This window comes from Pipistrellus hanaki, assembly GCF_964339955.1.
Source record: "Pipistrellus hanaki genome assembly, chromosome: 1".
Lineage (NCBI taxonomy): Eukaryota > Metazoa > Chordata > Mammalia > Chiroptera > Vespertilionidae > Pipistrellus > Pipistrellus hanaki.
In genome coordinates this window covers 197,719,621-198,873,053 of record NC_140503.1, presented here as the reverse complement: position 1 = coordinate 198,873,053, position 1,153,433 = coordinate 197,719,621, and the positions used below count along the sequence as shown (strand labels likewise).

Here is a 1,153,433-nt window from a genome sequence, read left to right as displayed (position 1 = left end):
TTCCAGATACCTAGCCAAATGTCTTGCCTATGGATGCTGAAAATATATTTATTGAACTAATGAAAGCAAGTATAGTTTTATAAGTAATAAGAGGAGTTTTGAAAAGGAACAGAAATGAAAATTTTAGCTCCTACTGCAGTCACTAATTCTCACTTTTTTCTTTATCAACTCTAAACCTCAACAAATATTTTTTAAATGCTTTGTATATAATAAAGTTTCAATACTTTTATTAATGAGATAAATACAATATTAACTGATTAAAATTAGTGATACTCTTGTACTTCTCTAAATAAAGCTTATAAAATGAATAATAAAAACCTTTGGTTACTGGATGTATTGAAATATTTCCCTTCGCATTTAAATATAGCATAGTCAAGGTTATTTTATACAATATTATGTCATTTTCATGCATATTATCCAAATTGGTATTAAAAACCTACTATTTTCAGTTTATTACAGAGTCCAGCTTACCCATGGCTTGCCACATTGTACACCACCCACTATCTTTCCATTTTGTCCTGTCAGAGGCACATCAAGCAGCCTCTGAGTGTAATCACATCAAAATCGATTTTCATGGCTGAGAGAAAAATAATGGAAATTTCTCTAATCTATGTGTTCCTTTTGGTTAACCAAAATAGACTATACATCAGACCTGTCAAAATTAAGTTTTCTTGATCCAATGCTCTCTCACCAACTTGTACACAGATTATACAGCACCATGATGCCATCCTCCTGCTGCTCTGGGCTGCTCCTACATCTGAGCATCTCTCCAAGAGGAACAGTCTCATCAGCTGATAAACTACAAGCCATTCCACATGCTAAGTCCCTAAGCAATCTGCTCCATGTTGGGATAGTACTTGAAATCTATCACTTATGAGATCAATGAATTCTCCCATTAGGAGATATTCTCAACCAATAGCAATGGTAACATTTAAAAGAGTTCAGGACCAAATTCAAGTACATTCTTTTGGACTTTTCTCAGATCCTGGCCAAAGAATCATTTGCTTAGACATTAATGTCCATTTTCTGAAGCCATTCAAAGTGATTGAACATGTTCTAATCATAAGATCCCAATAAGGTGTTCATCCCACATAAACTTTTTATTTTTATTTCAGAGAACAAGGGAGGTAGATAGAGAGATAGAAAGATCAATGAAATCCTAGCTGGTTTGGCTCAGTGGATAGAACATTGACCTGTGGACTGAAGGGTTCCAGGTTCGATTCAGGTCAAGGGCACATACCCTGATTGTGGGCTCAATACCCAGTAGGGGTTATGCAGAAGGCAACCTATCAGTGATTCTTTCTCATCATTGATGTTTCTCTTTCTCTCACCCGTCCTCTCTGCAATCAATAAAATATATTTAAAATGAAACATTAATAATTGTTAGGAGGTGGTTTATAATAATTGGTAATATTTTCATTACTAGGGTGGGAAAGAGGTTGAATATATTAAAAAATGACCTATGATATATATCTGAAAGTTTCTGAGTGATAAGCCATTTTTTAAACTAACATCCAGTTGCCATTTGCAACCAGCAAGAAGTAAACCAAAAACTACTTCAAGTCTAGTATCCCTAAGGTATTATGCAGAAATTCAGAATTTTATTTATTTTGCCTACGAGAGATGAGAATGAGTATACACTAAAATATGAATCTTATGCCCTAGTTGTTTTGGATCAGTAGATAGAGCATTGGCCTGTGGACTGAAGGGTCCTAGGTTTGACTCAGGTCAAGGGCATATGATTGGGTTGTGGGCTGGATCCCCATTAGGGAGTGTGCAGGAGGCAGCTAATCAGTGATTCTCTCTCATCATTGATGTTTCTATCTCTCCCTCTTCCTTCCTCTCTGAAATCAATAAATATATTTTAAAAATAAAATAAAATATGGACCTTATAAAAAAAAATGCCAAGATATGTTCCAAAGAAACTTCAGCACATGTGGTAACTTCCATAATAAAATAAATAAAGTAAGCTTTCCAAATAGCCATCATTTTTTTTAATAACCATCCTTTAAAAATCAAGGCTATTTATTTTAGTTTATATTTTTTTCATTTAAAACTAATTCTCTTAATACTCAGATGAAAACAAAATCATTTCTCAGAGTCTAGTAGTCATGAAAGTAATTTGAAATTATTTTGCATTTATGGTAGTGAAAACCTTGTTCAAAGTGAGACTGCTGATTCAAACTCCTGGGATTTTTGAAAAGGTATCATGGGGACATAGATGAGTAGCCAATGATTATTTTTATTTAATATTCAAATTAAGTAATCTTTAATAATTTGATTCTACAATTAATATTATTCACTGGGACTTTTTAAATAGCTGGCAATATGCCATAGAAGAAAAAAATAGGAACTTAGAATAAAGAGTTTTCTGTTTCAAATTGCACTTCCTACATATGACCAGCAGTAAAGAATGCCTCTCAGCACTTCTTTTTAAATGTTTTTAAAAAGCCAAATTTCTTGAACTCTAATTCTATATGTGGCTAACAAATTACTCCTCATAGGCTTTTACATCTTTAAAAACTATTGATTAATTGATTTGCCATTCTTTAAAATCTCTTTGAACCATTTAAGATTTTAAAGACCTGGTGACAAAACTTTTGTGGTTACATAGTAATGAACTGTTGACTGAAATGAGATATGAACTGGCTTTGATAACATTCTCCTTCAATGATTGATGAAAATATTGTAAAAAGCCCAACCTAACCAGGGTGATAAGAAATCCATTCATACCCCTTAAAAGACTTTCAATTCTAGACATCCCCACTTCTGGGTGGCAAGTCTGATGTGATGCACATTAGCATAATCAATAGGGAAATTGATCCGATACAAAGACAAGAAGGAACAACTGACAGCGGAGGATTTCCTACTTGAAACAAACTTGAAAACATAATTCCTCAGTAGTAATTAACAGTAGGATATTTTTTTCCTGCTCGAGGTTTCATTATAAAAAATATCCCTCACAATCTGCAAACTTTTTCTGACTAAGCAGCAGTATAAATTAATAGTAAACAGCCATTATGGTATAATTAGTTATATTGCAGACACTTTGGTGGTTGTATGGTTATATATTTCAGCTAGTGTCTAAATTATGCACTAAAACTCTGGGAATGCATGGTAAACTATTGTGTAAGTTAAATACATCAATGTTACAACATGGATCATAATACGTGTTTTAAGTATTTAATGAAGTTGCTAAATGAACACTTACTCATCCATTTGCAAATATTTATTGTGCATTTACTCTACTAAGCATAATGCTAATTGCTCTTGCTTACATTCCATATTTACTCTGTAATGGCAGGCAGGAGTTGGGTATATTTCTGGCATATTTTGCTACCTGAGTTGAAATTTCATTTTCATCATTTATTTACAGCATTAAGTTGGACAGATTATTTAAGCTTTCTGTGCTTCATTTACCCCATATGTAAGATGGGAATAATAAGATCTTAAAAAGTTATGGGCACTTTGTGGTGAGTAAATGAATTTATGTATCCAAGTGTTATGCATGGTAGATGCTGTTATTTCCTTCTCCCATATACCCCAAACTAGGGCTTTAAAGAAAGGTATTTTGCCTCTGACAAACGTCATAAGTAGAAGAGGGTGATTCAGATTCTATTTCTCTAACTTGAAAATCTTTATTCTTATCTTTCTAAAAATTATTTTTATCAACATAACCCTGTGCATCATTTGTAAAAGATAATAGTATAAAACACACAGCATGGATAGAACTAGAGAGCATTATGCTAAGTGAAATAAGCCAGTCAGAGAAATACAAATATCACATGATCACACTCATTTGTGGAATATAATGAACATAAACCGATGAGCAAAAATAGAACTAGAGGCACAGAAGCATCAATAACTCAATAATGTGAAGCATCAAATGATTGTCCAACCTATGAGGGATGACAAGGCGTGAGGGGGTGAGAGATCAATCAAAGGACTTTTATACATGCATCTGAGCATAATAAATGCACACAGATAGTAGGGGGGTGAGGGCATGTGCTGGGAGGTGGGGGCGGCCAGGGAGAGGTCAATGGGGGAACAAGAAGACATGTAATATTTTAAACAATAAAGAATTAAGAAAATAATAATGAAAAGTATTTAAAAATGTAAAAGACAGAAATCATTTTCCTTTCACTCCTAATTCCAATAGCATGCTAATCTTTTTTTTTTTTTGTTTCTTAATGTATTAAAACATTATTTATTGTATTCCCATTATAAAAATGGAGTTTTAACACCCAACTGTCCCTACTATCTACTTTTCATTCTTTCATTCTCCCAATATAGTTATGTCAAAATTGTTCAGATAAAGCAATTTTCAATGTTTAGATTATGGTTGCTTCATAATTATTTTTCAGTCCTAAGCCAAGTCAAGCACTTTATTTCAAATACCTTTCCTGTGCAATATTTTTTGAATTATTTTTTGCTTAACTTTCTGTGTCCCTATCATTAATTTTTCATAAACTATTTTAAAAATATCTAACCACTTTTAAAGCCTCCTATTTTGCATGGTCAGACTCATTGAACTATCTGCTTGTTTCTTCATTCTCCCTGGAGGCATAATTCCTGAAGGTTCTTATTATCCTACTTCATTTTCATCTTGTATCTCAGGAATGTGGAGCTACTCTCATCATAGACTACCTCTCTCCTCTCCTCTTGGTGGACCCACTCTTTCCTGAATTCCAAGTCTTATTTTTTAATTACCTCCATATTTTGATGGAACACAATCTGAGATGCTAGGATATAGTTGCCTAAGAAAATTGCCTGGTAATAAATAGTCTGAAAGCTTACCTGTCCCAAAAAGACAAGTATAGAGTAAATTAGAACTATTGACATATGTTTATTGGATCACAAAGTGATACAGCCACTAATAGAAAGAAAGTTTTATTAAAAAATTGAAAATGGACCTACCATGTACTTTATAAAAACCCACTTCTGTGTATTTACCCAAAATAATTAAAATGAAGCTATCAAAGACCTATTAACACTTCCAGTCCATATCAGTGCTAGTCACAATAAAGATATAAAAACAAACTAAATGTCTATCAAAAGATGAATAGATTAAAAAATGTAATACAATATAAAACAGCATGGGTGCCCTCAAGGACATAAATGCTAAGTGAAATAAATAATCCAATTGCAGAAAGACAGCTCTACTTTATGAGTTATCTAAAACAGTCAAACTCATAGAATCAAAGAATAGAATGGTGGTGACCATGGGGTGGAGGGAGAGAGAAATTGGGAGTTGATGATCATTCTTTATAGAATTTCAGTTTTACATTATGACTACATTCTAGAGATTTGCTGTATCTATAGAGAACAATGCTGGTTTGCACATCAAGAGGATAGAGTTTGTTAAATATTCTCACAATAATCATAAAGGATTTGTATTGAATTTTTAATTGATGTTCTTTTGTCAAGTCATTTGTTCTCTAATCGTTTCCTTTTTGTATAACTCTGTTCTTATTTTAAGAATGCAATAGCTTCTCTTCCCTTTCCAAGGTTAAATTTTTATGGTGATTTGTTTGTTTAAGATTATTCTACTTTATGTTTGTACCTGTTTATGGAAAGTTTTCAGTATTATTTAATTCAATATATCTATGTCATGCTGAGGCTTTCTATACGTGTCTGATGATTCCTGATTACCCACTCATATTTAAAATTAGAGCATAAAAGAGATGATTAGAAGATCCAGCTAATAAGGCTTCACCTTAGAGTGATTGGGTTGGGATCATAGCACTCAGCCCCAGTGCACCTAAATATCTATTTCTGTACATCTTTCTGTGTTCTTTCTGGGCATATTACTCAGTGATCATCCTTATATTTCTAAAGAAGTATCTTACAATCCACTGCCTATAGTAGAGAGGAAAGGATAAGAATAAACCTCCATGACAAAGTTCTTAGAAGGCAAAGGATGAGAATCGTAATGTTCACTATGTAGATTTTCCCCACTATCTGTATTTTCAGTACTGTGCTTTTTATCTGTAGGAGCTGGGGAAACATGGATTAATTTCTTCACATAGCAAGCTTTCTCTTGCCAAGAGTGACAGGGGCAGTTGCCTAGCTATACAGGATGACTATAGAGTTCCATGTATTTTAATGCTTTTTATTCAACCTTTGTCAAATAAGCTTTCTAAGATTCTGCAACACAAACTGGCTTGCTTCTCATTTGATATATCCTCAACTGTAACAATTAAGATGTTTGTTGTTTCTAAGATAAATGTTTATATTATTTGAACATTTTAAAATATATTTTATTGATTTTTTTTACAGAGAGAAAGGGAGAGGGACAGAGAGCTAGAAACATCGATGAGAGAGATACATTGACCAGCTGCCTCCTGCACAGCCCCTACCGGGAATGTGCCCGCAACCAATGTACATGCCCTTGACCGGAATCGAACCCGGGACCTTTCAGTCCACAAGCCGATGGTCTATCCACTGAGCCAAACAAGTTTTGGCTATTTGAACATTTTTATTGTTTGGAACCATACTTCAGTCAATTGCTGGGAGATTGTGTTTCCCCCAAATATGATTATAATGATATCTCCCATCCCATGTGCTTTTTTCTCCCTATAACTTTGTCATTCTTGCATCAAGACATGGGATATATGTATTCTGTCACTGAACTTGATAGAACCTCTGTGAATGCCTCAACAGACAGTGTGGTGTGAGAATGAGACTGTGTGAATGAGACTATAGGTCATAAAGAGTTGTATGGGTTGCCCAGCTATCTCTCATGGGATCTTTTCTCTCATGATGATACCATGCTATGAGGAAGCCCAGGCTACCTGAATAGGTGCATGTAAATATTTTGGCCAATAAGCCCACTTGAATTTCCAGCTGAATAAAAAAGCTCTGAAAGTGAAATAAGCCAGGCAGAGAAAGAAAACTCTCACATGAGCTCACTCATATGTGGAATCTAATGAACAAAATATACTGATAAAGAAAACACATTCAGTGACATAGAAGCATGGAACAGACTGACGAATCTCAGAGAGAATGTAGGTTTGGGGGTGAGAAGAGATTAACCAAAGAATTTATATGCATATATGCATAATCCATGGACACAGACAATAATATGGTGAAGGCCCAGTAGAGGAGATGGGCTAGAAGGAGTTAATGGGGGAAAATAGGGAGACATCTGCAACACTTTCAACAAAGAAATAGAGAAGAAGCTCTGAGATAGATCTAGCCCCAGCCAATATCTAATCACAACTGCGTGAGATCTGGACCCAGTCAGGCCCAGCCAACCCCCAGAACTGTGAGATATAATAATAAAATTATTATTGTTGATTTAAGTTACTCAGTTTGAGATGGTTTGTTATGCAACAATAAATGACTGGACATGAACAAGGATAAATGTACAGTTAGATTTAGCAGTGATTTTTCTCTCTTAATGAAACAAACTAATGGTGCATCTTATAATATATGTCATCTTCAATTCAGAAAATATATTAGTATTCTACTTTCTCTGTCTTCTTAACTATTCTTATGCTTTCTATGTGCCAAAAATTTATTGTCCTCTCTGGTTTACTGGAGATTCCCTGGTGGTTTTATACCCTTACTTTATTCTCATTTTAGTGACATTTTGGGAAGCAGTGGTGGTAAGTGTGTGTTCAATCTGCTATGTATAGCTGAATTCATCATGCTATAGATGCGATTCTAAATTTATAGATGTAGTTGCAACACTGATGGCTACCCAAAGACAGTGTTCTGTCTTTTATGCATTATTACCTAAGTCTTATTTATTTACTGCAGTGACACAAGGTTAGTGCTTTGAAACCATTAGTTCATTGAAGTTACTCTGCACAAATAATAGAAATATAACTTAAATAAGGAGAAAAATAACAGAAAAATAAAAGAAATAGACCACAACTGCTTATGGAGTGATAATAAAAAGCTCAATAAAACTTTCTGATCTTTAGATTTTATAAGCACAAAATAGAGATATTAAGCCTAATAGGAATTTCAAATAATAATTTAATGATATAATACATGTAAAACTTCTCAGCATCATACCTAACACAGTAGATCCTTAACATGAATGTACTTAGCATCATATTCTTCTTTATTTTTAATGGATCAGTTATAAATTAAAATTTAGAAAATAAACTACCCTGGAACCTGTTTTTCAAATATCATGTATAATAAAAGCCTAATATGCAAATCAATTAAACAGCCAAACCACCTGTGGAATGACTCATCGTTATGATATTCACTGACCACCAGAGGGAAGACGCTCAAGGCAGGCGATCCCTCTAGCATGCAGGTCCCAGGCCAGCCAAGGTGGGAGCCAGCAGGGGGCCCCAATTTCTCCACTGGTCACCCACAAATCGGCCCTGATTTCCAACCAGGCCTAGGGACCCTACCATGCACAGATTTCATGCACCAGACCTCTAGTTTTATATATTAATAGATGATCATAAATATATTTAAGCCCAAAATTGCTTTATGACTTCCCAATATCTATTCCCTTTTTTCTTCTGGTAATAGGAGCTTGATTTTCCTCATTGTCTAGTCTTGATAAACCCACCAAGAATGCCATTCAGCCTTCCCTTTGGCAAGGGGTAGATAAATGGTTCCAGCTAGGCCATAACTAAGTTCTCTTCAAGGAATTTGAATATTGAGCTGAGAAGCACAGTGACTGAAATTGTCAGATTTCATTCATCCTACGGGTTTCACGTTAAAGACACTGCTCATTAATTTTTGTTGCCTAGATTCCTGGAACTGCCTCATCTGCCCCATCTTCAACTCTCCCTTTGAATCACTGAGCAATTCTATATTCTTCCTAATAAATTTCTGTTTTTGTTCAAATTAACCAGAATTTGTTCCTGTCACATGCAACTAAAGAACGCAAATTGATACATTGATATTCTGAGAAATCACTTCCAACAAAAGGGTAAGCCATATTTGAAGGTAGACCTGACTTGCTAGAAATGAGAGTAGTTTAACCAGCTTATTTTCCATATCCTTTCCATGACATGCCTGTTTATTCTCAGAATAAGCTGTTCTTAGGTACATCAAAGTACACCTGTTCACTTTGCATCTCTTTGAGAATTCAACAAATACAAGGATTCATAAGGATGTATTTTTGAATATACAAAAACAAACTCTAAAATAGAGTGAGAATAAGTGGCCATAGCTTAAAAGAAAGATTTCTGTCAAATATGTCAGATAACTACTATTACCTTCACTGTCTTAACTAAAACTCTAAACTCTGTTTGGAGATTTGCTGTCATGCATTAAATGAACTCATAATTGTAAATTCACACATCATTTGGAGGTTTTCTATTTCTACCAGCATTTAGTTGGCATGGTGGGCAATTGCATAAGTCCTTTGTGAGCCATTGCTTAAATAAAACACAAGGGACACATTGATATGATGGGCCTCTGAACACTTTGCCAGATTATAATTATCCATAAACAAAGACCAAAAACCCAGAAAAGAACCTATTAGTGTTGCCATGCCTTCTTCAAGCTCTTCCTTTGATTATTTCTATTGCTGCTCTGAGTCGCATTATTGCCAGCTGATGGGTGGCACAGATGGCTCAGTGCAGAGAGGTTTGTCTCTGTTAGGGCTCTCACTATTTCCTCATGCCTTTTCCTAGAGGGGTTTGGCGGGTTTCAATTTCCGTTATTTCTTTTACAATTGTCTCACTGCTTTTGTGGTTGTTTTTACTTAATTAGTCAGAATGTGGTTATGCGGATAGGGCACTTGCCTGTTTCCCATTGAACTCATGGTAACTGTTGATGTCCTAGTTTATTTCCCTTCTGCTGTTTGTTTAAAAGATGCACTGGTGCCTTGGGTGGGGCCTGAATGAGGCTGGTTGACCTATTTGGAAAGGTCTTTTGTGTGAAGTATATCATTGGGCATGTGGAGGTATTATTGATATGAGAAAATGCTAAGTAACTGATTTACTATCTGAAAAGGGATTTACTATCGGGGAAAGGGAGGGATGAAGAGACTGAACATAAACTGTGCACCTATGGATGAAGACAATGGGGATGGGGAGGGGGCGGAGGGTGGGGTGGGAACCTGGTGGAGGGGGGAAGAAATGAGGAACCTTTGTAATAATATGAACAATAAAGATTGATTTAAAAAAAATAAAAAATAAATAAAACTAAAATTAAAAAGTAAAATTCTTTTAAAAAAAAGATGCACTGGACCATTCGGCTTTCACCAAGTGTCAAGAGCTGGTCATGAGTTTTTCAGCCTGATGTCTGAGCATGTACACATATAGTATTTTAAAACCTTCCCTAACTTTGGGAGTTTCCTCCCAGCCCACTCCCTCTCCAATTCTTTTTTATCTTCCTCTTCCCTCCCCTTCCCTTCCTTTTCAATCTCTCTTTCCTCCTTCTCTTTCTGTGTTGCCACACACACACACACACACACACACACACACACACACACACACCTTTTTTTCCCCCCATTCAGGGCATTTTGATCATTACTATGTATGAGAGAAGTTTAATAATGAACAGTAAAACTATTAGCCCCAAACTCTCCTACTTAAGATTACTTTCCAATTTCTATTTGTGCTATTTATGCTTGTTTCTTTTTCTGCTCTCTCATTATCCTTATGAATTCCACTGCATTGCTACCATCTTTAACTCGCCTAGAAATTGGACTGCAGAAAATCATAACAGAAGCTTCGGGCCTCTCCTCCCTTCATGAGTCCACAAAAGGTGGCAGGGAGATGTCAGTAACTCTTTGCCCTGTTACCATGAATTATTTTTTTTAATTCTCACCCAAGGATATTTTTTTCTCCATTGAGGAAGTAGAAGTGACAGAGGAGGGGGAAAGAAACAGTGATGTGAGAGAGACACATGGATTGGTTGCCTCTAGCACATGCCTTTAACTGGGCTGGGGAACTTGAAACTGTTGTAGTGTGCCCTGGATCAGGTATCAAACTCATGACCCTTATGTACAAGGGCCAATGCTTTAACTACTGAGCAAAACTGGCCCAGGACAGTCCCATGACTTTTTTTTTTTTTGAAAGCAGTTTGTTTTATTGGTTATACAATGGAATACAATGGATGATGGGAGTGATCCCAGGGTTTGTGGTTCAACTTCACCAAGGTGAATTGATTATAGCTGGGGAAGTTTTCCAATGCCAGCTAGCAATTCATACAGACTTATCTTTCCACAGATGTTCATCTCTTTTGCACTTTAAGAATCAATTTTAGGTCCTAGGATTATTTTATTTCACTTTCCCAAAAGTTTCATTTAATATACTCTGCTTTTTTAAACTTTATATATATTCAAAAGTTCATAGGCAATGAATCTGTAGAACATGTTTATATACAGTAGTTCCATGTAGCTTCCACTGTATCCTTTATATGTGAGTGTCAGCGTTATATTTCAGAGTAAGGAACAAAGGGGCTTTTAGAAGAATGGTACTTCATTAACTCACCTTCTGGCATTTTAACTGTTATCAACTGTACTGTTTAGTTTTATTACAACAGACATTATTGTGATAACTTTTTCTACTTTATCCTTTCAATTTATTGGAGCAGTTAATTCCTCAAAAAGTAGGAGCATTTTTTCTCATTAGAAATTCCTTCATTGCCTCTTTAATATATGCTCCTTGCTATTTGGAAGAACTGCTGATACGTAATTTTGACTTGTATCTTCAATAATGTGAGATGTTTAACAGAAACTTGGCAAACCACTTAGGGGTTGAAGCCATTGCTTAAAACTGGCCCCAAATGGTTCATTTCTGTCCCATTACTGCCCCTGATATGCAGAAAGTTTCCAAATAATAATCAATGACCAGCCAAGTACTTAAGAACTTTCTAAGGACAAAGTTTTTACTTTGTTTAATGAATCATTTTTCCTTGAGATTATTATTTGTCCTTTTGATTATATAACTCTAGCACTTGACAGCACTGAGCTTTAGGGATTGAATCTATTAATTTAAAGTAAGGGGGAGATATTTCTTTTACCCAATAAATATGTGCTCTGTATAACTAGAAACCATGTAAAGTTAACCAACCCAATTTATCTTCTTTGACCAAATGAACCAGTTAGTCTCCCTTTCTCATTGTCATACTGAAACTAGTCCATCTGTTCAAATTTCATCCTTAACCTTACTTTCTGTACCTATTTCTATATATTTTTCCTCTCTTTTGGGCTTTGATTTCCCTGTGTTTATTTTTGTCTTCTCACAGAGCTCCAGCAAGATAAAGGAGGAGAATTTCCATCTGAAAACATGACCCAAATGTTGCAGTCTTCAGAGAGTCTAGTAAGTGGGAAATAGGAGGCGAGGAATAGACAAGGATTTGGTGATATGAGTAGGACAGGTAATAAGAAAAGAAATAAAAGGTTGATATTGACTGTGGTGAAAAGACAAGGACTATTTTAACCAGGATAACATGAAAGCTCATAATAACATTACTGCTCATAATTCTATGTTTCACTTCCTACAGAGGGAAACATTTCTCTTTTAAAACCACAGTGTGGTCCACATTCAGAGCTCAAAGATTCCATCCCATACCTTTTGAGATCATAAGCAACAGTGCTGACCAGGAATTCTTATACGTTTAGCTGAGCAAGTCAATGTTAATTAACGAGATGACATTAATAACAACTCCAACATTAATGAACGTCTACCATATGCCTACAGAACAAAAAAGTATTTGAGACACATTATTTCATTCATTCTCATCTTCAGTTCTTTTAGATAATTACTATTGTTCTTTCTTTATAATTGAGAAAACTAAGATGAGAGAGATAAAGTAACATCTTTAAGATTGTTCAGACAGTAAGTCATATACTGGACTTTGGATATAGTTCTTTTCCACTCTATTCTACCTAAATGCTTTAGGTGCCTTCTGTGTCTCCTTGACTCTCCTTGTCACTGTCCACTATCTACCATGATTGTACTAAATGTTTTCCAATTTGGACAAAACCAATAGTGATGTTTGGGTGCTATGATCAATTAAAGTTATAATTTATCTTTATTTCATTGGAAGTCACTTTAAGCTATCATCCATATTAATAATACAAAGTACACTTATTAGTAGCCTTATACATTTTAAAATCTATGTATTCTTAGAGATTTGGAAACTGGTTAATTTTTTCCATCTCTTACAATACTATGCTCAGGGCACTTGATGATAAATAAGAACCACATCATCCATCTTCTACTAATTTAAGACAAAGAATCTGGGTGCATGGAAATACCAAAGCCGGAAATAAGGTATCCACTGAGCACTGGTGATTTTCATGGGCTTTTTCTATAAAAGATGAGCTTCAAGACTTGTATTTGAATATTAAGTAGGAAAGTGACCCTGACATTGGGAAGGCATGAAACAACACTCAAACTGAGTTTGCATGGCACAGAAAACATTTCAGGGATCCTGTGGAAGGAAAATGTTGAAAATATGAAAGACTAGGAAAGAAAAGAAATAAAACCATTTATGCAAGGTAGGGCAAAGGGAGTACTACATGTTTAGGAAGAACAAATGATTAATTGGCAGAATGGAAAACAAAAGCAGCCTTGATAGTATTAGTCTACATTGTTGATGAAACAGCTGTAAGCAGCCACTTCTGGGGGCCAAAGCCAGAGCATTCCTGAGTGGCTCTTATAGTGATGCTGCCTGAGTATTGGGAGGAACACTAAAGCATGGCTCAGCCTTTAATCTCACTCATTAAACCGCCACAGGGCACTTGAACAAATCGTTATGCCTTCATGCATTTTTGAAGTTGAGAGCTATGAGACACTACAAGGATTTGTCTGGTTCAACTCCATCATATAGCAAATAAGGCAACTAAGCTTCATGAGTTGAAATGATAATTCAAATCAAAATGGGCATGGATTTTTAAATTGAGCACTTTACTATTTAAGGTACTGGCTATATTGAGGTACTGACAAAATATTCCCCCAAACATACTGAGTCAATTAAAACTCCAAGGACAGGGAAATCACAACCTCATCCAGGAATCTTGCCACCCTCAACATTGGGCTCTCAAGCCAATCTCATCTTTGTCATATCTAGAGAATGGGAAGTGACAATGTTGAATTTTACCCGAGTCCTGAAATCCTAAAAAAAAAAAAAAAACCAGCAAAAGTTAAGAAATACCTCTAAACTTTTATGTCAACATTGGGCTCTCAAGCCAATTGGGCTCTCAAGCCAATCTCATCTATGTCATATCTAGAGAATGGGAAGTGACAATGTTGAATTTCACCCGAGTCCTGAAATCCTAAAAAACAAACAAAAAAAAACAAACAAACAAAAAAAAAAAACAGCAAAAGTTAAGAAATACCTCTAAACTTTTATGTCCTGAGAAATGGCTTATTGCAAATAATCACCCTTCCTGATATGACATAGTCAAGACACATGGATATAAGGCTTGACATAGATTCCAAATTTCTATTCTTTGCCTCATAAATAATTAGCTGAAGTACTTATTCCCAGTGATCAATTGGGACAAAATATGTGGTAATCAAACTTACACTGAGTTTCTCTGATACCTCCAGACCCTTGAATTTGACCCACCTTCAGCCTACGACAACATACAGTTTTCTTCTGAGAATAGACTGGCCTCAGAGTAAAACATTCTCTGATCTACTATTGAATCACACAATCCTTGTATCTCACAATAATTTGTTCTCACCTTGTTACCTTCCCAACACAAAAGAAAAATTCTCCTTACCTAACCTCTGAGACACTTGCTGATTTTATGATTGGAGCATTTTCCCTACTGTAATAGTCCTTTCTTACCCAACCCCGTTCAAATAAAGTATGTCCTTTCTAGGTCTGGATTTATGATTTTTTTTGGCAGAGGGAAGAAACATAAGGTCTGACCCAGAAATTTCAACATTACCTGTTAATAACCACACCCCACCAACAACTGGGGTTTGAATAAGGGGTCTGCCATGCATAAGTTCCTCATTTAAAACTAATGATTAAAACAGGATCTGCTTCACAGATTTCCAGAAAATAATAAATAAGAAAATGCAGATAGAGGGCTTAGCATACTATCTCCACAAAATAATTACCAATAAATGACAGTTTGCCACATCCTTAGAATAATGCCTGCTATTTTTGGTATTTATTATCTTCTTTAAAATTCTCACTGTGGCATTTTAACAATATTGTAATGTTATTACTATTTGCAAAAAATGAATTTGAAGCTCATTAAGATTAAGACATTATTTCCAGGTTAAAAAGAATAGTGGATATCTGGGATTCAGACTTAAGTATCTCTGACTATAATTTTCATCTGTGTCATCTCCTATATGTTATCTTATATAATTTCTTAATTTCTTATCTTATATAATTTCTTAACTTCTGTTACATAGTTAACATCTCTTGATTTTAGGGGAGGGCATTTTGAGCTGTTGAATTATTTTATTCTAATGAAGTATAAATATATTGTTATGCAATAATACATGCAAAAATAAGAAAAAATCTTAATTTTTCTCAAAAACAAGTCAATGATCAACGAAAGTCACGTGGATAATCCTATTGAAATTTTGTTTGAATCTTTATGCCTCAAAGACCAGACCAATATCTATTGCATGGAGTAGTTAATAAGATGGACTGAATGAATGAAAAGACAAATACATGGCAATACTTTTGGGGAAATGACAATAAAATAGGAACACTGAACAAAGGATTTGGGAATGATGCTATTTCTTTTATGTGTAAAGACAAAGTCATACTTCTGTTCTGTTCTTAGATTAATGATGACTGCAGACTTTTTCTAAAGTTCTGACTATGGTTTTGCCTACCTCAATTTCTCCTAACTGGAGGGAAAGGAACAGCACATTAAAACGGTTTGATGGGGGATTGAGGGCTGCTTTTTTATGAGTTAAAAGAGAAAACAGATGAATCATTATTTTCAAATACTTAAATATCAAGGTTTTGCTAACATAGAATAGAGCACAATTTTAAACTCAAATCATCCCTTGAAGAGTTTTTTACATAGTCTTTTCAGGATCATGCTAAGTTTGTGGCACTACAATAGTAAACATAAATTGAAAAGAGAAAACGTTGTATCTTGAGTAGTGAAAACTATATTGATCTAACTGTGCATGCTTGATCAGCTTTACAGTATAAATTCATGAGGACAGAAAAAATGTCTTATTCATCTCTGTCTCCATCCATTTATTTATTGGGGGTGATGCATCCAACACTTACAAAACCTCCAATGCATCTGTGTCATTGGCTTAATGGAAGGCAGGGTTGAAGATACAATTCCTTCATAATGCTAAGTCTACTTGAGGACACTCATATACACACCTGACAGTGACAGAATCAAACTATAAAAAGTATTATAAGTAAGAACACAAAAATGAGGATAAGTGTTTTGAGAAAATGATTAATTATGACTAAAGGATTAGATATGGCAAGTGCTTAGTGCAGTGGGTCCCAATGTGCTGATAAACAATAAATACATTGTGAATAACTGAGTGACTGAATGCATACTAAAAGTCACACTCAATCAAGGTGCTGATTTCAAGCTTCACTGAATTATTCATATTTGGAAGTTATTTAAAATAAAAAAAAAAGACCCAATGATTTCAAGGTCTATGAAGAGAGCCAATTCAATTCTTTAGCATTTGCTTTCATAAAGTCCTTGTTCATAATGCTTGATTGGTTCTTCCAGAAGTTGACTGATGGTCAGCCCCTCCCTGAAGGACAGTGGTTCTCAACCTTTCTAATGCCGTGACCCTTTAATACAGTTACTCATGTTGCGGTGACCCAGCATAAAATTATTTTTGTTGCTATTTCATAACTGTAATTTTGCTACTGTTAATAAATTGTAATGTAAATATTTATGTTTTCCGAAGGTCTTAGGTGATCCTGCTAGCAGTTCTCAACCTGTGAGTCGTGAAAACAGATAGTGAGTCATATTCATCATATATCCCTACTAGAGGCCCAGTGGACAAAATTCATGCACTAGTAAGGTCCCTAGGTCTGGCCAGCAATCAGGGCCAATTATTGGGGTGACCAGTGGGATGATCCAGAGGGGTCCCCTTGCTGGCACCTGCCTTGGCTGTCCTGACGCCACCTGCTCGCAGGCCCCACTCCCTGCCTCTGCCACTGACAGTCGGGGCTGTGAGCTGGGGCAGCTCCTGTGTTGAGCATCTGCCCTCTGGTGGTCAGTGTGCATCATGGTGACCCGGTGTTCTGCCAGTCATTCTACTGGTTGGTCAATTTGCAATCACATTTTTATTATATAGGATTGTCTGGCATAGGCCCTAGCATATGAAAATAAGACAATAATTATTCATCAATGAAGTAACAAAAAGTTATAAATGAGGACCAGTAAAGGTCTTCTATAATCTGATCCTTACCAATATTATTGCTCATTCATATGTCAAAAATTCCAGCAACATTGGAATTCTGACTATACCCTATGCTTGAAGGCATCACACATCAATATTTCTCTGAACCTTGTACTGTCTGTTGAAACTCTACCCACCTTCCAAACCCAAATGAACTGCTTCTGTTTGTAAGGAGACTTTCCTGACTCTTCCCTCCTCTAACTCAACCCCCAGCTCTAAGAGTTGTTATTGTTGTTTATTCTTATTACAACCAATAGCTTGCAACATACTAGTCTTACAGAGTTTACCACAAACACACATGAATTATATTGGAATTTTCAATGCATGTTTTTTTTTCCTTTTCAAACTGTGAGTCCCTGAAGGGCAATATCTATGTCTTATTCATCTTTATAATTGCCACAGTGAAAGATGAATACAGTATCATCAGTATGCAAAGGGAGAAAGAACTTTCTAAGCAGATGGAATTTATACCTTTTGATTTATTGTCAAAGTGGTCATAGATTATCTTATAAAGAACTATTTTAATCCATCTAAAATGTGTTGTGTCTTCCCAGGTAGATATTCCTTCTTCAAGCCTACTCTGAAAATATAGCTAATAATACCAAGTCACAAAGTTCTTGAGAGAATCAAATGAGATGATGCCTGTGAAGTATTTAGCAAGTGTCTGTTCTTTAGTAAGTAATAATTAAATGTTATTTCTACCTAATACTATCTTTATTCCTATTCTTACCATATCATTACCATTAATTATATTATGATATATTAGGGTTGAGATTTCAAAAAGAAGTTGAGCACATTCACAATGGATTTTCAATTGTTTCATTTGGTATTAATTTTTTTTCAGTCTTCTATGTTGTATAAAGTTATTACCACCAAAGCCAGGACTCTATGTCTTACTAACAGAACTGCATGATTCTCAACTCCATAATACTTTGGAGATGCATGCTTCACTGAAGTGCCATTGATTTTCTACTAAAGTGAAATGCTTTCATTTAATGCTTTCTTAAGAGAATTACAGTGCAGGTTGAAGAGGCTTTGGCTTTAGAGAAATCCACTATTAATTTTACATGGCAAAATGGGGATTTATACATTGAAATTTAAATTCAGAGGCCCTTTACAGCTACTAAATCAAATGTTATTCTAAAAGTATTTGTCTTTTTCTATGGGATGGGAAGCCTGTTTTGTCCTAGACTTCTAAATTGCCTGCTTTGCTGAGACATGCCTGCTTTGCTCAGAGGGAATGCTACCTGTTTGTTCAGCATACAAGGTATAGCCTCAGATTCCTCATCTATGTATTTTTTTCTGAAGAATCCAAAAAGCTTTGATCAGCTACAAAAAAAAATCTCCATCTCTAACCCTCCCGCCATGGTTAGAGAAGCCTGAGGCTGAACCAGACATGTAAATGCATTCCTAGTTCACCTTGACTGAGCCCCATTAATTCAGTTTGTCTTAACTAAATGCCGACATTAACTTAGAGGTAGTGTGCACCTTGGAGGTTTTTAACATCAATGGGCACATCTTTAGTGTCTTTAAGAGGCTTCAGTCCAATACAACCTCTTTAAACCAAGAAGAAATTACTTTAAGAGCATCCTTTCTCCTGCCACTCAAACCTTCTTAATTTAAAACAACAACAATAACAACAACAAAAAAATAACAATAAAGAAACTTAACCTTGTATCTTTTTATTGTCTTACACAATAAGAACTGTTACACAACAAAGCTGGTTATTTTCATTGTTAAACTCTTTCTAAGTAATACGAGTTTTTTTTTTTTTTTAATGTCAGTAGAGTGTGTTATATTTTGTCCATGTGTGCATAGCTTAAAGCAGCAGAGGAATTCAGTTCAAACTGCTCACCCCCTCCTTACCCTCCAAAAGAATTTTCCCTTGGGCTAAATCAAGCATAGAAAATTTTTGCCTAAATGCATTTTTTAAAGGAAAAGTCATAATCAATTGGGGGAAAAAAGGCAACTGATAATGAAAATGGTTTTCTCAAGCGTAGCGATAACATTTGCTGCTGTGCATTCTATAAAAAGCCTTTAGATTCCTATAACAGGGACAGTGGTATTGCTTTGCTTCCCGCTGCTGATTATAATTTTAAAGATGGAAAATCTAGATGTTCTATTTTGTCCTATGAAGCAATCCCTGACTCTGTGGTCAGTCTGTTTTCCTATTTCTCTGTCTGGGTCCAAAAATCTTCCTGGGCAGAAATGAAAAAAGTGTGCATCATTCATTTCTTCAAACACTAGTATGAAACTTTTATTCTTAGCTCTGGGAGGGAGTAATTAAAACTTATGGCTAGTGAGAAGTCGTATATACAAATAAACAGAATAGTAGGTGGTTAGAGTTACAATTGATGCTATACCCAGCATTTTGGGGGTGTGAAGAAAGACCCACATCCATCTTGACAAGGAGTTTCCATCTCATAGTCTTCTAACAGGATTTGTGGCTGTGTGAGTGCATTACCATATGGATGAACTATCATCTGACTGACTAGATGATAGTCTTTGGGGTCAAAAAGAAAAGTTGCCTATTGAGTCCTCAGGTTAATTGCTTTTATGTGCCTCAATAAATTTAGATCTCCAGGCAAGTTTGAATGGCAGTTTCAAAATGTTTTGAGCTAAAGTAGCAAGCAGCACTGAGCACTAGGCTTTAATGATTTAAGGTCAATGTTACATCATAAAGGTTGAGGGAATGCTCTTGAAGTCAGACATTTTGGTTCTATTTCCATTCAGCATAAGTTAGCAGTTACTGAGGCCAGTTGCTTAATCTCTATACAAAGCTCAGTATTTTCATCTAGAAAGTGGAGATGATATTACCTACCTTAATCTGTTGTAAAAGTTGAATATGATATTATATGTGAAAACTTACATAGCATCTGGTACATAGTAAATATGTAAGTTAACAGTATTTCAAAATCAGTATATATTCATGGTACTTCCTAGTTTATAAAGCACATTGAGAAATCATTTTTGATATATTTAATTTTCACAACAACCTGTTGAAGTATTATTACCCCACAGTTCAGTGGAGGAAACTGTGGTTTAAGGATTAGTGACAAGAAATAGACCACACAGCTAGAAGGCAGCAAGGAAGGAACTGAGTTAAGTCTTTTAATAACAATAGCAGGTCTTATTTTTTTTCTTCCTAGTATATTATACCTTAGCCTGTGCAAATTAACATAAAAAGATAAAAAATAAACCAGGTTCATATTAGAAAGTATCCTCATCTTTCCTAGCCATTATTCTTTTTCATTAACAAACTTGAAGCCTGATTCATGGCATAGGGAGGAGTAGGCCAGTTAAAAGTAATTCTTAAATATTAATGCACAGCTTTTAGCAAATGACTTTTATTTACATTTTTTCTATGTACCTCCAGGATGTGTAATAGCTTGCCTCATTTATGTGTGTTTTTTTCCCCTTATTCATTCATTCTCAATGGGCAACATTTCTAATTCATTCCATGTCTCCTGACACATTGTACTTGGCAGGTAATTCATAATAAGCTTTAATTTTGAAAATGAACATTTGTCATTTGGGACCATCATTTAGATAGTTTAAAAACACTGAACCCGCTGTGTGAACATCTGGAAAACTTGAAGATAGGGGATTGTTTGCTGCAGTCAACATGTCTACCAAGTAAATGACAAAGTCAGACTTACAAAGGCCTGTTGTCAGAGATCACCAATAAAGGCAATTTGTCTAGGAAGAGCTGTTGTTGGAGGTAGAGAAGAAAGAAGTCATTTTCTAAGCATTAGGTGGGTGCATATGCCATTTTAGGCTAGTTGCTCATTAATGCTTTCAACCTGTGCTCCAATATATCATTAAATATGAAATCTGTACAGACAGACTTGCACCCATGTGAAGACAGCTGTCTGAGGTAAATTGAGAGATGAGGAAATTAATGCAAATGCCATATTTTGAAAGTAACCCCTTAGGGAATTGTCAAATTTCAGGCAGGTACTTGTGTAAGTCGGCTTTCTTGTGAATACTGGGAAACTAGGAACAAGGCTCTACCAACTTAGATTGCAGGTTCTTTAGTAATATACGCAGACTATCAGAGAAGTAAAATGAAGGAAAATTATGATTTTGGTTTTAAAATATGATAATCTATTCTTCTTTAAAAATAATTAACACATGCCGGAACCTAAAGTCTTCTTGTTCACCCTCTTCTCTGATAAGCTTCATTTTTTAAAAAAGGCTGAACACTTTTAGGGGATTCTCAAGGAAGATTCTGGCCTTGAAATACATAGTATAAGAGACGAGTTTTTATAGTAATAAAAGGAGGTCAAGAATTCTCTGAAGTGCATCCTGGGACTTACCTTGAAATAGGAGATTAGGTGGGCTCTAGAACATGTCTCACATACCTCATAAGATAGACCAGTGATTTTCAACTGCAGTGCCAGAAGAGACACACTGGTGAATTTTTACAACATGTTAACCTGAATATTTAGTCAAGGGCATTGTCCTCTTTTCCCTTAGATTGTCAAATTAAAAAAAAAATGACAACAGCCTACTTAACAATAGCCGTACAGTGTGACTGATTCAAAATTATACCTATTTTCATAAATTCAGCAAAAAATATAATATTTTTATAGGTGTGCCCCAGGATTTTAGTAATTAGTCAACATGTGCCATGAGATGAAAAAGGTTGAAAATCACTGGCCTAGACAATAACTGCTTTTAATTAGTGGAGAGAGACAGATATATGAACAGATATTTTAAAAATTACAATTGCAACTGCTTTCCCAGAGGAATGATTAAAATACTAAGAAAACACTGCAGCCAGAGTATCCAACCAAGGACAATTGCAAAGTCTTCATTGAGGAACTGGCCCTCTGGCTTGATATTGGAGGAAGCACAGAGATTTTCCTGGTAAAAGGGTATGTGTTTTGTTTTTTTTCCTGGGAAAGTGGATAACATGCAAAAATGTTAAACAATATTTCAGAAATGGTGAGGTTTTCTCTGGATGTGAGATTACTGGGCTTGAACAATGCCTTCTGGTAGTGAATAAAACTGAGTCAAACTTTTAGGAAATCAGTCATGCAAAGAAATTTTAGTCTTCTCATTTTATGTGTGTGTGTGTGTGTGTGTGTGTGTGTGTGTGTGTGTGTGTGTGTGTTTGATGGAGTTTATGTAGGAGAGAGGTGTTACCATTTCTCATAGCTGGACCTACATGAAAATTGGGACTCTTTAGTGGAAGTAACATTGAATCAACAAATGTGGGAGATGGGAGAATAAAAATGAAAAGACAAATTAAAAACAGTTGTACCTCTGAAATTAGATAGTTTTTGCACCTTACTCTTTAAGTGCTTGAATAGTCATCCATGCAGATGTCTCAGAATAATTAAATTATTTTCCAATGAAAATCTTTTAGTGTCCAGAGAAGTTAAAACACTTGTACCAGACCTTATATAGTTGCATAGATAAAAATAAAAGGTAGAACTCAACTATTCCAACTCTTGGTACAAAGTTATTTCCTTTATACCAACTCATTATAATATCATTATTTGGTTAACACATTTTTACTGATTACATTACAGTAGGATCCATATTGTACTGTGATCTATCAGGAATGCAAAATAGAAACAATATGCAATAAGGAAACAACTCACTAAAATACTAGAAAAATAAAGTGACAATGAGAACCTATAGTAATATTTGTTATTACAGAACCTGGTATTACCAAATATTCATTCAGATAAGGATAAACGCCTGAAAAACACAACCTTGATTTTTAGGTTGTCTGATATAAGCTGTGAATGAAAAGTAGATTTTATTTCTCGTGATCATTCTCATTGATGAGCCATGTCTTCCTAGAGTACTTTGCAGATTCTGGCTGATATCAACAGAAAGAAATGCCATAATCAATTACTAGTGACTGCCATGGCATAGTAATGACCATCAGGCCAGGGTTTCTCACGCATGGTTTAAATAATTCAGGGTGCCTTTAAATCATTTTAAGAAAAGCATCAAAGACACTATCAGTATAGAAATAAACATACATTTCACCTTTCTTCAAATATCAAAGGTTTTTTTCTAAACTAGAGTTTTAAAACCGAAACAGAAAACCATACTTCTGACTCCAGAAAATGACTAATGCCAAAAGATTACATAAGCATCACTAATGGGCTTACATGGGAAGATGTTGCTGCCAATTATATTCCTCTCCCAACTATATTACTCATATCTTAGGATGATGTCACTGTGTGTGTGTGTGTGTGTGTGTGTGTGTGTGTGTGTGTGTGTATGTCTTATGACATGAGACCTGGAGAGAAAAATCAAGGACCCAAGCTGATTTCAATGAAAGCTTTGGCATTCATAAACCACTTACCTGAATTATTTTTAAATCAGATTGTCCTTTAATGGTATGATTCAATCAAATAGCTAAATAGTTAAGTGTATTTTTTCAGTGCCATGGTTACTCTCAAAGTCTTATAAAAGGTGTTCTGAGCTCATGAAAGCTGAATTAAAAGACACTCACTTGCAGTGGCTTTAAACCACATAGGATGACTCATCATAGTGGTTACATCCCCTTGTGCTGAGGTTTGTCTTGAGTAACTGTTGTGTTAAGTGCTCTCTATAAGTAGTGTTTATGCAAATTTATTTTTTTCTTGATCATTAAGGCACTTTAACATAAAGGGGTAGAATGCTACCTTGTAACCACATCCTGAGTTTGTATCTCTACAGGAAGATTGCTTTGTGCCTGAAAGCTATATGGAATATTTAAAGACTTGGGCAAATGGTTAAAATTATTGCTTTTTCCCTTCCTGGCAGCCAAAGCTCTATATTTTACCTTTCATTAACTCTTCTAAATGCCAAAAAAAAAAAAAAAAAAAAAAAAAAAAAAGGCTGAGGCAGAGTAGAAATCTTGTCACATGACCTTACCCTCCTCTCCAATCTCCTTTTAAAGGGATCCTGCAATTGTCATTTACATTAATGTTCCACACTCTGGGCTGCAGTTAAAGAACTGCGCTTTTGTTGGGAGGTTGATTTCTGTTAGAGGTCAAGAAAACAAAGATTTGCCACACATTGGGCTGCTTTCTAAAGTATTTAATTGCCAGACTTTCTAAACAAGAAAAGCCCTACAAGCAAGGACATTATTGAAATATTATAATAGTATAATGTACAGGTCCCCTTAAAGATATGAGCAATTTGGCTTTCAGGTTCTTATGGAATCTGGAGTTTAAGAATTTATTGGGACCCACACTTAGGCCATCTAGAGGGAATTTGGAAGAAAATGCTAGCAACTCAATAAATTCTACAAACGTTTATGCGTAACAGGTCAGGTACCGCAAAGGAACCCGGGATACAAGACTGAGTTAGACTATATGTGCAGGTTCCTGGAGGCCAGTTTCTAGTGAGAATAATTTTTTCATTAGCGATTGTAACAGAAGTACAATCTCAGTGTAGTTGGAAGGGACTAAAGGGAAGTTCAGAGTAGGATGAAACAGGAAATACAATGTTATTCTCATGTCTTATCACCCTCAAGGCTATTTTGATGACATAGATATTAATGAAGGGCAGCGGAGAGAAATAAGCAGGGACTCTGGAATCTGGAACAAGTGTGCAATTAAGTCATTTCCTGTCTGTTTGATCTTTGGCTGGGAAGTGGCTGGATGTAACCAGCGGATACTTCCTAGGTGTCTTCAAAATAGACACTATTGTTAGACACTATTGTTCTAAAACCATAGGGAAAAAAATCAGGATTTAACTGAAAATTTGGGCCATACTTTAGCCTAGGGCTATATCTTGTTAAATTACATAATATGCTGTCATTTTCTTTGAACTTATTTTGTAATAATTGCTAATCTTCTTACTTACTTTAATATTGCTTGTAATTAATTAGTTTATTGGATTGCAAAACAAATATGTACCTTTCTTGAGATGTTGAGAAAAATACAGAAATGTTCAAAGAAGAAAATTATAGTAATCCATAATTCTACATCCCACTACCCAGACTTAATCACCATTAACATTTTGAAGCATTTTCTTTTAGAATTTTTTCATAACTCACTTTATTTTTATAAAATCAATGATAAGATTATGATTTGTTATGCACCCTGATACTTATTGGTAAAAGTAAATGTGCTTATAACTTATTTAATGAATACTATATGGTTGACTATAACTTCATTTTAATTTCCTCAAGAACATTATCATTCTTCATGAAAAAAAAAAAACTGAACATGAAGAAAAAACACTGCCCATCAAGATACAGGAGCCACTTTAATACATTTTACAAAAAGACTACACAGTTCCTACAATTCTCCACTAATGGTGATGCATCTGAAATCAAGGGCCATGTCATTTTTCTGTATTTTCTGCAATGGAAACTACAGACTATGTAGCCATGAACTAGTAGTCTAAATTAGTAATTTCAGTAAGAAAATTACAGGCTAGAAAACGAACTGCTTAGCAGGCACTATGCTAAGCATTGTTAGGATGTACCCATGCTGAAAATATGGTAATCATTTTACTTTAAAATTAGGATAAAATGTGTTTTAAGGACATTTATTATTATTATTATTATTATTATTATTATTATTATTATCATTATTATTATTACTATTATTAATGACTATTGAGCAGCTATTATTGAGTGCTGTTATGTGAAAAGCATTGTGATTTATACTCACTAACTTATTTACTATTAGAAACTATTATTATCATTATCTTCAGATAATATTGGTGGAAATCAAAACTCAGAGAGAATAAGTTATTTGCTTACGGTCACAATGATAGTAAGGGGTATCATATCTTCCTGTCCTTTATTTTTCACATAAAATATTACCACTCTCTATTGTGAACACTTTTTATTATAATACCCTGATTTTTGTTTTCCTCAAAATACTTTTATTTCTCCCCTAAGTTGTTTATTGCTGATTTGTTTGACTAAAATGCAACCTCCATAAATGCATGGACTTGATCTATTATGCTTATTACTGTATCCCCCTCACCTAGAATACTATCTAATCACTAGCTGGTGATCCATAGGTACCTTGCTGAGAGAAAGAATAGGTGGGGTACAGGGCATGGCGTCTGCCCTCAAGGTACTGATAGCCTAGTCAATTCTAAGATATGCACCAAAGTTCCATTTGGTAAATGGCATTTCTAGGTGTCTCTAAGAATTGAAGTTCTGGGGATAGCAAAGACAGGTCAGAGCTCAAACCCACATGTGGGTGCTTAGCCAAGGAAGAGGCCAGGGTAAGTGGGAGCTGGGACAGTACATTGCTTGTGAAAGCATCTCTAACTTTGTCTCAGTAGTTTAAGCCCAGCCCTGGTGATGCAAGAAATGAAAGAGACCAGACCTAGGAAACCCCTTGGCCTTGATAAAAAACACATCAAATGCGATGCTAAGGCCCTCCATTGATCACACTAGAAAGCCTGAGTGAAGATGTTTATCCTAATCCTCCAATCCAGATACTTCCTGAGATATGGTCAGGAGGGCTAATTACCTCAATACATAAAAACGGAAATGCTCTCAACCCAAACAGCCAGCGAGATCTCCATTAGCAGGAACAGCAGTAAAGCCTGCCTCTGCCTCCTTGGGGAAGGAATAAAGCAATGTCCGACCGGTGACAGCCACATCCATAAAATCCAAATTGGATTCTTCCCTTGAAAATGAGCCACAGACTCCCTCTCTCCCGTGATGGCTGCATATTAACAAATGTTAAAAAAAAAAAAAAATCCAACCGGGAGGAGAAATTTTCCTTGCTTTATTAGACTTTAAAATCACCCTGGACTCAATCTGGCACCAGAAGTGAATCCACCACTGCTAGGGAGGGAATGGATGGAAAAACAAATGACGTATTTGAGTTTCTAGATCAATCTATCAATTGAAGGATGGAAATAAGCATAAACGGATGCCTTCAAGCGGGAAAGGGAGACAAGGACTCACATCTCATAGCTTAATAGATACCAGGATGAGTTACTCCCAGGGCTGGAGCCATGCCCAAGTTTAGGGCATCAAATAAACCAAACAGAAGCTGTCTATTGAGACACCACACTGCGCTGGAAATTTGGGGGGCATTTAGATCATTCACATGAGTGGTGGGGAGCTGAACGAAAGAGGTTCGTCATATATTAGTGACCGAACTCTCTAGATCCATCTGCAGAGCAGCTCTCAGACTGTTTTATTGATGGTCTGATAAAGTAATGATTAATAATAGCACACAATATGGAAAACAACATGCCTGGCTGATCATTAGAAAATGAACGACAAGAAATAAAGGATGGCGATGTACTTAATTCAATTTTTCCCCTGTTGCCAGAAATATATGACGTGAGTCTAGCCTTGAAAGAGCATAGGATCTTTTAGAAAAGAGAACTATAGATGTGAAAAATATTCTTTAAATTTTTCTCAATCTTCTTAACAGATTTTTTATATTTCTGAGGGATGCCACCCACATCTTTCTCCAAACTAAGAATATCACTGGAGCATAAACAACTGCCCAGTTTTATTGGAATATAATGAAATAGCTCCGATAGGCAGCAGCTTAAATTCAAAATTTGCATGGAAACTCCATAAAACAACCATGATGTCATTATTGTGCCAAAGTTTGGGGCACAGGTTCTCATTTATGTCACTGAATGTTCTATAATGTAAAGAAACATTTTAAAAGCTAGATTTAATCATAAAGATTGTTTTATGGTCAAATGTATAATAATTAATAAGTTCTTAGCTACCTTATACTTACCCTTCCTGGATAAATGTTTTCAGGAAGACAATTTCATTCTAATATACATCTGATTTGTTTTTAATGAGCAATTATATCTCAGGCTATATTACTTCACCTCAGTGCACGTCTTAAACCTAAGAGCTAACACTTCAGGAGCAATACAAATTCAAACAACAACAACAAACACACAAAACAAAACACCGAGCTCCTACTATCTGCCAGGTACTATAAGAATTATGCAGGCACAGTCTCTGCTTTTGTGCAAGCTATGTTCTCATGGAAGTAGGAGTAGGAAGGAAGCCAGGCTTTAAACAAATAACTAAACAAGCAATACTTCATACAGTGATAAGTGCTCAACTGAGACAGAGCACATGCCTTGGTAGAGAATGGCCAGATAACTGGGGTTTTGTTTGTTTGTTTATTTGTTTATGAATGATTAAGGAAGACACCTATCCTAAGAAGTTGACATTAAAAATCTGAATTGCAAAGTGGATCCAACCATTTTCCAAAGAAGAATGAGAACATTTAAAGGTAATTGGAGAGCAAGTGCAAAGACCAAAAGGGGGCAGTAGCCTTTGCTTCTGGTAGAATAGAATTGAAAGAAGTTTGCTGAAGGAAGGGGAAGAAAGATGAAAAAGTCAGGCTTGTGGTTCGGAGCTTTGTTAATAAGAATAAGGACATCCTTAAGAGAGAGGAGAAGCCATTGGAGAATTTTACACAGAGAAATTACATAATTTGACTCATCATTTAAAAGTATTACTCTGGCTTCCTTATCAGAGATGTACAGTGTGGGGGTACATGTAGAAGACATCAATTACAAGGGTACAGGAAAGAGATGGTAGGGTAAAACTGGCAGAATCTATGATAAGGAGCAATATCCAGGCTATATTCTAGGGGAGAAGTAGAATAGAGAAATTCCAGGTGACTTCACATTATCTAAAACAATTCTGAAAACCTTAAATGTCAAATTTGACATGTGATAAATAAGGGTTCAACTTTTAGAAATTTATCTTTATTGGGCTTATCCAGAGAGATATATGTATGAGAAAAAACTATTCATCACTTTCAAGGTTAAAAAAAGAGAGAGAGAGTGACAAAATGGGGAAATTTTATATGTCCATCAAGATAACACTACTTAGATAAACCCTGGATAAAATATTATACAGTTCTTATTACTTATGGTGTGAGTTTATATTTATTGATATGAAAGTATATCAGTATATGTATTGTTAAAAACAAAAAAAAAGAAAATTGAATATTACAAACATACAGTATGTACATACAAGTATGCGGAAGAAAATTTTAAAAAGCTATTTCTTACTGACTCTTTTTCATGAGTACATGTCACATTTTATTATTTAAAAATATCAACAATAAATATATTTCCATAGAATAAAAAAGTATTCAGCAACCACATTAGTACCTTCATAACTATGACTTTGTTCTCACTATTTGGTAGACTTTGGGATATCCAGGTGTCCATTTTTCCATCAATTTAAATTTTCCTAACTACCATAAATCTGCTATAGTTATTAATATTTCAACTTCCAACAATACCCTCAAAAGCAGGCTTTAAAAACCCTCTGATAAGACCCTTTACTGATATTTAATACTAGGAAATGAGCACTAAATTTCTATGTCTTTGATGTGACACCTTATTTTTTTCATCACTGGTTTTTTCACAAACCTGAGGCCCCAGGGATGTAACTTGTGCGCACATTTGGACTTTTTTCTAGTAGCTTATGCTATAACTAATTTTGCTTCTCTAACGCTGTCAGATCACACTAAGAACATTCTGCTTACAAGCCTCTATATTGTTAATACATTTCTACCCAATAGTGTACAGAAATAGACAAAAGACAGATTTTTATTATTTAAATGACAACACTGAATATCCCTGGTACAATGCAAAAGTGCTTGTAGTAAATACCCCTATACTAAAATCATTTTCTGAGATGCCTTTTATTTATTAATGAATATATTCTTTCTGCATCTTTGCACCACCTTTCCTCTTTACTGCTTCCTACTTTCTTTCCTTCTTTATTCATTGTGTTCATTTACTCATTTACCCATTAATTAGATAGTTACTGAGTCCTGCAATGTACCAGACAGTGCAAGATGCTGATGATTCAAAATGAGTTTGACAGAAAGTGTTTCCTCAAAGAACTTGGAGCCAATCTAATAGGAAAGACAGAAACATAAATATTAAAAAAATAACCATGATCATGATGGAGTTTTTAGTATTGAGAATGTTAATTTTAAAACATAAAACAAAAAGTCTTTAAAAAAATGTGAATCATTTCTCCTTGGTGAGCCTACATCTTGGATCTTAAAACTATGGTTAATGTTCTCTGGGCTAAGGGAATTGGTGCAATTCTTTTCCCAAGAAGTGTCCACAGGGTCAGCTAGCTGTTTTCAAGGTTGGGAGCTGGATAGAATCAGTGTGAATAAAGCTTAGAGGTATGTACTAGTTGTCAGCATTTCCGGGTGTAAGGCTCCCTAGCTGTATGCAATGGAGCTGGATAGGAAAAGAAAGAGAGATTGTGTCTAAAACTAAGGGATGTTACCAGAGGCCAGTGGTAGAAGGGGCCCAGTTCTGATTTAGAATCCAAGACTTGTAAATCTGAACCTAACCTTAAAGGTCATTATAAAGTTAATAGAGGCCCAGTGCATGAAATTTATGCATGGGGGGTGGGTGTATCAGCCCAGCCTGCACCCTCTCCAATCCGGGATCCCTTGAGGGATGTCTGATTGATGGTTTAGGTGTGATCACAGGACTCAGGCCGAAACCGGTAGTCAAACATCCCTCTCACAATCTGGAACTGCTGGATCAAATTCTTCACCTGCCTGCCTGCCTGATCACCCCTAACTCTCTCCCCCCACCCCCCGCCAGGCTGATCACCCCTAAGCACCACTGCCTGCCGGCCCCTTAACTGCCCCCAATCACCAGCCTGGTTGTCCCCAACTGCCCCCCTCTGCCAGTCTGGTCACCACCAACTATCCACTCTGCCAGTCTAGTTGCCCCTCCCTGCCCCCCTGCTGGCCTGTTTGCCCCCAACTGCCCCTCTCTGCCAGACTGGTCACCCTCAACTGCCCTGCCCCCCCTGCTGGCATGGTTGCCCCATGCAGCCTGCCATTCAGTCATTTGGTTGTCCCTCACTAACCCCCAATGCCGGCCTGGTTGCCCCACGCAGCCTACTGTTCAGTTGTTACTGTGATGGTGTCCTGGACAATTTGCATATTCCTCTATTATTAGTATAGATATCAGTTAAGGAAAGAAGACAGTCAGTGGCATCCTACAGCTACCTTATAAAGTCCTGGGAAAGCTGGTTGTTATCATTTCTTCCTATCACCATGTTCAATGGCATCACCTTGGCTTTTTAAAGCTAATATTACAAATCTGTATTTTACCACTGCCCTTTTAGAGATCCAATGTTAAACATTTATTCTCATGCCACTTAATTCAATATACTTTATTTAATGGCTTATAGCTTTGATTTATAGCTATTAAACTTTTAGACATGTGGTATGTAGATCATTGTTTATACTTTACAAATGCCTGGGGTAAGATTGCCTAGGGCAAGGCTGGATTGTTACCTAGATACTTCAACTCCTCAGGAGCTATTGGATCATTGAGCATGGCAGAGAAAAAGAGTGAACATTTCTCCTGGTACTATATGATGGTCATAAAGGTCTATGATGAGATTCACTCTTCATTTCTTCTATTCCTATAATGTAACAGCATACAATTGTTGGAAGTCTGTCAGGATATGAGAGATTCAGAGGGTTAATAATCAGGTTTTGTGTTGAAGGGTTAAGACTCCTCCTTTTGAGAAATAAAAAGTGTGTGTGTGTGTGTGTGTGTGTGTGTGTGTGTGTGTGTGTATTTTTTGTTGTTGTTTTGTTTTGTTTTTGAGTTTTCTAGAATTCAGAGATAAGGAGGCCAGATTATAAGATTTTAAGGAACAGGGGACACCATGACAATTCTGAAAGTCTTCTTAATATAAAGCCATATTGTATGGCTCATTTTTTCCATTTTGGGGCCTAGGAAAACTTTCTTTAACTAATATATTGAAACTCAAGTCTAACTTAACATAAATTGCCTATATCTTATTTTACATATTTTAAAGTATATTTAAAAAATACCTGAGAAAGTAATTAAAATAATGATTTTCATCCCTCAGATATTGGATGAGGTCCAGAAATTTGAATTTTTTACAAATTCCCCAGGATTTTTTTCCCTAATGAACATAGTCCATGAACAGTACATTGAAAATATTAACTCAATATCTAATATGAAATACTTCTAGTTCATTTCAATTATTTGGAATCATAGAAATGAATTGACTATAATGGGTAAATTTTACCATATCAGATACCATAGGTGTTATGAACTGAATTGTGCACACACACATCTGCTCATATGTTGAAGAGCTAATATGACTGTATTTGGAGGTTAGGCCTTAAAGGAGGTAATTAAATGAAGTTGTCCTTATAAAAAGGGGAGACCCCAGGAGTGTGTGCCCACAAAGAAAAGGCCATGTGAAGACAGAGCAACAAAATTACTGTCTTAAGCCAGGAAGCGTAGTATCACCAAACCCTACCATGCTGGCATTTTGATCTTGGACTTTGCAGCCTCCAGATCTCTGAGATTCTAACTTTCTCTTGTTTTAAGGCAATTGATCTGTGATATTTTGTATGGTAGCCTAAGAAGACTAATAGTATGGCCTAAACTGTTTTCAAAAGAAGTAGCAAGTGTCAGATGAAGTCAATATGATGCTCTTTAGCATAATGAGAGTATTTCTGCTGGAACCTGATGCTTATTTCTTCAGACTTTGATGACAGGACTATTCATATTGAACAAGCCAAGTGCTTTGACTTTGAAAGTTCTTGCAGGAGCATCTCCTAGGGTTGACTCTCTGACTCCCCTTTTTGTTGCTGTTGCTTTCAAGATTGACTATTTTTCTGGCAGAATTATTTTTTCTTTAGCTTTTTAAACATGCTTATAATTTCATTTTACTAACCAGAGAGATTTGTATTTTACAAGACTGCATGTTTCTATTAAAATGGATTCCATGTTAGTTGCATAGTCCTATTTGCAGAGAAATATCTAATTTTTTTGTGTGTCTGCTGGCCAGTTAGGAGCTCAGAGTGAGGAGAGGGGCTATCATATATGCTCCAAGGTAAATTCTCCTCCAGTTTGGACTTTCAGCAAAGATAAAAGATTAGGAAAGAATGATGCAGTTTCTTTGGGAAACTGGTAGGAAGACAAAATATTTTCTGACTACCTAGGCAGAATAATTGAGTAAGTGGGAGACTTCACCTCATGACTACAATATTAACCTAGTGTTATGCTTATTAAAACAGATGTACTGGCATCTATAAACTGTGGTTCAATGTCTTCTGAATTCAGATTATTTTTTCCCTAGTCACTTTTCAATTGTAAGTATCTATTATAAATAAGTTAGTTTTAAATAAGCTATTTCTAAAAGCCCAGGGAAGTATAGTTTTCACATTTCTTTTTATTTGCTGTGGTAAAAAAAAACAAAAAACAAAAAACAAAAAACCACTGTCTCAGTCACCATGATTATTAAGTCATTTCTCCACAGGTTTCCAGGGACTCTCTGCTGACTAATTTCCATTTTCAGTTGCTGATGACTATGTTCATTCAACTAGAGTGATGGAGTTTCTTTTCATTGGTTTTAAAATAGGGTATTTTATGGAAGGTTTCTGCATATCACTGTTGAAGGTGCAGTATGCCATTTGTTTTTGTTAAAAGTTTTATTCAGGTCATACATGACTGAAGACGCCTGATGGTGAGTTCATTCCTGAATTTCTTGAATTTATTGCTAGAGAAATGTAGCCTTCAACTATCACAAAGAGTGGAAGGAAAATTATATTCATTATTAATAATTATTGTTTCTCCATACCAAATGCTTTGCCAAAGATACCTTATAATATTATTCCCATTTTCCACATGAATAAACGAGGACCAAATAAGTGAAACATATTTGCTTGGGTATAGAATGGCATGAAGAGTAGAACTATATAGATTATTTTATACCAGGCTTTAATCCCACATCTATCTGCCATAAATCTAGCATGATCAGTTTCTGAGGACTTTTCATTATAACACTGAAAGTCTTGCATTCTGTCAATTCTGGGCAAACAGGGACAGTTGATCACCTTACCAAGTCCTAGGTTTTTTCATAGTACCACATTACTGGCTCATATGGCTTTGTGCATAGATTTGCTAATTCAAATATTTTAAAAGAACATGTTAATATGAAGTGGACACTATTTTAAAATATTAGCCAAAGTTTTTTCTCTCCTATGTTTGCTTATATACAGTGGTCTTTCTTAGAATTAGTTAGGCCATTCTATGTTCACTTTTCCCGTAATACAGTATTCAGCACAGAATAAGGAATTGTTTCTTTATTTATTTCAAGTTTAATTCTTTAAAGAAATGGGAATGTCTGTAATAAGGACAATAAATTTGGTGACATGCATGATTATGTATAAATGAGGATTTACAACATTGAAAATGATGATGATGATAGCTAAAATATTTTGGATATTTCCTATATGACAGATACTTTTCTCAGTGTTTGATAATTGTTGTATTACAATGTTTATATGAATTTTGTACTCCTCTTCCTATATATGGGAAAACAGAGGCACAGAGAGGCTGAATAAAGTTTTCCAGTTCACACAAAAAATATGGCAGATCCAGCATTCAACCTTAGACAGTGTGGCTCCAGATCTTACATTTTTAAGCATGTGCCCTACTGAATAAAAAATAGCTTTGGTTTTAGACAGAGAGGGTCAATTAGGGAAGAAGGGATGAGGAATTAGATCCCAGTAGTCCCTTGAGAATAGGCTCAATAACTACTCAATCTTTCAGGGCCTGAGCTTTGGGGAGAACAGATAAGAAAAATCAAGATATGTTTAGAGGGAATCAGAGAGAAGGGTGAATTTGTGCTTCATTCCCAATTAAATCCAAGATAGGACCCAATCCAAGAGGAGAAATCACCTTGTGATTAGCCTAAGGGTTCATTCTGAAGATAACAGGGATCAATTAAGATTTGTTTCATTTATATATAACAAAACCTCCAAATAATGGGAGCTTAAATAAATAACAGATTTGTTTTTATTCTTGTTGCTGGAGAAGTCCATTTACAGTAATTCCATGATTATCAAATAATAGGTTTCTTTATCACCATCATTACCATGATTTTATTTTCTAAAATGGCTCCATGAACCATAGTATTCATATTTAAAAGCAGAAAATTTCAGAGGGAAGATATAAATCAAAGAATTTATATGCATATATGCATAACCCAATGGACACTGATAATAATGAAGGCCTGGGAGCAGGCAGGATCTGGGTGAATGGAGTCAATGGAGGAAAAAAAAAAAAAAAAGAGAGAGAAAGAGAGAGAGAGAGAGAGAGAGAGAGAGAGCGCGAGAGCGAGCGAGAGAGGTGTAATATTTTCAACAATAAAGATTTAAAGGAAAAAAAAGAGCAAAGGAACATTTTTTTCTTTCAAGGTCCCACTCAACAACTTCCACTTATACCTCACTTAGCCAGAATTTAGTCACAATGCCACATTTGATTGCCAGGATGCAAAAATGTAGGGTTTTATTAGGCATATTGCTACTCTTTTTTATTTTAAGTTTTACATTTCTTTTTTTAATATTTTTATTGATTTTTTTTACAGAGAGGAAGAGACAGGGATAGAGAGTCAGAAACATTGATGAGAGAGAATCATTGATCAGCTGCCTCTTGTACACCCCCTACTGGGGATTTGCCTGCAATCAAGATGCATGCCCTTGACTGGAATCAAACCTAAGACCTTTCAGTCCGCAGACTGTCACTCTATTCACTGAGCCAAACAGGTTTTGGCATATTGCTACTCTTAACCAACGTAAACATTTATTTGCTTTTTAACTAAAAGTAAGAAGAAAATAGATAGTGTGTATGAACTGGCAGTTTCAACCAGTGGACCATATGGTAGCAATGGGAAAAGCATTAGCTGAAGGAATCTAGTAACCCCAAAATGGGAAAGGAAGTAAAAGGTCTCAAGAAGCCTATGATACAGCAATATTGGAGGGTTTCCTGAATGTCAGATAATCCAAAATTACCTGAAAGGTAGTCATGTCCCAGAAGACCCTAAGACCAAGAGGGAGGGAGATTCAACATAGCAACAATATCCAAGACACATAAAAATTAACAGACTGAAAAATGATCTTCTCTGATATTGTAATACTGTATAAACTCTCCCATTGGTCCCTAAGAACTTGGTGAAATTCTGGGGTAAGGATATAGGAGCCCCAGTTGTGCTGAAATTAAATTTATTTTACCACAACTAATTGGGGTGGACAGATTTATTTCAATTTAAGAATAAACTTACATTTCTCTCACATCTAAGATTGTAGGCTGATATTTGTAAAAATTACCCATGTAAGTGAAGCTAGGAATACATCATTACATTTTAGTAACAAGATTGTATTTGGAGTCAAATTAATATTTATGGTACCCTTTGATACCATTTGATTATATCCCTACCCCTTCAGAACCTGTGAGTGCTGCTGTAAGTAATTTGGCATGTAAGTAAGCAATTTCATTATGAATTATAATGCATATTTTGAGTTCAACTGTGTTCATTTCTGGGGCGGCATGACAAAGTTCCACAGTCTGATTGACTTAAACAACAAAAATTCATTTTCTCACAGTTCTTGAAACTAGAAGTCTGAGTTCAAGGATTCAGCAGGACTGGTTTCTTTTGAGACCTTTCTCATTAACTTGTAGATGTCTCCCCTTCTCCCTAAGTCTTCATATAGTCTTCCTTCTGTGCATGTATGTGTCCTGATCTCTCTTTAAAAAGACACAATTTATTTTTAAATAGGACCTATCTAATGACCTCAGTTTAACTTAACAATCTTTTAAAGGGCTCTGTCTCTAAATATGGTCACATTCTGAGTTAGAATTTCAACATATGGATTTGAGAGGATATAATTAAGTACTTAATACCAACTTTGCCCCAAAATGATCCTGCACTTATCATACTATTGGGTGGCACTCTAGGACAATGGAAAGTCCTAGAATCCTCATTATCATCAAGAACTACTGATAGGCACCATAAATGAGCACTGTCTATGTGCCAGACCCTCTGTTTGGATTGCAGGATCATCAGATCCCAGCAATGTGCAGAGCTTTTCATTAACTGAGGTTTCTGGATATTGAAATATTGCACAAGGCAGTGTAGTCTACCTGCTCACTTATTGAAATGTATCCTTCCATAGAGGTAAGGAATGGTTCAAATACTTTAATTATAAATGAGGCTAATGGTTTAAAATAACAAATCCTATTTAATAAAAGAGTAATATGCAAATTAACTATCACTCTGCAACCAAATGGCAGTGCCCATAGCCACAAGATGGCGGCACCCAGTCCACTCAACCCTGCTGGAGTTCCCCAGTCTCAGGGAGGGCTGCTGGTGAGAGCCAGCCTAGTAAGAGGCCTGGTGGAATGCTGCCCAGAGGCTCGCCTGACTCTTTATAAAAAACGAAAACAAATTCACTCCCCAAGGAGTGATCCCATACACACAAACCTGCAGCCTGGGGTCTTAACCTGGGAGGTGTCTGCACCCACATGGCACGGCCGCTGCCTGGGCTGGGGTCTCAGCCTGGAAAGGGCGCACACTCCCATGGCGCGATCCCCTCCCAGCAGTGGCACCCTGGGGTCTCAACCACTGCATCCTACCAGATAGGCAGATATGGAGGAATCTTCAATATTTCTTCTTTATAAAAAATATATTTTTATTGCTTTCTTTACAAAAAGAAAGGGAAAGGGATAGAAAGCTAGAAACATCTATGAGAGAGAAACATTGATAAGCTGCTTCCTGCACACTCCTCACTGCGTATGTGCCACCAACCAAGGTCCATGCCCTTGACCAGGAATCAAACTTGGACCCTTGAGTCTGCAGGCAGATGCTCCATCCACCGTTAGGGCTGTCCAATATGTTAAAGAAAAAAACCTACCTGATAAAGAGGGAATATGCAGGGGAGGGCATTTGGGGGTGTCCAGGTTTTCAGGGGAGGTAGTTGGGAATGATAGGCAGGCAGGGGAGCAATTAGGCATTGATCAGGCTGTCAGGGGAGTGGTTAGGGAGTGGTTAGGGGTGATCAGGCTGGCAGGCAGAAGTGATTAGGGGCAATCAAGCAGGCAGGTGAGAAGTTGGGAGCCAGCAGTCCCAGATTGTGAAAAGGATATCCAACTACTTGTTTAGGCCCGATCCCTAAAGCAGTTGGACATCCCCCAAGGGGTCCCAGATTGGAGAGGGTGCAAGTTGGGCTGAGTGACACCTCCCCAGTGCATGAATTTCATGCACCAGGCCTCTAGTATGTATCCCCCAGTGCAAGAATTTCATGCTCCAGGCCTGTAGTATGTGTGTGTGTGTATATCTATATCTATATCTATATCTATATCTATATCTATATCTATATCTATATCTATATCTATATCTATATCTATATCTACCTATACCTATACCTATAACTATACCTATATCTATATAATATATCTATATCTATATCTATATCTATATCTATATCTATATCTATGTCTATGTCTATGTCTATGTCTATATCTACATCTACATCTACCTATACCTATACCTATACCTATACCTATACCTATACCTATATCTATATCTATATCTATATCTATATCTATATCTATATCTATATCTATATCTATATCTATATCTATATCTAATCTATCTATATCTATCATCTATCTCTCTATGCCTAAACTGGTAGCTATGATGCACACTGACCACCAGGGGGCAGACGCTCAATGCAGGAGCTGCCGCCTTGTGGTCAGTGTGCTCCCACAGCCAACCTCCCATGGCTGGCCAACCTCCTGTGGTCTATTCCTCCAGCTGGCCTGCCCCAATTGGTTCAATAGGCCCTGATCACTAGCTAGGCCAAAGGGCCCCACCCATGTACAAATCTGTGCACAAGGTAGGCCTCTAGTATGTGATATGTATACACCTTCTGATTTAAAGTGAGAACAAAGTATTACTATTAAACTCACTTATAATTGAATCTAGTTTGTGATATTTAGTATTTGGATAACTGGTTACTTATGTTAAATTTTATCTTTAAATGTGGGTAATAATTATTTTTAAGCTTTGTTAAATAAGATGCCAAATGTGACTGAGGAAGAGTGGAAAAGAAGGAGGTAATGAGGGGAGGAAAAACGTGTCATATGGAGCCAGGTAGGACATTAGAAAGACTATGATTATGAGTGAGATAAGAACCTTCTAAGCTAATTTGAGAAAACAGTGACATGAACAAACTTACTTTTTTTAAGGACTGGAGACTTGGGAAGAGGGCAGGACAGAAACAGAGAGACCAGTTAGAGAAAGAATGTGGACATGAACAAAGCTAATAATTTGGAAATGGTAAGAAAAGTTTAGTTTCTGGATATTTTTTGAAGATAAGCCCAGTAAAATTGTTTTAAAAGTTTAGCTTGCAAATAAGATATGAATTGAATCTTGGTATAAAAAAAAGTAAAGGCTGAAAAAATACACTACTGAACTATGAGAAAATTTAAGTGATGTGGGCAGGATTCTCCCTTACATAAATTAAGGCAAGTTAAATGCTTACTTTCTCCTTCACTTCTTCACTCTTTCATATTCTCACATGATCATGCACTTCTATTTTAATCATTACATTGCTTAACTTCTTGCCCAATTAAACATAAGAGGCAGAAGCTATAATTTCTGCTCTACCCTCTTCAATGTCTAGAAAGTTGCTTAGAACAGTTTGTGCTCAGTAGAAGACATTATCTGAAGATAATAATAGGAGTGGTATTAGAGGGTAAAATATGTCACACAGCTGCTTCCGGGGTCACTGTGCAATATTGTAGAGTGCTTTCTTTACTGCCCCTTGCGCATTTTCCCAGTGGTGGCACTATTGCAACTATTTTACATACTCCTGATTTTGAGCTAGATGTCCTTTACTATTACTTTTATATTAGCTGCTATCATTCACCTTTTTCCTATAACTTATGGCTAGTCCTTTGAGATACAAAACAAAGAGCCTTAAAATCTTCCTAGATCTGAATATGTGAAAACAGAATCATTGTGTATTTCAAGCATCATAGGGCACCCGTTATTCTTGAGTGGTGTACTTACATTCTAGATTATATTCTAGTACATATACCAGGTAACTCATTTTTTTCATAAATATGTGTGGTGTGCCTACTATTTGCTAGAGCCTGCTGTAGACACTAGGTTTACAAATATAAATAATCCATACAATAACAAAGTAATTGCACCTGTGGTCTGTGTTACAAAGTGAATGCAAAGAGCCCACTAGGGCTTCAAATTATGGCTCAGGAAATAGTGATACATTGGTACAGTGCTTCAACCAATGTGTGATGGAAAGTCTAAACCGGGGCTTGGCAAACTACAGCTTGTGGACCAGCTGCAAGTTCTGTAAACATCTTTTTATTGGAACAATTCTCTGTGCATTCTTTTACCTATGGGTTTTACCTATGGGTACTTTTCTACTACAATGACAAAGTTAGCTGTTGTGATATAAACCGTTAGGTTTTGCAAGCCTGAAATATTTTCTATCTGACCCTTCAATAAAATTTTTGCTGACTTCTGGTCTATAGTATGACTAATAATGACCACAGGAATACTTATCACTTTAAAGTGTCATGTGCATTAAAAAGCGTTCTTCATGGTTCCATCACATAGGGTTGGCACTGGCAACACAATATGTAGCTGATTGGCCCATGAAAGCAAGCCAGACAAATAAGGGCCTTTCTCTATGTTGGCCCGGAGGAGAGCATTAGTTCTGATGGATTGTTTTTATACAAGGCCAAAGGAGCCTTTCTAAACATGTACCATTTGGTCTATCTCTCCTTCAAAACAGCGAGCAAATCAGTGCAGAAGCTATCTGCAGACCAAGTGTTGATTTATTGACTTTGGCAACTCTTGAGCTTATGTTTACCTTGTCATGACAATAAAACTATTGAAATAGAAGTTGAATCAAATTGACAGACACTCAGAACTGTAGCTAAACTGGCCCAAGTACATTTTTTATTTATAGGATTCAGCTTGGTGTATTATATTGGCATTTAATGAAGGCCAAAAATGTTTCTAACCTGAGTAACAGCCCAGAACAGAACAGCAAATTGACCAGCAGTTGTCTATTCATCAGTGTTTCACTTAGAATGCAGTGTGAACGGTGTGCCTTGGAGCTGGTGATGCTATGACATAGTGACTATTATTGGGCAGAGAACAGTTTCCTCAAAAATAGCATCACTTTTGTGAACCTCCTGCCCAAATCTAGGTGTCTTAAGAAATGTCAGTGATTGCACATGCATTCTATTTTCAGATTCCTAAATAAATTTGAACTCCTTTATTCCCTTTTAGTATTCAACCACATTTGTTGAACGCTTATCAATGTAATTCATTCATTATATGTGCAAGCCCAGTTACAATGAAAGAATAGGCCCTTTGTTTTTAAAGAGGACACAATCTAAAAATGGAAAGATAAATTCTAAAATATTTGATAAAACAGACAATAAAACACATGCACAGACTCTCTCTCTCTCTCTCTTTCTGTCTCTCTCTCTCTCTCTCTTTCTGTCTCTCTTTCTCTCCCTCTCTATCTCTCTCTCTCTCTCTCTCTCTCTGTCTCTCTCTCTCTCTCTCTCTCTCTCTCTCTCTCTCTCTCTCACACACACACACACACACACACACATATAAAAGGCATGGGAAGGTAGAATTTCCTGTCCTGTTGGGCTGATTTTTGGTTAAAACTGCTTACAAGTAATTGATGGAAGTGAGCTTTGAATAGAATTTGGAAGGAAAGGATTCATGATATTTGCAAGATACCTTAGATCAGAGATTGGTAAACTATAGTCCAAATCTGGATGTTTTTGCAAATAAAGTTTTATTGGAACACCGTTATGCCCATTTGTTTGTCTTTTTGACAGATGCTTTCATCCTACAGTGGCAGAACTGCTTAGTTGCAATTGATTTGGTATAGCTGCAAACCTAAAATAATTTACATCTGGATCAACAACAGGAGGAATCCAAGATGGCTGCTCGGGTAGGCACCTAGCCTCAGCCGCACGCAACAATTTCAGTAAAATACAACTAAAATATAAAATGGACATTACCCAGAACTACAGAAAAGTCGACTGACTGGAAATTCTACAACGAGAAGCAAGGAGAAAACCAGAAGGAAACGCGGAGGAGCTGGAAAAGCTCAAGGTACGGAAACACACGGCGCGCGGAGAGGACGGAGCCGGAGAGGAGGGAGGCCGAGTGCCTGGCTGGCGTTCCCTAGCGGAAAGGAGATAAACACTCCGACTGTGCTGGGCCCCCAACTGCTTTGAACCCCCGTTCTAGGCCAGACCCCGGGGACCCAGGCTCATCCAGAGGGAGCTGGGCTGTAAGGCGGTACCCGGGGAAGCGGAGAAAGGAGGTCCCAGAGGCGCGCACACAGCACGCAGAGAAGGGCCGGCCGGTTGTGCGGTAGGACTGCCCTGGCGGGAAGGATACAGGGGCTCCAGACTGCTCTGAATGCCATCTCCAATTCCACTTCCAACTGAACTGAACCCCAGTTTCAGGCCCATTGCGGGAGAGCCTACACTGTTTGGTAGCAGGCGAAAATCGAGGGCACCTTTCTCTCAGAGGCGCTTGCAACAAGTACTGAAGGACCCTGAGACTCAGGAGTCGCATAGGGTGGGGCTGACTGAAGCCAAGGCTGTAGGCTCCACCCTGAAACCCCGCCCCATCAGGAAAGCTGCCTGCGAAAATGCCTAAACCAAATAGATCACAAACGAAAGAAATGGAGGACAAAAAGCGACTGGATATAGAGTTCAAAACCACACTTATAAGGTTTCTCAAGAGTATCCTAGAAAAGGCCGATAAAATAAATGAGACCTATGAGGATATGAAAAGGGATCAACAAGAAATAAAGAATACATTGTCTGAAATAAAAAATATTATACAGAGTCTTAAAAACAGAATAGAAGATCGCAAGAATCAAGTCAAAAATTTGGAACATAAAGAGCCAGAAGACACTCCTCTGCAGAAGCTAGAAGGCAAGAGAATCCAGAAAATTGAAGATAATGTAAGAAACCTCTGGGACAACTTCAAACGATCCAACATCAGAATCATGGGGGTCCCAGAAGATGAGAGAGAGCAAGATATAGAAAACATACTGAAAGAAATAGTGACAGAAAACTTCCCCCACCTGGGGAAAGAATTGGACTTACAAGTCCAGGAAGCACACAGAACTCCATATAAGAGGAATCCAAAGAGGACCACACCAAGACAAATCATAATTAAGATTCCAAGAGCAAAGGACAAAGAGAGAATATTAAAAGCAGCAAGAGCTAAGCAGGTAGTTACCTATAAAGGAGCACCTATACGATTGTCAGCTGATTTCTCAACAGAAACCATGCAGGCCAGACGGGAATGGCAAGAAATATTCAAGGTGATGAATAGCAAGAACCTACGGCCAAAAATACTCTACCCAGCAAAGCTATCACTCAGAATCGAAGGTCAGATAAAGAGCTTCACTAATAAAAAAAAGCTAAAGGAGTTCATCACCACCAAACCAGAATTATATGAATTGCTGAAGGGGGTTCTTTCAGAAGAGAAAGTAAATAAAGATAAAAATTATGAACAACAAATACGTAACTATCAACAAGTGAATCTAAAAACCAAGGAAATTAAAAAAAAAAATCTGATGAACAATATTAACTGTTGAATATAATAGAATCAGAGGTATGGAAGGGGAGTGAACTAATGATTCTTGGGGAAAAGGGGAGAGGGGGATGTGGGAAGAGACTGAACATAAACTGTGCACCTACGGATGAGGACAATGGGGGGTGGGGAAAGGGCAGATGGTGGGGTGAGAAGGGGGGGGAAAGGAACACTTGTAATAATATGAACAATAAAAATTTATTAAAAAAAAATAAAATAAAATAAAATAAAATAATTTACATCTGGCTGCTTAAAAAATAGTTTTCTACAATACCATATGAGAGTATGAAACAGGAGGAAGAAACATTTACTAGCAAGAGCTCTTATATTGGTAAAATGATGGGTACATGAATATTTACATGCATTTGTCTTTCTTAAATTATTTCTGGCACAAGGGTGGGTATAAATGGAAAATTAATATTCTTTTTCAAAATTGGAAATAACACTTACAAAGAGATATTTAAGAGAATTATATTAGGGAAGCTCTTTCTCCATGAAACATAGCAGATTATTATCCTGGAGGTGACCTCATAATTGTCACTGAGTTGTAAACTTCAAGTTGCCATTTTGATTGATTTACATGAATATTTCTTAAGTTTCCAAATGTTTCAGCACCGTCTAAATGAGGAACTACATTGTTTGCTGCTGTTGTTGCTTGCATTATTCTGCAAGATGTTACTTCTGGACTCCATGAATTACCCCATGTGTGAATGGGAGTTTTAATATGTGACTGTCTCATTACAAATGTGAAAGGGACTATGGGAACTTTAGCATTAATTCAAATATACCCTAAAACAATTTTTATTTGTTAGGCATGGCAATATCATACTTTTATAATATTTTAGTTTCAAAATTTATGAAGAGAAACCTTTAAGAGGACTACATTATCCACAAAAATATTCTAAGTAGTGTCATGCTATAAAGTCCAGCTGTGAAACTAGTCCTACTTCATGTATAATGCACCAAATATCAAACTGCAGAATGTAGAGTAATTTTAAGAATTATGGCTGAAGATGAACACATTTCTCTTTAAAGGTACTACTAAATTGAAATTCATGCAAATATGCCATAGACATTTACATTCTTACATTCTAATTCCCCCAACTCCTGTCTAGGATCTGAAATGTGCTTTATGTTTCACAGTACTTTCTCATTATTGGTTCTATCCCATAATCTGATTTGGTTGAGAGGGTAAAAGTAGTTAGTACCTTTTTGTTTTGATAAAAAAAACAAACACACACACACACAAAATAACTAAGATTCAATGAGTTAAGAGACTATTCCAGATACAAATTCCCAGGTCTTTGGCAATAATTATGATGTCCTTGGGAAGGGAAGTTTTACATTGTGTAAAAAGTTTAGATAGGTATATAGATAGTTGATAGATAGATAGATGATAGAGAGATAGATGGATATATAGATAGATGATAGATAGATGAATTCATATATAAAACTACATGTATGTACAGAGAAAAAGTTAGTTATGGAAAAAACATTCACTCTCTGTTATGCTAATGGTTATTGCTCACTATATCCTTTCAAAAAGAATGTAATGGATTACTCTTCTTGTCTGCAGTCACAGAAGATGTGGGACTCAGTGCTTACATTGAGAAGGATGTTACATGTTTTTCAATTCATAAACACTTCAAGTCTAAAAAATAGAGGAGTCTGGTTCATCTCTCCAGAGATCCATAGGGAGTGTCACTCTCCATAAAATTGTTTATGCATGGATATACAGTGCATGATCATCATGTCTTGGCAGGAGGACACAAGTTCACCAACTTCCATATGCAGCAGGGAGAAACCCTTTGGCAATGAAGTCTATACTTTGGCATGCACACATTTTACTAGCTTTAGTTTTACTATGTCAAAAAGAACACTCACCGTGCTTAATGAGAGGCATTGGATTAGTGCTGAGTTTTCACAGCAGAGAAGGAATGCTCAGAATACTTGTGAAAGCAAGACACCTGGAGGGTCCAGTGAAGGTCACTTACATTGAAAAATCAGTTATTTCCATGGTCACAGATAGAATCTCCAGTAAGGGGTGTTTGTGTGTGTGTGTTAAATGTACATATATGTTCATATGCATTAGTTCCTTTAACTGTCATTGTTTAATTTATAAAACTAGGAAACCAACACAGATAGCCAGTTGATCCTCCAAGTAGTCTTCTCCTTCCTTTCGGGAGGGAAGGCTTGAGAATATGGTTGTGATCAGATGTATGTATTCCCAGAAGCCCCAATTTTGTGTGCTCGTTTGAGTGTTCCTCTCACTAATTTTTTTATAAAATGACTCTGCAGTGCTCTGAATTGGCAACTAAGATGAAACGAATGACAAGCAATCAATTTCATGTTCAAGGTATTCCCATTTTAGAAACTCAGGGAATATAGAAAATGCTCTTCTCTTAGTAAGAGAACATTTTTTGAAAGCATCTATTAAAGGGGAATTTAATGGTCAAATTCCAAAACTGACTTCAAGGTATATTTATGTTCTGAAAAATCCATTTCTTTGCCCAGCCTTCCATGATGCCTATAATTTTCACGCTGAGCATCACCTTCCCTTTAGGTTTTAGCATTTTTAAAGATGCTTCTGACAGTATGTGCCTTCTATAAAGTCAAGACACAAAAAGTTGTGTCTTTGGCTTGTTTTTGTGTACACTATTGAGTAAATTATATCTAAATAGTTTGTCTACTAAAGGACATTGCATAGAGCTGGCAAATTTTGATTGATAGTAAGAAGCATGCACACTCATTTATTGAAGAACTTTTTGTTTCTCTATTGAACAAGATTTATTAATTATCCACAGTGAAGGTTGAACACTAATTGCTAATCTTGGATCTGATGATGGCAGTGGAATCATATGAGGTATCTCAATGCAAAAAGTAGAAGTATCTAAATTAGGGAAAGGGACACAAAAAAATCACATTAGTCAAAGTCAAGTCTGTCCTATCTCAGCCTTTCCTCTCGTTGATCCTGGTCACTGCCCACATCACTGGAATAGCCTAAGTGACAGAGGAGACTGCTGAGTGTCTTGAGACATCTGTTAGAGTGAAGAGGCACCCAGTGCCACACTATTGCCTGCCCAAAAATGCATGCCAGCATTTTTCTTACAGTATCTGCTTGATATAGTCCTCCAATAACCCTCACAGTTCTAGATTGGAAACCCTGAGCCAGGATCTTCAGGTTAATTAACCAATAAGCTGAATCTTCTTTTAAAATTAAAGTTGCGTAAAAAACATACAGACCATTAAAGCAAGTATAAAGGTTCTGAAGGTACATTCTCCTAAAAGTCAAAGCCAAAATCCTCACACTGGCCTACAAAGTTCTCACAATCCATATGCTTCATGCTCTCAAGCTCCTCAGTATCTCTCTGAACTCAGTTCTCTCTCCACTCACCACAGAGTAAGCCCTATGAAACCAGGGAAGGGGGTGTTTCAATAGTGTCTTGAAAAGACTAGGCTCTCAGTAGATGTCTCTTTGATACAATCCTATACAATAAAAGCCTAATATGCTAAATGTCCAGTCATCTGGTCATCATTTCAACCAATCAAAGTGTAATATGCTAATGATATGCTAAGGCCGCTCAACTGCCCACTATGACATGCAACTGACCACTTGGGGGAGTAGGGTAAGACACTCCCACCAGGAGGTTAGCTTGCTGCTGGGATGTGGCTGATCAGGACTGAGCAAGACAGACCAGTCATGCCCTGGAGCCCTCTTGCAGTCCCTCTCCTGCTGGCCAACCTTCCGTGTTTCTCCCAGACCCTGTAAACCTGTGGGGTTCCTTGGCTTGGCCTTAAATCCAGGACCCCTCTTGCAATCTGGGACCCCTCAGGAAATGTTGGAGAGCCACATGCCAGGCTGAGGGACTCCACTGGTGCACAAATTTGTGCACTGGGCCTCTAGTATATGAACAATTAATGTATTTAACTATTTCATAACCTGTTTGAGCCTCAGATTCCTCATTCATAAAGAACACCACACTACTCATCTTTCAGAGAAGTTGAGAGAATAAATCAAATAATATATAGAAAGCATCTGGAAGAGTACTGTTACTCAATACATTTTTGTTGTGCTTCTTGTCCTCTTTTTCTTGTAGATATAATAATCACAGGTGATATTTATTGTACTCATATAAAGTGCTAGAAGCTAAGCCCTTTATAAGCATTGCCTCATTAAATATTCTAAACCCCGTGAGCTAGAAACTATTTTTTTCTTGTTTTATAGATGAGGATTTGAAAGGTTAAATTATTTTTCCAAGATTGCACAGTCAGTTAGCAGCCAAACTGGGATGCAAATAAAATTTACCTGACACTATACTCGTACTTGTAGTATAGTGTCATGGCAAAGAGTGGGATTTAACTACGCCAATGATAGATGACTAATATATCATCCATGTTCCAATAGTTGAAGTACAGAGATGTCCCTTACTGGTGGACATCGTAGTTCATTTAGATGTTGTTTGTTTTAATCTGAGGAAAGTTTAAATAGCCTGGCTAACTTGACAAGTTTGCCTGGATCATCCTCATAAGATTTTATCCCTAATTCTAAATGATTGATGTGAAGGTCTTCATAATACATAATACATAATAAATTTATTATCTGTCATTGATTACTTACTTGAAAGGAGCAATAACATGAATTTATGTTTATATATATATATATATATATATATATATATATATATATATAATAGCATATTTTATGTTATATTTTATTAATTCTGAGTATTTACTTATTTTAAGTTTTTAATGTTGATAGTATTACAGATGTCTCCATTTCCTCCCTCTTCCCCTCCTCTCAGATCCATTTTATTCATTAGATTCCACAAATATACTTTTAAAGCTACAAACCAACTCTATTACATATGTATTAATTATCTCCATTGTATCAAGAACATAGAAGAGGTTAGAATATTTGCCCAAAGCCACATAGCTAGTAAGTGGCAAAAGCTTTAAGAAATTATGGAATCTGAATTTCACCAATTGATTTTCATATGAGTTAACATAACTGAAGAACCTAATTCAGTCTAACGCCAACAGATGTGCTCTTAACCATTATATTAAACTATAAAGAGCTATATAGATGTGAGGATTTATTATGCCTTTTCTTATACCATTATTCCACATGGATTTTTCTACTCTGCAAAGCCTTCATTAAGTTTCTATCTAGATACATAAACCATCTTCACAATCAATTATTCAAGGAATTGAATTGACAGTTGCTCTTGCAAGTATCCAAAGCAAAAGCCAAAAATGACTTTGGCGTAACTCAAACACTCAGCAAGTGTCTGTCTGGCCACTTTGGCTGAATGGAGAGGCCCCTACCTGTGCAATAATAGGCAGTTCAGATAAAGCATGTTAAATGGGCTGCCGAAAACCAAAGGTTGGTAACCTTCCCAAAGTTGTGTGCCAAGGTTCTGACAGCTTCCTGGGTACAGAGGAAGGTTGTAGGCTCGCCTCTCATTGCTGATGTCTTCCATTGCCAAGGATGCATGCCTGCCAGGTGCCAAATCAAGTTCTGGTTGAGATCCGATGTGGAGAACACGTCTTTGGTATAAATTAGGCATCTGGAAAAACAGCATTAATTTTGTTAAGTTGCTCAAAAATAAGTTAGGAACACTTCAGCATCCATATGCTGCTTATGTGATCAGTCAACTGTACCTCACAGCCAATGTTATCCTTCTCTTAAAATATTTTCCCAACATAGTTGGAAGACTTACTGCTTTTCTTACATGATTATTTGCTGTGTTACAATCTCCAAGGGTATCACTCAATGCATTGTTCTCATTCTTTACTATGCTGGCTATCAATGCCAGACACATTCTCTGGGGTTGGAACACTTTAAATTCAGTATGGAGCTTAGAATGACTCCTAAACTTGTTCATCAGTATCTGTTTTAGTCTAATAATACATGTCACCTTTCTGGGATGCATCTCTCTCTCTCTCTCTCTCTCTCTCTCTCACACACACACACACACACACACACACACACACAGTAATCCTACATTGTGCCTCACAGTCCCACCTAGAATAGCATTACTTCTTCATGTTACACCAAAAGCAAGATCAAAGACATGATAAAATGCCATGGAACTGTAAGCCACCAGATTCATGACAGCATCCAAAAGTTTGACAGGAGGACATCATTAATTTTTGAGAAGATTCCTTGCTTTTTGGCAGGAATTCTGCCCACAGCTTTCCAATTAGGCTGCTTTAGGGCTAGAGAAGCTAGTTTCTCAATTGTAAGTACCTTATCTGACTGAAATCTTATTCTGCCAGATAAATTACAAAGGAATTTGCACAACTTTTCCCAGACTCTGGCTTAGTCACAAGATTAATACGAAAATAAGGTCTTTCCTGCAGTCTTTTTAGAGTTCTTCTGAAAATTATTTTTCATTATGTTTTCTAAATGCTCTGCTTTGCTAGTGGCATATTAAATGGCATTTTTACCAGGAGGAGTGGGGTAGAAGTTTAAACAAACCTTCTCAGAAGTAAGATCTAGATTGTGCCATGACATGAAGGATTGGGAGTGAGTCATTTACAATGACACATCCTTCTTAATTTTTGCTTACTATGAGTTGGCATAAAACTAGTAGTCCTTGTGCTGAACAGAAGTAAGTCTTAACTTAATTAAAAAACACCTTGACAGTGTCTCCTAGGTTCTATGATTTGCACCTTTTGGCCCAAATTCCCAACCATTAATAGGGAATTTCTTAAGGGATATTATAGTGTTTGGAAATAGTTAAATCTGAGTCTGAGTTTCTGCAAGATACTTATTTGAGATGGCTTGTGGCTTAAGGATGTGCTTGATTTATTGTTGCATGAAAGGTACCTCAGACATCTCCCGTTAAAGAGGACTTTGTCCTACTTAATATGACTTTTCACGGCCAACCTATTTTTTGTATAGAACCCTAGGGGCTGACACTTCCGCTATTCTAAATTTGCAACGTGTTGGTAGAAATCATCATTTACCTGGTAATATTGTTGGCTTAATTTGAATATCAGATACAACAGCATATTCTGCATTAACACTAAGTACAATAGACACACATACACATACACACACACATTTCTTGAGGCGCCCATAAGAGCAAGTATCTATCATTTGGTGATCAACAGCCCTAAGACATATGTATTGTTCTTTGCACTAACATGTAACATCCAATAATGTATCTAATTTCCCAATTAAGCATAAGTTGTTATGCTTAATTAGAAAATTAAGAGAAAACAGTTGTTAATTGTATAAATACATAAAAACCCAGAGGTATATGGGATTTATAATATTACCTTATTATGTTATATCAATGTCTTATCATTAATAAGAATGTTATAATCATGTACTTTTTTTCACATTAGAAAACATGATGAATCATGGTAATAGTAAGCAAGCCAAAATACAAATGCCTGGGGACCAGGATGAGTTAGGCTCTCTCTCCAGGTACAAAATTTAAGGAGGTAAGAAAAACAAAAAAATAAAGCCACTCTTAGTAATCAAGATAAATAACCCTTTAAGCTCATATTTAAAATTAAAATTTTGGTGCAGCCACTATGGAAAATAGTTTAAAGGTTATTCAAAAAATTAAAAATTGAACTATGATCCAGAAGTCCCACTTCTGGGTATATATCCAAAGGAATTAAAATCAGAATCTTGTAGAGACATTTGTACTCCTATGTTCACTGCAGCATTATTCTCAATAGCCAAGGCATGAAAACTACCTATGTGTCTATAAATGGTTAAATAAGTAAAAGATATGTTGGAAAAATTGCTGTATAATACCTCATATGTTAAATCTAAGGAAGCCCAACTCATAGAAACAGTTGGCTTTCCAGGGGTTGGGTGGGAGAAATGGGGAGATTCTGCCCAAATAGCACAGACTTCCAATTTTAAGATCATTGAGTTCTAATGGTTTGATGTACAGCATGGTAATTATAGTTAGTAATATTTAGTGCATGCTTGAAAGTTTCTAAAAGAGTAGATCTTAAATGTTTCCAACACACACACAAAATAAATAAATATTCCTATGAGTCCAGATGGAAGTATTAGCTAATTCTCTGGGGTTAATCATTATGCAATACATAAATGTATGAAACCAACAAGTTGTACACATTAAACTTACACAATATTATAATGTCATTTATCTCTCAATATAAGGTCAATTATGTCTCAGGAAAGTTTAAAATATATTTGCAAAGCAAAAATAAAAATTAATGCAAAAATACATAATACACAATTATTAAAAATTTTAATCAAGATGGTAAAATCACCTATTTTTCCCTCCTGCTTTTCTTACTAGATCAATGGCAAACATTTATTTGTATTACTTATAATCATATTTTTGGCCTTGACATTGCACTAATTTTTAAGTGTTCAATCACTTTAATGTGTGATTCCTTCTCTCTACCTAGCTGATAAGTAATAAGAAGTCAGTAACTCTGGTGTCCTTGACTACAGCAGCAGGTTATTGACCACTGAGGACTATTTAGCACTATTTAAAACCACATTTGGACAAAGAAGAAAGCATCTCTCTTTTTTAAGAGGCTATTTACTGAAATGAAAAAATCATAGAGGCAGCAGAGCATGGGGATAGGAGCAGTGGTTTGATTATAGATGTGTAACCTCAGACAACTTACTAACTTCTCCGGTCCTCCTTACCTGTGATATGACCATTTAACTATTTACCTTGTTGGATGACTGAGGATTAAATGAGATAACCAATGACAAATGCTCAACCTATTGCAGAAACTGAGGACATTTTTTTAAATTTTTATATTTCAAAGACACTTGGGAGAGTTCGCCAGTTTTAATTATTTATTTTTTAGGCAACAGGCATTTTTCCCCCCTGTTTTTTTAAATAACCTTTTTTATTGTTGACAATATTACAGGTATCTGAGAACATTTTTATTCCTTCCTGCTCAGCATTCTTTATATCACATTTCTGGATAATTTAAGTGTTTAGCTCCAAGATTCCAACCCAGTAGGAGATCTTTCTTTAGCAGATCTCTGTAATGCGTACATTTAAGTGTTAGCTCTTCCTCCCCAATTTTCCTGACCCTGGGCTTCATCCCTTCAGTGGCCGTCCAACCTGGGGCATACACCAGATGGCAGTGTCCCATTGAGGACAGGATCTGCCTGGCCTCTCGGCTCACTGACCAAGTGACTGGTTGCCTTGCCATATCTCTATGCGTGTTACAGGTCAATAGCATTAGCCTTGGGGCCTAGTTGATGTTCAATGTGAAAATAAACACTGGAAAATCTCTGTACACATTCTATTCCCCTTAAACTGCAAAGCATTTCATTTACAAGGTCAATTGGAAGCAGTACCTATGTAATGTTGAAGTAAACATACACTTCAAATAGTTTATTGGTCAATATTTACATTTCTGTGCACTTTAATCAGTACAGAGTGATCTCTTTCAGTATCTGATACACGTGTGAGCTATGCAGTGAGCTCCCATTTAATGGAAGAGGCAGAGTTTTATGCAACAAATAATAACACGATGCTATCATTGTTATGCTATTTATCACAGATGACTTCATGAGTTTTTGTTTCTTATGAATCTGACTTGGAATTAATGCATTTCATGGATTTTACTAAGTTCCCTTGCTCTCAGCCAAGAGATCTCAAATCTCATGGATGTCTAATATTAACTGTTTAAAAATATGATGAACATTGTTATCTTGCTGCAATCCTTCACACGTGTGATTTTGAAGGCTTTTATCATATCCACCTTTCAATATGGAGAAAGATATAACCAATCATTTCTTCTGCCTCTACTAACGTATCCTATAAACATTTACTACAGGGTGCCAGGTACTGCACTTGAGGAAAGGTAAACATAAATGAACTATACAGCTCTTAGCCTCACTAGTCATGAGTCTAAAAAAGGTTAATAATGGATTAGAATTTGAGGGTCAGCCAGGCAAAAGGGCTGTAAAATATGAGTTTGTCTGTGTGTTTTTATGTACATGTGCACTGCTTAGTTTCTGCTACTGCTGTTTTTGCTGAGGTTCATGAACTGACACTGTTATTTACTGGAGGAGTGTGTTAGTTTGTGAGTGTGTGTGTGTGTGTGTGTGTGTGTGTGTGTGTGTTGTCCTTTGGTAGGCAATTGTAACTGCTGAAATTGAAGGCCACCTCTCTGTGTAGTCCTCACAAACACACACACCACCTAGAACTGCCAAACTGCAAACATAACTGGAGTCCATTTATTCTGGCCACATTTCATTCCTATTTGCCCTATTTACTCCTTTCCTGTCTCTGACCTGAGTCACCCTGCCTCTGACCAGGAGCAGTCACACACCCTCCTGTGACCTCTAAGGACTCACAGGAATCTGATTTTCCTACAGACCCGCCAGCTGGGGCCTTGGGAATCTGATCCACTCTTGGATCATTCACAGGCTCAGCAGTGGCATTTCAGAGAAGGCGCCACTCAGATCCCTGCCTCACTTGGGCCCCAATGTACAAGGACACCACCTATGGCATTTCAAAGACCAGCTCTGCCCCTGGGGAGGCTTGCCATCCCCAAAAATCTTGCTGCCAACACCAATGGAAGCTCAGCAAAGAGGCAGCCATTGGCTTGCTTGGTCAAGTGGAGCCCCAAAGGCGCCTATTAGAGCTGAGTGTGGCCGACAAATCAAAGCTCAAATGCAGCTGGATAATTATCTGAGATTTAGATGAAAGGGAGTTTCTAAGCCCTCTCTTCTTCATTCTCAAAGTGTTGATATGATGCTATTCCCTCTGTACAAGAGGGAAGACGTGAAATAGTCCCCACATTCCTGACTTATCCGTGGCATATTAGAACTGCCATCTGCTGTATTTGGCTGTTGATGATGCTTTAGGCAGCCCTATAGTGAACTGTCTCTTCATATAAGTCATAAGGGCTGAAACTGATCCTGGGAATCAGCATTAGTAAAAAGTTAGCATTCTTTTCTGTTATGGCCAAAATGGACACCTTCAATGAAAATGCTTAATGTTTCCTCCCAATATGATACACTGTGATTCTATTATTTCTAGACTACAAAATGGTTTGTGTATAATGAAAGGTCAGAAAGAAGACAGAGGCAAGGCCAAGATTAGAAGTCCAGTCTCCTAACATTAGAGAACTCCCCTCTTTGCATCCTTCAGGAGCCCAGCATATGCCTCAGACCAGGGATGACGCTTGCACTGGGCATGGAAAAGGCAGGTGGGTGCTTATAAAGCTTCTGCAGAATGCCAAAAATGAAGAGCCATTGTTTAAAGCTGCTTAAAGAGAGCCAGAGGAAAAGGGAGTGATGACCTTTGACAATGAGATGATAAAACAATACAAGTTTCTAACAATGAAGGGAGATACCAAAGGATGAAGAAGGGGGTGGTAGGTGCTTAGTGGAAACAGATAATGAGTATTATATCAGCTATGTTCAGTCTGTAAAGTAAGTCCTGAGGCTGGAGCCATTGACCAAATAGAGAACACTCTGGGAAATAAAAACAGCCCAAGGAAGGGAAGGGTGAGCAGAGGGGAGAAAGGAGAACAGATACAGGTGTCCTGAAGATGGCACTGAATTCCAGCAGGATCCATCTATGTCACCCATTGCTCCCATTCTGAAAAATATACCTCTGGATCACTGTTGAGATCACATAAGGTCAATGAGAGTTATTGAGCATGTGTATTGTGCCAGGTGCAGGTGTTTTCTAGCACACTCCTTTGCAGTAGCAGAAATGATTTCCTTAGATGATGCTAGGACCCACACTTGCCCAGACCCTGTCCATGGTCCTAGAAGTGGCCCCAGAAATGTATTCCTAAAGTCACAAGTTTTATAAAATTTATAAGCAGAATATTTTTCTATTCTTATCCACAGAGAATTAAGCCCTGCTGCCCACAAAGTGTCCATCTTGGTGACACAGGTATTGATAGTGATTCTGCCACTGATGTTACTAACCACTTGTGCTATTTTATTTTTTTTTTCAAATATCTATTGATTTCAGAGAAGAAGGAAGAGGGAAAAAGAAACAGAAACATAGATGATGAGAGAGAATCATTGATTGGCTGTCCAATGGGGATCAAGACCACAACCCAGGCAAGTGCCCTTGACTGGAATCAAACCGAGGATCCCTCAGTCCGCAGGCTGATGCTCTATCCTGTGAGCCAAACCAGCTAGGACTACCTGTGCCATTTTAGCAGTCGGTTTTCTGAGCCCCACTCTTCTTATCTATAAAGTGGAGTAATGTATCCCACACAACTTTATATAGCAATTCAGAGGATTGAATTATATCATCACAGTGGATGGGGAGCCCTAAGGAGTGTAAGTCACTGTTTTATTTAATGATTCTAGTAACTGCCAAAATCTATGGAAAGAAAGTTTAGTTTCAAACACAAAATTATATTCTCTAAACGTGAAGACACACTCAGTTGTGCACTTGGGTAGGCCAAAGTCTAGCTCTGGAATTGAACATTTCTGGGCAAAAAGTTATTGAAAGAAAGAGCTCTTACCATTTGCAGCAGCATGGAGGGACCTAGAAAGTATTATTGTAAGCAAAATAAAGCAGTCAGAGAAAGATAAGTATTAGATGATCTCACTCTTATGTATAATCTAATGAACAAAATAAACCGATAAATAAAATATAACCTGAGACATTGAAGCATGAAACAGACTGAGGAATTTCAGAGGAAAGATGGGGGTGGTAGGTGAGGAGTGGTTAACTGGAGAACTCATATGCAAACCAGAGGCCTGGTGCATGGATTTGTGCACCAGTGGTGTCCTTTGGCCTCGCCTCCACCCTCTCACAATCCGGATCTCTCAGGGGATGTCAGAGAGCTGGTTTTTGCCTGATATCCATAGGCCAGGCCTAGGGACCCCACTGGTACATAAATCCTTGCATGAGGCCTCTAGTAGGCATGTAAGATCTTTGGTTAATCTCTTCCCACCCTCCCACTCCCCTCCTTTTCTCTGAGATTCATCAGTCTGTTCTGTTTCCATGCCTGTGGTTTCTGCTCCTGCATTGAGCATCTGTCTCCTGGTGGTCAGTGGACATCACAGCTACTGGATAGTCAGGTGGTGGAAAAGTCATCAGGTTGCTTAGGCTTTTATATAGATGATAGATAGATAGATAGATAGATAGATAGATAGATAGATAGATAGATATAGATATGCATAACCCATGGACACAGACAATAGAGTGGTGAAGTCCTGGGAGGGACTGGTATTGGGTGGACGGGGTCAATGGGAAAAACCCCACAAACAAACAAAAGGGACATTTGTAATACTTTCAAGTATAAAGATACATTTAAAAATATTTAACACTAACTTACCTAAAAGCCACCAGACCTCAAGTGGCCCCCCACAAATTGTGACCTTCTCCACTTCAAAGACTACTTTGCCAACTTCCTTGTGTCCCAGAGGGAGTCCTCACAGGAGAATTAGAAATGAAATACTGTTTCACTGCTTTGCAATAACCGGGGTGGCCCAAGGCAAATAGGAAGGTCACTGCCTACAAAGCCACTCGCAAGGCATCAAAGCCCTTTTTTTGCATGTGTAGCGAAGTTAATGCAGATGTCTGTCTCAGCCTTGCTCAGCAGAAGGAACATCACCTGGCCTTCTTCAATGTGGTGCTTCAAAGATGCAGAAACACTTTAAAGGAAGCATCTCCCACAGCAGGAACATTAGTGCACAGCTGTTTCAATCAGCCCAGGTCCCCGTGGATTCTTTTTCCTGCCTGTAGAGTGTTTATCCTTGGAGGAAAGGTACAGTTGTTTAACTGCTACATTCTCATTTTCCCTTGGCTTTTTCCTTCTCTTTCAACAAGCCCTGCAGGCCTCCCCCAGTAGAATGCCATGCACATCTGTGCTGAGGGAAGGAGTGAGGAGGACACTGAGAAATCGGTGGTAAATAAAGAAAGAAAGCCTAAAACCCAAGATGCACCAAGTATCTAGAACACAGCAGATACTTTACACATATCATCTCAGTAAGCCCTTGCTAGCATAGTGAGAGGGAGATATTATAATAGTGATTTTGTAGAAAAGGAATTGGAGACTTGGGGACAGGAAATAGCTTTCCAAAAGTCAACAAAGAATGAGAAAGGAAACCAATATCAGACCTTGGTCTCTTAGAATTTAAACCTTAGGCACTTTCTCCTCCACTGTGCCATCTCTTTTAAAGCAAAAATAGAAAGTGAAAAAGGACTACTTTTTGCCACCCTCCTCCCCCCCCCCCCCCCGTGACAAACTGGATTTTCCCAAGTGGAATGCAAGGCAGTTGGTTTGCATGGCCACTCCTTAGTTTGTTTTTAATTCCATGTAACCATAAAGGCTTCAGCTTGTGCCCATATCATACATTGTTGGTCCCATGCTAATCCCCAGGGTCCTAGGAAGCAAGTGACTCACAGGCTTTGAGAAGTGCCTGATGGGGTCTGTCAGTCAGGGTTCATTATCAAGAACTCTTACCCATACCAGGTAGGGCTCTCATCTGCAACAGACCAGCGATATTATAGTTTCAGCCTCCACACACAGCTTTAAGTGTGTCGCTCTATGAGACCCATGTCAGTAGAGAAGTGGCCATGTGTGAGATACTGCAAAGGGACCCACATAATTGCCAGGTGTGCCAGTTGTATTGGAATGTTTTGAGTAGTTGGGGTTTATGAGTCCCGATCTCAGAGGGTATAGTTATTTCCTCTGAAGTGAGCCACAGAGAGTTCACCCTGGTTTAAGGGCAGGTCCAGAGCATTTGTATCCCTTTGAATTGTGTATGTTTGGGGAATTCTAAGTGAATATTTGATGGGTACCTTACAAAATTGGATTTTTCTCCTCTGCTTTTATTCACCCATTCATTCATATGATAAATATTTATTGAGCAACTACTGTAATCCATGAACTACACTAGGAATATGGAAAACAAAAATGGATACAATAAATAAAGCATAATCAGTGCTTCCAGTATCTGACAGTTTAGACAGGTAGCTAGGCATATAAACAAATATGAGTTGTAAAATGCTCTGTGTATCATAACAGAAGTATATTTAAGACTTAAAGATAATGTGTTTGATGGGAGGAGAAGAAGATGAGTATTCAGAAAAACACTTTATGGAGGAGGCTTCCTTTGCCAGACAGCATTTTTAGCAGAAAGAATAAAAGCTGTTGTACTAGATCAACATGAAATTAAATTTTAGTTCTGCTAACATTGAGCTATGTAATCATGACCTTGATTTCACCTTTCTGAGTCTCATTTGTGAAATGAGGATAAAACCAACTATGCCCACCTCAGAAAGTTGTGAATATTGAATGAGGTTCCTGTTATACAATCAAAGAGAAATTTTTATAGTTGGGTATAATTTAGTACCTTTTGGGAAGAGAGTCCCTGTGAGTCAGAAGGGTGTTTTTCCCAGCCTGTCTGAACTTTGGTATGTGAATGTTTCCTATTACCCATCTAATATAAGCCAAGAGTGAAGAAGATTAGAAATGTGAGCTAACAGCCAAAACCAGTTTGGCTCAGTGGTAGAGCATCGGTCTGTGGACTGAAAAGTCCCAGGTTCAATTCCGATCAAGGGCATGTACCTTGGTTGCGGGCACATCCATGGTAGGGAGTATGCAAGAGGCTGCTGGTCGATGTTTCTCTCTCATCAAAGTTTCTAGCTCTCTATCTCTCTCCCTTCCTTACTGTAAAAAATCAATAAAAATATATTTTAAAAAAAGAAAAAAGAAAAAAAAGAAATGTGAGCTGACAAAGGAAAGACCTTAGCAACACCCAGGCACATGTGGTTGGTGGCAATGCCCACTGTCCCTTAGGGAATGAAGATGTAGTTTATAACATAGAAGAATGCCTTAGTCTTTACCTCATGTCGCCCTTCTGGAACAATGGTAGTGTCTGATATTCTTATTTGTATATGGAGGCCTGTTAGAAATCAAATAGATATAACTTATTCTGCAATATTTTTTTAGACTAGTCAATTTTCTGTTATATTTGGGGCTATGAGGCAGCTTAATAGACATATCAACTAATACATGAAATATGGAAGTGATTATTATTACTGCAGCAGTCAGGGTTCCATATTGCAAGTAACAACAGCAACAACAACAAAAAGATGATTTAGGAAGAAATAAGTTTATTTAAAATGTATTGCTTAGCCCATAGAATCATTGGGAAACCTAGAAAATCATGCTTGATGCTAATCTTTCAAGAACTACTCTGATGAGAAAAAACAAAGAAAGAAACATTTAGTGCCATAAATGAACCTTAGATGCCACTGTCCTCTTTGAACCTGCCATTTAACTTGAATGCCCTGCAAGTGTCTCCATCTACAATGCCTCTTCCTTGCCAGGAATTCAAAATACATTCATTGATTTGCAGCATATGTACAATAGCCAAAATATGGAAGCAGTCTGTCCATTTGTGACAGCATGGAGGGATATAGAAGGCATTAAGTAAATTGTCAGTCAGAGAAAGACAAATACAATATTATTTTACTTATATGTGTAATCTGAAGAACAAAATAAACAAATCAGAAACAAACCCATAAACACAAATAATGTTTTGATGGTTGCCATATGAGAGGGGGGCTGGGATGAGTGAAAAGGGGGAATGGGTTAAGATGTACAAACTTCAAATTATAAAAACAGTCATGATGCCCAGCAGATGTGGCTCAGTGGTTGAGCATCAACTAATGAACCAGGAGGTCATGATTTGATTCCCGGTCAGGGCACATGCCAGGGTGGTAGGCTCAATCCCCAGTGGGGCATGCAAGAGGCAGCCAATCAATGATTCTCTCTCCTCATCGATGTTTTTATTTATTTTTTATTGATTATTGTATCACATAATTGTTCTCATCCTCCCATTCCTACCCCAAACCCCTCCCCATGTAAGTCCCCACCCTCCTCTTGTCAGTGACCACTGGTTAGGCTTATATGCATCAATGATTTTCTCTTCTCATTGATGTTTTTATCTCTCTTTTCCTCTCCTTCCCTCTCTGAAATCAATAGGATTTATTTTTTAAACTGCCATAAGGATGTAAAGTATAGCACAAAGAATGTAGTTCATAATATTTCAATAACTATGAATGATGTGAGGTGAGATAGGTATTAGTAGCTCCTTTGCTACTGCCATTACTGTTATAGATGAAAGGACTTCTCCATCTCTTCTTTTCTGCATCACCAGGTCTTTATGTCCTCTGGTTGGTAGAGCCGTACACTAGATATAAGAGAAATTGGGTAACTTTGGCCTTTTATTGTGAGAAAGTAAAACTATAAGAAATTTCCAAAATTATAAATAATGTGTAAAAGATGTAATAGGACCACAAATAGGATAAATATCCACTATACTAATTATTATTGTCACCATCGTTATTGCTACTGTAGTGATTCAGTAAGTATTATTGATGTACTAAGCAGTGTAAGGCATTTTTAGAAGAATAATTAGGAATAAAAGCTAGGACACTTGCCTTCAACTTTCACTTGGAAATAATAAGGCGTATACCCCAAATATACAAAATCTGATTCTGGTAAAGATACCTTTGATGCAAGTGTAAGTATTAGAAAGGGCTTCATTTTGCTGTTTTGGTCAAAGGAAATCTTAACAGACATGTAAGAGTTGGTTAAGAATCATTCCCTTATCCAAGAAGTTAGAGCAGTGGTCCTCAAGCTGCAATGTACAAGATCACTTTAAGAACTTATAAAAACAGACAGCTAAGCCCCAATCCCAGAGCAAGTGGTGAGGAAATCAAGTATTAGGGTTTGTAGAAATCATAGTCTGAGAACTACATTTTGGAAACTACTGAATTGAAGAAGCCTTCAGGACTAGAGGCAGGGAAGAAATAATAAGCTAGTGAGATTTAATGAAAAAGGAGACAACCACATAGAGAAAAGAACTTATAAAATATCAGAAACAAGGTTGGAAAATTAAATTTAGGCTAAGCATTTAGGGGGATACTACTAGAATGTCTTGCTGAGGATGCCCATAGTTAATGCTATGAGCAGGAGAAAATGCTAAAAAGACTTTGGGCAGATTACTACAAAGAACTTGTAGTTGAGAAGCTATCCATCCTGGATATTTTTCTAAGTGCTGGGAATAACAGAAATAAATTTGATGTTTTCTCAATACAATACATCATTCGGTTATTTTCAAGAGAAGGGAAGACCAATCCAGTGTGGCCTTGTGTGGTGACATTCTAAAAAGGAATGAAGGGCCAAAATAAATGACATTTGAGATAAAAATCTATAAGATGTCTAAATAGAGACCACTGTACTTATTACTAGCTTGCTGTGTGAGACTGGGAACGCTGTATAACCTCCGTGGTTTTCTATTTCATTGGCTGAAAACAAATGATCTCTAAGGATGTATCTGTGATGGTGCATAAGTCTGTGATTAGATAGAAGGCTGAAGAGGAGAGACAATTCACAGGTGAATTCACCATTGTAAGACTGGAGAACTGGAGGAATCATGAATCTAATGTCAAAATATAACATCAACATTTTTCATCTCATCTGGAAAATACAATGACCTTGCCTCAAAGTGGAACAACAACAACAAAAGAAATGGTGCATCAGGACACCTTTGTTTAAAAAGTTGCATTCAATTTTGGAGGTTAAGAATGGATAATGTATTGGGAGGCAACAGATACGCATATAGATGAATCCTAATTTAATGCAAACATGTTAGTTTATTTATGTTATTAATATGATACCCTGGAGGATATAAACCAATTAAAAACCCATTTCAATTATTAATTGGGTCCCCTAATTGAAGGGACATAATAAATTAATTAAAATGTCCTCAGCTCAATTCACTAAGGAAAATACCTAAGTCAGGCAATGGATTGGATGAACAGATCCAAATTAACTCTTAAACTGGATTGTACTCAAGTCCACATCGAAAAATTAGCCAAATCCACAGAAGGAGGTGTTTGTATGAGAAGACCAGGAGACAAGAGATGCAGAGATGGATTTCCCACTTCTGTCTTTGGCTGCAAAGTCATGGACATGCAAATTAAACACTGCAAGCCTCAGTTTGCTTAAATATAATTTTATTTCATCAAATGGAATTATTTTGATCATTCTTCTTTCGTTCTGGCTATTATGACTCACAATGAATACATGAACTAAACATGTCAGTCCTCAAACTACCAGTAATAATGTCATTAATTGAGCATTTACTGAGCACACTCTAATCTGTGCCCATAGTTCAATGATATGAAGATGAGAAGACGCAGGTCTTGCTCTAGGCCAGTGGTTCTCAACCTTTCTAATACTGCGACCCTTTAATACAGTTCCTCATCTTGTGGTAACCCTCAACCATAAAATTATTTCTGTTACTTCATAACTCTAATTTTGCTACTGTTATGAATGTTAATGTAAATATCTGTGTTTTTCTATGGTCTTAGGCGACTCTGCTAGCGATTCCTGACCCACAGGTTGAGAACCACTGCTATAGAGCCTAAGACCATCAGAAAACACAGATATTTACATTAACATTCATAACAGTAGCAAAATTAGAGTTATGAAGTAACAGAAATAATTTTATGGTTGGGGTCGCCACAACATGAGGAATTGTATTAAGGGGTCACGGCATTAGAAAGGTTGAAAACCACTGCTCTAGGCAGCTCACTATCTCAGGATGTCAGAAGTGGCTGCCAAATCTGTACAGAAAAGGGGTGATTAAAAACAATATGTGCTAAATGGACCTGAAATCATAGCTCTTTAGATATCCATTAATTCTGTTTCCTTAATTAAAAATGGAAATATTGATATCTCAGATGGTATGTTTATTAAATGAGATAAATGTAAAGATTAGACTCTAGCATAACACATGGTAGGTGGTAGGCACTCAATACAAGTGTCTATTTTCCCACATCCTTTCTTTATAAATAAAGATACTTTGGCACTCACTCCATGGAGGTCTTTGGAAGATATCATATTGCTGAAGAAATGTGTTACCTTCTGTCACTTTGTACTGAAGTATTTGCCAGTGGTTAAGAGAGTATAACACAACAAGTGGTTTTAATGGTCAATGTTTAACAGATTAAAATAAGAAGCTCTTGTATAAGAGAAAACATGGTCTTTTAAAGTCATGGTTTCAGCTTAGACCCCCACTTTCAGTGAAGGCTCCACTTGCTTGAGAGTACTTGATATTTTCAGATGTTACAATGTTACAAAAGCAAATATTTTAATGAATGGATATCTGATTCCTAATAAAGTTGAGAATATGTTAATATGATTGTGAGTCCATTTGTGCTTTTCCAATTCTAAAATGTTTGTTCACATGTTTTGCCCCCTTTTATAGCAGAATATTTATCTTTTTTCTACTGATTTAAGGTTGTTTACAGTTTTTGTGTACTAACCCTTTTCTGGTTTTTCTGTATTGCAAATGTTGTTTCAAGTTTTCATTTTATAAAATCTGTATGATGTCTTTTGAGAAACATTTTAATTTTAATTTATCCTTATTTTAGTATTTAATAACTAGAGGCCTGGTGCACAAAATTTGTGCATGGGTGGGGAGGAGGGGGGAGTATACCTCAGCCCAGCCTGCACCCTCTCCAATCTGGGATACCTCAAGGTATTTTGGACTGCCAGTTTAGGCCCTAAACGGGCAGTCGGACATCCCTCTCACAATCCAGGACTGCTGGCTCCCAACCGCTCACCTGCCTGCTTGCCTGCTTGCCCCTAACCACTCTCCTGTCAGCCAGATTGATGCCTAATTGCTCCCCTGCTGACCTGATTGCCCCTAACTGCCCTCCCCTGCAGGCCTGGTCCCTCCCAACTGCCCTCCCTTGTTGGACTCATTGCCCACAACTGACCTATGCTGTTGGCCATCTTGTGATGACCATCTTGTGTCCACATGGGGGCAATCATCTTGACCACATAGTGGTGGCCATCTTGTGTGTTGGAGTGATGGTCATTTTGCATATTACCTATTTATTAAATAGGATTATTGCATTATTTACCATATGAACAACTGATGTTATTTTATATTTTAATTTGTTCTAATATATTCTTAATTACTTCCTCCAATATTTTTTTTCTTTTAATGGAATATTTCTCCCAAGATTTGTTTTTCTCTTTAAAGTGATACACTTTGTATACTCTTTGATGTTTAGCCCTTGAAAATACAACTAATTTAAAATAATTCAATATGCCAGCTCTGATGACTGCTTTCTAACTTATATGCCTTGGCTGAGGTTTTCATATTATTTAGATTTATTTTTGATATTGCATTCATTAATGTTATTATTATTCTTTTTAACAACCAGTGTTTGTTTAATATACTAAAATATGTTCTCTTATTTATTTTTATGATCCTCTTGAATATTTTCATTTGCTTCTAAAAATAGTTTTGTTTTGTTTTTCCCCAATGTATGTCTTTTTTATTCTTAAGCATAAATCCATTCTATAAGTTTTTGTTTTGTATTTCTGAAAGTCTTTTTTTGTGTGTGTGCAGGGAGGTACAATTACTTTAAAGATAAAATTGTATAGAAACTTTGATAAGATAAGCTGTTATTCCCCCCCACACACACACATTTTATAATTTTCTAGTCATCATTTCATGGTGTTCTGATTTCCCAGGTAGACATAAAGAAATCAGATGACTGTCTATCTTCTCCCTGATGGTGTTCTGTTTCACTTCTCTATATGCTTTAAAGATCTTTGTTTTGTCTTTGATGTATTATAGCTTGGAAATATATATCTATTGATGTATTTTTTGTATTTATCTAGAAATGAAAGATGACTGATTTTCATCAAATCAAGAAAAAAATTAGATACTTTCTTAATTATTAAGAGCTTTGACCCATATCTTCAATATTCTGCTTCTGATATTCTAAACATAGGTAATTCTTTTAAATATACATACATACATACATATATATATATATATATATATATGTGTGTGTGTGTGTGTGTGTGTGTGTGTGTGTATTTATCTTTCTATGCTGTATTATGTTATTTATTTTGTATTTTTCAAGTTCTCTGATAATTCTTTAACAGTTCCCCAGCCATGTATAGTAAAGTAATTTGCCCTAAGTCATAAGCCCTGTTTTATTTTATCTTCATTCATGGTAATTTTTACCATGTGAAAATATTTTTAGATATTTGAATTTGTCAATAATTTATTTTATGGTGTTAAGATATTTTTCTCTTAAGATATATCCTACACTCCAGATTTATATAATAAATATTCTTCTGTTTTTAGAAATTTATTTTATATACTTGGACCACCTAGATTCCAATTTGGAGGAAAGAAAAATATATTTTGAAAATAACTTTATTGAATTCAGTAGATTGCAAGTTCCTTGATGGAAGTGACTTTGTTTTGCTATCATTTATACATGCAGAACTAACCTCAATAGTTGACAAAGAATAGTTACTTTATATAGTTTTAAAATAATTTTATAAACAAATGAATGACTTTTCATAATACACAAACAAAGTATCCTCACAATTTCTGTCTTGAGATGTTCTATGTAAAAGGTAATACAAACTAAACTAAATAAAAATAATATATAATGCATACCTTTAATTTTGTGTAATATCATCCATTTTATATAATTATATATTACTATGCTCATTATAAATACTTTAAATAGTTATTACACTTAATTATAATTTTAATAACTTCATTCACCTCATGTTCATTTACCATATTTAATGAAACTAATTATTTTATGTTTGCTATTTAAATCATTTTCAATTTTTTTAATTATAGGATATTTTATTTCAAGAATGTATTTGTGTACCTAGAAATGTATTTCTATTATGGCATGACTAGTGTTGACATTAGAAGCCTTATACTCATAAAGGTATGAGCTAAAAGCTAACTTTATTTCTTAATTTTCAGAAAATAAAATGACCTCTCTGGGCTTTCTAGACTTAGACCACAGGGTTTTCATTGTGATTACATTTTAAAATATTCTATAGACTTTACCCAGTGTAGTCTCAACTAATGTTAATTGACCCTACCCCTAGACTTCCTTCTTATAATAAACACTCATGAGTAGAATTTAGTCAAAGAGTATGAACAACTAATGGCTCCTGCTAAGTATTTAACTAATATCAACTGTCTGAGTCAATGACTCATGGCATATTTAGCCTTAGAATAGTATAGCAAAAATCAGCCTGGCTCACACCACATAAATAACACAACCTATGAATAATGTATCCCTAATTTACAAGATGAGGAAGTGAGGTCCAGAGGGGTTAAAAGAGTTTCTGAAATCACACAGCTTATAAATGCCAGAGAAGTGGCAGATTCAAATCCAGGCTATCTAACTCCAAAGACTTCATATTTAATGTTATGATGCCCGAAACCTTTATAAACATCTCCCTGACACTAATTACTTCTCATGGAGAAAAACACATTTTAACTAGATTTCTTAATTTAAAATTGCACAAGATTTAGGGCCTCCCTCCTTTTCTGCACCAGACATTTTCCACTTAGTCATACTGTGTTTCAGCGCTATTCATTTCACAAATACATATGCCTCCTCAGCTGGTTTAAAACTTCTTTAAGTGTTAAGCTAATTTTGAATTCTTCTTTTGAATCCTCTATAACAACCCCCATAATGGACAATCAATAAACACATACTACCTGATGTTTAGTTAGTCTAAATTCTTTATTTCCCAGTGAATTAGTCTCCTAATAAACCAAAGGAAAGTAAAAGTTGTCATAGAAAACAAAATAAAAAAAAATGCATCTGAAGTCACGTTACACACATTGTAAAGGCTAGACAGATCAGAATTCTTTAACAATTTTAGTAAAAGGAAGCCCATTATAGTTTCCTAGACATTTGAGAAAAAGAGGGTATTGATGTCAGAATCTTCCTGGCTAGTAATCTTGCCAATCTAGGATGTGGGTGGACATTAACCAACCAACTTGAACATCTATCAGGAAAATAACCAGCCAATTTAGACATCTATCAGGTAGCACTTACAATCACACAGATCATTCCAACCTGCCTTAGAAACCTATGTGGTCTCATTTACCATCACTTCATGGCCTACAATGGTGGATTCTTGTATTATTGTTTTGGATTTGAGAGAGATTGAAGAGTTAACTCCAAATCAAGAGGCAGCAGGAAATATGGAAAGAATAACTAAACCAATGGTAATGATGGGATTTGCCACCAGCAGGCGGAATAAGCTGAAGCTGCTTTCCTGATACATGGAACTTCAGCAAGAAGTATAGCCTAACTCCCTGAACCACTCAGGGGTGCTGTAAGGATTAATGTGATAATATATTATCATGTGCCCTGTAATAGGAACTTAGCAGACGGTGCTATCACCATGATTAAAAGATTACTTATCCCTTCTATAGCCATCTGGGTTTTGAGAGTTTCCAATTACTACAAATATAACTTGAGATAATTTAAAGGTATAAAGTAGGTATAGTTTGCTTCTCAGGTCAATGATTTTATCTTAGACTGTTGCCACTATGACTAAACTTATAAAGTCGTACAAATATATCTATATATATACATATATAGATAGATATACATATATAGATAGATATACATATATAGATAGATATACATATATAGATACATAGATATGCATAGATATAGATATAGATATATATAGATATAAATATATATAGATATATAAATAGATATATAGATATATGGATATAGATAGATATAAAATCCTAAGCAACTGATTGCTATGATGCACACTGTCCACCAGAGGGCAGACACTCAATGCAGGAGCTGCCCCCTGGTGGTCAATGTGCTCCCACAGCCAACCTCCTGTGGCCAGCCAACCTCCAGTAGTCAACGCCCCCTTTCACTGATGTCCTCCCAATTGGCCCTGATAGTAGGCCAGGCTGAGGAGCCCCACCCATGCACAAATTCATGCACTGGGCCTCTAGTATATACATAAAGATTAACAAATAAAACTTTATGTAAATCAATTATAGTTATTTTAAATTTTAAAATGAATTAAATATCCTTGAGATACAGTTATAAAAATTCATGACAAGGAACATTTTTCCTTATAAATTTTATTTTTATATTTGGGGAAAATGCTTTTTTCTGTTAAGTAATGTATTTTTTAATGTACTTAAATAATAAAGCCATCACTTAAAAAATGAATTTAATAAGGGTCATACAGTTTTCTTCAGATCTGCCAAGTAGATGACAAGTGTAAAGAATAGTCTAATATACCTTTGTGTGTCAGTAAATTTATTACTGTCATTGAGAAAATATTGATATATACCTGATGTTGATCTACAACCCAAGTATGTATTGTGGGAGCTTCATGGTTTATTTGTAGTGCCTGCTCCAAGATAGGCTGCTTTCGTGCCCATGATGTATAACACAGTTAAATGCTGAGACATAGTTTTTATTTGTGAAAACCAATTCACTGAGTCATCTAATCTGGTTTGAAGTACACAAATCTGCAAATGTTTCCTTCTGTCTAATGTAAGTGCTGCCAGACTCTCATTGCCATACTGCTAATCCCCTCACATTCTGTTTATATAAAATGTCCAGAAAGGGAACATCTATATAGATAAGTAGTAGATTCTTAGTTTCCTAAGCCTGGGGAGGTATAGCAATGGGGGATCTTGAGTGTGATAACTAAAGGCTATGGTTTCTTTTGGGGTTAATAAAAATGTTCTGAAATTGATTACAGTGATGGTTACACAACAGTGATTATACTAAAATCACTGAATTGTACATTTTATATGGATGAGTCATATGGAATATGAATTATGTTTCCATAAAGCTGTTATAAAAATAAACTAAAATTTTTAAAAGAGCTAAGAGGTCAGATGAGGCCACATGAGTTGCATCAGCAGTGCTGTGACAAGATTCACTGACATCTCAGTTCATTGCATCTTGACTGAAGGATGCAGGGAAAAATAGACTTGAAGACAACACAATATCAAACAAAATAAAAAGCTATTTATTATTTTATTTTAATTTTTTTCTTAAATTATTATCTGTGTACATATCCTACCATTTCCCTTCCTCCCATACATACCCTCCCTCCCCAGAGTTTTGTGTCCATTGGTTGTACTTATATGCATGTAAACATTAAAATAAAAAGCTATTTAATGATGAAAAAATACTTATCACAATTTTAACCAGATTTATTAACATGATTCAAACATGAAAAACAGTGGAGAGTTAAGCCCAAATCCCACCTACAAGACCCTGCAAGTTGTCACATTTGATGTGCAAAAGCTTTGTAGATCAATTTAATTATTTCAAATGAATTATTAAGAACATTATATAGATATGACTTTGTTTCTAGGGCAGTGGGCACTTCAATCCTGCTACAAGGGTAGAGTCACATTATAGACATATTCAACTCAATGTAATATCAACATACATATTTGAATGGGAGAGAGGGAAGGAAAGAGGAGAATAAGAAACAGAGAAGAGAAACACTCATTTAAACAATAGTTAATAGTAAAACTGTACAGCTATTCAATGTGCAAATACATCAGAACTAGCCTAAACCTGGAGCCCAGAAAATGCCTTCTGCCAGGGTCTTGGTTTCTCTGTGTATCTCAAAACATATGTTTAAAGAATCTCATTTTGAGATCAACATGGTCTGTCTGAAAGGAGCCAACTCCTGTATCTGTGGCTCACCTGAATAAAAAGTGAATGATTCTAATGTTAGAGCAAAAACTGACTTTGCTCAGCTTGATTAGAGAAGGTCTTCTACCCAGCACCTACCTAAGGCAGTTTCATGGGTAATTCAATAATACACAATTTTCTTCTTATGCTATGACCTTAGAATCTAAAACTCATGCAAGCAGCACTATCATTTTACTTCCTGATGTGCTCAGTTGATACAACTTTTTATTTTATATATATATACATTTACTAATATTTTGCAGATGAGGGTAGACCAATGACAGCTCACAAATGAAAAAACACTGTGAGAAGCCATCAGAATGCCAGCTGCAGAACAATGTGCAAGGTGGGGGGAAAGCTTGGAGCAAAAGAGAAAGAGTGCAAGAGGGGGAAAAAGGCAATAGATGGGAAGCATTAAAAGGTAACCAATAATAAAATGGAGACACAAAATGAATTTTATAGGTTTTCTGGTACCCTTGACTCACATAACAAATACAATTATTTAAAATATATACTTATTCATATTTTTAATGTTTTAACTTGCAGTACTCAAGTTGATTTGAGGTTTGAAATACTAGTCTCTCATTAAGTTAATTGTACTCTTAACATTTAAATAATTATTAAAAGGTTTCATAACTCTTCCCAATTTGAATCACCATTTGACTAAAGGAAGTTGTTCAGTTTTACTTTATTTTGGCTTCCCGTAAGTTATATTGGAAGCAAATACTTTATTTCTAAGAAGGAAGAGGTGAAAATGTGCTGGATTGGTCACCACCATAAATAAAGAAAGAAATAAGAACAACTTGTAATTTTTTATTCTGAGAATTTATCTTACTATACAGTGCCCCACCTAAGCAACATCAACTGAGGATATAAATGCTTGACTGGATCCACTAATGTATCAATATCACTTCCCACTAGTGAGCTTTTTTGGATAACAAATGCTTATTGTGAAGCCTGATGTGACTCCTTGCTCATGAACCAAAAGCTAATTGAAAAGTAAGTAGGTTTTCAGAAATAGAGTAGTTAGAGATGAGAAATACAGGAGAAATAAATGACACCTTTGGTTTACTGTAAGAATTTCCGTTATTATTTGGAGAAAACAAAATGAAGGTAGAAGAACAGAAAATAGAATATTATTAGCACATTGCTGTGTTATGACATTCCAGACATAAATGCCAGAGGACTTCAGAAATGTGAGATGTAAAGATAGGTCTAAGAGTCTTTGTCAACTTCTTAAAAAGAGGTGGAATTTTAATTGGATCTTAAAGAATGGGTAGAATGTGACTAAGCAAAGGATGGAAGCTAGGGACTTTTTAGATAGATGCAAATGGCTCAACAGAAGTCAGAAAATGGAATTGTTTTAGATAGTGCTTGGAAGTAGTGGGAACGGAACAGCTAGACTGGGCCAGATGGTGGGTCTCAGGTGTGTGTGTGTATGGGGGTGGGGTGGGGCGTAGGCACCAAGAAACACTTTGAGCTGTTCCATTTGTGGCAGGATTGCAATCTACTATAACTATCCCCTCTTTTTCATGTTCCAAATGATGTGACCTCAGTTCTTCTGTGAGGAAGCCTGTTTTGCTTCTCTGTTTCTTGAGAATTCCTGCACATTCAGGTGCCTGCCATTCCTGCCTTCTCACTTTTGGATCTCCTTGCATGTCTTTGTTTTAAATATTCTGATTTTATTTCCTCTTCTCCTGAATTTTGTAAGTACTACCTGGCTTCTTGTGTAGACACAGCCCTGCCCCCTTCTTTCCTGAAAGAACCTCTGATTCAAGATGGTTTTGAATATAACATATGCTAATTGAATAATAAAAACTATACAGAGGTCCTGGAGGAGGGGACAAGGTTTTATTATATCAGAATGAGAAACAATACAAAATAACTAGTCTACATGAGTGTTATTTTTTCTTTCATCCATCTCTACCCCAAAACATTTCTCACAAATCTTCCTGCTCAGAATCCAGGTGGCCATAATTTCCTGATGTCTCTGTGTGAGTGTGTATATAAAAATGTGTCTCTCTATTTTCATCTCCTCTGGTCCTGGAAGACACGATCATTACTGCGCCTTCAAAACCAGCAATGTACATAAGCAAAATTCTTGACCCGTGATAATGCAAAGTAATCTAGCTCTTCTTTCTGTGCCCCCTACCTGGACTGGTCTTGGGAGCCTAATTTTTCATAACCTGAAAACTGCCTCAGTGAGTCTTCTTAAACAAAAGAGGGTCTATTCCAGAGATGAATTCTGCTGTTCTAGAATGCAGAAAACAAGTGAAGCCATTTCTATTTTTTAGCAATTCTTTTCCTGCCTATTAGATATTATTCACAATTGATTGCCTTAGCAATCACTCAGGTCAGGAAGAGTAAAAGAAACACAAGTCCCAAGGACAACAAAGCCCATCTGAAGTAGGCTCTGGGCAGGGCTTAGTTAATACTTTGAGGAAAACAAAGAAACCTTGACTTGCTTTTTCTTTCTTTTTCTTTCTTTCTTTTTCTTTTTTTTTTTTTTTTGTCTTTCCATGATATTCAATAAAAAAATCCACCAATTTTTTTTTTTAATCACTCCATGAAAACAGGCGATAGCTCTCAAAGTGCAAAGTGGAGAAAACTGGCTACGTAGATAGCAGAGCTCTATTATTTTCAAAAATATTTTGCCCTTCACTGGTGACCCTTTGCATCTGTTGCATATGGTGCTGAGCCAGGGACATTAGGAGAGTCAATGGGGATAATGTAACAGACTCCAGTTCCCTAATGGGAGAGAAGCCCTCATTTATGCTGGTGTAAGTGTGCATTCTAAAGACTTACAAAACCATTTGGATTTTCTGAAGCTTTCAGATTTCCCTGAAAATCACCAAATTACAACCTTAAACTGTGTAATTAGTCTGTCTTTAGAAAAAGTGTTTACAGCAGTTTTTGTGTTTTTTTGGTTTATTATTATTTTTTTTTTCTTGAAAAAAAGGAGATCTGTTTAAGTAAATGGTTCGATTTGTCCTTTACTGTTCTCTGGTAAAAGCATTAGACTGTGAGGTTGGCTTGTCAGAAACTATAAGAAAGTTTCCTCTTAATGCAGCTGAAAGATTAGGACCTAGAGATAAACCCAAGAGCACAATATATTGAACTGCCAGAAGGCACCTTACCTAGGCAGGGTCAAGGACCCAAACAAATCCCATGGTGCCAAGTTCATCTGACCCTCTCTTTGTCACCTGGATAACATCTAAGTAAGATGAACCTTTCTGGCAGCCTTGATCAATGGAACTGGAGTACAAATATCACAATCTGTTATCAGTAGATAGAAGTGGTTTTGGGTCAAAACCAACCTCCAAGGGGAGGCCCTGAGATTCAGATGCTGATGTCCATTTTTATGTCAGAGACTAGTTGATAGCTATGCCCTTTCCTTCTTCCCAGGCCCTGAATCACAGCTCTGTGGTCAAGAATGAACTTGGCTTAAAAACTCTGACCACCTGTTACTCTCAGGATTCAGCCAAGGAAGCAAGATGGGGCGGGGGGGGGGGAGGGGAGGGGCAGAATAAATGTCCCCTGCATAAAAAGACCTTTCTGTATATAAGAACTTTATCTCCTCCATCAACAATGCGACTACCATCAGCCTGCTTTGTCCTTTTGTTGGAGTATCAACTGCTCCTCGTTATTGTCCTGAAGGGTCCCTCTCTTTAGTGATGCCTGTGTGTCTTATCAGCGTGGCTATTACTGAAAAGCTTTCACTTTGGAAAGGGAAGCATCTCCTTCCATTCCCATTAACCAGTTTGGACTGCCTCTTGGTGCACATGACCCCGTGACGGATACATATATAAATTCCAACTCTCTGTCTTTTATGAGTTGCATCCTGTTTCTTCAGCTTTTTTAATATAAAATCCTCAAGCTTGCAATGAAACAAGGGTATTATATTCCATACAGTTATAAAATCCCATGTGAGACACTGTATGTAGCTGATATCTTCATCTCAATACTTGTTTCTCCTCGCTACTGACATGCACTCTGCCTCCCCATTCTGTTTCCTCCTTTTCTTTCTTTCCCTGGTCTTGAGAGCTCTTATTCAAAACACTATGGAGACTTTTACTTTTTCTATGTATTATTTGCTTTTATGAGCTCAATGCATGGGAGTCGGCCATTCCTTTTACTATGAAGGAGCATGCTGACGAAGGTGTGAAATGACAACATCTGTCTGTTCTAAACAGATGTTGCAATGATCCCGGGTTACACACTTAGTATGCTGGTCAGCACAAACCAACACTCAGCCTCAGAGGAAGAATCCCTTGGATTTCTTGGGTCTGAGGCACATATTGGATAATCTAAACCATTAGCTACTCTTGATGGTAAACCTTATTTCTGCATAAAACCTATAAGAACACAGTACTAATCCACTATCTGCTGCAAAATACAAGTTAGTTATGCATATCATGTTGTAAATTATGTAGCATATAAAGCTCCTGCCCACATTGTGGAATTTGTTTAAACAATAATATGCATAGGTTCTGAATTGCCTTGAGGTATATTTGTTTATACAGTAAGCCCAGATAAACATTCCGCTACATTATATGCCATCCTTATTAACAGTACTCAAATATCCCAAAAGGCTTTTTTGAGTTTAAGTTAAACCATAGTGAATCTTGACCTTCAAACGAAAACTTGGCTCTGGTATTATTTTCAAAAGAAAACTCCAGTACCAGCCACGCTCTGCCAGTGCCAGAATGCTTACAACATGATCAACAAGTGGCACATATACCCTTACGGACAAGTCAAAGGCTTATAATTTAGAAGGCAGGCTGGGAATGTATTATTATTATGGTGGATGTAATTCAAGATGCCTAGGCAACATGAGGCACAGGTCATCCTGAACTTCCTACTCAGCACAAAACAACCTTCAGAGGGAAGCCGTGCATGAGCAGAAACCTGGATGGAAGGAGGACACCTGCTTGACAAATATGTGGGGAGCAGAACCAGAGGCAGAGACACAGCAAGCACAAAACACCGAATATGGGAATGTGCACTGCAACAGGAAGGAGGCCAGTGTTGCTGGAGCAAAATCCGCTGGAGAGAAGGTGGGAGGAATTGAGGTCAGGAAAGTAACCAAAAGCAAGATCAGATCCTCATAGAACATTAAAAGGCATTTGAATTTTATCCTAAATGTGGGAGGCACAAAAAATTGAGAGCAGAGGAATAAGTAATTACCAAAATAATATAATAATCATGATCCAGTTTAATAAGTAAGAACTCTTAAAAATAGAAACCCAGAAGAGAAAACACCTAATATTGCTTAGGGGGCTAAAGAATGTAAGGTTATTATTATTTTGCAGAAGAGAGAAGAAAAATGTGATTCAGACTGAGGCACCACTTATGTGCAGAGACAATGATATGCATAGAAGTGGGGGTAGAAAATATTGTTATTGAGAAATAGCATATTTGTTTGGAGTATGTGAAGAAATGGCATGGGATGAGGTTAGCATCAGATCTTCAAGGTTTCTGCCTGTCACCCCAAGGAATTTGGGCTTTAGCCAGTAAGCTAGGGAGCCACTGAAAATATTTTAAGCTAGGAAATGATGCAACATGACCATGGTTTTATTTTAGAATAATAAATCTGTCAGTAGTGTGAAAAATTAATTGAAGTATAGGAGAGTTTCTGAGGTCAGGACTACTGGCTGGGTAACTTAAAATAATACATAGAGTAAGAAGATATGAACTGGGATAGTAAAGAAAAAAATATATTTGTAAGGTAAGGCCTCACAACTACTTGGAGATGAGTGGTGAAACTGAAGGACATAAAGATAATTTCTTGGCTCTTGGTTTGAGGAATTCAGTCAATGGTGAGATCATTACCCAAAATAGAATGGAGTATTAAGTTTGAGACTAAATATAGTTTCAGGATTAATAAAAAAATACAATCTGTGAAATAGAGGAGATATCCGATGAAGGAAAGACCTAGAGAATTTAAAAGGATATGGCCACAATAGCATAAATGTAACTGTTAGCTTTGAAAACAGGTGAGGTATAGTTATTCATTCAGGAGAAAGTGATATAATGGTTGATGAAAACTAGGATAAATTAGGAGATGGGATGAGAAAATAGTTGAGTTCACTAAGAATCTCTCTTTCTCTCTCTCTCTTTATGTATGTATGTATCTATCTATCTATCTATATATACATATATTTGTATATATGTGTGGTGTGTGTATGCATATATGTATATATGTACATGTATGCATATATATGCACATGCTAGTATATATGTATAAACACAAATAATGTATGTATACATATTTAATTAAATGTGTATGTATTGCATATGTTTGTGATATATACACACATTAATTTGGAGAAAAAGGTTAATGAAAGATATATAAGCTAAAGCAAGCTTAAAAGACTGCATAAATTTTACATAGATCAACAGTAATAAAAAATGATCCTAAAAGGTCAAGGTTGGATGACAACATTGTATCATCCTCATTTGAAGACACTGTGAAATAATTTGGGTTTATTGGTAGGAAGGGAGCAATAATTAATTTAATTATGGACATATTAAATTTAAGATGATGGTAAAAAACCAAATGTATATGTTCATTATAAAACTGAAATTACATATTGGAATTACATAAATGGGAGGTGTGAGCACAAAAGATAAATTTGCAAAAACAGACAAAATAGTGAAGGAGGCACCCTTGGATAATGCTCTCCATAGTTAGGAAGGAGAAAGAACCCCAGAAGATGTTTCCTGAATCACACCACTCCAAAGGATCTTATATTGGTCTGATCTGGTTAATTACTTAAGAAGGAAAAATCTCCCCTAAGAGGCAAGAGTTTTATACCTAAACTAGAGGCCTGATGCATAAAAATTTGTGCAAGAGTAGCCCTTCCTTCCCCCTGCTGCCTGCACAAGCTTCTCTCCAGCACCTGAGATCTGGGCTTCTCTCCTCTGGCCACCCACAGGCACCAGCTTCCTCAGGAAGGATGTCCAGAATGGCTTCTGGAAGAAGTCTAGTCTAATTAGCATATCTCCCTTTTAACATTATAGATAATTCCTTAGCGAGAACTGATAAAAGCAGGATGGATGATATCTGCTCCTGGGAGAGTGTGGTCAGAATAGCACTAGAAAGGTTCATGTCAGACAATAAAAATGCAAAGTGGAAGTTGAGAGATTTTGATTAGGCTGAATGGAAAAGAAAGACGCCTTAGGTAAGTCCTAGAGACCTAAGCTGTCAGCATTGCAAATGCTTAGGTTTTTAAAGAAAACAAAACAAGAAAATGACATTTTCTGGGAGAAGATACACTATGGGGATATGTATATCTACTCCGAAATAGATTGGGTAAGTTGACAAAGCTAAATTAATCTTTTGCTCAGAGATTTCTCCAATATGAGTTTAAGTTTGCAGATTGTGCATTCTGGGAAGAAAAAAAAAAAAAAAAAGACAACTACTAGTATTCAGTAATTCTGAGATCCTGACACCATCTATTGTCCTTACCCCCAAAGCCACTGACTCTATGCTACAGTATCTGGCAATATGTGTCTGTGATCTTAGAACATGGTTTTTGCCTGAGATAACTAGCTGCCCTTGAGGAAGAGGATTGGCTCATTCTCAAAGCGATGGTGTGGAGCCAGCGCTGTGACAATCTCATGTGTCCCATTAAGTCCCTGTAATCTTTAAAAGGTTAGAAACATCAGAGCCTTGGAAATAAGTTGACACATCTTCTGAAACACTGAAGAAAGTACACAGATCTTTCTGAAAGATAGTCCAGTTTATAGTTGCTGTTGAAGCCTCAATGCCACCAGCAATAGAAAATATCTGGCTGAGACTATTCCCCAAATATGAAACGGTGGAATACAAAATTCTTTGAACTTTAAACACACAGAGAAAGAGAATTAGATGTCTGGTTGTAGTATTATTATAGTGTTAGTTTTCTTTATAAATTTAGTAAGGAGTTGGGGTTGACATTGAAGTTGAGGCAATTCTGGTTTTGGAGTTGTACTATTGTACCTTTGTTGTGTATTTTACTATTGAAGCATCTTTTCCCTGTGTTTTTGTTTTGTTTTGTTTTGTTTTATTTTTTGTTTTAGATAATGAACTGCTGCCTGATCCCCCCACCCCCCGTTTTTTTTCCCCTCTTGATTTCAGATAGGAAGGGAGAGATAGAAACATCAATGGTGGAAGAATCATTGATTGGCTGCCTCCTGCATAACCCACACTGGAGATCTTGTCTGAAACCCAGAATGGAATCTTGACTTCCTGGTTCATAGGTTGACATTCAACCACAGAGCCATGCCAGATGGGCTTTTTTTTTTTTTTTTAACAATTAATTTATTTTATTCTGTTGTTGAAGTTTCTTAATTGTAGCTATCTAATCTGAACAATGAAGTTAGAATGTCCTCTGTGGAACAATGTGACTTGTCAAAAATTGGGATGAGAAACAGAATGGGAAATGGATTTTCAACTCTTGTTAAAAATTGACCGAGAACTAGCATAGAATTCTGACCCATTTTGTATTTGGGTAAAGACAACCCGCAGTGCTTAGAGAGGGGCCAAGGGTTCTGGAGTCATTGAAAGAACAACCTCATTAGGGTTGGGGGTGTGCTGATTAATCTTGATAGAGCCTGTGCAGCAGCAGGGAGTCAAGCCTTCAATGGGTTTAATGGTTGAGTTCAATGAGCAAACAGAACAAAAAGCTGGGAAATTCTTAACAGAGCCCATCTTGTTCACTTCCCCACTCCTGGTTTCCAAAAGATGAGACATGGTAAGTAGAATAACCTTCCTCCCCACAAAAATGTCCATATATTAATTTTTAGAATAAGCGAATACATTACCTCCTGTAACAAAAAGGGCTTTTCAGGTGATTCAATTCAGGATATTGAGATGGGAAGATTACCCTGGATTATTCAGGTGAGCCCAATGCAATTACAAGGATCCTTATAAGTGTAAGAGGGAAGCAGGGAGGTGGGCATTAGGGTCAGAGAAGGAGATATGATGATGGCAACAGAGGTGGTTGGCCGGGAACTACGAGTCAAAGGATGCAGGTAGCTTAAAAAACAAACAAAAACAAACAAACAAAAAACCAAAACAAACAAACAAAAAAAACACACACACTACTTTTTAATGTATTGCTGGATGAGATTTGCTAATATTTTGTTGCGGATTTTAGTATTTATGTTCATCAAGGATATTGGCCTGTAATTCTCTTTCATTATAGTAGGTTTATCTGGTTTGGGGATTAGAGTGATACTGGATAGAAAGAACTTGGAAATGTACCTTCCTATTGCTTTTTTTTTTTTTTTGTCCCTGTGAAGCCTTCCGGACCAAAAGGTTTTTTTTTTTGTTGTTGTTGTTTTGTTTTGTCTTTTGTTTTTTGTTCTTGTTGTTGTTACTGCTTCAATTTCATTCATTGTTATTGGCCAATTCAGGTTTTCAGATTCTTTCTAATTTAGTTTTGGAATGTTGTATTTTTCTAGGAATATGCCCATTTCATCTAGGTTGTCCAGTTTGTTGGAATAGAGTTGTCCATAGAATTATTTTTACAATATTTTATATTTCTGTGGAGTCAGTAGTTACTTAACCTTCCATTTTTTATTTATTTGAGTCTTCTGTCTTTGCTCCTTAATGAACCTGGTTAGAGGGATGTCAATCTTATTTGTCCTTTCAAAGAACCAGCTCTCTCTCTCTCTCTCTCTCTCTCTCTCTCTCTCTCTCTCTCTCTCTCTCTTTTATTTTATTTTACTGATCTTTTGTATTTATTTATTTATTTATTTCCATTATGTTATTCATTTCCACTCTGAGCTTCATTGTTTCCTTTCTTCTGCTTACTCTGGGCTTTTCATGTTGCTTTCTTTCTAATTATTTAAGTTGTAGTGTTAGATAATTTATTATCAGTTTTTATTACCAGTTTCTCCTGTTTTTTGAGCTAGGCCTGCAATGTTATCAATGTCTTTTTCAGAACTGCTTTCACTGTGTCCCATAGATTTGGGATTGTTGTTTTTTTATTGTCATTTTTATCCAGGATGTTTTTTATTTCTTTTTTTTATCTCTTTGATAACCCAATCTTGTTTAATAACATACTATTTAGCCTCCAAATGTTTGATATTTTTATTGGTATTATTGTAGTTGATTTATAATTTTATGCCATTGTGATTTGAGAAGATGCTTGATAAGATTTCAATCTTCTTTAATTTGGGTTTCATTATGTGATCTATTTTTGAAAATGCCCATACTTTGGTGTGAAATGTTCTGTGGTGTGAAATGTTCTGAGGATGTCAATTAATTCCATCTGATTTAGTGAGTAATTTATGATTGCTGTTTCTTTGTTGATTGTTTTGTCTAGAAGACTTATCCAGTAATGTTAATGGGGTATTAAAGTCCCCTACTTTGATTATATTACTGTCAATCTCTCCCTTTTTATTTTTCATATTTTTTTATTAATTTGGGTGTTCCAGCATTGGCCACATATGTGTTTACCAGAGTTATAGATAAAAAACACACAAATATATAGATAAATATAATTTATGATAATCCTGTTAAGTTTAGTGGTTTTACTTGAGATTATAACATTAATTCCTGCCTAGTACAGTATATATAAATTATTACTTTTACAAATTTCAGGAAAATACAAATGCTTTAAAATATTTTAATTTAACTTTCTCCCTTCATGACTTATGAACAAATTTTGTTAGATGTTTTAATCTCATGTGTATAAGCCAATAATATTATTGTGATTTAAAGTAGTCAATGTCCATTTGTATTTACAAATATATTTAGCCATTTTATTCACTTTATTTATTGGGACAATTTTCTTTATGCCTGACTTTTAGTATTTTATTAACTAGATGATTATTGCAGCCAATGTTTTTTTTTTGTCTGAAACTATATTATGTATTTTTAATCATCAATTTCTGACTATTGAATTTTAAGTTTGCAGTTATATTTTTCCCTTGGTTTACTTTAACATATTTTTTTTGAGTTTGTTTTTGTCACAATTTTACTGTAATACTCCTGCATGTCTTCTTATTTTTTGTCTGTTGATTTGCATTCATCTTGTTAGAATCTTATATTTTTTCTATCTGTGGTGATTTATTTTACAAGATTCATGAGCATTATCTTTAAATATTTATTCTATTTAAATATCCTTCTCTCCTTCTGGTATTACACTATATGTCTGGTAGACTTTTTCATTGTATCACACTTGTCTCTAACATTGAATCACACTTGTCTCTAACGTATCTATCTATTTTTCAGTCATTGTCTCCTCATATTTCAATCTGTGTATTTTCTAGTGACTTATTCTCCTATTCACTAATATTATCTTCAGCTGTCTTTAATCTTCTAAAACATCCACTGAGTTATTAATTTTAATTATTCTACTTCTCTAATTTCTCTAATTTTCATGTTATTCTTAATTATATACTATTTTCTGACATTGTTCTTTATATTTGCCATATATTTACTTATAACTAGTAAATGTAGCTATTTTTGAATCTTCTTCTAATATGTTTCTAATAACTCCCATATTTGTATCTCTCCTTAATGTATTTTCATTTCTCATTTTATTTTCTTGAATTTTTACTAAATTGTGATCTTTTATTACATCAGTTTACATACAAAAATTATTTAAAATTATATTTTAGATGACACTACTTTTCTTCTAATAAGATTTACACTTTTTACTCTTAATATACTTCTGGCTGTCATATATTAAGAGCAAATCACGTTAACTGAATCAGTAATTAAAGTTGTTAGAAATCTGGCCTTTTTACCCCCCCCCCTGATTCCCATTATGGCAAGGTTTTTGTTAACCCTCTCAGTCCTTCAGTCACCATTTTGGCATTCAAGTTGATCAATCAAGGAAAAAATATGCTCCAAATTCTGAATTTATATCTTGAAGATTTAATTATTTTCATAATACTGATCTTGAAATTTTTCACTTCCCTGATAAGCTTGCTACTACTTTCAAAGTGATTTTTATTACATATACATTTGTCTATTTTTATATTTTTTAATTAGGAGGGTTCTTCCAGAATATTATAACATCTCTTTATTTGTAGAAGGGATATACTTAAAACTTTTTTGTGAAGTCTCACTTTTACTTTTAAATCTATATTATTTTTCCCTGTCTACAAACAATATCCATGTGTGTATGTGTGTGTGTGATGTTTTATATACCCTTTATATAGTAGTATCAATGGCTATAAAAATACTCCCACTTCATCCTGTGGCTTCTCATTCTCATTTGAAACCAGATGATCTCATTTCCAGAAGTCATTAAGTGGTTAAGTGAGAAATGAATGCATTTACCTTAACATGTTGCATATCAGTTTTATTACCCAAAGACTTTATTTTATATTTTTATTTTTACAAATATATTTTATTGATTTTTTACAGACAGGAAGAGAGAGGGATAGAGTGTTAGAAAAATAGATGAAAGAGAAACATCAAACATCCATCAGCTGCCTCCTGCACACCCCCTACTGGAGATGTGCTCACAACCAAGGTACATGCCCTTGACTGGAATCGAACCTGGAAACTTTCAGTCCGCAGGCTGACGCTCTATCCACTGAGCCAAACCTGTTTTAGCCCATAGACTGTTTATTACAGAAATAATAATGAGACTAAACTTTTCCTTTTTCAATCTTAAGTACTTTTTCAAATATTTTGTTGTACTCATTGGCTCAGATACCTACTTCTACCTATTTATTCATTTCTTAAAGCACTGACTTAGGGAGGAGAGAATATCCTGAGTTTGCAGAGAATAGAAGAGAGAAACAGAGAAATAGAATATAAATAAAAATATATTAAATTAAACCATATGCTATGATAAATGATGTTAAGTAAATTGTAGACTCTCCACAAGACATCATCTGCTTCATTTGACATAATTTACTAAACTAATTCAGCCTTCAATATTGACACATGAATAACTGCACTATTTCTTGCATACTTAGACATACCCTCTGAATATGAAAGGGAAAACTTGGCAAAATAAATGAACTAATATAGATTTTTCCAGTATATGGAATTAAATAATATTAAGTAATAGACTGAAAAAGAATTCTTTCCTTTAAAATTGTCTTTTACTACTCATTGTCTCAAGAGAAAATACTTAGATTGATATTTGTTGGTTTTAAGGCATCTTTCCACTTGCTAATCTCTCCTCTTAAAGAATGTACAGACTTCCAGCTCTGAGCATTTGGCAGCCTGCAGTATCTAGCTAGAATTTAATGAAATTGCCCTTTTCTATTGTTTTATTGATATTACATTCTGTTTATTACAAGTGGTACAAGTTTTTCTTCTGTGAAAACTTTTTTTTAAATCCTCACCCAAGAATATTTTTCCATTGATTTTTAGAGTGAGAGTGAAAGAGAGAGGGAAATTCAGAAATATCGATGTGAGAGAAACGTTGATTGTTTGCCTCCTGCACAAGCCCTGATCAGGGCCTGAGCCCAGAAGGAACCTGCAACTGAGGTACATGCCCTTGACCTGAATCAAACCAAGGACCCTTCTATCATCGGCAGGCTGATGCTCCTATTTTTCTTTTAAAGTTAGTACATTAGTTTTAAAAAGTAGATCAATACACAATATTAAGTATTAGGTTGATTTATACAAAACTTCCACTATCAACCCATAATTGACCTACATAGATGTCAATGTTATGTGGTTCAAGCTCATTGTAATAATGTAGGTAATCTAAACTAATAAAAGGGTAATATGCTAATTAAACTGGATAGACTGGTTGTATTCTGGACATTATTCCGGACATCCTTTCTGACAAAGCTGATGCCCAGGTGAAGTTGCCCAGGGTCCCGGGTGCCTGCAGCCAGCCTGAGTGAAGCTGGTCCGGGTCCCAAGTTGCCTGTGGCTGGCTGGAGGAGGGAAACCTGGGTTCCAGATGCAGGGCTGAGGCAGAGGCAGAGGTAGAGATAGTTAGGGGTGATCAGGCAGGCAAGAAGACAGGCAAGAAGAGTGGTTAGGAGCAATCAATCAGGCAGGCAGGCAAGCAGTTAGGAGCCAATGGTCCTGGATTGTGAGAGTAATATCTGATAGCTGGTTTAGGCCCAATCCGAGATTGAGCCTAAACCAGCAGTTGGACATCCCCAGCGGGGTCCCAGATTGTGAGAGGGTGCAGGTCGGGCTGAGGGACCTCCACCCTCCATGCATGGATTTTGTTTACTGGGCCTCTAGTATGTAATAAGAGAAAACTGGTGATGTCAGGGGGCTATCTGAATCTGGGAATAGTCATATAAAAATGGGTACCTTTGATAGGAGCTCACATTAATAGTTGACAAGAAGAACCTCATCTTTTGGCCTGTCCTTTATGTATTTAAGTCACTTTTGACAAGGAGAATGATGCTCTCTGAATTGAGCAATGACCCACATACGATCATTCTCTAATCTAGCATATTAAGTCACTAGATATTGGGGAGGGGAAAAAAAACTAGCAAAATTATTATTATTATTTTTTAATATATATTTTATTGATTTTGTACAGAGAGGAAGGGAGAGAGATAGAGAGTTAGAAACATCGATGAGAGAGAGTCATCAATCAACTGCCTCTTGCACACCCCCTAGTGGGGATATGCCCGCAACCAAGGTACATGCCCTTGACCGGAATCGAACCCAGGACCCTTCAGTCCCCAAGCCGACGCTCTATCCATTGAGCCAAACCAGTCTTGGCAAAACTAGCAAAATTAAAGGTTGAACTATATGCCATGGGCCATGAGGCCAAACATGACTTCAGTATATAACTGGTTGGCATATCTAAAACTTTGAGATTATTGAAAGATCCTTTATAATACAAAAAAACAATAATCTAATTAAAATCACAGTGTAAACTGAGCAAAGACCAGAGAAAAAACAAATTAGTTAGCAAAGTTAATTCCCATCTAATACCAAGCTTCCACAAATAAAAGTTTCATTTCCATTATAATTCATCCATTTAGTCTTATTTCTGGATGGGTTACATGAAGAAATTTTAATAGAAAATTGTTTACCACCAAAGGGCCTGGTACAGACTACAAATGTAAAAAAAATAATAATAATAATAATAATCGGAGCTATCCATATATAAATCTCTGAAAGTAAGATCACAGTGCTAAAAAACAGAAAGCGATAAGATTTAAACAATTATAAATCCATTCCAAAATGTAAAGAAATAAAAATGGAAGAGTAATGGAGAAGGGTCTTCTTAAGAAGAAAAATAATGAATCCCCCTATCATTAGGCCATCTTTTCTTGGTCAGAGAAGCACCCAGCCCTTTCACCTGTGGCCATGAAAATTGGTACAGTGTTACATAAACATGTTAAAAGTAAAATGAAGAAAAATAGTTGAGGCCACAATTTCCAAACCAAGAAAAAGGGAATATACAATAGAACATCATAAAACTATACAAGCAAAGAGAAAAATCAATAAAATTCAACATCTCCCTGCTCACTTCTGAACTTACAAAGCCCGCTCATCTGGAATGCACCAGGTGTACCGAATGTATTATAAATCTTTCAAGTCTATCAGAAATATGATCTATCCTTAGAAGCTCTGGAAAATACCAGTTGGCTTCACTAATTGTGGGTTTTGTTTTCTTCCAAACTTGGATATTGACCAGCCCCCTGGGGATTTTGTCTCCCTGTTTAAGTCAACAGTATGTCTGAGAGAAGTTAGACACTGAGCACAATGTCCTTCATGTAAATTGCTACCTCCCATGCTTACACTTTTGATTCAGAGAATCTGAAGGTATGTGATTGCTTTTGTACTTCAAGCAGGGGAAGCAATCTCATTTACATACCAGTATATCAAGGCATCACAACAGCACTCTATCAATGGTAAATGGCTATTTCCATGATTTCCAAGAAGAGGGTCTCAGAATTAACTTCCCATCAAAGTCATCTTAAAAGTTCTTTTGTATGTTTTTTTTAGTAATGTAAATTTATTTTATTTATTCATTTTATTTTATTTAAATTTTTTATTGTTTAAAGTATTACATGAGTCTCCTTTTTCCTCCTCATTGAACTCTCCCTGGCTGCTCCCACGCCCAGCCATGCCCTCACCCCCCTACTGCCATTGTCCATTGGTTATGCTCATATGCATGCATACAAGTCCTTTGGTTGCTGTCTAACTCCTTTACCCCCTGCCTTCCCTTATAGGTTGGATAGTCTGTGTGATGTAAATTTCCAAGGCAAACTTTCAGCCTAAATAAATGATGCTCTCTGGGAGTTTTTATGAATCTACATTTTTAAAATCTACATTCTGATATAACTAATCATAAAACCACATTTAGATATCACTGTATAAAAGTACTAATTTCTCCCCTTTATCTCTGTAATGGGAAAGATATAATGCCATTCTTCTCTATCTTTGGACAAGAAAATTTCTATAAAATCTTTTCTTATCCCCCCCAAAAGAGGTGAGACCACTCCACATTAATTAATCTTTTCTCTTCCAAATATCTTCAAATGTCTCATCTATTTCCCTTTAATCTCTTCCTAAATCTTAATGTCTTGTGTCTATTAAGTTCCAACATAAATATTGAACTATATAGAATATAGTACTGAAGGCTGGCTAGCCTTCACTGGCATCACATTTATCTTAGCCTGAATACATAGCAGGGAAACTAGGAATATATTTCTACTATCGAGCCTAATAGGCTGACAAAAATCTATTTAAAAATTCTTAGCTATTGGGCATTATGAAAAAAAGGCAAACTGCAATATTCCAAATTTCCCTAGTTGCTCATTAACTTCCCCCATGTTACTTAGCTACATTGCAGAGAATTCCAATAATATCCCCATGTTTCGATTCAGACCCTGGAAGAGTCCACTGCATTGCCTCCTGCTGGCTGTGTTTAGTAAAGATACTATAATAAAATGCTTTGCGGTATGTCTAAAGGAAAGATAATGCTTTCCTTCCACATTTAAGTTCTTGATCCAACCTGCTACTTCCATCACCCCTTCCCACTTTTTCCTACCTTATGAGTATATTATACTATGATGGGTCAAAGATGCCAGGCCATATGTTTACTGCATCTCATTATATGAGTTCGTTGGCTAGGTAGAAAGTGACATGAACAAGTCAAATGACCTGGACTCATATCTATCAGCAGTAAGCTATATGGCAGTGTACATCTCTTACCTCTTTGGTCCTTGGTATCTTTAACTGTTAATAAGTGGCATTGGTCACAGCATAGTCCTGACAAGTCTCTTTAAACTGCTCCTCAGATATAGAAAAACTATATATATATATCTCCTGAAAAAGAACATTAACAAACAAATAGCAAAGCCTTTAAGATCAAAACCCTTCTTCCCCATTAAAAGAGTGGCAGAAGAAACTATAGTCAATTATGAATTAATATATATTATTCTCTTATTTGTCTTTAAAGTTTTAAAATATTTCTATGTTTAAATATGTATTCTCAGTTCATACATTGTTGAAATATTCTTATGTGACTGATTTCTTATTCATTATTATTCTTTTTAAAAATATATATTTTAATGATTTTTTTTAGAGAGGAAGAGAGAGGGATAGAGAGTTAGAAACATCAATGAGAGAGAAACATTGATCAGCTGCCTCCTGCACACCCCTACTGGGGACGTGCCTGCAACCAAGGTACATGCCCTTGACCGGAATCGAACCCGGGACCTTCCAGCCTGCAGGCCTATGCTCTATCCACTGAGCCAAACCGTTTTTGGCCATTATTATTCTTATATCAGTAAAGACCCAAGTGTGCATTTTCATTCTCCTGTTGATGGATACTTGGACTGGGTCCAACTACAGCCATAAAAATTCTTACATACCTCTCTTAATGCCCATGTGCATGAACTTTTCAAAAGTATGTTTTATAAAGAAACATTTTACGATCTTAGAATGTGCTCATAAAAGATGGTATGAGGATTAATAAAAAAAAACATTACATCTATATATAATCAATAATATATAGCAGCTCTGGGCATATATGTATATGTAATATATATATGTAATGTTTTTCATATATATCACAGTGACAACACACACACACACACACACACACACACACACACACATATATATCACAGTGACAACAGTGTGGTGATAGCCAGAGGGAAAGGGTGTGGCCGGTAGGTAGAGGTGGGCAAAAGAGGGATAAATAAAGATAGGAAGAAACTTGCTTGGGGTGATGGGTGCATGATGCAGTGTGCAGATAAAGTGTTGTTGAGTTTTACAGTTAAAACCTGTATATTTTGTGAACCAAAGTCACCCCAATAAATTCAATTTAAAAATATATTAGGGTATATTCATATAGAAATTGGCCATATCATGTGAATCTTTATCCTGAAAACTGATAGGGCTCCTGGAGGAAAGACTCACAAAATGTGCCTCTATTCCCACCGTCTCACACACACCAAATGCCAGAACCCTGGAGATTGTAACTTCCAAGCTAGTGCACACTTAGCCTCTGGTAATTCATCAATTACATTTTAGTGCTCCTCGGAGTACTGGCTCCAGAAGCAAGCTTTGGGTTTCTGCTGCAGGCAGCAAAAGGAAATGTGATTCTTGGTGTTCACTTTTCTCTCCAGTTTTGGTAGCTCCAATTTGCCACGTGACATCAATTCTCTGATGGATCTAAGGAAAGTTGTTGATTTTCAGTTTGTTCATTTTTTTGCTTGTGAGAAGGGAAGTGATAACTTCTAAAGTCTTTATACATTGGACCAGAAACCACACATTTATTTCTTCATGAGTTTATCTTTAATGCTTCTGCAAGTTAATATTTATCCAGAGTTTTATCTCTGGAATTCTATAGTAACTGGATGGAGAATGCATTCCTGGAGATAAGAATCACATTATCTTCTGCAAGCTCCTTGAAGAAACTGTAGCCACAAAACATTTTACATAATTTCTTGACTCAATAGTTCTAGATACTGTGCATTTTAATTGTCCACTTGTGTGAGGATTGGTGTGTAGTAAAGAACTTTTAGAGTCAACTTTTACAATTTTACCTCATCTAAGACTTTAGACTGAAATTGAGACATTTCTCTGCTTTCTTCCTTCATATGCCATTTTTTCTCAATTCACTCTTTTTTTGAAGGAGTCTCCTTTTATGAACCCCAGCAATAAGTGTAACTGTTATGAGTCTGTACCTTTATGGACCCAAGACTTTTTCTCTCTGCTCTATATGACTATTAAAAGAAAATCTGTACCCCCACTGGGATGACTCAGTGGTTGTGTGTCAACCTATGAACCAGGAGGTCATGATTCCATTCCTGGTCAGCTCATATGCCCGGGTTGTGGACTAGATCCCCATTGTGGGGCTTGAAGAAGGCAGCCAATGGGTGCTTCTCTCTTATAATTGATGTTTCTATCTCTCTTTCCTTCTCCCTTCTTCCCTGAAATCAATAATATATAGCAGCTCTGGGCACAAATTATATATATATATATATATATATATATATATATATATATATATATATATATATATTATTAGCCCTGTGCATGAATCCATGCACCAGTAGCTCTCTGTGGGGCCTGGCTGCCCTGTGCCCACTGCCCAGAGGCTCTCCACAGTACAGAGGCCCATTCATGGCTAGACACAGAATGCTTGCCTCATCACTGGGGGAATGAAGCAAGCATTTCACCTGTCTTCTCATGTTGCCCACTCTCAGCACCTGCATCCCCCACTCCCAGGACTGGGGAACTCCAGTGGGGCTGAGAGGACTTGGTGCTGCCATCTTGTGGCTATGGGTGCCACCATCTTTGTGATGGAGTGATGGTTAATTTGCATATTTCCATTTTATTAGATTATACACACACACACACACACACACACACACACACACACACACACACACATATATATATATATATATATATATATATATATATATATATACACATATGTATAACAATGGAAAAGAAAAGCTGTAGTCTACTGGGAATCTACAAGTTCTTTTAAAGTAACCTTTATTTCATTACACTATCTTTCTAATTCCACTTTCCCCCCAAAATATTTGAGAACTCCTCCTATTTTATTAAGTACCAAAATTTAAAACTATTTTCCATTTTATTTACAAAAGAAGTAAATTCAGTATACTTAGCAGTGTATTTTGCTAGGAATATAAGTCTGGTTCAGCTTTTATCTATTTTTTATATTAGAATTTAATTTTTCAAATAACATATTGTGGATAAATGTATCAATGGCTAAAAATGTTTAAAATAATTAAATTAAAAATCTCCATCAATATTTCTTTATCTAAATTCATTATGTGGTTAGAAATATAAACTTTTGAGCTAGGCCATCTGAGTTTGATTTCCAATTCTGCTAACTATTACTTAACTCATCTCAGGCTGGTTACTGAAGCTTTAGCTTTCTAGACTACAATTTCTTCCTCTGTTAAATGAGAGTAATAACACCTACCTCACAGGGTCAGTAGGAGGATTAAAATAGCTTCAATTTATAAAAACACTACCAAATATTGACTGCCACATGGCAAGAATTCAATAAACTACAACTACTAATATCATTTACTTTTATTTACTACTGCTATTGTTTGGGGGTCATTCCTATTTGGTCACAATGTTTGTTGTCTCCTCCACCACAATAAGAAAGATAGTGTAATGAAATAAAGGTTGCCTTAAACCCTAACCCCTAATATTGTGGTATCTGGAGGTGGGCCTCTGGCAGGTAATTAAATTTATACGAGGCCATGAGGGTGATGCCTTTGTGATGAGATTCATACCCTAAGAGGAGGAAGAGGCACAAGAGCCCTCTTTCCACTAGCATGCATTGAGAAAAGGCAGCTGTGTTAAACCAAAATGCACAGAATATGCAGATGCATTGATCTTGGAATTCCCAGACTCCAGGACTAAAGACAATTCATTTCTGTTGTTTAAGCCACCAGTTTGTGTTGCCTAAGAAAACTAAGTTACTAGCTATTTAAAGATCATTAATAAATCTCTGTTCTTGTACTAATATACACTCAGAATTAGTCACCTTTTTGGAATGCATGGCCTAAGTCATTACTTCTACATGAGATGAGCTGGCCATACACAGGGTACCTGGAATAGGCATTTTTGCTGCAAAACAAGTGAACCCACCCTTTTCAGGTGCAGCTGTGTATAGTGTCCTACAAATCTGCTTTGTTCAAAACTGGAGTTTTTCCTTCATCCAAGAACAAAATTGTACATTTCCTATGGAATTGAGGTTTTTCTAGTTGTCCAGAGACTGAGTAATACTACTGGCACTTCCTGACTTAATTGCTTTACACCTCCCAGCAATAACAAGGCAGATTCATTGGCACAAACAGTGATGTGCAACAAGGAAGCCACTTTATATCAACCTAGTACTTCCACTTCTTTTTTCAGCTCATTATTGAGGACCAAAGAGTCCATGCTTTACCTCATTCATTCATTTACCTTCTATGTATGTGTTATTCAAAATTTTAAAATATGTGATGTGCTAGGCACTTATGATACTGTGTTGGTTAACAAAAAAATCCTTCCTCTTAAGGAAGTCACAATCTAGAGAGGAAGGTCATTCAGAACACAAATGTGTACATAGATGATGAAACCCTACAGTGTTGGAGAAAAAAACAACAACAAAAACAACACACACACACACACACACACACACACAAAGCAAAGGCTTCACTGAGTGGATATGGTATTTCATCTAAGTCTTGAATGGTGAGAAAAAAAATCTACCTATTAACACTAAAAGGAGTATATTGCAAAGTGAGCATCATATGCAGGAGGATAGAAGTCAATCATTTGGGTTAGTTTGGCATACTTGGGCTTCAGTGAGCAAACACTTATGACTGCAGTGTAGGATATATATGGGGAGGAGGCACCAGAAATTAGACGAGAGGTTAGATAGCAAACAGAGGCCTCATAGACTAAGCTTTGGGGCTTTGTCTTGTGAGTAGTAGGCCTTCACAGCAGAGTTAAATGGAGGAGAGAATCAAATTTGTTTTTTTCAAAAAAGTAGTGTGGATAGGATGAAGGATTTTCGTGTTGGAGACCCACTAGTGGAAGCTCTGTGATCCAGGTGTGAAAACAGGCAGAAGAGAGAGAATAGAAACACAGGGACTGATTTGAAAGATATTAAGGAGGCAGAAATGACAGGACTGGGAGAGTGATTATAAATGAAAGATGAGAAAAGCAGGGCAGGGCTTTAGGAAGATTTCTAGCATGGATGACACATTTCACTGACCGAGAGAACAGAAAAGTAAAATCACTGGAAGAGCAATGCCTTATTTTTAAAGCTAAACAAGGAGAAATTGGGCAAGGGTTTGTCAAGTAATCATGATGCCCTTTGCACTGTTGAGCTCCAGGACTCTCTGCAGCCTGGACTTGCTGCTTCCTCTCTTCCTCCAAGCATCCCCACGGACTCTCCCCACTTCCCACTCTCAAAAGCTGTGAACACCAACTCTGTCCCTGGAGGATCCTCTTCCCTCGAGCTTCCTTGTGGAGATTATCACTTTTCTCAGCCTCCTTCTTCTTCCAGTCCCCAAAGGCAAGTACACATGACATTAATTTTTTTTTTTACTATTAATCACCACGTGGAAAGAGAGAAAAACAAGAATAACAAACATGAGGGAATTACAAAGTTTAAGAAATTGTATGGATTTTTTTCTTCTTCTCTTACTGAGAATGTAACAGAGAACCAGCCCTGCCCACCCCTGCTCCCAAGTGCTTTGTGCGCACGTGTGCACACACACACATTTTGTTCAACCTTTGTTGCTAAGGATGGAGTTCAGCCATCTCCTCTAGTTGGTCTTGTGCCAATGCTATAAGAAGAGGGCATGCTGACTCCTTTCTCAGGAAATACCTTTCCTTTAAGCAACTGGCCTGAATCCCTTCATATCTGCACATTCATTCAACAAATATTTATTGAAAGTTGCTCTCCCTGAGGCACTGTGGTAGTTGTGAAAATGACACAGCTCCTGCCTGGGAGGCTCATGGCAGAATGGTTGGGAGACATTAAGTACATGTGCATTTACTAGGCAGTCTCCTTACCCCAAGTGAATAATGTGTTCAGGTTACCTCTGCAGTAGTAGGGATTTTTTAAAATATGTTTTGTTTATGGCTAATTATCATTATCAAGAATAGTGCTTGGCAAATAACTTATGAACAATAAATATGCTTTGAATCATACCCTCTGCCAGAAACAGATAGGTCTTCCAAAATTGAACCCCCAAAAAGATTCCTCTTACAATTGAGATATTCGAAAAGAGTGCTCTAAGAATAATATTTTAAGATTTATAAAATAATTATGAAAAAAATAATTCACCTATTGGAATTGATTTTAATTCATTCGCAAGTTCACTTCTGTTCTGAGAAATGTTTTAAAAATATCAGGCTGTGAGTTGCACTAGGACTTATTGTGCCTATGAGCCTTTCACTTGTAGGATAGGGAGGTAGGGTAATAAGCAATCAATATGAGAACTTCATGACATCACCAGGCTTCTTAAACAACTTTAATCTGTTTTAGGTTTGCACTTATGGCACATTGTATTTTCCAACATATCCAACAATATATGTTCTTCCATGTGATTTTGATGCTCTTCCCACTGATAGATGGGGGTCTCATTTCCCTCTCTTGGAATCTTGGTGGCCTTGCAATTGTGGCAGAAATGATGCTCTGTGACCTCTGAGGCTAGGCCATACAGGCAACTTAGGTCCAGTCTGATTTCCTTGGGATGCTCACCTTTGGAGCTCTGAGAAACCACATTAGCCATTTGGTTATCTTCAAGTCACCATGCTGTGAGGAAGCCCACATATGAGAGACCACTCTCTTCTTTTATTTTTAATTTTATTTTTATTTATTGATTTTAGAGGGAGGAAGGAGATAGAGAGAGAAAAACAACAATTTATTGTTCCATTATTTCTGCATTCATTCTTTGTTTGCTTTCAGTTTTTGCCTTGACTGGAGATTGAACCTGCAACCTTTATGTATCATGATGATGCTCTAACCAACTGAGATTCCATCTTCTTAATCACTTTCTTCTCTGTGAATCAATGGCACATAATCAACTGTTTTCCTCATACTTTATGGCTCTCTCCTTCTCAGTAACCTTTGCTGGTTCCTCTAAACATCGGAGAAGCTCCCTCTCAGAACTCTGTCCTGGACTCTATGGTTTCTATCAACAGTCTTTCTATAAGTTATTTCATCAGTCCTATGTCTTTAAATATGCTCAGATTTATAATGATATGTCTGTCACCAAATGTTCCTCCAGGATCCAGATTCATGCATCCTACGTCTTGTTCATCATCTCTCTTAAATGTTTAAAAGGCATCTAAAATTTCACACAGACAAAAAAGAACTATTTCCTCCAAAACTATACTCCTTTAGAGACACTTTTCTATCTCACTGCATTTCACCTAGTTGCTCAGTCCAAAAAACGATAAGTCAAATCTTCCCTTCTCTTTTCTTTATACTTTATTCATAGCCAGGCCCCTTGGCTCTTAATTAAAAATATACTCCAAATATCATCACTTCTTAGATGGCTCTTTCCTGGTATCTCCTCCAAATGCAGCAATATGCCCCCAATTACATTATCTCATGTGTTAGCTCAGTTTACCTCTTTCAATCTTAATCTGTTTCTAAATTTCTTATTGTCTTTAATTTTTCTCACTTTCCCTCCTCTCCACAAACATATAAATACTTCTATATTATTCTTCAAATAAGAGAACTGCAGCTTAGTTAATTTGCTGAGAATGCTAGAATGAGCAAAAAGTGATAAAATAGGTTTGAATAAGTCCTTTTCCAAACCCATGTTCTTTCTATTGCATCACCAAGAAGAAAACCTCTTAGATTAATAGTAAAGGGATTGTATTTAATGTCTCTAGTAATATGTTACTATCCCATGTTTTCCAACCTGTGTTTGCTTTTTATATTATATACTATAAACAATAGGCTTAAATATTTCTGATATTTTATATATAAAGGTAATAATAACTTCATTAATAATAACTTGGCTTTTCGATTCTCTTTGGTTATTCAGTAAAGTACCATCTTTTTGTCCTATGAAGTGGGATTTTTCTTTCTTAGAAGTTATTGGTAAAAATAGAAGTTAATTTTAAATTATTTTTCAGTTAGGATGTTCCTTCTTAGTGAGTAGTAAAGCTTCTGGTATCCTAGTCTCTCTAACAGTTGGGTTAGTTTGGGTTTAAAGTTACATGATTCTCCCATTCAAAATGCATTAAAGAATAAAAGGAATATATTATGTTATATCTTATGTTCAGTACTCAAATTCTTTATTATACTAACATAGGTTCAAATATGTTATCAAAGAATAGGTATGTTCCATCTCTCTGTTCTTTCATGTTCAGCATTATTTTACTTTTAGTCATGGTCCCCTCTTTTTTTTTAACTATATATTTTTATTGATTTTAGATATTAAAAGAGAGGGAGAGAGAGATAGAAACATCAATGATGAGAGAGAATCATTGATTGGCTCCCTCCTACACACCCCCACTGGGGACCAAGTCACAACTTGGGCATGTGCCCTGACCAGGAATCAAACCAATGACCTTTTGGTCTTTAAGTCAATGCTCTACCACTAAGCCATGCTGGGCAGGCAGGCATGGTCCCCTTTTAAAAGCAACATTGTTGTAACAGTTTGCATTACATTCTTCCTTGTTTATATATCATGGAAGAATGTGAGAAAGTCTCCATTCTTTTAATTTGATTGAGTCATCTCAAGTCACATGCTTTCTACCTTTGTTGAATCTTAGATGATGTAAAAGCTAACTATCCTGGGACAATAGGTGGAAACTAGGGCATGCCAAAGTAAACTTGAACTCTAATTATAGTTACTAGATCAATGTCATACGCTGACTTTAATCTCACCAATAATGAGTATATTTTGCAATGCTTTAGTGAAAAACTTTTTTCTGTTTTCTGGTTTCTCATTTAAAGTCTTTGTTCATCTCTTAAACATTAGCTTCTTAAAGATTTTGCTGTGAGCATTTCTCACATAGCATTTTCTCTAGATAATCCAATCTACTCTAATTGCATAATTTATCATTTATATGCTAATAATACCAAACCTTTATCTCCAGCCTACTCAATACCATGAACTACAAATACATACTAGTGTATGCAAAGTCATGTTGGACATTAAGAAATTGATACTCCACAGACATGTCAATAATATGATATTTTAGTACTCAGTATGACCAAGTATTATTCTAAAATTTACACATATATTATCTTATTTAATTTTCACAATTACTCTATAGACTTAGTGCTATTATTATGTACTAGAGGACCAGTGCATGAAAATTCATGCACTAGAGGGGGGGTGTCCCTTAGCCAAGCCTGCCCCCTCAGGGGCAGGAGGCAACCCAGTGACCAGGGAAAGGCGACACCCCATCATACCTCTGCTGCTGCCACTGCCAGCAGTGCAAGCCTCAACCAGCTCTAGTTACCTGTGCCAGGGTGCTCCATGAATTGACTCACACAATTATGGAGAAGGCAAAACCAACATCTGCAGAGTGGGTCAGAAACTGTTATTGTAGAATGTGTGATCTGCTGCAGAATTCCCTCTCACTACAGGGAATTTAGTCTATTTTTTTTTTCAATGCAGGCCTTCAGCCATTTGCATGAGGTTCACCAACACTACAGAATGCAATCTGCTGTACTCAAAGTCTACTAATTTAAGTTTTCATTTCATTCAGAAATATCCTTACAAAAATATTCATAATGTTTAACCAAATTTGGTCCCGCCAAGTTGCTACAAATTACCCATCACCATTATATAAAAACATTCTAAAGATGAGGAAACCAAGGCAAACAGAGATAATTTTCACAAGGCAACACGACTAATAAATGGTGGAGACCAATTCAAAGTCAGTTAGTCTGGTGAAAGAACCAGACTAATTATCGTATTATTAATTATCATATTATTTCAAAATTATCATCTTCATTACTGTACTATGTTACTAGACCCCTTAGAATCTCATTATCTTTCTACATCTATAATGTTATTGATAAGAATTATCTCATTCATTTTCCCAAGTGGTCTACCTACAAATCACCTCTAATCAATTTCTATTACTATTATTTGCACCACCTAAATATATCCCTACCGCAAATTTCCAAACCTAATGCCTTAAAGTGAACCTTTATATTTTCTCACCACATTATTTTCTATATGCAATATTGCACCCAGAAATACCTGATAATCCTCCTCAAATTCTGGGTTTTGCATATATAATTTCCTCTGATCTTGCATACATTTCTAACTCCCTACTCCTATATGTTTATGTGCACGTGCACACACTCACATACAAACACACATGCGCACACTTAAGTTATATTGGTCAATTAGGCCTCAAATAAGAAATCACTTATTTTCCAGAATCATTCATTGACTTAGTAAGACCTGATGAATCAGTCCTCTTGAGGGCTTTCATGGTCTCATTTCCCAGTGCACATTACCTGTGGTCTAACTACATGGTTAGCTATTTGTTTCTTATACTAAATAACATGCTCCTTGAAATGTTTTACAATTAATCCAGTGTCTGTATATAGCAGTCACTCAACAAACTATCATTTTCTGCATATGTCTTTATATTCTTCTCACACACTATCCACGTTTCGCATCAATTTATAATACCTAATTAGGCATACCAAAAGACACCCAGGTCAACATATAGCATTCTGAAAAAAGCAAAGGAAATATACATGGCTTCTTAATATTTAAAATTATACCCCATATATTTTTGTGGGTAGATCATGTGCAGTTAGTCAACATGTTGCCACATGGGACTGATGAGTAACTGGATTAGTCACAAAGATATAATCTAGAGTAATAAATTAAGTATGTCAAAGGAACTCCATTCAGATGATCAACATTATCCATGGAAAATTAATTGGGTGAGTCTCATGAACCATAGAAATGGGAGTCCCAGGAAGAAATTAGTTCCAGGCATTCTTCTGAGGCTGAAGTAAAACTCAAGGGAGTGGAAGGGGAACAGAGAACCAGAGTCCATGACTAGAAGAAAGGAGGAGAAGGAATAGTCAGGGATGGCAGAGGTCCAAGGTTTGGCCATGTGGACAGAATTATTTTTTAATTATTAAAGAATTGAAGAATAAGCAGTGTCAAAGGCAAGACCTCAGGAATTTGAAAAAGTGTATCTTAACTTTATAAGTATATGGCTTCTCATTGTTCATGTATGAGTGTGTCAACATGTGTCTTGGTCAGAGTTTCAGGGCTACTGAATAAAGTTCAACATTAGTCACAATCAATCCATAAAATTGTGAGCTGAGTCTATTACTGAGAGATAGTGGGCAGGTATTGGAAACAATAGTATAAATTTGGTTTTCTTTGATGATTTAGCCCAGAAGTTAGTAGTGACTAATTTCTATTTTGTTCGTCAGTTTATTTTGTTCACTAGATTCCATATATGAGTGAGGAATTTCAGAGGGAAGGCCAGAGTGGGTGGGTGGGATTGGAATGATTAACTGAGGAACTTATATGCTCATATACATAGCCCATGGGCACAGACAATAGATTGGTAAAGGCCTGAGAGTGGTGGGTTCGGGATGGAAGGGGCCAATGTTAAGAACAAACAAAGGGAACATCTGTAATACTTTCAACAATAAAGATACAAAAAAAGAAGAAAAAAAGAGAAAGGCATTAAAAGTCTTTTTCCTGACTTTTTTCATCAGATCTACTATTATCAAAGCCCAGCTGATAAGAACCATTTATAGGCATGTGACATTTACCTTTTGCTTTCTGTTGTTGTTATTTCTTTAGGATCTCCCCTTGTCTACTCATTTCTTCACTCCAGCATTGTGGTTAAGGATATGGAATTTGCAGAAAATACCTAGGACAAATCCCATCTGTGCCACATCCTAGGTAGGTAAGCTTGGGCAAGTTACTCAAGCTTTCTATGCCTTATTTCCTTGTTTGTAAATTTAGGAAAATAAGAGTGCCTGCATATCAAGTTTCTGTGTGAAAATGAAGCACCTAATACATGTGAAGTCTTTGAATGGAAGAGAATAAGCTCATCATTTTATTAACTATTATTTTTCAGAGTTAAATATGCTTTTACTTGATTAAATAATACTTTTTGCATTGCTCTAGCAAAGCTCTAATCATTGTATTTTATTTGTATGTATTCCAACTGAGTTGGAGGCTCTTTGAGGGCAGTTATTATATTCTCTGTTCTCATGAGTAGATAGCAGTGCCTGATACTTACGGGTGTCAAATGTGTGTTGGTTAATCAATTAATTATCATGGCATATATATATATATATATATATATATCACTTTCCTGCCTGTTACAATATGAATAAGGGATACATTATGGTGTCACAATTTCTTAAAAACTTAGAAAACAAGTTAATAGAAAAATAATCCCTAAACTCCTGGGTCCACACCATGAAAAACAATGGGGATGTGTCAGAATATAATTTTGAAGTTCCTTTTGATTTATTAAAATCTCCATATATTACAGTAATTAAAGTGCTTCATGACCTCATCAAAATCTTGTAAAGCTTAATTAATGTTTGTAAAGCCTTTTACAATACTTAGGTGAGAGGCCCCAGAAAACTATAAGGGATCATTATAATTATCACTGATGCCATTTTAAAAGACTGCAAACAGTTTGTTACACTTGGGTTTGCTGATTAAATCTTAGCTATGACTATGCAGAAACACAAACAAAATTCATTCCCACAATGTAGCTCACTCAGCTTGTCTTATTCAGAAGATTGTAGACAGATATACATAAATTTTAATGCAACTATTAATCTGAGGAATGATACTTAAAATTATGATAAAAGAAGTTATAAATTCAAAATCATGAGTGGACCATGGACCTCAACTGTACCATCTTGAGAAAAATTTTCACCTGAAGTTTGAAGTCAGGTGGATCTGGGTTGAAAACCTGGCTTTGAATCATATATTCCTTGAAACTTTGGGAAAATTTCTTAGTATTTCTGCTTCTCCTGCTCCTTTAAAAGTTTGTTAAAAGCTAGGGTTGTGTCTATCTAGCACAAGACTCTTACCAATTGCATAGCATACAGTCTGGCACTTAGCATGTGTTCCAGATATAAATTTTTAATATGTAAATGATTGTATTTTTAACTATTCATATTAAACAATTAAAATACAACATCACCAGCATTTGAAAGATTGATCACCTCCATCTTTTGAAATGTCATCATTCCATCATCCAGAATGACTTATTCCTCAAGAGCTCTGGGTAACTAAATTTTACTGTGTTGTTTCCATGACTAACAATTCTGATTTTGAAGGGTACTCAATCAAGAAGTCATATGAAAAGCTTTACCTAAGATGTTCTGTTTATCTGTTGCTTCATTAAAAAAAAAAAAAAAAAAAACCCTCAAAATTTAGTGGAGCAACACATCCATTTTATTGGGCTCCCAGTTCAAACAGGTAGAGCAGTAATATGTTATTACTACTCCCTGTTGACTGGGGCCCTGTAGGGGTGGCTCACGTGGCTGGATTTAGCTGAGACTGCTCAATAGGAACCATATGTTAAGGAGCTGTTTTATCAGCTTCATTTTTCAATCATTTCCCACATCTGTCTTCTGGGGCTAGAAAGTCCAAGTTGGCTTCATAATTTAAAATATGGTCCCTATATTGGGATGGCTGCATTACATGGGGTTGTCCAGTCATCCCTTTCTCTCCATGCATGTAGCCTCTTCGCATGGCTTCCTTAAACAACAGTGTTCTCAGAATTTCTTACATGACAACTGACTTCTTCCAAGGTTAGTATTCTAAAAGGAATAGATAGAACCTGTATGAGTTATTAGGACCCAGCATCAGAAGTGAGCTAAGTGCTTACTGTCATCACATTCTGTTGTTCAAGCAAGTTAACAAGGACATCCTACATTCACCATGAAAAAAAAAAAAAGTAAACTTTGGCTCTCAATGACAGGAGTTGCAAAAAATCTATAGCCATCTGTTGTCTTCCCTTAAGAGGAAAAATATCCCTGCTTTAATTGTCTGGAAATCTGAAAATCATCACTACGAATTCTGTTCTTTTCAGCCATGCTTCCTTTCAATGAGTGGCTATCTGATCCACTTCAAAGGGTTAGGAGAGATGGTTTATAAACTTGATTCTACTACTTATTAACTGTGATTTTTGAACATATCTCTTAATCTTTCTTATCTTTTCTTCCCATCTATCTCAGAGGGGAAAAAGTATATTTTATCCTGTCACTGAATTAAGATGAGATAATGGAAGAAAAGGAGATAAATATTTAGAAATCCTATGTAGATGCCAGCAGTATCATTATTAGTAACAAGTAGGAAGAAAACTATAATCACTAAGCTTTCCAAGTCTAATCAGAAGAGTTAGTTTGTTAGCTGCTTTGAGTTCCTAAATTTATTAAGGCTGAGGCTCATAGAAACCTAGAGACCAAGTCATAGTTCATTCAGTCTGAAGATCAGACTTCACCTTCAGGGTTGAGGTCTTGGTCATAGCTGTGTCTCACAGCTGTGCTGTACTTGTCTCAAATATGAAGATGAATAAGGTAATAACTTTCCACATATGTAATTACTAGAACCATCCAGTCACTTGTATCTTTTTCAGCAATTTAAGGTTTTTTTAAATTATGAAAATAAACTCTTTTTTTTTTGTATGAATGAAGACTTTTACAGCTCTAATTTTTGCTAACAACCAACTTGGGAAGGGAAAATACACTTGAGCAAGCCATTTAGCAAAAACTGCTATAATCCCTACCGTCTGCATAGCTTAAATGAGGTGTTATGTTGTGTGTGATTTTTAAAAATGGGGATCTTCATTTTTGCTTCTGAGTATATTATTTCTTTTTTAAAATTATATATCCTGGCATTATTTCTAGAAAGACAGAAGTTGCCTTGAAAATATTTAAATACAACAAACATTTAAACCTAGCAAGGCAATGTGGTATAGGGGAGAAATGGAACAAGTCCAGTTTTAATATTTGTGATAGAACTCTTTGAGTTTCAATTTCTTCTGAAGTCAATGAGGTCAGTTGAGTTGAACTGAAATTTTCACATGCCATGATTCTTTTATACCTTTTTATTCAAATATGTGGCCATTATAGAGTCTGAAGAAATATAAATATTATAAGTCTGATTTTAATTTCAAACATTGAGCAATGATTGAGGCCCTGGCATGACAGAGGGCTACAAATGGTAAGTTTCCCTAGAATTATGTATATTCTGAAAAGAGTAAAACATGATGAATTCTAATTAGCCTACAATCTACCAACCTTTTGTTAGTTCAGACTCCTCTTCATGCATTAAGCCTATTGTCAGATCTCTTTGGCCCTAAATCCCTAGGTCACTTTCTAAGCTTATCTTCTTTGCTTTTGGCAGCATTTGACTCTAGTGACCAGATTCTTGTTATGAAACCTTTCCTTTCTTTGACTTCTGAGATACCGCCATCCTGGTTTGTAGCCTAATACTGGTTAATTCTTCACAGTCTTTTTTTTTTTCATCACATTTTTCTTCTATTGCACCATCTTGAAGTATATATGTAATACAATCCTCTTCTCTACACAAACTTCTAAAATTATCCCACTCATACTCAAAACTTCAATTCTCATCAATATGGCATGCACCTATTAAATACTTACTGAGAGTGTTTTATCTTCCAGAGACTAAAGCCCTGTTTTCTAAATATAAATCTACAGCCTTGTGATTTATGTTGACTTCCAGACATGCATATACAGGGCATACCAACTTTATCCAACCGCAGGTATATGACATAGCAGGGCTCAGAGTGCAGTGGCCATGACCTATGTGCTCCCTGGTGTTGTGCAGGTTTCATGTTTCTTAATGTACAACTTGAAGTCAACTTCTTCAAAATAACACTCATCTCATCTTCCATACGCCAAATGACCATAGCTCTCTTGTGTTTTCGAGCTGAGTGAATGAGTTTCAGAATTGGAAAGTTATCAGGATCATCAGTCCTTTTAAGGTGAAACTTTGCAGTCTAGCTCCTCTCTGTCTCTCTATCCTAAAGAAGGGTAAAGAAGATTCAGTGAAATAATAAATATAAAACACACATTATAGTACCTGGCATATATCAAATGCTCAATGTTTATTACTTTCCACCCTCCATTAATATCCCAGCTAAAAACCAGGGTCTCATCTTTAACTATAAAAAATGTTTTCAATTTCTTTAGAAAGTTTAAAAAACTGTGTCTTTCTAAAAAATTTAGTCTCATAAATTTTATTCTTGTATTATCACTACCTAGTTGTGACCACTATCATATTTCTGTTTCATCCTACTAATTGGTTTTCCTAATCCTTGTCATACTATACACACCCTATTCCCAGTCATCTTTCTTACCTTTTCTTCATGGAACTTTACATATGCTGCTGATCTATTTGGTACTCAGCACAGACTTCCCATGGCTTTCAGAACAAAGGTTCAAACTCCTAATCTTGGCATGAACGGCTTTTTATGACATGGTCCTTCTGACCAATACAAACTCAAGTTCTTTGAGTTCCCTTCACACACTCTGCTTTTGCTGCAAGAAATGCCTCTCCTTCTTTCTCTAACTTGCTGCTATTTATCTTTCAGAGCTTAGTTTCCAGCCATGGGAATTCTTCCTGGACACTGAGACTGGATTAGCATCTATATCTCTTACACCTGGTGATGGTTTAAGCTCCCTAAAGCAGAAACTGCATCTCATCCATCTTTGCATGTGACTAGTGCCAAGCAGGAGGCCTAAAGTGCATGCTTGTAGAAGCAATGAATGAATGAAAATGTTTCCATTTAACTGAGTGCTATACAGGCAATGATTATAACAATTACATCTGTATAAAAAGATACATGTTTGGACTTGATGGTAGCGAGGTGAGGCAGGGGCAACTTAAAGACAATCTATGTTTCTCTCTGGGATTCTAATGGACCGGAATTTAATAGTGGGGCTATCCAAGAGAAACTTACTCTGTGAGATACTGAGGAACCTCTACGGGGTCACAAAATACCAAGGTAGTGTTTCTCAAACAAGGCTTCAAGACTTCTAAGAATTGTGTTTTTTTTAAGTTTTATATTTCACTTGAATCATATAAATCAATGCAGTATAATGTAAGAACATACCAACTTATAACTAGGTAACAAGAATTTTTAGTGCCAGTGTTGGTTTTTATATAATACTATTGTAATTACTGTGTGCAAATGAGAAGAGAAAGGGAGAAAATTATTTAATACATAAATGCTGCTAAAACACAAATTGGAGGACAAATGTGATCAAAGATCATCCAATGTAAGAAGTGTTTGTGATATTAGAATAGTGGAAAATGTTGGAGGAATTTTAGATATGTTGCTTTAAAAAAAATAAAGGACAAAACTGTGTCATAAGCCACACTCATATTAGAGGGATTTAGTGTCAATAAAATGGCTTCATTCATCACATTAATGCTGTTACTTTTAGCAATTTTTTTTCTGTTTGCATGTAATTTATAAACTTATTTTCCATTACATTATATAACAGCTCTAAAAATATAAATATTTAAGAAATAGTATCATAAAAATAATGTAGTTTCATGCTAGAGACCTGAGGATTATCCTCTTTAAAATAATTTGCACATTACTCCAGATGGAAAAAAGACTGTGTTAATGAATAAAGGATCAGGACATAACAAGGCTGACTTGGGAGTAAAAACTTTCTTGTCAGAGTAAAATGATTTACCCCTTAGCTCAGCGGTACATATACACACACATACCACACACACATACACCGTATATACAAGCACATTATAAAACTATGTACCTTATTTTTTATATTTTTATTGAATTTAGGAAGGAATGAAGAGGGAGAGAGAGCTAGGAACAGCAATGATTGGATGCCTCCTGCAGGCCCTCTGCTGGGGATCAAGCTTGCAACCCGGACATGTGCCCTTTACCAGAATCGAACCTGGGTCCCTTCAGTCCACAGGTGGATGCTCTATCCACCGAGCCAAACTGGCTAGGGAAAAATATGTATCTTCTTAGCCCCAGCCAGTTTGGCTCAGTGGATAGAGCATCAGCCTGCAGACTAAAAGGTCCTGGGTTCAATTCTGATCAAGGGCATGTGCCTGGGTTGTGGACACAATCCCCAGTGGGGGTATGCAGGAGGCAGCCGATCAATGATTCTATCTCATTGATGTTTCTATCTCTCTCTCCCTCTCCCTTCCTCTTTGAAATCAATAAAAATATTTTAAAATATAAAAATATGTACCTCCACACAGGAATGCACACATATACATATATACACAAACATATATGTAATTACAGATAATCTCATGCACATGGGAAATATGCACACACACCCTTGCCTCTTTCATGAATATATTTCTGCGTTTTATAAAAAGACAATAAGTACACACAGAGAAAGCACAGTTTACAGTTTACAGTTTAGCCCTTTAAGAATGTTTCTGAAATTAGACTGCCAAACTCTCAACCCACCTCTGCCCTAGTCTAGCTGAATAGCCTTGGACATATTACTTCATGTTCAGTCCTTCATCCTTCTTGTCCTTAAATTGGAAAGGAGAGTAAGCACTCAGCTCATAGACTTTTTAGAGAATTAAATGCATTAATGTATTGCTACATGTTGAGAAAGTTAGCACTGTTGTCACATAGAACAAACTCAATAAATTGTGGCTTTCCTCTTTTAAAAAAAATGTATATTGATGGGCAGAGAAGCACTGCTTTAGGGTTCTAGAAGAGTTGTGACACCAAAGAGAGTTTCTTCATTCCTTTGTCTGAAAAAGTGAGGATCCTGGGAATCATCCCTAACATCTCTCTGTCCTTTATCACCCATATTCAATCCATCACCAGTCTTATTGATATTTTTCCCTCTGAAACTCTCTCAGCTTGATGCATTTATCTGTGCCTCATGTGGTTATAAGACAAGACACTTATAACTGCTTTCTCTACACTTACTCATTTATTCCTTTTTCAGACAGACCTTTTTGAAAAAACAAATATGACTGTGTATTTCCTGCTATACTTCAATAACTTCTCATTGCTTTTAAGGTGAAACTTTGCAGTCTAGCTTCTCTCTCCCTCTCTATCCTTGCATGGAGCTCCTCTATGGAAAGCCTTATAAGAACAACACTGTATTTTAGTTAAGCATTGTCTCCTGTGACCTCCTAGAGGCCTCTGTGAATGTTGACTGGCTTGATGAACAGAACTACTTTAACACTCCCAAGTCAGGACACATCAGTGGATGATGTAGAAGGGGTGTCCAATAGAAAGGATAATTATGCATAATGTCTGGTAAAAGTCAGTAGCACACAAGCATACTACCACTATGAGCCACTGATGATTCATCATCAATGTACTGCAAGAGTGAATATAGTCCTAGCTGGTTTGGCTCAGTGGATAAAGTGTCGGTCTGTGGACTGAAGGGTCCTGGGTTCAATTCCTGTCAAGGATACATGCCTAGGTTGTGGGCTTTATCCCCAGTAAGGGGTGTGCAGGAGGCAGCTGTTTAATGATTCTCTGTCATCATTGATGTGTTTTTTTTTTTTATCTATCTCTCTCTTTTTCCCTTCTCTAAAATCAATAAAAATAAAAATAAAAATAATCTTACTTTCCTTATGAGAAATTCAAGAATATGGTGCAAGGAAAACATTTATCATGGAGCTAGGGACCTGGTAGTATTTCAATAACATTTATTGACCCAATATGGGTTGCCCACTCTTGCCAACAAAAGAAAAACAGCCATTAGTCAGATATTTACTCAATTATCCAATCCACCAATATTAAAAAATAAAAAAGAATGAGTATAACCAGTGAATGCATCAGCAGTGCCCAATGAACATGTTGGTTTTCAGTATAGGAAAAGCAGATTAAGCAACAGGCATTTTTGTTTGCTGTTTGTTTTAATCTGTGGTTTCTGGAAAGATTTATCTGTGAACACAAATGTGATTCCTACTGATACTTCTTAGGACTATACAGTGATAGCATTATAGCAGAATGCAGGGACTGTAAGACCCAGGTTCTTTTATTTCTTTTCTGGTTCTGCCTTGCATGGTAATGGAAAACTATATGCACATATCACAATTTTATTGATTACAGAGATAACAGATCCATACCTATCAGAGTTTCATACATCACTGAGATCAGATCACAATAGTGAATGAGGATGAAAGGAATGTTTTTGGATCATTGACTTTAGTTCCCATGGTTCTTTGGAGAAACACTTGCCAAGATAAGGTGGCCTAAGAAGGTCTAAAAAAATGCATTTGTTATATTTGAGATGTTGCTCACAAATATATATATATATATATATATATATATATATATATATATATATCCCCTTTTTAGTATGAGAAGCATTGGTAGTTCTTATCTGAATACTAGAGGCCCGGTGCATGAAATTCTGCACTTGGTGTCAGGGGATCCCTCAGATTGTGAGAGGGCGCAGGTCAGGCTGAGGCACCCCAGTGGTGCACAATTAGGGATAAAGAGGGATATGGGAGGTTGGCCAGCCAGGGAGGGATTGCAGGAGAGCTCCAGGGCATGTCAGGCCTCTCTAGTCTAGTTCAGTCCCAATGGGCTGGACCCCAGCAGCAAAGCTAACCTACCAGTCAGAGTATCTGCCCCCTGGTGGTCAGTGCACATCATAGTGAATGATTGAGCAGCCTTAGTATATCATTAGCATATCACACTTTGATTGGTTGAAAGGATTATCAAGGGATTGAACACTTACCATATTAGGCTTTTATTATATAGAATTGTCAACTATATAGAATAAGTATTGAATATGCCAAAACTTAGTCCATTTATACCTTTGTTCCAAGCATCCTCAAAACATGTACCTCTATCTATAATAATAAAAGTGTAATATGCTAATTAGACTAGAAGTCCTTCCAGACGACCTTTTGGATGAAGCTGGAGCTGCTGCTGCAAGGGCTAGGACAGCAGCTGGGGCCCTTGGAGTCCCTTGTATGAATCCACTGCATCAGGTCTCTAGTAATACTATATCTTACTATAGATATCTTCTTAAAATGCATCATAACTGATTTTTGTTAAATTGCATACTGTTCTACTGACATTTTTTCCCCAAGATCTTAAAATTTTATTTATGTTATATAGCCAATTCAAAGTGGTTCCAATGCTCCATTTTTGTGTATTAACTTCATTTTCTCTCCAGCTTAACCTCATTCTATAAAGTAGTTAATGATCTGATAACTAATAGCTGAATGCACTGGTAAATTCTGATATTTCAATAATTCCTCTGAACTTTCTTGTAAAGTGAACAATCTCTCTGTAATAAAAATGGTCCTCCCTAGTTATTATTTTGTAGATTTTCAGGAAAGAAGCTACATTTTTAAATACTTTAAAAATATATATTTTATTGATTTTTTATAGAGAGGAAGGGAGAGAGATAGAGAGCTAGAAACATCGATGAGAGAGAAACATCGATCAACTGCCTCTGCACATCCCCCATTGGGGATGTGCCCGCAACCAGAGTATGTGCCCTTGACCAGAATTGAACCCGGACCCTTCAGTCCGCAGGCTGACTCTCTATCCACTGAGACAAACCGGTTTCGGCCATTTTTATATACTTTAAAAATAGATTTTTGTTAACTGATTATGCATGTACTTACTCACGAAAGTTATTGTGAGCACCATATATAGATTATTAATTTGTTCACAATTAATGTATTTTTCCCTAACACTAAAATGACATAAAAGAGATTTATTTTATTTCTCTTATCATTTTATAATTCTGCTGTCTTTGAGAATCAACACCAATGATAAAATATTTTGTATTTTCTACTTATTTAGACACTATCTATTGGATTTTTTTAAATGAGGTGATATTTTATGACTTCCCAAGGATTATTTTGTTTTTCCCCATGCTTCAACTGTTGTACAAATAGTGCTGATTCATCCATAGTTATTAACTCATTCATTTATTCAATTATTTAACAAATCCTGTGCACTTATTGTGTGCCTTTTATTTGCAGGGAGGAGAATTAATTGTCCATATATGTAGGTCTATTTCTGAACTCTCTATTTTGTTCCATTAATTTATTTATGTTTAAACCTATACTAAACTGTCTCAGTTACTATAGCTTTACAATACATTTTGTCACTTTCCCTTTCGTAGTTGTTTTGGCTAGTCTATGTTCTTTATATCATATCAACATTTTAGAATTAACTTGTCAATTTCTATAGCATAGTATGTTTGTTGTTTATATATACAAAAACAGTTGATTGTTGTTTTTTGATTGCACATGCCTGTTAAATTCACTTAATTGGCTCTAGTAGCTTTTTGGAGGATTCAATAATTTTTTGTGCATAGATGATAATGTCAACTCTGAATAAAGAAATGTGTTCCTGCTTTCCACTCAGGATGACTCCTTTTCCCCAGTTTCTAAACTTATTATACTGGCTTGACCCACAGTAACATATTGAGCAGAAATTGGACACCCTGACTTATTCCTAATCTTAGAGGTAAAACATCTAGTTTTGCAATATTAATTGTGATGTCAGCTAGAGATTTTTTGTAACTGTTCCATATTAGATTTAAGTGGTTCCCTTCATTGCTGAGAATTGTTTTTCTTGGTTTTTTTGTTTTGTTTTGTTTTGTTTTTGTTTGTTTGTTTGTACTAGTAATTGATGTGGTAATCTGTCAAATGACTTTTTTAAAGTATTGAGATAGTTGTATGGTTTTCCATTTTTCTTTGTCAAAATGGCAATTTTCATTGATTTTCAAATGATACACCAATCTGCATTTCTGGGATAAACCCTCATGCTATATTATCCTTTGATGTTTTGTTGGATGCTTTTTTTGAAATACTTTTAAAGAATTTTACACCAATATTTATTGTAAACATTGGTCTGTAGTTTTAGTCTCCTATAATTTCTTTGCTTCATTTAAAAATATATATATTTTATTGATTTTTTTACAGAGAGTAAGAGAGAGAGATATAGACCTAGAAAGGTCAATGAGAGAGAAACATCGACCAGCTGCCTCTTGCATACCCCCTACTGGGGATGTGCCCGCAACCAATGTACATGCCCTTGACCGGAATCGAACCCAGTCCGCAGACCAACGCTCTACCATTGAGACAAACCGGTTTCAGCTCTTTGCTTCATTTTTAACAAAGGTAATAAACGGTCTCATAGAATGAGTTGAGAAGCAATCCCTCATTTGTAATTTTTTGTAAATTTGTGTAGAATTGCTATAGTTTTGTTTTAGTGCTTATAAGAATTCTCCAATAAAGCCATCTGGGTCAGAATTTTTATTTATAACTATCAATTTAAGTAGATATAGTTCTACTTGGGCTATTGGTTTCTTTTTTACTGAGATTGATATTTCTTAAATTTGTCCATTTTGCCTAAGTGAATAAATTTGTTATTATAAATTTTCAAATTGCTCAAAATCATTTTAATAAGTTGGATCTGTAATAATATAATCTCTCTTATTCCTGATATAGTACATTTTTTTCTTCTTTCTTGTTTCTGGTTAGTTACTCTAGGTGTTAATCAATGTTATTAATAATTTCAAATAACCAGTTTTGATTTTATAATTTTGCTTTTACATATTATATGTTTGCATTTTCACAACACAGCAATTATCTTTTAACAGTTACGTAATTACTTCTGTAAGACATAAATTATAAGAATAATTTCTCATCTATTTACCTAGCAGGCTACTATTTCTGGTATTTTTCATTTCTTGATATAGAACCATGTTTTCCTCCAATCTCCTTTTCTTTCTGCTTGCAGTATTCCCTTCAACATTTCTTAACATCAGGGTCTGCTCTTATTTCAGCTTTTGTATAACTATAAAATGCTCTGTTCTAAATTCATATCTTAAAGATATTTCATTGTGTAAAGAATTCTAGGTTAACAGTTTTTCTTATAATATATTAAAGATTGTGTTTGGTCTCCTCACTGGTATTGTTTTTGACAAGAAATTTGCCATTATTCTTATTTTTATTTTTCTGTAAATAATTTGAATAAACTTTTAATCTTAAATTTATTAAAATATTGTTGAGGTAGTACAGAGAGTTCCCATACACTGTGAACCCAGTTCCATCTATTATTAACCAAATTTTCTCATGGATTTTCCTTAGCCTTAATTTAAAGTCTGTTTTCTGTTTGAGGACCCAATCCAGGGTATCTCATTATACTTAACTAGAGGCTCAGTGCACAAATTTTTGGTGCACCAGCGGGGTCCCTCAGCCTAGCCTGCAGTATCAGGCCAAAACCAGCTCTCTGACATGCCCTGAGGGCTCCTGAATTGTGAGAGGGTGCAGGCCAGGCCGAGAGACCCTACAGGTGTATTATTGGGGCTAGGGAGGAATGTGGGAGGTTGGCCAGCTGGGGAGGGACCACTGAAGGGCTCCAGGGTGTGTCCAGACCATCTTGTTCTGTTCTGATTGGCTGGACCCCAGTAGCAAGCTCAACTACTGGTCAGAGCATCTGACCCCTGGTGATCACTGCACATAACAAGTGGTTGAATGGCCTTAGCATACCATTAGCATATTATACTTTGATTGGTTGAACAGACTACCAAATGACTGGACACTTTGCATATTAGGCTTTTATTATATAGGATTCTTATTTTTCCTGAGGTATCTCCTGACTTAGATAGCTCACATGTGCTTTTTCCACCCCCTCTGGCTGATTTTCAGGTTTCTCTTTACCAGTGATTTAGTGCAATTTGATTATTATATGTTTTGCTTTTGTTCTTGAATTTTTATTTTATTTTTGACTTGGGATTTATTGAATTTGTGGATAAATTGCTTTGTAGATATACTTAAATTTGAAAAACTTGTGGCCCTTACTGCCACAATTGATTTTTAGGTCCCTTTGTCTCTTTCAGGGACTCAAATTAGAGTCCTCTCAAATGAGAGCAGATTAGGCTGATTGGTGTTCTTTTTTTTCTCTCTCTCCGGTTTCTTTTTGAATAGTTTTTATTGCTATATATTTAAGTTTACTATTATTTATTTCTTCTGCAGGGTCAAATTTTTCATTAATCCCATAAAGCACATTTTAATCTCACACATTATAAATTTTATCACTAGAGTTTGATTTGGATGTTTTTAAATGTATATTCCATGTCTCTACTAAACATGTTCAATTCTTTTCTTTAATCTTTGTGAACATATGGAGTACAGTCATAATTGTTTTAGTATCCTTGTCTACTAATTCTAACATCTGTGTCACATCTGTGTCAGTTTCAATCCATTGTGTTGTTTTCTCTTTATTACAGGTCACACTTTTCTGCTTCTTTGCCAGCCTTCTAAATTTTTGATTAGGTTCCTGACATATGCCTTATATTTTGGGTATTGAATACATTTTGTGTATTTCTATAAATATGTTTAAATTCTGTATTAGGACACAATATATTTACTTCAAAGCAGTTTAATTCTTTCAAGTCTTTCTTTAAAGTTTTGTTAGGCAGGACCAGAGCAGCCTTTGGTCTAGAAAAAAATTATTTCTCTTCTTCTGAGACAAACTCCTCGGAGTACCTCACCCAATGCCTGGTATATTATGGGTTGCTATTCTTTGTTGTTGTTATTGTTTTAAATCTAGTTGTTGGCATTAGGCACTGTTCCCAGCTTCCCTGTGTCTACCAGGCACCCTTACCTCTAATCTCAGGTGGATTCTTTTTCTAACCTATATTAGCTTTTCTTGGATATATCCTGATTTCTCATGGGTATATTCTGCTGAATACCTGAGAGATAGCCCTCTTCACCCAGCCAGATTTTTCCCTTTGAAACTCTCTCTTCTTTGTTACTCTGCCAGGTCAGTTTTTTCCAGTTTAGTCTCCTTGAACTCTCAGATTCAGCTCAATAATTCAGGGTGTCCACTGAGGCTACCTGGATTCCTCAAAGTGTGTCCTGGCCTGGAAAAAAATCTCATCTTGGTTTTCTGTTGTTGTTTTTTTTATTTGTTTAGTTTTGTATTTTTCTGTCTCATTTATAATTTCTGGATCACCTCATCTATCTTTACTTGTTAATATTGGTAGACCCCAGAGATTTTTTCTTTGCATAGCCACTTCCTTCTTATTATCATTTGTTCTCCATATCCTAATAGCTCCCAAATTAAATATTTGGCTTGGATATCTCCTCTAACAACATATCCAAAATTGTCATTGCATTGCTTAAATAGGTATCCTAAAAATAATACATTATAATAATATCTCCCAAACCAAATCATGAGTTCCTTGTCCCTTCTCAGAAAACTGTTGCCCTGAAGTCCTTCTCATCCCAAGTAATGGTAACACTATCCTTCCAGCTTCTCAGGTGAAAAACCATAGAGAAATCTTTGAATCAGCAGTTTGTCTGGTATTTTTTAATATTTAAACAGATCTGCTGATTTTTTCTTCAAAATTTATCCAGAAACTACCCATTTTCCATCACTTTCTTTGTAGAAAACATCATCTCATATGCAAATATTATTGATTTAAAGTCTCAATGTTATGTGCATACAATGTAAGGATGCTATTTGTAACTTCTTTAAACAGAAATGTTGCCAAAACTGGTTTGGCTCAGTGGATAGAGCGTATGTCTGCGGACTGAAAGGTCCCAGGTTCGATTCTGGTCAAGGTCATGTACCTTGGTTGCTGGCACATCCCCAGTAGGAGGTGTGCAGGAGGCAACTGATCAATGATTCTCTCTCATCAATGTTTCTAGCTTTCTATCCCTCTTCCTTCCTCTCTGTGAAAAATCAATAAAATATATTAAATTCATTTATAAACAGAAATGTTGCAAATACATTAATTTTAATGGGGAGCATATGTAGTTTTGAAATTCAACAAATAATTTTATAATACAGAGCATCTAGAACAATTATATGTCATAAATCCAGAGACAACATTCTTTGCACAGGAATGTTTTCTTCAAACATTTTGAATGAAACTTGTTATTTTGGAATAATTTTAGATTTATATAAAGGTTGTAAAGGTAATTTGAATTCTATCAATACCTTTGTATTACTTTTCTAGTTGCATTTCTCCTAATGTCACTTTGTACTATCATCTTACGTGTGTCAAAACTAAAATAACTATTGGTATGCTATTCTTTAACTAAAATCCAAACATTATTTGAATGTCACCATTTTTACACTATTCTCTGATTTTTGTTTTAAGACCAAATCCAGAATTCCACATTGCATTCAATTGCCATGTCTCCTGGTTTTAACTGATCTGTGGCATTTCCTCAGTCTTTCCTGTTTTTTCATGACCTAAAGAGTATTGAGCTGTACTAGTCAAGCATTTTGTACCTTTATCCCAAATGTGGTTTGTCTGATATATTCTCATGACTAGAATGAGGTTATGGGGTTTTACAGGGAACACCATAGGTTGAATGCCCTTCTCAAAATATCACATCAGGAGGCAGATGACATTCATATGACATCATTGCTAATATTGATTTTGATCACAGAAAGTGCTTGCCAAGATTATTCCCAGAAAAATTGCCATGTTTCTCTTTTTGTACTGATTTCATTGGAAGTGAGTCACTAAGTTCAATCCATACTCAAAAGTATGAGCATATTGACATTCTGCAAAGAAAACTTATTTATGATTCTCTATTTTTATTTATTCAATCATTTATTTATATCAGTATAAATATATGTATATTTATTTTATACTTGGGGTTATAATCCAATATTATATCATTTTGTTTATTCAAATTGTTCTAATTTTGGCCACTGGTTATCATTAAATCACCTCATATACATATGACATGACCTTATTTTGTTTGTTTTTTTAACCACTTCTTTCCTGTATTTTAAAACATTTTACCTTCAAAGAATAATAAATAATAACAAACGAAAATGTTTAGGTTTTTCTAACACTATGGCCTTCAATGGAAAACAGACCATTTGTCATTGTATTCAATTACTTACTATAGCAAGATGCTGGAGAATAGCCATTTAATTGGGTTAAGATGCTCTGTTAAAGTATTTCTCTTCAGTTTAGCTCAAGGGTAGCTGATGCCTCTGAATTTTTCAAGGCCAATCTACATAATTTCTTTGAATTCTTTATTCTTTTAAGCAGGACACAAAACAAGCAAATGTATCTAAGCATGTCCTCCATAACACCAATGTGCATAGCAAACTTTTGACTTAAGATATTTACATTTAGTTGTACCATTCTTGGGGAAACTATGGCCCCTAAATTATTTCCATTTATCCACTCATAGGTTGCTGGAATATGAGGTGCATACAAGGGATAAGTTATATGTTACAATGGATGGTGGAGAAGTCCAAAATGAATCATAAAAGCGCACATGGTCATTTTTACATTTTTATAGTAATTTCTTGTTCTCATAGTTCATAATATATAAACCCAGATATGCTTATCAGGATCTTTGAAATATGCACTTATATATACCTAGGTCCTCCTGCATATATAACTCAGAAAATATTAATTTAATATTTTAAGATTAAACTACATTAAAAATAATATTGGTTGCAATCATTAATATCTATTAGTTTTTAAAAGAAAGTTAGCAGGCTTTTTCATTAAACTGTGTAGTTACCTATGTTAACATGACTCAATAAATGTTCAGAATTAACCTTTGTCCTGTATCATTTTATTTAGCCAAATGCTTTGTTAATATTAACATTAACCAATTCCAGATGTCAACAATTAGGATCCATCCAACAAAACATTTAGTAAGGCACTTTTCTCAGACTGAGAATAGGAAGACTTTCCATAAACATGTGTAGTGAATTTTGCGTGAATCTTAAGATAAAATAGTTGTGTTTAGTGACTAAACATATCATTACACAGATGCCTCATCCCCTTCTGCAGCTGTTCTTGCCATTTTGGTTCTACGTAGCCCCTCTGCTTGTCTTGCTTGTGGCTCTCAGTTAGTGTTGCACTATTTGGGGGGAAATCTGCAGAGGAGGGGTTCTGGCTGATTTTGTAATGTGCCTGCAGATAGCTAAGCTTGCATTGTAATGAGGTCAGATTTCATTTCTAAGCAAGGTCACGCTCCAGGGTTGGTAGAACTCCAAGGGAAATCAAAGTGCTGACAGAAACATCTGAAAGGTGGTGATTCAGTAGGTGGCACTCTTTCCTCCCTGCAAATCCTGTTTTCAATGCTCAGGTTCAGTCTGTCTTTCAGATTAGATTTGCATGCCCCTTTAGACCATTAGGGAATAGGGTGGAAGTGTTAGTTGGGGGTGGTGGGAGGGTATTCCTTTGTAGTTTTCTTTAATCCCTGTATCCTGCAAAAACACTAGCTTTGTGTTTTTCTTCTGTTTGCCTAGAATTTTGACTTGGTGAGCTGAGCTAACTATGCAAGCACATATGCTGCTGAAAACCTTTATTCTGCTTGAAAAACATTTCCTTATCTGTGTCTGAGTTTTCTACTTTTTGTATATTTCTCACTTATTTCCCAGAGTGGCACAGACCTCAAAATTAGCCTACATTGTAGTAGCTTTGAATTTAATGGCTAACAAAAAATACAAATACTGATTTTTCTGCTCTTTCTTCATGTGCTTGAGAAACAGCAGTGTTAGCATCCAGGAGATAGATTCATAAATGAATTAGGCTTCCTTTCAAACTCTGCTTTTTCTCAAATGTCAAAATAAAACAAACAAAATGGAGCTGTTACTTTTCAACAACAAAAGTCAGAATGAAGCCTGTTTATCCCCAATTTACAAATTTACTCTGAAACTACTTTGAGAAATGATTTATGATGTCTCCATTAAGTTGAAGATCAGTAATAGAGAAATTAGGACTCCCTCCCTGCCCACTCACACAAAAGAATGTGCTAAACAAGTAGAAATAATCTAATACTAGTTTTAAAATTATAGTTTATCCTAAGAGATTATTACATTTTCTTTTTAATTTTCTTTTTAATTTTTATATTTTTCTTTCTCTGGTTGCATTAGCCCTTTTTGCTACTTTGCTTTTGTTAAAATATATAACAAATGTCAGGTGTGACTTAACTCAGGATTTATAAGAGCAAAAGAGTGTAAGTAAATTCATTTGAGGTTCCATTATTTCAACCTGAAAAGGTTGCCTGGGTATGATGCTTTGACATTTACTCAGGACCCAAAGAATGTTGTGCAGAATGAGAAATAGTTCACATACATTCACAGGCACACATGTCCACGCATGTGCGCGCGCGCGCGCGCGCGCGCGCGCACACACACACACACACACACACACACACACACGTTGTAGGGTTTCACTGAGTCAGATCAATTTGATTAGCTCAAAATGAAAAGTAATGATACAGATTTCCCAACGATGTTATAAACATGTAAACTATCTCCTTCCTCTAGTAATGGTGTTTGAACCCCTTGGATAACTTCATTTGGACTCCCTTGAAGCCTCCCACCAATTAAGCTTTGACACACAAACCAGGGCGCCAAATCTGAACTCGTTACACAATTATGTGATCTGCAAATCTCCCTAATCTTTGGCTCCTCTTCCTAGAACAATACTGTGCAGCACATAGTAGTAATTGTTTCTGATGACAGGGATAATTCTAGAGAGGGGGTGGCTGGCTTCTCTGGTCTCCTTATTTTCACTTCTTTGTGACAAGTTTTGGAAGAAGCCAGGCATAGACACTGAATTTCCCAATAAAGCTCACTCCCAGTGCAGAGGTTGTATGCCTTCATGGAAACCCTGCATTCATTTTCTTATTTAAACAGGTCAGGAAATCCAGAGCAAGCTGTAGCTTGCATTGCTTGTGCTTAATTCTATATAGCTTCACTCATCTCCTTTGGATCTTGTGATACAGCAATTTTTGAACATAGTTTGACTGCAAATAAGAAATAACAGTTTTTGTGAGCTTGGGAAGACTTTTAAAATTCACATTTATGTAGTGAGACCCATCATCATGTAAGAGTATATTAGATAATCACCTTTATGCGCCCTTTACGTATATATTCTAGCAAATCTTCACCTATGTCTGATGTTTTTGTATATTCTCTCCTTTCTCACCAGAATACTTTTATTGAGCCCTCCCGCATCCACATTGCCTCCCAAAAAATTTTATTCATATTTCAAAATCCAGTGCAGATATCAACTCACTGGAGAAGCTTTAGTTTACTCCATACCAATGAAGCTAAGTGCATTGCTCTAATCCCTGATCAATGGGCATTTAGATGTCATTAATTGAGTCTCCAGAGCCATAGCATTGCAGAGTACTAAAGGGTGATGATTCACATTCTCTGTGCTTTTAAAAGTAGGCAAACAGGCACACCTTGCCTAAGCACTACCACAATTCCTGCCACATAGAACCTACTCAGTAGATATTGATCAAAATGAACTGGTCTAATGTACAACTGAGAAATTCAGCGGTAAATAGGCTGGATGTGAAAATAGCTTTAGAATTCATTTGGTTAAAGCCACTCAATTTATAGATGAGTAAACTACACCCGAAGCTGTGAATTGACCAATTAATTTCTGCCCTGCTAGGATGTGGCAGATTGACTTGGATTAGAACCCAGTCCTTGTGCATCCATCCTTTCCACAGCAGCAGGTTGCCTCATAAATTGCTACAGTGCAAAGGTACTATTCCAGTAGGGAAATGTTGACTTTATAAAATCCCGACCTTGGAAAGCATCCCCATGGAGAGAGTCACATTTTCTTCAGTGTCTTGGATGGCTGTGATTCTAACTAATGTGAGCAATCTCTTCATCCGTTTTTGGTTCTCAGGTTGAATAGTGCCTCACACTCCTTTCCTTGTAAGATCACAGAGTCACTACTGGTACTAATTAGGCCTCCTGATATGCCCTTGTGGAAATGATCTTATTATTATGACTGAAATTGTACTAAGGATATTTAAGATGTTTAACCTAAAAGGGAAGTAAAGGAGTTAAGTATTCCAAACAGAGGCTCCCAGGACTGAAAGAGCTCCAAAGCCAAAAAGCTTAAAACATGGCCTGGGGCAAACAGAGGCAGTAGAGAAAGGTTTGTCTATTGGGCACGCCTTCAGAGAGACCATCTTTATTAGTCAGGGTTCTTCAGAGAAATAGAGTCAATACATTATATACACATATACACATATACATATATGCATATATAAACATATATAAACACAGATGATGATAGATGATAAATATATATTGCAAGTTGGCTCATGTAATTTTAGAGACCAAGGAATTACATGATCTACTCTCTGCAAGCTGGAGACCCAGGGAAGCCAGTGGTATAATTCAGTCTGAGTTCAAAGACTAAAGAACCAAGCTAGACAACGGTACAAATATCAGTCTGAGAAAAAGATAAGATAGGATATCCTTGGTTAAGCAGGGAAAAAGGGGTAAATTCCTTCTTCTTTCGCTTTTCTACCCAAGCCTTGGTTAGATTGGACTATGCCCACTCCAATTTTGGAGGGAACTCAGTCTTACTTAACCTACTAATTTAAATGTTACTCTCATCTAAAAACTACATCAAAGATACACTCAACGATATTTAACCAGGGCACTCTGTGGCCAGTAAAGGTGACACAAAATTAAGCATCACACCATCCCACTCACCTTGCATATACCTTTGTCTTTCTACCCAACTTTAGGTTCTTCCTTCTTTGGACATTTTTCTAGATTCTCTTTTGGAAATTTGAACACTATTTGTCTAATCCTGATAATTGGCTACATAAAAGCATAGACTGCAATGCCTTACATAGGTATCCTTCTTTACACCATGTTTTTCCCCCCTTTATTTTTACAATACAGAGGAAAATATATATTTATCCAAACCAACTATAATATACTCTAAGTATTTTGCCTTCCATGCTTCCTGGAAATTTATTCTCAATTATTTGGGAGCTTTCTTTGCTTTTTAGTGCATACTATAATGCAAAAGTTCTGTTAAAAAGAGAGTGTCTCATGCAATTAACAAAATTCAGAGAGAACCCTCAACTTTGGTTCACATTGGTCTTTCCTGAAATAGCCATTGATTAGTTCCCCTGAATTGCTTTAATGTAGGAATGTGACCTGTGAGCCTCCTTCCTTCCTCCCTCCCTCCCTCCCTCCCTACCTCCTTCCCTCTCTCCCTCCTTTCTTTCCTTCCTTCTTCCTTCCCTCCCTTCTTTCTTCCCTCCCTCCCTTCCTTCTTCCCTCCCTCCCTTCCTTCTTCCTTCCTTCCTTCCTTTGTTCCTTCGTTCCTTCCTTCTTTCCTTCCTTCTTTCCTTCCTTCTTTCCTTCCTTCTTTCCTTCCTTCTTTCCTTCCTTCTTTCCTTCCTTCTTTCCTTCCTTCTTTCCTTCCTTCCTTTCCTTCCTTCTTTCCTTCCTTCTTTCCTTCCTTTTTTCCTGATACAGACAGTCCTTGGGTTACCTAGGACTCAACTTACATCATTTGGTGGTTACATCACCATCTCCCATTTATTTATAAAAATAAATAAATAAAAGTTACATCATTTTGACGTATATACATATGCGCTGTATGCTTTTTATTATTTATTTACCACAAGCAAAGGTCAGGAATTTTTATTGTTATCTGTCTTTTAATTTTTTTTCTACTGTTTCACTTCATTACTTCCGTGTGTGCTCCATGTGAGTGATGTAGGTGCTTATGTAGGGGGGTTCTGACTTACCGCAAAAATTGAGTTATGTAGAGCTGTAGGAAAGGATCTCCGAAGTAACCCAAGGACCCACTATATAGCTACTTTTTATCTCCTCCATATACCTTAATAAATATTATAGTACTATTAAACCTACTTTCCACATTACCTTTATGAAATTCTGTTTCTACATTCTTTATGTGTTTCCATTTTCCTGAACTTGCCTTTCCTACCATTTGATCAGCAAACCCCTATTATTACAACAAAGCCCCAGTTCAGATGCCATTTTATTCAATTATTAAATAAATACATAGAGACATAAGTGGCTTCTGGAAGACAAATCTGAGACAACTTTATCATTAAAATACATGCTGATGTTAATGAGCTCTGTATTTAACAAAATAAGAATACATAAGCTGACACTAATAACAAGTTAATAAATAAACAGACAAACATTTAGGAAGAAGGTAAATCAAAATGTCAGATAATAGATGAAACAGAATAATCATCATTTACAATCACCATTAATAATAATGAAATCATAGAAACAGACTATAAATGCTCAAAGTAACCAGTGAAAATTTCTTAAGGTATGTCATATTCACAAAACATTTTAAAGTTATCTCTCATGAGTTATTTATTAATTACAGGAAAAGTAGTAACTTTTAAATAAAGAGAAAAAAAACATGGCAGCCATCACCTTAACTAAGAAATCAAAGTTAAAATTATCCAAAATGGGACAAATCAATTGACATTCTGTGCCTCATAATGCAGCGCTGTGAGAAGGACATGCAACTAGATCTATGGAATTTCTGTTTAAAAATGCAAACCTTAAATCTAATCGTTAGAAAACATGAGGCACTCCAAGTTTAGGAATAGTCTACACTGGTCTATACCCTTCAAAAATGTTAATATGGTGAAAGACAATGAACAGATAAGAAACAATTACAGATTTAAAGGAGACTAAAGAGATGACAAGTAAATTAAATGATTTTTCATTGACTCTGTTTCCAAATTCTCCCTTTTTAGACAGACAGGCATATTGGTTAGGAGCCCACCTTAATGACCTCCTTGTTACTTGTTGGTTTGCAAAGATCTTGTTTCCAAATAAGGTCATATCCATAGGTACTGGGGGTTAGAATTTTAACATCTTTGGGGGTACACCATTCAGCCATAACACTGCCTCACTGCTCTCAAAGAATGTCTCCCAAATAATCTTTCCAATCTTATGTCATACTTCTTCTTGTAAAAAGTCATATTTGATGGACTGTTATAAGTGTCCTTGGAATACTTTGCCTTGAGATCTGATTATATTATCCTTCTTCCATCCACAGTTAGATTGTTAAACACTGAGTTACTCCCTAACATATCAAGTTGCTTGATATCCTTTGTGGAATTTACACTTGATCTTGCATATTCACTTATTTATAGTCTATCTCTTGTTACTATATTGTAAGTCCCTTGAAGGCAAGGATCTTGCCTGTTAGGGTAACTACCATCACCTCAGGGCCAAGTTCAGTGTCTGGCACATATAGATGCCCAGGATCTCTGCAAGTACAATAGCACAGGGTTCATTGCAGTCTGAATTATGTTTTGTCATTCTTATTTTAACTAGTTTGTTGAACCAAAGTAGGCATCCTGGGTTTTGAATAAGTACATATATTGGAACAAGCTAAATGACAATAACAAGAGATTCATCAGAACCAACAAAATGTCCAGCAATAGGGTACCACTCGAAAGCACACCCAATGAGCATCTTTTCATGACTATAAATAGCAAAGAGAAGAGAACATTCCACTGGAAGTAAATTAGAAGTGTGAAGACAATAAAACACAGGCAAACAACAACAGAATCTGTAACGTAGACATATACTTGAAAGCACATGAAAGCGAATGAATCTACATTGTAGTGTAGTCACAATGCTAACACTGGGAAAAAACAGTGGAAGAAAATATTTAATTTTGAATTGATTTGTTGTTGCCCAACTTGCTTTTGTACAAATTGCTTTTGTTCTAAATGCATTCAGCCTCAGCCTGGGTGCTTTTGTGCCTTTGTTTGTTTGTTTCCTACTTACAAAGATATACATATAAAAGCCATGCATTAAGTCATTAAATGATGGAAATTGTTACTATTATTACTACTGATTTTCACAATATATGTATGTGAGAGATGGAACAGAAGCACCAGTTTAAACAGAAGAAAATAGATGCTTAAAGGTCTGGTCCAAGATGACATAGGGCTAGAATGCAAGCTCAGAGAAACCTTCTTTCCAAGATTCACACTGTCTCTTTAGATCTTATTTGTTCAGTTACAGTCTGGAGCCAAGCTCTTTAGGGACAGAGCGCCTAGGGTCCCATTTCACCTGTCTTTCTCAGACTCACACTGCCAAGCTGTAAGGTTAACTGGTGTGACTCAGCTGCCTGCTGTACTGCCCTGCCCGTTGATAGAGTCACATGGCCAATCCCTGACAGCAAGGAATGTCACCCTTCCTGGTTCTGTCACCTGCGTGCAGATGTAGCAAGAGGGCCCCAAAGGTAAAATTGCAGTCACACTGACATAATTACTCAGCTGTTCTGTCCATGTGCTGTATAGCAAAAGACAGTGGGACACCGAGAAACAGACCTGATGTGACACAGAAAAACAAGTACTGGTGGAAAAGGCATCAGATGAGGACAAAGGGAAAGAGAACGAGTCTTGAGTTTGATTTTTAAAAAGAGTATTCATCAAAATCCTTTACTTAATGAGTAGCTAGATAAGGCCTGGCAGGGTAGCTCAGTTGGTTGGGCCATTATTCTGATATAGCAAGGTTTTGGGTTTGATCCTAGGTCAGGGCACATACAAGAATCAACTAATGAATTAATGAATAAGTGAAACAACAAATGTATCTCTCTTCTCTTTCTCTCTCTCTCTCTCCCTTCTTCTCTCTCAAATCAAGAAATAAACAATTTAAATAGTAGCCATATAAGTAGCTAGATATAGTTAGAATATATTTTAGTCATAGCATGTTTGTGTAAGGAGTAGAAAGTGAACTCTCTCTCTGAGAATATGCTAAGCTACCTTTTTAGGGAAAAGAGAAAAAATCCACTTACCTTCAACAAAACAAGATGCACATGGTCGAATATAAGCTGCATAAGCAATAACATATTTATTGTCTATTCCCTGCCATTTATTCACATCCCTCCTCTTGCCTTCTTGGTGGCCTTATGCATAATGCTAAGCAATGCATCACTTACACACTTGAAAGAGAAACATATACTTTTTTAATATGCAAGTCTAATGGTTCTATTTGACAAAAGAAATCCCAGTGATCTATGTTGTCTCTTAAATTGATCCAACATATCCTGGCATTTGGGCCCAGTTACTTCCTGCTAATAATTTCTTAACAGAAAATGGAAAGACAATAGCGTTAGTAAATCAAACCAAATGTGTGATTAAATGCTGCCTGAATATCAAGCATTCATTTCAGTTCCACCAGCCCAGCTCTATTGCAGCAGGGCCACAGGAGGAGGTGGTGTCATTTGCATGCTTCAGCAAGGTGCATTATACAAATCACCCTAAATTATCGACCACTATACGGGAACTGGTTGCTGGAACACAATGCCCATATATCAAAGGCAAACTTCCAAAGAGGACACATCTTTATTTCCCATTTAAGAAGGGTATACTCCACCCTTTATTTCCCATTTGAGAAAGGTATACTCCCTCCATCCAGTGTGGCTCAGTGGTTGCGCGTTAACCTATGAACCAAGAGGTCATGGTTTGATTCCTAGTCAGGACACATGCCCAGGTTGTGGGCTTGATCCCCAGTGTAGGTTGTGCATGAGGCAGCTGATCAATTATTTCTCACCATTGATGTTTCTATCTTTGCATCTGCTTCTTCTCTGAAATTATATGTGTGTGTGTGTGTGTGTGTGTGTGTGTGTGTGTGTGTGTGTGTCTTATACTACTTGCCCTTCCCCAAATTCAATCATCCTTGTTTTTCTTAAGGTTTCTGGAGACATAACCATCATGGTAACCCACTAAATTTGTTCACCTTTTCTGTATTTGTATCAATACTATAGGCACGTCTGTATCATCCACTTCCATTGGATTCTGGGTTTTAAACTGCCCTCGGAGTGCACCTGGCTCCTGAGGAGGTGGGTGGCACCACATGCATCAATTGGTGGCCATTATTCTGCCTACCACAGTATGAACCAGAAAGAATAAAGTGAAAAGGGACAACAGCAATAAACATTTAAATCTGGAAGGCGGATGAATGTGGTCTATGCCTTAGCAGCCCGAGGATATTGCCCCTGAAGTGAAGCCTAAGCCAGGAGTGAGAAAAATGAAGGGGTACCATGGGTTACTGCACAAAACCCTCAAAGGCACCCATGTTAATGACCTAAGTACCCCTGAAAGTTGGAGCAAAGCTGGGGCCAAAAACAAGAGGATTGGTCTACAAAGGCCTCTAATTCTCAGATTTCCTTCTCCACTCAGCACAGCTGGGCAGTTGCCCCGCCCCGCCCCATCAAAGACAGAGGGTTCATTGTCCTGAGACTGTGGTTGGCAAACTGCAGATGGTGAGCCATGGTTTGCTGCTCTGTTGACCAATAAGTTTGCCGACCACTGACCTAGACTCTTGATTCCAATAATTACAGGCTGTTGTTGTTCCTTTGATTAAATCCCTGAACCCAGGACACAGCAGGACAACTGGGAGGGGCAGTCCTGTGACCTACCAGTGGCTTATTTGACTGCTCTATCCTGAATGAGGGAAATGCGCCTCCCATTCCATCACCTGGGGCTCCCTCCCCTCTGGCTCCCAGACAGTGAAGTCAGGGCCAAAATCTCCAGACAGGACACTCCAGAATGTATTCCCTTCAATCGCTGACTATATTAACAACAAGTATTTTGTTACTGTTGTTTCATTTCCTGTTTGTTTTCATTTTCTTCTCCCTGCATACTGTTTTCTCCAAATTGTTTTTTCCCCCACCCTATTTGTATTAGTTCTCTCTCAGAGTACAACTCACCAAGAAAAGAGTACCTAAATAGGTTGTATCAGAGATTTCCCAATGAAACAACCTAACCCTAACTCTCTGTATTGAGTCCCTGAGTCAACCAGCCATCATTCCCCCTCCCCCAAATAGGACTACTCAACAGCTTGCTTTCATAAACCATTTTTATATTATTTAAGCAATTATTGGACAATGCAAAGGTCCTAAGTGATCAGTATAATGGCTCTTAATAATTGTATACACCTGTGCAACCCATTCCTCACTCAAGAGATAGCACATTTCCATCTCCACAGAAAGTTTCATCATGCCCCAGTCCACACCACCCCCACCACAGGGGCAGCCACTATGCTATTCAATCTCTTAGACATGAACAGATAACCAGGAGTCATCAATATTTGAGAAAAACCGCTAATATAACAAAAACAAACAGAATTTTGAGAAAACAATATGGGGGGGAATTAAAAATAAAACTATTATTACTATATTCAGACTTAAGAAAATATATGGCACATGTGAAATAAAAATTACATGCTGTTTCTTGAAGGAAAAACACTCTGAGAACAAACAAAACAAAACAAAAAAGTTCTTAGACTTAGATAATATCTTAGCAGAAATGCAAACTTACTTAAAAGGGGTCAGCACCCCTGACTGGTGTGACTGAGTTGGTTAGGCTTTGTACCTAGTACTAGGAGGTTGCAGGATTCCTGTCAGGGCACATGGCCCGGTTGTGAGCCTATTGATGTCTATGTCTCTCTCTCTCTCTCTCTCTCTCTCTCTCTCTCTCTCTCTCTCTCTCCTCTCTCTCTCTCTCTCCCATTCCCTTTCTTTCTCTCTCTAAAAAATTAATAAACTATTCTTTAAAATAATAAAATAAAATACGTCAGCAAACCACAGCCTGCAGGCCAAATCCAGCTCCACCTATTTTTTAAATAAGTTTTATTGGAACACAGCTACACACATTTGGTTTTTTAAAAAATATTTATTGTTGAGAATATTACAATGTCTCCTTTTTTTTCCCCTCCATTGCCCCCTGCATCCTGTTCCTACCCTGCCCAGGCCTTCACCACCCTATTGTCTGAGTTCATAGGTAATGCATATCTTAATAATTAAAAACTAATATGCAAATGATCATTACACAGGATCAGAAGGAGGTTTCATCCCCCGCCCAGTGGGGCTTGATGGGGGTGGAGCCAGCTGGATCTGAATCTCATGCAATTTTGAGGCACACATTGGTGGGCAGGGACTTGACTCTGGGTCCCGCAGCATGCCCTAGACTCTGATAGGGAGGAGATTTTCATATACATCTTACTAACTTTCTTTCATTTCTGACACTTCTATTATAGAGAAAGGGCAAATAGCAATATTAAAATACTTCCTCTAATTAATTCCCTTTTAATGTGCATGAATTTTGTGCACCAGACCACTAGTATAGATTTAAATACTATCTAAGTTGTATAGATGGATACTACAAAACCCAGTGGATGGGATGTTTACCTCTGCATCAAGCTATTGGAAAAAACTTCCCCAAGGAGGTAGAAACAATTTTGAAATTTGTCACATAATGATACCCAAACTAGGATCATTCACGGCACCTTCCAATTAAATATTTGCAAATTTCCAGAGCCTCAAAATTACTTGGTTTTGAAATACAAACAGAGCAGCTTTGGCCTTTACACATGATCATTTCCCTCCATTTCAAGCAGCTTTCTGGGTTGACAGTAGGTAAGGGCTTTGGATACTGTGAGCTGATTTTAGCTGCTGTGGATTTTTATGAAATAGAATTTATCCTTCTCTATACACCCTTAATCTTTGGTTACATGAGTATTGGATTTGTGCTATCCCTGAACCTGATGGTATCAAATATTATTTGTCACTCTTGTCCAAATCCAGTCAGTTCCTCTTCACAGGCACCCAGACCTTGTTGGCTATATGGTTCTCGACTTGTAGCTCTCAAGTCTGCAGCATTTGCATTGCCTATAACCTCATTAGAAATATGAATTATTCTACTGAATCAGAAGCTCTTGGGGTGGGGTCTTGAAGCATGTGATTAAAGAAGTCTTCCATGTGATTTCACTGCATGCCAAAGTTTGGAAACTGATGCTAGAAGAAAGTCCTTACTGACTTAACCTTTCCCTAAGCATCCAGTTTTGTCAGAGCTGTGAATTGGCCAAAGGATGTTTTTTAATTAAGGAGTTCAGGTAAGAATTACGAGAGTAGGAATGAGAAGACTGTAAGCTATAAATCAGAAGTGGTAGGGCATAGGCATTTCACAGATTATGATTGAGAGAGCAACTAAACAAATGAAGAAATATGTTATGGTGGCCAAACCCAGATGTCTGTATCTAAAGCAGTACTAAGCCCATTTCTTTAGGTCTATCCAAATCTATGCACATTCTACACAAAATCTGGTACACCTAGTAGCAATGTTGGCATCAACTGGGAACTTTAAGAACTAAAAAAAGTCTTAGAGTTCCATTATTAAATGAGAACTGCTTTTGAACAAAATCCCCAGGTGACCAATATTCATATAAAGTTGTGGGAAGTCTCAATCTCTTGCACATAACACATGTTGCTTAATTTTGAATCAATGAAAAATTGACTGGAAGCTACTGAAAGTCATTGACTTTTCAGGCATTAGGCAGTAAGCACTTATCTAGCACCCACTGACTGCCAATCCTGATTTAAGCAGGTTACATATGTTGATACATGTAAACCTTACAACAACCCTATGAAGTTGAAATTATTACTACCCACATTTTACACAAGGAGGTTAAGTCTCTTGTACAAGGGCATTCAGTTAATAAGGGATAGAATTAGCATCTGAATTTCACCAATGTGGCTCCTGATCCGGTATTCCTAAAGCTCTCTCTCCCCTTATTCTCAAATGAACAGGGAGTGACAATGCACTTGATTAGATCCAGGACTTGTGTTGGTTTTATTGACCCTTTATAACCAGATTTATGAAAAATGGGGCAGGTTGTGAATCCAATTGGAACGTTTATTCCTCAGTCCTCATGACTTTATTAGAGAAACATTTCTGGCACCTCAGTCCCTTTCCATTGCCTAATAGATGAATCTGGGATACAGAGCTCATCCCAATAAAGATTAGCTGCTTCTGGATTCTCTTGGGATCTTACACTCTCTCTAAGGAAATCTGATCTCTTTCAAATAAACCTATAGAAAAAGGCCTACATCTGTTTTGTGAGGCCTATGGTTTTCTAGACTGACTTAGTACAGAGGGTTAAATTCTGAAATTTTAGGAAACCCATGGTTTTTGCACTCTTGAGCTGTGTCCTCCATCTACCCATGATATCCAGTAACAAATGATTTTTGGTCTATATCTTTCATCTGTGATACCCAGTGTCTCAATGTGTTCTAGAATCAAGCAGAGTTTCTGTTTCAACCTTAAAACCATTAAGGTATATACATCAATGGAAGCAAGGCAGCCCTTTTAGAATTTTCATAATATTATTATCCAGTCACTGTAATAGCCATCAAGAAATGTAATTAAATTTTTATCATATAACAAGGAACCCAGACTTTTGCGATTTCGTATAACCTTTTTATCTTATCTATCTGGAAAAGCCCTGCTCCTTTTGAGGTAAGGTTACCTCTCCTGAGGGCTCATTTATCATGAATTTGTCCTCTCATAGACCACTGTGTGCTCTTCTTCCATTCTCTTGATGAAGCTTATTGATATCTGCATTATAACAGTCATCCCCAGGCTGAGAGGCCTTAAGGATAGGGCTCCAGTCTTCTTCTTTGATAATATCTAGCACAGTTATGGCTGGGCATAAAGTTACCAGGTAATAGATGTTCATACAGAGAATAACTTGGACTTGCAAGGTGAACATACTTTGAAATTAAATGTGGATTAATGCAGTCTTTGCACACAGAAAAAAATATATATCATAGAGATTCATGAAAGAGTTGGTTAAAAGCTCAACACCAAATTGAAATATAATTGTGTCATTTAGATTACATACAGAAATTGTGGTGATTTACAGCCTACAATTTTGGAAGAGTATCGGGCTGAAAAATGTAAGGTCTTTGGACCAATAAGCATACTCACAGCAGAGAATATTTGGTCAGAGTAACTGCTCCATCTAGCCTGCCACTTAGTGTAGCTCTTTAGGGAAACTGCTGAAATGTGTAGGTAAGGCTTGCCCTACCAGGGGCTCTGTGGGGAAGTGCATGAGTGATACATTTGGGAAAAAATGTTATCACTCATGAGAATTTAGAAGCTTTTCTGACTCCCAATCCCCTTGTTTTGGTTTGCCTAAACTTGCACCGTCAATGAAGGAAAGGTTAGTTAAGAAAGTCTCTGTCTGAATTATCACAAATTTCAAATTGGCAGGGTCCGGATTAATGAGATTTTTTTTTACCCTCCTGCATTTGATTTCAATTCACCCAGATAAAATTCGCTGTGGAACATTTGGAGTTGGTCCAGAAGACAGCAACTAAAATGATTAAAGGTTTGACTAATATTCCCTCTGAGGAAAGACTAAAGGAGCTGAGTTTATTTAGCCTTAGAAAAGGAGGCTGAATAATGAATTAATTATAGTTCCCAAGTATATAAAGAAGTGTGGGAGTGACAAGAAGCAGATTCCCTTACTTCTAATGAGTCGAGAACAAGAAAGGGACTTGGAAACAGACAAGAGAGGACTGTACGTTCTACTTAGAAATCCTGGCTAGGGATACAGCACATAGCACTGGAACCTTTAGGGGCTGCTTCACTGGATATTTTATGAAAACCCTAAATATCTGCCTTCTTCCATTCATGTGAAGTTTTGCCTGCATGCAGATGGATTACACTCAATGCCCTCTCAGTGTGCTTCTAACCTGGTGATTCGCTTGATGAAAGGTCATCAGGTTGAATTGATTAGAAAGTTAAAATTGCATTCCTGGTTCAATGAATTTGAACTGCAAGAAGAGAACCTTTCAAATGAGTGGTCAGTTTGAATTTCACCCTGTTGGCAGTGACCCAAAATCATACCACACAGCCAGTGCAACCGGCACAGACTGCTCTGTCCTAAGTAATAACGATGTTGGCATTGCACTGACAGTGTCCTATCTTGCCTTTAGAAAAAAATATTTCAAGATTGCATAAATGGCCACACTGCAGCATCTTTTAGATTTGCCTCAGTTACTAAGGTGGCAAAACCTCTACAGCAGAGCATTGTGGTGCCATAGAAAACAGGACTGTCTAGGCTTTCACCTCCAAAGACTAGGACTCCAGATGCTCCAAAACAAAGAAGATAGGATCAAAATAGGGATTCCTAGAAGATGAGTGCCTAGAAATAAATGTGAGTGACTTACAGTCTTCATACTGTCATCTGAAAGGCAGGGCAGTCATATTCTAGGGACCCGGAAGAGCTTCTCTAAGTAAATGTTAACAGTGAAAGTCTTCCTGTGAAATTCAAGAATTCCCTCAGAGCAGAAATCAAGGTGACCTTTTCCTTGCTCTCCTTTTCTTGCTCTCCTTTTCTCCCTCCCAAATCCATATTCAATCACTCTCCCAGCCCTCTGCTTCTTTGTTCTGTATTGGCTTCCACATACAATTCTTCTTTGCATTCTCACTGCTCTCTGTGCCATCTTTTTTTAAAGTATTAACTGGACCCTTAACTTAGCCTCCTTACTATAATAGTTTGTCCGCCTTTTCCAGCCCTTAAATCACTCTATACACAATAGCCAGAATTTATGAATTTGAGATTTAGTGATATCCCTCACCTGCTTAAAGCTCCTTAGCAGACCTTCCTGAGTTCCAAAAGATCATGCAGACTCCCTTTCTCTAAGGCATGAAAGACTTTCATAGTCTTCTTGGTGCCCACTTCTTAGCCATACACATCCCCTATCCAAAAATCTCCCTTTGATTTGCTGTGACTGAATGATTTTTCATTCCTTCACTGAAGCATGGTTTTTCAAACCAGTATGCCTTGACTCATATTACTCCATCTGTCTAAAATGCCTCTCGATTTCCCACTCCCATTCCCTGATGTATACTTCACATAGATAATTTATTTTCATATTTCAGTTAAAATGTCACTTCAAACCAGAAGGCTTTCTCAATCCCTCAGGGATATTCCAGTGCTAATGCTTCTATGTTCTATTGATGTAGACCAACCATAGAGGTCATTTCTGTTTTTTTGTCTGCTCAGAATTCATGCTCTCTTTATTTGATTTTCCTTGCCCCTGCAATGTGCGTGGTTTGCCACCTAGGATGCCCTGTTTTCCTCTACAACAACTGGTAAGTTGAGATAAAGCAAGGCCAACTGAACTTACTCTCTTGGAAACAGATCTTGAGAGAAGAGGCACAGGATGGAGAACCGTTAGTGCTGATTAGCTCCAGCCTGGCGGACCTACAAAACCACTGATTGGCCCCTGACTTTTATCTTGAAGTATCTCTGGCTCCTGTGCATTGGAACTTAGCTCACTGATTTCCCTTTGTTACTGTGAGCAACTCCATAGCATTCAAATATGTTTCTTTTTGAATCAAATGAGCTGGAGTTGATTTCTCTAACACTTATCTTTTATTTGTCTGGCTGACACTATAGGCTGTCTTCTCTTTGAGGGAAGAAAGCAGTAATGAAACATCCTTTTATACTCATCTTGTAATATGTGCCTACCTCATAATAAGTGCTCATGAGTAAGTAAATGAATGATTTACCTTGTGGAGTGACCATGGAGAAGGAGCAGTAATTAATACTAGCCTATAGAAAGGATGCTAATGTCTCTATTCTGATTTATAGTATTTTTAAATAACTAGGATACAGATTTAAATGACATGTATATCACATCTACAATTGGGATTAACTGGGCAGAAGAGAACATATATTACATGACTAAATCATGTCTCACAAAGATGTAGGAAGGCTGAAAGGATGAACTACATTTTATAACATCTCTGTTGAGCAATAATTCTAATTCCATAAAATTTACCCATTCAAAATATACAATCCACAGTTTTGTAGCATAATTACAGAGTTGTAAAACCATCACCAAAATATAATTTCACAACATTTTTGTCTCTTCAAAACAAACTCATTAGCAATCACACCCATTCCCAGCTCTAGGCAATCCCTAGTTTCCTATCTGGCTCCATATATTTTCCTTTTCCTGGAAATCTCATATAAAAGAAATATACATAGCATTTGTGACTGCCTCTTTTACTGAGCACAATGTTCTCAAGGTTTATCTATGCTGTACCATGTATTTATGCCTTCTATTGCTGAATAGCATTCCATCTTATGAATAACACATTTTGTATGTCCATTCATCACTTTGTAGACATTTGGGTTGTTTCCATTTTTGACAGTTATAAATAATGCTGCTGTGAACATCAGCGTGCAAGTCTTTTGTGGATATATGTTTTCCTTTTTACTCAGTGTATACTTGAAGTGGCATTACTGGTTCATATGGTAACTCTATGTTTAACTTTCTGAAAAAAAGTTGCAATCTGTTTTTCAAAGCAGCTCTGCTATTTTACATACCCACCAACAATGTAGAAGTGTTCCAATTTCTTCATTGCCTTGCCAGCACATATAATTGTCTATCTTTTAATGGAACCAAGCTTGGATGTTTGAAGTGGTATACCATTATGGCTTTTTATTTGCATTTCCCTGACTAATGATGTTGAATATCTTTTCCTGTGCTTATTGACCATTTGTATGTTTGGTTTTGTTGTTTGTTTAAAATTTGGGAAATACCCATTCAAATATTTCCCACTTTTAAGTGGGGTTGTCTTAAGGGGGCATGATTGACTTTTATATATAAATTGATATTTTATCAGATCACTTGAAAGACTACTCAGGTAGGTCTAATATTTTATCTTAGGAATATGTTGAATTTCCTATACAGATGGTCTTTCCTGAAACTTACATTATATTAGTACTTTTCTAATCTTTAAATTTTATATTTTTTCCATAGCATTAATCAGGGAATTTAGTACTATGTTAAACAATAGGCATTATAGAAGGCATTATTAACTTATTTATAAACCTAAAGATATGTGGCTCAAGTTTTTCCATTAAATAAGAAGTTGTAAGTTTTAACTATATGGCCTTTGTTAAGCTAGGGACTTTTCATTTTATAAGTAATTTTCTGGTTTATGTCAAAAATAGGTATTGAAATTTAGTAAATGAATGTTGTATCTATTAAAACAGTTGTATGATTAGTCCTTTATGTGGCAAAAGATAAAAATGGATCTATAAATGCCTTATTTTGTATTCTGATCCAATTTAGAAATCAATATACAAGTCTCATAAAAGCTTGGATATCTTTCTCTCTTTTGTTAGTTTTCTGAAAATCTTTTATAAGATAGGAACAATCTATCCCTTGGAAGTATGGGAGAACTCAGCTATAGAACTATTTGGGCTGCAGGTGTCTTTGGAAGAAAGCCTGAAATTATCATTCAATTTCTCTAATTGTTTTTGGTTATTCAGATTTTTATTCTTTTTGCTTCAATTCTAGCTTTTATATTATAGGCATATTTCTCTCATCTTTCTAGACTTTCAAATATTTTAGCATATAGCTTTATAATAACTTGCTATTTTTATTAAAGCTTTTGTATATATAGAATATATATATATATATGTATGTATATTTTTTATTTTATTTTATATTTTGTTGATTTGTATGTTTCCTTTTATTCATTTTCTCCCCTAAATCACTCTTGCCAGAGATGTCTTTACTATACAGATGCTTTCATTTAAAAAAACACATATATTTGTAATATTCTTTCTTTATTGTTGTTTATTTATTCATTCATTTATGAAGTACTAATGAAATACTGTGATGTGTTAGGCATTGATATAGTCACTCTGATATTATCAGTGAATAAAGCAGATTAAAAGCCCTGTAGTCAGGCCAGTGACCCACCCAGTCTAGTCTTAGATCCAGCCCAGTTCAATTTGCTTCCTTCTTTTTTGTTTAATTCAACTTTTTACATTGAATCTTTATTAATTTTGCTTTTAGAAATGCTCATAAATTGTCATCAAGTGCTAAGTATTGTATGATTTAATTTCTTTACAATTTTTTCTTCATTTACATTTCATATTTAGTCTCTGGCTAATCATGCCTTATGTATAATATTCACTAATTATTAATACCTATATCTTACTATACAGAGCCTTTGTTTCTTTAAACATTAAACTTAATTGATTTTATTAATGATTATTTTTATTAGCAATGATTTACTCATACCCAATATTCATGTGTGTATATGAAAACACTAAATATATACAGTATATTATATCTTCTGCTTTTCTCTTCTTGTCTGAAAATTTTCTCCAAAAATATTATCAAATAGGAATAGGGTTATGTGGAGAAAACCTTATAAGGAATGAAAATAGTTTCATTTGTTATGTATATGTAAATAATTTCTTTATATTAAACATTTTAAGTTTGGTATTTTATTAACTCTTTAAAAATATTAAGATTACCCCACTATTTTTCCTTGCATTGTTAATAAGATTCTTGATGTTTAATTTATTAACCTAGTAAATGTTAGTATATTTGTAACTTTTTATTCTTAATATTCACCATAAGTTGTCTACATGTAAGGTTCTCATCTATTTGGCTCTATAAGGACTTCCAAATTTAGGTCTTAGTCATTAACTGTTGTAAATTTTCAGTCTCATTTCTTAAAAATGTTTACTTTTCCATTAATTGTATTTCTTACTTTTAATGAATCCTATAAATAACTTAAAACTGCTAATATTATTCTTCATATTCTCCAACACAATATTTTTTCATCTCTCTATTGTTTTATATTGCCTTATGATAACATCTCAAAACTCCATATTCTAGCTCAGCATTTTTTTAATAGATACATTTTCCTATTTATTTTTGTATTAAACTTTTAACCTAAATTTGTATTTTTAATTTATCATATGTGGATGACATGGGGTTCTCCTTCCCTGGTCTGCCTTTTGTTCCTTCCATCAATTACAACTACTTTCTCTCTCCCTGAGATTGTTCACATTTTTAAAGTAGCTCTTGTGCATTTAAATGTTTATTTTTCTCCTGTGTGGTATCACCAGGGTGTGCATCAGGGGAAGGAAACAGTATACTAATTCACAATCTTGTCAGGAGTTAAAATTAAGATTGTACCTTTATACTCAAAGTAGAATGCAGGAGGGGGCTGGGAATTGAGGTGTGAGTTCTGGAAAGTTATCCCCCTGTCCAAGCTGGGTCTCTTCCAAGGATTTCCCAACCATCAACTCCACCTGGGACCTGCCAGTACATTGCTACCTTTAAAGAAGATTGAAGACCTGGGGAGAGTGACATAAAAATCAAGCAACAGGGAAATGAATTCCAACAGCAAATAACATTTTGACTGAGAAACCATTATCACCTTCCAGGGATCGATATTCTTATTTTATACCTACAAAGGCAGTGATTGAAAGATAAAAAGAAAATATTCTCAGCTCTCACCTAGGCAGTCACCCTGGAGGATTTCAGAGGCATGCACATTGATCCTCAGCAACTGGAAGCCTTCAGCATTTTAGCTCTTCTTTCTTCTCTCCTTTTTCTTTTACTTGCCCTCATTTGCACAAACACACACACACACACACACACACACACACACACACACAAATGCAAAACACTTCTTTATTTCTTCCTGAATTTCACATTACTTGAAAACTGAGTACCCATGAATAGATTGTCTCTATAGATTTTGAATTTTGTCCTACATTTTCTGCCAACTATTGTAGAGAATACATCAGCATGTGTGACAGAGAAATATATGGTAAATATACTTACTTTATAATAACAAAATATTTGATAATAGTATAATATTAATTTATAATTCTATATTATATACAAGGGTATATAAAGAGGTAATATGCAAATTGTCCAGGATGCTGTAACGTCACAGCCTCTCAAGAGGAGGCTGCATGTGTAGGTGGGCAGAATGGGACTGCGTGAATGGTGAGGCAAGCCATGGATGGCACAGGCCTGCAGAGAACAGGGCCTACCAGCCACAGCATACTGGCAGCCCCACCTCTGCCCATGAACTGCAGAGGAAACACTTTTCCTGACTGCTTATTGGCTAAGCTCCCCATATGCCACTTGTAATGTTTTTGGTAACTTGGGTAATAAGAACCAAGAAGGTGATCTAGGGTTTTTCCACTTCATTCCTGGTGGATAAAAAATGAAGGCCCACTGCTAGAGGGGCTAAGAAATGTCATATCCAGCCCTTGCCAGTTTGCCTCAGTGGATGGAGCTTTGGCATGGTGACCACAGGGTCCGGGTTTGATTCTAGTCAAGGGCATGTACGTAAGTTGCAAGCTCCTCCCTGGCCAGGTCCCAGGTAAGGGCACATGCAGTAGGCAACAATCCAAGTGTCCTTCTCACATTGATTTTTCTCTCTATCTTTCCCTCTCTCTTCTATGCTCTCTAAAAATCAATGGAAAAATATCCTCATGTGAGGAGAAAGAAAGAAAGAAAGAAAGAAAGAAAGAAAGAAAGAAAGAAAGAAAGAAAGAAAGAAAGAAATGTCATATCTTATGAAAGAGACATCTTTAAAAATTCCTAAAAAAAAAAGTTGTCCTTTTTTTTTTTTTTTTTTTTTTTTTTGTGAAGGGACTGGAGTCTGTGTTGATGAAAATAACGTGGCAGCTGTGGAGGCCGGCAGTGGCAGCAGCATTGGGGTGATAGCACCTTACCATGATCAACCCAATTGCTTCATGGGGAGCGGGCCTACGCCATCAGTAGGATATCCCCTGAAGGCTCCTGCATTTGAAAGGATGCAGGTTGGGCTGAGCGACCCTCCTCCATGCACAGATTCAGTGCGCTGGGCCTCTAGTTTATATTAATAATAGCCTAAATGGTCATTACACCCTCACGCATCACACCCTAACATCACAAGATGGCCATCACAAGATGGCCACGTGCACAGCAGAGGCAAGGCCAGCAGAGGCAGGTTGCAACAGGAGAGGCAGTTGTGGGCAATCAGGCTGGCAGGGGATGCCAGTTAGGGGCCATCCAGCTGGCAAGGGAGGACCATTGTGAGGGATCAGGCTGGAAGGGGAGGGCAGTTGTGAGTGATCAGGCCAGCAGAGAAGGACAGTTGTGTGTAATCATTCTGGCGAAAGAGGGCAGTTTGTGGCAATCCAGTTAGCAGGGTAGAGTAGTTGGGGGTGACCCAGCCAGCAGGGGAGGGAGTTTTGGGTGATCAGGCCAGCAGGAGAGTGGTTAGGGTGTGATCAGGCTGGCAGGCAGAAGTAGTTAGGGGAAATCAGGCAGGCAGGCAAGCGGTTAGCAGTCAGTGGTCCCGGATTGTGAGAGGAATGTCTGACTGCTGGGATCAGGCCTTAACTGGCACTTGGACATTCCCTCGAGAGGTCCCAGTTGGAGAGGGAGCAGGCTGGGCTGAGGACAGCCCCTTCATGCACAAATTTCATGCACCAGGTCTCTAGTTTACTATAATAATAACTACAGAAACAATCCTATATAATAAAAGGTAATAAGCAAATTGACCAAGTGGAGAAACGACTGGTCGCTATGACATGCACTGACCACCAGGCAGATGCTCAATGCAAAAGCTGCCTCTTGGTGGTCAGTGAGCTCCTACAGGGAGAGCGTGGCTCAGCCACAAGCTGGCTGACAGTTGGTAAAAGCAGCAACATTGGCAGGAGCCTTTCCCGCCTCTGCAGGAACTTAGGGAGCATGTCTAAGCCATCAGTCAGACATCCCTCAAGGCCTCCCGGACTGCTAAGGGGCACAGGCCAGATGAGGGACCCCTTATCCCTCCTCCTCCAGTGCACGAATGTCATGCACTGGGCCCCTAGTAATAATAGTAGTGATGTATTATTTTGTTCTCTATAAGATAGTAAAATCTAGGGGCACCTGATTTTCTTCTAATGACTTTTATAGGGGTCTTTAGGTAACTCTATGTGTAAATTATATACAAATATGGTGTCAAATCTCCAGTAGTTTTCTTCTGCTAAAGTCTTTTTGTTGAAAATTGCCAATCCCATGTATTCAAAGACCAACCCAAGCACTTTTTATGTTTTTTGAGGACTGTGGGAGGGACCCAGGGAGAGAAAATAAGCAGAGCCAATCATCAAGCTAGCAGTTACCAGATAGTTTTTATTTTGCTCAGACAAAATGATTTGGCCTTTCCTTCATGTACTGCTGGGGCAGAGAAAAGGCAAAAAACTAAATGGACTGTGAGGCCAAGGGGAGCCTGCTGTTCTGGGTGCAGGCTACTATTGTGTGGCCTGTGTATGAGCTATAAACATCATTGATTTCTGCCTTCCCAACTGTAATGTCAGATGTATGTCATTATCAACCTTCTTTCAGATGATGAGCCTGAGGATGAAATTCAGCATCATCCAAACTTCACTGAAACAATGGGGAGAGAATATCTCCCAGAAACATGTCTAGACCCAAAGTTGTTCTCAGTCCACTATTCACAGTAGATAAGAGAAGATTCTGGCCCCAGAGCAGAGCTTGCTACCCAGGGCTTGCTATTTTTTTTTTTCTTTTTATTGAATTCATTGTGATGAAACTGGATAATAAAATTATACAGGTTTCACGTATGCAATTCTACAACACATCATTTGTATGCTGCATTGTACGTTCACCACCCCAAATCAGCCTCCCTTCCATCACCATTTATCCTCCCTATACCATATCCTCTACCTCCCCCAACCTGCTTTCCCCATGACAATCACTACACTGTTGACCCTGTGAAAGAGATTTTTCTTTCTTTTCTTGCTTGTTCAATCCTTTCATCCTGCCACCCAGCCCACCAATTCCACTCAACTTTCCCCAAAACACACACACACACACACATACACACACACACACACACACACACATGGCTGTCAGACTGCTCTCTATATATGATTCTCTATTTTGCTTGAGAATTGCTCCTGATTAAATATGAAATTATCCAAAGATTAACTGGGACACCTCCCACATATAATATTCTTATTGTGGGCTTTATCTTCCTTCTGTAGTACCCAGGCCCCCACTATTTAGATATCCAGTGCTCTTAGCTTACCTGAGATTCCTACAAGAGTACCATATCTGATAAACTATTAACCAAGAAGTTGTTCTTTGTTGTTTTTGTTTGTTTGTTTATAGATTTATTTTGCCTTACCCACAGAACCATCCTATATAATAAAGAGGTAATATGCAAATTGACCATCACTCCAACACACAAGATGGCCGACCCCATGTGGTCAAAGATGGCTGGAAAGGGAGGGCAGTTGTGAGTGATCAGGCCAGCAGGGGAGGGAGTTGGGAGGGACCAGGCCTATAAGGGAGGGCAGTTGGGGGTGATCAGACCTCCAGGGGAGGGCAGTTAGGGGTAACCAGGCCAGGAGGGTATGGCAGTTGGGGCTGATCAGGTCTGCAGGGGAGGACAGTTAGGGGTGACAAGGCTGATCAGGTCTGCAGGGGCGGACAGTTAGGGGTGACAAGGCCAGCAGGAGAGGGCAGTTAAGGGTGACCAGGCCAGCAGGGGAGGGCAGTTAGGGGCAATTGGGCTGGCAGGGAAGGGCAGTTAGGCATTGATCAGGCTGGCAGGGGAGTGGTTAGGGGGTGATCAGGCTGTCAGGCAGAAATGGTTAGGAGATGATCAGGCTGGCAAGCAGAAGTGGTTAGGGGCAATCAGACAGGCAGGCAGGTGAGTTGTTGGGAGCCACCAGTCCTGGCTAAATAGGCAGTCAGACATCCATCCCTTAAGGAGTCCCATTTTGGAGAGGGTATAGGCTGGGCTAAGGAACACACACACACACACACACACAATGCACGAATTTTGTGCTCTGGGCATCTAGTTAATAAATAATATGTTGGTTCATTAATAGTTGCTATTGTTTAGTTCAAAGGAATCAATCTCTCTAAATTTAGAATTTTATTCACTTGAACACAAGCACAGACCATGTAAACATTAAATTTGCTATCATCAAAATGAAGTGAAATCTACACCCTGGCCAGGGGTTGCTCTGTGGCTACAGTGTTAGCCCATGGACTGAAGGGTCTCAGGTTCAATTCCTAGTCAAGGGCACATACCTCAGTTGTAGGCTTGATCCCTGGCCAAGGTCCAGGTGCATGTGGGAGGCATATGTCTCTCTCACATTGATGCTTCTCTCTCTCTCCCTATTTCCTCCCTTCCCTCTAGTCTCTCTAAAATTCAGAGAAATATCTTCAGGTGAGGATTTAAAAAAAACAAAAAAACAAAAAACAGTCCTCGCTGGTTTGTGTCAGTGGATAGAATGTTGACCTGCAAACTGAAGGGTCCTGGGTTTGATTCTGGTTAAAGGCATGTACCTCAGTTGCAGGCTTGATCCCCAGCCCAGATTGGGGAAGGTATGGAAGGCAACCAATCCATGTATGTCTTTCACATTGATGTTTTTCTTTCTCTGTCCTTCCCCTTCCATTTCACTCTCTCAAAAAATCAATGGAAAATATTCTTGGGTAATGATTAAAAAAAAAAATCTAGCCAATTATTTATGTCCATTTTGCACCAGAAACCTAGTATCTGAAAACACAAGAGGAAGCAAGACTGGTGGTCTTTAAACACAATTCATTGAAACAATCAAGGTAGGTAGAAATAAAGAAATCTCACAATTTGCTGTGTGGATGTTTATCTTGCTAGATATTGTCAGTGGTTTTCTGTAGCTGCTTATTGAGCTGGCTAATGTTTAATTTGAGTAACCTTGTGGAAAGACCTATTTAAGTGGCCCTATCAAACAATAGCAGCAAGAAAAAAGATAAGAAGTATCAAAGGATTATTAAAGAAATGCTGGGGGTGGAATTTATCTCTCCAAACAAATCAGGGTGTCTGGGCTTAATAGAAAAATCCTATAATAGGTGGATAGATAGGAAACTAACTTTTCAGAACTTAGTATCACGTGAATGCTTTTGCTTGGCTTTGGTTGGCAGAGAATTGGGGAGGGGAGATTGTGACATTCAGGTCATTATTTTTATAATATATTCCCTAAGATCTTGACATTCTAAATACTTGGAATTTTTTTTAAAACAATAATAACAAAACAAACAAGCCAACAAGGAATGAAAGTGGAAGGGAAAAGCAGAGATTTAAGAATGCCTTCTCTAGCTCTCCATCCATAATTTCACTATATAGGCAAGAAATCTCTTTTAATCTCTTTTGAAACACCCTTACATATCTCATAGCAACATTTAGATAAGTTTCGGCCTGTTAGATCAGAGTTGTTTTACTAAGCAGCAAGTGCATAAAACAGAGACAGAGAGCTGAGGAACTAATTACTAAACAGAGGCTGAGTTTGTCTTTCAATGTCTCCATTCCCTGACTAGACAAAGGAAAATTTCCACCATGTGTTCCTTGCATTTCTCTATCACAGAAAAGAATTAATAATGTACATGTATTGATTTTTTATTTGTGCAGTTGTTGAAGCAAAGGGGTTGAAGTAAAGAATCCAATATTTTATTTGATCAATCAGCTTGTATTTGTTAAGAACTTAATAAGTAACCACCTCTGTGGGGATTTAGAGAAAGGCTATCAGAAGTCAGGTGACTTTCCCTGCAGGTGCTTACAAAAGAGATGGGTTGACAAGACATACACCATCAGAATGCTACAGTTTTGATTAGTTTCATTTCTTTCCTGTGTTAACTAGCAGTCCAAAACTACCGGAATGTCTTGTAGAAATAAAGGTCTAGGACAAAAGTTTGAAGTACTAGCCATGCATCACAATAACCTGTGTAGTTCTAAAAATTTTGATGGACTGACTCCACTCTAGAGGAAATAAGTTGGACTCTCCCTGGGTAGGTATTAGGGACTGAATGTCTGTGTATTCCCCAAATTCATATTTTGAAACCCTAATCCCAAGGAACAACAAAGATTGCCAGCAAACCACTGGAAGATGTGGAAGAGATTCTCCCTGACAATCTTCAGAAAGAACCAACTGTCCTGACATCTGGATTTCAGACTCTAGCTTTCAGAACTGTGAGGCAATAATTTGTTCAGTTCTTTAAGCCACCCAGTTAGTGGCGCTTTGTTAATGGAAGCCTGACCAGATTAATACAGGTCATCTGATAGAGAATGCACTTAGGATTTTCAAGAACCAACATCTTGAGGAAAGATTGCTAGTTTGTTTGTATGTTTGTCTAGGAGGGTTTTTTTTTAATTTTTAGAATTTGCCACTTAAGAATCAAAGTCCTGTAACACTTAGACCAGTTCACAGCATTTAGTGTATATCAAAATATCAAAGTGTTTGCTAACACACAGATTGGACCACCCTCAGAGTTTCTTTCTCAACCTGGGATAAGCCCTAAGAATTTGCATTTCTAATAAGCAGTTAGATGATATTAATGATGATAATTTGGGAACAAAGAAGAATATTGGCTAACAAAGGACTACTTTTAATAACCAAAAGAAGATGAAATTTGGAATAGCTGGGTAAAAGAAAAAAATTAAGAAATAAACACAGAAGTCATGCCAACTGAGGTACAGGGTTAGCACTAAAACGATATAAAATAAGACAACTTAAGCAGTGGTTTTCTAAAGAGCGTAAAAATAATTCTTCAAGAATATCACAGATATAGTAGTTCAGATAGTGACATTCACGGGGCTATGTATACCAAAACATACTCAAAATTCTGGGAGAGCTAAATTACTAGAGATAGTGTTAGAAGGGTCAGCAATAAGAAAACTTCAGGCAGAGTGAAAAAGTAAGTAGAATGTGTAAAGCCCTGCAAGTGAAAAATATAGCACACATTCCAGTTGGAAGAAAGTTAAAGTAGCTGGAATTTGGCTGTGATGGCAGCTCACCTCTGTAACCTTAGAAATGAGAAAGCACTTAATAGAGATGGGTGTGTAGATTGCAGACTGGGTGCGTACCCTAAAAGGTACTTGTTAAATGATATAACTCAGATTGATTATTTTACAGGTAAAAGAAACCTCTTACTTTATGCCAGATTGCCCACATTTGCACTAAGCACAAGGCTTTCCTGGTGAACTTAATGCTATGTTCTGAGTCCAAGCTCTAGCCAATGTTAGCCAAGCCAACAGTGTAGTCACCCCCTTTTTATAGAAACCATCGTAATCCAGATTCCCCAGAAGTAGACCCTAAGGTTCATGTGTGAATGATTTATTAAAGGAAATGTTCCTAGGATAAACTGTCAAGAAGTGGAGGAAGAATAGGGAAGGAGAAGCCAAAATAGAGTACTCATCTAATCCTGATGCTAGAGGAAAACTCTGTAGTTTCAATTACATCTTAGGTTTGTCTTGATCTGAAGGAGCCGGGAAAGCTTCCAAGGGTTGTCTTTCAAGAAGGTAGCTGCCTGATAGTCATTAGAGGCCAAAACACACTGAAGCTATGAGAGGGATACAAAGAAATGGTAAAAGGAGCTGTCTTCTCTGTTCAGGCCGCCATAACAAATAGACTGGGTGATTTAAACAACAGAAGTTAATTTTATCATGATTCTGAATGTTGAGAAGTCCATCATTTTCTCATGATTCTGAATGTTGAGAGTCCAAGATCAAGATTCCATTCAATTTGGTTTCTGGTTTTGTCTCTTTCCTTAGGTTGCAAATGACTGACTTATCACTATGCCCACACATGGCCTCTTTCACAGTGCATGTGCACATGGGAAAAGGGAGAGAGAGAGAGAGAGAGAGAGAGAGAGAGAGAGAGAGAGAGAGAGAGAGAGAGAGAGAGAGAGAGATATCTTCTGCTTACTATAAGGACACTAATTCCATGCTATGACCTGATCCGATTACCTCCCAAAGCACCTATCTCCAAACACTATTAGGTTGTGCATAAGGCTTTAACAAATTAATTGGGTATAAGGGCACAGATATTCAGTCTCTAATAAGAGGCAGGTAGATATGGTTAAGTATGAGCAGTGATACTGGCTACAGTGGGTCTTCCCTTGTCTGCTTCTGCTCTATCCTAATGTTGGCCTCCATCACAATAATTTCAATCAATCAAATATGTTCTTAGTGTTTGGAAACACCTAAATTGGTCTAAGAGACTCTTTTATTGATGTAAATTTCCCTCATGGCTGTGTGCATGGAAGAGCACCAAAGACTAAATGAGTCTGATCTTGAGTTCTAACTTAGTAAAAAAGGCAGTCATTGGATGCTCATTCTTCTGAAAAGTGGATATGGATTTGTTCTACATTTATTTAACTGAAAGGTCATTGAGATAAACTCTCAAAACAATGGAAGTCTGTTGCCAAAGAAGCATCTGAGTTTGCAATTCTAAAAATAGAAAACAGTCAACAACATACAGATGGCAAACTTCCAGCTTAAAACATAAAGTCCATTCCATGGAAGGAAGTACCACAATGCAGTGAAAATACCATCAAACCACTTCACTTTAAAAGATCATTGAGTATATTTTTCTTAAAAAGTATTTTATTTTCTTCCCCTGGATTTCTATAGTTCAATTTCTCCCTGAAGCCTATTCCAAGATGAGAATGGAAAAGTTTCAGTCAAGTAATGGATGCAAACATCATTCCATGCAGATCAGAAGAACCCTTATCAACCAAGTTTTCTGATTTTGCAGTCTTCAATTTTATGTCTTTTTGTCATTATATCCATATATATATATATATATATATATATATATATATATATATATATATATATATATATGGTGATAGATAGATAGATAACAGGTAGGTAGAGATCTAATTATCTCATCTGTAAAGTAAGGCTAATTATATCTTACCTCAATGAGTTGTCATAAGAAATATATCAGATTACATTTGTAAGACTTTTGTCACAGTCCTTGGAATATGAGTAAAATAAATCCTTACTATTATAAAAATAGCAATATTTTTAAAATAAAGTTTGGTAATATGATAAATATAGAGGACTGAGAAAATAGATGAATATGCTTAAAACAAAAAATAAACTGTCTTCTATTAAGTTGACCATGCCACTATATTTGAGGGGAGGATTCAGTCTGACAACAAAATTTATAGAAGAAACAAATTTTAGTGTTTGAAGGAACCTTAGAATAAAGCATTCTTCACTTTCATATGATAAAATTAAGGCACGAAAGATGCTCTAACTTTTTCAAGGTCAAACAGCCATGAGAAAGAGCCAGCACAAAACACAGTTCTTCTGTCACTTGACCAGTCTTAGACCTCAATTCATTTTTGTTAAAGGACCAGTTCAATTTATAATTCATATATGGATGAATTTACAAAGCTGATTCAGAACAGGTAATTCCATACTGTAGCATGTCACCCAAACAACGGAACATTGGGTTTGACACTCATCATTTTTATCCATCAAAAAATTTTATGTTGATGCCTAAACATATTCCAGAGTCTTGAAAGTGCAGCAGAAGGTTTTGAAAAGCAAACAAACCTTAGTCATGTTATTAAAGGACACTTGCTTTGGAAGGGAACTCTGGAGTGTTTAATTATCAACATGTGCCTTTCCATCCTTGGCCTATTAAATCATCTGGCCTGCTAATAATAGCCTGTTTAGCCATCAGGAGAAGATGGATGAGTTTTCGTTCCCATTTTCAAATCCAAGGGATCTGCCCTGTTTCTGAATTATCTGCAGATGAAGATTAGTCACTGAGGCATCTGTAGGTTGTGCAGAGGACATTGGAGTCTTGGCCAGCACATTTATCCTCACCAATGCACAGCTCCCTCTCCTCCAGGGCTTCCACTTGTGAATAGAGATGAAAAATGTCAAGCTTAAATATAGGGAAATAAACCTTACGGATCAAAGGCCAATTTTAGCCTTTGTAAACTAGATTTAATTACTTCCTGTGTTTAAACTATCTGTGAATACATCACCTATCTAGCTTTGCAAAGGAAATTGTACATGTGATATGACTGCTTTCACAAAGCCTGTGAGTGTTTGTTTGTTCCTTTTAATCCATATCTAATGTTCCTGTCACCTGTTGATGTAACGAACTATCCCAAAACTTAGTGCCTTAAAATAATTTATTTGGATCATGATTTTGTGGATGAGGAATTTTGAGTGCTTTGCTGGGTGCCTCCTGTGTTCCTTGAGATCTGACTGGAGTGGCTTAACTGGTACTGGATGACCCAGTTCCAAGATGGCTCACTCACATGGCTAGTAACTTGGTGCTGGTGTTGACTGAAGTTTGGCCTAGTCTTTTGGTGAGATAACTTGTTGTAATCCACAATTCACAGGTTGCTTCTATGGAGCAGCTGAATCCATAGAAGAAGTGTTGTAATCCACAATGTTTTAGACTCCTTTGGACCTAACCTTAGCAGTTTCAAAAGGCCATTTTTGCTGTGTTCATTGGTCAAGCAAATCACTTAAGACAAGCTCAAGATTTAAGAAGGTGGAAAATAGATTCCCTTTCTTAGGAGTAGAACAGCAAAGACTTTGCAGACATCCTTTGTCTATTACATCAAGGAAAATAGGAATTGTTAGATTCTAACTACCTACTCCATTCCACAAATTTTCTGACGTTTCTCAGAAGCTTTAATATTTTAATGTATTTCTTTGATCTCCCTCCACTCTTTATATTGAATAAATATGTCTTGCTGTCTTGAAACAATAGTTTCAATCTATCAATCAAATTCTATTTATTTTTCTGATGTTTATTTCTTTCCTTTACAAACTCATTCCCATATTGAATGTAATACTGAAATGCGATTCTGAGTCCTGAATAAGGAGTCAGTAAAAAATAATGAAAGCTTCAACACAATGTTCTCTGGGAGAGAGAGCAAGGCAGACAATGGAAGAAACAATTAAAAACTACTCTCTAAGTTGGAGAAGGATCTTAACAATGGCAGAGCTTTTGAGATATTTAGGTGGCATTCATGCTATCCTTTCTCTTCTATGCCCTAATGAGCAAGGGTAAGAAAAAAGCAATTTTGCAGATCTTATCAGTAGACTAAAAAAAGTAGAAATTAACTAGTAGTAAAAATCTCATATATTGAGCCCATTTTAATTTGCATATATTTACATATGAATAACCAACTAATTGTTGTGAAGTAACAATTAAGAGAACAAAAGAAGAAAGAAAGGGGGCTTGAGGCTTCAACAGACACCTGGGAGACTTTATTTAAAAAGCTTTTCACATATTTCAATTGTATTTTAATAAAGACAAAGCCACTGAATTATGCACACAAAATATGATCAAAAGAATTAAAGTGAGAGAAGGTCCCTGACCCACTGATACCACTTTTTAATAGGTCTCTAATTCCTTCTACTTTGCTCTTTTATACAAAAAAACCTGCAAAGTTGTGTTTAGAACCCAAGGTTCTAGAGGTAGTTCTGAGTTTTCCCTGCAGAGATCATAAGCTTGCATGGACCCCTTTTCAAATTGATATTTTCAAGAGTTATTTAATGTTCTTTAGTGTGTTTGTTAGTGGAGAGTGTGTTTACTATGCTTGGGATAAATTGGCCTTCCTTTCTCTTCTTTGTAGTTCCAAATAATTCAATTCTGGTCCCAAAATGGTTTCCTCTATTTTTTTTTTTTGTTTGTTTCATTTGTCCTAAAAAGCAATTAGCAAATATTTGTGTTATCTTGAGCATGCTCTTTGGGGATCAACCCTATAATAGATTAATAGATTTTTATTTTAAATTTTACATGTCTAGAATCTATTTCTTCTTACAGTTGCTGAATAGGGAATTTTCTTTACACAATTTTATCTCATATTCTTAACCTTTGTGGTTTCTGAAGGTACTCAGATGCTCAGATCTAAGAATTAAGAAAAAAAAATGGGGTTGGTGTTATTTAGAGGTAGGGAGAGATAGACCAGAGCAAGATAAACATAGGCAAAATAAATGACCACCCAGCCAGTGTTGCTTAGTGGTTGAGCATCAAACTATGAACCAGGAGACCATAGTATGATTACTGGTCAGAACACATGCCCAAGTTGTGGGCTCATTCCCCAGTGAGGGATACGCAGGAAGCAGCTGATCAATGATTCTCTTTCATCATGGATGTTTCTATCTCTTTCTCTACTTTCCTCTCTGAAATCAATGCAAAAAAGAAAAGGAAAATAAAGGAAAGGAAGAGAGAGAGACAGACAGAAAATTTGAGGACATTGTCTGACATATTGAATTCAGACATGCCTTCAAATTATATGTTCAATTATACAAGCCAATTAATGTGCCCCCACAATACACATATGCACACCCACTGGCATAGGCATGTACACCATGCACACATACACATGGTAATATTTTATAAGTAATCATCATTATTATTTTTTTAAAGCTAGGTTTAGGTTTCTGTACTTAAAATAAGGCTTTATTAATACAATTCCTTATCAACTCAGCAGAGTATTTCCTCCAGCTGTTCTTGAAAGGCATTGTCAAATCTAGACTAGTACATAAAATTCACTCCAGTGGCTTTTATATAATAAGTGCAAACCAATCAAAAGTAGCCATTTCAAATTACCGAATCTGTTATTACCCAATATCTGTAATAAATATAACTAACTAAATGATCTAATATAAAATTATTGATTTCCTAAGACAAAACCTCCCAGTATGTGTATTAAATTTGTATACACACATACACATTCACATATTCATTAGAGTGAGGATGAGAGGCCACATTACTGTAAATTTCAGGGCAGGTACACATCTATTAGTATCTTCATAGGTCTGTGTATATGATAGCTTTGCTGAAGTAGCAAACTCCAATATCATGTCAGTGTCATATACCACAAAAGGTAATATCTTGCTCATATTACATGTAAGTTTTGGACCAGCAGAGCTCTGCTCCCACAGTGGTCTGCTCCATTTGTTCCTAATTAGACTCCCAGGCTACTGGAGCAACCTCTATCTGGAATGAGCTTTTATCTGAGCAGCAAGCAGAAGCAAAAGACTAAACTAAACTATGCAATTATGTTGGAAGCTTCTGCTCCAAAGTGATATCCATCATGTTCCTTCAGATTACACTGCCCAAGTCTGCCAATGGGACAAGAAAGTATTTGCCACCTACACAGTGGCACCACAAAGTACACGACAAAGATTTGTGTCAGATTGTATTACTATCTTATGTTACTTCCTTAGGTCATGGATTGAATACAGTATCCCAACTTTTACTGCTATTCTAGAGTCTCTAATGAGAGAATGTATCTTCAACATTTAGTAGAGAAAGATCATGCACCCTTGAGCTATGAAAGTTCAAGGTTCTTGCTTTCTGTTCGGGGAGTTCCCTTTCTATGATATGCTTCCCTCAAGGATATTGCTTTTCATAGTCTTGCTCAGTAGGATATATGAAAATGAACTACCCCTGATGTGTTAGTCTTAGATATCACTAACAAATATGTTGACTCCATCACCACATTCCTCTGACTCTAGGTTTTACAAAGATGCAAAATATGCACTCCTAAAATTGCAACTGCTCAGAAGCTTAATTTCTTTGATCTGACCTTGCTACTTTTTTTTTCTTTTTGATTCAAACTGGCCTTGTCCAGCCTAGCACCCTGACTCACTCACCCCCTTCACCTGTGCATGCCTACTCCCTTAATCATTAAGCCCTTATAATGAGGTTCTTGTCAGCATTAAATAATCTTAGGAACAAAGCCTCGAGTCTTTGACCATGGAGACAGAGTTTCAGTCACACGAGAGATAACATCTAGGCCTCAGTTGTATTTCAGCTCCTGACCCAGAAAGACAGAATGACCCTAGTGCTTACACCCTTGTAAAACCAGGCATTAGGACCAGATGTAATTATCAACTACCCACTACTCTAGTGTGGACCAATCAATAGAGACCATGAACCTAACTCCCTTAGTCACCATGATTAATGATTTTTCTCCCATATAACCTATCTGCTAGAAACCATTGGGAAGCCAAGTCTTAGAGCAACCACCCACTTGTGACATTGGATTTAGTACTATTTTATTTACAAAATAAGCTAGTACTTTCCTGGGTGAAAACTCCTATTTACATTTGATTGGGCTTTTTGATGTGCACAGGCTAATGAACCTCCTTATTTCATTAACAAAATGTTGACTTGTTCAGATGTGACTATCAGTGAGACCTAGGTTCCCTAGAGTCATTCATGCACTGATATAGTCTAAGACATGCCAATAAATACAATTTTCTACATTTTACTTCATTGGTTTTAGCAATTCCTAAGTGGACACTGTTCTAGTAGGTGTGGCTGTGTAACAAACCACCCCAAATCTTAGTGGCTTGAAACAACAGCAATTATTTATTATTCCTTATAATTTATATGAGTTAGGAGTTTACGAGAAGCTCTGTTCATGGCTCTGGCTCAGTCTTTCATGAAATTGCAGCATGAAGGTGACTGGCACCACTGTCAGGAAGGCAACTTCACTCACATGTATGGAACCCTAGCTGGTAAGACTTGGACATCCCAGAACAGCACTGGCCCCTAATGTATCTCTCTGTAACTCTATTTGTAATCTTCAACCTGGCAGCTTCAGAACTACTTGCATCGTAGGTCAGCTGTCCAAAGAAACAAGACAACAGAAATAGAGATTTTAGCTTTAGAAGTCAGAAAAAATGTAAATTTTGCCATGTTGTTATACTTGAAGTAATTATAAAGTTACTAGAAGCCCAGTGCATGAAAACTCATGCACTGGAGTGATGGTTCCTCAGCCTGGCCTGCTCCCTCTCACAGTTTGGGAGCCCTCAGGGGTGGGAGGTGACCAGGTGATCAGGAGAAGGCAAGTCCCCATCACACCTCTGCTGCTGACACTGCTGCCAGCGCAAGTTTCAGCAGGCCCTGGCTACCTGAGCCTCGGGTGGTTCTGGGCAGCTGGGCAGCTGCCATTTGAGGCTTGCCTGTACCTCAGGCTGGCTTTGGGTAGCTGGGGGGCTGAGATAGATGGGGGACTCTGGAGTCAGGCATGCAGAATAGTGAGACCCACATGCCTGCTGCTCTGGCAGGGCTGAGGGGACTGGGCGCTGCCCTTGTGGCTGTGGGTGCTATCATCTTTGAGGGCATGGCAGTTAATTAGCATATTCCTTCCTTATTGGATGTGGTGCTGCCATCTTTGTGAGGGTGTGACAGTCAATTAGTATATTTCCTCCTTATTAGTTAGGATGCCCAGGTTTGAGGAATGCACCAGAGACCTCATCTCTCAACAGAGGATTGTCTACATCATTTTGTAAGAAGAGTTAGTTAGATGGGATTGATACTGGTGGGAGCATCACTGGAAAATCCAATTTGCAATAGATGCCTTGGCTGCTCTGCCCCTTAATCTAGTTCTGATGAGACACACTGAATTTGAGTCAAAAATGTTTTAACTAAAAGAAAAGACCAGAAAATAATATCATGCAACTCTTCCTGATGACCAACTCAAGGAATATAAGTGATTGACTCAGATAAGACAGATAATTAGATATAAATATACAAAATGAAAGTAGGCATCCCTACACTGAACCCACTTCACTAAATCACAGAACATAATTCATTTTATTGTGCTCTTGGTTTATAGATTATAGCCATGGTGTAGTTTAACTGATAAAAGCTGAATCTTAAACTCTATTTAAATAAAAATTAAATGTTATCCACTCTTGGGTATTTCGTTTTATTTTTTTTTTTGATTTGTTAGCTAGTAGTGATATTTAAGTCATTGATCAAAAACAGAATCTAAATCTCACACCTACATGAAAATTAACACAAAATGTACCATAAATTTAACTGTAAATATAAAACTTGCAAGAGGGAGAAAATGAATATACAATTTCTAAAGTACATAAAGTGATACGTGATACGATTTTTATAACATTCTTAGTCAAAATATAAATGAACAAATCAGTATTAACTATTCTTATAAGGGTTTTGAACTCAATTCCTTAATAGTTGAGCTCAAATTTCTTCATAGTTATATGGCTATTACAACTATCTATTTTATATTGGGTGAACAGTGATAGTTTGTGTTTTTCAAGAAAGTAGTCCATTTTATCAAAGTCGTCAAATTTACTTGTGCAGAGTTGTTCAGAGAATTTCCATATTACTTTCTTGTATGTCTGAAGTGTCTACAGAGGTATCCTCTGCTTCATTTATAATATTGGTAATTTTATACTTTTACTTCCTCCCTCCCCTCAGTCTTGCTAGATGTTTGCCAACTTTATTGATCTTTTCAAAGAATCAGCTCTTGGTATTATTGATTTTCTCTATTGTGTTTCTACTTACAAGTTCATTGATTTCTGCACTTATGTTTATTATTTCCTCCATCTCTTTGCTTTGGGTTTATTTTGTTTCTATGTTTCTAGGTTATTCAGGTAGAAGGTTGATTATTTATTTAAGATATTTTTCCTAATAAGTGAATATAGTTTTTAAAATTCCCTTAGCACTGTTTAGATGTGTTCCACAAATATTGATAATTTGTATATTCATTTTTATTCAGTTACATGTACATATGTAAAATTTCTGTTGAAACTCGCTTTTTGAACAATAGATAAATTGTAAATACTAGTTAGTTTCAAATGGTTGGAGATTTTCTGTAATCATTCTCTAATTGATTACTAGTTTTATTCCTTTGTGGTTAGAGAAGAGAAAGACTGTATACTTTCAGTTAGCATAAAATTTTTAAAGTTTATTTTATGGATATCCTACTTTAGAATATAATTAATGAGCATCTGAAAATAATATGTGCTCTACCGTGGTTTGGTGTTCTGAAAATATTGAGTCGATAATATTGGTTAAGGCTTTTATGGAGGTTTTCCTGCATAGTTTGTTTGTTTGCTTTTTTATGAATTATTGAGTGAGGTGTATTGAAGTATCCAAATATAATAGTGAATATCTATTTTTTGTTTGTTTTAATTCTACCAGTTTCTGCCTCACACATTTTGCGGCTTTGTTATTTGATGCATACATATTCAGTATTTCTGTGCCTTTTTGTGGGTTTACCCTTTATCATTATGCAAAGTCATTCTTTCTGATAATTTATTTTTGCTCTGAAGTCAACTTTATATGATATGAAGAAATACATTCATGCTTTTTCTGATCAGTGTTTGAATAATATATATATATTTTTTCTCCAAATAGTTGAGTCATATTATAATCCACTCAACCAATCTCTGTCTTTTAATTCGTATATTTACACCATTAACATTTAATGTAATTATTGATAAAGTAGGGTTTAATCCTGCCATTTCATTTTTACTTACTGTTTATATTCTCAGTATTTTTTATTTTTCTGTTTCCCTACATTCTTGTGGGTTACTTGAATTTATTTTAGAATATTTCTTTGAGTAACCTCTCTCTCTCTCTCTTTATATATATATATATATATATATATATATATATATATATATATATATATGTGTGTGTGTGTGTGTGTGTGTGTGTGTGTGTGTGTGTAAAATCACTGTCTACTTGTATAATTATTTTATAAGTTCAAATAAAGTATTACAACTTTCCCTTTAGTTTCCTTTGACATCTCTATTTATAATATAATTGTCTAAAATGTCTCCTCAGCATATATAGGTTGTCACAAAAAAATGTATACACACGTTTTGAATAACTATAAAGGAAGTGTTTATTAAAGTACTTTCATTTTCAAAATTGAACTATCAGCTATTAAAGTGTGCATGCATTTTTTTGGGAAACACCCTATATTTGGAACTACATAACACAATGTTAAAATTTTATTTAGTGCACGAGGGTTCCTTTTTCTCCGCAACCTCGCCAACACTTGTCGTTTGTTGATTTGTTGATGTTGGCCATTCTGACAGGTGTGATATGGTACCGCATTGTTGTTTTGATTTGCAACCACTGTGGAGAACAGTGTGGAGTTTCCTCAAAAAACTGAAAATGGAACTCCCATTTGACCCAGTAATCCCACTTCTAGGAATATATCCCAAGAAACTAGAAACACTAATCAGAAAGGATATATGCACCCCTATGTTTATAGCAGCACAATCTACAATAGCCAGAATTTGGAAACAGCCTAAGTGTCCATCAGCAGATGATTGGATCCAAAAACCATGGTACATCTACACAATGGAATACTATGCTGCCATAAAAAAGAAGGAATTCTCATCATTTGCAGCAACCTGGATGGAATTGGAGAACATCATGCTGAGTGAAATAAGCCAATCAATGAAAGAGAAACACCACATGACCTCACTCATTTGTGGATAATAAAGAGCATTATAAACTGATGAACCAAAAGATAGATATAGAGACAGTATATCAAATAGTAGACTGTCAAATTACAGCGGGGAGGGAAGGAAGATCTGGGGGAGATAATAGATCAACCGAAGGTCTTTTATACATGCATATAAGTACAACCAATGGACACAAAACTCTGGGGAGGGAGGGGATGTATGGGAGGGAGGGAGGGGGGCAAAAAAATCAATAAAATATATTAAAAATAAATAAATAAAATTTTATTTATTTTTTTTCAATATATATTTTATTGATTTTTTTACAGAGAGGAAGGGAGAGAGAGATAGAGAGCTAGAAACATCAAGAAGAGAGAAACATCGACCAGCTGCCTCCTGCACACCCCCCACCGGGGATGTGCCCACAACCAATGTACATGCCCTTGACCGGAATCGAACCTGGGACCTTTCAGTCCACAGACCGATGCTCTACCACTGAGCCAAACCAGCTTAGGCACAATGTTAAAATTTTAGACTTAGTCATAAAAATATTAGAGAACTTAAAAAAATAAAAGCCCATTGTATATTTTTTATATTTTCTTATCTTATTGTTTTACCTTTACTGAAGTTTCAGGGCTGCTTATTTTGCAATACTCATTGTGTTTATAGTACTTTCTATAGTAAATCTTTTAGAATAGGTCAGAAAATTAAATAGTCTCTTGGTTTGTCTTATCTAAGGAAGTTTTGATTTTTATTTTACCCTGAATATTATATTTTCTGGTTATAGGCTTCTAGGTTAACAGTTCTTTTTTATTTCATCACTTTAAAATATTGTGCCTTTTAATTTTGGTCTCCATCATTTCTGATGAGAAATCAGGTATAATTTTAATTGTTTTTCCCCTACAGGTAAGATATTATTTTCCTTTGGCCACTTTCAAGAGTCTGTCTTTAGTTTGCCAAAGTTTAATTATATGTCTTTGCATTGATTTCTTTGGGCTTATTCTGTTTGAGGTTCACTCATATTCTTAAATCTGTATGTTTATTTCTTTAGACAAATTTGGGGAGTTTTGGTCATGATTGCTATATATAAAATAGAGATCCGTTGCAGGAAGATTCCTGCAAGAATAGGGCTTCCTGTGATGGTCTCCACCACCCCGCCTGCTTCCCTCCCTTCTCTGCCACCCAGATTGCTTGCGTCTCTGCAGCTTTGCTCCCTTCTGCAGTGTTCGGCTTCCTTCTACACTGTCTTCAGTCTTCTCTCTGTGCCTGGATATGCAAATTAAGCACCATATTGGCTGAGTTATTTTGCATACTTGTTCCTGACTGGCTGATGGGCATGGCTTGTGGGCATAATTGAGGTACAGTCAATTTGCATATGTCTCTGTTATTAGATAGGATGTTTAAGCCCTGTCCTCTTTCTTCTCTTTTTCTTTAACTCCAATGGCATAAATGTTAGATTTTTTTTTATAATAGTCTTACAGATCCCTAAGATTCTATTACCTTTTTATTTGTTTGTTTTTATTATTGTTTATAACTCTTTGCTGTTCAGACTGGGTAATTTATATTGCTCTATGTTCCATTTATTGATAATTTTCTCAGTCCCCTTCATTCTGCCATTGAGCCTATTCACTGAGATTCTTGTTTTACTAAGTAATTGTATTTTTCAGTTCTAAAACGTCCATTTAATTCTTCTTTATAGCTTCTTTTTCTTTGCTGAGCTTTTCTATTTTATTTATTTATTACAAGCCTGTTTATAATTGCTCATTAAAGCATTTTTTTGTGGCTACTTTAAAGTCTTTGTCAGATAACTTTAACATCTCTATTATATCAGAATTGGCATCTCAAATCTTATTTTCATTCATTTTCATATCTCTGGTTCTTGATGTGACAAGTGATTTTTTTTTTTTTTATTGAACCCTGGGCATATATGCATTTGTTAGGCACTTCTTGATATTATTAAACTTCTCATTTACCTGGCATTTTGGTACCATATTCTTCCAGAGAAAAACCCACTCATTTATTGCCACATAAAGATAGAATTCCAGGTTTGCCACTTAGCCTCCATCAACACCAAAGTTTGGCAGGTGTTACTGCTGGGACAGAAGTATGGGTTCTGACTCTGCATGTGGTCTCCACTGACAGCAATGGGGGTGACCTTGTTATAACTGGGTGATTATTCCCTTCTCTATTAGGACTCCCCACAATAGTGGGGAGTGGGAACATTATTGCTGAGTTCAGTGGAAGTCTGTGCTTTCATGACACCGTGGACAGGGGCCTTTTTACTGGCCAGTAGGAATTAAAAGTCTGCCTCCTGTCCCACCTTCTCCACCTCCAGCCTGGAAGGGTATTAGAGTTCCTTGTTACATCCTCAAGTGGGTCCTAATCAGCTTTTGCTGGCATAAGTAGGGTAGGGCTAGAGATATTTCTCTGTTCTTTAACTTTCTGTGTTCTTAGAGCAGTTGCTGTCCAATAGTTTCCTGTCTTGCTAGGCTTCCCCTTTCCCTAGTCCTTTGGCTAGAGAGAACAGGCTTTTGTTGGGCTATTTTTGTCAGTGCCGGCTGGTGTTTCCAGATTGCTGACTTCATCTGCTGAGAGTCAGGATATAAAAGGCAAAAAGAACACCCAACTAACTAACCCCCATGTTATTCCCAGTATACTAAATTTTCTGGTGAGTCTGTTGTCTTTTCTCTATAGTTTAGTCTTTTTTATTTGTTTTGTATATTATGTCCAGTTTATCATATCCAGTATTCTTGGTTGTACTAAGTAGGATGATGAAGTAAATATGTCTACTCTATCTTCAAGAAGCAGAAGTCTCATTAGGAAAACTTTTTAAAATAATAATTTAATTTATAGTGTTTTTTATTGTTAGGGTATTAAAAAATAAACAGTCCAGTAAACAGCAGAATCACAAAATTGCCCAGTACACAGCAGAATCACAAAGAGTATATTTGTTACTGTTATCAGACTATCCAAGCAAATGGATTCAGAAAGTAATTAAAATATTGGCATTTTTGCAAAATCCAGTTTCCAATGAGCCAGAAGACCAATAATATATATGTGCCCTCTTAAATACTCAGGAATAGTACTTGAACCAAAACCACCTAGAAAAACCTTGGTATAGATGTGAAGACCAAGTAGGAAATTGTAATCACAGGTAGACAGACTGAACTGGGAGTACAGACTTGCCAGTAGTCTTTTGCTATCATGTCATCTTACTTTGTCCTGACTACACCCGTAGGAGGGAGGTACTATTATTGATGTCCATTTTACAAAAGAGGGGAAATAGGCTTAGAGATTCAATATGTGTTTCAAGCTTTTAGTACTAATAAGTAGAAAATCTATTCTCCAAAACTCATCAGTCTTTCTCTAGAATTTAAGCTCTTAACTATCAGAGGTTAGATATGCTCAGAAAAAGTGTCTCTAATATTAGTGTTCCAGTCTGGGGAACATAGCAACAGTGCCCAAAAATCACATTTATCTCTATTCTCATTCAAAATTATCATCTAAGATAGTGATTCGAAAAGTAACTGGGGGTTCCAACAGAAAACTGAGCCTCAGTAAATGGCATTGCAGCAGAAATTATCTGTAGTTGCTAGGGGAAAAAATAAACAAACAAATAAACAAGAATCTCCTTTTTTTAAGTTGGGGACATGAAAACCTGAGTTCATGAATTAGGGTCAGGGTGAAGATTTTGGTCCAGGTTGAAGTGAAATGGAAATGTAAGGAGTGGACACAAAACTCAGAGGGAAAAGGAACTACCCAGGTGATTTGACCATTGACTTGTCATCAGTCATCACCATGATAATACACTATCACCATGAACATACTAAAAGGATGAACTTAGGATTCCAGCATTTAGCACCAAAGGCTTTAGAGTCCTGGCTAGGAAGGACAACTTTGTAAGAAATTCACGAGGAAGGGAATGGAAAGTCATATGTGTTTTCTGCCTCAAGTCAGGATTGGTCTACAACTAAGGTGTAAGTAAGGCTGAAATGGAACATATTAGTGATCTATCAGGATAAAAATAAAGAATTTAGCAATGAAGAATCTCACTTTCACTGGGGACAGACATTGTTCCAAATCTAAGGGGGGGGGGCGGAATCAATAAAAATATAACATCTTCCATTTAGGACATTTAGTTCTGTCCAAATCTTCATGAAGACATGCCATTCATTCCAAAAGTTCCTTGAAACATGGTCTTGTCCAACATGTTCATGGGCATATTTGGGCCATACCAAATGGTCCTTGCTATTTGGTTCTTCCCAAAATATCTACACTTATAAAACCTCACTAGGTTCAAATAGCCTGCAACATTTATTTAACCCTTTGGTTTGTAGATTAATACCTTTAAAAAATACTGTACTAGCATGTCTTTTTGGTCCAATAATTGTGTCGTGGCTGTATTGCTAATAAAAGCTCTTCTTGCCTCAGTACCTTAGCTAGTAATGGCACATGGGGTTAGATAGATGGGTCAGCTTGTACCAAAAGTCTCCATGGACATTTTGGACCACGTTTCAAGGATCTTTTGGCATGGACCAAATGTCTCCATAAATGTTTCAGGCAGAACCAAATGTCCACTAATCTAGTATCCCAGCAATACATCCATTCACCAATCATTCATTCATCCATTCAATTACTAATTACTAAATATCTGCTCTTTGCCTGGTATTATGCTAAGTCCTCCACATTCAGAAAAAGAACACAACAAACCTGATTTCTGCCTTTATTGGACTTACTAACCAAATAACACTAGAGAACACTTTCTACAATAGAGTGATTGATGGATCACAGAGAACACGGGCATCCCTGGACTGGCTGTTTAAGTGCAGGGGAGTCCCTTGCTATAAATAATGCAATAAAAATGTATAGCAGAGATACACAATCTTGCTTAGGGGAATAGTAAAGCCCTCCCAGAGGAAGAGCCATGGAAGCAGAGACCTTGATTTGGAGAGAGGGGAGGAAGGTAAGTGTTAAAAAGTTCCAGTTAGAATAAATAGCCTGTGCAAAAGCCTGGAACTGACACAGCACACTGAAAAAGGTAGGAGAAGGCTGGGGTGGCTGGAGTTTGACCAGAATAGCATCTCTCCTCTGTGACCTTAGAGGCAGGAGAGAATTTCTTAAGAGGCAGAACATAGGGTACAGTTTGTGCGGGTGTCTTAGGAAGTGTCTCTGAAGTGGCTAGCTCAGTGTATCTACATTGTGGGTCATGGAAACCTCTCTCTACTGCTCTACTGCCTTTTCTGGCTTTGTACTAAACACAAAGGGTGACAACATGAAGGGGGCTCTTCTTACATCTTGAAAACCTCATCTTCTCCACAGCAGGAGTTCTTGAGTGGCCCCAAGATGGTATTTGTAGAGCAGTGCTAACTCTGCCCTTGTGGGGAGTCATCTATTAGCAATGGGAGTTATTTCTGTGTCAGATCCTCAGATCAGAGGCAGCTGGGCAGCCAGGATCCACATGGCCTGGTCCAGGTCATCATAAGGCTGATGAAAAGGGGGATGGGCTCTTCCAGCTATAAGACATAGTACTGAGGAGCCAAAGGATGTATTTTAAGCTACTTTAAAAATATGTGGATGTTATTTGCTCCTTTGAAGCTCATTATGGCACTGAGCTAACCGTTTAATAATCCCACTGAAGTCGAATGCCAAAGAGCAGTAATTTGCCAGCTAATTTAAGCATCCTGTTTTGCTGAAACCCACCTCTTATAAAACAATGGAATACCATATACCTGTATTTCTCCCACATTTATATTTAGAAGTATTTAGGTTGGGATTTTTACTTGTGTATTTACGTACAGGAATGACGTTGTAATTTTGATAGAGTAACTACCAACCCCATGTAGGTAGCATAATTAAATGCTCAGGCTATTTCATTTATTCAATAAATATTTGCTGATTTCAAATATCTGTGTGGCACACTTCTACATACCGAAGCTCAGTGAGGAAAAAGATACACAAAGTTTTTATTCATGTGGGGTCTGTAATCTAAAGAGTTTAGATAACCTGGGAACTAAGAAAAAGGGGGGGGGAAAGAAGTAGAAAGAAAATCTGTAAAAACAAGGGAAGGAAGGAGGGCATAAAGAAGGGAGGATGGCTATTTCCAGTGTTAAATAGTAGGGAAATTGAAAGAATAATCAGATAAATTATACTTGCCATGTGTTTGATTAATTGGTGCTATGTAGCACACTACTCAAAACTTAGTGGCTTAAAACACAACATTGTGTTTTATTATTTTTTGTTAGTTGAAATTTCCAGGAAGATTCAGCTGGGTGGTTTTTCTGTGACCCACACCGTAGCTACTGGCCAGGAAGATCCACTTCACAGAGCCTCTCTTCTCTCTCTTTTCCCCTTACCTCCCTTCTCTCCTCTCCTTTCTCCTTTTTCTTTCCAGTCTGTCCTTGTGGCTGGGGCTTCTTACAGTATGGTTATCAGAGGGGGATACATTAATGACATGGCAACTTGCTTCTAAGTGTGAGTGAAAATTGCAGGTTTCTAAGGCCAGAGCTTAGAGCATCACCTCTGCCCTATCCTCTTTATGTGAGCAGCACAGAACCCACCCAAACTCAGGGAGTTGCGGCATGGATTCCACCTCTCAATGGCAGAAGTGCCAAAGCATACATGGCCACCTCTAATCGAAAGCCCCTGCCATGAGGTTGAATGATCAAGGATACCTTTCCTCAGGAGGCAACATTTGAACTGAGTCCTGGATGACAAGAAAAAAAAAAAAACACAAAAGAAACTAAAATGTTAACTTCTGAAAGCATACTACGCTAGGCAGAGAAAATAGCAGTACAAAACCCTGAGGCATAAATGATTGATGTAGCCGAGAAAATCATGAAGGCTAGTGTAGCTGGAGCTTAAATACTGAGGCAGAAACTTAAGGAGATGAGACAGGAAAAGTAGAGTCAATTGGCCATGTACAGGAATTTGGATGCTATTATTAGTATGAGGGAAGGCATTGTAAACTTTTGAAATTGGCATGAGGTATTTTATATATTTAAAATATTATAAAGATTCAAAAATAACAGGTGGAAGGGAAGTTTAGAGACTATCACAGTAATCCAACTATAAGACAACAATGATGACCTAGACTAGCTTAGATGCCATGGAGACATAGGTTTGGGTATAAGTTTGGGACAGGTGCAAGTGTAGGTATAGATATAAATATAGATGTACAAATAGATTTAGAGAGAAACCTATGTAGTTTTAGATTTAAGTTGAGATGGAGATTTACATAAACATATATAGAAATAGAATAACTTTATGGGTTTAGAGATTAAGATATACACACAGAAATTGATATAGAAATAGATGTAGATTTGAAAATTATGTGTTTGTGTTTAGATACAAATACAGATAGATATCAGCTTAGAAATAAATATGGGTTAGATATACAGACACAAGCACAGATAAAGATACATTGGAGACAGACGTAGAATCTGTTAATGAACTGGGTAACAGAGTGAAGATACAAAAGAACTCAAGGATGACTTGAGCCACTAGATGCAGACTGATGCTGTTTTCTGAGTCAGAAGACTGGTTTATGGAAATTATTCCACTAAGATAAAATAGCCCAAGAAATCAGAAGTGTTTATGGGGAAAATATCACATCTGAGTAGGTATTTACTGTTTTTCCCCCCTCCCCCCCCCCCCCCCACCTCGTCTCTCTCTCAAGAATGCCCTTCCTTGCCTCTTTCTTCCCCATAACGTTTCTCGCTGGTAGAGCATTGTGATTGGAAAGCATCAGACTTTGGAGCAAGAGTGGCCCGCCTTTAAACAGGCGTGGCCACGCACAAGATGTGGACCATGGGCAAATGTGCTCACTTTTCTTTTTCTTTTTTTTCCCCTGGAAAAGTGGGTCAGCCTTTATTGGTGAGCAGGCAGGCAGGTGGGGGTAAGGGCTCCCATGAGAGTCAGAATGCGAGGAAGAAGCCCCAGGCCCAGCCTGGGAGGGGGTTTCCTCAGTCACCATGGGCGCAGCTGGGAATGGGACTCCTGCTCCAGGATGGTCACCCAAACCCTCCCCCCCCGCCTCCCAGCGTGGGGATGGCAGGAGCAGTGGGGGGGCGGGGGGGGCGCGCTACTCAAAGGGGCGGCCCTGAAGTCAGGCTTGTACCAGGTCACACAGACCTGCGGTGATGGGACAGGACTGGCTTGGGGCCGGCAGGGTGCCAGGCATTGTGACCGGTGACCTCAAGCTCGCACTCTCAGTTGGCAACGCTCTTGTCTTTGTCATTCATGAGGTGCCCACTGCCCTTTGGTGGAGCGGAGCCTGTATCTTCCTCATGCACGACCTCGTCTGGCTTCCGCCACTTCTCGAAGGCCAAGATGACGGTGACCAGCACGACCACCTCGGTCAGGACGCCCAGGAAGGGCCAAAAGGCAGCGAAGCGGCTGCGGAGGCGCAGCGTGATGAAGGCCCCGACCTTGCCCTCGGAGTTGGTGCCATAGCAGGCGTACTGGCCAGGGTCCTCCTTCATGTCGAGCTTATGGATGTGCAGCTCCGTACCGGTCTCTGAGAACACCACGAACATCTTGTGGGACTGGTTTTTGAGAGGCAGGTCGCTGGTGTCGGTGATCTTGTACCACTCCCACTGGGTGACCGGGGGGAAGGACCGGGACTCGCACACCAGCACCGCCCGCTCCCCTTCGATGCCGAGCACGGACTCGGTCACGGCCTGCACCTTGGGGTGCACTTTCACGTTCAGCGTGGCCGTCCTGCCGGTGGGCTCCGAGAGGAAGGTGCAGGAGTACTGTCCAGAGCGCTCGCCGGGGTCTACCTCGTACTCGGTGGACAGGCCCGGCTGCGAGTCCTCCCGGAGCAGCTGGTCCCCCTTCATCCAGCGGTGCCCCAGGATGGCCGTGTCGCTGGAGTTGAGGGTGCAGGTGAGGAGTGTCTTGGAGCCGCCGTCAAAGATGGAAGTGGAGATGTTGCTCTCCGCCCCAGAGACGCTCTCGATGCCCAGCAGGGTGAACACCAGAACCACAAGTAGTGCCCCGGCCATGTCCATGTCGCCGTCCTGGTCCCTGTGGCCAACCGCCACCCCGTGCCCGCCACCCGCCACCTGCCTCCACCACCCACCACCCACCACCCGCGGGGCTCTAAGAACCTGGAAGGCGGGGCGGGAGCAGGTGCACAGGGAGGGCTACGCATGGCCCAATGGCCATCCTCTCTGCTCACTTCTTTAAGCTTCCGTTTCTTGGATCTCAAATATGAATTATCTATGTCACGGGGCTGCTCTGAATGTTCAAAGTAAAACAAGTAAAAATAAACTACAGGATGCATTCAGCAAGATGTTTAGTAGCAAGTAGGGCTCAAGAGATGTTAACCTGCCAAAACCGGTTTGGCTCAGTGGATAGAGCATCGGTCTGCGGACTGAAAGGTCCCAGGTTCAATTCCTGTCAAGGACATGTACACTGGTCCGTGGGGAGTGTGGAAGATGCTGGTCGATGTTTCTCCCTCATTGATTTTTCTAGCTCTCTATCCCTCTCCCTTTCTCTCTGTAAAAAATCAATTAAAAAAATATATATATATAATTAAAAAAAAAGAAGAAGAAATGTTAATCTCCCTTTCCTTATATTCTAGACCAGTGGTTGGCAAATTCATTAGTCAACCGAGCCAAATATCAACAGTACAATGATTGACATTTCTATTGAGAGCCAAAATGTTTAAATTTTAAACTTCTTCTAACGCCACTTCTTCAAAATAGACTTGCCCAGGCCGTAATATTTTTGTGAGAAGAGCCACACTCAAGGAGCCAAAGAGCCACATGTGGCTCACGAGCTGCAGTTTGCCAACCACGGTTCTTGTGGGTCAAGACTCAACCTTGCTTAACTCCTTTATAATATTTTTTCAATCACCTCCATTCCTTATGGCATTGTTTCAAAATTATTTGCCAAGCTAATGCAAGTCCCCAATTAAACTATAATTTCCTTGAAGGCAGCAATTCACTCTGACTCATCCTCTTTTTCCATAACATGCAGCCCAGTGCTGAGTACTCCGTAAGTACTATAAAAATCCTTGTTGATTGATTCTTTTTTTTTTGTTTCTTTAGATGAATTAAGTAATTCTTCAGTATTGAAAGTCCAGTGAAAAGCTGACTCTAAAACAAGTATTTAATATATGGAGTCCCATGTTTATTTGTGTATTTTTGAACTAAATAAGAAAGGGACTTTAATTATTTTCTTATTATTTTCAGGTAGTTCTCATATTCAGTAGAATGTTATAAATGTGAAAACAAAGGTCTTTGTAATGATGATTTTCCCCATGAAGTTGACTGAAAGGTTGTCAATATCTACAAATTACGTTGATGCGTCAGTCTCAAGTGAAATGTATTATATTACAACATTTGTAAATGCTAAAAGCATTGCTTGATACCCTGGGTTAAAATTTACCTTTGAAAATTTAACCTTCTGAGATAGATATTTTACATTATATTTTAAAGTATATTTGTTATAAGTGGTTTTCCTTAATTCAAAATGTGATTCCTAGATAAAATTTCACATTAATGTAATATCTTGCTTTCCTCTATCTGTGTACATGAAATTGTTCTCTTACACGGATTATAAAGGCATATTCACACAACTGGAATATTTCCTATTACTAAAAAAATTATGACCATTCAGGATAAGATTGTCTCCATTTCTGATCAAATATAATCACTGATATCTTTGTCAAACCATTTTAATGTGAAGAGAATTATATTTTTGGTAGATACTTTACCATGTGTTTTTAAAATTTCTTCTCTATGATTTGAGAACCTTTATTTTTAAGAACTAGCTCCCATTTTACTTCATTATTGCTTTCCTAATAGCTTATTGATCTTGGCATTCAATAATTTCTACCTTGAATGTTTTCATGAAATAATAACCCCCAATTTAATAACATAATATCATATAATATATTTCAAATAATATATGGACTAATGAGACCTCCTTACTACACCACTTAAATGTTATTTTTGGTATATCACTTTTATCAGAGTAAAAAACTGAGTATTATATAACAAATGCTGCATAAAAACACAACAAAAAGACTATGAACTAAGAAATATTAAGCCAATCTCTTCCCTAGTGCAAATGTAACATCTTAATAGATGCTAGAATGTGGGCTATTCCACTACTGAAACATTGGCACAAAATCTATGCCCCAAATGGATGACTCAATAAGTAAATAAAATGCCTCAAATACAAAAGGTATTTTTTTTTTTCATTGAAGTGATGTGGATAATCTGGACCTTTCTTTCTTTTATAGCCTCATATCAGATTACCTCTTGACTTGCTCAGGATGCTCTAGAGCAGTTGTTCTCAACCTTTGTAATGCCGCAACCCTTTAATACAATTCCTCATGTTGTGGTGACCCCCAACCATAAAATTATTTTTGTTGCTACTTCATAACTGTAATTTTGTTACTGTTAATGAATCATAATATAAATATCTGTGCTTTTCGATGGTCTTAGACTCTACCACAGCAGTTCTCAACCTGTGGGTCACAACCTCTACTGTAGAGCTTAAGACATCGGAACCCACATGATGAGAACCACTAGCAGGGTCACCTAAGACCATCGGAAAACACAGACATTTACATTACATTTCGTAACAGTAGCAAAACTACAGTTATAAAGTAGCAATGCAAATAATATGGCTGGTGGTCACCACAACATGAGGAACTGTATTAAAGGGTTGCGGCATTACAAAGGTTGAGAACCACTGCTCTAGATGCATTGGCCCTCTCAGGTTCCTTTAACACGTGTCTCTCTTAGCATTTCCTCTACCTTCAACATTTTCCAAACAGTCTTCACGAGGTGCTATTTACTTCATCCTTCAGTTTAAATTTCATCTCTGCAGTCAGACTTTCTCTAGCTATTTGAAGGATGACTTGCTGTATTCATAGAGCTGCATCTCATATCTTCTTTCCTTCAGAGTGCTTACCCCAATAGTTTATTTTCTCTCCTTTTCACCAGAATAGGAGCTCCATAAGCACAGGGAATATGTCTGGAAAATGAGTCATTGCTGTGAATCTATACTTTATTAGCAAGCCCTCTGGATTTTATAAAACAGTAAAAATTGAGAAATGATGCTATATAAGCCCCTTCAAAATCTGGTAGTTGCTCAATATTTACTTTATAAGCTATTGATATTTAGCAGTCACCAATATTGAACACCATGTCTTTCATTTTGTTGGATGAGTGAATAAACTTGTTAAGATGGTATTCTAATCCAGGATCTTGGTTCTGACTCCAAATGTCATGGATTTATCACACATTGGTCTGGGTAAATAAATGGAAAAATAAAAGGAGAATGCATTGGCAAGGCAGAATTTAGTGCCATGTCCTTAAAAGCTGATGATGGGATCTTAGAGACCTATCACTTACTCTATTTCCATAGTTAAGTGCATGATTCATTATACATATAGAAAAAATGTGTTGACCATCCACTATGTATCAGGCATTTCATAAGCTACAGACAGATATGTTCAAGACATGGAATTTGTTGGTGAACTTACAATAGATATGTGACAATAGAGGTCCAATTGCATTGAATTCCAATATGTGTGAAATAAAAATACAGGTATCTATAATATTTAGTTTCTCATCTACAAAATGAATACAGTAATACCTCCCTTGAAAGGTTGACATAAGGATTAAATGAGATCACAGTCTTCTAACACACTATCTAGAACAGACTAAATCCCCAAAATATTTGAAGAAGCACATTTTTATGCAGCACTTTTAATACAAGGCCAGAAATTCCATATCAATTTGGTAGAATTTAATTCAACTTGCATGAATTAAAAGCAAAAATTCCATTAATTAATATAGTAAAGATGGTGACTCATTATCTCAAATATTTATTAATGACAAATACACAATATAATGCTATTGAGGATAAGGATTTATAAATTAAATATGAATAAATATATGAAAAAGTTAATTTGATATTATGTGGGGCAAAATGATGTCCTTATTCAAGGCTGATATAATGTAATCAGTTTACACTCATGAGCCAATTCTGTACTCCAATCCAGCATTACTACCATGAAGTTTATTATTTTGTATTGCCAAGAAGAGAAAATTATAAGACATGTTATCATTTGTTAGCAAATTAATACACTCTGCTCATAGTTTTGAATGAATTCAATGTATGAACCATGGCATTATGAACGTTACATGTATTTTTACTTAAACTTTACAATCATTAAGTGGAAGAGGGTTTCTACTTCTCTTTGCAGAAGAGAAATGGATGTTCAGTGACATTAAGAGTGTTGTCCAGGACTTACAGCTACTTAGCAGTAGTACGTGAACTTAGTCTCTGACTTTAACTCTAAACAAACTAGAATGTCCATTTGTCTTTCTGTCAGTGACTCCACTCTAGGAATCAAGGCACTGAGTTACCATCATGATTCAACCTCCATAATGAATATCTATTGGTTATGTACTATGGTCATAGTATTCTAAAATAATCTGTGTAAATTCATGTATATAAGACATTGTTCTTTGCTCACTCAAAGATGAATGAAATAATGATGCACACTTTCAAAGGATTTGCTATCATTGGTTAGGGCCTAGAAATCCTATATAATAAAAGAATAATATGCATATCCACACGGCAGAACAAGCAGCTGCTATGACATGCACTGACCACCAGGGGCCAGACAATCATTGCAGGAGCTCCCCCCTTGTGGTCAGTGAGCTCCCACAAGGGGAGTGCTGCTCAGCCAGAAGCCCAGAAGCTTGGCTTATGGCTGGCTAGCACAGTGGCAGTGGTGGGAGGCTCTCCAGCCTCCAAGGTAGCATTAAGGATATTCCATTGATGGCTCCCAGATTATGAGAGAGTGCAGGCTGAGCTGAGGGACCTCCCTCCCCCTGAGTGCACAAATCTTGTGCACTGGGCCTCTAGTAGTACATACAATGTAATGAAATTTGTATGTCTATAAACTTCAACAATTTGGAGTCTGGAGACTGTATCCACATTTGTGTCCAACTTCATTCTTAAACATTGCCAGAGTTGGCATGCAATACTATTTATAAGGAGGAAAAAATCAGTAAGGACAATGAATTCCTGTGATAACTAGACACTAGGCCATCTATGGAACCAAGAGTACAAAATGTCTCTGATCTTCCATTATTTATGGAGCCAGAGTGGCTGTTGGTGAGAGGAGTAAAATTTACTCTAAAATATTTCAACATAGCCTTCTATGTTATCCTGTCTTGGGTTTGTTAGTTGGGTAAGCTCTAACCCATATGCAGATAGCTGCTCTCTTCAGAAATTCACACTCAGGGATGTGTAGCTATCCTTCTAATTAAATAACTCCTACACTAGAATTAGCTTCTACATGTGCTTCTGTTACCTATATGTAGATTAATAAAACACATTAGTAAGTAGCTTGGCAATTGTCAGGAAAAAATCATCAACATGAATATCCTATTAAATACCATAATTGATATTGAAAATGAGCTCTCATTGATAAAAAAATATTTAAAATACATGGGTTTTCTATTTTAGAGACATTTTAATCCTTCTATTAACAGGGTGCAGAAATCCAGGAATAGTTCCTAAAATTTCTGAACCAGGTCATTGGTTAGGAAGTTTGCTGATTGCCAGATAGGGTACAATTACCTCAGGCCTGATGTTACATTTACCTTCAGTGAATGTATCATGTAAGGTGGTATCAGAGTACCAAACAGAACGAAGAGCTGGAATTTCATTACAGAAGCAATCATGTAAATTTCTAAGCCTGCTTCCAAATAAATATGTAAAAAACAAACAAACCAAGTAGTTTATGTGAGAAAGAGATATTGATCCCAAACTGACTGTTACCAGGTAACACTTATGAAAGATTAGCCATCTCTGACCCTCTTTAAACTGCTTGGTTGGCCAGTTTCCTACCAGTAAGAATACACATGTCTAAACTGATTTAAGGTCCTGTGTATGATACCAATGCACATGGACCAAAACATAGTGGGGAGAGGTGTTTTTGACTATTGAGAAACAGTCAAAGCTTTCTATCATAAACATCTTGATCCAGGTATAGAAAAAGCTCAGAGGTCAACATGCCTGTCATCCATGACCCCACTCTTTCCTCTGTTTCATGAAGGATCACCTTTAACACTCCCACTAAGACAATTGTCTTTTCTATATAGTTCAAGGTTCCCAGTGAACATTATAACAACCACTGATATACATTTCTGATATAAAAGCACTTATTAAAATAGCTCCATATGAAACCACCCATTTTTCAGAAATCTTTCAAAAGCATTTTTTCATGCTAATGTTTACATATTAAAATATATGTCTCTAAACAGTAAGATGCTAATTTTCCAAATTAGTATGCAAGTCTGAAGTGCCTTATTTGTGTTGAATAGAGTCATTAATGCATTTTATCAGGAAATGTGGTCATGTATGTAATAGTACTCATATCACTTTAACATTACATTCAAAGACCAGTCTGGAAAATTGACAAGGTTCTAAAAAAATTTTAAAAAATTACACCTTTGGATCAGTACAAAGTTTTGGTTTAATGTGGTAGAAAAAGAGCTATATACTACTTAGATAGTACTACCACTCTATCTATTGGGAACATCAATCATTAACCTGGAAAGAAAATTTGTGCATCGACAGACATTATTCCTTAGCATTTAGAGGAGAAACATAGTGGAATATGGAGCGTTTATTCTTTGTCTTTAATTTTGCATATGGAGAGCACGTTTGGTACCAAGGCAATTTCAAGTTTTATTTTTGCAAGGGGGAATCAATGTTAGTGATTGAATGGGACAAGTTCATCTGTCTACCCAATTTTGAAATATGACTAATGTGGCAAAACTACACTTAATTGGAGGGAACATAGCTACCTGATATCAGAATAAGTAGGATCTTGCCAAATACCTTTCTCCTCCCCCTCTCCCCCCCTCCTCCTTCTCGATGACATCTGGAACAGAACCAATGTATGAACTATCATGTTTCTGAAATGTTCCAAGGTCGCCCTTCTGGGAGTTGCTTCTGCTGTCTTTCTTAGGCACAAGTTTACTCTCATATTCAAATGAGTTTAATCTGATGAATATGTTTTCTAATAGGAATTGTGTATTTTAAAGCAAAAGTCTATCATTTAATGGTGTATGGGAGGAGAGAGAAGTTTTTACAAGGCACTGTTCCATATTTTCTAGTCCTGCAAACTACTTCTTCCTCATTTCGAATGTATTCTTGACAGAGCCTGAGGTTAACCCTGAGGCATAAATGCATGTTTTTAGGAAATAAAATGATTGCAACCTCCAATGCAGTTTTGCATCAAGATTTTTTTTTTTTTTTTTTTTTTTTTTTTTTACCAGCAAAGAAGCATTTCTTAAACAGATGCATTAAAAGTCCTTGGTATAGCAGCAGGCAAAAATGGTGAATGCAAGCATAGGCACAGTGGAGAGCTAAATATATCTCACCTCAATGGACTCTTTGGTATTTAGGTTTTCAGTGATCTGTAAAATGTTCTGTACATTTTTAAAGCTGTTTGCAGGCAGTTCATGTAAGATGGCATAACCAGCAATGGGTTGGCTTTGCAAAACATGTGTATGTAACAAATTCAGTTTTGCTTCAATTTGATACTTTGGCATATTATATTCTTATCTATCTGAGATTTAGAAAACTTTCTTTAGCAGCCTTCCAATTTTTTCTACAAAAGAGTAACAAATGCCTTTCTTGGTCATCTTTTGAATGGTATTCTTACAACAGGATTATCAGGATTTTTTTTTTTTTTTGGACTACAGAATCCTGAATCAGCAAAATTTGCAGCTTTGCTGCATAATGAAAATAGGTTGGCATGAATCTTGTCTGGTAGTGCTAGCATGTGTAATTTTTTTTTATCTGTTAGGTCATCAGAATATGACCAGTGCATGGAAAGAAAGAATCTGTTCCTCCAGAAACACTTCAGCGCCTGCTGTTTTTCTATTGCTTTGCCTCCGTGCCTCAAGAAGACATGACTAATGATTTTGAATTACAAGGGCCTGGTGACTTGTCAGTGACAGATAGACATGATGGGCTCCTGAACTAGCCCCATCTTTACAACTTCCCAGTACTGGTTTCTCCTCAGCCATTCAGAGTCAAGATTCCACATTCTTTTAGATGCTCTGAAATGGATATTCTTTGATACCCCCTGTAAGATAGACAGCTGTTGGAAATTGAGAGAGGATAGTGGCACTGATAGGAAATACAATTTCTTTGATAAATGAAAGAATGCTTAGCTTCAAGGCATCCAGGAGAAACAATTCCAACACAAAGGAAAACAAGAACTAATCCAGGAGTCTTCCTTTGGTTCATGTCTGAAGTTCTCTGTTTTGCTGAAGTGATAGTGTTTACCTCTCTGAATGAATCTTGCTCCAGAATCTTGGTGTATTTGGTGTGTGTGTGTGTGTGTGTGTGTGTGTGTGTGTGTGTGTGTGTGTGTGTGTTTAGAGAGTGGGGTTGATTTCTCATTTTGCTTCTTATTCATGGTCTCACTGTGGACTGCTTTCACTGTTTTTGTTCTCTGAAGATGGAAAGCACCATTGCAGAAGGTGCCCAAACGCTGTGGATATTTACTGTTCTGGCTGCCTCACATCCATTGGTGCTTTCCAAAAGCCCTCATTATTTCCTTTCATGAATTCATTCTCCTGCATTGATTGGAATCTGATGGGACTGTAAATCATTCATTCCCTCCACTACAGGTGCCCAAGGAGTCTGTGGAGGCACTCTAGGCTCCTATGATCAGATCCTTACTCTCTAACTCAGTATAGCCAACAAGTTGGTTAGCATATGACTTAAATTTAACCAGATTTTTTTCTCCTGGAATGTTGAATCTCAGCAAGAGTTTCAAAATCTGAAAACACAGGTAATGTTCATTTATCCTAACTCTAGGACCCTGTATCCTGGCTGAATAATTTCTCTACCCTTTATTGTTTTTGTTCTGTTTGAATCTGTGTTTGTGTGGTCTAGTTTTCTATTGTATATACCAATGTTGTGAGCTACCCAATATCTTTTCAGTAAATTTATTTTCCCTCAAATTGCCCATTATAGAGTTTTATTATTTGCAACAACAACAACAACAAAGCAAACAAAACAAAACAAAAGAAAATCCCTTAAAGAATATATCAATCATATAACCTTTTTGGGACAAGGTGGTTTAATATAAATATCATAATCAATTAAGCCTTGAAACAAACTCTAACTATATTCTATTTCTTTAGGTAATGGGCCGTTATTAATTCTAGACATCCCCTTTTAGGACTGCTAGAAAGAAATTTTCAAATAGTATATAATTTCAGACAGTAAGAAAATTTCAAATAAAATAAAATAAACACCTACTATATGTCACATTTCATATGAGAAAAAATATGCAAGATGAAACAATGAAGAAGGCACTTTTGAGCAGGTTATAATCCAGCCTAGCAGCAAACATAAACAAATAATTACAAAATATTACTGTAATTTAGCTTTAGGTATTTCAGTATGAATCACTATTTCCACGTCATATTACCTTTGACCTAGTATAACTCATTATATAGATATAATCTACACAAACCAATGTGTTTGTAACCAATATAGATTCTATCAAAGATCAATAGGGAGGAATATAAGGATTGTATATTGCATACCTTACACAGAAGCTTAGCTTATACACTTCTCTCTCTCTCTCTCTCTCTCTCTCTCTCTCTCTCTCTCTCTCTCTCTCTCTCTCTCTCCCTCCCTCTCTTTTTTATCCTTTCTCCAGGCAATGCTTGTCCTTTTCCCTGTCCTGCCTGCAAATTTTTTTTTTTTACATTTTCCTTTCTCTCATCCACACTTTTTATTTTCTCATCTGCAAAATGATAACTCCTCCAAGTTTGTTTTAACCAACCCATCACTTTCTCAACTAACCAAAGATCTTTTGATAACAGGACCCATCATCCTTAGCAGACATTAATGGAATATGAAGAAAGGTTTTTGGAGATGATAATGATATCTGATCTGGATTTCAGTCTATACCTAAAATATGTACATAACCTGGGTCCTTACAAATCTTATATTTTCTCCAAGTTTTATTTTTTCAACCCAACCCAGACCTATTTTCTTCAAGGGTCTGTTGGGAAGATAAACTATGTGCTTTGTAAAATGTTCCACATTATAGATATGTAAGAAAATAGAGTGCTATCTAGGTGGTGGTTTGACAAGATCACCTTCAGTTATCTTATTCCAAAATGTCATCAGTTACATGAATTATTAGATATAAGAAACTCGAGTGAATGACAAGAAGGACATCTTGTAAGTAAATGACATGAAGGGCATCTAAGTTGTCATCACCTCAAGTTCCAAAGCGACAATATTTGCCTTTTCCTTGTGAAGTTTGGTACTTTAATAGTTCTGCTGATATTCTCCTTTAAAAGTGTCCACTTGGATCAGACTAGGCTATAATCAAATACTTTATCCATGACCACTTTCCCCTCTGTCTGTCCAATGGAACCTTGTCTACTGGTAGATGAAAGATGAATGAGGTCAAGGCCAGGGAGGCAAACACATTAAATACTGAAAATACTCCATTGCAACAAACACTCCCCAAAGAATAAACACAAACACACACACACACACACACACACACACACACACACACACACACACCACAAGAAATACTTAACATCATCCAGTTGGATATCCACTAGTTGGGCTAAATCTGGGGCAGCAAGTCTTTCTTTTTACTCTTAGAAATTTCTACATCTCTGAGTGACATTGGATCCCATTAAACATTCAGTATAGGACAAAAGCTTTGTGGTTTCACTGCCACTGGATTTGGTGGCTCCTGATAAGCACTTCTGCAGATAAAGGACACATGGGTTTCGGCCACAGTTCATTATATGGCCTTGTCATGGGATGTGCATATTAGAGATCACCATTAAGCAATCAATGTCATCCAAAGTGAGATTCATACAAGTTAATTTACATTGTTATTGAAAATATACACAATGTCCCTCATATCTGTACTGACATAATTAAGTGAAAAGTGAGGCATTTTGAAACCTCCAAGATCAAAATTCTGAAACCCAGTTGCTTTAAAAGAAATCATGACTATGATAAACTCTGGCCCTAATATGGGGGATAAAACAATAAGCTTCGATTAAATATAAATCTACATAGAGCTTACCAGAAGGCATTCCTAACTAGGCCAGGGTATTGTTTTCAATTAATCTGTCTCAAACCAACAGGCACAACCTGTCCTACATAACAGGTCTGTCTAACTAACACCTGAGGTGACTCTGCCTTTGCATATTTAAATCTGGTGCCTTCACAGACATCTCTCATCCTCTGAACAAGAATGTCAGGGTGGGATCCCAGGAAGTCTTGAAAACAGGCTGGCTGCTTCCTCCCCACTATGTATCCTACCAGCCCAGAGCCACCAGATCCCCACTGGTGGCATCAGTACTATTTGAATGAAAACATAAGATTAAAAGGTGATTTCAGCAGAGTGACTTGAAGTTCAAACAACTCAGGACTACCCATGTTTTTAAAAGAAAACAACCTGCCCTCCTGGATATTTATTAAATTGCAATATATAAAAATATAGTTTAAATCCTAAGGGGCCCTAGCTGGTTTTGCTCAGTGGATAGAGCACCCACCTGTGGACTGAAGGGTCCAGGGTTTGATTCCAGTCAAGGACACATGCCTGGGTTGCAGGCTTGATGCTCAGTAGGAGGTGTGGAGGAGGTAGCCAATCAATGATTATCTCTCATCATTGATGTTTCTCTCTCTCTCTCCCTCTCCCTTCCTCTCTGAAATCAATAAGAATATATTTAAAAAATAAAAATATCAATAAAAATTTTAATCCTAAGGGGATATTCAAGCAAGAATAAATTTAAGAAATTAGTAAGATATGCTTCACATAGAACTCAGAGTTGGGTGAGAAGGTCAATCTTGTCCAATCCCCACTGCATTAAAGATTCTAAATACATAGACTAGAACTTGAAGCTACCTAATGGGTCCAGTGCAGCCAATTATTATAGTTTTCTAATTTTATCAGAGACTCTGATGATTAGAATAGCAAGAGGTTACCTCCCAAGCTGACAATCTACACATGGTTTTTAAGCCCAAGCTACAAGATTTCTTTCCTATATAACAGCAAACATGCAACATGTTCCTGGGTGGCATTAACTTTCTAGGAAAGCATAAAAGCACAACCTGAGGGCTGTGTGAAAGTTTAAAGTAGCCATTTCAGATGGTGATGGAAGAAAAATTGAATTTATTTAGGAAAGGGGGATGAGGATGCAATATTCAAAGGGAAGGACTACACAGCACCAAGACAAGGGGACATTTGGTCAATCAATGATGGAAGTCAAAATATACTTGAGACAGTGAAACAAGAAAGGCAATAGAGGAAGCGACAGGAAAGCCTAGGTTGGGCTGCTCTGGCTCACTGAGAAGTCAGAGAAGAGGGGACCAAGCCCAGGATGAGCTGCCACTGCTCATTGTTCCACTGGTTGCAAGTCTCACTTAGAGGGTAGGGGATGCATGCCAGTGGGGGAATGGCATGGGCATGCTCCTTGGAGGGAGAGTACACACTTGGGTCCTTTCTCCTGAGGGTATTTATTTTTTATCTTGCAGGTAGAAATCTTAAGGGAGCTGTCAGGTAAGGGTCTTAATAGAAAATTTATCAGCTACCCCGGTGTGTTCTTTCAGGGTCATGGTCTCTAATGATTGATCAGTGCCAGTGCAGGGGCTCATTAGTCAATGTAGCTGGTCCTGAGGAAGCCAGGGCAGTGCCACTTGTCTGGTTTTGCTGCTTTCCTGGGCCTGGAACTGAAACACAACTGAGGCCTAGATGTTATCTTTAGGGAGGAAAAGATCAGAGGTTCTGGCCAATGATACCCAAGGGGAGAAAAGATTACCCTAGTGGTGAGGTTCTTGTTTTCCCAGTTTTGCCCATTGATCAACATCCATGGCTTTTTGCCCTAGTGAATTTCTGTACCTGACCCATTGTCCTTGCCCTGGGGATTCTAACACTACAGACAGATATCCTTAAATGTGCTTGAAAAGACAATAGCATGCTTTCCTGTTGCTCTCTGAATTAACTCAGAATGAGAGATCCATCCCCTGCTCTCTTCTTTCTACCTCTCCTCTGCAGAGAGGTGTGCTGGTAAAAGCAAATTATACTCACAGATTAGTAGGCCAAATCAGCCTGAGGATTACATGCAAAAGGGATGGTTACATGCAGGTGATGATGCTTTATTTAAGTTTCATCACTGAATCAGGATTATGGGAACAGAGCTTCTTAGGCATCCCAGATCCAATATATTTTTGTCTCTCTGGGAAACATTCCCAACCTCACCTTTCAGTTTGCTGTGGGGGCCATGGGATGGACATTTGCTGGCTTACCAGCCCACAGTTTCCCATGCTTAGACATTCCAGGGTCTCTGAATGCAAACTAGACTTGAATGCATTTGCAGTGGAATGAATTAATGAATTAATTATGCTTATTATATATAATTGGCATTGCAACTTTTGAACAAAGGTGCAAATTTATGAACATCGGTAGAAATACTTATGCAAAATAGCACACACACACACACACACACACACACACACACACACACGAATCCCTAAGTTGTTGGGAAAAAATAAAGTGGTTTTAATTGGAGAGCCAAAAGATCTGTACTTCGATAAATGATTCCATATAGTTAACTCAATTTAAAAAGTAAGTTCGTTTGCTTTTATCTAACCCTTCCATATCTTGCTCAGTATTGTTGGTATAATTATCACCAATAAAGAGCTGATCTTATTTGTATCTCTTTTTGCATCAAGCATTAGTTCTGTGGACAGAAATGGAATATGTTATTCTTTTGTACAGAGATTCCTGCATTACAAACTAGGAAGCACCACGCCAAAGACTTGCAAAACAACCAATTATTGCTTCAAGGAGCCATGGTGCAGCCCCCTACTTACTTGCTGTTTTGCAGGGGAGTGCTTGGCTTTTCTATAGAACAAGACATTTCAGCAAGGGTCACTTCAAAGCAGTTGTAAGGTAAATGGCCTTGCAATCAATAGAATGTATCTGGCAATGGTGACAAGGAGTTTGTAATGCAATGGATATGAAGTTAGTGGTGCAATAAAAACTATTAAGATGCTTGTGACATGGGACTTGCATATTGATAAGCAGGCACTTAATAAAAATACACAGTGTCAAGAAAATTTGGATTATGGATGGATAAACATTATATCGAAAGCATGAGAAATAAAACATCGCCCAGGTAAGGGACATAGACATTTACATACAATTAACTGTTAATTATTGATGGACAACTCCCAACATACAAAGAGATCCAATTTAATATACATTCAACTAATCAAGGAATTAGACTAAACTCCAAGAGCATAGAACCAATTGACCATCTATCAAATGATCATGCAAATGTTTTAACTTTCTTATTCAGTATTTTTTCCTTGGGACTAGGGGGCTGATAGAGCACTTTCCTGATGCCATCTTATTGCCTCTATTTGGATAATCATTTTGTAAAACATCTTTGGGATTTTAATTGAATACCTTACTCTCTTTCTGTCCTACTGTGAAATGCATGGGAGGTTGACTGAAACTATTTAAAGCTTGTCAACCTCTCATCAAGAAATGCTGGGTGAATTGATCTTTAGAAATAGAGGGCTACATTCTCACACCTTGTTCCTCTGGAGCGGTAAGTTGCTAAAGGACAGACCCCCTTTGGTAATTTGAAGTGGAGAAATGGAATTAGTAAGACATATAAACTATTTCCTGAGAGTCATATTTTTAAAACCAAACTGGGTCTGTGATCTTGATTCTGGTCATGTATTTTCTGTGGTGATACATATTTCCTCCTTTTTCCTCTTGTTTCTCAGTTTGATATACTCCTAATATGCATATTTATGCATTTCATTTTGATGTTTTTTTTGCACCTACTGTGTGAAAAATACTACAAGTTCTGAAGAGAAATATAGAAATATAATTTATGATTCTTGCTTTTTTTAACGTAGGCATTTACAAAACACACATGATGTATCAGGTAGCATGTGAAAAGGGCTATAATGAAAGTAGTAAAAAATGAAGTTTAAAGAAAATTAACTTAACTGTTCCTAGATGAGGTATATAACAAAGCTGAATTAAAAGTGTTTATTTCCTTAGCTAATGATTAATATCATATATTTCACTTTAACTAGTATTTGTTGTTGAAGGAATTGAATAATCATATCATATTCTCTTCCTCCCTCCTCTTTGTCTCTTTATTTGTTATTTATTTTTAAGTTAAAATGATTTAGTTGTCCAAATGCAAGATATCCAAAAAATTATCCAAAATTATGAGGAGTGCAAACCTAGAGAGACAGGCTGAAAATCATTGAATTGTTCAGTTCAAATGGGTGAACATCCCAGTATATAAATAAGAACTCAGTAAAGCTGCTATAAACGTACAAAATTACTGAGCTAACTAGTAAATTTATACTAATAAAACCATCAAAACGGGTAGAGTTGGAGCCCACTCCTTTTACTCACAAATGCATTAAGTATATTGTTCAGTAAATATTTGCTTTAGTTTTGGAATTATACCAATGAATATAAATCTGTCTCTTGCCCGTTTTAGGGTAGGAAGAAAGACCAATGTGCAAATACATGTACATGAATCCAACATACCCATATACTACAGAGGGCTCAGTGCAATAAAAAGAATAGGTTCCAAGACCTGAGGTTGCAGGGTCTCAGGACTGAGATTAGAAGGTTTCAGGACTAAGCTTGGAGGGTCTAAGGACTGAGGTTGGAGGGTTTCTAGGGTGGGTTGATAGTATCCTGGTCGTCAGCAGTGTGAGGGAAAGATTCATGGGTGAAATGAGCACTGATCTAGGTTTTCATAGTAAGCAGATTTTTTTGGATAAAGAGTATGCACATTTGAATTTGAAGAGTGTACATGAAGCACAAAGATAGAAGACATTAACCATATTGGGAGAATTCAAAATGGTAAATATCTCTAAAGTGTAAAGTTCTAAAAGGTGGTCATCTGGAGACAGCGGTCACATTATAAAAATTGTGCATGCCAGCCCTGGCCAATGTGCTCAATTGGTTGGGTGACATCCAGGGCACTGAAATATTGCTGGTTTGATTCCAGCCAGGGCACGTTCCTGGGTTTTGGGGCTCAATCCCTGGTATTGGGGCATGCAGGAGGTAGCTAATCCATATATCCATATGTCATTCCTCTCTCTCTCTCTCTCTCTCTCTCTCTCTCTCTCTCTCTCTCTCTCTCTCTCTCTCTTCTCTCTCTCTCTTTCTCTCTTTCCCTTCCTCCCTCCTTTCCTCCCTCCCTCCCTCTCTTATAAACAATACAAATGTATTGTTTGTTTTTTTAATGTATGCCAGAGCAGCAGGGAGTTCCATAATTTTAAGTTGTTAGTGGCTCTCCACAAAATTAACTTCCTTCAGATTTTATTTTAAATTCATCATACACCTATCCAATGGATCTTATAAGCTTGGTAGTTAACAGAAGATTATTTTTAAACCCAATCTTCCTATAGTTTGTTGTCCTTTTCCTATCTTGCAAAAAATCAAAAACAAGAAAAAAACATCTGTAATTATAGTTTCTGTTTCCCTTACCAACTTCAGAGTTCTGTCTTTAATTATTGATAATTAATTGGTTAACATTATTTTTATTCAATATCTACTATGTGCTAAACATGAATAGGAGGAAAACTGTCATTTTTACAATCTCAATTAATATTAACAGAAAGCATCCATACACACAAAAAAGAGATGATTCATAATATACTAAATGTTGTCAGTACAAAAGAAATAAGCCACCCAAAAGGCCCAGTTGTTTTAACCCAGAAGTTATGGACATGATACACAATACTTTATACATGTATTTCCTCATACTGTAAAGCTTTAGTGAACTCATTTGAGGGTAGTGTGTAAACCAAGATTCAGTAACTGCCCTTGCTATATAGAGAAAGGGTTAGAATATTTGCCACAAGCTTCACAGTTCATTGTGAGCATAGCTGGATCTCAAAATACAGCCAACCAACTCTCACTCAAGGTTCTTCCACCAACCTAAGCATGCTCTCCTTCCATCCCATGGGCCTCAGAAGTGTCACTGGAATGAAAAAAAGATAGGGGACATAGTGTAACTAAAGAAACATCTCAATTTAGTAGGTAATTGCGGGTGTTAAGGAAGATAGATTAATTGTAATGAATTTGGTCATAGGTCATAGCTCCTCATAACAAAATTCAAAAGCCTCTACATTGTTTTTATTATGCTGGTATTTTTATAGATAAAATGTGGTGGAAACACAACTTCAATATTCTTCCTAAGTTTTTATGCTGCCTCTCAGGAGGAGTGGGTACTTGACTAGGGGTCAGCCTTTCAAAGTAGAAATGGCCCAATGCTTTGTTGTTGTTACTTATATTCAGCACCAGTCACTGTGCTAAGTGCCATAATTATAGGCATATGTAAGTCCCACATCAATACCGAGTAGAATTCCAAATTAGGAAAGTGTAAATAATACATGTTGAATTTGGAATAATATCTGCCTGATTCCAAAATTGATACATTTCATCTTGACATCACCAATGCTGAAGAGGATGCTCTGAGGTTCAAGAGTCTCCCCAAACAAAGCACCCAGACACGGTGTGCGGAAAAATAAAACACACTCACAATAAAACAAAACAAAAAACTACTGGCTGGACACTTCCATAAATTAACATTATATTTTAAATTGCTATATAAATAATAATGCATAAGATAGAAAAATAACTTTAAAAATACAAAAGCTCTAAAAAGAACTTTTCTCATTCTGCTGACTTATTCCCATTCCCACACTTATCAGATAATTACTATAAATCATTCAGTTCAAATGGGGATCACTAAATGTACGAAATATGTATTCATAAACTTAAACAATTGTCTTTGGACTTGTAATTTGAATTATGAGACAATATGAATCCAAATTGCAAATCCAACAGCAAAGCAATAACCACAACTCCTCAGTGTTATTTTTCATTTTCTTTTATTTTGCATCGCATTTGTCTGTTCAGTATCAAGGCAACTTCCCCTGAGTCTCCTGAGGACAGAGTTACCTCCTGTTCACTTCCCTCTCCTCCCCAGGTTAAGGTGGAGATGTTAAAAGTTCAATGTAGGGTGGACCCTGCTTGCCAACAAAGACCCTTGTTTGCCAGCAGCAACAAATGCCCTAGGCTCACAGTCCTTTATGCCAGTGCAATGCATCACTTATAGTTCTACATTCCCATAAAGGCTTGTCATTTTAGCTCCTTGCTATCTTTCCAGCTATCCAATACTTTGAAGATTTTTTATATATATTATGCAATGATTTTTGTCATTTTTAGCAAAAAGTATTGATCTGAACAAATTGAATCCCATTACTGAAAATAGAAGCCCTATTTTTGTCTTTATTCTTGAGGTTCAATTATATCACCAATATGTTTTAATGTCAATAATTTAGGGACAGAGACAGGTGTACTTTTTTTTATCTGCAAATACAAGCTTTTTTCTGAAATTTCAAGATAATTTTTTTCATACTTTTATGTTCCATGTGTTCTATTCTCATCTTCAGGAACTTCACTTTTTTACATGTATTTAATTTTCTTTTTCTGTCTTCCATACTGAGTATATTTTCTGTAATCACTCTGAAATGGTATTTCCTTATTGTTTCATTTTGTGCAATTTTCTCAAACCCATTTGCAACGTTTCTGACAGCATTTTTTTGTTGTAGTCATGTCTTATTGTTCTTTCTTGTGTGCCTTTCTTTCCTCTCTATTCTGTTTTATTGTTCTTGTTCTTATTCTTCCTGAGCTCTGCCTGCTTGGTTTTCATCTCCAACTTTTGTTTTTTAATTTCCTCTAAATCCTCGTGTCTTTTGTTAGCACCTGTTTGTTTCTTTGTTTGTTTTCATAGATAAACGATATCTGTTATTCTTTTGAGTCTAAAGCTAACTAGTTGTCTGAGTTGTCTAGTGTTTCCTTGGATAAATCTGTTAGTTTATGAAAAATCTTTTCTTATTAAATTCCCTTTTGTAAGGAAATAAATCCAGATGATGGATCCAAGGGTGCTAATTGGAAAAAAAGTTGCGAGAAGCTCAGGATTTCTTACAAATGCACTCTTTCCCTGTAAGCTACGGAACCAGGATTAGGCACCCAGATTTACATACTGTATTGGGGAAAGACAAGGAAGAGGATTTTCCTATCCATCATGTAATTATAGTTTTATTCCTTACCATAGCTCAAAGGTCATCTTTTCAATATCCTAATGGATCTAAGGCTCACTGGAAGTTTATAGATTACATTACAATGTAAAAGTCACTTTGATAAGGTGTCTGGTACATGCATAAGAGTATGTTGAAAGTACCATGTTATTATTATTATAAGCATTCAAATAATTAAAAGGAGGTATTTATTTATTGTAGATTATATGAATTTTCTTTTCTTTAGCTCAAAGAACTAGGAATGACACATAAATTTATTTTAAATAATTTTGAATAAGATTTGTCCAAGTTACTTTGACTTCTCTAGCAAGGTAGAAACTCAGTAACTTCTGTGTTATTTTTGGATAAATGACATAGACAGGCAAGACCCTACAGTGGTAGCATAACTGATATGTTTAACAAATTGCAAGGAGCAGTTTGAGTGAAGGCCAGGGTTCCATTAGATCATTTAAGAATCTGGCTTTTCCTCTGAATGAAATGAGAAGCCACTAGAGGCATTTTAGCAGAGGGGTGATATAATTTGACCTAGGTTTCAAAAGGAACACTTCCTCTGGTGTGTGTGTGTGTGTGTGTGTGTGTGTGTGTGTGTGTGTGTGTTTTAATATATTTTATTGATTTTTCACAGAGAGGAAGAGAGAGGGATAGAGAGTCAGAAACATTGATGAGAGAGAGTCATTGATCAGCTGCCTCTTGCACACCCCCTACTGGGGATGTGCCTGCAACCAAGGTACATGACCTTGACTGGAATCAAACCTGGGACCTTTCAGTCTGCAGGCCGGCGCTCTATTCACTGAGCCAAACCGGTTTCGGCCCTCTTTTGTCTTAAACTTAACATTAGACTACTGGTAAAGAAAGATAGAAGTGGGACACCAGTTGGAAGGCTATTGAAATAATACATGTGAGAGATTATGTTTGCTCATACCAGGGCCTGAAAAGTGGCCAGATTCTAAATATAATTTGAAATGGACAAGGAGACACACCTGATGTGGGCTGTGAAAGAAGGGTGTTAAGAGGGATAATTCTTTATTTCTAGGTCTGAGCACCTGGAATCATCCAGTTATTGAAGTGAGATGGAAAAAACACTGGAACACGCATTGTAGAACAGGTCAGGAGTTCAGATTCAGACAAGTTAAAATTGAGAAGCCTATTAGATATATGTTACCTGAAATGAAACTTAGAATCTTAGTGTACTGGGTTATATCCTATTCTCCCCCAAATCTATGTCTACCTGGAACCCTTGAATGTGACCTTACTTGGCCAGTCTTTACAGATGTAATCAAGTTAAGAGAAGGTCATACAGTCAGTGTTAGGGTTAGCCCTCAATGCAATATGAATAGTGTCCTTATAAGAAGAAGAAATTTTCACACAGACAGAGACACAAACATGTAGAAGAAAAGCTCATGTAAGAGAGAAAGAGACTGCAGTATTGCATCCACAAAGCCAGGAATGCCAATGATGGCCAGCAGCCTTCAGAAGCTAGAAGAAGCAAGGAAACATTGTCCCTTATACTTTTCAGAGAGAATATGGCCTTTGATTTAACTTCTCACCTCTATACCTGGGAGAAAAATAATTTCTGTTATTAATAAGCCACCTGGTTTGTAGTAGATTGTTATGACAGCCTAGAAAACTAATACACCTACATGCATTAGTGTGGCAGACTGGCTCTCAGTAGTTCAGAGCCATTAGCTCCATATTCTAGAGTCTTGAATTCCCTTCATGCAGTCATGAACTATGTTCACTGCAGAGGGCAGGGGCCTTCCTCAGATAGCTGACTTCCATTGAGCCAAATATCCAAAACCACATATTTGAGGGGCCACTGACATGGTCACCCTCCTGGATGGTTAGTTCCTTCTCAGTCTTTTTTTTTTTAAAATATATTTTATTGATTTTTTTACAGAGAGGAAGGGAGAGAAATAGAGAGCTAGAAACATCGATGGGAGAGAGTCATCGATAAGCTGCTTCCTGCACGCCCCCCACTGGGGACATGCCCGCAACCAAGGCACATGCCCTTAACCGGAATTGAACCCGGGACCCTTCAGTCCACAAGCCAATGCTCTATCCACTGAGCCAAACCGGTTTCGGCCCTTCTTCGTCTTGTATGTATGCAAATGATATGCTCAACACAAAATCTTCCTGAGATTTAATGTCCTCATGTCTATGAGAGAAAAGTTCTACAAATGCAATGCTCCCATATGATAATAATGAACATGGAGCAATATGGAAGAAATTAAAAAGAAAATTTAACAGCTTAACTAATACTGTAATACTGAATCTAAAATGAGTTTTTTGGAGGGGTTAAGGAAATAAAAAATTTTTAAAAAATAGTGAACATTTTGTCATTTTCTGGTACCCTCAGTCAGGGTAATTTGAATCATATTATATTTAAAATACTAGTTTATGAAATAACCTTATCTTGCTCATTAGGAATTTAAAAATTGCTTTATTTATCTCCTGTTTTGGCCAAGAAGTTTTTAGTGTCTCCTGTTTTAAAATTCTGCATCTGAATTTTCTATGACTGGTAAAAAAAAAATAGTGCAGGCTTCTCTCTTTTGCCATGTGTCTTCATCATTTTGAGATATATGCAGTTATAGGAAGAATAAAGCTGGGGGAAATACCTTAAAGCAGAATTTCTATGAGGGTCAGAAACACAATAGACTTTTTCGAAAAGTAATTGGTGGGGGGAATCCTCACTTGGTGGGGGTATGTTGATGGGGTTAAACTGGAAGCTAAGCATCTGGCTTATGAAAATTTTTGCTGTCGCTGCTGGAGCTACTCAGCATTATACAGCTCTTTGATCACTAGGGACTTTACGATCTGTCTTAAGCTATTTGTGCACTAACAATAACTCTAACTGTTCATTCCATGATTTCTACGATTTGTAGTGAGAAAAAGAGTAAACGGTGTCTAAAAAATCTGAACATAAAAAGATGTTAAAATAAGGAGATTGGATGCTGAAATGCAAACAAAAAAATGCAAAAGAACAACGGGAGATGCAATAAATCCAAATGGTTTTCAAAACAAGAGAGAGAAAAATAGTGAAAGCAAAACTGAACTGAAAGATGCGAATAAATAAGTAAATTTCCCATTCAAGATCCATTTGGAAGCTGTATTTCTTGGCAGAGTTACTGCTGCTTATTTTCATGTTTCTAGTTTCCCGTCTCCTTTTGTCAGTCTATTGAAAGCTTGTTAAAATCTTATTTGCTTTTCCTGTTCTGTTGTTGTTCTGGCCTTAACTTTAATTTTAAGTCATGCAGAAGTAAGGGAAATGGAAGGAAAACAATCACCAAAAATATCACTGCAGTGGCCTAGTCTTGTGGATACTTTATATATTGATCAGTTTATGTTTTATTCAGACTTGCTGGTAGAACAATTGAGAAATAAGAAAGAGTCTCTCCCTTAAATATTAAATTGCAGTGCTGATCCCAAACACCTAAGGGTTTCCTGGAGATACTAATCTGAATCTGAAAGGGACACCATCATAGAAAAGCAATAACTTGTGCATGGATACTCCAAGAAGAACAAGAGATGGCCACACAAATTCCTTTCTTCTATTATCCTTTTGGAAAAGAGGTTTACATATTCTATCCCTACTATGCACCACCTAGTTCAGTGCTTGTCATATATTTCTTCAATAAATAGATGGCAAAGGTATCCATGAAGAAGAAAATTGATGATGCTAAGTCAATCCACACTCAACCAATTGCAAGTGGTCAACAATGTCGGATTGCTGACTCACATTAAAGACCATTTGAGGGCAAATCCTATGCTCTTAGCCACTGTCCCAAATGATTTAGAAAGTACTTTCTAAGTCACCCTAGACAAGTAGCATAGCTTGTGAGCCACCATTTCTCATATTAAAATAGAATGAGATAGTATCTCAGGATGTGGCTGGAAAGATACTGAGTGCTTTTGTGTATAAAGTGCACACGGTATGTGGCTGGCGCATGGTGAGCATCACTGCAGTGATGATTATAGGAGTAATGGTTGAGTTGTAGTCACTGCTCTCCTGTGGCCAGCTGCCTCTCTAGCATTTTCTTTTTCTTATTACCAACATCTTCCAGGGAATTTCCAAATCCATATTCATCCTTGGCTGCCTGTCACAGTGTTGTCATCTGCATCATGGAGAGTCATGAGCTCTTGACATTGCTCATTCTCCTCAGACAACTGCCATATTATTCACTGATTCCAATTCCACCAAACTAGAGACCTTGGGGACTATAGCAAGACCTGTCCTACTGGAAAAACACACATATGAAATCCTAATACAACACCACTGCCTTGTATATAATGTACCTATATTACATATTTCTTTTTATTTAAGAATATTGCTTTACTTTCACCCACTAGCTATACCTCGTCGCTGAGGGTAAATACAGATTCTGTGTGTTTTTTCCATTCCCTGTTCCTAATTCTAAATTTGAGTATAGACTTCAACAGGCCAGAACGAGAGTTCCACTGACCCTCAGTTAAAAATTACAGAGAGCCTATAGCTACATTTCATGAAAACATTGAGATAATCTCTCAAATGATCTATCCATGAGAGGAATTAATTATTTTTTCAGGAATATTTGTCACTGTTCCTTTCTAGAAGATGCTATAATGGACATTACTCTGTATAGGAATTTTAAATCAAAATGGGCCCACTCTTCTAAAAGGAATGAGTATATATTCTACAAATGAGTAAAATCATGTGGTATTTATCTTTCTCTGATAGATTTATTTTGCTTAGCATAATGCTCTCCAGTTCTATCCACGCTGTTGCAAATGGTAAGAATTCCTTGTTTTTTTATAGCAGCGTAGTATTCCATTATGTAGATGTACCATAGTATTTAATCCACTCATCTTATGATGGCCACTTAGGCTGCTTCTAAATCTTACCTATTGTGCTGTTATGTGCTACTATCTTCTAAATTGTGCTGCTATGATCATAGGGTACATTTGTCCTTTCTGATTGGTGTTTCTGATTTCTTGGGATATAGTCCTAGAAGTGGGATCACTGGGTTAAATGGGAGTTCCATTTTTAGTTTTTTGAGGAAACTCCATACTGTTCTCCACAGTGGCTGCACCAGTCTGCATTTCCACCAGCAGTGTATGAGGGTTCCTTTTTCTCCACATCTTCATCAGCACTTGTCAGTTGTTGATGTATTGATGATAGCCTTTCTGACAGGTGTGAGATGGTACAATGATGAACAACATAAACTGCATAAACTGATGAACAAAAACAGATCCAGAGAAATAACAGTATCCATCAGACCACCAAACCTTAGTGGGAAGGTAGAGGATGGTGGGGGTAGAGGGAGAGATCAATCAAAGGACTTGTGTGCATGCATATAAGCATGCATAACCAATGGACAGACACCAAGGGGGTGAGGGCATGAGTGGGGGGTGTGGGTGGGGGGACAATGGGGAGACAAGGACACATATATAATATCTTAATAAAGAGAGAATAAAAATAAAATAAAATGTTAAAAATAAAAAGAATAAGCATAAATGAATCTCTAAAAGATTAAGATTACTCCCCCAACATCATTACTCCCTACCCCTAAGTTAAATATCGGTGCTAAATATAATCTCAGCATGTGCACTGCATATCAGAAAATCATGCATGGTGATCCTCTTGAGTCTGTTCCCTTCTTTCTTTATTAATGAAAGGGTTTTTATTTGTGGCCTCCATTATTCCCAGAAGTACAACATAAAATGAGATGGGGAACCATGATTTATCTTCTATTTGATAAAAACATCTGCAGAATAAAATGAGCCTCTTGATGCCGGAATTGTCATCAGTGATGACTTTGACAAAATGAGCAATACATAAATCGCTTGCTCCCTCGCGAAGCTGAAACAGATTGGCAACTAAAGTACTGGAGGAGATGCATATGGGCTGAGTGGACGAGCTTTGAATAGGAGCACACACAGGTGGTGGTTCAGTAGTGGCTGTCAGAAGGAGGACTGCCTTAATCTGGAGGGTCATTTGCATTTGAAAATGCTCATTGTGAAATAGTGAGTATTCCTTATAGGAAAAGAGAATGGGTATTCCCAAAACAGCAGCTATGCCTGTCCTTTGGTAACTTGAATAAACCAGAGAGCCCAAGCAAAGGGACAGAGTGGATTACACTCAAATAAACTGCCCTGCAATAGTGCCTGTACCAAATACAGATCAGTAATATATGAAAAGGATGCTTATGAAAATCAATTGCTTTATGGGTTGAGATAGATTTTTCATCAACACAGACATGGGAAGTGTATATTTTAAAAATGGCAGTCAAATATTTTTATTAGTCTTTATATCTGAAAAGTACAGTAAAAGTCACTTAAGTCTAAATTTTGCAAGTCAATATTAGTTGCCAAGATTGGCAATCAAAACTTTTACAGTCTAAAGATGTGGGTCCCTTAACTGAGAGACCCTACCTTTACTGAAATCTCTATAAAGTTCAGTTTTTTCCTCAAACTAAAGAAACATAATGAACAACATAAACTGATGAACAAAACAGGTCCAGAGACAGAGCAGTATTGATCAGACAGTTAAACCTCAGAAGAAAGATAGTGGAGGGTGGAGGTAAGGGGGACTTGTATGCATGCATATCAGCCTAACCAATGGACACAGACAACAGGGGGTAAGGGCATGAATAGGGGGGTTGAGGCGGTAATGGAGAAATAAGGACACATGTAATACTGTAATTAATTATAAAATTTCAAATAAAAATATATAAAAAGAAGCAATTGCCATTTTCCATAATACATTATTTACTCAAAGTATTATTCTCTCTTACTGTGTATATATATTTCTAAATTTTTATTTTTCAATAAATTTCGATTTACAGAAAAGTTGTAAAGATACTACAGCAGATTACCATGTAGCCTACACCCAATTTTTCCCATCATTGGTATTTTATTAGTAGTATGCTATATTTATTAGAATTAGTGTATTCATTGTTATTTTCTTATAGCTTTTCTTAGTACTTGCCTAAATAAACCATTCCTGTTCTATAATCTTCTAATTAAATTTCAGTATTTCAATGGGCCTTTCTCCAGGGTAATTTCTGCCACCTGCCCTTTATTTCCTTCCATAGCTGCCAGGTTCCCAATCTATTTCCTTGAGCATATACTTTAGGTGAGGATAGGAAGCTGAAGAGGATTGGAGAGGAAAGCAGTCCAGTTGTCAAGCTGGTCAATCATTGGGCTTTGGCAAAGCTCTTCCCCAAAGAGCTGGCCTTTGTTATGGAATGACTGGGAATGTTTCACAATCACTCCTACCCCCTTCCTTTGCCAAGGACAAGAGGGTGTCTTTCCTGGAGCTTTACCAAAAGAGCCTGGTTGAGGTCCTGCAGGTAAAACCCAGATAATTGGACCCCTACACCCCCAAGACTGTGGCCACCAGATGTTGCTCAGCCTCATGTCAGTCCTCACTCAGCCTTCTGCAATTCATCAAATTGGTACTTAGGTGTCACTGCCAGTTCATGGCTCTGGGATGTCTCTCCCAGGTAAGCAGGCCCAGGCTGTATCTCTATAGATGCACTTACCTCAAGAGACTCCAGGCTGGTGACTTGCCCTGAGACTTCAACTCTCTGATTGGTCCAAGTAAAAGTCATTGATTTTCAGGCTGTTGGGCATTTTATTGCTGTAAGGATGGAAGTGACAACTTTCAATCACTTTACATGTCAGAACATTTAACTTTGCTAGACTTTCAGATTAGAATTTCTGAATGATCATGACAGAGAATTTGCCTTTGCCTTACTCTTCAGATAACTTCTTCATGTAGGAGGATAAATGGGGGAGGAAGGGTGTTAGGGACTTAAATAAAGGAAAAGAATGTTCAACCCCTGCCAATTCACCAGGAGGAATTTTCGTAGGTTCCTCATCTACTACATGACTCATATCAAATCTCCACTAAGGACTAATAATAAAAAGAGAACAAATTTCTTATTTTCTTCTGATATCCAATAGTAAATAAAGTAATATATGATTAATATGTAACTACAGGTATAATTCATTAATGGCCAAATGAAATGATAGACCAAGGACAGTCTTCAGAACTGTAGTGCACAATGGCTTGTGTCTTTTGCTTCCCCCACCTTTCCTTCACTAATTTTTACTTGTGTGTGTGTGTATGTGTGTGTGTGTGTGTGTGTGTGTGTGTGTGTGAGAGAGAGAGAGAGAGAGAGAGAGAGAGAGAGAGAGAGCCAGAGAGGGAGAGAGAGATACTTTATGGATTCAGTAATTGAAAATGTAGAGTCTAGGTTAATGAATGTATCAAAGCATGGGACAAAGTGCAGCCTGGTGCTTCCTGACAATAAATGTTTAATCCGCCTTTCTTGAGAGACTTCAGAAAACTCTAGTAATTGAGGCAGCAAGAATATCTAACCCTGGAGTACAGCTCTTTATGAGCACTGTGTTGTTCACGACACACAAGGGATCTTTTAAAAACAGAGAGACGGTGTTCAGTAAGTTTACCCTTTGACAAATGATTGTTTTACTGTATACAAAACTCCTTACAAAACTTTTACTACATTACACAGAAGAGTAATAAAATGAGATACTCTCCCCTCCCCCACCCTCTCTATTATACATCTCCTTTGCTTCTGTAACCAAGCCTAATGTTACCTGAATTTTTTTCCAAGGAAACCCTGTGCAGGATTGATGAAGTAACTTCCCACTGAGTGACCTATGCACTGCCCACCCCATACGCTGCCAGTCCACAACTGGAGAGCCTATAATTCTGATCTTTCCAAAAGAATTGTCAACCAAACTTAACATAAATATATCTCTATAAAGAAAAAGGGGTATTGCCCAATTTATTATTGATGCTTTCTTGTGCCTTCCTATTGAGAGAATGTTCAAAACGAATGTAGAAATTCAGTTACAAGTGGACCCTGCTCTCCTTCCTTTAACCCCCACACTTTGTGCCTGAAGATAAATCCTTCCAGAGATGATATCATATGGAAATAACAATACACTCCTGTAATTACTCTCTCTAAGGAAGAGACATGTGATACGTCTTACAGAATCAGCTCAAAAGACAGAAAATCCAGAGCCCTCATTATGTGTTTTTTCCTGACACAGCACATTAAAATCTGAAGAAAGAAGACAATCTTACCATAAAGTCAGCAAAAAGAGAGCAAAACAATGCTCCTATTTGCACACCTATGGCCATTTGGAAGAGTAGGCATTATACTATAATATTGTTTTCCAAAGATCCCACGCAGTGGAGTGGTGGGAACATGGGATTGCTAATTTAAAAATAAATAAGTCTCTATGACTTCTTCATCCATGTGATCTAAGAGCTATTTATCCTCTCGGTTTCTTACCCTTAATACAGATCTTGGAATGTATAATAAGAATTTTTATGAGATGGTGACAGTGAGACACCTAGAAAAAGGGTTATGTAGCAAAGAAAATAGCTGAGCAAATGTTTGTTTCCTCTTGTCTGACAGTCTCTCAGTAGAAAAATACAAGTTAAAATATATCTACTTCCATTACATTAGCCACTGGTAGATTGAAAGATAGTTCCTAGCAGTATCAACTATTTCATCTGGTCAGCAGTCCTTCATGCTTTATCCAGTAAATGCTTTTTTTCCTTCTCATTTCGTTCTTTTCTAGTCAGCATATTGAGTCATGGGTTTTTTACAGAAGCTGCCATGTGAGATAACTAATATTCTAGGTACAGTGGATAGCTCAAAGCTAGACCAATCAGAGAACACCACTTTCTCCTCAAAAATGATTGCGCTAAGTGTGTGAAAGGAAATTTAACCCAGGAAAATCAGAATCTTACACTAGGATTTTTCAGGTGGTTGCTGGAAAGAGAGAAGTCTGCTCTGTCTAAAGAAATGAGAGACTGGGAAAGTGGGTGGGGCAATAATGTTCTCTGGCCAAGGAAAAGAACAGTTGCCATGGAAAGGAATGAGCTGATAAGCAAAAAGGAAACCTCAGGTAGTCTGCCATTGTGTTCCTGCAAGTAAGGAATTTCTTAAGATTCAGTCCAGGTGTCAACTCCCCCAGGAAGTCTGACATGATCCTACCTAGCTGGATTAAAGATCTCCTCACTCTGTCTTCCCACAAAACCCTGTAACTACCCTTATCCTAAAAGTGGTCACTTTATAGTTATTTAGCTACCCCTGTTGCTTGTATTAATAATGAGAGTGCTTCAACTCACAAAAAATACTACATGTTAAATGTCAGTTTGAGAAAAGTCACAACCATATTATACTTTATTTTTTTTTTGCTCTTCATTTATCTATTTATTCATTTATTTATTTATTTATTATCTTTTAAAATATATTTTATTGATTTTTTAGAGAGGAAGGGAGAGGGATAGAGAGCCAGAAACATCAATGAGAGAAACATCGATCAGCTTCCTCTTTAACACCCCTCACTGGGGATGTGCCCGCAACTAAGGCACATGCCCCTGACCAGAATCTAACCCAAAATCCCTCAGTTTGTAGGCCGATGCTCTATCCACTGAGCCAAACCAGTTAGGGCTCTTAATTTACAATAGATCGCCAAATATACTTGAGTCCTAAATGAATTGAAGTGAACCTAAAGCAAAGAGATGTTCCTCACTCTTGAGACTTTTGCCAGGAAGCAGTAATCAGAAGCCTAAGATTAAGATGTTCCCATGCAAGAAGCAGTTGAAAAATAAATGGGAAATTTTCCTAAGGAGGATAGAAAAAGATTGTCCTGGCTTATCTATTTCAAGGCTTTTTACTAATTCTTCTCTATAAAGCCATCACCAGTATCTCAGTACAACACGAAGGTACTTACAATATGGGCCTTTCTCTTAGATTCAGTGTCCTATAAATATTTTCCAAGCCCATCCATGTTCAATGCCATTGAGAGCAGATTTATGATTGATTCTTGCATTTGGATTGCTCAGCCAGTTCCCCAAATCAGGGGAAAATGGGACCAGCCCTGATTTTGGAGACAGGGAGTCTTATAATTGAAATAAGTTTCCCCTAAATTCAAACTGTGATTTTTATTTTTTTTAATATTTTTGTTGATTTCAGAGAGGAAGAGAGAGGTAGAGAGAGATAGAAACATGTGCCCTTGACCAGAATGGAACCTGAGACACTTCAGTCCGCAGGCTGGTGCTCTATCCACTTAGCCAAACAGGCTAGGGCCACCCTGTGATCTTTAAAGACTCAGTATTCATATACCTCATTTAATTGTATGAAAACTTCAGCTAAATGACATGAACGTCTCAATGTTTTTGCCTAAAAAATTGAAATTTGCATATAAAGTATAAAGTACAGTGCATTTCATACAGTAGATGCTTAAAAAGGATAGTTGTTCAGCACCATTCAAAAATCTAATGTTTTTAAAACATATTTATTTATTTCAGAGAGGAAGGGAGATGGAGAGGGAGAGGGAGAGAGAAACATCAATGACGAGAGAGAATCTTTGAGTGTCTGTGTCTTGCACACCTCCTACTGGGGATAGAGCCTGCAATGAGGCATATGCTTTGACTGGGAATGGAACTATGACCTCCTGCTTCATATGTCAATGCTCAACCACTGAGCCACACTAGCTGGGCCAGGTATTGTTTGTGCCAGGTATTGTGCTGAGTACTGACAAATGAGGAGTGAGGACAAGTTATTTTCCTCTGAGAGGTGCCTTCTGAAGGAGACAGAACCAGTTAGCAAGTAAATGAATGAGTGAATGAATGAGTCAATGAAGAATTACAGATACTAAAAATATTGTGAAGGGTAGCAACAATTAACCAGATATTGGCAAAGTAGGTAAAGGTGATGGTTCAGATAAATCCTTGTGAATACGTACCCTGTTTCCCCGAAAATAAGACAGTGTCTTATATTAATTTTTGCTCCCAAAGATGTGCTAGGTCTTATTTTCAGGGGATGTCTTATTTTTCCATGAAGAAGAATATGGTACACATTTATTGTTAAATGAAAATAAAGGAAATTTATTATCTGCATATGGTACAGTAGTACGGTAGTTGTCGACACAAACCAGACAAACTGTGAATCCTACAGTATCAAGAATTTACTCATTTATTCAATGACAATCATGTCATCATCTTCGGGAACATCATCATAACAATCCAACTCCTGAATTTCCTGGTGAGTTTCCTGTGACTCCATTTCTTTCAGAATCAGTGGACCAAATCTCTCGTTTAGCCTAGGGGGGCCTTATTTTCAGGGGGATGCCTTATATTTCACTCAGAAGGAAACCTGTAAGTAGGTCTTATTTTCAGAGGATGTCTTATTTTCGTGGAAACACGGTAATATTTAAGTTGAGACACAGTTTGAGGATTGAGGTCTTGCCAGTGAAAATCATAGGGAAAAACACTCCAGGCAGGAAGGACAGATGCAAAGGCCCTGAGATAGGAAAAAGCTTGACTTTCAGGGCACTGAAAGGAAACTATCAAGGATGGAGCTTACTAGTAAAGAACAGCTGGATTTTCAAATTAGATAAGTTTAGAGATGGGCAATAAAAAACAGAAAACAGTGGCAAGAATTTGAATTTGATTCTAAGTGCAATGGGGAAGGAAGTCTTGAAAGACTTATACTAAAGAGAAAGTTACTTAGAGTGATTTGGTGTATGTTGAATAGACTACAGAAGGGCAAGGGTTGAAAGAAGGGACACCAACCAGAATGTTCTCAAAGTAGTCCAGTGGGAAAATGATAGTAATTTGCACTAAGGTGGAAGTCATGGAAATGAGGACATTTTCATTAATACACACATTTGTAAATGCTTATAATATTATTATTGGTACCATCGACCACACCACACCAAAGACCTATATGAATCATTGGCATGCAGCTTTTCAAAGCCCCACTTCCTTTACTCTATATATTTTCTTTGTACACCTTTACCTTGCTCTGTCTTTGATCACCAGCTCTTGTGGGATTGGGGACTCCATCTCACCTGTCTTGCTTGCCAACTCTCTCTATCCTTTCATTTCTATCGTAAGAACAAACATATAATGTTTGTGTAGCAACCAAAAACAAACAAACAAATAACCAGCTAATATAAATAAATGATGAATGTCACCAAGGGCAATTTGCAAAGATAACAATTCCCTCTGGTTCTCTTCTCCTCTAGAAAACTATTGCAAGTTTCCTTCCTCTAAAATCAGAGGTGTACTGACATCCCTCAGAATGCTATCCACACCGGTGATGCAGACAATTCAGCCTGATTATCTATCTAGTTCAGAAATAGTTTCTTTGAACATCCCCTCATAAGCAGAGGTGAGTTCTTGGCTCTGGCATTATTGCTGGCCATAATTAGCTCTAGTTAAACTGCCTCTGTGCATCCTGGCAGGCAGATCACCTGCATCAATACTGCTACCAGCTTAAGCTTTCTCTGGGGAGACATTGTGTGTGACAGACATTATCTTCAGGGCAAACTGCCATTGAATGCAGTGGCAGAATCCATCCCTCTGCCCAGTTCAGCTGGAACCAGATTTGATCGATGGGCCTTATGGGCAAGTGTCAGAATAATAAGGATGCTAATCATTTGCAATCTCATGGCACCATTTACCTAGGCATCTCAGAGGACTTTGCCTGAAGTAATTAATTCGAACAATGCCTCTGTGCTCTAGGTAAGTGTTTTTATTCCCATTTTACAGATGAGGAGACTGAGTAATGACAAAATGAAGCAGCTTGCTCAATGTCACTCAACAAGGAGATGAAAATGAAAAAAATACCTCTGAGTCCACTGAACTGCTATCTGCCTTGTCAATTAAGTACATCAGCTCATCATTGCTTGCTGCCTATTAAATGATCATGTTTTATTAATGTACACTCTTAAGAGGCTGCCACATTTCACCCAAGAGGTGGCCACCTTTCAGTCAAGGAGAGTAATTCCGGTTTATAGCAACTGCTAAGGGAAAGTTAAGTTGCCTGCCTGCCTTCCATTTTATCACTCACTCTTAGCCCTCAATGACTTCTTGTTTGGGAAAAGCATCTGGTGAGAAAAAAATATGATAGGTTTCATGGCACCTAAATGTTGTTGGGATTAATTTTTGACTTAGGAAGGAAATGCATGTCAACTAGATTGCTCAATAGGAAGGGAAGATCTGCCTTGTTATATATAAATACTAAAACAAAGACTTTAGCCGAAACCGGTTTGGCTCAATGGATAGAGCGTCGGCTTGGGGATTGAAGGGTCCCGGGTTCGATTCCGGTCAAGGGCATGTACCTTGGTTGCGGGCATATCCCCAGTGGGGGTTGTGCAAGAGGCAGCTGATCAATGACTCTCTCTCATCGATGTTTCTAACTCTCTATCTCTCTCCCTTCCTCTCTGTACAAAATCAATAATATATATATATATATATATATATATATATATATATATATATATATATATAAAACAAAGACTTTAATATATCTATCTATCGATAGATAGATAGATAGATATATTAAAGTCTTTGTTTTACATTAACAATATAGAAATCTACAGAAATAAACATGTGAAATGCTCCACATAATGGATCTGAAGGGAGAATGAGAAACTTTGAAACCTGAAAAAGAGTATCCACGTAGACATTCTAAAACCCTCTCTTCAGTCAGGGTATGATCCAATTTCTGTTCTTGCAGGATTACAGAGTTAATGGAAAGGTAAAGGGCAGAGAAGCCAAGCCTAAGACAGATGTGAAGAAAGGGAAATTTGTTTTCAAGGCCCTGCCCTGACCTTTTCTTTATTTGCTCTCTTGCACGATAGCATGCAACTGTGAAAGAAAGTGGGGCTTAGAAAAAGGGAAAGAGTTTGCCACTTGTCGCTGAAAAACCTTCAGCAAGATTTTTAATTTTTTCTATTTCCTTGTTTTTCTCATCTGCAAGTTTGGAATATAATCCACCTTGTAGGATATAAAGAGAACTGGATAAAATGTTATATAGAGGAGTCTAGTCTAGTAGCAGGTAAATAGACACTCAAGAGAAAGTAAATCATACAGTTGTTGTTAGTAGCCTCTCTCTCTAAAGTAACCCCTTCAAGACCTTCTAAACCTTCACACCTACCCTGGCTATCTGGTGTATTCCCTGCTGGCCCAACCAGAACTGATCCTCCTACTAGTATAAGCTAGCTCCATTTCCTCCTTCCCTCTCCTCACTTTTTATTCAATCTAGAACCCAGCCCTGTAATATGTCCTTAACAGGACAGTGACTGACCAATCAGAACCTCAGATTCTGCATCTGTCAACTGAGAATTGCTCTCCCCTCTGCCTATCTTATCTCACAAGGTTATTATAAAAACACATGGGTGAATCACTCAGTTGGCATTATAAACTCTAGCATCCCACACATTTTAAGTTTTTAAGCGTCACCACTATTATTTCTTAAGGCTTAGCTAAGGGGGGAAAAATCAGCTCATTTTCATTATTCACAGTAAGACATCAATGATAAAGAGCAAGTGCTTTACCCCTGGTAGAAAACAATGGTTTGTTTTGATAGAGGCCTTTGGTGCCTTAATCCAAAATTGGAATTATTAGTGGAAATCCAAGGCAGTAGAGGATTCATTGAAAGGAAGAAACTCCTGCAAGTGCCCTTCTTATGTTTAGTCTTTACACAAAGGTTGTCTGTCCTGGCACATTTTCATGCCTTTGCACACCCTTTGCACAGCAGTCAGGAGTGATCTTGACAGTGAAATTGTAACAGAACAGAGGTTGGTCATCAGTTCGCCAAACACCCAGTGTTCCATTTCTCTCTCCTCTGCCCCTGCTCCCAATACCAAAAGGTTTCTCAGTATGAGAACCTCATTTTAAGCTATATTCCCCCAAGGCTAAGAAGAGTTTTCTACTGCAAGTGTTAATTGCCCTTACAAGGATGGCTGTCCTTTTAATTTGCAAGAGGGGCTGTTCTGAGTGTTCCAAAGTACACAAAGATCTATAGTTATGCCCTCCAATAGAAAATGCTATTAAGAAATGGTCTTTTGCTTTTCATATAAAAATCCCTGCTAACTGTTTTAGCAGTAGAAAAGTCAGCCCCATACAAATACAAAATCGAAGTGCCAAAAAGCTAATAAAATGATAAGACGATCTTGGCACCGATTTTCAGTGCTTGCAATGATGTGCTAAAATATGCCAAGTCATGCTCAGGAAGAACATTAAACTGTTCCTATAAATGGGACCTAAGGATCAGCTAAAGCAATAGAGTCTAATTACTATTATTAATAGCAAGAGTATATTAATCTCGCCTATCAGCAAGCAGGTATAATATTGACCTTTTTCTTTCAATGACAGCTGTAATGCTATTATTTACTATACTGGGCATTTTATTCTTCAGTACTAGTCACAAAATGATTAACACAGTGATGTCCTTTGCTGCATTATCAAGATTCTTTTGAATTTTGTTGGACAAAAGGATTTTCATAACCTTCATCTGAAGAACATGGGGATCAACTAATTTAAAAAAGTAGGGTAGTCTGGCCCATGTGGCTTGGTGGTTGAGCATTGGCCTATGAACCAGGAGATCCCAATTAGATTCCCAGTCAGGGAACATGACCAGGTTCTGTGTTCAATCTCCAGTGTGGGCCATGAGAGAGGCAGTCAGTCAATGATTTTCTCTCATCTTTGATGTTTCTCTTTCTCTCTTCCTCTCTCTTTCTCCCTGAGATCAATAAAAATATATATTTTTAAATAGGATAAAAAATAAATAACAACCTAGCTAAGAAGACCAGTTAAAACAATAAAGGCAATGAAGTCAGAAAGTATCTCACATTTATCCATCCATCTGTTCTTCCATCCATCCATCCATCCATCCATCCATACATACATACATACATACATACATACATTTATCTAACTCAAACGTATACCAGATCCTTAATACTTCACCACCACTGGCAGCATGCATTGAAGAATACTCATTGATAGTAGAGATAGGATTCCCACAGGAGGTTAGATGTGATAAAAATAGTTTGGACCATATAATCACCTGTATTATTATGCATTTATTTTATGGAAGCAATAAGGCTTGTGTGTACCAATGAATCGTGAGAGAAATTACATTTGTCACTTTTAGGGAAAGATAGTAAAAGATAATGTCTCTTCTTCACTCTTCTCTTCCTCTGTTAGAACAATTTTGAAGACTATGTGTTGCAAATTGCATATCCACAGATGGATGAAGACCACCTAGCCAAACGCATTTTGAAGGAAGGAGCCTCTTTTGTTGTATTAAGCCAGTGAAATTCTGAGGCTTTGTCTATTGTAGCAGCTAGTGTTAATTTACCTGAATGATACATAAGATCCATTATTATTTAATGTGCTCAATGATTTGAGGCAAGCCACTTGGCCATTCAATGTCTATTTTCTTACATATAAAGCAAGGAATACTCTTATCTTTATCATTCTACAATTTTACAGAGGTTCTTGAGTATATAAGGAGAAAAACACATTTAATTGTTGATTTTGTCTATAGATCTTTTTACTTTACAGAAATAATGTATTGTCCCATCATTAATATTGTTACAGTTTTAAGCATTTATCTTAATAGTAAATACTATTAAGTATAGTATTTACCCACTGTATTGCAATTATTTGTTTTTGAATACATCTTTTCTTTTTACATAGGACTATGAGCTTTTCCAGGTGCAGGAACTGTCTTTTTTAAATTATTTTTTCACTACAACCTTAGCAATCAATAATCTTTTTGTTGAAATGTAATTATGAATCTTGGAGAGAAAGCCTACAATAGCTTATCTGTCTTTTTCCTGCCACCATTAGGGGAAGAAGGGGGATGCCACATAGCATATATAAGGAATTTTAGACAATGGAAATGCATACAAAGAAGGGACCAAGGATGTGAGATAGAAATAATAAAAAGGAATTGAGAATACTCGAGAAAAGTAGAGGAATAGTCAGCTTATTGATGCCAAGGAGGACACAGGGAGAATATGAGGGAGTTAAGCCTGAGAACATAGTGAGAAGTCCAGGTCAGAGCACAGAGGCCATCTCCAGCAGAGCACCTAATCATTTCTGAAGGAGAAAATGAAATGTGACTGAGAATTGGTAGTTCAGAGATGGGATGATCATATATCCAATATATTTTCCTTTCAACCAGGGACATGCATTGCTGGGACTTAGAGGGAATGAAAATTTGAGATCTAATAGTAGGGCCTCAACTCTGCAGATGTCTGGGGCCAAGAAATACAAGGCAGGGTGAATTGGTCAGGATGCTGGTGACAGTTTCAAACTTGTTTGACAAGTAGAATAAGACAGGATGATACAACTAGCTGCCAAGTGTAGTATCAGACCTCTGATATTGTCTCAACTAATATAATAAGGGTAAGAAGACATCTTTCTATTGCTAAAAATGTCCAACCAAGGTGGGATCTCAAAAAAGCACCACTACCCCTCAGCATGTTACCAGGATCAGTAGGATGCCGTTTGTTCTAACACTGGTTAGCAAACCGCTTTTACCTGATTATTCTCCATCATTCAAGCAAGGAGCCTCACTCTTTCTACATGAAAGAGTCTTCCCTCCCTCTGAAATTGATTTTTTTACATACCATCTCCAATCTGGGAAATGTAACAAGCTATGACAACAATCTGCCTAACTCAAATTCCCCCACCTGAGGACTGAGCAAATCTACCCAAGGTGCCAGTCATCCAGCACTATGTCCAGGCTGAATATTAAATTGCAGGATGGAAAAGAAAGAAAGAAAAAAACCAACCCAAAACAGAGTTAGGGATTATTAGAGGCAACATGCTTGGAGACTGCTGAGAGTCAAGTACAAGCTCTAAATTTAGAAGGAAGCAGCAAAAGCAAATACAGTCAACTATTAAAAAAAACAGGGGTTCCCTGGAATTAATGACCACAGGTGAATAGTGAGGAATGATGTTTCCATGTTGGTATTTTAAGTTCTGCCTTGACACTCTAGTTTAAATGCATGATGTTCTTTCTTAACACTTGACTCCCCAAAATAATTTCCTGAATAGTTAGTTCTTTATTACCTACATTCCTTCCTTAGGTTCTACCTAGTATATTTGCCCCCCTCAGATTTTGCTGTATTTATTTATTTATTTATTTATTTATTTATTTATTGACCTCAGGAGGCCTCTTAAGGGCTATAATCCCACTTTTGAATTTTACAAACCCAATGGCTTACCTCTTTCAGTCACCTTCTGAGTCACCTAGCAAGGATTATCTACATACTGCCCAATTATCCCTACTGGATGGGCTCTTATTCCCCTACCTATCTCTTTCATGTCATCTCTGCACTAACTGGCTGGACCTCCTAGGTCCAGAATCCATTCCTCTCTTCAATACAGCTAATTCAGTGTGTGTCCTGTCCCGTTACTCATTCTTTAATTTCTCTGTTTCTAGCTGAGTTCAAAGATCCTAATCTAATTACTGCAGCCAGTTGAAATTTCTAACTATAAAGCATCAATGTACCGGTATGTAGCATACAACCAGTCTAACCCAGCAGTTGTTTCTGCCTGCTTTCCCCATAATGTTAAGGTTATTCTACATTTCTTTAACGAATATTGCCAGTATAATATGTGGGTTTTGTGTTTGTTTGTTTGTTTGTTTGTTTGTTTTTTAAATATATTTTATTGGTTTTACATAGAGGAAAGGAGAGGAATAGAGAGCCAGAAACATCGATGAAAGAGAAACATCGACCAGCTGCCTCATGCACACCACTCACCGGTGATGTACTAGCAAACAATGTACATGCCCTTGACTGGAATCAAACCTGGGACCTTTCAGTTCACAGGCTGAGGCTCTATCCACTGAGCCAAACTGGTTTTGGCTGTTTTCGTTTTGTTTTTAATTTGGGGTAAAAATTTTCCAGTCACCATTGCCCCGATTTCTTCTGCTGCTTTATTGTCCAGAACTGGGCAACAAGATTGTCCAGTGGGAATATTATAATGACTAGATTACAATAGCATAATGTATTCTAAGGGAAGTATCTAAATCCTAAGCAATCAAAGGACCCCAGGTACTACCCAAACAAACTGGAGTTTGTTAGTAGGAAAGAAAGGGGGAGTGACTGTTGAATATGCAATGGACTTTATCTATCATGTTTTTATAACAACATTACCAAATCAATTGGAAAAAGGAGAGAGAGAATATATCTAAAAATCAGATTTATCTAACAATCCAATGAGTCCTGAGTTTTTGCTCTGGAAATGTATAAACAGAGGTCATCTGACCACCTGAAAGTATGATAGCTGGGAAGCTGGAGTAGATATGATATACTTACCCTGTATAGCTGTAAATAAAAGTCATTACACATTTGAGGAAAATCATGAAAACATTGGAGCAAGGGCAAATGGAAAGAAAGAGGAAGACTTCAAAAGCAAATGACTCACTTACCAACTTGCTGAGACCCATAAATATATAGCCCCAGTTGATTATGGCAAAGAGTGTTGCTTTCCTGCAATTTGCAAGCTTGCCTTTTTTATTTTAGTAAGGGAACCACTAAGTTTTAATTGTGCATATGGCTGCCTACTGAATTCTTCAGTTCCCAGAATCCTTTGCAGCTGGGTGTGACTAAGATTTCTGTAATAAAATATGAAAGAAGTGATGTGTTCAACTTCCTATGGATGGCCTTAAAGGCAGCAGAAGAGCTATCTTTTGGCCCTTCACCATTCCTACTCTTGTCTGGAATGTGGACATGGTGGAAAGTAATCTTGAGTGATATAGGTGAGGGCAGAACACAGAGCAACCAAACAGAAGAGGTTAGTTTCCCAAGATGATGGAGCCACTAAATAAGTCCATGTGGCTTATGCTGAGATTGTTCCATGAAGGGGATAAATGCTTCTTTTTCATTTCATTTCCACTGTTTTTGTTTTTGTTACAGTGGAGCAGGTCCTTATCCTCATAAAAGGATATCCTTCATCTCCATTGGAAATAGTAACTTTTGCAAAATTTTGCCAAGTCTCTTTTAGCTCAAGCCCAATCATACTTCTATTACTCTATGTAAATGGCCTTATATCTTACTTTTTTGCTTACAGTGTTGGCAAGTAAGGGAAAATTGATGGAATCTTAAACCCTCATGTCTGGTAGTCCATCTATATCTATATTAGTTTTGACTCAGTACCTTGTGCCATTAGAGTAAGAGGCACAGAGCAAGAAGAAAATTACTTTGTTTTTTCTCTTATATAATGTTAACATTACTTTGTTGCTATAGTGTCATTGTCATGAATATATGTTCAAGTTCTCCAATAGTGTGTGTGTGTGTGTGTGTGTGTGTGTGTGTGTGTGTGTACACGTATGCATGCATATGTGAATGCAGTTGGAGAGTAGCTGAACAAAGTAAGTTAAGAGCATCCCTCATTGCAGACTTTGTGACTTTTATCACAAAATATCTGGGAAAACACAAAAAGAGATGAGAGTGCATAATAAACCATGAAACTAAGATTGACAACTAATCTACTGGCAGAATCTTAGAGGAATTTCCTCTAATTATAATATTTATAGGGTAGAAAAGAGAAACACAATTGTCAGGTGACATTAACACATGCCTTGTCACTTGCAGGATATCAAAACTGCCAACATGAAGGACAGTGCAGAGCCACATCAACACACTTTCTATGCCTCAGCTCAGAAAAGCAGAGTCTGTGACAATTGCCAACCATAGATAGAATGTATAGCCATGGTTCTATCAAACAGAACACGGAGCATGGTGTCCAAAGTAGCTGTGTGTAGATAGATATAGTATATGTGAATGCACATAGATAGATGAAAAGATTCACACACATGCACACAAGCACCTTCAACCCCAGTTTCCCTAACGTGGACCTTTTCTAAATATTTTCAGAGATTATAATTTTCAGCAACTCTGTATACCCTGAGGGAAAAGAGTTAAGCTATGGCAAATTTTCATGTTAGAATTCAATGGAAAACGGAATAAAGAACAGAGGAAGGACACTGAGTTTTGCCTTTATTGTTTCAGGAAAGGGGAGAATTACTCACTACTTTCAATTATCTATAAATAAATTTCCTCCTAGTAATAATGATCACAAACATTGATCAGATGCTAAATGCAAAGCATTCACTGGAAACCATTTTAATACCTAGATTCCAATACGAGTTCTACATCTTATAAGCTGTGAGACCTAGGGCAGGTTACTTAGTGTATAGTTGTCTCAATTTCTTCACCTGTATAAGAACAAAAATATGTGGGAGGATTCTGGGAGTTATGTTTGAAGTAGTTCAGTCCAGTGTCAATCCTCATAAGACACAGTGAGGTATGTGCTATTATAGTGCCCATTTCACAGATAAAGTGGGTCATGAAGAGGTTAAATTACTCTTTTAATAATTAATAAATCCAGAATTTGAATATACCATTAATGTACATAGCTAATACACTATTTACTGCATTTAATGACTCCTAATAGCAAGTACCCTAGGAATAGGGAGACCCTCCTAAGATCAACCACACCATTAAATAAGTCACTGCTAGACATCATAAATGTGGCATTGTGCCATGAATGCCAACCAACCTTTTTGCTTAAGATATGAACAGAAAATTTTAGCAGTAATCCTGTGGTTGAGTGGAAGGGAATGATATAGTCCTCCATCAACCATCAATAGATACTCCTCTGTGTAAAGATGACAACACTGAAAAGAGAAAAATAAATGGTTCCAGAGAAAATATTGTGCACATTAAAAAAAAAGAAGAAAGAGCAATCAAGCTGCAAAAGAAGAACAGTTTAAAAGTCACTAAAGGAAACAGAAATTGCAGAAATTGTCTGCTTTGTAATCTTAATAGAAATGAAAACTACAGTCTCTGAATAAAGAGATGAAAGATGAGATTATATGAAAATAAGTTCAGATAAGAAGAGAGTTGGCTGAGAGGCAGGTAGAAATAAAAAAAACAGGAGTTTGACATGAAAAGATTATAAGGAGATTAAAAATGCAAAAATAGAATAGAAATCTGCATTAAGAGCAATAAAGAGCAGAAATAACACTGTAGAATTAGTGATGATGAGTTTGAACTCTAGAATCTGCAGAAGAAATGCAGAATAAAGAACAAAAATTCAAATGTGCAGACACTGATGGTAAGGATGAAGGACAAAGAAAAGAGGTCAAATATGGGCACATCTGTTTATATAATATATAATTTATTTTTTTACAGAAAGTAAGGGAGAAGGATAAAATGCTAGAAATATCAATGAGAGAGAAACATCAACCACCTGCCTCTTGCACACCCCCCACCGGAGATGTGCCTGCAACTAATGTACATGCCCTTGACTGGAATTGCACCTGGGACCTTTCAGTCCCCAGGCTGATGCTCTATCCACTGAGCCAAACAGGTCTCGGCTAGGCACATCTGGTTTTTGAGAAGCACACAGGACAACAGAAGTAATATTAAAGCTATGCTTGAAGAAACATATCAAAATATGCAGATGACTTCACTCCAAAACTTTAGATATTTTTGTGTTTAAACTTAAAATTTATTTCTTAACAAAGGCAATTTTAGCCCACCCCATCATTGAACCCTGCAGATCAAAAAATGATTACTTAATACATAGATTATACAAGTGTAACATTTTTGTTTGACAAGTCAAGTTACAGCTTATTATATGAATATAACATGCACATTTGAGAAAAATTTGAAAAATGCATGTAAATAAGAAAACATTTTTAAAGTTGGCTACAATATTATTACATAGATATTATTAATTCTATGCTATATATTATCTTAGACTATAAACTGCTAATTAAATTATACAAATGTGCCAGACATACATAGTGTTTTGTAACATATTTCTTTCCATACCTGTGCTATATATTTTCTCTTCAAAAGCAACATAATTTTTGTCAGTGAGCAAAATATTTCCACTGTTAATTATACATTAGGAAACATTTAAAAATAAAACCACTCCAAATTTTATTGACCCAGAAATAAATAAAGTTATCATTTTGAAGAACTATCTGCCAGGGAACTCTCTATGCAAATGGAACCAACCTATAAACATAGACTAGATATGGATCTGGCCAAAGAAAATATAGAATAATAAATAAACATAGAGAATTTTCTACATAAATGAATCACACAGCCAATGCTATATTGATTTTTACTTTTTCATTTAACAATATAATGGACATATTTTCATGTCAATTAATAGAAAATTTCTCTTGTCTTGCTGATTCTGTAGGATTGGCTTGTATGGCTTCACTATGATTTCTTTCATGCATTGCCTATTGATGAAGAACTATATAATTATTTAATGTTATTTTTATTAATATTATATTTAGATTATACTTTTCCCACCATGATCATAACTATGATGAAGAAAAATCTGTAAGTGAACATTTTTATAAATTATTTTGATTTTATTCTAAGCAGGATCAGAATCAGGATTCAAGGAGTGGGGTGGGCTAAAATTGCCTTTGTTAAGAAATAAATTTTAAGTTTAAACACAAAATATCTAAAGTTTTGGAGTGAAGTCATAAAAATGAGGGATGCTACACCTTGAGCTTTTTACCAAGAGGAAAAAAATATGCCTCATTCCATAAGAAAACATCTAAATCCAAGCAGCTGGGAACCATATTTCTTGTAGTCACTTATTTTTTACAGAACCTATCACAATGCCAGGTACATATTAGATATTTTATAAGTATTGGTTCTATAAACCAAGTACCATCACTGGATCATAAAAAAATAAACCTTTAAAATATTGACATAATTGGCAAACTCGCCTAGTAAAAGTTGTAGAAATTTATGTCCCACTCCAAAATGCATAAAGGTGTCCATTTCCTTACAGACTTACTAACACTGGGTATTTTGTTTTGTTCAGTTCTGTTTTGCAACACTGACAGTTTTAAAATATGGATTCAAATTTCTAAATTTTTAAAATGCCTTTCAGTTTTCTTTTTTTAAATGTATTGTTATTGATTTTAGAGAGGAAATGAGAGGAGAGAGAGAGAGAGAGAGAGAGAGAGAGAGAGAGAGAGAGAGAGAGAGAGAGAGAGAACACATCAATGATGAGAATCATCGATTGATCGACTGCCTCTTGCATGCCCCACACTAAGGATTGAGCCTGCAGCCTGGCATGTGCCCTGACCAGGAACTGAACTGTGATCTTATAAGTTAATGCTCAACTACTAAGCAACACTGGCCAAGCTGGGTATAATATTTTAATTGGAGAGAAGAGATAGGAAGATATGAATAACAGGGGAGAGGAATAGTGTCAAAGTGAGAAGGAAAGGGAAAGGAAAAGAAAACTAGAGCATGCAAATGGCTTAAAAACAAGATTCAGCCCCCTTTGTGCCTTGCTCAAGTTCTGGATTTAGCACTGACAAACATATAACTAAGATCTACTTTCTTGACCTCAGTTTGTTTTGGTTCTTCATTTGCACTATGGAGATGATCATAGTAGTATGTCCTATATAAGGCTGTTTTGGAATCTAAATGAGTTAGTATGTTTAACAAACCACTTAGATCAGTGGCCAGCACAGATTCAACACTAAAAGTTGTAAACTATTACTTAGAAGAGGAGAAACTTGACATGCATATGTCAAAGGATTAGAATCCTTGGCTTGTGGAATTATGTTTTCTGGGTAAGGATTTATACTCTGAGTTAGATTGCCTGGGTTGAAGTCCTGCTTCTTCTTGGGAATTTTCTTGTGGAACTGGTTATTTAAAGTTTCCATGGTTCAGTTTTCATAACAGTCAAATGGGATAATAACAATGCTACTTTGAAGAATTAACTTAGATAATTAATATTGTGTTGAGGAATGCTTAACTATAGTAAGACCTAGAAGAAGGCCACCTCTCAACTGTACATTCTTTCTGAGGGTAAAACAAGTTTTAGTGAATTTATTGTGTGTATGGGGGGGGTATGCATTCATGTTTTAAAAATTAAAATTGGGTTATTTAGTAAACCTTTCAAACATGAAAAATTTAGCAATTCTATCACAATGCAAGCATTTATGTGTTCTTTTCTTTTCTTGTAAAAGTTTGACCTGTATAATAACTTCTCACTCTTCAGTTGTCCCTTCCTCATACTCATAAATGCTTTCTGCAATTTGGACTTTCTTATTTTTAAACAAATATTTGTTGCTGAAACCAGTTTGGCTCCGTGGATAGAGTGTCGGTTTGTGGACTGAAAGGCCCCAGGTTCAATTCCAATCAAGGGCATGTACATTGGTTGCAGGCACATCCCCGGTAGGGGGTGTGCAGGAGGCAGCTGGTCGATGACTCTCTCTCATTGATGTTTCTAGCTATCTATCCCTCTCCCTTCCTCTCTGTGAAGAAAAAAAAAACAATAAAATATATTTAAAAACAAATACAACAACAACAACAAAAAAAAAAAACTCAAATATTTGCTGACTTGCCCATTTCTCATTTCTGTACAGAATGCTGTCGTTTAAAACTTAAGGCCTCAAGAGGAGTGTTTCACATCTGAGTTTTTCTAGAGTTGATTTAAAAGTTTACAGAGAGCAAGTAGATATTCTGACCAGCGTCTGATCTATGTGACACCCAGAAATCGTGGAGTCTGGATTCAGGATTCTCTGCCTGACCTTGAAATTGAAATGTTGTGCTATCTTGCATAACGTTGATTTTAAGGAAATTTCTTACTAAGATCATTGATCTAATTCCTACCTAAATGAAAGGGGGTCTTTTTTGACTTATCTTACCTAGATTTGTGGCTGGTATTACTCTGGCATCTGAGAATACAGCACAAGCAAGGACTCTGTCTTCAGGAACTTGCAAGTCAATGAGGAAAAGGCAACCATACAAATAGAGATTTGCAGATTGTATATAAACTGAATTTAAAAAAAATAAATAAATATCTATTTTATATACATACTCACTTGTAAACTCATACACAATGGAAGTCCATTTCAAAATGAAATACCCTTCTTGCATATCAAATTGGACTTTAAGACTAATAATAATAAAATTATTTATAGAAACAAAGCAATGAAACCAACCTAAATATAAAAAAAAAAAAGAGAGAGAGAGATAAATGCTCAAATGACTTATGGAGCCCTCACACAATGAAAGATTATGCAGTCCTCTGCTCTGAGGGAACATGAAATTAAGTAGTCACAGGATTCTACCCTCTGGGCATATCAATAGTGGCATTATGAATTGGGTATCATTCCAGCACATGTAAGACTGAAACAAGAAATATATCTTCTCAGTTAGCCACCTTGAGTCACCTGACGCTATTTATAAGGCTCTTGAACATTAAATGGCTCTTTGAAAACAGTCTTTTCATACTGTAAGTGCAACTTGAATCAGAAACATATATTTGTAGCTATCTGAATCACAAAAATGATTGAGTTTTTGTCTGTCTAAGAGGGATTATCAGCCCTGCATATCATATCTTTAAATGCCAATGGAGTCCCTTCTTTAGGATTTTACTGGGAGAAGCACACACTTATTGTCAGACACAACTCGATTTGCATCTCAGCTTTACCCATGCCTCACCTTCACAGAATTTCCATGTTCTCTTTACTGCCTTTTACCTACCTGTAAAATGGGAATTACTATAAATGATTTGAACATATTAAATGTGTTCAGATTTACAGAGTATCCAGAACTGTATTTGGTTCACAGTTGACATTTTTAAAATGTTTTCTTCTGCCCTACCTCTCAGTATTGTGCCATGTACATAATATATACTCAGTGCATGCCCATTTCTTTCTCAGTCATCTGGCACTTTCCCTGTTCCTCCATAATTGAAGTGCCCCCCATTGGTGATTAGACCCTCTCATCATGTCCATCAAAAGGGCCATGACTGCAGAGGCTGAACTCCATGCGTCTTTCTGGTCCTCAATGCCAAGGCCTTGGCCATGCAGAGAAATGTCAAGATGGGCCAGAAACTTTCCCAAATTGCATACTTTTCTAAATTTCCGGTAAGACAGACAATTCCCTACCTCAATCTTAGACTATTGCTCTGCAAAATCTTAAAGAAAATCAGTGATGCCAGGACCTTTCCATTTGAAGAATGGGGAAGTCAAACTGGCCCTAATATCTTTGATTTCAGCTGAGAGCACCATTTAGTCCTGACGGGCAAAATGATAGCTACCAAGAGGGACACTTCTACAAGCTGGAGATACGATGGTGACAAGCAAATACAGAGATGTCCTTTCTGCTAGTATTGGAGATACAAACATCCAGGATATAACTAAACACAGGAGCATGCCCAGAACCCAAGAAATCACCATGATTAATGACAGGGAGGAGACATTTAAAAATGTGGTGGCTTCTGGTCAAGTGCAAAAGGTCCCCGGGCCAAGGAATAACAACACATAACAAGCAGGTCAACTAATGAAATCAGATTATTTAGATCTTTATCAGCCAGAGGTCAGGGATATACACTGTAGGGAAGAAATAAGGTATATTTTATATGTGTGCTCAGTGTTACTACAATAAATCATTCTTTTAGAGAAAAGTAGAAAAGAAAGGTATCATCCATTAAACAACTATTATGTACCAAGATTTTTATACAAACTATGTTGTGTCTATCTGTTTATTTATTCACTCAACAAATATTTATTAAGCACCTAATACATTGTTATAAGCCAGATGATATTGAAGTAAAGAAGACAATATCTTATACTTTAGGGGTTTAAATCTCAGTTAAAGAGAGAACAAGTATAATAGTAAAAATGCAGTAGAATTTCAGATATAAATACGTACTATGAAGAAATACAAAGCAGGTTAAGAGTGACTGAGGAGACAGGTTATTATATACGAAGTGATCATGGAAGGACACGGGATGACTATGTGGGAGCCTACAACTTAAGGAAATCACACAACAACTTGAGTAAATATGCAAGGACAGTATCAACCAAGGGAAAGCAATTGCCCAGGACATAGGCAGGAATGACCTTGACCTATTCAAGGAAGAACAAAGAGGTCAATGTGGTTGGAGCTGAGCCAGTGAGGGAGAAATGGTAAAAAATGAGGACCATGGAGGTAGTTAGACATCCCAGCAGGAATTGGGGGTCATCCCATTCTCATGATAATCTGGTAAGAGGGACTTTTTGACCCTAGATTCTGAAATGCAGGAATTTCAGAAACTGGTCTCAAAGTTATTATATGTCTTAGTACATATGATGTTGAATAAGACAATAAATATGTTTCTAATGCATAATATAGTATTACTCATATAGTATATATAATTATATTACAGTATATATAATTATCTATAATAATGTAATTATATCATGTCATTATTTATAAGTAATATAATTACATATTGCATAATTACATTTATGTAAGTACATAAATTATGCAATATATTATTATATCAGATATAATGGGATATATAAATATATATTATGTAAGTAATATATATTATGAATTATATTCTATATAATAGCATGAGATTTTTGAAGCAGGGTTTTAAGAGTGCATATCCAGCCAAAACTGGTTTGGCTCAGTGGATAGAGCGTTGGCCTGCAGACTGAAAGGTCCCAGGTTAGATTCCGGACAAGGGCATATACCTTGGTTGCAGGCACATTCCCAGCAGAAGGTATGCAAGAGGCAGCTGGTTGATGTTTCTCTCTCATTGATGTTTCTAACTCTCTATCCCTCTATCTTCCTCTCTGTAGAAACTTATGAGAGTGCATATCCAGCACTCACTTCACCACAGTATATTACCTCAATTACATTCTGAGTCTCAATAACAGATAATTTATAACAAATATTCCTCTATAACTTTAAAACTGACATTTATGCAATTTGAATCCATTCAATATATAATTATTGAGACTAAGTATGTGTCCAGAGAGTTCTGCTGAGGATAGGAAAAGACTTTTTAGAGAGCTTTGTATCCAAGGAATTTATAATCTTAGTGGAGAAAATATTTCCATAGCAACTAAAGCCATTTTGGAAACATAGGCAACTAGAGAGACTAGAAAGGGGAGATACTGATTTTGGAGATAGGGACTGAAAGGCTAGTTGAAACAGTCTGGTTTGAGTGAGCATTTAAAGTAGAAATGTTGCAATACTAATAAAAATACCAATGTTTTTTTCTGGAGAAACAATATTTTTATTTGCTTGATTGTTCATTTTATATAGAAATATAAAATAAGAGTATGGAGAAAAATGCAACAAGAAAAAGAATGGGGAGGTCAGAGAACCTGTAGCAAATATTTAAACATAGTATAGATCACTTTTAATAAAAATGTTGTGGTATGGATATATGAGTAGACAGATCATCCAAATGGAACAGAGTATAAAATTTAGAAGTAGACCCAAGTTGCAGGTGAAAATTTATGACAAAGATGATACCTCAAATCAGGGGGTATACAAGTTTTCTAGGACTGCCACTGAGTGCTTAGAATAAGAGAAGTGTTTTAACTCACAAACCTGAAGGCTAAAAGTTCAATATCAAGGTTGTAGACAAGGCCAAACTCCCTCTGAAGGCTCTAGGAAAGGACCTGTTCCAGGCCTCACTCATGGCTTCTGACAGCCTTAGTTATTCCTTGGCTTTAAGATGTCCATCTTCTCCTGTCTCTTCACATTATCTTCCCTTTATGTGTGTTCATTCTAATTCCCTTTTTATAAAACAGCAGTCTTATTGGCTTAGGGCCTACCCCAATGACCTCCTTTAAACTTCATTATCTATGTAAAGGACAGATTATTAAGAAGGTAACATTCTGAAGTACTGAAAATTACCAGGATAATTAATTCATCATCTAACCCTAACTGGTTTGGCTCAGTGGATAGAGCGTAGGTCTGAGGATTGAAGGGTCCCAGGTTTGATTCCGGTCAAGGGCATGTACCTTTGTTGCAGGCACATCCCCAATAGGAGGTGTGCAGGAGGCAGCTGATCAATGTTTCTCTCTCATCAATGTTTCTAACTCTCTGTCCCTCTTCCTTCCTCTCTGTAAAAAAAACAAAAACAATAAAATATATATTTTTTTAAAAACCTAATTCATCATCTCTTTTTAGGAGGACATAATTCAACTCATAACAATAGGGATTATATATTGTGAAAAATAGCTATTAAGAAAATGAGCAAATCACAACCATACTTCACAGTGTACACCAGGATAAAATCTAAATAAATCAGAGATTTCAATGTAAAAATTAAAGTCATAATGTTCTAGTATGAAACATGTATTAAAACCTTTAATAACTGAGAGGGATAAATAGTTTTCTAACTAAAGTCAAAATCCAGAGAATAAAAGACAATATTGACACATCAGAGAACAAGATACTGTTAAGAACATTTTGCCTGGGGTGAAAAATCCCCCACTCAAAGGTAAGTCAAAATGCAAAGAACAAACTGCAAAAGATATTTTCAAATTCTTTAATAAAAGAATAATATCTCAAAAAAAAAAAGGTTTCAGCCAAAGCCGGTTTGGCTCAGTGGTAGAGCGTCGGTTTGCGGACTGAGGGTCCCAGGTTCGATTCCCTTCAAGGGCATGTACCTTGGTTGTGGGCACATCCCGGTAGGGGATGTGCAAGAGGCAGCTGGCCGATGTTTTTCTCTCATCGTCGTTTCTAGCTCTCTATCTCTCTCCCTTCCACTCTGTTGATTTTATATATATATATATATATATATATATATATATATATATATATATATATATATATATATATATATATTAAAGGTTTCAGAGTTTAAGTGGAATAGAAAATAAAAAAATATGAAAATATTCAAAATGTAGAAGGTGTATCTTAAACATATGAAAAGAAGTTCAATCTTATTCATAATTATGTGAGTGAATATTTAAACTAAGCTGAAATACTACCCCTTCGGCTGGCAAAATTCAAAAGTTTAACAATATATTTTGCTGGCTATGCTGGCAGAAAGAAGGATTTTCGTATAGTGGTTGTGGGAAGGTGATGATTTCACCTCTATGAGAATAATTTGGCAATAATTAGTACATTATATATGCACTTACCCTCCAACCAAGAAAAATTATTTCCAAGTATAACCCACATATACAAAATGATTGATGCACAAAATGACTTAGGCATAAGGTTATTCACGGAGATATTGTTTATAATGGCAAATATCTATCAATAAGAGATTGCGGAGCAGACCATGATATATTCACACAAAGAAACATTGAATAGCCATAAAAATAAATTTCTGTAGCTTGATATGAAGTGAATCCATAATATTTATTCAGTGAAATAAATAAAGTATAGAACATAATATACATGTAGTGCTTTTGTGTAATATAGCGGAGAAATATGCATGTGCTGATTTTGCAAAGAAAGATAGTAAAGATAACCACAAATGAAGAAAATAGTTATCACAGGGGAAAAGAAAAACAGGGAGAAGTCAGGTATTTGGGGAAGATAAGTTAGATTTTCTGAATATGCTCCCTATATCCGATTCTCTCTATTTGTAAGTTTTGCATACCCCAAAATAAAATTACATGAAAAAACAATTGCTAATTTTATAAACAAAATGAAATAAACACACTTGTGTAACCAAGCTGATTACACAATCATAGAGATGTGAATTAAAATGATGTTAAGCACAATATTTTGGCTGTTCATCCTCAGTAGTCAATGTTCAAAGGATAATAAAAACCGAAAGTGTATATGAAAGCGCATTTAGAAATCTAATTGCAGCAATGTTCAGTTGTGATTTTGCAATTATTTTATTATATCATAAAACAATGCAAAAACATAATTTATGAAAATTACCAGAAATCAAAGCTTTCCAGAGTAAGAGAAAAACAAATGAGAGGATATAGTCAAATAAGTCTAAATCTTATAACAGCATATCTGAATTGCTATCGATAGAATATAATCAGCCTGGATGGTGTGGTTCAGCTGTTGAGCATTTACCCAGGAATCAAAAAGTCATGGGTTCAACTCCCGGTCAGGCCACATGCCTGTGTATCTGGCTCAGTCCCCAGTAGGAGTGTGTAAGAGGCAGACAATCAATTATATTTCTCATCGATGTTTCTATCTCTCTCTAAAAATCAATAACAAATATTTTTAAAACTTTATAAACATAGTATATAACCATATTTTCTTTTAAGAAACAATGAAAATACTATAATCAATAGTAACTCAAAAACAATGAGCCTATTATTTATATTTAGGTTCCAAATATTATTCTCTTTAAAATGAATTGGGACTCCTTCAAAGCTAAGAATGGGGTATTTTTTTTTTTGTATGTGCTCCAAATGAGGATGGGAGCCAGGTTTCTTGCAGTTATAGTGGGAGGTTACAGGTAAGCAAATAGAAAATAATAGAATGATCCATGCTGTAAGGTGTTAGAATTGGGGACATTAGTATGAATTTCTATTTAGCTTAATATAGACACAGATGGTTAAGCATGGAAATATTTATAGATGTATGTAAATACACAGGTTAACATGCACAAAAATACATTTTCTCAGTCTGTCAGCTGAAAGCGCAATAGTGCAAGAGGTATGTCTAGAATCCATGCTTTGGTTTATTGTGCCATACTCCAAAAATGAAACCAGGGTTTCTTAAAGCAATGTTGATTTTAAAACTGGGTACGAAATATACAAGATGGCTGGAACATATGGTAGTGACAGACACTAAACACACACATACCCAGACAAACACAAAATGATCCAAAATGAAGACATGTGAACAGGATCCAGGGATTTACTGAAAGAGCTTCCAGTAGGAAAAAGGTGAAATACTTGGAACAACAACAAAAAAATAAAGTAATATTGGATTATAACTTAAAGCATAAAATAAACATCCATGAGTCCAAATTGATATAAATAAATGAGGGAGAAGAGACAACCACCCTTGCAGAAATTCCAAATAATTCATGTAGATACTCTTCTCTCTAGGAGGTAAGGCATAATTCCCCACTTTATGAGTATGGCTTTCCCATAGTGACTTCATTTTAAGAGGACAGAGTATGGGAAGAGGCAGGGAAGAGTAACTTTACCAAGGAAAATCTTGACAAACATTGACAAGATGATCAAAGTCAACAGCAATAATGATAAATCATGTTGATAGAGCATACCCTTGATATGATGTATTGGAAATCTCTCTTTGATCCTATGGTCTTCACCTAAAACTCATTAGCCAATTCATGAGAAAAACATCAAACAAAATTTAGGGACACTCTACAAAATATCTAACTAGTAGTCTTCTAACTATCAAGGTCATCAAAAACAAGAAAAACCTGAAAAAGGATCATAGCCCAGTGCAGCCTAAGAAGCCATGACTAGTAAATGTAATGTGGGGTCTTGACTGGCATCTTGGAACAGAAGAAATTAGGTAAAAACTAAAGATATCAAAATGAAGTATTCATTATAGTTAATAACAATGTAGCAATAAATGTTCATTAATGATAGAGAGTATAGCATCCTACATAATAAAAGGCCAATATGCAATAGACTGAAGGGCTGAACAACGGAACAACCAAACAACTGGTCACTATGATGTGCACTGACCACTAGGGGTTATGCACAGAACATGGTGGGCATCAGCCATGGAAGGATGGTGGAACAGGTGAGCAGGGATGCCAGACCAAGGTGGGGAACTGGTCACTGTCATCAGGGCGAGCCTCTGGTGGTTACTGAAAATTATTTGTTCCCCCATGCTGCAATCCCCACCTGCCACTTGCACCCACTGTCAGTGCTGGCACTACTCACACCCATATACAGCACCAGAGCCACTGTTCAAACCTCTTGCCAGCATCCAGTACCAGCCCGGATCACTCAGCACTGTCAGTGGGTACATGTGGTGCCTGCCACCTTGATCACACCTGAGGGTTTCTCCATCTCCCCCTGCTCCTGAGGGGCGATCAGGTTTGCTCTGTGTCCATAGCGGGTGTGAGCAGGGCTGGTACCATCAGTGCATGGGAGCTGCAGTGATGGGAGAGGGGCTGCTGGCAGACAGGGAACCGAGGGCCTTGCGGGAGGGGACAGGCAGGGGCATGGAGAATGAGCCAAGACCCATTCCTGTGCCCACCACACCCTTGAAGCCCACAGTTCCAATTCATTGCTGGGTCCCTAGTACTGATATTAGATATTAATGACATATGAACTCTTTTTACTCTGTTCTTATTTTTCTGAAAACCTAAAACTATTATAAAATAAAAATCTTTTTAGTTACATGGGGAGAGGTTATTTTAAAGCTAGCAGAAATATAGGGATATTTCAATAAGACGCCACCCTCTTATTCTGTTTTCTTGTTAAAGAGAATAAAAAATATGTATGAGATCTCACAACATCAAAACTTACTCAGAACCATGGCCATTTCATTTTATTCTGAATGGTGATACAAGCTAAGATACTAATTCAAGTTACCTGAATCCAAAAAGTTTCTTTTGAGAGTGTATTGTGTTCATTCCTTGTCCAGCAATTTTCCCCAAAAAAAGTTAACAAAAATTAGTCAGAATCTAAAAAGACTTGTTCAAAATTGTTTGGTCTACGAAGATAATATTTAGCTCACAGAATTGATAAGTGTTTCTATAAATATCTCCAAAAAAAACCCCAATGCCTCAGGCTTCAGTTCAGTTGAATTCTTATGGGTTGACCTAGCCTTAACACCCAAAGTTTTCAGGGACTCAGAACTAAGCAGGCTTTGAGAAACTAATAGTGCTGATTGGACTTAGAAGAAACTAAAATCTAATTTAGAAAACCATCTTATTGATCCATATGTAATAATACATATACATGTCTCATAAATAAAAACTGGTGTTAACCTGAGCAGCCTGAACTTACTCATTATTGGACCAACATGAGAAGCCATGTTATAATCGAATGTATGTTCAATTAGCATAGAAGGAGAACAAGCTAAAGTAAGTTGACTGATTGGAATAATTAATGGATGTACATTCACACACCCTGTCCATTTTGGCCCAGGAAATCACTTCCTTAGGCAACACTAGCCATCCATTGCATCTCTACCTCTGTGGTTCCTCCATTCTAGGGTTTGGTCAACCTAACTTCTCCTCAGAATCACCTGAGGAGCTTTGAAAAGGAACTGATGCTGGAGCCCCATCCTGGCATGGCTCTGGGATAGGACTCAATCCATGCCATGTTGGCACTTTCAAATAGCTCCACAGATTTGTCTGAGATAAAGTCACAATTGAAAATCACCAATCTCTATTATCTATTCCCCCTGATAGATTCCCACATACTACTTCTGAGGGCAGAATTACTTTATTTTGGAACATTTTTCCCCCCAATAAACTGGGAAAGCTAGAATGATAATGCCAACTTTATATTTTAATAGACAAGGGCTGCTACCAATGTAACAACATGTGCAGTGTATGCTGATGAATTGCGATGTGCCATTCCGAAAAAATATATTTTTATTCATATATACATTTATATCATCCTATATAAGAAGGAGAATTATATTCTGTCAGACATTTCCTTAAGTTGGAGAATAATTCCTTTCAACTTTTTCTGTGTCTACGGTAAGGGCAGCCTTTGTGGTGGTTGCCATCACTGGAGAAAGATGAGAGAGGGCAGCAAGACATGGGTTTAGTATATTTTAGTTTGTAGTGTTGCATAATTATTTTATAAAGTGTTACTCCTGGTTTTCTGTGGTTCTAATTGGTCAATTTTCTATGCTGTCTCTTCCCTCTCATTCCCAGTGCTGAAAGTGGGCTTGGGAGGTGGCAAGAGACATTGCACATGACTCACGCATGGGCATGTATCTAACTGACATACCCTCTTCCTCCCTGCATTACTTATGGTTATGAAAAGTTTATCAGGTCTTCACTTAAGCACAGAGAGAAGGACACAGACTAGAATGAACACATGGTATAAATAGGTGTTTGTGTTTTTTTGTTCTTTTGTTTTTGTTATAATGTTTTCTCTTTCAACAGGAGAAAAAATAGGTATTATGTTAAAATTAAATTTTTAATTTTGTAAAGAGTTATAAAGTGTTATTTCTTAAATAAGTTATCCTTTACAAAGGAATTGAACATTGACAACTAATAGTTGAGAGGCCCAGAAGGCAATCGAAGATGTTACAGTAAAAATGTAAAAAAACAATGATTAATATTACTAATTTGGTAGCACTCTAATACTGTGAGGCTCAAATACTAGTCTAAGTGCTATTGTATATTTCTCTTGTATCCAAGGCTTGTGGACTGTGTGGTTTAATATTCTCAGGAGAACAAAATTATCTCTAATAATGGGGTAACCTGTGTATCTACATCCACATTTACCTGTATATCTACTCTCACTTTTCACTTCTTTCTTCTAAGTCCTCAGCCCAGGCTACACACATCTGGCTGCTTTTATACATCCACCTTCATGGACCCCATCTGTCGTTCTACAATACATCTGTGCACACTAAATAGACCTGCCTGAATCAATTGCATGTAGCACTTTTTTCCACTAACACAGATGTCCATGAAGCCTACATTTTAAAACATTTCAGAAATAAGATATAGTGTGTGTTTATACTCTACTTCGTTGCCTTTGTTTAGGTTTCAATGTCATCCCATGATTTAATTTTTATCTCATGAATGGTGGCCTGGAAGGTGTGGCCCTACCTTTTCCAAAACTCATTGGGAGAAACTTCCATCCCAGAGATGACACCAGAATTTAGCTTCAAAGTTTCCAGAGTCCAAATCTTAGCTGGATTTTAAAACTCAGGGGAAAAGCAAAGGAAGTGAGCACACAATCCTCTCAGTGAGCCCACGGTACTCGAGTCCTGGCTTTCTTTGTGGAGCACTGTCTTCCACCAGTTCTGAAAGCATTAAAGGAAAACAACCAAGACAGCCTCTAATTATCTATAAATCCAACCCTATTGAAAGGTAAAGGGAAACGGAAAATTTAGACCTTGAGTTGTCTCCATCCATGACCATTAAGGGACCTTTGCTATGCTTACCCTAATCCCCTTCACACCACTCACTGGCACCACTCACTTTTCTTATAAATTTTACTCCAATGCTCAGTTCAGAGAAGCAACACAAGCAAGCTGGGTATTCACAGAGTGTGACTGCATGCTCTAGTCTTTATCTGTTTTTTCTCCCCTTCAGTCTCACTCACACATAACTCACTTCAGAAAGCCTATATTTGGCACAGAAGGAGAACAGCCAGTTTAACAGTAATACTCATAGAGAAATAGATTTCATGACTGTAAGTGAGCTACATCTTCCTGTTTTCCACAGAAATCTTTGTTCAAATGAGTGCTTTCAAATCTCCCTAAGTGAAGGCATTCTCTAGTCTTTCTGTCTTTGCTCCTCCCAATTTCTCTTCTCTCTCTCTCTCTCTCTCTCTCTCTCTCTCTCTCTCTCTCTCTCTCTCACACACAAACACACACACACATTTCTCATTTCTCATATTTTATCTCTAAAAGTCACTCACTTTGGAATCAGATAAATTTGGATCAATCATTAACCTACCCATTTGCTAGCTATTTCTTGTTTATTTGTGCTCTGTTTGTTTTAATTTAAATTCTCAGAAGTACGAATGCAAATAATATTTATCTTAGGTGTTTATTTTGAAATTTCAATGAGATAATATGAGTAACACACTAAGCACAAGGGCTGGCATGGTACCAATAATAACAATGACGTTGACAATGGTGATAATAATAATGATGTGAAAGAATACAGATGCAATAGCGGTAACTTCCTTGTGTGGATTTCGGCAAGGGAAGCCTATCAATACTTGGCACATGATGTCCTAACCCTCACCCTAACCCTGGTTAAAGGTCATGTTTTTGGACAAATGATGACTGGCAAAGGATGATTACCAATGACTCACAGTGTGAGGTGCTGAAATGTTACCCAATGAAATGCGTCAAATAAGGTTCAAAATAGATTTAGCCAACGTGTGTTAGCTTTTGATTCTTGTTTATGTTTTAAAGGAAGATCAGTTGATAGATTAGTCAGTAACACTTACTGACCACACATGGAAGGGAGTCCCAAAGCCAGGAGAGAAGATACCCAAACACCATGTGCTTAGGCATCTTCTAGCTAATCATGGGGGGCGGGGGGGGGGGGGCGCCACTGGGCCATTCAAATCCACACAAATGTTGGGGAGTACAAATGTGACCAACATTATCAATTTCAAGAGAATGCTAAGAAGGCAAGTCTGACTTGCAGGCATGAACCAGAGGAATTATTGGGGTGACCAAAGTTGTGAGAGAAGCCAGAACAGACACATATAGAAAGGTTAAATGAACTATTAAGACAGTGTTTTAGAAAGTTTTAATGGAGTGAAACAAAGCTTATAGTACAATTTTAAGCTTTAAAAAAGCAGTATTCTAAACTATATATAGTACATAATTTGAAACATACAAAATCTTACTCATTTCTACATTACTTTTTCATTCCTCACCATACACCTTCCCTAACATTAGAAGAAAAGGTGTCATGATGTTAATGGTTAGTGATATTTGGATGACAGGATTTATGATAATTGTTTCTTCTTTCTATATCATTTCCTATGTTTCTAAAAATTCACAATGTATGTTTTTTTATTTTTATTTTTTTAAATATATTTTATTGATTTTGTACAGAGAGGAAGGGAGAGAGATAGAAAGCTAGAAACATCGATGAGAGAGAGTCATCGATCAGCTGCCTCTTGCACACCCCCTACTGGGGATATGCCCGCAACCAAGGTACATACCCTTGACCGGAATCGAACCCGGGACCCTTCAGTCCCCAAGCTGACGCTCTATCCATTGAGCCAAACCGGTCTCGGCCACAATGTATGTTAATTAACTAATTATACAATGGACAAAACTAATAGTAAAGGGAAGCACTGTTTCCTTGGTTTGTTAAACTCACGTACTTCATCTAGCTGCTTCCTCCATAATCTCCCTGCTCATTCAGCTCTTAGTTTCTTGAGAAGGACGTACCTGATCCAAGCAATGTAGATTAAGGGCCAAGGCCATTATCACCAAAGCACTTGTGTTCACCAATCCCATGTCACATGTACTGTAATTCATTTTCTGTATCTCTACTAGATTGTAAGCTCTGAGGGCAGGGACCATCTGTGCTCATAATACTTGATTCACAATAAGAATAGAAAAACAAACAAACAAACAAACAAAAAACTATGATTGATGTAAAATTATACCTAAAAAAAGAAAAGACATGGGGGTGTATTACTTCAGTGGTGAGTAAAACTAGAAGAGATTTCCAAGCAAAGGGGTGTCCCTGAAGGAGAATGTGGGTGAACCAGGGCAGGAAGAGAATTATCTGCTTAAAACAATCATAGTTAGGTGAGGGCAAAGGAAGGTGGAGAAAGGCAGATTGAACATATACTACAAGCAACACTATGACCATCAAAGTTTGGTGACAAAATCTTTACCTGGTATAAGGGGTTGAGAAGGCATTATCCAGAATGTGGAAGAGAGAGCTGTTATGGCTGAAAGGAAACAAAGAAAAGAGGTTTTGTCTCTGGGACTAGACAAGTGTGAGTGGCCATAGAAGGGGCATTGCCTGTGCTCTCAAAAGGAGGCAGTCTCTTTTTCTGCTGGACTCCTGAAATTGCTGTGTCATCCTCCTGCTGTACCCTGCTCCCAGGGCCTGACAGCCTTGCCAGCCTTCTCACCCAGATAAACTGGGAGGGGTGGGGGATGGAAAGAGGGAGAGGGTCCCTATAGGAACCAACAAACACAAGCTCCTCCTACCCCATCACACAACCAGGAGGCTCCCTCTGCCCCACTGCTGTTTTTGAGGGGATGGTGGTGACTTTGCTTATATTCTTTTTTTTTAATTTTTATTTTTATTTTATTGATTTTTAACAGAGAGAAAGGGAGAGAGATAGAGAGCTAGAAATGTCGATGAGAGAGAAACATCGGCCAGCTGCCTCTTGCACACACCCTACCGGGGATGTGCCCGCAACCAAGGTACATGTCCTTGACCGGAATCGAACCTGGGACCTTTCAGTCTGCAGACCGACGCTCTACCACTGAGCCAAACCGGCTTCGGCTGCTTATATTATTTTGAAGAAATATATTTGCAAGTCAAACCTGTCAAATATGCTATGCTGCTTAACACCCTTGCTAAGTAAATAGAGCCAAAGCTGACAAAATATCTCTTTACAGAGCTTAAAGCCAATTAGGTGAGCTACCTATTTGAAAAGCTGCTTCGGGTTTCTGGACCCAATAAGAGAAAACCTGCCTCCTGTCATTAAAGCTGCTTTAAGGTCCTGAGGAATGTTATTCCACAAAAGACAGGAGAAAACAAGGCTGATGACTTGGGCCTTCCACTTGGCTTCACTGTCGTGAGAGAGTGATTACAAACCCACTGCACCACTTCAGACAGAATTTAATTACAAAGAAACTGGGACATTAGCAGGTTATCTTCAAACACGGAGAGTAGCTTACACTGGCCAAACACTATGTCCTTCCCAAGGAAAGGTCTTAAAGAATAGCCAGAGTAATAACCAAACAAGAAAAAAATGTGTCCCTGTGTAAGCTGATGTGAAAACTCCAGCATCCTGCAATGCCCTGCAGTCTTCCTTCAAGATGGCAGGTGACATATGTGGCCAGCCCTCTGTGGCTATAAAAGAGTTGATTCTCAGACCATACTGGAGCCTGAAACGTGTTTATGACACTAAAACCCTTTCAGCTTTGAATTGCTATATCGTGGCCCTTGGCGTTTTTACTGGGTTTTCTGGGCGAAGTGTGATGCTCTGGCAGGTAGCCTTTACTTCTGATTTTCCTTGGATACTGAGATGCCACCTTGCTGGCTTTTATGGAGCTGAGGAAAGTGTTTTTGGACACTGGATGTAGGGTGGTTGTCAGCACGTGTATCAGGCAGCATTTTCATTGGGTTGATGGCAATGGAATGTGATCTGGATAAATCCAATAGCAAGGGATTCACTGGGAAGATAAAAAGGAGTTAACAGAGCAGATAGAAGACTTGAGAACTAGGCTTAAGATTAAGCTGGCATGAAGAGAGCTCTGAGGATTAGGAGGAACATGGCAATCCCTAGGCAGCAGGAAATACCTGGCCCACTGGTAATTAAGTAATCTCCACTTTGCACTGCATTCAAGAACCCACCGGATCAAGGTTGAAAGCCTCAGCTTATAGGCAACACAGAGGAAGAGAAGGAATAGAAAGGCAGCCCTACTCACACCCAAACCAGACACAATGAGGAAGTGCCCCCTCCCTGCACCTCTTCTAACACACCACCCCCCCACATCCGGGTGCTCTTAGGATGACAGAATTGAAGTGCTCAGCCAAAAGCTGATGCATCATCCTTCTCGTTCAATAGTCATAGCAAATGGGTGCATAGAAGATCTTGAGAGATGGACCCAATAGGGCAACACACAAGCTGGACACTAGTTTTCCTAAATCCAAGCAAAGGCACTAGCCACAATATCACATTAGTACAGCAAATGCTTTAAACTTATTTTTAATGCATTTTTTAACCTATAAAAATTTTTATTTTAAATTATAAAGAATACAGTGGTCATTTTGGGAAGGCAGGAAAAAGAATGTTATTATTCATAATTCCATCAATTTAATTGCTGATGAGATTCCAGTTAGGTTTTTCCGTTTCCTTTGTTTGTTATTTTCTAAATAGATGAATTTGTACATTCTTATTTTTTTCTTACCTTCATAACACGAATTCTCCATATTATTAAATTGCTTCTTATAAATATTATTTTAATGGAGGCATAATATTCCCTACCATCAAGCCACTATACTCTTTAGCAATACATGTCTTTCTTCAAAAACTTCTTTTTTCCATTTTAACTTAAGTGTCATTACTTTTAGTAGAATTATTAGATAAAAAATCTGAAACTTATCAAACTCTGATAACATGAAAACTTTATTTGATTTTTAATGCACCAGGCAAGTGTTAGAGTAACAAATCTCATACGTATCTTTAGATTTGAATATTTTAATTTGTAAAAAATGACAATTTCATAATAAAAATAGAATATCTATTAGTTTAAGTTTACTTCCTAATTTTTTTACTTCTGTGAATGCTGGTGGGCATCTGGAGGACTAGCAGGAGATAGACAAAAAGAAGAGACCTAACTTTGAAGTCTAACTTGTCTGTTTATTAACTGTGAGACTCAGGAAAAGCCATTTAACCTTTCTAAGTTTTTTTCTTTATTCACAAAATAGAGAAATAATAACAATCAAAGACTTTTGTGAAGATTAAATGAAGTCTTCATACATAAAATTGGTTTGTAAAATATGTACAGAGCTATCTATAAATCAAAGGGTTTCTTAGATGCCAGTTATATTCAGGAATTTGAGGTGATGAGTGTCCTCAGAAAAAGCTCATTTCAATGCATCCCTGCTTTCACACAAGTACACAAAATATGGATGGAAGTCCCTGCGATTTTTATGTATCTATATAGGATATTGTATTGAATTTAAAAGAAGAAGAGAAATCCTAACTTCAACCCATTGTATCTCCTTCAGCATGTTTGGAATTAAAGCTACTCTCAAGAAAATCCTCTCCTGACAAATGGTTACCATCACCTTCCTCAGAGCTCAGGAAGTTACACCGGCAGTTATAACACTGCACAATTAAAAACATCACAAAGGAAAGATACATGGACCAAGTAACCCCCACTAGTCATCACTGAGAGGAACTTAGGCTCCTAGAACTATGTACCCATTGAGTCAGGAAGCTTGTAACTGTCAAAAGGCCAGGGATTTTAATACAGAATCAGAAATATGCCCATGGTAGGCATTTTGTTGGAGATTTTTTCATGCTTTATTTTACTAGAACTTAGAGTTCTTGCCTCAGGATAGACCTTGTCCTGACTGCAATGTGGACTAAAAAGGAGAGAAGCCAAGGAAGAATCTTGGTTTTGTGTGTATTAAGGGTGTGTGGAGTCCCCAGATATTCATTTTTTTTAAATGAATTAATTACAAATTCACCCACCTCAAGGTGAGGGACATAGAAAAACAGCTAAGATTTTTTATGATGTTTAGTATTTTTGTATTTTTTAAATTTTATATTATAAAAATAAAAGTGTTTAATCATTGATTTTTTTCTCTGTAAAATGAGATGAGTAATAGATTCTACATTTAAGCCTCCTCATGAGTATTAAATAATTTGTGTAAACAAATTATAGTACTTTCTGGCACATAGTAAATGCTTAATTAATATTATAAGAATTAGTTCTTTAAGAATCTAGGTAGAAAAGTAAAAGGCTTCCTTATTTAAATAAATTTTGGAAATCATGATTGCTGTTTTATCTCTTTGGTGATTGACAACATAAACTAACTTATCAAAGGCTCTGAAAAGTTCTGCACATGTTTAACAATATTTACTAGACCAAATTGACCACATAATCATTTTAGGTTTTTTCTTTATTTTGCTTTTTAATAACTTTCTTCATTGTTCTCTGAAATGAGCTTCTTGTTCATTCACAGAGTACAATTCCAATTCTTCTTTTAGAAGGAGAAACTTGAAAACATCACTGCAGATGACAAATCCTATTTATCAGGTTACTAGAGACCTGGTGCATGAAATTCATGTACAGGGCAGGTCCCCTCAGCACAGCCTTCACCCTCTCCAATCCAGGACCTCTCAAGGGATGTCCGACTGCCGGTTTAGGCTCTATCCAGGGAATCGGACCTAAACCGGCAGTCGGACATCCCTCTCACAATCCAGGACCACTGGCTCCTAATCACTCACCTGCCTGCTGGCCTGATCGCTCCCCCACTGCCTCTGCATGCCAGCCTGAATGACCCTAACTGACCCCTGCTGACAGCCAGGTCACCACCAACTACTCGTCTCTGCCAGCCTGGTCATTCCTAACTGACCCTCTACCAGCCTAATTTCCCCCAACTGCCCCCTGCCAATCTGGTTGCCCCCAACTGAATTCCCCCCCCCATAGACCTGGTCACCACTAACTGCCCACCCTCCCCCCGCCAGCCTGGTCACCCCCAACTATCTCTCCCTGCCAGCCTGATTGACCCCAATTGACCCCCCCCTGCCAACCTGATCGCACCTCACAACCTCCCCACTAGCCTGTTGGCCCCACGTAGCCTGCTGTTCAGTCTTTTGGTCATCCCTCACTAATCCCCCTGCTGGTCTGGTTATAGGCAGCCATTTGTGAGGGCATGATGGTCAATTTGTATATTACCTCTTTATTATATAGGATATTTGGGATAGCCTCATATCTCTCTCCTACACATGGTCTAAAGGAACTGCCTTCTTAGATGGTGGAAAAATTTTCTTTAGAGAAGTTTTCTAAAAAGTTTTGTTTCCTTTTAGAACATCCACTTTATCCAATACCCCAAACACCCCAGGAAAGGGAGTCTCCATAAATGGGATTATTTTTTTAATGTCCTATGCAAATTACTATTGCTTGAATTACCAAAGTCTCTGAATCTGATGTCTTCTTTTGCTTTTAAGAATTAGGATGGTTCAGTATTACTTTTGGTAAAGTAAGTAAACAGGGATAATATATTTTTTTCTTTTTCTTCTTGGGGTTCAGCAGTGAACCGAACTGAGCCAGTTTACAAAAAATAAATAAATAAATAAAATAAAAAATAAAAAAATCCCCAGGCCTTTGGTATTGGTGATCCAGCATGTAGAGGCTCCTCAAGGCTATTTCTGGAATGTCCAGGGTCAGACCTGATCCATGCTATTCACTGGCCCCAGCTTCTGGGCCCAGAGAACTCCTGATACAATCTTTGTTTCTTATAGAGAGCATATCTCCTTTACTCCCTTTTAGGCTAATCTGTTAATAGATATCGTGGTATGCAAGTGGGTGGCATTTTTCTCCTGGACATTTCTGTCTTTTGGGTATACTATGTTTATTCCTGGTATGCTCTGGGCACATTCCAGGCACAACTATGAAGGCTCAGGAGACCCCTCCACTTTTTCCTTCAGATGATTCTTAAACTTCTTAATCCTACTGGGGTGACTTTGAGAATTTTCCTTCATAGCCCCTGTGACTATATGTAATTACACACTGACCTATGTGATTGTCTGCTGTGTGACTCCACCAATAAAATTTAAGCACTTTGAAGTTGAAGCCCATATTTCTGTTGATCTCCATTTCATTCCCAAGGTTTAGTGCAATGCCTAGCACTTTAGAAGTACAATGAATATTTGTGTTATGGATAAGTTAATAAATATAACTTATATTCCAATTATTCTCTGAATATATAACATTTCTGCATTCTCCTGTGCTGTTGTATAGGTGATATGCTACTTCCAAGATTCTCTGCATGTAAAATATTTACTCTGTGTTGTGACAACTCATTGTCTTCTCTTCTACACTGTCCCAGATGTCCCACCCCCTCAGCAAAATAGATGCTTCCTCAGTGTTACCTTAATCACTCAGAGTGTACTTCCATAATGGCAAGCCATTGCATTTCATTATACATTATGTTCCTATTACCTACTTTCACTGTACAATGAGTTTAAAAACAAGTGACTTTGTTAGCAAAGTGCATGCAAGGTAGTATTCCCTATATATAAATACCCTATATAATTAAAGGGTAATATGTAAATTGACCCTAAAGGCTGAATGATCAGTTGTTATGACGTGCACTGACCACCAGGGGACAGACACTCAATGCAGGAACTGCCCCTGGTAGTCAGTGCACTCCCATCGGAGGAGCTCCACTCAGCCACAAGCCTTGTTGATGGCTGGAGCACAGCCTAAGCCCTTAGTCAGAAAATCCCCCAAGCTGCCAGAGGGATGTCTGACTGCCAATTTAGGCCCAATCCCCCCAAAAGTGGGCCTAAGCTGGAAGGTAGACATTCTCTGAGGCTTCTGAGCTGCCAGAGGGATGTCTGACTGCCAGCTTAGGCCTGATTACCCAGGGAATGGGCCTAAGCTGACAGTTGGACATACCCTGAGGGGTCCTGGATTGCGAGGGACAGGCTGAGGGACCCACCCAAGTGCACAAATTTTCATGAACCAGGCTTCCAGTTTCTTATATAAGTGAATGTGAATTACATGAGAAAATAATACTTTATTACTGAAAGAGGCTATAGATATTCCTCTATTATATAAATAAAAAAAATGTAAGTTGCAAAATATTTTTATTTTATCTTTTAAATAAATCAGAAGTAAATCAAGTGTCTGTCTTGCCCAACATTATATTCTTAACTAGAGGCTCAGTGCATAAAATTCGTGCACTGGCGGGGGTGCCCCTCCTCAGCCCAGCCTGCACCTTCTCCAATCTGGGAATCCTCGGGGGATCAGGCCTAAACTGGCAGTCAGACATCCCTCTCACAATCCAGGACTGCTGGCTCCCAACCATTCTTCTTCCTGCCTGCCTAATTGCCCCTAACCACTTATGCCTGCCAGCCTGATCACCCCTAACCACTCCCTGACCCCTAATTGCTCACCTGCTGGCCCAATCATCCCCAACTGCCCTCCCTTGCCAGCCCAATCACCCCTAACTGCCAGCAGTCAGACATCATGGTCACCCCTAACTGTCCTCACCTGCAGGCTTGATCTCCAACTGCCCTCCCATGCAAACCTGGTCCCCGCAACTGCTCTTCTCCTCACCCCCCTGCAGGCCCAGTAGTCTCTAACTGCCCTCCCCTGTCAGCCTGATTGCCCCCAACTGCTCTCCCCTGCTGACTTGGTCGCCTCTAACTGGCTTCCCTTGCTGGCCTGATCAACCACAACTGCCCTCCCCAGGTGGCCATCTTGTGACCACATGGGGCAGCCATCTTGTGATATGGTGTGGTGGTCAATTTGCATATTACCTCTTTATTATATAGGATGTCTTGTTTTGCAGAGTATGGCATGGTCAATAAATAATGCTTAAATGTTATAGTTTAAAATATAATAGTTAATCCTATCTAATAAAAGAGTAATATTCAAATTAACCATTACTCCAATACACAAGATGGCTGCCCCCATGTGGACACAAGATGGCCACCAGAAGATGGCCAGCAGAGGAGGGAAGTTAGGAAGGATCAGGCCAGCAGGGGAGGCCAGTTGTGGGCAATCAAGCCAGCAGGGTAGGGCAGTTGGGAGGGACCAAGCCTGCAAGGAAGGGTAGTTGGGGGTAATCAAGCCTGCAGGTGAGGACAGTTAGGGGTGACCTGGTCAGCAGAGGAGGAAAGTTGGGGGCAACTGGGCCTGCAGGGAAGGGCAGTTGTGGGGGTGGGGGAGAAGGCAGGCCTGCAAGGGAGAGCAGTTGGAGGGGACGAGGCCTGCAGGGAAGAACAGTTAAGGGCAATCAGGCTGGCAGGAGAGTGGTTAGGGGGTGATCAGGCTGGCAGGCTGGAGTGGTTAGCGGCAATCAGGAAGGCAGGCAGGCAAGCAGTTGGGAGTCAGCAGTCTTAGATTGTGAGAGGGATGTCCCAAATTGGAGAGGGTGCAGACTGGGTTGAGGGACACCCCCCCATGCATGAATTTTGTGCACTGGGCCTCTAGTTAGTAATAATGCTAGTTCAAGAAGCAAGATGTTCAAATGCCAGATTCATCACCTCTCTCTCAATGTTTAAAGAGTGTTAAAGAGTGTTGCCTGCCCTCTTGTAGTTATTTTCAAAGGTAAAGTCACTTATACATTTCCAATTTAAAATAATCATCTTTAACTGTTTCTTCTTTTATTTGTCTATTCTAAGTTCAATCTTCCTTCCTTGAAAAACTGGCATAATCTATTATAAACTCCCTAAAGATTTAGTTCAAATCCAAATTAAACAATCGACCATGATCATAGAGCAGCTACAGCTGTGATTCTTGGGAAGCAAACCAAGGCCGTGAACATTGAGATAGAACTGTTATATAAGCACCTGTGTTCGCTTGTCCATTTGTAAAATACTTTCACATCTTTCAAAATTCAACTCTAGCATAATCCATTAAAACTAGTTAAATTATAGTAGTTCTTCACAAGATATTTTGCAAGCATTTAAAGGGATTTCCAATGAATTGGTGAAATTGTCAGTAAATACTAGGTGATGGATTGGGAGAGAAAATTGTGTCCATCATATGATCTCAATTTTGAAATAAATAGCTAAGAGAAAAAATAGAAGAAAGCATAACAAATTATTAAAAATGGTTTTCAAGGGTGGTCATTCTCTAACAAATGTAGTCTTTTTATTTTTATCTATTTCCTATTTTTTTTCCAGTGAGCATGTAATACTCCCATAACCAGCCAAAGGGAATGTCATATTTTTGTCCAATCCATTCTCAGGAAAAGATATGCAATTAGTTATTTACACATAAGTGTGGATTTATGTCATGACTTCATCCCTCCAGAGGCATTCTCCTGCAAGATCCCTTCCTCATTGTGAAGTAAAAAGCTTTATCTCCAGTCAAAGGACTCTCAGAAATAAAAGGAGAGGTAATAATAATGTGGAACAATGTAGTATAGTGGGGAAGAGCATGAGTATTGACAGTCAGAACAATTTGGGTCTGCCCCTTACCAGGAGGATGATCTTCCCTGTTGAAATCCAGTTTTTTGGTTTTTTTTATTTGAAAATGGGAACCATCAATGAGAGGAAGACTTGAGCAGAGTGGAGAGGAAGAGATGTGCTAAGTTGGAAATAAGATAGACTACGTTAGTCAGATAAAGTGACAGAGAAGCAGAGAAGTAGACGCAAGTTAAGACACCACCATAGTTTATTTAGTTTCTGCTATATCCTGCACTTTGTTTTGCTTTGAATATATGCTTTACTGGGGTAAAGGAGCCTTCAGTGACAATTGCATAAGCAGTGTGGTTCCAGTGGTTGTCTTGGAGCAAGAAATCCAAAGCTGAAATACTTATAGGTGCTCGGTTATACAAATAGTGACCCAGATTAGAACTTAGAGGTGTCAATTTTTTTTTCTTCATTAGTTTTGTTTGGAGCATTTTAAAAACTGATGCCAAGGATTGTAATCAAATCAAGGAAAGTAGATGATTCAGGCACTCACCATTTTTGAAAAACTTTTCTTCTCATATGTAGACAGGTTTGAAATCCACTGAGCTAGGCTTATGTTTTCTCCTATTTCTCTGTTTGTGTGTGGCTCCCTTTTAATTTCCTTTCTCAGTAATTTAAAGGATATTTACAACAAGAAGCTACTCCAGGGGAAGATAAATTTCATGATTGTTATTTCAGTAGAAACTGATCCTACACTTTTATATCAAGGAGGCATTGGGGAGTGTCAGGGACCAGAATAAATTGGAGAGCATATGCCCTGTCTTAAGGGGCATTTGCTTCTCACTTAGCTGTACCACTTTCTGCCAGTTGGAATGCCTGTTGGAGATCTTTATCCTTTTGAAAGAGAAATCAGAACTCGAGATTTTGTATAACTTTGCCTAAATTTTAAATGCTGGTTCTGTTTTATATAACATTGTAGGGTTCAAACAAGCCATGTCTGTGAGCCAATCCAACCTAATAGCCCCTGGTTTGTGACTTTGGACTTAAAACAGGACACAAGTATCTATCACAAAACTCTTGGAGAGACTGGAGAAATGGGCTGTTTTCATGAAATATGCCTGCTATGAAACTGAGTCTATCTTCAGGCTATTGAGGAACTGATTCTTATCTTTGCACAAGAGATATAGCACCTGCCCTGAAGTTGGCAGTATTTAGTCCTTAAGTCTTCCCACCTGTTTTGGGTTTGTGCCCAGAGACCAAGCCAGTCCCTGCAGGGGCCATAATGATAATTCCTAATACACTGTAGGTAACATATGTAATGTGCATATACAGCAAATGGGCATAGAAGACACGCAATAAATGTTTGCTTTATCTTCCCCTCCTACTTTGTTGGCTTTCCTCCTCTCTCACTCTCTCCCTGCCTTGAAATCTCAACATCTGACATGTCATGTCCTCCAGGATAGCCTTGGTCAATGCAATTGACATCTGGTGCTGTCATCATTTGTAAAGCTTTTGAGTATATGATTTAAACATTTATTGAGTGTGCTCTTTCCCGCCCAGAGATCAGCAAGAGATTCTGACAGAGCGGTTCTAAGGTAAAATAGGTATAAAAGAAGGGCAATTTGGCAAAATCTATACAAATGTAAATTACATATCCTCTTTGACCTGAGAGTTCATCTAGGAATTTATCCTACAGGAAATTTATCGCTTATACATTTATTCAGAGACGGATGGATTTGACAGGCTTGATGCAGGAATATTTTTTTTTTATGTTCTCAAAAACTGAAAACAACCTAAATATTTATCAAAAGGGAATACATATTTATACAATAGGATCTTCTAAAGCAGCATTACTCAACCAAGGGTGATTTTGAATGCAAGGGAAATTTGTCAATTTCTGGAGGTATTTTTGCTTTTCATTCCTGGGGAGATGCTGCTGTCATCTAGTGGGTATAGGCCAGAGAAGTTGCTAAGCATCTTACAACTCACATAACAGCCCTAAGATGAAGAGATATGTAATTTTAAGAATTACTCATGAAATTTTCTAGTTAACTGATGTTCATTCTATATGATAAGGAACTCAAAAAAATATATAAGTCCTGTTCTAATTATATATATATATATATATATATATATATATATATATATATACCATAATAAATAAATAAAGCATCATGGCATCTTCAGAGTTTATCAATAAGAAAGAAAACAATCTGGGAATGGTGTAGTTACACGTTTGAACAAAAGAAAATGCCCCAAAAATGGAGGTGTAGGATAGGGATTGTTATCAGAGACATTAAATAATGTTGGCATATAAAGAACTATATGATTCTATCAGCATTTTTGTTGTGCATATTTAGAATTTTAAGGCAATAGATACTTTTTCCTATGCCACTGTTTTACTATGTAAAATAGAATTTTATAAATTGGCCTCTTGGTTATATCAGCCCTTCCAATCAAGCATCCAATTGTAATCCTGGCTTTCTCCCTTGAATCAGTTTTCACTAGTTGTATATTAAATATACAGCCAATGCTATATCATTATGATCTCCATCTGCAGACTCTGATACTTGCAATGGCCCTAGGAAGATTTCCTTTGGGTACTTTGAACAAAGACAAAATAGGCATTCGACTATCCTGAAGCAATTATAAAGCGGGGTTGTTCAATTTTGTATGGTGAGAATTCATTTGCCTAACATCACTGCATATAAATGCAGTAAAACTATAGGCTCACACTCAATCCTGGCATCACATATCAGAACATTGTATTTTATCAAACACATTTCTCAGGTGAAATAGCTGCATATAGTTACAGAAATGCTTTAGCCACAAATGTGATTGTCATTAAAAAAAAAAAATCACATTAAGCAAAAAGTCTACCATTTAATAAGTCAAAAAAGCCATTTAACATGCTCTCCAAAAAGAAATACTCAGTTTCTGCTGGTGAATCCTCAAATTAAAATACTTTTCAGTGAGCCAAATACTGTGGGTAATATAAGTATGATTGCTTACCTCGAATGGCTACTACAATAGCCTCCTAATTGTCTCCTTGCATGGAGAATGGTGACCACCCCACCCCCACCCCCACCCCCTACAAAGTGGCCTTTGACTTTTGCCTGTGTAATATTTCTAAATGGCAGTCTCATCTGGTCACTCTCCAGTTTTTAAAATCATGACTCTTCCTTGTGATCCTCAGGGTAAGGTCTTTGGGGATCTTCTTCCGAGAACAATGACTTTTCCTAATCTTACCCTAGCCAGTTTTTCTAGCTTCCCTCCCTGCCACTTCCTCACTCCCGCTTTACATTTCAGCCATACTTAACTAACCACAATTCCATGGAGATCTCAGGGCCAGGACTGGGATGAGAAGGGTGAGGCATTTGCCAAAGATGCAAAACTTAAGAATACGCCCTCCCCCAAAGAACCAATGAGCCAGTAATATTTTAATGCAATATTTAAAAAAATCAAACTAAATTCAAAAGTTCATAATGGGTGAAATATCAAATTGTTAAAATATCCTGTATATAAAAGGCTAATATGCAAATTTTCCCCTAGGGAGCTTGACTGACAGGGAGTTCGACCGCTCACTATGACATGCGCTGACCACCAAGGGGTGGCGCAGAATGAAGGAAGGCCCCAGCTGTCAGCCAGGAGAAGGAAGACCCCAAGCAGCCCTGATTGCTGGCCAGGCCTAGGGACCCTACCTGTGCAGGAATTTCATGCAACAGGCCTCTAGTATTTTAATATTACTAGAAATGTCATTTTTTGCTGATAATTATTCCTCTCGCTTTGCCTATCTGTTCTGTATTTGTTCATCTTATGAATCTTGCTCATCTTTCAAGAGAAACCTCTTCTGGGGAGTTCTCTGTGATCTTTTCTCCATTCCAGAAGGAATTGGGGGCTCCTTCTTTTGAACTATCATGGTGCTTTATGGATGCGTCTGTATTTGGCCTGATCACTTATGTTTAATTGTGTGTCTATGTGTTCATTTATTTCTACAACCTCCGAGTTATGACACTGTGGATTCCTTTCATGTGTCTGTGTAAAGGCACTCTGCTTATCGTGCCCAACATATCTTACAGACACTATGGTAAGCAGAATCCAAAGATGGCCTAAGGATCTCTACCCACTTGGTGCTATGCTCATGATTAAGTTCATTATATTGAAAGTTAATAGATCTCACCCTTTTGAGTATGTTACACTATGAGACAAAGGTAGAGGAATTTTGTAGATGTAACTAAGGCCTCAAGTCAGTTGAATTTAATCAAAAGGAATATTATCCTGATTTATTCAGTGGAAAGTCCATTAAAAGACAGCTTAGGCTTTCCCTGAGGTCAATGACTAAAATACTGGCTTTGAGGAGCGAGTCACCATGAGTTCTGCAATTGTAGGAAAATAAATCCTTCCAAAATCTGAGTGAACTTGCAGGAGAAGCCCGAACCTCATATGTGACCCCAATTGACATCTTGATCCTAACCTTGTAGGACCCTGAACAGAGAGCCAAACTCATCTGGGCTCACACTCCTGACACACAAAACTGGTTTAAGTGACTATTCCCTGCATAATTGTTATGCAAAAATAAAAAGCTAATACAGAAACTATTATAGTAATCACCTAAATAAACTCCCTGTGTACAATTATCATTTATCTATTATACCACATCTAAATTCATTTTTCTGAAAAAGAGCTATGATTGTTTTATTCTCTGCTCAGAGAGAATAAAAACATCTCCCAGTTTCACAGAGGATAAAAAATAAACTCCATATTCTATATTCTCAGTGATCCTCCAACCTGTCTTTCAAGACCTATCTCCTACTAGTCTGTAAAATACTTCAGTGAAACAGCCATTCCTTCTCCTGAAACATACCCTAGGCTATTTTTGCCTCTGTAATAGCAATTCTTGTGTTTAATATTTTTTATTTATTTATACTGACTATAGTCCTCATATTTGATGACAAATTCCACCTACTATTCAGGTTTCAACACAATTCTTACTTTTTGTATTGGCAATTATCTAGATACTTTCTCATTTTTTAAAGGTAGTATAAAGGCTTCCTTTTAAGTTAAAAAAATATATGGGCTTCAGTACAAGTAATTTTTACTTTCCTGAATTTTCTTCCTTTGTATGCATACTTTTCACAAAGTCTATATTGCATTTGACATACTAGTAGTATGTTGTACAAACTTACTAATTTTTATAAATTAACTAACATAACATCATTTTGTTAGTTAATTATTCCATATCTCTAGAGACATAATTAATGTCTGGAAAATATTTCTTAAAGAATTGTACCATATTTATTAAACCAATATATCATGAGCTAGCTAGCACTTAAGTTGATTTACATTTCTAATCATTGTAAATAACATTGCAATAAATATTTGGTTTGCAAAAATTATTTTTATTTAAAACATCGAGATGACATGCACTGACCACCATAGGTCAGATGCTCTGACCAGTTAGGTTAGCTTGCTGCTGTTATCTGGCAGATCAGAACTGAGCTAGATAAGCTGTACACATGCTGGAGCCTTCCCATTGTCCTTCCCTGGCCTGATCATGCGATCATGCACTGGTGGGGTTCCTCAGCCTGGCTTACACCCTCTCATAATCCAGGACCCCTCGGGGGATATCAGAGAGCCAGTTTCAACCCTATCCCACAGGCCATTCCCCTTAGGAGGGCGTGCTAGCCTGTCCCTGTTGCAACTGATTGGGTGCAAACCCATAGCAGGCACAGTGGGGCTGTGGCGTTGGGTGTGGGGCAGGGATGAGTGGGAACAGCAGTTAGGCAGCATTGGACTACAGGTTTCCCAGTGCCTGCAGGTCACCCAGATATCCCACCTGTGCACAAATTTGTGCACCAGGCCCTTAGTCTAATATAATATCTGTCTATATTTTAGCATGTTGTTCTATTTTGGCATAATTACTACTATCTATTTTTTACAATGTGCTGTATATATTTTTATCTCATAGGTGATTAATATCCACCCTACTATATGAATCTATAAAGTGGGTAGTCATCTCTGGAAGAGGTTCTAACTAGCTGTCATGTAATGAGGCTAATGGTTAGAGGTTATGCTAGTCAATTCAGTCTGTGGTATTTCTGTTTCATACACCCTTGCAGGAAATAAAGTCTTTCTAAGAGTTTCTGAGTTCTCAAGTTCCTTAGGTGCTCTTTCCCAAAATTAGTCTCCTGGAGAATATTAAAGACATCATGCACATGTTATTATTTTCATCTCTTCTAACATAAACCTCTTTCCTTCTACTTTAAGAAAGTCACAGGTCTCACTAATCCTAGAATCTGCGTACCTATTTTGGATGTATACATTCCAATGACACCAAATATAGGTACACCTATTTGGTGAAGATCTGAAAAACTGAATACCTCTAACGATGAGATGATGATCTTTTCTGAAAGTTGGTTTCCAATTCTTCACTTTCAGTAGAATTGAAGATGACCTAATCAAGTTGTCTTCTAACAGATTAACACTAATTTATGATGCTAGGTGACTATGTGAGTTTGGGCATACAGATCTGAAGAAGATCAGAGAATTGAGTGACAATGCTTCTTCTTTTCCCATCTACTTATTTATGTGAACAGGATTTCTCAGTGCTTACATCTATAAAAACCAAAAATAGGATCAGAACTTGTATAGTAGCTATGTGATTCTAGCAATAAGTAGTTTTTATCCACAGAGAGATGAACCAATGAAATCATAAAAAGACATTTATCTCATTAAGAGATGAATTCCCAATAAAATATTACTTTTATACATAATAATTATTACTCAAATTTGAAATATAATGTATTATTTTGATGAATGGTATACTTATGACAATTATAATAACTTAATGTAGAATACAATTGTAACACTTAATCTTACAAGAAACATTTATTTATTTATTTATTTATTTTTAAAATATATTTTATTGATTTTTTACAGAGAGGAAGGGAGAGAGATAGAGAGCTGGAAACGTCGATGAGAGAGAAACATTGACCAGCTGCCTCTTGCACACCCCCTACTGGGGATGTGCTCGCAACCAAGGTACATGCCCTTGACCGGAATTGAACCTGGGACCTTTCAGTCCGCAGACCAACACTCTACCACTGAGCCAAACCGGTTTCAACATGGTTACAGGAAACATTTAAAAGTTAAGTCTTAATTTATATACATGGCTTATTGTACAAAAGTATGTTAAGGTGATAATAGAGTCCTTCTAAACATACAACACATAAAATCAGGATAAAAATTTGAGGAAAATAGAATAAAAAGTACTACTTTAAAAAGTAAAAGGAATATTGTTCTATCTATTTAAACTTACTGATGTATTTTGCATTAATTATGGCAAGTATTTATTATTATGATGTTTACCTTTTATTGGAAACATATAAGGTATGATCTAAAAGTTTTATTTTAAAATGTTAGTATTTCCTCTATGCAGGAAATCACATTTTTAAAAGTATTTAAGTATATGAAGAAAAATTTCAGATGTCAATTGAAAAGTGTACATGCATGTATATAGTTTCACTAATTTAGTCTAAGATCACACAAATAAAAACATTTTAAGGATGCTCCGTAAGCTTCTATTAGTAAACTTAAAGCTTTATTATAATTTTTATTGCCAAGTGTCTGGGCAACAGACAACCTTATCTCACTTTTGAGCTCCAGCCCCTGCCTGTGCCACATCCACTTACTAAGTCTTACTCAAAACTTAGCCCAGTCAAGACCCCCAAATCATCCTTGAAGAAGTTCAATAGCGCATATCTAACAAAATGACTAATATAAACGGTTAAGATTTTTATTCGAAATCATAAGTTTTCTTCTTTAGTGCACATCACATTCAAGTGAGTTTCAGTGAGCTCAAAGCAGCTGCCAAGCCAAATTCATTCATCTAAAATTTGAATTCTCTACCTTTGCAATATAAAATAGGCATTAACACTTGCATAAAACTCTTTGTACACATAAAGCATACCCAACAATATCTACTGGGGATTCAAGATGAATAAAAACCAATACTTGCATGAAAGAGTTCACAGTCTTTAGGAGAGATAAATGTATACACTCTAAATTTATAAATTACAAAGAGCAAATTTACAAATTGTACTGCATTAAGTATTTTAGTGAAAGAAATAATAATAATCTCCTACTGTTAATTATCTGTTCCTTCTACCTCGTAGCTTGTGCCAAACATGTGACTACTTGTTTCTCTATTCTAAATGGAATCCCAAAGTAGATCTTACTATCTACTTCAACTGAAGTTGAGAGAAAAAAACAGTAATCCATTTTACTTAATGAATATGTATAGGATATAATAAGTGCCTGTCAAGTGCATGGTATAGCTGCTGGTACATTTTAAGTATTTAATAAATGACAAACATAGTTGCTCTTTTAACACAATCAAAAGCAATAAAAAATGGTTCATAGGAGTACAAAAGATGATGCAGAAGGCATTCCAGAAAAGGGGATACCCACATTAGGAGCTGAATTTTAGAGGCCTATGGAGCTGAGAAGGATTCCTGAATGAAATATCATCCTCCTGACTTTCATGAAAACACATGCTGTTGCTATCCCTCCTGCCTCTTTCCTTATACTTTTTAATGATGTTTCTTAGCAGGATTTTCCTTTTGTATTTCATTGCTAATCTGAACATTTTCCAGGGTTTAGACCTCAACCCTCTTTTCCCTTCTCATACACACTCAGTAAGTGCAGGCCTCCATTCTGATGGTTGTAAACGCTATCTTTATGCAGATGGTTTTCAAATTCCTATCATCAAGTATGGCATTCCTTCTAAGTCCCAGACTTGTATACCCAACAGCATACTTGTTTTCTCCATCTGGGTGTCTCACAGGCACTCTCAAAGTTGTCTGCTCACACCTGACTACTTGTTCCCTTCTAAAATCTGGATTCTCCCCTTTCACTGACATGAAGGGCTCTGCCTTTGTCAGCTGTTAATACTAGAAACTCAAAGTCATCCATGTTTGCTTCTTTCTTGACCAACATCAAAATGCATTTCAAGTCCTATTGGTTCCACACCACAACATACATTTTAAATCTGTGTTATCTTTAATATTAGCACCACCATCACACTTGACCCCAACCACAATAAAAAGCTTCCCTCTTGGTGATTCAAGTCTTCTTTCATCCCCAATCCACCCTACCTTTAATCTTTCCCCAACACTATAGTCAACATGATCTTCTTAACCAATAATTATTACTTTCTCACTCCTCTGCTATCTACAGTGAAGTAAATACCTTATGTAACCTGACTCTGAGTGATATGACCCTGCCTACTACTGTCTTCCTTTTTCTTCCAATGTTATTAATTCTTCAGTTTATTCTGCATGTCAAATCTTTCCTTCTTCAGGATGTTCATACTTCTGTATGAAAATGCCTTCACAAGTGCTTTGCATGGCTGTTCCCTTCTCCTTGTTTGTCTAACCTTAAACATAATCTTCTCAGAGAAGCTTCTCTTCTGATTATCTTAACAAATCAGGACCCTTGCTATCATTTTTTAAAATATCTCATCCAATCCCCTTCTATCTCCTCTTTCAATTTGCAAATACACATTTTTAAAAATTATTTCTTGTCTTTTCTACTGTAATGTGAGATTTACACATAGGCTCTGGATATACTAGTACTTTAATGCATAAAATTGTCTAGTTTATTCATTAAAGTATATCTAGAGCCTATCACAATGTTTGGCATATAGTTGATGTTCACACTATTTGCTAAACAAGTAATAAAAATGAATGTGTAATGAAATGAATGACGGAGGCATAATAAATGGGACTCTAAACACGTGAGAAGTAGTCAAACAAACTTTAACTCACTTAAATCATTATAAAGTAGGGATAATGATTACTTTCTCTAAAATCATAAAGATATAGTGCACATTATATGAAATAAATTGATATAAAAGTCTGGAAAATTAAAAGCATCAAATCATTGGCTTTAATTATTATTGAATGGTTATCTATTTGACCACTTTTTCATTATCATAGGTGATATGAACTGAGTTTTCATAATTATATATCACCAAATGTTGGGGTCCCTTTTGAAAATCATGTATAATATTCTAGTACAAGTGCATACATAGAAATGTATATGTTAATAAGAAAAATGATCCAGCATTACTTAATAAACTGAAAGGTAAAAACAACAACAACATCAAAAATAGTACCATGCCCTAATTTCTGCCTAATCTAGATGTAACATAGAGTTCTAGGGCGATTGCTTTACTTCTGTGGACCTCAGATCCCTCATCAATAAAATGGGCCCTGCCTCTTAGGGCTCTGAAAAATAACAAATTAATGAGAGCAATCACTAATTGTTGAGAGTGAAGTTGGAAATGAGGGACAACCTGCATGTTAAGGGCTATTAATTCTAATAAAACTCATAGGTGACTAACTTGCATCTTTCTTCTTTGAATGACTCAGCTGAATGGATTTGGAGCACTTGTGTAGAAGTTTCTATTAGATCCCTGTATTGACCTCACAATGTCCTTGGGGACTGGGGAAGAGAAATCAATCATTCACAATAATAGCTGTCCTGCAAGGGTAATAATATATTTTAACCTTCTCTTTATGTAGTCCTTTGATAATCCACAGAGAATGCCTGGCAAGCAACAGTCAAAATAAAAAGTGTCCTATTTTAGTGATTTTTTTTTCTATTTCTAAAGCTCAATATTATTGTGATAGTGAGCCGGTATTTCAGATGCCCTGTTAATCGACTAGACCCTGATGATGCTCAGGAGTTACCTTGATTTCAGGTGGCTTCCTTCTCTCTGAGGCCCAGTTTATCCTATGGACTTACTACTTTAAACAAATAACTCTCCCACTGAAAGGCCCTTGGTGCCAGTCACCGTTGAAGATTTCCAGGTAGATTAAAAAAACAAGCTAACGAAAACCTCAGCTGACATTTAAGGCTCTCCCAAATTGGCTTATCTCTAATGCTCTCTCAAATCACCCCCAGTGCAGCCATACTGATCTGTATTTTTTTCCTTGTGTTTCGCTTCATGTTATGTATGCTGATACTTCTGGGAATTTTGTTTTCAGCTAAATAAAACCCTTTCTCTAATGACCTCCAGAAAGCCAACACTTACTGTTCCCCTTGGCTGGAATTCTCTTTAGCCATTCATTCATTTGAATATATATATATGATACTAGAGGCCCAGTGCACAAATTTGTGCATGAGTGGGGTTAGGCCAGCCCAACCACAATCAGGCAGATTGGGGCCAGACCTGTTGGGCAGAGGAGATAGCAGAAGGTTGGCAGGCCAGCTCACCCTGATCAGGACCTGGCTGGCTGGGAGAAGGGACTGCAGGTGATTGGTGGTGGGCCCTACCCCTGATTAGGGTGGGGGTCTAATTGGGTGTAGGGCCAGCTGAGGGGAGATGCTGTGGGTGGTTCGCTGGCCAGCCTTTCCCCCTAAATGGGGGCCAGCGGCCAGGGGAGAAGCCATAGGAGTTTGGCTGGCTGGACTTGTCCCCGATCAGAGTGAGGGGGCTGATCTGGGTCAAAGCTGGCTGGAGGGAGGGACTGCAAGAGGTTGGCCAGCCAACCCTACCCCCTACTAGGGTGGGGGGGTGATCAGGAATAGGGCTGGCTGGGGAGAGGGGCTGGGGGAGGTTGATTGTCTGTACCACCCCCTGATCAAGCCAGTTCACTGGCCACAATGGGCATCATAGTGACTAGTCATTCCAGTTGTTCTGATCACTCCAGCTATTATGGCATTCTGGCTTTTTATATATATAGATATCTACCATGTACCAGAGCTGGAACATAGGAAAAGTAGAGAAAAATAGACAAATTTGTAAATTCATGACTTTAAGTATTGTTAAAACATACTCAATAAACAAAAGAATAGTATGTCCTCAGGTGGATAAATACTATGACGATAATTACTATTTTCAGATCCACAGTTGAGAATCCAAATATGTGGAGGGCCAATGTAAGTTATATTGCAGATTTTAGACTGCATGGGTGGTCAGCACCCTAATTTCTGCATTGTTGAAGGGTCTACATTAACTTGACTTGATCTAGCATCTTTTAGTAATAGGAGATAAGAGGTGTAGAAGGGAATGATGAGTATGTATGGTGGCCATGGAGGGCCTGTCTATACAGTTAAATGAATGAAGACCTGAGTTGTAGTAAGAAAAAAAAATCCATGTGTGTATCATGGCAGGGAAGTGAGGAGGGAGGAACTGAGAATGGTCTTAGGGAAGGAGTTTTAGGGAAAAGAAAAATAAGGAATAGAGCCTGGCTTGTTTGAGGAAAATCTTGGAGATTCAGAAGCTCTGAGTAGTATCTCAAGATGTGTGAATCAGGTGGAAGGAAATTATGGCAGAGGTAATGGTGAGAATGGAAGCCTTTAGTCCCAAAAGATGCTTTTTCCTTCATGGGAAGCCACCAGTTGGTGTCTAGAGAGAAGGAGTGATTTCTTTTGACTTAGTATTTGAACAGGCTCACTGCTGTTTTATTCTCTGCTCAGTGAGAATAAAACAGTGTTCTGCTAGCTGGGTGTGAAATGCCCCTTCCCTGTACTATAATGATGAGGGCACTTCCACATAGAAAGCTTAGGCCATGGTGGAGCTCATATCATTTGTTGTCCTCTCTGTCCTACACTGCCTGTTTCCCAATGCTTCATACTTTTTTTTTTTTTACCAGTTTTCTCCTCCTCCTCCTCCTCCTCCTCCTCCTCCTCCTCCTCCTCCTCCTCCTCCTCCTTCTTCTTCTTCTAATGCAGGAGGGTAGTTCCAGTACCAATTAGGAAAATAATTTTGCTGTTTTTAAAGGGAACAAGAAGTGTTGGAGTGGGAAAATGTTTACACTGCTCAAGTAGCCTAAAAACTGTAATCCCAAGATCCCCAGAGAATTATTTAAAAATCTTCAGTTAAGGATTCATTTGTCATTCCTCTTGATAGCAGAGAGATACATCCAATTACTTATTGGATTTATACATTTATAAAATGTCTTATTGTGTGTAATGTCTATTCCAGGAACAATCTCGCTCAACCTTCCTTATTTAGGGCTGACACTAAAATGCTTTCAGATGACACCCCCTCTGGTGGGCACATTGCCCTCTTCTCTTATTATTGGGGCCATCATTGTCCATTTGTTACCTTTATTGCCTTTAACTTCAATGGGGTATTTTGAAATAAATTTTTGATTATAAAGGGACAGGTTACTAGATGCTAGATCAAGTCTAGTGTCTAATGCCACCAATTACCTCAATTAATGTTGACATAAATTCATCTGCTAAAAGCACTAGCCCACAGACCCCCACTCTTTCTACTCATCCACATACACAGATTCTATCTTCAGTTAATTTGTTTTCAGCTTCCTTCCCTAATCTATTTACTCTTCTCTCTTCAAGACTTAAAACATACCCCAACTCCATCAAAAAAACTTGCCAATCGCTAGTATTTCCTGTCACGTATGCTCCTTAGTGATATACTTAGCAATGAATTGGATTATCAGATGAATTGATAGCTAGCCATTAACTATATGAGTTCCATTTGGTATTATATATGTTATACATTTCTGTATCTCTCACAAGTCTAAAAGCTAGGAATTATCAGAAAATATTTAATGAATTGATTAATATTGTTATTCCATGGATCAGTTGCTCATCAAATGTATAGGAACATTTTTAGAAAGAAAGAAGGCATTTGTAAAATGAAGGCACAAGATTTGAATTAACAAATTCAGAGGAAATATATAAATGGCCAATAAAACTTGCAAAACTATTTAGCTTTAATAGCAATCCAAGAAACTCAAATATGAATCACAATGAAATATATATGTTCAATTTTAAAAAACTGGTAAGTATATTTTAAGTAATTATATTCTATGTTAAAGAAACTATACTAAAGAAGGAAGATTCTTTTATTACTAGCGGGAGTGAAAATTAGCTCAACCTTTGTGAAAGTCAATTAGTAATATGTATGACGTGCTTAAAACAAATCATAACTTTTTATTCTGTACCTAGGATTTTACCTTATGGGACTAATCAGAGGTTTGCCAAAGAAATGTGTGATAAAGGATGTTCTTCATAGCATTACTCATAATAGCCCATAAAAAAGCAAATATCAACCAATAAGGAAGAGGATAAGTAATAGTACATATAATGAGATTTTTATGTTGCCGTAAAAAACGATGCTTTCAAAGAATATTTAATGGTGTGCAATATAACATGTAGTGAAAAGTTGGAATACAAATCTGTATATAGAAATGGTGACAATTTTGTTAAGTCTGACCATATACAGGGAAAACAGAAAGAAAATAAAAAACAAAATTAGATAGACTAAATAAAAATAATGGGATTATCTTTTTTAGTCCAAACACTTAGTAATTATATTAAATGGAAATAGATGAAGCACATTATTTTTTTATGGATAAAAGCATCTATTGGGGTTATCTTCTTCCATTATATACAGTTGTTATTTACTACTCTATAAGTGCCTATGCTAGAAATTACAACTTGCATTCTTGACCTGAAATTGGTAACTTTTACTGTAGCTCAAACAATGTAGGTAATAACATTTTATCTCCACTTATTGTGCTGCTAACATGTGATGGGCTTATTTCGGTATGCACTGGGGAATGTATTGATACATGCATATATATATGAGTTTGTTATCATTTTTCCTATGAGAACATGTAGTGCTAAGTTTACAAATAAAAATAAAATGTGCAATTCTGTTATAAAGATTATAGAGTCCATTGATTCTCATAGTATGCTTACAATGAATTTTTCCAAACTCTTCTATCCTTAGTACAACTATGGCTGAATTTGATGAATAACTCTAGTCATGACATGAATGGGCTCATATCTCAGTTATATTAACATGCATGACAAAAATGAAATAAAGATAACAAAGATAAATGTCAGAGCTTGACACATTGGCATGAGCAACTTCTTTGCTAAATTGGATAACAGTTAATCTGCATAATTAACATTTTTGTTGCTTTTTAGGCAATCAACTAAAACAATAAATCAAGCCTTGAGTTGTAGTATTTGCCAATTTTTATAGTATAAGTACTATTATGATAACTAAACCTAAATTACAGCATGACATCATTGAATGAGTGTTGGAAAAAAAATGTGCATTAGTATACCATTATGTAGAATTTCCGTCTTGCATATATAATACACATAATCTCAGGGGCTTAGACAAAATAAAATAGATCAAAATAATTAAGAGGAAATGAATTTTGAGTATTTATTGTATTTTTTTACTATAATTTATTTTTGCAGTATTCTATAATTTGATTTTTAATGATGGTTACAATATATTTAACAATCAACTTTCAGAATTACTGAAATTTAGTAGTTAAGTTTTTCAAACTAGTTTGAGCTGGCTCCAGTACATCACTGTACTCTATATTTTAATACCTCAAGATATTATTATCATTTTAAACAGTTATGCTGTTGAGAAATTGACCTTTTTTAATTTTATTTTATTAATTAAGATATTATATGTCCTTATGCCCTTATATATGTGACCTTATGCATCTCTGCCCCCATACTTATTCCTCCCCTCTCCCCCCTGGTGTCTGTGTCCATTGGTTATTCTTATATGCATGCATACAACTCTTTCATTGATCTTACCTTCCCTCTAAGGTTTGATTGTCTAATCAATGCTTCTCTGCCTCTAGATCTGTTTTTGTTAATCAGTTTATGTTGTTCATTATATTCCACAAATGAGTGAGATCATGTGATATTTATTTTTCTCTGACTGGTTTATTTTGCTCAGCATAATGCTCTCCAGTTTCATCCATGCTGTTGCAAATTGTAGGAGTCTCTTCCTTTTTACAGCAGTGTAGTATTCCGTTGTGTAGATGTGCCACAGTTTTTTAATCGACTCATCTGCTGATGCGCACTTACGTGTTTCCAAATCTTAGCTATTGTAAATTGTGCTGCTATGAACATAGAGGTACATATATCCTTTCTGATTGGTGTTTCTGATTTATTGGGATATATTCCTAGAAGTGGGATCACTTGGTCAAATGTGAGTTCCATTTTTAATTTTTTGAGGAAACTATACTGTTCTCCCCAGTGGCTGCACCAGTCTGCATTATTGACCTTTTTTGATGATTTTTGTTTTCCTCTGCATTACCATTGCCATTATTAGAATTACTTCCCCCTCTTCCTGAAGTACTCCCTGTAGTATTTATTTTAGTAAGGTCTGCTTGAAATCAATTTTCAAAGTTTTTTTGTTTGTTGTTTGTTTGTTTGATAGGCAGAAATTGGTCCCCAAATATATTCCCACCTTAATGTTCAGAACCTGTGATGTGTTACAATAGGGTACCTTTCATGACAAAAGAGACTTTGCAAATATGACTAAGGTTATGTGTCTTGAGATGAGAAGATTATCCAGAGGTTCCACTCTAGTCACCTGCATCTTTAGAACTAAAAAACCCTTCCCGAATTCAGAGAACCAAAGGGATGGCACTGGGAGAAAGTCTTGGCCCATCCTTGCTGATTTTGAAGATGGAGCAAAAATGCCACAGACCAAGAAATGTATGTGGCCTCTAGAAGCTTGGAAAGTCAAACAAATGAATTCTCCCACGTACAGAAATAAATTTAGCCCAGTCAACACTGTCTGTAGTGCAATGAGACTGGTGTTAAACTTTTCATCTATAGAACTGTAAGATGATAACAAACTTATATTGTTTATGCCACCAGATTTGTGGTAATTTGCAATGGCAGCAACAGAATACAATTTTAAATACCTTTTGCTTCACCTTAATTTTTGAGGTATATTATTGATAGCAATTGGATTCTAGTTTGGAAATTATTTTCTTGCAGCAGTTTGAAAGTCACTATATTATTTTCTGGCTTTATCATTTCTATTTAAAAATTAGCTATATATATATATTATCTCTATAACTTCCTTTGAAAAAATGTGTCTTTGTTCTCTGGCTTTTACATTTTCTGTTTGTTTTTGTTTTCATATTTTAAAAACAATCCTATGTAATAAAAGCCTAATATGCTAAGTGTCCAGTCCGCCAGTTGGCGGTTCAACCAATCAAAGCATAATAAGCTAATGATATGCTAAGGCCACTCAACTGCTTGCAATGAAATGCACTGACTACCAGGAGCAGCCAGCCAACCTTGTCAACAAGTTGCTATGACTGGCACTGACCACCAGGGGGCAGATGTCTGACCAGTAGGTTAGCTTGCTGCTGGGGTCTGGCACTGGAGCCTTCCTGTGCTCCATCCCTAGCTGGCCAACCTCTCATGTCTCTCCCCTGCCATGATCATGCACTGGTGGGGTCCCTCGGCCTGACCTGTGGCCTCTCGCAATCCAGGACTTCTCAGAGGATGTTGGAGAGCTGGTTTCGGGGGATGGTTTCAAGGGATCCACCTAAGTTGGCAGCCAGACATCCCTCTAGGGGTCTCAAACTGTGACAGGGTGCAGTCCAGGCTAAGGGAACCCCCCCTCCAGTGCATGAATTTTCAGCACTGGGCCTCTAGTGTTACTATAATGTGACTACTATATATATATATATATATATATATATATATATATATATATATATATATATATATATATATTTAAATTTATCATGTTTTGTGTCTCTAAACTCTAAATCTGTGGCTGTATATATAATACTTGTTTTGAAAAATGTCAGCATCTATTCAAAATATTTTTTTTCCCTATTCTCTCTCTTTCTTTCCCCTTCTCTGGAACTCAGTTACAAGTATGTAAGACATCTTTATTATATTCTAGATATCTAGTATACTCTTTCCTTGTATTTTGCATTTTTTCTCTATGCCACAAACTGGGTGAAATTCTGACTATTCTGTCTTCTCATTGTCTAATCATGTCTCTCACTGTGTGTAATCTTCTACTTTAAAAAATCTAATCTCTTAATATCTAGTATTTTGTAGTTCTAGGATTTCTATTTACATTTTCTCATATAATTAAAATATTGTTAATACTATTTTTTCTTCCTAATTTTGACACATTAATTTTAGTGATCCTAAAATTTTGTTGGGTAACTCTAATAAATGTTGCACCCAAGATGGTTTTTTTTTTTTTTTTTTTTTTTTTTTTTTAGCATTTATTATATGTATATTACACACTTCACATGTTAATTCATTCTCAGAACAACCACATGATGTTACACCCAGACTTCGTGATCTCCAAGGACCACCAGGGAGCCAAGTCTGATGCAATAAACAAAAGAGCCTCTTCCATGTTAGCATGGGCTCTATCCCACTCACGCCGACAGCATGGCAGAAGAGAGACTGAATTTCACCAAGCCCAGGGGTTTTACATCAGTGGTGAGGTCACTGCTTTGGCTGACCCTGATTGGTTGGGTGAGGGCTAGGGTCCAGTTACGAAAAATGGAGGATAACTCTGCCTTGCCCCACAGTAAAAAATGGAGTCAGGAGTTAGCCTTGTCCAACCCTGCCCTCTCATTCCCCCCTTGTCTTATGTGCATGAGTCAAATCATTGACTCAGCCTACTTCCTTTTAGGGCATTCACTGTTCTGTTATCTAGCCTTACTTAGCTCTGGACTTTCTCACTGGCTAGTAAAAAACATTATTGACAACATGAGTAAGAATCAGCATAAACAACAAATACAGTTACCAAGACCCTTAATATCACAGTTCCCATCAACATTGTCCTCACTGAAGTCCAATTGCCCTCCTGCAGGAATCAAGTCTCCTCCTGGCCTGCGTGGAGCCCAGGCTGGGGATCTCATAGGTGAGTCTGCTAATTGCCAGGATCCAGGCCATGCAAGAGCTAGGAGTTATGAAGTCAGGTCTGGGCACCATCTACTTCAACAGCTGTGGGCGTGCTCAGGATAACAGTGTAGCGTCCCTTTGAGTCCTTGGGCAGTGAATTTCTTTACCCACACTGAGTTCCCAGGCTACATGGTCGGGAACAAGCAAACTGCAGAGCCTGTAAGGATTTGAGCAAGGGAATTGGTTATCAATTCCAGTTTTCTCCTTCTCCCTGACCCTGGGAAAGGTGGAGGGAGGTTTTATTGTCTGTGTTACTTCTCCTGTTTGGGGTCATTTTATCATTCCATGGAATTTTTAAAAATATATATTTTATGATTTTTACAGACAGGAAAGGAAGGGATAGAGAGTTAGAAACTTCGATGAGAGAGAAGCATCAAGCAACTGCCTCCTGCACACCCCCCACTGGTGATGTGTCCGCAACAAAGGTATATGCCCTTGACCTGAATCAAACCTGGGATCCTTCAGTCCGCACGCCGATGCTCTATCCACTGAGCCAAACAAGTTAGGGTTCATAGAATTTCTTTAATTGACTGCTAGATAATGCATATCAACATATTAAAAATTATGTTAATGTTATATTTCAGTAAATTTTATTTTTTTCTGACCAGCAGCTAGAATATGATCATATTACCTTAACCAGTCAAGCTCACTTTCTTATCATTTGCCTCTATGCCCAGAACACAACTCTTCCAGGCTCTCAGAAAATGCGGACTGTTTTCCTAGGCTTCTCTTCCTTCATTTCCCTGAATTTCACTAAACAACTGCTTAATTTTTTATTTAGCTTTTCAGCCTTTTAGGAACATCTTCCTGAAATTTTGTCTCACAAATCCTGATTGCCATGGTTGTTCTCTAAATCTTTAAATAACTGTGTTGTTGTTGTTGTTTTCCTCTTTTGTGTTCTGGTGAGAGGTTCAGCCTTAGTACCAGCTATTTTATTAAATCCAAAAGCAGACTTTATTAATGGTTATTCTTTATTTCTATATGAATTAAAGTTTGACTAATGCTCTCAATGTGAACTGATAGAATGACTAAATTAATGAATCAATAGAATTTATTATTTTTGAGTTTAAAAAGGAACTGAGTATTTTCATCAGTTTGCACAAGACTCATTGAAACTGCATTTACTAGATTCCATCTGGGTTTTTTTTTTTTAACACCTATTTATACTGTTAAGCACTAAAATAGAGTCCTACCAAAAGTGTTATGGTGTGTATTTTTAAACATATTGAAAAACTTGCTTATTAGGGTAATATTGTTCCTTTTAGGATAGCGCTAAGAAAACATACTCCTTTGGCCATAACGCCAAGAATAGTTGTTGTTGTTGTTGTTTTGTTTTGTTTTTTGCCATATGGTGTGTTTGTTTTTATTCTGAATATACTATGTTGTATACCTCGCAAGGTTTGGTTTGTTGTTTTCTACTTGGTTGACAGAAGACTTAGAGGAAATTTGTAGTCTATCCATATAAGTCCACATGATATATGACTTAGCCTTGTCTCTTGCTACATTTTATGTTTCTAACTTTTTTTCATACTGCACCTACTTTGAATATTTTGGTTTATTTTTGTGTTTTTCATTGCTACTTTAGGTGGTTGTTTTGGAGTAATATAGAAAGGACAGGTAAATTATTTTAATTTCTTACAAAGTGTTTTCTACAACATATATTCTTTCACAAAACTCTGTTTGTCCACATTTACATTGAAAAGAAGGCTTCAATAAATATAATATAGACATATATAATACATATTTTATATCTTAAACAGATTTGCAGACTTTGTATAGTTATTTTAATACCTAACAAATAGTGCAAATATTAATTCTGCTCTTTAATTAAAAAAGAAAACAAAGGTTTAGAATCAATTAAATAGCAAGTGTATAAGTTAGAATTTAACTTAAAATATTTTATTCCAATACAATATATGTAGAAAATAATAAACAGAAGTGTTTTGCCTCTAAAATAATGTGCCAAGACCTTGGTTACTTATTCACATTGCCTTTCTCCTTTGCTTATGTGTCTTCAATTAATCAGTACAAATATTTTCTGAAGTATGATAATACAGTTATTTTAGCTTAGTACTTACAAATCCTTTCTTTGCTTATCACCACACTTTCTGTAAAATAAGAACCCTTTAATTTGCCTTTCACACATTTCTGCTTAAAGGTACACCTTCAAATGGATCAAACTTAATTGCATTGTGGCCCTTAGCTAGCTCAAATTCCTCAATCAATTCACCTCAGACTCATCTTCTTTCAAGACTAAACAACCCCATTTTTCTTAATCTCTTCTCATATGTTCAGTAATCCCTTCCATTCCATTTATCATTTCTGTTGCCCTATGCTCTCTCCAATTTAACTATAATGTTCTTCAAATAAGGTCCTCTATCAGATGGGCACATGCTTAAAACTTCCTCTTCTATGCTCATATTAGCCCAGCTAAGACTCTATCCTAATAATTTCAGCCTGCACAGTTATTATGAGCCTCAAATCTGTGAAATGTTAAATGTGGTATTCTAAAGAGGGGAGAACAAATTACATATCCTTGTGTTAAAATGTTGAGGCAACATGGTTCTCTGCCTAATAAAAAAGAGAAGGTGAGTCTTCAAATTCCAAGAAAATGAGTGCCTTGCCTGCAAAACAGAATGTTTAATATTCATATCAAAGAGCTACTTTGCAATTTCAGGAGATGATATCATAATTGTAAATAATTAAATATGGTTCCTTTTCCCAAAATTCCCAACGACTCTTTTCAAGAGGTTATCTATCATCATCAAAACAATGAATCTGATGTGAATCCAGGGTATTTGTAATAATGGACCAAATTCATCATAAGATGATTTTTACTTAAAAAAATTAAGTACATAAAAAGCAAATGCTATCTAAAGAAGTTCGTCTGCAGTTCTCTGAGGCATCACTGAAAGGAAAGAAACACTGGTGTAAGAAACATCAATTACAAAAGCCCCTGAGTGATAAACAGCTTCTTCTATGCAAGGAGTAATTACTGTCTCCCGGAGCTGACCCAGAGAATCTCTGTAGGGAGTGAATGTAATAGTATGGTTAGAGCCATATGCCATGGGCATCTCTATGCTCTGATGGAGAAGACTCATTTGGGAATGAGTTGGAAGAAGCGGTGCTTTTATGCAAAACTGTCTTGCCATTCTGGAATAAAGACCTCAAATCCTAGATTCAGATTGTTAAGTCAGAGACAGGGGCAATAGCAGAAGTTGGGCAGAGCAGTTCACTGGTTAGATCCTGAGACAGACATGAGAGCATAGTTGAGCAGCCTAAAGGCTTGGAATATTCGTTGCCAATGGTGCTGAGCATTTCAAATGGATTTGGCAGTTTTAACACTTGGAAGTCAAGAGAATAACTATCTTTTATTGTTTACTGGCACGTGGTATAGTACTACTTTTATTAGTTTAGGGGGAAATGATAATTTCTTGAACCTAGTAACTAAAAATGTTGGTTACATTCTGGATCAGACATAGATGGATTCACAGGAAATCAGTGGTATCCTTAGGTCTCAATCTTTGTCCATCTCTTAGCTGTGCTTTATTCCTCATTGGTTCCAGTGTCAGGAAGAGTCCTCACACTTAACTGCAAAATAGCTGCCAGCAGCTTCAAGGTAAATTTAGCATTTATTCTCATAGAAACCTCAGTAGAAATAGTATGGTTCTTTCCCAACAATTTAAAAAGAAGTCCAAAATGAGTTTCATTGACTTAGATTTGCCTGGCTTGGTTCATATGTCCATCCCTGGACCAGTCACTATGGCCAGAAAATGTGTCTGATTGGTCAGACACAGGCCTCCTAAAATGACCTATTCACATTTTCCTGGCATGGAAACAGACTAACATACCTCTGCAAGGGATTGGGGGACAAGAAGAGGTAAACCAAAGAATTTATGTACTTATATGCATAGCCCATAAACATGGGCAGTAGGGTAGTGATAACCTAAATGGGTGGGTAGAAGCTGGGAGGAGAGGGATAATGGAGGGGGGAAATGGGAGATATCTGTAATACTGTCAACACTAAAAATATATAAAAACAAAAGTTTTCCTTATGGAAATGAAGAACAAGATTAGCCCTTTCCTTCCAAAATGTATGTGCTAAGAGGGGCTGATTGATGTTTCTCCAAAGGAAAATCATGGTGCAGATATCAGAAGAAGAAATTAATATTTTTTAAAGTCTGGTGTTTAAATCACCATAGAATTAAAAGAAAAAGAGCTTCTCTGTAAAGCTCCATCTATACTAATAAAAGGGTAATATGCTAATTAGACTGGACATACCAGGCATCTTCTGGATATCCTTCCAGATGCCCTTCCAGACAAAGCCACAGTGGCGGGTGCCAAGAGTGGTTAGGGGTGATCAGGCAGGCAGAATAGTCAGGGATGGTCAGGCAGGCATGCAGAGTGGTTAGGGGTGATCAGGCAGGAAAGCAGGTGAGTGGTTAGGAACCAGTAGTCCCAGATTGTGAAAGGGTGTAGGCTGGTCTGAGGACTCTTTCTCTCCACCCCCCATGCTTGAATTTCATGCATCGGGCCTCTAATAAGACTATAAAAATTACATAGTAAAATTCTTAACTACATTATGCATATTACTGAATAGTAAAACTGCCCCAGAGACATTTAAAGTGATATTGAGGACAGAAATCTCAACAGATGGAGGGCCAGTTACCCAACAACCTTATAAATCACTTATGGCTTTTTTTTCATGTTTGTTTCTTGTAAGACATGGGGGCACTCTACCAAGTACTTTATAAACATTAGTCCATTTAATCATTAAAACAGTCCTAAGAGGTAGTAATATTGATAACCATTTACACTTGGCCACATAAGGTTAAATGACTTGCTTATGGTTCCACAGCTATTGATAGAAAAACTAAGATTAATGTACAAATTGCTTGGCTGTTTGCCTACATAATTACTAATCCCACCACTCTAAGTTAGCAATATCATTTGAAAAGCATAGATAATAAATTCTAGTTCTATTGTCAAATAGAAAGCTCTTTTGCAATTACCATATACTGTACGACATTCCAAAAACTGGTCTTTCAGTAGTCACTTGCCTTTATACAACCACTGGATGAGAATTGAGAGTTTACTCAGACCTCCATATATTTAAGCTTTATACTGTTTGGCTGTCATTTCTGCAGTATGGCATGTGATTGTGAGCATGGCCAAAGCAGCTGGATGGCATGAGTTCAAAACCCATTTCTGCCACTCTCTAGTTGTATCAATTTGAACAAGGTTTTTTAAGGTTTTGTTTTCAATTTTCCCAAATATAAGATAGGTATGATATTTTTGCCTACTTCTAAAAGCTATTTTTAGGATTAAATGAATTATAGATTGAAAGTCTATAGAATAGTCCCTTGTACACAAAATACACTCAACCCATTTAGTTTTAGTTTTATGGTTGTTGCTGCTGTTACTGTTGCTGAAAGTAACCCCTTATAATATAATTTCCAAGAACTGAATGAATCAGGAAGCAGAGCCTATGTGTTCTGCTTAATAAAAAGATGAATATAAAGTAATTATTTTTTCTGTGATTTCAAAAGCACTAGCAGAGCTTAAAATATACAAAGCCAAATATATACATGGGGAGTTGATGACTACAATTTTTCTCCAGTCATCAGAATGGGTTCTCAGCAGGAAAAGAAGTTGCATAACTATATGAACAAAAAAATCACCCACTCAAAAGATACCAACTCTGTTAATTTGTCTAGTAACTTAACTTCCTGAAACTTTGGATTTTATGTTTGCCAATTCAGGATTACCAAAACACTGCCCAGTCACTTGTCACTTGTAAAGGCTTAAATGAAATAATTTAGCTTGTGATAAATAGGGGGTGTACAACATAATGTGAAGGTTAACTGAAGTCCTCATGGATACGGGATTCTGTCTGAATTTTATGACCCTAAATTGTGTTCTTTCCACTAACTCTGTCTTTCAAAATTAATATTATTTTAAGGACAGTGAAATTCAGAAATATTCTAACTTACTCAAAATAAATATTTAGAAAGCTATTAACTATAAAGTACATCATTATTTACCCATCTCTACTAGCAGTTATAATTTTTTTTCCCTTTATTTTGGCCATACCTTTGGCTTGTCTGTGTGGTGCACTGGAGAAATGAGCCTATTTCTCATCCCCGAACCTTGCCATAAACTCCACAGGTGTCTCTTACTGTCACTAATTCATTTATGCCATAGAGTTAGCCAAGTCATATGATCCAAGTCGCAGGACTGCTTACTTGGAACCTAAACCTACTACAGACACCTTTTCTGCTCTGATTTTCATTCAGATATGTCTGCCTTTGGGGTCATTCAGGATATGATTGGAGCAATATTCCCAAGTGTGGTATATATTGGCTGTCTCCAGAGCCTGAAAATACCAGTGAAGTATTGTGCCTCCTTTATCAGAGGTTGAAACTGGAATTATCTTCCTTTCAGTTTGGAAGGTATGTCCCAGCATGCCTCATACCACTGGAATCCTAAAATTTGCAAGGATATATCAGTCCCCTGAATCTTCTTTATGTTATCTCCTATTTTCTCGAGGGCATGTGTCTTAATGAGGCCTCTAATATACTTGTGACTTCTTACTCATTTATACCAATTAGCATGATGTCATTATATAATGGACATGTGTGATGTTCTAAGGTATGTCTAGAAAGTTCAGCTTTCTTCATTCTATATTTTGACAGAACACAGGAGTGTTTTCACATAGCCTGTGGCAAGATTATAAATGCATACTGTTATTTCTTTTATGTGAATGTAAAGTGTTTTAGTTCCATCTTTTTGATAGGGATGGGGAAAAAAATAAAAATCATTCACCAGATCAATAGCTGAATACCATGTACTTGAGGCAATTTTTATCTGTTTTTGCAAATATACCACATCTGGTATTAAATCTGCAATTGTGATACTACTCAATTGAATTGGCGCTAGCTTACTATTATCTTTCAGAGTTCATTTGACTTTCATAAGATGCAGACTGCTGAATTAAATGGAGATAGGATTGGATGCACTATCCCTGTGTTCTTTAGGCCTTTAGGTGGCACTAATTTCTGCCACTTTCCTAATTTTTTTTCTTTTTTTTCTTTTTTCTTTTTTTTTTTAACTATCTTGGCAAGAGAGAAAGGTTCTGTTTCGGAGACTTCCCTTGGCTTTTCTCACTACAATCACTCTAATTCCACAAGCAAAGAATCCAATATGTAACATAGCTACTGAGTATGTCTATTCCAATTACACATTTAGGAACTGAGAAATGACCACTGGGTGGGTCCTTGGAGCCATTGGACACACTTTGAGCCAGACCTCGGCCAGAATGCCATTTATTACTTGACTTCCATAAGTTTCCACTTCACCAAGGGAGCTTTTCTGGGTTTTAATGGGGACTAGGATTCTCTGTTCTTCAAGTACTTGGCTATTCCCCTTCTCCTATTGTAAACAGTTGAAGACCACTGTGCGAATTTTTGAGGAAATATTGCTCTACACTTGTGGTGTTCTAGGCTTTTTTCTTCTGAAGATTTGGCCTGTGTTTTCAGGCAATGGATTCCAGATATAAAAACTGGCTTCTATGTGAAAGCTAAACATGAGATCGACTCTTACTAGGTAGCTACTCTCCGTCTCCGGATCATCCAATCTTCATTTCTTTTGTTACTAAAGATCATGCACTATGCCTTTGGCTATTGTTCTATGTATAATCTTGATGGCTTTTTATAGGTCAAGTCATCCTGGCTGCCACTCCAACCCTGCTGTTCATTATGATCATTATAGCCCCCTGGGTTTTGAGAATTAAGCAACCACCACCTGGCCTCTTTCATCAGATACCCTATCATTCCCAATGCCATACGTCAATTGTATAACTTGTATAACAGTAGTGCCCAACATAAAGCCTAGCAGAAAATTATCCCTGAATTTTTCAATGCTGCTGATAACCTTCCCACAAGTAAACTCTTTATTAATTTGGTTTAAAAAATGGTTTCTGGGTTCTCCCACGGAAACATAATCACCCAGCAAATTTTCCAGGCATACTCCACTTTAACCTGCCCATTCTTGGAGCTTTTGGGGCTTTTCTTCCATAGTGTGCTGTGAGAATTACAGTATTTCCACTTCACATAATGTGTACCATAACTTTCTCCAAGCTTCTAAGAGTTCCCCGAGCAGCATGTGAGCACAGCACCTGCATCCTTGTCAGGGAGCTAAATCCTCTACTGCAGAGCTACACACAGAGCTACACACAGAGCTACACCCAGAGCTACCCAGCATCGACAATCAGGTCAATCTGATGTCAAATCAATGTTCTGGGATAATTTCTCATTGTTAGAAAGTTTTGCATTTTTCTAATTTATATAAATAATAATCTATTTACTACCTATTTTAAAATTGACTCTTGTTATTTTTATAAAAAAGTCCTAATAGAATTCATTTAAACTGATGGTGAATTCTGCCCTACTGTGAATAATGAACAATGAGTAGGAATACTTACTTTCTTAGCTGATTTATGTGAATTTCCCTCATGTACATATGGAAAAATATAAGAGAATTTTATTTTATAAGATTCAATATATTCTTTCTAATAGAGTATCTGAAATATATTAAGTTATCAGTTTGTTTTATGGATTAGTAAATGATTAAATAATAACAACTTAAAAATGAATGAATGAATGAATAGATGGATTTGACACATATTTTGTTGGTTTTGTTCACTGGTTGATTCCAAGCATCTAGAGTAGTGCCTGACACATCATATTTTTTTTAAAGAATATTAATGAATGACCCTGAGGAAACAGTAGTTAAATGTTTCTTATGTGTATATACATATATAATCTATACTAATAAAAGGGTAATATGCTACTTAGACCACATGTCTTCCAGACATCCTTCCAGACAAAGCTATGGTGGTGGGGGCCAAGGCAGAGGCTGTTAGGGGTGATCAGGCCAGCAGGGGAGGGTAGTTAGAAGTGATCAGGCCAGCAAGGGAGGGCAGTTAGGGGGCAATGAGGCCGGCAGGCAGAGGCAGTTAGGGGCATCTGGCCCTCAGGTAGAGTGGTTAGGGGCGATCAGGCAGGCAGGCAGGTGAGCAGTTAGGAGCCAGGGGTCCTGGATTGCTAAAGGGATGTCCAACTGCCAGACATAACCTGAGGGGTCCCAGATTGGAGAGGGTTCAGGCTGAGGCTGAGGGGAACCCCCCCCCCATGCACGAATTTTGTGCACCAGGCCTCTAGTTTTAATATATAATTTTAATACAATTTGATGTGTGTTCATTTAAAATAAATTAAACAATATAGATACCTATAGCAAAAAGTGAAAGTTGTATTATACCCCAACTCAATGTATTTAATCTATTCATTTAACAAATATAGATCTTTCTATGTAGCAATATCTGTGGTATATGTAGGAGATACAACATTTAGCAAAAATAAACTGGTCCTCCTTAGAGTAACCACTTAGAATAATACTGCTGCTTATCCTTCCAGATATTTTCTTATATAATTTGAAATACACATACACACTTACATGCCAAACACAGAATTTTTTTTTCTAAGTATATTTCATTGATTTTTTACAGAGAGGAAGGGAGAGAGAGAGCTAGAAACATCAATGAGAGAGAAACATCAACCAGCTGCCTCCTGCACACCCCCTGCTGGGGATGTGCCCGCAACCAACATACATGCCCCTGACCGGAATCGAACCCGGGACCTTTCAGTCCGCAGACCGACGCTCTACCACTGAGCCAAACCGGCTTCAGCCAAACACACAATTTTTTAACATGAATTAACTTATACATGTGATTATAATAAGCATTTTGAGTTAAACTAGAGATTCTGAAACTTCTTTACATCATAGAAAATAATGTATCTGGTTTACAGTTGTTCATATGAAAAATAATATAATAATAAATAACAATATAAGAAAAAATTTGTTTCATGTACTCACAACTATAAACCTATTTTTGCTACATGGTGTATATACACAGCTCACCACAAAAATGGTTATCATTAACATAAAATGGACATTTCTTTTTTTTAAATAACTCTTTGGTAACAATAAGATATCATATGATATTATTTTAATAAGTTGTTGACCTTGTTTGTTAAATTTTGATCTAGAATTTTTCTTTTTATCTTTACTAGTATGATTGGAAAGTTTTTTTAATCACCTTTAAAAATAATTTCTCATTTTCCAGAGTTATATAAGATTTGTGTTATTTTACTGATGGTACTTCTTACTCTGTTGCAGTATGCTATGATGTATACAAGTTTTATAGTATCTACCTCACTCTTGCAAATTGCAATTACGGTAATGAAACCTTGTCATGTTGGTAGGCTGGAAAAAGAAACCCTCTGAGAGCTAGAAAGTGACAATTGTATCATGTTTGTTCACTAGATGGATCTATTCATGTGGGAACTATAAGTCATCTTCCAGTTGCATTTACACAATTACATAAAGTATAAACTGACAATTCAAAAGTAATTTTAAGTTGCACGTGAAGTGGCCCCCTTTCTTGCTTTTCGAAGTGTCATTTTCAGAACCTTCTGTGTTCTAACAAAATATCCAAGAGCCCGATGCAGACCCTGTTTTGAGATGGTGCTTGGAAAGCGTTTCCACCACCATGCAGAGAGCATCAGATACGTGTTAGCACTGCCTACTTTTCAAGCGTGTGTGTCTTTCAGCACCCAGATCCCACTCATGATAAGTGACATGTGGACTTTTCATGCTCCCTGCACTGGGGACTGCCTTTCCCACTCAGACTGTGAGGTCCTCTTAGAATCTGGCAGCATAACTCATCTTGATTATGCCACCAGTCTCTTTGATGGGAGGCTTGCCGCTTCCTTTAAGAATAAGGATGCAATTGAAGGTTTAACTTCAAACATTTAAGGCACTTAAGGTGCCAGGTCCAATTTATTTACGGCTCCTGATTGATGTCTGCGTTCTGTGTGGAGCATGCACTCCGGGTCTGCAAGGCTTTCCTCGGTGCCCCCACCAATCCTATGCACACACGAAGTGCACGCCCTTCTCCATAATCGCCTGGTGCCGTAGCCATCTTTTGATATCAGATCTAAGCATGATCTTTGAGCTTTTACTTTTTGGAATTAGTCTGTTTTGACAGATACAGAAAATATGTTAAAATAGAAGCCCCATAGGAAAATGGATTGCATAGTTGCCACTAGGAAGTCCAACTTTTATTAAGGTTTGTAAAAATACCACTTTAACCAAGTTTGGGTCCAATAAAATACATAAACCAGATTTGTTTATGGGGATAGAAAACTATCACACTTTAAACAATGTCAGTTGTACTTTGCTTATGATTCTTGCTTTGTTTACAGTATTTTACCATAATCTTGGAGAGAAATCATGGTGCTTTATGGTGGCCTGAGCATGGGGCCAGGGGAAGCATGACATGGCTTTTAATCCTCAGTCTGCCTGGCCTTTGTCATCTTACTTATCTGGCCCCTGAGCTTCCACCACTCTGAAATAATCTTTAAGTTTCCTCTCATTTCTAAGAATCTGTTTCCTATGCTACTGATTGTGCTTTTTGTTTTATGATTAGGCTCTGAGAAAGTTATGAAACTCCCCATACAAGTAAATAGACAATCATCATAATGACAGAAACAAAAATTAGAATCTACAACTTCATTTTTTTTCCTCCAGCAAGTCTGTAGTTATTCCAGTATTGTCTACAGGTATCCGATTTTATGGGAGTGCCATATTTAAACATTCATTATCAACTCATGCAATCAGACTTAAGTGCACCTAAGTACACCATCTGTCTTTTTCTTTCTTATATATTCCTCTGTAGTCACACACAGATATCTGCTATTCTAGTAGTGTCTGGAGCCTATTATAGCTGCACCAGTTACAGTGCAATCAATGGCAAAGGCATTCCCTTCCAAGTCCTGATTTTTCAGAATTTAACAACACTTACCCTGAAATGTGACACATTCACAATTTTCTACACAGGTGTGTGTGTTTTGCTAAAGCTTCAAAGGCAAAGTCTATCTTTGGGGGAACAGTTCAAAGCTGAGACTTGTTTTTTAAAAGCCCAAGCATGGCAGAAAATGTTTTGCAAATCCAAGAGGCTTCTGGTCAAGCTGCAGAGTCATGCAAACCATTTCAAGACTACAAATCAGACAGTGAGTGGCTGGAAGACTGCAGGCTGTTTCATCACTTTAGTCCCTGGGGCAAGAACCTGGTCCTTTTGATTGGGTTCTACAACCATGTCATTTGAACCTTGGCCCAAAGAGGCTGCAATTCATCCTCTGCAAAGCAAACCAGAACACACCTTTTCAACACATCGGTGATGACTTGACCCCAATGGGACCCAATGGCACAGAGCAGGCAGGCTCAGTGGTAGGTCTCACTTCTTGGCAGCCCAAGCATATAAATGAATAGAACATAGGACTAGAGTTGAGGCCTCATGGAAATAAGATCCTGATGATTTTCTGAAATAATCTAACATATATCATTGAAATGAATTTTACCAAGGTTGTTGACTCTCAAGACTCAGCTCTTTTACTATCTGTTGTCTTTTTGGGGTGTAGTAAAACAGAGGAATTGGCCTTTGAAATCAATCAGCCTATACTGGTATTTTCGGTCCCATTACTGACATTTACTGATTGTGTAGTTTTAAGCAGTTTACTTAATTAACCTTCTTTTAGCCCTGATTGCCTTATAGGTGGTATGGAGATCACAACACCCATTGTTCATAGCTGTTGTGAAGATTATCAAGACAAAGCATAGTTCACCAAGGGTAGGATTAATTCTGCATAAATGAGGTGGGGGCGGAAATAATACAATGTAGCTCTAACTATATGCCAGGTTCAGTTCTAATAACTTTTATAGATTATCTCAGTTAATCCTAGCAATAATCAAGGGATAGACACTCTTAATTTCTACATGATATAGATGATAAATTCGCAGAGAGGTTAAGTAAGTTGCCTGAGCATATTCATTTAGTTCTTGGTGGAATCAATATGTGGACTCAGAAAGTCTGATTCCATAGACCATGCTGATATCTACTGATCTTTATTTCCTTAAAGAAAGTCAAGCAGCCTGGCAGCTGGACACCCACCTTGCCCAGTGCATAAATATACTAAAACATATAATAATAGCCAGCTATTTTTTAAATGTTCAGTTCTCTTTTTATTGATACAAGAGTTCTATACACTTTTGAAACAAGTTATGGAAATTAAGCAGGCACAAAAAGTCACCCGCATTTCTACCACCAGATGAGCATGGTTGGCATCTTGAGTATATTCTTCCATACATTTCTAACATTCACACATTTGTGTGTACACAGAAATAGGATCACATGATATAAAATTTCAGTAACTTCTTTTTACTTACACTTAAGACATATTTTATGCCATTATATATTCATGGTATCAATGGCAATTCAAGTGTATGGACATTTGAGAAATAAGATACACTACACTCAGAGTTTTAACTTTCTTCTAATTTATTAGTATATTTGATTAATATAACACAATGGAATAATGTCCATTCTTATTGATATTTGTGTACACTCTTAATTATTTATAAATGATAAATTCTAAATCATGGATCTATAGCACCAGTTTAAATTATTTCCACATTTTCAAGACTTTTCCCCTACAACAAATTAAACCAATTTACATCCAAACTGGTAATGTATAAGGATATAACCAGTACCTCAGAAATTTTGGACACAATGGATAGAACAATTTTTTTCATTTTTTATTAAGGTATTATATGTGTACATATCTCTTACCATTGCCCCCCCACACACACTCCCATACCTGTCCTCCCTCCCCAGAGTTTTGTGTCCATTGGTTATGCTTATATGCATGCATTCAAGTCTTTCAGTTGATCTCTTATCTCCCGCAAATCTCCCTACCCTCCCTGCTGTAATTTGACAGTCTGTTTGTTGCTTTACTGTCTCTGTATCTATCTTTTTGTTCATCAGTTTATAACATTTTTTATTATCCATAAATAAGTGAGATGATGTGGTGTTTTTCTTTCATTGACTGGCTTATTTCACTCAGCATAATGTTCTCCAATTCCATCCAGGTTGTTGCAAATTATAAGAATTCCTTCTTTTTATGGCAGCGTAGTATTCCATTGTGTAGATGTACCATGGTTTTCTGATCCAATTATCTGCTGATGGGCACTTAGGCCATTTCAAAATCCTAGCTATTGTAAACTGTGCTGCTATGAACATCGGGGTGCATAAATCCTTTTTGATTGGTGATGCAACCACTGAGAAGAACAGTATGGAATTTCCTCAAAAAACTGAAAATGGAAGTCTCATTTGACCCAGTAATCCCACTCCTATGAATATATCCTAAGAAACTAGAAACACCAATCAAAAAGGGTAGAATAATTTTAAAGTTCTTGAACTATTTAGTTGGCAATTAATAATATATCAGTGTTATTTTGTTTAAACTACATGTTTTAAATTTGTATTTCTATCTAGTAAGGTTGATTTTTAATTTATTTAAATTGCCAATACGCTTATTGGCAATTTAACTAAATTCTCTTTAAAATGCTCACTCATATCCATTTTTCTGTGGAGGTGCTCATTCAATCTGATCATAAAATGAATAAAAGGGTGGAAAAATTGTTGCTGAGAGATGTTCTTTTTGAATCACAAAGTTGAATCAGGAAAAAAATCTATTAAGCAATGGCACAGCCAATGCCCATGTAATTCCTGCAAAAGTGGTAGCACAATGAGACCCACCACAAGTAAATAACTCAACACAATATTTCCTTCTATCCAATGATGGTTGTTGAGAATATTCTCAGAAGCTTCTAAGAATTCCAAATTACTATTTATGTCATATTTCACACTCTTATCAGAAGCTCTACTTATAACATTATCTACTCAACTTGTTCAAGAGTCTAATCTCCCTAAGACAGCTCAAAGTCAAATATTCTAAGTTGGAGCAAGTCTAGCACCTAATGAGAGAAAGATATTCATCCTACCAGGTGAAAAACCTAATAGTCTCTATTGAGGAGAGAAATTTTGAAAACAAATTAATTGAGCAAATGGACTCAAGAAACTTTGCAGAAATTGTTCTATGGGTCACATGGCAGCATATCTTGCTGGTTGGCCATGTAATATTTTTCACATAGGTAATTCTTTCATCCAGGATCCAATACTAGTACTTTAGAGTACAAATAAATGATGTTTACTTTATCTCAGTGCATGTATTATTTTAATAAGAAGGTTCATAAGTGCCCTGGCTGGTCTTTCACAGGGACTAGAGTGTTGACCCACACACAAAAAAAATGGTCTCCGTTCAATTTCCAGTCAAGGGCACATACCTGGTTCAATCCCTGGTCCCAAGAGATAACCAATTGATATGTGTCTCTTGATGTCTTTCTCTCTGACATTGATATTCTGCTGATTCTCTTTTGTTCCCTCCCTTCCAATCCCTCTAAAATCAATTGAAAAATAGCCTCATATGAAGATTAACCAAAAATAAAAAATTAATAATCATAATTCATCTCAGATAAGAATGAGCAAAGCTCATTAGAAGTGTTAGGAGATTATGAGTGAAGAGACTTGGAATCATATCCTGGCTTCTTCAACTCCTGATTTATTTCCTTGGGTGAGCCAGTTAATTTTTGTACAAACACTATTTATTCCATAAAGTTATAAGGATCAAGTTAAGCAATTTAAGCTTTCTTTAAAACTCATATATCTTATGTAAATACCGGGTGTTACTGGAGCTGCAGTCACAAACTCAAACATCTTCTTGGGCCAGGTTAGCTTCCAGCTGTATGAGGAAGGTCAGTTGGGCCTGTGGATGGTTCCAATTTTTGCTCTGGTTCCACAGGATTGTTGTCATTGTGGCAATAAGAGCTCAGTGTCATCTAATTTTTTTTTTTTAAGAAAAACCATAAATCCAATTTGTGTGTAAAAAATCTGCATCTTTAAGTATTGGCAGCTAATTAAAATATATTTCAAAATAGCTTTGTTGGCCAAATAAATTAAATAGGTGAGTCAAGCCTGGATAATAGCTAGTCAGTCTATAAACTGTTTTATTATCTCCAATGTACATGGTTGATACTGTTCCAACCTTCATGTTAGTATCTTTAGTTAAGAGTATTCATTGTACCAAGTATATTAAATGTAATCCAATCTTAGAATAACCAATTATTTGTAATTATTTACATGATGAGGGTTTTTCTCTTCAGGTGGCCAATTACTTCCTATCTAATTATCACTGAAAAACTGTGATTTTCATTTCCATTTGTAGACATCTCAAGACTTTATTTTCCATTTGGTCTAAGTAAATGAAAAGGAAATAATAATATCCAATGCAATTATGATCTTATCTGTCTGGATTGATTAGAAGTCCTTACCCTAATCATGCAAATTCTTTATTAATGCTAAGTTTATTAAATACCTAAGTTCAGGTTTATTAAGGTGTTTTTTTTTTTCCTCAAGAACTTTTTTTGTCTTTTTATTTTATAAGATAACAGAGAACATAGGATATGGAAACCTAAGGAAAGCCTGGTTACCAAAGGAACCTAGTCTTTTCTATAATTTAGCTTCATCACACTGATCTCTGTTAAAACCTTTTCTCCATTTATTAAAACCTGTTAACCGGGGAGTTCCCTTTTTAATTACACAACCTGTAATGGGCGCGTACTCTTTCACTAGGACGTGTCAGTATGTCACGCCCGGAGGACGTAATTTCATATTATTATTATTTTTTTATTCATACTTAATTAAAATAAATGAAATAAATATTTTTTTCATTTATTTATATATAAAGCACAAAGGAAAATACAAAATTACAAACAAATAGAAAAGAATACCAACAAAAAAAATGGAAACATCGAATTAAAAAATTATAAATTTTACAAATAATTATAAAGATTACAAAAATATATATACCATCCCTCTCAGGGCGCAACATATATTTCAAGGACGGATTCATACTTCCTACCCATTCCCGATATTGTTTACGTTTGACGTATTTATAGGTCCCACTTGGTTAACAGGTTAAAACTCTGTCTCTGATAAATTACAGTGAATCTCAGCGAGTCTTGCTAATTCCTACCAATTACTGGGATACCCAGTCAAGATTATTGAATTCTTAGAATTAACAAGAGAAGGGGAAAGGGGGGAGAGGGGGGAATGGCAATAATTTGAGTCCACTGAATCACAAACATGTCCTTTGTTCATTTGTTTTCTTAATTATAAGCTGATTTTTTAATTCATTAGGTTGATGTATCATTGATACTAGTAAAAATTATGTCTCTAGATCTTCCCAACATTAAATATTAGTTACAAATTAGTTATAAATTTATTTGGCAGTAAGTTGCATTGGCAGAAGAGCAAGATGAGATTTAGATTGGTACTAAATTCACTAAATTTCCACTTAATATAATATTCTTTATTTTCACTCTTGGCATCAGTAGTTGATATTATATATGCCTTTTGATTCTCATCCAAGAAAATCGACCAGTACTCTAGGGAAGGCAATCCACTGTTGAACACTTACCTGCTTAAGGGAAGGGCAAATGGGTGTTCACAAGAGGTTGGCATGCTTACTGCTTCTCCAAGTATTGACACAAATATCTCAGGATGAAAACAATGTCCTCCTCTCCAGTTTTTAGAAAAACAAAGGGAGTAAGATTGGGTAGAATGTAGTGAAAATATAATTAACTTTTAAAAAGTATTAAATATCGGACAACTTCTTATTTTATAGGTGATAAAAATGCAGTTCAAAGACAGAAAATGAGAATAGGCAGGGAAATACACCAGCGTCATGTTCTTTTCATGGGTGCTGGAAGATCCCTCACATTTCTTCTGACATTTTGTTATTTATTCTTTATTCTTTTAATGAGAAGGCTGTAAGATAGTAGGACCAGAGGTTGATTTTATTTTCAGCTTACATGGTGCCCATACTACCTATCAGAGTTTACTAGCAAATTATAATCATTCAGTAAAGTTGCATTGAATGATTGAATGCTTACATTATATGGAGTACACAGGATCTAAGGACACAAAGCTGTGGGCTGTTCCTTTTCTTGAATAGGAAATAAAAGACAAGCAATTAAACACAATAGGATGTTTCCATGATAGAGGTTAAATTCAGATTGTTTTTGAAAGCATAGAGCAAGTAAAACTAGCTCAATTTAATAAGGTCATAAAAGACATCCAGAGAGCAATGGTTAAGCTGAATCTTGATGAATGACAAACAACAGTATGCCACATGGAGTTTAGGGAGCTTCACCCAGTACATTGTGAAGAGGGGAAATAAGAGAGAAGTTAGATTGGAAACAATTCATAAAAGATTTTACATGCCTTGTGAGCTGCTTAAGTTTTATTGGGTTGTCATCAGGAGCAGCATTAAAGATAGACCAGAGGGGACAAGACTAGAGTCAGGAAGCTCAATGAGCAGACTTGTAGTAGTCCAGTTGAGATTTGACAAGGGCCTCAGGGGATCTGTTGATCCTGAAAATATTTCCTCCCCTGGTGGCACACAAGATTATGGAGAACTACCCTTGCCCCCACCGTTAGCCTGCAGTTTGAGTGAGATAACTTCATCCTCAGCTACATGAATAGTTCTTCAACTAAAGCTAATTAGCAAAGCCCACTCAATTGGCCATAGTAATTGGACTGGGACTAGGCATGTGGCTTAAGTGTAGCAGATGAGGCTGGAGAATATCTGGGCTGGGCTTTTGGAAGGGAATCTCCTTCACTCTTCTGGGAGAACTACTGAGAAAAGCATTCTCTCCTCCAGACCAGGAAACATGCAGCCAGGACACTACCAGTTAGTGTATTGTCAACAAAGAGAAAAATCCACCTCTGGGTTAAGCCAATGCTACTGAAAATAAACAGAAAGAAGTAGATGTAGCAAACCTTACTTTAATATTTTAACTTTGGAGCTTTAGAGTTATATAAAATTATGAATTATTTTTTTAAATCATTTAGGCTATTTCAACACGTGGTGTTTTTTTATTTGTTTGTTTATTTATTTGTTTGTTTATAATTTTGACATTCCTGTTCCTGGAAGAATCTTAACTGCTAAAAATATGCTGGATGAAGGTAGAAAATTTGGTGATTTCTTCCAGTCTCTTCATTCTTACAATCCCCTCGCACCCTTAGTTTATTAAGAAAATATCAAGCCTGCAGACAGCACACTTTTGACTGAAGAAAATGGCAAAAACATCACAAGAGTCAAATCACTCCACAACAGTCCCCTGACAGCTTTCCCCCCTTCTTCTGTGCTGCCTGCCTGCCTTTGGCTGCCAAGAATTTGCTGTTTGCTTCTCACTTCCCTCATCCAATCCACACTGAGAAGATAACGTGCCCAGCTATCTCCAAAACAGAAAGCTAAATGTGGGCACACATTTTTGCCTTGAATGAAAATAACTTACTCATGGAGAGTGGCCTCTGCTCTCCAGGGCTAAGAACAGATTGAGTATGGTGGTGAAATCTTCAGCCTCTGGTCTTGGGATTTCAGCTAATGGCTTTGGTGTTTTGCACAAGCCACATGCCCCTGGCTTTAATGCTGCTACTGTGGATGAGAGCTTGTCATGTTGTATAACATTACACAGTTTCTCCCAAGCAGCTTTCTGGCTAAGTGACAGCATTTGATATGCCTCTAATATTGACAGTAGTGGTGACTTTCAAGAGCTCTATTTATTTCAGGTAGAAAGGAAGCAGTGATTTTAAAGTAAAATAAACATGTGCAAAGGCAACTTCTAGTTCAGTGTAGTAAAAATGCCAAAGAAGTCAGTATCTGTTCTTCTATTTTCTAGCCATGGACCATTGGGTACATTTAGAGACTCGGTGTCTGCTGCCATAGGATAGACATGATGATAATGTCCACCTTGAAACATGGTAATGTTATTACCCAATGTGTCTAAGTGTCTGGTAGATGCCTGGCTCAGCACAGACAATGAGGGCACATATGTTAATTGGGATTCCTGCCATGCCCATAACCTTTTCTAAGTAAACAGCACATTCAAGCACTTAGTGCTGAGAATCCTCAGACAGCATTGTTTTAACCATTAGGCTTAGTCCCTTTGTAAACAGATGAGTCCACCAATGGTAACCAGGTCCAACACAGGCAATTTATGAGATATCCAGAATTTATGTCCTTCCCTGGTGCTGAAATATGAACTACTTCTAAGGATCAAATGCACTCTTGTTTGAGTTTCAGTAACAAGGACTGGAAGTGAATGGATTCATAGAGGCCAAGGGAGGGAGGGTTTCAGAGCTTATGAAAATAAAGTATAAGTGAAGTGGCAAAGGGCAGGAAGATTTTAGACAGAAAGAATAAATAAGCTTATGGGGAAAGAGCAAACAGGCCCATAGAGAAACAAACATATTAAATGCAGCTGAATTTCATGATGGCAAAGCCTAAATTTGAGACCAATGAACCTTTTTGCTGAGGACCTTGCCACTTCTAGTAAATCATCCAACAGAAGACTATAGGCAAAATTGTTAGTGATAGAACTGTGGCACCAGAGTAGCTGGGCTCACGTCCTAGCTCTTGCTATGGGAATCTGGGCAAGTTTCTCAACCTCTCTACCATCTTGGTTTCTTCATCTATAAAATGGGGACACAATGAGACCTACCATTAGAGCCTTTAGAATGATGAAATATGTTAACTCATATAGAGACTGTATACATTGCAGGCACAAAGTTATCTTTCAATAAATAAATAAGGGACATTATTAGCTATCACCAACTATATAAAAGTGATATAATATAGCAGTCTTTTAGCCCCAATATAATTCTGTTTCCCTTATGTCCAAATATATCTCATAATTACTATAAATGTCAATTAAAAAAGCCGAATTAAATATCTACAATTGTTTTCATTTGAATGCCAAGATAGAGAAATAAGAAAGGAAAAAATAATAAATGTTAAATAGAAATGGCTTAATAGACATTTTTATGTCCTAACAATTTGTTGTGTGATCTATTTAGTCATTTATACATTTAAAAAATGTATAGAATTCCTACAATGCTGAAAATTAATATTTAAAAAAAACGCAGCCTTGTACTTGTGGAGTTTTAAGACCTTGTGGCATTAAGTAAATAGTAAGGAAGAGTCATTTTTAAGTTGCCATCTGAAGATGAAAAATTTGCTTACTCCTTGCCCTCATTTAGATAGTGACTAAAATATCATCTTTTTAGGTGAGTTTTGTCTAATCCACTATATTGGTCAGGATAAGCTAGAAAATGTGGCGGTAAAAAAATTAACACCGTATTTCTGACTTAAAACAACAAACATTTTTTTCTTGCTCATCTGTGTGTCCAGAGAGTTGATCCGATGGTCTGTACCCAACACAATCATTGAGGGAGCCAGTTAACAATGAGTCCATGGAGGCTACATGGTCCATACAATATCTGTATTTTATCAATATTGTATGGACCATGTAGCCTCCATGGGCTCATTGCAGAGAAAGAATGGCCATAGAGAGTGCACAGCCTCTCTTAAACCCTCTAAATGGAGGCATTCACATCACATTCACTTCTAACCCATTGTCCAAACTGTTTTTCAGTCCTTGCTGCTATATGGAGCCATGTAGCAGCAAGGAACTGAAAAGTTTCCTCAGATACTAGTAAGTCCAGAGAACTAGTAATCTGTACCAGACCATTTCATTGAAATTGTAGCCCCAACCCTAATCTTCCCTAACTCCTTCACTGGTTTATTTTTCTTTACCCTCATAAACATTTAACACGTATTTAAGATAGTGGCTCCTAGCTAGCATGTAAGCTTTATGGAGGAAAGCATTATTGTTTATCTTATGCACTGTTATGTCCCCTGCATTTAGAGTAATGTTTGGCACAAAGAAGGCACACAATAAATGCCTTTTACATATATAAATGAATGAATGTTGTCACTGGCAAGAGTGGTAAAGAGCATAAGAAAGCCGAAACCAGTTTGGCTCAGTGGATAGAGCGTCAGCCTGCGGACTGAAAGGTCCCGGATTCTATTCCAGTCAAGGACATGTACCTTGATTGTGGGCATATCCCCAGTAGGGGGTGTGCAAGAGGCAGCTGATAGATGATTCTCTCTCATCGATGTTTCTAACTCTCTATCCCTCTCTCTTCCTCTCTGTGAAAAATCAATATATATATATATATATATATATATATATATATATATATATATATATATATATATATATATATATATATATATATATTGAGAGAGAGAGAGACCATAAAATAGAAAGAAATATATCTTGCTCAATTAATTAGATAGATAGATAGATAGATAGATAGATAGATAGATAGATAGACAAACAAGAAGAAAGCCTGATTAGAGCAAAATGGGTACAAAAAAGGTAATTCAACATTAATGTGCATTTTCTCTAATGCTTGCAAGAACCTTCCAAGGTAAGATATGATACATTCCTGGGAAACAAAAACTGAAGCTCAGAAAACTTAGCTAACTTTCCCCAGGATACACATTAAGTAAAGCTAAATGTTTAAAATTGAAACTCAGAGGCCTTATACCAAATTAGTTGTTTGACCCAGTTGTTTAAACCACTTGATTTAAAAAATGAGCAAAACTAAAACACAACCATAATTAGCCTGAGTACTAGAGAGAGAAACATGAAGCTATAAAACAAATGGGAGAAAATTTCACATTGAGACCATCCATTATTCACAAGGTAACACTGATTTTTTTTGTAAACTTTCCATAATTCATAATCAAGAGGCAAAACCAGAGCCAAGTCTACATTAGCTAAATGCCAGCTGTCTCACAGATAGTTGATTGAATAAAATATTGTAATTGATATGCTTTTGAGTTTGAGAGTGATTTGTTACTCAGCATTATTGTGGCAATAGCTGACTGATACTGCTAGTAAGCCATGCAACCAGTATACAAACCCAGACAATTTGACTCATAAACTTTTTTTTAATTACTTTGTTATATTACTTTCCCTGCCAGGTCTATGAGCTTCCACTGAGTAAATATAAATTCAAGACAAAGTATGGGTGGAACTCAGTTTCTAACATCTCCCTGTGCATAAGAGGGTCTCTTAGCTGGAAATATCTGTGATGGTGTCTCTGTCTCTTTTTTTAAAAAATGTATTTTATTGACTTCAGAGAGGAAGGAAGATGGGGATAGAAACATCAATGATGAGAGAGAATCATTGATTGGCTGCCTCCTTCATGCCCCATGTAGATCGAGCCCACAGCCCAGGCATGTGCCCTTGACTGGAACTAAATCCTGGACCCTCAATCTGCATTTCAAGACTCTATCCACAGATAAGGCTGCTTTTTTTTTTTTACCACATTTTTATTTTAATTCATTAGCCTTACTGTTTATGGTTTGCTTCTGTACTTCTTTGTTCCATGCTGCTCTCCACAAGGCAATTTATTTCTGGTTTCAATGCTAATGTACATGGTACAAAGATTCCCAACATCTCAGTCAGGATTTTCTTGAAGGTAAATTTTTATTTCTTTCCTTGCTTCCTTTTTCTCTTCCCTGAAATCTTAGTTCACAAAACTAAGTAAACCAAGAAGCACTTAAAATTGAGTGTATCTTGTGAATAATCTATAGTGGTTCCTGAGTATCTTGAATGTTCCCTTGCTCTACTAGTAACTGAGACTTTTGTCCTCTTTGGTTTAAGAAACATACATGTGCGAAATAATATCTTTAAAAATGTCCTGCTATTCATGCATTATTCCCATCATAACTGTTTCCTGCTTGGTACTTAAAGATCCTTGCATGGCCAAAATGTTGCCTTTTCCTACCTGGTCTTGGGTATAACTCTTTCATGCTCACTCAACCACTGACTAAAGATTTATATTAGCACATTCACCTCATGTATCCTCACATTCTATTGACTTTGTATAACCAAGGACCAAATGATTAGTTGAAGGCAACTGACCTTGCATCATTGCTACCTGGAGTGGGAGAAGCAAGACAGAATCGATAGTGTTTGAACATCGATGCTGATAAGCAACATCTACTTAATATCCTGTTTTGGATACATTCATGGGAGAAGAAAGTAAGAAAACCATAACTGATTTGTCTAACACAAGAAATAGCTTAAAATCATAACATTAGCTATGTCTAAAGAAGAAAGAGGTTTTCTATTTCCCAAGGATAGCCCTTGGATTTGGTCAGAACTGTATCTTTCATGTTCATGATCTTTCAGGTAATGCACATGATATTTTCCCCACAGGACTATAGCATGCTGGACAGACGAGATAGAAGCTGATCCTGAACATTTCAGCTAGATAGAAACAAGCCAGAACTAAGTCTTTCCTGCTCTTGCCACTCATAGGAAGTCCTTGCTCAGAGGATTTACTTCTCTGTGACTTGAGAGCAAGAACTTACCCAGAATAGGCTAAAGGGTATAAGCACCAGGAAAATAAAAACCAGAAAGAACCACCCACATGGAATAACATTGGCCCCAGGCTGGGCCCAAGTGGATGAGAAAATTGGTCATCAAAATCCTGATCTAAATGGGAATTTAAATAGCACAGAAGATGGCTACCCTAGGAACATGAAATGAAGATAAAAACCCCACTTGCAATTGGGTGAGGACAACCTCTTTTAGACACTGATTTACTTAATCAAATGCCCTTCATTGAACCACACACAGGGTTCTAAGTTTCTTATACTGCTGCAATTGCTTTAAAGGCAAGGCAGGGTCTTTTAAAATTCCTAATAAGAAAGAGTTGGTAACATTAAAAAAAATTTGAGGCTCAAACAGATATAAAATGTTTAATCAGTATGCTATTCCTCTTGCAACAAATGGATTGAAGGAGTCCCTATTCTTTCTACCAACAAATCCCCTGGACACATTTCATACAACATTCTATTAACCTCATATAACATCACAATCAAGTGATTAAGTGCAGACAATGCAACTTGTCTGGTTGCTCTCTGCTGTGGAAGAAGTGATGAGTCAATGAGCAATTCTCAGAATTTGAGGGTTTCAGTACTTTCAGGTTTTTGTGGTGTTTTTCCCCCCCATATCCATACCATATCCAAAGCATGATTGACTAAAATGAAAAGAAAGTGTATAGAGAAGAAATGAGACTAAAGCTGGAAACTCTGGGGTCTAGTCCCAGCTGTCACTCTCTGATGATATGACTTTGATCAACTCACTTCACCTTTCCATTCCTTAGGTTCTGTATCTGCAATGGGGATAATACATTTTCTCCATTCTACTCAAGAGACCAACCACTAAAACATGTCTGCAAACTTTCTCAATTTTACAAGGTACACTTAATGCAGCAACTTATTTGCTTATTATACAAACCATCCAGAAGAATTTGGTAAGCAATAAACCTCCAGCATCTCAACTTCCCATTCCATATTGCATGGGCTGATAAACAGAAAAAGGAAGGCCCTTTCCAAATAGTAGAAGGGGTTTCACATTTCATATTCAAATCCAAGGTCTATTGTTTTTCCTCACACCACAAAAGCATTTGCAAAATGTCAATATATTTTAACACTGTGGTTTAGGTTTGAAAAAAATGCATCCATTTTCTGAGTTCTATTTTCCTGTTGGATATATCAAGGCAAAAAACACAGTCTTTTAAGATAGATGTGGAAATAACCCAAGTGCCCATTAATGGATGAATGGATAAAAAAGTTGTGATACTTATATATCTATATCTATCAATAAGTAGATAGATATATGTGTGTCAATATATATTTTAGATACAGAAATATATAGATATAAATTAGATATATAGATATATATAGATATATAGATATATATAGGTATAGGTATAGATATATAGATAAAAATATACATAGATATAAAATGGAATACTACTTGTCATAAAAATGAAATACTGCCATTTGTGACAACTTGGATGGATTTTGAGGTTATATGCTGAATGAAATAAGTCAGATGAAAAAGGATAAAAACTATATGATTTCGCTCATATACAAAATTTAAAACAAAATGTAACAAAAGTAACAAAACAAACTCAAAGATTTTATTAGAATGGTGGTTAACAGAGAGGAAGGGGTTGGGGAAGAATGAAATTAGTAAAGGGGGTTAAATATATGGTAACAGAAGGAAACTAGACTTTTGGTGGTGGGCACATATTAGAGTGCACAAGTATCAAATTACACCTGAAATTTATATAAGATTATTAACCAATGTCACCTCAATAATAACAATAAAAAGCACAGACTTGGTTATGAGCCAATGAATATCCCTCTTTCAGACAAATGGGCTGCACAGCCCTTCACAAAGGGAAACCAATGATGGAGGAAAACACAACAGAGCTGTGCTCCATACAAGTGGTGAAGCAGAATGAGGGAGAGGTTTAAAAGGAATGTCTGGGAGACTCTTTTTACCATCAACTCTCAGTGACCAAGCAGCACAGTGCCATATGGAAATCCATTAGACCAAAGAGGCCATCTCAATGGTGCCTAGGGCACACTCCATTTTAAAGATAGAAAATTGTTGGGCTCTGGGGATAGAAGCAATGCCTAGAAATGAGGTCTCCAAAGGCCAGTGTAGGCTGTGTGTTGTTCAAGGTGAGCCCATCTGAGTCAGCCACATCTTGCCAATGAAGTTCACAATTAATTCTGCAACATCACACATAGAGGTAATGAGTAGGCATTTTTGGAGAATGAAGAAACATTACAACAGCCAAGTGTTGGCTAGACAGGGAAAGACAAGGGTCTGCCTGATCCTTTCATCGGCCCACAGAGTTAGGGCTGGGATAAGGCTGTGTAGGCTGTGTGGGGTTGAATTATACAGGAGGAACCAAGCTGTACCCCTTGCTAGACAAGTGTGAGAGAATAGTACTATCAATAGAGAATGCACAGCTTCCTAACATCAGATGGCTTATATGTGGGGAGCAGCTATTACTCAGTATTGTCCATCTCGGGAGTCTTTAGCACCATGAGAATTTGTAGTTTCCCTGCCAGAACAAAGGAGGTCCTAGCCCATGAAAGATAAACTTGAGCATAATCCCTCACCCTGGGGGAGAACACTGGGAAAAGGAGCTAGCCCCACCAGCCCATTCCAGAACATTCCAGAGCCACTTTTTTTGTGGTGTGAGGAAAAACAAAAATTCAGCTCCTTCCACCACATTGTGTCATTGGCCAGCTGTCCCCTAGTGTGTCTTAGAGAAGAAAGTAACCAGGCAAAAAGTACCTTGAATCACTGAAACAACTTCATCAACACAGATCATTAATTAAAATAAAAGCTAAATCTGAATTGTTTTGTTTTTTTTAAGTAAACTGAATGAGATGTAATTTATACTGATTTTTTGGTTTGGTTGTGTTGCTGCTTCCACAAAACGATTTCAAGGCTGCATTCCGTAAGGGCATTTCATTAACCGGCTGAATTTAAGTGACTTAATTGATGTAGTTAAAGCATTAACGTTGCTGATAAAAAATAAAACGACTCAGGGCAAGCACACGGTCATATTGTTATTATTGAACAGACTGCAAAGCGCCCGCACAGGAGATGCTGCAGAGCACACAGTTAGACACGGTCCGTGTCCCAGGGGCATGCAGTCCCAGCAAGGTTGTTATATGGTATTCATTGCAATTTGATGAACTTCATTTGTCTAGACAGCCACTTATTTAGGATGAATTGGAACCTACTGAATCATCTTAATTCAGAGGCTTCTCCTGCACCATGGATCTGCAGCAGCTATTAAACTTGGGGAGATTCGGCAGCCATGACACAATGAATGTATTATTCCCACAAAATTGTCTGGGTGTGATGAATCATCAGCTTTATGGACAGGTGTTGGGCGATACCCACTATCACCTTTCCTCCCCCTTAGGTTCTTAAGTACGATATCAGGGCTGCAGTCACTGTTACTCATCTTCCCAATAAAGAAGTTATCTGTCACAGAGGATGCTATTTCCCCAATAGCACAATCATTCAATTCGTAGGGAAAAGAAATCACACAGCCTGAAACCCTGATACAAGGGGAGGGTTCCCCTAGGCACTGAGTTCTCTGAAGCGATGAGTTAATGAGGAGAAAAGACTTCTCTCCGGAACAGATACAACCACTTCATGGCATTCTATTACTAATTGAGAGAAGGAGCTCCCATAAACTACACTTGGAGGATTTGTTTAGATTATTTACAAGGCCAAGGGAGGAAACATACAAATTGAGACTTGCATACAGAGTGAATCCATTTGCTGAACAATTTCACATTCTATTTATAAACTGGAGGATTTTTTCCAAAGGGAAGTGGTAGGTAAGATTTGGGGGGGGGGGGGGAATCTTAGGTTGGCACCCTTCAACTTATTGACTTCTTTCTAAATTTAGTAGTAGAGAATTTCCAATATATAGCCTAAGTCTGTGTTGTTTTTGATAATGAAAGCTTAAAGCTTGGAAACAAAAAACCAAGCATAGGATCTTATTCCAAAAAGTCACAGCAGCTTTAATCTTCTCAGAGGAAAAAAATAAAAAATAAAATACATATATACATACATACATATATGCATACATACATACTAAAGGGTATTGTACAAACCAGGGTTCTCCAGAGAAACAGACAAACAGAACAAATAAAAGATAGAGAGGTGGGTGAATAGATGATAGCTAGCTCTGTCGCTAGATTGATATAGAAATATTCATGCATAATGATTTATCTTAAGGAATTGACATAGATAATTATTGAATTATGGAGGCTGACAAGTCTGATATCTGTAGGGCAAGCTGGCAGGCTAGAAACTCAGGCAGGATTTTTCATGTCTCCATCTTCAAGCAGAATTCCTTCCTATCTGGGAAACCTGTTTGTGCTCCAGGCTGCTGATCGGATGAGGCCCACTTACATTATTTGCTGTTCCCTCTGATTATAGATATTAATCCCATCTGCCAAGTACCTCCACAATGACATCTGAATGAGAATTTGACCAAACAACTGGACACCAGAACCTAGCCAAGTGGACACATAAAATTAAGCCATCACAGATATCATCACTATGTGTCAACATTTAGGTTGTAAACTTCATGAAGCAATATTTCTTTAAATTGGCAAATGCAAAGCCAATAGGATCTGTATTCAATATAAAAGAGTCATCTAACTTTGTCCATTAACAGCTTAAACAAAAAGTGATTTGGCTTTGGGATACACCATACTTTTTTGTGTCAGCATCAATCATTTTATTGAAAGGTGAATTTCTTAGGTTTCTGTACACCAGGTGTTGGCTGGCAATGGCCTATGGCTAACTCTGACCCACAGGCCATCTTTACAAGGCCCACAAGCTAAGAATGATTTTTGTATTTTAAAATGGTTACATTATAAATGGTTATGTAAGGAATTGTACATTCAACCACAGATAAAATAGTAATCATTTAGATTTTGCCTCTAAAATATGTATCATCTTATTTTTAAAAATGTTGCCAACCCTTGTTACAAATCTAATACGTTCTCATTGTGGCAATTCTTAAGTACCCACTGGGTCACTGGAGCATTATTGTGATATGCTTCTCTAACCCATCTAAAAATGTCATAATTCCTCAAGAAACATTGAAAATAATAGTTTTTTGGTTTGTATTTTAACTCAAAATTCTATCTTTTTGAAGTAGATTTTTTTTAAAAAAATATCAGGAGCTCTAGTATTTAATGAAAGAGACCTTATTTAAAATGAATGTAAGCATCAGGCAGCGACTCCAAAAGCCTGCCATCTTCTAGCCCCTCATCCATGTTTCCAGCCTCACCTCTTAGGAATCTCCCTCCCTCACTTCACTCCAGCAGCATGAACCTTTTCTTTGTTTCTCAGATACTTCCATCTTGTTCCTACCTAAACTATTTCCACTTACTGTTTCCTCTGCCTATGAATAATCCCCAGAGAGCTTCCCATAGCTGTACTCTCATGATGTAGATATCAACTCAAATGTGACTTACAGAGGCACACTCTTTCTGACTATCCTCTGATCCACACTCCCCATACATTTCTCCATCTCACTATTTTAATTTTTACTCAGTTCTGTCTGGACTCATTTGTAAATGTGGTTATCAATAGAAGGCCAGCCCTAAGATGGCAAGAATTTCACCTGTCTTACACATGGCTGTTCCTGAGTATCTAGAACATTCAAAGGCCATAGAAGATGGTCAATCAACATTTATGCATTAAGCAAGAGGGAAGACAGAATACTGGCCAGATTGAGTTAACAATGTCATTGGTTAAAAGTGGTCTGGAAAATACTTAATCTGACCACTCACTTAATTAACTAAAGGCATTGAGGACCCAATTCAGGTAAAGTATTAGGTACTACAGACACAATGGTAAAGGAGAAAAACAAGATTCCTTCATGCAGGGAACTCACAAAATGATATATCAGAAACAGAGAAAGTTTGAAATGTAAAGCCATATGTCAGTGGTATAATAAAATATATTTTATATATACCACTGAATATTTTTTCTTACCAAAAATACTTTCTCACACTACTTTGAATCATTATGTCCTAGCTTTACTATGTTATGGTGCATATTAGAATATGTAGAGTTTTGACACCATATCAATGTTAGCTATATGGACTTGTTATAAAGATTTAAGCTACATATTAAAAGACAGAAAATTATTTTGTGTGCTATAAAACACAATATAGAAAAGAGTTAGTTTACCACATTCAAACATATTGATCCTCTGACTTCATGCTTGCTGATTTGATGTCAGAGATGGGAAATTTCTATCTGAAGATATACATGATATTTTCCACTGTTTTAGGTTGCTAACATTCAGACATTACACATCATTTTTAACTAGAAAGGGGATAGTTAGCATACCTACCTTTACTTCTATCTTTGTGTGCTTCTTTTCATAGTTTATTTCATAGTTTATTTTCATAGCTTATTTCATAGTTTAAATGTGGCTAGCCCCACCTGTTGATTTTTAAAACTTTAGGTGACTTCCCAAGCCCATGGTCCTTCTCCCAAGAGGAAGGGTGGACAAAAAAATCAGGAAAAGAATCAATAACACCTCAGAACAAGAATGAAAAAGTGAAGTAGGGATGCTAGACCCACTGAGTATACTCATGAGGTCGTTAGCTTCATGGAGGATTTTGCATTTTTAACTTGGTCAGTTCAGAATTATTGAATGGAAAAAAACAAAATAAAAACCCCAAACAAACAAATGAAATCCTATTACCTGATATCCTCCTGCCAATATCAGTATGGCTTTCTTATAACTTTGTTTCTTGGAATGTATCCTGCACACACACACACACACACACACACACACACATACATACATACATTAAAGGGGGATTCTAGTTATTCTCTCTTATTCACTTCCTCAGAAATTTAGAAGAATATTTGCATTTCAATCAGGCTTTAACATAAAACTGAGTAAAGTTTTTCTTGACATTTTGCATATTATAGTGAATTTAAAAACTATAAATATAAAATGCACACATATTTTTCTTACCATCAAGAGTGAAAGTGATATAGGGAATATCTATAACTGACTGAACTGGAATTCAGGAGACCTGCCATAGCTGTACCACAAGTAATCTTTTACCTTGAAAAAGAGATTTCACTTCTTTGACCCTCAGTTTGCTCATCTGTAAAGTGAAAGCATCTTATAACACCTTTTCTAATATGCTCACTTCCAATTCTAGGTTCTACTGTATAGTTTAGTTTATACAAATAAAGATAGCCTTGTCTCATTATAATAAGCATAGCCAATTTTAAATAAAGATGAACCAGAATTTTTTTTTTAATTTTGGATTGACACAAAACCATATGTCAAAACATATAAAATTGGACACCTTAAATGTATGTTGCTGGTATATGTCTACTACATCTTAATAAAGCTCTGATTTTTTTAAAAGAATGCCAGTTTAATTCATTATCTGAAAATAATAACATTTGGGAGGGAGAAACAAGAATGACATATTTTTACATGGCTATACTTTTAACCTATGCCAGACAATTAACAAAAATGGGAACCTTTAATAGATACTCCTACTGCCCAACACTAGGTACCCTTGTTTAAACAAAGAAAATGCTTTGAGACAAAGGCATTTGATTTAAAACAAACAAACAAATAAAACAAAACAAAACAAAAAAAAACACCTCTTGAATTCAACCAGTAAATAGTTACACATTGTTTTAAAAATATCCATGTGTTTGAGGACCTCCTCCCCAGCCTGGGGTGTGGCTGGGATTCAAAGACTCCACAGGTGAATGGAAGAAGGCAGGGCTGTTTACCTGCCAAGGAAGGCCTGGAATAAGCCCACTACTTGCTTGTATTTCCGCAAAACAAAACAACTCATTAAAGAGGAAATAATTCCCTCAAACCAAAACAAAACATAAACTTACCTGAATTCAACTGTATTTTGATTGATAGACTAAATTCAATAGAACTAATTAATAGAGGATCAAGCAGCCTTAGAGATAATGAAAAGAAAGGAAAACTATGGGGTGGGAAGAAAACACAGAGGAGATGGAAACAAAAGGGAATGGGGGGAGTTATAGTTGTAGTTTCAGGATCAACATTCATGTGTTATCTATCTATCTATCTATCTATCTATCTATCTATATAACCCTAATATGCAAATAGACTGAACAGCAGAACAACCAAACTGAACCAGCTGCTATGATATGTGCTGACCACCAGGGGGTGTGTGCAGAACATGGCAAGCATCCGCCACAGTGGGATGGTGGAGCAGGTGAGCAGGGGTGCCAGACCAAGATGGGGTGCTGGTCATTGTCATCAGGGCGAACCTCTAGCAGTTACTGAAAATTCTTTGCTTTTTGTGCCTGGTGCTCACACCTGCTGCTGGTGCCAGCCCCAGCCCCAGTCACACCAACAACCAGCACTGGAGTCACCATTTGCATCTGCTACCAGTGCCTGCTGCTGGTCCTGATCACTCAGCACTGACTATGGGTTCAAGTGGTGGCTGCCGGCCCTGATTGACTCTGCTCCTGAGGGATGATTAGGGCAGCAGCCACTGGTCACATCTGCTGACAGTGCTGGCCCCAATCACACCCACTGCTGGTGCCCATCCCAATTGCTCCATGCTATCAGCGGGTGCGAATAGGGCTGGCGCAATCAATCTGTGGGATCAGCTGCTTTTGGAGCCGGCTTCAGGCAGTCAGGGGATTGGCGGCCATGGTGGGAAGGGCTAGGCAGGTGCGCAGAGGATGCCCACCACAGTCTCAGGGTCCACAGTTCCTTTCAAGGTGTACGAATCTGTGCACTGGAGCCCTAGTAGTTTTTAAGAAAAAAATCCCTTCTAGAATTCCCAGGCAAACTCTATGCCAATGTACTTGCTCTGTGAATACAGAAAAGCAAATGTAGAAGTGAAGCAATTACGTCTTCAGAAGATGCTGAAGAAGTCTTTACTGAACCTTAAAATTACAGCAAATTATTTTTCTTTACCTTGATTTTTCAGAAAATTGTCTCAATGATTCACTTCTCATTTTTGTGGTAAACAGACCTAAAGCCAAGTGAAAAGTTGGTCTTGTTCTTTGTAATTCTCTTTATCTGCCTGCATAACTCAAGCAAAAAAATCAGAATTGCACACGTATTTGCAAATGGGTAGACCTTGTATAGGAGAACTTCAGGAATTAGAAGATAAAAGAATAGGGCGGTGTCTAATAAAAAAAACAAAATATTTTGTGGCAGTTTGCTATCTCTTTACTGAATGATCAAGGATGTTTAAAGTAAGGTTCTGCTTTCATTAACACTTAAACACTGCTCCCTTCTCAATACCAAAATGACATTATAAATGGCATGTCTGTGTATTATAATCAGGTCCCAGGTTCTTCTTGTTTTCTGCTTCCTACACCAACAGCAGGAAAGGCAAGATACTGGCCCAGACAATGGCAAAGCATTGGAGAAATGCCTTCAGTTATTATTACCAGAGCAAATGAAGAAACTGCAGACCAGATGGGTGTATATTATCTATCCAACTAAAGGAGTGTCTTGTTAACAGAGATAAATGGTCTGAAATGGCAGAACATTTTCTTGCAATTTTAAAAAATAATAGAAGCAATATTTCAGAGGATAATTCTGCAATTTTTTCAAGGTTTCTGCTAAAAACTGCATTTGATATTGATAGATACATTCTTAAAGTGTCCATTGACACATTCATAAATATGTGAAGTTGAAGGAGAATGTAAAAAAAACAAAACACCTAACTATAGTCATCTCTCTTGGAAACTTGAATTCATAATGGGAATGGCGGAAGATCCAGGAGGGTTGAACATACCTTATTCATTCCTGAGTCAGCATTGTCAAACAAAATAGGGGCAGAGTGATGTGGTGGGGAACGTAGAGGTTATAAGGATCAGACAGATCGAGGCCACTCCAATTAATATATATGTGTCCTTGAATATGTCAAATAATGTTGCAGAATCTCAGTTTTCATATTTCTAACATGTAGATAAAGTCTAGTTCAGAGGATTGGAATAAGAATTTTTTTTAAGTATTCTATAAACATCATGTACTACATGAAATGTGCTATCTAAGTGTTAACTTCTCAACAAGAAATATGTATACTAATCCATAGTATTGGTTCTTTTAATCTACTTTTAGAAAAGAATTTATGCATATATGCATAACCCGTGGACACAGACAATGGGGTGGTGAAAGGCAGGGGAAGATAGGAGTGAGTTGGGAGAGATTAATGGGAGAAAAAGGAGGACCTATGTAATATGTTCAACAATAAAGATTTTAAAATATAAATAAAAAAAATATATATATATATGAACTTCTTGTTCTACACAATGGGAACATTTCATTTTCTTTCAATATTATGGGTGCACTTGAGGTCCGATACATGAAATTCGTGCACTGGGGGAAGGACGGGGAGTCCATGAACCTGGCATGAACCCTCTCGCAGTCCAGAAAACCTTGCGGATGTCCAAATGCCAACTTAGGCCTGCTCCAGCCACCACCACTGCACTCACCAGCCATAAGCCAGGCTCAGGGCTTCTGGCTAAGAGTGCATTGACTGCCCCAAGCTTTAGGCTTGGGAAGGAGTTCCCCCTCCTGTACCTCTGATCACATGCTTGGCCCCTTCTCAAGCCTAAAGCCTCCACCACAGGCTTTAGGCTTGGTTAGGGGCAGCCCTCCCACCCCTCCACCCCTCCGATTGCTGACTCGGCCCCTTCCCAAGACTAAAGCCTCCACCCGAAGGCTGGCTGGGAATGACCTGGGTGCCAAGGTGGTTCCTGGGACCCAGGTAGGATTGCAAATTAACCGCTATCTTTGTTGGGTTAATTTGCATACTCTGATTGGCTGTGGGCGTAATGGGGGTACGATCAATTTACATGTTTCTCTATTATTAGGTAAGATAGCTTCACTTTGAATAGAGAATGAAACAAAGTCCTTGATAAAAGTACATGATAAACATGATTCCTCCTTTTACATTTCCCGGTCTGGTTAAATCTATGTTATAGTCAAACATAAAACCCAATATGAATGTAAAAACATTGGCTTATTTGCATTAAGCCATTTCTGTAAGCCAAACAAAGGGTTATTTATTATTAGAAAAATACAATTAAGTTCTGAGATATTTTATTTTATTTGGAAAACCTCCTTTCTCTGGAAACATAACAATATTTTACTGATTTATAAAATGCTGTACTTTAGAGGCAGTCAAAATACATTCCTTACAATCATAATACCTTGTATTTTGAATTTTGGTAATAACTACCTAGAACATCAAAACCACCCTTAGAGTAGCTTTGAACCTTTTTTGTTTATGTCATCTCAATTGCACTTATAGCCCCCCAGGGGTCTTGGGTGAGTTACAATCTTTCCAGTTAGCATTTGGTTAGTTGGTTTGTTTAATTACTAGGCATACTGAAAGTTACAAGTGCCTTATTAGCTTGTCAAACCCAAGACAAACTACAAACTAATATGTGATACCTCAGAAATGAAGGAGAAGATAAAGGTGTCTCCTGGGAATTCACAGCCCAGCTTTGAAAAATCTGTGTGGTAGACAAGGTCAGAGCAGTCCCATTGTACTTAGAGATTCAAGTCAGAACACTAAGTGATGATTAGATCAAGTCAAATGACTTGAAAAATAAAAGGAAAAAAAGAAAGGCAGCCTGTGGGGGAACAACACCCTATATTCAGTCTAGTAGGTCAGAAGCAGGTCCTCTAGTGCCAGCTTTTCCTCTGTTCTTCCACTGAGCACCAGAGGAAGTCGTTTGTTTAAATGGAACAGATGTTTCATATGGAAAACACCTCAGCACAATGTGGAAGCTGAGATTGATGGTGGGAACATCGGTTCCATCTCTCTTAATTCCCAATAAAAGAGAGAACCTGGTGGCATCCAGCGGACCTGTGGTTGTATTTATGTGATTAGATATGTGCTTTCAGTGACTTCATTATATTAGTTTTCTTCTGGGACCAACTCCTACTTTACTCCATCCATATGCTCCTGATGGGAGCTGCCATGTTTTTCCAGAGCCTCACCCTCTTCCGGAGTCTGGACCAATCCCAGCAGTTTCCTGAGATATTTGAAATGTCTGAGTACAGACAGGGTGATACAGTCTCCCTCTTGTGGCCAAAGTCAACAAAATGTGAATTTGCTTATTTACTTTTTTTTGATATGACTCCCTAGAAACAGAACATGTGGTGAAAAAAAAAAAAAAAAGTAAAATGAAATAAAGGCAAAATGCAGACAGAGCTGTGAAACTTGGAGGGAGGGTCTGCAGCAGCCACACCTCTGATTCCAACATCCCTAAAGCTCAAGTAGATCATCCCCTCCCCCTTGCTTTGTTCAAATTTGCCATGATTGTGCAAGTTGATAAATGACTGCTCCAGGGAATAGTTTGCTAGGGTTAGGTTTCTGACATTTGCAACAAATTTATATACATTCACCAAAGTATCATTTACTCAGCTCAATTTTCTCCTAACACAGCCTGAAACAACACCCTAATAAATTCCTCATTACTTGCATAAATGTATAGAGGCCTTACCTTTGCAGAACACTTCACTTTGACAGTTCGACTTAACAAGTTGTTTCAACTCTCTGGGTTTTAATTTTCTTATCAATTACATGGCAGAGGCCGAAGTAGATCTGAGGGACTCAGGGAAGTATTGATACATGTACCACCATCCCCCCATGGCAGTTATTATAAACCAATCCTGGCATTTTTTTCCCAAGGACTTTCTGCCTCAGCATTCTCAGCATAATATACAAAATAAAGTTTATTTTCCATTTCTGGACCTTCAATCATCTCAAAATACCAGATAGCCTTTTAGAGTCCAATGCATTTAGACCAAGCAAGTATCTGATTTCCATTTCACAGGTAAGGAGATTAAGGCACACAGAAATGTATGGTCCATATAAAACTATTCAACTTGCTTTTAATTCTACCTCCCCAATCAGGCCTGGGGCAGGATGGAAGATAAAGAGTTAGGCCTTTAAGAATAGTGAGTTTCTTCCCTTGGAAGGGGGGCAGTGGGGCAAGGCATTCCATGCCTCTTGTATGATTGCCTTGGAAATGATCTTCTCTTGCCCAGCCCTTCCTCTCTCTTTCCTTATGCCATCACATCAGTACCAGCTGGCTGTACCCCACATTAAAGGAAGAATGGGGACCAGCCAATTATTGCTTCTCTGCATTAAGTTGTACCCTGGTGAGTAGCATTCCCAAAGGGGCTGAACTTAGGAGTGAGAAATAACAGAGGAACTAAGGGAAACTGGCTCAGGGACCCACTTTGGAACCCAAGCAGAGATGCAAATTTGGGGTCTAAGCATGCCATTTAGCCAACCATGCAAATTAACACATGCTCACTTGCCCTGGGCCTGAAAGAAACCAAGAGGGGGAGCCACAAGGAATTCCAATGTGTTCTGTTTCTCCTTTATTTGACTTTTGGTCATGTTTTCATTGGTATTCATTTCAGTAGATGCCCATGGCTGAAGGTGAATGCTTGTTTTCTTAACCAGGGCATTGGTAAGCAGATGTGAAGAAAAAGAAACCAGTTAAGACTGAAGGTTAATAATGGTAAATTTTTTTAATAAACTAGGAAGAAACGTTAAAAATAGAATAAAAAATTATATAGATATATATAATTTTATACACACACAGTTGAAAACCGGTACAAACACACAATTCAACCCAGTCAACCCACATCTAAGAATCTTTCTTTCTTTCTTTCTTTTTTCTTTTTCTTTTAAAGGTTACCATTTACAATCGCTGTTTATGGGTGCAGGGGTTAGGACAACTGTATTTAGTTGCAATTTTTCAAATATATGCTCTTCATAAAAGCAAGCGTCTCACTCTGTCAAGGGTTGTAACCCTCATGCATTTTCTATAGCTCTAGCTGAATTGGAACTGTTAGGTCCTATTCACTTCCATCTTCTCAGAGAAGATTCCATTTCCCAATTATTGGAACTGTGAGTCAAATAAAAGCAAATGTTGCTAAAGAAAACAAGGTAAATACAGCCTTTCAATATCTAAAGAGAGCTGGGATTGATTGGAACTAAGTAGTTGGAAACACATCTCCATACCTGTCTTCAACTACAAAGGTGATGATGGTAGGGAGAGCAGTGAGGGCAAGAGTGGTAGGAGCTGGGAGCAGGGGCCAGGAGTAGAGAAAAATCATTGAACTAAAGAAAGAGAATTGGTAATTGGTCTGTGGCATTTCCTCTGCACCTTAATGCCGTCAGACTGGCATCCTGCTTATCTACCCAGATTGAACACATTGCTGTTAGGAAGCAGAGTTTTCTTCTAGGATGCATTAAAGAGCTAATAGCTCTAGCCGGCTTCGCTCAGTGGATAGATCATAGGCCTGGGGACTGACGGGTCTCAGGTTTTATTCTATTCAAAGGCACATGCCAGGATTGTGGGTTCAATCCCCAGTAGGGGGTGTGCAGGAGGTGGCCCATCAATGATTCTCTCTCGCATTGATATTTAAATCTCTCCTTCTCCTTTCCTCTCTAAAATCAATAAAAATATAAAAACAAACAAATAATAAAAAGATCTAATAGGATGTAGAGGATTCAAAATTAATGCCAAGAATTCTATAGCATTTCTATACACAAACAGTGAATTTACAGAGAGACTAAGAAAACAATCCCATTTACCATCACACCAAAAAAATAAGATACCTAGAAATAAACTAAACTAAGGAAGTAAAGGACCTATATGCGGAAAACTACACGACACTGAAAAAAAGAGATAGAGGAAGATGTAAACAGATGGAAGAACATACCATGTTCATGGATTGGTAGAATCAACATCATCAAAATGAAATTGATTTTGTTTCAAAATCAGAAATTTACTACCCAAAGCAATCTGTAGATTCAATGCAATCCCCATTAAAATACCAATGGCATATTTCACAGACCTAGAACAAACTCTCCAAAAATTCATATGGAATAAAAGAAGATCCCAAATAGCTGCTACAATCTTAGAAAGAAGAAAAAAGTGGGTGTGATCTCAATACCAGTTATTAAGCTGTATTACAAAGCCACTATTCTCAAAACAGCCTGGTACTGGCACAAGAACAGACATATAGATCAATGGGATAAAATAGAGAATCCAGAAATCAACCCAAACCACTATGCTCAATTATATTTGATAAAGGGGGCATGAACATACAATGGAGTCAAGACAGTCTCTTCAATAAATGGTATTGGGAAAATTGGACAGATACATGCAAAAAAAAAATGAAACTAGACCACCAACTTATAGCACACACAAAAATAAACTCAAAATGGATAAAGGAGTTAAACATAAGAGGGAAACCATAAAAATACTAAAGGAATCCACTGGCAGCAAAACCTCAGATATATGCCAAAGGAACTTCTTCACTGATACTGCTCCTAGGGCAATGGAAAATAAAGAGAAAATAAACAAATGGGACTACATCAAAATAAAAAGCTTTTGCACAGCAAAGAAACCATCAACAAAACAACAAGAAATCCCACTGTATGAGAAAACATATTTGCCAATGTTATCATTGATAAGGCTTTAATCTCCAACATTTACTGGGAACTCCTACAACTTAACAAAAGAAAGATGAACAATCCAATAAAAAAATTGGCAATGGACCTAAATAAAAACTTTTCCAAAGAAGACAGACAGAAGACCAAGAAACATGAAAACATGCTCTTAGTCACTAATTATTTGAGAGATTCAAATCAAAATAACAATGTAGTACCATCTCACACCTGTCAGAATGGCACCATTGGTGGGAATGCAGATTGATGCAGCCACTGTGTAGAACAGTATGGAGTTTTCTCAAAAAACTAAAAATAGAACTCCCATTTGACCCAGTGATCTCACTTCTAGGAATATATCCCAAGAAGCTAGAAACAACAGTAAGAAAGGATATATGCACCCCTATGTTCATAGCAGCACAATTTATCATAGCTAAGATTTGGAAACAGCCTAAGTGCCCATCAACAGATGAATGGATTTAAAAACTGTGGTATATCTACACAATGGAATACTATGCTATGCTAAAAAAGAAGGAATTCCTACTTTTTGTAACAACATGGATTGAACTACAGCACATTATGCTAAGTGAAATAAGTCAGTCAGAGAAAGATAAATATCACATGCTCTCACTCATCTATGGGAAATAATGAACAACATAAACTGATGAACAAAAACAGATCCATAGATAGGCAAGCATCTACTGGACTGTCAAACCTCAGAGGGAAGGTAGGGGAGAGTAGGGGTAAGGGGGAGAGATCAACCAAAAGACTTGTATGCATGCATATAAGCATAACCAATGGACAGAGACAGCAGGGGTGTGAGGGCATGTACAGGAGTGGGGTGGGGGGCAATGGGGAGATATGGAGACATATGTAATACCTTAATAAATAAAAAATTAAAAAAAATCTAATAGGTGAAAACAGCTAGATGAGTGTGTGTGTGTGTGTGTGTGTGTGTGTGTGTGTGTGTGATTTCAGTGCAAGAGTCCTTACAGAACTGAAAAATACATGTTGTGAGTTCCTGGGGAGTGTAACCTAAGAGGGAGTTTCTACAATTCTCCAAGTTTTAAAGAGCCTTAACCTCAAAGGATCTCCATGAATCTTACAACATGTGACTTTGTCATAGCAGCTTCACTCTCTACAGCATTACTGATGTTGAAGAGATTAGGAGAAGCTTGGCTCCATTTTACCCAAGTTATTTTCTATTCATTGCCTTATTCTTTGAGTATGACCTGAGTGGGAATATTTGAAGATCCTGGCTCCTGGCCACCTTGAGTGGTTATTCCAGTATATATTCCCTAAAAGAATAGATGGCCTGCTTCTTCTTAGTCATCACAGCCTAAGCAAATAGTTGTAAATGATAAGTGTGCCAAATAGCTGAGGGTCATACAACCAACTCATGGAATCTTTAGGAGTTTCTTTGAACATGATCTAAGGCATATAGAATATAAATTGGGGGAGGGGGTGTTGGGGAAAGAGAAGGCACTTAAGAGGTTTGTTAAACATCAGCAATTTTTGTCAAGCAATTGACATTTGATATCTCATATAATCTTCACAATAACCTTGCAAAGAAATCTGATTATTTCATTTTTGATGGGGACACATGGGACTGTTCAAGAATGTGCAACATCCTTGGCTACAGCTTGAGGCAGTGAACTCAGCTGTTTTTAACTCCAGAAGCTCATACTAGTAAATGACAGAAAATGCATCTACTTTTGTTCCCAGCATGATTGACTTGTACTACATGAAGAAAAATGTATGATATTTAAAATGTAGGATTTAGCATACATACATATTGTGAAAGAATTCTCCCTATTGGGTTAATTAATACAACTTCATTTTCAGTATTTATCTTTTTTATGTATGTATACTCTTCTACTCTTTTAGTAACTTTCAATTATACAATACTAGAGACCTGGTGCATGAATTCATGCACCAGTGGGATCCCTCAGTCTAGCCTGCAGGATTGGGCCTAAACTGGCTCTCTGACATCCCATGAGGAGTCCAGGATTGCAAGAGGGTGCAAGGCCAGGCCAAGGGACCCCACTGGTGCACCACTGGGGCTGGGGAGGGATGCAGGAGGTTGGCCAGTCAAGGAGGGATTGTGGGAGGGCTCCAGGATATATCAGGCCTGTCTCACTTAGTCCCAAATGGCCAGACCCCAGCAGCAAGCTCACCTACTGGTTGGAGCATCTGTTCCTGGTGGTCAGTGTACATCATAGTGAGCAGTTGAGAGGCTTAGCATATCATTAGCATATTATGCTTTGATTGATTGAACAGACAACCAGACAACTGGACACTTTATTAGGCTTTTATTACATAGGTAGTGTTACCAGCCCTTGTCACTATATCAGATGTTAGTTTATACCCTTTTACCCTCCCAATTTCCTCTTATAACTAAAAGTTTATACCCTTTTACCCTTCCAATTTCCTCCCTTCCAGCTTCAATGCATTCGTTTTGAAAGTTGGTGGGTTTCTTAGTGATTTTTATTGCAAATGGAAATATATAAAAAGTAAAACGAACAAAACATTTAGCATAGATACTAGAATATAAAAGCCAAATAAATCGAAAGAAAGTAGGAGGAAGTGAATAGATACATGGCTTTAAAAATAAAGCCTTAAGACAAGCAAGTCATGATTCTGGGAGTCCCTCTTCCTTTGGAAGCTCTCAGGCTTGGAGGATGGAACCCATGGACATGTTGGTTCCATGACTTGCACTGCAGTTTTCAAAAGACATGCTGCCTTCTTCCGAACACCCATTTTCAACAGGCACTTCTAGGATGAAGAGTGGATTTCTGTGCATTAATGTGTTCAGGGTTTATGGTTTAGTAGCAGTGCTTCTGAATCTTTTCTGAGGTTCTGCCTATAAGAAATGAATCTTATATTGTGACTCTGTACTCTTATATTGATTATGTGTCTTTTGAAGTCTAATTACAATTGAAAACTTCCCCGGATTATATTTTCTTTTATATATGCAATGCATTCTAATATGCTGTACTGTGTTCTTAGACTATATTTCTATGAACCCATGAGCACAGGGATCAAGAACACACTATGGAGTAAGAGCAGCTGGGTCATAGCCAAGTCCAGATACTTGCCAGTTGTATAAACTTGAAAAACATTTCTTAATCTATCATAGTAATTCCTCATAGGAATTGTGATGGTTAATTTTTATGCATCATACAAAGTATAGGATAATGTGCTTTATGTTTTGTGAATAATGCAAAATAAAATGGAGAGTATTTAGATAAGGAAACAACATAAAGACTTGTGTAGACAAAAATATTTTTCACTACTTTGAGAGCAGAACCTTAGTCATTTTCTTTTGTAATTTAATATAAAAGACATATATATTTGTCCATTCTTTTATAACTACTAAATCTATCAGTTAATAATAGCTGATTTTGTAATTAAAGAAAACACTATAATTTCAAGAGAAAAATCAAAAGTTTATTCAAAGTAATGTCCATTGCTAGCTATACATTTCCCCATCTTTTAGGTAATTTGTGGATATCGTCCCAATAGAACTTTTCTTATTTTGAGGCAAACCATTAAGAAACCCAATTTTCCACTTCTTCGTAGGTCTTGAAGTGCTGCTCAGAAAGTGCTTGTACTATCATTCAGAACAAATTGTAATCTGAAGGAGCAAGGTCTGGTGAATATGGCAGCTGGGTTAATACTCCCCAGGCAAGATCTTTTAATGTCTTTAACTAGTTTCCAAGTGTGTTATGGTGCATTATCATGAAGCAAAGTTACCTTGCCATGTCTCCTGGCACATCCTGGTTGTTTCATGATCAAAGCATGGTTCAAATTGATTATTTGTTGTTGGTAGCTATCAGTATTAATGTTTTCACCTTGTTTTATAAGCTCATAATACACCACACCTTTCTTATCCCACCAAATGCAGAGCATTGTCTTCTTTCCAAATTGATTTGGCCTTGCAGTCGATGTTGATGGTTGACCTGGTTCAACCCATTATTTTGTGCATTTGGGATTTTCAAAATAAGTCCACTTTTCATTGCCAATCACCATTAAATGCAAAAAAGACTTGTGCCGTTGAAGCAACATTTTACTGATGACTTTTCAGTTTTCCATTTGTCTTTCATTCAATAGATGTGGCACCCATTTTTCTTCCTTTAAAATCTTTCCCATTGCTTGTAAATGGTCAGAAATTGTTTGTTGAGCAACATTTAATCTTTCTGCAAGTTATTTTTTAGTTTGACATGTACATTCATCCAATAATGCCTGTAATTGTTGGTCTTCAAACTTTTTCTTTCTTTTTTTTTAATATATTTTTTATTGATTTTCCACAGAGAAGAAGGAGAGGAATAGAGAGCTAGAAACATCGATGAGAGAGAAACATCAACCAGCTGCCTCCTGCACACCCCCTGCCAGGGATGTGCCCGGAACCAATGTACATGCCCTTGACCGGAATTGAACCTGGAACCTTTTAGTCCGCAGACCGACGCTCTATCCACTGAGCCAAACCTGTTTTGGTGGTCTTTAAACTTTTTTTGTTGACCTGAATGTTCTTTATCTTTCACATCAAAATCATCACTTTTAAAGCATTTAAACCAGAGCTCACAAATATCTTGAGATGGATCATGTTCACCATAAGCTTCCTGAAGTATGTGATCACTTTTTCTTCAAAATGAAGTAATGAATTAAAACTTCCCACAAATGACCTTTCTTTGGCATGAAATTTGACATTTGTAAGCATAAAAATATATATGATGTTAACACCTTCAGTAAATTTGAAATATGAAGTATTGAAGCTTACTGTCAATACAAAAAATAGTATGCATATCAAATTTTATATATATCAACATATGTGTAACTCCCATCTATTGAAAAAAAATCCTCATTATTAATTAATACACCTAGTATTTGTCTCAATACATTGTCAAGTCTTTTAGGGCAGAAACAGAGTCTATTAATCCACCATTTTCTTGTCCTAGAATAATGCCTTTTACATAAAAGTCACCCAATGCATTACTTTTTACAGAATGGGTAACAAATGAATATATAAGCTAAGCACTATTAGATTATTTGTATCCATATATCAAAGTAATTGTTCAATTTGGTAAAAATCTATAGTCTTATAGACTACTGGGTGCTAGTGAGCATAGCTTATCTTTCCCTCAACTTCACTCATTACTCACTCTTTGAAATTATTTTGATATCCATGCAATAATATGAGATAAGGAGAGAGAAAGAGAAAGAGAGGGGGTGGGGAGAATGCTGTGCTTTTACAAATCCTAAAAGAAAAGCAAGATTTGGAGAAATTTTACCTTTCTCTATGAAGCACATTATTCTAAGCATGTGGCATGGCGCATCTCTCAGGAGCTGTAGATGTTCTTGGCATGAATAGCTTTAAGATGAGTTTGACTAACAAACAAAATAGATACAGACTCATCAATACAGAGAACAAACTGATAATCAGCAGAGGGGAGAGGAGTTGGGGGACTGGGTGAAAATGGTCAAGGGATTAAACAACAACAACAAAAGACCTCATAGTCAGAGGTAACAGTATGGTGATTAGCAGAGGGAAAAGGGGTTGGGGAAGGTGGAAAAGGATAAAGCTAAAGGGGAATAAACAGTGACAGAGGAGACTTGACTTGGGGTGGTGAACATACAATACAATACAATACAATACAATACAATACAATGCAATGCAATGCAATACAATACAATACAATATATAAATTATGTACTATAGAAATGTACCCTGAAACCTATATAATTATAGGAAATTGGTAATTCCATCCCTTATCTCAAAGAAGGGAGAGAAGCGGAATGAGATGACATCATCTATAACTTCCATTCTTAGTTTTGTTTTGCTTTTCTTTTGCCTTTCTCTACTGATCTGGGCAAAAGCACAGAAAAAAAAATTGGCAATAGCAGAAAAATACTGAAATCCAGGGGGAAAAGACCTGTGATATTATGACACATTTTTTCCTGCTCATGTTTCCAACTTCTTTTCATGGCCAGTTGGCATTATATCCTTAACTACTCTCATTTCCATTTCTGTTAATAGAAGAGAATTCTGTTTATTATGCTAATGCAAGGTAATGACAAGGTTGAAATTCTCTAGAGCATTGAAGTATCAGGATTCAAGGTAGAATGGCCCTGATTCACCTCTCCAATTGTAGATGGTAGGATGAGCAAGGTCTTGAGAGGAACAAACCAATTATGTAGTATTGTTGAATGACTATGCTTACCTAATATTGTTCAAGGAAAAACAGAGGAAGAGAAAACAAGACATAGTACTGTTCAAGAAATTATGAAGCTTTTTTTTTCCTATTAGATGAGGCATGATTACAACATGAAATACATAAAGTCCTGATGATAGGACTTGTTTACTCTATTTGTCTGTGATTCCCTGTACCTGACACTGGGCCTAACACAAAGCAGGTAAGTGTTGATAATTAACTAATGAGTAGGTTAAAATTGAATCCTTGGAATTGGATAGATCTAGATCTCAGATCTATCATTTTCTAGATCTGTGATTATGCACAACTTGCTTGATCTCTCTAAGTGCTGCCTTTTGACACTTTGACATTCTCCTTCTTTTATCTTAACCACAAAGACTGTAAGCATTAAGTGCACTAGAGCTAAAAACATCTAGTACAGACCCTAAGAAAGAATAGCTGCTCAATAAATGGCTATTGCCTTATGATGGTTGTTAAGACCAGGCCTTAACTTATAATCAGCATGGATAGCTCCTTGTTCTATACAGGAAGATACCTGAACAAAGGTGCAGAGCACAATTCCCATGGATCCAGAAATAGGCCTGTTACCTGTCCCCAATTCAATTGTATGCCTCAAATATCTCTTCCACTCATGCTCTGCTGACTTCAGAGTCTACTCTTGTTTTTTGAGTCCCTGATGGTATGCTTAAGGTAGCTTAATGTACACCCTAAACAAATGAATGAGAGGACCAATCTCCCCAGCATGAAGGTAACAGGCAGTTGAATAATACGGAAGGGTTACAAGCCATGAGACAGGTCATAACATTTACAGGGTAGAAAAAGAGCAAACTTTGATCCCAAATTCTGAGTTGAAGTCCAAGCCATGCAGCGTACTAGCTATCTGCACTTAGACTAATTGTTTAATCTTTCTGAACCACAGATTTAAAATTTAGATATTATTTGCAGGGTTGTTATAACAATTACATAACAAAATATATAATTTGTCCAACAGATCCTGTCACAGAATAATTTCCAAATACCTTATTTTAATATCTTTCTCCTCTAAACTTGGTATTGGAACCCTAACACTAGGTACAGCCATTTTCCTGACTATTCATTATGACCTCCTAAAATATTTCTTAAAATGCTTTAATTTCAAACTGCTTCATTAAACACTAATATTTCTCACCCTTTTACATCATAAGCCTTTTAAGTTTGTGAAGAATTGATTATTACTGTCACTGGACTCCAGGAACTCTCCATTCCTGAAATAATAAGTTTCCTTCTTGAGCTAAAGAAACTTCATCAAGCAGCCATTACCCACTGCAACAATGACTTATTCTTTCAAAGCCTCTAGAGGGCAAGATCATTAAAATTTGCTGCTAAATTTCATCTGGCTTGTGATTCCAATTTAGCCAGGATTATGAAATGTCCCTTCAAATTAAGTAAACTACCAAAGCTTTTGCGTTATCTGCAGGATGACAATATATCCCATTAGCCCTGCTCTCCAGATTTCAATGAAATTCAAACTCATCTGTAATGACCCACAATTGGCGCTACCACCCTTTTTCACTAAAGAGTCTATTGATAGGAAAGAGGCATCAGCAATCAATATAGAATGTTAACTTCTGTCACTAGAAGAAGATAGTAGTTAATTATTGAGACATTGACAGTTCCTAGACATGAGTCAAGATTTAAAAAGTAGAAAATTAGTGGACTCCACTCTCATTTAGGAGAAGATATAAGTATTACATATATTGTGATTCTTTGTTCTTATATGAAAATATTTGGATTTAAGGACCAAAATATGAAGAATTTGATATAATTATCTAGGAAAGAAAGTTTCAGACTGGTTAGTTAAAACATAGTGCCATATAGATGTTACAGAGGGGAAGACGTTTCATGGATCTAATCTATACCAACATGCCGAGCATTTATTGTTTACATCACATCATCTTCACTACAACTCTATAAAAAAAATGTATTATCTAAATTCTAAATGAGTGAATTGAGGTCCAGAAAAGTGAAATAACCAATCCAAAAGCTCAAGTCCAGAGATGGAGGAATTAGGATGGGAACATAGATCTGTCCAGGTTTACAGTTCACACCTCAGGTTGGCTATGACACTAAAAGTCAGACACATAAAGTGTCAGGACCATATTACCTTGAGGACAAGGACTATAGAGGGATTATTTTTCAATTCAATTTTAAATTCAATTCAAATATTTTTAAAAATTTTAGTGACTACTACTATAGACTTTTATCAGCTGCCTTAGGGAAGTTACGTATGTTAAAGGTTATGCCTGAGGGTTCTAGAGACAAATTATAAATGCAGAAAAATGTTCTTCAGTCCCAGATTTCCTTATCTCTAACATGGATACAAAAATAATCACCTTGTACAGTTTCCATAAAGATTAAACAGGATGGTATGTAAAAGCAAAGTTCATTGTCTGGAACGTATGCACTCAATGCATGGTATCTGTTGTTATTACTCTTTTAATACAAACCCATCTTATAAAGTAACATAATCTCAATGAATCATTTGACCTATTCCATGGTGATATTAATTTATTGTTAGAAGGGAACAGAATAAGAGTGAACAAACACTGCTTATTCAGGATAAGGGAAAGGGTGAATCCAATAGTCATACCTCACCCAGAGTGATTGGGGTCATTCTCAAAGACAGAAATATTCAACAGATTCCTCCACAGTACTGCTAGGGCCATACAGCAACTGATGATGAGAGGAAAGGCTCTTACCTACCTGTGTCACTCAGAATTTTTTGTTATTATTTATTCAAAATATCAGAGGGCAAAACCTTTAGTAAAATATGTGTCAATTGACATTGAGGAAATCTAGTGGGCAGTAGATATCCAAAACCATCTTGGAGGTGTGAATTACCCCAACAATTTTATTGTCTCTTTCAGAATTTAATCTTCTGATTCTACAAAGTCCTTGTGTAGCTACTATCCTATGTGCTTCACTACCTTTTTAAAGAAGCAGTTCATCCAGAATACTTCCCTCAATTCTGATCAGTGGTTTCATTGGGGGAAAATGACCAGAAATTACCCCCCAAAATTCTTAAAAACCACCCCAATGTAATTCCTGCTATCTCACATCTTCTGGGCACTTAATCTAGTTATGCAGAATTTGGTCATTTGTTATCTGAGCAAGATACTCAGGGTCTCCAGAACACTGAGAACTCAGCCCTGCCAGTCTGGCACCCATCCCTGTCCTATTCCACTTTAAAGATGATATACTCACATGATCCTTTGGGCCACTAACTGCCCACACAGTCTTGTCATTTTATTTTCTAAGCAGAAGGTAGCTATGTGGACTTCTATCAAATCAACCTATTTCTCTATGAAGAAATCTCTATCTCCCATCTTCCCTGGGGAAATGCTTTATGAGATACATGCAGGAAATGGATTCATCACCTTCAATAGATTCCAGCTCATATAAAGATGAGAGAGATCGACCTTGGCTTTAATGCCAAAGAGCTTCTGTGGAATATCCTTGACCACAACACTGGTATCCTTGAACACTCTTACTCTTTCTCGGCTGAGTCTGCTCCTTTTAGCCAGAACTTTCTCAACCTCTTCTGTTTTTTTCTTTTCATTTTTTCTTTCTTTCTTCTTCTTCCTTTCCCTAGCTCTCTACCTCTCTGTCCTTTTTTTCCCCCCTGAAGGTATCACACGTCTCCACAAATTGTTAATACATTTCCTATTTCATAGTTTCTTATTAGTTTGACTTCTTCCTAGCCTTGCCCTGGGCCCATTTTTATATGCTTTATTCTCAATGGCATCTTCTCTGCATGCAAATCTCTAGTTGGGATTTCATCCAAAGTTAATTTTCAGTTTTTCAAAACTCTTAGAGAAAGCAAGGTAAGTTTGAAGACAAGCATTGACAGTCAAGGCTTCCTGGGATATTCACCCTAACTGCGTTCTTATCCCCAAGATGTTTGCTTTTCTCTTCTTGCTACTAGAAAGCTTGACTGGAGAAAAGCAAGACACAATGTGATTGCTGATCTTGGTTTTATGAGAGAGAGATTATCATGGGAACAGCCAGTTTGTTTACCCATAGAGCCCCTGGGTGGTTACCACTGGTGGTTTCTATAGCAGCTTCTACAACACCATCAGCAGGGATTCACCTCCACTCGGTCTTTTTTAAAACACCTCCCTCCCCCACTCTCTTTGTTCAAACTCTAATAACCAGGAAAAAACAGAAAACCAAAATGTTATGTGGATCTGTTTGTCATTAGAAGATCTTGTTTGTTGTAGTTAAGCCTGTGTTTACACAATTAGAATCAGATAATGGCCTCTATTTCTAAACAACACACTGTCAAAGCTCAAGACAGATGAATCTTCTCCAACATTCAATCAGCCATGTGTTGACTGTGTACCTGACACCACACACTCCCACTGGAAATGCCAGTTCCTGCCTTTCCAAATGATTTGGACTCTCCTATGACTGATACCAAGGCAAGCCCAGTGGCAGAGGTCAGGATGAACAAACAGTTGGTTGTTACGAGGAACTATTCCTAGTTTCTAGTGTGCCTGTAGATGAATTGAACCACTGAACCCACAGTCTCATTACTTGCTCCTAATGGTAGTACCAGACTATTCTATTAGCTTTATTCTTTCTATTTTCCTTCCCAGTCCCAGCAACCAACTCCCTTCAATCAGAGCAAACTCTACTTTCATACCCCTGTATCAATATGAACTGACTTCCTGTATTTAAGACTGAGAAACCAAAAGTGTATTATGCCACATCTGAGTCTTTTTGTATTTAACTGCTGGAATATTGGTAATAGCTTGAATTGATCTACAGATAGATCAAGGTAGATTAATATTAAACGATACTGTAAATTTGATGTTTTGGACTCTGGATTTTCCTAGAAAGAAACTTATCTAGAGTAATTTTACTTCTAATATTGTTGTAGCTTAAAAAAATATAAGTAGAAGTGTTTTAATTCAACTCAAGGCATTTGTAGGTCAGAGTCCTGGAAAGCTGTGCCTTCTTGCCATGTCCTGCCCACCCCTTCCCATCACATGGCGATGGGAGAAAAGAGTAAGGTCTCCATAACTTTATGCCAGTAAAATATAGCAACTAAACAATTTAAAGACAATCACACAATCACGGGCAGCTAAACCTCTTGGTTTTAAATGACTGTGGACTCATTTAAGCATTTGTCCACAGGAGTCCAAAAATCTATGATGGATCATGCAACTCTGAAATAAGTAATGGTTCACCATGGCCTGGTTAATAGTTAGACAAGCTGTTCACATTTGATTAGGGTTTTCTTTTCCATTGCTATAATTGTATGATAATTAACTCAACTGAATTACATCTCATTTGGGGAAAATATGTACATGTTGAAGTTTCAGGAGTAACAGATTCCACATGCCAAGAAAAAGTCTAAAATTGTACAGCAGGTCTCCTGCTCAGCCATAAAGATCAAACCCGTAGGTGTATGCCTTGTGAGTTTTTGTCTCTAAAGGAGCTGGTGGGTTTCCTTAGCTCTGACTTCTTCCAAAGGCCCTATGCACAAAAGTGCTCTACTCAGACACTGTTGATAGATTAGAATTGCCAAGTGGCAAACAGCATGCTCACCTAATGCCATCTGATTTTGTTGCTCAACTTGATATGGAGCACATGAGGATTTCCTAAAATAAAAAAAAGAAAAAAGAAAAAGAAAAAGAAAAAGTAAAAGAAAAAGAATAAACATCCCTTTATGCAGGCACCATCCCATGACCATTTTTTTCTTTTCTTTTCTTCCCCCCCCCCCGCCCCCCACATAATGGAAGGAAATTCTGTTAAAGCAGATGGCAAGGTATCAGAGTGGGTGCCCAAATTAAGTCATTTATAAATTGGCCAGACTGGTAATCGTGGAGATCTTTTTCCACTCTGACCTCCTATAAACTTATCTCTAAACCCACCAGCTCCTTTAGAGACAAAAACTCACAAGGCATACACCTACGGGTTTGATCTTTATGGCTGAGCAGGAGACCTGCTGTACAATTTTAGACTTTTTCTTGGCAGGTGGAATCTGTTACTCCTGAAACTTCAACATCACAGCTAATAATCATTTACTGTCTCATGGTTATGCTAATTTCTAGAGCTGCTTAAATATTTAAAGAGAGTAAAGTACAGACTCATCTTTGTTTTCTTCAAATCTTGCTACTTAAGTGCTAGTCTGTTTCTAATACATGTGTCAATTCATTCTTTAAGCCTCTGTTTTAAATAATCTTTTCTAAAAAGCCACAGTTGAACACCAGTATTGGGTAAGTTTTCTCTTCCCTGTGCTTCTAGAGCTTTCTAGACCCAAATTTATCAAAAATAAGACTTGATATTAAACAGATATTCTTGCTTCTCTTGCTTATCTATAGTCTTGCAAGGAAGAGTTTTACATGAATAAATAATCAAACTCATTTACCTTTCTATTTCAGCAAACAGTGAGACTCTTATAAGGACACTTGATAAACTGATGTAAATAGCAATTTTCCTCCTAGCTAAAACTGACTCCTATTTTCCCATCACATTGTGGCAGTCCTATGATTTCACATTAGGAAACAAAAAATACTTTCTTAAGATGTCAATAATAAGACTGTCAGAATGAAGAGGGTGGGGCAGAGAGAATAGAACTCTGAAATTTTGAAAGGCCAATATAATCTTGCTTGATGAGGCAGATAACAAACAAATGATCACCATACCATGTTGTCCATGCTACCAACGTCTCTTTTTCTAGGATCTTTGAATCCAAGACTCACTGGTAGGGTTGACTAATGTAGTACAGTCAAAACAGGGTTGGTTTTTACATTCTTTGTCTACCAGATAATTCTCCCTTTGTAGAATCCTTGATTTTTTAGTAGATGGTGTTCTGAAATCACTGATGCTATTTTCTGTTCTCCTGCTTCCCTTCCGTACTCAGAATTTTATTTCACCCATTGAATTTTCTCTATTACATTACTATCCCAGTAGGGAAGCTCTTTTTCTCTCTGGTCCAAACTCTGGTTGCAAATTCCTCTCTTATTTATCCTTAGAATAACTGAAATAGGCTGACATTTTGAAAATATACTTTTTGAAAACATAACCAGATCCAAAGCATGTGAGAGAGTTCATTACACAGTTCATCTTATCAAGTGTGTTTTCCTGATTCCATACATCCTAGGAAATGGCAGTAGAGAGCATTCACAGCCCCTGAATTCCTATTCTTAACATAATTACATTCTTGAAAGTGTTTGGCACAGCTGTCACTATGGTCCTTCCTTCCCAGACTGGCTGTCAGCCACGTTGCCGGAGGACACTGTCTTGCCTCTCCAGCACCCAAATGTAGAACTACTTATTTATTATATCCTTCCAAGGAAAAATGTCAATGCCTTGAATGACAACATTTGCTAGTTTAAACCCTGCAGACACCTAAGGCCTTCCCACTCAGCTCCCGTTTCCTGGTAGAGGGTCTAGCCTGGTGCATAAGTAATTTGCAAGGAGGCATCCTGCCTGTCATCACCTTGGGCAACCGGATTCTTTCCTTTCTGGGTTTTCATCAATTCTTCACACATCTAGAGAATTCTAAATGACTCACTAAAGAGAATACCATCACTTATGTAACTTGAGAAGTGATATTCCAACTAACCTTCCCAGTTGTACATTTACTAGAACATATAATAAGCATGTACACTATTGTTTATATATATTCAGTTTGAAGACACTAGGCAATGGGGCTGGCAATGTCTTCCTAATCATTCGACTGCTTTAAAGAATTATAAAGTACTATAGAGGACTGTAAAGGTATGACTGCTTTTAATAGCAACCATTATATTTTCCATATACTTGTTGGATTCTGTCTCCTTCAAATCAGAAGCCCTTTAAAATAAGAGACTTTAATTTTAAAGATTTTTATTGCCCTCATTCAAAAGTGTCTGACTCTCAGTTAGCCCTCAGTAAATGTTTGATTAATTAATAAATGAATACATGAATTAATTAATTAGATCTGATACAAAGTAACTGTTGCTTTCTATAATAAGTGCTATTTAAATATAGAATAATATAACCTAAGAAAATTCAGGTAAAGCATAGTAATTGAATGCACTAAATATATACAGTATGAAAAGGTAACATTGTCTTGGGGACATAGGTATAAGGATGAAAATCCGGGTTTGCATCTTGCACCTACCTAGTGGCAGGGACATCATCTTTGGCAACTACATTTTCCTTTTTTTTTTTTTTTATTAATGAGAGAGAGAGAGAGAGAGAGAGAGAGAGAGAGAGAGAGAGAGAGAGAGAGAGAAATATCAATTTGTTTTACTTATTTATGCATTCATTGGTTGACTCTTGTATGTGCCCTGACCAGGGGATTGAACCCACAACCTTGACATATCAGGAAGATGCTCCAACTAACTGGGGTACCTGGCCAGGGCCTTTAGAAATTACATTTTCTTACCTAAAATGGGATATTATGCTGATCTTATAAGGCTGTTTAATAAAATAATATTTATAAAAATGTTAGCATAAACCTCTACATAGTCGGCAGTCATATAATAGAAGCTTCTGCTTTTGGCATCAATGTGTCATTGTAATAATAGCAGGTGAGGCAGAACTAAAGAAGCTCTTGATTAAGAAATAGAGGTCTATAACTCTAAGCAAAACATTGAGGCATCTGTCTATGGATAGCTGATCTCCAGACCAGAGACCAAAGTTAACAGTTAAATATTTAATCTCTAGGGATATTGACAAGTGCCTATGAAATCCTATAAGCATAACTTAAGCTTTTGAATGGACGGTGATATGGGAACTCAATAATGGGACCAGAGCAGAAATGTTATCTGACTACATTAAGACTGGACCCAGTAGGAACAAAGGCCTGTGACTTCATAGCCAGGTAGAATCTCACTCTAGTTAAGGAGCACCAAGCCCTCATTTCTAGGGCAATGGGTTTATTCTAAGCCTTGGTAGATATAGGAAGTATTTTGAGTAGTAAGCACTCTCTATTTGATTTGGTGCAAAGTCAGTGGGTGTGTAGATAAACCCATGAGTGGAGACAAACTGTGAGCTTCTATGGAGAGCATCAAAGTGGACCAAACTGTGAGCATTTAAAGAGAGCAGAGGCAGGTCAACAGAGACCAAGACTGGCACAATGCATCCAGTGCCTAAGCGATGGCTTGTAGCTGCAACTGGGCAAAGGAAAATTCTGTGTGGCCAGGCACTATTCATATGACAAACACTCTGGACATCTATTAAATTGCAATCATGGTCAAAGTGAAAGCATGTTTACATGACCAACAACAGTGCATCAACCAAAATGTATATTTAAGTCCAGGATGTTGTGAGAAATCAGAAATAATAAGGTAGCATCAAATGCCTATAGCAATATGACATTGGTGGCCCAAGAAAGAAGATTTTGAGAAAAATACCACAAAATGATAGAGTTCTAGGCATATATCATTTCTCAGGGTTCAATTGTTTGAAAAAGATAAGTTCCAAAATGTGTTCTTCCTAGTATTAAAATATGAAAAAATGGTGCTGTGCTCAAATAACTGATATATGCTATAGGCTATAGAACCTTTAGAGAATTAAAATAAAATATTAACATATCAATGACATGAGAAATCCTACTAAAAAGGATGGTTATATTTATTTAACCTAACATTTCCCAACCTACTAGAGCCACCATTTTCTTTTCATAGTACTTAATATTCTGTGAAATAACTGGGAAATTCTGGCCCAGGGCTACTTATATCAAAGAAACTACATGTTTGCAATTTCTTCTTTTGAACAACAGAGATAGCAATAATATACAGTATAGTGTGAGGATCAAGTAAGGTAATGTATGTTAAGCACCAAGAAAATCCCCAACATGCTATTTGGCACTCAGAAACAATGGAAGTTAACAAGAAGAATGATTTAAAATAATGGTAGCTAAAAATAATATTATTATCATAATTAATATACCTTTAAAATATCAGAACTAATACTCTTTGGATTATTTTAGCTAATATATTTTAGCATCTGTATTCTCTATTCAATAATATTTTAAGCACATGTCACTGAAGTCTCACATTATAAAAAATTGTATAAGCCATTTTCTTTTTCCTCCTCATATCAAATAATTATAATTACTATTTATCCAATCTCTCTTTCTCTCTCTCTCTCTCTCTCTCTCTCTCTCTCTCTCTCTCTCTCTCTCTCTCTCTCTCTCTCTCTCTCCAGTCACCCAACTCTTACATTGTTTTCTTTCAAAAGTAGCAATTTTTAAAAAATAAAAACTAAAGGAGAAAAACCCAAAAAACTTATTTCTTCAGCACCTGAATGGGTGGGAAAATCAGATCAAACAGATAAATCTTGGAACTGAAACTTAGAAAATAATAAAATAAGAAAGACCCCTGATGTGCATTCCAAAATATACTTACTTATTGGTGACAAAGAAGTCATTATAGGTCTTGCACAGAGTTAAGTCCTAGCGAGTCAAACGTTTAGTTTTCAATAATCCATCTGCCTATTCACATTTCCAATTGGATGTTAAAACCAAATTCTTGATTCAACCTCCTTCCACCACCACTTAGTAAATGCAATAAGGAGCAGCCCAAGGGTATTGTTCCTCAACCAGAAGTCTTGGTGTCTTTTGACTTTTCTCACTCACCACTTCCTATTCTTCAGCAAAGCTTGAGTTCTATCATCACAACAGAAGTCCTCTGCTCCTGTGAGAGCCAGCAGCATCTCTTATCCAGATCACTATCCTATTCTCCTAAGTGCCACAACACCATTGCCACCCATTGATTCTTCTAATATGTTCATCCTCTTGTCTAGGAGCTTCCCAGGTCCCTCAGAACAATCCAAAATTGTTACCATGATCCCTGAAGATCTGCATTCTCTATGGTTCACCTCACCTTATCACATCCCTGACTCTCCCTTTGCTCTTACTTTTCTTTCTTTCCTTTTTTTTTTTTTTTTTTTTTTTTTTTTTTTGTCTCCCCCTTGCTTGCTCTTCGTGGAACATTCAGGAATGCTCCCACTTCATAGAACTGTTGTATTATACTTTATATATTACATTACTTAGAGTTCCATCTTACTCATACAAGGTCTTAATTTCTATTGTATCACTACTATTTGGAGCCTTTATGTTGTTGTTTTTTTCTTTCTCTTGATTTTTTCACCAAATCATGTGTTTTGGGTACTGTTTCATAGAGAGATTCAGGGATGCCCCCTCCTCAGACATTTTCTCCAGCTATTCATTCTGCCTAATTATTCTTTCTTCAAGAAAGCTATTTGATTTCCAGCCTCACTGTCTTTATTTAAATCTCTACTAAAATTATCTCATCCATAAGTCTCTACTTATCATGGTTTATATTATAACATCCCTGATACATAATGTAGTGAAAATACAAAGAGGCAAAAATCAAAACGTCATGGGGGATCCAAATAGTTATGACATGATGCTACTTGAGACTTACTCTGTGTAGGACATGGCTCTGAGAGCTTTATAAGAACAACTCACTTAATCCTTAGAACAGTTATAAGAGAAAAATAATATTACCAATCTAATTTTTGGGAAGAAATTAAAGATACATGGAATGTGCTACCTGCATAAGACCACACAGCTGAAAGCTGTGATGTAGCTAGGATTTGAACTCAGGCATTTCAATGATAGCCAATGTGCTTACCCACAATAGAGCCCATGTGTCTTGCCAATCTTTCCATTTCAGTGCAAAGAGACCTGTCTTTCATGAACTCAGGAATGCTTTATTGAGCACCCATTATGGTGAGATCTGGGAAAAACTAATGGTAAGAAATGATATTGTGAGATAGTCAGGGCTCAGATCACATATGGCCTAATAGGTGCTGTTCAAGACAATCTTAGGTGCTGTGATGAAAAGCCATAGGAGTGATATGACCAGATTTGCATTTTGAATAGAGCACTCTGGTAGTTGAGTGAAAAATAAACTGTACAAGGCAATAGAAGAAGCTGAAATGTCACTACGAAGGCTATTGCTAGGTCCTAGTTCATAGGAATCATGGTGTATAGTGCCTTGGACAAAGCCCTCTATGGTGAAATTGGTGAGAATTTCTCAGATTCACAGTATATTTTAGAAGAAAAACTAATGTGATTTGCTGGTGGATTGGACACATTTCTCCCACATTCTTTTAAATTGTCGCATTTTATTCCACAATATGAATATTCCATTTCACATTTAGCTATTCCTTGAATTTAAGGCATCCCTGCCTCCTTTTTTTTTTTTTTTTTTTTTTTTTTTAAGTTGCAAAGTATATTTGAATATTTGTATATGTTTATGGTTCTTTCACAGTGTGATTATTTCTATAGGGCTAGGAAGTGAAATTGCTGAGTCACAGAGTACACTAAGGTTTAATATTGAGATACTGATAAGTCTCTAAACCATGTGTACTTACCAGCCTGCGCCAATTAATTTCTCTTTACTCCACTCTTTAAAATGTGTTGCCAGTGTAATTTCAATGTGACATTAAAAGCAGGCCCTATCCATGTTTTCCCAGTCTGCCTGCAGATTTTATTGTGATTCACCTTCACTTGTAAACCAGTGATAATATGGCGTGTACTTGTTCCATCACTGGTCATTAAAATGCCCGAGCCGACTCCTACTTACTATGTGCTACTGTTTTGTTCTGGGCAAAGTTGAGAAATCAGAGAGAGGGAGGAAGTGTGGTGACTTCAAAGGAAATTGTAACTGCTGGGTTTAGCTCCCTTGTAAATACCTGAATACAGGTAGAGCCCTCACATGTTTAGTTATTTCCTTGTCAAGAACGTGTCTTTTCACAGCCTTGGTACAAGGTCAGTTGGTGCCTTAGGGGGCTGTTAAGAGCAGGTTGCCCTGTAATTAACTGATTTGTTACATTACAATAGTAAGGCATGCATTTCCTCTAACCTTGAATATCACCCAGTATGTAGGTGCTGGTTAACCCTGTAAGTTGAGGGCTTCCAGGAAAAAGAGATAACTGTGGCCAATAATCTTTCTTACCAACTCTCTACTATCTAGCACACTCACACCTAGATTGCCTATCACAACAGACTGCAGACTTTTTGATAAACAGTGTTCTGGATAACTTTCTAAACTTTCTCCCATTAACACTTTCGACCTCACATGCCTGGGAGCCAAGCAAGCAGGGATATATTAGTCTAAATTTACTTAGGTCAACCTGAGGAATGGAAAGGTTAATTGTATTGGCCAAGGTCATAAAACAGGCTATAAAGAGAACCAAGAACAGAATGCAGAGCTCTGGAAATGTTTCCAGTCTACTGTGAGAATTGTTAAATGAAGTATATTTCTCTAACTCTGAACTGTTTTTTTTTTCCTTCTATAATCTCATCCCCTCAAGATCAATTTTGCCTTTTGAATTCTCCTCAATTATGATTTCACATTATGATATATACAGAAAATGGCACTAATTTTATGAGTCATGAGGGTAAATGGACGATGATGTCTGTAGTTCCAAGTGATCAGCTCTGAGCTCTAAGCCATTTCATCCTGCCAGACTATCCTGAAGACTGGAGGCATTCAAATCTCTGCCAACTATAATCTATTGGAGTCAAACTACTAAGGAAGCATTCAATAGCCTTATAAAGTTCAACTTCATGCAAAGAGCAACTTCCCTCTGCTTAGGAAAAGATGGGAAAGTATGGAAGAATAATTGAGATTTCATCTGTGCCAACAGACCCTTTAGCCCTGGAAATTCCCAGTGGCTTGAGTAATAGGAGACCAGAGATTCAGAAGTGTGAGTTGAGGATTAGGGCAAAATCCCAGATAAGACAAGACAAGCTGAAAGACCATGAAAATGGCAGTGGAGCAGAGAACAGGCACCTGATTTAAAAGAAATTCCTTAGGACTTGGGAGACCAGCCATGTGGAGTGTTATAGGAAAAGTCAAGAATGCCTTCAAGATAATTAGCCTTTTAAAAAAATACCCCTAGTGCTCCTTTCTCTACACTTCAACATAACATCTCAAATCTTACATAGTAGTTTTTCTAACACAAAAATTTTATCACATTTTCTGTGAAAGCTTTAACATAGGAAAAAAGTCCAGATGCATTACCTGGGCATACAAAATTCTTTAAAACCAGGTCCCCCCTAAAAAAAGCCATCAGAGTTTTGTTTCTCCACAGGCTAACTCAAAACCAGACCTTCTAGCCATACAAAAGAATGATCCTTCTCTTCCAAAACTGATGGATGGTCTTTGTTCTTTCCTTTACTCTACTATAACTGATGGGTGGTCTTTGTTCTTTCCTTTATCCTGTTCTCTATCTGGCAAACTCTTACTCAAGATCCTCCTTGAATGTCAGTTCCTCTGTACAATTTGCCGCAAATTTGTATTTCTCCTTTTACTCCCATACAACCTTGTCTTTCTGGCATAGTAACTAACTAGAGGCCCAGTGCATAAAATCTGTGCATGGGTGTGGTTCCCAGGTCTGACCAGTGATTGAAGTGGGAGAGTCTGGCATGGAAGGGCAGGTCCCAGGTGAACTCTGGGCCCTGAGCAGCATATGTGCCTCTGAGCCCCCACACGCCCCCTTCTGCCTGAGTCATCAGGCCCTCTGCCTGGCTCCTTTAGCACCTTGGAGCTGGGCAGCAGTCCTGCCCTGCACTGCTGCCACTGATTGCTCTCTGGGTTCCACTCCCCTGGTGCCACTTGCTCACCTATTCCACCATCTCACCATGGTCCTGCTCTTGTCAGGGTCCTGCTGTTGCCCATTGCCAGTGCTGTGTCGCTGATGCCTGCCATGTTCTGTGCCACCACTTGGTGGTCAGTGCACATTAAGCAAGTGATCAAACTCCCAATGGAAGTCCCAGTCGAGGAGACAATTTGCATATTAGACTTTTATTATATAGAATGACCTGGATACATTTTGTCTCTTCCATTGGTCAGTAGACTCTTCTCTACCCCAAGGTCAATGCTAAGACTCAGCACCTAGAAGCTAGCATAGTACCTAGAATATAAGTTACTCTACAGATATTTGTTGAAAAAATTGAATAAATAGATTTTCCATGTTTAACCATGTTTCAGATCTAAGTGAGTCCTTCCATTCTCTAACATTCTGCTAGAAATTGGTCCCAATGGTGCAGTAGATGGGCTAAAAAACATATATGGTTTTGTGTCTCATTTTTTACCTTAGATTTTAGTGGAATTACTTAGTACCTTGGAGCCCCCTTTATAAAACCTACAGAATGAATACAGGTTGATACCTTACAAGAATGATGGGAGGATCCAGTGTTATAATACTTGTCAAATAACAGGATGCTTAGCAAACAATTCTTGCTTCCTGCTTTTCTTCAATGAAACTACTTTAAAAAATAATAAAAATGCTTCTTTAACTATGCCAATATTTATTCACAATGTAATCTACTCTTTTATAAAGATTTTCATATGTAGTTATTTATCTATGTGAATATAGCCTATTAGGGTACACAGGTATAATTGTATGTTTATGTATGTAAACCAAGTTTTTACATGGCATACCCAAACATATATTATTGTTGTTAAATACCCATACAAATACAATATATGAATGGCTAAAAGTTAGTCTTATCACAATAATAATCTCAGAGATAATATAATATGGAGGTTAAGAGCTTGGGCAAGGAGTAAGGAACAGACAGTATCTCCTATGAGAAAATATAAGTTATGATGCTTTAGTTTCTTCAATTCTATTATTATGGACATAATAAGTGTATTTAACTCAATAAGTTATTGTGAGGACTAAAAACGAAACTGAATGTAAAGCGCTTGGCCCAAAGCCTTAGCACACGGTCTACTCAATAGCTGTTAATTTTATGGTTTCAATCAATATTATTATTCCTCTGGCTTTTGCCCAAACTAGCTCTTGCAGGCTTCCAGGCCCCTGATAATCTCACCCACCTATCCTGACCTTCCCCAGAGGGTGTCTCCAATGTGCTTCTGAACAGGTCATCTCACCCTCCCCCACACAGGGAGCATGGGGAGGAGAAACATGGGCTCCTGGTAAAGAAACACTGTGACCACAGCAGATCCACTCAGGAAACTATGTGGCTCTTTATTAGTCCCACTGGTGCAATCATCTCACCTTGTACCCTCTAAGCACTTTCATAGTGGACAAAGCACTTTCATAGTGGACAAAACCACCTCTAGGCACTGCTATCTCAGATTCTCCTGCCACCCAAGTCTTGGGTATTTCATGGACAACAGCTCTTGATATGCCAAAGCAACACTGATTCTGTACCAAAGTGGAAAGAGTGCTTTGCCACCATCTGCTGTGTTATACTTGTGACACAGACACAAAAATTGTTTTGTCTTTTGGCCCAATATTTTATAGGGTTTTAGGATTTAGGAAGTAGAGGTTAAGGCCATAGTTTGGGGGTAAATCGAAATGACTGCAAGGGTTCTTTTATTAGAATCACTTTAATTCCCTTTCATATATCAGAGTCAGATGACTAGACACAGCAAATTTGTTTTCTTTCTCTTTCCGTAGAAGAGAAATTCACTCAAGTGAATAGTCCTCAAACTTCACCACCCAACTTTGATGACAGTTAATATAAATCCTTGTATGGAAACAGAACTAAACATGGCCTGGCATGAGAGCAAAATTTCTTTGATGTTTCATCTTTTATCTTAGAAAAGAATGTTTCTATTTTGGCATCCTCTCCACAATATTACATTAATATAGAGTAATTACATTCTTACTCCAGATCTTTTACTCCATTTCACGGCTTTGGGGTGCCCTCTGTAATACCACAGCAACTGAAACACTCATGTGGTACATCAGGATTCCAGATAAGCCTTGCATAAGTAAGTTCCCTAAAAGAAGATTTCTCATTTGTTAGTATCTAGTGGGAAAGATATTTCTGGCATGTCCTTTCCACCTATTTGCCAATCATGTCCTTGAGCCCTCAACCATACATACAACTGAAGGTTGAACTTGACTCTGGTGACCTCCTTATGAATTTAAGCACTGCTTCAGAGACATCATTAAGAACCTCACTTTACTTTTTATCCTACCATCTGCCTGTGCATTTTCTGGTTAAATGTGAAGTTCTATTGGTGACCAGTCAAAAGCAGAAGGTTTTCTGTGCATGATTAGTGATGGACACCACATTCCTTCAAAGTATGAGCATTCACAAGGAAAGTTTTGATAAATCAGTGCTAAAGAAAATGAGTTGCATGGACGTAGAGCTTTTTGTGAAGAAATTTGGGGTTATCCAAAGACATTCAGGACCTTCCAGAAAATAAAACCCATTTGGTTAGTTTCTGCCATGTACTTAAGCATAGAAAAGTAATGGATCTGTATAAATTATTGCATTCCATATTCACACCAATTAAACATTTCTCAGATGGTTCAGTCAATGACCCATATGCATTATAATTCTAGTGATTCTCATTTCTTTCATAGATGCAAGTCAACCATATGCAGTGGCATAGGCTATGCCAGGAGTACCAAAAAGTCTTTGGAAATGACTTGTCTGCATTGTGGCTTATAAAAATACCTGTTAATTATAAATGTAAGTCAACTCAGCTCAGTATTAGTTGAATGGCAAGAAGCTAATTTCTGAAATGCAGGGAGATTGAGAGCTAAATGCAGTGGACAAAGATTTAATGGAAAAGTAATAAGGTTAGGTCATGTTACTATTATCTCCAAATTCATGTGGTTTTCCATGAAATAAGTGGAGCTCACTGCAGTCCTCTGAGACACGCAGGTTTATAACCCTCATGTTGGTTCTGCTTAAAAAGGCCAACCCACCATAAAAAGGGAATGAAGTACTGATACATACTACACAGTAGATGAATCTTAAAACATTATGCCAATAAAAAGGAGCCCTTCATGAAGGTCCATGCATTATAAGATTCTATTTATATGAAATCTCAAAATAGGCAGATCCATAGACAGAAGCTAGATTAGTGATTGTCAGGAGCCAAAGGAGGAGGTAATGGGGAGTGACTACTAATGGGTATGGGTTCCTCTTTAGAGTGATAAAAATGTTTCAAAATAAGATAATGGTAATTATTGTACAACTCTGTGAATTACAAATATATGGTACCCCAAAAATATATTCTTTGTATAGTTATAAAGGCAGTGTTTATTAAAATGTTTCATTTTCAGATGAGCTATCAGTGTGTATACATTTTGGGACACTCTGTATATTAAAACCACTGAATTGTATGCTTTAAAGGGGCAAATTTTTAGTAGTTGAATTTTATCTCTTTAAGCTTTTATAAAGGAAAAAAAAAAAACACTCACAAAACTGGTTATGGTATTAAATAGAGCCTAGGAATGAGGAAGGATGAACTATGGAAAAAAAGCAAACAAACACAAAAGGTTGATCATGACCAAAATCCTCCAAAGAGCTGTGTTTGACCCATCATTCCTGGACAAGCTTCTAGAATCAAGTCTGGACTCATTCCTAGACCTCACAGTTTTCATTTCCCAGATGCAAAGGGCGAGCGTCCTTAAGTCACTAAGATGTTTGCATTTCCTTTTTTGTTTCTTTTTCCACCCTCATTTGATTTTCTAGTAATTTTGAGTCAGCTGTAAAGGAGTCCGCTAGGCTTGTGAGGTTCATTATGGAAATTGGTTTGACCCTCATTTGCATCTATTTGCACCGTCATCAAGCTGATTTAGAAACCAAGGGTGGTTGCAACCTCCTCTGAAGCTGGCAGATTTACTCTATAAACAGAGTGCTGGAACTTTCCAGCCAGCTCTGAAGAACTTGTTCTCTAGCCCTTTTGATTTCTGCACAACCTGGGCAGAGTTTCAGAGAAATACAACTCATGGTAAATGAAAGAAAGGGAATCTTTGTTGCCTTCTGCTATAAATAGCCTCCATTCCCTTGCTTTTCCTCCATGCTGCTCATCAATCCTGCCATCCTGGGTTGCATATCAGAAATTAAAACCTTGGTCTTTGGAGCAAGTGGCCCCAGGCAAGCTTGCAGGCTGGCAACTGGCAGCAGAGGGGTTAAACCTGAAACAGTTCAGTATAGCCTGAGCACAGCAATTATCCCTGCTATACTGACCCATGGGTTCCTCACTAGCCCCAGGAAGGGACAAAGTGCAAGAATGCCACCTGGGCTAATGTACAAGAGTAATGATAAGGACCTAAGAGAATGCAGAAATCACCTGGCTTACACATCCTTGCCTCTTCTTTCAGTCCCCTTTCCTCTATAGCCCTGGGCTGATTCCTCACTCTCCATCCAACTCCTCCTCATACCCGATCTGTTAGGGCCTTCATGTGTCCAGCAGCAACCATCACCCTCACCTTCCCTTGGCAACCTGCTCTCTTTTATAATCAGAATAATAGCAAGGGCTTTATTGCTGTTGATGATTGCAAAATATTGAATTCTCATTCTAAAAAAAAAATTCATTTCATACATAAAGTAAGAAGGCATAGAAATGAACTGGACTCTCACTGCCCAGAGAAATTCACCATATTTCAAATGTATAGTCTTCAAATTCAGAGACATTTTTAAAAAGCAAAACCTATATGAGACATTTATTTTTCACTTAGAAATCCATCTAGTACATCTTTCCATTTCAATAAATATAGATCTACACTACCATTTTTAGCCATCTCTATAAATGTATTCATGATTTGCACACTTAGTCTGTTTCTTCTTTATATATATATATATATATATATATATATATATATATATATATAATCAAGATATTCAGAGTTTAGTTTTCTTATCCCCAAATTTATCCCTGAGTCTCTTATTCTACCCTGAACTTATCCAAGTGTCCTCACTTATACCTGATATCTGGGCCTCCTCCTTTTCCAAACTCTCAGTTCATCAGAAGTTACCCATCCAATGCCTTACTCTTCAAGAACTTATTCTAATTGGTGAAAAACTAAGGAATGTGAATCAATGGGTTAATTGCTATAGTGTCCATTATTTGGTTTCAACAGATCATTGTAGCAGAAGTGGACTTTAGAAATAACCTGAAATGGCATTTTCTGAAGAGTCAGTCATAAGAAACTGAGGTGGAGCATCATCAGGGATGGGAAATTTCTGGCAATTTAAGGTCCACAAAAATCATTTGGTTTGGACCTACCAGGCATTAGGAGTAAGTTAATTAAATGTTTGAGCAAATAGTAGCAGGATAAGTTTTAAGTTGATAATTGTGTAAGGCCCATGAATAATATTATAAATATCCAAATGGCTCTTGGCAGAAAAAAAGCTTCCCTACCCCTGAATTAGAGGGAACATTAAAAATGCAGTGGTTTCTATTCTGAAGAGTTCAATGTGATTAGGCTGGAGTGGGGTCGGAAAAACTGTAATTGAATAAGCACTCCACATGACCAGTAAATTTTCAGAAACCCCAACTGTATCCATGTATGAATGTAGGCTGTCCCCTGAGTCACCTCTTAGTATCTCCTGAGCCAATAGTACAAATAAATGGAAAATTGAATCAATCTCTTCTCCACATTCTCCCCAAAAGATAACATACCAAAGATGCAAAGCTAAGGGAATAACCAAGGTGATGCCAGAAGGTATGAAGAACCTGAAATGTGTAGTAGGAGATGTGAGTGCTGATTGCTAAATTAGGCCCCAGGACCAGCTACCAAAGCAGGAATGAAGCAGCTAAATTTTTGATTATTTACTTTTCCTCTATTTCTATTACTTTTTATGATGGTCAGTGGATAATGTTTTAAGTTTCTGATAGAAGAATGAAGAAATCAACCCTCCACACACTTATACAATGATATAGTAGCAATTTTGTGTGTCTCCTATGTTTGGGCCACTGATAACTAAAACCTACTTTTCTAGTAGCCATGACTCAAAACCATATCTCTTCTTTTCAGTTGTAACTATTCAATTCAATTCATTGTAATTAAAGCCTGAAGATTAGGTGATAGATGATAGATAGATAGATGATAGATAGATAGATAGATAGATAGATAGATGATAGATAGATAGTAGGCAGAACACTTACTATATGTGCTTGGTATTGAAAAGATTCAATCATGATAATTTGTTAATTTATTCTTAGCACTTTTCTAGTGTCAGTTCACTTCCTCTTGCTCATCACTTATATTTATTTTTCTCCCGTATCTACTTCTTTTATGCTATGAGCTTATTGGGCAAAACCTCATGTAGTACTAAACTCCATCTATGGTTGGAACTCAGAAAAAAAGAAAAGAAAAGAAAAGCTCTTCTTTCATTAATTTTAAGAAAACATTCCTACTTAGCATTCATTCTAAGAAAGGCATGCTTTAATTGGTGTAAAAATACCTAATAAATTAATAAATTCATCCCCACTACTGTTCTCTAAGGTGCAGTAGAAATGGTAAGAACTTACTTGATTACTTTTCCCTGGGGCACAAGCTTTCCTTTGAGTATAATGCTGTAAGACATACTAGTTCAGTATTAATACAAATTAAAGTTCTAGTGAAAATAACTTGGTAAAAAGACTCTGGTTAAAGAGTGGTCCAAATGTTTTTCTTTCATTATTATTTTTCCAATGAAATCATTTTTCCCACTGTTACCACATGAGATATTCTTAGTAAAACCAAACCAAAACAAAAAAATCCTATATAATAAAAGCCAAATATGCTAAGTGTATGGTCATCCATTCAACCAATCAAAGCATAATATGCTAAAGATATGCAAAGGCTGCTCCACTATGACATGCACTGACCACCGGGGGGAGATGCTTTGACTGATAGGTTAGCTTGCTGCTGGGGTCTGGCCAATTGGCTGAACCAGCCAGGCCAGACATGTCCTAGAGCCCTCCTGCAGTCCCTATCTGGCTGGCCAAACTCCCCTGTCCCTCCCCAGCCCTGATTGTGCACCTGTGGGTTCCCTCCACCTGGCTTGTGCCCTCCCACAATCTAGGACCTCTTCAGAGATGTCAGAGAGTCAGTTTCAACCTGATCCCACAGCCCAGCAGAGGGACCCCACAGTTGCATGAATTTGTGCACGGAGCTTCTAGTAAACAAAAAGAGAAAGAAAAAGAAAACCCTGAGGGATTTTGTACTTTGCACCTGTAATTGGAAAGTGACTGGGTCAAAGAGAATAAACTCTATGTCAAATACAATGCTCAGAAGAATAGTCAATATATTTTATTGATTTTGTACAGAGAGGAAGGGAGAGAGAGATAGAGAGTTAGAAACATCGATGAGAGAGAGTCATCGATCAGCTGCCTCTTGCACACCCCCTACTGGGGATATGCCCACAACTAAGGTACATGCCCTTGACCGGAATCGAACCCAGGACCCTTCAGTCCCCAAGCCGACACTCTATCCATTGAGCCAAACCAGTCTTGGCATGTTTTGCCTATTATTTTTAAGTTGGGTTATTTATTTCCTTATTATTTAATTTTGAGAGTTCTTTATATATTGTGGCTATTAGTACTTTAAAATTATTGATTGAAAAAATTATAACCCAAAAGAATCACATCCTCATGCTATCATCAACTTTTGAGGATCATTCATTCACAATTATTATGCTTCTATAATCTTCTAATTTTAACATTTTGATTATGAGTCACTTTTAAAGTTGTATGATAACTAACTAGACTCTTCCTTCCTTGGAAATGACAAGGAAGCTATGGAGTGAAGGACAGAAGAAACCCTTATATCTAGTTTTATCTGAATGCAAATTTAAATGGACAATATAAACCTTTACAAGACAGCATGTAAGGGGCTAAAGCTCAGAAATAACATATTAATGATTAGACCTTGGATAGTCACACCACAAAAATAGTAGTAGATTACAGAATATACTGTGGGGAAAAAACCACACACAATAAAAGTATGTTCCACAGACAAAAAACAACTGCTCTCGATGGCTGTTGAATAACTGCTGAGATGACTGGCAGCAAAATACATACAGAAGTTAAATACAATAGAGCAGCAACATAAAACCAAAAAGGGTCTTCTATATTTATGTACTTCCTAATTATAAAATGGATAAAAAATGAGGCTTCTCTGGTTTATGTCATATCATGGGCATCCAGACTGAGCTCAGATTCTTTCCAAGTTGTTGCTGTCAATTTGTTTTCTTAGAATCTGTCTTTAAGTTCTTCTTCATTTAAAGAAAAAGTATCTTGAAAGGGAGAGTCGAATATCAGTGTAGCAAGACAATGTTTACTACCAGACTCATTTTTCAAAATTAACAACTATTCATCTACTTGCAGGAAAAACTTCCCTAAATTTCCCCAGTAAGCCCCATATTTCAGTGGAGCCCCCACTTGGCTTCATAAATGCAGGAAAACAATTCAACTGTACACTAAGCTCTCTACTGCTCTAATGCAACTCACTTTTTGCCATAAATATTGAACCTACTGTACAAAAATCAGAGGTTCTCCTCTCCTATATTACAAAATATGAAAATGTGCATTTTGTTGGCATAGATTTCCCATTGTCTCTTTGCCACTCAATTAGATGTTAACAATATGGCATAAACTTTTAAGTCCTATTTACTCCAGATTAATAGCAATATATATATTATATATTCCATGTGAAAGGCCTAGTCAAGTTCTGCCTAGCTTACCTTCCAATTCATTTTTCTCTATTCAGTGACCATAGCCATAGTATAGGCCATTACTATCTCTCACCTGGTGACTATGACTCAATCCAACCCAAATGACTCTGCCGAGTCTTGCCTCATCCAATCCAATACAGCCTGAGTGATGCTTATAGAAATCAAAATGAATGAATCATGTCACTCTCCTATTTATCACCCATCAAAAGCTTCCTAGTGCCATTAAGATAAAGTCCAAGCCCTTCAGAATGTCCTTTGTAGTATGGCATCCTGCCTTTCTTTCTTGCCTAATGTCTCATCTTTTGGTCCTTTCTCATTTATGTTCAAATTAGGAAATGTGTACTTTTCTAGTTCTTGAACATAATTTTACTCCTATTCATTTAGCTCTTAGTGACTATTTGTTTTTCACATTAAATATCATTCATCAAAACTTTTCTACCCTTTGATAAATAATACCAATTGTCCCTTCTATGAGTTTACAGTGTATCTTGGATATTACTGTTTTCCCTATTATACTTCTTCACAAATAATGATATAGCTGCCTGATTCTCATGCAACTATAAACTTTTAAAGAAATGAAATTTGTGATTCTAGTCACCATTTTATTTCCAGTACCTAGAACACCAACTTGCATATCCACTTGTTGAATGAAAAAAATGGATGGATAGATGGATGGATGGATAGATGGATAGATGGATTGATGGATGGATGGATGGATGGGTGTAGATGAGCCTGGTAGAGAGCTTGCTAAAAAAAAAAAAAAAAAAAAAAAAAAAAAAAAAAAAAAAAAAAAAAAAAAAAAAAGTGGATGGAGGGTAGTATTACCTATATAAAGTAGAGATGATAAAATTACAAACTTCATATGATTATTGTGAAGGTTTAATTTGCTATCTACTATATGTAAACACAGAATTGTGTCTGACATGTTATACTAGTACATTCTTCTCCAAAAAGTCAGCTATTAGTAATAGCCATAATAATATGTTCTCAAGAAATGTGACAAATGAATAACATATAAAAAAAGGTAATTCGGCAATCAAATCTAGATAAGTTCTTGTTGATATCTCTGTCCTGTCTTTGAGACTTCCTGAAAATTCCCAGTACCTGTGGTCCCAACTCACCCACATTCAACAGGCAACAATTCTAATATTGAATATATAAAAACCCATGGTCCATAATAACTGACTGAATTCTCAACTGAACACTGGAAGTCAGTCCTGAAGTCAGTGCTGGGTTGCCCTGGTGACCCAGCACTGACTGCAGAGGGGGCTACGGATCAGGCTGGGAGAGAGGCCTGAAGAGAGAGGCAGGGTCTGATCCACAGCCTCTATGGCATCGGTTTATCATCCATTGCCTCTCTCTTTCTCTCCAGGCTTTGTCAGCAGCCACACCTGTGTTTCTCTCTGGGCCTCCTTGGGAGTTGCTGATCAGCCCCACCTCTCTGATCAGGCCCTGAGATAGGCCTGGAGATGCTGACTGGCATGGAAACTGACCAATCAGAACCAAATCTGGATGAACTGTGAGAAGCCAATGACTTCCTAGGAGGCGGAGCCTTTGGTGCTGACTGGTGATAGAAACTGACTAATCAGAACCAAATTGGCCAACCGGGGTGGGCAGTTGGGAGCGAGATCAGGCTGGCAGGGAGGGCAGTTGGGGGCAAGATCAGGCCAGCAGGAGAGGGTAGTTGGGATGGGATAAGATTAAGCTGGCAGGGAAGGGCATTTGGTGCAACATTAGACCAGCAGGGGAAGGAAGTTGGGGGCAACCAAGCTGGCAGAGAAGGGCAGTTAGAGGCAGTTAGAGGCAGTTAGGGGCAATTAGGCAGGCAGGCAGAGAGGTTAGGGTCAATCAGGCAGGCAAGTCAGAGGCAGTTAGGGGCAATTGGGCAGGCAGGCAGGTGAACAGTTAAGAGCCAGTGGTCCCAGATTATGAGAGGGATGTCCTACAGGTATCAGGTCTAAACCAGCAGTCAGACATCCCCCAAAGGGTCCTTGATTGGAGAGGGCGCAGGCTGGGCTGAGGAAACCCTCCCCTCTGTGCATGAATTCCATGCACTGAGTCACTAGTATAATATAATGGGGCACTTTCTGTTGTAGGATCCAAGTCCAACACTTACTACTGAAGCTGTTTCTGGCAAATACCTAACCTCGTAAACCCTGGACCCTGCCTGTGTTCTGTGATCTATGATATCTTTGTGTTCCACCCTGTCTTAGGTGACCTTCTGGCTATTCGTCTGTTGCCCATCTAGACTGGTGGTACCTACTTAATTAGTCTTCTGCTCCTGACCCTTCCTCTCTTGGCTTGTACTCAAGATTAGCCAGTGTATTTAAGGATATGCCCCTGGGCAATGCATTGTGCCAAGACAAACAGTAGAAGAATGACACAGAGGTTAGCATAATTATCTCCTGAATCTACTTTCAACTAATTCATACTTTGTCTCACACCAACCTATTTTTGACCTTCTCATTTTTATTACTTCCTTACAATTTGCCTTTCAACGTAATGTTCTTCTTTTTAAGGCTTTGATGAGCATTTTTCTAATATGAAATTTCCTTGGAAAAGGTTTGGCTTGGCTCCAGGATCCACCATACCAATGATCATACATCTGTACTGCCCTCACTGGGTATAAAAGCCAGAGGTAATGTACAAAATATTTAATTCATGGTAAGGCAGAGACAATGAGGAATCAAAATGAATGTTGGCAACAGGATTGAACGAGTATCCTGGAAGGTTCCATAATATGTGAGGCAAGCTATTCTATAAAAGAGCTGAGGGTACAGAATGTGGACATGGGAAATAAAGTACCTACTTAGTGGTATGAAAGCATCCCAAAATTTAACATTTCTACATTTATACCTCAGCAAAGATTTTATCTAAGATTCTGTACTCCAACACAAGCCTATATTTTTATATCTCCACAATGCATTGTCCATTGGATTAATCCTTAAATTTAGGGACTAGGGCACAGGGTTTCTCACAAATACTGTGCCCTAGTAGAGGCAAAAATCATGTAGAGGCAAAAATCATCACCAAGGTCATTACATTTTATAAGGAAAAATATTGCTCAAAAAACATCAAACTTGTGACTGTTTAACCTTAAAGGCCCTTAAAACTTTATAAATAAGAAATGAATTGAAAAGATTATAGGTTCTTCAGGAAGAGCATCTTCTTTAAAGTGTATTTCAAATATAACCATGCTAGATACTAAGGAGCTCCTAGAAAAGAATAATAAGATTGTTTAACAAAATGTTAACTCTACTGACAGGACAATGTCCTTGCTATTGTTGTATGTTATAGAGCAGTGATTTTTTTAAAAAAATATATATTTTATTGATTTTTCACAGAGAGGAAGGGAGAGGAATAGAGAGTTAGAAACATTGATGAGAGAGAAACATCGATCAACTGCTTCCTGCACAACCCCCTACTGGGGATGTGCCTGCAACCAAGGTACATGCCCTTGACCAGACTCAAAGCTGGGATGCTTCAGTCCACAGACTGATGCTCTATCCACTGAGCCAAACCAGTTAAGACTAGAGCAGTGATTTGTGTGTAATTTTCATTCTTTTGTTTTCCAAGATGAAGATTTTATTGTAGGTGACTTGTTCCTTCACCATTGTTCTGTACTAGATGAAGGAATAGATAAGTTTCTTTTAGCAAATAATCACTGGACCAGAAAATCCATATCTGGATCTGATAGTGAGGTGTGGACATCATCTAAGATGATTTACTTCAAGCTAGATTCTAAAATGAATGATATTTAGGGTTACTTCCTATGAAAAGGGATAAATAGACTCTATTGAAATGTATGTATATGAAGAAGGATAATCATGGATGCCCACTAGTTAAAGGGGAAGGAACCATTGATTGGTTAATTCAATACTTCCAACCTCCTTTTTTCTTGCCCAACCCTCCATAGAGGCAAAAAGAATAAAATAAAGAAAAAACTAAATATATGCTTTCTTGGCTTCCTTGGAACTAGGGTGAGCTATATGACACATTTTTCAACAAAAAGATATAAAGGTCAGAGGTAATGTGTGAACACTTTTACTTTACTGATAAAATGAGAAGACACCGCTAATACTTCCCTTACCTCATTTTTCCTAACCTTAACGTAGACGTGAGACTTGGTGATATGCCACCCCTCTGATAACTAAGAAAAAAACAAAACACCAAGAGAATAAAAGAACTACAAGCAATGACACTGCTATGCTACTGAACACATGCCAGCAACAATCAACATCCTGATTCTTAAGAGAAAAACAAGTACTCATATTAGTTTGTGCCACTGTTGACCGGCTTTGCTGTTGTTTGCAGCTGAAAGCAATCTTACTAGCACAGTCCTCTGTAATGTAATTGAAGTCTCTAACATCATTATTCTAGTGAAAACAATGGTACATTTTTCACTTTACATTTTTATCCTTTCTGAGGTCAACCTCTCTGTTTCCACACAGTGCATGTGGGATATCTGTTTTTTTGCTATAAAATCTGTCAGTGTACAATTTTGTAAGAATACCAACTGGGCAAACAATACAAGGAGGCAGATGGATATTATGATATGTGAATCTTTCCAGAATCAAATTTTATATTAACAATTTAGAACCCCAAAAGTTATCAGAAGGAAACTAAAGATAATTGAATAGATTTGAATCAACGATGGAAAATTCCTAAAACTTAAGCTAGGACTTCCAAGCACCATTTCCATGATAGGTATTACTAATAATTACAGCACATTTTTTCACAGATACCACTTAATACCTGAGAATCTTTTATGATGAAAAGTTCCAGGCAAACCTTACCAAGTAATTGGAGCTTGCACATAATGTGAAAGCTATCTTTATGCAATAAACAGTTGTGTTTTTTTTTTTTTTTTAATTGTAGGTATGGTTTTTGATCCAAATCCATGCTCATCAGGAATTGATAATATCTTTTCTTGGAAGGAGAATGCAGTGCAATTGAATATTTCAACTGTTTTTCAACCTTCTATTAACCTTAAGTCTTAATTGACCTTGTCATCTTCATGTGTACCTAGTCAAGACAATGCAAAGAGTATCATTGAATTATTATGATGTTGTTATACATTATTGTGACATTGTACTCATCACTATAGCTAGTAATCAACTGATGCCCTTTTTATTGATAATTTATTGCTTTTATCTCTGTCCTTTATCTTTGCACCTGAACATTTGAAACTTGGTCAAAACTATTCTATTGTTCTGTATAAAAATATGCCTTCACTACTCCATTACAAAATATTATTAATTTTCCCTTTTGGAAAAAACAAACTAGATATGACATTCAGAAGACTGCTCTCTCCAATAAGGAAAATAGATCCTTGCTTGAGTGACCTTCCATTTCCTATTTCAACTCTATCTGACAACTTAACTTAAAGGACAGATAAAAAGGAGAAGGGTTATTGGGAGTTAATGCTTAACACTTTCCTGCCAGGTACAGGAATGTACTTATTTGATCTGGGCTATACTGAAAGAGTACTAAGAGATAACAAAATAAAGAGAGATGTTATCGAGAAACTCAGGCAATTTCTATTTGGTGACCTGAAAGGAAAGAATTATATATGAGAAGAGCAAATAAAAAAAAAGTGCAAATAAAAGAAAATACAGTTTATGGGAAACAAAGTAAAGTTTAGTGAAATTTTAGATATAAGTATATGTACATAAAATGTCTAAGAAAAATAGGCATCTGCTAAAAGCAACACTAACAGTATAAGGTATGTGAAAAATATAGAAAGATTGATATAAAAGCATCCACAGAGAAAAAATGGGCACAAAAATTCTAGCTCCCCAGGACAAAATGACATGATCTAGAAAAAGAACTGTTAAGATCTCTCATTGTAGGTGACTCTGTGAGCCACCCCCAACTCCCCCAAGGGAGAAAACAGAAACATCATGAAGTAAAGACAGGGACAAAATGAAGAAGTTTTTAATTTGTATTCATTCATTCTTTTATTCAAATATGTAGTGAGTTTTTACTAGTACTTAGAACTATTCTAGGTATATACCAGTTAGCAAAAACCTCAGAACCTTTGCCCTGGTGAAGCTTGCGTTTCTAGTGAGGGAGAAGTAGTACAGCAATAAGGAAACAGAGATAATGTCATTCCTTACTGTGTAATTATGTAAAATTAAACCTGAGTATTTGACAACGTCTCAGATACCACAGCCCTGTTGTCTAATGAAATCAGTGTAAGAGATAAATTGCATATTTGCATAAACATATAGCCTTGCCTGTTTCATGAGTCAGCATCCTTTCCTATAGGAAACTATGGTGTGGTAAAAGGCAGAGATTCCATTTCCTCATTAGTAAGTGAAGTTAAAGTAGTTATTGCAGGTTGCTTTTCTTGACCTTGGCCTTAGGCCAAGGAGAATTAAATTCACAAAGAAAAGGGGATAAAGCAAGATATAACAATAGAAAAGTCTCTAAGAAATTAGTAACAGTAATAAGGCCCAAGTATTCAGAAAAAGAAAAAACAACAAATCTTTTTTAAAGCAGGCATCCAAGCCTATTGTTAAATAGGAAATACAGGGTTGGCAATGCACAAGAAGAGAAACAGGCTGGGCAAAGAAATATATGTCTTATGTAATAATGGGTTAAGGAGTGATGTTTTCAGTAAGGCCTGCTGTTCTAGGCTGGCCATCCATCCATTCTTCCATCCATGTATTCTAGTAGGAGTGAGCAGCTTGTGCAAAGTCATAGGCAAGTTTATCCTCCCTAGAAAAGAGGAGCTCTGATATAAGTTGGCTTGCAAAGTCATATTCAAATCCCACAGAGTTTTTTCTGAAGGCTGATTCATGGGAGGAAGAGAGATTGACATAAGACATATATTTCTTTGCCCAGCCTGTTTCTCTTCTTGTGCATTGCCAACCCTGTATTTCCTATTTAACAATAGGCTTGGATGCCTGCTTTCCCAAAGTTCTTAGATGTCTCTGTCAGTGACAGAAAAAAAAAAATCAAGCCAAAATCCCAAGAAGAGAAATTAGCCTCCTGTCAGAGAACTGAGATACATTTGCCATGAATGATATAGAGAGAATTCATAAAGAATTAAAAGAAGCCCTGGGACATTTACGTTAAATACAATCAGTCTTACATAGACATACATTGTGGAAATCCACTCTTTAACATTTCTTCCAGAAGACAAAATTAAGTAATGATTCTCTATAAAAACATTATAGATCTCCTTTTATTTAATAATAAAAAATTAAAAAAAACACAATTAGAGGACACTTTTTAAACTCAACTTTTGTTTAGCCCACCTTGAATTCTTAACACACTTTCAGGCCTATCCTTGTAGCAGTAGAGAGATTCCGTGAACTAGAGATTTATAACATATGACAACTTAACCCAGATCCTTATGAAACTGGAAGTGAGTCAGCAACATTAGAGCTGCTTGAAATTCAGGGCATTTCAGAGTGACAGGGGGAAATCTTCAAAAATTTCACAGAGAATATTTTACTCGCAGAAAAATTGCTGAGACGTCTTCAGAGGCAAAGGAGTGGCTGGGTTTTTATTTTCCATGGCTAACTGGTGAACGATCCAAGGCTTTGCAAGCCTAGATCAGAGAGCTGACAATAGTAATGGCCACAGCATTACCATCATCAGGATTTCCAGTTGCTTCCTAAAAAGTGCTTAACTTTCAGTGATTCCAATTCCATTCAAGAAGACAATCTCTACTCCTCAATTCAGGCTACAAAGCATCACTCATGCCTGACTGTCCCCACGAGTCACCTACCCTAGATTCCTATTTCTCTCCTGTATTCCTATTGCCAATATTAGTGAAATTTTTATTTTATTTTATTTCCTCCGTGGATCATGCTCCAATTTATTGAGTTGATCCTTGATAAGTTCATAATATAAAATACATAATTAGCATACACAGAAATAACAAAAACAGCTTCTATGTATTGTATACTCAGTGTTTAACATGAGACTTGTGCCTAGGTATATTTTTCTAATTTTCACAAAAATCCCTGCAAAGTGGGCTACCTCTCTTTCAGAGCTCAGGAACCTGCATTTTGAGAGATAGGTAACCTGTGTAAGGTAACACAGCTAATATGTGGTAGACATGGAATTTCAGGATAGGTTTGTTTGATATCCAGGAACACTATCTTCCCCTGCTTCTTTCCCTAATTAATTCATCTGTGACTTTCAAAACTCAGTGATTTGAAACTATGCCTAGAAGGGTTTCCTCTGATGTCCCTGCCCTTATGGATAGAACAGGAGATTCTCTAGCCATTTGAAAGTAATTGAGGACTCCTTGACTCATTGCCTTTACTCCAGAGACCTCACTAGCTTGCTGGTCTGTCTCTCTTCTTAGATGGTGAGGAACAAGCTGGTATTATTTCTTCTCAGTAGCCACATTACCTTGCATAGAGTAGAGCCTGATCCATGACCTTTTGGAAATGAATGAATGGTTTGAAAGATGATGCTTGGTGATTCAGGGACCAGATTAAGCCCAGGAAGTAACCATCTCAAGTCAATGCCAGTCACTGCTGTCGGAAGCTACCCTTTCTTACACTAATAATTTGCTGCAAACACCAAATGGAATACCTAAGTGTTGCTAAAAATCCAGGGTTTTGTTTTTGTGAACCTTCTCTCCTTCCTCTCCCAGGCCAATTCACCTTCCCAAATGATTGGGACAACTAAAAGACAAAGTTATCTCCCTCCAAGGTTTAGAAATGATCATGAAAGGTGGCTGCTAATGGGCCTGTGTGAAGGGAAGTCTTGATAAATGCCATTAAGGAGCTTTATGCAACTGTAACGAGGAAAAATTAGCTGGGTTCATCAGCTGGGGGTTAGGGGACCTAGGAAAAAAATTTACTGGCTGACCTTAACTACGGAATTGATTTTTCTTTTTTCCTAGATCCCATGGCCAGACTGGAAAAGGAAAGAACTGGAGGCTGCTAGGGATGGAGAGAAGAGACAGTAAAACTAAAGGGACTTTCCTTTCCTTTGAGAAGAAATGTACTTTTTGGAGAGAAGAGCCCTGTAAAGAGGAGACCTCACCAGAGTCTACAGCAAACTAAAGCCATGCATCCCTTGGGTTCAATAAGGTTGGAATTTAAAAACAAAGTCATAGAGCAGGTCACAGAATCAGGGTCACAGTTGGGGACACTGATTTCCTGCTTCACTTCCCAGGGTACTAAATAAGGCATATGGGCTCTCTCTCTCTCTCTCTCTCTCTCTCTCTCTCTCTCTCTCTCTCTCTCTCTCTCTCTCTCTCTCTCTCTTCTCTCTCTCTTTCCTGCCCTCACTCTTGCTCTCAATCTCTCATTTCTCTCTGTGTCTCTCTATCTGTCATTCTTTTTTCTCTCTCTCTCATTTAATATCTCTATCTCTATCTTTCTGCATTCAGCAAGAAATTACTGTTCCACGTAAGAATCTTCATATATGTTTACTAGCCAGTATACTAATATATCTTCAATCATTTAAATGACTCTCTACCCTTCTGTTGAAGAGGACTGGTGGGAGTCACAGGTAGTACTGTCTACTAGGGAGCTGAATCCTTTCCAAAGTATGCCATTTATTAAAGGATGAAAACCTCCTCCTGGCAGAGATGGCTATCACAGAAGTTGCAGTCATTTGCAATTAAAATAAAAAGATAATCAAGATTTCTTTTTAAATGTCAGCTCTAGTGATTTCTAAACTGTGACCATGATTCTGTATAATAATATCTATTGAAGTGGGTTATCACACTTAACTTATGGGGACTATAAGCATCAAAGGAGAGGATGGATCTCAGACCCCGCAGTGCTTGAACAGAGAAGCAATTACCTTATTGCTGCTTGCTGTTATTATTAGCCACAATTATCAATATGACTCCCATTTTACAGACGAAGAAGCTGAGGCTTTTCAGAGTTACATGCCTGCCGAGTCACACAGCTGGTGAGTACCGATGGGGCGAGGATCTGGGGCCAGGTGGGCTGTGTGAAGAATATGTCATTTTTTTTTTTAAATTAAAATAGAAATTTAATTTTTTTTAAATAAAATAGAAAGAAATGCAGCATCAGATGAGCAGAGGAGTTCATGTGGCTGCCTCTTTGCCTTAATTAAGAATGGAGTGCCAAGAAATGCTTTCCATAGGCTCAGTACCAGGAGGGTCCGCACCATTGTTATCTCATGAGAAATCAGCAGTTGCTTCCTGAGCTAGTTTCAGGAAAGCCTCCCTGGTCATTGTCTCAGAACAAAGTTGCTCATGCTGCTTTTTTGTGGAAGGTGCGGCAACTCCTTGGAACTCAATTTCATTCTGACAACTTATTCATCTTCCATCTTATTTCTCATCACTGACCCTGAGCTTATTAGAAAAACCTTGGGGAATATCAGTAATGGCACCTTTTCTTTTCTTTTTTCTTTTTTTTTTTTTTGACAAGTTAGTCCAGAATAGATTTAATATCTGAAAAATTGTTATTGATTGAAACTAGTAATCCTAAGTGAATAGTTTAAAACTAATATCTTTTTTTTTCTTCTTATTCTTTTTCTCCCTAGCCATTTGATACTTGATTTTTTAAAAGGGTGTCTTCCTACATGTTCAAGAAGCTATAAAAATGTCCATGACCAAGGAAATGTTCAGTGGCATAGAACCTCTCCAGGGGCTTAAGCTATTTCCCACTGAATCTCCTACCAAGAACAGAGCTCAATATATAGTAGGTGCTCAATAGATATTTTTAAAAATTAGAGAAAGTTATTCCTAATTGGAGCTTATTATTCAGAAATTTAGATGCTTGGATCCCAAAATGTGTGTGTGTGGGGGGGGGGGCGGGGGGGGCTTTCAGTGGGACTTCTGTGAGCAAGGAACTGGTAGCAGTTAGGTAGAATAGGTGACTGCTACTCAGTGAGATTTGAGAAGCAGCAAGGTTTGGTCCACTTCAAAAATTTCTTTCTGGCAGCAACCTTTTACCAGGTGAAATTCCTATCTTTGACTCTGCTTTCAGTACCTAAAAAAGGGCACTGATTTGGCATTAAGAGCTGTTAGCCCAGATAAATTTATTTTTAATTAGCCAATTGAGACCTTGGACCCCTAAAGGACAAAGATATAGGGGTAGGTAAGTTCCTGTTACAGAGATAATCTAACATTCTTGACCAAATAAGTGGCATGATTAATGCTGCTTGAGCAGAGGGAAGAGGATCATGGCAAAGTCACCAAGTCAACTAGCCCTGACCCAGTTCCACGTGAATAGCATGGGTTTGCTCCAAGAAAGCCACTTTTGCATGGCCCATGCGAGAAACATAGCACATTAAACAACCATGGGCTTAGAGTCTGGAAAATGTGAATTTTTCCAGCTCCATCCCTTTTGAGCTATAGGGTTGGTGACTCAGTTTGTGTTTGTTCAGTTCCCTGATCTATAAAGTGGCTATAGTTTCCTCTTCCATTCTGTGTGGCCAAGAGGCATAATTGAGATCACAAAAATGCCTACTATAGGGTCTAGTAGGGAAGAGGAATTTTTAAATAGTAGCTCTTAGCATAAATATGATTCCTTTCTAAGAAATATACATCCTTCCTAATAAGGAAAAAATGAAGAGGACGCAGAGAAGAAATTGAAACAGTAGTGAGGGAAGCAAGGCCTGGAGTACTAGTACTTAACAAGCATCTACTCTGAGCCATTTACTCAAACACTTCCTGAGAGAATTAAATCCCTCATACAAATGTTGTCTTCTCTAACTTTTTTCTCTTCACTTTACCATAACTCTCCAACCTTCATTCTTCATTCTCCCCGAAACACAGAAACACTGATGAAAAAGGAGAAACAAATGGGAGGAAGAAGGAAGTTCTGTACTAACCAAAAGATTAATTGATTGAGTGCCACACCATGCCCTTCAACTGAAAACTCTGAGCAGCTTCATGGGGATGTCCCACGCAGCAAATGAACAATTCCTTCAGAGTAAAGGCCCCCATATCAAGTGGGAAGTTGGTGTACAGTGCTCCCAAAACTTCCCTCAGAAACTCAAGAGAAAGTGACTAAAAAGAAGGGTAGGTCAATCACAATCACAGCTGAACAGAGCAAGGTAATATCGTCTTCTCGTCTTGGAATATTCCAGAAGAGAAGTCCCATTTATCCTGTAACTTTTCATCCCCTCTTTAGAAGTATTCAAATGAGTTGAGACAACTGCTTCACTTGACATTTGGATCTATCTATTAGTGACTAGAGGCCGTGAATGCTTAGTCATTTTTTAGCTCATGTCACTGCCGCTTTGTTCTCACACTTGACACTGACTCCAATAACCTTGTAGCATCTGCCCTCCTGATTCCCTGAAAACCCTGAGCAGCCTGCTTCCAAGAATGCTCCTTCTAATGTCCTTTTCTCTCTCTTTCTCTCTTTTTTCCTTTTTGACAAGGAAAAGAGCTATCAGGTTTCTTAAACATTCTTGAATAATTAATTTCTGGAGTCCTTGTCCTCACTTCTGCCCCTCTGTACCTCACCGGCATTAGCTCCAAGATCTGCTGCTTTTCAAACAACGACCTGGCACTGAGCTGAGGTTTCCAAATGTTAACTCCCTGGCACTGGTCCTGTTGGTGCTGAAAGAATTCATCCCTGGTTTGCACACAATCCTTTTCATTTTGATGCATATCAGGGTCAACTCTGCTTTCTTGCCTTGCCTGCAAGGTGGTTTGGAGGCCATGGCCCAGAGAACAGAGGAGAGAAATCTTCCTCTTCTTTTCAGACCATTTCTAGCCATTCTCACCTGAGCATTAAGAAACTAACAGCCCTCCCAGACTCTCACTCAATCCAATATGAGCAGAGTCAAGAAGATAGATTCTCCCTACATACCAGTTTCCAAGACTTCCCTCAGAGAGGTCTGCACATGAACCATTTGCATGAAATTGCTCAGGGGAAGGCTTAAAGTTCCAAAGACAGAAGAACCTTTTCCATCCAGATACCACTATTCATATGATTATTTTAGCTAATTGACAGTGAGCTATTTATGATATCTCCTCTGGGTTGAAGGAGTAGTCTCATCTGCCTGAATGTGGTTTCCATATTCTCTGTCTTGCTTTTATAATCTGAACACAAATAGACCTTGATAAGAGGAAAACAAAGAGAGAAAAAAACATGGGTGAAATAGAGAACCAGTTCATTCATTCGTTCAAAAAATTTTCTTGGAGTCTACTATGTGGATCTGCAAAAGGTTTTGTGGATTTAAAGACATAAAAGACTTAGTCTCTGTCCTCCAGAAAATCACAAGACTAGAGAATTAAGAGAAATTATTCCAATAGTGTAGAAGCAGAGCCTATTACTTAAGAGAAATATTTAACCAAGTCGAAGGGAAGATTAGAGAAGTATAATAAAAATTCTTAGAAGAAGTAGTGTCTGAATTAAATTTTGATAGAAATGACAAAACAATTTTGGTAGTCCTACTGTGGGTCAGACACATTGACAAATGCAAAATAAGTGTGAACCAAATAGGCTCAGTCCCTGATATTATAGAGCTTAAATTCCAGATCAGAACCTAGAGAAGTGTGGCTGAGGGACCTTGCAGGAGCTTAGAGTTTACTTGTGAAGAGCAAATATTAGTTAATGATTATTAAATATTTCTATGTGCTAGGTATTATACTAGATATATCATATTTAATCTTTAGAACATTTTGTAGCAGGTTCTGTTATTTACATTTTGGTGACAATATAACTGAAATTTAGAGAACATATATAATCTGTCTATCATTATAGGCCTTATAAATAACCTGTTCCCTCAAAAATAAGACAGTGTCTTATATTAATTTTTGCTCCCAAAGATGTGCTAGGTCTTATTTTCAGGGGATGTCTTATTTTTCCATGAAGAAGAATACGGTACACATTTATTGTTAAATGAAAATAAAGGGAATTTATTACCTGTATATGGTACGATAGTATGGTAGTTGTCAACACAAACCAGACAAACTGTGAATCCTACAGTATCAAGAATTTACTCATTTATTCAATAACAATCATGTCATCATCTTCTGGAACATCATCATAACAATCCAATTCCTGAATTTCCTGGTGAATTTCTTGTGACTCCATTTCTTTCAGAATCAGTGGACCAAATCTCTCACGTTTAGCCTGGGGGGGGGGGGGGCTTATTTTTGGGGGATGCCTTATATTTCACTCAGAAGGAAACCTGTAAGTAGGTCTTATTTTCGGAGGATGTCTTATTTTCTGGAAAACACAGTACTAAGTTTGAGATTTTATCTTAGATATATAAGTCTTACCCCCAACATGGATTCAAGGAAAAAGATGAGGACCTCTCTGATAGAGGAGAGGGAGGACATTCCATGCAGAAGGAATGGTTTTTACAAAGTTTTATAAATATGATAGAGTAGGTTATATTCCAAGGATGGAGTAAGAATAGAGCTATATAGTACAGGATAGCAACAGGGCCAAGAGCATAGTGAAAATAATGTTTTGGGGGGGGGTGAGGGCCATTCTTAGATAAATTCATACTAAATCCTAATAATTCTGCATTTAGTTCCAGAGAGCTAAGTGAAACTACCCATGAACTCTAAATGAGGGCAAATAGGATAAAATGAGAGTTTTAGATGCAATATTTTTACTGTTAAATGGAAGACATAATACAATTAATTATAACTGGAATAATGAGGATCAAAATGGATCAATTTGAGATATTTAAAAGAAGTAGAATAAACAAGACAGTAATTTTAGATTTGGTGAAATTAAATATGGTAATAAAACAAGGAAAAACATTTAGGATAATTCTTAAGTTTTTGTCCAGGGTAGTTTGAATTGATGACAATCTCTGAAAGGAATTTTAGGGAGCAACATTGTCTTTAAGGAGTAAGATGATGCATTCCATTTGGAATATATTGTGTTTAAATTTGCAGAGCAAACTCAAATGAAAATGAGTTAGGTCTATAAGTTTGAAGGTTGGGGGGGGGGATTATTTCAGTTAAAAAAAATTGGTTTAGAAGTAATCTTTAATAATTTTGGGGAGACCAATGTTATTATAGTTAACTAGAGGCCTGGTGCATGGATTCATGTACCGGTGGGGATTCATGTACTGAGGACAGCCTGGCCTTCACCCTCTCACAATCCAGGACCCCTCGGGGAATGTTGGAGAGCCAGTTTCAGCCTTATCCCCTCAGGCCCAGTCCAGAAAGGAGGGAGTTGGATCCTGTACATTGAGTGTCTGTCCCCTTGTGGTTAGTGCACATCATAGCGACTGGTCATAATAGTTGCTTAGGCTTTTAAATATATATAGATACTAGAGGCCCAGTGCATGAATTTGTGCACCAGTGGGGTCCTTCGGCCTAGCCTGTGGGATCGGACTGAAACCAACTCTCAAACCCTGAAAGGACCCAGATTGTGAGAGGACCCCACTGTTGCATGATTGTGCCCAGGGAGGGACACAGGAGGTTGGTCAGCTGGGGAGGGACTGCAGAAGGGTTCCAGGGCATGTCCAGCCTGTCTCGCTCAGTCCTGATCAGCTGGACCCAAATAGCAAGCTAACCTACCAGTCAAAGCATCTACCCCCTGGTGATGAGTGCATGTCATAGCAAGCAGTTGAGCAGCCTTAGCATATCATTAGTATATTATGCTTTGATTGGTTGAATGGATGATCGGACACTTAGCATACTAGGCTTTTATTATATAGAACAGATTATATATTTCAAGCAGAACATACATAGAGAAGAGATGATTAAAGCAAAAAGCCAGGAGGATATCTACATGAAAACCACAAGTAAAGGAAAAGAAACTAATAAAGGAGAATATGTACATGTAGCCAGAGTGGAAAGAAAAGATAAGAGGTCAATGAACTAAGTTTATTTTCCTATTTCCATACCATGTTAGAAGCTATCCTCCCCCTTCACGTTAGAGACCTAAAAAGTAGTGCCTGGAGAGGTGAAGAACATTGGCTAATCACTTACAGCTGTTCAATGTTAAAATCAGAACTAGAACTTAGAGCAGGGGTCTTCAAACTACGGCCCGCGGGCCACATGCAGCCCCCAGGGGAGTCTGATCCTGCCCGCCAGGTTTTTTGGGCAGTGAGCGCAGCCAAGGTGTTACAGTAGGAATTAGTAGTTCATATAGTCCAGCCCTCCAGCTCTCTGAGGGACCGTGATCTGGCCCCCACTTTAAAAAGTTTGAAGACCCCTGATAGAGCTTCTGGTTCCAAACTTGGTCATGGTTTTTGTGTGTAAATGTTTTTGTGGAGGGGATGTTAATATTTGTTTGTTTATTTCCTTTTACTGAACTGTCTACAATAATGTATAGGAACTTTAAAAAAATCTTAATTAAAAAGATATATTCTTTGACCTCAGATTTCACTATAGTTTTCCATTTTTTTCAAAGTCATTTAAATTGCCCATCTGAGCCACTAAGAAGTCAGGGAAGTATGCTCTTTATTTGCCAAGTTCTTTTACATAGACAAGCCCAGGAAATGTCAGATCCATTCCACAAAATGGACTTTATTTCTCCATTTTACATTGAAGAAAACGAGGCAGAGATGTAAAGAAATAAATTTATTAGGGTCACACAGATAAGGTAGACAGTTGTTCCATTGTCAGGTTGTCCTAATTATTTCTCTTATTGTCAACATGGAGTTCCAGTGCTGACTCCATAGGCATACTACTCAGAGGGACAGTTTTAGGGGAGCGATCAATAATAAAAAGGGGGGTAGGTTGATTTACAAGTTTTTCTCTATATTGGGGAACTGAGGTGAATTCTAAAGTTGAATCATAGTTTTGGGAAAAAACAGTGATATCTTTTAAGAAATGCCAATAATTGAGAACTGGCTCCAGAGTTATTAACGAAGTCAGCATTTTCTATTTTCAAAGCAAGTCTATCATTGTGCAGGGAACTCAGCCTCTTGTGTTGGAAATGAGTTAATGTAGTCAAAATATGACATGCTATTTTTATTCCTTACCCAGATCAGCCAAAGTCTAACAATGCATTTCAAAGTACTGCTGATGGAAGCTCCACCTGAAACCTGTTCTCCCAGATAAGTATCTTCATCCCATTCATCGTTTCAAGGAAAGAAATCTCGCTGCACGGCAGCATTTTCATCTGCGTTGGTTTCAGCTAAAGATAAATTGTTCTGGCAGCACACTAATTAATATCAGTCACCTGGAAAGCAGAAATTGGGAGACAACAGGCCTCTCTTACTTGATAAATAGATTGCTGGTTAAAGGATGCACATGATGTGACAATTCATTTGGCCATGGAAATAGCAGAAATGAGAATTTTTGGACAGATATTTGGAAGGGCATGAGCAAATCTTCCCTAATTTCATCCATTTGAGGTCAGGTGAGGCTTTAGCTCTAAGAATCAAACATCCCTAAGTCCTGAGGATCAGCACAAATTCTCTTCTTCCAGAGGAAGTTCCTCTAAAACTATAGCTAGATTTTTAAAATAATGTCCAGGTCTGGGTAAGCCAGCTCTATGCCCCGGTCACCAGCATGCCCCTTGCCTGATCCAAATTCTCAATAGGGGTAAAGAATCAAAACAGTTGTTCTGGGTAATGTGTAATCCAAGCAATCCCAAATCAGAACCATGCAGCTAGAAAAGAAAACTAAAAGATGTTGAGAAGCAAGAAACACAGAGAGCTTCCCCCAACCTAGCCTGTTGGGAGAGAAATTGTCAGGCTTTCAGGTAAAACAGCCAATGTTTTGCATGGACCAGGTAGAGTGAGCTTGTGATAACTACTCAGAAAAGAAGAAATCACATTGTTGCCATAGCAAAACTGTTGTGTCAGAAGGCAGTTCTTTTAATAAGCCAAGAGAGGGGAAAATGCCACCTCATGAGTATTCCTTACACCTACTTTCTCAGAGGCTTGAGGAATCCCAACTCATGAATCATAACTTGCCACTTACATGTGATCTTGAGAAGAATGATATTCAAGAAACAATTCAGAGCCAGGCCATTTGGAGATTAGTTTAACTAAAAATAAAAATTCTGTCAATTTCCATCCATCCAACCAGTCAGCCAGCAAACTTCCTCACAAACTCAAAGGGCAAAACAAAAGTAAATTAAGAAATAAGAATATATTATCATTTCTATGATAGAGATGAAAGTGCAAAAGACACAAATATGAAGGTGTCACCCTACCCAGTTTGGCTCACAGACTGAAGGGTCCCAGGTTCAATTCTGATATCTTGGTTGTAGGCTCAAAACTCAGCCCTGATCCAGGTGGTGCAAAAGACAACCAATCTTCTCTCTCTCTCTCTCTCTCTCTCTCTCTCTCGCTCTCGCTCTCGCTCTCTCTCCCTCCCTCCCTTCCACTCTTTCTAAAAATCAATGGAAAAATATTCTCGGTTGAGAATTTAAAAAACAATGAAGGTGTTAATTCTATAAATCTGGGGCAGAAAGTGGGGAGACATAGGTCAGGAAAGTTCTTGTGAAAAAAAAACAAACAAAAAAAACATTTGAACTAAATCAGTGAAAGATGGCAGACAGATTAGGGAAATCTTGAATGCTTCCAATTTTCAGAAGAGATCTGGGGGAAAAAGGAGTTTTATCAATTCTGCTTCTCCCACTGCCCAGTTCTAAATACACAGGGTCAGTTGAGGCAATAAAGATCCCACTTGGCCTTCACTATCCATCCTCCCTTCTGCGTAGAAATTTGTTCCAGTAGATCTCGGGATATTTCTTAGTTATACATTCATTACTTTGTATGCAGCCACTAGGTTGCAAATTGCTTGAGGTCAGGGTATCATTAATTCACCTTGTCACTTTGTGACTAAAACAATGTCTGGGACATAGCAGATATTTTTCTAAAGTTTATCTAATGCTATCTAATAAAGAATATGCTAATTGACCCTCAAGCCATTGCAAAGATGGTGATGCTCACAGCCAATAAAGAGGTAATATGCTAATTGGCTGCCCCACCCTCAACAATGACAGAACCTATAGCCAATAAGGAGGGGATATGCTAATTGGCTTTCCCACCCTCAAAGATGACGGCGCCCAGTCCCCTTAGTCCCATTGGAGTGAGAGGTGTACTACAAGGCCAGGCCTGCCCCCAGGTGGGCCCAGCAACTCCATGCACCTGCCTCCAGAGTCCTCCAGACCCCTCAACCCCCCAGAAACACAGGGCCATTACAAGGTGCAGGCAAGCCTTGGAGGGTGGCTGCCTAGTCGCCCAAGGCCACTCGAGGCTCAGGTAACCAGGTCTGGCTGAGGTTTGTGCTGCTGGTAGTGGCAGCAGCAGAGGTGTGATGGGGTGCACCTTCTCCTGATAGTCGGGTTGCCTCCTGCCCCTGAGGGCTCCTGGACTGTGAGAGTGTGAAGGCCTGGCTGAGGGATCCCCCGCTCATGCACCACGCCTCTATTACTATATATGCTTCCATATTTGATTAAAGGTAGGGACTACATAATTTATTCATTCTAGTACAGTGTTCAAAGTTGACAGTCAATAAATGTTTAATCTGCAAATGAGCCTGGCCAGTGTGGCTCAGTGATTAAGTGTGGACCAGTGAACCAGGAGGTTGAGGTTCGATTTCCTGGTCAGGGTGCATGCCAGGGTTGCGGGCTGGTTCCCTAGTAGGGGGGGGGGGGGTAATAGGCGGCAACCTATCAATGATTCTCTCTCAATATTGATGTTTCTACCTCTCTTTTCCTTCCTCTCTGAAATCAATAAAAACATAGTTTTAAAAAATGCAAATGAGTGAGAAAGTTCTTATGAGAATATAAGTGTGTTAATGATACATTTACTATATGTCCTTCTGGTTACCCAGTGTCCTTGTCCTTCCTGCCTTCCTCTAGAAAGTGAGTATGTGGGTATTAAGATTTCTTTCACTCTTGCCCTAACGTAAGTGGCTTTCAACCTGAAATTACTTGAGCAACAGTGGCATAGAGCTGATAATGCCTATAGTTTATCTTTCTCAGGGGTGCTTTCAGTTCAATTTAAAAAACATATATGAATCACAAAATGTTGAATTTACAGTACTAGTTGTAAGGCATAGAAGAGGTATTTTGGAGAAAGGACTCTGCCATGAACCTCTCAACAAATATTGTGGTTGCAGCTGCCTCATTTGTAACAAGACTGATTCTGCCTTCCTTTGCAGCCACACATGGCTGGTCAGTCAATATCCATGTTGTCCTTATGGACTTGGTTTGTTCCACATGAGTTTGTCTTTGTCAATGTATTGCTGGTTAGTGTCCTGATAGTATATAGTGTCTGGCAGCTTGTGGTGTAACAGAAATAACAATGATAGCCTATATTCTAACTCAGTCACTACCATTGTGTGAGCGGAAGCCAGGAATGTACCCTCCCTATGTGACCCTGAGCATCCATGATTGTGTCTTCAAGACCCTCAACATGACATCAGTTTTATAATTCCCTGAGTTTTACTTATCTTAACAAATAAGATTTCATAAAGACAACATATATGGTATTTCACTTTATTTTATTCTTAGGCTTCCTTTGGAAGGAGGAGGGCTGACCTCAGAGAAATGTAGGGATTTCTACCATTTTGCGTGACTTGTTTCTTGGGATGATTCGGTAGCTGCCAAGAGGTTCACAGACCATCTGAGCCTTCCAAACAACCCATTCAATCCCAGCCTGTCTCCTGATCTATATGGAGGGTTAGAAAAACCATAGAAAAGGAAATTCTGGAAATGGAATGTCATTTATATAGTTGTTGGGTAATGAGGGAGAAAAAAAGGAGAAGGGGAAGGGATATATCACATGGGAGAAGTATCTTCCGCCATACAGATTCATGTCAGGACACTCTCCTTGAATTTACACAGGCATGGATTGTACACAGTGGTCCTAAATATGAAAAAGCCCACCACCTCACAGAGAAAATGCCCTCCAAACAGATTCACAACCAAATTCCAGCCAGATTTTCCTAGCATGAAATATGGTATTTCCTCTATTAAACTCAACTTCCTTTCAACAATTCCTTTCTTACTTGGCCCATGAAATGACCACGAAGAGATAATTTCCGGGGCAAATTGGTAGAAAAACCCCGATGCTGACGGTTCCCCTTCTGACTGCAGCCTGACTTCCATTTGCTGAATATCACATGAAGCAGTGGTTCAGGGGTTTCAAAGGAGAGCTCAGTCGCAAAGGAAGAGAAAAGCCCACAAAGTTCTCCAAGGTGCCTACTGCAGAGTTATCAGGCCATAAATCTAAATGTCAGCGCTGTGTGCCTGATTTGCACATTTCAGACCAATTTGGTAACTTTTTTTTTTTTTTTTTCATTTTTATCTGCACGCATGAAGTGCTTTGGAATACTGAAACAATTTAGAATCATATTTAGTTTGCAACAGTTCAATTAACTTAAGTGCTCAAACATGCTCCCCAGCTGGTAACTAGTTTAATCGGTTACTATTACAAGAAATAATTTCTTTAGTGCTGGGACTCCCCAATGTCCTCTCTGGAGAGGATGTGGCCACTCACGGGTATGTGGGAATGAGAAGGTTAGAAATGTGGCAAAAATATCTGATTTCACACACACAAAAAAAGAAAAAGCAAAGAATTAACTCTTTTATTAAAAAAGAAAAAAGAAATAACTGCCTAGGTATGGGTTTCTGTTTTATGCTGTGATTTTATGACCGCCTGTTCCCTTGGAATATCTTTATAACCACTCCCTAAGCAAGATCAGGGTAGATCAAGGGTCGAAAACTTTGAAAGATATTGGGTAAATGCACTTAACCATGAGCCAAAGTGATAAATAGAAAACTAAAGTGAGTGTCAGGATCGCTGTGAAGAATGATTAGCCAGGAAAGGTTAAGCAGCTGCTAAGGCAACTCCAAACACCTGGAAGGAAGGATTTCCTTCTGGCTTCCACCAAGGCTGAATTGTTCTAATTGCATTTGCATTAGAAGGCACCACTAGCAAATTGCAAAAAGGATACATACAGTAAGAAAACATTATGCAAATTTGTAAAAGACACAAAATATACTGCATCTTACTTCTGGATGTATGGCTGTGTGGTCAAAAGAAAAATAAATGGATGGGAATAACAGGCACCAATCACAAAAAAAAACTGGTCACAACTGAGAAGGGAAGGAGAGAAAGGAGATGAGTTTTGTGATTTGTTTTGGGAGAAATCTTAAACATAAAGAACAAATGTTAATATCTCATATATGGGGTTCTATTCCATTATTTTATGCATTTATGTGTGTGTTTAAAATGTTTTCTAATTACAATTTAAAAACATAGTTAAAAGAGTCCATGACAATTCCTGTTTTGCAGCCATTGTTAAATCAATCATTTCTTGGACATTTTCCTCTCACTGTGTGGCCCACAAGCCATAGGCTGTTTTTTTAAGGTTCATAGAATTCCGAAGACCAAAGTCCATGACTTTGCACTTCATAATTTTAACTAACCTCATTGAGCTTGCTCACTGGATTGGGAATAGAGCCCAGAAAAATGCACCCTCTTGTTTTCTGCTACTGGTGCCAGATCCAACAAGGACATTACCCCAAAAGATCACCCATAAACTGGGGCTGTGAGTGCTCAACTTCTCACATGTATTTGTCAACAACCTTTCTACAGCCAGGTAGACCTCAGAAATCCGGTACTAGACACTCATGGACCCAGTTTATGGGATTTAATCAATTCTTTTGAGCAGAAACCAGGTTGGTGAAAGCCAATTGCTGTCTAACTGATACAGAACCACACACACACACACACACACACACACACACACACACAGAACCAGATGCTTTGAAAGGTTAATTCTCTGCTTCCCATCTCTACTGCCCTAGCTGTACAATCACCTCTTTTGTTTATATAATCCCATAGAGTGAGTGGGCATAAAAGGCAAATAAAAAACCATGGGAAGTCTTTGCCCAAATCTTGCTTTGTACCTGAAGTTCAAATGTGTTTGGTTAACCTTCTATTTTTTTTTCTATTTCCTTCAGCTGACCTTTCTAGAGTTGGTCCTTGCCATGGAATGCCATGGCAGAAGGTGGCTCTGTGAGAACCTGGTGCCATATGACAAAGAAACTCTTATGAGCTCTTTATGAATTGTTTCATTCATCAGGAACACACATGGGCACTCTCTCTGTGTGCCACCATATCTGTCATTATATATAGAAAAATGTCAGCCCTACCATTCAGGTACTTCCCACCCTCAGTCACTGGCTCCAAACATTGGGTGGTGAACTCCAATTTTTGTTTTCCTCCTATTATTTTCCTGTTGAACCATCTGAAATACAATTCAGATTGTTGACCATAGGAAAGGCAGCTTACTGAGTAGGTACGAGAATGTTGATTTCAGGTAGCCAGGTAATTGGAGGGCAATGAAGGTCCTTGATTAGGCCATGCATGGCCTTTGATCATTAAGGTCCCTGACATGAAGGCAACAATGGCCATATCACAGGCTGTGTGACCAGTTTGCTAATTTATCCTTCTCTAAGAAGTAGGGCAATTAATCATTATTCCGTGATAGTGTACACATATTCCCAACAAGTAACAGTAAAAAGCTTACAGAGGGCACTACCCCTAAGCACCATGAAACATTAGTCATCAAAGCGCATAGGAACCAGCCTGAAAACCTGCTAAGTGGTTAAACTAGAACAAGCACATCCTCATTTCCTTTCCTATATTCTAGGTGCACAGGGAAGCTCCAGGAGGAGAAAAGAGACCTGGTTGGAGACAAAGTGAGAAAGAATGATATGAATGAAGACAATGATTTTTCAACAACACCCAATCAAACAAAGGAAGTACCTGTGAATTCCCTTAAATGACTTGCTGGAGGGTATTGTGCCTGTAACTGTATTGTGGAGCCACTTTCTTTTCATCAATTAGTATTGTTAAAGAGAAGCTTGACTATAGAGTTCCTAACAGCAGCAAAAAATAAATCCCCTCCAATTAAGTAGTCTAATAAGCTATTTAGGATTTTACCACTTAACATTCTTTCCTTCCCATTTAATTTTGGTTTTCACTTGGATGTCATCTTGTTGAAAATCCATCACAGAAAACTACGTGGGGGAAAAAAAAATAATGTTGCTAAGTGCCCCTGATGTTCCCAAATGAGCAGAAGTACAATATTTTTTCTAAATCGCCCCAGAGTTTTTTCTCATAATTCAGCTTCTTCCTACTAGAAGTTAATATATGAAAATGGTCAATATGCAAATTCAAATATCACACTAGCTCCTTGCCTTCTGTAAGTGCTATATGCATAAATTTGAAACAATACAATATTTTAAGATCCTTGATTATAATAATGCCTTGGTGTGCATATGTGCATGCATAATTGTGCTCATTTAATTTAATCATGAAAATATTATCGTATCATTTGGTTTTCTCCTCTAAAAGTTCTCTGACTCTTTTCAGTTAATTAATTCCACTTTGCCCCTTCTAGGCGTCAGCTGATGTTCAGTAATGGTCTTTGAGCTATAAGGAGTATGGTGAAATTCCTATGGATTAAGAACAAAAAAGAGGTATATGGGAAGGTGGTGACCTCTTGTCCTCATCATGAAAACTGGTAGGCTTTCCTGGAGAACCTTGTCCTAGAAACACCTGTACTTTATGGTCATTTCTTCCTGCTAGTTTGCAGGGCCCCTGAGAATGTGCCCAGGGGCAGTCACCTGGTTACAAGAGAAGCCCTGGAACCCAACTCATGTGACCCACACATTCCACATGCTCTAGTGGACTGGAGCTTTGGGGACCTTGCAGAATTACTGGAATCACACGGAATATATTTAGGTGAGCAAAAAGGTGGAGGACATTGAACTTAACTAAGCACTAGAAGAATAAATAATGCCACAGGAATAAAACAGGCTATTTTGAATGAAGGGTAGCAACACCACTCAAAGGTCATTGCACATTATTCTTCCCCCACCAAGAAAACCCTACTGTGTTTCTCACAAAAAACAAACAAACAAACAAACAAAAAAAACTATGTTCCACTTCTTGAACACGTTAACAGAGACCAACGAAAAGAAATAGACTCCTTTTTGCCCATCAATAGAATCTATATAGCATCTTTCCCCCCAGGGATTAATTCCACTTTTGATTAAATCTTTCTGAGATTTAAATCACAATGTTACAAACCTCCAAGGAACTCCTCTATGAGTTGTGACCTTCTTTATTACTCTCTGCTGTTTAATAAAGTATGAAGATTGATTTATAATGGTATGTAATGTGTTTGAAAACAAGAAATAGCAACGAGAATTGCAAAATGTAAGATTAATATAAAGTTAAAGATTCCAAAAAGTATGCTTCAGTTAAAATATTCTATAATTAATACTGAGTTATGTGTAGCTACTAACACTAGTGTCAAATGAGTATAATAATGTTGTTATGGCTGTAAATTATACCCAATGATAAGCTAAATAATGCTACAATGAAGGGAAAACTGGCTACCCTGCAAAAGAGTTTTTGAACCAATATCATGTTATACGCTTTATACAGACTTTGGAGGACTTTTGAAATGAAACAAAGTTCTTTAAAATAAACTATTCATATCCAGTGTTCGTTTACTTTAGCCAGCCTAATTTTTGGATTAATAAGTAGTTTGCCATTAGGATCATCAGGGCTAGAAGTGATTTAAAGTTTGAGGAACATCAAATAAATTCTTTACAATTCATCAGGATGTCCCGGCGCTGGACCAGCATCTACATCTGCTGCTTCTTAAAGATCCCTCTTTAGCCTCAAAAGGTTTTAAAGGCTAAAAAGTTAACTCTTTAAAAAGAAAGACTTGCATTATTCTAATGCCCTTCCTTGTTCCAGCCAGAAGATTAAAAAATGTTCCACACAATTTAAGGGTCAGTGGAGATAAGCCTGTATCTGAGGCTTGTTCACTGCCTCTCAGAGTGCTGAGTACCATTGTTTTAGGTGAGTGCATTATTTGGGGAAGATAATGGCAAGTTTTTATTTTGTGCTTTGATAAAATAAGTGGCAAATTTGAAGCTGGTACCAAGAAGAAGTAGGACCTTGGGGAGTCTTCTTTGCATTCCTTAGCAGATATTCATGTACAATGGATAGTTCTACCACATTTCTAATAATGAAAAGCATGCTTTTTTTTCTCTAGGAGGTGGGGTTAAGGGACAGGAACTAGAGTATGTCTAACTACTTCTTCCCAATGCAATACTTCTTTGGGTCTTTCAGTAAAAGTTGCTGGGAGTGGGGCCGGCCGACCATGGGAAATTTGGAGACAAGACACAGTGGACACAGCAGACATCCTAACAGCAAGCAGTGTTGGCAGCTATCAGCTTATCCCATATTTAACCTGATGACTTACATATGACGGGTGGGGGGAAGGGGACTGTCTCCCATGATAAGTCTTCAAAAATATTCATTTCTTCCACAGTAGAACCGCTTTCTAAGCTGAATGTTGAGTGGGTTACTCACTAGAGGTGATTGGCTTGTACTTAAAAATACACACTTTCTGGAGGTAAGTAGAAAAACAGATCTCGTCTGTGGAATCAAGTCCCTCATCACTTCTCATTCAAGGAGTCACCATTTCTGCCTTTGCCATTCACAAGGAGACAAGGTAAAATACAGAAGGCACCCATTACCTTAGAGGGGAAATCCATCCATGAATATGGAAAAGCAGGGAGAAAGGAGGGCGATGTAGAAGGGAAAGAGAATAGTAAGGAAGGAGCACTGTGGCCTCAACTGAGGAACATGCCACAAGTGTGGTTCCCATAAATAAGAAAAGCAGAAGTAAATTTGAAACATTCGTTTCCCTTTATTAGCTCAGTGAGGCTGATGTGTACTGCACATTTAAAAAAAAAATCACAGGAATTTTCATACAATGAATAAAACCACAACAATACATGTAGAATTGGCAGGTGGGGAAGAAAAAATAAAGCCCGGCAAGGGCTCAACTAATTGCTCACTTTCCCTCTTCAGCATAGTTCAACCAACAGTATTACACTTTCACCTACAAATCTTAAAGTAGCTCCATCAAATCAGCAGTTCACATTATTGAAAATGTCCGTCACATAGGTACAAATTTAGAATCATCACATTATATTACATGGCTATTCTAGGTCATCTATAGATCAGGTCTTAGACTACAGTGATTGAAGTTCTCATTACAGCCATCAGAAAAGGACACATAATCATTACCTACTGTAAGCTCACATCTAAAGGCATGAAAAGTTTTTCTTTTTGCAACTGACCAACCATCATACCCCAATAGTGCAAAGTTCCCTCTCTGCTGCTTTGAATGTTGACAGCCCAGGCGTTGCTCTCTCGGAGTCATTTAGCAAAAGATTGATTCTGTTGCACTGGAAGAATTATTCTGCTACATCTCTTTAAAGAAAAAACACAAACACACACCCACATTTCTAAAGCACCAGTTCAGTCGCCAAAATTGTAGATGTGGTACTTACCACAGCGTGAAGGCAATGGCCTGTGGTCATCTATGCTGAAATTTGCCTCCAGTGGTGATGGGGTGCATGTGTTCATTTGAAAGATCCTCTCCAAAAAAAATTTTTTAAAAATAAAAGGAATACAGTTTACATTTTGATGGGCTACCCACAGTGTCTGCATAAGATTCAAAAGCTCTATTCGATGGTTTAGTGATTCTCTCTTTGCACTGATTTTAGATGCAATTTGAAGTCCATGGGAAAAAAGAAAAAGAAAAAAAAAACACTATGATCTTTATAGGAACAATATTTGTCAGGCCAGAGGGGGAATAAATTAATTCTCAACATGAGATCTATAATGCTGTCTTTTGATAAGTAAGAAAAGGAACCCAGTATTCTTACTCATGTTAACAATCCAGAGCAAGAAGGAGAATATATTTAAAACTGGATCACAAAAATTTAAAGGCAAAATAGAGAACGCATCTGGTCCTTGAACACATAATATGATTTACTAAATATTGATTTCTTAAAAATAATTTATTGCTCTTAATAGTCTTTTTTATTATTATTATTCTACAACAGAAGATACTCAGAATTCAGAAAGAAAGACTGTAAACTTCAGTTTGGCGTTCACACAGAGTTTAAAATACCTGCATTTAACCTACAGAACAACAAGAATTAGGCGGATTAAAGATGTGTTACTGTTGTAACGCAGAACCTGTGAACGAGTTTATTTCATAGTATTTTTTATTGCTTTCTATCTACTTAGAAATAAGAAGCCAAAAAACCAAGCAAGCATCTGACAGGACAGACAGTGGATCCACTCAGAACACAATATGCTGGTGATAAATGAATGCAGCCATCAAAATTAGCTGCATTGGCCTGGGGGTGAAATCCATTTTATAAGATCGTGTTGGGCAAGAGAAAGGAAAAGAACGATTAAGAAGTAGGCGTTAGCATGTCTTCCAGAAAAAGTCATGTCAGCCAAACCTTGATGGAATCTTAATTTAAAAACGTGAATACACACTCCAAACTGTACTGACTTCCAGGGCTCCACACTCAGATGAAATCCTGATGCTCAAAATGGAGGTTTTTTCAGAAGTTTTTTTGTTTGTTTTTTTTATTAAATTTAGCAGAAGCAATGTCATCAAGAACAACATCATGGTCACATCAGAGGCCATGCTAGTGCAAGCAGAAACACTGCTTCTGCAAAAGCTGAGTTTCCCAAACGAAACACTGAAACTCCACCCTGAAAACGGCCATGCATCCTAGGTAGAAAATTTCCACTGGCTTGAGGATTTTCATCATCTCATAATTTATAATAAATAGGCTATCTGCAACCAATAAATATGTCTCTTTAGTAAACAAAGGAATGAGATATCAGTATTTATACAGGATGCATAACTGTAAAAAATACAGATAAATACCATCATCATACTCTGCCAAGGGAAAGAGATACTGGCTTCAGAGATGGTCTTCAGACACACATTGATTATTGTAAAAATCATACTGCAATTATTACTTCAGCATTTTGTATCAAATTAAAATCACAAGAATTAAAATGAAACAGCATTTTAAAAAGATTTTTTGACCTCTAGTTTCAAAACTACTGTTGATAGAGAAAATAAAAACATTTCTTAATGGTTACCCATTGAGACTTTACATAAAATCATGATATCGTCTAGAAAAATTTTAGATGAGAAAATTTTCATTCCCCTAACAAATCCAGTGTATAAAACTTCAAAGAAAAACAAGCAACAAGAAAATGTGGAAAAATATCGCAGAAGTGGTTAATACCTTTAGGGGGCTAGGATATTTCTTGACAAGATGCTTAGATCAAAGCTCACCTAAGAAGGGATGGATATGCGCGAAGCATCGTTTTGTTGCTGCACTCAACGGACACACACACTGTCTTTTTCTTTTTGTTTTGTACAATCAAATATATATAAGCAGTAAGTTCAGCTTCTAAATAGGTTAGTGTACAATAGTTGTTTCACCTCATAATTACATTTGAATATTCTTGATTAAGAAAAATTCAGCAGTTTTGAAAAGAAGGCTGCATTTACAGTGCATAGCTGTAACAAAAAAAGAACATTGTTGTATAGTATGTACACAAAATAAAAATACTCCATTTAACATCTGTAAATACTTAACTACATTGGAGAGTGTAGCAATTACACTATCTGAACACATCCCAGAGAGTTCTACCCAACTCTCATTCTGTAATGTAACACCGCCCCAGCTCCTCAGAAAGAACCATTGGCCAAGCTGCACGATTGGCCATGGACAAGGCTTTTGAATTTTGCAGTGGAAGATCAACATTTTTGGACATTTACATGGGTGTCAGGATAAGGACGAATGACAGAAACTTCAAAATGTTAGGAAAGTTTATCATTCCAGTGCCCGCACTATCCTCTCTCACCCAGATTCCATGGCCAAAGGAAAAAAAAAATAAGAAAGAGAGAGAGAAGGAGAGAGAGAGGGAGAGGGAGAGGAAGAGGGAGAGGGAGAGGGAGAGGGAAAGGGAGAAGGAGAGGGAGAGAACGAGAGAGAGAGAGAGAGAGAGAGAGAGAGAGAGAGAGAGAGAGAGAGAGAGAGAGAGAGAGAGTATTAGTTCTATGGAACCTGTTGTTTCTTCTGGATTGTCATATAATCATGTTAAGAGAGAACACTTGCTTCAAGTTGATTTTGTACTTTCTTAAAAAACAAGAGTACGGAGGCTGATGCCCAGACATCAGTAGCTGTCATTTTAGGGTGACTTGTGGTTCGTTGGTTAGTTGGTTGGTTGGTTGGTTGATTGGTTTTCTTTCCTTTTGAATTTATTCATTTTTTCCTTTTTAATAGAATATGAACATTTTTGAAGTTCTAGGTTTTACGTGTGTCTTCTTGGAACTGCTGCCATTTGAAGTGGTTTGCCCTGGTACACTCTGGTCAGGAGCCCCCAGTCCCCACCTACACATACACACTTCCCCCAAACCAGGCACACATGCGCGCTCACACACACACACACACACACACACACACACACACACACACTCACCATCACTGAGAGACTCCAGGGAAAGCGAAGCTGACACCCATGAATAAACATGTGCTTACTGGATATCCATTCTGTCTCTTGCTTCTTCAGCAGCTGTGTTCATGTAAACCATTGTTGTTGTTGTTGTTGTTGTTGTTGTATTGTTGTTGTTTTGATTTGTTTTTGTACAGAGTGTAAAGTAGGAGAAATTCCTAAGTATGACTTGCAATAGTCTGTTAGGGGAGGACGCACTGTCCCGTGAGGTATTCACCGTCCCTCTGTCATCCTCAGGCAGGGAACATGTTACCTGCGCAAGCTTCTCTGAGCTTCTTTCAGTAAACTATCGAAATCCAGAGAGTCATACTTGCTCTTGGTGGAAGCAGGGTCAAAGTCATCTGAGTTTGAATCTGAAAGAAATCCAAGCCAGGTGAGATGCACCCTTTCCTGATGGTCATCAACTCAATCATCACATTTAAGAAGACCTTATGTAAGAGCAGCTTATCTAATCAATATACTTAAAAATATTCTAAAATTATATATATAATTTAGGTTAAGGTGTGGTGTGCACTCAAAATACTCATATATTGATGCATTTTAGATTTAAACTCTCCTGGAAGGTAGTCAAAATAGACTTTAATAGCAAATATTCAATAGCAACTTATCCAAGGATATTCTTTGACAATAATCCCCCAACCCTCCCATGGCATGTCAAACCACTCACCTAAGGTTCCTCAGCAACTTAGGTGGAGAGACAAGAGTAGAAGATGGAACTAATTTTCCTATTCAATGAGACTAATTTCATTTAGCAAAAACCCAGCTGAGTTCACCCTGAGAGAGAATCAGAAGTTCACCCACTCCCCATACTGTCTTAAGGTAGGAGAAACATATGACCCAGTCACCTACTACATACTTTTGGGTATCCCAGAAATGACCAGTGGCACAAAAATCTTCCAAATTAGAAGGTTTAGGGAAATGTTTCATGTCTAGAGAGCCTAAATTCAGTCTTTTTGCTAATTAATAGGAGACGGAAAATATGCAGATGAAAATAAAGCCATGGTGTCTCTTGAATCCTTAAACTAGCCCATGTCAGCTTTTGTGCTAAGTTCCACATGCTAGTTCAAAGAGCCCTTTATGAAACCAATGTGTTTCAGCAATGTTGGATGTAAAGTGAAAATCTGTTAACTATTTCTGATTTTCTCCATTGACATCTCAAAAAAAAAAAAAAAAAAAAAAAAAGTCAGGTATTTTTCCTGGCCTTGCAAGTGAGAAAAAAAAAAATTCTTGGAAATATAATGAAAACCTCTTTCAAATACTTTAATTCTAATGAAAGCACTGATTTCTAAGGGAAGACAGTCCTTTCTGGAAAACATTAATAATCCTACCAAAATATGAACATTTCCATGTTTTACCCAGACCACGTCCAGAAAATAAAAGGCTCCACATGACAGAGGAGTGTAAGACTCAGTAATGTGGAGGTAAGATCATTGACCTCCCAAGATGTTGTGCTGAAATGGTTGCAATCCCTCAAACCCTGTAGCCCCAGACTGATGTTTAGCATTTGCTATAATCCACTCTAACCATCCTAGCTTCTGGAAACAAATAAATTCCTGCACTTCTTTTTCTCTTTCATTCTCACCACTCCTTGTCTTTATGGAATTTGTGTCAAGCAAGTTTTTTCAGGTAAGAAAAAACAAAACAACAACATTTAGAGTCAGACCCAGGCATAAAAGCAAGAACAGAAGTGGCCAGTCTTTCCTCAGTAACATCTTCCATGGTTAATTCTTAAATGATAATGGCTCCCACCCTTCTCTTCATGGCCAAATGACTAGTTTGCTTGTATTACTAAAATCTCACCAGAAGCTGATGTTCAAATCAAAATCTTGTTTTATAAAAAACCAAAGGCAAGAAAACCCTGCTCATTGCTAGAAATCAGCCTGGAATCAGAGTTCCAGTTGCATTGCAGATGGAAGGTGAGAGTCTGCTGATGACTGAATGTGCATGACAGTGAGGTCAGCATAGGCCCATCAGGAACACACATAGGTATCTTTTCTTGGAGAAAATATGGAGAAACATTAAAATGTCTTGAATTTGGATTATTCTGCATGAAATCCAGAATTTCAGTGTTTCCATATTTTTATTAGCAAATACTAAAAGTACTTTGAAACAGTGGTTCTTAAGACTTTCCTCACTGTGAAATATATGTAAATACACAGCGGGAATTTACATATATACCCACATATATGAGCACACTACATCACACACTAGGCACCCTAAAGTCTTCTTGTTGCATGAAGACAGAATGTGGTTACATGTACTTCCTGAGGCAATGCCATCTATCCCACCACTTTTTCTACACTAAAGGAAGGATGCTGCAACACAAGTCAAATATAATACAAAGTTTGATAGAAATAACCCAAAAAACACTCTAATTATTTTTAAATAAATTGTTACAAATATTGACATTGTATAAGTAAGAAACAAATCACATTACAACTGTATTCCTGGCACCCAGAAAACTGTTGGCACAAAGTAGATACTAAATTTAATATTTGTTAAGTTTTACTAAAGTTATGGGTGAAAATATTTGTGTTGGGATCTGGGAATGATTTACCAATAAATGAAAAGGGCTTATGAAAAGTTATGTATATATGCATAAAAATTCATGATTTTATTTCCTTCATTTTTTTTCTTATGTGTTTAAGTTCTACACCATAACTAATTTGTGATCAAAATTATTATATTTTTTTGTATTGACCCAACCTTCTCTTCTGGTCAGATAGTTGTAATTTAATTTTTATACTTCCTCTTTAAGATTTTTCCATTGGGATTTTTCAGAAAGATCCATTTTCTTATAAGACAGTAAATAAACACACAGATTACAGAGTCATAGAAACCAGAATTAAATCCTGGCTTCACCATAGTAACTTTGATTGTCTCTTTAAATTCTGAATCTCATTTATAAAACTGGCTCATAAATCGTAACTGAAATCACCATGTTTTGCACTAATATTATTGCAATGGCCTCAAGAGTATTGAAATAGGGTGGGCAAGCTAACTTAATTTGGGGTAGCAAAAATAATACACAGAATAAAATTGGTTAAATCTATCTAAAATACTTGGTCACTTTGCTCTTGGTAAAATGTGTCTGCCTCATATCATTTTCACTTTACATCTGACACACACGACAGCTCACAATCCCCCTAATGGTCCAGTATATTCTTCTGCTCATCACATTCAGTGGCTGTGACCTGACACATTGAACGTGAACTCTTCCGGGGACAAAAACCAGACACATATGAATGTTGTTCAGCTCCAAAGCCAATGCTGATTCTTTTATTTAAAAATAACTTGAAACTCCCAATTTCTCATTACCATCACTTTAAATAACCATAGCTACTCTTTATTGAGCAACTGCTTTATGCCGGACACTGTTAACAGCTTCACAAACATTAATTTAATCTCCACAGCAGCAACATAGGATGTGTTACCCATGAACAACCAGAATCAGAGAGAGTTTGTTTGCTTAAGGTCAGAAGCTAAGTCAGGTTTCAAACCTAGGTCTGCAGGATTCCAAAATTCTGCAGGTTTTTTCACTCCTCTGTGGCTGTGTTCACTCAGATTGGCTGTGCTTCATGCAATTGGCGGGCTTGAGGGTACTGGAAAAACCCATGCTACTACCGTGCGCATCAAACACACTATTCAGAAAATACAGAGCTAGCTTAGCAAGGCAACGTTTCATTGCTGCTGGCGAGGCGGTGAGATAACGAGAGGGGAAGCATTCTTCTTAGAAATATTTCAGGAAGGCTCTAGTTCAATTTGGAAATACCATTCAATCCTCCCTCTCCCAGTGATGAATCGTGATCTAAAGGCCCCTCTAGGTAGCTTATTTTAAACTCTAGATGTTTTGAGAGACTAGAAGCACCCTGGCCTTCATCTCTGAAGGAAATAAGTCAAATCAACTCAAGACTTCAATGTGTCTTGACTGTTTTTATCAGCCAGCATTTGAACAAATGACTTGCCACCGCTTATATTTTCATCCCTGGGCCTCTATCTCTCTAACAGTCAGCTACCTCTCCCCTGCTTCATACTATCTATTTAGTTTTTGAAGTGAATTATAGCATATTCTCCCTGAACAATGCACACTACCTATATCAATTACTCTAGGAAGACATCGTTTCGGTGGAAGGGAGAAAAAAAATCCTAATATTTGGTATTCATTTCTTTCGTTATACCAAGCCAAAGTAAGTACAGATAAAAACATAATAAGGTTTAGATGTATATGTTAATTTTATGATTATTAGTGTAACTGATTTAAAATAAGTGTCATAAGCAAGAGACATTTGTCACTTTCCTACCTTTACCAAAGAACCTAAAGTCTTACAATACACACATTAGATTTAAAAAATCACATGCAAAAGAAAAAATTAAAATTTGAAAGAAAATTAAGATGTCAATTGTGACATTATTTATAATATTACAAATTGAATAAATATTTAACTATAATGGAAGACTGAAATATAATGGCATTATTCACTGAACAGAATACTGTGTTGCCATTAAAAAGTGTTGATAAATTATTTTTAATCCTGTGAGTACAGTGGAAAATGAGCTTGTATAATATTAATTGAGATAAGTAGAATTTAAAAGTATATATATATGTATATATATATATATACACACTTATATATATACTTATATATACATATATATGTATATATATCTATATATATACATATATATAGATATATATATATAATACGACTCTAACTATAAGAAATTAGACATTCTGAGACAAAATACTGGAATGTACAACACACACTAAGTCATAGTGGTTATCTCTAGGTGATAGGCTGATAGCTGATTTTCCTATTTTTTTTTTTAGCATTTTTATATTTTCTAAATTTTACCCCTTGACTCTGTACAACTTTTAGAACAAGAAAAAAAAATCAATACTTATGGATGCTTCAGTTTTCTTGTCTGTAAAATGGGAATGACAATGATAATATCTATCTTCCATGACTGTTCTGGTAATTAAATGAGAAACCACTTGCAAAGCCCCTGACACAGTGCCTAACATTTAGAAGAACTAAAAAATAACATTTTCTCTTTTTTCTCTTAAAGAAAGTATAATGTGATCTAACATATAAAATTTTATTTTCTTCTCTCAGGGTGTACTTTGTTGAAAATATTAACATATCTAAGTTTTTGTGATAATAGAAAAGAACAAGACTTTTGTACATTCTGTTCCATGAAACAATGATGGTAAGGCTATAGGTTTGGAAAAAAGTCTTCAGGGATGGGAACAGAAAAAATGGCAAATTATAGACATAGATATAGACACATGCAGACATACACTGTACCCACATATACACACAATACATATACACACAAAACACAACATACCACCTCCATATACAAACAATGCAGAATGTCAGCATCTGGGAAGATAGCACAACAAATTTACTTCTTCCTTTTGTTGCCCAAACCTACACCCTTTGTTTCTGAAACTGTCTCGTGCATTAAAAAAAATGATAATAATATAAAATTTCTATTCAAATATTCCCTCTAGTAAAATAATGGTTCAAGCCAATGTGCCTTTGGTTTACATTTACATTTACATTTTGAGCTCTACATTATGGATTCCTCATTCCATGTACAATAAAATCCATACCTAGGTCTGCATAGTTAGACTTGAAAAATTGCTTGCGTCCACAAAAGTACAGCTCGAAGTCAGTTTCATTCGACCTGCGCAAAGTATATCCATTTTCAAGAGCAGCAAAAGCATCACAGGTGTAACGGTAGGTAATGAAACCATAGCTGTCTCTGCAGTGGACAAAGAGAAGTTCAAAGCTAGTGAGGAAGCATTAGCATATATGACTATAGCACTTTCTACTTTGGGAGACTGCTGGTGCCCACATCTAAACCACTATGCCCATTTATCAGTGTGATTGTCCTGTCAAGCTGCTAAATACTTATTTCTGGGACAGGAAATCTCAACTAGAAAGATTAATAAATAGGGATGAAAGAAAATAAATAAGGTTCTGAACTCAACATGTCATCTGTCAAACCATCCCCATCCTAGTCATCTTAGGGCCATAATTTTTTACACATGCCAGCTTCTAAACAAGAAATAATCTTGAAGATTCTCACCCATCATCTCGTAGATTTACTGTGCACTCCTCAATTTCACCAAAAACTTCAAAACGGTCCCTCAGTTCTGTCCGTGTTGTGTCAGGTCTGATTTTGCCAACATAAATCACACGGCGTTCTTCCTGGGGGTGGGGGAGGAAAGAGAGACTTGCTAGTTCTGGAGACAGGAAAGAAGTTGAACCTCTAGAAGTATTCATAAAGGGACAGTCATGCAGAAGAAGAACCCACAGAGCATGCCAGTTAAAGCAAAACAAACACTAAACTGAATGAAAGGCTATGCTGGAACCAAGTTTTAATTTCCATTTTGTCAATATCACTCTCTTCCTTTACATACTCTCTTTTTGGAACCCCATTCTCTCCTACTTTTCCTACTCCTCTCTGTTCTTCAGTCACATGAATTTTAAATGTTAGAAAAGAAATATGTGTAATGTGATCACTTTATCACTGAATAACTGAACAATAACCTGTTAAATATTTTAACTCCTGTGACTCAATTATTAATTCTCAAAATCGGTAAGAAACTGACCTGGCTCACATAACTGTGTAATTTCTCATTAACTCAAAATATGGAGATGTGCAATTTTTCCCAGTTTTATTGAAAAAATAACTGACACAAATCACTATTTTATTGAAAAATAACTGACACAAATTTGGATAAACTGCAAAAGAGTGATTTCTTAAACTCTAGTATAAATAACCATTACCTGAGGTGCTTATTAAAAATGTAAACTATTGGGATTTATACCAGCTATAATAAAAAACATTTGGAAGATAGGGTTCAATGATCTTCATTTTTAACAAGCATGTCCAAGTGATTCTGATGCAGGTGGTCCAGAGACAATAATTTCAAAAATACAGTCTTAAAATGTAGACTATTTTAAGCCATGAGTCTCCAAAGAATAAGAGCTATAAAAGAGGCTATCAATTTCACTTTGCCAATGAATCTTATTTTAGAACCAGACTAGAAGGGTGTGGCCTAATTTTCTCTAGTAGAGTCAATATCATCATAATCTGAAAGTCATTAGCAATTTATAACCTTTACAATATGAGAGGAATATTTCATAGCAGGTGGATATATTTCTCAAAAATTAAAAAAAAAAGACAGGTATGCATTTCTTAATGTAAGAAGCAATCTTATAAATCTTGCTCTAAAAATACAGGCCAAAGGCCACAATGTTCCTTAAAACTGAGAGAGGCAAGAAGGCAAGGAGTTAATATAAAGAATGTGCTTACCAACTAGGCTACATGTCTATCAAAGAAAAACAAGAATGGAATGAACTTCAGGTTGCTGAGATTTAAGTTAGATGGAAGCAAAGACGAGAAAGCTCAGGACTAAGGTACAGATTTTGCTGGCCTCAGAGTTTTCCCTGGATGTACTGAGATATCTTGTCTTGGATGATGTGAAAAGTAATTTAGGCCCAAGGCAAAGAGATGTCCCATGTTATTTACTGAATTTCTTTTTTTTTTTATGTGCCCCGTATTTAGTGAAGAACCTGCCAAAGACCAAGCACTCAATAAGTGCTTGTGAAATATAACTGAACAACTCAGACTCTGTAATAGATATCATCTGAGGTGATCTAATCACTCATGTTTCATCTTCTTTTATCTTATGCAACTCTCCTATTTCTGTTTCCATGAGGAAGTTCTTCTGAGCTTCAGACTCAAATAACCAACTATCTACTTGACATCTTGGGTTAGATATCCCCTTGGTACCTCTAGCTGGACCAACATCACCCAAACCAAACCCCCCAGTTCTGCTCTCTCCCCAGGAGTGGGTCTTTCTTTCCTGTTCTTGGATCAGTGAAATTAACACCATACCATCTAGCCAGATACTCAAGACAAAAACCTGAGTTCCTTTCTTGATTCTTCCCTCATATCCAATCACTCATTAAGTCCTGTTGATTTTTACCTCCTAAATCTCTCACTAACCCATCTCTTTTATTATATCTCCCTAAACCTGCATCTCCTTCTGGACTAGTATGACAGTCTCTTAATTTGGACCCCGTGTATATGTTTACCGTCCTCTAGTCTATTCTTTCACTTGGGCTGAGTAGCCAATTATTGTCTACCACATTCCCAGGGCTTCTCCTAACATTTAAAGAAAGTCCTAAATCATTAACAGGACCTGCAGGGCCCATCACACTCTGGACCTGTCATCATCATGGGCTTTATCTCCCTCATTACATTCTTTCCTTTACTCTCTTTTCCAGCCACCTTGAGTGTCCATCAGTCCTTAGTATATTCTGTACTGCTTCCTTCCCCAGGGCCATGGAGCAAGCCATTCCCCTGCTACTTAGAACATCCACCTTACACTGTCTCTAGCCCCATCCACCAACATATACATACTGTCCAGAATTATACTGAACTCAACAATCATTTTCTTTCTGAGACTTGAAATAAGGTCAGGATTTTTTTGGTTGCTCTACTAGGATACTCTATCCCTTATAGTTCTATGCCCAATTGTAATTGAATGATTAGCAATTTATTCACTGATTAATGTCTAGTTCCCCAAAAATGAAAGTTTCAGGAAATCAGAGACCATATCTGCCATGTTTTAAGGGTACCTAAAATATCAATCTCAGTGAATATTTGTTGAAAAATCAATCAATCACCAATCAATTAATAATTTTTAACACTTACTCCATACCTTCCATAACATCAAAGATGCTTAAGTGTGGACTGTACCTTATGAAGCAAAAACAATAGAGAAAGAAAGCCAAGGTTTGAAGCTTTATCATAGGATAAACCTTGCCCAGGTAGCTCAGCTGAGTAAATTAATGATTTGTTAGTACAGGTTAAAGTGTAAGAAATGTGGAATAACTACAAGTTAGTAGGACTTTCACTCTTAAAAGTCACTTCTAAGAATCAGGTGGTGCTTAGCTAAAACAGTCGGCAAAACACAATTCCCCTGACAGTGGCTATTGAGCCTAAGTAACTGACCAGATGATATAAAGCAAATAGAGCAGGCTGCCTGATTCACTTCTATGTAGATTGTATATCTCAATTAAAGGCTGCACCGTGTTGTTCCATAGCAGCCAGCACATCAGGAGGTCAATAAATATAAACGGATGGTGAGGCCCATTCTGGCGCAATGCTGTGCACTTGAGCAAGGGATTCATAACATCACATTCCATTCTATTTATGCATCCAGCTCCAGCCAAACAGTTGAATGTGATGGGACCGCTATCTAAACTCCCTGGCGCCTGCTTGCATGGGTGTTCTGAATTTCTTTTTTTTAATGAGCCTTTTTAGGAAGGTTACTACTGAATAGAGGAAAAGGAGAGGAGATGCAGAAAGAGAGAAAGAAATTGAACCATCACAAGGAAATTGTTCAACTACCATTATGGGAATACACATAGCCTACAGATTCAAGTGAATTCGAAGTTAAAGATAAAATCGACCATATGCACGTCCATATGCAGACATATTGGGACAGTCTCTGAATTGCTTCTTTATACAAAGCTTTAGGCAACAATGATCCCACAAAGGAGATAAACCAGAGGACCTTTTACATCAGCTATGGATAGAGTCTGCAGGAAAAAGAAGACACAGCCTGGATGGGAGGAACAGAAATCCAAAGACTGTCCAGAGTCATGTATTTATTATTTACTTGTCTATTATCTTTTTTTTTTTAATAAAAAACAGAACTGGGGACACATCTTGCTACCTTAACAAAGACCAGAGATTGAATACATATTAAAATGAAATTATTTGAGTGCTTGGTTTTTCCGGTGCTAAAAATGAAACTAAAAAGGCATCAAAAGGTCTAAAAAGCAAAGACAAAAATCTTTCCAAGATTGGCCAAAATGTCTAGCAGAAAACTGATTATTTTTAACATGTTGCAGTTTTATTAGACTGATGAATAGATTGCATATCTTTAAAAAACCTTAACATTTGCAGCCAATTTTGCAAGACATTAATTTCTAAACAGGAGATGAAAGGAAAAGAAATCAAAATGCTTAATAACATTTCCAACTTCTTAAAGGCTTGGAGGAACTCTAAACCTTTGGCAAAAGCTTTTGAAAAATGATTTTCAGACCAGTTTTCACTATCAAGGGGGATGGAATATTTATCAAATATCTTTTATCTTCAATTTTCACAAGAGCTAGTTTGCTGATGGGGTGGATAATAAAACTAAAGATTTATGTTGCATTAACAGGTATGGTAAATCCTCATTATATCAAAACAGAAGAGATAAATAAAGAGAAATAAAGCCTGACTGAATGAACTGACTTTGCATTATCAAAGCCTTTATCAGAAAGTGTACAGATCCTCCCAGTTAGTAGCTGGAGAAGGCAAACAATGTTTCTCATTAAATAATAAGCTACTCCTGATAAAAGTGATTTGACTATGGATAAAAATGAAATTAGCCCTAGCTGAGTGGCTCACCTGGTTGGAGGCTCATCCTGTACTCCAAAAGGTTGTAGGTTTCATTCCCAGTCAGGACACATAGTATGTAGGATTCAGGTTCAGTTCCTGGTTTGGGCAAGTACTGGAGGCACTGATTGATATTTTCCTCTCATCTCACTTTCTCTCTCTCTCTTTTCCTTTCTCTCTAAAATTAATAAAAACACATCCTTCGGTGAGGATTAAAATATATTTACAAAATAAAATTAATAAGGATGCTAACATTTATTGTCTAAAATATATTAAGTACTGGTTCATGTTTTTCATGGGTTAACTCACCAAAATGTTCTGCATTACTAACTAACAACAAGGAACAGAATCATAAAATTTGCAGTTTCAGAACTTTTATTCCTCATTTCAAAATAAAATAAATTTTAAAATCCTCCTCCTTTGCTAAGAAAAAATGCATGTCAACTTTGGCAATGAAAGATTTGTGTTCATTGTCACATTTGCTACAACCTGACTTCCTCAAAAATTCCAAGGATACTACATATGCTATAGATGAGATAGAGGAGATGAATGGATAAATTCCATGCCATTTCTAGAATCAATGGAATAGTTAGGTCCTCTATCAAAAGGAAAAACCTGAAGGGGTAGCCATAAAAAGATATGGATAGACAGAACAAAATGCCAAAACTCTGACAAAAAACAAAAAAATGATTTTTTCTTTTGCCTTTAATTTTGATTACAAGCCAACTAATTCAGCCATTCAGTGATTTTATATTACTAGAGTGCACTCTTAGAAAACATAACTACAGTATTCCATTTTCCACGTTATCCCCATCCCAGAAGTACTCAGACATGCTCCTTCTTAGGGTATAAGGTAGGATAAATAGAAATAAACCCAGGTTAGTCTACTTAATAGACAATCTGCAAGTAAGAGCTAAGATGCAAGTATACCCAGTGACAAGTCAGAAAACATGAAAATTATAGACTCAGAGTATGTATAACTACTTGTGATAAAACTAATTTCTAAATAATGAGCTTGGAACTCAAAATATATCCACCCACCTGAAATATCTCTTAAAAAGGGCTGGAATAGAATGCTACTTAATTTTCTCCATAAAAAGAGAAGCTATGAGAAATTATACATTTCTTTTCATTTGGAAGAAGTTGATCATTATCAGTGATGATGCACTATCCCTGGCTCCTCGGCTGCATACTAACCAATGGAGGAGAAGAGAAATGAAATGCCACAGCCACTACCCAAGCACATCTGGTTTTGGTTTTAAGCACTGAGCCATATCATAATGTCTAGATTTGCCCTTTTAATTAATATCCCATTATCATGTTTTCTGGCAGGAAACTGTACAAATTGCAAATGGAGCTGGACTTAGAAATCCACAAGAAATTAGAGGAGTGACAGTTTAGACAGTAAGTACTAAACTCTGGCTTGCTCAGTTTCAATAAAATTTGAATTGTTTCAAGCCTATGAAACTGAGAAAGGCAGAGGGTGAATTGGTTTCTGAAAGTTTATATGGAAATTGGAGGAAAGTATCAATAGCAATATTCAACCACAAGTATGATTCCGGGTTAGTAGTTACTAATCAGTAGTATTCGCTTAACTCTCCGATGTGGTAAACTCAAGTCAATATGGATAGACTTTTAGAGGCATTGCTATGAAAACTTTAAAGATCTCCCAAACCATCTCCTTACAGAACTCAAAGCAAAAACAATATGGACCAAAAACAAAGGTAACAAAGACTACCTTAATTCTGTAGAATACCTATTACTAAATGACTTTCACATTATTTTTTTTCCTTATGGTAACTCTGTTTTCTTGGTTCCCTAATGGTATGATTGATCAGAATTAATGTAAAATCCTGCACTACACCCAAAGCATTCCAAACATAATTTGCTACTCATTTATTACTTTAAGAGTATTTCAAAACTCTGAAGAGAAATCACCTACTTGACCAACTTGGGTAGACTGTCCTAGTTCTTTAACTGTTTCATGAATGACTTTTCAAGCTAATCTATTCCAATGACTCAAAAATCATTGCCTGTATCTCTGTGCCCAAGTACATAAAAATAAACTTTGCAAAATATATTTTGGCATAAGAAAGCAGATCATTTTGAGGAAGGAAATCAATCCTGTGGGTAAACTCATTAAGTAGTTCCACTTTGCCTCCAAGATAGACTTCAAAATCTTTATCACGACTTACAGAACCCTTCAAAGATTTGGCTACCATGGAGCCCTCCAGACTTATTTCTTGCTGCTCTTATACCCAAGTGTTCTAGTTAAATGACTACAAGATTCAATATACCTTGCTTTTTTTCCAGAAATTTAGTATGAGTTATAGCCTCAGCCTAGAATAGCAATGTCCAAGAAGAATATAGTGCAGTTCATATAATTTTAAATTTCCTAAGAGGCACATTTTTCGAAGTAAAAAGGACCCAGAAATTTAATTTTAATGATGTATTCTATTTAGCTCAATATCTCAAAAATATCATTTCAACTTGTCATTGATATAAAAATATTAATGAAGTATCTTACACCCTTTTTTTGTAGTCTTTAAAAATCCAATCTCACTTTTAGTGCATTCAAATTTGGGACTAGCTGAATTAGCCACTTAGCTAACAGCTACTATGTTTGACAGCACAGGTTTAGCAAACCTTTACCTTCCATCCCTTTGGTTACAGATCAACCTCACGCTTTTCAAGGATGACCTCCCTCATTCCCAGGTCTGCATGACATCTATATGTCACCATAGCACCTTAGATGTATCTTCTACAATAGCACTTAACACACCTCATTGCCTCTTGGTTTATCTTTATCTCTCAGTAGACTTGAAGCTCCCTGGCTGTAGAGCACCAAGTCTTACCTAAATTTATATCCTCAACACCAATAAAATGTTTGTCACCTAAAGGGTCATGAGCTTTCACTATGTTAAACAGAAATAGCATATAGTTATTGAAGTGCATATTGGTTTAACAGTGAGTCCCAAATCTTTATATTAAGCTCTTATTATCTAGAGGTCACTGTGACAGAAAATAATCTCTAGGTCATAGATTGTTGCTTAAAAAAAAAAGAGTCAATATTCTCAAAAATATAAGGTTATTTTATAATTATCTAATATAATCCAAGTTGTCATTTGTACTATAAAAGCCATCTTCCAAAGAAAACTGATAAAAGATTGTCTTAGTCAAATAATTAACTATGAACATTCAATATTTGTGACAAAATGAGAAGGTGGGGTTGTATCTGCTTTCAAGAGGTTAATGACCTAAGATGCTTTTGGCTCAAGATGCTTATGGACTGTAGATCAATCATGCTATTAGATCTATTTGGAAAAAAGTTAAACTAGCAAAAAGGCACCTACCTTCCTTCCTTTCTTTTTTAAATTTAAATTCTTTATTGTTTGAAGTATTACATAAGTGTCCCCCCCCCATTAACCTTTCCCCGGTCACTCCCACCCCCACCCTAGTACATTCCCTCACCCCCCTTTCTCCAACTGTGTCCATTGGTTGTGCTCATGTGCATGCATACAAGTTTTTTGGTTGATCTCTTCTCTTACCTCCTCACCTCATCTCCCTCCCCGCCCCCCTACTTTCCCTCATAGGTTGGACAGTGTGTTCGATGCTACCTCCCTTTCTAGACTCTAGACTCTAGCTAAGTATCTGGCACTAAATTATCTTTAGAAGGAATAAAATAAGCACATGTAATTTATCTACATTTATTTATACAGCTTTGGTTATAGCTATGCTGTATTTTGCCCAAATGAGTAAGTATATTATTCAATAATTAATCTCTCCCTTTAATGGCATACTTCTAAAAAGAAACATGAAGGCTTTTATAAAATATGAATTTGCAAACACTGAGATAACTATTTTTCTTATAGGCTTATGCAACACGATTCTCTTTTATAAAGATTAACTATAATATGCCATATTAAAAGGCTTTGTAAACTACATGGCACTATATAAATGTGAGTTATTATAATTATTGAATAGGCTATTAATTAAAAACAGCAAAATTAGAAATATTGAATTTTTAATTTTCATTAGTCTTCTTAAGTGTTAACTAATGACACTCTGGCAGATCTTAATATCACAGCTCATTTGAAAGTTGAGAAAAAAATGAGGAAAAGTGTTATAATTTTCAAAAGACCCATGATTCAGTCATAGGTAGATTTAAAGTTAAGTGACAGCAAACACCCTAGACCTTTAGCCTAAGTATTCAATTACATCTCCCTTTTTTCCCCTTGAGTGCCTACGATTAACAAATCTCTCATTTAACCTTTTTCCTCCAGCAGATAACTGTTGGCCAATGCTTGATTTTGACTTCATTAGTCAGTTTTTTTCTGTAGGTTTTTCAAGATTTCATTGATGGAACTGGATTTTCTTAAAGGAACTATATCCATCTACCCTTTAAAATTCCATTCCCTAAGTCTTGGTTTCCTTGTATGCAAGATATGTCAAAAGCTGATCTTCATGGAAATGATTCTCAACAGCTAGCAAGACAGGCAGCAATTGCGATGAACAAAAGCAGTACCATTTCTAACCAATTAGCCATGGCTCCCTGGAGCACCTTGAGACTCCACGGGGCCTTTGGTGGGAAACAGTGCCATAATCAATTAGCAATGTCTGCCATGGACAAGCACTAGAGTCTAGCACTAGTGACTAGACACTGACAACTGGAGTGTCTCATATCTGTCTTCCAGGATCTAGATTGATAAGCAATGAGTGGTAGGCAGGTAAAGTCTATCAGTTAGTAAGTAGCTGCTAAAAAACATATTGATCCACAGGGAAAAAAATAATTTAACATAACCTCGATCTTTCCAGTAAAAGGTTAGTACGGTCTATACGTCATGTGAATATAATGCCCTGCCATAAGTGGTGCCAAAATACATAATGGGTTATTGACAAATAGTTCATAAGAAATGTGATGAGTCAACTGCCCAGTTAGGTGTTGACCTAGCACAAGAAAGAAATGATGACTTTCTTAGCAAATTTTCTTCTACTGCCTCCTTTAAATCTAAGAGATCCAATCTCTTCATGGACAATATAATCCTCACACCTGCCAAAAAGACAGAACAGTGATCCTGCCTCATTTTCCACTCAGAGAAAAAAGCAAGAAGAGCTCATCCATTGACCCCATGGAACCAGTGCCTGACTGAATAACTCTCTCCTGCCTCCATTTTTGAACACAGTAATGAGCTTCAAGATGAATTAGATGAATGAGCTTTACTGATTTAACATTTGGTTCTCCAATAATCTGTGTGAAGAGAGATTGGGGACTCACTGATGTTTTAATGTCAAGAGGCTGGATAATGCATATTCTAACAAAGCCTAGGCTTTAGTTTATTTTTAATAAAAAAATAAAAATAAAAAAAGAGGAGAGTAAAGGAAAAAAAGAGAAACCCTCATTTAAAACAAAAGTTAGCTCCAAGCTGCTTACAATTGCCTTCTGCCTCTGCCTCTCCCTTTGTTTGGCCCTTTCAGACTCGCGCTTCTCATACTCTCTGCGGTATTCTTCCCTCTTCAGCCTTTCGTGCTGATATTCCTCGTAGCTGTCATACCTGAGAAACACAACTTCATCATTAAGTCAACCACCTCCAGTGGCACCAGCAAAATGAATAATAAGCTGGGGAGGGGCAGGGTTTAGATAACATCTTGTCATCTAAAGGCCGGGATGAGAGGAGCCCAAGCAAAATGACATGCATCATTACCTGGGCCTATGGCTGTAGGGTGATCTTGAACGTGATCTCGAGCACAGGGGAGAATTTCGGTGTGCACGGTGTCTGCAGTGGCTTGACTCATAGTAGTAGCAAGATCTGGGGAAAGAAGAGAAAAACAAAAAGGGCATTTGCAACTGCCACTTAACCCCTGTTGATCAGCACGACTGAACATGCCCAGGAACGCTGTATTACATAAACTGGCTTTTTCTTCCTAGAGACTAGTGAGATTTCCCAGTGACAGTTTCTGATCATCTAGTCAGCTCAGAGGTCTGGGAGTGATGTGTTCTCTCCAGCATTTCTTATTGATGTTAACGCCGAGCGCCAGTCTGGTACACTGTCAGCTTTATCTTGCATGGATCTCAACTATACTTGCACAGGGCAGCTCTCCAGGTAATGGAAAAAGTTAGATGAGCAAGTTTCTTACAAATTGCTCTCTCTGATCTGACTGGCTCAAGGCACTGTGCTCAAGGCTGACAGATTTAAGAGAAGATGAGGAGCGATGTATGTGTAACAACAATCTCATTAGTTCAGTGACACCCGAACGCAGTGGTGAGGAGCTGGCCTGCCTGTGGGTTTAAATGTTTTTGGTGGGTTGTGGTGTATTTTTTGTTTGTTTGTTTTATATCCTAGGAATGCCTTTTGCTCTGGGTGGGTGTTGACAAGATTTACCTTGAAGAGGATCTACTGCCTGGGGACCTTGATCTTGACCTGGAATAGGGTGATCGGGAACACGACCTGTGTCGAGAAAAGGACCTTGAACGAGAGCGCATCCTTTGGGGTCTTTGAGAAAATAAGGATTTGGGTGGTGAAACGGAATCTCTACATGGAGAGTTAAAGGAAGAGCAGGAAGGGGACACGTCGAAAAATGAATAGGACTGTGTGCTGTCCCAAGGGTAGTTCAGTTTATCACTTTCATCTTCGCTGTCATCAAACAGGCCATCCATGGCTAGTCCTGAATTTATAAACATAGGTAGTTTGGAGAATTGTTCGTTACTGAAATCACTGTCCCTCAGTTCACTGGTCTTGTCTGCTTCATCGTCGAAAACAGCTTGACTGGGATAACCGAAGTGCTTGTTGAGCTCGGCGCGGATCTCCTGGTCCTGGAGCTGTTTCCTGGTGCTGAAAGGAGAGACCTGCTTGCTCCCCTGCAGAGTCTCTCTCATGCAGCACGTGTCTGAATCCGTGGAGGAACAAATTTGCCCCTGCCCACTGGCAGAAGCATCTTTGTATTCTAGTTGTCTAGAGTCTTGGAGCTCCTGTGATATATTGATGAGTATTTCTGTTTTGGAATTGATTGACTGACAGTAGTCATGGTCACCAAACAGCCGTAGACTGGGCCGCTTAGCCTTCCTTTCCTCGTGTCCACTGGTGAGCACTGAGGCCTTGCTGAGTTGCGCATACAACTCAGATTGCTCCGGCCCTTTCTTGGTGGAGTTGTTGCCTTGGGTACCTTGGGTACCGGGACATTCGCTGTACCGGAGCTTCTTCGATGGCGGAGGTACCACAGTCTTGCAAGAGGACTTCAGCTTTGGAGAAGCCCTGAAAGGGTTGTCTTGGTTGGCTTTATGAGGAGGAGTTGTGGGTGGAGTTAGGCCTAAGGGGGAAAAAAAAAAGTGGTTGGGAGAGAGAGAAGAGACAATGTTCTTAAATGCCAGGATACATTTTCCTAACTTTACTGAGATTTCAGACAATGGTTAAAACTGGGTGAAAAAGAAGGAAACGAAATTCAGGACAACACCTGCTAAAATAACTCTATCCTCCCTAAGCTCCTGTCTCCAAGAAAAGATGCATCAACTGTGCCAGGCAGCTGTGCGAGTCATGATATTGCGTATTTCAAACACCAGTGCTAACAGACCTGCTTTCCTGGAAGCATTAATGCATCCCTCCTGGCCTCTAGGCGCCAGGCACCACCAAAGGTCAGATTTCCAAGGGCATCGCATCCTCTGCATTATGGGAAATGCACGCAGTGGGGCTCAGGAGAACCAGTGAATAGCTTTGATAGCTTTTGTCTGCAAAGAATGCTGCCAAGGATGCAAGTGGCTCAGGATTTTTGTTCAATCAAGGAAATCTACTGGTGAAGCCAGAGAATTTGGAAACTTAAAAAAAAAAAAATAGATGGATGATGGCAAATGTGGAATGACATAGGCAACAAACGTGGAGGTAAGTTCAGTAAAATACATGTGAATGCAGGGAACTAGACAACTCTACAACTCGATGGCAACAATTCTTTGTCGCCACAGTTCATTAACTTAGTAAACCGTGGCTAATGTAGGTATAATACATTCTTGTAAGCATAACTAATACATTCTGTCTAAAATATGGTTCTGCAGCAGAAACCAAAGTGAACAGTAACATGAATTATTGCAGTGACAGGGGACCATTTTATTAAAGCTCAACATTAAGGCAGGTTATGAGACTGAAGGACTGAAAGGATTCCAAGCTTCAGCAACTAACTAATCTAATTTTTTTAAATAAAGAAAAAGGGGGAAACCCCATTTGTTGTTTGTTGCCTTTTGTGATTTTCTACAGAAGGGCAGAAAATTCCATCAGCAGTCCCTGTGGGAGAGTCTGTGAAGTATAGTTGCCTCTTAAAGTGTAGTTGCCCCTGAGTAGGTGATGCTCATCCCCTTAGAATGAGGAAGGGTAATTGCAATACAGCTTCTGAGTCCAAGGAAATTTGGAAAAGGGAATACTGGAGTTCAAATGACTTCATGCTTTGGAGGGAGCATTTTAGTTTACAGTACACTTTCTATTTAGAAGAATGGATGAATGCTATTCAGCAAAAAAGAACTTCAAGTGTGCTAACAAGCCTGGGGTTAGACTTAAGGCAACTGCATATTTCAAGGAAAGGCAGAGAAATTCTACCTTCCTGGGGGGAAAAAGTGTGTGTGTGTGTGTGTGTGTGTGTGTGTGTGTGTGTGTGTGTTTATATAGAGAGAACCAAGTAGGTCACAGAAAGCCACGTGAAATTTTGATATGAACAAAGACACTGCCTCTCTCTCCTACTTTACAATAAAGAGATGGAAGAAATGGACACTTTACCTAAAATGAAATTGTTTCTGCCACTCTTTGGCAATTTTATTATACATAGCTAATTCTGCCTTATGTGGAAAAAAAGGGGACAAAAATGCAAAGTGATTTCACTTTGGAAATTCATCCCAGAAAATTTCAGAAACATCAGGAAATACAAACACAAAGAGTCTCATAAAAGCCTTCCTTCATTAACAGTCCCTCTGCCTCTCTGCCTACCCCTCTTTGCTTATAGATAATAAGGTGACATATCATTGAATGAACCACCCAGGTTACTGAGACACATTCTCCTTTCTTCCTTTTTTCATGGACAAATATGTCTTTTACTCAATTTTAGAAATTCCTTTGTGGTCAATCTTTTCTTTTCTCTCTCTTTTTTTCTTATTTCTTTACTTTCTGCACTGCCCATTTACACATATTGATTTCTTCCATGTACTACCTTCAATTACCATGGCAACAAATTTAATGATATTAATACCCAGAAAAGAAATGAGAAGTTCTGAAATATTTCTCATACAAGGCTAAAATGCACAAAGAAACAATGCTGGACAATCTATCTTTGCCGAGTAAATAACAGTCAAATATTCCAAATGTCATAGCCCTTGAATTGGGGGAAATGACATTCAGCATACTAAAATTCTAACTCTATAAATCTTTTCATGACACCTCAGATTAAGGTAATTTTTACTTTCCCAATAAGTTACAGGATCAACCACTTGATACTTATCAGAAATAGCTGTATAGTCTTGCTTGTCTTTTTTGAATGTGAATTATATCTTATCTCTTCAAATAGATTATAAACTCTTAAGAGGATGTCTTATTTTTGCAAAAAGTTGTACTCTTTTTTTGTTTTTATTTTTCTAGATCCTCCTTCACTGGTGAACCCCACATTTCAGTGGCCCAAGGATCACTTGGGAAGCTGGTTAAACATTTATAATGAGCTGGTTCCCAGACCACATATGGAGAGCCACTGTCCTACAGAGCCCATGAGGTGCACTGCCGCCTACTCAGGTCCATGTATTTTGACAGACATTCTAGGCTTATGAAAAGAAACCCTAAACTTCAGAAACACCAAATTAGGCCACTATTAAAGAGAGACTAGTTCTAAAAATAACTCAGCTATCTAGGGATTTTAAATATAGAAATCCTTTTTAGTCTTGAACATGTGAAACCCTTGTCCTAGTACCTAAGCTCATTACCACTTAAATAAGTGACTCTCAAGTTGCTCTTGGGAGTGGCAATACCCTGATTGTAGTGTCTTTGAGTTAAAAACAGAGCCTTTCACCTCCTTCACGTATGGGCAGCCTGTGGCAACTGAAGGGACAGTCCCTGAACTCCTACTGTGTGTTGGATGCTACCCACACCAGCCGCTGGAATTTCAGAGACTCCGCCCCAGGGGCTGCATAGTTCTTTCTAATAAAGAGACAAAATTAAAATGTGTCTTTAAAATTTGAAGTAAGTGTATATTTTTGCATGTGTGCTTAAAATGTACAGAAACTCCCTGAATTAACCAAGTAGACTCTGGGAGTGAAACTATCAGGGCTGTAAATTTCTATGGGCACTACTTGTAAAAACAAATAATTTCTTGCTTAGTGGATAAAAGTTACTTTAAGATGAGTGAGTAGGGGAAAATATTTTAGGTAATTCCTTAAATTTTAATATATTTTTATTGATTTCAGAGAGGAAGGGAGAGGGAGAGAGAGATAGAAACATCAGTGATGAGAGAGAATCATCAGTTGGCTGCCTCCTGCACACCCCACACTGGGATTGAGGCTACAACCAGGTCAGGGACTCTGACCAGGAATCGAACTGCGACCTCTTGGTTCTTAGGTTGATGCTTAACCACTGAGCCCAGCTGGACAGGCAGGAAATTCCTTAAACTTTTTATTGTTTACTGAAGCATCTTTAGTCAGGGAGTGCCTTCAAGCAAGACTGAAAAATCTTAAGACTCATAAGACCTCCAACTACCAGTGCCTAATTGAAAATCTATTTCCAGAGACAGTTGAAACCCAAAGCAAAACAACAATATAAGAAGCACTTTTTTTTTCTTCTTTCCACGTAGTATCAAACTTTTAAGAGTGGCTGATGGGACAGGGGACCCCTTGCTGTACCCAAACTAATTGGATTTCTCTCACCCCATCTTCCCTACCCAGATTTTTTTCCCCTGTGGTCGGAGGGCAGTCAATACCAATTCCTTTTTGCTACTACCTTTGCTCATCTTCCCACTAATCGCCGGATCCTCCATTTCATCCCACCAGCCTAAACCAACAGTCTAATGCCTTCCATAACCTCCAGATTATTTCCCGCGTGTTGATTTCCCGGGGAATGTGTACACTTTGGTGTTGACAGTACAAGGTATATTCCGTGCTCTCTCTTGAACTTAGCAGGTTTCGACAGATTTATGGGAGGACAGATGGCCATTACAGGCTGAAGGCTGACAAGAGGCAGTTCAGAGCATTGTTAACACACTTGCACAAACTCTCAGCAGTGCAGCTCTGTGCAGAATGTAATTCAGCCTATAGCTTTTTTATTGCTGCCTATTTTCTTTTGTCAAAAGAGCCTGCTGTGCAGAGCAACAAATGGCTGCTATTACCCAGAATGTAATGGGTGTCAGACAAATCACGTAACACAAACAATCAAGAGTATGTAGGTCATATTTCAACAGAGCACAACCTTAGCAATATTTATGATTACTGCATTGAAATGTGCTCTATAATAAACAAGTACCTCTACATCACTCACACTTACGCACTTCTGCACAGCAGATCCGGGAGAAGTGACGCACACTCTACAGTCATCTTTTTAAACAGCCCTTTGATTCAAAAAAAAAAAAAAAAGTCGAAGGCAAGTTTTGTTTTGTTTTGTTTTTCATTATGTGCCATAAAACAATTTTCTTGGAGGAGTTCTCTTTTGGGTTTCTTTGTTTAATTGAATGACTCTGGTAAATGGCGAGTCCTCTGCTCTGTTTTCTGTGCTCCACTATCCACCCAATGACTGCAGTGGGATCTTTATTGCAATAGTTTACAGCATTTTACAGAATCTCCTGCTAAATCTGGGACTCGCTTTGGAGTGTATTTGACAGTGAGATTTTTCTTCCGTCGCACGCCAATTCAGATGTTGCTTAAGGAAAAAACAACGGGAAGATGAGTATCTGTGTGTTTAAAAACTCACCAAAAAAGGAGGACTGGGCCAAGAGAAGTGTGTGACTTGTCCTGTTCACATACTTTGGGCCTCGAGAACTTGGAGGAGGAGTCAAGAGGACATAGGGAAGGCTGATACTCAGTATGAGCTGTTACTGTTATAGGAATTGTTAGAATACTTCTTAATCTAAGCTCCTCCAGTGCTCTCTGCCCACCCCCAGGACTGCTGGGAGCTCCATGAGAGCAGCAACCGGAGTGTTAACAGTAGACACGGAGGGGGCCCCCTCGCCCTGCTCTGGCCCAGAGTGCCTCTGTCCCTATTATTTTTTTTTAGGTATTTCTTATATCACCCCTGATTGCAGGGAACAAAGTGGCCTTGCAGCAAAGCTTCAGAACATTCCTGTGGCATGTGACTAGTTCCCCAACTGTTGCTCAGGGAAGATGAAGATCTTATCACTGACCCTGTGCACTCTCCCACAGAGCAGGGGCAGGAAGGGGAGCAGGGTGAGAATGAAAAGGACCTGGCTTTCCAGGTGTCTGCCACCAAAGCCTCCCTCCCAAGCTAATAAGGGAAAGGATTCTTGTTTAAAGAAACATGAGAGTACCATTTCCAGAAAGAAAACAGAACAAAGAAATTAATCTTTCCCAACATTGGGAAAGATGAATGAGATTCAACAGAGAAAATGAATGCTATGTTTGAAATATGGAAGGAATTCCTGACAGTCAGAGCTGGCAAACATTGCAATGTGCTGTAAAGAGAATTTGTTGGGTCTCTGTTCCTTGGATTCTTCGGGCCCAGGAATGGATTATATGATCTGTCAAAATCACTTTCTGGTTCTCTGATGCTGTGGTTTTCCCTTTGAAAACTAATGACCACGGCTCATATTTTGCTTTGGTCTATTTCCCCAAAGATAAGTCGCATACAAAAGAAGTATATACAGACAGGGCAGAGCAAATTTATGCTTATGCTATTTGTCAATATCCCATCTAGCACAATGAACTTTTAAGTGGGAAGTTTAAAAAAGAAGATATAAAACTCCACATAAAAGAAGACTAAAAAGTTAAAAATTGATTGGTTAATAAGTGGTTTTTTTTTTTAAAAATGCAAGTTCATTGATGTGCACTTTGAATGATTGCCCATTTAAACCGAGGAAAAACATTAAGTGAAAAATAAATGAGACCAAATTATACACCCACTATCATCAAAACCATAGGGGGAAAATATATCAAAGGAAGAAAAAGATTGCTAAGACTTAGTGTTAGGGGGATGAGATTGCTGATTATGTTGCTCCACTCATTTCCCTAATTAGTTATAAATTAGTTATATTGCTTTTTATTACTTGTATAGTAATAACAATAAAACAACTTACATATGCATGTGCATATACATAGCCATGAAATTTGGGGGTCAGTCACTCTGGTCCCTAACCAAATTTCTCCCTATCTTGTGGTTAAAACCATCACCTTGTTCAGCTGACATTGCTTTGCCATTCCCATTCGAGAAACAAAAAGTCTAGTGCTCTGAAAATCTCCATATGCAATAGAGTTGAATGCCTTCTGCCAAAAGAGCATTCTCTTTTCCCTCATCTTGCTTTACTAACAGCTATTTTGAAATCACATTAGTTTTTACACCTGTAAAAGAGAAGTGTTTCTTTTATCAGCCAAAATGAGCTAGTTTGGGACAATCACAAAGTCAGACCAGCTGGCAACACCTACTAAAGCAAACTTCCTATCTCATCCCTCCTGTTTCCCAAAGACTCTGCAGATGGGACAGAGGGATTATTCAGAAGGTCTTTAGAATTTTGTTGACTCTTTATATATCCACTGAAATGTTTGGAAAATTTCACTAAAATTCGTGAGAGTAAAGAAAAACAAGACATCAGATAAGCTTGGGCAACAGCTTGATATGATTCTTCTGCCACAACCCAACCGATTAAGTTTGTAGATCCAAAATCAACAAATCAACAACATAAATGCTGTTTCTACCCTGTCCACCCCCCTGCTGCACCTATGGCAGACATCACTAATTGATCATGACATTCCTACTGAGCACAGACTTGGCCTTAGAATCCTTCTCAACACAATGCTCCTGGCAGCCAATACCAATCAATGACACTTGGCAAGTGAAATGAAACCTATTTAACATAACAGATGTCGACTACTATCTTTAAAATCCAGGCTTCAGGAAAGAAACATATGTCTAGTCAGACAGACCTGCTTTGAACCCTAGGTTCACCATGGAGCTAGAATCAACATAAAACTTTTTCCTCAACAATTGACTGGGCAGAGAGTAAAAAAGATGATGTCTGTGTGGTGTTATTAGGGAGTGCTTACGCTGTAGAATTTGTAGCAATAGTAACTGTTGTAGAGAGAATATCAAAGAGGACGTTTTCTACTTTGATTTGGTAAATCCCAAACCCACGCAAAAAGCAGTATTTCTTCAATTTCATGGGGAATTAATGGGATTTTGCCATAAAAACACATAACTTCATATATTAAAGTGCCAAAGTGGAGACAACATTAACTCAATTAAAGGGGACAGGAAAAGATCATCAAAAGATGAAAAGATGTGCAATGTCCTTAGTACATGTGGTTAATGTAGTAGTTAAATAGCTAATATTTATTGAACACATATATGCTGGTACTGGACCAAGTCTTTTTTTATGTTTTTTCTCATTTAATCCTCATGGTGACTCAATAAAATGCAGGTATAGTTATAATCTTCATTTGATGCATAAAGATCCTGAGAATGACAAAAAAATTCTTATATTGGCCAAAAGCCATACATCTAGATAGGATAGATTCAGAATTTGAACCTAACTTAGTCTTGTATCAGAGCCAAGTTTCCCCATAGCTTCACTAAGCTACACTGTCTGTTTTTTGAAAATCAAAATAAATTGCTTTTATTTGGAGTATTGCTGCTTATAAAGTGTATTGGTTCAGGTTAAACTACATGAAATTGCCATTTTTGTATGTAAAAAATGGTTGAATACTGGTGATTTTAAGTTTGAATCTATAATTTAGTCCTTTGAGTCAGACAGTAATTTCATTTGGGAATTATAAATAGGGCTTTAAAATTGAGGAATCTCAGACCTAGAAAAGATTAAGGATATTGAAAAATGTTCTAGAAATAAAAAGATGGAGGGAAAGTACTTGTGTTATCTTGCATATTTCCTTGCTGATTTCATTGCCCTTGTCAAATTCCTTTCTCCTAAACATATCTTTGATTTTCTTCCTTCTTGCTTCTACTCCAACAATATCTTCTCCCCTTCCTACCTATACACTTCAAAATCTGATACACATTTTTTTTCTTTTTTAAGGCTCCCAAATATACCGAGTGGAAAGTCCAATTTTCTCCAAACTTCTTTCTCTGGATCACTTCACTCACTCACTGTATAATCAGATTGTTTTAATGCTTCTTTCAGTCCTGAATGGCCTTTGTATTTCTCTTCAATCTTCTATAATCATTATATATAACTTGAAGCCAGGTTAAAAGGGTCCCTTTGATAACTTCGTTCCTCCCTTCGGTGATTCGCTGAGGCATAACTGGTGTTGGTCATGTTCTCCAAACACTACTGCACAACAAATTTTACTCAAGGGTTTTAGTGGAGATGGAGATCATGTACGTCACACATTTCAGATCCACAATATCTCTTCCAAAGAAAAGCAAAACAAAACTCTCCTCCACTAGTCTCCTCCTCCATACATCACTCTCCAGGCACCTTCGATACTCCTTCCAGATTTCCTCAGCATCCTCCAAGTTCCTCCTCACCCCTTCTTTTCCTATAGCTCTAAATTTCTTCTATGATGCAATGCAATGTGGCCTACCACAGCTTCTCTGATTTGCATCTTCACACTTACAACCACCATGTTCAACAAACTAAAAAATACCCGCTGTGCTCACCTTTCTTAGGAGGTAACTGAACATTACAAATAATAAATGCTATTTTCTCTTCATGTTTCTTATACAATGTGTTCTTTTCTCTGGACAGCCTATAAGCCCACACCTTAAACAGAAAAACATTTACTAGCATCTACTGTGGTACTAGCTCCATAGATTAGTCTCTCTGTTTGACACTTGCTGTGCATCCATCAGCCAAGAGCTATCATATTGCAAGCATAGAGCAGGCATGAAAAATATGTTGTTAAACTGATTTCCATTGTACCCAATAATCTTTCAAAGCACCAAGAAAAAGGGATTTAAACAGGTAGAAGAATTCTGACAGAAATAAATCCACTGTATATGTTTTTAAAGATTAAAAGTATTTTCTATAAATCTCTACCTGCCTTTCAATAATGTATGCCACTATCTATCAAAATTATGACTAAATTGCTTAAAGTTAGTTATCTATCAATAAGAGACACACTAAAACTTGTGGTAAAAAAATCAAAGTAATTGACTTTTTATAACAACATAATCTCACTAATAGAAGAAATGCAATATGAATGATATTTTCATACACATAAATTAACAAAACATTTTAAAAACAAAGACACCCAATGCTAGACAGGAGGAAATAAAGCAAATATATCCAGAGTGTTAATAGGATTATAGGTAGAAACACCCCTTTCAGAAAGCAATGTGGCAATATATATCACAAAGCCCCCAAGATATTTATGTCCTTATATTCAGTATGAATAACTACTAGAAATTTATTTTGAGAAAATCAGAGTAAGAGATTTATGAATGAAGATGTCCACTGCAGTAACAACCTCAATGTATAAAAGTATGAATAGGTAAATTTAGATGTATCTACTCAAACTAAGGTGATATAGCATCCTAAAAGCATTGTAATAAAGGGCCATGATTATACAAAAATTCATGATTAAATTGTTAATGAAAAACTGGGGAAGCAAATTTACATATATATAAATATATACAAAAAGATCACAGATATATTAAAATATCCATAGAAAACATTGGCATAGATATCTTTGTATCTTAGTACCATGAATAATTTTTCTAACAGTTTATATTATTGACATTTTTACAGTAAAGTTTATTATTTATAATTAAAAAATAATAAAAATATTTATTTTATACAAATCTTAGTTTTGGTATATATATCATGGAAACTTTTTCAATCCTGTCTAAAGGAAAGTAACTGACTAATACAACATTCTGAACATTCTTACTTAATAGACTCCTTTCAGTTAACTTGTCACAGTAGGCCATTTTTTTCAAACCAGTTAATGTCCATTATACTGGTGACTAAAATTATGTGAGAAAATATAATATCGTGTAAATAAAAGATCAGTAAAAAAGTTGTTTCTATAAAAAGACCCCATAAAGACTAAACAAAGGGCTGTCAAATGTTGTAGGTTGGTGTTAATGAAAAACACTGAGGAAAAATGAAGACTTATGATTGCAATTTACATGAAAGTCATAAAAATCTAAAATGGTTCTACACTAGGAATACCACACAAATATCTTTAACTCTTTTCTTTCAAAAAGTAAGAAACAAAAAATGGGACCATCTACAATGCATTATTAGTGAGGCTTGTGCTAGAAAGATGATGATTCCCTAGTTTGCCTACTTAAGTTCAAAGTAATGGTTTTGGTTTTCCAACAAAAATTGATATTTTAATGTATGTTTATGTTTTAAGCAAAAGTAAAATGACAAGACAAATGTATACTTTAATCAACACTTTGGCTAAAACCACCAAATACTCATTCTCATTGGTTGGATATGAAGACCTCTACTGCACATAGTATATGCACAAAAAATAACTTATAATCATATATGTAAATTATAATTTATTTAAGCAATCATGTATGTCTATGCTGATAGGCAAACATATATGTATATATATGTGTGCATGCATTTAAAGATATATTTATACATATATATATATATATATATATGAGTTTATAGATACACACACATATATAAAATATATGTAAATACCATGAAATTAACTACTCTACTCTTTACCAAATCATGCAATCATGCAATAGACCTTTCATATGGAGGTAATTTAAGGAACTCAAAGTGTGAAATTAAACTTAGTGATAATGACCACGATGCATGTAGGCATCGTGGTCCTGGTCGGAAGCATCTTGTTTAGCTTACTGTTCCTTTACCCTTATCAGCAATGGCCAGAGCCTAGAAATTTCTTGTTCAGACATTCTAAGGTTCACCTTCTGGTGGGGTTCAAGTCCCGAAATCTAAAGCTCTGTGCAAAGACACCATTTACAACCAAATCAGAAGTCTGCTTTGGAACTCTTGGTTTAGTAAGATTCTCAGAGTCCAGTCCAAGTTTTTAGTGCTCCTTCCTCTTCAGTATGTGAAGTCAAGACTGGCTAAATGAGTTCAGAAGTCCAAATGGTGAAGTAAATAGCTCTTCTTTAAAATATATATAAGAACGTTTTGTATTGGTGAATGGTTATATTTTCATTTTTCTCCTTTGCTGAAAAGATATTAAAATGGTAACATACAGAGAAGAGCATTGCACTATTAGGCACACCAGAGAGTGAGAAAACATTCCAAGTGAAGCATCGAGAAGTAGTAAACCTGGCTTTAAACCTTTACTCCTTGCTTTTTTGCTCTGTGATCTTGGGCAAGTTACTCTCTGAACCTTATTTCTTCATCTTAAAAATGAGAGAACTACCACCATCCTTATGAGATCTTATGAAATTAGCCCAAACCAATTATGTGCTTGGCACATTTATTGAAAGGGATATCAGTAAATGTTCATTTCTCCTATTACACAAATTTTAGTGTCTTAATCTGAAATAGAGTTATTTGAGGATCTAAAGCAGTAATACCTATGGGGAAGAGAGGGGGAGAGAAGCGAAAGTAGATTTACAGTTGTGAGTGTACAAAACAATTTATTCTTGTATTATTTATTAATAACTAGAGGGCTGTTGCACAATATCGTGCAAGAATAGGCCTTCCTTCCTCTGACTTCACTCCCGGGACCACCTGGGAGCCTGCAAGTCCTTGCTCAAGGCCAGAACACCACTCCTGGAGATCCCTCTGCTACCCCCTCCTATCCCTCATAGCAGGTGTCCTGCCCCTCCTGGCTGCTCTGCACCTGCATATATAAATTAACCCACCATCTTTGTCAGGCTAATTTGCATATTCACTCCTGATTGCCTGTGGGCATAGCAGAAGTACAGTCAATTTACATGTTTGTCTATTATTAGGTAAGATTGTATTATTTTTCCATACAAACTGTAAACCTTCTTTTGCCCCTCCCTACATACACCAGACTCTAGCTCAAGTCTGATCCACAATAAATATTTTCTCTTAAAAAAACTAAACAACTAGAAATATTTATGACAACTTCTTATCCAATGCCATTAATCACATTAAAGAAAACAATCAATTTAACATATATTCATCACACACACACACACACACACACATACACACACACACATACACATGCAACTGCAAGTGAAATGTAAGGCTCACCTGCAGTTCCAGAGAGTTCCACACTTAAGGTTCGTTCAATAGTCTTGTTCTCAAATGGGGAACCCTTGGGGTCACTGGAAGATATGGCACATTTATAAAAACAAACTGAAATGGAGTTGCTGTAGCCAAATGTATTAGAACCCCCTTCCCTTTCTGAAAATGGTTACATTTCTTAATACTTACTTTGGTGACTCTGGGGTCAGAGGAAGAGATAAAGTTGTTGGTTTGGCTAAAGGAAAAAAAAGGAAACTAATTATGAAATATTGAGTGTTTTTTTTTAGATTTGTTCTCTTGCTATAATAGTCACGTGGGAAACTGGAAACTGTAAATCAAAAGTAAGGAAATCCCTGAATATTGGATCAAAGTCAGTCAACAGTCCATTAAAAAAAAAATCCAAACAACAATTGTATCAGAAAATTACCATTCAAAAAACACAGAAAAATCGAGTTAAAAAAAAAAAAAAAAGGTAGCATCCCTGTTAAGGATACCAAATGTGCATCACACCATCAGAAAGAAATGTTTTCTATTTGAATTTGGAATACAGTACACGGTTTGTTTAGACAAGAAAAGAGCAGAGTAACTACAAGATGACAGAACGTTATGAATATTCAGTTGATTTTTCTCCTAAAACATATAATTTTATATCTAGCCTGAGAATAGGTTATTTGTATGAGGCCAAAGCTCACCCAATAACCATTCCCTTCACTAAAAATGAATTGAGAGATTATGGCAAATTTTGGACATGGATCCAGATGGTTGAGAAGGGCCTCAGATTCGCAAATCTGATAAACAAGTAAAGTAAGATACTATGTTTATCAGTTGAGAGACCCAGAGCTGTGTAAAGAGAGCTCATCTACTTCCCTTTATGCTTCCTAAATTTTACCTGATACAGAAGGTATTTCCCAACTATAAAGGATGAAGTAAGAATCTTCTTACTCCAAAATTTCAATTGCTACTCTTCAGAAGTCTTGTATTTTGAACAGGAGGGGAGAGCATAATGTGAAATGTCCTTGGGATATATATCTACATACCTATAATAATAAAAGTGTAATGTGCTAATTAGACTAGATGTTCTTCCTTTACGAAGCCAGGGCTGCAGCTGCAGGATCCAGGCAGCTGCCTCTGACTGCCAGGGAGGGATCCAGGCAGCCAACATGGCTGCAAGGGAGGGATCGAAGCAGCTGCCACAGCTTTGAAGGACTATTCTTGCATGAATTTCGTGCATCTGGCCTCTAGTATATATAATAAAAGTCTAAGCGACTGTTAGGGTGGAACGACCAGGACAATCAGTCACTATGATGCACACTGACCTGGGGAGCGCAGCAGTGGTGGCAGGAGCCTCTCCCTCCTCCACAGCAGCTCTAAGGAGCAGTGGATTGAGCAGTAAGGAGCATTGAGGAGGCGGGTAATAAAGAGCAAGGGATTCTGGGCTGTAAGAGGGCACAGGCTGGGCTGAGGGACCCCTACCCCCACCAGTGCATGAATTTCATACACTAGACCTCTAGTTATTTATATATATGCCTATCTAACAAAGATATATGTATACATATGTCCATTTTTTTTTCTCTCAGTAAAATAACTACTTTCAAAAGGTAGTCATTTAAATAATGAAAATCACAGAATTTAAATAAAAAAGGTTTTTAGAATAATCTTTCTTATTTTATATGGGAAAAGCCTGAGAAATATCTTTGAGATGCTGAAAGATATTGCCAGAGCCATAAAACTAGTTACTGGCAGAGTTGGCCCAGAATATGTTTCCTTTCTTCTATTATCAAAAGGGACTGCAACCAATAGATATTCAAGCAAATTAATCAACCCCAGTAATTAAGGTCCTTTGAAATGTGAAAATATTATTTATATCCAAATTAGGGTGAAATTAGGTACTTTACTTGGATAAATAGTATTTACATATTTAATTTGTAGATTTAGATTTAGTTTTTAAACAATGGAATGGTTTCTCATCTATCCAATGTGCATTCAGTAATACAAAGCTCATGCTGTCTTCTACAAATTAGGTACATTGATTGATTGGCTCTTCCATATAAACAGATAAATGAACTGGTCTTACATTATTTTATTTTATTTTTTTAGTATGTCTGATATAATGAACCTTTTAAAAAGAACACACTTATGAAGGAACTTTACCCACTTTTAAGGTGCCCAACTAATAACTACAACAATGCATGCAGGTTCTATAGAACATGTCTGCCTATGAACTAGGTGCTATCACACACAATAAAAGCACATAGAAAATCAATCACTAGAATTCCAGTTTTCAAGGTATGGAATTGGCTTTCTGAAATGCTCAAAGGAAGACCCCCAAAATTCTGGTAGTTGGGTATAGGTAAGGCCAAGGGCAATGGAAGGAGGGAGTAGGCAATGGAGATATTTAATGGGACCAAAGGCAGCAGAAAATGAGGGCCATAGGGAAGGGTACAGCTCAAACCACAAACAGACTGGAATCAATATGTCCAGGCTCACAAAAGCTCACTAAAGGAGCACTGAATTGGTTCACTCAGAGTTTAATCCACATTGTTCTAGAGACTTAAATCCACATTGATCCTTGAGGGCAGGAATTCATCTTTTTTATGCAGATCATGGTATTTTTAGTTAATGAATACATTAGCAAATGAATGAATAAGTGAATGAGGGGGATACCAACAGGTGCCAAAGGCCTGACCATTAACCTAAGGAACTTGAAAGAACTTGACCTCACCACCTTACAAAGAACAAACAGGAAGTTCAGTGGAAAAAAAAAATTATAATCCATTAAGGTAACCTCAGCAGAATCTCTCAGTCATCACCTCCAAGGGTTCATGTGTTTTTCACTTTCAAATTTTGATAATAATTTAAGTAACCCCTGAAGCTGAGCATTGATTTTTCTATTGCTTATTAGCAGCCAACCATGTTTGCTTTGTTTTAGGACTTTAATAACTACAATAATATATATATATATATATATATATATATATATATATAGTCAAAAGGCTTTGTTCTGGGATACATTCTTTATGCCTCACCACAGACATATACCTTAAAAAAAAACAAACACACATACAGCATGTATCTTCTAAAGAATATTTCCCCCATAGGCCAATTTAGTTCCTCACTGCCATGGTTTACAACAGTTTACAGTAATATTTAGTGGTAAGCAAATTTAAATATTGGGGGGCGGGGGGGAAGAACCTCAAAATCCAAAAGGGACAATTAAAGTTCCAAAGCAAGACCTTTAAAATGTGCTGCTGGGCTGGCTTTACCAACTCCAAGGCTTCATCGAGCTCAGGACTTCATATCCAGCTCAAGAAAATGAATGCAAGAATAGCAGAAGGTGAAGAGTAGCAGTGAATTCTTCAGTTCACTCACTAGAGCAAGCCCAGCTGGCTTTCCCTCACCTGAGGCCTTAGACAGCTACATGTCTGCCCCCAGAGGACTGGTTCTGCTCTGGGAAAATCTCCTCCAGTGTGTGAGGGGCCCATCAGCCCTAAGCAAGCTAAGAGAATTTGGCTCCTCTACATAAATGTATTTCCCTGAACTGGCAGAAAGGGATATGTAGTGATTTTGAGGTAGCCACTGTGAAAAACCTAACTGGGAGCCAATTTAACATATTAAAGGAAGATTCCTGAAAAAGCTGGGTTTATGGTGAGCTGGGGATGAGAGAGGGAAAGTCAAAACACTGGGGAAGGAAACGCTGTTGAAAAGCAGCAGCAGCAGCATACCTGTGCAAAGCAATCAAGGTTCATAACAGGGAGGCGGGGCTGCCGCTCTGCAGCTGCACAGGGAAGTTGGGAAAACGAAAGGGAAAAGAGAGGTGGCTGTTTATAAATACTATATTAGCAAAGGCCTACTTCCACTACAAGGATAGAGGTAGAGTTCACAGAACCTGGGATATTTTTAAGCAACGACAACTTTTACAAGTTCTTTTTGCACCTGTAAGACTAGAATATTTTGAAAGGAGGAGCCAAAAACAAAAGAAAAATTTATCTCTGCCAAGAGAGGTTTCCCCCAAATCAGCCTGATCTGCCTCAGAAGCCTTCTGATAATGTAGGGGGGTAGTACAAAATCAGTCTAGCTGTTTCATTTCATCTAGGCAATCGTTTCTAGAAAGCAAATTTTTAAAATTCTAGGAATTTCCAAATCCTTATTTCCAAAAAGAAACAAAAACACAAAAACAATTGAGAGACTAGCATGTACTCTTAAAAAAAAAATAGGAAAGAATGCACTTAATAACCACAAGAGGCTGCATAATTGTTATTTACAATTTCTTAAGGTACATACACAGCAAGTCAACAATGCCTTATTTTTTCCATTATTGAAGAGGGGAAAAAATAAAAGCTTTGTAATGAATCACCTAGCCCAGCCTGCCCAGAACTTTAATGACCTCAGCATTTCAGAGCTCCTGTAAACCTCATCTGAGGTTTCAATGCTTCCCTCTTCCTCACCCACCTACTCGGCTAACATTTCAGGGGCCATTGGGCGATTGTGAATCAGGCTGCACATCAGCTAAATAGGATATGTTCACCCTGTGTCCACAGAAGGATTATTTTCCCCCATCTACAGTGAAGTGCTGAATTCTCTTTCCAGAGTGAAACTGTGGGCATGGAAGCCCGCAGTTTGGGCATCGCCAGCCCAGTGTATGCCGGCTCACCCTTTGGCACTCTCACCCACAGACTACGTTTTGGCCCCCAACCTACCTTGTAAATGTTGCGACTGCGATTGTGTATGGGACTTCTTTTTGGAGGTGCATTTGTCTCTGCTGCTGTTCCTGGTCTCTGTGGGTTTGCTGTGAGGAGGGTCATCGTTTGTGGTCAGATACTTGAGAAGCTCTGAGCAGGGACGTCTTTGTGGCTTTTGCTGTTGACAAATGCTCTTCGCTTTATTGCTCCATGAATTCTCGGTCTTAAAAAACAAGGCCCAAAGAAAGCTAAAATTAGTGAACTGAACCTTAGCAGAATGGATATAGGTTTTCTGAAGAGATGAGATTTTCAATGAAGTGTTCAGTCTAAGTGTACTGGATCTATGAGCTGTGAATAATTGTTTGCAGAACAAGGAAAGAAAATTACATTTAAAATTCCTAAATGACGTTTATGCAGCTTTTTATTTCATTTCTCCTACATTGCAATGTTCTTACTCAGCAACATGTAACTAACAAGACCCTACAGCGCCTTTACTGTGAATAAAAAAAAAAAAATAAGCTGGTTTAAACCTTAATTTGCCACTGATTGCCAGAGCCCAGTATTCACAATTCTCTTAAGTATCCCTTAACGCTCCGTTTTCACTCGCAGTGAATGGCAAGACAAACATTGTTTAATACAGCCCGCTAACCGAATTATGTCATTGCCAGCATTCCATCCAATTAATGGCAGAGACAGATCTTTTGCGGTGATTCCAGAGCCATCTTTCTCAGGTTGGACAGCTGGCAAAACAGCAACCCTGCATCTTGAAGTCACTTAGAGTTAATACCAGCCTATCAGCAAATTGAATTGCAGCCCGCCCTGCTGCATGTATTAATACAATGGGCAAGGAGCAACAGACGGCAGAACTTCCATTCCAATTGTCCAAAGACAAAGCGCAAATGGGCTCTGCCTGGTTGAAAGCGGCTGGAGTGCTGCTTCTGGACACCCATGTCAGAATCAGTTTCAGCATTGTGAAACGGCTGAGGTGCCCAGACCCATGAGCAGCACAAATAAGCCCACGACTGGCTTTACGGCTTCAAGTAAAAACCCTCTGGGACTTCCCCTCCTGTGTTAAAAAAGAGTTTACTTTTGTACCTTAACGACTGCAGGGTTTGTTCTCATCCTGTGACTATGGTTTGCATGGTTCTGGGTACTGAGACCACTGCATTCAGTATAACTTAGCTGAGTGTTGGCTGGTGCCAGTAAGAGCTTCTTAAGCTAGAAACATATCAGGGAATGGGAAAGACAAGAGAGTTATGAGTCTTCTGAGCATTAGAATAAGTCATTAACATTTCAAACTTAAAATTCAGTCATTGTAATGATAAAAAAAGTAATTCTATCACACCTCAGCACAAAAAGCACTAACAAATGTGTATTTTTAAAAAGTAAGAAGTTTGGCATTATACTACCACCTGTGAAACTATTTCCTTTTTCTACATTTGAGACTTAGTGTTGTCTACCTCAATATTTCATTTATATAAAGGGGAAAGGGTCTTCCTAACAGGACTTCCAAATCACTGCTGGGTGGGAAAAGCTGCCTTGCTAAATGAGGATTTGGGGCATGGGGAGGGAATATATGGACATTTTCCCATCAATAACCCAAATGAATCAAGTGGCAGTAAATTAAAGATTCTGTGATGTTCTGAATCATGTTGCATAATAAAGTATAATACTTGACTGATTCAAAGAATACTTGGAATAAAAGAATGGCTATTTTTGGTGAAGATTTGTAAATATCCCTAAACAGTTTTGCTCAGTGAATAGAGCATCCGCCTGCGGACTGAAGGGTCCAGGGTTCCATTCCAGTCAAGGGCACATGCTCAGGTTGTGGGCTGGATCCCCAGTAGGGGGGCATGCAGGAGACAGCCAATCAATGATTCTCTCTCATCATTGATGTTTCTATCTCTCTCTTCCTCTTGGAAATCAAATATATATGATTTGTAAATGTATAGTCAGGAGCTGTAGGTTTTGGCTTAGACCACATGTGTCAAACACAAGGCCCGCGGGCCAAATCCAGCCCGCCAGGCCTTGCGATGTGGCCCGCACCGCGTTGTCATCACTGCACTCTGCTGTCAGTTTATGACATTGTCAGTTTATGACTGTTCAGTAAACCATTCAGCCCGCGATTTAGGCTAGATTTTAGATTTTGGCCCCTTCTCTGATTGAGTTCGACACCCCTAGCTTAGACAAAGAATTTACTGTCTTTTGACCTCTGTTTTTTTGTTTAATTTGAGGGTCTTCTAGATGTCCCTGCTTAGACATGTAGTATGACTCCAGGAAAACAGTACCTCCTAATTGAGCCAAATGTGTGGATGAATGTAAAGAAATCAGAGTCTTAGACAGCAAAGCAAACAATATTTACAAATGGAGAAAATGGGGATAAAGAATAATCACTTATGAGAGATTTTCTTCTAGACCAGAAATCTCAGAAGGCAAAATAATACATGTAAAGTGTCCATGTGTTTACTTGGAGTGTTTTTAACATTTAAAAATGTAGAAATGGGCAAGAAACAAACTCTAATGGCAGGTAGAAGCACATTACTAAAGTTTGAAGGATGGCATTCTGTAATTTACATAGTGTGTTCTTGCATTAGATTTATGGCAAATGACAAATGGCTACCACAGATGAGAAGGTAAAACTGTGTCTTAGAACTAATAAAATTCTGGTCAAGCACTGCATTGAAAGGAAAATTCACTCTTCATTGCCAACAAATTCACTCTTCATTGCCTATCATAAATTTGGGTACCTTGGTTTGCAAGTGTGCTATTACTTTTCAATCTTCAAGAATTATGGATCAAAAGCCTTAAAATATTACATATCCCTTGATATACCTCCTATTTCTAGAATTGCATGCATAAGAATAAAACTACAAATATGTCAATGATTAAACAATTTATAATAGTAAAAATAAAAAAGAAAAACAGCACTAAATATCTAACCTCAGGGATTAATTAGTAAATAAGGACATCTTTGAATAATAAAATATTATACCACCATTAAAATAATGCATACATTTAAAAATTCAAAAGCATGTCAATACTGTATCTTAATGATAGAAATTTCAATTATTTTGCATATTAGAAGTTACTAGAAATTACAGGTGAATATTTAGTCTGTTCACTTTGGTTCCTAGATTTTCTAAATTTCTACCATGAATGTAAGTAATACTAAGGAAAAAAAAAACATTGACACAAAAGATAGTTTAAAAATGTAGTTAGGCTCACATGAAGACTGTATTGTCAATATGTTTAAACACAGAACAACAGAATTTGCAACTGCAAGCATGTTTGGGGATTGTTTCGGCATCAATCTAAGTTAAAAATCCAGACCTTATTGTTACTACATCATACCCATGCAGCGGGTAGCCAGAGGCAACTCCAATTCCTGTTAAACAGTAGGAAGGGTTCTTACTAGAGACGGCTCTTCTGCCTCCTGAGGCGGAGGGGTGCCGTCAGGCATGGAGGAAGGACTAGCCTCATTCTCAGTGGTCACATCTCCATCTGTCAGTGCATCAAATGAGGGCAATCCGTCTTCATCCACAGGGAGACTGTCCAGTGTCTCTGTGAGAACTGCTAGCAAGTTCGCCTCATTCTCTTCATCTATCTTCTGCAAAAACAGAAGACAACGTGAATGAGTTGACATTGGGAGATGGGTAACACCATTAATCAGTATAGATTGGACATGTTTAGCCAAATGAATAAGAAAATACATGAAATTTTGAATGTTCATGCCAGAACACTAAGATCACATCTTCCTTAAACTCCAAATTCACTTTTGGTCTGAAACATACAATTAATTAGTATCTCTTCTGTACCAATTTCTGATTGTTGACCTGTCCAATTTAGCAATTTATTATGTCAGTGCTTAATACGGCTGTATATAATTCTGTCTTGTTCACAGTTATTTTCCACATGTTTATGTCTTATTTCCCTAACTAAAAAGATGTGATTTAGAGAGTCTGAGGCAACTTGAGAGAATTTTGACCATCATCTCTTTAATCCTACACAGCAAACCTGTGGAAATGTGTAGAACACTGCTTGAACATCACAAGAGAAACTACACTGTTACGATTTCAATTATAATCTCATCACTGAATACTCCCCAGTCATTTTTTCCCCTAACACTTTTCCCAACTTTAGTCATAAATTTATAACTGCCTACTGGACATTTCTACCTGATAATAGCTCCCTCATCTCCAAACTCAAACTTACTACTATCTCTCTTGACTTCTCATGTTTGGGTAACAATTTTTCAGACGTAAACTTTGAAACTACTTTGAGTTCTCTTTAGCTGTTCAGTTGCTAAGTACAATCTTACTTTGGAACCATCGCTTAAATGCATTCATTTCTGTGGCCAATGGCATCTAGTGCAACCTTACTTCTAGTGCTGGATCCTCCAACCATACTCTAAATCATTTTTTCTTTACATACATTCCCACAAACACATACTTTTTTTAAAATATATTTTATTGATTTTTTTTATAGAGAGGAAGGGATAAGGATAAAGAGTTAGAAACATCAATGAAAGAGAAATATAGAATAGCTGCCTCCTGCATACCTCCCATGGGGGATGTGCCCACAACCAAGATACATGCCCTTGACTGGAACCAAACCTGGGACCCTTCAATTCATAGGCCAATGCTCCATCCATTGAGCCAAACCAATCAGGGCCCATAAACACATTCTTGAAAAACTGTTGTTCACTCCACAAATATTTTTAACCACTTATTCTATGTCAAAACCATGTTAGGTGTTGAAGGTACAAAGAGAAACAATAAAAAATTGCACCCCTCTAATACCGCTCTAGTAAAAGGGAAGGACCCATAAACAGTTTATTATAAAGGATAGTATTTATTTCAGTGGTTTCAAGCTCTCCCAAACTGGAACTTATGCACTTTGTTTATAGGAAAATGTTCTATATTAATTATATTATACTAGAGGCCTGCTGCACAAAATTTGTGCACAGGTGGGGTCCCTAGGCCTGGCTGGCAATCAGGGCCAATTGGGACAGGCTGATTAGGGCCACGCTAGAAAGAAAGCGATGGTTGCCGGGCCAGGCACAGAAAGAACGGACATCAGATGCCAACACTGCCATCATTTGCGCCCTGCCACTGTGCGGTTTCCCGCCTCCCCGATCCCCTCCTTCTTTGCTGCCATGCCTCCACTGTGATGGGTGGGCAGTGGGCCCATTAGGACCTGACAGCCAGGGGGTGAGAATGGGGCACAGGATGTTGGCTGCCAGCCCCAAGGAAGGAGCTGGCCCTCAGCACCCCTGGGAAAGGGGTCACGTCTGCTACCACCCACCCCTGGTTCCCTGTCACAGCCCAGAGGCAGGTCCCAATTGGGCAATCAGAGCCTGCCAACTATAGGGAGGGACTACAGTAGGTTGGCCAGCAGGCCCTGATTGGGCTATCTGGGCCTGCCAGCTTGGGGAGGAACCATGGGAGGTTGGCTGGCCAGGGTAGTTTGGCTGTGGGAACACACTGACAATCAGGGGGCAGCTCCTGCATTGAGCATCTGCCCCCTGGTGGTCAGTGTGCATCATAGTGACTGGTTGCTCCAGTCGTTCCTGTCATTTCAGTTGCTTAGGCTTTTATATATATATAGATAGCTGGGCACATAGTATAGGTAGTAGTCACTGATTACTTGCTAAATAGTTCACGGGTCTGCATTTATTGCATAGGATGTATGCTGTGTATATAACTTTATTTTCTTTCTGTTAGCATTTCACATAGTTTATTCAATTTGACTTGTTTCATAGGTCCTTTTTAAAGGTTCTGTGTGCTATGACATTAACAATAGCTAAATTATCTCATACAGGTCTTATTACAAAATGCACCTAAGCTGCTGACATCTAATGAAGCCAGCAGGGCCCACACTCCCTTTCTCTCTAGCAGTGAACTCCAGTTAATTAACCTGACAAAATTACAAGAATCACAGAATAAGACAGCTAATCAGAAAATCAAATTGTATCACTGGAGAAATTAGGCAGGTCTTTATCATGTACACATTCTATTTTCACATAAAATTGTTTTTCCTCATTACTGATCAGCCCCCATCCAGTTTCTTTCTCTTTTGGATTCAAGATGCCACGAAGAGCTATTTGCTACTCAGTGGACTTTACTGGGCATGTTTTCCATTTGCATAATACCCCTCTCTAATTCCTAATGCTGTTGGATTGGATGACATTGTGTGTGGAGTGACAACTATGTGAGTTTTAAGACTCTAATGCACCAGGAAAATGTTAACTTCAAAATGGTACTACTTCCAGCAACTGACCAATTCCTTAATATCAAAATTGCTCAATTCAATAATAAAACTTACTGAACACCCCTCTTTATCCCTCAGTTCTTTTGGACAATGTAACTGTAATAATAAAAATACTGAAGTATATTTCCTTATTTTCTAGCCAGTATCATAATTTGATATCTAAAGATTCCAATCCCCTTATCTTTATTTTTATTTAGAAATCCATGTACCAAAAAAGCAAACCAGGTTATGAATCTGTTCTGAATAAAAATTATAATATGATGAAATATATATTATATAAAATATTGCAAATCATGAAATTTATATTCTATAAATATCTCCATATAATCTAATTAAGTTAATTTTTAAAATGTTTCAAGCACAAACACACATATATATTTTAATAACTTGGATATTTTCCAAGTGTCCCAATTTTATAAGTTTTTATTTAAAATTTAAAAATAGCTCAAGAAAAAATAGTTAAGATTATTCACTAATAAATGAGTAGTTTTGTTTATACCAATATATATTATGTGTTTGGCTTTCCTTCAATCTGACAAGCCTCCAGTTGCTTTAATCACATAATACAATAGTGCTTTAGTTTTATCCCTGGTGTAAACAAGCTATAATAATTCCAATCAAGTCAAAATTACATAGATCACTTAAATTAACCAATTTCCCCCCAAATTCATTAATAAGCCTGGATGAATGTATACCAACTGCAATGCCAGAAATATTGTAGGTTGATAATGTTATAATTATTTTACAAGATCTGATTAAATGGCCAACCATTTAATTCTCCTCTCTACTGGGGCCACAATGAGGGGTAAGTGTTATGGGATGGAAGATTTGAATTGTGTATGAGTGTGTGTGTGTGTGTGTGTGTGTGTGTGTGTGTGTGTGTGTTGGGGTATGTAGGTAAAGCAGTCTGGTGTTCAACTATTATGGAACAGGAGGGGTTTAATCAGTAAGTGTCCATTTGCAGTAATTTGAATCTCTTAATAATCTTCTCTATATGTGGATGACTTACAGAGGTTCCAAGACCAATTATTTCAGGAAGGTAGTTCCCTAAATAAGAAGAAAAGATATGCTATTATTTCAAATTCTCCACTTTCTTTAACCATAAAAATTGGGGGAAAGTCTGATATTACCAATGGAACTTTTCTGTTGAAGCTCAGCAGATATTCCTACATGTAAACTTGAGTGGGCATTGCCCCTAACCATGGCAATTTCAATTAGTTTACCATGAGTTTCAACAACCAAACACCCTCACACAGGCCATGGATGTGACAAAAAGAACTCTGTTAAACAATCAATATCATTATTGCTTTGGTCCCAATTGACAGAATACGCAGGTCAAAGCTGCTGCAGAGGAAGCTCACTGGGCTAGTAACACATGTCTGTTCGCAGGTGACAGGTCCTAGGAACACATTCGTCAGTAAAACCACATTGCAAGATAACCATTCAAAGATTCGACTCTGAGACTGCAAATGATTGTTCTAACAAAAGCATACTTACTAGCTTCAAATAAGTTTTTTATAAAAGAAAGAAAAGCAGCACTGTGAGGAGAGAGCAGATCACCAATTGGATAGGGGAGTAGAGCAACACAAACTGAGCTCAGCCTTGCAACTGACCGCTGGTGGGTGCAGCAAGGTACAAACCAGCCAATAGGCATCTCCTCCATTGAGCTCTAGAGCAATCAAGCAGAATTTCCCAAGGTGGGGTTCAACCTTGGGCTCTCCTTACACAATGCTAGTCCTAGTCCGCTGCTGTTCTTCCCAACCTAAATAAAAGTCCATGTGACTGTAACACTTCATTCTCTAAGGGCTCTCCAAGAATAAAGAAAGCACATCAACAATAACTCATTCAAGGTATAAAGAATTTCCAGTGACAGATGATACACATACATGAATATGAACAACCCAAATTTAGAAAGTGCAACAATTCCAAAGCAATGTCATATCCTTAATAAATGAGTGTTCAGAACAGTCAACAAAATCAGAAAGTTCGTGACTCCTCTTTGGGACTGCTGGGTCCCAACATGACCTGTACACAGTGTGCTGTATTTCAAAAGGCACAGTGGAAGGAAGGAAAATTCTGCCCTTCTAGTGCCCAGTGTCACCTCAAAATTGAAATATTGGATCCAGTGGATAATCACTGGGCCCTCTTCCTTTGTGAGCAATTGGCAAACAGATCTCCCAACTGGTTACATATTCTGGGACAGACAGTGCATTTCACTCATCCAACTACACCTGGAGAGTGAATAAATCCACTAAATTAAAGAGGAGATCAGGGACTTTGAATTGCTAACTGACACTTGAGGGAGAAACCCAGAGTGAAACCAGCATGTGGTATCCCCAAGATTTCTAAATGCAGGCTATTATGGTGGGACATGCCTTGCTCAAGATAGTCATTTTTTCCACCTCTTGTAGAATTGCAATTACACTCTGTGTCCCTAGATTCTCACACTCGCTTGATCTCTGTTTGATAAAAATAGTTTAATAGCCATTTAATCACAGCTTCATTATCTTAGCTCTCTTAATGCGAATTAGGCCAGGAGGATTCTTGCTTCCTCATTATTCAAATCATCAATAAGACAGAAACAGTGGGATCTTCTTATCACTCATTAATCAGTTTCAGTATCTTAGGTTCTGTTTACTCAGAGATCAATCTGTGTGAGAGGTCACTTAACCTCTCTGAGCCTCTATATTTTTCTGTATAAAGTTTCAGGATATTATCTGCCTATTCCTATTATAGAAGTTTTTTGCACTCATAATTAATAGGGAGATAAAAAGAGTAGACAACGACTTGAGAATTTCTGAAGAAGGTGCTCAATAAACATTTCAATGTACATGGCCATCTTTTCAATTACCCAGGTTTGAATTTCATTCTTTGAGCAAGATCTACCACTGATTTTTAGCACTGGGCCTTCTTCCTCCAAAATACCCAGTATGCCTTGGGGTTTCTCCTTGCCCCATCCTGCTAATTTGGAAGCAGCTAATGAAGACAAAATTAACTCCTACTTTAAGAGAGGCCTAATTAGGAAGGGAAATCTGCTACAGGAACATCTGGTAATGTATTCTGAAGCCAGATATAAATTACATTTTTGGATTATCCACTATTTTGGATTATTTGTTCTACAAGACCCCACCAGAAGTTGAAATAAATAAGTGAGAAAGCAGCTTTATGATAGATTTAGAAGTTCAAATAAGGACTACACTTGGTTGTAGGAGTTTGTTTCCTGAATGTCCATACATAAAGTTCTGTACCTCAGTTTCATGCACAAAAAGCCAAAAAAACTTGTGCATGTATAAATTTTGATTTTGATGTACAAAGTGTGATTCAAGATTTGCAAGTAGCTGAATTCGCAATAAAGAATTTTTTTTTACTGAAATAAAATGTAAAAAAATAACAATTTAGACTAGACCACTGAAATAGAATTGGAGGGTTTTAGCTTTCTTTAAAAAACATTTTAAATAGTACAGATATCATGTTGCTGATTGTTTACTGTGCATGTCCACTCAATGGTCTAAACCTGTACCAAAAAGGTTGTTTAATATTTTGAATATTAAAACAAGAAGGTTTCTCTCTTTTCTTTTTTCTTCCCTTTATCTCCTTGAATGCTTCTCTTATACCAAGGAAAGAGCACCCACAGTGTGTCTGCTCACCTTCTTACACCCCAACATAAAATGGACAGAATCCCCACCTGATGCTTCTTATAAATTACTAACTTATACCCCATGCAATAGGAAGAGTCCCTAAAACAAACCATGAGCTTTATGTTTAGTATATGGAATAAAGGGTTTTCAAAAGGGGGTGGGCATTTGAAGGTAGGATAAAAAGGACATAAGCAATCTAAAGCATATATGTGTAACAGAAACATAATCAAGAAATGAAGACCACAATGTATTATGTTATACATGTCTTATGAAAGCACTTTTGTATCTATTTATTTCTTACAAATGCCCTAAGAGTTAGCTTATTCCCCTATAATTATTCCCAAGAGAGATAAGATAAGGACTTTATGTGACAAGTATTTGCCCTGGGGGATACCAAAGTTGCCAAAATTTAAGGTTTTACTGATTTAGTGGCTAGCAGAAAGAAGGCAGAATTTAATTTCACTAACTGGGTAACTCACCATGGACATATAGTCTACTTAAAATATCATATATGTAAATGTGTCTATACATAACATCCCATACCCCTCCTGACACACATAAATTTGCATATCAAGTGCACATATTTAGAATCTACGTAAATACATTTCAATCTTTTAAGTGTAGTCCAACATATTCAATTGTAGTTGACTATATAAGTATATAATAAGCACATGGATTCTTTCTTCCAATTATCTATTCTAAGGAAAGCAATGATGATACACTGAAGATAATTCCCACAAAAATAAAATAAAGTAAGCATCAAGTGGAAACAAATATAAGCAAAACTGAATTCTCTCCTCAGATATATTTATATCTATTGAAGTCTATATAATTCCTGTTAATATCAAGGCTTCCATTTAAATAGGTAAACATGCACATTCACATCTGTCCTTTAGCTCCATTCTAACTTATTAGCATATATTTCACACTCATGATCTATAATAATAAGCATGTACTGAACATGTGAGATTTATTCCTCTGAATAGATTACATGAGCTAAAAGTATAAAAACAGAGGTTCAAATGAAAGATCTAAGAAAATCAGAGTTGATTCACTCAAAATGAGCTACTTATGGGTGTGGGGGAAGGATGAGTTTCATTACATTTCTCAAACACATCCTCAAATTTACTAGTAAACTAAGAGAAAAACAAGGCACTGTGTAAGAAAAACCAACACCAGACTGGAAGTCAAAAGAATTGCTTCTAGATTCATTTGCACTATTATCTAGCTACATGGCCTCAAATGGAAGAACTCAACTCTGGCTGTATTGGGCAAACCAGAAAGATAATCCTATAGGTTCCCAATTAGCTTCCCAGATTTCACCCTTGCCATTTTCCACCCCATCCCAACAATCCATTCTCAACACAGAAGACTAAGTCATCTTGATAAAACCTAAGTCATGTTGTAGCCTTCCTTTGACCAAACCATCCATGGCTTCCCATACCTCTAAGAGCAAAAGTGAAAGTCTTAAGAGTGACCTATTAGACTAGGATCACCATATAATGTATCATCCAAGCCAAGAACACTTTTCTCAATGAGGGGGTGTACTATAGATAATCCGCCACTCAGGGGTTAATCCAGACAATTGTGGGCTAACTGAGATGTATGGTCAGTGATCCTATACTAAGATCCACATCATCTCATCCTGTCAACACCCCCATTTATCTGTCTGAATCCTTTCCAATCACTCTGACCTCTTCATAAGTCCACAAAAATGTCAGGCATTCTCCCTACAAAAATGTCAGTCATTCTCTTGCCCCAAGGTCTTGGCACCTGCTGTTTCCCTTGCTAGAAGGATCTTCTGCCAGATGGCCACATGGCCTCCCCCTTTATCCCCTCATTTACTCAAATGTCATGTTCTCAGTAAAACTTTCCTAACTATTCTAGGCACATCCTATCTATCTTCCTGGCTTATTTTCCCTTTGACACTTATTTCTGTTACTCAATATAGATTTGTTTGTGATCTACCTAAAGTAGAAGGTCTGTAATGCCTACCTGATAAACTATCAAAACACTTGGAATATAGTAGATGTTTAATAAAATTAAAGAAGGAAAATAACTAAAAAGTCTAACCAGTACTAAGTAGCTAATGTGACTTTTCGTTTTTCTATTGTTGTAATTGCTGTTTGGTCTGCACATCCTACTTCTCTCCACCTCCTGCAGATGTAGCTTATTAATGTTTATCTTAGGCTATGACTTAAAATTAGCTTGCATTCATTTCCTATACACCAGCTGATAGGTCAGGCAAGTAGCCAATATATTCTTAGTGGGAAAGAAGTCAATATGAACAGCAACAAGTACAGAGGAGCTAATTCTGAAATTAGTCCCAAAGCTCTGAATCTGTAAAATTCAATGAAATGTCCATCTTTTATAAAGGAAGGGTTTGGAATACATCTTGTCAAAGCAGAGAATTATACCAATTCTAGTGTTTGGGAGGACACTAGAATACATCATCAAGCAATTAATTTGCAAATATCTAAAAAGAGCCAAGATGATTTAGGAGGAAAAAAAATCATGCCAGACTAACTTACTATCTCTGTCCATACATTAGGCTCCCTAATCAAGAGAGAACAATTGATGTGATTTATCTGGACTAGAGTGTACTTCTTCATTCAATACTCCATAACACACTCATGGACTTAGCCAGAGGTTTTTTTGTTTTTGTTTTTGTTTTAAACTGTATTCCATGGAACCCTGCACATCCATCCAGTTACTATAAGGATTGATTATAAATATGACAATACTAGAGGCCCAGTGCACAAAATTCCAGCTCAGGGCAGAGTGGGGATCCCCTTCAATCCAGTCTGAATCCTTTCATAATCCAAGACCCCATGGGGGATGTCCAATTGCAGTTTAGGCCCAATCATCCCTAACTCTGAGCTTGCCTAATCATCCCTAACTCTGCCTGACTGCCTGATGGCCCCTAACCATTCTGCCTAGCTGCCTGATCTCCCCTAACTGCTCTCCTGCCTGCCTGATTGCCCCTAACAGCCTTTGCCTCTTCCTCTAAGAACACAGCTTCATCCAGAAGGACATCTGGAATGAAGTCTGGAAGGTTGTTCGGCTGTCTAGTTTAATTAGCATATTACATTTTTATTATTATTTTCTTTATAAAATTGAAGTCATACACATTATAATGAGTTTGTTTTTGGAAAGCAATGTGCACACTCAAATGTGTTACCATTTCAATGCACTAGAAACCACTACTACATTAACCTGCCAAGATGAATCATTTTGTGTTGGTCTTAGGAATAAAAATATCTTGAGAAGTAAGGGTAATCAGGTTAAAACCTGAAGCCTTTTACAAGTACTAATTTCTATGTAGCAGAATATTCTCAATCCTCTTTGATCAAAACAAAGTACAAAATAATCAGTTGCTAAGATTGATATAAGATACTGATTATCATCTTAAACCTCAATGTCACTTTTTTTCTGTTCATTTAAATAGTATCATAACTATTATAATAGATAAATATTATTTTAATTTAAAAAATAGTCAATAGCATCTGACCTTTACTAAGTGCTTCTATGTGCTGTTGAGTTAATTTCTTTTCATGTACTATCTCATTTAAACCACCCATTAACCCTATTATTAGCTCCAAACTCATGGGGCTAATGAGAGACAGGCAGAGTTGGATATCAAACTAGAGCTTTCTGATAAAATCCTGTTCTCACTTCCTATATATATTGGAATTTAATGAAAATTATTAGAACAAAAAACGGGCATAAATAGATTAGACATGCTAGTCTAATCTATTTTCCTATCAGTTAATTATCAACAGATAAAAACTAAGAGGGGACATTCAATTTCATCCCATAAAGCAGAATTAGTCTTCCATGTAGAACAAGGAGGTTGCTTTTATTTATTTATTTATTTATTTATTTATTTATTTATTTATTAAATTATCTTTATTGTTGAAAGTACTACAGATGTTCTCCCCTTTTTCCCCCCTATTGACCCTCTCATCCCCACTCCCACCCCCCACCCCAGGCTTCATGGCACTATTGTCTGTGTCCATGGGTTATGCACCTATGCATATAATTTTTTGGTTAATCTCTTCTCTTCTCGTACCCTCTCCTCTGAGATTCGTTAGTCTGCTTCATGTTTTTATGTGTCTGGGTCTGTTTTGTTTATCTGTTTACTTGGTTCATTAGACTCCACATATAAGTGAGATCATATGATACTTGTCTTTCTCTGATTAGCACAGAAGGAGGAGGTTGATTTTAGATTGCTTCTCACTGTGTATTGCTGACCCAATGTTACTATGTAGTTTACCTCTACTCCTACTGGTAGTGGTTTGCTCTCCTACTGGAATGTTCTTCTTTTGTTTACATAATTTTCATCCTTCTCACCCTTCATTTGCTTACATAATTCCCTATGCCAAAGCCTTATTTAAGTGTTCCCTCTTTAATGGGATGCTTTAAATCCAGCTCATACTTGTATATTCAATCTCTTAAAGCCTTCATAAGGATAACCTGGATCCCTGGACAGAAGTACAAATTTCTGGGCCCCATTGCAGGACACAAAATAAAATCTCCATATCAGAGTTTCTCCACTTCAGCAATATTGATATTTTGGGCTAGATAATTCTTTTCTGTGGGATTCTGCCCTGTGCATTTCAAGATGTTTTATAGCATGCCTGGCTTCTGCACATTAAATGCCAGTAGTACCTTCCAATTATGACAACAAAAATGTCTCCACATATATTGCCAAATAATTGCCAGAAGGCAAAGCTGCCCCGTGGAGAAATGATTGCTTGAGAAATAGTCCAGAAAGCTGAAGTTTTTATGAGCAGTCAAGTGATTCTGGTAATCATGTAAGTTGGTTAAGTTGCTGTTTTGTGGCTGTTGAACAGTGTATAAATCAAGTTGGAATTTATAGTTTCAAGTATGCTAGATTTATCCCCTCTAACACATGCATTTATAAAAACTCTTAATAGTTATTAACATTTTTATTTATTTGATGTGAATTCTTATTCCCTATATTTTACATTAATGTGCTTAGATGTTTCACGATCTATGCTTCCTTGTTGATTACAGCTTATTGTTTGCTAACTTCATGCCTTTCTTTTTGATTAGTCATATGCTATTTCATTCTTTTTATTGCCAATCCTCCTCCTCTTTCTTCAACATTTTCTGTCCATCACAATTATCATAAAGTTCATTTTGATTAAAGTCTATTTGATTACATATACCATACTAAATTATTCTTGAGAATTTTCCTCTAAATACTGTCATAGAATTTTTAAACATTTCTTGACTTCTCGAGATCTTTTTACATCTCAGAAAGGGCATAAAAGCCATATAAGATTTTTTATGTTGTTATGAAAGAGGCAGTGAGGCAAAACACAGACTCTGAAATTAGAATGCCTGAGTTTGCATACTGAGTTCATCACCTACAAGGTGTGTGATCACCAGCAATTTACTTAACCTCTCCGTGGCTCCGATTTCATGTCTGAGAAGTATGTTATAATCATAAGACTTATATTGTAGGAGTATTTTGAACATTAACTGAGCTAATCCATACATGGAGTGCAAATCAGTGTCTGATGTATAGTGAGGACTATGTTTGCTGTTATTACTATTGCTGTGGTTATATTATTGTCTTCATCTGCTACATTGAATTCAAAATAAGTGAAACAAAATGTGGCTTTGTTGGGAAAGGATTACATAATAAAGGGAACATTAAAGTGAGACTTTGAGTTGGAGATAAGGTATAAACAAATGAAAGGGAAAGGGAAGAATATTTTTTCCTTTATAAGGGAAGCCTACAAAATATAGAGATTTTAAGTATAGTATTAAAAATCACTAAATACATGAATGCCCAGAAATGCTTACAATTCGTAAAAAGGTCATTGTCTATCTGTTACTTGTTGGGATCACTAAGTTAGAATTAAAGGACATACTTTGATATAATCACTAGCTGCTTGTATGCTTATTGCATAGAACAACCACCTGAAATCCACACCAAGATGAACTATGACATCTACACTTGACATACCCTCAGGTCTGCACACATTTGCAGACCTGTACCATATTTATTGTATATTTACAGGTACAGATATATTTATTACTTACACATATTTAATGAGTGCATACTATGTGCTATAATGTTTATAAGGAATTAATTTTAGTTTGGAGGAGAAAGGATAGCAAAAAAACAAAACAAAACAAAACAAAACAAACAAAGACCATCGCACAAATGAGCCCCTTTCGATATATGTATATGGAGCTATTTATCTATATACATACATATAGAAAGAGAAAAGGACAGAGTGTATATATAAATATGTACATATATAAAGAGAGAACATAGAGTTTATATAGGTATATAGATAGGGGATATATCTCATACATATATGAGAGAGAGAACAGAGAGTATGTATTCATAGATGCAGGAAAAGAGACAGCATTTGGAAATATTTAACAAACATTACACATAGGCATTATTCAATGAGCACAGCAGCAGCAGGATTTCAGAAAGGAGGCCTACTGCAAATGACTCATAAAGTTTTATGGTTACAAATTAGTAGATATTAACCCTGGACATATGCAAGATTTTTTTAGAGTAACTCTGTAAGAAATATCTTATAGGAATTCCCCATTTCAATTAATAAATTATCTATAAAATAGCCCATATTCTACCCCAATGTAGTACTTAGAAGGCAACATCCCCAAAGCTAGTGCTATCTATACATATAAAAGCCTAAGTGACCATTATGACCGAACGACCAGAATGACTGGAAGGAATAGTCAACCAGTTGCTAAGATTCACAGGAGCACAACACAGGAGCTGTTCCCTGGTGGTCAGTGTGCTTCCACATCCAGCCTCCCATGGCCCTTCCCCCAGATGGCCAACCTCCAGGGTTCTCCCCACAAATCAGCAACCCCCCCATAGGCCCCATTGCTGGCCAGGCCACAGGACCTCACCCATGCACAAATTCATGCACCTGGCCTTCAGTTTGTTCATAAAGACTTAACACCATGAGATATGTGTGTACACCCTGCAGCTGCAGATACCTGGTGCCTGGATCAGACCTATGTGGTGTATTAAGGTTGGAGATGTCAAGATATGGGTGATGTCAAATGATCTGATTACTGCAATACCCTGGCAATAGCATTAAAGTGGAGGAAATTGTCTCAGGGTGGTTACAAGCTATTCAGAGGCAAGGATGTACCCTCTGTGGGGCTATCTAGGATGAAGGAAATCAAAGTGTGCTTTCTGATAATCCTCTTTGCTGCTCCTGGCCCTTCCCCCAAGGGAATGGGAGCCATTTACAGGCTGAGATTGGGCCTTAAACTCCCTGAGAACATTTCTTTTTCCACTTAAGTGTTCTGCACAGAGTTTTGGGCTGTCAATAAACACTTGCCAAATAAATACAATATAAGAAATTCATCTTCTCAATGACTTTGTATCTAAGTATTTCATGAGGGTTTAAGTTTCCAAAGCATCTAAATCTGCAATCTCCTAGGATTTAGAAATTGAGCTTCTTTTAATGCCAGACAGAGTGGACCCCTTGTGAAGAATATTTAAATACTTTATGCTGCAGAATCAGTCATAATGATCACTGGTTTATAAGTGGTGAGCATGCCCAGTAGGGTAGCATTTGACATTTGGTTAGCCAAAGCGACTACTAATACCAACAGGGACATTTTTTAAAGGACATTTTTTGATGACTGCATTAAAAAAATCATATGTGCCTATAACAACATGGGAAATGGACCAAAGATATACAAACAAAACTGAATAAATATTTAAGACTTATAGAATGACAAAAGGAGAGAAAGTCATTTGATGATAGGCTCCAATAATAATCAGATGTAGTCACAGAAATACCAAAAATAAGAGCTAGAAAAGAGTCAACTCTCCAAATACATGATCTTGGAGATGAGAAGACAGATGCCCAATGACTTAAAGAAACGTTCTCCAGGTCAATAATTAAAAGACAACTTATGTATTTGTTTGGATCCTATGGGCCCCTTAGTTTCTTTATTATACCATGTTGCTTCCCAGAAGAATAGATGGAAATAGTAATGGCAAAGAACTTTTTTCATATGCTTGCCATTTTTCTTCTTGAGGCCTGAACATTGTTTAAAATACTGTAAATGGGAAGTCTCTAGTGCACACCTCTATAGAAACACTGGATGTAAGCTTCTTGGGAAAAAGAATCATGATTTGTATGTCAAACTGAATGTCAAAAAATGTTACAAGTATTTATTGAATATCTACTATATACCGGGCATTCTTTAAAAAAAAAAAAATCATTACTTAAGAGAGAGGAAGGAATGAAGGGAAGAGGGGAGAGGAGAGAGAGAGAGAGAGAGAGAGAGAGAGAGAGAGAGAGAGAGAGAGAGAGAGAGAGAGAGGAGATTGTTCCACTTATTTATGCATCCATTGGTTGCTTCTTGTATGGGCCCTGATCAAGAATTGAACCTGCAGCCTTGGCATATGGGGAAGACACTCTAACCAACTGAGTTACCTGGCAGGGTACCAGGCATTCTTGACACTGAGGAAATAGCAAGAAACAAAATAATTATTAAGCATTCGTGCCCTCAACAAGTTTATTTTAGCAGAGGAACACAAATGATTAACAAAATCAATTCTTGTAAATAAAATAAACTACTGTGAGGAATAAATAAACGTATAAAGCAATAAATACTCTACTTTTATTTAAGGAAAGCCAAATCATTATTAAAATCATAGTTATTTATGAAAGCAGGGCATAGTTATTTTCCTTAGAGGAGCTTTCATACTGGGACAACTTAGAAACACTTAAATCTGTAAAACCGTCGAAAGTACAATTCTTAGTACAAAATCTTGACTTAAAGAAAAGCTTCCTGCTGACAGTCTTTTACACAAATTAAAAGATGCCTGTAGAGCTGTGAATCTCCACTTTGGCTATATATCAGAATCACATGAGCATTAAAAAAATACTTATGTTTGCCTTCCACTCACCCCAGATAAATTAAGTCAGTATTTTTGGAGGTGGGAGCCAGAGCTTTTAAATGCTACCATGGTGGGACTATAATGGGTTTCAGTATTATGAATTATTCCTGCCAGGCCTGTGTAGCTCAGTGGTTTAACATTGACCTATGAACTAGAAGGTCACAGTTCAATTCTTGGTCAGGGCACATGCCTGGGTTGCAGCCTGGTGTGCAGGAGGCAGCCAATCAATGATTCTCATCATTGATGTTTCTATATCTCTTCCCTATCCCCTTCATTAAATTAAAAAATACTTATTTTGGGGAAAAATAATTTTGGTCCTATGAAAGGTTGAGTGACAGAGTTTTTGAGGGAAGATGAAATATTTGCTATAATCTATGTTACAGGCTGATGTAGACAAAACTTCCCCATCAATGTAGACCAGAGTCCCACATCATGATGCCCTGAAGCCCTCATCTTTCCACAGAAGGTGGTTGCTTCACCTTCATCCAGTGAGTATCAAGTCTTGTCCCTGTACTATGAAGGCTATCTTTCCTGGGTCCCAGTCCTCACCTCAATTACCCACAGCTTTGACCTTTGAACCCCTTGGTTAGTTCTTGTCAATATCTTTCTCCAATGCTAGATCCTTCTTTAATACCCATAAGTCTATCATATAGATCTATGTGATGTATGGCCAGGACATCCATCAGGCAAGAGCCTATTATGATGACTGCTGCCATCAGATTAGATTCCTTTTCTTTAGTATGTATTTATTTATTTACTTATTTTTATATATTTTTTTAATTTTTATTGGGGTGACATTAGTCAATATGAACATATAGGTTTTAAGTGTGGATTACTAATTTACAAAATCTGCATATAGGACCATGTGCCCATCACAAAGCAAAAACCATCACAGATTACCGTATTTTCCAGCGTATAAGACGACCCCCTAATTTTACAGTTAAAACATAGGATTAGGCCTATATTTGCTGTATAAGACTACCCCCCACTTCAAAGAAAAGACTTACTTTGCCGTCAAGATCTGCAGGTAATTTTTGTGCAATTTTGGTCTTTTGCCCCTGATTTTTAGTTGACTTATTTTGTTTCAAAAGTCGTCTTATACACCAGAAAATATGTACATTACAGTGACCTCTGACCATAGGCTGAGTAAGCTATGAAAGCTTAAGTTTGAACATAAAGTCACCCAGGAGAACCCACACAGTGGCATGCTACCTTCATGAAAATGATGACATAGATGTATAGCATTGAATGAAACATACCCTTTAGATATTATGAAGGCAATCAAGAAAATTGGAAAAGTGCTCTTGTTTACCCTGTGACCTATGCACATAGATTGGGAAACATCTGTAAGAATAAACTCCAAATTATTACAAGGAAGTGAAACATCAGATGACTTTGATTTGTCTTTTTTATCTACATGTAATAAGCATATTTTTATTAATAAAATTAAAATGTAAAAATAAAATGCCTGTGTGGGATGTGACTACTAGGACAAGAGAAAAACTTAAGTGAGACTGAATAATTGATCTAGGTAAGTCCAGGTCAACTCAACTTTTGACCCTTGCATAGAATCCACTTTCCTTAAGCCTTAATTATCTCATCTGTGAAAGGGCAGCAGTGAAACTTGCTATGTCTATCATTTAAGGTTACTGGAAATAAAAATAGCAAAATGTTCTGCTTTGCAGAAGAGTAAGAAGCGTTCTATAAAAACATAGTGCTAAAGATATATGTATCCCAGATGAAGATAACTCAAAAAATATTTACTAAATTAGAGGCCCAATGCATGGAATTCATGCAAGAGTAGGCCTTCCTTCCCCTTGTAACAAGCCCCAGCTTCCCTCAGGCACTGGGACCTGGGCTTTCCTCAAAGCCCTGGCTTCATCCAGAAGGTCTTCTGGAAGGACATCTGGTCTAACTAGCATATTACACTTTTATTATTATAGATATGTATTATACTTACATAGTTGAATACTTCACTTTATTACTTTATTACACTTCACAATTCAAGACAACTATAACAACCTTTATAAAAATAATGACAGAATTTGCCCAAGATTCTACAGCATAGGCCACGAACAGAGACAAGAAACCATTTGTGCCTTCTCCCCTGAATCCTTGTTTCCCTGTGACATCACTGGTTGTATATGAACCTTCCAGGTCTATTTGTGGTGATGGTGTCAGCCAGCTGTAATTTGTTCAAGGCTGAAACATCTGATACTATTCTGCTAAAGGTGTCCCTGGAGTAGACCCTTTCACAACCAGGCACAATATGAAAACATCAGGCTTTGGCAATTGATAGAAAATAGTTCTGTGTCATTATAGTACTCAACTTGTCCCTGGAAGAGTATTGGGTCCTTCAAGATTCCTGAAACTTTGACCCAAGGTCTCTTGTTTTTCTTCTGTTCCTGTTGATATCATGCCAACAGTGAATACTTACATTCTTTAGAATACTTCTTTAAGAAGAGGGAAGAAGTCCTCAGCCTAAATTTAAGTCATTTGATATCGATGGCCATGTTTTATTTGATGTTATTACTTCCCTCCTTTTTTTCATTCATTTGTAGATTTAGAAAATCTCTGTTGGATGGCAGGTGTCTGAGTCACACAGCAGTGTTTCTAGCAGACACATCCCTGTACTCGTGATGTTTACAGCCTGGCTGCCAGCAGTCGTTGGTATAGAACATAATTATTTAAATGTTAAATAAAGGGAAAAGTAGACTTAAAAATGAAAACATGGGGCAAAAGAAAAATTGAAAATCAGAGGAAAGGGAATAAGAAGAACAGGATAATCCATATTTTTTATCATCGCTTTTAGTTGGAAATGAAATACATTTTTTTTTCATATTATACTCTTTGTTTGAGCTATGGGCGTCAGAAAATAATTATTTCCTGTGATATGTGAAGTAAAGTTTTAGTCACCAAGCACAACTCTTCAACTGCTCTCTGCTCTTGAACATTGCCAGATCTTCTCTGGGGGCTACAGCAGCAATAAAGCATTAGGAGACAAACGGAGTTTTCTTTGAGCATCAGTGACAGTATTATTGCCACAAAGGCCAAATAAAATCAAACCACAATCTACCAGGAAACTAGAGAATAAACTCCTGTTTTGGAAAAAACTGTCAATTTCTGTGAAATGCAAACATGTCAGGAAGATATAGCCTCTTTCTAGTAGATAATACAATGGCGACACGCTTACTAATGATTGAACCTTGAAAAAAGTGAGGTTGCTCTAAAATTGAACTATTTCAAGATAAAGGCCAATTGAAAAAAATCAAGGTTGACAATTAGAAGAAAATAATAATCTTTGAACTCTTGCTACTTGCTAGGGCTGCTTCTTAGCACTTTGCATATGCTATTTCTTTTTATCTTAACAATGCTCTGAAATAGCTATTATATTACCATTTTACAGATTTAAAAAATGAGGCTTAAGGAGGTTAAGAAACTCACCTAAGGTCCCATAATAAATGTGGCCAACTGGAAATTTGAACCCAGGTCCCCCTCTCTTTGGTGCCCCTAACTTTTCCAGAGTATTTTTCCAATGGCAGAATTTAAACCTCATACCTCCAGAGGTGTTCATTTGAGTATAACTGTTAATTTTATTTTTAATATTTCTTTGGGGCAAAAATAAAGTTCAGTGAATAGACTTCTAGGGGAAAAAAGTCACATGTTTCATTGCTTCTAATGAGTTGCTTCAGTTCAGAAGATTCCATTACCTTCTGACAATTAAGTTTCTAAAAAACTGAAGAACCACTAATTGACTTATCCATCTCACAAATTTGAGATCCAACTAGTGCCCTAGAGCACAACTTCCATTATGGGACCAAAAGTTATTCACATGTTGCAATCCACTTGGCAATTGGATTTGCTTTGGGTAAACTGCCTATTATTCCTGCACTGGAGGTGAAGTTCTGATTTGGAACATACACTGGCACATACACATATTGCAGGTAACAACATGCTGCCTTGAGAACAGCTGTCCTGTGACCAGCTGCCCCATCAGAACCAATGATAAGACATGGTTATGCTGGGGCCAGTGCAGTGGCAGTAGACCCAATAAAAAAAATGTATAGTAATGGAAACCATAGAATCTTAGGAAATACAGTTGATTTTATAGAGTATCAAAGGGTCACTCTATTCAATTTATACTCGAGACTGGGCACAATCTTAAAATAAAAAAATAAAAAAGACAAGGAAGCGAAATATCTTATCAGTTGTCAAGGACTGAACATTTACTGACTATATAAGGTAATTTACTGATTACCAAATAAATGTGTTACTTGTGTCGATCTTTGTATTTGGCTAACTGGCTTCTAAAGAAGTTAACGCTGTGAAAGCACTAAGGATGTGTCAACATTAATATGTTCACTGCTCTCTGTTCAAGCTTCAGTAAGAGTGAACTTGTATAGTTCCATATTCCACTAGTAACAGTAAAGTTCTCAGGAACTTTTCTAACTGCTCAAACTTTTGCTGTATGATTTATCTTTCAGAGCTATTTACAAACAAGAACACTAGTATTAAGTATACTAAACCTGGTGATCTCAAACAATAATGTGCATACAAATCACCTGAGGGTGATGGTAATCTGTAGATTCTGACTCAGGGAGTCTGAGGCATGCTCTGAGATTGTGAATTGCTAACAACTTCCCAGATGATACTAAGCTACTGGTCCATGGAACACAGGTTGAATAGTAAGACTCCAGTTTTCTTCATTTCTCCATCAAACGTGGCATGTTATCCGTAGTACTTCCCTCTCCATGCAAGGCAGAAACTACAATTGCTCTCTACTAGAAAGGCACGCTATACCCTTTGAATAAAGACTTATTTTATGTCACTTCACCCATTCCACCTCAGGTTGCAAACCTGAGGCCTTCAGACCACAACTAGTCCAGACATATGTTTTGTTTAGATAATGTGGTATCTGCCTACAAAAGCTTTTAGACACTGTTTGGTTAGTTATGATATTTACTAAACTTAAGATTTCATCTAGAATTCCTGTTATTTTCAAAACAAAGCAAATCAGAAGACCTGAGAAGCAGCTGATCACTACATAGGAGATGACCCCTCCACCTCCCTCTCTCCCCCACACTGTATGTAGCCTTGAGTGACATAGACTTTCTGTGGCCATCCTCATTGTATTTCCCATCGGTGTTGGAGTCACTCACTCCTCTGATTTTCATTTTCCCCACATTTTTTCCTACATCCTCATTATGTCATCTCCAATACAAAATGCTTTCCACATTTCTCTTCTTCGTAAAAATCCTAAGTATAGCTTAAGATCCTGTTGGAATTTTCCTGTCTCATTAAATAGTACCATATTTTCCGGCATATAAGACGATGCCCTAATTTTACAGTTCAAACATAGGTTTAGGCCTATATTCGCTGTATAAGACTACCCCCCACTTCCGAGGCAACACCAGTTCTTTTTTTAATAGACCGCCTCTCTGACTCTGGCCAATCTGAGCAGGCTTTTTACTAGAACACAGACCGCCTCTCTGACTCTGGCCAATCTGAGCAGGCTTTTTACTAGGAACATGTACTAGAACACAGACCGCCTCTCTGACTCTGGCCAATCTGAGCAGGCTTTTTACTAGGAACATGTACACTGTGTTCTAGTAAAAAGCCTGCTCAGATTGGCCAGAGTCAGAGAGGCGGTCTATTAAAAAAAAGAACTGGTGTTGCCTCAGAAGCAGGAGGTAGTCTTATACAGCGAATATAAGCCTAAACCTATGGTTTAACTGTAAAATTAGGGGGTTGTCTTATACGCCGGAAAATATGATACTTCAGCACACCAACTTAGCTCTTCTAACATACCTTAGCAAACATCACACCATGTTTTATGTTATTGTTTAAAACCTAGTTTTTATTCATAAGCATATTTTATCAACCTTTTTCTATGTAGGGAAATATATATGTACAAGATACATGACTAAGATCCACATGTGGGTGTATGTGGTGTGTGTAATTGTACAATAATCACCTCAACTTTCAACTAGACTGTCACTGTCACTGGGAACATTACAATGTGCTGTGGGATCTGCAGGTTAATGGGATGATTCACATGAAGTCATTACAATGTTATTTGTTATTTTTCTTCTGAAGCTATGATAGTTCACCTTTCACAGGTTTTTCATTTTGTATAAGAGATTTGTAAAGAGTATTTTTCTTGCCGAAACCGGTTTGGCTCAGTGGTAGAGCGTCAGTCTGCGGAGTGAAAGGTCCCAGGTTCAATTCTGGTCAGGGGCATGTACGTTGGTTGCGGACACATCCCCGGTAAGGGGTGTGCAGGAGGCAGCTGGTCGATGTTTCTCTCTCATCGACGTTTCTAGCTCTCTATCTCTCTCCCTTCCTCTCTGTAAAAAAATCAATAAAATATATATTTTTTAAAAAAAGTATTTTTCTTTTCATTTAAGTATGTGGCATTAGGATATTGGTTTTCTATAATGAAAGGTTTGAGATATAGAAAGCAAAGCCATAGTCAATACTTTTAACTCTTTAAAACTTCATAGTGTGATTAAAGATTAAATACAAAAAGAAGGGATCATTTTTAGTGGATTCTCTAAAACATCTCTTAGACTGGGGCAACTGAAAGGCATATAAGAAAGATTGGTGGTACGGAAAATTCATCATGAAAGCAGTATTTACATTAGGGTCGTGATACTTCATATGCTCTATTACAATGGGCTAAAAAATTATTATTTATTAAACAGGTAAGAAGAAAGATTTTATAAGTTATAAGTTATAAGTTATTACTACTATGTTACCTCATAAAAATTAAGTCCATTTTGAGGCCTGAATGTATACTAGATGAATCTCAAATCTGAGAGCTACACATGTTTCTAAATATCTGAATCTGATGAGCATTTAGGTACCATAAATTTTCAGTAATGAGAATGAGGAGGGATTTCTGCAGGAAATTATTACGCTGTACCTAAAATAATTCCTGCTCCTTATTTAAACTCTCACCAAGAATATTAAAGTAATAATAACTGCCTTATGTCTCTTTAGCTGTGATTCGCAGTGATCACCAGGGGGCAGACGGTCAATACACACACATGGAAACATGGAACAGACTGATTAATCTTAGAGGGAAGTGGAAAGGGGGGAGAGGGGAGGACAGGAAGAGATTAACCAAAGTTTTTATATGCATACTAGAGGCTGAGTGCATGAATTTGTGCACCTGTGGGATCCCTCAGCCTGACCTGTGGGGATCAGGCTGAAACTGGCTCTCTGAGATCCCCTAAGGGAGTCCTGGATTGCAAGATGGTGCAGGTCAACTATAATGGAAAAATAAATAAATTTGATGAAATTATGGAAAAAATTGATAATTATTTGGTAAATCAATCATTTAATATTCCTGGAGCTCCTTCAATGTCTGAAACACCATGCAGTAAGCATGAGGTATGTAAAGATTTCATACAACAAGGAAACAATGAGTACAGCATCTGGAGCCAGACTGTGTAGGCATGAATCCTCATTCTGCCACCAAGTAGGATTGGAGACCTGGGCCAAGCTACTAAACTTTTTGCGGACTCAATGCTCCATCTGTAGTGAAGATAATTATAAAATATCTGCCTCAAGATTGGTGTAAGATTAAATAAATTAAAAGCATAAAGTGCTTAGAATTCTGTCTGGCACATACAGGCTTTCAATAGAATCACTTATGATTAAATGTTATTTTTCTCATCCCTAATGAGTTTGTAATCTATTCAAGGAAGTGGGACAGGAACAATGAAAATATAACTCCATAAGGCCATGGATATATGACAAATGTCAGCTAAGTCATTAAGATACTGAGGTTTAGTTCTTAAAAGATTCATTTTTAGTATTAAATAATGTTGCCAGAAATCCAAGCAAGGGAACTGTATTAAGTCATAAAAGTTTCTTACACAGTTATATTATTTTGGCCATAAAATCCTGACAACCATTACAAAACAGACCTTTCCTAACTTTTGGGTTTTCCCTACAATCTGGAGAATGAAACATCATAAGCACACAAAATTTGATCATGAACCTATTCAACTACCATAAACATGTAGAAATTGCCAGTGGCCTTCTAACTCATCTGGCCTAATGGAGATACAGTCAGATAAGGCTTAGCAAAGAAACATAGCTTCAGAGAATACATTAAAAATATCCATAAACAAATATATCACACAAAGATGGGTATTACTTTTATTGAATTTTTTTAAAAATATATTTTATTGATATTTTACAGAGAGGAGGAAGGGAGAGAGATAGAGAGCTAGAAACGTCGATGGGAGAGAAACATCGACCAACTGCCTCTTGCACACCCCCTACCAGGGATGCGCCCGCAACCAATGTACATGCCCTCGACCGGAATCGAACCTGGGACCTTTCAGTCCGCAGACCGACACTCTACCACTGAGCCAAACCGGTTTCGGCACTTTTATTAAATTTTTAAAAACAATATATGTACCTTTTATTCAAGTAAAGAGGTAGAGTTTTATTTTATTTATATCTTTTGTAATTATAAACCCAGTAATTTTAGAATCATGAATACAACTTTGGAATGATCTAAAATTAAAATAGAGGGCCTTTGGAAACAATTGGGAAAATGTATGTATGTGTGGTTTTTTATATTAAGTATATAATAGAAATCTATCAGGTCCACTTAAAAGCTTCACATAATAAGATTTACCACCAACAATAGAAAATGGCAATCCACATTTTTGCAATCATGTATACCCTTTAGTTCATTATCTGAATGTCAATAATAAAGGTGTGTTTTAATATGATAATAAGCATTGTACTAATGTGTTTGTCTCAATGGCAGGGATCACCTTTAAAAAACATTTAACGGTGTATATTTCCTAAGGAGTATCATGCCATTTAGTTTTATATTCTGAGTATTGAATATAGCAGATTCTGAATAAATCCCAGCGGGGCAAATTAACAAATGTGAGGAAAATGGGGCAAAGGAGATTTAAAAAGGTCGTATTTCAAAATAAATTAAGTTTGAATGTTTTACCAGATGATCTTCCCACCCACACCACTTTTCACTTCTCATTTTCTTATTTGAACCTAACAGCACTAGAGACAAACAACACCTAATAGTAGTTATCTTTACAAATAGTCATCTTTACTTCCAAAGAGATGGTGACCAGAAACATAGTAGGCCTTGCAAAAGCACTTGTCAAATACATGGGAATATGGCTGAGCTAGCTGGAAGCTACTTTAGGACAAGTAAGTACATGCCGATGCTCAAGGATCCACCAAGACCCAGCATCGCGCCTTTGCATAATATACTCTACAAATAATTTAGGTTTATTTAGTTCCTTATTCATTCAATCTATACATACTAAGAACTTACTATATTTCAGACACATAGCCCAGGCCCTCAAATAACTTCCCATCCAGTAGGAGGTACAGAATAGACTAGAAACAGTCAGATTAAGAAATCATGGGGAAAATAATGCAGTCGGGGCACCTAAATGCCTTAGGAACCAGAGGCGAGAGATAGCCTAGAAGTGATGTAGAAGGGGGTGTCCGAGTGATAATAAAGTATTAGGCAAGCAAAGACAGATAAAGAGATGTGCTACATCTAAACACTAAAAAATATAACTTACACATAGAAAAACCCAGTGTCCTATAGTAACTGTTCAATAATAATCATTCACTAAGGCAGTGGTTGGCAAACTCATTAGTCAACAGAGCGAAGTGTCAACAGTACAATGATTGAAATTTCTTTTGAGAGCCAAATTTTTTAAACTTAAACTTCTAGCGCCTCTTCTTCAAAATAGATTCGCCCAGGCCGTGGTATTTTGTGGAAGAGCCACACTCAGGGGGCCAAAGAGCTGCACGTGAGCCGCAGTTCACTGACCACGGAACTAAAGGAATAATTATGCATGTGCTCTATTATGGGAATCATTGACCTTTGACCTTTAACTACCAACAACTTATCTTATCCTGAACCAAAATAAAGTGTGGTACTTGGAAATGTGATGCCATATTTATAGTACAAAACCAAAACACTTGTTTCCCCTAACTTCACCCCAAATTGTTCACACATGCTACATGAGAGTTTACTGCCTTTCCAAAAGGTGCCACTATAACTGTAAAGAAAATCAGACTGCAGTTGTTGCAAATAGCAAATGCTGAACTATTGCAAGGAGTGTGCTGAGAGAGGATACTCTGGGTCTGTATTTTCTGTCAAGTAGTGGTTTCCACTCAAACTGGGCTCATTAGTCATCACAAACATCATTGACTAAAATGTGGCTCATTTTAACATACAAAATGCCTTTGCTGGTTGCCTCTCACCAGCCACATCAGAGGGAGGCCTGCGTGCTTGGAGCTGCAGGGCGCTCTGAGGAGTCACACTGTGGTTGCTCATCTTCCCTTCAAAGGTTACATTTTATGACAGAAATTAAACATCTCGCCTGTTCTAGGATTGCTTTTGAAAATTATGCATTAATGATAGCCACTCAAGCAAGTAGCTTAGTCATTTTCCTTTGGCCTCCATCTAGAGCTTCCCAATTTGGTCATTTCTTCAACAAATATTTCTTGAGTGCATACCTTGTGCTAGGAACCATGCAAAGTCTTGGGTGTAGTAGTGGATGAAAATAAGGGTTGCCCCTCCCTTGTGGAATTTACCTCGGATGAAAGGTACACGTTGGATGCACACTAGGCAGCTAGTAAACAGCCCCATTTCCCCCTCATCACAGAGGGGCTGGCACAGAGCCCAGGGGCTGGCTGCTGGACACTCCCTCCCCGGAATTTGAATCTTGCCCAGATTCTCTCGCAGTTTTGTTACCAAGGACACTGTTGGTTTTACAGAGCTATCCAGGAAGTTTGAGGTACTGAGTGTTCCTACAAATTGCCATTTACTGACTACCAATTATGTACAAGCATTGAACTATGCATTTCCTTTACATTAATTCTACATATATTATTTGGAAATTTTTAAAAAATGAAAAGGCTAATGTTTCTTGGCAGAGACACATGAATGGTTCCTCAGGGATAGCAAATATATGCAATTATAGAAAGCAATTTAATGCATCCCTCTGTATTCCCAAAGCCGGCACTCTACTGGGCTCATGGAAGATGCTCACTGTCAGTGTTCATGCATGTTTCTGGAATTGTGGGGTCACTATGAGGCAATGAGTGCATTCTGTGGATTTCCAATGAAATGCACAGACCACAGATAGAGAACTCCCCATTGACAAATAATATCAGAGGCGTGGTTTTATGAAATGCAGCTAGTGTGTGTGTGTGTATGAATTTGTATATTTAAAAGGCACATATAATTAAAATATCAGCATTATTTTCAATTCATGGAATTGCAGAGGATAGCCACTGGGTGGTAGAATTCCTACTGTTTATCTGAGAGCAAGAACCCTATTCCTTTCCCTAATGTCAAGCAATCTATGCTCATAAGATCCTCTAACACACTTTAGAACTCTGGAGCTTTCGGGTGTTGTATCCTGACCACCCGGAATATCTGAAAGAGCACCACCGTTTCCTTTAACAGAATCATCTCCTATCCGCTAGACACATGTGGGGGCCAGAAAGCAAGAGGCCTACTCTCTGCTCATCACACAAGAGCTGGCACAGGACTCAGGGGAAACCTATTAAAATTTGAACTGTGATCAGAATTCTCTTGCTGTTTTATTGCATGGCTTCTGAGCCCAATTCAACATCCTCTCATCAAGTCCATGGGCCCCTAATATCATCCTGCTTTTCTGCTTGGAGAAGTTGGAGCAGATTGAAATGTTCTTGTATTCTGTTGTTTGCTCTGAAACTCTGAAAATCCCAATGACTATAAATTCTGAATTTCTCCACAGACTAGACTCATTCTTGCAAAAATAAAGGCTTTGTTACTATTACAGTGACTATCTTTATAGACCTACTTACAAGTAAAAGGTAAATATCATCACCTCCAGCTATTTATAAACTTTTTATTCATTGTGTCAAAAAACATTTACCACATACACACTATATTTCAGCCACAGAGCAGAGCACTTTCAATCCATTATCTCAGTTCATCCTAAGAGAACATAACCTCCGGGGGGGCAGGATTTTCCATTCCCTCATTCACAACTGAATCCCAGTGACTACCAGATTTTTCATAAGGAATAAGTGATCAGTAAGATTTGTTGAATGAATGAATAACCTTCTCAGGCAGGCACTATTATACAAAATATGAAAATGAGATTTGGATGGGTTACATATCTCCGATCCCATTACAGGGAAGTGGTGAAACCTGAATTTAAAATCTAGACTTGTCTGATACTGGGACTCAATCTCTGAACCATACTGCTATTCTGCAGACTCTTGGAATACAAAAAAGAAAGAGTCACGGATGTCCAGGAGCTTGGGCAAGCCCCTCTGATTCCTGGTTTCCTCCTTCTGAAGTACAAATATGGCCTTCATTTGTTTGTTTGCTTTTTTTGTTGTTGTTTTATGTACATATGGACAATGTCATGTAGAGATAGATAATATATTGAACTTAGAAGAGGACATAAAGTCAAATCTCACTTTTGCCAGCACCAGCTTATGGACTGGCAAGCCCCTTAATTCTGAGAATGCCTTCCATATTAGATGATTAAGAATTCTGTGATGATAGTATCTCCTCATAATCCTTCAAAAAATGGATGAGAATATGAGGATTAATACAAGAAGAAAAAAAGGAGTCAGGAGCAACAAAGGAATTCCAAAGTCCAGGGAATCTAAACAAAGAGTAAAGAGGTGAATGCAGGAGGAAATAAGGCCCAGAATACAAATAGTGGTGCTTGGAGAGTACTGCATACCACTGCCTTGCATTCTACCTAATAATATTCACCTACTGACCAACCATTCTTAGCCTTCATGGGATGATGGGACTCCTGGGAAAAACAATAATGCCAGGTAATACCAGTTGCTTTCTTGTGTATTTACCTTTATCCAATCAGCAATAAAGCTGTTACCATAATACCCTGATCAATAATTTGCTATCCAAACCAGAACACCCTGACCTTTAAATACAACATATTTCAATTGAAGGGCAACTACACATAAAAATCCTTTCTCTGAGTGCCGCAGGAGTGGTTGCGAGAACTCTTGATGTTTAGACAGCAATAAAACCCTGTTTTGTAAACATAACCAGAAATACAGAATGGGCACCACTTTGTCTTAAACATCAGTGCCCAAAAACTTGTATTATTTGAATCAAAGAATGAACAAGCTGAAATGGAATCATTGGCCTAACCAAAAATTTTGATACAGTCACCAGACCCAACCTGGCAGTTACTCAACAGATCTTGTTATTCAGGTAATTTTCCTGTCCCTTAAAAGCATTTCCAGGATGGCTAGAAGATCTCAAGTTAAATGCCATTAATTCAAGTATTTCATTAGGCAGTACTGAATGCCTTTTGTGCACACAATTTTGAACTGGGAACTGAAGAACTCTTAGGAGAAAACAGGAATCAAATGACATAAAACCCATCATTTCTACTTATAAATTTGCTGAGGGAATAACACACAGTCTTATGACGTGTTTATTGGGATACTATTATGTGCAAAGTATTGTATATGAGAAAAAAATATGGATAAGGCATGGTTTCATTCCTTAAGTGAAGAGTAACAGAAAGCCAAAATATTAAGAAAAAGGATTTACAGCCTCAAATGCAAAATGATTTGATGCCTACTAAGGGAAGGAGAATGTGAAATTTGTAAGAAATTGTTTATTTGGGGGGAATATGTCTGTTTTCAATTGCATTTTACAAGAGTTATATATTTGACACTAAATTTGTCTTTCGGAACACTTATCTTACAGACTTGGTCCTCCAAATCTCTAGTTTATGAAGTCATGCCCAAGAGTTCAATAAAGAACTTCAAAGACAAGTTTAGGGTGTGTAATTGCCTGCTTTCTGGAGCAGATGCCCACAAAAACCTCGGTCAGTCAATAATGATCAAGATTATATACACTGGGGGTGAAGAATATCACAAACAGTTCCTGGCCTTAGAATTTTAATCTACACTTCCAAGTATCATCCTCTGCAAATGAAAACATCTACAGCCCAGCTGTGGTGGAAAGGATTCATGCTGATTTCCCCACTAAATAACATGAAATCTACTCCAACAAGGTCTGCAACTGTTTGGGTAGAGGTAGAATTAATCAGAAAACACTTTCTGAATTTGAGAGTTTCCTGGGATTTTAAGATTTAGGAGGATTAAATACAAGAAGACAGAAATAGTTCTAGGCATTCAGAAAATTTGAAAAAGGCTGGGAGGAGAGGTGATGCGAAACTCATAACCTGGCAATGCAGGTATGAAGTAAGAAAGGCAGTATATGGGTGTGGTTAAATATTTAAGTGTAGAGTTAGGCAATCCTAGTGCCTCTGGTTACTTTCTGTACCTTGGCCCTGGGCAAGTTATTTATCTAAGTCTCACTTTCTGAACTGTAAAGTGAAGTAACACCTCAACCTATCATGATGATTATGAGAATCAAATGACATTTTTTCAATTAAGTTTATTGAGGTGACACTGGTTAATAAAGTTATACAGATTTTGAGTGTGTAGTTCTATAATACATAATCTGTATATAGCATTGACTTTAGTTTAATTTACTAAATTAAACTTCATAAAGCATTTTTTTACATTAAAACACTGTACGGAAATGTTCAGCCCCAGCGTCTGGCACATAATATCCAAATTTACAATTATCATTGGCAAGAAGAAATCTGGCAAATTATTGACCTCAAAGCAAAATGGAAACATCTTCCCGTATGTCAGACGAATGGGAACCCTGAGGGCCCTCCTCTCCTATGTCTACAGAATAAATATTTCCTTCAAGGCACTCTCATCACATAACTTCCATAACTGTTCCTGAGTGCAACTATTATAATTTCTTCACAGACCTCCAATAGCAGCCATCCCATGTGCTGTGCAATCTACACACATTTCCTTCTTCTTCCTTTCTCCTGGATCCTTCCATGGACCATATCCTCCCTCATTCTCTTATTTTCCTTAACTGACCCCAAATTCTCAGTCCGCCCACAGCCATTTTTACTACTTTTTCTCTAACTGCAGCATTGAACATATGTGATCAAGATCTTTATCAATTCTTTCTGCACAAAGTCTCCCACATCCATCTCTTCCTTTCATTGTCAGCTTCACTCCCTGACTCAAGCCCTATCCCCTCCAGCTTGCTAACAAAAGCGGGCTTCTGCCTGCAGCCTCCCTTCCGCCACAATGACAAACACTCTAAACCTTTTCTCGCTGCTCATCCTCACTTATCACTAATATTTGTTGTGTAAGTGAGTCAAGTGCCTGGGCCTTGGTCTCCCCACTGCTAGACTAATGCTCTCCTCATATTGCTTTACAGTTGACACTTGAACAGCATGGTTTTGAACTGCATGGGTCCACTTACAATTTTTAAAATAAATACTCTGAATGTACAATATTTTCTCTGCTTTACTGTTTTCTTAATAACAATTTCTTTTCTCTGGCTTACTTGATTATAAGAATATAGTCTATGATATGTATAGCATACAAAATATGTAGTAATCAACTGTTGGTTATTGGTAAGGCTTCTGGTCAACAGTAGGCTATTGGTAGTTATGTTTTTTTGGGCATCAAATGATTATTGACTCCAGGAGCCTGCATTGTTCAAGAACCAACTGTTGTACTATTGAGATGTTCCATTCATTTGTGTCTAGTTTATCTCCCACTCAATTAGATTAGCTTTTATTTTCCAATCATCTCTTGGGCTTTCCTTACTACTCTAATGGTGTTCATACCATTGTCTCTGTCCAGTTTGCTATGCCAACCCCTAGCATAAATTCTGGCACATAGTAGGTGATGAATAAGTATATGCTAAGTAATAATGAGATGAAAGCTGATGTCAAAGATACTTTCCTTCCTCTCTTCCAATGGAAATTTCTCTCCATCTCAAAAATGTACTTCAGAGGCTGCCTCCAGAGCCTGGCTTTGCTCTCCCCACACAGGTCTCATGGGTCTCTTCTCACCTCTGAAAATCCTTGAGCAGTTTGCTGACATCACATGTTTCCTTACAGGACAATTAGTTTTGAATGGAAACTAAAAGCAGGAGCTAGGACCCTGACTCTTATATTCTACATGGTGCCTGAAATAGGACTTTGTGGAGTGACCATCCACATTTCACCCATTGTGCCCCATGGGTAAGTCTTGCTTTCTCGTGAAGCTATTCATCCCCAGAGGAAGATAACCCCCAACGTCCATGTACTTCTTGTGTGCCATCATTTCTGGCAAAGTTCTAGGCAAACAGAACTGAATGACAATGCTTGTTTCCACAGCTCAGTAGGGCACGTGCGGGATATGACACCTGCGGGAGTAGCTGGAACACTGCCAGAAGGTGGGGGCGGGGGCAGTAACGGAAGCTGTGATTGCCTAAGCACGAGATAGTGAAGACTAAAGAGAAATGCCCAGGGAAGTAGGGGAACCTTCACCTAGGGACAAGAAGGAAGTCCTTGGCAGCAGACTGAACATAGAGAACAAAGAACAGAAGGAGTGACCCCAAGGTGTGTGGTTTGAGGGGAAAACAGCAAACTGGGTTCTGATCCCTGAGAGCACACAAACAAGAAGTTAGGCAACCTGGTGTGCACCGTGCTGCAGAGTCCGCCTGCGCTAAAGATTAACAGCAGGTCTTAAAGGGGACAAAAAGATCAGGAGGCAGCCTGCAGAACCACAAACACCTCAGTGGCAGCAGGCAGCAAACTGCAGGGTGATGGATGTCCACAGCCCGTGCATTCTCTGCATAAATAGGCAGCATTTGATCACATAACCATCAATGGAGCATCTCAAAAAAGCAGAAATACCCTTGCAGGTGGCTATACAACCAGCCAGGGATACTGAGGCTTCCTGATAGAAAATACAAATTCCATCCTCCTGATATTGAGAAGAAGCCGTGGCAACCAGGACATCGGAGTCCTGGTTAATATTAACTCCTAAATTCATGATCTGTGGGAGGACAGAAACCATGCGTAACCAAGAGCAATGATCAGCACTCAGCCCAATAGAATGTTTATGAGAAAGCTGTGAATTGAGGCAGATCCTCTCTGTAAGACAGAACACCCAGGCATGGTGCAAGGGACACAAGTATGATCTCTGCAAATGCCCTCAGCTTCCCTGAGTGCCATGATGTAGGCATGGAGATCATATTTTAGCAATTCAGTGACGAGGCACCTTGACTGAGGTCCTGCTTTATACACCTTGCTGCCCCTGCCCACCACATCTGGAATGACGCCTGGCATATCATATGAATTCAATCAATATCTAGCCAGTGATTGCTAGACAGGTAGCATCTGTGGCTACAATCCAGCCCATATCAAACTGGCAAACCCAGTCTTCTGGGTTCCAGTTAACTGGCCCACTAACCTTTGCTGATTAATAGCATTGTGTCTGATGAGCAGAGTAGATGAGAATACATTGAGTGTTGTTTTCCACCCCTGTGGTTATAGGATTTAAACTGAAATAGCTCATACCAATGCCTCCAAACACACACACACACACACACACACACACACACACACACACAGAGGCAGAGAAGGTTGTGAACAATGAAGGGCTGATAAAGTTGTTTGTATGCACTATATAGACACAGACAGACAAGAATTGACAGAGCAATAGTCTCACCAAGAGTTGTTAATATGTAAGAAAGAAAGATACCGGGAATAGCCAGCCAAGTGTTTTAAAACTGCATTTTCTTGGCTTTCTGCTTTTAAATTACACACTGCAAAGTCACCGAGGAGAAAGCTTTAAGAAAACTTTCATTTGCTATAGTACAGCTCGCCGGTCTTCCTTTGCCTAAAAAAAAAAAAATAAATAAACCCCCTGGAAACGCTTCTTTCTTCTCATAGACATTAATAATGATCGCTTGAACTGTAAAGATTTGGTTTTACTGAAGGTAATGGAGTAATGTTTATTTCCATTAGACTGGGCCTATAAAATCCTCTTTTTATAACCGTGAGCCCTACAATTTCAAAACAGCAAAGCTTGACATTTTGGTCTCTGACAGGCAACACTTAATATTGGGATATTTTAAAAATCTATATGGAAAAAGCTCTTAATACAAGATAGGCCGAACATTTTCACTGCAAATGGTTTGTTTTAGCTATCTCTCTTCCTCCTGGACAGACCGGGGAAAGCAGACAGCTTATTGGCTTAGTTCGTTAGGCCAGGTTAAAAGATGCAACGCCGAAAGGCTCTTAGAGGAGCTTACCCCGAGCTAAAAATAGCAGGCACTAGAGAATTATCTTAAATACGACCAAATTTGTTCTGTACTGTGAATGCAGATAACTAGAATATGTTTCCATTTTTGGTCATTTGGGGGCTTTTTCCCCCTCCTTTTAGTTTGGCTGGCCATAGCTGACTATTTAACTCATTTCCGACTCAATTTGTCACATTTGTTCTCAGAGATTCGGCCCCAAGTGCTTGACTGAGGAATTCTTATTTCTCTCTGCTGCTTTTGTTAAAATCTAATGAGGTGTGAGACTGCTGGCTCAATGTAGACAGGCCTTGTTGGAAGGCAGATTCATAGAAAATGTTATTAAGAGCCTACTATGTGCCTCCTTTCTCTCAACCCTCTGTCTTCCCCCTAAGTGGTGAGAAATGCAATTTGCTCCATTTTATAACTCAATGGGCGTATGTTTCACTTTCAATGTGAGAATCTCCTGAGTTAATAATCTACCAACAAGGATCAATTGCCCTATCTGCTCACCCCTTTCAGGGCATTTTTAGTGCTTGGAACTTTATTTCTAAGTTTACCACCAAATCCATCCAGTTATCTTATAATTAGTGATTGAAGACTGTCTTTTCCACCAGATAATCAACACTTCTTCTTTCTTAAGAATGATTTTATAGCCTGACCAGTGTGGCTGACTGGTTGAGTGTTGGCCAATGAACCAGGAGGTCACAGTTTACTTCCTAGTCAGGGCACATGCCTGGGTTGTGGGCTTGGTCCCTAGTAGTGGGGGGTGCAGGAGGCAGCCAGTCAATAATTCTCTCTCATCATTAATGTTTCTCTCTCTTGCTCACTCTCCCTTCCTTTCTGAAATCAATAAAAATATTTTTAAAAAGAATTCTGTATATAATACATCCTTGTGTTTTGAGTACCTGAGTTGGTCCCTGGCTCGTGGTTAGTGCACTTTAGATGTTGATAAATGAGTCAATTAGAGCATTCTGTGTAATAAACCATATATTTAATATAACACATGAGTCAGCTTATAGCCCTGAGCTGGGTAAGCTGTTCCCTTCTAAAAAGACAGTGCATCAAGGCCTTTGCTAAAATAGCAAAGATGAGCATGCATTCCACTGCTCTATAAAAAACAGTAAGAAATTCGTGTAAATGGGACCCTCTCTCTTTGCTCTTTTTTTGTATCCTGATTTTTATGATCACAGCATATAAATAAAAGCAAGGCCACAAACATGTATAAGTTCAGAAAAGCCCAAATGCCTTGCGAAATTAGACATCCTTCACCATCCCACCCTTTTATCCTGTTCTTGATTTTTCCAAGGTATCAGGTAACTCCTCTACAAGGATGGCACAATAAACTTGTTTAGTCATGTGATCACTTTCCACAAGAGGTAAGTTCTTTTTATTATAATTTTTATAAGAAAACTTCAATGATAACAAAATATTTTCAGTCCTGTTAAGATTGGATGCACTGAGAGGATCAAACAGGTTAGGAAACATGGGCACAGTATGAGGACAGCAAACTGAGTCCCTGTGGCCATGCATCTCCTGAGTTCCCAGGTGAAAGCTGCTTCCTGGTACGGGGGCCCAGTTACTCGAATGCTCTGAAACCCTGTAAGGGACCTATTCTTTAGCTCTTTGTTGAGTGTGAGAAATGTTTCCTCTTTGGTGGAGAAGAGGAGTCAATGCTCAAGGGCCATTATGGAAATATGGTGGTGCTTTCACATGCCAGCGCACATTGGCTTAACACAGCCACATGTCTTGGAACCACCATTAAAACCACCCATGTATTTTAATCTGAGCACCAAGTCTCCTCAGTGACTTAGAAGGCAAGTTCACAGCCACCCTGGCAGGCAAACAACATACTGCTGCTGTCACTATTGGCTCCATTTACAAACCATCTCTTAGAGAACATGCTCTCAGATCTTTGATATGTCTTATTTTTAGCATGATTGGTCTGAATGGCTGAAAGGTCATATTCTCTCTCTCTCTCTCTCTCTCTCTCTCTCTCTCTCTCTCTCTCTCAGTTTGGTAGAACTGCTGTAAATCCATCCATTAACATACATCAAAATAGCGCTCTAATGTGCATGGATTTGCACTGAGCAATGAGGAGGTGACGAGGCACCAGCTGAAGGCATATCCTTTCCCTCACACAGTTCACAATACAACTTGAGGGACACGATCACCTAGAAGGTTATAGCCACAATGCAAAGGCTGCCACAAAACGAGAAGATACCCCTTTACTCATGGAACAATAAACACTGACTTTGTGCCCAAGAGGCCCACCAATAGTGCCCTAAAGTCAGGGACTTAATAGTCCCTCCTTTGCCTGGTAAGAGCTCCAACTGAACACAGACCAAAACAATCCGCTTTTAGAATAGCTCCTTGTTATAATACAATTTATGAAAATGGTGCCTATGGAAAACTGGACTCTCACTACTGCAGACTTATTTCCAGGGGCACTCAAAGGAGGACAGGTTTAATTTCTGACAAGCCCCAACGGCATGCCTCTCTCCATCCCTGCCTCTGCACTTAATTTGCATTGACACTCTCCTTTCTACTGCACAGCTCCACAGAGGGCCATGAGATGGCAGGGCAGCCAGCCTTGCACACAGCCTGGAACCAGCTTTCATGCTCTTGGATGAAAGGTCAGGTGGAAAGGCCCACCACTGGCACCATTAATCTGGTCACCCAGAGACCATCCACTGGCTCAAGAATAGCTTACAGGTGAGTGATGGACAGGGTCATTGCTGGCTGACTGTATCAGGGGCTATTATGACAGCCATAAAGAGAAAGGGAAAAATTGAACAAGGGAAGAATTACTCCTGAAAGGGACATGAAGAGAGACACAAATGCCTTCGTACAAAAGATAAGCGTGAGAAAGTACCAGGGGAGCCGGGCTGCTCACGGTTCTCAGAGCGGACAGCATTCTTTGAAATTGCCAAAGTTTGAATATTAATGAGGAGTCACTACCTACCAAAGCTCAGGTCCAAATAGAGAAACCTGAGCTGTCCATTCTCCCCCCTCAGGTGAAAGGTGAAAGAACAGGATGAGAAAGTTTGGATAAAGAGGACACGGTGATAGCATTCCTTGGTTTTCTAGACAGAAATTAGACTTAAGGAATGCAACCCTGTACATTATCTGAAATCCTTTATTCAAAACCAATCAGCACATTTTAGCAATTATTTTGCAGTTGCTAAGGTTGTTGATTTATTTACAAGGATCACCAAACAAAATGGGGGAAAGGAGGACCTAGTCATAGTACTAATATTACAGTTCAGTGTGCTCCAAATGAATATATGCATGCGAATTATGCATTGTCCAGTGGTGGTTAATGTAGAGACTAGGTAGGAAAGCATGATGGGTGGAAAGTAATTTCATTCTAACATAAAGTGGGGAGGCTAGTTTTAAGGATAACTTTGCTGAGCTGTATTCATCTTGACCCATGAGTGGTCTGTATTTACTATTGGCAAGAAAAAAATAATCGGTGGTCTCTTTATCAGAGGAAATTTTGACAGTTGTGTATTTTCAAGGGAGGAAATAATCTGACAGATGATACAATGAAGTTCCATATTTCATGGAGCATTCTCTTATTTAGCTCTGCTACCTAGGAAAGACTTACAGGATAATATCAAGGCTCCAGGAACATGTTGGGGCTCTAAGCATAGATATGTGTGTTGTATTCATGCCTCATTGACCTCCCTTCATCAGGCCTTATTCCCCAAAGGCATTTGTACAGATGAACCAAGAAGGTGATCACACTTGAGCACCACATTTTTTTATTAACACATTTAATGAAAAGATTTCTGAATCATCTACATATTTCCCCCTATCCAAAATACTGTAAGAACTGATTTCTGTAGCTTGCTGTGATGTTGCAAAGTGACTGTAGGGAGCTATTTAGAAATACAGCCCTGAGAAATACAGGGCTATTTGCTTTCACACATATGGCCCCAGACAGTCATATTCTGGGTGTTTGTCTACTTTCGGTAGTTCTTAGTCTTATCTCTTTTAGTCAGGGCCCACTTCCTGCTATGATCTCCTTAACTTTCTAAATTATTTCTTCTTATCTCTCCTGTGCTTGGGAAACAGATAACTCGAATGGCTTACATTGTATAAGACAAAAGGAAGCTAGTGTGAGAGCTGGACAAGCTCATCTGGGAATAAAATGCAGTTGGTTCTTGGTATGATATTTCCACATCTGGCTTGGCTTTGCAGAGACATTTTTTACAAATGGTGTGTTTCCCAGCTACATTTCAGACAATTAATAATACCAAGTTAATAATGGCCAGAGAAATGAGGTCTACTAATATGAATTATAAAAATAACCACCGTGATTAAGTAAAATGCACCTTACCTATGGAGCATGCATCTTTTCTTTCAGCTCCAAAACATGTAGCTGCAAATAGCAATAAATCAGCAATGGAAGGGAAAAATGGGGGCTGTGTTTTGTCTTTCTGTTCCACAGATCCAGTGGGGAGGTCACAAAGGACTGTCTGAGGGTACCGTGCCTTTTGCTGACTCAGAGCAAAAACACATTTGTCATTCAAAAGAGAAATGAAACAGGGCATGGATCATACTACCTGGATCTCCAGACTCGTTTATCTGCCAGCACCAGGCAACCGTCAGTTTTCCCCAAATGCATTTAAAACACAGAAAAGTCTTCGCTTCTGTGTGGACAGGATGTCTCTGTCGCCTTTTTAAGTTGGAACAAACATCATCAAGCAGTCCAGACTAGCTGTGTCCCAGGAGAAACTGACACAGATTCCTTTAAGACTGGAGTAGCCGCCTCAGCTCCAGTGCTGAGATGGGCGGGTGACAGGATTAAAGGAGCTAGAAAGTGGCTTTGTGACCTGACATAACTCGCGAAGCTATTGCACCCAGAGCCCTGGAATCGGGGACCAGCTGGAGAAAGAATTCCTATGTCTTGTGCAGCATCGCTGTGTTCGGATGCCCCCCCGGTGGGGACAGAGGTGAGCCCGCTTGCCAGGTAGCACTGCCTGGAAGAAAAAGCCAGGCTGCCGTGTGCAGCTCAGAGGAGAGCAGGGTGTTGCTACGAAGCATGTGCTGGCAAGACGCAGGAAGATCCTGACATGAGAACATTTCTGGACAGAATCTGAGCTGGCAGGGATCCCTGAACACCCAGGGCAACTGTGTCTGGAACACAGAGGCTCCAACTTCTCATCTGAACAAATGACATGGCACCCAAGGAAGCTAAGGTCCTTAGGCCAAGAGCCCATGGAAAAACCGAGGGCATTCCTATAATAGAGGCCCAGTTTCCCTGTGTAAGCACTGTTCACAAGCAGAAATAAACTTCGCAGAAAGGATGGGGGAGAAGAGATTTAGGGGGAGCATTACAGGAAAGCCATAGCAAACTGTGTGAAAGGCTCAGCGGAGGGGCAAGGAGAGGAAGGGGAGAGGAAGCATGTCCCCTGGAAGGGACAGGACTGTCCCTGCATGGGACTGCCCCATGAGACAATAAGAAGAAGGCTCCAAGAGATCAAAAAGCCACATGTTAAGGATGTCAAATATAGGAAAATAATGTGCCAGCCCTGCCAGCAGGGTTGAAACATCATTCTCAGAGAGAAAGGTCAACAGACCCTAAAAGGCACAAAACATTTTTTTCCAAAGGGTTCCCCACATGCGTTGCCAGGGGCACCACATTCTTGTCCTATTAGCCTTGTAAGCTGGTTAACAAGCTTTCTGCTGACAGCCTCACTCTCTTCCCCGAAGTTGCCTTCCTCTTGTCTTCCCACATCAAGTGCAAGAAGCAAACTGCTGTTTGTATCAATACGCGATGTGATGTGGAAAACACTGCAAATCCCAGGTCTCTCAGTATCAAGTGCTCGGCCCCACCACACAGCATTCACTGGCCCCTCCACCTGTGCTCTAACTTTGCAATAGAAAGTCTCAAGAGTATGGAGGAATGCTCTCTACAAATTCCACTTTAACATCAAGGTGAATGCGCTGCTGAGCGTGGTAAGTGAGCCGATCCAGAGAAGGGCAGGAGTGATCTGTCAGCGATGACCTGGATACCAGGCAGGTGGGGATGTCCCTGCACCACTTCCTGGTCAGAGAGCTGATTTCATTTAACTCCAAAGGCCTGTCTTCATCAGGAACCATGAGCTTCCTGGAGCCACAGACCATGCCACCTTTGAATCATTTTATCCTAGACATTGGCATGCCCATGAGCACTCTCATAGTTGACAACAATTATTTTATTTTTGATGAATGGTAAATAAACCAGTGAGAGAACAGAGAAACTTTTCAAATCCAGAAGCAGGAGCATGGGAAAACCTGCAACTATGGAGACCCAGGGCTTTGGCCAATACGTCGTTTCTCATGGGAGGAAATGGGACCACCCCACCAATGGTGACCTGGAATGACACGCTACTGACTGCAGTTACAGACTGTAATACCTTCTGCCTCCAGGGCCTTGTAAGGAAGTTGGGGAGGACCTGAACACATGGAAGAATTTCTCAAAAGTGAAAAAAGTCCTCAGCATCCATTTCTATGCATGCCTTTGGTGCAGAAATATCAGCCACCGTGAATATGCTCTACATTGCTCCCTCGCTACTGGTGAGCACCTTTCATTTTCCCTCCTGCCTCTTTCCTACCTGCGGCATATTTGGATCGATCATGTCTTTTCTGCACCTCTCATCATGGGAAAGTTTGACCAAAATGTTCAGCTCACAGTTAACAGTGCTCCTGTAATGAATTAAGAATTAACTGGAAGTGCAATGAGAAGGCTTTCCAGAGTACAGTGAGAGATTTTCATGGCAATTAGCACTGATTTGCACTACAAGAATTAAAAAAGAAAATACCGAAAAATTGTTTTGAAGGAGAACAAAAAAAGCTAGTCACACATACACAACCGAAAAAAGGCTCCCAGCACTGGCTGCAAATGATACCATTGGATGACAGAAGAAACACACCAGATTAGCCAATTAGCATTCACCCAAGAAAAGCAAATGCTTTGGAGCGAGGGAGGGGGAAGCAGCTCATCAACAGTAATATCAACTTTACAATAGCTCTGGCAGTTTATCTACCCAAGGCAAGGACTGCCTCCCCACGTTTTTGTGACCCTCTCAACAATTCTGGGGGGGGGTTGGGGGGGGGGAAATGTTAGTTCAACATTATCGCCAGCCAGAATATGGCTCTATTTATGTGACAAGTTGACAACATACAATTTCATGCTTGTTGAACTGATCGGTGTTATATATTCACTGTGAATATTATGAAGCTTCACCATTATAAATATGAAACGGTATACACTTATTCAAAATAACTCCAGCAGTGGCAATTTATAGCTCGGTTGTTTGTGTTCTTGGGAGGTCCAAATGCCACCTTAAGAAACTGCAGCGTGCAAAAACAGATGTGCAGTGTGACTGCGACCAAAATGGATTGACGATGACCTATGTGAAAGCAAGCTATTACATTTTGGTCTGCATGGCAGCTGACACCGGTTTGTATTTAGATATGTGACGGTTGGGAACACTGTGTCCTTAAAGCTCTGTTTAAACATGGGCCAAGGCATTTGTCTCCCGGACTAATTATTTTACCACCCTTCTATGGCAAGTATCACTTTTTTTTCCCCTTTAGAAAAAAAAGGAATGTGAGTGTGTATGCACACACACAGGCACACATTTCCAGGGTCCTGTGTAAAGTTACAAGTACTTTAAACATCGGTTGTGTCAGGTGGATGTTGGCAAAAGCTCTCGAATGACTGCATAACAGGATTGTACCACTTTCTTGATCAGGAGCCTGGGAATGGGACAAGGCCGCAAACTGTCAAATCCTAAGCGGCCCCAGCAACTATTTTTTTTTTTTTGTCAGATTTTTCCTCCTTTTCTCTTCCCCCAACCCCCTGCCGTTTCTTTCTCTCAGCAGGCTTTCACCAATGTGCAAGTGTTTACTCCCACAAGGACACATTTGGAAAAGAGAAGAACATCACAATTTATCCAAATGTGGAAGGAATTGAAGGAACCAGGCACCTTGCTCAAGCTAGATATAAAGAATTTGCATAAGTAGTTTTCCAAGGGCAGGGGAGCTATTGGGAACAAAATTAATTGCTTGTATTGTATGCAAGGGTCTCAACCTTGACCGAGTATGCGGTCCCTTCCCTGCTACTCTGTTACCTAAGTACACCTAAGTACACGCAGAAAGTCCTATGAAGTTAGTTGTCCTCTGCAGGTAGACCTAAAAAGGTTATGGTTTACTAATTTATTATTTAATTGAGTTATTTATTTTTAGGGAGACCTATCAAAGCTATTGTTTACCCAAGAGTTTTCAACATCTTGATTTAACTCTTCAGAAAAATAAATCCAAAATAGCTGAAATACAGATGAAGTTTGTTCCAGGGTTTCTGATCATTCTTTTGCCTCCTTTTTGTTTGTTTGTTTGCTTCATATTCGGTGACACCCATAGCTCATGTTTTGAAATCTAGCAAAGGATTCAGTGACCAGAATCTTCGATCACTTCTGAGACATTTTAATTATAGTGTTTAGGAACTTACCTATCCTAACAAAGTTAACTACCCAAAAATCTGCCTTTCTCTCTAGTTTTCCTCTTGGACTAAAGTCAAGGTGTTGTCGGTCTGTCTAGTAAATCCAACTCACGCGATAACATAATCACATACATTCATTTCTCGGAGACCTTGGCGGTTCTTATCTCCTTACTTTTATGATCTCCTAGGAACAGCCAGGAATAGCAATCTGCAGCCTGTTTGTAAAGCCATCTTAGCCTGAACCTCGCCTTCTCCTCTTTTATCACACGGCCGGATTCCGCAGCTAAATCTCACTCACCCTGGCAAAATTTGCTCTTAGCTCCATTTCAGAATAATATAAGTATTCTCTGCGTGTGTGGAACACATCAAAGGTGTCACGGAGGGCAATTATCATTTCAATGAACTATTCATTAATAGAAGATGGTGTGTGTGCTTAGCTTAGATGCATTGATATGCTGCCCACTGTACACGATATAGCCTGCAGCTACCAAGTTCATGGTCATCGGCAGGGCAGACAGGCCGCTCCGCAGTTCACAGGGCCCCGGTTCCTCTCTGTGCTTGGCTCAACTTTATTTTTACCACTATATCACCTAGAACATTAAATGCAGTGCTCAAGCTCTGTGTTAAATCACAATTGTTTCCTATTAAGTGTTCTGAGCTACCCATTTTTATTAACCGTTATTTATTAAATCCTTAATAACATAGATAAAATAGTTAGTTAATTTGTGTGTTGAGCCATGGATGTTAATTTGTAAACATAATAACATACTGCAATCATTTGCATAATAGCATTTTAATATTTTTAGTAAAAGCTGTAATTCCCTACAAAGTACACTGCAGTAGAAGCTAAGTGACTATTGGTAATAATACAAAAGGCCTGAAAATTCTGATCCTATTATGGTGTTGGAACATACCCAAACTGCTTCCATAATCTCTGAAATGTTACTGTTCTCTGATTTAGGTGTCTGTGTCAAGAATAAAAATGAAGTATAACTGCTAGCAGTAGACTATTTCCTAAGTGTAATTTAGTATTCACTAAGCACCGGCACTTTGCAAATAGCTCTGAGGCTTTCCTTCAAAGTTCCCAGCTCCAGCTATGCCTACGAAGTGAGGAAAACCAAGGAATTGGCTCTCCACCCTCTGGTGCCAAAGACTGGGCTCTGATAAACCTTGCTGATTTGGCAAGGCAGGGCACGGGCCACCAAGGATTTGGCAACTGAGTCTTCTCCTCCCTCCTGCCCTACCAGCCTGCTTGGACCCCCTTGAAGTGACTGCCACCCACGGAGCAGAAGTTTGGGAGAGACTGAGAAAGTAGGAAAAATACTTAAGGAAGTTACTTCTGGGGAAATAAAAACTATCTACAGGGGATTTGGTATCTAGACCCCGTTAACACCAACCATGAGGCTGTCCAGAAAAAGAAAAAGAAGGTAATTGTATAAAAGTCAGGCCAAGTCATTTTACGCAAGATCTGGTAATTCATTAATCCATCCTGCCACAAACCTTGAATAAATAACTTGCAGTAGTAATGGAGATGGGCAGGTCTATAAAGTATGAGTGTTTAGAATCTGAAACTATGCAAGCTGTTACATTATTTTGGACCAGAAAAAAAGCACAAAAGTGTCTCCCATCATTGTTTTGTGACAAATGATGTCATGGATAAGAAGTCATTTGTCTTCTTAAAATGTTGCTCTTGCCAAACATATGAATGTGTGTATTTCACTGTGTTATCTCTCGCCCCTTTCCCTTGCTCTCATTCTAGCTGCTTATAATTCAGCATCGTTCAGCAGGCAGGCCCCGGTAAAACACAGGACCCAGCTCTGCTTTCAGATTCTAGACCTCAGTGTGCACTGAGTTGACAGTAACCTGAGAGCTTAAAGCAGAATGGAGAAGAGGGTCCTTACAAAATGGTTTTACACCACAGGCGATTCGTGTCATATAAGCCACAAGAAAAGTTTCTGCTGCTAAAAGAATAGGCGCATAATTATAGGGACAAATTAACCTTGTTAAAAATGTAAAGCTGGGGTGTGGAGCACAGAGGGAGCGATTTGGCTTAGCAAGGCGGTCTCTCGTGTTCATCTTGTTATCTGCTTTGTGTGTTGATCTCATTCAGAGGTGAGCCATCTGCCGGGCTGTGTTTCCGTGACATTGTATGTAGACAGGGGACAGAGACAAATAGACACAGAATATGTATAAGATTATCACACCGTTGCTATACAAACGACAGTCTGTCCCATGCAGCATCCTGATTCATGATTACTTTAATGGAGTCTAATATCTTTGAAGTAAATCAAGAGGCAATGAACCACTCTTTCCCTGATTCCTCTCCAAGTTTTCCTCCTTGTGAATGTGAGTCTGGATTTTTCTGGCCTCAAAGATATCCAACTGGAGTGATTTTTATTGAGATGACCTCATGGAGAGTTCAGGAGGTGGGAAAAGCCTAAGACAGGCCCTTAAAATGGTTCACCAATTTCTTTCAGTGCCCAGAGTATCTGCCACAAAATAGTTGGTCTATGCCCAGAAAAACACTACAATCAGTGTGCCTAATCAAACATACAGATTCTCACTTTCCAAAATTGCAAATGGCTAAGAACTGGGTCAACTTCCATAAAAACAAAACAAAACAAAACAAAAACAAACAAAAAAAAACAACAACAAAAAACACAGCAGACAACCTCATGTCTTATAACCACAACCTATATTCACCGAAGCATCGCCAGGAAAGTTCGTGATGGTGAGAGATGGTCATGTACCAGCACCCTGTGACTTGCTATTTATTCGTAGGGGTTGATGCCAATAGACATAACACCATTGGTCAGGACGCCCAAGCCATATTTTTCCTGTGGTCAGCATAATGGTGGGGAAGAAAGAGGGTGATAAACCAGATGTTCCCAAGATAAGGCAGATGTTATCAAGCCAAGAAGTCTAAAGCTGCCTTTAACAGAGGTGTGATGAACACACACACACACACACACACACACACACACACACACACAGAGGAACAAAACTATTTCGACTCCCCGCAAGATAAGCTGACAGGAGAATGTGCAACTAAGCAGCACACAGGCTGGGTCAGATCATTGCTTCCTGATTTGTGACTCTCCGGGATGAGCATCTCGCTGATTTATTCCCAGAATTTGGAATTTTGTGGTAGACTACAAATGCAAAGATAAGTACAACATAAATTTTTTAAATACTCCATAAGTCTCCATGAGTTTCAACATTCTTCAATGTTCTTATGTTACAGCCAATTATCTCCCCACTTAAATGGCTATTATTTTCTCACTTGAAGTCTATGTGCTCCATAAGTGTCATTACCAAGTGTGGCAAAAATCTGGTGGTGGGCTGTAAATTTAATTTAAATGACAAACATTTATTGATTGCAAATTGGAAATTCCAGAAACCTTGCCAAAGCGATTATTACAAATTAACTCAGTCTCTCTACGTAACAGAGGAGAATTTATGCCTCTGATGATTGCATTCAGGTGAGATGGTTTCTACACACACCTCATTTGCTCTGTTTGTTTTGTTAAAATTCTGAGAGGTTTGCCATTCATAGAAAAGTCTGTTTGACAGAGGCGCAGTTAGAAGCAGGAATTCATTAGCATGGAAGGCTGCAGAATTTCCTCCAAGGAGACAAGTGAGAAAAAGCAGACACCATGCAAATTGGTGGATTGGGTTAAAAATGTTCTGCCCAAGGCAGCGGGGAGATGGAGAGCCCCTTTGTAAAAGGATTCAGGAGTCTAAGAAAGTACTTCAACTCCTGAAGGTGGGCAGAAACTTAACCAGGAAGTCAGCCATGGAGTTCTGATTCTCTTCGGAACATTTTTGAGTTAGCATTCTTTTCACCTCCCTCCCTAACCCAACTCATATTCATCAGGGCTGATGGAATTTTCCTTCAAGGTATTTCAAGTCTTTGTTCCCTAGACACTATCCCTTCTGCTGTCACCTTGTCCCTTCCTTGCACCTGCCTCACATAGAGTTGGGAATGTGGCTGTGCCTGCTGTCTTATTTTCCTTCCTATCTGCTTGACCATAGTTCTTGCATCTATTGGAATTATCACTCTTAAGTACCAGCTTCATTATATGACTCTGCTGCTTAAAAAAAACTCTCTAAGGACACCCTAATTCCTACCTTCCATAGAAACTCTAAACATTTTTAACTGGGTTCTCCTGCCAGCTTATATTTTGTGCCCACCCCAAATCCAAATGTACTACTACTCCTATGTTCCTGGTAATTTCCCTCTTTAGCTAGGACACACGTGCGCGTGCGCGCACACACACACACACACACACACACACACACACACACTCTTGCATTGTTTGCTAATTGTTTCATATTTTTTTCATTAGGAAACAGACCTTTAGTGCTTTATAGGTAATCTTCACATAACCTAATGCAGTCCATATCATTAAAAATACATATGATGGTCAACTCATTCATTATGCTGCACATATTTATTGAGTGCTTTGTGCTGTTTTCTAAGAAAATGTCTAGGAAAATGTCAGTGAATAAGATAAGCAGGTTCCCACCCCCCAAAATGCTCAGAGTCCATGAAATGGCCAAGATTGTTTTGAACTTTCTGGTAAGTACAGAGTATATGCTCATTTTAGAAAGAAACCAAATATAATTGGAAGTCTAAAGAAGGAATGTAACATCTATATTTCTATCAAGATGATCAAATATTCTTGAAAACTTTAAGCCATCATTCCTTTGGTGGCACACAGAGGATCACTAATAAACAACTAACAGGACACTGCTCCCCACTTTTTGTCCTGTAAACTTCACAGTATCAGAGCTTACAGAGAACTGAGTAATTGCCCAAGGTGAGTGCTGGCTACAGCTGTGAGCCCTTCTCTCACCACTAACAAAGGCAGACTTCAGAATATACTACAAGATAACGACATTCTCATTCACCTTTTCTAAAGGACCCCAAGTAGCTGCATCCTTAAGTAAGAATGAATGAAAGATACCCATTAAAGCAGATGCTAAAATAAAGCAGGGCCAAGGTGGCTCACGGGGACCCAGAAGGGTCACTGTGTTATTTTAACTAACCCTGTGCCACCCATCTCTACACAGTGGCATGTGATGAAAACAGTCCTTTATTCTCCTCCTCCAAACAAAGCACAAAGGCAAAACAGGGAAGGAAGTTATGTTGCAATATGTCTGAAACATAAATCTTGCTCCCAGCCAGTCCAGGGGCAGTATCCTGTTTTCCTGACACATGGGTTAGATCCACTGGAGGCTGCACCATTGGGCCTCGAGTCCTGTTTTTCTAAGTTGCTTCTAATCACACCTGGCTACCTGCGTTTGCACATCTAAACACAGGTTGTGCAAGCAGAGAGCGCTGTTTGGTGTACAGTTATTCAACCCACGTGTACAACTGCGTGTTGGCACACCTTGCTCCCACTTAGGAATTCACTCTTTCCCTACTTTTGACATTCAGTTCCAACCTTTTTTACTTTCTCTCCATCTAACATTACATAAAAATTAAACTTAGATTCAAAAGTATGGAATAAGCCAGAGGAAGAAATGCCTAGTTACTCCCAGGGTTTTAACATTCTGCATTTAACATTCTACTGTCTGTGGCTTTAAATATCCCTTTCTTTCTGCTTTGATTCGGCTTCAGAAACCCTGTGCCAGTAGTGCCATCCATCTGTGAGTCAGGGGGAGGGTGCAACTCTAGGGCCTTATTTTATTCTCAGAATCCCAGTGGCGGAGACAGTGACTGTTTCTGGCTTGCTCAGTCCAGGGCCTTCACAAATGTGATGAGGCAGGGTTTTGAGAACTGGAGGAAAGGAAGCACAGGTTGAAGTCCGCGGTGGGAGGTTTAAAGGCACAGGCTCTGAGAACTAACTTCATAGAACATGCAGCACAAAGCCTCAGCCACTCAAGGGTTATTTTGCTGCAGATGGCCCTTCTTCACAGGAGAAGACACAATTTTAGATTTCCACCTAAGCTCAATGTGCCCCCTCCCCCCACCATTAGAGGAAAAGATGTCTGAATTTAGCACTAGGGGGCAAAGAGTAGAGGCCCGGGCTGCATGCAAATGCTGGGGAAGTTGCTGTTGTTTGCCATGGTGTTGCCTGTTTCGCCAAAAATAAGACAGTGTCTTATATTAATTTTTGCTCCCAAAGATGCGCTAGATCTTATTTTCAGGGGATGTCTTATTTTTCCATGTGCTAGGTCTTATTTTCAGAGGATGTCTTATTTTTGGGGAAACACGGTACATATGGCCTTACCCTTTGCACAGACAAAGAAGAATGGGTCCTGTGACATCAGAGAACACTCTGAGGGGGGTTTATCTAAACAGTCACTTTTGCTGTCTGTCACCAAGAGAATTCCTGACATATCAATCCTGAGGTTCCAGGTGTCTTGATGATTTTGTCTGGCTTCTGATTCTTCATTCCCCATTTTACCTGAACTGTATTTTGTCTGGGAAATCTGACCAATTCATCTTCAGTGTTCCACGGAGGGATCTTTCAATAACTTTGTGTTTGTTTGTGTTTTTTGTGTGCATGATCTCTCAACTTTAGCAACGTTGTCACATGCAGCCAAATAGTTCTGTGTTGTGGGAACTGTTCTGTGCATTGTAGGATATTTAGCAACATCCCTGGTCCCCACCCAGCAAATGCCAGTAACAACTCCTGCCCCTAGTCCCGACAATGAAAAAGGTCACCAGGCATCGCTAAATGTTTTCGGGGGGCACAAAACTGCCTTTCGTTGAGAACCACTGGGTTAAAATAACCTAAGTATAGATTAAAATAAATGAACCTGGTGTCTTAGAGCACCGAGAAAAACTCAATCATTGGTATAAACTCATATAGGAAAATAAGAAAGTATGTCTTTGCGTAGAATAAGCATCTATAAATAACAAACTAGTTACTGAACCAAGTCTCCCAAGGTGTAAATGATGACTACCTCATGCAGGGGCTACAGCATGAAATATGGGGAGGCAAGGTCATGGAGAAAGTTGTCTTCTTTGAAACCAGCCTACCAGGGCAGCATTGACTACCATGCCACCTCCACCACATACACCTTTTATTTATTCCAGAACCACCATCTACAAAATGCATGGCATTCACCCAATACGGAATAGCTGATTTTCAGATAAGAGTCTATAGAGATGGACATTTTCAAAAGTACTATTTATTTAATGCAGCATGACTTAAAATGAGCCTGCAACCTGACAAGTGTACTGAATGAGGAATGTTCATTTTACCAGTTCTAACCAGCCATGTCCTCAGGTGAACTCTCTAAGACCCGGCTGAGAAGCCTGGGAAAGTGTAACTTACCACAGACCTTCAGCATTTCCTCCCCCCAGATCCCTCCTCCCCAGCCCTGCCTCCAGCACCTGAAGGCCTCTTCTCAGACCCATGTAAGGCCCCAGCTGTGTTACAGAATCTGAGCCACAGGCAGAACCTACAGCCACCTCAGCTGACCAGCTCTCCCTGCTCATGTCAACCAACACTGGGAGGAAAGATTCTGTTCTATTTTTAAATATATTGAGCAAAGAAACAGCTTGATATGTCTTTGTAAAGGATGGCTGTCACCCAAATTCACTGTTACTCTATTTTTATAAATGATATCGACTTTAACGTCAGATAAATTGAGGGGTTCAATTCCCAGCTCTTTATTTGTCAACTGTGTAACTTGGGGAAAATCACCTCCCCTCCCCGAGACTCAGTGTCTACTGATGTAAAATGGAAATGGCAATCCCAGTGTCTAAGCAATGGGCTGTTTTGAGGGATGAGTCAGAAGACATACATCAAGCACAAGTGCTCCAAAATCTGGCCATTTTGTTATCACTAAGATTGTTATTAACATGCCTATATATTCATCATTCACTCATTATTCAATCAGCGTTTCTATGTGCTGGTTGCTAGAAGCACTCGTTAAATATTATAAAATGGGTTTTCCTAATGACTCGATCTTTCAACCAGATAGCATTGAAATGTAAGAAATATCTCCGCTGCTGGATAAAAATATACTCAAAGTGCTTTCAGTGGAGTCCAGCACACAGTAGGTTGGCCGATGACGGTGGTGGTGCTACTGGAAACTAATAGATTTGATAACTTGTATTTGATTTACTTGCTATAGTACTCAATGTTTGTTTCCTTATAGGAAACCATTTACTCTTGAGTCAATGAGTACTGATTATGTGAGAAAGAACTTTTTTCCCCTCAAAGTAACACTTTAATAAGGGTGTGTTAATATTCTTTATTACAGGGTGGACTTATACTAAGAGTATAGAGCCTGGGAGGCAATTTTCACAACTGAAAAGATAATAAATTTTGACAAATGTATAAGTAAATATTAGAGCAGTTGGGTTTGAAGTTTCCAAGATATATAGATATCAGAGCTATGGTCAAAAACATAATAATAAATCGCTCACTTAATTTAAAAACAAATTAAATGTAGACAATTAACCCCTTGGTTAAAAAGAAATGTCTTTTTTTTAAATTAATTTATATTAGGCACTATTTTCTGTGGGAAAAAGGGGGTAAACAGGCTTAGATTTTTGTTCTTCTTTGTCACTAATCCTTTCACAATCCCTTAGTGTTTCAACATAGTTTAAAGTACTGTGTTGTGGGTCCTTAGCCCCCTAATTAAAAAAAAAAAAAAAGTCCATGTGTATTCCAAACAGTTTTTCACAAAATAGGAAGTGCTAAACGGTGATAAAAAGTCCTTTGAGGACAGCAATGTAAGAAGCCATTATGGTTTCAGGACAATAATAATCGTGTTCGTCTGGCCCAAGCCAAGTTCAGTGAGAAATTAATTTTCACCAAAGGGTGTCCTTACCTCAAATATGTTTGAAGGCTCATTGTTATACTGATTGGATATTATTTCTGATTGGTCACTGCACCACTTGAGTCCACCCAGAAAGCTGTCTGTATCCAAGTCGTTCACGTCGAGTTCAGAAAGGTCAAGTTCAGGAAGATCTGGGCAAAGAGGCTGGTCTTCACCAACCAGAGCAGCACACTGCAGGAGGCAGGAGGAAAAAAAACTTTCATTAACTTCAGGAATTTATTAAACTGCAGTAGCATGTGAGAGGAATTAAGCCTGGTTAATGCAACGACACCACCAAAGCTGGTTTCCAGGGTTTCAGTCCCTAGAAAAAAACATCCCAATTTCTTTAACTCACTTTGCTCCCAAAGGGTACTTTGCCTGATCCATTTGCTCCAAAATTCTACCTCTAAACCCATGCTTCCACAAAGCCTTCCCTAGTTCTTCCAGTTAGAAGTCAACTAGATTGGTGTGGGCCCCTTTGATAGTCAGCACTTAGCAAGTTTCAAATTATTTTCTGCTTGACTACATGTAAAATTTCACTCTATCCTTAGAGAATAATCCCTTTGAGGGAGGGATACAGATTTGATTTTACCTTGGAATTGACATCACCGGTAACAGGCACTGAATAAACAACTGCTAAATGAACACTAGAACAGAAGAACTCTACTAGGCAAACTTTCTCCATGTACGCTAGCTCCTTTAAACCATCATAATCCATAGAATTCATTTAGCAACTAATGATGCCAAGTCCTCTAACTTGTTCATGTTCTTTGCAAATGTGACTTAAATCTTTTAGTCTCACTTGACTTTTTATGAACTTCTGAACTTCATCTCAAACAGGTCAAAATCAAGTTCCTTGCAATGAAGAACAAAAATCTTATTTTTTTTTCCCCTAAAAGACCTTTATATTTTTCACTATGTTTAACACACAGTTGTGGGTGTGTGTGTGTGTGTGTGTGTGTGTGAGAGAGAGAGAGAGAGAGAGAGAGAGAGAGAGAGAGAGGAGAGGAGAGGAAGAGAGATTTGGGATCACCTGACATCTGGAAAGAAAAATCATGATAGCATATCACAACCATATTATTTTTTTTTTATCATTCATGTATTCCTAAACTATAAATAAATTCTAAGCAACTTTTCTTTGGCGTTTCAAAAATGATGTTGATATATTAATAAGTTTAAAATATGCTCTGGGTGGTGGCTGGGCTGCTTGTCACCAAGGCCCACCTTAGACTGCCACTGTCTTTCACCTCCTTGGAAGGAGGAGGTGGTCTTTCCACGGTCCCTCACTGTGGCTTTGGGAGGAAAGTGGACCCCTTCACCAAAGAGGTCGTATTTTAATCTCAAACTGCCCATGTGACCGCTGTTTCCTCACTGCACACGATGCAGAACCCCGCCAAAACTTCCTACTGCAGGGATCTCGTGATGCCAGACACAAGAGACTCTATCCGACCGCATGCCAAGGTGTCTAAACCGGCAAGCGCCCGCTCTGAAGGGGCACCCTGCTGGCCCTGCCTTCGGAGGGCTGAGAGACGTTGTGAAGTCATTCACATCCAGGCAGTGGTTGGGCATCAAGCTGAAGATCCTGCTTGACATTTAGATTTTGAATAAAATAAGTTGTATGCAGATCCTGCTCTCGAGCACCCTTGTCGTCCCTGGCAGATGGCATTACACGGGTTGCATGCAGCAGCATGATCAGAGGAAGCAGCTCAGCTACTGGGTAATGGAACCAGCAGTGGGTCAGGGGACCCAGGAAGGTGCCTGGAAATCCCTGAGACCCCAGGCCCCAGTGAGATCCCTAGGACAGGCGCAGAGGCAATGCACAGGAAGGGCCCTCCTCTCCACATCAGAACTCTCTTCTTATCATTTTATTGGACTTGCCGTTTTTATTATCCAAGTTAGGCCAAAGTTACAGGTCAGTATACTGGACGAGGGTGATATGTGAGCAGAGGCCGGGCTGAAGTGATTTCATTCCGGTGCAATGTCCGTGGTTTGTTTTGGGTGTAACACTTCCCTCACTGCTTATCCTCTAAGCACAAACACACCGTGTTAACTCTTCCACACCATGGCCAATTCAGAGGCGAGGGCAGAACTTTTTCAGTGGCACAAAAACTACTAGGATTTCACTGGGAGCTAGTCCTTAAACACACACACACACACACACACACACACACACACACAAAACAAGAGAGCCACAAGGAAAATTAAAATTAGGAAACATCAGATCTCTATATCTGACTCAAGTTCCCTCTGTGAAGAGCAGGACTTAGAAACCTGCTCCGGAATGCTTTGAGGTGTCTGTCCCACCAACTGGGGGCAACCTCTTGCTATCTTTCTCCTTAACTGCCCCCCCTGGCCATGGCTCTTTCAAAACCCTTCAACGTTTCATAAACATGCATTTTTAAGTTACTTTTGAAAACCACGAAAAAGATCAGATCAATTTTGTTTTTTTGGTGTGTTTTCCTGTGCTGTCACTCACCCACTTCTTCCCTTTCCTCCTCCTTTGCCCTCCTTTCTCGTTTTCACTTTTATGTTATGATTGAAAAATGAGCCCCTGCTCTTGCCACTGTTGACATGCTCATAAAATCAGTGCTTCTGAATGGGGCATTCTCCCGGTGATCTAAAACACGTTAGCGGTAGCAAGTGTTCCTGTTATTCATTTATGTGTGGCCCTGGGAGGCTGCCGGACTGGTAGGTCCAGGCCCGGTAGCTGTCTTCATCTGCCACGCTGCTATTTACTGCTTCCTTATACATCTGTAACAGGTGTGCTTTATGGCAGGGAGGGCCCCGCACTCTCCCGGCTCTCCGCCGCTATGGCAGCTATTTCACCACCGCAGCCTGAATGTTCTAAGAAGATTTAAGAGGATAAAGCGGTTACTAAACACAAAAGGCTAATTATTATTGTACGTTATTTCACCCCAACAGACTTTTCTCTTAGTTAAGGAGCAGACAATAAATTAGCTTAACTGCACTGATGATAATGAATCATTATAATTAAGTATAATTCTCCATTAACCTTTCAGAGGCTTTTTTGTGTGCCGTGGATGGTAAATTTTAGAGAGAGAGAGTGAGAAGAGAGGGTGGACTTGGCCACATTAATTATAGTAATGAAAAAAGATCCACACTTCTTTAAAAAAAAAAAAAAATTTAGTCCAGACAGGGGAGAGGGGACCGGGAGGGGGCAGTTCCGAATGACAGTCTTCGCAAGTGTGTGTCGTGTGGACCTTCTCTATCCATCTCAGTAACCTTACTGCACATCACTCCGTATGAAACTGTGAAACACCGGGGACTCCGAGTCGCCGTAGCGATGCAGGCCTTTATTAACCGACGCGCTGTCCTGTCATTATGTGCAAAGGGGCATCGTACGTTGGAGGATGACAGCAAACATTAACGATTCAAAAAATGAAAGCTGCCTACGCTACCTGCTGCTGGTGATATGTCAGACAGGCGAGGGTGATTCCCTGAGCTGCCACGGCCAGCGCCAGGCTCCCAGCCGCTTGCTGCCGACCGTGCGACCGAGAAGCGACCAGCCAGTCACAGCCAGCAGACAACTCAATCCCCGGCTCGACAATGAGCCTGGGACCTCACCTCTTCCTCGAGACAAAAAGGAAAGGGCCACCGTCCTACAGGGTCCTGTCGCTTGTTTAAAATGACTCCAGCAATTGCAATGATTAAAGCAAACCGGCCGCGTTTCCATATGATCTCCTTTCCCCCATCGACTCTCCCGGCAGCATCAGGAATTAAATACACGATGGAAAAATGAAACTACAGCAGCTGAGACCCACGGTGCCGGCCAGACAAGCACCCACAGGACGCGCCAGCTACTCCAAGACAATTAGGACTTTGACGCCACTTAGAACCCTGACTCATCATAGCTCCAGGACCTATGCATGATCCATACGCATCCCGCCTTCCCCAGAAATCACAACCACACCAGAACCGTTGCAATCCGCAGATATGACCTGCCAAGGCAGGGCGGGCACGCGCACACACACCAAGTCCGCATTTGCAAACCCAGCAAAGAGTTAAGAATCCAGGGCATGCCTGGCTAGATAGGAAAAATGCACTCGCAGCCGGCCTGGGCCAAATTATTTTCACTTTAGATGTGTATCGCTGCACCACAGGAACATCTTATTTAATCAAATCACGTGTGGCTCCCCGACCCTCCCCCTCACCCTACGTGCCCCCAGCTACCCGGAGGAAGCACTGGCAGTCCTGTGCCAGGCTCATTGTGCGCTGCTCGGATCCCCGTGCACCTCAATCCGGTCCCATCACGCCAGAGTCCACAGAAAGTTTCACTTGTTTCCCAAGTTGCCCAAACTTTCCGAGAACATTGCCCTGTGCGGAATGCAAACACGCCAGGTCCCCGACCCCCCGCCAGTCACTCCAGACTCCAGAGATTACGAGGAAACGGCTTGCTTTCTCCCCCTGGTATGAATTGTAGCCAAGCAGAGACTGTGGAATTGATGTATTGCCGTCTATTTTTACACAGGCAAGCCAGCGAGCAGCTCCACACACAGTCCTGCATAAACTCTATTCTCTCTCCGGCTTCAGGCAGCTCTCCGTGGTACAGCGAGATTTAACCATTAGCTTCCCTGCCACCGATGCGAATGGAAAACCTTGCACCTTACTTTTTTCTTTTCTCTTCCTTTCTATTTGCTGGCCAGACCTTTCAACCACACACACACACAGAGGAGTTTTAAAGGAATCAGCTCCGTTGTTCTGTGTTCTGTAAGCAAAGCAATCTAAAACAGCCCAGCAGGATTATTTAGGATTTTTTGAATTTTCTGTCGGATGAGCACAGAGACATGAAAAGAAAAAAAAAAAAGAAAAAAAATCCAGACTGGAGTCAAAACTGACTCTATTTGAGCACATCCATTTTAATATTTTTATCTTCATCTTATTATAAATAGAAATGGCATTTTTCCAACCAGGCCACTAAATACCACTGGAAAGACATCAGCTTTCTGATTCATATCAATATCTTAGAGCATAAATATTGCATACGAGCAGAAACAGAGCCAAAGGCACATGGAAAGAGTTTCCAACTGCAACAGATACGGATGACAGCAGCTCAGCTTTGATTTGCTCATGGCATCCCAGAGCCACCTTAAAATAGCAAACTTATTGGAGTTAAGATAAGATTAAGATTCCTTTGCAACCGCTCCTTCCTGGACTCCCTTTCTCCCAGCCCTCTTCCCCCAGGCCCTTCCCCCCCTTACAGGAAAAATTGCATTGCGAGGAAAGCTTCAGTCCTGGCTGCAATGCCTGCCGAGCCCAGCCCCAGCTCACCTCGATGTCACTCCATACAGAGTCCTGGTTGCACATGTCCCACGCCATCCAGCTCCTGAATGACGCCAGTCAAGCTTTTTCAACTCCAATTCACAGTGACACAGAGCACACACTCATGCAGGCAACCAGCCCCTTACTGAGAGTGAACTGAAGGCACCTGTCTTACTACAGTCCCTAGTCACATGACAAAGCTATTAAAAAGTAGGCTGGGCTGTCACTCACCCAGCCTCCCTTCTCCTGTGCAGCTTGCTGCTCAGACTCGTGACGTCACTCAAAGGCAGCCCTCTGCCTCAGTGAAGTAAGGCTTAAAAAAAAAAAAAAAAAAAAAAAAAAAAAGAAGGAAAAAAAAAAACAGAAAGAAGAAAGAAAGAAAGGAAACACTTGGACTTTTGGAGGCTTTGAGCATCCTGCTGTGATGAAAGCCAGCTTTGAATGCCACAGACTCTAAACAGAGCCCTGGCCATATAATAACTAAAATCCCCTACAATCTTTTTTTAATTTATTTTCCTTCCAAAACTAGCAAGGGGGCAAAGCTCCCTGTTTCAAGACAGAGTAACTGTATTCTCAGCTACAACGTGTACTCCCCAGAAGGACTAGAATCCTAAGAGCTCCGTGTGGGACTAAAACAAGAGCTTATCACATGATGCATTTTTTATGAGACATTTTCTAATTGTGAGAAGTGTTGGAAAGCAGAGAATGGGGCATGCATTTTTTTTTTTTCTTTTGGCTTGTTTAATCAACAAAACAGCCGGTATTTGTGAAGATATAAACAAACTCCTCCGCCCAGAAATTGGCTGTCCCCTTGGCAGGAATACCAGCGCCTGAAGTGTCACTGCAGTTTGATATGCTCCCTTATAAGGAGAACAGGCAACAAAAATATCACCCTTTCGGGTCCCTTCTGATCCTTTCCATTCCTCTCCTAGGCTCCCAGAAAACAAGTGTTAGTCAATACAGCCAGGGTTGCTGTGCCCAGATCAGCTTAGTTTCTGGGCTCTTTTTTTATTTTATTTATTTTTTATTTTTTTTTAATACATGTAGCATTTCCTCTCTGACTGCCTTAGGGTGCCTTTTTGAATAAACACTGGATTCTAACCCCAGTGCCCTGGATTGTGCAGTTTGCATTCGAGATCAAGAATGTCCGTGGAGTGAGGAAAAATACCGACACGCTATTAGCAGAGATATTCATTTCTTGAGCTTTTTAATTTTTCCCCCCAGCTTCTACCCTGAGACAATGAGGGCTAATTCAGGTCCAACTGTTTTATGATGATACTACACATTGAATACATAACAAACTCAAGGTACCAGACACCAGTGAGAAACACTTTCCATAATACTTCAGTGGTCTGATTTAACTCTTCCAAGTTCCAGGCAAATGAACACATACGTATGCATTTGTGAACATATATGATTTTTATAAAAATCATAAGCCCAGTATACTTTTAAAATTAGCTCAATTATTTTACTGATCAGTTATCTGAAAAAAAGTCCCCAGGTGTCTAAACATAATTTTTAAAGCACAATTACCTTAAACTCCTATCCTTTTGAGGTTAATTTCATATGTTCTCTGTGGTTCATCTCCTTATGAAGAAAAAAAATGGTAATTTGCTCTACCACCTATTTTAAATATAAAGTTCCTCAAATATTAAAGTGGAAAAAAAATCAGGCTGCTTCCTCTTTCAGACCACATGTATTATGAGAGATTTGTGTACTTCTGAAAACTGCAACAAGTTGCTAGTAAATTTCTGAATAATGCTATGAAATTGACAGTTTGTCATTATTGGACATAATAAAAAAAAAAGCTTTGGCACTTTATAGTTAGCTGAATACATTTTACTGGCACATTTTCCTTCTTACAAATAGTGCAAAATTATTGTAGTTTTAATTTTCTAAATCAAGCAAGAACAGGAAAATATAACCTCAGGAAGGATTTTATGCATGCAATTAATGGCATTATTTCACACTACCCACAAAAAAAACAAAACACACACACACACACACACACTAATTTTCTTCAAAATTATATTCTGATTTAATGTAAAACTATAGTAAATTATTAAAATTCATGGGAAAGGTCATTTGCTCTACCCTCAACACAGTCAACTGTGAAATAATATTGGTCAGTTGAACAAGAAGAGTTGATGTTTATTAATTATTATCAAGTGATCCCTGTGTCGCGATATTCTCTGACACTTTCCATTGTGTTCATTGAATGTGAAGCTTCCATTACATCTTTTAAAAATCCCATTCACACCTTTTAGATAAGTTCTTTATACTGGAACATTTTGTATTATTGTTTTTGACATTTTTACCTGCTCACATTGTGTTGTTGTGGTTTTCTTATTTGTTTTTTGCCACCCAATTCTACTTTTCCTTAGTCAAATCAGCACATGAAACTAGAAATCCTTTTATATGATTTTGGAGAGTTGTTTTTTGTTGGATTTTTTTTTTTTTTTTGCCTTTACCATCACAAAGGGGGTTAGTAGGAGTCAAATTATTGAAGTGATTTACAACTTACAGCATATTGTATTTTTCCCTCTAATTTCTATTATTGTACCAACCAAAATATAAATAGGTTCTTAGGACAAATTAGAGTACCTTCTATTATCTTTTTAAGTCTAAAAAGTACAACTCTAAGGACAGGGATCTTTTATAAAGGTCTTATAATTTGCTTAATTAGCCTTTCAGATTAAAATTTCTCTTCATCTAGGTTTTGTTTATTTGTTTTCTCTTTTCTCTTTTCTCAGGAGAGCATACATTGTTAGTTGCTTCCCAACCGTGGTCCTTTCTGATTCCCCAGGCAGTTTCTATATTTAATTGTGTGTCTGCCTTGACTATTCTCTTCTCCCTCCCTACAACCCTCTTTTCACCCCTTTATCAACTCTGCCTCCAAAATTTCCAAACATTTAGTTTCAATCAACAAGGATCTATTGAGACCTTCTGTGTCCACAGCAAAGCATCACAAGGACTGCCAAGAAGGCATGTGACATGAACACAAGAGAACTCACAATTTTAGGGGGAATGACAGACCTTAAAGACAGAGAATAAGTTGATCTGAAAAAAAAACAATGTTCCTTCATGAAATGTCCAGATTTCTATTCTCCTTAAAACATACCCTATTTAGGGCCAAGTTTCTCTCATTAACCACTACAAGTCACACCCAGATCAACCCCATTTTGTCTCAACAATAGAAAGAGGTTTTTATTAACATCTGTTGAGAGCCCATAATGTTTCATATCTACACAGAGTCTAGAATCAACACTGAGAAAGTCTCTCCCTTCGATGGTTCAGTTAACATTTCCCAAAGCTCCTGCATGGGTAAAGGCAGGAGAATCTGTCCTTAGAGTTAATGACAAGAGAGAAAATAAACCTTCGGAGAATAACTTAATTTAATAACAAAATATCTGACCAAGTGTATAAGATTTGAATTTCTTTCCCTACTCTTGCCCAAAATGACAGACTTGCCCACCCTCCATATTTCAGACAACTGCCCATTTCTAACACTGAAACACAATCAAACCCAAATACATAGGATTCAAATACCCAGGTAGACAATAGCAAAGACAACTGATTTTGATGCCATTGTTGCACATAGGTGACAACACAGAATTAAAGAGCTATTAGTATGAGTATCTTTGCCCATCATTACAATAAACAATAAAGGAATAAGCTTAAGCTAAAACCTTTCAAGGAAAAAAAACCAGAAGAAACAGATACACCAGAGCTTGCATGCGATAGACATTAAAATCAGTATCTAATATACCACAGCTCAATCCATTTTGTCTTCAAAACAACCCAATCAAAATGATCTGTGTACCCATTTTACAACAGAGAAAAATAAGAGCAAGAGTGTTGATAGCAGCTGAAAAGAGCATACAGATTCCTGAAACCCCTTCTAGGAAGAATTAAAGTTTCATACATCAAAATAATATTCATTCCCCCGTCAAAAGCACTGCAAAGACTCCTGAGGCAACTTTATATAACTGAAAACATTCCTGGGAATACTGCTTGTCTAGAGCATTCTACCAGAAAGGAAAGGGATCTTCCAAGAATTGCTAATATTTCTAAAGTTAATCATTACTAACAGGCATTCAATTGCTTGTTTTAAATACTTAGAGGATTTAATTGATCCCAATGTCCCACGTCAGTTTCTGAGCACAGGCTCTGAGCCTCTGGGACATGTTGGAAGCTGAGGCTGTGCAGGGAACCAAAGATGGTAACAAGGTAGGATATTAACCAAACCCTCTGGCCTATGAACACTCTAAAATCAAATCTTATTTTACACAAAAGCACCTTTGGGGAAACAAATAGAGAGTCTGTGGGCAGCTGTAATGCCCCTAGCATCCATTTATTTGTTTATTTTTCATAAATTGGAGGTGATAGACAACCTCAGTAACTACCTCTCCTCTCCAATAAAAGATTCTGCAGACCAGCTCTATGCAACTGAGTCAGCCTGCATTTTAATGGGAATCTCAAAATCTACCTTTGGCATTTTTTCACATTAAAACAAAAGATAACATGCAAATTAATTTCAGTTGCAGTCATTGGACTAATCTAAACAGAAAGCAAGAAGTATGCTTATTAGGCCCACAGATAAGAGATTTTTTTTAAAAAAAGATAGTTAAAATATGATTTTGTCTGATGTTTAACACTCCTGTATTTGTGCATCTACAGACATTTCCATTTACCTTAATTATTTCAGGTTATTTCACCTAGAATGAAGTGAATTATTGATTTTTAAGACAAGAAATGTTCAACAGGATTATTCAGCAGTGTTTCTTTACTAAAACTGAAAATAAAGCACATCATATTTTATTGTTTGGTGCTATTTAAAAATTTTAAGTGCTACTGAACCTAAAAAAAAACAGAGCAGTTTGCTTACTAACAAAGATATTTTATCCCCCAATTGCAGTTAGTGAAGGCCAGAAAAAAAAACTGAGGTACACAAATTCTTATATTTAAAATAATATTTGTTAGTCAAACATTTACCCCTGGTGCTTATTTCTAGAACTTGGGTCCAAATGAACTTAAGTTGTGATTTTAGGGTAGAAAAATTATATTTTTCAACTAGTCTCAAACTGGAAGACTTAAATAAGTGAAGCTTTTTTAAATTCTTCTTCTTCTTCTTCTTTTTTTAATCCCACTAGACAAGCCTAGGGAAAGTTTTGGTTGTTTTGCTTTTCTTTTGTGTTGTACATTTTTACAATGCTTTGATATTTGAATTGCACTCTAGCAGAGCTAATATATATCCTAAAACTGTGATGTAGAAAGAAAATAAATTCACATATTGAGAAGCAATTAGCTTAAGGTCTAAGCTAAATTTTGGATGACACAACAAATCTTACTTTATGTTTGTTATAGCCCAAATAGATACGGGATGTTTGAAGTAGAATTCTACACCCAGAAGACCACTTCTAAGACTGACCCCCACACTTACAGCTCAATCAAGAATAGATGTAAGGTGCTACTGGAACAATAAAAAATGGGTAAACATTTTTCTAGAGGACAAGCAGGTGATGTGTATCAAGCATGTTTAAAATGGGTGATCCTGTGAACCCAGAAATTCTATTTTTAAAAATTCATATTAAAAATATTCATATTAAAGACATAACAGAGGAATGTGTGCACAGGCTTTTGGTGTGAAGATTGTCAATGCTATATTATTTCCATTACTGAGAGCTTGAAAGCAGTGCAAATGTTCGACAGTAATGACCTAGTTAAATAAATTATAGAGCAGTGTATTTATTCATAGATATAGATTCACTATATATGTCCAATAATATAATTAAAACTGTTGTGTAAAAATATGTATAATAGCATAATAAGAAAATCTTCAAAAATATAGTAAGATTTAAAATTATGTTTGAAAAAACTATAATCAGAACAAATTTAGATATAAATATATACATTTCCAAAAAACAAGAGGAATGAGGACAAGAAGATTATGAAAAGGTTTAATAGTGGCTGATGACATTAGAAGTACTTCTTAATTTTCTTTGTGTGTGTACCCTTCTGTAATTTTTAAGTTTTCTATGATAAACTTACATATATCATGTGTTTAAACGAAAGCCATTTCTCTCTATTTTGCTAAGTCTAGCAGCTCCTCCTGAGCAGCCCTGGGGAAGTTCCTACCTGGCCCTTTGGAGCCCTCTGAGCCCCGAATTATGGGGAGAGGGAAGGTATTACCCACTATTAGCTCCTCTCAAAGATGGGTCTATGCCACTGATCCCCAGCTACCACTACCATCTGAACTTGGTTCCTAAACTTATAATTTTGTCAACTAAGTTAAATAAACTTCCCACTCAAAAAATGTAATTATCCTCGGTATAACTAAGGGCATTTCAGTTATTTATACAAAAGCATTTATTTGTTAGTCTTATTTTTTTCCTTCTCTTCTAGCATCTAATAAAGTTCACAAACACATGCCAAGGGGGAGGGGGAGAGCGGTAGTAAAGACTTTAAGAATGTCATGGTTAAATTATTGAGAAAATTTCTCAAGAAGGGATTTTGTTGATGGGAAAAGGAAAGGCATTCTGGGAAGGGTTAGGCATGAGCTATTGGAGATGTGGCTTTGACTGGAAGGAACTGAAATTGGCCAGGTAAGGAAAATGCGGTGCAAGTTTCAAGCCAGTGTGACTTGCCAGTGAACTTTTGGAACCAGTCTGTTCCTAAATGTGGAGCAACCTATATACATGCTGTCACCCTGCAGCCCTGTCTTTAGGCAGAAAGCTCGCCCAGGGCCCTCCAAATGTCACATGAAAGGTGAACTCCCCTCTCACCCATGGGAGGCTGAATAGATGCTCAGGAAGACAAGCTTTGCTATCAGCCTCTTCGAGTCAGTGTTCACAGTTTCATGGGCCTTCCCTGCAAACCACCTTTCCTTCACTTGGGTTACCTTTACTTTGATCATTAAGATTTTTTATGGGAAGAGAGATAACAAGGTTAGAACCAAGGCCAAGCTCATGAGATTACCTAGGATCAAGTTTATCTGATAAGTAGAGTGAATTTGTGAATCTTGATTTAGCACAAAATGAAAGGAAAACAATGGTAGAAAACACATAGGTCCTTATTCAGGTAAGTCACTAGCCTGCAAGTCAACTTTGGGCAGTCCACTTAATGATTCTCAGCCTCAGTTTCCTTATCTGTCCAAGGAGATGGCCAGATTCAATTATATCTAAGATCCCTGTCAACTCCCAAGTGAAATGATGTGTCTGCCTTGACAGAGACAGGCAACTTGGGAAGACCTCTTGACAAGGGGAATCCAAAGGTTTCATCACACAAAAGGCACTGGAAATCAGGGAGGAGGTATAAGAAAGGTGTCCAGTGGTCATCTTTGCCAATAGGACATGGCTCTATCAGTTTTCATAAAATATGCATATTTTACTTCCTAACCATTCCAGAAAAATATCGCAAGAGAACTCATGAAATATAATATATCTTATTTATAATACTTCCAACCATGCATATTGCTTGAGAAGACCAACTTATACACACCTAGGTTTCTTACAAATCTCAGGTATTTACCCCAGAGAAACAGCAAGCTATCCTCTTATCTATCGTTCATTTTATTAAGTGGCTCAAAACATGAGTAAAACCAATCCCTACTTGCACAATAAGAGTGAAAAGCACACACTGATGTGAAACAGACATTTTATTTATGCCTGCCTGTGGGTGCCATTTAACATATTTACATGTGACTTGGTTTTACATGTGACTTGGTAATGAGCATATTCACAGAGAGGAGATTTAGAAAAGAGGATGGATCCTAAATTCACGGTTCTGTCAATAGGAATAAGGCCTATAGCACCTAAGGAAATAGGAGCTTAAAATAATCCTTTGCCTCCTACCATCACAACATCTCCCCCCTTAAATAGAAAGCTCATTATATTTGATAGCTGGAGACATCACCTCTTCCTCTTTTTGAGGGAAATCATCTGAGTTAATACGGTAGGGCGTGGATGGAGGAGAGATAACTAAAATATGTTATCATGGAGTTATCAGCACTGTATTAATCCAAAGCCATATCACAGGATAGATAGTTGATGCATCAGTGGGAGTTACAGAGTTTTCCTATTCAGCTGTTTTCTTTGCACTTGCATCCCTATTGAGCAGGAGGCAAGTCCATGCCTCAGAGCAATCTAATACACACAGCTTGGAGACTTTCCTTTAGGGCTGAATGAAGAGCCACAAGCAGCTACATTTCCTTAACAGGCAATTTGGAGAGGGAGCACAGGTGTAAGGAAAGTAAGACCAGGTATATGATAAACCTCCATAAGTACAAAGCCTTGATAAACCACCAGTGACCTTCCTCCAATGCTGGCTGGTCAAGCAGTAGTCACTAGCATGATGTTAGCTTTACTTGTTCCTGCAACGAGGGATAGAGGCAATACTAAAACTAACACAATAAAACTTCATTCCTGTGCCTATGAAACAACCTCCAAAAGGCAGTTGGTAAGAGTTTCCCTTTTAAACAGGCCCCAAATTCTATTATTCTTTGAAGATCCCAAGTTTCACATTGGCCCAAGGAGATGATCCAGAAAGGATTCCTTTGCTACCTCTTTTAAAAACAAAAATCTCTATCAGCTCCTGAGTTGTAACTTTCTACCATCTATCTTAGATCCATTTCCACATAGTGCACCTAAAAATAGGCCATACCTAACCTTTTGCACAGCCATACAATGCTACTAAGTGTGAATCCAACTCAGCGCTATCTTGTGGGTATTCTCAGACGGTGCCCTCTTTGTCTTCTATGTTACATTACCCTAGTTGAATATTGAATAAAACACAGGCCAAGAGTAGTTTGCTAGGATGTATCTTGCACTGCAACCACTAGGATAGCATATTTGAGATTCGTTATTTTGATTTAGACTGAATCAAATGAAACTATGGCTAATAATGTTCTCAGGGGAGGAAGTCTTTTAAATAATAATTAATGTTCAATGAACCCATTAATTACAATTCCAATATTATGGTTGTGGAGGCTTTATACTTTAAAAGTATAGTCAAATCAATGAAAATGAATATACTTCTATTGTACACCAATATGTGGATAAATTCCACCAATAATGTGAAGTGAAAGAAGGCAGATACACCAACAGAAGTCCACACCTTATTATTCTATTCTTTATATAAATAAGTACAGAATTTATACACTTGGAAGTCAGGACTCAGGTTGGCTTTGGTGGTGGCTGAGAGCATGGGGCATGGTCTGGGGAAAGGATTCCATAAAGTTAGTTACTGCTGTCAGTGTTTTTTACAAGGGTATGTTCAGTTAGTGAAAATTCATGGAGCTAAACCCTTATAATATATGGACTTTTAAGTATTCATATACTATAATCAGAAGTCTAAAATGCATAGAAAAGATAAAGGAGACTTCCCTACATTATAAAACTTTAATGTTTGCTATCTTTCTGTTAAAAAAAATGTCTTTATGTTCACCTTATCTTCTTAAAGAAGCCATTAAGCCACATGGACAAACAGGAGTAGAGCAGGAATCAAAGAACCCATGGTCCAGGTTTATTTGTTTGACCTCGGACAAAGTCACTTCCTTTTTCTAGATCTATTTTCTCTTCTATCAAAGATGGGATAGGATTGGGTGTTTTGTGGATGTATTTCTTAAATTAATGAAATGAAGGAAACTGCCAACTCTAAAACTATAGTATTGTGCCCTTTGTTAAAAATACATTATTAAAGTGTGTCATTGAGTTGGTTTGAAAACATGACCCCCTTCTCAGAGACACAGCCTTTGGGGTCAAGCCCATGCATATCTGACACTTAGGTCATCTCTATGATCCAAAGACAATTACCTAAACTATCTGGACCTCAGATTCTGTATCTGTGAAAACAGCACTTTAAATATCTATTTTACATTATTGGAATTAGGGTTAAATGAAATATATCTGAGCCCCGTGTTGGCATGTATTAAGTACTCAAGAATGATACCTACTATTCACATACAAATACTTAGAACTCAATTTAACATCAAGCAATATTAATTGCATAAGAGTAATTGCATAAGTTTGCTCTTTGCCTGGCTTCCTCACTTAAAAAAAAAAAAAAAAAAAAAAAAAAAAAGATCTAGACACAATGCATAGGAGACTTTCCTTTGAAGTCTTACATTAAGCTGACTATGAGTACACACAGAATCACCTAAGCTGTGTCCTGATACCAAGTGTCTATTGGTTTCTCATATATCCTGAAGAAAAGTAAATCCAGCCATGTGCTGGTCTTAACCTGACCCTCTCAAAAGGAACCAGAATCAGCAAGTGCAGAAAACAGTTCTTGGTCCCATTATGCTGGCCACAGAAGCTATTTGAGCCAAAGGTCAAGAGTTTCTCTGTTAAGAAACAGGACATCTATATGGTGCATGAAAACTGACAAGATACCGTGAGTTTGCAAATGAGAGAAGAACCTCAAAGTGTCAAATCATGTTTTAAAATGATGATATCTATGAGGGAAGAATGTAAAACAAAGCCACAGGAGCAAAACAGTTCAATATGAAGTCCATTTGGCCACCAGTGGCCTATTAACTGAATTGCCTTCGTAGTCACATTCCTCTTGAAAATTTGTGATTAATCGTGACATCCTTTTTTAAACTGACAAAATGACAAAAAGGATATGTTATATTTTCTCAGATATTTAAAAAAAATTTAGCAAGTAATTTTCCTGTGCAATGACATGCTGACAAGTTGGCATGCAACTTGAAAACTGTCCTGTCCCACAGGGCAGTCCCTAACCACATGTGACTACCAAACACTTGAAATGTGTCTAGTCAAAATTGAGAAGCACCATAAATGTGAAATAGACATAGGACTTCAGATCCTTAGTATGAAAAATCAAATTAAAATACCATGTTAATGATTTATACTAATTACATGTTGATACAATGTATTGGATACATTGGGGGGGAAATATATTGTTAAATTAAATATACCTTTTCTAAATGTGGCTACCAGAAAATTTAAATTATGTGGATGATATGCATAATCATCTAATGTGACAATGCTAGTTTAAAGTTTTACACTTACCCTCAAATGAGTGATATCATACATGCAAATAAAAAATTTGTACAATCAGGGAATTTCAGAATTTAAAAAAGGGTATCAGTGCAGGGCCTGAGCAACGCACGACTCTAGGGGGCACTCCTTTCATCTTAGTTCGTGAAAAGTGATTGGTGGAAGCTCTACTGTATTCAGCTTGTGCAGCCTTGTATTAAAAGCTGTCTAACCCATCCTCCCTACATAATCAGGAATCCCTCCTAGAACATCCCCGAGGCAACCCCATATATGTTTTCAACACCTTCCACACTTTCCCAAACATATTCATAGTAATGAGATGCAAATTTATAAAGGAAGGTCTACCCAGTACTCCAGATTAAGAGGGTAGAAAATAAAGCTGATCCCATTATAAAACCCTAATGGAATGCAGAAGGCCAGAGCAACACCGAGTATGTGAAGTCTGAGATATATACGGGGATGCAATGTTCTCAAGAAAGCTGTTTTCTTCCGGGAGACCAGAGGCATTTTTCAGAGGGTAACATTCACTTTAATTACAAAATGCACCCGCACCCGCCTCTCTCTTCCAAGGGAGAAAGGCCTGTTGTTGCATCTATAATGTAGCTTTAGTTTTTGATGCCAAAAATGATTCAGTAAACACAGTTATGTTATGGTATACTATTTCTTGTTCAGTGCTCAAATTAATCTCACGGCGGTGCTGGCATTAATTCAACTTGATTCCTGTACTTAGGATTTCACATAGGTGCCTTCATCCAATTCTTTTTTTGCAACTAATAAAATCTTAATTCATGGTAATATATTTATTTCTAGTTCAGTTCATGTTAAGGAGCGCAGTGCTTTGCAGAAAACTAATTAATATCAATCATATATTCTAACACTTTTAATGGTTCAGAGGAAAATCCTGGGGGAAAGATTAGATGAACCAAGGGGTCTTAGCCCATGCTATTTACTCCACTTTCAGTGTTCGAGAAAAACAAATCCCAAACACCCCTACAAATACTAATTTAATTGCAGGTGTGCAATTCTCTGGGATGGCTGGGAATTACAAGCCCTGGTTCTGATCCCTAATAGGACATTGATTTGATGTGGCCCAAGAAGGTAATTTACCTTCTCAGAGGCTCTGTTTTCCACCTATTTTTCTCTAACAACCATATAATTTGCAAGTTGGTAAAGAAATTCAAATCCAGATGCACAGCACTATTAAAACAATGAACAACTCCACTACAAGCTTCCTGCAATTGTTAGTAACAATTCTATTATTTGTTTCATCTTGGGTTTTAGTGTTCTTTTCAAATTATTTTTAAATCATAGTTGTCATACAATATGATATTATTTCAGGCACACAGATTAGACATTTATATACCTTCCTAAGTGATCACCACAGTAATGCCTATTACCCATCTGTCACCATGCGTAGTTATTGTGATATCGACTCTATCTCCTATGCTGTGACTTATTTTATCACTGGCAGTTTGTACTTCTTAATCCCCTTCACCTTTTTCATCCATCTATTTTTTTAAGTGTTTGCATAACGCTGAGAGCATCATATTTCCTGGGATTGAACATATAGTCAACTGAATAGTTCAAGCAGGAGTGGCTTGGCTATGACATAAACAGTGCCCTCTGGAGTTGTGTGATGCAGTGGCCCTCATATTTCCTTCAAGAGCTATGTTTCAAAGACCTAATTGTCCATTGGGCACAAAGAACAAAAGCAGTGGGTTATACAACTTGAAAATTACTTAAAGTAATCATAATAATAATGCTAGGTCCCTTAAAATGCATGGTCATAATATCCAGTTTTTCCAAATTAGGCATTTCATTATTCCATTCCCTCTATAACAATTTCTCCACACTGCCATGCCACTAGAAAGAAAAAAAAAAAGAAGAAAAAAAGGCACATACTCTTTTTATAACACTTTCAAGTCTGACACATATATATTTTTTAAAATCCTGATCATGAGAAATCAAACAAAATCCAGAAAACCAGCAGCCCGGTGACTTCTAGGTGAAGAGAGCATGCCTCTTAATACTCACTTTCAAAACGGGATCCATGGATGAGAACCCCCAAGACTCGGGTCATTCATTTTAATGCAGGGTAAGTATATGTATGCCAGTGGAAGGACTACTCAGGCTGGGGGCTCACACACGCTACTTTTTAATTCACAAGGGCAGAGTGACGTGGGAGGGCACTTGGAAGTCACCGCTCAATGAATGGCACAATAGGACTCAAATCTGAAACCCAATCTCGGCCAGATATGGACGTAAGAGCAAATACATACAGTATCATGTGCTCTCCCACAGCCCTGGGTCTCGAGGGAGCTCTCTGACATCAGCAGTTCAGACAGGTGGCTCCCTTTCTAAGTGTGGAAAATAAAACCCTATTGCAGAGGCAGTTAAGTAAATATAGCTGTACTGTAATTTTTCCTTGCTGCACTCTCCCTGTGATTGCTGTCCTGTGATGACACTTTCTCCGACGCACCCTTTCAGGGCACGCTTCCAGGTTAATCACGGAACATGTGCACCCCGGCTAGACCCGCATTGAAGATACAGGTAGAACACTCTGTAAGCTGCCCCAGTTGGGAGAGCCGGGGGGTTCTTCCCTTGATTCGGAACAGGTTGTCAAGTGGCTGCTGAAACCTCTGCTGGAATATGTCACCCTCTGTCCCGTGTTCCTAATCCAACCCAACAAAATGACAGGCGGGAGTCAGACCATCTTAAAATCACATGCACTGAGCAGGTCAATACCAATCTGATCCAGTTTGAGTGTGAGAACCGAAATCAGCTGAGAAGCACTAAGCCCTTTGTGGCCACAACTGTTTGCTTTTGCATTTAAGAATCACTCGCAGAAGGGCGCCCTGTAACGTGTGTATAAAATTACTTAAATCGACTTCCATTTCCCTCTCGGAACATAGATACTTTTACACCCTGGCAGCCGCTGGCTCTTAAAGCATTCTCCTTTTTGTTGTATCTCCTTAGAAACACAAATCTTGTTCCCTGGCAGCGGCGGCTCTCAGTGCTGTACCACATGCCCAAACTAGTCCTCCCTCGCAGCTTTAATTCACAGTAAGTGGCATGAAAGGAGGTCAACCCTTCTCAGAAAACACTCTGAGTTCTTTTTTACTTCAGAATCTATTTTGGAAAGACACACTCCCTGCTACATACAGAGCGGCTTCCCGTTTTGAAATTCTGGCTGTAACTGCTGACAACTTTATGGAATGGTCTGCGAAGGGCAAACACGGGGCGATGAGCACAGTGTCAGCTCTTGATCATAATTCGCTCAGAGATTTCGGGAAACTCCCTAAGACAAGGAAGTTAGCAAACACCATTCCCTGTTCACCCCCTACCCCACCCCTGAATAATTCCTTCACTCGAAAGCCACATAAGGCGTGCATACATGTTCGAGCTTTTCTTTCCCTAGATGTTCATTGAATGCTTAACTCAATAATGCCATCTTAATCCTGAAAGTTTCCATGGTAACCTACCACTATAATAAACAAGTCCAAAGAATGGGAAATAAAGCAGGGTATTCCCCCTATGCTCCTTCAACTTTCAAAGAACAGTGATTTATCTGCATCTTTCACGTTCATAGTCCACAGCTCTTTGAACTCAAATAAAAATAATAGCTATAAAGGAAGGATAGCCAACATTTGGTGGATATGTGCTGTGTGACAAGCACTATGCTGAGTAGTGATATGGATTATCTCACTTAATTCTTACACTGACAGTAAGAACAGGCACTATTATTATGTCAATTCTGGGGATAAGCTTGTTGAAGCTTAGACACGTTAAGTAACTTTTCTAAAGACAAAACTCTGGTATAGGGGAGACCCAAATTTGAAGTCAGTGTTGTCTGACTCCAGACATTTTTCTTTTAATGAGCAAGACTGTGCAGAGAAAAAATACATTTTTGTTTGTTTCCAACAGTCACATAAGTTAGACATTTAGGAGTCTCTCCACAAATCAGAAGGGAACCACAGCTTCACATTCGGAAGGAAAGTAGAACACCAGGCAAATCTAGCTACAACCACCAGGGAAGTTAAGAAAAGTCAGGACCCACCAGGAACCCAGCTAGCACGTGGCACCCTGCTCAGGTCCAAGGAAGCCATACACGTGCCTATAAATGTGATCTGGCATCTCATTAGAAGGAATGCATCTTGCTTCGTGGATCAACCCCTAAAATTAATGCGGGTATCTGATTCAGATCAGTGAGAGCACCCCCAAAGGAGAAGGAGCCCTTATTATATTGTCATCCTTCTCCCTAAGTGAAATTAGAACTCCTTTGAAGATGGCAATTGCAAATAAAGGCCATATTAGAACACATCTCAAGACCACATGGCAAACCATACAAGAATGTGTTTCCATGCAAATCTATATCATAAAGTCCATTCAATGTGTTTATCTTACTCTAGAATAAAACTCAGCAAATAGATTTTTTAACCTTGACTGTTAACACCAATCATTGAATCAACTTCCTATAAATATGATAGCCTTTGTTTGGAAGTGCGGTCAAATAAGAAATGGTCACATGAGTTAGAGCCATTCAAAACTCATTGTAGTACCAGTCTTCAGAAAGGGGGCTAAATTATATGGTTTTCTAATCTCCTCTGATTTAGGAAATATAAATAAACAAATTCCATTGGACGTATTTTTTTAATGTAGGCTTGGAGAACACTATGGCTCTTATTTTGAAACAGTTATAACTAAGACCCCAAATACCTGGGTGGTCTGGCAAACTGGAGGGCTACCATTCAGAGGAACATATTCCAACATAAATGGCCCAGAATACAAAGCCAGAATAGGCTGCCTCCTCTGATCTCTTCATACCTTTGGGGGCCTAGAAGAACAAAGAGGAACCGGGATGGTCTATAGCCATTTGTATAAGTCAGCATTGTTAATTCTGATATCCCCATGGCCACCATCACCACCTCACCTCAATAAAATCAACACCACACTCATTATAATGGTAGGAATGAAAGTTGCATGATTTTTATTATGTGCTATTTTGAGATCATATCTGAAGGTAGTGATTTAAAAAAACAACCAACATTCACTTTTTCAAAGAGCATTAAGCTAAGCCTATGTTTATGATCCATTTCTATGTATTCAAATTATGCTGCAGGAACAAACACTTCACAGAAGAATCAAACCTCAGATGAATGCAGGATAGGTTGGTTGTGAAGACCAAGCACACAGCAGAGAGTACTAGAATGTGAACATGAACTTGAAGCCAGTTCAGTGCACTCCCCTCAATACCACAAATCTCAATACCACCACTTAAGTTCTCTGAGTCTTCATTTTAACATCTAGAAAGCAGGAATAATACCTACCCCACAGACTTATCATAGAGATTCAACAGAATGCACTGCAGGGACATAGGGAAGGAGCCTGCAGAGTGCCTGGTATATAGTAGATGCTATACCAATGCCCAGTTCTTTTAATGGTCAAATTTCTCAGCTCCAACTATTTCTCTGTCCTCTCAACATTTCCTTTCCTTCTCTTTCTATATATTTTAAGATAAAATACATGCTATCATATTTCTGTGCTTCTTATCCCATGGAGTGGAAACAGATTGATGAATACACAAACAGGTATGGGAACCCTTTCTGAAGCTATTTTGCCCACATATAGAGCATGAATAATAGCCTCTCTGTTTGGAGAGTAAAATGAGCTTCAATGGAAGTGTAAGAAAAGCATTTTTATTTTTATTTATTATACTTATTTTTTTATTGACTTACCGATAACAGTAAAAGCATAATATGCTAATTAGACCTGACATCCTTCTGGATGATCTTCCAAATGAAGCCGGGCTGCAAGGGAAGCCCGGGTCCCAGGTGCTTGCCAGCAGCTGAAGGGAAACTAGGGCTGGCAGCCAGAGAAAGGAAAGCCTACTCTTGCATGAATTTTGTGCACCATGTCTCTAGTTGGTTAATGAAATGATATAGGTTTCAAGTGTGCAACTGTATATTATATCATCTGAATATTGTATTGTGTGTTCACCACAAAAAGTCAAGTTCTCCTTCCATCACTATTTATTCCCCCTTTATCCTCTTCTACCTCGCCCCACCTTCGTTTCTCTCTGGTAATCATTATACTGTTGTCTGTGTTTACAAGGTTTTGTGTGTGTGAGTGCTTTTGGGTTTTTTTGCTTAATCCCTTCATCTCTTTCACCTAGCTCCCCAATGCCCCTCCCCTCTGACAGCTGTCATTTTGTTTTCTGTATGAGTTTGTTTCTATATTGTTTGTTTATTTTGTTCATTAGAATCCACATAAAAGTTAAATCATATTAAAGATCAAATATTTGTGTAGGGGGGGGAAATCTTGAAAACTTTAAAATGAAAAAAAAAAAAAAAAAACATTTGGATTTACTGCCAATGCTTAGTCATTGCAAGTTTGGGCAAATGTCTGAGGAAAGATACAGTACAAATTGCCACCAAACATCACTTTCTTTAAAAGAACTAGTAACATACAATGTCTACATTTTCAAACTTTAATTATCTCTTCAGGTTTTTAAAGGTAATAACATTAAGGACTAAATATTTTTTTAGAATTAAAACTTTGGAAACTCAAAAACAGTGAAGTGCACTAATTTCCAGCTCAGAAAAAAGAAAAAAAAAGGAAAACCTGAAAGTTAGATTACTTTTATGCACCAAAGCTTTCTTTCAATATTAGAAGAATAAAACTACTCTAGAAATTCTCAAAGTTTAAAATATTTAAAACATAAATGGTGTTGGAAAAATTTGACAAATACGTAAAAAACAAAAAGAGAGACTTCTTACGTCATATATAAGAATAAACTCAACATGGATTAAAGACTTAAATGTTAGACTCAAAACCATAAAAATCATTGAAGAAATTGCAATATTTCACATAGCAATATTTTTTTCTGATATATATCCTCGGGCAAGGGAAATAAAAAAATAAATAAACAAATGGGACTAAGTCAAACTAATAAGTTCTTGCTTGGCAAAGAAAACCATCAATAAAATGAAAAGACAACCCACTAAATAGAACATATTCACAGATATATCTGATAAGGGCAAAATGTCCAAATTTATGAAGAACTTATAAAACTCAACACAAAAGGAAAACAAAAAACAGGTAATCCAAATTTTTTTAAAAATGGGCAAAGGACCTGAATAGACACTTCTCCAAAGATGACTTACAGATGGCCAATAGACATATGAAAAGATGTTCATCATCACTAATCATAATAAAAATGAAAATTAAAACTGCAATTATATAAAGCTGCATACCTGTCAGAATGGCAATCTTTATATATAAAAGGCTAATATGCAAAATGTCCCCTCAGGAGTTCAACCAGAAACCGGGAATTGGATAGCTCACCATGACATGCATTGACCACCAGGAGGTGGAGTGGAACTAATGTAGGCCACAGCCGGCAACTGGCAGCCAGAAGGAAGGCCCCGGCCTGTAGCTAGAAGGCCCCAATCGGCCATGATCACCAGCCAGGCCTATAAACCCTACCTGTGCATGAATTTTGTGTGCCAGGCTTCTAGTCATTAATAAACGTGGAATATAATGAACAAAATAAACTAACAAGCAAAATAGAGACAGACTCACAGATAAAGAACAGACTGACACCTGTCTGGGAAGGGAGTGAAAATGCAGGAGGTGGATAGAGCAAAAAATGAAAAAGAAAAAAGAGAGAGAAAGAGAGAGAGAGAGAAAGAGAGAGAGAGAGAGAACATATGGACATGGACAACAGTGTGGTGATTGCTAGGGGGGAGGGGTAGGTGGGGAAGCATGGAGAAGGGTATAAGTGGGATAAAAAATATATAAGTAAATAAGTAAAACCACTGAACCAACTGGTCACATTAGGGAAATTAAAAAATAAAATGTATTCTCAGAATCCATACATTGTGTGTGCGTTTTTTTAATATGATTAGTGCTACCACCATTTGAAGGGTAACAGGGAACAGCAAAGAAAACAGCATATCACTTGGTAAATTATCCACAAAGAATCCACCTCTTAATTCACAGCTCCAGTCGTTATTTATAGTCTCAGACAGTAACTTTAGACTTGTCAAAGGGTTTGGAATGGACTTCCTTCCCTACATGAGCTCTCTGTGAATAATTACCACTCACAGTCTTCCTACCTTGGGAAGGTAGATAAAGTTTATTCTAAAAATTAAAATTAAAACTAAAAACCCTTCCTGAAAGATTATACCAGGATCAGAGAATAACTTTAGCTCCAGGATGCCAGAGCTGAGAAAAAAAGATACAAATCTCACTATACCTCACCACAAGTGTGGGAATACGTGTACCTCCCTGCAAATATGTAAATCATAAAAGGGGAAATAGCTGTTATAAGTTGGTAAATTATTAGGAATCTACTATTCTCCAAATGATGTTCCAGCAATGTGCCAGGTGCTTACCTTGTGTAAGAGTTTATATCTTCCTGCCCAGAATGTGCTCAAGGTCTAACAGTGAGTGGAAGATCGCCCTCACAACCAATCTACCCACAAGTGAACAATAGCAAGTGCTCAGGGAGGAGAAGCAGAGATCAGTGAGGGGTTTGAAAACAGATCTAATTAACTTTATAAAGCCTGAACTGAGGATGACAGCCAGGCCATGTATAGATGTTTAGAGGCCTGTATACCATATGTAATTCAATGCATACTATATGCATAACCCCTGGACACAGACAATAGGGTGGTGAAGGCCTGGGCAAGGGGCAAGGGTGGGCTAGAAGAGGTCAGTGAAGGAGGGGGAATAAAGGGGACATACATAATACTTTCAACAAAAAGATTTTTTAGAAAATAAAACAATAAAAATCAGACTTATGACTAAATTATTTATGTGCAGAGAAGCCCAATAAAGTTTTAATCATTGTCATCATAGAGCTAAAATTATTACATTAAAGGGTCAAACATAATAGGGTTTCAAAGGAAAAATGTTGGTGCCCCTGCTTGAGTGTCTTGCTTTGCTGGGCACCCTACTCACCAGTTTAGTGTAGAACTGGGTAATCCTGCCAACATACAAATGAAGGAAAACAGAGATGTGTTCTGCCAGGACCTTCCCATTCATTCATAAGTCCTTCAATAAAAGTTCTGGAATCCAGAATAAAGGCCTGTAAGAGGCATACTTGGCTGGGAAAACAGCATGTGGATTTCTCTAGTTTATGGGGTGCCTGCTGGGATCCAAGAAAGACAAGAGGCAGAAGGAGGAAGGAAAATTAGGGGAGACAGCCTGCCCTTTGAAATAAGACAGAAGTGGAGGCAGAGCCAGGCTCTAACACTGCCTACGCTTTGAAATGGGTGAAGATACTTCAGCTCCCTGGGCCCCTATAAAATAGAGATGACACCACTGTCCTCACAGAGAAAGTAAGGATCTGATACTTAGCTTGGCACCTGGTAGGTACTTGCTAAATGCTAGTTCTCCTCAATACTAAGGGCACTAGGAAATAAAAAGTCCTGGTGACAAGTGATGAATCATACAAGGTCCAGTGTTAGCTGCTCAGGGAAATACAAAGAAATATAAAAGGTAGTGAGAAGCAAGGCTTGGCTTTCAGCCAGGTAGTGGAATGCGGCTGCTCATGTGATCTTATTGAAAACCTGTCTTTAACCCACAACATTCCAGTAAGTCACTGTAAGCCAAGAGATACAAAACCAAGAGCAGTTAAAAAATGGATAAGATCTGTTTTTCTTCATCAGTTTATGTTGTTCATTCTATTCCATAAATGAGTGAGATCATGTGATATTTATCTTTCTCTGACTGCCTTATTTTGCTTAGCATAATGTTCTCCAGTTCCATCCATGCTGTTGCAAATGGTAAGAATTCCTTCTTTTAATTTTTTAACATAAACTGATGAACAAAAACAGATGCAGAGACAGAGGAGCATCAATCAGACCGTCAAACCTCAGAGGGAAGGTAGGAGAAGGTGGGGGTAAGGGGGAGAGATCAGCCAAAGGACTTGTATGCATACATATAAGCCTAACCAATGGACACAGACAACAGGGGGGTGAGGGCATGAGTGGGGGGGGGGGACAACGGGGCAATAAAGACACATATATAATACCTTAATAAAGAAAAAAATGAAAAAAAATGGCTAAAAATAGCTGAGGCTTTTTAAATATAAAATTTAATTGTATAATGTCTGCCATGTTCCTACTACTATTCTAAGTGCTTCATATGTATTATCTTGATAATATGGGAACTGTGGGTATCACCACCCACCCTTTTATTCCAGAGGGAGAAACAGACACAGAGGGTTACTTAACCAAAGCTACCCATTTAATAGCTAGTAATGTTGAGACTTAAACCTAGGCAGCCTGGTGCTAGAGCATATGCCTTCCCTCTTCAACTAAACTGCCACCCTCTACTACCTGCCATCATTCTACATCTTCACATGTTAAAATTGTGTGAGGCACTAAAGCTACACAGTTGAATAAGACCTGGCTCCTGCTCTCAGAGGATCCAGGCTAATGGGGAGAGTGGGATAGAAGAGTCTGGAGCTAAAGAGGGATCACATGAACGAAGCACAGAGAACAGAGAGACCAAGGCTGCCCAGAAGAGTTTGGGGAAAACACACAAAGAAGTCATTACTATTATTTTGAAAAGATACCCAGTATGAGAAACTACTCGTATTTTAATTAGGAAAATTTCTCAGAAAATATTTTATGCCAGGAGTTGGGGTGCATGGAAGAGAGAGAATTATAGAGGAAGAGATGTCATTTTCTTTTTCTTTCTTTTTTTTTTTTTAATTCTTACCTGAGGATGTGCTTCTCCTTGAGAGAGGGAGAGAGAGAGAGAGAGAGAGAGAGAGAGAGAGAGAGAGAGAGAGAGAGAGAGAGAGAGAGAGAGAGAGAGAGGAAGAAGAAGAAGAAGAAGAAGAAGAAGAAGAAGAAGAAGAAGAAGAAGAAGAAGAAGAAGAAGAAGAAGGAGAAGAAGAAGAAGAAGAAGAAGAAGAAGAAGAAGAAGAAGAAGAAGAAGAAGAAGAAGAAGAAGAGAAAGAAGAGAAAAGAAGAGAAAAGAAGAGAAGAGAAGAGGAGAGAGGAGAGACGCATAGATGTGAAAGAGAAACATCAATTGGTTGTCTCCAGTATTCTCTCACCCCACTCCCCATGTAATGAATAAACATACAGAATGTAGACCCTTCTTGAGCAGTAGATCAACTGGTGAAATGTCTAAAAGCCCAGGAATTTCATTCTTAATGTTATTTTAAAAGCAAATTTAGGATTCTTAGAAGAGAGGAAATGCAAATAAAATAAGAACATGATTTAAATGGTGACTGAACAACTTAATACATTAAATGTGCTGAAAACAAATGAATGCTAGAATCCCATAGCTATGTAAAGGAAGTAGAAAAAAATTTTCCTATTACTTTGTATCAAAACAAATTATTTTATTTCTCAGCTAACAGAGCATCATTCATCCATCTCTACACCCACCCGTTCACAAAATAGTCAAATGAATCTTTATTAAGATGCACTAGGTGCCAAGCACTATGCTGTATCCTGAGAACACCCAGTATAATTCACAATATTAATGTTGGCTAAATTTTATTGACTACTTGTTATGTTTCAGGCATCTTTCTAAACCCTTCACATTTTTTTTTTTACTAATTCTCTTCATGCCACAGGGAATCTGGTATGTATTTCCATACTCTTTTCTATAACATAATATTACAGGCATATATTCACATACTCCTCAAAGAGTCATTGATCACCTACTATCTGAAAGGCACACTACACTGTTAAGCACCAATTTGATGAACACAATCTCATCCTTAAATCTAGTGGTGAAGATAGACATATCCACAAATAACTACAATTTCAGGCTCTATGACTCCTATGGTCTTGCAAAGCCCTTGTCATAGCATAAGTAAGACATCTCCAAAGCTTTCTGAAAACATGCAAATCTGATTTTGAATACAAACAACAGAAATATGTTGAGAGTGAAAATAACCAAAGAGAAATATTGTTAACATGCAAAAGAGAGATTTTCAAAATTATATTTAAAAAACAAAACTTGCCTTATCTGGTTTGGCTCAATGGATAGAGTGTAGGCATGCAGACTGAAGGGTCCCGGGTTCGATTCCATTCAAGGGGTTGTGCCTAGGTCGAGGGCTGGACCCCCAGTAGGGGAGCATCAAGGATTAATGATTCTCTCTCATCATTAATGTTTCTATCTCTCTCACCCTTCCTCTCTCTGAAATCAATAAAAATATATATATATTTTTTAAAAAAACTCTTTTTGTGTGACTAAGGGCTATAAACCATGTTAACAGCAGGTCAATACTGGATGTGTCAGTCAACACCAGTGTTTTCAAGCCACTAATGCTGGCACAAAGCATGATTTCTCAAGATCTCATTGCTGGAAGTATGAGCCCAGCCTCAGAAGATGCTCATATAAATATCTTGAGTTATTGATGAACATCATGACTTTGTCATCCATTAACAGCAACTATATATTGCAACACTTTCTAAATGAAGGCTTATAAATAACCATAGTTTTAATTACTCAGGAGAACTACAACATCCATCAGCACTCACAACTATGAGGCATCACCATGGTCCTAAGAAGTCACAGTCACTCAAAAAGGTTATAGCCACAAAAGAGTAAAGATTTTATATCTTAAAAGAAAAGGATGACTTCTATCAAGAAAACACAATCTAGAACTTCTTGGAAGTGAAAATCCAGAGAATGAGTGGGGAATTATATGCACTGCAGAGAAAGCAATAGGAAAAGAAAGAGTCCCAGTCAAATCAGAGATGAGATTAATCAACAGTCAATATGGGTAAAAGAAAGACAGAGTCCTTTGAGCTAAAGATAAATGGTTTGGTTGGTTTATTTCATACTTTTCATTAACTCCATTTTTTTTATGTATAAAATATGTATCTTATCCATTTCCAAAAATGGGACTCTGGATTACATACAAAGTTAGACACATGAAACAAGACAATAAAAACAAAAACAAGATCAAATCCAGCTCAAAGAAGTAAGGAAATAAATGCTAGCATATACTTGGAATGCACTACTTTTTTTGCAACTGAGTTCTGAATTTAGTTCTGTGTTTCCTAGCTAAGAATTTTGCTTGGACAAAAATCAAAATGTGTAGAGTTAAATAAATATTCATCATCCAACACAAGGAAATGGGACTTCCCTGACCTCTCTAGTTCAATTGTAACTCCATTCCACTCTGGGTACCTAGTTAGTGCTACCCCTATTCCTTCTGTATTTTCCTTCAAAGCATTAAATCAATGTTCTAAATTATAAATCTTTTGCTTATTTTCTGTTTCTTATACTAGAATGTAAGTAAGGTTCATGAGAACAGGAGTCTTTTTGTTCTGTTCACCATTTCATCTTGCGTTTTTAGAGTAGTGCCCAACACACATAGAATAGAATGATTTTATCCTGAATATTGAATTCCAGAAGCAATGTATCATGTAGTCCCCAAAATAAACTACATCACGCTATGAGGCTATGCTGGAGAAGGGAGATAATGAGCATCAGAAGCATAACCTAAAAGGAACATGCAATGTGTAGTGACAAGGGAACAGAATTTGAAACCAGAAGATCTAAGTTCATCTACCAAGGTCACCTCCTCCTGCCCTTTGAATCCTATCAGACAATAGGGCATAACTGTGAAGCATGCGGACTCTGGAGACAAGCAACATGGTTTTAAATACTGGCTCTGAAAGCTTGTAAGCTGTGTGAACTTTGATAATTTACTTAGCCTCTCTGTGCCTTAGTTTCTTTTTCTGTAAAATGTGGATAATGATAATATCCTCAAAGGATTACTCTGAGAATTAAATGAATTTATATATGTAAATCAATCATAACATTGTCTTGCACATAGAAAAACTAAGTACTGGCAGTTAATTTGAACTTGTGACCCTCATTTATAAAACATGGATAATAACTACCTTCAGAGTAGTCATGAGGATGAAGTGATCTTAATACATATTAATGTGCTTACATTTTTAATAGATGACTTATTTTTTATTTTTCCAAAAGTAGTGTAAGCTCATCATAACTTTTTCAGAAAAATAGAAAGAGGAAAATTCCTGTGTATCTCAGTAAACAGTGACCACTATTAGCATTTGCTTATATAAATTTCCAGATTTCTTCCTATATCATGCCAGAATACAAATATGTGTTTATGAATATACTTTAGGCCTGGTGCATGAAATTTGTGTACTTGGTGGGTGTGGGAGTCCTCAGCCTGGCCTGTGCCCTCTCACAGTCCAGGAGCTCTCAGGAGATGTCCAACTGATGGGCGGGCCTAAGCTGGCAGTCTGGCATCCTTACCACTGCCACAAAGGTAGGTGAGGCTGTCCCCACCACTGATGAGCTCACCAGCTGTGAGCTCAGCTTCTGGCAGAGCAATGCTCCCCCTGTGGGAGCATACTGACCACCAGGGAGCAGCTTCTCCATTGAGCATCTACTCTCTGGTGGTCACTGCGCATCAATTGACTCTCCGACATCCCCCAAAAGTTCCAGGATTGCAAGAGGGTGCAGGTCAGACCGAGGGACCCCACCAGTGCATGATCAGGGCTTGGGAGGGACAGGAGGTTGGCCAGCCAAGGAGGGACTGCAGGAGGGCTCCAGGAAGTGTCTGGCCCATCTCACTCAGGCCCAATCGGCCAGACCCCAGCAGCAAGCTAATCTACAGGTCAGAGTGTCTGCCCCTCATGGTCAGTGCATGTCATAGAGAGTAATTGAGCTGCCTTAGCATATCATTAGCATACTACACTTTGATTGGTTTTCTGGCCAACAGAACGACCAGACACTTAGTATATTAGGCTTCTATTATATAGGATAAGTTTAACAGAGTTGGACACACACAGTATAATATACTATTCTGAAACCTGCTTTTTAAAAACTTATCATGAGCGGTATTTCATATCAACAAATAAAGATCTACATCTTTCTATGTAATAGCTGCCTAGTTTTCCATTGTCTGAAAGTGCCTTGATTTACTTAGCCAATACTCTATTCACAGTTAGATTGTTTCCAATTTGTGAAAGTGCTTTGTAAACTACAAGGTAATATACAAATGTCAACTATCATCACCTTTATTTTTTTTTTTAAATAAACATCTAGACTTCACCATTAAAACTCCTGAAGGGTCTTCTTTCACTACTTCTCTAACCCTTTAGAAATGATGCTTTACTCTAATTTTATTCACACTTTCATTCAAAATGCATGGCATTTAGGGATCCCTTGTCTAATAGAAAACAACATGCAAATTCCAAAATCAGACCTAGAGGAGGTGATGAGGATTACTCCCAAGAGCCTAGCTCACTACAAAGACTGTGTACTTTCACCTGGCATATACCACCTCACTCACACTCCTTTGCTCATAGAAGGGCATCACTCACTTATTGCTGCCTTTTCAGAATGCACCCATGGCTTCAGAATCATTATTGGCATTGAATCCCAAATAACCACTATAAAACAATGGGAAAAGGTAGGAGAGATGACTATAAATATTTACTCAGTAGCTACCAGCTACAGTACACATGTTGGAAGTGGCAGATTTTGCAGTTATATTAGTTTACATAATTGACCCACCTATATTCTGAGTTCCTATAGATTTGAAAACATGTCTCAGCTTTCTCAGTTGCCTCACCATTGCCTGATAGAATGCCTTAAAGAGTAGTAGATAGTTAATGGATATTGTTCAATCAAGGAGAGCAGTTGAAATAGTGACTGAAGACCTTGATCACACTATTTTACAATCTCATTGATTAATAACAGAAGTTACAATATAAGTGCCAATGTATTCTCAGAAAATAAAACCTGCCATATTATTTCTGGTAGGATGGAGTTGGATAGGGCATCAGATTGCATAACAACAAGTAATTTGGAATTGCTACTCTTTTTTTCACAATAAATTTTCTCTATTAATTAATGCTGTGACTTAGAGCAAATGTGCATGGCAGGAAACAGAGGGCCCTGCTGATAGCAATTTTGCAAGAGAAGGTGGCTTGTACATTGAGATATATTGCAGATGTATGTCTTCCTGGCTTAGGTCCCAGCATGAGTTGGATGGGTTCAGCTTATAAAACTCTGGCCTTTCACCTTTTCAAGGCTACAATTAACTTCCTTATGAGCTTCATTCACTCAACAAATATTTACTGCATGGCCAATATGTACCCCACAAGCACGAGATTTAGGGAGGTCCAACATGACAAAAATTAATAATTGAAACTCAAATAGGCTATCTGTAAACATTTTGGGTCTCTTAACAAGGGATCATCAAGACAAATATTATTCATGACTATCAAAGATAGGGCTTATATATTTTTACATCCTAATATTAAAATCACACTAACCAACATGGAGGTTAGCAAGTGGATTTCATTGTCTCCTACCTGTTCCAACTACTTTATAATGGCCACCAGGAATTCATTTTAAAAATTATTCAACCACGTCTGAACCCTAAGGGAAATTCTGCAATCAATGAGTAATGTCTGTCATGAATAAAGAGTCAGCCAAGTGTTGTGTGTGTCAAGTATTTGCCATTCCTACATCTTACTGTTATATGTTATACTGACCTTCTCCTTTGTCTTCTGCTGGCTTCTCTGAGTAACTCTATTTTATTATCTCCCTGGGAGTTATTTGAGGACCCATCTATTTCATAAACAATGACCCAACATTGTTAATATAGAGCCCCACCCCCAGCTGCACTTCACCATCGAGCACTTGATTAAATGTCAAGTTTCACCATTCTCCACTTTCTTCATTTTGGGTATGTCTTATTGTTTTAAATAAAATCATGTAGCTACTTGAGGCCAGCAACTTTTATCTTTATTCTTTTTAGCCTTGCATCTCATTGCTTAGCTCTATCAAGTGAGCTCAGCAAACCAATATTTTCTTCATTATTGCATGGAGAAAGGGTCATCGCAGAGCACTGAACACCTGAAGTCATACACAAGTTGTCCATTTTCCACAGACATGACTTTGTGCAAACTCATGCAACTATTTAGTGCCTCAGTTTTCCCATCTCTGAAATAGAGATGTGGCCATAGAAAATCCTAATTTCCCAAATCAACCTAGAATTCAATAGTTCTACATATCTTAGAGGACACTGTATTTCAAAGAGGACTTTTGTGCCTTGAAATATCTCTTTTCATCTAATAAAACAAAAGTGTGTGTTTTTTTTTCCTTTGATAAAGACGTGAATTGTGGATCTTCTTGAGAGGCATATTAGCTTTCCCTCACTCTCTATTTTAAGTTCCCAATAAATGAATGCTGATTCTGTCCTCTTGCTTCAGCCCTTAAAAAAAAAGCCCACTCTCAAACTAATAGAAAATAGGATTTGAGTGATGGCCCTTACACTAATTGGTCAGGAGCCCTAGATACAATATTGTTATTGACAGAATGTACTCCCTGCTCATGTGCTGATAAAGTAGCTTAGCAGACAGAGAGAGAGTAAATGGAGGACAAAGAAAAAGTACCTGAAAGTTGGGTCCAAGTGGAAGAATTGAGTCAGCATTGTGGGTTTTTTGCTAATAAGAGACCTTGCTCAGTGGATATTAACAGAAGCCATCATATTCAACAAGACAACGGGATCAGGAAAGTAAGCACTGCCAATGGTGGGTGAGAGGTTAAGAAAAGAGAGAAGATTCAAAGCTTGACTTGCTCTATTCGACCTTTGAGGTCTACATAGGATCAAATGTAAATGAAATCGTTTTAGAGACCATAATCTTTAACTCAGAAGAATAGTATGCATAAAGAAATCCCATCACAATCTGTCAGAAACTATCTATTGATTTTAAAAGATAAAACATAAAATGTTCAAAGGAGCATCATAAATATAATGGCATGGGTTAAGATCAAGTGTAAAGAAGCTTCTACAATGTGACTGTATTCTTCTGTGGCTGGTGATGAACTAACTCAGTGGTCTACCAGGTCTTTTCCCCAGAAAGGAGCTTCTGTCTGCTATAACTAAATCTATCTAAATTTTAAAGAGTCAAAATGGAACTAGCTGAAACCAGGGTTTGGCTCAGTGGATAGAGCATCGGTCTGAGGACCGAAAGGACCCAGGTTCAATTCCGGTCAACGGCATGTACCTTGGTTGCGGGCACATCCCCAGTAGGGAGTGTGCAGGAGGCAGCTGATCGATGTTTCTCTCTCATCGATGTTTCTAACTCTCTATCCCTCTCCCTTCCTCTCTGTAAAAAATCAATATTTTTAAAAATTGAACTAAATGTTAATATCTATATTCGTTCTCATAGTGGTAGTTTGTTTATACTGTGGTCAAGCCTTCAATTTGCCATCTCTTAACACTAATAGAAACACTTATCTGACTAGCAGCTTGGCAATGTGCTAGGGGGAATAGAACCTACAAGTGGGCAAGCAGCGTCTCTGACCCCAGAATAATTGGATTCAGTCATAAATTCCAAAAAATCCTTTCACTTTAAGTAGTGCTCAGACAAACCAAAGTTCATTTTCCTTGAAATCCTAGACTTATCTACAAAGAACCCTGAAAATATAGTTGACCCTTGAACAACACAGGGCTTAAGGATGCTGACCACCACCCCCTCATACAATTGAAAATCTACATATACCTTTTGACCTCCCAAAATGTAGTTGTCCCTCAGTATTAATGGGGGACATGTTCCAGGTGGGGAGAGGGGATCAGTATGTAAGTGGACCTTCACAGTTAAGACTGGCATTACTCAAGGGTCAACTGTATTCTTCATGTCATTTTCTCTTCCCACCTCAACTTCCCTCCTTACATCACCTCCATTCCAACCCTCCCCCAACCTCAGAAAAGAAAAAATTAGGGCAAGTTTTCCTGGAATTCTTTACGTAGTCTCCTATAACTTGTAATGCCATCATCCTCCTTCCTGCCTGCCCTTCTGAAATGACCAGAGCCAGGCCAGACTAGGGTTCTTCACATTCTTCAAACCAGTTGCAGCAAAAGGGATTCTGTCCCAGCCAGAACTCAGTCTCTGCTGAGGACATAAAGGCCACATGATCAGCCTGGGCTTACCCGCCAAGCAAACAGCAAAGAAGACACAGCCCAGAGGACTAGGAGTTCTACTATCAAAAGGATAATTGAGTCCCACACCACACACCCACCTCCCTCCTACCCACTCTGTGTCCCAGAGAAAGGAGTAGGACACATTACTTTGAGCACCGGGCAAAGGAACGATTCCTTCCTCCCACTTGTCACATTCTTCTGAGGAATGGGGCTGACTTTGATTCTTCAGATTACATTCACAATTAAATTCTTCAAGACTTTGTACTCTGGGAGAATGGTAAACAACCCAACTCTTGTCCTCAGATAACCATGTGTGTGTGTGTGTGTGTGTGTGTGTGTGTGTGTGTGTGTGTGGTGGGGGTGGAGAGTGTAAAGAACTGAATTTAAAGAGAAGGGACACGTCAACTACTGGGAAAGTCTTCACAAACAGAAATGAATGTGAGTGAAACACCTTGTAATTTAAAACTATGTTTCTCCTGATGGCCTCTCCAGTTCTCAGCCTAGAGCCAGGCCAACCTTGGATTCCATTTGGCTGCCTTAGGTTAACAAATGCACTACTCCACTCCAGGGCAGACTCCAGGGTGCCGCTAGCTCCTTGTGAAAAGCCCCCTGGCAGGAGGAACACTTTTGTTTGACATGTCACTGACAACAACAGAATTGTGTCAGATGCTCAGAGCCCAATAAGTGCAGGCAGTGGCAGAGGAGGGGTTAATAAGGCTTTGTGTGCTTGCCTCTCTGGGATTTATTGTAAAAGGCCTTCCTGAGCGCAAGTGAAACTTTACCTCTGCATATTTCATGGGGCATTGGGAGGAAGAGTTGTTGGAACCCAGCTTTCAATAGGAAGCTCAATCAGGAAGTCCATGGTTTTAAGGAAAACATGGCATTTTTAAGGAAAACATTTCCCTAAATAAGGCACCTCTGCTGATCCCAAATTTATAATGTGGTGCCAGGAATATTAGAGAACACTTTCTACATGTTTGAACCTTCCTCATTACCCATCCACTGAGAACGATAACTCGTTCATTCCACAGATATCTAATGGATATCCACAATGTTGATGAAATTTTCCTCCCAGGTCAGAAGGTGAGCAGAGCAGGCAAGGATACCCAGATAATCAGGGCTGGATTTTGACCTTATGGAATTTGCAGCCTGATGGGGAAATCGATACACAAACACCAAAGATATTTCAGTGCAGGGAAGAAACATCGGGCAGATTAGAAACTGGCCTCTATTGGACTGGGCATTTGGCACTCGAGGAGAAATTGATTCCAGCTGGGGTGAAGTATACTGCTTAGCGTTGGTGTCCAACTGGAGGCAGGGAACCCTCCACATCCCATCACATGGAGCAAGGAGCATCTCTAAGACAACTGTGCTTTTTTGCCAATATATGCAGGTACACATCCATGTGTGGTCTGAATTTCTATAGCATTCTAGGGATTTTTTCCTCCTTTCTTGCCACAGTAACACCAGGGGGTAGATATCATTTTTTTTTAACTCTTTCATGTTGTAAGAGGATTAGCTTTATTAGTTCAGTTAGTTCACTTTCCTCTAATTTTTAAAATACATTTATTGTTGAGAGTATTACAGCTGCCCCCTCCATTTCTTACCACTCCTGCCCTCCACCCAGATACTGCCCTGCCCCCTCCCTGTTGCCTGTGTCCATGGGTTATGCATATATGCTTCTAAATTTTTTTATTAATCTCTTCCTTTCTGCCTGCCCACTCCCTCTAAGATTCATCAATCTGTTCCATGGTTCCATGTTTCTGGTTCTATTTTATTCATCAATTTATTTTGTTCATTAGATCCCTTGTTCATTTATTTTGATTTGTAGATTTAATTGTTGATAGATATGTATTTATTGTCATTTATTGTTCATATTTTTATCTTTTTTCCTTTGATTTTTTTTAAACATTAAACACAAACCAAGAGTAAAAGCAGGAGTTGACTTCAATAGGCAGGCACTGACTCTCCGGGTTGGAGGTGAGGGCTTCAGCTAGCATTCTGGCTCTCTTGTGTTTGTTTGGTTTACTCCTGACAGATACAATGGAATGCTTCAATGAAAAACACCCAACTTATTTTCCATCTATGAATGAACAGAAGGCATCCTGTGGCTAAGGAAGAATAAACATTCAGTCCCACTGGAGGCCTGCTGGCTCACCCATGCTTCACCACTATTGTGCCCACTCTGGCTTCCACATGTAATTTACTGACGTTTGTGCTCTTTGACGGCAGGTGATTTATCACTGACACCTCTTTGCCACTTTCACTGGGGGCCACTGCAATGGGGCAAGGTTCAAGGAAGTTGGCCGAAACTGAAGCAGACATTTTATCAACTAACTATTGCGTTTTCTAATTCTTGACTTTTCCCCAGGAGCTTTTCGTTTTCATTTTGTTGGCTGCTGTTCACTCCTCTGGTGTTGTACAACCCCAGGTTATTTTTTTCTGGAAGTAATAGAGCCTCTGGTACACTTGGAGCGGGGATGAGGGGAGAGTGTTGCAAAGAGATATTAAGGTTCCTTGCCCCTAACAACTGAGTTTCACCATGGTTTTGAGGGTTAGAGAGATATTTCTAAAGACTGGAGATAGATTGGCTGACTGAGATATGGGATTGAGTTGAGAGTATTCTGTGTACACAAGTCAGCAGGGATGGTGGAGAAGCATGGCTGAATGCTTGACTCGTCCACTTGCTAACAATCCTCTATCAGTCTCAGTTCCTATCACAAGGTCTTCACTTGCACCATCATTCATTTATTTTTTGCATTTATTCATTCATTCAACAAATGAGTGCCTATATGAGAAAGAGTACTTTGAAAAGACTGGATGCCCAGTATGGAAACAAAAAAGTAAATAAGATATGGGGGCTCCTCTCAAGGAATTCATGGTCCTGTAGGGAAAATCCATGCATATATTTAGAAATAGATTTCCAAATGCTCCAATTATACTGAAATAGATTGTTAACTTTACCTCCTGAGATGGGAAAGAGAGGGGCATCTTATCCATTTCCCACCTTTCCCCTTAGATACAATATTTCTAAAAAGTTCCCCTTTCAAATTAATTTGTCCATCTCCTTTTTTCTTTTCTCCCACTCTCCACATCTTCTCCATAGTTCCCTTATTTTTGCTCTTGTTGAAGCCAAAGAGTTTTATTTGGAAGGACCACAACTCAGAGCATAAGGAGAAATCATGCAATCTCCCTCCAAGGTTGGCCTACCCCTCTTTCTTTACTAAGGAGGGATGTAGCATTTCCAAGTCTGGGAAATAGGCATAATTCTGTTACCGTGCTGGCTCATCCTGGCCTCTTCTGGGCACAGGAAGAAATGATACCAAACTACACTGAGTCACTAACGGTGATTTTATGATTAAGATAATCATAGAATTGGATTTCACTATTGACTTTGTTTTATAATACTGTAAAATAGATTAGACACTGAAGGGCCGGGGTCTTTGCCTCTCAGCCTTTCTCTCTGTGTAGACAAATGCTTTTGCCCTACCCCCTTTATGAGATTGCCTGGTCCACACTTTGATGGACTATCAGTGCTATTTGGAGGAAGGGTTGCTCAATTAATGTCCACAGGAGATGCTCAAGTTTCTAAAACAAAAAGTAAAGAAAGAGTCTTTTATTTCATTTGTTTTTCTAGACAGGCCTCCACAATCACAAGGCTCTAGGACAGTTTACCTTTTGCATATTCACACATCCATGCAGCACCACATGAGGACAGGACCAGCTTCCATCCATAGCTGCTCAATGAATACCCCTTGTCCACACCACCAAAGAATACAAGAGATGTGGCCACCATCACAGCCCTTTTGTTACAAGCATTTTTCCTTGCCAGATGTTCCTGCTTCATCCTTTTTCAAACACCAGAGAGAAGGAGAATATTTCTTCCCCTTTCCTTTCTTTCATAGAAAGGCAATGGGTTCATGGTCATAAGAACAGAACACATCAGTTTCAAGCAAAAATATTCTAGGTTTTGAAAAGTATAAACTACTTTAATAATTAGTTTAAAAGACAAACCTTCAAGTGTCCTCAGTAGAAATGCTATAAGCACAGTCTTCTCCTAAAATGTAAACTGGAGAACTAAATAAGGGCCTGAAACCATTTTTCTTTTAATTGACTTTTCTAAAATTCCTCTCAATATGGGTGATCTTTCACCACCCCATTGTCAACTACAGGAAACAATTATTTTTGGTCATCAAAAGAGTCATTTTGACCAATGAACTGTCATTATCAATCAATCTACGGTTGTCTGCATAGCCTTGCACTAAATACAAAAACAGATAGAATAAATCTGTAAGTGAATAAATTTTCTGCACACCAATCCCCGCAGGCCATGTGTTTATAAGTCAACAGCTTAAAATGAAAACATCTGATGAAGGTAATACACCTGTTAAAAGAGCATAAAGTTCCAAACCCAATGGTAAAATATAAAGATTATAAAGCCTCTTCAAGGAGCCATCAAAGCAAACTATTAAATGAATACATCTGCTCTGTGCTAGAGTCTAGTTTATAAGTGCCACTCAAAATAAAAGAGATTTAGGACAAACATTTCATAAAAGGATGTGAAAAGCAGTGAAGGTAATGCATTTGAGGATGACGAGAGAAAATGGAATGGGTCCAGTGAATGAGAAGAGTTGACCTAAACTCAGTCCAGGACTCCTCCTCCAGATCTGGCTGCTTTTCTGTCTGAGTTTTTTTTTGTGTGTGTTTTTTTGTTTGATTGTTTGTTGTTGTTGTTTTTTATCAGTTGTAAAGTAGCAGCAAGATCCACCCAAGCCAAAACATGAAGTCATCGCTTAATTCTTCATCTTCATCCTTCTTATCCATTCTACATCCTCCTTTAGCTCAGGACCTCATCAACCTGACCCTAATAATCTTTCTAGAACATAGCTCTGACCACGCTTCACCAGGTGACGGCATGACAGTGCCTCCACCTGGACCTAAAGGGAGCTCATTCACATGGCAGCCAGGCACTGCTCTCAGAGCTGGCCCCAGCCCACACCTCCTGTCTGACATCTTATTAACCCTACCTCTTTGTTCTAGCTTTATCTAGATTCTCTTCTGGGCCTTCTTTCCTTATCTTATATCTCTTCATCTTTTAAGAATTAGCTAAGATGTCAGCTCTTCTAGGAGGTCTTGCTGATCTCTTGAGGCTAAGTTAGGTCCTTCTGCTCAGAGATTGGTCTACCACTATCCCTAGAACATTATAATCATTGGTTTATACACCTGTTTCCCCAAATAAATAATGAGCTCATTGACCATAGGGGATCTATTGGGTCGGCAGCTAAGTAATTGCGGATTTTTTAAAGAAAATCAAAGACAATTTTTTCATGGAACTAAATAACTTTATTCTGTAATGTATTGCCCATTTTGATCAATGACCTTTTGCCATCTTTCAGGCAGCATCATAATCCCACGTTCAAAAAACTTCTGGTTTTTATTAGCAAAAAACTGAATCAGGTACGATTTGACATCATCATCATTATTGAAATTTTTACCATTCAAGGAGTTTTGTAAAGATCGAAACAAAAAGTAATCAGATGGTGCAAGGTCAGGACTATATGGTGGATGTGGCAAAACATCCCAACCAAGCTCCATTAATTTTTGCCGAGTGACCAAAGATGTGTGTGGCCTTGCATTGTCATGATGGAATACAACACCTTTTCGATTTGTCAATTCGGGCCGCTTTTCTTCAACTGCATTGTTTAATTTCGTTAGTTGTTCAATGTAGACATCAGAATTGATCGTTCGGTTGGGTGGTAAGAGTTCAAAGTAGACAATTTCTTTGTAATCCCACCAAACTGATAACAAAACCTTCTTTTGATGAATATCAGCTTTTGATGTTGTTTGAGTTGGTTCACCTGGCCTGCTCCACGATCTTTTCCACTTGATATTGTTGTAAACAACCCATTTTTCATCGCCAGTTATCAGTCGTTTTATTTTTTTTTTTTATTTTTTTTTTAAATATATTTTATTGATTTTTCACAGAGAGGAAGGAAGAGAGATAGAGAGCCAGAAACGTCGATGAGAGAGAAACATCGACCAGCCGCCTCCTGTACATCCCCTACCAGGGATGCGCCCGCAGCCAATGCACATGCCCTTGACCGGAATCGAACCTGGGACCTTTCAGTCCGCAGATCGACGCTCTACCACTGAGCCAAACCGGTTTCGGCAGTTATCAGTCGTTTTAAAAATGGATCATTTTCATTACGTTTCTTTAGCAAATCGCAGCTGCTAATGCGTTGCGTTAACTGTGATTCTTTCAGTTCGTGAGGAACCCATGTATCGAGTTTTTGAACATAGCCAAGTTGTTTTAAGTGATTTTCAATGCATGTATGTGATACATGAAGCTTCTCTGCAATCTCACGTGTTGTACTGTGACAGTCCGAATTGATTATTGCTTTGATTAGGGCGTCATCAACTTCAACTGGACGATCAGAGCGTTTTTCATCTTTGAGTGAAAAATCACCAGAACGAAATTTGGCAAACCAATTTTGACACTGCCGTTCTTTTAAGGCTTTGTCACCATAAACAGCACATAACTTTTTATGAGCTTGCGATGCGTTTTTCCCTTTGCGGAAATAAAAAAGCAAAATATGACGAAAATGTTCCTTTTGATTTTCCATTTTTCAACGAACGCCAAACGAAAACTACAAAGCAGATCAAAAAACTTTTTTACTGATTAACAGCTGAATAGCCAACTATCAAATAACAAAATGTGTTTTACATTTGTACTACGTCTGCAAACCTAAAAATTCAACTGAAGCCATATATGTGTGAAACCCGCAATTACTTAGTTGCCGACCCAATATATATTCATCTCTATATCCACCATGCACATAACAACCAAGGTTAGTACATGATCTATCTCACAAAAATATATATACACATATATCCCATGCATAGACATGTAATATATTAAATATAGTATAATAAGAACTACAATCTACATTTACATACCAGTAAAATAAGAACTTATTTACTTCTTCACATCCTTCAAGAAAAGTTGTAGTTTCTTTATTGGTTTTGTTTGGTTTTACCATTAGGGAAGAGGCTTTGAAATTAATAAAATATGAGAGTGAGCTTTACCAAACTTCCTAGTAACAATAATAAGTAATAATCCTTGCTGAGCATATACCATTGAAACACTATTCTGGTGTCTTGATATGCCTGAATTAAGTTGCCCTTGCAGTTGAGCTAAATAGGGGGGGTCTATATAGTACTATTCTTCCTATCTATAGAAAGGGGTAAAATATTTTTTCTAAAGCTTTGAAAAAAACTCATCCAAAGGCATACAGATCAGGAAGAATAGAATCAAGATGCAACCCAGGCTCTTCAATTAGTTTCAATCAAAATTTTAACTCACAATGATTAACTTCTATTCCATAATAGACACTACTTAAATCACCATCTAAGATGTAGGCCCAGTTAGCCGCAGACCTTTTGTGTCATTGAATGGCATATGCAAGTCTGGGGCCAGAGCTGAATTGCTTGGGCAATAGGGGTCAGACTAATGCTGACTCCAGGGGTCCTCCCACTTTCTCCATCATTTTGCTCAAATTGGTCCTGGTTCCTTTGCAATGACATAGTATGAACACTGTTGAAGTTCACTGGCAAAGGCAACAGAAGATACTTTACCAAAAGAAAGAAGCATTGCATGCATGGCAAGGGGAGAATCAGATAGAAAAAGTATGTAGCAGTTCTAACATTGAAATCACCTTAGAAATGTCAACATTTCAATTTGTGTCCAAAGATTTCTACCTTTTGCTGCTGAGCATACAAACAACAATATCAAGAATAATAACTGAAATAACATCTGCCCCTTCCACATAGCTCTGATTATGCCCCAGGGCTGCCTTCTACGCCTCTTCTCATTATAACTTTTTAACAACCCTATGAGGAAGGTACCATCATTATTATACTTTATAGCTGAATGTTAACAGGGCCTGAATTCACTAAGTAAATCTTTAAACATTGTTGTTTGCAGATCCCATTGTCAGTCACTGCAGGGTACCCCACTGGATAGATTAATATTTCAGAACCTGGGACATCTTTTTAGATGATATCATCTGAATTTTGGCCTTCTTTACTTTTAAGTCCTCTAATAAGGTTTGAGATTACTTCTCACTCAAATGTAAAGATCATGCTCACTGCCTCACAACACTGTGAATTTGATTTTTTAAAAATATATTTTTATTGATTTCAGAGAGAGAGGGAAAGGGAGATTGAGATACAAACACCAATGATGAGAAACATTGATTGGCTGCCTTTTGCATGCCCCCTACCCACAACCCGTGTATTGCCCTTGACAGACATCAAACCCAGGACCCTACAGTCCACAGATTGACCTCCTATCTACTGAGCCAAACCAGCTAGGGCTAAATTTTATTTTTGGTATGGTAGCCCCTTCCTCCCCACAACCCTCATGCAGCTGACTACCATTATGCCGATCCCTGTACACACAGGGCAGCATATAAATAATAAATAATAGCATAGAATTGGGACATTTGCTTTGCCCCATCCAAAGTTCCAATCCTATTGTGGGGAGCAGCAACTTCTCACAGCTGACATTTAGGTACATGCTGACGGACTGTTTCTCTAGCTAGGACTTCAATGCGCTTCTTTAATATCTTAAAGATTAATCTCAGCAGCAACAACATCAAAGGCATAGAATTGTATCCATACAAGGTGTAAGAAAAGAAAAGTTTTGAAATATGAACAACCATCATCATCGATTTTTTTTAAGCCCAAAGAGCATATACCACAGAAGCTTTGGGAACAAAAATAAACTGTTGCTAAGAGGCTATTAAAAATGGGAATCCATAGGACCCTTCAATGTCCAATAGACTTTTTCCCCCCTTTTTCCTCCCCTTCCCTACCCAGACTCTCAAGGATATGAAGTCATGCAGGAAAGTGATCCAGGAAAGAATGGGTTAATAAAAGTTACACAGTGCCCTCGGTGGGTGATGCCTTAAATAATCGTCACATGGCCCCTATAATCTGTCCCATGCTGTCAGCACTGGGTTAGTCATAATACTATCAGATAAGAGCTGCTCAAAGTGACACACTAACCAACATGAGAGCCACATGACTTTCTGGCTTGGATACTGCCCTTCAGCTGAACTTTGGCTTAGAACGAAAGACTCCCAGAGGCTGTCCTGCACATGCCGCCGCCTGCAGTGTCTGGTGGCATTTTCCGTTGCTAGAGCCTCTGTTGCCTCACAATCCCGTGAGGGGCTCAATCACAGGGAGTCGCAGACCCACCCCCACCTCTGGGGCCACGCAGAAAAAAAGGCTCTGTGGCTGTGGCTGCCTTCCTGAGCCCAAGTTGGGACTCCCTGTCCCTTCCACAGTTGATTAGTTTTGCAAATATGTGCGTGGCACATTATGCCAACTGCCACAGCAGGGAAACTCAGACCCCCAAAGGGAGTTTGTGCTGGAAGAGGGTAGAGGTGGAATGTGACTCTTGCCCAAGAGGACACAAAGGCAAGGGCAAGAGAGGAAAGAGAAAATACAAAGAAACAAAAAAAAGAGAGAGAGAGAGAGAGAGAGGAAGGAAAGTGATTACTTCGGGGTGGAAGGTTACTAAGGACTGGCTCTGGTGTGTGTGTGTGTGTGTGTGTGTGTGTGTGTGTGTGTGTGCGCGCGCGGGCGCGTGCTTTTATGTTGCTCCCACTCACTCTTTTTGACTCCAACATGTATTAGATTTTTAATTTGAACAACAAAGTCATTTTTTCCTTAAGAATAATAAAGGAAACAAAGAATAGTGAAAAGGGGAAAGAAGGAAGGTGACCCATTCACTCACTGATTCATTCACAAAGCAGACAGCAGAAGGCAAGGGAGAAGGAGGTCATCTGACATTAGCTTTGGGAACATTTGTTGGCTGTGTGCCTCTGGGAACTTACCTAACACCTCTCCTTAAGCTTTCCTACCCTCAGCAGTAAAATGGAATAATACTTACTTTACAAGATTGCTGTCAAGATAAAAAGAGGTGATATAAGCTAAGTAACTTATATGTGGGAGATGCTGGGTAAATATAAGCTACTGGGAAGCCATGTACACTATGGTGATCTTGGAAGTCAGAGATACCTAAATTCTGACTCTACCACTTACTAATATGTGACCTTGCTGAGCCTTAAGTCTCCTTATCTATGAAATGGGTATAATAATACCTAACTGTCAGATTGTTGAAAGGGATTGCAGAGGTAATATTTAACACTTAGCCCAAGTCAAGCAGGCAATAGGTATTCAGTAGATAGTAAAGTAGTGATGGTAATAGGTATATAGAAAGCAAGAGAATCCATTCATTTATTCAGCAAATGGAAAGACAAGTAGTATAAGCAAAGCATAGGAAATGATAATAAAGGAAAAGATAAAAAAACAAAAGGTTTCTCAAAGGAGATAAACATATGAGAAGATATAGAACATCAGAGAATGTTCTGAGTGAAATGTATCCTATCTTTATTAATTGAAAATTACCCAATCTATCCGTCTGCCTCCAAGTAGGTAATATGTTAATATTCCATTTTACAGATTGGAGCTCAGAGATCCCCAACGACTTGTCGAGGATTTCACTGCTAATAAGTGGTATAAGGGGCCTAAAGTGGGATAGTGCCTTTTTTATGTTTGTTTGTTTATGTTTTATTGTTGTTGTTGTTTTAGGAAAGATAGGTGGGTAAGAAAAAACACAGCAAAAATTCAATATAAGTAGAGAAACATTAGCAAATACATGGAAGGCAGTACATAGCAATGAATAAAAATTCCTGTTAACATTGGGAGAAATGGGGGGAGACTATAGTTTTTTTTTAAATAAATGCAAACAGTATTTTGACAAAATATAAATCTTAAAATGGATAGTAAAAATTGTACTCAGTAGAAAGACATCTTATTGAAGATAAATCAAGGAAGCTGGGATTTCATGGGGAAACCTAAGTAGAAAGAATCCCAATGGGGAAGAGAAAAGCTAGACCTCTCCTGCAAACATACCCAATAGTGATTATTCAGGCTCCTGCCCATGCTGAGATTTCCTTGACAAAGTCCCACAACAACTTGCTCTGTAAAAGGTAATGCCATCACACATGGGGTCTGGGAATCCAAGTCCAGCTGTTCTAGGCTGCTAGCATTAGGCAGGTGTTTCACAGAGAAGGGAGAATGCTAGCATTGGTCAGGCAGGCACACTTCTCCCTATAAGCAATGGCTCTAGTGGGATAAAAATTAGAAGACGCAGTCTGGCCTGCTTGACTCAGTTGTTGAGCATTGACTTATGAATCAGGAGGTCACAGTTCAATTCCTGGTCAGGGCACATACCCAGGTTGTGGGTTTGATCCCCAGTAGGGGATGTGCAGGAGGCAGCTGGTCAATGATTCTCTCTCATCATTAATGTTTCTATCTCTCTCTCTCTCTCGCTCCTTCTATATTTACTTATTAGAAGCAAAGGTGAAACTCAACCAGAAGGAATTAGGGCCATTGCCTGGAGTTTCTTCGCAATTATTCTAGTGCCAAAATATCTGAACACAATGTGAATTTTTGAAAAATGTGTATGAGCTTGTGTGTGTGTGTGTGTGTGTGTGTGTGTGTGTGTGTGTGCTTTTATTCCCTGTCCAGAAGCCAGGCAGTGCCCAAGAATAGAAAGCAATCACTGATGAGGAAGCCTGCCTCCTCCTTCGGCCAGTCAAGAGCTGCATGGACTTGGGCTTATCCCTAAAACTCTTCTCCTCCTTCTCTTTTTATTCACATGTAAAAAGAAAGTCCTCAAAATTGTTTCGAAGATTAAAGGAGATAGCAGAGATGTGCCTGGCACACTAAATTACTAATACTATTATTTCCCTACCTTTTTAAGGAGCCTGTGTTTGCTGTTGTACAAGTTTGAGTTGTTAGTTAGACTAATGCTCATCTCCTCAGCCCATACTGGTTATAGGCTTATGAACCTTAAGCAAGAGAAACTAACATGAAAATGGAAAACAAAAGAATTTAAAAAATCGAAGGAAAAAAAAACACACACACACACACACACACACACAATTCAGTATTACGGAAAGTAGCCTACTGGCCCAGCATGATCTAAGGCGTTTTATTTCAGACAGCTCTCTGGTTGTCACCTGAAGTTCATGAGTGCTGATGTTGCCTCGCCATGAGTATAGATCATTCCTGCCCATTTAATAATAATCATGATGACTTACTTTTATACAGAGTACTTTGGTTTAGGAAGCATTTTACATATATTACTTAATCTTTCATGTGACACCAGGTACAGAGAGCAGCCAGCCACTCACTCATCAGCCAGGGATGGGCAAAGCAAATCTTTCATTAGCTATGCAAAGATGAGACTCATAGACACCACTTCCTTCCAAGAACGGTGCCCTTTATCCTATATTGTCTAACAAAAGTGTCACCCAGTATCCCTTGCTATGCAGAACTGCTCCATGGGGAGAGGTGAAAAAATTGTCCTAGAGAATAAGGAGTTGTTTAGAAAGAAAAATTGGAAGGTCTTATTTGATATTCAATGTTATTGGAATCTATCAGAATGGGGGACTCTCAGCTAAGGTTCCAAAGAGGACCCATAGCCTAACTGGATGACATGGGGAAGGATGGATTTGGCTGAAACTAGAAATCCACTAAGGGCATGCTACCCTGTCTTGGTATAATGCTATGGTGAGCACTAACTGAGCAAGTGCTGTGATGAAATAAGGTGGTAAGCTGGAGCCCAAGCCAGGAGATGGCATTAGCTGTGTAGTGATCCATAGTTGCAAGGTCCCTGCAGATCAGTGGGACAGCCTCCACTGCGCTACACAGAGTCACCATCCAACAGCGGCACCGTGTGGTAGCAAGAGAGGTAATGGTGCTATTATTATAGAATTACCATGGCACCCACTAGGCTTGTGTTTAAAAAAAACAGACTGGACCTTTGAGATTAAATAAATTCCAAGTTATCTGGAACAATTAATATTATAACTTGTGAGATGATGGAGGGCCATTTCAACTTCCTGCAACTATGGCATCTGAGATACTTAGTTGATAAATAACTGTGTGGCTCAGTAGATTAATAACTGTGTTGCTAATGCCAGTGAAGCTATTCATATTGGTTATATTTACAACAAATATTGATTGAGCAATAACTCTGGGCCAGCCACTATGATATAGTCAGAGAAGTTCTTATCAGTCCCAATTTACAGATGAAGAAACTGAGACTCATTCAGGTTAAGTGACTTGCCTAAGACCCCAGCTCCAGGAAGTGGATGAGCAGGTTCCCTTTCCAATGGAGATGATTCTAATTAAACAAGAAAAAAATGTCCCCCCTTTTGGATAAATGTGGGATTGTCTCTGACTGTGAGGCTGCATCATTTGTACAAAGGTTCCCTGTCTTTTTCAATTCCCTACATGTACTTGGGCAGAAACCAAGCTCGAGGTACTGCTCACATGCTTGTGGTTTGGCTCCCAGCTAGGGATCACATTCTCTGCTCCACAGGCAAAGCCAAGGAGCCTTCTTGCAAAATACTACTTGTGTCCTGGTACCACCTCCTGAGAGAGCTGTCTACAATACCCGCGTGCCTGGCAGGTGGGATGGGTAGGATCAAGCACTGGCACCCAGAATATCCAGCAAAAAATGATTATGCCAAATTTTTTCACGTGAAGTTTTATTACAGCCATAGACTTGATCATTGATTAATACAACACACATTCTGGAAATCTCTGATATTAATTGGTAAAATTAAAGAGAGAAAATATCTTGTAGAATCAAATATGTCAATTGTTTTCTGCTTACACAGTAGGCAGAGAAAAGGTAGATGATCATGAATTTCTGCTGCATAGGTCCTTTTCCCACTTATATCATATTCATAATAATGTTAATGCATACCAATTTTTTATCTCAGGGCCACAACTCAAAAGGATAAAATTTACATATTGTTTAACAGAAAGTGCCCCCAGAGGTAAACAATATGGTGATTTCTATGGAATACTTTCCTTATGCCAGGCACCAAAGTGATTTGCACACAATATCTCATTTTCTTATAAAGTCAAACCATGTTATAGGCATTAGTATTTTTTGTTACAGATAAGGAAACCAATGGGTATTGAGAGTTTAAAGATTTTTGTCTATGGTTACACAACTAATAAGTTGCAGAAGCAGGATTCAAACTCAAGATGCTGAGTCCAAAGCTCATGTTACTAACTATGCCACTACCCAAACAGACATTCTAATGTAAGACATAAACCTTTAATAAAGAAGTACAGAGTATGTTAGAATGAAAATGTTGACCCTTTCTATAAGTCAATATTTAATTCTTTTTTTTAAGACAAAAAGGCACATTTTCTTTTCCTCTTAATATGTAAAACCTTTTTTAGTGTACTTGTTTAATTTAGAGAATATAAATCATTGACATTACTACATAATTCATACCCACATCCAAAAAATGAATTGATTTCATTCAATTTAAGTGATAAGCTAATATCATCACAAATCCTTTAGATATAATTGATTCACCGAAATGAATTCAAAAGCCAGTAACAAAGCTAGTACACATTGAATATCAACTATTATTAGGTAGAGTTAAGTCATTTCTGTAGCACGCCTCATATCCCAAACACCCTTATAACTTAGGTACTAAATTAGGCCTATGTGGCACAGGTATGTTAAGGAGCCAAACTCTTAACTTGGCAGACTGGCTCTGGATTCTATTCTATTAGCTCAAAGATCTGGAAGAGAGTGATCTCAGTAAGACATGGGAAGCAGCAGAAAGAGTCAAGAAGGGTAATTATTAAAAAACAAAAAACAAAAAACAAAAAACAGGCTCTCAGAATACGGTAAAGCTCCAGCCCGTGCATGTACTAGACACCTAAAGCATAGACTTGTTGATAATGCCCAGAATGAGAAGGTACTTTCTGTGCAAAATTGCTAAGAAGACCAGAGACCAGAAATGGTAGCATGAAAAACAGTTGCCACAGCAACAAACCACACTCTTAATCCACAGAATGGTGCAAGATTTATTCTACTTTTGCTACCACCTCTATGTTAGTCTTACAAGTGAAATTCATCTTTCATTTATTTTATGTCTTTTTCCTCCACTGACATAGGGAGCCCATGCAATGTATGATGATGCATTAAAAAAATGCTGCTGATCCCATTCTGAAGAAGGAATTTGGGTCAGAAAGTTCCAGTGCTTTGGCCCAAAGTAAAACTTGGCACTAAACCAGAGGCAGAATTGTGGGTCATACCCAAGAGGCTCAATTCTCAGTCCACAACTTCCCTATTATTTTCACGGGAAAAATAAAGTTAACCCAGAAATAAACTCTATTGGTTCTCCCCTTTTTTCTATTAAAATAAGCTAACATTCTGCCTGTCCAAAACAGGTTTATTTCTTCCAGAAAAGTGAGAAGGTATTGCCAACTGTCTAATTACTGAGCATAAATTCACTTCTTTGGTATTATTCTCTCATGTGATACCCTGCAATTTAGAAAAAAAAATTAATAGATCTCTACCTGGGACAAAAATAATCTCAATCTCTCTCTCCTCTCCCTCTCCCTCTCTCTCTCTCTCTCTCTCTCTCTCTCTCTCTCTCTCTCTCTCTCTCTCCCCACAGGAGAAAAAGCAGAGCTGTTTGAAGTAATATTTTCTGCCTCATCATCACAGTCCATTCGATTATACAACTTCTCGTTATTTAGGGTCAGTCTCTTTTCACAGTGTTCCAAAGGGAAGTGTTTTGACAAATATGCCATTCATTTTAATAGAACTTTGCTAAGTCAGAATAATATGCATAAGCACAATTGGGCTTGGAGGTAGGTCCAAAAGAAACTATCTAGTGCTGTTGTGGCCCATGGGAGTCCCATAGTGGCCAAAATGGGTCCCATGAGATCTAGAGTCAAGGCTCCAGAGAGGTTATAAAAATAAATGTACTGAAGAAGTAGAGGAGCTGCACAGAGACAGAAAAACCAGCAAAAAAATTGTTTTCTGCTAAATTTCACTTATAAGGCTAACATAGAGGTGGAGGCAGAAGTAGAGTAAATCAGTAGAAGCCACATGAGGATCTTGCGGGAAATTGTATGGTATCTCCTGTCCACTCTTTTCCATGTAAATGGTTCTTACCTTAGACTTAATTTCAACATCTTTGGTTATCTTGTGTAAGAAAGTTAGAGAAAGTCTGTGGAACAAGGAAAAGTCCCTCCTTGGAAGGCAGAGACACCAATTGATACTTCTTCATTTAAAGAGAAAATCTGACATATCTTCGTTGTCCAAAAACTCTCTAGGTCATTCATTTATTCATTCTTTCATTAAATTATTGCACACTTAGTACATCCTCGCTGGAAGATGCAATGACAAATAAGGCATGCCTTCAAGGAACTTGCGATAGAGTCAGAAAAGCACTCTCTAAAAGACTGATTACAATGCACAATGTTAAGGGAGCAGCGAGGAGAAATGGACTAACTCTAAAGGTGCCAAGGAAGACCTCCTTGAAGATGTCAGGTGTAAAACACTGTGAACAATGAAACAATGAATGTGAGCAGGATAAGGGGCAAAGAAGTAGAGAAGGCCACATCAGGGAGTGGTACTATCATGACCCCTTTCATTAGATGGGAATCTCATCAAAAGAAGAAAAAACAAACAAACAAAAAAAAAAACCCAAGGAGGTTTCAGCAAGAGGGCTAGAAATAAAGACCAGAGAAGTGGTGAGAGACAATGTCTGGGAAGTGCACATTCCTACGAGCCCCTTCCATATAGGAGAAGTCAGAGCTGTGAGGAGACAGTGTGTCTGCTGCCCAGCAAAGGTCAGCTTTTGGCAGCTAGAAGGCATCCTGTGGCTGCCCCCGTGGGTGAACCCTTGGAGTCAGAGAGAAGCCTCCACAGCTGCTCTTGCTCAGAAGTTTGTCAAGGCTATTTTAGGCTGGATGGGGTCCATGGTGATGATTGCCTGGTCAGGGCAGCTTACCCAGTGTTGCTTTTTAGAATTCTATTTTCCTTGTCATTTAGCTCTGTACCATACAATTACTCAAATTGGGGGGGGGGGGGATATGTCTATATCTTATTTTTAGCTCTCAAATCAATGGTGGCAACATCCCCTGCATTTCAGTAGGAATTTTGCATATCAGAATCCCCCAAAATAAAGAATAGTAAACATATTAAAATCTGTAATGACATTTCTTTTGTGCTGTTTCCAAATATGTTTATTTTAAAATGGCTCAGCCTAAATTAAAGACTAATTCATTGACAGATGGGCAGAAATAATGTATAAATGCAAGGAGCATCCTCAGAAATGTGTGCCTTACCTTATTGCCTCTAGGTCAAAGAATCTTTAAAAAGTGACAACATTTTTTATATATCTATACACTCTCTTAATATATGCTGAGCACATTTCAACCATTTTCATGGTCAGAGGAATCTATGGTGGTGCCGACTCTCAGAGATTTTGCTGTGAATATTCTCTGGGAAATGAATTTCTATCCCAGTCTAAAACTATAGATAGAGGAAGGGTCAGAGGTAGCTCACTAATAAATACCACAAACCTCAGAGTTAGAGAGATCCTGACTTCAACACTAACAACACTATCATTAGCCATCTATGTACAGACATTAAAGCTGGGGACTTTACATATGACATTATCATTTAACTCTTATGTCATCTCTGAAAGACATTGCTGTTACCCTAGTTTCACCTATGAGAACCATGAGGTTCAAAGACACATGACTAGTAAGGGAAAGGACAGAATAAGAACCTTCAAAGTGTAATCTTTCTTTAAAAATAGCAACCTCTTAACAACAAGGGTGGGGGTAAGCACTCTTATTAATATAAATTATCTCCTCTCATCTTCCCTCACTTGGAAATGGTCGGAATCTGCATATAATTCTATGCATTTGAAAGTATCTCTTTTCACATCCCGAAATCATACCTAGAACTACAAGTCCTCAAGCCTCTCCTTATTGGTCCAAATTTCTAAAATACAATCATTGATTTACCAGAACCTATAAAGACTGTGGTGTGTGTGGGGAATGAGGGGTTCTCTCTTCACTCAGGAATTCATGTTACCAAACATGTATTAAATACCTACTTTGCCATGCACTCCTCTGCTTTCCACAAAGGTGAAAGAACTACTTCTGCCTTGAGGTACTCAAGTGACATGAAATAAATAGTTGCAGTAGAGTCATCTTATAACATCTTATAGCAGAGAACTATGGAAGGTTCTACATGGGATATGGTAGAGAAAGTGCTAACACTTCCCTTTAGCTCCAGGGAAACTTCCAGGAGGTGGTGACAGTTCATTTAAGTCTATAAAAATGAGTTGAAATTTCTCAGGTGACTGCAACAGGCACTTGTCAAAGAAGGGAGGGCAGGATAAAGCTCATTCTCTACTTCCATTTGAGAATATGCTATAGTTCCTGTTCTCATGGTAAAAATCATTAAGGAGGGAAATGTCATCATCACTGACTCCACATACTTATGATTTATATACATATATAAAACCCTAATATGCAAATAGACCAAATGGCCAAACAACCAAATACCTGGTCACTATGATATGTACTGACCACCAGAGGGCAGACACGAAACATGTTGGGCATCCGACACAGCAGGATGCTGGAGCAGGTGAGCGGGGATGCCATGTCAAGGCAGAGTGCTGGTCGCCGTCATTGGGGCAAACCTCAGATGGTTATTGAAAATTCTTTGCTTCCCTGCACAGTGGTCCCAATGTTCATACCTGTTGCTGGTGCTGGCTCCACTCGCACCCACTGCCAGTGCCAGAGCCACTGCTTGCATCTGCTGCTGGTGCCTGGTGCTGGCCCTGATCACTAGGCGCCATCAGCAGGTATGAGCAGAAGCTGCCTGCCTCTGTCTGCTCCTGAGGGGTGATTGGGACAGCTTCTCCACCTCCCCCTGCTCCTGAGGGGTGATTGGGGCAGCACTGTGACTCACACCTGCTGATGGTGCTGGCTCTGCTCACACCCACTGTTGGCGTCGGCCCCAATTGCTCAGCACTGTCAGTGGGTGTGAGCAGGGCCAGTGCTGTCAGCACATGGGAGCAGCTGCAGCATGAACAGGGCTGCTGGCAGACAGGAGACCGGGGACCATGGAGGGAGGGGCCAGGTGGGGGGCATGGAGGATGGGCCTTGTGCCCACCACAGCCTCGAGGCCCACAGTGCCTTTCAAGGTGCACGAATTCGTGCACCGGGCCCCTAGTAATATGATATGAATAGCAATTGTATGGTCAGTAGGAGCAGCAAAATGAAACAAGATGACATTGACAAAGAGAAAACCATTCAACTCCATTAGTCCATGCAATATATTTATTTCATAACTGTGTGTGTGTGTTGGTAATGTTACTTTTGTTTTGTAGTCAGTTCATGGAATTGTATTGTTTTATGGGCTAATAAACTAGATACAGGCTTAACAAACACCCAGTTCTTGCTACTTAAAAGCCTTAGATTCAGAGTCAGATTGTTCTTCACCAGACTCTAGATCACAACTCAACTCACTATGAAGTCTATGACCTTTAAAGCACCAGATGTGCTGTCCCCTAACTAGGACTAACATGCAGCTTCAGCTAGGATGTCTCATAAAATTACTGTATGTTAAACAGAGACCCCAGCAAAACCAGAACTCTAAATCACAGGAAATAGACAGTTTTTAATGCCTTATGTCTAACATGAATTAACTCATCAACACTACTTTGTAAGAAAAAGTAAAGATACAATTTACAGATAGGAGTGTGACACCCATCCAATTGGACCAGATGGGCTCCAGATATAAACCAAGTGTTTTGGGATTGCCTTCTAAAATAAAAACAATGGTCCACCTTTTACCTTATCCCTGCAGGGACTTACAAAGTCCAGAGATAGGATATATATTCCATCTCACTTCACACATACTCATTTTAGAACTGAGAATGGCTGTGGTGACTGATTTCTATGTCAGAGGGCACCTGGTGGTGCTTTTTGGAGCGGGAATTCTGATGTAAGACTATTCTAGCTTTATGAGGCCACACACACTCCTAGGGCACAGTATCACCACTAAGTGGCTTCATATCCATTTATCCTCTCAAGTATTATTTCCCTGGATACATGCTAGGCATCATCACTAAAGAAACTAACTGCATGCACCCAAGCCACAAAACTGACCACAATTACAATTATTGATACATTACAGAGAATAACTAAAATATCTTTCCTGCTTACCTGAATTACTAAGAATGATTTTGATTGGAATAGGTGACGAAAAACACTGCCATTGTTTCAGTAATGGCCAGAGTTCTGTCTTCCCTACCATAAGCTGGACAAAGACTTTAGCTCTTTCAATCAACAACCCAAGAATATCACATACTTTATGAGCAGATAGAATTTTTCTATAGCAGAAAACTGAATGTTCAAAAGGCAAGAGGAAAAGAAGACAAAGAAGAAGCCAGAGGAGAAGGAAGAGGAGAATCTTATGGATTTTTTTCCTTAATGAAATGATTTTCAAAGTTTATCTCTCTCCCTCCTAAAACCAGTATACTCTAAAATAATTCCATCAACAGCTTAGTTCTCCTTGGCATAAACAAGGGACTGAGGAGCAATAAGATGAATAGGTAATTGAATTCACTGAAGTACAGCTAAAAATGTCCCTCTGGGGAAGGAATTAGTATCAATATTTATATTTTTATCGTATCCAAATGATTCCCAATTTCTTATCAATTTTCCACGTTCAGATTCAACAGAGTCCATGGATTTTGGTATGAATACCCTCAAAGTCTTTCTCTTTTGCTCTGGTAAGCAATATAGATGTAGTACATTAAGATGACTCTAGCCCTAGCTGGTTTGGCTCAGTGAGTAGAGCATCAGCTTACAGACCAAAGGGTCTCAGGTTTGATTCTGGTCAAGGCAAGTACCTTGGTTGCAGGTTCCTCCCCAGCCCTGGCCCTAGTCGGAGCTTGTGAAGGAGGTAACCAATCAATGTTTTTCTCTCACATGGATGTTTCTCTCTGTCTTTCCCTATCTCTTCTACTCTCCCTAAAAATCAATGGAAAAAATATCCTCATGTGAGGATTAACAACAACAACAAAAAAAGGATGATCCTAAATAAGTATAGGATTTAGAACAAAAGTCTGTCTATTGAAATACACACATTGCTGTTATTTATTTAAATTTCATGTCCAAACTGATTGAATCTGTGAGGCTTTTTTCACATATCCCATTTAGTGCTCATGCACTTAGTAATAGTAAATTGGTCCATTTGGGAATCTAAACTTAGATGCATATAACACTACATGTTGGAATTCATAATTCTTTCATAATCACCTCCCACTTGGCATCTGTGAACTCACAATGGCAGGTTTCCTCAGTGAAGATCTGTTCAGAGTCCAATATTTACATAAACAATTTCTGTTTAGAGTGTAGGTTTGTTCATGCACCAATAACCTCTCCATCTATGTAAGTCTCTAAATTTCATGTTAAATAAATGTTAGCACTACAGAACTATTTCAAGCAATCTTCACCATTTTTTCAGCATGAAAAGTCACATAGACAGTCGAAAGAGGTATTTTGTGAATTTTTATTGGAATAAATGTAAGTAGAAGTTGAACTGTAAATAGTACTGGAGGTGAAGGAATAAATTGTTCTTTGTTATGTTGCTTTCATCTCAAGGTGAAATATCATTGGGAGTAGGAACTATTTTTCCATCTAGAACATGGTCTGATAAATACCCATTGAATGAACACTTTAATCAACCTGAGTTTGGTCCATTGTAAAATAAGGAAGTGATTATGATTTCTCAGTCAAAATAGAACTTGGGGCTCTATATCCCTCTATGAATTGTATATCCATTGCATGGCTACATGCTTAAATTCTCTGCTTATCAAATAATCATTGATTAAAATGAATAATACACAACATTGCTATGATTCAGTGAAGTTAGTACTCACCAGTGCAAATAGGTATTACCTCTTTAGAAAGTAATTTGTCAATACAAATTTAAGCCTTTTAAAAATGCCTTACTCATTGACCCAAATTTACATAGAGGAGTTCATTCTAAAGAAAGTAATTTGAGGAGTTTGGGATATTTATAAAGGATATTCATGTGGCATTGCTTTAGCAGTTGATATGAATGAGAAAACCTCAATGTCTACCAGCAGGCCTTGGGGAAATCAGTTGTGGAACACCCATGCAGTGTGAAAATGCAATCAAGCTCCCCGTTTAAGAAAGTAGAACCTATCTTCCACCCCTTAAGTGTGAGCTATATTTAATGACCTGTTTCTAAAGAGTACACTCTGACATGTGGGGTAGGGAGAAATCTGATATACAGACCTCAGCCAGGTTATCAAGGTTAAACTCATCATAATTCATGTCAATAGCATGTATTCTTGACATGATGCAGTAAGTAAGGATGGCACCTCACCTCTGTGGGCTTCCTCCCCAAACTCCATAATACCAGTCTAATCATGAGAGAATCATCAGGCCAATCCCAATTGAGGCATATTTTATAGAATTCCTGACTAGTACTCTGCAAAACTGTCAAGTTCATAAAAAGCAAGGAAAGTCTGGGAAACTGACTCGGCCTAGAGAAGCCTAAAGATGAGACATGAGGAGTAAATAAGATGATGTGTCCTGGTTGGGAACCTGGACAGAAAAAGGATATTAGGGGAAAACTAACAAAATCTGATTACAGTACAGAATTTAGTTCATCGTAGTGTATCAATATTGGCTCATTATCTACACAATATCGGACATTCAATTAATTGAGACTGGGTATAAGGTATGTGGGGATTCTCTGAGCTATCTTTACAAGTTTTCCATAAATCTAAAACTATTCTAAAATAAAAGGTTTATGTGAAATAACACATAACAATGATGATAAGTAAATATTTGTATCACTCTGAGGTTAGGTTAGATGCTGCCATATGCCCCCACCATGCCCTGAACTTCTCCTATCACAGAGCATACGTCACAGGTATTTGATTTTTCAACTGTCTCCTTTCTGCTTCATGAGAGCAGAGGCTGATTTTATATTTTGCAAAATTATCCTAACACTATGCACCACACACATTAAGTACTTAATACATGCCTATTACATGAGTAGGATACCATCCTGTCAATTGGGGGGGAAAAAGTAAATTACAATACACTACATATATCATGGTCTATCCTATATTAACTATATGACCTGGGCAAGTCGGTTCACAGCTCTGAGCCTCATTTTCTTCATCTTTAGAACAAAGATAATCATTGCACATACCCCATAAATTTGTTCTGAGAATTACAAATTTGTTCAGAGGGGGCTAATATTCAGACAACACTTTGTTCTCTCCTCCCAACAACTCTCTGTCTCTCCTTACCCAGATATGATTGAAAGTACATATATTAGAAGTTCTACACTTAAAATGAACAATGATTACCATTTTCACATGTGGGCTCCCAATCACTTTACATTTATTTTTGTTTATCTTTACTCAGTTTTAGAGAATCAAAATAAATTACACTTATTAAAAGATTAATAACAAAGAAGCATGTGATACCCATATACTAGGGATACAAAGCAAAAACACGTAGGATATTACCTGTCCTCCAAGCACTTGACAATCTAGCTGCAAACACAAGGGCAGAATCGCTGCAGAAAAGTTGATGGCCCACTCAGTAAAAGCAATATCAAAGATGCCTTAAAATGACCTCTGAGGAGCAAGCAAGTGACGGGAAGAGGCATCATCCCGACAGAATTTGAGAGATAGAAGAGGATGAGTCTATGAGTCACCAGTTAGGGATAGAGTGGATGGGGTAGGTAGTCCTAGCAGGAGGGACAGTGTCAGCAAAAGCATAGAGTTAGGGATTCATAGAATGTACTGCTGAGAGGCACAAAGCCTGCCTTTTATACCCTCCCATCACTCTGGGTCCTTTCATCATTCCCAAGTCCAGTCCCCAGGTTGGTTCTTAATAAGACTCCTGACTAATAAAATCCTCACCGAGCCTTCCTAATCTGCTCCCACTGCATAGAAAGAGGAATCACGGGCCGAAAGAAGCCTAACCTGATATCTGAGCTCGTATTGCCAATGCCCGTGACGCACATGGCATGACGGTCAGCCTCATGTGACCTGCAGATGTGAGTCACAAAGGACTGGAGATGCAGAAGGCACACAGCCCGGAACAGCTGGAGGCGGTCACAGGATGACAGGCCGGGCCCTCCCTCCTGCGGGGGCAGAACCCACTCCCTCCCTCCCTCCAAGGCATAACCTGACATGGGTATCTTTAGGATGTGCTCCCAGACAGAGAGTGGGCGAGGAGAGGTGTGAATGGCTCTCACTTCAGGACATGATGGTGCATCATAGGGTATATATAGCCTCCCTTCCCCCATCCCCCGAAAGGGTACCCATTTTGTCTACCAGGAGAATGTATGGGCTTTAAAAATAGATTTTGCCAAACAATCGTGCGGGCAAATGCTGACTCGCAGTCTGGGAGCTATCTCTTGGTCGGGCCCAGTAGATGAAAGCAGGTTCTATTTTCATCAGCAGAGAGCTGCGGATGGAGACACAAAGGAGAGACTCCCTTTTCTTCTCCATCCAACGGAGCCCCTCACGCGCCAGTGCGGGGTCGGCTGAACAATGGCCAGAGTGCCTGGCGCGGGGGCAGAAGCATGGCTCTGGCTTGAAGAATGGCATCGTGTGGCCACAAATCCAGGGCAGGAGGATGTCCCAGTGCCCAGTTCAAGCTCCCAGCGCAGAAAATTCTTTCCCACTCTGGGTGCCAGGGACTTGACAGTAGAATATCAGCAGGAGGAGCTGGAAAGGGGCCTTGCAACCCAGACCGGCAAGCAGGGAAGGAGAATAGGCATACCTGCTCTCAAAGGCGCGGGATTGCTTCCCCCTTGTTTTGTTTTGTTTTGTTTTGTTTTGTTTTTTGTTTCTCTCCAGGGCAGATTCCAGACTTCAAGCTTCAAGTCTGAAATCGTTTATAGGTGTATATATTTCTTTCCCAGTGGAGAGGCTTAAATATATATATATATATATATATATATATATATATATATATATATATATATATATATACGTGTGTGTGTGTGTGTGTGTGTGTGTGTGTGTGTGTGTGAATGTATTTTGCTCTTTTATTGCTACAAAGATACAAAGACAGGGTTGTTGTTTTTTAATATTCACATGGCACCTCTCATGTAAATATCTCCTTACAAAAATCACACTGAACCCACGGAGCTCAATTGTGCACTCTGCCTCTGGCAGGTTAGTGCGAAATTCAATTTGTACTAATCAGTCCCTGGCTACTGAAGCATGTAATATACTTGATGTGACAATTCCCTGTCTTACAATATCTACTCTCCCCCCTCTCCTCACCCCCCCGCCCCTGCTCCCGGAGGTTCCCCCTTGCTAGCTAACTTGGAACAATCACCTTGAGAGAACCTGGGATAACGAAGGGTCAGGTTCAGAACCCATTAATAATGAAGCTGATGATCCCGCTGGCACTAACATGAAAACTGGAAGCTAATCATGACTGTGTGCCTACTGTGTGCTCAGTTGCTATACTGAATGCTTTACATAGATAATCATTTTATGTTCAAAATAATTCTGTAAGGCTGATGTGATTATTATCACTGTTTAACAGAAGGGGGGGGGGTGGAGACTTAAAGAATTTGATCATCTGCCCAAGGTCACACCACTATTAATTAGTGGAGCCAGGATTGGAACAAAGTCAGTGTAACCGGAGAGCCTGCACACTGCTCCACTGCTCCAGTCACACCCATATCCACCAGAGAATGTCTGCTAACGCCCCACTCCACAACGCTCACTTACTCTCTCTTGGTACAGACAGGGAATCATACCCACTAAGTCAAGACTTGCCCCATCAGATTTCACAGATGTTACATGCAGAGACGTAGCTCCTCTCTGGTCTGACAGAAGAGCTGACATTCTTGGGGTCTGGGTCTTTCCACTGCACATAAGGCATGTGGCAGCCTGGTAGAGCAGTCTGGTGGACAGGAGCTCCCTGATTGCACACAAGTGGGATTCTCCCCCAAATTAACCGACTCCAAATCGAGGACTCTGTCCCCTAACACACTCACTTCCTGTAGAATCTTAGCTGGATATGGACTTAGAACCTGTCTCCCAATCCACAGTACTCTCTATTGGCCTAAACTAGTTTTTTCTCCATATTTCAGGTCATAGGCAAATAGATAGCTGAATGGTATAGTTCTGGCTCTATGATGATTATTTCTGAATAGGCTGAAATAGAAAATCAGGATAAAGATCAATTAACAGACCACTCAGAGACACAAGGTGCCCTCATTCTGATAGGGACCAAGTACAGCTTCCCTTATCCCACAAAAAATCAACACAGTTTCTACTGTTTCAACCATGTTTGGCATGAGGTGCACAAAAGAAATAAAGGAAACATCATGCATGACACTTGCAACCACCGTTCTCTCTGTGCTGGGCTGTTCCATTATGGAAGTCCCAACGCACGCACCAAGCAAAGCACGAAATTACATACCGGTAGTGGCTGGAAAGGGGCTGCCAGCCGGTTTTCAGCAACATCCCCCATATGGCTAGAAACACTTGTGCCAGTTAATTAGCACTGGCATTAATCGAGAGAAGGAACATTGACCAGGACATTGAGGTTATCCTTAGACTATTTAAATATGTCATGTGATCACTCATTCCATCTGCTATCAACATACTTCACACTTAATCCAGTAAACAAACTCCCTACCATTTTAAGCAAATGGAATTCATTTTCCTGGGCCTCTTTAGACTTTGCAAATCTCAGGATGTTGTGTTTGTTTTCCCTAGAATTTTTGTTGTGAAGTGTCCCAGTGTCCTGATATAGATCCAAGGACAAGAGCCACCCATCCCCAATTAATGAGACCCTAGGAAGTGCCCACAAGAGGTGGGGGAATAAAAACAACCACAAGCCATCACTCACTCGAATGCATATTTTTCACTTTGCAGCCACCCTACTAATCTGCCTTGTTTTCTTTCCATGCTCACAGTGCTGCTGAAAGCACATAGAAAATAAGGTGCATTATTCAAATGAATTTCACCATGCACTGAAAATGTGACTGAGTTTAGACAGAAACCCATTTTAAAAGTGCTCTCCTCTGAAATGGATGATGCCTGGCAAGGTATAAAACACTTGGGTACTTAGAAAAGCAGATAGAAAATAGTTCAACCCCAAAACACTTCATTGGCAAATTGACTCATCATAGGTATAGACCCAAAGTGGATTTCCAATCTACTTCTTAGAAAGGTATATAGTCCATGCATCTTTAAGAATCCTGATATAAATCTTCCCTGAGAAACTTATCTTCAAAGGAATCTATTTTCTTGCCCTAAGAGAAGTTGCATATTGAATATATCATCAATCTCTAGCATTTCTTTCTCCTCCTCTTTAGACTCTCTTCTCCAATACTATCTCCAAAACTGACTCTCATTAAATGGATGAAAATTTCCAGCATTTGCCCAATGCCCAAGGTGGTATGCAGCTATATAAAGTAGCAAGCACATGGAAGTAAAAAGAATACCTGGTCATGATGGAGCCCACTCTCAAAGCTACAAGATATCTTGGAATGATGGGTAAAAAGCATTGGACATGACTCAGAAAGGCTGGGGTTCAATTCCTGCTTCTTCCAGAAAGATGACCTTGGGGAAATTACTTGATCTGTGGCTAAAAAATGACAATAAGACCCTTATTCTTGGTGCATGACAGAGGAGGTATGAGAATCCAGTGTGATAACGGACATTGTCATTGTCAGCTTTCTGTGAACTTGACATGAGAGTGGTAATCAGAGTTACTTCCTTCTCTGCTATTTCATATAAAAGATATTACCTAATCAGCAATTTAATCTTAACAAAAAGTACAACTTACTCTTTCAGGTAGCTTAGTGTGATAAAGCAGACACTGGTCTAATTTTACCCCAAGCACAGGCAAAATCCAAAAGTCATCTCAAGAGCCAATTAATCAGAAAGAGATAATTAAATTTTACACATTGGACTAAGTTTTAACTAGGACACTAGAACTACTTTGAGGATTACAGTGTTTTATGCTTTGGATAAAATACATTTTTTAACAATTATACAACTGTGTTTAGTTCAACAAATACTTACTGCATGTGAATACTAATAATGAGACACTTCCCCTGACTCAGAAAACCCTAAGGTCTATAAGGCAGAGTTCATCACACCGATTTGATGTGATATGTGATGTAATGATGACATAAAGATACACAGAGGATCAATGATTTCTTATAAGGGATGCTGGTCTGAATCTAAATTAGTAGGAGTGAGATGAGTGACTAGAAGTGGGAAGGGTGTGCCATGCAGAGGGAACAGCACAAACAAAATCCTATGTGGAACCCTTTCAAGGAACTATATACTGTTCATTTTTTACTAGGAAACAAACATAAAGGAGCAAGGTCTGGAACATGAGGCAAGGGAGTATGGACAGAAACCGAAGAAAATGAGAAATGGTGACACATTATCAAAGGATCCCTTATCATAGATACAGCACGGTGTTTCTTAACTAAAGATCAAAACATATAAACATAATGCATTCCACTCTATCAATCCCAGACTTTTTATAGATCCTAAGAAAACATCTATCTCCCAAATAAGGAATAACGGGATACATACAATGGTACAATGATGGAGCAATAATCTCAAAGAAGCTGAAAAGCTGACTCCCTTTGACTGATACCAGAAAACTACCTCAGCGTTTAGGAGAAAAAGCTACCGTGTTTCCCAGAAAATAAGACATCCTCTGAAAATAAGACCTACTTACAGGTTTCCTTCTGAGTGAAGTATAAGGCATCCCCCCAATACACAATAAGGCCCCCTCTAGGCTAAACATGAGAGATTTGGTCCACTGATTCTGAAAGAAATGGAGTCACAAGAAATTCACCAGGAAATTCAGGAATTGGATTGTTATGATGATGTTCCAGAAGATGATGACATGATTGTCATTGAATAAATGAGTAAATTCTTGATACTGTAGGATTCACAGTTTGTCTGATTTGTGTTGACAACTACCGTACTACCGTACCATATACAGGTAATAAATTTCCTTTATTTTCATTTAACAATAAATGTGTACCGTATTCTTCTTCATGGAAAAATAAGATATCCCCTGAAAATAAGACCTAGTGCATCTTTGGGAGCAAAAATTAATATAAGACACTGTCTTATTATTGGGGAAACAGGGTAGAGTTTAATAATCCCACTCTAACCTCCTGAGTTTATTAATTGAGCAATGTGCAGCATCTCAATCTAGAGCCCAAAAAGGAAAAAAATAAATGCTTTTCCCTCTGCCCCACCAGGAAAGCCATTACCTTCATCTCCAAAACAAAGTTTCAGGAGTATTAACATCCATATTCATTCATCAGTGATATGTGTAAATATTTGAACAGCTATTAATGAAAGCTCAGGACGAAATGTAGTTTCTCGTCTGGAAAGTGTCTGTGGGTTGAACAATTCTGTTTATAACTCATGGTCACTTCCTTCCACTCACCCGACACGATGTACCGCATGGGTCCCCCTGGCCAATGGTCACGCTCTGTGTTCTGTTACTTGTTCTGAATGAGGCTGTTGTACAAACCAAAAGGCAGTACAAATTTAAACACCGTGTGGCATTTTGTTCTCCTCAAAATATACTGTTACAAAAAAACAACTGATTTTAGAGTGCAAAACACAAAATGGTGCTTGCTATCCAAGTTGTAAAGACTCCACAACTTGCATAATTAAATGTGGACATTTTATTCAAAAAGACATGACCATGAGAACATACTGCTGGCCCCTCTTAGGGCCTTGGAAGGAATTTATATGTATGATATGAGGAACCCTAAAGCTGAAGCTTGATTAGCTTCATGATAAGTCACTTCTCTCTGAAGATTTCCAGCTTTTGCTGGTGCCCTAACCTGCGTATCTGTTCTCTTTGCAGGGTCACACTTCTATAAGTAGTCCCTTCATTAGCGCCCCTTCATTAAACAAATCTGTGTAGATTTGTGTCCTGCAAAAACCTTTGCAGATAAGCAAATTCCTACCCATTATGTGAAAATGTGATAGATAACCTTGCTTTCTTCCCTACTGCCTACCTACTGGGACACATTAAAGTTGGCTATAACTTAGTGTGACATCTGAATCTCAGCTCTCTTCCCAAAAGGAGTAAGTAAGAAAATGGAACCAGGCAGGACTAGAAGAAAACACGTTCCTCTCTTATGAGCTTTTCCAAGCAGGTCACAAGCTAAATGGATTGGGCAGGCACTCATTAAGTGCATAAAAGAAATATGATGGTACTTTTCCAAAGGCATGTTTGGTCAGCGCCGATCTGTGGCAGCTGTAATTGCAATGCTGCTCTCTAGCATTTCTAAGTAACTCCCTGCTGCTCCTTTGGAATAAACCTCTGAGTAGACACCCAAAACAAAGTGTTATGATATTACAAAAACAGAGAGAACTTTGTTATGGAACCACGTTGATTTGGCCCTGACCGTAAAGAGTACACAATTCTGCAGGCATTAAGATGCAGGTGTTTGACGGATCAGCCCCTTGCCTTTATTCTAACAGCCAGTCTATGCATTAAAGATTATGCAATCATTAAAGTACAGAGGAACGGCCCCAGTGATGTAGCCAGGATTTCATTTCCCTGAATGTTGTATTGTACAACCTGCTGTTTCCACTTTCATGACCATGTCATAGCTAATATCCACAGATGGAATGCTTGTAACAAAAAAAGAGTGGCCATTTTATAATGGATTCAAGTCGTCAAACAACTTCACTGTCCAAAGTTGGAAAGTCTAAGAGCCTTGTGCCAGGAAGAAAACACAAGGCCACATTGTCACATGTGGAAATATACAATGGTATTCCAGGCACCTCTGTGATAAAAGTGCTTCAAATTAGAACAGCGCATTCATTGTTACCAAGGTTTTTCATAAGACCGCACTGTCCAGTAAGAAATATTCAATTAAATTTCCTTTGAAATCTGGCTTTTTATTTTCTTTTCCACCATATCCTCAGTTATCCACATTAACTCCCCAGTCAGGATTTTTTTTTTCTTTTCAAACTGTTCATTCCAACTTCACAGCCAAGAGTTTGAATTCCTTATGGTTGTTGGCTACCTTTCTCAACTAAGCTGAAATTTGCATTGTCAATGTTTTACTATGTTTGTATTTTTAGGATGGGAAGGAAAAGCATGGGACAATTAGATTGCCATAACAAACTAACCATACTAAATTAAACATGGTACAGATAATAAGTATGCTTACTGTTTCTACTTTAGCTAGTTAGTAATGCTAATTGTGGGAATATCCCCAATTTTCATAAATATATTGCACATTTACTAATAGGCTGGCTCCTGGCATATTTTAGTAATTTTTACATATGGAAAAAGAGAGAGAGAGAGAGAGAGAGAGAGAGAGAGAGAGAGAGAGAGAGAGAGAGAGAGCACAATGGTTATTATAAAGGTTTTTTGGACAATTTTGTACTGTTAGTAATTCCAATGTAATATACTTTCACATAAATGAATTCTAAAGACTTCTTCCACACTGTTTTACAACTTAAAGTCTTAGAAAGAGCTCACATATAATGTGTTTGATGAAGTTTAAATGAAAGTTTAAAATATTCTCAATAAGCCCGGCTGTTGTGTTTCAATGGTTGAGTGTCAACCTATGAACCAGGAGGTCAGGGTCTGGTTCCCAGTTAGGGCACATGCCCGGGATGCAGCTCCATCCCAGTAGAGTACCTGCAGGAGATAGTCTGATCAATGATTTTTCCCTTACCATTGATGTTTCTATATCTTCTCCCTTTCCCTTCCTCTATGAAATCAATAGAAAAATATTTTTAAACATATTCTCAATAATTACATAATTTTAGCATAATCCTAGTCAATTGCAATCTAAAATATTATGTTTACTGATCAACAATGCAAAATAAGATGGAGATTAAGAATATAAATAGAAAACATATATATCCATCCTTGCAAAGTTGTGAAAAAATAGATTGCTTCATATTAAGAGGCAATATTGTGTTCTTTTTCATTTGTAACAATTACAGCTTGTGAGAAATCTGAGTCAATTTCTGTATTTTCTAACGCTTAAAGTTTGTATATAGAGAGGAAATACAGAATAATTGAAGATCTGAGGAAATTATCTGATACTTAACACCACAGCCCAAATATCATATTCATAACCAGGAAGTTGCAGCACATAAATTCTCAAGTTCGCTGTGGTCTTGCTCTTTGCACTGAGCTTCCTGGATATCAGTATTTGCTAGAAGAGATATCAGAGTGTGACTAATAAGAAAAGGCAAAGGTAAAAAGGCAGGAACATCTCATCTTCTTAGAAACAATGTATGTATTCCTTTTGAGAAAATGTTATACTTCAATGGAGAGATAACAAAAATATTTATGCACATTCAATTTAATTTCAAATCTAGGTCCAAGTACTAAATACCAGCGTAGTTATTTGCAGCTTTCCCTCAAAATGGGGGCAAAAATATATGTGGCAGGGATTTCTTTATTGATGCTTTTAAAAATCTGTTCAGAAACCCCATGCTTGTGTTACTGTTAATAACTGTTAATTCTTCACCCTGGCAAACCTCTGAAAATACACACAGCATCTGCCCAGAATATAAAACAACATTGATTTATGCCTTGAAAGTAGAGTTACAATGAATAACAAACAAAATCATTATGATGGCATAAAAATATCAAAACAAATGACTCCCAAATATCTAATCACATTGTAGGTTATTAGTTATTAATATCGTTATTCATGACAGGCCTAACTACCGATGTAAAGGAACAATTTTCTTTATTGCTAGGCATTCCTCTAAAATCAGTTAGATAACAAGGGCAGAAATCAAGGTAACTGAGGGCGGATGTTCAGAAGGTAGCAGCCCAGTGAGACGTGCCTGAAAGGAATCTGCTGAGAAAGAGGCAGCAGTAAAGCAAAGACCTGGGGCGTGCCACAGCCATCAGTTAACTCTTCTAGGTACTAACAGGCAATGTGTGCTGAGCACTTCCCCAGTGCTGGGCTTTGGGATAAGCATAACGCATACATTATTCTATTTATTTTGATGGTCCCAGGGGTACAAATTATATCTTCACTGTACAAGAAGGAAACCTCAAGGCACAAAGACTTAAGTCACTAACTATGTGTTGGTAAAAACAGTGATAGGACTAGCACCCAGGTCTTCCTAACTTCCAAGTCCCTTCTCTAGGTCAGAGGCCAGAAAACTCTCCCCGTGAGTGTTTCATTCTCTGTGGCAACTTCTCACCTCAGCCCCTGAGAAAACATGTCCATGAACATTGTCTGGGATTCAATCAACAAGTGCCATATGATTTCACTCATAAGTGGAATTTAATGAACAAACTGAACAGCCAAGCAAATCAGAAACAGACTCATAGAAAGAGAGTAGGCTGATAATAGAGAGCAGTCTGATAGCTGGGGGGAGAAGAGGGCAATACTGGTGTGGGGGAGAGTGGTGGAGGGATTGAGCTAAAGTGAAAGAAAGAGAGAACTCATGGACAACATGAGTTTGGGTGGGGTGGAATAGGTGGAGGTAGAAGAGGGCATAGGGGGGATAAATAGTGATGGAACAAATCAAATAAAATATTTCTTAAAAAGTGAAAGCCATTCTTAGCACACAGGCTAAAAACAACAATGATTGATTTGGTCTGGGGGCTGCAGTCTGTAAAACCTGATGCAGGCCAGTGCTTTTCTAACTTTAATTTGTGTGCTCATCACCTGGGGATCTGACTACATGCAAATTTTGATTCAAATGATCTAGGATGGAGACTGGACATGCTGAATTTCTAACAAACTCCCAGGTGATGTAGATGCTGTCATCCCATGGGCCATGCTCTGAGGAGCTAAACTCTACACTCTAGTCTAAGGTTATCTCAAGCAATCTCTAAAGATGCCGCCGGGACTGGTTTGGCTCAGTGGATAGAGCGCCTGCGGACTGAAGGGTCCCGGGTTCGATTCCGGTCAAGGGCATGTACATTGGTTGCGGGCACATCCCCGGTAGGGGGTGTGCAAGAGGCAGCTGGTCGATGTTTCTCTCTCATCGACGTTTCTAGCTCTCTATCTCTCTCCATTCCTCCTCTCTGTGAAATATCAATAAAGTATATATTAAAAAAAAAATCTCTAAAGATGCCGATTTTCCTCTATCCAGGCTCTTGATGAATACCCTTGCTTGAAGCTCACAGTTGTCCAGGCTTGGAACCTTAGAGCCCCTTCCCCATCCATACTGTTCCAGCCTCTGAACAATCTCCAGAGGCTCTGCCTCCTCTCTCTAGCCTTTAGTCCCTCCTCTTGGAAGGCTTTCCTCTGTTTGGCCATCACTCTAAAATAAAATCCAAACATTCCCCGCCCTGATTCACAGTCATTTCAGGGGTGCCCAATACATACAGAATAAGATTTAAATGCCAAGCTACTTACAGTCTCACCTAACCAACCTTGCCGATTTTGTCTTGCATCTAATTGTAATAATTATAAAACTAGGCCCAAACTTTTGTTAAGCTCCTCTTATATATAAAGCACAATGCTATTTCTTTTAAACTGTGCTCCAGGTTATCATAGGAGGAAAGTTCTATTATTTCCATTTTACAGATAAGGAAATGAAGACATTGAGAGCTCACATTGCCCAAAGCTACAGAACTCCAAACAATAGGGTAAGGGTGTGAATCCAGGCATCCTGACTCCAGATCCCACACCCTAACCACAGGTATTCTCCCCAAGTTATTTCATGTGCTCATCATGCTGAGTTCCTAACATGGGCCATGTCATTTCCTGCCCCAAAGTCTTGGCAGGTGCTCATCCTCTGCCTATAACCTCCTTTGTGTTCATCATCACTTGCTTTCTCCTGTCTACACACTCTATTTGCATATGTCACCACTTCTTGCTCCTCTCCCCAAAGTATAGAGATGTCCACAGAGTTACTATGTTTCTGGCAAGATTGGCTTCCCTTAAGACAGGGTCTCAGTTTTATTTTTCTCTGGTAATGTCATCAGTTAATCATATGTTCAGAAGTAGTAGACATTCAATAAATATGTGATGGATGAGCAAGAAGATTGAATAATAAATAAATGGAATGGAAATCAATTTAATAAGCCTTCCTTAGCCTAATTTCTGTATCTGTATAAAGAAGGTATTGAATCAGATAAGTTCTAAATTGTGTTCACCAAGATCCATCATCTATTTAGTAATTCATTCACTAGCTCTCTGTATTTGCTAAGTGTCTATACAGCATGCCAGGCACAATTCTAGGTCCTGAGCATGTCATAGCAAAGAAAACAAAATTCCTGCCCAGTTTTCTTTGCAATTGGATGGGGGATAGAGAGCAATGTGAGGAAGTGATAAATGCTATAGAGAGGAAAAATCCAACTAAAGGAGCATTCTTTTATATATTTTTTATATAAATATCCATGTACGTATAATGTACCAAGGGTGATTTATAGGTGATATTTATAATTTTACACTAGAGGCCCGGTGCACAAATTCATGCATGAGTGGTGTCTGGCCAGCCCACCCCAACTGGGATCTATTGGCTGGCGAGGGGCAGGAAGGGCCATAGGAGGTTGGCCAGCTGACTCTGCCCCTGATCAGGCTGGGGGGGTGGGGCAATCAGGTGCAGGGCTGGCCAATGAGAAGGGTGCTGTGGGCAGTTGGCCAGCCTTTCCTGCCCCTGATTGGCATGGGGGGGGGCTAATTGTGGGCAGGGCTTGCCAGGGGAAGGGGCCACAAGCAGTTGGCCTGCCATCCCTGCCCCCCATCGGGGTTGGGGGGCCCAACCATGGCCACAGTGTGTGGTGTGCATCAAAGCAATTGGTCATTCAGCTCGCTCAGCTTCTATATATATATATATATATATATATATATATATATATATATATAGAGAGAGAGAGAGAGAGAGAGAGAGAGAGAGAGAGAGAGAGAGAGACTAGGGGCCTGGTGCACAAAATTCATGCATGGGGGTGGGGGTGGGGTTCCCTCAGCCCAGCCTGCACCCTCTCCAATTAGGGATCCCTTGGGGGATGTCTGTCCACTGATTTAGGCCTGATCCCATAGGGCCTAAACTGGCAGTTGGACATCCCTCTTGCTATCTGGAACTGCTGACTTCTAACTGCTCACCTGCCTGCCTGATCACCCCTAACTGCCTCTGATTGCCTGCTTGATTGCCCCCAATTGACCTCCCTTGCCAGCCTGACCACCCCTAATTGCCTCTGCTTCAGCCCCCACCACCATGGCTTTGTCCAGAAGGAAGTAAGGCATCCAAAAGATGTCCGGTTGACCCAGTATAATTAGCATATTACCCTTTTAGTAATATAGATAGATTATATAGGATAGGATTGCTTAAATGGTGGCAGGGGTGCGGGGGGGGGGGGGACCTTTTTGAGTAGGAGGAGGTGCTCTTGGCAGACAAAAACACACATTCCTTATATCTGGACTAATAGCCAACTACACTACCAAACCGGTCATAAAAAAATTGAACCACTTTTTTACACCTTGTACTAAACAGCTTTTGCCCTTAAAACTCCTCTTCAATCCCCACCTTAGGTTTTACCTTTGCGCTTCACCCAAATTAGGTTCTGATTGGTCAGTTTCTATGCCAGTCAGCATCTCTAGACCTATCTCTGGGCCTGATGGAAAAGGCAGGGCTGATCAGCAGCCCTTGAGGAGGCCCAAGAGAAACAGAGATACAGCTGCTGGTGAAGCCGGGGAGAAAGTGAGATGTAATGGCTGATCAACAGCTGCCAAGGAGGCTGGGGATCAGACCTTGCCTTTCTCTCTGCAGGCTTCTTTCTGGGCCTGATCCACAGCGCCTGTGGCAGTCAGTGCTGGGTCACTGTGCCAGTATTGACTTCTGGTGTTCAGTGGAGCCTTGTTTGTTATGGTCCCTGGCTCTTTATAGATATAGATAGATAGATAGATAGATAGATAGATAGATAGATGATAGATAGATAGATAGATGATAGATAGATAAGTCAACTTGTGTGTGTGTGTGTGTGTGTGTGTGTGTGTGTGTGTATGCACATGTGCATGTGCACATACACCCCAGGTTCATATTAGAATCAGTTCTTTCTAGTCTTCAAAGAATATGAAACCAATATGGGGAGAATTTAGAAATTTGACAAAATGCTAGAAGGATACCTGAGTTCAGGTTGGTTCTACTGTCTATTGAGGCCTAAAACTTATAGTGGGTTTGCAATTATATACATCATTGCTAGCATGCCATTCCTGGGTATGTATTTAAATGAGGACACTGAAAATAAGAAAAGCCAAAGGAGCAATACCTTTCCATAGCCTCAGAAACAGTTATCTTTGGGAGGCATGGGAAGTTATGTTTGTTTAATTGTATCTGTAAAGTGAAAATGATATAAATTCATTCAGTTCAAGTTTAAATTAAGTTCCAAGTACTGAATTATTTTAACAATAATGATTTTGCTTACTGGTCATTTTTACTGTATGTAGAATAATAGTTATAATTATAATAGAAATATAACATTTTTATAGAAAAATAATCACCTGAAATCCTTATAAATGTGCCAAAAAAATCCCAGTAAGATGAACTTGTAAATTGGTATGTTGATGTGAAAAATGAGATAACTTGACTTCAGACCAACCACAAATTCATAGCAAAAATAGATGTGAACCGGGGGCCAAAACATAGTTTACAAGAAGAAAACTCAGAATTTATCTTTATCTTATAAATATTCTACTTCATTTTAAGTAAAATTATATGTATCAACTGAAATCTACTCTGACAATCCATTTAATCGTATCCATTGTGCTCAAGTGCAGAGCAGTTTTCAAATAAATGATCTTATATGAATATCAACACATACCTATGTTTGTGAATGTAACTTATAGCACTTTCTACATGAAAACATATTTCTATCTTGTTATTAGAAAACATAGCTAATGGAAAATAGCTAGTAGAAATAAAGTAGAGGTAATGAAAAGGAGCTTACAGAAGACAAAGTTTTTATTCCTGTAATGTCTATAGTAAAATTTACTTCTAGAAAATACTAAAAGGTATCTATGAAACAGAATTGTCTTTAGCATAAATTCAGACATAGAATAAAAATAGATTCATATGCCCTTATTACCAAGGAGGACTAGAAAATAAATATAGGAGGAGATATATCCAAACGGAATCCTAATTGCCTTAACTTCTACTAAAAGAGTATATTTATTAGTTTGATTTATCCCCAAAAGGTTCATTCATATTGACAAAAGGAGCAGAATTTGGAACATATCCTAGAACTTCAGTATGAACATAAATGACTTTAGCAAGTATCCTTGATTTGTTTACAAAAAAAAAAAAAAAAAAAAAAAAAAGACACCTCCACCTCTATATTCAGTTCTGCTCCAAGCACAGGGATATCGGCCCTGGGGGAGGCATCTCCCCTTTACTGTCTCATCAGAGGATGAATGCAAATGTGACCACACGAATGGAAGGGAGGCAGTGCCCACCATATGGCCCTCTTCAACAAACTCAACATGAGGAGGGGCTCTCTGCTGACAGAGAATGAAGCAGGCAACAAAGTGAACACCTGGTCCCATAAAAATCCATCAGGACATTTGAATTGGCTGCCCAGTCCCCACATCATTTGCAGACATCAAGTCCAAGGCAAAATGAAATGTGCCCTTGTTGCACATCTCAGTCATGATTGTGGCGTTAGAATGTGTACGACACACCCCCGTATGGAAAAAGCTCCTCTATGGGCCAGTCTGGCTTTTAACTCCAGAGCAGATGGTGATGAGATATGGTGAGCAGAGTAAGGGATTCCTCATGGAGGATCCTCCCTATTTCATCAGTAGTGACGGACCAGCACAGGGTGGTTTTCGGGAAAAATCACTCTCCCTGCCTTCATCATGGTCATTTGGAAAGATGTCAACAGTGACACAGTGTTTCTTTCTGCCTTTTTAAACTCTCAAGGGACTGTGGGCCCTTGGACTCTTCCATCAGCATGTCTTTGTCCTTCTCGTTCATAGACCAGAGCCTCTGTGTCTAGCAGGAAGGTCATGGCATCAGCAGGTCTCCAATCCTTAGATGCGCAAGTACTGGCTGCTTATCGGTCAGTGTGCCAGGCCAGGGTAAGCCCAGGGAACTCCTACAAGGAAGGCCCAACAGCAAAGAGGGGGCCTTGAGTCTGCAAAACAGCACCTCAGCCTATAAGCTTGGTTGGCCCGGGCTAGGACTCAAAATGGCTATTTCCCGGCCTGACTAATGAACTAATAAATTATAGTCACTTCACAAGCTACATGGTATGATTTTCCCTGCTGTGTTGAATCAGGTAGCAATCTAGGCTAACCTTTAAAAACTGATTTGAAATCTCCCAATAAGAGCCCGATAGATTCAGCCTGGATTTTAGATATGAAGGCCTACATTCTCATCCTTTTGTGTCAAAAATATCTCTAGAGCAGTAGTGATTCTGTCACCCAGGGGACATTTGGCAATGTGTGTGTGTTGGGGGAGGGGGGGCAATTTTAGCTGTGACTCCCTGGGGTACGGATGTGGGGAAGGATGCCACTGGCATCTAGGGCTCAGGGATGCTGCTAAACATCCTACAATGCACAAGACCACAAGACAGCACCCCTTCTTCAAAAGTAATAGTAGTGGCCTAAAATGTCAATAGTGCCGAGATATTATCAAGAAACCTTTATTCAGAACATAAAAAGGAAACAAATCATAGCTAGTTTGACCTATAAAGGTGCGCTGGTAAACACTGGCTCTGATTTGAGAAGCAGGCATGAGTAAAACCTACAAGTCTACTCAAGTTCCACAGAGCAGGCCTTGGTCAAGTATCCCATATGGCGCCCTGTTGAGCCTAATGCACTTGTCCTATGAAAACGACTAAAAGCAAAAAGGAGTAGAGTCATCATTATTTCTGGCAGAGAGCCTCATCACTGTGAATTGTGTGACGTGTCCTGCAAGTGTGTAAGATTTAACGAGCATGCTCAATTAGCTGTGTTACCTCCACCTGGGGTAAGAGTTGTCCCATCGTTACATTGCCTGAGGCTCCAACCTCCCCTTAATCTGCCCAAATTCATAACGAAATTAAGTGTCACAAAAGTAAGTCTTTCCAAGTTACCCAGGAACCTGGAGGACTCGTGGGCTTATATGCACAGGGCAAAACAATGGTAGTGAGACAAATCCATCCGATCAGGGAGCACTCTCATGTAATTAGTTATCAATAAAATATTCCAGGAATTATTGCATTAATTGTCTCTCTATGTTTTAATTTAGCTAAGTCTACCTGTTCGGGGTAAAAGCAAAAAGATGGCTGGAAAGCTAGACAGTGCTCTAAAAAATAATCACAGGTCAGGCAGCTAATGATAATGTCAGGGAAGGCGTCGTCACGCCATTTCACTATTTTTATCTCATAACAATACTATCTCTCCATAAAACATCTGCCACCATTGCTGAAGCTCTGATGGCAGCACAGCAATTTCAATTTAATTTCCACTCTGATCAAATTTTCAAGAATGTGAAAGAAGGTCTGAGTCTTCTCACCGGAGGCTCAGGGCACAGCCCTTCTACTTGTAGAGGGTGTCAGGGATCTAGCCAAACATTAGGACCTGATCCATCCTTAGGTTTCTATAGATATCCTAGGGTACCAGGAAGCCTTCAGGGGGTCAATTGTATGTTCAGAACGTACAGGGGAAACCGGCCATCAGATCACCCCCACCTGCAATATCTTCCTATGGAAGCTTAGAATACTTGTGGCTGATTTCAGCATGAATCCAATTCCCAGGGCAACAGAGGACACCTAGGACACACTGTCTGCCACCCTCCCATGTCACCTGTTATTGCCTTTTAATCGCAAGAACTGGCCTTTTTCACTGTGGCAATTGGGACAGGCATTAGTGGCCACCTTCTCTGCCTAGCCTAAGGCTCCTGCGCTTGTCAAGCAGGGACGAGAGGCTTATCGCACAGGTCTCTTCCCAAATCTCCCTCCTCCCCACGCAGTGACACCAGCCCGAAAAGTGTCCAAGCGGATACTTTAACTAATAGGCTGTTTTGAGGGCTTTGGGCAAAGAAATGGGTGCGAGGATCATGACCAATAAAGATAATGAGCATTTGCACTGTTAGGTGCCATTTTCAACTAAATCAAACGCTTCTGGCCAGTAAGAAAAGGGCTCAAGGGGAAAAAATCAAACAGCAAACCTGCTGAGAAGAGCAAATGGGTCCATCTTCACAATGCTTCTCATTCTTAAAGACACCAATAAGAAAGCAGAAGGAACAATGAGATAACTTTTCTTCTAGATAAAATACAGTGGGCTAGAAAAGTCTGAATATTCATTTGGCAACAATTGTCAAATTCAGTTGTATGTTGTGGGTGGAAGCAAAACATAGCTGAAAGAGACTGAACCTGGATTAATCACCTAAACATAGAATGTTAGGATCATGAGGCCACCTGGCCCAACACCGGTATTTATTCATTCAGGAATGTAAAGATCTTTTTAAAAAAAAAAAAATATATATATATATATATATATATATATATATATATATATATATATATATATATTATAGAGAGAGGAATGGAGAGGGACAGAGAGAGAGAAACATCAATGTGACAGAGCAACATAGATCATCTGCCTCCTGCATACACCGTACTGGGGGCCAAGCCCACAGCCCTGGCATGTGCCCTGATGGGGAATTGAACCAGCAACCTTTTGGTGCATGGGAGAATACGCAACCCCAAACCAACTGAACCACTTGACCAAGACTATAAAGTTTTTTTTTCCCATTAAAGTACAGTTGACATACAATTTTATAATAGTTTCCGTTGTACAACATAGTGATTATTTATATACCTTATGAACTAATCACTATGAGAAGTATAGTACCCATCTATCTTCATACAAAGTTATTGCAATATTGTTGTATGTATTCCCTATGTTGTATATTACATCCTCATGACTTAGTTACATTATAATCCCCTTCACCTTTTTGCACCCTCCCCCCTCACTAACTTGTTTCCCAACCCACTGTTGACAACAAGTTTGTTCTTAGTATCTATGAGTCTGTTTTGTTTATTCATTTGTTTAGTTTGTTTTTAGATCCCACTCATAAGTGAAATGATACAGTATTTGTCTTTCTCTGACTGATTTCACTTAGCATAACACCCTCTAGGCCTATCCATATTGGCCCAAATAGCAAGATTTCATTCTTTGCTATGGCCGAGTAATATTACATTATATGTCTATTTACCAAATCTTCTTTATCAATTCCTCTTTTGGTCACCTAGGTTGCTTCCATATCATGGTATTGTAAATAATGCTGCAGTGAAATAGGGGTACATAGTTTTGTTTGTTTGTTTTAATATATTTTATTAATTTTTTAAAGAGAGGAAGAGAGAGGGATAGATAGTTAGAAACATCAATGAGAGAGAAACATCAATCAGCTGCCTCCTGCACACCCCCTACCGGGGGTGTGCCGGCAACCAAGGTACATGCCCTTGACCGGAATCGAACCTGGGACCTTTCAGTCCACAAGCCGATGCTCTATCCACTGAGCCAAACCTGTTTTGGCCATAGGTCTTCTTTAATGAGTGCTTTTGTTTTCCTGGGATGAATCCTCTGAACTGAAATTGCTGAATTTTATGGTAGCTCTATTTTTTATTTTTTTGTGTGTGAAACCTCCATACTGTTGTCCATGTGTCTGTACCAATTTACAGTCACACCCACAATGCACAAGGGTTCCCTGTTCTCCAAATCCTTATCAACACTTGTCTCTTATCTTTTTGATGACAGCGATTCTGACAGGCCAACACCTTCATTTTAAAGAGAAGAAAGACACCAGTAGGGGGTGTGCAGGAGGCAGCTGATGGACTATCTATCTTCTCTGTAAAAAATCAATAAACTATATTTAACAAACAAACAAAAACAAAAAGTCTTATACCCCTATCTCACTGCAGCATTATTTACAATAGGATTCCCTCAAACAATTTTCTCATAAGAGCACTAGGTTCAAAGCCATCAGTGAGTGTCCCAACTCCCAAATCCAAACTGGTGTTGGAACTTGGGGTCTGCTTTTCCTAGCCAGAAAGATATTTGTCTGTCTCAGCGATTTCAAATGTCAGTGCAAGACTCCTGTTTGCCCAGAGCTCACTGCATGAACTCAGTCCACTGGATCCACAGGGCCTGCTGGGCACCTGCATGTATAGATTATAACATTGACCGGAGCTCAAGTTGGGGAGGTGATAAACACAACCACCATTAGTCTGGGTCTCTTATGTCTCCCGTTTCAATTGTCTCCTATTGCTACCTGAGCCCACAGGAAAGCTGCACAGCAAGAAACACTAAAAAAAAAAAAAAAAAAAAAAAAAAAAAAAAAGGAGGCCTCTTAAGCTTCAGAGACTTGAGCTCCTAGCTGCCAATTTCATTTCCCTCCAAAGAACACTCTCCACCTTTTTTCTCAGCACAACACTTAGCATGCCCATGAGGGGGGGAAAGTGTTTCTCGCCGGGAATAAGCTGCAAGGTATATTTGAAAATTGAGATTTTTGAATTGCAGTTGGCATCTCCCCGGTGCCTTTCAGACGGGGGCCATCTGACTACAAAGTCACATTTTTGTGATGCAAACTTGATGGGGACCCAGCGAGAAACCACAATCGGTCACTTTCTAGAACACAGGTTCAAGAAACCGGGACCTGGCGCTAAACCCCAAAGGCCTTTTATGATGGTTCCTCAAAGGAAAAATAGCAAAAGACATTCATTTTTCCCCCAATTATTCTCCCTCACTAGTCTCTCTTGCTGCTATTACCATGAGCAATATCATTCTTTACCCACCACAGGAAACTTTTGTGAGCAAAACACCATTGAAAATCTTTACTTTCAAATCCATTCACTCCTGGCAAGAAACAATCCTGGATGAACTTTCAGAGTGCCCAGCCGAGCAAATGAGTGACCTTTGGCTGATCTAATTCACTTGTCTCTCTTTATCCACATATGATTTATATTACATGCGTATTTTAGTCATGCCTTTGTCTTCCAGCACCTGTAAGCCCTTTATAATCATTAGTTAAGCCTCACAGTTCATTGGCAATAAGAGGGATCTCCTCTTGGTAGGGGTGGCAAACGCTGCAAGAATGAAGGGTCTGCATGGAGGCAGAAGCTTGCCTAAAGCTCTTATAGGGATGTGGATACATTTCCCAGCCCCCCTCCAGGCAGCTTAACTGTCCATAAATAGTAAGTCCCTACTAACCACATAATTGCATTTAGTATGAACCCTGGCATTTCTGCCTTTACTTGTGAGTATTCTTGGAAAGTTGGCCAAAGAGATAGATAGTCAGTGTTAGAGTGGGGTAGAGTGAGGCTAGCCAGGGAGGGAATATTAAAGGTTTTTATGTCTTTATATCCTTAAAACAAGTGTTCTTTGTAGCATGGTGAAGCAGCCATGTGGAGAAGACATTAAAGGGAGGCAGGGTGGGGAGCCAGGAGCCAATTAGATCTTTATGGGGAAAATCCAGAAAACATAGTAAGGGCACAAATGGGTTAGAGCCAGTCAGTAATGGGTTAGAATGCTGATTTTGCTACTCACCAGATGTGTGAGTGATTTTATTTCCCTTCTTGAAGACTCAGTTTTCTCGTCTGCAAAATGGAACTAACAAAAAAATACCCATAGTGGAAATTCCATAAGACAAATGTAAATTGGTTGGCACAATATACAGTACAAAAAAAAATTCAATTAGAATGACAAAAACTTAAATTGTGTTTAAACTTAAATTGTGGATGCTGGGCACTCCTCTGTTATGTATTAAATCCTCCCAACAATTTAAGAGGTAAGTATTATGGTTTGCCTCAATTTTAGAGGTGAGGAAACTGAGGAGCAGAGAGAATTAGAAACCTGAGTTATGGAGCCAGGATTCAAATCCATGGCTGTGCTCTTTACCACTCCTCTAATATTAGCAACATCTATTAATTACCAAGGGCAGAGTGAGGAGTGGAGGCACACTTAAGACACATGAAGAACTGGATGACAAGAGAAAGGTCGGCCAAGAATGGTCCCAGGCATTTTGGCTGAAGTGATGGTCCATGGTTTCTCTAAAGGTGGTTGGGAATAGATGCCTGTTTGGCACATATTGAGCAAGTCCAATATATTTATAGACTATTCAGGCACAGTGTTTAACAGACAGGTATATATATGGATCTGAAGCTCAAGAGAAAAGTTAGGGAAGGTGTTATAGATTTGGGAGTCATCAGAAAATACTTTGGGAATTGGAGTCAAGTCAGTGGATGAGCTCACACACACAGTGTCTAGAATAAAAAAAAGGAGAAGGCTGAAGAGGATGCCTCTGGGAAAGAAGGGAGTTGCCAATGTGTAAGGGTTAAGCAAATAGGGGCTCTTAACGGAAAGCAGAAAGGAACAGCTGGAGAAGTCGAGTGCTCGGTGGCGGCCAAGAGATGAGAGAGTTTCAGTGATCTTTCTCTGGTTTTAAACTACAGTTTTTAGTTGGAGAAAATATTCAATCTTCCTCCACTTACTTCTTGAAGATACCACTCCCCAAACAAACCCAAGGATTTTAAAAAAAACAACAGTAGTATATGTTGATTAGTGCCCTGACAGCTCATTTCTTAGGAAAATAAGAGAACTCACGTCCTAAGGCAAGGAGAAGTCAGTTGGCTCCATCTCTGATTGCCCAGGACCCATCTATTATTCATCTCATGAAGCTCTTCCATGCCCTCTCATTGGAAGGCATCCCCTGTCATTCTAGTGAATTCCACACATTATCTATACTACATCACTTTGGGAGTCTAATATTAAAATTGCTTGTGTTTTCTTGTCTAATCAAATTTCAATCATTGGCTAGAACAAAAATTCATTGATGGCAGGAGCCATAGCTGAGCCTTGCTATACCACCAGTGCTTGGTGCTGTCTCTGGCACCAAGAGGGTGCTCAGTAAATGTTTGTGGGCCATGAATGAGATTTAATCTGCAGTGAACACATAACAGGCATATTCCAACCAGCCTCCACCTTATTCTGGCTTCACCCTTTAATCACTGCACCTGTTGGTGCAGAATACAGTACCGAGTTTCCTCAGCTATAAAATGAGTAAAATAGAGCCAGTGGGAATTAAATGAGATTATAAAGGGAACGTGTTTAAAACATAGCAAGCATCCAATAAGCAATAGCTGTGTCAGCTTCTTAGCTGGATGGATGGCCCAGCCCCTCTGTGGAGGATTTCAGAAACCCCTGGCCTAGTCTGGACTTCCCTGTGCTCCTCACAGACCCAGTGGTCCCGGTGCCTAACCCATTCCTCTGTCCGGCAGGATTTATAGCCTGGCTGTGACAACTAATTTTAGAACTGTAATGCCTCCTGTCATCTTCCATAAATTTGACATAAATAAATCACAAAATACCCTTTTTATGTCACTTTTTATCTTGCCATGCTTCTTGTTTCTTTTGGAAACAGTTTTTATGGCAAATGCAGAGTGTAAATCTACCCGGCAATAAAGCATGCCAAACAGGCGTGGAGAACGGGCACCTGAGAGGAAATTACCCACCATTTTCAGCGCTTCACGCAATTATCAGCAGGATGTTCTGGAGTGGGCCCCTTAGGCGCACCTCCCTGTGTTGCTCATGCACGATTTGCATAGCTGCCATGCAAACAGCAAGAACCATAGGAATTGGCACCCCTGGCCCAGGTCTTCCTACCTGCCTCCTCTTGTGGCAATGTAATGTCTAGACTTCCCATGGCATCTCCCCTGTCTGTTTCCAAGGTCTTTTCCCTGAGGACAGTGATGCCCAGAACTTTCTGCAATGATGAAAATGTTCTCTGCATATACTCTGCCCAGTTAGGGAGCCATCAGCCTCAAGTGGCTACTGGAAGCTGTACGTGTGTGGGAAGGGAGGCAGAAGTGCTACCTTTTTCATCATAAGTGTAATCAATTTCATGTAATTAGTCTCATGGGGGTAGTGGCTACCATAGGGTCAGCAGACTAAAGTTTGCTTTATGTATCTTTCATTTCAGATACATCCTTCTATACATCTTCAATTTCAAATGCTGGAATTCACAATGAATATCCAGGGAGTACCTTTTCACACAACCTCTCTGCTTTCCTTCTGACCCTTGACCCAGATCTAATAGGGTCGTTATTTTTAATCCTTGCCCTAGGATATTTTTCTATTTTTTTTTTAGAGAGAATAGAAGAGAGAGGGAAAAACTGAGAGAACTATCAATGTGAGAGAAACATATGGATTGGTTGCCTCCTGCGTGTGCCCTGACCAGGGCGAGGACTGGGGAGGAACCTGCAATCAAAGTATGTGCCCTTGACTGAAATTGAACTCAGGACCCTTCAGTCCACAGGCCAACACTCTAGCCCAGTGGTTGGCAAACTCATTAGTCAACAGAGCCAAGTATCAACAATACAATGATTGAAATTACTTGTGAGAGCTAAATTTTTCAAACTTAAAATTCTTCTAACACCACTTCTTCAAAATGGACTCACCCAGGCTGTGGCATTTTGTGGAAGAGCCACACTCAAGGGGGCAAAGAGCTGCATGTGGCTCTCGAGCCACAGTTTGCTGACCTCTGCTCTAGCCAATGAGCCAAATCAGCTAAAGCTGGGCCAGCTTCAATGCACATTATCTCCATCATTTAAATGAGGCACCTAAAGCTTAAGAATGATTAAGTGTCAAGTTCAAAGTCTTGTCACTATGATGGAGCTTTGGTGTTTAGACTAGGCATTCTGGCTTGATGTGATGACACCTGAGCCATGATTAGGGCAACCTGTGTAGGAATCTGTTAGAGCTGCAGGGCTTGCAGTTAGCTCAGCAGAGCTCTCCACCTAGGATTGGAGAAAGTCCGCTTCCCATCAAGAGTCTTCACCGCCCACCAGCCATCAGGTGAGGTCATGCACTTCTGGACATATGCTCTCCCCATGGGTACAGGAAGAAACATCGGGCCCAGCAGCCTCCCAGGCTCCTTGGGAGATAAGTGAGATCCATTTGAAAAGGTGCTAAAGAAGAAAAGTGCTGCCCAGATGTGAGGTCTTGCTATTAAAGGAAACTCTGATGAATCCTACGGCACCCTATTTATTCCCTACCTAAGTTGCCGCAAAATCCATGTGCAATATCATTATCCACATCGATACTTACAAGACACCCCTAAGAGCACCCTGGGTGGCAAAATTAAAGGGATGCATCCCGTGGCCTTTTTGTAATACCAAATTAAAGCAAAAAGAATCCACAGCAGACAAGCCAGCCCACCGTGCACCTATTATTAACATGTTAATTTCTATGTTCCAGCTTTTGAAAATGATTCTGAGAACTACTTATTGAATTTTTAATTTACAGATTATCAACCAAATTGTCTGCAATGGCTCTGAGCAATGGGGCCCACATGTCAGCTGGTGAAGGAGATGCTTGCAGACAACACTGGCTCAGGTTCTGATGGGATGAGTCTTCTGACTCTGGAACTGGGCTCCTGATTAGCTCCTGAGAGCTTTAGGATCAAGAGGAAAAGTAAAGTATTTCCCATATGTGTGCATGGGAAGCAGAAGTGATACAGAAATTCTGTACTAAAAAGGCTTCTAAAAATCACTCCCCAATCCGCATCTCCAAAGGTCACTTATCAGGTGTATCTTTTGTTACATAACGTCTCCTCTCTTTCCCTTCTTTCCTCTTTCTCTCCCTTCATCCCTATTCTTTCCTTGCACTGGGGATACTGAAATGAATAAGGCAGACCCCCACCTCTGGTCTCACAGATTCACAGTTCATCTGAAGGCTACAGACACAGAAACTGTGACACAACCGTTCAACAAGAACTGTGCTGGGAAAAGTACACACTCTCCCCAGGGATGAGGATGAAATTATCAAAGAAGCCTTCCTAGAAGAAAGAAAACTAAAGTAGCAGGAGAGCCAAAAGAATGAATGAAGAGAATGTTTCAGGCCATGAGAACAAGGGATGAAAAGAACCAGAGGGAAGAAGGCCCTTGCTACTGTCCCCAAGGGCAGCAGGTGCCAGCCCCATTCCCTCTAAGAGAGGCAGCAGAGCTCCAGTGGTGGAAAGCCTTCACCCCAAAATTAAGTAAAAGAGAGAACAGCATCCAAAGTGTTTAAGCACCTCTTACTAGCCATATGCCCTTGAGCAAGTGACTTAACCTTTCTAAGTCTCATTGTCCACATCTTTAAAATGGGAATCATGGCCGCATTTTTGTGAGAAGTTGAGAATGCCTTGGGTAGACATGTATTGCAGCACCTATTATAGGCCTCCTAAATACCAGGAGTGACCTCTTATCTTCATCATAATCATTGCTGTCTCTGAATCTGTCACAAGATTCTCGTTTCCTGTCAGCTGATGGGTGACTACCCTTCCCTCAGAACCCAGTTCTGGTCCCACTGTGCCTATAAGCCCTCCCAGGTCACTCTGGAGGTCCCATCTTCACCTGGAGTACCTTTAGCCCACCTTTTCTTTCCCATTCATTCTCCACGCATACCATCTTCTTACACGGTCATCTTATTCTTCTACATGCCTTATTTCTGAAATCAGATCATAACTTATTCTTCATAATCAATGCTCTTTTAAAATAAGACCTACTGAGACTTGGCCCTTGCCTAGAACTTTGTAGCTTGCAAAGGACTTCCCTCCAGAGTGTTTGTAGTAGAAATCTGTGCAACAAGCCCTTCAGTCAGTGGGGGAAAGCATTACAATCCTCCCTTTACTGTGAGAGCCCTGTGCCTCAGAGAAGCTGAGGGACTTCTCTAAAGCCACACAGCGGCTTCCTGGTAGAGCAGAGGACCCATACCTCACAGTCATAATACCAAATGACTAAACATGTTTGATACTAAAACATGTTTATGCTCCAAGTACCTTAACTGCATGATAATCCTGTGAGGCAGGGAATAGCATTACATGCTTTATCAGACACAAGGAAAATGACTCACAGAGACATTAAACAGCTCATCTGGGGCCACTAAACGGGTAAGTGATGCAGCTGCATCCTAGACCTGGGCCAGCTCCATGGAGCATACCCTTAACTACTGTGCATGCCGCTTCTTGGTGACAGCGTAGCTCTTACATACACTTGCTGGGAATCCTCCAGTTTGGGGAGAACATGATGAATGTTTGGGTTTCCCTTAATATTTATTTATTTATTTATATTTGCAACAGCTTATCACCAGAAATAGGAGTATATTGGGAAGTCAGGAGGCTTTGATTGCTCAATTTCTTATAAACTTCCCATGGTGACCATGATTGCCCGTGCATCAACTTTCTCTAATGTCTTTTTACCTGCATCCCAGCCCTGTCTTATCCAAGGGCTTCCCTGTCCATATCTTATTTCATTTCGTTCTGCCTCTGGGTCACTCATGTTGGGACACCCAAATCTATGCCTGCCTCTAGTGCAGCCACACTCTCAACAAGAGGCAATTTCAATGCCATTTGTTAACAACATCCCACTCTGTCCCTTATTCTTTTCTCTTGGGGTGGATGTGGGTTTGATCTGTTCTCTTTTTCTTTTCCATAGAGATGAGGAGACACTACTCCTCCACATTTCAAGTCAAACCAAAGGTACAAGACAGTGACACAGATATAGACACACACAAGTTGCCATCAATGGGATACTTTAGCATGTGACTACCTCCCTTCTCATTCACCAAAGCAACTTGCTAACATTCAGGCAGACTTCTTGTTTCACAGCTTTTCTTTACCTCCAGGTTAAGGATTCCTGCATCCGTCTGCAGCAGGCTGGAAAAAAGCCAGAGTACCACAGATTCCAACGCACCATAGCAGCAGCCATTAGATAAGACAGGCAACCAAGCGGTACATATAGCCCTTTCTCCATTGCCCAGAAGGGCTGAGGTGTTCAGGTTGCAGCCCATCTGGGTTTTGCTACTGAACCTGAGGCCAGATGAGTTCGTGGCATGCTCTGACTTCAGATGAACCTTGCAGCTCTGAGCACAGCCCTGCTATTTTGCAACTTAGCAAAAAACAAAGCTGTTAGCCACATGTCCCCAGTCTGGGCCCTCCAATTTTTCAGAGTATAATTTACATGCTTGGCTGCCTATGTCTGGAGTAGGCATTGTGCTGTGTGGGTAGTAGAAGAGGGTAGGTAACCATAGGGAAGCACTACATGAAAGTTTAACACAAGTAACAAGCTTGCATTTGACCCACAGAGAGTGGTGTAAACAATTCATGGAGTTATATACTATGTTCTTTGCCTTGCTCAATTTTTTCTTGTATTTGCCAATCCTTACAACATGCATTACACACAGGTGAGGGACCCCAGGTCACTACTACACATCCTTTCTTCTCGCCTCATTGGAAAGAATAGCAGGTTGGAACCAGTTCTGAGTAGTGTCAATGATTTTGGTTATGGGTCAGACATCTTGATACCCCAGATTTGTTTCCTTTGAAATGTTCCTACAATGAGAAAAACTGCACTCACTTCTATTTCCTAGTATTTCTCTTGCGACATATGCAGGCCTAATATTCAGCATAGAATAGCTAGATTGGTTGTTAAAAGATTAAAACACTTCTGTGCTAGCTAGTTGGGCTTCACCAGTGCTCACGCAGAGACCTGTCAGACCTCACCAGGACCCAGTCCTTAAGAGGGGATCGCCTGGCAGCACAGCCCAGCAGGGGGCTCTACAATCTGCTCTGGAGGAGTCCTGTGCCCATTCTGATTGGTTATTGTCCGAGTTGTTGTAACCATGGTTATATTTTCCAAATATCCTCCCTAGATATATGAGATAACACGTGAAAGAATAGAGCTCCTCGGAGGTAAGGGTCCATATAAACATGGGAATATAGTATAGTAATAACTCACATAATCAACATGATTGAGGAATAGTGTGTTTAGCATTCGCTAATTTCTAGCTTGCTCAAGGCTAATCCACATCTGCAGGGAGACTGCCTGTAGCAAAGGCCCTCTCCTCAAATACACAGAGATGGCACCATGGACTCATTTTTCAGGAATCTGACTATATTGGTTGAGTTTTCTCTAATTCATAATTTTTTAGTAGAAAACAAATACAAATACAAAAGCTGTCCTCTGGACCATCGTATGTGCTTAGAAACAGCACGCAGTGGTTTGATGTTGGTTAAGCATGATGGGAAAGAGAACATCCGTCTCCAACTCATGACAGGAAGAAAGAAACAGACATTTAAAGAAATAAAGTAAAATTTGAGATATAAAACGTCAGGGGTGGTGCTTAGGAATAATGAAACTATAAGAAGTTAAACACAATCAGGTTTAAGGAGATAATGATAAAAATGAAAATCTGAAATCTCTTGCCAGTAGAGTAAAGCTCGTCTAGGAAGATGAATCCAATATTTCCTGCAAATAAACAGCAGTTCCTAAAAATAGAAAGCACAGATGTGAAAGGCAGAAAGTTTCAGGGGATTGCGGGTGGTGATGGTCAAGGTAGGATTTTGGTGTGTGACTCTGTGGATTACAGGTGAGAGGTGGCCACCCTGCAGGTAGCTGAGATTTTCTTGAACACATCTCGATGGAATTACATGAGCTCACTGTTCAGACATAACCTGTAGGAAAGTTCTTAGGGAAGCACCAAACCAGTTTATCTCCAAGTGTATTTCAAAGAATCCAAGACCTGTGAGATACTTAGTGAAAAACCACTCTACCATTTTACCCTGTTTCTCACTTAGATATCCACCATGCTCATGAATCTATGGAAGGCTCGGAGATGTCCTGCAATCATACTACTTTTTTTTCCCTTGCTATAATCAATATGACCCCAATTTACCTGAACACAGAAACCATTTTTCGGTGTCATTATTTGAGGAATGTTACATGAGGAAATTGTAAGGTGTTATCCTTATGCTATTAGAAGAGTTTTGAAAAGACGAACTTTCCATGCCTATGTTCAGGTGTCGGACCCTAAGGGTCTGCAAAGGGGCTCTCTCAGCCTTCTACCTGTGACTCCCTATCTGCATGGGTGATACTGGTTTGAGGTCCTTCAGCTGCTGGTTAAGCAAAGATTAACTGCATTATTATTCAAGTGCAGAGTTCTACCCAATGTCAACTCTCTGCAGGATCAGATAAGCCCTCCCACCTGGTCCTCCTAGGCTCAGGATGCTGGCTTGCAAGCTTTCCTAATTGCTTAACCCCCTCACATCCTACCCTGAATTTTTATCACTGGCAAGTGTTGCAGGAAGGGCAGTCCTTCGGATGAAAAAAGAAAAAAAAATTTGGAATAAGTGCCTTCTTTTAAGGAGAGCAGCCTTAGCAAAAATGTTACAAATTAGCTGCACTATCAGGGTCTCAATTCTTTCCCGATTTCTTCAGGTGCCTGCACTTGGCTCTCCAAAGGCTTTCAAACTTTTTTTTTCCTTTCTTTGATTGCACTGGTAGAAAGATGGAATTCTAAAGGAAATGCATCATAAAATTTTCATTTGGGCAGTCTTATCAGCATTGGACATGCATAATCTTTCCTTGCAAAGTTTTTGCTATGAAATTGCACGCAAATTTGTTTCTAAAAAAGAGACACAGACACAGAGAGGAAACCCTCTATGTTTCTGTGGTGTTTGATGTCTATTTATATGTTTCTTAAAGATAAAGCATTTATTCTATGCATGATTTGAATTTTAATGCACCTCTTCTCTTTGCCTTAACGGAAGTGAATTCTTATTGCATAGCCAAATTTCACACTCAATTTATTCTGCAGAGTACCTCCCTTCCTCCAGATGGGACCATAAACCAGTAGAAGGAAGTTTTTTAAGTGTTCCTAATTGAATATATGGGATCTACTTATGAAATAAAACCAAAAGCTCAGGGAAAAGCACAGAACACCACTGATAGAGGACACACAAAACAAAACAGTCTGGCCAGTATTGCTCAGTGGTTGAGCATCAACTCATGAACTAAGAGCTTATAGTTTGATTCCTTGGACAGGGCACATGCCCAGTTTTGGGGCTTTATTTCTGGTATGGGGTGTGCAAGAGGTAGCCTATCAATGTTGCTCTCTCATCTATGTTTCTATCTCTCTATCCATCTCCCTTCCTCTCTAAAAAAATCAATGAAGACATTTAAAAAAAAAAGCAAATTTATTGGTGCCAGGATGCATTTCATCACCAGCCTTTAGTGGGTACAGGGGAGGAACAAAATGAAGTGGCTCATGGGGTAAAAAAGCTTTCCCAGGTTTTTTGAAAGCCATTGGAGAACAAAGAGAGGGACTTATAGTGGCCTAGTAAGATAGAGGGGAGAAGACAAAGCCATAGGCAGGCCCAAATATTGGATACACTTAAATGTTAGGATTAGTGGCATCAGGCCCACTATTTATCAAGGATCCAATAATGATAGCATGGAGAAAACTTCTCTGCTTAATAATGTGTGTGTGTGTGTGTGTGTGTGTGTGTTTCCCACACAACCTCTGTGACAATGCTCTAGTCACGAAGAATAGACATCTCTGCCAGGGGTCTCAAAGTAATAAACAGTAATAATAATGCCACCTCATGACATTTGTTGAGTGCTGACTATGGACCAAAAAAACTGGGCTAAGCCCTTTGTGTGTATTATTTAATTCTCATAGTGACCTTGGAGTCTGGTACCCTGTCTCTCGTGCTCAGAATCACATAAAAGCTGCTAAATAACTATTTATTAAGTTAATAAGCATTGCATTGATGTGGTCACCAGTGTTATCCCTCATTATATATGAGAAAGTGAGTCTCAGAGATTCCTGCAGAGGTTAGGAAGCAATAGAGAAAGTGGTACCAGAGACTGCCCGTGCCCAGAAAGGCCTGTGTCTGTTGTATTCATGCAGCACCACCTGAAGCGGGACATAGAGCATGCATCAGGTTTCTTTGCAAAGTTTGCAAGGGGTTTGAGGGCCTCAGGATTTGGAGCCATGGCTATAAGCATTGTGAAAAGCCATGGGCGAGAAAAGAGCCACCTAATTTGGGTTTGGAGTACATGATAACTATCTATGTGATTAATTACCCTCTGCCAACTTCAGTTTATCTGTAAAACAAGGGAATTGAAATGTATCTTATTCCACTGCAAAAATTTGTGTGTATGTAAACAAAGTGGTACTCAAGTGTTCTAAACTGTAAACATCATTGTTATTGTTGGTAATAAAAATAGATATTCCAGTTGCCTGGAGTTTGTTGGGTAACATTGCAGTGTGACCATGTGAACGTTAGAATCACTTGGGACCTCGGTTTCTTCTTCTGAGCTGAACTATGAAGGGTTCCTGGGATCTCCTCCTGATCTAAACCATGCTGTCCACTCCTCTCAGTTAATAGTGCCAGACTAGACCTAGCCTTCTTGAATTCAAATTCTTGTTCAGTCACTTACAAGCTGTGCAATCTGGAGCAAGTGACTTATCACCAGAAATGTGTGCACACAGAGAGGAAAGAGCATGAGAGGACACTGAGAAAAAGTGGCCACTTTCAAGCCAAGGAGAGAGGCTTCAGGAGAAACCCATCCTACTGGCACATTGATCTTAGACTTCCAGCCTCCAGAACTGTGAGAAAATAAATGAAAATTCCTTTATTTAAGTCACCAGGTCTGTGTATCTTGTGATGGTAGCCCTAGCAAACTAATGCAATAGCTATAAGAACTTGCAGGCTTATGAGAGTTTCTCTGCTTACCTGTGGAAAGAGGAGGAGGAGGAAGGGGAGGAGGGAGGCGGGGAGAAAGAAAAAGAATGAAAACGAGGAGTTGAGGAGGAAGAAGTGCCAGAGGAGGAGAAAATGAACAACATTCCTCAGTACCACTGAGGGCCATGATATAAAGCCATCACTGCTGCAAAGTCTTCCCATGACAACCTGCGAACAATGGGATTTGCTCTCTACAGAGCTCAGTTCCCAGGGGGTACCATGTATATGCCCCCCTTCTGCACACACACTAAAGCCATGCTAACTTGTCACCCAGTAGTGTTCCTGGCCATTGCACTTGCTGAAACTAAGCTCAAAGCAAAATGATACTTCAAATGAAGGCATCTCTACCTTAAACAAAAGAATAGAATGGAAGCTCAGCTATCTCTAAAATGTCTCATTGTTTAAAAATAAAATAAGCATAATCTCAGAGGCACTGTTCACCTTATATATGGCTGCAATGAGTGAAAAGTTAAAGTACCTAAGAAATTACAGACTGTGGAATCTCAGAGGGAAGGCAGAGGTGGATGGATGGGAAGAGATTAACTGAAGATTTTATATGTATATTTGCATAAACCATGGGCACAAATATAGGGTGGAAAGGCCTGTGATAGGGTGAAAGGGCAGGCTAGAAGGGGTCATTTGGGGAAAGGGAGACAGCTGCAATACTTTCAACAAGAATTTTTTTTAATTTTTTGTTTAAAAAATTAAAAAATAAATGGATGGTTTTAAGATGAATACAAATATGAGAAAGTAAAGCATTTTTTCACTTTCATTCAACTTCTATTATCATCCCTCCTTCTCCTCCAACTTAGAAGAAGAATACTTTTTACCTTTATTATTGGCAAACAGAATATGGGGCCTGTTTGCCAATGATAAAGGTAAAAAGTATTTTGAGACATGTCTATCCTATAAGCCTTCTGATTTGGTCTCATCACATTTTATATTTATTTGCCTTCTCTTTTCATAGACAATAGGTACCAAACAAAGTTTCAAAAAAACTACTACTACAATATGGCAAAGAAGCACATCAAAATGTCTTTTTTTCTATTGGTGTTTATAGAAAACACAATTTCTTTTGGTGTTTATAGAATGGACAAAGTTAGCACCCCCACCCTTAAAGCATCCAATTTGCACCCAAATTTTACTTATCAGCTCTGGATTCCAGCATTACTTTGAACCCACGCCAACCTGATGGGGGTGGGAGAGAACCACTGGAAAAGAAACTCTGTATTTAATAGTAAAATGTTTGCCCGTTGTGGTCACCTAACCATCCCCCTCTGTTCCGTTTGAGATTACTGGCTAGAGCCTACTTGAATCCATTTTATAGCAGAACAGTTAGATTATGCTCCATTTATTATAAACATTTGGTTTGCATAGAGGATTTGCTATGTTTTATTAATCCATCACATAGTCTTGCTAAAAAATGTGATAAACGAGGGATCATAAAATGGCATTCTTAATACACTTTAGGGGGCTTGGCAATTAACACATGGAGCCTCGGCAGCTCTCCCCAATCAAAGGCTGCTTTCTGATATGGATCCATCTTGCCCACATCATATACGAGATTACAGAACATATAATAAATCCATGCACTCGACAGCCTTCTTTCCATCAAATTATAACACTATTTGATAAACTCAAATCAGCAGCAAAACTATAACAGATTAATGAAAACCCATCAGAAAGTACACCATGACATTTCATTTCTGGGGAATTACAGCTCAAATACATTCTAAAGCATTCAGAACAAATGGGGCAGGTTTTTTAGAAGTATATTTTATTTAAAGTGACTGAGGAAGGGGAAAAAAAAAAACTGCCTCAGAATTGTATGTTCACCACATCATGTCCAAGAAGCTGAAACAGGAACATAATAAAATGAAATGTGTTTTTGCAGACGAACAAAAGCTCCTTCAATTATAAAAGAGTAAACTGATAATAGAATCCCAGAGACAAAGAAGTAATATGAACACATGGCTCACCGCTTACCATACATACAGCGTGGAAACGAGCTACACCTTATTACACTAAGAGAAAGGAAAGAGTGAAAAGAGACAGAAAGTGGAGAAGAGAAATTAAAGCTGCCCATTTTACTACACTTAGCCCATATTACATTTGAAGAATAATTTCATGTCTAAAAATGGTTTAACCCAATAATGTAGCAAAAATGCTGGCATATATATATAATTATTGAAGAATGCCAGCACCATTTTTTTAAGAAGACAAAATTGTCATATGGAGATGCTGACCTTTTATCATGCACTTTGAAACCATTAATAAAAATTTATTTTAACACCAACAAGCCCAAAATGCTTTGAAATATCAATTTTAGAGGATACTTTCACCTGGATCCTTTCTTGTAAATGTTACACAGACAAAGGCAGAAACCAAAAATCAATTTTTAATATATTTCTTCCTACCACGGGGCATGGGAAACATTAATAGTTTCTGAATCTACATGGTTACAATTATTAGCTTTGCCTTCCTAACGCAGTGCTCATAAAGTGTGCTCCGCTTACGACTGGGGGGGAGGCGGGTGCTATTCTTAAGGTACTTTTTCTAGGGGAAAGTTAATAAGCAATAATCTAAGATCTTGAGATTCATGCCGTTACTTGCTTCCCGCATCGAGCATCCTGATATTTACATGATCACTTACACGAAGGCAGCAGAACAACTTAAAACTTAATGATCCTCATTCACAATCCGGCAGGGGGGACAAGAGCTGCTGTAAACCCATCAAGGGATGTTGCCATGGGTCCCTGCTATGCAGGGAGGGGAAATAACCACTCCGCTGGTCTTGTGTAACCTCTATTCAGATAGGCTTCGTACCACTTATTCCCTGTGCCCAAAATCTTTAGGACTGTTGCTGAGGACAAGTGAAATGGGCATTGCCTCTTGCATTTGCTCACAGTGCCTGATCTCTCTGCAGAACCACTTCTCTCTCTCTCTCTGCATGGTGTTATGGAGACACTTAATCAGAGTACAAGGCTCTCTCCTAGCCATGGGGTGAGCACAGGCACCAGCTCATTGGTAAACTGCCATGTAATTCCTAGAGTTTAGAGCCTCCGCAATGCTCAGGAATACTCCTTTGCTAGTCTCTCAGGTTTTCCTCTGATTCAATAAGCATAGTTTTTCTTCTGTGTTTTGTAGAATTTAGCTAGCATCACTTCCTGTGGCTCGAATTCAGACCACCAGCCAGCAGAGAAAGGGACAGGAGCAGTTAGATCTTTACTTTCCTCCCAACTCTAGTCCATGATGTCATTTATTTGTTCATAGATCCTCAGAAGCTTCCCTTCTCTGTGGTTTAAAAGCCTCATTCTTCTACAAGGCATCCAAAGGCTCTTCTCAAGTGGCCCCACCCTGTCTATTCAAACTTAACTTCCACTTCCCACCCCAAGGAACTCACTGCTTGAATGAATTCACTTTCCTTGCTTAACACTCTTTTCTGAGCATATACATGTTCTCTGGGTCATTCCACCAAACAAATCTCCCCATCTTCATCAGCAGCGATGCCTAGCTGAAAACACCAGAACCCATGTGTGCTCACCTAAGCTGAAGAAAAAATATGTAATGTACTTCCCTGAGGCTCCAAGAGCATCAGGCAAGAGGGTAAGAAAACAAGAGCAATGTTCAACTAGCATCCTAGGCCCCTCACTGGGACCCAAAGCATTTGAGGCAGGCCACAGACTCCCCACTCTTCAGGACAGAGGCTGGCGTGGAAGGTTGCCCTGGACTCTCCCCTTGCTGCCGCTGATAGCAGGTTCTGAGGGGAGCTACTCCTTCCTGGAACATGTCTCCAAACTGAAATTCCATACAAGTGCAGAAGTTAGACTCCATACCACTCCCTAGAAACAGAGAACTCAGGAAACAAATTCCTGTCTTCTGCCTTCAGGGAGGAAGAAACACATATGGTGCTAGATGACCATGAACTTTACACATGTTCACTAGACTTGGCTTCATGGCTTTGCCTTTTCCATAATTCCTTCTTCAAGCTTTCTAGTATATCATTTTCTCCCTTGTCTCTAAACTCCTTTAACTTACTATCTGCATCTCAAATGTTCAACTGGATTAACATATTTCAACCACATTATGATTTGCAAAACATTCCTATGCATATCATCTCTTGTAACCTTCCCAACAACCCAGTGGGGTATCCCTAGTGATCCCTTTCACAGAGGAGGCAGTGGACTTCTGGTGAAGATGAAGAAGTTGTTAGGCTACCTAGTGAAAACACAATATGCATTATCTGCAGTAAATACACCGCGAGGGCAGAAGTCAGGAACCTGTTCTCCTTGCATGTGCAGTATCTCAAACTGCTGGTCTCCTACCTAAAAATACATAAACAACTTTGCATCTTTCTCTCTCCTTTTGAACTTACAGGACCAAGTTCACAGCACACCTACCCTGAGACATCATATTTCTAAGAAGGAGAAGGAGGACATGTTTCAAGGATGCCACTGCAATAACAATTCCCCCTCTAAGTCTCTTAAAGGCATGGAGACCACTGGGCAGCTTGAGGGAAATTAGGTTTGGGTTGGAATAAGGGATCAGCACCATTCTCAAAGAGAAGATGGCAGGTGGAGGAAGGGACTTTCACAGTACGGAAAAAGAGAGGGGAGCTCCTCACCTTCAAGGTGAAGTCAACACCCAGAGACCAAGGGCCTGAATGAAGGAACTCCATTTTTAAGCTTTGCAATTTCTTCAGATGTACCTGAGTTTTAGAAACTATTATTATTATTCCATTTGGTTTTGGTTTTGCTTAGTTTTGTGCTGTGTTGTTTTGCTTTGGTTTGTTTGGTCACAAAGTAACCAGCAGGGGCCCTTTTCTTTGAGGTCACAAGGAATAGGGAAGCTAAGGAGATGTGGGGCTTAGTGGGGAGAGAAAGCTCAGGGCTGGGAAGAGGGTGACTGAATTAAAGAAAAAGGGAAGTCGAAGTGGTTGCAGGACAAGTGGGTCCTGAGGCAAAGAAGAAAATATACCTCCAAGATCGAGGTCCTGAGTTAACCAAAGAGCAAGATGTTTAGACATCTACACATCAAGGAAATGCTGCCTTTTCATCTCATTTCTTCTCGAATACTGAAGGTGTACCCACTCCCACCCATAAGCAAAAGATATTCCTGAAAATTTCCTCAGGATGTGCCCTCTCCCACTAAAGATTTTCATATCAGTAAAGAGACAAATTTACTGCCATACCAAAGGTCCCCAAAGTAACAGTGTATTAAACAAGGGGAGAGAAGTTCTTACATTTCGCATAGCAGTTCAAGTAACACACAGTCCTAGGCTGAAAGGCTAGGTTCGTTTCCAGCACTCTGCCTGAATACAAGGTACTCAACCATCCTCAACACCCTACTTCTACCTCATGATCTGTGGATTTGGACCAGCTCCTGCCATCATGATAGCATTCCCCTCAGTGAGAAGAGGAACAAGACAAGGTGATCTGCATGCTCCTTCCTTTTACAGACAAGGCCTGGTGGTTACAAACATCGCACTCACTCACATCCCATTGACTCATTGGCGGAAATGTCCCATGGCCACACCCCACTACAAGAAAGGCAAGGAAATGCATCTATAATTGGGCAGGTGGAAACTCAGCTTGGACTCAGAGATGTTGTACTCAAGGAAGGAAGAAATGACAGATACTGAGGGACAACCAAGAGTGTTTGCCAAAAAGTCTACAAATAAAGAAGACCGGGGATAAAATTCAGGCACTGTCATTGAACAGCTACTTAACCTTAAACAAGTGACTTGTCCTGGTGAAGTCTCAGTTTTCTCATTTGTAAAGTAAGAGTAAGAACACTCAACCCACAGAAGAGTGGAGAAGATTCACTGGCATAATACATGTACAGTAGCTGACCCACGGAATTGGCAATTTATAAATAACAATTACCATTATTGTATTGTTATTATTTTTAACAGGAGTTAGCAAACTTGCAGCCTGAGGCAAATATGGCCCGCCAGCTGTTTGTATAAATGTACTGTTTATTCATGTTCTGTCTATGGCTGTTTTCACATTACAATGGCAGAGTGGCTAGTCAAAACAGAGACTACACAACCTGCAAAGCCAAAAATATTTGCTCTCTGGTCCTTTTAGGAAAAGTTTGCCAACCCTGCTGTATAAGGTGGAACAAATCTTTTTTTGCTGAGTCACAAATGTTCTGTTTCCTCAATTGCAATGTCATGATCCCTACTTCAAAGCATTACTGAACAAACTAGAAGAAATAAATTATGTAAAGCATGTAGTAAACACTCTATAATCTCTAGTCTTTTTTATTTTCCTTGATGTATGATGACCATTGGTCCTACAAGAACTTTACTCAATACAAGTGAGCCATCATGAGACAAAATCAAGTCTCTCACTTTGAGGTGCTTATGCATTAAGCTCAGATGCATGGCTTTTAAAACACTGGAACAGCCCCCCAGGGCAGCAATGCCCCAGGCTAGCTATGCCAGGGCTAGCTGTGTGTACCTGGAATGATTATCTGAAATGTGAGTAAGAAAAACAGCATTCACATACACATAAAGAAGACATTCTTATCTAAGCCAAGAATTTCTAGAAATAGAAATATTTCATAAATGGAAGAAAGGGAAGGAAGAAGGGAGCGAGTGAGGGAGGGAGGGAGGAAGAGAGGGAGGGGACTTTTATGGTTGTCCAATGTTCTTACAATAAAAAAGATTCCTATTCTATCTCCCTCCTGGCTCTGCACACACCACAAGTCCCTCCCATTTTCTGCTCTCCAAACATACTCCTAGTCTTGAAGTTTCTCAAAACTGTCCATATACCTCCTTCCTTTATCAGAATGTTTATGTACTTTGTTCTCTCTGTCTAAATCAATATACTTTTTTCTTTTTAAAAAATTGATTTTAGAGAGAAGAAGGAAGAGAGAGAGATACACTGACAGAGAGAAACATCAATTGGTTGCCTCCTGCATGTATCCTGATCAAGGATGGAACCTACCACCCCCTAGGTATGGGACAATGCTCCAACCAATTTCGCCACCCTGGCCAAAGCTATTTAACCTTTTTCCATTAAACATGTCTTTTAGCAAAAATGTTTTAGCACTCATTCAAATATGTGACTTTGTAGTCATTCACAAATTACATATATACATGTATATATGTATGCATATCTACACTAATAAAAGAGTAAGATGTAAATTGGCTGTACCTTCATGACACCCACCAGCCAATCAGGTGTGAGCAGGCAAATTAACCCAACAAAGATGGTTAATTTGCATACGCAGGCGCCAGCAGCCAGGGGTGGTGCGAGAAGCTTGTGTCATTGCCATGGTGACAACACAGGTGTTCTGCACTGCCCCGGCCTCTCCAAGCCTCTGGGCAGTGTGGGAAGGCAGAAAGCAGCTCCGGTCCAAAGCAAAAAGGTGGCTCTGGCAAGAGCAAAGGTGGTGCCGGCAGCCAGGGGAAGGAAGGCCAATTCTTGTATGAATCTTCATGCATCAGGCCTCTAGTATATATATTTATATATACATATACAAATTGTATATGTATGTTCTTCTCTAAAAATGCCAAAAATAAAAAAATGTAAATTTCCCCACACTCTCTAAACATGAACACCTGAATTCTCCCCAGCTTCTGCCCCACTCATTGTACTTCAGGTCTCTTCTTCAAGGTCACTTCCTCAGAGAACCCTTCACGGTATGAGGGTACCATTCTTCTTTGCTCTTATAACTCTTTTTACTACTTCTTCATGGTACTTGCCACAATTTAAATTGCATGCTCATTTGTGATTATCCAATTAATGTCTTTCTCCCTCTCTCCCTGCCAACTGCACCCATCACCAATTCTAATATCTCTTCCAATATCTATTTCAGCCCCTCTTGAGAGTAGAGATTGTGCCTATTTTCCTTACCAGAGTGTCCTCATCATGTGTGCTTTGACACATTGTAGGTCATACTAAATACTGATAAAATGAATACATACAACTATTCTAGAAAAGAAATGGGTGCTTTTTAATAAAGCTTTAGAAAGGACGAATTTAGAAAATAAGAAATGCCTTATAAAGAAGGCAGCTGGTAAGGTACAGCCAGTTAAACAATCCCAGATCACTTTTGGGGGGCATCTTCATTTTTTCAAAAAGGCTTTTCTATCTGTAACCATATGAGATTCTCTCAATGCCTCTTACAGTAGATGAGGTCAGGGATTTGTGTCCCCATTTTTCTGATGAGCCTAGAGCCATACAGCTGGTTGATAGCAGAATTCAAACGCTAGCCTTCCTGCCCCAGTCTACACTGCTGCTGTCCAGCAGGCTGTGGAAAGCAAGCCCAGGCAGCGGTAGGTTCCCAACACCCTGGGGAAGACATGAATTGGCGCTGTTAGAAGAACGCTTCTTGTAATGCCATCTTACACTGACAAACATTTCGGAGTGGCCAGAAGACAGAAAGGGAAATAATTAAAACCCTGGGAATTAAAACAGACGGATTACAGGGCTGCGGTGAAAGTTTGGAGGATGGAGAGTGAGAGCTGAGTTACTAACAGCCTTCAGGTCCATGGATGCTTATAGATGGCCGCTGGGTAGCCAGGTGCCCTTAGGCTCCAAAGACAACCAAACAAATGGGAAAGGGTTTTAAATTACATGAGGACACACTTTCTACTCACTCACTACCTAGATGGTTAAGTAAGCATAATGGCTGTTCGCCTGTGGAGTTCACTCCCAGCCTGGATCTAGTTCCCGGATGATGACAAGAGGGAGGGCTTCCCTAACATAGGGTCTGTTTTGATGGAAAATCAACAGAAGAGGTGAGTCGGGCTAGTTCCTGCTGACTCACCCTGTCCAGAGTTGAGAGGTCACTGTTATGCACAAAGTAAGAGAGGGCAGGAAAATTAGAAACATCCTCACATTTTTTTCTGCTGACTATTCCTGAACTGCAGACATTGATGTCTAGTATATTTAGAAAAACATATTTTGGCTAAACCAGAAGTAAAGGCATACCTAGTACATATGTTGATTTTGATCAATTACTAATCTCAGTAGAAGGTGCTTTCAACTTTGAGAATGAATTTAAAAAAATGAAATACAAAATCACACTCAAGGGTTTACAGCAAGAACACAAGGAAACTTAGAGGATTCTACTTTATCATCAAGTTGATGAACAACAACAAAAATAGAATGGCTCTTATTGGGGCTATTTGTCATGAAAATCAATTATGCCAAGATAATGTTATATATCATATTTCAACCAACATTTTAATGGAAAAATGATGGTAAAAAAGTGGTAAACTAACTTAAAATGTTGGTGAAGAAACCAGAGTCCCGCCCTTCCAGCCTGTGTTCTGAGACTAAAACCCAAGTAAACACCACAGTGCCCAGCCACGTGACCTTGGACAATGACTTTTCATCTCTCTACACCTCAGTTGCCTAGACTGTAAAATGAGATTACTTGATTTGGTACTGCCCAAGGCCCATTCCAGTTCTAAAACACCCTGCCTCTGATTTTCAATCTCTGAAGAGTTATTAAAGGTAAGCTAGGTATTGAGGGCTTCCTTCATGTCAATCGGAAAATTAGAGCATTTCTAGTAAACATTTGGAAAGCAAAGCATTCACTGGGATGTACCACAGTATAAACTGAAATGCCTTAAGGCAGAATAAAAAGGTCTAAAATATTTACCTGCACTTAATAGAGATTGGCTAAAGAAAAACAGAAATATCGCACCTTCCTTTGTGGTTCACGGCATTCTTCATCAATTAAACTTAAATGTAAGGACACTTTGACTCAGGTTTTCAAATTAATTTGATCTGTATATGACTCCAGGTTATGTTCAGTTAAAAGTAGTAGTTAATAAGGCTCTACCTGCAAGGGTAGCGGGACAGTATTCACCGAGGGAACACAGCTCTGTACGGCTTCCCAACAAACCCTGAGCAATTGAATTTCTCTTCAGGAGGCAGGGGCAGCTCTTACAGGGAAAGCCCACAGCAGCCTGACTACATTAGGCATTTGATAATCATCATCTCATTTCTTTGTTTCAATCTCACAATAACACTTGGTCACATCATCTGCATTTTATAGAGGATGAAATTGAGGCTGAGAAAAGTCAAATTTGCCTTGTGTCCCACAGCCCAGTATCCAGCAAAAACAAAATTCAAACTCAGGCATGCCTGTTCTCTCGATCACAGGCTATCACCTCTCCAGAGGATATTAGCAAACAATGAGGCATTATTGACCCTCTATGCCAAATAAATGGTGTGTTCAGAGAGGGACTCAAAAAGAAAGGCACAAAATGTATGTCAAACATCAAGAATAGCATTGCTCTTTCTTATCTTCAAATTCTTCCATGTAACTTAGCAAATACAGGTTGGTAAAGTGTATTTCATTAGTAATTTTACTACCAAGAAGAACCCGGAGCTTGTAAAAGTAAACGCTGATGAATCTAGGGCTTCTTTCAACTCTGAGGTCCCACAAAACTACAGTGGCACGTGTTATGGATACCTGGTCATACAAAATTGAGACTTCCTTATGGTAGCCCATGTGGTAGAAATACCACACCAAAGGCACAGAATCACAAAATCACTTGCCAAAAGCACTAGTAAGAATATTAAGTTTTGCCACCTCCCTTTCAGAATGCATGCCTGCATTTAAGCCATAGATAACACACATGCACACACACACACACACACACACACACACGATGCCCTCCAAATCTAGAAGACTTGTGGTTTCATCGTAGCAGGGTTTCTTCTAGTACAGATTCTACTGATGTTATCACGCATTCCTCCCCATTCTGCCCTCCTCAATACACTGAAGCCTTCCAGAACTACTTTGGGTTCCCAAAGCCCATGATGCTATCCTCGCCTCTGAGCCTTAGCTCATACTGTTCATGCAGCTCAGACACCCTGTGCCCCTCTCCCAACAGCCCCCCACGTCTCTTTCTTTAGGTGTCAGTGTGTCACTGCTTCCTGGAAGCCCTTTCTCATCCCCTCCCCCCCTCACCCCATGCCTGTGAGAGGAGTGAGCCTCTCCTCCATGTTCCCAGAGCATCTTATCACCTCCGTGTTCTCACACATACATCTCTAAGTTATAGCCACCTATACTTTGTCAGATTTCCTCACTCACTTACTTACCTCAGAAGAGTAAAAGCTTAGTTTGTTCACCATTGTAACAGTAGCTCCTTGCTTAATACTAGCATATTGCAGGATATCTTTAAAAACTTGTGACTTGAACAAAACTGAATAACTCCGGTGGTTGATATTGTTAGAAATATCTAAATGCAAAAACTATTGTCAAGCAGACAAACCTTTAAAAGACAAATTTATTAGAAATTCAATATACTAAATATTAATTTTTTTTGTTCTTTTAATAATTTAGAATATAGTTATATTTTGCAAGAGTAGAAACCATCCAAATAGTATATATGGGTCTATAGCTCTTTATAGAAAATATATCTATGAATATCTATATGCATACATATTCTTTATAAACTTATGCATAATATATAACTAAATATATATATATGTATATATATATAAAAGGATATATCTATATATCTATATCTATATCTATATCTATATCTATATCTATATCTATATCTATATCTATATCTATCTCTATCTATATATGTCTAAGTGTCCATCTGACCAGTAGCTATGACACACACTGGCCACCAGGGGGCAGACACTCAATGCAGCAGTTGCCATAACTTGCACTGGCTATTTCATAATAAATGGCACCATGGACCTGGTGCTGACAAACCAACACTCAGCTTCCCCAAGTGGGACACAGGCCCCGCCACCACTCTGGAGCAACACCCCATCAAGCTGCAGCCAGTGCTGCCAAGACCCCATGGCACAAAATGAGGTTGCTGTGGGTGCTGGGTTAATGATGTCACATAACAACACCTGGCTTCCTGTCCCTAGTGACTAGCCTCCTTGCAGTTTCTTCAGCCTAGGAACACGACTTGCTTTATAGCCAGGTGGGAACATTTTACACTTTAACCAAATGTTTGTGAAGCGTTTTCACATGCCTCATCTCATTTGGTCCTCACAGAAGTCCTGGAGTAGGTAGATAGGAGACTCAGTAGAATCCTATTTTCTTTTCCATTAGCAAGAAAACTGAGATTTAGAAAGTTCAGAAACTTGACCAGGCTGAAAAGAAGTAAGAAATGATGGTACTTGAAAATGACTTCAAGTTTTCTCACTGCACAGAATATAGTCAAATGCTGCTATAGTTAAATTTTTCACCCTTTGTTCTCCCTGCGTGATCTACAATAATAATCTGCTTAGTGTTGATATTTACTGCTGTGTTTCTGACAATTACCTGAAAGAGAAGTTAGGGTGTTTCACTGAGCTAGAAAAAGTTTAGCTAAATCAGAAAGAAGGTCTAATTTAGCAAGTTTATTTTACATATATAAAAGGCTAAGTTGACTCGCACATGCGCGATACATATAAAGCTCTCGCTAGCACTAATTGCACATATGTGTTTCTATTTGGCATTGTCAACCGTGAGTTTAGTTGACACTTCTATTATAGAGAAAGGGTGAATAGCAATATTAAAATATTTCTTCTAATTAATTTTCTTTCAATGTGCACAAATCCATGCACCAGACCACTAGTGTATATATAAAACACAACTTACTTTTACTCATAAAATAATTTTCATCATAAGTTTATGTGTGTGTATACTAATTTCTTGACCTCCAGGGAAAAAATCTTACTACATTTGAACACCTCCTGATTCAGACACAGTTGCGCAGAAAAGCAAGGTTGGAAAGGTTGCCAGCGAGTATATATTTATCAAAGTGCTTCTAATGTCCCCATCATTACAAGATCTAATACTTTCTAAACTTTCAGATTAATGGCTTCAGAATTTGGGGTGGAGTTTTCTTTTAATAATGCACATTTCAATCCTCGGTTAACAAGAGGTCATGTCAATAATTAATGGTTTCCGTAGCAGTTTGACACTGCATCGCCCCCTTGACAGATGTTTTAAATGTATGCTTTGTCTTCATAACGAAGTGAGAGTGGGTGAGGGAACAGGCAAGTGTGACATGAGGCATTTGGGCTTTACATTTTTAACTTGTGCTCTAAAGTGTTCTTATATATTATCTCATTTGACAGGTACATCAACCCTGCCAAGAAGCTGGGGTGAGAGAAAGAGGTACAGATGAGAAGGTGGAAGACACGATTCTGTATGTCTTATAGGATTGTATTATAGAAAGCAGAATGCAGAAAAGTTATAGAACTTACCTAAGAAACTCCATGAGAATAAGGACACCGTCAACTTTTTGTTATTGTCGCTTGCTTTACTCCTAGTATTGTTGCTCAATTGAGCGAAATAATGAATGTGTGAATGAATGAATGAATGAGCAAATGAATACTAAAGTTTTCTCCAAAACATAGGACTCTCAAGCTCATGAATTCCCTAATATATGACATTTATTTTTTTCAGACTATTTCTTGCCAAGATTAAAAATTATTTTTTAAATGTATACATATTAAAAAACAGTTGATGTTTATTCCCTCCTGCCCCCCAAAACAAAAAAAAACTTGAAGAGTCTTTTTTAAATTACCTTTCTTAAATAATCTGTCCCTACCATTAAGATTCACTTCTATTTTGCGTGTAATAATAACAAAAAAGTATTGAGCTTCTTCATTGATAATTTACCAGGTGCCTTGGATGCACAGAATAACAAACCAACAATAGTAAGTTATGTTATATGAGCATTGCACTCAGTAGTAGTGTATCCTAGGTTGTAGTAAGCAGAACTAATACTCACTAGGACAGGTTATTTTCCTACAGTCATTACTAGGGCACTGCATTATCCATAAGAAAACTGCCACAGGCTTTCAAGAAACATAAGGAACAGCATCCATCTCCTTTTCATGCAGTCAGAGCTCTGCTGGTCTCTCTGAAGAGCCTGTCCTTACTCAGAAGCTGGAGAAGTGAATTATCAGCTCGGGGTCAGCTTGGAAGTGAAACCTGCTTTACCTGAACTCAGGGCTTCTGCGGGTGTCACGAACTCACAGACGATCTACAGAAAGGCAAGCATGCTGAAGACGTAGGCACACATTTTAATCAATTCCTTTAATGGGGGGAATAAAGCACAACTGCCTGACAAAGGAAAAGTCAAGCAGGAGAGGGATAGAAGCATCACCATCTGATACAGAAATTTACATCTGCTGCTAAAGATGCTCCCAAAATGCTAAAATAAAAGTATCTAAACATCTCACCCGGGGAGAGTTTGGCAGCTGCAGTCAAATCATCCTTATGAGTAGAAGACTTGTTTAAATTTAGTTTCCACATTTAAAATAAGAAACAAAGAGCTCTCCAGAATCATATTGTGGACTAGGAGAGACAATCCCCTCCACAAACCCCCGTCCTCTCCCCCAACCCCTGCCAAGCTCAAGCCCCAAAGGTTGGTCACAAAGGACAGGGCCACTCCACATTCTGGAAATGACAGCCATTCCCCCAGAGACCAAATCAGAAAGATGGGCAGGCAGATGGTTTGGTTGTTCTGACAAGTAAGGATGTCAGACGACAATGAAAGTGCTATGAATGTGTGTGAAACTGGGAACTGTGACTTCTCCACCCTGGTCCTCCTCAGTGCCCATCACAATGCTACTCAATAAATATTTGTTGCATGAGTCAGAGAATTGATTAATCTACAAGAAACAAAAAATTAACTAGGTAAGAGAAGCATCTGACCCTGAGGACATAGGCAAGACAAACGCACATTCTGCTTCTCTGGCCTCGGGTCTGGGGCTCCACCATGCTGATCTAGGGAGCATGTCCAGAAAAAGCTTCAAAGAGTTTAAAAGGAAACAGGATAGCTGAGGCAGTGACATACAGGAGCCTACTGAGGGTCAAATCCTCACCCAGGCTGATGTCCCAACAGCCCTGCCAAGTTACTTTAAAAAGCTCCATTTGACCAATTAGAAAACAGAGGGCTTAAATCAGGTGCTGAAAACATTCCCTCACAGAAGGCAGAGCAGCAATGAACACAGTTTTCCCAACTCATCATGTTCTCTCTTTTATGTCCCAGGCATTTCAGCAGCTACACAGCAACATGAACATGTAACAAAGCACAAAGTCCAAGACATAAAGAGAGACAGAAAAAGAAAAACAGAGCAAGAAAACTTAGCCGAGGAATGCTACAACATAGAAACACAAAACCATGGGTGCCCTTTCCTCGAATCCAGCAAGTTCTAGCTCAGACTAGGCAAGCTCTCAGCTCAACACAACACATGGTTTACAGCCATTGCATTTTGGAGGAAATTTACCATGGTATTATTTTCATAAAATGCATTGAACAATATAATAAATGATTCTTGCATCAACTACTGCGTGATGATATTTTGCCCTGCTTCTAAGTCCTTGGGAAGGGAAGTTTCAATCATATTTCCTGCGTCTGTCACATGGAAACCAGAAATCTCTTAGAAGGTCCCTTTATGCCATTGTGCTAGAGGGCAGGGATGCACCTGACAATATTCTTCTGACAATGATCATCATCAGGTAACATAATTACTATTATATTCCATTCTCATTGTGTGCCAGATATTATTCTATGCAGTGCATAATTAGGAGACGGGGAGCCCAAGAGGTTAGGTAACTTGCCTATCAAGTCTGCACATGGAAAACAGCATAGTTGGGGTTTGAACTCACTCAAGTAGGTTTGACACCATGGGCCCATCTTCCTAACCACCGATAAATGGAGGACACCTGGCTTTGAGGCTGTACATCATACCTTCTGACAAGCTGCATGTTCCCATTTTAAATGAGTGATTGAAAGGCTTGATATAGCCCATTAATTTTATACCCACTTGTACCAAAATCTCTTCAATTCCTTTTGCAGCAGCGTTTCTGCTTTATTCTAAAAGCTTCTTCCATCCACTGTTCTTGCCCTCTACACATCAGAACCCAGTCTGAGGGTCCGTCCAGCCCATCTTTCAACATTTAAAGAGCCAATGAAAGCACACCCTCTACTTCAGTTAAATAATATTTAATTCACACAGCACTTTCTTTCTGAAAAATTCAAAGAGCCTTAGGTGCTTTTAATCAGATTCTCTTGATATCTAAATTATTGCTTAAAGTTTAATTGTATCCCCTTTAGATAGCAAATTAGCCTCATCCACTAATCCTAGAATCTGATTGGAATTGGCTCTACTTAGTCTTCCCTTGAAAACAAGGGTCATTAAAACAAAGAAAGAAAGAAAATACACAAATAGGGCAAACTCTGTGTACATAGCAATAAAAAACATTAAGACCCCAGCTGGTGTTCTTAGAGTTTAAAGCACTGGCCCTTTCACTGAAGGGTTTTGGGTTCCATTCCTGGTCAAGGGCACATGCCTGGCTTGCAGGGTCAATCCACCAGCCCAGAAGGGGCACATGTGGGAAGCAATCAATCACATGTGTCTCTCTCACATCAATTTCTCTCTCTCTCTTCCTCCCTCCCTTTCACTCTCTAAAATCAGTGGGGAGGAAATATCCTTATGTGAAGATTAACCAAAACAAAATTAAAATAAAATTAAGGAAAAGTAAAGCTGTAAGCTATAGAAACTAGCGAGTATAATGATGATGTTTAACAATTGAAAACATTGTGTGCCAGCTAACTCACCAACTGCCTTACACAGATATTTTTTTTTCCTTCAACATCAAATCACATCAGACAGCAACTCACTGCAAAATGAGTAGAGTTAACCCCTGAAACGTACACAGAAGATAACAAATAGGAGAAAGTCCCCTGGACCAACAATAGGAATGAAACACTGACATCTAATGATCTCCAGCCAGAAAATGTTTCCCAATACCCTCCAGGTACAAGATGTGATGGTCAATAAATAAATTCACATTGGCAGTAGTATGTTTGAAATTAACCACACTCCCACTGTTTTAACTGCTCATATGTTACTAGAGGCCCAGTGCACGAATTTGTGCATGGGTAAGGTTCTTTGGCCTGACCAGCAATCAGGACCAATCAGGGTCAACCAACATGGGTGGAAGGTGGATTGGGGGTGAATCTGCAGGAGGTTGGCTGGCTATTGGAGGTTGGCTGACTGTGGGAGGTTAGCTGTGGGAGTGCACTGACCACCAGGGGGCAGCTCCTGCATTGAGTGTCTTCCCCCTGGTGGTCAGTGTGTGTCATAGTGACCCATTAACCGGTCGTTCTGCTTAGGCCTTTCATATATATATATATATATATATATATATATATATATATATATATACACACACACACACACACACATATGTGTGTGTGTGTGTGTGTGTATATATATATATATATATATATATATATATATATATATATATATATAAATGTTCAGAGTTTACCTCTATGATGCAGGTCCTAATGTTATCAGCCCCACCTTACAAATGTTGAAACTGAGGCTTGAAAAAGGGTAAATAATTTGCCAAAGGGCAAACAGCTCATTAGAGCTTGAGACCAGGTTTGGACCAAGCACCCAAGTCCAAAGCTAAAAATCTCTCTTGGCTGCTCATTACCTTTGCAGTCTCTGGTCTACTGAAAAGTCAGGCACCATTTACAGGACAGAAGAAAGGAAATATTTTTTTTTTAAACAGTACAGCAAAGGGATAATAATTGCTTGAATGACTGGGATGCCATTCAATACCCTTAAGAGTAATTTTCTAAGTGGCATCCTAGGAGCTTAAAACAATTCATTGAACACATTTTCCTTCTTAAAGGAACTTCGGAATTAAAAGGATTATCATTTGTGTTTGACAATTTCTCCTGAGAACTGAAGTTCTCAGGTACTGTGAGTCAGAGGTACTTTCCCCCAGGCAATGAGCTAGTAATGAGCTGAGGATTTGAACCCTGGGCCACCTCCTATCCAGGCAAACACTCTTTGCACTACACTCTTGCCATTCACCCTCTGTCTCCACTTAAGCCCACCCAAGCCTCCCTCTGTGTCATCCCTGTGTGTAGGCAGTTAGCAGTCAAAGGTCCCCGCGCAGGTTTAAAATGTTCCGAAGCTCCAGGAGCTCAGAGCTCTTTTGATCTTGCCTGCAAGACTCAGTAGAGACTTTAAAGTGTGCCAGTCAGAAAGAACTACAGAAAAGGGCTTCCCTGCTTCCCGGGGTGCAAGTCCTCCAGGGGGTACAGGAGAGAAGTAATCTCTAGAGAAGTCAGTCTTCTTGCTAATGAAACAGGCTTACCTGATGAAAACATTCACCCAGAATGGGCAGGTAAGGGGAGAGAGAAAAACACAACTTCTAATAAAGCCTCATAGCCATCATTTTCTAGGGGATGTAAAAGATGACCAATAGAAGTAACAATCAACTGAGCAGGAATGATACCATCACAGAAGTAAAATGTTTACTAATTCCCTCCACGAAGGATCACTCCCTAAATAGACTCACATTTACAATAGTATGTTTGAAATTGATTAGGCCCTACCTAAGTTAGCAGTTTAATATAATTTAGTGTGAGTCTAAATCATTGTTTTCTAATCAATCTCTTTTCTTGTGACAAATTCTAGTTTTTTTGTTTTGTTTTGTTTTGTTTTAATGGCATTGATTAGATTAACACTTCTCAAGTCGGAGTAAAGTCTGCAAAGTATTAGAAAACCCAAAAAGGCCTGGTGGGTTCTCATTCCTATCCACACCCTGGGCTGTACAGCAGAAAACAGTGTGGAAAAGTCGTGAAGATTGACTCCCTGAAAAACACACACACACACACACACACACACACACACACACACACACACCCTTGAACTTTTCCATTTTGCCAAAGACTTAGTCTCCTTGCAAGGGTCATATTTCAGTTTACAATTCCTCTCCAAATACTCTCTTTAGGGCTTGCTCATCATTTGATCCTGTTACTGTTCTGCTGACATCCCTCAGTGGTCTTCAGTGGTATGGCAGGTAGAATTCCAATGCTCTTAGCTTCACACATAAAGACTATTGCGATTTTTACCCATGCCTGACTCCTACCACAAGCCAGTAGTACCCAACTGTGTGTACCTCTTATCACTTTGATTTATACATTTTCACCTCTTTACTGTACTCATGCCCTCCTCTGCCTTCTATGCATTCTTCATATCTCTTGATATTTGGCTACAGAATTTCTTCTCTGGGAAAGTGACTTCCCAGAGAAGAAACCAGACCCCTAGAAGCATCCATGGACTATCCCTTCCTATCTCATACCAATTGTCGTTTCCTTGCTTATTATTCTAATAAACTGTGGTGAGGACAGGAGACATATTCAGTTTTATATGTTAATTGATTAGCTGAATGAAACAATGAACAATAACTTTTAGCAATATAGGATGCTTTAAAAGCTGAGGTCAATTTTAGTCAGCCTCCCACAGGGAACCTGATTTGGGGCCAATTCCAGAAGATCCTCAAAGGCAAGAAAGAATGTAAGTCTCAATTGCTATTTACTTTTTTTTATTTAGATTATCTCTTCAAAGAATGTAACCTCTGTCAGATCATGTACCTGATCTAAGATTTCAGCTTTCATTCTAGTGCCTGAAATAGTGTTTGGGATATTACAATACACAAGAAATGCTTATAGAATAAGTGAATAGATTTTGTTAGTTCTGTGCCCACTTCACAGGGGTAAACTGAAGCCTTTACGAGATAGAAGGTATAGCTAAGTGCCTCTGTATAGGTCAGTTTAAGCACAGAACAGCTCTGGTCCAATATCCCTTTGCTCCACTCCCAACCCTCCTGCCCGCCTGCCCTCCCCCCCAAAAAAAAGAAAGAAAGAAAGAAAGAAAGAAAGAAAGAAAGAAAGAAAGAAAGAAAGAAAGAAAGAAAGAAAGTCTAGACACTTTTAGAGAAGCCAAGGATAAAGCTTTTTCTCCTAGACATACATAACAGTTCAAAAGTATTTCACAGCTGGGACAGCATTTTCTACCTTGGATGAAATATAGGTGATAGATACTAACAATGATTGTACTCATACCTCCTATGTGTGTATTTCTTTTTTTCAGGGAGTTAGTTTTCACAACTTTCCCACATTTTTTTCTGCTGTACAGACCAGGGTGTGGATAGGAATGAGAACCCAACAGCCTTTTTTTCTTTCTTTTTTTTTGCGGGGGGGGGGGGGGTGTCCTAATACTTTGCAGTACTTTTCATGTGTTATATGACTTAACCACCTGAAGAGATAGTGTCATCCTCATTCACTATGCAAAGTCCAAAGTCACATAGCAAGTGCTCATGATTCCTACTCAGGAATGATGCAGGGAAAGCCTAAGATCTTCCCACTACAACACAGCTTCTGCCGATGAGAGAAATCCTTCTCTTTGTTGGTTTTACTTATCTTAACCAAAAGGAAATTCCCAGTGAGCAGATTCCCCAAGAAGCAAGTTCCTGCAAAACAAGGAAAACCTAGACATAGGAAACCTATAAAAATCTGGAACAATAAAAGACCAAAGAGAAAATATTTTTAGGCTTGAAGAGACCAACACTCTCTATCACAAATACTCGGCTCTGACATTGTAGAATGAAAGCAGCCATAGACAGTATACTGGAGTAAAACTTTATTTGGCACATGAGCTATAATATGCCAACCCCTGGTCTAGATCAAGGACAGTAAATAAATTTCATTTCAGGTGCCAGCTTTAATCAATGAGTTGGCTTTCTGGACCTGGGTTCTCACAAAGATTCTCAGTGCTCAATTGAGAATGGCTCAGTACTCCCATTATTGATGTCTGCTATATAGTGCCAGATGGATCAGGTTGGTACATGTGCCATATCTTCCATCTTTGGTTAAGATTTCAGAGAACAAATTGGGATTTTTAAAAATTTCTCTTTATAGGTGGAAGTATTACAGATATCCCTTTTGTTCCCATTGGACCCTTCCACCCTGAACCCACTCTACTTCCAGGCCTTCACAGCACTATTGTCTGTGTCCATGGGTTATGCATATCCTATATGTTAAAGAACTAATATGCTAATTAGACTGGAAAGTAGAATGACCTTCCAGAACCACCAGTGGGCGGGGCTGTGAGGGCCAAGCCCCTTGCACAAATTTTGTGCATCAGGCCTTTAGTATGCTTATAAGTTCTTTGGTTAATTTATTCCCTTTGAGATTTCTCAGTCTGTTCCATGCTTTTATATCTCTGAATCTATTGTGTTCATCAGTTTATTTTGTTCATCAGATTTCACATACAAGTGGGATCATGTGGCACTTTTCTTTCACTGACTGGCTTACTTCACTTAGCATAATACTACCGAGATGACTCCATGCTATCTCAAAAGGTAAGAGATCCTTATTTTTTACAGCTGCATAAAAGTCCATGGTATAACTGTACTGCATCTTTTTACCTGCTCTTCTACTGATGGGCACTTGTGCTGTTCCAGGGCTTAGATATTATAAATTGTGCTGTTATGAACAGAGGGGTGCATACATTCTTTCTGATTGGTGTTTTGGAATTCTTAGAATATATTTCTAGCAGTGGGATCACTGGGTCAAATGTCAGTACAAATGAATTTTTAAAGATGCCATGAAACAATACATAGTTTTCAAATAGCCCAAGATCTACAAAAACTAACAGATAGGCAAACCAACAATCTGCCATCAATCACCTCCTTGCCTAGGAAAAGTCATCTCCTTCTATTCTAAACAGGTCACAAATCAGGAACCTATCATTTAGAAAAAGAACAAAGTAAAAAAAAAAAAAAAAAAAAAAAAAAGTCTATCTGTAGACCAAATCTAAAAGTAAACCATACTTTGAGAAGTTGAATTTGGCAGAAGTCATTTTTTCTCTAAGTTTTGTATATCAGATTATCTGGAATTAAGGAAGCATCCTGCTCTTTATGTAGCAATGCAACTGTAGCAGATGGGAATTGTTCTTCCTTAAGCAGTCACCATTAATAACTGCCAAGAAAGCCCTTTCGACAACAGAGACGGTTTAAGAATCATACTTTGAGTTAATATTGAACTTGCAAGTAAATACATAAAGCCTCAGTGCCATAAAGCTAATTTAAAAGGGACATTTCTCTTTATAGTTCCCTGGAGTATTATAGACTCAATGATATTCTTCTGCCATAATGTAGGATTCATTAAAGAACTGAAACTATAATGGTCTCCATCAGTACATGCGGGCCAAGTGAATAAATTGCCCAAATGAATTGGTTAATACAACCTCAACCCTTGGTATGAAGTTCTCCATCTGACCACTGGCAGGTGGGCAGGAAATTGAAGGCTATATCCCATTTTTGAGAATACCAGCAAAGGGAATTCAAAGGGAAATATTTCCAAAGCATGATAATATTTAAACACATAGACAATTTCTACTTCACAATTTTATCCCTAAAACTGGAAAACGATAAAAATGGGTAAAAATCATACACACATATAAAATGCACACATGTGCATTTTTAAGGTGTAGGTAATAATAATAATATAGATTGTTTATTGTGATCAATATTCTCTTACTCATTAATCAACAGTTTAAAATTTAACTAGAAAAGACATACCATTTGATGCCAAATATTTTTTTTAACTGTCATTTGTCCACATTATCTCTGTATAATGGCTGGGTCAGACATAAAGTAACAAAGAGAAAGTAAAGTAAGATGCAAATGGCATCTTCTTCATAAATCAATGAGAAAGACCATGAAATAATAGGAAACTTCGAGTAAAGTGACTGTGACACTAAACTCAGGACAACGGACTTCAGGGACAACAATTTTGGAAGAGTAAGAAAATGCAGAGGACATTGGCCAGATATAGACATAATTTTGTCTGTTTAAGATTTCTGTGCATTATCATTCATAAAATATGCATGCCTTTATTGACTTCCTGGGGAGGAAAAGAGGTTGCTTCCCTTTCGAATATAAAAGTCAGGGAGAAGCTTCAGAGTCAATAGCTCTCATACTAAATGCTTGGTGAGTGGCCGATTTTTTATCTCCCTCCGTCATCGTCACGTTTGAGGACTATTTCAATGATTAAAATTCCAAATGGGCTCCTGTGACTAAAATCAGAAATGAAGATGCTTGATTTATTATGTATGGTGAATATGGCGATCAACCTCCGAATACATATTTATTTATTCCAATAAAACAGAGCCATCTAGGGGAACGGGGCCCCCTGGAGATTCTCCTGCCCCTGTTTTACTGGGACTGGCTTTTACAGACAGAAAAGGAAACAACATATGCAGCTACTTCAGCAAGCCTGTGTCCCTGAGAATACTCAGGGCCTCTTCCCGAGCGCCTTTATGTGCCCGGGTATTCCCTACCCTCTTCTGTGGAAGTTATCGCTGTATTCAATGGTGTTGAACATATTTGATATGAAAGCATTGTCTGTTTGCTACCAGTATCTAACGATTCTCTCCCCCAGAGTTGCCAGCAAGGTGCTGATTAATTAACTGAAGTAGTGAAGCTGAATGGTACAACAGCTGTTTGGAGAATTGTCATTAACTTGGTCTCCTTTCCTGTCTATTAGCTTTCTTGCAGCGATTCCACTAACATGCAAATCTGGGGAATTCAGCATCGCAATCCACCTTAACCTCTCTGCTCCCTTTGATGCAAAAAAAAAAAAAAAAAAAAAAAAAAAAAAAAATGCTTGTCTGGGCTGATTTTTTTTTCCCCTCAGGGAAATCCGATGAAGAAATGAAGAAGCAGGAATGGAAAGAAGAGAACCCCTAAGAAAGTAAAGAAGGGATTTGGGAAACTTCCTAGAAGTCATGGTTCATTTTTGTCACTTGTCATTGGCAGTGGACAACAGCACAGACCTTTGGAACGAATGCCAAAATGGGCCCTGCAGATGCTCTAAGCTCATGGAATAGTTCAGCTACCTGACCATCGCTACCCGGGACCTCCTTGCTCAGCAGGAGGAAAAGGCGAAGGCACTGTGCAGTGGGGAGGCTGCCAAGATGTGCAAGGTGGCAGGCAGATGTGGCTGCTCCCACAGGAATGGTGACAGTTGGCTGCGGATGCCAACCTGTGCACCTCAGCTACCCCAGAACAAGGCTGGTTATTCAGAGGAGCAGAGTCTCTGAGAAGTGGCAGATTGGAGGGAGGGTCCAGTTGATGAGACACCACAAGCACACATCATTGAAGTGTTCTGCGTGGAGGTGTGGTGACTCAGACCAAATAAAAATAGGGGATTTTTTTTTCTTTAAGTTCCTTGCTTCCTTCATTCCTAACTATCTATTTTCCTTCCTTTCTTTATTCTTTCCTTTCTGCCTTTTTTTCTTCTCCCTATATGTATATTCATAAAGTACATATAGTATGTCTACTTGGCCGATGTGACAGGCAACAATGTCTCCCGCATGCAGGCCAACAAAATTAATTCTGAACAGAGGCAGCCACAGCTTCATCCCAGGTATCGCCTGATAACCCTGGTAAGCTCCGCTTATCCTCTCTGACATGAATCTTAGAGACTGGGGAGCAGGGAGCTCAGACACTCACACCGTCTGTCGCTGTAAGGGTTACCCGGTGAAATTTCCTCGGCGGTGGCACCCCTTCCCATCAGACCCACCTTAGAAAAGAGCTGAGGCATTTTCAAATCATCAGAAAGTAGAAACTGGAGATGTGATTAAATAGCACCTAATTGGGTCATCGGGGCATATAATAAAGCCAGATACATCCTCCCGAATGCAGCAGGTGCTTTTTTCTTTAATGAAGCAGATAAATGCAGAAATGAATACACTGATACAGACAGAGCATCTGCCTCCTGATAAAATTAAGTCTGTGACAGAAATAAATCACCATGGGGGAGACTGTAACCCATTATCCAATGGGATTTTTCCTTTTCTTCTTATGTGACAGGACTTATTGGATTCCCTGATGCCAGGCAGCTAAGTGCATCCACGATTTGATGATAAATCAGAAAGACTACGGGATTTGAAATTTAACAACTACTTATTTTCCTGTGATGTAGAGATAAGAGCAAAATTTTGGTGAGGAGCCATTAAGTTGGGACTCTCCTTCTTTTCGGATAATCTGATTGTCTGGTACTATGTCATATCATCACGCAATGCCAACAACCAGCAGTGAGTAAAATAGATTTTGGACTAAGATGAATAAGGGAACTACTTATCTTTCTCTTTCCCCCTCAATATCAGGTTTATCAAAAGAGTACTATAGAAAGGTTACTTTTGACATAAAAATACACTGCTCTTATTACACTTTCCTTTTTATCCCCTTCAATACGTTTTTAAAAAATGGCAATAAAAGCTCTTCTTTTCACTTTTTTAAACATTTTCACATTTGAACAATAGAAAAGGAAAATCCATACATCATGTTAAAAATACACAGGACCTAATAGGGCTCAGGGACCACTTTACCATGTGTGATAAATGTGATTGGAAAAAACATTCCTTCACGTTTTAATGATTTCCTTTGTTATAATACACTATTAATTAGTGGAGGTTGGGAGAGGGTGTTCATCTCCCCAAAATGTACCTTTATTTTCCATGTTAAATTCTTATAGTACCTCGAGCGCTTTGCTAGCGCTCACACCCACCACGGTTCTCGTACTGAACTATATAGATTGCCCTTGTAAGGAACAGAGAGGAAGAAATCAAATGATTTTTTATCTCCTGGTAATTTTTTTTAAGTGAGAGCATGGTACATCTTCAAAAGGACCTTGATTCATTGTGTAAAAATGTAGTACCAATCTAGCAACTGACATCCGGGAGAATACTCAGAACCAGTGTGCTGCGGAGCCTGGGAGCCTGGGTGTATTTCAAATGCCAGGGCAGAATCCGTTTTGCTGTAAACTAAATCAAGCTCGCTATGAAGCAGCTATCACTGACTTATTTTTTTTTTTTTTTCTTCTGCATCCTGTCTTGTAAAGGGGCAAAGGTGAGGCTGACCGGAGAGGCATTAAACATTGATCACTGGTAATTATGGTAATCTCCCTCCAGAGCATTAAAGTGCTATAAACTCAGCCTGTCTTCCCAGAGAGCTAACTTCATGTGACAACGCAGGAAAAGCTGTAAAGAACTGTAAACTCCTACAGCTGGTCCCAGCCTTTTGTTAAAGTATGGTGCCGAAACAGACACCCTTTAAGTATCTGCAGAGATTTACCCAGAATCTATTTGCTGAAGGAGTAAGAGAGAGACTCAGCCAAATCATATCTCTATCACAAAACACACCAGGAAATGAAGGAGGGGCGCATCCAATCAGCCAAAAGCCAGGACCTTCAGTCATTCACTGTGGTTTAGTTATCCTGTTTCACACAAATTGATGATAACCGCACACAGGACAGAGCACCGGAAGACAACCATTTCTGGGAGTGTCTGGAAATCTGAAACTTTATTCTACACTTTAGAAATTCAGTGACCCGATTCTTCATTTCCAGTGAGCAGAAGTTGTTGATCTCCTTGCTATCGAGACAATGGAAAGATTTTCGCAAAAATCAAGAAAAAGATCCTGGCACAATCCCAGCATTAATTGCTATTCTCAAAAATGCATGCAGCTTTTTTTTTTCTCCTTAGCAATCATGACAATAGTGACAATATTTTCTTAGCTCTGTTTTCCACAAAAACATCAACAAAAAACTAGATGTAACTTTGGGTTGGCAGGTTCTCCAAGAAACCTCAACATGAAGGACTAGAAAATGCACCTCACTGTGTCCTTCATTGTAGGCGACCATCTTACAGTTTGCATCCAGCCGCCTGGCAGGACACACAAGCCCACAAACGATCTGCTTTCTGTTGTTATGATTTATCCCAGTCCCACAAGCTGAACACAATCATAGGGGAACATGGACCCCTGTTACATGAGACTGGGCTCACCTCATGAGGTCTTGAATCTTCTGCAAAACAGAAATAATTAGAAATTAAACACCATGTTCATTTCAAGCTCCTTGGATTTATTTTTTCTGATCCTCTTTTTGATTACTATCAGAAATCCATCTTTGTGATCACATAAGGAACCGTGGTCATATTTGAAAACTCTAGTCATGAATTAGAAGAATGATATGGAGTCCAAAACATCTCATTTTCCAGAACAGGAAGCTGTAAGAACCAGAGGGTGAAAGTGTTCCCCCTCTTAGCCCGTTAGCACGTGGGTCAATCGTGAACACAGATCCCCTCCTTCTCCCATTATGCTGCCAATCACTGAATTTCCTTTTTTGTAATTTTATTTTTATTATGTTTTAAATCATTTTTATTTTTCAATTACAGTTTACGTACAATATTATATTAGTTTCAGGTATATACCCCACTGATTAGATATTATATGGCTTACTAAGTGATCATTCTGATAAATCTTGTACCCATCTGACACCATACATGGTTAATAGAATATTATTGACTATATTCCCTATGCTGTACTTTGTATCTCCATGACTACTCTGTAACAATCACTTTGTGCTTCTTAATCCTTTCACCATTTTTATCCAGCACCCCACCTCTCCCAAACCTTATATCTTCTTACTGTCAGGTGAAAAGCACTGAGGAGGGATATCACCAAAAAAATCAAAGATTGGCTCCTTCAGCTTCTTGAAACTGAAATGAAAATAGCTTCAACATGCTCTAGCTGATTTGGCTCAGTGGATAGAGTGTCAGACTGTGGACTGAAGGGTCCCAAGTTTGATTCTAGTCAGGACACATGCCGGGTTGCGGGCTCTATCCCCAGAAAGGGCTTGCAGGAGGCAGCTGGCCAATGATTCTCTCTCATCATTGATGTTTCTATCTCTCTCCCTCTCCCTTCCTCTCTGAAATCAATAAATATTTATTAACAACAAGAAAAAGAAAATAGTTTTAACAATACATAAGTCCTAAAACAAATGTTCAGTAGATGAAAGAGTAGAATTAGAACAGGAAATTGTGCAGTTTCAGAAGGCCTGACATTAGTAAATACCCATCAGTACTCCCTAGTCTATGAGGATTCATTCAGCTGACATCTGTTTCAGGTGTCAAAAGCCAGCCACCCAGACATATTCACAGAAAGCACTGCAAACATAGAGGACAAGTGCAAAGACCCTGGAGTAGCAATAAATTCCAGGAATAGGAAAAAGACCCAAGTTGCTACAATTGAGCAAGCAGGAGGCTGGGTAGAGAGGTAGGCAGGAGTCAGCTCCTGTAGGATCTTTCAAACTGTGGAAAGGAATTTGGCATTTGTTTTGATGGCAACAGGAAATGAATGGAAGATTTTAAGCAATGATGTGATAGTATCAGATTGATATTTTTTTTTAAAGATGACTTTGGCTGCAGTGTGGAAAATGGATTATAAGACTGAGATAACATTCATGAAAGTCCTTTTGAAAAAAATGTCAAGGCAAAAATCTAAATGGATGTCATTATGTAAACAGCATCACAATCTTTAAAAGCAATAATGCAGTGATATTTTTCAGAGAAAGTCTTAAACTTTTGTACTAGGCAAAAGCATACGGCCTGCCCATGTTCTGAAACACTGTGTGATCAATCTCCAACACAGAGGCAAGATGAAACTGATGTTGGGTATCATTGGGTTGAGTCGTCACTGGGACTCAAGCCATATGTGTTGCTTTGCAGAGATTAAGAAAACACAGACTCTAACAAGGGCAAGTCTCTGGTGTTCAAAGCTTTGGCTATTCAGAATTATATCACTTAAGTTTTCCAAATTGAATAGAGAGGAAATCATACTTTTGCACCAAGAAGAGCCCAAAGATCCTCTTGCTCTTAGAAGAAGTGACCCAAGTGACCCTAGGGATGGAGATGCAGCTTCTGCATTGAGAAGAGACAACAATCCAGGACTCTAGGAATGAAGGTCCAGATCAGTTGGGATGACTAAAACAACTGGTGATTTCCTGCTGTCAAGGAGTAGAAAAGCTGTGTCCTGCTACTCCGTCCAAACAAACGGATTTCATTCTGCCAGTCACCATCCAGTTATGGTAGTGACAATGCACTGTTAACCCCAGGAATGTTTCACCTCTAAAGCCCTGCCTTTTGATGGTAATTCCCAGAGATGGTCAGATAAGACAGAAAATGAAAGGGACAATTCATAAATCTCTTTAGGGAAAGTACTGATTGTGTTACTCACCCTCAGCAAAAGATAAATAATTAAATAAGCAGCTCAAAAAAAAAAAAAAAACACATTGCACACACATTAGAAAAAGTTCAAGTTCTTGTATCTAAAAAGGCATACTACTAGGTTTCATAAAGAGACAGATTTGGGTTTGAATCTTGATTGGGTCCTTTGCTACTTGGGTGACTTGTCAATCCATTATTTTTAATCTCTCTTTGTCTGTTTCTTTATCTTTAAAATGAAAGTTATACTTTCAGCTGATTGTTGGGAGAGTTAAAATGAGACCATGTTTGTAAGGTACATAGTAGGTACACAGAAAATGTTCACCCTGTGAGTTTGCTACCTTTATCTTCCTTAAAGGCTTTCCAACAGCATTCATGACTTAGAAAGTCCCAATGCAATAGTGATTGAAGGTGGGGCCTTTGGAAGGTGATTAGGTCATGAGGAGAGAACCCTTATGAATGGGATTAGAGTCCTTATAAAAGAGGCCCAGAGAGCTTCCTTGTCCCTTCCACCATGTGAAGATATAAGGAGAAGACAGCCATCTATGAACCTCAATAGGCATTGAACCTGCTTGCACCTTGATCTTGGACTACTCAGCCTCCAGAACTATGAGAAATAAATGTTGGCTGTTTAAGCCACCCAGTCTACATTATTATTGTTATAGCAGCCTGAATAGACTAAGACAATCTGCTTACAAACAGAGACTATATCTCCAAGAAAGGAGAATCCTTAAGATAGGACACTAAATAAATGTCCTCGGTCTCTAGGTTATTCCTAAGAAAGAGAATTTAAATCAAAAAGCAGCAACAAAGAGTCTTGAAGCTGGTAACTTAAAGAAAATTATAAGCACTCAACTTCTAAGGGAATTCATATTCATATTTTTAATGTGAAATAAAAGAAGAGCTTCTGAAAAGATGATTCTTTTTTAAAACAGGTTTGCAAAATGCAGAAGGCAACGTAAATAGAAACTTAAAATAGGGCATAGGAATCTATTGTCCTGGGTATTGCTAAGTATGAAGTCAGTGTGGTGCATGGGAGAGAGCTTGCGATGGCAGCCTAGCGAATCAGGTCCTATGTCTCCCATGACCAGCTGCATAGCCTTTGGTAAACCATGCCCCCATCCCCTTGAAAGTCTTCTCATTGGTTAAATGAGCTAATTAGCTAAGTCAGTCTCTACAGAGCCTGCCAGACCCAGCCTTTCTCTACTTCTATGGCCATGAGATCACAGGGTCTGAGAACAGTGTTAAGTGCCATATTATTCACATTATCATTTCTAGACACCACTGGAAGTCTCTAGATTTGAGACACTACACCTAAGTTGGTGGAAAGGACATAAGATTAGAACTAGGAAAAGAACAAATACCAGGAAGGAGGGGGAAAATAACACAGCAGAAGAAAAGGGCAGAAGTCATCACTACCACATAGCAACTGGTATTGAAAATGTGTTTATTGGTTAGAAAGAAAAATGGATAGAAACCAATGGAGGAATGTAGGGAAGAGAGGACAAACCTACACAAATCCCAGAGAGCTTATGATTTCATTAACGTATGGGGAGGTGGGCTCATATTAAGAGTGAGGATTGGACACATATTGGGGACAGACAATCCCACTGAGGAGCACAGGAGTGGAGTAATCTGCCAAAGTCATTTGGCTTGTGATAGACCTGGGATCAGAACCTAGATTCTTGACTATTAACCAGTTAGTATTCCTTCTTCAGCTGGGGAGGGAGAGTGATAGCTTTGCATCTTCCAGTTTTATCCCTAAACATTGGTGCAAACTGTTAATTCATCATTCCTCTTCCAAGTAGCATGGAGCAGAAGCAACCCCAGAGAGATACGTAATTAGGCTACCTTTTAGGAGCTCATGGGGAAGGGGTGCTTCAGCACTTCTTTGGACTACAATTTGTACTATGTGTAAATTTCTAGTCCTTCATATAGTGTTTACCATTGATAGTCATGATACCCTCCCCTTACCACATTGTAGACTGTCCCTCATAATCCCAACCACCTGACACTAAAGTGCTACTTATCACCAGATGACCAAGAGACATCTGTGTGACTTGATGTTCCCCAGACCATGTCTTATAACCAGAAGGAAAAACAAAACAAAACACTGCTGCAGTACCATCCAGATATTTAGAAGTCAGTGTGCAATAATACCAAGCATTGTGGCCATCATTATTCAATACACATGCACTTGACTATCAATTTAGCTTAATTTTGTCCTAGATTTAACATAAACTAACTCTAATGTGCATCAATTCTAAGAGTCACATCTTTTCACATTTTTCCATCTGAAATTTTGATTTCTAAACTTGAGAGGCATTTTATAATCAATAGTATGTCACAGTTTAATTGGCAATGTTTTCTTTTCTGTCTTTGTGATAAGAAAAATTGTTGTGTATCTTAAAATTATGATATCTTGGACTCAATGAAAGACAGAATTCAAGGCAGAAATGGAAAGCAATGTCATCACTAGCTTTCACAGGCTACAGAATAGTGAATTCTCTCTCTCTCTCTCTCTCTCTCTCTCTCTCTCTCTCTCTCTCTCTCTCTCTCTCTCTCTTTCTCTCTCTCTCCCCCTCCTCTCTCTCCTCTCTCTCTCGCCCATGCTCTATCACTGGCACTCTCCCTCATTCTCTTGTCTTTTTTTTTTTTAATTTTTACTAATGTTCATGAAATGCTTCCTCTGTGACAGGCAAAATGCTAAGCACTGGAGATGAAATAACAAGCCCAGCAGAAGGGGTCCCTGACCATCTACCAGGAAGAGACAGATATTGATCAAATAGCACACACATACACAACCATGTAAAGCTACGAGATAAAGTCCTTGAGAGAAGTGCGTGCTGCTATGAAGGCGTATGGAGCAAGGTAATGATGTGGGTGGGAAGACTTCTTTGAGAAGTGAAGAATGAGCCGAGATATGCTTGAGAAGTACATAGGTCAAGGTTGAAGACAGTGCCTCTTGTGCAGAGGGAATTTCATATAAAAGAGCCCTTTGATAGCCAGAAGTAACGCTTTAAGAAGGGCATGTTACTGGAGCCCAGAGAACAAGGGATGTGGCATGAAATGAGTCAGGAGTCAGACTATGGCTCTTTCTTTATCTTTTAGAGAATTTTAAGGCACTGAGAGGAGGAGGAGGAGGAGAGAGTCAAGATTCTCAAATCAAAAACAGCATTTCAGGTGTCATGTGGGGTCCACTGGAAGTGTGGGTTAGGAGGCTCTTCTAGTGGTCCAAAGAATAACTGGTGGATAAATACAGACTCCTGGCTCAGCCAGGCAGACCTCAGCTCCGCAGTGCAGCCCTTTCTGTCACCTATTCTGTATACAGACCTTGCAGTGCCATCCTGGGAGCAATAGACAGAGAATGAGGTCAGAATATTCAATAAAGGTTCCTGCTGCAGACAGAAGAGAACCCTGAGCAAAGATGACAAGAGAGAGGGCTGGGCAATGCAAGAGGAAAGGTAGGAAGCAGGCCCATGTGCCCTGCCAGGTCTCACTGAGCTAGGAACTTATGTGAACAGCCTGAACCCTCCCCAATGTCAAGTCAACCTACTGTCCCTCTGGCTTGGTCCTTGTTAGATACACTGAAGGTGTTGGATCAACTCAGAGAAGATGAAAGTTTATTTGATGCTTGAAGAAAAAGGGCTCTTTATTTAAAGGTTACACAAAGGATCCTCAGAACCTAGTTTTTTCTTGGCAGATATTGACTTACAAACAGATCTTATTCCACTGGTTGGATATATCTATTTCTAGTCCTTGTACTTGTACCCCATGAATTGCGATTTGATGAAGCCATATGAACAATGAATGAGGTCTCACTGTGCAAATGCTATATGTTCTTAGGAAGGGAAAACATAAAACTGCAATCCATAGCTTATTAAAATCCCTAGGTAAGCCCAGTTTACAAAGCTCAATGCCAATACCTATAACTCACCCCAGTGAAAGCGTGAGCCATGGAATAACTGCTGTCTCTGGCTGCATTCGAGTTTGGTACTGAAAATCTAAATTTTAATGGCTTTATATATAAAAGAAGTCTTTTAGAGAGAGAGAGAGAGAGAGAGAGAGAGAGAGAGAGAGAGAGAGAGAGAGAGAGAGAAAGGGAGAGAGAAACATCAATCAGTTGCATCCCACACATACCCCAACTAGGGATAGACCCTGCATCCTGGGCAAGTGCCCTAACTGGAAACTAACCCGCCACCTTTTTGTGCATGGAATGACATTCCAATCAATTGAGCCACCCCAGCCAGGGCTATAAAAACAGTCTTTGATTCAGGGAATGTAATCACTCAAAGGGCAGCAAATAAAAACTGGGCAAAGCACAGTTCCCTGTTAATTTTTTTTTCCTTGCAACATCTATAAGCATCTGATCACACACAGTTGTGCAATTATTTGCTAACTGAAGATGTTGTTATTCTCTTACTGTGTTAGAAAAATAGTCACCTTTCTGGGCAAAGATAAACATATGTGGGTTCTTTTCCTACAGTTTAGATATCTTAAATCTTAGATGGTTTTCACGGCAGCTTTCATTCTCAACTCTCCCACCATTCATCTTTCATTCTCAGCAAGGGCTAGTTTACTTCATACAAGAAGACCTTCACATAACTTTCTGGCATTAATTATTATGGTGGCGCCAAGTCCCGTGTGAAATATTTGCTGCAATGTGTCCCGCAGCCTATTAAAAAAAAGAAGAAGAAAAAACAGCAAAGGGGTGGGGAGGAAGGTAAAACACGTCTGGTGATTATTTGCTATTTTACAAGAATCTGAAATAATTAATTGAGTGCTTGATAGGCACGCACAGAGCCCCTCCAATACAGCCCTGCATTGGTAAGCGAATGTAAACATTTTGAAAATGTGTCTGCAAAGAAGCAAGAAAGGAATGTGGTCTGGGCTCTCATGCAGCCTTCATTCTGAGAACAGTGCCAGCTTTCCCTCCTGCAGCCTGGAGGGCCTCCTGGAGGTGGCATGGGGACCCTGGAGCACTGAGTGACAAGAAAACAATGCAGCCCAAAATGAAAATTAACAAGCAGTGCTGAAGAGCCAATTAGACCATTAGGATGATGAGCCCTGAGAAGCTATACATTTCTGTGCTGACAATGTATTAACTAGCTTCTTCTTTTTTTTTGATAACAACAAACAACTCTCTGGAAACTTCCACTTGAAGAAGAAGTGAAGTGGATAAAATATAGACCAGATCAGTATTTTAAAGGGACAGTCATCTGGGTTTAACTTGACCCTAGGGAAACTGACAAGATCTCCACTTCGTAACACAGCACAGGTCCTTTTGGGAAGCAGCTGCCACCTCCTGCAAACAGACTGTCACTCTGACCTGGCGGTGGGGCATGTCACTGTTTATTTCCCCCTCCCTCCCTGGGGAACATCCCTGAAGCAAACTGGCTGAAACTTGTCAGTTTTTGCAACCATTGCATAGAAACCCATAAACCTGCTCCCCCAATCCCAACTCCTCTCCTCCTATCATGCAGTGAAGGCAAAAATCATACCGCCAGGCACCCATAGAGAGCCCTCCATAAGAGTGGGGTAGTTGATTGGTTGAGAGAATAAACAAGTCAAAGAAAGACATGGGAAGGTTTTAATGGTCAAAGGGGTTAATCAGACCTGGTATCAAAACCTGGCCACTCACCTTATTCGACCCGTGTTCTTGGGCAAGTTTTTAACCTTTGTAAACTTTAGTTTCCTCATTGAAAAACTGGGTACAACCGTAATTCAGACCTCATAGGATCGTAAATGAAAGATTCATTCACATGTCAACAAAATTCTATCCCAGGGCCTGCAACACAGTAGACCATTCACTACATATTAACTTTTAAGGCAGCTGCATGCAGGCTGAAGTATTTAAAGGAGAAGGCAACTCAGAAATATATTTGAAAGTGGAATTTCACATTGCTGCCGCCATTTCTTCACTCACTCAGTTCTCATGGATGACCCATTCATTTAACAAATATTTATTAAGTATCTATCATATCCCTGTTGGGAGAAAAATGCAGTGGCTAAAACAAAATTCCTGCCCTCATAAAACTTACATTCTAGTCGATAAAAATTACATGAAGAAATTTATAATGTGTTAGGAAGTAATGATGTACAATAATTATTCATTCATTAATTTAATGTAGATTTATTTATGACTTTATACAAATCACTGAGCTTATATAACTTTTTTCCTGATCATCGCATAATAATTTTGGATAAATATATACCTAAAATATCAAGCAATAAAGGATCTCTGTCCAGATGGAGCATCATCCTGTCTACTGAAAGGTTGTGGGTTTGATTCCTGATCAGGGTACATACCTAGATTGAGGATTTGATCCCCAGTTGGAGCACATATGGGAGGCAACCAATCACATCAATGTTTCTCTCTCTTCCTTCCTCTCTCTCTAAAATCAATTTAAAAAAAAAAAAAAACACGCTGAAACCGGTTTGGCTCAGTGGATAGTGTCGGCCTGGGGACTGAAAGGCCCCAGGTTCAATTCCTGTCAAGGGTATGTACCTTGGTTGCAGGCACATCCTCAGTAGGGGGTGTGCAAGAGGCAGCTGACAGATGATTCTTTCTCATCGATGTTTCTAACTCTCTATCCTTCTCTCTAACCCTCTGTAAAAAATCAATAAAATATATTTTAAAAATACACACACATATATCTGGGTGAGGATTAAAAAGAAAAGAAAACAATCGTTATATGCTATATATCTGAAACTAATACAAAATAAAATAAAATGTAAACTGTAATTGAAAGAATAAATGTTTAAAGAAATGAAGGAATTCAAACTGTCCACACAGTGTCCTCAGAGCAGCCTGCATTCCTATATTTGCCTAAAAGACCCAGAAATGCTGAAACTGTCACCACTGATACATTCCAGTTTGGGACAGGGTCACCAAATCCAAAACTAAGATCATGGTTTTAGAATAACAGAGTCCCTAAAAGTGTTAATTTTCACTTGGCATCATAGAGAAATCCAGAGGACTGCTCCGAACCATCTGTTCAGCAACGATAATGAGGGGTAGTGGGTTTCTCTGGGGAATGTGCCAGGATGTCTGAAGAACTGGTAGCAGAAGCAGGACCTTGCCATTTCAAGAAACAAATGGAAGCAACCACCATCATCTCGTCTGCTACATGTAAAACTCCCAGCAGCCACCCCTTTTTCTCCTGTGACCGTGAACTAAGTCAACTAAAAAATAGACTTTGAAGTAGGGTCACCTTTTTCAGAAAGGTCAAAACTTTCTATCCCCTCTCTCGGAAGTTCTTGTGCTGTGTACCAGCTGACTTCACTGAGCAACCATCAAGCTGGTAAATTCTAGGTGAGGATGGTGATAGGAGGAAAGCCTGCTGTCAAGAAGTATCGCTCAGCTTTTAATGGCTGGCCTGAACGTCTTACACTCTGGACCCATTAATCAGATTGGTCATACGGTATCTATTGTTCACTCTTAGCTGCACCTCAATAGACATCATGGACTTCAACCTTTGACATAGTCTATGACTATTGCCAGTCCATGTAGATGGGGCTCTCCCCCTGGCCCAAGTTCTTGATGGTCGGCCTGGTACTGACCTGCTCTTCTGCTCTGAAGCCCTGCCTCGTAACACATTCTAGATCAGGATCACTTGTCTAAGCTCAGTCTGGCTGACTACTTAGCTGCCATAGCCCATCATTGTCCCTCAATCTGGTAAAATATCAAAAAGAAGAACCTGCCAAAACCTCACGAAATCTTCACTCATGCAGAAAGTGAGACAGAAAGGAGACTAATGAATGAGATACTGTGTGGGTTTTTTTGTGTGTTTTTTTTTCATTGTACATTCAAAACATACAGTGAATCCCACTAGGCTATCAGTGAATTCATTGGCAGCCTTCCTTTGGAGGCCTGCTTTAATGAATGGGGAACAATGTTTTGTGATTAAGCAATCATTTCCATGTAAACAGTTCATTCTTCCCACGTTTTTGTTTTTACAATTGCAATCACATAATTAATCTTATTAGAAAACCCTTTGAACAGTGGCCCAGTGGTGAGATTCATTCACTGAGGTCCTAGTTGTGTTTGAGCACCCACTGCAGGCGAATCTTTCTGCTGGGCATTGTGGATGAAACAGGGACCAAGATTAAGATGACACCTTCCCTGGTGAAATTTACAGTCCAAATTCTCAAACTCTTAATTAGCAGACTATTCGTTAATTCGTTTTTTCTTTTGCCATGCATTGGATTGTACAAAAATTTCCCTAAAAGGTTGCCCAGTTTCAAATCCAAGTTCAATGTGTGCTGAAAAATCAACGAATTCATCACCACCACATATTCTTTTCCTCCTGGCCAAATTCCCTATCTAACTTTAGTTCAAGCACACAGTCTGTCTCCCTATCCTCTCTGCTTCATCTCTTTGTTCTCACATCTACTGAGTCCATGAATGGTCATTTTTATACACTTGCTGCCCTCATAGATGGTAATCTCCCTGAGACATAGTTACTCTTCCTTGAATGGTCCTCTTCTATAGTCCCACAGCATAAACTTGTAGAGACAATTATTTAAGAGACTAGAAACATCAAACAGACTACCAAACCTCAGAGGGAAGGTGTGTGTGTGTTGGGGGGGGGTGTGGACAGTAGAGTGGTGAACTTTGAGGGGAACAGGGGGAGGGGGCTGTGAGGCAAAAGGGGGACATAGGTAATACTTTCAACAATAATGATTGAGAGAGAGAGAGAGAGAGAGAGAGAGAGAGAGAGACTAGAATCAGGTTATCAAGGATTCTCTTACTGCCCTCATGCGAACTCTGTTCTTCATCTCCCTTGCATCATTCCCATCATCATTCCCATCCCGCTATAGCAAGTTCAAGGAACGATTAATTTTTTGGCAACAAGAAATGCAATAATTGCACATGTCCCATGCCTGGACATTTACTCAGTCAATTCATACCTAAAATGTCACAGTTGTGAAGCACTGCTACAGAGCCAAGAATTAATTACCCTCAAATAAGTTCTTGGGGAGGGACCAAGTTTTCCTCATCAACATGCAAGGCAAATGCCGCCGCACAAAGGGAAAGAGAAAAGAAAAAGCACAGAAGCCTAAACAGGAAAGAGTGTTTTAAAAGAGAGTAAGGAAATAAAAGCAGCGTGCAATGGCAGCCACATGCCCTTTTCCTCCTGCAATGCTATAGGGTGATGGGTCTGCAGGGAATAACTCAGGCACCATTCCTAGCATCAAGTGTCTCATATTTCTAAACGAAGAGCAAGCTGAATATATTATTTTCCTGAAAAGAGAAACTCTCTCCCTTTATTTCTGTTGCAGTAATAGGATAAAACAAATAAGAACAAAGCTGAGTTCACAGGATGCATGCAAGAGCACCAGCAGAAGCTAGAATGGACATGAGACTCTCTTGCACCCTGGACTCTCGCCTAGATTCTTTCTTGGTTTCACATGTGGGTGAAGGTGAATGAAGCAAGATGCTGAAGAGGCAGGTGGTCACAGGCCCCAGGAATGATGGGACCTGTTACTGATCTTGCAGATCTTCTGATGGGTGTTCATTTTCTATTGTTGCACCACCATTTTTTCAAACTTTAGTGGCTTAAAACAGCACACATTTATTATCTCTTGGTTTCTATAGGTCAGAAGCTGGGAATTTCTTCTTTTTTTGTTATTATGATTATATTTGTATTGATTTCAGAGAACAGAGAAGAGAGAGATTAAAATGTCAATGATGAGAGAGAAATGTCTCCTGCATTCCCACTACTGTGGATCAAGCCTACAACCCAGGCATGTGCCTTGTCTTGGAATCGAACTATGACCTCCTACTTCACAGTTAGAGGCTTAACCACTCAGCTGCACTGTTCCAGAGATTGGGCATTCCTTAGCTGGGTCCTCTGCTAAGGTTCTTACAAGGTTACAATCAAGGTGTTGGCCAGGCTGTGTCCTCATCTGAGCTCAAGGTCTTCTTTCAAACTTAACCAGATTACTGGCAATACTGAGTTCCTTGATGTTGTAAGACTGAAGCTCTCAGCTCCTAGAGGCCATGCCTTTCCATAGACAGTTCACATTATGGCTGGTTTCTTTGTCATAATCATGTGGGAAGTGTTCATCTCTTCAAGAAGAACCCAGTCCCTCTTTGTAAAACCCTCCCGAGATGATCTCTCTTTTGTGGCCTAAATTACACCTTTAATATTCTTTCACCCTTGCCTGATAATGTAATCTAATCACAGATGTTTCATCACCTAACATGCACAAGTCTTAACCAAACTAAGGGGGTGGCTTATACAGGGTACAGACACCAGGAAGAAAGTCTTAGGAACCATTGTGAAATATCATTACCATAATGTTGCAGTTCTCACCTGACATTTCTAGCTCCTAGTCCAGCAGAGAGGGAAATAGGGGGAATGGGAAGGGGAAGGAAGACAGGAACCCATTCTGTGGTCAGATATATTGGGTTGAACCATATGAAATCACCAATAATCCTGTATAATAAAAGCCTAATATGCTAAGTGCCTGGTCATCCGGTTGGCCATTCAACCAATCAAAGTGTAATATGCTAATGATATGCTAAGGCTGCTCACCACTCGCTATGACATGCCCTGACCACCAGGGAGCAAATGCTCCAACCTGTAGGTTAGCTTGCTACTGGGGTCTGACCAACACACCCTGGAGTCCTCCTATGGTACCTCCCCATCAGGGGAAAGACACAGTGAGCCAAGTGGTAAGGAGCAGCAAGCTGGCTGGCGGGCAGTAAGGAGGGATCCTGGACTGTGAGAGGAATGTCCAACTGCCCACCTAGGCAGACATCCCCTGAGTGGTCCTGAACTGCAAGAGGGCCCAGGCTGGACTGAGGGACGCTCCCCATGCCCCAATGCATGAATTTTGTGCACTGGGCCTCTAGTACATACATATAGATATAGATATAAATGTTATACATAAAGCTCTGTAGAGATAAAAATAAAGACAAGGATAGAAATAGGTAGAGATAGAGATAAAGTTAGAGATAGAGATAGAGATAGAGATACAGAGATAGAGATAGAGAGATAGAGAGACAGAGATAGAGAGACAGAGATAGAGATAGAAATAGAGAGAGATAATCAGTCTCCTTTCATGAACCTTTTTAAACACTCTGTCTCTGGGGTATCCATGAATATTTTTTCCAGTTTTGTGCATATTATGTTTTTCAAAATAACATTTCAGTGGTTCTGAGGGCAAAATAGTCATCATTTACTCTCATTGTCATCTTCATCTCCATTTCTGTAGCAACAATGCAGTCCTAAGGAAGGGAGAAGTGAGAGAGAGCTCATTCTAGGGCAGACTTTCATCGCTCAGTGAAGCTTTCCTTATGACTGCCCAGATCAGCAGCAGCCCGAAGCTACTCAGTTCCCCATGGCATATGTGCATCTGTGTGTGTGTGTGAGTGTGGTGTGCTCATGTGTACATACACTTGGGAGACTCGGGACGGAAATGCCTCCAAAGTACCTGTCATTTCTGACAGATGAATTAAGTCGGGTGTAACAGGCAAGGCGTGCAACTCCTACACAACTGCACAGAGAAAGACTTGCCCAAAGCAGAAAACAAAGCAAAACCAAACCGATGCTCATTTTTGTAAGGTGGAAAAACTTCAAGGAGCCATCGTATAAGAACTCAGAGTAAACATGCTGGTTTCAATGCCACCAGCTGCTAAGAGAGGAGAGAGTGACTTCTGTGGACACAGCACATGTTTTCAGGTGATAAACACACATAAATATGGGATGGTATATACTTGCAGTGAGCAAAACCCCTGCCAACAGAGTGGTTCCCACAAGCTGAGAATTTTTCAATATAAACAAGAAATTATGAACCCTAAAGGCCAGCATGCTACCAACTGCTTAAGCAAGGAGACAGTCTAGAAGTGTTCTCGATATTTAAAAGCATTGTCTGAGTGCAATTCTGTTGGAAACATGAATTAGAATCAGAATCACCAAGGCATATGAGAATGCCTCATGGCAAGTGAAAATGGAATATTTACTGAAAAGTTGGGTTACAGCTGCTGTGTGATGGGAATTGGGAAGAAATGCTTAAACAAATGTTTGAACAGCCAAATCTACCCCCCAGTTTTCTCAGTGACTTCACTTATGACCTAAGCCAAGTTGTTTCTCCAATCTCTGCCTCATTTCCACAAACATATATAACTGTGTTCATTTATTTAACAAATCTCTATTGAATGCTGAACATAGGCCAGGCAACCATGTATGCCTGCCACACTGAGAGGAATCAGCACAGCCAGAAGAGGCAGCACCAGGGAAAAGACATCAAACATTTGTGTAGAAAAAGGAAAACTCAGATATGACTCCTTGAAAGACCCCCTCCACATCCCAGAAGAACCATGGATACGTGGGCATTCGTGGAAGATAGACATGCACTAACAGAATGTTTAAGTTCTTTAAACTTTTGTTGCTGTTCAAATGGTGATAAAATAGATTAAGTTCAGAACAATGAATATTGATAACATCTGAAAAATACCGGAAGACAAATAACAGCAATAAATCTAAATGGCTGATCGACTCAGATATCAATGACCTCCTATGACATTACAAGCTATTTCATAGATGTTCTTTTATCAACAACCTCTGTGTCGGGTCCAACCTTATACATTAGCTGAGAAGTCCCCTGAGGGATAATCAAAGGTACCCCTCTGATTGATCCAGACATTGTAGGTGGACTTCCTCTTGTACTTATTTCTTTCTGGTAGGAGAAGGGAGTTCCAGGAGAGGAAACTGTAAGAGCAGGAAGGAGCACAGGGGTGGCAAAGTCAAATGCATAACAGTAGCCAGAGACTAACATAGGTGAATTAAGACCCTGAGGGTGGGGAGAGGGCAGTGATAAATTGGAGATCTGGGAGCTGCCTCTCCCCTTCAGCTCAGTATTGCCATGGGGTAAGGTACCCAGGATGGTGAACACTTCTTATATTTTTGTAAAAATAATCCAAACTTTCATGCAAAATATTAAAGCCATAGAAACTATCTAAAAAACAAAACAAAAAAAAAACAAAAAAAATAGCATTTGGGTTCAAAAAAATCCTGGTAGCCAGTTGGGACCAATGAATATTAAGGCATTTTCATCTCCTCACATTATGCATGAAATTAGAGTAATATAATAATATAATTCTTGACAACTAAAAGAAAATGAATGATGACTATAAATCTTATGGGGAAGCTAAGATCCCCATGGCAGGAGATGGGATTAGAGGAAAGTGGGAAGGTTTTGTCCACCAGAGAGAACAAAAGAAAGAAGAGACAGATAACCAGAGAAAAAGAGAGACAGCAAGCATAAGAGGAGGAGGGATAGAGACAACATAGAAATAAGGAAGAAAAAAATGGAAGAAAAAATTGGCATTTTAGGGAAGTGAATGTAATTCCTCTAAAGTTTCACTTAGAACAGTCTTGCAAGCAAAATAGCTTTCAGAAATTTCTGACAATAATGTCCTGATTTTTATAGCATTCAGCAGACTATAATGCTCAACTTTTGAGTTGTATTGAAGATATGTGGAATACCAGAAGAAAACTTGTTATTCCAAGAATTAAACAAGGGCCTATGGACATATTTGAGAGCATGATGGTTTTCAGGCAAATATAATTGTTCCTCTGCAAAAACAAAAACAAAACAAAACAAACAAACAAAAAAACTTGGAGTTAAAGGGGAAAATATTCATAATATACTTAAATATTTTGGAGGGGAAAAAAAGGTTCTCAAGCATTTGGGTGCCTGTCACCTTATATGTGGACACATGCACCCACTTCTAAAAATACATTTAGCTGGAAGTCCTAAAACTTCCAGAACCCTAAGGGTCAAGTGGTAGCATAAAAATGATAAACTTGCATTTGTGAAAATAATGTTCCATTTATGAAGAAAATTAAAGGACCCAGCCCACTCCTGAGGTCTGAATATAAATAGATATTTATAGCAATCATGTGCTCCTGGCAAACATTATTTCAATTTTTACAAAATCCATTGAGATTTAGACCCAACTGTTTCAATAAAGGCTTGATATAAAACTATTCTCAGTTCTCATTTTTTCTCTCCGAACAGGTGCAACTTTCTTTTTTCTTTCTTTTTATTTTTTTCTTTAGCAAGCATCGGTAAAAGTGTTTAAAATGTCACAAGTTACTTTTTCAAATTTCTATCCAGATTAAGTCCTACATTGAAAATGACAACTAGTCTTTTCTGTACATAGCCATTTTAGAAAGTTTCATAGCTTATCCAATTTATTTCAGAGGGTGGCTGGGTGAGGCTTAGGATGAGGGGTGAGAGTGAAGGAAGGGGTGGCGGGGACAAATCATGCTTCCTACTGCCCAAAAGTGCCAATCAACCTCAAGCCAGTGGCATGGGTCTCCATTTTTCAAATGTCAATAAGTCTTTTATTAAAAAAATATATGGCGCCAAGCAGCTGTAAGTTCTCATTCCTCATGATCTCATTTTCAAATGCTCCTGATCTTTCACTGCTTTGTTGTGTGTTCTGATGGAGTGACACAACCTTGAGCTGTCCAAGTTCACGTCCTGAAGTCTCTGATAAAACCATATTGATGTGGTGATGTTTCCTACCATTAGAAAAGATATCTCCCTGCTGGGAGCCTCATTACAAGGTTTTCCTTTGTCCAATCAAAAATAGACTTTAATCAAGAACAGCATTTAGATATTGAAAAAAAAATCAGGTAAGTAAAAAGTAAATACATTAAATTCATTAGAATATAAAGTTTGGCCCAACCGGTGTGGCTCAGAGGTTGAACATTGACATATGAACCAGGAAGTCACTGTTTGATTCCAGGTCAGGGTACATGCCTGGGTTGTGGGTTCAGTCCCCAGTAGGGGACATGTAGGAGATAGCCAATCAATGATTACCTCTCATCATTGATGTTCCTATCTCTCTCTTCCTCTCTAAAATCAATAAAAAATATTTTTAAACAACATAAATTTTGAATCCCACTACCCAGAAATACACCTAGTTATATAGTTTTGGTGTGTGACAACATATTTATGTTTATACTGTTTATATAAGCAATATGATGATACTACTTTGTAACCTAATGTTTCACTTAAATATTGGGAATGCTGTTCTATCAATAAATATCAACCACATAGCCCTTAATAGCCAAATCATACAATAGCCACTATACACACACACACACACACACACACACACACACAATCCCATTTCTCACCGTAATAAGCAATGCTGTGAGGAACATCTTTCTAATTAACTTTTTGTACATAGCCTTATCCATTGTCCTAGGCTAGATTTTTAACAGCAGCTCTAACTAAACACTTTTCATGCATGAGCTCAGGTAAGCGTGGTACCAAGATCTGATGAAGTACAGGCACGTCTCACTTTAATTCTTTTCACTTTATTGTGCTTCTCTGATGTCACATCTTTTTTCCAAATTGAAGGCAAGAACCTCCATGTGCAAAAGGATTACAGCTCGCTCTGTTGTGGTGGTCTGGAACGAAACCCACAATATCCCTGATGCCTGCCTACAGTTTGACTTAAGAAGTGGTATTCCCAGATCTCCCAAACCTGCTAGGATCTACAACCCATTCTTTGACCCACCCACATTATTCCCCCATCCTTAAGGTAAATTTTTCAGCTCAAACAATACTCATGGATCAAAGTATTTTGTTGAGGCTCACTCAAGAGCCCTCCAGTGAAGCCAATGTCCATGGTCTCTCTATGCTTGGAAAAATGGTTTCCCCAGCTCACCCAGCCCCCTGCAGACACCCCTTAAGGACAGCATTGAAATGCTGCCTTTAAGTTTGCTGTAACATCTCAGCAAACAGTGCTATAAAAATAAGCAAAACCTGGGACTCAAATTGAACATAAAAGTTGTTGTAGATACTGTGTTGTGACAAACAGCCTCTCCAAACCACATAAATTGTCTAAAACCTCTTAAACCTTTGCTCTACATCACCACCCAGGACGGCGAAGGGAATACCGCAAAGGAACTCCAGGCTAATTGAAAAATCATTCACTTGAGATGCAGGGAGGATCATGCTCCATTTCTAGGGACGTTTATAGAAACTAGAAGCACGTGGAGAGCTGCCTGCAAGGAGCCACCGGCCAATCGGCAATCTCCAAGAGACATCACCTGCTCTTTCCTCCCCTGCCTTGCTGGATTTGCACTTAATAATTCATGAGAAATGCAAGGAGAAAAAAAAATACAACTCTACAGGGGAGGTCAGGTATCCAAACTCCTTCCACCTGAGTCCTGGCTGCTCCCCTTTCAAAGAAACACTGCGGCTTCGAAGGTAGGAAGCCAGTCGGCACCCAAGAGCTGATGTTTCTAAACTCCCTTGTTCCGAGAGATCATTATCAAGGTTTTCCATTAGCAGGACTAAGTAAACACTTTCCTAAATAACCCTGTCAATGGCTTAAAAAATATATTTTTGGAAGAAAGGCTCAATATGGCCCTGGCAGGGGATGATATCGATCCTCATTTGGGAGGCTTTCTCCCCCTGCCCTCTGGAGGGACAATTAATATCGACCGCACCTATCATTAATTTTCCACAGTCAGCAGGGGCTTTTAGGTTTTATAAGTATAATATCAATACGGACTGTCTTAGAAGCTCTTATTTATTTTCTGTTTTCCCCTGCACTCTGTTCTCTGCCCCCACAAGACAGTACTTCACCCGTGTAAGGCAATCGGCTACTAGAGAAAGTAACTCCGATGCTTGAACGGAGATGGGCTCTCATTCTCTTTCCAAACGGATCATCCGGATGGGGGAGCAGCACCCTGTGATTTCACCACCCCCTGGGCTAGAGGATAGGATGGATGCTGAGAGTAGAGACAGGAGAGGGAAGGGGACAGAGGAGGGGCCTCAGCACCCCTCTCTCTGCTTCTGCATCTGGGGCTCAGTGTCTTACACCCTTTCTCTTTTTGAAGCCCCCAAGGATCACGTGTATTTTCTCGCCATGGAGCAGGGAAATACTTTGGGTATCGTTTATTCTGTGTTCTCTCTGTTCTATCAGATCAGAAACTCTCCATTCTTTTCAAGAATCCTTAATAAACATCACCAGCCCATCCAGGCATAGCTCAGTGGTTGAATGTGTACCTATAGACCAGGAGGCCATGGTTCGATTCCCTGTCAGGGCAATAGGGAAAGACTAGAGACATTTAGGCAGGATTGCTATGGTGGAATAATGGGTTTTGGGCTCGATCCCCAGGGTGGGATTTGCAGGAGGCATCCCATCAATGATTCTCTCTCATCATTGATGTTTCTATCTCTGTCTCCCTCTCCCTTTTTCTTTGAGATTAGTAAAATATTTTTTGAAAATAAAAATGAAAACACCAACAAAGATGCTGACTGACAAGAGCTCAAATGTGGCCTCATGGGTCCTGCTCAGGCCAGTGTGGCCTGGCCATCACCCTGCCTTCAGTGGTGGGTGTACTGGTTCCAAGGTTGTGAAAACAAGAATGATCCCTGTCTGTTCCCAGGGCTTCTGGCCAATGGCTTGGGTGGTCCTCCAAGCAGCAGAACCCATCAGAACCTTTGAAAGGGCACCTGAAATGTTGGCTTGTTGGCAGGCTTCTTGATCTTTGGGAGGTAAACAGGGCCCCCCTCATCTATCCCTCTCTCCCTCTTAGGCACATGAGATATTAGAATCTGCTGGCCTGCTCACTTCCAAAGATCCCCTCACCCAGGAACCCCCTCTTTTAGCACTCTCTGACTCCTCAAACAGGCTTAGCCTGGGCAGGGTCACCCAGGTCTCCCAAAGCCAAGGCTAAGAAACACACAGGTCCCTTGTTGGCTCCTCTTCTGACCAGCTTTATTGTGGGAATGCACGCCTTCCCTCCTCAGTGATGTATTTGGAGCTGGCTCTGCCAGGTGCTAAGCTATGCACCTAAGTGCCTGCTCTGTCCTCAAGCAGCTCATCATCTGGAAGTCTGTGTTATCTGGAGGGAAGAATGAAAAGGCATAGAATTCTCACAAAATGGTAATAAAATTAGTGTTAAGAATATGAGCCAAGTGTATATGTTTATTTAAGTTAGAAATAGGTTGTTCTGCTCTTTAGAAGCAGTGTTACCTCGGGCAAGTTTCTAAACTTCTCCAGCCCCACCTTCATCAGCCCTGAAGTGCAGGTCGTCACAGTACCTGCCTTACAGAGTTGTTATGGGATCAAACCAGCTAATCCACGAGATCTCAGCCCAGTGCCAGCCCTTAGGAAGTGTCCCACATGTGCACTGGAAATGGCATCAGCATTGCCTGGTCACTGAGAATTGAGACAAATAGAGACATCCAGGAAAGTGGGCCCCCATTTCAGACAGGAGTAAGGTACTCAGAGAAGCCTTTTCAGAATGGATACAAGAGCTTTGACTCTAAGAAGAGCCACGTGTGCAATGTGGGCAGGGTGGGGTCATAGCCAGAGTTGAGATGGGAGGTGGGGAGTGGTCATACTGGGGATGAGCATAGCCTAAGGGCAATAGGGAAAGACTAGAGACATTCAGGCAGGATTGCGATAGTGGAATGATGAGGGTACAAAGATGGCAGTGACAGATGTGAGAAGACGCCCAACAGAGAGGGCATGGTGTAGGGAGAGAGTTAGAATACAAAGGAGCCAGGGGATTGGTGAGTCCCAAGGAGATGGAAATCACTGCTCTTTGGCATAACCAGTCTTCCCCTGGCTCTCCATCTCTCTCTCTCTCTCTCTCTCTCTCTCTCTCTCTCTCTCTCTCTCTCTCTCTCTCTCTCTGTCTCTGTCTCACTCTTTCTATATCCTCACTCTCCTTCCCAGTTCTCTTTCCTACTGTGTCTTGTTTCCGGTTACCTGTCCCTCACTGTGTATGTAAATCTCCTCTACCTCAATCTGTCTCTCTGTCTTTCCCCCTGTCTGTGTCTCCCTGTCACTTGCTCTTTTCCCAACAAGCTACCATTTACTTATTGTGTTTATCTAGTTGGACTCCTTTCTCTGCCCACTAGGATGTACGTCCACCAGGCTGAAATTTTCTACGTGTTTGCTCACTGACATTCCCTAAGGGCTTAGGAAAGTACTTGGTACATGGTAGTCACTCAATAGTGAATATGGCATTTGTTGTTACCATGGTGAAGGTGAGTAACTGGCCTGAAGGGGGTGGGTGTGAGGCCTGAAGGAGGTGGGGGGAGCACAGGTAACCTCCCTAAGTCGTAATTCAAACTCAGCACCACCAGTTGCCCACACTGGAGAGTAGCCAGAAACTGTGGGACCTTAGGAGGTGGAGTGGGTCGCAGCCCACCTGATTGCCCCATCCTGCAGTGGCTTCTGCCCAGTGTCCCTTTTTGGCATCTTCTGAAGTCTAAGTTAACAAAGAAACAGGTTTAGAAAAGAACGGAGAGGGCCAATTGTGACTCTTACCAATAAGTGGAGAAGATGGAGTCCAGTGCCCTTTAGAGCTACTCATGAGGCTTCTGGCCTAATGTTCAGGGGACCCCTGCCTCTAGACTCCAGACTTTTCCAGCCAGAATATCTCAAGGATATGGGTTTGCTATCCCAGGAAACATAGACTCACAGGGCCATTGACTTCCCTCTCATTTCCTTTGGACACTTAAAGTAGAGGTGATATAATCATTGGCCAAGACAGGTCAATAAAATCAGCCTCCCTCCTTTTAGCAAACAGTTGATTCCCTCAGCAAACATTTGTTGAGCTCCTACCACAGCCAGGGATTGTCCTGGGTGCTCTGGCTGCCTGGGAGCTGGATCACACAGGGATTTGCAATGGAGGAGATTAAAAACCTCCGAACCCCATAATGCAAGGCAGAAATGCTAAGTCACACAAGAAAAGTGAAAATAAAGCACGAGGGCTGATCAGAGCAAGTGCATCCCGACAGAAGATAGCTGAGGTTGCTTTGTTACAAACCTTTAAAGCAGGTGGATTCGCAGCTCCTCTCAGGAGTGCATTCCAAAGGGAAGCCAACTTCTCTTGTAGTTTATAGCTAAAATGCTACCCTGTGATGCCCATGTTGTAATTTACTTAGTTCTGCCTTCCCTCTGGGTATAATCAACACCTGGGTACCACTGGCCAGCACACCTGGCAAGCAGACTACAATAAGAAGTGGCAAATGCCCTTTCTGCATTTTGGAGCAGACTCACCAATGGACAACTTACTAAGTTCAGGGTCAGCCTTCTGATCCTTCCAGGACCAGCATGGCCAAGGTGTACTCAATGTGCTAAGCCCTACCCCAGGCACCTTGCAGGAGCCAGCTTTACAGATGAGGAAACTGAGGCTGAGAAGTTAAGTCACACAGTGGATGAATGGGTCGGTAAGTGATGGAACCAGATTTGGAATCCCTGAGTGTCTGATTCCATAGACTCCCTTTTCCCCATTGCACCAGTGGCCAGTGCTTCCCTGGCTTGTTTCACAAGCAGCAGCTCCTGCTTACACCCTCACTGTCCACCTGCACCTTGCTCGTTAACCCAGTTTCCGATTTGCCTTTTCAGCCTTGTCACATCACGGCCACAACCCTGTGTGACTGTCCCAAATTCCGATAGGCAGCAATTTAGATTCACTTCAGCCTGCCTAGGTCCTTCTCAGAGACCGACTTCAAAGGTTCCCTGGAAATACAAAGCACCAAGCATTACGGTGTTTAATGGCAAGTTAAGTGAACTGGGCAGTGATCAGGCTCTCTCACTGTCTACGTGTATCACATTATCCCCGGATGAGGGATGAGGGATGCAGGCCAGATCACGCTCCAGAAGAATGTGAGGATGGAGAGGAGCTGCCCAATATCTGCTGTGCTCCACAGTCCTGTCCCACCACTCATCTAAGAGCTAATATAATATCAAGTGACAGTCTAAACAGGCTGCTTTCACCTCATCTGTGCATGTTGTATGCAAAACAGTGCTGACCCTGGCTTCATTCCTTAAAGCGTGGAGGGATTAATTATCTCCCACTGTTAGAGAAGTAATGACAAGTTACTTAGTACTTTTAGGACTGATAAATAAAGTCCTTCTGACAGGTGAGCCGATCACCTATGCTGCTCCAAAGTTGCAATATAAAATGCCCCTGTCTCTAAACTCAGGATTTCTTTTCCTAAAGCTGAAAATGATCTCCGGCCCTTTAAAATGGATTACTCCTGGACACTCTTAAATATGGTCCTCCCGGAACAATGAGTTATCCACTGCCGTTTCTGAAAAGGGGAATTCTTCAGGTGCTAAGTAGGATAAATGAATAGAGAGAGAAAGAACACAAGGAAAAGAGAAATAGAGAGATGCACTTAAGTGTTTTATTCACACTGAACTTCAAACATCCGTGGGAGTTTCAATACACTTGACTACACACCATCATCTTTATGTCACAGCTAAGGCCCTGGATTTGGAGAGTGTAGCAGAGATTTATCTGCAGTGATAAAATCTCCAGTTTCTCTCAATTCGCTTTCATTTTCCCCATCTTTCTTGAAGGACTACTCTCTCCTCCCCTCCCTGAGAATCACAGGTCCCTTCCCTGTCCCCAGGCTCCCCTTCTAATCAATTATTTAACTGAGGTTGGCATCTCTAATACTTATTTAGAGCTGTTGGTCACTCTGCTCAGTGCCTTATGCCCTCACCAATGGGTATTATCCCCAGGAAAGAAGGTCTGGTTATAAGTAAAGGTGGTATAGCAGTTGGCACAGCCTCAATGCTCCCCTTGGAGGGAGATGGATAAGAGACACTGTCATAAACATATAAAATGTTTGGTAAAGGAGGAGTTGCTCTCAACTGACTAAAATATAACTCCATGTTAAGGTGATCTTAAAAAAAAATCATTACATAATTCAAGGGGGAAAAAAGCAGGAGAAAACCTATGTCGTAGTGCAGAAACTAACATTAGGGAAGTGGGCATTTCCCCATGATTTCTGCATCATGTTTCCCTTCGAGAATTGGATGAGAGTTATAAATCTGTGTTTGCAAAATGTGTGTGTGTCCCATGGTTTATATCTAACCAAACATCAGGCTGTGTTTGGCCTGCACTACCTTAAAAATGTGAATGAGTTCATAATATAAAATTAAAATATTTTACATAAATTCCACAAAATTTGCTTCTCTTGAGAAGTTGAAAGGTTTGACAGTACTAGGCCAGCATGACCCTCTGGTAATAATTGGCTGATGCTGAGTAGCAACTTTTCCTTACAATGGGGTATATGGTATCCAGTTTGCCACATTCCTTGCCAGTCCCAACTGCACTGCACCTGACTGTGTCCCTCATTTGCATGATCTGTGGTTCAAGGAGTTTCTCATTCCTACCATAACAGCTCTCATCCAAGAAATGTTGGTACACACAAAATTCACTATAGAGGTTCCAAGGTGATGGCACCCTTTGTGTAGATTATCTATTGTCCAGAGCTTCTCCAGCTTGGCCAAGTCCCATCTCTGATCTTCAACTTCCTTGTCTATAGAATAAAGATTGTGCATGATCACTTTTAGGTCCCCTTCTTTGACTGAGTTTAAATGAAAGACAAGAACCTCTTTTTCAAAAAAAGAAAATAAAAATAAATTCTCAACATAAGCATAGAAGGCTAAGAGTTTCACAAAACACTTTTTTAAAAATTCTGTAGACCAATCAATGAGCCACTACCAACAGCACATTCAAAGGCTCCATGGGGAAAATTGGCAAATCTTTAGACACACGCTTCCACCAACAATTGCCCGTCCTCCACTCTGAGTCATGGAGTGTCTACTTTGCACAATAACAATCATCTGTAGTTGTTCCAAGGAGCTGGCTGGATGGGAAAGCTATGGGAGAGGAAATACAACCAGAGAAATCCCTCGGCCCACAATGTCACTGTGTGTGCTCGGAAAGGAGCACACGCTCCAGGACTAATCTGAGTAAGATGCTCAGATGTGTTTGAAATTGCTCTGTTGGGCCTCCATCCTGACTTCTCTCCCCTAAATTGTATAAATAGGGCCTAAGTATAAATTAAGTCATTCGTGCGATGGCCATTTCCTGATGGGTCAGTAACAGGGTGGGACAAACAAGAAAAGGTATATTTTTGTCCTCCTGCTTACAGAGTCCTAGGCTTGTAGTGGTGTAAAGAACTTTAAAAAGGCCCTGATGCAGCCCTCTCTCTTTACAGAAGAGGGAACACTTTTAACCCAGACACAGGATAATACATGCCTGCCCTCGGGCCTATGTGTGTATGTGTCTGTTTCTCCCTCATTTCTAGCCTAGCGTGGGCTATGGAACCCCACTGCCTGGCCCTATCCTCACTACCTGAGCCTTCTTATTTCCCTTGACGCTAGGTCTTCATCTATAAAAATGGGGAAAATGGTGATACTTGTCTCCTAGGACTGTGTGAGGATAAAATGAGATGATTCATGTCAAGTACTTGGAACAGGGCTCAAAACATAAAGTTAAGTAAATGCTAACCCATTATTTATTATCAGCTTTGCTTCTGGGGAGAATTAACTGAGAAACAGTATAGCAGGCAGTCAGGTGAATCCTAGGTTCAACTTGGGGGCCTTGATGATCTCACTGATGGACACTGGGCAAGTTACTTGACCACTGTGAGATTTAATTACAGAGTCAGTAAAATGCTGCTAGAATTACATCAACAATGTGTGTGGAAATGACTAGCACTAGGTCCAGTATGTATAGGTGCTAAAGAAAAATAGTTCTAACAATTAACCATTAATAGATATATTTTTCATCCTTACCCAAGTATATGCTTTTACTGATTTTTATGGAGAGGAGAGAGGGAGAGGGAGAGAAAAGAAATGAGAGAGAGGGAAATGAAGAGAGAGAGAGAGAGAGAGAGAGAGAGAGAGAGAGAGAGAGAGAGAGAGAAACATGGACCAGTTGCCTCCTGTACACAACCGGGATATCTGCCCTGACTGGGAATGAACCTGTAATCCTTCGGTGCACAGGATAACACTCCAAACAACCGAGCCACACAGGCCAGGGCTAATTAAACATTAATATTTCATTAATTTTTGCAAACTTTTCAGTTAAATTAAAGGCCAAGTGATGTCTTGAAATTTTACCTTTTCCCCACAAATCCCAAGCAATAACAATAACTAATATTCACTAAGTATTCATTATTTACAAGGTTCTGTGACAAGTGTGTTTCATGTATTGACTCATTGAATCTTCATAGCAACACTATAAAATAGGTCATGTTATTGTTGTCCCCATTTTACAGATGAGGAGACTGAGGTTTTGGGGGGAAAAACTTAGTCAAGGGCAAACAGCTAATAATTGCAAAAGCTGGAATTTAAACCAGGCATTGAACCCTACACATTTTTCTAGATCCTCAAGGAAATAAAAATCTATTCTCCTAATATGTTTTGTAGCTGGCTATTTCTGCCACAATATTTATAAATAAATGTGCAGAGACATGAAAATGATCAAGTTAAACTTAATTTCTTTCGTGGAACAAACCACTGACAAACATGACAGTGCAGACACATCAGCATGTGGAAAATTAACTGTACCAAATCAAATAACCCACCCTGAACCATTTTCAAAGTGCCATTTAGAATCCTGTCGTTGTCAAAATTAATGGATTCCATTTGTTGAGTACCTTATTCCATGCCAAGGGCCACCTATGAGCCTTTATGTTTTCATTTTATCCTAATGTCCCAACAGCACTAAATAATCAATCCAGCACTTGCCTGGAGTCCATCTCATTTTGAGCCCAAACTGTGTTCTCTGAGTCAGGGCAGAATGTAGAGAAGTTAACAGGAAGGTTCTGAAACCAGCTGCCTGCCATCCAGTGTCAGCTCCTCATCTCCCTAGTTCTGCAGCCTTGGGATACTAATCGGGTGCCTCTGTCCTTTCTAACATGGGGAAACTAATTAAAAAATAATGGCAGGTAAGTTGCTTAGAAAAGGGCTCATCAGATTGCGGTCTGTGGACCACACCAGTCTGCACCCTGTGTGTCATCAGTCCAGGATCAGATAGATGCCGGCACTGACCATCTGAGGGAATCATGTTTATGTCCATTGACTCAAATTATAATACAATAGGGCTTGTAGTCTCTCTGCCATTTTAAATTTATCTTTATAATAATTAATTTTTATCATATTTTACTAGGGCAACAGTCCAAGACAGATTAGAATTTAAGAAAGAAAAAAGAAAGAAAGCGGTCCTTCCCCACAAGTAGTTCCAGAAACATTAGATTAAAAGTTTGCTTACCTGACATGTAGAAAAATTTCAGTGAATATTAGCTAGTAATATAAATTCTTTGCTAACCTGTCCCTCTACTTTCTACAAAGGGAGGCAAAAATTCCAGCAGAATCAAGAAGATAAATTCCAAGAAGTAGGATGCTGGTAACTTCACTAGAAACTGACACTTTCCATGCCCTAATTGACCATCTATGGGGAGAAACTCTGAGGAAGGTCCGAAGGTTTTGCTCGATCTCAATGGGCTTAGAAGATGCGCATTAGCAGAAATGGTGGAAAATAATTCAATCCCTCAACTTCTTCTGGAATTCCATGGCCAATGCTATATTTTCTAGTTATAAAGTCCTTAGCCTTGACCTTTTCCTTGTCCTCTCCTTCCTCTTACAGATAGTATTTGATGGGATGCACCAGAAGGTTGGATACATCTGGATTGGAAATCCCAGTCCTCCACTTACTGGTTCTGTGATTACACATCTGTTACCTACTGTCCCAGAACCCTGATTTCTCCATCTGAATAAGTAATAATGCCAATCTAGGAGGATAGGTCAAAAGGGATGCCATGGTGAAAACCCCAACAGACTCGATTTTCCTTTCCATTCCTCTTAGGGGTGGGTGAAGAAAAAGAAATAAAGTCTAGGAATTATTTTAGTAGTAGCTTCCCTCTTGTTATGTATTTTCAGCTAAGATTCCAAAATGTCTGCTGGACCACAGGAAAATAATAATCTGAAAGCTAGCACTTTCATATCATTGCAAATACATATATATATATATATATATATATATATATATATATATATATATATATATATATATATATATATATCCGTGAGTGAGGCCATTCAACTGAAGACCTGGGGGAAACATCCAACGTATTAAACAATTGCTGGGGAAGCACAGCTGCCAGGACTCTTCATGTAAAGGAGGTGTGTTGGTCTGGAAAGGGTTTCCAGGGAGAAATGAATAGCAGAGAGAGGCTCCCCATTCCACAATCAGCCTCCTGCCAGGCAGATAGAGGGCCTTTGCTGGTGAAGTGAAGGAGGGACTGAGCTGTAAATTAACACTAATAATCTATTGACTAGGACAAGAGTCCATTGACCAATTTAACGATTCAAAATGAATGGAATGACCTACTGCTACACAACAGGGTTTTACAAATACAGTCACCATCTGATTGGTGGTAAATGAATTCCCAGTGGTCAGAACTTTTGGTTTCAATGAAGGTAGTAGGTAACAAAAGATGAAGCCACTCCCCTGGCCGAGTGCTCAGTGATTAGAGTGTTGGCTTGGGTACCAGAGGGTCATAGGTTCCATTTCCAGTCAAGGGTACCTATCTGGGTTGCAGGTTCATTCCCTGACCTTGGGTGCATGCAGGAGGCAACCAATAGATGTATCTCCCTCACATCAACGTTTCTCTCTCTCCTCTGTCTCTCTCTCCCCTCCTTCCTCCCTTCCACACTTAAAAAAAAAATCAATGGAAAAAATATCCCCAGGTGATGATTTAAAAAATAAAAGATGAAGTGGCCTATGAAAAGGTCTGCAATGCACCAGAAAACCCACTCCTCGCCCCCACGCTCTAAAACAAAAATGCAGTCTCTACCGCATTATGCAGTTTACATTGGGAATCCCATTTATAATGGCTGATACCACCAGTCTGAGAAAGGTTTATATTCAGTGTAAATAAGTTAGAATTGAGAAGTTAATGAGTTCCACTACCCAAGTTGCTCCTAATTAATTCATAGAAGTCAAAGACATCTACTAAAAATGATACTTTTTCAGCCATATTCCATCTTTATGGAGATCATTAATATTTCCCCATAATAGAGAAGTTACTGGTCCTATTATTGCTCTTGATCACTTTCACACTCCTGACCCACAACATCAGCTTAGCCACAGTTCTTGTTTGTGTTAAAATTGCCCTCAGGTCCCATTAGTGTCCCTCTCTCCATGTGACAGTCACCTCACCTCTATGCACCCCAATGAGACCTCAGCCACAAAGCCACAAAGCTGTCTTCCTTGCCTTCTCCTTTGCCTTTCCAATTTGAGGTACACAGAGGAGACTGGAATAAAAGGTGAAAGGGAGAAAAAGTTTTAAAAAATACATAAAGCTCTTGCTGGTTTGGCTTAGTGGATAGAGCATTGGCCCTCAGACTGAAGAGTCCTGGGTTTGATTCAGATCAAGGGCACCTACCTCAGTTGCAGGCTCGATTCCCAGCCCTAGTCAGGGAGCATGCAAGAGACAACCAAGCAATGTGTTTTCTCTCTCTCTCTCTCTCTCTCTCTCTCTCTCTCTCTCTCCCTCTCTCTCTCTCTCCCTCCCTCCCTCCCTCCCTCTCTCCCTCCCTCTCTCTCTCCCTCCCTCCCTCCCTCCCTCCCTCCCTCCCTCCCTCCCTCCCTCTCTCCCTCCCTCCCTCCCTCCCTCCCTCCCTCCCTTCCACTTTCTCTAAAAATCAATGGGGGAAAAATATCCTGGGATGAGGATTAAAAAACAAAACTGCATAAATACTGCTCTTTGAAGCCCACCTCATCCATTCATTAATTTATTTCCTGTCTCACTCATTCATTCAACAAACTGTTTTTGAGTGCCTACCCAGGTGGGGAAAGGCATGAGGCAAGATGCTCAGGATGCAGAGAACAAGACCTTATCCCTATAGGGAAGCACACAGATAATCAGATGGCTCAGAAAGGATGAGCCAGCCTCAGTGGGAAGTGGCACCTCAGAGAAGCAAGCATAAAGGGCCACAAAGGGCATGGAAATGGGCCACCATCTCTCTTGCTAAGGGACTGATGTGCAATGAGTGACTGGATTCTCGTGAGAATTTCTTTGTGTCATTAAATCATTAACTGATGAGATACCTGTTGCATGCCAAGCTCTGTGCTGTTACTAGGGATAGACCAAAGAGCAAAACCATGCAAGTCTCTGCTCTCAATTTGAGTTTTCCCGTGCCTTCCACCTTTTCATCTCCCAGGCAAGTCCTACTAATCCTTCCAGACTCCACTCAGAGAAGCTACTTTTTCTGACTCTCCCTGGGTGAGCGAGGTGCCCTCTGCCTGATTCCATTTCTTCTATCATGTGACATCCCATCTTTGTTCCCAACTGACTGACATGAAGAGACAGAAAAGAAGGGGAAGAAAGTCTCCTGGAAAAAGAAATTAGCATGTGATCTCTTCAATAGCCAAGATGCCTAGTAAAATAACTGAATGGGGACATCCATGCAGGTATAATTGTGGCTCAACTCCCAATGTTAGAAAACCCAAGGTTAGCATTGAGCAAGGATTTCTCAACTTTAGTACCTTAACACTGTGTTTTACAGGTCTGTCCTGTACTTTTGTTAGCTGCTTAACAATATTTCTGACCTCTACCCACCAGAGGAGAGTAGCAACTTCCCAGGTGTGGTAATCAGAATGGCTCCAGACATAGACAAGTGTCCCTGGAAGGAAGCAGTCCAAATCACTCTCAATGGAGAACACTAAAGATGATAGGCCCCTTGGTAATCACCCCTGTGGGGTCTCCAATGGACAGTCGTGCAATCTCAGAAAATCATCACAGATTCCCCACATTAAAAATAAGCTTGGAGTTTGTCCAGCCCAGCTCAGGTTTTGCCTGTGTTGTCACCAAAGCCCAGAGAGGAGAACTAGTTATTTGAAGTATATCCCTCCAATGGTGGCAGAATGAGTCCCAGGCCCCTTGCCACTTAAACAAGAATCTTTCCACAACATCATGCTTCTATAGGGCATTATTTTTTTAGTTACTTAAAAAAATAAATAAATAGCATTGCCTTAGTAACAATATAGATGTGTTTCTTAAAATAATGAGGCTAAAATTATAATAGTGAATAAATAATAATCAAAACTAGTGCTCACTAAGTATTGCAATATACTAGACACTTTCCTAAGAACTTTTTTTTACATTCTCCCATAAACTTTTGATGTAAGAGTCACAGAATACTTCAAGGTACATATTCCCAGCTCCATTTTTATAAGTGAGAATACAGACTAAAGGGAAAAAAAATTACAAAATACATCCTGTCCATGGTCCCAGAGCAGGGCAAAAGCAGAGACAGGATCCACATGAGACTTGCAGCTTAAGACTTATGATGCCTCTTGCCTTTTCCTCTGTCTTGTGGCAATAGCTGGTCCCACCATCCTACTACTCTACCTGACTTGCACTGGCTGTCATTCCATCTGTAGCAGCCTGCTCTATTCTCTGACCTTTCTGAACACACTTTCATCTGATATTTTCATTTTTTTATTTTTATTTTTATTTTTATTGAGTTCAGAGAAGAAGGGAGAGGGAGAGAAAAATAGAAACATCAATAATGAGAAAATCAATGGGCTACCTTATGCATGGCATGGCCCCTACTAGGGATTGAGCCCACAGCCCAGTCACATACCCTGATAGGGAATCGAACTGTGACCTCCAGATTCATAGGTTGACACACAACCACTGAGCCACACCTGCAGGGTGGATATTTGCATTTTTAAGCCACATTTGGTGATCATCTTCAGAAGCTGATGTAGTCCATCTAATGTAACAAGTATTTGCTGAGCTTCCCCAATGGGCCAAGCTCAAGGCTCAGCATGTCTAGGGAAGTTCATAGTAGATTATTTCATTATCAGTATTTGTCAAGATTGGTCATTGTTTGTTGATTTTTTAAATATTTTATTGATGTTTTATTGGGTTTTAGAAAGAGAAAAGGAGAGAGATAAAGAGATAGAAACATCATTGAGAGAGGAACATCATCAATCCACTGCTTCCTGCATGGCCCCTATTGGGAATCGAACCTGCAACTGAGATACATGCCCTTGACTGGAATCAAACCCAGAACCCTTCATTTCAAAGGCTGAGCCAAACCAGCGAGGACCATTGTTTGTTGATTTTGCTCACCTCTCCCACTAGAAGGGAAGGCATGGACCAAACCTGTCCTGGCTGTTCTTGCATCCTCTGTGCCAAGCATAGAACACATACTCAACTTATGTTCGTGAAACCAAACTGAATTGATAAAGCACATGCACTGGGTCAGGCATACTTTGTTCTTTAATATTATCTTATTTGTTCTCTCTAAAACTTTCACTTTAATGTGGAAAACCTAAAAGCAGATATTTTTAAGGGATTTGTTCAAAGTCATCCAGCTAGTACATAGAAATTGCCCAGAAACAGTCTACCAGGAACACACACATACACACACACACACACACACACACACACATTTGGACAAAATAAAACTTTATATATATATATATATATATATATATATATATATATATATATATATAATGTCTCCAAAGAGAAAGAAGAGAGCAGTGATACAGGCTCTGGAGCCAGATCCCTTGGCCATTATCTACTATCTGTGTGGTCCAGGACCAGTAACTTCTATCTGCCTTACTTTCCTCATCTGTATAATGGAGGTAATTAGAATACTTACCTGAAAGAATTATTGTAATGAACATATGAGTCAATAGATACAGAGTGCTTTAAACACTGCCTAGCACATAATAGCTAAAACCTCTATACTGCTCACTATGTTCATGATAAAGGAAAGAGAAGGAATAAACAGGTACACACACACACACCCCAATTAGAAACAGTACAAGAATGAACCAAAAGTGGTAGTGAGAAGTATCACAGGAGAAAATAATCTTTATCAGCCTCATAGGAAATAACATCTTGCATGTAGGGTTTGGCCAGTCTGTTTAGAGTTGAAAGAACACATCCTTGTCTCTAACATTGAATTCAATTTAGCTTTCTATGCTGTTTAAAAAAAAAAAGAAAAAAACACTATTCCAAAAAGCCTTCAAGTGAATGATGAAGGGAAAATGGCATCCAACAAATATACCAAAGCAGTTACTCCAGGGCCAGGCTGCTACCCTGTGAAACTGATGAGGCAGAGTTCTGAAAAGGGCTTCAGACAGCTGCAAGAGACAGGGCTGTGTGGTACCCATTGATGAGACACTTAACTCTGACTCGCATCCATTTACTGCAACATTTAAGCTGCTTTCAAGTCAATTTTCCTTCAAAAACATTCATATCAAAATGGCAAAGTTCTGTCTCTCAAGCCTCAGGATGCTGAGTAATCCATTTTGCCTTCATCTCCCTAAACTGGTGGGTGAGCAGAGTATTAGATAGGTTGGCAGTGCCATAGCACCATAAATGAATGATTATGTAGATATCTGCTGAACATGCAAAAAAATATATTTGTAAACAAATAAGGAGGCCTCATTATTTCTCCCAGGGAATAAGTCAGAAGTCAATACTCAGGTTCTTTTCTTTCAAGATGCTTAAGACTATAACTCTTGCATACCATCGTATGCAAGGATATTTTAGGAAACACCCACAAGCTATGAGATAATATGCCTGCTTAAATCACCCATTCCCCAGAAATTTTTAAAAATTGTGTTGCTATACATAAAATGTGTGAAAAACACTTGTTGAAACTATGGGGCCAACACATTGAATTTAATGTTAAATTTTTATCATTTTATGTATGCAACAAAAGGCTACAATGACATATTTTAAATAAGCTTACTAAATATTCGTACTATTGGTAAGGAACTATGGCAAAAATGCTTAGAGGCACATTCATCAGCTTAAAGAACTGTAGACTTAAATGGCAGAATCCCAGAGAACAGCTACCTGTTTGTTTCTCATAAATACCCTTATTGAGTAGCAAAGCATTTAAGTATGTGGACTCTGGAACAAGACTGTGTTCAAGTACTGGCTTTGCCACTGACTAGCTGTGTGACTCTGAGAAAATTACTTAACCTCCCTGTGCTTCAGTGTCCTCATCTCTGAAAAAGGGATAATAATAATGCCTACCTACAACTGTTATATGATAATTAAATTTAAAGCATTTAGAAGAAAAAATTATGTTCTATTGATATTATATATCCACAGAATGGCTAAAATTAAAAATACTGACAATACCAAGTTGTAGCACAAATGTGGAGTCCTAGAATTCTCATATATTGCTGATGAGAGTGTAAATTGGATCAACCACTTTGGAAAACTATTTGACAGTATCTGCTAACCTACTTGGTGGCCCTGGAACTACATTCCTAGATTTATATCTAGGAGAGCTGAGTGTACATTTCTATGTCCTACATGAAAATGCTTCAACATGTTTAGTTATATTAGCCCCAAACTGGAAACAACTCCAACTGTCCATCAACAGAAAGACTAAATACATTGTGGTAAATCAATAAAATCAAATACCACACAACAAAAAGAATAAAGTATCATTAATATGTTTAACAACATGGGGAAATCTAAAAGACATTTTCAAGAGCAAAACAAGATAGACAAAGGAATAAATAATGTATGATTCCATTTGCATGAAGTACAAGAGCAGACATAACTAATTGACAATGATAGGGATAACCTCTTGGGTAGGGAATTGACTTGAAAAGGGCACAAGGGAACCTTCTTGAGTGTTGAAAATACCTTATAAACATATAAAAGATTCATTGAGCTGTACACTTAAGATTAAAGCACTTCACACACTTTATTGTATTTTATACATGGATCAGAAGTAAATTGTAATACAACTACTTAGAACAATGTAATACATAGTAAGTACTCTAGAAGTGTGCTACTACTACTCTTATCTTCTAGGAATATATTCATTTCAAAAAGTCTACAACATTTCTTGAGAGCCAAATATGTTATGATGGTATAAAAGTTATCCAATACAGTTTCCATCCTAACGAGTGAACAATTTATTTGAGGAACTCCGTTAACCAGTTCCAATCACTGTTCTGGCAGCAGTATCACATGTAGCAATTAAGCACACATACTCTGAGGTCAGAGAAACCTGGCTTTGATCCTTGTTTCTGCCAATGACCAGTCGTGGCCATGGAACTTGACATCCTGGTGGCTCAGTTTATCTTTAATATATAGCTGGTAATAGATACTGTTTCATTAGATTATTGTAAGATGCTTATAAAAAGTTAGCTACTATTGCCCTGGCCGGGTGGCTCAGTTAGTTGGAGTATTGTCCCATACACAAAAAGGTTGTGGATTTAATTTTTGGAAGGGTACATGCACAGGTTACGGGCTCAATCCCTGGTAGGTGGTGTGCAAGAAGCAGCCAATGGAGGTTCTGCTCTCACATCTATGTTTCTCTTTCTCTCTTCCTTCCTCTCTCTCTAAGAATTAATAAAAATCTTTTTTTAAGTTATCTACTATTACTGTTTTTTTTTTTTAATTTTTATCCTTTATTGTTGAAAGTATTACATAGGTTCTCTTTTCTCCTCCATTAAACTCTTCCAGCCCCCTCCCATCCTCCCACCACCCCCACGCCCTCACCACCACATTGTCTGTGTTCATATATGCATACAAAATCACTGGTTTATCTCCTCCCACCCACCCTCCCCTGACTTCCCTCTGAGGTTCAACAATTTGTTCATACTTCTATGACTCTGGGTTTTTTTATCATCAGTTTATTTTGTTCATTAGATTCCACATTGAGTGAGAGCATGTGATACTTATCTTTCTCTGACTTTTTTTTTTTCTCAGTATAATACTCTTCAGGCCCATCCATGCTGTTGCAAATGGTAAGAGTTCTTTTTCATTGCCATATAGTATTCTGTTGTATAAATGTACCATGTATTTTTATCTAGTCATCTGCTAATGGGCACTTAAGCTGTTTCCAAGTCTTAGTTATTATAAATTGCACTGTTATGAACATAGGGGTGCATATAGTCTTTCTGATGAATATTTCAGGTTTCTTGCGGTATATTCCAGAAGTGGGATGACTGGGTCGAGTTTATTTAACCTTTTATTTACAGAGAAGAATGATCAGGGTCAAAACTCTGTTTTAGCGACATTAATTACAAGTGAGTTTAGCTATGTTCCCAGATTTATCTTTGTTGTAATCATTTCAGATGTTCATGCAGACATCACATAGGAAATGCTAAATGATCTTTTGAGATCATATGGGAGTATGAACTCCAAATTATTTACTAATATGCTTATGAAAACCTGTCAATATGGCCATCAATTATGATGTTACTTTTAAGTATTATCTCTATTACCAGCAGAAAAAGCAGAGTCCCTAGCTGTATGTTTGCATTGGTTTCTTAGTTACTGACAGATTCTTTAACAACCTAAAAAAAATCAGTGTATGCTTCTGCACATGTGTGTATTGCACTCCTAAGTGTGCCTTCCTCACCTTGCCAAACCACTAAGCCTCCCTCCTCTTTGTAGTTACCGCATGGTGTTTGTATGAACTTTGATCACTGCGTAGGTAGCACAAGAGCACCTTTATCAATTCACCTGGCTGTCATCCCCACTAGATCACAAACAATTAAAAAGCAGAAGCCACAGCTTGCTCATTCCATACCCACCAGAACTTAGCACGATGCCTGGTACAAAGTAGATTCTCAACAATTTTGGGTTGACCTAAATGTCTAGAATGATCCAGGGTGCTGCTAGCCTAAATGGCAGCTTTTTAGAAATCAAAGTGACCCCTTTCTTCCAGCACAAGCAGTCCCACACCAGGACACACAGCTTAGCCAGCTGAGAATGGACTGGATTTCAGCCCTCCTCTTGCCCTCTCAAACCAAGTCCCCCTGTGCAGTAAACAAGCTGCCCAAGCATAAATGCATGACCAGAAGAACACAATGACCTTGTGGAGCAAAACAACACAGAGTGCCTGTGGCTTGAGCAGAGTATTCACTTAAGAGCACAAGGGAATCTTCTGGAGTGTTATAAATTTGTATACACATATACAAATACACACATACACAAGTACAAATACACATATATCCACATACAATTTTTATATATACATAACTGTCAGGATTATCTGCAGTCCTTTCTGTAAAACTAATCTCAATATCTTTGTCACTTCAAATTGAGATTTCTGTAACTCAAGGGATGCCCAACTAATGGGGAGGTTGACCTGCACACAATGGAGGTGGCCCAAACCTTCCTTATTAGGAAACTCAGTAGCACCCACGGTCCATAACCCAGATACCTACTGAGCCAATGCAATTAACTCAAGGTCGGGTTAAAAGTCTATAAGTGATATTTATAATTCAAGGACCAGATACCAAAGTAATTACCTCTCCTGATCCTGACCTTGCAGGGTTATTGGGATCCAGCCTGCAATGCTAACCCTCTTTCCAGTGAGTACAGAGCACTTGCATTCCAAACCCAGAGCCTGGCACCACCCTCAATGGGCTCCCTCAGGGTGATGCTCCCTCTGGGATCCTCAGAGCTGATAAAGAGTCTTTCTCGAAGGATTGCTGGCTGCAATTGTTCTTTTCAGTTCTTTTTTGTTTATTTCTCCCTCTAGTTGTGTTTATGGAAGCAAATGGCTAGATTTGGCAATGGACCCATCTCCAGTTAAATTCTATTTAAGCTTTGTAAGTACACCCCAGACACTGCACTGAGATGGGCATTCCAGGATCCAAATAGAGCCAGTGATATATGGCAGAAGCTGGCAAATTCTTCCGCTTAACTCCTCCGGTTTGGTAATTCCCCACAGAACACTGGCAGCCTTAGCTCACGTCACCACTGAGATTTAATAGCTGAGAACCACAGTGAGGTCTTGTCTTACACAATTTAATTACACTCACGAAATAGACAACAGTGCATTTACTGGCCCACCATTAAATATTATCATAAGTAATTTAAACTCAACTTCACTTGTCCAAATATATGGACAAAATATATTCTGTCATCCCAAAGCTTTAATGTTCCCTCTATAACTGTGAATCATCCACAAATCCTCAGTAATTTATTCTGCTTTCCAATTGGAAGCATATCTTAAAGGAAGAAAAGTCAGAATGTGCAACACTTCTGATAGTAAACTTGTCCACCTGCTATCCAACATAAATTAAGGAGCAATACTTTAGTGATTCAATTACACCACTGAGTAATTGAAAATACCCAATTACAAGGAGTTGAGGTTCTTATGAGAAATATAATGTCTGCATTCTAGATTCCCTAGCATTTGATTTATAATTGAAATATTGGAATAATAGTCTACATTTGAATAATATTCTACAATTGCTCCCTTCTGGATAGTTCTGGCATCTGAATACTTAGGGCTACATAGACCCTTAGAGATTATCTTGCTTAACCCCTTGTTTTATGTATGAGGAAATGAAGGCTCAAAGATTAATCAGGTTATAAAATGCAAAGGGAGGTCTCAAAAAGAGGCCTTCTGACTCCAATTCAGAAAATTTAGCATCATGGTCAAATTCAAAATCTCTGTAATTGGAGAAAATTCAACCTTAATGATATACAAGCCACTTAATCTTTCTATGCCTTTGTTTCTTCTTAAAGATGATAACTTCTACAGCAACTAGATAGAGAATATTATCTAGTTAAATAAAGATGCTTTTATTTCTTCCTCTGTTAAATAGAGATGACAACTCATAAAGCAACTAGCAATGAATAGAGAACAGCTTCTAGAGGTGCTGACAGAATCTGTTTTCTAAAGCACTTTGCATAGTGTTAGGCACACATTACTTACTCAATAAAAAATTAGCTGCCACCACCACCACCACCACCTCCATCATCATGTCTCGAGTTAGTCACTGAATCATTTCAGTCTTTTATTTAAATCCTATTGATATTATCAATATTTAACCAACACTTTGGCTACAACATAGCATGGTTACTATTCCACAATAGCCAGAATTCCTATCCTATCCTGATGACAGTATATATTGCTGCACATTTTCCATTTGAAAATCTGGATCCCCATCCATTTTAAAGACAACATGCTAACCAACCTCTAAGCATCATATGCTTGATTTATTTCTTGGGTTATATGTTGACTATATATGATTGCATCAGATACAACATTTCACCATAGTCTTCCTATGCTAGCTGTCTTAACTCAAACACATTCACAGATCTGCCATGTTAGCTCTGCAACCAACAGCTGTAGACTCTATGCAAATATTTTTAAATCACAAATGATTATTCCCGTCATTGACCTCCATTCTGTCTCTTGACAAAGGAAGCCATAGGTGCTTTGAAACCCCAAATAAGCACATATGATCAACGGCTAATTTAACAATAAACAGAAAATTGACTTCAAATCATCTCTCTGTCACTTAATTGATTAGCAGTCACATGAAAATTGATAACATGATTTTCAGCAACAGAGTATGTGGCACAAGCTTGTCGGTTCTATTGGCTTTGGATATTGACTTCCTTCCAAATAAAGCTTTTTAAAAGTACATTAGTGAGTTCACTAATAATCTTAAAAAGCAGTCTAATTACAATAATGAGCTCCAAACAATGAGTTAATGCAATACTGGAGCTTACAGATCTGAGTCTCTCACTGAAATAAAAACAAAGTACAAATTCTGTTGAATATATAGTTCAACCACAGTTTTGTTTCACTAGGACTAAATAAAGGACTATTGTCCTCTTTGCTTCCTTAGCATTACAGTAATATATGCTTATATGATATCTACTTGCCCTAAAATCTTCCCCAAATCCTTGAGATTTATCTTAACATAGAATTAATTTTATATAATTGACCCTGTAGTGTCCACATGGCTCATTTTGAAACCATCAATAGAAGTAGAAGATTGAGCCCAGCACATGTGGCTGAGCATTGACCTCTGAACCAGGAGGTCATGTTTCAATTCCTGATCAGGGTACATGTCCAGGATGTAGGCTCAATCTCCAGCTGGGGAGAATGCAGAAGGTAGCCTATCAAAATTTCTCTGTCCTTATTAATCTTTCTCTCTCTCTCTCTTCCTCTCTGAAATTAATAAACATATTTTAAAGAACAAACAAAATAAAGAAGTAGAAGAATAAAAAAATACCTAACTGGAAATAAAGCTTCATTGGTCTCAGGGGTCTTCAAACTACGGCCCGCGGGCCACATGCAGCCCACAGAGGAGTCTGATCCGGCCCGCCAGGTTTTTTGGGCAGTGAGCGCAGCCGAGGTGTTACAGTAGGAATTAGTAGTTCATATAGTCCGGCCCTCCAGCTCTCTGAGGGACCGTGATCTGGCCCCCACTTTAAAAAGTTTGAGGACCCCTGGAGGTTGTGAATACTTCTAAACTGAGAAAGTTATTAATTTGGCCTTGCTTCACACTGGCATTGGAAAACAGGCATTGGGGTTATATAATAAAGCATGGTAGCTAAGCTTCACTATGCCAGACATTTTCTGTTTGCTCCTCCAGCTGCATGTTTCATCCTCCTCTACTACCTGTACCCTCAAAGACTAACCTTTGGAGATTGTGTCTCAGGCTGCCTTGTCTTCAACTTCTGGTTAGATTGAGTTATTGGGAGCCACTAACAAGGGATCCAAGGCATGGAGGAAAATGAGGTATGTATTTTTCCTCTAATTCCTCCCTGCTGAGCACAGGTTGGAAGGGACTATGTTCCTCCACAAAGGCTGCACCCTGGCCATCAACTATCGCTACAGCTCTCTGGCTTCCAGAATCATCTCCAGCCCTTGCATCTTTAAGTCTAGGGATGGTCCTGGCCTTCCACTGCTGCTAGCCCTGGTTATTCATCACTTGTTGACTCCATTAGCTTCTTTATTAAACTCTTACATGGCAGAATCCTGACTGATATGTCTACCTCCCATTAACCCATGGTGGGTTACAAACACCTTTGAGAACCTAAGTGAGAAGAATAAAAGCAATTGTAGAGACCTCTCTTTGCCAAAATGCACAGTCACATGTATGTGAATGGTCTGATACAATTTTAAAGAGCTGACAGACACCTTAAAATACATTCTTAGAACCCAGATATGAACCCCTACTATGGCAAGGTGATTTTAAGAAAACAAATTTTATTGTCAGGAGTGAATTACTGAGTACTATGTTGTACTTTGGATATCAGATTGTGGAGTATAAAGTCATAAGAAAATACCCCATACCTAAAAACAACCCTCCAAATGAAGAATAAATATAATATATATTGCTCTATGCTACATCTTTAATTTTACTTCTGTCCTTGTTGTTTATATCATTTTTTTCATATCACATATACCCTTTGAATGTTTTTCCATTAACCAATTTTTTATAAACTTGTAAAGTTTTTTTAGTCATCATTTCAAGTGCCATCTGGACTACTGATAAGTAAATGTCTTTTGAAATCTCTAAAAGAGATTTCTTAAAGTTTTACCATCTACCAGAACCACTCAGCACTCCAAAGCCTGATCCCCAAGGAGGCTGGTATGTATTCAGCTGTTTTTTTTATTAACACTGGTGGCTTCATAATATTAAAAATGTATACACCAAGTTGCCCCAAAAGAAAACATGCACGGATTATGATGAAAAATAAATTCCACTTCAAATAGTCACCCTCTCTGCCTCTATGCCTCCCCCATGGTCAAGAATGAGCATTTTTCTATAGAAAAAAAAAAGAAAGAAAAGAAAAGAAAGAAAGCTGAAGTCCAACACCCCAGTGTGCTTGAATCTCTTAAGGTCTCTATCAGTGGCTATTAAAATTTAAAGTGCACTGCATAATTCTTGACTTCAGAAAACACACGGTACTTATACTCCTTAAACTCCTGGAAGCTTAAGTTATTCTATGTGGTTCAGAGGGGAACAAAAGAACCAATGCAATAGACACCAGACCATATAAATGTCAACTGAAGACTATGTGGGGAAAAAAACAAAACTCTTAGTTGAAGTCTTCCCTCTAATGTCAGTCATTTTAATGACCCTGTATTTAAAAGTCACCTTTTTTTTTTATAAACTTGCTTAAATACCAGGATATAGTTTATATAAACTTGTATGTGTTCTATGGGCAAGTGAATTACTTTTAGTCCCCAAAATAAGATTAGCATACAAGATACCTTTATGTGGGTGTTTATAATTTTAAAGAATACATAGACGTATAAACCCATAGTTCACACACTTTATTAGTAGTGGAGAGCCTTTGTTTTCTTACATTATTTTATGAACAAAGATATCCTTGACTATTTTGGTGACCATCTTTAACATCAATCATCAGCAGTACTGAGAGAGTGGTCTATCCTAAAATGATATTTTTGTCCCGCAGGGGTTCCTAATCTGCCATGGAGCTACCAATCTTGTAGGCAGCTCTCTGGAGTCAGCAAATTGTGATGACTTACTTCATCCTTTCCCCACACTGATCCTCTCCTACTGAATCAGGAGATGACTTCTGTTTGATCTTAAATTAATGAATATGCAACTGAATTCAGAACTCCAAAGGAGAGCTTTCTCCTTGTCTCCAGCTCACCTAAGGACCCTACCTCTGAGTCCATTAAACAAGGCTGCCAAATTAATCCCCCTAATAGCGCAGCCCTGATGGTACCCCACCCCCAACCCATCCTGTTCAAAGCCCTTCAAGGGCTCTCCCAGTCCTACTGAAAAAAAAAGAAAGAAAGAAAGAAAGAAAGAAAGAAAGAAAGAAAGAAAGAAAGAAAGAAAGAAAGAAAGAAAGAAAGAAAGAAAGAAAGAAAGAAAGAAAGAAAGAAAGAATTCTTTGAACACTACATCTTGGCACTGTCTATACTCTGACTTTGCTCCATATTACTATGGATTCCAAATGAATTACATCATCATTCCTTGGAAGCACCCTGTACATTTATCATCATGTCTTTGCTCATCTCTTCTCTCTACCACAGACAGAATGCCTTTTCTTATGCAGTTAACAAGTTACCTCATCCATAACACCTTATGCCACATTTTCTATACCTCGCTATCTACCTCTCTCCAGTCCATCCCCTAGAATTTATTTGGCAGGGATTTACCTATTTGTACACTAATAGACCCAGTTGGCCTAACTGTAAAATACAGTTGACAATGATAATTATGAGGAGTGTTAAATATATAAGACACTTAAAGTACAGACACAGTCTATTTGGTGGCTGCATGGTTAGTGCTTTTATCTTAAACCAGTTATTATGTTGTAAGAAACTTGAATGTTGAATGTGATTTATTTTCTATCTTCCACTGCTCCGACCACAATATAAATAACTTAAAAAGGCACAGAGGAAACATATGAAAGAAACTTCACGTCCTCGATTCTGGGACAAAGAAAGAGCCAACAGCTTTAGATTCTGAGTATATCATTTATGCAGATCAATTTGGCCTGGAAATGCCATGTGTGTACACTGGCTTTCACTTAACAAAGGGTGTTAAATTGGGTCATGGCGCTGTCCCTCAGTGAATTCTAAGATGGCAGCTGAGTATCACCGGGCCCCCTGCCGCTGTTATCAAAGGGACTGAGTCTGTCTTTGAGGCAGGCCTATCTCCTGCTCCTCAGCTTTCCTGAGCACTCACTTACACAGAAAGCAAACAAGATGCCATGTTGTCATCTTGATCTGCAGTTTCTCACAAACTCTGCCTCTTTTCAAAAGACGTTAAGGGTCAGTTTTTAATCTCAGGTGTACCGTGATGCTTCTCCTAAAAGAACCACTCTGATGCCTGTAAAAACAGCAGAAAGCATTAGGAAATGCATCCTCTTTAGTCAAAATCACGGCCACCTAACAGAAAGCACAGGAAGCATCAGAGCAGCCATTTTGTACTTGTTTTAGTGAGGAAGACAAGCCTGGGAACTATCCACCAAGCATTAGCAGTTTTTTGTTCTGCCCAAAGATTGCTTCTGTAATCAAGTGCCTAGAGTGGGAAATCTGAGCTGAGGCATATTCAGTGGCTCTGAGACATTTTAGGCATCGTATACATTCATCCTGCTGAACCTGTGAGCCGAGAGAGCACCGGGTGCATCTCAAAATGACTTAAGGTGACACGTAGTCCCACCAGAGCACAGGGCACCCAGTTAATTGGCAAGGCTGGCTGCTAGAAAGTACCCTTCACTCTCCGGCAGTTAGAAGGCCACTTGGGCAATACCCAAAGAAGCATTTTAATCGGACAAAAGTTGCAAATCTCCTTGCATACAGCTCCCATGACAACCAAGAAGAGCCCCCTTATTTGAACGTGTCTTTTGCACTTCCCAGGAGGTGCTCCTGGAGGGAACAAGGCAAGCCTTGCCACACAGGCAAGCATTTTAAGCCCTACTGAGCACAGAAGTCCTGGGGGAACTCCCCAGAGCCTTCAGGGTCACTGATTTCTAATTTCCCTGGGTGGTACCTGATGACTCAGCAAGAACCTACTTCCTACTTCTAGCACAGAAGGGATCACCCTCATTCTAGGAATGAGTGTTGAAGCTTCAGGCCTCAATACCACTCACTAGCTATGTGAACTGGGGGAGTTCTTTAACTCATTAGCTTTTGTTTCTTCTTCTCTACGGTAGAAATTATGTTATATAAGAACGGGAATATGTAAAAAATAGTTTTATAATTTGGTAGTATAAAACATTCTTCAATGAATGTTTTGTTTAGATGCTTCACAACGATATTCCTCTCTGTCAAAATACCTCTATGTTTGGTGCCATTAGATACCACACTATGCATTAGTTTCCTAAGGCTGCCATAGCCAAGTGTCACCAACTGGGGAACTTAAAACAACAGAAATTTATAATGTCCCAGTTATGGAAGCTAGAAATCCAAAATCAAGGTGGCAGCAGGACCATAGTCTCTCTAAAAACTCTAGGAAATGAATCATTCTGTGATGATTAATTTCATGAGACAACTTGACAGGGCCATAAGGTATTCAGATATTGACTAAACATTATTTCTGAGTGTGTATGTGAGAGTGTTTCTGGGTGATATTTAGCATCCAAACCAGTAGACTGAGAAAAGCTGATTGCCATCCCCAATCCATTGAGGACCTGTATAGAACAAAAAGACAGAGGCAGAGACAATTTGTTCTCTCTGTCTGTTTGAGTGGAGACATCAGTTTTCTCCAGCCCTTGAACTAGAGACCATTGGGTCTTCTGTACTAAGATTGGAACCAATCACAGGTTTTTCTGGATCTCCAGCTTGGAGAGAGCAAACTGTGAGGCTTCTCATTCTTTATACTTACTAGAGCAATTCTTTATAATAAATCATATGTATGTATGTATGTATACACATATATGTATGCATTTATATGTACATGTAAATATAAATAATTTATAGATTTATTATATATCTACATATATAGTGTGTTCCCCAAAAGTGTATACACACTTTAACAGCTGATAGCACAATTGATGTTTTTTTTTTCTTTTCAGATTTAACCATTGGAATTAAAATTATTGAAAGTGTGTATACATTTTTTGGGGGGACACCCTGTATATAACATCTAAAGATATATTCTAGTGGTTCAATTTCTCTAGAATATCCTAATACTCATTTCTTGCCTCTTCTGGATTCTGACATGAGTCAGCAATTCTTTTTTTTTTTAATTTAAATATATATATATATTTTATTGATTTTTCACAGAGAGGAAGAGAGAGGGATAGAGAGTTAGAAACGTCGATGAGAGAGAATCATCGACCAGCTGCCTCTTGCACACTCCCTACTGGGGATGTGCCCGCAACCAAGGTACATGCCCTTGACCGGAATCGAACCCGGGACCTTTCAGTCCACAGGCTGACGCTCTATCCACTGAGCCAAACCGGTGCCGGCAAGTCAGCAATTCTTGTAATTCCTTGGCTTATAAATGAATCACTATAATGTCTGCCTCTGTCTTCACATGGCCTTCTTCCTATACAGTGTCCAACTACTACTCTTCTTATAAAGATACCAGTAATTAGATTAGGGCCCACCCTAACACGGTATGATCTCATCTTAAATTGATCAAATATATAAAGTCTCTAATTCCATATAAGGGCTTATTTATGGATTCTGGGTTGAAAACTCCAGCATATCTTTTGAGGGAACATAACTCAATCTATAACAAGCACATAAGGCATCCTCTGAACTCATAGTTTAAAACTAGTAAAACTAGCAACACATGTGCTATGTCACATAGCCCAACCAAACAAAGCACTGTATTCTTTAGCATCAATTGCCAAGTATTTCAATAATTTGTTTCACCAGGCAATAGATGTCATCATTTAATTATAGGTGTGTATATCATGAGTGGATAAACATATAAACTATTGAGAACAGTGTATATATAATATATGTATATATATATATATATATATATATATATATATATATATATATATATTAACAGTACACCCTGTAAATGCCAAAATAATCCAAATTATACATATGTTGGTCCTACAGCTTCACTGGTGCAAGTCAAAAAAGATGACTCAATATTAGTTTGAAAAACAAGCTCACTAAAATATAAGAGTTATAATGAAATGAAATGGAGTGTTCTTTTCTTCAAACTTTTCATTTCCCCTCAGAAAATTCTTCTCTTCTCTTAGTAAATGACTGTTGAAAGTTCTTAATCCTTCAACATCAATTCCTGTACTCTCCACTCCATCCAAGAATTTAAATGTAACCATGTCCATTTAAATTCTTCCACATCTCTCAAATCAGCCTTCTCTTCCCCATTCCTGCATCATTCCCTTAGTTAAGACTTCACAGTGTGTCAGATTGACTTTGTTAAACTTGAATTTTTGGCCCCTCCAATTCTTCTACCAGACTCCTTATTTTAAAATGTAAACGTGATCATTCACTGGCTTAAATTAGCTCAATGGCTGTCTATTGCCCTACAGATAAAATCCAAGATCCTAAGCATGCCATATGTGGCAGGCACTAACAACTTTATGCTCATCAAAATTCATTCCTTCCTCTTCTGGGCTCAAGTTCATGGCCCAGCTTTCTTCGCCATTAGGTATGACCACTTGAGTGAATCTCTGGATAATAGAACATGAACAGAAATGTATTTTGCTATTTGAAATCTGGTCCATAAAAATATTTCATGCTATCCATTATGTTGTCTCTCTCCCAGTTTGCCATTAAAGTTAGAGAGGGTCCTACTACAGAACCCTGAGACTCAGAAAAAGGTAGAACCACAAGATGGGAGGAGTATGGATTCTTGGAATAATATTGAAAACTACTTACTACATGAGTGAGATATTAACTTATATTGTATTAAGTTGCAGGGTTATGATGATTGTTCATTACAATCACTGGTACCAATACACCATTTGAGGCCCTGAGTTTTCTGATCCCTACCTAATTTTCCAATCTCAGCATTCATTCATTACTCTTTTCCATTCCATACCGTCTTTCTGCCTCAGTGAACTACTATGATTGCCCAAACTCATTATTTCCCTCTTGACTTTGGGTCCATTGAGTGATGCTTTTCACTACTCCATCTTGTTGTCTGACTTATTTTCCTTCATTACACTCACCACTACTTGAAACATTATGTACATAATTGTTTACTCTCTCTTTTCCACTAGAAATTAAGTCCCTGGAAGAGAACCTTTAATCACTTCATTCTTGTATTCCCAGCACCTTGATTAGCCAATTCTAAAGTAGACCCTTGAACATGTTTCTTGAACAAATGGATAAATAACAACTAATAATTTCAAGTGTTTACAATGTGCCTTGCAGTGTGCTAGCAGGTGTATATTTTATTTTTCACAAGAAACCTTTGAGATAATACTATTCATTCTCATTCGACACACAATGAGACCTATGGCTTAGAGTAAGCTCTTTGTTTGATTGCACAGCTAGTATGTAACTGAGCCAGGATTAAACCCAGGCAGATGATAAAGAATGCTTAACTTAACTACTAGCTTATAAAACATTAAATGCTTTGTAATGAGTCCTTCGAAGCCACCAGGAAAAGTACCCAGGGTCTGGCAATCAGCAAGCCTATCCTAGGCCACTTCAAAGGCTCAGACACCTTCCAGAGTTTCTATTCATGAACACACACAGAGAAACTATACAATCTCTCATGCTTAATGTCACTCTTAATCTTACAGAGCATAAAGTTAATAATATCATTTCTTGAAGGTAACATAAACACTTAAAATGTTTTCTTTCCAACTCTTCAGATTTTACACTTCACTTCCTGCCTTTTCTGGTTCACTGCCATTGAACTTAGTGGGTAAATGGGCAAATACATATCTCCAGACTATCCTAAGCATGTCTTTTGATGTGCTCAAGTTCCAAAATAAATGTCACTCATGTTACAAGCTCTCCAGTGTTTAGAGGTATTAGTAATTTCCCTTTTTCCTTTGCTATTTTTTCTCTAGGCTATCTATTCTATATTACTTCAATCTCTCTTCATACAGTAAGTCATGCCCTCTAATCCATTTATCATTCTCAGCATCCTGGCTTGCAGGATTTCCTTTTCATCTTTTTTTTTAAAGCAAAATGCTGCTCTAACAAATACATAGACACACACACACACCAATCTCAGGCATCCAGAACCAGTCTTCCTATCAGAATTCTCTCCTGACACCAGTTGTCATAATTATTGGCCTCTCTCTTCTTTTCCTTAGCTCTGTGGTCAACACATTCCTTCTCTACCTAGATTCATTTTTCCCCCTCATTTTCCCCCAATTATCTTCAATGGTCACAAATGGTTCTTTGTTCTGCTCTGATATACACAAGTAACTATATCTTATGGCCCAATTTTATTAAACTCAAGAATTACAAAGAGTGATGAATATAAGAAACTATAAATAGGCCCTTGCAACACCTGTGAAAATCAGGACTCAGACACGGTTCAAGCCGCCCTTTCCAATATTCAAAATGCATCTCATCCCACATGGTGACTGTGAGAACATTTTTGATACCAACCCAAGCCTGAAGAATTTACAAAGGAGAGAAAATTTTGTATTGCTATTCTCCTGTCTTTTTAGAATTCCTCCCAAGGTGTCCACAGACCTTATTTCCCACCCATTACCCACCGTCTAGTGAACCTCTTCCAAACTGACAGTCAACTAATTGATGAAAGAATTCTAACCAATGGAAATCAAGAAAAATTATTCCTATATTTAGTCAAAATATGACATCTCTAAATATCAATTTCTTTGTGTGTAACATGGAGATGATATTCAACATTAAGCATTTCTTTATGTAGGAAATTCTCAATTATCCATATCCTTGTTACATGGACAACACACTAATTTTAACAGTATTTTCCCTTAGCTCCCCCAACCCCCAGAATATTCTAGTATTGGTATGTTCCCCTCCTCTGAGCTCCTGGAGATTTCATGTACATTAGAGTCCATAAAGAAGAGAACATGAGAATGTGAGAATGACCAAAGATGAGATTTATTCTGAAAAAGTTAAAAAAATATATTAGTACTGGCATGGGTTAGAAAAATAAGTCAGTAGCTTCCTATAGTGGATTTGGGAAATTCTGTGAGAGAATGGGAAAAAGATTATGAATATTGAAGAGAATGGTTATTGTCTATGTGAAAGACAAGATAGAAACAGAGGAAAGAAGTGGTGGGTATTATATATGTCCCTCTTTTGGATCATTTGTTAAACTAATTTGTTGGAGAGAAAACAATGAAAACTCAAGTCAATGTTAATGACTATTTTCCTTTTACTTTGATCCTTGCCAAGACCTTTCCATGAGAGGTTTGGCTTTATAAGGATTATTTGCAGATCATTCACTTTTCCATTATCCAAAGCCACGGTTGCTTCCCCTCCCCAAATCCAGAAGAATCAACTTCAACCTTTGCATGCTTTTTGAGACATTGGCTCCCAACTTAAGTTAATGTTCACCTAGACATTAGCAAGAGATTTCAGTAGGGCATTAGCAAGTATACCTAGAAGATTCATTGTCCTGATGCAATAGGGACAAGCATGGAAGCACTTCAAAACCAAACCAATAATTTGAGAATTATCCACAAATTTGATTTATCTGAATTCTCCTCTGTTAGTATGCTTAATCAAAGACTGACTGTGTGGAGAATTACATATTTCCATCATTTCTAATGTTTATTCTATCATTTTTCTTAGCTCTTTAAGAACCCTTGCAGTAAGTAGATAATATGATTTTGCTGATTTCTCTGGTATAGTTTAGTAGCCAGAGTATTCTTTAATTTGGCCTCTTAAGTAGCTTTCTGAATCTCCCACCAAAAATTTCCTCAACTCTAGCTCCTCGAAGCTTCTCCTTGCTATAATTTAGCTAAAGGAATAGGCCAAGTAATTGCTAATTAATTCCCTCAAATCACAGTTTTCTAGTCAACTAGCTTCCCCCTTCACATGCAGAGGGCTGTCTGGCTCTGATTTTCCTTAACTTTCTAATCCTATTGCTCAGAAGAAATATTTTGGTTGTGGTTGATTTTTTTATGGAATATTTTTGTGCAACATGCAAATTGTCCAAGGCAAATCTGGTCCTGAAATATTCATTGACAATGAACTTACTTCAAAGGCAATTTTATCAGTCTTGCTTCCAAATCTAATAAACGTTTTATTTAGAACCTAGTCTATACATAGACTATACTTTGTGCATTTACTTTACGTGAAATGTCTCTATGCTAAGGGCTCCATGTCCATTCTCTCTTTTGATACTCACCACAGCCCTATGAGCTAAGTGCTATTGTTATCCCCATTTTACAGATAATAATATAGAGGATTAAGGAGAGTAAGGCATTAGCCCAAATCATAAAGCTCACCAGTGGCAGAGCTATAATAGAATTCATTTCTTAAAATGGAGAATGAGCATGAGTAGTAGGCACACAATTGATATCTGGTTAATTGTTTTTAAGAAGGGTGGAAAGACAATAGAGTAGCTTAAACAGGAAGTTTGACTCAGGGAGCAATGGAAGTAAGAAATTGACATGCAGGCTAACAGAATAGTCTTGAACTTCTCTGCGGGCCAGGTTGTAGTGTGAGCACTGAAACCTTCAAAGAAGGTAAGAGGTACTGAAAGCTTTTGAGCATGGCAGAAACTTGATGAGTGTGTCAAATTAGGGAAACTCTCCTAGCAGTGATGTGCACAACAAACCAAAAAGTGGAGGCCCTGAGACTGATTAGAATAACATAATAATACTCTAGGACTGAGGTAGTAATGAATTAAGTAAAAAGCATGGACATGGCAAAAGAAAAATGGGCAGAATTTTTATATCAGACTTTATTGAAGGGTATAAACAATGATTCTGAGGTTCTGAAGCTAATGCGTCTTATTGCCATTATTGGAAATTACATAAGTCAGAAAAAGTTGTCAGTTTGAGCTTGATAAAATATTTGGTATATCGTAGACATACAGATATTTTTACAATGAGTGAAAGGATGAATGAATGGATTAATGAATGAGTTCAAGAAAATGGAAGAGCCTTCCAAATAGAATCAGATCCCACAGAATTTTCCCTGGAAATAATTTACATGTTCTGTAATCTTTAATATTTTTTTTAATTTGCTTCTGTTAAGGCCAAATATATTAATTGCTTCTCCCTTTCTCCATATTATCTTTAAAACTATCTGAGTTCTTTAAACAGTATAATAAACAAACATTCAATTTATAATAGTAATTTCAAAGAAACTCTTCTGTCATGCAGTCTGATTTTAATTTTTAATAAAGTCCAGCAGAATTCCTCATTCTTTAAATTCTCTGATAAGGAGTAAGGCCCAACCAATACCTCCATACTGTTAATACAAGTTTTTTTTTTAACTCTTCTTCAGAATATAAGTCAAATAGAGGTACCAAACTGCTACTCAAATAACCTAAGGAGTTAGACTTGTGTCAGGCACTAGACATAAAGCATATGTGAAAAGGGCAAAATAGAAGAGGAAATAAAGTAGTATTGGTGAAGAATTATACATATAAAAGACTAAGCACCAGCTTTGATGACCATAACTCTGCCTTAGGAGTAGCCTAAAGAAAAGATAAAATAGGGGCAACAAGGAAAATAAAAAGTAAGACAGGGTCTATCAATCCTAAATCTCTGAGACCATTAAAAATGGAATTTTAGATAGATCCATTTATATATCTATAGTAAATAAGAATGAGGCTTCAATCAGACAGATCTGGGTTTGAATCTTAGCCATTTTTTCCATTAACTTGGTGGCATGTGCCTCAGTTTCCTCATTTGTAATATGGAAGTGAAGCCTCAGGTTAATTGTGAGAATTAAATAAGATAATGCGCTCAGCTCCTCAGCATCTGACTGGGGCACAGTAAATTGCTCAATAAAGCGCAGCCTATTATTTAGAATGTTGTCGTACTGTGCTTGGTACCAAGGCAGAAAAAAAGAAATCTGAGTCTTGCTCCTTCAACCCCCTTTTCCAGCCTCTGCCAACAAAACTCTGGATATAACACTACCTCCATCATCAGGACATTGTGAACACCTGAAGGGAATAAGAAAACATGTAGAGTAAATTAGAAAAATTGCAATAGTTACTGGTTTAGCATTACAGCTCACTGGATTAAGGAGATTGGGGTCATCAGTTACTCTAAGTAGTGTGGAATCATCTAATGGAGAGAAGATTAGAGGATAGAACCAGCTGTTTGAGGTATGAGAATTATAAGAATCTAAATGTGATTCTAAGAAGAGATATCATAAGGGGGAAAGAAAAGCTCATTTATATATGCACAGTACTTTTTGCTACTAAGGATAGGTGGTCTCTAGAGGGAATGAAACTCATTCCCTCTTAATATCCTCTTTAAAAAAAACAAACAACAACACTATCTGGGCACTGAGAACACATGTTAGCTAGAGAAAGTCACCCATCTGAGATAATAGCCTAACACAGAAAACGCAGAGGTTTTTGGAGGTATTTATTCCACTTGAATTGTCAACGTCATGCTTTGCACATGTCTATTTAGTGTTTTTAAATACTACATTCTTCTTCCTGTCACTAATCTTATTTGTACCCTGGAAAAAGTTACACTGTAGTGTGGTAGGTGCTTGAAGAGATCTTTTCAAATGAGTAAAAATTTTACATAATTTACATTTTACATATATATTTAACTCTCACTCTCATGGTAAAAACATAATCTCACTCAACTAGCAACTGAATTATTAGTAACATATTGTATTAATAGTTTGAGAAATGTTATTTAAATAAAGAAATGTAATGCCTTTCAAACTTGAAGTACATAATCCCTAGCAATTGTTCTATAAGGTATATTTCATGAGATGTATCTAAATCCAATAAACAGTCATGAAAGACTAATGTTTTTTGGCAGGCAGATGACTCTGGTAGTAGTAACTATAGAAATAATAATATTAATGTTTAGTAGCAGTAGTAATAGTAATAGCCACATATTACTGAATTGTACCAGGCATTGTTCTAAATGAGCCATAGGTGTTTATCACGTGTAGGTCATGCAACCTTATAGATTAAGTTCTATTATTATCCTTTTCACAGGTGAGAAAGTTGAGGCACAATAAGCAGGTTAGATCATGCAGATATTAAGCAGCAGAGCTGGAATTTAAATCTAGAAAGATTTGAGAACCTGAGATTTGTAATGTTCTGTAAACATGCCTCACTTAGATGACTACAAGGAATGAACTTGGATTCCAGCCCTTGCCTGTGGGATTCCAGAATGCAGTCTCTGATTAAGGAGAGAGTTTTTTTTTAGGAGGTCCCATGTCCTTGGGCAAATATTGTCCCATGGTACCCCTTCATGAGTTCAGAGAATATGATGAGCCATCTTCATCCAAGGAGTAGCTATTAATTAGATCTGGATAGTGATGAAAAAAATAAAATGAATGTGTATCTGGAAAGTGGTGCCACAGGCCTTAGTTGAAACTCTTGCTCATTTCCATACTGTAAGTGGGAAGGATGGAGAGAATGAGAAGAAAAGAAAAAAATATTTATTGAACAACTACTAAGAGCTGAGCACTTTATATATATAAGAACTCATTTCCCTGGAGCTCTAAATTCAGAAAAAGAGCCACAGAAATGATTAAAAGACAGAATGACATTAAACTTACAGAAAGATTAAGAAAACTGGATTGCCTCCATAGGAAAAGGAAGTTCCTCGTATTGCAGAATAGGGAACGTTAGCTGGGAGAGCTTCCAGGGTATGCCCCAAATCAACAGCATTAATTTCATGTTAAATCTAAGACTGGACCAGTACGCTGGGCCTCCGCATGCCCAGTCTCCATGTTTCCATCCAACTCCACAGGGGGCATCTTTGTTATGCCCCCACACTTCCTCACCAGGCACTAGAACACATCTCAGCTGAGACATTCTATACCCATGATTCATTAGTGACAAAATAATTTTTAAAAATAATTTTATTGATTTTTTACAGAGGAAGGAAGAGGGATAGAGAGCTAGAAACATCAAAGAGAGAGAAACATCTATCAGCTGCCTCAGGCACACCCCCTACTGGTGATGTGCCCACAACCAAGGTACATGCCCTTGACCAGAATTGGGACCTTTCAGTCCGCAGGCCGATGCTCTATTCACTGAGCCAAACCGGTTTTGGCGACAAAACAAATTTTAATCAGGGATACCCGTGGTCAAGCTGAACCCAAGGGAGCTGTGATGGAGACTGAACTTGTCTTTCTAATGCACACAGAAATTTAGTTTGTTCTCACCCTTTCTTTGGTAAGAAGAGGACAGATGTTATGGACAAGATATTTTTATTCCCATTTTATAGATGAGAAAACTGAGGTTCAAAGAAATGAGTATGTTTTTCTAAGGTTAACTAGGAAGTGGCAGATTTAGGTCTCAGCTACAGGACTGCTGAACAAAAGCTTTGCCAGTGGGAATGAAATGCATACATTTATGTGTCTATGCTTTTCACCTTGGATCTAAAATAATATTTTTTGGGCTACCCATTCTTCTTCATAAAGGCATGTTCTGTGTAAGCTGACAGGAAAGCCATTCTCCTTCCCACCCTAGGAGGAATCACCAGGTCCTTTCCTACTTGCCCAATTAGGAAAGTTATTATGGTATAAAGAATAAATTGCCCCATTGTTGTCTAGTTATTTTTTTCCCTTTGCTTTTCTTAGAATAATAAAGGAATAATGTCTTCTTGGTGCTCATATGCAATGTGCAGAACTCTGTTTCTCTGACAAGGTATATGGCCAATTTAGCCATTAAATGAAAAAAGAAAAGTCCCCAATCCTTTGCTGATGTGCTGCTGATAGAGCCAGCACAGGGGAACTTATAGAACCGGGGCCTAATTTTTTCTAGAATGGCTCTAGAGCCAGCTAGATGCCAGATGTGTGTGGCCTTGAACAATTTATTTGATATCCCCAAGCCTCAATGTCCTGATCCTTAAAATGAAAAAAAATAAATAAAAAAATAATAATAATAATCTGCCAACTGCACTGAGTGGTATAGGCATATTAAGTACTTCCTTCTTGCACCCATAACAATGGTTACTATAAAAAAGCAAAATAGTAAGTGTTGGCCAAAATGGGGAGAAACTAGAAGCCTTTTGCTTTATTCATGGGAATGTAAAATGGTACCACTGCTGTGGGAAACAGTATGGCGGTACCTCAAAAAATTAAAAATCAAATTACCATATGAAGTTTATACTTTTCCCAAAAGACTTGAAAGCAAGTCCACAAAGGGATATCTGATACTCTTGTTCATAGCAGCTTATTTACAACCACCAAGAAATGCAAGCAACTCAAGTGCCCATCAGTAGATGAAAGAATAATAATAATTCTGGTTTGCACAGGCTATGCAATAGTACTTGGTCTGAAAGGGGAAGAAAATCTGACACATGCTATAACATAAATGAAAACTGAGAGCATTATACTATGTAAGATAAGCCAGTCACAAAAAAAAGACAACTTCAGTATGATTCCAATTATACAAAATACCTAGAGGAATCAAATACAGAGACACGGAAAGTAGAATGATGGTTGCCAGGGGCTGAAGAAAGAGGAGATGGGGAATTGTTCATGGCTTCAGAGTTTCAGTTTTGCAAGGTAAAAAGAGTTCTGGAGATAGATGGAGGTGATGGTTGCACAACAATGTGAATGTACTTAATACACTTAAAATACACTTTAAAATGGTTAAGATTATGTGTGACTTTTTTTAAGTCATGGGAACAGCCAGGTTGGCAGAGCAATAACATAACTCAAAAAGCCTGAAAACTTGGCTGGAGTGGCTCAATGGTTGAGCATTGACCTATGAACCAGAAGGTCACACTTTGATTCCTGGTCAGAGCACATGCCTGTAGTGGGCATGCAGGAGGCAGCTGATCAATGATTCTCTCTCATCATTGATATTTCTATCTCTTCCTCTCTCTGTCTCTCTGAAATCAAATACATATATATCCTATCTAATAAAAGAGTTATATGCAAATTGATCATCACTCCAGCACACAAGATGGCTGCCCCCATGTGGACACAAAATGGCTGCCACAAGATGGCTGGCAGGGGAGGGCAATTGGGAGGAACCAGGCCTGCAGGGGAGGGAAATTAGGGGTGAACAAGCAGGCAGGGGAGGGCAGTTAGTGGTGACCAGGACTGCAAGGGCAGGGCAGTTGGGGGGGACCCAGCCCTGCACGGGAGGGCAGTTAGGAGTGACTGGACCAGCAGAAGAGCAGTTAGGCATAGATCAGGCTGGCAGGGAAGTGGTTAGGGGATGATCAGCTGGCAGGCAGAGCAGTTAGGGTCAATCAAGCAAGCAGGCAGGCGAGCTGTTGGGAGCCAGCAGTCCTGGATTGTGAATCCCCATAAAATCAGGCCTAAATTGGCAGTAGGAAATCCCTCAAAGGGTTCCAGATTAGAGATGGTGCAGGCTGCAGGCTGGGCTGAGGGATACCTCACCCCAAAGCCATGCATGAAATGAATTTGTGCACTGGGCCTCTAATATATATATATATATATATATATATATATATATATATATATATATATATATATATATATATATACATATATATATATTTGTCTCCTGAAATGAAAAAAGAAAAACTAGTTAGCATAATACTGGCCCAATGCAATCCTTCAATTAATGTTGACCTGTTGGTAAAGATGGCGGAAATTGGGGGAGAAGGGTAATGATATGATACTAATGCCGGGCGGTGCAGCTCACCTCCTTAGAATAGCGTAGTCTCCGGAGAGAAAGATGCATGCTTTAAGTCTCAGAGTGCAGAGCAACACTAAATGAATTGACTTCCTTTGCAGAAGATGAGTCTCTGTAGGAGCTGAATACAGGTAGCAGACTGAGCATGCCCAACGTGATGGCACCAAGGCATAGCCTTTAGGGAATTGCTCCAGCAGTTTGAAAATGTGTTTTAATTAGGTTGGTTGTTTGGTGGTTCTCGAAGCAGCAGACTCTGAGTGCAAGTGGTGTGTGCGTGCATGTATGTGCTTAAGCGCATACATGCATGAGAGAGATAGAGAGAGAGTAGACTGGAGAGAAGGGAAGCAGTTGACCATAAAGAGCCACTGGGCTCAGAGCACGTGATTCAAAACAGAGTCCTACACATTTGGATGTCAGGGCCAGTGGCATCATCCTGTGGCAACCAGGAAGCTCTGCCGACAGGTCTGGCCGGGGGCTGGCCCACCCCTCCCACGCGTCCTCAACTGACTCTGCCTGTTTTGTGAAGTCAGGGGAAGTCAGCGAGGTGAAAGTGTCTCACGGTCCAAGGCTAATAACAATAATAAACCTCCAAGAACAAAATTGACTGAAAAGAATAAAATTTTTAATGCAAGACAATTTCTACAGTTCTCTGGCATTTCTGTCCAGGCTCATGTTGGAGAAGGTTGAACACAATTTTATTGAGAGATCGATTGTAATTGGCACTCTGTGTGATCCCTGGTGGAGGACACTGGTGACAGGCTCTCCCGAAATCTGCAAGCTAATTGACTTCTGCCACCTGCACACACCTTGGCACACGCCCCAATGAGGGGCCCCTTTCTCCTGCCAGCCCCTCCCCCTCCTAGCCCTGGGAAGACATTGATCTAGCAAACTCCTTTTGTTTATGAGATAAACTGCATCTGGAAAAGAAACAGGATGAATTCAGTTAGGGGCAGCTAGTGAAAAGTATGGTTGTGAGGACACATGAAAATGCAGATGAGAGAGTGCCCTAGGACAGTGGTCTGCAAACTGCAGCTTGCGAGCCACATGGCTCTTTGGCCCCTTGAGTGTGGCCCTTCCACAAAATACCACGGCCTGGACGAGTCTATTTTGAAGAAGTGGCGTTAAAAGAAGTTTAAGTTTAAAAAATCTGGCTCTCAAAATAAATTTCAATTGTTGTACTGTTGATATTTGGCTCTGTTGACTAATGAGTTTGCCAACAACTGCCCTAGGACAATGCATTTCTAGAGTACGTTTGACCAGAGAGAAGGAAAAAACAATGTGTATGGGGAGAGGCGGGGGTTAGAGGTGGGGTTTTTTTTTTTTTTTTAATTGTTTTGTCAATATTACCCATTCAAAAATCTCTTCCTGAGTTCTTTTTTATGTTGATTTCAATCAAGCTCTGCCACTTTAACCAAAGGGAGCATGCCAATACTCTGGCCAGCCAAGGGGGCAAAGTCTGAACGAAATGCCTAATGAGTTACTGGGAGCAAAAAATGAAACTGTGCTTTTAATGCAATGCTATGCTGACCTTTTCCAGGGAGCAGCAGCTGGCCTCATCAGACTCAACGATTACAGGACCTTCCTCGGAATTTATCCTACGTATCGATGCAAATCCACCCAAGGCATTGTCTGTTTCGTGGGACTTGCAGTGTTGGAGGTTCAAGGCTCACCCAAGTGTACCTGGGAATGCATTGTCCCCATGACAAGACCGAGCCTTGCTTTCGAACGTTGCTCTAAACAGCCTGCATTTCAAACTTCAGACTCAGCCATTCATCTTTCTGACAAGCACCCTGGGCCTCGCGTGAGGTGTTCTTTGGTGCGGGAGACAGAAAAGGAGCAGCCACAGTCGTTGTTCCTCCTGCAAAGCGCCAGCTGCATTTGAGTCTGTACCTGTGCTCATCACTCCCCAGGCCTCCATCCCGGGCACAGCTGTGGTTGTCACATACTCTTGACAGGGGTCACTTCCATGAAAAGTATATGAGCACCTTCAAGACAACCTCCAATCAGAACAACAGCTAAATGTCAGCTTCCTGACTGCACTCCCAGCCTGGGCTGGGCTCCCAACAGGGAGATCTTCCCCCATCCTTCCCTCTGTGGTCCTCAGCTTGCTTCCAGCCCTATAATAAGGATCCCTTGTGATCTCAATATGATTCCCATCAGACAGCACAATCAGCAACAAGCCCTGAAATGATCGTTTCCTTCAAAGCCACAGTGACCCCAAAGTCACTTGGGTCCCCATATCTTAGAACCTACTCTTGAGGGAGTGAACGTGGGGTCATTTTCTCTGTACCTACACCTACACTATGCATAGCATACTACCTTAGGCTCTGCCTCTGCTCGGCCCTCTGGGAGCACTCCGCATCTGCCTTCAGTAAGGTTCCCCACAAACCTGGTTCCCCAGATGCAAGCTGCCCAGCAGCCTGTGGCTTGAAGCTCTGAAGGCCCACATCTAATAAGATGAACTTCACCTGCCTAGAGCCAGAAAGTTAAAAGACAAACAAACAAACAAAAAAGATGCAATAAACAAACACAAAAGTTGGAAGCATTTGCTGGTTAAGCAAACCGCCACACAAACACACCTTGGAAACCGGCTTTTTTTCATTTTGCAAGCAAATCACTACGGAGCACCGTTGCAGGAAATATACACCGTTAAAGAATATTACAAGCAGCTTACTGCAGTAATATCTATAATTTTTCATTCATTTTAATATGCCTGTTTTTCACATTTAGATTTTCTAGTAACTCTACCTTATTATGTTCTCCTGCTTGATGTGCCTACATAATGGGATAAACATTTGTCTACTACTGGGTTGTGCTATTTTTAAAAGTACTTCTGTGGAACAACAAAAACAAAACCAAAAAACCACTATAAAAGCAAAAGTGCATTTTAATATTTAAGCCTTTCTGGGGCCTGGGAAATATGTGATTTTTCAAAAAGAAAAGCTGGGGAAATGCTTTCAGGTTGCAGACAAAGATGCCCTGGCCACTCTGACTTTTCCAGTCAAAGCTTCCTTCCTGCCAGGTGAGAGTGAAAGGGCAGCTACATGAGGTCTTCCCTGGGAATGAGTAATGCATACTCATTGCTCTCATTCCTACACATGTATCTATGTAGGAATAAAATATCATCTACTGAGCATTCACTACATGCCAGTGTTTTATATGAATTAACCCACCTGCTCCTAACAAAACCCTAGTGAGGTCTATATCACATTTAACCCCATTTTACAGATGAGGACATGGAGGCAACCTACCACATACTAGGTCCAAGGCCGAATAGTCTCCATTCATTATCACTTTCATCCTCCCAAGTCTCATTATTCTCCTCATGGCATACTTTTCTTTGTTCTCAACACATAAAGAAAAAGACCAACGTGTTACAGGGTGTGCTCAGCGTCACAGAGGCATGCAAGCCAGAGCCACCTCCTTCTAGAATCCACACTGTCACCACCACCACCACCACCCCTCATGCTAGCAGAGAGGTGATAAACTTTCTCTGTAAGCTGACCCAGTTTTCACTGTCCCAGCCTTAAATGGCGAAGGCAGGGGAGTTCAGCCTGCTGAGAACAGCCCCCGTGGCTGAGTTCCAGGCATGGCTTGATGACTTGACTCCATCTCTGCGGGCAACTTGAGAGAGGCTCTGCTATGCACACTGAACTAGGAAAGTTTGGCCAAAGGGAATGCTGGGCAAGTGCCTGAGAAACGAATGGTTACAGCCACCCCAGTTTTACATCCTTGGGGCTCACACCAGCCATGAAAAAAAGAGGAAGATCCTCAATCCCTCCAGAGCCAAGACTTTCCCTCAACACAACCAGTGCACTCACTTCTCCTCTAGAAAGGAGTCCAGATTAGGAGAAAGCTCCTATACCAAGCCATGGTACTGCTGGAGGGTGTGATGAGGGAAGAAACTCAAACCTGCTAAGTCCGCTTGTGTGGTCCCTTTGGGTCCCGGCTCTTAGGCATATCTGGGGCCTTTCTCTTGGAACTGTGGCTCTACATTGATGCTCACAAATGACAGCTAGGACAAGCTGAGAGCTGAAATCAAAACCAAGAGAAAGGAGGCCAATTGGGTGTCCCCAATGTGGGTTGTGGAGTCCTCAACCACCTTCTCTTGGCCAGGTAACCAGACCTTGGGTTTCACAGAGTTTGGGGAGGATCACAGTCTCCATTATTATTTTAGTATGGGTTACTTCACCCGGTCTTCTATATCATCTTCAGGCACTTCTGGCTACAGCAGGTCTGGTCAAGACTCTAGCACAAAGGACCCTGGACCCTACTGAATACAACACGCCACAAAACACATCCTATTATCTAGTATATCAAAACAATAACACCCTCTGCAAACTGAAGCCTAGAATGTTGTTCTAAGATTACCCACAAAACCCTAGAAATAAGAAAATAGAATAACTTGGCCCTAAGAAAGCAAAACTGGTGACCTTCCCTCTGGGATTCAGAATGTGCTACAGGTGACAAGGACACTATTGTCAGACCTGCAGCAGACTTTCAATTCTTGATGCCTCCTAAACTTCCATAGGACGTGACTCACATTCAACTCAATCAAGTGTTTCAGAACAGCTTTTGTTTACCCATAAAACGAACATGGTTGTTACCATCCGGTTGCTAATAGGTAGACTGCGCCAGCCTCGTCAAGACCAGTTTGGGGAGAATATAATCTGCAAGTGGAATTTCCCTGACACCTCGTCCTCAGTGCCCCTCTGGCACAGTGTGCCGATCTCTGTGGCAGCTCGTCTGCCAAGTCCAAAATTATTCACTTGCACGTCCGCCTCCCCAACCAGCCTGAGGCCCCCATTGGCAGGGAAGGAACTCCGTGTGTGCAGCTCCATATTCCCGGTGACCCATAGGCCATGGTTAGAGAGCTTTACAAATGGTTGGCAAATGTTTAGTAAAGCAACATCACACCCACCCTCTCAGTTTCTTCTGCAGCCAGACACAGGGTGTTGGAACCCAGAACCACCAAATCAGCTCCTGGTAGCAGTTCAAATAGATAGGTGCCTTCCAAATAGATGCCTCATCTATACATCTTTAAACCAATTTTTTATGATCTGTGTATTTTTCTAGACATGGAAATTCTCACATTAACACAGAAAAGGGTAGAACTACCCATTAACCCTCCTGAACAATTTTAAGGTAAAGAGGAACATCTATGCCCATAGTTCTAGAATTCCAGACCTTCTAACTAATGGTCCAACCTCTGGAAACCCTCAAACTTTCCTGATTTGGATAATATTCTCCTGTCAGCCTCTATCTCTAGACTGAGAGTCAGTCTCTCTCTCTCTCTCTCTCTCTCTCTCTCTCTCTCTCTCTCTCTTCCTTCCTTTCTTTCTATTTATCTAGCTTTTTATTTTGGGGGGGGGGGGATTTTCTTCCTATGACAGGTCCTCCTTCTTCTTAAACATTTTAGACAACCTTCTCAAAAGTGGCCCCTTCATTCTTCCGAAAGTTCTGTAACTGAAATGTCCATTACACTCCAGACATGAATCTACAGTGGATTTCATTGGCAAAGTTGGCAGAGAAGTGAAAAACTAAAAAGGCCATGGTAGCCGACTCCCTCAAGCTGGGCAGGATAGAATCAAAGTCAGAGAGAAGAGGGGAGACTGTGTGTCCTGCCTTCCTCCGGCCCCTCCAGAACATGCTCTGCTTTCTTCCCTTTAAACAAAGGGCATCTTCCCATCCTGCCAAAGGCTCGGAACACTTCTCTGGGATCTGGTCCAGGGCATGACCCCACCACTCAGTAGGTAGGGAGTGACTTCTGCCAAGTCACTTAACCACCCAATCTCAAGTTCCTCATCTGTAAAATTGGGATAATATTTCTCCACCGACATCCCAGGTTCCTGGCGATAAATATTAATGTCTGTAGAGGGATTGGAGATCCTGGGGTGAAGGATGCAGCAGAGTGTTATTTTTATGACGTTGCAGCTTTCATAAAGCATCAAATTCAATGAGAAAGAGGAGAGTGGGGGCACTGGGCTGGAACCAGAAATAATGCAGGCAGATGCTGCCCCAGCTTCCCCCACTGCTAATGCAGCTCACAGTCACCTGCAAGCCTGGCCCAGGGCTTTCATTTCTCCTGGTGACCTCCTTCAATGCTTCCCCACCCCCACACCCCCCTCCCCTGCCAGCATCAGAATCCCTATTTAGCATCATATTAGTATGGAACATCATAATGATGGTATGGATCTGTGTATCACAAACATGGGGGGCCTCCACCTGGCAATCTGCTGGCATCAACATGCTACCCAGCAGGAACCTGTGTTCAAGACTCTTCTAGAGCTGGCACCCACCCCCGAGCTGCCTGGAAGCACCTTCCCTCCTTCCGCCCCTCCTGAGAGGGGCTCCTCAGGCCTCCAGGCATCAAGAAGGAGCAAAGAATGCTGTGCACAGATTCTGTGACCAGGAAAAAAAAAAAAAAAAAAAAAAAGCTGATTTTATCTCAGGACAGAAGCTCAGCAGTGGAATCCAATGAGGAGAAAGAATTGAGACGATCATTCATGGTGATAAGAAAGAAGAGGAGGGTATTGTAGCAATGGGATGCCCTGGCTCCATAACAAGACAGTGACCACCACCCTTAACATGTCTAGAATGTCTTTGGAGACTTGATGGAGGGGCGGGCCAGTGGAGCCTGCTGCAGCGTGGGACACAGGAGCAAAGAGTCCATTGCTAATTGCACTACCTTGTTTCCCCGAAAATAAGACAAGTGTCTTATATTAATTTTTGCTCCCAAAAATGCACTAGGTTTTATTTTCAAGGGATGTCTTATTTTTCCATGAAGAAGAATACAGTAAACATTTATTGTTAAATGAAAAGAAAGGAAATTTATTACCTGTATATGGTTCGGTAGTAAGGTAGTTGTCAACACAAACCAGACAAACTGTGAACCCTACAGTATCAAGAATTTACTCATTTATTCAATGACAATCATGTCATCATCTTCTGGAACATCATCATAACAATCCAATTTCTGAATTTCCTGGTGAATTTCTTGTGACTCCATTTCTTTCAGAATCAGTGGACCAAATCTCTCATGTTTAGCCTGGGGGGGGGGGCTTATTTTCAGGGGGATGCCTTATATTTCACTCAGAAGGAATCCTGTAAGTAGGTCTTATTTTTGGAGGATGTCTTATTTTTGGGGAAACATGGTAGTTCCATTGCCTAGGAGATGAGGGAGTGGCAAGTAGGGAAGGGGGGATGGGAGTCACTCCACTCAATTCCCCTGGTATAAGCGGTAGTCAGAGCTGTCCCGAGGTTGGCCAGCAAGACAATCAGACCAGGTTGGAGTTGTCAGGGGACAGAGAGCAGCTGCTGGGTTGCCGGAAGACACTGTGGAGCAGAATATGTGATGAAAAGGCCACTCAAGAAGCCTTATACCAGGACATAGACACAGAGGCAGCTGTCATCTCCCACATGACCTACCACCGGCCTATGTGCTTCTGTAACAACTTCCTCCTTCCAAAGGCCCTCGGAGCCCTGCTTTCTTTTCCCAGATTCCATCTACACGGAGCACTGCTCTCTCTCTGGATTTTTTGAAATTGCCAACATGTACATCTCACTAATGATAAAATCATGTACATCCTGCCTTTTTCCTCATAAGTGCCCAATGGGCCTCCCATACAACCCAGATTAGTGGATGTTAGGGTTCAAAATATGAGGGGAAAATTAAGATCATCATCATATAGAGTAAGGGTTTGAGGGACTTCGTTCTAGCAGGTAATTAAGAAAGCTGTGCATGAAGCCCTTTAAAGAATGGATTCAGGGACACCTTACCAAATGTTTATTGCCCACTTGCCTTGTTTCCATGGAGAAAGGTGTCATTCAGAATAATATCATTGTCCTCCCTGCTCCCCAAGATTGAGTGCTCAGCTCAAAGCTGAAGCTTTCTCGTGAATAACACCTTCACTCCCTATGAAGGCACTAGGACATCTGAGCAAATCACCTTCCCTAGGCTACAGGTGAGGAAACTGAGACTTGAGAAGCCAGTAAGAGAAAATGACAAAAGCCAACGCCCATCTCATGTATCCATTTGTACACGAGCCTGTTCACCACACATTTACTGCTGTTCCTCATTGCACAGTGCCCTCTGCAAGATAGCAGAAGCCCAGCTAGAAACCAGTGCCTTCCATCCTTATTCATAGGCTCCGGGGGAAACCTGCCTGTAGGATTCCCACCAACTCAGGAATCCGAAATCTGATTTCCAAGACAGGTGCGCCTCTGCCTCCAGTTTCCACCAACTTTCCAGCTACTCCTTCACCTCTCTTTACCTTTGGTCTCCACAGGTGGCAAGGGAAGCTCTCTGCTGAGCATATGCGACTCCTTAGTGACACAGCACCCAGGGACCAGGACTGAAGCTGGGCCCTGAGCTCGGGGCAAGAATGTCTGGAAAACAAGGGAGTGAAAATCACCTGCCACCATTGCTCAGTGAGTGAGACAGCCATTTATCTTGTGTGTGTGGTGGGGGTGGTGGAAGTGTTGATTGCTCGTTTGCAAAAAAGAAAAAAAGGAAAAGAAAATAAAGAGTATTAATATTTTAAATTGTATTACAGGCAAAAGAGAGTTTTAAAAGTAGCTTTATAACCCTCTAAAAAAGAACGGACACAAGTCTCTCTCCGCATAATGACACCCATGACCTGATCAAAGCTCTGTTAGTCAGCCCTCTGTCTCCAAAACCCAGATAAAGGCAGCGAGAGTATTATTCCGGGGTCTGACTGTTCCTCCATCAGCGAGAGGACAGTGTGAATGTGGAGAGCACCCATTAGTGCTAATGGGAGCTACAGATGTAAATCCCCAGGCACCGCCAGGGGAGGGGTCCCCTGGGATTTGCCACCAAAAAGCCATCCACTGTGATAGCACTCAGGAGTCGGAAAGTCCTTCCTCATTAGTACAGCTCCACTCGGGGAATGATGTGCCATCTCAGCCCACAAGTGAGAGATTGAACTAGTCTTCCTTTGCCGTGACATCGACAGCCTCCCAGGATTTTTGCCTTCAGATATTGTGCCACTGAAGCCTCGTCTGAGACAAATGCCATTTTAATTTGCTTTAGGCGGCGAAGGCCAACGCACATTTCAGTGGAGAAAGTTATGTGTTTTAATTGCTTTATGAAGACGTAGCATATGCCCTGACACAGTGAAATGATTAACAGATTAATCCGAATGCCTTTGGCATAGAATATCTATACATTCATTAGTCAGAACAATTTATCTTCTTGATAAAACTAAAATTACTTATACAGCAGGTTTACTTTCCATGATTAATAAATGATAAAAATCTAAATTATCCGTCTGAAATGTCTCTTTTTGACCATTAATCTCACATTTATCAGCTTCGATGATACATATTAGTAATACAAAAAACTCAATTTTCCAAGTATTTTAATTTGCTAAGAAAACAAAACACATTTAATGAAAAAAAAATCATCTCAATTAATAAGAAATTCTACCGTGATTCCTAAATAAACAGTCAGAGAGGAAAAATGACAGCATCAGCTTTAAATGTGTTTTATAACAACAGAGAAACAAAGCAATCCCTTGCTCACATAGATTTCCAGTGGCAAGACATCCAGATGAATGGAAAGTTCGGTATGGTTCTGTATGTGCTCAAAGGAACAAAATCAAGATCATGCTCACAAACAGAACTGGGAACATTGCGATCTAGAATCCACCAGAGGTCAAAACACACATCGCACGTGTCCAGGGAACTGAGCTTCCGCGGCACCCGTGTAGCTGGAGGGGATCCCATCCTTCTGTCAGCTTTTCTAAATGCTTAAGACCGTCTGTCCTCCAATTAAACTGATCAACGGAGCCTAGGGTGGCGTGTTAGAGACTTCTCCGGAGAGCTCTCATTAAAAGTCCTGAGGCTGGTGACTGGACTTCCCGTCTCACACTCTTCCCTTCTGCTGTCAGCAGCTCCTATCTCTGAATTCCAACTGCCAGAGAACAGTGGAGGCCTGGCCACGCGTCCCCCGCTGCCAGGGAAGGAGAGACATCTGCCACTGGCCTGCCTCACCTGTTCCTTACCTTGGAGGGGCCAGAACAGAACAGCTCCTGCAAGGATGTGTGAGTGTGTGTGCATGGTGTATCCATAAGCTTGTGCTCACAGAAAGGCCTGGAGCCCTCCTGAGAGTGGGTCACTCTGCTGGGCACACACATGTCGTGCTGAGTGAGGAAACCTCTGCCTCATCCTCCAAGAAGCCACTGTGTAATGAGGTGGACAGACCAATAAAGAGGGAATTGTATACACTGTGATATATGTCCAGGAAGGAATAAGTGGGGAATAGGGGGAGTGCTCTATATCTAACTCAGATTTTAAGAATGGGGAAGAGGCTTTGTACAATAGATTTGGCTCAGTGGAAAGAGCATCAGCCTGTAGACCTAAGGGTCCAGGTTTGATTCCAGTCAAGGGCATGTACCTCAGTTGCAGGCTCCTCCCCAGCCTGGGCCCCAGTCAGGACACATGCAGGAGGCAACCAATCAATGAGTTTTTCTCACATACATATTTCTCTTTGTCTTTTTCTCTCTTTTCCACTCTCTCTAAAAAATCAATGGAAAAATAGGTAAGGATTTAGAAAAAAAGAGAATGGGGAAGAACAGAGTGGGACATGCATTCTGGAGAGCAGACTGACAAAACCAACCAATTAACAGATGGAAAGGCAGAGGGAACAGAATATGCAAAAGACCCTCATTTACTAAGTCTTTCACTTTTTCATCTGTCATTCACTGAGCACCTACTATGTGCTGGGCAATGCCCTCAGTGGTAGGGATACCGAGAGGTGGGACAGAACTGGCCCTGGCCTCACAGGGTTCACACTCCAATGGACTTCAGGAAATTAAAAATTAATTCTATGTGGAGCAGAGTTGGGGATAAGGGCTAGGAGCACAGCTTAGTCCGGTCACATTTAAGATTTGGATTTTATGCTGAGTGCCACTGTGTATGTGTACCCATGTGTGTATATTGTGGGATGCAGGAATATTAAAACAAGATTCCCACAGTCCCAGCCTGAACCAATCAATGGAATATTTATATACTACATTTTCCTGGTCATAGCCTGACCAAACTGCCTACATGAATGATGCATGCTGCCCTGTCAGTAACACTAGTACTTCTCCCACACACCCAACTATCTCTCATATCAACATCACTCCAAATCCTCTATTTCATCACAGCACTCTCCTCATGGACCCTCCTGGTATCATCAAGGTACTTCATCCTACATGCCAGCCTTCTGATGATGCTGGGTCCACCTGGACCACCTTCCACAACTGGGCTAGAAGGAAATGAGCATGGAGTTAGGGCCAGACCCATGCTCCAATCTAGGCAAGGTGCTTGGTAATGATGGTGATAACCATACCTGGCATCTATTGAACATTTAATATATCCTGGGCACTTACTAGACATTAATTCATTCAAACTTCACAATAATGCTACCAAAGTAAGTGCTATTAAAATCTCTATTTTACAAAGAAGGAAACTAAGGCAAAGAAAGGTTCATTGTCTTGCAGATTAGTGCTTAGAGCCAAACACAGGAAAACTTAACACTTCAGAAATCCTACTCTGTTGAGTGCCTTGGTTTCCTTGATTTCAAAGTGGAGATGGTAAGGAATAAACAAGTCACTGCAGTGCCCAGCACCATACATACTCAAGGAATTTTTGTTTTCTCTTTCGCAATACACTACCCAGTTCCAGAACCCAGGTCAAATCTGCACTTTCCCTGAAGTCTTTTCCAGACACAAGGTCTATACTGATGTGTTCTTTCTTTGAAATTCCTTCCAGATTAGCACATCTGTCATTAATGTTGGCACCAGCCGTGCAGTTTTGTATTGTTATTGAATTATCTCAAGCTTTCTTGCTATCTCCAACACTGCATGTCTCAGCTTCTCCAGTATCGTTCCCAGAAGCTAGGGCACTTCTAAGGGCATGCATGGGTTTTCAAAGTGAGTTGGCAGAATAGAGAATAAGTAAATACCATAGACATCCACTTGTTAAATAAATACAGGATATGGGAAATAAAAAAGTAACTTATAAATTAGTTGAGATAGAATTTTTTGCACCTATGTCCATCCATCCTATAGTTTCAAAGGAACTTAAACTTTCTATTTATTATCTAATAGTCCATTTAAATTATCTTGTTTCCTTAAGTATCTATTTTCTTTTAATGTCCAAAGGCAAAGACTCCCAGGTCAACAGAGGGAAAGCAGGCTAATTGCTCAATAAATTTAAATGTGGGTGTTAGCCACCCTCTAAAGATGCCTTCCTACACTCAAGTCAATGACTTTTGCTTAGGAGGAACTAAACACATTAGTAAAATACATAAACCCTCTCCACTGGCAATACATTTTAAGAATAATTGACCTCATCAAATCAAAGTTTATAAATGGCTTTAGATTCCAAGACCTATAAACGCTAATCTAGAGGGAAGGCAGTGTGGCTGAGCAGAAGAGATGATGCATCTGGACTCAGATTTGGCTCTTTCCACCATCTAACTTGGTTGAGTAGCAGTTTGCCATCAGTATCAGAGTTCTTATAAGGAAGAAATGTCACCTTAAAGCACACCATTAGTATATGGTATTAGTATCATAAAAAGGGCCAGGAACGAATCAAAATTATAGAGATTTGAAGTATGAATTATACTAAGCATAAATCCCCCATTTTCAGGGATGTCAGTGATCAATAAGGGATACAGCTGGGCATTCTCCACTTTGTGCACTTGTGGGGTTTGGTAGCTAATACAGTTCTTCCAACATAGGAGGAATTAGAACCCTGAGGACTCATGGAAAGGTTTTCCCACCAGTGGAAACCCTATATAGAACCCTATCAGGGCACAGATTGCACTTCAGAAACACAGAAATCTTTACAAGTGCTTACACCTTAGTCATGATGGCAACATATTCAGCAAATGGTCTGTGCAAGGCAGTAAAGAATGCTCTTTGTTTAATCCACCAGGGTGTTTGTGGATCAGGAAATGGGGTATTAGAGTGAAAAGATCACACACAGACCTTACTCTGTCTTCTGTCAAGACTCTGGTCTTCAAACAACAAAACAAAACAGAGAGCGCTTAGATTCCGGAAACCACAAAATTAGGGAGAAGAAAAAGTGGCAGCTTCAATCTACTTGTTTGCAGGACAACAGATCTATTTCTTAAATGATAGACCCTAACCCTTTGTTAGTCTAGCCCGGTGATAAGCAAACTGGGATTCTTGACCCATTAGTTAAGAATGCTTTTTATAGACCTAACCAGTTTGCCTCAGTGGATAGAGCGTTGGCTTGCCGTCTGAAGGGTCCCGGGTCAAGGGCATGTACCTTGGTTGCAGCAACATCCCCAATAGGGAGTGTGCAGGAGGCAGCTGATGGATGTTTCTCTCTTATTGATGTTTCTAACTCTCTATCCCTCCCCCTTCCTCTCTGTAAGAAAAAATCAATAAAATATAAAAAAGAATGCTTTTTATATTTTAATGGGTGAAAATAATATTAAAGTAAGAATATTTTGTGACATGTGAAAATCATATGAAATTCAAATTTATGGGATGATAAAGTTTCATTCGACATAGCCATGCTCATTTGCTTCCTTGCCATCTGTAAATGCCACAGAGACCTTTTGGCCGGCAAAGCCCGAACATTTACTCTCTTGTCCTTTACAAAGTAATTTTGCCAACTCCTTGTCTAGGCCAATTAAGATTTCTTTCAGTTTGTGAAACTGATCTAACTGGCCTAGCTACTACATAATCAAACTCTTCCTGACCTTAAGACTAGATTTCAAATGTGTCCATCTCTGTTAGTTTCCAGAATTCCTGAGCATTCCCTGCACTTTGCCTCTAATTTACCATCGTTGCCTCCACATATATTCAGATAACACATGCACAAATTCCATTTCTCCAGTCTTTTCACTCTCATTTCCCTAGGTCTCCCTTTCATATATTTTTCATAATTCCTGAATTATCAATATTTTCTTTATCTAATAACTGAAAAAAACAATTATGAAAAGATATGACTAGAACTTAATATTAACATGGAAAAACTCCTACCAATTATACTTTCTAATATGTTGCATAGTTCCTTGTATCAGTAACACTTTATTTTTCCTGTTTCAAATTGCCTAGTGTTGGTTTTTTTCTGCCAAACTGGGTCAGTCTTAAAGGTGCAATATAATTTATATAAGTATATAGTAACCTTGTCTCTCACTGGCAAATTCACCATTCCTATTGCATTCCCATTAACTGGCATTTTAAAATTGTCTCATTGTCTATAGAACAGGCCTAGGCCTGGCCTGTGTGACTCAGTGGTTGAATGTCAACCTATAAACTGGGAGGTCATGCTTCAAATCCTGGTCTGACCACCTGCCCAGGTTGTGGGCTTGACCCCCAATAGGGTGCATGCAGGAGGCAGCTGATCAAAGATTCTCTCTCATCATTGATCTTTCTCTCCTTTCCTCTCCAAAATCAAGAAAAAAAATATGTTTTTAAAAAAGAAAAGAAAAATGAGTCTTAGTTCCTCATAGCACAAGTCAGGTGTGCCTGAATTGAGTCAAAATAAATCCTGGGCAGCAGTAGGTAGAAGGGAAAGAGTATCATACTCAAGTTTTACTTCACAGCATGTCTAAAATGACTATCTGACCTTGGACAAGTCATACTCCTCTCTAGACTTCCTTTACCTCATTAATGATATAGATGAGTCAGTCTACATCATGAGGAGCCTTCCTATTCTCACATTCCTAATTCTGGGAGCATAACTCACCCATCAACTCCAATGAGCTACTAAGTGTCATTTGAAATGTAAAACAGCAGTTTAAATCAAAATATTTAACTTTTTTGTTGTTGTTGTTTGCTTAGTTAGAGCCCAAAAAGCAGGAAGGGGCAATGGTGTTTGCACAGAAAAATAGGACTCAAAGTGAGATGAGGTGGGCCCATTGTTTTTCATTATAAAGTCCTTTTGAAATGTTTGATTTTTTAAATAAAATGTTATAAGCACAGACTTTGATATTTTTTAAATTAAAGCTAGAAGGAAATTTAGATCACTTCCAATTCACATGTTGCTGGATGGGGCTCGACATACTGTTGAATTTCAATACTGATTTTACAAACAGTTTACAAAGGTCAGGAGAAAACCAAGTGGGGCATAATGTTCCTCATCTCCCTTCCAATGCCAGGCTCCATACTCCACTTGCTCTCCATTCATTTCTCTCTCAACAATTCTTAGTTCCTGAGCAATCTTGCCTCTCTGGGAACTAGACAGGTGGAAAGTTTCAACTTTTAAAGTTCATTTATGTTTGACTCCTACCAGAACAGAATAAAAAAACAATAATAATGAGAGTAAAATAAAAATACTTTATTACTTCAAAACCTCAAAAAAATCATTTACAACAGATCTTGCATGAAATGTATCCCTTTAGGCTAAAATAAAACATTAGAGTTTTTTTGTTAAGGGAAACATTCCTTCAAACTGAAAGAAAACAGATCTGCAATGGAAATAGGAATGTAGGCTTCGCATTCGCAACCATCTAATATAACATTAGGATTCTGTATTTGTGCATTGCTCTGATTTTATGTACGTATATTATTCAACAAGAGTAGCATTTCTTTAGTTTTGTAGATTTTTTTCACTGATTTAATTGGTGATATAATTACTTGCTCTTATAAATCTGAAAATTAGGAATTCAAACACACACATAAAAAAAAAAAAAAGAAACTTGATTCTTGTTTTCTTTTCTATTTTTTTTTTAAATCCTCACCCAAGGTCATTCTTAGAGAGAGGAAGGGAAAGAGAGAGAGGAGAGAGAAATATTACAATCAAACCGGGAACTTTTTGGTACATGGGACAATGCTCAACCAACTGAGTCACTCTAATCAGGCAGAAATTTGATTCTTTTTTTTTTAATTTTGTCTATCCTATTTCTTATTTCACATTATTTTAGAATTCATGGCTTTTGAAACTTGATTCTTAGTGGCTTACCTACTTTCCCCAGTGCACAGCTCTCCCATCAGTGGCAATCTTCAGGCCCTGTGCACCCAATGATCAAAGATTTCTAAACTACCCTTCTTAAAATGCACATACAAACTTCCCCAGGAAACCTCCAGTAGCCTTAATACTTTGAACTATGACTGATTGTTTGAAAGGCTTCTGGTATCTAGCAGGCTGAGGGTGACTCAGCCGTGCTGAAATGCTGGAGCAATCAGTGACTCCTCAAAGAGCCCATTGGCTCCAGGGAGACAAAATAAAGTAGACATGTTGGTACAATACAACTACACAGGGAATTGCTGGCCAAGTGAGACTTGCTGAAAGGAAAGTTGGTAGGTGGATGTTCCTTAAAACACTCGAGACTTGCAATGTCAAAATTGCATTTAGTTGCAAATTTCAGTCCACCTAGAATTACACGTAAAAGAAGTATGAACAATAGCTCCAAAAGCTCCAATGGGTATCTTCTAAAATGCTCCCTAATATCTTCTCTCATTCACTACACAAAAGTGATCCAGAAAAGTTTCATTTTTCTAAGAAAGAGTTTTCAGAGTATTCTGGTAAATGGTGGACTTCATCAGTAATAAAAATGTGTGTGTGTGTGTGTGTGTGTGTGTGTGTGTGTGTGTGTATGTGTGTGTGTGTGTGTGTGTTTATATGGGTGGAGTAAGATGGCTAAACTGTTCGTAGGAGTCAAGAAAAGAGAAATCAAGCACTAGTGGGAGCTTATATTCCCAAGCACTGTCTTATTTCTGCTTTTCCTTCTCTTGAACCCTGACTCCTCCCTGAACTCACCCTTCCTCCTATAAATCCAAACTTCCAGAAACGAAAACCAGCCCCAAGTGAAAAGAGCCAACATGTCCTGGGCACACAGTATGTGCAGGTTCTTTGGGGATGGTAGTGCCATGATGATGTTGGTAATGGTGATGGTGATGATATTTTCTTATTTAATCCTCAGGGCAGTCCTATGAGGCAGCTACCATTATTATCATCATTTTGCATCATTTGGGGAAACAAAGATTAGCACAAAGAAACTAAGTAAATTGTCAAGTTTTCACAGCTTCTAGAGGTGGATCCAGGATTAGACAATTGCATGCTAGTGACTAGTATTAAACTGGCCTTTCCTCTTTATAGGCAATTACAAGGCCTTGTTAGCCAGTGTATCTCAGGTTGTGAATGAGCCAGCTGGAGAGAGGGCAAGAAAGAGCTGTGATGTTTTTGAACTCTCCTGTCTCTTGTTGGGTGCCCAGCCCACACCCAAAGAGAGACATGGAAACAGCACTTAGCCTGGATGCCCAAAGCCTAGCCTTCTCCTCATTCATATAGAGCAATGGTTCTCAACCTCCTAATGCCATGACCCATTAATACAGTTTCTCATGTTGTGGTGACCTCCAACCATAAAATTATTTTCGTTGCTATTTCATAACTGTAATTTTGCTACTGTTATGAATTGTAATGTAAATATCTGTGTTTTCTGATGGTTTTAGGCTCTACAGCAGCGGTTCTCAGACCCACAGGCTGAGAACCGCTAGCAGGGTCACCTAACACCATTAGAAAACACAGATATTTACATTACAATTCATAACAATAGCAAAATTACAGTTATGAAGTATCAATGAAAATAATTTTATGGCTGGGCTCACCACAACACGAGGAACTATATTAAAGGGTCATGGCATTAGGAAGATTGAGAACCACTGATGTAAAAGGTTCTGTTAAAGCAAATTGTTACCAGAAGAAAAAGTGAATTGACTCAACAAACACTAAGAAGAGAGGATCCCAGCAAGGAGGATGGAGAGTAACTGCAAAATACCTGGAAATAAATTAATGTTCCTTAAGCAGGGGGAAGAAACAGGAGGGCCTTTGGAACCAGAAAGACCTGAGAAGACATCATTTACTAGCACCGTGTGAGCTTGGGCCCCAACAGAAAAGCAAGTTCTCCACCCTTCTGTTTCCTTGTCTGTGAATGGTAATAATTACAGAATTGAATCCTAGGTTTGGTGTGAGACTTAAATGTAAACTACCATACACATTAGCAGCTTTCTCCTTCGTCACTTTCTCTCAATTCTCCTGATGATTTCCATCTTTATATCACCTTTCTCCATGGAAGTCATTTCTCCCACATGATCCCCTTCATTCTTTCCCTCCCCTCATCTTTGTGCTCTGAAGTCAGCCTAGCCCTTTCATTTCTTCATAGGATTCCCTGAAAACTTGGTAAAGTGTTTTCCCTGTGGGAACTCCCACTGACTGAAGTTATTTGCCCAGTGCAGCGGGATACAAATAATTGAATGTTTTGGACCTTAAGAATCTGTCTGACTGCCGAAACCGGTTTGGTTCAGTGGGTAGAGCGTCGGCCTGTGGACTGAAAGGTCTCAGGTTCAATTCCTGCCAAGGGCATGTACCTTGGTTGCGGGCATATCCCCAGTAGGGGGTGTGCAAGAGGCAGCTGATCAATGATTCTCTCTCATCGATGTTTCTAACTCTCTATTCCTCTCTCTTCCTCTCTGCAAAAAATAATAAAATATATTTTTTTAAAAAGAAGAATCTGCCTGACCAAGTGTTCCTACATCCCCAAATCTGCACAGAGAGATGTTGGATGTTCTGAACCATGGTATGAACAAAATACAATGAATAGGAAGCTCCCTCCTTCCCTAAGAGACTGGGAGTGCTTTCCTGGAGAGTAGAAGGAAGATCCTCCTGGCACCCTCACAGATGCCAGTGCTTTGCTTTGGCAATGCCTAAGTGAGCCCTCATGATCACTCTCTTCCCTTCAAATCCAAAGAGCCAAGGAACAGTTTCAGGTGAAAGAGAAAAATGCATCATATACTCCCCCCTCTGCAAGAAACCTTCAGGTTTATATGAACCCATCTCCACCTCATATATCAGGGAACAGGGCTTGTCATCAAATAATACATCATGTTTTCAAAATACTCTGTACCATGACTGGTGTGTTTCTTAAAAACAAGAAAACCGCCATACCGATTTGACATTATAGACCCAGCAACCTAAGGGTCCATTCTGCTTCCTTGTGAAAATGTCTGACCACTGGTGGTCTCTACCAGTCACCTCCAGAGGCAAGAGATCAAGGTCAAGCATTCCACTTCTGCTTAGCAACTTTTTAGCACTTCCTTAACAGTTCTAAGAAATTCTCAAGTAATTCTCAGACCTACTTTATATTCAGAGATGTCTCATAAAGTATTCAGTGGATAACTGAAAGAAATAATAAAATTTGTAATATATTGCTAATACTAGTTTTGCTCCAATTGTTAAATACCACAGCCAGAGGTACAGCCAGCTTCTACCCAGGACAGTGGTTGGTGAAGTTATGAGATCTAAAATGAGTACCACATCACTTTGACTAGTTTCCCTACATATCTCCATGTTTCTCCCACATTTTTCTGTCATAGTTCCCAATAGCCATTTAATGTAATTTCAGCATTACAAATATGACCAGAGGTACAATATTTGTAGAGGGTTTACTGGGATCCACTAATCTCCTCCATCCCTATCCCACATTATACTTCTACTGCTCCCACGATCATTAACATGCCCTAACCTCTTGTATGAGCCAGGGACTGTGTTCATCCCTTTACATTCATTATCTAAATTAACCCTCTGAGATATCTATTATTTTTATTTCCATTTTACAAATGAAAGAAACCAAAGCTTGGAGAGATAAAGTAGCTTGCCCAAAATGAAACAGTTAATCAGTGGAAGAGTCAGTTCTCGAACCCAAACCCAGAGTAACAACAAATCCAGCCCACTCAAATCACAATTTATATGTTAATTATGCCTGTCCTCAAAAAAATACTTTTCTTAACAGCACAATTTCTAACTCTTTGAATGAAACTCACATGGAATACGTAATAAAAATCCTCCTGCTTTTTTCAAATTATTTTTAAATGTTTTCAATTACAGTTTATATTCAATATTATTTTGTATTAGTTTCAAGTGTATGGCATAGTGGCTAGACCAGTGGTGGCAACTGTGGCTTGCAAGCCATGTGAGGCTCTTTGGCCCCTTCCACAAAATACCACTGTCTGGGTGACTCTATTTTGAAGAAGTGGCATTAGAAGAAGTTTAAGTTTAAAAAAATTGGCTCTCAGAAGAAATTTCAATTGTTGTACTGTTGATATTTGGCTCTGTTGACTAATGAGTTTGCTGACCACTGGTCTAGACAATCACTAACTTGATACAAGTTTATAGAGGATGAAATTTCTATTGAGTCATCCACCTGGGAAGTGTGGAAAGAAGTAGAGAAATACAGAGGCTGTTTCCCTCTGCTCTACATTGCCTGAATTTGCTCCAGTTCATTTACGTTTCTGTTTTTGTCTCTCTCTTTCATATTAGAGGCCTTCCAGTAACATCTGATCATCTGTTTCATGACAGAGTCTGACATCCAAGGCTGAGGGGCGTTTCCAGGAGCAGGGAAAGAAGATCCCAGGGGTAGGCTTTGCTATAGTGTGACATGAACCAGAGATAACCTTATCCTAAGAAGTCTTTTGTATTTCACTGATCAGTTTCCCCAGAAAAGAATCCTCCACTCTCCTCCCTGGCAGAGCATAAGGTAAGCTGCCAACATTTTGGAAGGGAAGAGAACACTGGGGTCTTATTGTTCAGTTTGCAGACTTTCATTGGAAACCTCCTTATTATTGCCTGTCTCTCCAAGATGCTTGATTGTCCTCAAATCCAAATCTTATCTGGCTCAACTGCATTAGGATCTGAACCATCTGTTTTCTGCCTTGGACCAGTGGGATCTGGGCTCTGCCTTCCTATTTACCTTCAGCCTGCTCACCTGTGTTCCATCCTGCCTCTCGTCCTCACCTTCTAAAGTACCTGGTATTTCTGATCCTGGAGCACTCCCAGAATGTGGCAGTGCAAACAGCCTGCTTTTTGTTGATTTCTCCCCCTGCAAGCTTAAATTTCATTCTTATTTTAATGCTGTGCCAAGCTAGTTACCATTTGTTTATTCTCTTCTGAGCTTTCAAATGTAGTTATTTGTTCACCAATGTCATCTCTCCTTTTATTCTCTTTGCCCTTTGAGGTTTAAACAATTTTTATATCTTTACTGTCTTTTATTGGGTTTCAAGTACCATATTTAATCCTAGGTATATTTTTCACTATTTTCATTTAATGGTATATCAAAAGCAAACTTCCCTACATAAAACATTTAAAGCATCACTTTTGATGCCTACATAATAGTATATGTAGCCATTAATCTATAACTGGAAATTTAAGATGAGTTAAACAATCCTATATAATAAAGAGCTAATATGCTAATTACACCAAACAGCAGAACAACCATCCGGACTCTTCTAGACAAAGCCAGGGCTTCGAGGGCCAGCCAAGGCTACAACAGCTGGCCTGAGGCAGCCAGGGCTTTGAGGGTCGAGCCCCTTGCGTGAATTTCATGTATTGGGCATCTAGTATTAAAATAAACAACATTAAAACAGGTATCTTTTTACATGAAGTTATATCTTTGTCTCTGAAAACTCTTAGGATCTATTTCTAGAATAACATTAATTCAGGTACTTTTTATTTAAGCTATTGATACATGTTATCTCGTTTATTTCCAGAAAGGTGGTAATAATTAAAGCCCCAAAAGGCAGAGGCAGTAGCCATGTGGGATTCATCCCATCATCACCAACATTATTGTTTCTCAAAATCTTTACCAGTTGTCTCTTGTTATGGTTTTAACTTGGCTTTCTCTGCTTACAAATATGACTTCAACTTGTTTCATACATTTATTGATAAGAAATATATCCTGCTAATTGCTCAGGGATCAAACTCATTTTTTCCCCAGTATAATGTTACGTTACTTCTTATTTGCATGAACATTAAATTTGTTAAACATTTCAAGCCTTTTAGACCAGGTTTGTCAAAAATATTTTCCACTTTACTGTTAGTTGGGGTTTTTTTTTTTGTTTGTTTATTACATTTCTGACAGAGAATTTTTAAATATTTATAAAATGAAAATTATCTCTCTTCCTCTATGCTTACAAAGCATCCCCAGTCCAAAATTAGATAAATATTAATCTCTGTTTTCTCTTTTATTTTTATTCTTTGATTTTTTTAATTTTTTTATTTTACTCTTTTCCCTCTGAAATTCACTTGTAGCATATTTTTTTTTTTTTTTTTTTTTTTTTTGGTCAGGGGACTCAAAAACACTCATTGCACTCTTATCAGTTCCTACACAAATACGTCATCTAACTCTAACCACATTCCCTTCTTATACTCATATTTACTAGAGCCTGCTCTGATCTATCCCAACCCCATTCGTCTATGGATTCTTACATCATAACATCCTGCTTCAATTATCATAACTTTATAGTACATTATAATATCTACTAGAAAAAAACCTGCTTTACTGCTCTTCTTTTTAAATGTGATTTAGCTCTTTCACTCTATTTATTATTCACGATGAACTTTAAATACTTGGTCAAGTTTCCAGAAAACAGCAGCAACATGATTTCGATTAGAATTACATTAAATATGTACATTCATTTAAGAAGAATCAAAGGGTTGACAGTATTAATCCCTTTTTTCTAGGAAGATGGCACCTTTTTCCATCCAAGCTTTCTCTTGTGTCTTCTATTAAAATTTTACTACTTTCTGTATACAGAGTCTGTGCTATTACTTACTGAGCTTATTCCTATATAGTTTATATTTTAGTACCCTTTCCAATGATTTGTATCTTCATATTTTCTAACTGGTTTTCACTGCTAAACCAGAAAGTTATTAATTTTATATATATTTTGAATTAACCAACTCATCTCATTTTTTTCTAATAATTTTTCTCTTTTTCTGAATATCTTTGCTTTTCTATGTAGATGACAATTTTGCCTGATAATATGATTATTTTTCTCTCCTCTTTTTTATATCTTACTTCTGTCCTATGCATTAGCAGGTTGGAATGAATGAAATTGTGAATAGCACTGTCACACTCTTGGTCTATATGGAAACACCTTTACAGTGACAATAATAATTGCTAGTTTTTACTGAGTACTGTCTATATCTATACATATTAGTCACTTTGCCAAGGGATTTAGGTATAGTGTTTCTTTTAATCTTCATAACCATTTTAAAAGAAAGTCACTATTGTAATCCCATTGTAAAGGGAGTGAAACAGAGGTTTTAGAAGGGAAATATGTCCAAGTTCATCCAAGTAGTCAATTGCAAAGCAGGATTCAATTTCCCATTGTCTGATTCCAGAGGTCATTTTTTTTTTAATATATTTTATTGATTTTGTACAGAGAGGAAGGGAGAGAGATAGAGAGTTAGAAACATCAATGAGAGAGAGTCATCGATCAGCTGCCTCTTGCACACCCCCTACTGGGGATATGCCCGCAACCAAGGTACATGCCCTTGACCAGAATCGAACCCGGGTCCCTTCAGTCCCCAAGCCAATGCTCTATCCATTGAGCCAAACCGGTTTCGGCTCCAGAGGTCATTTTTATAAGTAACATAACTATGATTATATTCTAGAATTCCAAGGTAGCATGTTAATGATCAGAGTTTTTAGGGGTGACTATGGTTTTTGTTTTTTTGTTTGTTTGTTTCTATTGAAGTTTTTTTTTTTCTCTTTTTTTTTTTTTTTTTTTTTTTTTTTGGTTGAGAAAAGAGATGGGAGAAAGTAGATTGATTCTAGGCAGGTGAAATTAAAGATAAATAAGTATATTAATGATGCAGAAAAAGTACAACATGAGATGCAGTTCTCCAAGTTCTGTGTGAACACCAAGATCAAGAACTAAAGAAAATATTTCAAAGACCAATGCACCCAAGAGTTTATATCACTCCCACACAAATAATGACAACAGAGCTGTAGCAGGTCACCTTTTGGCCATTTCAGTTTCCAAAAACATCTCAAGAAAACATCTGGGCCTCATTAGTTCAATCTCAGATGCACTGGAACTTTGATTCTCCCACATGGTGGGGTTGGGGTGATGCATGCTATTTTAGTCCATCTGGGCAAGGAGCTGTTTGTCGGAGACAGAGTGCCTCCTTTCCCGGGGTCAGAAAGGACTCCAGCAATGCTAAGAATAAAGTCTGTGTGAGTGTTATATGCATTACGTGGTTCTGCAGCACATCCCGGGTTACTAACTGTGTGGCAGCTGGATGGACCCCATTGCTGCAGGAAGCCCAGGCCTGCAGCTCTGTAATCAGCACAGAGGGTTGGAGGGATGTGAGCACCCTGCCTCTCCACCAGATGTTTCCTGTGGCTGGGGCTAGAAGGAAAACCTCTTCCTCTGAACCAATCACAGAAAAGATTCCAGCTTTAAATGTCACATGTTTTAAAGAAGAGGACAATTGATGGAGGCTAATTACAATAGGTATTCATTGAAGGGCATCAATGTTTACAAGCTTTGGGCAAGTTTACACTTGGCCAGAGAACAGAGAGGCAGCTCTATTGAGTGAACAAGCACAGGATTGCACGGAAGGCCCAGATTCCAGTCCCAATCCTACTGGGCCAGCTCTTAACATACCAGCCCTAGTTTCTTCATTTGACCATGGGTGATAACAACCCTGCTGTCCCTTCCTCTCTATGGCTTCTATATAATGGAAAAGGGACTATGCATGGAAAAATGCTTAGGAAAACTGAAATACACTTGACATGTGTAAAGAAAGATCCAACAGTTTCTAGGATGCTCTTCCTACAGAGCAGTCATATTTATTGCTCACCCAAACTCCTCTGGAAAAGACAAACAGTCCCCAACAGTAATGGAGTTCTGCTGAGAGCCAGCCCAGCTCCATTTCAATTCAAAGCCCTGGAGGCAAACTTACAATTCAAGTGTTTCATCCGTCCCCCCACACTTCCCCCTTCACCCTTCCTCTCCACTAAATTTGACTATTTCCCCAACACGTGGAATGAGCATTTTGAACAGAAGCATATTATCCTATCAGACGGAGATGATCACAGTTTAAAGGCTAAAGGAGAAATGACCTATTTTACATGGACTTTGTGAGAGGCATTGGGGAGGGATGTCATGTGACCCCAGAATGACTTGATAGCTCAAGCTTTGGGTCACCACATGGCTCTGTCCTCCCCTCAGTCCCTCAGCCAGTCATTTCTTTATAGGCTGTGCAGTGGCTCTGTGTACTGGGGACTGAGCTTAAATTGAGCTTGAGACAGGGGCCATGGAATGATTGAGTAGAGAATTAGATAGAAAACTGTGGCTTTTGTGCCCCAAGTGAGAGTCGCTATATTCAACCAGCTGCTACGACTTGAGCATTTCTCACTGCTGTTGACATTTTTTTCAGGGGAACTTGATGTAAAACATATTTGTCTCTTAGATACTCAAGAGCTGCCTTTTCCCCTCAACCTTCTTTGAAAAGCTGCCCTCCGCCTCTCAAATGTGCTTTAGCCATTGTCAGCATGAATTGTAAGCTAGGAAAGTCGCCGCTTGAGGAGCTGGAGAAGAAAAGAGTGTAAGTCAGGCTCGCTCGGGGTTCATCAGGCCCCCCGTCAGAATAACCAGCCTTGAATGAGGCGCCAGGAGAACAGGAAGCTGAATGTGACCGGTAAAGACACCACAGGGAGAATTTGTTTCTCATATTGGATTTCTGGAGCTTTACACAAAACTACTGTATTCCCTTCCCAAGAGGTGCTTGAAATTGAGTCAAATTTGAAAACTGTAGAATTGCTGGGTTCATGTATTTTGCATTGTTCATTCATGCATAAGCGCAATGGGCTGTCCTAGAACAGGCAGACAAGAGCACTACTTGTACATGGCAACTTGATTTCATCACACGTGGCTGAAGCCTACTCTATGCCTGGTGCTAAGATAGGCCCTGAGAGAAACAAGAAATGAATAAGATTCTGATTCTGGCCTCCGGGGATTGACACTTAAACTTAACTCTGACCCAAGACGGAGTAAAAAAAATAAATAAATAAATAATGGCTAGAAGAGAAACATCAAGTCCTATGGCAACCTCCTTAACTGATCTACTGCTTCTTAAAATACCCCATGAGCATGGATTAGGTTATCTCCCTGAGGCATCCAACTTCATGTATGATCTGATGCCACCCAGATGGAAGAACCTCCTCCTCCCAGCCTCACTGCCCATCAGACCCAAGGGCACAACCAGCCCTGACCACTTTTCAATCATGTGCCCAACATTTACTCATCTGGGTCTTGGTTCATGAGGCTCCCTCTGACTGAAAGACCAACTCACCCTTTTCATCACCTAGAAAGCCCTAACTCTTCTCCTAAAATCCAACCTAGTGATCTGTAGGTAAAAATGAAAAATGAGATGTCATCCCAAGGTCTCACCCAGTTTATAAGTCAATGGTACATGAATTTAAGTATATGAAACAGTTCATCTTCCTTGATCCATGAAACCATTCTTGATGCCCTGAAGAATAATTCCTCTTGGTCTTCTGAACTTCAGTCCACATGCTCAGACTGTGACTAGGGCACTGATCACACAATTTGTTGTTTGTTTATTCATTTATCCTTCCAAGTTGAGAGGATACAAATGGGGTTTAGGGTATGCAACTTACTTAATTTTTATTTTATTTAAAAGTTCCATGACTATAACTATATGTGTCAACCACTATTTTAAGTCTATTACATGTATTTTTCCACACAACAACCCTATGAGTTAGGTACTATCATTATCTCATTTTGCCCATAAGGGAACTGGGACTTAGAGTTTAAGTAAAACGCAGGGTCATAGAGCTGATAAGCAGTGATCTACCTCGGATACGAACCAGTCTTCTAAGTGCTACATTATGCTGTTATTTATCATTGTACCCTCAGGGCTTTGCTTAGCGGTCCAGTATTTAAAATGCCAAGCTCAGTACAAGGATATTAGCTGGTTACATAAATGAGCTGATGATCACCACTGGTTAGCCCTAGCTAGATCCTCTTAAAAAGTTCTAGCCTCTAGAAGTTAAGGGTAATGAGCAGACTTGGAGAAGGATCACAGAAACTCAAGAAGATGGAAATGAAGAATTACATGTAAGGATGTAGGCTGCTGAGCCTTGAGAAGCAAAAGCTGAGGGCTGCTTTCATAATGATCTTCAAGGCCTGGAAGGCTGATTCCTGAGGACAGTGACTGAGCTGTTTTTCTCCTCCTCCAGGAAGAATGGAGGAGTGGGACTGGCCTTCCGCTGGAATGGGTGTGGTTTAAATCCACCCCCAGGAAGAATTTCCTCAGCTTAAGAATTGTTTGTTAGACCTTAGGAATGAATTATAGAGAAAGATCTACGAGGTCATCTGTCTTCAGCCTTTTGGAGTTGCTTCCATTCAGAGTGAGGAGTATCTAGGATGAAAACAATTACATGTCATCCCAAAGACCCGTCTAGCCTCATAAATCTGTGGTATTTGATTGTAAGACATACATCAAACATTCACCTTCTTTGACCTAATGAATGAATGAATGAATGAATCCCACAATATTTAAAAGGCAACAACAAGTAAGTACAGCCAGCGAGGAAAGGGGTCTCCTCAAACATACCATCGTGCCAGAAATGCAACAATACAAGAAGTGACAAAATGTGTTTTCTAAGGAACCTGAACTCTTTCTGCTGCTACTTTCAAATCATTTCTTGCTGGGCCCATCACACTCTTGACATAAAGTTACAACAGGCCAGGCTACATCTTTAGGTGTTGATTTTGACCCATCATTGTGATTTCCTCACTTGATAGATAACGTTAATGTCTTATAGCAGATTTTTCTAAACATAAAGTAAACTCAAATATGAACCACTACTCCCTTGATCCCAAAGTTAAGGTGCTTCAAATGTGAAGAAAAGAATCCTCTCCTGAGAGGAGAAAACAACATCAAACCTGTTGATTTTCTTTCTTATGTGGAAACTGGAATGTTAATTTGAATTTGAAGAGAAGGTAAAGAGTACACAAAGCTATTTTTGTATTCAGTATTATCTCAAACATACAATTCTCTTTCTTGTTAGTTAGTAGAAATAAAATTTTATACTTGTAGAACACTTTATATCAGACAGCGTTCTTTTGAACACACATTATTTCACTCAACTTTTACCTAGGAGGTGGGTATTTTGTTTTTCATCTTTGAATACCTGTTATGTGCGAAGCACATCTACATTTAAGTGAAGGAAACAGTTCACAGAAGTGAGGACTTGCCAGAGGTCACACACCTAGGACTGCTGGACCTTCCCTAGTCAGGCCTTCTAGAGATCAGGCCTACCATTCCCCAGACCCCATGGCCTGCTGGGCACAGGCCTGCTGGGCACTAGGTCTGCCTTGCCAGAGGCTCCCTTCACCATGTGCAACCTCTGTTGGGAGTTGTGTAGTTGGCCTGTGACACCTTGACAAACTCAGTTAGTCCTATAACCTTAGGACAACAGCTGAACCCAGAGACATGGAAGAGACTGTTCTCTGTGCTGCAAGTCTAGCATACCCCCCCATCAGTGAAGCAGTAGAGCCTTGAGTCTAACCCAGAGTTTTATTGCTCATAAATTACTGTCCTCCTTAAAAGCCTGGCTCAAAGGCCACCTACTCTGTGAAATTGTCCTGCTCCCTTGCTCTACGTGGATGGACATAATCTTAGGGTACTTATAAGCTCTGAATGCAGGCCTCCTGGGTCCCATGTACTTATTAAATTATCTTAATGACTCTAAAACTTCCTCATCTACAAAATGAGGATACTACTTGTATCTCCCTAATGCCGCAATGGTGAAGGTTCTATGAGTTCATATAAATCAAATGCCTAAAACAGCACTTGGCACAAAATAAACTCTTGGTCAATACTAACTCTTCCTGGGTTTTCTGAGTCTTCACAGAGCTTTGTTTATCCTCCTGGTTTAAAAAATAAAGTATATTATTCCTTGTTCTTATAACTCTCTTCCAATCCACTATTTATTTTGTTAGTTATTATCAACCCCATCATGAGCCCAGAAACCACGTTCTTCTCTACTTATCCCTTTTCAGATGTTGGCACCTATATATACCTAGCCACCCTAAAGAGAAACTTGAGGGTCACTTGACTCTTCCCATACCTTTATACCTGGCATCTATCCCTCACCAAATCCTGAGGCCGGTATCTTCTAATATTTCTGAATGTACCCTTCCACCTCCATCTTATGTCCATGATCCAGCCAACCTGCGCTTAAAGTGGAGAAGAAGCTTTTTAACTGTTTCTGGACTCTAGTCTTATTATACTTCAATTTATCCTCACACTAAAGTCAGAATGATCTTATCTTTCCTAAAACAAATGTTTATGCCCTGGTGAGTGCTGCTCAGTGATTAGAGCATTGGTCCACCCACCAAAATGTCATGGGTTTCATTCCCAGTCAAGGCCACATACCTGGGTTCCATGTTCAATCCCCTGCCCCAGTGAAAATAGCCAATGTCTCTCTCTCTCTCCTCTCTCTCTCTCTCTCTCTCTCTCTCTCTCTCTCTCTCTCTCTCTCTCTCTCTCCATCCCTCCCTTCTACATCCCTTCCACTCTCCCTAAAAATCAATAGAAAAAATATCTTCAGATAAGGATTAACACACACACAAAAAGAAATTTTTTAAAATATATTTTATTGATTTTTTACAGAGAGGAAGGGAGAGAGATAGAAAGCTAGAAACATCGATAAGAGAGAAACATCGACCAGTTGCCTCTTGCACACCCCCTACCGGGGATGTGCCCGCAACCAAGGTACATGCCCTTGACAGGAATCGAACCCTTTAGTCCACAGACCAATGCTCTACCACTGAGCCAAACCGGTTTCTGCTTACAACACATCTATGGATCTCTTACTGCTATTTGAAGCTATTTGGTCTGACCACACGAAACCTTCTCCTTCCTATCTCTGGACTCATCACCGCCACTTCTGACTCACTCTAAAAGGATAGCACCAAAGGACAACTGGTAGTTCAATGCATACTTTAGAATCTCACTCCTTTGTGCCTATGATGCATCCTCTCTCTTGGCCTAAACAGTTTATTTGTGTGGCTTAACTCCTTTTTGTTTAATTAGCTGTGTTATTACCCACATGTAACCCTTTAGACAGATTGGAAGCCAGTCCTTAATGCTTCTATGATACATGGAGCATTTTTTTACTAACCTACAACTATGACGTGCTATATTCTACCCACAATGACTTCAAGAGCAACATGTCTAATCACTTTCTCATACACTTAAGTTTGGATGTGTTTTCACACAATAGGTATTCACACACACACACACACACACACACATCATATTAAATGGCTGCCTCATTAAATAGATAATAGATAGGTAGTAGCTGGCATGTACAGTACACCCTGTAGTCACTAAAGAGTACTTAAGTGCTCTGTTAAGTAATTTCCATAAATTAACTCATTTAATCTCACAACAACCTTATAAGAGAGCTAGAACAATTATCTCCATCTCATAGAGAGAAAACTGAAGCCTGGAGAGGTTAAAAACTTTACCAATGTTACATAGCTAAAAATTGATGACACCAGGGTTAGCATGCAAAAGTCTGGTTCTAGATCTCATTCTTGACCCTTATATTATAGCACCTCTCTAGGGAGGGATACCATCCTATATAATAAAAGGCTACTATGCAAATCAACCAAAGGCGGAACAACTGGTTGCTATGATGCACACTGACCACCAGAGGGCAGACGCTCCATGCAGGAGCTGCCCCCTGGTGGTCAATGCACTCCCACAAGGGGAGTGTTGCTCAGTCAGTAGCCAGGCTCTCAGCTAGTAAGCACAGTGGCAGTGACAGGAGCCTCTCTTGCTTCCGCAGCAACGCTAAGGATGTCGGACTGCCAGGGAGTGGGCCTAAGCCATCCCCTAAGCCTTAGGGCCCAAGGGCTCCCAGATTGCTAGAGGATGCAGGCTAGGCTGAGGGATCCCCCACTCCATCCCAGTGCATGAATTTCATGCACTGGGCCTCTAGTGATAAATAAACAGGCATAGATAATATATTCTAGTTCCAATTCCACAGATAAAAAAATCAAGGCACAGGAAGTTTATGGTAAAGTAATCCAGGGGAAAGAATGAGCCTTATTCCTGCTCTCCACTAACCACAGTGGAACTTGGGACAAACACTCAACCTCCCTCAGTCTCAGTTCTTCAAGTGCAAAGTCAGACCCAGATCATGTCTCAGCTTCCTTCCAGATCAAATTTGCAATTCCCTTCAGTTACACAAACATCATCAAGGGTTAAGTGTATGCCAGGCTCAGTACTACGTGCAGAGACACAAAAACAAGATGCATTTCTGTCCCTGAGGAATTCATCTTTTTATGGGGGAGACAGGCACAGACAAACAATATCGATAGACTGGTCCACACTGCAATTACATCAATTATTTTAAAGGGAACCAACCCAAGATAAAACATCACCTAGAAATGAATTGTTTGCCCCATCATAATATCTTTCAACTGACAGTTGCCCCGAACAATGAAGCATCATCAAGTCTCCTCCCATCTTCCCTCCAGGCCTCACTGGAGAGTAAGCATCTGCCTTTACAAGTGAAGTAGCAAAGGCACTGTCTTAAGTAAGTTTTCCAATGATCAGGTGGTTACCTGAAGCCACTGCCGTCTCCATTCCTGAGCTGTTCCCAGAGCTGAGGTGGGCTATGCAAGACAGGAATATCAACTGTGACACAGCTACTATTCATTCTCCAATACAAATTAGATGTTTAAATGTATTTTCAGATTTACAGTTGATTCTAGAAATTGTATCTAGTTCATTTATAACTCAATGGGCAAGCTGGTTCATTTAAGGCAAATGGCACCCAATTAAAATACATTCTGAAGAAGTGAGTGAGTAAGGCATTTTTGCCCAACTCCTAATTTATTTTAAAAATACTATCAGAGGAACATCTCAAGGATTAAATCTCATCACATCATTTGTGAGATGAGATAGTTAAAATATGTATGATCAAAATGTAATTTGAAAATACACTCTGAGAGGCAGACTTGTATAAAAGTATAGGCTTTGGAAACAAGTAGGTCTATATCCCTTTATAATATCTTAGTAGCTGTGTAACCTTGAGTATATTTCCTTCCAACTCTGAGCCTTAGTTTCCCCATTTGTATAATAGCAATAGATCTTATCTGTCAGAGTACTTAAAAGAATGAGAAATGTAGCTTAGTGCCTGGTCTAGAGTAAGGGTTAACAAATAAACTGTTAAACAACATTTTGTTATAGTCTTAATGACTCAGAGATTGATTAATCCATTAGAAGATCGGCACATTTTTTCCCTTTCTTCCTCCTGCTTCCTGCCTGCCCACATCACAGCTGCTCAGAAGCTATTATTCCATAAGATAAAATTTAATTCAGATGGAACAGCAACTAAAATGGTAAGAACACAGGCATTGGAGCCAAACAAGCCTGTACCTAAATACTGGATAGCTTTGGGCAGGTTATATAATACTCCTTGAGTCTTAATTTCTCATCTGTAAAGAGGGGGTGGTGAGGGTAATCATGCCTTACTTCCAGGCTTCTTGGAAAGGTCGGTGTATGTATCACACACACACACACACACACACACACACACACACACACACCTGACACTGTCATTGGTCAGTTGTAGCTAGGTAGGAAAGTAGTATTGGATCAGTTTCAATAAGAAATGGAGTACTTAGCTAAATTAAAGCACAAACATCAATCACAATTGGTTTTTAAAGTTTCTCCCAACTCCATCACTACCATGGATGGACAAAATAGGTCCCTCATCTAGTGCTATCAGATTTAAAATTTCCTCTCTTGGGTCCTTAAGAATAGATTATCATCTTACAATGGGGTGCTCCATGCATGTGGATCCAGCATGGCAATCTGGGTGACAGGAGAGTGGGGGTGGCAAGTAAGATCACGGAGGGCTGGAAGGCCAAGATGCTGGTGAAGCTGAAGGTAACACCTTGTGGCATCCTTTCCACCCAGCACCATGTGTAATGTATAATGTGAAGAAGAGTTGGGGAGAGCAAGATGCCCATTTCATAACCGCTGCCTATAGGGAGAGCTTTGGTTACTACAGTGGAAATGACAGGGGTTGACCAGCTGTACAGGATCACATCTTTGGAAGCAAAGGCAAGTAACACAAAGAACATTTCTATGATCTTCCTTGGGGGGAATTATCCAGCTAAAGGTCCATAGGATGCTCACATTGATAGGATGCATACACATTTGGATGTCATGTTTCTAGTTTAAAGATTTTGTTCACAGAGCTTTCCGAGTCATAACTCACATCCTGCCTCCCTTTGGCCTCCTTAGAAATGAAGACTCTATAAGATGCCAACTTTCTAGAAGAAAACATGTAAACAAAAGGCAAAGGTCCAAAAGACATATCAACATAGCATAGATTATCTGAATATTTGTTTAGACGCCCTCCCTGGAGACCCCACATGACATCATTCAAGCAGCAGACAGATTTCTTTGGTATCACTTTCTACTTCCTAAATAATACTTGCACTAGGAGTGAAAGGACTTTCATTTCACCGCAGGTTACAGGATGTTTTTTCTGAAGCTCCTAACTTAACATCATCACCATTGCTCAGAACAGAGCATACCTGTCAATATTACCACTACATTTTGCTGAAATTTCTATTGCAAAGGAGAAAGCTTATGAAAAGCTCCCCTCTTTGTATAAAAAGGAAGACTCACTTTTAAATATTGATGTTGGAAATCGGCTCATTCCCCATCACCATTTCTATGTGAAACTTTCCGCTGCCGACTAAATGGAAAATCACAGTTTCGCGTTAACCAACACTACCCATAAGAAATGCTTCGTGCATGGAAGTGTTCTTTTTCCATAAGGCAACGGAGTTTTAAAAAATGAAAAAAATAAAAAAGCTCTGGCATCGCTCTTCAATATTGTCTAATTAAATGGCAATGGAGTGGATGCGTAAAAATATGCATTAGAGATGTGTAATGTGTAATGTGAAGAAGAGTAATCAAAGCCATTCAACAGGATTTAGGAAGGGATTTCAGTTGGCAGCTTATGAGACAGGAGCATATAATTTTGCTAATTTGAAATAGGTATTATAATGTATAAACATTACCGCTTTGTATATTTTAATGAAAACTGCCTCTACACCAAAATGAATCCTTTAGCTTGAACTCTCTGCATGCCACAGAGCTTCTAGCTATTATGAGTTCAGCATAAATAAGGAAGGCACACAAGCTGCATTGAAAGAATGGTCAACTCATTGAAATAAGTTAAAACCAAGCCCCTCATTCCAAGTTGCTGCCACCATATAGTAAGTCTGATGACAGGTGCTGTGTTAAATTTTTATTTGACAAGGAACGTACACTCCCACCAACCAAATCTGCATGTTCCCTTTGCTATCCACCTTCAATTTATTAATTCAAGGGCCTTTATTACAAAAGCATACATTTATCAGCACCTATAAATTTGTAAAATTATATTAGCTTGCTCAACAATCTAGAATAAATGCATCTGGAGTCCTATCTGCATGGTTTAAAAGGAAATGGAAACTAATGATGACTTTTCCCAAAAGAATGTGCCTACAGACAATGCAATTCTGCAAACAGACTGATGGGAGGTGCCCAGAGTTGGGCTGAAAGAGTTGAGAGATTTGGGTCTGTCTGGAGCTGAGGACATCTCTTACCTGCCAGCCCGCTTCTTGTTGAAGGCCTTTCTTCCAGTCTTCTAGCCTGGGGGAGGCCTCCTTCCATTGCTGATGTTACTGGCACACTGGCACAAACTGGGTTTGCCAGGGGCTGTTACTCTCTGCCGTTGCAAGCCTTTACCAAAGTGGCAGCAAGCACAGTGATGGGGCAGACTGTCGTGGAGAAAATGCTATGCCAGAGGCTGAGGGATTGGCAGGGAGAAGCCACACGGGAATAAATTTGGGACACATGGGGCTACCCTGACAGCTGCCAACTGGCCAGGTGGGAGGCCAGCTCAGTCATTGAGCATCCAGAGGAGTAACCACGGCCAGGCCCAGTGGACAATGGGTCATTCTTATGCTTTTGGCATAAAGGTCAGAGGAGGGAAGTTAAGGCATGTTTCATGCCCTAGAAATATGCATTTCTATGTGTGCTCTATTTTCCCATCCGAACACACACCCACGCACACTCATGTGCATACACACACATACCAAAATTTGCATTGTTCTGCAAGTTTGCATCAGTGAACTGGAGTATCCTGGAAGAAATTAGCTACTTTACATAAAAGCCACACATTTCATTTGAACACATCTCCCCCAATACTGTATGAATCACTCAGCACCAGCAAATATGAAGAATAGCAAGCTCCTTTGGGTACAATTAGACACATGCCTGAAATTGAATTCTGGGCATCTAGCATCCATGTCCACCTTGACAGCACACTAAACTAGAGAAAACCCAATTGGAAGTTTCATAAAAATGCTGTTGCTGAGGCCTCATCCCAGATATTCTGACTTCATTGGTCTAGGGCAGGGCCCAAGACAGTGGCATATTTTTAAAAATCTCTCTGGATAATTCTATTGAGAACCCAGAATTAGAATCACAAAACTCAGTCTTATACTTTAAGGTTTCTTTAATCACTCAACTGCCACTTGAATCCCCATGACTTCCTCAGAACCCACCCAAACAATACTTGAATCACCAATGACGGTAAGCTCACTACCTTCCAAGGGGGTGCTATTCCGTGGTTGACAGCTTTGTCTCAAAATGAACTCATCCTTCCCCTGCAACTGCCATGGCTGGACTACTTTTTAATTCCATAGGAACAAGATTGAAGACTTTTCTGTGGGATGACAATGCTTCAGAGAGACCCACAGACACTATGCCCCCACCCTCATGTCTCTATGAGTGTTTCTTTTCCATTTTCTATCTTGCGAATTCCTTCAGCAAGCTATGTAAGATGGTGTCGGGTAATTTCTCCTACCTGGTTTCCATGCTTAAAATATATTCCACTATCTCTAGTGCTAGGCATTATAATATTCCAGAAGCAATTATAATATTCATGTTATGATCTACCATTGCACATAGAACCTAAGGATCACATGCCTTGTTTTAAAACTCCTCACAATAACCACCATAAGAAGAAGAGCAGCCAGCATTGGCTGAGCATGATGGCCCTAGGAATGCAGCACTGTGCTCAGTGCTTTATTAACCATTACCTTGTGTATCCTTTACTAACATTCCATGACGTTAGCATTGTGCTCCTGATTCACAGATGAAGAATCCTGAAGTGACAAAGACATTGGCCTTGGATAGGCTGGCCTACCTCTAAGGCCTGTGTTCTTGGTCCCTACTTCATCCTAGAAAGTGCCTTTCATTGATGCAGTCTCAACCACACCTCACTGTTATGGCATCACACTCAATGAGAACATGTGGGTTTCTTTTCATCTTTGGTAGACTATAAATTGCCATATAAAGTTAACTTTACATCATTATCTTTTTAAATATATTTTTATTGCTTTCAGAGAGAAAAAGAGAGGGAGAGAGAGGGACAAACATCAATGATGAGAGAGCATCATTGATTGGCTGCCTCCTGCATGCTCCCCACTGGAAATCAAGCCCGCAACCCAGGCATGTGCCCCAAGCGAGAATCGAACTGTGACCTCCTAGTTTATAAGTCAATGCTCAACCACGGAGTCATGCCAGCTGGGCAACATCATTATCTTTTTAATAATCATGAGATTATGCCTTCCACCTACATAAAAATCCTTCCTATACTTGTTTGGCTCCTCTCTTTTCACTGAGAATATCCAATGCCTCTCCTGAGGTTACCCTGAGTGTAAGACAGAAAGACCAGAGGAGCCAGGGTCCAGAAAGTTTTTCTAGAGACCAGATTTAATGAAAGACTCATTAGTCATCTGGTTTTCCTTATAATCTCCAAATCCTTGTCACAGGAATTTAAAACAAAAACTGGGAGCAATTAGTTTTACCATTTGAATCACACCATCTGCCAGGTAATTGAATCAGTTCCTATGGACAACAGATTACAAAGTGCTTAAACATTGCCTTTGACCTCAAACAGACCTTGGTTTGATCAGCTACTCCATTCTTACCTGGGAAGGTTACCCAACCTCACTGGACCCTACTTTCCACATCTATAAAAGGGTCACACTTTTGTCTCAATTAGATATATTATTGTTCACCAATATCTGATTCCCCTCTGTTCTAGGAACATAGCAAGATTGTGTTTCCCTAAATTCCTTATAATCAGGCATAACTATGACCTGTGTGGGGGCAATGAAATATAAGAAACATGGTGGGCAACTCTTTCCATAGGGAGGTTTAATCATTGCACCTGACTCTAAGTCCCCTCTTCCCTTAACTTCAGTGACTGTTAATGCATGTGTTGTTGATAAAACATGTGCTAATATCAAAGCAGACCAAATGAGGAACCAACTCATAGATAACAGGTCCTTGCAGAGTCATCTGGATCAACAAGAGACATTATGGGTATAAGAAATAAACTTCTAGAATTATTTACTCCATCAGTATAACCCAGCTACCTTAACCAATACACTGCCATTACTATACAGATTTGTTGTGGGAATAATGAAATAATCTACTGGGGCTTTTATAACAAGCATCGAGTATGTCTGAAGTATTATTTTAAATAGATTTCACTACCAACCCCATTTATTCTACCCATGTCCTACATATTCCACTATCTCCTCCTTCTTTTACAACCTGGGTTTTGCCTTCTCATAAGTGAGTAGCATTTAGCTTGGCAATTTCCATAGATGATGTAGAAATATGAATTTTAAAAAGAAAGGGTGAAACTATTCAATAAGGCCACATCAGTCTGTCTCAGAAAGCAGACTCAGAATAGCATGACTTTAATGCTGCTTATCACTTCGCAAGGAAATTAACGAAAGCAAAATGAAGCATCAAATAATCAGTGTAGCTCAGGATAAATTTGCTACTGATAAAGTGCACGTCTCCGAAATGTAAACATAATGAGAACATACATGAATACAGGAGCTTATTAACTCTCCCGGTGTTTATTCACTGTTCTTAAATCAAGCAGTCGAAAACGAATTCATTTTGTTTCTGTCTTTGTTAAATGTTTTCATTGAAGGAAATCTCAAACTATGAAAACCAAGTGTCAGGAAAGTATGAATGACACTCTGGCCAGATCACAGCACTAACATTTCGAAACATGACCCTGCTCTGGGACACCACTTCAAGAATCTCTTTTTAAAAGGTTTTTAGCCCTGGCCAGTGTGGCGTAGTTGGTTGAGCATTGTCCCATGTAACCAGAGGTTGTCATTGGATATCTAGGAGGGGCCCATTATCAGGGTTTGGGTTGCAGGCTTGATCTGCTGAGGGAAGGCAGCCAATACGTGTCTCTCTTTTTCTCTCCCTCTTCCTCTAAAAAATCAATAAAAACATTTTAAAAAAAAGCGGTTTTCAAATGTAAGTACTATTAACTATGTCATGTGCTGGACATTGAAATGTGTCCTCCCAAAGAGTCCTAACTCCTAGTACTTCAGAATGTGATTTTATTTGGACATAGGGTCTTCAACAAAGGTAATCAAGCCAAAGAAAAGTCATTGGGATGGGCCTTAGTCCAATATGACTAGTGTCCTTATAAGAAGGGGGTAAAGTGGGCATAAAGATACAGAGAAAGGGAGAGAGAGACAGAAAGAGAGAGAGAGAGAACACCAGGTAAATATGAAGGCAGAGATTACAGTGATGCATCTACAAGCCAAGGAATGCCAAGCATTGCCAACAACTCACTGTTTTGGTCTCGAGATAAGTAGGTTATTAAGAATATGCTGACTAATAAGAAATAGAAAGTATTTTAGAATTTATAACATTTCCCTCATGGAAAAGTTACTCATAAAAATAAAAAAGGAAAAAACTATACAAAGTGTGTCACCCATCAGCCCTCCCTTGATTTTTAAAGTAAATTTCTTTAACTTATACTTTAGAAACATGTTAATACTTCATTTTAAGGATCTAAAGGCTAGAAAGTAAAGATGTCTCCAAGTAAATTAATCCACAAACTGTGTTCTCTGCTGGTAAAATGTGGCACTTGAACCTGTCTATTAGAGGCAGATGATTCGCTATGGAAACCAAAGGAAGCCTGGAGTGGAAGGGATGGGGGACATGAGGAAAATGAGTTCAGAGCACAGGAGGCCCCAAGCACGGGGGAAGCGTGAGGGTCATTCACCCACAGAGAGGATTCTGAACGCACTTCCTTTTTAACATCTGGCACCTGGGCTAGAATATTTATGTTTCTATCGCCCCTTTGATTATTTATTCTCACTTTAAATCCATCCTCAATGAAATTTTCCAAGATACTTCTCACAAACTTTTATGTCTATTTTAGCTTCTTTTTTTTTATTGGAAACTAATGGTAAGGTATTTATCTTCAGAAATTTGCTTCCCAAAACAACTATAATAATGTGTCAGATGCAGAACATGAGAAGTGTCTGTATATTAACTCCAACAAAACAAAAAAAAAACCAACAAAAATGGCTGTCTTAAGAGTGATGTTTGAAAAGGATGAACCATGGTGTCATAGTCATATTTCAGAAAGAAAAAAAAAATAGAATATCCTTTCCAGTTCACTGTTTCAGTAGAATAATTAATGTTTACCACAAGATCTGTAAAATAGCTACACTGAACAACAGTGGTGCCCACAGGATGTGCTAATAGGACACAGTGGCTTGTGGAACCCTCTCTTGTGTCCCCAAACCCACACTCTTTGGCTCCCATGTAGCTAAGCTGTATACTTGCCAAGATTTGCATGTTTGTTTCAATACTACTATTGAAACAGTTGTGCTTGTTAATGTAATTACATAATTTAATTAAATAGTATATCTATAAAATATGTGTTTCAATGGAAAGGGAGTTGTTGCTTTTCATGAAACTAGTCAAATGCTTTGGAAAGACCCAATAAAGGAAAATTGCTATTGGAGGGGCGGGGATCATAAAAATCAACACAGGCTCTCTACTAAAAACACTGTCTTTAAATTCCCAATTCACTTTAAAGGACCTGAAACTGAAATTTGCAGACGACCCATTAGGGATGTAGCTGACACAAATAAAGACTCCAGAATTCCACTCTGTGGACCCCTGCTTAGTAAAAGGCCCTGGCTCCATAGAAAAATAGTGGTGAGTAAATGTGCATTTCTAGATTTTAAACAAAAGTTAAAGGTTCTGTGTATGTACATGACTTAAGATCTCCCAACTTAATCAGCTTATGTGATTAATCAGTCAACAATAATTTTCAATTGTATGGAATAAGAAGGCTTCTGTGATTAAAAAAGAAAGAAAGAAAGAAAGAAAGAAAGAAAGAAAGAAAGAAAGAAAGAAAGAAAGAAAGAAAGAAAGAAAATGGTAAACAAGGGAGGACTTACTTCTTAACTGACATATAATGAACAGAGATAGAAAGCAATAGACTCGAATTTTCAAACCAAGGAACAGAATCAATTTCTATACCTAAGTCTACTTATATCACTTATGTGAGGAACAACCTGGCTATAACTAAATGTTTTATAAATCTGAGCCACATAGACTCCAATTAATTACTGCAGGGGATTACTGTGTCTTCCCTATAACCATGTACTAATAACAACTGCCTATAATCGGAAGGATTTAGTAGACATTTATTGATGAAAATAAGATTATTTCATCCACAGTGTCTGAATTACTTTGATGTGTCTGAGCCCCAAGCAAAATAACGTAATAAAAAAACAACATATAGATGAGAACCTCAATTTTTCTCTACATATGAATCTGTCGCTGATTTGAGAAGAATCAAATCTAAGTCCAACCAGGTGAAGGCATTCCATACATCATCCTTCCCAATCCAATATAAAAATAATATTTCCCCTTCCAGTATGTTTATATACTGTTCCTGACTTTGTGATACTCTAGACATCGAGGGAGTCAGAGACACAGAGCATTGCCTTAGCCTATGTTAAACAGCTGAGATGAATTAAGAATACTTTCTGAAAAGAATTTACTTCAAAGACCACCTGAAGTCATAAACCCCCAGAAATAATAACCAGTGGATTAATGAGTAGAAGAGGAAGGCAGATCTTATGAGTAGAATGAATGAGAACTAGGCTGGAAACATTTTTTCCTTTTCACCACCCTCTGCGCCCCCAAAATATCCACCAGTAGACTGTCATGGGGCTAAAATTCCCTCAGTCATATCTTTTGCTTTTAAAAACGTTTCAGTCACTGTCTATGAAATTGCAAATACTCCTAGCAGGGGTAGCCTAGAGCTTTATCTCCTAACATGCTCATGAGTAATTTTCCAGTAGGGCTTGGAGAGTGAAACTCTTTACAACCAGGAAAGGAATGCAATGGTGACAAGAAGAACCTCAAAAGAGGAGAAAGACTCGGAGGAGAGGAGGTGACGGATTGTCAAAGTCCCTCAGGTATAAATAAATATAGGAAGCATGAATTCAAAAATTCATGAAATTGACTGTACCAACCACCAAAATTTTTGATTGAAGACTATTAGAAGTTATCCAATTGATTTACAATGACCAGGAGTGGGGAACCGTTTTTCTGCCAAGGGCCATTTGGATATTTATAACACCATTTGAGGTCACACAGAATTATCAACTTAAAAATTAGCCTGCTGTATTTGGTCAAACCTTTAATTAATTCTTCCTTAATGCATTGGCAGGACCAGACTAAATTATTTCTCAGGCCTTCTATGGCCCTCGGGCTAGACATTCCCCACTCCTGGTTTACATATTCGTAACACACACTAGGTCCTCATTGCTGTTATAAAATACAAATGAAGTTGGGAGTGAGTCACATCACGTCTCTCTGTATTTCCTCCTAAACCTAACATCTTAGTGCAAGGAAAACCTCAGACACAGGTTGAGGACTTCCAAATCGAGGCAAATTAGGGTGGGAATTTGGTTGGAAGATGCACTAAGGACTTGTGACTCAAACTGTACAGATAGGCATCCACTAGGAGCTTAGAAACACGGAATCCGGGGCGCACTGCAAAGCTACAGCATTTCATTTGCATTTTAACGAGGCTGATTCATTAAGTTTAGGAAACAATGGGTTGGGGAGACTTACCTTAAAGGTCTATCTGCACAGCAGGCTTATTATTACTGTTATTATTTTAAGTGAGAGTGGAGATTTAGCACAGCTTAACAACAGAATGGCTGCTAAATGTTACAGGGAAGAACTGAGCCCCCACTAAGAAGCTGCTGCATTGTGCTACCTCTGGAGAACCTTGTCAGTGATTTCAGTTGTAAAATTTTGTAAGGATTTGTATAAGCAGAATCCAGTAGGTGGAAAGGGCAGGTCTCCCACCCTTACAGCACCCAACAACCTGGGCATGCATAACTATCCCGCTTACCAGTTCAGAAAAACAGCTGATGACAAGTGAACGACACCTCCTGCGAACACTGAGGTGACTGATGTTCTTCTATAAATCAATACCAAGTGCCACAAAATGTCAGAAAATACCAAATGAGGAGAAAAGAATCAATAGATAACCTTGGAATTAAATGAGTGATGAATAATCTTTACCAACTAAAATAAATTAAACCATGAAAACCAAGTTAAAGTAACATCAAGGATCTGGCTTCAAACCACAAAACAATATAATTTAGAGGTAAGGCCTCTTGTGACAAACATGGCTGTTCATCTATTTATTTATTTTTTTCCAGGAAAGTGTGATGACAGAATTACAAAATCAGAGCTAAATCCATACTTTCTAGCTTCTGTCTGAACAGCCGTAATTGTTGGAGGTTCTACAACAAACTCCAATCTGCTGATGCAGACCAGGTATTAACCTGGCAGCAATGAAGCTGAGCACACATTGGTTTAACAGTTTCAGGGTGGTACGAGTAGGGGAAGGAAGACCAACTACAATTTATTTAATTCACTTCATTTTAGATTTTTATATGAGTCTCTTAGAGCTATCAACTAAACCATAAATGCATAGACAGACCAAATAAAATTCAAATTCAAATGCTTTTTCTGGGTCTTATACTGACATCAGAAATAAATTCAGTTCTATACAGAAATCAAGATGAATGTCTTTCTTTAAAATAAACAGACGCCAAGTGGTGTTTTTACATCATTTTAATGCGCATGTTTTAAATGCCTACTATGTGATAAGGATGGTGCCCGGTATTAGTGACTGAGAGATGAGGGAAGCACATGCAAGCCCTCACCATCCAGTGAGGGAGTCAGCCAGGTAAGCAAACCATCTCAGCTACAAACAGCACCTGAGCTTGGAGAAGGGAACACAGGGACGCATCCCATCCCTCTGAGCAGACACAGCTCATCTCCAGGAGTCCCGCTCAGACTGTCACATCCTTGGAGAAGAATGACATAGATGAGTCCCTGCCCCAATCCTTAGTGTAAAATCTAGGTTTAAGGTTTTAGGTAGCTATGTTTTAAAATAAAACAGCTCTGAAATGTTTCTACAGCTATGCAGACCACAGCACCAGTGACAATACTTCATGGCACTCTGACCCCTGAATTCTTTTTGTTTTTTAGATTCATTTCCAAATCCAAATATCCATGGATGCCTATAAGCAAACTCTCCTCTGCTAGCTTCCAGTCAATGATTGGTATGAACAGACAAATTGGTGAAACAAGGGTCCTTCTAACCTAATCACCCCGAGGCTATTTCGCCAAAAGTTTCCTTCAGAGGCAGAGCAACAAGAATTCAGCAGAGAAGCTCACCATCTTTTTTTAATTATTATACTTTATTGTTAAAAGCGTTACATAAGTACATAAGTCTCCCCCCCCCCCATTCCTCTCCCCAGAGCCACCCTTCCAGCGCATGCTCCCCCCAGTCTGTGTCTATTGGTTATGCTCATAGGCATGCATACAAATCCTTTGGTTGATATCTTGCCTCCCCCCATCGTATCACACCACTCCCCATCCCCATCTCTCTTCATATGCTGGACAGTCTGTTCGATGCTTCAATGACTCTTTGTTAAGCAAAGGCACTTAACAAAGCTGTCCTCCTTGGGAACACTCCTTTCTTGAAGACAGGGGGACAGGAGCACAGCAAGCATAGGTTATAAAGTGCAGCTTCTTTTGGAAGGTTTAGGGAGTGGGTGGGACAGAATTTCTTGGACTTGGGCAGAAAGCATACTATCTCTAGTCAAGACCTCCGATTTCCACCTCACTGGAAAGAATCCTCCAGTGTTTCCCGCCGCAGACATATCCCTCAGGCAGGGTGTGTGGGTGGCCTTTTTTATTGAGAAATGGCCCAGGAAGCAAAGAGCGGAAGGCCTCGCTTCCACAGGCAGCCCACTGGAGCACAGATACCACATGTGCCACAGACACAGCTTCTTACCTCAAGCTGAGGCTGCCATCATACCTGGAGCAACACTGGGCACCAGGACCAAGAAGCAAAGTAAGCAAAGTAAGCTGAGACCATCCCTGCAGGCACTTGTCCAAACAGTAAATGCATATGCCACCAGGAGCTTGAATCATGTCACAGCTCTAGAATATTCACAGGCCCCACCCTTCATGACTGTGGTAGGTTTAAAGGCAAAGCTGGAGTGCTTCCTATGTGCCATGCTCTTCAATCTTTAAAACAATTCTGCTACCTATTCTCACAATCGTTCTTTGACAGATGAGGAAACTGAAGCATGGAAATGTTGCGTAACTTTCCAAAGCTCCTATGGCTTTTCAGGAGTGAGGCCAGGAGCAAGTGGGGGGACTGCAGAGCCCGTGCTGTTAGCCACACTCCCAACTGCCTTCTTATCTTCCTCAACCTCCACCACAGCTAATGGCAGTGATGGTACAGGCACCAGATCAAAGACTCACCCCAGGGACTTTTCCAGGCCCATCCCAGACACTGACAATATTAGGATCCATCGTAAATGATGGATCCTGAAGGTGAGTGGGAAACGTGAAGGCATCAACAAACATAAAATGGAGAAAGCAGAGCCTCCCTGCACAGATCTCTCAGGCTTACAGCTGGTGCAAGAAGACCTAGTCTCTCCCTCTGGTCCAGTGGTTACATAGAAAATTGTTTGTTCTTAACATGCATTTAATTCCCTTTAAAAAGAAAGAAGAAGAAGAAGAAGAAGAAGAAGAAGAAGAAGAAGAAGGAGGAGGAGGAGGAGGAGGAGGAGGAGGAGGAGGAGGAGGAGGAGGAGGAGGAGGAGGAGGAGGAGGAGGAGGGGGAGGAAAGGAGGAGAAGCAGGAGGAAAAGGAGGAGGAGAAGGAAGAGGTCGGAGAAGGAGAAGGAGGAGAGGGAGATGAGGAGGAAGAAAAGAAAGAGGAGGGGTAAAGGGAGAAGGGAAGGAGGAGGAGGAAGAGAAGAAGAGGGGTGAAGAGAGAGGAGAAGGAGAAGGAGGGAGTGGAGGGAGAGAGAGAGGAGGAAGGGGAAAAGAAGGAGGAGGGGGAGGAGGGGAGAGGAAAAGTAGAAGTAGCCTTGGACATTCATAATGAACTGGAATTGCAGCTGCTGCCCATGCCGGTGCTGCTTTTGGCTGAGCGTCCTGCTCCTCTGCATTCTGGTAGCAGGGTGCTGAAGCTTGCTCTAGTAACACAGGCTGGCTGCTGTCCCCAAAGGACCCCGAGGCAAATGAAAGGAACTATCTCGAAGTCTTCAGCAGACAGGGGCGGTCTAACATAAACTCCCACTTAACGTTTTCTCCAAAAAGAACCCATTCATTACCTTTATTTCCGACACAGTATTTATGAATTTTCTTCCAGCGGGGTGCATCAGGGCAAACGTCACCACTCGGTGGTGAAACACTGCATGCATTTTTTTCCCCTCTTAGGAAGATTAAGGCCAATGAATAAAAGAGACGGGGATGTGGCCCTATATTTAGCTCTCCTTACAACATCATGTCTCACAGGTATTAAAAATAGACCCAAGTCACTTGAAGACATCCTGAGAAATCAAAGGCAGCAGCGCTTTCCAAGAGGAAGTTTTAAACGTTTTTTTGCTTTCTTTCTAGTGGAGATTTTTAAGGAGCCAATGCAGTGGGATGGGCTCCCCTTTGCTCAGAGGCCCAGGCAGGTAGCTACTGAGGTTTTGTAACACGCTCTGCCTCCTACCCATCAACGCCTGGGCCTCCGTTCTTTGTGGACTAAAGTTTAAGAGTAATCTTGGTGAAAAGTGTGAAACAGTCTGCGTAGAGAAATTCTCCTCTGTTAACAACCTTTTGTCCAGCGGAGTGCTGACACTCCCAAGGTCCCTGGCAGAGAGAAATCCGCTCTGATTCAATTCACTGAACAAATATGTGTTGTGTGTGATGTGGCAGGCACAGAGCCAGGCAGGGCAAAGGGTGCCGAGAGGAGAAAGGGATGGAACTTCCTTGTTAGAGAAGGTGCCAGGCAATTCCAGGAGTAAGTAAAGCTTTCAGACAACCACAGGGGATGGAATTCAAAGAGAGAGGTGACATCCTGTTGGAAGGTATCAAAATGGAGCTCGTGCAGAGGCAGCATTTGAAACAGACAGGGCCTGGAGACTATTATGCTGAGTGAAATGAGCCAGTCAGAGAACGAAAAGAATCACAGGGTTTCATTCATATGTGGTATCTGATGAACAAAGCAGATCCAGAAACATAGATGCATGCAACAGACTTTCGAACTGCAGAGGGAAGGCAGGGGAAGGTAGCTGGGTGGAAAGAGATCAACCAAAAATTTGTGTGCATATATGCATAATCCATGAACACAGACAATAGGGTGGTGAAGAACTGGGATGGAGGAGGGGGAAGGGGAGGCTAGAAGAGATCAATGGGGGCAGGGGAGAGATACATGTAATACTTTCAACAATAAATATTTTAAAAGGGAGATAGAGAGGGGAGAGAGAGAGAGAGAGAGAGAGAAATAGACAGTAAAGACAAAGATGGGGAACTCAAAATACCTGAGCACAGGTGTGGAAGAAGGTCAGGAATTAGCTTAGCATAATGCCTCTTCTCAAAATATATGCCTAGTAAACTCAGAGAAAAAAGCTTTGTACAATCAAAGAAAGGAATTTCCAGTTGGAGAAATCACATACCATACTAGTAAAATTTAAGGATGCAGGCTCTTTCCAATCCTGCCGTTCACCAGCTGTGCAACCCTGAGCAATTTACTTCCCTGAACTTCAATTTTGTCATCTGTAAAATGGGTGTCATACACCATTGGGCTGACATGCTGATTAAGTCATGCCATGGATATATGATGCTTGACTCCGTGAGTGGCATGTGATTTCTGGAATGCACTGTATGAATGCATATATCTCACTCAATGGGGGGCTCTCTGAATTAAAAAGAATCTCTCAGGTGCCTCTACTCACAGGAGCCCCCACTCTTTTAGCAGCAACTCTTGGTTAACATTCATTAGGGTGTGATGACGGTAAGGTTAGCATGGCCTTTGCTTTTTTGTAGATGTCTAATCTTCAGACTCCTTTGTGCCTTATACCACTGTAACGAGGAATATTTTTCCATAGCCACCATCACTTTCCAATGACCAAAACAAATACAGGGCCAGGCAAAAGTATGTTTACAGTTATTAGTACACGAAACACAGAATTTATTCTTATATTATCATCTATTAATCGTTGCCTTATTTATGTGTATTATGACTGCAAGCCTACTTATGGCCACTCCTGTGTATATTTTTTTTTCCCATGGGGCTTGATTTCAACCCCTGCCAGGGTAGCCCATCACACTTTGGAACCCCTCTTGGAGAGGTCAGTGAAAAGTTGGAGAGTGTTTTCTGACCTTGAAGAGGTTAACAGGGAGGGAACAGAAATAGCAGGGGATGAAAATCAACAGCACAGTGTTTCCTCATCCTTTGGTGTGCATGAGAATCCCCTGGGGACCTTGTTCGAGTGCAGACTCCGACTCTGTAGGTCTGGAGTGGTACCTGAAATGCATAAGCTCCCAGCTCATACCTAGGCTATTGGTCCCTGGACTACACTTTGAATAGCAAGAAGATGGTGTTTCCTGAGGGCTTACTAAAGAACTGTGAGGGGGAACCAGCTGAGCCCCAAAGAAAAGAAGGGCAACTTGCAAAAGAATGCCGTCCAAACCAGATGGCAAGAGTGCTGGCTGATTTGAGGGGCAGCCAAACCAGAGATGTCGATACAGAGACTCAGAGTCCAAGTGGAAGGTTTTCAGAAGAGAGGCCACAGCTCACGAAGCACCAGCATTACTCACGTTGTGAGTCACTCACAGCCTTTTAGAATTGTTGACGGCAAACATTTTGGAGAGTGTGCAATAAAGGAATGTGCTCACAGCCATTAACTATGAAGCACTAACTCATTTCAGCAGCCTGCCACAAATTATGCTCCGCACTTGAAAAATAGCTATTGATCAGACCCTTCTTTCTCATACCTTCCAATACTCCTGATCAGCACTTCCATTCACTCCCCCCCCCACACACACACACACACACTCACACACACAGACTTCACACACCCACTTACCTCTTCCCCAAACCAAATAATATGCCCCAAGACTCCATTACCTTTCAAATTTTACCTTTAAGAAATAAGAAAAAGGCAAACCAAAGATACCTCTTTTTGTTTCTCTATATATTTGCTTCCTATGAATCTCCCAAAGTCTTTCATTTTCTATACTTATTATAGACACAAAAGCAACAAATCAACTGATCTATCATTTCCTATGTTAGAAGATAAGAAACTAAGAGGGCATGAAAAGGACAGAATATAGAATTAGCTGTTCAACAGCTACATCAGCTTCAGAGCCAGATTGAATAGTGAGACTTGAGCACCTTCAAGTAGCAGCATGAGTACTGATGAGGCCAAAGGAAGCTCACGGTCTTGCCAACTGGAGTCATGTACATCTTCCCTGGTCTCCTCAGTCCCAGAAAAACTGATAAAGTATGTAGACCTGAGGAAGAGTGATTGTAAAGATGGATATCCTCAGTTCTCTCCCCCTCCCTGTATCCACTCAGCAGCTTCTCCCATTGATAAATAGGGTCTATCTCCCCATCTCTGGAATCTTGGCAGCCTTGTCTCTTGCTTTAGCCAGTAGAATGTGTGGATGGGACAGTGTGTGTGATCTGAGCCCAGTGGCCTTATACTTTGCTGTCCTCTATATCTTTTTCGCCTGCTTTCATCAAGGAAATAAAGCCTAGGCTAGCCTGAGACCAGTTAGAGCAGAGTCAAGGTTATCCACTGACTTGCCAGTAGGTCAAGCTGAGCCACCTACTAGCCCAGACAAAACAATGGACCCAGCTGAGATCGTCTGAGCCTGGCTGAGACTAGCCAAATAGCAGAGATGGCCCTTAGACTCATGAGAAATATAAACAGTGGTTGCTTCAAGCCACTAAATTTTAGAGTGCTTTGTGATACAGCATGATTTAACAACAACAGCAAAAAGAATAAATAAACAATTGATATAATTCCTTTGGAAAAGCCCTGATAAAAAGCCCAGGTATACAAATAATTCCAACAGGACACTGTCTTTGCTCTGACAAAATTATTAATGAAACAAATACACTGTAATAACATAATTGCATCATTTATAAAACAAAAAACACATTAGAGAATTAGCTAATAAAAACACATTTCTATATTAGTTCTCATTTTTCAAAGGGTTTATAATCTACTTATTAATAGGCTATATTAACTTGTACAAATTTTTTAAGTTCACTAGACTTCAAATTGAGTTGGTCATTTTTTCTTTTGTGCATGCATCTGTTGAGGACTGTAGTGGGCAGAGTTGTGAGTTCAGGACTGTGGGCATTCCAGAAATGAATAACACATCAGTCCCTTATCTCAAATAACTTCTATCTAGAAGGATTTTTAAAGGCAAATATTTTATGTCATCAAGCTCTTACTGCCATCTCTACTATTTTAAACCTTACCATCTTACCAGGTCTGGATGAAGGATCCTTTCTCTTCTATATCTTTTTTAACTTGAACCTTATTTTTTTTTCCTTTAAGTAAACTTCTCAACACTGAAAATACATTTTGTGAGGTTGAGAGCAGATTCAGGTAAGCCAGAGCAGTCATAAAATTTAAGGATAAACCTGGCTTGTGTGACTCAGTGGTTGAGCATTGATCCAGGAATCAAGAGGTCACCAGTTCAATTCCCAGTCAGGGCACATGCCCAGGTTGCAATAGAGGGCATGCCAGAGGCAGGTGATCAATGATTTTCTCTCATTATTGACGTTTCTATCTCTCTCACCCTCTCCTTTCCTCTCTGAAATCAATAAAAGTAAATATGGTCACAAGGTGTGTACATGATTCTGTAGGCAATAGGGAGCTATGGAGGGCTTCTGAGAAAGGAAGTGACATAAAAACAGCTATAGAAAACATTATTGAGATGCCTCAGGCCCTTCCTGAAGGCTCAAGGAAGCCCCAGTGTTAGAGTTTCAGAAAGGATTAAATGGTCAGTTGCAGATTCTGGATAAAGGTAAAGCAGGTTGAAAAATCCATTGGATTTGCCAAGTAGATAGCCTCTGCTGGCCTTGGGGGGGAAGAAAACAAGCAAACAAAAAAACTTCCAAAGAACACAGAAAGGGAATGGGATGAACTAGATAGGTGGGAAATCCAAACTACAGTTCCCATCCCAATTTTTCTAGGGAGGAGGCAATAATGACTGTTTGTAAAGAGGATTTAAGGATACAGAACGTTTGAGGGGAGATTAGAGATACCTTCCCTCTGATAAATGACTTTGATTCCTCTAAAAGACCCGAGAAACCCCAGTCTTTCTCAGAAGTGCCCCACAGGCTATTATGGGAAGAAATGAGCAAGTTGAAGTCTCAAGGGACACACACTGAGTGAGCAGGAACCTCACTTCTTGCTCCCATTTCAACAAGCTTAATCCCACTGATCTTCCTTAGGTACTGGGGTTCCACACTGAATTTCATTTGGAAAAACAGGGTTCCTTCTAGTGACTTGAAAAATAATGGCCATTTGCAAACCATTAAACCAGATGATTCCCATGATCCACGCTAGCTCTAAGATAACAAATACTAATTATCTTCCAAATATCTTCTACATTTTCCAAAATGTAGAATGCATAGAATGAGGAAACAATCAGGAGGTGAGCAGCTAATACCTCTTAAACATATCATAGGTCAGGCAACATGCTGTGCATTTTCCTGTAGTCTTCTCATTTAATCACAGCATTCCGAAAGAGGAATCATTATCTGCAGACAAGGAAACTGAGGTCCAGAAAGATGACCTTGAACAAATAACATGCCCAAGACCTCAGTCCTGACTCAAGAACCTGGGCTTTTGACCACCATGTCACAGCTGTGTGCATACTCACACACCTCCAGTGGAGCCTGGTGTTCATTCCTGAATTCTCAAGGGCCTCTGAATTTGTTTTTCTAGGAGCACACACAGGGGTGACTTTGGCCAGTGGATGATACTAAACTTAGGAAACAGAACAGTTATGTGGAAAGAATGAGATAGGAAGAGGAAGGCTGAAAGAACTGGAAAGAATTGTAAAAAAGGATTAGTAAATCAGTGGAGCCTAGAAATATTGGTGAAAACAGAAATCCTGACTTGTGAGCTTTAAAAAAAAATCACACACACACAAACACACACATCTGCAACCATAAATGCCATTCTAGAAAAGTCATCCTTTACCCAATTATAGATTTTAATTTGGAGAATCTAAACTCCTTGGTAAGAAATGATTATTAAAATATAATTATCTAGTCCATCTCATTTAAAATTTCACTGTTCTCCTACTCCTTATCCCCTTCTCTGCTTTATTTTTCTCCATAGCACTTAATACTATTCTGTAATTTTGTATCTCTTACTTATTCCTTTGCTTATCATTTATCTCTCCCCATCAGTACGAAGTTCTTTGGGCATGGGTGGGAGCCAATTGTGATGTCGGCTCTGTATCCAGCACCTACCATAATTCCTGGTTCCTAGGAGGCACTCAGGCACTCGACAAATATTTGTTGAACCAATGAATATATTACCTTGTCATGATATTTATGGAATAAGCCTTTATATCTATATGTTCCCATCCCACCATATGGTATCTGAAACGTAAAGAGTCCCCACCAATTGAAAGTCTATTTAGCATTCATATGGCTCTTCATATTTAAAACTCATTGCTCAATTATTGATCCCCACAACTGATATCAAAAACAGATGCTAAGTAGTAATGTAGCCCCTTCCTCTTTTCCTCCTTGCTCTTCCACAGCAATTGAGAACAAAGAGGTGGAAGGGAGGAACAAGTTTAAGGATGTGGGAGACGGGGGGGGGGGGGGGGGGGCGCAGGGAGGCAAGGCACATGGAACCTCCCTCATTGAAACTCCATTCCCTGGTCCACCTTTGCTGCCTCAGAAGTGGTGGCACAGAGCAAGAGATCCTCCCCTGCAGCTGCAGATGAGTTCAACACCCCTGCAGAGGAGGAGGGGAAGGAAGAAGCCCCAGGAGCCTAGAGAAGAGGTGAGGCATGAGGGGAGGGAGGCTCCTAGCATTCATCTCACACCAGGGGCCTCTGACTCTACCCTCAGAGCATTCCATCCTTTTCACAGGTGGCGACCAGACTGCATATCCTTCCACACCACTTCTGTGCTTGCCTAGTGCTCTTCTGGCTACTTCATCAAGCCTGAGCAACTTGGCCTCAGCTAGCCAGCTGGTCTACCCTACCCATCTGGACCACATGACTGAGCTTTAGGTTTCAAGACCGATGGGTCATATTAAGTGTGGCCCAAATGTGGCAAAAACAAAACCGGCTTTTAACTGAAGAGCTTGATGTGCCCTGCTTCACTTCCAATACAGTAGTCCCCCCACCCCCTTCCTTGTTTCGCTTTTCGTGATTTCTCATTCCACAGTTTCAGTTACCTGCAATCAACCATGATCCATAAATATTAACTGGAAAGTTCCAGAAATAAACTATTCATAAGTTTTAAATTACGCGCCACTCAGAGTAGCACAATGAAATCTCGCACCATCTGCTCCAGCCCACCTGGGACATGTTAGTCACTGAGTAGCTGTCTGGGTTATCAGATGAGAGAGAGAGACAGAGAGAGAGAGAGAGAGAGAGAGAGAGAGGGGGGGGGGGGCCATATTTGCATAACTTTTATTACAATATAGTGTTATAATTTATATATTTTATTATTAGTTATTGTTGTTTATCTCTTACTGTGTGTACTTTATAAATGAAACTTTATCATAGGTATGTATGCATAGGACAAAACATGTTATCTATAGGATTTGGTATTATCAGGGTTTCAAGCATCTATGGGGAATGGTCTTAGGATGTATCCACCGTGGATAGGGGGAACTCTCATATCTCACCCGGACTGCTTTTAGTAACAGGTTGACCTGAATGTGGAATGAGGAAGAGACTGATAGTTGCCCAAGTAGCACACACTAAACAAACACCTGCCTATATCATTTAATTTAGTGCTACAGGACTTCAAGTCTCAGCTCCAAACCTACCAACACTACCCCTGCTCTGAAACAGGCATCACCCAATCATCAGGAAAATGATCACTAGGAAAGAGGGTTCAAGTGCTGAACTAGGCATTTTTGGACAAGGCACAAAAAACAGGTAGGAACAGTCAGATCATTATCATGAACTTGGTCCAACAATATTGGCCATTTCTGGAAAATTCCTAGCATACAAGGTGCAAAAATGCTTTTCTTCTTGTGAAGAAATTGGACTCGACACTTGAAAAACCTAATTATACATCTCCAATGTGCCCAGCACTGTGCAAGCTCTGCACATAAATCATCTTAAACTTCTCAAACAAACCTCTGAAATATATGTTAGAACTATCTTTATTGAAAGGGGGGATATTGAAAAAGACTCTGAAATGTCTAATAACTTGCTTCAAGTCCCACAGTCCAAAAGAGGAAGAATCAGGTCTGAAAAGTAGGTCTTCTAACTTCAAAGCCCATCAGCCTGTCTGGTCATTATATATAAACAACTTAGCTATTGGTTTATTTCCCACTGACTTTGGCTTTTTGATCCTCTCTTATCTTAGGGGTTTAAGGGCAAAAGCATTTAAGGTATTTAATCTTTTCTTTCTTTATTTAGTTATTTGGTGTTATTCTGACATCACACATCTTGCATTGCTCCAGGAGATTATTGCAAACATGACTTGTTATAGTCCTCTTTGATCTCTGGGTATTCACTGAACACCTATTGATTGTTAACAGGGATCCCTCGTTGACAGAAGGAGTGGGTGGGCCAACCGCCCCTTTTCATTGTTTTGTGTATTGACTTTGTTATTTGAAGCCTTCACCTTATTCTCATGAACATTCTCCAGACACATTTGATTCAAAGACATGTTCACTCCACTGACATTTCTAATCTTCAGCAGGTCATACATTATATACACATCAGCTAGTAAATACATTCAAGGAGATGTTTTTGACACATAAATTCAGGCTGTATGATACTTTATGCAAGAAACCTCCAAACAGCTAACATGCTAGCAGACCATTAATACAAGTGTTACGGAAACTGCTTCCAGAGGATGGCAATTACCTATGATGATTAGACAAAACTTGTTTTCACATTAAATTAAATTGATATTTAAATGTAATTGTTTCTAGCTCTGTGGTGCCAAGGTGCTACATAAATCCACTATTACTACTACGTATCAGCATTAGTAACAACACAATAACTCAAACCAATTTTCCAAGATTGTAATTTGTAATGTCCCAATGAAGTGAATTGCATACTTGGGAAGTTCATTAACCCTTTCAAGCCACTTGGGATGGTTTAATGGCAGTTCTTAAAAGAGTTAATTGCTTTCCAAAATGACTCCCAGTAGAGCGTTCATGTGTATGTGTGTGTGTGGGGGGTGGGGGGTGGGGGGGGGGGTTGTGTGTTCATTCATATGAACACTTAGCTAGATTAATTCTGCCCAACCAGTTTTACTCCATTTAAAACATGGATGGACTTAGAGGTTAAATGCTCAGAGACATAATTCATTCAGAAAAAGACAAATACCATATTATTTCACTTATGTGTGGAATCTAAATAACAAAATTAATGAACAAACAAAATTGAAACAGAATCACAGACACAGACAACAGACTGATGGTTGCCAGAGGTGAGGAGGTTTGGTGCACTGGGTGAAATAGGTGAAGGAATTAATAAGTACAGATTGGTCGTTACAGAATAGTCAAGGGATGCAAAGTACTGCATAGAGAATATAGTCAGTAATATTGTGAGAACTATGTATAATGCCACGTGGGTACTGGATTTATCAGTGGGAACATTTTGTAAAGCATGATTGATTAACCACTAAACTATACACCAAAAACCAATACAAAATAATATTGAAAGTAAATTTTAAATGAAAACTAAAAATTAAAAACACAAAGAAAGCTAACTGAAATAATCACCACATCATAAAGAGAGCTCTTAGCAATTCAAATATAAAATTATTCGTGGCCTTAGACAAAACAATAAATACTTGAGAAGGTTCAGGTAAGCTTCCTCTGTGAACTTTGAAAGGTAAGAAGAATAGAATGATTTCTACATGAACAGTGTATCTGTTCTCTCTTGCCTAAATCTGAACTAAAACCTCTAAGGCAGAGATGCCAACCTCCCAAGTTTCCACTGTCCCCAGGGAACATGGGCAAACCAAGTGGAGCTGGTGAAAGGTGATAGGGGTGCAGGTATTATGGCAAACTCAAGAGGACATGCCCTGACCACATCAGACAGAGCTTCTTAGTTCCAGGAAATATTGCTGAGTGAGAATGTGAACCCAGAATCTCTCCATTTTTAAAAAAAAAAAATAGCCCCAAATCTGAAATTATATTTTTTGAAATTTCACTTTTGCTGGTTTGTTTTTTAATCCTCACTCACAGAGTAAAGATATTTTTTTCCTTTTTTTTTTCCCCAGAGAGAGTGGAAGGGAGGGATAGGAAGAGAGAAAGAGAGAAACATCAATTTGAGAGAGACACATCAATTGATTGCCTTCCACAAGCACCCTGACTAGGGCTGGGAATTAAACCCAGAGCCCTCTGGTGTGCAAGCCAACATTCTAACCACTGAGAAACACCAGCCAGGGCTGAAATTTCATTTTTTTAAAAGACTATTTACCCAACAAAATATAACTAGAAGCTGGATGTGACCCATAAGCTTCAATTGCCCACCTGTCCTAAATGGTTTCTGACATCAAGTCTAAGCTGGCAGGTAGGCCACTTGTAGATGTACACTAGGAGCTACTTTTGTCATTATGTCTCGGAAATGTAGTTAGGTACAGGGCTGTCTGCTTCCAAGAGGGGAAAAAAAGACCACACCAAAGCCATGGTCATTCATCACCACTAATGTGGCTGAAGATTTCTATTTTTCTCTTGGTATTTGCTGTAGTGAGCTTGTCCCGGATACATCACATGGAGTCGTTGGTGACATAATTCCAATAGCAATCTCATCAAAACCAGCCACCCAATCCATCCACAAATTCAAATGCACTCATTATCAAGAGAAGCAAGAGAACACAAGACCCACCTCTGGCCCTTCTTTCTTAACCAGAGACCACATCACGCCCAGATGTGTCCCTGGCGGCCACAGGAAGCAAGGCCGCAAAAAGCTGTCAAAAAAAAGAAACTCCTGAGAGAATCAAGGAAATTTTTTCCAATGAGAAGGCTGCAAAAGGGACCATTGAGTTTAATATAGGGTTAGATAGAAAATGCTGAAATCTACTCTATTCCAGAAAGCTTCCCTAATTCTCCCACCTCTGAACTCCCAGGACAATTCATATTTTCCATCTAGAATTACAATTACTTGGGCCTGTGTCTAATTTCCAAAATACGTCAGTGTTCCTTTTAGAGCAGAATTCATGTCTGGTTTTCTCTCTATCCCACAAAGCAATTAATATGTACCTATTAAGTGGTAGCAATTGTTCATATGGGTAGGTTAGTAGATGGATGGGTGGGTGGATGGATAAATGGAGGAATGAAAAAAAAGGAAAGAGGAGAAGAGATGGGAAAATCTTCTCTATCTAGGCCCAAAGAGCATGATTCCAAATGTGATTAATGAAAATATTTGCTGTGCAAAAACCATCTTATAAATTGCTCTGTGGCTAAGACAGACAACAAATACTGCATGCTCTTTACCCAACAGCCCAATTTCTCCTTGCAGAGAGAACCCTTGATTTTAGGCATCATGATCCCTCTCCATTTCCTAGTCCAACGCTAGTATTTTTGTTGCTAATTAGGCACTTGTTTGGGGGAGGAGGAGATCAAGTGAACCAGTTCTGGTCAATGAAACTTAAAAATAAGCCTGCAGAGTTTGAGAAAAGAGCCTCCTTTCTATGGAAAAAAACAACATACAAAATTATGAGACTTTCCCCCTTACCCTTCCTTTCTGTTTGCAACACTTAATGTGATACTTGGAGCTGCGGCAGCTACCTTGAGACCATGTGGCAGTAGCACAGAGAGAAAAAAATGAGAACAATAGAAAAGAAGAATAGAAAGAACCTGAATCTTTAATTACACAGCTTAGCTAATGAACAAATGTTGAAACCACCCCCTATACCTCCTATTAAGTAAATAATAAATAGACATATCATATTAGTTGAGTTTTCTGAATCTTGCAATGGAAATTTTTCCTTATAGATATAGCCTTTCACCCCCAAACAGATGACAATGCACAACCATAGTCAGGAGGATAATGGAGCATAAAAATTAGTGGCTGGGTCTGAATTACTTCCACTATCCCACCCCTTAGCAAGGCAAAGTCTTGGAACAAAAGCAGAATTTTAACCGCCACAGTCCAACATTTCCTTGCTCTACCTCACCAGGCTACCACCCACTCCAAATGAGTTTCATTTGGACAACTTAGGGATTCATTCTTTTTTCCCCATTTTCTTCAAAGCGCAGTCCTCCGGCATGCCACACGAATAACATTTATGCAGGATTGGATGTATGGCTCACATTAGAACAAATACAACTTCCTAAATTGGGAAATTTGTGACTTTGCACCTCAAGTTTCACTCATCCCCGATCTGAGATGCACTAAAAGCCCATTATTACTCTTGAAGATGATAACTACTGCCCTGAAAAATACTGCATCTTACCTAAGGTGAAACAAATTACAAATTAATGGTTGGCCGAAGGTGAGGTCCATGGGTAAATAGAAATCCCTTAAAACCGTGTGGAGGCCATTCTACTAATATGATGAGGCTACACTTGCTGGTGGATTAATTACTCTTTTCTTCCAACTTAATTTATTTCATACTTTAAGAAACCAAAAAGTCCGGTAGCCACTAGGCTTGTGACAAAGAAACACAATAAAAGCAATTTCTCCAGTACAAAAAAATAAAGCGTTCCCGGTAATGCATTTTTGAATCCAGCATACCTTCCCCTAATGAGGTTTCAGCATGCTATAAATAACACTAATGAGACTTTGTCTTGCCCATGTAGTATATTTCCTTGATATAGCCTGAGATTCTCCGTGTTGCGTGGAAAACTAACAGCCCCAGAAAGAAACGCCATCCAATAGCACATTAAAACCAAAAGCACAATTAAATATAAATGAATTCGGTAATTTAATTGCACGATCGTCGCTTTAAAAAATTCAGAAGAAAAGTAATGATGTCATTTTTTTTAATCGGTAAATAATAAAAGTGCTTGTGGGGATGGAACAATATTTAAATAAACTTTTTTTTTTTTTTTTTTGGTAAAGGGGAGACAGCAAAGACAATCATCCATGCTGCAGAAGACCCTGTTGCTTACAAAAATTTGAGTATCTTCTTGTCTATCATTCTGCCCATGGGATATGTGGAAACAAACATCTCTGTCAGCCTTTTTTGGAATGGTAGCTGCTATTGTATTTGGAGGGTTTTCTGATTCTGAACATTATCAACCAGGATTCATATTGTTCCAAATAAATTAGAGTGCAAAGTGGCAGTGTACCTAAGAGGCTCTCATACAGCTCCCAGTAAAACAAGATCTCTGTGTGACTACCAGGAATGCAATTGTTTTCGTATATCAATGTATATATGTGCTGACCAAGTATTAGAAGAACGTTAATGGCTATGCTTGAGTTCCCTTTTATCCAAAGACTGACTCAACACATCCTCTCTTTCACTGACCTCCCTGATAAGATCAGAGACATGAAAATTTGTCTAAAAGAAGATCTAAAGGAAGGCTTGGGGTTTCGCTTTATATTGATTTTTATTCAATTCCAATCAAGAACATATCCAAGAAACTTACTTGCTTCCAGCATTATGATAAGGATAGTGGGGGAGAGGCTTCTAAATGTTAAGTTAGCTGTTGTCTTCCAGTTTTCGGAAATGACACAAGCAGATGAGAGAAGAGTCCATATGCGGTCACCTATGCACAGTTTCTGATAAAACATATGGCAGCATCTCAAAGTCCTAAGCAGACCTGCTTCCTTGTTTGCACTGTATTTGTGCTTGCTGTTTACGGTAGTTTGTATATATGATTTTCCAATAAGGTAACTCCATCATCTGCTTATTCCTCCTTTTAACAGATGTTCATTGAGTGCCCTCTGTACTCCAGGCACAGTTCTAGGCACCAAAATTGCATAGTTGGCAAGATGGTCAAGGTCCCTGTCTTCAGGGGCTGACACTCTAGAGCAGTTATCTGCAAACTGTGGCTCAAGAGCCACAGCTCTTTGGCCCCTTGAGTGTGACTCTTCCACAAAATACCACTGTCTGGCTGGGCGAGTCTATTTTGAAGAAGTGGCATTAGAAGAAGTTTAAGTTTAAAAATTTTGGCTCTCAAAAGAAATTTCAATCATTGTACTATTGATATTTGGCTCTGTTAACTAATGAGTTTGCCGACCACTGCTCTAGTCATGGATGGCCAACAAGTAAGCAATTAAAAAGATTGCTTCTAGAAGCATTGAGTATCCTAAGAATATAATAAACAATAAAAATATGAAAGAATATAATGCAATAGAAGCTCATGAATAGAGGGCTGCTACTTTATTTTTTTCCATTTTTTAATTAAGGTATTATATGTGTACATATCTACTTTAGCAATGCACACAAGAAAGACTTTCCTGGAAGCTGACTTGTGAGCATGATGAGGGATGTTGCAAAGATCTGGGAAGGGTACTCCTGGCAGAAGGAAAAGCATATGCAAAGGCTCAGAGGGGAGAACAATCTGGGCAAGCCCAAGGAACATGCAGGAACAGGCACAAAGAATATGATATTCAGTGTTTTACAAGGGATAATACCAAAGCCCAGACAGGATTCTGTGAAAACTCCCTAATTCAAACTCAGCTCTTCAGACCTCTAACCCACACCTCATCCCTGCTCTTCGCATCCTGGGGTTATTCCCAGGGGCCCTTGGGGAGCCCACCCTCAGAACTGAACTGCACCCCCCACTGAGCTCTCCTCAGGCTTCGCAAACTTAGAAAATGATGGTGACAATGAAGCTGGTAACTAATCATCGGAAAGAAACCGCTTTTGATTCCTCTCAGAGGATCGCATCTGTGCTGGGGGAGGGAGGGGTGTGTCCCGGAGGCATTTTGGAACCATAAAATAATAGTATCCCCTTAAACATAGAGCTTCCCTCATTTCCAAGAAGACCAAATGGCCTGGACTCTTGTCCTGCCAACGCCTCTCCCAGCTGCGTGGCCCTGGGCTGCTCCTGTGCGCGGCTTCCTGGCTGGTAAAGCAGAGCTATGGGAAACCCAGCGTGCCTGCTGCTGTGGCCATTAGAGGAAGTAGCCCACTGGAGGTGCCAGCAAGCACAGGGCCAGGTGCAACCAATGTCATGTTAAATGTGCTACTGTTTACCAGCGTTATTTCTCCAGGAGCAAGCCCATCGAGACGAGCAGCAGACAAAAAAGAGCCTTCACCCCTCTCTCCTTCTTTGTCCACGGCATTGGGCGGACAGCTATTGCATGCTTAGCATTTGCAGAGTCCCTGTCTTTCTTGCCTCTAAGTGCTCCGTGGGCAGGAAATGTGTCTCTTTAACTTTCCACTGCGCCTGTTGCACAAGGCACTTCCAAAGGAGCCCCGTGGCTCCCTGGGAAAGACCACAGCCCCTCTATAAATACCCGCCACTTGGTAGGAGGATAAAGTGCGATGAGAGATAGGAGGACACTGTGCCAGTCCCCCTGCTGGAACAAGATGTGATCGCGGTAAATAACAGTCAGTCGTAATAAGCGAGATCAACGTGTGTTGGATGAATGATGCTCTGTCCCCTGCCGCTCTGCAGCGCTACCTACAAGTCTTCCAGTGTCACCCCGCAAAGACCCCGCTTCCTTACACAGTGGCTCTCATTCCCCATGCCACCATCTCAGCAGCAGCACAATCTTTTCGCAGGCTTCTGGAATGCCAGGCGCCGGGAGCAACAGCTGTTTTAGGCTGGCCCATCAGTCACCTTGTCGCCTTCACGGTAACTCACGAGGCAGGTGATCACTGGGAAACCTCCTCCGACGGGAGGAGGCGACGAGGCGGACTGGATTTACAACAAAGTCCTGCCTGCAGAAATCTTCCTGTCACCTGCAGGCCACATAAACCATCAGCATCCCGGCCGCGGCCCAGGAGCTCGCAGGCATCTCAAAGCCCTGCGCTGGGTGGCTATTTATGGGCCAGGCCCAGGACTCCAGCAGCCTGTGCGTCTGCCAGAGGGGAAGCCACAAAGAACAGCTGTGGGACCCAAAACTCCCGCACATTTTGCCCCTTTGAAGAAAATGAAAAAGAAAAATCCCCCCAAACGTGAAAAGGTGCTTCTCCCCCAAAGGGTGCTTCTCCTCCTGGTGTTTCTCTGGCCCTGCAAACACTTTTCCTTCAACTTCAGGCCTGCTGCCTTTCTGCCGAAGAGGAAAGAGGCAACAGAATAGCATTTCTGTCTAATTGCCCCATGCCGAGCTCTCACCAATGGCAAACCACAGTGGAATGTTATTATTTTTAGAACACTGCCCTGTTTTAACATTTCAGCAGCCATGTGATCCCCTGGACCACAATAGTCCTAAATGAACCGTTTTCCCCATTCTCAGAAACAGATAAGTATACAGATGTGTGTGTGTATATATATATATATATATATATATATATTTTAAATAAGCTGTTTACCCTTACACAGGCTGATAAAAATATATTCAAAAGCTGCACCCACACCTACTTATAAGCAGATCATATACACCCGAGGTATTTAAAGTGTTGATTGGTCCTCCCTAATAGTTTTTTTTTCCACTTGCATAGAAAATTAAGTAAAGGTCAACACAATGAAACGCTTTCTAAGTCACTCCTGTTTATTAGGGAGCTCCGACCCAGGCAGGGGGAGGGGGGAAGAGGGGGAGTGAATGCAATCTAAAAATAACAGAAGGGGCATAACAAATTTGTCCTCATTTTGTTCTTAATAGAAGGTGTTTCTGGTGCCTCCGCCAGAATGACCTATCAAACGCATCACCTTGTACAGTCAATTTATTCCTTTATCAGGCAGTCATCGGGGAGGAATGCTGCTTTGCATTGTCTCAACACAAAATGCAATGCCGAGCCCTCTCTCCCTGCTGACGCCAGGGAGGCTCTCTTGTCGAGAAGCTTTTCTAAATGACATTTGATCAAAACCAAGAGGATGAGACAGGGACACTTTCCTTCCCCACCCCCACAAGCATCCCCTGCGGCTGGGCAACAAAGCCTCTCAATCTTAGAGCTAAGGGTCGGATCTAAAGACCCCTGGTGGCTCCCAATACCACTGTATTCTCTCTCTCTCTCTCTCTCTCTCTCTCTCTCTCTCTCTCTCTCTCTCTCTCTCTCTCTCTCTTTCTCTCACATACACACACACACACACACACACACACACACACACACAGTCAGGATGATGTCCCAAAAGTAACTGTTTACTAGACCTGAAAGCCTCAAGCTTCGAAGGCAGGAATGTGCCTGCCAACTTTCCTGTTGTAAACACTGAAGGGAGGAAAAATACACCTCTGAGGCCCCTGAGCTCACTGCCAGGCGATCAGAGTGGGATGCAGGGAGCTCCCCATCTCCTCTCACCTGTACCTCAATACTCCAACAGGCTGAAGGCCTGCCCAATTCTATGGGAATGCAGGATACATACTTGGCAAAGAAAATAGTAGCAACTGGTCAGAGAATTTTGATTGAGATAATACGACGTATGTCCCAGTGGGGAGAAGAAGGGGAGACATGGATGCTTTTATCCACTTTTGTGTATCTGTGATGAGGTGAGGAGATGGGAATGACTGCAGGAGGCAGCCGGGGCCACTCAACCCGTAGAAAACCCTCCTCTTCTTCACGCATCCAGAGTCATTGTACACTTATTAAAGGGGCCTGAAATTCCTCCGTCAGACATGTGCTTCTTGAGTCTTCCACTCTTTTCTGGGCCTCTCAAGCCCCCTCCGTAGGTTGCAAGAAATCTGTGTAGTTCTACAGTCAATGTAAGGACTGTAGGAAGGCAGCTGAGAATAGGAGAGGTGGGAAATCTCACAGGTATAGAGCACTCACTTAGTACCAAGAATATTACATGATAATATATGTAATATTCTTGGCACTAAGTACTCATTTAATCTTTAAACACACATACACACTCTCAAAGAAGACATTTAACATCACTGTCTGGTCCCACCTCACCAAGCTTAGAGCAGGGATGTGGGCAGGTATGGCTCAGACACAGCAGACAGAGAGCCACTCCACAAACTCTGGCAATAGCACAATATTCCTAAGCAAGATTTAATGGCACTTACTATGCACCAATTCCTGTCCATTCATTGCTGTCTCTCATTTAATCCCTATAAAATTTTTGAGGTCAGCATTACTCCCATTGTAGAGATGAGAAAATCAAGACTCGGAATAAGTAACTCACCCAAGGTCTTATAGCTATGACATGGCAAAGCCAGAATTCACACCATGTAATTAGACTCTTTGCTTATCTCTCTCCAGAAGTAACAAGCATAAAATAATTCAGGCTGCTGGTCCTCATTCCATCAGGCTACTTAACCTCTCTGGTCCTCATTGGAAAAACAAGAGTAGGTCAGGGTTGTTGTGAGGACTCAGAGTTACATATCTGAGACCTCCAGTGTGGCTTCACCGGAGGCCAAGCACCCGGGTTCATGGCCCTGTGACAGTGCTCAGCCCTTCAGAGAGCCTGGCCAAAGCTGGTGACAAAGAACATGGGCTTCTGGCTATTGGGGTGAAGCCTTCTTCCCCCATCGCTGGGTTTCAAACAAGTTACAACAGCATCCAACCCCGTCCTCAGGATCCTCTGAGCCTGATCATGTCTCAGGGGTCACACTCACTAGAGTTGACCTCCTACAGGTCCCTTCTCCTCCCCAGTACAATAGCTGCCTAAGCACAACTGCCAGGGGCAAAATATAAACCAGGGGAAGATTGCTGAAAACCTAAGACAAGGAGAAAAGCTGATCAAGCCACAGACCCCCACCGGCAAGACCTTCAACCCAGGAGCCATTCCTGTCAGGCCTGGGCACCTATCATTTGCCCCCCCACCACCACCACCACCACCAGCTCCCATTTCTGGACCACCTACAGGCAATGAGGGGCAAGGAATGCAGAGAAAACTTGAGCCCCATCCATAGCTTTATCCTAGTATTTTAAACAGCATCTCCTCTCTGCAGCCCTACGTGGGAGGGGAACATATGGTCCTACATTCATTATACTCCTGAGTTTAGGTTTGAAACATCATATTTTCATTACAAATAAGCGTTGATGACACTGCCTATTGCAATGATTTCAATGCATGGTTAATTTTATCTGCGGCAGTGGAGAGAGTGGCATACCAATTTACTGCCAGAGGAGAACAATCTCATTTTAGCATCTTAACCCTGAACTTGAGTTCCCTTTGTTCCCGAGAACCTCGTTTTAGCAAGGCTCGAGCTTCCAGGTGACTGGGAAGAGCATGTCACTGACGCTGACTCAAAGGGGCTGGGAAGGTTGAGGGAGCAGGAAATGAGCTGGAGAACCTTAATGCTCAGGATGGGGAGGCGGGGAGAGGAAGGCAGAGTTTGGGTTCAGTGCGACAGGGTGCTTAGAACTTCAATGAGCGTATCGAGTCTCCTCAATTTGGCTGGTGACCTGGCAAGAGCAGGCCTATTTGCGAGGTTCCTTTCTGTGGCATCGGACTTCGGGCCAAGACAGGAAGCAGCAAAAAGACTTCACTCCTGTGAGACCTTTGTTCTGGGCCAGGAAGCTTAGAGCAAAACTAAAACATGGAATAATGTCTGGTGGGGGGCTGGGAGAAAAAAGCAAGATAACTTCTTAGTTCTACTGGGATCTAAATGGGCAGTCAGACATCCCCAGAGGAGTCCCAAATTGGAGACGGTGCAGGCTGGGGTGAGGGACACTCACACCTGCACAAACTTCATGCACCAGGCCTCTAGTGTGTGTGTGTGTGTGTGTGTGTGTGTGTGTGTGTGTGTGTGTGGTGTGTGTGTGTGTGTGTGTGTGAATGTTTTATATATTATATCTAATATATTAATGAATATCTTTTTCCCCCCAAATTCCTTTATTCTTACTTGGCAACCTTTTCTGCAACCATGAGGCTATATTTTTTCCCCATTTTTTCAGCCCTTTGACATTTAATGAGTACTTGCTGAGTACCACAAGGTACTAGGAAAAGAAAAGGGTATTGAGAACATGCTCCCTGTCCCTGAGTAGCCCAATTACAGAGACATGATAAGTTGTTTTGAGGTACCAAGAATTCTGAAGAGGAAGTGCCTGACTCCTCATAGGGGTGTGGAGGTGCCATCAAGGAGATGGTTAAATAGAAATAGAATCCTAACGATCAAGAAGAGTTCACCAGAGTGACACCATCAGAGAAAACAGTCCTTACAACAGCCCAGGGGTTACATGTAGCTTATGTTGACCTTGGAGGAACTACAACCACAGGAAGGCCCCAGAATTCTGTGTGGGGCAATAATGTGAATTTGGACATAATTAAGAATCAGATTCTGCTCTCCATCCAGCCCCCGTTCTCAAATGGGGATAGCTAAAGTTCACTATCTCTGTGTGCACATGTGTATGTGCCCATCAGAGTGTGTACACACTTGCACATGCACTTGGTGTTCACACACACAAAGGGAGGCTGACAATGGGCCCCACGTACCAAGTACTGCCTCACCTCTATTGTCCCAAGAGTGGGCCAACCAAACAGATGACAACTACCTAGGGATTCCTGATATTACTCTGCTATCCTTAACGTCTCAGCCAACCAGAAGGGTCCTATCAAGAACTACACCAGAGAAGAGCTCAGACACCATCACCCTGGGGTACCAAACTACAGATGGGACTGGGATGAATTTGGATCTTCCAGCAAGATCTCTGAAACCCAGATGCCTAGATGCAAAGACTCGCCCCAGTCATCTTGTCTACTTCACAGCCAATGCCCCGACCTGCTCATTCTACACAATTAACTTTTTAGCATCCAACTCATTGCCTTATGGAAGGTCATACTATAGTTGGTTCAGTGTAAATAGCACAGAAACTAATGTGAATGGCATGCAATGTAAAAAAAAAAATATGGAAACAAAGTCTGATTATTGAGTTGCATATTCCAGGCTAAAGAGTTTGGACATTATCTTGAAGTCCATTGGGAGACCAGAAAGAAACTATAAGACAGGGATGCAAAGTCAAGTTGTACTCAGTTGCAATTTGTTTGGTCTATGAAAAGTTTTCAAAATCAAGACAGCTACATAAACCTGGATAATTGACTTTCTTTACCAAGCTGGGCTGACTTTCCCTTAGCTGGAATAGCATTGCTTTGGGGGGATGGGGTATTCTCTCCTAGTCACCAGAGGCCTCATCACTCCTACTTGGATTCAAGCCTTTGGTAAGCCTGATCCCTCAGAAATCTGCATTTGCTTTAAAAAAAAAATGGAGCTGTGACAGAATCAAATTTGCATATTAAAAAAATCACTCAAGCAACAGTGTGTCCAGAATGGGTGATGGGAATGGGGAGAGGATGAAGGCAGGAACTTGCTGGAGGGAAAATGTCCAAAGTGGCCACACTGGATTTAGATACACTATCTGATAATGCTAACTCAGAGCCCCATAATCTAAATGCAAATGTCGAGGTGTCATAGCAGAACCTCTGTCTGACAATACTGATGGAAAACACAATAAATACTGAGGCAAATACACCAGTCAGAAGTAAAGTAAATTAATAGTACAGCTTAGCTGGGATCACAAATGAATCACTGCAAAAGCAATTTCGTCCTGTTGTAAAATGAGATAAACACCTACTTGCCAGTTATTTTAGGAATAACACAAATCAGCCCATCTGTCTAATTCAGTGGTACTCATCATACATTTTTAAAGTTCTCACTTCCTGAGGAGTCATCCTGCTGATGCCAACAGACACCTTACATTGACAGCCCTGACCTGCCATCTGGGTGTCACTTCAGAGCAGCACTGAAACCCTGAGCTGCGCATCTTTGCCGGAAGTGACTTGTTCCCTAGGAAGCCCGAGGGGGAAGAAGGAGGAGGGAGCCCTCACTTGCTGGCCAGATACAGTCTTCAAATGACATTGCAGAGGGTGCTGAAGGTAGAAACACATTTTTTTTAGGAAGGAGATGCAAATGTTAGTCCAGAGAACAATTTACTGCAAACGAAATTACCAATCAATATCTGATGGTGGGACAGCCTGTCCACCGTGGTTATAAGAGTCATATTGAACCTATGATGAGAGATGCTAGGAAGGGAGCTTGCTCTGTTTAAATGGTATGCATGTTTTATGCCCAGACATAAATAAGCTTGCTGATCATATCACTGTCTCAGATTTATGGTAAACATGGGGAGCAAAAGAATGTTAGCGAACCTCCCTGGGTCTTGCAATTTCTCAGAGTAAAGACTTTACACTCCTCCTCTGAATGAAAGAAAACATGGGATGACAGTCCGGGAAACGCCTGAATTTCACAGTTGGGAACTTAAGGCTTCATAAAAATTATTGGGTTGGACAGCCTGAGGTTAGGACAGCATTGTGAAAAGCTCTCAAAATATGTTTTATGACCAACACAACCTACATGCAGAATTAGTAACCCCCTATTATATGGAGTCCAACAATGGTGTTTTACATGTCTTAAATTAGTCAGGATGGGGAACACATAATCAAATCCCACTTACCATTAACATTCGGGGCTTTGGAGAAACTCGCCAGGTTCTCCCTCCACTAGAGTGCCAACAGAATGCTATAAGTTCATTTCCTTTGGTCACAGACAGTGAGCTCATAGTGGTGCTTCCTCTCCAGCCCCTTCCCCAAAGTGAGCTCCAGGCAAATGTGCACCGTCTTTCTGATTATGTCATACAGATCTGTGGACTCCTGGTCTCTGAGTCTTCCAGGGAGGCCCCACACACCCTAACGCATTGGTCGGCAAACTCATTAATCAACAGAGCGGCAAGCCATGTCTCACGAGCTACTGTTTGCCGACCACTGCCCTAACGCATCCGCATTGTTTTCAATGATGCCTGGCTGGGTACCATCTCTTCACACAGAAACAGTTCTCCAAGTCCAGCAACCCATCTACTTTCATGAAGCCACTAGGCTTCTGTGGAAAACTCCACTCCAGCTTCCTATCCCCCTTTCTTTGTAATTATCTCTATAGGAGAGACCAGCAATTTACAAATCATGGCATCAAATCCACAAAGCTGCTGAATAGTTTTGTAGAACATTAGAAATTCATATAAGAATATTTGAGAGAGAGAGAGAGAAAGCTTGTACCCCAGATTTACTACCGTGTTTCCGCAAAAATAAGACATCCTCTGAAAATAAGACCTACTTACAGGTTTCCTTCTGAGTGAAATATAAGGCATCTCCCGAAAATAAGGCACCCCCCAGGCTAAACATGAGAGATTTGGTCCACTGATTCTGAAAGAAATGGAGTCACAAAAAATTCACCAGGAAATTCAGGAATTGGATTGTTATGATGATGTTCCAGAAGATAATGACATGATTGTCATTGAATAACGTAAATGAGTAAATTCTTGATACTGTAGGATTCAGTTTGTCTGGTTTGTGTTGACAACTACTGTACTACCATACCGTATACAGGTAATAAATTTCCTTTACTTTCATTTAACAATAAATGTGTACCGTATTCTTCTTCATGGAAAAATAAGACATCCCCTGAAAATAAGACCTAGCGCATCTTTGGGAGCAAAAATTAATATAAGATACTGTCTTATTTTCAGGGAAGCAGGGTAATAGCGACTTATTTCTACAGTATGACAACTAGCTCCTTGGTTCCTTAAAATGAGATAAAGGGTTGTGCTCATATGTCTGACCTCCCTACCTCCACCGAGAGGTGCCATGAGGCTTCTTGACTAAATCAGTGAATACTTCTCCTTGCCTCTAGGAACTGAAACCAAATTAAGAAGAGGATGCACTCATAAGTGTAATTTTTTAAACCCTAGGCTATAAAATAAAGGTTGTTCTTTATTCTTCGCAATGACCTTGCCAAAGTAGTCATCATCTTACAGATGAGGAAAAACCACTGAACAGAGCAGTTAAGCAATATACCTAGGATAATAACTGACCATTCCAAGTAACAGGACCAGACTCCAGTCCAGGTAGCACTGCTCATACAACCCTGTCTAGATGCCAATCGCATACCATTTGACAATGAGTAACTGTCTCCGCTCACCTAGTGTTGACATTGACTGGGCTTTGCTTGTCGCCATATAAGACACCATCATATTTTACATGAGAAAATTGACCCAAAAGGTATTCTAGGTTAACTAATTCATAATGCTGTTCTGCAGTCTGAAGTTACACAAAGGATAAATCGTTTATCTGGCTCCTTGGATGATACATACTTTAAAGGGGCCACAAATTGGTGAAAGGATGTATCACTTAATTGGGATGTATTACCTCAAGAGGACTGAATAGAAATCTGGGAGTGGGATGGATACCTTAGTCATCCTAAAACAAGTGAGTCTCAGAGATAGTGAGACAGAAAGTGGGTGAGTTTTCCTGGCCTTTTCCCCCTCCCTTAGGATAATGTCTCAGAGGTGGCCTTGCCATAATAGCAGGAAGTTATCAATTGCCCAGTGCACAGCAGAATTGGGAAAAGGTTGGGGGGCACCCAGAGGTCTGACAACAATGCCGATGTCCAGTGTGACTTCCCAAGGGCTGTGTTCCAGGTACATTACCTGTAACTTTCAATTCTGGAGCTCTCTCTGCTCAAGTGAATGAGCCATCACAAAAGCTGGCTGACCTGCCAATTTTTCATACATAATTACTTTTTTATGATGAATTTCAGGAAAGCTCAGGGCATCAGCAGGTCTTCTCAGCCCCACACATCACACCCAGAGCCCTGCCCTTCAGGTTCCATTTGTAAAAGGACTAGTCAGCCTGAGTGGCCATTTTCCATCCCGAAGCCAAACCGTGGGTCAAGAGCTTCCATGGCTCTTTTTGTACTGCAGATGACCTCCCAAAGTCCTGGATCACAGCTGACTAAATGAACTGGATAATTAAAAGAGAGGATGAGCCATGCCTTGAGATTTTGCCTGCCTCATCAAGAACACCGTGCCCTTTTTATTAATCTACGTGGGGTTTTTTTGTTTTTATTTTTTTTCCCTTTGAAAATGATTAGCTTTGAGAAACTTCCCCATCATGGCACCACCCACCAGTAGCTGTATCTGAAAAGTTTCAAATGTACCCTGTGCTTAGAAGATTCACCTAATAAAAATTGGGGTGGGGTAGGGGGATCAGGGACCTTTTTATATCATAAACCAAATCTGAAGATTTTTCTATCACATCAAAGTCTTTGTTTAGAAGACTTATGGGGTGGGGAAAGTGTGGAAATGGGATGGATGGTCCTTTGGCGATTAGAATTTCAATATAACAATTACAAAGAACCATAAAGGACCGACAAGAAGTCATAAAGGACCAAATGAGTCCCCAAAACAAAATCAGACAAAGACTAGTTTCCAAGGTTGTTTCCATGCCCATAATAGTAATGTTTAGACCAAACACAAATTCTAAAAATTGTTCTTGAAGTTGCTCTCACCCACGTCATTGTGTGTCTGTATCTCATTGCATCTCCCTTAGCATCCTCCAAACACACCTAGAGAAAGGAGGAGCAGATGATCAAGAGAGTATAGGTCAGTCACCTGGTCAGCATGGCTCAATGGTTGAGTATTGACTTATGAACCAGGAGGCCATGGTTCATTTCCCGGTCAGGGCACATGCCCAGGTTGCAGGCTCAATCACCACTGTGGGGTGTGCAGGAGACAGCCAATCCATGATTCGTTTTCATCATTGATGTTTCTATCTCTCTCTCCCTCTCCCTTCTTCTCTGAAATCAATAAAAATATATTTTGTTTTTAAAAACAGAGTGCAGGCCACCCTCCCACTGCAGAGCCTCCTTTATGACACAGGCTCAATGCACCATCACCTGGAAGCCCAGTGGGGTCCTTGAGAATCTAGTCCAAATCCTTGCTTCATCCCTCACCAGCTCTGAGTCAATAAACTTCACTATGACTTAGTTTTCAGTTTTTCTTCTTTGTTATAATGGATAATAATAGGACATAGCTCATATGGGTAGTTGTTAAAATTATATGAAATGATATATGTATAAAGCTGTTGGAATAGTGTCTCATAAGTACTATTAAATAAATCACATGTTGGGCAGTGGTGACGGTGATTGTTGTTGTTGTTGTTGTTATTTTTTATTATTATTATTATTATTATTATTATTATTATTATTATTATTATTTGGTTGCAAGGGTGAATCATGGATCCAGTCCTGAGAAGTTGTATGTCAGTAAGAAAAAAAACTGATGTCAGCCCCCAGAGCTAAAATCAACTGCCAAGCCTATCACATTGTTTGGACAATGATAGGAAGGAAATAGACCAATATATAGGGTGATTTTTACTTTTATTTTCAAATTTTTCTTTAGTATCATTATGTTAGATTTACAGAAATTAGAAAAACACAAACATTTCTTTCCCTCATCCTCTCTTAAAAACCACTTCAGCCTGGCTAGGGGAGGGCCTACATGATAGCTTGATGCCCCAAACAGGACTTGACTTATCACCCAGGGTCTGAGAACAAGATGAGAAATTGGGAGTAAAATGAAGTAGCATCCCCATTAACAATCAATGAAGCCTCTCCCAGCAAATGACTGCAGAAAATGACAAGACACTTTTCACCCTTAAGAAGGTAGGCAACCCAGACTACTTCGCCAGAGGAGTAGACTACTTCAATAGGACATGAAATGACAGAAATGTAGCATGTAAGTATGGCAACAATTTAAAAGGTGCATCCCTAGTTTAAAAACTTCTATATTTTGTATTAAGATTAAAATTAACCTATTGGATATTCTAGTCATTTGAAGTCTGTGTGTGTGTGTATGTGTGTGTGTGTGTGTGTGTGTGTGTGTGTGTGTAACAAAACTGCATTTAAAGTAATGCTAATGGGTGGCCGGTAGAAGATTTAATCTTCCAGATTTCAATTTTACACACCACTGAGACCAAGACCACCTGGGTGAGGAAGGTGACCTTAGATAACCCTTTAGTTGGAACCAAAGAACTGCTTGGTAGAGATCTATCATTGGCACCTGACATTCCATGGGATTAGGATAGAACAGCCAAAGTCTGCATATTGGCTCATCAGTGTAACATCTAAAATATACATCTGATTAATCCCAAGATCTTTAAAGCTATCTTAGGGTCAAAAGAAAAATAACATGGTATATTGGAAAGAATTTTAGACTGATAATAATTAAAATAAATTAATAATGAATAGCTTTTGTTAAGAGCTTGCAATGTGCAGGTGACTGCATTTTGTGTGTATTAACATTTAATGCTAATAATAACTAAAATAATAACACTTATAACAAACAATGAGGTAGGTATCATTATTATCTCCACATTTAACTGAGCAATGGAAATATTATGCTGCTTGCCTGGCATTGTTCTGTTAGAAAGAAGAAGAGCCAAAGTTCAAACCCAACCAGTTTAACAAACAACATTCACATTTCTCCAGCACATCAGGCTCTCAAAGGCCCTTCCAAGATTGCCTCACTGAGCCCCACAATAATACTTGCCTACCCACCGTATGGCAGGTCAAATAATGATCTTCATTTTAACAATGGAGAAATTGAGGTTCAGAGAAATTAAGTGACTTGTTCAATAAAATGCAATTAATAAGATGGTCAGACCCTATTTTGACCACATACTGTCCCCTAAGAAATACCCTCAGACTTTCTACTAGGATCATCACTTCCAAATTACTTCACATCTCTGGTCCTGAATTTTGTCATCTGCAAAATAGGTGGATTTAGAATAAATTTATTTAGAATAAATTGTAACGTATTTATTCTAAATCCATATCCAGCTCTTATATCCAATGCTTCTATAATTGAAAGTCAACTCACACCACAACCTACTAGCCATCAGCAATCACTTACTACCTGCAAGATAAAGTTCAACCTCCTCAGCCCCACTTCTCTCTCCCAGCTCATCTCTTAAGCACCCACCTTAACCCTACTCCCAGACCCAGCCTGCTAAGCTATGTGTCTGCACTTCATTCCCTCACCCTGAATACTCTCCCCCAATCATTCTTCACCCAGCAAAACCTACTGAGATTTTCCCCACTCAGTTCCTGCAGGAAGTGCTTCTCTTTCAGATGGAACTGACCAATTCCTGGTCTTGAGCCCCTCACAACCCCGCTTCTATTTCACTGCACTTATTTTAACCAATGTCTACCTCCCTCAGCTGCACCCAAGGATCATATCTATTTTCAGAACTCAGCACAGTGCTAGGCACACAGAGCTTGGGAGAAACATGTTTGTTGAATGAGCAGAGGAAATACTTGGAATCTGAGAAAGTGTTGGAAGTGGTTTTAATAGACTCAGAGACAGAGAACAGACTGACAGCTGACAGAGGGGAGACAGGTGCGGGGTTGGGTAGAAAAGGTGAAGGATTAAGGAAAATAGAAAACTCATAGACACAGACAATATTATAGAGATTACCTGAGGGAAATGGGGGATGGAAGAAGGTAGAAGAGGGTCTAGAGAGAATAAATGCTGATAGAAGGAGATTTGACTTGGGGTAGTGAACATAATGCAATATACAGATGATGTATTATATGATTATTATCCAATGTCACCACAATAAATTCAATAAAAAAAAGAAAAAGGTTTTAATCTGAGCACCAAGGTTATATCTCACACCCAAAATTTAATCCACCGGTTGCTCTAAAAGCATTAAGAACTGAATTCACTAATTCCATTACCACCATCAACTATCATCAGCCAACAAAATGTAGAAGAGTGCCTATGAAGTGCCAGGCATTGCTCTGAGAGCATATATTGCATCACTACATAAAGCATGGTCCTTGCCCTGGTAGGATCCTGCTAGCTGGGAAGACAGGTTTGTTGTGTGCATCAGTAATGATATTGCAACAGGACACACATTATGAGAGATAAATGTTATACTGGCACAAGGGAGAGAAGGTTAAGCATTCTTCTGAATACTCCCCAACTAATTAGATTGGACAAAAGGAAAGAAACCACTTACTTTGATTCTATATGTTTTCCCTTGAGCAATTGATAGGATTGGACAAACAAAATAAAACCACATTTGTGAAAGCACCACAATTTAAAATATGAACCAGAATGTAAGGTATTTTAAAGGTGACCTTAGTTCAATTTTTAAAAAAAGGCATTTAATAAGGCAATTAATGCTCAAAGTGAGATCAGAAAGGAAGCTGACTCTTGTAAGCTCTTGAGGAAGAACCACGCTGTACATAAACACACCCCTGGTGAGACACGCAGGGGCCAGCAGCTGTGATGTGTGGATCACAAATCGTGCCTCCGAATCATTAGGGCAAAACTCTCTGGACGGCATTGTGTGATTCTCACGCACACTTGAAAGTAACAAACCCACGTTTATGTTAAACGTGGTGGAGTGTAGGTTTTCCACTAATTCACACGGGCCTTCCATTGAATTCGCCTGGAGCAATTACTGATGGCTGAGGAATCTCACCAAATCCCTCCAACAGCCCCACAAAGGCATACTATTATCACCCTGATTTTGGAAGAGAAGAAACATGAAACGTTAAACATGAACAACATCACTCTTGCACATGGTGGAACCAAAATCTGTTCTCAGTTCTTTCTTCTACATCCCCCCAACCACCCATTTGCCATATTACCTTCCTGGGCCTTCACCAGATCAGACAAAAATAAAACTCATTATCCAAACCGGTGACCAAACCTCTTTTTGTTTTAAGAAAGAAGTGATAATGCTTTCAAGTCCATTGTGAAGACTGTGTGGAGTCCCCAGGACTTTGCTGGGCTGACAGGCAGTGTTCCCCTGTAAGCAGTTAAATAGCGCAGGATTCTCACGTCACACAGCAGCTGCTAACCATGCTGTCACCATCCCACTGTTTAGTCAGCGTTTGTATCTCAACGACTCTCTTTTCTCAATATGTGGATATGTGCTTAGGTTACCAAGAGAAATCTGAGAGCCTGCTAATGGGAAATGCATCTGATGTGGAATGCTTCCCCCCATACCTTCTGCTCTCCCCACTCTGACCTTAGCATGAGGGTCCTGAGCCACCCTACTGTGACTTAAAGTTGGACTCAAAACCCACTAGGAGGCTCCCCAAGTGTTCACATATTAACATTTGCAGTTCAGGTTTTTCCCACTCCAGACACACAGCATCCTTTCAAAGGGCTCCTCCGCTGCCTTCAGCCCTTGACCTCCCTCATTTAGAGTGGTCCCTGGTGCCATCCCTGGGGCAGCATAGCTCTGGGACTGCTAATACACAGGCATGCATTACTGCTGACATTTAAAAACCTCCTACCAGTGCATGTGAGTACATGGTAAACAGATGCTATGGGATGCTTTCCCCATAATCAGTCATCTCAAACGACTGCAGGCGAGTGGCAGGTTTTTTGAGACTTTTCAGTCCAACAGCAAGAGATATGTTTTTAATAGAATATCGATATTATAGTGCAAAATGGCATTTGGTGTTTACTCGCCCACTCCAGCCTCACAGTCAAGCATGCTGGGTTATTTTGAAGCTCTGGCACCCTTCATTCTACCTGTTACTCTGTTTTCTCATTCTTGGTGAGGGGGGTGGGGAATAAGGAAAAGGGGGGGGGGGAGTTGCAGACTTTTATGAACTCCCTGATTAAAGCACCTCCATCTGAATGCAGATTAAAAGTTCCAGCACCTGAGAGCTCCAAACCAATGAATATTTATACCGAAAACCAGCAGATGAATACACTCTAAATCTTCCCATGCAAGTCTAGTCATGGGTTTTATCTTATTTTAGGGCTTACTTTTTTATTAAAATGAACTCTTGCATATTTACACTGCAGGCATACATGTCATTTGCAAGCACAACACAGTGGAGCCCCTACACAGTCAGGGCCTTTCCGGGAAGATGGCAAGTGACTGGCTCCTTCTGGGGACCCCGTCAGAGGGGTCCCATTGAGTGTGACTGGCATAATCTGGGACTCTGAAAATATATGCATCTGGGGGAGATTATTCATGCAGTGACTGCGGTAAGTGTGAGCCACTCCCTAGATGGGGGATTTTATAAATGTAATAATCCCCTGGCTTTTATTAGCAACTTTTTTCTGGGCCATTATTTTTCTAAGAAGCAGAGGTTTACCTGCCTTTTCTGTGTGATAGGTTGGCACATTTTGGTGTAGAGTCCATGTCCCTAGTTAACAGTAGGTAGGTGCTTCTTCTACCAGAAGGAGGATAAACTTGAGATGCATCCTGAAATCATACCCACCTCTTCAGAATATAGTCAGAGAGAACAAACACGGGTGCTTGGGACAAGGAGTTGCGGGGTTGCCTGGCCCAGCTGAAGTTTGACGGGGCCAGAACCAGGGGCTCCTCATCTCGCTTCCTCAAGAACACAAGTGAAAGTAAATACTGTCACCAACCAACATCACAGGACAAGGAAAGGTCTCCAACACAGAGGAAAAAAAAGTAATTATTTCCAAGATAGAGAAACGTTCCATCTCAGAATCACTAAACTGGGGGTGCCGAAGAAGCCTACTCCTTCCCTAATTCCCTGGCAACCCCTGCTGCTCTGTAAAGTGCAGTAAACCCCACGTAAAAAGCCAAGTGGGGGATCAGGATTTAGGGAAATGCACATTTTGATTGAACTCCCCATGCATCTTGAGATTTCCACAACCTCGCGATAGGAGGACTTAGAATGTGCGAAATTGCCATCGTGTTCCTAAACTTATTCCTTCTTTTTTCATAAAGTCAGCTTGGAGATAAATGTTTACAAATCAACCCAGTCATCATTTCTTCATTTTAATGCTTAAACGCTTCATTTTGGTTGCTGCCTTTTTGACATTTCACCAAGGAAATATGTTTGCGTGTTCGCAATGCCATTGAATCAGCAATTAGATCTCCATATTCCAGATGTCATGAGAGTTTTCAATGCAGCTCCCAATAAAATTTATTTCTGAACTTTGGTGAAAAACAACAACAAATGTACTTTGTATAAATTAAGCACATTATCCTTATTTTTCTAATTGCTACATTTAACCATTAGAAGGTGGGAGCTTCTGAATTTATTAATTCAAGGATTTCACATCATTCTACATATTTTTTGTTGCAGTGAATTCAATTTTGAATTATCTTTGTGAGCAATTTAGGCATCTTGATTTGCTTTTTTCTTTTCCAGTAGAACAGGAGACCTGGAGTTAAATTGTGCCTTAGTGGTGTGCTCCACTCTCCATCTTCATGAGTCTTCCTTGAGCCTTGGCACTGTGGTTAGCACAGGAAATTTATTGTCAAAAGTGGGTGAAGTCTCTAATCATCCAAGAGATGCAAATCAAAACAACAATGCAGTACCATCTCACACCTGTCAGAATGGCTATCATCAACAAATCAACAAACGACAAGTGCTGGCGAGGATGCGGAGAAAAAGGAACCCTCGTGCACTGCTGGTGGGAATGCAGCCTGATATAGCCACTGTGGAGAACAGTAGGAGTTTCCTGAAAAGTTAAAAATTAAACTCCCATTTGACCCAGTAATCCCACTTCTAGGAATATATCGCAAGGAGCTAGAAACACCAATCAGAAAGTACATAATCACCCCTATGTGCATAGCAGCACAATTTATAATAGCTGGGATTTGGAAACAGCCTAAGTGCCCATCAGCAGTTGAATGGATTAAAAACTGTGGTACATCTACACAATGGAATATTATGCCACTATAAAAAAGAAAAAACTCTTACCATTTGCAACAGCATGGATAGAGATGGATAGCATTATGCTAAGTGAAATAAGCCAGTTTGAGAAAGATAAATAAATATCACATGATCTCATTCATATATGGGATATAATGATCAATATAATTTGATGAACAAGAATAGATCAATCTAGAGACAAATGGTGGGGGGGGGGCAGTTAGAGGGCAACCAAAGGACTTATATGCATGCATATTAGCATAAACAATGGACACAAATATTGGGGTGGTGGGTGCTTGCCCGGGGTTAGGAAAGGATGGGGGAGGGGATCAATTGGGAGGAAAGGAGACATATGTAAAACTTTAGACAATAAAAACAAGTGGGTAAAGAAAAATATAATTCTGTTCTCACTCATACCTCCATTAAGACTAGCTCAGCTTCTTACAGACCTTACATGGCTCCCACACCTAACTTTTCCTTCTTTGCTCCTTAGTGAACTGAATGTACAGCTCCCTGGCTCTTTGTAACAGGGTCTGATTGAATCCTTAAAAAATACAATAAACTAAAATGGCTAAACCATGTGCAATTTGGGCATTACCAAAACATCTCTATAGGAGTGTAGAACTACTAATATTTCCTCCAGGACTCTCCTTTTTCCTCTAAAAAATTTTCTCCAAGACTCTGAAACTGGATTTGGAAATGTCCACCAGCCCAAAGCTTCCATTAACGTAGGAGCATGGCTAAGTGAGCAGTTATCCTTCCTAAGGCCCACCCATCCCCACTATGGGGGGGGGGAGGGGAGCCTAGCAGACAGCTCAGCTTCTACACCCTCCATTATTCCTGATACGACTCTTTTGGTTATTTCCTCTAATAAGATAAATGGCAGAATCCAGTGCTCCTTCCAATGGAAGGATTTAGCTGGGTACTTACCCAGTACCAAAGGGTACCACCCTGTTCCCCTCCCATCCCTAAAATGTTCTCCCAATACTCCTCCTGACCCATCCCACTTCTTGAAAAATGCGCCCTAGCAAAAATTCATCTGTTAGTAACTGAACTGAAAAATGCCTCATTCCAGCAAGAAGTGGTATGAGAGCTGCTCCTGCTCCAGCAAATTTATTTTTCCTTTCAAGGGTTTAATTGCACACAACATGGTGCAGGTTTGATTAATCCTTCAGAATTTAATATATACTCTGGGCGGGGGGGCGGGGGGGGGAAGAGGAGGGTGTCAATATGTTGATGCTTCCCACATCCCTATCATGGGAGTAACTGGAATGTGTTTGAGCACCGCAGGAGGTAGGTACACTTCTCCAGCCTATCTGGTCCTGCCAAGGGTAAGAAGTGCTCATTAAGGACCCATCCAGGAGGGGAGCCCGCTGAGGGGGGTGCTTCCTCTCTGACACTATTTCTGGTTTCCTTGGCAGGCATGTTTCCCTGGGGGAGGTCCCAGGTGAGGCCCACACTGGAATCTTCCAGTCCTGTGCTCTGATCGTTTTAATGAGAAAGCAGTGTCGAAATACTGGCACCTCATATCCAGCCAACATCTGGAGCCCCACTGTACAGGCACTTAATTGAACTGTTTTAAGATTATGAAGGAGATCGTCAACTGGGTCATGGAGCGTTTATTCTGTGGAGTCGGGCTTTAAAGAAGTGATGCAAAGGGAATCACAAGTCCGTTTGCCTTTTTCACAAAGCATGACCTGAAATTCCAGGACCCCTGGCCCCGTAGTGGATTTCTGATGCAACAGGGGAAGACGATGAGTTATGGTGCATTGCTAAACATGTGAACAGCGTAACAGAATCTCTTGTTTGAGTGTGAGACAAGCAGACTCTAAGTTATCCAACCCCTTTCAGTAGGTCCGAATGTATAGAGAAGAACCATGAGAACAGTGCTATGGACATGCTGGGCTTGTGGAGTCTTTGCACTGCCTGTGCCCAGGAGGGCTCTGTTTCAGCACAAACAACATAACAAAATAGAGTACAAAGTGAGAAATCAGAGAGGGACTTGTTCTTGGCCCTGCTTCTCTCTGCGTAAGCCAGGTTACATGGTTTTTTCCAGCCTGTTTTCTCACCTAAAAATTGTAATATTAGACCCACTTCAGAGGGTCATGCTATGAGCTGAATTGTGTCCCCACCCCACCCCAATAATTTACATGTTGAAGGCCTAACCTCCAAGACCAGAATGTTCTATAATAGGAGATGAAAGCTTTTAAAGGGGTAATTAAAGCAAAATGAAGACATATGGGGCTCAATGCACTATGACTGGTGTCCTTATAGGAAGAGGAAACACAGAGGAATGACCATATAGACAGGTGGGAAAAGACAACCACCTTCAAGCCAAGAAGAGAGGCTTCAGAATGCAATCAATCCCGCCCACACATAGATGTCAGACTTCCAGTCTCCAGAACTATGAAAAAATACACTTCTGTTGCTTAAGCCAGCCAATTGGTTAGATGTGGTTATGGTGGCACCAAGGGACAAATGTTTCTTAGTCTCCAAAGTCATCAGACTCATCAGGGAGGTGCTCAGCATAACATAGGCCTTGGGAGATGTGAGTTCCCATTCCACACTCCCAACCCCATTATACATAGAAACAGAGTAGTTAGGATGAGTTGCCTAGAGGTGAAAGAGTGAGAAAGGAGGAAGTCACCTTCCAAATTTCAGAGTCCCCACTCCCAGGGTACACCTGGTCCACTGGACCCTCCTACCAGCCACGAGGAAATGGGAGCCTAGCAGGTGTAGGATAGCACGTCAAACAAAAGGCCTAGATGACATTCCTGGCATCTGGCCAAGGGCAGATTCATATCTCAGTATAACATCAATGTTTCTAAGCCACAAGCAAGGGGTCAACAGAAGATCACTGTGTACAAACAAACAGCTTTGTCAAAAATCCCTTCTCTGAAGTGCTGTTCAAACAATCAAGCCATGTGTAGCCCATTCTTCTCCCTCATCTACAGACAAAACCAGCTGACAATTCTGTGATGAAAACTAGCCCAGTCCCTAACTACCACCTCCCCCAAAAAGCCATCTACCATGACTGTGAAAACCATCCTCAGTCACATTCATTGAACTTCATGCCAAAGAGAAAACCAGGGCACCATAAGGCCAGCGTTGGCACAGAACCCAAGATCCTGAGCATATAAATGCCCACACCCATCATCCATGTGCTCGCTAGATTAAACCAGCAACGAGATGTCTAAAAGTTAGAACAACAAACACACTGCCAGGTTTGCAGCTAAACTGTGGTCAGACAGGGACACCAGGTCATGTGTGGCCCCTCGTAATCCCCCCTGAAGGTCAGGTAACTCACCCAAAACCTGAGAAACATGCATAGCCACCTACAGCCTGTTCCAGGTCAGTGTCTCTAGTTAAGTCAGGTCTCTCCCAACCTCCAATTCTTGGCAGTTTTAAGAACCAGAACCAAAGGGACAATTGGAGGCCATCCAACTGCAATGAAATTAGAGGCTGCCTTAGACACACCAGGGTCCACAGAGCGAGAACTTGTTTACTCAACATATAAGTTAAGGTCAACAAGGGAAAGACGCTTCCTGTTCATAAATCCTTCAAGGCTGTTTGTTTTGGGGCCTCTGGTTGTTCCTGGTGAAATCCCAAAGTATGTGCCTGGGAGTAACCAGCTTGGTCACATGAAAAACATTCCCTTTTGGAAATCTTAAGTCTTACCAGGTCTCAGAGGCTTCAGTTCCTGCTTGTTCCTGTTAAGAAGCAAAAGAGTAGAATTCTCTCTCTTCTCACAACAGCAAGAGCCTTTGGCCATTCAGATGGCCAGCTCTCCGTTTAACCTGCCAACTCCATTCAACTAGAAACATGGGGAGAAATCCTGTCAATGCAAAGATCCTAGTGCGTGCATGTGAATACATTTCCCCTTGCCTGAAACTGTCTATTACAAGAGAGTACTGATTTTGAGAAGGCTCCTTTAACCTACGAGACACTCTGTAGCTTCTATCCTGCGCCTCTCCTAACGTCTATAGCATGGGCCATATATTGTGATGAGCCAAGGGAAGCCTGTTTCCATTACCAGTGCTTCCTTGTCAACTCTGTGGAGCTCTTCAGTGCCGTTTTTTTCCTTTGAATCAATGATGAATGCAAAAAGTGAGTTAAACCAGTGGTTGGCAAACTCATTAGTCAACCAAATATCAATAGTACAATGATTGAAATTTCTTTTGAGAGCCAAATTTTTTAAACTTAAACTTCTTCTAATGCCACTTCTTCAAAATAGACTTGCTCAGGCTGTGGTATTTTGTGAAATAGCCACACTTAAGGGGCCAGAAAGCCGTATGTGGCTCACGGGCCGCGGTTTGCCGACCACTGAGTTAAACAGAAGATGCAAGCTATGAAGTCTTTTTTCTCCACCATCAGAAGCTTTTAATTTCATATGTTTACCAGTGAAGTTTTGCTAAATGGTTATTTTAAAATAAAATCAATTGACATTAATGACTCTAAGTGTAAAAAACAGATTGCTTGGGTAAACATCGCTTTCTTCTTTACAGAGTAAGTGGAGAAACAGACTTTGGCTAGTAGTTGATGCAATAGCATCTCGACTAGCCTGTCTATTGAGAAGGAATAGACTCCCAAAGCGAAGATCTTTGGTTGGCTGTGACCTTGACTTGTTTCCCATTCTCATGGTCCTGAGGATACTGGGGATTATTGAGGGTGTGTGGCAAGATCCTGTGCCTGCCACACACAAGGGTCTACTTCCTTTCCTTCCCACACATTAACAAGCACTTGAACACAAGCATCAGGCAAACTGCAGGCTCAGTGATTCACAGGAAAGTGCCCACTGGTGAGCTTAAGTGCTGGAACTGAGTGCACCAAAAGAAAAGCTGTAAAACTCTGGTCCATTATGGCCCGATCACCCACACAGTTAAACCCTAAAAGATGGCATCTCTGAAGCCAGGTCTTCTGAAAACCCAACTGGAAGCTCCTAAAATAAACAAACAGAAACAGGTTTGCCCCTTCCCAGTGGAGAATGGGGATGAGCTGGGGTATCTCCAAGAACAAAGCAGAGACAGATCTATCTTCTGCCCACCACTTAGAGGTCTCGTGGAGAGCATCCCTCAGTCAGGAGCCCAATGCCTGTGATGCCTGCCTGCCACCTGGTTATGTGAGACACTAGACCACAGAGGCATGAGGAAGAGAATGATTCACCCTCAGCCCAGGACCAAGGGTGACTTCAAGGTGCGGTGGAGGACAGGACTGGAAATACATCCAATGGGCATGCATCTTCCAACGTGAAGACATTCTCAGAGCTAACGGTGGGAACAGGTACAGTTAAACCTGAGACACATCCACCTTGGGTCACTGATCTGATCACAGGCCCTGTAATGACCCTGCCTTGAGATAGAAACAATAAATTTCTTTTGTTCACAACAATGGCAAGAATCTATGATTTTGTGACCTGATCATTGGAGAGTGCCACCTTAGAAACTTTCTGAAAATAGCTTGCTCTTCCAATGTTTGTACTGCCAGAAGAAAACTGAGATAATACACTCTGCCCTCAACTCCGTCATATACCATTAATGGCTCGAGAAATTCCTAAAAAGAATGCCAGGACCTGACTGGAAGGGCAGCTGGATTGTATGCCAATGGCCTAAAAATAGGATTCTGCTGATGAAAGAGAGACAAAGGAAGGTGAAACTGTATCTTTGTGCTCACACACCTGAGAGAAGCGTGACTTAAGAGGATTCTTTCAAACCTCAAGTTCCTGATGAATGTACTCTCTTCAGAAACCACCAAGAGACACCAGACCTTTAGACTAGTAGGAGACACTGACCCCATCCCACCTGAAACTGTCCCAAAGACAGAGATAGTCCCATCCAACAATGATGGAGTGTGTTCATGACGATGCAGACTTATCCTCTTTCCTCCCTTGAACTATAATAAATAATTTTCTGGGTAACAAAGAAACTAATAGGAGTTGGAAGACCTCTTGGGAAGGCTAGTCACTACACATGGGCTTCACATAGCTATTAAAGGCACCGAAAGATGCAGTGAATTAGAGAGAAATGGGCAGCAGGAAAGATCTCTCTCTCTCCAGAAGAACTTCAACCTAAGTGACAAAAAAAATGCCTTCTGTGGTTTAGAAGACTGTGAAGAGGTGCAGAGAGCAAGCTGATAGCCAACTGGCCTCAGAGTCCATGCTCTATCCTGAGCTATCCCACTCCCCCCACCCTCCCCTGAGGAATGAATGTATTGCTAGAAGCATCTACACAGCTGTCACAAGCAGAATGACTGGGCTGATAGACTTTGACCCCAGATCTGGGGTTTACTAACTGGCTGTGTCAACGTATGCATTTCTCAGAGAAACCAGCAGGGACTCCAAGCAAAGGGGCTAGAGGTGGAGAATATGGAATCCAAAAAAATTACTTTATCAAGCAAAAGCAGCAGGCCCTGGGGGAAACAGGGCATGTGTTCCTGTTCCAATGCAGAGGCTGTCTTACTGCTAGCTCTGTTCTCAAAATGACCACCCAGGCATCAACAATTCAAATGAAAGCCGGGCTGGTGAAGGAGAGTTGCTTGTTTTTATGGCGTATCTTACTTGCTTGGAGGCAAAATCTGTTGCTGCATTTGGACTCCTGAGAGAATGAGCTGCATCTCTTGCTTTAGGATCTAAAGATGTGACCATCTGAAGCAAAGAAACATTCCATTTCCTTCCGTGAAAATAAGACACCACAGGCCGACAGGTTCCTACCAGGAAAAGGGACCCCACTGCTAATCAGGGCACAAAATCTACTGTCAAACAGTGTTTCAAACACATGGTGTCATGCTAAAAAACACCACCCACATAACTAATTTGTGACCCTTTCCTGTGGTGCTCAAAGAACTCATTAACCTGCACAATATTATTCTAGTCTAAGAGAGTCAGCACATGGCATTACATTCACTCAAGTTAAATCATCATAGCCCACATAGTCCAACCACCTAAAATGATGGTGTTGAGGGGTAATTCATTCAGCAATGACTTATTGAGACCAGCTAAGTAGTCCAGGCACTGCTCTGGGGTATGCAGCAAAGAAGACAACATTCCTGCTCCCATGGAGTTTGCATTTTAGGAGGGGTGGCAATGAAGCACTGATAAGTAAGTGAAATGTGTATTATATTGAACAGTGATTAGGAGTATAGGGGAAAGGCAGGAAAGAGAAAAAGAAGAGTGTGCTGGGATTGCAATTTAGAGGTGGGAAGGGGGTGGTCTGGGAAGATCCCACAGAGAATGAGATAGTTGAACAGGATCTAAAGGAGATGAGGGCATTGGCCATGAGGCTATTCAAAGAAGAACATGCCAGACAGATGAAGTGGAATGTGGCAGGGCCCTGAGGCTACAGCTTGCCTGGGATGGTCAAGGAATAGGAAAGAGGCCATTGTGACTGTAATAAAATTGGGTTAGTAACAGCAACATTGAGTAAAAAGCTGTCAGCATGGGGTGAAACTAGGTTTACTAAAACACATATGTACAATGTTATCTTCTAAAAATATGAGAATACACCAAAAGTGTTAACAGTGGTTATTCTGGAAGGAAAGAATTATGAAGATTGTAAGTTATTTTTGTTCCCTTCTTTTTGATTCCCTCAATTGTTCATTAAGCAAATGTAAATGGATAATCTGCTATGGATCAGGCACTGGAGACATAATGATGAACAGACAGTCAAAGACCTTTCTTTCCTGAGCAGACATTATAATAAGGAGAGGGACAATATTCATAACAGGAAATGATCAAAACTATTGCATGTTGTGACATATATTTCAAAGAATCTAATAATAGATGAGATAGAGAATAACGTGTGAAAGAGAAAGAGGTGAGGAAGTCTCAGTGAGGATGTGACTTAAGTTGATCCAAAAAAAAATTAAAATTGCTGATCATGTGAGAGTAGCCAGAGAGCTTTCTAAATGAGGGACTAGCATATGCAAAGGCCCTGAGGCAGGAAAGAGGCCTGTTTGTGGAAGATAAAGGTATGATAAATGAGGAAATGTCAGTCAGAATAGTATGAAATGGTGTGAATATAAATAGTATATATAGATAGATAGATAGATAGATAGATAGATAGATAGATAGATATAGATATATATATACACACACACACACACACACACACAGCTATATATATAAAATATATGTGTATTATAATGTGCATGTGTGTGTATGTGTGTGTGTGGTCACACTTCATTTGTGTGTGTGTAGTTTTACTTGATTATATGACTCTAGCAAGAATTTTGATCATTCATTCACTCAACAGCATTTATTAACTGTCTAGTATATAGGAGCAACTGTGCTAGGAATACGGTTATAAATAACACAGACACCATCCCTTGCTCTAAGGTAGGCTTAAGTCAAATTAAAGGCAAACCAAGATCTCAGAACTCCCACTTGGCATTAGAGCAAATTGGGGATGAGCCAGTGATGGATTTCAGAAACCTCGCAGTCTTACACCATATTTGCTGTAAAAATAGCAGCTAAACTGGTTTGCTTTTGCATGCTTTGGACCGAACAATGAGACTATGTGATCTCACCTATTCATATTCATATTCACATTCAACCAGTCCCTAGGGACCACATGATCTGTGCTGACACTGTGCTAAGAGGTAAAGCTATAGCGATGGAAAGAAGTTTCCACTGAAGTAGCTTACAGCCTATTTGATGAGATACAGTTAAACATTTCCAATATAGAGAGTGTCCCAGGGAAGTGTCAGCACAATTTCGTCATGTCATGAGTAACATGTCCCATTTTAACAAACAAGGTGGACTGATGTTAACTCTTTTGATCATCTTAAAGCTCCAAATGCTCACTGTCCTCACTGTGGCAGCACATATGATCTACGATGTAAACTTCCCCAAGGTGCATGTTATTATTAGGACACTCGATGGCCTAAAGAACACTCTGATGGAGGTACACACAGATCTGTAATTAAGAAGTAAGGGAAGGTCTGCTTGACGGCCTAATTACAACTTTCCAGGGGAAGTGATGATGCAGCTAAATTTTAGAAGAAAACTGGAATTAAAGAAGCCTTGCCCAGCTGGTGTGCTCAGTGGTTGAGCATCAACCCATGCACCAAAAGGTCTTTGGTTCTATTCCCAGTCAGGGCACATGCCAGGTTGCACCTCAATCCTCAGTAGGGGACAGGCAGGGGGTAACCAATCACTGATTCCCTCTCATTCATATCTCTCTCTCTCTCTCTCTCTCTCTCTCTCTCTCTATATATATATATATATATATATATATATATATATATATATATATATTCTTCTCTCTTCCTTTCTCTCTAAAAGTTCAATTTAAAAAAAAAACTATTTTTTGCTGAAATATTTTGCCTCAATGGATAGAGCATCGGCTTGGGGACTGAAGGGTCCCAGGTTCAATTCCAGTCAAGGGCATGTACCTTGGTTGCGGGCATATCCCCAGTGGGGGGGAGGGGGAGGCAAAATAACATGTTTCGGGTTTTCTTCTTACTTTTAGTCTCTGGATCCTTGAGAGCCAAAATAATTAATATCTTACATGACTACACACTTTTCTACATTTTCAAATACATGTTTTATGTGAAAGCTAGTGTTCATTGAACACACACACACCAGGCACAGGTCTAAGCACTTTCTAAGTCTTCACACATTCAATCCTCACAATTTCTCTGTTATCATCTTCACTTTATAAAGGAAGGAAGACATGAAGAACTTTGCCCTAAGTCCCTAGGCAAATATCAGCAACCACACCCAGCCTATGTGGCTTCAAATCCACCCTGTGCCTGTGACAACAAAGTGCCTGTGTCACCCTCCAGTGTAGATAATGCTGATTTTGCCATCTCTAGTATGAGATAATGGCACAGAAATGCAGCATGTCTAAGGGTCTTGCCAAGGTCAGACCCTTAACCCATTTCCCTGAACTACTACTGGTCTTTTCTGTAAAATCATGATATTCTGAAAGCCTATGACCAGAATGGCAGACAATGCCTTGAAAAAGCCCAAATCCATCCTTTCCTGCTTTGGTGATCCTATTTGTAGAAGAGGAAGTGTTTTAAAAAATCAACTCACAAAACAATATAATAATAACATATTCTATTTAGGTTTATAAGCACCCACTTAGAGACAGCTACAGATAGGAGGATAATTCCAGATACATAATGATCAAAAAGCAAATTTAACAGTGTGGGCCTTGTTTATACTTCTGCCATCAATGTTAATGATGAGCCTATTTATGCTAAACTTCACTCATTATGGGAGTCATTAGTGGCTGTAAGTGAGTGATAATGTGCTTGAACTTCCACAACTATATGGTACTTTCTCTAAGCCTAACATTTCAAAGTTGGCAAATAAAAGTCTGATGAGCATTTTCATGTGTACATGCCTAATGTACATGCCCTGAAGTCAATCTGGCCTTAGGCAGAAAGTAACTTCATGGCCAAATAAGTTTGAGACTGTGAGTTTGAGTGCAACAGATTTGATTTGCCTCAAAATCTCTAACACTGTGTAAGATGCTAATGTGTCCTCTGAATCTCCAAGATGGCACATACTATGTCAGATTTTCTGAATATGGGACCAAAGAAATTTTCTTCAAAGAAGACAGCTCTGGTTATTAGTCCATAAAACACCAGTGTAATGGATGTTAAATCAAAGAACGGTAGCATACACCAGTACTGAATCATAACCAAAATATAAACAAAACCTACATTGGTTCATTCCTTAGCATCAACCATGTATATGCCTGGGCCTAGCAAAGCTGTATATCCTCATGTGGAAGCATTTCTGTGGATTACCTGAGAAAGCACATTTCTGCAAATGTGAAGTCCTAAGTGAATAGGACCCAATAAAATTAGAAGCAGGGCTTCAACAAAGAGCCTCAAAAGTCCACATGAGCATTCCCCCTCTCTCAATGTCAGCTGGAAGTTTCATATAACCTCAAGTTATATAAACTAGGGACCACAGGCACCTTCACCCACTGACTAGGGAAGCACAGTGTTATTAGTTGCTAAAGGATATATAGATTAAATATCCTAATCTGATCAACATTTTCTCAAAGATGGACCATTCTTAGCAAATAAGCTGTGTGCAACCAAAATCAGGTCTTAAATTTGAAATCAACACAGTAACCAACATTGAACCCTCACAGCAGCTTGGAATGGGGCTTTCTGGAATGGGCACCAGGTGAATTCCATGCAACAGACCTGAGCCCCTTCTGACAGAGTCCCCCCCCCCCCCCCCAATCATCAGAGAAGTCTTCCCTGACCACCTTATCTGAAGAGGGAGCCCCACTGGCTCTCCAGACCATTTCCCTGTTGTTTCCTATAGCACTTATGGTCTAATATTATATTATTTTTCATTTTTATTGCTTCTGTGCACCCACTAAAATATAAGTTCCCTGAAGTCATATACATTCATCACCATAGTCCCCATTCCTGGAGCAATGCTGGCCACAGAGTAACCACTCAACAAATACTTGTTGAACATTGATTGAATGATTTGCCTTTAGAAAACTGTCATTCAGGTGATCGGATACTCTGCCTGAGGGGATGACAATCCTGGGTTTTAATTCCCTGTCCTACTGGAGAAAAGACAAAGGAAGAGCCAGGGTGAAGGAGGTAGAACCTGAATTGAGGTAGACATCACATAATGTCTTTGGGCTCATACTACAACCAGAAGATCAGGATCTTTAAAAAAGGATATTTTCCCAGCTTCCTGCATCAGAGTAGACAACACCAAGCATTTATACAGTCCACTGGCCACAGGGGTCATATCAAGGCCTTTATAGACTTCAGAGGACCCCTCTTTGTGCCTTTTCTTGCACTGGGCATATTTTATTGACTCTCTGACCCATAATCCCTTCTAGAGAACCTGAATCACTCAAACACCCCAGATGGGTCTGCATGTCTCCTCACCCAATCTTGGCCAATTCGATGAGAAATGACCATAAGGTCACAGCCTGACAACCCACTGCCTGACCAGAGTCCAATCAACTCAGATTTTCCTGAGAGGATATGTTGGAGCTATAAAAGCTATTATCCATTGGTGATTAAACAACACAACTGTGAGGTCCTAGCCAGTCAGGGAGTGGGACTAATAAAAACACTGGGGAGCTGGAGAGAAGCAGGAACAAGATACTATATGGCTTCTGTTGTTAAGAAACTTGAAAAGCCAGGTCCCACCCCCTCGGAGATAGCTAGAGATGCCCCGTACCCCTAGAGGATACCCAACTCAAACTCACCTAAGGCCTGACCAGTTTTCACTTCTATGCATGTGAGTTTTCCCCCAACTTTGCCATACACACCCTTTACTTCAACCCGCCTTTGTGGTTTTTCCTGCCTCCCACTTAAATATACTTTTGCCTACAGCACCTTCTTTGGATCTAAGGTACATTGGCATTCACATTTGACATCTGTGTTTTCAGGGCTAGCCTCATAAATTCTGTTTTCCACCCTTCCCTTTGTGGCCCTGCCCTAACCATATCTTCCTTTCAAAGTATTCTTTGAACCACAGTAGAACAAATTATCACTTTCCTTGCAGACTTAGTCATGATCTCAAACCCCATGTGGCACCTACGGAAATTTCCTCCCCTGTGTGTTGGGCAGTTACTACATGTTCCATCAGTTTCTGGGTATGACAATGAGGGAGACATTATCTCTGACCTCAAGGAGCTCCTAGCAGGATTAAAAAAAAAAACTAGCCCATCAACATAATGGCAGCACAAAATTTTAAGAGCAACAAATGGGCTGAGAGCCCTAAGATCTCTTGGGTGGGTTCAGGGTCAGAAATAGTGCCCGTTTGTAATGAATCTTAAATTGAAACAGGCTAAATCAGGGAAAGAGATTATTTGCTCCATCATATCAAAGCTAAAGGTGTCTGCACAACACAGGAAAAAAATGTACTTAGAAATGCTTCTGTCATGTAGACATGATATGATACATGTTTGTCAAGGCAGATAAAAAGTACTTCCTCTTCATCTGTAAGGACATTCACAAGCAGTACCTGAAATGACCCATTAATGACATAAGACTAAATGCCTCTTCAAATGCAATGTAAACACGTGCTTGATTTATCATTCAAAACTCTAACATGCTCAGTGGCATCAAAGACAGCATTCAAGTCATGCTGTGCCCAAATATTAATCACCGGCTGGTCTCCCCTTTCACCAGGCCCATTGGAATCATTATTGCACTTATCTTTAAATGGGGAGGAAAAGCAGACTGGAATGAATGACAAAAATAAAATTGTCAAAATACAAAGCGAATGCTCACAACTGCATGGAACTAAAGGATAAAATAGTTCTCCCGATCAAGGGTTTTCTATGAGTGCAGTTATTATTAGCTCTATCCATCTTGCGTGGCAAATCAAGAATAATGAAGACATGCCACCTGTATGTATTTCCATAATTCATTATTTGCTCCTAAAGCCAATATTTCTAAAAGATAAGGCCAAGGTAAGCAGTATTAATGGTTGTTGGATTTAGAAGTTTCCAAAAGATTTTAATATTAGCATGTTTTATGACAACCTGCTAATAAAAAATAAGTTGGCAGGAAAAAGGCAAAATCTGTGTCTACAGAATTAGGCTGGGGTTAAAGCAAAAAGGCTTATTGGGTTACCATTTTTATGACTAATTTACTTTGCTTATTTAGGGAATCAATTTGCTGCCATTAAAGGCTTGGGTTTCATATATTTCACAATTTACACACATTTCCTGATGTGAATGAGCACTGCAGTTTGTAAGCACGCAGACAAGCTGTCCTCTAATGGTGCAATGGATGCACATGTTCTTAAAATGCACTTGATTTTACAGAATGGAGATAGAAGGGAAATGCCATGATGCCTACCACTCTCAACAAATGGAAACAAATTCTGATCAGAGTGGAAGCTATGTTCAGCAGTTTATATATATTTATAGATCCTCCCCTAATAAACCAATTATGAAATAATAGAAATTAAGAGGGGAACATCTGTCTTGACTGTTTTCATCCAAATTGAAACCTAATTTTTCCTTAAATTACAGCAAACCTCAGGGTCATAGGAGTTGAACTCCACCGTTTGGAATAGAATGGATGACTATCCTTCCAAAACCCTTCAGGAAGGTGGAATGCCCCCAACTTTTGGAAGAAAAGAATTTTTACAAATCATAATAAATCAATAACTCACAGACGGGATGACAGGTACAGAATATCTTTACTTAAGATGAAAAACAAATTGTGCATTGCGATCTCAAATCAATAAAGAGCTAAAAAAAAAAAATCACAGTGCAAACAAGATGAGAAAACCCTGTTTTATCCTCAGTCACGGACTGAAGATGTACATGGGGCTGAGTTTCCTGGTTTAAAATTGCTCCCAGGATGATGCTCTCGGGAACTACCAAGTAAGGTCAGTGGAGACCAACTCGCTGTGGGATTTGCAATGCGGAAAGGACAAGTGGATAGAACTTAAAAGGGCGCTCTACACAAATGTAAATTATGGATTATTCTTCTATAAATGTCCGTTAGCCAGTATTCTGGTGGCTTTGAAGCCTCTGTTCCCCTCATGGGAGTATGAGTGAGAGACCTCTTGCTTCAGCTTTTGATTAAATGATGTTCAGAAGAAAACCTATCAACATAGACTCAACCCTTCACATTAAAACTAGAGGGCTTAATCCACCCCAATTAGCCCAACTCCTTTGAAATTTGACAACCTTTCTTTTCTCCTGCCAATTAACTGTAAAAAATTGTTGTTCAAGTATAACTCCTGAATTGCAAAAACTCCAATGTGCTCATTGTGGCCATCTTTTGAGTACCTGGAGCATTAGGATTTATGTAAAAGTAAGCTCATTTTATAGAAGAGAATGCTGACACATAGAACTGTACAGGGACAAACCCAAGGTCATACACACCACAGGTCAGTTTGATTCCAAAGCCCATTCCTCATGCATTATACTGCGGCTGGATACTGCTATTCACAATTTTTCCCTCCTAATTTTCCACTGCCTCCCCCTACACTCTCTATTCTCTATTCACACATATCTCCTTAATGTCCCAAACATACCTTGTGCTTTGTCACATGCACAGTTTTATACAAGGAATTCCTGAGTTTGGGGATCCCCTCCACTTTTTCAAGTCTATCATGCCTCCAGTTTTGCTACAAGCACTGTCTCCCCTAAATTCCTATTGCCTCTCAGTGCTGCCAACAAGCCATTTCTACTGCTGTCTAACTTTAGTTACCTTTTCTGCATTTCTCTACCTTATCTCTCCTCCCCATCACTAACTAGATGTTGCCTAAGGGCAGAAACAGTGTGTCTAGTGTCTGAGTTTGCTCAGGCTGCTATAGCCAAATGCCATAGACTGGGTGGATTAGACAACAGAAATTTCTTTGTCCCAGTTTTGGAGGCTGGGAAGTCCAAGATCAAGGTGCTAGCTGATTCAGTCTTGATGAGGGCCCTCTTTCTGGTTTGAAGATGTCAGCCTCCTTTCTGTGTCCTCACTTGGGAGAGAAAAAGAGGGCTCCTGTGTCTTCCTCTTCTCAGAAATTCACTAATCCCCTCCTGGGAACTCTACCCTCATGACCTCATTTAAGCCTAATCACCTCTCAGAGGTCTTACCTTCAAATACCTTAGAGTTAGATCTTCAATATGCAAATTTTTACAGAAAAAAAAGTTTCAGTCCATATCACCCAACTAACACCTATTGAATGTACATATGTTTGTGCCAAGCACGCTCCCAAACTCCTTTATTGACTAGATATCTTCATCCATTCATTCCCAACAATAACCCTATGAATAGATACTATTACACTGTCTCTGCCCTACAGATGGGAATGCAAAGGCACAGAGTGGTCAGTAAGGAAGCCCAGACATGGTGGAGGTAATGAGTGAACACAGGCCATTTGGTTCCAGAGGGCACACTCATACACATCCATGCCTCTAAAAGAGCACCTGGCAAAGTGCCTCAGCCATTGGCAGAAACATAGAAATACCTACAGAGTGATTGGAATAATCACATTCAACCCAACTCAGAGTGTGTGGTCTCCAGATGCCACTGGTCCACTTGTTGAAACTACAAGGCACAGGGAGGGGAAATGCATGGCCTGGTGCCAACGCTGGTCTTCTGTGGAGGAGAGTGAAAAAGGAAAGCACTGCTCCTCAACTGAGGGACTGTTGGAAACTTCAAGGTTCTTTTTCCTTTTTATAAATTACTTCCATCCAAAACATGATGTTAACTATAAAAAGAAGCTTTTTATGCCCAGCCAGTGTTGCTCAGTGGTTGAGCGTGGACCTATGAAACAGGAGGGCACAGTTCAATTCCTGGTCAGGGCCTGGTCAGGGCACATGCCCAGGTTGCAGTCTCGACCCCCAGTAGAGGGTGTGCAAGAGGCAGCCGATCGATGATTCTCTCTCATCATTAATGTTTCTATCTCTCTCTCCCTCTTCTCTAAAATCAATAAAAATATATTTTTTAAAAAGAAACTTTCTATTATACCTATAGAAGACTGGCATATGTGTCACTATCCTAGCTGTACTTCCATATTTAAAAAGAAGCAGCTCTACAGGCAAACTATTTTCTTAGTTGGTATTAAAATCAATGAAACTCTGAAAAATCAGCCTCCACTCCTGCCAATGTTTATGGAACATCTAAATGTGTGAAACACTGTGACTGATCTTGAGATACCAAGGTGTAAATCAACACTGTGGAGTGAGAGGATACCTTTTCACACAATGCGAAGTGTATCACTAACATGGAAAATATACACGAGGAGCTTAGGGAGCACATGGGAGAGACTAGAATGAGTCTGGGCTTTGAGGTGGTGAACAATCAACAGATGCATTTGTCCAACACCATGACATGAAATGTGACAAAGCCTTTGTTGAAACATTTGAATAATTTGCCATTTAAAATTATTATTATTATTACTATTATTATTATTACTATAATGACTAGTCATAGCTATGAAGTACCTCCCAATGACTACCAAAGACATTAGCTAAGTTCGTTAACTCTTTTTCAAGCATTCCCCAAGTCAACTGTTCAGATTAAAACACTCCTACCCTAACTGCAGATCTTCAATGACTAAATGTCTATTTACATATACAAATAAGTCGGAATTTCTCAAATCCACCTTGTTTGCCACTCAGCTACTCTTCCATGTGCTAACACTTTTATACAAGACAGAAGACATTAATTAAATAATTAGCCTTGAGCTCAGACATGTAAACAAACACAATTCATGAATTTGTTAATTGTTCTTCCCTGCTGTGGACACAAGCTATTGTTAGCAACAATAATAATAGCACTGACTCTGATTTCAGAGAGACACTTGGCTATTGGAGGCAAAATGAGCTCAGATGTGGAGTAGGCAGAGAAGAGGATCACAGAGTGTTTGAAAACACTGATTGTACCATGGCTGTTTACATGGTCACATAGGGGAGAACCTGGGACACTGGTAAACAGAACACCTAGTCAATGGATATTAGAATTTGCATCAAATACTGACATTCTATTACCTTTTCCAGGCTTTCAACACTCATAAATAAAATAATTTCCATAACATTTGAAAAAATTGGCATGCTTTGAAAAAAAATACAAAGCATTAGCACCACCCTCCTTTCAGCAACAGGAATATTTGATATGAATAAAAATAAAACTAGATGGTGCAGGCTGGTATTCCAATGTGTCTCCAGAATTTCTTTGTAAATGAAGTATAAATAGCAATTATAAGCAGGCATGTGTACACTGGGCATGGATGACATATGCCTGTTGACAACAGGTTTCCAATACTAGGATAACTAGAAAGCAACCCAAACCATTTTTATGCTATTTATTAACATGTCAATCACTGTTTAGTCTATAAAAATTTCATAAAACACTGTAAACATTTCCCCATGTTTTTCATTTACATGCAAACCTAATAATATCTTTTCCTGTGCCATGTTAATGGGGGTGGATGGTGAATCTGTTGATGAATGAAGTGGTGGGATCAGAATTTTATGGGCTCAACTGTAAGGTTTCTATCACTACAAGCCTGGAAACAAGATCAAATTGAGAACAAACTGGTCCATTGGCCCCAGAGAGGAATGCTGGGATTGCAAACAAAAGCAGAATCCTCCAGATAACAAATTGGGAGGAGGAGACATATGTAAACGGGAGGGAAGGGAGAAGTTTAGGACACATTATCTCTAAAAAGCCAGATTTTCTCAAAAGGAAAGATAGAGGATCATGGAACAAAGAAAAGGAACCCACAGACCCAAACTGAGGAGCCCCGCTTCCCACTAAGTCATCTGAAATTGATAATCATTGTTATTTTTTATTTTATTCAAACTTCAAATCCCAATTTGAATCCCATCTCCTCTAGGAAGCTGTCTGGTGTTAACACCTGCAAGATGTTTTCACCCTCAACCTGTGAACTCAGAGCTCATTTCTACCACAGTGATTGAGGGGTCTCTCCAGCCAGTCCGTGAGCTTCTAGAGGAGAAGAAATGGGCTTTACAAATCCCCCAGGACCTGGATCAGGCATCCTTGACTCAGCAGATGCCCAAAAATACCTGTTCAGTAAATTAATCAAGCAAATGACTTTCTTCTAATATTAAGAGGACTTGAACATTTTTGTTGTCTGATTCTTTGTGCTTTAAGAAATTGTAATAAAACTTTGGGGAATGCTATGTGAAGAGTCTATGCAGGTCATGGTGGTATGGCACTTGAATAAAACTGAAGATACATGGCCAACCAACCTGATTAAAGACTTCTCTGCTTTTGAGTATCAAATTTTTCCACTTACTTCAAGCCATGTGAAGGGCATGTCCCTGTCCCTTTACGATCAAAATGTTGTTAAACAGAGTCATCAAATCTTGAATTAATTTATTAATTAATTAGTGAATAAATTAATAGGCAAGCACTTGGGACCTGGGAATTCAAAAATGAGTGAAGCTCTAATCTCTGTCCTCAAGAAGCACACAATGACCCAGGAAACTAAAGCAAGAAACAACTATGAAAGTCAACATCACAAAAGGCAAGGTAAGCTTAAGTCCCAAAGCAAAAATTAATGAAGTCAACTCAAGCAAAAGAGAGATGTTAACAGGCAAGGGCTTTGGAGAAAGACTCTTGGAGTAGTTGCTTGAGCTAAGCTTTGAGAACTATATCAGACACCCACTAAAAAAGCAAGACAAGAATATTACAGGCACAGAAAGCTTTCCAGCCAGACTGTGACCTTCTAGAGGAGAGGAGCTGGGTGTTGCTCAGTGAAGCTCCAGTCTGAGGTCAGCCACTTAAAAAATGAATGACCTTGTGCGAACCACTCTTTTCTTTGAACTGCAGTTTATGTAGCTACAGGCAGGAAAGTCCCTGCTCCCCTCAATGGACTCTTGTATTTGAAATTGCCTGGCCAAATATTTTGTAGAAGGCAAAGGCTAAAGAACTTAGGGTGCATTTTGGAAACCAACCAATCAATGAAGTATGCAAGAGGAGCATTCCATGGATCCAACACTCACTGCCAAGAATACAAGGGGAGTATGAATAATATGTTCTCTTCACATTCCATGCCTTCATAAAACTTGTAGTAAGGTTGCAAATACATATACACACAAGGCAAGTGTGATCCATTGCTCAATGGAAATTAGGGTGGTCCAGGTTTGACCCAGACTGAGCCAGTTCCCAGAACATGGGGCTTTCAGTGATGAAAGTCAAGTCCAGGCAAGTCCCGGACAAACATCATGAGTTGGTCATCCTACTGGAGAGGTACAAGTTACAATTTACACAAAAGCTAAAAAAAAAAAAAAAAAAAAAAAAAAAAAAAAAAAAAGGAACTAGCACAGGGATCTGGAAGATCAAGGAGGATTGGTACAAAGTAAGGCCATTCTGGACTTCTGGATCCAGCTATTTCTCTCCCTTCCTGATCTCGGAATTCTGCACATTTTTTCCCTAAAAAGAGATTCACTCACCGTAACATCTAAATTTAAATAGAACCCCAAACTCTGAATATGAAACCTGGCTTTGGGTTCTGTTTGGGTACAAGCAAGCCTGTTTTTCTCATTTTGAAGATGGATAAACTGAGCTCCATACACAGGTTCAACAACATGTTCAAATCAACCACACAGCTGGAAATGAAACCCAGTTTCTTTACCTCCTGGTTCACTATGTATTTTGGGATCTATAACGCAGGCTTCAAACAGTGTTTAAGTTCTGTTTAACCTTAGTGGGGAATATTCCAATTAACATATCCACCCCCGGGGTGTTTCTCCCCATTGAAATTTTCTTCCTTTTCTGAAAAGTGAAGGAGACACTCGCCTCACTCCCCTACATCTTTCTTTCTTTTTTTTTTTTCTTACTAAAGCTGGCAAACATTAGTGGCTTCTTTGGTTTTCTGCTCAATTCAACTCAAGAGAAGCTTGAAATGAATTCCATTTTTTGTAACAGTTAGGAAAAGACTGTTCAGGGGTGGGGAAGATCAATCACTTGTGAAAAATGCTAGGTGTCCCATTATGGTATGATAAGTTCAGCTGCATAGCATATGCATTTTTTTGCTCCCTGAATAAATGGCAGAAGTCAGTTCCCCATAAATTCAAAATGTATATTAGAACATGAAATCATATTTTAAGTGGATTTCACATATTGCTTCTCTTCATCATTCTAAATACCAAAGATTAAGCTTGCCACTTGCTCTTGCAGACTTTTTCTCTGCTTTCTTTTATTTTTTTTCCCCTTTTGTTTAATCAGATATGAATAGTGGTTGGTGGTCTTTACTGCTCAGAACTAAATGAAAGGGAAAGGGAGAAAATGAACTCTGCCTGCTCTCTTCATTGCAAACAACATCCATTTTCATCATGACTGTCCCTGGCCTCTTTCAAGATGGCACTGTCTCCCAAATGGTAAAGTGGACCTAACGTACCTTCTCACTAAGGCAACCCTGATGCTGCTTTGAGACAGAGCATTCCTTCGCTTTCCTTCCATTTAACTAGAACTTCTTGGAGAATCCCACCAAGAGCCATTATGTATCCTGGTTACCAACCCAGATGCTGGAGCCCACCTCTATCATTCTATCACTTTCACCAAGTCACTTAACCATGGCACTGGACCTTTCTGTGCCTCAGTTTTTATAACAGGATTGGGGAACATCTGGCCCAAGGGTTGCATAAGGCCTGAGAAATCATTTGGTCTGACCTTGCCAAGAACTTTGGGATGAGTTAATTAAATATTTGGCCAAATATAGCAGAATAACTCTTAAGTTGATAATTTTATATGGCCTGCAAACGATATTATAAGTATCTAAAGGGATCTTGGCAGAGAAAGAAAGGTTTCCCACCCTTGGTCTATACGATGAAAGGTAGCTGTTCTTTTGATCATCGATATTGTTCACAGGAAAAGTCTCTCTCTACCAGACTCCCAGCCTCTCACATGAGTCCATCACTTTGCAGGTCTAGTCCAGCCTCCATGTCTTTAATCCTCTGCTCATTCCCTCCTCTCAGTTGACCAGCAAAGTTCATCATCTTCTCATGGCATCAACCCTCGTGGAGGCTCCTTCTGTTGTGGGCTCCTTATCCTCTAAACATCTCAACTCTGCATTCTCACCTAGAAAATCTCACTTGAGATTTAAATACGATCCCAAATGACCCACCCTGCTCCTCTTACATTTAGAATAAACTCTCTCTCTCTCTCCCCTGGCCTTGTCAATGTCCACTGTGGTCTAGACCCTGCCTACCACTCCACATTCCTTCTCCAACTCTCCCCTACATTTACTACACTCTCCACTTCCTCCTCTTCCATAAATAGTTCAAGCCCATTTCTATCTTAGGGATCTTTGCAAATTCTATTGCCTCTGACTAAATATCTCCCTCCCTCAGCTCCATTCAGGTCTCTGCTTAGTAGTAACCTTCCAGAGAAATTCCACTACTGTTCTACCTACAATGCCTCAACATCAGTCACTTTCTAGCTCATTAGCCTGCTTTATGTTTGTCATAGACTTCATTACTATCCAAAATATTATTTCTTTGTTACTCATTTATTACCTGTCTTGCTCCAAATTCTATGAGAGCAGGCACCTTGTCAGGTTCACAGTCCCAGTCCCAATATTCTTAAAGAACCAGCATATCTTAAGCTCTTCATAAATATTTTTTAATGAATGGAGAGTAAACTTTTAAAATCTCTTCATTCCCTGAATTTACCCACATTGCATTGGGGAGATGTTTTGCAGGCTTATATAATAATATGGTAATTAATCTGAAAGAAAGGTATGTTAAGTTGTAAGTTAAGGAGCAACTAAATGGGTGTTGTGAGGATACTGACCACTTGTTTATTGTCTGCAGAATGGAATACACGGGCAGAATCTGGCTGAAATTGTTGTGACGCAGCTTGATGTGCTGTAAGAAACAACTTTTGGTTTTGAATGTCACAGATAACTGAGAGAAGCGGTAAAGAAAGGTGTCAGCACTCCATTCCTAAGGCACTTGACAAACAGCCAATGATTTGCCTCAGATGCTTCAGGAATTTGTTAATATACTGTGATTATTAGTGAGTTACATAACCTATAGCATACATTTCAACCATTCTAAAAATGCACATTTCCCCCACATTTTACCTCTCTTGTATCAGAATGTATCTTACAATTGATACATGGTAGTTAAACTGGAAACACCTTTTCTTAGTGGTATACAAAATGATGATACTTAAAAGATGCCATCCTCAACTCAAAAATGTATGGTAATTTATTATAAGCTATGTTCATTGAATGTCGGCTTTAGGAAAGCATCAACAAGTGTTATCCCATTAACCCTCATAATAAGCCTATAGGATAGATAACATTAGACTTTGTTTATAGCCAAGAAACTAAGGAACAGGGAGATTAAGGAACTTTTCTAAAGTCACACAGCTTCTAATGGTTAGAGCCCAGAATTGAATCCACATCTATCTGACTCTCAAACCAATTCTCATCACAATTCTGCTAAAACAATTATTAATTATTAAATCAATAACTTAATTGATGCCGATCACAAGGGAGGTACAGAGCAGATATCCAGTTCGTGTGCACTCCCTTTCCCTCTGCTCTTTCACATTTGCCTCAATGTAAGAGCGAAACCATGCCCTGATTCTATGATTTATGTAAAACCTCGCAGAGGGCAAAACTTGGCAGTCAGGCTGAGGTCTGGCTTTTTGAAAAGATCTGAGCCCGCATCAAAGGCAGTGAGTTAACTCAGAAATCAGTGGGGCCATATAATGACGTGGCTGCCAAAGGACCACTCTGTGATGAACAGGGGAGAGCAGAGTAGCCAAATTAACTCCCTGCTCAGTTTTGACTCAGAAGAATGCTAACAAGATTAGACTTTGGAAGCAGGTAGGTTGAATGAACTGGAACAGGCATTGTGGGGGGAGGGAGGAAAGAGATTGGTTTTCAAGTCTGACAGGCTCAACCTCAAACCCCAACTCCCCTTCTTCCTGTTTCTGGACCTCTGATCTGTGAATTAGGAGAGGAGCCCCTTCCTCTGTAGAGGTGGGGTGAGGATTTGTTTAGTTCATAAATATTCATGACACTTTCTCTGTGCATGTGGGCTGCATCAGTGAACAAGACAGATTAATATCCTTGCCCCCATTTGGCTTACATTTTAACTAGTCTGAAGGGACATAGAGCATCTAGCATATTATGCAGTTATTAAAAAATAATAGTTGTTATTAAAGTTATTAAATAAAAGTATCAACATCAGGTAGTATAATTGAAACTGGTGTCCAGTTGAAATCCATCCAGGAATTATTTATAAAGCACCAAGCACATCCCACCTCAGGTCTCCTCTGCCAAGAACTTTCTTCAAGATCGTCCCATGTCTGCCTCCTTCTCATGCCATATTTAATCCAATGTCACTGTTTAAACTAAAGATGAGATGCCGTCTAAACCAATCTTTTCTTCCCTGCCTGGCTTTGTCTCTCTACCACTTTACCTCAGTTGTTGACTTCAGAGCCCTCACCACAGTTTGAAATTCCCAGTTTCTAACTTTGCTTCTTTCTTGTCCTGTTCACCAGTAGAATGGAAGCTCCCTAAGCACAGGGACCTTTGCTCGTTGCCCCTAGAGCAGGTTTGACACTGAATATCTAGCTGCATGATGAGCATTAGTGATATTAGCTGGAATTTATATACACACTGGACTCCAAGCTAAAGTTAGGGACCACCTGAGCGAAACACTGGAACTTTTGCTAGCAGCAGCCAATGTGACCCAGTGCTGACAGAAGCTCTACAGAGGCTGGCTCCCAACTCTGGAAAGACAAATCCCTCCATTGCATTTGGAGACCCAAAAACTCTCAGAATCAAAGTTCTTATGTCACTGCACGCTAAAGACAACAAAACCAACAGGAGAATAGGAACAGGCTTGAGGTGAGAGGCAATGAATTCAGATCTGCTTGTACTCCTATGAGAAGGCAAGCCAGAAGGAACTAGGAGACATGAATTCATGTGGTTCATTTAGCCTCAGAAAGGCTTTCTGACAATTTTTAGAACCAGGGCATTAAAACACTGACTCATGCTGGGATTTGGGGGAGCTAGTCTGACCAGGAAAAAGGAGCAATGAATCAACAAGAAATTTATTGAACATGTATTATACACCCAACCTGTGTCACATGACTTGGTTTAAGGATAGGACAGGGTGAAGCCTGGGGGAGCCCCACAGGCTCTGCTGATATTGACCTTCTTCAATATTTTTAGAAATAGTCTAAGTAGAAGTACATACCCAGTTCCCCAGCTCTGCTGAGAAAAACTCTTCAGGTTAATAAAATGTTGAGCTGATTGAATAAAAGGGCAGAAAGAGTTCACAATGCTACCTGCTGATCAGAAAAATAGCAAAGGAGTCACTTTTTATGTGTAGAAAACTGTCTTGAACTGCAGAGGCCTGACTAGGAAGAGTAAAAAAAGAAAAAGAAAAAGAAAAAAAAAAGAAAGTTATGAAGGGCAAGGGCCTTACCTCTCTTGTTTGTCACTGCATCCCCAAATCTGGCCCAGAGCTAACACATCATAGGTGCTAATTTTGTAAAATAGAGGGGAAGGGGACTGACTGCACAGCTGACCTATGTTTCCATTGTATTGCAAGGCTCTGGTGAAGGTAGAGGCATTAGGTAAGAGGGGTAAAGAGCTAAAATGGTGCTCATCACCAGCCTTGGTCTTCATTCCTGAGACCTGAGAAGCCAATGGGTTGTTTGCCAAGAACAACAGTTAAGGCTTCTGATTCTCATGACCATGGGGAAGAATTGGGACAGAGGAAAAAGGGGGCTAATTTCTAGCACCAACACAATGGCCAACACAGAAGCCTTTGTCAGGTGAGAACAACTGCTTGCCTCAGCCTCGCAAGGCAGGACTCCAACAGCCAAGGGATTTCCTGTTGCATGGTCTCCAATAAACATCTGACAAGCTTCATGTCTCTGGGCTTTCACATTACACCACTTTGCTCAGCGGTGATCCAGTGTTTGTGGTCTCATTTCTCAACTACAAGAGGTTTCTTTGACAGAGACTTAAAACTTAACAGTACGAGAGGAGGAAAAGAAAAACCATTTCATCATGGGTCGACTATTGAGAACCTGTGGTTCCATCAAATGTTCTCCTTCATAACACAGTAGGAGACAGTGAAGACATTGTAGCTGATGTACCTTGCTGTGCCTTTAGAATGAAACCTCAAAGTGAGGACTGTGCCAAATCTTCCTCTATTCTTAGAAGAAGGCAACAATAGCACAGTGTGGCTGGAGAGCCCTCTAAACAGGAGGGAGGCAGCTGCTGGGTATAGAAAAGGAGTTTGTCAGAGAGTTGGAGTTACCCTCCAATGGCTGGTTCCCAAGTTCTACTGGCTTATAGTCAGTAAGGAAGAGTAAGGATGTTGGGTCAGAAAGAAAGAGTAGAGTTTTGTTAAATGATCCAGGTCCTCCCTTAGCAAACAAATCGAACACACCAAGATTCTAATGACGTCATTCAAGGGTCCCTCTTATGGGGACCAGCCAGGTGCTCTCTCACCTCTGAGCTTCTGCTCATAAGTCTTCATCCCAGCCTACCCTCCCCTACAATGTCCAACTCAACACAATTCAATCTCCACCTTCAAGACTGAGCCCAGATACGATGACAAAAGAATGCAGGTATTGGAGTGGGGAACATCTGAAATCAAAGACCAGGTCCATCCCATACATGTTGGGAACCTATGGAAAGCCACCTAACTCTCCTGATCCTCAGTTTTCTCATCTGAAAGCTGAAGCTTAAAAGACCCATCCCATTGATGGGAATGTAGTGAAATATCCAAAGGGGATTCTCAGAAAGGGGAATGGCGCTGGACAGGCAGCAAATTATAAGTCAAGGGGATTTTGATTTAATTGGGAAGTGAAATATGAAGGAGTAGCCTAGGAAAAGACAGAATGCAGAAGCTCAGATGGTAAACTGGAAGGTCCAGGAAGGGACTGATGGGAGCGATCATGTCACTGAGTGCCTTTCGCCGCATCAGGCCTTGGGAGACACGGAGATGAACAAAAACGATATGACCCACTTGCTCCTGAAGCTTCCTTTTTAATGAGAAGAAATGGACTTTGGAGCCAGGCCCATCCGGGTGTGAATTCCAGCTCAGCCATATTGTAGCAATTGGTCTTGGGCAAGTGATTCGACCTCCCCAAAGCTATTTCCCTGCTGGAAAATGAGGTTAATATTAGCTACCTCACAGAGTTCTTGCAAAGATTAAGTGGGATGCATATGTAAAGAGCCTTTCCTATTGCAGAAGGCACTTATGAAATGGCCTTTCCTTCTTTCCTTAGTGGAGTTTTAAGCCATGCCAGAATTGCCCAAGGGTTTTGTTTTCTTCTAAATGTAATAATAGAAGATTTATGAAAAACAGACATCAAGAGTATTTGTCTCTATCTCCCTTTCTAAAAAGTAATATTTTGCCAACTGTTGTCAACTGTGTATTGTTTTGGGTGGGCATCATGGCCCTCACACAATATTCTTTATTTTGATCTGAAAAATAAAGGATCTAATGATTTGAATTGCTTCCCCACCCCCATGATCAACAGCAATGCCAATTTGTGTATGCTTCCACTAAATTATGTGCCAGGCTAGATAAAAGATTTGTTTTGAAAAACAGCCACTTCCAAAAATAAGAGAGTTTATCAATTCCAATCATTCTTATCCAAAATTAGTTGTCAAGTTTCAATGGCTGAAATGAATTTAACGACATAAATTCGGAACCGCTGCGGAATGACTAATGCTACCTTGCAGAGTGGCCCTGCATACACAGCCCTGGTGGGGTTCACCACATACATTTAAAATATCAGCACTTCTGGGTTATAATAGAGCTATTAACAACAGTTGACTGACATTAGTCAGACTAAGCATCAATTTCAAAAATATGCTGACCTTTCCAAAAATTAAGAAGCAGTTGCCCACACTCACCAAAGAGAAATTGGACTAATTACTGTGGCGTTATGAAACCCAGTTATTAGACTAATAGACAGCAATGTTTTTCTCACAGCCACAAAAAAATAAAAATAAAAAATAAAAGCCAGCAAATACATTATAATGCCGTAGCAATACTGATATTTATAAAATCTCATTAGGCCGACTGGAAGTCAAACAGTAGCCTATCGCACTGCTGATTCCTACTTACAGATCAAAGTTAAATGCGTGCTTTAGCTGTTAGGAAACCAAATTGAATTCGGGATCCGCGTTGCTCTCATTAAGCAGCACTCTGTTAGGCTGTGTTTAAGAGGAACAGCCCATAGGGAGCTCTTCCCAAACCAATGAGAAGGCCCTCTTCTCACATCAGACCTGGAATACCATGACAGTTCATTTAAATACACGCATTTGCAAGCAGGCTGGATTTCCACAGCCCTGCTTTCCTTGGTCACCTCGCCTTAAGCTGGTTTACTTTTTGGGCAAAATGAAAATCCCATTCCAACACAGTAATTCTCATTGTCAATGAAGATCTCTGCATTGTGTCCATAGTACAATAGGCAACTATCTTCCTTGCCTGTTTCTGTCTTTCCTCTCTATGACATTAACACTTAATTAAAGGGAAAGATGAACAAACTGATGTAAACAGATATGATGAGCGGGCTGAGTTCCCTGTGGAGGAAAACAAAGTTGAGTCAGGCAACAGCGAAGTCGCACAGGCACCAGTGCAGAAGCAAAATCTCAGCATTGGTTGCTGAGACAGAGCAGGGATCCTTTTTCCAGATGAGACCATGTTTTAAAATTCCAGTAAGCAGCACAAACACAGCAGCGCCTGCAAAATGCGTGTCCTTTCATGCTGAGATAGTTCCCACCCCTTCTACATCACTTATAGATTTATAGCCCACAGCTGGGTTATTTCACGGGGTCACTAGGCCAGGGAGCAATACCCAGAGACTGACAGCTTTGAGCTGGGCCTCCCATCCTCAGACTCGGACTCTATCTCCTTGATGTCACATATATATCAACTGCATGGCATCTACATCTCCTCAGTATGTGTGTACATTCAGTTGGTTTACACGAGGGACATCAAACAGAAAGGGCTTGATTTGATGTTGCTGTGCCCTTTCCAATTAGCTGCCTTGGAGAATCTGTTTTCAATTTATTGAGAGCCCCGCCACACTGCGTAGGATGCACAGCCTGCATAGCTTGCAGCGCCTGGGGCAAAGTGTGGCTTGGTCTTTGCTTTGTGCCTGGTGCACAGGTGAGAGGGTAAATAAACCTGCTGGCTCTGCACAGTGAAGACCCTGAATTTCTATAAAGGGAGGAGGGTTGGAAAGGCGGTTGCAGGGAGCCATCTCAATGTGATATTTTGCACTGGGAGTGCACTGTTTCGTCTTAATACATTCATTTGGTGGGAGAAGGTTCAAAGTCCCTCCAAGTGCTCTGACTCAACTACAATAGCCTCTTGGTTAGTATATGGCTTATTTGGCTCCTTTTAAGCTTCTTAAAACATAGAAGCACTTGAGAAAAGAAAAATAACTTAAGCAAATATTTGAATTTTTTAACAACAAAAAATTTCCAATGCACATATTACCAAATAAATTCCAATATTAAAGATAATGTATCTTTTATATTTTTAATTTTATTGATTATGATATCACATAATTGTCCTCATCCCCCCATTCCCATCCCAAATCCCTCCCCATATATGCCCCCACCCCCCTGTTGTCCATGGCCACTGGCTAGGCCCATATGCATGCACACAAATCCTTTGGTTGATCTCTCCCCTTTACCCCCACCCTCCCCTACTTTCCCTGTGAGGTTTGAGAGTCTGATCACTGCTTTTCTTTATCTGGATCTGTTTTTGTTCATCGGTTTATGTTGTATATATTTTTCAAATAACTGAATGGTAGGGGAGGGTGGAGGTAAGGGTAGAAATCAACCAAAAAACTTGTATGCATGCATATAAGCCTAAGCAATGGACACAGACAACAGGGGGTGAGAGCATAGGGGTGGTGGAAATGGGGGGATAAAGACACATATGTAATACCTTAATCAATTAAAAAAATAAAATAAAATAAAAAAATAACTGAATGTTGGTATTCAGGATTCTGTACCTGAAAATACATGTAATTTGGTCAAACTAGAATTAGGACAATGACAAAGCACTATATATGCAAAAGCATTAGGATCATGAAAATAAAATAAATTTTTGTATAGAGACTTTCAATTCACAAAATACTTTGAAATAATATTAACTCTCTGGGTCTCTGTTGCAATCCTGTAAATGAGGTGGGCCAGACACCAGTGTCCCTACTTTATTTTTATTTTTTTTTATTGGTTATGGTATCACATAATTGTCCTCATTTCCCCATTACCATTTCAAACCCCTCCCCATGGTGTCCCCACTTCATATATCACAGAAGAAACTGAGACTCACAGCTAAGTGGCTTGCTCACATTGCACACACAGTTACATGGATGAGGATGAGGGCAGGAGTGCCCCAAATAGCAGTTTCTCAGAACCCCTTCTACCATATCACAGCTTTGTTTCCTCCAAAAATGTTCTGCTAAAGATACCCCTCCAGGCATAGAAGAAATAACATCCCAGTAATGAGCACTCCTATTGCTTAGTTTTTGGTTTCTAATACTGTTCTCTTATAAAAGAAGCCAGGCTCCTCACAGAAATGGCTGATTCTTGGACTGGGACAAGAAATACACAAAATGACCCTGCAGCTTCTTGCAGTGATAGCAAGTAAGAAAGTACACACACACACACACACACACACACACACACACACACACACACATTCGCTCACACACACACTCAGGCACATATACAAAGACAGGAGCATGTCAAAGGAAGCCAGGAGCCAACCAAAATTGCTTCTGATAATTGTCCGAGAGGTGTAAATCAAAACAACAATGCGGTACCATCTCACACCTGTCAGAATGGCCAACATCAACAAATCAACAAACGACAAGTGTTGGCGAGGTTGTGGAGAAAAAGGAACCCTCGTGCACTGCTGGTGGGAATGCAGACTGGTGCAACCACTGTGGAGAACAGTGTGGAGTTTCCTCAAAAAACTGAAAATGGAACTCCCATTTGACCCAGTAATCCCACTTCTAGGAATATATCCCAAGAATCTAGAAACACCAATCAGAAAGGATATATGCACCCCTATGTTCATAGCCTCACAATCTACAATAGCCAGAATTTGGAAACAGCCTAGGTGCCCATCAGCAGATGATTGGATCCAAAAACTATGGTACATCTACACAATGGAATACTATGCTGCCATAAAAAAGAAGGAATTCTCATCATTTGCAGCAACCTGGATGGAATTGGAGAACATCATGCTGAGTGAAATAAGCCAATCAATGAAAGAGAAACACCACATGACCTCACTCATTCGTGGATGATAAAGAACATTATAAATTGATGAACCAAGAGACAGATATAGAGACAGTAAAACAACAGGCAGACTGTCGAATTACAGTGGGGAGGGGAGGAAGATCTGGGAGAGATAGTAGATCAACCGAAGAACTTGTGTACATCCATATAGGTTCAACCAATGGACATGGAACTCTGGGGAGGGAGGGTATGTACAGGAGGGAGGGGGCAAAAAAAATCAATAAAATAAAATATATTAAAAAAAATTGCTTCTGATTGTCAAAGCTGGGACAAGATAAGTAACATAGGATGGATTATAATTTGAAGTACAAAATAAATATCCATGAGTCCATAACGATGTAGATAAATGATTTGAATAAATGAGTAAATGAGAATGAGAAGATATAGCAAAATTCCCATGCAGCAAAATTCCAACTAATTTCTGTGCATACGCTTCCCTCAAACAGGTGTAGTGTACCTCCAACTTTTTAAGTGTGGGATGTGTGCAGTTATTTCCTCACCAAGAATACAGTATGGAAAAGGGAAAGAAAAAGAACAACTTTACAGTAGAGAAAACTGACAAATGCTACATCAACCAGATGATCAAGGTCAACATCAACAGTGTAAGTCATGTTGATAGCATGTCCTCTTGATATGATGTGATGAAAATGGCACTGTACTTCTGCGTCTTCCTCCCAAAAACCCATGAGCCCGATCTAGTTATGAGAAAACCTTCAGGCAAATCCCGATTGAAGGACAATCTATAAAATGCCTGGCGAGCCCTCCCCCAGACTGCCAAGGTCATCACAAACAGAGGAGTCTGGAAAACTGTCACAGCCAACTGGAATCTCAGAAGACATGATAACCAAATGTAGGTAGTCTACTGGGTGGAATCCTAGAACAACAACAAAAAGGACATTGGGTATAAAATCAAGGAAAGCTCAATATGTATGAACATCAGTTAATAGTAAAGCTTCAATATTGGTTCATAAATTGTAACAAATATCCTGAACTAATATAAAATGCCAATAAGAGGGGAAACTAAGTGAAGGGTATGTAGAAACTCTGAATTATCTTTGCTATTTTTTTGTAAACTTAAAACCTATCTACAAATAAATATTTATTTTTTTAAAAGAAAACCTGCCTGGCTGGCATGGCTCAGTGGATGAGCATTGACCTAAGAACTAGAAGGTCCCAGTTGGGGCACATACCCAGGTTGCAGGCTTGATTCCCTAGTAGCAGGTGTGCAGGAGGCACCAACCAATGATCCTCTCTCATCATGATGTTTCTATCTCTCTCCCTCTCTAAAATCAATAAAAATATACATTTAAATATACAAATACATACATAAATATAACCTCCCTCTACCTAAGCCATATATGTGACACATAAACCATTTCACAAGATCAAAGAATAGGCCTTCATTCAGTTGAGGAAGCTCAACTATGACTGCTATGCACTGACCATGATGGAAGCCCCAAAGCTTGAGCCACTAAGTGGTTTACAGTAAATATTCAAAAATCATAAGATCCTCCTTAACCTGGGAGCCAGCCTTCATCAACAGTAAAGGCTGAAGCAATGTTTGCTGAAGAAATAAGGAAAGCTTTAAAATTGAGAGGCGTGGCAGGAGGTACCACCTGTGCTCTCTGATTCCAGCCCCAACAATCCTAGTGGTTGTGGAGGGGGAAGCAGTCACTCACAGCTGGGGGAGGACGAGGCAGCGGCTTCAGCTAGAGTGTGTCTGCACCCAGGGCAAAAGTGATCCTAAAACAGCAACCTGAAATGCACCGGGCATTGATAGTGCCATCCATGTGGCAGCTAAGTGGACATTAATGTGCTATAAAGTACCTGTTGGAACTTCACAAGATAAATTATTTTCCCTCCTACCTATACACCAGGAGGGTATAATCTACTGGATGGTGGGAGGCAGGGGGGGGGGGGGGCGGGATAAGTCTTGATTTTTTAATTTACCTAAATTGCAATGCTAGGGCAGAGAGGGACCAAACTAAGATGCCAGACGATAAAATGAGATGTTGGGCTGCATCCTCGGACCTGTTCACTTCACATCCCCCACTGACAGCAAAGGCCGGGCAGTATCCCATCAGCTCATTGACAGAGTGGAGGCCTTCTGGCTCAAACCTCATCCACTCTGAGAATAGCCATTTTCAATCTCAAAGAAGCATGGTGCTGTCTCAGTTTTGCAAGGGACCTGAAAAGCTGGTGTATCCTGAGAATCATTTGACACCTGATCCATCACCACAGGATCCCTGCCACGGACCTCCCTACCTTTCAAGGCATGTTCCGAGGACATCATTGGCCCAGCTTGATCCCACCATCTGACCTCCTCGTTGTTGCTTATGTGCTCCATGCACACCCCTGCCTCGGCCTTTGCACTTGCTTGCTCCTCTGCCTGGAATGCACTTCTGCCATATACTCACATGATTTGCTTCTTCATCTTCTTCACATCTTTACCCAAATGTTACCTTCTCAGTGAAGCTTTCCCTAGCCATTTATTTAAATTTTCCCATTCCCCCATACTCCATCCCCCATACTCTTGTCCTCCTTAATTGCTTAATTTTCTCTACAGCACTTCTCATCATCTAACACACTATATTTTTACTATTTAAAAATATGTTTTTATTGGTTTTTAGAAAGGGGGAAGGATAGAGAGATAGAAACATTGATGGAAAAGAAACATTGGTCAGCTGTCTCCTGCATCACCCCCACTGAGGACTAAGCCCATGCATGTGTCCTTACCAGGAATGGAAGCATGACCTCCTGGTTCATAGTCCAATGTTCAACCACTGAGCCACACCAGCTAGGCCTAACTATTTTGTATTGCATTAATTTCCCCTCTAGAGTATAGACCCAATTTTTTATTCATTGCTATACTCCTAGCATTTAGAAATGTGGCTGGCATGTGTCACTAAATTCATATAAATTTATAAATGAACAAATTCTCAGCTCTCAAGCAAAACTTTCTATTTTATGAACCAGTCATATTTATAAAAACCTTATACCCCACCACTATAAAAATATTAATTCATGATACATACAAGGCATTCCACTTTTATATTATAAACTTATTCAATAAGCCTTTTTAAGACTTTTGGTGTAGAAAATACATATTAAACGTGATTATAATGACACACATTTCTTTTGTTTCTTACTCAGGTACTGAATGGAAAGTTCAAAAATACATGTGAAATTCATTTCTTCTTCCTCTCTTCTACTTAGAGCCAAGATCACTGCTTTTGACATAGGTCCACACCAAGACTTGTACTGAAATGTTCATAGCAGCATAATAATAAAAAAGCAGAAATAAATACAAATGTCCATCAACTAGTAAGTAAGTGTAAAGCAAAACGCAGTATGTCTATCAATGGAAATCTATTCAGCAAAACAAAGACATGACCAATAAATACATACTGCCACATGAATGAAATCACAAGACATTACACTATGAGAAAGAAGCAAAACTCACATAGTCTATAATCCCCTTATATTAAAAATACAGAAGAGGCAACTCTATAGAGACACAAAGTACATTAGTGGTTGCCTGGGGCTGAGGGTGGGGTTGAAGACTGACTTGCAAATAGACATGAGGAATTTTTCTGGGGTGATGGAAACATTCTAAGTTTGGATTAGGTGATGATTGCACAATTATGCATTTACCAAAAAAGTCATTGACTTGTACACTTAAAACAGGTGAATTTTATTGAATATTAAATATATTTCGATAAAGATGTTCTAAATTTTTTAAAAGGTGTTCAGAAACCATCTTAGCTTATCACTGAATTATCTTACTGCATTCCCAGTCAATACAGAGGGAAGAACAGATTCCAACATCTGTCCTCTGCTATAGCAAAAACTACCCCTAGTCTCATCAAAGGGAGGAAAGGGTGATCCTGGACCCCAAGGCCTCCAGGATGTTGTATATATCCCAGCAGAGCACTAAAAAGGAAGTTTAAGCTGATACCGGTTTGGCTCAGTGGATAGAGCATAGGCCTGCGAACTCAAGGGTCCCAGGTTCTCCCAGTCAAGGGCACGACCTTGGTTGCGGGCACATCCCCCCAGTGGGGGGTGTGCAGGAGGCAGCTGATGTTTCTCTCTCATCGGTGTTTCTAACTCTTCTAACCCTTTCCCTTCCTCTCTGTAAAAAAATCAATAAAAATATTTTTTTAAAAAGGAAGTTTAAGAGTAAGCCCCACCCTTCTGGGTGTTTATAAAACTTCCAATTTAAGATTATTGTAATGCCCGAGCCCCCCAAAATAGAGCAATTCATCATGCGTTCCTTTGTTCCTTTTTTAAAACATTTATTGAACATCTACTTTGTACAATCACTAGCTAGGTGTTGGGGACACACAATTGCATCAGACACAGTGATGCCCAGAAGAGTTCTGATACTGTCACTCAAAGTTCAGTGAGATCTATATGGGAGCCCCTAGTCCTCTTCCTACAGCTGAATTTTCCTGGGAGGGTGGAGGAGGTGGTCCAGGCAAGCCCACAGACCAATCCCAGGATCCAAGGGAAGGATTAACATCCTGGATGTGCTCACAGGTTGCCTGTGAAAGAAGTGAGCACCAAGGGTGAGTTTATATAACTCCTCCCTCTCTTGAAAACCTGGCAGCCCAGGTTCCTGCCTCACTGTCAGTCTCTTTCTTTCTGGCAGACAGTTCAGCCTTTAAAATCAATAGGTTAGGAAATCAATAAAATGCAAACATGGCACTTTACCCTGCTGGTTTGACTCTCTCCCTTCATCCTGAAAACACCAGTGTTTCCTTTGCATCACCCCCTTGGTAATTTAAAAGCCTCCACCTTTTCAGCCATCTTACCCTTCTCCTCAGCTCTGTTGTGAAATCCCTTTGAAAATAACTATTCCAAAACACAGGGATCCTGTGCCGCAGAATCAGTCAACCACTACTTATTGCACAGGTGTTTTAGGACCTTCAAGCTTCTCCAACACCCCAACAGAGGACTGTATGTGGAAGTAAATGTTGTGTACAAAAAGGGAGTTCTAAGGAAAGTAATCTCACAGTGTGACCTGATCATTTTATATAATAAAAGCCTAATATGCTAAGTGTTCAGTCATCCAGTCAGCCATTCAATCAATCGAAGTATCAATATAATATGCTAATTATATGCTAAGGTTGTTCAACTGCTTGCTATGATAGGCACTGACCACCAGGGGACAGAGAGTCGACCAGTCAACCAGTCACTAAGACGTGCACTGACCACCAGGGGGCAGATGCTCCAACCAGTATGTTAGCTTGCTGCTGGGATCCAGCCTATCAGGTCTGAGCAAGACAGGCCAGACATACCTTAGAGCCTCCTTGGTCCCTCCCCAGCTGGCTAGCCTCCCACATCCCTCCTGGGCCCTGATTGTGCACTGATGAGGTCTCTCGGCCTGGTCTGTGCCCTCTCACAATCCAGGACCCCTTGGGGGATGTTGGAGAGCCAGTTTAGACCTGATCTCACAGGCCAGGCCAAGGGACACCACTGGTGCATGAATTTGTGCACTGAGCCTCTAGTAAATTTATAAATGGGCAGGTCATGGTTACTAAGAAGCTTATCTTTACCTGAAGCAAGGCCTGTGCATTGTTTCTGCACATCTAGGTTAACACCCCTATAAAATGCCTCCTGTCAGTCCCCTCCTTCTAAGGATGCAAGAGGTCATCTGAGTCCCATGCTGCTCTCTCCCACCTCCATGTAATCTTCCTTATGGGCCCTCCTTAATTTGAAATGCATAAGAGAAACCGCATTTCTCTTATTCTCTGGAGCACTTGAGATCTTACTCTCTGGCATATGTCACTGGTTTGGCTCAAATAAACTCTTATAAAAATTCTTGACAGGTTTAGATGTTTCTTACACCGACAACATGAACAGGTTGTATTGCCTGCCCAGAGTTGTCACAGATGCCTCTGATGGTAGCGAGTTGCCCATCCCCAGAGGCAGTCACACAGAGGAAGCAGTGATAGGTCAGAGATAGGTGACTCATCATTCTGACATTGCTCACGGGTTGGTCTAAGAGGCAGGTCAGTCAAGTCCTTCTCATTCTGAGACTCTGTTATTCAAAATGTGGGCTATAGATCCATGAGATTCTACAAAAGCAAAATAGCAGCAGTCAGTATTGGACAGGACAAATAAGCCTGCTCCCCACAGAAATTTTCAGAAACATTTGTAGAGAGGCAGATTGTCAGAGACCAGACAAATTGAAGTCAAGAAAGGGGAGTCTGGGTGCATTAATAGCACGGGGGCTACACCTGTACACCACAGCTTTGGAAAAGTCTGAAACACTGGGGTACGTTTGGGGGAGACTCTCACAGAACGTTGGTTGCAAGTTTGGGGTTGGAACTGGGTTCCAGTTTCACTTCCACAGTTCGATATTGCAGCTCAGCAAGTTGCATAATCTCTTTCTAAACACCAGTTTCTTCATCTGTAAAATGGGAATAATAACTTGGTTTTTCCAAAGATTAAATGGAATAACATTGGAAAGGCAGTATATAGGATGCTTCCTGGATATTATGACCATGGATTATCAATTCGTTTTTGTTGTTATTGTTAAGCCTCACCCCAGGACATGTTTTCTATTGACTTTTAGAGGTAGTGGAAGGGAGGGGGAAAGACACAGAGAGAGAAGCATTGATGTGAGTGAGATAATAGACTGGTTGCCTCCTGTACACACCTGAAGCGCTCCAGGCTGAGGGCAGACACTCTAACCACTGAGCTAAACCAGCTAAGGCTGATTATCAATTCTTATTCCACTGAAGTATCCATTTTTCTAGATGGTCAGCATGGAAATTATCAGGTGCTCCACAAACAGAATGAAGGAGGTACAGGCCCAGTAAAATGCCAGGCTGGCTAGACCATAGCTTGAACTCATAGGCACCTCTTAGGCATCTTGAGGAGCTGTCTGGCTGAGCAGACTCCTCGGTGGGTTCATTGCCACTCCAGGAAGAGCATTTTAAAGAAAGCTACAGACCGCGGGCAGCCAGCACTGAAGCAGCAGGGAGCAGCCTGGGTCAGGGCTGTGAGAGCGATACAGGCTTGTCACTTTGATTTCCATTTCTTTGGGGAATCAGGCTTCTTAGACTGATACTTTAAGTTTAGACTACATGTGCATGTGTGTGCCTTGCAATTTGGAATGTTACCAAAAAAAAAAAAAAAATCCTTCTTTCAAAGAAATGTAGCAGCCAAGCCACCAACTAAGGTGGTGGTGACAGGGACTTGGGCCACATCAGCACACACATCAGAATCAGCGTATAACTGACCAGGGCTACGCAAATGGGACAGATAACCAAACCATGTGCCTGACTCAGCCCCATCGATGATGATGGAACCTTTGCAGCTTCTGGTCTCCAGAACTGTTTTCCAGGTCTGACCTTGATAGTTGCTGGGATGCTTAGTAAATGAGGTTCCCAAGCCTCCTTCTGCCAAGTCTTATTAATGGGCCAGGTAGGAGGACCCTGTAGCATTTTGGGGGAACCACTTCCCTGTTGACTCTCTGGAGATACCTTCTTTTTAAAATATATTTTTATTGATTTCAGAGAAGAAGAGAGAGAGAAACATCAATGATGACAGAGAATCATGATGGGCTGCCTCCTGCATGTCCCACACTGGGGACTGAGCCTGAAACCTGGGCATGTGCCCTGATCATAAATCAAACTGTGACTTCCTGGTTCATATGATTATGCTCAACCACTGAGCCATGCTGGCCGGGCAGGACCCTGCATTTTAAAGTCCCAGGTGATTCATGGGAGCAGGCAAATTTGGACAATACTTGTTCTAGTGCCAAACCATTCATTGTCCCTTTGGTTTCTTTCTTTTTTATTTTTAAATATATTTTTATTGATTCGGAGAAGGGAGAGGGAGAGAGAGATAGAAACATCAATAAAGAGACAGAATCATTGATCAGCTGCCTTTTGCACGCCCCCATTTGGGATCGAGCCTGCAACCCAGGCATGTGCCCTTGGTCAGAATTGAACCTGGGACCCTTCAGTCTGTAGGCTGATACTCTATCCACTGAGTTAAACCAGCTAGGGCCATTTTAGTTTCTTAATAAGGCCCCTTCTAAGGGCCTGATGTGAGCCAGGAACCTTCCTATAGAAATAGAAATGCGCATGAGGCATACCTCTCATCCTCCCAATTTCCTTGAGCTACAGGGCTGCTTATCCCAATTTTAAAGACAGACCCACAGCTCAGCGAGGTGAGTGATGTGCCCAGTCAGTGCCAGCACTGGGGTTCCAACCTGTGACTCATGCCTACCACCCGGGGCCTTTTTCCATGACCTCACGGTTGCCTCAGCAATCTAAATCGCTCCTCCATCAACACTCCTAGGCCGATGATCCAGGCAGCCATATGGGACTAGTCATGGGATTTTCCCAGACTAATTCCGACATGTCTTTCATAGCAGCAAAGAGCAGCTGCACAGCAAATGGGATGTCACTGGCTGGAAATGGCACCCTGCCCAACACATGGCCTCTGTAGACATCCTGTGAAAATGCCCTGAGAATGCGCCTGCAAAGTGTTTATTTTCTCTGGTGATACTAAATACAAATGGTGTCTCCCTGGAATCCAGTAGCTCTGGGCCCAGAGGATAACTTTATAAAAGTAACCACCGCCTCAACACTGCTCCCTACAGAGCCCGCACTGTATATATCATTAGTTCACACACTCACTGTTGGGTAAAAATGCCATTAGAAAACATATCATTTACCCAATGGACTGAAATGGGTCCCAAGGAGCTATTCCAATCTAGCAGGTAATTATGGGGAAACCCTGTATTATTTACTGGAGAAAATGGAACACCGCCCGGGGAAGCATGAAGGCCTATCCCTGCTCTCAGTGATAAAGAGATGATCCCATTTTGCGATAACAACCATTGAGCTTCCTCTGATTTGGGGAATTTTCAAAAAATGCTTTTATGGCTTGTCTTTTACTTTATAGATAGCTAATGGCTCCAAGCTAACCATAAATAATATTTAGTAAATGCATCGTAGTCCCATTCATAGCTTTATTTAGCAGAAGAGAGCACAAAAATCCTCCGAAATCTCATTTATTTCACGGCTCCAGTAATGACCACTTAACCAGGCAGCATATGGCATCCTCTCGTCTCCAGGGCCTTCAGAAGCTAAGAAGCTACAGGCACAGAGTCAACTGACCAATCCTCACACACAGCCACTCAGGGGATTCCGACTAGAAACACAATGAATAGCAAGGACTTGACCTTCACTCAAGTCTTAAGGGTTGCTGAGCTGGGGCTTTGTCTCCTCCCTGAACAGCCCTTCTTCAGAACGTTGGACTGAGGATGGCTGTATTCCCAGCACTCACCACGGTTCCTGGCATCTGAGGCTATGCAGTTTCTGTGTGTTCCATCCTATGACTCAGTCACATTATCCTCTGCTTTGTCCCTGCCCCTAGAACAGCGCTGACACAGAGCACAACTGCCTTTTCAGCTGGTGATTTTGTTTTTCCTTTTTGTGGCATGCCTCAACCATTTTATTACGTGGCCTATTCTTTTTTTTAATGTGTTTTTATTGATTTTTAGAGAGAGGAAGAGATATATAGAAACATCAATGAGAGAGAAATATTGACCCCTCCCTTCTACACATCCCCTAATGGGGATCGCACTGACAACCCCAGGATGTACCCTGACTGGGAATCAACAGATGACCTCTTGGTGCATGGGATGATACTCAATCCACTGAGCAACACAGGCCAGGCATGGCCTATTCTTGAGTCTCCATTGTCCCTCATTTGTCCTGCTAAACAACAAAAAGATACCATGGGAAGAGGGGAATGGGGACACACACAAGAATCATCCTTAAGTGTAGAGTGGGTGAAGGAGAGCAATAAGATGCTGTTGACAGGCAGAAGAGGATCATGAAAATTGTAACAGGAAGGGATCATAAAAACAGTTCTAAACCAAAGATTGACTCTATTTACTCATTTAAAACTATATCTCCTGTGTTTGCCAGTGTTGCTTAGTGGGTAGAGTGTTGGCCTGTGCACTGAAGGGTTGCAAGTTCAATTCCCAGTCATGAGCATGTACCTGGGTTGCAAGTTTGAACCCTGGCCCTGGTCAGGGTACTTGCAGGAAGCAACCAATTGATGTGTCTCTCTCACATTAAAGTTTCTCTCCTAGTTACCTTTCTTTTGTCAAGGGCAATCACAATCTTACTTCAGTTGCCAAGGTTGGGTTTTGTCTGGTCTTTGAACTTCAAATACTTTTGTATACTTATGTTTCTCTCTCTCTCTCTCTCTCTCTCTCTCTCTCTCTCTCTCTCTCTCTCTCTCTCTCTCTTCCCCCTCCCCCCCCCCCCCCGCTTCCTCTACTCTCTCTAAAAATCAATGGAAAAAATATCTTCAGGTGAATATTAACAAGAAACAACTATAATTCCTGAACTTGTATCATGAACAAAGCCCTGTGTCAAATACAGCCCATGAGACATAGAAAGGGCATCACTTCTTGGATAAGGACCCACTGCACTTCTCATTGTCACCTCCCTCAGAGAAATATAACCCCAGATTTGAGAATAATAATAACAATGCCAACTAAGAGACCACTTGGAAAAGACAAAACTAAGGACAGAGAGACAGAGCCAAGGAAGAAAGGTCAAAGGTGAGGAGTTCAAGCAACATACCTCAAGCCCCTGGTGGGAAGCAATTTGCTCTATTTTACCTATTCTACACAAACGTCACTTAAAGATCCTTGTGGGTCTTTTTTTTTTTTTTTAACAAAACAATAAGAAAGCCCACTGCATGGGAAAACATATTTGCCAATGTTATATTCGATAAGGGCCTAATCTCCAAAATTTATAGGGAACTCAAACATCTTAACAAAAGGAAGATAAACAATCCAATCAAAAAATGGCCAAAGGATTTAAATAGACTCATTTCCAAAGTGAACATACAAAAGGCCAAGAGATACATGAAAACATGCTCAAAGTCATAATCATCCAAAATATGCACATGAAAATGACAATGAGGTACCCCCTCACACCTGTCAGACTGGCTATCATCAGCAAATCAACAAACAACAAGTACTGGCAATAATGTGGAGAAAAAGAAACCCTCGTGCACTGCTAGTGGGAATGCAGATTGGTACAGCCACTGTGGAAAACAGTATAGAGTTTCCTCAAAAAATTAAATATGGAACTCCCATTTGACCCAGTAATCCCACTTCTAGGAATATATCTCAAGAAATCAGGAACACTAATCAGAAATGACAAATGTACCCCTCTGTTCATAGCAGGACAATTTATCATAGCTAAGATTTTGAAACAGCCTAAGTGTCCATCAGCAGGTGAGTGGATTAAAAACTGTGGTACATCTACACAATGGAATACGATAAAAAAGAAGGAACTTTTACCATTTGCAACAGCATGGATGGACATGGAGAGCATTATGCTAAGTGAAATAAGCCAGTCAGAGATAGATATCACATGATCTCACTCACTTGTGGAATATAATGGATAGCATAAAGTGATGAACAAAAATAGGTACAGAGACTGAGAAGCATGGAACAGACCTCAAACTTCAGAAGGAAGGTTGCCAGAGGCAAATTCCAGCATGTCATAAATGTAAGAAGTTTCATCAAAAGGTTGATGGAACCTTGAAGCTTCAGCAGGACTGAATACATGTTATTACCTACTGGAATGGCCAAAGGCATTTCCCCAAACCCAGAGATCTGCATATATTATTGCCTGTTACCAGATAGCTGAGGGCATTTTAATCTACATGTTATTTCCTCTTGCTGGCCAAACACCTGAACAGCAGAAGGTACTTCCCCAAAAACTGGCAATGCTTTTGTATACTAAACCTTAGCCTTTGACATGTATATCTGCTTTGCTTTAGGACAATTTGTGCTAATAAAAAGCAAGGGGTCCAGAAACTCGAAGAACTTGGTTACTAAAGCTAAACCCTCCTCTGGCTCTCCCATGGATTACAAATTTATATTATATTTCTAGTCTCTTTGTTAATTTACATGCAGCCCTTATCCAGATTCCTGATGCTGATATCACCCTGGTAGAAGGTGGGGAAACAGGGGGAGGGGGGCACCATAAGAGATCAACCAAAGGACTTGTATGCGTACTTATAAGCATAACGAATGGGCACAGACACCAGGGGGTGAGGGCATGTGCTGAAGGGTGGAGGTGGCCAATGGGGGGAAAGGAGACATATGTAATATTATCTGTAATACTTTAAACAATAAAGAATTAAAATAAAATAAAAACTCCTCTATGCCTTTCTGCTACCTCAACACTACATGAGAAGCTCCTTGAGGATGTTGTGTTGTTCCTTCAAGCCATTGAAGAATTCTTGGACAATTCTTGGACTTCTTAGTGCCTAATAGATAACAGGCATTTTGAGAGGTGACAGGCATACCAGTGACAAAGCACAGTTTCTCTGTCTTCAAAGTGTTTACCCTCTCAATAAGGGTAACAACAGCTCACTTTAGTTACATCTGGGGCACCTTAGAATAGAAAAATGCAATGAATGAATCGCCACTTACATATCATCATATAAATTCCATTTCCAAGATAACATCTACAATTTTGAAAATTACCTGGTTTATATGTCTATACATGTTCCCTTTTATGAGTATACTCCTGCAAACAGCATGGGGAGTAACAGCACACTGGAAACCCCTAGTGGGATGTATTCTTGTGTCTTTAATGGACTATGTAAGATTTTGGTTAAAAGATGGCTTTCAAGAATATTGCCTAAATGGGACACAACTGTTCTCCATAAACCACCATCATACATTCATCCGTTCTTCATTTTAACTTACATTTACTTGGCACCTACTATTTACAATTCACTGAGATGTAAGGAAAAATCTAACCCAAACCTTCCAGAGCTATACTTTGGGTAGAGGGGGAGCCAGGCTATTATAAGATCTGGGTGTCTGTACTTTAAAACAATCCCTATGATGAGTAAAGGCCATGGGTTCTACATGGCACATGGCTACAGGTGTCTTTTAGTAGCCTTGCTCAAATAACATCATAAACATCAGGGAGGCTGTGCAGCAGGAAAAAGGAAACATCAAATGTACCAAGACCTTTCATGGGAGAGCTAAAGGCTTTCAGATCTTCATTATTTTTTTAAATCTGTCTTTGCACAACATCACAGCATGCTCTGCAATCTTACGTGAAGTAGTTAACTGTGGGGAGGAAAAGTTAAATATTCTTTGGAAAAGACTGTCCATTTCTCCCTGCTAATGCACAATCTAAAAAGTCTGTTTACACGCACAATCATTTACCAGACGTATTAACACTTAACTCAAAAATCATCACTAAGACGTATTGCCAGTGCCAGCATTTGAGCACAGGGTTTTGGTGCAAACGCTAAAGCATTTCTACAGATAATGAAGCACTCGACAAAGCGCCCTTTGTTAGACAATAAAAATAAATGACTTCAAAAGCAATCACCTGGTGAGGAACAAATACATTTTAGAGTAAAGCTGTTGGAGATGTGGGGGTAAGCTCATATTTCACTACAATGGGTTTATTTCATCTTTGCTTGCTTGTTTGCTTGTTTTTCTCTTAATCACAACCCACTGAGTATCCCCCCACCAATAGCTTCTGTTCATTTTCTATTAATAATGAAAATAATCACTGATGTTTATGAAATCCTTCCTTGTGCCAGGACTGTGCTAAGCAGTTTGCAATCATCATCTTACAGACTCTTTGTGTCTCTTTAAGAGGCATGTTGTATTAGGATACCCTCCTCTACAGAAGAATCTATACAAAGCAAGCACAAAATTGTACCTTTTTAGAGACTTAGTCATTTTCCAGTGTTTTTACTAGCTGGTATGATTTGATTTGTGTGACCTGGTTGCAACTCTGAGACTAAGGAGTTAGTATGCTATCTCTGTTTTTACACATAGGGATGCCATGACCTACAGAAATAAAGTGACTTGTCCAAGTTGACATGTTCACCAAGTGGTTATAATAGACTGCAAAATATTCCCACAGTATTTCCCTTTCTGGGAACCACTTCCCTTCACAATATCACAGTGCTTTCCACCAAGAGATAGGTTCTCTTCCCACTTGATTCTGTAATGGCCTTAGGATGTGCTTGAATCAATTGAATGTGTCAGAAGCAGCAATCCGCCAGTTCTGAGGTTCAAGGGGTCTTGTACTCTTCCATGTTCTCTCTTAGAACCCTGTCTCTGCCCAAAGAACAAACCCAGACAGCCTGATGAATGATGAGAGACATGGCCCAGTCACCCGCATCATCTCAGGTAACAACTTGCCGAGCCACAGATGCACAGCTGCCTAGCTAACCATCAGCATACCGGCGGAGGTGTGCATGTACCCAGATAAGAAAAGCCCAACTTGGAGAACCACAGAATTATGAGAAAAAAAGAATGGTTGTTATTTTAACTACTAAATCTGTGGATGGTTTGTTATGCAGCAAGAGCTGACTGATACAGTGACACTGCTGAGAGTTCAAACAGTTTCAACTGGTATGATTTTTATTTGTTACAAAAAAAAAAAAAAAAAACTAGATTACTTTATAATTAAAAAATAAATGTTGGGGTCCTGGCCAGGTAGCTCAGTTGGTTAGAGCACCATCCCAATATGCCAAGATTGTAGGTTCAATCTCCAGTCAGGGCACATACAAGAAGCAACCAATGAATGCTTAAATAAGTAGAACAACAAATGGATATCTTCCCCCTTCCTCTCTCTCTCTCTCTCCTCTCTCTCTCTCTCTCTCTCTCTCAAATCAATAAGTAATAAAATAAAAATAAATAAATGTTGAAGGTAGGAGGGTTAAAGTAATACCAAAACACAAAAACATGAAATTATTTTATTTAAACAATGAGTAGTGGTTATTTGTGTGCCTATGTGTGTGTGTGTGTGTGTGTGTGTGTGTGTGTGTATGTGTTTCATTACCAGATCCTACCTACCATTTTACCAAGAAGTGATGTCTCTCTAGGATTTACCATCACTATTGCCTTACTTCTCCAATTTATCAACCTTTCTTCCTGCAGTGAATGTCTTTATCCACTCTGACCACCTGCCCAATTTGAGCTCTGAAAATAAAAGAAGCATGAAAAACTTTTAATAGCATGTACATACATAACATTACATTTTTAATCAACACTGCACTAGTCCAATATTCTACAAACCTTATTCATTTATGTATTACTTTCATAATTTTTGCTAATCTGAAAACTACCTAGACTGTTATTTACCGAATGTTTTCTTTTAGTGAAATTCAAATTCACTCACATTTTCCACTTTGCCTAATCCCCAGCAATAATACCCATAAGATCACTTGTTTTATAAACTAATTATATGTTTTTGTGCATAACTGTTAAAATAAAAATGCATGCACTCATCTGCATACCACCTAAACCATCCTGCTTAGTACACTCTGAGAAACATCACATTACCCACATTTGAATAACTTCAATCATCACCTCTGCATATCAGCTACAGGGGAAGGGCAACTTACAAGGCTTTTATAGGCCAAAGGGAACTCTGATAGATTGACAATTCTATTGGTCACTTACTTGAGCAACACCCTGCCATCTAAAGAACCAATCATGAACAGGAATTCTAGCCCTATGTGGAACAGGCAGACACTAATTCACTGGCCCCAGCTGTGTTCTTCACTTTTTTCGGCACTGGTGATCTGAATAAGCAACTTGGGGCAGAGCATGGTAAATATCACCAGCCCTCAGATGGCTTGGAGGCCTTGAAACTGGTCATTCTCATCCAAGTGGACTAGAAGATGGATGTGCAAAGCAGTTAGATTATTCTCAAGGCCCCACACTATTTTTGAATATTTTTTATCCTCAACATAAGCCTGTAAGTAGAAGCATTTAGAGTCATCCTTCCCTGTGTCATTTACAAAATCAAGACAAAAACATGACCCCTCTGGGACAATAAAGTTTACCTGTGATCACAATAGTTGCAAACGAGCGAGATCCAGGCTCTGGACCACACAGCCTGGCTCCAAAGCATGAATCCTTGGCTACCGTTCCTTCATGTACTAAAGGATCAGCTCATAGAAAGTGGGTGTCCATGTTTTGAGGTAGACCAGAAGGTAGAAACAGAACCAAAGTTAGGAAGTTTCTTTAAGGTCTTAAAAAAGAGTTTTGTGAATATCAATCAACAAATGGTCATTGGATACCAGGCATGCTTCCGACACTTTTCTGGGTACTAGATTGTGATGAAAACTAAGTCTGAACTGACTCGCAGTTCCTGTGAAATAATCCCATCATGTGCACTGCTTTTTTATTCCTTACTCTGCTCTTTCATTCTCCTCCAATGACCTTGTTACCTATATCAGGAACATCTGATCTTGAGAAGGATCTGCTTGTGATAGAAAGAGAAAATGCAAGATGCGACTTAGTGCCTTGGCTGGAAGAGATTTTTTTTGTAATGAAATGTTATAGGAGTCCTTCTGGGAAATGTCCAGTTTGCAAGTTGAAGAAAAGGCATAAAACTCCATGAACACTGGTGTGAAAACAACTGGCTTATCAAAATAAAAACAAAATCCCACTTGGATATGTTCCTTTAAAAAAAAAAGCAAGCACTTTCTTTGACATGGGTACAACTTCCATTTTTTATACAAATTGAAACTTATGAATTGTTTATTTCTGGAATTTTCCATTTAATACATACAGGCTTATGTTGAGGACCACAGTTGACCATGGGTAACTAAAACTGTAGAAAGCAAAATCACACAAGGGGGGTGACTACTGTAGTTACCATTTTCTTTCCTTTTCTTTTCTTTTCTTGTCATAAGAACACTGAATATCTATCCTATTAGCATACCGTACAGTATTATTAACTATGGTCACCTTGCTGTGCATTAGATCATCAGACCTTTTTCATCTTGTATAACTGATATTTTGTACCCTTTGAACAACATCTCCCTATTTCTCCTTAGCAACCACCATTCTACTCTCTGTTTTTTTATGAATTTGGCTATTTTACATTCCACATGTAAGATCTTGCAGTATTTGTCTTTGTCTGGCTTATTTCACTTAGCATAATATCCTCCAGGTTCAACCATGTTTTTGCAATGACAGGATTTCCTTATCTCTTTTTTATTTTTTAATACATTTTTATTGGCCTCAGAGAGGAAAGAAGAGGGAGAGATAGGAACATTAATGATGAGAGAGAATCATTGATCAGCTGCTTCCTGCAAACCCCTCATTGGGGATCAAACAGGCAACCCAGACATGTGCCCTGACCCGAAATCAAACCATAACCTCCTGGTTCATAAGTTGACTCTCAAACACTGAGCCACACTGGCTGGACAGAATTTCCTTTTTTTATAAGGCTGAATAATATTCCATTACTAGAGGCCTGGTGCATGAATTCACCCAGTGGGGTCCCTTGACCTGGCCTGTGGGATCAGGATGAAACCAGCTCTCTGACATCTCAGATTATGAGAGGGCACAGGCCAGGCCGTGTGACCCCACTGCATGATCAGGGCTGGGGAGGGACACAGGAAGTTGGCCAGCTGGGGAGGGACCACAAGAGGACTCCACAGTGTATCTGGATGAGTCAGACTTCAGCAGCAAGCTAACTTACAAGTCGGAGTGTTTACCCCCTGGTGATCAGTGCACATCATAGTGACTGGTCAACTGTCTGCCCCCTGGTGGTCAGTGCACATCATAGCAAGCGGTTAAGCAGCCTTATCATATCATTAGCATATTACTCTTTGATTGGTTGAACAGACAACCAGACACTTAGGATATAAAACTTTTATTATATAGCATAATACACCATATTTTCTTTATCCATTTACCTATCAACAGATTTAAGTTGTTTACATATCTTGGTTATTGTGAATAATGCTGCAATGAACATATAACTCAGTAGGAAAACACCAAAAAATACTGACTAAAAAAAATGGGCAAATGACCTAAATAGACATTTCTCAAATGAAAAATTAAATGGCCAATGAGTATATGAAAAGTACATCACTAATCATCAGGGAAATACAAATCAAAACCTACACTCAGATATCACCTCACACCTGTTAGAATGGTTGCCATAAGAAAGATAAATGATAACAAGTGTTGGTAAGGATGTGGTGAAAAAGGAACCCTTGTGCACTTTTGATGACAAAGTAAATTGCTGCAGCCACTATGGAAAACAGTATGGAGGTTCCTCATAAATTAAAAATAGAACTGCCTTTTGATCCAGCAATCCCATGTCTGGATGGATAAGCAAAGGAAATGAAACCAGGATCTTGAAGAGGTAGCCTCATTTCCATGCCTACCTTTGTGAATGACCAAGTAGTGAAAGAAAACCCTTATTATATGACTGACAGTATGCCAGGCACTGTTCTAGGCACTTCAAAGCCCACCTGAAACTCACCTTAGCTTGAGAAACATAGAAGAAGATGCTGAATCCAAGACTGGCTCAGAACAAAATACTTTCTAGGATGAAGAAATCACTTTCTTCCAAAGAGGAATGATGAGAAAGAAGAGGGTTCTGAGAAGAGGCAGAAAGATAAGGAAAAAGAATAAAGAAAATGAAACAGGAGTGAGAGAAGGAGGGGGGAGGGGGGTGTATACCACCCCATCCTTGTCTCGGTGATGCTGCAAGCTTCCTGAAAGACACTGTTTTCTGAAAAGAGGATTTTGTTCGCAGTTTAACAGGTGTGAGGGCTTAATTATTATTTTAACAGTGCGTTTGAGAAAAGTACAGACACTGATCTATACAATTACTCTGCTCAAATACAGGCATTTGCCTCTGTTTTCACACATATAAAATGAAATCGTTAGATGTACCAAATGTTGACATTTTCCCTTATGAAATACCAGATATTTCCTGAAACTTGGCTAATTATGTCCTTCACCACCCTCCGAGAGAGAGAGAGAGCGAGCGCCTTGAGCTCTTTCAATGTAACTCCAAAATCATTAAAATTCTTAAGTCATATACCTGAGAAACCAAGAGGTAGATGATTTTATCTTGAAACTGAAGACTCAATCAGACTCATATTTACAAAGCAAGCCTTGGAATTCTCTCAGAGAGCTAAGACGGCACACACACCCGGAACCCCAGACTTGCTCATCTACTGAATTGCAATATTCTGAATGTTCACAATCAACACATACCCCCATGCCCTCTCCTAAGGAATGACATGGGCCTTGTATTTCTTCCCTCGCCAGTCTCAGAAGCAAGTTAGAGCAGACGCCAACTTTCAGTTTAAAGATTAGGCTCTTTGTATGAGTGATTTATTGGATGTTATTATTATTTTTTTTTTTTTTAGTTGAGAATATTGCTTTCTTTCAGGGCTTCAGAATTTTTACCTTTTTCCTCCCCTTTGCAGCAAAAGCATTATATTGATGAGGAATCGTCCCTAGGCCAGATTCTATTCGCAGATATTTAGAGGGAAAGTGGGGAAAGGAAGAAAATTTCTCAAACTTATCTTTGCTCACTCATATACTGCAAGTTCAATTTGAATGTCCATGAATTTGTGGCATGGAGATACCTCTGCCGAACATGTCAATTATCAGACTGTGTGCAGATTGGAGACTTTAGCCCTGTGTGAGGCAGAAAGAGAATGAGGGGAGAGGAGGGAGGAAGAAAGAATGCGGGAGAGCAAGAGAGAGATAACGAGGCACCCAAACAGAGACAGACAGGTGAAGACAGTGGCATACACCCGGCCAAACATCTCAGAAATGCAAAAAGGACACCAGGTAGTAAGCAATTTGAAAAAGGAGGCTGACTTAGCCAAAGGTCTCTTTGCTGGCACCTGGCACAGAGGAGTCCTCACTTGGCATGTATTTGGTATAATGGGTTTAATCTTGGGTAGCACTAACTCTCCTTCACTGCCCACTATGCCCCATCCAAGGCAGACTGTGGAACCAAAGGGAAGATCAGCCTGCCCTTCATCAGAAAAGAGCTTCCCAGATAAGCGAGGAGGGTCTTACTCGGGCCCAAATACTGCCCCCCACCCAGAAAGCAGGGAAGCTCTGTGATCCCCCAGGTTCAGTGTGATGAACGGCCCCAGAGCTGCTGGGGAGAGAGCAGCAGCCCCTCCCTTTGCACTCACAGTGTACAGCAGACCATGCCCCCCTCCAGCCACACCCCCTGCTCCCCACCCCAGTTCTCAGCACAAACCAGGCCGTCAACCAGGCAGGAGAAAGTTCCGAGATCCCGCATCAAGGGATGAAGAACTGAGCTGTGCGCATTCCTTGAACAGAAGTTATGACTCATCTAAATGGGGTCAGTGTCCTGCCTGCCCATGGACAAAGGAAGGGAAAGAGCAGCCATAGGCAGCAGGCCCTTGGCTAGGCATTTTACCTTCTCTCTAAACTGCCTTCAGGGAGAAGCATTAGCCAGAGTCCTGTTGTGCAAAAAAGTAAACTGAGGCACAGGGAGGTGATCTGCAAGAGGTTAGACGGCTGGCAAATGGCAGACTTTGGACCGATGCCCAGGTCTGTCTCGCTCCCAGACGAGTGCTTTTTTCCAATACCCAATAATGTCTCGCCTTCGCATGCTGTCTGAACTCCATTTGTTGTGATTTTTAGCTGCTCACATGGATTGCACATGTTGAAATTCACCCAAAGCAGATCCTACATCTTTAGCAATCCATGTCAATGCTCAGCCCTACTCCAACCACCGTTTTAACAAGAAAACCCTCCAGCCTGAATAATGGGGCTTTAAAAAGAAAAGGAAAAGGAGAAGACAAAAAATAATTCTACCCTCAGAGGAAGCCTATATGATGTGGGTAGGTCTGGGCATCCGAAGTTGGCACAGACATAGTCACAGTGCACCATGAGAACCATGAAGCCCTAACTCCAATGTCTGAAGAACGCCATTTATTCACTCCATCATTGTTTTTAAGTGCCTCTTTTGAGCACAGCACCATGGGAGAGACAAAGGAGCAAAAAGCTTGGGCCCAACCCACAGGGAATACACAGCACTCCCATTCAGAATTCTCAGATTGAGAGGGGAATGAGCAACTGTACTGAGAAACATTTAACTTTTCAGACACACCGAGCCAGACACCACTGATGTGCTTATACCTTTGGTCCATGGCTCCACTGAATTTCTTCCTTGACTTCCTGGTCTTTCTCTCATATTCCTCTGCTCCTATTTCCTTACCTTTCTGGTGGGATCTGCTGTGCACTGGGAAAACCAGGGGCCTGGAGACAATGTCTCTAAGCCCAGCTCTGCATCTTCTAACTATATGACCTTGGACCAGTCTTCATAATCTCCTTAGTCTCCACTTGTTCACCAGGAAAAGGAATGTAACTGTCCCTATCTCGTGGGATAGAGGACTAATTGACATAATAATATGTGAAAGGCCTTGGAAAATAGCAAACTACCAGAAAAATGTCCACTTTACCCCCATTGCTACAGTAGATTAGATTATTATGTTAGGGGTTAATATTTCGCTGAACAGAAAACCCTGCCAATTGGCCATTATGCCCTTTGTTTTTCCTTGGGCAAAGGCTGGCTAAGCAAAAGAGAAGAAAACGAGACAAAGAACACTACTTTGTGAATTCTTCCCCAAAAGGACAGCATTGTAAGTCTGCCTTGAATAAAGAGTGTAAATTATATTCAGCATGATATAAGTAATGACATATCAATTAACTGTGTCAACAAGGTCTAAAAATATGCAAATTACTGTACTTCAATTAGAAAAATCTACATCCTTAGAGAATATTGTAAATCAGGAAATTTGGGAGACATTAAGAGTAATCAGTGAGGGAAAGCATGCACTTTTTGCTGTATCCTATTTTTATACATACATAATGAAATAATTATAGCTACACTGTATTTATGCCTCTGCAAAAATATTAAAATCTTAAGATCTTTACAATAATAAGTTAAATCTGTATTATGTTGTCAGACAACATTAATTATAAGAAAAGAAATCTATTATCATTCAATATAAGTAAGTTAAAACTAATTTGGACATGTAAATTAGAAATGTTGTGTGACATTTTGTGGGTTGTTTTTTTTTTTTTTTTTCTCAGAACCAGAATACTGAAAAAGGGAAAGCAGGAAGAGGTATCTAGATCAATTACTGAGTTTATAAATGCAAAAGCCTTAGCATGTTTAAGGTGTAATGAAAATTTAAGAGTATTCAATAAATTACATTTCTAAAAAATATCAAAACTATTTGGTATGTTGTTTTGTTTGTTTGTTTGTTTTGTTCATTTTGGGGAGTCTTTCCTGGCTTTCTTTGTTAAAAATGCATTAATGTACCTGTTTGGGATGTACTTGCCTTTACCTGAATTGAGACAAGATTGGGGATATATGGGTGATGCCAGTTCTCAGTGGCTGAGATGTTCACCACAGTAGCAGAGGAGGAATTTAAGTTTAACCTGCATCCACTTCAGAGATGCCAGAGGAATGCAAGGGAGAGGACCCCAGGCCTCAGACCAGCACCACTCAGCTCAGCCCTGCCTTGCTGGGAAGTACATCCTGGCAGTGAGCATCCTACAGTGGGGCTGAGCTGGTTTATTCTTCTCACTGCAAGCTCTCTGAGGCTTCATCAGGACCTGGAAGTTCCAATTCCAGAATGAGGCTTTCCTGAGAATATTCCACACTTTGTCTCCTTTCCACACATAGAGATGCCATTCATGCTTTCAATATCATCCTTTCTGAAATCTATCACTCCAGCAGAATCAATCCCTGCCTGAGCTTCATGAAGCCCAATGCATTTTGATCCTAGTGTGCCCACCGAGGCTGAATCTCCATGAGGACAGGCCCTGTGCTTTTCTCTGTTCTGCTTCAGGGAGGCACAGTGCCTCCTACAAAGCAGAGACACAATCAAGAGTCCTCCAATAAACCAAAGGGAGGAAGAAGAAAGACCATAGACTGGGCAGCTCTCTATTATGAAGAATATAAACTTAGTGCTAAGTATAAAAACTTGAAGTAAAGCAGTCAGCACTGATTCAACTCCTTCCCTGGTTGATACAATTAAATAACCAGAATTCAAGCTGCTTTTAATGGCAAATGGGGAGGGTGGAGAACACCCTCATGTCTCTTAGCATCACCTTTCTATACTCCAACCCCACTGCCTTGCCCCCCCCCTAAAAAAAAAAAAAAAAAGATTTCTACTCTCCTCAAGCTTTCTTTACCTGCTCTAGAAAACATCTGATAAAAATGCTTATTGTGCCCAGCCAGCATGGCTCAGAGGTTGAGCATCAACCTGCCCAGGTTGCAGGTTCAATTCCCAGTGTGGGGTGTGCAGGAGGCAACCGATCAATGATTCTCTCTATCTCTCTTTCCCTCTTCCTTCCTCTCTCTGAAATCCATAAAAATATATTTTTTAAAAAATGCTTACAGTAAATGACAAGGTTTACTACCACACTCCTAGAAATTTTGTCCCTGAACATAGAAGAATATGTTATGCCAAAAAAACAAAGATTTAACAAGAATTTCCAACACTGGTAGGCTAGGAATGTGTAAGGATTCTTAGGAAGTAAGGCACATTTTTCTTCTGCTTTAACATACACACACACACACACACACACACACACACCAGGAAGCCACACAGTTTGCCTGTTTGAGTGTCATCTCTGATGGGTGCAGATATTGCTAAAAATGGGGCTATAGGAAATGCTCCTCAAATGATTGCTTCATTGAGCCTTACAAATAAATATCAGCTCATAAAACCTCTTCCAAAACTACCTTCTTCTCTGGGATGGAGAATGAGCTTGATTTAAAAACCAACTTTCTTTCCTGTTTGCCCAATATAAATCCTGGCTTACAAAAAAAAATAGGTATCTGATGGTCATTCTACACAATAATGGATAAAGATATATATATATATATATATATATATATATATATATATATATATGTATGTATATATATATATACACATATATATATGTGTGTGTGTGTGTGTACATATACATATATAATCTGCATAGATATAAATATGGATAAAAATATAGCTATTTCATCTAATCTTCTAGATGACTAGAGTTCATATGTCATATGTTAGCAATTTATGGCAGAGACTTAGGCCTAGGTTAGATAAACCTGGGTTCAAATCCCAGTTCTGCTGACTAATTATAGTCAAGTTATTTAAAGTTTCTAAGGTTTCCGTTTCCTCATCTATAAAATTGAAAGGATAATAATTTTACTCATGGGACTGTTGTGTAGATTAAATGAGATGATGCCAATAAAAAGCCTAGAATGGGTCTTCATACAAAGTAACTAACTCTCAAATGGTTGTAGTTTTTAAGTATCTTCATCATGATAATTCTTTATATATATATATATATATATATATATATATATATATATATATATATATAATTGATTTCAGAGAAGAAGGGAGAAGGACAGAGAGTTAGAAATATTGATGAGAGAGAAATATGGATCAGCTGCCTCCTGCATGCCCCCCACTGGGAATGGAGCCCATAGCCCAGGCATGTGCCCTTGACTGGAATCAAACCTGCGACCCTTCAGTCCACAAGTCAATGCTCTATCCACCAAGCCAAACCAGCTAGGGCCATCATGATTATTCTTATGTCTGCCATAAGTTTTCACTGCAAAAGTGAATTGGGGAATGATGGTATTTCATAAGCCAGAACTTACTCCAATTTTTGTGGGTATATGTTACCTTCTACTTGAATTTGCATGGCTCAGAGTAATTCATCTGCCCTCTTTGTTTAAGAATTTAAGGAGATAAATATTTGGGCCAGATTTGCTTAATCAAATGAATTTCCAGAAATACAAGAATGTCAAATAGCAAGCAAAATTTAAGATAGCAACTTTAAAACCATAAATTCAACACTGTTCCTTAAGCAAACCATCATGAATCCGTCGTGCTTTTTTACCTGCATTATCAAATTAATCCATATTTTTTTCCCCCAGATTTCTTCATTTTCTCCACTCTTTTCAAGTTTATGCCTCCCTGTCCATAGTTTTGTGTCTTAGATACTTTAGGAATTACAGCAAAAGTACCAGGCTCCCATGTGGCTAATATACATGCTGAGAGATCATGCTCATTCAGTATTAAACCGGACCCCAAACCTCAGCGCATCAAGTTCCACAAAAACAGAAACTCCAACCAACAGCATATTCCGAAGTTGAGGAGTCAGAATGAGATGACACCAGATATTGCTCTTTGATCCAAATGAGAGCACAGAACGTCTCTCTATGCATCTCACTGCTTCTCACTCTTGGTCCTCAGGAACAGGAAGAGTATGTAAGCCCAGGACTTCTGATGAACAAAAGTTGACTTTCTTTTTTTGTTTTTAATATCTTTATTGATTTCAGAGAGAGTAAGGCAGAGGGAGAGAGAGATAGAAACATCAATGATGAGAATCATTGATCTGTTTGATCTGCTGCCTCCCGCAAACCCCTTACTAGGTGTCAAGCCCACAATCTGGGCATGTGCTCTGACCAAGAATCAAACTGTGACCTCCTGGTTCACAGGTCAATGCTCAACCATTGAGCCACACTAGCTGGGCTAGAAGTTGACTTCCTTGAATGTCACAATCCACATCCACCGGTTGGGTAGGCTGGAGATCAAATTGACACAAGGATAAATTCTACAACACTGACTTACTCGTGAGTCTGGGTAAAAATAAAGGGAGAGCTAGGGAGGGAAACCAGTCACCCCTCTACCCCTCCCAGAGCAAAAAGGAGATGTGAAAATGAGAGAGAAAAGGCAGGTGTCATAAATACAGCCCACCTTTTATTGCAAAGCTCCAGCTCAGAATCCAAAGGCTTCGCAATTATTTGCCTATTACTTATCTGTAAGCATCAACTAAAGAGATCTAGCATTTTGGAAAGGTAATTATGCCGTAATGCAGATGGTAGTAATAACAATTACCCAAGATAAGCCCTTGCAATGATCTTTGCAAAGCAAAGCAAAGCAGTACTGACTCAGGAAGGACCTCCAGTGGAGAAGGCTGCCAGGCAGCAGCCAGACTGTCCCCTAGATAAGTGACAGGCAGGTGCTATCCCTCTCGCTCTGGAGGGCAAAGCTAGGTGGAGGATAAACCTGTCCTAAGGTTAATACCACTTGACATAGAGGCAATTCCCAATAGATCTACCCACCTCAAGTGCTGGAAAACAGATATTTTCCCTGCCTCATGCATCCTAACTTTGGCCTCAGTTATCATATCCGAAACTGCCTGCTACATGCATTTCTGGGAGGAAGGACTTAGCCTACAACATGATAGTTGTTGAAACAGGGAGATCTAATTGCTTAGAAATCATTAATCTCTATAAATAGATGACTTCTGGGAGTCAATGAACTATGAGCAAGAGAGACGACAGTGTGCTTGAATGTCACGCTTGTGCTCAGGATGTTTTTATGACTTGTCAGTGGTTCCGAAAAAAACTGGCCCATCAAAAGGTGCGCAGTCTGAGTGGTTAGTTAGAAATAGATCTTTCTTGTTTGAAACCCGGACCACCCTTCTCACAAATCAGGATGTGCATTTATGATACTAAGAAAAGTTAGTATCAGCCATCGAAGAGGTAGGGGAAAGGAGGACAAAGAGGAGGCATATCCGATTTTGCTATTTTTCAGGGCATAAAATAACAACCTGTCATCTACCTTTTGTGGGTCATTTGTATCACATTGTAGGCCAAAATGAAATTTGACCTCCATTTTCCAGCCACGCCAGTGATGATCAATTTAGTACACACAGAGCAAATGAAGGAGATGCCCAGAGAAAATCAGATTAGTGTGGGATTATTTGTTCCTGAGTTCCCATAAAGGGAAGCAGCATTTCTCTCCTCAGAACCTCCACCATCTTCCTTCCAGCAGCTGTAGTTTGGTGCTCACTACCTTGACCACTTGTCCTGGGGTAATTCCATCCAGTCTTTCAGAATTCCTATACCACTAGGCCCTTTTGCTCCTAAGACTTAAAAAGGAAGGGAAGTCATTTTTCTGAGTCATCTCATTTAGTGATCGATCAGGGTGCTCATTTTTCAACAGAGCAGTAAATAAACACCATAAAGGCATCTTTCCAAAATCCCAGCAATGACGCAGAAAGGTGCCACTTCGCAAAGGAGAAACTGCCCTGGACCCCAATAACCCTACCTGGGTATGCCACCGGGATTGCAAAAGTAATTGAGCTGTCAACAGTTTCTTACAAACCTTAAGAATCAGCTAGTATGCCCTTTTGCTGCGAAGTTGAGTTGTGTGAAGAAAGCTTACCTTCACTTGCAGCCCACCTGTAAGAAACCATTGCTAAGCAAAGGACATCCTGACTTCAACCCACCCATCACACAGCAACAAGTAGTCTGTGACCTTTTTGCAGCCTCCAACGTCACTTTCAAAACCCTCAGTTCCAAGCAAAATTCCAACAGGCCTCAAGTCCCCATTGCTCCCCCCTTACTGTTCCTCCCTCCTCCACAGACTTACCCAAGCAAAGCCACTTTCGACAGCAGCTAACTCCAGGCATATCTACGTGTGGAATCACATCAGCCCTGACAAGAGGGGCTGGTTGTGATTCAACACTGCCTCCTGAAATACAATTGCTCCTCAGATCTGTGTAAACTGGAATCTCTAAAACAACTGAATTATTTGTTAGGTCTGATTCAATCATAAGTACACATGCCAGAATGACTTCATTCATTTAAAACCTCAGTTGTATCCTGCCTCACCTCTATTCAAAACCATTCAATTCATTCACTTGAAATGAATTGTAAACCCCTTACCTTGGCTTACAGGGTCCCTAATCCTGTTCCCAGATCATCTCCTGCTCCCTTCCTTGCTCACCTAGGGCTATAGCTATTGCTTTTAGCTGATCCTCAAACATGCCAAGCACATGCCACCTTCAGGCTCCTCCTGTCTGAGACACCTTTCCTCCATGTCTGCATATTACTCTCTTCATTCAAATAATCCTCCCCTTTATTAATTAGAAGCCCCTCCAGCATCCTCTTCTTAGTTTGAGCTCCTCCCTCAAGCAGGGATTTGTGAGCTGAAAGTTTATTTGAAAGATGGTTCTAGGCAGCTGGAGTGAACGCATGGGAAAGAATGGGGGGGAGGGAAGCAGGGCATGAGAGAAAGGCAATGAGGGCCAGCAAAGGAGTTGGAGACTTCTGTGGGTTGCGGGCTGTGGGCTGTGGGCTGTGGGCCATTGGAGCTCAAACTTGCCAGAGGAAAAGCTGTTCCTCCACCCAAGATGAGCCAGGCAGCTCCTCAGCTTTGGAAAAAATGCTGGATGTGGGCAGTTGCCATAAGCAAAGGACTTCTTCCTCTGCTGAAGTCAGAGGTGGCTGAAGGGATGTAGGATAGGGCAACAACAGCATCTGCTCTCTATCACGTGGGTTTCTTCCCCAGCAGCTCCCATTCTCTAGTACAGTGGATATTGACTTGTTGATTTATTTACTATCTATCCCTTTTCCCTCCCCACAAACACACACAGTCAGCTCAATGAGAACAGAGAGTTAACAGGTCAGTTCTCTGCTACATCCCCACCACCTAGAAAGTGCTAGGAAAAAGATTTTGTTGGATAAGATTTTTGTTTGTTTATTTGTTTGTTTTGTTTTTGCTCATGTATGTAGTAAACATTGACTGAGCTATACCTGGGCTAAGTGCTAGGGTGTTGGAAGTGACAGAAGCTCAATTCCACACAATCAGGCACTGTTTTCAGGCTGCCTTATAGATGTCTGCCTTGAGCTCCAAGGATATTCAAGCAGCACTTGCGAGAGAGAGACTTTGTCATGTATTTTGTTGTTGTTATGGTGGTTCCATGGAAGCTAACACAGTGTCAGACACATGCAATGTATGTCAAGTCAAGCGATGCTTGAATTGAGCTCCATGCCTATTGTCTTTGCCATGGAGAATATCATAGTCCAGTGATGAAAATAGCCATAGAAAGTAATAATAATATAATGTCATGAGTACAATAGTAAGATGTATACATAAATCTCTGAAAGCTGGGAGAGGGAACAAGTGACCAAGGAATCAGAGAAAGTGCCACAAAGATGGGGCCATTTTAATTGGGACTTGATGAATGAGTAAGAGTTTGCCATTCAAAATCAGCAAATGCATTCCCGGCCAAGGAAATGGCTTTTGTGATGTTCAGAGGGCTGTGTGACATGACACAATTCTGGAACATGAGGCACATTAGCAGGGATTGAACCCTGTAACATCGCCTTCATCAGCCAGAAATAAATCCCCTTACATATTAAAGGGGGGAAACTCTGATACCAAGTGTTAGTGAAAATGTACAGGGCAGGCATTCTTTTGCCCTGCTGGTGGAGTGCCAATCTGTGGGAGGACAATTAATTGATAACTAGTAAAGATGGAAGTATAATTCTGCCACAGTTGAGCCGTGTCATTTCTAGGCATGCATGCCCAAGAGGAATGCTCTAACAAGCATAGGGGCTGTCATTCACAGCATTATGATAATTATGAAAAACTGAGGGAGGGAGGGAATCCATGTCTCCACCAATAGGGAACTAGGTATCTATCAATAGGCAATGAATAAATCATGGAACTCATTTATAAGGAAGTGAGAATTAAATAACTAGGTCTACATGATCAACATGGAGAAATCTGTTTTAAATTTGAGAAGACAAAGCGAGTCCCAGAAGGATGCATGCATTATGATACTGTTATGTAAACTTCAAACTCTCAAGGCTCTAGCCTGTGCAGTGCCCTCTTACATAAAAAGTGGAAGTACCAGAAGTATAACTTTCTAGAAGAGAGTAGTGGTTACCTCTGAGGAGATAGAATGGCTAATTAAATTGGAAAAGGGATAAATGGAAATTTAACTAAAAATGTGTTATTCCTTAAGCCAAAAAAAAATCTAATACAAACATGACAAATTGTGAGCATTTATTAAACGTGGACATTGAACACATGGGTGTTTCTTGGGTATTTGTTACACTAGTCTGTGTTTTGGGATTGTTTTATTGTTCAAAAAGACTTCAGAATTTTGCTTGAAAGACAGACTTATTTTTCGCAGTTTTAAGTCCATGGTCTCATTTTTATTAAGATGACTCTGTTTTCTCAATAAAAGCAAAAAGGCATAGACTATTTACTCTATTCACTAATTCAACCATTTATTCAAATGAACACTTATTAAGTGCCCATTATATAAAAAGCTACCATTCTACATAACTAGAAGGGATACTTTTGAGCTCAAAATTCAAAATCCCCAACTTCAATGAGAATATAATCTGTCAACAAATGACTTATACATTCAAGTAGCAATGTATATTGCTTATCAAATACTTAACTATATAGAAATTATATGCCATAAAACTGCATTATCCTAATTCACCTTATTTTTATTAGTACATAATTAGTGTCAGTGTATGAAAAAATTGCAGCCATAAATATGACGTGGCTCTTTCATATATCAGTAGTTGTCAAGATCTAAAAACGTTACTGCAGAAAAGAACCTTACACATTCAGGTTATGACTTTTTGCAGGCCAAGGAGCTAAATGTTCCATTGCCAGCCCTCACCCCATGATCACAAACACTTTGGCTAGAAGGAGAAAATGAAGACAATGGTGGGTCCCTCCACCTGGGTGCTGTTCACAAGTAGAATCAGCCATTTTTAAAGTCATGTGGATTATTGGGGATTCCCCTGGCCAGGACTGGGAACAAGCGACTCCAGACCCCCAAATATCCAGAGGCAAGGAAAGAGCACTCCTTCTGTCCCTCCTTTCTTCTGATCTTGTATAACCCAGAGCTTGCTTCCTTATTAACATTTTAAATTATATCAGTAAACTAGAAATGTTATCCTTATGATACAGAAAAATAAAAGCTCCTATGTAAATATTATGGAAGTCTCTCTTCAATGCATTTATCTGCATTCATGAATATAGATATATATTTTTAATTTAAATGGCTTACAATGAAAGTAAAATTCTTGTTTTTCACTTGATAGTCTTGGCAATCTTTCAATGTCTTTGCCTATAGTTCTGTTTATAGCATTCTTTTTAACAAGTGCAGGATATCCTACTTATAGCATCATTTTTAAGCATTCTGATGGACATAAAGGGTGTTTCTAATTTCAATGCAATTTTAAAGAATGTTGCAATTAATTGGCTTTTGAAACTCAATTCTACATAGCCAGACAGTGTTTTTAGTGGCTTCATATAATTCTGCCTCAGGCCCCAATGTGATTTAATCAACAGTCAGGAAGAAATGAGAATGTCATGGATGCTTCTGTTGTAGTTCTGCTGAACCTAACACAGAGCCAGGCACATGCAAGAAACTCAAGAGATGCTCAGGAGTTGAATACATTTGTGACCTGGTACTCCCACTCTCTCTAGTCCTCTCATGGGGGAGTGTGCTGGGGTGAAAGCTGGCAACAGGCATCTCATGTATAGCAGACACTTTAATAGATATTAAGTGACCCAAACAACTTGAATAAAATAGCATTGTTCCAGAAAGCTGGCAAACTGTCCAGAAAGTGAGTCAACTCTCTTCTTCATAGTCCTTTTTGGGTACAGAGAGGATACAGTCCTCTCCTCCCAGGCAGAGTCAACCCATTCATCATTCTGCCAGACCCCTCCAAACAAGATGCTGCCAAGCTCCTCTCTCAAGTGGGTCCAGGCAAGGTCATTACCTGGCAACAGGAACTCTCCTTATCTCCCTGGCCCTATTTCAGAAAAGAGTCATTGACAGCAGGGATTCAATCTCCCATCTATAGCCCTTTCCCAGATAAACAAGCTTTAAAGAGCCCACCAGGTACACAACCTTTGAGAAGCCAAGTCATCAAATCAGCAGGAGGAACCGGAGGAGGTGTATGTTTCCTCACCAGGAAAAGCTTCTCCCTTCCAAAAGGTTTGTGACCCTGGAAAGGACTTACAAGACAGATTGGGGATCCATAACCACAGAAGCAGCTCTGAAAATGAACCGTTATCAATTTAACAGAGCATGGCTTTTAAAATAAGGCCTGTGGTCCACACACAGGAAGACTTCATGGTGGGAGATAATGAAAGGATCACCAGCCAGTAGGAGCACAGAAATCCCCCATGTGGCTGCTTTTTACTAAGAACAGACAATATTCAAAACCCATTCTTTCACTACAGCAATAATGAACTATTCAAAAAAAAAAAAGTGAAGGAAGAAAAAAACTAAAGATAAAGATAGACAAGAAAAAGAAAAAGAAAGGGAATGTGGAACTAGAATAAGAAGTATTTATGAGTTTGCCTTTAAAATGCAAAAGCATTACACATCTTTGAATATAAAAATCCATCCTTTTGCCTGAAGACTCACAGAGGGCGAAGTAACGATGAAACTCCATCGTGAACGTCTGATGGGTAACATGAGGATCAGGGAGATAAAGCAGGCAAGTTGCTCAGAGCTGTTTGAAAGAAAAGGAATGTGGCAAAGGACTGACTTAGAGTAGTTTAAATTCTGGATTACTTGCAGGCAGTGAACTTGACGCTATGCCTATGGGTGCTTTGAAGTCTTCACTGGAAAATATATCATTCCTCGTTGCTGTGAAATTAAGTTGTAAGAGTAGAGCATAACCTCTAAAAATAAATGTTTAAGGGATTTGCTTATTATAGATTTAGAACTGAAACCATGACTGAGTCAATTCCTGCAGAGACTGTCTGAAAATAAGATAAGTCAAAGATGTAGAAGACTAACTTTTAAAGGAAAACTAGGCTGTCTATTAGGAAACTTTCAGAATTAGCCAAGTACTGCTCAACAAGTACTTAATGAGGTCCTACCATGAACACCACATATTAGTAAATCTCGCATGGAGCCAGCAAAGAGTTGAAGGACTTAAAAGGCCAGTGGGAGCTCTTATGCTAAGAGAGCATGAGTTGACTGCAGCAGAAATGTTTGCAGGTGGAGCTCTGCCACTTTCTCCTTCAATTGGTGTCAATAGGGCTGATCCATTGGGATATAAGCCCTTTGAGGGCAAGAACTTTGTCTATATTCATCATCACTGTGTCTCTATCCTGGTAAATTGTATCTGCTTCACACATATTTGTTGGATAAATTAAATGATAAATGAAAGGAAAGAGGGAAGGAAGGAAGGAAGGAAGGAAGGAAGGAAGGAAGGAAGGAAGGAAGGAAGGAAGGAAGGAAGGAAGGAAGGAAGGAAGGAAGAGGAAGGAAGGAAGGAAGGAAAGAAGGGAGGGAGGGAGGGAAGGAGGGAGGGAGGGAGGGAAGGAAGGGGGGGGAGAAAGGGCAAGCTCATGGTAAAGAAGATAAAGAAGCCTATCTTCTTCAGTGAATGGACTTCCTTTGATAATTTTCCAGGACACTGCTCCTTCCAATATCCATATACCCCTCAGGATCCTGAAAGATGGAACCAATGAAGCAAAGCTGACCGGAGAGCAGTGAATGTCAGGGAATGAGAGTCAAACTCGTCATCCTTCTTTTGTGATGCCATAACATTTGTTTACAACCCCTCTCAAGCACTTACCACCATTCTGCGCCTTACTAGTTGTTTTATAAGTTTGCTTACCTGAGCCTGCCCGTTGAGAAACAGGCCCTGACAGAGACACAGACAGAGGTCTTGCAAGTTTAGAACTGAGTATTCACAACAGAAAACTCCATGCAACGGACCTCATGCTTTCCTCTTAATTTTAGATGGGGCAGGCCACATGGACATCTAGTGGTATTGGTCTGGAGCATCGTGAAGGCATCACCTGGCCCCTCACATCACATATTAAGTCATTTTCCTCCTATAGGCAGTCTTCTAGAACATAGCAAAAGCTCAATGCACACCTTTCAAGAAGGAAAACTTCCTTTTGACAAGAGCAGCAGTGGGTATCACCAGTGTAATCAACAGTCAACAAGACAAGACCAAGAGTTGGCACAACACTGAGATCATTGGTTGAAAAACCAGAACTACCAACCAAAAGTAGAGACCTCAGGTGTGCAGATACATATGAAGCATAATGTACAGACATCTAGCAAATACTATCTGTTTTTGAAAATTACGATGTGAAATTAGGGAAAACTGAACCTTAACAAAGCAAAAGTTCAAATGTTCACTCTTGACCTCTCACCACACAATAAATTGGCATATACACTAGGCTTCCAATCTAGATACAGGATCAGCGTATGGTACGGCTTTTGCTCTAAACACAATATTTATGTAGAAAACACTAAAATCAGAGTTGGGATATTTGGGAATCATCCCACTGTAAGTTCATATTAGAAAGCCCATTTATGATTAATAAAGCATACATATTTTGAATAAAGTAACCCATGTTCAGTAAATGCAATCTATTGCTAACATAAGAAACTTCTGACAATTTGAGACTTAAAGTAGGTTTGGGAGGAAGCAAACCTTTGAATTATTAAGACTCGGCTTTAAAAGGCAAGGCCAAGTACAGTCAAATTCTCTTGGTTAAAGGCAACATATCTCTATTCTCTGGGCTCAGGGCAGTAATGTTTCCATACCAGGGTCAAGACTTAGAGGTCAATTGCAGTAATTCACTGGGGTTCTCTAGGCCTGAGACTAGCCCCTGGTAAAGATGTGAAATTTGAATTAGAAAGACAGAGGGCCAACTAGACCAGGCCATTTGGCTTAGTGAAAAGGCAGGATTAAGATACCACAGAAAGAGGTATAAGCAAATCACAAAAGTATGAGAAAGGGAATAAATATCTGGGCCAGAGCACTCTCACCTAATTAAGAAGTCCTCAACTTTGTGTAACAAAGATAATGGAAACAACCTAATAGCTAATAATAGAGGAACAGCTAAGTCAATTATGTTGTACTCACCGATAGAATTATTATACTGCTATAAATTTGCAATAACACAAAAACATGACTATGGTTACATGAAAGAAAAATCAGGAAACAAAAACACAAGTGCAATATGCTCTCAGCTCTTTTATTTGAGCCCATATATCAGAAAAAGGACTGAGACTTTATGAAAATGCTAACAGCCATTGCTGTTAGATGGCCAAATTTTATGTAACTTATAAATATTTTCTTTTGACTTTTAATTTCCCCCCCATCCATATTATAATTGGGGCGGCGGGAGAGGGATTTGAAACCCCCAGTCTCTCAGTCATTTGAATCTCAAAGTCCTTTCTAGACACAGTAAGAATAATAAGCTGGTTACTCTTGCTCTCAATTTTTTTTTTATTTTTTTTACTATTTGAATGTAGCTAGGCAATTACATGTAATTTAACATAAAATCAGTCTTTGAGTGGTACTAGACACAGCAAAATGGAAGTTCCTATTCATTCACTCCATTAATACCTAAAGAGAGGTTATTCAGTGAAGGTGAGAGGCAATATGTTTTTTGAACACATGCTTTTTGGAACAAAAAGAACATTCCAATTGCATATCTCTTAGGTTAAACGACAAAAACCACATGCATACTTATGTAAACACCTCTCCAACACACTTCCAATACCCATACAAACACAAAAACAAGTCCATACTGTTCATTTCACTTATATAAAACATATTCTGAAAATTACAGGTTTAAGGTGCCAAAAATTGGAAAAACATACAACATCAATGAGTCAGATGATAGTGGAAAATTTCCCCCTTTTTTTAATGTAAAGATGGAGATCATCAACAGGCATTTGCTGAAAAGAAACTCACTCATTTTTAAACAAGACAGAAATTAAAACTGATGCGGCTCCTGTGTTTGTTTGAGTAATGATGCAACCAGGCACAAGTTTAAATCCGCTATTGCTGCTGCAATCAATTTTCTCCTAAATTTATCAAGTGTTGTTATGTCTGAATTATTGATGATTTTTGATGTATTCCCAATAAAAAAAATTTCCTCAACCTCATACATTATCTTTTTTTTATAAAGCCAGAAAAAGAGTTCTAATTTTTCTAAAACTAGCCAGAAAAAAAAGAGAGAGAGAGAGAGAGAGAGAGAGAATAAATCAAAAACCTGAAACTAGATAAGCAAACTTGCATTATGAAATGGAATTCAGGAAGATACCATGACAGCGAGCATCTTGGTCAAATCCAAAGGAGCCATTAGACAATTCTGATGATGATGTTTCTGCATTTCCATCGACTGGACAGAATTATAAAGAATTCCCTCTCCTTGAGCTTCAATTCATCAGAAAGAAAGAAAAGTTTGAGCTGCCTTCTCTTTGCCTTCCTCATAAGGTAGAGCCAAACATCTTCATTCACATTAAGTTGCATAGGAAACCTTCTGGGAGCATTACCTCACCAAGGCCATAATGGGTAATATTAATGTAGAACAAAAGAGGTAGTAATCATAATGTTTGATGGCTTCCAATGAAGAACACTTGCACTCAAGGATTCACAACAAATAATTAATGACCCAACTATGGCAGGTCAGTCTGAACTAGGCAATGGGGATCAAGTATTAAATAAGATAGGACTAATCCCTGTAGCATAGAATATGTAATCAAACTCATTATACTCAAAATATGTACATTTACATTGAATATTATAATATGGATCATTCATTAAATACTTACTATGTGCCAGGAAAAAGTCTAAGTGTTTTACAATCATCATCATCATCATCAAAATAATAGCTGCTATTGTTTATTAAGAGCCAGTAACAGTCAATGGGTTGAATACTACAGTACAAGTGTCCTCCTCCCTTATCTGTCTTATCATGATGAGGAAACAGCAGCTTAGGGGGATCAATAGAATTATCCAGGGTCACAGAAAATAACGGCAGAAAACAGATCTGAATACAGATCTACCTTATTCCAAAGCCCATGCTCTTTATCACCATGCCATACCATACCCAACACTGGACCACCGTGATCTTCCGCACTAAGCTTTGCCAAATTCCATTGGCAGCAAAGCACAGACATTAAAATTAGACATGATATGCATGGGGACAGGAGCCAACTAGAGGCTGATCTCATCACTGAACAGCTGGACCTCCATTCTGGCTGACCAACCTCAGTAGTTCCCCAATACAGGTGGAACCAAGACCAAAGGTCCTCCAGATGAGTTTCATTGGGCAAGAAAAGATGTCTCCCATACTGGTGCTGCCTGATTCCTTCTTCTTTGGGCTTTAGCAAGGAGAACATTCCTACTGATTACCCTAATGTACTGGTTCTCAACTAGGGGTGATTTTGCTTCCCAAACCCCAACAGAGGACATTTGGCAAAGTCTGGAGTTATTTTTGGTTGTCACCCAGGGGAGCAGATGCTACTGGCATCTAGTGCATAGAAGCTATAGATACCACTGAAACATCCTGTGATTCACAGCCCTTCACAACAGAGAATTACCTGGTCCAAAGTTCCACTGCTAGAAGCCCTGTCCTAAAGTATCTCTATGCTGCCTAGTGAATTTTTCTAAGAAAATGAGCCACAGAAATAAACTTTGTGCTCCTAACTTGCCAAGCGAGGAGAAGAGCCTAGATGGCAGTCTTCAAAATGAAGTACAGAAAGAAAATAATATGTCTCCTATTCATACTTTGGCATTTTTATATTTTAATTCCTTGCATGTATTTCATAATGTTTATAAACTAGTAGAACAATAGTACATATAAATACTTTATATATAAATACATATATATTGAAGGTAAACGTTCAAAACACTTTACTGAAAAGAGCATATAATCAGAGAATGTTGAAAATGTAGAGAAAGAGGTATAGATTTGGAATCAAGGATATTTGGGATTCAATACCCAACTCAGTCATCTATACAATGGGAATAAAAAGACTCATTCCCCCAGGAATATATGACAGATTCAATTCAATTGTCTATTAAGCACCTAACTCATAGTAGCTATTCAATAAACATTCATTTTCTTTACCTTCCTCCTTCTCCCCTTTGTCCTAGGTGTAAGAGCCTTGGATAGGACTCAAATTCTCTGTCCCACATGCCTTCAACTATGACCTAATTATGAGTGTTCTGTCTACTTTGCAGAACTGGCACAAAGGATTAAATTAGATAGCTAATATTAAAGTGCTACCAAAGCTACAAATTACTTATAAATATGAAATTGTTTTTCTCCATTGTGGTCATACAACCTTTTATCAAGGTATTCCTGACAATTACTCCTTTGCCCAATTTCGAAACTCTAAGGTCAACATTCAAAAGAAAAAAGGAAATGGCTTGATTCTAATAAATACATGTAGCTTTTTATTTTCTATTTATCCTGCTTCACCATCTTAGCTCAAAAAACGCTTAAATATTGCAAAATCAGGAATTTCAACAGTGGTATATCGCATTAATCAGCATGGTGTGTGCTTTGTGTGTGTGTGTGTTTTCTTCTTTTCCTAGAGGGAATTGATTCGCAGGCTGTGAAAACACATTGCATCACAGACTGACCACGCAGACGGCACTGACTCTGCGTGCCTCCCAGACTATGCTGACGTCAAATTGCAGGGCACACGGCCTTGCACACTCCCAGATCAGCACAATTCTCCCACACACGTTTGGCCTGGGGTTCATGCTTGATCATCTACAATTCCAAGTGCATATCTTTAAACTTTTGAAAATGAAGTGTGTTCATGTAAGCACTCTCCACAAAGGTCAAAAGCCGGCGGGAGCCACGGCACCCTCCTTGGAGGGGCCTGCTCTCTTGGAACCTCTCCCAGTGGGAGCCTGGAGACGCAGGGAACTCAACCCCAACCTAGATTTCTCTGGCATTTTCTGATTTTCCACTCCCCCTAGTATAATTAATAACAATATAATAGCACACCATTTTAAAGCACTTTAGACTTTTAAAGCTCTAATGAATGTTATCTCCTTGATTCTTTGAATTGCAATTAGTTATTTACGTATATCAACCACTAAACTCAACTCCTGAAGAAAACAGGCCTTGGTCCTATTTTTGTTCAAATCTTGGTCCCCCCCAGTGCCTCCCCACTATGCATATGATTTCTAGTCGGTGCTCAATAGCCATCCCTGAAAGCCTGATGAGATGAAGGAATATTATCATCCTCGCCTTAACTATGAGAAGCCTGACACTCAGACACCTTAAGTCATATTCCCCAAAACATACTCTGATCAATTACAGAGACAGTCCTGATCCCAGGTTGTCTGATCTCAATTTCACCAGTGGCACCAATATGGAAGGTAAATAGAAAGCTGAATGTCCCTCCCCTGAGTACAGCCTTGAAAGAGCTGCCAGGATACCCAAAGGAGGACAAACAGAATCATCACACTTGCTAATGCCAGTTCCCTTCCCATGTGCCCTGCATGCACTTTATCTTAAGTGGGCAGGTGGACATGTCTGTATGTCAGGCATGGCTGGCATGTCTAGGAAAAGATGAGTTGCACTCTGACACCTGGGTCTAAGATCTGACATCATACTAGCCAGATATTAAGACCTGGATTAAGTGTGTCTGAAATTGAATGCAACTCAGTCACTTATAATTGATGTCACCTCAGGCACTCTTTTCATTCTATCTCCTCATCTGTTAAAGGGAAGAAATAATACCGCTTACTTTATAGAGGATGTTGTAAGGATTAAATGAGTTCATACACTTTTTTAAAAAATGCTTAAAATAATGATAGATACATGGTAATAGGATAATAAATACTGGCTGCTATTGTTCTTGCACTGATATATTCTACCTCCCTGATGCTATTTCTCACTCTCCATCATCTATGCAAGCCAGAGTCTTAGCATTCCTCACCTGCATTGTCCCAAAGGCCTCCTAACTAGATTGCTTCTCTATTGTACACATTTTGCTGAAGCATCCTCTTTCTAAACCCTTTCTAAAATCCTCATCTGATCATGTTATTCACTTTCCTGATCACCCATGGCTTCCCCACGGCCTACCCAAACTCTTCAGGTGACTGTCAAGATCTTTTCTAGTCTAACTTAACTTCCAATTCAAGCCATATCCTTGCACATGGTCTACTTTCTCGATCCCAAGCACACCCTATGCAAAACCAAGGAGGTGCATCATTTCCCCATATGACCTGCACAGAACTATAAAAGCATACTAGGTGATGTTCATTGAAGTAACTTCACAAAATCACTGACTACCAAATTGTGTCATGAGTAAGAGCCTGGGCTTTGAGGGCAGGCAGATTAGAGATTCAATCTCAACTCTGACACTTATTAGCTCTGTGACCCTGAACAAGTTACTTAACCTCCCTGAGCCTCTATTTCTTCTTTAGTGAAACGCAGCTATTGTCTATTTTATAGAATATTGTGAAAATTCAGTGGAATGACGTATTCAAGTTATTTCTCACAGTGCCTAGTGCATGGCACACTCTCAAAACTAAGCGTTTATAACATACATCAACCGTAAAAGGGCTTGTGGTATTAATTGGGTGATTTTGGGGGAACCCTAGAGCCTGCTCGCATCTCAAATAAAGCCCCCTAATGTGTAATGCCCCACCAGCAACAACCACAAGGCCTGCATCTGGGGAAGGCAGTGAGCATATTCTCAGAGACAGCTCTAAATAAAGCACAGAGCACTCAACAGCCCACAAGGATGCTTCCAGACCATTCTCCCCTAAGGAAAGCAGAGAGAACAATGGGCTTTCCTGCTGTCTCAGCAGAAATGACTATGAAACTGAGCAAGGAAGAGAGTGGTCATTCCAGGCCTACTACAATTGCCTGTCATATAGCCTTTCAAGGCCAGGAGTGACCTGGAGGCAACAGCAACTGAAGGGAAACCCCAGACATGACAAGGCTGATGGCCTCCTGCTAGCTTGGCCTAGAGCAAAGATCCAACAGTGGTCACCAGAGAGGATCCATGTCACACCTACACCCTGCTCTTGGTGATCCACAGGCTCTTCTCATGGCCCAATAGTCTTCACCTAACCACAGAACAAATGCATTTTTTTCTGTTGTGTCCTGTTGTGTATTAACATATGTATCCCAGCCTTTTTAAGAGGGACTACTGTGATGTACAGACAGGAATGTGTGACATGTGGCCTTCTCCTACAAGCTGGAAGCTGAAGGACAATCCCTTTATATCAGGCAGCTTAATAAAATATAATGCTAATTAGACAAGAGCACATGCATATGTGCACATGTGCACAGAGGCATGCATGCACATATGTGTGTGCACGCATATGTGTGTGTGCGTGTGACCCAGAGAGAGAAAGAAGGAGGAAGAGATTCCTCTGCACCTAAACACTCTTCATTGATTATCTAACATGGCATGTTGGCTCAGGTAATTTGGGAAATAGAAATGATATGTTTGTACAGAGGTAATCTATGCTTATAAATATCTGGCATGGTAGAGGAATAGCTTAAAAACTTGCTTCGTGTAGGCTTAATATAGGGATAATTCAGAATTACAGAGTTGGAGAGTGATGGGACTCAACATAAAATGCACCAGTTCACTGAGCACTGTAGCGATCAGGAAAGTGAACATAAAAATTCCGTTAAGACTGGAATGGGAGGCAAAAGCACAATTTTCTCCCAATCTGGATGATCAGCAGGCTTTGTGCTGGTTGTCTGTGGTTTTCGGGGGTAGATGGTACATTACGGTGGAGCGTCAGTGCTAATGCTACATGGCAGCTCCTCAGAATACCATCTGCTTCCCCGGGAACTGTTAATATAGTTGTAATTATCTACTTCTAAGCACTTTATTGAGAATATCATTTGCAAATTAATCAACTACAGACCAGTAAAACAAATGACATGCTTCCCTGAAAACAACAGCATTATTGCACATGATTTTCCTAAGGATTTCAGAAAAGCTGGGGTGGGTGGTAGGGCTTGATGCACGCCTTTAAAACCATTGAGAAGTTGAGCAGAAAGAATGACAGAATAGGGCTTTCTAGAAATGTCTTGGAAGGATTTGGGTAGCAGAGAAAAGAAAGGGAACATAAAAAATCTCAGAGGTGGGTACTATCACCATGTAAGAGAGAGAGGCATGAGATTGACCCCAACCAACAGCTGCACGATGGTGAGGATACAGACTTACAGACTCTTCTCAATCACTTCCTTGACTAGCATGTGCCATCTCCCCAGTCTTGCCCTCCAAACCTCCAGCTGTCCCTAGGATGTGCCTGTCCCCTCCAGCAGAGGCTGGTCCTGTCTGCCTAGAACAAGAAGCAGAGAACCAAGTGGAGAGACACAAGCGCTAGAATAATAATCCTTAACTCTCCTCCATGACTAAAACTCTCACTCTGACGAAGGGGAGGCTCTGAAAGCAAAAGCAAAGCATTTTCTGCGCACAAAGAAGGGAAAAGGCAAAGCATGTAAATGACAGAAATTACACAGGAGAGTTGGAGTACTTGGTATCTGTACCTACAAGTGTGCTGCTCCTCACTCTCTGTAAGCAACAGAATGGCTCTGAATCATGGATCTTCAAGGCTGTGGCTTCAATGGAAGAAAGAATCCCAGTCACTATTACAGAGAGCTTGAAATATAAATCAGTTAGCAGTAAATCTCAGAGCCAAAGGACAAGGAATATTCACCTCCCTGGCTCCCTTTCCCAGAGGCACTGGTTCTAAACTGGGGGGGGGGGGGGGGGGAGGGGCCGGGGGGGGAGTTGGGCTTCCTAAGATGAGCTCAGGCTATAAATAAACAAATGGCTTCAGACCATCCTGTGATTTCACCAGCATCCTGTCATCTACCAGGTCACACAGCCGTAGTCACATGCAGAGAGAATAGGACAGGGAAGATGTTGCTACCTGATCCATTTAGGAAGACCCTCCCTGGATTTTACTGATGGGAGCGGTGGCTATTTTTGGCCTCATTAACTGATTTTTAGAGGAATTTTCTAGGGTCCTTCTTGAGACGGGGAAAAAATGTTAGGCCTGGCCAGTGTGATTCAGTGGTTGAGTGTCAATTTATGAACCAGAAGGTCATGGTTGGATTCCCAGTCAGGGCACATGCCCATATTGTAGGCTCAGTCCCCAGTGGGGTGTAGCTAATCAATGATTCTCTCTCTCCTTCTCCCTTCCTCTCTGAAATGAATAAAAATCTTTAAAAAAAAAAAAAAAAAAGTATTAGGAACCAGATAACCCTGATAGTGACCCTTGCCTTAACCAATTACCAGTGACTTAATCTCATGGAAGTTGAGTTTACCTTTTTTATCAATGGGGGTGTGATGTCTTTTTAATAAGATTGCATGCAACTTTAAAATAATACTACACTTAATATAGAAGATGAAGGAGACATAAATGACAAAGTTTTACAACAAATTTAGGAAGGTTTGACAGGGAGAGTAAATGAAATAACACCATGTGAATACCCATGGTCCTCCCCCCACTGTAGTATCCACACTGAATTACCATGAGAAACACTTATCGAGCAGTCATTGTCCTAGGCAGATTGGATTGTCACACAATGGGATGTGTCTGTGAGAATGTGCTTTCTATGAAAAGGGCAAAGCCTATGCACATGTGTTCTTATAGCCAAAGTCCCAGACTAAAATAAGTGAGACAGTAAATGCCATAGGCATGGGGGAGGTGCTGCAGCCAGAGCATCTCAGTCAACATTTCTCTGTTCCTGTTTAAATTTGTGGGCAAAATGCTGAGGCAGGTTTTATAATTGGGCTGGTGTTTTTATCCAGCCTTGCCAGACGGCCCTACTGTATTGGAACTACCTTACAGTTCGGCCCAGACTCAAAATCAGCTTTTCTTCAGGAGATAATGAGGTTCCTGATAGTTGAGAAGATCCACTGAGAATTTTTTTGCCCTTCTGTTTTTTCTTAGGCTAAATTTTTTTTTCATCCATGAAGCCAAGCTTTCAAAAAAAATCGGGATATCCAGCCTCTTGCAAGCATGTCAAACTTGTGGGCCACGAGTTTGACCTGCTTGAAAGGGACAGTTTCCAGAACCTAGAAACAAATCTTACTACCAGAAAAAGGGTAGAAAGGACATCTCATCCAGGAAGAGAGTAAATTAGCAACATCCCTTGTACTGTCTAATCATTCAAAACTCTCCCTGAGAAGAGAGAGTTCACAGCATCAGGACCCGGCTTTGAAATGGTGATCTTGGCACATCCCTCATCTTAAAACAGAACTAAATAACATAACTACCAGTGCTGTAAAGACCACATAAAATATAATAGTTCAAAGTGCCTGACACATAGTAGGTCTCCATCTCACAGAGTCTGAAATGGAGGTAATGTGTCAATCCTTTACCAATGCAACCGCCAAGTCCAAGATGGTGACTGCACAGTCCTCTTCCAATTAAAACAACCCTACTGCTATAGGGGTGGAGTAAGGAAGGGGTACTTATTTCTGCTTAGAGCTCAAATTTTCAGCTGACTCAGAGGTAGTGATGGCAGAACCATGAGCACACAGGGTGAGTGGTACCAAGTCAAACGTCCTGGAGATGTTTTAGGCCCATGGCAATTGGCTATGGAGCCAGAGAGACTGCTATGCTTTTCTGCAATTGCCAGAGCACGGCTGGGAGCAGTCAAAACTGAGCCAGCAGGCTCTGAACTCTTGCTATCTGGCAGCAACTGTCCAAAATCTCTCTCCATCACTGAGAGCAGCTGTCAGACCAATGCCTGCAGGCTGGATTGCTACATTCTATGTCCCAGGTAGAATCTCACAAACAGCAGCAGCCAGGTTATCTGCTCTGTGATGCTGGGTTTTTGCTTCCTCTGAACTGTTCAGTGATGTGGTCGTTGTTGTGTCACCACCTGCATCACTACTTCCACCCCATGGGCCAAGATAAAGCCTCAGTTAACAATCGATCAGTGAGTTATCTCCATTATCCCCTTAACTCTTATTGCTTTTCACTAAACAGGTGCAGCCACTGGCTGGACTCCAGATGCCCATTCCCACCCCCAACGGAATATGGATGCCCGTCTAGAGACTAGCTAAAGATGTGAAGGGAGGGGTGATGTTCAGATAGTTGGAGCTCTGTGAGTGGCACTTTGGATCTGGTATTGAAGGCCATTCAGGCATGAGCCAACACCAAGGCCATTGCCACACTGGAGCTCACACCTGCTTCATCCATCTTTCCTACTGAGTGGCCCTCCCTAATGATCCCAGAAAGAGGCCCTGCTGCTACAGAGATGTGATTTCCCTATTTGGACCAGTTGTCAACAAGAAATTTGAAACTTACTCCTTGGCCATGCCCCCGCTTGTTTTACAATTCCTTTGTACAACTCTAAAAACTACTCAAAGAAATAGCAAATCCTACCCCAAGATGGGGGAATAAATGGGAATGTTTCTAATGCTCATAAAAATCTCTGACGTTATTTTTTAAAATTGGACAGACAATTTATTCTTCTTTTTAAAGGGAACTTTTAGAGAGGAGATCACAAAATTCAACAGTGAGAGAGGCAGGCAGCTATTGACTATATTTCCATTGAAAAATGGAAAAATAATGAAACGCTGCCTCAGAAGAGATCTGAGTTGAGATTTTACCTAAATATTTATTACATTGCATTAAAATTGTATTACATATATATTATTAGTTAATTTATAGAACACTTAATATGTGCCATATACTGCCTGTGTATTTTACATTAATAATTAGCTCATTGATTTCATTTATCTTTATAGTAAACCCATAAGGTAGGATGGTGTTATCCTCATTTCATACCTGAGAAAACTGGACAACTTGTCTAAGGTCACAGAATGAAAAGTGTAAAAACTCAGATTTTATCCAGGTCTCTCTGACCCCAAAACCTATGCTCTTTATTCACTACGCTACATTAATCTTCCAAACAAGAATACAATTTCATGTAAGTAAAACCTATGACTAATTCTTGACAACCAAACACAGGAGATATTTGCGTATGACAGAAAATCACAAGGAAAGGCATAAAATTATAAGTTTTAAAGAACAATGGAATCTTTAAGTTAAATTAGCTAGCTTAAATTATTTTCCCAAAAACAATAAGACCTTTCTTTGCTCAAAATTCACCATTCTGTCCAGTAAGAGAAATAAGTTGTTCTAGAAACATCCTAGATGTTGCAGCATTTGGAATGTTTGCATTAATTTTAGCAAGTCCCAGTATTTTGAACATCTGTCTTATGCAAGGCACCCATTGATAATATGGGGCAGAGAAGGAAGGTTAAGGGTACAAGAAAAGGATATAATTCAGGGGCCATCTCCAAGGGCAAAAGATACCATCAGGGTGTTTAGCTCTGAACGTGAGTCAAAAGGCAGAGGAAGCTGGAAAATGTGCTTTCAGGTGGCAAGAAAAAAAACCTCATCATCCCATCGTACACATGGGCAGTGAACTCTGTAGCACAGAGTGTAAAGTCCTCCAGGATCTAGTATCTCCATCAACCTCCCAGCCTCCAGTCTGTACCATAGCACATTACTCTCCTAAACTAAATAACTTTGGGTGGTTAACAAAATAGGCTTGAAGCCAGTTTGGTAACCCAGTGTTTTAACTTACTAGGTACATTAACTTCTCTGTGTCTCAATTTCCTCAGCCATCAATGGAAATAATAATAATGCCTACCTCATGGGGTCATCGTAAGAATTCAATGAGTACAAAGTGATTGCAACTTTGTCCAGGAAATGGTAAATGCCATACATGAATGTTTGTTGCTGTTATTAGCATATGTTCAAAGTGATTAAACTAAATCCTTGCATATTCTGTAACAGAAGCAAGCAGTAGCCAAGCTCCCAAAAGAAATTCTTGAAAATTCCAAGGTTAGACTGTGGTACCTTCTCTTAAAGGTCCTTGGGAAATGGCAAAAGTCTAATTAGATTTGTTCTCAGAAACAAAAATTGATTTTCTTTTTCAATAATTCTAGTCACTGAATCTTCTCCTCCAACCCAGCCAAAGGCAGAAACTTGGAAGAACAAATTCTAGTCTTTGTCATCTAAACAAGAATCTTATACCACCTTGTCTATATCAATACCTTGCAGTATAGATATAGCATTAAATTTGTTACTAAGGTATCTTATACCACCTCCCAAATAATCGTAACAATGCAAATAAACAACCTATGAATTTAAGTTAGCTTAAAAAAACACACACACACACAAAATAAAAATGATAAAACCTAATTGTGACAGAAATGCTATTACACATGGACACTCAAATATAATTTTGGGTAATAAGCTAAAATTGGTTAGCCCCTTTAAAAATATCATGACATCATGCCTCAAAATTATAAAAATGTTTGTTTGTACCTCTGTGATTCTTACCAAGGAAACAATTCAAAAGACACAAGCTATAGGCGCAAACTTTCACAGCAATGTTATTTGTAGTAAATTATGTAAATATAGATGTAAAGTAAGTGTAAATGTAAAATAAATATACATATTGTGAACTATGTTACTTTTCTCAATTTTAAGACACCCTTTTTGGTAAATTTTCAACATCTCTAAAATTAAACTACTTCGTGCATTTAAAGTGCACCTTTAAAGTAGTCATATTTCTTCTCCTCTTTGAAAAGCTGTTATGAAGGAAATGGTATATCTTAAGATCAGTAGCATGTTATGATCCAGAAAATGGCAATAGTATGTAGCCATTAAAAATAGTAACATGGAGGCTGTATAAAAGCCTGAAAATATAGACTGCAGCCACAATAAATTTCCTATGATTATGGTGCAGAGTAGAAAGGAAATATAGACAAGTGGGGTTTGATTTGCAAGTAAAACTGTTTCTTCCTCTCATTCCGAATTCCATTAATGTTACTATGATATCATGCATGTGTTAACATTTCTCCCATGCTTTGTTTTTTGTTTTGTTTTTAAGAACGAAAATGCCATTTCTGACATCCACGTCCCATGAAATCCTGGGCAGGAATAGAAACAAGATGGGAGTGAAAAAACACCCAAAAGTGTTCTTCATAGAACCAGAAACTTAAGAGTTGTTCATCTTGATCTCCTCCTTACTTTCCAGTGGAATGTGTAGGGGCAGAGATGGGGAGGAAAGCAGCAGTGTAATTCTTGAGTACATTCTCCCCTGAGAGCAGCAGTGGGTTGGGAGGAAGTCTACAACCAAGCCAAACCCCTAAAGTAGATTTGGGGGCCTGCGGTAGGCTGCAGACCTATTGCCACATTGAACCAAAAACAGGGAAAGGAGGGCTGGGCTCCACAGAGAAAGGAGGAGAGTGAAGATAAGGCAGTAGGAACAGGACAGGTGGCCAAAAAGGTGCAAGATGCCAGGAGATTGATGTGGAAGAATGGGGGGGAGGGGGGATCAGGGCGGAAGCACATACAAAGGCCTGAGGCAGGAATGTGTAAAGGATGTCAAAAGATAAGAAGAAGAAAACAAAAAGCTATTGCAGACAGAGGGGAGTGATGGGCTCAGAGAGGGAATGGAGAAGTTGGGCCTTACAAACCATTTTCTGACTAAAACTTTCACTTTGAGTAAAATGAGGGCCACCGAAGGGTCTGGAGCACAAGGGTGACATGATCTGACCAATGTTAACAGGATCTGCTGCTGTCTTGAGAATAGTCCACAGAGCAAAGTCAGGGAAACAGGGATACCAGCTTGAAGTCTATTTTAATCATCCAGCTAGGAGACTTGAACCAAAGTGATGATTTAAAAGCACTAAAAAGTGATTGTATCTGGGGATATTTTAAGAATGGATCCTGCAAGATCTTCAAGTGGAATACATACGGTGTATGATAGAAATAGAAGAGTCAAGGGTGATTCCAAAGGTTTTCGGCCTGAACAAAAGGAAAGCGAGGCTTCTGTGTACTGAGATGGGTAAGGTTTGGATGGCAAAGACCAAGAGTCTGCTTTTGGGATCAAAAATAAGCTTTCACAACTATTAGGTATTCAAGCAGAGTTGTCTAATAGACAAGGTTAGATTGAACAAATATATGAACAGAAGGTCAAAGAACAGAAAAATTTAAAAAGAATTGGGTAAAAACATAGAAGAAAGAAAGCTAAAACCATAATATTCATCCTTCAATTAAAAAAAAAAAAAAGGAAGAGAGAAACTATAAAACAGGGAAGAGCAGGAGAGTGAGGACCCAAGGGGAGAGTTGGCTCTGAGCGATGTGCTGTCAGGGATCGGGCACCCTCTGTGGAAGTCTGAGTGTCTCCCAAACCTTTTTCTCACTGTGCTAAGCTAAGAGCATGTGTCTGAACCTGCTGCTGTTTGACACAGGAACACCAGTGACAAGACGATTTTCTGCATGTTTGTCTAAAAGGTGCTCTTTCATGCCAGGCTGTAGGATCGATGGAAATTGGAAATCTGGTCATGGGGCAGAGGCACCCAGCCCTCTGCATTACACGCTGTCAACCCATCCTGGGCTTCTGAACACCAGTTTGCCATGCAAGAGGAATTGTTCCAAGGTCCTTCCTCTACGTGCCTTGTGTAGGCAGGTCGGGAAAGCGCTGCTCACCATCAATAAGGAGGATGAAGAAGACATGCAGAGGGAGGACAGATGAGGTAGAATATCCCAAGTCAGTAGCTTTCACTGCCCTTGCCTTCAAAGTTAGGTGAGAAGGCTGCTGTAGAGTAAAAAGGTCTTTGCACCCAGCTCATGTGGCTCTTACTGAGCGTTGACCTCTGAACCAGGAGGTCATGGTTTTATTTCTGGTTAGGGAACATGCCTGTGCTGTGGGATTGATCCCCACTGTGAGGTATGTAGGAGGCAGCTGATCAGTGATTCTCTCTTATCATTGATGTTTCTATCGCTTTCTCCCTCTCTTTCCTCTCTGAAATCAATAAATCCTATCTAATAAAAGAGTAATAAGCAAATTGACCGTAACTCCACTACACCCACAAGCCACACCCACCAGCCAATCAGGAGTGAGTAGGCAAATTAGGTCAACCAAGATGGCTGCAGCCATGGAGAGAGCAGGAGGTTTGGGTTTTCCTGGCAATGGAGGAAGCCAAGTTTCCCACACACCCTGGCCGGCCCTTGACTCACTCAAGTCTACAAAGTTTCAATTATAGAAGATAAATAAATCCCAGATACCAAGGCCTCTGCTTGGGTCACAGGGGGGTGTGGCCGGCCTTCAAATGACCACAGGCCCCTCACCCAGGCCACCCCATGCCCTAAGAAAATCCCCACCCTGATCAGGAACACCCTTAAGGCCAAACCAACTGGCCCCCACCCATGCACCAGGCCTCTGTCCTATCAAATAAAAGAGTAATATGCAAATTGACTATCACTCCAACACACAAGATGGCTGCCCCCATGTGGACAGAAGATAGCCACCACAAGATTGCCAGCAGGGGAGGGCAGTTGGGAGGGACCAGGCGTGCAAGGGAGGGCAGTTGTGGGCGATCAGGTCGGCAGGGGAGGGCAGTTGGGGTGACCAGGTCAGCAGAGGAGAGAAGTTGGGGGCAACTGGGCCTGCAGAGAAGGGCAATTGGGAGGGACCAGGTCTGCAGGGGAGGGAAGTTAGGGGTGACCAGGCCTACAGAGGAGGGTAGTTAGGGGCAATCAGGTGGGCAGAGAGCAGTTAGGCATCAGGGTGGCAATGGAGTGATTAGGGGGTGATCAAGCTAGCAGACAGAAGTGGTTAGGGGCAATTAAGAAGGCAGGCAGGTGAGTAGTTGGGAGCCAGCAATCCTGGATTGTGAAAGGGATGTCTGACTGCCCATTTAGGCCCATCCTAGTAGGATCAGGTCTAAACGGGCAGTTGGACATCTCTCAAGGGGTCCCAGATTGGAGAAGGTGCAGGCTGAGCTGAGGGACACACACCCCCATGCACGAATTTCATGCACTAGGCATCTAGTATATAGATAGAGATGATATAGATAGATATAGATAGATATAGATATAGATATAGATATAGATATAGATATAGATATATAGATATATAGATATATAGATATATAGATATATAGATATATAGATATATAGATATATAGATATATAGATATATAGATATATAGATATATAGATATATAGATATATAGATATATAGATATATAGATATAGATATAGATAGACAGAGACAGATATAGATTTTTTTTTTAAGTAGTTCTTCGGGATTGATCCTAGGAAAGCTATCTCACAGCTTTTCCTTTGGGGTTGATTTTTCTGGCTCTGTATTTGGAGAGAGCTAAAATCACCCCCAGAATCCTTGGGTCTGGGCTTGCATTATCACTTCCTCGCTGTGTCATCTTGGGCAAATCACACAACCTGTCAGTGCTCAGTAGTCTCTTTTTGGGAAAATAAAGATAATTAGCGGTAGTTGCCAGGAGGCAGGCTGCTGGGCCAGATGATCTGGCTCACGCCATTCCAGCTCCAAGGTTTGTGGCTGTGTGACGTTCACAGGCTGTGAAATGCACAAGGGCAGGAGTTCAGAGCCGTGTGCAGGGACCAAATGTGATGATTCACCCTCCACACCTTCTCCAAGAGGAACCTCTTGTGGGATCTTGAGTGAAAAAAAAAAAAAAAAGAAAAGAAAAGAAAAGAAAAGAAAAGAAAAGAAAAGAAAAGAAAAGAAAAGAAAAGAAAAGAAACCCTCTCTTGGCTCTTCATTCTGGGCAGAGTGGTGGAACATGGAATAGTGGGAAACCCTATCCTTTGCATTTAGCCAAAATGGGTTTGAATTCTAGGTTCCAGCACTTTTAGAAATACAACCTTAAGCAAATTCCTTTTTATATCTCTGTGGACTGGTCTGTAATATGGAAATAGAATAACATGAAGAAATCTGTGTTTCTGAGAAGATTAAATAAAAAGATAAATGTGCCCTAGCCAGTTTGACTCAGTGAATAGAATGTCAGCCTGCAAACTGAAGGGTCCAAGGTCCGGTCAAGGTCAGATGCCTAAGTTGTAGGCTCAATGGGGGGCATGCAGGAGGTAACTGGTTGATGATTCTCTCTAATCATTGATGTTTCTATCTCCCTTTCCCTCTCCCTTTCTCTCAGAAAAAAAAAAAAAAAAAAAAAAAAATATATATATATATATATATATATATATATATATATATATATATATATATATATATATATATGGTAAAATAACAACTCTATTGATCCAGTCACAAAAACAGAGACCACTGAAGGACTGAAATAGGGAAGATTTGCTACAAATCTTGCCCTTGACTGTATATTGGAATAGCCCGCAAAGCTCTAAAATATACTGATCACCTGGGACCCACTCCCAGAAATTCAGATTTCATTGGTTGGGTGTGAGGCTGGCCTTTTTAAAGTTCTCTAGGTGATGCTAATGTGCAATCTGGATGAGACCCATTGGTACATTCCCTCTAAAGAAATATTTCTTTAAAGCATGGCAGGAAGGCCTTCAGATCCCTGGACACCTCCTGGTCTCAGCATTCCTGTTCCTCTGAAGATAGTAGCCAAACATGGTAGCCAAAGGCATTTTTGGAAACACAGACCAAAATCCCAAAGTCCCAGCACCATCATCCAAATGCATTACCATTCATGGCAGCCCAGGCCCTCATTCCACCTTGCTCTATTGTAGTTCTAACTCACTTCCAAATGAAGTGCAATGTTAACTAACATTAACCCAGATGTCTGGGTGTTATCAACATTGTAATCCTATGCATTCAGATTCTGCTCTTAGCACCAAGTTCCAACTTTGTACCCATCGTCATTGCTGAGTGACCACATAGGTGTAAACAAGCCCTAGCATTTAAACTAGCATATATTTGGGGGTGATAAAGTTCATCTTCAAATCCCTAATCTGCCTGTGAAATGAACCCCAAACAGTAAAATCCCCCCACTTTGGGAATTCTTCTTTTGGTCCTCTAGATTTTCCTTCTGGGGAGAGACAAGAGTAGGACAAGGGTCTGAGCCTGAGTGTAATAGGAGTCAGCTGTCTCTTCTATGGGCTGCTTCATTTTTAAAATGAGGTATGTGAGGATAAGAGATATAAATTAATCTACCTATGGTCATCAACTGGTGACTAGTGGAACAGTGAGCAGAACACACTTTGTCTTAACCCTTCCCTGGTACTTTTGAACCCACTCCAGAGAGCACCTGCCTTTATCTCACGATTTAGTCTCTAACTTGAACCATGAGTGCACACCAAAAGAAAGGAGGAAATCTGGGAACATTAGACCAAGTTCCACAGTAGAATGATGCTGAAAAGAGAAAGGGAACTCAAGGTGGATGTTAGGAAAGATCTTACAGAGGACAAAAGCAAGGAGGGTACTTATATCTTACTATCTTTTAAAAAAAAATTATATTTTTATTAATTTCAGAGAGGAAAGGAGAGAGAAAGAGAGATAAAAACATCAATGAAGAGAGAGAATCATCGATTAGCTGCCTCCAGCAGGCCCTACACTGGGAATCGAGTCTGCAAACAGGGCATATAGCCTGACCAGGAATTGACCTGTGACCTCCTGGTTCATAAGTCAATGCTCAACTACTGAGCAACACAAGCCAGCCGCATCTTGCTATCTTGAGACAAAGGACGTTAGGCTTGACAGAGTTAATATCCAACTGTGCAAGTCAAGTAAATTGGCTCAGTGTGGATTCCAAAACATGCTATAGATACATGGGGGAGGAGTGTGGATCAAAGGGCTGTACCCTCAGGGAGAGGCACAGGAAAGGGAAAGGAACCAGACAGATGATCAAATACATGGAGAAAAAGAAAAGGTTTTATTGTTTGACAATTTACAGTGTCATTGCAAGTTTATAACCTGAAAGTGCTCATCAGATACAGAAGAACAAATAAAAAATGATCCAAAGCCATGACAGGGGAAAAGGCTCTGTAGTGCTTTCAAGAGAATGCCCAAAGTCCATAGTCTACAGTATTTTCTGGCGTATAAGACGACGCCCTAATTTTACAGTTAAAACATAGGTTTAGGCCTATATTCGCTGTATAAGACTACACCCCACTTCAAAGAAAAGACTTACTTTGCTGTCAAGATCTGCAGGTAATTTTTGTGCAATTTTGGTCTTTTGCCCCCGATTTTCGGTTGACTTTTTTTCATTTCAAAAGTCGTCTTATACGCCGGAAAATACGGTAAATCCCAAGTCCCTTGATGACCCAGCCTCTTCCTATTGCCTTAGTCTCTTGTTCTCCCTCTCCATGACCACAACCCTCGCTGCAACTATGGACCATTCTATGAAGATGAGAGAGCAGAGTCAGTGGTCTACAGCAAAAGACTGGAAGTTGATTGGGTAAAACTGGATGAAGTCAATATATCCCACCTGGGTCCACTCTTCACTTGGTCTGTGACACCAGGGTGGTGCTCCACTGCCCAACACAACATGTCTCTTGGGATCTTGGCCTATAAATCCCACTAAAAGTCTGGACACGACACACACCCCACCCCCACTAGAACCCTGATATAAATATTTCAAACAGACACCAGGCTTTCTCCAGTCTGGCCTGATATCTCCTCAAGGGCTCCCAGCACAGGGGATTCGCCAGGTCGCCCACAGTGGCCCATTCCAAAGTGCTCAATACCAGAAATCTTAGGAAATGGAAATGTCACCCTAGATAAAAAGGCCTCTAGAGAGGGAACTGTAATCCTCCCCAAATTAGCTGTTAAGCCACAGTTTGTAGGGGAAATCAAATACCTATTTCCAGAAACTTCCACTCAGGAAGCAATTATATTTCCATAAGGGAAAAACTGAGAATGAGGGTGCTGCTAAGCATCATTTGGGTATTTGTGATATGTACTTTTTACCTTTTATATTTTGCCAACTCAAAATCCAATCCTTGTATTTTCAAATATAACACTGCCAAAGTGAAACTGACAAGACACAACAAAGTTGAGGAAGAGAAACACAAAGACCTAAATAGTAACCTATTCATTTTCCAGAGGGGGAAAAAAAAGTAACCACTATTCTAGCAAAGAAAATAGCCCTACATTTGGTCTCTTTTCTTCCTGTTTCCCCTCAATTTAAGAGAAAAACTTTTCAAATTCACACAAAATGGGAGCTACAATGTCTGCTTTTCTGCGGTCGTCTTCAAATGCATCACCTTTCAGGTCACCACAGAACACTTTTTTGAAATATGTCTCAATCTGTCTTTGAGTCTGACAATGAAATTACCAGACACTTCGGCTGTGACATGACTGAATCAGGCTGCAGCTGACCAGCTGTTATCACTGTCAGACTCCATTTTTACTTCCCAAGGCACGGGGAGGAGGGAGAGGGGGAAGAGGGGGAGTCACTGGAAAAATCCCAGAATGGAATCTCCTGATTATCTGCCTAGGACAGTGACTCAGTGGGACTACACCACACCCCATCCCCACCAAATCTCAGGGAAAGAGAGCTACTGAGGCAGAACAGCATTTGCTTAAACTCCTCTGTGGCCACTTTGCCAGCCTCAGCCTCCAATTTGTGAGTCCATTAGTTACATACACCTGTCCACCTCCCTTTGGACAGACAGGCAGGGAACACCTTGGAATGTCCGCAGACTAAAGTTATATAGAAGTACTTGACCTTTTTAAGAAACACTGATCAAATTTGCTTTGAATATCTCAAGATATCACAAATGGCATGTAAAAATTCAATAGATAGATATAGAGATAGAGATACATATACAGACATATACACTGAGTGGCCAGTTTATTATCACCTCTGAATGCATAATAATCTGGCCACTCGATATTACATGTACTGTATACATAAACATATATATGTGTATATATAATACCGAGTGGCCAGATTACTATGACCATCCCATCAGTACTTCGTTCGGACACCTTTTGCCTTCAATACTGCAGCGATTCTTCTTGCCATTGACTCCACGAGATGTTGAAAGGTGATGCGAGGAATCTGACAGCATGCCTGATGAATAGCACTGTCCAGTTCTGTGAGATTTGATGGTTGTGGAACCAGTTGCCTGATGGCTCTTTTAACTTCATCCCATAAATGTTCAATTGGATTGATATCTGGTGATTGTGGGGACCACCTAAGCAAGGTAAAGTCTCCCTCATGTTCTTGAAACCACTCCTGCACAATATAAGCACCCTGGCATGACACATTGTCTTGTTGGAAGAAGCCATCTCCATTGGGATACGCCATCAACATGATATGATGAACTTGATCAACAGCGATACTTGGGTATGCTGTGCTATTCAGACATTGTTCCACATGAATTAAAGAGACCAAATCATTCCAGAAAAACATGCCCCAAACCATAACACTGCCCCCGCCAGCTTGAAGGGTTGTACTCATGCATGTGGGGCGCATGCTTTCATGATGTTTCCGCGAAATTCCCACTCTGCCATCTGCATGATGCAACTGGAAATGTGATTCTCTGACCACATGACTTTTCTCCAATGCTCGACTGTTCAATCCTTGTGTTCCTGTGCAAATTGGAGGCATTTTATCTTGGTAACTGCAGACAGCAAAGGTGTTTGAACAGGCCTTTGGCTTCCATGTTCCATATGATGAAGTGTACAGCTAATTTGCCTACAAACATCAGGTGGTCATAATAATCTGTCCACTCAGTGTGTGTGTTTGTGTGTGTGTGTGTGTGTGTGTATGTGTGTGTGTGTGTGTGTGTGTATTAGAGGCCCAGTGCATAAATTCGTGCATGGGTGCGGTCTGACCAGCCTGGCCAAGGGGAAGAGACATGGGCAGTTGGCTGGCCTGCCTGCTGGTTGAACTCCTGGTCGAGGGGACAATTTGCATATTAGCCTTTTATTATATAGGATATACACCCAGTGGCCAGATTATTATGCGTTGAGAGATCCTAATATTCTGACCACTCTGTATATATGCATAGACATAAATATATATATATATATATATATATATATATATATATATATATATATATATATATTACATAACTGCACTGTTTTTAAAAATTGGCAAAGAAAGACTTGCTGCTATTCCAGGTAAAATCGGTTTAGCTCTTATGACTACACAGAGAAGCTGGCTTCCAGCCTGACCTCACTGGAGATCCCCACAGATGCAAATGAAACTCTTACCTTAAACACCAACCATCATTTTTACCTAAGGCATTCTCTCCAGAAGGATTCTGTTAAAATGCAAATATTTTACCTAGAAGGAGTAACATGTTGGGTAAATAGTAGCTTCTACCATACTTCACGGATATGTCTCTGGATTTAGCTGGCAGAAAGCAAATCTTTAAGGACAAGGGTCAAAGGCAGGTACTATGATGAGGATAAGGATGGAGGGCAATCCAAAGAAAGCAGTAGTTGATGGAGAATGTCTAATGCCTGGAATGCCAACAAAAGATACCCCAAGGCTGCATCCGGGTCACAGGGCTGGACAGGCCTAGCATGTCTGCGTTTCCATATTGCATTGGCTCCCTTTCTTCTTGAACAAAGCCCAGAAACAAGGTGGCTCCAGTGTGTCTTTGGAATTTGTAGGCACGGCCCAGAAAGTCTCAGTTGGAGGCATATGCAAATAAAATGAGATCGGAAAAATTTCCTCTCCAACTCACAACACAGATACAAATATATTCTGACAAGTCACCCAGTAACCAAGCAAAAATGATGTCCTGTTCATATATCATAAGCCTTTCATGGTACCAAAACTATTCATTCTCTCTCATTCCTTTTCTCTTTCTCATTTTTCTTAATTAGATTCTGAGGGCACTAAACATTGTCCCAATAAAACTGAAACCAATCACCCAAAGAACTTTCTGGAGGAAATTCATATATGCAGAATACCCTACATGTCAGATTCAATAGGCTCTGGTAGGGTAGCTGGAGATTCCCTTGGTGACCTGCACTTAAGACACATACAAACACACACATACACATGCCAGATGTGGCAAATACTCCCATTTAAAGATCCTCAAATATTTCTATTCTCTCTTCAGAATTCAACTATAAATTTGCTTCGGTGGTCAGACAGGTTAAAAATAATAACAATAGCCTAAGAAGCTAAGAGCTAACAACCAAAACATTAAAACACGTACAGAGAAAATAATTGGAAGAGGCAGGATATAAAAATCAAAAGCAGAATTTAAATGACCCCAGCCTAAGAATTTATAAAAGACCAAGCCCTGACCTATAACGGAGATGAGAACTTTATTGGGCACATAACTCCAAAAGGCAGGAGAGGCTGATGCACAGAACACGGGAATGTGAGGTTAAGAATTTAAATCTCAGTCTGACAGGGCCTGGAAAACCAATACAATGATGGCAGGGAGAAGAAGAAAGCCGCACTTGACAATCTAGCATGGCTCAGAACTTTGACTGCATAATTAGCCCGTGTGGTAATTAAGAATCTAAAGAGCCTATTGAAACAAAAGCACAATGGGCAGATTTGGATTTTGCTGCATCGAGCCAGAATACTTAACACAGTAAGAGTTTTCCCCAATTCTGGCTGGTTACATTGGCAGCTGACAGTCAGCGAGGCTTAGTAACATCTTTGCACTACCTGTTTTATAACAGTTGTGACGGACAGGAGGGAAATATTTTAAAAAGCCCTTAGGTGATGGTTTCATCGTTGTGTTTTCTGTCCAGATTCAGGAAAATACTTTTTTTTGCTTATGATTTCATGATCTGATCACGGGAAACCGAGCTCTGTACAGGCATGAGGTCAAGGCTAAGTTGATCTCTAAGCCAATGAGAAATTGGCATTACAGGCTTGTTTTATTTATAGAAACCTGCGATATCAGATTAGGTGGAAAGGGGGGAGAGAGATGAATTTCGCTTTATTTAGAATCAGTGTCTCTGGAAGGCATCTACTACCAGTTTTCTAAAGATATAAGACAATGTCATGGGTTCCATCTTTGCCTTTAGAAAAATATCAAAGGAGAGAAATATGATGCTTACATGCCATTGTGCTTAGGAACTAAGTCCAAGGACCCATCCTGGCAGGGAAGGAATGAAACCTGCAATGCATCCTGCTCATTGCCACTGCTCTTTCATACCATCCGATAAATAGACTCTAACAGGTCCCTGACTCAGCTTGCCATATTAAATGGGGGAAATGAAACAAAGAAAGACAGGCTTTTACCTTTTTGCTCCCTAGGGATAGGCCTTATGACCACTATTTGCAACATAAATTTTTTAAAAATCAAATGCTAGAGGAATCATGGAGAAATGTAAGCCTCCACAAGTGCCCCACAACACAGATAGTTGCTCGTGCAGAAAATATTTTTAAGGAGATCTATAAGCCCACCAATAATCTCATGATGAGCCATCAAGAAAAAGTCCACTGGACACTGGACACCCACCAAGATACCCAGAATAAAAGAAAGGATGTCAGGGAAGCATCTAGTTTTGGGTTCAGAATCCTTACTACAAGGGAGGTGGTGACTTTAAGAAACTCTCCGGTGAAACTGACATTTACAAGAATCAAGAAAGGAACTCTTCAGTACGAATGTGGTGAGCAGAAGCTCTTGGGCCCTTAATATAGTTTATCTTCCACATAAAGGTATCTTGAAAACCTTTACCCAAGTCCTTTATGAGGGAATAATTTCTGAGCGAGGGCAGACAATGGTCTTTCAAATCCATTCTCCGTTTAGAAAGCATTTGTAAGGAGGATTTTTCCCAGCCGCTGCGGGAGAAGTGTGTGATACCCTTGGAAACCTCTGTAATTAACAATAAGCCTCTTTCACGATTGAAAGTGGACCCTCATACCCTAAAGTAGCACGGACGCTTCTATTTCTGACCTACACCCTTCATTTTATGCAATGTCTTTGTAAAAAAAAAAAAGAAAAAAAACCAAGGGCAAGAACAACGTGGAGAGAGAAATTTTCCAATTTTGGACCAGAGCCACCAAATCAATAATGGCGGAACAAAATGAATTATCAACCTCCACTGCTTCAATCACAGGGAGAGGCAAGGAGTTAGCCAAAAGAGAGACTGCGGTCAATGTTAAGAAACAGAATGAATTGACTTTGAGGTAGGCTTATATCTAATTAAATGAGACTGGGGGCAAAGTCAAGGTAGACTCATCCCCAGCTGATAAGGAAGTGATCAGAGGCAGGTGACTCAGCTGAAGTGAAGTGTGTCCCGCAGGCTAGAAAGGAAAGCGGAAAGTGTTAGGCAGTGTTGGGGGTCAGAGGAGGGAAGGGGGGTACTGCACATTTTTCAGAGGTGTGTTTTTTCTCATCCAGGTCCTGTCTCTCAAACGACCTCAAAATATCTCAAACCCTCACCCCTAGCAATGAAGTTACTATCTACATCCAAAAGTTCAGCAAGGAGCTTAAAGGAACAAAACCCCTGCTGTGGGGTGGCCTGTCCTAAATGGAAGGCGGGGAGGAGAACTGGGGAGCTAGACTTGCCACAAGTTTCTAGTGGTGAGCCAACAGTGCTGAAACCTTCGTCACCAACTGGGGAGCTACAGTGAGACTGCAGGTCCCAGACCCTCGTGTCAGACCATCAGCAGCCACCCATGTGGTGCCATTGAGTCTCAGTGGGGATAACAAGATATATCTGAAGGCAAAAGACCCTCCTGGTGGTGCCTCCATGTATGTCCTGGGGACTGGACACTAGGAAAGTCATCAAATGGGATCCCATGTGATGTCTGCCCCACCAATGAGGTCACTCTCTCTTTTTTTGGAAGAAAGGGAACTTCCGAGGAGTTGGGGGAGTATATGGAAATGCTGTGTGAGAGAGCCCAATTAGCACCTGCTATAGGCCTAGAAGCCTTGCTAGAGACCAAGGGCCTGAGCAAAGAAATGAAACCCCATCTCTCTTACCCCACTCACCACGCCCACACCTGTGCCCTGCACTCAGGAAAATTGCACTCGACTTTCAGGGCCCTCAGCTCAAAGCAACAGCAGCTCTCTTCCACTGTGCCCTGAGCCTTAGCAGTGCACAGTAACATCCCTGCTCCATTTGCAAACACAGAGACTGCTTTAAATGCATATAAGTGACACCCCGTGCTTTTAAAACACTCAAATAAGCCTGGATGACTCACCATTTTTCTGGTCCCATACAGCTAATTATATGTTCCAGAATCCCTTTAAAAGTCACAAAATCTATCTCAGTACCCTCAATGCTTTTAAATGGCAAAAGGGCTAGCCATGAAGGAGTAGGCCTGCCAAGGCCAGTAAGAAATTGACATAAACACTGAAAACAGCCTTTGGCCCTTCAACAGAGATAAATTCACAAGACTTGTGCACACCCTTATCAGGAAATTATAGATCTTATTATTGGGGAACTGGGTGGCAGGTGCCAAAAACATTTAAATTCATTCCATTTCCAATTCATGAAGCCCATTGTAGCTTGGTATTATGGTTTTATTAGATTTGTGCATTTAGCCGGGAACCTATTATTATAATAAAACACAAAATGCAATTATTGTTTTCTTGCAGTGAGAACCTCAGAATTATCTAACACTTTATTGTTTCCCCATCAATAGAAATCCCCAGTTTGAATTTAAAAAAAAAAAAGATTTTTAAAGAAATGTCACTTCCTCTATCTACTTTCCATAACAGTTCTTGCTTCATGCTGCTTAACAGGCAACGAAAGAAAAGGAATGGAGATGGAGGCCATAAGTCACATTGGTTTTCCTTTAATTACAATATTATACCTCTATTTCTCATATTTTCTACCGTTATTTCTGCCCAGGCAAATCTCCATTCCTCATTCAGTGCTCGTTAATTGAGATGGTGTTTGGGGAAAGGTGATATATAGATATGAGTTTCATATGGCCAAGTGCTTACCTACTATTACACGCCAAATGGAGTTCGATACCCATAATGGTCAATTCAGCTACTTGTCATATGATACCCACTCCTGTATGCATCCCTTACCGATGCTCTTACAATTCCACTTTTCTCCTCTCTATTTCATGTTATTATTTTCTCCCTTAATCAGAAAATAAAGATGTTTTAGAAATACGGAGGGGACATCACATTAGATGTAATACACCACAAAATTATGCTAGGATCACTGATCTTAAAGTCGGGAGGGTCCTCATGGGTCATATCATCCAGCCTGTCTTTCCAGATGAGGACAGTCTGACCCAGGACGTTCACACTGCAGTTAAGGACAGTCAGGACCTGTTACCAGTGAGCACTGACTCTGCACTCAATTCTCAGCCGGTGGCATCATCTCCCATAATCCTCAAGACAACTCATGAGATAGATGCTGATAGTCCTTCCATTTTAGAGCTGAGAAACTGATGCCCAGAGAGGTTAGGAAATTTGCCCAAAGACACACAGATAATAAGTGTGTCAAGATAATAATAAGGCAGAATCACGACTTGAATCCAAGTGTGTTTAATTGCAGAGCCTTACCTGTAATGACTACACAGAACAATTATCTCAATATTACAACCAGTTGACCTTATACTTAGTTATTTCTGTATATTCACATACATAAATGCATTTTTAGTGATGCAATTTTATAATAAGTAAAAAAGCATACATTTTGGAATACCAAAGCATGGGTTTAACTCTTGTTCTGTCGCTGACTACTAGGGAACTTTCATCAGAAACATTAACTTCATTGGCCAAATACAGACAATAACAATATCTGCCTTGAAGGATTATGTTGAAAGCTAAATACAATCATTCAGTCTTTCACTGAGTGCCTACTACTACCGTAGTATGTGCTAGGCACTGCTAAAGTGCTGGGTACGCAGCCTCACTGCTCCTGTGCCCCACCCTTGAAACCAAAACCAAAACAGCAAATAGGTGCTTGGTGACAATATCTCCATTTCTCTGCACGGATTTGCAATATAAAGTGACTTAAAAATGTAAGTCATTAGGCCTGGACAGGGTGGCTCAGTGGTTGACTATCAACCTACGAACCAGGTCATGGTTTGATTCACTGTGAGGGCATGTGCCTGGGTTGCAGGATCGATCCCCAGGAGGGAGCATGCAGGAGGCAGCCGATCAATGATTCTCTCTCATCATTGATATTTATATATTTCTCCCTTCCCTCTCTGAAATCAATAGATATATTTTTTTAAAAACTACAAGTCATTATATTGGTCATAGGAGTGATTATATACTAGCACAAAAAGATTATCATTTCTTAGGAACTTTTTACCAATCCCCCTCTGGGCATTTTCCCACTCCAGATCTTTTAAGTAAATCTGATCAAACCAGGGGCATGGGTGTGTGTGTGTGTGTGTGTGTGTGTGTGTGTGTGTGATTACTGATTCCCCATATTTTATTGATTTGGACACTCTGGAAACTGTTATATTGTACTTTCTATAGGTACTTTTCCTCTAATTTACTAAGGCTAAGGAAATAATGATAATTAACACTGGGACCCTTACTCTGTTTTAGGGACTATACCCCCTGGAATACCTAGTATTTTTAGACACAACTTATAGCATAAGGAGTTGAATAAGAAGCACTTAATCAGAAATGTCAACTCCCTATTCTAAAGAAATTTGCATTGGAGAGTCAGATTTGACTTACTATGATTGTTTTCATTCACATAATAATTATTTACTGAGCATCTACTATGAACCAGGCACCAAGCTGGTGAGAGGAATAACATGTAAATTAACCACAACAAGAAAATGGGGATCAATTGTCCTAAACTCAAGGGGAAAAGCTATGGGTGCACAGAAGAAATCCTAATGCTTGCCAAGTGTTCTCAGAGACAAAACAACACAAACACTTAAGGGCTGAGTGTAGTACTAGTTGCCTCTCTGCCACAACTTTCTGTGTGATCTTGGGCAGGTCACTTGACTTTTCCAGCCCTCGGCGTCCCTATTTCTAAAATCAGGTTAGAGACATAAAATCAGGCTCAGGAGACCCACCCTCCCACAGATATGAGGATTACCCAGGCCTGCAGGAGTTCGAATCGAAAATCTACACACGTAGGGGGGGAGAGCTGTGCAGGCAGAATTCCTGCTGAGCTCCAGAGCAAGAGATAGGCTTGCCTTTGGGAATAAAAAATGAGGTGAGAAAAACAAACGCCTTTTCTTTGAACTCTGGAGTCTCACTCAGGGTGGCCAACGAGCCAGCCAGCCAGCCAGCAAGCAAGGGCCCTGAACAGAGGAACAGTGGGAGCCCTTGATTCGGCTGGTCTCCCGAAGCATCTCCATTTCCTCAGTCCTCTCCATGTGTGGCCTCACCACTCCTCAAACCCAAGCCCAAAGCAGCACAATCCATGCTGGGGATAAGGAGGGGGTGGTGGGTTGCGGAGTTGAGAGTTGTCTCTGCCTATCTTTCTTTTTCTCTCTCTGACTCTCCACGTCTGTGTCTCTACATCAACTCTTCCCACCCTCTCCCCTACCCCTTTCCCACCCCCATTCTCTCTTCTGTTTCATACTTGAATCCCAGTAAAGTAAACAAATGCAAGGTTCACTTCCCTTTATGCTTTGCATCCATGGAAAAGTGTAGTACAAAACCAGTGACTGTTATTGGTTCAAGTGCATGTCGTTAAAAGACTCCCCATAATTTCCAGAAAGGTAGGTCTTATGCTGAGGCCCACGAGGAATACATAATAGACTTTGCAAGAGCTCGAAGCCAAGGAGACAGCCTTAAATCAGAGGCTGGGATACACAGAAGTCTTTAGGAAGCTGTGTGTGTCAGGTGAGAGGAGGACTTGAAAGCTTACTTCTCTTTTAATTATCTGATGCTCACACCACCTCTTTTGTTGCCTCCAGCTAGAGCTGATAAGGAGAGACACCAATAAATATCCCGGCGTCTGAGGGGAGAAGCCATGTTTCATGGGACTCCCTGCTTCTACAGCTGTTGTTAAAATATTACTGCTAATTAGCTGGCTAGTTATATATAAACCCTTACAAAGGAGTATTTTTACGCAATCATAAAATAAATTAAAGTACCAAAAATTCACGCTGTTAATTAAAACAACCCCTGTAGGAGGAGGGGGGGCGTGCTACAAGGCTGAGGTAAACAGGAGGCAATTTCACAAGCACAGACTGATTAATTTTATTTCCCATTACATGGATTTGCTAATATTATCAAAATTAGAAAGAAAGAAAAAAGCAATTTTGCCTTGACAGTAGTTCAAATGAAAAAGGTTCTAGCCGAAACTGGTTTGGCTCAGCGGTAGAGCTGCGGACTGAAAGGTCCCAAGTTCAATTCCGGTCAAGGGCATGTACATTGGTTGTGGGCACATCCCCGGTAGGGGGTGTGCAAGAAGCAGCTGGTCGATGTTTCTCTCTCATCCAAGTTTCTAGCTCTCTATCCCTCTCCCTTCCTCTCTGTAAGAAAAATCAATAAAATATATTTAAAATAAATAAATAAAATTTTAAAAATATATTTAAAAAAGAAAAAGGTTCTAGCACAGGAATGTAGAGACACCCTGGCCCTGGGGCAGTGGCCTGTCTGGAAAGGGTATATGGTTTTTCAGCAAAGACTCTTCAGGGGGGGGACACACGGGAGGTGAGGTGAGAGAGAGGGCATTTCTATCTCTCTCTCCCTTCCTCTCTGAAATCAATAAAGCACATAAACCCTGGGGGCAGCCTCATAGAACCCTGGGGCTTCCTTGGCATGACCTATACAAGTCACATCCCCCACCCCATCCAAACATGAAAACATCTAAAGATACAAGAGAAACTCTGGTGACAAGGGCAGCAGGAGGGTGCAGAAAATAAACTCACACACCCCTAGTTCCAGGAATGGCTAAGACTGTTGACTCACAATATATCAATATCGTTTGCATAGTCTCTCTCCCATGTTTCTCTTGCCCCATGGGTAAAGAAGCTATACTTTTCTAATGTTGGTGACTAATTCTTCCTGTATTTGAAGAATTGCCCAAACTCTTGATGGTTGTTCTTTTACCAAAGATCACAAGGAGTTAACCAAAAAGCCTAGAAAGCACTTTTGTCAAGAAAAGCACTATTTAAGATCAAATGAACTCCTCCTTCCAGTCCCTGGACTCTCTGTCAGCCAGCCAAGTGAAATGATAGACTTGAATTCAACTGGAGAACCCTCCAGGTGCATAACATTTCAATCTCCCTGGACCTCCTAGCCCCAGCTGTTTAAAACAAATATGCCCCCTGAAAATGGATTCCTAACAAGCCTACATGCACTCTTTCATATCCCTTTTGGTCAACCGGAGACATTCTCAGGCCCTTGGGTCCATAATGAGTTTGGTTACTTTATATCACCCCTGTGTGGGATTTATTCATTCTTATACCCCCTTAACACTCCTCCATGGCCTCGGGCCCTGGTTAGCACCTAGTGTTGTGAGCTCTTCACAAAGACTCCTGGGCAGGCATTGTGCATGGGACACCGAGCATCTGGAAGGAGAGCCAAAACCAGGCCTAAACCCAGATGTTTAATCAGTGCTCCTCCAAACATCCAGATGTTTGGGGGAGGTGGCAGCATTTTATAAATAGTATTCTGCCTTTGACAAAGAAAAAGAAGAGGTGCGTGGGCAATCCAGAAGAGCAGATGAAGTGGGAGAGACGCGTTGGAATATTTTATTCCTGTCCTTTTGCTTGCCGTAGGGCTTCCTTCCAAGCCCCATTTTGTACAGAATAATGTGAGCATTAGCCAGCACTCCCCCAGGTGTTAGGGAAGCAAAAGTCAGGGTGTCTGTGGCATGCTAAAGCCCCAACACTAAGTTCTGTAGATTCCCTCTCCTTCATAGCTCCAACCCAGAGCTGCTACCCTGCAGAAAGATATCACTGGGGAGTCTGGCTTCCAGTCTTCACCGTCACACCACAGCCAGTGACTGTTCTAAAGCCCCCCGCTAGGGATCTGGATCCCCCTAAGCCTCATCTCCAGAATGAAGCACAACACCCCTGTACCCTCCATGGGGCTCTTGGTTGGCTGGCCACCCCCACTTCCAGCCACACGTCCTGACTCACCACCAGCACTGGCCCCACACTTCAGCTCATGAAGGATGATTTACTGTGTTCTGGAACATTCCGAAAATATTCAGGCCAGTCTGTGTGGTTGCTGCTTCCCTACCTGAACACCAGCTTGGAAGACATCCACTCTTATATCACAAAGATTCAGGAGTTATCGTCTGCCTGAAGCTTGCTGTGGCCGCACCTGCAGAGTCGGTGGCTCATCCTTGGTGTTCTCATAGCATGTATCTCCATGGATCCTGCCCATCCACTGGTCTGATCTGGTCCATATCTAATTATGACCAAGTCTGTCCATTTTACCCCCTGTGGAGCTCTCAAATTGCCTTCAACAGCCTTGGTCTTAAGATAAAGACCAAAATCTATCATTTCTGATGCCCTGTTGACCTCATCCATCTCTGCTGTCTGGTCCAGTCCTGTGGCCTCCTCACCCCTGGGTCCCCATGTTCACTCCAGTTGCACCATTTGCCATTCACCTGATCATCATCCTAACCCTACTCCTCCTCTTCCAACCCTGAGATCCTGGTTAATTCCCAGTCATCCTTCACAGTTCAGAGAAAACAGGTTGGTGAGGAAATATTTCCCAGTCCTTTTTTTTTTCAACACAATTTGAGTCAGCTTTCATGATTATATACACACAGAACCACACCCCTTTCCCTCACTGCACTTAAGTTAGCACAATCTTATTATATATTTATGAAGGTGAACTTTTGATTAATGTCTTTCTCTTCTAGCAGACTACAAGCTCCACGGAGAGTAGAAATGGTATTCTTGCTCCATTGTATCCCCAGCCCCTAGCAAGGTACCTAATTCATCAAAACTGCTCATAAATGTTTGTTGAATGAATAAATGAATGATTTACATCCATGCAAAATATCACCACAACTACAATTCACTCCTTGTGGACAGAAGCTATATTTTATTCATATTTGGGTCCTGGCATTCTAGGGATCTTCAGGATGCACTTGTCAGATTAATACTGAGTGTAGAGGGGAGGGGGGAAGGGGGCAGATTTCTATGCCTGTAACAAGTAGAGTGAGTGGCTCAGCATTTAAGAAACCTTCTTTCCATAACAGTGAGCTTCCCATCTTTGGAATCATTCAAGAATAGGACAGACAGCCCTAGCCGGTTTGGCTCAGTGGATAGAGCATCAGCCTGCAGACTGAAGGGTCACAGGTTCGATTCCAGTCAAGGCACATGCCTGGCTTGTGGGCTCGATCCCCAATAGGGGATGTGCAGGAGGCAACCGATCAATGATTCTCTCATCTTGATGTTCCTATCTTTCTATCCCTCCCTCTTCCTCTCTGAAATCAATAAAAACATATTTTTAAAAAATAGGACAGACAGAACATGCTGGAAATGGTCTAGAAGCAATTCAACCAATGGACTTGATCATTGATCCTATCCTTGTCAACCCTCATGTTCTATGGTGCAACTAGAAAGGGTTAGGAAGAGGAAGGATATAAGGAAGAGAGAGCTATAGAACACTATAGAACACAAATGAAACTGTAACAATACCGCCCTAACCAGTTTGGCTCAGTGGATAGAGCATTGGCCTGTGGACTGAAGGGTCCCAGGTTCGATTCCAATCAAGGGCATGTGTCTTAGTTGCGGGCACATCCCCAGTGGGGATTGTGCAGGGGGTGGCTGATTGATGTTTCTCTCTCATCGCTGTTTCTGACTGTCTATCCCTCTCCCTTCCTCTCTGAAAAAAAAAAATCAATACAAGTATATTTTTAAAAAAAGAAAGAAAGAAATTGTAACACTACCAGGCATGAGGGGTTCAGGGAAAATGGGAAGAGTAGGGTTTTTTGCCAATGTTTTCTTAATTGCTGGCAAGTAGCAGATGTGAGAGGCTCTGTAAAATAGGCGTGTGATGGCTGAAGATGTCAAAGTTACAGTCTTAACTCCCTTGCTGATGCCTACTCGCTCATTGATAGCCTGGCCCTTATGTTGAGATTTAGATGCAACTTGAAAGGGGCCCAGACTCTGAAGACCCAGGCAGAAAACTGTGCGAGCCACATGGCAGCACTTAATTGTTTTCTCAGCTGTTTCCTACGAAAACAGATTTCACACTCATCACCGAGTTCCCAAATAAGGAAAGTGATTTCATTTTCTCCTGAAGCAAAAACACAGTACATTTGGCATTGGTTAAGTGTAGAATGGGGTTCAGATTAATGTTGTGTTGAGGGTTCTTTAGTTTCTACAATCTTTCTACAGTTTAACATTCAAGAAGCCAAATGAATTGCCCATACTTCTTCAAGGGGCTTCCTCATAGAATGGTCCTACCAGGAAACTGTTCTTTTCCATCCTTTCTCCATTTCTCTTTCCTTTCTCCTCATTTAAGGGTTCTGGTCATAATCAGTCAGTTTTGCAACATAGGAATGGCTAGGGGATAGAAGTAAAAGGAAAGACAAGAAGGTCAAGATAAGAATTGAGCAACACATGCTAAAAGTAGCTCACAGGTCAGCCTTCTATTTCACTGCATGTCTATGTTGGCAATGGTAGTATTTTACATGTCAGGTCATATAAGCAGATCATCAATTTTTGAGCATGGATCATAGGCCATATATTTCATATATATATTCATTCACTGATTTTTCAATTATAAGTTAAGTCTTTTTATCTTTATCTTATAGATGAAGAATTTTCATATTTTGCCCAAAGTCACACCAGTTAGTGTCAATTACTGTTGGAGCTAGGGTTCCAACCCAGGTTTTTTTGCCTTTTAAATCCAGATCTGATAACCACACATCAGAGAGAGTCAGTGAGGTTTTTCAATAATGAAACCTCAGTAAGCTGTCACACTAGGCCAACCAGGGGCAATTTGGCTCCCAAGAGAACATTTGGGAATGTCTGAAGACATTTTCGTGGTCACAAGTGGGCAGGTGCAACTGTCATCCAGCAATGCTCCAAACATCCTATAATTCACAGAAAGCCCCACAACAAAATAATAGTCAGATCTGAAATAGGAACAGTGCCAAAACCAAGAAACTCTACACAACAGGCTTCTGTTATTACGTAAAAGGGGCCTCTGCCACCAACGTATGACCTTCTGTGTTAAAAAAGGGAACAGCTAGTGACTTCTTAACATACAATTATATGCTTAACAATGTCTGCACTTGGCCGATTCTTTTTAAGAATGAAAAAAAATGGGGAGGAGGGTATGAAGGAAAAGAAAGGAAAGAGAAGGGGGGGAAAGGAGAAAACTAACATTAGACATTTACACTGCAGCCTTCAACAGCTGGATCGCATTACATGGAAATCCGCCCCAGTGACAGCTCAACAGACTGCTTTTGTGTCTTCATGAATAACACAATGTGCTGGGTAAATGCTTTTCCCCATTTAGAAACAGGTAGTTAATGGGAGTTGAAGTGATCAAATGCTGTGTAGCTCAAGGTTACTTCCATCACGGTCCTGGGTGGCCTGGAGCTCATAAATAAAGCATCTGAGCGTCTTATTTTAGGCCTGGTCAGATAAGCAAAGGCTGGCATCATGTGAACAGAGCCCACAGAGCGATCTGACACTGAGTGTGCTCATTCCAGGACCTCTTGGAATGTGACATTTCCAGTGCAGTACACTGACTGCATGCCCCATGGAAGCTCCGTGGCCCGCCATGCCTTCATTTTCCACCATCTCCTTGATGAGGCTGCCACAGGAGAAGGCTGTTGCTGAGCCAGACTTTAAATTATGCCCAGCTCATTCCCTACAATGCAGAAGTTAATCTGAGGCACATTTGCAACTTAGAACTCTGATTTACTCATTTGCTAGTGCAAGGACCACACAGCTTGACAGCAGCCAGCTCACCCAAGCCATTCCTTCGGAAATTGTTTGACCCAAGTTGGGACCCAGCTTGGCAGCTCAGAAAACAGCTGCCGGACAATTGCAGAGAGTGGAGTAGAATATAAGAATAAGAAGATCTATTTTTCCCCTCAAATTTTTACATATAATTATGCAATCATCTCCCTATTCAGAGATTTTGACATAAATTGTGCTTAATTAAATTGCTGTTAATTTGTTGTTTTATTATTAGTTCATGACTTGTTTGCTGATATACACCCACAAGCCATGTTCTCTCTCTCTCTCCATGTTCTCTCTCTCTCTCTCTCTCTCTCTCTCTCTCTCTCTCTCACACACACACACACACACACACACACACACACACACGCCTAGTTATATTAGTGTTGCTACTTTGAAAATAATGAAAATGTTTTCTGTGAATAATTTCTCTATTCAACAGAGTAACAAAAGATTTTGAAGAGTGCTTACTTATATGGTATACAAATGGCTGGATGAACAACTCTAATGTAATAATTTCCTGGTTTTATTGTTTATTTTCTCATAGACTTCTTACAATCGGATAACAACAATCAAATAATATATTCTTTGCATGAAATAAACTCTCCCTACTATGCAAAACTGCTCCCATAATAAATATATTTCCTGGCAATCAATAGTATACTGTCTCGTTCAGATCTTGGGATCCCAAAAGAATGTTTTCAACAAATGTTTGTAAACTTCAATCTGGGGTAAGATGTATGTATAGTTGGTCTTTGACTAAAAGCCATCACCAAATCATTTATGAAACCACCTTGCAGAAGAGGGACTTTTACCTCTAACACATATGGCACCTCCCCAGGAACCAGTTCCTCTGCCTCTAACAGTTTCTCAAAGTGTGGACCTCGGAACACTGCTTGCTAGAAAGAAAGAAAGATTCTAATAAGCTTGTTAGAGTGCTTATTAGAAAAGACAAGGTGCTTAGTAGAAATGGAGATTGTTAGATGCCATTCAAAACCAATTAGATCTGAATCTCTGGGGGATCTATGTGTTTAACAATATGTTCAGGTGAAACTGGCATTTTTCTTTGAGTCTTGGGGAATATGGATTGAAGGGATAAAGGAAAGAAAGCAAAAACATACTAATAGACAATCTTCCAGGTCACAAGGGAAGCCAATGAGAGGTTGTGGGCAATGTACTTGTTAACCCACCACATTTGAAATAAACTAATGTCAAAAATTTGGTGCTATGCTTGGCCTACATGACTCAGTGATTGAGCATCACCTATGAACCAGGTCACGGTTCGATTCCCCATCAGGGCACATGCCCTAGTTGAGAGCTCGATCCCTAGTGTGGGGCATGCAGGAGGCAGCTAATTAATGATTTTCTCTCATCATTGATGTTTCTATCTCTTCCCCTCCCTTCTTCTCTGAAACCAATAGATATATATATATATATATTTTTTTAAATCGGTGCTAAAGATTATAAGTTGGTTAATGCCCTACATCCCCTCAATCTACAAAAATATTTTGGTCTTCAGAATGATATCCTTAAGGCTTAGCAAGGAGAAAAAGGCATGAAAAAAGAGCTATAAGCCTATTTCCATGATATATTTTTTCACTCTAAAATGAATTTTCAACCAAAAAGATGGGGGGAGGGGGTAATTTTCCTCAATAAAACTCTGTTTATCTCCTAAGCATTCTAGTTCTTAAAGGTTTTGCTCTATTATGCCAGGAAGTTATCTCTTTGGTTTTCTATTCCAGCTCATCATCACTGTGATGGCAGAGTCAAGTGACTTAATTCAGAGTTCCAGAAGAGATTCAGAAGTAAAAAGTGGCATAATGTATGCCAAGGAGATGGGCTCTATCTCCAGAATTATCTCTGAGCCCCACATGGCACACACAGGGATGGCCAATTCCAGACACCTTTGTTAACCTTGCTCCAGGCCATGGCCGGGCTGGCTGAGTGAGTGTGTGCAATCATTTGTTGTTACTGGGTTGTAGTTGTGGTCAGGTAAATGGAGCCACATGGCCTCGATCACTTACCAAAGATCTCTTGCATTCATTCAACCATTCTCATCAACTGAAATGGAAGCCCTCCAGTGGGGAGCACTGTGTCTTCTGTTTCTCTGACCCCCTATATCATCTAACACCTGATTGGAGAGGCAACTGCCCCTGAAAGAGTCCTGTAGGAGTGCCAAGAACAAACCTATGGAAGTGAGCATCCAATGAGATACAGAAGTCTACACCTTGGTCTGTGGATGCAAAGACCAAATAAACGACATGGTGAATCCTCTGCTTCCTATTCAGGGACATGATTTCTTCCACAAAAGACTCAGATATAAGATGACAGCCTGACCACATCTGGAGAGAACATATATTATTGCAGGCTTTCTGCACATTCAAATCCTTTTACTTTGCAACCACAGAGAAGGAGAGAACAGTACCCCCACCCGGGAACCATGACACCTCTGCCTGGATCCCAGCTGCATGAGAGATTTACCGTGTGGCCTTGGGCAGCTCATCTAACCTCACAGTGTCTTAATTCCTTCATCTGGAAAATGAAGATACTACCTACCGCATGGGCACAGCGTCTCAAGGTTAATGCATGAGGCTGATATGGAAACGCAGCATTGTGGGGGAGGTTGAACTCGCGGGAGGATGTCAGGCACAGTGCACTTGGGGCTGTTACAGCACAGGCGGTGCTGCGGGCCCTGAGGTCAGCCACACACAGGACGAGTGCAATAAGCCATGCGCAGTGCACCACCTGGAGTCTTTTATTGTTCCTGCCAGGCGGAGTTGATTAAGCAAACAAAACAAAGGGTCGGGGACCCCGATTCATCAAACCTACTGATACAGATCTGATATTGACAGGCAACGGGCCACTTTTAGATTTCGATCGATAAATCCATTTCATAATGCAGTACAATCCCAACACGGGGCCCTCAACGCCATCCACCTGGGTACCAGAAATCCATCCTGCGTGGCCTGTAGCCTGTCAGATGTCAGCATGGAGGGCAGCCACCACCCTGCCGGCTCTGTACCCTGAGCTGAAGCCCAACAGAAACTTCCCCGACATAAATAACCACTATGAACATACAGGGAAGCAAAACAGCTACAAAGTTTCACTCTAACTTTTTATCCCCCCCTTTTAGCCAGTGACAAGTAAAAATCATAGAGTTACTCACTCTGCAGAAACAATTTAAAACCACATGGCTTAACCAACAACTGTTTTATTCTATGAGGCAGCACTGGGGGGCTCCTGTGCAGGGCTGATCCTGAGTCCTTTCTCACACAGCCCTGCTCCCAGGGCAGCTTCCTCTCCCAGACTCACTGTGGGCTCCCAGACTCACTGTGGGCGGTGGCATTTGGCGATACTCAGGGTTTCCTGCCAGGAAGACAGATTCTTTACTGATGGGGGGAGGGGGGAGGAGGGAGGGAGAGGATCACTTTCCTTCTGTGTGAGGTTGATGATGGAGATCCTGGGGGATGGGTGTGAGAAAATTCCAGTTTAATGGGGGGGGGAGGGCGGGGGGGGGGGGGGAGGCGGGGGTGTAGGGAAACCCACTCACTGTTTGCAAGGCCCAGGAAAGTAGCATAAAGAAAATAGAAATCTTGCCAAAACCAGTTTGGCTCAGTGGATAGAGCGTCAGCCTGCGAAAGGTCCCGGGTTCGATTCTGGTCAAGGGCATGTACCTTGGTTGTGGGCATATCCCCAGTGGGGGGCGTACAAGAGGCACCTGATCGATGACTCTCTCATGGATGTTTCTATCTCTCTCCCTTCCTCTTTGTAAGAAATCAATAAAATATATTTTTTTTTAAATAGAAATCTAAATCTAAAAATTGGGATATCTGGATTTGAATGTTGTAGAACCACGTGTGTGGTCTTGGTTGACTCTTTTAACCTCCCTGAGCCTGCGTGGATAGGTGAAGAGGGCTATTGTGAGAATAGTGTGGGAGCCCCTGGCACAATGCCTATCACATAGTAAGTGCTCAAACAATCTGAAAGAAGAAATACTGAATTACTGCTATCACTCCTGAACCAATGGGCAAAAGTTTCTGTATTGAATGCATACCACATGTCCAGTACTAAATGGTGGAAAGAACAAAAGATGATGCTAGTCCTCGGGGTAATGCAGAGGAAATGCACAGAACTGTGTACAGAGCACGGTTATCTCTCGGTCAGCAGCCCAGGCATCCCACCCCCAGGTTTGGAAGACTGGAATTATCCCCAAATTCCTTGCCCAATGGTGACTGGGTACACTCTGATTTCCTGCAACATGTAAACTAACTCCTGTGCTCATCTGCCCAGGGAATACAAACTCGTTTTAATATTGGCCTCAAACAGTTGTTGGGAAGGTAAATCTGCTGCAAATATGAAAAAGCCTGCGTCCGGATTAGTTTAGGATTACCTAAACAGCCAGAGGAGAGACAGGAGCACCATCCTGGAAACCTAAAGGCAAATTAAAACGCCACGTGGAGTATCAAAACTCTTTTTCCCATTGGGTTGCATTAGGCATTGGCATCCTTGGAAACCTGTCCTCTTGGAAACCTGGCCTCTTGGAAACCTGTCCTTCTCACAATAAAAAAGAGAAGGCAGAGGGGTGGAAGGAGAGAGAAGGCAGAGGAAGGGGGAGAAGCGGAGGGAGAGAAGGAGAAACTGAAGAACTGCAGGGTAGCACAGATCTCAGTCAGGCTCCTCCACAGACTTGCAGGACCCAGTGGGATATTTTTCCTTCACCAGTGGAACTGCGAGCTGGGGGAGGGATGGGGGGAGGGAGGTGCGGGGGAGGACGGGGGAGGAATGGGAGTGAACTTAGCATGGCCTTTCCTTCCCCCAGCTTCTCACCCTAGGGTGGACCACTTGCTTCTTCCCTAGAACTTGAAGGTTTTATTGTTATTTCACACAACAATGATTTGGGAGGCAACAGTCCCCTGGGGTAGCTTTAATCTTTCCTCGCCCCAGAATTTCCCAGGCCAGAATCATCTGGGGATTTTTCCTGTTATTAGATGTCACCTCTACTATCATTTTTTTTATGTGACTCCTTTAAATCAAGTTACATCTGTAAATTTTGCCATTGTTCCAGGCAACTCTATCTACAAAACCATGGCTCTTCCTGTGCTAGATTTTCCTAATACACATTAACATAAGTCATTACTATTAAAATAGCATAGCATAAGTGGTTAGAAGTAAGAGGCTGCCTGATTTTAAACCCTGGCTCTACTACTATCAGTTGTGTGATCTTGGGTAAGTTACTTAACCTCTCGGTGCCTCGGCCTCATGATCTGTTAAATAATAATACCTATGTCCCACAGTCACAATGAGGATTAAATTAGTTAGCACTTGTATAATATTTGTATCATCTAGAACCTTCTACATGAGCAACACTACTGGGAACACTGAAGGCACAAGAGGATACACCATCTCTTACCTCAAGATTTGCTTATGCTATTCCCCTTCTTGGGGGCACTCTAGTGCTCCCTCTTCTTCCTCTTCCCTCTCTTCTCCCTCTTCCAAAACCCCAAAACAAACTGGTGGACAACACACTCTCATTCCTACCCTCTTGAAGCCTACCTATTTAAGGTCATTGTTAAATAGATATAATAATAATTACCACCGCTTGTTAAACATCTATTATTTTGCAAGTTCTGTGCTCAGTACTTTGAGTAGATCGTCTCATTTAGCTTTTATTTTTAATCTTAATTTACCTGTAATTTCCATATAAAGTCCTACAACTACTAAATAGGATAATCAGGATTCAAACCCAAGTCCGTCTGACTCCACAGCTTAGACAGATCACGTTAAGCCATGAGGCCCCACCATGAAGTCCTTCCAAGAATTATCATGTCATCCACCCAGACATAGCTTTCTTTCCCTCCCATCAGACTTAGTAAACTACCTCATAATACCATGCTTTATCTGTTGGCCTGTTTCCTTCTATTCCTCGGGATAATTTTTTTTCTATTTTAAGAATTTTGCAAGAAAATAATTCTAAAATGTCCCTATTTTTGAAAAAGGGTTGCATTACAGGGGACTGAATTTAACATTTTCTTAACTCCAGTCATCTTTATCAACACCAAATACTGTCATGTTCTATACAGGGGTCCTCAAACTTTTTAAAGTGGGGGCCAGATCACGGTCCCTTAGAGAGCTGGAGGGCCGGACTATATGAACTACTAATTCCTACTGTAACACCTTGGCTGCGCTCACTGCTCAAAAAACCTGGCGGGCAGAATCAGACTCCCCTGGGGGCTGCATGTGGCCCACGGGCCGTAGTTTGAAGACCCCTGTTCTATGACATAAAGGTGACTTTACGGTAGTTTTCACCTATGTGGTACGGGGTGGACTCAAAAAGTCAGACTCTTGGACCCCCTCTCTGGACCTATTGAATCAGAATCTCTGGGTTAAAGACTGGAGTCACCCCATTGCAGAATCGCCACCTTAGGCTCTGTATGGCATTTGACCCTGCTGCATGCTTCCAGACAGGACTTAATTTCAGTTCTTTCTTGCAGCTGCTTTTCGTGGTTCTGCTGACCTCTCCCACCCTGCCACCTGACAGCTATCATTTCTAATGGCCAACCACACTGCTGCATGAGCCCTTCCAATTCCTTCTTCCAGCCCCCAGTGCTGGTTCGGTGGGTTCCAAACTCTTTCTTTTCAGCTTCAGAACACATTCCTGGAAACTGATTCGTTAGCAAATGACAATGGGAAGCACATAATACCTGAGATCCGCTAATGGAATGGGTGGCCTGGTTTCCCAGAGCTGGCCGCCCTGCCTTCGCTGTGGCCCTCACCACCTATGGTGCCTCTGAGGCCCCTCCCCTGACTCCAATTATACAACCTTCTGGCAGATTTATTTTAATATGTTTTTTATTGATTTTAGAGAGATATGGAGGGAGAGGGAGAAATAGAAACATCAATGATGAGAGAGAATCATTAATTGGCAGCCTCCTACACACCCCTGCTGCAGATCGAGCCCACAACCCGGGCATGTGCCCTGACTGGGAATTGAACCAGTGACCTCTTGGTTCAATGGTCGATGCTCAACCACTGAGCCACATCAGCTGCCCTTTGGCCTACTTTTATAGTGACAGACACTTTATTTTTTATAAACATTCAAGCTTAACAGAGAAGGGATGTTTTCATGAGTTTGTCTGTGTACTCCAAAGTCGAGTGTGTATTTCTTGTTATCTGGGAGCATAACGACAAATGTATAGCCCCTATGTTAGAGTTGCAAAGTTCCCTCTTACAGTGAACAGTCTTAACAGGGAAATTGATAATGTCATCATATTAATTATTGGTCTACTGTCTACTTCTAAAAGGCTCTCAGAAAAATAATGATCAAGATAATTTGCCTTTAAAAAAAAAAAAAAGTCTCTCCTTTGTAAAAGAGAATGTCAGTGCATCCAGAAAAACTTCCTAACCTTTCAAACTTTAGGCATATTATATTGGCCATGTTCTAAATATTTTATAATAGTATATTAATAGCCTACCAATATGTTTCAAGTAGCAGTTTTTAAAGTTGAAAAAAAATATTCAAGCGAACTTCTCTTAATGTTCTTTGTGGCTTTCTTTTCTAGAATTTATTATTTGGGGCTGCAGGATTTAGAAAGTATATTTCACATGATGTGCACTAGAGTCAGGGAGGATGCTGCGCGGGGCACATGACTTCCCCTGTGCATTAGGACAAGGTTCAAAGCCATGTCTGTAGAGGGAGATAGAGTCCACGTGACCAAACATTGACCGTTCGTAAGAACAGCTTTGTGTACTATTCTTTCAACTTTTCTGTATCTTTGAAATTTTTCAAAATAAAATTTTGGGGAAATGTTCTTCGAACCAACGTCCAGCTGAAGCAGAGTCACACATGTAGGGCCAGGATATTCTACAGGGTGTGGATGTGGGAGAGGAAAGTGAGGATCTAAGGTGCAAAATTTCAGGAGGCATGGTAGGACCCTGAGAGGAAGTGCCTTCATCAACTTCGCACCTTAATCATCTCACTCGCCTCACCCTAGAGCCAGACCTATTACTCAGTATTAGCAAACGCACTGCTTTCTGAAACTCATGGTAGTAATTCAAAAGAGAAGAAGCTTAAAGTCAATTTTACCCATGCATTCATTGACTCAGTCTTCAAATACTGAGCCCCAGCCATGTGCTAAGTGACTACTCAACTAGGAACCTACTCTGTGCTGATAAACCATTTTGATTCTAGACAAACTAATCTTAGACCAAATTTCTGTCATCCATTTATTCGTCTACGACTCACATGTGTCAAACACAAGGCCCGCGGGCCAAATCCAGCCCGCCAGGCCTTGCAATGTGGCCCGCACCGCGCTGTCATCACTGCACTCCACTGTCAGTTTATGACATTGTCAGTTTATGACTGTTCAGTAAACCATTCGGCCCGCGATTTAGGCTGGATTTTAGATTTTGGCCCCTTCTCTGATTGAGTTCGACACCCCTAGTACGTGTTACATGCTGGGGTCACTATGACAGACCAGGTCCTGCTAAAGTAAATTATCTTACTATCTGGCCGACTTTGTTTTAATGCTATTATTTATATCATCATCATCATCATATGTTGACATGTCTATTTCCTCAATTCAATTCCCAGGGCAGGGAAGAGCTATTCTTCATCTTTATTTTTTGACACCCCAAATGATAGCAGATAAAGTGATCAATAAATTTTTCTTGAAAAGGTGAAGCCATAAATCTACTTATTTTCCTTCCTCAAAGATTTGCCACATTCAGATGGATCTGAAACTCCCTGCCTAAGACTACTAGGTAGCATTTACTGGGTGCTTACAGCCTGCCTGACTGCGGTATTTTCTAAGCTCTTTCCATACATGAACTTAGTCTAGTCTCACAGCATCACTAAGATTCTCCTTTTACACACAAGCAACTAGGGGAGCGTGAGTTTCTTTCCCAGGGTCACCCAGTGTGGAAGAGGCCACACCAGGGTTTGCCCTCAGGAGCCCAGCTCTAGAGTCTGGCCTTCTCAGGCACTCCACTGAGCAAGCTCAGAATTAGGACACAAAGAGGTACACCCCAACCCCAGCTGGTTTGGCTCAGTGGCTAGAGCATCGACCTGCAGACTGAAGGATCCTGAGTTCGATTCCTGGCAAGGGCACCTACCTTGGTTGCAGGCTTATCCCGGGCCCTGGTCGGAAAGAGTGTAGAAAGCAACTAATCAGCATGTCTTTCTCACTCTGCTGTTTCTCTCCCTCTCCCTCCCTCTACTCTCTCTAAAAATCAATGGGAAAATATCCTTGAGTGAGAATTAACAAAGAAAAACAAAAACAAAAAAGAGGTACAACACACTCCAAACAGCACACCTCTACAGCTTGCCTTGCGCCCATTATTACCTAGGAAGATCAACAGGGCATAGGGACACTTTTAGCAAAATAATCCTCACCTCTCCCTGCCTGGGCAGGCAGGGCAGACCTGGGGGCACTTCCTGCCTAACTGCACCTTGTCTAAATATAACCAACTAAAAATAACTGAGGGGAAGTTTCTCTGACCCGCCAGCAGAGCCGCAGAGGATGTGAGGTGAAAGAATGAGCCCAGCCTCCATCAAAGGCCGAGATGATTTCCAACACCAGCAAGTTGCATATTGTGATGAGAAAAATAAGCTCTGGATTACTGGCATTCCGTCGTGTGTTTAATTATGCAATTATCTTATTGTATGAACAAGTGCTAGGGCACAGCAGCCGTCGCCGAGGTCTGGGCCATTTGGAGCTGCAGAATTTATTCTTCCCCTCAGCTGCTTCCTTCTTAGGAGTCCATCCACTTTTCTGGGATTATGAAAATGATCCTATTTTTGAACAGCTCCATTCAGAAATCCAAAGCAAATCAGGCCCCAGGCTTGCCACTCTCACTTTTGAGTATGACCTCCCTCCAGACTGAACGTATTTCAGGAGGGAATTGCCGCAAATTCCTACCGTTTTTGTTTTCATTAATCACTTGAGGCTCTTTCCTCTTTTGAAATTCAAATAAATATAATGTAAATATAAATAAAAAAGCAGTTATATAAATTACATATTTTCAACGAGGCGAACACAAATCCATTCTTGTTCATTTTGCATAATAAGGACTTATCCCAAAGGGTTCATGTATCAGACTGTAAAACCCAGAGTATTCATCAAAACATCTAAAATAGATATGCCGTGATATTATTGTGCACTTCTGTTTGCCACAGTTACCTCGACAAATATGAAATGTAATCATGCAAAATTAAACATTCCATACATTTTCTATTCATTCTCGAACAGTCTCTCCATGCTCCAAAATAGGCTACCACACTTTCAAGCTTACAGGGACAAAAAGGGAATCAAATACCCTGTTTCTGAAACCATTACGAGTAATAGATCTTTTTTTTCCACTTAGGGCTTTTCATCTAAGAATCGCCTGGCTCTTTACACATAAAACTTAATTACTCCATAGGGTCGGCTACATCCCCAGCCAATAGGACGCCTCCTTGCTGATAATCACTCACAGAAAAGCCATACCTGCTTTTTCTCAAGCTAAAATGGGTCCAGGCTATTCGTGATGATGGTTCATTTCCTTCAGCATGACTAAGAGGCACAAGCGTATGTAGGAACACATAACTGCAAATTCCCACCATCTTTTGTTTGCATTCATCACTTGAGGTTCTTCCCTCAAGTGATGAATGCAAACAAATTCATATAAATGAATTTTGAAATTCATATAAATATAATGTAAATATAAATTAAAAAGCAGTTGTATAAATTACATTTTCAATGAGGCAAACACAAATCCATTCTCTCAAATAAATAGCAGTTAAGAACACAAACTCTGGATCCCAACTGCCTGGCATTTGAATCCCGTCATCTCTGAGATGATGGAGAAGTCCCCTCGCTTCCCAATATAAATGTGCTTCAGTTTTTGCAGTAACAAAATCAGGACAATCACAGTACCTATCCCAGAGGGCTGTCAGGCAGAGGAAATTAGTTAGTACCAGTAAGTCACCTAGAACACAGCCTTTTCCCATCCAGATATGTCACCTGATACCTTTCAAAGCCATTTCACAACAATGACCCCATTAGGGTCTCACCATCTTCAAATAAAGGAGTAGAAGCAGATGCTATTACCTTCATTCATCAGGTGAGAAAAGAGATATTCAGAAAGGGCTACTGGAGGTGAGGACTAGAACCCCTGGAACCGAGTCTAGTCAAACTGACTCAGTGACCCAGACAATCCTTGTTTTGGGACTTGGGGGTTGGGTGACAGCGATCTTGTTTCGATGGAGACACGGGGAGCATCCCATCGCCAAGACTTGTCTTGCATAGCAAGAGTCCCAGATCAGCAGCAGACACATTAACAAGACTGCCTTCATCATGATTTCCGCTAACTACAAAAGGAAAGTTAATTTCATGCCTGGCATTCACAGACACAAAGGTTCGGTGTCTTTTAAATGCTCTTCAGCCCAATGACAGTTAGTAAACAGGAGGCTCTGTGTTCTAAGGCTTCAAATCACCCTTCATATCTCAATATATTATTTATGCACATGGCTTAAAGTAAACAGTAACTGTGAAGTGGGAGAGTGGTCTCCACTAGTACCAACTCTTTTTTTTTTTTTCCCCACTCTGACAGTTACTTTAAAACATCGGTAAACAACCTTAATTCACTTCTAACAAATTAGTAAGCTGCTGCTGTGTCTCCGGGAGGCAAGCAGTTTGTATTATTAACCAAAACAACTTTCTCCCTGTCAATCATCTGCAGCTTGCAGAGGGATGTGGGCTTTGCTGTCTCATTACTCAAACCAATCCATGGGCGCACGTGATTCCAGCTGGTCTCTTGGAGGTCATTCTCTTCCATACCTTTGATTAGGTCTCTTGACTCTGAGATGCAGAATGGGGCCTGGAGGAGGCAGAGTCTCAGGGCAGCTTGCTAAGAAAGATACAGACAAATGAGAACCTTCCCAGAGGGTAGAGTTGGAGTCAGGGCACACAAGCTCCAGTTGTTGAAGCTAACAGAGACCACTCTAAGGGGGACCCAATAAGAGCCCCGAACACTTGAAAGGCTGTCGCTTTGGAGGAGGAAAGCTTGTTCTTTGTAGGGATGGATAATAAAATGAGGGCCCAAGGGTAGATGATTCACAGAGGGTGGATTTGGGTTCAATTTGAGAAAGAATGATGTAACAACAAAGACTTGCTTCTTGAGGTAGTCAATCTGCCTCTAGAGCAGGGGTTGGGAACCTTCATTCTGCCAAAGGCCATTTGGATATTTACAGCATCATTTGAGTAATATAATTCACTTAATATAAATGTATGATGCTATGAAAAAAGCTCCTAGATATATTAAATTCCTAGTCCTGTCTATGGTTGGTCTTGGTAGGCCAGACCTTATACGGCCCGTGGGCGGGATGTTCCCCACCCCTGCTCTGGAGGTTCTTGAGCACCCATCAGAGGAATCCTTAAATTGTAGTAGAAATAGCACTAGATGAAGCATGTAGACCCTTCCAGACATAAGACCCTAAAGGCCCATGAATCTCAGAGTGACTCACAAAAATGGGCTTCAATACAATCACAATATTTTTTTTATTTCTCTATGTCAGGAGTTCTTAAAGGGTGACGACCACCTTTTCCAAAAAAGTATCACATGTTGAGAACTGGGCATGTCACCAGCTAGTCTACTGTTGTCCACACAATGCCAGGCCATTGGTTGACCTAGCAAACTAGAAGATGTACTACTCAGCAGGGAAAATCACTTTGGGACTGCACAGTTTCTGACTGCTCTCCGGTCTTCTGGCTTGTAGCCCTTGGCCATTCCATGGACAGAAGGCCACTCCCAAGCCACCTGGGCAGTAACATAGTCAGGGATGGGTGATCCACATTTAGCTCATCATTCTAGTTGGCCTCCTCTTTTATCCAGTCTGGAAACACAATACTTAGCAACTTGCCTAAGGAATGTCTCATTTAGTTTCATCATTAACAAAACATTGCTGACCTCAGTGGAACATTCAGTCTCTCCCTGAAACCAACCATTTAAGACACAAACCGCTGTTTAAAACACAGTGTTAAATGCAAGTCAAAAAAGGGGACACAGAGGTGGGGGAAGAGAAATAAAAATACCTGCATTAATATCCATGGATCGTAACAACATTTTTACACAACATGCAGATGTGTGTTCTTCTAAATTATCTAGTAAACATTGACTGAATATTGAGTGGGTCAGGCTTTTCTACATCCAACATATTGACGAACCATTAGAGACTTCAGAAATATTAAATTCCTCAAAAGAAATCAGATTATTGATATTTGCTATGAAACTCAGTGTTACTGATTTCCTAATATGGCAAGAACAGACATCTGATATTTGCACTTTGCAGTAACAGAACAGAATATGACAATAATGTGTTATACTTACAAAGTACCCTTCATCCATGGGGCTCCAATTCTACCAATATTAGTTCACTGATTTTCGCAAAAAACCTGAAAGGCAGAGGGTAGTTTGTGTTACCCCCACTTCATAGCTGGGGATATTGAAATGCAAAAGACAAATAAATTATTGGTCCATTATACGGAGAGAATTCAGTTACAGGACAAGAATTACACTTTCATTTTCCCACTCACAATACAACTTATTCACCTACCTTATCCTTGAGAATTGATATTTCCTATGCAAGTTTCACCATGATCTCAACATATTGGATACATTTTACCCCGAGCAAATCAGTGCTGAATGTAACCCCTTAGTTGAATGAGCCCATACTCCAATATTCCTTTATTACCAGAGAAAAGGTTAGAATATTCCCCATATCCAGTTTTAATGTGGGAAAAAAAATTTGGCCTGAAAATAATGTTACTACTGTTCAGTTTGTTATATACTTATGTTCACATGTCAGCATATGGACATGACTTTAAAAATTATTCCAAGGAAGTCAGAAAGCTTCAGAAACAATCTTGTTAACATTTTTAGAAGGGTATATTTTTAACAGCTCTTTCTAGGACACTCATCCTTTCTACCACTCTCAGACCATTTATTTACTCATGCATTGACCAAATAATCTGTATTTGCAGGGTTCTTACTATGTATATTTGATCATCATATGTTTCAAGGATATGAGTACAGTGAAAACCATGCTGATATAAAACTCCTCAGAAAATCTGACGGTTTCTGGACACTCCTGGTGAGGCCTAGACACCAATCCCAGGAGGATGGCACCTTCGAAAAATATTCTCCAAAAAGATGACTTTGGGCTCCGTTTATGAGCCATACTACTTGGGATTACAGAAATGCAAAGGGATGGGTCTTCTTAAAAATGTATCATGCAGAGCCTTCCCAAAGCCCATGATTTGAGGGTCATGATCTCCCACTATCTTCTCACACTGACTCTTGGATCATCCACAATCCCCAGGCACATTCCCACCTCACGAACTTTTTCCTTCCAATTGTCCCCTTTTCTTGGGACTATATTTTGGTAGATATTTCCATTATCTCTGCTCATAAACCTCTTTGGTGAGGTCTCCTCTGAGCACTCACCTAAAATAGCTCATCACACTGTCACCTGCTGCCCTTCCTTTTTCTTCATCAGACTCACCACAATCTACCATTACTTGGTCCCTCTCTTAACTTACTCTCCTATGTGCATCTCCCCCTAACTAGGACTTAAGCTCCATAAGAGGAAGAACAGTTTGTTCATTACTAAATCCCAGGGTCAAGACACTCCATAAATATTAGTTGAATGAATTAATCACAATGCTATAATGGGTGTTCTGCCCTATTCTTGCATCTCCTTTTATTCTCACCGGGATACCGTTATAATTACAAATAAATGAAATCCCATACTAGATCATCATAAATTTTTCCATCCATGGGGGTTAAGGGGTCTCCACCAACACTCACTAAAATTAAATGTTCCTGAAAATATGATAAACACCAGTTTTTATTCTTTTTCCTTCTCTTGATTGCTGGAGCACTGGGTGGGCCAAGAGTCAGTAACCTCACTCTCTTGTCTCTCCACCCAGTTCTACTGCAAATTTCTCTGAGGCCTTGACTTCTTCATCCTCCAGGGCTTTTGTTTCCAGTGGAAAAATAAGGAAGCTTCAGAAGATTATTTCTAAGGTTTCTTCTGGTTCAGAAACTATGAAAATCAATATATAGCTGGTGGGCCAAATTATACTCATATGTCTACATCTTCTGAATTAACAGCACTATGTCTAAGGTCAAAAGTAGCCAGGTCCTTCCCTATTAAGTAAGTAGGAATCCAAGAGGGGAGGGTTTGGTTATCTAATCATATCTACAAGCATGCTCATTTTAAACCAATCCCACCGATATCACTGAAACCCTCCCCCTATGATCACACCACCAACTCACGACAGACATGCCAAGAAAGATGTCATATCCGCTGTCTATGACATCCTGAATCACAGACACTTCACTGGAATCTAGATTTCTTGTTTACTTGCACATTAATAAAACTCACAACTTTGCCAGTAAGAATTTTTTTTCCCCCCAAGCATCTGAACATCCAACGGGATTTAGAAGCAATTAACAGAGCAATCAACATGGGAATCGCTAATGGGACTGAACAGAATCCAAGAGCAGATATTAGGATAATGGTGAGTCCCTGACATAGGTTAAAGTGTTATTTCTGGAGGGCAGATGCGTGGTATGTCTTCAATAGCTGTGTAGGGTGGCTGTCCCAGCTGTACCATACATGGCTCTTCTATATATGAATCCCAGCCCCCTTCAACATACTTTTTTTAAACAGCTATTGAAAAAGAAGGCATTTTTGCATCGTTATAACACAACCTCTAGCATTAATGGTATATATTAAATTCAAGTTTATTTTTAAATTGCCTACCTGACAAAAATGTTAAAATGTCATTTTTCTCCACTTTGGGTCTCTAGACTACCTTCACCTGTTAGCTCTTGTAGCTAGAGGCCACGAAAATAATAGCTATGAATTTCCACTTTGACACTTCCCCAATAACTTTTGCCACTTACTTGCATCCCCATGGGTTCAAACATCCCCCCACGCCCCACACCCCCACACTCCCACCCTCCCGCACACATAGACAAACAGGGACGTTCCTATTCCAATGAGCTCTACACTTGCCTCCTTGTCAGTTTTCCTGACCTGGTTTTCATAAATATCATTCCAGAAATCAGCACACCCCTCCCCCATTTTTTTTTCACCCTGAGTAATAAATGTTTCCATTGTCACTCTCCCTGCCTCCCATTTCCTAGCCTTCTTCTCGGCATCCATCTGAAATGCCAATGCCAGGCAGATATCTTTACTTCCTTAGGACCACAGTCCTGAGCCCTGCCCCAGGCTCTTCTCTCTCAGCCTGAAGAGTAAATGGCTCCAGGCTGGCAGGTGTGGCTCAGTGATTGAACGAACGTGTACCTATGAACCGGGAGATCATGGTTCGATTCCCAGTCAGGGCACATGCCCAGGTTGCAGGCTTGATCCCCAGTGCAGAGCGTGCAGAAGGCAGCCCATCAATGATTCTCTCTTATCATCGATGTTTCTATCTCTCTCTCTCCCTCTCCCTTCCTCTCTGAAATCAATTAAAAAGAAAGAGAGAGAGAGAGAGAGTAAATGGCTCTACCTTCTAAGCCAGGACTTCTCCTGACCACATCCTCTCAGTCCTCAGCTCCCCTCCTAACCCTTCTGGCCATCTGGTCTCTCTCATGACCAAGGTGTCCACCTCTAATTACAGGACGCCTCCCCTTATATATGGACTGTGAGCCCCAAAAGTCAGAAATGATGGTTTATTCCTGTTTTGTTACTTTAGATGTAATTAATCATAGCCTATTATAATTTCCTTTATTCTATGTGGCTTATGAAAATAAATGTGTTTCAAGGGGGTGTTTTAAATTTTTTCAGCTATTTTATTGTTTGGTATGAGTATGTGTTTGGGTAAACAACATTTATTTGGGTGGTATTTTTCTGGTTTTTCTATTTCATTCATGCTCTATTCCATTCCTTTCTCCTAATTTGCTGTCTCTTGCTAATAAATGGTTCCTTGCTTCTTAAGAATCCAGCTTGTTTTCCCCTTCACCTTCCCCACAACACGCGCCCATTACAAAACTGTATCCCTACTTAAAGCTTACGTGTATTTCCCAAATGTGATCAGCCCTGAGGCACGCCCTGCTGCCACCAGGCTGTGAGTGCTAAAACATGTTCTGACAAAAATCTTAAAAAAATAAAATAAACAGATTCCAGATTAAAGGGAAGTTATCAACATACCCATGGGTAAGAACCCCTCACTTTATCTCCATGGCAAGAAGTTGCATACTCCCAGCTCCAGCCCCACAGCTGGGAGGCTCCAGCCTCCGGATTCTCCACAGCGCACACATCTCAATCATCGCCTCTCCTCCTCACCCCCTCCCCACCCCAAGGAGCAGCAGTTGAGATTAAAGTACTTCTGGGGCAGCGGTAATTCAATCAGGGCTGGGCGGGCTTGAATCTCTACCATTGGGTCTGCAAACATTTTGGCAGGATGCCTTTCCATTGCTCTCTGCATTCCGCACCAGCCCTGAGATCATTTCCGATGCCTCTACAGAGTGGAGGTGGCCAGGACTCCCTGCCGTGGAAACAGCAACTCACCTGCCTTCCTAAACCTCAGGATATCAGAATCACTTCTGCCATAAAGGAGTGAAGAGTGTGTGTGTGTGTGTGTGTGTGTGTGTGTGTGTGTGAGAGAGAGAGAGAGAGAAAGAGAGAGAGAGAGAGAGAGAGATTCTGACTATACCCACCCATAGATTGAGGAGAGAGGAGAGAATGCGCAAATGCTGAACAAACACACAGAATTATTTTTTACTTCAAAGATTAAAGGAAGCCCATTTTTCAACCCTTTGCCTTACCTAAGCACCTAGTAAAATATTGCTCCCAGCCTGTATTAGTCCAGGCTGCTCAGGGGTCCTTATCTTTTCCAGATCCCTTTGGCTGTCTGATGAGATCTGTGGACCCCCTTCCAAGAAGAATGGCTTGTAAAGGATTGCAAAGGAGATTAATTATATTGAAATACTTTTCCATCCCAGGTTAAGAAGCCCAGCAGGGTGTGGTTTTAGTGGATGGGAAGCGGAGCTGCTATCTGCACTTTTTAGAAGAAAACTCGAGGTTTCTGCTGAATAGATTTGTGCTGTGACAGTGACCAGCCATACAGAAAGCATGATGTGGGGACTGCGCATGCGTCCCTGTGACCACACGCCTTCCTGTACGCTCAACCTCCTCGCTGCTTCTGCCTTGCAGACAGCTCATGCCCATTAACCCAGGGCCCTTCAATAGCTGCTACACTGGAGTAGCTAAGAATGTAGACTTCCTCTATGTTCATCCCTAAGTAGATTTTAACTGCTCCTGAGAGAGAAGTAGACGAACAAAGCAAGCAATTTGAGGAGTTTGGGGACAGGAGAAGTATTGATGAAAACTTGTTTTGAACATTTATTCTTCCACCAAATATTTACTGAGCCACCTATTTTAGGTTCATAGTAGTGAATAAATGACTTGAAGGACTTTCCCAAAAAAAAAAGTTCACCTCCAAGTGTGGGGAGACACCATGTAAGCAAATAGAAAAGTAAATGTAAAACAAATAAATAATTAACTGTATGTCCAGGGGAGATTAATGCTATGGAGAGAAACAAAGCAGAGGAGGCTAGAGTGTATAAGGGCACAAACTCGTACTTCATAGAGCAGATTTCTCCATTTGATACCAATATACATTTGTCACCAAGCTCCTACTATTGTTCCCAGACCTGGAATGGATTCTGGGGAAGCCAGAACAGATAGATATAAATGATGATAAAGATAGAGATGATAGAGATGATAGAGATAGAGATAGAGATAGAGATAGAGATAGAGATAGAGATAGAGATAGAGAGAGATAGATAGAGATAGAAATAGAGATAGAGATAGAGATATGGATATGGATGATGTAGAGATGGAGGTGGAGGTAGACATATGGATGTTTAGATGAATAGGTGTGGATATGGGATATGTATGCACATCACATGCATGATTTCCAATTATTGACATGTGAAGGGTATGGATCCCACCAAGAGGAATCCCTGTGTGATGGTACACTCCTACCAGCAGTATCTTTTAAAGAGCAACCAGTGAGTGCCTCTAAGGGGCCCCGAAAGTGGGACAGGTGAAGTGGGGTCTGTATCTGAAGTGCTGAAGGGCATGAGTGTCAGAAGCACTGAGCATCGGAAGCATGGGGTCAGTAATCATGATCCTTGCTCCACTGCACCTCTCACCTCACTGAGTAGCTGGAAGCAAGTTTCATCACCTCTTTGAGCTTTAGGATCCATGTCTACAAATCCAGGATCATAGGTTGCTGAAGGGTTCAAAGGCAGTGATGCCAGGAAAGTGCCAGCACAGTGCCTGGCACTAAGGAATTGATGGCTTAGCCCTTAACCTACTCATCTCCTCATCCAGGCCCCTGCCCAAAAAAAACAAAAAACGAACAAACAAAAACAACAACAAAAAAAAAAACAACCAAGAATCAAAATTCAAAAGCCCCAAACAAAAGACTATACACACAGAGTAAATATGCTTGATCCAAGAACAACACAGGAATTAGTGTTGCTGACCCTCTTAGTCAAAAATTAGGGTATAACTTTTGATTCTATAATCACCCCTTCACACTTGCAAATTCAACCAATCCTGGATCAAAAACAGTATTTCTCATCTGAGGTGAGAATGAGAAAATATTGTTCCCAGTGTCCATGTGTTGAACCTGGCACGTGAAACCTGAAGATGTAAATAAATAAATAAATAAATAAATAAATAAATAGATAAATAAAGGCTGACTGCATTTTTTAAAAAATCTGCATATAAGTGACCCTGTGCTGTTCAAACCTGTGTTGTTCAAGGGTCAACTATATACAACAGCTACTTTTCTTATTGCTTTCTGTGATTTGTAACCAAATAGTTCTAGGGGGAATTAGATTACTTTTAAGAAAAGAAAATCCACAGCTAGATGCATTTTAGAAACAACCAATGAAATTAAGTAACCCAGGCCTCTGTCCTTGAGGCCCTCCTATTCTTTAACTTGCTGATATGCACCACGAGTCTCCAAGAAATGGGTACAATGGGATGAGCTGCCCCACGTTACTTGACTGAGGAACCCTCTGGCATGGAAAAATCATACCAGACAGATGTTCAATGGGGCAGACTTTGGAAAATGTGAGTTTGCTGTAACAAATGAATCAAAAGGTAAGGAAGATAGCTCTAACAGGTTTGGCTCAGTGGATAAAGTGTTGGCCTGCAGACTGAAGGATCCAGAGTTCAATTCCAGTTGGGGGCATGTGCCTGGATTGTAGGCTTGATCCCTGACCCTGGTCAGGGTGTGTGTGAAAGGTAGCCAATTGATGTGTCTCTCTCACACTGATCTCTCTCTCTCTCTCTCTCTCTCTCTCTCTCTCTCTCTCTCTCTCTCTCTGTGTGTGTGTGTGTGTGTGTGTGTGTGTCCCTCCCTTCCACTCTCTCTCTAAAAATAAATGGAAAAATATCCTCTACTGAGGAATAAAAACAAAAAGGATAAGGAATATATGCCCTATTTGACTCTATGTGGTATGGTGGCTCTCTTTGAAAAGGCTGACCTGGGCATATTTTCTGTAAACCAAGGAAGTTTACTTGCAGTGTCTCCTACCCGCTGGGCCAGGGCAACGTCCCCTCCTCTTCCTATAAAAGTAGCCATTATTCTGGGACCACAGTGCATTTGGGGGAAGAGTCGGCAGCATCTGAACACTTCTCATTCCCTTGGACAGGTAATTCCCCTATTTTCTGCAATAAATGGGCTCTTAAAACGAGTTCTGTTAATTATGCTCTTTAAAGCCAAATCCTCTTCTGGCTCCACTGGGAAACCTGCTGCTTAAAGTCACTCCGGGTTTTCTTTATTATCAGATCGCTTCACAGTGAGTGCGCCTTACTTTCATAAACAGAAAATCAATGCTGGGAAGGGAAAGAAAAGAAAGGCTACAGGGAGGTGTTGATATACCAATGATTAGTCCCCAGATTACTTACTTGGACATAGAGATTTTTATATATGGGCTTTTTCATGAAGATCTTACTTAATGTTAGAACACTAATACATCTGTAGAGGAAAGGGGGAGAGAGGAGGGAGCTAGGACCAAGATTATTCCTTATATGTGTAGAATTCAATCGTGAGATGGGGGCAGATTGGAGGAAGAATAAGTATGATAGAGAAAGAAAACAAGAGAGGGGTAAGCAAGCCCACCTGGTGTGGCTCCTTAGTTCAGCGTTGACCTATGGAGAAGGACCCCACCCCAATGCAGGAGGTCATGGTTAGATTCCCAGTCAGGGCATTTGGTTGGGTTGCAGGCTCGATCCCCAGTGTGCAAGAGGCAGCCAATCAATGATTCTCTCTCATCATTGATGTTTCTATCTCTCTCTCCCTTCCTCTCTGAAATCAATAAAAATAATGTTTTAAAAGAGAGAGGGGTAAGCAAAAGAGTTGTTGAGAAGCCTAAGGTTGGGGTAGGTAACACAAGACCATAGATGAAGTTGACCCAAGTCAATATCAAAGGCTTTGTGCAAAGTCTCTGGCATTGGTGGGTTTTGGACTGCTAAAGCTTTGCGAATCAAGCACAGAACATAACCACAGGTGCCGGAGTTGGTTTAAAAAAAAAAAAAAAAAAAGACGTTTTAAATAATATGAAGCTAAATTAGCAGGGACTCCAAGCATCTTGCATGCCTGCTGTTGCCTCGCAGCCTGGCTGGGAACCCAAGAGGCCCAATGAGCAGCAGCCTCCCACCGGGAACAGGACCCACTAGGTGAGTTTTCACCCTTAGGTGTGCCACTGAGGAGTCGCTTGATGGTGTTGGTTGGTGGAGTTGGAGCAAGGAGAGTTGTGGTCTCCGCTGAATCCTTTAGCAATGCAACTGAGGCATGTAGAGGGGGACCCTGAGTTAGAATCAAGCAAGTTCTTTTGATCAGTCTTTCATGAGAGCCTATCAGTAATTTGGGGGGATCTTGTGGATACCGTGGTAAACAAGGCAAAGCCCTGTCTCAGTGAGCTTTAAAGAAGGAGCACCAGACACGGCCGGCATGACTCAATGGCTAGAGCACATATGTCAAACACAAGGCCCGCGGGCCAAATCCAGCCCGCCAGGCCTTGCAATGTGGCCCGCACCGCGCTGTCATCACTGCACTCCGCTGTCAGTTTATGACATTGTCAGTTTATGACTGTTCAGTAAACGATTCGGCCCGCGATTTAGGCTGGATTTTAGATTTTGGCCCCTTCTCTGATTGAGTTTGACACCCCTAGGTTAGAGCATCAGCCTGCGGACTGAAGGGTCCCAGGTTCAGTTCTGATCAAGGGCACATGCCTGGGTTGCAGGCTTGATCCCCAGTGTGAGGCCTGCAAGAAGCAACTAATCAATGATTCCCTCTCATCATTGATGTTTCTCTCTCTCTCTCTCTCTCTCTCTTTCTCTCTCTCTCTCTCTCTCTCTCTCTCTCTCTTCCCCTTCTTCTCTGAAATCAATAAAAATATATTTTTTTTAAAAAAAAGAAAAAAAAGGGGCACCAGCAAGTAGTAAGAATTTCTATTGTTTGCAAGGGCCATGAAGAAAATCATAAAAGAAGGAGGGATTGAGGAAGATTGTGGCTCTGGGGCAGGAAAATGTGTCCAGGCAGGCCTCTCTGAAGACAGAGCACTTAAGCCAAGACTTGAATAGAGAGAAGGACCCCACCCGCAGAGATCCAGGGAAAGAACAGGCTTAGCAGAGGCCACCACCTTCCGGCGTCTCACTCCCAATCAACTAAGCTTTGGCAATACTAGATTCAAAAGCACACAGACCTGTTTAAATTTAAAATCTTAAATTGTGCACTCACCTGCTAGGGAAATGTATCCTGAAACTCCGATATTTTTAGAATGGTCCACTTCAGTTTCCTCAAGTACTTTCCCCCATTCCACCAGAAGACCCAAATAGCCCCGGTACAGCAGCCTCCTCGACGTAAACGAGACTGCATTCATCAGCCACTTTTAAAAAACTGGGTCTTACTTCAGAGCTGAATGACTTGATTACCCCCATAACAGAATACATTACACTGATTACAGGATTATTCACGTGCCATTTGGAAAAGGTTGGGCAACATTGCTCAACATTCCACCCACCAACAAACAAGAGTCTGTGAAAGCAAAAAACAAAAAACATAATGCTGATTCTTCAAATGCCCTCCAGGTGCTGGTCCCATGATAAAATTTCTCTCCACCCTTTCTCAACCAATGTTAAGAAAGGCGGGGGGGGGGGGGGGGTGCGGAGAAGAGAAAGTGGGGAAGGGTTATTTTAACACAATACATCTTAGAAAAAAGAAAAGAAAAAAGCACCTGCAGGGACCCAAATATAAAGCTGTTCCCATGATCTGACACACTAGGCACTCAGTAAATATTGGTTCCTTTCCCCATTCCCCTTCCCCTTGCATGCCAAAACCCTGAGTATTGATTTTCATATCAATAATTCGCCTATAAGATATTCATTGGCTCATTCTTTCACTGTCAGTCTAGGGCTGTGTTTTCAGCCTGCTGGCAATTGATTCAGCTTCATCAATTCATAAGAATGTCTTGCAGGAAGAAGGGGGGGTGAGGAGGTGGAAGCTTTATGGCTGTGATTCACTGCTAATCGATAATTAGCATTTTATGTTCAAGACAATCAAAATCATATTATTTTACATTTTAAAAGTTTTTAAAGGAACACTTCCTCAAAGCCAAAATGAAACAGGGCATCACAAGTTCAAATAAGCCATAAATTAAGCAGAGATGCATAATTCTACTGAACACCATTTTATTAGCTAATCAACGTGTCTTTTTTTTTTCCTATTGGCATCTATTTACTGTCATGTAATTTCCATAAGGGCACCATCTGTATTTATGAAAGAATTATCTTTGTAGTGATCTAGCAATCTACAAACAACGGTGATATTTAACTTTTCTTAGGGGATCAATTTTAAAACTGGGTTAAAGGATTTCTAAGGCTCTTTTTTCATGATAAATTTTAAAAGGACTTGTTCCTACATCTCTTTGACACTGGAAGCACTTGAAACAGATAAACAAAAACAAAAATGACAAAACATAATTTTGATTCATTAAAATGGTAAGGCTCTGGATCTTGGACATTTTTTAATCAAGCAGGATGAGGCTCTCTTATAAAGTCCAGAAAAATAATCATTAAGTGAAAGATTTTCTTTTATTTCATTTTGGCTGGAAGGCAAGTTAATTGTCAATGAATGTGATCTGACTCGGTGGCCCTGTGGCTCAGATAGAATTCAGTATTAGCCAAGGTCACTGCCACACATTGAGTCAGGATTCAGCTCACTCAGTTTATGACACATGGTCAAACCCTGCCTTATGCAGTTCTGAAAGTTGGCCTTGCCAGCCAAGTCAAGCTGGTGGGGATGAGCCGACAAATCCCTCACCACTGATGGAATAGGGACTCCAAATAAATTTCTCCCTGTTGGGCACAGACTTTATAGATGAGGGACAAAACAGGGAGATATTTGTTTAAAGGATATCCGTGGCTACCAAATAGGACCTCAGAGAGAGCAGTCTTTGGTTTTACAAAGACTTTGAGTCCTTCCAAAAGAGGAAGATGCAGTTTGAGAACACCAAAATAGATAAAAATCTGCCTGGCTCATTTGCCTCAATGGTTGAGCATCACTTCAACCCATTAACCAGGAGGTCAGGGTTCCATTCTGGGACAAGGATCTTGACCGGGTTGTGTGCTCAATCCCCATTGTGGGACTTGCAGAAGGCAGCTAATCAATGATTGCCTCTCATTATGGCTGTTCCTCTTTCTCTCTCTCTCTCCCTTTCTCTCTCTAAAATCAATAAAATTATTTTTTAAAGATAAAATCTCACTCTTGATTAAGATATGTTTCTCCACTAATAATCAATTATTTTGTAAGTTTAATTTTAAGCAAAATTTAAAAGAACTATAATAAAAGGTTTATATGGCATACTAACTAGCAAAATACAAACTAATATTTACATTTCATTGATTCTTTAATTTGTACATGTTCATGAATGTCTACTATATATCAAGTATTTTGTTAAATATATTTTATTGATTTTTTTACAGAGAGGAAGAGAGAGGGATAGAGAGTTAGAAACATGGATGAGAGATAATCACCGATCAGCTGCCTCTTGCACACCCTCTACTGGGGATGTGCCTGCAACCAAGGTACATGCCCTTGCCCGGAATCGAACCTGGGACCTTTCAGTCTGCAGACTAATACTCTATCCACTGAGCCAAAGCGGTTTCAGCTATATCAAGTATTGTATAGTGTATCAGGCACAGTGAACAAAACAGATATAGTCCCTACCTATGTAGTACTTACTAACTTTTTTAAAAAATATATTTTATTGATTTTGTACAGAGAGGAAAGGAGAGAGATAGAGAGTTAGAAACATCGATGAGAGAGAGTCATCGATCAGCTGCCTCTTGCACACCCCCTACTGGGGATATGCTCGCAACCAAGGTACATGCCCTTGACCAGAATCGAACCTGGGACCTATCAGTCCCCAAGCCAACACTCTATCCATTGAGCCAAACCGGTTTTGGCACTAACTTTTTTAAGGATGTGTAAATGAGCAAATGAGGAGAAAGTCACCAAATCATATTAGTAACTGAAGTAATATATATATATATATATATATATATATATATATATATACTCTATTTTCTTCTCTTTATAATATAGTTTTGTTGTTTTTAAAATATTAAATATGTATTTCCTTTAAATAATTTTATTATATACCAGAATCAGGAAGTAATCTTTCTGGATCTTGTTTTTGTTATTGTTGTTGTTGTTGTTGTTTTGAAATATTACTCATTGAAATGTTAACATTTGAAGAAATTTTGATCACAGAATTTTAGAAATATTTTAAGAAAATAGTGTCTAGGAAAACATAACGACAACAAAAAGCATACTGAGGAATAGAAAACGGGTTTTCTTGGAAAAGGATAAGGAATCAAGGTCATTTATCCCAAGAAGTAACTTGATTATTTTGTCTGTGGGAAATGAACATAGAGGGGAATGAATCTGGAAGCAGACAAATTTTATATCCAAGTCCTGGCTCTATGATTCTATGGATCTCTCCACATCTTAGTTTTCTCATCCACAATGGGGGATAGCACAAGAATTAAATGAGTATAAGAAATTTAAATAGCTTAGCCTGTAGTCTTCGATCACTGTTAGCTGCCTTCATCACCACACTATGTCATCACTACCACCACCACCACCACCACATATAAAGAACTCCAGGGCTACTGTATAATAAAGGGTGGCTTCAGAGTATTCTGGTTACAACTACAGAGGAAGCTGGTAAGCATCTTTCCTGAGAAAACATTAGAATTTCATTCACAGTCTTAGCACTTCTCGTGTTAACTGTGCAAACTTGCAGAAAACTCTTTAATTTCTCTCTCAGTTTTCCCAGCTCTAAAATGGATCTAATAAAACTTATTTAATGAGATAATGTATATGGAAGGGCCAGCATGTACATACCTCATTAAATAACAGGATGCTACTAATTTGATAGAAATGTACATTCAGACAACAGTCTGCCATAAAATGACCTCTTTTCTAACCACCCAGCATGCACACTCCCAGAAAGATCATCAATTTCAGTTCCACTATTCATTACATGGGTGACACATCTTATATTCTCCAGCCCCAGTTATCTAGCCAGGGGTGGGGGAAAAAAACACGCTTGTTTTAAGTATTAGAAATTAGCTGTACAAAGTCCCCAGGAGTGGGTCTGGCAGATCACGCACATTCATTGATAGGTACCTTCCATTCCTCTCTGTTAAACTGTGATTCAGAATATTCCACTTTTAGTGTGTACATCCCCACACTTTAAAAACCTTTAAATGAAAAGCATTAGAAATAACCATCGGGTGATCTTTAAATAATTCTTTATGGTTTGGAACAGGGGGAAATCTATAAAAACATAAACTATCTATGGTGTCAAGTATACACCGTAATCATTTTATATGATCACTGCTAATACAGTTCAATCTAAATTGCAGTATCATATTTGACATAATTATACATAACCAAACACTAATAAAAATTGCTGCCTTATATTTCAAATTGGTAATTATGGTAGTAAACATTAACAACATGTCAGATATAAGATGGTGATTTGTTCTGAAATGTATTAGAGATCATTATACTGTATGACAATTTTAATTATACTTAGGTAGCAAGAGCACATGCAGCCTTCTACTACTCCAAGTGCATTATGGGAACCAGCAGGTCTTCTTCAGCCCTAGCTCTGACTCCCATTATCCAAGGTCAGGAAATGCACAATTCTTCCTCCACCTGTAAATGGTGAACCCAGTTTCTCCTGCAGAATTAGTATTCTTCCAGGGTTTAGATCCCTATGCTATCACTTTCTGGCCATGTGAACTCGGCTAACAGTAATTTCTCTATGCCTCAGTTTTCTTGTCTTTGAAATGGAAAGCCTAGTAGGACCTACCTACTCCTGAGGTTGCTACTAGCAGCTGAATTAGATCATTCTGCGTGTAGTACTTATCCTCGCACTGGAAAACAGTTTCTATCATTTTACATTAATATAAACCTGATCAATCATTTTCCTAAACGCTTAAGACCACAGTCTTAATATTAGTCACCAGATATCTTACTTAAAGTGGAAATGTGCTGTTAGCTTTTATCCTTTCTTCCCCCTCCCCATGTTCTCTCCATTTCTCACTCGCTCAATGTTGCGAGTGGGTGGAAAGATCTGTTCCTTATATTTTGACCTGGCAGGAATGTCTGGCTTTGGCTCATCCTGTTTTTGGCATCTATCTCCATGTTGGCTTTGACCATGGCCTCTAAACAGTCCAGCACACACCGTATGTTCCAATATCGCTAACACTGGAGAGACACTGAGAAACTCCAATCCCACAAGCAAAGAGAGGAACCATGAAATGCCCACCTCCACCCATATTACAAGTTAACATCTGATCACTGGCCCTTATTCAGGGAATTAATGCCCCTCTCCCCACCCTCCACCCACCCCATCTATCCCACTCCCCCCAAAAAATGTTAAATTTATTATTCTAATGTAAAACCCATTTGTGTATTCAGAATTATCTATTCCCGCCCTTTTTCAAAATCTCTGGACTTATTCAACATTAAAAATCAAGTTAAAAGATCTCTGGGTCTTATAAGAAGGCCTTCGCAGGACTCTCCAGCTCCCAGGTCTCCTTGCGTTTGCATGGTCGCCTGCAACGTGGGGAGGAACTCCCCGCGTAATGATAAAGCACCTTCCCTGTCTACATTTTCAAACTGTTTCAGGTAAAATATTGAGGGGAGCAGACCGGACTGCTAATTAGAGAACTGTCTGAAGCCACCGCGAGCCACATTTCCATCTGTGCAATAAGCAAAAGATTCTTCATTAAAGCCGCCGTCCTCCGTAAGGGAAGGCTCTCTCCCATGCAATAGATCTAATTCGCCGGAGTGATCATGCAGAGCCGGTACAGTATTCATTATTAACTTAAAAAGTATGCCAAATCAATTAAAAACCATTTTAAAGGGAAGGAATAAAATTTACTTCTACCTAACTGCGGCTCCGCTCTCATTTATCTTCCAGCCACTTTCAAGGGATTTTAACCTGGTTCTTCATCTAACATTCATTGGAAAGGGTAATTCTCGTGAAATTACAATGGCATTTCTTGCATCTTTTAATGCAAACGCTCCCATTCTTCGGAAATGGAGAGTAGTTCCTCCGATAGAGGCTCCCGTCCCTTCCAGGGGGTGCAGGGCGCAGAGCCCGGGGTCCGCTGGAGAAGAAGAAAGCATCAGCCTTGCAGAGGCTGCACGAGTTTAAAACTCTGCCTGCGTCCCTATGACAAATTGCGTTCCAAATATAGGTTATTCACAACATGCTAGTGAGGAGACGAGGCGCACGAATTCCTGCCCTGCCTCTCTTTACAAACATGTCAGGACTGGTGAACCCTAAAGGAAGGCAGCACTTTGGAGGCAAGAGGAAGCTACAGAAGAAGCCAAAACCAAGAGGCGCCTTCCCTGGGGCTGGGACCTTCTCATGCCAGTGACCACTGCCCATCATCAGAGACACCGCATCATCTCAGAACCCAATTCGCAGTAGAGGTCATTGGGATGGATCGCTCACCTGCTTACAGATGAGCATACTGAGGCCTGAGAGAGAACAAGACTTTTCCAAAGCGTTGGGGCTGGTGAGGGCAGCAATCCCAGGTCGGACCTGGCCACACCAAGCCTGCCTTCCAGGAGGGCCACATGGCTGGTCAGACTCTAAAATAGACTTTGCCCTGTTGGGGTGCCTTTATAAGTCTCGTGGGGCACCAACCTTCTGGTGTGCAGATCAAAGTTCCATCAAACTGGAAGGGAGCGTAGCCCAGAGGGATCTTTTTCACGCTACAGCAGTTCGTTGGATTGGTTCTACATTTGGCATTTTTTTAACCAAGGCCCAGGAGTGCAATTCTCCTCATTTGTTAACTCATTTTCTCTCTTTTAAGTAAAGCACCACTGTGCACTGGTGACCAGAGCTTCCACCTCAGTCCCTCCCCGGGCGGGAGCTTTCTGAGCAGCCAGCACACTGCAGCCCACCCTGGTTTGGGTCTGCAAGCTTCTTCCATAAAGGGCAGGAGAGGGGCTAATGTTAGACTCTGCAGGCCATTCCGTTGGTCTGAACTACTCAACCCTGTTGTGTAAAAGGAACCACAGCCAATCTGTAAACAAATGAGCATGACTGTGTTGTTAAAACTTTGTTTATCCATGTTGAAATTGAATATCCTATAACTTTCCTGTGTCGCAAAGCATTGTTCTTCTTCTGATTTTCACTCAACCATTTAAAAATGCAAAAGCTATTCCCAGCTCATGAGATATCCCCATGAAGGCCAGGGGCCAGTTTTGTGTCCCCCACATTGCAGCTTGCCACCCCTTGTTTGGAGCTATGACAGCTCTCACCACAAAGAAGACTTCCTTTTGCTACCCCGATGCTCTCTTTACACCTTGCTGTCAGCGCTCACCTGGCTAAGCCTGATTTCCTAATAAGTATGCATGCTTTTCCACTGTGTGCAAGAGGGATTACTTCAATGAGGTTATCCTGGGGCTTCAATAAAGCTAGAAGCAGAGCCAGTGTCCAGAGCTTCCATTCCATGGTGGAGTTGAGTCCAGCAGAGCATCACGCTACATTCAGTCTATTGTTCCATTGTGTGGGTCCCACATGGCCGTGAGCTACATGGGCCAATGCAGGGGAGCATATCCCCTGCAGCAGGAGTCCCAAGAGCACAAGAGCGAAAGAGTTAAATATCAGATTTCATGTCTTTGCAGTGGCCACGCCCATTCTAGCCACTTACTCCCTTCCAGGTGTGACCTACAGGTAAGCATCTTCCCACATCACCCAGACCTTACTGAGCATGCGTCTAAAATGCCTTTATCCAATCCCTTCCCTCAGCCATCTATGGGGAACAGACAGAAAAGGTTAACCACAGCTTCCTGGCAAAAGCTGTACAAATGGCATGTCTATGTTATCTAGTCTCTCCTTTGCTCCTTCCCTGTTAAATAATAACCAGGTTATTACAACCGTATCAGTTATAGCCTGCTAGCTAGTAACTTCGGGAATCACTCCGAACTCCTGGGTGAGTATTTTCCTTGGTGGGCATCTTTCAGTGAAATATAACTGAAAGCACTGAATTGGTCACCAAGAAACAGTTGTGAGATTATGTCATTATTATACCCACCCAAATAAAAGAAGAATATTCATCCGTGAAGCAGTTGATATATGTTCTACTGCTGGACTTTTAGCCTTCATCCATAAACACTGCTTGAATTTTGGGAAGAAATATTTTAGTTTTGCATGTGGCCAATATTAGCACCAACAAGTCCGTCCCTGAAATCACCATCAATCTTTTGTCTGTGCCATGAAGTAGGAACTCTCCATTTAAATACCTTTACACACAGCACAACTCTACTGGCATCAGCATATTACAAAAACCAATTTTCTTGCATCAACTTCTATCTACTTCTAATTCTGTAGCATAGCTCTGGGGAGTTGCTACAAGGTCTGTGTAAACTGAAAATCTAAATAACATTATGACGCCTATTACAGAACTAATTTATAATCTAATACCCCAGTTGAATTTAATATCCTATTTATTTATTCAAGCAAAATATCTGGAAAAAAATATGTCACATCATAATGTAGTTGTTATGAAAATGGAAAAATAAAACAGAACTTTGGAGAAGGCATGATAATTGCTAGGGGCAGGTATGAGCAAGAATTCCAGAGCCCCTCACACGAAGGAGAGACGGAGCCCTTTAATAAATAGAACTTTTGCTTTAAAACGCAATTATTGTCAAATTTAGTATTTTACATCAAATTTACAACTTTAAAATGTGATTCCTATTAATGTTATCTGCTCAGAGCTACTGCAGCGTAAAACTGTTGGCCAACAGATGCCACCTCATCAACTGTCTGTAACAACTCCATTCTCATCCCAATGGAAGAGCAGAGTTTATGGCAGCGTTTATAAGCACACATTCCGATACAAATGCACAAGTGATGGGCGCATATATAATACACACCTAATACACACCGGCTAATGGAAAAACTACAGAGATGTTTCTGGAATACTAAAAGGAAGGAGAGAGTGAGAGAGGATAAAATGGAGGGGAAGGGAAGGGAAGGGAAGGGAAGGGAAGGGAAGGGGAAGGGGAAGGGGAAGGGGAAGGGGAAGGGGAAGGGGAAGGGGAAGGGGAAGGGGAAGGGGAAGGGGAAGGGGAAGGGAAGGGAAGGGAAGGGAAGGGAAGGGAAGGGAAGGGAAGGGAAGGGAAGGGAAAGGGAAGGAAGGGAAGGGAAGGGAAGGGAAGGGAAGGGAAGGGAAGCGAAGGGAAGGGAAGCGAAGGGAAGGGGAAGGGAGGGAAGGGAAGGGAAGGGAAGGGAAGGGAAGGGAAGCGAAGGGAAGGGAAGCGAAGGGAAGGGGAAGGGAGGGAAGGGAAGGGAAGGGAAGGGAAGGGAAGGGAAGGGAAGGGAAGGGGAAGGGAGGGAAGGGAAGGAAGGGAAGGGAAGAGAAGGACAGAAGAAAGGAGTGAAGGAAGATATGGTATTTGAATAAGAAAAGCTATAGAAATCATAAGTATAAACACTTTGTAAGATAACAGTTACATCCTACCACTGGATGCTCCTGGCTATCCAGGACACAGAAATGACTTGATGGAAGTTTAGGGGGGTTGAGAATACATTTAGAGTAGACTTCCAAGACTTAGAAAACACACAGCAGTGGCTGAATCCCTCTAGTAAATAAGGAAAATGCCTTTTGCCCTCTTTTTCTTAGAGAGAAGCCATGTCTGCAGTTAACGTAGTAGCCCGAAGTACTGAAATACATATGGAACTAGGGCACACACACACATGCACACACTCACAAACACATGCCCATGCACACCCACCCATTCACACACATGCACACACACACACACACATGAACATGCCCACCCACTCACGCACACACATATGCACTCACACATGCACACGCTTACACACATGCATGCACACTCACAAACACATGTCCATGCACACCCACCTACTCACACACATGCACACACACATGTACATACCCACCCACTCACAAACACACACATATGGACACTCACACAGACATGCACACACTCACACACATGCACACACACACATGCCCATGCACACACACACACAGGCACATGCACACCCACCCACTCACACACATGCACACACACATGCACATGCCCACCCACTCACGCACACACATATGCACACTCACTCACACATGCACACACTCACACACATGCATGCACACTCACACACGCATGCCCATGCACTCACACACACATGCCCATGCACGCACACACATACGCACACATAATCACACACCTGCCCATGCACACACACATTCACAGCACAGACTTCCAGTCCTCACAGAAAAAGCAAAATAAGCAGCCATTTCTATTGCAGGGTCTCAAGTGTTGGAGCTTTGAGTTCTATTTCAAACATGCATGTCTGAATTATTAGCCCTATTCTAGACCCCTCGTGTTGGTAATCAGCTCCCAAGTTATTCTGATGCATCTCCAAGTTTAGGGCCCTAGTGGCCTGTGATCATGTTTGAAAGTCATCTAGGAAGAGCCCCTTTGCCCAGAAATTATAAAACACTGCTCTCTCTATACCCAGGAATCTCATAATTAGTAATTCATTCTTTTGCCTTTTAAAGGTTTTCTGGCCCTGACTGGTTTAGCTCAGTGGATAGAGCATCGGCCTGTGGACTCAAGGGTCCCAGGTTTGATTCCAATAAGGGCATGTACTTTGGTTGCAGGCACATCCCTGGTAGGGGATGTACAGGGGGCAGCTGATTGATGTTTCTCTCTCATCGATGTTTCTAGCTCTCTATCCCTCTCCCTTCCTCTCTGTAAAAAATCAATAAAATACATTTTAAAAAATAAAAATAAAATAAATAAAGGTTTTCTGGTTGCCAAGAGTACTGAAATTAAAATTAGCTCACATATACCTAGGAGAAGAAATATCTTTAAGTTCTCTTATCAGATCACGTCTTGTTAGATGCTAAAGCCCTACAGAAATTAAATAAGACACCCCCAAAATGGTGATCCATAGAAGAAAGTTATCAAGACAGAGGAACAGACCCAGTCCTGTCCACATAAGGTAAACACACATGGCTTCAGTGAGTATCTTCACCTTCTGCTCCAAGCATCCCAGCTCTATCGCCTTCTGCTGAGTGCAGTCTGGCATCAAAAGGTATTCACACGCAAGTCCCTAATGTGTTCCAGCATATACTTAACTCCACACAGTGCAGCCAGTGTGGCTCAGGGGCTGAGCTTCAACCCATGAACCAAGATGTCACCAGTTCAATTCCTGGTCAGGGCACATGCCCAAGTTGCAGACTCAACCCCAGTAGGGGATGTGCAGAAGGCAGATGATCAATGATGTTTCTCTCTCATCATTGATGTTTCTATCTCTCTACTTCCTCCCTTCTTCTCTCTAAAAATAAATAAAACAGATTTTTTTTTATAAAAAAAACCCTACACACAGAGACTTTGGTGTGCATGCATGCTCTCTCCTGACAGATGGGTTCCTCTGATGGTTTGCCTTCTCCAAACACAGAGCTGCACTCCCATTTCCTGAGCATCTCCCAGGGTAGGATCTGTCCCCCTCCTCCCACCAGTGTCAGCTCAGTTAGATGTGGAAGACTATGAAGACCAGTTCTTCCCTGATCCATGTTCCCTGCTCTTTGTGAAGGGTATACATATGCAACAGATTCCGGCTCTGCACTCTATTGATTATTACCTATAAATCTGGCTCCTGGTAAAAAGGCCTCATGAAATACGGCCCAGGGACATAAATCTCTCTAAGTGAGATGAAATCTGATGGGAAATAAAATGCCCTCATTTCACGGATTCCCTTGTTTAAAAGACGGACTTTACAGTCTGCTGTGAATGTTAGCATGAGACTGGCAGGCAGGTGGGGACAGGGGAGGGTTGGGGTGCGACAGACAGGACCACACAGGCTTCCGGCACTCCTCACTGGCTGCCTCCTCTCTGAGCCTCATTTCTGTCACCTCTAAAGTACGGGTAATAAACTCCCTTGAACCGGTGTTGTGTTGATACATAAAGCATATATTCAGAGCTTGAGATGATGGCTCTTACATGCAGCACATCCCTGCCTTTAAAATGCAGCACATCACTACCTTTAAAATTATAATACAAAAAAAAGAGAGAGAAGCATGGCTGGTGTGGCTCAATGGTTGAGTGTTGACCTATGAACCAGGAGGTCACAGTTCTATTCCTGGCCAGGGCACATGTTCAGGTTTCAGGCTTGATCCCCAGTGGGGGGCATGCAGGAGGCAGTCAGTCAATGTTTCTCTCTCATTGATGTTTCTATCTCTCTAACCTTCTCTCTTCCTCTCTCTCTAAATATCAATAAAAACATATTTTTAAAAAAGAAAATAATTAGCTTCCCCCACCAAAAAAAAAAAAAATCCACACACATCCAAGCAGCAGGCCATGAGATATTTGCATTCATTCAACTGATATTTATGAGCATCAACTGTGTGTCGAGCTTTGTCCTAGGTCCTGGGCATTGTCCAAGCTTGATCACTAATTTGAAAGGTTACAGTTCCAACACTTAGATAGCACACAAGAAAAAAAAGGTGGTGGAGGAATCATAGTATTTTTGCGGACTTCCAGGCAGTGCACTGGCTCTGTCCTCTGTGTCCTTCATGAATCCTGAAGGGTGTGCCCATTCTCACAGAAGCCTTCAGAGGCCTGAGCCCAGCTCCTCCCTGGGCTCTCTTAGCTCCCTAACAAAGATTGGTCCCGGAATTTCCACATTGCGTTACCATTTTTTTAATATATTTTATTGATTTTTTTACAGAGAGGAAGGGAGAAGGATAGAGAGCTAGAAACATCAATGAGAGAGAAACATCGACTAGCTGCCTCCTGCACACCCCCTACTGGAAATGTACCCACAACCAAGGTACATGCCCTTGACCGGAATCAAACCTGGAACCTTTCAGTCTGCTGGCTGAGGCTCTATCCACTAAGCCAAACCGGTTTCAGCTGTGTTACCATTTTGATTTAACAAACTGACAAACCCTTCGCTAAGAGCTTTATAGGGCAAGAGACAAAGTCCTATTCATCGTTTTCTGTTCTCCCTCACCAGCCAGTGTGTGCACAGACTTATCCTGCTGCACCCCTGGGACCCTGATTCTAGAACAGAAAGCCTCGCCTAGGTCACCCCTCCCCCAGGTTATCCCTAGTGACCAGAAAGCCTGTCCCTAAGCTTAAGCGGCTGAGTTCCAGACATTTTCCACAGCAAAATATGACACACAACCTGTTTGTTCCTAGAATGAAAAGAGAAGTGTACAAGGCTGAGAAAAATGGTGTTGGCGTTAGCACTGTCGTTCCACTGGTCAGCAACACTGGCTGTTGCTCATTCTGTATGATCCTTTGGGCATTCTAACTGCGCTTCTGTGATCTGACCACGTGGCAAAAGCCACCTCCCCCTCTGTCCCATGTGCTGGATCAATACAATGGCCTTTGGCTAAAGTGAACCAATAGCCTGGCAGTCTCCCTTTCTCCCTAAAATAGACAGTGCTGCTGAACAAGAAGACTTGAATTGACTCAACGTTGGGCAAGGTTTAGTGGTTTCCCCAGAATCTTGAAAGAAAGAAAGAGAAGGAGGGAGGGTGGGAGGGAGAGAGGGAAAGAGGGAAGGAGGGAAGAAGGGAGGGAGGGAGGGAGGGAGGGAGGAAGGAAGGAAGGAAGGAAGGAAGGAAGGAAGGAAGGAAGGAAGGAAGGAAGGAAGGAAATGAATCTAGTGAGTGGTCCTTGTATAACCCTATTCTTGGGTCACAGGGAGAGAAGGCTGGAACTAGAAAGAGGGAACACTGAGGGTTCATATGAGAGGGAGAGAAGTAACAGGGGGAGAGAGAAAATGTCTCTGTCTTGAATCCTGTAGAGTTAGGCTGAGCATTTGTTATTGTTGTGTCTAGCTCTCTAAATCGAAAAAAAGTGTAAAATCAAACAAACAAAGAATTCACCAGCCAGAACCAGGCAGACTCTCTGGCTCGATTCACACATGGTCTCCTTACTCCCCACTTCCAATGCAGATGGTGGCGGTGCTCCACTGACACCTGCTGTGCCCACCCCCTGGAGGCCCAGAAACTTCCCCTTCTGTCCCTCTGCAAAGGTGGCAGGCCGTATTTCATGAGGCCCCCCTTTTCAGCTTCCATGGAGCCATCTTCAACACCCCCTTCCCCTTCTCTCTGCACCCCAGCAAAATGCACATTGTGAGAAACGTGCTCGGGATGTATGATTTGGGACAAATAGTTGCTGGAGTCCCCATATGCTTAAGGTACATAACTGGGCCACTGAGAAAAAGGAATTTAAGCATTCTAGAAAACAGCAGGGGAGCAAATTGGCCTTTCCCTCCCAGAGCTATTATTAGAGAGGCCAGCTCAGTTCAACCAGAAAGCCAATATCTAGCCCATCTGCAGGTTCTTCCCCCCACCCCCCACCCCGCAACAGTGCCCCTCACATCACACCCCTTTCAAATAAGACTGCGCTGATGCATCCCAAGCAGACATGTGTCTCATCTTTAACAGTGACCACGAGCTTGCAGACATCAGTGGAAGCATCCCTTCTCATACAGCAACTTAACAGTCCAAAGTTCAATTTCACAGGATATGAGGAGCTCGAGGAGCAGGGCATCACAGCTGATTTGTACTCGTGGAACTTAGCAACCTGCTAGCTCTTCTCTCTGTGTACCTGTTGAAGTCACAGCTGCTGTCTAAACTTTGTAAATAAATTCTAAACAAATGCCAAATAAAGAAACCAACTTCCCAGGAAGTGGAAGGGGCAGGAGATCACAGTTTTTGTTCTCATAAATATGCTGTGACCTGCTTCAGAGTTGCATCCTGGCAGCTTAGATGTGTCTCTATTATTCGATTCCTTGCATGCAGAGAGAGAGAGAGAGAGAGAGAGAGAGAGAGAGAGAGAGAGAAGGAAAAGTAGGAGAAGTGGAGATAGGGAAGGCAAGAAGGGAGAGGGAAAAGGAAGGAGAGAGGGAGAGGCAGAGGGAGGGAGGAAAGAAGAGAGGGGGAAAGGGAGGAAAGAAGGAAGGGAAATAAAACCTTTTTCATTATTTGTCTCCCAACTAATAAGTAGAAAATATTGGGTGAGAAGACAATAAACAGCCTATTATTTCTTATAGCACACAATTCTATGAAAATCAGAGATTTGGTAGTCAATTTTTTTCAATGGCCTTAATTTCCAAATGTGCAATGAAACCATAAGAAAATAGGTTTCATTTCACCTGGTCCCCAACCTTGGGTGTATATCCATTACATATATGAAGACATTCTTTTGGTGGGCTTCTTTATTGCATCTCGTCCTTTTGCCTCCTAGGACCTGTTTCTCAACAGCAAATCCTTGCTGAAGGATTATGGAGTTAATCACTCAAGATACTCTGGCATGCTGCAGTGTGTGTCCTCTTGGGCAAAGGAAATGTACAACTGAATCAACCAACCAAAGATGGAGAAACCCAACATTTCTCATCATGGGTAAAAATAGACCTTACAAGTGGGCCGTCAGCAGCCACCTCTATTCCCCTGCCTATCTCAAAGGATACATCCATCCCATGAGCAAGATGAGGAACGAGAAGGAGATGTAGGCATGACACATGCACTAGATGTGACTTACAGCTCATCTCTGCCTTTCAGATTCTGGCTACTGGTGACTCAAGTAAATTCAGTAACAATGATGATACCTATAGCCACCACCTATGTATCTCATCTTCTCACAATAAGCCTGCAATTCCATGAGAGGCAAAGCGCTTGTCTCTGTTACTTTATCCTTTTGTTTTTTGTTGTGTTGTGTGTTTTTTTGTTTGGTTTGCCATTGTCCCTACCTCATAATAATAGCTAACACATAGCACTGATAGGAACTCTTCAAATCTTTACAACAACCCTATAAGATAGGCACTCTTATTTTTCCCACGTTTTAATAGAGGGGAAATTGAGGTTCAGAGGCTTTATGTAACTTGTCCAAGTAGTGATATAACAAAGATTCAAACACAGATATGGTGCTTCTAGAAACTATGCTTTTAACTTCTATGCTATTGCAGGATATTATTACACCAATAAACATTTTTGAATGAATGATAGCTCACAGTAAGCAGTACAACAACCTCCAAATTAGGAAACTAAGACTCAGAGTGGGCAATTAACTTTCCCAGGGTCACACAGCTAGGTGTGAAGAATGAGAACTCAACTCAGGCCTTTCAAACATGGGGGCCCATTATCTTGATAAAACTGTGGTGCTTTGCCAAAACCAGTTTGGCTCAGTGGATAGAGCGTCGATCTGCAGACTGAAAGGTCCCAGGTTCGATTCCTTTCAAGGGCATGTACATTGGTTGCAGGCACATCGCCAGTAAGGGGTTTGCAGGAGGCAACTGGTTGATGTTTCTTTCTCATCGATATTTCTAGCTCTCTATCCCTCTCCCTTCCTCTCTGTAAAAAAATCAATAATAAAATATATTTTAAAAAAAACAAAAAACAAAAAAAACTGTGGTGCTTTAAACCATGTGACCAATCAACTCCCTGCTTAGTGCTTCCATTCAGGGCACCATTTCTACATCTTATCCATAATGGCATCTGGTTTTGCACACAAAGAAACCTGTTTGCAATGAAGCAGACATATCTCTTTAAGGGTCTGTGTGTGTGTGTTTGTGGGATTTTTTCCCCCCAATAAGCTGTATAACAAAAGAAGGGCTGATATTTTAGATGACAAGTGAGAAGTGGGTCAGGCAGCTCTCTCATCAGAGCCTGTCCATCAGAGCCTGTCACCAAGGAGGACATTCTCTGTGTGGTTAATTCTGTAACGGATGTCCCTGCCTCGGGCTCTGGGCATTGCTTACTCGGTAGTGGAAACACTCGATCCCCAGGAATACAGAGCAGAGGCATTGACTACATACCTTGGGCAAATCAAGGACCTCCCCACTCTCCCCCAGCTCAGTGAGTCAGGGAGGTCTTCGTCAGCCCTGGAAAACTTTTCCATTTCCCCGCCACTTGCTCTGACAGTTCGCTCCTAAATGACTGTTCTTCCATCTGATTATTTTTCTTCCATACACACCTGTCACCCAACTTTTCATTTTTTAAAAAGTTTAAAAAATTTATTACTCCTGAAGCAAGAACCAGAGAATGAGCAGGCGATTAACGAAATCATTTGACTGACCTTGAGGAGACCCAAAGGTGGGTGATTGATGAAATGGCTACAGGTTTAAGCAGCAGGTCAGCTTCAATAATACGGCTGCTACTTCCCGTGGTCCTTACCAACCAACTCACTCATTGGCCTTCACTTCTCCTTTGCAGCCATTTGAAGGCCAAGACATAAGACTGACTCCACCCCAAACCACCCTCCTGTGATGATCGTTATGTAGGGACAAAGACATGGCATTGGGATTGGATCCAAAAGGGTCGAGATATAACACCAGACGTAATTGATCTCAACCACTGAGGTTCCAGTTAGTTACTTTCCCACAGTATCCAAGTCAACCTCCCTCTGGGGTCAGGGGGTTGCCAGGAGAATAAGTCCCACTGTACCACTAGCCATGTGATCCATCACTGCTTCCCCTTACTTGTGCTTAAAATGAGGGTCGTAAAAGCTACCTCTCCACCTTCAGATATTTGAAACATTAAAGCTCTCTTTCTGGCATTTAAACTTGAAAGAGGAAACAAAAGATGGAAAAAGACTTCATTACTTTTTTCTGACAATTTCTAAGGGTCAGTAATAGACAACTCTTTAACTTCATCAACATTTAAGAGCACACTTCAGATTTTGTCTGGAAAGTAACTCAATAAATAGAAAATAGTAATAACATGAACAACAAAAGGGCCACTGTATCATTTTGCTTGTATCATCTCAATGACACCTCAGAGGTTTCCTATGAAGTCAGGACAGTGGAGTAGTTGGGAGCAGGGGCTCAGGACCCATACTACTCAGATTAAAATCCTGGTTCTTTCTCTGACCAGCTGTGAGATCTTGGGCAAGTGACTTAACCTTATCCTGCCCCAGCTCTGTACACAGAATGGGCATAATGATACTAAGCTCTTAAGGTTGCTATTAGGACTAAATGCATCAAAGTCTATGAAGTGTTAGTACAGGTCTGGGTGACTGGCTGGTGTGACTCAGTTGTTGAACATCGATCTATGAATAGGAGGTCAAGGTTCAATTCCCAGTCAGGGCACATGCCCAAGTTGTGGGCTCCATTCCCAGTGAGGTGAGTGCAAGAGGCAGCCAATCAATGATTCTCTCCCATCATTAATGTTTCTATCTCTTTCAAGTGTTTATTTAAAAGAAGAAGAAGAAGAAGAAGAAGAAGAAGAAGAAGAAGAACAACAACAACAACAACAACAACAACAACAACAACAGATCAACAGATCTGGGCATGGGATATATGCTTAGATAACCATTGTATGTTATTATATTATTAATCCGTTTTTATAGATGAGGATACAGAGGCTTTGGGAGATTAATTAAATTCCATGCTGAAGGTCAGAACTATTGAGCAGAAGCATGGGGAGTTGATCCAGGCTGTCTAACTCTTAAGCCCATTAGTTTTTTTTTGCTGGGGTCAGCTTTTAGCTGTGAGTTTCTGGACCAACAGACTTCTTTAGATTTTTGAGATCAAGTGAAGATGGATATTTTGAAGGGGAAAACACCCCACAGGGCAGCCCAAAGCCATAACAAGAAGGTATCTCCAAAGGGCCAGCAGGGAGAAGGTCCCCAAAGTGCTACAGACTTAGGGGCAGCTCAGCTCCATCTCCTCCATCCATTTACCAAGAATGAATGAACCCTCTCAGGCTGTCCCGGCTTTGAAACAAGATAGGAGTCTCCACTCCTTAGAAAGAAAAAAAAAGAAGGAACAAGTCACAAGTCATCTGTTGAGACAAAAAGGACATCACTTTGTTGCATGAAGCCTTTCTTCTAATGAAGCTTTGCATTTGTAAAGTTGGGCTTGGGCAAAGGAGGAAGAGGTGGTTGCCTAAATAGGGTTTCCTAAATCAGATGCCACAGAAAGACACAGTTCCCCTTTCAAAAAAGAAGTATTTATCTACTGACATCCTGCTATTCATGATTATGCTTTTGTACTTAGCTTGTATCCATTTGGTCTTCCTCTTTTCAAATGCAACTATACCTTTGATTGGTAAGAAATTAAATTTCTGTCCCCAATGGTGGCTGTGTTCCTCAGGTCCCTTCCCACATGGCCAGAGACATAGGCATGTGGATGTACTTAGGAGGAATGAGGGGTGGAAGGGTGACAGGGGGCCCTGAAAAACAGCTTGCGGGAAAGAAAACAAAAATCAAAATTCCACCAAAGGGAAGCCCCTTGATTTGACTTTTCATGAGAAAGATAGATACATGGTAGTTACCATGTTCTATGTTAGGTGCTATCATGAACTCCAGATTATAGCACTGAGCCTCAGAGAGGTTAAATGACTTGTCCAAGATCACACAGCTAATAAGGGGCAGAATTGAGATGTGAACACATTTTTTTTTCCAAATCCCATAATCTTGCCTCTAAACCCTCTGCCTCTGTCTATTGAATCACCAGCTCTTGAAACTCAGATACCACCATGGGTCTCTATTACTAACCCAGAATTTGTGCTCAGCCATCCCTTTGCGGATCAGTGTGTTTACAAACTTTTCCCCTTGTATGTATTCCTCTTCTCCCCACCACTTCAAATGCAGTCATGAGGATAAAATATGTTATTCTGTTTCTCTCCATAATTTCCATCTTGGAAGGCAATGGCCACAGTCCGAAGCAGCAGGGGTTGCACTGAAGCTTACAGGAAAGCAAAACTATTAAACCACAGTCCATCCCTCTTCAACAACTCTGCTCTGACTTCCATGGAAACAATGCTCCCTGTTATAGCAGCAGTCCCCTGAGATTCATCCGGCAGCCAAGAGCAAACTACCTGAACCAATCCAGGCCTTCTCTCCCTCCTTACTGAGTCCCTGCATGCAAGCCTATCTCAGTGGGAAAATATCCGCTACAAAAAGGGAAGGAATAAATGGCACCTATAATTGCCCAAGCAGTCAGGGCCCAGAGACCTAAAGTCCTGAACTGGGGACATGGCTATTGCCACCACAGGAAAGTTACCCAAAGCTAAAGGTATTTACTCTCAGCGGGAAAGATATGGAGTTGTCTCTTCTGCAGCCTTGCTCTTTTTTTTCTCAGTGCTACCACTTGCCAGCATATAGGCTAAAAATGCCTAAAACAAGGGTGGGCAAAAGTAGGTTTGCTGTTGCACTGTGACATTCTTTGAGTTGATAAAGCTATTATAACCATCAAAACCTGCATGTCTTTTGCCATATGAACAACTGTAAACCTACTTTTGCCCACCCCTGTATTTACTTTCCCAATCCTCCTTAATCTAGGAGATTGGTATATGTCTTAACCATGTCCATAGGAATCTGAGAAGAGCATCATAGGTATCTCCTATGAAAAGTTGTCATCAGAATAAAAAGAGATGCCCCAGAAGTAAGTTTCCTTCTTGCTCTTGGGTTTGAATGTATAAGGCCCAAGCAGCCATCTTATGATCGATCATAAAGGGAAAGCCCGAGGTACAGCCAGTGCACAGAGCACAGAGAGAACCTGGGCCTGAATGACATCACTGAATCTCTGATCCAATTCCAGAATCACTTTGCCTCCAGATTTCTCATGTATTAGGTAGCTATTGCTATGTAACAAATTACCCCAAAGTTCAGCAGCTTAAAATAACAAACATCATTTCACAACAGTGGGTCAGGAATCCGAGGGTGCTATAGGTGAGAGAGTCTGACTTATAGTCTTTCACATGGCTACCATCAAGGGCTGCAGTCACCTTAAGGCTCAACAGGGGGAGGTGCTACCCCAAACTCACTCATGTGGGCATTTGCAGGCCTCAGACCCTCTGAGGTCACTGGCACAGGCCACCTCAAAAGGCTGCCTTGCAACAGGGCAGGGATTCCCCCAGAGTTAGCAATACAAGAGAGACTACAGGAGAATACCCAACATGGAAGCCACAGTCTTTTTTATAACCTAATATTAGAAGTGACACCTTGTTACTTGCTACTATATTCTATTCTTTTAATGCACAGGTTCTAAACCTTAAAACTACTGAGATTTCAGGTCAGATAATTCTTTGCTGTGGGGCTGTGCACTATAGGATATGTAGCAACATACCTGGCCTCTGTCTACTAGATGCCAGTAATACCACCACCACCCTCAGTTGTAAGAAAATAAGAAGTCACAAGACATTGTCAATGTCCCTGGGGAACAATCACCCTGAGTTGAGTGACAAAATCTAGCCCACACCAAGCGGAGAGGATTACACAGAGGCATAAATACCAAGAAGCAAGGACCACTGGGAACCATCTTTGAGCCTGCATACTTGCTTAATAAGATAATCAACTTCTTTAATATTTAAGCCATTAAATGTTGATCTTTTGATTATTTGAAGCCAACATCTCCCTAACTGAAACAAAGGGACCAGATGCTTTATTTCACCTCCTACTACAATTACTTTTCGCATTTCTCAAGAGTGCTAAATAAAAGTCCAGCAACGCACCAGGCTTTCCAATGAAATGACTCAGCACTTGCGTCCTAAGGAAGAACCAATAGCTCCCATTCCAGATCAATAAAGTGCTCAACACACACACACACACACACACACACACAGAGAGAGAGTTTCCAAAGCAAAGAAATTAACTGCTCCCATCTTGTGCATTTTCATTGAATGGTGCCAACACAAAATTCAGAATCTTTGGGGCAGCAATTTAAAAACTCTACTTCAAAAAAAGAATAACCAGTTATAGTCTTTAAGCATTTAGCAAATGTCACATGCTCAGAAAAAGTCTGCTCCTGACCTGACTGGGTATACAGTTGAATGGAAAAGACTTATCTACTATTCAGAAGACTTTAAAAGTTGACCATTTAGCAAAGATCCTCTAGCACCTTCTCTCATATGTGTGCCTGTTCACCATATACATAATCCCACTTCTTCAGGTTGCCCTCCAAGTTAAATAGTCTTTAATTAACTTGGATTCTTCCGCAACCCATTCCAGTTCTCTGGCTAACCTGCCCCAAACCTGAACTATAGGAGCTCATTAAGTTTACAAACAACCCTTTCATTGGTCAGATCTTTTAGGAGCTGACCACTCTGTACAGTCTCCCAGAGGCAAAGAACTCCTTTCTACCTTATGATGACCCCAGCTGGGTTTCTCAGCCCCCCAGGCTTTCAACACCTGGTCCTGGGGAAGGAACATATGGTGATTTTTGTTCAAAAACTAAGGGTCTTTTTATTGGCCTAACTCATCCCTTCATGGAGCTCCCTCAAGAGATTACAAAGTCTATAACAGGCATCCAAAACCAATTATCAACTAAGGGGCAACAGTCCCAGGAATAACTATGGAGTTCAAGATAAAAGGCTCAAAATGAAAGCTATTTCCAACACAAATATCTCTTAGAATGGTAGGAATAAACCTTGAGGGGAAATAACATTATCGTAAAACGTGTTTTATGACACTGTAATGATTAATGGCATTTCACACTAATAAAGTTGACAGGAAGAGGATGCAAAAGACTAACGAAACTGCAAATACAAATTTCCTTTTAATATCACCAGCATTTTTCTACAAGAACGAGACATGCACCAACAGGATAATAGCATCAGCTATTTTAAAAGTCCAAAATAAATAAATAAAGAGTGGCAGACATCAACAATACAACCAAGTGAATGGTAAGTCTCATTTGATGAATTCCTCCAGTGAGATGAGTAAAACTATTTATCCCTCTTTTCAGTACCCAGTCTGGTATGCTGACCAAGACTTGCACCTGGATGACATGGAATCTTACTGTTGGAAGAGTCCCACCTACCCATTACTTTGCTTCATTTCAGCAAAGCCACACCATACATCTTTCTTATCCTTCCCTGCCCTCAAGAATTGAGCCCTTCCATTAACAGTGGCCCCTCCACTGCTGCTCTCTGTCCCATCTCTTCCAGCCACGTGGGCTTTTCCTTTTCTTTACCTAGCCAACATCTTATTCTTTGTTCTATATTTCCCCTCTCAAAAATTTGCCTCCATGTAGAATATAACTTCACAAGGTCATGTTTGTTAAATGCTACTTTATGTTGCTTCCTTTTCTCTCTAACTCATGGGATGAGTGGTCTATGTTCATTTTCTCACCGGACATTTCCTCAATCTGGGGAGGAATTTGATAGCCAGCATCCACTGTAGTACTTGGGGAGAATGACCACAGAGAAGTTATCAGTAGTATCTTTCCAGACAAATCCAGAGGTCTTTTTTCCGATTCTGCTTAATTTTCCAGGGCTCTTGACATTGATCACTGCTACCAGCCACTCTGAATTTTCTCCCACTTCTCTCACTTTCTTCCTCACTTCTCCTTTCTGCTTCCATTGGTCAATATCCTGCATAACTTGTTCTTCAGCCTCATTCCTTCTTCTTGCATTAGCCTCTCTAAGCCTCCATTTCCTCATGTATAACAGGGAAATTTTTATAGTATCTATCTTGGTGAGTTGTTTTAAGAAATAAACAACTAAATAATCCAAATAAAGTGCTGAGCACGGTGCCATCCCAGAGGCAATGTAATTTATGAACATCATTTCCTTGAGCACCCATTTTGGTCTCCACCTTGGGATGTAAGTACCAGGCAGGCAGGGACTTTGTTTTTTCACTCCTATATCTCTAGCTCAGAGAGGCATGCCTGCACAGATTAGACACTGAGAAACTATATTTTGAACCAACGAAAAGAAAGAACATTTCAATTAATGACTCAGTGCTGGTAATTCCAAAATACACCCCCTATTTCTGGCTCTATTTGATTTTGATTTTAAGATCCATTTCATATGACATTCGAGTCACAGTCTGCATAAAATTGAATTTAGTGTCTCTTCTCTTACTGATTCCTCTTTACAAAGTGCTCATTTTTATTAATTTGAAACAACCATTTTCACCATATCCTACAGACAAAATCTTGGTTCACATTTTACTCTCTCCTGCCCTCTACTACAACCCTACTTTCCTGTACTCCACACATCCTTCCTCTCTGCTGTCACTGTAATCCAGGTCTTGATCCCACTTTCTGCCTCTCAGACCATCACTGTAGCCTCCTGAGAGGTTTTCCCATCTCCATCTCCCTAAAGTATCCCACGCAAAAGCCATCTGAATCCTCTGGAAATGGGTGCCTAGTATTATCCAGTATTATTCTCTTATTCAAGAAGTTTGCCTCCTTCACATTTTATAACAAGTCCAAACCCCTGAGCCTGATAAAACTGCCTATTTAAAACTCTATCCCCCCTCTTTCTCTATCTCTTTGTCCCTCTCCTCTTCTCTCTCTCTCTTTCTCTCTCTCTCTCTCTCTCTCTCTCTCTCTCTCTCTCTCTCTCTCTCTCACACACACACACACACACACACACACACACACACACACAAAATATCTCTCTCTCAATATCTCTTAATGACACAGCAAATGAACTTCTTCCCCTCATTTCCCCCACCTTGGTTTTATAGTGGACAAGAGGTCACGTGCACCAATTCTATGTAATGCATGTACCATGTAAGTGGTAAAAAGTGGCCCTTGAACTTGAACTAGGATGGCATTAAACATTAAACAAGAGCCATGGTTGCATTCATTTCTGTCAGTCATGATGCTGAGCCCCACACACATCCTACCACATTTAATCTCACAAAAACGTGAGGAGATAGGGAGCTTGATCCCCAAGTATAAGAATCCTGACACTCAGAAAACCAACCAAACACACAGCTACCAAAGCAGTCACTTTTATACCAGGTCCAGCTAATCCCAAAGCCTGCACACTGGACCAGCCTGAACATTAAAGCTGAACTCAGGGGCTGGGGTTCCTAGGATGGGGACAGGAGACTTGAAGAATAAATTAATCAAAAGAGAAAAGGAGCAGGAAGTCCGAGGGAAACATCTGGTATGAAATCAGTGAAGAGTGAAAGAGTTGGAGACAGAATTCATTGGAGAATGTGGAAAATGAAGACATAAGTGAATTTGAGGAGAAAATGGTGAGAACAGGGAAAAGAAAATAACTAGGACTCCTGTGGACACAGAACAATAGGGTTTTCACTTTGGATGCTGGGCAGCAAGGAGCACAGAAAATGGGGGAAAGGAGCCTTGCTTCCTCAAATGGGAAGAAGTGGGTGGAGATGAAGAAAGAGAAGGCAGCCCAGCTGGGTTGGCTCAGGGGTTGAGCATCAACCCAGGAACCAAGAGGTCACCAGTTCAATTCCCAGTCAGGACACATGCCAGGGTTTGCGGGCTCAATCCATGGTAGCGGCCGTCAATGATGTTTCTCTCTCATCAATGTTCCTATCTCTCTATCACTCTCCCTTCCTCTCTCTCTAAAAATCAATAAAGAAAGACATATTTAAAAAAAAAAAGTTATGAAGAAAAAGCAGGCAGGAGACAGAGGGCAGGGAAACAGGCCCAAAGGAGGGTGCAGAGCTGAAATGACTAGACAGGTACATCCACACAGCGGTCTCTTTAACACTTACTGCTACATGGGCATTGTGCTAAAAACTGGGCCTTTATTCTCCCCCAAGCATAGAGAGGAACCCCAGGAAAACGCATATAAAATTTCAGACACAAAACAGCCGCTCCACAAATATGTCCTTCACTGAAAGAGGAATATTAGGATTTGCTTTGAATGGCCTGATTGTGTCAATTCTGGTTGCTTTCAAGAAAGCTGGGGCGGGGGATTGGAGGGAAAGGCTAGGAAGAAAGAAGAAATCAGGACCGCTGCCCACGATTCTATGGAAAATGTCAATTACAAACAGGCAGGTGAGTCAGGATGTGACATTCCATCTCCAGGGATGCCCTTTCCCAAAAAAACTTGGGAAATGTCACCCTGTCACGCTTGCCTCGCCTCCCTACCAAGGTGTGCTCTTCCCACTCCCACCTCCCAGGTGCTTTCCCCCCTCCCATCCTTTCTCCCACTTCAAAGCCCAACCTTTCTTCAAGGCCTAAATCAAGGATGATAGTTTTCCTCCATACTTTCTAGAATAATCTCATTCCCAAGTATCTTCCCCTTGCTCTGAATCCTGGTAGTGCAAGTCCCCCCTAAATTGTTTCTGATTGTTAAGGGTATGCACACCTCTTGGTACTTAAATCCAGGTCTTTCCATGTAGGTGTTTTCTCTATTTCCTCCCTTCTGCATTTTCTTAGAGAAGGCCTGGACCACGGCTGAGGCTACTTTTATACAGTGAATGAGGAGATAGATACATATATAAGTGTATACGCTTTTAGAATAGACCCTGGCAGGTAGAAAACTTATGTAACTGTTTGTTACTATTATCCCCATTTTAATAGTTCCAGTGCCTTGCTTGGTACATAGTTAACGCTCAGAAAATATGACTCAAATGTTGCTTTAATGTCCATGAATACACAGTTAATGTCCCTAAAATGCATATTACAGCATCTCCATGGAAGGCTTAATTTTTATGAGCTTTCATTTCTAAAGTCTCTCTCTGGGAATAAATATTGCATATCTATTGCTACAAAAATCTCTCTTTTCTAAAATAAGTAGGAAGCAATTCAGACGTGCAGTTAGGACACAAATAAAGGAATAAGTGAGAATGAACATAAACCAGCTGAGTTGCCAAGAAAGCCTATGAGATCCACACCTGCCCCCACCTCCACCCAAACAAGCTTTCTGCAGATAGAGAATCATTGGCTTTGGAGATTTCTAACAAGAATCAGGATTCACGTGGGTCTCTTCACCCATGGCTACCAAATGACTACACCAGTCAAATTTTAATCACTCCCTTTGAGAGCTAAGAAACCAAGCAAAAGATCTCCATCCATGTTTTTCTCCACAATCCCACAAAGAAGCAATGACTAAGTGATAGGTGCTCCCCATTCTTTGTCACCAATCTTGTCTGGAGTTCTGGGATGATAACCAGCGGGCTTTTTGAGGGTGGCAGCTCTAGCTACAAAGTCTGTGCAGTAACACAGCACAGCCTTAAGACCCTTGCCTTCCTCAGGACCCTCCTGCACCAGCAAGCCCTTGGGAAGGCTTCTGAAGAGGCAGTTTCATGGGCCACTGGCCATGCCGTGGTCAATCAGAGGCATCAATCGTGGCTTTCAACCCAGATGCCGCTTCAATTGATGCAAAGCTGTTTAGTTAGTGCCTTGAGAATTGGGACTCAGAAACAGCCTCAAAGAATTTTCTGTAAGGATAAAAGCAAAACCTCTTTCCGTTCCTTATCATGAGATGTTTGTGTGTGTTTGTTTTCATTTTTTAAGTTTACCCAAAAAGTAAGAGGATGGTAATAATCTCCTTCTCTCTATCACAACTTTTAGAGATGTTTATCGAAGCAAAACCTCTCTTGGCACTTGCCAATTGCTAAAGAGGAATTGGATTTCCTGTCAAATATACCCGCTTTTTTTTCAGTGCTTATAAATAGATTATATGTAAATAGGACAAATTAATGCTGTTCATCTGATCAAATGGATTAAAATAGATGAACACAAAATTAACGTAAAACAGGGTTCTATTGACGTTTGTGGGAAAAGCATCAGGGACAGCCTTGTGCTGAAATCCAGGGCATGGGCCAGTGGAGAGACAAACCCATCTTTATGCTGAAGGCTTGTTCTACATGGCCACAAAAGGAGTCTCCAGATTTAGAAAATAAAGATAGAAAATGTCCATTTAAATTTGTTTAATTATTATTATTTCTTTAATCCTCACCCGAGGATATATTTATTAATTTTAGAGAGAGAGGAAGTAAGGGAGGGAGGAAGGGAAGAAGGAAGAGAGGGAGGAAGGCAGGAAGGGAGGGAAGGAGGAAGAGAGGGAGGGAGGCAGGAAGGGAGGGAGAGAGGGAGGCAGGAAGGAAGGGAGGGAGGGGGGGAGAGAGAGAGAGAGAGAGAGAGAGAGAGAGAGAGAGAGAGAGAGAGAGAGAGAGAGAGAGAGAAATATCAATGTGAGAGAAAGAGACATCCTCTGTTGCCTCTGGTATGTGCACCAACCAGGAACCGAACCCACAACCTATTGTTGTATGAGACGACACTCCAACCAACCAAGCCACTTGGCTAGGATGGTGTCCAGTTATATTTGAATGCCAAATAAATAAGAAATTGTTATTTTCATATAAGTATGTCCCAAATAGTGCATGAGACATACTTACTAGTATACTTAAACATATTTATTGTTTATCTGGAGTTTAAGTTAACTGATTGTCCTATATTGTATCTATCAATCCTACCTCCAAACAAGTTAAGTTGACCCTGAGAAAGAAAAGAGTTCAGTCATATTGGCAAACTCACTCAAAGGCTAGCCTCTTCATCTAAATCAATTTGGCTGGTAGAGAATTTGCTTAAATTATTCACAAATTTAGGACCTAGCCTTCAAGGCAACGTGGTTGGTTGCTATCACCTTTGTAAATTTTACCACTTCAGCATTTCCTAGTTGTGTGTCCCTGAGACACATGCTTTAAAGTGGTAGCCCATTCACATTTCAAGCAGAAAATGATGTCATCAAGAATGCTTTTGTTTTTGTGCCCAGCCTCTGTGGTGGTTCTTTATAACTCCAGCTCATGTAATCCTCACCTCTCTGTGAAGCTTGAATTATTTTTCACTTAGCAAGTTGCACAAACCTGTCCAAGGTCACACAGCTGGTAAGATGGAGGTGCCAGAGTGGATAGCAAGGTCTCTGACTCCCAAGAGTATATCCTTCTATCTCATCATTCAAATCAATACATTATTTTTTTCAATTGTAAACATATAATGTGTGGAAGACTCTTAGACACTGGGGATTGACTCAGGTTGCTGGTGGGGGAAGAAGGCAAAAGACAAGGGACTTGAGTATGGTTAAGAAGACAAACCAAAGGCACTGAGGCACAATAAATGTAAAGACAACAGAGAAGTGTCAAAGTGACTCTCATCTGAAACTAGAATGGGTCTGGACATCAAGTCAATTTACTAATAATGACCATCATTTGATAAATAGCTGCTCTACAACAGGCACAAGGTGGGCATTATAGTCTTACTAGTACAAATGGGGAAATGAGACAGAGGCTAAATAGTTTTCCCAGAGATGCCCAGTAGTAGCTCCAGAAGACTCTAATCCACATCCCTATGGTGTCCATCCATTCTCTAAACCAGCAGTCGCCAACCTTTCGGATCTCATGGGCCACGAGTGATCCTAGAATCACCAGTTGGTGACTGCTGCTCTAAACCACAAGACTGTAATACTTTGATATAGATTCTTATCAGAATGTACTTTGAAAAGCATCTTTCTTCCCATGAGCTTTCCACAGTCTTCAGCTCACCTCAAAATACCAACATACAATTTGCCTTCATGAGCCATCATGAGAATGTTAAATGGATATAAAATATTCCACAAAAGCCAATGAACGTATTTCATTCATCCATATCTAAAATAAATATTTTTATCTAGAAGAAAGGTGTCACTGTAAAAAAAAAAGGGGGGGGGGACTTATTAGCATAAGATCAGAAAAAGCCAATTTTAACTGTGTTGTCATTTTTTCCATCACAGGAGTTAGAAAGTAACTAACAAACAGCTGGAACTTGTCATAAGCTTTGAGGGAAGTAGAGGAAGTGAGATCCCATCTCAATTTGATTCAATTCAATCACCCCTGGTGAGTATCCCATTGGTCCACAGGAACAGTGTGCCTGCACCCAAAGTCTCTACTGTTTCATGTCCAGAGAAGTGGAGACAAAAGAAAAATATGTCACTAAGATGTAACTCTCTCCTGTTAGCTATGTCCTGGGTCAATCAGGGTTCTTTGGTTGTAAGCAACAGAAATCATCTTTGGCTAATATAAGCCCACTTAATTTTTTTACAAAGAGAAAGTGAGAGGACACATTGTAACCACAGTACTAAAGGAAAGACTGTAGAATCAGGCTTCAGAAAGAACAGGGACCTAGGCAGCAGAAACTAATTCATCTTCTTACCAGCCACCTCCATGGAGACATATTTTAGTTCCAATTACAGTCAACATTTCAATCCTGGGAGACAACTTCTGATTGGCCTGGTTTTAATCACATAGCCAGTTGGAGGGTGGAAATAAAATTCATGTGATATTACCAAAAGAAAGGGTGGGGAGGATAGAGAGTGCAGCAGACAAAAACATTAATTGGTTACAAAAATAATGTGTAGTGGCTACAAGCTTGAACACTGAAACCAGACTTCCAAAGTTAGAATCCAGGCACTGAGACTCACAAACTATGTAACCTTGGATGAGGTTAACCACTTGGTACCTGTGTTTCTAGCACCATAAAATGGGGATGAAAATGGCACACATCTCATTTACAATTGTTATTGTATTCAGCGTTAATCCAGCCTGGCCAGTGTTGCTCAGAGGTGGAGTGTGAACCCATGAATCTAGAGATCACAGGTTTGATTCCCTGTTAGGACACATGCCTGGGTTGCGGGCTGGGTCCCAGTAGGGGCTGTGCAGGAGATAGCAATCAATGTTTCTATCTCTCTATCCCTCTCTCTTCTTCTTTCTCTAAAATCAATAAAAATATGTTTTTAAAAAGTGTTAATCCATGTAAACTCTTTAGAATAATGTTTACTAGTTGTACTACTCCATAGTTCTTATCATTAATACACATGATTGCTATTGACCACCACAATCCAAGGATTGTTTGTCAATGCAGGATAATCTCTCTTAGCCTGACTAACAAGGTATTTTACCTTCCTGATTGTTTAGTTCAACTCAACTAACACACACTAAGCAGTGCTGGATTTTGGTTAAAGCAATGAATACTCATTAAAAAAGCACTGTCTGAGCTTAAAACGTGGTAGAAAATGTGTACTGTTTCTATAAAACACAGCTTTTCCTATGCTCACTCCCACACCAAAAATAAAACCCAAAAACAGATGTTCAACAGGAACAGTTCCTATAAAGTTTTTGGGCTTTACTGGAATCTGTCGTACAAATTTACTCTTCTCAAAAGGTAAACATCTAGAAGCACCTATGCCTCCCTTCTGTGAAATAGCATTTACACTGCATATGTGTTTAATAAATGTGCTTGCTAAATGTTTAATGATAAGAACCTAAACAACTCTTCTTGCTACCGTAACACAGCAGCTAATGGGCCACTGGTGGACTGAGCACTAAAAAGAAGTACAGAATTGAGTCGACTAAATCCATAGGTCTCATTACCAAGAAGGGGATAAAATATTCTATACCAAAGCCCATGCAGACACGCTGCCAAAAGTCACAGCCAAATACACAGACTGAACACAAAGAACAGCTGTACTGAAATTTGTGTGCTCTTTATTGTACAACTTCTCTAAGGACCTGATTTTAAATTCAGTCACTGATTTCCTCGTTTGTCAGCAAAGATCGCCAGAGCCGACCCCAGAACCTACTTGATGAATGGGACCTTTTCTATTAAAAAGTATTCACTAAAGCCACCGTTTCCAGTACAATAAAAAATATATTGACATTGCAATGGTAAAAGCCTACGTCCTGTGCATGAGCATTACCATCTAAGTAGATGTTACATAAAGAGCTCAGCTCTATCTGGAGTGTAGGTTTGTTCACAGAGGCAGGTATGTGGGCTTTTTAAGGTTGGAGCATGCCCTGTATGGTAATTTACTGAATAAAGTTTCTCGGGGGGCTGAAATGGTTACCCACCTTGCTCAGCCCAGAGGAGCTGAAGAACTAGCTCACTGTTTCGAGCCTGGGAAAGGTGGTCCATAATTAGGTCCTCCTCCAAATAAGTCAAAAGATGACTCGGTTAGATGATCATGTGTTCCTGGATAGGTACCCAATTAAATGTCTATGTCACAGACCATGATGAAATAAGGACATCCCTATGCTCATGCATAAGTGACTTCCATCTTAGGAACTGTCATAAGCCTGTTTAACTAGGCTTTTGGGATCCTTCCGGAAAGGCCCATCGGACATTAAAATACAAACAGCATCACTAGAGGCAAGGTCTAGGCCAGAAAGTCCAGGTGAGAAAGCACTTTTCTGAGAAATATAAATCTTTGTACCTTAATTGCATCTTGGTCAACCTCACCTATAAGAGCATGTGTGTTGATGCTCTGGCAGGTATACTTAGTGAGCATCGGCCCTCTCACTGCAGGATCACGGGTGTGATTCCCAGTCAGGGGCATATACCAGAGTTGCAGTTTTGACCCCCAGCCCCAATCAGGGCACATGTGGGAGGCAACCAATCAATATGTCTCTCTCACATCGATGTTTCTCTATGTCTCTCTCCCTCCCTTCCACTCTCTCTAAAAACCAATGGGAGAAATATCCTCAAGTGATGATTAACCAAAAAATTATAGTCTGCATAAAAATCACATGGATTTGTATTTTTTCTGTGCAAATTAAACATTTCCATATTTGCAATTTAAGCTTTTACTTAACTCATTATTTCCAATTTGATGAGGGTCCCATGCATGGAGACCTTCTAAAGGTCAGGTCTGATTAGGTGAGAGCAGCATGAAATAAACGTGAGGACTGCACTTCCATCTTCAGTATCTCCTCTCAGCTTCTTTACAGGAGCAATTTGCATTTGTTATTTGTATCTTCCTCATATTTTTATACCACTGTTCCATTTGGCACGTTTTTATATATAGGACCTCACTATCTAGAAATAAAGCAACACTGCTTTACTATGTTTTCTTTCCTTTAACCAATGGTATTTTTTCCAAACTATAGCATTTTTTGCATAAGTTTAAAGCTCACATGATATAGGCCCAACAGTGTGCATGCATACTTACGTGATGAAGCATTAGATGAACATATATCAAATACATTATTGTGTAAAAATGGGTGTGTGTTCACACACATCCTTTGGCACCTGGTAGTAAGCTGACATTTGCAATAAACCTGTTATTAACGTGACCCATTATAAACTGGTACATGTATGCTACAGAGAATGTCTATCTAATACCTATTATGTAGGCTGCCTACCTGAAATTCATTCTCCCATTCTCCTTAATAAGAAAGCCCCAACTTCATTTGGAGCACAATGAAGTTGTTGAGTACCCTGTTGAGCCTACACTTCATAATTTCCCTTGCAGATACATGCAGCGAGGTAAGTTCTGGCCAATTAAATGCAGGCAGAAGTCATTGACTGGGATGTCCAAAAAAAGTCCTTTAAAGATGACTGAAGACTAGAACTGCCCCCATTTTTTGCCCCTTGTCCTTCCCCTTCCTTCCTATCTGAAACATGGAAATAATGTTTAATATTTATGAACATTAATGTGTAAACACTTAGCCTCTATCTTTCACCTTCCAGAGGAAACCCATACACTACAAAGAACAGAAAGATTAAAACAAAACAAAAACCTGGGTCCCTAATAAATTTTTGGCGTGACCATAATGTGTTAAAGGGCCTATTTCTGGTCTTCATTTATAGAGAGAACAAATACAAACTGCTAATTGTGTGTAATTTGCTACCTAATTCAGTATGTATAAAGGAAACCACATTAAAAGTCAATCATTTCCTATCCCATTAATGGTAAATAAATAAATACAATTCAGATTTTTACCTTAATAAAAGTTTATTTCTTTTTCAATAATTATCATAAAAAGAAGCAGAAGATCTTTCAGACCCCATGATTGGAAAGAGTTTTATCTGCCAAAGCCACCCAAGTCCAGGGTTAATGAGGTTCATGTTGATGAGAAATGAAGTCTGGCTGTTAAGTAAATAATAATACCAGTAGTGATTTAGAGCCTTTCATCCCTAAAATTGTAGCAAATTGCAAATAGCCCTATGGGGTAGGTGAAATTACTACATAATTTTATTGACAGAGAAACTGAGTCATCAAGTCATTAAATAGCCCGGGGTCTATTTCATGAACAACAGCAGTTGAGAGAGAATTCAGTTTGCATGTAAGGCTATCAAAGAGGATTCTTTGAGGATCAGCATCTAATGAAAAGTTTACAATGCACCCTCCCCACCCACATTCAAAAAAACAAAAACAAAAAAAACAGTGTGTGCATGTGTTTGAAGTAGGCAGTTGAAGGGTTTTGGTTCTTAGGATCACTGAAGCAAATGCAAAGATCCTGTCTGTCTTCTAATCATTTGCCCCCTAACCTAGCACAGTGCTGGGCAGGTGATAAGCACCCAATAAATGTTTACTGGCTGAAGAGCCACTTTCTAAAATCATCCAGTGAGGCATGCTGCTCCTGAAATTAAACATGCACTTTGAAGTGACAATATTCCCGCATTGGGAGCAGCCACTTCCTGTTCTCTTTATTCCCCCCACCAAATTGTCCCTCTCTCAGAGCAGACACTCAGCATTCTCAGGAGTCCCTCGCCATTCTTAGATTCAGGTCACCTCTGAAAACCCATCTTCCTTCTGGATTCATTTTTCAGCATGAACAATGAACTGGTTTGATGATAGAATAATAATTGATGGTTATGATGTCGGATGTATAAGAGGTTTGGTTTCATGGCTGCTGTTTACAAACATCATATACCCCCCAAAAGAATTGTTCTGAGGGATGTCCTTGCAGGAATACTGTATTTCTAGAGAGCAGCACAGCCCACAGAGACTGATGGGGAACATTAAAATCAGTAACAGCTGCCATGTCGGTTCTCCCCTTGCTGGCTGTTGTTATGAATGGTCAGCATCTGGCAGATCCCTTCTTTGTTCCCACCCCCCGGGCTATTTGGGCTACTTGTCTTAAGCTTGGGCTCTTAGACAGGATGTTTGATGGAGGCAACCCTGAGGCAGAGAGCTTTTTTATTGAATTAAAACACAGTAGCTTCACTGACGACCTTTCATCCAATCATTGTTGAAGGCCTCTGAGGCCCTCGTTTTATAGCAGGTAGATTAAGTGAACTTCCCATGGTCACTTAGAAAGGCAGGGCCAAGTGGGGCATTCCATAACTGAGTCCAAAGGCCGTGAAACCTCCATTTCTGCCATCTGTCATCACACTCAGTGTTTCTCAAGTGGCATTCAGAAATTATCCATCCTACCCTGCCACAGTGGCTCGGTGGTTGAGCATTGACCTATGAATCAGGAGGTCACAGTTTGATTCCCAGGCTGGGCACATGCCTGGATTGCTGGTTTAATCCCCAGTGTGGGGTGTGCTGGAGGCATCCAATCAATGAGTTTCTCTCATCACTGATGTTTCTCTCTCCCATTCACTTCTTCTGTGAAATCAATAAAAATATATTTTAAAAAAGAAATTATCCATCCCAAGGGGTTTTTGGAAAAGCAGGGGGCCCAAGGAATAAAGTTACAGGGAGACAAATGAGTCTATGCCTGGACAGGCAGAATCTAGCTCTGATTTCAACTTCTCTAAATGAAGCAGAAAACCATCTTAATGAACATTCTTTCCCATTTTCAGTCTATGGTGAAAGTCATAGCCTTGTACCTCTCGGTCTAGACTCAGATAAAAGAAAGGGTAGCAGCAAGTCAGAGAGCATTCCATTCCCTGAAGTGGAAACCCGATCCTCTATATTCAATTAAAGTACAACCACATTCAAAAGTCATCCTCTCCCCACAATTCCCACCTCCTATACGCAGGTGCCCAGAAATGTCAGCTAGACAGGAACAGTTGAAATCCTCGCAGAGAATAGTCCTTATTTCCAAGACAGAAGTTATTTTTGCACAAAAGGGAGGGGGAGAAGACAGAGGAGAGGTTATTTACAGAAATTAGTTGCAGAGAGAGAAAAATGTGACTCTAAATGGAGAGATTATCAACATAGAAAGATGTGTTAGAGCCTAATAAGAAAGACAGGCTGCTCGCAGTACTTCTGAATAGAACCATTAGCATCATGGGAGAGAGGCTGTTTGCTGTATTAAAGCTACCTTTACTGGTTGTATAAAAACAAAAAAGGATTGTATTGGGGCCATCACACTCCCATCTTTTCAATTATAGAGATAGAACAATCTCAGATTCCGAAGCTAACTACAAATCAAAATTGTGTTATGTTATCTGCTGAGACACAAATGGAAAATAAATACTGTTAACTGTCACTTTCCATTAGGTAACAGAAATTCAATTACATTTCAAACAAGCCTCCATGTCAACAGAATAAATCTGTTTCATAAATGAGCAGGTAACCATTTTTGATTCCAACTTCCCAAAGGGAAAAAATCAATTTTAATCACAATTCTTCAATTTTTTTGTTTCCATACGAATGTTTTGGAGTTGAGTACATCATCTGGTCTAATAAACAGTGTTGTACAGAAAAAGGGGAAAAAGGTTGAAATTGGTTGTTGTTCATTTCTGGTGCCTTTTAAACCAGAGGCACTCGTGTCCGGCTTAACTGAATTCTGTGTTGCTTTTGCTAGAAAAGCAAATGCCAGGAAGGGGGCGGAAACGCACAAGCAAAATTTTTCCTGCTGTGGGGCTGGTCGCGGTAAGAAATGTACAAAGAGAATATGAATCCGCTCTAGTGGCAGACCTTGAAAGGGGATGTCCTTTTGCAAACCCCCACACCAACTCCTGTGAAATATAAGAATCTAGAAGGACATGTTTCTGTTCTGGAAGATTCCATCTACCAGAGAATAAGCTGACTTATACGGGATGGCTGGGAGAGCTTGAAATAAAATTGCTTGTTCTGTAGGAGGGTATTTTGATCTACTAAATGTTTGGCTGGTTATGGGCTTGTGTTGCAATGGGGCAGCTTTTTGGAGGGGAGCTTTATATGTTTTGTTTAACTTGTAGTGAGTGTGAAAGGATAGAGATTTCCAATAATGGGCCCCAAACTTATTATAACTTGTTAAAGACCAGAGTACTCTTAACAGCTATAACTGAGCATCTTAACTATGACCTGGGCACTACTCTAAGCATTTTGCATAATTATGTTATTTAATCCTCACCAACAACCCCATAAGACAGGTCTTACTTAGTCTTATATTCATAAGGAAATACAGGCACAGAGAGGTTAAGTTACTGCTCTAACTTGCAAAGCAAATATATGGGTGATCCTAGCCCAAGTGGTCTGACCTCCAGAGTCTGTACTCACAATCATTTCTCCACCAGACTTCTAAATTCAACCCTTCTGGGCTTAGCAATGCTTTAACTATTATATGTGAATGAGCATACAATTCATCGACCAACTCAAGACCCTTCTGAAAGTAAAAGTGTGTCCTATTAATAAGTGTGCCAAAGCCAGAGAAGTAAACTACAAATGGGGAAACATATCCCCTTGGTTATAAAGAAGGTGCTTGTTAGAGAGAGTGTGTGAATGATAACAGAAGACCCAAGCAAAGTCATGTTTAACTGGTTTGTAAGAAAAAGTAGAGAAGGATAGTAAGCTGACCCACTCAATTAAGAAAGTACTATTAAGCACTCACTACATGTCCAACACTGTTCCAGATGCTAAGATTATGGCTGAGATTAGTCAGACAATGAATGTCCTTGCATGCCCTCTTAAAGCTTACATTCTGGTAGGTTGTTGTGAGACTTAAAATCAATCAAATGACATAACATACACAAGAATGGTTGTTTGAGGCCATTCTAAAGTGGAATACATGCACATTAAGCTATCACTAAGAAGTAGGTTGTTACAGTGGAAAGAATATAAATCTGGCAGGGAAATAGGACTGGATTCTAGTTTGGTCGGTACCACCTACTTTCTGTGTGACGTGGGGCATATTATTCTCTACAAAATATAAAAATTATCAATGCAAAGTTAGTGAGAATTATACGTAATGTATTTACATGTCTAGCACACTGCTCAACACTGCTTAAAAGGTGGTGGTCATTATAATTGTTGAGATGCCTGGGTCTCTTATTCTCTACAAAATATAAACAATTCTCAATGCAAAGTTGGTGAGAATTATAGATAATGTGTTACATGTCTACCACACTGTTCAACACTGCTTAAAAGGTGGTGGTCATTATCATTGTTGAGATGCCTGGGTCCCCATGCCCTACATAGATTCAAAATCCAGCAGGTGTTTAGAATTTAAAGGATATTTATCTGGCTGAATCAGTACAAAACTGGAGGTGGCCTAAAAGAGATAAGTCTAGTAAAATCAAAGATATTTCTCCAAACTGTGGGAAAAAATATGAATGACACCAAAAATGAATAAGATAATGGACAAGTTAATTCTTAACTTATAGTGCCCCTAAGTTAAGAATCCAGAAAAACAGATGGCTCCAAAGGGAACATGGTCAATATGCTCATAGGGTTCTTGGCTGTGTCATAGATTTACCCCAAGACCTCCATCAATGCAGTGAACTTCCAGATATTAGCTCCTTTATCTGAAAATTATTATTAATGATCTAGGCCAGAGGCTGGCAAGCTTCTTGTAAAAAGGACTTGATAGTAAAAAGATTAGACTTTGAGGGCTATCCAGTCTCAGTTGCAACTACTAGAATCTATGATTGTAGCACAAAAGCGGTCAAAGACAATAAATTAAAGATCTGGCTGCAGAATCTCTGAAAACTAGCACTATGTCTTATCATCAGTATCTCCCTAATACCTAATTCAATGTTCACTGAAACTCATTGGGCAAGTGAATGAGTGAGTGAATAATATAGTGAAGTTGAAGTTCCCAGTAGCACCACTTTGAGTAGTGGTGGGTATTCTCGGGTTAATCATGGAAAAAAGAGAAGATGAGAGGAGTCCGTAGAACTTAGTATTTGCAATAGAAAGGAGAGTATAAACCAAATTGTAGGGAGTGAGAAGCTAGCCAGTGTTTGGGGGAGAGGTATGATATGATCAAATCAATAATAAGGAAAGAATATTCATGGCTAATACAGGAGGGAAGCCACCCTATGGACAATGTCTAAGTAAAAAGAAACTGATCCAAGTAAAAAGGAACTAATCCAGGATAGTGGCAGTGATGTTGAAAAGTATAGAGTCAAACATTTTAGAATAAGAATTGACAGGATTTAATGTAGACAATGAGAAGGAAAGAAGCTTACACTGAAGATGCCTCTGTGCTTTTATTTACATTACAATTCATAGCAGTAGCAAAATTACAATTATGAAGTAGTAATGAAAATAATTTTATGGTTGGGGTCAACACAACATGAGGAATTCTATTAAAGGGTTGCGGCATTAGAAAGGTTGAGAACCACTGATCTAGATGAACAATGATGCCATTAACCAGAGAAGGCTTGTGGGGTAGAAGTGATAGCCTAGAGGTCACATTAGTCTGACATATCAAAATCTATGACATAGTTCTTGATGGGCAGTAATTCTTCTATGTATCACTCTCCCATTCTCCACCTTAGCTATTATCTCCCAACCAAAAGAAAAATAACCTTCAGGGTCTTAATCAGATACACTGATAAAACCAGTAGTCACACTATCTACAGCATGTCCTGATTGATCAGTCTAATAGTCCACCAGAGAAGAAATGAAGTTAGCCCTGGCCAGGTGGCTCAGGTGGTTGCAGCGTCTACAGGTTTGATTCCTGATTAGGGCACATGCCTGGGTTGTGATTGGATACCAGTTTGGGGTCCATACAACAAATTGATGTTTCTCTCACATCAGTGTTTCTCTCTTTCTCTTTCTAAAGTCAATAAACATATACACAGGTGAGAACTTAAAAAAAAAAAAATACTGAGTCAAGAAAGAAGAGGTTCGTTTCCAGGTCTCTGCAGTCCAAAGTAGACAAACACCTATGAGGTACCATGAAAAGGGTATCAAGTTCCTACTAGTTGTACAGTGGGTTTCACCCAATCTATCAAGACTTGGTGGCAGTTCTTCCCAGCTGACACTTGGATACACTTCTTCCTTTCTGCTTATATTAAATTTCTTACAATAAATATATCTTACTTTCACCGAGAAGAAAATACACTTTCCTAAACATTTGCTTGAATTGAATGTATCAAAGGCACAGGATGTTTACCTGACATTATGCTAGGCACACCTGTGAATTTCAGGCAATTCCAATATCTCAACTTGGCATCAAGACGCTCATACTCTTCCCCCAAATATGGAGAGGCAAGCAAGAAGCTAAAAACAATTTTATTTTGCTACTGGACATGGTTCAAAAGAATCAGAAGATTTAAGAGTCCTTGGGAAACACTGAAAAGACTAAAAAGAACCTGGCTGGTGTGGCTTAGCGGTTGAGCACTGACCCAAGGAACCAAGAGGTTGTTGGTTTGACTCCCGTCAAGGCATTTGCTGGGTTTTCAAGCTCAACCCCCAGCAGGGCAAGTGCAGGGGGCAGCTATCAATGATGTCCCTTTCTCATCCAAGTTTCTATCTTTCTATCCCTCTTCCTTCCTCTCTCTCTAAAAATCAAACATATTTTTTAAAAGACTAAAAAGATAGTGTGAGTTGATGAAGGCGGACTCTCTGAGGAGCATGGGTATAAGAGAGGAAAGGAAGTCTCGATCTGGTCCCCGCAGAGGAGCGGCTTCAGAAGATGAAGTTGTTGGAGTCCTTAATTAACAGCGCAGTCCCTGCTGGCTCATGAAGCCACCTCCACGTCCAGTCCCAGCGCTCCGCCTTGCCTGCCCCACCTGTTTAATGAATCCCCAAGACAGTTCAACAGCAGAGACACACCCGCTCGTCCTTTAGAGAGCCTGCAGGAGCTCCAAGGCCCCAATCCCTGCCTTTCCCAAGGAACAGGGGGCACGGCTCTTCCCTCAGGAGGGAAGAAAACAGGTGACTTTGAAAGCATGTCTTCTGTGAAGTACCTTGAAATCAGGTTAACTTTTATTTCCTTTGCTGGGTTTGGGGTTGCAGTTGCTTGCTTTAGTTTTTCAACAAGTGCAAATGTTTTTTGATGTATGTAATGCACAGGGATTAATTATGCTCTTTACCCCACGGAAAGAAAGGGACTTATTTGCCTAAAGCTATCTCAAATAGAGTCAGAGGCTGCCTGAGCTGAGCACACTAGTTTTCAGGCTTCATCCTGCAGACCTCCGGTGAAGGTCTCGAGATCAAAACGTGAGAGCCAGAGGAGGAGGACAGGCCTTCCATCTCACTTTAAATGGAGCTGTCCGAGGTTCTGCGTAAGACTTCATTGGTAATAAAAGAGACAAAGGTTTCCTGCTGCTATTTTTTTAAACAGTGTTACATATAGCATTATAAAATACTGATTTTCATTTTACTCTCTCATTTCACCAATGGGGAAGGTGGGAGACTGACCCCAGGAAGGTGGGAGACTTACCCAGGATCAACTAGCTCACTGGTGATAGACTGAGGATAAAATTTCAAAGGAAATTTATACAAATAGACAAACAAAAATCAGCCCAAACAGCCTGGCTCAGTGGTTGAGTGCTGACCTATGAACCAGGAGGTCATGGTTTAATTCCTGGTCAGGGCACATGCCTGAGTTTCCAGCTCCATTCCCAATGTGGGGCATGCAGGAGGCTGCTGATCAATGGTTCTCTCTCATCATTGATGTTTCTATCTCTTTCTCCCTCTCCCTTCCTCTATGAAATCAATAAAAATATATTTTAAAAAAAGAATAGGAAAAGACTCATTACTCCTGACTTCATTCATTTATTCAATAAATATTCCTGAGTACCTTTACATAACAGATGCTGTGCCCAGCACTGTGGAAGAACAGCAATCAAGACAGGAAAAGGCAGAAACAGGTTTGGCTCAGTGGATAGAGTGTCAGCCTGCGAACTGAAAGGTCTCAGGTTCAATTCAGGTCAAGGGCATGTACCTTGGTTGTGGGCACATCCCCAGTGGGAGGTGTGCAGGAGGCAACTGGTTGATGTTTCTCTTTCAATGTTTCTAATTCTCTATTCCTCTCCCTTCCTCTCTGTAAAAAATTAATAAAATATAAAATTAAAAAAAAGACAGGAAAGGATTTTGCTTTCAGGGAGCTAACACTCCAATATGGGAGAAAAAGAAAAATTGTTAATAAATAAATAAGCAAAATAATTACAAACATGATACACACTTGAGGAAAATAAGGTTATGAGATAGAAGTAACTCCACAGGTTGGTTAAGAAAATTCACATTAAGGAAGTGATATTCAAATTTAAGCAGGAGAAAGAAAGGGAGCCAGTCATGCAAAAGGGATAGGGAGAGGATTCGAGATACAAAGAACTCTAAATGCAAAAATCACCAAAGCAAGAAAGATTAGGACCTATTCAAGAAACAGAGAAGAGGACAGTATGGCCAGAGCCCAATTGAGATGATGGTCAAGATAAGGTTGGAGAGGTAAACGGAAGCAGATCACAGATGGCCATGTGGACCAAGGTTTAAAACTGGATTTTATTCTAAGAGCAAAGAATGTAAAACACTGAAGAGTTTCTAGCCATAAACTGATTTATAGTGGAAGAATATTATGGCTGGTGTGTTACGACTAGTTTGTATGGGGTGTAGGGTAGATGCAATGAAGACCAATTTTGAGAGGCTATTGCATTAGCCAGCAAAGAGATGGTGGTAAGGGTGGTAATGTTGTGATGGGGAGAAGTGAATTAATTCAAAAGATATGTTGCATGTAAAGCCAATAGGGTTTGCTGCTGGATTGAATGGGGAGGAGTAGTGAGGGAAAATGTGTCAAGAGTGACTCCTGCCGGGACCGGTTTGGCTCAGTGGATAGAGCGTCGGCCTGTGGACTGAAAGGTCCCAGGTTTGATTGATTCTGGTCAAGGGCATGTACTTTGGTTGCGGGCACATCCCCGGTAGTGGGTGTGCAAGAGGCAGTTGGTCGATGTTTCTTTCTCATCGACATTTCTAGCTCTCTATCTCTCTCCCTTCCTCTCTGTAAAAAAAAAAAAAAAAAAAAAAAAAAAAAAAAATCAATAAAATATATTTTTTTTAAAAAGAGAGTTGTTCAGGGCTGAAGCTAAAAGTGTGGCATTCATAAGCATAGAAATGGCATTTAAAAACATGAAGTTGAAGAGATCCATTTCCAGTGTGGCCTAAATGCTTCTATCAGATTGACCATCCATAAATAATAACTGTGAACTCTGCACAAAATACCAAAACAACTAAATGAAGGCAGATTCTGGAAAGGAATTAATACTTGGAAAAAGATTTCATAGGTGAGTTTACCACTTTTAGTTTATTTAGGGGAAGAAGAAAAAAAACCTGTGTTTTTGGCTTAAAGAATTAGAGGACAGCAAATCTATGTGACCCCAGATCACAAATGCATGGGACCAATTGAAAGCCACCCAACTAAAGATAAAATAACTAAACAGAGACTTCAGCTGCTGTTACACAAGAAATAAAGTTTTCTGTCTGCAAACAACCAAATTTAATTGCCTCTAAAACAAAATATGTCAACATCTTTGAGGACAACATAATCCAAAATCTCCATGAGATAAAATATGCAATGTCTGAGATACAATCTGAAATTAGTCAACATACTAGTACAAAAACTTAGACAAGTGTGATCCAGTATTAAAATAAAGACAATGGATGGAGAGTGACCATAAAATGACCTAGATGGTAGATTTAACAGGTTATTGTTTTAGAGAAACTATTAGAAATTTCCTCAGTGAGATGAAAGGAAACATGCTTATAATGAATTAGAAAATAGGATATTTCACAAAGAAAAATAGATACCACAGAAAAACAAACCAAATGGAGTTTCTAGAACTAAAAAAAAAAAGTAGAATATCTGAAATTTTAGAAACAAATTCATTGGATGCGCTGAACAGCATAATAGAGATGACCGGGAAATGATTCCATGAGCTTCAACATAGATCAATAGGTAATATACAATCTAAAGAACAGAAGGAAAATATTGGGGGCGGGGAGAATAGAGGCTTAGTGACCTGTGAGACATATCAAAACCTTTAACATGTATATATAATTAGAATGTTAGACAAGGCCATCTAGGTGGATCAAGGAGAGGAGGGATTCAAGGGTGATGCTTCAAGCACTGCAGTATTCACAGGTTTCCACTGAAGGAAGAATCAACAAATATGTTCCTTACCTTTCTTATTCATCAGAAAATCAGCTTTGATGTTTTGCTTTTCTCTTTGTCTTATTTCCACAAACCCAGTCACCAATGAGTTGCAACTTTATTTCATTTGTTTTTAGAACATGAAAGTCCCACAATGACCTGCTATCAATACCTCTATCTCAATGTTGTTACTGGAACAATAGTATGAAGTACAGTGATTTGTCAAAACACAAGGAAATTTGATTTCCTATAATTTTTGTTAGTTTTTTTATTCCCTTACCCCAAAATGAAACCAAATATTACATTCTCCCAGGAATTCTGTTATGAAAAGTCCCCTGAAAAAGAGAAATACTAAAGTGTAATCTATAATCAGAACAGAAGTCACATCAGAACAAAAAATTAAAACAGTGGCAAAAAAACAAACAAACCATAAAACCAGCAAGGTTCAGAATTTTATTGAGACCAAAAGGGAAAAAAAAAATCTTTCAAAAAATTGAAATTCATTCCAGTGTGAGGCTTACAGAAGAATAAACTTTAGCAGGTGAGATGTAAAGTGAAGATTAGAGAGGATTAAATATGGTGTTTGAAAACAGCCAATGATAACACAACAAATAATATTAAATTCTTTAAGTATATCAGAAATAAGACTGCTGCAAAGGGATCAGGGAATCGGCTAGACAAGCAGTGCACAAAGGAGATATTCAAAAGGATAAGGAGATTGCAAGGAAACTAAATAATGTATTTACATCCGTTTTCACACTGGAGAATAAGGCAACAGAGGAAAGGGAGGAAAATCTTACTATGTGGAAGAGAGGCTCAGCTCAGATTGAGACATCAAAGGAATCCATGAGTCAACGAAAAGTGAGAGAAGCCATTGCCATGCTCCAACCTAAGCAGAAGGCCCTCAGCAGAGAGTCCAGGAGCACAGGACGCCTGTAATCTCTGTGTCCTCAGGACCTTATCATTTGCCATTTGAAAGGCTGCCTACATCGGTGAATTGGGAAGCAAGTTACATTCTCTTGTGGTTGGAAAATTGACTCAGTTTCTGTAGCAGAATGATCTCCAGACTGCAAAATATCCAACCAGTATCTTATAACCCAACTGGCTGTTGATCAGAAGTCAAACATGAGGAGGTAGCTTTAATCCAGTTCATCAGACAATGTATGGAAAAGGAAATTTTCATTCTGCTATAGAGAATATTTATAACAGCCAATATAGTTTAAAATGGGTGTATGCCAAATGAACTACCCATTCACTGCTAGGTACACACACTCAAGAAACTCTAGGAGAAAACATTCCTTGTAAGATTATTTCTAGATGTGAAAAACTGGTAAAAGTGTAAATGTTCATAAATAGATATATCCTATATAATAAAAGGGCAATATGCAAATTGACCGAACTGTGGAACAACCAATCACTATGATGCACACTGACCACCAGGGGGCAGATGTTCAACACAGGATCTGCCCCTTGGTGGTCAGTGCACTCCCTCGAGGGAAGCGCCACTCAGTCAGAAGCCAGACTCACAGCTGGGAAGTACAGCGGCAGTGGCGGTAGCCTCTCCTGCCTCCACAGCAACACTAAGGATGTTCAACTGACAGCTTAGGTGGGCCTAAGCCATCAGTCAGACATCCCCCAAGGGTTCCAGGACTGTAAGAGGGCACGAGCCAGGCTGAGATACCCACACACATACACAAGTGCATGAATTCCATGCACTGGGCACCTAGTGGATAAATAAAATATTTTCATACAATGAAATACAAAAGGAAATCTTCAACTCCTAATTAACTGGATGTACATGTACCAAGTTGCAAAATATTGAGTGGAAAGGCAAATTGACAGAAGGATACAAATAGTATGACAAAATTTATGTATTTAATTTTAAATAACACCTAAAACAATAGAGTACCTTTTTACAAATTCATATATATTGATATATATATATATATATGTGTGTGTGTGTGTGTGTGTGTCTATATATATACATATATCTGTATGTATATGTATGTGTGTGTGTGTGTGTCTGTGTGTAGATAGATAGATGAGTAAAGAGTGAGAAATACAATAATAAAACATACAACAAATTTATAATATGGGAATACAAGCTGATGCAGCCACTATTGAAACAGTACGGAGTTTCCTCACAAAAATTAAATGTGGACTGCCATTTGGCCCAATGATCCCATTTCCAATAATATATCCTAAGAAACCCAAAATATCAATCAGGAAGAAGGTATGCACCCCTATGTTCATAGCAGCACAATTTACAATAGCTAAGAACTGGAAACAGTCCAAGTGCCCATCAGTAGGTGAGTGGGTGAAAAAGCTGGGGTACTTCACACAATGGAATACTCTGCGGCTGTATAAAAGAAGAAACCCTTATCTTTTGCTATAGCATGTTTGGAACCTAGCAAGTATTATGATAAGCAAAATATTTTTTTTTAAAAGAAAAAGTTAGGGATATAGCTTACCCCTGGCCACTCTGCAAGTTGGGGGGCATGCCTCCTTTAACTATGGCTACTCAACCCTATTGGTTCATTTGTTCACTCATACATTAAGAAACATTTGCCACATTCTAGCTACATGCTAACTCTGGGCCAGGCACTGGGCATACAGGAGGCATTCATTTAGCAAGTCTGGACTATACGCTCACTGCACATCACTCACAGCACAGGGAAGTCTGGTGTCTGGTGGTGTGATCCCATCAGGTAAATGGAAGAATGTCGAAGTGCTGGCTCCAGGATGAAATTTTGGAGAGGGAACCAGGGCACTCCAGGTAGCTGGGTTTCTTCCTACTTGCTTTGGGGACCAAAGGAGGAAAAGAAATAAAAGGATGGTGATCCAAAAAGGCTTCCTAGCAGAGTTGACTGTGAGGAGTCGTTGGCAGGACTGAAAGAAGAAGCGGAGATGACACGCACAGAAAGGGCTGTCCCTAAAAACAAACGCAGTCAGACCAGCTACGTGGCATCTTGTGCACAGGGAAGCCAGTCGTGGGGTGGATTGTTCTCTCACAGGCGGGGCCCCAGACACAGACACCGAGGAACACCCATCCTTCCCGGGGCGCAAGAACAGGATAAATCCCACAGGAAGGCATTTCAAAGCACCAACCAGAACAGACGTGCACCTGGCCTGCGTTTTTATTTGCAAAAATTATGTGCGAAACACAGCAGACAAAAAGAAATCTGTGAGCATCATTTGCTTAGACTTCCCGAAGGCTATTGAGAAGGTCTCTCTCATAGGAGGCTGTCAAGGCCAGGTAGGCAGGTTGGATCGGCAGGGTGAAAGGTCAAGTTCTGTTGTGATTTGAGGGTTCTTAAGGAAGGAGGGAAGTAAGCCCGGGAATAATAGCCTGTTTTCCACATGGGATGCTGAAAATAATAGGGCCCGCTCAAAGACCAGCCCTGAGGCCAGTGTTGTGCTATCTATTTTTAATGATTTGTCAAACGAAGTACAGTAAGCAGGAAAACGCAGGGAGTGATGACAGGAGAATGCTGGGTGGAATAGAGAAAGCATTGAAAGCATCGGGGTGGCCCAGCATCTGGGAGCCCCACCCCACTGTGACACCTCAGTACATGTCTCTGTGCCTCCCTGCTTGCTTCATCTGTGAAGTGATGGGATTGCACGAGACATGGGCTAAGGGCTCTTAGACCTGTGAAATCAGCTCACACTCTTCAACTGGAAGTTGAGGATGAACCATAGGAATAAAAAGAATTTAGGAAATTGAGCGATTCACAATGAAAAGGCACATCAGGAAAGGCAAGAGGGGACCTCAGCGCCATGCTATTTTTGTGCATCTATATTGGTTCTGAATAAGTGATCATTTCTTCAGAGAAAGCTGTAAGCATCCCAGTGGATGGCTTCATGAGAACACCTATTCTTAGTCAGGCATCATCAAAAGTGCCAGGAAAATCCTACACAGCAATTTTTTCAAAGTCCTGAAAAATACACGGCAATGTGTTCCTAGGCTGTGGCCTACATCAGCCTTATACCCTGTCTTTATCTCTGATATTATCAGAAGGGTCTTTATGAAATCAAACAACAACAAACACTGATGAAGCCAAGAGGGTGTCATTTGGGAAGCCCCTGAATCCTTTTTCAGAGAATCTGCAATCTGGTCAGAATATTCACAAACACAAAAGAAAGGAGTATCGCTGGTTGTGCCACATTAATAAATAACCCAGCCAACAGAGTTTGAAGAACTTCCCAGACAAGGAAGTATGTAGGTGTCACCTTTAAGAGTAAATACTATTTCCATGGATGGAGAAGAACATAAAGATGATTCCATATAAAAAAAATAATAAGAAAAAGACAATCAGGAGCAGAGATGTAAAGAGATCAGAAATGAAGTCATTCATTTGAGAAAAGACCTACTTTGTCCTGGGAAGAGAGTTACTTCATTGTGAAAATAGAGAAGTGTCAAGAAAGATAAAAAGTACCAATAAAGTAATTAATAAATGAGGTTGCATGAATATGCCAGGTGGATACTCTTAGTTACCTTGCGCCACAAAGCACAACCAAGGAAACACCCCATGAAATTAAAGAGAGGGGGAAATAAATGAGTTGAGGAAGTACTTTGAACATAACACTATTAGCTTCTGGGATCCGCTTCTATAGATACTCTTGTCCCAAGTAGCTTAGTGTCCTTTATTTTTTAATGGAATTATGTGTTCATCCAAGTAACAGTTCTGTCTGCCTATTGTCATTGAAACTCCTAATTCGAGGCAGACATTTGGGATGGAGAGGAGGGTCTTCATCCGATTACATTGTTGTAGAATGAGCTGAACGCACTATAAGGATATGATACTTTTATCTAAAATACCTGTTTCTGTCCATGGGGATAGCTCTGATTGCATAGTAATTCTTTTCTTTTTTTTAATTTATTTTTTTAAATTTTTTTTAGTTTATTCACTTTGTAGTCTAAAAAGTGGCTCATCAAAAAGAAAGACAGCTGAGCCGAAACTGGTTTGGCTCAGTGGATAGAGCATCAGCCTGTGGACTCAAGGGTCCCGGTTCGATTCCAGTCAAGGGCATGTACATTGGTTGCAGGCACATCCCCAGTGAGGGATGTACATGAGGCAGCTGATCGATGATTCTCTCTCATCGATGTCTCTAACTCTCTTTTCCTCTCTGTAAAAAATCAATCAATAAAATATATTTTTTTAAAAAAGAAAGAAAGAAAGACAACTGCCCTGTGAGAGTCATTCTGGATACCGTATGTCTCACGTTCCTGTAAGACAGAGCCTCCAGGAAATGTCCACATAGAATAACTGGAATGACTCACATCGCACTGAGACAGCACCAGGAGAAGGCACCATAGAGCGGAATGCTAGAGCGGCTCCTTTTCCTTCACTCCATAAACTTCATTTCCCAAACAGCGGATTTCCTTAGAAAACTGTCCATGCTGCAAACCACTACCACCACCTCCCTGAAACCTTCCCCAGCCACTTTGTCACCTGCAGGTTCCAGCAATGTTTTCTAAGATGATCTGTTCGCTTCCATTTCACATCATAAGAAGGAAGAAAGAGAAAAAGGTTGCATCTTTAAAAAAAAAATACTTCTAGGATAAATAATGTAGCTTAATATAGTTCTCTCACAGAAAATAAATGCGATGCCATTAGTAATATGCTTCACAAATCCTATTGTACGATATTTCTCTTTACTCGGTAAGGTCCAAAGGAAAGCAAACAATCTTTGCATTCAACGTCAGTCACAATATACACACTCCTCCTCTCACTCCCTTTCTTTTCTCCAGGAGGCAATGCGTTTAAAATGAAGACTTTGCTTTCACTCCTTCTGACATTTCCCAGATAATACATATTTAAGTGTCAGGGACTTGAAAATAAAATATTTTGCCAGGTTAAGAACGTCCTTTGGAAACAATGGGCATTCTCATATAAAAACGGAGAGATGGGTTTCGATGCCCAAGCCGATACCAGTTGTCGCTCCTGCAAAAAGCTCAGAGAGGCTGCTGGGACTCTGTGTAAAGGTTTTACATAAGGACACCTCTCGGCGTGTCCTGGAGACCAGCCAGATTGATGGGTTTCAGCCAAGACAAACACACATAGATGGTCATAAACTTCTGAAGACTTGCTTGTTAATCTGACAAAAATTGCACTTGTACAAATACGATCAGTCGTCAGAAAATGAGTCCCAGGAAGCTGGCCCTCAGAGTGACCTGGAATGACCACGTTATTTCTCCCAGCAGTTCTGGGCAATGAGCCCTTCAAGGCCATTGAGCTATGTGGGCCCCATTTTCTCTGACCTAGTCCAGCTGAACTAATGAAGAGCTGCCAGACGTAGGGCCTGACTCCTCCCTGTGCAAGCTGAGTTAGCTAAGCAAACTCCAAAGAGGAGGAAATTCACTCCTCTGTGAAGTCATCATGTCAAGCTTCCAAAATACAAGTGCTCTTCTAATCAAATTTGACGGTGTTGGTTCCTTTATCCCAAACCATACAGTATAAGGAGGATCAAGTGATTAGGCTGGCCAGCATGGCTCAGTAGTTGAGCACCGACCTATGAACCAGGAGGTCACAGTTCGATTCCCTGTCAGGGCACATGGATGGGTTGCGGGCTCCATCCCCAGTGTGGGGCGTGTAGGAGGCAGCCAATCAGTGATTCTCTCTCATCATTGATGTTTCTATTTGTCTCTCCCTCTTCCTTTCTCTCTGAAATCAATTTAAAAAAAAAAATCTATGTTTTTAAATAAAATTAAGCAAAAAGAAACAGAGGTCACCCAACACCTGGCCTTTAAAAATGACAGAGATTCCATGCCTACAAATGCTTGGAAAAAAATAAAACATATTGTGATGCAACAATCAAACCCAGAGGCCATAGAACACGTGGCCCATTAAAATGCGTAATCCCACAATGATGGAGTTGGCAGTCCCTCAAGAGTTTGACTCATTCCCTGGCTAAATATAACTGAAGACAGGTTTTCCACTCGCAGCTTCTGTATTCCTTTCTCTCAAGTGGGAATCTGAAAGTCATCGCAATCTGTAAAGAAATCAAGGCAAAGAGGACAAGTTTTCCCTGACATTAATTTCTTCTCAGCGGCGCCCTGCTGGAACCACTTTTCCAGAACTCAGAGGGGCACCGATAGAGACGTCTACGGGCAGACTGGGAAATGTGTCAGAAGCTATACCATCCACACATCACCATCCATCTGCTACGTGCAACTTGACTGAAATGATTTTGTCGTAATGTGCGATGATGGACGCCGGTTTGTATTGTTTAGTTCTGCAAAGGTCACTGCCAAAGAGACCAGTATTTCAACTGACTGCTATTTCTCTCCAATTCAAATGAAAAGAGACTTGAGAACAGACAACACCCAGCAGGATACCTATTAGGATTCCCTGTAAGGACTGCACTTGCAAGGAGCAACTCCGGGCTTGTCCACAGAAGAGAAATAACCCGCCTCTGACCAAGGTGCTCAAATTAAAAATCTCACCGGCTGCATGGGAGGACTGTTTTTCCTTCCAAAAGAGGTCATGGATTAATGAAAGAATGCTAACCTAACAGATGCACTTTTTTATTTTTTTATTTATTTCAGAGAGGAAGGGAGAGAGATAGAAACATCAAGGGAGAGAAAGAATCAATTGGCTGCCTCCTGCACATCCCCTACCGGGGATCAAGCCCACCACCCAGGCATCGAACCATGGTCTCCTGGTTTACAGGTCGATGTTCCACCACTGAGCCACACAGACCGGGCCCAATAGATGCATTTTTAGAACGTAGCTGCCCCAAGAAGCCTTACAAGGAATTATTCCCACTACAATGCGATGGAATTCATTACCCACTGAGTTAAAATCAGCTCAGACCCATTTGTTGTGAAGCAGAATTCCTGATTACAGCTTCCACTTATTTTGTCCACATACCCAACTGGAAAATGGTTCTTTAAAACTGGTGGCTTTTGAGCTAGCTTCACTGGTGGCCAGAGTACAACATTATTTTCTCCCCTCAGGTGAAAGGTATTTTATAAGATTTTTGAGTAAGAAATGCATTTTGCAAACAAAGCTTGAGTGGTAGCTTCGCCGCAATGGGGAAGCAGAAAATAATCAAGCTGGGGCTTTCCTCTTGACAACCCTGATGGTTCATCTGGTAACACTTCAGACACGTTATTCCCAGCTGACTTGTTCCTCTGTGTCATTTTTAACTATACAGTTTTTGGAGGGAGAAAAGCAGCTCTAAGATGCATGCACATTCCTGTGTCTGTGTGTGCAGAGATACCATTAAACTGGCGTGTGCTGTGCGGGTCTGGCTTGAATTGGCTGTGCAAGAGCTAACTGTTAAATCTGCAGGAACTGTGCAAGCCAATGGACATCATCTAGGTGGCTTGAAAGTGACCACAGTGGGAGTATTTACACCACAGAAATCGGCATGCACTAAGAGTCAGGGCTTATGGGACATTTTTTTGGAGGAAGGTTAAGTTGTTAAATAGGTATCAGCCCTCCATGGCTACAGCTATGCCCGATGTTTCCACAGGCAGCATCCTGATTGGCTGCCGTGTCTGGTCACGTACAACATCTTGAAGCTCACCCTCAGCCATGTGTAACAAAATAATGGTGCTGCAAGCCCACTTTTTCTTTGGATATAATAATCGAAAAACAGCAGGTACTATCAAATCATCCATCACCAGAAATATGTATGTATATGTGTTTTTCTTTTCTTTTTTAAAATTGAATGCATCGGGGTGACATTGGTTCACAAAACTATCCTGGTTTGAGAGTACAACTCAATACCTGAGGTACTCTGCTGAATACATTTACAGCACGACTGCTGGTAGATCCCAAACAGATCATTTGGGGAAGGAAGAAACCATGCTGGGCCTCGGAGGAAAACAAAATGAGTCAGTTCTCACTGCTGCCTTCAGCCAGCCCAAGCCCTGAAGTCAGACAGCATGGGGGAGATTTTCCTGGTCAAAGGCCCAGAGGATGGAGCCACTTATCTGCTCAGGCTCATCAGAAGATAAATGGCAGGAGGCTGCTGACAACGCCAAAGGCCACCTCTTCCCCACAACATGGAAATGAGCCGTCGTGTCCCCCCAACCCCCACCCCCCGAATCAGGGCACTAAAACAAAGACCCGCCAACACGCAATTTTAGTAAACAGAGTAATTGGGGCTTTCGGAGAGCATGAAACTTCTGTCACAATCATAATGTCTTCCACCACAGACCTTAATTTCTTCTGTCAGGAAGAATATGATTAGGCTCAGACCCACTTGATTGTAGGCAATGTCAGTTCCCATTAACAAAAGAAAAGAGGACTAGGAAACTCGGTCTACATTTTTTTAACCCCTTTGGGCAAAGAGGATTTTTTTCAGCCCAAACTTCCCATTGGAAATAATTAAAGCAGTGAAGCCCAGGCAGCCTATCCAGCAGATAACGTATAGGCGTTTCACTACTAAAATCCACTCCCTTCCCAAGGGGTGGAGTGGTATTTTTGGTCCCAAGTCAGCATCAAAAAAGTGAAGGCTGTGTGTATTTTTTTTCCCCACATCACCCACCCCTATCTATGAGAAACCCTGCTCTTCGCATGATTGAAGCTGGTTTTAAATGGTCTGAGTTTTTGCTCTAGCCCAGTGGTCGGCAAACTGTGGCTCATGAGCCACATGCAGCTCTTTGGCCCCTTGAGTGTGGCTCTTCCACAAAACACCACATGCAGGAGTGCATGTACAGTGCCATTGAAACTTTGTGGCCCATGCGCAGAAGTCAGTTTTCGGCTCTCAAATTTCAATTGTTGTACTGTTGATATTTGGCTCTGTTGACTAATGAGTTTGCTGACCACTGCTCTAGCCGGTTTTGCTCAGTGGATAGAGCATCAGTCTGTGGACCAAAAGGTCCCAGGTTCGATTCTGGTCAAGGGTACCTCGGCTGCAGGCTCCTTCCTGGCCTGGGCCCCTGTAGGGGCTCATGCAGAAGGCAACCGATCCATGTGTTTTTCTCACATGAATGTTTCTCTGTGTCTTTCCCTCTCTCTAAAAATCAATGGCAAAATATCTTCAGGTGAGGGTTAAAAAAAATAATAACAACAAATAAATGCTCTGGGTTTTTGAGGGCAGTATCCTTTTGGGCTGCAAGCAGTACTTGACCATTCAGCCCATGAACCGGTTACTGCAGGTGGTTTTCCAAGGCGCCAGGAAATTGCAGCCCCAGACCCAACCCTGCATCAGTAAACACCACCGCCTCGGCCAGCCACTTCAATTCCGTTGAACCCTCTGCAGTTCAAAGAGGGCGCTTGGGTCAGCCTTGGAGCTTAGCAGGCACAGCTGACCCTGGCTGCCCAGCAAACAGTTTACGTTAGGGAGCAATCTAGAGATTTCCCCAGATAAGGATGCTATTACGGGCTGACAAATGTGGACCGGAGCAGAGTGGGCAGCTTTTGTCCAGACTGACCCGAGGTGAGAATGCTGAGATTATTGCTGATTGGGGATAAATGGCAGCTGGTGATTTATTTGTTCAAGTGAAACCAGCCAAGTTCATCCCTCAACACCATCTCCCATCTTTTCAAGATACTTTTTTTCTTCTTCTTCAGACAAGAAAAGACTTAGCAATTTGGGGACCTCTTTGTGTACCGCCATTCCTGTGAACCCCATTACCCTCAGGATAAAATCTGCAAGCCTCCACCAGCCTGCATGACCCTGCAGGATGGGGTCCTGCCCCCTCACCAGCTCCAGCTCCTGCCACTGGCCCCACAGCACTCAACCACAAGGGTCACCACTCAGAACAAACCAAGCACCAGGTTCTCCTCTCCGCCTGCAACCTCTGCTCCAGCCAGGCCCCACTCCTGGGGCTCTTTACCTGGCATTTCTGCCTTATCTCTCTTGTTCCAGGTTGACTGTTATCTGCAGAGACTTGGCTGGTCCTCCCTTAGGATCTCCTGAGGGCCCTGTGTGCTCATTCTTCCCAGACTTTAGCACAGTCACAAACAATTCATTATGGATGACTATTGGTTTAAAACTCTGCTTCCCTACCAGTTCAACTGTGTCCATCCCATTCACCCAGCACTCAAAGCAGTGCACAGCACTTGAATGATCAAGGTTTGAATGCTCGCTGAGGTCCTATGAATGAATGAATGAATGAATGAGGTATACAAGAGCTACTGACCACCTATGAGAAAACCTAACAAAGCAAACCCAATAGCACTTAAACAAAATTCAAAACTCTTGGCAACCTAGTCTGTGGGTTAAAATAGGACCAGTAACCACAGGGACAACAAACTAGTCATCAGAAGAGAAATCGGTGCAAAAGAAACTGACCTGGTGATTCTCAGATTTGGGGGTGGAGGGCATCAAAATCACCTGGAGGGCTTGGTAAAACACAGGTTGCCACACCTCACCCTCAGTGTTTGTGATTCTAGAGCAATGGTCAGCAAACTCACTAGTCAACAGAGCCAAAGATCAACAGTACAACGGTTGAAATTTCTTTTGAGAGCCGAAAACCGACTTCTGCTCATGGGCTACGAAGTTTCAATCTCACTGTATATGCGCGCCCGCACATGGTATTTTGTGGAAGAGTCACACTAAAGGGGCCAAATAGCCACATGTAGCTCACAAGTCATAGTTTGCCAACCACTGCTCTAGAGGCCTGGGGTGATGCAGCCCACATGCTAATGTTGCTTGCCCAAGGACCACACTCAGAACCAAACATCCCATCTTCCCATCCATTAACCTCCTCGATTCTACCCAACATCCTGTGGGGTAAGTACTATTACACCCATTTCATATAGGAGGGAACGGAAGCCCAAACAACACGCTCGGCTCTGTGTCCAGCCTGGCGATTCACCAACTCAGGGCAGCCTTCAGGAGGTCTAGTAACCTCTATGTGGCCCATTTTTTTCTATTATCGAAAAAATATTGTCAGAAATCTTATGAGGATTAAAAAGACATGGTATCTATGACATGCTTAGCAAGGTCAAAAGCAGGGGCAGATCCTGAACACTCCTCCGTCACAGGACAGACTCAACCCGCTGCAGAATAACTCACTGAGGTGGAATTCCAGGAATCTCACTCGGCACGTGCCCACAGTTCGGTCACTTTTCTTTCTGCGTGGCTAGTTTTTAACCAGCAACTTGGCAAAGTAATGGCCATCAGAGCATTGCCATCCATGGGTCTGGGGATTTTTTTTTTTTTTTTTTAAGTACTGAGCTTGTTTTTTCAAGAACTTTCCTGTGTGCTGTAATGTGGGAGGGGGTGTAGAGTGCATGGATGGGGGATTAGCTAATAACAAATCCAGCACCTCCCTTTCTGTTGATGTTTTTTTTCTTTCAAACACCTCCTTTCTAAAACACTGAATAGACAGGGTTCCCAATAATGTGATAAAGCAGTTATGTTAGAGAATGGTGCAGGCACACCCTCCTTTTGTGGAAGGCTTTCTAATTTGGCTTTCCTAGGATTCAAGGTATCTTGATATCTCTATCTAGACATCGAGGGCTTTTTGGTATGCTACAAATCACACCGAGGCAAGACTAATTGTAAGCACTTGTACTTAAAAATTAGTTTCAAGAATAAGAACCTTCAGAGGTTTCCATATTGTATTCCACTGGAGTATCATTAAGGGAAGCAATTACTTATCAGGATATCCTCAAAACAACTTTATTGCATTCTGAGGAAATAATGGGAGTTGTCTATTTAAATTACGAGGCAGGGGCTCTGGAAATCACTTAGCATGGTTCTTGGCATAAGGTAGGCCTCAGTAAGTAGGCCAGGGAGCCCCTTAAATGACCACCTCTCATGCGTTAGGTGTTTTGAACATACTATGTCCTTGAATCTTCACAATAACCCCTGAATCAGGTGTGAATATCTTCATTTCTAGATGAGGAAATGGAGACTCATAAAAGTTAAGTGATGTTTACCAGGTCATTAGGTAAGTAGTTGAGTTAAGATGCCAGCCCACAGGTGCATGATGCCAAAAGCAATTTTCTCTCCACTACACTAGGCGGTTTCCTTCCTTGCTTCTCTGCTCTTCCTTTTTCTGTCTCCCTCCTCCATCAAGGGCCTTCCCCAGATACCAGAAGTCTTTGTCAATGCCAACCGATAACAAATGTTAGCAAGGTATTCCCATTTTATGGATCTGTTCATCGCAGGGAAAGGTGATCCCTCAAAGCTACTGGTCAGAAGTTTCAGAAGGGAATGCATTTCTAAACCCCAGGCCTCAGCCCTCTGCTATAAGAACTGGGGCTCACCGCCAAGGATCCTTTATTGAGGAAAACAAAGTGTTTGCGTGTAGACAACAGTCACACGACAGTCCATCATCCAGGGCCTAAGTTCTCAGCACAGTGTGAACCAGCTGCTCCAGGTGACAGAGATACATGGGAGAAAAAACTGGTCTTGCCTCTGATTTGAATTACAAATGCTTCCTGGAGAGACTCAGGTGGATATGCCCATTTGTTTACTGTCTGATGATACCGCCACTAAATAAAAACAAACAAATAAATAAAAGCAAAACACCTATTGATGTATTACTCCCCCAGAATATCATGGAAGCACAGAGCCATCAGAGGGACTAATTGAGGGCTTCCTTACACGTGCCCCCGAAACACCAGTTGTCTTTCTCTGTCATTCCTATTTTCCCTGTCCTCTGCCTCCATTCTCTTTCCTCTTGGGTTGTTCTGTTTTCCACATCCTTCCTCTCAATCTCTCCTTATGTCTCTCGTTTCAAGGGCTCTTGTGTCCTTTATCTCTTGAGCACTTTCTCCCTGGTGTTTTGTGTCTGGTTCCAAGGTTGAGATGTCAGAGTGACAGCGCCTCCACCTCCCTGTTGTGTCTCTATGTCACTTCAGACGTTTTGCCTCATCAGCCTCTTCTGCTCCCGGGAGGAGATGGGGATGGAGCTAGTGCACCTCGGGGCTAGGATACGCCTTCTGGAATGCACAATGAGAATTGTGCCCAGTGTCCCTTTTTAAATGGGTTGTAGCAACTGGATTTTTTAGTGTTATTTTCTGGTTATACAATTAATAAATATTTATTGAAAATATAAAACATATAAAGAGCCTGGCAGGCTAAATGGTTAGGGTCTCAGGTTCAAATCCCTGTCAAGGGCGTGGACCTGGGTTGTGGGCTCAATACTGGTCCTGGTTGAGGCAGCTGTGAAAGGCAATCAATCAATGTGTCTCTCTTTCACATCCATGTTTCTCTTTCTCTTTCTTTCTCTCTCTCTCAAAAAAAAAAATCAATGAAAAAATATTGTCAGGTGAGGATCAACAAAAATTAATAAAGATTTTATATACATATAAAAAAAAATTAGTGCCCATTATTATAGCAGAATGAAGCAATTACTATTAAGTGTACATGTATTTTATTCCTCTATTTTAACATATATCATAAACCTGCATATATCACTAATTTTACATGTATACATACATTGTCCATGTTATTAAAATTCTCATCTTTTTTCAATGTGTGATTTTACCAAAAGATACTGAGTCAAACTCCTTTTGATAGATAATTAACTTTTTTTTCTTTTCAGTTTTTTTTTTTTTCTTTTATAGACAATTCTACCATGAATAACTCTGTGCAAAAAAATTATTTCTATAATTTTCTGTCATTTTCTTAGGAAATAATTCCAAAAGTAAAATCACTGGATCATAGTTTATTAGCCCTTTTAAAGGTTCTTTGTATTAATACATTGTGTTCCAAGAAGTTTGTGCTCTCTCAAAATCTCTTCCCAAGCCATGAATTGTTTTATAAATTTTATAAAGACTAGAGGCTTGGTGCACAAAATTCATGCATGGGTAGCGTCCCTAGGCCTGACCAGCTATCAGGGCCAATCAGGGCCTTCCGGCTGCCCACTGGGGCCTTCCTTTGCCCCACACCACCTCCTGGTGGTCAGCGCACATCATAGCAAGCAATCAAACTCTAGTTTCCCAGTCGAACTCCCAAAGGAACACTTTGCATATTATATATATATATATATATATATATATATATATATATATATATATATATATATATCAAATAATCACCTCCTGATTTGTCATTTCTGAAAAGGGCAAAAAAATCGAGGTCCCTCTTCATTCTGACTCTCACCACCTCTACCATCCTCATGCTACCTGTGAAGGGTCAACCACTTATGCGCTCTAAGTTTTGTCACTCCTTTCCCAAAACAAATCAAGTAATGCCATTCTCATATTCATCCAACCAATCGTTGAGCAGTTATTTGCTACGCCCTGTGCCAGGTGCTGAGGATATAAAATGAGTAGGGCACCATTGCTAAGTTAATGGAACATGGGTGTTGTGGAGAAGACAGACATAAATAAACTCCACCACCAGGAGGTGGGAGCTCCACAAAGGGAGGCCCAGGGGCTCCAGGTGCTCCAGGGCCTCCTAGAAGAGCACCTATAGAGGGTCGGAGAGGGGAGTCCTTTAAAGACCTCTCAGTGGGAATGACACCTGACCATTCCAACAATACGATAACAGGTAAGTTACTCTTGTGTTATTGTTTTTTAATCCTCACCGTTTTTTTTCCCACTGATGTTTAGAGAGACTGGAGAGAAAGGGACAGAGAGAAATATGGATGTGAGAGAAGCACATTGATTGGTTGCCTCCTGCAAGCACCCTGACAAGGACCCGAGCTGGGGAGAAACCTGTAACCAAGGTACATCCCCTTGACGAGAATCAAACCCGGGACCCTTCCATCTGCAGGCTGATGCTCTATTCCCTGATCCGTTTAGCCAAAACAGCTAGGGCCCTAACAGTTCCTCTGCCTGGGCCCTTCCTCTCTTCCTACAAGCCCAACCTCATTTCTCTTCAGAGCTCTCTGTTAAGGAGCTGCCATTGTTCTTTCATAAATGAGAATACTGAGGTTTAGAGAAATAAATAACTTGACCAAGAACACCTAATAAGCAGTGAAGGCAAATGTAACCCCAGATCTAGCTTCAAAGCTCCACCATCAAGCTCATCCCAGACCCACCACTCAGTGTCCTTCAGCCCAAATAAAGCTTCCTTGACTTGATCCGACTCCCTGGCCCCACATGTGATGGGGAAGAGGTATCTATCCCTCAAAGCTGCCTTCTTCCCGCTACCTCCCTTGCTTTGTCCTGCAAGGGGTGGCTTCCCCCTTCACTCTCCTATCGCTCAGTGTGGATTTCCTTTTCTCCAGAGCCTGATGCACCCAGCATGCCTCTCTTTGGCCAGCCTTGCCATTCAGCCATAATGATAGAATTATAAAAGCACCAATGATGACTCTCCTGGCCACAGCTTCTGTCTCTAAAGCGAGGAGATCAAAACAATGATGAGTGCGCCCCTTTGCAAGTTGCCTGGTGTAAAATCCCAGGAGCCACTGAACCAAGCATGAGTACTTAGCACTGCTATTGGAATGCAAAAGTGAGGCTTTGGTTCAAATTGGAAAAGCAGACACTTGTGGCCTCTTCAGATGAATAAAGGAGAAGAAGTATTTTAATGATATTCTTGAATCATTTCCTGGGAGCGCACAATGAGAATATATTTGCTGGAAAATGAAAAGGAACACAACATCAATTTAGTGCATGAAACCACTCTGAAAGCTAAGGATCTAGTCTCACATTTTTCATTAATTCCAGGCTGATAACTTTCAACATGAGGTTTCGGTGCTTCATCCAGCTTGTTTCCTAAAGCATATGGGCAAACCTAAATTTCTTCACGATTGCCAAAAAGTCTTTCCAATATGGGATACCAGCTCCAGTTTCCATTATTCTTTGCCACCCCAGTTCCACTCTGAATTATTCGTTCTCCAGCCATCAGCCCTGTTAGTTTCCTCATCCCAAAATGCCACTTGGTAGGGAATATAGTCAATAATATTGTGATAACTATGTATGGTGCCAGGTGGGTACTGGAAATATTGGAGGGAACACTTTGTTAAGTGCATGATTGCCTAACCACTATGCTGCACACCTGAAACTAATACAAAATAATGTTGAATGTAAACTGTAATTGAAGAATAAAATTTAAAGTTCTTTTTAAAAATTTTTTTAATAAAACATGTTAGTAGGGTAAAAGCCACTTGGAGCTTACCCTCCCTTTCACAAGAACCTTCAATGTCTCTCATTGCTTACAGAATTCAGCACAGTATTTTTGTGGGGAGTATTTTTGGAGAGAGGAAAGGAGAGGGAGAGAGAGATAGAAACATCAATGATGAGAATCACTCATCAGATGTCTCCTGCATGACCCCTACTGAGGATCGAGCCTACAACCCAGCATGTGCCCTGACAGGGAATCAAACCATAACATCCTAATTCATTCATCAATGCTCAATCACTTAGCTACACTGACCAGGCTCAGTGTAGTACTTTTAAATTGTTTCTTATTCTAGTAATATATATATATATATATATTGGGTCGGCAACTAAGTAATTGCGGATTTTTTAAAGAAAATCAAAGACAATTTTTTCATGGAACTAAATAACTTTATTCTGTAATGTATTGCCTATTTTTATCAATGACCTTTTGCCATCTTTCAGGCAGCATCATAATCCCACGTTCAAAAAACTTCTGGTTTTTATTAGCAAAAAACTGAATCAGGTACGATTTGATATCATCATCATTATTGAAATTTTTACCATTCAAGGAGTTTTGTAAAGATCGAAACAAAAAGTAATCAGATGGTGCAAGGTCAGGACTATATGGTGGATGTGGCAAAACATCCCAACCAAGCTCCATTAATTTTTGCCGAGTGACCAAAAATGCGTGTGGCCTTGCATTGTCATGATGGAATACAACACCTTTTCGATTTGTCAATTCGGGCCGCTTTTCTTCAACTGCATTGTTTAATTTCATTAGTTGTTCAATGTAGACATCAGAATTGATCGTTCGGTTGGGTGGTAAGAGTTCAAAGTAGACAATTCCTTTGTAATCCCACCAAACTTATAACAAAACCTTCTTTTGATGAATATCAGCTTTTGATGTTGTTTGAGTTGGTTCACCTGGCCTGCTCCACGATCTTTTCCGCTTGATATTGTTGTAAACAACCCATTTTTCATCGCCAGTTATCAGTCATTTTAAAAATGGATCATTTTCATTACGTTTCTTTAGCAAATCGCAGCTGCTAATGCGTTGCGTTAACTGTGATTCTTTCAGTTCGTGAGGAACCCATGTATCGAGTTTTTGAACATAGCCAAGTTGTTTTAAGTGATTTTCAATGCATGTATGTGATACATGAAGCTTCTCTGCAATCTCACGTGTTGTACTGTGACAGTCCAAATTGATTATTGCTTTGATTAGGGCGTCATCAACTTCAACTGGACTACCAGAGCGTTTTTCATCTTTGAGTGAAAAATTACCAGAACGAAATTTGGCAAACCAATTTTGACACTGCCGTTCTTTTAAGGCTTTGTCACCATAAACAGCACATAACTTTTTATGAGCTTGCGATGCGTTTTTCCCTTTGAGGAAATAAAAAAGCAAAATATGACGAAAATGTTCCTTTTGATTTTCCATTTTTCAACGAACGCCAAACGAAAACTACAAAACAGATCAAAAAACTTTTTTTACTGATTAAAAGCTGAATAGCCAACTATCAAATAACAAAATGTGTTTTACATTTGTACTACGTATATATATATATAAAATTTACCATTTTAACTATTTTTAAGTGTGCAGTTGGCCAGCAGTTAAGTACATTCACAGTGTTGTGGAGCCACTATCCTGTACCCACCAAAAAATAACCGCACCGCACCTAGCTGGTTTGGCTCAGTAAATAGAGCATTGGCTTGTGGACTGCAGGGTCCAGAGTTTGATTCTCTCCAAGGGCACATGCCCTGATTGCAGGCTGGATCCCCAGTAGGGGGCATAGAGAAAGGAGCCATTCAATAATTCTCTCTCATATTTAATGTTTCTATCTCTCCCTCTCCTTTCCTTTGTGAAATCAATAAAAATATCTTATCTAATAAAGAGGGAATATGCTAATTGGTCATCATGCCTTCACAAAGATGGTGGTGCTCACAACCAATAAAGAGAAAATATGCTAATTGAATGTCACACCCTAAAAGATGGAGGTGCCCACAATCACAAGATGATGGCGCCCAGCCCCTCAGTCCTGCCAGGGCAGCAGGCATGCAGCACAGCCGGGCCAGCCCCCAGGTAGGTCCAGCAGCTCTGCACCTGTATCTGGAGTCCCCAGTCCCCTCAGCCCCCCAGCCGCCCAGGACCAATCCAAGGCACAGGCAAGCCTCAGATGGCAACTGCCCAGCTGCCTAAAGCTGCCCGAGGCTCAGATAACCAGGGCTGGCCAAGGCTTGTGCTACCAGCACTGGCAGCAGCAGAGGTGTGATGGAGGCATCTCCTTCCCCTGATTGTCTCCCACCCCTGAGGGCTCCTGGACTGTGAGAAGGGGCAGGCCTGGCTGAAGGACCCCTCCAGTGCATAAATTTTCATGCACTGGGCTATAGTATTAAATAAATAGCTGCACCTTCCCCCTCCTTCCAGCTCATGGGAACGTCCATTCTACCTTCTGTCTCTATGAAATTAACTATTCTAGTCCCTCATATAAGTGGAACAATATGATATTTGCCCTTATGTGTCTGGCTTATATCATCTAGCTTAATATCTTCAAGGTTCATCCATGTTGGTCATGTATCAGAATTTCATTCCTTTTTAAGGCTGAATAATATTTCATTGTATTTATTCCAGTACTTTTTTGCATGACATTTTAAGCTTCCACATTCTGGTAATATTTTTTTTCCTTCCCCTAACTGATTTCCTGTTACATAGCTCTATCTCTTCCCCAGGAATTTCAAGCCTTTTCACCTTTGCTCACAGAGGCTCCCTATCCCAGCACACCCTCCACTCTACATTCTTGAATCCTTGTTCTTCTGTGAACTCTACTCAATGCCTGCTCCATCACAGAGGTCCACGTGAGCATGGATCAAGAGAAGACCTATCAGGCACCAACAATGTTCAGTCAGACCAGCTGTCAGACGTGTGCTTTCATAAGAGCAACAGGAACTTAATACCAGCAAATGGGACCTCAATGCTGCTTTGCTATAGCAGGACAGTTCAGAACACATTCCCCAATTCTTCATCAGTCCCTGTTTTCATTCAAATAAATGTTCTTATTGCATGCACGATCTCACCTTTAAACTATAGTCCTAAATAGCCTTTGGGGGCAGTAGACTATTTCTAAGACCATTTTGAACTAAAGAGAGATCTTTTGTTCAAAGAATAGTACAAATATTCTCCAATTGATTTTCCTTCTCAGTTATAAATAAAAATATACTAAATGATGTAAATAAACTGGCCAAAATAAAGGTACAACTGTATCTTCATTGTTAAACTACTTACTGAAAATTCTGACTGGATAATTCTCTTTATGATTCCATTTTATATATACTTTTTGTGGTTAAATTTGTAAAATGGCATTAAAATCTTAAGAACTGTACAGTACTACATTTGATTATCTTCTCCCATAATTACACTGATTAACCACAGCATAAGAGACCATAAAGATAGATAAAACATTATGGCTCCAAAACTTTTTTTACTGTCCATAAAATGACTATTAAGCCCTAGGTAACTAAATTAATATCACCCATACAATTTTATGGGGTTTCTGTCCACATCCAAGGGTATCATTTGCCATGATGGCAAATTTTGTTTTCACAGTAGTATTGAAACCTGAACTAACACTTTTCAAGAGGATAGGAACACAGTGAGCTGGCTCATCAACTTTGCCAAAGAAAGAGGTTTCTGTCTGACCAATGCTTCCAGCTAATGTCAGTTGTAGACATGTAAACCCAACAAACACTTCCTTCTCCATCTGCTCCCCACTCCAGCAGGCAAACAAAGGGATGACATGTGTTTGGTACATTACCCATTTTTTCATTTTCTGCCCAACATTATCTGGAAATTTGGGGTTACCCTGACAGCCCAGGCAATCAAGGGAGCAGATTTCCATTTTCAACGTGAAGAATGAGCCTCTGGAACACCCAAGGACTTTTATACTGAGTGGCCTGGGCCATTATAAAGATTATAGAACATGACAAAGACCCAAGAAAAATTCACTCTAAAAGGCAATCCTGTGGGGAGGAAAAGAAAACTGTTTGAAAGCTCTTCAAATATAAAGAAAAAGTACCTGGGATTATAATTTAGCAATTAAAAGAGCATATACACATAAACAATCAGCTAGCAGAACCAAAATAAGGCTACCTATCTAAATGCATTATCACCAAATCTGCACACATTTTCCATCACTGCTCATAAAATTAATGCTGTCCATTCTGACTAAATCAACAAATGACATCCAACCCATTGTGATCCACTAAAAAACCTACTGTGAACCAGCTAAGTCCTAGATGTGGTAGATACAATTAATAAAATCAATACAGTCTGTGACCTCAGAGAGCTGACCATGGGTCTTCAAATTACGACCCGAGGGCCACATGCAGCCCCCAGGGGAGTCTGATCCTGCCCGCCAGGTTTTTTGGGCAGTGAGCGCAGCCAAGGTGTTACAGTAGGGATTAGTAGTTCATATAGTCCGGCCCTCCAGCTCTCTGAGGGACCGTGATCTGGCCCCCACTTTAAAAAGTTTGAGGACCCCTGATAGTGGATGAGTCAGTAAAAGAACATGGATACAAATAAACTGTGAGTGCATTTTAAAGAAAAGGTGACGATACAGTGAGAAATGCTAAAGCAGGATTCCATTTGGATTGGATTGGGGATAGGAGATCAACAGGATTGTCTGAGAAAGCAACAATTAAAATAAGAGGGATGCATAGATGCATAGATTGCAGAATCTCAGAGGGAAGGCAGGTGAGGGTGGGTGGGAAATGGTCAACCAAAGAACTTGTATGTGTATATGCACAACCCATGGACATTGATAATAGGAATGTAAAGGCCTGGGGTGGAGGGTTGGTGGTGGGGGTAAATTAGAGGGGGCCAATGGGGGATGTAGGAAAGTTAGTGTGAAGAAGGCATCAAAGAGGAACCAATCTTGGGGGGGGGAGGACATGTGAGTAAAGGTCTTTAAGTGAGAAAGTGCTTAGCACATTGAGACACTGGCAGCACATACGTTCCAGGAAAACAGGCTTCTAGTCTTGCTCACACTGTCTTGCTCATGAGAGATGCTCAATATACAGCTACTAAGTGGTTGTTGAGTGAGGAGAGGTGGCCAGTGTGGCTGGAGTCCCGTAAGCAAGGAGAGGAGCTTTAACATGAGGCTGTTCACATGGGCAGAAGCCACATCTTCAGTGGCCCTGCCGCCCTTGTGAAGATTGTACCATCAGCTCATCCCAGCACTTAACAAGCCTGCAACTGTTTCCTCTTTTATTAACTAAACCCACAGACTTCCTATACCTGGTGTCTTTAGTGTAAGATTCTCAGAAGCAGAAGGCATTTCTTACTGACCTGTGCGGCCCCTGTGCCTTTTACATGCACAGAATAAAAAGGGACTTACATAGTTTACTGACTGAACTTCCATTTCTGCATCCTGAGATAGGCCAGGTAGAGTCCTAAGCACTTCGTATGCTTGCTTCACTCAAGTTTCAAAAGAAAATCTGGGGTGTGTGTGTGTGTGTGTGTGTAGGAAAGGGGCAGAATCTTTCATTATTTTTGTTTCCAATTACAAATGGAAAGGCAAAGGCCTCCAGAGTTTGTCCAAGATGATGTTTACCGAATATTTTACCCCCTAGAATAATTTGTTCTCTTACTTAAAATATAAAGATAAGAACCCCACTGAATTCTCTTTCAGGAAGAAATATATAGAATGACTACTGGATGACATGTAAGGAAGTGTTTCCTTTGTTATATCACCAAGACTTAAATTCATGATGCAAAAAAAAAAAAAATGCATCCGGCTATGATAAAATGAAAGGGGGTTGTTCTGTAAAGTAAATGGTCAAAGTGATCAAAAACAAAACTATCTTCTTTCTTTTCATTAAACTACATTCTGAGTCAGTTAAAAAAAAAAAAAAAAAAAAAAAAAAAACCTCCAGAGTCTGACTTGGAGCCTTTGACTTCCTCCTTAGGTTCTATCCAGGCATCCAACCCAATGTGACCCATTGGGGTCCCTGGCTTTGCTAGCTGTTAGGGTGAATCCCTGATTTCCTGAAGATAATTTGTGGTAGATCTATGACATGTTCTCCTAAAAACCAACACTTCCAACCTAGCCAGTTTGGCTCATTAAATAGAGCATCGGCCTGTGGCCTGAAAGGTCCTGGGTTCAAATCTAGTCAAAGGCAGATGCAAATCAGAATAACAATGCGGTACCATCTCACACCTGTCAGAATAGCCAACATCAACAAATCAACAAACGTCAAGTGTTGGCGAGGTTGCGGAGAAAAAGGAACCCTCGTGCACTGCTGGTGGGAATGCAGACTGGTGCAACCACTGTGGAGAACAGTATGGAGTTTCCTCAAAAAACTGAAAATGGAACTCCCATTTGACCCAGTAATCCCACTCCTAGGAATATAACCCAAGAAACTAGGAATGCCAATCAGAAAGGATATATGCACCCCTATGTTCATAGCAGCACAATCTACAATAGCTAGAATTTGGAAACAGCCTAGGTGCCCATCAGCAGATGATTGGATCAAAAAACTATGGTACATCTGCACAATGGAATACTATGCTGCCATAAAAAAGAAGGAATTCTCATCATTTGCAGCAACCTGGATAGAATTTGAGAACATCATGCTGAGTGAAATAAGCCAGCCAATGAAAGAGAAATACCACATGACCTCACTCATTTATGGATAATAAAGAACATTATAAACTGATGAACCAAAAGACAGATATAGAAACAGTAAAGCAACAAGCAGATTGTCAAATTACAGAGGGGAGGGTAAGGAGATCTGGGGGAGATAAGAGATCAACCGAAGGACTTGTATACATGCATATAAGTACAACCAATGGACACAAAACTCTGGGGAGGGAGGGTATGTATGGGAGGGGGGGCAATGTTAAAATATGTACACAGATAATAATTTAATTTTTTTTTAAATAAAATTTTTTTTTTAAAAAGGCACACGCTCAGGTTGCAGGCTTAATCCCCAGTAGGGGACGTGCAGTAGGTAGTTGATCAATGATTCTCCTTTATCATTAATGTTTCTATCTCTCTCTCTCCCTCTCCCTTCCTCTCTGGAATCAATAAAAATATATTTTAAAAAAGAAAAAAGACAAAACCACTTCCCCCTATATTGGTGACAGAAAACTGGGCTAAAGAGAGTGGAAATCTGGCCCTCTGTGGCAGTCTCATTTTCTGATGTTCTCAATGAGCTGCAAACCATGCTCTGAAGGTCAGTTGGCTTGTGGGATTCATTTGGAGGAAGGGGGCTAGAGAACCGGAATAGAAAGTTCCAAAATAGCAAAACCACCACTAAAACACTCTGCTTCTACAGACTCCTGATTCAAACCAACCCTTAATCAAAGATGAATTACCCTGTATCTATACCTCCCAAGCTGGTCTCAATGATACAGCGGTGAAAACAGGAAAAAGTGGTTCAAACCTAAAATGTATTTGATTTTCTGGATTCTAGGTAATACCTTGTGTGCATATGCAAATGGCTAGGGCTGAGGATGGAGATTTGGCTACTTTTAGAAAAATTCTTTAGTCAGTACATTCTAAATGGCCTAAGGTACCCGAATCTATCCTGTATCTGCAAAAATAAAGGGAAAAAATGTTCCAAGTGATATGCCAATTTCAGGTTAAACCAAGTATAAGGATACCTACACCTGTGGTATCCAAATTACCAATCCCCTCCACCCCTACCAGAGGGTGTAAAATAATAGCTCACACCTATTGAACACTCACTGTGTGTTAGAAAGTAGGCTTTCATACTTTCATCACAACAGATTCCAACTTCATGTCAACATTATTATCCCATGTCACAGATGAAAAAAACTAAACAGGCAAGTTAGGCCATTTGCCAAAGACATGTAGTTCATAGCCATGACCTGAACCAGGAACTCTGGCTTAGGGGCTTTGTCACTAATTATAACACAGCCTCTCGTTCATTCTGAGCTGAACGTGGAAAAAGGACAACCAAAGACATGCTGGAAAAGAAAAAGTCAAGTGGGGTCGGGTGCCAGGAGACCTGGAAAGTCAGACACTCAAATTTAAATGAAAGGAAAAAAAATTAGGACGCCACCCAACATTTCCAAGCAGAGTTGTGATATGCTGAACACGGTGTTTAAAACAGATTATTCCGACTACAGATGTTCCCCTTGATGTGAAGTGCTTATAAAAAACCATTACAATGCACATTGTAGAGTTCAATATAAAAAAAAAATTGGTTTACAAAAATAAACCCAGATATAACCCAGAACTCTTTCCAAAAAGACACTATCTCATGTAAGAAGTGTTTAGTGTGAAGTATTTAAAATTAGTTTAAGAGTTGAGCTGAGAGGGAAAGATCTCATGAAATAGAAAACACACAGCCACCTGATTTGAGGCATAGTGTACTCTGAGACTGTTTCTTAACCGAAAACTCACAGTTAGTGTCTTTCTTTCTTTCTTTCTTTCTTTTTTATTTTTTTTTTATAATATGCTCATCTATAAAAAAGGCCTCCTGCAGTCAGCAAAGAAGAGAGAGGTTTTCACTGGTTTTATTTCAGTAAGAATCTTATTTAAGGCTATGAGGCCATTTCAGTGAGAAGTTGCAGAGCTGGGTCCTGGGTTGCTTGGGTTCCCGGGTCACTGCTAAAGCCTTGAAGGGGAGTTGTAAACCTCATGGGTGTAAATCAAGGAGCCCCCAGGGATGAATTGGGGGGCCATTCTGTTGCTATTCCCACTCCCAAATGAGGCACACTGGGACTTTAACACAGAACCACCAGAGAGTGGGAGGCCAGAGGCCAGAGGCAGCCCAGAATGTGAGGGACAGGGTGGGGGTGGAAGCTGACCCAGAGGCAGAGATGGATAAGGGGCAGAGAGCTCTGAGTCTGAAAAGCAAGTTATATGCTGAGGCAAGTAACACAAAGACATCAATCTAACAGAAAGCAGAGATCTCAGACACCCGCTCCAGCCAGGAGCCAGGTGAGGGGGCACATGGGACAGGAATGGCCCACACAAGTACGCAGAACTCTAGCAGTGGCAGAAGAGAAGGTTCTAGAAGAGCCATCCAGCTCTAGGAAGGGAATTCAGAAGAACTAATAGACTAGCTACCATTCAACATCCTAAGGCTGAGGATGCTCAGCTCACCCCCTAGACCTCAGACCTCAGGGGTGGGGTCCATCCAGACGCAGGGCTCTTGAACAGCACACTGAGGTCCAGCCACCAAGGCCCAGCCAAGGTCAGAGGACTCAGTTCTCCAGCCGAGAAGGTGCTGGGACTGTTATAGGCATCCTGGCCAACAAACTCATGAACAAACACATGCCACCAGCATCTGCCTGCCTGCTCCAGACCTGCATGTGCCCAGGTAGCCTCTGAGCCTCCTCACCTGTGGAGCACAGGACTAATTGTTTACTACAACCTGTTCATCTTTTGAAACAGCCCTCTCGCTCCCTCTAGACCAGATCTTCCTTCAAAGCAGGTAGCACTTTCCATGCTTTGTACCTGCTCCGGGGGAACTTAATGCTGCGAGTGAGTGCTTTAAAACTGCCCATTAAACAAATCCTGTCTGGAGGCCTCTGCCAGCATTACAGCTGAATTTAAAGTCCGTCTTCTAGCAAGGGGAGTGGGCAGGGGGTACTGGGGTTTCTTAGCTGACAGTCCCTGTTCTCTCCAGACCACATAGAGAGCCGCTCAATGGCAGGCAGAGGATCTTGGGATTTCGGAAACACGATGCACATGTCTAATCCAAATGGCATTGCAAGCAATCGAACCCAAATCTGGCTTAATGCAGTAAGATCTGCAAAGCCAGTCCCAAGGGACCCTTTAAAATAATCAATCTTTTTTTTTTCTCCACATACTCTTATGTCTTAAATACCAACTTGATTCTTTTGCTAACAAACTAGGTGCTTATTCTGCAAGCCACAAAGCTGCACTGATTGGTAAGCAGAGAAGCCGAGCATAGCAGGGAAATGGAGTGGAGGAGAGGTAAGCCAAGTCCGCTGGGTCCTGCTCCCTCCACTGTGGGTTTTCGAGGGAAGCGGGGAAGGAGAGGAAGAGTAGGGATGGTGTAACTTCATCTTCATCAATATTTCATCAACTGAAGAAACATGGGAGAGAGACTGGCAAGCGGTTCTCTCTTCTTTATTTTCTACAGCAGAAGACTCAGCCACTGCGTTCTTAACTTCCTGACTCCTGTGGCTTGCTAAGAAGGAAGCCAGAGCAGGGTAGGACATAGAAAGGATGCATTCTTTGAAGGTTCTGAGCCCACACTGTGTCACAGCTTCTGTAAGCCCAAAAAAGCCAATGAAGCACTGGGAAGCACTTTCTCATCTGTAAAATGGAATAATATATACCTCAGAGATTATTAAAAGGTTAAGTGAGAGGATGGCTATCCCCAGAGCATAGGGATGCTCCATGAATAGTCATTCACTTCTGCTCAGCCAGATGGCATGGCTCAGTGGTTGAGTATTGACCTATAAACCAAAAGGTCACAGTCTGTCAGGATCAATCCCCAGTAGAGGGGCATTAGAAGGCAGCCAATCAATGATTATCTGTCATCATTGATGTTCCTCTCTCCCTCTCTCTCTCTCTCTCTCCCTCTCTCTCTCTCTTTCTCTCTGAAGTCAATAAAAAATATAAACAAATAAAAAAATAGTCATTCACTTCTGCTGGGTCCTCTCAGCCAAACCTCCTGACATTCTAGCAACCCAGACCACAGGTTGGGATTCTTTGAAATACAGGAGGCAATGCTTTTGATTTTGATAGGAGATGGTTCAGCCCTTCCTGGTTGCAGGGCACACACCGAGTTCAGAAACCATATCATCATTAGGAAAACTCTAGACCAGAGACTAAGGTAGATGTGTTTGCTATTGCTGCTGCAACATATTCCATCCAACTCTGTCGCTTAAAGCAATATAGACGTATTTTCCTACGGTCCTTTTTCAGATCCTGACACAGTCTCACCAGGCTCACATCTAAGCAATGGCAGGGCTGCTACCTTTCTGCAGGCCCCAGGGGAGGGCCACTTCCTCCCTCATTAAAGCTGCTGGCAGAATGTAGTCCTTGGGCACAGTCCCTGTACCTCAGACCCAGCCATGGGGCATAGGGTCCTCCTCAGGCTGCCATTGCTCTCTCAGCACAGTCAGGGAAAGTTTCCAGGTTTTCAAGACTCACGTGGTTGGACTGGGTCCACCAGGAAATCCAAGACAATCTCCCCATCTCAGGGTCTGTAAAGTGCGCTTGACCATGTCTAGAGGTTCTGTAGGGGCTCTTGGAAGGGCGGGGCAAGAGGAGAGAGAGAGTTAACCAGGGCATTATGCTTCTTACCTCACAAGAGTATATGTTGCCCTAACAGGTTTGGCTTAGTGGATAGAGCGTCGGCCTGTGGACTGAAAGGTTCCAGGTTCAATTCCGGTCAAGGGCATGTACCTTGGTTGTGGCACATCCCCAGTGGAAGGCATGCAAGAGGCAGCTGATCGATGTTTCTCTCTCATCAGTGTTTCTAGCTCTCTATGCCTCTCCCTTCTTCTCTGTAAAAAATCAATACAATATGGTTTAAAAAAAAAAAAAAAAAGTAGTATTGCCCTAGCCAGCTTGACTCAGTGGATAGAGCATCAGCCTGCAGACTTGAAGGGTCCCAGGTTCCATTCCAGCCAGGGCACATGCCTGGGTTGCGGGCTTGATCCCCAGTAGGGGGTGTGCAGGAGGCAGCCAATCAATGATTCTCTCTCATCACTGATGTTTCTATCTCTCCTTCTCCCTTCCTCTCTGAAATCAATAAAGAAATATATTTTTAAAAAATAGTATTTGTTAAACATCAACAATGCATACAAATGTGCAGCAATCCACACCTGGATTGCTGAGACCTAGACCACAGGAAATTATTGCCACCATTTTGCTTTCTTTTATTTGCTGAAATTCCATTTACCCAGGTAGCGATAAGAAAAAACAATGGTGACATGTCACTTAAAACCTCCCCTTTGTTGTTGGCGTGGACTTTTAATAGTAGGCATTTCCTTTGGCAGATTCAGCTTCAACCCAAATGGGGAAAGTGCTGAGGTCATCTGCCCCCGCAGAGGGAAGCGGGAGCACTCTCGCCGGCTCCGCTCCCATCAGAAAGCCGAAGTGACTTACAAAGCCACGTTTGTCACGACCTCATCTCGGCTCCTACTTGACAAACAGAAACAACTCTCTTACAACCCATGACTGATGGCATCGAGAACAGCAGCCAAACAGATTTTAAAAGCCTTGTCCATCATCCTTTCTATAGCTCATGAAGCATGGCCAAGCCTCCACCTTATTAGTCCAGGGACACTTTAAGTAACTTTCCAACCAGGCCCAGTGGGCACCAGCGCCAGAGCAAAGCAACAAGGGTCGAGTAGGAAGACAAAAGCAACACAATGAATGCCTGAACGTGGGCCTTTCATTGCCAAGAAGAGGGGGCCCCTGCTGCTCCTATCACCATCCACAACCTCAACCCATGCCCTCTCCTCTTCTCTCAATTGGATTTATAATCTCCAGCCTCTTCTACGGAATCCCAGGTACAGGTCAATGGCTGTCACTGTGAAAAAGAAGAAAAAAGAGAAGCTTCCCACATCCTAATGCTTTTAGCCCCAAACATAATAGTATTCTTTCTACATTGTTGTTGATTTTTGTTTTTGCTTTTGTTTTTTTCAATAAATGCTTCAAATGAAATGATCGTGTTAATTTATGTGAGGTTATTGGCTGGAATAGAGGAAAGTGCCAGTCACAAGCCAGCAGCACGGCACCTGAAAAGCCTGTGTGGAGCCCAAGGACTGCTAGTCCTACTGTTGCACAGGCCTACCTCGGAGATATTGCAGATTCAACTCCAGACCACCGCAATAAAGGCAGTGTCGTGATAAAATGAGCTATAATCTTTTTGCTGGTGGAGGGCCTCACCTTCAATTTATTAAAAAAAAAAAAAAAAATAGGCCCAGCTGGCATGGCTCAGTGGTTGAACATCAATCTATGAACCAGGAGGTCATGGTTTGATTTCTGGTCAGGACACATATCTGGGGTCATAGGCTCAATCCCTGGTAGGGGGCGTGCGAGAGGCAGCTGATCGATGATTCTCTCTCATCATTGATGTTTCCATCTCTCTCTCCCTCGCCCTTCCTCTCTAAAAATCAATAGAAATATATTTTTAAATGAAACATCTGTGGAGTACAATAAAACTAAGTGTAATAAAAGGAGGTGTGCCTGTATTAGAATTTTATTTCTATTTCCACCATCAACTTCAAACAGGCCAGCTGAAGCCAGGCCTCCTGAATTTATTGTAATCCTCACTGCTGTCGCTGGGAGAGATAATGAGTTTCCCAAGCATGTGTGTGTTGTGCTGGGCAAGGTACAGGGAGTCCCTCTCAGTCAATATTTTCATAGAAAGTCACGTCGCAGGAAGACCCAGGGTCTGACCTAAACTAATAAATGATTATCCTTCACTACAGAAATCAGGACCCTAATTAACTTGCTAATTGTTGGTCTCTGTTCCCAGACATTAACCTGACTTATCCCACCATATACACTCGTAAGTAAATTACAGGCTCTATACTCAAGATGAACCTTCTGTCCGAGTGGATAAATGGGACTGCAGTGTGTCAGCCACACATAATTCTTTTAAGTGACCAAGTGTGTAAGATTCTATTATGGGCACTTCTCCAGGCAAATTAAATGGACACAAACTCCCTCTAATAATTTATTTCCTCAGTCAAGTCCATGGCCGCTACTCTTTGAAAGGCACGGTCTTCTTGTTCATACATTTCTCTTTTAGAACAATACTAGCTACCCTTGCTGGCTTTCCATGGCCAAGCAATGAGCTAAACATTGAATATTCGTTATCTCCCTTAATCTCCACGAAGACCAGGAGCCCTATGTTATCATTATGCCTGTTTTAGAGAGTAGTAGACGAGGTTTAGAGAGTTCAAGTGACTTGTCTTGGCAGATATTGCTAGGGCCCCCCTGTACTCCCTCTGCCAGGGTTACACTGTAAATGACAGACACCAGAATCAAATGGCAGACACCAGAGCTCATGCTCTGAAACACTACTTTTTGGTAACTCTCTTAACCATGACACTCTGTATGGACACAAATCCTTAGGCTGCATCTAAATGTCCTTGGTGTCTCTTCTGGCCAGGGTTCTTAGTGTTGACTTCCAGAATATAAAACTAGTCTCATCCCTTTCCCCTTGATAAAACTAGGGACATTTAAAGGTGGTGATCCTGTTTCTTCTCACATGGCCTTCCCTTGGCTAACAATGCCTCAGCTTCAAAACCCTTCACCCTATCACCCGAGCCCTGTGAGCTGCCACATTCTCAGCACTGGAGCTCTTGGTGAGATGACCACTGCACAGCACAATGTGAAAATAGCTCCCCTTGCACCAGTGCAGGGCATGGGTCTGTTAGTGAAGCCTGAGAGTGCCTTGGCTGTCTTTAGCACTGAGTCCCACAGTGAAGCTCAGCAGAGAGTAGACGTTCTCATCATGTTCCAAGCCCATTTTCACATAAATGTTCTTTTCCCATCCCAGGCAGACAGTATGGACAAGTATCTGTGATTATAAGCACATTGGCTGGCTATAGACAGGCCAGCACCGGCATTTCTGTTGGTATTACCTCTCCAGTGATGGTGTACATTTATGTATGGCTTAAAATAGAGAAATGTCACTGTCCATTTATTTAGCAAGCATGTAAGGAGAGCCTCTCGACACCAGTGCCCGTGCTGCAGCTAGAAATATAATGATGGTTTGCTTCTTTCCAGCAGCTCAGAGTCTGTAGGACAGACAGACACAGAACAAAATCACCTCCATTCAGATCCTCCTCCTCCCTGTCTCTTGACCTCTAAACACGAGAGTGTTACAGGTTGGTACCTTAATCACCTCTTCAGGTCACAACCTCTTCTCCAGAGTCCTGTAGCCTCCACCACCACCTCTGCACTGGGCTGCCCCATCTGTTTCTCCAGCTCAGACTCAGCCGCAATTTCACATCCCTCTGTTCAACTGCCCGCATACCCATCTCTCCGTCTTAGACTTAACCTGACTAAAATCAAATTCGTGGTCCCCACTGTTGTGGGTTGAATTGTGTTCCCCAGTATCTGTGAATGTGACCTTGTCTGGAAATAAGGTCCTTGGGGAAGTAATCAAGTTAAGATGAAGTCAGACTGGATTAAGGTGGGCCCTCATCCAATGATGGTATCCTCATAAGAAGAGAGAAATTGGACAGAGACACAGGGAGAAGGCCATGTGACCACAGGGGCAGAGGTTGCCGTGATGCATTTACAAGCCAAGGAACGCCAAGGATGGCCATGGCTGGAAGCTAGAAGAGGCGAAACAGGCTCTTCCTTAGGGCCTTCAGGGGAAAGATAGCTTTGCTAATACCTTAATTTGGGCTGTTAAGTCTCCAGAACTGTGAGACAATACATTTCTGTTGTTTTAAGCCACCCAGATTTGTGATGACTTGTTGCAACAGCCCTAGAAAATGAGTACACCCCCAAAAACCCACACGTTCATCTGGGTGGAAGGTAAATCCATTCTCCCCGGTGGTGGAGCCAACTCTCCATTATTTTTCCTCTTGTGGCCCAGTGGGTGAGCATCAACCTACAAACCAAGAAATGAGGGTTTGATTCCCAGCAGGGCACAAGTCCAGGTTGTGGCTCAATCCCCAGTATGGGACATGCAGGAGGCAGCCGATCAATGATTCTCTCTCATCATGGATGTTTCTATCTCTCTCAGCCTCTCCCTTCCTCTCTGAAATCAATAAATATATATATTACAAACATGGGCTGGATTATTTGACTCCTGACTCAACTATCCCATGGCTCCAGAATTAAACCCAAACAATATACCATAGTTCACAACTGCCCCCTCCCCTCCCTGAATTTATTTCCGGCTTCTTTCCATCCTTCATTCTGCTCCAGCCACACTAACCTCCCCTCAGGTCAGAGGCCATCGATACAGCACCCCTTCCCCACTCTGTCCCTCATCCTGCTATTTGCCTCCTTGGCACTCATCACATCGATGGGGGGCGGGGGGGGGCGTGTATTAAACATGGGCCTGCATAGTGTCTGTCTCCCTCCCTAGAAGAGGAGCTCTGTGAGCACAGGGCAGTGGAACAGGCACCGGAACAGTACTGGGCTCATCTGAGACTTTCAGTCCATTTGCTGAGCAAGGCAGTGCTGACAAGAACACTCACACGGGGGGGGCGCAAGGGCAGTGCCTCACTCCACCTTAGAGCTCAGGTTTCTTTTCATCCCTACCAGGGGCATCATAATAGCACTTATCCCCTGGGATGTGCAATGCTTCCCTGTATCATAAGCTCTAGCATAGTCTAAGTCAGCTATACTGTATAGCATCGATTTTCAACCTTTTTCATCTCATGGCAAATGTAAACTAATTACTAAAATTCTGACCCAAAAAATAGGTATTTGATTCATTCACACTGGATGGCTATTGTTGTGCTGTGTGTTTTCTTTTTCTTTTTTTTTTTTTTCTTTTTTTTATGATCTATGGGGGAAAATGCTCAGTGCCCCTGACTAAATAGGCAGGTATTGCCTATTTTAAACATTCTTGTGGCATTTGGGTTGAAAGTCAGTGAGCTATAGCACAGTCTAGAACAGCTATACTCTATAGCTAAAATATGGATATGTACAGCTATATAGCTTATATATAGCTTAAATAGAGATAACGAGTGTCTGGTGTGCAGGTCCTAGTATAGGTAAGAATTCAATAAAATGGGAAGGCGTCATAAGGTGTCCCTTGGTTTAACTATCTGTGGGTGGGTAGGCAGGTGGGTGTGAGTAGGAATTGCAGGCAGATGCGAGCAGGTAATGAGGCATGGGCCTGCATGAGGTCTGAAGACAACTACTCGATAGCAGTGAGTGTGGCTGGGACACAGATGAACCACGGCAGCCAGAGAGGGGCCAGAAAGAGACGGAGGAGAGAGAAGGCAGCCCACGATGAGTGAGACGGATCACAGGCCAGATCCCCCATGACATTCTGGGACAGGGAGAGACATGATCTGACCCAAATGACAATCAGAGAAACAGCCCATAGGAAAACAGCCCATAGGAAACACGTCAGGGAGTTGGTGAGAACCTAGAAGGCCCCAGTTTACCTCTGAGAGTTGAACTGCTCTCTCTCTCTCTTTCTCTCTCTCTCTCTCTCTCTCTCTCTCTCTCTCTCTCTCTCTCTCTCTCCCCCCTTTTCTATATAGATTGTATATGTAATACCTGCATTTAATAATGTACTGTTGAAATAAATTGATTTATCTTTTTTAGCTTAAAAAAATAAGACAAAAAGCTAGTGTTGTTTTTACAAGCAAGATGCCCAGGTGAAGGAGAGACAATTTATTTATATTCAGGACCTCAACACAAAGAAAGAATTAGCATTCCCAGCCCACATATCAGTGTGCACTCTGTGTGCTGAGCTCGGAAAGGCTGCATGACCCCCTAAAAAAACACGCCCTGACAGAAGGCAGCAGAGGGAACAGGGTGGCTCCAGGCACGAAGAACATAAAGTATCTTCCTTTTCTTAGACCAAACAGTCTCCTCAAACACAATGCATGGTCTGGGAATAAAGGCTAAAAGATAAGCTGGTCCTGACCTGGCCTGCTAAGGGAGTTCTTTAGTTATCATAAAACTTTAAGAATAGCAAGAGCAAGTCCCACACAGAACCCATATTCCTTCAGTCTTGCAATTTATCCAGGAGGCTCTTCACATCCTGTCCCTGGTGTCCTGTTCTGCAGAGACTCCAGTTGTGGGTCTCTGCTCCCCACTGCTTGCCTTTCAGCTTATCCACTTCAGATACTAGCTGCGACCATCTTCCCTTTTTTCTCTTTTTCTGTTGTCCTCACCAGAAGATATGCTTTTACTGATTTTAGAGAAGGAAGGAAAGGGGAGAGAGAGGGAGAGAGGGAGAGAAACATCAATGTTTCTGACCAAAAAATTCTGACCCGAAATTCAGAAATCAATTGTCTCCTATATGCCCCTCCGCTAGGGATCAAACCCACAACCTAGGTATGTGCCCTGATTGGGAATCAAACTGGCAACCTTTCAGTACACAGGACAACACTTCAGCCAACTGAGCCACAATGGCCAGGGCAATCTTCCTGTTTTCTGAACATACATCTCCCACCATCTCATTTTGCTGCCCCAAAATAGAGGTTCCAGATTCCTGGGCCAACTTCAGAATCACACCAATACCTGAGATCTAGCAGGCAATCAATGAAACTTTGTTAAACAAGTGAATCAATGAATGAATAAATGGGTGAATTCATTTATTAAGAGATCAGAGATCTGCCTTTAGGGGTAGTGAAGTAAATTCTCTTAGAAGTTTAAAAAAAAAAAAAAAAAGTAGGGTGCAGGGGAAGATAACATCATTCGATTTTCTTCCCTCCACAAATTAATTCTCATAGCCAAGAAACAGCCAATGACAAGCCGCATTGCCTTAAAATAAACAGAAGTGCTTATTGGCCCATTCTCCTCACTTTTGTAAAAAGCATGGGATCCTTTTCACTTTCCCAGAAATGTGTAGAGGTTGTCTGCAAGTCTGTTCACCCAGTTGCACTAATCTGCATTAGCTGACAGAGTCAGGCACAGGTCGATCCCAGGAATCAAGCAGGTCAATCCCATGAATCAAGGGAAGTGCTACCTTCACCTCCACAACTTAGTTTTAAGTAGAATAATACCGAGCAGGAGAAAACCTTCCTTTCATGAGACAAAAAAAAAAAAAAAAAAAGGCAATGGAGAACACATACAGAGGCCTCTTTGAAATATCAAGCATGCAAAAAAAAGCTCTCTGAAAAGGAACCCTTATAAAGACCTTATTCCAAAAAGCCCCCAATCATTAGGAATGTATGTTCAGCCAACTGCCAAGCACGGGTCCTGAGGGGCCTCCTAAACTTGATGACACTCTCCCAGTCTCATGTCAAGCTTTTCTCAAACCCTGGCTTCTTCGCAGAAAAACGTGCCCTGCGATGATTTTTTTTAACATATTTCCCCATGTGACAGCATGACAATGTGACCTTCGGTGAACACTGGGCAAAGTCAACCTCATTCATGTCCTCCGAACACTTACCAATCGTGTGTATGTTCCAGTTACATAACGTATTTCACCAGAGTAAAACGGGGTCGCTTGCCTTGCCCATCTTTTCTTCAGAGGCTGGGCCCACTTCTACCTCAAGACCTAACACTCACGTTGCTTCAGTATAAATAGTTGGTGCCCGCTGCAGTAACTGTATCCCTAATTACTCTGGGACACTGTGGAAATCACACAGAAGTACTCAGAACATGATGGACAAGAATGGGCCCACAAGCCCTAGCCAGTTTGGCTCAGTGGACAGAGCATTGGGCTGCAGACCAAAGGATCCCAGGTTCAATTCCAATTAAGGGCACATGCCTGGGTTTTGGGCTTGATCCCCAGTGGGGGACATGCAAGAGACAGCCAATCAAGGCTTCTCTCTCATCATTGATGTTTCTATCTCTCTCCCTTCCTCTCTGAAATCAATTTTTAAAAATATATAGTAAGCCAAAACTGGTTTGGCTCAGCGGATAGAGCGTCGGTCTGCAGACTGAAGGGTTCCGGGTTCGATTCTAGTCAAGGGCATGTACATTGGTTGCAGGCACATTCCCAGTAGGGGTGTGCGGGAGGCAGCTGGTCGATGTTTCTCTCTCATCGATGTTTCTAGCTCTCCGTCCCTCTCCCTTCCTCTCTGTGGAAAATTAATAAAATATGTGTTTTTTTTAAATACATAAAAAAAAAAAGAATGGGTCCACATGACTAATGTTCACGTAGCATTCAGTCCAGCAACATACCATGATAATACCGCTATTAGACTGAAGTGTTGCTAAATATTCACTGAGCTCCAAGAGCCCACAGTGGGGGTGAGGCCTCTTTGTCAGAGTTAAGCCTGGTATGAAGCCCCAAGAGTCTGCCCACTAAAGGAATGTTGACAAAGGCACCGAACATACCCACCAGAAGGAGCCAGTTTATCACAAACAATACAAATATTTACTTGGTTATTTAATGGGTGCCCAGCATGTAAGCCCTTAATGTAGCATTAGCTGACATCAGGAACACACCAGATGGGCAAATAATTAATTCAGGCGATGCTTTTCTTCCAGCTAGCACTGTGGCAAGGGAGCGGAGTTACTGTTGAGGCGGATTGGGGAGCAGAGTGCAGGCCCTCTCCCCAGGCCTGCCTTTGTGGGCACCTGGTTTTTCAATCCTTCATCCTCATTGTCATTCCACTGCCAAGAGCCGATGGCATTTGAAATGCTCCTACGGTGTTCCTTATGCAATCAATAGGATGACTAACACGGCGGCAATTGAAAACCTGACTTGGCTAAAGATTGTCTTAGGAGATGAAGCTGGAGACGCCCAGGATGGCCAGGAATCCGCCCACCTCTTGTAACCACCCCCACAACTGCAGAATGGTCAGCCTGCAAAGATCCGCAGCGACTGACCCGTCACCCCCAGCTCTCAAGCATGGCAAGAGACGCGGGCCATGCTGAGGAATAGAAAGCGTTTCCAGTTAAGGTGCTGGAGGCTTCTTTCTAATAAAGACATTCAAACTCTATGGAGGGACTTCCTGTGGGCAATGACACCACCCCGTTTCTCTCTGGATTAATACGTGGCAAACTTTGCTTTGCGTGACATTTCAAATGGCAGAAGCCTTCGCGGGAGGGGCGCTCAGACACCAATGCAATAGGAACAGTTGCAAGCACTTGAGCCGCACATCCCCACCTTGGCCCGCCCAGCCACCAATCCCCGCTGCTGCAATCCTATGACATCATGTTCTGTCTGTTTCTCTCTCTAATTGTGCAGGTTAATAATATCCGAGCCTTTCTTCTGAGAATAGTAAGAAGGGAAGAAAAAGCAAAGAAGAATTTTAAAGGCACTCGGATGAGGAAACTGACCTATCCAGAGAAGACCTCCTTCCACTTCTGCTATGAAATTACTTATGTATATGTTTCGCTCATATATGTGTGTATACATGTACCTACTTGCTGTGAGGATTGAACAAGATTTGATACATGAAACGATCAGCACAATACCCAACACCTAACGAGCTTTCAATGCACTTACCTACCGTTACGATCATTGGATTATACCCAGAGCATTTAGCACAGCGCTTCATATATTGTCAATCCTCAATAACAACAGATGATTGAATGATCACGCCTCCTCATACTGTGCCCATGCACAACAGAAGACTGAGATTCCAAGCAGTTATGTAGCTTCTTGAGGGTCACACTTCTGACAGATGCTAAATCTGGGATTTGAACCAGGTCTGCTTGAATCTAAACCCCTGGCCTTTTTCACCACCTCATCCTGCCGATTCTCTAAATACCTACAAGCACGACAACTTACTGCAGAGATGGCACGGGGCCACTGAAAAGTTCACTGCTTTACTTCAGATTTAAAGATAAGAAGGCTTCCCACCAAAATAAGAAAACAGAATGCCTCCAACTTATTGCAAAATATCTTCGCAGGATGGCTCAGTACTTTACAGCTCAGTGGCATTTTCTTCTTTTCTAATGAATCTGTACTTAAGAGGAAAATTCCACAATTGAAACAATGATTGAGTAATTCATGACTTGGTGCTCTATTAGCAATTAATTAAATCTGCCCAGCAATACAGAGAAACCAGTCATCTGCCCTGCATTTGTTTTATTTCATTTCATACCCTGTATCTTGTATATTCCCCCAAGCAATTCTTTGCAGTAATTTTACCTTCCACGCACAAATCTAATAATCCCTCTTGTTCTTAAGCATCATGAGTGCAGCTGCATTGTCATTTTATTATTAAATGTACATCAGATAAATTCCAGAGTGCGCTGCATTCTCCAATATCCTTTCCACTCTCCCCCCCACCACCCCCCAATCATTTATTTTCTATTTTTCATAAGTAAACATTGAGGTCTTTATGAGCAATAGGTTTTTTAATAGACGGTTCAACTTTTTTTCTTAAGGGTTTTGTTGCTAATCACAGGATTCAGTCAGTCTCCTATGCACATTCACGGCTCTGTAATCTTAACAAGCTATATGCAGATGATTGACAGATTATACTTGACAGGTTCAAAATTAGAGAATATACAATGAAAAGTTCAGAACAGCCAGATCACTTAGTATGTGCTATACTTTTCCAATTTTGACTTCTCTCCTAATCAGCGACTTGGAAGGGATAGAGAGCAAGGGAGAGAAAAGATTTGACCATTTCCTCTCTCTCTCTCTCTCCCTCCCTCTCTCTCTCTCTCTCTCTCTCTCTCTCTCTCTCTCTCTCTCTCTCTCTCTCTCTCTCTCTCTCTCTCTCTCTCTCTCTCTCTCTCTCATCTCCTAGAGGAAAACCACTGGGCTTGAACCAGTCTGAAAGAGTCATCAGTCAGAAGTCGCCTAACCAAGAGCTGAGATTCACAGCATCGAAATATTCACTTGAAAATAGGATTCTTTGGCATTTAAAGCCAAACCCAGCCTCTCCTCTTCCCTAGAACCAGCCAAAATATTCTTTTCACATATTTTATTCAGTTTCATTTGTTGAAGAGAGTTATCATTCCTACAGCATTGCTCCTTAAATCTTTAATGAGGGAAGAAATCGTGTCATGTTTATTGAAATGATTAGGCCAATTTTTATTGACTCTGAACAATGTACGTGAGGGCTGATATTTACCAGGAGCCTTTCCATTCCGGAAAGGATTGATTGATAACTTCCTACCATAATATTTGACTCAACTGCTAGTGATATAGTGAAGAAAGAGAGTTTGTTTGGGGTTTTTTATTTCCTTTATCTTCTATTTTAAGCCTCCTCACATCAGGACCAACAGCAAATATTTTTCCTCTGGCTCAGAAGAACTGGATGACACAAAACTCATATCAATTAAACTAGCAGCATTAAATGTTTTGGAAGTATCAAAGGCCATGACTACCACAACAGATGGTACACAAAAGACTTGCCTGGTTGTGGTGGCTCAGTGGATTGAGATCGTCCCATGGACCAAGAGGTCCTGGATTCTATTCCCAGTCAGGGTACATGCCCAGGTTGCCAGCTTGATCCCCAGTGTGGGATGTGCAGGAGGCATCCAATCAATGATTATCTCTCATCATTGATGTTTCTATCTTTCTATCCATCTCCCTTCCTCTCTGAAATTAATAAAAATATAACTTAAAAAAATAAAAGACCTTGCCCTGCTTCAAGCAAGGCATCCTACTCTGCCCTTTCAAGATCAAAATTCATATGTATTTGTAGTCAATACTCCATTGTGATGAATTAGGAGCCAGCAAAACTTAACACGTGTGGGCCCTCCTGCGAGGTCATTCACAGGAGGTTTCCACAGATACCAGGCAGGGTCTCTTTGTTCTCAAAAATAAAAATGCATATTTCTCTTCCTTTTCTGCTACGTCCCAAATCCAATGGTGCTCAGAAGATGACAACTATGCTGGGATTCCATCCAGGGACATTTAGGAGGAAGGGCAAGAGTGCCTGCGGGACCATTATTTGATGTGCAAACTCATGGAGAAACCACCAGCCATATTTTTTTCCACACTCTGGCTCTCTTCCGGTGTGCACGTTCAAAATAGGTCATAATGGAGAAAATTGTTGAAATGCAGCTTTTGTCCTTTTGGAAAGCAATCGCTGTCAAGAGAAGCATTTGGGTTAATGGCTGGCAATCACTGGTAGCCCAAGGTCAGTAACCACTCCTGTGGGAGGAAAGTGGGCGCCCAAGGAAGAAATGGGGGGAGAGTCCTCAGGAAAATCACCAGGGAAGATAACCCCAAATTTCCATCATCAGAGAAACGCACACTAAATAGCCATAATTGCACCAAATTAGTCACGAGAATCAACGGCTTAGTTCAGAATCAAGGTTGAAAGAGCAGAAATGCTCTGATCCTCAGTGGCCACCTGGACATCAAAGGCACAGGTTTAAAAGCCACAGGACAGGCTTACATACGAGAAAATGCCAAATGAAATGGGCTCAGCAGTGAGCAAATATGCCAGGAAGCTGGTCGGCTAAGCCACTCCTGACTGCAAACAACTCGGGCTTCATTTAGGTAAGAAAAGAGTAATTCCAGATTAAGACAAATAATGAGTAATGTAGAGGAAACAGTGGGGAGATGGCATGGGCATCTTAAAACACCTGAAAAAGTCTTTCCCCCTCTTGCTTGCTTCAAAGCAGAAGTTCTAAAAGCATTGTTACTGAGTAGCCATGTATTAATATGTATACTGCCTTAAAAAAAGATTTTGCTGTTTCTTTGTTACTATAAAAAGGAAGGAAGGAAGGAAGGAAGGAAGGAAGGAAGGAAGGAAGGAAGGAAGGAAGGAAGGAAGGAAGGAAAAGAAAGAAAGAACAATGGCTAGAGAGATAGTAGATAGATAGACCTGACCACTTTTAGCTTCTTTGTGCTTGAAGAGGTAGATTGTGCTTTGGAACGAGCACATGATCAGAAACCATAAAACATTCCAATAAACAGGGATGATCACCACCATCAGATTCCAGCCCTCCAGGGTGGTGGCCAAGAATTTGAACCTTTCATTCAAAAGACACAAACATCTTTGCTCTTAGCAACACCAACCTTCTGTACCTCCACCAATGGTTTCCACATGGAGAAGAGAGAACACAAAAGACATCAGAATTACGTAAGTAAGGTTTTCTAAAAACTCCTTCCCACAACTGGCCACAATGACTATTTCCAATTCACTTTCACACCACAGAGGCCTAAACGCTGCTGTATATTGGGATGTCAGACTCGAATCGTTTTAAACATCTGAGTCAAACGTGAGCTGGGAACCGCAGGAAGGAGTGAGTTCTGAGCTCCATTTGCGTAAAAGCTGGACAACTCCAACACAGAGGCAGTAATCTATAACAAGGGCAGTTGTGAAATACTCGGCAATTGTTGCGTGGCAATCCTAAAATGTGGTCGTGGATGGTACAGCCACGGAAGGTTAGCAGATACTTTCAATAAGTGATCAAAACATTTTGTAGTCATGATAACCTGCATGCAAACTTAGAACAATTTTCAAAAAAGAAAAAAAAAATGTCCTCTCCCCTTCCCCCTGATACCACTTCTCGTTTTCTTCTTTCTACATTGAGATCTGAAGCTGGACAACGAAGATCCCGACAAGGGAATCTAATTTGAGGGCTTTTCTCTTCAAGATCAGATCCAGTAAGTTTAAGCAGAGTCTCTGAACAAGGTGTTGCTGTTTTTAATGTTAAAAGATTATTCTATACATTGGATCATATAATCCACAGTACCAAAATGCTAAGAAAAAGACCTTCAATTTTCTGCTCCCTACAGGTTGTGTAATAAACTGACTTACATTTTAATTCATTTCTTGAGCACAACACTAAAGGGAGAGAGTTGACATCTAACATGCGTGGAAGACAGAACTTTCAGTGGCACTAAACTAGAATGAGGCCCATCCACCAGGAAAGGCACAAGAAACAAAGAGGGAGCGGTCAGGATATGGCCATTTTCTTTCTTTTTTTAATATGTTTTTATTGATTTAAGAGAGAAGAAGGAAGAGGAAGAGAGAGATAGAAACATCAATGATGAAAGAGTATTTTTATTTATTTTAAATAAAGAAGAGAGATGGATAGAGAGATAGAAACATTGATCACCTGCCTCCTGCATGCCCCCTACTTGGCATTAAGTCCACAACCGGGAACATGCCCTTTGAACTAAGAACCTCCTGGTTCATAGTTCAATGCTCAACCATGGAGCCACACGGGCTGGGCAGGTGGCCATTTTCTTATGGCCTGTTGAGTATGTTCTTTGAAAGAGTTTGATGCTCTCTTTGTCATGAGAAGACACACAGACTCTCCTGACAATGAAATGAGATGAGCCTTACCTCCCTGAGCCTCACCCTGCCTCTTCAACCCCCTACTGGCCCCCATCTGCTCTGACAAAAGCCATTTTGGAAGATGACTAAAGCCTGGGCAAATGTACTGTCTCTTCCTGAGGCCACCAAATGCAAAGATGTATGTCAACCGCTATCAGCTCGGAGAAAAAAGACTGGAAGGGCATCGTGAAAACATGGGCAATTGCTGCTTCCTTCTTGAGTATTTCTATTTTGTCAGTGTTTTAATAGAACACACACATTACTTTTACACTCAGACGAAAGCTATCAAAGTCTAAACAGAAGTAAAGTCTAACAGCTTCCCACCTCATGTTCAAACTCAGATGAGAGATAAAAGAAACGTTTTCCCTCTGAAAGTTCATTTTCACTGACTGTGGCCCAGGGCCAGTCACAAAGGGAAAGTATGTGCTCCAGCTCATTCCAGATCAGCTGGAGCAGAAACAAGACCACAGGACACCCAGCCCCACTCCCTCTGGTCACCTTCCTCTTGCCTTCTTTCATCTCCATCATGTTCATTGTTAGAGGACACGTGAAATACACAGACCATCTTCAATCCATCAGAAACAATTCCATCCTGCTTCCAAACTTGATGCACTTTACTGTCCCAAATATACCTCCTTCAGAATAATCAAGTTTCTTAGAAACTTGAAAAAGATTTGTGTGGTGGTATTAGCCCTTACCCTCACTTGTCCCCAGCTCCCTCCCACCATTCTCTCCAAAGGAGAGGCCACAGGACAGCTCTGCCAACAAGTGTTTCGAAGGCCTATGAGGGAAGGGAAAGATACAGGTGGGGGGTGGGAGGAATCTGAGAGTCAGGTGGGAGCACGGAGCCTGCGCCTTCCACCAGAGAGCATGGATGGCCAGGAGGATGGGTCCAACTTTACATCTTCAAAAACTCGCTGAGTTTCATTGTTTAATTAAATGGTTTCATGTGCTAGCCTGGACTGGGCATTTATATTTTCTAAAGCTTCCCGGATAGTTATAACTCACAGTGGGGATTGAGGGCCCCTGGCATAGATGACCTCTAAGGATGGGCCCAGCTCTTTCTTGGGGGGTCTCTGAACCTCATTCAGGGACTGGCAGCCTTCTCTGTTTCCATCTCTCTGTATAAGGCCCTTGCCTTGGCTACCATTGAAGTTCTGAGCCTTATCCAGAAACCGGCCAACACCAAAGAGTTAGAGTTCATTCTTCTACCAAAGGGGTCTTTGCAGTTGGGTAAATACAAGCTCAGTAACTTCACAGACATGTTTTTGAATCCTAGTGCTGCAGCCTTGAGCACGCCTCGTCATCTCACTAAGCCTCAGCTCTCTCATCTCCAAAACAGGACGGTAATGCCTATTTCGTGGGCCATTGTCTGGAGAAAATGTATGCAAGGTACAGGTATGTAAATGCTGAATAAATGTTAGATGCCCCTCCCTCCCTACAATATGGAAGCACCAGGGGTCTGGTGCTCACAGAGAGAATTGCTGGAGGAAAGCCCAACCGGATGACTTTCTAGAACCCAATAGTGGTCTCCGGCAGAGACCACTAATACTGGCCAGAGAGGCACTTCGAGCTTCAAAGCAGCAGCATCCTCCTTCCCTTCAGCTGCAGAGAAGCGGAAATGAAACCCAGCCCAACAGCCCAGGAGAGAGAAGCTACAGGTGAGCGTGCTGAACTTCAGGGCCCAGACAAGCAGGCCAGTCTCGGACTCCTGCAGCCCAATGTGCAGGGAGAGGGGCAACGGGTCCGAGGGGCCGGGTGAGGAAACAGTGGAGTCTCGTGAGACTGAGGCAAGGAGCTTCTGCAACAGAGGGAGAACTGGGAAATCAAAAGACATTTGCCTTTTCCGGCTTTGGCAGGGCCGTGGAGTGAATTTCTCAGACCACTGAGAATAAGCAGCAAGGAAATGTTCAGGCCCGCTGTAAGATGGAGAGGGGATGGAGAGAAGCAGGCGGGGAGCAGGGAGTGAGCTTCACCCTCTACACACACACACACACACACACACACACACACACACAGGCATAGGGAAAAGGCTGCAAGAGGACAGGCTAAGATGCTACTAAGGTTTGCCTCCAAGCAGTGAACTTGTGGGTCATTTCTAGTCTCTTCGAAGTATGATTGCAAATCCATAATGAATAGGAGTGTCCTTTATTATCAGGGGGGAAAAAGAATGGAGCCAATGAAAGATGTTATACACGTTTATAAATGAGAGAAAGACAAGGAGTAAAGAGGCTTGTGGTGGGGGAAGAGGGAGGGTGCAAGATTAAGACAGCAAAAAAGAGCTGTGTGTCTAAGAAGCTCAAACAACACTGGTGGCTTAACCATTCCTGAGCCCATGTTTTCTGGGAGAACTGGGGCCAGAAGTAACCACTGCAAATAGCAAGGAAGTCTGCAGTCCATATTTTAACCTTTTCTGCCTGCAGTGTTGACACTGGCTTTTCCACTGTTTCGGAAGCTGGGACTTGGCTGTGTGAGGGCAAACACAGCCGAACACAGAGGAATGCTGATATGAGGTCCCCAGCACGAGAACCAAGCGCCGAGCACAGCAGAGACCAAACTGAGCCAAAAAGGGGCTCATGTTTTGTATAAGACATCACTGGCCAGTGTTTTTTCCAGCAAAAAAATGCCTGTCACCTCACACAAGATGCCAGGGACTTCCAAGGGGACCATCCCAGGTGTCAGAGTTAAAATGTTCCTGCAACATTCAAAATGCAACATTCAAAATGCTTCCTGGGACAAAACCATGACCGTCATCACCCCTGGGGAGGGACCAATTTTTCCATGTGGGAAAGCTCCATTTTCCCTAACCTGAGGTCAGAATTTCCATCAGCATCTATCTCTGGACTGATGGCACAGGCTCAGGGCAGGGGGGGGGGGGGGGGGAATGGGGACGGTGAGAGCTAGAGAGCAATCCCACCCTGTCACTATCTGTAGAGGCCTTGCTACCTGGCCTGGCTGCCAGCACCGCCCAGTTATGAGAAGAGGGGACTTTCAGAGAAAACTGCTCAATATCCACCCCTGAAACTCCTTGTGAACTCTTACCTCCCAGGACACCTTAAGCTAGCCACCGACCTTAGGTTTTGGAGAAAGCGGTATCGTTAAAAGGAAAAGTAGAGTTGGGGTAGCCTAAGGTTAGAATTTAAGGGTCCGTGAAATCCAGACTCCACACATTTCAATTAAATAGGACATCGACCCGTGTACCAAACTATACTGAAATCTGCTCCAAGTCTCATTTGTCAAGTTTTATCTGCCACCAGTTGGATTCAAGATGACAGACGGAGTTATAAATCCAATTCAGGATGGGACTTACACAGAGCAGGATAGCCAGTTTTATCAAAATCAGTCAGCCTCTTTAAGAGTTGAACATGGGACAGACCAAAAAGGCAGCTAAAAAGGAAAATGTCACATCAACTGGTTGCAGCAGGAATGATGCAAAAATGGGTCACTTGTGTATCTATTCAATCACTCAACAAACATTTACTGAACACCTACTGTGTGCTGGACAGTGGGGCAAGTTTGAGATATGCAAATCACAAGGCAAAGGCCTAGCCTTTGTAGAGCTTATATTATGATGGGGGCTCTGGGGAAATAATTCAGTCAGATCATTAAAAACTGAGATTAAAGCCATCATGGAATTAATCTGTTGTGATAGAGAAAAATAAAGCAAACCTCCTTTCGACAAGGAAGACAGGCATTTAGGTTGAGATGGGCCCTGTTGGGAGTGAAGATGAGGGATTGCAGAAGTGGTCAGCTGCCTGTGAGAGCTGGTCACACTCAGGATGCACCCAATCGGGTACATGAATAGAGGTCAATGCCCAGGCAGAGGAAGGGATGTGCCCAATGGTACAAAACACCCATCCATAGCACCAGAGAAGTTGTAAATTTTATGGAATTCCAATCTTACAATTTTCTTGATTGCTTTTAAGCCATTTGGAAAAGAAAATGGATTGCAAGAGAGTTTTCCTAACTAACTCACTGGTCTTCCCTTGTCATGTCAGGATGAAAGAATTCACCATTTGACTAAAGGTTAATGCTCTAAAAATATTTATGGGTGACTAAAAGGGGAAGACTATTGGAGTAGTCAGTGTTCATTATGTTCACTACAGCCTGGTTAGCTACATGAAGTACTAGACATACCTACGTTATATCTGTACCCACCTTCCCATGTTCATGAACGCATCTGTTTTGTTCAGGTGGGAGGGTCTTCTCATAATGAATTTAAGGACGTCCCTTTCAAGGAAATGACTAGATGTTGGTTACATTTTAAATTGTGCATGATTTTAGTACTCTCTGAGCAATGTTTGATGGATAAGCCTAAAAAAAAATGGTCAAATGGCCTAACCTTTTAGCAATAAAATCGTGCGCAATAAAATGCTGGAGGGTAACAGTTACTGAACTGTCATAGGCTGGAGAATTATTAGCCCCCATAATTCTGTACTGCAAAACCAAATTTGTAGATTTTTTTTTCAGGTGGAAAAAAAAGTCCAGGAAATTAAATGGAAAGACCTGTAGTAATGAAATATTAAATGCAATTTCAAGTGCACAAAAAGGTCAGAAGCCAAAAAAAAAAAAAAAAAAGATTTCTGGAACATTAATTTTCTCATACTTCGTATTATGCCTGGGTTTAAATACCCCCAGAAACCAACCAGACCCAGACTGGGGCAGGGGCAGGGATGCAGGGTAATGATAGAAAGGAGGAGCCCAGAACAGGGGAAGTAAGAACAAAGAAGGGGGATGTGGAGGTGCGGGGTTAGATAGAAAATATTTCATCTGGTTTCAATTCCCAGAATTGAAGTCATATTGCATAAATATACATCAACACCATCTAAATTGCATAAAAACTAAAGCAAAATGACGGGACTTCACCCACGACATGCCAGTTCTACCCCAAGTTCACCCTGATTCTTGGTTCCTTGCACTACTACTGTTCTGGGCTCCTGATCTTAACTGATTCAATTCTGGCCAAAGACAGCACATAGCGTAGGATGGCTCTGTGAGCATTGGCAGTCAGTTGTGTCTGGGTGGAGAGTGCTACTGTCATTGGAAACAATCACTGCAAATACCCACCTTCAGTTTCAGGTCACAGCAGTAGTACCTCACTTTAGTAATGCCTGTGTAAGAAGGGGAAGGGACATCAGGGAAACTTGAGAGGCAATCCTATCTAATAAAGAATATGCAAATTGACCATAACACCATCACAAGATGGCAGCGCCCAGTCCTCTTCAGCCCCGCCAAAGTCACACACACACACCGCAGTCCTTTCAGCCCCGCCAGGGTTATGGGCAGGTGCACAGTGTGGCTGAACCCACCTTCAATACCCCAGACCCCCAGAGCTGGCCTGAGGCGTAGACAAGCCTGGAATGTCAGCTGCCCAGCCACCCAGGGCCACCCAAGGCTCAGGTAACCAGGGCCAGCCGAGGTTTGTGCTGCCGGCACTGGCAGCAGCAGAGGTGTGATGGGGTGTCACCTTCCCCTGATTGCTGGGTCACTTGCCACCCCTGAGGACTCCCGGACTGTGAGAGGGGGCAGGCCAGGCTGAGGGACCCCCCTCCAGTGCATGACTTTTCATGTACCAGGCTTCTCGTGTTTTAAAATAAAAAGCACTGTGTGCATAGAAGAGTCACATGTTAACATCAGGACACCTTCAGTGTAGGTATGACACATTGTTTGTGTGGAATATTGTTTAGTGATGTACACAGGGAAAAATCCTTCTGTTAACACCTGGCTAACTCCCCAGGGCCATTGCTCACACAATCTGTACACGCTTTCTTCAAATATGCTACAGAAATCAGATGGTCTGTAATTTATGATTGCTACTACTTTCAAACCTAAACAACACATGATGAAATCTAATTCTTTAAAATACCAATCTGCGAGGTGGCAATGTTCAATGAAAAAAAGATTTATATTTATGGCCAATTTTTATTTATCCTCACCTATTTATAAATTGTGCTACAACTTCAATAGCCATGGTTAAAAAGAATAACGTCATTGCTAACCATTTTCTGGGACTATAAAAACAATTTCACTGTAATGGATAACACTAAAACACTCCAAGAATAATCTATAAATGAATCCTAGATTACTGGTCTAAAGATGGTGGTTATAAATGATTACATGAAAGAGTTGATGTTACTTTGAAAATCTTAAAGTCTGTCTATGGATTTTCGTATTTTATATGTAACATTTTTATGAAGTGATTTTGCCCCAACATAATAGCTTTCATCTTCAAAGCACTTCACAAATATGAACTAGTTACATAAAAGGCTGCATTACTGCAAAGTTAGAAAATGGGGAAGCTCAGGTTCTCTCAGCAAGTCACCCTCACGCATCCTGTATATTTCATCTACAAGAAAGCTTATGATTTTTTAGAACAAACTTAATTATCAATATTGTTAACAAAACTGTCCAAAGGGTTAACAGAGTCCTTACTATACCAGGCAATTGTTCTTAGTCATAAAAATCTCCCTTTGACTGAATTGTAAAGTTTGAGAAAATTAGACTTATATTATGGTAGATCTTTGTCTCCTTCAATTTCAAGAAATCTGTTAAATATCAACAAAAAGGGATGTTCAACAAAGCTTTATCTAATAAAATTGAAAAAAGAAAAACATGTAGAATGGGAAATGGTTAAATAAATTATGATACATTTATGCGATACAACTTTTTCCAACAACAATACAGCCATTAAAATTGTGTTTTTTAAGACTATTTAAGTATATGGAAAATGTTGCACAATACAATATTAATTGTTATTTTTTTAATGTCACAAAATTGCCTTAATCTTATCATGACATTTTAAAAAATAATAATAATTATATATAGACACATAAGCAAATTGAATGAAATAAATATGAGTGCTGGGGATACTGAGATTTTATTTCCTTCTCTAGTCTTTATTATTTAAATTGTTGACAATACATTGTTTTTAAATCATGGAACATAAACCTTTTCTAAGGGAAAACGAAACTACAATCCTTGCCTCCAAGACCTTAGACTCTCCTGGAGAAGCACAAAGCATCAGCCAGTATGATAATCTCTGTGAAAGGAGAGAGCATAGAGTACCATGGGAGTAGCCAAGGTAGAGGTTCAGAAGAGACCTTTGAATGGGGCTTGGCAAGGTAAGCAGGTATTCAATAATAACAGAGAGGGCACTCTAGAAAGAACATATGCAAAGGCACAGAAGCACAAAGCACAATGGGGAGGGTGGACTTCATTAGGACAAAGACTATGGCCAGAGATTGTAGATAATGATGGCAGTAGCACATACCAGTTCCTAGAAGACATTGAGTGCTGTGGAAAAGATCCAACTTCAACCTTTTTACATCCCCGGTAGAGCCTGCTAGGGAAGGGGACGTGGGAGGGTTTAGATCAAAACAAGTATTATGATTATATGAGTTATTTAAATCGCTAGCTCCAGCTCAGAGAACTGGAGGAAGGCAAGGCTAGAGTCAGGTGGACAGGATAGGAGGTTCCGATACGTTTATCTCTGGAAGGAACAGTGGAACCGGAAAGGAGAGATGGAACTCCAGGGATAATTAAGAAAAAGAGCAGACATAGCTGAGTGGCCAGTTAGATGTGGGAGATAATTCCCAGCTTTCTGCATGGACAGTGGTACAACCACCTAAAAGAAGTAAATCTCAGCAAAAAGCCAGTGAATTTGGTTTTGTTCATGTAAAATGAAAGGTGACTCTGGATACCCACATAAGCATAAGCAGTAGGCTGCATGGATCAGTATGCAAGTCAGAGAAACACCTGAGGACATTCAGCATACAGCTAGGTGCTTAACAGATTATAAATGGATAGAACCACCCTAGAAGATTGGATGAGTTAAGGAGCCCAGAAATCAGGGAAGCATCGACATTTAGGGACAGGCATGCAGAGGCAGCAAAAGCAACCATGATGAAATGTGCAGAGAGAACGAGATCACGGAAGCCAAGGAGCAGAGAATTTCAAGAGACCAAGATTGTGAAAGGTTTTAAAGGTCAAATAAGCAAAGGCCAAAATGCATCATTTAGATTTAATAATAAAAATCTTCATTTGACCATTGTTGGAGTAGTTTGGGTGGGTAGTATAGTCAGAAGCTTATAACACATTGGGGAATAATCCACAATATTTAAACTAAGACGTGAAGAGGAGAGTAAAAAATTAAAGATGAACTTATGACTAGGAAAGAAGAGCATTGATTGTTTACCAGTAGGTGACTCCCTGTAATCACAGTAATGGCTACCAAGGAAATGAAGTCACCTTTTTTTCACCTAATACAAATATAGTCATATCACCACAGTGAGGTGGCTCAGTTGGTTAGAGTCATCCCATATACCAAAAGGTTGCAGGTTCAATTCCCAGTCAGGGCACATACCTAAGTTGCAGGTTTGATTCCTGGTAGGGACATGAAATAGGATGTTTCTTTCTCTCTCTCTCTCTCTCTCTCTCTCTCTCTCTCTCCCAAAGAAAAATTAATAAGCATGTCCTTGGTTGAGGATTAAAATTATATATCTTATATAATAAAAGGCTAATATGCAAATCGACCAAATGGCAAACAACTGATCTCCATGATATGACTGACCACCAGGGGGCAGATGCTCAACACAGGAGTTGCTCCTGGTGGTCAGTGCACTCCCTCAGGGGGAGCACTGCTCAGCCAGAAGCCTGGCTCACGGCTGGCCAGTGCAGGGGCAGTGATGGGAGCCTCTCTTGCCTCTGCAGCAGGGCTAAGGGTCACTCAGGGGATGTCCGCCTGCTGGCTTAGGGCTTGACGACAGGCGGACATCCTTCAAGGGATCCCAGACTGCTAGAAGGCACAGACTGGGCTGAGGGAGCCCCCCCTCCAGTGCATGAATGTCATGCACCAAGCCTCTAGTATATATATATATATATATATATATATATATATATATATATATATATATATATATATGGGGGGGGGGAGAGGGGAAAGGGAAGGAGCACAAAACAAAAATATGACATTTATCCAGATGTGTGCTAACATCCACATCACAAGATCTTTGGTCAGTGTGACAAAAATCCTGATATCCCATTTCCAAAGTCTCACCTTAAATTTTGATGTTACTCAAGTAACTGAAAGAGTTGGCTAATATAAAGAATATAATTGATAACTATAAATAATTTAGAACCAGGGATGAATTCATTTTAGCTAAATTACCTACTGAATGGCCAAGATGTTTTAAATTAACTGAATAGCTTTTTTAACATTAAGTAGACTTGAGATTGATTGGATAAAAATCCACTTGTATAATATAAACTACTTGAGGAAGTTTGCATAGAAATTTTAAAAACTTCATTTTTGTTGTGGTTCTCATAGGTTTGTTTAATCATTAAGAACTTTAGCCCTTAATGAAATCAAAGCCTATACCATTCTTTCCTTTAACTCACCTAGAAATTCAAATTCATTATATGTTTAAGAGCCATAAAAAGATTCATTATTTCTAACCCAATAATTCTGCTCTTGGAACTTTGTCATATAATATAATAGTAGAAAATGCCATAGGCACAAACATATTCACTAGAACATTATCTAGAATATCTAAAGCATGAAAACAATTTAAAAATTCAACAATGGGTAGGAAACTACATGAATTATGAACATCTGCTTGGTGAAATAATATATAGTCATTAATTGCATGAAACAAAACTGAATGAAATTATTGACTTTGACTACAACTATATAATTGTAAATTATGTGTGCAAACCAAAAAATTCTTAAAGGTAGTTAACACAAAAACTCAAAAAGAAAAAAGTCATGTTGCAGAAATAAGGAAGATTTGGTCTTTTTTCAAATTTTCCTTTAATGTCATAAGAATTTTCAGAAACTAAAAGGAAGGGAGGGCTGGGAGGAGGAAGAAAGGGAGGGAGGAAAGGAAATGGGAAAATAACTAAAGATCAAAACCAGTGAAGAAAAAACAGTCCTAAGGGAAAAAAAGAATTCTAAAATGTACCTCCACGTGTTTGTAGACTATTTGTAGACTGTGACTCATTTGTAGACTCTAAAGCCCTGTCCAGAACTGACAGCAGGTTAAATGGAGTTATCCATCTGCAACTATGACTCATTGAAATGATACCAATAGGTACCTTGTTATCTCTACAGTCAGCATCTGTAGATATAAAAATATTTTAACCAATTTTACTGACAACAACAACAACAAAAAAAAAACCATAGCAGACAGTTCCAGCATAAGTAAACTATTGTTAGCAAAGTGCTAAAGTTACCAAGTACCTCTGCATTTTTAGCTGAATACTATTTACAATAAACTTAATTTTTTTTTCATATTTCTAGTAAATTTTTTATTATGCTCAAATAACACCAAAGTAGAATTGGATTAGCCTGTTTTCACCAGGCCTTGCTTCAATTTTAATCACTTTAGATTAACAAAAGCCCTTTCCCAAGATTTCCGTGAGAACTGACCTTCTTGCCACCTATAATAATCTTCACATGACAATTATCTTTTTCGCTTATGATTTTGACAGCCTGTACTATTGTAGTTAGAAGGGTGAGCCCAGAATCAGAGGGGTTTGTTTGCTTTGGAGCTCTAAAATTGTGACCTTGGAGACCCTCAATGAGTTACAGGAATGCTCTGGGCCATTGGTTCCTGTTTGCAAAATGGGGGTGATAACAGTAGTTATCTCATGAGGCCTTGTGGATATTAAGTGAGATTAATATATGGAGAGTACTTAGAGATATGCCTGGAACATAAAAAGCACACAGGTCATATTAGCCTATCTTATTATTAGATGTTGTAAGAATACATAGAAGCATGGCAGATCGGGCCTAGAGGGAGCCTGCAATTATTACTATTACTGATGATGACATAAATAAGGACTGGTATTATTATACTTCTCCAGGCACGCCATCATTTCCATGCATTACCTCCTCTGATTTTGCTACCTCTTCAGACAGGTCTTAAACCCATCAGGAAACTGAAGTCTAGGAGAGTTGTGCAACTGACAGAATTGCCCCCAAATAACGACTTTAACTAATAAAGTAGAGGCAGGCTTTGTTCTAAAGTTGCACAGCAGAGGAACATATATAAGCAGTACCAACCCTCCCAATGTCATGGGTGGGGAGAGGCCGGGGAGACTGGCTGAGAGTTTATGGTCTTTTTGTTGACAAAGCAATTTGCCTGGGTTTGGAATTTTAAATGGTATAGTAAAACTTGAGTAATCGTTCATCAAAGTAGGAATCGTGAGCAACTTATTTTTTCAGAAAAAAAAAATTATTGAAAGAAAGAGCCACTGAAAGCAGCCCTAAGAAAGCTGTACTGTAGCAGCAATATCCTGGAAGTTCCTACAACGTGATTTTTCCTCAAACAAGTCCTTGTTTCCAGCTACAAAATTAGATCAGAGTCACAAGACAGGAAGCTGGCGCTTTTCCCCCCTCAAATTCAAATTAAGAGAAGATTGCTATTTGAAAACACCTATGCTTGCGACAAGAATATAGGAATATAATACATTATATAATAAATTATGGCTCCTTTTATGCCTTGTTTTACACAACTAGAGGTATTTTTATTAGTTTTTGATAAACAACATATGTTTATTGTGGAAAATGGTGAAAATTCCTCGTAACGTCCAAAATAAATGTTCTTAATTGTGTAACGCTCAGAGCACATGTGATGTGCTTGTGTGGACATCTACTTATTTACATGGCCCCAAGACAGAATTTGGTTTCCAGTTTGCTGCAGCTTATAACTTTTTAAATGTCACACGAAAATTGCTCCCTCTCATCACTGGGATGCTATTGTATATGCAGTTTTGTGTTGCTTTTCATTTAACATGGTATCAAGAGTTATTGCGTGTGTTATTAAACATTGTTTGAAACTATATTTTGTGGCTTTTAGGTTTGGATATCTCCTCTTTTTAAAATAGGACATGGATTGAAGAATTTTCTGCATCTCGAATCTCTCTGACACACGTAATATTGTCTAAAACAACTGTAGAAATGTAATAAGTTGTACCTTAAAATATCAGGGGGAAACTTTTATTTAGAGATAATCCCTTGTGTTTGCATTTTAACAGAACTGCCTTGAGTAATATAAACCTTTTGGCTATGCCAGCTTTCCTTAGCATTATGGTTTTCCCCTGCCTGGAAAAAAAAGTAAAATATTGCTATGAAGCCCACATGCCCATATCAATTGTGACTGCAAGCCTTTTATGGGAAGGGACCACTTTTCAATCCAACTCTCTAGCTTCCTCAGTGCCTTCAAAAGTTAATAGTACCAGTTACTATTTTTTTAATATTTCTGGATCAATATTATCCATGATGTTGTAATTTTATTTTATTAAATATATTTTTGTTAATTTCAGGGAATAAGGGAGACATAGAAATATTAATGATGAGAGAGAAACATTGATTGGCTGCCTCCTGCATGCCCCACACTGGGGATGGAGCCCATGACTCTGGCATGTGCCCTGACAAGGAATCAAACCATGACCTCCTAGTTCATAGGTCGATGCTCAATCACTGAGCCACGCCCATTGGCCATGATGTTGTAATTTTAAAACCAGTGTATGAGTCCTACACACCATAGCGATCTAAGATTTGGCTTTAACTTGGCCATATCTGGGTCACAAACAATGCATTACATGTATAGTAGATCCTTAAAGAACACGGGTTTGAACTGGGCAGGTCCACTTACACCAGGATTTGCTTCAATATAGTCATCCCTTCCTATTGTCAGGTTTCACCTCTGCAGAGTCAGCATGGATTGAAAACATTACTTTTGCATTCCCAGCAGCAGTTAACCGACTTCAGATACCCAACCGTGGAGTGAAAGTACTGTTTTAGATCTGCAGTTGGTTGAATCCCTGGATGAAATGCGCCAACTGCAGTCAAAAGTTGCACATGGTTAATCTCTTCCCAAAGGGGGTTGGGGGGGACATCTGTAATACTCTCAACAACAAAACAATTTTTTTTAAGTTACATGTGGATTTTCAATTGGATGTGAGGAGGGTCAGTCCCCCTAAACCCTGTATCATTCAGGGCCAAGTATATATTCAATTCACATTTATCTGTGACTACCTATCCAAATAAAGTTGGGTCATTTTCATCAGGAGTACATACACACCTAAACCCACAAAAATGCTATTAGCACCAGTTACAAGGTAACAGAGTGATGAACATTTCTCTCCCAGTTCCCTGGCTCCCCAACTGAAGAAAGTTCTGGTTGGCAAATGAGCTGTCGATAGCAGATACGCTGGTTTTAGAAAGAGAAAGAGAGAGCTACAATAATGGTGCGGTCTCCTGAGAATACATTTATTTCTGCAGTATAAAACAAAATTAAATTCTTCAATCTCAAAAACTATTAAAAGGTTGTATTTAAAATGCATGAAGCATTAAAAAGACATCAAAATTAAAATAATCTCATAAATCTCCTCATTTAAAAGACTTATTAGAATACAGATCGAGGCGGAAAACAGCTGCCCGGCAGTCACTCCGGAGCAGTAAATTATGACTACTCTAACTTTTTTTCATTTTCATCATTGGAAATTCTTTCCCAGAATAATTGTATTGCTGCAGCAAGACCAACTGTCCCATGCATTTAGCACGTGAATAGTAAGCCACGTTCGATGGGCTCCAAAACAGATCCGCTCTATGTTCTTTTAAAGATCAGCGGACCACAGGGTTGTACCCTGACAGAGGATACGGCAGATACAAGCAGAAATTAGTTTTTAACGTAAAATTGATCAAATTAATTATTATTCCGATTCAGTTTGCCAGGGCACGAGGGAGGTCCTCGGAAAGCCTGCCAGAGTAAGAGTTTTATTGCTATTCCCTTCTCCCCCAGATCTGCCAACTAGCAGCCGAGAAAAAAAGCCAGTCCAGGAAGGACAGCGAGATGTGTCCAATTCCATCCATCATTAACACTGGACTCTCTTTCGTAAATGACTGACAACTAAGTGAAGAATTTTTTTTTAACTAAGATCCTCATTTCATGGACCATCATGTGTCAGTCTTGATTGTACTAGAGCATTCCTTGGAGAACAATTAAACTATCACATTGATTGCACCTCAATGCAGTTGAATCCTAAAAGGAGAAAGAGGAAAAAAAAAAAAAAAAAAAAAAAAAACAGATGGCTGATCGTGAAGAATATGCTATGAAGTGAGCAGTGCTATTTTTGATAGGAAGCAGCCAGATATGCTTTGAATGTGTTATAAGAAGAGAGAGGTGTGTTCCCTGAAAGTTGCCTCCTGTTTTTATCATGGCCCCTTCCCCAGACACACTCTCCCACATGGACATCGCCCCTCCTCAGCAGAGATGAGATGAGTAGGCAGTGGGCTTTCTTAGGACCTGTTTGGAACACCAAGGGACATCCTATGTCATTTTTGGTGGCATGGTAGCAGGCCTTTTTCTGCTCTGTCTCTCCAGAAGACAGCCCCGGTCGCGGATTCGGACCTCTCCCCAGAAACGGCACCTATCTTTGTAATTCTGCACGCTTTCCCGTCGCCTCAGTTCAGGCAGGCTGAGCAAAGCTCCTTATCTAGGACTGAAAAAGATAACAGGGCTGCTCGAGTATAAAAACTGCAAGTATTTTAGTTCTCTCCCTTTCTTTCTGCTTAGATTACCATTCTCTTTGGTCACTGAATTTTGTCTTTTGGGCTTCAGAGAAAGAGCAAGGAAACCAGGAGGTACAGCTCCAAACCCAATCGATCACTGCTCTGTCAACACACGCACACATACACGAGCACATGAGTGTGCACACACATGCACACACACACACACAGACAGGCACACACAGAGGCACAGTTCCTCCTGGCCTTTCCTTGACTTTACCTTAGGTTTCCAATGATTACCTGACCTTCCTTACAAAATATTTATGCTGAAAAACAATGCAGTTTCAATAAATGCCTCAAAAACTGCTACTCACACTGAAGCTGAAATATAAGCCAAGCAAATGAGCTGTCTAAAAGCAGGCCAGGTTTCTGCAGCATGGGGGAACCTGCATAAAATAATTGCTGACATGAATTTCCAGTGCATCCATTCATTCTTTCCTAGAACCACATATAAGGCATGGAAAAAGCCATGGAGATGGACAGAGAAGTGGTCCCTGCCATTAAAAGACTCCCAATCCCAATAGATATGGGTATTTGAAGATCTAAGGAGGATGAGAATAGCAAAAGTACTCAATCAAATTTAAAGCAATGTCCTATGTCCAGCCACAATTGATTCTGATGAGAGAAATCAGGGAAGGCTTCAAGGAGAAGGAAGCAATGGAGTTCCATTAGTGAGTAGGGCAAAGAGCACCCAGAATTAAGGACAAGTATGCACAAATACATAGAGAAGTGAAGTCCTCAGAACAGATCGCTGCTGCCCATATTTTTGACATGAGTACCACATTCACAATTCTTGCCATATCTATATATCACCTGTACTAGTATTTGCTTAATATTTTTAATTGACTCCATTTTTGCTGACATAGTTTATTTTTTTAATGTATTCTATTGATTTTACAGAGATAAAGGGAGAGGGACAGAGAATTAGAAACATAGATGAGAGAAACAGATCAGCTGCCTCCTACACACCTGCTACTGGGGATCGAGCTCACAACCAAGGTACATGCCCTTGACCAGAATAGAACCCAGGACCCTTCAGGCCACAGGCCAATGTTCAATCCACTGAGCTAAACTGGTTAGGGCAAGTTTATTTTTTAAAGGAAATTTTATGTCACTTTTATAAATGGAAATCTAGTGTCACCCAACTATAAAATAACTATCCTATATAATAAAGAAGTAATATGCAAATTGACCATCACACCCTCGTACAAGATAGCCACCACAAGAGGGCTGACAGGGAAGGCAGTTAGGGGCAACCAGGCTGACAGGGGAGGGCAGTTGGGGGCAATCAGGCCAGCAGGAAAGAAGTTAGGAGCAATCAGGCAAGCAAGAAAGCAGGCGAGTGGTTGGGAGCCAGCAATCACAGATTGTGAGAGGGATGTCCTACTGCCAGTTTATCAGGCCTAAATGGGCAGTCAGACATCTCCCAAGGGGTCCCAGATTGGAGAGGGTGCAGGCTGAGCTGAAGGACACCCCCTACCCAGTGCATGAATTTCATGCATGGGGCCTCTAGTAAAAAAATAAATAAATAAATAAATAAATAAATAAATAAATAAATAAATAAAAACAGAATGATGACATTCTACCTAAATGCTAATGCTGAGCCTGCCCTCTCTTTGTCACAAAGGGAAGTTAGCACGGCAAGAAGCTGAAGACTTCCCAGCACCAAATAAAGTCTTTCTCTTCAAGCTTCTCTGGAAGGTTGAGAGAATTCCAATACAATATTAGCATAGCACCTAAAGTCATGTGACATCACTGTCCTATATACTGGAAAACACTAGGTTAGATCAAAGACCCTCGAGAGCTGACTGAGAAGAGACATGATGAGAAATAAGGCTGAAAGCAGATTTTGGACTCATGTGAGCCCTGAAGTTCATGCCAAGTGGATGGCCTTTACATGAGGTACTAGAAAATCATTATAGGTAGACAGTTCTTTAAGAAGAAAACTGATTGTGGTACAAAAGATAAAAGGGCAGAGAAGAGATAAAAGCTGAGATATTAGCTCATTTGACAGAAGCCAAGGGTCTTACCTAGAAAAATAGAAGGGACAGATAATAGGTAATGTTGTTCTCCAATGGTACCCCACCCAAGTACACCCCATGGTTAGCTGTATGTTTCTCCACACTGTTGTATTCTTTACATAAACCAAGTCATTGTTACTGCATTTCATCAAAGATACTATCCATTGTGAGATGCACCATTATTTTATATGCCACTAAGAAAGAAAAATGTTGCCAATTAAATGATGATACACCATCACTTGTAAGAAGTAATCCAATTTCAGAGATGTTAAAATGTGGGGTGTGGGGGGAGAGAATGCTTGTCTTGGAATCAATGAGACACATTATTAATCACTATTGCTTAAAAGCAAATAATATAGAGCTTGGAAGTTAATTGGTTTTCAGAAAACAATGAAAAAGCATATCTGGTACAACATCCTACTTGATGTAAGTAGAACAGTAAATTATCAGACTTTGGAGGCAAGACAATAGAGGGCATTGATTCAGAGCAGAGCTGGGAAGACCCCGGATTCAAGTCCTGCTTCTGCCACTTAGTACATGTGACATGTTTAATGAGGAGCACACCCTGAATGCTTCTGTTGGCTCATCTGTAAAATGCTCTTATATTTATCAACATTTAAACACACACACACCCAGTAGAAAACTTAAGAGAAGAAACCTGGACATTTTCCTGCCCAGATCTGTCATAATTAATTTGAAATGAAAGCTAATTTTCATTTGTAGCAATATAGTTAACAACTTTTTTTCCTTTTATACTTTTTAGACCTAAAGAACCACCATATTTCCCTAATGGTTTGGCTCAATGGATAAAGTGTCAGCCTACAGACTCAGGGGTCCCAGGTACAATTCCTGTCAAGGGCATTTACTTTGGTTGTAAGCACATACCCACTAGGGAGTATGTAGGAGGCAGCTCATCAATGTTTCTCTCTTATCGATGTTTCTAACACTCTATCCCTCTCCCTTCCTCTCTGTAAAAAAAAAAAAAAAAAAAAAATCAATAAAATATATATTTTTAAAAAAGAAAGAAAGAAAGAAAGAACCACCGTACTGACTGATTTTAGATTATCCTTGCCTGCTTTATAGGTGCTCATCTAAATACATTGAAATATGAGGACTGGTTGGTCACAAATAAAATTAGGTTGCATACAGATGGATTTGTTTGAGTTGATTTATAATCCCAGATTCCAGTTCCTTGAAATTTTCTATTCCAGGACACTCCTGGACACCAATAACTCTGTAAATGTGAGTTGGCCTGAAGAGAAAATGTGGGATGATCTATCCCAATGCAACCCCTGGAAGGAGGAAGCTGTTCCTCCTGCTGGCCGAGCAGCATCTCTTCAGTTTGTGGGTCACTTTACCAAATGCATTCAAGCTGCAACACAATCGGAGCCTCAAACTGAGCCTGGGCATTAGGAAAGCTCTGGTGTTATTGTTGCAACTCATGGAAAAGGGTATTGAGATGCAGAGAGGTCACCCCATTGTAAGTCATTGGGCCCGGAAGAAAGCCCAAATCTGGCTCTAAATGTGGTGCTCTTCCCACCCACATCATAAAAACAATATGAAAATGAACATTTAGAGCCAAGTGTGGTTCAGAGACTGAGCTGCGACCTATGAAGCAGGTTCAATTCATGATGGGGACACATGCCCAGGTTGCTGGCTCATCTGGGTGTGGGGCATGCAAGAAGCAGCGGATCATTGATCCTCTCTCATCACTGATGTTTCTGTCTCTCCCTCTCCCTTCCTCCCTGAAAATCAATAAAAATATATTCAAATTTGTTTAAATAAACACACATGCATACATGCACCATTTTGCTCTTCATCTACATTCTGTCCTCTCTTGTTTCATCTCATGAACACCTTTCTCAGTGTTCATAAGATTAAACAAGTTTCTGGGAGATTCAGCACTTTCTGGGGTTGACCAGGAGCAGACATGGGACCTTGGTCATGAGGGTGCAGGAGAGTGCTGTTCTCAGGTAGAGCCATAAGGGGGCTGGTGGCTCAGGATGCAGCCTCCTGAGGAATTCAAGAGAGATCCAGCAAGGTGGGTGGGGATCTCAACAGCAGATGGGTAGTTCAAACCCTTAGGGCAGGGACAGGTTGTGGTAGAAGCTGAGAGGCAGCAAGGCATGAAGAATGTGGTAGCCTACTACATGTGTGAGGTGGAGGTACTAGATTTGCTTATGCAGCTAACAAACTAGGTAACCTTCGTCAAGTTGCTCCTGTCTGTTTGGTGAGGGCTTTGATCTAGTAATCTCTAAGAGCGGGCCCCTTTGTAAGAGTTGTTGACCCATGACCTTTACAGACTAGTGCTAAAGTCCTCTGACAGCGTTCTTACTGTGGGTGGAGAGTCTGTGCCGATGAAATTAGACAGTGCTTCCAAAATGCTCTCAACTAATAGACTGCCTCGATCAGTGGTTCCCAACGTGGGGTACATGCCCCACAGGGGGGCGATTTGATTTTTAAGGGGGGCAATTTGAGAGTGAGCTGTTAACAGTGAATGAATTTTTTGCATTTCTTATGGTTCTAGGGGTAGCTTGAATGCATTTGGTAAAGTGACCCACAAACTGAAGAGATGCTGCTCGGCCAGCAGGAAGAAAAGCTTCCTCCTTCCAGGGGTTGCATATATATATATAGTATATATAAATATATATGTGACATATTTATGGATTTCAGTTGTCTATATGTTTTGAAACTTTATTAGCTATTTTTACATATTACTTCATATTATTATTTTTTTAACAATTTCTTAGTGATTTCTTCCTCGGTACTTCAACTGTCCTTTCGTTCTTTCATTTTTCTCTTCCATGGATGCCATGTTCTTTGGAAGCTTGTTTCAACCAAGTTAGTGGCCTTTTAGGCTTTCTCCATGTGAACAGGCATTCACATTTTTAAAAAATAAGAATTATATGTCGTAGGGAGGAGGGGTAGGGGATTTCAGGATATTAGAGTAGCTCAAAAGAGGTTGGGAACCACTGGCCTAGATGGTTGTCTATAAAGCAGCCTCTAATGGATAGGTGGTATCATTGCAACCTTCACTATCATGGAAATAGTAAGAGAATTCATATCTTAGCATGTGTGTCCAATATTTTTTTTTCTTCTGAGATCTGAAAATCCAAGATTCAGAAAGCCCTGGCAATCAGTTTACATGTCAAAGAACACTGTATTGACCTCCAAAGCTATGTTTAAAAAACACTGAATGTAACTCTATAGCACACCTTTCTCCATGTCCTTTCTGGTTCTTCTGATTTTTTCATAGAAAGATACTCTAATTTCTACAATTAAAACACTGCCACGCCCTAACCGGTTTTAGCTCAGTGGATAGAGTGTCGGCCTGTGGACTGAAGGGTCCCAGGTTTGATTCTGGTCAAGGGCATGTACCTTGGTTGTGGGCACATCCCAAGTAGGGAGTGTGCAAGAGGCAGCTGAATCAATGTTTCTCTCTCATCGGTGCTTCTAATGCTCTATCCCTCTCCTTTCCTCTCTATAAAAAAATTCAATAAAATATATTTTTTTAGAAAACACTGCCAAAAATGTCTATTATCTCAAATATAAACATTGTACAAATCTTAGCCCTCTTACAGTGCAATGAAGAGAGTTCTTCACTACTCACCACAATTACAAAAGGGTACTCTCATATATACCCTATTCCAGAACTCTCTGAAACATTATTTTTGCTCTGTAATTAAATGATAAAGTGATTAATATAAAGTGATTAGTAAATATTCAAAAAACAAATAAGCCAAATCAATCCATGAACATTGGACATGAACAGAAGTTCACACAAGATAAAATATGAATGGCTAATAAACAATAGAATAAAATTTGAATCCACACCAGTAATCAAAGACTAAAGTAGAATACAACATAATCTTAACTGACTGGCATAAAACTGGCATTGAAATAGACTGTAATTGGTACAACCTTTCTAAAAACAATAAAGAAGAATATATCAAAAGTCTTAATTTGAAACTCTTATGTATAAAACATGAGGCAATTCTTAACGTACCATGGTCCTTCAATGGCCATTCTCCTCATCTTCTTTAAGTATACAAAACCCAATTTTTTAGCTGGGTACATGTCCATTTGTAATTAAGATTACATTTCCTGCCCTAGCTACTTTGGCTCAGTGGATAGAGTGTCCGCCTGCAAACTGAAGGGTCCCAGGTTCAATTCCAGTCAAGGGCATATGCCCCAGTTGCAGGCTCAATCCCCAGTAGGGGGCATGCAGGAGGTAGGTGTTCAATGATTCTCTCTCATCACTGATGTTTCAATCTCTCTCTCCCTTTCCCTTCCTCCCTGAAATCAATAAAAATATATATTCTTTAAAGATTATATTTTCTTAGCCTCCCTTGCAGCTAAGTATAGCCCTGTAAATATGTTCTATCAATAGATTAAGGAAAGTAAGTAAGAAGGATCATTGGAAGTTCCAGGTAGTACCCTTAAGAAAAGACATAATTTATTTTCCTCTTTCTCTTTTCCTACTGGCTGGAATGCAGATGTGGTGGCTAGCACTGCAGCAGCCATCTTAGATATTGAGGTGAAAGCAACAAAATAGAAAAAGCAGGACCAATTACCTCCAAACTTTTTAAATTCAGAAAACAAGCTTCCACTTTGTTTAAGCCACTATAAATTAGAGTTTTGTTTGCAGTCAATCCTAATCCCCAAAAATGTACATATTAATACTGAATGAATGTACTATAAAATATTTGATTGAAAAAGAGCAAGGTGCAAAACAGTGTCATATGCCACCATTGTGTACAAAAAGGAAAACAAAAACACTGTATGTGGTAGCTAAGTCCATAATGAATCATGCCTCCTATTATCCATAAATTTATATAGTCTCTTCCCACAAGGAATCTGAGCTTGCCAGATGACTCACCTAAACCAGTAGAATGTGGGGAAAGTGACACTGTGGTAGTTCTAACCTAAGCAATTAGAAGGCCTGGCAGCTTCTGTCAAAATAGTCTTTGTAAATAAATAATAAATAGCAGATAAATAAATAAATAAATAATTAAACTCAACTATAGGGGAACATTTATATTGTAGCACTTCTTTATTAACATATTTATACAGCACAATGATGGGAGCTGTTTACTATGTAGAAAGATGTTAATAGCAAAAAATTATACTCATATAGAATATGATGTTTACTTTGTAAAAATTCATAGAAAAAAACTGAATCAATTGCAAAAATATATTAATATTGCTTGCTCCTGGATGATAAAATAATGGTTAATTTGTTGTGGCTCCTTTGTCTTCACCTATATCTTACAAAGAGCATATTTTACTTTGAATTTCAAAAATTTTATTTTTATTTCTAGATATTCTACTTGGGCTTTTAGAAAATCTTTCTTGTCTTTTTAATAATTTGTCAAACATATATTACTAGGGAAGAGTCAATGCCTTTACTCATGTTTTCAGTTCTATTATGTCATTGAACATTTTTTACTTACTTATCTTCTGTATCTTTTTCTGTATCATCACAATTCCAAAATAGGAAATATGTGAGGGTCTCATCCTGCTATCTGTTGTTTCCCTTGACTTTTAAATACTTGAGAACTAAATTCTTTGTGTATTTGTAATCTGACAAGCCTTGCTTCCTTGGTGCATGGGTTGATCACTCAACCAACTGGCCAGGCTATAGCACAATTCTTAAATACTCAAAGGGCTGAAAATATTTCTCTCCCCTTTCCTCTATTATAACTATTGCTAGCAATGATATTTACACAACATTTGCTTTCACTTGTAGGTGACCAATTTGCATAAATCTTCACTTTATGTTTTAACGTGAGAATTCAATGAGATGGTTCGGGCAAAACACTGAGGGCACAGTAAGAGCTTGTAATGGTGATGGTGGAAAGGATGATCGTAATGATGATGAAGATGCTGATCATTTTAAAGGCACCGTGTAAAATGTGAGGTGGATGTGCCAAGTGACGGGAAACTAAAATCAATGCAGCACAAACAGAGCTTTCTTTGTTTCGGAGGTAAAAGTCCAGAGGGGTATGAAGCAGGCTTGTTTACTTGTACCTGGAGCCATCTGAAAGTGCATCATGTCTAAGTAGGGACTTAATAAATATTTCACATTGACAGTAAATATGAGTATTGCCTCGAGGGCATCACAGTATTTTTATGGGACTACTGGTGAGCATTGGGTTTCAAACTTCCAGCAGGAGGCCAAGATAGAAACGTGGACCCAGGAGCCGGTCTCTGAGGAAGGCCCCACACCAGGATTCTCAGGGACTGCTGCTTACCCACCTTCGGAGCTAAGAATGACTGTTAGCATTTACTGAGCACATATTCCTACCAGGGGCTGAGGGAGGGGGTAAATGGGAAGGTACTGATCAAGGGCATAAAGTTTCAGTCAGCATGAATAAGCTCTCACTATCTACTGTAGAATATTGTACCTCTAGCCAACAATATGCTCATTTAAAAGTTGGTTAAGAGGGTAGATTTCATGTTAAATGTCCTTACCACAAAGAAATAAAATTTTAAAACAAATAATTAAATGTTATATATATATATATATATATATATATATATATATATATATGCACACACACACACGCACACACACACACACACGCACACACACACACACTAGAGGCTCAGTACAGGAAATTTGTGCTGGGAGAGGGGGGTGTTCCTCAGCCCAGCCTGCACCCTCTTCAATCTGGGACCCCTCAGGGGATGTCCAACTGCTGTTTAGGCAGTCGAACATCCCTCTCACAATCCAGGACTGCTGACTTCCAACTGCTCGTCTGCCTGCCTGCCTGATTGCCCCCTAACCACTCCCCTGCCAGCCTGATCGATGCCTAACTGCTCCTCTGCCAGCCTTATTGCCCCTAACTGCCCTCCCATGCCAGCCTGGTCACCCCTAACTGCCCTTCCCTGCTGACCTGGTCACCCCCAACTGTCCTCCCCTGCAGGCCTAGTTACCACCAACTGTCCTCCCCTGCAGGCCTGGTTGCTCCAACTACCCTCTCCTGCAGGCCTGGTTGCCCCCAACTGCCCTCCCCTGCAGGCCTGGGTCTCCCCCAACTGCCCTTTCCTATTGGTCATCTAGTGTGGTGGCCATCTTGTGTCCACTGGGGCAGCCTTCTTTGACCACATGGGGGTGGCCATCTTGTGTGTTGTAGTGATGGTCAATTTGCATGTTACCTCTTTATTATATAGGATTTTATTGATTTCAGAGAGGAAGGGAGAGGAAAAGGGAGATAGAAACATCAATGATGAGAATCATTGGTTGGCTGCCTCATGCACACCCCCTACTTGGGGTTGAGCCCACAACCTAGGCATGTGCTCTTGACCGGAATCTAACCTGGGACCTTTCCGTCCACAGGCCCATGCTCTATCCACTGAGCCAGACCAGCTAGGGAAAATGAAACATTTCTAAACCTATACTTGTTTGTGACCAATATAATTAAATATCCAAAATGCAAGAGGTGAAAGCATGGGAAATAAAGAAATATAGCTGAAATCCAAAATGAAAATGGAATTCTAAGCTTAAACATTCTGAAGCAATGGTAAACAAACACTAGCACAAAATTAAAATTGTTCATTATAAAAATGTGTTTACTAAGCACATACTGTATGCTTTTCCTGCTTCTTTCCTCCAATCCTCCCACAAACTCTATAAGGTAGATGCTAATTATTCTTCCCTATTGAGGAAGGAGCATAGTAGAGTGGGGTTAAGAGCACATGGCCCTGGAGTCTCCTGGCTGGGTCTGAATCCCAGCTGCCACTAACCTTGAGCAAGCGAGTTAGACCCTCTGTGCTTCAGCCTCCTGGTCTGCAGGCAGACATAACACTGGTGCTAACTCTGAGAGCTGATGCAGGGACAAGTGAATCGGTATACCCGAAGTGCCTAGGACACAGTGAATGTTACACGTCTTACCTGTGATTACCCTTACTTTTCAGGGGAAGAAACGGGTTTAAAATCAAATTACTTGGCTGGTAAGAAGCAGGGCTGGGACTTGAAGCTGGGCAGTCTGACTTCAGACTCAACATAAAACAGAAAAGCCTGACATACAGCATCCTTTCCAGGGCGGCTCTGAAGCCGCCCCCTCAAACGTAAGTGTCTCATCCCACCCGGCAAGGTTTGGTGAATGGAAACCAGGACATGCCCCAGAAAAGCCTGTCTTCCTGGCCTGCTCCCTTCCAGGACCTGCCACAGTCCTGCGAGGCTGCAAAATGAAGGATGTGGACTGAGCCGGAGGGAGATGTAAGCCACAAGCGCCCAGGATCCAATGGCTGCTGTGAGTTCTGTCCCGTGGCCACAGAAAGGGCAGCCAGTACAGAGAGATACGTCTTCCCCACTGACATATACTACACTGAGTGGCCAACCAACAAGAATAACAAACACTCCACGGAGTGCCAGGTACTGTGCTGGGCACTTTCCAGGGACTTCTTTACCTGAAGTCCATGAACAACCGATCACAAGAATTCCTCTGATGAGGAATTTCAGGATTAGTGAAGTTGAGTAAATTGCCCAAGGGCATGCAGCTAAATACCATGTTTCCCCGAAAATAAGACATCCTCCGAAAATAAGACCTACTTACAGGTTTCCTTCTGAGTGAAATATAAGGCATCCCCCAAAAATAAGGCCCCCCCTAGGCTAAACATGAGAGATTTGGTCCACTGATTCTGAAAGAAATGGAGTCACAAGAAATTCACCCGGAAATTCAGGAATTGGATTGTTATGATGATGTTCCAAAAGATGATATGGTTGTCATTGAATAAATGAGTAAATTCTTGATACTGTAGGATTCACAGTTTGTCTGGTTTGTGTTGACAACTACCGTACTACCGTACCGTATACAGGTAATAAATTTCCTTTATTTTCATTTAACAATAAATGTGTACTGTATTCTTCTTCGTGGAAAAATAAGACACCCCTGAAAATAAGACCTAGCGCATCTTTGGGAACACTGTCTTATTTTTGGGGAAACAGGGTAGCAGCCAGGCTCAGCCCAAAGCTGGCTCATAACCCATCTAATCACACATGGTGCTATAAACTGAATGTGTGCCTTCCCCCCTCCCCCACCCCCAATTCACAGGATGAAACCTGATCGTAAGAGGAGGTGGGACCTTGGGAGGTCAGGAAGGCAGGGCCTTCATGAATGAGATTAGTGCCCTTATCAAAGAGACCCCAAAGAGCTCCCTCACCCCTCCCCAAAAAGGCTGTCTGTGAACCAGGAAGCAGGCTCTGACCAAACACCCAATCTGCTGATGCCTTGATCTTGGACTTCCCAGCCACTGGAACTGAGAAGTAAATGTCTGCTGTTTAAGCCGCCCGGTCTATGGGATTCTGTTACAGCAGCCTGTGCAGACGGAGGTACTCTCCTGTGACAGTGGACACCAGAAATGACGGCTGCAATAAATGTCTCAGGTTGCAATAGTAAGAAGCTCCCTTCCCTCCCTCCACTCCCACCCCACTCCAACACCCCCGCCCCACCCTGAGGACTGGAGGACAGAACTATCTAGTCAAAGACTTTGGAGCCAAAGACTTGAGCTCCGCTCCTCCTCTGCTCTGTGCTCTCCAAGTGACTGTGGGCTGGCCATTAGTAACCATCACCATTTATTGAGAAACTACTATGTGCTCCACATTGTTTAGGGCTGGATTGTAAGCCCCATGAGGATAGGAACAGGGTCTGTCATAGTTACTAATTTATCTTCAGAGCCTAGTGTAGTGTCTGGTTCTCAGTAGGGCCTGAATAGATATTTGTAGGAGAATGAATGAATGAATGAATGAATGAATGAATGAAAATATTCTCTCTAATCCTTACAACCACTCTGTAAAGTAAAATTTTAATCCCCAGTCTGTAAGTAGATAAATTAAATTCAGAGAGGTTGTATCCCCTGTTTAAGGTCACACAGGAAATTAGTTATAGCTGGGACTCAAGCCCAGCATGTCTAGCTCCCAAATCATACTCTTTCCTCTATGTTTCTTTTTCCCATAAGGAGACACTGCCACTCTCCTATCTAAGAGGGCTACTATAAAGATCCAATGAGATAAGGTGTGTGAATATGCTTTGCAAACTCGGCACTTGCAAAGGTTGGTAACCGATTTTTAACACAGAATCAAAGCCTAACGCCAAAATAGCACAACGTATGTGGAATGTTAAGCCCTGGGAAGAAACAGGAGTATTGGTGGGAGAAGGGCTGTCCCTAGCTTTTTTTTTTTTTTTTTTAATATATTTTATAGGTTTTTTACGGAGAGTTAGAAACATCGATGAGAGAAAATCATCGATCAGATGCCTCCTGCACAACCCCCACTGGCAATGTGCCCGCAACCAAGTACATGCCCTTGACCGGAATCGAACCTGGGATCTTTCAGTCCACAGGCATTCGCTCTATCCACTGAGCCAAACCGGTTTCAACCCCAGCTTTGAAATCAAACCATACTGCTTGCACACAGCCACCATTTAGGGAGTTGGGTGGCACACAGAATCCCCAGATTTGGATTATGCAAAGGGCACCCAAAACAACCTTCCACACATAGCAGGACCCTCAACAGATTGTCACCTCGACTCTGATGGAACAAAAGAGAGAGAGCCTATGGGCAGGAAGAGGTATACTTGCAGGTGGGGCTCAGAACCCACTCACTGTGTTTATACAGTCCCTTCCCAGAGGCCCCCTGTGCTCTAGTGCTGTGTTTAGGTGCTGGGTGATCCGTCTAACCTGTAACTTCCACAATTAAATTACAAGATGTAATTAAGCTTCCGAGGTAAATTAGAAGTTAGCAACATCTTGCAGCTAAGGCGTTTCAACACCATGTCTCATCTCTCCATTTACTTCCTGTAATAGGCTTACCCTCATCTTCCTAATAAGAGCCTTTATTCAGCATAGAAATTTGCCCAACAAATTCAGACAAAGGGAAGCCCAAATGCAAAACTGAGGCTAGCTAGGCTTCTACCTGCATACTCTTAATCTCCCAAAAGACACCTTAAAACAGACCAGAAAACAGATGGCAATGAAATAAAATAGTAGCCACAGAAGTCATCAAGATCACAAGTAGAATATCAGCCCGAGGTGGCTAGGACAGGGAAACTCTCTTGTCGGTCTCCACATCCCGAATCCTCTGGGGACGCTCTTTTTGTTAAAGCTGAAAAAAATTGCTAAGGTGTTTTTTAAGCTAAAATTTGAGGCAATGGAAAAACTAAAAGATGATTTTAAGAACAGTGCAGGAATGCTACTCCCACGACAAAATACCCGCATTCTTCTCTCGAGATTCAGCAGCGGGGGCCACTCCAAACCTTCTAGGCCAAAAGCTGGTAACTTAAGTGAGTGACCAAGGCCTCAGGGTGTGGGGAGTGGTGGCTGTTTGCCGTGCTTGGTCTGATGGGCCAGGCTTCCTTTGATGCAATATAAGCTCTGTGTTGTCTGATTTTTGGATATTTTTTCAAAGAAGTCAGAAGTTCTTTCTTTTGGGGGGTGGGAGTGAGGAGAAATGAAACCTTCTGATTTCCTTCTGATTTTTCAATGTCAAGCCAAACGGTCTGGCCAAGCAACTACAAGCCGTCAACTTTCTACTACAACCTTTCCCCTCCTGAGTGACGTCATGGTGCCCCAGAACGAGCCCAGAAAGGCACATTTGTCTCCAGCTCTCAGTCTTTCGATTAAGCACACTTGCAAAAGGTCACTAAAACCTCTCTGGGCCTCGATTTCCTCATCTGCAAAGTGGGCCTAATGATGTCCACCTCACTCATTTTACACAATTTTTTCCATGAATTGAATAAAAGAAGCTTTTTCAAAAGCAGGCGCCCTTCATCTCGAGGTCCCCAGGGCCTGTGTTCAATCAAAATAGAGTAAAGTTTGCTGAACTGAAAAGCACTTTGAATACAGTGAAGCACGGATCAACTGTGAAGTGTCACTAAACGTTAGTCCTCAACATCCTGTTGCATGGAAAGTTTTATGTGGCATTTTAAACAACATATTTTCTCTCCCCTGAAAAAGCTCTTCCAACAAAAGTAACTGACAGTATCTGCTTGGCAAGTTAGAAAGAGAGAGGAAGAGAGAGCGTACTTTTATGCAAATTTGATTTCCCTGTAATAATGGAGAGCTATTCTGCTGGAAGGAATTGTCTTTGCAGGCTGGCAGCTGTGGTAAGCAGTGGATTAAAAATGGCCCTGTGTATGGGAAAATCAGTTCCATAACCAGTGCTATTCTTGGAGGGGCCATCGATCTAGCCCAGCTCCCATGATGCTCCACTTGCGTGAATGACATAGAACACGTGTCAAACACAAGGCCCGCGGGCCAAATCCAGCCCGCCAGGCCTTGCAATGTGGCCCGCACCGCGCTGTCATCACTGCACTCCGCTGTCAGTTTATGACATTGTCAGTTTATGACTGTTCAGTAAACCATTCGGCCCGTGATTTAGGCTGGATTTTAGATTTTAGCCCCTTCTCTGATTGAGTTCGACACCCCTAACATAGAAGCATGAAGTAGACACTCTCATTACGTCATGGCTGAGGATTCTGCCCGCCTGAGACTTGGCACCGCTGCCCAGAGATGAAGACGGGCCTAATGGTGGCCTCCCTGGCCTCCAACCCGACAGTGTGGCCCATCCCCTTAGCTCGGGAAAGAACACAGGACAGGAAAAGTAAATATTCCAACAATGATTTATTCAAATCAACGCCAATGGACTGACCAACTTCCTTCTTTCCTCCCTCTCTCTCTGACTCACTCCCTCCCTTCCTTTCTTCCTTCCTTCCTTCCTCCCTCCCTCCCTTCTCCTCCCTACAGTTCTCCTACAGAACTTAAGGCTCAATTCCTAAGTCACAACTCACCAGGCAAAGAAATGCTATTCCGGCGCTCTTTGTCCATGGGAAAGGCCCATGCTACAGAAAAAAATATTTTAAGTAATAAGCAACCACCACAGTGCTTCACATAAAATGTCATCACTCTCTTAATGAGGCAACTGCTTGGTCAGTAAAAATGCCCAGCCCTGAGTGGCTAATCTGTTTGAGTTAACTTGGAGGCTCCATGTGGCAGCCACGGCCATCCATCGCCCACAGCAAGAACTGAGGCTGCAGATGAATAAGCCATTACATGCCTCAGAGTGAATCCCAGCTCCTTTATCAGACCATGGGAACTTCATGGGGATCTGCGTCCCTGAGTTACCGCCAAGGTGTCCACCTTATTTCCCTGTGTCGTCCTCACCATCAGTGTGTCTGCGTGGAGCGATGGAAATCGGGTACCAAAGCATGTGAGTGTCTGCACGGGTGCCTGCCTCACTACCTTTGTAAAGAGACTTTCTCTGATTTAAGTCTCTCAGTGTCCTTTAAACTAACCAAGAGCAAAAGCTAGGAATGCCAAGAAATTGCATCTTCTAAACTAATCTCTCCCCCCCCACCCCCCCGCCCCACCTTTCAATCACTATTAAAAATAGGCTTTGTGCCTGGCTGGGGTGGCTCCATGATTGAGCATTGACCTGTGAACCACGGGTTGCAGGCTCGATCCCCAGCATGAGGTGGGATGAACAATGATTCTCTCTCATCATTGATGTTCCTATTTCTCTCTCCCTCTCCCTTCCTCTCTGAAAGCAATAAAGAATATTTAAAATAAAGAATAGGTTTTGTAACATGCAATGCCCATGAGCCTGGAGACCGAAAGGTCAGGGTCTCCAGGATGTTGAGTCGTCCGGGGAAAGCACAGCTGGCTCCACCAGTGCCAACAGTGCAGGAGAGCCTGCGTGAAAAGGTGGAGCACAGCCTCCTGAGGTTGGCAGAGCATGGCATCTGCTTTAGACCACGTGAGCCTGGACATCCAGCACCAAGTCAGCTCTAAATAGCTACACAGACTCGCAAGAGAGGCTGCTGTGTCCTTCAAATGTTCCCTGGAGAAAAGGGAGCGTTCCTGCTCCTAGACATGGCTGGCCTCGCTGTGCATGCCCCAGCAGGAGCAACCTGGCCATGCTTTGCTTGGGTTCTGCTCCTTTTAGCCTTTTCTTTCTCAGCTATGGCAACCATAGTAGCCAGACACCACCAAGCATGCACCCACTTTTCCCCAACTCCTCTCCTTCCTCTCTCTCTCTCTTTCTCTCACTCGCTCTGGATGGCTCTGAAGTCCCAACAAAAGGCACAAAAGCTGCCTACATTATCACTTTGTGGGAAAGTAAACTGGGGTAACATTGCAGGGTTAATTTAAAAGACAGCTGCATCCATTTTGCTCATTACTCTTCATGTACAAACTGCAAATTGCATTTGAAAATATTTTCTCTGAAATAAAATTGCATTCCTGAGCCTCCTGCAGGCGCCCAGTGTCTGGGTGATGCAAGGAACACAAATGGAAACAGGGCGTCCTCCCTACCATGGCAGAGGTAGCCGGCCACGCCCTGCTGACCCTCTTCCACAAGGAACAAGGCAAAGTGGGAAACCTTACTGTTTAATAAATTATCCTCCTCCACTGGGAAGCTGGGGCAGATTGAGCCTGGCCAGCCTCCTGATCCAGTCTCTGGGTTTGAAGAGGAGGCAACTAAAAAGGTGACCCCCATGTTTTGTCCTCCCCGTTGACCTTATTCCATTGCTAATGGGCCAAAGTCAGTTGCCCCCAGGAATCCTGAAAATGAGAATGAATCCTTTTTGTAAATGAGACTTAGCTGAGGGCATCCACTGTCTGGATGTTGGCAAGGGAGGAGGGGGGGGGGGCCGCTTAGTTTATTTCTCTGTAAAATGGGGATAATCATCATACCTCTTGTCTAGGGGTGTTATGAAAAAGACATCCGTCGGTTTATGTAGAGTCTCTGATCAGATGCCTGGCGCATGGTCACCGCCTGGTAATGCAGACAGAGAGATATAAATAGAGACTCATTCCATTCCACTTCCTGAGCCGGCAAAATGGAGGCAACTATTTAAAAGCTTTTTCTAAAAAGCTCAATTGGAGTCATTCAACACCTGAACCCACAAATCGATTTTAACTTCACCAAAGAGAGACAAACTGATTTTGTGCCTCCCGGTGTGATGCAATAAAAAGTCCACATCACCACCTATGAAGTGTTACTACCAAAATCATGGACCTGAACTGGATCAAGCTTCTGAATCTAACAGTTTCCAAGAAGAAAATATAGCAGGGACAGAAGAACTTGAGGAGGCAAGCAGCAAAACCCAGGCTGTGAGGAAATCGGCAAGACAAGTGAGTGTCAGGCAGAGAATTTTAAAAGGAGTATCTTGGGTCAAAAGAACAATAGAAGTCATATCCACCAAATGCAATATGGACCTCATTTTGATGCTGCTTTGAACAAAGCTGGTATAAAATACCAGTCGTTCAAATGGAACAATTTTTTTAAAAAAATATATTTTATTGACTTTTTACAGAGAGGAAGGGTGAGGGATAGAGAGCTAGAAATATCGATGAGAGAGAAATATCCATCAGCTGCCTCCTGCACACCCCCCACTGGGGATGTGCCCACAATCAAGGTACGTGCCCTTGATCAGAATCAAACCTGGGACCTTTCAGTCCACAGGCCGACACTCTAACTGGCCAAACCAGTTAAGGCCAAATGTGACAATTTGAACACTAAGGAATGATTCTGAATTTCTTCAATTCTCCTCCATTGGCTCTGGCATGGCCCAGTGACTGCCTTCTCCACTGGAATGTGATGGAAGCCATGGCCATAACCTCCAAGACTAAACTGTAAGAAACTTTACAGCTTCTACCCATGTGTCTAGAATTCTTGCTCTTGGGAAATGCCCTCTTGGAACCGAGCAATCACGATGGGAGAAGCCCAAGCCACATGGAGCGACCATCTGTAGGAACTAAAGAGTCAACAGCCATATGAGTGAGCCACCGTGCAGATTCAACCCAGTGAAATCTTCGGATGACTGACACCCCAACTGAAACCTGCTTATCACCGCCTTAGAGACCCCAAATGGAAACTGCCCAGCTGAGCCCAGTCAGCCCACAGAAACACAGGAGATCACAATCAACGACGGTTTTAAGCCACTACATTTGTAGGTGGTTTGTTTTGCAGCACAGAATCATCAGAAAACTTTTATCTCTTAGAGCCCTTTCCTTAAGTATTCACATTAAGTATCTGGGATTTTCAAATGAGTCCAGTTGAGGTGGAGATATAGTTGCAGCAAGCTCGCCCCTGTGTTGCTAACTGTTAAAACTGGGAAACTGGGTCACAGGGAGCAATTATACTCTTCTCTCCACTCTTGAATATTTTTGAAACATTTTCTAATGACAATTTTCTTAAGAGCTCTGGCTTTATCAAGATGGAGTTTCAAGGATACAAGGGAAAGAAAATTCGCTACTAGGTGTTTTTTTTATGTGGCAGGCATTGCAGAGATCATTTCCATGTGCAGCATCGATACGTTCATCATTACCTGTCCAACTACAGGACATCCATCTCTGAGAAGGCAGCCGGTAGTGTGGGCAGAACCTGGAGTTGAGAGTAGGATTCCAACCCCAGCTTCACCTCCTTCTAGCTGGGAGTCCTCAGGCACGTTCTCCAATGTCTCTGGGCTTCACTGCTTCATGTGCAAAGGATTTATTTTCCTGAGGAGGTTGCCCAAGTCTTTAACAGTTAAAGGGGCGACGTACATTCTAAAGTGCTATCAAAGTCTAGATGTTATTGTTGCAAGCTGTAATGGAAAAGAAATTGTTTACTCTTAAGGCCCTGGCACTATTTTATCACTACAAGTCGTCTGCCTACCAGAGTAAATAACATTGAATTTCTGTTCATTACATTACATTCAAGAGCTGGACAGAGCTTTTTTTGTGCTAGTGGATGCATGTGGGATGTCTGGAGAAAATATAAGCCATGCAAGCTATGAAAGGTTCATTTGGGAGTTGGGGTGCATCTTGGAAAGATGGGCACTCCTCACCCAGGGCAGCAGAAACCAGGTGCCATGTTTGGACAAGAAAACATGGGGGGGTAGGGGGGGGGGCAGGGGCAGGCTGGGAGAGGTCAAGGCGGGGAAAAGGAGACATCTGTAATACTTTCAACAATAAAGATTTAAAAAACAACAACAGCAGAAACTGGTTTGGCTCAGTGGATAGAGCGTCGGCCTGCGGACTGAAAGGTCCTGGGTTCAATTCCGGTCAAGGGCATGCACTTTGGTTGCTGCGGACGCATCCCCAGTAGGGGGTGTGCAAGAGGCAGCTCATGGATGATTCTCTCTCATCGATGTTTCTAACTATCCCTCTCTCGTCCTCTCTGTAAAAAGTCAATAAAATATATTTTAAAAAACAACAGCAACTTGCCGGGACCGGTTTGGCTCAATGGATAGAGCGTCGGCTTGGGGACTGAAGGGTCCCGGGTTCGATTCCGGTCAAGGGCATGTACCTTGGTTGCGGGCATATCCCCAGTAGGGGGTGTGCAAGAGGCAGCTGATCGATGACTCTCTCTCATCGATGTTTCTAACTCTCTATCTCTCTCCCTTCCTTTCTGTATAAAATCAATAAAATATATTAAAAAAAAAAAAACAGCAACAAAGATAGCCATGTGTGTTTCAAAGGAGAGGTCCATCCAACTGCTTCGTCCACTGGGCAGCTCTACATAGGGTCCTGCAGAGGGAGCAGCTCAGAAACGCATCTGTTTCGGGAGCTGATTGTGCTCCCAAACAATGCCAAGGAGGCTAACAAGTCATTAACTTCCCTAATAAATTAAATTAATTTACTAATATGTGTACTGCTATATGGAAAACCAGAATTCTGTGTACATCTCTCTTCGTGTAGTGAGCGCAGAGAAAACCAAATATCTGTAACTGAAGCAGATTCCTCCATTAAGTTGCCTTTCCATTCCAGTGGTCTGTTATTATTGAAATAAATTGTGAAGAAAAAAAACTAATAAAATAATCTAACTTAAAAAGGCAGCTGAGATCCACACATTTACCAATGGCTCACAATTTTCTAATAAAATATATTAGGTAACATCAAATCGCCATAAAACAAATGTCAGTATGAAATAAGACCTTGTCCAGCCAGTATGCCTCAGTTGGCTAAGCGTCATCCCAGGCACCAAGAGGTCGCCGGTTTGATTCCTAGTCAAGCACCAACCTAGGTTGCAGGCTCCATCCCCAGTAGGGGATATACAGGATCCATGTTTCTCTCTCTCTCTCCCTCACCTTTCCTCTTTCTCTAAAATCATTAAAAACGTATCTCTAAAAATAAGTAAATAAAAATAAGTCCTTGCCTTTGTCTACTAGCTGGGAAGGTTCATGATAATGAGTTTCCCGTGTGTTTATCTTTCCGATGGCACAAATTGAAATGCCAAAGGCCCCCAAGCTGCTTGACCTGAACGGTATTAGTGGTCTTTGGAAGTCACGTGTGTGTTTGGGAAATGACAGGTTAAGCAACCTAATCAGAGTTTTGCTTTCTGTGGCTGTTGCTTTAAATGACAAACCTTCTAGAGGTACCCAGAGACATTTTCCTAAAAGACTTCTCTCCAGGCTCCTGTTCCTCTGAGCATCTCAGAAAGAAGGGAGCCTGCTTGTGCTCAGCTCACTTCCTGTTTCCTGGGTGCTTCCCAGCTAGCTCGTAACATCTGCTGGACCACAAAGAGTTAAGCTGAGCAGATATCATTACCCCTGCTTTTTAAGTAGACTTTCTTTTTCTAGAGCTGTTCAAGGTTCACAGCAAAATGGAACAGAAAGTAGAGTCCCCCAACCCCCTCCTCCCATCTCCCACACATGCATGTGTACACAGCCCTCCCCACCACCCTGCCCTTTGTTACTTCTGATGAACCTACGTGGACACCTCATTGCGCCCAAAGTCCAGGGTTTAAAATGTTCTGCTTGTAGCATCACAGATGCTCTCTCTTTGGCAACTGAAATGTGGCATTCAAATGTTTGTGTCCATATCAATAAAGTTTTATTGGTACGCAGCCACACTCCTTGTTTATCCACTGCGCCTGCAGAGCTGAGGGATTGCTCAAGAGAGAACAAGGCCCGCAAAGCCTAAAATCTTTCGCATCTGGTCCTTTCCCGGCATGTGCGCTCAGCCCTGTGGGGAAGAATCCACCCCGGTTAGAAGGAAGTATCCTCTCCAGGAAGACAGTCTTAGGCTTGCATGGTCTTCGATCAACAAACTGGAACATTGGTTCCCAAGCAGATTCCTTGTGCGCTCCCCTCCCCACGGAGCTCCCCTTCTTCCTCTCCCCAGACAGTAGCCTGGGCAGGTGGTGAAGCTCCAGCTGAAAGAAAGTATTGGGTTCTGACTGCCAACAGCAAAGTGCACAGCCTCCAAGATGTAGACTGCTTTCCCCTTCCAGGGAGCGAGGCAGCATCCTGCCCAGCTTCATTTTTTTTTTCCTTTCTTTTTTCTTTTTTTCTTTTTTGCCTTAAGGTTTGTTTACACTCAGCAGGCGGAAAGGTAAGGAGATAAAAGCGATGCAGAATGAATAAAGGAAGACAAGACTACAGCAAAACACGGAGAAGGCGAGATTAGAGGAGCAAACCCCAGGGAAGAGAGTTTACAAGTTAGCAACTGAGTGGATGGAAAGGGAGATTACGGGTGAACACGGTGGCCAGGAGGAAGGCTTGCTGGAGACAAAACCGCCACAGGCAAAGGTTATTTCAAATCCACAAGTCTCCCAACGTGTGGGTCCAGTCACTGAATAGAGGTAATTCTGGCTATTAGCTTCTCCTGTCACTGGGATCTCCACTGGTATAGCTTCTCCTGGCGCTAGGATGCCCACTGGTATTTCAACCCGGACTCTTGCTGGGGGGTCAGTGAGGACAGGGGGCCAAGAGGAATGGAAAGACCTGGTACATCTGTAATTCCTGCTCAGCTCCAGCCAAGGGGAGGGAGAGAGCTGAGAGCACACTGCCAGTTCCAGCCTGGAAACCCTGGCTCTGGAGACCATAGAGAGACAGGAAAGATGGCCTTTTTGGCATGTGGCCTTCTTCAACAGTTGTAACGACCCTTTGAGCTGAGTACCGTCATGAAGACTTTGAAGTGACCTTGAGCAGTCAACAGTCAAGACTGGGATAGAGCTGGATTCAAACCCAGGGTGCTTTTACCAGCCTCCAAAGTTCATACTCCACCATCAAAACCACCATAAGCCACCATTTCCCCGTGAGCATTGGGTACGAAAACGACCTAAAGGCACTAAAGTAACCCAACATGTGCTGAGTGAATCTAAACCGTGTTCCTCCGGCCCTCATGTGTGCCTATTGCACTACACTGTGGTCATCATACTTAAAACACATCTTTGATACAGTGCTGCTTACCAAGTGCTTTCATGCCCATACCTCTCATTTCATCCTGCCCAAAGCTTGGCAGGAATGGAAGGAAACCCTGAATGCCTAACCAATGTCTTTTCTCCCCTTATTTCTTCTCATTCCAGAGCAGAAGAAAACTGCCTTACAGATCAGGGGAGTGATGAACTACAGTTTGGATCCATGTCACTCTGAGTTTGCCCAAGACAAAGCCCACTGTCCCTCTTTCACTCTCAAGAGTCCCCATTTAGATGATCAATTATATGGATACCCAGCTCAGCTTCGCAGTTTAATCACCTGAGATCATTTAAAAAGATTCAGTCCTGGCCCCAACCACAGAGATTCTGGTTTAACTCATTTGTTGTAATGTCTAAGTATAGGTACTTTTTATATATTTTTATTGATTTCAGAGAGGAAGGGAGAGGAGGAGAGAGAGATAGAAATATGAATGATGAGACAGAATCATTGATTGGCTGCCTCCTGCACACTCCCTACTAGGGATGAGCCTGTAACCCAGGCATGTGCCCTGACCAGGAATCCGACCTTGACCTCCTGGTTCATAGGTTAACACTCAACCACTGAGCCACACCAGCTGGGCAAGTGTAAGCACTTTTCAAAAGATGTTTCAAACATGTACTTGGAGCTGAGAAGCACAGTGTCAGCTCTAAGCCACAGTTGTGGAGTGGACTTCTGGGTAAATTCTTTTAAACTGTTTAAAGGGAGCTTACTCAGCGAGGAGGCAGTGACCTTGGGCCCTTCCTCCTTCTTGCTTGGAATGCTGACATGACGGCTGGAACCCAAGCAGCCATGTTGGTCTGTGAGGCTACCTTTGAAGATGAAAAACCACACACCGAGAGGGAAAACAGAGCAGGGCTATGTCATTGATATGCCTATCTATAGACTTAGTTTTGAAGGCAAATATGTATATAAAAATCTTTCTTCTTTTCAAGCCACCATATCAAATGTCTGTTCCCAACAGCCAAATGCAAGTCTTGAGTAATATAATAGGCATTAGTGTGTTACAAATGAGAAAAGTTGCCCAGAGGGTACACAGTTTATAAGTAACAAAAGCCAAGTGTTCTGACTCCATTCCTATGACCTTTCTGCTAGAGGTAATGGGGCAGAGGATATTTTAAGGACAGAAAGTCGGTTCTTACAAAAGTAGATCTTTCCAGAACACTCTCCTGACCTTCTGACCAGCTATTTTTGAACCCCATTCATATGTGTTGCCAGATCATTGAGCAAGGAGATTTGATAAGTAGTAGCTATTATGAATACATATGAAGTTTGAGTGTGCGTTTTTTTCTTTAAGAACAGTGAGCTTTTAAAATTTCCTTTATACTACAGTTGTGTATCTGATAAATGTATGTAAAATTTCTTAAATCCCAAATTACTTTAATTTATTTACTCAACAAATATTTTCTGAGAACCTAGTATGGGGGAGACACTTTGTTAAGGGAAGTGGGTTTGAGAAAAGGTTTACACAAAGCGTTTAACATCTGAGTGGAACATAACATGTATACAAATAGCTATAGTAGATGCTTAGAACTTCCAGCAAAGGGTGATGGTTAACTAAAGAAGAAAAAGATCACCTCTGGCTTAAGAAACCAAGGAAGGCTTCCTGGAAGAGGTGGCATCCATGTTTTAAGATCTTCAAAGTCTGAGGGGACAGGCCCTTCAGGCCCAGGAACTGGCCTGATCAAAGCTCAAAGCCTGTTAAGAAAGCATTGGGGGTCCGGTTTGATGAAAGCACAGTGTCTACACTAAAGAACGAGGGTAGATGGAGCTATGGAAGTAGTTCTGGGTCAAATGAAATAGAGTCTGGGAAGCCAGCTTTGGAATCTGTTCAGTAGACAGTGCAGACCAAAGCAGTGACCTCAAAGATGCATTTGCCAAGCGTGGCCAAGATGAACCTGCCAGGGAGAGAAGAAGGGCAGTGGGACCACAGAGGAAGCCACTGCAATAGTCCAGGCGAGAGGTAACGTGTGTCGGAACTCGGGCAAAGGTAGTGGGAATGCAGAGGAAGGCTGAGTGCCAGGAACAGAGAAGTGACTAAACTTGGCAAGATGTGGAAGATTAGACTGCAGACAAGGGAGGAGTAAGAGGGCTCCAGAGGAAATGAGTGGCTGTCGTTGGAAGTGCTGGTTCCAGGAATGGAGATGCGAGCAAGCCTAGGATGCGCAGATCTGGCCTATAGGGGAGGCATCTGAAGTGAAGGTCTGCATTTGGCAGCCATCTATCTGGAAGTGATAGGTAAAGTCATAAAATAGAGAAAGAGTAGAGAGAAGAGAAATTTGAAGATATAAACTCAACTAATGTGGGCAATTGGCAGATAGGAAAAAGGAAGGAGAGAGGGAAGGAAAAAGGGAGGGAAGAAGGGAGATAAGGAAGGAGGGAAGGAAGGAGAGAGGAAGGGAGGAAGATCAGAGAAGCTGTAGAGAAACTAAGTTCTGTCTGTCAGATAAATTTCATAACCTCTCTAGGTCTCTGTAGATTCATCTATAAAATGATGGGTTGGCAATGGACACAAAACTCTGGGGAAGGAGGGTATGTGGGGGGGGGGCAATGTTAAAATATGTACACAGATAATAATTTAATTTAAAAAATGTAAAAAATAAATAAATAAATAAAATGATGGGTTGGGATTAATTATACAAAGATATATATTCAAGGATGTTCATTGTAGTATTGCTTTATTACAGTAAAAAATGGGAAACAACCCAAATGTCTAACAATAAAGGATTGGTTAAATAAATTACAGTATGTTCAGAGAACAGATCACTTTGTAGCCATTTAAAAGTTATGATGCAGAGCCCTGGCTGGGTGGCTCAGTTGGTTGGAGTATCGGCCCATCCACCAAAAGGTTGGGGGTTTTCATCCCTTCTCGGGGCAAGAATGGGAGGCAAATGATCAATGTTACTCGCTCTTTCCCTTCTTCTCTCTCTAAAATCAATTTTAAAAATCCTTGGTAAGGATTTTCTAAAAAGTTATGATGTAGAAATAATTCGTTGACACATAAAAAATGTGTGCCATATACTAACTTTCAAAAGCAAACTGTAAGAACATGATTTCATTTTAAAAAACATATATATGCATAGAAAAAAAAAGAATAGAGGTTATAAATGTTTCTCTCTAAAGCAGAGGACATAATGGGTGATTTTCATCATATTTCATTCTTCTTAGTATATCTTCTAAGTTTCAAGAATAAATATTTATTATAGGTAAGAGTTTAAAAAAAACATAACTTAAAAGTAAAATGTTCTCTGTATGGAAAACCCTACTCACTTCCCTCAGACTACTTACAGTAGTCTGGGTTTCCTGTAGGAATGCTTATCATCTATATATATAAATGCCTAAGTGACCATCGCAACCGAACAGACAACCAAACAAGCTGTGTGGGGTGACCAGATCAGCAGGGGATTAGTGATGGGTGACCAAATGACTGAGCAGCAGGCTGCGTGGGGGGTGGAAGGGGGGTCAGTGAGGGGCAACCAGGCCAGTGGAGGGAGGGGCAGTTGAGGGCAAGCAGGCCGGTAGGGGAGGGCAGTTGGGGGTGAACAGACCAGCAAGGGGGGAAGTTAGGGGTGACCAGACAAGCAGGCATGTGAACAGTTAGGAGCCAGTGGTCCTGGATTGTTAGAGGGATGTCCAACTGCCAGTTTAGGCCCAATCCTGGACAGTCAGATATCCCCTGAGGAAGTGCAGGCTGGGCTGAGAGGACACCCCCTTCCCCTGTGCATAAATTTTGTGCACCGGGCCTCTAGGATATACATAACAAAAAAAACAGGGATGTTATTCTTTATGCATATTTTAATTTACAAAAAATTGATGTGGCCATCCATGAATGACAGGCCCTTTGCTCACCAGTCGGAGAACCTGAACTCCAGAAGCTTCCTTAACCACAGAGCTCCAGCTTCTTCCTTTTGCACAATGTGAGAACGCTCCCCACCCTAGCAAACTGGGTCTGAGTTGGTTGAATGGAATAAAGAATGTTCCCATCCTAACCTGGAAAGGACCACCCAAATGTAATGCTATGGCTACATTCTAAACATCGGGGATAACTAATTTCCTAAATTAAACACCATGAACACTTTCAGTCTTCTGGTATTTATCTATTGGTTGAACAAATGCATACCAAAGTCCTTCTATGAACCAGTACCTGTGGTGGGTCCTGGAGATGCAAGAAGTGACACAGACATTATCTCTACCTCTACAGTCCCTGATGGAGCCATTTCCTAAACACTGAGAGCCATTGTTGGAACCTAAGGGACTTCGTTCTAAATTGGAGCTCTTAAAGGTCTAAGAACTCAAACCAGGAACTTGACTTAACTAAACCACCATTTCTGTATGTGCCCAATAAGATGATAACACCCATTTAAAAAAAAAAAATTATAAAGGTTAAGCCACTATGCAAAAGTATCTGGCCCAGGACCTGGCATATAGTAGGACCTCAGTAGTTATTACCATTTTCATTATAAATCCCATTGATTACTGATAATTATCACTATCCCCTCAGCAAATCTGTCTTTAAATCACTTGATCGCAATTTTTATTTCACCAGGCACACTTCCATTTTGATCAATACCCCTTCTTTCCCTATTTAGGAAATGTTTTTGCTGACTCTTTGGAAGAATTCTTGCATTCAGAGAGCAACTTGGGTTGCTGGTAGTTCGCTTTCACTCTTTGACACTCCTACCAGATGCTCCCTTCCTTTCTTTTCTTCGTTGGGGAGATAGTGGGCATCTAGTTTTGAAACACTTGGCTTCTGTTCAAAAAAGGAAAAACAGAAAATATTCTTTGGGACAATGATTATTTTTTTTTCTTAGTTACAAACCGAGAGAAAACAGCTAAAGGAGGAGACTGCGGCAATGAGAGATATTATGAGACCTACCATCATCCAGAAGTTTGCCGTCTCTAAGGGAACACATCCCACGGCCCCTCCAGCAGATACACACCAGAGAAAGGGACATTCTTCCAGCTCAGGGGCCACAGGCCAGGGCACTATCTGTTGCTCAGTTGGAACACACCACCTGGCTCAGAAACTATGGAAGTGTGATATTTCCCTTCACTTCCCACTCCCCAACTAACATCTATCCCTAGCAAATCTGTGTGTGTGTATGTGTGTGTGATTTGCAATGCAATGCAAGAAACATCACATCCTTAGTCAAATAATCCTCTCCCCTTCCAGCAGCCTCCTAGCTACACAAAATATGCAGCCAAATCCAAATAACCCTGCAATACAGAGAAGCCAGAGACACAAAGGCTGTCCCTCTCCCAATTCCAGTCTTGGAGAACTTCCTTAATGCCACAGCCAAACATTGTAACTGGGACCACACTTCCTTATGGCTGCAGCGCCACCTGGTGGCCAGGTGATCTAGGCGCGCACTCCTCCGTCTGGAAAAGCAACTTCTATCCCCTGACTCTGGGCTCCTTTCCAAAGAGAAACAGAAGTGGCTGTGGCACGTGAGGGCTAGAATTAGGGAATCACCGGGGTGCTATCCTATTCAAACTAGTTCCTGATGATAACCACATCCGAATCCCTGGGAAGAGACAAGAGACTAGAAAAATCCCTGTCAGCATTGGGTTTTCATGTTCAAATGCATCCTCATGCAAACTCACAAACGTGCACAAATATGGAGTCTACATCCAGGCAACATGTGTGGCCTTCAAAGTCTTCACGGCCTGCAAATTATATACATAAGGCCATTGTAATACAAAAAGGAAGATGACAAGCAGGCTCTGCATCTCTGTAAGGAGTCCCGCCCTTTCTCTTCCCCACAAATGGCCCTGCCTGCCCACTGCTGCCACGCCTGCTGCCATCCCAGACGCACAGCTGAACTGCGCCTTCATCCAGCACAGAACCACCCAACGCTAGCCCGCGCACGGCCGGGAAGGCAGTTTAAATAATGCAATTTGTTTGGGACTTAACCTGGGGGTATGCAACCTAATTCAGCTCATTTTTAAACCCAAATTATCCTGGCTAATAGCCTGGCAGAGCTCAGCACAGAATGTGTGCACCGCCGCTAAAAAATTCCATATTAAAATAGTTTGTGATGGGATATGCTTTTTTTTAATTAAAAGTTTAAATGTACATTAACATTTTTAGATGAAAAACTGACAATCCGAGAACAGTTCTAAATTCCCCTTTGATTGTGTTTCCAGAGCATGCTATAGCTACATAAATAGGCTACCAGCAAAGGTCTTCGAAAGATTCTTTCTGTCCCCTCACAGGGGCCCCTCTTTAGCACTGACCCCCCAGTCAAACTAGATTGTCTCCAAAAACTCCAACTTGCCGTCGTTTCTGACCCATCCCTCCCTGGTCAGGGCAGCTCTCTCCAGTCCCCTGCTGGGATCTCCTATAACCCCCATTAGAAGGAGGCTGAGTTGCTGCTTTTCTGCCAGCCTTTCCGAACCCATGTGTCCTTGCACTGACCCCTTGCCCTTGGGCAAATTTAGCAAAAAAAAAAGGCAAGGGAAGGACACCCAGTTAAATTTATCTTCAGATAAACAGCAAATAAATTTTTAGCACAAGTATGTCCCAAATATTGCATGGAGCATCCTCATACTAAAATAATTATTTGCTATTTACCTCAAATTAAAATTTAATGAGTGTTGTATATTGTATTCCACCATCCCAGCCCAGGGCCCTCTTGGGTGTCCCAGAATAAACCAGTCTTCCATGCCACAGTCCCCACCCCACCCCACACACATACACACAGTCCCTCCCTGCAGTTCCTCCTCGATGATGGAGAGGAATCCACACGTCATTCTTTTAAGACATCTAGCTGAACAGTCGTCTACTCTGAGAGAGTCGTTTTCAGCCATCTTGTTGGTTATTGATACTAGCCTCAGTCAATGGTTCCTCAAACACAGTGTTTGCACAATGAGCAGCACACGATTGTATTTTGCTTTCCTTGTATTTGTTTTTGGGTGACCCCTTACTAATAGCACATAACGCTGCTTTTCTGTTTATGGTAGTGATGTGGAATTCCTTTTAAAATAAAACTGTCTTTATTATAAAAAATAAAAGTAAATCAATGTAAGAGAGAAATTAAGTAAACAATAATGCTGCTCAGATTGAGCAATAGCCTGGCAGTGGTGCAAAAGGACTGAAGTTCAGGAAACAGTGGCCTAAAGCAGGGCAAAATCTGGCCCGCTGTTTTTATAAATAAAGTTTTATTGGAACATGGCCACAACCATCCATGTATGTATTGCCTATGGCTGCTTCCATGAAACAACAGCAGGACTGAGTAGCTGCAAAAAAAAAAAGACCATCTGCCTCACAGAGCCTGAAATATTTATTCTCTGACCCTCTACAAAAACTTGCTGACCCATGACCTAAAGTGTCACTCATCCAAAAAGTCTAAAGGAAAGATAGAACTCTGAAAGTCCCATGACAGAGATATTTTTGGACACAGCAAATATATGGCACAATAAGGCCTGAAGCATACAAGTCTTCCATTCCCCAGTTCAGATTCTTTTCATTAACCTCCTTCCCATGCCTGCCTCTGCTGGGCTTTCCATCCTTCATTCTCATGCTTAAGGTTTGGAGTAGTTCTGCTTCTTCCATTAAGCCTTCCCTTATTAACTCAGAGCCACCTCCGCCCTGTGCTAGGAACTGATACGTGAAATACACCAACACACCTTTTATCATGTTCTCCTTAAACATGCAAAGAAAGCCCTGGCCGGTGGCCCAGATGGTTGAGCATTGTCCCGTACACCAAAAGGTCATGGATTCAATTCCTCGTCAGGGCACATATGAGACAAACAGTCGATGTTTCACAACTCCTCTCTCTCTCTTTTCCTTTCTCTCTCTCTAAAATCAATAAAAACCTATCCTCAGGTGAGGATTTTTTTTTAAAGCCATCTGTTATTTTAGAGAAATGTGGCCATATAATAACTCAATAACTCAATATTTTAGTACAAACTATGTTCAGGTTAGCATAAATAGGTAACACAGTACCTTCCATAATCATGCACAAATTACTTCTGAAACAATGGGTAGGCTCTGGAAATAAAGCTTTAATCAGCTGCAAATGTCTGAGTAAGCACAATTGCACCTGCTAGTTAAGCATCCTTAAGCATGATGCATCCTAATCCAACAGGTCAGCAGTACTGAAGCATCTCAAGCCAATTCACTGAGAGGAGAAGACATGGGCACCTCGGATTTAAGATAAAACTAAAATACAGCCCCTATTGTGCTCTTACAGATACTGAATGTTTCTAAAAAGTCCCTTCACCTTGGAAACTACCAGGTACATGAATTCCAGCTTAATGTCACCTCCCTCATCAACCTTCCCACCCCGGCCCAGACAAAAGCTGTTGCCCCTCCTTCGGGATGTCTACAGACTCTGGTTGCTTTTGAAAATCCAGGCCTCCCAAACTCGCCTTATTCCTGTATGTGGTGATAATTCAGTGACCGAATTGCCTCTAAATCAAGGTCTTTGTTTGGCTTGCTTTTTCCCAGTGCCTCCACAGGATAGGTCTTGATACGTCTTGGCTAAAAGAAGTGATAAGACCCCAAAAGTTGTTCCAAAGGAGATCCACGGAGAATATGACCACACATTTCTATGAAACTAGCAGAATCAAGCAAAACTAAGTAACTGTTATCCGTGCTGACTGAAAAAACGTTCTATTTGAAATCCAGTTTGGTGGACAAGTTATGACGATCAAGGCAAGATACACCCTGGGTCATGTTGGGGAGGGGCCTTTCTCTTCCTGTTGAGTTCTTCTCACCCGCCTCCACTCTCCTTGTTCTCTTAGGAAATCAGCCAATATCAGTCATCTGCACATCAGTATGAGTGAGAAGGAGTTACTTCTCCCAGCCTCACCTCTAGCCGAGGCTCTAAAGGCATTATCCCAAATTAAAGAAACTGGCAACCTGTGCCACACGCCAAGGAAGAATCCAACACTACCCAGCTCTGCCTACAAGTCAAGCCTGATTGGGTGCTACGTTATCCTGGCTCAACTAGAGATGGCAGCAGTGATGGAGGAGAATAAAATGCATGTGGTGATCATTGTTAGCCCTCTTTCCAGATCTCAGAGACACTTCATTCATTCCAGAACAGAATAAAATATTATATGAAACTATCTGGTACCTGTATAAAAAGTAAAAGACCTGGAGGAGAAGTGAAAAACTCCAAGGAAAAATTGCATTGTATTCATGAGGAAGATAAAACCATTCTTTAAAAAAAATAGAATTTTTTCTCTACATGATTTTTTTTCTTTTTTTGCAGCCTTCATACCTCTATCGCCAATTTTTATTTTTATCTTTTTACATCTTGGGGAGAGCCTCACTGATTATGCCAAATAGGAAAGTGGGGGAGACTCTAAGAGAGCAATGCTGGGCAAGCTGTTTAAGTAATAGGAAAGCGAGAGAAATGTTCAGCCCAGAGGGAACCATCTCCCATGTGCCAGTACCTCCCCGTCGGAATGCCACGATCCCCGGGGAGGCACGCCATAAAAAGCATAATTTGAGTATCATCTCTCATCATTCAATATAGTTTTTCAACCCTTTCAAAATTACATTGGAAAATCTATATAATGTGTGCTTAGATTAATGAACTGTTTGAATCCGGATCGATAAGCACTCGAGCTTCTGTGCTGTGGACACCTGCTGGGAGCATCCCGAAGAACCCGCATGGAGGGCAGAGCCAGCCGACGCGCTGTGACTACAGGGGTTCCACTTAATAAACAAGCAATCTAATACATGACCTCTGCAGATTAATTTCCTGAGAGCCAGTAAATAATCTGGATTCAAAATGTCCCTGATTCTGCATATAATTACAGTATCACTTACCAATTAACACATTGATTTAAACCTTCTCGGGATTATGTATTGAAGAGCATAAAAGAGATTGTTCTGTCATCTTCCAAACACTCAAAAAACGCTCTAGTTAGACAAAGAATCACAGCGAGAGGAACTTTCCACCCATCTGACTGTTGTTTATCGGAGGAAAAACGAGGAGGGTAAATACGGTAAAGGGTACTTTATAATATCACCGGCCACCATTATTTTCTCAATAACGGCACCACAATGACACCCATTAGCAAAGGTTTGTACGTGACATAATAACAAAGTCTTGGAGGAACTTCATCATGGCCTGAAATATTTCTGTAGAGCCGGAGATTTATAAAACTGCTTCTCTCTAGCTTGGATTATTATTTTTTTTAATTTACTGCAGCAGCAACCAGGGAATAATTTATCCACCATTAGACAGTTACATAAATAGACAAAGATATACGGTGGAGATTCTTCTCTACTTTAGACAAGTATAATAATTAATGTTTGTTTGCTGTTTCTTATTCCTACATAAAATTTCCCATTAAAAAGTGTTAATCTATCCCTTCATAAGGCCATACAGCGGTGGAGGGGAGAAGGGAGCAGGGAGGGGGGAGAGATACAGTTGAGATTGCTGCGTCGCATGCATACATATGTAAAAGAAGTTAACAATAATAAATCAACACGGCAAATAAAATGAAGCCTGCTGTCCGAGGGCCAAAGCTGTCAAAATGAGGTTTGGTTATTAAGACCTCCGTAGCCAGCTGCTGGGCTAAATAAAATCTTTCCTATCATGTGGGTGCTTAAGGGGAGACAATCCGCAACTGGGATCAAACTGTCAGGGTGCCACGTTCCTGATTCCTTCCCCTTTCTTCCTCTCCAAATAACTGTGTGACCCTCCACAGAAAATGAGAGCTGACTGAAGCCAAACACGACCTAACGAGCTTGTACACGCATTAAACCTCTCCGGCATTTTCTCAAACAGTAAAAATTGCCAGAGAAGGAATGCTTATGCCTCGGAAAAATAAAGATCTCACTGGTTGGCACTCCAGCACTACTGCTTTCCTGGTCAGATCGGTACCACAAACAATCATCAATGTGATTGAAAATGACAAGTCTTGGGAAACAGACACATCCCACGTTGGACCCCATTCTTATTCCTTCTAAGAGACAGGTGACGCCGCTGACGGATGCTCTCCCATTCCGAAATACACAAGGCGGAAGTGATTATTCCTGAGACGCGGCAGCTGAATGTTCCTAACCGGCAAGAAAATAAACAAATCTGCCCGAGCTGGTTTGGCACAGTGGACAAAGCGTGGGCCTGCAGACCAAAGCTCCCGGGTTCCACTCTGGTCAAGGGAGCGCTCCTACCTTGGTTGCATGCTCCTCCCAGGCCTGGGCCCTGATCGGCGCACCTGCAGGAGGCAACCAATCAATGTGTCTCTCTCACATCGGTGTTTCTCTCTGTCTCTCCCTCTACCTTCCACTCTCCCTAAAAAAAACAATGGAAAAATATCCTTGGGTGAGGATTAACAAAGAAAACAACAACAGCAAAAAAAGAAAGGAAGGAAGGAAGGGAGGGAGGGGAGGAGGGAGGAAGGGAGGGAGGGAGGGAGGGAGGGAGGGAGGGAGGGAGGAAGGAAGGAAGGAAATAAGCAAAGCCAACTCCTCCTCCAACGTACGTCAATCCCTAATTTAAAAGGAAGAAAATATGGCCCGGGAGGGTAGGAAGTCCCAAGTGTCGTTTCCAAATAAAAGGAACATTTCAAATAAACTTCAAGTCCCTTGACGACATCCGGACAAAAACAGCAGTTTATGTACCAGCCTCTCCCCCAAGCCCCGGTAGAATTACCGAGAGTTTCAGCCGCTATAATCCAACTCTAAAGCTCTGGGGGTGTCCGCACCACTCAATAGAAAGGAAAACTGAAAATAGTACAAAAATGACTCTTAGTAGCCATAATGTACACTTCTGTGGTCATTACCGGTCAGATAATAACCGGCAGCGACCTTAAACCCATACATTATGGTTTAAGTATGGGCCAGTGCTCATCGCAGATGTGGGGCTTAGAAATAAACAATACAATCTCGCTGTAAAGGCTCCAACTGCTCACAGGCCCCCTCACAGGCAGGATCTCTCCCTCGCCAGCGTTCTCACACCAGGAACCTTTTAGAATGACCTGGAAAATGTGTACTTTAGGGTAATCGTGTTGCACTGCAGAGACAAATACCCAGACCCATGTCATGGAAACCACGCACGGAAGGCAGGTCCCTGCACTGGTTTTATACCTTGAAGACTCCGGAAGAATCTTTTGACCTTTTGAAGGCCCAGCTCTCAGGAAAGCTGCAAGGATCTTAGTTAATACATTCGTCATGTCTGCGAAGGGGAATGATAACAATATTCCCCTTTCACAGTCAAAACAGTGAGGTGCAGGTGAGCCACATGACCTGCTGGGCAAAGGACACCGAAATGACACAGAATGAACTGTTTTGCTGGGCAGACCTGGGTTCTCGCAAGAAAGTACATTTTCACAATGTTTAAATGCCTTCATCATAGATCTAATTGTATGTCTTCCTGCCTCATGCAAATGAGAGGAGTTTGCACATTTTTAAAAATTTTTTTTAAATGTACAAGGAATGTTGCATCTGTTCTCTTCTTTGTAAACTCTCTGCTCAACTAATTTTTTTACATGAAATAATCCTTGTAAATGTGTCTCTGGCCAAGCTGGAAGACTGCATAGTCTGGGAGAAGCTAGAGCTAAAGCCTTGCTCTGCTCCAATACTTGAGCAAAGAGTCCCACCACTTTATCAAGAATTTCCAGCTTGCCCTAGCCAGCTTGGCTCAGTGGATAGAGCATCAGCCTGCGGACCGAAGGGTCCCAGGTTTGATTCCAGCCAAGGGCTCATGTCTGGGTTGCGGGCTCAGTCCCCAGTAGGGGGCATGCAGCCAATGATTCTCTCTCATCACTGATGTTTCTCTCTCTCTCCTTCTCCCTTCCTCTCTAAAATCAATCAATAAATATATTTTTTAAAGAATTACTGGCTTTCTGAAGATGTCCACTGGTTATTTCTTGGCAAAGCCATAGTGGATAGAATACAGAAAATTGGGCATTTCCTCGAAAACATGAAATAAACCCAGTTATAGCAAAAATGTTGTTTTCAGTTGTTTGAAACACAAAAGCAGGGACACGTTGACACCAGCTTCCATCCTCTTCTTCTTCTACTCCAATGAGCTAGTTCATCCACACACGCATCTGCCCTGGCTCCTTGGGGTCACAGTTGAACCCAAGTTCTCAACCCTTGACCACAAGTTCGCAATCTAAGGCTGTGAATAGCTCACAAAATCAACATAGGGCTTTTTTTGTTCCTAATTTTCTTACTACTTACTAGCTTTCTCATTCTCTCCCTGCCTATCTGGAAAGCGATTCCACTTAACTGATTGTTGGCAGGGTCTTTCCTGAAGAAGCTAAAAGTCAACTTTGCTTCAAAGCTTTAGCCACCTAGTCTTTCAGGTACAGAGCTCAGGGTCTACAATGCCAGTGGCAATCTACCCAGCACCATCAGACTGCCTCACAGCTAAAGAGGCCATTGGCAGATGGGTGAATACCTGTCTAGGGCAGTGGCTCTCAATGGGTGTAATTTTGGCCCTGGGAATTACTGGTCAATGTCCTGAGACATCTTGGATTGTCATCTGGGGGAGTGGAGATGGGGTTGTTGGCATCTAGTGGATAATGATAAGGAACACGCAGGAAAGTACCCTCCTCCCCCTCCCCCCCAAAAAAAGAAAGAAAGAAAAGTATAAGCCCCAAATGTCAATAGTGGGGAGGTTAAGAAACTGGGCTGGATTCCTTGTTGTCTAGGACAGGTTCATGCATGCATCCCCAGCACCTCCCTGGTATCTAGCTGATGCTGGTAGAGAACCAGCAAAGCAACCTATGACAAGAGCGTCAGGAGACAGCCCAGCCTTTTCCTTCCTGCTTTATGTCCCATTTTCTTCCATTTGTTGTTTCCAGCTCTCTCCCATTCACCACGCCCCATTCCCTCCCTCTTGTTTTACTCTCTGTTCTTTCTCTTTGCCTTCAAACTGCTTCTTTTGGAGAGCATTCCAGTTCCCAAAGCAGTTAAGTCTAAATGATCTTCAAAACAACCCCACAAGGGAAGTAGAATATCCATAACTCTACAGAGTGAAACTGAAGCTCACAAAATGTAATTTGTCAAAGGTCATCAAAGTCACTAAGTCAGTAAGGTGAAACCGGTGTGTGCCAAGCTCCAGGGCCAGGTGTTCTTCCAGTGAAAGACACCCTGGGACATTATTTGGTCATGCTGAAAGGAGAGAGGGAGAAACATCAAACATTCCCTGTTCTAAAACAAATTCCAGAATACTCATAAGTAGTTGAGGAATAAGGATCATGTACTAGGAAGTTCCCTTCAGGACAACGCTTTCTCCCTCTTTTCTGTAGTGATTGTGAGCCAAATTCATTCAGGGGCTGAAAAATGGAATTGTATCTTTCATATCTATCTATCTATGCAAATGCCTTATTTTAAGAGCCTCAAGTCATGGAATAATCTTGGACTTTCTGGAACAGAGCATCATTGACATTGGATGCAATACCATAAGCCATTGGCCTTAGTAAGTGACAGGAGACCCAACACAAGGGCAGAGACCAGTGTCATAGTGCTGCTAGCATCTGACAAAATGCACGTGAAATTTCATCGCAAATCCCCATCTATCTCACCTGCCACAGTGGCATTGTACACCCTGTGATCAGTGCGTGGTCTCAAGGGCACTGGGCCGAGGTGGTAAATATATAAAAGTAAACAAAGACCTCAGAAGTGAGCTGTGTGTGCATACACAACCACATTTTTAATGCCATAAAACTAACATGCATCTTCCCGTTTGCATGCATGTTCTCCTACATTCCTAAGTTCTTTTGTGTACCAGATCCTGTGTTAGGTGCCAAAGATATAAACCTGAATTGGCCTCACAGTCATCCATTACATGGCCTACAAGGGGCCCAAGACATATCAACAGGTAAATCACCTTCCGAAGAGATCAATGCCCCACTGGAAGTTCGGGGGTTGCCTCCCAGAGGAGGAAGATGAAGAGTTCTGCCCAGGGAGAGTATCTATCAAAGCTGAGACTTGAAAAACAAGGAGAAGTTTGCAGCAGAAGAGAAGGACGGCACAGAGAGCAACATAGCCAAAAGCATAAAAGAGACAAAGACCCAGATTTGCTCAGAGATAGAGAGACTTGGGGAGCATTTGCTTGTGCTGGGCCCAGTGTAGAAACCAGCTGAGGAAGACTAAGGCATAGATGAGAAGGGATTTATATGCTAAGAAATTTAGATTACATTCTAGAAGCCAGCACTTTTTTTTTTAGTTTTCTGGTGCTGCCCAGATAAGACATACGTTTTCCATCACAACTTGGTACACACACATATATATTTATAACTGAAAGAAACATTTACAAAACAACACTCACACTTTCTGCATGAAATTCATTCTATTTTCCATTTCATATTTTTGAATGTTTGATGCAAACCCCAAACACATTGGTTGTATCCTATAGTTGTTAAGCCCTGCTATGGGCCACAAAGAGGGCAAGAGCGTTTTTTAATTAGGAATTGACAAAATCAGGTAAATTTAGGATGATAATTTTGGCAGCAAAGTGAGAGGTGGGTTGGAGTTTAAACTCTGGAATTAGAGAAGCCTGCTAGAAGCAACAGACCATAAAAAATAAGATAGCCCAGTTAGTATGGCTCAGTGGTTGAGCGTCAACCTATGAACCAGGAGGTCATGGTTCCATCCCTGGTCAGGCTTGAATCCCAGTAGGGGGTATGCAGAAGCAGCCAATCAATACTTCTATCTCATCATTGATGTCTCTCTCTCTCTCTCTCTCTCTCTCTCTCTCTCTCTCTCTCTCTTTCTCTCTGTCTCTCTCCTTCCTCTCTGAAATCAATAAAAATATATTTAAGGGGGAGAAAAACATGATATGAACCTGAACTTAAGCAATGACTCCAAAAATGGAAAGCAGGCCCAAGTTCTAGATCCTTCAAGCCACAGAATCAACTAACTTGGGTGACTTATTACAGTGGACATGAGGATAAAGTTTCTAGAGAGAGACTGATGGGATGATGCCAACACTAACTGGGATAGAGAACACAGAAAGCACAACAGGTTTGAGTGATAGAAAGCTGTCTGTCTGGACTAGGTAAATGTGAGTTGACTATAGGACACTTCCAATGAAATGTCCAGTAAATGGATGGATGGGTGGTTCCAAGTTTCAGAAGGTATGTCTGATATGGAAATGTGGATGTAGCTATAATTGGTATAAATATGATCATTAAGGCCTTGAGGGCAGATGAGATCTAGAGGGTCATATAAAAAAGCAGGGAGGAGCCGAAACCGGTTTGGCTCAGTGGATAGAGCATCGGCCTGCGGACTGAAAGGTCTCAGGTTCGATTCCAGTCAAGGGCATGTACTTTGGTTGCGGGCACATCCCCCAGTAGGGAGTGTGCAAGAGGCAGCTGATTGATGATTCTCTCTCATTGATGTTTCTGACTCTCTATCCCTCTCTCTTCCTCTCTGTGAAAAATCAATAAAATATATTAAATTTAAAAAAAAGCAGGGAGGAGAACAAACATGTCGCCCTGGGAACATCAAACTGAAAAATGAGGAAGAAGAACCAAAGGCATTGGAAAAGAGAGCATCATCATGGCCTCATCATTATCCAGCATAATACTACATATTCATTTCTACCTTTACGTATTGCTTGCCTCTGCCACTAGAATATGATGCACTTCTGTACCTCCAGAACCTAGAATAGTGCCCCTAGCACATAGTAGGACTCAATAAATATTTGTTGAGTGAGTGAATGAATACAGAAAAGAATGTGAGCCATGGAAGAAGAGTATTTCACATTATGGGAGTTGTCAACACAGGCAATTGCTTAAAAGAATCAAGAAGGAAGAAGACTGAAATAGGTCATTAGTTTTGAAAATTAGGTCGTTGGTAACATTAGCAAGAGTCATTTCAATAAGTGTTCAGATAAAAGCTAAATTGTTATGGTTTCTAAGAAAATGGGGTGAGGGCCCCAGTTGCAAGGGAATAGAAGGAAATGTCAGGAGAAGGTTAATTTGCAAGAGAAGAGATGGAAGCAATCTCAGGTCATGTATTCATTTCCATGACTAAGAAATTGAAGATAAAAAAGGAAGAAAGCAATGGAATAAGATGGTGAAAAGGGTGGAAAGAGCTAGGAAGTCTATAAGTGAAAATAAGTATACAATTAAAAGGTTGTTTTGTCCTGTAGGGCTGCTATAATAAAATACCATACACTGGGTGGCTTATACTGGTAAACAATAGAAATTTATTTCTCACAGTTCTGAAGTCAGGGAAGTATAAGATCAAGGCACCAGCAGTTTCATTATCTGGTGAGGACCCACTTTCTGGTTCATAAACTTCTTCTAACTGTGTCCTCACTTAGTGGAAAGGGCAAGGAAATCTCTCTTGGGTCTCCCTTTCAAGGGCACTGATCCCATTAACAAGGGCCCCACCCTCATGACCTAATTACCTCCCAAAGGCTCTACCTCCTAATGCCATCACAGTGAAGGTTAAAATTTCAACATATGAATTTGGGGTTGGAGAAACTCAAACATTCAGACCATAGCAGAAGTTGACTTTCATAAGCTTTTTGTGTTATAGAAGAGGAGGGAAGAACATGTGGGTTACCATGAGTAAATAAGCAGGGATATGAAAGAAAAATGAGGAAATCCCCGAATAGACAGACTCTCACTTTTATTCTATGAAGGAGGGGGCAAGATTACCTGCAGAATCTGCAGAAGTTGAGGAATCATTCATTTTGGATGGAAAAGGTGGCTAACTAGGAGAGAGCAAAGAGATTTCAAGAAGCACCAAAGATCTAACCAAAACTAGAAACCATAATTCAAGGTGTGGTCCATCAGATGGTCATGGAACTTCTTTAGCAAACCTTGGAGCCCAGAGGAGAAGCAAAGGGAAAAAATAACTCACCATGTCGCCACAGTGTTGTGATGAAAATTATCCTGGGAGAAAGCCTACCCATCTTCTTCTCTACGAATAAGAGCAGTTAGTCCCAGTTTTAGCCCTTCTATGTGGCCGGGACCTGAGAAAGTCATCATATCTCCATGAGCTCAATAACTGTGTTGTTCTAGTCTCAGTAGCTTGTGGTGGTGCTCAAATAGGACAATGTCTTTGAATGACTTTTGCCAACTCCTACGTATTCCTTAGGTCACTGGCCTTGTTGCTCCCCTAAACCAGTCTTTTGCCATGTTTTTAGTACCGGTCAACAAGGATACACCTAACACCTACTAGACATCTGCCTGTCTCCTTCTCTCTGACTAATCTCCTAGCTCCACAGGAGTCACATTTTTTACCCAGAGCATAGAACAGTTTGCAGAGGAGACCCTTGCCTCCTTCAGCATCTATTTAAATTACTTCCCCATGAAAAGAACTTCTGCCAACCCCAATGCCTTAGAGATGGAACCAAGGTGAGAGAAATCTGCTTGTGTTAGCAAACTCCATAATTACATGGAGATATATCCACCTGGGTAATAGCTAATAGGATATTTTTTTTAAACTTTTTATAAAAATATTTCCATTTCTTACCTTGCTAGATTGACTTTGTTTCAATATTAATTGCCTCCATAGTCTTAATCTAGAGCAGTATTTCTAACCAGTGTCCCTGTACGTTTTTCTCTCTTTCTGGGAAACTGCTATGGGATGACTTCATTTAAATATTTTAATACCATGAATAAATATTATTTTCCTTTGCTCTAGGGGGGGACAAGCAAGTCTCTGGAGGGTGACTGTCAACTCTCCGACAGTTTACTTCATGAAATAGGTCACCAGGTTTCAGTTTGGCCTACAAGTTTCATCAACTAAAGAAATGCCCATCTCCTTTCACCTATGCTAATTACCATGATCTGCAAAAGGAACATACAAACCCTCCCCTGAAACACTCCTTTCTAGGGCATTGAGTTTATGAATGAGGTCTCTTGGCCTAAAGGATTCTTGGACAGCCTTTTACATAACAAGTCTCCTCCTGCTGCGGATGCGCGGATCCCAGACAATGGTGTCACCTGGAATGCTAAGTTGCAGCCATAAATTATTCTTTTTTGCATCATTAGAGCAGCTGCTCTGGCCTCGCAGTCCATCTCTGTCCTGTGCCAATGCAAAGGGTTAGCTGAGGCCCCCTCACTTGTTAAGTAAGCTCTGACTCCTCACCAGTCCCGAGCACATGCTCCGGTCCCTGGGTAGCCCAATTTTTACTGCTGAAACTCAAGAAGCTATTAAAGTCTCCTCAACCTGGCAGAGCCCCAGGACCAGATGGTGTTCTCCTGGTTCTTACAAAGCCTTTATTAACAAAATGACACCAAGCCTCGCTGGCCTCCATAATGGCTGCTTTTCCCACCCACAGAAGACCCTAGACGGGGAGGACAACCTGTTGACTGCTATTCTCATCATTGCTGTCAAAATATCCTGCGGCCTCCCAGATGCCCTGAATCTTCCCCTGACCTCTTGCAGGGCACCCATTAATATGGCCTCCTCTCCCCCAAAAAGGAAAGAAAGCAAAAGACTGCACTTAAGCTAATGAGAGGCATAAACAACAGACTACAGAGGGTGTTTGCTAGGACCTCTCCATCCCTCTTTGGGAATTTTGAACAGTTTGGCAATGAGTAAGCTCCAGGCAGGCCCCCTCAGGAAAGTCAGAGCTCTTCATTGCTAGGCTGGCATCTCAGGATTTGCATGGAGGATCCGCTTTCGGTCTGGAGTGGCTTTCCAACCTGAGCTCATGCAGCCGGCCACACATGATTCTGAGCATCACGGCTGCATTAGCGGGGCCTGGGAGAGCATGGGCGTCAGGAATGGAGCGAGAATGTCTCACCTCAGGGTCACTAGTTCAGATGCAAAAGGCCATGGAAAGCTTCGGGTGGACTCCGGGACAGTTTCCAGGCCCCATCAGCTGCCACAGATGGCACTTGTGTGACAAATCCTAACTGCACAGTGTCTCAAGAAAAAACTTGGAAACTCACGCTCTCTGAGGTCACTCTGGGCTTGGGAAAGCATGAGGCGGAGGGACGGAATTAGCGGCCCTTTCCACCCGTTCTGTGACCTCTGGCTTTGTGAAGCATGAAGCCATTCAGAAACGCAAATGCCCCCTCCATGAGTTTTTCAAATGGCTTTTCAAGTTCAACAGTTTGACTCACCCTCTCACCTAGTCTTTGTCCACTCACGACAGGCCCTGGAAACACGTGAGCAGTTGAAACCTTTAAAATTCCCCCCAACCTCAACTGTGTCAGGGGAAAGTAGGCAGAGCCCATGAGAGCTGTTTGGACATTTGGCTCAGAACTGTTAACAAATGATAAATCCCTTGGTCCAGTCACACAGCTAATAAGTTGGCAAAAGTGATACTTGAACTCAAGGCTGTGAGAGTCCCAAGCATTGCACTCCTGGCCATTTTGCATAACCCTGCCCCCAGACCTCCATCAATGCTGGGCGGTTAATGAGTAACCCTGTGAACTATCCTAGTCCCCGATGTATACTGTTCTCATTTGTCGGTTTAAAACAGGGTGGGCAATCCAACGCCATGCACACCACAGCCCACATTACTGATCAGCCACGCTCTCACAGAGCCAAAATGAGGCCTTTGATTCCTCACACGCTCCTCATAGAGTCTTTCTTTTTTAATATATTTTATTGATTTTTTACAGAGAATAAGGGAGAAGGATGGAGAGTTAGAAACATCAATGAGAAAGAAATATCGATTAGCTGCCTCCTGCACATCCGCCACTGGGGATGTGCCCATAACCAAGGTGCATGCCCTTGATCGGAATCAAACCCAGAACCCTCCAGTCCACAGGCTGACTCTATCTACTGAACTAAACAAGTCAGGCTCCTTATATAGTCTTGATCCATATAAAGTTTCTAGCCGGGGCCAAGAAGAGGGTGTGGCTGATCAGATACTTGCCTTGGGTGCAAAACTTAAGTCGGCACCAAAATCTCAATAATCAAGATAATATTTTATTGCAATAGGTTAAAAACTGACAGGAAAAAAAAATGAGCTAAGACAGACGTCAACAGGCTCTTATTTCTCACAATTCTGGAGGCTGAGAAGTGCCAAGTTGAGGTGGTTGATTTGGTTCCTGGGAAGGGTGCTCTCTCTGGCTTTCAAAAGGCCATCTTAAGCTGTACCCTCATGTGGCAGAGAGGCAAGCAAGCTCTTTGGAGTCTCTTTTTATAAGGACACTGATTCCAGCCTGGGGACCCTACCTTGATGACCTCATCTACATGTAATGATCTCCCGAAGGCCCCATCTCCAAACACCACCACACCAAAGGCGGGGTGAGGGGGTTTTGAGAGCTTCAACATGTGAAGAGGGGAGTGGGGAGCATGATTCAGTCCTTAGCAGCATCCAAGGGCTAGAAGGGCTCCGTGAGTAGCTAGACACGGAGGTCCAGGGAAAGAACTGCAGGAGAGGAGGCTGGCCACCCTGCAGCTTTAAAGACCACGAGAAGAAGTTTGGGTTGGAATCTGTAAATAAGGGGAAGCCACGTGAGCTGAAAGGTGGTTGATCCAATGACCAAATGGCAAAGAACCAGTGAACACCTGGTTAGAAGGGAGCAGTACAGGGAGTGAGCAGATACAAGGAGGTTACTGTGTGGTCCAGGACTGGACCTGGGGGTAGCAGAGGAGATGGAGAGGAACAAGCTGACTCAAGCTGGAACTGATAACCCTTGGTGATGAGTTTGATGTGGAGGGACAGGGAAAGAGAAAACAAATGCTTGATTTTGGCTTAAGCAACAGGATAGCATTACTAAGGTAATGAGAGGCTGAGTAAGAAACAGATGTGAGTTGGGTTTGGAGTGAAGAGTATTATCTCATTCCCTGTGGGGGAGGGATTTTCCCACCTAAGGTGGGGATAGGATGCTGGAGGGAAAAAAATCATACCTTCCCACTGATAATACCTACTGGCTGAAAACAATCACCACAAATTTTAGTCTCCATCAATCCTCCCACTTGTGTCTTACTCACGGCAATAAAGTTTATTCCCAATAATACTGCTGCAATTTTTTATTCATCATCCTTGTGTCTTAGAATTACCATAGCAGTGAAATTTATATTCAATGGCATTATTACAATTTCCAACTACTCATGAAATTATTGTTTCTATTTGTGATGTGTTTTGGAGCTATAATGATAAAAATTTCCTCTCAAAAATACCACTGCAATGTTGATGTCCTCAAAACCTGCCATAAATGACAAATTACAGAATGCCTGTGAGCAGCTAAATGCACTTCCTGGACAACAGAGCTTCTTTTTTCTATGATGTAGAAATCAGGGCCCTTTAGTAAAAGAACTGAAATACTAATGGCTGAAAGTCACAGGTTAGGACAACTCCGATTGTTGACCCTGAACCTATTAGTAAAACAAAGCATAAAATTGAGCACATGCCTCCTAAATGTGCTTTTTAATTTATAAAATATTGTAACCTAATTATAAATTAGATTATAATTTATTACTACTTCTACAGCACTCATCCTATATAATAAAAGGCTAATATGGAAATTGTCCCCTCCACCAGGAGTTTGACCAAGGGGTGGGGCCAGCTAGCCAACCTCTTTCATCCTCTCCCCCATCCAGCCCCACCTGATTGGTCCCAATCAATCGGAGCCAGCCTGCTAGACCCCACCTGTGTACAAATTCATGCACACAGGCCCTTAACAGATAAACCAAGAAAGAACTTGAAGAGGATGGAATACAAAAGAAAAAGACACAGAAATCCTAATATATTTTTCCCCCCTCTTCATTGCTCTTCTACGTTCCCCACCTCATTAATGCCCCACAGTTTGGAAAGAACTGGACTAAAACTTACACCCCTCCCTCATCTCATAATCTATCTATCCTTCTGATTCTTGGAGAGAAGTGATTGGATCATGTGTTCCCAACCCCTGGGGCTAAATGCAGAACCCTAAGGGCTTAGGCGCAGAGGCCACAAGAAGGCCAGGAGGGTCGTTTCATCTGTTTAAATTTGGGGAATTTTGAGTGAGAAGTTCAACTGAACAGAAGGCTTTGTAATGAACACAAGCAAGTTTGGAAATTGCTACTCTAAAAAGCATCCCAAGACTCCAGAGGCTACCTGTATGCTCCCTTCGCTCTCTGCGCTGCTGTTTCCTGTTATCTTCTTGACTTCTTCCAGGTCCCAGCTAGAAGGCATTAAAGCAGCCTCAGTGACTATTTATGTGTTCAACTGCTTTGGGCAGACTTGGTTCCTGGTACTGCATGGCCACTATCAGGATGCTGCCACAAGAGCTTACACACACACACACACACACACACACACACACAGATTTTCAGAAGGAATAGGAAAAATTCCAAGACAGCATTAGACAGCTTCTAAGCAGCTGGCACAGGGAGTCACTCTGTCAAGACTCCTGTTATAACTGTTCTGATCTTTCCCATCAAAGATCCAAGACAGATTCCAATAAAATGGCCCATTTACACAAACAGCACCTGGACTTCTAGGTACAGATTTACCATGAATTTACTGTACAGTCAAAGAGAAGTGACCCAACCCTCTGGGTCAAATCCCATATGGCCAAGAAGACTTTCTATCCCCAGAAGAAGTTCTTCCAAAATAGAAGCTGCCCCAGTCTCTCACGCTGACTTTCTGTCCTCCTTATCCAACCTGTTCTTTGGACAATACTCTTAATCTTTTTATCCTGGTTCAAATTCCTTCCCCAAACGGAGGTCTCCCTTCCTCTTGGGAGTTCCTATAGCGATGGTTGTCTGTGCAATTCATTTGACAGTTAATTGTGGGAGACCCTGTATTGTTGCTTATTTAAAGGTTATGATGGCAATTAACTTTTCATACATCCTTCCAGGATCCCAAGGTAGACCAGAAGTATCTGTAGGGCAGGAAGTCTCTTACCTCTTCACATAGGGAATAACATGGCAGTTGGGACATAGTAGGTGCCCTGGAGAGATTTGCTGAATTCAATTTTTTTCAAGCACATTGTCAGCTTCCTTTAATTTCTGTGAAAGGGCATAGCAATACCCATCCCATGAGGCTGGGCTGAGGAGGAAACCGGCTAGTTCATGCACAACACAGCCATAAACCATCAACCCCAGGGACACATATATCTGATAGTGTTGGTTAATTTTCTAAATGCTCACTTCATTGTCAACATTTGAAAATCGGGGGATTTCACACAATGCACGCTAACAAACCTGCAACACTGGCTTCTGTTGAAAACCAGAGCTCGTCGCTCTACGTGCGTTCCTATCTGGTAACAGCTGGCGGGAGCTGAGAAGCATAGATTTTTCTGATCACAGTGTCCTCCTCATTCCCTAGCAATCGCATGCAATGTTAAGTCAAGATCTGAGAGGACCTAAAAGTTCTTGTCCCTTAAAGAGTCATGATTTGTGTGCTAGAGAGACACTATGGAATGGTGGGGACTGTGACAAAATGACAAGGCTACCTCCCAGTCACCACCCACCCATCCCACTTCAGCCACGTGCCCCTGCCGAGTAGCTCCCACAGTCATGTGAGTGCCCTGCCCTTGGTAAGTGCTTAGGAAACCATAGTATCCTGACCCACTTCCCCTGTCCTTACATTCTTCTCCTACCTCATTTATTTTGTCTCAAAATAGCCTAATTGTTTCTGTGCCCTTAGATTTCCCTTTCAGATTTGTATTCCCCTGCCCTTTTCTGTGTGTGGGATCCTGCTGGTAGGACATTTGAATCAGACCTTACCTCATTCTTGGAGACTAAGTGACCGCAGCCTGACTGCGGGAAAGCAAGTCAATGAGCAACTGGGGCGGAGAGAGGGGCACCGCCACAACCTAAGTAACGGGGGCTTCCTGCACCTGACAGGACTCAGGCGCAGGCCTGGGGGGGGGGTGCACAGAAAGCTGGAGAGTCAGCTGCTTTGGATGTGGGCCCTGCTACCTCAGCCCAAGGCTGGCCTCACACCTGTCATGCCCACAGCCCTGGCCGTTTGCCAAAGAAAAGGAGGAAGGGGGGAAGGAGTGAGGCGAGGTGGGAGGAAGGGGAGAGAGGAGACGAGGACAGGGGTGGGAGGAACTCTGAGATCTCAGCTTGTGCATCGCTGAGATAGTGCTTAGCCCAAGAGAACGGGCGCTGCCTGGTTTTAGCAAAGCGACAAATGCAAATGTGGCTTGTCCTTAAAATTCAGTAGCACTGGGATGAAAAAGAAGTGCTACCTCGAGTTGTGACATTTAAGTGGTCATGCATTTTTCAGCGTATCAGTTATACCAAGATGTTTATATTCCCTCCCTCCTCGGTCATGTTTCATTTAAATGGGGAATGGGGGGAGTCTTAGGAAACTTTAATTAAATACAATAGAATCGTGGAGATCCAAGTGAACCAAAACAGACTTTAGAGGTTAGAGAAAGCAGAAACCCAAATGATATAAATAATGAGGGGAAAATAAAAGCGGAAGAGTAAACGAAATAAATATTCTTGTTATCTCTGCCTCTGGCTGTTTCCCCTCCAAGTGCATTTTTATCTTGTATTATAGTTCTGAAAAATCCAGAAAGAAAAATGTCAGTAGATGACAGCATGAAAAGTTTCGTGGGATGCCGAGTTCATCTAAAACCTTTAGCAGTAAAGGGAAAAGATTTCTTTTTTTTTTTAATGTGCGGCTGCATGGGTAGTTTAATTCATAATCTTACACGCGTGCAAAATGAAGTTCAAAAGGTCTAATAGAAAGCCCAGATAAATTCGAGTCCATCCATTCCGTTCCTGTGTCCGTACATTACCACTTTAATATATAAGACAATGACAGCGATGATAATGACCTTAACTTGGGGGATCCATTTGTTGACAGCAGGTGATAATTCGGCCTTCCTGATAGTAATCTGTTTTTTTGGCAAACGGGGAGAGAGAGGGCTACTTGCCACCTACATTTATTTTTATGGGGAGGACATGTTTTATAAATCTGGATCCGGGGCAGGACAGGTGTGGAATTAATTGCCCAAGTTGCAAAATATGTTAGAGATGGCGTGTTAAATCTATGGCACACGGCGGCCCTGACATGATTAAATGTTCGCTTCTATTAAGTAACCACAAGCCCGTATTTCCAATTACGGTGGTGAGCGGCTCTCTGCTGAGTGGATTAGCTCAGTACTTCATTCTGCCAGTAGCTTTATGATCAGAGATCTTTAATTTTCCCAAATTCAGCTCGTAGGGCCTCAAAGACAAGCTGCCCAACTTTCACATAATATACTTCCCTTTTTTAAACTTCCACCTCCTACCCTTCCCTAGGAGCGCCATTTCCTGTCACCGTAATTATAATAATTTGGATGTAGTTCCTGGGATCACATTCCTAACTGAGCCCTAAATTGGTTAACCTCATGAAGTGATTAATATGCTTTTTTAACCTTCACAAATTATGTTTGTCTGGTTGGTCAGGTTGATACCTGATTGCATACATCTCTACCTCTTTCCCTTCAGTTTTTTAATGTCGCTATTTTAGTCCAGAAAACGTGCACTTTTTTAATAATGGGCTAGAAATTACAGAACTGTAAGAGCTGAAAAGGAAGACCTGGGGAAGGAGCTGGTTGGATAAAGGCTCCATGGAATGAGATCACATTGGTCTTAGACACCCCAAACTGGCTGGGGCCTGGGAAGCGAGTGAGCGGAAGCACTAGCCTCAGGCCTGGGAGAGCTGGACCAAGGGTGTGACATTAAACCCAACTCAATGAGGGTTTTTAAATGAGGCATGACCACAGCCAGATTGGTGTTTTAGAAACTTTGTTTTTAGGTGGATCCTTAAAGAATCTACTGCTCGCCGAAACCGGTTTGGCTCAGTGGATAGAGCGTCAGCCTGCAGACTGAAGGGTCCCAGGTTCGATCCGGGTCAAGAGCATGTACCTTGGTTGCGGGCACATCCCCAAGAGGGGGTGTGCAGGAGGCAATTGATAGATGTTTCTCTCTCATCAATGTTTCTAACTCTCTATCTCTTTCCCTTCATCTCTGTAAAAAAAAATCAATAAAATATATTTAATAAAAAGAAAGAATCTACTGCTCTCATCCAGCAAAACAGGTTGATGCAAGTGTGAACTGTAGCAAAAGGATGGGCTGGTTTTGAGAGCCATTTCTACCTCAAGTTGCCTACTGTCCAGGTTGTAAGATAAAACTCATGTGTGAAAACAGAGCAGCTCAAGGTCATTCACAATCCATTTACTAACTGTGTGGACCTTAGGGAAGGTGGGAATTAGAAAGTCAGGATTGGCCCCCTAGAGAAGACCAACTTCAAGTCGGGAAGCGATTCAGGAGACAGTGGCCTGCCTGAAGATTTGGTGAGCTGCTGAGTGTGTTAGCTCAAGAGAAAGGAAGGAGACAGCTATTGGGCAGCCTCACACCAGCCTGATGCTACAGAGTTTCCCACCGAAGCAGTCAGCTCAGCAAATCTAATATCCTCTCTAGAGAATGTGCAGAAAACACCTTGGGACGGAATGACCCGCCCTACAGAAGACACCCATTAATGGGAAGACATTCACCCCAACCGTCTAGGACCCTGTGCAGTCAATGGCAGTCACCTGTGAACATTAAATCAGATCTCGAGACTGATCACCTCCCTGTCCTGAAGGCTCATCTAATACCCTTTCTCTGACTGGCCCTTTATTTAAATGTTTCCTAAATCATGTGTCAGGAGGCCTGTGTTGATATAAAATCAATATCTTCACAATTCCTTTTTGTCTATTCTGACGACGTGGCCAGATTGTCAGAACTAGCTCAGAGTGCTTTACATGGGGGGGGGGGGGGGGGCCTGTTTGGAAAAGCAGCTGTAGGCTTTAGGATTACAAAATAATAACAAATTTGCATCCACAGGATTTGATTCTTCCAGACCTCTCAAGAAACGTGTTGGCACCTGCTAAGCTTTGAATTGAAAGCATTTCAGAAGTTAAGAACACTCTGTAACTGGTCTCAATCTGGGAGGGGGACACAAATCCCAACAGAAAACCCCAACATCAAGCACTTCTGGATTTCTATTGGGCAGGAAGGACTTTCCCACCTTTGCCAAATAATATTCTGAGACTCTGGAGAACATTTTTGGTTAAAAGATAATCATTCAAGATCATTGAAATGACTCACTCCATATTGTTATAGTCTGAATATTTGTGTGCCACCCGCCTCCCCCCCCCCCCAAGACCTCATTCATACCTTGAGATCCTGAGCTCCAAGATTATGGTATTTGGAGGTGAGGGTTTGGGAGGTGATTAGGTCGTGATGGCGAAGCTCTCAACAATGGTATTAGTGCCCTTATAAACCCCAGACAGTTCTGGCAACTTTTTTTTTTCCACATGAGGACCCATGGGGTGGAAGGCAATCTATGAAGCAAGAAATGGGTTCTCACCAGACACCAGATCTGCCAGCACCTTGAGCTTGGACATCCAGCCTCCAGAACTATGAGACATAAATGGCTCTCATTTAAGTCACCATGTCTGTGGTATCTGGGTTAGAGCCGCCTGAACGGAGACAGCGGTGAAGCCGTTTCTTTTCATCACACCTGCTGTCATCCACCAGCACCTTGTCCTGGAACCTGGCACACATCAAAGCCAGATGAGAAAAAGGACACACATTTCCCCACACCCTCGACAGCACATGCTGTCCTTCTGTTTTTGTGATGACAGCCATCCTGACAGGTGCGAGGTGACATCTAATTGTGGTTTTGATTTGCATTTCCCTGATGATTAGTCAAGTTGAGCATCGTTTCATTTACTTGTGGACCATCTGTGTGTCTTCTTTGGAGAAATGTCTACTCGAGTCTTTAGCCCATTTTTTAAAATCCGGTTATTAGTTTTTTTCCTATTTAGATATAGGAGTTCCTTATATATTTTAACTCCTGCAAGGGGAGGAAGGAGAAAAAAAAACAAAAACACTTTTGACATGATAATCACACAGAAGGTGCTAAGGAGCTCCTATGGCCAGAAGAAAGAGATGAGGCTCTGTCAGCAGAGATAAGGGGAGGATGTTAGGGTTGAATCTCTGTGCCCCCTCCAAATCCACAGGCTGTTATCATGACAGCAAAATTCATTACATCATTCTCAATGTAATGGTTTTAGGAGGTGGGGCCTTTGGGGGGTAGCTAGGTCACAAGGGTGCAGCCCCCTGGTGGATGGGACCAGAAGTCTCACTTTTTCGGGCACCTGAGAACACAGTAAGAAGTTGGCTGTGTGACCCAGAAGGGGGCTCTCACCAGAACCCAACTCTGCCTGCCTTCTGATCCCAGACTTCCAGCCTCCGGACCTGGGAGAAATAAATGTCTGTCCTTCATAAGCCACCCCATGCGTCACAGCTCAGCCTGACGATGGTGGATGGGAAATATAGAATTTCCTGGAGAGCTATCCCATGTCTCCGCCTTATTTTACGAGTGAACATCTGACCACTGCATCTAGAGCATCCCTTGGAGAGCAGATGCCTCAGCCAGGGGCAGCATTTCTCAGCTGACTGCTCACACCACCACACCCTACTCCACCCCTGCTCCAACAGGCCCAGCCTGCACCAGCTGGGCCTTCTCCCCCTTCTCGGCATGATCCAAAACCATGAATTCAGTGTCATGAATCTCACTGGTCTGCCCAGCACCTTGGGTGCACAGACAGGGGCCAGTCCAGGCCACCACCACGAACCAGGACCAGGCAGGTGAGTGCAGGGGCTGAGCCAAACAGACTGCCCTCTGGGAAACCGATCAAAATGAGGCAAAGAAGGCACATCAGTTGGGATAGGGACCTGGGGGTTAAAGGATCGGCAGCCATGGGGGCTGGCATTTGGGCCCCAGGAGTCAGGGGAGTAAGAGGCTCCTAAGGTGGTGAGGGAAATAGCCGTTATTCTGACTCTGCTGCCTGGGCCTGTTTCACAGGACACGTGGCTTCACTTTCTGACCCTGAATCCTATGATGTGTCTGAATCCCCGACATACATCCAATACCCACCACAGATGTGTGAGTGGGCCCGGCCGGCGTGGCTCCGTAGTTGAGTGAACCAGGAGGTTACAGTTCAATTCCCGGTCAGGGCACATGCCTGGGTTGTAGACTCAATCCCCAGGAGGCAGCCAATCAATGATTTTCTCTCATTGATGCTTCTATCTCTCTCTCTCTCTCCCTTCCTCTCTCTGAAGTCAATAAATAGTATATTATATTTTTTTAAATGTGTGTGTGTGTGTGTGTGTGTGTGAGAGAGAGAGAGAGAGAGAGAGAGAGAGAGAGAGAGAGAGAGAGAAAGAGAGAGAGAGAGAGAGAAGAGAAACCTTAGCATGAAACAGCACCAGATTTCCCTTCCCACAGAACAATGGAGACAGTGACCAGGAGCTTCTAAAGACATCAGCACCAAACCTTTTCAACTGGGCAATCATTCTTCACAGTAAGGACAGCACAGAGGCCCGCCCATTTAATCAGGTAAAGCACTTATTGCTGAAAACAGCACACAGTTCATGAGAATATCCCTACACATCCATCCTTGGCACTCAACTCCCTGCCAGGAACCACGGGCACCTGTCCCGTGCGTGCCACTTCACTTCTGTTGCCCTAAGTTTTCTCCAACCTCTCCTTTCCCCCAACAAACACCATTTTCCTATAGAATTGAATGTAACATTGCTCCACACTTTATGGCAGTCTCATGTATGAGACTGTAGCTGGCCTGGGCCTGGGGAGTCTGTCCACAGTTTGTCTGAGTTGCCCACTTCAACTCAGTAATATGCAATCTTTTTTTTTCTTTTTTTTTTTTCTTTTTCTTTTTTTTTTCTTTTTTCAGAGAGAGAGATAGAAACATCAGAGATGAGAGAGAATCACTGATCTGCTGCCTCTTGCATGCCCCACACTGGGGATCGAGCCACCTTGACCAGAAATCCAACCATGACCTCTTGGTTCTTGGGTCAATGTTCTCCCACTGAGCCAATGCTGGCAGGGCTCATTGGCGTGCTTACCACTCAGAAGACCTTATGATGCTGGCTGCCCACACTCTTCTTTGTTTAGGCTAAAGACTCTCCATCTTTGGTCTCTGCCTCCACTGGCTCTCTCACCGGTTACATAAGAGCCTCCCAGGGGTCAGTCCTGCCCCTACCTCACCCCTGCCTCGCTGTCACCCACCCTCCTCAAGCAGCTGAGAGATCTTCAGAAAACATAAGCCAGGCCACATCCCTCCCCTGCTTCAAAACCTCCAACGGATGCCCCTATCACTGAGAACAAATTCTAAATGCCTCACATTACATCTGCAGTCTCTTGGGTTATGGACTCTACTGACCTCTATCCTTCCCTCAAGCCACATCCCCACACTCACCCAGCAGCAGCCACGTGGGCGGGGCTTCTCACCTCCGCCCAGCACCAAACACCAACTCTGCAGAGCTCCGAGGAGACCTCCACCGGAGACTTCCCCTGACGACCCCCCCACCCCGCCCCCGTCGGAACCCCCCTCCATCCCACACACACCAACCCCACCACACCCTTTTCTTTATCATCTTCATAGCATGTATCACTTTTAGAAATTATCTTGTCCCTGCATTTAATTTTTTTTAATTTTTATTGATTTCAGAGAAGAAGGGAGAGAGAGATAGAAACAATGATGAGAGAATCATTGATCAGCTGCTTCCTGCACAACCCTCCCCTCCCCCACATCTAGCCCACAACCCCGACATGTGCCCTGACTGGGAATCAAACCATGACCTCCTGGCTCATGGGTCAATGCTTAACTCCACAGCCATGCAGGCTGAGCTAATTTTATTATTTTTATTCTGGCTCCATCTGCCAGATTATAAATCTCACCAGAGCCAAGGCCTTTTTCCTTGCTCTCTGCTGTTTATCCAGGTTCTTACAGCACCTGGAGCACAACAGAGCCTCCAAAAATACTTGTTGAAGCAATGACTGAGATGCAGTTACAATTTTTCAGGAGGTTATACTCGAAAGAATTTTTTGCCATTTGTAAGTCCACCTTAATATTTCTTTTCCACTGATAATAGAAAGAATAGTCACCATTTGGGGTTGAAATACCACTCTATGTTAAATACCTAAGCAATCTACATTTATTATAGGTCAACCAAAAAAGAACTGGATATTACCTTTCTCCCATAATTGGATTATATATATTTTTTTTTGAAGAATCATGTTATTCTGGAGTTTTACTTTCTAATTTTCTTTGGTCTTACATGTTTTTATTCCCTGCAGATAAATGGGCAATTTTTCCCATTTTGTTTGTGAATCAGGAAAAAAATATTAAAGTCTGAAGCAGACAACAAACCTTCTAGAAATGACCTATATTAGGGCAGAAGTCTTCTCAATAAAAGAATAAATGTGCTTTTTTTCCAGAAAATATTTTATCGAAATTTACCTCATCACCGTGGTCTGTGGGGGGAAATCCAGAAGATGAAAGAGAAAAAAATGGGGTCACATGGATATTATAGTTTCCCCCAAATTATCTTGTTAACCTGGCTAGCATCTGTTCACAAGTGCCATATGTGTGTGTGTCCCTCTTTCTCCTTTTATACTAACACTAGAGGCCTGGTACACAAAATTCATGCACAGGGGGAGGGTGTCCCTCAGCCTGGCCTGCACCCTCTCCAATCTGGGACCTCTCAGGGGATGTCATCCTAAACTGGCAGTCAGACATCCCTCTAACTGCTCTCCCCTGCCAGCCTGATCACCCCTAACTTCCTCTGCATTGGCCCTGCCATCATGGCTTTGTCCAGAAGGACATCTGGTCTAATTAGCATATTACCCTTTTATTAGATAGGATAGAGGCCTGGTGCATGGGTTGGGGCCAGCTGTTCTGCCCTGAAGAGGGTCCCAGATCAGGGAGGAAGTCCCCTTGGGGGAGGGGAAGGAGGCTGGCCTGGGTGAGAAGCCTAGGGCAGTTTGCAGTCTAGCCACGCCCCCAAGGGTTGGTGGTCGCCTAGGCGAGGAGCTGGGGTGGTTTGCAGGCTGACCATGCCCCCATGGGGTGGGGATCTCTGCTGGGAGGGGGGGGGGTGTTGGCCGGCCTGAGTGAGGGGCTGAGGGCCATTTGCAGGCCATCCACGTTCCCATTGGGGTGAGGGTCCCCACTGAGTAGGAGGCAGCCTGGGAGAGGGGCCTGGGGTGGTTTGCAGGTCGGCCAACCTCTTGATGGGGTGGGGGTCCCTACTTGGGGTGGGGTGGCTTGGGTAAGGGATTGGGGTGGTTTGCAGGCCTACCAAGACCCCTGCTTTGTTCAGAAGGGCGTCCAGAAGGTCTCCAGAAGCTCTCCCGGTCTAATTAGCATATTACTCTTTTATCAGTATAGATCATTATTATAACTTTTGTTACTTCCCAAATGACAGGCACCACCTTAAGCTTTTCACACGTATTATCTCATTTAACTCCTGGAATAACCTCAGAAGGTAGATTTTACAATGTCCATTTTACAGATCACAACACAGACACTTAGTAACTTGCAAAGCTGGCTGTAAAGTACCAGACCTCCACCATTAAACTGTACTTGAATTTTCTTCTAGAACTTGTGTGTGGATAGATTTCCATTTGGAGTGGTCAAAACTTTAGAGCAATGTAGAAATCGTATACAAATCTGCCTGAGAAGACATAAATGTTTCAAAGATTCTCTGCTTCTGAGTAAAAATGGAGGAGTCTGAAGCCAGAATGATCATCACTAGTAAACACTACGACAGTATTAATAATGGTGTTAAATTCATCATTACAAGTAACCTTTCTCTCTTCCCTTGACTTCATAAACACTGCATATTAAGTCTGGGCCAGATGCCTAGAGACATCTTTGAAAACAGTATTTCACCATCTGAATATTCAGCTTTGAAGACCAAAAAAATAGCTTTCTTCAAATTCCTCATCCTAATAAGTGTTCTTAAGGCTTCAAGGAAATGTAGCTCCCTGCCTGTAATTGCCCCTCAAATGGCCACCCACAAGGCCTCTTCTGTTATGAAAGACTTCCTCAGAATCCAAACATTGTCTAAGAAAACAATTATTTCCTTTCACAACTCCTCTGAGTCTGCTCAAAGTCAAGAAACTGCAGGGAATTTGATTAGAATCACAACTAGATCTAAGAGTACTAGTAAAGGGAAATTACTAAGCTGTCATAATCAGCACTTCAGCCTGGGTCTCTAATCAAATAATTCTTTGATCTTCACTTTTTGTTTAAACTGTTATACCCCTTCCCAGGACACACCAGAAACTTTGATTTCACTTTTGCATAAAAATGAATATTGTATCTATATTTGTGTTGTGTCTTATCAACTGGAATTAAGTTCACCACAAAATAAGAATTTGAAAGTTTTCTTTAAACACTGAGAACATCTCCTGGCTGTTCCTTTTTAGACTACTAGTTATCTTTTCCAAATGCCGACTGACATACACATCAGGCACGAACTTAAATGATACTTTCAACAGGAGTCTCTTTTACATATAGTATATAGGTCAGTTGCTTATTTATTTTAATCCAATCCTTCTACATACATCCCACTCATTACATTCTATATTATGAACCACTTTATGGGACCAGGAGGGTTGGATTATGTGATAACTATATGTGTCAACTTGGCTGGGCCTTGGTGCCCAGATATTTGATCAAACATTCTTCTGAATGTTTCTGTAAAGGTGTTTTTTAGATGAGATTAATATTTAAATTGGTGGACTTTGAGTAAAGAAGATTGCCCTCCATAATGTGTGTGGGCCTCTGCCAATCCAGAAGTAGGCCTGAATAGAACAAAAGACTGACTTCCCCTGAGCAAGAATTCTGCCAGCAGATGGCCTTTTGACCTGAAGGGCAACTCTTACTGGGATCTCCCGCATGCTGACCTACTCTGCAGATTTTGGACTTACCAGGCCTCTACAATTGCACGAACCAATTTTTTTAAACATCTCTCTCTTTCCCTGTGCACACACACATGCCCTCTTTCTTCTGCTTCTCTAGAAAATCCTAATACAGACTGTTTCTGAAAAGTCTAACATTCCTGTCATTTGCAATGTGGTGTCAGCTTCTTTCTTAAGTTAACAGACCATGTTCTGATTGCAGAGGTTGGTCTAAGGAGTTCTAGTCTCTCAACCTCCAGTCATTCTACACTGGTTGTAACATGATCTGAATGGGTGATGGCTGGAATCATCTCACTTCCTTGTTGATGATCAGTCAAAAGGCCACAAAAGACAATATCCTTTTCTAAATCACAAATCTTGACATCACTGTGTTTCTGGAAGACCATTTCCCAGAGTTAGTTTTACTTATTTTTTAACAAGCAGAAAGTCTTTCATTTAAATGAACCACTGTGCAGGTTACTGTTTCATGTGCTGGAGACACAAAGATCAAGTGTGCTACCCTCAGGGAGCTTACAGTCTAGTGGGGAGACATAAAGAATTATGGCAAAATCAGGGAAGTGAAATGCAGCTTGGAGAATTTCCAGGGCCTGCCTGGCAGGTTGAACCGGGCTGAGGTAGGGAGGTGGGAAATGAGAAAAGAAAGAGAGACAGGAAAGCAGGATTGGGAGGACTACAGGTCATCAAGGAACTGTAGCAAGTTTATTCACTGCTCAATGCTTTTTATGCACAAAACACTGAATAGGAGGTCTGTCAAGAGGAATGTATTCTTTGTTCCTCTTAATCTCTAAAGGACAGAGCAGAAGGACAAATTTTTGGTATAGCAAATCTCAGTAAATAGTTAGACTTCTTGGTGAGCTATGCAAGGTTGCTCTCATTCTACTGATAGTAGCCATCCAAACAAGTCTGGGAAAACTGGGTAGGGTGCCAGCCCTGCTAGCCCCCTCAGATGCAAGGACCTTGTCAGCTTACATCCTGTCACCAACAGAGAATATAGTCAATAATATTGAGATAACGAGGTATGGGGTCAGACAGGGGCTTGGGGCATTCTATAGAGTGCATGGTATTCTGGGCACTTTGCTGTACATCTGAAACTGGTGTGGTATGTAAACTGTGGCTGGAAAAAATAATAATGGCTTAACAAGTTATATAAGGCCTAATCACAGGGTTATATACTCAACACATAATATTGTATGTCAATTGTAGTTGAAAAATAAAATTATTTTAAAATTAAAAATAAAGCCCAGGTGACACATATGCAATACCTTAATCCAGTGGTTCTCAACCTTTCTAATGTCAAAACCCTTTAATACAATTCCTCATGTTGTGGTGACCCCCAACCATAAAATTATTTTCGTTGCTACTTCATAACTGTAATTTTGCTACTGTTATGAATCATATCGTAAATATCTGTGTTTTCTGATGGTCTTAGGCAATGCTGCTAGCGGTTCTCAACCTGTGGGTCGAGACAGGGGAGGTCCAGGTTAGAACCTCAGGAACAACACATTTAAGGTCAGGTAGAGCCAGAAAGTCAATGAGAGAGAGGAGCAGACATGATGAAAGACAGGAAGATGTCACCAAAGACAAAGAAATATCTTGACAGAGTCAAGTCACAGAAATGTAAAAAAAAAAAAAAAAAAAAAAAAAAAAAAAAGTGGGACTAATACGGGTCCCCAGCATCTGGGAATTCTGAAGTCATTGTCAGAAGACATTCACCACAGCGCATCATCACCTGGGAAGGGGGCCAGTGATAGGCAAGGGAGTTGAGGACAGTGGGCAGTGTCTGCAATTATGGATGTGGACAGTGAATGAGCTTGATGGCCCACACAAGGCTTACTGCATGGCACTGATTTGGAGACAATAAAATTAAAGTGGCATTCCTTGGCACGACTGGGATTTTCCAACAACAGGCAACCGCTTACATGCAGAAAAGCAAGCAAGGCTGGACTAACTCAAGACTGGAATTTTGTGGACAGATATAGAAGGCCAAGAGATTAAGGGCTTTGAGCCTTTGGCAAGAGATTGGTTAAAGTGACAAATCATGGACTCTGGGCTGGCTAAACAAAGAGTAAGGGGAAGGGTACTGTTCATGAAGGAAGAAAAAGAGAGAGTAGCACAGAGACCAAAGATATTGGAAATGAATGAGTGACAGAACTGAAAGACGATGAAGCTATAATCATACAGTTACACTGGAGTTTAATTTAAGAATACCATACTGAGGCCTAGAACAAAGGCTAGAAGGATATATATTAAAATACTATCTGTGATCATCTTTAGGTGCTTGCATTATTTATATGGTTTTAATTTTCCTCTTTTTTTAGAATTTGTCTAAGAAAATTTTCCAAAATAAAAATGTGTCACATCTGCAATAAGAACATGTAATGATATGCTTTTATCAGTTTCCTAGTCTATAATATTCAAAAAATAGTACCCTATTAAATCAAGTTTAAATATATTTTTAAAAATTAAATAGTAAAATATAAAGGAAGTATTTCCTACACCTGAAAATGCAAAACAAAAGAGTTATTGGTCCACATTTCCAGGGGAAAACTTCATTTTTAGCAAATGTTCTTTGGGGCTGATGCTTAAATGAACACTCCTGCCCCCTCTATGTTCTAACCCCTTTGGAATTAAGGGCTGATATTTTTAAATTCCCAGAATGAATCAAAGGTTATGTCCCTATTTAAATCATCAATAAAGATTTTTAGTTAGCACCTACTTCATTCCCTATACTGTACTTAATGTTCTAGGTCAGCAATTTTCAACTTTATCATCTCATGGCACACATAAACTAATTACTAAAAGTCTGCAGAACACGAAAAATATTTTATTCATTCACATTAGATGGCTATTGTTATGTTGACTGTTGCCATTTTCTTTTTTTCTTTTTTTTTTTACTTGACAATCTAAGGGAAAAGAGACCAGTGCCATCTTTTGCATGTTTTAAAAATCCTTGCCGAGAACCAAGATGATGGTGTAGGCAAATGCCTGTATTCACCACCCCTCCTCCCACAACCACATCAAAATTATAGCTGGAATACAGAACAACCTTCTTCCAGAACCGCTGGAAAGCTGGCTGAATGGAAGTCCTACAAGTAGAGAAGTAAAGAAAAAAGTGCAATGAGACTGGTAGAAGTAAGAGGAGCATAACATGCTGGTTGTGCACCCACGTGGGCCGCTTTTTAAATTGGGAAGATCATCTCCGCAGAGACCGCCTGGAGGAGCAAGGAGTCTCATCCCCACACCAGAAGCCCAGCTCAGGGTCCCAGAGCTGGGAAAAGAAGTCCCTGTAACTACATGCTGTAAAAACCAGTGAGGATTGGGGCTCAGTGACATAGAGGCTGCTGAAGACCCAGCTATTCCTCTTAAAAAGCTGGCACATGAACTAAATTTACAAGGTCCTGCTTCCTCTGAGTTCCAGCACCAGGGCAAGACTCTGGGGAATCCAGACACATACAAAGAGGAACTGGATTGTCTGCCATTGGGGCAGGAACTTGGGAGTGGCTTTCTCCCAGATATAGGTGCTGGCAGAAATCATTATTCCTAAGCTGAGACCTCCCCAGTCACAGGGCTGACTGGCAGCCATTTCTGTTTTCTCTGCCCTGAACCCCACCTCATCCAATTTACAACCCCACCCAAGCTGTTGCATTTGAATGGTCTGTCCTTGCTCAAGCTAAAATCTCTTAAACAAGCTGCAGCTGAGCCTCTCAAACAAGCAGCTGCTGGACCTCGTCTAAGCACTCCCAAACCAGAAATAAAGAGGAGAAATCTGCAGATCTCTCTCTAGCTCTTGCTGGGTGGCCCCAGGCAGTGGCTGCATTTGCACCTCCCTGGAGACCCAAGAGCTAGTATACCTAGTGGTCAATGTCAGACCATACCAGATTACAACTCTTCACATCCAAAAGCAACACACTCAAGGTGATGACTCAATGAGCACCAAAGCCCAACTGAAGCAAGTCTTGCTCCATGGGGGTGTTTCCTGAATAGCAGCTCTCCCACGGTAGTGGCAGCTTGTCCTCACACCAGTTGGCCTGGAAGTCAATTCCTCCCAGTGAAACCAACAACAATCAAGTCTTAACTACAACAAGACTGTGCACTCAGCTCACAAAGGGGTGCACCTAGAATTTCCAGCTCAGGTGACTGTGAAGGCTGAGGGGAGCCCTATAGGACACCTTCTACACAAGGCCACTCTACCAACTCAAGAAGACATAGCAGCTCTACACAATACATAGAAACTAATACAGGGAAACAGCCAAAATGTGGAGACAAAGAAACATGTCACAAATGAAAGAAATGGAAGAAAGCAAACTACTGGATATACAGTTCAAAACCACAGTTATAAGGTTACTCAAAAATCTTCTAGAAACCTCCAAGTTACTTATACAATGATTTGAAGTATGAGGAAGCAAAAAACACCCAACCAGAAGAGCAAAAAGAAGAAAGAATCCAAAAATATGAAGATAGTGTAAGGAGCCTCTGGAACAACTCCAAGTGTACCAACATCTGCATTATGGGGGTGCCAAAAGAAGAAAGAGAGCAAGATATTGAAAACCCATTTTGAAAAAATAACGATAGAAAACTTCCCTTACCTGATGAAAGAAAGACTTACAAGTCCAAGAAGCACAGAGAACCCCAAACAAGAGGAACCCAAAGAGGACCACACCAAGACACATCATAATTAAAATGCCAAAGGCAAAAGACAAAGAGAGAATATTAAAAGCAACAAAAGAAAAGTAGTTCATTACCTACAAGGGAGTGCCCATACGGCTGTCAGCTGACTTCTCAATAGAAACTATGCAGGCCAGAAGGGAGTGGTAAAAAATATTGAAAATGATGAATAGCAAGGACATACAACCAAAATTATTCTACCCAGCAAAGTTAGCATTTAGAATTGAAGGTCAGATAAAGAACTTCACAGACAAGAAAAAAACTAAAGGAGTTCATCATTACAAAACCAGTATTATATGAAATGTTGAAGAGTATTCTTTAAGAAGAGAAAGAAGAAAAAGAAAAAGATAAAAAATATGAACCACAAAATGGCAACAAACACACATCTATCAACAATTGAATCTAAAAATCAAAATAAATGAATAAGAAATCTAATGAACAGAATAAGCTGACTAATAAAATAAAATTAGAGGCATGGAAATGGAACAGACTGACCATTCTCAGAGGGAAAGTGGGGGGAGGAGCAGAAGAGATTAAACAAAGATTTTATATGCATAAAAGCATTACCTATGGATGCAGACAATAGGGTGGCTAAGGCCTGGGATGGGTAGGAAACTGGGTAGAGGAGGACTATGGAGGGGAGAGGGGCAGGAGGTGAAAAGGTACATCTGTAATAATCTCAACAATAAAGATTTAAAGAGAGAGAGAGAGAGAGAGAGAGAGAGAGAGAGAGAGAGAACTTTAAAAAATTCTTGCAGCACACAGGTTGAAAAGCACTGTTTTAGGTGATGCAAATAATGTTTAAAAATATATTTATACACCAACTAAGATTTCAAAAAAAAAAAAACTGTAGCTGTTTACTCTAACTACAATCGAGGCATGAAAGAATTAATAAAAACAACTAGCATTCAAGCAGTGCTTATTATCTTCTTAAATACTCTGTATGCCCTAAGGTAAGATGAGTCACTTTCCCAAAATTCTTCAGAAAAGAGGAATATCCAAGTACTTTCAAAGACTCTCAGAAGACAGAATATTATCTAATGACTTTATTTAAACAAGTAAGCAATGCTTGAAGGAAAACGCATTTGCCTGAAACAACCTCGGTGGATGCTTGTTTGGGATGCTGGGAGAGGTCACTTGACCGGATGGGTCACAGAGAAGGCAGAGAGATTTAATATAGATTCAGTCATTGTTCCTGGAGTGAGGCAACACAATGCAAATGTTTAATATCACGGTAAGCAAGCATTTTTAAAATAACTACCTAAGTGAGTATATTGTGAATTTATTTCACATTTACTTTAATTCTGGGGCCTGTATTCAATGTTACTATAACACACATACACACACACACACACACACACACACACACACACAGAAAAAGTCTCTTTTCAGAACAGAAACTTTCAATTCAGCATAACAATAATGACTAAGAAAGCACTTCACAGTTTACCAACAAACACTCCCCAAACATCGTACTTGATTCTTGATTATGCTAGAACAGGAAAAGAAAGAATATGGCCAAAATTTGAGGAAATGAGTCAGTATTTTAATACTTGTGAACAAAAAAAAATCAACTTTTTTTTTTTTTTTTTTTTTTTAGCAAATTGTTCTTTCATACCAGTATAATTGGGAGAAATACTTTTAAAATGATTCCTAATGCAATTGTTATAAGCAGGGTCAAAAAATCAATTAGCAATGGAATCCTACTTCCTAGGCTGCCTTCACTGTAATGATGATTCCATTTCCTTTTATAATGTTTTGTTTTTTGTGTGTTTTGTCTTCTTTTTTTTTTTTTTTTGCCTCATTTCACAAAGCAATGTACCCCTTTTCCTGGGATATCACACAAAGAGAGAAGTGAAAATGTCTTTAGCACTGCAGCATGGTTCTCAGAGAGGGTCCCCAACTTCAGATGCCATTTCACTCTCTAGCTTGGGCGACTAATTTTAGTCCAGAAAAAGTAAGCTACTGAAGTGCAATAAAATCCAAGATAAACTTTACGTTTGATTTACTAATTAAACAGTTCCCTTGATGTTGTCAACAAACAGATTTAAATGAAACAAGGACCTTAACTTTCAGGTAAGTTTGAAAGCTTTCATGCTTGCTTGTGACAAGAGTGGAAAGCAACTCTGCTTTGGACACTGACTCCCAAGACCCAGCTCTACCAGCCCCTTCCCTTCACTGAGTAAGAGAGAGGGAGGGGGACTGCTGGTGAGAGAATCAGTACCACCAAGGGTGAAGTGGAGATTTACCTTAGAGGTCCCCACTTGGAAATTTCCAAAGTTGAAACAATGAGTAGGGCAGACTTTGCCCCTCACTTGTTCTATTAGGTATACACATTCATTTTCCTTTCTTGACACTTAACACAGTTTAAAGGAGATGATGGTAGGTAGATAGCTAATAGATAGATAGATAGATAGATAGATAGATAGATAGATAGATAGATATAAATACAAAATGATTTATGTTCAGCAGTCTCCACCATATCTATGGTCTCTCTGTGGTTTGTTACCCACCAATGACCATAGTCTGAAAATAATAAACGGAAAACTCCAGAAATAAACAATTCAACAAGCTATTCTTAAGTTTTAAATGATGTGTCATTCTGAGTAGCTAAATGAAATCTGGCACCATTGAGCAAGGCCATGGATCATCCCACAGTTCAGGGTATCCATGCTACCAGTGCTGCCCCCATCAGTCAGTTAGTAGTGCCAACTGGGTTATCAGATCAGTGGTCACATATTTTGAGACAAAGAAAGATCACATAAGTGTTAAAACAGTGTATTGTTGTAATTGTTCTATTTTATTATTGTTACTATTAATCTCTTACTGTTTCTCACTTATAAATTTAACCTTATCATGGGCATGTGCACCTAGGAGAAAACAGTACATATAGGGCATGGTACTGTCCATGGTGCTTAGAATGGGGACTTGGGAGGGATGCCCCACAGAGAAGGAGGGAATGAATATGTCATGTACACTGTGGTATTTATGTCTATCCTACCAGACTAAAGCTCCATGAGGGCAAGAACAAGCACACTATCTGTGCTCAGTAAATCTTGCTGAATGAAAAAAATCAACAACAAAAAAGGACAACTGTTCACAACTACTCCTTGGCAAATTCCTCCTGTGCCTCCCACCTGTTTGCATGCCCCCTGATTCCCTCCCCGGTTCTCACCTGCCAAATCCTCTCCTTTCTTCAAAGCCCAGAACAAATGCCACTGCCTTCTTTAAAACTTCTGTGATTCTTGCCGGGACCGGTTTGGCTCAGTGGATAGAGTGTCGGCCTGGGGACTGAAAGGTGGTTCGATTCCGGTCAAGGGCATGTACCTTGGTTGCGGGCGCATCCCCAGTAGAGGGTGTGCAAGAGGCAGCTGATCGATGATTCTCTCTCATCGATGTTTCTAACTCTCTATCCCTCTCTCTTCCTCTCTGTGAAAAATCAATAAAATATATTAAAAAATAAATAAATTTAAAAAAAAATAAAACTTCTGTGATTCTTCCAGCCAAGGGTAACTCCCCTTCATCCAAATGACCACAGCAATACTATCTGCTCCTTTCTTGAAGCGCACATGGGTGGGTGTAAGTAGGTTTATAGTTGTTCGTATGGAAATAATACAAAGAAATAACACAGCAATAAATAAATAATAATTCAAGAATAAACTGTTTCGCCCTGACCGGTTTGGCTCAATGGATAGAGCATCAGCCTGAGAACTCAACTAGGGTCCCAGGTTGGATTCCGGTCAAGGGCATGTACCTTGGTTGCAGGCACATCCCCAGTACGGGGTGTGCAGGAGGCAACTGATTGATGTTTCTCTCTCATTGATGTTTCTAACTCTCTATCCCTCTCCCTTCCTCTCTGTAAAAAATTAATAAAGTATATTTTTTTAAAAAAAAAACTGTTTCACCTACCTTTGCCCACACCCATATAAGAAAGCTAGCTAGCCATTCTCTCACCCCTGGCAAGGTTCTGCCCGAAACTCACACCCATACTAAAGACAGCATATTTTGCTCATCTTCGAGTCTCCTCTGTCATCTATCAGTTCATCCACCTGAAGGCAGCCTAGCATGATGGTTAAAACATGAGCTTGGCAACTGACATGGCTCAGTGGTTGAGCGTCAGGTCATGGTTCAATTCCCAGTCAGGGCACGAGCCCGGATTGAGGGCTCAGTCCCCAGTAGGGGGCGTGCAGGAGGCAGCCCATCAATGATTTTCTCTCATCATTAATGTTTTCCTCTCTCTCTCCTTCTCCCTTCCTCTCTGAAATCAATAAAAAAATTTTAAAAAATAAGATAGGCTTACACAATGGAATATTATGCTGCGGTAAAAAAGAAGGATTTCTTACCATTTGCAACAGCATGGATGGAACTGGAGAGAATTATGCTAAGTTAAATAAGCCAGGCAGAGAAAGATAAATATCACATGATCTCACTCATTTGTGGAATAATAATGAACAATATAAACTGATGAACAAAAATAGATCCAGAGACAGAGAAACATCAATCAGAACATCAAACCTCAGAGAAGGTAGGGGACAGTGGAGGTAAGGGGGAGATTTCAACCAAAGGACTTATATGCATGCATATGAGCCTAATCAATGGACACAGAAAACAGGGGGGAAGGGGCATGAATGGAAGGTAGGGGTACTGGGGGAATAAGGACACAAATGTAATACCTTAATCAATAAAGAAATTTTTTAAATGAAAATAAATAAATAAACAGGCTTAGAAGCCAGACATGAGGGATATGAATCCTGGCTGTACCAGTTACTTGCCCTGTGATCTTGGGTAAGTCCCTTCCCCTCTCTGTGCCCCAGCACCTCATTTGTAATACTAATCCTAGCACCACCTCCTGGGCTATGATGATAACTACATGAGTTAATCCCTATAAAGCACTTAAAACATCTTCTGGAATGTAACATTAAGTGTTCAGTGCATGGATTCTGTTATCATTGATGCAACATTTGAATTTACTGAGAGACTGCCACCTGCCAGCCACTCTGCTAGGCTGCCTCCACGTTTAAGGACCGACTGACTCGGCCCTTTATTCACTAACAACAAGGTCTTCCCAAGTCCACGGCCCCATCTAATCCTTACAACCGTTCTAGAGATGGGCGTCACTCCTACTCTTCTGCTCTGAACCTCACACACATACGCGATGGTGAGAGTCTCCGCACTGCTCACCTCACAAGCTCCCCCGCCCCGACTTGTAGATTTTTTTCCTTCCCTTCCTGCAGCTCCCTCAACTTCACACGAAGCATCTTTCTTAGCATCTGTTCAGCGTGACTCCTGCCATTAGATACATTCTTGTGTGTTTATAATGCACCACTGATTTGTTTCAGACTAAATTGTGGGGTCTAAATATAGTGATGTTGAACATATTTCTTTGCATATTAACTTTAAAGAAATAGATTAATCTTTTAGAAGTAATCAAAAATGAATGACCCACTCAGCATGCAGCAGTTACCAAAAAAAAAAAAAAAAAACTGTAAAAATTTTAAAACCTCAGATCCCCATTTTTCCTTCTTTATCGTTTCTGACTTTATTAATTGAAGTATATACTTCATAATTTTTTATTTTAAAAATGAAGTGGTCTAGTGAGTCTCGTAAACCAATCATGGTCTTCCCTGGGGACACTTAAATGAAGACCTGATTCTTTTATTCTCCAAGTCAAATTCCATTTTCACAAATGACATGGCAGCCTGGCCGGCATGGCTCAATGGTTCAGCATTGACCTATAAGCCAGGAGGTCACGGTTCGATTCCCAGTCAGGGCACATGCATGGGTTGCAGCCTCGATTCTCAGTGTGGGGCATGCAGGAGGCATCCAATCAATGATTCTCTCTCATCACTGATGTTTCTCTCTCTCTCTCCCTCTCCCTTCCTTTCTGAAATCAATAATAGTAATAACAATAAACTTTCAATAACATGGCAGAATTGCCATCATCATCCTAAGAGATGAAACAAAGAACAATGAATAAAGTGAGATAGTAAATGTTATGAAAATTGTTTCCTGAAATTTCAGCCATCTATCCAACCTGTCTGCTTTTCTGTCTACTGCAGACCAGGCATGATGGGGATCCAGAACCGAGGCAGGCCTGGTTCCTCCCACAAGGAGCTTCCTCAGTCCACCAGGAGCTGAGAGGCCCCGAGAAACAAGGACAATACGAGAGAGAAGCGTTCTGGCGAGGAGAGTGCTGGAGTGGCAAAGTGAAATTAATTCTTGCTGAAGTAAAAATATTCTGCTAAATCATTCAAAATGCTTCCCCCTCCCACATGCACTCACACCCATTTTGACTTCTCGCTTCTCTTCTTCCTTTGGAACCTGACAACACTCTCAATCCCCATCCCTTGGGTGTTTATATTAAGCCACCAACTATCGTCTAATTCAATTCCATGCTTTCCTGTTACTCAGAAAGGGTTCCATAGGCAAAGAAATATACATTCTGGTTGCAACACTAAATAATGAGGCAGGCCGCAATGTATAAAGTGCCGTCATTCCACGCCACATTTCATTTTGGAAGAGGGAGGGCCGAGGTCGCCTGGGAACAATTACCAAAATCATCAATGGGATTCAATAAACATTTAAAAAAAAACAAAACTAATTATTTGTTACAATAACCAGTTACTACTGCCACTTTGTATTTGGAGGTTTGTAAACTACTTCCATTTGAAATGTAATTGATTCCATTTTTATCATTTGTTCAAGTTTATGTGGTTGTTCTCTTCCTAAGAGATGATAACATCTATTTTCGGCAAATTATACATTATAATTCCTCATTCAAGAGCTGTAACAGAAAAACAAAACGCTAATTTATGCTGTAAACGAAACTACGGCATCATAATCATTCATTGTTAACATTAGGAACTGAACTGCTACTGGAAATAATGAAAAGTGGAGCAAAATGTGGTCGAGCTTTTGGGTGAGAGTTTTTCTTTTTCTTTGTGCCTTTTGGTGTGTGTGTGTGTGTGTGTGTGTGTGTGTGTGTGTTTTATTTTGTTTTGGTTTTTTTTGGGGTTTTTTGGGGGGGGTTGCCTGTTTTGTGTCACTGCTACACAAGTCACACACTTCCTGGTACTCTTTCAGGCAAGAGATGACAAGGATGTTTGGTCTTCCCCCAGATGTAAGCCAGACATTCACTTTGCCCCTTAGCTGTTACCTAAAGTTCTCGGTTTCAAACTTACACGAAGATGTGCTCACAAAGCAATCAGAAGCGCACGCTAAAGAGGGGCAGCTAGCGGAACGCCACACCTGCGCGGCCACATGTCAGTAAGCCTCCACAACTACACGTCCGTGCACATCAGCCATCAACCACTCCCCACCCTGAGCCTCTCCCGTCCTTGAACCCCTGGGGCACACTTCCTTGTCAGATGAGCCTTCCCCCACCTCCGGGTCAGACGAACAGAAATCCAGTAATTTGCATGAACCAGGTCAATCCTTAGGAACTCAAAAATAAGGGCAGGTGGGGCCTAGTACCCTGTTCCACGCGCTGCGCTTTCCTGAAATAACCACCTTCACGTGCAAAGATGGGAACATCACCTAATGGCATTTCTCCTCTCCTTTGTTTTGTGTGTGTGTGTTTTTTTCCAAGCATAGGATCCAAAAGGAGGAAATATCTCCATGTAATTGTGATATCAAACATGTGAATTCTTTGAAGGGACCAAAGAGTCACACTGCCTTCTAATGTAAATCACTGCGCTGCTGCCCTTTTCGCTCGCGCCTGCTGCTGTCCGCTTTCACCTCTTCGCTAGCAAAGTGTGGCCATCGATTTCCTATGGTCTCCCCGGGAGGAAGTTCTGCTTTCCTGGGTGATGACTACAGAGGGCAGGTGACCCCGTTCTCATTTCCACACGAAGCCTGCGCTTTTCCATTTCCGCGAGGGCCGCGAGGGCCCGGGCACGTGAGGCCGGCAGAAACGCATCGCCTTCTGCTTGGAGATGGTCTTGCTGTGACCACTGACATTTAATACTTCCCCTCCCCTGTATTTTGGAAGAGCACAATATGAGGGATGAACCACTAAAAGGTATTAGTTCATGACGGACATAAATGTTAGGTGCAGGATTCGATACAGAGGACACCTGATAACATGGCCACGATAAGAAAGGTGAATTTCAGACTAAATCACAAGCATGAATATATACAGGGAAAACCCAAAATGATACGGGGTTGCTTATGAGAGAATTTATGTGTATATATATATATATATATATATATATATATATACACACACACACACACACACACACACACACACATATTTGTGATAGGATTTTGCTGTATCTGAATGATTATTTATAAAATTATTCTATTAATGAATCTTAAAATTGTGTTTGCTCTGTCGAGTGTTATTTTCCGGATGTGTGCCTTTGAAATGAGCTCGCCACGAAATCATAACCCTTTGAGGCTGGGAGCTGCCGACCCGAAGACCCTGTCTGTCTCTCACACTGGATCAGCCATTCCAAACCAATAAGAATGGTAAATGCAAACTTTTAGTCTATCTCCATGAGAAGGAAAAAAGAAAGGTCAAGTAGTTATGGTGGATTCACCAAAAAAGAAGACTTTGCCACCCTGAGTGGTTTGGCTCACTGGATAGAGCATCAGCCTGCAGACTTAAGGGTCCCGGGTTCGATTCCAGTCAAGGGCATGTTCCTTGGTTGCAGGTACATCCCCAGTAGGAGATGTGCAGGAGGCAGCTGATCAGTGTTTCTCTCTCATCAATGTTTCTAGCTCTCTATCCTCCTCCCTTCCTCTCTGTAAAAAATCAATAAAATATATTTTTTTAAAAGAAGACTTTGCCTCATTCACTAGAGCATTCTATTTGATTATATAAAACACCAGAAGAAGAAAAAAGAAATGGGTAAAGTTGGCCAACAGAGGAGATCGTCAACTATTTCATGAAGCCGGCAAATGAATGGCACCATGTCACACTTGCTAGAAATGTGCATGATGTCTCTAGGTTGTGCTGGAGAGTCAGCCGAGTACAGAAAGTAAGAGCAAGTCTGCACTCGGGGCTCTGAAAATAGACTGCCTGGAGGATATCCCAATGCCTCTACATAGCATTGAGGTACGTAACTCTACTTGCCTTACTTTCCTCATCTGTAAAATGGGAATAATAATAAAAGTACCTACTCCTTAGGTTGCCATGGAGATTAAATGAGTCAAATGCATGCAAAGTGTTTGGAACATCATTGATGGAAGGATAGCTATTGTCACCACTCTGGTTCCCAAGCTTTAGGTTCATAGAACTTTGTAAAGGAAAGTAAGAAACATTTTCTTTAGGTTGCCTTAAGGAAGCTAGCATTACTGGAAAACCTCCCAGTAAGCGCAAGTTATTACAAGTCTCTTGTACTTTTTGGTCTCCCTACAAGAACCCAATATTTGGAAAAGTGAGGTCAGGTGAGCTGGGTTTATAGGCAGATTTCTAAAATGTATCTGCGAAAGGCAAGTATGTAGAAATGTGCCTGACACCTATTCTGTAGATCATAATACATCTTCAGGAAAAACAAAAACGTTTGCAATGTCTAGAAGCCCGTTTCTATTTTTTGAACTTTGAGATATTGGCTTTCTAGCAACTTTGTAAATGGAGGACATTTACAAGGCTTGGCTAGTCGCCAGGGATCCAAATATTGTTACCACTTTGCGAATTCTGAACCACCCGGAAAAGATGGGGGAAATACTAAATCCTTTATGGCCCTTGGACTGCATGGGAAAGACCTGGTCCTCAGTGGGCTGCTTTCCACTTTGGCTACCCATGTGCATGAAAGTAGTGCCAAGCCAAAAAATAAATAAATAAATAAATAAATAAATAAATAAATAAAGGCAGCCAGCACAAGCTTTCAGCAACTTACCCACATCCATTAACGATTCTGCATTGAAAAGTCTACCCTGCTTGAAAAGATAGAGGGAGCCCAAAGAATTACAGGTACTGGGTAACAAAAGTCCAGGGCTGGATTCCACACAGACACTGCCTATTCGGAGGAGTTATGTGTCTCCTTATAAGGATGCCATTTTATATTGCCAGCCTGGAAAATCTGGGGGAATGGCAGGGGTTTGGGGAGAGAGAAAGAAAAGTTAAAAAAGAGCAGAGTCAAGTCTGTTGATAATGTCTTTTTCACAAACTGAAGTTCAGCTATCCAATAACAAAAACAAAAAACAAACAAACAAAAAAACCCTGGTCAATCAGGTGAATCGAGTCAGATGCCTGGCCTCATGGACACCCAAGCAGTCGGCTAATTGGCTCCATTTTTCACTCTCAATGGATTGATTCAATATCATACAGACCTGGCCTGCTTCGATTTGGGCTTACCTAGTGACAACTAATAAGGTGACCTAGGTCCACACGGCAGGCCGTAATGACCACGCCGCAGTCGGCTTCACGGAGGAGACAGAAAGCTTAAACAACTACGGGAGAGACGCGCAGGTTGCAAAGCACAACGTGAGAAGATAAAGCTGGGTTTGGAAGCTGGCACTACTGCCATCCCTAGGCGTGAAGCTGTAAATTAAAGAATGGTCTGTTGTCTGCTGCACGGAGCCAAATCAGAGGCATTTCACATACACACTGTAATTGGGGTTTTCGTTTTAATTGAAGAAATAAATTCCACCTAAGCAGATGCTTGCCCCCCCCCCCACGCGTGCGCGCGCGCGCGCGCGCGCGCACACACACACACACACACACACACACACACACTCTCCCTATGGTATGTTTTACACATTGGCAAGTGGGTGCAAAATGTCTACAACACGGTCTCCTCAGCTATAAGATGGAATTTCCCGGTGTTTAAATGGTAACAGATGCAGTTTCAGCTCTGATACACACTGGGCTCTCTCCCAAAAAAAAAAAAAGAGAAAAAAATAATCACCCCAATCCCTACCACCCCCAGCTTTAATAATAGATGTCACAGAGTAACTAAAGTCCTCCCGGCCAACGATGATTGTTTTTGTTTTTGTGTTCAGCGGTGAAAAAAAAAAAATACCCTCGTGGTTCCCCAATGTCCAGGCCTCTGGGTAAAGAGCCCCCACCTTCATTGTGTTTTCCACCTGCTTGTTTATAGCCAGAGGTGTCATAATCAGGTTTCTCGTGAAAATGAAAGTAATCAAAAATGCCTTGTGATTCCAGGAAACGAGCTTCTCGGGGAGACATCCCTGCCTGCTATTGATGTTGTAAAAAGGCTCCTTTTACATGGTAATAGTTGTTGAGAGCACATCATATTGATCTAGAAATAAAAAGCTTGATTTTTTTTTTTTTTTTTTTTTTAGCACAGGCAACCCTTACTTTCGTAAGTACTTTATATATTAGGAAGAGAGTTTTGTTTTTAATTGAGGTAGAGTAAACAAATTATATTAGAAGAGCGTTGCTATTTTTAGGGAACGGAGCATTTGTAAGCTTTTTGGCAGCAACTCAGGTAAATAAAAAAAAGAAAAAGAAAAAGAAAATCATGAATAAGTCTTACTCGTTCAAATTTGGCCTGGGCCTCCTCTCCCCAGCAGCCCTGCCCAGAGTCAAGGTGCGATTGAAAGCGTTGCCTTTGGATGTGTGTGTGTGTGTGTGTGTGTGTGTGTGTGTGTGTTTCCTCCGTAGGAACAGAGTTGGGAGGACTAGGTTTCTCAGTCGTTTGCCCACGCTCAAACGCTGAAAGGGCAAACTGGGAATCAATAAGAACCTCGGTCCTTATGCACGTATGTGCTTCATCCCTGGAAATGGTGGGGTGGCTGGCTGCATAGGAAACCGCACCGCCTGGCTGCATTTACCCCCGGCGATTAAGGCTTTCTGTAGCACTTGAGGGCACCTTCCTCTACATGATGTCCACCGCTCATCTGTTCCTGTACTTTCCCTTAAAGTTCATACAGCGCCTCTGGAAGAAGAAATCAATATTTCAAATCATCTCCCTCTCCCCACTTTAACACTCCTCTGCGCTGAGGGAGCCCACCACCCAGTCCCCCGCCTGCGAGGGGCGAGCCGGCCTCCCCAGCGCAGCGCCAGCCGCGGGATCAGAAATTCTTCCCTATTTTCTTAGCAGCACGAGGCTCCCTTCCTAGAAGAAAGATCTTGCCTTTGAGGAGGGGAGAGAGAATGCTTTTCCAAGCCAAGTTTAACTAACTTTCCCCGAAGAACCCGACAGTTTTCCTCTTGTTAAGAAGACGCTGTCCCCACCCCCTCCTCCGGTTCTCCCCTTCCTCCGCTCCAGGCTCGCTCCGCACCCCTCCCTCCGGCCCACCTCCTCCTCCGGTTTCCAAGGAGCCGGCACGTGACCGCCTGTCTTGCAAAAATCTGGCCGCAGCCTTTCGCTTTCAAACGCTCCAAACGACTTGTTTCCTATCTCATGAAAGCTGTTGCCAGTCCTCCCGTCGTCGCTTGGGAAGCCGGATCGCGGCGTGCTTCCTCACACCCGAGTCTCCCGCTCGCTCTCCTTCCGAGGAAAGCGAAGCGGCGCGGCCCCGAGGTGCAGAGCGGAGAGACACGGGGAAACTTATCCCAACGCATCGGATCCGACTCCAGGCGGGGCGGGCGGAAGGGGGCGGAAAGGGGCGGAAGGGGCGGGGGGGGGCCGCGGCCGAGAAACCCCGAGTCCCCGCCGGGCTCGTGCCGGGTGCATGGGTCGAGCCTTTCCCTCCGGGGTCTTGGTCCTTAAAAGGCGAGCTGCGGTCTGTTTCTGACTCATGGACAATCACACACACACACACACACACACACACACACACACACACAGGTGCGCGGACGCCCGCTCCGGGAGAGCTGGAGTTTGCAAAACCAAAAGGGTTGTTGGCTCCCGGCAATCTGTAAAGCCCGCACCCCGCACCCGGAGGCGTGGAGAGCACACCCAGGCCCCTCCAGACGGGGCAGGATGGCCTGGAAAAGGCCCCCCAGGGCCGGCATAGAACTCCCCGAGCCCCCCAACTCCAGCGCTGGCGCGACCACCCCGGCATTCCTGCAAGTTTTCTACTCACAACGGGGCCTCCCAATCCCCGGGTGCCTCGCCCGGAACCCCCTTGTCCCTTGCCTGGGCCGCCCTCCAGCTCCCCCCGGAGCGGCCGGCACCCTTCCCGGGAGCGGCCCAGACGCCCCCGCCCTCCCGCGGCGGCGGCCGGCGGTCTGGGTCTGGGTCTGGGTCTGGCCCGGGCTCGCCGCCGCCTCCCGTGCTGCGCGGCGGCCGGAGCCGGGCCACGGCTCCCCGGGCGCCCTGATGTACATCCGCCGGGACGGCCGCTCCGGCTGCTCCGGCTCTCCACCTGGCAACTCCTAGTCGGGCGATCTCAGGGTTTTTGGAAACGGGAGGTGCCGCGGGAGAGGTGGAGCACATTTTTTTAGTTGTTTTTGCCCTGAGGGTTTTGGATGATTTTGCGAGGAGCTCGCAGGAGCGCGTGGAGCCCGGGGCCGGGAGGGAGCGCGCCGAGCCGGCGGCGTGTGCGGCGGGCGGCCCTGCGATCGGCCGCGGCTGGCGGGCGGGCGGGCGGGCTGGAAAGAAGAGACGCCAAGGCGGCTGGGCTAGCCGGGCCGGACTGAGCTCTTTTTCCTGGACACCCCGCACCCCCGCCGGCCCATCCTGCCGCCCACCCCCGCCCCCCGCACGGCGCGCGCTCCGCCGGCCCGGGAATCCCCGCGCCCCCGACCGCCCCCAGAGTGGCCGCGCCTGTCACCGCTGCCCCTTCACCTCGCCTCGGGCCCCAACTTTCCCAGCCTGGGCCGGGGCACGCGTACACACACACACACACACACACACACACACACACACACACACCCCTCCTCCCTCGACTCCAGCTCCACTTCCCCGTGCAGTTTGGGAATGACAGATGCCTGTAGACTTTCACCGAGCGTGCGGTGGGGGCAGCAGACAACAGTTATTTCATTGAAAGGCATTTTTTCCTCCTCTCTCTCTTTCTCGCTCTGCCTCCCAGAATAGCTTTTGCACCCCTAGAACCTGAGCACACACGCCTGCCTTTCCAGGTTCCCAGTGGCCCGCGAACACCCATCTGCTTCCACGCCCCCCCTTTTCCGGAGTCTACCTCCCCCCCACTTCCTACCCTCCCTCCACCCGTCACACCGACATGCACACCTAGAGGCCGGCGGCGGGGGGGAGTGTGGAGGGCACGATGCAGCCAGACTGCATTGCACAGTCATCAAAGTTAAGTGTGTGTGGTGGTGGGGTGTCTGTGCGCGCCGAGGGAGGCGCGGGGTTCTGGGCACCGGAGCATCCCCTCTGCCCTCCCCCCTCCGCGGGGTCAGGGGACGCCTCCACTTGAGATTGCAGCCATTTTAGGGGAAGAGGTGGCTCCGGGCCCGGGGGGAGCGGAGGAGGAGGAAGAGCCCATCGCGGGGGGCTCGCGGCCCCGCAGCCCCTCGGCGCAACCGGAGGGCGGGCGGGCGCCGGGCGCGCAGGGGCGCGGCGCCCGCGGCGACTTGGGGAAGGTTGCGCTCGAGTTCCTCGGTTTTGCCCGGAGTTGTTCGGGGGGGTAACGTGCCGGTTCCAGCTTCTTTTCTTGGGTTCCCGCTGGGCTGGGAGGTGGGGGCGGGGTAGGTGTCGGTGGCAGATTGGGCACCGGAGGGACGCGACAGACCCTGGAGACTGGAGAGCTGGTGCTGGGGGAAGGGGGGGAAGAGGGACACCTCCTCTCGCCGGTTGGCACTGACCCAGACAGTGCGACCCACTTGCCCCCCCCAGCCTCCCCCCCTCCCGAGCCTCTGCCTCCCCGCCGAGTGCCAAGTGAGCGCGCGGCGGGGGGCACGGAGCGCGCCGCCTCCCGGCCCCGAGCCCCCCCCTTACCTGGCTGGAAGGGATTTCCCAGGAGGAGCCGTAGTTGGGAAAGAAGGAAGAGAAGAAGGTGTCTTCCGACAGCCCGCAGCCCGCCATGCTCTGGATGCAAATAAAATGAGGAGGAAATGGGGGGTGGTGGTTGGGGGGGGGGGGAGCACACAGAAAAAAAAATTTTTTTAAATCAAATCAAACCAATAAGCGAAGAAGAAATCCTCTCGAAAAATAAAGAAAAGGAGGGGAAGGGAACGGCCAAGGGAACGGAAACTCTGGCGGCGCTGCCTCTCGGGCGGAGTGATGCTCGGGCTGCCGCCGCCGCCGCCGCCGCCGCCGCCTCCTGCTCAAGACGGTACCTGGAGAGGCTCGTCCTGACTTGGGCAGCCGCCGCCGCCGCCGCCTGTGCCGGCTGCGTGTGTGCGCGTGTGTGTGTGCGTGTGCGTGTGCGTGTGTGCGATGTGTGCGCGCAGAGCGAGAGACCGCAGGGGAGGCGGGAGGGCGGGAGAGCGCGCGAACCGGGATGGAGGGCGCAGCGGCGGGCGGGTGCGCGCGCGGGGGTGCGTGCGGCGTGTGTGTGTGTGTGTGTGTGTGTGTGTGTGTGTGTGTGTGTGTGTGGTGCGCGCGCGCGCGCTCGCGGGGCTGGGTGTGCGTCTGTTTGGGGAGCTCACCGGAGAGCCAGGCCCGTCACGTGGGCGCGCTGGCTCCGCCGGCGCCGGGGACAGCCTGTACTACAGCCCCGGCCACTAAATCAGCCCGCGCCGCCAGACCTTCGCAGCCCCCCCCCCGGGCGCGGGCCGCCCTCCCTGCCGGGCCGTGCGCGCCCCGGGACGGCGGGGAGCGCGGGTGCGGCCGCGGGCAGGTGGGGGAGTGGGGAGTGGGGCGCCCGGAGCCCGGGCGGGGGGTTGGGGAGAGATGCCCGCGGAGACGCACAGGTTCCACGTTACGCCCCGAGCCCTCCTGGTTGTCCCTGTTCCCACCCTCTTGGAAGATCCCCCCCGCCCCTCCTGAATTCCTAAAATTGCCTTCCCGTGCGGAGACCCCTCTTCCAGCCACGGAGAAATTATTTGCACACAGTTGCTACGTCTCGATTTTCTTTTCTTTCCCGGCGCCTCTGGTCCCCCGCGCTCGCGCGCGCGCGCGCACAGACACACACACACACACACACACACACACACACACACACACACACACACACGCAGGCACAGGCACACCCGTGGCCGCCGCCTGCCATCCCAAATGCAAACCCACTTCCTTTGGCCAGTTGCTGTAGTTAGGCTAAGTCAAGGCTACATCGAACTAGGCTAGGTTGAGAGAACTGGAAAGTGGATTCAGGGGACAATACTGCCCCAGCAGGAAGAAAGGCTCCACTTTGGCATTCTGTTGATTTAACGGTTAAAAACGAAAACGGATTTTGTAGCTGCCGCACTAAAATTCAGGCCCTTCAGCCTCAATTCTTTACTTCGAGATCTTCTATTAAGTCTGTCATATGTTATGAGAATGTAAACACACACACACACACACACACACACAACACGATGGTATATCAGGATCAACCAACCTTTTTCTCAATCTTAATGATTGAGTGTAGCTGAAAGTTTGTTTCTGCACAAAGACATTCCTTAATGCTTCCCCCCCCCTCAACTCTTTGTACAGTATTTATAGTAAGCAAATTTCAAAATAAAAATGGGCATATCTGCGTAAGATGCTCTTATAAGTATTTGAGTTCTCACAAAAAAAAAATACTTGAAACAACCTGTTACAGGCAATTTGTTTTGTTTTGTTTCTGAATCTTTTTCCAAATGTCCATTTTTCTTCAAACCAGTTGTGTTTTCCTAAGAGTTCGCACTTCCTCTTGCCAATTCCCCACTTGAGGTCGAAATCCTCTATGAAATAAACATTACCACAGCAACCCAGTGATGTCACAAACATCAGCTCATTATTTCAGAGGGGAACTAAAGCAAGAGAAAAAGATCTCTCTAGAAAGACAGACAGCTGCTGTTTTCTTGAGAGTAGGGTTGCTTCTACCAGAGACTCGGGAACTATATTAGATTTCTGGCTAAATACTGTTTTGTTTTTCTGAGATAGATTTATTTTTCAAACATGTGCCAGGTGATCTTAAAAAATAAAATAAGTCATCTTCCTCTTTTCTGGCTTTCCTGAAGAATGGTGCTTCAAGTCCATGGTCCTTGCCTGCACTGGCCACCATAGATTTGAATAAAGGAGAAAATGATTTTTTTTTTCTAAAAAATGATGTCGGAAAGAACATTGAGAGATGAAATTTAATGTACTAACTTCAGGCCCAAATAATGCTGACTGACCTGGCTTCAAAAATACAATCGTTTTTTAAGAAAAGTATTAGACTCACAGAAATTCTATTTTGTTATCAAAGTTAGTGCTGACCTCACCAATACTGAAGAGAGGGGCTTCTCCTCCACTGTTCCTTCTATTGTTTCTGGTGCCTCCAGGCTGGGAGCAAGAGGGATGCATTCTTCATGTTGTCGCCCATTTAATCCCACTGCAGTGCCACTCCGATAAATATTAATTGTAAAGGGACTGGACAACATATAATTGGGCCCAACACCTGGGATTTCTTAGACTTTCTGGCTACATAAAATCCTTTAGATAATATCTATACAAAGCACCATAGGAATTTGTAAAATGCTTTTTAAAACATTTTTTTTTTCCTTACTAGAGGCCCGGTGCATGAAATTTGGGCATGGGGAGGGTGTCCCTCAGCCTGGCCTGGACCTTCTCCAATCTGGGACCCCTCAGGGGATGTCCGACAGCCGGTTTAGGGTGTGGTCTCAGCTCAGGTCCCACTTCTACTCCCATAGAAGTTAATTCTATCTCTGGGGTCCCCTTTCCTGTTAGTTGAATGAATGGCTTCATTCCTCACAATAATCCTGGGAGAATCAGGACTCTTGATCCCCATATAATAGATTATGAGATATTTCTCCCATACTCCAGGGCTGCTGGCTCCTAACCGCTCGCCTGCCTGCCTGCCTGCCTGATTGCCCCTAACTGCTTCTGCCTGCCAGCCTGATCGCCCCAAAACTGTTCCCCTGCTGGCCTCATCTCCCCCATTTGCCCTCCCCTGCCAGACCTCTTGTGGTAGCCATCTTGTGATGATGTGAGGGGCTCGAGGACCACCTAGGCTTTTATTAGTATAGATATCAGAGAATAAGGGAAAGGGGGAGAGAGAGAGAAACATCAGTGATGAGAGAGAATCATTGATTGGCTGCCTCCTGCACGCCCCCTACTGGGGATCAAGTTTGCAACCTGGGCATGTGCCCCTGACTGGATTCAAACCTGGGACCTTTCAGTCTGTAGGCTGACACTCTACCCACTGAGCCAAACCAGCTAAGGCTGTAAAATGCTTTTATTCATTTTTTTCTTAGCTGTGTAAATGAAGTGTCCCAACACATGTGGTCACCAAATCCATGTCACATGGAATCCATTGCATAGATTCAGTGCACAAGACAATGCTCTAACCACTGAGAACACTGGCCAGGGCCCCATACCTTTTTTTAATCCTCACCCGAGGATATGTTTTTATTTATTTATTTTTAATCTTTATTGTTGAAAGTATTATATATGTCCCCCCTTTTCCTGTGACCCCTTTCTAGGTAAAGTGCTTTTTATGTGCTGTATAGTGTTTTAGCTCAAGTTGCCATCTATTCCTGCAGCCACGTGGTCTTTGTTTGGCATGGCTCAGTGGTTGAGCATCTACCCATGAACCAAGAAGTTACGGTTCAATTCCCGGTCAGGGCACATGCCCAGGTTGCAGGATCCATCTCCAGTGTGGTGGCATGCAGAAGGCAACCAATCAATGATTCTCTCTCATCATTGATGTTTCTATCTCTCTCTCCTTCTCCCTTCCTCTCTGAAATCAATAAGAATATATTTAAGAAAACAAACAAAAAAATAAACTGATTGCATTTTCACTAGCTCATCTGCTCTTCAAGAGGACCCTGTTAGGAAGCTGTTATCATTTTTGTTTTGTTTATAGGTGACGAAACTGAGGCTCAGGAAGAGACCCCCCGACTCCCCCATCTTACTAACTACTTCTATCTAGCAGCTGGCAGAGCTGGGTCTTGAACTAAAGACTTCTGGTTCGGGACTTCTCTTTCTCCAAATGCGTGGATCCACCAAGCAGGCCCAGGGCCTGCAGAGACATCCGGTGAGGGAGAGGCAGGAGCAGGTGGGCTCTCTTCTGAGCAACCACCAGGGGGACGTTTGTAGGAATGAAGTCTGGCCTCTAGCCGCAAACACTTGGCTCCCCTTAAATTTCCAGCTCTCCCTTCTTTAAACAGGAGAGGCCCAAGAGCGCCCCCTGGATAGACTTGTGATAAAATGCCTTCCTCTTGGCCCAGCTTGCTCCCCTCCCGAGCCCTTCAGTCCTGAAATAACTCTTCCTCCGTAGGTTTGCTCATCTGGCATTAGCACGGGTTTGTTTGCTGGTTCCCAACAACGGAAAAACAAGCCAACCTCTTCTGCCCCCACAGGGGCCCAGTACAGATGGAGGCAGCCAACCCCTTGGGGAACAGAAGGAGCTGCACGCTCATTGAGAAAAGATCACCAGGGCCACCTTGCCAACTCCTTGCTGTGCAATATGCAAAAGTCTCAAGACGAAAACCCAGACCAGAAAGTTCTCAATTTCCAAGTCCACTGTGGTTGGTTTTTCTCAGGGCAAATCAAACTTTCTCCCGCATGCATTCTTGTCAGATTGCCAAGTCACGATTTGCCACACTTGAAAATGTGTAATTTGTTGAATTGCTATCATTCCATTAATGAGAAAATCCATCTTTATTCATAAGCCCTTCCCCCCCACACACACAAGAAATAAGTTTTGCATTAATTTCATATTGGTAATTGGTTGGTAGTCCAGATGATGCTGGGCGGTTTCCTTGTTTATAAATGAGGTGCATTAACACGCTCATACCACTAGGGTGTCATTTAGTGAATGGCTGCTCTGCTCTGCAGATGCGAGAGGCCAAATTGTTGTGGATGTGGATAAAAAATGATTGTTTTAGCTAAAACTGCAGATGGGAAGCAGATGTAATGTACAGAGGAAGTTTCATTTCACTCAGTCCCCTTTCCTTTATTAAAATAAAGTCTGCTAATTTGTCTTATTTTAAAAAGCCCTCTGAATACAAACTCATGTGTGCCCATCCCATGCAAAGTGAAAACGGTCTCATTCCTCCCTTCAAGAAGTTTACAGTCTCAACAAATATTGTTTGATCTACCTGTTTGTTTGTTTTTTTAGTTACCAATTTTTCTTGGTAATTGTTTAACATTTTACATCCTCTCACCAAAATTATAATTACCCCGGGGAAGGATTAACATTAAGAAGCAGTGAGACAAGAGATCCCAGAAATCGACCCAAGCCATTATGCTCAATTAATAGTTGACAAAAGGAGGCAAGAGCATACAATGGAGTCAAGACAGTCTCTTCAATAAATGGTGCTGGGAAATTTGGTCAGATACATGCAAAAAAAAAAAAATGAAACTAGGCCACCAACTTACACCATACACAAACTCTAATTGGCTAAACGACTTAAATGTAAAATGGGAAACCATAAAAATCCCACAAGACTCCATAGGCAGCAAAATAACAGACATGTCATAGCAATATCTTTATAGACACAACTCCTAGGGCAATGGAGACTAAGGAGAAAATAAACAAATGGGACTACATCAAAATAAAAGGCTTCTGCACAGCAAAAGAAATCATCAACAGGCCCACTGCATGGGAGAACATATTTGCCAATGATATTTCAGATAAGGGTTTAATCTCCAACATTTACAGAGAACTCCTACAACTTAACAAAAGGAAGATAAATGATCCAATCAAAAAATGGGCAAAGGATCTAAATAGATACTTTTCAAAAGAGGACATACAGAGGCCAACAGACATATGAAAATATGTTCAAAGTCACTCATCATCTGAGAGATGCAAACCAAACAATAATGAGATACCACCTCACACCTGTCAGAATGGCTATCATCAACAAATGACAAGTGCTGGTGAGGATGTGGAGAAAAAGGAACCCTCATGCACTGCTGGTGGGAATGCAGACTGGTGCAACCACTGTGGAAGACAGTACAGTTTCCTCAAAAAAATGGAACTCCCATTTGACCCACTTCTAGGAATATATTCCAAGAAATCAGAAACACCAATCAGAAAGGACAAATGCACCTCTATGCTCATAGCAGCACTATTTACAATAGGTAAGACTTGGAAACAGCCTAAGTGCCCATCAGTAGATGAGTGGATTAAAAAACTGTGGTACATCTACACAATGGAATCCTATGCCACTATAAAAAAAGAAGGAACTTTCACCATTTTGCAACAGCATGGATGGAACTGGAGAGCATTATGCTAAGTGAAATAAGCCAATCGGAGAAAGATAAATATCACATGATCTCACTCATATGTGATCAATATAATTTGATGAACAAAAATAGATTCAGAGATATACGTTAGGGGAGGTGGGTGGTTAGAGAGCAACCAAAGGACTTATATGCATGCATATTAGCATAACCAATGGACACAGGCACTGAGGCAGTGGGTTTGCCTGGGGTGGGAATGGCTGGGGGGGGGGGGCAGTCAATTGGGGGAAAAGGAGACATATGTAAAACTTTAGACAATAAAAAAAAATACAAAGAAGTAGTGAGATTCCCTGGACAATGTAGCTCAGTGGTTAGAGCGTTGGTCCTTGGATTGAAGGGTTGAGGGTTTAATTCCCAGTCAACAGCATATCACGTACTTCAATTGCAGATTCATCGCCATTCTGATCTGGGTGAAAGTGGAAGGCAATCAATCAATGTGTCTCTTACCTCAGTGTTTCTCTCTCTCTCCGCCCCCCCCCCCATCTTCTCTCCCTTTCACTCTCAAAAAACAAAATCAATGGGAAAATATCCTTACTCCTCAGTTGAAGATAAATAAATAAATAAATAAGTAAAAAATAAAAAAGTAGTGAGACAAGGAAAGTTGGGGGGCAGAGGAAGGGTATAAAAAAACAAGAAAGAGCCTTAGCCAGTTTTGCTCAGTGGATAGAGAGTCACCCTGTGGACTAAGGGGTCCCAGGTTTGATTCTGGTCAGGGGCATGTATCTTGATTGCGGGCATATCCCCAGTGGGGGGCGTGCAGGAGCCAGCTGATGGATGTTTCTCTCTCATCGATGTTTCTGGCTCTCTGTCCCTCTCCCTTCCTCTGTGTAAAAAAATCAATAAAATATATTTTAAAAAATGAAATAAAAATTAAAAAAAAAAAAAAAAACAAGAAAGAGCCCGGCTGGCGTGGCTCAGAGGTTGAGCATCGACCGATGAACCAGGAGGTAATGGTTCGATTCCTGGTCAGGGCACATGCCCTGGTTGCGGGCTCGATCCCCAGTGTGGGGCATGCAAGAGGCAACCAGTCAAGGATTCTCTCTCATCATTGATGTTTCCATCTCTCTCTCCCCTTTCCTCTCAGAGATCAACAAAAATATATACTTCTTTTTTTTTTTTTATTTAGAAACTAAGAAAATGAACCTCAAAATAACTATAGCAGTAATAATAATGAATAGAATGCTCAAAATAGGCCAGGAATGAAGTTAGGTGCAGGACAGTCTTTCTTACTTTGGACTTCCCTGGGATGAAGACGTTTGGAGGGCTAGACGTTCCTTTGGGAGGAGATCCTGGGAACACAGATAAGGAAGTAGGGGAAGTGAGATAAAGAAATGAAGGAAGCATCACCATGGCAACCAGAACTGACTACTACTTGAGAACCACTGGGAGGCAGTGGAGAACTCACACTTCCAAGTTACTCCATTCAAGGGCTGAGGAATCCAGGGTATTGATCCTCCACCTCAGCTGCAGTTCTGCTGCCCTAGTGTTATTCATTCCCCAGCACCTTCAACCTGTAGCACCAAGTGGGTCTGACAGCCAGAGCAAGTCCTCAGGCCAAATGGATGCAGAAGCTGATGTGAGGACCTGGGGCCACATATATAGTTAGTGGCGAAGGGATAGGGCATCAAGAGCACCTGCTACCCAAACATTAACTCACTTCATTTTACAAAAAACCTCATGAAGTGGGAACTATTGCATTTGTACGTTTTCCTAAGAGAACACAGGCTAGGAGCGTAAGAAGTGGCAGCTGTTGTTTTTACCCAGATAGCACCCGTTCCCTCTTCTGGTAACAGCCCCCTCCCGGCCTTTCCCTTTGGGAAACATTCCCTCCTCCGCCTCAGTGATCCGGCCTGACTCCCTCACTCCAGGCACGCACAGGTGACCCAAGGTGACCTGAGAAGAACTCTGCTTCAGCTTTTTGCTGGAGCCATGGGCCCAGGAGTGTGCTCTGCCAGTCAGGAAAACAGAGCTGGAAGGATAGAAGCCTGGAGCGTGTCGAGGTCCTGTTACTCCCACAACAATGATCCCAACTGCTTGAGAAGCCAGCACTGAAGAGAAGCATCACAGATTTACATCACAGATTTTCATCACAGATTCCTCGTTTACATCTTTTGAGAAGCTGGATCCAGCCCCACCTGAAGCTAGACACCTCCCTGGAAGCTCCAATGGAATAAACCGATGGACTCCTATCGTAAGTAAGCTGGAGCTTAATTCTTAGAAGTTAAGCAACTTGGCCAAGACCACAGAGCCAATGAGTGTGGAGGTAATATTCAAACCCAAGGAACACTGCTTCCCCATAGAGTGCTCCGGCCCATGCTCTTCCCCATGGCACTCCACAGTGCAATTAGCGTCTACCACAGGCCAGGGCCCAGAGCCACACCACCCTCCTCACTGCCTGGCCCTCACTGGCAGCCTCTTTCCTTCCAGAAGCCGCTGCCAATTTGTTTAAGAGGATAATGGATCAGGATGCATCTCAGCCTTATTTGAATTGTTTGTTCCATCAAATCATTAAAAGTGTGCCATGCTTTATTGATGGTCACTTGAAGAAAGGCCAGAGCAAAAGTGACAACAAGTTTAAAAAGAAAATAGAGTTAAGGCCTTCAATTTTCTTTTCTTTTTAAAAAATATATATTTATTGATTTCAAGAGGAAGGGAGAGAGAGAGAGAAACATCAATGATGAAATATGATTGATCGGCTGCCTCCTGCACACCCAACACTGGGGATCAAGCCCGCAACCCCACATGTGCCTGACTGGAAATCAAACCATGATCTCCTCGTTCAAGGGTTGATGTTCAACTACTGAGCCATGCCAGCCAGGAGACAACTCCTGTTTTAGAATTCAGTTGCAAATGACAAAAACAAAAACAAACAAACAAAAAAAACCCCTTTACTAGTAAAAGAAAAAAGTTTCATTGGCTTACCTAACGGAAAAGACCAAGAATAGTGTTGTCCCCAGGAAAGGCTCAATCTACATCTACACCACCACTTCTTGGTTTTGCTTGTCTTGGGTTGCCTTCACTCTCAACCCCACATGGAGCCTCCAGCAGCATCTGGTTCACCTCTTCCTTTTTACCAGTGGTCCTAACAGACAGAATAGATAGATTCCTGTTTCTCTCAACAGTCCCAGCAAACACCCTGTGATTTCTGATCACTGGCTCTGATTGGTCCATCTTTCCACTAACTATGGTAGCCAGTGGCATGCAATTCACTGATTGACCAGACTTGAGTGACAGGTCCACCCCTGACTCTCTTGGTGGAGTCAACACCACCAAATCACATGAATTGAGACTGGAGAAGTTGTAGTTCCCCAGAGAAAAATTGGGGCACAACCTGGTGATCTCCTATTTCTAGAAGAATGATGATTGGCTATCAAGCAGGCCAAAATTGTTTCATCCGCATCCGCACAGTGGTTGACATCACAGAGAACACATGACCTCTTCCTTGCTTTTAATGGGCTCCTACTTTGTCCAGAGAAAATTAACACTACACATAGAACAACAAAGAAAACAGATAGCAATAAAGAAAGGTAATTACACATTCTGATTTGCAGGCAATAGAATCCACTTCAATACTTTAAGTAGATACTCCTGGGACAGCCCAAGAACAGGGTTTGGATGCTACTAATAAGAACAGAGAAAGAAGCTGACACCCTGGAATAACAAGAAGGTTTGCCACCTGGTTGGCCAGAACTTAGCAGCCACCATACACTACTCATTGCTGCCTGTCAGTCTGGAGCAGGTGTGTGTTCTTGGAGGCACCACCCCATGTATGACCTTACTGGCAAAGGGGTATGGGAAATGTAGTTTTCAGCTTTCTGGTGTTTAAGTACCGCAGGGTTAATGAAGAAGTGCTGCAATAGACACTGATGAGGTGATTTACAATAGCTGCCATAGAGCAGATCAGGGGAGTTCAGTGGGAGAGAAGCAATAAAGGCTGAACTCAAGACCTGATCATGGGTCACACTGGCTTGTCTGACATGGCTCTGACATTTGCTAAAATGAAATGAGATAAAAAATAAAATTTAGAAGCTCTAGATGCCAGGATATGAGGTGTCCTCAGAAGCCTGTACTCTTCAGACCACTCCTGGACCACACCTGTCAGTGCTGGGTGCCATTTGAAGACACGCATGATACTGGCACACTGTGTTTGTGGAAGGCAGTTAGGAAGACGTCTGGACCGTGTTGTATGAACCATCTGAAAATCTCTCCCCTTCAAAGCTTGTATCCAGTGTTTCTTCCCCTTAAACACTTTCACTTCTGTCCATTTCTCTCCATCACCCTGGTAGGCCAGGCCACTTTCCTCTCTTGCCGGGACCTTCCAGTAAAATCCTGACAGGTCCTTCTGTATTCACTCTTCCCTCTACCAGCCATTCTCCATGCTGCCAAGAGTACAATCTTTTCAAAGCTCATGTATAATCATGGCTGCCCTTTCTTGGCTTCCGCTGCTCTTTGGATCAAAGCAATGGTCCTTAAAATGACCCCTTCCAATTCCTCCAATCCAACTGCAGCCCTCACCCCAAGTCTGGCGGTTAGCATGGTGTTTTGAAACCTCCTGGTTCATAGGTCCACACTCAACCACTGAGCCACTCCTGTTGGGCAAGCTGCTCTTATCACTTGGTTTTCTCACCTAGCACAGGACCTGCCTGCTCAATAAAAGTTGGCCAAATAAACTAAACTAAGCTTAAAAAAAATAAAGAAAGAAAAAAAAGAAAGCAATCCCCCTGCACAGAAAGCAGTAATAAAATGTGTTCTACTACCACCTTGAGACCTCAATTAATGTGCTTTTTCTCCTCGTGAATCCTTGCTTCCAAACAAACAGAACCTGACAGCCCGAATTAAATCATTTATCTTTCCAGCTCTCTGCCTTGGCTCCATCACCAGCGAATGCGCCCTGATATTTCATCAGAAGCTGGCAAAAACAAGCACGATGGCCCAGCACCTCCACTTTATGTGTGCAACCCCTACACATACAAACCGTGGAGAAATGCTCGTCGCCAACCCTTCTTTTACCTAGGCGGGGTTAAATGCCCAATTACCATATCCGATCCTTCTGTTTCCTCACGTAAACCCTACAAGAGCCTGTATCTGGATAATGTGTGTGTGCGCGCGCGCGCATGCGCACGCCAGCCCGCGCGCCAACCACATTATTCACCTCCATCCATGAATTACACAGTGCAAACAGCCTTAGCAGGAAAAGAACACGACCAGAAATGCAGAAAACTTCTGCTAAATGTTATGTTCCGGCTCCTTCTGACACACCGTAATGCCTTTTGATTTAGAGTGGCCAGCCGTGGGCCGGGGAGGAAATGCAGGCGCATTTCCACCCTGCCCCGCATAATTAAATGCCTAGATGAAGTTTTCCCCGGTTCTGCTCTCAGAGCCAAACAACGCTTGTTTGCATTCCATCATCATCCATAAACACCCACGGCAGGCCAGGCCGGGAGAATGCACCTTCGCTGTTCTGCCGCTAAACCTTACATCAGCGCGCCCTGAGCCGCACTGAAGCCCATCAGCAGGGCCTCTGGTTGTGAAGCCTGCGGTGTTTATTTTCCTTTGAATAATAAAAATGTCCTATGTGCAGCTCACTATTTGGAAAGGGATAACATGGGTCTAGACAGACACTCCATGGATCATCCCCGCATCAGGTCTGTGGAATCAAACATCTTTTCTTCTTCAAGCCTTCATCCCAGAGCCGCTAAGTAGTCACCAGAGAGAGCAGTTTGGAGGAAGCTTCCACCACGTCCCCCGCTGAGATCGGGACAGTGAGACCACAGGTAGGGGAAGGCCTCAGAGCCAGGCACAGCTGGCCTCTGGCGCAGCGTGGAGGTCAGACCAGGGTCTCTCAAGCTTGACCATGCACGGGACCCACCCAGGGATCTTGTCGGGATGGAGAGCTGGCTTGGTAGGGCTGAGATGAGGCCGGAGATTCTGCATTTTCGGGCAAGCTCCTCAAAGATGCTGATGATTCTGGTTGGGGGCACATGATTGCAGTGATGGGGCTTTAGACCTCAAGCTCCGAGTCAGATAGGCCTGACTGGGGACCACCTCCTTGGTGGCTGGGGCCTTTTGGACAAAATACTTGACCTCTCTGAGCCTGGATTCTTTATCTGTGTAACAGGGATGATAGCACCCATCAGGCAGGTGTGCCAAGAGGGTTACATAGTGTAGTGCGTGTGAGGGGCTGGGAGCAATGCCTGGCACATTAGAAAGCATCTGGAAAGTGTTACTTAGTGTCCCTGGTGCAGAGGCCTCCTGTACTGACGAACACCAATAGTGACAGCATCAAGACCAGAGCCCACTGCCCCTACTGCCTGGGAAGCATGCCTTGCCCATTTTATTATTTCATTATTTTTAGTATTACATTATTGTCTTGATTTAATTTTTTTCATGACACAAAGTAATACCTGTTTGCTTAAAGAAAGAAAGGAGGAAGACATAAAGGAAGGTAAAGAGGGAGAGACGAGGGAAGGAAGAAAGAGCAAAATAAAATAAGAAAAAAGCATCTGCCAGAGAAATCACATGACATTTTGGTCTGCATACCTCCAAGTCATATAGACACATCTATTTCAAATAATGGGATTATATTGTACATGCCATTTTACAATCTTTTATGTTCACTTGACACATCACAATAACCATAGAAACAACAGTAGTGTTATCCTATATAATAAAAGCCTAAAATGCAAATAGACCAAATGGTGGAACGACCAGCAGAACTACTAGTCACTATGACACACATTGACCACCAGGGGGCAGATGCTCAACACAGGAGCTGCCCCCCAACCCACAGGCCCCAGGCCAGCCAAGGCAGGTGCCAGTGGGAGGCCCCCAATTGCCCCACCAGTCGCCCCACAGCTCAGCCCGGATCGCCACCATGCCTAGGGACTCTACCTGTCCATGAATTTCATGCATGCGACCTCTAGTCAATAATAACAACAGATCCTCTTTAATAGGTTCTCACTATGTGCTAATACCCCTCTCACACACAGTCAGCATCTTAACTCACTAATTTTCACAACATTTTAATGGACTCTTATCCTCATTTTAGAGACAACAAACCTGAGGCACAGACAGTGTCATTGACCGAAGGGCACACAGCTAGTAAATGGGGAATTCAAGTTAAAGACCAGGCAGCCTGGAAGCATAGCCTGGGCCTTTAATTACTACATCCTGCATCCTTTGCAGGGTCACCCTGACAGGCTATTTTATGGCCTGATTTTTTCCCACCTTTACCACATCGGAATATCTCTTCCTGCCATCTCAATGTTCGCACATCATTTTGTATGCCTGCATAGTATTCTGTTGTCTACTTATGAACTCCATTTTACAGATGAGTAAAGTGAGGCTGGGAAGCTCAATAGATTGGCAGACATTAAAGGGAACAACCATGACCTGCCTGGGACTCGGGGTTCTGTTCACCCAACAGAGACACTGAGCGCCTACTGTGCGCAGGGAATTTGCTGGTCTCGGAGAAGAGTGGAGCACCAATACAATTCTTAACTGTTGTGGAAGCTGCTGCCCAGTGCGTTGAGCCATGCAAAAAAGCAAGTAAGCAAATACATGAACAAGATGATGTGAGGATTTGATGTGTGAGAAAAATAATCCCACTGTGCTGCGAGAGACTCTCAGGGCGACAGCTGCACACTGTCCCTGCGATTACTGCGTCCCGTGTGAAGTCGGGGTGGAGAGCGCAGCCAGCACATCGAGCATGGCATCCATTGGAGCAAGTGTCCCCTCGTCCCCTCTCCCTGCCCCGGCCTCCTGCTCTGTAACCTGAGAGACATAGTAGCAATGACCTCCCAGGAGGAGGGTGGCCATGGACTGAACTAAAGCTGCTGAGGTGCTTGAGGAAACGCCCAGCAGGTGGGGAGACACAGGTAGGGAGGGGCCAAAGGCAGAGCCCCTGACTCTATCACTTCCATGGGGCAGGACTGCCCAGCGTCCAGCGCAGCCCCTGGCAGAGCAGACCTGCCACGGCACCTGCAGGGCCCAGCGAGGTGTAACCATCCTCATTCTCCTTTTACAAACCAGCTGTGGAGTCGCTTGTCCCAGATCACCCAGCTGACCAAGGGGCTGAGCTGTGACTGGCCCGAGTCTTTCCTAACTGTCCATGGGATCTGAGTCTTTCCTTCCTGCCCGCAGGGTAGAAACCGGTGAGAGTGGTGGCAGAGGGGCCACAGAGCTTAGGAGGCGACCTTCCAAGGGGCTCTCCCAGCCCAGGTGCAGCCATCTGGTGGGGGGAAACCAAGTGGCCGAGAGGGGCTGAGGGCAGCCCGGGGGGTGGGGGGAAATAGGGCCTTGGTGGGCACAGACCTCCCATGCCAGGCAGAGGGAGCTCCCTCCCCTGGGCTTTTGGGCACAGAAGGAGAGCAGGACAGGGACTTCCCTCTCTCCCGGCCCCAGTGTTGTTGCCTTGTTCCTTCACTTCCCCAGGGACTTGCGTGTGGCCTGGGCCTGGTGATCTCCAGAAGGACTGGTCCAGCCAGACCGGCTCCATCCCCTTCCCTGCACCCTCTCAGACCAGACCAACCTGCCATTTTTGCCCTCTTGAATGTAAGAGCCTTGCAGACACAAAGATCCTTTTAGCTTTTAACATATTTAATAATTTATTATTTATCTGATATTTGGGTAAATGTATTCCTCAGATCATGCCTCTGCATCTCCCCGCTTCCAATTTGCACCTGCCTGACACAGCGGCTTCTATTCCGGTCCACGCTGCCCCCAAGGCAGGGCTTCCTCCTCTAACACCGCCTGATGGTCCCCGGGAGCCTGCAGGCTTCCTCCCCTGTGCGGTCCTCCTGCTCACAGGCACACAGATCCTATGTGTCACTAACACAGTGTTGGTTTTCCCTGCATTGGTTCTTTTTTCACACATGTTTGCCCTTCAGCCTGCTATTCACCAGTTTCTTCCTACTCTGAAAAACTTGCTCTTTTAAACGTCCTCATTCAGTTTTTTCCTCAGGGGATTTTACCATTTATTAAGAAGTCAAAACCAATTTTGGAGCAATCATAGATACCAAATAGTTTCATGAATCCTTTGTGCCCTCCACAGCTCCTGGCACAGGGGTGGGCATACAGCGGGAACCCAGTAAATGCTTGTTGCCACCAAGGTGGCCAACAAGGGATGTTTAAAAAGGCAGGTGGGGGGGGGGGGTGGTGTTTGAGGGGAGTGCTGAGGTACGAAATCAGAGTTTGTTGGTCTGATTGCTGGTTTTGCCCTGCATTTGCTGTGTGATCTTAAGCAAGTTATTCAAATGCTCTGGGCTTGTTTACTCTGCTCCAACGCGGGATTGAGAGACAGTCTGCCATCTTCCTAGGCTCTTCATAAGGATTAAAAAAGTCACACACTTGCGATGGTTTCTGGCAGACCGTGCTCTTGGTGAACAATAACTTTTGTTATCACTGACTGCCTACTATTTGCAAGGCCGATAGGTATTAGAGATAAACTTGAATCATAGGTAGAATCAGGCACATCACACCTCTCTCCTCTCCCATTTAGGAGCCACATCTGATACAGCGAATAAGAGGATCTTGATCCTGGTTGTCTACAGAGCATTCAGCTGGGTGGAAACGGCCCATCCATGAGTCCCTGAGTCACCCTGTCTGTCACATTTGTGTGACCTTAAGGCCAGCATCTGTAAAATGAGGATGGTACTTCGTCTCTTGCTGGGCAGAGAACCCACAATCTCTGCTCTCAAATCTATCATCTTCATTCAAATAATTCCTTGACTCATTTGTCTAAAATGAATCACCCACAGACCAATGGGGAACAGTCGCTAAGGAGCCAACAATATAGGAGCCATCCAGTCCTCTATCAGGATGGGTGGACTCGGGTGGCAGAGACAGCAAGGCCCACTAGGGGGCGAGCGCGTTCATTCATTGTCCCCAGTGGTGGATCCGTCCCAGGATTGGGAAGGGAAGCTGGCATATCCCCGCACCTACTCCAGCCCCACCTGTGTGTGTATTACCATTGCCACAGCTCGGGAAGTTGTATTAACCCCATATCATATCTGGGAGATCTGAAGCTAACCTGCCCAGGATCACAGAGCTAAGAGGAGAAATTGCAATGGAACCCCATTTTCTTACTCTACCAGGCTGCCCCCCAGGACTCCAGGAGAGGGCAGCACTCAACTTTGCCTGGAGGAAGAGAAGGTGTGCAGAAACCTGAACCGTACACACTCACACAATGGTGTGCCCCGTGCTCCTCCCCCATCACCACAAAAGGAGCATCAGGTTAGGCCTACATTTCCCCAAGTGTGTCCCAAAGAACATAAGTGCTTGGGGAGGAGGGAGTGCTCTCTGAAAAGGATCTAGGGTTGGACAGTCCATAAAAGGTGACCTTCGCTATTTTCTCTGAAACACAACATACACAGTCACTTGTTAAAGGTCCCGAGAAGTTCTGCAGCAAAGAAACCGGTCTGCTGGGTTTTGCTGAAGCCCGTCGGCGTTTCCTCAGCCTTTTTGACATCTGGGTTTTTACAGACGTAGGACATCCTTTAATGTTCACCCTGAGACATGCTGGTCCTGTGGAATAAGGAGCAAAATGAGAGGGACGAGATAAGACTTTAAACACTTGCATAGTGAATAGATACAGATGCCTCAAGGACAGAGAAAAATGTGTCTGTGCAAGATACGTATGGAAAGTCCAAGTTATAAAACAAAAGCTGAACCAGAACCGGAGAGAAACCTATAGTCTTTACATCATGCGGAACCACTTCAGCATTTGCGAGGACTCCCAGAGAGAATCCAGAAGACAAAATAAATAAACTCGCCATCGAGTTGCTTCACACCAGGGGGCCCAGAGCCAAAGAATTAGCACAGGAGGCGAGTTTATTCATGAAGCGGCTCTGTTCACTAACAGAACCAGAGGTTTTGCTATGGCTGTGCATTGGAATGGCTTCGAAGAGTGCAGTCCATGTAGCACTATTTATAACAGCCAAGACATGGAAACAGCCTGGGTGTCCACTGACAGATGAATGGATAAAGGAAATGTCACACACACATTCACACACATTCACACACACACACACACACACACGAATACCACTCGTGCCATTTTTAATGCCATAAAAAAGAAATCTTGGCACCTGGGACACCATGAATGGATCTGGAAGGCATTATATTAAGTGAAATATGTCAAATAGAAAAAGGCAAATACTGTATGACCTCACTTATATATAGAATCTTAAAAAATAAAAATTAAAAAAAAAACCTCATAGAAAAGAGATCAGATTTGTGACCACTGTGGAGGGCAGAGGAATTGAATGAAGGTGGTCAAAAGGTACAAACTTCCAATCATAAGGTAAATAAGTGCCGGGGATGTTCTGCATGGCATGATGACTTAGTTAGCACTGCTCTATTTGAAAGTTGCTGAGTGTAAAACCCTAAAGCAGTGGTTCTCAACCTTTCTAATGCCGTGATCCTTTAATACAGTTCCTCATGTTGTGGTGACCCCAACCATAAAATTATTTTCGTTGCTACTTCATAACTGTGATTTTGCTACTGTTAATGAATCGTAATGTAAATACCTGTGTTTTCCGATGGTCTTAGGTTACCCTGCTAGCGGTTCTCAACCTGTGGGTTGCTGCTGTAGAGCCCAAGACCATCGGAAAACACAGATATTTACATTATGATTCATAACAGTAGCAAAATTACAGTTAGGAAGTAGCAAAGAAAATAATTTTATGGTTGGGGGTCACCACAACATGAGGATCTGTATTAAGGGGTCCCGGCATTAGAAAGGCTGAGAACCACTGCAAAGGTTCGCATCACAAGGAGAAAAAGATTTTTATAAATATATGAGGTGGCGATGTTAACTTATTGTGATAATCACTTACCGCTAAATACAGGTCACTGTGCTGTCCACCTTAAACTTATACAGTGCTGTGTCTCAATCATATCTCAATAAAACTGGGGGCCGGGGTGGGGGGGAATGGAAACCAGTATTTAACGGATTATCAGTAAAATAAAATCAAGAACTATAAACAGCTTGATAGATAAAAGTTACCAACACACACACACACACACACACACACACACACACACACACACACAGAGAGAGAGAAGGGAAAAAGGAAAGAAAAAGCAGAGTCCCCAGGGACAGCTGGTCGCACGGCTGGCTCTGCAGCCTGCGCTCCCCAGTTCAGGGAGAGGCCACGGGAGACAGGCAGGGCCCAGCTGCTGCTCCAGCTGCGGCAGCTGCGGGGCTGAGCTGAGTAGAACCTTGGTCAGCACATAGCCCAGCGCCTGTGCTGACCTCATGCCCCAGGACCACATGGAATAGGAGGACTTGCCGTTCTTGGCTGGGTAAGGCCAGGTGCCAATCCACTGGTACCCCTCCTTTCAACAGGTGTGGTCTAACTTCCCTCCCCTGGAAACAGGCTGGCTTGGCCAAGAAGCTGTGGCGGCACTTACGCTCAGCGGCTCCTGGGGCGAGGTCCTGGAAAACACTGCAGCTTCTGGCACAGCCCGTTGGACCCCAGCCATTCAATGAAGACCAAACTGCCCAATGAAGGGCTACGTAAAGCTCCAGCTGAGCTCCGGCCTTCGGCCAGTAGCCCCTAGTCAACCAGGTGAGGACCCCAGGTTGGCAGTGGATCTGCCCACCCCCTCAAGCCATTTCAGCCAGGGAGCTACTAACTAGCCCTCGCCATGTCTTCTTCAATCACCTGACCCCACATTCACGGAATATAGCGATGGTTGCATAACCCACTCAATTTGAGGTCGTTTGTTAAATATTAGTAGATGGCTGGAACACAATTTCTTGGAGCTTCTACTATCTGGTAGGCACCAGAAAGGTCAAGGTATAGTGGGGATGATTTATATTTTCCCTTTTCAACTCAGAATAAGAATAATTAACCCTTAAGTTGGGCAACTCATCTTCAGCAAGCAGGTACTCCTATCCAATTTCCAGATTTAAGCTGAAGTTGTCACTGTACATTAAAGTAGAATTTTGTGCCTCTAGAATAATTTTCTCATCTGCTTATTAGCTAGCTGTGTGACCTGGGACACTGAATATCTCTCAGGCTTACTTTCTATATTGAGCAGTAGAAATAATACCCAAGGTTCTCCCCAGTGCTACTTAGAATTGAATGAGTTCATTTGTGCAATTAGTGCCAGGAACAGAGAAGGGACTCACTAAGTAGCAATTTTCCCCCTTTTATATGAATGCTCATGTTAGGTTAGTGGAAATAGGGCATGACTCAAACATATCCTTGAAGGATCACGGGGCTATCTTTTTCCCGTTAAAGTTCAAAAGTATTCTTTTAAATACTCTATTCAAATTGTACCCTCACCATAAGCCTTGTTGATTGGCTCAGGCCCTGTGTCAAATAGCACAAGATCACGTAAGACCTGCCTGCGTGTGTGTGGGCTAAGTTATACATCCCCCAAATTCAGGGTGGACTAAGTTATACATCCCCCAAATTCAGTGGCTCCCACACCACGTTTATTTCTTGCTCATCTCCACCTGTGGTCACCACACTCTGGAATGTTGCCATGGCAGAGGGGGAGGGAGAAGGGATATTGATATTGACTTACCCCTTCTCCTCAAATGTAACCATCTCATTTCTGCTCTGTCCCATTGACCTAAGCAAGTCATATGGCCATACCTAACTTCAAGGGGGATATGAAAACCTACCACATGCCTGGTATAGTTGGAGAACCGCATTAATGACAACCACAGGGATCTTAGTTTATGGAGCATTTGTCACAATGATTATCCAATGTAATTCTCACATATCCAAGATAGCAATCAATTAATTAAACGTGATAATTACAAGGTGTCATCAAACACCCAGAAAAACAGAAAACCCAATATAAACAGTTTGAATAACTGCCCACCATTCTGAGGGAAAACACCTTGAGTCTATGAAATAGGTGTGAACCTGCTGTTTGCTTAAGATTTGCCTGCCTCTTAGTGTTTCTTGTGAATGGAATTCTCATTTTGCTGTTTGTTTGCAAAATGGCCTCTGAGTGATGGCCTATTACAGTATCACCTTAAATACTGTGATCTTTCAATATTGGAGGAAAAACTGGCCTTCTCCCCTACCCCCCTTAAAATAGCCCAGCACGCATCACAGCTAACACATCACTTCTTGGGAAAATTTCATTTGGACTACTAGTATATCATGTTTTTCGCCGTAAGGACTGACTTTAGATTCTGACCCCCCTGGGGGCGGAGGGAAGATGAGGCGCTACTTTTATCCCTTGTCCAATAGATGAGGGGATAAACAAAAGCTCAACAGTCAAGTAGTAAGGACACGGAGCAAAAAGGTGGCTCCGCATCCTCATCTCCTCAAGCCAGGTCCCTGTGAGGGATAGCTTAGATTCACCTGAAGACTGTGGCTCCACCACGCTGGCTCCCAGCTCAATGTCTCAGCCACCTTGTCTGTGTCCACAAGGGAGATGAGAGTGTGAGAGGCATGAGGCTAAGAGCCAGCTGCACTGTTCTAAGTTAACCTGGGCAAGGAAGTGTGTGGGTTTCAAAGCCTGACAGCTATGTGTCAGGTATCCAGGGGGAAAAAAAGAGAGAGGGTTTATCAAGCCCATTTAATTATGCCCACAGAGCTCACGTGAGATTTGTGAAAAGAGGGAGAATTGGATGGCCCATGCATGTCAATGTCAGGGAAAGCTCACTAAACTTCACTCCTCTGCTCACATCAATAAATATTTATCTTTTTTTTTAAATATACTTTATTGATTTTTTACAGAGAGGAAGGGAGACAGATAGAGAACTAGAAATGTCGATGAGAGAGAAACATTGACCAGTTGCCTCTTGCACACCCCCTATCGGGGATGTGCCAGCAACCATGCCCTTGACTGGAATCGAACCTGGGACCTTTCGGTCCACAGACCGACACTCTACCACTGAGCCAAATCAGGTTCGGCAAATATTTATCTTTTCTACATCTGTACAAATAATTCATAAGGCGGCACTGTGATGTGGCCACTATATTTTCTCTTGATTTAAAGATTAAGGGGGAGTGGTCAACTTCTAGATCCAGATGACCTGAAAACTTCCCGTAACAGCTGGAAATGAAGGGGGAATATATGTAACATATAATAAATATAAATATATGTAATATTTGTAAGGTTTGAGATGCAGGAAACTGACCACCAAGACATTTTAAAGTAAAATTTATTCTCCAGTAATAAGTGGGACTCATTACGGAGGTAGAGAAATCAGAATTGAAGGAGTGGGGAGACGGGAAGAGGACCCAGCTGGGCTGCCTCCATGGATGGCGATGGAGAGAAGCAACACGTGGCTGGTCCCGGGGGTCTTTTTAAGGGGAGGAACAAGAAAGGGTTGGACCTAGGGTGGAACAGGAAGGGGTGGGCTCCAGGGCACTTTGGCATGCGTTGATTGATGGTTCAATGTCTTGGTGATGTCTCTGTGACAGATGCCAGTAATGTCATAACTCCGCCCACCAGTTGGGGGGAGGGAGAATCACACAATATCTTTCAAAATGCATAGCTTAGTAAGTCAGGAAACATAGAGAAAACCTCCAGGATGAGGATGGAAGGACTAAAAGTTCAAATATGGACGTGTGACTGGGTGTGCTTTTGATATTTGCCAACATGGCAAGATGGGCAGGAGGAAAGGGAGGAAAAGGTAGAGTAGAACTGCAATCCTTTTTACCTAATAAAAAAAGAGCCATGCAAATTAACCATCACTCCACTATGCCCACAGCTAGAGTATGCAAATTAACCCAACAAAGATGGAGATTAATTTGCATAGGCAGGCAGAGCGGTGTAAAGCCTAATATGAGGGGAAGGGGGATGGTGGAGGGAGCTACTGGAGTGGTGCTCCAGACAGAATCGAGGACTTGCTGGCTCCAGGCGGCCAGAGCAGGGACTTGCCAGCTCCCAGGTGGCCAGAGGCAGGAACTTGCCATCTCCTGGGCAGCTGGGGTGGTGAGCAGGGATTTGTTGGCTCCCAGGCAACTGCAAGTGAAGCCAGGGGCCTATTCTTGCACGAATATCATGCAGCAGGTCTCTAGTTTCTACATAAATCCTGAGCCTTCAAAAGAGCACATCCTGAGTGGCACGGATATGATAGTGAAGTTCAGCTTTGCAGTGGGGCAAGGTATGTTAAAGGGAAGAACATTACTAGATATAGTTGGCTTTGGGGCCCCACTCTCCCCAACGCCACCCCCACCTTCAAGAGTTCAAAGCCAGCTCCTCTCTCACTTACTAGTCCTAGACCTGACTTAGGTTACATAACCTCACTGCACCTCACTTTCTGTGACTGGGCTGTTGTGAAGAACTGATAAGTTTAGTGCCTATGTGCTGAAATAGCACAGTACCTGGCACATAAAAGTCGTGTTCAAAAAATGGTAGGGCAATCAAAACACGTTTTTCTCCCACAATTCAACAGTTTTCCTCAAGAAAGTCAAGAAATGGTAATACATTATCTGAAAATGTAATGAGAAATATACTTCATCTTTAGTTGTAAAGGACTAAGATTTCACATCTATATCAGATGCTAATCAAATGACCAGGAAAAAAAAAGGCTGAAATTAACAAAGGTTACAAGTTCCTCTAGCCCAACCCCCGGCTCAGTGGTTAAGCGTTGACCTATGAACCAGGAGGTCACAGTTCGATTCCTGGTCAGGGCACATGCTGGGGTTGGGAGCTCGATCTCCACTATGAGGTGTACAGGAGGCAAGCAATCAATGATTTCCTCTCATCACTGATGTTTCTCTCTCTCTCCCTTCCTCTCTGAAATATACATATATTTTGTTAAATATATACATTTTACATATATATATATATATATGTAAAAACAAAACAAAAAACTTCCTCCACAGTTAAATCACTCCGTTAATACACACAAATGTTTTGGATAACTATTATCCAAATTCTTTTAATGCCCCTGGCATAATTAAAACAGTTTTTTGTTTACTAGGGGAAAGCAGAAATCAGTTGGAATTATACATAAAAGCCACAATATATATATATATATATATAACTGCGGGAAGGAGGAAAGTCAGCCCTTCGAACAAAAAAATAGCCAACTGAATGGCCTTGAAGAGAACCTAGTTATCCCAGGGCCTTGGTTTTCTTCAAAAAGGAGGGTGTGAAATCGTGTCTTCAGCAGTCCCTTCCAGCTCTGATTTTATGACAGCTGCTGCCATTGCAACAAAAACTATCCATCCATGTGGCCCACCCATTCCACAAAAGCAGCACGCAGAGTATCATTTTAAGAGCCAGAGTCAAATTCTTGTTTTGCATTTTAAAGTGCTACATGACTGCTAAGGTTAAAACTCTTCTCTGTGGAAAATCAGAAAGGTTGAATCATCAGGATAAGACCCATCCCCACTGCAAACCAGAGTGGATTTTCAATCCAGTAGAAAATGTGAATTGACAAAGCAAGCAAAAATTAGCTCAAATAGCTGCAGTCCTCCTCTCGGAATGGTGCAGCTTGGTGGGTTGTTTGCTGTTTATGCCACAGGAAGCAATGAGGCTGGAAGCATGAATGTGATATGCCTGGAAACTGGGATCTTCATTTGGCAGGGAGGGAGTCTTCTCCAATGAAAAATAACACAACTAAAGATTACAAATTCTTTTTTTAAAAATATATTTTATTGATTTTTTACAGAGAGGAAGAGAGAGGGATAGAGAGTTAGAAACATCGATGGAAGAGAAACATCGATCAGCTGCCTCCTGCACACTCCCCACATGCCCCTGACTGGAATTGAACCCAGGACCTTTCAGTCTGCAGGCTGACGCTCTATCCACTGAGCCAAACCGGCTTTGGCAAGATTACAAATTCTTAATCAGAATTGTTTTCGTAGGATTTTAATATTGGGGGGCAAGGGGATAGGGCGATGCATGGAGGTAAATCACCCACTGTCAATCATGTATTTGCAAATTTTGATTCTTAACAGCCACTGGATTCATACACTCTTAGAGCTGTTTCTCCATGTACACATACAGTGAGCGACATTGTCCAAATAACTTTTGAGTAAAGTGGAACTTAGGAAGAAAAAATCACTTGAGAAATCAAATCTCGTAGAATGGAAATACTTTAACCACAGCATTCACACGTCCCACATGCTTATCTAAACAGAGGCAATGCAATTAGACCGCCTTCACTCAAAACGGTGTCAGAAGGCAACTACCCTATTTACTGGCCACTGATAAGTTATGACAACACTATTTCACAGCCTGTCACTGCACTTCTTTTAACCCCCGGGTGCTAGGATTCAGGATTTCTGCAACACTAGGACTTATCTCAAATGCTTTAGTGCAAAACGTTTAAAAAAAGAAAAGAAAAAGGGGGGTGGGGGGAGAAACTAGGGTTGCAATGCCATATTCAGAAAGGAGATAATGACTTGGAAATAAAAAGTGGGAAAGTGATGAACTGCCATTTATCAGTTTTGCTAAGTTTTCTATTTTTTAATAGAGAGGAAAACTTTAAACTTCAAACATCAATCTAGCAGGCCTAGAAATTCTTTGGGAAACCCCCAAAACACAGACAACTTTTAGGTTACGTCTAGTAGGTGTTTGTATTGTTCCAATATAATAATAAAATGTATGACTTTATGATCTAGAGTGCTTATAGTTACTAACCAGATAAATTTGGCAAAAGATACCTCATATTCCTTCTCACAATGAAAATTTGAAAATTAATTTTGGAAAAAAAAAGATTCGGTAGATATCATACCTACATAAATACTATCAGTATTATTGTTCAATATAAAATATAGTAAGCGAATGTCCTTACTTTAGTCATTGAACTATTTGTCTTCCTTTATAGGACTGGAAAAAGAAGCTACAGAAGAAAAATAATTGTTTTTGCCCAACAGTTTAAAAAGTCTGAGGTCCCTGCTACCTAACTGCACTGCCCCCACCCCTCACCCCCACTCTACTGCCCTCCCTCCGCAGACAAATATTTTGGTCACTTACTTGTAATCTGACACCGACTTCAGCAGATCACAGCACAGCATCTGTAACAGCCACGCAACTCACAGAAACAGTGTGGATTACCCATAAAAAGCTTGGGATTCCTTCAAGATATTCTTTCTGGAAACTTCCCTGCAAGCATCCCTGACATATAATCAGGGAAGGAAAACATTCAGGTTTCCTAAATCTTGTCATATTCATAGCAGCATCATTGTTTACAGAGGGGAATCTCTTTCCAGGTGACTTTAAGAATCCTGGAGTCTGGGATTAAGCAAGGCAACCTCTCTGGATGGAGGTCACAATAAATATTTCAGAGTCCAAGTAAAGACTGGGCTTAGTCAGGGCCCAAGAAATACCTCTCACTTACAGGTATCAATCCACTGGACCAGGTATTACTTATATGGATTATTTCGTTTAGTGAAATCAATCCTTTGGCTAGGTTTTAAAACCAACCCCCCTTTATAAACAATGAGGCAGGTTAGGTAAGTCACAAATCCAGGATCTCACTGCTGGATAAGGGCAGAGTTGGGATTTAAAACCAATCCGTTTGTTTATGAAGTTTATTACATCATATTCCTACCTTCCTCCTTGGGCAAACTGGTTTCTGGCCAACTGGGTAAAAGGACCGGCCCAAGAAGTTCCATCATCTCAGTGAGGAAGGAGGAAACAGCACTATTAAAAAGAAAACAGAAGAACCACAGCAGCTGTAGTTTTTAAATACCTGCAGAAAAGGTGCACACCAGGCCTCGGGGTAGGTACGAGGGACATGTGACATATGGCCTGGCTCCAGCCCTTCCTAAACTCAGCCACAGGGTCCACAGAGATTACCCCAAAGGTGCCAAGACCTGGGGGAAGGCATTTCATGTGAATCAGCAAGAATACGCGTGCTTCGTTTTGGTTTGGAAGTATTTTGCATCCTAACACTGAACAAGTGACTTTGGGATTCTGTTCACTTCTGACTAGGATGTCACCGATCCATTCTAAAACATAATCAAGAAACGGTTGCGCTGAAAATCCACGCGATAATAAAGAAACAAGTCACAAGTAACAGAAGATCGCCTTCTCGCTTACGGACCTGGCATGCAGTGCAGTTCCCACCCCAACCCCCACCCCATTTTCTTGTGAACTTTAAGCCAGAATGGAGAACCAGACTCACCTCGTTCACACAGGTGCCTAATATAAGGTGACCAGACCTCCCGTTTTTGTTTTTTTTAATTATTTAGTAGAGGCCCAGTGCATGAAATTCATGCATTGGAGGGGAGGATCCCTCAGGCTGGCCTGCCCCTCCTCACAGTCCAGGAGCCTTCAGGGGCAGGAGGCGACCTGGCGATCAGGGGAAGGTGACGCCCCATCACACCTGTTGCTGCCACTGCCGGCAGCATAAGCCTTGGCTGGTCCTGGTTACCTGAGCCTTGGGTGGCTGGGCAGCCACTGAGGCTTGCCTGTGCCTTGGGCCAGCCCTGGGTGGCTGGGGGGCTTAGAGGACTGGAGGACTCCAAAGGCAGGGGCAGAGTGGCCAGCTGCCCCAGCAGGCCTAAGTCCCATCTTTGACAGCATATTCCCTACTTATTGGCTGTGGGTGCTGCCATCTTTGTAATAGCGTGAGGGCAAATTAGCATATTCCCTCTTTATTAGATACTAGAGGCTTGGTGCCCTCAGCCGAGCCAAAATCCTTGGGGGATGTCCGACTGCGTTTCCCAGGTATCGGGCCGAAACTGGCAGTTAGACATTCCTCACAACCTAGTACCACTGGCTCCTACACCTGCCAGATCACCCCCGTTTCTCTACCTGACCCCCTACCCCACCCCCGCGCCAGTCTGGTTGCCCCCAACTGCCCCCCTGCTGGCCTGGTCACCCCACACAGCCTGCTGTTAGATTGTTATTGTGAAAGCATCATGACCAATTCGTGTAGTATTCTTTTACTAGTATAGATGATTTACCACAAGGTCAGGAATTGTTTTTTTTTTTTTTTTTTACTGTTTCACTTCATTATTGCTGTGTGTGTGTGCCATGTGACGTAGGTGCTTATGTAGGTGGGTTCCGACTCATGGTGAAAACGTCATGCCATAGCAACAGAGCTCTGAGGTAACCCGAGGACCTACTGTACACATTTGTCTGTAGAGCTAAAAAGTGACTTTATACTGGGTGTACTTAAGCCCAACTTTAAAAACTGCCCATGGCTTGAAATGCTGTTAATCATCAAAGATGCTGTAGAAATTAATGTTTTAAAGTCCGGTTAAACCTCCTTCACAAAACTTCTCTGATTATTTAATGCAGAAGTTATAAACAGCTGCCCAGAACCCAGCTTTAAGAGTCTGAGAACCAAAAAATTAAGAAACTGTAATTTCTAACAATATTTTATATATAAATTTGTATTTCCAACTTTGTTTGAAATACTATCAGGAATTCTGACATGACAACTGGCTAGAACCAGGGATGTAAGCTAATCTGAGTCCAATGACTCACTCAACTGTTTAACTTGCTTATTTATAAATCACTTTCTTCAATATTTGCCTAATCTTAACCTACCTTTCCCTTTTTGATTACTATAGCTCTTTAATTTTTTCACTAACACATTAACTATACCTTTCTTTACAACTCAGGTCTTTGCACATTTTTTAAAGCTACAACTGGCCCATTATTCAAGCTATCCTGTTTTTATAGTCTCACACAATGCCTTCCAGAGATAGTGCTTAATGAAATGAACAATGACTGGTATCACTGAGCAGTTTTTACCGAAATTCTATAAAGGAACACTACAAGCAAAACAAAACTGGATCAGGGGGCTAGGTTTGAAAACATCAAATGCAAAACCAACATACATAAATGTGGTTTTTTTCATGTTTATGATTTGAGTTCTCAATCAGATTCCATTTATTAGTCTATTATTAATTATAAATGAAGACTATAAAAATAGCATCTTTTCAAACAGTAAAATATGCCCATATAGTAATTAAAGAAAACAACTTTGCTAAATATAAGTAACTCGCAGGTTTGGGTTAAGTGAATGATATAGGTGGTAGAGATTTTTGCTGGTTAAGTTCAAATATCCTAAAAATGAGGAATTACGAAGTTCAAATTAAATAATGCAAGTAAACAAAAGAAGCAAGTTCCCATAATCTGAGCAGTATGTACCGAAATTCGCTGCAGTAAGAAATGCTCAATGAACATGTTTGTCTTGGCGATGGAAAGATAACTTGAGCACTCGTGCAATGGTTATCTCCAAGGTCACTTACCCATAGATATGGTAGGCCACTACTAAAAATTCTGAACACTATCTCCTCCCATACTTTCTCTAATATTAGAAGAAACTATAAAATTTAAATAGATGTTTAATGGAGTATATATCAAATGTTAACTTTATTTTTAAATTCAATACAGATAAAAACTGAATTTGAAAACAATGCATGTTTCTCATTATATTAGATATTCCTATCCTAAGCAATTTAAAAAATGTCTTTGATATTTTAAAGGTTATTGGATGAACTATGGATACATTTAAATGTGAAGTCTCCAAAGATTTCCATGGTCCAAGGGTCTTTTCTCAGCCCTGAGCCACATACAAAGCTATCATGTAATAATTAGAAGCCTTAAATTTATAGTAAGATTAATATAAGCTGAAAGCGTGCTGGAAAGGTTAATATAAATCATATTATGTTATCAAATTTCGTTATAATGTTAGCGATAAGTTGCATTAACAGAAATGCTGGTATGTCTGGTCCCCCCGGAATTTTAAGTTCCACTGCACGCTGCCCATTTTAGACCACAGTGCTGAATGCCTGGCAGAGGTTGTTTAGGATATCCAGAAACCATGTCAAAGAAGAGGAGGCTGAGGGGAAAACAGCCTAAGAATAAAGGAAGGTGACAGTTAAATGGTATTGTGAAACAGTCTTACTTTACTAAAAGCTCTGGAAGGAAGAATTAGAAACAGATTTTAACTCAGCATTTCTAACAGAACTAACAAAGTAATGGACTTCTTTAAAGTATCTGAGCAGAGGGATGGCCATTAAAAGTTATTCAGAAGAGAATCCCAAGTATTTATAGGTATTGCTTCAGAAAATCTTCAAAAACAATTTCTACACATTGTAGAAAAAGTTTTTAATTTTCTTGTTGTGACCTAGGTGAACATGGGAAATTATAACCAGTTTAGTAATCAGTTGCCACATCTATAAAACAAAGAGGTTGGAGAACATGAGCTTTAAAGCCATAGCTTTGCCAATAACATCAATGATTTAAGAAATTTGCTAAAAATGTTAACAAAATATTAAATTGCCAGTTTTATATGATGTGGCCAGCCTTACAAAACTGGAAACAGTGAGTAGGCAACATAAAAATTTGACAAGAACTGCCTTTTTGTGAAAAAGATGGACCAAGTACTTCCTTAACCTAACTAAAACTCTAGCAGATAACGTCGCCAATACTTAATGTAGGATAAAATGTTAACCAATTTAAAAGTAATCTAAAATATTGTATCAGCATGTAAATTGTTCCACAGGAACAAAAATCAAATACTTACAGAAGCACATTAAGTCCTTTAAGCCACCAGGCATCATTTAATAACTACCTACACGCCGAAGTATGCCAGTAGCCTGAAATACTCTTTAATTTGCCCAATTAACTCTCTCAAATCACATACTAGATTTATGTTTCAAAGTATATTTAAACTCCAACTATACACACAATTTATAAATTTCCTTTAACATTTAAATATCTTTAAAGGGGGAGAGGTTGAAGAAGGGTGTTCAGGAATTAATGAGTACAGTATTTAGTCTTTAAGCGAAAGGAAGTAATTACAGACCCTTTGATGGGTCACACCAAACACATTTTATTTATGATTTAGAAAGAATTTGTAACTTGTCTACTGCCTGTTACAGGAATGGAAAGTCAAATGCACATTTTACACACTATACTAATTACTTTTGTACATCACATAAAATACCTAATACTGAAACTAAGACCAAGATCTACATATAGTATCATTCCCTGCTATCTATTAATACAAATAAACATTTTTTCCATAGTATAGTGCTTAGACTGTTTCTCTAACAGAAAGATTTGCTAAAAATGTGGTTAACAAAAATAATAAATTATCAAACTTATGAAATGCACTTTAAGATGAAGAGAAAGCTCTCCTTTTTGGATCCAATTTTGAATAAAAACCACATACTTTAACCCATCAGATCAGATCCTAACCAATTAATAAAGTGCAAAGCTGTGTGTTTAAGACTATTGCTTTAAAGACTACTTTATCTAAAGAGTAGTCTTTGTGGAAAGATGCTAAATATGTAATCAGAATGTACTTACATTTTTAAAACAAGACCACACTTGGGAAGAAAAGAAGCCAGACTTAGAGACTAGAACAAAGGTATCAAAGTACTTTGGCCAAAATTAGTATAAATAGACTTTATTGAAGTCAGTGCCTCTGTACTGAGACAGAAGATTGTGTCTACATAAGCACAAGTTGTAACATTTCACAACTTCTAAAAAGGAATGTCAACAATTACAACGATCATGCATACCATGGTCGATAATCACATTTTAGAAGCATTTTCAACCATTTCTAAAGAAATGCTTATAACATCGTTATATATAGAACTACTTTCAATAAACTGCAAAACATTGATCGACTTTTCCAGTATGAGCTACAGTGTCAACATAAAAGGGAGGCATAAATGTTTAATTTATGAAATCAGAATGGAATATTTACTGTAAAGAAAAATTAAAAAGCTTTCAAATAAAGGCCATTATTGAACCAACGTGAAGAGCACAACTTGAACTTTTCAGTTCATTCATCTTTTAAAGCTGTCCTCTGAATAACTTCAGTTCTAAGCATTGAATTCAGTACTGTGAATATTCCTTGGATTGAAGTTTGGCAATGATGCGGTCCAACTGTCTCTTTGCTTCACACTGTGGGAAATTGCTCATGTCATAATATTGAGGGGCAATTTTCACCAACCTGTCCAGAAGAGGGGAAAAAAATTACCAAATTAACATTTAATTAGTTCTGGAGTGCTAATAAGATAGGCATTGCCCATGAATAAACTGATAAAATTATAAATTGCCTAAATCCTTATAAACACTTCTTTTAGCAATGTATAATTCTAGTAAGCTCTAAGTTTTCTAATGTTGGACTTTCCATAAACTTAAAAATAAAATCAAGATAAATAAAAAAACAACAACAAAAAACACATGCTTTACTTATATTAAAGCTATTAACATAAAGGCATTCATTTATTCATTCTAGAACACTATTTTAACGAATCTCTCTTAGGTTATAGTAATACAGGTCTATAAAGGAAACATCTTGATATTCAAATGATTGGATCTTTTCATTTTCAAAGTTTTAATAACTATAAATGTAAGTAGATACCCCAAAGAATACAGTTGACTGAAATCTTTTTAATGTTTAGCCATATAATTTCTTCTCAACAAAGTATGTAAGATAAAATGGTAATGTCCTATACAATTTAAGTGTCAAAAGTCATAAATCACTGTATGAAAGAAGATTCACAATATATAGAAAAGTGACATCAACTAAATAAATGCTTTCAGTCCCACCATTCTTGGCTGATGTTTGCCATCATAAATTATTGAATGGATTCCCGGAGGGGGAGGAAAAAAAGCCCCAAAACACCCACACACAAAGGGTGGGGGATATGTGGGTGGGGTGTGTGTGTGTGTGCACACGAGCGCGAGAGCTAATTTTGCTTAAAATAACAGTTTGATTACATTTGGAAAAAAAGAGTATGCTAAGATACAAAGACAGGCATAATTTTTATTCTTGGTTATTTTGCTCTCAAAGCACAAACATATAAATAATAAATAGTTGAGAGCCAATTACAATGGGACAGATAAAATACAAAGACTGACAGACTCCTGGAACCGGGGAATTTGAATTAATCACAATAGCAGAAGTGCTCCAAAAACACTCTTGATGCTAGTCAACTGTAGCTTTTTATATTTGGTTCTAAATCCTGCCTGTATGTGTACCAATAATTCCCCTGTCATTTTAGCAAAGCAAAAATTTTAAGAGATCAACTATATGAGGTCAATGCTACTAACTACACACTGAAGTATATAGAATACGAAGTTCCTTTAAGAAGGAAAGGAAAGCCCAGCTGACTTGGTTCAATGGTTGAGCGTAGGCCTATGAACCAAAGGTCATGGTTTGATTTCAGGTTAGGGCAAATGCCCAGGTTGTGAGCTTGATTCTCAATGTGAGGCATACTGGAGACAGCCAATTGATGATTCTCTCTCATCATTAATGTTCCTAACTCTCCCAGTCCTCTTCTTTCTGAAATATATATATAAATAAATAAAAGAGAGAAAGGAAGAATGTCTCTCCTATAATAAAGCCAGATTCCATTTGAAGCAAAATGCTAACGAGCAAAAGATGTTGCTTACCATTCTGGCTTGATATCTGTACACGTCCGAATATAATTCTTTGTTGTAAGAACAAACTCATTATAAAGCACCCATTCAGGCTTGTGGTCAAGAACAGTGGAGGGATGCAACTGAACCACCTGGTTATCTTTCACAGTTAAGTAATGCCCTGTTCGTTCTAAATGTGCCACCTAAAACCAAAACACAGTAAATTATTACAAAACACAGTTAATTAATACAATGCTTCGATGTGCTGGTTATAAAACTAAAGTGGTGTATAGGCCTCACTTTTGCTTTTTATTCCACGGCTAGCCTTATCTATCACTGCCTGATAAGCAGGGATGAGCAAAGTACTGCAGGTCAAATGCAAATCACTGCCTGTATTTTTAAGGCTTGTCAACCAAGAATGGTTTAAACATCTTTAAATAATTGGGATAGGGGAGTAAAAAAAAATCTACCAACATTTGGTACTCCGGAAAGATCATAAAGTTTAAATATCAGTCAGTGTCCATAAGTAATGCTTCGTTGGACCAAAGGCATGCCCATTTGTCCATAGTTGCTTTTGCACTAGAAGAGCAAGCACAGCTGAGTAGTTTCAACAAGGGATCCAATGGGCCAGACAACCTGACACATTTTCTATCCAGTCTTTTTCCCTGCGGTAGACTATTGAGTAGGTTCTTTAGCACCACGGGACAACTATGGAGTAGATTAGCAAATACTAGAATATTCACATTTAAAATATAATAAAACCCTAATATGCAAATTGACCAAATGGCAGAATGACGAGTTGCTGTGATGCGCACTGACCACCTGCGGGGCAGACGCTCAACCCAGGAGCTGCCTCCTGATGGCCAGTGTGCTCCTACAGGGGAGCCAGAAGTGGGCTCACGGCTGGCCCCTTTGGCATATCCTCTGAGAAGGTTCGGCCATGCTGAGGAACCCCCCCCAACCCCATCCAAGTGAATGAATGTAGTGCACTGGGCCTCTAGTAGAAAAATAAAGAGTAAAAATGGAGAAGCAAAAAATACCTCAAAGACATAAGACTGTAGAAAAAAGTAGAGCTGAGCCACCAAGGCCAGGGGAGAGATGCCAGTGGTCCTGGGTCCCTATGGACAGCTGCAAACAAGCTGCTTCTACTGCCTTAAGACCAGCTTTGTGATGGGCTATGCCATGGGCATGGCGGCTGGGGCACCTTTTCATGTATCAAAATTGGAATGCTGGGTTGAGTATCAATGGGCGGGACTGGGAAAACCATGACGCAGAGCAGTGGCACCTTTGGCACATTCATGGTTATGGAGATGGGCACCCAATGCTAATCAGGGAAATGGGTGCCCACATCCACCCCATCCCATCAGTCCCAGGCAATATACTATAATAAAACAACTTTGAGTAATCAGAAAAACAAAGGGTGAAAAAGAGAAGATGCATGTGGCATTTGCCTGTATTTCTTCTGTCTATAATCAAACACATTGATTGATGATTTTCATCTAATATTTAACAAATGCTAAAGCAGATAACTATGCCCCTTCTAATTCTAGAACTCTAATAAGAGTGTGTATAAATAAAAATAAACAAGATAAGTGATGCATACTTTTTTTTTTTAACAAATTAATGCCTGAATATGGCTTTGTCCATCTTCCTTAAATTATTAAAAGCAAATTTAAGAACATGTAAAAAAGACACCAGCATATATATATATATATATATATATATATATATATATATATATATACACACACACATATATATATATATATAATATGCAGCCAAAAGTCTGGAGAATTTTAAAACTAAACTCTTCTGCTCAACTACCTTTGATAAGCATAAGATCTGAAAATAAGACTAGAGGCCCAGTACACAAACTTGTGCATGGGTAGGGTCCCTAGGTTTGGCTGGGAGACCAGGGTCAATCTGTGGGGCAACTGGCAGGGCCCTTGGGGGTTCCCCTGGCACCCATCTTGGCTGGCCTGGGGCCTGCAGGCAGCTCCTGTGTTGAGCATCTGCGCCAGTGCACATCACAGCGACCAGTTGTTCCATCGGTCGATTTGCATATTAGGTTTTTATTATAGGACACTGATATAAACATTCTTGCAATTACTTTGAATTCAAATACAGCATCTTTATTACAAAAGTAACACCCAAATGTCTTAGTTATAAATTCCAATGATCTATACTATTTGAGTATTTGAACTTTGGAGTGATCAGTTTCTACATAAAGAAGAAAGTGAACTATACTTCTGGACCAACCCAGACAGCTACTTCCTTTCAGTTCTGTTACAATGATATGCCTCCAATGGTGATCTAGATTCAAGGAAATTTTAATACATTATCAAAGTCAAGGGTTGGAATTTATATTGAATAAATAGCTAATACCACCTGAAAATAGCCAACATATCCATTTGGTATAAAAAACACTCCATTAATAAAGAATTTTAAAAATGATTTCTATTTAACTGAATTGGTAATTTGCTATTTAGAGAATCTGTTATTCATAGACAAATAAAATATCTTAATAGCTTAGTTCATTTGAAACTCTAGGCATAACATTTAAAATCAATATTCATAGGCTTTCTTAAACTGACTTGTGTTTAAGTCGATTCAAAGGGCTGTTATAGGAAACAAGCAATATTATGTAAATATTTATGTAGTATTCCTGTATTTTCCACATACCTGCATAAAATAACCAGTAACCAAAGCTTTTCTTATATTAATGTAATAATCCCTGCTTGTAAAGTCAGTACTTCGACGAGGCAAATTAAATCTGTCCATAATTCGAGATAGCTGCTGGCGAACATTGTCTGCTGACATCAGGGACCTGTAGTTAATGAAGTTGTCATAACACCACTGAACCGATTCATGATCTACAAAGTTAAAGAGAAAGGGGGTGGAAAAGAAGGGACATGAATCATCCAAACAGGTGTATCACCTAATTAAACAGGAAAGTTGTTTTAAAGAGTAAGCTAAGTAGCCCAAAAAGGAGATTTACCAAATCATCTTTGTAAATGAGTCACAATGTTATCACTTTACTAAAAACCCTTAGTGAGGGTCAAAACCAGAAATAAACAGCTTTAGGCGATTGGATGACAAAACAATGTCTTTAATAAACCTTTTCTAAAGAATTGAGTTATTGTTTCCAATTCATGTTCTAAGAGGGGATAAGTAGAAGGAATGTGGCAAAATGCCATGTCTTTATTTCTCTTTTTTTTTTTAAAATATAAATATATTTTTACTGATTTTTAAAGAGGAAGGGAAGGGGAGAGAATTATCAATTGGTTGTACTTCTTAAGCCTTCACTACTATGTGCCTCTTATAAAGAGTGTTGGACAGAGTTTAAAATGCAAGTGATAAAGTTTACAAGGATGTCAGAAACCTCCACTCACATGTTTAATAAACAAGGCTTTTATTTAAGCACATCTAAGTAATTTCCCTACAGGTATTTATTATCAAAGGAATTTCCCCATTGATGAATCCTTGATAAGCTTCCCACTAACCTAGTGTTGCTCATCTAAGAGTTAAACTGTAGCATAATGAAAATACACAGTAACATCTTTGTATAACAAAGACAATCACAAGGAGGACCTTTGAAAATAAACCTACGAGGGTCATTGCAAAATGGAGGGAATGGAGACCTAAAAATTGGAATCATGTTGTTCCTTCTCCAGCTACTGTGATATCCATTAATCTTTGACACTCTTTTCTCCTTGGTTTTAGGATTCTACCAATTATAACCTTCATTTTCTTAATAACTTTTCAGAGGAACAACAGATATATTAATAAATGTTTACATACTATAAAATGCAGCCACATCCATAAACAGAATATGTGGGTAGGTGGGGTAGTAGAATGGATCTTTAAATTGAAGTGTTTTAAAATGTCCATTAATTAACTCATGTAGGATGAGAAATGAAAAGCACCAATCTGAACTTACTGACATTTAAAACAAAGCACTGAATATGTCCAGATTAAACAGAAAGTCCGCTTTAAAGGTATTTTTCTAGGTATTTTTCTTATGTTGATGCTTTGTAACAAGCTCAAAGGCAATGACAATGTCAAAACTAAAACAATAAAAATGGGGAACTTTTGAAAAGTGTTCACTATGCTTTGGAGTATAGCTTTTATGAGATTCTAAAGTTTTAGAATACACAAAGAGTAACAAATTTTAACTTGTCAAGATATACAGAACTATCAGACATTATCTATATTTGTGAGAAATAATTTGATAAAGAGATAAAATAAAAGAAACATTTATTAAAATAATACTAGTTATATATTTCTTGCCAATACAGTAAACTACACTTAAGATATAAAGCACATAATTTCAGAGTAAAATCATAGAAATTAAGGAGTTGCAAAATAACTCAAATCTAGTTATTTTTCAAGTGTTATATAAACCAGTAATTTTAGGTTTATTAAGTAATCATTCATTGCATCTAATAAAATAGATCCTCTTGACTAATCAGAAATGTATGTTTTTCAAATATACTATTGTTTCAATTAATACAACATATCGTTTAGAAATAATTAGTGAAAACATTCAAATTCAATATCTATGAAATGTCCAAATATACCTAGAAGTTTGATATTTGCACTTGTGAGTGCATACTGCAATTCTAACTCATGACACTTCCTCTAACTGCTGGTCCTATTTAGGAGTAGGAAAAAGCTTTTGTAGATATTTACTAGTCAGTATTTTCACAGGAATCTCCCAAGTATAAATACAGCATGAAAAACTAGCATTATTTAGTAATGTTGTCAGTTTTAAATCTTAAATACCTAATTTCACTTAGTGCAGTTAATGACAAAATATAATCTCTTCATTTTAAAAGAATTAAAATATCCTGTAAGAATAATAGGCTAAAGAACCATCTGCTCCTTTAGAAATCTTAATTTCCATTTAAAACAGTATCTTAATACTATAAAAGGATTTTAAAAACCACAATGGAAGTGAGTCTGCTCCTTCTCAAAGCCCTCCCTTTACAGCAGGTGTCAGTCTGTGAGTAGGTGATGTGTCTGATGGTCACACACTGTATCAACCAGTATGACTCAGCTTGGCACACAATAGGAAGAGAGATTTCGTGAACTGACCTATCCTATAAGGGATAGTCTTTAAAATTATGCATTTCCAATACTTCAGGCACAAGATAAAATAAATGCTCTGAAGTAAACTATGTACTGACCATCTCTAGGATTCTCATTTGCCTCCCTACCTGCCCCTAATTTGTCAGACCCGGGCAGAGAAGGGTTCCACACTTTTTCTCACCTGACACCATCAATTTTATCGAGCTCATACCAGGGTTCACAGGTAAAACACAGATGTGCAGAACCTTGGCTGCTATGCTCTTTGTTCCACATATTGGCCCTCCAGCACTTTTTGGACCCTGAGATGAGTAAATTCACCATCACTCCTACAGAGAGGTGCCAAAGTTAACAGACTACTTTAGAAGTATAAATAGAATTCTCATGAGATAATAGAAATGAGTTACAAATAAAACAAGAGGTGCAAAATGTGAACACCAATGTTATAAATTAAAAATCTAACATTAGCAGAAACCACAAACTCAGCATGACTGAGAACCCCACATTTTTGGTAATGGTGATAATGATGTAAGGCTATCTTTGCCTGTCATCCAACAGGTTAGCCTACATACATGTAGAAATCAAACACTTTCAGATCACCATTATGTTCATATTTTTTTTTTTAGGTTTCCTCTCATCTAATTTTAAAAATGGTGCATAACAACAGCATCTAGCAATAACTTCATTATTACTACATTTCCTCAATTTCAAGTAACTATACCATGGTTCTCATGTCATTAAATATTGCCTGAAAACATGACTTAAAGCTAGATTATCATGTGGCTATAGCATAAACCACTAAATCATCTTTCTACTGGTGAGCATTTAGGTAGTTTCCATTTTTAAAATATCTTAAATAATTCTGTGATTAAAATACTTTAATCATATCAGGATACTAAAAGATAATTTCTGGGTCAAAGAGTGAATTTCTTAAAGTTCTTAATAACACAAGATCTACTGCTTTTCACAAAGATGACAATTTATATACCAACTTCTGTTGTAAGACTGTTCCACTAAACCCACTTGTACACAGCTGCTTTTTGAAAAATGCCTTTGCGAATTATACAAGAAAATGGTACATAATAATAATAATGCATCTTGAAAAGTTGAACTTAGCTTTTTGTAACTACCCCCCACCCCGAAAAAGCAAAACTTTAAAAAAGATAATCAATTTCTATCTTAAAATGCTAGTCAGGAGTTTTTCTAAAAGGTACCTCTGACTTTCCAATGTAAAGTTGTCTCAAATATATGAAAGTGAGATGAAGACATATATGATACACGTGATATTTGGACAAAAAGTGCCTTTAACCTGTTTTTCACTTACTTTGTTTAAAAGCGTGGTATACATTAAGCAGTGTCAGATGATCTCCATCTATGTGGGCAAATCTCATCTTGGCCTCATCCGCAGCTTTCTTGGCCTCCGTGGGGCGAACAAAACACTGTGGGACTAAACAAGGTTGGTATGGGCCCAACACAAACGCCCATATCGATGAGTCACGCATTCACAGATAGAGGAACAAGGCCTAGCTAGGTCAGTTCACAGAGCATAGGGCAGGGCAGGATGGCCTCCAACTGCATCTTGGACTGTACTACCTTGATTTGGTACATCAACACCTACCCACATCTGTAAGACAAGAGGGTTGCAAAGCTACAGAGTACCTGATTATTTTAACTAGATCTAAAAGTAGGCATCAAAACAGCTATTCTGAAGGCCATCAAGATACTAGAAAGCTCAACTTATTTAAAAAACAAACAAACAAAAAAAAAAACCAGTGCTGATAGCTCTACCAATAACCAGAATTATGGTGTCAATAGCCTTTTAGCTAGATGTAATTTTTCAAAAAGCCATCCAATGAATCTACTGAATGGCTATGAAAATTATGAAGCTACACTTGCTGGGCTAAAAACAACTTTCAAACCAATCTACTGCCACAATGCTACTTTAATTTTTTCCCTAGTACTGTGGCTATTACCAACTGGTGGGTATCACTATTAGCACCGGTGAGCAGAAGCATATGTAACATCAAAAATATCAGGAAATCTTGGGTTTGATGATAGCAGTAGTGGTGGAAGGTTAAACCGCCTCTGAATTAAGAAAATTCATAAAGGCTTGGATGGATATTCAGCCTAGTTTTTCAGCATTTTAATGAAAAGATTAGTAATAAAGTCCCAAGCTAAAAAAAAAAAAAAAAAAGTTATATAAATAAAAACCTAAATATAAAAGCAAAATTCTGTGTTTAAAAAATTGACAATTAGTCTGAAACAGTCATTATTTCAAGGGTCATCAAAATGTGAAACTAGTGTTTAGAGCCTCAATATTAATTCACATGAAACTTGAAGTTGTTACAAAGCGTGCACTACATTTTTTGAAATACAACTTTCCTTAATTCACTTTAGCAACTCCATAGTCATAAAAGCAATATGAAAATAAAATTACTTAACAGCTTGGGACTTTGTCAACACATTTTTAAAGCTTTTAAAACCTTGTCAATTCAAATAATTATCAGTTCAGATAGAAGTTAACGGGAATAACCGACAATAAAATCATATACAGTATCAAATTACTTGTTTCCATACAGTTTCCCCTTTAAAAAGATGCCAAAGAAGCCAAAGAGAGACAAAGACAAATGATCACAGTAAATATTGTCTTGCTGAATGTAACTGAAGCAAGGTAATTCATTAAAGTACATAAACCTCGCATAGTTGTGAGTTAACATGGACTGGCTACCAGTTAGTGGGGATAAGCAGCACTCTATGACCGGATTTGCATTATAAACTTCAGAAACTATTTAAATGGAAACAAAGTATGCCAAGCTCAACAATCTTTTTGTTCTATGACATCTTCCTGGTCTTTCAACATTTCCCACCCCCAAATGCCATCCTTAATAACTGCTGCACATAAATGTTCACTCCCTTAATATGCTGAAGATGACGACCAGTAAGCCCTGTTTTGTAGAATTCCTATTACAAATAAGACATGTAGTTGGAAGATTTCAACTGCATCACAATGACCACCTTTTAAAGGAACTAATATTAACTCAAACAATGGTAACTGTATGCCTGATAAGAGAACTAGGAAAAATAAAAACTAGATAGGTAACAATAAATATAGAGTAAATACACAAATAATCTGTTAACTCTTGTCCTGTTCTTGACCTAAAAACTAAAATCTTGGGATAAGCACAGTGGGAGAATCTACCAAACAACATATAATAAGAAAGGCAGACAACAACCTACCACCACCTCCGCAAGTGAGACTACAATTTAATTAAAATGATTCAATACACTGCCCTGCCCATCTGCTCTGAGTCTGATCAGTCATAACTCTGCAAAAAACATTTTAGCTAGTTCTTAAAACAAATTCCACACCATTAAAATATACCATAGATCTAAAGTAGGCCAAAATTTTTATATTTAGAAGAAATTTCAATTTATTCTTTAATTCCATAAGATTTTGAACTATTTGAGGCATTAAGTTGTAATTAAGACCAATAAACCACTCCATGTCTGGAAGTCAGTTCTACCCAGTACTAAAACTATCAATAGTAGAATAAAAACTTAGGTTTAACCAAAACAATCAGTGTTCCTTTGTATGTAAACAATATTTCTTATTTTTGGAAAATGTAAGTTCCTAATTACTACTCAATTGTGGATTAAACTTTACTGTTAAAAAACAGCACTATTTATTCTGCTTAATGATCCAATTTTTAAAATTAACAGTTTTATCTCATGTATATTTCTTTTATCAAGTGTCTGTCTTCCATGGTAAAAGAATTACCAGGTTAGATATTAAGGCTAAAATTATACATTCCTGTTTCTATTTATGTGATACTAAGCTTGAAATTCATCTTTTAATGCCACAGAAATACGTATGTACACAAGTGGAAAAAATTTACTTTAAATGATAGTTTGGGCTTGTCTCAGGCTGACTTAATAGTGCGAAGTACAGAACAAAGTTCTTCTTGTATTGTCAGTAATAAAGCGCAAAACTGACCGACTTACCAAAGAACTCAGTTACAATTGTGCTCAGACTGTTTTTTCTTATTTCAATTTTTATTTGCACTAAAGGGAGCCAATGTTTTCACTATATTTTGTGCACAATGAGTTTACTTTTGTAAATACTGTATGTAATTATAAAGCTATTTACAAGATATTTAGGAAACAAAATGAGTTCCTTAAGACCATCTATAAAGTGCACTATAATACTAAATATTAAAAACCAAAACCAAAAGTGAAGTCCACCCAAACTTTGAAGAGCTGGGTTTAAAGTTCCTTTCCCTCTATTACCTGACAACATAGCAGTAATAGATAGGACCTCATTAGAACAGTTGTAGTCACAACTTGCAATAACCATTTTAGCGAGCTGTGGATCTAGAGGAAACTCTGCCATCATGGATCCCAATTCAGTCAGATCTCCATCATCATTTAAAGCAGCCAGATAATTCAAAAGTTCTAGGGCTCTCATCAGAGTTTCAGGAGCTAGGGGATAAAGATAATATATTAGTTAAGCTGTCTTTAGCAACCAAAAGTGTGACCAAGTAAAAGGCATTATAAGCAGTCTTATTTTTCATTCTATAGTTGACCACACTAAAAACTCAAATTATCATCAAATTCAATTACTAAGATCTAGCAAACAATGAATCACATAGAATTACAAAACTTTCCTGTATTGTAACTAAAATAGTCATCTTCATAAATAAATGTTCATCAAATTATTTTTTTTATAAAAAATAAATTAGAAAATTTCTCACATTTTAATGCCTACTCAATAACTCCCAGAATAATTTAGTTATTCTAAAGGGGAAAAAAATGATTATATAATTGTCACTCTTTTTAATTTTAATGCTAATGCATAGGACTTATTTTGATGCTTACTGGAAGAAAAGGTAAAATATTTTTAATATATGTACTAAATAGAATACACAGAAAGACAGCCAATTTTGGTCATAAGACTTGATGAAATATACTGAGAATTCATACCTGGTGGATCCATAAAATCAAAATGTACCAAATCATCGATACCAAGTTTCTTCAACTGTAACACAACTGATCCTAAATTAGAACGCAAAATCTCAGGATAGGTATTATCCTAGCAAAAAACAAAAATATTTGATCTGTTAAATATTCCTTAATCATCTTGCTCCAGAAAACAAAACATATCTGTTCTCTTCCTCCTTAGCTCTTTACTCCCCACACCACTGACTCAGATGAGAAAAATACCTGTGGAACAGACTTTGAGAGTACTCACTGTCTGTAAACTACCGTGTTTCCCCGAAAATAAGACATCCTCCAAAAATAAGACCTAGCGCATGGAAAGATAAGACATCCCCTGAAAAAAAGACCTAGCACAACTTTGGGAGAAAAAATTAATATAGACACTGTCTTATTTTCGGGGAAATAGGGTATCTTCATAGTACTCTAAGTATTACTGCTGCTGTCCACCTCAACTTCAAACTGTAATAAGAGCTGCACTGCTAGATTACACCATAATCTGACTCAGGGGAAAAAAAACACTAAGGAGCATATGGTGCCAAAAGGGAAGATGAAATAAATGAAGCAATTTTCTCTGGTAACAAGTTCAGCTTAACCTTCCAAACACAGAGGAATGATACGGTAAATCTCTTACCTGCATTTCTGTTTTATAAGCTTTCTCTGTGTAAAGCCTGAAGCATTTCCCAGGTCTGGTACGTCCGGCACGACCAGCCCTTTGTTGGGCTGAAGCTTTACTAATAGCTGTCACCAAAAGGGATTCAACTCTGATTCGAGGATTGTACACCTATTCAAACATAAACAATCAGAATGATTCTTCAATTAAACTCAAAACTGTTATCTCCAGGAGTAACCAAAGCCCTCAGCTAATCCCAAAATAAACATAGTAGTGATGACCACCACAAATCATGCTCCCGCAGAAACAGAATCTGTCTTCCTTTACCTTAACTTTTTTCCAGCCATTTCTGATTCCATCATTCTCAAAGACTCAAGCTAACATGGAAAAGCTCTTATCTAACACAAAGTTCACTTTTACTCTTTCTAATTTAAAAATCTCATTTCTACCAGTTTTACCTTGCCCTTACATAGTGAATAGTGCTAAAGATTTTTGCCTTAAAAAAAATCTGTCAATTCCAACACCTGATGTTCAAAGTGGGCATCAAGAAAAATATTTTAAACTTGGTCCAAGTCAGCCAGGACCGGTTTGGCTCAGTGGATAGGGCGTCGGCCTGGGGACTGAAAGGTCCGGGTTCGATTCCGGTCAAGGGCATGTACCTTGGTTGCGGGCACATCCCCAGTGGGGGGTGTGCAAGAGGCAGCTGATCGATGATTCTCTCTCATCGATGTTTCTAACTCTCTGTCCCTCTCAACATCTCTCTGTGTAAAATCAATAAAATATATTTAAAATAAATAAATAAATAAACGTGGTCCAAGTCAGTTACATCTTTTCAGCTTAAAGGGAAAGTTTTCTATCAAAAATATGAATACTATGTACAAGGAATTTTCTCAACCACACCCATAAAATGTAATCAAATGTGTTTAAATAATAAAACATACAGTATTTATTGAGTAGTCACTTCATTTTACAAAAGTACTTGGTATTTAGTACTATTATGTGTGTCATCTCATAGAAATTTTAATTTAGTGATAAATAACTGACCTGCAAGGATGATAATCCTGTACTATCAGTACCCCCATATTTCTTAAATAAACATACAAACCAAAACACTGACCATTATTATATAGAAACAAAGAAAATAAAACCCTTTAAAAATTTTAAAAGTAAACAAATGGACTTAATTTTTGAGAGCCAGGTAGAATATAAAGGGTTCTTAACACAGTCTTCTAAAAATGATTAAAAAAAAAAAAATCTAAAAAGTAAATTTCACTCAGTAAATGAGTAGTAGTAACTACTGTTAAGTATATACTAATTTATAAAATATATGACTATTGTACTAAAACACGTACCTTTTGTTTTGCAAATCCAGGATCAATCACAAACACCACACCATCTATTGTCAAAGATGTCTCTGCAATGTTAGTTGACACAACTACCTGTTTAGAAATAACCAGTATATAAATTTTATTACAAGTAAAATTCAGACAATAATATTAGCCATTAACTTTCACTAAGATCAAATTTCAATCCAGTAAATAAACTTGAAATAAGGTTTGATGTTCAATGGCCAATGTTATAAAGACTTATATTCAAAATTTCAATTACCTCATCAGAGAACATTTTCCCCCCGCAACAAAAGCTAATACATTTTGAATATTCAAACAGAAACATACCATAAAGAGAATATCACTAATAAAACAATATTAATTTCCCAAGTAGACCATCTCCCTAATAGAACACTCCTTGGTTAATAACCTACTCTACACCTGTACATCTTACAATATTTACAAAGGAAATTTTTATATCACCAAACCTCAACTCAACACTTTAAGCAAAATGGCACATGTAGGGAAAATCTCAAATTGTAATACAAGATGAACAAACAGATCATGAGAATCACAAATAGATGTTTGGGTAAATATACAGTATCAAAAATAATATATATCACTGCATTCAAATCAATTATTAAGAACCAGTTGAACTTTTTAATTAAAGCATCTACATACAAATATAGCTTGCATTTTTGTGTATTGTTATATTTTAGATGTATTTGGGAAACTGGTTAGAAATTTGAGAAGATAAACCTGATAGTCTGCTCTTACAGCTTTTACAGTTTGTAAAGGAAGATTAGACATGGGTATTGCTTCACCAGTGAGTTTCAGCTATCTTATCCCACCTTCTTTCAGACAGCTTCCCTATTCAGCATAAAAAATATATGACTTGATGAGTACATCTTCCTGTATGAGCTACCCTTCTATAAAAAATTTCCACTTTCCCTTAAACATGGGCTTCAAGTGTTCTTCAAAATAAGAATAATTTATTTATTGCCAAGGAAGTTCTCCCTCTCTCTCTCTCTGTATCATCCAGGAATGGCAGTGCTCTTAACTTCAAAGATGAATATGACTCATGCCAAGAGATAAAATATTTTCCAGCAAAAAATCTTGTAGCTTTAGCTGAATGAAGCACCATCAATAGATGACGAGGTGACATTGTGAACCTTAGCTTTGATTCTGGACTAAAAGCTAAGGTATTACAACCAGCTGCTGAAGAATCTCTCTTTTCAGTAAAAAATATTCCTCAATATTCTTAGGATTTACCAGAACACAAAAAGCAAGTTGGGACTAGCTTTAAATAACTAATTCTACTCCAAGGGTTTAAGTTGTAGATTCTACAAAATGTATCATGCAATGAACTGGCACCTAAGTTAACAGAGCAAATAAGGGCACACCTGTAAAATAAGATTAATCAGTGTGGACCCATACTTCTCAAAGTAACTCAAAACAGAATAAAGAGAACTACATGAAAAGACAACAGTAAATCTTGCTGTATGACAATTTTGTGCAATAATAAATAAAAACAGCATTGTAAAATTAAAACTAATGCAAAAATGCACATACCAGAAAAATCCCCTGCCTGGTGGATGTTAACTCCTCTTGCCTACAGAAATGTGTAAGAGATAGCTAGCTTACATACTTCTGTTAATATAAAAATCAAGCTAAAAACTTCACAGAGAATTAGTACTTTTTAGTCAACAAATCAACTTGAAAACTGTTATACTAAAAGTATCCCCCAAAGTCCAGGATGCACATAAAGTAACAAAAAGAAAAATATCTTAGCATGTTCTAGAGACACTATGAAATTGGAAGGTTCAACAGAATGAAACCAGGATTAGACTATTTTTTAGTCGCTCATTACCTTGCTGATCTATGAAAAACTCAAAAAACTGGTTTACTCCAATCAACTTTTAAAAATTATTTTTATTGATTTCGGAGAGGAGAAGAGAGGAAGAGACAGAAACATCAATGAGAGAGAATTATTGATAGACTGCCTCCTGCACATCCTACACTGGGGATCGAGCCCACAACCTAGGCATATGCTCTGTCTAGAAATCGAACTGCAACCTCCTCGTTCTTGGGTTGATGCTCATCCACTGGGCCTCACCAGCTGAGTCCCATATCAATGTTTTGTTAATTCATATTCCACTAGGCTGGTGTTGCATATCCATTAAGTTCTTTAAATTAAAAACTGTTTTTGGTTCATTTAACTTTTATAGAGCCATGTTAAAGAATTAGCCATGATACAGTTAAATATCTTCATTATTTTGTAATTTGTTAAGTCGTTGAAAATATTAGCATAAAAATTGAAAAAAAATGTAGCAAAGAGTTGTGGATCTGTTAGTTCTGAAGACAGAAATAAGAAAAGCAATACATATCATATTTGGCAAGTACATCGTAAATGAGTAATATTTCAAGTTAGACTTATTTCTACAAATATAAAGCTCAAGAAATTTGTAGATAATACCATGAGGACCTAGTCTGTTTTTTTTTTTTTTCTAAACTAGTCTGTTCTTGATGTTAGTAACTATATAAACCAAGCTTAATCCTGGACAATCATCTGTCAAGGTGATGAAAGTAATGATACCTACTTTAAAAAGTGAAACTCTAAAGCCAGAGATTACCTTACTGAAATCTACATAGAGCTATCTTATAACTTAATCAATGACTGGGCTCTTAAGAAGGCAGCCAACACCTTCCTTCTAGTGGTTTTCAATCCTTTTCAAACAACACAATCTTATGTTCAAAGAATCTATTAGAGTCATCATGTGTTAAAATACAAAAGCATGGCTGCACTGTTCCAAACTAGAAAACTCAGATCCCTTTCTCATCCCCAACAAAATACCCAGAAACAGGGTTGGAAAACCCTTGCTCCCTTACAGTGCCAGGTACATATCTACACCAGTAAGACCCACAGTTCTGGCACTCAAGAAACCCACATATTTATACAGTGTAGTTTGTGCTACTGTTACTAGAGATCTGTGCAAGCAACAGTTCATACCTGTGGACATGATATTTGGTTAGACCTTAAAAGAAAATTCTAAGCAGAAGCCAAAGCACTGAAGAAAAAGTGCTTAGTTTCGACCATATGACTTAATAGAAAGATATCACTTGGCCATACGTATTCCTCTTTTCTTAACTCCTCCTAGCTAAACTCCATTTGCTAAGGTGAAAAGCAGTTACTGCTCTTTCTCTCAGGTCAAGAGATATAAAAAAAAATTCCACTTAACTATATTTTTCTATTTACTTTTGAACTATAGACTATTTTGTAGTATATAAACCAGTATACAATCATCCATAACTTAGTTCTTTATAATTCAATATAGTTTGGTCTCTTAAAAAAATTCTCATAATATACAGAAAATGTTTATACAGAGCATGTCTATGCTACCTTTCTTCCAATTGCTCCATTCTGTTTTTTTGGAGGTGGAGGTTCAAAAATGCGTTGCTGCTGCTGAGGTGGGAGTGTAGAGTACAATGGAATGATTTTAATGTCACCAACTTCAGGGCCCAAATCATCAACCTCACGTTTTATTCTCTTGCAGGCTTCATCTATTTCCTACAAAATAAAGTTTGAGTCTGAAAACAAAACAAATACATCCTAAAACAATTCAAGTATTTATCACAATCCCATTTCTTTGTGGCATATTTTCAATTTAGTAATCAAACTAATTTAGCAAATTTCATTGGGATTTCTAAAATAATTTAAAATCTTTGATTTCTGTAGCCAAACAAACATACAACTGCCTTATTGGTACTCCACACCCTTTTTCTGCAAGTTGGATGCCCTAATTAATTCTCAACAAATTGTACTAAAATTGAACTTCTCACTCAGGAATATTTAACTGCAGTCATAACCTTTTCAATTTTCCCAACCTAAAAGAAATTGATGTGCTAGATTTTTAAAGAAGCCAATTAGGCTGTAATATCCTGTTATCACTAATGCAATTATATGGAAGACTTGTTTCATTGTTCCTAATGAGAACATACACCCTTTACAGTATCAACATACTTAAGAACTAGGCTAACCTAAAAATCTTTTGAGCACTTTCAAACATGTCCCCACCACAGAAAACTATTTCAATACATTTGCATTAAAATCCAGGTTTAAAGAGAGGACACACAATGAATACTGAGTGTGAGAGTCACAGAAAGATAAGGTAGGTAAGATGCTCTAGCAGTTGGCAAAGGAAGTTAAAAATCAGGAGGAAGATATGTTTTAAATTTCACTGAAGCATTAATTCAGTTAAACTTAGAAGTATGTTAAACAAATGATTTGGCAACCTGTTCACTGAAGGACCTAATCATAAGCTATTTTTATCAAAAAAATTATTTTATTCAAAAAGCAGTATTTTTACAAAAGAAAAAAATTGTCAGGTAAACTTATTCCATATTTTCATTATTTCAATCTAGAATTTTCCTTAAAATTATTTTAAGTACAACTTTTGGTTTTAAAGCATGCAAAATTATTGAATACTTAAACTTTTTTTGGATCATTTCAAGCATACTAGCTTTCTTAAATAACAGGTATAGACACAGAAGACCATCAAGGATTCAATGTTAACAGTTCCCTTTGAGACCTAAAGTTTCTAAAATAAAATCAAAGAATGTTATTCTCTGAAAGATAAATAATGTAACAAATAAAACAAATTTTTTTTTAAAAAGTAGTTTTCAAATGCTGTATAGAGATTAGAATGCCCCCTGCTGGTATGCAAATACAAATTAGGTATCTTCCAAATCAAAAAGTTTGAATATAAATGCAAAACTACATTCTCTACAATAAAAAAGGGAAAATGGCTGCAGATCTCCTGAATAGTCACAACTTCATTAATTTAACCATATATTTGGACAGAAAATAAATTGTCAGAAATCACCAAACACCAGGTTTCATATACAATATTAGAAAGCTAAGTGTGCCAAATTGTAAATTTGCAGATTCTAGAATTTTAACAAGAGGATAATTCCAGCTTTACTTGAAGGGACTAGATTATCCAACTGGCTAAGCATATGTGGAGCTAAAATGAAATCACTACTTCATGGGATATAAAGACATCTCTAAACACCACTGATGTTTTTAAATAAACACGCTTCTAAAGTGCAACATTTTCTCCTAAAGTTTACACAACTTTGATAAACCTGACACACTGTTCAGAAGACCACAAAACTCAGTCATCAACATAAAGCAACCAACCATCTGCTCCGTCATGAGTGATACTGAAATTTCAGACATAAATATAATTTGAGAAGACTTTCACTTTTAAAAGGATCATATATAAGTTAATTTGGACACTACTGATATAAAAAAATATGAACTCACTAGATGGGTAAGACGTTTTACTCAGCAAAATTAAAAAGAATGTTGCTTAAAGAACAAAGGGTTTTAACATCTTCAAGTACGCATTTACAAACAATTGGTTATTTCAATTACACCCTTATCTAATTCAGTAGTGTAGCTCCCCCAAAACTTCCTAAGTTCAGATGAATTCCCAGAATCTATCATTTAACTAAGAAAAAATAACAAAAGGTCAAGAACAGGAGAAATAATTAGCCTATCTATAATAATAAAAGGATAATATGCTAATTAGACCGGGTCAACCAGCCATCTTTCAGATGTCTGACTTCCTTCTGGACAAAGCCATGGTGGTGGGGCAGAGGCAGTTAGAGGAGGGCAGTTGGGGGCATTAGGCAGGCAGGCAAGTGGTTAGGAACCAGTGGTCCTGAATTGCAGAGATGTCAGACTGCCAGCAGTTGAACATCCCCCCCGCTCCCATGCGCGAATTTCGTTCACGGGGCCTGTAGTTTTATATAAAAGACTACTATGCAAATTGTCCCCTTAGGAGTTTGATTGCACACTATGACCTGCACTGACCACCATGGGACGGTGTAGAACATGGCGAGTGACCAGCTGTGATGGCAGGGGCACTGAGGGTGCCAGGGAAGGAGGAGGCAGGGAGGCCAAGAACTGACCAGCTCTGATCACCAGCCAGTCCTAGGGACCCTACCCATGCACAAATTTCTGTACCGAGCCTCTAATTTTACATATCTTTAAATCAGGGCTACTATACACAATCAATGAGACACAGTACATTAGGCTCTTTGCTAATTTCTCCCCAAAGGTCTTCAAGATTAGTCACCTAAAGGGCACATATAAACCTAGTTCGTCATTACCATGACACTCCATTCGAAGACAAATTATACTCCCCCTCTAGAACACACTGAAAACCACGGAGCTTGCTCCTTTCCCTCCCCAGGCTATAGGAAATTTGCCAAAATATCAACTACACAAAATATCTTCTATAATAATAAAAGCATAATATTCTAATTAGACGGGACAGCCAAACCTTTTGGACATCACCACCGTGGGTGGCTGCCATGGTGGGTGGGGGCTGAGGAAAAGGCAATTAGGGGCAATAAGGAAGGCAAGTAAGCAGTTAGAGGTGATGAGAGAAGCAAGCAGAGTGGTTAGAGGCAATGAGGCAGGTGGGCAGGAGCCAGCGGTCCCAGATTGCTAGAGGGCTGCCCGACTACCAGTTTTGGGATATCCTAAACCAGCAGTGGAAAATCCCCTGGTGGGGAAGTTCCCAGATTGCAAGAGGGTGCAGGCTGGGCTGAGGGACCCCTCCCCCCATGAATTTCGTGCACTAGGCCTCTAGTCAACTCATATAAAATCTTTCAGGTCCTCACGAGGACATCTGATATTTCTGATAGAATTCTAATATGCTTGGTTACCTGAACAAAATAATTATTTTTAGTAGTCATTTAATATGCTATGCATTTTGGAAGAGAAAAACTAAAAACACAAAAGGACAAAATGAATATCTCAACAAAATACAGTTTATATGCCATGAAAAAGCATGTGGTACTCTTGTTTACACAATATACAAAATTCTTTCATTCAAAATGCATAGAAAGACTAGTATTAACAGAGTTTTATCTGTAAAAACTAAATTTGCAACACATCTTATTTCCCTCCCCCGCAAAAAAACAAGAATGATTCATTCTTTACCAAGAATGATTTTTAATCCCTCCTGGAACATTTGACAAAGTCTGTAGACATTTTTGGTTATGACAACCAGGGGAGGGAATATCTGGCTTCTATCCCTACTGCATTTAGGGATAGAAGCCAGATATTCTAATAAATACCCTACAACGCACACGACACCCCACAACACAGGATTAATTGGTCTTCAACATAGTGTTGAGCTTGAAAAAATTTACTCTTCAGAAAAGAAACTACACTAATGGGGCACAAATTATAAATCATACAGACAATACTAAAGAAATGGACAAAAAAATTTACTCAAATATTATATACCAAGGATCCCTGTAGAAATAAATACAAATTAATAGTTCATATTCTATGGAGACAGGCAGTAACACAGCAGACCTCTGAGATAACTAGGGCAATTTCCCTCAACATTATTTAGGTGGTGGCAATAACATACCAAAGCCACTAAAACATTTCTCTGGAGAAGAGAACTTTAAACCTAAGAAAAGATAAAAATGGCCTGAGGAGCATGTGGAAGATGTGATTCCGATACTCCACTCTCAAATTTCACCTGTTTCAGCAAGTCTGGAACAGGGTCAAGAACCTCCTTTGCTTTGGCAAACACTATGCTCCTAGGCAGGCAATCCACTGACCACACCTGAGCAAAAATGTTCTAGAACAGGGATCAGAACTTTCACTACAAAGGGCCAAAACAATTTAGGCTTTGTACCCATATACCACCCATGCAACATACTCCTTGTTTTAATTTACAACTCTTTAAAAACGTAAAAGCAAATCTTAACTAGTAGTTACAGAACAGGAGGGGGGGGCAGCACATGTAGATATTTTAATTTAAAAATTAACGAAAATTCTAAATGCAATTCAGTCCTTCCTCTCACTCAAAAGCCATGTCATTGGTGGCTACCATATTAACAGCAGAGATAAGAATATCTCCAGCACTAAGAAAGTTCTAATGGGACAGCACTGCTTACTCTTGAACCCTGCTACTTACCCTTGAGAACTGTAGCCATTACCTGGAAGTTTGTTAAGAACACAGAATCTCAGACCCCACCTGACCTTTGAATGAGAATCTGCAAATTTCCTAAGTTATCTGCATGTTTGCTAGTTTGAGAAGCACATTCTAGAAATTTATAAAGCCCATTAGAACAAATGACAAGCTCTAAGAAAAAAATTTCTTAAAAGGCTTTATAAAAACCATTTTATACATAGTATTTCCTGACCTTATGTAAGCATTAAAGAATTTCACAGCACACCTATAAACTATAAACATTTTATTGGAAAGTTTGAAAAAATGGGTTTGCTGTACCTGAGAATTCATACATTTTTTAAAAAGATTTTTAAAAATGTTCCCCTGAACAGGAATCGAACCAGCAACCTTGTGCACTGGACGCAGCCTAACCAATTGAGCCATACCCACAAGGGCTAAAATTCATATATTAAAATGAGATAAATTCTTAAAAATTTCAGTGATTCCTTCTAATCATCAGCGAGCATGTGGAAAAAGACAAAATCATTCTTGGACTGTGGATGGACACCTAAGTTACCCGAGCTCACTCAGAAGCTTAAATAACTATCATAGCCTGATTTCACATCAGCTGTGATTAAAATTCATACTTCAGCAAAAGTGCAAATTACCACACACTACTGACAATCTAAATCTTTCCAAAACCAAGACAAAATTGTTAAATCTTGAAATTCTAAAAGCACTTAACATTCTTAGGATAACTAAAACACAAACACTAATGGTATAAGTATTCTTAGGAGTGCATGGATAAAAAGTTTTATATTACTTGATATATAAATACAATCATGTTGAAGAAATAATTTTAATGTTGAAATTTAAAAATGGTTAATATATGCCAATTTCTTAAGTTAAAAGTTGTTGCATATAGAAGTAATATGTCAATGGCTAAATATAAAGCAAATAATGACAATACCTCTTGACCAGTTAAGAAAAGTAGAAGATCTCCCTCCTCTTCTTCACACATATGAATTTGGATCACTGTTCGAATTGCTGCTTCAAGGTAATCTCTCTCTGGTTCAGGAGTATAAAAGATCTCAACAGGATGTGTACGTCCAGGAATAGTTAAGAGAGGACAGTTATCAAAATAAATCTGGAATTTTCCTGCATCTAGAGTAGCACTCATAACTATAACCTGGCAAAAAAGAAAACACATACACAAAGACAAAACAGTAAGTTATCTGAAGTTGACAAGGATTCTAATGTGGTCTTAAAGAAAAAACAAGTAATGTTTCCCATTCTTTATAATGTGTATCAGTCATAAAAAAATCTACAGTCTTAATACCAATAAATTGTAATTAAAAAAATCAAATATAGGAAAATTGAGCTACAGTAAGCTATTTACATTTAATAAAACAAGACATGAACCTGATTATCAAATAAATGACTACCATATTACCTTCATGAAGCAATACCTTAAAAACAAAAATTCATAAAATTATATAATATGTAAAAGGGATTTGTAAAAGGCAACCTATATAATAAAAAGCTAATATGCAAAAAGACCAAACGGTGAAATGATTGGTTGCTATGATGTGCACTGACCAGCAGGGGTCAGATGCTCAAAACAGGAGCTGCCTCTGGTGGTCAGTGCACTCCCACAGGAGCACAGCAGCACAGCAGTGGTGGTGGGAGCCTCTTCCACCTCCATGGCAGCACTTCGGGGATGTCTGCCTGACACCTTCATGGGGAGCGGGCCTATGCCAGCAGGCGGACATCCCCTGAAGGGTTTTGGACTGTGAGAGGACACAGGTCAGGCTAAGGCCCCCGCCGCATCAGCGCATGAATTTCATGCACCAGGCCTCTAGTAATTAATATGTGGTATGATTACTGCTCTGTTTACTAAAACAGAAAACAAGAACCTTGCATATGGGAAAAAATAAAAGAATCAGTGGCAGATATAAACTTTATACTTTCTTCTAAATAATTTTTAATAAGCATGATTTCCTTAATAGATTTCTAAAATAAACATACGTTTCCTTCTTTAAAAGTCACAACTACAAAAGGTTGTTTAGGTGCAGGTGCATGACTGTGTAATTACCATCCTTCTATGTAAGTTATACATTATATAACTCATTAAATATTTACTTAAATAGAACCCTCCCCAAGAACATTTTATACTTCAGAATTAATTTTTACTTGATTTCTATTTGCCTTTCTCTCAAAAGCTTCAATAACTAATAAAGCTTAATCAATAATGGTAATATTCAGAGTTCTTCAAATACATTCTTTAAAAGCATAATTTAGTTTTTATAAGAAAAACATACTCAGCCATTAAAAAATTAAGTCAGAACATTTAGTCAGTTTTAAGCCCTTATCAACATAGTAAAATTGGTCAGAGTACAACTGGTATAACAGAATGAAAGAACAAACACACTAGGATAAGCAAATGAATTTCTAAGAAGTGGGTTGGGTATAGCTATTCCCACTCACCAGCACTGCATTGGGACATGGATAAAAATTTGATCCTTAGAAATCTCTGTATTTAATAAAGGGTAGGGTGAGTAGAAGGGTTACACTACTACCCTGCTATTAGATTGTTAAAAAACTTAAAAACTAAAACAAAACAAAACACAAAAAAAACCCTGAGTGGGCTAGAAATTGAAAAGGTTTGGCTAAAAAGTACACCACTAAAAAAAAAAAGTATAGTTCAAATCTAAAATGAAGACAAAGCAAAATAGATTATAAAAACAGCACTATCAACAACATATACTTTATGAATAAAATGAGTAAAGAAATTACTTCACCTTCAAATCTGATCTCTGTCTTACAACTTCCTTCAGAACACCCATGAGAATATCTGTAGCCAATGTCCTCTCATGCGCCTCATCAAGAATTATTACACCATAACGCTCCAGGAGGGGATCATTCATAGCTTCACGAAGTAACATCCCATCAGTCATGTACCTGTATTCAAAAAAATGTGGTTGGTCAAGTTTCACTTAGGGAATTTTAAAACTAAAATTTGTGAAATAAAAAGAAAACAAGTCTGATTACAAAATATAATGGTCACATGATTTCACACAAATGCCAAAGCAAAATCAAAGTATAAGTTACTACATGCAAACATGCATTTCTTTAAAACCTTTAAAGTTCTCCACTTGCACTACAACAGGCTCCTGATTCAAAATGACTAAGAGAGCACATGAGTCTACCATCTCTCTCCTGCCTTACCCAATTCAATAAAGCTATCACAAAGAAGCACAAAAATACACTCATGGAATGAAAAGCAGCATTAGTAATAAAGAAATGCTAACAAATACACAGTATATAGAAGAGCGATGTACAACAGCTAGATTAATGAACCAAAGAGAGGGAAACCAGGCTTAAGGGGATGATTCAAGATAAATCAGTTAGTATAGAATCCAGGAACCAGTTGAAGGATGGGTTGCAGAATGGTTGTATGGGTCAGCCATCTCCTGTCCATTCCATTCTATTACTGTCACTAATACAAAGCAACTACCTTACTACCTTTAGTTTGGCATAAATTCTGCCTGCAAATGCCTATGTCACAGCTTGTTCCTTTAAATATAAATCTAAGATTTTATTTACAGATTTAAAATCTGAAGTAATCTTTATGACTTCACTATTTTGGCTCTATTTTTCATAAATTAGTCCAACCTAATCTTTCATGGACCAACTTGACATTCTTAGCTAACGCCATCTGTTGGAGCATTAAGTTCAACAAACTGACAATGTACAAGAGAAATGAGTGCTCTTTATTTCAACTGAACACATTTCTGGAATAGACACAGCATTATCTGTAAGATTATTTTATATTATGACCATACAAGAAAAAGTGTCAATTATAGTACTATGACTCAATGTCTTAATGATAGTATAGTATGAATCAGCTACATTACACTCTCTAGTTGTCTTTGATCTATTTGAGGACATTAGTAATCTCTCTGTCTTAGATGTTAGTTAAGCAACCCTTTTGCACATTATCTCAGTAACAAAACATAATAGCTTAATCTTCTTGTAGGTAACTTCCTTAGATTCAACAAAGCTCTTGTTACTTTTCATGGCAAAAAGAATTGGTCACTCTACCAACAACAAATATTTGCTTAAATATGATGAAATGTACAACCTGTGCATAGTTTCCAAGCCTATTTATTTCAATACGGAATCCTAGTGTCATATTTTTGAAGGCATTTTAATTAGCAAATAACTCAACAAATAGTTCAAAATATGTACATTACTTAACTGAAGTGACAATACATAGATCAAATTCAAGAATTCATAGGCAGTGTCAACCAAAGCACAAACAGTTTATAAGACCCTCATATAATAAAAGAGTAATATGCAAATTGACCATACCTCCGCTACACCCACAAGGCAGCCCACCAGCCAATCAGGAGTATGTAAATTAACTCAACCAAGATGGCTGCGGCAACGGAGTGAGCTTGGGTTTCCCAGGTTATGGAAGCAAAGCTTTCTGCATACCCTGGCTGGCTTAGGCCTTCACTCAAGGCAACAAAGTTTCAATTACAGAAGATAAATCCCAACAAAAATGGCAGCATCCATGGAGCTGGAGAGAGCAGGAGGATAGAGTTGCCCCTAGTGATGGAGGAAGCCAAGCTTTCCGCACACCTTGGCCAGCCTAGGCCTCCACAAAAGGCTACGAAGTTTCAATTACAGAAGATAAATAAATCCCATATACCAGGGTCTCCATTTGGGTCCCTGGGGGTGTGTGGCCAATCTTCAAATCACCACAGGCCCCTCGATCAGGCCACCCCAGCCCCAAGGGAACCCCCATTATGATCCAGGACACCCTTCAGGGCAAACCAGCTGCACCAGACCTCCATCCTATCTAATAAAAGAGTAATATGCAAATTGGCCATCACACCAACACACAGGAATGCTACCCCCATATGGACACAGATGGCTGCCACAAGACGGCCAGCGGGGGGGGGGGGGGGGGGGGGGGGGTACGTGGGAGGGACCAGGTCTGCAAGGGAGGGCAGTTTTGGGTCATTAAGACTACAGGGAAGGGCAGTTTGGGGGGACCCAGGCCTGCAGGGGAGAGCAGGTGGGGAGTTCCCAAGAATGCAATGGAGAGAAGTTGGGGGGGGACCAGGCCTGCAGGGGAGGGCAGTTAGGGGCAAACAGGCTGGCAGGGGAGCAGTTAGGCATCAATCAGGCTGGCAGGGGCTGGCAAGCAGAAGTGGTTAGGGGCAATCAGGAAGGCAGGCAGGCAGTCAGGCAGGCAAGCAATTGGGAGCCAGCAGTCTGGATTGTGAGAGGAATTCCAGATTGGAGAGGGCGCAGGCTAGGCTGAAGGACACACACCTCTGTGCATGAATTTCATGCACCAGGCCTCTAGTAGATTATAAAATGAATACAAATTTCACATATTAAAAATGTAAGAAAAAGTGACAACTGATAAAGTATCAAACTTTAACTTAACACTCATTAAAAAAATAAAAAACTCTCTACTTTGATCCTTTACCTTCTCACATTCATCAAGCTTCAGACAACCACAAAACAGAGGCATTTAAAAGCAGAGCTGACCCAAATATTCATTCTTTTAGATTTTTCTGACTGAAGGAAAATGTTACAAGTGGTAGATTATAAATATTGTATATTAGATTAATGACACCATTATTTTCCTTGTTTTATTAACAACTATGCATAAGTCCAAACCCTCTTACTTCTAGGTTCCAGAGACAGACTCCTGGATATTCCTCATTATTTAATTGATCATCACCAAGGGAGATCCAATTCACAGAGATGCCACTTATGTACCTCATCACCAGTTAATATGAGAGGGCTGCCATTTTTATAACAGTTTCAGGAAAAAGTGACATTGTTAAGGTTAGATCTCTTTAAGATATAAATTGGTTGCCTTTACAACGAAGAAAACAAATTATTAGCAGTTAACTTTTCCAAGGTCTCAAACCCAATTCAAGAGCTTACCAAGACTAGGTATCAGTTTACCAATTCCCATCTTGGGCCCCTCCTACAATAACACTTTCCAGAAAGTCCCAGATAGATATGTGTATGTTTATACATACACATCTTATATAATAAAAGGCTACTATACAAATTGACTAAATGGCAGAATAACTGGTCGCTATGACACACACTGACCAACAGGGAGCAGATGCTCAAGGCAGGAGCTACCCCCTGGTGGTCAGTGTGCTCCCCCTCCAGGAGCCAGGCTCATGGCTGCAAGTACAGCAGTGGTGGCGGGAGCCTCTCCCACCTCCACGGCAGCACTAAGGGTATCCGACTGATAGCTTAGGCCTGGGAGCAGGCTGGGCTGAGGGATCCCCCAAGTGTTTGCAATTTGTGCACCAAGCCTCTACACACACACACACACACACACACACACCAGAGGCCTGGTGTATGAAATTCATGCACTTGGGGTATCCCTCAGCCTGGCCTGTCCTCTTTGCAGTCTCGGAGCCATGGGTGGATGTCTGGCTGATGGCTCAGTGGGGCTAAGCTGTCAGTCGGACATCCTTAGCATTGCCACGGAGGCAGAGAGGCTCCCACCACTGCTGCTGTACTCGCCAGGTGTTAAGTCCAGCTTTTGACTGAGCGGCATACCCACTGTGGGGACACACTGACCATCAGGGGGCAGTTTCTGCATTGAGTGTCTGCCCCCTGGTGGTCAGCACGCATAAGAGTGACCAGCCATTCCACCATTTGGTCATTTGCATATTAGCCTCTTCTTATGTAGGATAAACTGTAGAAGAGGCCTCCTAGAAACTTAAGAAATGCAAAAAAATTTCAAAGTCATCTCATTCTCAAATTGCCCCCACTTAAACCTTCCAGCTTGGCACCACTCTGGCTGTTTTGCAACTATACCTGCTCAGGGCGGGGCTCCAATCTGCTGAAGCGGGGTTGGGATGGGGCTGGGACAGGGCAGAGCCAGGCAGGATAGGAGGGTGGGTTTAATCGTGCCCCAGTGAGGTTCAGCATGTTTCAGCTGCAGAGATGGTGGTGTTGCTGTTGGGAGCGGGGGGGTGTCTGACCCTGGGGGGTTGCTCAGGTCTGCCTCCACCTGGGTCTGGAGTTGTAGGGAGGAGAGGCATGCCCAGCTCCAGCGGAGGGGGCCCCGACAGTGGGTGGGCTGCAGGCCCAGTCGGTTTGGCTCAGTGGATAGACTTAACTGCTTCACAGCTTATCTCCCCAACCAAGGCAAAGTGCCAGTAACACTAGTAACAGTTCTTTATATATTTAACTAGAGGGGCAGGAGGGTCCCTCGGCCCAATCTACACCCTCTCGCAATCCAGGATCCCACTTGCAATCCGGGATCACTGGCTCCTAACCACTCTCCTGCCTGCCTGATCACCCCAACCTTTCTACCTGCCTGCCTGATCACCCCTAACCACTCTGCCTGATGCCCCGAATTGCATGCATGCCTTATCATCCCTAAATGCTTGCCTACCTGCTTGATCACTACTAACCACCTCTGCCTCAGCCCCCGCCACTACGGCTTCGTCTGGAAGGATATCTAGAATGATATCTGGAAGGTCACTCAGCTGTCTGGTCTAATTAACATATTATGCTTTTATTATTATATATGTTCTTTCATTGGTGAAGGATTAACACAGATTTCAATATGACATATTCCTAGGAAAACATTACAGTATGAGGCAACACTAGTCTTACTATAAAAATGAGAACTTTCAATGAGAACAAACTAGTAGATGTAAACAGTCACATGGAAAGACAACATAAATTACTTTTAATAAATTGAAATCGCAATGTTTTAATGTATTTCTAATACAACAAAAAATGGACAAAAAGTAGACAAAATATCAGCAAAGCACATAGCTTTATTTCTGCAATTAAAATACATTCAATCCCTAGCTTGTTTGGCTCAGTGGATACAGCATCAGCCTTTCCACACTAAATATCAATGGAAAAATATCCTTTGCTGAGGATTAACACATTAAATAAATAAAATTTTAAGATGTTTTTAAAAAATTCATTCAAGTATGTATTTCAGAGTTAGGAGGAAAAAAAAATTTCCCTCAAAATGCACTATAAAGCCCTGGTTGGCTTGCTCAGTGGTTAGAGCATTAGTCTGTAAAACTATTTCTGATCAAAGGCAAGTACCTGGGTTACAGGTTAGATCCTCTGCTGAGGCATGTGTACAGGAGACAACCAATCAATATGTCTCTCTCAGACTCATGTTTCCCTCTCCCTCCCTCCCTTCTATTATTAATCAATGGGGGGAAAATTCTTTGGTGAGGATCAAAAACCAACCAAACAATCCACCCTACTATCCATTCCTCAAATTTTCACAGGTTTTGAAAAAAAAAAAATGCCTAATTATCCTCACAAGAGAATTTACAGAAAGCTAGGTTGTTTTACATTTTAAAGACATTGGCACTCCAAACAAAAGGCCTTCTATAACTAATATCTTGCACAGCTTAAGTATAAGCACAAAGGTGAAATAAAAGCCTAATATGCAAATCAACCCACGGGTGGAATGACTGGTTGCTATGATGTGAACTGACCACCAGGGGTCAGATGCTCAATGCAGGCCAGCCAAGGCAGGTGCCAGTGCCCTCCCCGCCATAGCCCCACAGATTGGCCCTGATCACCAGCCAGGCCTAGGGATCCTACCCATGCACAACTTTCGTGCATCAGGCCTCTAGTATAATAATATATGCAGACCTCTAGGAAACCAAGTTAGCTTTTTATAAATTAACACAAGCCAATAGATTTCTAATTCTAGAGTGAATTTCTAATTCTACAGTGTTTTCCCCTGCCCTAATCCCTTTCTAAATATCCAGTAAAACTACCTTTAACTTTAGTGTGACACTTAAATTAAAACAAAGTCTACCACTAATTAACAGATGTTCAATAAATTAGTTTAAAATTAATGTTTGTTTAATTAATGTTCTCCAAAATACCAGGCCTATTTCCACATCACAACTCCAGCCTTAAAAGAATATTTGGATTCATTCATTCATTTCATAGTGACAAGTAATATCAAGGTTTAATTCAAGTCAAATCCCCCAAATTGTAATCCAATTGTTGTGTTAAAAGGACTACACTACACTAATAAATCCCTTTCTAATTAACTGGGAGAACTAAGTTAACTGGTAATAAGACCTAATTTCTCACAACGGAAATCTACCATCAGCAGCAACAGCAGAGTAGCAATGTTGACTTAGCACTTGCTGAGTGACAGGAATTACTTTAAGGGCTATACACAAATTAACATATTTGATCTCAGAACAACCCTATGAAATAGTAATTTTTAGCTCCATCTTCCGAAAAAGCTCTAAGCATAGGGAAGTTCATTAATGTAGCCAAGATCACAGCTAATAAGTGGCAGAGCTGGCACACAACCAGGCCCTGATTCTGAAACCTGTCTTCTAGGATCTATTTTCTTTTGATTCTCTCCTTAAGCCACCTATTTTGAAATGAGATTGCTGTGTTGAAAACCACTCTGAATTTCTACATAGGCCATATGCAGTTGGTGCATCAAACTGTTGTTTCCAGGGGCCCCAAAGAATCTGCTGTAGTAATACCTGATAATCCTCCCCAATTTCAACCTTAAAGGTCCTGTACCAGTCAGCTCCTTATTGCAGCAGTGTTGCCCTGGGCTCTTATTTTGACACATATTAGACCTAGAACCTAAAATTTATGTAGTTTCCCAATCACTGAAGAAACTATCTTTAGAGATGACTTAAAAATAAACTCTCAAACTCATTTAAATAGTACTTATTATTGTCAAACATGAATGAAAAAAGATACGGTAATGGTTAAATTCTGAGCCCATCAGGCAGAAACTTCAGAAGTTAGTCCTCTTTACCATCCTCCTTTGATAAAAAAAATTAAAGGCTCTACATAAATATTTAAAGCCTATGTATGAAAATATCTAATGGAAGGTATTGATGGTTATCTGATGTATTTGCTTTTCTTACCTAATTATGTAGCCAATTTTCATTCACTTAGCTAAAGCTCTGTTCTTAACATCTATGTTCTCAAAATGAGTTGATAGATGACAATTCAAAATATATCTAGGGATTCATAAACACTATTTTTAATGGAGCATTACCATTAGTGAAAACTACCACTAGACCAGTACTATTAAACAGGATTTAACATCACTTAAAGACATTACTAGGTCCCAATAACATTAACCTGTCTATAGAGTAAATATTTTTTTTAAATTTAGTTTTATCCTCTGGAAACCATTCTATTAAAAAAATAATCACCATGTCAAAAATACCTTCATTTGGAGCTATCAAATCTATTACCTGTTAATCCCTAGTAATGGAACCAGATTCTTTCACAAGCATACATCTTTTGAAAGCCCACCACTTCCTTCCTTCCTTCCTTCTCTCTCTCTCCTCTCTCTCTCTTTCTCTCTCACTCACCAATACTGCATATAACTTTCCCATCTCCTATTTTTCAAATTCTGTTTTCCCTGCTCCACTATGGCTTCCCAAGAAAAGTCCAATGCATAGTAAAGCAAATGTCAGAATATTCCTCCTAAAAAATGAGTAAAAGCTGCCCTTTATTATCTATAAGTCCTGGACATTATCACATTTTAAAGTAAAATAAAACCACAAGCCTGTGATTATCACTAGACTAAAAGGTTTATTCAATGAAGGTTTAAGTCATAGATAAGCTGACTTAAGTAAATAAAAGTTCAACTGCTATTAAAATAGCAGAAACCGGTTTGGCTCAGCGGTAGAGCGTCGGTCTGCGGACTGAAAGGTCCCAGGTTCGATTCCGGTCAAGGGCATGTATGTTGGTTGCGGGCACATCCCCGGTGGGGGGTGTGCAGGAGGCGGCTGGTCGATGTTTCTCTCTCATTGACGTTTCTAGCTCTCTATCACTCTCCCTTCCTCTCTGTAAAAAAATCAATAAAATATATTTAAAAAAAAATGATACTGAATTCATTAATATCAAGTTCTAATAAAATGAAATATGTATCAAAGAAACTAGCTGGGTATTTTGATTAAGAAAAATTTTAAGTTGTGATATCAGTTACTATATTTTAAAACCTTATCTTTGAGAGACATACACAGAAGTATTTACAGATTAAACGGTGTGATGTCTAGGATTTGCTTCAAATTATGAGATAGGGGAAAATTGGGATATGCATGAAACAGGACTGGCCATGATTAAAGATTCATGATAAATACACTGAAGTTCAATATTCTATTGTACTTCTGCATACATTAAAAATTTATGATATATATCGTTCAATCCCATAACACTGTAGATATTTCTGCCATCAAACTCTGCCCATATAATGTGTTCCAAATTGTCTTTTATAAACAACCTCTAGGGGAAGATTGCATAGTGACAAATCATTTTTAGAAAATGATTAAGTGCCAAATATATACAGAATAAACAGCAATAAAAGGTAAAGATTTTTCAAAAGAATTACTATCAGGCAACATATATCACAACTTATACAGAACACAAGAAGAAAACAAAATATTAAGAAAGCTAAATAATATGTTAGAAAGCTCAATATGGAAGTCAATCGTGTGCCATGCAATAATAAAGAGGAATGAGGACTTTGAGGAGACTCCAAGAGTGTATTACAGAACAAAAGATTCCTCCCTTTAGTTCATAACATGTGTGGTAATCCAATATAATAAAGAGCTAATATGAATATGCAACATCACTACTCAGACACTCAACACTGAGGAGAGAGGAATGGGGACCAGCTAGCCCGGGTCCTGGGTGCCTGCAGCCGGACAGGAGGAGGGAAGCATGAGTCCCGGGTGCCTGCGACCGGCTGGAGGAGGGAGTCTGGGTCCTGGGTGTGGGGTAAGGCAGAGGCAGTTAGAGGCGATCAGGCCAGCAGGAAAGCAGTTAAGGGTGATCAGGCAGGCAGGCAGGCAGGCAGGCAGTGGTGGTTAGGGGCCATCAGCCAGGCAGTAAGAGGGGTTAGGGACGATCAGGCAGGTAGGTGAATGGTTAGGAGCCAGTGGTCCAAGATTGTGAGGCAATAAAACATCCCCCGAGTCCTGGATTGGAGAGGATGCAGGCTGGGCTGAGGGCTCTCCCTCTCCCCCACATTAATTTCATACACTAGGCTTCTAGTAGCTATATAATTAACATTAGAAACCCTCTCCCCTAAATAAATCGTATTCCATCCCACATCATTCTTTCTAAAAGTAACTCCCCTTTCTTTACTAAGGTATGTCTATTTTTCTATTACATTTAAATGATATAAAATTTCACCTAAAACTTGGCACCAACTAAAATTTGACTTTTGGACGTCAATGTCTACCAAACATGTATTACTACCAACAAACAGAATCTATAATAAAATGCTATCTAATAAGTCTAAGGTCTACTCTGGACTACTCTAAATTTGGGTGACTTGAGACTCCACCAGAAAACTCAGAGAAAGTATCCATTTTTAAAGATAGTACTTACTTAAGAATGGTTTTTGCACTACTGCAGTCTTCAAATCGAATGGAGTAACCAACTTCCTGGCCCAACATCACATCCATTTCATCAGCAACTCTCTGAGCCACACTCATTGCAGCCACTCTCCTGGGTTGGGTACAGGCAACTCCTCTCTTGGGTCCTGGTAATGATCGCATGTACTCCACACACCACTGTGGAATCTATCAAATAATTTCACATTTAAATTAATTCTACTCTGCCTGCATATATCAAGTATATTTAACATTAAGTACTTTACCACATTCGAATAATTGAACACAAAATTCAATTAGGCACACCACAAATTATTTTTTATGACTCAAACTTATAACAGAATGAGCACGCTAAGCCAAGGAAGGGTCATTGATTAACACTAACATAACTGTACTCCTGAGTAGGCTAGGTCCACTAAGGCTTTCTGGAATATGCTCTACAGCAAGGATGAGGGCACTACGCCCTCAAAATTATTTGGTCTGGCTCTGCCAAGGTATTACGGGTGAGTTAATTACATGTTTGACCAAATACAGCAGGTTAATTTTTAAGTTGAAAATTCTGTATGGCCTGAGGATGATGTTATAAATATCCAAATGGCCCTTGGCAGAAAAAAAGATTCCCCACCCCTACTATACAGTGTCAACAGTTCTACCACTGACCATTTCTCTATTCACTGGGGGAAAATCCAACTAAGAAAAAAATTCTCCTTTATAACAAAGGTTAGTTTCAAAAAAAAAAAAAAAAAAACAGTCAAAAAAACTTTAACTTAAATTCCTATACAATTTGAGTTACAAAAATGCAGGAAACTAGGAATTATATCCACTTATAATTTATAAAGCTATTATCTTTTAATTCAATTCAAATTTGTTTCATAAGCCAGCAGAATCTAGGAGAGGTTTACAAACTGGCAACACCTTAGGTACAATACTAAAAGTCAATTTCAGTCACTGTTGTATAGATTTAACAGGACCAGAGAAGCAGCAGCAGCATTTCCCTGAAGGAGGGCAACCAAGGAGAAAGGAAGAAAAAACAGCAAGCACAAGTTGGTTGACTGCCATGATGACAGGGCATTTCCTCCCTATTTCATCATTAGTAAAAGCTACTAGGTCTATAATTTCATGGTTCTTCACTCATTACCTGGAAAAAAAACACATGGGAAAACTCTAGGTACTTTTCTACATTGAATGGGAATCCACAGAAACAAGGACATGATGGATCTCCATCAAAGCTTTCAAAAACCCATCAGATTCTAATGCTTAAAAAAAAAAAAAAAAAAAAAAAGGCACGTCGGAGGATTTTTAAAATATAGAATTTATACAATAATATCTAAAGAATACTGACTGCTGTACTATTATTATGTTTTAGTTAGGTTACTGCTATAACTTTGGGATGTATTGTTATTGACAATCTGAAAGAGAGAAGTGTGGTTACACTACTTCTCTAGGAACACACAATACATTTCTTTTAAAAAAAAATCTATTTTTATTTTAGAGAGGAAGGGAGAAAAACATCAATGAGGAGGAGAATCATTGATCACCTGCCTCCTGCACTCCCCACTGGGGAGTGGCCCCACAAGTCCTCAGGCTGATGCTCTATCCATTGAGCCAAACCAACCAGGGCAATGCATATCTTTAAAGGATTATAAGTGAATAAAAATACTCAACTACAAGAGAAGTGACTCTGAGTCTGTAAATCTACAGGCCAAAAAGTTTAAGTGGTTTCCTTGCAATGATATATGTGTGTGTGTATATAGATAGATAGATAGACAGATAGATATAGATATATAGATATAGATATAAGATTGCAGGAACATCTGCCCCCTGGTGGTCACTGTGCGTTATAGCTACCAGTCAGGTGGTCACTTGAGTCTTCATTTTAGCAAGCCTCTCACAAACACAAAAAGTACTTCATAAAGCCAAACAAAATTAAATAAATGAATAAATTTTAAAAATTCACTGGTCAATTAAAGCTATTTAAAATTACTTCAAAATTCTCAAGGCAAGAATGCTCATAGGTTTTTAAAATTCACCCCAGTGAAATGGATCACTTATTCCCACTTTAAAAATAAAATATAAACAGTTTTGGCTACTTCAGCCATTTTAAACCTCTGATCTCAGAAACTCTTTATAAAATAACTTTTTTTTTTAAATTTTTGGGTAAAATAAGGATGCCAAACTAATAAATTTATGTATTAGGAAATTAAAATGGACGTTAAAATATTAATTCCTAATAAAAATTCATACATTTTCTATGAAAGTAACTACATCTTCCAAAGCAAAAAATGTCTAGCAAGAATACATGTTTCACATTTTTGCTTATCTCTAATGTCTAGGTTAACAGAAGACAACTGGATTCTTTTATCTGCTTCTATTTTGAATGTTCTGCAATACTTTTGTTTTGTGTGTAAGTGTACAAATAAAATCCCAAGAACTTTCTAAGTTCCAAGGACTTTCATAGGTTCCCAGACAATATTTGAAGAGTCGCTAAATTAATCCATCTATTCATATTTCTAAGAATAGCATTGAGAAAGGAAATAGATCCTGAAATATGCAGGCTACTGGCTATTCATACCAGGGATCAGATGTTCTAAAACTATTTCTTTCTTTCAGCTCCTTCCTTCCTCCATTTGTGACCACCTTCCTAAAAACAGATCCTCAACCCTCTAGTCTTCTTGTTTTATATAGTATCATCTTGAGTGGTCTTATTCTTCTGATTTCTAATAGTACCTATAATACATCAAATGTCAATCCTAACTCTAACCTAGTGGTCATTTCCACCTGAAGAATATTTTATTACTATTCCAAATTCAAAAAGTTTAAAACCAAAACTATTTCACCTTCCTCCAAATATTTATTAATTTCTCCCAGGCCCCTTACTTAATAAAAAGTTACACCTTAATTCCTAGCTATCGTTAATTCTCCACTCTACTACCCCATACAGAGAAAATTTTGTTTAACCTTCTATGTAGTCTGTCATCAACATTCTTACCAGACAGGACACTTTGTAAAAATCCTTGTCATTACCCTCTAATTATAAACCTCTGATGGATGTGTAATACTTTCAATAATAAAGATTTTTTAAAAAAGAAAAGCTGATGGTGCCACAATCTACTGCAAGATATATTAAGGCCCAGCCTACTGCTCCAATCTCACCAACCCCACCTCACTCTAAACATCCTACACTCTGTCCAGCGCATACAATGCTTTCCATTCTCTAAACCTGTGCCATTGCTCATATTGTCCCTTAGCTGAACTAGTTTTAGTTTCTTATACATGGGAACCACATGTGCATAATGAATTGCAATGTAAAATGTCTTTATTGAATCTCAATCAAGTTAGTCATTATTTGATTCTGTTTGGAGAATTTCATTTTTCTGCTAGGTACAATAAGATAAACAAAAAATGCCTGACTACTTTTAATGGTTCTGAGTTTACTAAGAGTATACCAAAGAGCATTTGGGTGAAATTCACTATTTAATTGTTCAGTTCCCTCTCAAATCCCCTGCAATCCTAAGTATCCAAATATTTTAAATCTCCAAACAAACAAAAAAATTAATCAAAGTAATCATAAACCTGTTTTGAGTTGACTGGACCTTTCTCTACACTAACTGCTACTCAACTCATCTTTAAAAAAACCCACAAAAGTCATCTTTGAAATAAAATTTAACCATTAAAGACCACAGAATAGCAATATGAAATAAATACAACTAAGGCTGCGAGACAAAGGGAAAAAATTAAATATTGAGCCCATCTAAATCTACTATGTAACCCAGGAAAATCCACTAAACCTCTCTAATATTCTCATAAATCTAAACCTTATTTTGCTCATCCATAAAATGGTGATTAACAACTTCCTTGCAGAAACATTGAAAATTTTAAATAATACATACCAAGTACACAGTGCCTGGCTTTACCTAATTAAATGGATGCTAATACTATGCAAATGACATAAGCTAGTTGTATTGATTAAAAATACTATTATATTAATAAGCTTCAGAATTATATCTTTTCATGTATTTAATTTTTTAAATTTGTCAGGTGATAAAATTAAACCAAGTTTCAGTTCCTAATATCAACACTTAAGTTTTCCTTTATTTAAAAAGAAAAATCACTATGGTTTAGACTTTCCTACATTAATTGCTATTGTGGCCTTCAAAATACTTCCATGAAATATTCAAATTGATATATTTGTGGCATGTGTAATTTAAAATAAGGATAACTTGTACACGCAGTATGCTTAAATATAAGCATGTATCATAGGTACGTAATATGGAAAATAGGCCAGTAGGAAACACAACATATTAATAATTGCAAGTAATCATTAAGTTCAACACTTCCCTGAATTTTCCAAATTTCCTACGATGGCCAAGAATTACAAGTTGAAATTTTTAACTGATGGATCAAGTTAGAATATATGAAAATATGGTTAATCTCAGTCTTAGCAAGAAAATGTGAATTAAAATCACACTAATTTTTCACCTATCAAATTTGTCAAGCTTCTAGCTCAGAACACACTAATGGTTTCCCATATATGCTATCATGCATGTTCATGGAAAGATAAACTGATATGTTACCTATAGAAAGCTATTTGGCTTTATGTATCACAATTACACAATCTTCTGACCCAGCAATTCCAATTTCTGGGAATTTATCCTATAGGTAATATTTGCTCATACAAACCAGCCATTAGAGCAGCCTAGATGTCAATAACATGGACCCAGCAAAAATGGCTCACTCGTGTGAAAATGCCCTGGATGTATTACCAACGCGATACTAATAAGTGTTTAGCTCTGTGTGTGTGAGTGTGTGTGTAGGGGGTTATATTGGTGGACGGAGATCAGGAATAAAGAGACTTAAACTTTAGCTCTTCCATTTTAAAAATAAATAATCATATGATTCAAAACAATTACTAAACAAAACACAGATCAATGCAAAGAAACAAACAAGAATGACAAAAGTGGAAACCATTTCATAGGTTCAGACTTCTTCACTCAAGCACTAGAAAATAAACCTTAACCTGAATTTTGTACTACCCCAGAGTCAAAGTGGGAGGGAGACCACCACTATGCCATCCTTAATGTAACAAAACCAGAAAAAAAAACAAAACACAGCACTGCTATTTTCCCTCACAGACTCCGAAAAATAGGTACTCCCTACTGGATTCACACTCTGAAAGTCACTAAAAAGCACGAAACACCAAAGCAGCCGTTTTTCAAGATACCCTTCCAGGCAGCAGACAATGAGAATGACCAGGAGGATAAAATAAATATCACTTAATAAACTTAAACATTAATAAGACTTACAGCATGGTATACAGTAACTCACCTGTGTTGTTTTACCAGACCCAGTTTCACCAACCAGTACAAAGGACTGATGTCTAACCAGAATATCTGTAAACCTATCCTTGTATTCCCAAACAGGGAGCTGAAGCCGTTTCTTTAAAATTTCATAGTATCGAGGAGTATGGGGCAAATTGGTAAACGGATTGATGCACTGTGGAATTGAAGTGTGTCCTGCATGTCCTGTGTGTGCTGAATGAGCAGAATGTGTTGAATGTGTTGAATGTGCTGAGTGGGTTGAGTGAGCTGAAGAATGGGAAGCTTTTAGAGGTGGTAATCCAGCACTGATAAGCATAGCATTAGTGGAAGCTCGCAATTCCTTCTCTTTTTCTTTCTCCCTCTCCCGCTCTCTATCTCCTCTATCACGTTCTCGGTCCCGATCTTTAGACCGATCTTCACGATCCCGGTCACGATCCCGATCCTTCCTAAAAAAAAAAAGAAAGAAAGAAAGAAAGAAAGAAAGAAAATTAGAATCCACATTCTGAATTTTATGCAAAATTTATGTTCACAGCAGCGTTATATTCACAAAGTAAATGTCCAACAAACAAATCAATACACTGATATAAAACTCAATGAATTACATAAGTACCAGAATAAAAGAAAACTTATAACCAAGGATTCTCCATGCTTCGTGCATAAACACACTCCCCCTTTTTTGATGACACCTCAAATTCGGTTAAGGGACAGTCTCTTCACAATCTTTAACCATCAGATAACACAAGAACTCAAACTTCTGCTAGTAAAATAAAATCCCTTTCTAGGTAGAAGTTGAATACTGAGGGCAGGGTGGGGAAAAGATAAAAGCCAATAAGGCAAAAAAAGAGAGAAAAAGATAAAAAGGATGACATAAAAAACTCCCAGAGTCCTCGTCAAGTATGTAAAAAGGTATTTTTTACACTTAACATTGTGTTCAAACTTTAGCAAGAATACAAAGACAATTCCACTTCACATTACAGTAATATGAATTATACTTCTCAGCATTTTCCCAAATTTGTTCATTAAGCATATATTGCTGTATAAGAAAAACTAAAATTAAAACTTTTTATTCTTGTTTCATTTACTCTTGCATGATATCCTTAAAGCAATAATAAAACATTGGAAGGACTTTGTAAACCTCTGTACACTACATTATTTAAAATTGTACTGATGTGCACTATATGAAACTAGGCCAATTTTAAAGTCAAATTTAGTATCTACTTCCAGTTACTACAGATGATCCCTAACACAGTAATTTAAAAATAATGTACGCTTATTCATTCTACAAATCCAGTTTACTTCAGACCAAGTCCTATGGCAGACAAGCTTGCCACAAGGTTCACAGACTTGAAATAGACAACATGGAGCTAGGACACAAGCCATTAGATATGTCACTGCTCTTTATTCATAACACTCAAAACATACAAATTTCCTATACCCTAATTGTCAGAAGCAAAGTGGAAGACCATTAATTCTCTGTAATATCACATCAGCTGGGCAACAGTAACCCCCAATTGGTAGAATACAGCTAAAATGCTAAACCCAAAAGAAGGAAGGATGGTTCCCAATTACGGAAATAAACTAACCAATTTGATTTTATCCTGCCCAAATATATATAAATTAGAGGCCTAGTGCATGAATTCATGCACAGGTTGGGTCCGGCCAGCCTGGCCCATATCGGAGCAGATCAGGGCTGGGCAGCAGGAAGTTGGCCAGACAGCCTGCCCCTGATTGGAGGCCGAGCAGAGGAGGAGCTGTGGGCCGATAGGGTGGTGGGGCCCCATTAGGGATGAGGTTGGTCAGGGGGTGGAGAGCTACAGGAGGTTGGCCAGCTGGCCCCATCACCCCTCGGGCTAGTTCACTGACTACAGTGGGTGTCATAGCTAGGAGTCATTACAGCATTCCCATTGCTGGCTTTATATATATATATACTAGGAGCCAGGCGCACGAAAATTCGTGCATGGGGGTGGGTCCCTCAGCCCAACCAGCACGCTCTCCAATCTTGGAGCCCTCAGGGGACCCCTCTACAACCCAAGAGTTTCTGTCTTTGCAATCATATGAGCAAATTGTCTGAGACCCCAACCCAGTTTGGTTTGGTGCTCACAGAATAATAGAGGCCTTTTTTTTTTCTTTGCTCCATTGGTGGAGATTTCCTAGAAGTTGCAGGATATCTTCCCTTTAAATTTTCCCTCAATATTGTGACTTTACTTATGTCTCTCATCTTTACTTTCCCTCCACTCCCCTCCCAAAACTAATCCAGGCTCATTTTGTTCTAGTGTCTAGAAATCCCAGAATGTCTGCCATAAGAACTACAATTCCCTTAGCTCTGGGCTTCCACTTCTGGTCCAGGGGCTGCCACCAGAACTAAGATTCCCAGAATTCTTGGTGCTCTCTCCGCATCCTTGGTTTCCATTTCTGGTCCAAGGGCTGCATAAACCAAGAGAACTTCGAACTCCAGCTGCCCTCAGGGTGGGCTGACAGGACTGGGCACTACAGTGGTGTCCCCAGGACCCTGACCACAGGCTTGAAGTGGTTGGGGTCCCAGGGATGCCCACTGCATCGCCCCAGCTATGCGGAGGGCGGATAGACATCCCACCCTGTCCCTGGCTGCTTGGCACCTGCAAATGTGCACACTGCCCACAGGTCTGCCATCTGTCTGGTTAATTTGCATACTCACTCCTGATTGGCTATAGGCATCACAAAGGTATGGTCAATTTACAAATTTGTTTATTATTAGTATAGAAGAATTTATTCCATGGGAATTCATTTATATTCACATACATATATCCCAATGCACACCACAGGACATATAAGCTGAAATCCACTTTGTGCATTTGGCACAAAGAGGATTTCAAAGAAAAAAAGGGAACACTTAATAAACATACAAGATAAAGTATCAATTCAAATCTTGAGCTTCCTAGCCTATCTTTGAAACATTCCATTAGTTATCCCTTCGTTGCTTCTCTCATTCTGCCTCTGGTCTAAGGTGCTCATTAATTAAATAAGCATTTATATTGTCCCCAAAATGTGAATGAGGAACAGTTTATAATAGAAATATGCCCAGCAAAATAAGCAGCACTGTAGCCACAAATGGTTCAAAGACTGGGGAGGGAGGCGTGCAGGGCAGCTACAAGATTGATGTGAGAGAAACACATTGATTGGATGCCTCCCACACAAGCTGACTAGGGCCCAGGTAGGAGGAACCTGCAACAAAAATCACATGCCCTTGATGGGAATTAGAACCTGGGACCATTTGGTCCACTGGCTGATGCTCTATCCACTAAGCCAACATAGCTAGACCAAATTAGGCTTTTTTATTATAAAGGAGTTTAACTGTTATGAAGATACACTAGTTGAGGTATAATGCTTTAAAACTATCAAAGCAGTGCTTTATAATCACTTAGCCACAATACTGGCAAGGGGAAAATATGACAGTTGTTGAACAGGTGGTTCTGTACTCTCTCAGCACAATCCTAGCTCAGCAATTAAGCTAACTAGATGACCAGCTATTTATTTTTTCCTCTTTAAAAAGTGGTTACTCATATGTCCTGTGGGTATTTCAAGAACTAAATGAAATACTGCTTATCACTCAAGATATATTTTTTTAAATTTACAATACCATGTTAAAATTCCACATGGAATAACAGATATTAGAATAATCTTCCTTCCAGGAACTTCTCATAAGGATGTAAGTGTGCAAACATGTACACATAGGATGTTCATCACACTTTTCATTTACAAAATGATAGATTAGGAAATTACCAAAGCATCAAAGAACAGGAAATTGGTTCACAAGTAGAATACTATGCAGCCAATGAAAAGGTTAATTTAGTCCTATTCTAGTTTGACATATTTCTAGATAAATAAAACATATATTAAAAACATCCACTGGTATTAAATATTATAATTCATATTGATGAAAAAATATTCAATCTTTTTAAAAAGCTTATCAGAGGATTAAATCAGATGAAAATTTCATATTCTTTGCCTTTTTGTTTATATCTTCATGTATGGAGCAAGTTAATCTCACCTACATCAGAGGATTGTAGTGATTGTTGCTTATACATACAAAACATCTAAACTAACATCAAAGTGAAAAATGTCCCTATTTTCCAAAAATTCCTCCCATACTTCAACAACAAGTTGTCTTTTTTGTTAAACGTATAAACTTGTGGAACAATGTGGGGGGGGATGAGGTCAGTTTCTATCATAAACCTTTAACTTATCCACCTCACCACAAAATTAAAATATACCAGGAATAAATAAAGCTACTCAGGAGTAAATCTATAGACTGGAGAAAAAGTAGTTTTATAGTTATTCGTATGGAAAATAATACAATAATAAATAATACAAGAATAAACTATTTTGCATGTTCAAAGCTGTAAAGCTACTTTAGCCCCATCCTGTATATAGTTTGGGAGCTTGAATCTGAGTGAAGTCTCCCATTGATCAATCACCTTCCCTTCTCAGTACTGGGGAAATGGTACAGCCATGTTTGGCAGTGAAGTTCACAATACTGACAAGCCTACCCTCTCAGATAAAACCACCTGCTAATAGTAAAGCTTAAAAAAAAAAAAAAATCTGCAAGACTGCATGACAGTCAACAAAAGTGGTTTTTGGTGTGTGTGTGTGTGTTATTCCTCACTTGAGGACTTTTTTTTTCGATGATTTCTAGAGAGGGGAAAGGAATGGGAGAAACATCCCTGTGACAGACACATTGGTTGGTTGCCTCCCACATGTACCCCACCAGGGCCAGGGATCAGCCTGCAACAGATCAAAATTAAACCCAGGACCCCTCAGTCCAAGGGCTGACACTCCATCCCTGCTAGGGCAAAAGTGACTTTTAAATTATAAAACATACATGGGGGGAAAAAACGAGCACTAGTAAACGTGGTAAGCTCACTGCTAAAGAAAATTCCTTTTTATGAGATGATATTCAGGTGACACAGAAATAACTATACAAATGTCCCTCTATAATACCTCAGAACTTGGGCCTTATTACAGGCAGAAGTCATATAATAACCAAGAGAATCACCTTTGGCCTAGAAAGCTACCTCTCCTGCAAGAGAAAGGGAGCAACCCATGTGCAATGGGACCACTAATGCCAAAAAAAAGCATTTTAGTGGTGCACAGACAGACAGACATCAATTGCATCTGAGCCAGATGACAATTTTGCTTCACAGGAACAAAAAGTGTTCCCCACTTTACTGATCCATCATAAATGTCCCTAAAATAGGCTTTAATGACTCTTAACTAGTCATATAATAGTATGTGTGCTGTAATAAAGAGGCTAAGAATGAAAATTAAAGATCAAGGATCTAAATCCAGCTGTATGAACTGTGTAAGTCTGCATAAGCCACCTTAACAACTCTGGGTCTCCCTTTCTCATCCCGGAAGGGGAGTTGATTGCACTCTCTTTTAAAGTCACTTCCAATTCTAAACAGCCTATGACAAGCAGCTCTATAAGGTTTTGTGTGTATTTTTTGGGAGGAGGGAAAGACTAAAGTTTAGCATTGTAAACTAAGAAATTTACACGGTTACAATGCTACATACTTCTGCTTCCTGCATTCAACACAAGGGAGGGTGTCAAAAAAAGCACTGTCCTGGCTTATACTCTAAACACGGCTTTGGGTGAAAAACTTACAAAAGTTATGCAGATGACCTGAAACAGCGATTCTGAAACAACTACACACAAGAAAACCATAAAACTATGCAAAGTATTTGGACGCCCAGCCTTTTGTGGCTTTGCTGGAATTATCCCAATAAATACCTTGACTTCAGGAATAGAAGCTCACACTGAACAAGAAATGCTTTTGATGCAATCGTTAAATTCGCCTGTACCTTTCATGAAACGCTAAGGGAAAGGAATCTGAAACACCACGAGTCTCTATAGTATTTGCACTCTCAAACTCTCCACAGGCAATAATCTGCCAGAAATGCTAAAATAAAAAAAAGTAATAATAAAAAAAAAACACCCATTTTTTGAAAAAGGTCTTTTTGTTTCAAAAGCTATTTACGAATGGAGGCGGGATGGGTAGAAATAACTTAAAAAAAAAAATAAAAAGGAACTTCTTGGCAAAAAACAAAACAAAACACGATGCCTCCTAATCCCTATCCCAGGAGTGCCCAGTAGCCACTGCTTGGGTGAAAGCAGGAAATTCAGGAGATGGCGGGAGCGTGGGCAGAAAGCGGAAGTTTGCCCGGTGTCTACTTTGTACTGTTTGAATGGACGGAGGCACGCGCTCTCCCGCCAAAGTATGAAAAAGGCCCCAAGTCACCAGCCTCCCAGCCCCATCAGGCGCACACACTCCACGTTTCCGTCTCTCCCGGCCAGCCCTCAACTCTCCCCTCCCCTCCTCTCCTCTCCCTTCCCCCGTTGGCATGCCTCACTCAACTCCCGCCACCCCCATCCCAGCCACCGAGAACCCACGCGCGGCTCTCACTTCCCGCCCTCCTCCTCCTTCCTCCGGGCCGGGCCCCCGCCGGCCCCCACGGCCCGGTCCCCGGCCGCCCCGGCGGAGAAGTGCCGGATACTCGCGCCGCCCCATCTCCCCTCCCCGGGCACCCGAGGCCTCACCCGGGGATCCCAGGCCACGAGGTCCGCACTTCCCTCCCGCCCGCTCCGCTCCCAGGGACTCCTGCTCGGCTCAATCCGGGGAGAGGCGCCCTCGTGGCCACCACAGGCCTCTCCACCCTCCCGACTGGGCCGGGCGGTGGCCGCGCCACAACACGTCCCCCCGCACCCTGGCCCGGCCGAGTGCCCGGGGTGGCGCCGTTCTCCCCGACCCGCCCTAGGAAACCGAGCCCGAAGGAAAACAAAGGGCCGGCTCCGGGCCACCACTCCGCCCAACCCGGCCCTGGCCCGGGCCCGGGCCCGGGCCCGCTCCCCGACCGGGAAGCCCAACAAAGCCCGAGCCGCTGCCTCGCGCCCCCGGCCTGACTTACCCATCGGTCCCCGCACGCTTCTTGCCGGAGGGGTAATCCTCCCCTAGGTCTAACCGGTGCCGCTTGGACATCCTCGAGCGTGCGACCACGAAGGGAGTAAGAAAGAGAAGCGGGCAGCCTTCTCGGCGCAGTCGACGGCAGCTACTTAACTCTGGAGGGCCCTTACCCCTCCCGCTACAACAGCCTACACCGTGCGGCCCGAACCAGGAGGTAAAATGGCGGCGGCGACGAGGGCTGGGCCTGCGTACGCGCTTCCGCAGCGTGCCGTGCGTGCGTGCGTGCGTGCGTACGTGAGCGCGCACGCACCGGAGGCGGGAATTCCAGGCCCGCCCCACTTCTCTTCCAGGCTTTTATGGCTTCTGAGCGGCTGCTAAACAGATTACCTCCAAAGGCCTTCATGCCCCTCTGAGAGGAGATTGAGAGAGGACTAGTTTCCTAGTCCCAGTTAGGAAATCCTATCTGTCGGTGGTACCCTGGCATTAGGAGAGTCTGACACTCCGAGGGAGTTTGAGAAACCAATCAAGATCGTACAGCTGGTAAGGGGCAGAGCCAGGACTGGAACCCAACTATTTTATAACTCCAGTTCTAGAACTGGAAGCCACCGACCAGATACTCTCAATTGCAGTGAAGAAATGAGTTGAGAAAAAATGTCAAAGCTAGCTATAACCCATTTCTTACCCCCCCCCCTTTTTTTTTACCCAATCTAAAAAACATATGTTCAACCTATTAGTATTTTAAAATTCATGTGGAATAGAGAAAATTGGTAGGAAGGACATAATTAGTTTCCCTGCCCCTCCCTGTATGCTTTTTAAATTTTTATTTAATTTTAATTTTTTTATTTTTTTAATATATATTTTATTGATTTTTTGCAGAGAGGAAGAGAGAGAGGGATAGAGAGTTAGAAACATCCATGAGAGGGAAACATTGATCAGCTGCCTCCTGCACACCCCCCACTGGGGATGTGCCCGCAACCAAGGCACATGCCCTTGACTGGAATCGAACCCAGGACCTTTCAGTCCTCAGGCTCTATCCACTGAGCCAAACCAGTTTCCGCCCCGTGTGCTTTTTTTTAATACATTGCCATGGTGTTTTAACCCTACCCCTATCCTCATTCTTTCAGTAACCCTGCAAGATACGTGTTATTTTATAGATGTGGATTCTAAGGCAGAGGAAGGTTCAGAAGTCTCACAGCCGTTAGAGCTGCCCCTAAAGTCATAGCAAGTTTTGGGGGGTGAGATGACTCATGACTTTTGTGGATCTCTCCCCGAGACCCTATCTGCTTGCTCAATTGCATTCATTCCCAGAAAAAAATGCACAAGAAAAAGATCTATTGACCAAACCAAGCTGGATGATCTATGTAGTATGGAAAATGAATGTTTGGATGCCTGGAAAGACTGTAATCAGGAACTTATCCAATCCTCAGAACTGCCATCGCTAAGGTTAAATACAACCTTATTATTGTAGCTGTGGTGGGAAGACAGAGAAATCTGATAGCCATTTCCAGGACTCAAATATAACAGTAGCATAAGGCCAAGTGGAAACTTCCAAAGAAGATTAAACTCTCCACATAGGCAGGCATGAAATGTCAAGGTTAGCACCCTGGTTGGGAAATAGTGGGTCTCTGACACATGGGATGGGACATTTAGTTTGCTAGACCTGAAAAATTTTAATCCCTAGATTCCTTTCCACCTGGTGAACCTGGCAAAAAACCCCACTCCTCCTTGTTGAAAGCTAATTCTCCTTCCATGTGAGATCATCAGAGGACTCCTCTCTGTGGGACAAAATGCACCTTTCTCAGGCTACACCAGGCAATAATTAGGTTTAAGTCACAACATAGGATATTCCAGGGACTTCCTGGGGCTGATAATATTTGAAAGCAACCACAAAAAAGCTATAGAACCTAACCAAGAAGTGCCAGAAGGTGCCAGGAAAGTATGCATGGGAATGAATTCTGAAGGTTCTGGATAAAGAAGAGAGGGGGAAGTGGGACATAAATAAGAGAGAATTTATCAATTTGGCAGTAGTAGCACAGGATACATGATTTAACATATACAAGGAACCCAGGCGATGATGAAAACACACTTAAAATGTCATCTTGAAGAATGGCAAAAGCAATGGCCAGGTACACCAAGTTAGGTAGAAATGCCATAACTGCTTTGGTAACAATGTAAGAGGAGATTAAATATCTCAAAGAAATGAATCTGCTAGAGTGAAAATATCTATACAAAGGTGGAAAAACCAGCATATGAATATGTTCTACAGGAAGTTCTGAGAATATACCACTTACCAAAGCAATAAGGAATTTTCTAGTGAGGGAGGTATCAACATCACTCAGAAATTTAGCAGTGGCTCTCCCTGTAATTCAGGAGATGACATTTCAGAACTGGGCTCCTTGAGATCAGCAGAGATGACAGGAACTTGTAACATAGAGGTCACATGGCAACATTTAAACATCAGAAGCCAGGTGGATGCTTTCAGGTGGGAATATAGTCAAAGGGCCCTGTCCCACAGGAAATAGAGATGGTAACTAGAACATGGCCTCTGGGGCAAATTGGATGAGCAACCATCAAAGCAAGTTCTCTATCTGAACAACCAAAATAAGTTAGGAATGGATAATCAAAAGGTTGAGAGCAGTTGCTTCAATGAAAACTGGCATTTTCTGCACTTGAACCTGACAAAAACCTGCACACTGAGTAAAACAAAGCAGAAAAAAATGTGTCATGGCAAGAATTTTGACCTGCAAGCTGGAAAACTCAAGACTACTGGAATAATGAGTTCTGAGTTGCTCAAAGACTAGTAAAGGGTTCTGTTTTGGGACAAATGCAGAAGTTACTTGTTTTTTTAGTTGATTGGTTGCCTAGTGGTCTCCTTTCTTATTTGAATCAGGGTAGCTGAGTCAGAGGAACAAGAAAATACAGAGATGGCATGAACAGACTTGATATTGGAAATCTGCTGATTTCTGAGGAGAGCTGTAAATTCCTTAGGTAAGGTTGAGTTTCCTTTCCCTTTAATACACCTGCATGGACAGGCTCCATTTTGTCCCCAACATAAGTGACTTTATTTTAGTACTGGTTCTACAACAAGTTTTTCGACCTGGAATACATTGATTAAAGGAGAAGCCACGTTCCTAGGAGCAAGGAGTCTACAACACCGTAACACTTTCCCTCCCCACTCCTTACCAGACACCAATAGGGTTCCTGTATAATAACAGTGGATTACAGCAGAAAGAGCTGTAAGATGCAGTCTCTGATGACAGATTTCTAGGAAAACTCACCATCAATGGGGGGAGATTAAATAAGGACATTGAAAACTTTAGCACCTACAGTTACAGCAAATGTTAAACATAGCCCAACTTCTATCCAGATTAACATAAAACCTCATTAACACAAAGCCAACTGTGGACTTCAGTTTTCTATTACCCAATGCATCCTGCAGGCTTTCAACAAAAAGTTGTAAGGCAGTTTAAAAGACAAGAGAAAACAAAGTCTGAAGGACAAAGCAAGTAATAGAATCAGACTCTGATATGACATATTTTGGAACTAAGGCCAGATTTCTAATTCCAATCCAAATTCTAATCAATTTGGAATTGGAATCCAATAGAGAATTTGAAATAACTATGATTAATATGCTAAGGGCTCTAGTGGAAAATGGGTAATATAAGTAGAAAGAGGGAAACTTTAAAAAAGAGTCAAAAACAAATGTTAGAATTTTAAAACACTAACAGAAATGAAGAATGACTTGCAAAAAAATATTAAAAGAAGTCTTTAGGAAAAAGGAAATGATATAAGTCAGAAACACACATCTAAAAGTTGAAAGGAAAACACTGGAGAAGGAATAAATAAAGGTAAAAATTTTTGATTTTTCTTATTCTTAATTGATCTAACACAGTTGGCAAACTGTGGCTAGCGAGCTGCGGTTTGCTGCTTTGTTGACTAATGAGTTTGCCGACCACTGATCTAACAGAAAACAGTTTATTGCTAAAGTAATAATAGAATAATGTATTGGGTGATTATAGCAAATGGATAAGGGAAATAAAAAACAGCAGAGTCTTAAGGGATAAATGAAAGAGAGAGGAACTGGAATATTCTAAGTTACCTGTACATTGCATGAAGCTGTATAGTGTTATTTTAGATGGATTTAAGTAAGTTAAAATGTAAGGCAATGTAAAATTTTGTTTGTTTTGTTAATCCGCAACCAAGGATATTTTTCCATTGATTTTTTTTGAGAGAATGTGGAAGGGAAGGGGAGAAACAGAGAAAGAGAGAGAGATACATAAATGTGAGAGAGGCACATGGATTGGTTGCTTCCTGCACATACTCCGATCACAGCCAGAGAACAAGCCTACTACCGAGGTACATACCCTTGTCTGGAATTGAACCTGTGACGCTCTATCCACTGAGCAAAACTGATTAGGGTTGTAAACTTTTTAAGTATAATTGATATGGTAAGATAGAATCACATAAAATGCTCAATTAAAACCAGGGAAGGCAAAAAAGAAAAACTCACTTAAAAAATTGGTAAAGAATTGGCCAGAATGCACATGAAAAGATAGTCCATATCACAAATCATTAGATAACTACAAATCAAAACCACAGTGAAAAGTCATTTTACATCCATCAGGATGACTATTATAAAAAATAAAAAGCTTATAAGTGCTGGCAAGGATGCGGAGGAATTGGAACTAAATGCCTTGCTATTGGGAATATAAAAAATGAAAAGCCACAACGAAAAAAAGTATGATGAGTACTCAAAAAATTAAATATAGACTTACTATATGATTCGGCAATTCCACTTCTGAGTATATACCCAAAAGAATTGAAATGGACATTTGTATACATTCCATGTTCATAACAGCATTATTTACAATAGCCAAAATGTGGAAACAACCCAAATGTCTATTGACAGATGAATAAATAAAGAAAATGTGACATATGCATAAAATGGAATATTATTAAACTCTAATAAGGAATTAAAATCTGACCCGTGTACAACATGAACCGTGAAGACATTATGCTGAGTGAAATGAGATGCTGAGAGTCCTAGAGATGAACGGTGGTGGTGCTTGCACAATATGAATGTACTTAATGCCACTGAATTGCATACTTCAAATGGCTAAAATGGCATATTTAATGTTATATATATTTGGCACATAAAAAAAAAAAAAAGGTAAAAATGGTTGCCTCCCTTAAGACCGAAAAGATTGGTAGTAGTCCCCATCATACCTCCATTTACTTTACCAGTCTAGCCTCTTCATAATCCGACAGATTCTGGAGAATGGCAATAGGCTATCACAAACCTAACCAAATAGTGTCCCCAGTTGCAGTTGATAAGTCAGGTGTGTTACTTTTGCTAGAGCAGATTAGCATGGACTCAAGAGCATGAACATGGCCAATGACCTGACAAATCAACTCTTTTTTTTTATCCCTATCAAAAAGAGAATTTGAAACAATTCACATTCCTTTGGATTGTGCAACAGTATACATTTAGATCCTTGCCCAAGAGCTATGTTAACTCAGGTGTCCTCTGTCACCACATAGTCTGAAAAGATATAGATCAGTTGGACATTCTGCAGAATATCACACTGGTTCAGCAAATTGATAACATCATACTAGATGGACCAAATGAACAAGAAGTCACTAGAAGGTTGGAGTCCAGTGATCTTGGGTATGCCATAACAGCCCCTCCAAAATAAAATAAGGGAATAATTACTGCATCATGTGGCTTCCATCATGAGCAAGACAGTACAATGCCTATAACATAGGCCTCATCAGATTCTGGAAGCAATATATTTCCAGAAGTTCTGCTCTAGCTCGTACCACCTGACAGCAAAGAATGCCATTTAGGTGGGGGGAGGGTGGACATAGCAGGAAAAGACTCTAACAGGTCCAGGATGCCAGGCAATCAGTTGACTTCTTGCACAAAGACCAGCGGACCATATTAGGAGTATCAGTAGTAGAAAAAGATGACATGTGGATTTTATGTAAGCCCCAATAGGAGAGTCACAGTATAGATCCATGGGATTCAAAGCCGTACGAACTGCAACAGAGAATTAACCACCTTTCAAAAGACAGTTCTTAGAGTACTAGTACATCCTGATAAAGACAAATGCCTCACCAAGGAACGTCAAGTGACTGTGACACCAGAACTTCTCTATGAACTATGTTCTATGACACTCTCCAAGCCATAATGTGGGGATAGGCTCAGATGGAAGAGGTGCTAGGATTAAATGTCAATAAGATCAGAGGCACAAGCAAGCTGTAAGAGGAGGTGGCATGCAGGTAGCTCATATCACCCACCATTGTCACACAGCACCTCTCCCTCAGCTCTAGTGGTGGGCTCCAGCCAGTCTGTACCAGCTCATGAGAACTCATTGCTAAACCTTCAGGACATTGACATCACTTTGGTAGTGTGAAACTGACCATAGTGGAAGCATCTACACCATGAAAATTAGCTAATGCTACAAATTAGGTTTTTTTTCTCCTTTTCAGAAAACTGGTTGTTAAATATTTACCAGTACATCTCTGCTCAGCTCACATCTCTTACTGCATGGGGGGATCCTTGATCATAGATGTCAGAAATAAAAAGCCTGAGCTTGATTCACAATGGCTCAACATGGTTTGTTGGTATAAGCTAAAAATGGATGACAGCTGCACTCCTGCCCTACTCAGTATGGTCTTGAAGGATGTGGTAAGGGGAACTCCTCCCACCTGGTCAGCTACTTTGTCTAGAAAGAGACGTGGCCTGAACTTATAACACATAGGGCCTCATGGGCAGAAGATCCCTAGGCCACCTTCTTAGGGATCTGGAAGCAGAAAGCTTGGAAAATTGGGGGACAATGAAGACAAGAGTAAAACCATGTGGATGAATATATGGAAGTTGGCATAGAATGTGAGGGCCTTTATTTCACATATTAATGACCACCAGACATTATAGAAGAGGCACTAGAACACCACATATTATTCAGCTGAAACAAGCCTGCTTCTGCCATCAGCCACTCCTGTGCCTGCCACACCAGGACTACTCTGTGAGCTATGTTCTATTACACTCTCCAAGACATAATATAGGGGTAGATTCAGATGGAAGAGGTGCACCTAGGATTGAATGTCAATAAGACAAGGGGCACAGCAAACTGCAAGAGCAGGTAGCATGGAGGTAGTTCATATCATCCACCACTGTTCCCTTGGTAGCTGGGATAGAGACTATATATTGATGCAAAAGTTTGGGTCCCCCTTAACAAAGCTGATGTAGCTACTGCCATCACTGAATGGTCAACCTGCTAGCAACAAAAATCAATGCTGAGTGCTCAGAGACATCAAGCAACCACTTGGTGATAAGTTAACTATATCAGATATCATTTACCCTGGAAGGGGTAGTCATTCGTTATGACAAAAATAGACTCATATTCTATGGATTTACCTTTTCTGCTTGCAGGGCCTCAGCTGTACCATTATCCAATAGCATATGGAATGTTTAACCTTCTAGTATAAAATTCCTCATATGGTTGTGTCAGACAAAAGAACTTAACATTAAAGAAAATGCTGGAACAGACACATGACTATGAGATCCACTGTTCATATCACATACTGCAAAAGAACTAGCCTGATAGGAGTAATTCATCCTGGTCACAATGAGGAGGTAAGGTTGTGGTTATACAATGGGGTCAAAAAAAAATATATATGTTTTCCACATAGGTGACCCAGCTGAGCATCTCTTAGTACTCTCTTGTGCAATTTTGATAGTAAATAGATACATGTAACAGCTATAGCCTGAGAATAGCTTAGTGACCAGGGACTCAGACCATTAAAAGTTGAGGGTCTGGGTTATCCTACAAGGTAAGTGACCAGGAGCAACGGGCATGCTTGCTGAGTGTGAAGGTAAAATAGGTGGCTACTAGAGAAGGGAGATGATGACTGTTAAAGTACTGAGACCTACTGCAGTGGTGGTGTCTGTGGATGACCCCAATGACACACTTCCTTCCCAGGGTAGCCTATGTCTGATGACTAAGCATTATATGTGTATAAGTTCTGGTCCCCTTCACAATCAGGGCCAAATTAAAAAGGCAATCCTAGCTTTAGAGTTTCTATTGGGATTGACTTAGGCTTCTGGGGGGACTCTCACAGCCAATCTTTTCTTTCTGCCCAATTCTATTTCTCCTCTTCTCTTCTACTGGCATTGATCCCCGGAGCACTTAATATCAGTATCAAGGTCTGCTTCCTCGGAAACTCAATTTAAGATATTATGGTTGGATTCTTTATTTTCAATATAAACAGCCTCCAAAAAATTATCAATAAATTGTCAGAAAGTTTGAATGTTTAATATATACATGCATTCACTCAACAAATATTTTTTTTAGCACCATCTGTACATCAAGAACTATTCTGAATGCTAAGGCTACAATGGTGAACAAAATAGAAAGGTTCCTGACCTTGTAGAAATTATATTCTGGTGGAGGTTAACAAATAATAAGTATGAAACAAATAAGATAATTTCAAATATTGGTGAGTGCCAGGAAGAAAAAAGAACAGGATAAGATGATAGAGAGTGACTAGAAGTGCTGAAAGTATAAGAGGCTACACTGATAAGCAGGTTAGATGTCCTTTGAGCCAAGATAAGAAGAACTCAGCCTTTTAGGAACTGGGGAAGAATATTTTAGGCAGAGAAAAGAGTGGGTATGAGGAAGGAAATGAGTATGAGTATAAAAAGAAAGAAAGAAAGAAAATAAGGAAGACCAGAGTAGATGGAGGTAGTGAACAACAGGGAGTGGGCTAAGTTGAGGTCATTGACAGGAGCCGGATTGTGTTGGGCCCATGGACCATCTAAGTAGTTTGGATTTACACTAATCTTTTTGTTATTGTTGTTAATCCTCACCTGATTATTTTCTATTAATTTTTAGGGAGAGTAGAAAAGAGAGGGAATGACAGAAAGAAACATCAATATAAGAGAAACACATTGATTGTTGTCTCTAGCACAAGCTCTGACCAAGGCCTGGGTTGGGGAGGACCCTGCAACCAAGGTACATGCCCTTCACTGGAATTGAACCAGGGACTCTTTGATCTGCAGGCCAATGCTCTATCTACTGAGCCAAACAGTAGATAGAGCATTGGTTGGATTTATACTAATCTTGATGAAAATCCATTGGAAAATTTTAAACAAGTGAGCAATATTATGTTGTACTTGTTAAATACATTTTTATTAATTTCAGATAAGAATGGAGGGGGAGAAATAAAAACATCAATGATGAGAGAGAGTCATTGATTGACTGCCTCCTTCACCCCCCACTCTGATGATCAAGCCTGCAACCTAAGCATGTGTCCTGACTAGGAATCGAACTGAGATCTCCTGGTTCACAGGTCAACGCTAAACCACTGAGCTATGCTGGGTGGGCAATCATTTCAATTGCTGTTGGAGACTCAACTATGGGGGCAAAAGGCAAAAGTGGGAGCAGGGAGACTGGTATAGAAGTTATTGATATAACCCAAGTGAGAAATGATGGTGACTAAACCTAGGATAGTGTAATAATGCAGATAAGATGTAATTGACTTTGGGATATATTTTAGAGACAAAGCCAACAGGACATGCTAATTGATTGTCCAGCAGAAGTTCAGGATAGCAGAGAAAGAGGAGAAGAATATAGGATGTTTGTCAACTGGGTGGATATTTATTAAGATGGGAGGACTGTGATGGGTGGCTTGGAGGGAATGAATCATGAGTTCTATTTTGGTCATGGTAAGTTTGAGATGCTTATTAGACATCCAAATGGAGATATCAAGTAGGCAGCTGAACAAGTGTCTAGAGCTTAGGCTTGGGATGTAAATTTGGGAGTCATCAGCAAAAAAAAATGTTATTTAAAAACATGGCCGATATAGAGACAGTAAAGCAAACAGCAGACTGTCAAATTACAGCAGGGAGGTTAGGTAGATCTGGGGGAGATAAGAGATCAACCGAAGGACTTATATACATGCATATAAGTACAACCAATGGACACAAAACTCTGGGGAGGGAGGGCATGTATGGGAGGGGGGACAATGGTATATGTACAAAGATAATAATTAAATTTTAAAAAAATTAAAAAAAAATACACACACACACAAAAACATGGCTGAAACTGGTTTGGCTCAGTGGTAGAGCGTTGGTCTGTGGACTGAAAGGTCCCAGGTTAGATTCCGGTCAAGGGCATGTACCTTGGTTGGGGGCACATCCCCGGTAGGGGGTGTGCAAGAGGCAGCTGGTTGATGTTTCTCTGTCATCGACATTTCTAGCACTCTATCTCTCTCCATTCCTCTCTGTAAGAAATCAATAAAATATATATTTTTAAAAAATCTTTAAATAAATAAATAAATAAATAAAATAAAATAAAATAAAATAAAATAAAAACATGAAGCCCAACTGGCACAGCTCAGCAGTTGAACAGTGACCTATAACCAGGAGGTCAGGGCTTGATTCCAGGTTAGGGCATATACCTAGGTTGCGGGCTCAATTCCCATTGGGAAGAGTGCAGGAGGCAGTCAATCGATGAGTCTCATCATTGATGTTTCTATCTCTCTCTCCCTCTCCCTTCCTCTCTCTGAAATAAATAAAAATATATTTAAAAAATAAAAATAATAAAAACTAAAAACATGGAACTAGGTGAGATCACTTCATCCACATTGAGAAGGAGAGTGAGAAGCAGGCTCTGGCGTCCTCCTTTCACTTGTCAATGGCAACTTAGAAGAATCAACTACCAAAACCAGCAAAGATGACAAAGGAGTCAACCATTAAAACCAGGTATCTTAAGTCAAAAATAATTGGCATATTAAGAAGGAAATGTTAAACGTTTCTAAGAAGCCCAGTGTCATAGGCAGGATTATGGCTCCATGATCTGTGGCCCCTAATATTTTTCATTTGCATATACCTTGTCATTGGTTGGGAAAAGTTGATTTTATAAAATAACTTCTCAGCTGCTAGTGCTGTTAATGACTTGAAAGGGAGCACATATGATAAGATTGGAATGTGCATTTGAAGACCCAATGGAATTAGAAACAGCCTAAGTGCCCATCAGCAGATGAGTGGATGAAAAAACGGTGGAACATCATTCTACACAATGGAATACTATGCTGTGGTAAAAAAAGATTTCTTACCATTTGCAACACCATGGATGGAACTCGAGAGCATTATGAAGCAAAATAAGCCATTCGGAGAAAGATAAATGTCACATGATCTCACTCATTTGTGGAACATAATGAAAAACATAAACTGATAAATAAAAACAAATCCAGAGACAAAGAAGCATTGATCAGATGATCAAACCTCAGATGGTAGATAGGGGAGGGTGGAGGTAAGGAAGAGGATCAACCAAAGGACTTGTATGCATGCATATAAGTCTAACAAATAGACACAGATGGTTGGGGGTGAGGGCATGAGTGAGGGAGTGGTGGGGGGTAATGGAGGGATAAGGTCACATATATAATACCTTAATTAATAAAGAAAAAATAAAACAACACACACAGAGACACACAGACACAAAAGACCCAGTGGAAGGACATCTGGCCAAATCAAGGCTGAGAAGCTGGCTGGGGTGGGGAGTGAGGGAAGAAGGAGCACTCTACTGGATAAAATCACTGAAATGGTAAAGATTAAGGAGACAGAGTGATTTTTGAGGCAGCTTGTTATATGAGAAAACAAGATGGAGAGAGTATATGTGGTTTTCTACCATAACAAAGAGGAGATATACATGCACATAGACAATGTGTGTATGTGCATAAATCTATAACAACTTAAATTTAAAAATGCAATGTTTATTAACTATAAAGCAGTTCTCTTCCTGTGTGGGAAGTAGTGCACAGCTGAGACAGATGCTGGACTTTTCTATCTACCTCACTTTTAGGTTTGAGTTTAAAACCATATATATTTTACACAATTTATATATCAAACTTACATTTTTAAAGAGCACTCCCTAAACACTAAAAGTAAAAGAAAACAAATGAACTTAACCCACCTGGAATCAGGCTGGTGGCCCAGCTACACAGAGAGAACCAATTTACAGTGACTTTTAAAGCACAGTAATTTGATAGCCCATCCCTAGTGGGATATGCCCTAAGGGCACAAAAAGAATTTCAGAAAAGATCTGAAGCTCAGAAATCTCATGTGTTAAAGACAGTGTAGAGTCATTATTTCTGAGACTGTGCTCTACCAGAGGCTTAAAGTAAACAGCAGTTCTGTTGGGATTGCCAACAACCAACATTTTTTCAGTGTGACAGAAAGCAGAACAATGAGCTAAGTAAAAACACTGTGGTCTTTAATTTGAATTGCAATCATTAGTATAAACTCATGACATATGTCATCTTACCAACAAATTCCATTTTGTATTTTGTCCACTGAAAAAATCCAGAAACAGTGGCTAAACCAGTAATATCGAGTGCCCAGATGGTTGTCCTAAATCCCATTTCTCCTAGAAGGCAGCAGGCCCCAAGGATTTCAGCCATGACAGGGCTGAGGGCAGGGAACACACTGCCTGCCATGAGCATCTGAGCTTCCTGCTCTCTGGTGTGACCTCAGAGATCCCCAGGGCTGTGTCCAATGGCCTCACAAGCCAACCTGAAGAGGCTCTCACAGGCCATGAAACAGAAAAATAATTACTATCCTAGACTGAGACACATCCAATCTGTTTATGCCCACAAGTTCTTAACAGAATAAAAACTTAGTGGTCACCTTTAGAGATTTCACAGAAAGCAGCTCACCTGAAATAGACATTTAATTATATTCAGAAATTGTTAATTTTTTAAAAAATTTATTTCTATTGATTTCAGAGAGAATAGGAGAGGGAGAGAGAGAATCATTGATCAGCTGCCTCCTGCATATCCCACACTGGGGATCAGGCCTGCAAGCCAGGCATGTGTCCTGATTGGGAATCAAACTGTGATCTGTTTCATAGGTTGACGTTCAACCCACTGAACCACACCAGCTGAGCTAGAAATCATTAATTTTTAAGATGTGATCATGGTATTTCTTTTTTAAAGAAATATTGTAGATAAAGCCCTGGTGGATTTGGCTCAGTAGATAGAGCTTTGGCCCACAGGCTGAAGGGTCCCGGGTTAGATTCCATGGAATCTACTAAGACAGTGGTTGGCAAACTCATTAGTCAACAGAGCCAAATATCAACAGTACAACGATTAAAATTTCTTTTGAGAGCTGAAAACCAACTTATGCGCATGGGCCATGAAGTTTCACACCCCCACACATGGTATTTTGTGGAAGAGTCACACTCAAGGGCCAAAGAGCCACATGTGACTTGAGAGCTGTGGTTTGCCGACTACTGTATTAAGAGCATGTACCTCAGTTGCAGGCTCTATCCTCAGCCCTGGTCAGAGTGCATGAGAAAGGCAACCAATTGATGTGTCTTTCTCACATGGATGTTTTCCCCTCTCTGTCTCCCACCCCTTCTTTCACTCTCTCTAAAAATTCAATGTAGAGAGAGAAACCAAGATGACGGCATAGGTGAGCAACTAGTCTGCTGCTCCCACAACAATTTAAAAATTAAAACTAATACAAAGGATATCTATCATCCAAAACCACAAGAAGGTTGGCTGAAAGAGAAAGAAGTGCAAGCGCTGAAAAGCTGAGGAGCCTAGGTACAGAGGCACACGAATCGGGCTCGTGGCGAATTGGGCTGGTGGTGGGCAACTGGGCATGCGGCTTTTCTTTTCAACCTGAAAGGAAACAAGCTCCCAATCACTTTGAAATCCAGTTTCTGGGGTCATGTGGGGGACCCAGACACCTATGGGGAGAAGCTGGTCTGTGGGCCATCGGTCTGAAGTGAGGGCGACTCTTGCGTTGGATGGCAGAGAAGCGGGGACTTGGAAACATGGAAAAGCAGGGGACTGGGACGGCTGAAGGCAGCCATTGCTATTAGCCACACCCCAGCCTAGTGACATCCTGAGACCGAGCCCCACCCTGAGGCCCTGCCCTGAGGCCCAGCTGCACATTCTACAGACTCGCCCAGGCACCACACAGCTGCTTTTGTATATAAATGGCTGGTATTGGGGCAGCTTAACGAAATAAACTGCAGCTCCAGCAACAAAGCTCCAGCCACAAAACTGCCAGCTCCCAAGCAAATGAACTGTACCCCATTGGTGATCCAGAAGCCAGTGTTCCTAGTGGCCAGTTTCAACCCCTCACACCCATAAGTGACACATTCGGAAGACGGACTCAGTGAGCACCAAAGCCCCACTGAAACAAGGCGTGTCTTCAGCACAGCAGTTCTTCCTTTATAGACAGAGCGGGTCCTCACAGACAATTGGCCTGGAGATCAATTCCTCCCAGTATACCAACATCAATCAAGGCTTAATTACACCAAGACTTTGCACGCAGCCCACAAAGGGATATACCAAAAGCGACCACCTCAGGTGATTGGGGAAGCTGAACTACTGGACCCTATAAGTCACCTACCACACAAAGCCACTCCATCAGCCAAAATGAAGAGACACAGAAATATGTCACGAATGGGAAAGATGGAGGAAAGTAAACTACTGGATGACACAGAGTTCAGAATTACATTTATAAGATTACTCAAGAATCTTCTAAAAACCTTTGAGAAACTTGATGAGACCTCCAAGAAGCTTGGTGAGACCTTCAAGGACCTTAAAGAGAATACAAAAAAAAAAAATGGAAAAGGGCCAGTCAAATGAAGCATACAATCTCTGAAATAAAGAATATACAGAAACTCAACTATAAATCAATGTACCCCAAGAATCAAACCAAAGATCTGGAATATAAGGAAGAAAAAATCATCCAACCAGAGAGGCAGAAAGAAAGAAGAATCCAAAAGTGTGAGGATAGTGTAAAGAGCCTCCGGGATGGCTTAAAGCATACCAATATCCGGATTTTTGGGGTGCCAGAGGAGAGAGAGCAGGATATTGAAGGCTTAATGGAAGAAATAATGATAAAATTCAATGTAAAAATATCTTTGGGTGAAGATTAATAAAAAAATAAAATAAACCAAAAAATTATATATATTTAGTTAGACAATGCATTAAAAAAATAAATAAATACAGAAATTCTTACATATTAAAACCACACAATTCTTCCCTAAATAAATATAAGTTCATTTATTCTTCCAGCAGTTTTCTTCTTGAGGGGTGGAAGGAATTGGATAAAATTATTTTAAAATCTATATGGAAATATAAATGTCTAAACAGCAAAGAAAACTATGAAGAAGATAAATAATGAGAGTTTTGCCTTCAACTGAAAGGCACTGCAATAAAAATCACTGTAATACAACCGACATAGTATTGGCATAAGAGTAGACAAATCAGTGGAACAGAAGAGCAGATCCAAAAATAGACCTCAGTATACATCATAATTTAATATGTGACAAAGGTAGTATTTCAATTCTGTGGGAAAGAATGGTTTACTTAATAAATAGTGGTGGCATAACTGGTTATTCATCTAGAACAAAATGAACTTGCATCCCAATTTCACAACAAATCCAAAAATAAATGCCAAGTGGATTAAAAACTTAAATATAAACAATAAATCTTAGAAGAACATTTAGGTGACTGCATGCAAATCTAGGGGTCAGAGAATACCTTTTTTGCTAACACCAGAAACTTGGGAAGTATAAAAGATAGTAAACATATTTAATTTAAAACCTTTATACAGCAAAAGATACTATAAACAAAGTCAGGAGTCAAAATATGCATTTAGAAAAAGATATGCAATGCAGATAATGAATAAAGGGTTAATATTTTTTACATACAACACATTCTTACCAAGTGATAAGAAAAATATAAATCTTTCCTATTTTTACAAAGGGCAAAAGGAATGGGTGATAACAAGGACATATGTCATACTTTCAGCAATAAATAATTATTATTATTTTTAAAAGGGCAAAAGGTATAAATAAACAGGCAATTCACAGAACAGCAAATCCAAATGGCTAATAAACATATTAAAAAGTACCCAAACTCACTAGCAGTCAGAGAACTGCAAATTTAAGTAATAATGAGACATTATACAAGTCAGACTGACCAAATTAAAGAGTGATATCATCTATTGCAATCTCATGCACTGCTTGTGAAAATGTGAGTTGTTATTGCCCTTTGAGAAAAAAAAATAGTCTAGCAGCGTCTATTGAAATAAAGAATCCCTGTACCCTTTGACCCAATGATTGCACTCCTGGGAATGTAGCCAGTGGAAATAAAAGAACCAGTACAGAAGGCTAAATGGAAACTTGTTTATTGCAGAATTATAGTAATAAAACCTAAAAACAAAGTGACTGTGCACCCATAAGGAGATGGTGGAACAAATCATGTGTTTGCATCATCACGTACTATGCAGCTACTAAGAAGAAGGAATTAGAACCACTGCCCATGAATTAGAAGGGTTTCTACAAGAGGTTCAGTAAGAAAGGCAAGATGTCAAGAATTGTGTATACTATGGTTCCCAGTGATAAACTAGTAAATGTATATGAGTGTATATTCGTGCGTGCGTAAATGCATAATTTGTATGCAAACTTGTTTGTTTATACTTACATGAGCTTGGGGGAAAAACATAACTTGTTTTGCATAGGTTTGTTAAACGGGCTATGGCAGATTGGGGGATAAGATTTGAATAGATGCTGGAAGACGGGTAGAAAAAAAAATTCTGATCTCATTCTTTTAAGTTATATCATAATGATAGCTAAATGAAATCCTAGAATAATGATAGTCTATAAATAAATAGTCTATTTGTATATATTTAATGTAATAGAATTATATATTCCATATTACATACACACATTAATTTGTGCCAGTATATACATTATATATGCATACATATTTAAGTATATATGTATAATGTATGTATAGGTACATATATAATATATATTTGGGAAAGAGCTAGAGTTGAATCTACATCTACATATTTGCAGGGATGTTCATGATAAGTTATTACATTTTTAAAAGCTGGTAATGTGTATGGTATGATTCTGTTTTGTCAAAACAAAGCACAAACAAAAAGCCTCAATTTCTGTAGGCTGCATAATGCTTGTAATACCAGTACTGAATGAGCCATGGAAAAGATATGGAGGAATAAATGCCAGGTTGTTAAAATTTGTTACTTCAAAGGGAATTTTGATGGGGATAAAATGATGATTAACTTTTTCTTTACACATCATTGTACTGTTTCACTTGTTACAATAAGGCTGCATTGCTTTCTGATTTGAGAAATATCAAGCAGAAAAAATATATTTTGGGTCTTCCATCTAGAGAACACAATATTTTTCATTATATGTTGAGGTATTTTTCTTTCCTCTTAAATAAAGTTTCCTTATATTTCTAGCCTTTTAAGAATTTTGTTGTTATAGTTGTTTTCTTAACCAGGAATGAGCATTAAAAGTTTATCAAAATCCTTTTTGGTATCTACTGAGATGATCCACTGGTGTCTCTCTCTCTCTCTCTCTTTCTCTCTCTCTCTCTTTCTCTCTCTCTCTCTCTCACCCAAGGATATTTTTCCATTGATTTTTAGGGAGAAATATTGATGTGAGAGAAACACATCAATTGCTTGTCTCCTGCATGCACCCTGACCAGGGCCAGGGCCAGATCCAGGAAGGATCCTGCAACCCTGGTATGTGCCCTTGATCGGAATCAAATCTGGGACCCTTCAGTCCACAGGCTGATGCTTTATCCACTGAGCAAAACTGACTATGGTACATACCTCATTTTACTCTTTGGTACCTATATTGTCCCAGGTAGTGACCATATCAAGTCTTGTAGCTTTTAACATCATACGTGTGCCAATAACGACCAAATATATATTCCAGCGCAGACTTCTCTCCCAAATGCCACATCCTGGATAACTGCATATTGACATCTCTTCTTGACTGTCTAATTGACATCTCAAACTCAACATATCCAAAATGGAACTCATGACTACCACCCCCCTCTCCTAAATTTTACTCTACCTGCTGCTGTCCTCCTTCCTGTCTCCCTACCTGTCCCTATCTCAGTGGAGACAACCACCTAATCCATCTAACAGGTTGTTCAGGTGAGAAAATGTGAGTCACCTGTGCCTTTTCTCTTTCTCTCATGCTGCACACCCAATGCATCAGGAGATCCTGTTTGTTCTACCCTCAAAATATAGTCAGAATTGACTGCTTTTATTATTTCCACGCCTTCCATCCTCCCTTACCTGTATTACTGGCCATCCGGTGTCTGTTCTAGCCCTCTACAGTCTATTCTCAACATGACACCCAGAGTCAAACCCTTTACAATGTATATTAGATCAAATCACTCCTTTGCTCAAAAATCTACAGCCCTCTCTCTCTCCTACACAGATCCCCTGAGAGAGCCCCCATTTTGTTTAGTTAAAACCCAAGGTTCATGCAAGGGCTACACAATCCAGCTCCCTCTGACCTATGGATCTCATCTCCTTCTACTCTCCTCTTAGCTTACTCATCTGCAGCAATTCTGGCATCCTTGAAGTTACTAGAATATGATAGACACACCACTCCCATTCTGGGGTCTTCACACTTAACTGCTTCCTCTGTTTTGAATGTCTTTCTTCCAGATTTCTGCTTGGTAACTCTACCCTCTTCTTCTCAATGGGGTTTGCCCTGACCACATCATTCAATAAACAGCCCCTCTTACCTCACATGACATATCTCCCTTTCCCCCATTTACTCATAGCAGTCATCCTTTCCTGATATACTAAAATGCTTAGTGAGTATCCTTCCTTGTCTATCTCATCCCACTAGGACATAAGTTGCAAGAGAGCAAGAATCTTGTTTTGTTCACTGATCTGACTATCCAAATGTCTAGAAGAGTGGCTGACACATAACAGCTGATAGATCTTCCCTTCCCCCAACTGATGGATGGAGTATGACGTAAACTGCACCGGCGACCTAGACATTCCTGAGCACCTAACCAGGCATCTTATATGGACTATACATTGAACCACCAATCAGCACCTGCCAAATACCATAAGTCCCCAATTCCTAAGTACCTAAGTGCCTAATCACGTGCTTTATATGAAACCACCAATGAGCGCATGCCCAGTACCCTAAGCCCCATCCCTTTCCATTGCTCCCCTCAAAAGGCATGTTCCCCTCTGCACGTATTGCTACTCCCCCTTGCGGGGGCAGCCCGGCAGGGGTCCTTCTCCTCTAATAAAGCCTGTAGTCCTGGTTTTTGGCCCTCTGTCTGATCTTTCAATAGGTGCTTAGCAAATATTTGTTGAATAAAAGCATGGAGCACCCTTCAACACAGTCTTCCCAGGGCTACAATTTCTCTCTTGCACGTGTTTTGAGCTGTGATGTCCCACTCCCCCCACCATTTCTCTTTCAGAAATAATTGCAAATTTCTGGTTTATTAATGAAGGTTTTTATCGTCTCCCCCACACTATTATAGATTTTTTTTTTTTTTTTTTAAGTTCTCCTTTGGTTGATTTCACAGGACTTGGTGAGGAAGGAAAGGCAGATGAGTGTACTCACTTTCCCCATTCTTGACCTCAGAGAATTGAGGTTTATTAGTGTGCATCAATGTCTCTGAGTCTGAGTGAATCTAATGAACTTGAGTTACTGGACTTTGGGCCCTGGTGACCTCATCAATATAACGTAACCTTGTGAGGCCTGGCTGGGCCACCAGCAGGCCTTCCTCTAATATCTCCAGCTCCAGCTGGTTAAATGGACCACTGCTCTCATACTAAGATATTATAGAGCATTTTTTAATTCACAGAGGAAATGAATTGCATAAATGCTAGATAATAAAAATGAGGTTTTAATGTCTGACACCACATTTCCTTTCTACTAATCCACCCAAACTTAAAATTAGAGATATCCACCCACATCCTTAGGGAACTCGTTGAAAATCTTATGCAGCTAAAAAAACTTCTAATCTCCTTTTACCATGGATCTTCTACTCAAAGACTTTTCAAAATGTAAAATATACATTTTTATGCCTATTTTCAAAGTCACTAAAGACCAGACTTTGCCCTATGAAAAGAAATTTGGCTAATTTGGGAATTTGGGAGTGTGCTAAACTATTTTTTTATCTAACTTTCTTTCCAGCATAGCATTCCTAAACCACAGAAAAACATGCTTATTCCCTCCTTTAAAATGTTTATATTCTCACAGCCTTTGGATTTTCACTTTTATGACAATTTGTGACTATTTTGGATTTGCAGGGAAAAGTGTCTACTGTGAACCCTTTTGTCCAAGGCCAAACATGCATTAATACAGATCACAAAATCACCAAACCATGACCAAAATTATTACTTTTAAGAATGTGACTTGCCCTTTGTCTACTCATGTCAGCCAATACTGAGAAGAGACCTTGAGCTTATCAGCTGGGTCAGCACCCCACCTATCAACATCCTGTCTTTCAACTGGATAGACCAGTTTTTCCAGATCTTTATGTTCAACCAATAGACTCATGTCCTTGGCCTCCTGCTGAGTCTTATCCTTTTCCCTTACCTTCCCTAAGACACTTCAAGTAAGAATTTCAGTTTGTAAACCAATTCTAATATCTTAGGAAAAATCTGTGGGAATGGAGGCCCTCACCTTATTTTGAAGGGTTTTCCATTGTTCTTGCAACCTGATAGTAAATAAGTTCTTCTTTTGCATTCATCGACAACTGAAAACTCATTTTCTCTTCATCAAAATTTATTGGACATGGAAAATCATTGCTCATTACACTCTATATTATTCTTGGAGACAATGCACAAGTTCTCTCTTTGGTCTGTTCTGTTTTAATTTTTACTCACGAAAAAAATAGAAAACCACTTTTCATTTCTGATCATTTTTGGATGTTACTCAGCAATTTTCTGTAATTACTGAATCATGGTGGCCAAACTGGGACCCTGTTTACCAAACCTTTGTAGAGAGGGTAGTTTTTGAAAGATTGAAACAATAGGAGAAATTAAGTGGGAAATGACAGCTTTAACCATCTAAAATTTTTTAATCTCTGTACCATGAAAATTAATAAAGCTGGTTGGGATGGTATTTGCATCACATATAACCATCATAATTTCATATCTATATTATCCAAAGAACTTACTCATATGTATAAATATTTGCTTATATATAAGACCCAATTTTTCATAAATACTGTTGTATTAATTTTTTAAATTAAAACAATATTTTTGAGTAACATCACACACCAATAGATAGAGGAATGGATAATAGTCTTATTAACCAGTACTCTCTTTTCCTCAAAATTTAGTTGACACACAATGTTTTGGTAATCCCTAACCAACTCTTAGGAAAAGTAAGCTCTGCTTCAAATGCTATGATTCTACATTCCATAACATATTGTATTGCTCTTATTATTCTGCCATTACGTTATTCTGCAATTATTTATATGACTATCCTCTCTAGTAGAAATGACTACCTGATAAGCTGTTAGATCAGGGACCATGTCTTTGCTTTATTATCTTTTTATTACCTAACATGGTGTGTGGTACATGCAGTAGGTGCCTTATAATTGCTTACAGAATGTATTAATTCAGAGTAAAACAAATGTAAATAGTAATTATAGGATTACAGAAAAGATCTCCTTCCTCAAGCTCTTAACCAAAGATATGCAACATAATGCAATAATTTGTCCAAGACCACTTTGTTCAAGAAAACATTGTTGGTTGATGATGGAAAAAAATAAAAAAAAGAAATCATTGATGTCATATGTTCTTTTTTACCTAGGAATTAAAAAGATATAAATATTATTAAAAAGATAGGAACTCTCCCGAAATTAATTTACAAATTCAGTGTGATGCCAGTCAGAATACAGTTTCAAAAAAGCTTAAAAACTTTGTTTTTCAAAGTAAAAACAAAAATGACATAAAAACCAGAAGACAATCCCACAGATAAACAGATATAAAGAAGGAAAATAATCCTATCAAATTTGTAACTGTTTTATTAAATTGTGGTAATTAATATGATATGAACTAATATGGAAACAGAAAGATTTTATTAAATAAATAGAATGGGAAATTCAGAAATGATCAGAAGTATATATGAACATATTATACGATAAAGTTAGCCTCATAAAAGTAGTGGTAAAAAAATGTCCTGTCTGGTAAAATATGTTGTAAAATTTGGAAAGCCATTTGACAAAGTTCTGTACATCACTTTTTTCATGAAAGAAAATTAAATGCCTTAAAATTTCAAAGAAATGCCACACAACAACAAAACCCTAAAAGAAAACATGGGTAAATTTTTTAAAAAATATATATTTTATTGATTTTTTACAGAGAAGATGAGAGAGAATCATCGATCAGCTGCCTCTTGCACACCCCTTCTGGGGATGTGCCCGCAACCAAAGTACATGCCCTTGACCGGAATCGAACCTGGGACCTTTCAGTCCGCAGGTCGACACTCTATCCACTGAGCCAAACCGGTTTCGGCAACATGGGTAAATTTAAAAAATAATAAGGAAGGTCATATTAAGCATTACATGAAATTAAGAAACCACATATGATAAGATTATTAAAAAAACCTTTTTTTAAAATCTTAATTTCTATGCAGCAAAAAACAAATAAACAAAAAACCCTCTATAGACAAAATCAAAAGACAAATGAGAATCAGAAAGAAATATGTAATACATGAAGGACTAATCTCTTTCATATGCAAAAAGTTCATGCTAATCTACTGGTATATGAAAAAGATTAATGACCCAATAGAGAGATCTACAAAGGATATAAACACCAAATTCAAAAACAGCAATAAAATTCATAGGAGATGGACAAAGGATATGAACACAAAATCCATGGGAAAACTAATAAATATGTAAAAAGATAATAAAATAAAATAAAAATAGACCAATGACATTACCTTTTTTACTTATCAGATTAACGAACTAAAAACAAAGCAAAACAACAAAAAAAAAAACAACCAAGATAACATATAATGTTTATTACAGAGAGGGGGAATAAACACTCCCAAAACAATTAGTAAAGGGTGAAAAAAAACATGAAATTATGGAGAAGTTACTCTGGCCAGTGTGGCTCAGTTGGTTGGAGCCTTATCTCATACAGTGAAAGGTTGTGATTTAATTCCCAGTCAGGGAACATACTCAGGTTTTAGGTTTGATTCCCGATAGGGGTGCAGTTGATGTTTCTCTCTCACATCGATGTTTCTGTCTCTCCTTTTCTCTCTCTCTGAAATCAGTAAGAATATAGCCTCAGGTGAGGATTTAAAAAAATTGGGGGTAGGGGCATGTTTGTTGTAATTATTAAAAATTTAAATTAAGCCCAGCCAGCATAGCTTACTGGTTGAGCATCAACTTATGAAATAGGAGGTCAGGGTTCAATTCTGATCAAGGGCTCATGCACAGGTTGTGGGGTTGATCCCCAGTAGCCGGCATGCAGAAGGCAGCTGATCAATGATTCCCTCTCATCATTGATGTTTCTATCTCTCTTTCCCTCTCTCTTCCTCTCTGAAATCAATCTATCTATATAATAGAGGAATATGCAAATTAGCCAGTACACCATAATGTCACAACTGAACAGCAAGAACCTGAGGCTGCATGGCACCTGGCCAGGGCAAGGGACCTCAGGCTGCACACGCACGCCCCCCCCCCCTCCTCCTAATCCCGCTCCCCCCCACCCCCCAGCAGTGGGGCTTGACAGGAGACCTAAGGCCATGCCCCTCACATGGTAGGGCTTGCAGGAGACCTCAGGCCACACCCCCTGCCCCGGAGCCAGGCCAGGTGATCTCAGGCTGCGCTCCCGCCTAGTGGGACTTGACAGGAAACCTCATGCAGTGCCCCCTGCCCGGTATGGGGCTGGAGGACCTGAGGCTGCACCCACTGCCCAGAGGGATTTAATGGGGGTGGGGCTGGCCGGGTCTGGTCTCACCAAATGGAAGTGGGACTGGCTGGGTCTGGATCTCCTGTGTTTTCGAAGCATGCGTGGGTGGTGGGCGGGGACTTCACAATAGGTCCCGAAGGGAGATTTTCATATACATTTTACTAATTTTCTTTCATCTCTGACACTTCTATTATAGAGAAAGGGCAAATAGCAATATTAAAATATTTCCTCTAATTAATTCCTTTTTAATGTGCACAAATTTTGTGCATTGGAGACTAGTAAACAAATATTTTTAAAAAATTTTTAAATCTGAAGAAACATAAAAATATATTTAAAGATTTTGTTGTTGTTTCATTGTTTGAAACACTAAATTCTAGCTACAATCTGAATGTTTATCAGTAGAGAATTGATTTATTAAACTACTGAAGGCAAGAATAGGCCTTCCTTTACTTTGACCTGGAGCCATCTTTCTGCCTTTGCTCAGGCCCAGAGCCTCCTTCCACCTCTCACCTTGTTGTGTCAATTTGCATATTCCCTCCTTATTGGCTGTGGGTACCACCATCTTTGTCACAGAGTTATGGCCAGTTTGCATAGTCCATCTTTATTGGATAGGATGATATAGCTGCTATGCAATGGATTTCTATACAGCTCAATTAGAACACACTGGAATAGAAAGATATGGAAAAGTATCTATTATATCATTAATGGGGGGGGGGAGAAAGCAAGTTCAGAATAGTGGTACAATATGATCCAGCTTATTTTATTTATTTATTTACTTCTGCATTAAATAAATTATTTTATTATTTTATTTATATGGATTGTAGACTTGATGTCTATGTTAATAATTTTGGCTATGTCATATGTCCCACCATTTCTTTTCTTTTTAAAAATCTTTATTGTTGAAAGTATGTTCCCTTTTCCTCCCCCATTGACCCCTTCTAGGATGCCTTTCCACCATTGCCCCCCCACCCCGGGACTTCACCACACTATTGTCTGTGTCCATGAGTTTGCATATATGCATACAAGTTCTTTGGTTGATCTTTTCCCACCCAGCCCTCCCATTAATTTTTTAGAGTGTATATATGGGAAGCATACTTTGCATGTTCGGTCATGTGCACTTAACGATGAGAAATACATTGTTAGGCAATTTTGTCATTGTGTGAACATCATAAAGTGCTCTTATACAAACCTAGATGATAAAGCCTACTACACATCTAGGTTAGGCTACAAATCTGTACAACATGTTACTGTACTGAAATCAGTGTTTCCCAAAGTGTGGTACGCATACCCGCAGGGGTACGGGAAGAGTTTGGTGGGGGTATGCGTTGCACTGGAGTTTAGTGGGGATATGCACTGCACCGTGCTTAGCTGCACCTAATTCTACGTTCTCATGAGTACGAGGGGTACTCAGCATTACGAAAATTATAGAAGGGGTACACATATGTCAAAAGTTTGGGAAACACTTAGTAATTGTAACACAAAGGTAAGTATGTGTGCATCTAAACTTACCTAAACTTAGGAAAGGTACAGTAAAAATCATACACCTGAATGGAGCTTGCAGGACTGAAAGTTGTTCTGGCCAAGTCTGTGAGTGAATATGAAGACCTAAGACATTACTGTCCACTACTGTAGACTATATAAATACTGTACACTTAATTTTTCTTTCTTCAAAAAATTAACCTTAGCTTCCTGTAACTGTTTAACTTTATAAACTTAAATTTATAAAAACGTTTTGACTCTTTGTAATAACAGCTTATTCTATAAGCTTTTTTTTCTATTTGATTTTTTTTTTTTTTTACTTTTTTGGGGGTAAAACTGAGTTAAAGGCACACACATTAGCTGAGGCCTGCATAGGACCAGGGTCATCAGCATCACTCACTGTCTCCCACCCCACTTTGTCCACTGGAAGGTCTTCAGAGGCAATCACACCTCCCCTAAGGTAAGGAGGCCTTGTTCTGGCACACATCCTCAAGGATCAGCCTGCGGCTCTTCTTGGAAGAGGTGTCGCTCTTTTCAGAACTGTGTTCATGGTGGTTTGCTTGGCTTGTTTCTTTCTTTTCATCATAGATTTGCTGGTTGGCAGATACTGTAATCTAATGAGACCACGGTCATATATGCAGTCTGTCATTGATAGAAACATCGTTATGCGGTTCATGACTGCATTTATATAAAAACTATCTGGAAGAATACACAACGTATTAACAATGGCCACTTCTGGAAATGGACTGAGAGGAGAAAGATATGAGAGACTTTGCTTTTTTACTTTATGGTCTCTTATTTTTTATAAGTATAAGGTATTTTTGTAATTAAATTTTAAGATGTTGAAAAATAATTTACAAATACAAGCATATAGTCAGAAGCAAATCCATTGGCCTTTCCTTAAGCTGGGGCTTCTGTTCAGTCCCCCAGGCCACCCACAGCTTAAACTTTGGGGGCCATGGGACCAAAAAGGTAATTCGGGACTTTCCTGCCTTTATTAACTCCCCAGCAGGACTTCTGCTGGTCTCACATCTTCATCAGCAAGTCTTAAATCTGTCTCCTGAATTCTGTCTTCCCCTATTATTTCCCCCATATCCTCAGTCTCTTTCCTCTTCCATTTACCCTGCTATCCCAATCCTGCATTCTAGTTTACCCACGTTTCTTTTGAGGTTTTCTCTGCACATATCTTTCACCCAAAATTTTCCTACCAGTAGTACTCAGGTTAACTTATTGTCAAATTGTCAAGAAGTTTGCAAGTGGGTTGACCACACATGGAGGTCAAATTGGCCATGGTAGAGGTGCCATAACCCAGCCCTCTCTATCCCAGAGCAAGTTGTTAAACACTTACCAGCACACTTCTGCCCATTTCTTTATGATTTTGTTTTCTCTCCTCTTGTCTCCCCTCACTTCTATCCGAATTTAATTCAGAAGTCATCATTTGCAGTTGCTGTCTGTAAAATGGTGATAATGACATCTTCCTAATAGAGTCGACTGTGGTGGGACAAGAACAGATCATGCATGACTGTGGTTAGCAAATGCTCAGTGTTGGTGGCTCATACCACTCTGCCATTTCCTACTCCACCCAGCCTTGGGTTACTCATTTATCCAGCTGCTTTTTGGAGCTGTTGTGTTCTTTGAAAAGCCAACACTAATGATTCATCAGTAAAGTTTGTTTTAAGTTGATGAAGTATTTTAATGGTGAAACAATCATCAATCAATCCACACTCTTTTATTCATTTGTGATGAACTGAGAAAACCAGGTCTCTTTCTGCAAAGCTAGATGCTGGGCAGTTTGGGGTGTTCTGAATGGGAATTCTTGCATTGTTACCCATGCTGGCATCTTTCACTTGGACAAAGCTATTCTTCTAGGACTATCCATCTGGCATTTGTCTATATTTGACTTTGCCCTACTTTTGTGGGACCAGTTTCCCTAGGTGTTGAGGTCATTGTGCATTGCAGTCAGTTGGACAAAATGTGTTAGCAGCCCTTATCCCCTCTACTCCAGAGTCTGAAATTCCTACATCCCATCCTGGGTATCATCTTCCATGGGGTATAGCTTTTGCCCAGGAGAATTTATACTCAGTTCTTCCCAAAAGACTGATTTTATTTGGGAAAATAAATATTTTCTTATGCTAGTGTTACTACATGTTATGAGATTAATTTCCCTTAGTTTACAAATGCACATTTTAAGAATGCTAGCAAAAATGTCAAAAAATGCGTAAAGTGACAATAAAAGACAGGAAAAAATAAAGGTATTTCTTTGTCTTTGGAAAATGCTGAGGTTCTTTTTTATTTTTTTGCTGCTCCATGGTCCCTATGGACCATTTTATTTTATAGTTAGGTTTCCTGAAGTTTAATTTACATGGAGTGGAATTTACCTGTTTTAGTGTAGAGTTCTATGAGTTTTGGCAAACACATGTGCTGTGTAACCACCACAATCAGTATATAGAACATTTCCAGTCAGTCCTAAAATTCCCTAGGTCTTTGTAGCCCACCCATTTCTCAATCTAGGCCCTGGCAATCATTGATCTAATTTTAATCTCTCTAAGTTTTTTTTTTTAACAGTTTAAAAAATTTTAAATTGATTTTAGAGAGAAAGGAAGTGATAGAGAGAACATTAATGTGAGAAAGAAACATCTATCAACTGTCTCCTGCATGACCCCTCCTAGATATCGAGCCCAAAACCCAGGCATGTACCTGATCATGAATCAAATCAGAGTCCTCTTGCTGCATGGGATAATGCTCAACCAACTGAGCAACACCAGCCAAGGCTTAATCCCTATAGTTTTGCCTTTTCCATAAGTTGTAGCCTTCTGCATCTGGCTTCTTCTCAGCTATCACATTTGAGATTCACCCATGAGCACTTGTACCAGTGGTTTGTTCTTTTTTATTAAAAAAATTTTTTTAAAATTGATTTCAGAGAGGAAAGGAGAGCGAGAAAGAGATTGGTGGTTTGTTCTTTGTTATTGCTGAACAGTATTCCATTGTGAGCCTGTATCACAGTTTGCATATCCATTCACCAGCTGAAGGATATTTGGGTTGTTTCCAGGTTTTGGTGATCATGAATCAAGCCACTGCTGATATCTGTTTGAATACTTTTATATGAACATAGGTTTTCATTTCCCTTGGGCAAATCCTACGGACCATTTTCTCAGCCCAAATTCCCGTTACTCCCCAAGTCTTTCTGCCTTAACCTCAGGATCCGTCCTCTTCCTACCCAACCCCCTCCCCTCCAAGCCTGGATAGCTGAGCACCGTTTTTACTTCAAGCCCAGGTGTGTGAGTTCTAGAGTCAGGGAGAAGTTTCAGTATTTAGGTCTTTCGACAAATGACAAACCCTCTACAGCAGGGGTCTTCAAACTACGGCCCGCGGGCCACATGCAGCCCCCAGGGGAGTCTGATCCTGCCCGCCAGGTTTTTTGGGCAGTGAGCGCAGCCAAGGTGTTACAGTAGGAATTAGTAGTTCATATAGTCTGGCCCTCCAGCTCTCTGAGGGACCATGATCTGGCCCCCACTTTAAAAAGTTTGAGGACCCCTGCTCTACAGAGTCAGGGAAACAAACACTACACAGAGAAATGGATTGGTGACAGGCTGTGAGAGAAGTAGTGAGGAAAAACAAGGCGAACGAGGGAGCACGAGGCAGGTCTCCTACGTCAGGTGCTGTAATGAACAGCTTTCTTTTAGTTAGCAGCCCAGCTGCCTATAAAATCTTATTGTGCTTCTCTGCTTATAAACCAGAACCATGACTTCCTGAATTACGATTTGCTTACGTCCACTCTTGCCAGTTGTGCCCAGCAGCTAATGTATTGCAGCTGATATCTGGACCAAAGTGAGGTGAGGAGGAGGTCTCAGGCCATCAGAGATTGCTTTTCCTAATTCCATTTGAAGAAGAAGAAAAATAGCTAACACCAAGTGCTGGCCACGTACCAGGACTTTACACATGCAGACTCATTCAATCCTCACAACAGTCTAAGAGCTAGCAATAACCTGTCCCCACCCTTTACTGATTTTACCGAATCCGAGGCACAGACAGTATAAGTAAGGATCTTTAACAAGAGTCAAAGCTGGAATAGATACACAGGCCAAGCGGCTTGTGAACGTGATGGCTTAGCCACAAGGCTACCCTGCCCCTACGCACCTGCCATTTGGCGTCTCTTCTTCAGTCTTCAGACTGGACCAGCAGGTGATTTCTCATTATCTCTATTGTACAGATGAGGGAATTGAGACGCAGAGAAATTAAGTAATTAGGTCAAGTGTACCCCCCCCACCTTCCTTACTCCCCCGGTGGGTCATGGAGTTGGGAATGGATTCCACGTTAGCCCACGTGCTCTCCACCACTTCTCCCTGCCCCTAGTAAAACCGCTTGGGTTGCCTCGGACTTGACCTGACTTGAGAAGCTGTTGAAATGAAATATATTTTTGCAAATTAATGAATTTGTCTGGGGCTCTGTCACACTGCTGTCCAGCTCAGCACGAGCTGCCTGCTGGGAGCTCACACCATGCAGCTGACTGGGCTTCCACACTGGCATCCTCTCTGGGGACCAGGAGACACTGTAAAAATAGTCTGATTTTTACCAGGCCTTTTCTCAAACAATAAACTCCCTTAGGAAAGTTTGGGGGAGGGGAGAACCAAATAAATACTTGCTAAGGATATGTTTATAATCGATGTCCTCCTGCTTTCATTTGACTCCGATTTCCCTAATAGGCTGCTTGTTCTGGGCACCAGGCTTGCTCTAATTAGTTTTTCATCATGTGATGGTTGGTCTCTGGAGGCAGAGAGAGCATTAAAGCATGAGCCACAGCTCTGGCTGTAAAACGGCCAAATTAGCCCATCATTCCTTTGGCTGTGGCTCCGTGAGGAGGGGGTGGTGGTCAGCCTGGTCCTGATGGAGCGTACCTTCCACAGCAGTGCCCCGACATGGGGACGCTGGGTTTTATCATGACTGGGCATCTTCTTCTCGCTCAGCCCTGTGTTCAGCTCTTCTGGACGTTGGCTGTCAATAGGCCCCACGGCAGACCTGAGGCACACTCTGTCTCCCTCTGGAATGATGGGCTCCTGAGTGGGAAATATGTCATCAGGGATGAATCGGACCTGGTTTTCCATCACGCAGGAGCTCCTGGTTTAGTACGAGAAGCCGCCATATACATAAAGAATCAGATAACGTGGCACACTACGACAGCGCATTAATATTATAGCAAGAACGGTTAACATTTAAGGAAACACTGCCATGGTCCTGGCGCTGCGCTAAATCCTGCCCACGTTGATCTGCTCCTTTAATCCTGAGTGAAATCAGTGCTGTATCAGCTACCAATTACCGCGATAATGCTGTGTAACGACCATGAAACCTCAGCGGCAAGCAATAATGTTTCTTTTTGCTCACGAGGCTGTACATGGGCTGGGAGCTTCTGCCTCTGGGGCAGCTGCCATTGGCTGAGGAACCTGGGCTGGGTTCTCTTGTGCATCTGGGTGGCCAAGGGCTGGCTGGTCTAAGAAAGTCTCAGGAGAGACACTTGGACTCTGTGTCACCGGCTCACTTGTCATCCGGCAGCCCAGTTCCGGCTCATTCTCTGGGCAGAGACAGGAGTCCAAGGACCACGTGGAAGCACACAAACCTTTGGGGGCCAAAACTCAAAACTGGCCTACAGTCAATTCTGCTGCATGTGCACTTGGCAGAAGCAAACTTACGAGGATAACCTAGATTCAGGGAATGGGGACACATGCCCCCTCCCACCCCTCTTTTGTTAATCTTCACCGGAGGAGGATATTTTCCATTGATTTTTAGAGAGAGTGGAAGGGAGGGGGAGAGTCGGAGAGAGAAACATGGATCCAAGAGAGACACATTGACTGGTTGTCTGCCGCACATGCCCTGCCCAGGGTCAGGGATTGAGCCTGCCACTGAGATATGCGTCCTTGACTGGGATAGAACCGGGGACCTTTCAGTGCACAGGTAGACACTCTATCCATTGAGCCAAACCAGCTAGGGCAAAGTTATAAGAGGAGCTGCAAAGTTATGCTGTCAAGGGCATGGATACCAGAGGGGTGAAGAACTGTGGTCCCTTTTGTAACCTACCACAGGGACTATTATCCTCATTTTACAGATGAGGAAACTGAGGCATAGAGAGGTACCTAAGCGCACACAGAAAGTAAGGGAATCAGAAGCAAAGGGGCTCTGAAAGTATCGGTGAAGGGTGCGCGTAGTGCTTTAAGAAATTTGAAAGCTTCTTTGGTGTGGGGACACAGTGAGGCTTGGCCATTGCTGTTGATGCCTGGCGCCGTTCTCACCAGGACCACTTCCAAGTTCTGAGTTCTCCGCAGTTCTGGTGGGCAGCCTGCCAGCCTCTCACCTCAAGGGGCTGCTCGCTCCCTTGCTCCAGCCTTCTTCCTGTGCTGTCCAAGTTTGCTCACCTTCTTGAAGGGCAGCCTGCAGGTGTCAGCGTTAATGCCTCCAGGGGCAACTCTCAATCCAGGTGGGACAGGAGCCAAGCCAAGCATCAGTCCCCCAACTTTCCCATTCCTCAGTGGAGCCACCCTGTCCCACAGGTTACACAGCTGCTCCCACGATCTCCCAGGGACTGAGCTCCAGGTGACTGTCTGTAGTAACCCCCCCCCCCTTTTTTTTTTTTTTGTCTGAACTTTAAAAGAACTATGCTTAATCTGCTCAAATATATCAAAGACAAGATAGGCAATTTTGACAGAGAGCTGGAAATTCTGGTTTAAATCATTGGTTTTTTCTTTTAATCACATCAAGTTCATTCTTAAAACACAGGGGCCGAAGTTCCCCTGCACAAGACAACAGATGAAAAATGAAAAAAATATCTCTGGGAAAAGCCAAAAACAGGGCTGATTGTTCCTTCTCCACTCCCACTATATTCTTTGAGAGAAATTTCTTTTGTACTGTTGTCATTTGGCTCTGTTGACTAATGAGTTTGCCGACCACTGCTCAAGTCCACGAGTAAGCAGTATTTGAACCCTCTTTGGTGGAAAGGACCTCTTCTCACCTGGAACCTGGTCTGAAAGCCGAGCTCCCTCTGGGGGTGGTCTGGCAGGTCCCTCCTGTGTCCTGTCCCTGCAGACGAGCCTCTCACCACTGCCCAAGGATGCTGCTGCTGCTGCAAGCACTTCACCCCCAATGGCTCGCAGCTTGCAGCTCGTGTTCTTTTGTGGTTTTGTATCCAAGAGTGGAAATGTTGGGGCTCAGCTTCCCATTTTTTCATGGGAAGTGATTTCCCCCGACCACAGTAAAGATGGCCGCAATATCTGAAACAGTTGCATATTCCAAGTAGGGTCAGGGGAGGGGCAGGTAAACACCCTGTCTCAGAGTGACTCAGTGTTGGCTATCTAGACATCCCCAGTTCCCTCACCCTGCAGTCTTTATGTCCTTTAAGATTTAAAGGTCAACTCAGATTCCTATCACATTTCTGTCGGGAACCAGCACTATTCCCAGCATCCTTTACGAGTCTTGGTGGCTTTTAAATTCCTCTCTTCACCTCTGGCTTTAATTTCTTGCTTCCACCAGATTCTCAGTCTCCATTCTACTGCCTCCTGTTTTGGACACGCTGTTTTTTTTTTCTGCATTGTCCCACTGATTCCATTCTTACTGCCACACAGGTCTTTGACCTTGGAGGCCACCAAATGACTGTTCTCTCCTCACTGGACTGTGACCAGAGAGAGAAATAAACCTGTGTGTGGTAAGGTGTATCTGTTGTTGCAGCTAGCATTGCTCACTCTGATATGTCCTTCCCTAAAATTCCACATTGACACAAGGATAGCAAACTTTTTCTGACATTTTGAAGGTATAGAGGGTTGTTTTTAACTCAGTAGAGCACACACATTCCCAACTTAAAATTAAACATTAAACATCCCCAATTTAAAAATTCATTGGCCTGTTGACTAATGAGTTTGCCAACCATTTACTGGTCAGACTTTCATATAGAAACAAGGTGTTATCTCAATACTAGAGGCCTGGTACATGAAATTTGTGCACTGGGGATGGGGGTGCGGGGGGGGGGGTTGTCCCTCAGCCTAGCCTATGCCCTCTGGCAGTTTGGGACCCCTGGCTCCTTACGGCCTGCGTGCTTGCTGCTTCCTACCGCTTAGCTCACTGCTCCTTAGTGCTGCCCCCAAGGCTCCCACCACTGCTGCTGCACTTGCCAGCCATGACTTACCACCAGGGGGCAGCTCCTACATTGAGCGTCTGCCTCTGGTGGTCAGTTCATAGCAACCAGTCATTCCACCTTTCAATCAATTTGCATATTAGGGTTTTATTATATAGGATTCTTCTTCTTCTTCTTCTTCTTCTTCTTCTTCTTCTTCTTCTTCTTCTTCTTCTTCTTCTTCTTCTTCTTCTTCTCATCTCTGCTTACTTCCTCCATTTTAGCAGATAGTCTCCAATCCAGCTATCCTCTCTTCTTGATATTTTCTTAAGCCAAGCAACTCAAGTCTCCCTCTCTTCCCTCCCATCCAGGCAGGCTATGCCCTGAGGGCTTAACCAGAATGGCCCATTGGAATTTTCACTAAATAAAAACAGTTCTTTCTCTTAGATACCCCACAGACAAACCACTGATGGCTAATATGTTAGCAGACATGGCTGGGGTGGGGTAGAAGGGGTCAACTTCAGAAGAAAGTCTCTTGTAAGGGGGACAAAATAGACTTGATAAAACTTGAGAACCACTAGGACAATTTTCTGTGTCCCCAAATATCCACCTCACAGCCTCTAATTCTGTGCATTGTTCTTTTGGGCTCTGAAAGCTTTGTGCTCTTCAATAATTCTCTATTAAAATGCAAATACCTACTGGGAGTTGTTCAGCCTTATCAGTTAATAGTTGACTGTTGCATGAACATAGGATCCTGCTTTAATGGGGTCAGATTGCTGAGGGATGGGGTGGTACTGCGGAAGGGCAAATGGGCTCAGGAAGAAGGAGAGAGAGCATTTATTGAAGGGGTCATTTTTTGGGGTCTTTTTTATCTTTTGACCAGAATGAACTCTGCTCATCTTTACCCTAACCCTCTTCTTTGCCTTCTTAGGATTAGCCTTATAATTGTTGGTTTATTCTCCTTGACCTGAGCACAAATTGAATTAAGGAGGGATGCTTGAGTTTCTCTACTTTTCCATGCCTAACTTAGAAAGAGTTGAAGCAGTCTAAGGAAATAGCCACAAAGGAACCCTCTCCAGTTTCAGTTTAGCTCCGTTTGATCACATCAATCTCGTGGCACACACATGGCCTTGGTGGCAGCAAAGCCTGGACAGCCAGGATGGTGAGTAGCTGAATTCCTACCAATGGACTTGCCAATGTGAGCCCATCAGGAAGGACCAAACCAGAGCATGGATGCACAATACCAATTGTCCCAACTCCCAGGGACACTGCAGAAGGCCAGAGTGACTGCTAGAGGAAAGGAAGGAATCCGTGCTCTGAGTCCCCAAGACTCAGCTCGAGCACCTTCTCCATCACCTATGCCTGCTTACCATGCCCACCGAGCACCTCTTCTCTCCCCTCATGAGTGCCTTGGGCAGGAGTCAACGTTGTCCCACCTCTAAGTGCAAATCCAAAGCTTTCAGAAGAAACACATCGATATAGAATAAGCAGCAGTGCAGGACCATTCAAGGCAGAAATAGAAAATAAATGAAGTCTTTGCCACCCTCCCAACCCTTTCTCCCTGTTGTCCCTTTTTCAAATGCAATATTCAAAATTTGTAGCAACCAGTAAGACACCAGCATGAACCAATCAGAATGGAAGCAGCCTTGCTCAGAAGCAGGGTCCTGAGCCCATTGCTGGGCAACATTAATCCTTTAGTTCTGGATTAATTTCCCCACCAGTGTGGAAGCAGTCTAATATTGACAGCCTGTGGCTATTCTGGTGTGTCCTGACTGAGTACTGGCCTGTGTCCCTCTCTAAGCACCCTGCTCTAAGCTCCAAAGCTAGGGTGAATATGGGCCTCTGAAAGCTCTACCTTGCATGAGGCCAATGCACTTTGGAGGAGGGAGTCAGTGAGCTATATCTGGGCAGGTGTGTGTATGGGGTCCTATTGCAGAGACCTAAAGCCTGGTGACTCAGGAAGGCAATGTTTGTAGAGCTCAGAGCTGGCAAGACAGGCCCCAGCCTCTCCCCAGGCCCAGCAGACATGCTCACTGGCTTTGGTGCCAAGGGCGTTCCCTATTGCCTGTAACAGCTTAAGAAAAGGCTTCCTGCCGAAACTGGTTTGGTTCAGTGGATAGAGCATCGGCCTGCGAACTGAAAGGACCCAGGTTCGATTCCAGTTGGGGGCATGTACCTTGATTGCGGGCACATCTCCAGTAGGGGGTGTGCAAGAGGCATCTGATCCATGTTTCTCTCTCATTGATGTTTCTGACTCTCTATTCCTCTTTCTTCCTCTCTATAAAAAATCAATTAAAAATATATATATATAAAAGAAAAGGCCTCCTTCAGCCCTGAGATTTTGGCTTTCTAGTCTTTCTAACTTTCGCTTAGCTCAGTCCCACCATGAAAGAAAATTTCTTTAGGCAAGCCCACTTCTACTGCTACTGGAGAAGGGAGAGGAAGTGCTTTGGTTGCATGTAGATTACATCCGGCACAGGGTTCATTTTTCTACCCTCTGTGCTCATGCCTCAAACCTCTCAGTCTAGTACAGATATAGAGCAAGACTCACAGGGGTCTTTGAATGTAATCTTGGACCTGGGTAGGGGAGGGGGCACTGGAGGAGAGCAAGGAAGTGAGCTATTTTCAGTTTGTCAAAATCAAAATGGAAATTATAGATGAACACAGTGCTCTTGTGTGCAACTACAGAAATTCAACTTGAGCCAGCTTAGGAAAAGAGATGGAACTAATTGGCTCATGAAATCAATCCACAGCAAGCACTGGGGTGTGCTGAGCCTCAGGGACAGCTGGAACTGAGGCCTTAAATGTCACCAGGACACTCTCTCACTCCCTCGCTGTCACCTGTGTTCTTTGGTGTGGGTGCACTTTATTGTCTGGACCAGTGGCTCTCTGCCAGGGCTGGAGAGGAATTTTATCTCCCGGGGGACATTTGGCAATATCTGGAGATGATTTTTGTTGGTCACAACTGGGGGGAGGGTGCTACTGATATCCAGTGGGTTGAGGCCAAGGATGCTGCTAAACATCCTACAGTGCCCAGAACAGACCCCACAACAAAGAATCAATCTGACCCCAAATATCAATAGCAGTTGAGAAAACCTCCTCTAAGGCTACCTCCTTGTGGCCCAAACTATGGCTGCCGGCCCCTCCCAGGCCCACATCCAACAACTTTGTTAGCCCAAGAGGGATTGAGACTTGCTTATTCTGATTCAAATGTCAAAAATCCCAGGGGCCTAAACCAGTTTGGCTCAGTGGATAGAGCGTCAGTCTGCAAACTGAAAGGTCCCAGATTCGATTCCGGTCAAGGGCATGCACATTGGTTGTGGGCACATCCCCAGTGGGAGGTGTGCAAGAGACAGCTGGATGATGTTTCTCTCTCATCGATATTTCTAGCTCTTTATCCCTCTCCCTTCCTCTCTGTGGGAAATCAATAAAATATATTTTTTTAAAAATCCCAGGGAAGGACACTGATTGGCCCAGCTTGGTCCTGAGATTCACTCCTAGATTAATTTGTAGGTCCAGAAAGGTGGGGTTTTAGAAGATTATGGAAGCCCTTTCTAGAACCTCATGGGTGAAGTTGGGAAGGAACATTCTTCAAATAAGAAAGGTAAAGGGCAGGTGAAAAAAAAATAGGTGATAATAAAGTTACAAATGCTACTGCTGAACAAGTTCAGTTTGTTTGGGAAGCAACATTTTTTAAAATCAGGGATGTGGGGGAGCAGGAAAAGAGAAGTGATCTTTGGTGGAGTAAAGGTTGGGAATTGTATTAATATACAGAATTGGGAAAAATTGGGTTTATAGTTGTATGTGAAACACAGAGTTTATTCTTATGTTATTAATTCTAATTATTATAATTATTACTATAATTATAATTATAATTATAATTATTATTACTAACCTACTTTTGCCAACCCCTGTAGAACCTTCCCTTAAAGTACTGCACAGGCCAGGCCAGTGTCCCATGCTCCAGACCCCCTTTTCCCATTCCTCCCATGAAGACAATTCCTGGGGACCCATTCTCCACTCAGAATCTATGGGAAATAAGCGGCTATTCAGAGAAACTAATTACCACGAATGTTTAGCTAGCTAATGAGTTATTACTTCCAGATGACATAATGCCTAACCCTGTTACAATGTGCATATTCTTTAAAAGCTCCTTAAAGAAGAAAATAATAGTAGTAATTTCAGGCAAGTGGGAGCTTGGAGGGAAGTTATTTTTGGCTTGGAAGCTTCCAGATACAGGCTCTTCATGCAGGTAGTAGATTGCATTGTATCTGATTAACACATGTTCAAGGTCAACATTTTCTGGAGCATGTTCTATGCACACAGAGCCCCTGGGATAGTAGTACGTGTTATTGAAAATAAAGATCCCATAATCAAACCAGTTTGAAATGCTGTTTTAGATGGCATTCAGTGGGTTTCTTCTCTACAGAACTCAGAGCTTTTAATAGAAGGGGTGTTGTGATCCTTAAAAAATGGAATGATGGTATGAAGATTTTGGGCCAAGTAATCTCCTTTTTAAAGGTGTATTTTACATAGGGTGACCAGTTCTGTTTTATACCGATTGTCCTTGCATAATTGTTAAGGCACCCCCTTTCATTCCCCACAGTGGACCTGTTTGGAGGGTAAATTATATGGTTGTCCTATTCTCACTGGACCATGATTTGGAAAATTTTTTTGTATTATTTTTATTTGGAATCACCTTGGATCAGCCTTAGGAACTCTTTTTTGGTGGCATAGTTTTACCACTTAGGTATTAAATGTGGAGGTAGACTCAATTCTTAGTCATCTCTAGTTGAGCACCAGATGAAAATGACCTGGAACAATGGTTTCCCATTGTAACCCAGAACACTTCTAAATCGGCCTCCTGCTCTCATTAAAGTTAGTTTTAGAATCCCAGAATTAAAACATAGACTGTTTAAAATTGGACAGACCAATTTAATATTGCTTTATTAACGAACTGTTTAATTGTAAGAGGCAGAAACTCAATTTGAATAGGCAAAAAACTAACAAATTAATGGATGAACACAGTAATTTGGGGAAGAAGCTTATAGAAACAGAGGGAAATACTTCAGGAACAGAGCACCGTTGGGCCCTTGGGGGCTGGACCCAGTTTCTTGATGCCTCCAGGATTCTCTCTCAGCCAGAACTGGTCTCTGCCTGAACTTCAGTCTGTCCTACCACATGCTGCCTCTATGGATGCTTGGTGATTACAGAAGTCAAATTCATGAGTTTCAAGGAGTCACATAAACATCAGGCAAAACAAGGACAATTATTTAAAAATGAGAACCATGGCAAAAATGTTAAGTAACATAGAGTGGTTTCAAAGGAGGAGGAGCCCAGGACAATGGGCTTTTGTTTTAATATCTCAGTGTAGGAAAAAAAGTTACCCCTGATGATCTCTTAAATCACTCATACAGTACAGAACAGTATCTGTGGTTCTATATTCTCAACTCTCAACATGTACAAATGACAGAGCATGTAGTCAGGTGCAGACGATGAATAATGTACAGAGAAACAACGAGTATATACACACAAAAAGGTCCAAATTTTTTACTCATAAAAAAGAGATGAGAAATAAAGTAATAAAGAAGAAAATAAAGACTACAGATGATTTCTTCATTTGAGCACCAGATAAAGAACTCAGTTTAGAATTAAGCGGCATTTTGAACCACCCTCTCCTCCCCAAACATCTATCTTTAGATACTATAGAAAGATATTTAGTGTGAGCCCAGCTCAGGGAGAAGGGCCATGTTAGGTCTTTGGTCCCAAGTTCACGCTGGGGAAAGACTGCCCTGTTTTGACTGTTCACTTTTCCTCTTTGTTCTCTCTTTCCCCCTCCCCCTCCCTTTCCTTCTGCCTCTATGCCCTTCTATCCCCTCCCCTACATCTCTCTTCTTTCCCTCAAACCAGTGTGGCAGGCAATGTAATAGAGTAGTCAAGAGCATGGGCTAAGATTACATAGAATTAGATCCCACTACGATCCCTATAGGACATTGGAAGTTTTACTTAATCTTTCTGTACCTCATATGTAAAAGGAGGGCAGTGATAGATCCCTCTCCCCCATAGCTTCATTGCGAAGATTAAATGAGATAATGCATGTCAAAGCTCTTAGAACAGTGCTAGACACCTACAACCACCATTATTAATAATTACTACTACTACTACTACTACTACTACTACCACCGTGTTTCCCCAAAAATGAGACATCCTCCGAAAATAAGACCTAGCGCATGGAAAGATAAGACATCCCCTGAAAATAAGACCTAGCACAACTTTGGGAGAAAAAATTAATATAAGACACTGTCTTATTTTTCGGGGAAACAGGGTACTAGCACTGTAAAATCAAATCAACAGGGTTTCTGCTCTCTAGGGAGCTTTGTTGATTTTTACTTTATTTCCTTCCCACCCAGTTTTTGTTTCGTGTCTTTGTTTTAATCAGTCTCTACTGGTTTGTATCTTATGGAGAGAAAGCCTCTTTTGATTCCTTCTTTAGAAGTCACACCCTATTCCTCATTCATTCATTCATTTGGGCATTCATTGTACAAGTATTTAGTAAGTGGCTACTATGTCCCAAGCTTATTTCCAAGAGCTGGGACAGAGCAGAAAACACATCCACTCAAATGCATGTACTGGGGAGCTACTCTCCTGGTGGGAGAAGGAAGCTGTGTAGGAAAAACAGGCAAGCACCCCTGTTCCCAAGTTCATACTCTGTCTTCCTCCCCTGTCCTCTCCAGCTGACTTGCATCTAATTTCATTTTTTTAAATAATATTTTTAATTGATTTCAGAGAGGAAGGGAGATGAGAGAGAGAGATAGAAACATCAATGATGAGAGAATATCACTGATAGGCTGCCTCCTGCACACCCCCTACTGGGGATCGAGCCCACAACCCAGCATGTACTCTGTCCAGGAATCGAACAGAGACCTCCTGGTTCATAGGTCAATGTTCAGCCACTGAGCCATGCCAGCCACACTTGTATCTAACTTCTTGATGCCACTTCTTTGATCTAACCTGCCCCCCCACCCAAAAAAAAGTGGTTTATTTGTGAATACCCTGGGCTGCTCCAGAAAGGATTTCAGGTAGCTTCCTGGCTTTGGGGCCTCCTTGCTCCCAAATGACTTGTTCCCTCCCTAGCCATGTGCTGTGATGTTTTCCTTGGTGCCATGGGCCTTATCCAAGCTGGATCCCTCTAATGGTACGGGCGACAAATCCCAATTTAGCATCACTTGTGATTGTAACTAATATGCTGTTTACTCCCTCTTCCAGGTCATTAATGAAGATGTTAAACGAGAGCAGAATGAAACCACGTCCCCGTGGCATCCTGCTAGACACCTTCCAACAACCAGACACTCTGCCATTTGCTGTTTCATTACCCTTTGTTTACCTGGCAAGCGCAGGCCCTTGCTTTTGAAAGAGGCAGGACGCTTGGTATTTCTATGGCTGCAGTGAAGCCACTGAAGTGGGGGAGGGGGGGAGGGGGGAATATTAAAACCTGGCAGATTGTAAATATATCCTTTTGAGTTTGAATTAAATGTGGATTATGAATAGAGCATTGTCAGTAAACACGCGGTTGCTCCCCCTCCTCTCAGATGCCTTTGTTTTCCCTGGACTTTCTGCAGCTGCTCGGCCTTTCCCAGGGTGGAGAAGGGTAGATGTTTGCTGTATGCAAAGATGTTGCTTGGATCAGCTTAACTACCGGAACTAGCCGGAAAGGGACTCTGTTGCCTGTGAAAGCTGTGGTAGCTGGATTGCATTTACAGCTCCGGTGTTTTTCCCCTCCCTGTACCCATGCCCTCACCATGGAACCTTGAAGAGCCCTCCCTCCCAACTGTGACTCTGGCCCAGTCATGTGACTTTCTTTGACAGATGGGACTTCAGCAGACATAATGCAAGCCTAAGCTTGAAAAAAAAAGAATCACTTGCATGTCTCTGCATTCTTTCCCCCTCCACAACTGCTATGAACACATGCCTGGGAGAGCCTGTTGGAAGATGGGACACATGAAACAGAGCCACATTTGTCCATCAGGACAACTGGATAACCTTGGTTATGTGGCTGAGTCCAGTCCAGATCAGCAAAATCCCCCAGCCAACCACCAGATGCATGAATAATACTCATATTGCTTCTGAGGGCTTGTTTGTCACACAGCATTAGCCATGACAATAGGTAGCTGACACAATAATACATGATTGGAGTCTTATGAACAGGAAACTCATTGATCTCCTAATGGTTTTTCACACAGTGCATTCCTGTCACAATCCTTTATAAGCAAAGCGACGAAAAAGTTTTCTAAGTGGAGATTCAGAAATACAAAAGAGGCCCTAGAGTCTGGCTTCAGGCTTTAAAAAGTAAATAGCAGCCCTAACCGGTTTGGCTCAATGGATAGAATGTTGGTCTGCAGACTGAAGGGTCCCAGGTTGGATTCCGGTCAAGGGCATGTACCTTGGTTGCGGGCACATCCCTAGTAGGAGGTGTGCAGGAGACAGCTGATCAATGTTTCTCTCTCATCAGTGTTTCTAACTCTCTATCCCTCTCTCTTCTTCTCTGTAAAAATCAATGAGGAAAAAAAAAGTAAATGGCAAATGCGACCTCTATGTGTTTTCTGCTCAGGACTGCTAAAGCTTTTATTGAGTGCCTACTGTATATGCAGTGCCATGTAAATTCTAACAAGTATAGTAACTTTATGTGGGGGAGGGACTATGGAGAAAAGGGTGTTGGTGGAGTGAGAAGGCTAAAAGGCTAATTCCAATGTAACCCTGAGGTTTGAGGGGGCTAGCAATCTGAATCTGTGCAGTAACGTAATGTACATTCTTGATAACCTATAATTAAGTCACTTCCCCTTTTTCCACAATCTGGCCTTGCAAGACCTGTTACCTAAATGCTCACATTTTACAGAGGCCATAAACCATGAACAATACACAACCCCCGGAGGGCCAGGCCCTCAGATATGATTTCAAGACCCCCATCCCAACCCATGGGGCTTTTTGCAAAGCCCACGAAAGGTCTGGAAGCCCCAATCATATTTGGGGGTCAAAGAAACCAAAAGGGGATAAAAGAAGGGCTTCCACCATATTGGTTTGCTCAGACTTTGGAGGCAACTCCTCTGAGACTGCTGGCAGAATAAAGCTTTGTAGCACCAGTTCTCTAAGCATTGCTTGGGTTTCTTCTGTCTTCTACCACAGGAGAACTGCAGAATTTGCAGTGCACTGAAAAACCCCTTTTCCAATGGAAACCAGAAAGAACCATGTCCTAAGGAGAACAGGAGCGCACTTAACCCCCGAACCCTAAACAATGGTTTGCTGCTTCCTTTTCAAATGTTTGCCTCCTGAAACTGCGCTATCACTCAGCCCACAGCTGAGAAATGCCCCTTTGGTTTGTGGCGACACAGTGACAGGCGATTGTAGTGAGATGGCCAAAACCCGGATGGCTGTTTATACCTCCTGAGTGAAAGCCATAGTGCTTCTGAGGTGCAGACAAGCAGCTTCTAATTGCTCCCTGGGGCTTTTCACCCCGGCACCCCTTGAGGCTTCCTGTTCAGAGCTGATACCCAACCCCATAACCTCACTGCAGCTCGTGAGGCCCAGACCAGCAGCGTCACCCAGGAGCTTGTTAGACCTGCAGGACTTCAGGCCCCTCCCAGGTCTACTGAATCCAAATCAACACTTTCACAGAAGCTCAGGGGATCTGAGTGCGCGTGAAAGTGTGAGAAGCATTATGCTGGGGCGCTGAGAGTTCCCCAAATCATTTATTTGGGGATCAGTTATGGCAGACTTCCTGAGGGCAGGACCCATCTTATCTTCTGGATCATTGTATCCCCAGCACCTACTTCTGTGTCTGGATATAGTGGGAGCTAAAACAACCTGGACGAACTGAAGTGAGCTGGTACCAATGAGCAGTCAAGTCTACCCCACTAAGGACAACCCTTTCTTCTCTATTTTTCCTGAGCCTCCTGGAGTGAGTGCCACCATAAATGTGCCAATTTGCCCCAAAGAGACAAACTCTATACAGCTTTTGGGCTAAATCTCTGCACGCTCCAAAGATTTAGGTTTGCATGTTGTGATCTAAAGTATAACATCAAGTGCATGTGAATAAGCAAGTATTAGAATGTCAACACTGAACCTGACATAGAGCCCCAACGTAGTGAAACTTTTGCTAAGGCCTTCAACAGTAGACATAGAAAGGAAGCCAGGGAGAGAGGAAAGGAGGAAGAAGAGAAAATGGGGAGAATGTCAGTGGGGGAGCTGAAGGGAAAAAGAGGCAAGGGCTGATGAGACCTACATTTTTACATTCTTTATTTTCTAGTGGAACTTGGAATTTTTCACACAGACCCCACCCCCACCATACCCCCGCACAGTGTCCCTGACATTAAATATCCAATCTTCTCTGCCCCACATCAACTTGAGTAATATCACAGCCAAGGTTGGCTGCGCTGGCCCTCTTCCTCCCTGCTCAGTTCAAGTTAAGAGTGCTCCCACCATACATTACCACTGGGATTTAAAAAATGATTTATTTTGCAACACAATTCAGACCTTTGAACCGTACCGGATGCTGGGTGCTTTGTTGACAGGAGTTAGGGATAAAAGGGGAGTGTGGGGGATTGTGGAATGCTGACTTCCTATAAATCAAGAATTTTATTGTCGTAAATAGAGGTCACCTCCTGGAACTTCAATAGTCTGCTTTGAAAAATGATATGAAACTATCCAAGTCCATCAGAAGGAAAAATGGGACAAATGGAGTAGAGGGAAAAGACCACTTCCTCAGCGTTAGCCAAGGGCATGGCAAGAACGTGGCTAGTGTGGTCAGAGCTACATTCAAGTGGCGGTCCAGAAACTTTCTGCTGTTTCTTTGAGCATATTGTATATTTCTCCCATCCCCAGTGAGAAGCAAAAGACAAAGAATGGGACAAACTATCTGGGGAAAGTGAGGCCTTAGAAATTCAGATCTGCCGTGAGCTTAGAAAGGCCTAGACAGAGCTGAGAGGTTTAAGAGCATCATCCTCTGAAACAATGCTCCACTTGCCGGGAATATTGAGAACAGGTACCATGTATGTCAGGAGCTGCAAACACAGACCAGGGGCCATGGAGGGAAGGGAAATGATAAACCTGCCTAAGAAGGGTCTGTGCTAAGCTGAGCTACTCCAGTTGGAGTTATTCAGCACCTTTCCAGCCCCCCTCCCTTGTACACTATGGAGGTAATAATGAAATGTCCAATTTCCAAGGCAAATTTACAGCTAGGTGTGGTAGATACAACTCACTTCTAATCTTTAAGATGTAAGGGAAGTCCCTGGGAGATCTTTTCATGTAAAAACAAAAAGCCTTGCTAGGAGAGATTAGGACATCGACCCCTTCACTTTCTCCACCCGCTTTTCTTGCCTGAAGAGCAAATGCTGTAGCCGGATGTGCAGCAGCCACCCTGAGATAAGAAGGACCAAATACAATGTGCTGAAGGTCTCAGAGCAGTAGGACAGTAGTCTATGATGACATTGCTCAGCCTCAGCACCAGCCCTGGATTACTGACTCTCAGACTTCCTGCTGCATGAGAAAAAGTGACCCCTTATCTGTTTAAGCCCCGGGGGTCAGGTTTTCTGCTATTCACACAGAGATTTATTGCCCTCTCCCCTTGGTCTATCCATTCTTGCCATGTAGGAATGCTGTCCCAGTGTCCCAGATCTGATTTTCTAAGAGAAGATGTAAGTCTAGATTAAAAAAAAAAATTATTGTTGAAAGTATTACATATGTCCCCCTTTCCTCCATTGACCTCTTCTAGCCCACCCCTCACTCCCTGCAGTCTAGATTTTTTTTTTTTCACATACAATCCCCCAGTTGGCAGTTGAGAGTTGATCCCAATAGAGATCACTGATGGACTTTTTTGAAAACACATTTACAATTTGTGACCTCTGACTTACAGAATGTTAACTCTGGGCCGGGCGCCTTTATGAAGATTATCTCATTTAATCCTTACAACAACGCCCAGAGTAACACTAATATTACTTCTATTTTATAAATTAGAAAACTAAGGCTCAAAGGTTAACTTACCCAAGGCCAAATAGCTAGCTAGCAGGGAAAGCACCATTATTAAAGGTCATGCCTGACTTTGGAGCAGGTATTACCAACTACACAACCATCTATCACCACAATGCTGCTGCTTACCAAACCACCCCAAACTCAGTGGCTTGTAACCTGCATTTATTCCCATGCTTTCAGGTCTGAGGGTGGACTGCCATTAGGGTGATCGAAGCTGGACTCAGTGGGTGACCCTGCTTCAGGCTGTGGGTTCTGTGGAACAGGCTCCAGGCTGGGAGTCAGGATTCAGGTTGACTCCCAGGTGAAAGGACAGTGGTCGTGCAGGGCATGCTTTTCCTTGGGGGATCACCTGAGTCAAGAACTAAGCCAAATACGCTGGTGCATTTAAGGCCTTTAGCCATGTTATAATATAACTCACATTCCATTGGCCTTATGAAGCTAAGCCCAACTTCACGGAGCAGGGATGTGTACTGGATCCACAGTGGGAGGGAGAATGAGTATAGCTCAGCAATGACTCAAACAATGGCAGTTCTTGCTATTCAGTCTCAGGGGGAGCAGGCCTTCGCTGTGATGAAACAAAGACTCCTTTTTTTCTCTGTTGCCTGTTTGCAGAACTGGCAAAGGGTGCACAAATCTGGTAAATGGGGCACAAAGCCATTAAAAATCAGTTCATTATAGAGATGCCATCTCCCTCTGCTGACGTTACACCCCACAAACTGTGGTCCAGCTCCAGCTTCTGGGAGGCGCCTGGCAGAAGGTGGGGAGGAGTTGGTGGAAGGTATCAGAGCTCCTTTGGGGAAAAGCCTTTCATCTCATTCCAGTTCTGAGCAGTAGAAGCTATGCTGGTGCCTTCCACGGCATCTTCACTCTGGTTCCTGCCTTGTCCCTTTTCTTCCCCCATCATCATTTGTGTGTTCTCTCCTCCTTCTCCAACACATTGGAATATTCAAACGACCACCTTTTTGGAATCAAGCAGTGCTGGTGATGCTGGAGAAACAGTGAGAACAGGACTAAAGTGACCCCCATTACTGTGGAGCCTACTTCTGGCAGGGACAGATAGAGTAAATTAAATCTCCTTCCAGACATCCCCTGGGCATATCTATACTAATAAAAAGGTAATATGCAAATTGGTCACTACGCCCTCACAGTAACATCAGAACAGCAAGTTGCATGGGAGCACCAGGCCAGCAGGGGATTAGAGAGGGATGACTAAATGACTGACCAGCAGGCTGAGTGAGGTGACCAGTCCAGCAAGGGGGGCAGTGAGGGGCAACCAAGCCATGGTGGGGGGGGTGTGGGCAGTGAAGGGCGTTCAGGCTGGCAGGGTGATTAGGCTTGCAGGCAAAGGTAGTTAGGGGTAGCAGTTAGGGGCTATCAGGCAAGCAGATGAGCAGTTAGGAGCCAGCAGTCCCTGACTGTGAGAGGGATGTCCCGAAATGGGCAGTGGGACATCCCCCAAGGGGTCCTGGATTGGAGAAGGTGCAGTCTGGGCTGAGGGGGACCTCCCCCCCACCCCACACGAATTTCATGCACCAGTCCTCTAGTATGTATATAATGTAATAAATTATATATATGTGTGTGTGTGTGTGTGTGTGTGTGTGCGCGTGCGTGCGTGTGTGTGGGTGTGATGTAATAAATAGTTTAAAATAAATGAAATACATTTAAAATGGAGTCAGGAAGCCCTTAAGGGAGCACTCTCATGTATTGCGACTCAGACTCCAAATAGGAGGACATAGCATAGCAGGAGGAATTTTTTCTTGCCCAACAAAACTCCTCCACCTTTGCCATCTGGGAATCGAGTCCACATCCCCAGACACATACCCTGACAGGAATGGAACATTGACCTCCAGGGTCATAAGTTGATGCTCAATCACTGAGCCATGTCTGTCTGAGTAATTTTTGTTATAGCACTCTAAACAGACTAAAATTATGTATATATATATATGTATATATGTATATAAAATGTATATACAATATGTATATAAAATTATGTATATCTATGCATACACATATGTGTGCGTGTGTATGTATATGAATATCTATTTTTACATGAATAATAATATTCTGCACCTTGCATTTTCTCTTAATTGTTCCTTGTCAACATAGAGAGCTATCTCATTCTTTTATTGGCATTATTGTCATTTTTATTGTATAGCTATACCATACTGGGTGGACATCAACATGATTTTCAATTTTCTGTGTCAATAAATATTGCTGAAGTGACTATTATTGAATGTTGTTCAATGATGGTGACGTAAAATGTATTTACGAAAATATACTGTATTGAAAAAATAAATAGTATTATACATTTGAGCATGGTCTATGTAACCCAAATGGCCTGGGTTAAAATCCTGGCTCTCTCTCTTATTAGCAACCTTTCGCAAGGTGTCCTTCTCTGTGCCTCAGTTTGCTCCTCTGTGAAATGCAGACACTGTTGTGAGGATAGATAAGTTAATAGATAGACAATTCTTAATCAAATTTGTCTATCCTTATTGTCTATCTGACACTTCAAGCTGGGATTTTAATCACTAAGTTTGAGTGCATCTTGGTAATTCAGTTTATTTTGAAACTAAAGATTAATTTTATATTTCTCAGAGTTTAACAAAATAAGTGAAAGGGATAAAACAAAAGTTTTATTCCAGAAATTCTCAAAGTGCACTTAACATTGTTGCCAGAACTACCCTCATACCTGAGCAGCATGGATGGCTAGGGGTTCTTGGTGGGAGCAGATTACACCACTGTGAGTGGCAGTGACGGAAAAAGAAGTCTGCACTGACAGTTATGCTCATCTGCAGAAACCCAGGCTCTCTGCACCTAGAATAATTTGATCCACACCATCTGGCAGCTTGAAAGAAGAAGAAAACCAAGACGAGAAAGAAGAAACAACGGCCCTGTAGCACGAATGTAATTCCCAATCTAAGTTATGCACTCTCATTTGCCTCATGTCAGATGAGCCAAATTTAAACATGTCAACATCTCAACAACTGCAGATTTTTCAAGTGCAACACGATGCATCTGGCAGGCGCTCATTGAGTGTTGTTCAATGATGGTGACGTAAAATGTATTTACGAAAAGATACTGCATTGAAAAAATAAATAGTATATTGTGATGTCCTTTAGTTTGCATTTGCATAAATTGGCAAGCTCTAAAATAAGTGGTTGAGATTTAAAGGAACGTGACTCTGTTTTAAAATGCGCAAAGAATCATAATTGTAGAGCTTACAAGCCATTTATCCCATTTCTCTCATTTTAAGTGTAGGGAAACTTAGCCCAAGATTAGTTTTTGATAATGAGGGAGTGAGCCAAGAATTCTGGGTGCCCAGCAGGGAGGGGGTGGGGAGAGAGGTGAAGGACAGTGGAAGCTGGACCACCTGGGCTCTTAACACCGGGACACTGGAGCCTCCTCCCTCCCTTCGTCCTTCTGCTATGACTTCCCTGACAGGAAGTAACTAAAACCAGGTATGGATTCTCTTCTTTCTTCCCTACAAGATGGATGTATTATTAGTATACCTGCAGTTTATTAGGAAGGGCTCTTGAGATTGGTGCCTTTCTACAGGGAAAGGAAGGAAGCAGGACTGGGCAGAGGTGGAAGTTGAGCTGTGATGCAGTTTCTATGGAGCTCCCAGACAACTCTGTGGGGTGTTCTGAAGCCCGGATGTCCCTTCAGAATTGTCCCAAGCTGAGAAAAGGGGTCTGGGCCTTTATAGCCCCCCATTGATCAGTCATCAGATGTGGGCCATCCCTGGTGAGGAGGTTTCCACCTTCACAGGCAGTTCCTAAAGCGAGTGGACAGCAGGGCTGGATGCTGTCAGGACTCTTGGGAGCCAAAGGAGAGCACTTTATGCCTGAAGGGGCCTTGGGAAGCACATCACAGCCCACATCAGGAGAGTGCCTGGTACAGAGGGAGCTCTCTGTAAATGCATGTTGAGTGAATGAACCCAATCAGAATCTTGGGACACACCTACAAGGGACAAACTACATTGTCACCTTTACAAGGAGCAGCAAGAAGTGATCGATTCACTAAAGTAAAATAGAACTCCATCATACCTGTCTTGCTAGTATCTGGAATTTTTCAATATCTTTAGACAATGGACTTATTCTTTGGCACTGGCTTCCCCTATGATGTGCAGATCTAAAAGACAACTTGTGGTACTATGTTGACTGTCACCAGTTATATTCCCTTCTCATGCTGGGCACTAGAAAACTCAATGCTAAATTTGCAGCCAATATGCAAAGTGTCCCCTCAGGAGTTCAACAAGGAGACCAGGAGTTTTATGACTCACTATGAAGTACGCTGACCACCAGGGGAAGCTCAGAACATGGCAGGTGATCAGTGGTGATGGTAGTGGTGGGCTGCTGAGGGAGGGAGGAAAGGAGGGGGCAGGGAGGCAGGGAGGTGGGTAGGTGGGAAATCTGATCGGCCCTGATCACTGGCCAGGACTAGGGACCCTACTGATGCAAGAATTTTATGCACCAGGCCTCTAGTCTATAATAATGCATAAACCTTTTTGGTTTTTTAAACTGTGCTCTATTTCATCCCCAATCCAAACTTGACATGCCATCTGCATGGCTAATTTCTCTGATTCGTTTGTTTAAGTCTTACTATTTTAATTTGTTTGTTTCCAAAAGCTTTGTGGAGCAAGGCCAAGTGTGAATATACCCATACTGCATGTTTATTATCTTCTCACAACACTCAGTGGCTTGGGACCCAGGCTCTCTGACATTGATTCATTCTGTGACATCAAGGCTAATGGATGAGATCGGCAGGATTACTCTGGGGTCTTTAATGGGATGTTTCCACTTTGGAAATGCTCCCTTTTGGCTCAGCAGAGCTTTAGTCATCATATCTTTTGGCTGTAGAAGGCATTCCCCATAAGAATTAGTTGTGTGAACTTTTATGCAATGCAACTTTATTTCCTGAGTTTTAGTTTATATATTAAATATAGATTTTAAAAGCACTGTTGTTGTCCTTAAGGCATGAATAACTTTTTAGTCTTAGCTTTTAGTGATTTTGTTTAAAAATGCCAACATCCAGATTCTTTGCAGTGAGCAACAATTACTTCCTGTCTCCTGGTCTCTGCAGGGTGGGCAGCACTGGTCTCTGTAGGGTTTACACGGGGCCTTAGCCTCTGCCCTTGAGGACATAGCAGCAATGACGTTAAAGCAAAAACGGTTCCTGAAAAGGGCTGCTCCCATCTCGCGCTCATTTAGACAGCCAAGAAATTGAGGTCTTCATTTAAATTGGGGAAAACTTGCTTTCATCTTGTTTGAAATGAATAATAAAAGCAAATTAAGAAGTCGTATGCATCTCTGATGAGACTTAGGCCTGGTGTTGTTGAATGGCTTAAAACTGTAGCCTTTCAGCATAACGATTATTGCTTGTCTCATTTTTTATTCTTATAATTATATTTCTAGTAGGACATGATCTCACTCATCTAGGGGAAATGGTGAACAACATAGACTATGAACAAGAACAGACCCAGAGATAAGGAGCCATGGGTCAGACTGTTGGACCTCAAAGGGAGGGTAGGTATAAAAGGAAGAGATCAACCAAAGGATTATGTGCACATATATGAGTGGTCAAGGACAATAGGGGGGTGGGAGCATGAGTGGGGGGAGGGGATTGGAATGGGGGTTGAAGACAAATATGTGATACCTTAATCAATAAAGAAATTAATTAAAAAAAACCGTAGCATGAAGAGTGAATCCTGTTTATAGCCACTACCAATGGGAATCCAGCCCTGATGCCTCATGGCCTGGGGGTTGCTGAGCCATTCATGGGTTTTGGGATCCATCCAGATATATATATGTGTGCCATTTGAGCCTGGTACTGTCTGTCTCTCTCCCAGAGTAGAACTAAAGTTCTCTCAGGTCCATAATTGGCTACATATCTTAAAGACCTTTCAATCCTCTGGCGAATGGATCTTTAATTTCATCCTTTGTTTGTTCATTTATTTATCTCTTCATTCAACACATACACTGAAACCCTCCTATGAATAAGACACATCAGTGAGAGAGGTGGAGAACAGAGCAAAAAAGCACAATGGACTGTGAGAGCATTAGGATGCAGGACATGCAGGGTAACATAGGACCCCAAAGGGACACCTGGGAAAGTATCAGAGGTTGCAGTGGCTAAGCTGAGTGAGACGGGAGAATGTTCCAGGTAGAGGTACAGTGGGCATGGCAGCCTGGAGGAAAGGCTCTCTTGAGAACGACATATGTGTGCATAAGAAAAGTCTAGATGGCTGTGAGAGAAGGGGCTGGGGAGGAAGAGGTGAGCTGTGGGGTTAGGCAGGCACAGGTGAGGGAGTCCGGATTTATTCTATGGTTAGTGGGAAATCACTCTGAAGGGTCTGGAGAGAGAAGATAACACAATCTGATTTTTGTTGTTTAACAAATCAAAAATGTGGGGTAGAGTCTATTGCCATCTAGACGTAGGTGGTGATAGTAGCAATAGCAGTGGCTACACTCTGAAGGCACTTTGGAGGCAGAATAGGCAGGCTGGGGTGGTCCTCTGGCCAGACCCCACTATTAGGGAATTGGGAGTGAAAGGCTGAAATGCCATAGATACAGCCTTCCTAGCCTGGGCTGCAGGGTTTTGGTGCCCCAGGGTCCTATTGCCTCCAGAGTCCCCCAGGAGGTGGATCCCCAGTTGGATTGTACCTGAGGTAGAACCTGTTTCCCAGGAGTGATTTGAAGGCATGACAAGCTCTCCAGGGTGAATTCATGCCCAGGAAAAATGCAAAAAGGAATCTGCTATTTTCCTGCATATGAGTCGCTAGCATTTCCTTTCGCTCAGTTGGCCCAAGGTTACTCCCACTCTGACCTTGATTTCTATTGCAAACCTGCTTAATTCTGAGCAGGGGAGATTTTCCTCCAGAGGCAGGCCAAGTCATCAGTTTCAGCCCTGCATCAGGCGCTTAACAAAGAGGCACACCAGCTCCAAGAATAGGTGAGAATGAGCCTTGTTAACGGTAAAGGGCTGGCCCATGTAAGGCTGGAGGCTTTAATTAGCCTATTAAAATGTATTCCTTGAGCACCTGCTATAGGCCAGGTACCATTCAAGGCTGACCTGTACATTATTTACCTTTTTATTCTCAGACTCTTGCACAGGCCTGGAAGAGAGAAGCTGGGTGCTGCTATTCTTTGAATGGGACTCAGAATCCTGCAGGTGTATTATACCTCCAGGGACACAGGTCACCTCTGTCTTATGCAGCGGTTCAAACCCTGTGCTCTGGGCCAGGCCAGAGTTAAGTTTCAGATGGCTCCCTGGCTAGCTATGTGGTCCTTGGCAAGTCGTTAACTTCTGTAAATCTCAGTGACCTTGCCTGTGAGGCGGGTAGCCCCTAGGTCAAAGGACACCAAACTTCCAATTTTGTAAGTCTAAAGTCAATAATCTCATATGGTTCACCTAGCTATGATAGAGGGTCATTATAAATATTAAATGAGATTATGCATTAACATGTTGCATCGAGTCCCCATCACAAGGTAGGAAGGAGCCCTCTTGAGCTTTCTCTTGTTGTTTTTAAAATAATAATAAATAAAAACAATAATGAAATTTTAATTATTATTTATATCTGGGTAGGAGAGTTTAGAGTGTGGGTGTTGGAGGGGGGTTACGTCTATGTCTGTCTCTCAGATTTCTTTCTTTCTTTTTTTTTTAAAAGAAGTAATTAATGTTAGGAATTAATTGGTTCAGATTATTGGGTTTATTTATTTATTTATTTATTTTAAATATATTTTATTGATTTTTCACAGAGAGGAATGGAGAGAGATACAGAGTTAGAAACATTGATGAGAGAGTCATCGATCAGCTGCCTCCTGCACACCCCCCTACTGGGGATGTGCCTGCAACCCAGGTACATGCCCTTGACTGGAATCGAACCTGGGACCTTTCAGTCCGCAGGCCAACACTCTGTCCACTGAGCCAAACCGGTTTCGGCCGTCTTTCAGATTTCATGACGAGCTTTCCTTAAGCACTCCTGGCCTCTCTTATCATTCCTCTTACTCCTCTCCTTGGAGATGGAGTGAGTTACCTGATTGGTAAACAACAGCCATTGGTCTATATGTTTTTAGATGGGGAGGAAGTAGTCCATCAAGAATACTAAAGGTGTGTGTGTGTGTGTGTGTGTGTGTGTTTGCCTCCCTCTCCCCTCTTCCTGCCAATACCCCTTCCTTATACCAGTGCCAGGCAGCACTCCTGGAGAGGTATGTCTGGTCCATAGGCTCCACCTATCCCTGCAGGTGCCCAGCTTGAGAATGAGGTGGAGGTAGTGGTAGAGACAGGGAGAAGGAGGAAGCCCACATCTGAGCTGTACCCTCCACTCCAGATTTTGGTAGCAACAAAGCAGATGTTGCTACTCCTTCATTCCTGGCTCTTCTCTGATTTTGATTTGGGCACTGAGAAGAACAATGTAGTTAATTAGCTCCCTCAAGCTCCTACAGAAGTGACTGGACCACCTGGCTCAGGGAAGGTGCAGTGGTAACAACTCCGCTTGCAGACTCTGGAAGAAAGTCTAGACTGGCAGGAAAAGGGAAGTAGCTCACGGTGTGGCCACAATAAGTAACTTCAAGCCACGGCCTGGGGGTGAGGAGGCAGAGTCTAGTATAGTGATCCCAGTCAAGGCCTAAGTGTTTTCTTGGCCATCCTAGCTAGAAGCAGTTTCCTCTCTAGGGAACTTTCCCCTCGGGCCTCCACTTTGACTATTTCTTTCAGCTTTCTGTCCTTCCAGAACCTTCTCCTTCCCCACCCAGATTTCTGTTACTTTCTTGTCCTGAGCAGGGGAGCCCATTTTTAACCCTCCATCCAGCCGGTACCCAGCCTATACCTCACCTTGCCCTTTCTGGTGCTCTGGTACAGAAAGGACTCCTCCCCAATCCTCTTCTCCAACTGCCCTCTCCTTAACCCCAGATCAGAGGCTCCTAAGCAAAACAGATTCAGGGAACAGCACCCTAATGAGAAAAAACAAACAAACAAACAAAAAAACCCCACATCTTCATTTTCACTAGCCTTTACCTGGATTTTAGCATTTCCTCTAAAAATGGATGTAGGTAACAAAGCACAACAGTTTTAGCAGAATTTGTGAATACGTCATCAATGGAAATCACAGGTATTTCTATATCACATATAATTGTAACAGATATCTCAAAATTATCGCCCAGGTTCATCAGCATTTTGAAATCATAATACCCATTAGACCTGTTGCCAGAGCTTGGTAGATATTACTAAATTATGATTTAGCTAATCATCTTGGTAACTGGTTCCCATAGAACTGATTTCCTTTGAGATCCTATGGCTTTATTTTACCCCCGTGGAGACATGATCCCGAGGAGTCCATCCATAGATTCCCCCTCATTGCTGAGGGATCCATGGCGCAGGGAAGGTTTAGAATCCGTGCTTTGGCAGGAAATAGCACCGCAGAAGCTATGCGGTTAGTTTTCCTTTAACTCGATCAATTCCCAGCTGGGGCTCCCATCTGCAGCCAGGGCCAGGGCCCAGGAGGGCAGTGATGCGGAGAGGGATGCTTGGCTTGGCCTGAGAAGGTGCGGCAGGTGGTGGTTCCCAAGCTCGCCCACCCCACACCCCGAAACACAATGGTAACTCTCCTGCTGTTCTTCCTTTTGAGTCAGGAAGGGTGAAGACTTCTGTGTGTGCTGTTGAGGCACCTTCTTGGGCCAGATCCTGAAAGGCCCCAGCCCGGGTCCCAGCCCACAGTCACATTAGTCTCCAGACACTGGGGAGGAGGCTGACTTCCGCCCCTGCCACCATTTGCAACCACACTCAGACCCAAGAACCGCCTCTGAGCCCAGCCCCAGAACCTGGAGAGATAATCAAGTGATTGCTGTTGCTTTAAGGTGTTAAATTATGGGGTGACTTGCTCCACAACAATGAGAACTAGGATGGAAGGTACTAGAATACCCCCCCACTTCTTCCAGTTACGTTCTATATTCTGAACGACAGCAGTTATACGAATTGGAAGATGTCTGTAGCCACATTTACTAGTAAAACATACATCTACACTGAGTGGCCAGGTTATTATGATCCCTGAACGCATAATAATCTGCCACTCAGTGTATAGCCTATATAATAAAAGGCTAATATGCAAATTGTCCCCTCAACCAGGAGTTCAACCAGCAGGCAGGCTGGCCAACCACTCATGTCCCCTCCTCCTGGCCAGGTTGGCTGGACCCCACCCATGCACAAATTCATGCACTGGCCTCTAATGTGCGTATGTGTAATAACACACACACACACACACACACACACACACACACACACACTGATTGGCCAGATTATTATGCATTCAGAGATCATAATAATCTGGCCACTCAGGGTATAGTTTGAGGTAGGTCTTTCACAAGCTGTATTGCATGTCTTGTCTCATATAGATCCGTGCTGTCCAATAGAACTTTCCACAATGATGGCAATATTTTCCATCTGTACTGTCTGTGGGAGCCATGAGTCACGTGTGGTTATCGAGAATGTGAAATGTGGCTAGTGTGACTGAGGAAATGGGTTTTACATTTTATTTAATTTTAGTCATTTAAATGTAAATCGCCACCTGTGTTGCTGGCTACTTCATTGGTCCGTACAGATCCTGAGGGGCCATCCTCAGTTCCAATTCTTACGTTTATTATAGTGCCAGCCGTTTTTGGTGAAGGAAGTAGTTACCTGATAAGCATGTATATGTGAATATGTCATCAATGGAAAGCACAGATATTTCTATATCACATATATTTGTAACAGATATCTATATCACATATACTAATTGTCAGTTGGAAGACTATGAAAGAGTTTGCTTTTGGCAAACAGAACAAAACAACAAGCCAGTCTGCGAAACCAGAAAATCAACAAGGCTATTAAATGGGCATTTTGGTACTAAGTGGCTGTGAAAGGTCTGAGACTGTCCTATTAGAGGCTCCAAACAGCGTCCAGTCGCCATCAATTGAACGAGGAGGCCCCAACCCCTGGCCTGCGGATGGGTCTGGACACGTGGAAGTGGAAGTGGAGTCTATTTGCACAGAAACCAGGCAGGCCTAGCAGGAGTCCTCTGCTCTTGTTCATGGAGATGGGAGAGTTGGGTGTGGGTGGTGGGCCTTCCCGGTTTCCCTGTGCTACTGTTTTTCTTCCATGAACACGAGCGATACTTTCATTCATACCTTGTGTTCTCGATTTTTTTAGGGAAGAAAAAAACACCGTTTTGTTTTAAAGAGCATAGTTTTATTTCAAAGAGGGGTAGGTTGGGTTCCAAAGCACAGTAAAATTTGAAAAATTGGAAGAGTATAGAAGACCCAGTCAGAGTCTGGACAGGCTCAAAGTTAGTGAGCATTTTGTAAGGCAAAGTAGACGTGTCCCTTTCAATGCTGGCAAGTCGCACAAACTCTTAGGAAGCTGAGTGCTGCCAGCAAGAAATTCTGCCAAATCGACTCAACGAATTATAATCATTGGTAATCAGTCCATTAATTAACTGGGCACAAAAGGATCTTGTAAAGAGTTCAAAAGTATTTTTTCCAAGTAGGTTGAATATACCCCTGCCACCTCATTTGCTTACATGGACACTTCACTCAACAAAGCCAAATTTTATTCAAAGAAAAAAATAAAAAACATCACTTTCAGTCTTGTCTGAATTTTCCAAATTTTCACAAACGATAATTAAAAAGGATCCAAATGAATAAACCTCTGTGTAAAATAGGAAAAACAAACAAACAAACAAAACAAAACAAAAAACTCCACAATAACCCCGAACCCAAACCAGAGGAGTCAAGGGAAGAAATCAAACAAGCGGGCATAGCCATTGATCACCAAAAAGGACTCAGATTAAAGCGGAAGAAAGGACACGTTTCTGTTTTCAGGCATTTACATTTTAATCAGCGATTTACAGTGTAATTACCAAAAGAAACAATATTGGCCAACTGTCAGCGTTTGGCTAGGCTTTCTCTTTCTCCTTTCAGTAGTGGCTGAAAAAGAAGAGAGATGTTTCCAAATTCTGGGCCCTCAAGCAAAAAGTTTTAGAAAGCAGCTTTCTAATCATTCTTAAAATTACTCCTGGAAAGGAAAAACTCAAACAAACTGCCCAAGTTAGGCGGGCTCACTGTAGCAGCATACTCAAATATACTAGTACAGAGAAGCAGCAGAAGATAAAAACTACCTGTAATCCTACCGTTAAAGATAAACTATTCGTTTTTTACATTTTTATTGGATTTTTATGTGCATACATTTGCCTGAATATTTATTTGCCTGTATATTTATTTGCCAAATACTATTCTGCATAGCGCTTGAAACCTGTTTTTTTTCTCTTAAATAACAAGTCAGCAATATGTTTCATTGGCAATAGGTAAACAATCACATTATTCATGAAGTATTTCACTTGATAGGTGTTTCATAATTGACTCGACCAATCCCTGTTATTGCCATCAAAGATAATGCTGTAATTTGGTCTCATGGTGTATATCTTTGATTATTTCCAGAGGAAATGACACCAATGGGTGAAAGAACATAGCATACCCATTTATCTTCAGTTTGAATGACACTCAAAATATTTAAGCCGTTTGGCTAGCGAAGTCTGAGAGATTAGATGTGGGATCTCAGACAGATGAACTGCTAAGTCTCAGTCTGAGTATATGGTGGAGACAAGGACTGCTAGGTGGCTAAGTGGGAAGTTTCAATGAAATGATACATGTAGGTGTTCCCAGCAACTCAGTGCCAGGCACATTATAGATGCTTCATAAATGTCTGGTCCTTTCCTTCCTGAGAGAGAGAGAGAGAGAGAGAGAGAGAGAGAGAGAGAGAGAGAGAGAGAGAAAGGGAGAAAACTGGCAGGAAGAAGGGATGGCACCAGAGAAGGAGGCCTAGCAAACAAAGAATGTAGGTCTACATGCGTTTTTATTTGTTTTTTGCAGCTAGAGTGTCCCCAGCTTAGCATGGAAGCTTACCCCCCCCCCCCCTCCCCGCGTCTGCCCTTGGGTGTTATGAAAGGCTGAAACCCACACAACAGGGCAGAGTAAAGCTTGTTTACTGCAAGATTCATGCCTGGTCTTGAAAGGTACTTCCCTCCCTGCTCCACAACCGCTGATGAAAAGGAAGATGGATGCTGCACCGAGGGCGTGGGTGAGGCATGCAAATTGGGTCCTGCCTGGGCAGGTTGGGTTGGGGAGGGCTTCTTCCTAACCCACTGGCACACCTGGATTCCTGTGCCCGGGTGGCAGCCAGGCAAGCTCTGTCCCTGCCCCCAACCCTCAGCCCCGCTCCTCTGGAGACTCCTCCGCGGCAGGGAGCTCCTAGGAGTCCTTTATGCGTCAGAACGCATTTCAGTCAACCACGGCCTCTCCCAGGGGCACCTGCGTTTCAGGATGCAGAGCTCTCAGTGGGATGCGGGGGCTGTCAGTGTTAAAGGGTTTATTAATCATTCAGGCGGCCCTGGTTCCTTCCCTGCCCTTCCTTCCAACAGCTATTTTTGAGCATGTGACAGGCGAGGCTGTGTCACACACTGAACCACCACCAGCAAGACAAGCAAGCTCTCTGCCCTCTTGGAGCTTACGTTTTGGTTAAAAAGACAGAAAGAAACCCAAGCACACAAGTGCGTGCCCAGTTCTGAGATCACCAGGAGGGTTTACAATGGGTGGCGTGGCCAGGAAAACCCCTCCTCCCCAGGGACAGTGATATTTACATCCCGTTCTCTTTGTAAAGTTTCTTTTTTTGTCCAGAAATGAGCATGTTGGTCACTAAATCACTAGGGGAGATGGATGCTTTGGTCAATTTTAATAACAAAAACTTACATTTATTGAATACCTACTATGCGCTAGGCAGGCCAACAGGCATATTGTTGTACCTTGTCTTGTCTTTTTGACAAGCTTTTGACACAGGAATTATCTCCAAAAATTTGATAGGTTTTCTTAAAATCAAATTAGAAATAAGTGGCAGAGCAAAAATCTGGCTCTGCTTGGCTCCAGCAGCAGTGTTTTTCTAGGGCAGCGAATCCCCTCTCTTTCGCAAGAGGAGAGGGGGAGAGAGAGAGAGAGAGAGAGAGAGAGAGAGAGAGAGAGAGAGAGAGAGAGAGAGAGAGAGAGGCTCCTGGCAGTAGGTTGCCCTTTGAACTTGTTCCACAAAAGGGAAATGGTTTGATTTAGAATTTACCTAGATTAGTTTCATGCAAATGACAAAGGCCTTTCACTTCTGCCCCACTGGAAAGTCCTTAAACCTTGAATTTCTCCCTGATTCTCATAGCGCTTCCCTTGGAGGAAATAATTGAAGGAAATAATCCAATTGGGTCCGTTGGGTTCATTTCTGTTGCCAGAGACACACAACACAGGTGCCTCCCTCCCTGCTTCTCTCTCTCCTTCCCGAGGTTGGGTTGAATCTCATTGATGTAACGGTCTCATGTTTGCCTTTTCCTCCTTATCCCGGAGCTCACTATCCTTACAGTGTTTCCAGCTGATAACTTAAGGATGAATATCAATAGCATTTACATGTGTATTACACTTACCAAAGTACCTTAACGTATATTACATTTTGTGGTATTCCCCCCCACCCCCTACCAAACCATGAAATGGGCCACCAACCTTTGTTGTCACTACAGACAAATGAGCATGTAATGCCTATCTGTAAGGACAGATGAAAAGTGACTGGTCCCAGGTCACCCAGCTGGTAACTGACCCAGCTGAGACTCAAATCCAAGGTTTTGAAAGCTGAGGTCAAGTACTCTTTCCAAACACTGTTTCATGCTATGGCTCCATTGGTCAGGGCCTTAGTCCAGAAGAAACAGAACATGAGATAAACAGAGAAGGGAAGATGTGAGGATTGGTTTATTCATTCATTTACCAATGTAACAACTTATGGAACACTGTCACCGACTGTATAATACTATAAGAAAACATAAACACCAGGCTTGCTAGCATTTTCTTCCCTTTCCTGGCTCTATGGATCAACTACGTTTCCCAGTCTCCATTGAGGTTGCATTTAAGCTAATGGAATCTGAACAGAAAACCTGTTCCTCCCCGCTCTTTCCTGTTAATGCAGTTGAGCGTGGGCAGCAGGGAAGCTCTGAAATTATGTTGCTCCTGCCAATTTGGAATACCCATTAGACACAAACTCCTATTATATTAAACCACTGAATATTTGGAGTTTGTCCTTTATAATGACTGGTGTTACCAGAGCTTCTTAATCGGGTTGCAGGAAAGAATTAATCCCTAATGCCCTGAGGCAACCATTGTGGGAAATGAATTAACTTCTGTCCTTTGCATCTAACATGGTGCTAGAAAATAGTCACTCACCTAATTTTCCATGGAGTTGAATTCTCTTGTGGAACCTCTGTTGAAAAAGGCTGGATACACTAGAGCAATCCCTGTTCTCCAGAAATTCATCATAATCTAGTTGTGGAAATCTCTAAAAGGGAATGTGAAGAGAGAACTCTTTTGTCTTCTCTTCCTCCTTATGACAAGCCTGGGAAAGAGACTATTATTGTCGTTTCACAGACAAACAGATTAGGAAATTGAGTAAATGCTCAAGGTCGCTCAGGTAGGAAGAGGTGGAGGCAGGATTTGAACTTGTGTCTAAGAGACTTTTGCTCACTCCAGGAGGGACTCTGTTTATGCCACTGCAAAATAAGCAAGTTTAATCTAATTCACAATTCTCTTTAGGATGCACACGAAGACCAAAGGGCCCAAGACCTTTTTCAGTTTTCAAGGACAAAGATAACACTTCTCTCTGGAGAGGGTGGGTTTCTCTCCAGCTACTCTGGTTTTGATTACCCCTGAGGTTACAGTTTCTTCATCAGAATTTTTCTACCCGGGGCTTGTTTATAGGAAAGTGGTAATAATATAATTAAAAGCCATTTATAGAGGTGAATGAATAAAAGAAGGGTCATCCGACATTCTGACTTTAGGAAAAGTGGACTAATTTATGAAACTTTGGGAGGTGCGATTAGGAAAGCAGAGGATTGTTAGTTTATGGAGAGAATTAGGTTAACTAACAACCATCTTCCAAAAGCTTAATTAAGTCTCTCAGCCCTCAAGTGAGGCCAGGAAATAATTGATTGCATTTCTGGTGGGAGAAGTGACGGGGGAGATAATTTGCCCGTGGCCAACAAGGGAACCAGCCTCTGTCCTGGGATTAACATGTAAGATTTTCTGGCTCCTTGTTTAACCTTTGAATCTGGAATGCTCAAGGCCCAGAAGAATTTTTGTTTGTGTGTGAGAACCCCAGAGCAGGACAGTTAACCAAGATACTCCATGAGACTAAGATGCCAAATAATTATGGATTCACTCCTTAGTAATTTTCTGTCCTTCAACGAAATAACACAAACAATGCACTGCTTGTAGGAGTCAAGGCCACATGGGCTTATTTTAATAAGTGCAGGCACCTTTCATTGTAAGGCTTGTCTGTCACCCAGTGATGAAAGTATTTGGGTACCTTATTTAAATCAATGTCTGGAACAAACTAGAGAGAAAGAGAGAAAGAAAATAGGTGGAAAAGAAAAGAAGGAGTTACAGAAGAGGGAAGAATGCATTCTAGAAGAGAAATTATTGAATTCACCAATTATTGAATCCTCACTCTGTGAAAGGAATTTTTCAAATGTTTCCTTACGAGAATGCTACCTGGTAGGCATTTAATAGGGATGTGGAAACTGAGGCTTAGATGGGAAGCATTTTGTCCAAGCTAAGAGGGGAGAGGATTAATATTTGAATCCAAGTTTGAAAGTATGTTCCCTTAATGTGTGAAACAAACAAACACAAAGCCAACCCAGTTATCTCTGCTTCCTGCATGTCTTTGCCTTTATTACTCATGTAGAACCTTCACTTTGGACACTTCCGGTTTTCCTCAACCCAGCAGTTCTCGGATACCAGCAGCATGTTCCGCAATTTGACTCAATTCTGATACCATCCACTTCAGATACCAATCACAAGTAGAAGGCTCCCAGGTTACCCACAGCTTCTGTCTGACTTGGCTACAAATCAAAAGATCTCATGACCTTCACTCTTGGATTTGATTAATTTGAGAGAGTGGCTCACAGAACACAGGGAAATATGCACTTAGATTTACTAGTCTATACTAATAAAAGGCTAATATACAAATTGGTCAGGATGCCTTCACAGTAACAACCAAACAGCAAGCTGCATGGGGCAATCAGGCCAGCAGGGGGATTAGTGAGGGGAGACCAGGCTGGCTGGAGGGCAGTTGAGGGCAACCAGGCTGGGGGAGGGGGACAATTGGGGGCGACCAGGCTGGTAGGGGGGGGCAGTTGGAGCTGATCAGGTTAGCAGACAAAGGTAGTTAGGGGTGATCAAGCTGGCAGGGGGGGAAGGCAGTTAGGGGCAATCAGGCAGGCAGGCTAGTGAGCAGTTAGCAGCCAGCGGTTCCAGATCGTGAGAGGGATGTTTGACTCCTGGGGATTGGAAGGTAGCTATGCTAACCACTATTCCACCAACACCCTTGACTGCTGGGGATTGGATCTATACCGGCAGATGGACATCCCTTGGGGAGTCCCAGATTGGAGAGGATGCCGGCTGGGCTGAGGGGACACCCTCCCCATGTACGAATTTCATGTACTGGGCCTCTGGTCTACACTAATAAAAGAGGAAAATGCTAATTGACCATACCTTCTCTACGCCCACAGCCAATCAGAGCGAGTATGCAAATAAACCCAATAAAGATGGTGGTTAATTTGGATACGATGAGGGAGAGAGGAGTGAAGACTGAAGACATTATAGAAGGAAGAGGGGAGGAAACTGGAAAGCAAGGCGGCTGCTAGAAGGAAAGCAAGGGTGGAGCCTGTGGCCGCAGAGGCCGGTGGTGGTGGTGGATGGGGCGGGGTGGGTGGGGCAGGGTGTGAAGTGGCAGCGGCTTTTTATGGAGGCTTCATCACAGAAGAATGACTCATCATTAACTCCATTTCCAGGCCTTCCTTAGCCTTTCTTGAGAGAATGGGGGGTGGTGCTGGAAATTCCAAGCTTCTAATCATTGTTCTTTCTCATGCCCGCCCCATCTAGGAGCCAACCAGTAGTTCACCCAAGGTCAGCTCACTATAACAAAAGGCACTCCTATCACCCAGGAAATGACAAGCTTTCTAGGTGCTCTATGCTAGGAACGCGAGGCAGAGATCAATATCTATTTTCTATTATCTTATACTCAATTGCTGTGTTGTATTGCCCTCCACCTACAGATTTGATAAGAAGAGAGGGGAGAAGGTCTTTGGAATTCATGTGCTTGCATGTGTCTGTTTTTCTTTGCTCAACTGTAAGCTCCTTGAGGACCAGAATCATGATTTCATATCTCTGCCTCCCCAGAGCCTAAAGCAATTCATAAAAGGCAATACATGTTGCATGAATGAATGAATGGACATCTGCAAAGGCTTAGGATCAAATATCTAACTTTCTCACTCAATTCTGAAGTCATTGTTGGTCTCTTGGGCTCTCAAAATGTAGGTCAAATTAACTTGCCTTCCTCCATCTTCCCCACAGCCAACTCTGTGAGCTGAGGAAGTCCAAGGCTCTCTCTGGATTGTCTGCAAATTCTTGGGTTCAGGAGCAGCCTTGTGCTCTCAGCATCTCCCTCAGTCTCCCCACACCTAGGTCAGCCTGCTGTTCCTGCTTTGCATTATGAATTTGATCCCAGCTCCATCTCTTGCCAGTTTTGTGACTTTAGGAGGGTCGTGTTTGGATTCTGAGACTCAGTTTCTTCTTCTGTAAATGAAGGTTGTGATTTAGATGAGGAGGGCAGACTCAAATGCCTTCAGGGTCAGGCAAGTATTGAGAATGAGGAGTGCAAATCTTTAGTGTAAAATAATAGGGAATTACAAAAATTATGGTCAATGGGAAAGGGTACTCCTGCCTTCTACTACTACTCGTCTTCAGTTGATGGTTTAGTGTGGGAATGAGGGCTCAGTGTGGCCACATTTCCAGTTTATTGCAAAAGATGCAGGGAATGTGGATTTTTATGTGAAATCTTCCAATTCTTAAACGTTGGTGCAAAGATGTTCAGAAACACAGGGAGCCAAACTCAATATATCTGTGTGCTGAATTCAGCCCAGGAGCCACGAGGGTGCAGCCTCTGGACTGGATGTTGTCCAAAGTCTTTGCCACACCGGAAAGGATTTGGCCTAGCAGCAGGCTGTCCCTTCAATCTGTACATTTTTGGCTCTCTGTACTATTTCTGCTACAGTTTAAGCAGAGTGGACGAGGGCTTAAGTGTAACTGTGTTTATAAACACCCTGAAGAATTCCATATGGTATGCCGAATGTGAAGTTGGCTTAATTTGAAGAGATTAAATGTACTCAGGCAATTTTCAGAGCTGTCTGTTTTGTAAATCAATGCGATTTGTCAGTGGCAGGCCAGGAAGGGATGAGCTTTGGGAAGTGCAGCTGGTGTGACCAGGAAGCCAAGTGGTTGGAGCAGAAGAGGCAAATCAGTGTGGAAGCAGCTTGCCTGAACGCACATACTTCCTCTCTGCACTACACATGCACACACACACCACATGCACACACATGCACAAACATACTCACACACAATCCCCTTGCACCTCCTGTATGCTGATTTAGTCTCCTGCTTCTAAAATTATCCAAATGAAAAATGCTTCCTTTAAGCATTCAGGGCAATGTGGGAAATGCTTAGCAATCTGGGACCAGGTATCTGAACTGATCGTGGCAGAAGCCCTCAATGAGGAACCCAAATACTGGGGATGTAGACCCTTCCTCCTCTAATATTAATTACCTATAGGGGCTCAGATAACCACACCCCTCTTCAAGTTTCATCCAGTTTTTTTCTCATGTACATTAAATGTATATTTTAATAAAATTGAGTTGTATCTTATGCTCAATTTTGTTTTATTTTTAATAAGATAGAGCATTTCCCATGCTATTAAATATTCTTTAAATAATATAATTTGTAATCTTATAAAATAAAAGGCAAATATGCAAATAGACCGAACAGTGGAACAATCAGAACAACAGAACAACCAAACAACTGGTTGCTATGATGTGTGTTGACCACCATGGGCTGAGTGCGGAACATGGCGGGCATTGGCCACAGCGGGATGGTGGAGCAGGTAAGCGAAGGCACCTGATGAAAGTGGGGTGCCGGTCACTGTCATTGGGGTGAGCCTCTCATGGTTACTGAAAATTCTTTGCTCCTATGTGCCACAGTCTTGCCTGGCACTCACACCTGCTGCAAACACTGGCCCCACTCACACTTGCAGCTGGCCTCAGATCTGCTGCTCACACCCGCTGCTGGTCCCAATCACTCAGCGTGCCAGTGGGTGTGAGTAGCAGCTGCTAGCCCTGATAACCCCTGAGGGATTCTCCACCTTCCCCTGCTCCTGAGAGGGCAATTAAGGCAGTAGCCCCTGCTCACAACCACTGCTGGAGCCGACACCAATTGCTCCATGCTATCAGTGGGTGGGAGTGAGGCCAGTGCTGTCACTACATGGGAGCAGTGCAGTGGGAATGAGGCTGCCAGCAGACAGGGGACTGGGGGCCGTAGCAGAAGGGGAAGGGTGGGGGTGTGGAGGATGGGCCAAGACCTGCCCCTGTGTCTATGGCAGCCTCATGGCCCACAGTTTATTTCAAGGTGCACAAATTCATGCACTGAGCCCCTAGTAGTTACATAAGAGTACTATGCATGCACATACATGTGAATATCTATTATATCTATCTATCTATCTATCTATCTATCTATCTATCTATCTATCTATATCTATAAGCATACATAGTAGTCAGTACTGAATAAGGGCTTTACTTGTATTGTCTCATTTCATCCTTCCAATAGGCCCATAGGTAACATTATCCCCATTTTATAGATGAGGAAGCAGAGGTTCAGCCACAATACATATAGAACTGACCCAAGTGCCAAAGCCACTGGGTGTGGCTAAGCCAGGTCTCAAACTCATACTATTGTCTTAACTACTGTGTTAAGCAGGATCTACAAGTACTTATCCAACCCCCTATTATTGGACATACGCTTGCTTAAAAATTTCTACTGTTTTGAAAGACACAGTAATGAATGAAAGACACAGTCCACACAGTTTGGCTACATCTCAGAATTCCTTGCTTAAGTTAAATTCCTCACAGTGGAGGACATCTTTCAGGCTCTTGAAATCTATTGCCAGCCTCCTTTGCAGGAGTGCTTTGGAACTATAGGCAAACCTTTTCTAAAGGAATGGCAACTGAGAAGGAACTAAGAACCACAGCAATCCTGGCCCCTCCTGCGTTGAGGCTGAGCTGGAGCCCGCTGACATTGTCTTCTAAATGATGGCACTCAAGTCACACCTGGCGCCCAGAGAGTTTTATTGAATTTCCCTACAATGCCATTATGCTCTGTAAACACAGAGTCAGGCAGAGCAGTGACCAAGGGCCCCTATCACACCACGTAAGGGCACATCTTGCTACATGCCTCCTCTCAAGTTTCTATTATTTCAAATGTCAAATGCACTTTGCCTCAAGCCTTCTCGGCCTTTAATTTTTAAATCCACATGCATTTAATTTATTTATTGGATTTCTATAGGACTTGAGGGGAAATTTAATTCGTATACTTCTGATTCATCTTTGCTTAAACCACTCGATGGCTTAAAAAGCTTTGCTGGCTCTCTTAAGATTTTGTGTGTGTGTGTGTGTGTGTGTGCAGCTTCTTTCCAGAGACAGGATGGTTAGGAGGGGGTATTCTTGTTGAAAAAATAAGTACAAAGCTAGGAAGGTGATAGGCTTGGGAAGGACAGGCTCGCAGCCATTCTTTCTTTCCCTCTTCTTCTTCTTCTTCTTCTTCTTCTTCTTCTTCTTCTTCTTCTTCTTCTTCTTCTTCTTCTTCAATCCAATTCATTATTTATTTTTTCCTTTATGTTTTGTGCTTCTTTATATCATATTCTTATTTTGAATTTTTTATTCAATTAATTTGTGTGAAATATATACTAGTATATTGATATATAAAAGTGTAAGCAACCTTACCAGATGACCAGATGACCGGCTGGTAGCTATGATGCACACTGACCACCAGGGGTCAGATGCTCAATGCAGGAGCTGCCCCCTGGTGGTCAGTGTGCTCCCACAGCCAATCTTTCGCAGCTGGCCAACTTCCCGTAGCCCCAATCGCCCTGATCGGGACTGGGCTAGCTGGCCCCAATTGCTGACCAGGCCGAGGGACCCCTCCCATATATGAATTCATGTACCAGATCTCTAATTGGTTAATAAAATTATATGGGTTTCAAGTGTACCCTTCTATAATACATCATCTGGATATTATATTATGTGTTCACCACCCCAAGTCAAGCCTCTTTCCATCACCATTTATCTCCCTTTTACCCTCTTCTACCGTCCCCCATCCCCTTTCCCTCAGATAATCACCATACTAATGTCCGTGTTCTAGCCATTCTTTAGAACATTCTTGCTGATTAAGAGGTTACAGAAAGGTACAAATAATTGGTAAAGGGGTATCTTTTTTCTTGGTCTCATTACTTTAGTTTGAGAGCCCACCAATACTACAGGGGTGTGCCAAGAAGTTCAGAGACACCTAAGAATCAAAAATTGTCTCATTCAAAACAATTAATTGGTGACATCTGAAATACCCAATCTGTTCTTCTGACTAAAATAACTGAGTTGATATCCTTTCAGCCCAAAGCAGTCTAAACTTTATATTTTCTTAGGTTATTTCAACCTGGAGGTGGGTGCAATTTTCATGAGACTAGATGCTTTTTTCATTTTCTTTTTACTTATTTAGAAATTTTCAAACATTCAGAAAAATGGAAAAAAATCATATAGTGAACACCTATATGCACAATACCTTAACCTTTGGTCCATTTGGTTTATCACACATCAATCCATCTCTCTATGCCTCTGTTAGTCCATCTTATTTCTTATAATATTAAATATGCTATGGAATTATTCTCCCTAATAAATTAGCATTCAGTGAAGAAGCTTGCCAGAAAAGTGCAAGCTGTACTTTGGAAAGACTCTTTTCCCACTTGAGTTACCATTCTTCCTCACAGAACCACACCGGCCTGCCCTATATTCAATGTGCTATGACTTTTGTCTCTATCAGTGTTACTCTAAATACGAGAGTTGGAGGTCAAAACCAGGATTCTGCTGTTCTGCTCAGAAGACCTCCCACACCCTTTAGGACGTGAGGGGAAGGCCTAAGCCAATTATAGAGGTGTTGGAGGTAGAGCAGGTCATCAGTAGGTGGCGCTCTTCCTCTGAACCATGACCCAGATTTCCTACCCCATCACCAGCTGAGACCAGAAACTAACATACAGAAAGTGACAATGAAAGGAGTATTTAGATGCTTTCAGTGTGGAAGGCTGCTTAGTCTGTCCTTGGCTGAGTCTGTGGAAATCTGTGCTTAACCATTCTCAGGGCCTTTTACGTGGAGGCAGCTGTCTCAGGTATCCTCATCCCATTGGAAAAGGACATGTGCTACATATCTGTGTTAAGAATCAGCACTAAAACATTTAGGAAAGAAATATCTGGGAAGAAAATTGGAGACATGATAGAATCCGAATGGTAATTAGTCATATTAGAATAATTTCATTAGAGAAGACAGACTAATTCAACCTTTTATTCTTTTGTTTGTTGATTCAGTGATCAATATTGGGCAGGGGATGGAGTTTGGAATTTATTGAGAAAAAGCTGTTGGAGCCAGACCTGGGTTTTTACCTGAGCAATTCACTGAGTAGCGACTCTTTTATCTGTAAAATGAAGATGATATACTTATAGGGCATTTAATTCCTTGGTTCAATACATATTGATTGATCATCTACTATGTGACAGACACTGTGCTGGAGCTATGAACTAGGCAAGGTCACTGCTCTCACGGAGCTGTAGGGCTGGCTGCATTTCATGACATCTCTATCCATATCTGCCACCCCACATCCCCTCCTCCTCCTCCTCCTCCTCCTCCTCCTCCTCCTCCTCCTCCTCCTCCTCCTTCTTCTTCTTCTTCTTCTTCTTCTTCTTCTTCTTCTTCTTCTTTGATTTTTAGTTTATGTTAAACACCCTTGAAAGCAATAAAAACAAACCAAATCATGAATAAATGCCTATTTTTAAAACCATTTTTGAAGTGTGCTTGACATGTAAAAATCTATACATATTTAATGTATATAAAATTCGATGAATTTGAGGATAAGTGTAGACCTGTGAAGCCATCACCACCATCAAGAACATTAATGTAACCATTACATCTAAAGTTTTTTTTCCATCTTCATCATTATCATTATTATTGTAAAAATATTTACATAAGATCTATCCACTTAGCAAATTTTGAGGATACAGTACAGCACTATTAGCTATAGGCACTATGCTGTATGGTAGATCTCCAAAACTTATTTATCTTGCAGAACTGAAACTTTCTCTGGACCCTTTGACCATCACCTCCTGTTCCCCGCTCTCTGCTTCTCTGAGTTTGACTCTTAGATTCCACATCTAAGTGAGATCATGAAAAAATGGCTGGTGCCCAGGAATTCTAGTGAGGGGAGGACAACAGTCCAAGTTGAGGTTAGAGTAGATAGTGCTATTGCATACAGGGACTTGTAAGCCAGAGCTGAGGATTTTTTTTTTTAATCCAAGTGTAATGTGAAACTATTGAAAGATTCTTAACAATGCAGAGGTATAGTTTTATTTACATACTAGAGGCCCAATGCATGAAATTCAAGCAGGTTGAGAACCACTAGCAGGTTCATTAACAGTAGCAAAATTACAGTTATGAAGTAGCAACAAAAATAATTTTATGGTTGGGGGTCACAACAGGCAGACTCCTTCTCTATAATTCACTCTGCCCTGTCAGGACCCCAACCAAATGTCAAAGATCGGAACAGTGACATTTACACTGTTTTAATTGCCCAGCAAGATTAGCGTTTGTGGACTTAAGTAGTTCCCAAACAAAGCAATGGAATTTAATGGTTCTGCTGTGCGACAAAATTCACCCTTCTTTCTTTCTCTTTCCTTCCTCCCTCCCTCCCTTCTCTTTTCTCTTCATCCCCCTCCTTTTTTTTCTCAGCAGTGAAGACAAGTTTTTACTAGTATAATCAAGACAAATTCCTTGAAGTTTTGATACAATAAAAATGAAAAAAATGAGTTGCACCCACCTTTCTTGCTTTTTATACACATTTTTTTCTCTGTACTTCCCAAAATGCCCAATAATAGATTCTCTAAATCAAGCTATGTTTTGGGAGGCTTTTTACATTTCCTTAATTTTATTTTCAAAAATAAAACCACAAACCCAGAAAGTTTAGAAATAGAAAACATTAAGAAAAAACAACAACACAGAATCACACAACTCCAATACAACTACTGATAAAAACTTGGTGTGTTTCTTTATAGCTTTATTTTTATTGTCCTATGCTTATTTTATATAGTTATAATTCTAGTGTATTTACAATTTGTATCCTTCCTTTAGATGTAAATGTTTATCAGGTACATCTTTCTATTAAGTAATCTTCCAATTTTTGCTGGAAGAATCCATTGAGTGAACCTCCCCTAATTTCTAAATAGCTTTTAGAATAAGGAAAGAAATAAATAAAACAAAATAAATTAAATAGTGTTACTCTTTCTCTTAATGATGAACTCATGTACAGGGGTTAAGCCTCTGGCTCTGAGTTCTGCCATTTGCAACAGCTGTGTGACCTTGGACAATTACTTAACCTCTCTGGGCTTATTTTATTAACACATTAAATGTAGATAAGGTCTTGCCTACCTCATAGGAATTGGATGATATCATTGAAATACCTACTGAGAGGGCAGGGCGAGGTGAGGATGAGCTCCTGACTCCACTGTGGGGCAGAGCGGAGTTATCTTCCATTTTGTAACTGGACCCTGCCCAATCAGGGTTAGCCGAGGCAGTGACATCACCACCGACTGGAGTAAAACCCCTGGACTGGGCGAAATTTGCTCTCTCTTCCACCATGCTGCCAGCATGAGTGGGACAGAGCCCATGCTAGCATGGAAAAAGCTCTTTTGTTTATTGCATCGGACTCAGCTCCCTGGTGGTCCTTGGGGATCACAAAGTCTGGGCGTAACACTACTGCAGTACCTGTCACATGATGAGAGCTCAGTAAATGACAGCCATCATTAAAATCATGATCAATATCCTATTTAAGTTTCCAAAGATGATTTTGGTGGAATGAACACTGAATTACGGACCATAAAGTGGGAGCTCCGGACCTGGATGAGCGGTGACTAGATGCTGATTTCTTTACCTATAAAACAAAGAGTTAAAAACCTGTCCTGTCTCTTTCAAAAGAACCAGGAATGAGATAAACCGTTCTATCATGCAGGACCTCATGCACTTAAGATCTCATTCACTTTCTGTGGTCCCAAAGGCACTGTCCTCTGGCTGTGGCAGGGGAGACAGGGCCTCTCTGATTACCAGCCCTCATTCCAGAGCCCCTTCTGTTCCTTAGAACAATGCTTTTTGGAACACAATACTATGCAAAGGTCAGCAAAGGCTTTCCCACCAGCTCCTTCCCTCCCATTCACAGAAGGCCCAGAGCCACATGGTTCTGCTGTGTTAAGGAAACCCATACCTCAGGCTTTTTTTTTTTTTTCTTCCTTTTTTTCTGTCCTATTTTCATTCATTTTAGATATTCTATCAATGCCATTTGCACGGCTCAAGTTAGAAGTTGTCAGCATTTCCCACTTAGGCCGCTATTTCCAAGAGACGGTAATTTGATCGCAGCATTTGTTCGGGGCAGCAGCCGGCCAAGGAGAGGTCTCCGTGCAAAGGCGTCTTCCACTCACTCAAAACCACGGCCAGTGCCGCGCTCCTTCTGTGACCAATTTAAAATGACTGAGGGCAACAAAACACACTGATATTTTGAATTCTGGGGGACGGAGCTGGTTGCTTTGACACTGGCGTAAAGTTCACGGCTGCAGGTCACCAAGAGTTTATTCTCTAGCCTCCTGACAGGATCGCAGGAGCTGCCAAGCCAGGTCCTCCCTCTGGGGAAATTGGGTCTGTGTGTGCCCCCTCCTAGCCTTTTGTCTTCCTGCCATTTCGGGGGGGGGGGGCGGGAAGGATGGATTAAGTGGCGGGGAAGGTTGGAGTCAGCCCCTCCATTCTGTGAGTTTTCCCTGTGAGGGGAGCAGGCTGGCCAGGGAGCAGCGAGGGGACCAGAAGACAGGTTGCTGTTACAAGGCTGCCCCTCCCGCCTTTGCACACCTGGCCAGGTGTCACCTCCCCTGTCATCCTGAGAAGCCTGAGAGGTATTCAGGGATTGGCTGCTCCTCCTGCTTCACAGACTCATCCATTCAAGGGCTATTTATTGAGCACCTACTGTGCGTCTTGTGCTTTGCAGCTTGCTGGGTATGTGAACTTGACTGATGGCAAGCTGCCTCTGGCCAGGGAGCCCCGGCAGTCATGGAGGGATGTGCAATGATCCCCGTGATTAGGACTCAAAGGGGGACCTGAGGCCGCTTAGAGGCGCGATCTGGAGCTGCAGTTTAGAGAAACGCTCTCTGCAAAAGTGGCCTTTCACTGGAGAAAGGCAGCTGTGCTGGAGGTGTGGAAGGACTTCGGGAGGCAGATGCACGACCAACACTCTCTTTGAATTATTACCGGGTACGGGTACCAGGCTTCCTGTCAAGTTTTGTATGTTTGAGCAGAGATACGTTAGATATGAGACTTGGATACCTATTTAAACTGCTTAAGTTAAAAGAGGGGAAACTGATAAAACTCAAGGATAGAAAGCATGGCCAGACCTTGTGGGGCATGGGCTGGGAAATATGGCTTCCTCCTCCTTTCCCTTAGGTTACTACCCGCTGGGGATGAAATCCTGGCTCCCTGTGTGGCCTTTTCTGACACTACCCAGGAGGGAGGTTGGGGTACCACACAACAGCGGGGCAAAGATGGGGAGTTTAGGGTATTGGCCTTCGCTGGCAGAGGTGGAGGGGAGCCACAGCGTTTTTGTGGCACTTTGCTGGAGTAGGGTGCTTATTGTCTAAATGTTTTCTGTCCTAGTCATTTCGGTAGAGAGAGAGGTTTCTGCAGAGACCTTTAGTCTGTTCTCCTTGGTGTTCCTAGATTTGTAACATCTCCAATATCCAATCTGGAATATGCAAGGCAAAAAATAACCCAGGGAACTCATCCCTACGCCATTGCTTGGATCTCATGTTCCCCAACTAGCCAGCTCTGTTTCAGAGACTTTTTATATTTGCCCACGTAATGCCTAGTGTTTTTGGTTGTACTTGGTGGGAAAAATAGGGGCAAGAATGTCTACTGCATCTCCCTGAAGGTGGGAGTCATTCATATCCTTTTAATCAACTACTTTTCTACTGAATCAGTCAGAGTCAGTTCTGTGGTTTAAAACTAAAATCTTGTCTGACATAGAGAACTCAGTGGTGAATAACAGAAAACCACTCGAGAAGGTTTTAACAGAGCACGACTTATTAGGACTTATTAGAGGATAATCGACAATCCCTAGCATCTTGTGGAGAGCCTCAGAGGAACTGTGAAGCTAGCAATGAGGCCCAAACTACACCTGGGAACAGCGGCAGTGGTGATGCCACCATCACCATCGCTGTACCATCACAGGGCACAGACGCTGAGCATGACCTTCAGAGCCACAGTTCCTGGAAACCAGAAAATTCTGCCCTTACCTTTGGCAGGGAAATTCAATGTGGCCTTTGCTTCACTGAATCACTTTCTCATTCAAAGTCTCATGTGTGGATGTGTGATTGAGGCCAAGTCAATGCCTGTGTCCTGGCTGCAAGGGATGCTGGGAAAATTATTTCTGGCTTCTGTCTAATGAAGATAAAGACATTTACAAAATATAGAAAAGGTGTCTGAAAACATGACAAGTGGCCACTACAGAATTTATTTCAACAGTGTACATAAAAAAGCCAGTGAGGACCCAAGCTAAGGTGAAGGTAGAGGAGATGAAGAGGAGAAATGCACTTAAGAGATAATAAGGAGATGGAACCAGTGGAAATTTGTAACAGATTGGGTATGAAGCATGAAAATAAGAGAGAAGAATCTAGTTACAGGTCAAATATTTATGATTTTAAGCAAATGATGACTAGGCATTTAAAAAAATATTTTTTATTGATTTCTTAGAGGAAAGAAGAGGGAGAGAGAGAGAGATAGAAACATCAATGATGAGAGAGAATCAATGATCATCTGCCTCCTGCATGCCCCACACTAGGTATTGAGCCCACAACCCTTGCATGTGCTCTGACAGGGAATTGAACTATGACCTCTATGGTTCATAGGTTAATACTCATCCACTGAGCCATGTCAGCCGGGCAGATGATGACTAGTTATTAAGTCAATGGCTGATGAAGAATTCAGTTCCTAATTCCTAACACTCCTTTGCTTGGGGTAACTTTACTGAAGAAAAGTACAGAAGACAGAATTCATCTGTTTTTCAGCATTACCACCATTGTTATTGTGCCTTCCAACAAGCCATTATTAGCCTTAGGGGTGCTGCGAGCTAAGACCTTCAGAAACTAGCTGAGCAGATCTCCAAGACAAACAAACATTTCTGAAGAGTGTCTTTCCTCATGGTGTCATGGTATACATCTTTTCTCATATTGATCATAGTTTTACATTCTATCAGCTTCCAAAATTTATTTGGAAGATTTATCATTAAAACACATCTACACACATGGATGTGTTTGAGAAGATTCAAGAAATCAATGGAATTGAGTCCAAAACTTTGCTATGATATTCTTAATTATCATCAAGGAAGAAAGAAGATTGAATGGATTGTGTACATGTGTTGCTATGGACTTAATTGTGACTCCTCCCAACTCCCCATTCATGTGTTAAAGCCCTAATGGTCAATGTAACTGTATTTGAAGATAGGATTTTTACAGGAGCAATTAAGGTGAAATGAGGTCATAGGTTAGTGCCCTGACCTGTTAGGGTTAGCATCCTTATAAGAAAAGACACCAGAAAGCGCTATTTATATCTGGGTGGGGTCTGCAAGCCAGGAAGGGAATGTCACCACAAACTGACCCTGCTGGCCCCCTGATCCCGGACTTCCAGGACTGTGAGAAAATAATTTCTGTTGTTTAAGCCACCCAGCCTGTGATTTTTGCTATGGCAGCTTGAGCTAACTAAGACATGTACTGCACATGCCTGATTATCAAGAAAGCAAACTGTTTTCCCAGTTCTGAGCTCGGAGGGTAACCCAGCCTGCAGGTTACTCTGATAAGAGACATTGAACAATACATTAGCATTGATAGCAGTTTCTCAAATCACTGTTAGGTGACCTTGAAACAGCTCAGGTAAAAAGCTGATACTTGAAAGCTCAGTTGCAGTTCTTTGGAGAGCTTTTGGGAACCAAGTCCTATGAGTCAGGTTCTGAGCTTCCTGGCCCTGGTGCTGGAGAAGAGGGTTGTGGCCATCAGCTGCTAGGTGCAGGTCCTGTTGGTACCCAGGAATCGGTGTTACGTCTGGTCCATACCTTCTGTGCTGCAGCCCACAAGCTGGAACACTCCTGAGAAAATGGTGTGTGAGTGTGTGTGTGTGTGTGCGCGCGCGTGCGCGCGTGTGAATTTTACATGTGCCAAATGAAGAAAAAGAGGTTAGCCCAGCTTCAGAAAAATGTCTAGTCAAGGTCACAAGAGAAAAAAATACCTTCAAACGCCAGCAGATGGGGACTGTGTGTGGAGTGGGCCCTGAGGGCTACACATCTGGTCCAAAGAAGGTAGCCAATCTTTTCAGAAACCAATGGATGCCCTACAAGAATATTCTGCATGCCAAAGCATGGAAGGCAGATTTAACCTGGAGAATCCCTGGGCTGTGGGCCTCACAAACAGCAAGACCGTTACTCTCAGGTATCCATTATTCCATCCAAACCATACCTAACAATTCAAATGAAGATAACTGCCAACACTTAACACCCACAAAGCAATTCTTCTTTAAAATAGTAACGACCACATCAGGACTTTATCGCTGGAGTTTGGAGAATAGATATTCTCCCTGCTGCTGCAGGGGCTTTTCCTTCTTTTTCATTTGCTTGGGCTTGTTTCCCAACTGTGTGTCCTTCAGCAGGGTTTCTAAATGGGTTAACAACACCCTCCCTCAAAGTGCTTGGTCAGGATATTTGTCGCTTTTTTTTTTTTTTTTTTTCAGCTATGGAAAATGCACACAGGGATTGAAAGGCCCCGTTCATGCAACATTGCTCAAAGGATTTCAGGATTCCATTACTGTACAAATCCTTTAATTAAAGCCAGTTCCTCCAGGCCCCTATTGCCCAGGCCCAATCCACAGCGTCCCTGGCGACCTTGGGACAGTTGATTAATTGACGAGTTGGCAGTGCAACCATTCCTTCGGAGATCCCAAGATATATCTGCTAAAACAAAAATGCCCCCCGGACACCAGATGGTCCCGTGTTTGCAGTGGCTCTTAAAATTTATCTGCAACTTCTCCCCTGTGTGACTAACGTCTGCTGCCTTCTACTCAGTGGCTGTTTCGACCCATCACCCTTCCTCTCTAAGGCAAAGGACTCTTCAGCCAAGAGGTATTTTTGGAAACTCAAGAGGACGTTTTTGCAATTTGGCAATAAGAAGAAACGTTCTCCACTGGGCCCCAGTCACCGTTGATATCAAAGTGGCCAGATTTTTGAAAAATATCTCTGCCTGGGCTTTTCAGGGATTCAGCACGAAGCAATTATATCTGGGAAGCACCAGCATCTAGATTCTGCTTATCAGAAGAGAGAATTGAAGGGAAATGGAAGAAGAGTCAGGCGGGAGCATTTTTTTTTCCTGGCAACTTTTAGGGGTGACTCTAAATGCTTCTTTTTAGAATTCTGGGTATTCTCCTTTGCCTTTGTTAGAACCCCATGGAAAATGCTCTAGTAAGACTGAGTTCTGATTCATTTTCAGAAACCAGAGAATTCAACCAAAGGCAAACTTTTAAAGTCATTTAAAAAAAGTGGGCTCTGAAATTTGCAACGAGTAGAAGATGGATGGCTACTGTTTAAGAACTAAATCTATTGGACAGGGGGAAAGACATTTATTTGGTTAGATAGTAAATACATAAGATTTGGTGTATTTGGTGTACGTAAGATGGTGTACATATATATGTATTTATTCATTTCCACACACATAAAAACTTACGCTATGTATGTAGAAATAAATATCATATATAATAAAAGACTAATATGCAAATTGGCCTAACAGCAGAACGACTGGTCGCTATGACACACACTGACCACCAAGGGGAAGATGCTCAATGCAGGAGCTGCCCCCTGGTGGTCAGTGTGCTTTCACAGAGGGAGCACCACTTAGTCAGAAGCTGGGCTCACAGCTGGCAAGTGCAGCAGCAGTGGTAGGAGCCTCTTCCACCTCTGCAGCACTAAGCCATATGTCGGACATCTCCCCAAGAGCTTCCTGACTGTGAGAGGGCATAGGCCGGGCTGAGGGAAAGAATTCTGTGCACTGGGCCTCTAGTATTCAATAAGTGTTTTGAGAAGAGCATGTTTGACTAGTAAGATGAGTAACAAAGTGAAAATAGATGAGACTCTACAATCTGGCAACCTACAAAATGAAGTGCGTTAAGAATGCCGGTAGAGACTAAGCACATATATTAGTGGTTTCAGCTAAGAATGGATGGCACCAGATTCTCTCCTGGTTACTCTTGTCGTGCTAATGAGCAAAACCACATGCAATGAAGTAAATGGAAAGGGTGGGAGAAGACAAGAGTTTGAGTGACTTGCCCAAGACATAGAGTTGTGAGCTTGGACTTTCACACAGCAATTGCTTCTCCCTCTGGCCTGATCAAATGATGGGCTGAGGAACTCTCTAATAATTGCTACCTGTCTCTGGAGCAGTGATGATCTACCTCAGCTGCATATGGAATCATCTGGGAAGCCTAAAAAAATATTGATGCCTGGGTTCCACCCCCAGAGACTCTTGGCCAAGGGTACCATCTAGTTATGGGAATTGCCTTTCAAAAATCCCTGGAATTCTGATAGGAAGCCAAGTGAAGAACCACTGGATGGTGTGATTTAAATCCCATGTGGTGAATCAATGTAAAGTTTAAGATTTGTGGCCTCAGCTTTCCTTTGGCTCTATATCATCATAGTCCTTTACCTATGCCTATATCTTGGTTAGAAAAAACATGTTCCACTTGTGATAATATTGGTAGAGCTGAATATGGATGGCGTTTATTATCAAAGCAATTCTAGCTGGTTAGAGGTGCAAAAGCTTTCACTATTGTTCTCAAATAAACTTTAAAAAAAAGTTAAGTAAAGAAACCAAGTGTTTGTGCTTCCCATATTGCCCTGCCTATCCTATTGTTGTTGCCACTATTATAGTCAATTGTCTGTAGACAACAGGGTAGCAGGACATCTCTGGTGGGACTGTGGAGTTGATGTGAGTTGCCTACAAATGTGGGCCTTGGTTGCTCTCCCTCTCCCTGCTGCCTCTCAGGAGGGTAAGGATACCCAGGATGGCAGGGTGAACTCAGCTTATACCTGGATTTCTGTGATAAGAAACAGAAACTGCGAACAAGCAGGGGGAGGGGAGTAGAATTATGCTTGCATCTTCCCCAGCTTACAGGTAGAAACTGAGACTGGTCCGATTAACTCACAAGTCACTCTTAGATAATAAAACATTCTTTGATCACTTCAAAATGACTAGTCTTAAACAGAGTACCAACTTAGTCATTTTAAAAAATGTTCAGTCCCCCTGAGGAAAATGTTAACTTCATTTTCTTCAGCTAAGGAAATTAAAGTTAGAGAGAATAAATGATTTCATAAAAGTCCTAGAGGTAGAAAGTGGGGAAGTCAGGATTCATGACACAATCTGTATCACTCTGCAGATCACGCTGTTTCCTTTCTACAAAGAGACCCTCATTGTCTCTCCAGCCTGTTTAACCTATCCTTGAGTAAATAATGAGCAAAGGGTTGAAAACTGGTATATCTCAGTCTGTTAGCTTGTCCTATGTAGGTGGTGTTCTTAGAGACTGAATTCTGAGATCACCTATAGAGGAGCATTTGGCATCTGTCTTACTGGGAAAAGACAGGAATTGTTTATAAGCAAAGTTTCTTAATCTTTGGTCCATGAATGATCTGGTGGGATGAAAAATATTTTTTTCTAGGGTTTTTTGTTTTTTGTTTTTTTGGTGCCACTTTATAAATTACCCTTTTGGCCATAATGTTTTTTCAATGTAAAAATATTTTGGATAAAGGAAGTTATTTATTAAAGAAAATAATCTGAGTTGATATGATAGGATGAATTATATTTAAAGCCCCAACTTTTGCTGGAGTTTCACCTCCTGTTTATTGAATATGAACATTGCGTCGATCCAATGGTGTGGCATGGGTGAAGTCAATGCTCCTATATGCTAGTCTGTTCCTATACCTCCAATCCTTGCCACCCTGGTAGATCTCAGGTGCGGCCACATGATTTGCTTTTGTGATGTGCGAGTGGGATTAATGTGCATCACTTGCAGGCAGAGATCTTAAGAACCATCATAATTCATCATGCTCCTTTTATTTCTCCCGATGATCTTGGAATCATGTGACAAGATAGTGCTTCTGTCTGTCAGACTTCTGAGTGGCTTTGGGAAGTGAGCTTGTTTATCAGCCCATGGTGGACAGGAGGCGTGAGTGAGAAATGGATTTGGTGGTTTTAAATGGACTTTTCAGATCACTGTTGCTGAGGTTTTCAGATCACTATTGCAGCCTAGCCTACAACCTAGCGTGGCCTGATAGACCCAATGTCCATTTCAATCCTTCCTGCTTTATCCATTTATATGTTGACCCCAAACACAGGCAATAAGGAGCCAGGGATGGGAAGGAATTGCATCTCCAGTGTGCCTTCCAAATGCTCAGACTGGTGCTAGGTGTCATTCCCAAAGCCATTTTATTTCAGCCTCTACAACAGCCCAATCACATGTGTGGCGCTCCGGCATGGCCATGGCATACTCAGCCTTCTGTGCCACACCAGCACAGCCATGAGTGAACCTGAGTGGGGGCGGCTGAAGGCTTACGAAAAGACAGATAAGAGAATGACAGCTGGGTCTCGGTGGGATGCTGCTCCCTGAGAGACAGCGCCAACGCCCGCAAGCTGTGTCTTTATTTTATAGCAGATGCCATGAAGCAAAGTAAGGGCATGGTCAAGATGTTTACAACATTCTCGTGAGTTTCGATCCTACTCAATTGCATGCACCTGATCAAGCTTTGTTTTCTTGCGGCCTATATCACTCTGGCACGTGGGGCCACGTGTTCAGACTATAGGTTCAAGCTCACAACTATAGCTGTTGGTTATCATTGTGCGGGGAGGGTTCTGCCCTCCAAGCTGGGACTTGCACGTGGCCACGAGAGGACTGTGCCCTCTCATCAGTCAAAGGCTTGAACCTGCCCAAACACTATAGCCACGCCCCACAGACATGGGCAGGGACTCCTAGCTCCAGCACAGGGTTGAGGAAACTGAGGCTTGGAGAAGGCTGAGTGCCCAGTGCAAGGCCTCTCGGTTTTCACTCCAAAGCTCTCCCTCTTTCCACTAAAGCAACTGTGTCTCCCTGAAATGCTTGCTAAGGTCACTCTGGGAGAATCTTTTGGATCTTAAAAAATATAATAACCTTTACTAATGACCTGGTAATTGTTTTTATAGCTTCCCAATGAAGTGTGAAGTGTTCTAAGAGACAGCACAGGGCAATTACCTTTGATGGTGAAGTTTTCCAAAGAGCGATTGCCTCAGTCTTTTGGGCTCCACTATTCTGGGCTCCTGGCACCCAGTCTTCCGACTTCTGAAGTTCAGAGTGATAATGACCTGATGCTGAGCTGCAGGTCTGGGAACGTGCAGAGGTTGTCTTTACTTTAAAGCACGAATCCTGTCGTTCTTTCCCAAAAATGGCCACATAGTAATATATGAACAAATAGTAAGTAGCTGGCATTTATCAAGCACTTAGGCTGATCCATGACTGAGCTCAGCACTTAAAGTCACAAGCCTCTCCAACCAGGACCCGGAGCAGTGCCCAGCACATGGCGAGGGCTCCATAAATATCTCTGTAATGAATGAATTATCCACAACAACATTTGTTGGACCTGCTGCTTTAAGGCCTGTTCCAATGCAATGAAATGCTTTCTGCTCAAACACAATGAAAATTTATTGAGAGGGGGGGAAAATGTTTAATGTTCAGACCACTCGGTCATCGAATTCACATCCAAGAAATCATTCTAAATCCCAAGAAGGCAAGACAATTGATTTTAACTGAAGACATTAACGATTATGTCAGCTAACCTATTAGAATTAGGTCAAACGTATGACCTCGTAGGGTTTCTTTACTTTAGTATACAGAACTGGACTCTCTATAAAGAGAATTCTGTTCCTCATAGGACAATGCCCTGTATTAGGACATTTAACAGTTTACTTTCAAAGCCCTTTCCAATAGTTGCCTCATTTTATTCTCACAATTGCCAAGTGCAGCAGGCAGGGCAGATGTGTTTGTTATGAGTTGCAGCTGAGGAAGTTTAGAGGCATTAGTGATCTTCCTGAAAACCACACACTCATCCAGTGGCGGGGGCGGGCTGTGGACTGGAACCTGTGCTGTCAGCTCTGAACAAGGAGTGCTCTCCATCACACCACTTCCGGTAGGTTCTGATACCCAGGGGATCGGTTGTACGTTTTTGGGTTATTTCTGCATTTCCATGCTCACTGTTTGGTCAGGTCTGATTTTTCCTGAAGTGAGAGCTGACACCTGTGATGGTTAATTTTATGTGTCAACGGGGCTGGGTCATGGCAGTCAGTTGTTTGGTTAAATACCAGTCTATGTGTTACTGTGAGGGTATTTTTTTTGGATGTGATTAACATTTAAATCAGTAGATTCTGAGTAAAGCCCATTATCCTCCAAAATGTGAGTGGACTTCAGCCAATCAGTTCAAAGCCTTAGAGCAAATGCTGAGGTCCCTGGCAGGGGAAAGGAATTCCACCTTCAGACTGCCTTGGGATTCAAGACCACAACAACAACTCCCACTGGAATTTCCAGCGTGACAGCCAGCTGGCAAATTTCAGACTTGCCAGCAGCCCCCACAGTTGTACCAGCCAATTCCTTAAAATCCAAATATATGTTATTTACACAGCCTGTTGGTTCTGTTTTTCTGGGGGAGGCCTGGCTAATACAAAACCTGATGCCTTAGGATTTTCTGGCAGATGATGATGGCTCCCACTCTTAAGTGCCTACTATGCGCCAGATGCTTTTCTTGAGCCATCCCATGTAATCCTCACAACTCCATGTGGTGAGCATCATTTCCCCCATGTCATGAAAGAAAACAATATCAAAGAAAAGGTTGAAGAAATTCACCCAACATCAGAGAGTGACAGAGAATGACGCCAGGTTTCCAGGCCTATGCACTCAGATTCACCTTGCAATCTGCTTTCTAAGACTGCCTAAGAATGCATCCTGGCACACATTAGGCAACTGGCTATATTTTTCAGATGTGTTATTTTATCTGTCAGGAAACAGCAGTCCATGTGTCAAATATTATTTGGTAGACATAGTATAACGCCTTGAACTAAAAGAAGAAACCTTTCTATTACTATTTACTACCTCTTCCAATTCGTTACAGAGGGGACTCCAAAATCTGTCACCGGGCAACTAGAACCGGAGTCCAGTTGCAGGGCAGAAGACAGCAGCCTACCCCTTGCAGGCTCTGGGTTTAGAGATGCTTGGGCCTGAAGGTGGCGCTGCGGGACGGAGAGCAAGGTCAGTGGCCCTGGAGTCCTCGCTTTCTCTTTGCATGACCATGGCCCCTTGGAGCACAGGTTTCCTGATGCTCCAGAGAGAGGAAAAGAGAGAGTTTGAGAGTGGCAGCCACCTGTCCCTGTGTAGTAATTGCATTCTCAGTACCATTATTTAATCTCTCTCTCTCACACACACACACACACACACACACACACACACACACACACGTAAATGAAACCTCAGGAAAATCAACTCTATCTTCCTCTGGGAAACATGAAATGAGCTTTGGAAGTTTCAAAAAAAAAGGCGGGGAACCTCCTTCGCAAGCATTTATTTTTAGCTCCCCTCTCCTCTGCAGAATGGCTCACGCAACTCAAACTATTTCTGAAAAGAGCTGCTGGGGACGAAGTGGAGATGTATGTGGGTACGCCTCCCCAGCCGGGCTCTCAGAAGCAGGTGAGATGCAGATAAAGCAATCGCTCCGCAGCCACCGTTGACGTCAGCGCTGGAGATTTCTTCAATTCGCTTAATCCTTTCCTCCTGATGCGCACGCTAGAGGAAAGCAAGTGCCATAATTATCCTCCCCCGGGCTCTCCGGTCCCTGTCGGCTTGCCCAAGCTGCCTGCTCGCTGAGCCCCGTGGCACATTGAGGTGGGCTGTGTGTGACAGATTGCTAAATCCAGCCTCCTCAAGGCAGGGGACTCTGTGTTCAAGTGGCACGGGCTCTCAAGCCTCCCTTCGGGGCTGAGGCAGGCCCAGAAAGTTCTGGAAAGCTGCCTTGTGACTCAGGAAACCACTTGCAAAGAAGGCCAGCTCTACACCACTAGCAGAGGTAGCTGGC

At 40.0% G+C, this 1,153,433-nt stretch overlaps 3 protein-coding genes across 6 annotated transcripts; all 3 read right to left on the bottom strand.

Moving 5' to 3' along the window:
• Window positions 1–162,922: 162,922 nt before the first annotated feature.
• LOC311621402 (basigin-like) lies at window positions 162,923–163,726 on the bottom strand (the record flags this gene model as incomplete). Its single annotated transcript, XM_084881418.1, has 1 exon — window positions 162,923–163,726. One exon carries the CDS (start codon window positions 163,724–163,726, stop codon window positions 162,923–162,925), a length of 804 nt encoding a protein of 267 aa, XP_084737544.1.
• Window positions 163,727–346,828: 183,102 nt separating this feature from the next.
• Window positions 346,829–992,809, bottom strand: PPARGC1A (PPARG coactivator 1 alpha). Of its 4 annotated transcripts, XM_084890519.1 has the most exons (15): window positions 992,276–992,809; window positions 961,182–961,248; window positions 805,713–805,777; window positions 439,325–439,504; window positions 388,411–388,605; window positions 386,094–386,216; window positions 385,017–385,221; window positions 380,509–380,554; window positions 380,326–380,399; window positions 367,404–368,328; window positions 366,726–366,830; window positions 366,455–366,575; window positions 356,647–356,768; window positions 356,168–356,319; window positions 346,829–350,903 (listed from the first exon to the last, which is right to left on the bottom strand). In XM_084890519.1, exons 3-15 carry the CDS (start codon window positions 805,728–805,730, stop codon window positions 350,800–350,802), a joined length of 2,370 nt encoding a protein of 789 aa, XP_084746645.1. In that variant the 5' UTR covers window positions 805,731–805,777; window positions 961,182–961,248; window positions 992,276–992,809; the 3' UTR covers window positions 346,829–350,799. The 4 variants fall into 4 exon arrangements, 3 of the variants coding, with proteins under 3 accessions (XP_084746645.1, XP_084746644.1, XP_084746643.1); XR_014795573.1 differs by lacking the exons at window positions 805,713–805,777; window positions 961,182–961,248; window positions 992,276–992,809 and adding an exon at window positions 444,602–444,776 and having other exon boundaries at window positions 346,829–349,552; window positions 350,577–350,903; XM_084890518.1 differs by lacking the exon at window positions 961,182–961,248.
• Window positions 992,810–1,022,950: 30,141 nt separating this feature from the next.
• DHX15 (DEAH-box helicase 15) lies at window positions 1,022,951–1,069,907 on the bottom strand. Its single transcript, XM_084890552.1, has 14 exons — window positions 1,069,637–1,069,907; window positions 1,062,702–1,063,140; window positions 1,057,372–1,057,565; window positions 1,047,741–1,047,900; window positions 1,045,910–1,046,128; window positions 1,040,355–1,040,522; window positions 1,036,979–1,037,065; window positions 1,035,648–1,035,797; window positions 1,035,002–1,035,110; window positions 1,034,309–1,034,500; window positions 1,031,346–1,031,468; window positions 1,027,616–1,027,806; window positions 1,024,967–1,025,136; window positions 1,022,951–1,023,518 (listed from the first exon to the last, which is right to left on the bottom strand). Exons 1-14 carry the CDS (start codon window positions 1,069,705–1,069,707, stop codon window positions 1,023,401–1,023,403), a joined length of 2,391 nt encoding a protein of 796 aa, XP_084746678.1. The 5' UTR covers window positions 1,069,708–1,069,907; the 3' UTR covers window positions 1,022,951–1,023,400.
• Between the last annotated feature and the right edge of the window lie 83,526 nt (window positions 1,069,908–1,153,433).

Coding starts and splice junctions, on each gene's coding strand:
- DHX15 (XM_084890552.1), bottom strand. CDS start 1,069,707: ATGTCCAAGCGGCACCGGTTAGACCTAGGGGAGGATTACCCCTCCGGC. Junction 1,031,469..1,034,308: donor TATTACTGCTATGTTGTCAG/GTAATAGAGGGA, acceptor AACCTTGTTTAG/TCCCACAGTGTTTTGTTCGC. Junction 1,027,807..1,031,345: donor ATACCACGCTTTTAAACAAA/GTAAGTGAAAAA, acceptor TTAACTTTGTAG/ATCATGAATCGGTTCAGTGG.
- PPARGC1A (XM_084890517.1), bottom strand. CDS start 444,649: ATGGCGTGGGACATGTGCAACCAGGACTCTGTATGGAGTGACATCGAG. Junction 356,320..356,646: donor GTAAATCTACGAGATGATGG/GTGAGAATCTTC, acceptor TGTCCACTGCAG/AGACAGCTATGGTTTCATTA. Junction 350,904..356,167: donor GTCTAACTATGCAGACCTAG/GTATGGATTTTA, acceptor GATTTCTTTCAG/ATTCAAACTCAGATGACTTT.